We start from the raw sequence: 996,680 nt of genomic DNA on the forward strand, positions 1-996,680 counted from the left end.
TTCCCACTGTCTTCTTTCTGGATGCAGATGGCTCTCCCTATAACAAGTCTTGAAATTGCCCTGAATCACACCTGTAAAGGGCTGAAACTCTTTTTTTTTTTTTTTTTTTTTATTATTATTATATATATATATTTTATAATATTATCCCTTGTATTCATTTTTCCAAATTACCCCCCCTCCCTCTATTTCCTCCCCCCGACGACAGGCAATACCATACATTTTACATGTGTTACAATATAGTCTAGGTACAATACATGTGTGCGAATATCATTTTCTTGTTGCACAATAAACATTAGAATCCGAAGGTACATGCAACCTGGGCAGACAGATATTAGTGCTAACAATTTTCATTCCCCTCCCAGTGTTTCTTCTCTGGGTGCAGCTACCCCTGTCCATCATTGATCAACTGGAAGTGAGTTGGATCTTCTTTATGTTGAAGATTTCCACTTCCATCAGAATACATCCCCATACAGTATTGTTGTTGAAGTGTACAGTGATCTTCTGGTTCTGCTCATTTCACTCAGCATCAGTTGATTTAAGTCTCTCCAGGCCTCTCTATATTCCTCCTGCTGGTCATTTCTTACCGAGCAATAATATTCCATAACCTTCATATACCACAATTTACCCAACCATTCTCCAACTGATGGACATCCATTCATCTTCCAGTTTCTAGCCACGACAAAAAGAGCTGCCACAAACATTTTGGCACATATATGTCTCTTTCCGCTCTTTAGTATTTCTTTGGGATATAATCCCAGTAGTAGCGCTGCTGGGTCAAAGGGTATGCACAGTTTGATAACTTTTGGGGCATAGTTCCAAATTGCTCTCCAGAATGGCTGGATTCTTTCACAACTCCACCAGCAATGTATTAGTGTCCCAATTTCCCCACATCCCCTCCAACATTTGTCATTATTTGTTCCTGTCATCTTAGCCAATCTGACAGGTGTGTAGTGGTATCTCAGAGTGGTCTTAATTTGCATTTCTCTGATCAGTAGTGATTTGGAACACTCTTTCATGTGAGTGGATATAGTTTCAATTTCTTCCTCTGAGAATTGTCTGTTCATATCCTTTGACCATTTATCAATTGGAGAATGGTTCGGTTTCTTATAAATTAGGGTCAGTTCTCTATATATTTTGGAAATGAGACCTTTGTCAGAACCTTTGTTTTTAAAAATATTTTCCCAATTTGTTACTTCCCTTCTAATCTTGTTTGCATTAGTATTATTTGTACAGAAACTTTTTAGTTTGATGTAATCAAAATCTTCTATTTTGTGATCAATAATGATCTCTAGTTCTCCTCTGGTCATAAATTCCTTCCTCCTCCACAAGTCTGAGAGGTAGATTATCGTCTGTTCCTCTAATCTATTTATTATCTCCCTCTTTATGCCTAAATCATGGACCCATTTTGATCTTATCTTGGTATATGGTGTTAAGTGTGGATCCATATCTAATTTCTGCCATACTAATTTCCAGTTTTCCCAACAGTTTTTTCCGAATAATGAATTTTTATCCCTAATGTTGGAATCTTTGGGTTTGTCAAAGATTAGATTGCTATAGATGTACCCTTTTTTGTCCTTTGTATCTAATCTCTTCCACTGATCTACCGGTCTATTTCATAGCCAATACCAAATGGTTTTGGTGACTGCTGCTATATGATATAGCTTTAGATCAGGTACACTTAGACCACCTTCTTCTGAGTTTTTTTTCATTAGTTCCCTTGCAATTCTCGACCTTTTATTCTTCCATATGAATTTTGTTGTTATTTTTTCTAGGTCATTAAAATAGTTTCTTGGGAGTCTGATTGGTATAGCACTAAATAAATAGATTAGTTTGGGGAGTATTGTCATCTTTATTATATTCGCTCGGCCTATCCAAGAGCACTGAATGTCTTTCCAATTATTTAAATCTGATTTTATTTTTGTGGCAAGTGTTTTGTAATTTTTCTCATATAATTCCTGACTTTTCTTTGGTAGATGGATTCCCAAATATTTTATACTCTCAACATTTGTTTGGAATGGAATTTCTCTTTGTATCTCTTGCTGTTGCATTTTGTTAGTGATATATAAAAATGCCGAGGATTTATGTGGATTTATTTTGTATCCTGCCACTTTGCTGAAATTTTGAATTATTTCTAGTAGCTTTTTAGCAGAGTCTTTGGGGTTCTCTAAGTATACCATCATGTCATCTGCAAAAAGTGATAGTTTGATTTCCTCATTTCCTACTCTAATTCCTTGAATCTCTTTCTCGGCTCTTATTGCCGAGGCTAGCGTTTCTAGTACTATATTGAATAGTAATGGTGATAGTGGGCAACCTTGTTTCACTCCTGATCTTACTGGGAAAGGTTGCAGTTTATTTCTATTGCATATTATGCTTACTGACGGTCTTAAATATATACTCCTGATTATTCTAAGGAATAATCCATTTATTCCTATACTCTCAAGAGTTTTTAGTAGGAATGGATGTTGGATTTTGTCAAATGCTTTTTCTGCATCTATTGAGATGATCATATGGTTCTTATTAATTTGATTATTAATATGGTCAATTATATTAATAGTTTTCCTAATATTAAACCAGCCCTGCATTCCTGGAATAAATCCTACTTGATCATAGTGTATTATCTTGGAGATGATTTTCTGAAGTCTTTTTGCTAATATCTTATTTAAGATTTTAGCATCAATATTCATTAAGGAGATTGGTCTATAATTTTCTTTCTCAGTTTTCGATGTACCAGGTTTAGGTATCAGGACCATGTCTGTGTCATAAAAGGAGTTTGGTAGGACTCCTTCATCCCCTATTTTTTCAAATAATTTATATAACATTGGGGCTAATTGTTCTTTAAATGTTTGGTAGAATTCACATGTGAATCCATCTGGCCCTGGGGATTTTTTCCTGGGGAGTTGATTAATAGCTTGTTCTATTTCTTTTTCTGAAATGGGACTATTTAAGCAATTTATCTCCTCCTCTGTTAATCTAGGGAGCCTATATTTTTGGAGGAAGTCATCCATTTCACTTAAGTTATCAAATTTTTTGGCATAAAGTTGGGCAAAGTAACTCCTTATTATTTCTCTAATTTCCTCTTCATTGGTGGAAAGATCCCCCTTTTCATTTGTAAGACTATCAATTTGATTTTCCTCTTTCTTTTTTTTGATCAAATTTACCAAAGGTTTATCTATTTTATTGGCTTTTTCATAAAACCAACTCTTGGTTTTATTTATTAATTCAATAGTTTTTTTACTTTCAATTTTATTGATTTCTCCTTTTAATTTTTGTATTTCGAGTTTAATTTTTGGTTGGGGGTTTATAATTTGGTATTTTTCTAGCCTTTTAAGTTGTAAGCCCAATTCGTTAATCTTCTCTTTCTCAATTTTCTTCAAATAAGCCTCTAAAGATATAAAATTTCCCCTTATTACTGCTTTAGCTGCATCCCAAAGATTTTGATATGATGTCTCATCATTATCATTATCTTGGGTGAAATTGTTAATTGTTTCTATAATTTGCTCTTTCACCCAGTCATTCTTTAAGATGAGATTATTCAGTTCCCAATTACTTTTTGGTCTATTTACCCCTAACTTTTTACTGAATGTAGCTTTTATTGCATTGTGATCTGAGAAGAAGGCATTTATTATTTCTGCCTTCCTACATTTAATTTTGAGATCTTTATGTCCTAATATATGGTCAATTTTTGTATAGGATCCATGAACTGCTGAGAAGAAAGTATATTCCTTCCTACTGCCATTCAGTTTTCTCCAAAGGTCTATCATACCTAGTTTTTCTAATGTTCTATTTACTTTTTTAATTTCTTTCTTGTTTGTTTTGTGGTTTGATTTGTCTAAATCTGAGAGTGCAAGGTTGAGATCTCCCACTATTATAGTTTTACTGTCTATTTCTTCTTGCAGTTCTCTTAACTTTTCCTTTAGAAAGTTAGATGCTATACCACTTGGTGCATATATGTTTAGTATTGATATGGCTTCATTATTTATGCTACCTTTCAGCAGGATATAGTTTCCTTCCTTATCTTTTTTAACGAGATCTACTTCTGCTTTTGCTTGATCTGAGATAAGGATAGCTACCCCTGCTTTTTTGGCTTTACCTGAAGCATAATAGGCTCTGTTCCAACCTTTTACCTTTACTCTGTATGTATCTCCCTGCTTTAAGTGTGTTTCCTGTAGACAACATATTGTAGGGTTCTGCTTTTTGATCCAATCTGCTATCCGTCTCCGTTTGATGGGATCGTTCATCCCATTTACATTTACAGTTTAAATCACTAATTCTGTGTTTCCTGCCATCGTATTATCCCCAGATTATACTTTTTTCCCTTGACCCCCCTGATCCCCCTCCCCGATATTTAATTTACAGACCCCCCTTGTGACGCGCAACCCTCCCTCTTTTTTTTTTTTTTTTTTTTTTTTTTAGGATCCCTCCCCCCTCCCTCCAAGTCCCTTCACTTATTCTCCTTTTCCTTTCCCCTTTTCCTCTCCTCCCTTTTAATGAGGTGAGAGAAAATTCTCTGAAAAACAAATATGTTAATTATTTACTCTTTGAGCCTCTTCTGATGAGAGTAAGATTCACACAATGATTCTCCCCCTCACTAAGTTCCCTCAGATATGGTGTATTTTCTATGTCTCTTCCTGGGATGTAGTTTCCCTCTTTTTATCACTCCTTCCCCTTTTTCTGAACCGACCTCCTTCCCTTTACCACACCCCCCTTTTTTTCTTTTATATCAGTAAAATCAAATTATCCTTGAGTATTTTTTATATACCCACAACAGAGTTACAGTTCTCAAGGGTTCTGTGTACCTTTTTCTGTTTCTCTTCAGTCTTGTGGATGTAGATCAAATTTTTTGTTTAAGTCTGGTTTTTTTCTTAGAAACATATAGAATTCCTCTGTTTCATTGAATGACCATCTTCTTCCATGGAAAAAGATACTAAACTTAGCTGGGTAGTTCATTCTTGGTTGCAGTCCTTGATCTTTTGCCTTTCAGAATATCAGGTTCCAGGCCCTTCTATCTTTTAATGTGGAGGCAGCTAGATCTTGGGTGACCCTTATTGTGGCACCTTGGTATTTAAATTGTTTTTTTCTAGCTGCTTGCAGGATTTTCTCCTTTGTGTGGTAATTCTGCAGCTTAGCCACAATATTCCGTGGTGTTCTTTTTTTAGGGTCTATTTCAGAAGGAGTTCGATGAATTCTTTCCACATCTACTTTCCCTTCTGTTTCTATTATCTCTGGACAGTTCTCTTTGATAATTTCCTGTAAAATAGAATCTAGGCTCTTTTATTGGTCATAGTTTTCTGGAAGTCCAATAATCCACAGATTATCTCTCCTAGATCTATTTTCCAGGTCTATAGATTTTCCCAGTAAGTATTTGACGTTGTTCTCCAGCTTCTCATTTTTTTTTGTTTTGTTTGACTGATTCTTGGGTTCTCTGTGAATCATTCATTTCTATTTGTTCCATCCTGACTTTTAAGGAGTTATTTTCTTCTTTCACAGTTTTTAGTTCTTTTTGTAAATGCCCAATTTCGTTTTTAAATGAATTATTTTGCTCTATTGAGTTTTTTTCCATTTCCCTAATTTTTTTTTTGAGAATTATTTTCTTTTTCCAATTCAGAAATTCTATTTTCTTGAGACTTTTTTATCTTTTCCAATTCAGAAATCCTACTTTCCTGTGTTTTTTTAACCTTTTCTAATTCACTAATTTTGTTTCCCTGCATGTCCTGTGAATTCTTTATTTTTTCCAACTCCAATTTCAGGACGTTGTTATTCTCTATCATAACTTCCCTTTCTTTTCCCCATTTTTCTTCGATCTCCCTCAATTTTTTAAGAGCTTCTTCTAGGAGAGAGTTATGTGATGGGGGGCAGGAATCATTCCCCTTTAGGTTGTTGTCTGTTGATTCTCTGCTGTCAACTTCCTCGGGGTTGGATACCCGCTCTTTCTCTGTATAGAAGGAATCTATGGTTTTTCTAGCTTTTTTGCTCATACTTAAAAAAATCTTTTGGGGTCTGTCTCTGGGGTAGGAAATTATTTACTTCTTTACCAGCTTCCTCCCAGACCGGATGGATGCAGCGGCTCCTGAGCCTAGGCTAAGAGAGAGCTCTGGGAGAGAGTTCCCCACCCCCTCCCTGGAAGTGCCTCAGAGGTGATTAGCACTGCTGTGCTTCGAGGGCGTAGAATAGTGAAGACAGCACGAAGCCCAGCCTATGTGTCCGGGTGGGGAGTGGATGTCTGCAGCAGGTGACATGAGAAGCCCCTGCGCTCAAACTGGAAGTGTCTGCCAGAAACCGCGGTCCCTAGTTCAAAGGTTCCGCTTCTCTGGGACTTCCTGGAGCTGAGTTCCACTCCCTCCAGCTAAGCTAGGCAGTGTGTGTTGCCTTGGGCCGTATCCACCCACTTGTCAATCTCTTAACTATTCTCAGCTGGTAGCTGAGGCCACACCCCCTGGTGCCGAGTCTACTGAGTCACCCCCAGGGTCCGGGGAAAATCTAATCTGAGTTTTAAAATATTTTGGCTTTCTCTTCTGAACTGCTAAATAATTAGCAGAGAAGAGCTAACAGCCTGTGCCAGATTCCTTTACCTCAGTGGCTTCTCTGATCCCAGAGCCCTTCCCAGCGCAATGGGCGCAGTGTGCCCCTACCCCACCGTCTGTGCTGGTCTTTCTTATTCCTCCCCTGAGAACTGACCTTTCCTGTTGAAACTCCAGATTCTCTTCAGCTGGTAAGTCATGCTTCCAGTCCTTGTGGTATCTATCAGTCCTGAGCTAATTTTGAGACTTAATTTATCTAATTGGTTGTGAGGGAGTGAGGACGTTCACTGAGTCGTGTGTTTCTTCTCTGCCATCTTGGCTCCGCCCCGAGTGGAGGGCTGAAACTCTTAAAAGGTGTGCTTGAATCAGACAAGGGAGCAATTAAGGCTAATTACCTATTGGACAATAATTCTATTAGCATATATTTTTAAAAATGGCCCTTCTCAGTATTCTGTGTTGGCTTTATCCTTTGATGTATACAGATCATCCTAGGAGGGATTAAAGGATGGAGTGAGAGAGATGAGAGGACTTCAGTTGGCCACAGGACAGAAAGGAGAAGAGTGTGGAGATTCTGGACTCTAGATCCTTGGCAAAACTCCTGGCAGTTTTGTCTGTCTCCTTCACTCCTACCCCTAAAGACGAAGGACTTTTGCTTATCCTGACTCTGATTGACCCTGAGGCCTCCAGGGAGATAGCCCAGACTTCACACATATCATAGTTGAAAAGAGCCAGTGGATTAGAAATGATTATGTATAATCTTATTGTTGCTGTGTACAATATTATCTTGATTCTAATCATTACACTTAGCATCAGTTATGTAAGTCTCTCTAGAATTATCTGAAATCAAGAAGACTTTGTATTTATAGTAGATATTTATTATATTTCCTTTTGTGTATGATAACTCTTTGCACTTGTCATACCTTCCCTAATTATATTTAAACTTCTTGAGAAAAGGGACAAGTTATTACTTTGTCATTCTCAGAGCCTAGTCCAATCCAAAACATGTAAGCTGCTGAATATATTTATGTGTTGAAAAGCTCTACCTAATTAAGAGTAGAAACTGAGTCTGTGAAGCTACCTCATATAACGAAAATCATTGAGAGAAAAGAAAGAAAGAAAGGCCATTATCTATTGTTAGAACAATATAACTCATAACAATAGAAAATGATATTATTGAATCTTGGCCTAACAATAGACTGTCAAATTTTAAAAGATGAATATACGGAAATAAAATGAAATTATTTAAATGATTTGCTTGATGTAACAACCTTTATTTTTTAATTTAATTAATTTATTTAATTAATTACTTTTTACAAAAATTTTATGCATAGGTAATTTTTCAGCATTAACAATTACAAAACTTTTTGTTCCAACTTTTCCCCTCTTTCCTCCCACCCCTTCCCCCAGATAGCAGGTTGAATAACATATGTCAAATATGTTAAAGTATAAGGTAAATACAATATATGTATACATATCCAAACAGTTATTTTGCTGTACAAAAAAAAAAATCAGATCTTGAAACAGGGTACAATTAGCCTGTGAAAGGAAATCAAAAATGTAGGCAGACAAAAATAGAGGGATTGGGATTTCTATGTAGTGGTTCATAGTCATCTCCCAGAGTTCTTTTGCTAGGTGTTGCTTGTAATTGAACAAATGGAACTGATTTGGTTCATCTCATTGTTGAAGAGAGCCATGTCCACCAGAATTGATCATCATATAGTATTGTTATTGAAGTATATAATGACCTTCTGGTCCTGCTCATTTCACTCAGCATCAGTTCATGTAAGTCTCTCCTGGCCTTTCTGAAATCATCCTGTTGATCATTTCTTACAGAACAATAATATTCCATAATATTCATACACCATAATTTATTCAACCATTCTCCAATTGACTGGCATACACTCAGTTTCCAATTTCTGGCCAATACAAAGAAGGCTGCCACAAACATTCTTGCACATACAGGTCCCTTTCCCTTTTTAAAAATCTCTTTGGGATATAAGCACAGCAGTAATGCTACTGGATCAAAGGGTATGCACATTTTGATAACTCTTTGAGCATAGTTCCAAATCACTCTCCAGAATGTCTGTATGTATTCACAATTCCACCAACAATGTATCGGTGGCCCAATTTTCCCAAATCCCCTCCAACATTCACCATTATCTTTTTCTGTCATTCTAGCCAATCTGATAGGTATGTAGTGATATCTCAGAGTTGTCTTAATTTGCATTTCTCTGATTAATAATGACTTGGAGCATCTTTTCATATGGCTAGAAATAGTTTCATTTTTTTCACCTGAGAATTTTCTGTTCATATATTTTGACCATTTATTATTGGATTGATTTCTTATAAATTATAGTCAATTCTCTATATATTTTGGAAATTAGGTCTTTATCAGAACCTCTGACTATAAAAATGTTTTCCCAGTTTATTACTTCCCTTCTAATTTTGTCTGCATTAGTTTTGTTTGTACAAAAACTTTTCAATTTGATATAATCAAAATTTTCTATTTTATGATAAATAATGACCTCTACTTCTTCTTTGGTCATAAATTCTTTCCTTTTCCACAGGTGTGAGAGGTAAATTATCCTGTGCTCTTCTAATTTATTTATAATTTCATTCTTTATGTCTAGGTCATGAACTCACTTTTACCTGATCTTGGTGTATGGGGTTAAGTGTGGTTCAATGCCTAGTTTCTGCCATACTAATTTCCAATTTTCCCAGGAATTTTTGTCAAACAGTGAGTTCTTATCCCAAAAGCTGGGGTCTTTGGGTTTGTCAAACAATAGATTATTGAAGCTATTGGCTGTTTTTTTTCCTTTGAACCTAATCTATTTCACTGATCAACTAGTCTATTTCATAGCCAATACCAAATGGTTTTGGTAACCACTGCTTTATAATATAATTTCAGATCTGGTACAGCTAAGCCACCTTCATTTGATTTTTTTTCATTAATTCCCTTGAAATTCTTGACCTTTTGTTTTTCCATATGAACTTTGTTGTTATTTTTTCTAGGTCATTAAGAGGTTTTTGAGAGTCTGATTGGTATAGCGCTATATAAATAGATTAGTTTAGGTAGTATTGTAATCTTTATTATATTTGCTCTCCCAATCCAAGAGCATTTAATATTTTTTCTAATTGGTTAGATCTGACTTTATTTGTGTGGCAAGTGTTGTGCAGTTTTGTTCATATAGTTTCTGATTTTCCCTTGGCAGATAGATTCCTAAATATTTTACACTATCGGTGCTTACTTTAAATGGAATTTCTCTTTGTAGCTGTAACTGTTGGATTTTGTTAGTGATATATAAGAATATTGACAATTTATGTGGGTTTATTTTGTATCCTGCAACTTTGCTAAAGGTGTGGACTATTTCTCATAGCTTTTTAGTAGAATCACTGGGGTTCTCTAAGTATACCATCATATTATCAGCAAAGGGTGATAGTTTGGTTTCCCCATTACATATTCTAATTTCTTTAATTTCTTTCTCAACTCTTATTGCCAAAGCTAGCATTTCTAATACAATATTGAATAGTAATGGTGATAGTGGGCAACCTTATTTCACTCCTGATTTTATTGGGAATGGTTCCAGTTTATCCTCATTATATTTGATGATTACTAATGATTTTAAATAGATGCTACTGATTATTTTAAGGAAAAGTATTAGATTAGATTAAAGTCTAGCCAAGGTTTGGGTCATGGAATGTGCTGGGGTGGCCTGAACTGGAAAGGTGTGCTGAGTTCCCAACCTGATTCCACAGGTCTTTTCTGCTGACCTTTTAAGTTCTCTTCAGCTGTTAAATGTTTTCCTCTTTCTATGTGGGTATTCTGATGCTCTAAAATTTGTCTAGAGTCATGTTTTAAAGGAATCTGGAGTACTTTGGGGGAGAGGTGAGTTCCTACCTTTATTTTGACCTCTTGTCTCCTCCTCCCAGTGCAAATTATTTTATTTGATAAGGGGGAAAATATTTATTACCTTGGAGGGGAAAATGAGATGGTAGGGTATGGGCAATGGTTGAACCTTATTCTCATTGGTAGAATGCCTAAAGTTTGGTTAGACATTGAGATTGACTCTTTCAGTGTAAGTATCAAATTTTTTATCTCTATCACCTAGATGTTTTTTGAAGAGTTTAATTCTGTCTTCTTACATAACATACTGAATCCTTTGGGAAAGGCCTTAACAAATACCAAGCTAGATAATTATCAGATTCATAGCATTGTCTTAGTGTATAGTTTTACTCATATGCCCAAAATCTGGAAACTTATGCAAGTTTTTTTGTCAATGTCAAGGAACACAACAAGGGTATTAATCTTGATGAGGTGACCTACAGTATCGTTATCCAGACTACTATGTTGTCTAGATGAAAATATGAGAATGTACTGTACTTATAACTATTGCATGTCACTCATCTTTCTCTTCGAATTTAAACTGCTGATCAATTTATAAAAGTTATAATCAAATGCAATAGCACTATCTCCACAATAAGGTGCTGATCTTTACCACCTACTTAGAAAATCATCTTGATGCGTTTCATAAGGTTTATGCCAGTGAGAGAACAGTGACAAAAGATAACAAAATGGTTGGCAAATTCGAGCTCCCAGGAATTTCACTGGCCCCAGGAATATTTCTTGAATTGAAGCAATTGTTGACTTCGATGCAAATGTCAATCTCAAGGTATCTCCTGCACTTAAAAACAGAAGAAGAGAGAATGAGATCACCATCATCAATGACAAAGATCATCTGAGCAAAGAAGATATTGATTGTGTAATTCAAGAGGCTAAAATTTATGAAGCTAAAGATAAGAAGCAGAGATTAGATGTCTTCCAAGAATTCTCTTGAATCTTGATGTTTTCAACATCAAAACTACTGAAGAAAATGAGAAATTTCAAGGAAAAATTAGGGATGAAGACAAAAAGAAGATCCTTGACAAGTGAAATGAAATAATCAACTGATTAGATAAGCTTAGACTGTTGAAAAGAAAGATGTTCAGCATAAGCAGAAAGGATAGGAGAAAGTCTGCAACCTTTTCATTATTAAACTGTACTAGAGTGCAAGGACATGTTATGAAACATGTCTGGTGGATTCCCAATTAATGGGGAAACCCCATTCAAAAGTGGTTATTCCAGATTTTCCATTGAAAAAGTTGACTAAATACAATAGATAAAAAAAGCATTCCAAAAATCGAAGCAGTCAAATTTATAATCAAGGCAGTAGAATTTAAAAATAAAAATTTAAGCTACTGTGTAAATCAGGGCAATCTGAGTAATGTAATGTGCAAAAAGGGGAAAGTGAATAATATTGCACTTTGTCATTACTGTAAATAAGTAGAAATTTTGTCCTAGAAAATAAAATATATTTAAAATTGGCACTATAAAACAAAATCAGTTCACACAACTAAGCTTGAGTTCATGTCTTGACACCATTTATGCAACCCCCAACAAACAGTTAACCACTGTGAATAATAGCTAACTCATCTGTATAATGATTCTTATGCCATCTACTTTATACTTATTGAGAGAAAACCACTTGCTAAGCCTTAAAGTACAGGTTAAACGTAAGTTAGAAGAGCTATTTTCTAAGGACACCTTGTTTCTTTCCATTAATCTCCCACCTGTTCCATATTTCAGGAAATAGACCACTAAGTTTGGTGCTTAGGCCCCAAATTAGACTTTATTATTGGCTTGAATATAAAATAAGAGAGAATCTATTAATTATCACAGCTAGTTGAAGTCCTTTATAAAATATAAATATATAAGAACATATATATATGTATATATATATAGATATATACATATATCTGTATATATATAAATTAACTGATACAATCCACACTAACTTTCCCCCCCGCCCAATAAGGTCCTTTCTAACTCTACTTTTTTGAGGGGGAGTTATGATGCTTCTCCCACTACAAGTTAAAACTAGCAAGGAAAATTAAACTAAATATAAGCACATAAAGCACACACACACATATATGTGTGTGTGTGTGTGTGTGTGTGTGTGTGTGTGTGCATGCATATATATATATATATATATGTATATATATATATATATACATATATATATATATATACCTATTCAAAATTGTAGTAAAAGTATTTTTCTTTAGATTCAATGATAAAATGATCAAATGAATTTAAAATCACACAACAAAAAGTCCAATATTTCTTTCCTTAGGATGTAATAAAATATAATTTCCTAAACTGTGTAAAATTAATAACAAATAAATATCAGATTTTCTTTAGTAGCTATAAATGAGAGTAAATAAAATGCACATTATTTTCATATTATCTTCATTTAAAAAAACAAGATTCATTTTGGGGGAAAAAAAACATAATCAAGAACAAAGGTGATTTTTTTTTTAAGTTTTTGCCAGGACAGTTGATAAAATTAAAGCTCAATTCATTTATACATTAACTAGCTAGCAAATATTTTTTTTATTCTTCTCCTTTATTCTTCATATCCAATCTAAAATTCTGTTGATTCTACTTCTACAATACCTCTCCCGTGAACATTGCTGTCATATTTTGCCTGAATTACTTCAAAAGTCTTCCAGGTGATTTCCATGCCTCAAATCCCTTCTTTCTCCAATCTATTATCTAATCTCCCACCTCTCATCTTCAATTGAATTACAATGCAATCTGATTCAATGTCAAAATTAACTAACTAATATATAGGTCTAATAGTTTATCTTGTTTAAAAAATAGTCAATTTTTTAAATCATTCAAGAATAGCCTGAAATTTAAGATCATACATAATCATGCTCTAATATTTCATTCCAGCACCATTTCACATCATTCTTCTTTGTATACTCTATCTGGGTGGAATTACCAATTTAATTGTTCCTTGAACTCAAGATACCATCTCCTAACCTCTGTAAATTCATTAAAGCCATCTTCATTTTTTGTAATTAAAGCTTTTTATTTACAAAACATGCATGGTTAATTTTTAAACATTGAATCTTGCAAAGCTTTCTGTTCCAATTTTTTCCCTCCTTACACCCACCCATTACCCTAGATGACAGGTAGTCCAGTACATGTTAAATATGTTAAAATATATATTAAATACCTATATGTATATATTTTATACAGTTATCTTGCTGCAGAAGAAAAGTCAGATCTAGAAAGGAGACAAACATGAGAAGAAAAACAAACTGCAATCAAACATCAACAGAAAGCATGAAAATGCTATGTTATAGTCAATACTCAGTTCCCACAATCCCCATTTTGGGTGTAGAGGGTTTTATTCATTAAGAAATGACCAACAGGATGTAAATCTCTCTAGGCCTCTCTGAAATTCTCCTGTTGGTCATTTCTTAAAGAACAATAATATTCCATAACATTCATACACTATAATTTATTCAGCCATTCTACAATTCATGGGCATCCACTCAGTTTCCAATTTTTAGCCACTACAAAAAGGACTGCCACAAACATTTTGCACATGTGGGTCCCTTTCCCTCCTTTAAGATCTCTTTGGGACCCCAGCTTTTGGGATAAGAATTCACTATTTGAAAAAAAAACTGCTGGGAAAATTGGAAATTAGTATGGCAGAATCTAGGCATTGACCCATACAACACCATAGACCATGAGAAGGTCAAAATGGGTTCACAATTTAGGCATAAAGAATGAGATTATCAACAAATTAGAAGAAAATAGGGACATTTACCTTTCAAACTTGTGGAGGAGGAATGACCAAATAAGAACTAGAGATCATTATTGATCACAAAATAGAAAATTTTGATTATATCAAATTGAAAAGCTTTTGTACAAACCAAACTAATACAACAAGATTACAAGGGAAACAATAAACTGGGAAAACATTTTTACAGTCAAAAATTCTGATAAAGACTTCACTTCCAAAATATATAGAAAATTGACTCTAATTTATGAGAAATCAAGCCATTTTCCAATTGATAAATGGTCAAAGGATATGAACAGACATTTTTCAGATAAAGAAATTGAAACTATTTCTAGCCATATAAAAAGATGCTCCAAATCACTACTGATCAGAGAAATGCAAATTAAGACAAATCTGAGATACCACTACTCACCTCTCAGATTGGCTAGGATGACAGGAAAAGATAATGGTGAATGTTGGAGGGGATGTGGGAAACTGGGACACTGATACATTGCTGATGGAATTGTGAATACATCCAGCCACTCTGGAGAGTGATTTGGAAATATGCTCAAAAAGTTATCAAACTGTGTATACCTTTTGATCCAGCAGTGTTATTACTGAGCTTATATCCAAATGAGATCTTAAGGAATGGAAAGGGACTTGCATGTGCAAAAATCTTTGTGGAAGCCCTTTTTGTAGCGACTAGAAACTGGAAACTGAGTGGAGGACCATCAATTGGAGAATGGCTGAATAAATTGTGGTATATGAATATTATTGTTCTGTAAGAAATGACCAACAAGATGATTTCAGAAAGGCCTGGAGAGACTTACATGAACTGAGGCTGAATGAAAAGAGCAGGACCAGGAGATAATTATATATTTCAACCACAATACTATATGATGATCAATTCTGATGGACGTGGCTCTCTTCAACAATGGGATGAACCAAATCAGTTCTACTTGTTCTATAATGAATAAAACAAGCTACACCCAGCAAAAGAACTCTGGGAAATCAATGTGAACCATTACATAACATTTCTAATCTTTCTATTTTTGCCCACTTGCATTTTTTATTTCCTTTACAGGTTAATTATACATTATTTTAAAGTCCAATTCTTCTTGTGCAGCAAAATAACTATGAATATGTATACATAGATTGTATTTAACATATACTTCAACATATTTAACATGTATTGGTCTACCTGCCATCTTGGGGAGGGGGTAGGAGGAAGGAGGGGAAAAGTTGGAACAAATGGTGGCAATTGTTAGTGCTGAAAAATTACCCATGCATATATCTTGTAAATAAAAATTTAAAAAATTAATAAAATAAAATAAAAATTTTTTAAAATATCTATTTGGGATATAATCCCAGTAGAAACACTGCTAGATGAAAGGCTATGCACAATTTGATAACTTTTTGAGCATAGTTCCAAATTGCTCTCCAAAATAGTTCAATCCATTCACAATTCCACCAACAATGTATCAGTGTCCCAGTTTTCCCATATCCTCTCCAACATTCATCACTATCTTATTCTGTCATTTTAGTCACTTGGACAGATATGTATTCATCTTCTACATAGAATATTTTCCCTCCTTCTCTTGTTCCTTTTAACATTATCCTTTTTCTCCAATGTTATTCACTACTTGAAACTTTCCTTGAACTCTTCAATAAAAATATGGTTTCCCTTCTCAGATTTATTTAGAGAACTTTATGTGGATCTTTCTCTATTCATTCCCCACCTTGTCTTTTATTAAACTATGGTTATGCCATAATTTTCTGAATCCCTCACACCAGTAAAATTAAGAACAAAGATTGTATCAATTATAATTTTTGCCTCAATTTTAAAAGACCTTGTAAAAACTCTTCAGTATATTGAGGGGGGAGTAACTTTATAAAAGGAAATACATAGTATTCCTACTTGGAGGATACATATGGCTGAGTTGCAATTTGCTTCAATAGAGATAATATGCACACTGGTTCACAAATCACAGATTTGGCACATAATATTTATTGGATTTCTTGCAGCATTTCTAAATATTTTATGACATATTCATAATATGGAACTTCTTTATTGGCTTTAAGATAGGTATCACTAAAATTGGAGAGTTAATTATTGTGATAGGAAAAAAGACAACCAAAAGAACTATAGAGTTTTTTTGTTTTAATTTTAATGAACACTTCTGATGAATAATTATTTCTGAAGACTAAAAATGAAGTGGATGATTTCAGTGAGGATGAACCAGTAAAATGAAATTGACTATAATTTCTTCTTTTTCCCAGTCATGTTTAATGTAACATTTATCACTTGATGGGCACAAAATTATGTTTAACTTCTTTTGGGAAAAGAAATAAGCAACTCACACTTTCTCCTTCCTTACAATAATGGCATTCCTTTATGATTTTGCCATGGCTTGCAACAATTAGAAATATGTATTGTGCAATTAGTGGATATTATTTTTACATAAGATATTTAGATAAACATAGGCATAAAAGCACTAGCTCAAAATGAGCTTTGGGAGATGTCTGAGAAATGCTCATGAAATAAAAAGATGCATGATGAATGAAATGGGATTGCATCATGAAAGATGAACCCCTTCTTATTTTATGAAAGGGTATTATCAATAGATACTTAACAATTAGAGGCTAGTTTAAAGAAAGATAATTTGGTCTCTTTCACTGTATTCTTTATAGATTTTCAACTGAACTGATCTTATTTTACCTTTTTCTTTATATTTCAATCTGGGAATGAATTAACCAACTAAGAATGTAGCATCCTGAAATTTGGAAATGTTGGATATAGCTAAGGATAGCAGCACAATTTTTAAAACTCAAACTAGAAACTAAGTTTTCAACCCACTTCCTGAATCTTCTATTAAACCAGCTTATTTCTAATTTTATCCAACACTTTACAAATAGCATCCCTAACACAACACAAATTGTTTTTTCATCATAAACTCCTGAAAGGTACATCCTGAATCTGTGATCAGAGGATATGGCTTCATCTTTCATCTCTGTTTCTACATATTTGACTGTTAACTAAAATTTTACCTCTATAACTGTTTTCTCATCCAGAAAATGAGAGAATTGTACTTATCATACAGTAATTTTCCAAATGTGTCCAACTCTCCATGATCCCATTTTGATTTTTTTTTGGCAAAAGTACTGTAATATCTTGCCATTTTCTTTTCTAGCTCATTTTACAGATTCAAAACAAAACAAAACAAAACAAAACAAAAACAAAACAAAAAACAAAAAACAAAAACAAAAACAAAAACAAAAACAAAAACAAAACAAAACAAAAACAACAACAAAAAAAAAAACTTAACGCAGTTAAATAACTTGGCCAGGAATAAACAACTAAGTGTCTGAGACCATATTTGAAGCCAGAAAAAAAATGTGTCTTCATGCCTCCAGAGAAAGCACACTGTCCAATGAGCCACCTGAGTTTTCTCAATTCTCTCTTTCTTAAATCCAATTCAGTAGTCGTAAGCAAATAAATCACCATTGGCCTTCTTTGAAAACAAAGTATAAACAACAGCTCCCCTGAGAACTTCACTATGTGATCTATAAGGGCCTTTTAGCTCTAAATCATTCTTCTAGCTCTAAATCTTTGTTTCTACTTCCCTACTTTCCACTAAATCTTCCTAAATAAAAAAAAATTCTTCATGAATTGCAAATCTGAAAAAAAATTTTAATTTATTAATTTTATAATTATAATTTTTTGACAGTACATATCTATGAGTAATTTTTTTTACAACATTATCCCATTGTATTCACTTTCCCAAATTTTCTTCTCCCTGGCCCTACTTCCTCCCCTAGATGACAGGCAATCTTTTTGTATATGTCCAATTGAATTTTTAAATGAAATATTTTGCTCTGTGGAATTTTTTTCCATTTCACTATTTTTTTAGTGAGTTATTTTCTTTTTCCAATTAAGAAATCCTCCTTTCCTGTGATTTTTTAACCTTTTCTAATTCACAAATTGTGTTTCCCTGCACTTGCTGTGAATTCTTTATTTTTTTCCAATTCAAATTTCAGGACATTTTTACTCTCTAGCATAGCTTCTCTTTCCTTTCCCCATTTTTGTTCTAACTTTCTTAATTTTTTAATAGTCTCTTCTAGGAGAGAATTATGTGAAGGGGGGCAGGTATCATACCCCTTTAGGTTGTTATCTGGAGACTGTCTGCTGTTAGCCTCCTTGGGGTTGTATACCTATTCTTTCTCTGTATAGAAGGTATTAAATGTTCTCTTCAACTTCTTACTCATTGTTAAAACTCTGTGGAGTCTGCCCTTTGGGTAGGAAATTTATCAGCTTCCTCGCAGATAGGATCAAATGCAGCACTCTTGTAAATGGGCTAAAAAAGAGCTCTGGGAGAGAGTTCCCCTTCCCCCTGGAAATACCTCAGAGGTGGTTAGCACAGCTGTGCTGTGGGGAGTGTCCAGTGAGTAACCCCCACTGTGTGGCTTAGCGACTGCACTGAGGCTAGAGGCTGAACAGTGAAAGCATCACAACCCCAGGCCAAAGCCCCTCTGTGGGGCTGTGGATATGAGAAGCTGACGCTGGAAAATCCCCTGCTCTCAAACCAGGAGTCTCTCCCAGGGAAGCATAGTTGCTGCTGTGTGAGTTTCACTGCTGTGAGGAATTCTACTGCCTCAGGCTGAGCCCTGAGGATTGTAGGCTGCCCCAGTCTGTGTCCCTGGCTGTTCAGGTTCTTAAATGCCCCAAGGAAAAACCCCCAGATAGCAGAAGGCAGCTGCATAGCCGTGCAGAGATCAGTGTTAGGTCACTTCCAGTTTGAGGTAGTTATAGTTTCTGGCTTTTTTTGGTTTTGTTTTTTTATTTTATTTTTTTAAAAAGTGGCTTTGATTTCTCTTCTGATCTGCTGTTTTACAAGCAGAGTAGAGCTTTCAGCCTATGCCAGATTCCTCTATCTCAGTAGCTTCTCTGATCCCAGAGTTCTCCCCAGCCCATTTGGCACAATGTGCTAGCCCCTAATTCCACCCTGTCTGTGCTGGTCTTTTTTTCCTCCCCTTGGAACTGTCTTTCATAGTTGATCATCACATATTCTTGCTGTTATTGTAAACAATGTATTCTCAGTTCTGTTTCATTCACTCAGCATCAGTTCATGACCTTTCTAAATCAGCTTGTTCATTATTTTTCCTAGAACAATAATATTCCATTATTATCTTGTATCACAGCTTGCTATGCCATTTCCAATAGATGAGCAGTCACTCCTTTTCCAATTATTTGTTACCACAAAAAGAGCTGCTACAAACGTTTTTACACGTGAGTCCTTTTCCCTCTTTTTTTTATTTCTTTAGGACACAGACTCAGTAGTGGCACTGCTAGGTCCAACAGTATGCTCAGTCTGATAGTTTGGTTATAGTACCAGACCGATCTCTAAAATGTTTGGATCATTTCACAACTCCACCAACAATGCATTAGTGCCCCATTTCCCCACATTAAACTGAATATTTATTATTATTTTTTCTTGTCACCTTAACCAATCTGAAAGACATGAGGTGGCACCTAAGAGTTCTTTTAAATTGCATTTCTCTAATTAAAAGTGACATAGAGTATTCTTTCATATAACTATAAATGGCTTTAATTTCATAATCTGAAAAATGTCTGTTCATATCCTTTGACCATTTTATAAACTAGGGAATGATTTGTATTCTCATAAATTTGACACAATTCTTTATATGTTTTTGAAATGAGACCTTTATCAGAAATACTGGCTGTAAATATATTTTCCAAGTTTATATTTCCTTCCCTTTTTTATTTATTTTTTTAAACTTGTTTTTTTCCTGAGGCAACTGGGGTTAAATGACTTGCCCAAAGTCACAGCTAGGAAGTGTTTAGTGTTTCAGGCCAGATTTGAACTCAGGTTTTACTGACTTCAGGGCTGACACTCAATCCACTGCACCATTCTGTTGTCCCTATTCTTCCTTTTTAATTTTGTTTCTGTTGATTTTATTTGTGCAAAACTATTTTAATTTAGTGTAATAAAAGTTGTCTTATTTACCTATTATAATATTCTCTAGTTTTTCTCTGGCCATAAATTCCTTCCTTCTCAAAAGATCTGACCTTTTTTCTACTAAAGTGTTTTTGGTATCAGTCTTTATGCTCAATTTATGTGTCCATTGTGATCTTATTTTTGTATGGGGTGTAATATGTAATTCTATGTTGAGTCTCAGACATATTATTTTTCATTTTTTCCAACAACTTTTGTAAAATAGCAAGGTCTTATTCCAAAAATTAGCATTTGTGGATTTATAAAATATTATGTGGTTGTAGGCCTTGATTAATGTGCTGTGTGTACCTAATCTATTCCACTGATACAACACTCTATTTCTTATCCAGTAACAAATGGTTTTTATGCTGCTTTATAATGTAGTCTGATACTGCTAAAGTATTATCCTTTATATTTTTTTCATTAATTCACTTGATTTTCTTAACTTTTTATTGTTCCAGTTGAATTATTTTTTCTAATTCTATAAAATAATATTTTGGCAGTTTTATTGGTATGGCATTGAACAAGTGGAGCAATTTAGGCAGAATCTCGTTTTGATTACATTAGCTTGGCCCAGTCATGAACAATTGATAGTTTTCCAATTTTTTTTATATAATTTTATTTTTGTGGAAATTTGAAATTTTTCTGCAACTCCCATCCATTGTTTTTAATTCAGCCTCCTAAGATTAAGATATACAAATGAAATCCTCCTCCCACATGGCAGTATAGCTGTTTTTTGAAAACCAATATAATGTAGATCTTTGGAGAAAATTGAACAAAGACAGAAAGGAGTTTACCTTTTGTTCTAGGCAATTCATGGAACCTATACAAAAACTGACTGTGTATTAGGGCATAACATCGAATGCAGAAGAGAAGAAATAGTAAATGCATTTTTTCAGATTATGATATAATAAAAATCACATGCAATAAAAAACCAGGACAAAATAGAACAAAAATTAATTAGAAAATAAATCATCAAAATCTAAAAATGAATGGGTAAAACAACAAATCATAGACACAATAAATAACTTCATCTAAGAAAATGACAAAAATGAGACAACAAAAAATTTGTGGGATGCATCATGATCTGACAAAAATGCATTTACAATTTCTGTCTTTCTGCATTTGATTTTGAGGGTTTTGTGCCTTAACATATGGTCAATTTTTTAATAAGTTCCATGAAGCACTGAGAAAAAAGTAATTTTTTTTCTGACTCCATTCAATTTTCTACAAAGCTCTATCATACCTAACTTTTCTAACATTTTGTTTACCTCCTTAACTTCTTTCTTATTTATTTTGTGATTTGATTTATATATTTCTGAAAAAGCAAGGTTAAGATCTCCTACCAGTATAGTTTTGCTGTCTATTTCTTCTTACATCTCTCTTAACTTCTCCTCTAGGAATTTGGATGCTATATACTTGGTGCATATATGTTTAGTATTGATATTGTTTCATTATGGTACCCTTTAGCAAGATATAGTTTCCTCCCTTATATCTTTTAATTAATTCTATCTTTGCTTTTATATGATCTGAGATCAGAATGGCTAACCCTGTTTTTTTTTTTTTTTTTTTTTTTTTTGTTTTGTTTTGTTTTTGTTTGGTTGTTGTTGTTGTTGTTGTTGTTGTTGTTGTTTAACTTCAACTGAAAAAATAATAGATTCTGGTCCAGCCCTTTACATTCACTCTTTATTTTTCACTATGCTTTACATATGCTTTCAGTAAACACTATATTGTAGGATTCTGGCATTTAATCCAGTCTGCTATCGCTTTCATTTCTTAGGAGAGTTCATTCCATTCACATTCAGAGTCAAAAATAACTAATTCTATATTTCCTGCCATCTTATCTACCCTAAGTAATGCTTTTCTCTTTCCTTTTGCCCTTCCCACCTCCCCAGTGTTTTAGTTGATGACTACCTCCCTCAAACAGTCCTTCCCCTTAGGGTCCCCCTCTTTTTATATCTCCCCCCTAATACTTTTTCTTGTATTAGTCTTTCCCTTTCTTTTCCCCTCCCCCCCACTTCCCTGTCAGATGAGACAAATTTCTCTATGAAACCAAATATGTCTATATTGTCACTTAGAGCCAAATCTAAATAGAATAAGATTCACACAATGCTCACCCACCTCACTTATTTCACTTGATTATAATAGTTTTTTTTTTTGCTTCTTTGTGAGTTGCAATTTCCCTTATTTTACTTTCTTTTCCTCTTTTTTCCCTTTCCATCTCTAGTTTCTTTTTCATGTTATCATAATAAAATCAAATTATATGCACATTCTCTAAGTATACCCCAAACAGAAATATAGTTCTCACGAGTTCTTTCCTTTTTACATTTTCATGCTTTTATTGAGTTCTGTGTTTGGAGATCAAATTTTTAGTTAAGTTCTGCTCTTTTCATTTGAAATAAGTGAAATTCACCTATATCATTGAATATCCATCTTCTTCCCTGAAAGATAATGCTCATTTTAGCTGGATACCTTGTTCTTGGCTTTAATCCAAGTTTCTCTGCCTTTTGGAATATCTGATTCCAGGCCTTTGATCCTTTAAGGTGGAAGCTGCTACATCCTGGATTTCATAATTGTGGTTTCTCATTTTTAAATTGTTTCTTTCTGGCTGCTTGCAATATCTTTTCCTTGTTGAGATATTTCTGAAATTTAGTTACAATATTCCTTGGGGATTAATTTTTGGAGTCTCAGGAGGTTTTCAGTGAATTCTTTCAATGGCTATTTTACCTTCTGATTCTAAAATATCAGGGCAGTTTTCTTTTATGATTTCCTGTAAGATAATGTCTATCTTCTTTTTTTTTTTTTTTTTTTTCACCATGGGTTTCAGAAAGTCCAATAATACTTAGAATGTCTCTCCTAGATATATTTTCCAGGTCAGTTGTTTTTCATAGAAAATATTTCATATTTTCTTCCATTATTTCATTTTTTTGGTTTTTGTTTGAATTATTCTTGAAGCCATTCACTTCCATATGTTAAATTCTCATTTTTAGTGTATTATTTTCTCCAATTACTTTTTTAGCTGCTTTTGTAATTGGCCAATTGAATTTTTTTGTTCTTTGCATTCTTTTTCCATTTCACAACTTTTGTTTTTCAGTGAATTGATATCTTTTTCATATCTCTTTTGTAGGGCATTATATGTTTGTTTGTTTCTTTTCCCCAATCCTTCTTGCAATGATCTCATTACATTTCTTTTTAGATCCTTTATGCAATCTTCCAAGAAAGTTTTGTGAAATAGAGACAAGCTCCTGTCTCCCTTTGAGGCTTCATCTGGAGTTGCTTTGCTTTTAGGAACCTCAGGATTTGAGGTGTATTCTTCTCTCTCTCCATAAAGGGTGTCTATGGTGAGAATTCTTTTTGGTTTTCAATTCATTTTTTTAAGGGTTGAGGTTTGTTGAATGCAAAGGAGTGACAGCTGCTTTAATTTGCTCTGGGGCAATTCTGCTGATTTAATTCCAGTGCTGGATAATGGTGGCTAGATCCAGAGTTCTTTAGGGGCTCAGTGATTTAAAATTTGCTTTTTGTAGCAGATCTGCTAAACCACATGCTTGCAACCTGGGAAGAGTAGCCTAAAAGGTTCACAGAAGATTGCCTAGTGAATGGAAGCTGCAATGCTCTGGCTTCCCATCCCAGCTCCTTCTCCCAGTCTCCCTGTGCTTTGGTCTAGACTTGGATGACTGACACACTGACTATTTTAAACACACCTTTCTGATGTTCTTCCAAGGTATCTTCTTCAAGAAATTTGTAGTACTCCAAATATTTGTGAATTCTTTGACTCCAAAACCAATTTGGAAGCTTACTCTATTGTTGGTTTGAGAGAAGGTCAGAGAGGGTCACAGAAAGCCATGTCTCCTCTCTGACATCTTGGCCCCACTCTATCTATTTCCCCCTTTCTTATACCATTTCCTCTTCTATTACCCCCCCTTTTCCTTTTCTCTCTTTACCCATAACATATGACAAGTTTTTATGTTAAATTGAATATTTCTGATATTCTCTCTTTAAGCCAAATCCCCTGATATTAATGTTCACACAATGCTCATCTACATTCCTTTTTTCCTCCATTGTAATAGATCTTCTTTGCCTCTTATGTGATGTAATTTACCACACTTTACCTCTTTCCTCTTCTTCCAGTACAATTCCTTTTCCATCTGTAGTTCCTTTGTTATATGATCACAGTAAAGTCAAGTTATACCTATACCTTCAGTATACTTCTAATAAATATACAGATCTCAAGAATTAAACATGTCACCTTCCCATGTAGGGATTTAAAAAAATAACTTTCAAAAAATATAGTTTTTATACCCTTTTTACCTTTTTATGCTTCTTTTGAGTTTTGTATTTGAAGAACAAATTTTCTGTTCGGCTGTCATCTTTTTGTCAAGAATAATTTAAAATCCCCTATTTCATTGAATATCAATTTTCCCCTTAAATATAATGCTTAATTTTACTGAATACCTCATTTTTGTCTGCAATGCAAATGCATTTGCCCTCAGGAATATCTTATTCAAGGGCTTTTGATCCTTTCAATGAAAGTTGCTAGGTCCTTGGCAATCCTGATTGTGGCTCTTCAATATTTGAATTGCTTCTTTCTGGCTGCTTGCAATATTTTCTCCTTGATCTGATAATTCTCGACTTTTTTCACAATATTCTTTGGAGCATTCATTTTCATGTCTTTTTGATGAAGGGAACAATGAATTATTCCAATGGCTATTTTACCCTCTAGTTCATCAAGATAATCAAGATAACTTTCCTTGATGATTTCTTGAAATATGTAGTCTAAATTCTTTTTTTTTTTTCATCATGCTTTTCAGGAACTCTAATAATGCTTAGGATATCTTTCCTGGATCTATTTTCTAAGTCACTTATTTTTCTGATGATTAATTTTACACTTTCTTCTATTTTTTTTTTATTTTGGGGGTTTGTTTAATCAATTCTTGATGTATCATTGAGTCATTTTGCTTCCATTTCTTCAGTTTTGATATCTATTGAATTATTTTCTTCAGTTAGCTTTTTTATCCTTTTGAACTTTCAAATTGAACTTTTAAATAAGTAGTTTTGTTCATTGGATTTTTTTCCACTTCAAAATTTTTATTTTTCAAAGATTTGATTTTCTTTTACATGTTCCCAAAAATATTTTTTAACAAGTGGGTTTCTTTAGACAATTTCTATGTTTACTTTTCCAGAGTTTTCATTTCCTTTCCCCTTTTTTCTTCTAACTCTTTTAAGATCCTTTTTGAAATCTTGCAAGAGAGCATGTGAAATATAGACCAATTTACATCATTCTTTTGCTTCATCTAAAGAGGTTTTGCTTTTAAGTGTCCTCAGGCTTTGAGGTTTCTTCTTCTTTGTCTCCATAAAAGCTATCTATGGCCAGAACTTTTTTTTCCTTTATTTTTCAGTGTAGCCAAGTTCTGCTTGTTATGCTGGGGTTCAGGATTCACTATTTTTCTTCTGTAGTTATGTTGAAGCTCTCACAGATAGTCTGCTGATCCATTGATTTCTGAACTAGAACAGAGTAGCCAATGCTTCTGTAATGTGGCTAAGAACCTCCCATTAGATTCTTCTGGCACACAAAGGCCTCACTACCCTGGGCCTCGCTATGTAACACTTTTGCTGGCCTGGTCCCCCATCCCCCCATCTTATTGAGCCATACCTTTCCTGAAGTCATTCCAAAATACATTCTGCTAGAAATTTGTTACCTTCCAAATATTTGTAAGTTTTGTCACTGCAACACCACCCACAGCCTTGATCTGATGTTGATTGTGAGGAAAGCCAGAAAGAGCTTAGACAAAGACCTATCTAATCTTGGCCATCTTGGCTTTGGCCCTTTTGCTTCCTTTTATATACTTACTTCTTAAAACAGTGCTTGACACATAGAGTATACTTAATAAATGTTGATTAATTGTTATATTGGACAGCAAAAATGATGCAGCTTTGGAATAAGAGAGAAATGATTTCATCATTCCATTCTAAACAGTTGGTCAATATTCCTTCTCTGAGAAGACCCAAGTATATCCAGAGTAGAATATTTGAAAAGTCACTGGATTCATATTGAGTGTACCTTGATTTGAACCCTATTTTTTCAACTTAATGTACCTTAGAAAAATTCCCAATATTTTCTAGGATTCAATTCTCCCATATGTAAAATAAGAGATGCTCTAGAGTTCCTCCCAATATCCAACCCTCTTACCTTGTGTATTTTTTGTAAATATTTTGTGCTGAGTTCCTTTCTTTTCTTCACTTAATAGAGTTTTAGCATTTAAGCTAGGACCACTCATGTGGTTACTTAGTCAGGAAGAGATATATTACTTTAAATCAGAAACTTTCCAGCTGAGCAGTGATATAGCAATTGCCTTATTCTAACTTTGCATTCTGGTAATAGTAAGCTATTTGTTTATGTGTTCTGAACCTGTACCCCTATCTAGTACCACACATTTAATTTTGACCTAATTCCTGTGCTTGAAGAGTCTTAAATTTGTACCATGGGATTAATGGAAAGAAATACAAATTCTTAAGCCAAAGAAAATAAGATTCTGCTTTATACAAATAAATTAAAGAAAATGAATTGTTTGTTCCTCTTGACCTTTAGTAGACAATAGGGTTTAACCAATAGACAGTTTGGCCCCAAAAGACAAAAGAATTTGAATACAAATTTAGGCTCAATTTTATGAAATGCTTTAAAATAAATGAAGAAAATTAAATGTGAGAATGACATGCATATCTAAAAAAGGAATGATCACTCCCTTACTAGAGGAATTCATGCAGAATTTTCTTTTTCCCATATATTATGATGCAGATTTTTCTTTGAGACATGAGCTGGATTAAATAGTCACTAATAGTCCTTCCAACTCTGAAATTATATAATTGTATGGTTCTTTGTACATGCCTCAGTTCTATATATGCTCTAGAGTACTCTTGGACTAAAGACTTCTAGGGGGTAGTATTTCCAAGTCTCCAGATAGAAGACCAGAACTCAATCTGTCCAATTTTTTTTCTATTATTTATTTTGAACAGAATTTTCATGTGATAAAATTGGCATTTTTTTTCATATCAAATATGTATTTATTTATTTGTTTTTTTTAATTTTTATTTTATTTTATAATTGTAACATTTTTTGACAGTACATATGCATGGGTAATTTTTTACAACATTATCCCTTGCACTTACTTCTATTCAGATTTTTTCCCTTCCTCCCCCAACCCCCTGCCACAAATGGCAAGCAGTGTTATATATGTTAAATATATTACAGTATATTCTAGATACAATATATGTGTGTAGAACCGAATTTCTTGTTGCACAGGAAGAATTGGATTCAGAAGGTAAAAATAACAGTTTACACTCATTTTCCAGTGTTCCTTTTCTGGATGTAGCTGGTTCTGTGCATCATTAATCAATTGGAATTGGATTAGCTCTTCTCTATGTTGAAGAAATCCACTTCCATCAGCATACATCCTCGTACAGTATCATTGTTGAAGTGTATAATGATCTTCTGGTTCTGCTCGTTTCACTCAGCATCAGTTGATGTAAGTCTCTCCAAGCCTCTCTGTATTTCTCCTGTTGGTCATTTCTTATAGAACAATAATATTCCATAACATTCATATACCATAGTTTACCCAACCATTCTCCAATTGATGGACATCCATTCATCTTCCAGCTTCTAGCCACTATGAAAAGGGCTGCCACAAACATTTTGGCACATACAGGACCCTTTCCCTTCTCTAGTAGTTCCTTGGGGTATAAGCCCAGTAGTAGTATGGCTGGGTCAAAGGGTATGTACATTTTGATAACTTTTTGGGCATAATTCCAGATTGCTCTCCAGAATGGTTGGATTCTCTCACAACTCCACCAACAGTGCATCAGTGTCCCAGTTTTCCCACAGCCCCTCCAACATTCATCGTTATTTGTTCCTGTCATCTTAGCCAATCTGACAGGTGTGTAATGATACCTCAGAGTTGTCTTAATTTGCATTTCTCTGATCAATAGTGATTTGGAACACTCTTTCATATGAGTGGAAATAGTTTTAATTTCATCATCTGAAAATTGTCTGTTCATATCCTTTGACCATTTATCAATTGGAGAATGGCTGGATTTCTTATAAATTAAAGTCAATTCTCTGTATATTTTGGAGATGAGGCCTTTATCAGAACCTTTAACTGTAAAAATTTTTTCCCAATTTGTTACTTCCCTTCTAATCTTGTTTGCATTAGTTTTGTTTCTGCAGAAACTTTTTAATTTGATGTAATCAAAATGTTCTATTTTGTGATCAATAATGGTCTCTAGTTCTCCCTTGGACACAAACTCCTTCCTCCTCCACAAGTCTGAGAGGTAAACCATCCCATGTTCCTCCAATTGATTTATGATTTTGTTCTTTATGCCTAAATCTTGGACCCATTTTGATCTAATCTTAGTATGTGGTGTTAAATGTGGGTCCATGCCTAGTTTCTGCCATATTAATTTCCAGTTTTCCCAGCAGTTTTTGTCAAATAATGAATTCTTATCCCAAAATTTGGGATCTTTGGGTTTGTCAAAGATTAGATTGCTATTTTTATTCACTATCTTGTCCTGTGAACCTAACCTATGCCACTGATCAACTAGTCTATTTCTTAGCCAATACCAAATGGTTTTGGTGACTGTTGCTTTATAATATAGCTTTAAATCAGGTACACTTAGACCACCTTCCTCTGACTTTTTTTTTTCATTAGTTCCCTTGCAATTCTCGACCTTTTATTCTTCCATATGAATTTTGTTGTTATTTTTTCTAGGTCATTAAAATAGTTTCTTGGGAGTCTGATTGGTATAGCACAAAATAAATAGATTAGTTTGGGGAGAATTGTCATCTTTATTATATTCGCTCGGCCTATCCAAGAACATTGAATGTCTTTCCAATTATTTAAATCTGACTTTATTTTTGTGGCAAGTGTTTTGTAATTTTGCTCATATAATTCCTGACTCTCCTTTGGTAGATATATTCCCAAATATTTGATACTATCAACTGTTATTTTGAATGGAATTTCTCTTTGTATCTCTTGCTGTTGGATTGTGTTGGTAATGTATAAAAATCCTGAGGATTTATGTGGATTTATTTTGTATCCTGCGACTTTGCTAAAATTCTGAATTATTTCTAAAAGCTTTTTAGCAGAGTCTTTGGGGTTCTCTAAGTATACCATCATGTCATCTGCGAAAAGTGACAATTTGATTTCTTCATTTCCTACTCTAATTCCTTGGATCTCTTTCTCGGCTCTTATTGCCAATGCTAGAGTTTCTAGTACTATATTGAATAGTAATGGTGATAGTGGGCAACCTTGTTTCACTCCTGATCTTACAGGGAAAGGTTCTAGTTTATCACCATTACATATGATGTTTACTGAAGGTTTTAAATATATGCTCCTTATTATTTTAAGGAATAGTCCATTTATTCCTATACTCTCAAGCGTTTTTAGTAGGAATGGATGTTGGATTTTATCAAATGCCTTTTCTGCATCTATTGAGATGATCATATGGTTTTTATTAATTTGATTATTAATATGGTCAATTATACTAATAGTTTTCCTAATATTAAACCAGCCCTGCATTCCTGGTATAAATCCCACTTGGTCATAGTGTATTATCCTGGGGATGATTTTCTGAAGTCTATTTGCTAATATCTTATTTAAGATTTTAGCATCAATATTCATTAAGGAAATTGGTCTATAGTTTTCTTTCTCAGTTTTCGATCTATCTGGTTTAGGTATCAGTACCATGTCTGTGTCATAGAAGGAATTTGGTAGGACTCCTTCAATCCCTATTTTTTCATATAGTTTACATAGCATTGGAGTTAGTTGTTCTTTAAATGTTTGGTAGAATTCACCTGTAAATCCATCTGGTCCTGGGGACTTTTTCTTAGGAAGTTGGTTAATAGCTTGGTCTATTTCTTTTTCTGAGATGGGACTATTTAGACTACTTACTTCTTCCTCTGTTAATCTGGGCAAGCTATATTTTTGAAGGTATTCTTCCATTTCATTTAAGTTATCGAATTTATCGGCATAAAGTTGAGCAAAGTAGCTCCTAACTATTGTTCTAATTTCCTCTTCATTAGTGGTGAGTTCACCCTTTTCATTTTCAAGACTATCAATTTGCTTTTTCTCTTTCCTTTTTTTAATCAGGTTTACTAAGGGTTTGTCTATTTTGTTGGTTTTTTCATAAAACCAACTCTTAGTTTTATTAATTAATTCAATAGTTTTTTTACTTTCAATTTTATTAATCTCACCTTTTATTTTTTGAATTTCAAGTTTTGTGTTTGTCTGGGGGTTTTTAATTTGTTCCTTTTCTAGCAATTTTAGGTGTAAACCCAATTCTTCTTTCTCTATTTTATGCAGGTAGGCCTGTAGAGATATAAAACTTCCCCTAATTACTGCTTTGGCTGTATCCCACACATTTTGGTATGATGTCTCATTATTGTCATTTTCTTGGGTGAAGTTATTAATTATGTCTATGATTTGCTGTTTTACCCAATCATTCTTTAGTATAAGATTATTTAGTTTCCAATTATTTTTTGGTCTATTTTCCCCTGGCTTTTTATTAAATGTTATTTTGATTGCATTATGGTCTGAAAAGGATGCATTTACTATTTCTGCCTTACTGCATTTGATTTTGAGGTTTTTATGCCCTAGTATATGATCAATTTTTGTATAGGTTCCATGAACTGCTGAGAAGAAAGTATATTCCTTTCTGTCTCCATTTAGCTTTCGCCAAAGATGTATCTTATCAAACTTTTCTAGTATTCTATTTACCTCTTTGACTTCTTTCTTCTTTATTTTGTGGTTTGATTTATCTAATTCTGAGAATACAAGGTTAAGATTTCCCGCTATTATAGTTTTGCTCTCTATTTCCTCTTGCAGGTCTCTTAATTTCTCTTTTAAGAATTTAGATGCTGCACCACTTGGTGCATACATGTTTAATATTGATACTGCTTCACTATTGATGCTTCCCTTTAGCAGGATATAATGCCCTTCCTTATCTCTTTTAATTAGATCAATTTTTGTTTTTGCTTGATCTGAGATGAGGATGGCTACTCCTGCTTTTTTGGTTTTGCCTGAAGCATAATAGATTCTGCTCCACCCTTTTACTTTTAGTTTGAATGTCTCACCCTGTTTCAGGTGTGTTTCCTGTAAACAACATATAGTAGGATTCTGACTTTTAATCCAGTCTGCTAACTGCTTCCTCTTTATGAGGCAGTTTGCCTCATTAACATTTATGGTTAGAAGGACTAATTCTATATTGCTTGCCATCCTATTAACCCCTGCTTATGCTTTTCCCCTTTCCTTCCCTTTTACCCTCCTATCCAGTATTCAACTGGTAAACACCACTTGCTTTTCACAGCCCTCCCTTTTTAGGATCCCTCCCCCCCCTTAAAGATCCTCCCCTTATTTTACCCCTTTTCCTCGAAATTACTGTATTCCCTTCCCCTTAGCTTACTCCTTCCCTTTCACTTTTCAATGAAGTGGAAGAAGTTTCACCATAAATCGAATATGTCTATTGATACACACTATGTTCATCTCCCTCCTTTCTTTCACTCAGATATAATAGGTTACCTTTGCCTCTTCATGAGATGTAGTACCACCACTTTATAATTTTTTATGATATAATCTCCTTTCCACCTCTAGTTTCTAAGACAAATTGTACATATGTTCTTTACATATTTTTTTGACAGAAGTATAGTTCTCAAGATTTCTTTTTACCTTTTTTAGAAGTCTCTTGAGTTCTGTATTTGAAGATCAAACCTCTTATGTAGGTCTGGTTTTTTCATCAAAAATAGATGGAATTCATTTATTTCGTTAAATGTCCATCTTCTTCCCTGGAAAACGATGCTCATTCTTGCTGGGTAAGTTATTCTTGGCTGCATACCAAGTTCCTTAGCCTTTCGGAATATCATGTTCCAGGCCCTGCGTTCTTTTAATGTGGATGCTGCTAGATCCTGTGTTATCCTTATTGTGGATCCTCCATATCTGAATTGTTTTTTTCTAGCAGCTTCCAATATCTTTTCCTTTGTCTGATGGTTCTTGAACTTGGCCACTATATTTCTTGGCGTTTTGATTTTAGGGTCCCTTTCAGTAGGTGATCGATGAATTTTCTCAATGTCTATTTTACCCTCTGTTTCCAAAACGTCTGGGCAGTTCTCTTTGATAATTTCCTTGAAAATGGTGTCCAAGCTCTTTTTTTCCTCCCATTTTTCAGGGAGTCCCATTATTCTCAAATTGTCTCTCCTGGATCTGTTTTCCAGGTCTGTTGTCTTTCTGGTAAGGTACTTGACAGTCTTTTCAATTGTTTCATTTCTCTGGTTTTGCTTGACTCCCTCTTGGTTTCTCCTTGAGTCATTCATTTCTACTTGTTCCAGTCTAATTTTCAATGATGTATTTTCTTCACTCACTTTTTTTATATCTCTTTGTAATTGTCCAATTGAGTTTTTATCTTCTATGGAATTTTTTTCCATTTTATCCATTTTATTTTTTAGAGAGCTGATTTCTTTTTCTAGCTCTCTAATCCTGTTTTCCTTGGAGTTGTTTACCTTTTCCAGCTCACTAATCCTGTTTTCCTTGGAGTTGTTTACCTTTTCCAGCTCACTAATCTTGTTTCTCAATGATTTGATTTCTTTATCCATTTTGTCTTTGAATTCATGGGATGACTTCTCCAGGCTCTCTTGCCAAGCTTCCCTTTCCTTTTCCCATTTCTCTTCCAGCTCTCTTGTGAGAGCCTTTTTGATTTCCTCTATGAGGTTCTTTTGTATTGAGGAGCAGCTTATATCCCTCCCAGGGGATACACCTGGGGACATTCTGTTCCTAGTCTCCTCAGCATTTGAAGTCTGCTTCCTCTCCACACAGAAGCTGTCAATGGTTAGAACCCTTTTGAATTTTTTGTTCATTTTGTCAGAGTAGGAATCAAAGAAAACAAACTGACAAGAGAAACAATTGGTCTGTTTTGCGGGGGATAGGGCTGGATGTTATTAATGGGCTTCCTCTACAGACTGGGGGTAGGGCAGCAGAGAGCCACTAACAGAACAGCAATGACTGTACTGAGTCTGTGCTCTGAGACTCTGAGAACGCACCGAGTCAGTCCAGGTGGGGGTTGGGGGTGGCCGGGCTCTGAGAGATGCTGGCTTTCTTGGGTTTTAATCTTCACCTCCGGTGTTTACACCCTCTCCGCTGCTCCTGGCTTGCTGCCAAGACGGAGCATCCACACTGGGGCAAAAGCCCTTGCGCAGAAATGGCAGAGATCACACCCCTCCCCCTCCGGTCTGAGCTGTGTGAGCTGCCTGTCTTGCTCTGGCTGTCTGCCCTCAGTCTGTGCCCAGTCTGATTGACCCTCCCCCGAACAAACACAGACCTTTTCTGGCGACTTTCAAGGATGTCTTCTCTTGGTGATAATTTGTGGATTTCTTTCTGGGTCAAGCATTAAGTCAGAGGCTTGTCATGAAGTAAGTTCTGAGAGAAAACGAGGAGCTCAAGCAGCTGTCTGCCTCCACGCCGCCATCTTGGCCGGAAGTCTCCCCAAGAAACTATTTTAATGACCTAGAAAAAATAACAACAAAATTCATATGGAAGAATAAAAGGTCGAGAATTTCAAGGGAATTAATGAAAAAACAAAGTCACATGAAGGTGGTCTAGCTATACCTGATCTAAAACTATATGATAAAGCAGCAGTCACCAAAATCATTTGGTATTGGCTAAGAAATAGACCACTCAATCAGTGGAACAGTTTAGGTACACAGGACAAAATAGGGTACAACTATAGCAATCTAATGTTTGACAAACCCAAAGATACCAACATTTTTGATAAAAATTCATTATTTGAAAAAAAACTCTTGGGAAAACTGGAAATTAGTATGGCAGAAATTAGATATGGATCCACACTTAACACCATATACCAAGATAAGATCAAATTGGATCTATGATTTAGGCATAAAGAATGAGATCATAAATAGATTAGAAGAACAGAGGATAGTCTACCTCTCAGACCTGTGGAGGAGGAAGGAATTTATGACCAGAGGAGAACTAGAGATCATTATTGATCACAAAATAGAAGATTTTGATTACATCAAGCTAAAAATCTTCTTTACAAACAAAACTAATGCAAACAAGATTAGAAGGGAAGTAACAAATTGGGAAAATATTTTTATAGTTAAAGGTTCTGATAAAGGCTCCTTTCCAAAATCTATAGAGAACTGACCCTAATTTATAGGAAATCAAACCATTCTCCAATTGATGAATGGTCAAAGATATGAACAGACAATTTTTAGATGATGAAATTGAAACTATATCCACTCATATGAAAGAGTGTTCCAAATCACTACTGATCAGAGAAATGCAAATTAAGACAACTCTGAGATATTACCACACACCTGTCAGATTGGCTAAGATGACAGGAAAAAAATAATGATGAATGTTGGAGGGGATGTGGGAAAACTGGGACGCTAATGGTTGGTGGAGTTGTGAAAGAATCCAGCCATTCTGGAGAGCAATTTGGAAATATGCTCAAAAAGTTATCAAACTGTGCATACCTTTTGATCCAGCAGTGCTACTACTGGGTTTATATCCCAAAGAAATACTAAAGATAAGAAAGGGATCTGTATGTTCCAAAATGTTTGTGGCAGCTCTTTTTTTTGGTATCTAGAAACTGGAAAATGATGAATGGATGTCCATCAGTTGGAGAATGAATGCATATGAATGTTATGGAATATTATTGCTCTGTAAGAAATGACCAGCAGGACGAATACAGAGAGGTTTGGAGAGACTTATATGAACTGATGCTGAGTGAAGTGAGGAGAACTAGGAGATCATTATATACTTCAACAATGATACTGTATGAAGATTTATTCTGATGGAAATGGATGTCTTCATCATAAAGAAGATCCAACTCACTTCCAGTTGATCAATGATGGACAGAAACAGCTACACCCAGAGAAATAACACTGGGATTTGAATGTAAACTATTAGCACTACTCTCTTTCTACACAGGTTACTTATACCTTAGGAATCTAGTTCTCAATGTGCAAGAAGAAAAATTGGATTTACACACATATATTGTACCTACGTTATACTGTAACACATTTAATATGTATGGGATTGCCTGTTATCTAGGGAAGGGAGCAGAGGGAGGGAGGGGAAAATTTGGAAAAATGAATACAAGAAATAATATTATAAAAATTACTCATGCATACATATGTAATATCAAAAAATTTATAATTATAAAATTAATTTTAAAAAGAGTAAATTTAACATTTTCTTTCAGGAAAGATGTACATTCAACAAAACAAGTGAATTCCATTTATTTCTGATGAAAAGCCTAGAGCTGAATGAAAAATTTGACTTCCAAATATAAAACTCAAGAGAAGCATAAAAGATAATAAGAAAGTAACACTTGAGGACTATATCTCTATTATGGGTATATGTAGATAGTACATGTATGATTTGGTTTTACTGTCATAATATAAAAAAGAAACTAGAGGTAGAAAGGATATTGTAATGGAATAAGTTGAAAGTAGAGGTAAAATGAGGGAATTACATCTCTCAAAGAGGCAAAGAATTGTTATATAACAAATGACCAGCAGGATGATTTTAGAGAGACATGGAGAGACTTTCATGAATTGATGATAAGTGAAATTAACAGAATCAGGAGATCAATATACACAGCAACAGGATTATACAATAATCAATTTTGATGGATGTGGCTCTCTTCAACAATGATATGATTCAAACCAATTCCAATTGTTCAGTAATGAAGAGAGCCATCTACATCCAGAGAGAGGACTTTAGGAAAGGAATGTGGAACACAACATTTCATTCTCTCTCTCCTATAGTTTTCTTGCATTTTCTTTTTTTCTTCTTTTTTTTTCTTTCTTTCTTTCTTTCTTTCTTTCTTTCTTTCTTTCTTTCTTTCTTTCTTTCTTTCTTTCTTTTTTTACTAATTTGATTTTATTTTTCTTGTGCAGTGCTATAATTATATAAATATGAATATGTTGGATATAATGTCTATTTCTACCATTTTTATCATATATTGGATTACATGGCATCTAGGGGAAAGAGGGGAGAAGTGGGGGAAATTGAACACAATGGTTTGCAAGGGTTAATGTTGAAGAATTGTCCATGCATATGTTTTGAAAAATGAAAGGCTTTAATAAAAATAAATATATGAATGAATGAATAAATCAATAAACAAACAGTATTCAAAATCATTTAAAAAACAAAAAAGAAAGAAATATTTCTCTATTTAAAACTTTTTGAAATTCTCATTTTTCTTTAAGAAAGAATTTTTTTTCTTTTGGAAGTTGGCAGAGAAGCCACACAGGACACTCTAAGCTCTCTCGTACCCTCCCTACCAACTATTTAATTCAGCCTCAAAAATAGAGCTTGACTGGTAAAATCCATGAAGATTAGAAGTATAACAGCTTATCAGCCCAAGATAATCTGGAATTTCATCAGAAAAGGTCTGTCCTGAGAGGCAGGAAAAGGCTGGCACAGGCAATGATAGAACTAGGTTAACATATTGTGCAGATCTGAATGGGGAGGCCTCAAGGGTTAGAAAAGAAGAATCTGCCATAGACTGATTGCTGTACTCTGCTTGCAAAACAGAAGATCAGCAGAGAAACCAAAGCCACTTTAAAAAATGCCAGAATCTATAGTCTGCCTATACCTACCCAAAACTGGAAGTGACTCAACACAGATCACAGTACAGCTGTACAGCCCCTTTCTGCTATACAGGATTTTTCCTTGGGGCAGTTAAGAACCTGCAAGGCAGGAAGAAACAGCCTGGGAAAGCCTCTAATCTGCACAGTGAGGGGCTCGGCCTGAGGCATCAAAACTTTTACAGCAGCAACTGTGCTTCCAGGACAGAGACACTTCCAGTCTGTGCTCCGGGGCTATTTGCTGGTCAGCTGCTAATATCCACATTCCCATGGTGGGCTTTGGCCTGGGGTTGTGACACTTTCACTGTTCAGCCTCTAGCCTCAGGGCAGTTGCTAGGCCACACAGCCGGAGTTCTTCACTAGGGCACTTTCACAGCCCATGCTAATAAGCTCTGAATCACTTGGGAGGTGGTTGGAAACTCTCTCCCAGAGCACCCTTGTACCTTTGCAGCCTGTTCACAAAATAGCTGCTGCCCATATACCTATCCCTGTTCTGCAGAGTAAGCTGGTAACCTCCTTGCCCTGAAGTCAGACCTCAAAGGCTTAAAAAAATGAGTTAAGAGGGGTGGAGCCAAGATGGCGGAGAGGAAACACACGACTCAGTGAACGTCCTCACTCCCTCACAACCAATTAGATAAATTAAGTCTCAAAATTAGCTCAGGACTGATAGATACCACAAGGACTGGAAGCACGACTTACCAGCTGAAGAGAATCTGGAGTTTCAACAGGAAAGGTCAGTTCTCAGGGGAGGAATAAGAAAGACCAGCACAGACGGTGGGGTAGGGGCACACTGCGCCCATTGCGCTGGGAAGGGCTCTGGGATCAGAGAAGCCACTAAGGTAAAGGAATCTGGCACAGGCTGTTAGCTCTTCTCTACTAATTATTTAGCAGTTCAGAAGAGAAAGCTAAAATATTTTAAAACTCAGATTAGATTTTCCCCGGACCCTGGGGGTGACTCAGTAGACTCGGCACAAGGGGGTGTGGCCTCAGCTACCTCCTGAGAATAGTTAAGAGACTAACAAGTGGGTGGATACAGCCCAAGGCAACACACACTGCCTAGCTTAGCTGGAGGGAGTGGAACTCAGCTCCAGGAAGTCCCAGAGAAGCGGAACCTTTGAACTAGGGACCGCGGTTTCTGGCAGACACTTCCAGTTTGAGCGCAGGGGCTTCTTACGTCACCTGCTGCAGACACCCACTCCCCACCCGGACACATAGGCTGGGCTTCTTGCTGTCTTCACTATTCTACGGCCTTGAAGCACAGTAGTGCTAATCACCTCTGAGGCACTCCCAGGGAGAGGGTGGGGAAATCTCTCCCAGAGCTCTCTCTTAGCTCAGGCTCAGGAGCCGCTGCATCCATCCGGTCTGGGAGGAAGCTGGTAAAGAAGTAAATAATTTCCTACCCCAGAGACAGACCCCAAAAGATTTTTTTTAAGTATGAGCAAAAAAGCTAGAAAAACCATAGATTCCTTCTATACAGAGAAAGAGCGGGTGTCCAACCCCGAGGAAGTTGACAGCAGAGAATCAGATAACAACCTAAAGGGGAACGATTCCTGCCCCCCATCACATAACTCTCTCCTAGAAGAAGCTCTTAAGAAATTGAGGGAGATTGAAGAAAAATGGGGAAAAGAAAGGGAAGTTATGATAGAGAATAACAATGTCCTGAAATTGGAGTTGGAAAAAATAAAGAATTCACAGGAGATGCAGGGAAACAAAATTAGTGAATTAGAAAAGGTTAAAAAAACACAGGAAAGTGGGATTTCTGAATTGGAAAAGATAAAAAAGTCTCAAGAAAATAGAATTTCTGAATTGGAAAAAGAAAATAATTCTCAAAAAAAAAAAATTAGGGAAATGGAAAAAAACTCAATAGAGCAAAATAATTCATTTAAAAACGAAATTGGGCATTTACAAAAAGAACTAAAAACTGTGAAAGAAGAAAATAACTCCTTAAAAGTCAGGATGGAACAAATAGAAATGAATGATTCACAGAGAACCCAAGAATCAGTCAAACAAAACAAAAAAAATGAGAAGCTGGAGAACAACGTCAAATACTTACTGGGAAAATCTATAGACCTGGAAAATAGATCTAGGAGAGATAATCTGCGGATTATTGGACTTCCAGAAAACTATGACCAAAAAAAGAGCCTAGATTCTATTTTACAGGAAATTATCAAAGAGAACTGTCCAGAGATAATAGAAACAGAAGGGAAAGTAGATGTGGAAAGAATTCATCGAACTCCTTCTGAAATAGACCCTAAAAAAAGAACACCACGGAATATTGTGGCTAAGCTGCAGAATTACCACACAAAGGAGAAAATCCTGCAAGCAGCTAGAAAAAAAACAATTTAAATACCAAGGTCCCACAATAAGGGTCACCCAAGATCTGGCTGCCTCCACATTAAAAGATAGAAGGGCCTGGAACCTGATATTCCGAAAGGCAAAAGATCAAGGACTGCAACCAAGAATGAACTACCCAGCTAAGTTTAGCATCTTTTTCCATGGAAGAAGATGGTCATTCAATGAAACAGAGGAATTCTATATGTTTCTAAGAAAAAAACCAGACTTAAACAAAAAAAATGATCTACATCCACAAGACTGAAGAGAAACAGAAAAAGGTACACAGAACCCTTGAGAACTGTAACTTTGTTGTGGGTATATAAAAAATACTCAAGGATAATTTGATTTTACTGATATAAAAGAAAAAAAGGGGGGTGTGGTAAAGGGAAGGAGGTCGGTTCAGAAAAAGGGGAAGGAATGATAAAAAGAGGGAAACTACATCCCAGGAAGAGACATAGAAAATACACCATATCTGAGGGAACTTAGTGAGGGGGAGAATCATTGTGTGAATCTTACTCTCATCAGAAGAGGCTCAAAGAGTAAATAATTAACATATTTGTTTTTCAGAGAATTTTCTCTCACCTCATTAAAAGGGGGGAGAGGAAAAGGGGAAAGGAAAAGGAGAATAAGTGAAGGGACTTGGAGGGAGGGGGAAGGGATCCTAAAAAAAAAAAAAAAAAAAAAAAAGAGGGAGGGTTGCGCGTCACAAGGGGGGTCTGTAAATTAAATATCGGGGAGGGGGATCAGGGGGGTCAAGGGAAAAAAGTATAATCTGGGGATAATACGATGGCAGGAAATACAGAATTAGTAATTTTAACTGTAAATGTAAATGGGATGAACGATCCCATCAAACGGAGACGGATAGCAGATTGGATCAAAAAGCAGAACCCTACAATATGTTGTCTACAGGAAACACACTTAAAGCAGGGAGATACATACAGAGTAAAGGTAAAAGGTTGGAACAGAGCTTATTATGCTTCAGGTAAAGCCAAAAAAGCAGGGGTAGCTATCCTTATCTCAGATCAAGCAAAAGCAGAAGTAGATCTCATTAAAAAAGATAAGGAAGGAAACTATATCCTGCTGAAAGGTAGCATAAATAATGAAGCCATATCAATACTAAACATATATGCACCAAGTGGTATAGCATCTAACTTTCTAAAGGAAAAGTTAAGAGAACTGCAAGAAGAAATAGACAGTAAAACTATAATAGTGGGAGATCTCAACCTTGCACTCTCAGATTTAGACAAATCAAACCACAAAACAAACAAGAAAGAAATTAAAAAAGTAAATAGAACATTAGAAAAACTAGGTATGATAGACCTTTGGAGAAAACTGAATGGCAATAGGAAGGAATATACTTTCTTCTCAGCAGTTCATGGATCCTATACAAAAATTGACCATATATTAGGACATAAAGATCTCAAAATTAAATGTAGGAAGGCAGAAATAATAAATGCCTTCTTCTCAGATCACAATGCAATAAAAGCTACATTCAGTAAAAAGTTAGGGGTAAATAGACCAAAAAGTAATTGGAAACTGAATAATCTCATCTTAAAGAATGACTGGGTGAAAGAGCAAATTATAGAAACAATTAACAATTTCACCCAAGATAATGATAATGATGAGACATCATATCAAAATCTTTGGGATGCAGCTAAATCAGTAATAAGGGGAAATTTTATATCTTTAGAGGCTTATTTGAAGAAAATTGAGAAAGAGAAGATTAACGAATTGGGCTTACAACTTAAAAGGCTAGAAAAATACCAAATTATAAACCCCCAACCAAAAATTAAACTCGAAATACAAAAATTAAAAGGAGAAATCAATAAAATTGAAAGTAAAAAAACTATTGAATTAATAAATAAAACCAAGAGTTGGTTTTATGAAAAAGCCAATAAAATAGATAAACCCTTGGTAAATTTGATCAAAAAAAAGAAAGAGGAAAATCAAATTGATAGTCTTACAAATGAAAAGGGGGATCTTTCCACCAATGAAGAGGAAATTAGAGAAATAATAAGGAGTTACTTTGCCCAACTTTATGCCAATAAATTTGATAACTTAAGTGAAATGGATGACTTCCTCCAAAAATATAGGCTCCCTAGATTAACAGAGGAGGAGATAAATTGCTTAAATAGTCCCATTTCAGAAAAAGAAATAGAACAAGCTATTAATCAACTCCCCAGGAAAAAATCCCCAGGGCCAGATGGATTCACATGTGAATTCTACCAAACATTTAAAGAACAATTAGCCCCAATGTTATATAAATTATTTGAAAAAATAGGGGATGAAGGAGTCCTACCAAACTCCTTTTATGACACAGACATGGTACTGATACCTAAACCTGGTAGATCGAAAACTGAGAAAGAAAATTATAGACCAATCTCCTTAATGAATATTGATGCTAAAATCGTAAATAAGATATTAGCAAAAAGACTTCAGAAAATCATCTCCAAGATAATACACTATGATCAAGTAGGATTTATTCCAGGAATGCAGGGCTGGTTTAATATTAGGAAAACTATTAATATAATTGACCATATTAATAATCAAATTAATAAGAACCATATGATCATCTCAATAGATGCAGAAAAAGCATTTGACAAAATCCAACATCCATTCCTACTAAAAACTCTTGAGAGTATAGGAATAAATGGATTATTCCTTAGAATAATCAGGAGTATATATTTAAGACCGTCAGTAAGCATAATATGCAATAGAAATAAACTGCAACCTTTCCCAGTAAGATCAGGAGTGAAACAAGGTTGCCCACTATCACCATTACTATTCAATATAGTACTAGAAACGCTAGCCTCGGCAATAAGAGCCGAGAAAGAGATTCAAGGAATTAGAGTAGGAAATGAGGAAATCAAACTATCACTTTTTGCAGATGACATGATGGTATACTTAGAGAACCCCAAAGACTCTGCTAAAAAGCTACTAGAAATAATTCAAAATTTCAGCAAAGTGGCAGGATACAAAATAAATCCACATAAATCCTCAGCATTTTTATATATCACTAACAAAATGCAACAGCAAGAGATACAAAGAGAAATTCCATTCCAAACAAATGTTGAGAGTATAAAATATTTGGGAATCCATCTACCAAAGAAAAGTCAGGAACTATATGAGAAAAATTACAAAACACTTGCCACAAAAATAAAATCAGATTTAAATAATTGGAAAGACATTCAGTGCTCTTGGATAGGCCGAGCGAATATAATAAAGATGACAATACTCCCCAAACTAATCTATTTATTTAGTGCTATACCAATCAGACTCCCAAGAAACTATTTTAATGACCTAGAAAAAATAACAACAAAATTCATATGGAAGAATAAAAGGTCAAGAATTGCAAGGGAACTAATGAAAAAAAACTCAGAGGAAGGTGGTCTAAGTGTACCTGATCTAAAGCTATATTATATAGCAGCAGTCACCAAAACCATTTGGTATTGGCTACGAAATAGACCGGTAGATCAGTGGAACAGATTAGATACAAGGGACAAAAAAGGGTACATCTATAGCAATCTAATCTTTGACAAACCCAAAGATTCCAACATTAGGGACAAAAATTCATTATTCAGGAAAAACTGTTGGGAAAACTGGAAATTAGTATGGCAGAAATTAGATATGGATCCACACTTAACACCATATACCAAGATAAGATCAAAATGGGTCCATGATTTAGGCATAAAGAGGGAGATAATAAATAGATTAGAGGAACAGAGGATAATCTACCTCTCAGACTTGTGGAGGAGGAAGGAATTTATGACCAGAGGAGAACTAGAGATCATTATTGATCACAAAATAGAAGATTTTGATTACATCAAACTAAAAAGTTTCTGTACAAATAATACTAATGCAAACAAGATTAGAAGGGAAGTAACAAATTGGGAAAATATTTTTAAAAACAAAGGTTCTGACAAAGGTCTCATTTCCAAAATATATAGAGAACTGACCCTAATTTATAAAAAACCGAACCATTCTCCAATTGATAAATGGTCAAAGGATATGAACAGACAATTCTCAGAGGAAGAAATTGAAACTATATCCACTCACATGAAAGAGTGTTCCAAATCACTACTGATCAGAGAAATGCAAATTAAGACCACTCTGAGATACCACTACACACCTGTCAGATTGGCTAAGATGACAGGAACAAATAATGACAAATGTTGGAGGGGATGTGGGGAAACTGGGACACTAATACATTGCTGGTGGAGTTGTGAAAGAATCCAGCCATTCTGGAGAGCAATCTGGAATTATGCCCAAAAAGTTATCAAACTGTGCATACCCTTTGACCCAGCAGCGCTACTACTGGGATTATATCCCAAAGAAATACTAAAGAGCGGAAAGAGACATATATGTGCCAAAATGTTTGTGGCAGCTCTTTTTGTTGTAGCTAGAAACTGGAGGATGAATGGATGTCCATCAGTTGGAGAATGGTTGGGTAAATTGTGGTATATGAAGGTTATGGAATATTATTGCTCTGTAAGAAATGACCAGCAGGAGGAATATAGAGAGGCCTGGAGAGACTTAAATCAACTGATGCTGAGTGAAATGAGCAGAACCAGAAGATCACTGTACACTTCAACAACAATACTGTATGAGGATGTATTCTGATGGAAGTGGAAATCTTCAACATAAAGAAGATCCAACTCACTTCCAGTTGATCAATGATGGACAGAGGTAGCTGCACCCAGAGAAGAAACACTGGGAGGGGAATGAAAATTGTTAGCACTAATATCTGTCTGCCCAGGTTGCATGTACCTTCGGATTCTAATGTTTATTGTGCAACAAGAAAATGATATTCGCACACATGTATTCTACATAGACTATATTGTAACACATGTAAAATGTATGGGATTGCCTGTCGTCGGGGGGAGGGAATAGAGGGAGGGGGGGTAAATTGGAAAAATGAATACAAGGGATAATATTATAAAATATATATATATATATATATATATATATATATAAAATAAAAAAAAATGTTTAATTAAAAAAAAATGAGTTAAAAAAAACAGGAGAATGAATGATAGCTTCTATACAGAAAGAGAATAGGTTTACAGTCTCGAGGAGAAAAATAACAAACAGTCTCCAGATAATACACTGAATGGGAATGTTACCTGGCCCACACTACATAACTCTCTCCTAGAAGAGACTATTAAAAACATCAAAAGAGAGTTAGAAGAAAAATGGGGAAAGGAAATAGAAGCTATGCAAAAGAGTAACAACTTCCTGAAATGTGAATTGGAAAAGATAAAGAATTACCTGGAAGTGCAGGGAACTGGAAAAGGTTAAAAAATTCTGGAAAGTAGGATATGTGAATTGGAAAAAGAAAATAACTCATTAAAAAATTAGTGAAATGGAAAAAAAATTCCATATAGCAAAACAACTCATTTAAAACTCAGTTGGACATATACAAAAAGAAATTTAAAAAGCTAATGAAGAAAATAACTCATTAAAAACTGAATGATTTTTTCAGACACCAAGAATCAGTCATGCAAAACCAAAAAAATGAAAAACTGGAGAAAAACATCAAATATCTACTTGGAAAATCGATAGACCTGGAGAATAGATCTAGGAGAGATAATCTGAGGATTATTGGACTTCCCAAAAATTATGATAAAAAAAGAGCCTAGATTCTATTTTACAGGAAATCATCAAAGATAACTGCCCAGAGGTAATAGAACCAGAAGGTAAGAATTCATTAAACACCTTCTGAAAAAGAGCTTGAAAAAAACAAACAAGCAAAATAAACTCCAGGTAATATTGTGGCCAAACTTCAGAACTATCAGACTAAGGAAAAATTATTGCAAGCAGCCAGGAAAAAAACAATTCAAAAAACAACGTGCCACAATAAAGGTCACTCAAAATCTGGCTACCTCCATATTAAAGGATGGAAGGGCCTGGAATCTGATATTCCAAAAGGCAAAAGAACTGGGAATGCAAACAACAATAAACTACCCAGCTAAGCTGAGCATTTTCTTCAATGGAAAAAGATGGACATTTAATGAAACAGATGTATTCCATTTGTTTCTAAGGTAAACACCAGATTTAACCACATGTATAAGTTGATTTTACTGCTATAACATAAAAAAGGGAAGTAGAAATGAAAAGGGGATAGTATCAGAAAATGGGAAAAAGAGGAGATAAAAGAGCGAAACTACATCCCAGGAAGATACAAAGAAAAATTATCATACCTGAGGGAATTTAGAGAGGGGGAGGAACATTGTATGAATTGTATTCTCATCAGAATTGGCTCAAAGTGAAAATAATTGACATATTTATTTTACAGAGACTTTTCTCTCACCTCATTTAAAAGGGGGAGAGGAAAAGGGAAAAGGAAAAGAGTAATAAGGGAAGGTACAAGAAAGGGGAAGGGATTTAAAGGGAGTGAGGGATACTAAAAATAAAGGCTGCATGATGCAAGTGGGGTCCATAAGTTTAATACTGGGGAAGGGGTGCGGGGGGCACAAGGGGAAAAAAAAGCATAATCTGGAGATAATATGATGGCAGGAAATACAGAGTTAGTAATTTTAACTGTAAATGTAAATGGGATGAACTCTCCCATTAAGTGAAGTTGGATAGCAGACTGGATCAAAAGTCAGAACCTTACAACATGTTGTTTACAGGAAACACATTTAAAGCAGAGATATACATACAGAATAAAGGTAAAAGTTTGGAGCAGAATCTATTATCCTTCAGGTGAAGTCAAAAAAGTAGGAGTAGCAATCCTTATCTCACATCAAGCAAAAGCAAAAATTGATTTAATCAAAAGAGATAAGGAAGGAAAATATATCCTACTAAAGGGTAGAATAGACAATGAAGCATTATCAATACTAAACATATATTCACCAAGTTGTGTAGCATCTAACTTCCTAAAGGAGAAGTTAAGAGAGTTGCAAGAAGAAATAGACAGCACACTATAATAGTGGGAGATCTCAACCTTGCACTCTCAGAATTAGATAAATCAAACAACAAAACAAATAAGAAAGAAATTAAACAGATAAATAGAATATTCGAAAAATTAGGTATAACAGATCTTTGGATAAAACTGAATATTGACTATATATTAGGACATAAAGATCTCAAAATTAAATGCAGGAAGGCAGAAATAGTAAATGCTTTCTTTTCAGATCATGATGCAATAAAAAATACATTCAACAAAAAGTTAGGAGTACATAGACCAAAAAGTAATTGTAAACTAAATAATCTCATCTTAAAGAATGATTGGGTGAAATAGCAAATTATAGACATAATTAATAATTTCACTCAAGATAATGACAAGAATGAGACATCATACCAAAATTTGTGGGATACAGCAAAAACAGTAATAAGGGGAAATTTTATATCTTTAGAGGCTTCAGAGGCTTACATGCATAAAATAGTGAAAGAGAAGATAAATGAATAAGCCCAACAACTTAAAAAGCTAGACAAAGGCCAAATTAAAAACCCCCAATCAAATACTAAATTTGAAATTCTAAAATTAAAAAGAGAAATTAATAATATTGAAAGTAAAAAAAATATTGAACTAATCAATAAAACTAAGAGTTGGTTTTATGAAAAAATCAATAGGAGAGAGAAAAATCAAATTGTTAGTATTAAAAATGAAATGGAGGAACTTTCCACCAATGAAGAGGACATTAGAGAAATAATGAGTTACTTTGCCCAACTTTATGGCAATAAATTTGATAACCTAAGTGAAATGGATGGCTACCTCCAAATATATAGGCTTCTCTGATTAATAAAGTAAATTCCTTAAATAGTCCTATTTTAGAAAAAAGAAATAGAACAAACTATTAATCACCTCCTTAAGAATAAATCTCCAATGGCTTTACATGCGAATTTTACATTCAAAAAACAATTAGCCCCTATGCTATATAAACTATTTGAAAAAATAGAGAATGAACGAGTCCTCCCGAATTCCTTTTATGACACAGACATGATACTGATACCCAAACCATGTAGGCTGAAAATGGAGAAATAAAACTATAGACCAATCTCCCTGATGAATATTGATGCTAAAATCTTAAATAAGATATTAGTAAAAAGACTACAGAAAATCACCCCCAGGATAATACACCATGATCAAGTAGGATTTATACCAGGAATGAAGGGTTGGTTCAATATTAGGAAATTATACTGATAGTATAATTGGCCATATTAATAAACAAATTAGCAAAAAACATATGATCATTTCATTAGAAGCAGAAAAAGCATTTGATGAAATCGAACATCCATTCCTATTAAAAACACTTGAAAGTATAGGAATAAATGGACTTTTCCTTAAAATAATCAGTAGCATCTATTTAAAGCCATCAGTAAGCATCATATGTGATGGGGATAAATTGCAACCATTCCCAATAAGATCAGGAGTGAAACAACGTTGTTCACTATCACCATTATTATTCAATATTGTATTAGAAATTCTAGCTTTGGCAATGAGTTGAGAAAATATCAAAGTAATTAGAGTAGGTAATGAGACAACCAAATTATCACACTTTGCTGATGATATGATGGTATACTTAGAGAACCCCAAAGATTCTATTAAAAAAATATATTAGAAATAATTCACACCTTTAGCAAAGTTGTAGGATACAAAATGAACCCACATAAATTGTCAGTATTCTTATATATCACTTATAAAATCCAACAGTTAGAGTTACAAAGAAAAATTCCATTTAAAGTAACTACTGATAGTATAAAATATTTAAGAATCTATGTGTGAAGGGAAAATAAGAAACTTTATGAGCAAAACTACAAAACACTTTTCACACAAATTAAGTCTAATCTAATTAACTGGAAAAATATTAAATGCTCTTGGATAGGGTGAGCAAATATAATAAAGATGACAATATTACCTAAAATAATCTATTTATTTAGCCCTATAGCAATCAGACTCCCAAGAAACTATTTTAGTGACCTAGAAAAAATAACAACAAAGTTCATATGGAAAGACAAAAGGTCAAGAATTTCAAGGGAATTAATGAAAAAAAAAATCAAATTAAGGTGGTCTAGCTGTACCGGATATAAAATTATATTATAAAGCAGAAGTTACCAAAACCATTTGGTACTGGCTAAGAAATAGACTAGTTGATCCGTGGAATAGGTTAGCTTCAAAGGACAAAATAATCAATAACTTCAATAATCAGGTCTTTGGCAAACCCAAGGACCCCAGCTTTTGGGATATGAACTCAATGTTTGACAAAAATTTCTAGGCAAATTGTTAATTAATATAGCAGAAACTAGGCATTGACCCATACTTAACATCATACACCATCAGCAGGTCAAAATGGGTTCATGACCTAGGCATAAAGAATGAGATTATAAATGAATTAGAGGAACATAGGATAGCTTACCTCTCAAATCTGTGCAAGTGGAATTAATTTATGTCCAAAGAAGAACTAGAAATCATTACTGATCACAAAATAGAAACCTTTGATTATATCAAATTGAAAAGTTTTTGAACAACCAAAACTAATGCAGATAAAATTAGAAGGGAAACAATAAACTGGGAAAAGATTTGTACAGTCAAAGGTTCCGATAAAGGCCTCATTTCCAAAATATATAGAGAATTGACTCTAATTTATAAGAAATCAAACCATTCTCCAATTGATAAATGGTCAAAGGATATGAACAGACAATTCTTATATGAAGAAATTTAAACTATTTCTAGCTATATGAAAAGATGCTCCAAGTCATTATTAATCAGAGAAATGAAAATTAAGACAACTCTAAGATACCACTACACACGTGAATGATTGGCTAGAATGACAGGGAAAGGTAATGCACAATATTGGAAGGGATGTGGGAAAACAGGGACACTGATACATTGTTGGTGGAATTGTGAATACATCCAGCCATTCTGGAGAGCAATTTGAAACTATGCTCAAAAAGTTATCAAACTGCGCATACCCTTTGACCCAGCAGTATTACTACTGGGCTTATGTCCCAAAGAGATCTTAAAGAAGGGAAAGGGACATGTATGTGCAATAATGTTTGTGGCAGCCCTCTTTGTAGTGGCCAGAAACTGGAAACTAAGTGGATGCCCATCAATTGGAGAATGGCTGAAGAAATTATGGTATATAAATATTATGGAATATTATTGTTATGTAAAAAATGACCAACAGGATGGTTTCAGAAAGGCCTGGAGAGACATAAATGAACTGATGCTGAGTGAAATGAGCAGGACCTGAAGATCATTTTATACTTCAACAATAATATTATATGAAGATCAATTCTGATGGACGTGGCCATCTTCAACAATGAGATGAACCATATCAGTTCCAATAGAGCAGTAATGAACTAAACCAGCTACATCCAGAAAAAAAAAAGATGACTATGAGCCACTACATAGAATTCTCAATCCCTCTATTTTTGTTCACCTGCATTTTTTATTTCCTTCATAGATTAATTGTACACTATCTCAATTTTTTCGTACAGCAAAACAACTGTTTGGTCATGTATACATATATTGTACTTAATTTATACTTTAACCTATTTAACATGTATTGGTCAACCTGCCATCTGGGGGGGGGAGAGGAGGGGAAAATTGGAACAAAAGGTTTGGCAATTGTCAATTCTGTAAAATTACCCATGTATATATCTAGTAAATAAAAACTATAATTAATTTTTTTTAAAAAAAGACTTTTTTAAAAACTTTTTTCCTATGTACTTATTGTCTCTACAGTAAGTCTATACAGATCAATTTCACATACTAACTTTTTTATAACATAATAGTTTTGATTGTCTCTTAGTATTTTTATTGGAATTTCATTATGTGTAAAATGTATGTTGAATAACATATTTTCCCCAGTCATTCCACTTTTACTTGCATAACTCCATAGGCTTTTAAACATATTTCTTGTGAAGAATGAATGGCTGGGTTCTACTTTCTAATACATTTCATAACTACTTTATAAACTCATGCCATGCTCTTGTCTCCAGGAGCCAATTAAAAAAAAAAAAGAAAAAGATAAAGAAATTGCATTCAAAATCCTTTATAACCTAACCCCTTCTTACTTTTCCATTTTTCTTATTCTGTACTCCCTAATATGTCCAATTTATTCCAAATAAACTAGGCTATGTTTGTTCCATGCATAAGGTACCACAGCTTTCAGATCCTGGCATTTTCTTTGCCTGTCACCTATGCCTGAACCTATGCCCTTCTTCCATGTTGAATACTGACCCCAAGTGACTTCTTTTGAGACCCAACTAAAATGTCATCTACCACTTGAAGTTTTTGCAAACCTTCTTAATTTTAGTGTATTATTTTTTTTAATTATTTACCATATATGTGTGTATATGCATGTATATATGTATGTATGTGTTTAAATGTGTGTATGTATGCATGCATATGTATATATATTATATTTTATATTTCTTTGCATGTTGTCTCCCCCATTAGATTGTGAGTTCCTCATCAAATGCATTCGTGATTCAAACATAAAAAAGATGATATTATAAGCAAATTGAGAAAGGAAGGGATAGTTTACTTGTTACATCACTGGGGAAAGAGAAATTTATGACAGAGGCCAAGAATATAATGAAATGCAAAATTGATAATTTGGATTATATTACATTAAAAATGTTTTGCAGAAAAAAAAAACCCATACAGCCAAGATTAGAAGGCAAGCAGAAACTGAGGAAACATTTTTTACAGCCAGTTTTTGATAAAGATTTCATTTCTCCAACATATGGAGAAATGAGTCAAGTTTATAAGATACACCATAAGAATACAATAATGAATTACCTAATTCCTAAATGGTCAAATAATATGAGCAGACAATTTTCTGATGAATAAAGTAAAGCCATTTCTAGTCATATGAAAAATGTTTGAAATTATTATTTATTGAAAAATGCAAATTAAAACAACTTTGAGGTACCATCTTACTCCTACCAGATTTGCTGTGATGATAGGGGGGAAATGAAATATGTTGGAGAGGAAATGGAAATACTTTGACACTAATGTACTGTTTATGTACTTGTGCACTTATCCAAATATTTTGGAGAGAAATTTGGAATTATATACAAAGAGGAATCAACCTTTTGTACCCTTTCATCCAGCACTGCCACTAAAAGGTTTGTATCCCAAAGAGATTATAGAAAAAGGGAAAAAATCTACATATACAAAAATGTATGTGGCATCTCTTTTTTTGTGGTGACAAGGGATTAGAAATTGAGGGAATGCTTATTAAGAATGGCTGAAAAAATAGTGGTATATAAATATAATAAGATACTATTATTTTGTAAAAAATAATGAGCAGGCAGATTTCAGGAAAAAAAAAAAACAAACCTAGAGAGACTTAGGTGGACTGATGTTGTATGAGGTGAACAAAATCAAGAAAAAAAAAAAAACTTTTTGCACAGTAAAAACCATGTTGTAGTATGGTACTATGACAGACTTCACTCTATTCAGCAAAACAAGTGATCTGAGTGTTCCAATAGATTTCTGATGGAAAATGCCACCTATACCCAGAGAAAACTATGAAGACTGCAAACAGATCAAGCCATACTATTTTCTCTTTTTTGTTTTTTCTTTCTTGTGATTTTTCCCTTTTCTTTTTTTCATAACATGAATAATATGGAAATGTGTTTTAATTACTAATAACACAATAAAATATGAACATTTGATTTTGAAGTATTTAATTTCATATCAATTTCTCACTTATTCCTAGTGCTTGTTATATAGTGATATTCTGTACCTGTAGATATAACTATGTGTTTATCATCTGCTTCACTGAAAGTTCTCAAAAGGAAAAGATTGTTGTTTCTATATGTCTTTCTATTTCCAACACTTCTTACCATCCAATTCACAAAGTCAAGTACATAGTAATTATTTTAATAGAAGTATTTTTAAAAAGAAAAACAAATAAAATTTAGAATCTCTATTAAAATAAATGAGCATGCAGATTTCAGAAAACTTTTGAAAGTTTTCATGAACTGCTTCTGAGTGAAGTGAGCAGAACCAGTAGAACATCATACACAGTGAAAGCAATATTGATCAACTATGATAGACAGCCCTTTTTAGCAACAATGTGATTCACGAGATTTATGATAGATTTGTGATGAAAATTGCCATCCACATTCTTTCACAATACGATCTATATCATATTGTTTGTTGTCTTGAAAAGTGAGGGAAAGGGAAAATTTTGGAATTCAAAATCTTACTATAATAAAAGTTGAAAAATATCTTTACCTGTAATTAGAAAAAAAAACTAAAATATATTTAAGTAAATAAAAAGTGATTCTGAACTCTTCAAAGGAAGGGAATTTCCTTTTCCTCTTTTTTGTAACCCTTATACTTAGCACTCTTTTTGAAAGTACTTACTTAATGTTTATTTACTAATATATTAATCCTTGGACATTCCTCTCTAATTATTCAATGCCCTTGCAAGTTATGTTGATTCTCTCTTTTTAGCATATCTGGCATCCACATCCTTATCATTGCATTCATAGTAAATACACTTGTTCAGGTCTTTATCATCTCTTGGCTATGCTATTGCCAACAGCTTATTTATTGGCATCCTAAATTTCAGTTCACATCTCTTCTATTCATCATCTATACAATTGTTAATCTGTTACTTCTAACTACAGCTCAGACTCTCTTGCTTAAAAACTTTAATTAGTTTCACATTGACTGTAGGATATAATCTAAATTAAACTCTTGAACTTTATAAGAATTAATTGACAGTTCTTGTATTCTTACTCCAGAATACCGTTGCAAACTTTTATCACTTTCCCTTTCATGAACTTTATATTCTAGTCAACATAATTTATTTGCCATTGTCCAAATCTAATGTTCCATTTTTAACACTGTGCTTTGTCAGTCACAAGCAAGACTGACACTGTTGTGTATGACCCAACAATAACCATTTTATAATATTTTTCAGAACTGTGTTGAGCATTAAAAATTGTGCAGTCTTCCTTTAGTGTTTAGAAATAAAGAGAAGTAAAGTAAAGAGAGAAAAGAAGGAAGGAAGGAAGGAAGGAAGGAAGGAAGGAAGGAAGGAAGGAAGGAAGGAAGGAAGGAAGGAAGGAAGGAAGGAAGGAAGGAAGGAAGGAAGGAAGGAAGGAAGGAAGGAAGGAAGAAGGGAGGGAGGGAGGGAGGGAGGGAGAGAAGAGGCAAGGAATAAAAGATAGAGAAGGGAGAGAGATGGAAAAGGAAAGAAGGAGGGAGGGAAGAAATGTGAGGAGAGGATAAGGAAATAGAAAAAGAAATGAAAGAAAAGAGAAAAAAAGAGAAACAGAAAAAGACAGAGGAAGAAAAGAATGAAGGAAAGAAAGAATGAACTCCCAAAAAGAACAACAACAACAACAAAAAAAAAAAAAACAACAAGAAAGTAAACATCAAGAAGCCCTTTGTAACCCTAAACTCTGATAGGGGATAGGAATGTGAAAGAATATTGTATAGTGCTGGAAGGGAAGAAAGGCTACTGACTATTGTGAGCAAAACCATAAGAATGGGGTTCCTTTGCTGGTTGGAGTAAGTAGATTTTATCATATTCTAGTACCCTAAGAAATTATGATATCCACATATGTATCAAGTGAGACATCATCCAGAGGAAGAAAATATATGGACTATGATTGAGTTATTCCTGAAGATATCAAGAGAATTATTTTTCCATCTAAGGTTAGCATTAGAGATCCCAGTGTCTTTCCAGACATATATAACATATATTATTGAAACAATGAAGTAGTGTAGAGTGCTGGACTCTGAATCTAAACAAAGTGAGCTCAAATTTAGTCTCAGATAATTATTAAACATGTGACCTTGGACAAATAATATAACCTCTGTTAGCCTTAGTTTCCTCAAATGTAAAATTGAGATATCTCACATAGTGTTTTGATAGTCAAAAAATATTTGGACACAGATTAGCATAGTATCCAATATACAGTAGGTGCTATAAAAATGTCAGCTATATTTTTTATGATTCTCATTATTCTTTTGGACAGCCTAAGACTGTCTCCTAATGATTTGTTTAGAAACAAATTATATCAAGATAAATTACCCCCCCCAAAAAAAAAAATATATATATATAATAACCTTAAACTATGTCTGTGTTGTAAATAATTCAGCCTTATGATAGTCAACATTCCACTCAATGGGAAAACAATGATCAATTCACAATTAAAACAAATGTTTTAGAATAGGTTTATAAATGAGATGATCAAACAGGGTTATTGAGCATGACAAAGTGAAGGCTTAGAAGGACAGAAATGAAAAGTAAATTTAATAATGGAAAGGATCACAGAGGTCATTTAATCTAATCAGTACATGCTACATGTATCCTTATTTCTGCATCACCAAGAAGTTGTTATCTCACCGTTACTTGAAAGTCTTTAGCTAGGACAACTCACCATCTCCTGAGGCAATCCATTACAATTTTGACTGTTCTGATTGTTGGGCAATGCTTCTTAACCTTTTTTTAATCTACACTTTTTGGCCAAAATGATTGTTGCAATGTTTCTGCTAGAGCACCTAAAAAGACTATATGCTTCAGAAATAAAATAAAAATAAATCAATAGGGAAAAAATGGATTAAGCAAGCCTAATAAGAGATTTCTTGTGTATACTATAATGAAGTTTGTAGGGCACTTTACACATGTAATCTCATTTGATCTTCACAATAGGTGTAGTTTTATCCAAGAGTCTAGGAATGAAGTCAAAAAGCATTTATTAAGCATTTACAAAAATGTAAAGTTCCAACTTTGTGCTAAATAATAACAAAATAATTAACAGTGAAAAAGAATCTTTTCACTCAAATAATATATTCTAATAAGAGAAAATAACACATAAAAGGGAATTGAAGATGGTTTAGAGGCAGTGAGAACGAAAGCTTTAAACTTAGGGTCATGGTGCAGAAAGCTCTCTGGAAATGAGTCTGCAATGCAGCCTAGAGAGGCATGAACACACAGTTGGTGTGGACCTGCTCCTTAATTTGGAGGTTCCCAGCAGAATCTGCCAATATGAAAAATAAGCTTTAGGAACAGTGAATATTTCCATATATGTATGACAATTTATTTGCTCCTCAAAATAATCCCATTATTTAAGGGCTATTATTATTCCTACTTTACTGATGAAAAAACTGATGCTGTATTCAAATGTCTTGTTCAAGGTCATTGCTTAATAAATACTTGAGTTAGGATTTCAACTCAAGTATTTTTTATCTCAAGCCCTGTGTTCTATTTACTATTCTACCTAGGTGCCTTAGATTTAATATTCTGGAGATAGAAGAGAACTTCAAATTCCTATAGCTTTAATATTCCATTCTATAATTTACCTTTCTGGAAACTGAGGCCTAGAGAAATAAAGTAACTTGTCTATGATTATATAGTTATCTTAAGTCTCAGAAGCATGGTTTAGTAACAGGTGTTTTTGAATCCAAGCCCAGCATGTGATCCAAGGCACCATCTGGGTTTTCAGCACTGTGATTAGAACACAGTGACACTGTTGAAAATGTCACCAATGGCAAATGATGCTTCTCCTCCTCCTTGTTCTCCTCCTCCTCCTCCTCCCCCTCTTCATCCTCCTTCTTTATCTTGTTTCATTTCAAAGTCATTACAAATAAGGGAAATAAAAAAACAAAATAAAAATGTAATCTGAATCAGATTTCGTTTATTGAATCCCTGGGCAAGAATTTAGTGCTGAACATTTCAGAAATATAGTGTTTTCTCTTGGAATCCATTCTTTTCTCTAATGAACATTTACTGAAACTCCCTTGATATGGCATACAAAAGATTTTATTTTCATGCTGCATTTGGTTGGACTGAGTTACTGAACCAAAGAAGCCATGTAGGGTGAATTCAAATTTACATATGAGACAAATAAGCAGATATATACATCAAAACAAGGTATTTGTAATAAAATATCTACCCAAACTTATTGGAGAAACTGGTAGGGATGCCTTCTGCAAAACAAAAACTTTTCTTAATTTCTCAGTTTTAGATGGGACCCAATATTGTCTTCCCTTGGTCAGTTTCTGTGATATTTTCTGTCATTTTTTTTACCCTTTAATATACAAGCAATTTCTCTAAAGTTGTTTCATTTTTTCTAGGTGCTGTTTTGAAAATTCTGGTAGTTGCTGCCAAACAGAGAGTGAAGAAATCTCAGAGTCACTTTAAACTGCAAATGCTGTCTCTGTGATCAAGGACAAGAAACTTTAACCATTCTGGCCCTTTTCTCTCCTTTTCTATAAAGTAACAACTATATTTATATAAGCACATTAAGATTTATAGATTGTTCTGTGAATATTATCTTTTCCTCATAACAACCCTGGGAGCTACTAGCTCTTATTGTTATTCCCATTTTACAGATAAGGAAACTGAATCAGAGAGCAGTTAAGTGACTTTTTCAGTGTCACACAGAAAATGAGTACATGAGGCTAGGTTTAAACTCGGATATTTCTGATCCAGGGTAATATCCACTGTTGCACCTAGCTGGACTAAATCGTCTCACAAGTTTCATTCAGTTCCAGATGCCTTTCTGTTTCACTTTTTCTATCTACAAAATAGAGAAAAGCACACCATCTCATGGGGTCATTTTGAAACTCAAGTGAGGTGATGGAAAGCACTTTGCTTATATTAAGTAACTGTTATTTTTTAATAGTGTCATATTCTACACATGTATATGAATATACTTATGCATAACTGAGTCATGGAAAACATGTTTTCTCGATGTGTTCTAATTTAAAAGCATAAAGATAGGGTTATTCTTTATTTAATTATTTAATATAAATGAAGAAAAGTAATATATAAATAATGACAAATATAAATAATTTATAACAGTATAAATATGTCACTAATATTTAATGGTATAATTTCTGCTTGATACACTCTTATTCTCTTAAATTTAAATAAGTTTCAAAAAAACCAACCTCTTCTCAGAAGCCCTTCAAGGAATATATATATATATATATATATATATATATATATATATATATATATAAAACCAAAGTTTATTACAGTTGCTGGCACAGAGTAGGTGCTTAATAAGTAATTACTGTAGCTTATTATACAAAAGTCTTTTAAACAGATTCAACATTGCCTCTCTGGGAAGGAAAAAAAAAACTTAAATTATCTATTTATAATTTCAGAGAAAAATGCTTATGGTATCTTCTATGAACTTATCATTTGTTTTCTGAATATTCCTTTGAGGTTTTGTTTTCCAAAATAAATGATAAAGTGGAACAAAAATAATTCATGTTACAGTATAATACCATGGATACATAATCAGGGTAAAAATTATAAAGGTCTTTTTTTTTAATCAGCAGAGACTTTCACAGTTGATTTCTAACTAATCAAGTTCTGCTCCTGCTTGTTATTTGGCCTACATTTTTCTGCTCTATCCTCTCACTCTTAATTCTGTTTGCTCCACCCTCCTACTTGCTTGCTGACATGCTGCATTTACAATTGTACTTTGTGAAAGGAAGTGGGGAAAGGAAAAGCATAGCAGCAGCAGACTATGCCAGAACTGTTTGTCAATGCTGCTAACAAAGATTTGTGATAAGTTAATTTGAGTCAAATTAGCTCAAAAGTATTTTCCTAAATGCAGACAAATCCCCAACCAACTTGATTCCTAATTTACCCCAGATCATCCAAAAAATTAAAGCTCCTGAATTCCTATTGATGATTTTATTTTCAAACTGGTCCTAATATCTCTTTTGAGTTGTGAACCTAAGTCTAAAATTCCTGAATTAACACCTGGTGAAATCTTCAATGATAAATACAATCCACAGCCTTTTTTAAAGTTGCAATAGTATTTTATTTTTCCAATGACTTGTGAATATAGTTTTTAACATTCATTTTCTGTAAGATTTTGAGTTTCAGATTTTCTCTCTCCTTTCCTTTTTACCTTCCTACCCTGTACAGAGCACAACTCCATTGGGCTGGCCACATTGTTCAAATGCCAAATGTATACTCCCTAAAAATATATATTTTATGGGCACATTACATGGGGAAAAGACTCATAAGTTAGTCAGAAAAAAGTGATACAAGGACCTTCTGATGGTATCTCTTAAGAACTTTAGAATCATTTATATTACATGGGAGACACTGGACCATTTAGCACAGGTGTGCCCTCATCAGAGAAGGTACTGTGCTCTGTGAGCAAAGCAGAATTGAATAAGCCCAAAGGAAATACAAGATGTGAAAAATTAGAGAAGCTACTGCAATGTCTTTATAGTGTCTGATATATAGCAAAGTATTCTGAGCTTATTTTGTTAGATCAGTCATAGGAGCACACAGTGCTTATTTTGGTTCTTTCTGAGAACAAAGGACAACCAACCAAACTCCCCCCACTCAAAAAATAGCAAGTAATCAAATATGTCATACATGCACAATCATTTTAAACATGTTAGTCATGTTGTAAAAGAAAAATCAGAACAAAAGGGAAAACCAGAAGAAAACAAATCAATCCACATTCAATTTCCATGGCTACCTGTCTGTATGAAGATGGCATTTTCTATCCCAAATATGACAGACATCTTATGAAAAATGTGACCTGATCTTTGAGCTATTGAAGGGATTGTTCATTCTGTGCATGTTCTAATCATCTTGGGTCCCAGGGAGGATTCTCGGAAAATGGAAGAGTAGGTCAGAAACTTTTAATTTATACATGTATATTATGTGTTTACGGGTATACATGCCTGTGTATATATGGGCATATGTGCACATAAATGTATTTGTGCTCAACTATAGCCTGCCTAGAGGAGGTGGAAAGGAAGAAATGGAAAAAAAAAAGAATAGAGTAAAATGTCTTCAACAGAGAACAAAAGAAAATATAAAAGAAAGTAAAGATGGACATTTAGGAAAATAAGACTTCTATTATTATATATGATTTCTTGAAACAGAAATTTGATGTCACATATCTTGAATTCTCCATGATGATCTTCTGCATACATGATAAGTGTTTTATCTTTCTTTCTTTCTTTATTTTAATGAACATTGCTTAATGATTGATTATGTTTGGAGAAAAAAATCAGAACAAAAGGGAAAAAAAAACAAAAGAGGGAAAAAAAACCAAACAAACAGAAAAAGAAATGAACATAGCATGCTTTGATTTACATTCAATCTCACTAGTTCTTTTTCAGGATGCAGATATTAATTTATATCCCTAGTCTATTAGGATTGCTATGGATCCCTGAAACTCAGAGAAAAACCAATATTTTTATAGGTGACCATCTCATATTCTTGCTGTTATTGTTTACAACATATTTGTAGTTTTGCTTGGTTTACTCAGCATCAGTTTGTGTAAATCTTTACAAGACTTTCTAAAATCAGCTTGTTCATAATTTTTTTTTGCAGAACAATAATATTTCATTATCTTCATTACCAGAACATATTCAGCCATTCCCCAATTGATGGATATCTACTCATATTCCAATTCTTTGCTGCCACAAAAACAAAACAAAACAAAACAAAACAAGCTGTTATAAACATTTTTACACATGTGGGTACTTTCCCCTCCTTTATCATTTTCTTGGGATAAAGACCCAATAGTGGCACTGCTTTGTCAAAGGATATGCATACTTTTATAGCCTTTTAGGCATACTTCCAAATTGCTCTCCAGGATGCATGGATCATTTTACAACTCCACCAACAATGCATTAGTGTCACAGTTTTACCACATCCCCACCAAAAAGTATCATTACCTTTTTCTGTCATTTTAGCCAATCTGAAGATATGAGGTGGTATCTCAGAGTTGTTTTAAATTACATTTCTCTAATCAATACTGAGAGCGTTATGACTGTGGATGGCTTTAATTTCATTATCTGAAAATTGTCTTTCATATTCTTTGTCCATTTACTAATTGGGGAATGACTTGTATTTTAAAAAGTCTTTTAAAAGCCTTTCATTTTCAACACATATGCATAGATAGTTTTCAACATTCACCTCTGAAAAACCTTGTGTTCCAAAAATTTTTCTCCCTCACTTCCTTCCCTTCATCCCTTCCCTTAGATGGCAAGTAATCCAATATGTGTTAAACATGTGAAATTCCTTCCTCTCTCTCTCTCTCTCTCTCTCTCTCTCTCTCTCTCTCTCTCTCTCTCTCTCTCTTATATATATATATATATATATATATATATATATATATATATATATATATTCCCAATTATGATGCTACACAAGAAATACAAATCAAAATGGAAAAAAATGAGAAAGAAAAAACAATGCAAGCAAACTACAATGAAAAATGAAAATACTAAGCAAACTACAATGAAAAATGAAAATACTATATTGTGATCCACATTCAGTTCCCACTGTCCTCTCTCTGGGTTCAGATGGTCCTCTTCATCACAAGACCATTGGAATTGGTCTGAATTGTCTCATTGTTGAGAAGTGTCATATCCATCAGAATTGATAATCATATAAGCTTGCTTTTGCTGTATACAATATTCTCTTGATTCTACTCACTTCACTTAGCATCAGTTCATGTAAGTCTCTCCAGGTCGTTCTGAAATCATCCTGCTGGTCATTTCTTACAGAATCATAATATTCCATAACACATTGTTTTCTATCTTTCGTTTTATATTTATTCATTCTAATTTAATGTTGAGTAAAATATACCTCATATACATTTCCAAAACCTATCTGCATTGTGTCAAGATCATGTGACTAGAAGTCCTTTAAATTAAACAGTTCAAAAAAAAGTTGAAAGTAGCCAATGGGTAAATTTTCAGAAATCATTTTAATTGGGTAGGACAACAATCCTACATGCAACTAGACTATTGGTAGCTTGGTCAAGTAATAAAGAGAGGATGTTGAGGGATTAAAACTTATTGAATCTGATATCCAAGCAGAACATAACAAAGACTCAGAACTCCTAACCCAACAAAGCCCTTTTTTTTTTTTAAACTCCCAGGGTGAGTTTGACATTCCTCAATCAGCATTTATCAGTGCCACCTTGTGGTTATGATCAGAGATAAAAAGATTAAAAAAAATTTGAGCTGTCAACAGCAATCACAGTTCAAGATTCTTTCATGCTATTGGTTCTCTAGAAGAAGTGCTTTCATCTCCCATGTAATTCTTAAGAATCTCTCATTTGCTAATTCTTTGCTTGAACTTTTGGAATATATTTTTAAGTTTTTTGTACTTTCTTGCATATCCAAAGAACTCCCACTTGTTCTTTGTAAGGACTATTTACCTCTCATTGGTGAGCCCTCCAGACATCTTTATTGATTGCCTGGCTCCTTATCTACTCTGTGCTAAAGTAGCATTTAGGTAACTACCCACTTTCTTAATTGTAAAGTATCTGAACATGGATATGATGACTATGTCTAAACAATAGGGGATAGATATTTATATCCTGAAAATTTCTGCTTACATTCTCTTTTTTTTTTTTTTTTAATTTTTTGTTTTATTTTATAATTATAACATTTTTTGACAGTACATATGCATGGGTAATTTTTTACAACATTATCCCTTGCACTTACTTCTATTCAGATTTTTTCCCTTCCTCCCCCAACCCCCTCCCCCAGATGGCAAGCAGTCTTATATATGTTAAATATATTACAGTATAATTTAGATCCAATATATGTGTGTAGAATCGAACTTTTTGTTGCACAGGAAGAATTGGATTCAGAAGGTAAAAATAACAGTTTACATTCATTTCCCAGTGTTCCTTTTCTGGAAGTAGCTGGTTCTGTCCATCATTAATCAATTGGAATTGGATTAGCTCTTCTCTATGTTGAAGAAAACCACTTCCATCAGCATACATCCTCGTACAGTATCATTGTTGAAGTGTATAATGATCTTCTGGTTCTGCTTGTTTCACTCAGCATCAGTTGATGTAAGTCTCTCCAAGCCTCTCTGTATTTCTCCTGTTGGTCATTTCTTATAGAACAATAATATTCCATAACATTCATATACCATAGTTTACCCAACCATTCTCCAATTGATGGACATCCATTCATCTTCCAGCTTCTAGCCACTATGAAAAGGGCTGCCACAAACATTTTGGCACATACAGGACCCTTTCCCTTCTCTAGTAATTCCTTGGGGTATAAGCCCAGTAGTAGTATGTCTGGGTCAAAGGGTATGCACATTTTGATAACTTTTTGGGCATAATTCCAGATTGCTCTCCAGAATGGTTGGATTATTTCACAACTCCACCAACAATGCATCAGTGTCCCAGTTTTTCCACAGCCCCTCCAACATTCATCGTTATTTGTTCCTGTCATCTTAGCCAATCTGACAGGTGTGTAATGATACCTCAGAGTTGTCTTAATTTGCATTTCTCTGATCAATAGTGATTTGGAACACTCTTTCATATGAGTGGAAATAGTTTTAATTTCATCATCTGAAAATTGTCTGTTCATATCCTTTGACCATTTATCAATTGGAGAATGGCTGGATTTCTTATAAATTAAAGTCAATTCTCTGTATATTTTGGAGATGAGGCCTTTATCAGAACCTTTAACTGTAAAAATTTTTTCCCAATTTGTTACTTCCCTTCTAATCTTGTTTGCATTAGTTTTGTTTCTGCAGAAACTTTTTAATTTGATGTAATCAAAATGTTCTATTTTGTGATCAATAATGGTCTCTAGTTCTCCCTTGGACACAAACTCCTTCCTCCTCCACAAGTCTGAGAGGTAAACCATCCCACGTTCCTCCAATTTATTTATGATTTCGTTCTTTATGCCTAAATCTTGGACCCATTTTGATCTAATCTTAGTATGTGGTGTTAAATGTGGGTCCATGCCTAGTTTCTGCCATATTAATTTCCAGTTTTCCCAGCAGTTTTTGTCAAATAATGAATTCTTATCCCAAAATTTGGGATCTTTGGGTTTGTCAAAGATTAGATTGCTATTTTTATTCACTATCTTGTCCTGTGAACCTAACCTATGCCACTGATCAACTAGTCTATTTCTTAGCCAATACCAAATGGTTTTGGTGACTGTTGCTTTATAATATAGCTTTAAATCAGGTACACTTAGACCACCTTCCTCTGACTTTTTTTTCTTTAGTTCCCTTGCAATTCTCGACCTTTTATTCTTCCATATGAATTTTGTTGTTATTTTTTCTAGGTCATTAAAATAGTTTCTTGGGAGTCTGATTGGTATAGCACTAAATAAATAGATTAGTTTGGGGAGTATTGTCATCTTTATTATATTCGCTCGGCCTATCCAAGAACATTGAATGTCTTTCCAATTATTTAAATCTGACTTTATTTTTGTGGCAAGTGTTTTGTAATTTTGCTCATATAATTCCTGACTCTCCTTTGGTAGATATATTCCCAAATATTTGATACTATCAACTGTATTTTGAATGGAATTTCTCTTTGTATCTCTTGCTGTTGGATTGTGTTGGTAATGTATAAAAATGCTGAGGATTTATGTGGATTTATTTTGTATCCTGCGACTTTGCTAAAATTCTGAATTATTTCTAAAAGCTTTTTAGCAGAGTCTTTGGGGTTCTCTAAGTATACCATCATGTCATCTGCGAAAAGTGACAATTTGATTTCTTCATTTCCTACTCTAATTCCTTGGATCTCTTTCTCGGCTCTTATTGCCAAGGCTAGAGTTTCTAGTACTATATTGAATAGTAATGGTGATAGTGGGCAACCTTGTTTCACTCCTGATCTTACAGGGAAAGGTTCTAGTTTATCACCATTACATATGATGTTTACTGAAGGTTTTAAATATATGCTCCTTATTATTTTAAGGAATAGTCCATTTATTCCTATACTCTCAAGCGTTTTTAGTAGGAATGGATGTTGGATTTTATCAAATGCCTTTTCTGCATCTATTGAGATGATCATATGGTTCTTATTAATTTGATTATTAATATGGTCAATTATACTAATAGTTTTCCTAATATTAAACCAGCCCTGCATTCCTGGTATAAATCCCACTTGGTCATAGTGTATTATCCTGGGGATGATTTTCTGAAGTCTATTTGCTAATATCTTATTTAAGATTTTAGCATCAATATTCATTAAGGAAATTGGTCTATAGTTTTCTTTCTCAGTTTTCGATCTACCTGGTTTAGGTATCAGTACCATGTCTGTGTCATAGAAGGAATTTGGTAGGACTCCTTCAATCCCTATTTTTTCAAATAGTTTACATAGCATTGGAGTTAGTTGTTCTTTAAATGTTTGGTAGAATTCACCTGTAAATCCATCTGGTCCTGGGGACTTTTTCTTAGGAAGTTGGTTAATAGCTTGGTCTATTTCTTTTTCTGAGATGGGACTATTTAGACTACTTACTTCTTCCTCTGTTAATCTGGGCAAGCTATATTTTTGAAGGTATTCTTCCATTTCATTTAAGTTATCGAATTTATCGGCATAAAGTTGAGCAAAGTAGCTCCTAACTATTGTTCTAATTTCCTCTTCATTAGTTGTGAGTTCACCCTTTTCATTTTCAAGACTATCAAGTTGCTTTTTCTCTTTCCTTTTTTTAATCAGGTTTACTAAGGGTTTTTCTATTTTGTTGGTTTTTTCATAAAACCAACTCTTAGTTTTATTAATTAATTCAATAGTTTTTTTACTTTCAATTTTATTAATCTCACCTTTTATTTTTTGAATTTCAAGTTTTGTGTTTGTCTGGGGGTTTTTAATTTGTTCCTTTTCTAGCAATTTTAGTTGTAAACCCAATTCGTTGGCCCTCTCTTTCTCTATTTTATGCAAGTAGGCCTGTAGAGATATAAAACTTCCCCTAATTACTGCTTTGGCTGTATCCCACACATTTTGGTATGATGTCTCATTATTGTCATTTTCTTGGGTGAAGTTATTAATTATGTCTATGATTTGCTGTTTTACCCAATCATTCTTTAGTATAAGATTATTTAGTTTCCAATTATTTTTTGGTCTATTTTCCCCTGGCTTTTTATTAAATGTTATTTTGATTGCATTATGGTCTGAAAAGGATGCATTTACTATTTCTGCCTTACTGCATTTGATTTTGAGGTTTTTATGCCCTAGTATATGATCAATTTTTGTATAGGTTCCATGAACTGCTGAGAAGAAAGTATATTCCTTTCTGTCTCCATTTAGCTTTCGCCAAAGATCTATCATATCAAACTTTTCTAGTATTCTATTTACCTCTTTGACTTCTTTCTTATTTATTTTGTGGTTTGATTTATCTAATTCTGATAGTGCAAGGTTAAGATCTCCCGCTATTATAGTTTTGCTATCTATTTCCTCTTGCAGCTCTCTTAATTTCTCTTTTAAGAATTTAGGTGCTGCACCACTTGGTGCATACATGTTTAATATTGATGCTGCTTCACTATTGATGCTTCCCTTTAGCAGGATATAATGCCCTTCCTTATCTCTTTTAATTAGATCAATTTTTGTTTTTGCTTGATCTGAGATGAGGATGGCTACTCCTGCTTTTTTGGTTTTGCCTGAAGCATAATAGATTCTGCTCCACCCTTTTACTTTTAGTTTGAATGTCTCACCCTGTTTCAGGTGTGTTTCCTGTAAACAACATATAGTAGGATTCTGACTTTTAATCCAGTCTGCTAACTGCTTCCTCTTTATGAGGCAGTTTGCCTCATTAACATTTATGGTTAGAAGGACTAATTCTATATTGCTTGCCATCCTATTAACCCCTGCTTATGCTTTTCCCCTTTCCTTCCCTTTTACCCTCCTATCCAGTATTAAACTGGTAAACACCACTTGCTTTTCACAGCCCTCCCTTTTTAGGATCCCTCCCCCACCTTAAAGATCCTCCCCTTATTTTACCCCTTTTCCTCGAAATTACTGTATTCCCTTCCCCTTAGCTTACTCCTTCCCTTTCACTTTTCAATGAAGTCGAAGAAGTTTCACCATAAATCAAATATGTCTATTGATACACGCTATGTTCATCTCCCTCCTTTCTTTCTCTCAGATATAATAGGTTACCTTTGCCTCTTCATGTGATGTAGTACCACCACTTTATACTTTTTTATGATATAATCTCCTTTCCACCTCTAGTTTCTAAGACAAATTGTACATATGTTCTTTACATATTTTTTTGACAGAAGTATAGTTCTCAAGATTTCTTTTTACCTTTTTTAGAAGTCTCTTGAGTTCTGTATTTGAAGATCAAACCTTTTATGTAGGTCTGGTTTTTTCATCAAAAATAGATGGAATTCATTTATTTCGTTAAATGTCCATCTTCTTCCCTGGAAAACGATGCTCATTCTTGCTGGGTAAGTTATTCTTGGCTGCATACCAAGTTCCTTAGCCTGTCGGAATATCATGTTCCAGGCCCTGCGTTCTTTTAATGTGGACGCTGCTAGATCCTGTGTTATCCTTATTGTGGATCCTCCATATCTGAATTGTTTTTTTCTAGCAGCTTCCAATATCTTTTCCTTTGTCTGATGGTTCTTGAACTTGGCCACTATATTTCTTGGCGTTTTGATTTTAGGGTCCCTTTCAGTAGGTGATCGATGAATTTTCTCAATGTCTATTTTACCCTCTGTTTCCAAAACGTCTGGGCAGTTCTCTTTGATAATTTCCTCGAAAATGGTGTCCAAGCTCTTTTTTTCCTCCCATTTTTCAGGGAGTCCGATTATTCTCAAATTGTCTCTCCTGGACCTGTTTTCCAGGTCTGTTGTCTTTCTGGTAAGGTACTTGACAGTCTTTTCAATTGTTTCATTTCTCTGGTTTTGCTTGACTCCCTCTTGGTTTCTCCTTGAGTCATTCATTTCTACTTGTTCCAGTCTAATTTTCAATGATGTATTTTCTTCACTCACTTTTTTTATATCTCTTTGTAATTGTCCAATTGAGTTTTTATCTTCTATGGAATTTTTTTCCATTTTATCCATTTTATTTTTTAGAGAGCTGATTTCTTTTTCCAGCTCTCTAATCCTGTTTTCCTTGGAGTTGTTTACCTTTTCCAGCTCACTAATCTTTTTTCTCAATGATTTGATTTCTTTATCCATTCTGTCTTTGAATGCATGGGATGACTTCTCCAGGCTCTCTTGCCAAGCTTCCCTTTCCTTTTCCCATTTCTCTTCCAGCTCTCTTGTGAGAGCCTTTTTGATTTCCTCTATGAGGTTCTTTTGTATTGAGGAGCAGCTTATATCCCTCCCAGGGGATACATCTGGGGACATTCTGTTCCTAGTCTCCTCAGCATTTGAAGTCTGCTCCCTCTCCACACAGAAGCTGTCAATGGTTAGAGCCCTTTTGAATTTTTTGTTCATTTTTTCAGAGTAGGAATCAAAGAAAACAAACTGACAAGAGAAGCAATTGGTCTGCTTTGTGGGGGATGGGGCTGGATGGTATTAATGGGCTTTCTCTACAGACTGGGGGTAGGGCAGCAGAGAGCCACTAACAGAACAGCACTGACTGTACTGAGTCTGCGCTCTGAGGCTCTGAGAACGCACTGAGTCAGTCCAAGTGGGGGTTGGGGGTGGCCGGGCTCTGAGAGATGCTGGCTTTCTGGGGTTTTAATCTTCACCTCCAGTGTTTACACCCTCTCCACTGCTCCTGGCTTGCTGCCAAGACGGAGCATCCACACTGGGGCAAAAGCCCTTTCGCAGAAACGGCAGAGATCACACCTCTCCTCCTCAGGTCTGAGCTGTGTGAGCTGCCTGTCTTGCTCTGGCTGTCTGCCCTCAGTCTGCGCCCAGTCTGATTGACCCTCCCCCGAACAAACACAGACCTTTTCTGATGACTTTCAAGGATGTCTTCTCTTGGTGATAATTTGTGGATTTCTTTCTGGGTCAAGCATTAAGTCAGAGGCTTGTCATGAAGTAAGTTCTGAGAGCAAACGAGGAGCTCAAGCAGCTGTCTGCCTCCACGCCGCCATCTTCGCTTACATTCTCAAAAATTAGGATGGATATACCTTTCCCATTCAAGGAAAAAGAATTCCTCCTTCAAGGACTTATGTCAATATCTCTCTTTAGACTATTATCTTCACTTACTGTTGAAATTTCAATAGTTTCTTAATTGGATGACTTTTTTCTTTTATATTTTCTTGTCTATTTTCTTTCCTGTAGGGTCATGATCATTGCATGTTAGAATAGGCAAGAGTTAATCCTTTCATGGAGAATCAAAAGGATTTGAATCTGAACTATATTTGTATTTCAGTTTTGTAATTACAGAATATTAATAAGAATATTTAAATAATCAAATTCACATAATTATAATACATGTTTTGTCATTGAAGTATGTTTATTTTTTCCTTTAAAAAGTATATAGATAAACTCCATCAAAATATTATACTTTAATAAAAATCCGAGAAATCAATTTCAAGAAATCAATAATATGTCTATTTCCTTTCATAGCAATGTGTGTTTGAAACTCATTATTAGTATAGAAAAGATGACATGGAGAATTCAGCAATTACTGAAATGACTCAATTTGTTTGATACACTCAGGTAATTGAGCTTAAAGTCTCCTTAATTTAACATAATAAATGATTCATTTATAGAATCTCAGGTTTAAAATTGAAAGGGATATCAGAGGTCATCAAGACTAAATATTTTATTTTACAGAGGACAAAAGTGCATCCCAGAGGAATTAAGCAACCTGTCATCCATCCTTTTATAAACACTTTGTAGGAATTGGCACAATCCAAGGGTTAAAATGGATATCTACAAATATTAAAAAATATATAAAAATAAACTGTTTCATCTATATATTTTAATTGAAAAGAAATTGATATATTAAGAGAGGAGTTTGCCTTCAATTAGTGTTTGAGACAGACCAATGAGTGACATAGAAGAGAAAAGACAAATGCATAAAGAGACTGCAATCAGGAAGAATCATAATACACTTGGAGACAGAATGTATTCTGATACATGTACACAAGGTAATTTAAAGAATCAATAGAATACAATTCCACACACTAGACCACAAGAGGGAACATTCTGGAGATACTAGATTAAAAAAAAATCATGCTAACTTGAAGTAGAACACTGCATTTGAGATATATTTTTTTAAATGGAACAAATAAAAATAAAAGAAATAACAATGAAAGAAAATATGGTCTGGAACTCTGACTCTATCCTCCAATTACTGTGTGACCATAGAATATTTATTCTTTTTCCTTTAAAAAAAATCAAGGCACTGGAAAAGATAATCTCAAAAGCATCAAAGTCAAATAACATCAACGGTCAAATCTATGCTCTGAATATTTACTATCTGTGTGACTGTAGGCAAGTCTATTGACCTCTGTGGGCATCAATTTTCTCATTTGAAAGCTGAGGGGACTGGATGAGATGGACTCTAATATCCTATCCAACTCTAAATTCATGATCCTCCTAACCTTAATGTGAAAATCAAATGAGATAAAAGACAAACACTGCAAACCTTAAAGCAGCTTCCAAATGCAAGTTGCTAATCTTGTTCATCACTGTCCTCTATTAATAGAGAATGTCAACCACTGTCCTCTACTAATAGAGATATAAAAAGTTATCTATGGAGTTTAGTGGGAGCCTTATTGAAGTATCTAAATACTGTAATTCTGTTGCTGAGACTTTTGAAGAAAGACAATTGTGATCAAATAAGGTCATGTATATAAAATGCTTTTTGTGTATTATCAAACTTTGTAAATGTAAGCTATGATATGAAAAAATGTTTATTAGTTGACATTTAACATATAAAATAATCTTTCAAATGAATTTTAGGTAATGTTGTAAGGAAAAATTACAATCCATGACTCTTAGAAGGAAAATGTGTTTGATTAGGAAAGGGAGAGAGATTGTTAGCTTGTGACAGGAAATCAAAAATTCTACAGCTGCAGCATTAACTTTCTCCATTTTTTTCCTCAGCATAGCCTTTTCTTGACTTGTATTTTTTTCAGAAATTCTTCAAACAGTTTTGTATTAAGCAGTATTTTACATATAGATCTTTATAACTTAGTAATTAATTTACGTGAAAAACATTGTGAAAATTATTTGTACTTGATCCATGCTTACAAAAATCAATATGAATACACTTTCATTTATCCCTAACCGTAGCAGTATATATACTTTACAACATGCTGAGAAACTTCATTCTTATTATGAAGCCAATAATATCACATGATAAAGATGTTATACAATCTGGCAAAAGCTATTTCTGGCCAAAGTTACTACTTACAGAAACTATAGTGAATCCAATATGACTCATGGTACCATTTTAAGGACTTATGATCTGGGGCAAAAAAAAAAATCACTCATAAATAGGAATAATATATTTTATTACAGTGGAATGACATTCATCTTTGTAGATTTCAAAATTGAATGGTAAATTATTTCTTTTTTATTTTAATTTTAGTTTTATATGTTTTCTTTTTTGTTAAATCTTTTTATTTACAAAATATATGCATAGGTAATTTTTCAACGTTGACCCTTGCAAAGCCTTCTGCTTCATATTATCCCCTTTTTTCCCTCCATCCCCTCCCCTAGATTGCAGGTAGTACAATATATATTTAAATATGTTAAAATATATGCCAAATCCAATATATGTAAGCATATTTATACAGTTATCTTGCTGCACAAGAAAAATTGGATGAAGAAAGGGAAAAAATTGGGAAAGAAAGCAAAATGCAAACAAACAACAACAGAAAGAGTTTAAATGCTATGCTGTGTTCCACACTCAGCTCCCACAATGTTCTCTTTGGGTTCAGATGGCTCTTTTCATTACACAACAAGTGGAATTGGTTTGAATCATCTCATTTTTAAAGACAGCCATGTCCATCAGAATTGATCATCATATAATCTTGTAGTTACCAAGTATAATGATCTCCTGGTTCTAATCATTTCACTTAACAGCAGTTTATGTAGTCTCTCCAGGCCTCTCTGAAATCATCCTGCTGGTCATTTCTTACAGAACAAAATATTCCATAATATTCATATATCATAATTTATTCAGCTATTCTCCAATTGATGGACATCCACTCAGTTTCCAGTTTCTTGACATTACAAAGAGGACTACCACAAATATTTTTGCACATGTGGGTCTCTTTCCCCCCTTTAAGATCTCTTTAGCATATAAGCACAGTAAAAACAGTGCAGAATCTATGGGTATGCACAGTTTGATAAATTTTTGAACATAGTTCCAAATTGTTCTTCAAAAATGGTTGGATGCATTAATAGTTCCACTAACAATATATGTGTCCTAGTTTTCCCGCATCCTCTCCAATATTCATCATTATATTTTCCTGTCATCTTAACCAATCTGACAGGTGTGTACTCATATCTCAGAATTGTCTTAATTTGCATTTCTCTGATCAATAATGATTTGGAGCACCTTTTCATATGACTACAAATAGTTTCAATTTCTTCATCTGAAAGTTGTCTGCTCATATCCTCTGACCATTTATCAATTGGAGAATGGCTTGGCTTCTTATAAATTTGAGTCAATTCTCTATATATTTAAAAATTAGACCTTCAGCACTTTGAATGTAAAAAATGTTTTCCCAGTTTATTGCATCCCTTCTAATCTTCTGCATTAGTTTAGTTTATACAAAAACTTTTAACTTATAATCAATATTATATCTTTTGTGATTGATAATGATCTCTAGTTCTTCTTTGTTCACAAATTCTTTCTTCCTCCACAGTTCTGAGAGGTAAGCTATCCTAAGTTCTTCTAATTTGTTTATAATATTACTTTTTTGTCTAGATCATGAACACATTTTTTACCTTATCTTGGTACATGAGGTTAGATGTAGGTCAATGCCTAGTTTCTGCCATATTAGTTTCCAATTTTCTCAGAAGTTTTTTTTTTGTTTGTTTTTTTTTTGTTTTCTTGGGTTTTTTGTCAAATTTTCTTAAGCCCCAAAGCTGGGGTCTTTCAGATTTTCAAACACTAGAATGCTATAGTCATTGATTATTTTGTTTTGTGGACCTACCTATTCAACTGATCAGCTGCTCTATTTCTCAGCCAGCACCAAATGGTTTTATGACCACTGCTTTATTATATAGTTTTACATCTGGTACAGCTAGGCCAACTTCATTTGCAGTATTTTTCATTAATTCCTTTGAAATTCTTGATTTTTCGTTCTTTATAGGTCAGTAAAATAGTTTCTTGGGAATTTGATTGGTATAGAACTAAATAAGTAGATTAGTTTAGGTAATACTTGTCATCTTTATTATATTCACTTGGTTTATCTAAGAACACTTGATATTTTTTCAGTTGTTTAGTTCTGACTTTATTTGTGTGGAAAGTGTTTTGTAGATTTGCTCATATAATTCATGACTTACCCTTGGCAGATATATTCAGAAATATTTTATATACTTTTGACAGTTATTTTCAATGGAATTTCTCTTTGGATCTCTTGATGTTGTGTTTTGCTAATAATGTATAAAAATTCTAATGATTTATGTGGATTTTTTTGTATTCTGGAAAAAAGCTTGCTAAAGTTGTGGATTACTCCTAATAGGTTTTTAATAGATTCTCTAGGGTTCTTTAAGTATACCATCATATCATCTGCAGAGTGATAATTTGGCTTCCTCACTACCTGCTCTAATTCCTTTAATCTCTCTTTTTTATTTTTCTTATTGCCAAATATAGCAGTTCTAGTACCATATTGAACAGTAATGATGATAGTATGCAGCCTTATTTCACTCCTGATCTTATTGGGAATGGTTTCAGTTTATTCCAATTACATATGATACTTGCTGGTGGTTTTAAATACATGCTACTGACTATTTTAAGAAAAAGTCCACTTATTCTTATACTTTCTAGTGTTTTTATAGGAAAGGGTGTTTGATTTCATCAAATGCTTTTTTCTGCATCTATTGAGATAATCACGCTTTTTTGTTAAATTGGTTATTAATAAAGTAATTTATGCTAATAGTTTTCTTAATATTGAACCAGCCCTGAATTCCTGGTATAAATCCTATTTGGTCATGTTGTATTATCCTGGGGATGATTTCATGTAATCTCTGTGCTAATATTTTATTTAACATTTTTGCATTAATAATTACTAGGAAGATTGGTCTATTATTTTCTTTCTCTGTATTCATCCTATCTAGTGTAGGTGTCAGTACTATATCTGTGTCATAAAAGGAAGACTCCTTGTTTCCTTTTTTTTCAAATAGTTTATATAGTATTGGACTTAATTGATTAATAGCTTGTATTTTTTTCTTTTTATAAAATGGGACGATTTAAGTAATTTATTCCTCTTCTGTTAATTTGGGCAATCTAGATTTTTGTAGTTATTTCTCCATTTCACTTAGGTTATCAAATATATTGGCATAAAGTTGGGCTTTATGCTTCATTGGTGGAAAGTTCACCCTTTATATTTTTGAGACTAATAATTTGATTTAATTTTTTTTCTTTTTCCAATCAATTTAACTAAGAGTTTATCTATCTTATTGTTTTTTCATAAAACAAAGTTTTAGTTTTATTTATTGATTCAATACTTTTTTTTTACTTCCAATTTTATTTACCTCTCATTTTATTTTTAGAATTTCAATTTTGGTATTTTATTGATAGTTTTAATTTGTTCTTTGTCTAGCTTTTTTAGTTGCAAGTCCAATTCATTGATCTTCTCTTTCTCTAGTTTATGCAAGTAAGCATCTAGAGATATAAAATTTCACCTTATTACCACTTTTGACTGCATCCCACACATTTTGGTATATTGTCTCATTATTGGCATTTTCTTGTTTGAAATTTTTTATTGTGTCTATGATATACTGTTTCATCCATTCATTTTTAGGATGAGATTATTTAATTTCCAATTACTTTTTTGGTCTACTTATCCCTGGCCTTTTATTGAAAGTAATTTGTAATTTACTGTTAAAAGTAATATACTGTTTTTGCCTTTTTGCATTTGATTTTGAGGTCTTTTTGTCCTAATATATGGTCAATTTTTGTATAGGTTCCATGGACTACTGAGGAAAAGTGTACTCTTTTCTGTCTCCATTCAATTTTCTCCAAGGGTCTATCATACCTAACATTTCTAGTATTGTATCTATCTCTTTAACTGCTTTCTTATTTATTTTGTCGTTTAATTCATCTAGTTATGAGAGAGTGAGGTTGAGATCTCCCACTATTATAGTTTTGCTGTCTATTTCTTCTTGCAATTCTCCTTTAGGAATGTAGATGCTATACCAGTTGGTGCATATATGTTTATTATTGATATTGCTTCATTAGCTATGGTACCCTTTGGCAAGATATGTTTTCCTTCCTTATTTCTTTTCATCAGATCAATTTTTGATTTTGCTCTTGATTCTGCCTCCCTCTGAGCCCAATTGAAACAGACTTTTATCTTTGGAAATATCTTCTGCTGATAATTTCTTACATTCCCAATATTCATGGATTCTGCCATCAATATCCAATGAATTATTCATTAATTCAATACATTAAACCAATCAACCAAAGCAGCATGCAATAGATTTTTTTAAAAATGTTGATAATTATGTAACTTATTGTTGTTGCTATTTTTGGATGAGAGAAGTTCTGATCTGTCATATAAATGTGGCATCATGAATTTATTGCTACAAAAACAACCATCCCTTTGTGAAATTGTGAATTACTTTATCCATTATTGAATGTAATTTGGAACTATACTCAAAACATTAATAAACTATATGTTCCCTTTGACCCAACAATACCACTATTTGTTCTATTTATAAAACAGAGCAAAGAAAAGGAAAAGGAATCAATGTACCATTTATCACAGCTTCTTTCATAGAAATTATGCTGTACATATGTGATGTAATACTATTGTGTTCTAGTTAAGATGAAGGACATCATTTTAGAAAAACCTGGAAAGATTTGAATGAATTGATACCAAGTACAGTGAGCAGAACCAGAATAACCATTTATGTGATAGTGGCAATACATGGCAGATGAATTTGAAAGACTTAGGAGAGCTTAGCCAAGATAACTGAGGGCAAACCGAACGTTACCTCAGCTTTCTGTAACTTTTCTCAAAATCAATACTAGATCAAATTTCCGCATGAATTTTTGAGTGACAGAATCCACAAACATTCAGAGAGTAATAATTGTCTACATTAAGATATCTTGGAAGAACTTCAAGAAAGGTCTCCCTCATTTGGGCAGGGAGGAATGCAGCCAAATGCAGGCAAAGGAAAGTTCTGTGCAGGAATTTTAGAAGGAAGTAAGTCAAAATAAAGCACCATTGGCTTCTTTGTCCAGGTTCAGAAAGTCATTTAATCAGCAGACATGCTATGAGAGCTTCAACATAACTACTGAAGAATTGTGAGTCTCCTGACCCAAGTATAATAAGCAGGACTTGGACAGACCCACCCAGTGAGAATGCCTGATCCCAGCACAGTCAATTAGAGGCCCCTATAACCTTCAAAAGAAGCCTGAGGCAATCTCTCTTGTGCCATAAAAGCAGAACTCAAGTTTTCAAATTAAGCAAAAAGCAAAAAATATCTCTTACTACAGTAAGATACTAGGGATACAGGGAAGATCAGAACAAAAACCCATAAGAGGACAGCAAAAGCAAAACACCTTCAGACGAATCCTCGAGGGGAAATATGAACTAGGCTCTGCTCAAAAGACTCTCTTGGGAGAACTCAAAAAGGATCTTAAAATAAAGATAAAAGAAGCACAAAACTTGACCCCCCCAAAAAAAAAAAACTCCTTAAAAGAAAGAATGCAGAAACAAAGAATGCAGAAACTAAGCATTGACCCACACCTAACACAGTATACCAAGATAAGGTCAAAATAGGTTCATGATTTAGACATAAAGAGTGATATTATAAGAAAATTAGAAGAACAGAGTAGTTTGTCTCTCAGATCTGTGGAGGAGGAAGGAATTTGTGACCAAAGAAGAACCAGAAATCATTATTGATCACAAAATAGATAATTTTGATTAAGTTAAAATGTTTTTATACAAACAAAGGTAATACAGATAAGATTAGAAAGGAAGCAATAAGCTGGGAAAACATTTTACAGTGAAAAGTTTTGATAAAGGTCTCATTTTCAAAACATAGAGATTTGACTCAAATTTATAAGAATTCAAGCCATTCTCCAATTGATAAATGGTCAAAGGATATGAACAGACAATTCTCAGATGATGAAATTGAAACTATTTGTAGTCATATGGAAAGGTGTTCCAAGTGAATATTTATCAGAGAAATGCAAATTAAGACAACTCTAAGGTACCACTACACTCTGCTCAGATTGGCTAAGATGATAGGAAAAGATAATGACAAAAGTTGGAGAAGATGAGGGAAAACTAGGACACTGCTACATTGTTGATGGAATTGTGAATGGATCCAACTATTCTGGAGAGCAATTTGGAATTGTGTTCAAATATTATCAAACTGTGCATACCCTTTGATCCAGCAGTGTTACTAATGGGCTTATATCTAAAAGAGATCTTAAAGTAGGGAAAGGGACCCACCTGTGCAAAAATGTTTGTGGCAGCCCTTTTCGTAGTGGCTAGAAACTGGAAACTGAGTGGATACCCATCGGTTGCAGAATAGCTGAATAAGTTATGGTATATGAATGTTATGGAATAGTATTATTATGTAAGAAATAATCAGCAGTATAATTTTAGAGAGGACTGGAGAGACTTACATTAACTGATACTAAGGGAAATGACCAGAACCAGGAGATCATTATAAACAGCAACAACAAGACTAGATGATGTTCAATTCTGATGTTTGTGGCTCTCTTCAACAAGAGATGTTTCAAACCAATTCCAATTGTTCAGTGATGAAGAGAGCCATCTACACCCAGAGAAAGGATTGTGGAAACTGTGGATCATACCATATCATTTTGATTCTTTTTGTTGTTGTTATTGTTTATTTACTTTTTATTTTCTCTCATTTTTCCTTTTTAATTTGATTTTTCTTATGCAACAAGATAATTGTATAAATATGCATGGATATATTGGATTTATATTTCCTCATTTGTAAAACAAATATATTAGATTTATTATGTATTTTTACTATGTTTAAATATATTGGATTACTTTCCATCAAGGGAAGGTGATGGGGGGAAAAAAGGAAAAAAATGTTTTACAAGGAATAATATTGAAAAATTATCCATGCTTGTGGTCTGAAAATTAAAAAAAAGCTTTTATAAAAATATTAAAAATTAAAATAGAACTAATCCCAAAAAAGGAATAACAGAAATACTTAATTTGGTACAGAAATTTGAATCACCTATATAGGTAATTAGGAGGGGAAAGGGGAAAATAAATAGAAGGAAGCTAATAGTAAAGAAAAAGTAGAAATGAAAAGGAATAAGAAAAGGAATATTGATAAAAGGGAGTAAAAACAATAAATGGATGAGGACAGAAAGACTAAAAGGAGAGGGAAAACTAAAACCTTGGAAAAATAGTATGGTAGGAAATACAGTTAGTAATCTTGACTGTGGAATCAATTATCCCATAAAACAGAAGCAGACTGGATTAAATGTCAGAATTCTACAATATGTTGTTTACAAGAAATATATTTGAAGAAGATACAGATAGATAGATAAATAGATAGATAGATAGATTTAAGACTGGATCAGAATGTATTATGATTCAGTGGAAGAAAAAAAAACAAACAAACAAATAAATAACAACAACAACAACAACAGCAAATAACAGAAGTACCAGTCATGATCTCAGATCCAGAAGATCTAAAAATAATTCTAATTAAAAGAGGCAAGTAGGGAAACTACATCTTGTTAAAATATTCAATAGATAATGAAATCATATCAATACTAAACGTATATATACCAAGTAGTGTAACATTTTAATGTTTAGAGGAAAAGTCAAATGAGTTGCAAGAAGAAATAGACAGCAAAACTATACTAGTGAGTGATGGTAACTTCACTCTATCAGATTTATTTATCAGATAAATAGAGCCATAAAATAAACAAGAAAGAAGCTAAACAGGTGAAAATAATTTTAGGAAAATTATTTCTGATCAACCTTGGGAGAAAATTGAATGGGGAAGGAAAGGAATATTTTTTCAACAGCACATGACACATACACAAAAATTGGCCCTGTATTAGGGCATAAAAACCTTATAATCAAATGCAGAAAGACAAAAATAGTAAATGCATCCTTTTCAGATTGTGAAACAATAAAAATCCATATAATAAAGGGCAAATGGGAAAAAAGATAAAAATTTAATCGGAAACTATATAATCTAATTTTAAAGTATGAACGGGTGAAATCATACATCATGGAAACAATCAATAATAACTTCCACAATAATTACAATGAAGATACAAGATACCAAAACTTAAGGGATTCATTCAAAAAGTTCATAAAGGAAATTTAAATTTCTAGAATACAATATAAATAAAAGAAAGATAAATGAATTGAGCATGTAACTAAAAAAAAGTTAGGAAAAACTAATTAAAATCAGTATTTAAATACCAAATTAGAAATTCTGAAAATCAATGGAGAGTTTAATAAAACTGATACATAAAAAACTACTGAATCAAAAAAACAAACAAGATAAATAAATCTCTAGTTAATTTAATTTTAAAAGGAAAGAGTAACCAGTATCAAAAATGAAAAAGTCAATTTACCACCAAATGAAGTGAAAATTAAAACAATAATTAGGAGCTACTTTGCCCAATTGTATGAAAAAAATCTGATAAACTTAGTGAAATGTATGAATACATACATAGACAGATAGATAGATTGTCCTGATTAATAGAGGATGAAATAAGGTATTTAATTAAATAGTTTTATTTAAGAAAAAATAATTAAAGGATAATTCACATACTCCCTAACAAAAATTCTCCAATGCAGGATGGATTTACCAGTGATTTCTACAAAAGTATTTAAATAACAATTAGTTTTGAAACTATATAAATTATTTGGAGAAAAAGGAGAAGAATCTTACCAAATTCTTTTTTTCTTAAATATGGTGTTCAATCAAGAAGCACCTACTGAGCAAAACTAAGGAGACAAAAGATAAAGATATTCAATGAAATAGAAGACTTTCAAAAACTCTTGATGAAAGACCAGAGTTGAATAGAAAATTTAGCTTTCAAATATAAGACTGAAGAGAAGAATAAAAAGCAAAATAGGATGGAGAAATCATAGGGCACTCAATAAAGTTAAACTGTTTATATTTTTAAATAATAAAATGATACTTGTAACTCCTAAAGCCTTTCTCATTATTAGATCAGTGAGAAGTAATATACATAGGCAGTGGGTAAGGTGAGAGTAGAATATGATGGAATAATTATCTTACTGCCCTGCCTGATTTCACAAAGCCAGGAAATGTCTGAGGCTGGACTTTAGGCCATTTGGATTAGTCTTCTTGATCTTGGGCCCAAAATCTCTCCATTGAATCACCCAATTACTACCACACCATTCTTAGTGTTACAGAATAAACATTAAAGAAGATAATATAAAGAAATATGAGATTATTAAAGATAAGGCATTTTTAAGTAGAGAATATTAACAGGAAGATAACTAAGGACTTCTTATGGAAGTTGATGTCAAATTCTTTCTTGGAAAAAAAAAAAGGAAATTTTATTAACTGGAGGTGAGGAAGGAATTCATTTCACCTATGATACAACAAAGATACAGAGACAGAAGATAGAATGTTATGTGTGAAAAACAGAAATAGGGCCAAGATGGCAGAGAGGACACACACACACCTATTTAATCTCCATTTTTCCTCTCAGAATTGTGCTTGATTGGAAAAAAAAAAACCCACAAGTAATTACCAACACAAGACATCCTTGAAATTCACCAAAAAAGGACTGTTTTTGCTCTGGGGTGGGGATAACCAGATCAAGTGCAGGCTGAGGGCAGGCAGCTCACACTGTGCAGACCACAGGGGGGAGGGGTGGAATCTCTCCTGTTTCTGTGAAAAGACCTTTACCACAGGGTGGATATTTGGTACTGGATGCAAGCCAGGATCAACAGAGAAGCTGTAAACACAGGAGGTAAAGACTAAAACCCCAAAAAGCTAGCTTCTCTCAGGATCTGGCCACCCTCACCTGGAGTGACTCAGCATGTTCTTAGAGCTTCAGAGTCTCAGAGTACAGATGCAGCGCAGCCATTGCTGTCCTGTTAGTGCCCTCATGGCTGTCCCCCACAGTCTGTAGAGGAAGCCCTATAACACTATCCAGGCCCTCCCCTCTCCCTCCCCAAAAAAAGCAGACTGCATTTGTTTTCTTCTTTGATTTTTTTTTTACCCTTCTCTGACAAAATGAGCAAAAAATTAAAAAGGAATCTAAACATTGATAGCTTCTATATGGATTGAGGACAGACTTTAAAACCTGAGGAGACCCAAAACAGATGATCTCCAAAGGAATCCCCAAAGGGAGATATGATATGCTCCTCAATACACAAAACTCTCATAGAAGAAATCAAAAAGGCTCTCACAAGAGAGCTAGAAGAAAAATGGGAAAAGGAAAGGGAAGCTTGGCAAGAGAGTCTTGATAAGTCATCCCACTCATTTAAAGATAGAGTGGATATCAAATACTTCAAAAACAGTATTAGTGAGTTGGAAAAAGAAAATAGCTCTCTAAAAAATAAAATTGGCGAAATGGAAAAAAAAATTCCATAGAACAAACGAACTCACTTAAAATCTCAAATGGACAATTAGAAAAGTTTAATACTAGGAAGGGGAGTAAGGGGAAAGGAAAGGAGGAAAGCATAAGCAGGGCTTAACAAGATAGCAAGTAATACAGAATTAGTAATTTTAAACATAAATGTGAATGGGGTAAACTCCCCCATAAAGAGGAAGTAGTTAGCAGACTGGATTAAAAGCCAGAATCCTACTATATGTTTTTTCCAGGAAACACACCTGAAGCAGGATGATACATACAGAAAAAAGGTAAAAGGTGTGACTAGAATCTACTATGCTTCAGGTGAAGACAAAAAAGCAGGGGTAGCAATCCTTATCTCAGATCAAGCAAAAACAAAAAATTGATCTAATTAAAAGAGATAAGAAAGGGCAATATACCTTGCTAAATGTAGCATCAATAATGAAGCAATATCAATATTAAACATATATGCACTAACTAGTGCAGCATGTAAATTTTTAAAAGATAAATTAAAAGAGCTGCTAGAAGAATTCAGACAGCAAAACTGTAATACTGGAAGATCTCAACTTTGCACTCTCAGAATTAGATAAATCAAACCAAAAAATAAATAAGAAAAAAGTGAAAGAGGTAAATAGAATACTAGAAAACTTAGATATTATAGATCTTTGGAGAAAACTAAATGAATACAGAAATGAGTACACTTTATTCTCAGCAGTTCATGGAACCTATACAAAAACTGACCATATATTGGGACATGAAAACCTGAAATTCAAATGCAGTAAGACAGAAATAGTAAATGCATCATTTTCAGAGCATGATGCAATGAAAATTACATTCAATAAAAAGACAGGGGAAAACAGACCAAAAAATACTTGCAAACTAAATAATCGCATACTAAAGAATTATAGGGTGAAACAACAAATCATAGACATAATTAATAACTTCACCCATGAAAATGACAATAATGAGACATCATAGCAAAATATGTGGGATACAGCCAAAACAGTAATAAGGGGAAATTTTATATCTCTAGAGGCCTACTTGCATAAAATAGAGAAAGAGAAGGTTATATAAATAGAGAAAGAGAAAGTAAGTGAACTGGGTCTGCAAAGAAACATGCTAGAAAAGGAACAAATTAAAACCCCCCAGAAAAACACTAAACTTGAAATTCTAAAAAACAAAAGGAGAGGTAAATAGAATTGAAAGTAAAAAAATAATAATAATAATAAAATAAAATAAAACTATTGAAATAATTAATATAACTAAGAATTGGTTCTATGAAAAAAACCAACAAAATAGTAAACAGTAAATCTGAATTTAAAAAAAAGAAGGAAAAATGAAAATCAAATTGTTAGTCTTAAAAATGAATAGGGAGAACTTACCATTAATGAAGAGTGAATTAGAGCAATAATTAGTAGTTACTTTGCCCAACATTATGCCAATAAATTCACTAACTTAAATAAAATGGAAGAATATATTTAAAAATATAAGTTGCCCAGATTAACAGAGAAAGAAGTAAATTGGTTAAACAGTCCCATATTAGAAAAAGAAATAGAACAAGCTATTAACCAACCTCCTAAGAAATATCTCCAGGACTAGATGGATTTACATGTGAATTCTACCAAACTTTTAAAGAACTATTGACTCCAATGCTATATGCACTATTTGAAAAAATAGGGATTGAAGGAGTCCTACCAAATTCTTTTTATGACACAGACATGGTACTGACACCTAAACTAGTTAGATTGAAAACAGAGAAAAAAAATTATCTCCCTAATGACTATTGATGCTAAAATCTTAAATAAGATATTAGCAAAAAGGTTACAGAAAATCATCCCCAAGATAATTCACTATGACCAAGTAGGATTTATACCAGGAATGCAGGGGTGGTTCAATATTAGGAAAACTATTAGCGTAATTAACTATATCAATAGCTAAATTAACAAAAAACATATGATCATCTCAATAGATGCAGAAAAAGCATTTGAAAAAATTGAACATCCATTCCTATTAAAAACACTTGAGAATATAGGAATAAATTGATTATTCCTTAAAATAGTCAGGAGCATATATTTAAAACCATCAGTAAGCATCATATGTAATGGGAATAAACTGGAACTTTCCCCAGTAAGATTAGGAGTGAAACAAGGTTGCCCAGTATCACCATTACTATTCAATATTGTATTAGAACACTAGCCTCACAATAAGAGTGGAGAGGGAGATTAAACAAAGTAGACTAGGTAATGAGGAAACCAAAGTATTACTCTTTGCAGATGATATGATGGTATACTTAGAGAACCCCAGAGATTCTACTAAAAAGCCATTAGAAATAATTCAGAACTTTTTTTATTTTGTTTTTATTAATTTTTATAATCATAACATTTTTTGACAGTACATATGCATAGGTAATTTTTTTTTACAGCATTATCCCTTGTACTCCCTTCTGTTCTGAGTTTTTCCCCTCCTTCCCTTCACCACCTCCCCTAGATGGCAGGCATTCCCATACATATTGAATATCTTATAATATAACCTAGGTACAATACATATGTGCAGAACCGAATTTTGTTGTTGTTGTTGCAAAGGAAGGATTGTATTCACAAGGAAAAAATAAGCTGGGAAGTGAAACAAAACAAAACAAAACAAAACAAAACAAACAAACAAAAAAAAAAAACAAGCAAAAAAAAAAAAAAAAAAAAAAAAAAAAAAAAAAAAAAAAAAACAATGCTCACAGTTTACACACATTTCCCAGTGTTCTTTTTCTGAATGTAGCTGATTCTGTCCATCATTGATCAATTGGAATTGGATTACCTCTTCCCTATGTTGAAGATATCCACTTCCATCAGAATACATCCTCATATAGTATCATTGTTGAAGTCTATAATGATCCCCTAGTTCTGCTCATTTCACTCAGCATCAGTTAATGTAAGTCTCTCCAAGCCTCTCTGTATTCATCCTGTTGGTCATTTCTTACAGAACAATAATATTCCATAACATTCATATACTATAATTTACCTAACCATTCTCCAGTTGATGGACATCCATTCATCTTCCAGCTTCTAGCCACTATGAAAAGGGCTGCCACAAACATTTTGGCACATACAGGTCCCTTTCCCTTCTTTAGTATTTCCTTGGGATATAAGCCCACTAGTACCACTGCTGGGTCAAAGGGTATGGACATTTTGATAACTTTTTGGGCATAATTCCAGATTGCTCTCCAGAGTGATTGGATTCTTTCATGAATCCACCAAGGCATCAGTGTCCCAGTTTTGTCACAGCCCCTCCAACATTCATCGTTATTTGTTCCTTAGCCAATCTGACCGGTGTGTAATGATACCTCAGAGTTGTCTTAATTTGCATTTCTCTGATCAATAGTGATTTGGAACACTCTTTCATATGAGTGGAAATAGTTTCAATTTCATCATCTGAAATTGTCTATTCATACCCTTTGACCATTCATCAGTTGGAGAATGGCTTGATTTCTTATAAATTAAAGTCAATTTTCTGTATATTTTGGAAATGACGCCTTTGTCAGAACCTTTAACTATAAAAATGTTTTCCCAATTTGTTATTTCCCTTCTAATCTTATTTGCATTAGTTATGTTTGTGCAGAAACTTTTTAATTTGGTGTAATCAGAATTTTCTATTTTATGATCAATAATGGTCTCTAGTTCTCCTTTGGACACAAACTCCTTTCTCCTCCACAAGTCCGAGAGGTAAACCATCCCATGTTCCTCCAATTTACTTATGATTTTGTTCTTTATGCCTAAATCTTGAACCCATTTTGATTTTATCTTAGTATGTGGTGTTAAATGTGGGTCCATGCCTAGTTTCTGCCATACTAATTTCCAGTTTTCCCAGCAGTTTTTGTCAAATAATGAATTCTTATCTCAAAATTTGGCATCTTTCGGTTTGTCAAACACTAGAATGCTTTTTTAAATTCACTATCTTGCCCTGTGAACCTAACCTATGCCACTGATCAACTAGTCTATTGCTTAGCCACTACCAAATGATTTTGGTGACTGTTGCTTTATAATACAGTTTTAGTTCAGGTACAGCTAGACCACTTTCATTTATTTTTTTTTAAATTAATTCCCTTGAAATTCTCAACCCTTTGTTGTTCCATATGAATTCTGTTGTCATTTTTTCTAGGTTATTAAAATAGTTTCTTGGAAGTCTGATTGGTATAGCACTAAATAAATAGATTAGTTTAAGGAGTATTGTCATCTTAATTATATTTCGCTCGGCCTATTTATTTATTAATTCAATAGTTTTTTTACTTTCAATATTATTGATTTCTCCTTTTAATTTTTGTATTTCAAGTTTGATTTTTGGTTGGGGATTTTTAATTTGGTCTGAGCACTGAATGTCTTTTCGATTATTTAAATCTGACTTTATTTTTGTGGAAAGTGTTTTGCAATTTTCTCATATAATTCCTGACTCTCCTTTGGTAGATATATTCCCAAATATTTTATACTATCGACCATTATTTTGAATGGAATTTCTCTTTGTATCTCTTGCTGTTGGATTGTGTTGGTAATGTATAAAAATGCTGAGGATTTATGTGGATTCATTTTGTATCCTGCCACTTTGCTAAAATTCTGAATTATTTCTAATAGTTTTTAGCAGAGTCTTTGGGGTTCTCTAAGTATACCATCATGTCATCTGCAAAGAGTGATAGTTTGATTTCCTCATTTCCTACTCTAATTACTTGAATCTCTTTCTTGGCTCTTATTGCCGAGGCTAGCATTTCTAGTACTATATTGAATAGTAATGGTGATAGTGGGCAATCTTGTTTCACTCCTGATCTTACAGGGAAAGGTTGCAGTTTATAGCCATTACATATGATGTTTACTAACGGTTATAAATATATGTTACTGATTATTCTAAGGAATAGTCCATTGATTCCTAGACTCTCAAGCCTTTTTAGTAGGAATGGATGTTGGATTTTATCAAATGTTTTTCTGCATCTATTGAGATGATCATATGGTTTTTATTAATTTGATTATTAAGATGGTCAATTATACTTATAGTTTTCCTAATATTAAACCAGCCCTGCATTCCTGATATAAATCCTACTTGATGATGGTGTATTATCCTGGGGATGATTTTCTGGAGTCTTTTTGCTAATATCTTATTTAAGATTTTAGCATCAAGATTCATTTTTTTTTTGAAATCTTTTTTTTTTAATTTTTTTATTTTATATATATATATATATATATATATATATATATATATATATATTTTATAATATTATCCCTTGTATTCATTTTTCCAAATTACCACCCCTCCCTCTATTCCCTCCCCCCGATGACAGGCAATCCCATACATTTTACATGTGTTACAATATAGTCTAGGTACAATACATGTGTGTGAATATCATTTTCTTGTTACACAATAAACATTAGAATACGAAGGTACATGCAACCTGGGCAGACAGATATTAGTGCTAACAATTTACATTCACTTCCCAGTGTTTCTTCTCTGGGTGTAGCTACCTCTGTCCATCATTGATCAACTGGAAGTGAGTTGGATCTTCTTTATGTTGAAGATTTCCACTTCCATCAGAATACATCCTCATACAGTATTGTTGTTGAAGTGTACAGTGATCTTCTGGTTCTGCTCATTTCACTCAGCATCAGTTGATTTAAGTCTCTCCAGGCCTCTCTGTATTCCTCCTGCTGGTCATTTCTTACAGAGCAATAATATTCCATAACCTTCATATACCACAATTTACCCAACCATTCTCCAACTGATGGACATCCATTCATCTTCCAGTTTCTAGCCACGACAAAAAGAGCTGCCACAAACATTTTGGCACATATATGTCTCTTTCCGCTCTTTAGTATTTCTTTGGGATATAATCCCAGTAGTAGCGCTGCTGGGTCAAAGGGTATGCACAGTTTGATAACTTTTGGGGCATAATTCCAGATTGCTCTCCAGAATGGCTGGATTCTTTCACAACTCCACCAGCAATGTATTAGTGTCCCAATTTCCCCACATCCCCTCCAACATTTGTCATTATTTGTTCCTGTCATCTTAGCCAATATGACAGGTGTGTAGTGGTATCTCAGAGTGGTCTTAATTTGCATTTCTCTGATCAGTAGTGATTTGGAACACTCTTTCATGTGAGTGGATATAGTTTCAATTTCTTCCTCTGAGAATTGTCTGTTCATATCCTTTGACCATTTATCAATTGGAGAATGGTTTGGTTTCTTATAAATTATGGTCAGTTCTCTATATATTTTGGAAATGAGACCTTTGTCAGAACCTTTGTTTTTAAAAATATTTTCCCAATTTGTTACTTCCCTTCTAATCTTGTTTGCATTAGTATTATTTGTACAGAAACTTTTTAGTTTGATGTAATCAAAATCTTCTATTTTGTGATCAATAATGATCTCTAGTTCTCCTCTGGTCATAAATTCCTTCCTCCTCCACAAGTCTGAGAGGTAGATTATCCTCTGTTCCTCTAATCTATTTATTATCTCCCTCTTTATGCCTAAATCATGGATCCATTTTGATCTTATCTTGGTATATGGTGTTAAGTGTGGATCCATATCTAATTTCTGCCATACTAATTTCCAGTTTTCCCAACAGTTTTTTCCGAATAATGAATTTTTATCCCTAATGTTGGAATCTTTGGGTTTGTCAAAGATTAGATTGCTATAGATGTACCCTTTTTTGTCCTTTGTATCTAATCTGTTCCACTGATCTACCGGTCTATTTCTTAGCCAATACCAAATGGTTTTGGTGACTGCTGCTATATAATATAGCTTTAGATCAGGTACACTAGACCACCTTCCTCTGAGTTTTTTTTCATTAGTTCCCTTGCAATTCTCGACCTTTTATTCTTCCATATGAATTTTGTTGTTATTTTTTCTAGGTCAATGAAATAGTTTCTTGGGAGTCTGATTGGTATAGCACTAAATAAATACATTAGTTTGGGGAGTATTGTCATCTTTATTATATTCGCTCGGCCTATCCAAGAGCACTGAATGTCTTTCCAATTATTTAAATCTGACTTTATTTTTGTGGCAAGTGTTTTGTAATTTTTCTCATATAATTCCTGACTATTCTTTGGTAGATGGATTCCCAAATACTTTATACTGTCAACATTTGTTTGGAATGGAATTTCTCTTTGTATCTCTTGCTGTTGCATTTTGTTAGTGATATATAAAAATGCCGAGGATTTATGTGGATTTATTTTGTATCCTGCCACTTTGCTGAAATTTTGAATTATTTCTAGTAGCTTTTTAGCAGAGTCTTTGGGTTCTCTAAGTATACCATCATGTCATCTGCAAAAAGTGATAGTTTAATTTCCTCATTTCCTACTCTAATTCCTTGAATCTCTTTCTCGGCTCTTATTGCCGAGGCTAGCGTTTCTAGTACTATATTGAATAGTAATGGTGATAGTGGGCAACCTTGTTTCACTCCTGATCTTACTGGGAAAGGTTGCAATTTATTTCTATTGCATATTATGCTTACTGAAGGTCTTAAATATATGCTCCTGATTATTCTAAGGAATAGTCCATTTATTCCTATACTCTCAAGAGTTTTTAGTAGGAATGGATGTTGGATTTTGTCAAATGCTTTTTCTGCATCTATTGAGATGATCATATGGTTCTTATTAATTTGATTATTAATATGGTCAATTATATTAATAGTTTTCCTAATATTAAACCAGCCCTGCATTCCTGGAATAAATCCTACTTGATCATAGTGTATTATCTTGGAGATGATTTTCTGAAGTCTTTTTGCTAATATCTTATTTAAGATTTTAGCATCAATATTCATTAAGGAGATTGGTCTATAATTTTCTTTCTCAGTTTTCGATCTACCTGGTTTAGGTATCAGTACCATGTCTGTGTCATAAAAGGAGTTTGGTAGGACTCCTTCATCCCCTATTTTTTCAAATAATTTATATAACATTGGGGCTAATTGTTCTTTAAATGTTTGGTAGAATTCACATGTGAATCCATCTGGCCCTGGGGATTTTTTCCTGGGGAGTTGATTAATAGCTTGTTCTATTTCTTTTTCTGAAATGGGACTATTTAAGCAATTTATCTCCTCCTCTGTTAATCTAGGGAGCCTATATTTTTGGAGGAAGTCATCCATTTCACTTAAGTTATCAAATTTTTTGGCATAAAGTTGGGCAAAGTAACTCCTTATTATTTCTCTAATTTCCTCTTCATTGGTGGAAAGATCCCCCTTTTCATTTGTAAGACTATCAATTTGATTTTCCTCTTTCTTTTTTTTGATCAAATTTACCAAAGGTTTATCTATTTTATTGGCTTTTTCATAAAACCAACTCTTGGTTTTATTTATTAATTCAATAGTTTTATTACTTTCTATTTTATTGATTTCTCCTTTTAATTTTTGTATTTCAAGTTTAATTTTTGGTTGGGGGTTTATAATTTGGTCTTTTTCTAGCCTTTTAAGTTGTAAGCCCAATTCGTTAATCTTCTCTTTCTCAATTTTCTTCAAATAAGTCTCTAAAGATATGAAATTTCCCCTTATTACTGCTTTAGCTGCATCCCAAAGATTTTGATATGATGTCTCATCATTTTCATTATCTTGGGTGAAATTGTTAATTGTTTCTATAATTTGCTCTTTCACCCAGTCATTCTTTAAGATGAGATTATTCAGTTTCCAATTACTTTTTGGTCTATTTACCCCTAACTTTTTACTGAATGTAGCTTTTATTGCATTGTGATCTGAGAAGAAGGCATTTATTATTTCTGCCTTCCTACATTTAATTTTGAGATCTTTATGTCCTAATATATGGTCAATTTTTGTGTAGGATCCATGAACTGCTGAGAAGAAAGTATATTCCTTTCTATTGCCATTCAGTTTTCTCCAAAGGTCTATCATACCTAGTTTTTCTAATATTCTATTTACTTTTTTAACTTATTTCTTGTTTGTTTTGTCGTTTGATTTGTCTAAATCTGAGAGTGCAAGGTTGAGATCTCCCACTATTATAGTTTTACTGTCTATTTCTTCTTGCAGTTCTCTTAACTTTTCCTTTAGAAAGTTAGATGCTATACCACTTGGTGCATATATGTTTAGTATTGATATGGCTTCATTATTTATGCTACCTTTCAGCAGGATATAGTTTCCTTCCTTATCTTTTTTAACAAGATCTACTTCTGCTTTTGCTTGATCTGAGATAAGGATAGCTACCCCTGCTTTTTTGGCTTTACTTGAAGCATAATAGGCTCTGTTCCAACCTTTTACCTTTATTCTGTATGTATCTCCCTGCTTTAAGTGTGTTTCCTGTAGGCAACATATTGTAGGGTTCTGCTTTTTGATCCAATCTGCTATCCGTCTCCGTTTGATGGGATCGTTCATCCCATTTACATTTACAGTTAAAATTACTAATTCTGTATTTCCTGCCATCGTATTATCCCCAGATTATGCTTTTTTCCCTTGACCCCCCTGATCCCCCTCCCCGATATTTAATTTACAGACCCCGCTTGTGACGCGCAACCCTCCCTCTTTTTTTTTTTTAGGATCCCTCCCCCCTCCCTCCAAGTCCCTTCACTTATTCTCCTTTTCCTTTTCCCTTTTCCTCTCCCCCCTTTTAATGAGGTGAGAGAAAGTTCTCTGAAAAACAAATATGTTAATTATTTACTCTTTGAGCCTCTCCTGATGAGAGTAAGATTCACACAATGATTCTCCCCCTCACTAAGTTCCCTCAGATATGGTGTATTTTCTATGCCTCTTCCTGGGATGTAGTTTCCCTCTTTTTATCACTCCTTCCCCTTTTTCTGAACCGACCTCCTTCCCTTTACTACACCCCCCTTTTTTTTCTTTTATATCAGTAAAATCAAATTATCCTTGAGTATTTTTTATATACCCACAACAGAGTTACAGTTCTCAAGGGTTCTGTGTACCTTTTTCTGTTTCTCTTCAGTCTTGTGGATGTAGATCAAATTTTTTGTTTAAGTCTGGTTTTTTTCTTAGAAACATATAGAATTCCTCTGTTTCATTGAATGACCATCTTCTTCCATGGAAAAAGATGCTAAACTTAGCTGGGTAGTTCATTCTTGGTTGCAGTCCTTGATCTTTTGCCTTTCAGAATATCAGGTTCCAGGCCCTTCTATCTTTTAATGTGGAGGCAGCCAGAACTTGGTTGACCCTTATTGTGGCACCTTGGTATTTAAATTGTTTTTTTCTAGCTGCTTGCAGGATTTTCTCCTTTGTGTGGTAATTCTGCAGCTTAGCCACTATATTCCGTGGTGTTCTTCTTTTAGGGTCTATTTCAGAAGGAGTTCGATGAATTCTTTCCACATCTACTTTCCCTTCTGTTTCTATTATCTCTGGACAGTTCTCTTTGATAATTTCCTGTAAAATAGAATCTAGCCTCTTTTTTTGGTCATAGTTTTCTGGAAGTCCAATAATCCGCAGATTATCTCTCCTAGATCTATTTTCCAGGTCTATAGATTTTCCCAGTAAGTATTTGACGTTGTTCTCCAGCTTCTCATTTTTTTTGTTTTGTTTGACTGATTCTTGGGTTCTCTGTGAATCATTCATTTCTATTTGTTCCATCCTGACTTTTAAGGAGTTATTTTCTTCTTTCACAGTTTTTAGTTCTTTTTGTAAATGCCCAATTTCGTTTTTAAATGAATTATTTTGCTCTATTGAATTTTTTTCCATTTCCCTAATTTTTTTTTGAGAATTATTTTCTTTTTCCAATTCAGAAATTCTATTTTCTTGAGACTTTTTTATCTTTTCCAATTCAGAAATCCTACTTTCCTGTGTTTTTTTAACCTTTTTAATTCACTAATTTTGTTTCCCTGCATGTCCTGTGAATTCTTTATTTTTTCCAACTCCAATTTCAGGACGTTGTTATTCTCTATCATAGCTTCCCTTTCCTTTCCCCATTTTTCTTCGATCTCCCTCAATTTTTTAAGAATTTCTTCTAGGAGAGAGTTATGTGATGGGGGGCAGGAATCGTTCCCCTTTAGGTTGTTGTCTGTTGATTCTCTGCTGTCAACTTCCTCGGGGTTGGATACCCGCTCTTTCTCTGTATAGAAGGAATCTATGGTTTTTCTAGCTTTTTTGCTCATACTTAAAAAATCTTTTGGGGTCTGTCCCTGGGGTAGGAAATTATTTATTTACTTCTTTACCAGCTTCCTCCCAGACCGGATGGATGCAGCGGCTCCTGCGCCTGAGCTAAGATAGAGCTCTGGGAGAGAGTTCCCCACCCCCTCCCTGGAAGTGTCTCAGAGGTGATTAGCACTGCTGTGCTTGAGGGCATTGAATAGTAAAGACAGCACAAAGCCCAGCCTATGTGTCAGGGTGGGGAGTGGATGTCTGCAGCAGGTGACGTGAAAAGCCCCTGTCCTCAAACTGGAAGTGTCTGCCAGAAACTGCGGTCCCTACTTCAAAGGTTCCGCTTCTCTGGGACTTCCTGGAGCTGAGTTCCACTCCTTCCAACTAAGCTAGGCAGTGTGTGTTGCCTTGGGCCATATCCACCCACTTGTCAATCTCTTAACTATTCTCAGGTGGTAGCTGAGGCCACACCCCCTGGTACCTTTTTCTGTTTCTCTTCAGTCTTGTGGATGTAGATCAATTTTTTTGTTTAAGTCTGGTTTTTTTCTTAGAAACATAGGGAATTCCTCTATTTCATTAAATGCCCATCTTCTTCCATGGAAAAAACTGCTAAACTTAGCTGAGTAGTTTATTCTTGGTTGCAATCCTTGATCTTTTGCCTTTTAGAATATCAGGTTCCAAGCCCTTAGATCTTTTAATGTGGAGGCAGCCAGATCTTGAGTGACCCTTATTGTGGCCCCTTGATATTTGAATTGCTTTTTTCTAGCTGCTTGCAATATTTTTTCCTTTGTTTTGTAGTTCTGCAGCTTAGCCACAATATTCCATGGAGTTCTTTTTTTTTTTTAGGGTCTTTTTCAGTAGGTGTTCAATGAATTCTTTCCACGCCTATTTTCCCTTCTGTTTCTATTATCTCTGGACAATTCTCTTTGATGATTTCCTGTAATATAGAATCTAGGCTCTTTTTTTGTTCATAGTTTTCGGGAAGTCCAATGATCCTCAGATTGTCTCTCCTAGACCTATTTTTCAGGTCTATAGGTTTTCCCAGTAAGTATTTGACGTTATTCTCCAGCTTTTTTTTTTTTTTTGGTTTTGTTTTGTTTCACTGATTCTTGGGTTCTCAATGAATCATTCATTAATATTTGTTCCTTCCTATTTTTTAAGGAGTTATTTTATTCATTCACAGTTTTTAGTTCTTTTTGAATATGGCCAATTGAGTTTTTAAATGAATTATTTTGCTCTATTGAATTTTTTTCCATTTCCCTAATTTTTTTAGAGAATTATTTTCTTTTTCCAATTCAGAAATCCTATTTTCTTGAGACTTTTTTGTCTTTTCCAATTCAGAAATCCTACTTTCTTGAGAATTTTTTATCTTTTCCAATTCAGAAATCCTACTTTCCTATGATTTTTTAACCTTTTCTAATTCACAAATTTTGTTTCCCTGCGTTTCCTGTGAATTCTTTATTTTTTCCAACTCAAATTTCAGAATGCTGTTATTCTCTGTCATAGCTTCTCTTTCCTTTCCCTTTTTTTCTTTAACCTCTCTTAACCTTTTAATAGTCTCTTCTAGGAGAGAATTATGTGATGGGGTGCCTTTAGGCTGTTATCTGCTGACTCTCTGCTATTAACTTCCTCGGGGTTGGATACCCGCTCTTTCTCTGTATAGAAGGAATCAATATTTCTTTTTTGCCTTTTACTGATATTTAAAAAATCTTTTGGGGTCTGTCCTTGGGGTAAGAAATTATTTATTTATTTCTTTATCAGCTTCCTCCCAGACCAGAGGGATACAGAGGCTCCTGTGCCTGAGCTAAGAGATAGCTCTGGGAGAGAGTTCCCCTCCCCCTCCCTGGAAGTGCCTCAGAGGTGATTATTATGGCTTTGCTATGAGGGTTGCCCAGTGAAGGACCCCCACTTTGTGTCCTAGCGACTTCCCTGAGGTTTAAGACTGAACAGTAAAGGCGACACAAAGCCCAGCCTATATGTCCCGTGGGGCATGGGTGTCAGCAGCTGATGTGAAAACCCCCTGCACTCAAACTGGAAGTGTCTGCCCAGAAACTGTGGTCCCTATTTCAAAGGTTCAGCTTCTCTGGGACTTCCAAGGTTGAGTTCCACAGCCTCCAGCCAAGCCAGGCATTATGTGAATTAGATGTTGTCTTGGGCCGTATCTCTGCTTTTCAATCTCTTAACTACTCCCAGGTGAAGCCCAGGACAACCGAAGTCAGCCACACCCGCAGTGCCAAGATCTGTTATGTCACTTCCGTATTGGGATGGTTCTAGTATCTTGCTTTATATTTTACAGTGGCTTGATTTGTCTTCTGAACTGCTGTTTTATAAGCAGAGAAGAGCTATCAGCCTGTGCCAAATTCTTCTATCTCAGTGGCTTCTCTGATCCCAGAGCTCTCCCCAACGCAATCAGCACAGTGTACTAGCACCCAAATGTCTGTGCTGGCCTCTTTTTTTTTCCTCTCCTGGGAACCAACCTTTTCTGTTGAAACTCTGGATTCTCTTCAGTTGGTAAGTTGTGCTTCCAGTCCTTGTTGTTTCTATCAGTCCAGCATTATTTTTGAGGCTGATTTAACTAATTGGTAATGAAGGAAGAAGGGAGCTCACAAAATCACGTGTATCTTCTCCGCCATCTTGGCTCAGCCTCTATAGTCTATTTTTTAAGATGTTATTTTATTCAATATTTTTTGCTCTTCCTCTAACAAACGGTTGATTATTTTTTACATCATTTTCTTGCATCACTCTTATTTCTTTTCCCAATTTTTGCTATATTATTCTTACTTGATTTTTAAAAATTTTTCCATGGCATGAGGCGAGGCCAATTCATATTTTTCTTTGAGGCTTTTTGATGCAACAGTTTTGACTTTCCTGTCTTCTTAGTTTGTTTAGTTTGTGACTTTCCATGTCACCAGAGTAAAATTATAATTAGGAATTGTTTGTTCATTTTTGTAACCTCTTTCTTGACTTTTAACTCTGTGATAATGCTTGGTTTTACTTCTGGATTGAAGGAGGTGCTACCACTAGTTTAAGGAGTTTGTCCATCTTTTTATCAGAGATAATTCTGAGTACTTGCAAGTTTTCAGTTCTTCTAAGATATTATTATCTAAGTAAAGGTATGGCATTTGCTGTGGTCTGGGAAGAACCACAAGCACACATTTATTTTAATGATTTATTTAATATTTTGTGTTTCACCAGTTGAATGTAAAAACAATTTTTAGTGTTCATTTTTAAATTCAAATTCTCTGTCCCTCCTCATCCCTCTTCTTCATTAGGCAATAAATTTATATAGTTATTATACATATGTATTCATATAAAGTATATTTCCATATTAGTCTTAGAAAAGAAAACATAGACTAAAAAATGAACAAGAAAAATCAATGAAGTAAAGAGAAAGTAGGCTTTGATCTATCATCAGATAACAACTTCAAAACAGCTAAAACAGCTTGGTATTCCTTTCAAATATACAAGAAAAATATCTTGTAAATTTCCTTTATATTTATTTATTTACCTTCCATCCTGCCCTAGAAATGGATACCTCTAGACCTAAATAAGCATAAAGATATACAAATGTACATATATATGTACATACATACATGTATATGTAATATCCACAAATGTGTTTATATGTATATTTATTTATGTATGGTGTGTGTGGGTGTGGGTGTATGTATATATATATATATATATATATATATATATATATATATATATATATATATATATATATATATATATATGTATATATATATACATATATATATGCATATATGTGTGTGTGTATGTGTGTGAATTTGTTCATACATACTTCTATTTATAAATTTTTCTCTGGTTAAATATAGTGTCTTTCTTCATATGTCCTTTATAATTAACTTGTGCACTTAGAGTACTGAAAGTTTTTTCACTCAAAATTATTATATATATTATTATTATTATCATTATTATTATTATTATTATTATTTTACTGAGGAAATTAGGGTTAATTTCCTTGCCAAGAGTCACACAGCTAGGAAGTAAGTGTCTGAGGACAGATTTGAGCTCAGGTTCTCCTGACTTCAGGGCTGGTGCTGTATCCACTACACCATCTAACTGCCCCCAAAGTTATATTCAAAACAATATTGCTGAACTGTGCTTACTCTTTGACCCAGCAGTGTTTCTATTGGGCCTATATCCCAAAGATATCTTAAAGGAAGGAAAGGGATTCATATATTTAAAATTTTTTGTGGCAGTTCTTTTCATAGTGGCAAGAAACTGTAAACTGAGTGGATGCCCATCAGTTGGAGAAAAGCTATTGTTCTGTGAGTAACAATCAGCATGATGATTTCAGAGAGGCCTGGAAAGACTTAGGTGAATTGAGCAAAATCAAGAGATCATTGTACACAGCAACACTATATGACAATCAATTCTGATGAACGTGACTCTTTCTAACAATGAGATGATTCAGGCTAGTTCCAATGATATTATGATGAAGAGAGCCATGTACACCTAGAGAGAGAGGACTGTGGGAAATGAATGTGCACCAGGACATAACATTCTCACTCTTTTTTGTTGTTTGCTTGCATTTTGTTTTCTTAGTCATTTACTTTCCTTTTTGATTTGTTTTTTGTTGTACAGCAAGAGAATTATATAAATATGTTTAAACATATTGGATTTAACATATATTTTAACATATATAACGTATATTGGATTGCTTGATATCTTGGGGGGAAATAGGAGAAAACCTGAAACACAGGGCTATTCAAGGGTTAATGTTGAAAAATTATCCATGAAAATAAAAAGCTTAAAAAACAATATTGTTGTTACTCTATACAATATTTTCTTGGTTTTGTTTATTTCACTCTACATTATTTCATGCAAATCCATTCATGTTTTCTATGACCAAGATAATCATTTCTAACAGAGCAGTATGAAGTATGCCATCACAATCATATACCACAACTTGTTTATCCATTCCCAATTAATGAGCATCCCTGCTACCACAAAAAGAGCTACTCTAAACATTTTAAAACATAGAGGTTTTTTTCTATTTTTATGTAATCATCTTGGAAATAGACCTAATAGTGTATTGCTGGATCCAAGGATATAGGTAATTTAATAATTTCTTTGTCATGATTTCAGATTGCTCTCCAGAATTGTGGAATAACTTCACATTTCTACTGAATTAGTTCCCAATTTTTCTACAATCCCTTCCACATGTGTCATTTCCCCTTCAATCCTTTCAGGCAATATGGTAATTACAAAATTATAAATCAAGGGTTTTTTTTTAATTTGCATTTTCTAATCAATAATGATTTAGAGAATTTTATAGGAATACAAATTATTTTGATTTCTTAATTTCTGTGATTTCTTAAGTTTTACCTCTGTTTCCAGAACGGAAGTCGTCTAAAATTTCAGAAGGCATTTTCAGGAGTACTTTAAAGATCTGTAAGTTTTCAGTTCCTCCAAGATACTATGATCTAACAAGAAGGGTGTTTACTACTTACTACCTCCCAGGTACTAGATTCAGGTATAGGCAAAGCAACAAAATCCTGCCCCTTATGCAGAAAAGGAACCTTCTTTAGGCCAATTGTTTAATCTCTTTATCATCTATTGTCTGAGAAATCTCAAAGCAGCTACTTCAACACCTGCTTCAGTCTCTCCTTGGGCCTGCTCTTAGTTTGCTAGGGCCAGGTCTGCACTGGCACATTCTGCACTTCTGCACTACACTGCACTATACTCTAACAATAGTGTGACAGACATTTCCTACTGACCTAAGGTTTTTGTTGTTGTTGTTGTTGTTGTTGTTGTTGTTGTTGTTGTTTTTGGTTGGAAAATTGTTTCACGTCTATACTTTTCTGAATTCTGCCATCCCAGAATTCATTTTAGAGAATAATTTAAAGTTGTTTGGAAAAGTTTTGGTCAGAACTCAGAGGATTCCTTGTATTTTCTCAGCTATCTCCCATAACAACTCTCTTCCACACTGGAATTGTAACCAGAATCTCAGGTCCTCTTTAGTTACAAATTCTAATGAGGTACTGCTCCTCTTCCTCATGGACTGTGATCCAAATCCAACTATAGGCAATACAGGACAATGCAGACTCCAGTGCCAGCAAAAGACCCTATATGATCACTTTATGACTAGTTCTCTGATTACCTTATTATCTCTGGGCTGAGAAGTCTGAAAATTGCCTCTGTTGCTGCTGATTCAGTTGCCCTAAAGCCGACTGCTGGTTTGCTGAGGCAGTACCTATATTTGACTCTGCTTCTTTCTCACTTTGGTGAAATAGATTTTTTCTGCCAAACTTCTAAAAAGTTGCCTTAGACTAGAAAATGGTTTCAACCCTGTCTTTTTAAAGGTTCTGCTGCTCCACAGGCATTATGTAAAGTTGTTCAGAGCGATTCTTGAGAGATCAGATGAACTCCTGTCTTTATGCCATCATCTTGTCTCATGATTTTGATTTTTAAAATAAAAATAAAGGTTTCAAAGATTGAATAAGAAGGTTACCATCTTTCTGAGGAGATACTATTTGCATATATCAATCAACTAAGAAACCAAATAGTATGTAAGAAAATGGTAAGCTTTGTGTGATAGAAAGAGTGAATAATATGAATAGAAAATGGAAGAATACCAGTATTATAAAATGATATCTAAGATTCTGCAAATTAGATTACTTCTTCACTGCCAAATATGTATTCAAAATGTGTGTGTGTGCTTGTGTGAGGGCAGGAATCAAAAGAAAAATCTACTCATTTTCAAACATTTAGAAATTTTACAAGACAAGAATTTTTATTGAATTGTATTTGTTATCCAGATGGTTTGATATCTTAAAAACAAAGTCATAATTTTGATTTATCCAATATGATTAGGTATGTAATGCTGCCCTTTATTCTGAGTGAATGTATAACAAATAAGTAGTAGGCCTTTCATGATCTTATCATTAGTCATTGATATTTAGCTATGACATTGACACAATAGATTTCTTGCACTGATTTCAAGATGAAAGATTCATAGCATCACAGATTTAGGTCTAAAAGGTACCTTATAATCATCATGTCTATATTCCTTTGTTTTACAAGTGAAGAAATAGTATCCTAGAAATATTGAATGACTTAGTCAAAGATATAAAGATGAATGTTACTGTTCATTCCTATATAACTCTTCATAAATCCATATAGCATTTTCTTGTCAAATGTTTGGAATGTCTGGGTTCAGGTTTGAATTTAGGAAGGTTATTTTACTCACCCCAAGTGTAGTATAACATAAAATAAGTAGGTTAGGATTTAAATTAATTTTTCTAACTCCAAATCAAAGTTTACTGTACAACATTGCCTTTGATATTATGTTGAATGTACTTATCCATGAACCACTATAAAGTTGAATCAATTAGGTTTCTGGTAAGTCAAAAGAACAGAAATCAAACATGGGGGGAAATTGATTAAATATGGCATTGCCCATATGATTATTTGCTAAAACAAGAATCAGCCCAGTATTTCATAGGACAAAGAGAGCAGACTGGATTCAACATTGTTAAAAAAAAATCTTACATGACTATACATTCTAGGAAATCTATGGATAATAGAAAGATAAAGATGGGTATAGATAGGCTGTGACATATTATCAGAGATAAATTTCTTGAAAAAATGGTATAAATGACATCACTAATAATATTTACAACTGGAAAATATGTAGCTAGTTATAGATAAATAAGCATAATGAATTCTTTAGTGATGCACTTATATCCATGAACCAAAAGAAAACTTGTAGCACATGGTGGCTGATGTGTTGCAGAAAATTTATGCAATGACATGCCTTGAAAAATTGGTACCTGAGCTTCCAGCCAAGATGGTGGCATGGAGACAGACAGCTGCTTGAGCTTTGTGTTTTCTCTCAGGAGTTACTTCATGACAAGCCTCAGAGTTAATGCTTGATCAGAAAAGAAATCCACAAATAATTACCAACAGAAGACATCCTTGAAATTCCCCAGAGAATGTCTGTGTTTGTTCAGGGGAGGGTCAAATAGACTGGGCGCAGACTGAGGGCAGGCAGCAAGAGCAAGACAGGCAGCTCATACAGCTCAGACCAAAGGGGGGAGGGGTGTGATCTCTTCCATTTCTGTGCAAAAGACTTTTACCCCAGTGTGGATGTTCCATCTTGGAAGCAAGCCAGGAGCAGCAGAGAAGGTGTAATCAATGGAGGTGAAGAATAAAACCCCAGAAAGCTAGCGTCTCCTGGGACCCAGCTACCCCCACCCCCACCCGGAGTGACTCAGCACGTTATTAGAGACTCAGAGTGCAGAAGCAGCCACAGCTATTGCTGTCTTTTTTGTGCCTCGCTTCTGTCTCCCTCAGCCTATAGAGGAAGCTCCATAAACCATCCAGCCCAATCCCCCCCTCCCCCAAACAGACCAATTGTTTCTCTTGTCAATTTGTTTTCTTTGATTCCTGCTCTGATTAAATGAACAAAAAATTTAAAAGGGCTCTAACCATTGACAGCTTCTGTATGGAAAGAGAGCAGACCTCAAATCCTAAGGAAATTAAAAGCAGATTCTATCCAGAGGAATCCCCTAAGGGAGATATGAGCTACTACTCAATATAAAAGAATCTCATAGAGAAAATTGAAAAAGGCTCTCACAAGAGAGATAGAAGAAAACTGGGAAAAGAAAAGGGAAGCTTGGCAAGAGAGCCTGGAGAAGACATTCCATGCATTTAAAGACAGAGTGGATATAGAAAACAAATCATTGAGAAATGAAATCAGGGATTTAGAAAAGGTAAAAAACTTCAAGGAAACCAGGAGTAGTGAACAAGAAAAAGAAAACAGCTCTCTAAAAAATAAAATGGATGAAATGGAAAAAATTCCATAGAAGAAAAAAAATTCACTTAAAAAATCAATTGGACAATTACAAAAAGATATAAAAAAGTGAATGAAGAAAATACATCATTGAAAATTAGACTCGAACAAGTAGAAATGAATGACTTGAGGAGAAAGCAAGAAGTAGTCAAGCAAAACCAGAAAAATAAAACAATTGAAAAGAATGTCAAGTACCTTATTAGAAAGCCAACAGACCTGGAAAACAGATCCAGGAGAGACAATTTGAGAATAATTGGACTCCCTGAAAAATGTGAGGAAAAAAAAAAAAAAAGCCTGGACACTATTACCAAAGAGAACTGCCCAGAAGTTTTGGAAACAGAGGGTAAAATAGGCATTGAAAAAATGCATCGTTCACCTACTGAAAGGGACCCTAAAATCAAAATGCCAAGAAATATAGTGGCCAAGTTCAAGAACCATCAGACAAAGGAAAAATATTGGAAGCTGCTAGAAAAAAGCAATTCAGATATGGAGGAGCCACACTAAGGATAACCCAGGATCTAGCAGCGCTTACATTAAAAGAACAAAGGGCCTGGAGCATGATATTCCAAAAGGCTAAGGAACTTGGTATGCAGCCAAGAATAACTTACCCAGCAAGAATGAGCATCATTTTCCATGGAAGAAGATGGACATTTAACTAAATAAATGAATTCGATCTATTCTTGATGAAAAAACCAGACCTAAAACTATCACTCTTTGCAGATGACATGATGGTATACTTAGAGAACCCCAAAGACTCTGCTAAAAAGCTATTAGAAATCATTCAGAATTTTAGCAAAGTGGCAGGATACAAAATAAATCCACATAAATCCTCAGCATTTTTATATATCACCAACAAAATGCAACAGCAAGAGATACAAAGAGAAATTCCATTCCAAACAAATGTTGAGAGTATAAAGTATTTGGGAATCCATCTACCAAAGAATAGTCAGGAATTATATGAGAAAAATTACAAAACACTTGCCACAAAAATAAAGTCAGATTTAAATAATTGGAAAGACATTCAGTGCTCTTGGATAGGCCGAGCGAATATAATAAAGATGACAATACTCCCCAAACTAATCTATTTATTTAGTGCTATACCAATCAGACTCCCAAGAAACTATTTTAATGACCTAGAAAAAATAACAACAAAATTCATATGGAAGAATAAAAGGTTGAGAATTGCAAGGGAACTAATGAAAAAAAAAACTCAGAGGAAGGTGGTCTAAGTGTACCTGATCTAAAGCTATATTATATAGCAGCAGTCACCAAAACCATTTGGTACTGGCTAAGAAATAGAACGGTAGGTCAGTGGAACAGATTAGATACAAAGGAAAAAAAGGGTACATCTATAGCAATCTAATCTTTGACAAACCCAAAGATACCAACATTAGGGACAAAAATTCATTATTTGGAAAAAAAAACTGTTGGGAAAACTGGAAATTAGTATGGCAGAAATTAGATATGGACCCACACATAACACCATATACCAAGATAAGATCAAAATGGGTCCATGATTTAGGCATAAAGAATGAGATCATAAATAGATTAGAGAAACAGAAAATACTCTACCTCTCAGGCCTGTGGAGGAGGAAGGAATTTATGACCAGAGGAGAAATAGAGATCATTATTGATCACAAAATAGAAGATTTTGATTACATCAAACTAAAAAGTTTCTGTACAAACAATACTAATGCAAACAAGATTAGAAGGGAAGTAACAAATTGGGAAAATATTTTTAAAAGTAAAGGTTCTGACAAAGGTCTCATTTCCAAAATATATAGAGAACTGACCCTGATTTATAGGAAACCAAACCATTCTCCAATTGATAAATGGTCAAGGGATATGAACAGACAATTTTCAGATGATGAAATTGAAACTATTTCCACTCATATGAAAGACTGTTCCAAATCACTACTGATCAGAGAAATGCAAATTAAGACCACTCTGAGATACCACTACACACCTGTCAGATTGGCTAAGATGACAGGAACAAATAATGACAAATGTTGGAGGGGATGTGGGAAAACTGGGACACTGATACATTGTTGGTGGAGTTGTGAAAGAATCCAGCCATTCTGGAGAGCAATTTGGAACTATGCCCAAAAAGTTGTCAAACTGTGCATACCCTTTGACCCAGCAATCCTGTTATTGGGATTATATCCCAAGGAAATACTAAAGAGCAGAAAGGGACCTGTATGTGCCAAAATGTTTGTGGCAGCTCTTTTTGTTGTAGCTAGAAACTGGAAGTTGAATGGATGTCCATCAATTGGAGAATGGTTGGGTAAATTGTGGTATATGAAAGTTATGAAATATTATTGCTCTGTAAGAAATGACCAGCAGGAGGAATACAGAGAGGCTTGGAGAGACTTAAATCAACTGTTGCTGAGTGAAATGAGCAGAACCAGAAGATCACTATACACTTCAACAACAATACTGTATGAGGATGTATTCTGATGGAAGTGGAAATCTTCAACATAAAGAAGATCCAACTCACTTCCAGTTGATCAATGATGGACAGAAATAACTATACCCAGAGAAGGAACACTGGGAAGTGAATGTAAATTGTTAGCACTACTGTCTATCTACCCAGGTTACTTATACTTTCGGAAGCTAATAATTAATGTGCAACAAGAAAATGGTATTTATACACATATATTGTATCTAGGTTATATTGTAACACATGTAAAATGTATGGGACTACCTGCCATCGAGGGGAGGGAGTGGAGGGAGAGAGGGGATAATTTAGAAAAATGAATAAAAAAAAAACAGACCTATACAAAATGTTTGATCTTCAAATACAGAGCTCAAAAGATTTCTAAAAAGGTAAAAAGAAATCTTGAGAACTATATTTCTGCCATAAAGATATGTCAAGAACACATGTATAATTTGTCCTAAAAACTAGAGGTGGAAAGGAAATTATACCATAAAAAAGTGTAAAGTGGTGGTACTACATCTCATGAAGAGGCAAAGGTAACCTATTATATCTGAGAGAAAGAAAGGAGGGAGATGAACACAGTGTGTATCAATAGACCTATTCGATTTATGGTGAACCTTCTTCCACTTCATTGAAAAGTGAGAGGAAATGAGTAAACTAAGGGGAAGGAAATACAAATATTGTGAGAAAAAGGAGTAAAATAGGAAGAGGAACTTTAAGGTGAGGGAGGCATACTAAAAAAATGGGAGGGCTATGAAAAGCAAGTGGTGTTCACAAGTTTAATACTAGGTAGGGGGGTAAGAGGGAAGGAAAGTAGAAAAACATAAGCAGGGGTTAACAGTATGGCAAGAAATATGGAATTGGTCATTCTAACCATAAATATGAATGGGGTACACTCCCTCATAAAGAGGAAACAGTTAGCAGACTGGATTAAAAGTCAGAATCCTGCCATATGTTGTTTACAGGAAACACACCTGAAGCAGGGTGATACATTCAAACTAAATGTAAAAGGGTGGAGCAGAATCTACTATGCTTCAGGTGAAGCCAAAAAATCAGGGGTAGCCATCCTTATCTCAGATGAAGAAAAAACAAATTATCTAATTAAAAGAGATAAGGAAGGGCATTATATCCTGCTAAATGGTAGCATAGATAATGAAGCAGCATCAATATTAAACATATATGCACCAAGTGGTGCAGCATCTAAATTCTTAAAAGAGAAATTAAGAGAGCTGAAAAAAGAAATAGACAGCAAAACTATAATAGTGGGAGGTCTCAACCTTGCACTCTCAGAATTAGATAAATCAAACCACAAAATAAATAAGAAAGAAGTCAAAGAGGTGAATAGAATACTAGAAAATTTGATATGATAGATCTTTGGTGAAAGCTAAATGGAGACAAAGGAATATACTTTCTTCTCAGCAGTTCATGGAACTTATACAAAAACTGATCATACACTAGGACATAAAAAATTCAAAATCAAATGCAGTAAGGCAGAAATAGTAAATGCACCCTTTTCAGACCACAATGCAAGTAAAATTACATTTAATAAAAAGCCAGGGGGAAATACACCAAAAAATAATTAGAAACTAAATAATCTTATACTAAAGAATGATTGGGTAAAACAGCAAATCATAGACATAATTAATAACTTCACCCAAGAAAATGACAATAATGAGACATCATAGCAAAATGTGTGGGATACAGCCAAAGGGGAAGTTTTATATTTCTAGAGGCCTACTTGCATAAAATAGAGAAAGAGAAGGTCAACAAATTGGGCTTACAACTAAAATTGCTAGAAAAGGAACAAATTAAAACCCCCCAGACAAACACGAAACTTGACATTCTAAAAATAAAAGGTGAGATTAATAAAATTTAAAGTAAAAAAAAAAAAACAAAAAAAAAAACTATTGAATTAATTAATAAAACTAAGAGTTGGTTCTATCAAAAAACCAGCAAAATAGACAAACCTTAGTAAATCTGATTAAAAAAGGAAAGAGGAAAAGCAAATTGTTAGTCTTGAAAATGAAAAGAGAGAACTCACCACTAATGAAGAGGAAATTAGAACAATAGTTAGGAGCTACTTTTCGCAACTTTATTTCAATAAATTCAATAACTTAGAAGAAATGGAAGAATAACTTCAAAAATATAGCTTGCCCAGATTAACAGAGGAAGAAGTAAGTAGTCTAAATACTCCCATTACAGAAAAAGAAATAGAAGAAGCTATTAACCAACTCCCTGAGAAAAAAGCCCCAGGATCAGATGGATTTACATGTGAATTCTACCAAACATTTAAAGAACAATTAGCCCCAATGCTATATAAACTATTTGAAAAAATAGGGGATGAAGGAGTCCTACCAAACTCCTTTTATGACACAGACATGGTACTGATACCTAAACCAGGTAGATCGAAAACTGAGAAAGAAAACTATAGACCAATTTCCTTAATGAATATTGATGCTAAAATCTTAAATAAGATATTAGCAAATAGACTTCAGAAAATCATCCCCAGGATAATACACTATGATCAAGTAGGATTTATACCAGGAATGCAGGGCTGATTTAATATTAGGAAAACTATTAGTATAATTGACCATATTAATAATCAAATTAATAAAAACCATAGGATCATCTCAATAGATGCAGAAATAGCATTTGACAAAATCCAACATCCATTCCTACTAAAAACACTTGAGAGTATAGGAATCAATGGACTATTTCTTAGAATAATCAGGATCATATATTTATAACCGTCAGTAAGCATAATATGCAATAGAAATAAACTGCAACCTTTCCCAGTAAGATCAGGAGTGAAGCAAGGTTGCCCATTATCACCATTACTATTCAATATAGTACTAGAAATGCTAGCCTCGGCAATAAGAGCCAAGAAAGAGATTCAAGGAATTAGAGTAGGAAATGAGGAAATCAAACTATCATTCTTTGCAGATGACATGATGGTATACTTAGAGAACCCCAAAGACTCTGCTAAAAAGCTATTAGAAATCATTCAGAATTTTAGCAAAGTGGCAGGATACAAAATAAATCCACATAAATCCTCAGCATTTTTATATGTCACCAACAAAATGCAACAGCAAGAGATACAAAGAGAAATTCCATTCCAAACAAATGTTGAGAGTATAAAGTATTTGGGAATCCATCTACCAAAGAATAGTCAGGAATTATATGAGAAAAATTACAAAACACTTGCCACAAAAATAAAGTCAGATTTAAATAATTGGAAAGACATTCAGTGCTCTTGGATAGGCCGAGCGAATATAATAAAGATGACAATACTCCCCAAACTAATCTATTTATTTAGTGCTATACCAATCAGACTCCCAAGAAACTATTTCATTGACCTAGAAAAAATAACAACAAAATTCATATGGAAGAATAAAAGATCGAGAATTTCAAGGGAACTAATGAAAAAAAAGTCAGAGGAAGGTGGTCTAAGTGTACCTGATCTAAAGCTATATTATATAGCAACAGTCACCAAAACCATTTGGTATTGGCTAAGAAATAGATCAGTGGAACAGATTAGATACAAAGGACAAAAAAGGGTACATCTATAGCAATCTAATCTTTGACAAACCCAAAGATACCAACATTAGGGATAAAAACTCATTATTTGGAAAAAAAAAACTGTTGGGAAAACTGAAAATTAGTATGGCAAAAATTAGATATGGACCCACACTTAACACCATATACTAAGATAAGATCAAAATGGGTCCATGATTTAGGCATAAAGAATGAGATCATAAATAGATTAGAGAAACAGGAGGAGGAAGGAATTTATGACCAGAGGAGAACTAGAGATCATTATTGATCACAAAATAGAAGATTTTGATTACATCAAACTAAAAAGTTTCTGTACAAACAATACTAATGCAAACAAGATTAGAAGGGAAATAACAAATTAGGAAAATATTTTTAAAAGTAAAGGTTCTGACAAAGGTCTCATTTCCAAAATATATAGAGAACTGACTCTAATTTATAAGAAACCAAACCATTCTCCAATTGATAAATGGTCAAGGGATATGAACAGACAATTTTCAGATGATGAAATTGAAACTATATCCACTCATATGAAAGAGTGTTCCAAATCACTACTGATTAGAGAAATGCAAATTAAGACAACTCTGAGATACCACTATACACCTGTCAGATTGGCTAAGATGACAGGAACAAATAATGATGAATGTTGGAGGGGATGTGGGAAAACTGGGACACTGATACATTGTTGGTGGAGTTGTGAAAGAATCCAGCCATTCTGGAGAGCAATTTGAACTATGCCCCAAAAGTTATCAAACTGTGCATACCCTTTGACCCAGAATTGTTGCTATTGGGCTTATATCCCAAAGAAATAATAAAGACGGGAAAGGGACCTATATGTGCCAAAATGTTTGTGGTAGCTCTTTTTGTTGTAGCTAGAAACTGGAAGTTGAATGGATGTCCATCAATTGGAGAATGGTTGGGTAAATTATGGTATATGAAGGTTATGGAATATTATTGCTCTGTAAGAAATGACCAGCAGGAGGAATACAGAGAGGCTTGGAGAGACTTACATCAACTGATGCTGAGTGAAATGAATAGAACCAGAAGATGGCTGTACACTTCAATGGTGTATGAAGATATATTCTGATGGAAGTGGATATCTTCAACATAAAGAAGATCCAGTTCACTTCCAGTTGATCAATGATGGACAGAAATAACTACACCCAGAGAAGGAACACTGGGAAGTGAATGTAAATTGTTAGCACTACTGTCTATCTACCCAGGTTACTTATACCTTCGGAAGCTAATACTTAATGTGCAACAAGAAAATGGTATTTACACACATATATTGTATCTAGGTTATATTATAACACATGTAAAATGTATGGGATTGCCTGTCATCGGCGGGAGGGAGTGGAGGGAGGGGGAGATAATTTGGAAAAATAAATTCAAGGGATAATAATATAAAAAAAAATTACTCATGCATATATAGTGTGAAAAAAAAATTCTAAATTAAAAAAAAAAAAAGAAAAGATCCCCAGGACCAGATGGATTTACATGTGAATTCTACCAAACATTTAAAGAACAACTACCTCTAATGCTATATAAACTATTTGAAAAAATAGGGATTGAAGGAGTCCTACCAAATTCCTTTTATGACACAGACATGGTATTGATACCTAAACCAGGTAGATTGAAAACTGAGAAAGAAAACTATAGACCAATTCCCTTAATGAATATTTATGCTAAAATCTTAAATAAAATATTAACAAACAGACTACAGAAAATCATCCCCAAGATAATATACTATGGCCAAGTGGGATTTATACCAGGAATGCAGGGCTGATTCAATATTAGGGAAACTATTAGCATAATCAACTATATCAATAACCAAATTAACAAAAACCGTATGATCATCTCAATAGATGCAGAAAAAGCATTTGATAAAATCCAACATCCATTCCTACTAAAAACACTTGAGAATATAGGAAGAAATGGACTATTCCTTAAAATAATAAGGAGCATATATTTAATACTGTCAGTAAACATCATATAAAATGGTGATAAACTGGAACCTCTCCCTGTAAGATCAGGAGTGAAATAAGGTTTCCCATTATCGCCATGACTATTCAATATAGTACTAGAAACCATCTTTTTTTTTTTTTTTGTCTTTCTTTCCAGATTATTTTTAACTTCTGAATGCAATTCTTCCTTTGCAACAACAACAACAACAACAAAATTCGGTTCTGCACATATATATTGTACCTAGGATATACTATAAGATATTTAATATGTATGGAATGCCTGCCATCTAGGGGACGGGGGGGGGGGAGGGGAGCAGGGAAGGAGGGGAAAAATTTGAAACAAAAGGGAGTACAAGGGATAATGTTGTATAAAAAATTACCTATGAATATGTACTGTCAAAAAAATGTTACAATACTATACCAAATACAGAACTCAAGAGAAGCATAAAAAAGATTAAAAGGGAAGAAAAAATATTTTAAAGGTTTAAAAGTACAGTACAAAGGAAGATGATCTCCTTAACTCTTGAGAAGTATATCTTTGTTAAGGGTATACTTAGAAGGTGTAGGTATAAGTTGAATTTAATGTGATGATATTACAAGGAAATTGGGGTGGAAAATGATTTTACTGGAAGAAGAGGAAAAAGGAGATAAAATAGGATAAATTACATCAGGTTAAGAAGCAAAAAAAAAGTTATTACATATGAGGGACAGAAGGGGATGAGCATTGTGCGAACCTTAATCTCATTGGTTTTGGCTCAAAGAGAGAATATCAGACATATTTAGTTTGATAGAGAAACTTCTCTCACCCTGTGAGGAAGTAGGAAAGGAAAGGGAAAAGGAAATGGGGAGGCTAACAGAAGGGATAACAGAAGTAGAAGGGGAAATGTATAAGAAAGGAGGAGGGGTTGTAAACAGAAAACACTGATTGAAGGGAGGTGATGGTCAGAAGCAAAACACTGTTGATGAATTCTTTTAATTACTATTTTATTATCTGGTTCTAGCTGTCAGAGAATTTTTTCCTTCATAATTTCTTAAAAGATAATGCTGAGGCTACTTCTTTTGCTCATAACTGAAAGGTAATTTGACAATTTTTCAATTATGTGTTCTGAATCTATTTTCCAAGTCAGTCATATTTTTTCAATGTGATATTTCACTTTTCTTCTTTTTTCCATTCTTTTGATTGTTTTGCTGTCTCATACAGTTCTAAACTTCTACTTGCCCAATTCTAATGTTTTGAAGAATTATTTTTTTCTGTGAATTTTATACCCTTTTTTTTTCATTTGGCCAATTTTGTTTTGTAAGTTATTAATGTCTTCAGTATTTTTCTTCCTCATTTACAAAGATGTCTCTTTTATGATTTTCTTGCATTATTCTCATTTGTTTTCCTAATTTTGTCCAAATTCTTTAATTTGATTTTAAAAATCATTTTTGGAACTCTTTGAACACTTCCTTTTGAAAGCCTGCGACGAATTTGGACTCTTTTTTTTTGTATGCCTTTGTTTATAGCAGTTTTGACTTTGCTATGTTTCTAAATATCTGTGTGGAAAGTAATAAGTAGTTGTGTTCGTGTAGTTCCTGACTTTGCCTTAATCTTAGATTCCCAAATTTTTATAATATAAACAGTTATTTTAAATGGAATTTCTCTTTGTATCTCTTGCTGCTGGACTTTTTTCCATATATATATATATAATACTGATGATTTATGTTGATTGATTGTTTCTAATAGTTTTTAAGTTGATTCTCTAGGATTATCTAAGTATACAATCACATCATCTGCAAAGAGTGATAATTTGGTTTTCTCATTACCTACACTAATTCCTTTATTGTTTTTCTTCTCTTATCGTCAAAGTTAACATTTCTAATACAATGTTGAATAGTAATGTTGATAGTGGGTCACCTTGTTTCACCCCTCATCTTATTGGGAATAGTTTCAGTTTATTCCCATTATATATGATGCTTACTGATGGTTTTAAATAGATGCTACTGACTATTTTAAGGAAAAATCCATTTGTGGCTATATTTTCTTGTGTTTTTAGTAGGAATGGGAGTTGGATTTCAGCAAATGCTTTTTCTGCATTTATTGAGATAATCATATTTGTTGATTTGGTTATTGATATAGTAAATTATGCTAATAGTTTTTTTTTTTTTTTTTAATATTGAAGCAGCTCTGCATTCCTGGTAAAAAATCCTACTTGGTCATGATGTATTATCCTGGGGATGGTTTTCTGTAATCCCTTTGCTATATTTTATTTAATATTTTTGTATCAATATTCATTAAGAAGATTGGTTTATAGTTTTCTTTCTGTTTTTGTCCTACCTGGTTTAGGTATCAGTACCATGTGTGTATCATAAAGGTATTTTGTAGGAGTCCTTCATTCTTGTAACTTATATGGACTTTTTTTCATTCAGGCAGTTAGAAGTATATGTAGACAGATGACAATCTGTGAATTGAATATGAAGGGATGATTTCTTAAACAAAATAATTAATGGAATAGAGGAATGAACTGGGAGAAAGGGAATGGGAGAAATAGAATGGGGGAAAATATCTGACGTGAAAGAGGCAAGAAAAACCTATTATAGTGGAGAAGAAGCTGGAGTATATTTGAACTTTACTTTCATTGAAATTGACTTTAAAGAAGAAAAAACCATAAATACTCATTGAACTACAGAAATCTGTCTTGCCATATAGAAAAACAGGAGGAGAAGGGAGTAAAATAAAAGAAAAAAAAGGGAGAGGTGATAAATGATTTTGCAGTTAAGAAGAGGCAATAATTAGAAGCAAAAAAATTTTTAAGAAAGAGTAAGAGTGAAAATGGAATAAAGGGGGAAATAAGATGAAATGAAATAAAATTAGCAATAAAATTTTGAAACAATGTTTTCTGATAACAATCCTTATTTCTCAAATATGTAGATTAGTCAAAACTATACATATATGATATTACATATATATATATATATATATATATGTATGTATGTATGTATGTATGTATGTATTTAAGCATGAGGTATTCCCCAATTGATAAATGATCAAATGATATGAATAGTCAGATTTCAGATGAAGCAAAAGTCCTGCAGGAAAAAAGGCTCTAAATCATTATTGGTTGGAGAAATGCAAATTAAACATATTCTGGAGTATTACCTCACACCTAATAGATTGGCTCAGGTAAGGAAAATGATAAAGTTTGGAGGAAATCAATTCACAGTTGATGCAGTTATAAGCTGATATCTGCAATTATTTAAAATGAAATTTATTCTATCTCTTCTATCCAGCTTTTTTTGGTAATATATGGAAATGTTAATGACATTTTATATCCTGCAACTTTTTTAATGTAGTTAATTGTTTTGATTAGTTCTTAGATTTATTTTCTTAGCTTCTCTAAACATATCATATCATCTATATAAAGAGCAATAGTTTTGTTTCCTCATTGTTTATTCTTATTCTTTCATTTTCTCTTCATTGAAATAGCTATATTTCTTGTAAAAATATTGAATAATAATGGTCATAATGGGCATCTCGTTTCACCTCTGATGTTATTGGAACTTTCAGTTTATGTTCATTTCAGATAATGCCTGCCCTTGGTTCTATATTGATACTACTTTCAATTTAAAAAAAGCTCCAACTAACATGAGCTGAAGCTAAGTGAAATGAGCAGAACAAGATCATTATACAAGGCAACATCAATATTACACAACAATCAATTCTGATGAACATCACTCTCTTCAACAATAAGATAAATGATGTCAATTCCAAAGATATTGTGATGAAGAGAGCCATCTACACCCAGAAAGAGGATTGTGAGTATTGAATGTGGATCATAATATAACATTCTCATTCTTTTTGTTATTGTTTGCTTGCATTTTGTTTTCTTACTCATTTACTTTATTTTTTTTGATCTGATTTTTCTTGTGCAACAAGAGAATTGTATAAATATGTTTATACATATTGGATTTAACATATATTTTGACATGTTTAACATAAATTGGATTCTTTGCCATATAGAGGAGAGGGCGGGAGGAAAGAGGAAAAAACCTGAAATGCAAGGTTATGCAGGGGTTAATGTTGTCAAATTATCCATGCATATGTTTTGAAAATAAAAAGCTTTAAAAATTAAGAAAGAGAGAAATAAAGAGACAGCTGGCCTTGGGTTCATTCCTTTAAAAAAAAAAAAAAAGCTCCATTTAATATTTATAACAGTAATAGATGTAGTTTGTTAAAAAAAAAAAAAAAAAACTTTTTCTGCATTTATTGAAATGTTTATATCATTTTGTTGTTATTACTATTAACATTCTAATCATTTTAGGGGGTTCCCCCTTAATATTGAAATAGCCCTCTGTTCCTGGAATAAATCATACTCAATCATAGTATATGAGCTTTGTAATATAGTGTTATAGAATCCTTGTCAGTATTTTAATTTTTGTTTGAATATTCATTAAGTAAATTGGTCTGTAGTTTTCATTCTATCTTTTTGTGCCCACTGGTATAGACATCAATAATATATCTGTATCATGGAAAGAATTTGGTATGTCTCCTTCTTTACTTATTATTATTTGTAATATGAATTATTCCTTGGTAAGGGGATTGGGAGGCATAGTGGTGATACTTATGATGATGTACAAAACAGAAAACAAAGTTATAGTTATACCTTGTCAAATATATCATAAAAGAGATTTTTTTTAAGTTATGAATTGAACTGGATGACTGATAAAGTTTCTTTTAACTCTAAATTTCTAATATTCAGTAATCATTCATTTAAATGTACTCAAGAATTTTCACATTTTATTTGTCTTTCTCTGGAATCCTGTCAATGTCTTTCCTGTGTTGTGGCAACTAGAACTGAATGATAATAAAATATTACTCATATACAATGAAAATAAAATCTTTGAATATGTTCTTGAAAGTTGCAGATATATTTTCTTGAAGAAGAGATATATTTTTTATAAATAGGCTGGAAATGAATTAAGACTAATATTTGGAGCTTTGTGAAAATTCCAGTATCTAAGAGACCACCAAATCATTTGATCTTACTATTTTCTTTCCAAGGTTCCAAATGTTTTAAATAACCTTGAATGCAGTCTACTAAATAGTAGATAGGAAATATTCATTTTTAAAATTTGTTTAAATTACAAAACAGATGAATTTTTAAAATTATTTTTTGTTCTTGCTTTTCTTAATTCCATAATCATTGGCCTTTAAAAATGTATCAACAAAACATCAGAAACATAATGTATAACTAATTTTTCTGATGGGTGAGCTGGAATCTTTTGCTAAGATTTCATTATGCAAATTGGAACTGTGACAAAATTATGCAATACTCTTGAGTAGAAATGTTTGCAGTGAAAAATCACTTTCCCTCTGATTAAATTAATTAATGAATGTATGCTAATTTTACAGACTTACTAGAGTGTTTCTGTCTTGTACCAGAACCAAGAGGTACAAGCAAATTGATAAGCCTAGAAACATTCTTTTTGAAATATGATGTTTGTGGTGTTAACCTAACCGAGCATCTGCAGCTTAAGTAGTCAATAAGTTTTTAAAAGAGCAATGATTTTGTCAGTGTATTTGAAGTTTATTTCTTTTTCCTTGGGGGATAAGGTCCAGGAGTAACCTACATCTAATTAAATTTTAATTCAATGTGATAAGGAATTCTGCTCTGGCACTTACTATATTTGTAACTAAAACTATAATACTATAATTGGAACTAAAACTAATTTAATTAATTAAATAAATAAATGTAACTATAAATATATGCATATAATTAATATATATATATATATATGTATATATATATATATATATATATATATATATTGCTTTTACATATGCTTTACATATTAAATAATTTCCTTTTAAATAAAATAAAATTATATTCATATGGCATGGTTTTGAATTCCTTCACTATTTTTCTGCTGAATGAATTAAAATAAGTGCAAAAGTAGAATTCCTTACACATTGAATTAAATTTTAATTAGATTTATGTTGCTCCTGGACTTTATCCCCCAAGGAAAAAGAAATAAACTTCAAATACACTGAATACCTTGAAATAGGGACAAAAAAGAAAGGGAAAAGAAAGGAAAGAAAAAAGCAAAGAAAAGAAATAAAGGGAGGAGTTGAGAGAAGTGAAGAAAAGAAGACAGAAAGAGAAGAGAGAAAGTAAATGAATTGACAAATGGAGAACTGCAAAGAACAGACAACACTTTGGATTGAGGAGATGATCCAGAAATAAGAATCACAGGTGACTGGTATTTTAAGCCTAAAATTTTGGGTAATGATAGTATTAAAAGAAAAGATAAAAATGTTGAGGAAAGAGGGTATTCTTAGAAGATAGTGGACTGGTCAGAGACTGGTCTCTGAATTTCTCCCAGAAACAAAACAAAATTGTAGCTAAACATAGATACCACAAAACATAAAACTGAGAATAACTGGTTTGAAGATAAACACCTCACTAACTGTAGAAACAGACAGCAAGGAGCCCTGGGTCTACTGGTTTTCAGAAGTAGCCTCAACTAAAACCACAGGAACTTCTGTCTCCAAAAAATCATGGGGAGTGGGGAGTCTAAATCTCAGAAGACTGAGATAATTCTGCTGATAAGGAATGCTAGGCCCAATTGTGCTGATGGAAAGTGGCCCTACCCAAGAAGGAACCAGTATACCAGGTGAGTGCAGAAGTAGTGGTTAGGGAAGCTGATAGTTTCTGGCACCAACAGGAGGATGAGGTTCTTGGTTTGGGGTTCCATGCCAGAAGGGAGAAGAAAAGCCAGAGGCACCCTTTCCATTTCAAAACTAAAAGGAATTACATTAATAAATTCTCACTATCAAAAATGAGTAGACATAAGAGTAGACAGAACCAGTGAAACTTACTATTGGAATAGGGAAAATTGGATTTCATCTTCAGAGGATAGTAAAGTATAAAAAAGCCTCTTCTATCACAAAAAATTTAACATTAAATTGCTAACAGCCCCTGAAGAAGTTATGGAAGAACTCGAAAAAAGACTTTAAAAACCAAGTGAGAGAGATTGAGGAAAAACTTTAAAAAAAGAAAAACCAGTTGAGAACAACAAGAAGGATAGAGCAGTAGATATAGAGTACCAGCCTGGAGTTAGGAGGACTTCAGTTCAAATCCAACTTGAGACATTTGACAAGTCCTAGCTGTGTAACACTTTGCATGTCACTTAATATCAAACATCTTTAAAAATAACATAAATAAGAAAAGAAAAGAAAAAAACAAGCAGATTATGAAAAGAAAATCAACCAATTAGAAAAGGAGATCCAGAGTCTTAAAGCAGAAATAATTCTCTGAAATTATAATTGGGCAAAGGTAAATGAAACTATAAGAAACCAGGAGATAACAAAAGAATATAATGATGAAAAAATAAAAAGAATGTGAAATATATTATTAAAAAAACAACAGACCTGGAAAACAGGTCAAGAATATTTGAACTATCGAAAAGTAAGAATTAAAAAAATTAAATTGGGCACAATTATATAAGAAATATATATATATATATATTAGTTTCCTGAAATGATAGAATAAGAGAAGTAGAAAAAAAAAAAAACCCTCTGTCAATCACTACTTCAAAGAAATTCTACAAGGAAGCCACAAAGGAAAATCATTGCTAATTTCTAAACTCCCAGATCAAAGAGAAAATTTTACAAAAAACAAATCAAAAAATAATTCTAATATTCTGTAATTACAATAAGAATGTAACAGAATTTATCAGCAGTTACAATAAAAGACAACAGATCCTTGAATATTGTATTGACAATCAACAGAAATAGGCTGTGGTCAAAAAAAATGTTATATCCAGCTAAATTAAGCACTCTGCTGAATGAAAATAAATGGAAACACAATAAACTCTCAAATTTTCAGGATTTTGTCCTAAATCTTAACTCAATAGAAAATGTAACATATAACATAAAATATAACATTAAAGACTGATTTTAAAGAACTCAATAATGACAAACTGTTCAAGTTTTATAAGTGGAAATGTATATCCAATTTCTAAGATAAACTTTAGAAATTGGGTACTTGAAAAGACAAATCGAGGCAGAGCTGAATATGATCTGATTCTAAAAAGCAAAACTATAGGAAAAGGTAAAAATAGTGCTTATGTTATATGAATGAGATCCAGAGAAAGAATCAATAAAGAGGAATTAAAAAGGGAAGAAGGTTTGGTAGTTCTAAAAAACAGTTCACATTGGGAATTGGTAAAATAGGGAATATACATATATATATACTCATTTTACATATATGTATACATGTATGTATGTGTATATATGTATAAATAAAATGAAGGATAAACACCAAAATCAACAAAGAAAAAATGGGGAGGAAAAAGATAAATTTGGTATAGAAATATGTATAAATTTATAGTAGTGAAACTGTGTAGATAAACAGGAATAGAGAGGGAAAGAGGTGATAAAAAGATAAGAGATTGATACTTAGTTGGGGGAAAGTTAAATAATAGCATGGCAAGTTAAGTAGAAGAACTAAAGTAGAAAAGTGAGCAGGAATAGGAAATAAAAGACATACACAAGCACAACAATGATCATAAATATAATTTATTTTTTAAAAAAGTAGGGCTGGGCCAAGAGCCCTCCCCCCAACACATGGTATCCTTTCGGCCATGTAAGGGTTCCTGCCCACCCAGTGGCCACCTCTGGCCCTGGCGTCTTTCTAACTGAACTTTACTTCCAAATTCCTACAATAAACCTTTATCAATCTAGGTTTTTGGGCCTGTACATTCATTTACAGGGGACACTGGGCCTCATGGGATTATTTTACTATCTTTGCACTGACAAATGGGGTTCCCCCTTCCCTCTCCCTCATCATTTGGTAGCCTGTGCATGGGGACCCCGAAAATCGTTACCCCGAAAACTAACTTTAATCTTTTCAGGTCTCTCAGAACCAATCTTTGTCCTTAGCAGTTCAAGCATCTTCCAGGAAGAATACTTGTGTTCCTACCCTCGTCTCACTCTATCTCTAAAACATATTGCACCCAGGCCAGGTTTGGACTGAAAGCAAAAGTCTGTGGAGACTACTTGCTTTTCAGGCAAAAAAAAAAAAAAAAAAAAAAAAAAAAGTCCTCTTTTTGTCTTACTCCCTGTCTCTAAATGCTAATTCTAGAGCCAAAAGACCTTTTTTTTCCCAAGGCATTTCTAATCTCTTTATCTCCCCAGAAAAGCCTGCCCTCAGGCCAGGACTCTGAGACACCTGGGCCAGCAGTTTCCTTGATCTCTTCTGGGGGAGGAATCTGTGTTTGAGCCCCTCTCACACTCCACCATAGTGGTCAGGCTGTAGCCATGAGGAGATGGTCATTGGATTGGTTAAACTTGGAGATGTGTCTCTACCCAACTTTATGAACCTTCACCTTCGCTACCAGAGAAGCACTGGGTAAGATAACATCTCTCCCTTCCCCCATCCTCTCTCTTTTCCAACCTCTCCCATGTGGCTTGGAAACCTGCCATTTAAATGCTCCCATCTTGTCCCCTTCTTGGGGTACAGTGGGGAGATTTGGGGACTCTTCAAGATCTCTAGAAAAGTCTCACATTCACTTTTACTCTGAATGCCCCTCCCATATCTTTTACCTGGCTCTTAAAGGAGCCAAGGCTTCCAGCCCTCTCAGAGAACTAGCTTGTCCCATACATTTTAAAAGGGGACTCTGTTTCTTGATTTAGTCATCCTGCATTAGAACATGCTCTCTAGGCTGGATATAGGATTTTAAAATCGCCCATTTTTTTTTTTTCTAAGCCTCAGGGCATACTTACCTGCTCTGGGACAGAGAACTCCTGACTTTACTCTCTGTCCAGGAGAGCTCCTAGGGCACTCTCCTATTTTTCTCGATTGGCATTCTATGCCCCCTATGCCAACAATTAAAAGTTGCTCTTTCTAGTTATAGTCCCAGCCAGTCTAGAACTTCAGAAAGGAGGTCTTTGTAATTTTGGCTGGGGAACCAAATTCTGAATCCAGGCAAATTAATTGTTAAGAAAGTAAGAATAGTTTCTTTTACCTTTTTTCTCTCATCTCCTGACTGCAGGCAGGCAGATGTGAATTAAAAGAGAGATTGAAACTATTTAAAAAACACTCTTTAACTACTTTTAATTCAGTGCCTCTCTAGAATCTTTCTCTGTTCTGGTGTGTGACAGTTCTCTTTTACTGCCTCAGTTTCCTTAAACTGTCTCTTCCTTGCCTCAACTTCTGGCATTTCAGTCCAGGAAGCCCAGGGATATAGAATATGAATAGATTCTCCCTCAAGCTGCCTTTTCCAGAATGGCTAAATTAACACCTGAATTCTATGTAGAATTCCAATGTCTCTCTCTAATCTCCCAACCCCCAACTTTCTTTTCAGTAGTTGAATATCTCCAATTAGGGTCTGACTTTTCTAAATGCTCCAAACACCCCACACCCTACTCAATAAAGGATGGGTGGGGTAGGATCTTTTATCTTTGACTCACCCACTGCTCTGCTAGCACCTAAATGCTAGCTGCCTTCCCATCCCCCTGCCTCTTCTAACACAATAGGGAGGGACCATGGGATTTCTCCACACCCACCTTCTGCAGAGAAGATTTTGAGAGAGGCCCACTTTCAAATTAATTGATCTATTTTTTTTAAGACTGGTTAAAACTGGGGGATTCGCTAAAACTGATTATTGCTTTGTATGAAAGAAACTGTTTACCTATTGCTGTATAAAACTGACTATTGCTCTGTATGAGAAAAACTGTTTATTGTTGCATAAAATTGTTTCACTATTACTGTTTCAGGAAATTTACTAGTCTGTTATGCATGATCTAATAACTTCTGTAAACAGCTGGTCAGGAAATTGGGAGAAACTGATGTATTATTTCATTAAGTTCAGGATGAATTGGAAACTATTTTACTCTTTGCTTAAAATTTACTAGACTATGATTTGCTGGGTTATGTTTTAACTTTGAAATCCATTATTCGGTCTTTGAGATTATTCTTTAGAAACAACCAAAATCAGACACCTGTCCAAGGATTGGCAGCCTCTCTGATCTGTTTCTCTCCTCCTGTTTTCCCAGTTCCTTAATTATTATTTCAGCATTTTGATACTCTGATGGTTTAGGGTGGCCTGTCTTGGTCTAACTGCATAATTTGCTCCTGTTCTATCAAGAGAGGAAAGATGGAGCTACTCCAGGTCCCATTTTTCTTCTTGGGATGTTCTCTTAGGGCAGCAGGACTGCCTTGAGCACTGCTACACAGCAAAGGCTGAGTTAAATGCACAAATGACCACAGACCTAAAGACTGTCCATCTCTGGCTGCAATGCCCCCCAACTGCAGAGATTCGAACAGGGAGGTTTGTATGTCTCTCTGAATAAGGAGTGCTGTTCTATGTTAATAATTCTGGGTTATTGGGGAGAAACTGATCCTTGCTACAAGTCCTTGCATTTTCTAGTTTTAGTCTGGTTTATTATTGTCCTGACTCAGTTTCCCTAATTATCCTGACTCACTCCTGCCTCAGTTTCCCTGCCCCTTATTATCTCTTATCAAGATGCTGTCTCCACTGATTATTTCATCTCTCTAGAAACCTATTCCAATATTGCCCTTGCCTCTTTTTCAGTCTTCCTGATTTACTGTTCATGAGGTAACACAAACCCCCACATTCTATCAGCGAGGTGGGACAGCTCAATTTCCCGGGACTTGATTGACGCTGTCTGGAGCTCTATGTTAAAGCCAAGCATTGCTTATTGAGACATCATGGCACAGCTCTGGCGAACAAAAAACATTATCTCTCTCTCTCTTAGGGATGCCTAAAGGGAATGACATCTATAGAGTTGGGATCCGGTTACTGCCTCTCAATAAACTCCACTGAACAGGTTAACTAATCTATCTCCACCCACCTTAGCAGGGCTTCCACACCCAGCAAAGCTAGCCCCTTTGAAGCAAACAAGGTTGGGAAAGAGCAATAATCAAACTTAGCCTGGGTTTCAGTGAATGCCATCCATACTTTGGTAGGACTTATTTCTAAAACTGCTACCTTCTTGAATTCTCTTATGTGGAATTAGACATTCTATATATGTTTGTATTTGCATTGGGTATTTTAAAAGCAAACTGATTTGTATGAATAAAATTCACTTATGAAACAGCTACTTGGATATGAACCTATTGGGACAAATTCCTTACTGCTATCAATATAAGGTTATGATAAATATTTGTTTAAAATTTATGTTCTTGCATTTTTTTCTCATGTGACTGATTTTAAGATCAGAGCAATAGTCAATAGAAATGGTTCATGCAATTCAATTATGTCATACCTTGATGTTTCCAGCCTGATTATATGTAATCATTGTATCCTAAATGCTTGGGAAAAAAAGTATTTAGCCTGGTCATCTGTCTGCTACTGGACAACAAATAGATAGCTGTAAGACCAAACACTAATAGATAACACCTCTTGGTTTTCCTTTATCTTGTTAACCTGAGACTCTCAGTTCTCTTCTCAGGGCAACTCCTGCCTTCAGACACTCAGAAAGAAGCATAGGTGCTCTTTTAATACAAATCTCTTCTAGACTTAAGCCTTAGAAGACCCCAGTCTCTGCCCTGAATTCGAGCAGGAAGAACTGTCTTCTCACCACCACAGCAAACACCACAAAGGTTGACCTAGCTCCCTAGCGTCCTGCTCCCTGGTAAGAATTTGAGGTCTTGCTCTGTTTCCCTTTTATCTCAAGACAGCCCGAACACCTCAGGGGCCAGTAAGATGGGTAGGTTATGCTGATACTGTGCACCCTCTCTGATTCCTTTCACCCTCCACCATAAAGAGTGGGGAACTAGGAAGGAAAAGTTTCAGGATCTTTGCTTATTGAATAACCAACTCTCTTCAAGAAAAACAGCAGAGGACTTCTGGCCAAGATGGTGGCATGGAGGCAGACAGCTGCTTGACCTCCTCCTTTTCTCTAAGAACTTACTTCATGACAAGCCTCAGACTTAATGCTTGACCCAGAAAGAAATCGACAAATAATCACCAAGAGAAGACATCCTTGAAAGTCGACAGAAAAGGTCTGTGTTTGCTCGGGGGAGGGTCAATCAGACTGGGCACAGACTGAGGGCAGGCAAGCCAGAGTGAGACAGGCAGCTCACACAGCTCAGACCTGAAGGGGAGGGGTGCGATCTCTGCTGTTTCTGCAAAAGGGCTTTTGCCCCAGTGTGGATACTCCGCCTTGGCAGCAAGCTAGGATCAGTGAGAGGGTGTAAACACCGTAGGTGAAGATTAAAACCCCGGAAAGCTAGCTTCTCTCAGAACCCGGCCATCCCCAAACCCAACCTGGACTGACTCAGCACATTCTCAGAGCCTCAGAGAGCAGACTCAGTACAGTCATCACTGTTCTGTTAGTGGCTCTCTGCTGCCCTACCCCCAGTCTGTAGAGGAAGCCCATTAATACCATCCAGCCCCATCCCCCGCAAAACAGACCAATTGTTTCTCTTGTCAATTTGTTTTCTTCGATTCCTACTCTGACAAAATGAACAAAAAATTCAAAAGGGCTCTAACCATTGACAGCTTTTGTATGGAGAGAGAGCGGACTTCAAACACTGAGGAGACTAAAAACAGAGGAAAACATTCCCAGAGGAATCCCCTAAGGGGTATATGATCTGCTCCTCAATACAAAAGAATCTCATAGAGAAAATCAAAAAGGCTCTCACAAGAGAGCTGGAAGAGAAATGGGAAAAGGAAAGGGAAGCTTGGCAAGAGAGCATGGAGAAGTCATCCCATGCATTTAAAGACAGAGTGGATAAAGAAATCAAATCATTGAGAAACAAGATTAGTGAGCTGGAAAAGGTAAACAACTCCAAGGAAAATAGGATGAGTGAGCTGGAAAAAGAAAACAGCTCTCTAATAAATAAAATGGATAAAATGGAAAAAAAATTCCATAGAAGATAAAAACTCAATTGGACAATTACAAAGAGATATAAAAAAGTGAGTGAAGAAAATACATCATTGAAAATTAGACTCGAACAACTAAAAATGAATGACTCAAGGAGAAACCAAGAGGTAGTCAAGCAAAACCAGAGAAATGAAACAATTGAAAAGAATGTCAAGTACCTTATTAGAAAGACAACAGACCTGGAAAAAAGATCCAGGAGAGACAATTTGAGAATAATTGGACTCCCTGAAAAATGTGAGGAAAAAAAAAAGCCTGGGCACTATTTTCCAGGAAATTATCAAAGAGAACTGCCCAGACATTCTGGAAACAGAGGGTCAAATAGACATTGAAAAAATTCATCGATCACCTACTGAAAGGGACCCTAAAATCAAAATGCCAAGAAATAGAGTGGCCAAGTTCAAGAACCATCAGACAATTCAGATATGGAGGATCCACAATAAGGATAACCCAGGATCTAGCAGCATCCACATTAAAAGAACTCAGGGCCTGGAACATGATATTCCTAAAGGCTAAGGAACTTGGTATGCAGCCAAGAATAACTTACCCAGCAAGAATGAGCATCATTTTCCAGGGAAGAAGATGGACATTTAATGAAATAAATGAATTCCATCTATTTTTGATGAAAAAACCAGACCTACATAAAAGGTTTGATCTTCAAATACAGAACTCAAGAGATTTCTAAAAAGGTAAAAAGAAATCTTGACAACTATATTTCTGTCAAAAAAATATGTAAAGAACATATGTACAATTTGTCTCAGAAACTAGAGGTGGAAAGGAAATTATATCATAAAAAAGTGTAAAGTGGTGGTACTACATCTCATGAAGAGGCAAAGGTAACCTATTATATCTGAGAGAAAGAAAGGAGGGAGATGAACATAGTGTGTATCAATAGACATATTCGATTTATGGTGAAACTTCTTCCACTTCATTGAAAAGTGAAAGGGAAGGAGGAAGCTAAGGGGAAGGGAATACAGAAATTTCGAGGAAAAGGTATAAAATAAGGGGAGGGATCTTAAAAAGGGAGGGCTGTGAAAAGCAAGTGGTATTCACCAGTTTAATACTGGGTAGGGGGGTAAAAGGGAAGGAAAGGGGAAAAGCATAAGCAGGGGTTAATAGGATGGCAAGCAATATAGAATTAGTCCTCCTAACCATAAATGTGAATGGGGCAAACTGCCTCATAAAGAGGAAGCAGTTAGCAGACTGGATTAAAAGTCAGAATCCTACTATATGTTGTTTACAGGAAACACACCTGAAACAGGGTGAGACATTCAAACTAAAAGTAAAAGGGTGGAGCAGAATCTATTATGCTTCAGGCAAAACCAAAAAAGCAGGAGTAGCCATCCTGATCTCATATCAAGCAAAAACAAAAATTGATCTAATTAAAAGAGATAAGGAAGGGCATTGTATCCTGCTAAAGGGCAGCATCAATAATGAAGCAGTATCAATATTAAACATATATGCACCAAATGGTGCAGCATCTAAATTCTTAAAAGAGAAATTAAGAGAGCTGCAAGAGGAAATAGATAGCAAAAGTATAATAGCTGGAGATCTCAACCTTGCACTCTCAGAATTAGATAAATAAAACCATAAATTAAATAAGAAAGAAATCAAAGAGGTAAATAGAATATTAGAAAAGTTTGATATGATAGATCTTTGGCAAAAGCCAAGTGGAGACAGAAAGGAATATACTTTCTTCTCAGCAGTTCATGGAACCTATACAAAAATTGATCATATACTGGGGCATAAAAACCTCAAAATCAAATGCAGTAAGGCAGAAATAGTAAATGCATCCTTTTCAGATCACGATGCAATCAAAATTACATTTAATAAAAAGCCAGGGGAAAATAGACCAAAAAATAATTGGAAACTATATAATCTTATACTAAAGAATGATTGGGTAAAACAGCAAATCAGAGACATAATTAATAACTTCACCCAAGAAAATGACAATAATGAGACATCATACCAAAATGTGTGGGATACAGCCAAAGCAGTAATAAGGGGAAGTTTTATATCTCTACAGGCCTACTTGCATAAAATAGAAAAAGAGAGGGCCAATGAATTTGGCTTACAACTAAAATTGCTAGAAAAGGAACAAATTAAAAACCCCCAGACAAACACAAAACTTGAAATTCAAAAAATAAAAGGTGAGATTAATAAAATTGAAAGTTAAAAAAACTATTGAATTAATTAATAAAACTTAAGAGTTGGTTCTATCAAAAAACCAACAAAATAGACAAACCCTTAGTAAACCTGATTTAAAAAAGGAAAGAGAAAAAGCAAATTGTTAGTCTTGAAAATGAAAAGGGTGAACTCACGACAAATGAAGAGGAAATTAGAACAATAGTTAGGAGCTACTTTGCTCAACTTTATGTCGATAAATTCTATAACTTAAATTAAATGGAAGAATACCTTCAAAAATATAGCTTGCCCAGATTAACAGAGGAAGAAGTAAGTAGTCTAAATAGTCCCATCTCAGAAAAAGAAATAGACCAAGCTATTAACCAACTTCCTAAGAAAAAGTCCCCAGGACCAGAAGGATTTACAGATGAATTCTACCAAACATTTAAAGAACAACTAACTCCAATGCTATGTAAACTATTTGAAAAAATAGGGATTGAAGGAGTCCTACCAAATTCCTTCTATGACATAGACATGGTACTGATACCTAAACCAGGTAGATCGAAAACTGAGAAAGAAAACTATAGACCAATTTCCTTAGTGAATATTGATGCTAAAATCTTAAATAAGATATTAGAAAATAGACTTCAGAAAATCATCCCCAGGATAATACACTATGACCAAGTGGGATTTATACCAGGAATGCAGTGCTGATTCAATATTAGGGAAACTATTAGTATAATTGACCCTATTAATAATCAAATTAATAAAAACCATATGATCATCTCAATAGATGCAGAAAAAGCATTTGTTAAAATCCAACATTCATTCCTACTAAAAACGCTTGAGAGTATAGGAATAAATGGACTATTCCTTAGAATAATCAGGAGCATATATTTAAGACCATCAGTAAGCATAATATGCAATAGAAATAAACTGCAACCTTTCCCAGTAAGATCAGGAGTGAAACAAGGTTGCCCACTATCACCATCACTTTTCAATATAATACTAGAAACTCTAGCCTTGGCAATAAGAGCCGAGAAAGAGATTCAAGGAATTAGCGTAGGAAATGAAGAAATCAAATTATCACTTTTCGCAAATGACATGATGGTATACTTAGAGAACCCCAAAGACTCTGCTAAAAAGCTATTAGAAATCATTCAGAATTTTAGCAAAGTGGCAGGATACAAAATAAATCCACATAAATCCTTAGCATTTTTATATATCACCAACAAAATGCAACAGCAAGAGATACAAAGAGAAATTCCATTCAAACTAACGGTCGATAGTATAAAATATTTGGGAATATATCTACCAAAGGAGAGTCAGGAATTATATGAACAAAATTACAAAACACTTGCCACAAAAATAAAGTCAGATTTAAATAATTGGAAAGACATTCAGTGTTCTTGGATAGGCCGAGCGAATATAATAAAGATGACAATACTCCCCAAACTAATCTATTTATTTAGTGCTATACCAATCAGACTCCCAAGAAACTATTTTAATGACCTAGAAAAAATAACAACAGAATTCATGTGGAACAACAAATGGTCGAGAATTTCAAGGGAAGTAATGAAAACAAAATTAAGTGAAGGTGGTCTAGCTGTACCTGATCTAGAACTGTATTATAAAGCAACAGTCACCAAAACCATTTGGTATTGGCTAAGAAATAGACTAGTTGATCAGTGGAATAGGTTAGGTTCACAGGGCAAGATAGTGAATAAAAATAGCAATCTAGTGTTTGACAAACCCAAAGATACCAAATTTTGGGATAAGAATTCATTATTTGTCAAAAACTGCTGCGAAAACTAGAAATTAGTATGGCAGAAACTAGGCATGGACCCACATTTAACACCACATACTAAGATTAGATCAAAATGGGTCCAAGATTTAGGCATAAAGAATGAAATCATAAATAAATTGGAGGAACATGGGATGGTTTACCTCTCAGACTTGTGGAGGAGGAAGGAGTTTTTTTCCAAGGGAGAACTAGAGACCATTATTGATCACAAAATAGAAAATTCTGATTACATTAAATTAAAAAAGTTTCTGCACAAACAAAACTAATGCAAACAAGATTAGAAGGGAAGTAACCAATTGGGAAAACATTTTTACAGTTAAAGGTTCTGATAAAGGCCTCATGTCCAAAATATACAGAGAATTGACTTTAATTTATAAGAAATAAAGCCATTCTCTAATTGATAAATGGTCAAAGGATATGAATAGCCAGTTTTCAGATGATGAAATTAAAACTATTTCCACTCATATGAAAGAGTGTTCCAAATCACTATTGATCAGAGAAATGCAAATTAAGACAACTCTGAGGTGTCATTACACACCTGTCAGATTGGCTAAGATGACAGGAACAAATAAGGATGAATGTTGGAGGGGATGTGGGAAAACTGCAACACTGATGCATTGTTGGTGGAGTTGTGAAAGAATCCAACCATTCTGGAGAACAATCTGGAATTATGCCCAAAATTTATCAAACTGTGCATACCCTTTGACCCAGCCATACTACTACTGGGCTTATATCCCAAGGAAATACTAAAGAAGGGAAAGGGACCTGTATGTGCCAAAATGTTTTTGGCAGCCCTTTTCATAGTGGCTAGAAACTGGAAAATGAATGGATGTCCATCAATTGGAGAATGGTTGGGTAAATTATGGTATATGAATGTTATGGAATATTATTGTTATGTAAGAAATGACCAAGAGGAGAAATACAAAGAGGCTTAGAGAGACTTACATCAACTGATGCTAAGTGAAACGAGCAGAACCAGAAGATCATTATACCCTTCAACAATGATACTGTATGAGGATGTATTCTGATGGAAGTGGATATCTTCAACATAGAGAAGAGCTAATCCAATTCCAATTGATCAATGATGGACAGAATCAGCTACATCCAGAAAAGGAACACTGGGAAATGAGTGTAAACTGTTATTTTTACCTTCTGAAACCAATTCTTCCTGTGCAACAAGAAATTCGGTTCTACACACATATTGTATCTAGAATATATTGTAATATATTTAACATGTATAAGACTGCCTGCCATCTGGGGGAGGGGGTTGGGGGAGGAAGGGAAAAAATCTGAACAGAAGTAAGTGCAAGGGATAATGTTGTAAAAAATTACCCATGCATATGTACTGTCAAAAAAAAAGTTATAATTATAAAATAAAATTAAAATTAAATAAACAATTATATTAAAAAAAAAAGAAAGAAAAGAAAAACAGCACATTTTTTCCAACATTTCCAAGACCTTAAACTGCATTCTTATCTTGCAGCCCTGACAACTCTGGGATATACCCATCCCTAGACCCTGCCTTATGAAAGAGCAGTGGTTCATTAAATCTACTAGATGTCAAGGTCTCTTGCCTCCCCTGACTTCTGAGTACACACACTTTAATCCCAACCCCAGGAGAAATTAGCTTTCCTGGAAATTAAGGGTGAAAGAGTAGGCTACAAATAATCTTTTCTCTTAACATTTTCTCCTATTTCTCTTTGATAGTTAGATGGGCCGTTAGCTAAAGGCCCTATTCTACTGAATGTCATCATCTCAACCCTGGATGACATGCCACTTTTAATCTGTTCCCGAGATCTGTTTTCTCTAGGCTTCAAACTTTGGATTCTCAGATGGCCTTCAGCCTGAAGAACATTAACTGGGGACAACTGACCAGGACACCCCCTCAATGACCTGCTGCCATCCCCCATACCTTACGCCTCACCTCCTGCCATGAAACCCCAAATCTCTATGACCCTTGTCAGCTTGAGGCAGTTAAGAGGACATCGATGCCCCTTTTCCAACATGCATCTGGAGGTGATGGTTTGAGGGGGGAACAAGACGAGGGGACCCCACTACTCTGAAGATCTTTGGAGAAAATCTTCAACCTTGCTTTAAATGAAGGACATTGCCCCAATTTTTTTTTTCTTAAATGAATTTAAGTCTCAACTGTTTAAGGGGGGAAATGATGGGGGTTGAGGTCTCTTTAAGACTCCTTTTTGATTTCCTAACCTCCTTGGCTGAATATCTGGGCCCAGCTCCCACTGGATCTGAGCTGGCTTGGGTTTGCTCAGCCCCCCACAAACAGTTTCTTCCTTATCTGAAAAGCCTGCCAAGAACTTGGAACTGCCCACAATCTCCTTCTAGGTATAAAAGAGCCAAGCTGGAGCTCTCTCTTTGAAGGAGGCCTCTCCCCAACACATGGTATCCTTCCAGCCATGTAAGGGTTCCTGCATCTTTCTAACTAAACTTTACTTCCAAATTCCTACAAAAAACCTTTATTTATCAATCTAGGAAAAAAAAAAGTAGGGCTGGTAATCATTGACCTAAGACCAAGTCAAACTTAAAGGATAAATCAAGAAAAATATTAATATCTTTTTTATTAATTAATTAAAATAATTATTAATTAACAAAATAATATTGTTTTGTCATGTATATAATCTCTTCTATTATTACATATGTTTTTTGAAAATGGAAATTTACAGTTACATATTTTGAATCCTCCTGGATGATCTTATAGGCACATGAAAATATTTTGATTTTTCTTGTTGTTTTTTGTTTCCTATCCCTTTCTTTTTATATTTTCTTTTTTTAAAAATAATTTTGTATTTAGTTTTAGATAAGCATTTTTCAAAATAAAAAACAAAGTCAGGAGAAAAACAGGTTTATAGAGGAATAATATGAGTTTAGTTTGAAGAACATTGGACTTGAAATATCAGCAAGAAATCTAGGTAAGTTTGCCTACCAAATAGAAGAAAATGAAAGGGTGATAGGGCTAAATATTTAGGAGATATCTACTTGGAAAATAATGAGAAATGTCATAAAAATTCTTGAGATTGCCAAGAAAGTTAGGATAGATTGACTAGAGGTCTTAAGCAAAGAAATATTTTTTATATATCCACAGTTGGGAAGAAGAGGAAAATGTCAGGAATAAATATCCAAGGAAAAACAAGAGAGTAGAGTTTGCAGAGAGTAAAAGAAAAGAGGTTATCAAGAAGCAAGGTCTCTCATTTCTTTAAAAGCTAGTGATAATTTTAAAAAATCATCATAAAAGTTTAAAAAGGCTAAATAAAACAAATTGGATTTGGTGATTAATGTCCAAATAATTTTAATGCCTAAAATATTTTAAGTTTATTGATGAAAATTGGAACTGTTTTTTATAAGACAGAAAAATGAGTGTGTTGTGAAAAAACAGGCAAAATTAGAGAAAATTATCTGAATTGAACTGAAATGAACAGTTTAGATGTCTGCTTTAAGGGAGAAACAGAGACAGTTTTCCAACTCATCAATATTTGTCTTAATAATAAGCTCATAACTGAGCTTACTATTTTAGGAGTTTAGGACTCCCTAGTCCTAAATCTATGTATCTTAACATAGCCTAAGTGTGAATTAGCTGTCATAGCATACTTGACTCATATTGAGATTGAAATATACTAAAGTTCTCAGATATATTTATTTTCCAGATGAAAAACTGTACCACAATCATTTCTTCAAGAAATTTCAAGAGATGCTTCTCTTCTTTGCCAAGATATCCCTGTTTCTTCCAGTCTTATTGCAATGATCTCCCATTTTTCAAAACTTAAGTCATATGTAAAAATTAGCTTTTCTTATTACAAAATACTTTTTTGTACAGAACTATTTAATTAGATTGTTGTAAATTAGCAAAAGCAAATAATTCCATCATAACCAATAGTATTAAAGAATCATAGACTTAGAATACAACAGAGACAATATAATTTAGAGAATAAAGGTAAGGGTTTATAGTTCTATCAATTCATCTAATATAATCTCCACATTTTATAGATTAGAATTTGGAATGGGGATTTATCCAGAACATTCTGTCTTTAAATACAATACTTATTCCATTATAATCATGCTCATCCTCAAACAAGATATCTATGCTCAGTGTCCACAAATCTCCCTGTGAAAAATTAGTTCCTTTAACTATACGGGGTAGGAAGCTGCTCCAAGGATAAATACCTGAAAAGTTTGTCTTTGTAGTAAAAACTCTATGACAAGGTAATGGACAACCTATGGCTTTGGTTTTTCAGACAAGTCAGAGAATATTATTCCATTAGCAGTTCCTCATCTTCTTAAGATATTCTCCTCTATGGAACTCCTTCTTTGACCATTCTCATGGATCTCCTTCTTCATTACTCCTCCACTAAGACCACTACATTTTGGTACCTAAACATTGGGCCTTACAAACAGCAGCTCAACTGATGTGATCATTGACTTCAATGGAGAAATCCCCATGACCTGTAATGGGATAAAGAAATTCAAAGCAAAAGATATTTAATTAGTCTTCTTCCTCCTGTGGAGCCAAGACGGAGAAGACCGCACACATTTCTATCTGAATTTCTCTACAACCCTCACATTAATTATGAAATCCAGCTTCTGACTTAGCTCTAGACCACATTAACTCACAAATATTAAGACTGCAACAAATTATCAGCAGAAGATAATTTCAAATATTGCCAGAAAAGGTCTATTTCAATTGGAAATTGGAGGGAGGCAGCCAGCACAATAAGGTGAGTACAAACACCAGAAAAGATTTCTCAGAGTCCTAGGGTGGTGCAGACTCTGTGTGGCAGAGAATCTGGAGGGAGATAACAGACCAGAAATTGAAAAAGTCTATTTCAATTGGAAACATGAGGGAGACAGCCTAACACAAACAGCTGACCATAAATGCCAGTGCAGACAGCACAGAGTCTGGGGTGTTGCTGATTCCATGGGGTGGTGCAGACTCCACTGGGTGGTGCAGAGCCTCCTAGGCCATGCAGACTTCAAATGGCAGAGAACCTTCAGGAAGGAATCTATAGCAGTGTTGGCTACTCTGCCCTGGTTCCAAGCCAGTAGATGAGCAGAGAAGTTATAAAACATCCAACACAAACACAATGGATCAATAGTGAACAACAAAATGCCAGAATCTCATGGGATCTAGCCAGGCCCACCCAGCACCAGGAGTGAATCAGCATTGACCCAGCATAGCTATGGCTACTTGGAAAACCTCCTCCACCCTAAAATCAAACCTTAACTTGGAAAAAAAATGAGTAAAAATGTAGAGGACTCTGACAATAGACAGCTTTTATGACAAAAAAAGAACAAATCTTAAACTCTGAGGAGACTAAAGGCAGATTGTCTCCAGATGAAGCCCCAAAAGGCAATATAACCTGATCCCCATCACACATGGCTCCCCTAGAAGAAATTAAAAGGGAGCTTAAACAAGAGCTAGAAGAAAAATAGGAAAAAGAAATGAAAAATTTTCAAGAGTGTTTGGAAAAGGCAACACAGAAACTATCTGAAGAAAATTCAGTTTGAAATAGAGTTTGTGAAAGGGAAAAAGCATGCAAGTCATTAAAAGAGAGATTTGATAAAATGGAAAAAAGAAAGCAATTCCCAGAAAAACAGAATTTGGGAAACAAAAAAGAAAATAACTTCTTAAAAACATAATTTGTGAAATGGAAAAAAAATTCCAAATAACAAAATAACTCATTTAAAAATTCAATTGGACAAATAGAAAAAAGAAGTAATATAAAGTAAATGAAAAAAATAATTCACTAAAATTCAGAATTGAACAAAGGGAGATAAATGACTCAATGAGACAACAATAATCAGTCAAGCAAAACCAATTTTTTTAATGTAAAATACCTAATTGGGAAAACGACCAACTTGAAAACTAGATCTAGGAGAGACTGCCTGAAATACATGATGAAAAAAAGAGCCCAGACACTAATTTTCAGGAAATCATCAAAGATAACTGCCCAGATATTATAGAAACAGAAGGTAAGATGACTATTGAAAGTAGACCCCAAAATTAAAAAAAATATATTGGGGCTAAATTTGAGACCTATTGGACCAAGGGGAAAAAAAATTACAAGCAGCCAGAAAGAAACAATTCAAATACCAAGGAGCTACAATTAAGGATTATTCAGATCCTAGCAGCTTCCATTTCAAAGGATCAAAGGGCCTGGAATCTGATATTCCAAAAGGTAAAGGGACTTGGAATGCAGGCAAAAATAAATTAGCCACTAAACTGAGTATTTTTTTTTTCATCGAAGATGGACATTCAATAAAGCTGGTGAATTCCTTTTATTTTTGATGAAAAGACCAAAGCTAAACAAAAAATTTGATCTCCAAATATAGTACTCAAGGGAAATATAAAAAGGTAAAAAGTTAAAAAAAAAAACAAACTTAGTGAGAACTGTATTTCTGTTATGGGTATACATTGAGAGTACATGTATAATCTTATTTTACTGTTATAAAAAAGAAACTAGAGATGGAAAGGGGATTATAACAGATAAAAGGTGGAAAGTGGAGATAAAATGAGGGAAATTACATCTCAGGAAGAGAGAAAGAAAACATATTATAACTGAGGAAACAAAGGGAAGGTGGTGAATATTGCAGGAATCTTACTCTCATCAGATTTGGCCCAAAGAAAGAATATTAGATAGATCTGGTTTCACTGGGAAACATCTCTCATGTAACAGAAAAGTGGGAGGGGAAACAGGAAAAAAGAAAGAGTAGGCTAAATAGAAGGGGAAAGAGAAATAGTAGGAGAAAGATATAAGAATGAGGGAGGGTTTCTAAAGGGGGAAGAGTGCTTGAAACAAGTAGTGCTTATAAGTAAAATACTGGAGAGAAAGGAAAGGGGAAAGGAAAGAGAATAGTATAATTTGGGGTAAATAAGATGGCAGGAAATAGAGAATTAGTAGTTTTAATTATAAATGTGAATGGGGAGAACTCTCCCATAAAAGTATGCAGATAGCAGACTGCATTAAAAGCCAGAATCCTACAACATATTGTTTACAAGAAACACATTTAATGCAGAGTGATACATACAAAGTAAAGGTTAAAGGTTGGAGAAAAATCTATTATACTGTAAGTGAAGTTAAAAGAAAAAAAAAAAAAAGCAGGATGGGGTAGCCATCCTGATCTCAGATCAAGCAAAAGCAAAAATTGATCTAATTAAAAGAGATAAGGAAAGAAACTTTATCTTGCTAAAGGATACTATAGATAATGAAGCAATATCAATATTAAACATATATGCACCAAGTGGTGTAGCATCCAAATTCCTAAAGGAGAAATTAAGACAGTTGGAAGAAGAAATAGAAAGCAAAACTATAATAGTGGGAGATCTCAACCTTGCACTCTCAGAATTAGATAAATCAAACCACAAAATATTTTTTTAAATAAGTTAGAGAGGTAAATAGAATGCAAGATATTACCCTCTAATTTTCTCTCTATGCCTTTCACTTTTGGTAAGAATGAGATCCAAGTTGCCACTAGCAAACAAGTCTCCATTTTCTCTTATTGTTTTTCCTTAACAACTTCTTGTATTACCTTGCTCCTGATATTCTTTTTTAATTACTATTATTTAAAACTCAATGTGTTCTAAGATGCAAACAAGACAGGGGAATTTATGATACAAAGACTAGGTGATTCCTGAGGCTAACACCTGCTATTCACTAAGAAAATGACACTTCAATTGAAAGCTGTAATATCATATCTATTTTCAATCTGTCATGGTATAATTATTTTACATTTTTAATTCTATTATCCATTTTTCTTCTTTATTGTCCAGAGAAATAAGGAAACCTAGAGAAGAAAAATAACACTCAGTTTTATTGTTTTTCTTAAGATAAAAACAGATTAAAAATAAGGAAGAGTAGAAAGATTTTGGACTTTAAACCAAGAGACCTATATTAATGTACAAGCACTTCAACTCACTAGCTATATTAACAGTGAAAAGTCAGGTCTTCCCTCTGTGCCTCAATTTCCTCATGAGATAATTATTATGTGTATAAATCTTTCTCCATGGGATAAAAAAGATAAAAATGCAAAGTACTACATAAATGTGAAAAAATAAGATGATAAGGATGTTTAAAACTTAATCCAATAATAGTGGTGATTGCCCTTCATTCTTGGAGAGGATCAAAATGACATCACTGTGGCTGATCAGACCAATATAAGCTCAGAAGGCTCAGAAGATACAAATATCCCAGGTGAATATTTGGAGTAGAAATGTTTCTAAATTTATACAGCTTCTGTTTCTTTTGAGTTATGATAATTTAGCCCACAGACTTCTTTGATGTGAGCAGGCCAATCTGGATGGCCTTTTCTTAGTTTGTCATGTCACACAATCAATTCTAAGGATCTCCAGAAAAACCTTGAGGGTGTTCTTACATTTTTTTTTTTATCTCTACCTATAATGTCCTTCTGTTCAGGTTCCAAAATGCAGTGTTCATCCTAGCTCTCTGGAGGATCTTGGGACCAGCCTTGATCTTAGTGGAGGAGTGAAGTAGGCAGGAGAGCCACCAGGAGGATGGTCAAAGATGGAATGTCTCTATTTCCAGTCCTCTCAGCCCATAAATACCTCAGTACGATTACATCATTACAACACACTAAATATGTGTGAACCAGAGAACCATTACATCACCATACTACTAAATACTAAGTATATGTGAACAAGAGAACCACCATCTCATTAATCACTCTGAGTTAACACCTTGCTGTTAAGTATCTTTACTTCAAGTATACTTTCCCCAGAGTCCCCAATATCTGTGGTCCTCTACATCTACATGAGCATTGCCTTGTGTGAGTTCTATATAAAAATAGTAATTTATATAAACATAATTTTGACACTCAAACAAAGGAGGCAAGTCTATCACAGTTGCACTCTTTGCAGTATAGTTTGATGGCTTGAAAAAGGACTTTAATACCTGGTGATCTTCAGAATCTTCCTCTGATAATTCAAATGAAGCAATTTGACTTCCTGGCATGGGAGTGGTAGACTCTTAAGGTTTCATGGACATACAACAAGGAAATCAGGACAATAGCTCTGTAGACTTCCAGTTTGATAGGTTTGATACCTTTTCTTTCTCTCATTTTCCTTTGGAGATTCTCAAACACTGAGCAATGTGTACTCTAATCCCATAATCTACCTGTATGTCCCTGGAAAGTATACTGCCAAAATAAGTGAATTCATTCACATGTTTTGTCTAGACTAGCTCTCTGGAGGATCTTGGTACCAGCCCATTTCCTTGGTCTTAGATGGGACTCATGTGGATAGTCAAACATGGAGTCTATTTATCCCAAATTCTTTCAGCCTTATATATCCTAATATGCTCATATAACCAAAACAACACTGTGCATGCATTAACTACATACTGCTCATGCAGGACCACATACACAACTTACTACAGTATATACATGACTCTTTGCCACTTAGTTACACTCTGCTTCAACTACAATCCAGATTATCACCACCCCCTGACAGGCCAAGAGCCTCAGGGGGAGATGGGGTGCCCAACCAGACATTGTTAGCAGGTTCTCTCTGGGCTGAAGAGTCTTATATCTCACCAAGAGTTCCCCCACTGTCTGTGACCCCTTTCTTTTATTTTAATTAAGCAGGTATACATCAGTTGTTAAATCTATCAGCATGGGAGGAATCACACAAGCAAATAGTAACATATACAATATAAATAAATAAGATACTATAAAAAAACTTCCATGAGTCCCAGAAGGAAGGTGTAGAAAATAACTATCAATTCATAACCACACATACACCTCCTTCAGCAGCCAAAAGGCAGTCCAAAGTCAATCTATTGTCCATCACTTCATTTGTCAGGGAATCCAATGATTCCTGCAGGTTTTGAACTCCTGCAACAGACTCATTAACAATTATTTTTATGGTCAGTAATGTGCATGAATCAATTGCCATACACAAAGGGTTAACTGTGAGGCTCTTTCAGTGGTGAGCATAGTCAGAGATGGAACCATCAGATATTTCCTGGGTCTTCTCCTTCATTTCAAGGGATTTCTCTTTTTCTGTCTTTTTGATGGACAGGCAAATACATCTCATTGGCACCCATCTGATTCCTTCTTCATCTGTAGAGACAAAAGCAAACCCGCTCCCCTAAGCAGTTAACCTATCTAGTACCTTCCATTCACCATTTTCTGAGTCTCTCCATATCATCTGGTGATTATGTAAAGAAATTGGAGCTGTTTGCACTGGACATTGCTCTTACAATGGACTATGAAACCTGTCTCCTGGAACCAGTGCATCTCCATCAAAAATCAAAAAATTAATAGTATAAAGAGTTAATTTTAGAAGTTCTCTAGGGCTGAGGGCAGCTAGATGGCCCTTGAGCACTGGCCTTGAATTCAGGAGGACCCGAGTTCAAATCTGATCTCAGACACTTAACACTTCCTAGCCGTGTGACATGGACAAATCACTTAACCCCAGCTTTAGAAAAAAAAAAAAGTTCTTTAGGGTTACCTGTGGCTCCTACTTTTTTTTTTTTTTTTTTTTTTTTTTTTTTTTTTTTTTTTTTTTTTGAGGAGCATCTTTATATCTCTGTTCCTCCTCTTTATTATCTTTGAGGATTGAAGGACAAATCAGTGGTGTGTAAAATCTGATACTGTGCACAAAAGTGTACAAAATTGGAAGTATATGCAGGTCCATTATCTGTTTTTATTGTTTGTGGCACACCTATGATGTGTAAAGAATTCAGCAACCACTCAGTCTGTCTCTTTTGCTGCAGGTGCCACAATGGTAAATCCTGAAAAAGGTATCTACTACAACATGGATAAAAGACTGATGATTAAAAATTTATAATGGGACACTTCCATCTGCCAAATTTCATTGGGTCTTGAATCATGAGGGTTTTTCCCTCAAGGGAGTGTAGGAGCATGGAACTGAATGCAAGCTCTACATTCTTTTACTATGCTCCTAGCTTCCTCTTTTGTTATCCCAAACTGCATGATGTAAAACTCGCCCAGCCTGATGATATTTAGAATGAGATTCTTGGACTGCCTGAAGTAAAGTAGTATTAGCTAACATGGTGAGAAGGCAATCTGCCTTTGAGTTTCCATAAAAAAAAAAACAAAAACAAAACAAAACAAAACAAAACAAAAAAAAAAAAAAAAAAAAAAAAACAGGATCTGGAAGTCCTGCATGAGAGTTGACCTGGACATTTTCTCACTTGCTCCTGATATGTATTAGAGGCTACAAGTTTCATTTGGGCTGTGGCAATTCTTTGCACCATACCTGTTGAATAAACTAAATCAGATACTATATTTATATCTCCTGGATAATAAGTAAGAGCTAGCATAAACCCCTACAACTTATTCTACTGAATGGACTGAAAGGAATTTCTTCTTATTATTTTTTTAGCTAATTCAGGAGAATATATAGTACAAATGTTATGTTTTGAACACATCTGTAAAGATGATTGGTCCTTTAAGAGGCATCTTAGAAACTTTTTCTTCAAAAATCCATGGCCAATTATGTAATAGCTAGGTTCTCTTTAAGGAAGACCCATGTGTAAAATTTGGAGCTGTGGTCAATAAAATTTGCCACTCTGGGATGGTTGTACAACACAACATTAATTTGTGCATTGGCATTGAAGGTGTATATCTTGTCAGATCTTATCCTAGATAATTGTATTATTTGATTAATGACGTTTAAGAAGATTCTAGCCACAAGCACTGGGTAAGGAATAAGGCTTTTGTCTGGTTGCACTTGGAGGGTTACCCACTGGATCATACAGTCACTTTGATGAAGGACTGCTGTGGGTGCCTCTTTTGTAGCAAAAACTGATATTTCCAAGGGTTTTTGAGTGTCTCTTTCAACCACATTGGAAAAGACTAGTTTAATCTCTGTCAGAGCATCTTGGGCTTCTTTCTTAAGCTGAGTGGTGAGTCTAAAGCAGTGTCTCCTCTTAAAATGTCATACAAATATTGCAGTTGATAAGTAGTTAAGGCTAACACTGGATGCATCCATTGGATATCTCCTATCAATTTCTGAAAGTCATTTAAGGTTTTCAACTTCTCTGTTCTTTTTTTTATTTTATTTATTTTTTATTTTTTTTATTATATATATATATATTTTTGTAATATTATCCCTTGTATTCATTTTTCCAAATTACCCCCCCTCCCTCTATTCCCTCCCCCCGATGACAGGCAATCCCATACATTTTACATGTGTTACAATATAGTCTAGGTACAATACATGTGTGTGAATATCATTTTCTTGTTACACAATAAACATTAGAATCCGAAGGTACATGCAACCTGGGCAGACAGATATTAGTGCTAACAATTTACATTCACTTCCCAGTGTTTCTTCTCTGGGTGTAGCTACCTCTGTCCATCATTGATCAACTGGAAGTGAGTTGGATCTTCTTTATGTTGAAGATTTCCACTTCCATCAGAATACATCCTCATACAGTATTGTTGTTGAAGTGTACAGTGATCTTCTGGTTCTGCTCATTTCACTCAGCATCAGTTGATTTAAGTCTCTCCAGGCCTCTCTGTATTCCTCCTGCTGGTCATTTCTTACAGAGCAATAATATTCCATAACCTTCATATACCACAATTTACCCAACCATTCTCCAACTGATGGACATCCATTCATCTTCCAGTTTCTAGCTACAACAAAAAGAGCTACCACAAACATTTTGGCACATATATAACTCTTTCCGCTCTTTAGTATTTCTTTGGGATATAATCCCAGTAGTAGCGCTGCTGGGTCAAAGGGTATGCACAGTTTGATAACTTTTTGGGCATAATTCCAGATTGCTCTCCAGAATGGCTGGATTCTTTCGCAACTCCACCAGCAATGTATTAGTGTCCCAATTTCCCCACATCCCCTCCAACATTTATCATTATTTGTTCCTGTCATCTTAGCCAATCTGACAGGTGTGTAGTGGTATCTCAGAGTGGTCTTAATTTGCATTTCTCTGATCAGTAGTGATTTGGAACACTCTTTCATGTGAGTGGATATAGTTTCAATTTCTCCCTCTGAGAATTGTCTGTTCATATCCTTTGACCATTTATCAATTGGAGAATGGTTCGGTTTCTTATAAATTATGGTCAGTTCTCTATATATTTTGGAAATGAGACCTTTGTCAGAACCTTTGTTTTTAAAAATATTTTCCCAATTTGTTACTTCCCTTCTAATCTTGTTTGCATTAGTATTATTTGTACAGAAACTTTTTAGTTTGATGTAATCAAAATCTTCTATTTTGTGATCAATAATGATCTCTAGTTCTCCTCTGGTCATAAATTCCTTCCTCCTCCACAAGTCTGAGAGGTAGATTGTCCTCTGTTCCTCTAATCTATTTATTATCTCCCTCTTTATGCCTAAATCATGGATCCATTTTGATCTTATCTTGGTATATGGTGTTAAGTGTGGATCCATATCTAATTTCTGCCATACTAATTTCCAGTTTTCCCAACAGTTTTTTCCGAATAATGAATTTTTATCCCTAATGTTGGAATCTTTGGGTTTGTCAAAGATTAGATTGCTATAGATGTACCCTTTTTTGTCCTTTGTATCTAATCTGTTCCACTGATCTACCGGTCTATTTCTTAGCCAATACCAAATGGTTTTGGTGACTGCTGCTATATAGTATAGCTTTAGATCAGGTACACTTAGACCACCTTCCTCTGAGTTTTTTTTTCATTAGTTCCCTTGCAATTCTCGACCTTTTATTCTTCCATATGAATTTTGTTGTTATTTTTTCTAGGTCAATGAAATAGTTTCTTGGGAGTCTGATTGGTATAGCACTAAATAAATAGATTAGTTTGGGGAGTATTGTCATCTTTATTATATTCGCTCGGCCTATCCAAGAGCACTGAATGTCTTTCCAATTATTTAAATCTGATTTTATTTTTGTGGCAAGTGTTTTGTAATTTTTCTCATATAATTCCTGACTTTTCTTTGGTAGATGGATTCCCAAATATTTTATACTCTCAACATTTGTTTGGAATGGAATTTCTCTTTGTATCTCTTGCTGTTGCATTTTGTTAGTGATATATAAAAATGCCGAGGATTTATGTGGATTTATTTTGTATCCTGCCACTTTGCTGAAATTTTGAATTATTTCTAGTAGCTTTTTAGCAGAGTCTTTGGGGTTCTCTAAGTATACCATCATGTCATCTGCAAAAAGTGATAGTTTAATTTCCTCATTTCCTACTCTAATTCCTTGAATCTCTTTCTCGGCTCTTATTGCTGAGGCTAGCGTTTCTAGTACTATATTGAATAGTAATGGTGATAGTGGGCAAACTTGTTTCACTCCTGATCTTACTGGGAAAGGTTGCAGTTTATTTCTATTGCATATTATGCTTACTGAAGGTCTTAAATATATGCTCCTGATTATTCTAAGGAATAGTCCATTTATTCCTATACTCTCAAGAGTTTTTAGTAGGAATGGATGTTGGATTTTGTCAAATGCTTTTTCTGCATCTATTGAGATGATCATATGGTTCTTATTAATTTGATTATTAATATGGTCAATTATATTAATAGTTTTCCTAATATTAAACCAGCCCTGCATTCCTGGAATAAATCCTACTTGATCATAGTGTATTATCCTGGAGATGATTTTCTGAAGTCTTTTTGCTAATATCTTATTTAAGATTTTAGCATCAGTATTCATTAAGGAAATTGGTCTATAATTTTCTTTCTCAGTTTTCGCTCTACCTGGTTTAGGTATCAGTACCATGTCTGTGTCATAAAAGGAGTTTGGTAGGACTCCTTCATCCCCTATTTTTTCAAATAATTTATATAACATTGGGGCTAATTGTTCTTTAAATGTTTGGTAGAATTCACATGTGAATCCATCTGGCCCTGGGGATTTTTTCCTGGGGAGTTGATTAATAGCTTGTTCTATTTCTTTTTCTGAAATGGGACTATTTAAGCAATTTATCTCCTCCTCTGTTAATCTAGGGAGCCTATATTTTTGGAGGAAGTCATCCATTTCACTTAAGTTATCAAATTTATTGGCATAAAGTTGGGCAAAGTAACTCCTTATTGTTTCTCTAATTTCCTCTTCATTGGTGGAAAGATCCCCCTTTTCATTTGTAAGACTATCAATTTGATTTTCCTCTTTCTTTTTTTGATCAAATTTACCAAAGGTTTATCTATTTTATTGGCTTTTTCATAAAACCAACTCTTGGTTTTATTTATTAATTCAATAGTTTTTTTACTTTCAATTTTATTGATTTCTCCTTTTAATTTTTGTATTTCAAGTTTAATTTTTGGTTGGGGGTTTATAATTTGGTCTTTTTCTAGCCTTTTAAGTTGTAAGCCCAATTCGTTAATCTTCTCTTTCTCAGTTTTCTTCAAATAAGCCTCTAAAGATATAAAATTTCCCCTTATTACTGCTTTAGCTGCATCCCAAAGATTTTGATATGATGTCTCATCATTGTCATTATCTTGGGTGAAATTGTTAATTGTTTCTATAATTTGCTCTTTCACCCAGTCATTCTTTAAGATAAGATTATTCAGTTTCCAATTACTTTTTGGTCTATTTACCCCTAACTTTTTACTGAATGTAGCTTTTATTGCATTGTGATCTGAGAAGAAGGCATTTATTATTTCTGCCTTCCTACATTTAATTTTGAGATCTTTATGTCCTAATATATGGTCAATTTTTGTATAGGATCCATGAACTGCTGAGAAGAAAGTATATTCCTTTCTATTGCCATTCAGTTTTCTCCAAAGGTCTATCATACCTAGTTTTTCTAATATTCTATTTACTTTTTTAATTTTTTTCTTGTTTGTTTTGTGGTTTGATTTGTCTAAATCTGAGAGTGCAAGGTTGAGATCTCCCACTATTATAGTTTTACTGTCTATTTCTTCTTGCAGTTCTCTTAACTTTTCCTTTAGAAAGTTAGATGCTATACCACTTGGTGCATATATGTTTAGTATTGATATGGCTTCATTATTTATGCTACTTTTCAGCAGGATATAGTTTCCTTCCTTATCTTTTTTAACGAGATCTACTTCTGCTTTTGCTTGATCTGAGATAAGGATAGCTACCCCTGCTTTTTTGGCTTTACCTGAAGCATAATAGGCTCTGTTCCAACCTTTTACCTTTATTCTGTATGTATCTCCCTGCTTTAAGTGTGTTTCCTGTAGGCAACATATTGTAGGGTTCTGCTTTTTGATCCAATCTGCTATCCGTCTCCGTTTGATGGGATCGTTCATCCCATTTACATTTACAGTTAAAATTACTAATTCTGTATTTCCTGCCATCGTATTATCCCCAGATTATGCTTTTTTCCCTTGACCCCCCTGATCCCCCTCCCCGATATTTAATTTACAGACCCCCCTTGTGACGCGCAACCCTCCCTCTTTTTTTTTTTAGGATCCTTCCCCCCTCCCTCCAAGTCCCTTCACTTATTCTCCTTTTCCTTTTCCCTTTTCCTCTCCCCCCTTTTAATGAGGTGAGAGAGAATTCTCTGAAAAACAAATATGTTAATTATTTACTCTTTGAGCCTCTCCTGATGAGAGTAAGATTCACACAATGATTCTCCCCCTCACTAAGTTCCCTCAGATATGGTGTATTTTCTATGCCTCTTCCTGGGATGTAGTTTCCCTCTTTTTATCACTCCTTCCCCTTTTTCTGAACCGACCTCCTTCCCTTTACTACACCCCCCTTTTTTTCTTTTATATCAGTAAAATCAAATTATCCTTGAGTATTTTTTTATATACCCACAACAGAGTTACAGTTCTCAAGGGTTCTGTGTACCTTTTTCTGTTTCTCTTCAATCTTGTGGATGTAGATCAAATTTTTTGTTTAAGTCTGGTTTTTTTCTTAGAAACATATAGAATTCCTCTGTTTCATTGAATGACCATCTTCTTCCATGGAAAAAGATGCTAAACTTAGCTGGGTAGTTCATTCTTGGTTGCAGTCCTTGATCTTTTGCCTTTCAGAATATCAGGTTCCAGGCCCTTCTATCTTTTAATGTGGAGGCAGCCAGAACTTGGGTGACCCTTATTGTGGCACCTTGGTATTTAAATTGTTTTTTTCTAGCTGCTTGCAGGATTTTCTCCTTTGTGTGGTAATTCTGCAGCTTAGCCACTATCTTCCGTGGTGTTCTTCTTTTTGGGTCTATTTCAGAAGGAGTTCGATGAATTCTTTCCACATCTAGTTTCCCTTCTGTTTCTATTATCTCTGGACAGTTCTCCTTGATAATTTCCTGTAAAATAGAATCTAGGCTCTTTTTTTGGTCATAGTTTTCTGGAAGTCCAATAATCCGCAGATTATCTCTCCTAGATCTATTTTCCAGGTCTATAGATTTTCCCAGTAAGTATTTGACGTTGTTCTCCAGCTTCTCATTTTTTTTTGTTTTGTTTGACTGATTCTTGGGTTCTCTGTGAATCATTCATTTCTATTTGTTCCATCCTGACTTTTAAGGAGTTATTTTCTTCTTTCACAGTTTTTAGTTCTTTTTGTAAATGCCCAATTTCGTTTTTAAATGAATTATTTTGCTCTATTGAATTTTTTTCCATTTCCCTAATTTTTTTTTTTTGAGAATTATTTTCTTTTTCCAATTCAGAAATTCTATTTTCTTGAGACTTTTTTATCTTTTCCAATTCAGAAATCTACTTTCCTGTGTTTTTTTAACCTTTTCTAATTCATAAATTTTGATTCCCTGCATCTCCTGTGAATTCTTTATTTTTTCCAACTCCAGTTTCAGGACGTTGTTATTCTCTATCATAGCTTCCCTTTCCTTTCCCCATTTTTCTTCAATCTCCCTCAATTTTTTAAGAGCTTCTTCTAGGAGAGAGTTATGTGATGGGGGGCAGGAATCGTTCCCCTTTAGGTTGTTATCTGCTGACTCTCTGCTGTTAACTTCCTCGGGGTTGGATACCCGCTCTTTCTCTGTATAGAAGGAATCTATGGTTTTTCTAGCTTTTTTGCTCATACTTAAAAAATCTTTTGGGGTCTGTCCCTGGGGTAGGAAATTATTTATTTACTTCTTTACCAGCTTCCTCCCAGACCGGATGGATGCAGCGGCTCCTGCGCCTGAGCTAAGATAGAGCTCTGGGAGAGAGTTCCCCACCCCCTCCCTGGAAGTGTCTCAGAGGTGATTAGCACTGCTGTGCTTGAGGGCATTGAATAGTAAAGACAGCACAAAGCCCAGCCTATGTGTCCGGGTGGGGAGTGGATGTCTGCAGCAGGTGACGTGAAAAGCCCCTGTCCTCAAACTGGAAGTGTCTGCCAGAAACCGCGGTCCCTACTTCAAAGGTTCAGCTTCTCTGGGACTTCCTGGAGCTGAGTTCCACTCCCTCCAGCTAAACTAGGCAGTGTGTGTTGCCTTGGGCCGTATCCACCCACTTGTCAATCTCTTAACTATTCTCAGGTGGTAGCTGAGGCCACACCCCCTGGAGCCGAGTCTCTGCTGAGTCACCCCCAGGATCGAGGAAAATCTAATCTGAGTTTTAAAATATTTTGGCTTTCTCTTCTGAACTGCTAAATAATTAGCAGAGAAGAGCTAACAGCCTGTGCCAGATTCCTTTACCTCAGTGGCTTCTCTGATCCCAGAGCCCTTCCCAGCGCAATGGGCGCAGTGTGCCACTACCCCACCGTCTGTGCTGGTCTCTCTTATTCCTCCCCTGAGAACTGACCTTTCCTGTTGAAACTCCAGATTCTCTTCAGCTGGTAAGTAGTGCTTCCAGTCCTTATGGTATCTATCAGTCCTGAGCTAATTCTGAGACTTAATTTATCTAATTGGTTGTGAGGGAGTGAGGACGTTCACTGAGTCGTGTGTTTCTTCTCCGCCATCTTGGCTCCGCCCCCCCCAACTTCTCTGTTCTTAACAAAAGTGCTTTGAGTACCTTGGGATTTCTTTCATATCCTAAATATTGAAAAGGAGCATGTCTTTGATTTTTTTTTTTTCTGGGGCTATATACAATTGATAGCTCCTTAGTGTTTCTATGGTCTTCTTTAGACAGAGTTCAGCATACTCAGAAAGCCACAATAAGGTTTGCCCAGGTTCTAAATGTGTCTTTGTTACAGATTTTTAATCATTAGGGGATAAAATTTCATTCATTCATTTAAAAGCATCTTAACATAAAATGATGTAGACCCATAAAGAGTGCTAGCCTTTTTCAGATTTTTGATAATTTCCAGATTAAAAGTAGTATCTTCTCCTGACTTGACCTGAAGAGTCCAGGTCTTCAATCACAGGATATACTTCTCAAACTAGATGTATCCTGTCCTTCCTGCTTTGCTTTAATTAATGCCTCTTGTAATGGGGACATAGAAGATGGGCAAAACTGCTGCATGAGCAGTGCTGATGGTGTAGTGACCCTCCCACTCCTCCTTCTCCCTCCAGGAGAATTCTGAAATCCCATTTCGGCTGAAAAAAAGAAAGTGACTAGATTAGCCCTTACCAAATCTTCCCACTTGCCTATTTTTATACTTACTTTATTCATGGGGACTCCTCTGCTGAAATCGCTGATTACATCAATTGAGCTGCTGTGTACCTTACTTTCTAGGGCCCCACATTTAGGCACCAAATGTTGTGTCCAGACTAGTCTTTGGAAGATCTTGGTACCAGCCCAAGTCCTTAGTGTTAGAAGAGGAGTGATGAGGCAGGACTCACGTGGATGGTCAAACACAGAGTCCATTTATTCCAAATTCTCTCAGCCTAATATACCCTAATACCCTTATATAATCATAGCACACAGCACATGCAATAACTACATACTGTGCATACTGGACCATGTAAACAACTTGCTAATGTGTGTAAATATACTTTTCCCATTTAGTATCACTCTGCTTTAATTACAAGCTAGATTGTCATCACTCCCTGACTTCTTAGGAAGGCTGAGAACCCTTAGGGGAGATGGGGCCCTGAACCAGACTTTGTTGGCAGGTTCCCTCTGGGCTGAAGGGTCTTATACCTTGCCTAGAGCTCCCCCACTATCTGTGATCCTCTACACAGAGCATTCTAAATTTCTCCATTTCCTGCAATTGGAGACTGTAAGAATGTATGATGATCGGTTATGAAAGACTTGGGTCTTCTCATTGGTTCAGTGATCCAAAAGCAAACCAAATAGACTTTGGACAGAAAATGCCACTTGCATGCAGAAAAAGAACTATGGGTACTAAATGTAATCAACAAATCAATGTTCATTTCTTTTTTCTGTTTTTTTACTCTCCCATGTTTTTTCCCTTTTGCTTTGATTTTTATCTCTTAACAAGTTTCATAAAGCAATGTTATAAACTTATTAAAAGTTGAAATCAAAAAATAATTACATAATTATTACAAGTATAAGTATTGTAATTGTAATAATAACAAATGTCATTATTGTAATTACAATAATTACAAATAATTACATAAATTCATATTGAAACAACTCTCAAATGCCACCTCAAACCCATTACATTGAATGACAGAAAAAGAAAATGACAAATGCCAGAATGGATGTGGGAAATAGAGGTACACTTATGCATTGATGAGATAGCTAAGTATTGCAGTAAAGTAAAATGAAATTAAAATTATTAAAAATTAAATAATTATTTAAAAAATTCTTAAAATTAAATTAAATTTTAAATTTAAAAATTAATACATTTATTAAAATTTTAAAAGTAAAGCACTTTAATTTTTCAAGGATTGTGATATATGCATCATAATCAATTTCAAAATCTTCTAATGAATAATTTTCATATGAATCAAGATAAATTTTTCACTTATAACTAAGGTCATCGTGATTTGCCTGTAAATATATTCATTAGATCACACAAGTCATATAACTGTATTTTAGAATTGAAAGGATCCATAGAGTTTCAGATAACTCTTCATTTTGTAGATGAGAAACTGTTTGAAAAAAGGAAAAATACTGTCCATAAGATGACCAAACTAGTAGGAATTCAATATTAGAACTAAATAGCATATATTTTTTTTTATTTTAAAGATTATAACATTTCATACTTCTCCATTGATTGGAGATACCAATCAGATAAGTCACATGTTAAGTATAAAATTTTGTCAACCTGAAGAAAAGAGCCAAATAGATCTTTTAATAGTGAAATTTCCAGAAGTATCAGGATCTGAGGTTTGCAATAGAGTTCATAAATTTTAATATTTAATTTAATTTAATTTTCATCTAAATTCTCTCTCTCCCCTATCCACTAAGAAAACAAGAAATATAACACTCATTATAAATATAAATTTATGCAAAATAGATTTCCACATTAGTTATGTTCCAAAAAGTATATATGCATATATGTCCATCATTTTTCATTATGAGTTCTTTAAGGTATTGATATGCCTTCATGGTGTCTTCAGTGTCTTTCACAATTGATTATCTTATTTCTATTAAGCAAAATGTTATTCTGATTCTGCTTACTTCACTTTTAATAAATTCATATAAATCTTTTGTTTTTTTTATTTAAAATCATTCCTTCCAACATTTTTATGACACAACAATGTTTAATCACATTAATTTTCCATAAATGTTTTCAATAATTTCCCCATTTGATAGCCATCCTCTTAATTCCAATACTGTTAATTCTTGAATTCTTTTCATATGTGTTTACATATGTACCCCTTTCATTTCTCTTTGATTTCTTTGTAGAACAGACCTAGTAGCAGTATTACTTGGTCAAATGTGTATACACAGTTTGATAGTTCTTGGAAATAGTTCCAAACTTATTTCCAGAGAGTTTGGATTAATTTGCAGTTCTACCAATAATGCATTGTTGTTTTACAGTTGGGTCATATCTGATTCTTCAGGACCCCATTTGAACTTATCTTAGCAAAGATATTGAGTTGTTTGTCATTTCCATCTCCATTTCATTTTAGATGAAAAAATTAAGGTAAACACTCAGGATTTGCTCAGGATCACATATCTCATAAGTGTCTAAGTGCAGATTTAAATTCAAATCTTCCTAACTCCAGACCCAGTACTCTATCTACTACAATACTTAGCTACTTTGTAAATACATAAGTGTACCTCTATTTCCCACATCCATTCTCACATTTGTTATTTTCTTTTTCTGTCGGCCAATGTGATGAGTTTGAGGTGGCATTTCAGAGTTGTTTTAATATGAACTTATTTTATTATTAGTGATTTAAAGCATTTCCCATACCTTTTTGGTAGCCTTTAGGTCTTCCTTTGAAAAGTACCTTTTATCACCATTTGAATTTTAAACAGTTAGAAAATTGCTCTTATTCTTGTAAATTTGCCTTGGTTTCATACATGGGAGATAAGATATTTATCTGAGAAACTTGCCAAAACTTTCTCCCAAAATTCCCTGCACTTTTTCTAATTTTATTAGATTTGTTTGTGAAAAAAAATTTAATTATATGTAAACAATGCAGCCACTTTTACCCCCCTGAATCTCTCTTTCTCTTATTTAGTCATGAACTCTTTCCTTGTTCAAAGATCTCACAGAAAAAAATTTCCATGGTCCACTAATTTGCTTAATTTGGACATTCTTAATGTCCAAGCCATGTAACTATTTTGAGCTTATTTTGGCATGGGATCTGAGATGCTGGAGTTGCTCTCAGATTACATTTCATTTTTCCCAATTATTTTTATCAAATAATGAGAAATAATATAATTGCACATGTCTCATTAAAACAAGTGTGCTATCAAAAGCATAAACAAAATATTTCAAAACTGCATACTTGGAAACTTGGAAAACTTTAGAATTCATTATGTGTACTAACTTCTTGGAACAAAATCACATGAAAGATATATAATCAGTGAAAATCAAAGTTACAGATCTTAAGGGAGTTTAAAGTTTCTTAACTTTTAAAATCATTGTAACGGTGTATTTTTGCTTAGTTGCATTCTTTAGGTGACATTTATATTAAATGTGGAGTAACTGGCTCCACAGTGCCATCTGGCATTTGATGAGAAAACACACCTCCAACACCGGACGGTAAAGTGTCTGTTGGAAGAATCAGTTGTTAATGTTTATTCCACTACCCATGGATCAGCTAACACAAGCACCTAAAAAACTTGGGTTTGTCTTTGTGGGAGTCATTTTCTACTAAGAACATCCACCATGGACTTTCTATACCATTATGGGGCTGGAGTCTAGATACTCAATTATCACTGTGCAAATAGAAACATAGGCAAACAACAGTAAACTACAGAATCTGTATCATTGAATTGGAAGAGAAAAAAAAAATTACAGATACCTAATAAATGTTCTCCACAACCAACCCCCAAATGAAAACATCCTTAACTTCACAACTTCACTTTTTCTCTCCCCTCTGGATAGTCTAGAGAACTACACACACACACACACACACACACACACACACTCACTCACACACACACACAATTTGATATCTCACAAATAAACTGAGGAAAACATTTCAGTGCTTTGGCAGCAGTGAACCTCATCAAGAAGAGCTTCTAGTCATCCCTCTCCTACTAGAACATTTTAACATTCTATACCTATATCTCTACCTCAGTGTTCCAGAGAAAGCTTGAAGTTATTGCTTTGTTGAAGTATTTTGATTAGTTTTTTTTTTCTTTAAGAGTAAAATCATAAAAAACTCCATGAAGTACATAACACTTGACTATGAAAAATATAACATCCTAATAATATATATAAAGAAAAAATTGGGTGAAAAATGTCCAAGTTCCATGACATGAAATTAGACGAGCAGATGTACCTTAAGCAATCACTAAAATTAAATGAGCTGGATCCAGAAATAATGAGAAAGAAGAAAATGTGATATATTATATTTTGAAGATTTTATGGCACTTTCAATGACTTTAAACCATTCCTTGACATATAAAATAATCATTATTTAAATAGGACCATTATTTCTTTCTAAGTTTAATCAGTGTCTTTCTTTTAATATCATAATCATTTTCCTATATATCACTTCCACTGATAGAAACCTTTCCTGTAATAAACAATCAAGTAATAATTGACCACTTTTTTTGTCTCTATCCCCTCCTCTGTACAAAGCATAGCATAGTAGCATGGATGTCATTGTTTGCCCTTTAGAATAAATTAAGCACTGAATGTAATCTAAGTTTATCTTTAGTGTTTACTTTCATTTACATTGTTGGTATCATTAGTTATGCCCTTCTTCTTGTCCTACTTTTTTCATTCACACGTGCTTTTATGTTTCTTTCAATCACTATATTTATTTTAATGGTAAAATATCCCATTAAGTTCAAATGCCACAATTGCTCGGTAATTCTCATTTTTGTGAACCTTTATTATATCTTGATATATTTCCCGTAGCATAACAATTTAACACTGAATTTGTTGGTTTATGAAGATCCATTCTTTCTAGGAGATATCCTCAGGTTAAGTAACTAGATGTGAGATCACTAGGTCAAAAATTATGAAGAGTTGGATAATGCTTTTATAATAAAATCCCTCAAATTTTAATATCTCTTGGGCCAATTCACAGGTATTTCAGGACATTTATGAACATCTCTTCCTGAAAACTCTTGAAAATGATATGTTTTATCATCTTTGTCACTCTGCTGGGTGTAAGGTGAATTTCATAGTTGTTTCAGTTTTCATTTTACATATATTCATATATGTATATCGCACTTAAGTGTTTCTTTGAACAATTGCATGGCTTTCATTTGTATAAAATCTCATCAGTTTCATGAAATGAAAAATATACAACTTGTATTTTCTGTAGTCATACATCCTTTATTTCCTTTGAATTCTCCCTCAGCTATGTAGGAGACATATTTCATTAAAAATATAGTAACCTCAGTAGTGATTTTTTGTTTGATATTATACTTAATTCACAAATGCATTTGGAGTGTTTTTTGTATACTATATTAGATATGTGACTTAATTTATTTTTTGACATACTGCCTTCAGTATAAAAATTCTTTTGAATAGTGAGTGCTCTCCAGTGCTCAATTATCAATTTTATGCTGACTATTCTCAAACCTAGTTATCTGGTCCTGAACTCTTTTTTGACCTCTAAGCTTATATTTCCAACTGTCTATTATGCATCTCAAATCAGATATCCTGTGGTCTTCCTAAACTCCTTTACATCCAAAATTAAATGCATTGTCTCTCTCCCAAAATCTCCTTTCCAAATTTTGCTGTCATTGTTGAGGGCATTCCAATAACTCAGATTCACAACCTTTCATTCCCAACATTCAGTCTATGGTGAAGAACCTCCAACATTGATTTTTTTTTAATCTTGCATAGACCCCAAACTCCCTCCTGACTCTGTCACAACCCTGTCGCATCTCATCATCTCATATCTGAATTATATCAGTAGGATGCTAGTCGGTCTCCATATTATGAATCTCTATTCCAGCCCATCTTCATTCTACTCTCAAAGTTGTCTTCACAAAGCACCTATGATCTCCTATTTGATATATTTGAGTGGCTTACAATTGCCTCTGGGATCAAATAGAAAATATTCAGTTTGACATTTAAAGCTTTTCATAATCTGGTGGCCTACTACTTTTTCAAGTTTTCTTTTTTTTTTTTTTTAATTTGGAATATATTTTTCACAGTATATATGCATGAGTAATTTTTTTATAATATTATTCCTTGTATTCATTTTTCCAAATTATCCCCCCTCACTCCACTCCCTCCCCCTGATGACAGGCAATACCATACATTTTACATGTGTTACAGTAAAACCTAGATACAATATATGTGTGTAAATACAATTTTCTTGTTGCACATGAAGTATTATATTCCAAAGGTATAAGTAACCTGGGTAGATAGGCAGTAGTGCTAACAATTTACATTCACTTCCCAGTGTTCCTTCTCTGGGTGTAGTTATTTCTGTCCATCATTGATCAACTGGAAGTGAGTTGGATCTTCTTTATGTTGAAGATATCCACTTCCATCAGAATATATCATCATACACCATTGAAGTGTACAGCCATCTTCTGGTTCTATTCATTTCACTCAGCATCAGTTGATGTAAGTCTCTCCAAGCCTCTCTGTATTCCTCCTGCTGGTCATTTCTTACAGAGCAATAATATTCCATAACCTTCATATACCATAATTTACCCAACAATTCTCCAATTGATGGGCATCCATTCAACTTCCAGTTTCTAGCTACAACAAAAAGAGCTGCCACAAACATTTTGGCACATACAGGTCCCTTTCCCTTCTTTAGTATTTCTTTGGGATATAAGCCCAGTAGTAGTATGGCTGGGTCAAAGGGTATGCACAGTTTGATAACTTTTGGGGCATAGTTCCAAATTGCTCTCCAGAATGGCTGGATTCTTTCACAACTCCACCAACAATGTATCAGTATCCCAGTTTTCCCACGTCCCCTCCAACATTCATCATTATTTGTTCCTGTCATCTTAGCCAATCTGACAGGTGTATAGTGGTATCTCAGAGTTGTCTTAATTTGCATTTCTCTAATCAGTAGTGATTTGGAACACTCTTTCATATGAGTGGATATAGTTTCAATTTCATCATCTGAGAATTGTCTGTTCATATCCTTTGACCATTTATCAATTGGAGAATGGTTTGGTTTCTTATAAATTAGGGTCAGTTCTCTATATATTTTGGAAATGAGACCTTTATTGGAACCTTTAACTGTAAAAATATTTTCCCAATTTGTTACTTCCCTTCTAATCTTGTTTGCATTAGTATTGTTTCTACAGAAACTTTTCAGTTTGATGTAATCAAAATCTTCTATTTTGTGATCAATAATGATCTCTAGTTCTCCTCTGGTCATAAATTCCTTCCTCCTCCACAGGTCTGAGAGGTAGACTATTTTCTATTTGTCTAATCTATTTATGATCTCATTCTTTATGCCTAAATCATGGACCCATTTTCTTCTTATCTTGGTATATGGTGTTAAGTGTGGATCCATATCTAATTTCTACCATACTAATTTCCAGTTTTCCCAACAGTTTTTTCCAAATGATGAATTTTTATCCCTAATGTTGGTATCTTTGGCTTTGTCAAAGATTAGATTGCTATAGATGTACCCTTTTTTGTCCTTGTATCTAATCTGTTCCACTGATCTATGGGTCTATTTCTTAGCCAATACCAAATGGTTTTGGTGACTGCTGCTATATAATATAGCTTTAGATCAGGTACACTTAGACCACCTTCCTCTGACTTTTTTTTCATTAGTTTCCTTTCAATTCTCGACCTTTTATTCTTCCATATGAATTTTGTTGTTATTTTTTCTAGCTCATTAAAATAGTTTCTTGGGAGTCTGATGGGTATAGCACTAAATAAATAGATTAGTTTGGGGAGTATTGTCATCTTTATTATATTCGCTCGGCCTATCCAAGAGCACTGAATGTCTTTCCAATTATTTAAATCTGATTTTAATTTTGTGGCAAGTGTTTTGTAATTTTTCTCATATAATTCCTGACTATTCTTTAGTAGATGGATTCCAGAATATTTTTTACTTCAACATTTGTTTGGAATGGAATTTCTCTTTGTATCTCTTGCTGTTGCATTTTGATGGTGATATATAAAAATGCTGAGGATTTATGTGAATTTATTTTGTATCCTGCCACTTTGCTAAAATTCTGAATGATTTCTAAAAGCTTTTTAGCAGAGTCTTTGGGGTTCTCTAAGTATACCATCATGTCATCTGCAAAGAATGATAGTTTGATTTCCTCATTTCCTACTCTAATTCCTTGAATCATTTTCTCGGCTCTTATTGCCGAGGCTAGCATTTCTAGTACTATATTGAATAGTAATGGTGATAGTGTGCAAACTTGTTTCACTCCTGATCTTACTGGGAAAGGTTGCAGTTTATTTCTATTGCATATTATGCTTACTGATGGTTGTAAATATGTGCTCCAGATTATTCTAAGGAATAGTCCATTGATTCCTATACTCTCAAGCATTTTTAGTAGGAATGGATGTTGGATTTTGTCAAATGCTTTTTCTGCATCTATTGAGATGATCATATGATTTTTATTAATTTGATTATTAATATGGTCAATTATATTAATAGTTTTCCTAATATTAAACCAGCCCTGCATTCCTGGAATAAATCCTACTTGATCATAGTGTATTATCCTGGGGATGATTTTCTGAAGTCTTTTTGCTAATATCTTATTTAAGATTTTAGCATCAGTATTCATTAAGGAAATTGGTCTATAATTTTCTTTCTCAGTTTTCGCTCTACCTGGTTTAGGTATCAGTACCATGTCTGTGTCATAAAAGGAGTTTGGTAGGACTCCTTCATCCCCTATTTTTTCAAATAGTCTATATAGCATTGGGGCTAATTGTTCTTTAAATGTTTGGTAGAATTCACATGTGAATCCATCTGGTCCTGGGGATTTTTTCCTGGGCAGTTGATTAATAGCTTGTTCTATTTCTTTTTCTGAAATGGGACTATTTAAGCAATGTATCTCTTCCTCTGTTAATCTAGGAAGCCTATATTTTTGGAGGAAGTCATCCATTTCAAGTTATAAAATTTATTGGCATAAAGTTGCACAAAGTAACTCATTATTTCTCTAATTTCCTCTTCATTGGTGGAAAGATCCCCCTTTTAATTTGTAAGACTAACAATTTGATTTTACTCTTTCTTTTTTCTGATCAGATTTACCAAAGGTTTATCTATTTTATTAGCTTTTTCATAAAACCAACTCTTGGTTTTATTTACTAATTCAATAGTACTTTTTACTTTCAATATTATTGATTTCTCCTTTTAATTTTGTATTTCCAGTTTAAATTTTGGTTGGGGGTTTTTAATTTGGTCTTTTTCTAGCTTTTTAAGTTGCAGGCCCAATTCGTTAAACTTCTCTTTCCCTATTTTGTTCAAAAAAGCCTCTAAAGATTTAAAATTTCCCCTTATTACTGCTTTAGCTGTATCCCACATATTTTGGTATGATGTCTCATCGTTGTCATTATCTTGGGTGAAATTCCTAATTGTTTCTATAATTTGCTGTTTCACCCAGTCATTCTTTAAGATGAGACTATTCAGTTTCCAATTACTTTTTGGTCTATTTACCCTTAACTTCTTACTGAATGTAGCTTTTATTGCATTGTGATCTGAGAAGAAGGCATTTGTTATTTCTGCCTTCCTACATTTAATTTGAGATCTTTATGTCCTAATAGATGCTCAATTTTTGTATAGGATCCATGAACTGCTGAGAAGAAAGTATATTCTTTTCTATCGCAATGCAGTTTTCTCCAAAGGTCTATCATACCTAGTTTTTCTAATGTTCTATTTACTTTTTTAATTTCTTTCTTATTTGTTTTGTGGTTTGATTTGTCTAAATCTGAGAGTGCAAGGTTGAGATCTCCCACTATTATAGTTTTACTGTCTATTTCTTCTTGCAATTCTCTTAATTTTCCTTTAAAAAGTTAGATGCTATACCACTTGGTGAATATATGTTTAGTATTGATATGGCTTCATTATTTATGCTACCTTTTAGCAGAATATATCTCGTTTAACTAGATCAACTTCTGCTTTTGCTTGATCTGAGATAAGGATAGCTACCCCTGATTTTTTGGCTTTCCCTGAAGCATAATAGATTCTGCTGCAACCTTTTACCTTTACTCTATATGAATCTCCCTGCTTTAAGTGTGTTTCCTGTAAACAACATATTGTAGGGTTCTGATTTTTGATCCAGTCTGCTATCCGTCTCCGTTTGATGGGAGCATTCATCCCATTCACATTTACAGTTAAAAGGACTAATTCTGTATTTCCTGCCATCATATGAATCCCAGATTATGCTTTTTCCCTTGACCCCCCTTAATCCCTTCCCCAATATTTAATTTATAGACCCCACTTGTGATACCCAGCCCTCCCTTTTTTTTTTTTAGTATCCCTCCCCCATCCCTCCAAGTCCCTTCCCTTATTCTCCTTTTCCTTTTCCCTTTTCCTCTCCCCCCTTTTAATGAGGTGAGAGAGAATTCTCTGAAAAACAGATATGTCAATTATATACTCTTTGAGCCTCTTCTGATGAGAGTAAGATTCACACAATGTTTCTCCCCCTCTCTAAATTCTCTCAGTTATGGTGTATTTTCTATTCCTCTTCCTGGGATGTAGTTTCCCTCTTTGTATCACTCCCTCCCCTTTTTCTGATACTACCCCCTTCCCTTTACTACACCCCCCTTTTTTTCTTTTATGTCAATAAGATCAAATTATCCATGAGTACTTTCTATACACCCACAACAGAGATACAGTTCTCAAGGGTTCTGTGTACCTTTTTCTGTTTCTCTTCAGTCTTGTGGATGTAGATCAAATTTTTTGTTTAAGTCTGGTTTTTTTCTTAGAAACATAGGGAATTCCTCTATTTCATTGAATGCCCATCTTCTTCCATGGAAAAAGATGCTAAACTTAGCTGGGTAGTTTATTCTTGGTTGCACTCCTTGATGTTTTGCCTTTTGGAATATCAGGTTCCAGGCCCTTCTATCTTTTAATGTGGAGGCAGCCAGATCTTGTGTGACTCTTATTGTGGCACTTTGGTATTTAAATTGTTTTTTTCTAGCTGCTTGCAAGATTTTCTCCTTTGTGTGTTAGTTCTGTAGCTTAGCCACAATATTACGTGGTGCTCTTTTTTTAGGGTCTATTTCAGAAGGAGTTCGATGAATTCTTTCGACATCTACTTTCCCTTCTGTTTCTATTTTTTCTGGACAGTTATCTTTGATAATTTCCTATAAAATAGAATCTAGGCTCTTTTTTTGGTCATAGTTTTCAGGAAGTCCAATGATCTGCAGATTATCTCTCCTAGATCTATTTTCCAGGTCTATAGATTTTCCCAGTAAGTATTTGACGTTATTCTCCAGCTTTTCATTTTTTTTGTTTTGTTTGACTGATTCTTGGGTTCTCTGTGAATCATTCATTTCTATTTGTTCCATCCTGAATTTTAAGAAGTTATTTTCTTCATTCACAGTTTTTAGTTCTTTTTGTAAATGTCCAATTTCGTTTTTAAATGAATTATTTTGCTCTATTGAATTTTTTTCCATTTCCCTAATTTTTTTAGAGAATTATTTTCTTTTTCCAATTCACAAATCCTATTTTCTTGAGACTTTTTTGTCTTCTCCAATCCAGAAATCCTATTTTCCTGTGATTTTTTTAACCTTTTCTAATTCACAAATTTTGTTTCCCTGAATCTCCTGTGAATTCTTTATTTTTTCCAACTCCAATTTCATAGCTTCTCTTTCCTTTCCCCATTTTTCTTCAAACTCTCTTAATTTTTAATAGTCTCTCCTAGGAGAGAGTTATGTGATGGGGGCAGGTATCATTCACCTTTAGGCTGTTATCTGCTGACTCTCTGCTGTTAACTTCCTTGGTTTTTTTTTTTGTTTGTTTGTTTGTTTTTTTTTTTTGTTTTTTTTTTTTTGCTTTTTGCTCATACTTAAAAAACTTTTGGGGTCTGTCCCTGGGGTTTGGAAATTATTTATTTATTTCTTTACCAGTTTCCTCCCAGACCGGATGGATGCAGAGGCCCCTGCGCCTGAGCTAAGAGAGAGCTCTGGGAGAGAGTTCCCCACCCCCTCCCTGGAAGTGCCTCACATGTGATTAGCACTGCTGTGCTTTGAGGGCAGCACTATTTGTCCTAGCGGCTTCCCTGAAGTTTGAGATTGAACAGTAAAGGCGACTCAAAGCCCAGCCTATGCATCCCGGTGGGGCGTGGATGTCAGCAGTAGATGACTTGAAAAGCCCCTGCGCTCAAACTGGAAGTGTCTGCCCTGAAACAGCGATTCCTATTTCAAAGGTTCCGCTTCTCTGGGACTTCCTGGGGCTGAGTTCCACAGCCTCCAGCCAAGCAAGGCAGTGTGTGTTTCCTTATGACGTAACCGCCCACTTCTCAATCTCTTAACTACTCACAGGTGAAAGCTAGGACAGCTTAAGTCCGCCACACCCACAGTGCCAAGATCTACTGAGTCACTTTCAGATTGGGGTGGTTCTATTATCTGGTTTAAAAATTTTAAAGTGGCTTAATTTCTCTTCTGAACTGCTGTTTTATAAGCAGAGAAGAGCTAACAGCCTGTGCCAGATTCTTCTATCTCAGTGGCTTCTCTGATCCCAGAGCCCTCCCCAGCGTGATTGGCGCAGCGTGTCAGCACCCAGCCGTCTGTGCTGGCCTTTCTTCTTCTTCCCCTGGGGACTGACCTTTCCTGTTGAAACTCCAGATTCTCTCCAGCTAGTAAGTCGTGCTTCCAGTCCTTGTGGATTCTATCAGTCCAGCGCTATTTCTGAGGCTGATTTTATCTAGTTGGTAGTGAGGGAATAAAGGAGCTTAAAGAATCGCGTGTATCTTCTCCGCCATCTTGGCTCCGCCCCCCCCCCCTTTTCAAGTTTTCTAACACCTTATTTGTCTTCTGCTCACACTCTCCTTCCTACATTTCCAAGACACTGGACTCCTCACTGTTTCTCAAACAGGATACTCTGCCAATTGCAGCAAACTTTCCTTATTATCACTCCTACTTGGAATGCTCTCCTTTCTCAATTCTACCTTGTGTATTTGCTAGTTTCCTTCAAGTTTCAATTAAAACACTATCTACAGGAAGCTTTTTTTATTCATCTGATTCATCCTAATGTTTTCCTTTACTTCATCATTACCAATTTTAGATCTTTTTTTATTCTTCTTCTTCTTAAGACATTAAATGGGGCATGAGTTTTTATTTTGGCTTGATGTTAACAAAAACCTTAAACCAAAGCCAAGTAGGTTGAATCATCTACTAGTTGTCTACCTTCATGAATTTTTCCTCTTTGTATAGATTTATTAAATTTTTTTGACAAATTGGGGATTACTCCATTTCTGAATAAGCCTGAACTGCTTTCACCTCTGAATGATAGTTACCATTTTTACTCTTTCATCTACATACAAAACAGCACAGAACATGAATGCAGAATCACCCCTTAAAATTCTCAAATCCACTTAAAGCAATGGAATATTATTTTATATAATGATCTGCCTCTGGCCCTCACTTTTTTTCACTTATTTAGTTTCTTTTTTATTTATCACTTTATTTCATTTTTTTTTCTTACACACATAGGGATCCTTGCAACTTTTATTTTTAGTACTATGTGAATTAAATGGAAAATATATTTTTTGTCACTGTCATAAGTCTGTGCTTCAAATGACAGTCTAAAAATATGGAAGCATATTGTGCTGATTTATTTACTATTCATTTGCTTTCTATCAAATCTGTGCTAAGTATCACAGCACATAAAGTTTTCATTGATAGCTTGTGTTGTATTTTAAATTCTGTATTTCTTAAGAATGATTATCATTCTAAAGACACATGAAAGGTTTTACATCTTGAAAACACACTTCACAAATTCAGAGATAGTTAAACATGTATCGGGGTGGAGACGTCAAACATTTCAAACATCATGTAAACACATATTGAATCAAGAGCAGTTCCTCCAAAATGCAAAAGGATCTTCTCAAAAATGAAAAAAAAAAAACCACTGCAAAAACACGTTGAACAATTACTGAAGACAGTTAGTTTCTTCCTATAATATAAGCAAAATCCTTCAACATAACGTTGCAAGCAATTAAAAGCAATTTAGTATAGAAAAATAACATATTTTATTAACATAAGTAGAAGAAGGTGAAAGTCAAAAATAGGAGAAATAGGATGGAGTTTTCTAGGAGAATATTTGGAAGGCAAATAACATGATGTGTCTCTAAAAATAGAGAACAAAAGGGAGAGATTAAAATAAAGTATGTGAACAAACACTTTTCAATTGTCAAAAATGTCCTTTCCATTTCATATAGCAGAATAGAGGTACTTATAAAGTATAGTTACAGGTGTTTCTTATCCAAGGTCACAATATAAAGTTTAGCATGATAGATAAGACCATTTGCTTTACTTTGTTCTTGTATAGTTAGATAATCTGTATTGTGTAGTTTCATATGTAATTAAATAATATGGATTAAGCTCTTGTGAATTTAATACTGCCATGCATAAGTAATTTCAGTAAAAGGAAAACACTAAACATGTTCATGCAATATTATAAATGTTATTCCTTGTCAATAAATTTAATAATTTTATTTTGTCTTAGTTAATTTTCATTCTACTCTATATGTAAGAAGAATTGGCTATTTGTCACTTTCATGCCTTTATTTTTCTTTGACCTTCTATGCCAATAGGATAAATTGCTGATCAAGTTTAATCACTTGTCCATCTAGTTTAACCATTTAATCAAGTTCTTAATTTTATACTGAGCAGAAAAAAGTAGAAAAGCATTAGCTCTTTCAGGAAATCATAAAATTGAAAGAATGAAAGTGTAACTCCCTCATTCCAAAATTAGCCCATAGCAATTTAAAATTCTAAGCAAAGAAGTCTCGATCCTGATTTTTTTTTTTCCTCCATCCTGATTGCTCCTGTTTTGCTGGGATAGCTCAGTGCTCCTTGTATCTGGAAACCTAAAGTCTCCTAAAATGGGTCATACATACATTTATGTCTTGTAAATATTTGTATATTTTTACATATTCAGTTGTATTGCAATATAATGGGGCTTTATCATCTGGGATGATTTTAATTTTTTTTTTTAGAAATTTTTTTTCAAAAGTATATATGCATGAGTAATTTTTTATAATATTATCCCTTGTATTCATTTTTCCAAATTATCGCTCCCCTCCCTATACTCCCTCTCCCCGATGACAGGCAATCCCATACATTTTACATGTGTTACAATATAACCTAGATATAATATATGTGTGTAAATATCATTTTCTTGTTGCAAATTAAGTATTAGATTCCAAAGGTATAAGTAACCTGGGTAGATAGACAGTAGTGCTAACAATTTACATTCACTTCCCAGTGTTCCTTCTCTGGGTGTAGTTATTTCTGTCCATCATTGATCAACTGGAAGTGAGTTGGATCTTCTTTATGTTTAAGATATCCACTTCCATCATAATATATCATCATACACCATTGAAGTGTACAGCCATCTTCTGGTTCTATTCATTTCACTCAGCATCAGTTGATGTAAGTCTCTCCAAGCCTCTCTGTATTCCTCCTGCTGGTCATTTCTTACAGAACAATAATATTCCATAACCTTCATATACCATAATTTACCCAACCATTCTCCAATTGATGGGCATCCATTCAACTTCCAGTTTCTAGCTACAACAAAAAGAGCTGCCACAAACATTTTGGCACATACAGGTCCCTTTCCCTTCTTTAGTATTTCTTTGGGATATAAGCCCAGTAGTAGTATGGCTGGGTCAAAGGGTATGCACAGTTTGATAACTTTTGGGGCATAGTTCCAAATTTCTCTCCAGAATGGCTGAATTCTTTCACAAGTTGACCAACAATGTATCAGTATCCCAGTTTTCCCACATCCCCTCCAACATTCATCATTATTTGTTCCTGTCATCTTAGCCAATCTGACAGGTGTGTAGTGGTATCTCAGAGTTGTCTTAATTTGCATTTCTCTGATCAGTAGTGATTTGGAACACTCTTTCATATGAGTGGATATAGTTTCAATTTCATCATCTGAGAATTGTCTGTTCATATCCTTTGACCATTTATCAATTGGAGAATGGTTTGATTTCTTATAAATTAGAGTCAGTTCTCTAAATATTTTGGAAATGAGACCTTTATTGGAACCTTTAACTGTAAAAATATTTTCCCAATTTGTTACTTCCCTTCTAATCTTGTTTGCATTAGTATTGTTTCTACAGAAACTTTTCAGTTTGATGTAATCAAAATCTTCTGTTTTGTGATCAATAATGATCTCTAGTACTCCTCTGGTCATAAATTCCTTCCTCCTCCACAGGTCTGAGAGGTAGACTATTTTCTATTTGTCTAATCTATTTATGATCTCATTCTTTATGCCTAAATCATGGACCCATTTTCTTCTTATCTTGGTATATGGTGTTAAGTGTGGATCCATATCTAATTTCTACCATACTAATTTCCAGTTTTCCCAACAGTTTTTTCCAAATGATGAATTTTTATCCCTAATGTTGGTATCTTTGGCTTTGTCAAAGATTAGATTGCTATAGATGTACCCTTTTTTGTCCTTGTATCTAATCTGTTCCACTGATCTATGGGTCTATTTCTTAGCCAATACCAAATGGTTTTGGTGACTGCTGCTATATAATATAGCTTTAGATCAGGTACACTTAGACCACATTTCTCTGACTTTTTTTTTTCATTAGTTTCCTTTCAATTCTCGACTTTTATTCTTCCATATGAATTTTGTTGTTATTTTTTCTAGCTCATTAAAATAGTTTCTTGGGAGTCTGATGGGTATAGCACTAAATAAATAGATTAGTTTAGGGAGTATTGTCATATTTATTATATTCTCTAGGCCTATCCAAGAGCACTAACTGTCTCTTTCCAATTATTTAAATCTGATTTTAATTTTGTGGCAAGTGTTTTGTAATTTTCTCATATAATTCCTGACTATTCTTTGGTAGATGGATTCCCAAATACTTTATACTGTCAACATTTGTTTGGAATGGAATTTCTCTTTGTATCTCTTGCTGTTGCATTTTGTTGGTGATATATAAAAATGCTGAGGATTTATGTGGATTTATTTTGTATCCTGCCACTTTGCTAAAATTCTGAATGATTTCTAATAGCTTTTTAGCAGAGTCTTTGGGGTTCTCTAAGTATACCATCATGTCATCTGCAAAGAGTGATAGTTTGATTTCCTCATTTCCTACTCTAATTCCTTGAATCTCTTTCTCGGCTCTTATTGCCGAGGCTAGCGTTTCTAGTACTATATTGAATAGTAATGGTGATAGTGGGCAAACTTGTTTCATTCCTGATCTTACTGGGAAAGGTTTCAGTTTATTTTTATTGCATATTATGCTTACTGACGGTCTTAAATATATGCTCCTGATTATTCTGAGGAATAGTCCATTTATTCCTATACTCTCAAGAGTTTTTAGTAGGAATGGAAGTTGGATTTTGTCAAATGCTTTTTCTGCATCTATTGAGATGATCATATGGTTTTTATTAATGTGATTATTAATATGGTCAATTATATTAATAGTTTTCCTAATATTAAACCAGCCCTGCATTCCTGGAATAAATCCTACTTGATCATAGTACACTATCCTGGAGATGATTTTCTGAAGTCTTTTTGTTAATATCTTATTTAAGATTTTAGCATCAGTATTCATTAAGGAAATTGGTCTATAATTTTCTTTCTCAGTTTTCGCTCTACCTGGTTTAGGTATCAGTACCATGTCTGTGTCATAAAAGGAGTTTGGTAGGACTCCTTCATCCCCTATTTTTTCAAATAATTTATATAACATTGGGGCTAATTGTTCTTTATATGTTTGGTAGAATTCACATGTGAATCCATCTGGTACTGGGGATTTTTTCCTGGGCAGTTGATTAATAGCTTGTTCTATTTCTTTTTCTGAAATGGGACTATTTAAGCAATTTATTTCCTCCTCTGTTAATCTAGGTTGCCTATATTTTTGGAGGAAGTCATCCATTTAACTTAAGTTATCAAATTTATTGGCATAAAGTTAGGCAAAGTAACTCATTATTTCTCTAATTTCCTCTTCATTGTTGGAAAGATCCCCCTTTTCATTTGTAAGACTAACAATTTGATTTTCCTCTTTCTTTTTTCTGATCAGATTTACCAAGGCTTTATCTATTTTATTAGTTTTTTCATAGAACCTCTTGGTTTTATTTATTAATTCAATAGTTTTTTACTTTCAATATTATTGATTTCTCCTGTTAATTTTTGTATTTCCAGTTTAAATTTTGGTTGGGGTTTTTAATTTGGTCTTTTTCTAGCCTTTTAAGTTGCAAGCCCAATTCATTAAACTTCTCTTTCCCTATTTTGTTCAAAAAAGCCTCTAAAGATTTAAAATTTCCCCTTATTACTGCTTTAGCTGTATCCCACATATTTTGGTATGTTGTCTCATATCTTGGGTGAAATTCCTAATTGTTTCTATAATTTGCTGTTTCAACCAGTCATTCTTTAAGATGAGATTATTCAGTTTCCAATTCCTTTTTGGTCTATTTACCCTTAATTTCTTAGTGAATGTAGCTTTTGTTGCATTGTGATCTGAGAAGAAGACATTTATTATTTCTGCCTTCCTACATTTAATTTTGAGATCTTTATGTCCTAATAGATGCTCAATTTTTGTATAGGATCCATGAACTGCTGAGAAGAAAGTATATTCTTTTCTATCGCCATGCAGTTTTCTCCAAAGGTCTATCATACCTAGTTTTTCTAATGTTCTATTTACTTTTTTAATTTCTTTCTTATTTGTTTTGTGGTTTGATTTGTCTAAATCTGAGAGTGCAAGGTTGAGATCTCCCACTATTATAGTTTTACTGTCTATTTCTTCTTGCAACTCTGTTAACTTTTCCTTTAGAAAGTTAGATGCTAAACCACTTCGTGTATATATGTTTAGTATTGATATGGCTTCATTATTTATGCTACCTTTCAGCAGGATATTGTTTCCTTCCTTATCTCTTTTAACTAGATCAACTCCTGCTTTTGCTTGATCTGAGATAAGGATAGCTACCCCTGATTTTTTGGCTTTCCCTGAAGCATAATAGATTCTGCTGCAACCTTTTACCTTTACTCTATATGAATCTCCCTGCTTTAAGTGTGTTTCCTGTAAACAACATATTCTAGGGTTCTGATTTTTGATCCAGTCTGCTATCCGTTTCCGTTTGATGGGAGCATTCATCCCATTCACATTTACAGTTAAAATGACTAATTCCGTATTTCCTGCCATCATATGAATCCCAGATTATGCTTTTTCCCTTGACCCCCCTTAATCCCTTCCCCAATATTTAATTTATAGACCCCACTTGTGATACCCAGCCCTCCCTTTTTTTTTTTTAGTATCCCTCCCCCATCCCTCCAAGTCCCTGCCCTTATTCTCCTTTTCCTTTTCCCTTTTCCTCTCCCCCCTTTTAATGAGGTGAGAGAGAATTCTCTGAAAAACAGATATGTCAATTATATACTCTTTGAGCCTTTGAGTAAGATTCACACAATGTTTCTCCCCCTCTCTAAATTCTCTCAGTTATGGTGTATTTTCTATTCATCTTCCTGGGATGTAGTTTCCCTCTTTTTATCACTCCCTCCCCTTTTTCTGATACTACCCCCTTCCCTTTACTACACCCCCCTTTTTTTTCTTTTATGTCTATAAGATCAAATTATCCATGAGTACTTTCTATACACCCACAACAGAGATACAGTTCTCAAGGGTTCTGTGTACCTTTTTCTGTTTCTCTTCAGTCTTGTGGATGTAGATCAAATTTTTTGTTTAAGTCTGGTTTTTTTCTTAGAAACATAGGGAATTCCTCTATTTCATGAAATGCCCATCTTCTTCCATGGAAAAAGATGCTAAATTTAGCTGGGTAGTTTATTCTTGGTTGCAATCCTTGATATTTTGCCTTTTGGAATATCAGGTTCCAGGCCCTTCTTTCTTTTAATGTGGAGGCAGCCAGATCTTGTGTGACCCTTATTGTGGCTCCTTGGTATTTAAATTGTATTTTTCTAGCTGCTTGCAAGATTTTCTCCTTTGTGTGGTAATTCTGCAGCTTAGCCACAATATTACGTGGTGTTCTTTTTTTAGGGCCTATTTCTGAAGAAGTTGGATGAATTCTTTAGACATCTACTTTCCCTTCTGTTTGTATTATCTCTGGACAGTTCTCTTTGATAATGTCCTGTAAAATAGAATCTGAGCTCTTTTTTTGGTCATAGTTTTCGGGAATTCCAGTGATCCGCAGATTATCTCTCCTAGATCTATTTTCCAGGTCTATAGATTTTCCCAGTAAGTATTTGATATTATTCTCCAGCTTTTCATTTTTTTTTTTTTTTTTTTTTTTTTTGTTTTGTTTGACTGATTCTTGGGTTCTCAATGAATCATTCATTTCTATTTGTTCCATCCTGAATTTTAAGGAGTTATTTTCTTCATTCACAATTTTTTAGTTCTTTTTGTAAATGCCCAATTTCATTTTAAAATGAATTATTTTGCTCTATTCAATATTTTTCAATTTCCCTAATTTTTTTAGAGAATTATTTTCTTTTTCCAATTCAGAAATCCTATTTTCTTGAGACTTTTTTATCTTTTACAATTCAGAAATCCTACTTTCCTGTGATTTTTTTAACCTTTTCTAATTCACAAATTTTGTTTCCCTGCATCTCCTATGAATTCTTTATTTTTTCCAACTCCAATTTCAGAACGTTGTTATTCTCTATCATAGCTTCTGTTTCCTTTCCCCATTTTTCTTCAAACTCTCTTAATTTTTTAATAGTCTCTTCTAGGAGAGAGTTATGTGATGGGGGGCAGGAATCGTTCCCCTTTAGGCTGTTATCTGCTGATTCTCCGCTGTTAACTTCCTTGGAGTTGGATATCTGCTCTTTCTCTGTGTAGAATGAATCTATCATTTTTCTTTGCTTTTTACTCATATTTTAAAAATCTTTTGGGGTCTGTAACGTGCTCTCCTGGCAGTTACAATTACTAGTCTGTCCTAGACCCACCAGAGTACCTTTGACCACTGTCCTTTGCAGTGTGAGCTCTACCCGGCTCGCCTCCTCTGAGGCCTTCTAAGGTCTCTGGCCACAATCTCTTGAATCTATAGCTTAGTAACCGGTAGCGCACTCAAGAACAACCACGTGTAATCTTAAAAGCCTTTATTATACCTACTCACATAATGCCTTAACTGTTGCCCTGACTTGTTGGTTCCCTAGTGAACACCTGGTCAGAAGACCCATGTGTTCACTACCAAAACCCTTACCTCTTTCGGCTACCCATCTTGGCTTGGCCACCCAGGCTGGCGAGCCAGGGTGAACAGCAGGAGGTTAAAGAGGGCGGTTGCTGCCTGCAGTGGGCTTACATAGGGCCTGTGAGGTCACACACACAGCCAATCAGCGAAAGAGTCACCCATTACGAAACTATCTCAATATGGCCAGGATCCCGCCCAAGGGCAGTCCTAATACTTCTGGGCCTCAATCTCCCGATGCACTGTGTCCGCCCATTTAAAGGGCCCTTACAGGGGTCTGTCCCTGGGGTAGGAAATTATTTATTTATTTCCTTACCAGCTTCCTCCCAGACCAGATGGATGTAGCAGCTCCTTTGCTTGAGCTAAGAGAGAGCTCTGGGAGAGAGTTCCCCATCCCCTCCCTGGAAGTGCCTCAGAGGTGATTAGCACTGCAGTGCTTTGAGGGTGCTGTGTGTCCTAACAACTTTCCTGAGGTTTAACACTGAACAGTAGAGGCGACACAAAGCCCAGCCTATGCGTCCCGGTGGGGCGTGGATGTCAGCAGCAGATGACGTGAAAAGCCCCTGCTCTCACACTGGAAGTGTCTGTCCCTATTTCTAAGATTCTGCTTCTCTGGGACTTCCCGGGGCTGAGTTCCACAACCTGCAGCCAAGCAAGGCACTATGTGTTATCTTGGGCTGTGTCCACCCGCTTTTCAATTTCTTAACTACCCCCAGGTGAAAGCCTGGACAGCTTAAGTCGGCCACACCCACAGTGCCAAGATCTGCTGAGTCACTTTCAGATTGGGGTGGTTCTAGTATCTGGCTTTGTATTTTAAAGTGGCTTGATTTCTCTTCTTAACTTCTGTTTTATAGGCAGAGAAGAGCTAACAGCCTGTGACAGAATTCTTCTATCTCAGTGGCTTCTCTGATACCAGAGCCCTCCCCAGCGTGATCGGCGCAGTGTGCCAGCACCCAACCATCTATGCTGGCCTCATTTTTTTTTCCTCCCCTGGGTATTGACCTTTTCTATTGAAACTGCAGATTCTCTTCAGCTGGTAAGTCATGCTTCCAGTCCTTGTGATTTCTATCAGTCCAGCGCTATTTTTGAGGCTGATTTAACTAATTGGTAGTGAGGGAAGCAGGGAGCTCACAGGATCGCGTGTATCTTCTCCATCATCTTGGCCCCGCCCCCTTGATTTTAATTTTTAATCCCCGTTTTTCTTAATTCCTTTTCTTATTTTTTCTTAATTTTTTTTTACAAATAATTTTTGTAATTATTATTTTTTTTTTTTTTTACAAATCATCACATATGGAAATTTTGTCAAAGATAATTGAGTGAATTCTCTGAGAGAGATATCATTTATTAGTAGGGCAGGAAATCTGATAATAAAGGGATCAATGGTCCATGTCCACTTATGTTTTGACATAAGACACAGTGAGGACCAATATGGCCTTTGAAACCACATGTGTCTTCTCTGTAAATGACAAAATGAAATGCTTAAATGGTAGACAAATCAATTAAAAAGATATTTGAATTCTCATCTTCTCTTTATTACTTCATCATTGGAAATGGTAGAGCAGAATTATGTGACAGATGAAAGAATTAAGGGTAATGGCATTAGTCCATAACTGAGGAAAGTGGGCTGGTTTTCAGATGTGGTTGATTATGCCCCTCTAGGAATCTTTTTTTTTTTTTTTTTTTTTTTTTTTTTTGAGGCTGGGGTTAAGTGACTTGTTCAGGGTGACACAGCTAGGAAGTGTTAAGTGTCTGAGACCAGATTTGAACGCAGGTACTCCTGAATTCAAGGGTGGTGCTTTATCCACTGCGCCACCTAGCTCCCTCCCCCCAGGAATCTTATGCTTCTTGCCTTATGAAACCCCTCTGCATCTTTAGCAATCTTAAGTAGAAAAAACAAAAAGCAAAAATTATCTCAATAAGGTTACCCAGGATTCTGTTTGCTCCTAACTTTGATCAAGGGAAAGCAAGGAAAAGAGGCTTGTCTTTACTAGGGTTTAGCCTATCCTGGTAAAAGAACAGGTGACTTGTAGGCTGAAAATGACCACTTTACTGGATCATAACATTAAGAAACTTCTTGACTTTTGCAAATGGTGTATGACAAAAAGAGAGGGTGATTAATAATATAGCATAATATAAATTTCCTTCACCTTAAAAAGATTACAATCAAGCTTCTCCTTAGGTACTAAAGTAAAACAGAGTACTATAAGTCCTTCCAGTTGCCCAAAGGTTACTTTAAAATTTAGGAAATCATAATTCCCCATTTACTGAAGAAACATCCAAAATTCTGCCCCAAGTTGCTTTTCCTCTGACAAGTACAGAAATGAAAAAAAAAATTACCAAGACTGCAAACCAAGTATTTTGTATTACACCCAAATACCATTTTAATGGAAATCATGTGCCTCATTCTTTGTTAATGCCTATTCTCTGGATTTATTTTATTTTATTTATTTATTTTATTTTTTCTTGTATTTTTTTGCTGTATTATTTTTCTATTCTGTTGACAAAAAAGTGGATTTACCATTTTTGTTAATGTGATTGGTGATCACTCTAGTTTTTGTGAGATTAATCTATACTTTCATTTTACACAGAATCCATCTAGATCATAAGGAATATTTTAATTACCTTTTTAATGGTATTTAAATATCCTGTTGTTAAAACTTGAGATATTTTCCAATTCATACTATGAGAGCTCATTGAAGAAACTAGAGATTTCTAGATTAAAGATGAGCATCTTTAAGGACATTACATTTATCTTCAAATATCTGAAGGGCTATCAAAAGAAACATGATTTTTTATTCTCAGGTGAAACATTAAGAATCAAATCAATTCAATAAGTCATATCAAGGCAAGTCAATAAGCAATTATATGACAGGTACTCCAAAAAGTGCTAGGAATACAACTTTATATATAAAAAGATGGCCCCAAATTCAAAGAGCTTATGCAATAATGTGTGTGTGTGTGTGTGTGTGTGTGTGTGTGTGTGTGTGTGTGTGTAAAAACAACACATTTTTTAAGCTTTAAAGAAAAACACCCAAGGATGGATCCTCCTTCTAACCATAAAATTCTATATGAGTAATGCTCTGTTAAGATTTAAAAGAGTAGAGGAAGAAAAAAGTTATTACAAACGAATATGTATAATTATATTGAACAACAGTACTTCTAAAATTGATAAATATTTATAAAATATAAATAATTTTGATGGGAAGAATAAAAACTAGAGAATGTAAATAATAACTCAACAAGAATTGAGGAAGCAAAAGTACTCTAACACTACTATCACTACCACGATCCCCCCAGAAAGGAAAAAAATGGGTAAATATGGATTTGCAAATATAAAATAGAAATAACACAAACTGCATATACTGTTCACAAAGCAACATTTTTGCCTCTACTTTGTGTACATTGAATCTTTTGATTTTTCCCATATCATTGGTATAACTAGCATTTGACCAAAAACTTATATTTATATTTATATTTTATAATATAATATATTTTATATATATAATATATAAAATATATTTTATAATAATAATATTTTATAACATAATATATATTTATATTATATAAAATATATTTATATAATATTTTATAATATAATATATATTTATATTTTTTCTTTATATTGATCCTGTATATACCTTTCCATATTTGTTTCTACATACAATATAAACAGCTTATAAATAGAATTAGTTTCTTTTTTTTGGATTTGCAACCTGTACTTATACCAAAGAATCTTAGTACATAGCAAACACTTAGAAAATGCTTGTTGATTGATTGAATAAGAAGCCAAAAGACATCTTTGAATCTTTCTTAATTTTTCTAGGAAAATTTCTATAATTTCTCAATTAAAAAAGCCAGATTCAGTTTTAGATTCATTTTTTTACCATATGAAGAAAAATGAGGTTTTACTCCTCTTTTTTTCAAGTTTTAAAAATTAATGCTAAGTAAAGAAATTAATTCACTAAAAATTAGAACTGAACAAATGGAAGAAAAAGATAACTCAATAAGACTCAGTCAAAGAAAACCCCTCAAAAAAGATAAATTAGAAGGAAATGTAAAATACCTCAGTGGAAAAACAACTGATCTAGGAAACAGATGTAGGAGAAATATTCTAATGATTATTGGAATTTCTAAAAAACCTTGATTAAAAAATAGCCTAGACATTATCTTTCACAAAATCATTAAGGAAAACTATTCTGATGTCCTAGAATCAGAGAGTAAAATAGCCATTGAAAGAATAAACAGATCACCTCCTAAAGGAGACTCCCAAGTGAAAACTCCAAGGAATATCATATATATATTACAAAACTATTAAATAAAGTAAAATTTATTGCAAGAAGCTAGAAAGAAAAACAAATCAAATATCTACAAATGACGTCTTTGATTACACAGGATCTACTAGTTTCCACCTTAAAGACTGAAGGGCATGGAATCTGATATTCCAAAAGGCTAAGGAATTTGGATTGCATCCAAGAATCAACTGTTCAACTAAATTGAACATTATCTTTCAGGAAAGAAGATGAGTATTCATTATACAGTTTAATTTCATTTATTTCTTATGTAAAGACCAGAGTGGAGGAAAATAATTGATGTCCAAATACAGAACTGAAGAGAAACATTAAAAGATAAAAGAAAGAGCTCTTGAGAGCTATATTTCTGTTTTGGGTATAATATGAGAGTGCAAATATAATTTTATTTTATTATGATAAAAAAGAAAATTAGAGGTGGAAAGAGGTTTGTACTGGATAAAGAGTACAATGAGGGAATTTACATCTCAAGAAGAGGCAAAGAAGACTTATGATAATTGAGGGAAAGAAGGGAATGGGATGAACATTGTGTGAATCTCACTCTCAATAGATTTGCCTCAAAGAGAGATTATCAGACATATTTGGCTTCACACAGAAACTTGTCTCATCTATAGGGAAGTGAGAAAGGAAAGGAGAAAGGAAAGAGTGAGGCTAATAGAAGGGAAAACAGAAGTTGTTGGGGAAAGGTATAAGAAAGGGGGAAGGACTCTAAAAAGGGAAGACTGTTTGAAATAGAAGGTGGTGAAAAGCAACTGGGGAGGAGGGAAATGGGGAAAGAAAAGAAAAGTTTAACTTGGGGTAAATAAGAAAAAGGAAATACAGAATTAGTTATTTTAACTAATGGAATAAAACTATCTTTCCCATAAAACAGAAGCAGATAGCAGACTGGAATAAAAGCCAGAATCCTACAATATGTTTACAAGAAACATATTTAAATCAGAGTGATATATACAGAGTAAGGGTAAAATTTTGAAGAAGAATCTATTATGTTTTAGGTGAAGTTAAAAAAAAGGGGTAGTGATAATTATCTTAGATTAAACAAAAACAAAAATACATCGAATTAAAAGAGAGTAGAAAGGAAACTATATTTTGCTAAAGGGTGCCATAGATAATGATAACATCAATACTAAACATATATGCATCAAATGGTATAGCTTCCAGATTCCTAGAGGAGAGGAGACAAGAAGTTAAGATTGCTGCAAGAAAAAAAAAAGACAGAAAAACTATACTAGTGTGGGAATCTGAATCTTGCTCTCTCAGAATTAGATAAATCAAACCACAAAAATATAAGAAAGAAGGGAGTAAATAGAATTTTAGAAAAGTTAGGTATGATAAATCTTTGGAAAAAAGGGAATGGACAGAAAAAGGAGCATACTTTTTTTCTGGGCGATTCATGGATCCTAGACAAAAATGTATCATATATTAAAGCATAAAAACCTAAAAATCAAATGCAGAAAGGCAGAAATAGTAAATGTATTTTTTTCAGCTCATGATGCAATAAGAATCACATGTAATACATACTCAGGAAAAAATAGACCAAAAATAAATTAAATTAAATTAATTAAAGAAAATCACCTAAAATATTAGAAATAATTCACAATTTTATCAAAGTTACAGAATACTAAATAAATCCACAATGTCATCAGCATTTTTATGCATCACTAAAAAAAAATCCAACAGCAAGTGGTACAAAGAGACAGTACATTTAAAATAACTACTATAGATAATATAAAATATTTGGGAATTTAAAAATTCATTAACCCCAATATTATCCAAACCCTTAAGAAGGAATCCTACCAAATTCTTTTTGTGACACAAGCATGATGCTGATATGTAAAGCATGTAGGGTCAAAACAGAGAAAGAACATTTTCCTTAATGAATATTGATGCAAAAATCTTAAGTAAAATATTAGCAAATAGATTAAAATAAGTTTTACCAAGGATAATATACCATGACCAAATAGGATTTATACCAGGAATAGAGGGTTGGTTCAATATTAGGAAAACTATTAGTAAAATTGACTTTATTAATAACCAAACTAACAATAATTATATGGTTATCTCAATAGATGCAGAAAAAGTATTTCATAAAATCCAAAACCCATTCCTATTAAAATCACTAGAAAGTGTAAGAATAGATGTTTTCCTTAAAATAATCAATAACATCTATTAAAAATCATCAGAAAGCATCAGAAGTAATGAAGATAAACTAGAAACATTTTCAATAAGATTCAGGGTGAAACAAAGTTGCCCACTATCACCATTACCATTCAGTATTGTATTAGAAATGATGGCTTTGACATTAAGAGAAGAAAAAGAGATTAAAAGAATTAGACCAGTTAATGAGGAAACCAACATATCACTCTTTGCAGATGATATGATGGTATACTTAGAAAATTCTAGAAAACATATTAGAAACAATTCACAATTTTATCAAAGTTATAGAATACAAAATAAATCCACAATCATCAGCATTTTTATATCACTAATAAAATCCAACAGCAAGAGGTACAAAGAGACATTACATTTAAATTCTATAACATATATATATATATATACAGGGAAAACATTTTACAGTCAAAGGTTCTGATAAAGGCCAAAATATATAAAGAATTGACTCACATTTATTAAAAAATCAAGCACTTTTCCAATTGATAAATGGTCAAAGGATATGAACAGACTATTTGTGGATGAAGACGTTGGAACTATTTCTAGTCATATGAAAAGGTACTCCAAATCATATTAATCAGAGAAATGCAAATTAATACAATTCTGAGATAGGACAAAACAATTCTCATATTGGCTAAGATGATAGGAAAAGATAATGACGAACTTGGAGGGGATGTGGGAAAACTGGGACAGTTGATGGAATTGGTGGAATTGTGAATGCATCCAACCATTCTGGAGAGTCATTTGCAAGTATGCTCAAAAAGTTATCAAACTGTGCATACCTGTTGACCCAGCAGTGTTACTACTGGGATTATATCCCAAAGAGATCTTAAAGGAGGGAAAGGGAACCACATGTACAAAAATGTTTGTGGTAGCCCTCTTTGTAGTGGCTAGAAACTGGAAATTGAGTGGAAGCCCATCAATTGGAGAATGGCTGAATAAATTGTGGTATAGCTTTTATATATATTTCACATATATATATATATATATATATATATATATGTATATATATACATATATATGTATATATATATATACATATATATATGTATATATATATATGTATATAATGGAATATTATTGTTCTGTAAGAAATGATCAGCAGGATGATTTCAGAGAGGCCTGGAGAGCTTTACATAAACTAATGCTAAGTGAAATGAGCAGAATCAGGAGATCATTATATGCTTCAATAACAATAACATCTGCAGTTCAATTCTGATCGACGTGGCTCTCTTCAACAATGACATGATTCAAACCAGTTCCAACTGTTCAGTGATTTAGAGAATTAGCTATACCCAGAGAGAGAACTATGGGAAATGAGTGTGGACCACAATATAGCATTTCCATTCTTTCTATTATTGTTTTCTTGCATTTTTGTTTACCCTCTCAGGTTTTTTTTTTTTTTTTACTTTCTTTCTAGATCCAATTTTTCTTGTGCAGCAAGATAACTGTGTAATATGTAAACACATATTGTATTTAACATATACTTTAACATATTTAACATTTATTGAACTACCTCCCATTTAGGGAGGGATGGGAGGAAGGAGGAGAAAAGTTGGAACAGAAGGTTTTGTGAGAGTCAATGCTGAAAAATCACCCATGAAATATGTTTTGTAAATAAAAAGCTATATTAAAAAAAGAAATATGTATAGAGGAATTTCACATGTTTAACGCATATTGGATCACTTGCTGCCTGGGGGAAAGGGTGAGGGCAAGGGAAGGGGAAAACTTGAACACAGGGTATAGGTATAATGTCAAAAACAATCCATGTATATATTTTGAAATTTAAAAAAAGCTTTAATTAAAAATAAATAAATATAAGTTAAAATTATGTCTAATATAATTTTAAATATTAAAGTATTTCTGCTTTCACAGAAATAAAACCATGTTTTTGTTTTCACCAGAAACCAGAGCCTATAGTAGAGATAAGTCAAGATCAATGGGGAGCAAGCACAGCAGCCGATTTTCTTAATCCAGCCCACAGAAGGACTGACTTGTCAGCTGAGACATGAACTCATCTGTGAGTAAATCCTTAGGGAGAAAATGGTTATCTGTCCTTCAATGATACTTCATTATAAATTATACTTGATAAGACTTTGAAGGGAGAAGAAGTATCTCAGGGCCAGAACTAACAAAACATCCCTTGTCCTCTCATGTTGCATACATCTATGCATTACTATACTTGTGCTCTCAGTTTGAATCTCTTTATTCTCAAGGACCAAGTATGGACAGAAGAGAGAACTTACCTCCAGTTTAAATGAGATTTTTGTAGCATTTAGCTTTAGCAAATTCATTTTTTGTCAAAATTAATAAAGTACACTAATTAATTTGGGAGAATAAACTGTGTGTCAGCTTATAAGTAACAATCCACAAACTTCATGAGTGTTTCTGGCCTCCAATATCTAACTCTGGCCAAAGGAACCATTATCAACAAACATCTTAAACTGACAATATGGAATCTAATTCTAAATTCACTCATCTCAATATTTTTATTTATTTATCTAAGTTTGGGAAAAGACAAATAGAAGAGGTGGTTCCAAATCCAGGATCAGACTTACTTAATCAGGAAAAAGGCTTTTGTTGCCATCTGTTCATGTCAAGGCAGTGAGGATTGAGGAAAGAGTAAACTGCCCTTCTTCCAACCCTCCTAGAAATCCCTGAATTACATAATGGCACTAAAAAGTGCCTAGAAGAGAGAGAGGGAGAAAATTACTCCCTTTTAAAAGAAGTTCTCTAATTCATCTTCATAATGTTCTTAACTGTTGTTTCCAAAGGGTATTTCAATGCTAAATTCCTAGAAACAGTCAGAAAGTTCATTATCTCTAAAATATGTAAGTACAAAACAAGTACATGGAGTCAGAGAGAATCAGGAAGGAAGGGCAATTTATCCTATTCACCATTATTATACTTTTATTATATTTCCCACAGAATGTTAGATTATGTAAGTGAAACACTTTGTAGCAATAAAGCATTATATAAATGTTAGATATCATATGTGAAAAGTATTATATAAAGAATAACTTATAACCATCACTATTATCTAAAAATGGAATAGTCTAGCTTAAGCAGTTTCCTATGAGTGGGTATTTTCAGCAGAAGTAAGATGAGAACTTTTCTGTAATACTGGAAATAGAGCTCTTGAATCTGAAAAGGACTGAGTTTTTACAAAGTTTTAATATGCAAATACTGACAAATGACAAATATTCACTATGTATATCTCAATATATTTAACATTATAATTCTAAAATATCCACTGAGTCAGGAGCCAGGACAGATCTTGATATAGTGCTTCCACTCTAATAAGAATGTATTAATTCAATTCAATCAACATTTAGGAAGTACTTGTTAAATTCAAAGGCAATGTTCTTTACCTGTACAAATTACCAACCAAGTAAAAGCCTTATGATCTAAATTGTACAAAAGACATGATCAAGATACTAACTTGTTTTGCAATTTGTATATATACATATGTGTGCATGATATATTTGTGTATAATTATACATATATGTGTATATAATTATACACATGTGAGTGCAGATATGCATACACACATATATATCATATATATATATATATATATATATATACATATGTATGTATGTATGTATGTATGTATGTATTATATTCCACATGGAATTTTTCTTATTGGTATGGAATTTACTTGTTTCATACAATCCAACAAAAATCAGTTCTAGCATGAAAAGACACATTGATTGCCATCTACACAAATTATATTTTAGAAACTAAACCCACTTCTAGAGGGTGGTTGTTAAAAGCAAATAGTACATATTGATTTATTTATATTTATAACACTAAAGTAAACAGCTTAAAATTCCAGAGCACAGCTAGCATTTTCAAAGCATATTATCAAAACTTCTAGTCCCAAGATGATAGAGTAAGGAAGGAACCCTCTGAAAGTCACCCAAATTCCCCTCCAAACAACCAGCAAACCACTTCAGAAACTGATCTAGGTACAGAGAAGCAGTTTACCAGAACAGGACTGGTCTAACTTGCTGGTGAGGAAAGGGTGGAAGGTCTAATAGCAAAAGCAGCAGACAGCTAGGTTCACAGCAAGACACTTGCAGCAATGCTCCCAGTGAGCTACTCCACCAGCAAGATCCCATCCTCCTTCAAACCCACAGACCCAGCAGATAGCCCACAATATGTACAGCAGCCTAATGCAAGACCCCACTCCATTGAACCCATCCTTACTACAAGCCACCAGGAAAATTGACCCCATTCATGGCCAACAGTGAGACCCTCTGGGACTTAATTATAAAGAGAATCTGTTTCCATAGTAACCCAGAATCAGAGACCTACCTCTGGGGAAGAAAAACAACTCAGTTACTATAGCAACTCTGCAGCAAAATTCCACCTCTGGAACAGGCCAGCAGTTAAAATTCTCACCAGGGGAGGAAAACAGGGAAGTGCTACCAGTCAGGACAAGCCAAAATGTAACACAATGTACCTTAAAGAGAAGTTAAGCAGCCAAGTCCTGAAGTCTAGTAAAAACCAGCAGTAAGTCCCAGAGTCTCAGTGCAAAATACTTAGGACAGTGCAGGACCAGAGCCCATCTGTCACCAAGTTACCAAAATAGCAGGAAAGAAAATGTGCTAAAAATGAACTAAACTATAAAAAGTTACTTTGGTAATAGAGAAGATCAAAGCATAGAAGAAGACAATAGTGTCAGAATGGCTACATGGAAAGTCTAAAAGAAAAAATGTAATTTGGCATTAGGCTCAAAAGGAATTCTAGGAAAAGTTTTAAAAGGATTTTTAAAGCAAATTAGAAAAACAGACAACAACTTAACAAAAATATATTTGGTAAAATACAAAAAAAATCCACTGTACAAAACACCTGTTTAAAATATACAATTGTGTAAATGGTAAAGGAAGTAAAACAGCTAATCAAAGAAAATCATTCATTAAAAATTAAAATTGGAAAAGTGAAAGTGAATGACCCAAAGAGACATCAAGAATCAGTCAAGCTATTTTTAATGAAAAAATGGAGAGGTATAATATGCTTCATTGAATAAAACAAAAAGTTTTGAAAATAGATGCAGCAGAGATAATTGAAGAACTATTGGACTACCTAAAAGCCATATTTTTTTAAAAAGATGGACAACATCTATAGAGAAATCATCAAGGAAAACAGCCAGAGATTGTGTGTATAAATTGAATTTATAATGATGACATAAAAGAAGAAGAGGATTTTACTGGGAAAAAATGAAAAGGAAAGTAAAATGGAGTAAATTACATCACATGAAGAGGCACAAAACAGCCATTACAATAGAGGGAAAGCAGGTAGGAGATTGAGTATTATTTAAACTTTAATCTCATTGGATTTGGCTCAAAGATTTTATCTTATCTTATTTAGAAATAAAATGGGAAAATGGAAAAAAATGGAAGAGGGAATGCTGATAGAAGAAAGGGAAAAATAGGAGGGGAAAGGGCTAAGAAAACTGGAGTTGATATAAGAGGGCAGATTGAGGAATTATAAGGATCAGAAAAAAACATTTGTGAGAATGGAAAGAGAAAAATATAAATGGGGGTAAATAAGATGGAGGGAAATACAGAGTTGGTAATTATTACTATGAATGTGAATAGAATGGATCCTCCCATAAAATAGAAGTGAATGGGAGAGTAGACTAAAAGCCAGGCTCTTACAATATATTGTTTACAATAAACACATTTGAAGCAAAAAGATACAAATAGAATAAAGATAAAAGGCAAAAAAAGAATGTATTGTGCTTCAGCTGAAGTTTAAAAAGCAGAGGCAGGACTCCTGATCTCACAGAAAGGAAAAATGAAAATAGATATAATTAAAACAGATAAAGAAGGAAATTATATCATCTTAAAGGATATCATATTTAATGGAGTGTTATAATTAATAAATACATTTGCTTGAAGTGATATAGCATCTAAATTCTTAGACGAAAAGTTAAGTAAGTTATAGAAAGAAAAAAGATTGCAACACTATACTGATGGGGAATCTCGACCTCTTCCTCTAAGAATTAGACAAATCCAACCACAAAATAAATAAGAAAGAAATATAGAAGACAAGTAGAATATTAGAAAACTTAGTCATAATATACCTATGGAGAAACTTGGATAAGAATAGAAAGGAATATATATTTTTTTCACTGGCACATGGCACCAAAACACAAACTGAATATATATCAAGGCATAAAACCCCCACTATAAATTGTAGAAAGCATAAATCTTAAATGTATCTTTTTCAGATCATGATGCAATAAATATTGCATTATTACTATAGGACCATAGAGTCTAAAGAGTATAAAACTGTGCATATTGTTTGATTCAGAAATATCATTGTTAGATCTATATTCCAAAAACATCCAAAAAGAGGGAAAAGGACCTGTATATTTATACATACATGCATACATAAATTTGTATTTAGTACCTCTTTTTGTGGTGACTGAGAATTGGAAATCAAAGTGATATCCCTTCATTGGGGAGTGGCTAAGCAAGCTGAGGCATATTATTTTAGTGGAATATGATTGAGCTATAACAAATGTCAAGCAGTATCATTTCAGAAAAACTTATAATGATTTACATAATTTGATGTATAGTGAAGTGAACAGAAACAGGAGAAAGTTTTACACAGGAGCAGCAATTTGTTAAATGAAGAACTGTGATTGATTTAGGCATTCTCATCAATACAATGTTACAAAACAATCCCAAGGGACTAATTATGATCAAGCACACTATCTCCAGAGAAAGAAATAATGTTGATTGAATATAGACTAAAGCCTATTATTTTCTACTTTCTTTCCTTTTTTTCTTTCTTTTATTCTAGTTTTCTTGCACAAAATAGTTAAATGGAAATGTTTTACATCATTTAAAAAATCATATTAGTCATAATATAAGTGAAAAAAATATCTGGAATAAGGCTTATTATCAGGATTTTAGTAGATGACCATGCAGTAATGCTGTCTTTGATGGGTATGTTGCCCTAGATAATGTAACTTTTAGGTGTCCTGTAGCATTAACAAGGATCTGTGTGTTAAAGTTCCTTTTTATAAGTCTAAGATTACAGTAAATGAAAAGTTATATATTTATAATAGGGTGCATTATTCAAATTTAATTATGAAAAACAAGAGTTTTAGATGAGAGATACAAACATGTCTTCAAAGCAGAGTTGGCAATTAAATGTTTTCAGAAATAGCACTTACCAAATTTGGGAAAAAACTGACTTCTGTTAAAGTTCACTTACGGAGAATAGGTAGAATTGAATATTTTCCTTAGTTCTAGTTTGAGTTAGATCTAACTTTACCTTTAACATATTAAAATAGAAATTTTATTATCTGTTGTCATGTGACCATGAATTTGTCTGCTGCTTTGTAATTCAGTATGACAACAGTTTAAAAAAAGAAAGAATTAGTGATGTTCAGAAAAAATATTTTGTATATCTGAGCAAAGTACAATAAATTTTCTCATAAAACATGACAAAATATTTTTGTTTGTTTTGTTTTCTAAATATAACTTTGAATAGATTTTTTTATACCTTGACTCATTAAAAATTCTGAGGTTCAAGCAATATGTTCTTTCAGAACAGTGTTCTGTAAATAAGTCACTTTTAAAACTCAAACATTACTTTGCTTATTATGAAAATAATACATGAGAAAAGTAAAATCAAATCGTTTTAGTTCTTCTCCACATTGAACCAAATCATATTTTATACTTCTTTTTTTGGGAAGAGGTGGAAGGTGATACTCTTCCTTTTTCATGGAGAGTTCAATTTTCAATTCCATCAATAGTCTTAAGCCTTGCTATTAGACTAAGAAAGAAGAGGCTGAAGGAAGAAGGAAAGTTATATAACTATACAAGATAGACGAATAACTTTGTAATTCCAATGAAGAAAAAAATTCTGGCAGTATGGATAACTAACAGTGTCAGCAGCCAGCTGATATATAGTAAAGAGTATAGCTAACCTAAACTGCATCTAATCATGAGTTATTTAGAGATTTTAGGAATTTTGCTGTTTCCCTGACTCTTGCTAGTATCAAAACTGTTGAAATGATTTTCTTTCCACTTCCTTTCCCTTCCCTGAGTCATTGCCTCATTGTCACCTGTAGAACTGCCATAGCTTCCTGGAATTTTTTGTTCTCTAAATGCACTTAATTCTGTATTTTATCATAAGTTTTGTCTTTATATAAAAATAACTTTACATTCTAAGTGTTTAGTGTAAAGAAATAAAGAAAAATCACACAGTGGGGAATTTCCAATGAAAATTCATGAAATAGCCACAGACATAACTGGAAGTCTATGTAGAAGTCTCACCTAATGAAGTGAACAAAAACACAACGTTATACACAGTCACAGCAAGATTATGTGCTGATCAACTGTGATGGACTTTGTTCTCATCTATTTGGTAATAAAATATAATTCTGATAAACTTGTTATAAAAAATATCATCTGCATCCAGAGAGAAAACTGGAGACTGAATGTGGACAGAAGCATAGTATTTTCAGCTTTTTTATTTGTTTGTTTTTTCTTTCATATGTTTTTCTCCTTTGGGTTTCTTTCACACCATAGCAAATAAGGATATATGTTTAAAAGGATTGTGCATGTTTTACTTATATCAAGTGTTTGCTGTCTTGGGAATAGGGTAGATAATGGAATGAGGGAGAATTTTTTGGAATACAAAGTTATTCAAAATGAGTGCTGAAACTATGTTTACATGTATTTGGAAAAATAAAATACTATTGAGAGGGAAAAAGAGAAGTCTCAGTCTATGAGTCTCTCTTTCTCTGTTTCTGTCTCTTCCTCCTTTTATTCTATCAACAACCCCCTCTGCCTCCAAAAAAATTAAAAGAAAATTAAAAACTAGATTTATATTCAACAAAAAACTATCCTCTATTCTATACTATACACAATGAACACTTCATTAGATATTATAGGAGATAGAAAGCTTAAATGGGACACAACCCATACTTATACCATATAACTAACATTTTCCTAGAAGAAGTCATCAAAACACAAAACTAAAAATAGGCAAAAGTGAATGATTAAAATTATAGAAATATAAACAGAAAGTACTTTGTGAGATCTGAAGAGGAATATCCTCCTTCTCAAGAACAAAATCAATGAAAAAAATTTAGAAGATATGTCATTGAGGTGAGTTTTCAAAAGCTGGTTTAAAAATAAAAAGGTAGAAGTTTGAGCTTCTAGATGTGTAAGCACATTTTTGGTGACAACTGGAGTTTATTCTTCTCCTACTGTGAATGAGGATTTATGTACTTCTAGGTTTGAAGATTACTTGAGGCCAGGGGAGCTTAGCAGCAGTCTTCCATGGGTTCAAGAGGTTGTTTGTTTTGTTTTGTTTTTTCCCAGATAAACACCCACACAAATTTCCCATCATGCATTAGTTGTCCATATTTTGAAACTAAATATAATCATTTACAGTAGTCCCTATTGGTTTTCATCATTAGACTTAGTCCATTGCTCTAGCCTATAAAAATATTCTTAAATCCCTATTCAACATCTAGGATATGATTAGCTACCATTCACAGTTTTGTATCAAGTACATTGTATTAGCATAATGAATATATCTTTTTCTAAGTTACTGATGAAAATATTTAAACCAAGCCAAATATCCTTTGGACACTCCATTAAAGACTTCCTGCTTTATTTTGGTTATAATGTCTTAAGAAACAATATAATCAGGGCAGAGCCAAGATGGCAGAGAAGATACACACGATTTTGTGAGCTCCCTTCTTCCCTCAATACCAATTAGTTAAATCAGCCTCAAAAATAACGCTGGACTGATAGAAACCACAAGGAATGGAAGCACAACTTACCAGCTGAAGAGAATCTGGAGTTTCAACAGAAAAGGTCGGTTCCCAGGGGAGGAAAAAAAAAAAGGCCAGCACAGAGAGGGTTAGGTGCTAGCACACTGTGCCAATGGAGCTGGGGAGAACTCTGGGATCAGAGAAGCCACTGAGATAGAAGAATCTGGCACAGGCTGTTAGCTCTTCTCTGCTTATAAAACAGCAGTCCAGAAGAGAAATCAAGCCACTTTAAAATACAAAGCCAGATCCTAGAACTACCCCAATCCAGAAGTGACATAACAGATCTTGGCAAGGCTGTGCAGCCTCCATCTGCTGTCCGTGGCTTCACCTTGGGGTAGTTAAGAGCTTGAAAAGCGGGGACAGAGCCCAAGGCAACATATAATTCACATAGTGCCTGGTTTGGCTGGAGGCTGTGGAACTCAGCCACAGAAGTCCCAGAAAAATGAAAACTGTTTCCGGGCAGACACTTCCAGTTTGAGCGCAGGGTATTCTCACATCAGCTGCTGATATCCATGTCCCACGGGACGCATTGGCTGGGCTTTGTGATGCCTTTACTGTTCAGTCTTAAACCTCAGAGAAGTCTCTAGGACACACAGCAGGATCCTTCACTGGGCAAACCTCAGGGTACAGCCTCAGCCATACTAATCACCTCTGAGGCACTTCCAGGGAGGGGGAGGGGAACTCTCTCCCAGAGCTCTCTCTTAGCTCAGGCACAGGAGCCCCTACATCCATATGGTCTGGGAAGAAGCTGGTAAAGAAAGAAATAAATAATTTCTTACCCCAACAACTGACCCCAAAAGATTTTTTAACCATGACTAAAAAGCTAAAAAGAACCATTGATTCCTTCTACACAGAGAAAGAGTGGGTATCCAACCATGAGGAAGTTAATAGCAGAGAGTCAGCAGATAAAAGCCTAAATGGGAACGATACCTGCCCTCAATCACATAACTCTCTCCTAGAAGAGACTATTAAAAAGTTAAGAGAGTTTGAAGAAAAATGGGGAAAGGAAAGAGAAGCTATGATGAGGAATAACAACGTTCTGAAATCAGAGTTGGAAAAAATAAAGAATTCACAGGAGATTCAGGGAAACAAATTTGTGAATTAGAAAAGGTTAAAAAATCACAGGAAAGTAGGATTTCTGAATTGGAAAAGATAAAAAAGTCTCAAGAAAGTAGGATTTCTGAATTGGAAAAAGAAAATAATTCAAAAAAAAATTAGGGAAATTGAAAAATATTGAATAGAGCAAAATAATATACCCTTTGCATTAGTTTTGTTTATTATTTAAAAAAAAACAACAATATGGTTATCTCAATAGTTACAGAAGCATTTGATAAAATCTAACACCAATTCCTATTAAAAATACCAGAGAGTATAGGAATAAATTGACTTTTCCTTAAAAGGAAAAGTAGCAAGCATCTTATGTAATAAGTACAAACTAGAGTCATTCCCAATAAGATCAGGGATGAAATAAGGTTGCCCACTATCACCATTACTATTGAATATTAGAAATGCTAGCTTTGGCAATGAGAGGAGAAAAAAGCTTAAAGGAATTAGAGTAGGAAATGAGGAAATGATCACTCTTTGAAAATGATATGATGGTATACATAGAGAACCCTGATCAAGTAAAAAAAACTACTACAAACAATCCACAATTTTAGCAAAGTTACAGGATACAAAATAAATCCACATAAATCATCAACATATTTATACATTACCACAAAGTCCAGCAGCAAGAGATACAAAGAGAACATCCATTTAAAATAATTGTAATTAATATAATTAATATAATTAATATAACATATTTGTAAGAAAATAATATACCCTTTGACCCAGCATTGCTGTTATTGGGATTATATCCCAAAGAAATACTAAAGAGCGGAAAGGGACCTGTATGTGCCAAAATGTTTGTGGCAGCTCTTTTTGTTGTAGCTAGAAACTGGAAGTTGAATGGATGCCCATCAATTGGAGAATGGTTGGGTAAATTATGGTATATGAAGGTTATGGAATATTATTGCTCTGTAAGAAATGACCAGCAGGAGGAATACAGAGAGGCTTGGAGAGACTTACATCAACTGATGCTGAGTGAAATGAATAGAACCAGAAGATGGCTGTACACTTCAATGGTGTATGATGATATATTCTGATGGAAGTGGATATCTTAAACATAAAGAAGATCCAACTCACTTCCAGTTGATCAATGATGGACAGAAATAACTACACCCAGAGAAGGAACACTGGGAAGTGAATGTAAATTGTTAGCACTACTGCCTATCTACCCAGGTTACTTATACCTTTGGAATCTAATACGTAATGTGCAACAAGAAAATTGTATTTACACACATATATTGTATCTAGGTTATATTGTAACACATGTAAAATCTATGGGATTGCCTGTCATCAAGGGGAGGGAGTAGAGGGAGGGAGGGGATAATTTGGAAAAATGAATACAAGGGGTAGTGTTATAAAAAAATTACTCATGCATATATACTGTCAAAAATTATAAATAAAATTTAAAAAAAAAGAAACCATATAATCCTGTAGAAATAGTACCAAATTTAGATTCAAATAAACTGATTTTGCAGCCCATTTTTGCTATTTAATATCCATGTGACCTTGAAGAAATAAGTAACATTTCTAGACTTCCATATACTCAAAAATAAAAAGAATTGGAAAAAACTCTAAGTTTTTATTTTTAGCTCTATGATAGCAATAATCTTTAAGTTGACACTGGATTATTAATATAGAACTTTGGATTTTGCCATTCAAATAGAGACCATGACCTTAAAATGTTGAGTATGGTTTCACAAATAACTTATTGAAAGAGGTTTTCTTCTTCCAATTACATGGAAAATCATGTTTAAACACCTTGAAAAAAGTACATGTACCCCACAGAATCATTAAAAATAAATCCAGAATAATACTAAAAAAATATTTCATATTACAAGTTAAAAATCTTTTAGCATTTGTTATTGCTTAGCAGTGCCTACTCAAATTAGAAATTAGATGCTAGTTAGGCACCAAAGCAGAAATTATACTCTGAAATGTAGACATTAACAAAAATGGGACACCTCAAAGTGCTACTTTTATGACACTGCCCTGAACTTATGTGAAGGAAGCTTTCTTGATTAGAGGGTACAATGAGCACAATTTTCCAAATGGCTGAAATGTATTTTCCACATCAGCAGCCACTATTTTCCAAATGATTGGATGTGGAGTGAGAATTTACTCAGAGTGACAACACTGTTCTGACTTCTCCATAATAGCTGGATATCTTTACTAAAGATATGCATTTTGCGATGCCTTTTTTTCTGTGATTTGGGGCATTATTATTACATTTAGATATTGGTATAAGACAAAGGCAAGGCATTCCTTTTGACACTGAATTTTCCTTAGATGATTATTATAAATGCTAGAGTAATAGGAAATGTAAAGTGCTTCACATTTTGCAAAGATATAGATATGTATATCTATATCTATAGATGCATATTTGTATACATATATACATATATATGTGTTTACTGTATTGTCCCATTTAACCTTTATATTGTAAAATAGCTACTATTATTCACAATTTACCAGTTTTAGAAGTTAGAAAACTTGTCTAGGATCATGTACCTAGAAAATATCAAAAATAGATGCATAAGCCTCATTATTACATATAGTTTTTTCTAGACTACTTCACATTGATTTTTGTTATACCATGTGGAAGAAAGATTTTATAAGAGGCTAGAATGGAACATCAATTCAGGCTCATGTTATAATTTTTTTACCCTACTCTTAATCTGTCAGGTCAATACTTTAAAAAAATGCTTATGCTTTTTTTTATAGATCACTAAATATAATCTATTTGATGACAAGGTATGAAATATTAATAACCCTCGATTTCTTTGAAGTTCAAAAAATATATCTTTATTTCATTTTTCACAGTAATATATATATATATATGTATATATATATATATATATATATATGTATATATATATATATATATATAATCGATATTATTCATTTTAACTGTTCCCTTTCACAAAATTCGACCTTTAATAACAAAAAGTCTAATAATATTGCTCACAGTATCTGAAAATCTGGATTCAAGTTTGACACCATCTATGTGATACTCATTAAGTCAACTTTTCCATCCAAGATATTGATTCTCATTTCATATTTAGACTAACTCTGTGAAGAACATAAGATAATGCTTACTTTAGAGATAAGGTGAAGAAGCCTGAGAAAAGTTAAGTGATTTACATGTAGTAAAATAATCAGTAAGTTATTTAAGGAAATAATCATATTTGCATTATTTATTACACAGGGATATTTTTAAATATATTATGTATTTCAAAGTGATACATGACTGTGAAGTATTTCTGTTCCTGTTTTTATAAGAGACTAGTTCAAGCATTAGCATTTTCTCTTACCAGGATGTTTCTGAATTTTACAATTCAGCTGTTTTACTTATTGTACTAAACTTGAATCTCTTTTTATTCATCAGTTATCAGAATCTTTAATAATATCCTTTTTTTCAAGAATCAATCTTTAAATATCATACATATACAATAAAGATGCCAAATAAGCCAGCTTGGTATAGTTGATAAAAAGTTGGAATTGAAATAAGAAAGACCTAGAATTAAAATTAAAACTTTAACATTTATTAGCTTGGTTCCAGGGCAGAAAAGAGCGCTTGCCATTATTCACAGATCAGAGCACAGTTCAAGAGAGTAGTAAACACCTTTCCTTAGATCATACCACATTGGCATGAAAACCTCCAGGTTTATAGATATATCTTTGGAAGCAGAGTCAAGACAGCAGAGAGTAAACAAGTTTTTATCTGAACTCTTCCTGGCTTGTGTCAGATCAACACCAGATCAAGGCTCTGAATGGGTTTTGAAGTGATAGAAACCACAAATATATGTATCATAACAGATTTCTAGCAGAAGATATTTTAGAAGAACTTCAGGAAAGGTATGGCTCAATAAGACAGGGGTAGACTATGGAGTTAATGGTTTCCCAGCACAACACAGGGAGGCCCAGGATGGAGACTCTGCTCACCCAGGGGAATCTACTAGGAGGATTTTAGCCAAAATACACCAGCATTAGTTACTCTGTCCTGGGAAATTAACAGATCATCAGACTAGCTGTGAGACCTACAACACAACTACAGAAGTCAAATAATGAGCCCCCAAAGCTCAGCATAACAAGGGAGACTTAGCCATGCTCAAGAAGGAAGCTGGGAACACTGATCCCACGGCAGTATGAAACTGCTGTTCCTTGTAAAGGAAACTTGGGACAATCCTCTCTTTGTCCTAATAGGAGACTTCAACCTTTAAAAATGAGCAAAAAAGCAAAAGGAGCTTTGACCATACATAGCTATTATGGAGACAAGGCAGAGTCAAACCCTGAGACCTGAAGGCAAACCATCTCCATATGAAGTCTCAAAGGGTGATGTAGTTGGTTTCCAACCCAAAAGCTTCCCTTAGAAGAATTTTAAAAGGATATTAAAAGAGAGTTAGAAAAAAAATGGAGAAAGGAAATAAGAACTTTAGAAAACACACACAGAAATTATCTGAAGAAAGTTACTTCTTAAAAATAATTTTGCTTATATGGAAAGAGAAAACACCTACTTGAAAAAGAGAATTTGTGAAATAGAAACATATTCATTTTATTGTGCAATTGGTCAAATGCAAAATATATCTCTAAAAATAATTGCACAAACCCCTTGAGACTTGGGACAATGAATCTTCTACTCTGGAAGCAGATCTCTACTTTAACAAAAAGTTAAAAGTTCAGGAGTAGAGTGGGAAAATGAGCAAACAACAGAAAAAGTTCGGACCATAGAAAATATCTGTGCTGGCGAAGAAGATCAAAATACATAATCAGAAGAAAATAACAAAATCAAAACTCCTACAGCCAAATCCTTCAAGGAAAATGTTAATTTTTCATAGAGCACAGAAAGGCTAAAAAGAATTTTTAAAATAAAGTAAAAGTGGTAGAGAAAAAAAAATGATCCAGAGAAATAATTTGAAAATATCAAAATATCTGAAAGGAAGGAGCAAAAGAAAATAGTGTAAACATAATCATTCAAGAAAGTATTAAGAAAAACTGTTCTGATATTCTAGAAGCAGAAGGTAACAAAGAAACTTAAATAATTCAATGATCACCTCCTGAAAGAGATCCCAAACAGATCTCCCAGGAATATTGTTTTTATATTCCATATCTCACAAGTCAATGAGAAAATACTACAAGAATTGGGAAAGAAACAGTTTAAGTATGGTGGATCCATGTAGTAAAGATAAAACAAGATTTAGATGCTTCTACATTAACAGACTAGAGGGCTTGAAATATATTTCAGGGGCAAAGGAATTATAATTACAACCAAGAATTACCTACCCAGAAACTAAGTATAATCCTTCAGGGGCAAAATTCAATGAAATAAGGGATTTTCTAACACTTTTTATGAAAATTTCAGACCAGAGTTGAACAGAAAATTTGACTTTCAAATACAATACTCGAATCACTTTTTAAAAAGGGCAAATAGGAAAAAGAAATCACAAGAGACTTGATAAGTTTAAACTTTTTACATTCCTAAATGGAAAGATGATATTTGTAACTTATAATAATTTTCTCATTATTACACTTAGAAGTGATAGATAGATAGATAGACAGAGCCAGAAGATGTGGGAGTTGAATATGAAGCAAAGATATCTATTTTTAGCAATTCAAAAATAAGAGAGGAATGTAGCAGAAGGAAAAAAGGAAAGGGGACAGAGCCAAGATGGAGGAGAAGATACAGAAGAACTTCTAAGCTCCCTTTTACCCTCAATAGCAACTAGTAAACTCAGCCTCAAAAATAACGCAGGACTAATTAAAAACCACAAGGATTAGAAGCACAATTTACAAACCAAAGATAATCTGGAATTTCATCAGAAAAGGTCGGTCTGGAGGGGAGGAAAAAAAGACCAGCAGCAGACAGGGTTAGTCTAAAGGCTAGCACATTGTGCCAAATGAGGCAGGGAGGCCTCTGGGATTAGAAAAGCTACTGAGACAGAGAAATCTGTCATAGGCTGATAGCTTTACTCTGCTTGTAAAACAGCAGATAAGAAGAGAAATCAAAGCCACTTAAAAAAAAAAAAAAGCCAGAAGTGACCCAACACCGATCTTGGCATGGCTGTGCAGCCACGTACTGCAGTCCAGGGCTTTCCCTTGGGGCAGTTAAGAACCTGCACTGTGGGGGACACAGCCTGGGGCAGCCTCTAATCCACATAGTTCAGGGCTCAGCCTGAGGCAGTGGAACTTCCACAGCAGCAAAACTCCCTCAGCAGTGAAATTCCAGCAGCAGTGAAACTCCCACAGCAGCAACTGTGCTTCCCCGGCAGAGACTTCTGGTCTGTGTACCAAGGCTTCTTGCTGGTCAGCTGATAATATCCACAGCTCCAGGATGGCTTTGGCCTGGGATTGTGACGCTTTTACTGTTCAGCCTCTAGCCTCAGGGCAGTTGTTAGGCCACACAGCCGGGGTTCTTCACTGGCAACTCCCCACAAAGGTATCCATGCTAACCACCTCTGAGTTATTTCTGGGGGGGTGGGGAACTCTCTCCCAGTGATCCATCTTAGCCCATTCACAGGACTGCTGCAATCCATCCTATCCCTGTTCTGCAAGGAAGCTGGTAAATTTCCTACCCATAGGGCATACCCCACAGATTTTTAATAATGAGTAAGAAATTGAAGAGAATGATTGACACCTTCTATACAGAGAAAGAACGCATATCCAACCCTGAGGAAGCTAACAGCAGACAGTCTCCAGATAATACCCTGAATGGGAATGATGCCTGCCCCCCATCACATAACTCTCTCCTAGAAGAGACTATTAAAAAGTTGAGAGAGTTAGAAGAAAAATGGGGAAAGATAAAAGAAGCTATGTTAGAGAGTAACAATGTCCTGAAATTTGAATTGGAAAAGATAAAGAATTCACAAGAAGTGCAAGGAAACAAAATCTGTGAATTAGAAAAGGTTAAAAAAATCACAGGAAAGTAGGATTTCTGAATTGGAAAAAATAAAAAATTCCCAAGAAAGTAGGATTTGTGAATTGCAAAAAGAAAATAACTCACTAAAAAAAAAAAAAAAGTAAAATGGAAAAAAATTCCACAGAGCAAAATAATTCATTTAAAAACTCAATTGGACATGTACAAACAGAATTTAAAAATGTGAAGGAAGAAAATAATTAAAAATCAGAACTGAACAAATAGAAATGAAAGATTCATTGAGAAAACAAGAATAAGTCAAGCAAAATTTAAAAAAAAATGAAAAGCTGGAGAATAACGTATAATTTTTACTGCAAAAATTGACAGACCTGAAAAATAGATCTAGGAGAGATAACTTGAAGATCATTGGACTTCCCAAAAATTATGATGAAAAAAAGAGCCTAGATTGTATTTTACAGGAAATCATCAAAGAGAACTGTCCAGAGATAATAGAAACAGAAGGGAAAAAATACATTGAAAGAATTCATTGAACACCTTCTGAAAAAGACTCTAAAAAAAACCAAAAACAAACAAACATACAAACAAAAAAAAAAAAAAAAAAAAAAAAAACCTCATGGAACATTGTAGCCAATCTGGAGAAATACCAGACTAAGGAAAAAATATTGCAAGCAGCCAGGAAAAAACAATTCAAATATCAAAGTGCCACAATAAGGGTCACCCAAGATCTGGCTGTCTCCACATTAAAGGATCAAAGGGCCTGGAATCTGATATTCTTAAAGGCAAAAGAATTTGGAATGCAGCCAAGAATAAACTACCTAGCTAAGTTAAGCATTTTCATCCATGGAAGAAGATGGAAATTTAATGAAATAGAGGAATTCCATTTGTTTCTTAAAAAAAAAAAAAAAAAAAAAAAAACAGATTTAAAGAAAAAAAAAATTTGATCTCCAACCACAAGACTCAAGAGAAGCCGAAAAAGGTAAAAGGAACTCTTGAGAACTGTATCTCTGTTGTGGATATACAGAAAGTCGACATGGATAATTGGATTTTACTGATTTAACATAAAAAAGGAAAATAGTAAAGGGAAGGAGATAGTATCAGAAAAAGGGAAAGGAGAGATTAAAAAAAGGGAAACTACATCCTAGGAAGAGGCAAAGAAAATTTACCACATCTGAGGGAATTTAGAGAGGGGGAGGAACATTGTGTGAATCTTACTCTCATCAGAGTAGGCTCAAAGAGTAAAAAATTGACATATTTGTTTTTCAGAGAATTCTCTCTCATCTCATTAAAAGTGGGGAGAGGAAAAGGGAAAAGGAAAAGAGGAATAAGGGAAGGGTACAAGAAAGGGGAAGGGACTTAAAAGGAGGGGGGAGGGATACTAAAAAGGGAGGGCTACATGACACAAGTGGGTTCCATAAGGTTGATACAGGGGAAGGGGTTCAGGGGGGACAAGGGAAAAAAAGCATAATCAGAGGATAATATGATGGCAGGAAATACAGAATTAGTAATTTTAACTGTAAATGTGAATGAGATGAAATCTCCCATTAAGCGGAAGTAGATAGCAGACTGGATCAAAAGTCAGAATGCTACAATATGTTGTTTACAGGAAACAAACTTAAAGCTGGGTGATATATATGGAGTAAAATTAAAAGGCTGGAGCAGAATCTATTATGCTTCCGGTGAAGCCAAAAAAGCAGGGGTAGCCATCCTTATCTCAGATCAAGCAAAAGCAGAAATTGATCTAATTAAAAGAGATAAGGAAAGAAACTATATCCTGCTAAAAGGTAGTATAGACAATGAAGCCATATCAATACTAAACATATATGCACCAAGTGGTATAGCATCTAACTTCCTAAAAGAGAAGTTAATAGAGTTGCAAAAAGAAATAGACAGCAAAACTATAATAGTGGGAGATCTCAACCTTGCTCCCTCAGAATTAGATAAATCAAACTACAAAACAAATAAGAAAGAAATTAAAGAGGTAAATAGAACATTAGAAAAATTAGATATTATAGGTCTTTGGAGAAAACTGAATGGTGATAGAAAAAATTAAATGAATGTAGTCAAGCTGTGCCTGATCTAGAACTGTATTATAAAACAACAGTCACAAAAACCATTTGGTACTGGCTAAGAAATAGACTAGTTGATCAGTGGAATAGGTTAGGTTCACAGGGCAAGATAGTGAATAAAAGTAGCAATCCAATGTTTGACAAAACCAAAGATCCCAACTTCTGGGATAAGAATTCATTATTTGACAAAAACTTCTTGGAAAACTGGAAATTAGTATGGCAGAAACTAGTCATGGACCCACATTTAACACCACATACTAAGATAAGATCAAAATGGGTCCAAGATTTAGGCATAAAGAACGAAATCATAAATAAATTAGAGGAACATAGGATAGTTTACCTCTCAGACTTGTGGAGGAGGAAGGAATTTGTTTCCAAAGGAGAAGTAGAGACTATTATTGATCACAAAATAGAACATTTTGATTACACCAAATTAAAAAGTTTCTGCACAAACAAAACTAATGCAAACAAGATTAGAAAACATTTTTACAGTCAAAGGTTCTGATAAAGGCCTCATCTCCAAAATATACAGAGAATTGACTTTAATTTATAAGAAATCAAGCCATTCTCCAATTGATAAATGGTCAAAGGCTATGAACAGACAATTTTCAGATGATGAAATTAAAACTATTTCCACTCATATGAAAGAATGTTACAAATCACTATTGATCAGAGAAATTCAAATTAAGACAACTCTGAGGTATCATTACACAACTGTCAGATTGGCTAAGATGACAGGAACAAATAACGATGAATGTTGGAGGGGCTGTGGGAAAACTGGGCTACTGATGCATTGTTGGGGAATTGTGAAAGAATACAACCATTCTGGAGAGCAATCTGGAATTATGCCCAAAAAGTTATCAAAATGTGCGTACCCTTTGATCCAGCAGTGCTACTACTGGGCTTACATCCCAAGGAAATATTAAAGAAGGGAAAGGGACCTATATGTGCCAAAATGTTTGTGGCAGCCCTTTTTGTAGTGGCTAGGAACTGGAAAATGAAGGGATTTCCATCAATTGGAGAGTAGTTGGATAAATTATGGTATATGAATGTTATGGAATATTATTGTTCTGTAAGAAATGACCAACAAGATGAATACAGAGAGGTTTGGAAAGACTTACATCAACTGATGCCGAGTGAAATGAACAAAACTAGGATAACATTATATACTTCAACAATGATATTGTATGACGATGTATTCTGATGGAAGTGGATATCTTCCACGTAGAGAAGAGCTAATCCAATTCCAATTGATCAATGAAGGACAGAATCAGCTATACCCAGAAAAGGAACACTGGGAAATGAGTGTAAATTGTGAGCATTTTTGTTTGTTTGTTTTTCTTCCCAGATTATTTTTGCCTTCCAAATACAATTCTTCCTTTGCAACAACAACAAGAAAAAAAATTCGGTTCTGCACATGTATATTGTACCTAGTATATACTATAAGATATTTAATATGTATGGGAATGCCTGCCATCTAGGGGAGGGGTGGAGGGAAGGAGGGGGAAAATTCAGAACAGAAGGAAGTACAATGGATAATGTTGTAAAAAAAAAAATTACCTATGCATATGTACTGTCAAAAAAAAGTTATAATTATAAAACTTTTTAAAAGAGAGAAAAAAAGAGAAAAAAATAAAATATATGCAGAATTGACTCAAATTTATTTTTAATTTTAAAAAAATTTTCTATATTAACCCTTGCAAAGACTTGTGGTCCAATTTTCTCATTCTTCCCCCTTTCCCTCCCCCAGATGGCAAGTAGTCTAATATATGTTAAACATGGTTGAAATATGTAAGAGTCTAAAAGCCTCTAGGAGCAAGGAATGCAATTTAAGGCATATGGGAGTACCTGAGGGATGAGAGGTACTGAGGTGCAGGCGAGTTCTATGTGGAGGTGGGCATAGCTCCAAGAAGCCTTGTCTGACCCCAGGTATGAAGTCTCTCTCTCAAAGCCTAGCACGCTTCCTATTATCCTATTCCTGGTTCCTAGAGGATGTCGCCTTTCCCCAGAACCTTTGGAGAGTATAAATATGTGCTATTTAAGAATAAAGTTATCTTTCTCTTAACCCCTACCTCTTGGTGTTCTATCTCTGTGGGATCTGGGCTGGTGCCCAAAGACAGGTAAGTGTAGCCTAGCTGTGACAGGCAGTTAAGAGTAGCTCTAAGAAGAGCTACAAGGTTAGAGTAGCACTAAGGGACGTTACAGAAATATATGTTAAATACAATATATACATACATATTTATACAATTATCTTATTGCATGAGAAAAATAAAATCAAACCAGAAAAAAAAATGAGAAAAAATAAAATGCAAGAAAAACACATAAAAAGAGTGAAAATGCTATTTTGTGACCTACAATCGGTTCCTACAATCCTTTCTCTAGGTGTAGATGGCTATAATCATCACAAGACCATTGGAACTGGTCTGAATCATCTCATTGTTAAAGAGGGCCAGTCCCATCAGAATTGATCCTTGTATAATATTGCTGTTGCCATGTACAATGCCCTCCTGGTTCTGACCATTTCACTTAATATAAGTTCATGTAAAACTCTCTAGGCCTCTTTGAAATCATCCTGCTGATCATTTCTTACAGAACAATAATATTCCATAACATCCATATATCATAATTTATTAAGCCATGCTCCAATTGATGGGCATCCACTCAGTTTCCAGTTTCTAGTCACTACAAAAAGGGCTGCCACAAACTTTTTTTGCACATGTAGGTCCCTTTCCCTCCTTTAAAATCTCTTTGGGATATAAACCCAGTAGAAACACTGCTGGATCAAAAGTTATGCACAGTTTGATAATTCTTTGGATATAGGTCCAAATTGATCTCCAGAATGTTTGGATCCATTAAAAATTCCACCAACAATGTATCAGTGTCCCAGTTTTCCCTCATCCCCTCCAACATTTGTCATATCTTTTACTAACATCTTAGCCAATCTGAAAGGTGTATAGTGGTATCTCAGAATTGTCTTAATTTGAATTTCTCTTATCAATAATGATTTCAAGCACCTTTTCAAATGGCTAAAAATGTTTTCAATTTATTCACTTGAAAATTGTCTGTCCATGTCCTTTTACAATTTATCAATTGGAGAAGGTCTTGGATTTTACAAATTAGAGGCAATTCTCTTTATACTTTAGAAAGGAGGCCTTTCCTCATCTCCAAAATATACAGAGAATTGACTTTATAAGAAATCAAGCCATTCTCTAATTGATAAATGGTCAAAGGATATGAACAGACAATTTTCAGATTATGAAATTAAAACTATTTCCGCTCATATGAAAGAGTATTCCAAATCACTATTGATCAGAAAAATGCAAATTAAGACAACTCTGAGATATCATTACACACCTGTCAGATTGGCTAAGATGACAGGAACAAATAATGATGAATGTTGGAGGGGCTGTGGGAAAACTGGGACACTGATGCATTGTTGGTGGAGTTGTGAAAGAATCTAACCATTCTGGAGAGCAATCTGGAATTATGCCCCAAAAGCTATCAAAATGTGCATACCCTTTGACCCAGCCATACTACTACTGGGCTTATACCCCAAGGAACTACTAAAGAAGGGAAAGGGTCCTGTATGTGCCAAAATGTTTGTGGCAGTCCTTTTCATAGTGGCTAGAAACTGGAAGATGAATGGATGTCCATCAATTGGAGAATGGTTGGGTAAACTATGGTATATGAATGTTATGGAATATTATTGTTCTGTAAGAAATGACCAACAAGAGAAATACAGAGAGGCTTGGAGAGAGTTACATCAACTGATGCTGAGTGAAACGAGCAGAACCAGAAGATCATTATATACTTCAACAATGATACTGTATGAGGATGTATTCTGATGGAAGTGGATATCTTCAACATAGAGAAGAACTAATCCAATCCCAATTGATCAATGATGGACAGAATCAGCTACATCCAGAAAAGGAACACTGGGAAATTAGTGTAAACTGTTATTTTTACCTTCTGAATCCAATTCTTCCTGTGCAACAAGAAATTCAGTTCTACACACATATATTGTATCTAGAATATACTGTAATATATTTAACATGTATAAGACTGCCTGCCACCTGGGGGAGGGGGTTGGGGGAGGAAGGGAAAAAATCTGAATAGAAGTAACTGCAAGGTATAATGTTGTAAAAAATTACTCATGCATATATACTGTCAAAAAGTTATAATTATAAAATTAAATTAAAAAAAAAAGAAAGGAGGCCTTTATCAGAACCCTTGGATGTAAAGATGTTTTCCATCTATTGCTTACCTTCTAATTTTGTCTGTTCATTTTGATTGTAGAAACCCTTTTAAAATTTAATATAATGAAAACTATCTGTTTTGTGATCAATAATGATCTTCAATTCTTCTTTGGAATCAAATTTCTTCTTGCACAGGTCTGAGAGGTAAACTATCCTATGTTCTTTTAATTTGTTTATAATATCATTCTTTATGTCTAGATCATGAACCCATTTCAACTTTATCTTGGTATATGTTGTTAAGTATGGGTGAATCCTGTGTTTATGCCATACTAGGTTCCAATTTTCCTGGCAGTTTTTGTCAAATAGTGAATTCTTATTCCAAAAGGCAGAGTCTTTGAATTTGTCAAACATTAGATTACAATAGTCATTGATTATTTTGTCCTATGAACCTAGCCTATTCCACTGATCAGCTATTCTATTTCTTAGTTAGGACTAAGTGGTTTTGATGACTGATGCTTTATAATATAGTTTTAGATCTGGCAAAACTTGGCCACCTCATTTGTGTTTTTTTTTCATTAATTCCCTTGAAATCCTTGACATTTTGTTCTTTCAGATGAATTTTGTTATTATTTTTCCTAGGTCAGTAAAATGGTTTTGGGGGAGTTTTATTGATATAGCCCTAAATAAATAGATTAATTTGGGTAGTATTGTCATCTTTATTATATTTGCTCAACCTATCCAAGAGGACTTGATGTATTTCCAGTTATTTATATCTGTCTTTATTTGTGTGGAAACTGTCTAGATGTTTTGCTCATTTAGTTCCTGACTTTCCCTTGGCAGGTAGGTTGACAAACATGTTATATTAATTACAATTATTTTAAATGGATGTTCTCTTTGTATCTCTTGCTTCTGGACTTTGTGGTAATGTATAAAAATGTTGATGATTTATGTGGATTTATTTTGTATCCTGTAACTTTGCTAAAATTGTGGATTGTTTGTAGTAGTTTTTTTTACTTGATCAGGGTTCTCTATGTATACCATCATATCATTTTCAAAGAGTGATCATTTCCTCATTTCCTACTCTAATTCCTTTAAGCTTTTTTCTCCTCTCATTGCCAAAGCTAGCATTTCTAATATTCAATAGTAATGGTGATAGTGGGCAACCTTATTTCATCCCTGATCTTATTGGGAATGACTCTAGTTTGTACTTATTACATAAGATGCTTGCTACTTTTCCTTTTAAGGAAAAGTCAATTTATTCCTATACTCTCTGGTATTTTTAATAGGAATTGGTGTTAGATTTTATCAAATACTTCTGTAACTATTGAGATAACCATATTGTTGTTTTTTTTTTTTTAGTTTGGTTATTCATATAGTCAATTATGCTAATAATTTTCCTTATATTGAACCATTCCTGCATTTCTTATATATAGCCTATTTGTTCTTAGTGTATTATTCTAGGGATGGCTTTCTGTAATCTCTTTGATAATATGTTATTTAATATCTTTGCATCAATATACATTAGGAAAATTGGTCTATAATTTTCTTGATGTTTTCTTCTTACCTGGTTTAGATATCAGTATCATGTCTGTTTCCTAAAAGGAATTTGGTAGGAGTACTTCTTTCCCTATGTTTTCAAATACTTTGTATTGGATATAATTTTGAATGTTTAATATATATTGGATTGCTAGCCATCTGCAGAAGGGCATAGGGAGAAAGGAGAGAGAAAACTTGGGACATAGGATTTTGCAAGGGTGAATGCTGAAGACTATCTGTACATATGTTTTGCAAATAAAAAGCTCTTAAAAATCAGTGGGCCCTGAAAGCACATTTGCATTGTTGACAAACTTAGAAAATTCAGTGTCACTTTTAAGCCACAGTGAGGAATTAGAAAAGCACTTCACCTGAAGTAAGAAGACATCATTCCCATTAAATAAATGAATGTCTCTGAGGCATATTGATGCTATAATCCATTTAAGAATACAAACATTTCAGATAACAATTTTGCAAGGAATATCAGGCACCCCAATTCCTAACACCAATAGCCCTTATAATAGCATCTATAATAGTAGGATGGATTTTGGAAGCCAAGAAAAGAAACAAGCTTATTCATTAATTATTTTAAGTATTTTGTTTTCCAAACATATATAAAGACATTTTTCAACATTCATTTTTATAAGACTGTGTTCCAGATTTTTCTCTCTTTTTTCCTTTAGTTTCCCTCCTCCCCAAGACAGCAAACAACCTGATATAGGTTAAATGTGTGCAAGTATTATCAATGTTAAACAGACATCCACTAATTGGTATGGCATCCAAATTCTTACAGGAGAAGTAAAGTGAATTACAAGAAGAAATAGACAGCAACATTGTACTTGTGGAGCAATTCAACCGTACCCTCTCTGAACTAAATAAGCCCAATTAAAAACTAAACCAGGAAGTTAAGGAAATAGATGAAATATTAGAAAAGTTAGATGTGACAGACCTGTGGAGAGAACTGTACAGGAACAGAAAAGAATATACATTTTTTCTCAGCAACTCCCAGCATCTACATAAAAAGAAATCTCAAAATGTATCTTTCCAGATCACAGTGTAATAAAAATAATATTCAACAAAGTGCAGTGGAAAGATAATTAAAGTATATTTGGATACTATATAATCTAATCCTAAAGAACAAGTGGGTAAAAAATATATCATAGAAACAATCAAGAATTTCAATAAAGAAAATGATCTCAATGAGATAATATAACAAATTTCATGGGATGGAGCCAACGAAGTACTTTGGAAAATTTTATTTGTCTAAAGTCTACATCAAGAAAATAGAAAGATACATAAATTAGTCATGCAATGAGGGAAAAATAGAATAGGAATTTGAAAATATCAGTTAAGCACCAAATTGGAAATCTTGAATCAGAGATGAGATTAATAAGATTGAAAGGAAACAAACACATTTCAGCAAATAAATAAAAGTAAGAATTGGGTTTTATATAGAAACCAATAAGATAGATGACATTGGTTGATTTAATTTTTTTAAAAAATATATTAATATGTAGTGTTAAAAATGAAAAAAAATGTGAAATCAGCAATGAAGAAGAAATTAAAGCAATAATAAGGAAATATTTTTCCAATTATATGCCAATAAATCTGACAATTTTGGCAAAATCAAAGAATTTCTGAAATTGATAAATCAGGAAATAAAATACCTAAGTAATCCCATTTTATAAAAAGAAATTTAATGAACCATTAATAAACTTTTCATGGTCCAATTGGTTCACAAATGAATTTTATTAAATATTAAAAGAACAATCATAAACTATTTGGGAAAAAAATAGATGGACTCCTATCAGACTCCTTTTATGACACAAGTAGGTGCTGATAGTTAAACCAGGAAGAGCTAAAACAGAGAAAGAAAATCATACAGAGATTTCCCTAATGAATATAAATGGGAAAATGTTGAGCAAAATAATAGTAAGGCAATTACAGCAATATATAATAAGGATTACACCATGACCAGACAAAATTTATTCCTGGAATGAAAGGCTTGTTCAACAGTAGGAAAACTATCAGCATAATTGACCATATTAATAAAAAAACCAACAAAAATTATGTGATTATCTCCATAAATATTGAAAAAGTTTTCAAAAAATATACCTAGTACTTATCTAAAACTCTCAGAGAGCATTATACACAATGGGAATTAGCTAGAACCCTTCACAGTCAGATCATTGGTGAAGCCAAGATGTTCTTTATCATTACTATTATTCAATATTATATTAGAAATGTTAACTTTAGCAATAAAATAAGAAAAAGAAATAAAAAGAATAATCAGTGAGGAAACAAAACTATAATTACTTGCAATAATATAATGGCATACTTAGAGAACTATAGAGAATCAGTCAAAAATAATGAACAACTTCAGTAAAGTTGCAAGTTTCACATAAATCATCAGCATTTCTTTATATACCCAATAAAGCCCAAAGGCAAAAGATTAAAAGAGAAATATCATTTAAAATAATTGTAGTTTTGGTGTATATCTACCAAGACATATTTAGGAACTATATGAACAACATCACAAAACACTTTTCACACCAAAGAAGTCAGATCTAAACAACTGGAAAAATATCAATTGCTCATAATTTATATATTCACTGTAATACCAATCAAGCTGACAAAAATTGTTTGATTGAGCTAGAATTGTCATTTTGAGATTAATAACAAAATTAATCTAGAAAAAAAAGAGCAAGAATTGTTAGGATTCTTACAAGGTACTTATGCACTTAGTTTACACCTTTAAAGGAGTTCAAACCTTTAAAGGAGTTTAAACTTTAAAGGAATTCTCTCATTGGTCCTTTAAGGAGCTCCCACAAGCCCAGGGAGTATCCACAGGCCCATTCTCTGGGAGTTTATAAGGAGCCGGGATTCAGTGGGGAAAGTCAGCCTGGATTGGGTCAAGGAGAAGACTACCCAGGAGAATTTTAGGGAAGCTCAAGTAGATTCAGAGAGCCAGGATTTCAGTGGAGAGATTTGCAAGTCCAGGAAATTCATAAATCTAAAGGAAAAGCCAGCTCATGGACTTCTGGGAGATTCACAACTAGGACTGACTTCTGGGAAACCCACAATCCCACACTATTGGATTCATTCCCATGTCTACCTTCATGCTGGCTGTAGACACTCAGACAAGAGCTCATTGGGGAACCAAGGAGAGAGATAAGCCTCTACTAAAGTTAACTTGGCCACAGAAAAAAGATTCAGGATTTTGAAGGACACAACAGCATATCTAGACTTTAACTCCTGGCTGCATTTTGGGATTATTGAAACTAAGGTTGACTCCAGAAGCTCCCCAAGAAACCTGCCCCCAAGAGAATGATTATATTTTAGAGAAACAGAACATCACAAAGAATATCAAGGGAATTAATAAGAAGTAATACAAAGGAGAATGGCTAGCAGTATCAGATCTTACATTATATCACAAAGCAGGAAGCATTAAAATTATTATTGGCTAAGAAATAGAGTGGTGAAAGTCAATAGTCAATGACCATAGGACCTTAGCGTTTGATAAACCAAAGACCCCAACTTTTAGAATAATAACTCAACATTTGACAAAAACTGCTGGGAAAGTTGAAAAAAAATATACAAACTAAGTATAGACTAACATCTCACAATGTATCCCATGATAAAGTAAATGGGTGCATGATTTAGACAAAAAAAAATTAGAAGTGCAAGAAACATTGTATTTAAGATCTATGGGGAAGGCAAGAATTCATCACAAAATAAGAGGCTGGATGAAAAAAAAATACAAAATAGATGATTTTGATCATATTAAAATAATACAAACATTACAGACAGGGGTGATAATTTGTTGGAAAAAAGAGGATGAAATAGGAATTTTTGTGAAAGTAGAGAGGTTAAGCTGGGTAAGGGTACTGTCTCTTTATCTGAGACATTGATAAAGGAGAGAGTAACAAAAGATATCTGAGAGGATCTTTAATGACTTCAATGTTTTCCTATCATATGAAACAAGGTTCTCAGTTCTCTGATACAGTTATGGGGAAAGATGGAGAGGTGGATACTGAGTTCACAAGGAGTGATAATAGAATTACCTAGCAGTACTGAGGTTTATTTGAAGTTGTTCAAATATTCTAATGAAACCAATCAGAATACTTGATTTATCTTCTTCATCTTTGTTCAACAGTAAATATATAGGAATAAAGGCAGTGAATGTTGGGTGTGATACAAGACTTAGCAAGGAACAGCCATTACTTTGATACAGTAGTTTAAAAGAAGACAGTTTAGGAAATGGAGTAAATGCCCATCAGCTGGAGAATGGCTACATGAGCTATAGTATATGAAAGTAATAGAAATTATATCCTATAAGAAATGAAAAGCAAGCTGACCAGAAAATCCTGAAAAGACTTATGTGAACTGATGCTGAGTGAAATGAGTAGAACCAAGAAAACATTGTATATAGCAATAATGAGATTATGTGATAATCAGTTGTGATGGACTTGACTCTTTTCAACAATGAGTTGATTCAAGACAATTCTAGTACACTTGTGATAGAGAGAGCCAACTACATCGAAAGAGAGAACTATGGAGACTGAATGTAGATCAAAGCCTGGTATTTTCACTTTTTTGCTTGTTTGCTTGTTTTTTTCCTGTTTTTCTTTCATCTTTTGATTGATTTTTCTTGAATAGCATAATAAATATGAAAATATTTTAGAAGAATTACATTATTTATTCTATTTTGAATTGGTTTGTCTATCAGGGAGTTGGGGAAAGGGAGGGAGAAAAATTTGGAACACGAGGTTTTGCAAAGAGGAATGTTGAAAACTATCTTTGTGCAAATTTGAAAAAAAAAGCTATTAAAAATAACAAAAGTGTGTACACAGTATAGAGTTAAATTGATTCAAAGGATCTAAATGGAGAAAAGGAGAGCAGCTAATACTGTAGAGACAACTGAGAGATCAAGGGATGAGACTGATGATTGTGTGTTCACATTTATCCCCCACTAAAGATTTGAATTAGTACTTCAATGTGACTGGTCTTGGGAGCACAACAAAAACTCTAGAAAATCCAATCCAATTGAAAATTTTCAAATTATAGACCATATTATTACATAAAATTTTTCTTTGTGATGTTGTGATGTAAATCCATTTAATTAGTATTAGGGTTAATATATTCAGTATTGTCATACATTGACTGATAATAGCCATATATACATACATGTATATGCATATATTTTAACTGTCATTTAAACATGTATGAATGTCATTTTATAGATATGTACCAGACTACAAAAAGCACTTAGGAAGATGATATGATGATTGCTCACTTTTATGATGCAATTGATGGTGAGCACTTTCCTCTGACGATATTGTGACATAAGTAGTACAAGTATTAATATCCCTATTTTCCAGCTGAGAAAATTAATGAACAAAGAAATTAAATCACCGTATCAGCATATTACTGCTAATAATTAGGAAACCTAGAACACAAACCCAGCCTGTCTTCGAATTCCACTGTATCTTGTGCATACATCTCTGGTTAAGGAAGGAGATTAGATTTCAAATTCTGAGTAATTCAAATAGGTTATAGAGGTGATGCTTGTATAATTATACCAGACAGATTCTGAATCACTTGCCATCCTGACAATCAGAGATTATATGTATTCTACTTATCCTCTGAAGCTTCTTTTTTCCATTGTGTTCACAAGTTTCCATAGTAATAACCTTTATTCAAATGAAAAGGAATAGAAGCAAACCGTCATCCCTGTACCATAACAAAGGGTCAGAGAAGAAAATTAGTAAAGATGGGGACAACTAGGTTAAAACTACTGGCCTCCAAAAGTGTAAGAAAGTGGAACAAAGTAGTGGTAATCTACATGAAAAGATACTGAAAGAAAGATAAGAGAGCTTACCATAGGCACCCTTTCTTCATGAATCACTTGTACTTAGAGGGATCAAAAAGTCTGTCTGTAGAAGGTACTTTACAGGTAATCCAGTCTATCTCTTTCATTTTGCAAATAAAATTTTTGAAATCAAATGAGCAAGAGTGTAGCTAAGCAGCAGATCTAGGATCTTAATTTAGATGTTGCTGACTCCAAATTTAGTGAAGTTTCCATCATACCAAGTTTACATGGGATTAGGAAATTCTTGAGAAGACATGGAAATTGCTGGTATAAAATAGCATTATCTGTGTAAGCATTTGAAGTTTAAGTAATCAATAAAGTTTTAATAACAATAAGGGTTCTGGTCAGAATTGGCTGACTCCTGCCTTTGCCTATGCCTCATTTTTTTAGGAGGCCTTTCTAAGATTGCTTGTTTCTAACAAAAATCAACAGATTGCAATAGTGTAGGCTTTACATTATTAAATTTGGGAAAATAAGGTTTAGGAGAGGGAGCATATTTTAGCAAATTTGACAAATTTGTGGGCAATATAACATAAAAAGAAATTCAAGGTATAAAACTAACTGCTCAGTGAAAGATTTTCTTGTGTCTATTTGTATAAGCCAGTGGCTAATTTGTACTCCAGTTAAAGGCATTTTTACATTGAATTTTCACATTGTGCTTTGCTAAAGTGCATATTAAAAGAATCACTGTATTTAGAATGGGAAATGAATAGCACATAAAAACAAAATAGAACCTTTGAAACACTGAATATTGATAAAAGTAATATTAAAACACAAAATTCAAAATTAATACCATTGCATGGGATAAAAGCAGTGTAATGCAGGTCTGTTTTCAATCACTGCTTTTTTTTAAAAACTTAATCCCTGTGTGAACCTTACACAAGTAACTTAAGTTCTGTGAGTCTCACTTTCTTCTTCTGAAAAATGAAAGGATTAGGCTAGATAATCTTTTATTTCCTTTCTTGATCTAACTCTATGGTTCTATTTTATTCTATTCTCTTGTTGGGTTATATTGCTATAATATCAGAGAAGGAAAGGCAGAATAAGCTAGTAATAAAAAGTTGGTGTCAAAGTCAGGAAGATGTATATTTTTCTGATTACTGCTATTTGTGTGGCCCTTGGCAAATCATTTCAACTTTCAGTGCTCCTAGACAATACTCTAATACAAAGTGTTGCCTTGAAAATGCTGATCTGAACTGGTAGAGAAAGCTCCTCACTGAATTCTCCCTATAATTCCATTAAAATCAATAAATATTTATTTTATTTATACAATTTATTCATCAGCACCAAAGAAATAATATAATTTATTATAAAATTTCATAAAAAGGAGTATCCCTTAATTCAAGAAGAGTAATTTATAGAGTATATTTGAAAGGAGATGGATAAAAATTTCACATGAGATGAAGACATGGGGGAATTGAGATCTTCACTGATGGAAGGAGTTCCCATTTTGTTCAGATCATATTACCATTTAAGCATCAAGGAAAGTAAATGTTATGTTATGTTAACATTATGTTACATTATGCTATGCTATGCTATGCTATATTGCACTCTTTTATACCATATTATAATTGTTATTCATATTGACAAGGATATTATCAATGACATTAATAAGGAATATTTATAGAGTAAAAACAATATATAGCCAATCAACAAAATATTAATAAATTCTGTCACAACCTTTGTGATGCCTTTATAAATAGTTTTCAGAACCAAAAAATGATTCCTTTCTTTGTTGAACTCCAATAGCATTCTGTAACTTTCTTAATGCCCTTATTACCAAACCATGCTACCTGCATTTTGGCAAATCTCCTTCATTCCCTGAGAACACAGACTCTGTACCTAGGATTATAGACTCATAAAAGTGAGCTTTTGATGTATCTTGCTTAGAACCTCTTCTTGCCCACATCCAGATCAAGAATCAAATAAGATAATTTTAAAACACCTATAATGCCTGGCATATAATAAAGTGCTATAAAATGTTAGTTATAATAATAATAATAATAATAGCAAATGTTTATTAAAATTATTATTAGTATTATATGATCTTCCTTTTTCCAAGCTCTTCTTTATGTGTTGGCTTTCTTCTTAAAATTTAACTTCCTTGAAGAAAGGATTTATACCTCCAATGCCTGGAACAAAGTAAATGCATAATACGTGTTCTTTTATTCATATTTACCTATATTATGCACTACTTATCCTTCACTACTGATGCCTGGATTATTGAGGAAAGAGACCCTGTTGTATAGTAATTTTATCTCACCTAATCTTGGACATAATGGGAACTTCAATCAAATCAACAAGTATTTATTAAGACCTTATGTTCTATGAATTGTACAAAGTTTTAGAGACATAAAAAAGCAAACAACAACCTTTTTCTTAAGAAGTTAGAAATCCAATGAAGGAGAGAAAATGCAAACAACTACATGCAAATAAGATGTATATCGACTCAAATGGAGATAACTAATAGAATTAAGAAAGGAACGTAAAAACTTATTATAGAAAGGAGAATTTTAATTTGTTGAAAGAAGTTTGGGAATCCAAGAAGTAGGTTGAGAAAAAGAAAAAAAAATACAGGGATGGAAGAATACTAAGGAAAATAAATGGGGTCACAAAATAGCAACCTTTTACATTTACAGGATTTATCTTATTTTGAGAAAGATATACTTAGAAACTGTGAGTATTCTTTCATTTTAAGCCTTATAATGAAAAAAAGACAACTCTTGTTGGGGACAATATCAAGAATAGTCTTCTTCAGATCCTATGCATATCAATTCTGTTGCAGAATCATAGGATTTATCTCTGCCATTAGATGGCACTACTAGAAGGGAAGGAACTCTACTCTCCTGGAGGTAATGGTGCTCTTTAAAATAAGTGCTAGGAAATGACAAACTTTTTACAATTCATAAAGGGAAAACAAACTTCCAAATTCCCAATTCTGTTATGTGAACTGGTGTTGTGGATTAATGTGGTTTTACCCAATCAGCTCCCAATCACAATCTTACTATAATATCCAACTTCCTTCTTGAACTCGTTATTTTTCATTGACTTATAATGACTTGATTTGGATGTAATAGAAGTATTTCTACATAGAAATTAGAAAAAATAAATAGAGTAGACTATATTTTTATTCTCAAATATACTTAATTGAAGCTTATATAACTTTTGGGAATGCTACAGATTTCCAGATATTTGAGAAAGAATGAATATTTGAAGGTGACACCAAGATTTTGATCCTAGAAAACCGGGAGGATGATGATACCCCTAACAGTAATAAAAAAATTTAGAAGAGGGAAAGTTTTTCAGGGAGATCATGTTTGGATATGTTGAGTTTAAGATATCTACAACTATATGATTATGTATTGTGTGCTTAACTACTCTTATTTGTCATATTACTTTGTACATTGAACACATTGTAAGCTAAGATTACTATTAGCTGTATTAATGGAAGAGACTATGTTTTATATTAATTTTATCTCACCTAATCCGGGACATAAAAACTGGCTGTATTGACATGAATATTGTGAAATCAATTTTCACTAAGGATTTTTGATATCAGGAATGCATCTTGACACGAGAGTTATAGAAGAATAATGAATAACAAAGAGAATAATTTGTAAAGTTATAAATATTAATTTAATATTAATAGGAATAATGAAAATAGCTTAATATGGTATTACAACTATTATTACCTTATTTGATCTTCACAATAAACCTTAGACATAGTTATTATAATGATGATGATTTTACAAATGAGGAAACTAAGGTAAATTGAAATTAAGTAACTCTGCCCAAATGATAGAACTTGTCATTATATGAAGTTGAATTTGTTTCTTTCTGTTTCCAGGCATGATATGCTAACTACTGTGACACATAGTTGCAAAAAGAGCCTTTCTTGTAGTCTGAAGGTAACTTACATCAGAAGCTTATTCTAATATCCTGAAATGATTAAGAAAAAATACTTGGAAAATAATCTTTATTTCCCTTACTGAGGAAGAAAAGATGTTAAAATTGTAAACGCTCCTGAAAAGCAAAGGGCTCTTGGAGGATGTTACCGAGTACTAAGAGAAAACTGATAACTAAAGATACCAAACTAACTAGATACAGATAAAGCAAGGTGTTCACTTTGCCAAGCTATGTCCCTTTTTATAAGATCAATTACATCCAGGTGGCAATGAATTTACTGGATAACGACAGATATGAACATGATAGTTGGAGTAGGTGACTAAAGTATAAACTAGGGGAGGCTATTGAACAAGTTCAAGAGACCAATTTTTAGTTTCCTGTGTGATCAGATTTCAATCCAAAAACCTAGACATCATATCATTTTAATGTTTAAAATTTTAGAGGAACAATTTGGCATTACAGAGAATTCACAGCAAACCCATCATAAAATTCTTAACATTTTCTGGAAATTAGAAAAGGACCTCTATAAATGTGTGCAATTCTAGAAAGATTGCATCAGAAATTAGTAGCCAAAGAAGCAGTAAATTCAGTTTATATAAATAATATCTGATTGTTCCAAGTGAATATAAGTCTTAGAGAAGTATACAGAAACTACTACAAAAACATTTACATCTCCTTGAAATAGATGAATATATTTATTTGTTAATTTATTAAAGCAGGGTTTATTTTTGGTATAGCACTAAAGAAACCTTTCTCAAAGTAAGGTGTATTATTATTAAAATTAATAATTAAAGAAAATTGTAAATTTTAGTAAAAGATTAGTGAAAATACTTGTTGTCTATAGGATTTAAATATAAAATTGTCTGTTTAACTTTGAAAGTCCTTCATAATCTGGCCACTTCTTATCACTCCTGTTTTCTTACCTTTTATTCTTAAATAAGGATTCTATGATTGAGTAAATGTTATTGATTGATGTTATGATTTTTTTTATTCACTGTATGTTATCTCTTGACTTTGTTCATTTTCATTGGCTTTCCCTCATAAAAATAAAAAAATAAAATTTTAATTAAAAAGTTTTAAACTAATTTTTAAATCCTTTAAGAAAGCTCAAAAAAACAAACCCTCAGCTAAAACTCCCACCTTTTACAAGAAGCCTTTCCTAATCCTCCTAAATTCTAGTGTCTTCCACATGATCTTTCTTCTAAGCTATTTTTCTTTTTTTTTTTTTCATCAAAGCTTTTTATTTTTCAAAACATATGTATGGATAATTCTGCAACATTTGCCTTTCTACAACCTTGTATTCCAGTTTTCTCCTTTTTTCCCCCTTCTCCCACTCCTCTCCCCTAGATGGCAAGTAGTTCAATATATGTTAAATATGGTAGAAATATATGCTAAATTGAATATATGCACACATATTTATACAATTGTCTTGCTGTACAAGAAAAATCAAATAAAACCACAAAAGAAAATGATGAAGAAAATAATATTCAAGCAAACAACAAGAAAAGAGTAAGAATGCTATGTTGTTAACCACACTCAGTTCCCACAGTCCTCTCTCTGGGTGTAGATGGCTCTATCACAGGACCATTGGAATTGGTCTGAATAAACTTATTAGTGAAGAAAACCATGTCCATCAGAACTGACCATTGTGTATTATTGCTGTTGCCATGCACAGTCATATCCTGGCTCATATCATTTCACTTAGCATCAGTTCATGTCATTTCTAAAATCGTCCTACAGAACAATAATATTTCATAACATTCATGTACCATAACTTATTCCTTTATTCTCCAAATGATGGGCATCCACTCAGTTTCCAGTTTCTTGACACTATAAAAATGGCTGCCACAAACATTTTTGCACATGTATGTACCTTTCCCTACATTAAGATCTCTTTAAGATATATAAGTCCAGTAGAAACACTGCTGGATCAAAGGGTATGCACAATTTGGTTGCTCTTTGGGCATAGTTCCAAATTACTCTCTAGAATGACTGGATCTGTTCACAGTCCCACCAACAATGTATTAGTGTCCCCGTTTTCCCACATTCACTCCAACATTCAATATTATCTTTCCCTGTCTTCTTAGCTATTCTGAGATGTATGTAGTGGCATTTCATGGTTGTCTGAATTAGCATTTCACTGTTAGTAATGATTTGGAGTACCATTTCATATGACTAGAGATGATTTCAATTTCTTCATCTGAAAATTGTCTGTTCATATCCTTTGACTATCAATTGGAAAATGGCTTGAATTTTTATAAATTTGAGTCAATTCTCAATATATTTTAGAAATAAGGCACTTAAAAGAACCCTTGAATCTAAAATTGTTTTCTCAGTCTATTGCTTCCCTTCCAATCTTGTCTGCATTAGTTTAATTTGTACAAAAATATTTAACTTAATATAATTAAAATAATCTATTTTGTGATCAATACTTATCTTCAGTTGTTCTTTGGTCACAAATTTCTTCCTCTTCCACAAATCTGAGAGTAAACTAACCTATGTTCTTCTAATTTGTTTATGACATCATTATTTATGTCTAGATCATGAACCCATTTCGACTTTACCTTGGTATATGGTGTTAGGTGAGGGTCAATACTTAGTTTTTGTCATACTAATTTCCAATTTTCCCAGCAGTTTTTATCAAACAGTGAATTCTTATCCCAAAAGCTGGGGTCTTTGGGTTTGTCAAACACTAGATTGCTCTAGTAATTGACTATTTTGTTCTGTGAATCTAACCTATTCCACTAATCCACTAGTCTCTTAGCCAGTACCAAATGATTTTGATGACTACTGTTTTATAATAAAGTTTTAGATCTGTTACATCTAAGACACCTTTATTTGCATTTTTTATTAATTCCTTGGAAATTATTGACTTTTTGTTCTTCCAGATAGAATTTGTTATTCCTTTTTTTAGGTCAGTAAAATAGTTCCTTGTGAGTTTGATTGGTATAGCTCTAACTAAATAGATTAATTTAGACAGTATTTTCATTTTCATTATATTCACTGAACCTAACCAAGAGTACTTGATAATTTTCCAATTGTTTAGGCGTGACTTAATTTGTGTGAAAAGTGTTCTATTGTTGCATTCATAGTTTTTGACTTTCCGTTGGCAGATAGATTCCCAAATATTTTATATTATCAACAATTATTTTAAATGGAATTTCTCTTTGTATATCTTGCTGTTGGTCTTTGTTGGTGATGTATAAAAATGCTGATGATTTATGTGGATTTATTTTGTATCCTACAACTTTGCTAAAGTTGTGGGTTGTTTCTAATAGTTTTTTAATTAATTCCCCAAGGTTCTCTATATATAGCATCATATCTGCTAAGAATGATAATTTGTTTTCTTCATTATCTACTCCAATTCCTTTAATCTCTTTTTCTTCTCTTATTGCCAAAGGTAACATTTCTAATACAATGTTGAATAGTAATTGTGAATGTGAGCCATCTTGTTTCACCCCTGACCTTACTAGGAATGGCTCTACTTTGTCCAAATTATATATGATACTTGCTGATAGTTTTAAATAGATGCTACTTATCATTTTAAGGAAAAGTCCATTTATTCCTATACTCTCTAGTGTTTTTAATAGGAATGAGTGTTGGGATTTTTCAAATCATTTTTCTACATGTATTGTGATAATCATTTAATTTTTGTTAGTTTGGTTATTGATGTAGTTAATTATGCTAATAGTTTTATTAATATTGAACCTGCCCTACATTTCTGGTATAAATCCTCCTTGGTCATGGTGTATTATCCTGGGGATGATTTTGTATGATCTTTTTGCTAATATTTTATTTAAAATTTTTTGCATCAATATTCATTAGAGAAATTCATCTATAATTTTCTTTCTCTTTTTAGCCTAGCTGATTTACCTATCAGTGCCATGTCTGTATCATAAAAAGGAATTTGATAGGAGTCCTTCTTTCCCTACTTTTTCAAATAGTCTGTGTAAAATTGGATTTGGTAGAATTCACATGTAAATCTGTCTGGTCCTGGAGATTTTTTCTTAGGGAGTTGACCAACAGCTTGTTCTATTTATTTATTTTTTTTAAATGGGATTACTTAAGTCATTTATTTCCTCTTCTGTTAGTCTGGGCAATCTATATTTACAGAGGTATTCCTCTATTTCACTTAGATTATCAAATTTATTGACATAAAGTTGAGCAAAATAACTCCTAATTATTGTCCTAATTTTCTCTTCATTGATGCAAAGTTCTCCCTCTTCATTTTTGAGACTAACAATTTGATTTTCTTCTTTCCTTTTTCTAATCAAATTGATTAAAATGTATCTATTTTGTTGGTTTTTCATAAAATAAACTCTTAATTTTATCAATTCAATAGGTTTTTTATTTTCAATTTTATTATTCTTCACTTTTATTTTTTTTTAAATTTCAAGTTTGATATTTGATTCAGGGGTTTTGTTTTTCCCCCCTCCCCTAGCTTTTTTTAGTTGCAAGCCCAATTAATTGATCTTGTTTTTCTCTATATTATTCAAGTTGGTATCTAGAGATAAAATTTCCCCTAATAACAGCTTTGGCTGCATCCCCTAAATTTTAGTATCTTGTCTCATTATTGTCATTCTTTGGATGATTTGCTGTTTCACTCATTCATTCTTTAGGATTAGATTATTTAGTTTCCAATTCTTTTTTGGTCTATTTTTCCCTGGCCTTTTATTGAATGTAATTTTTTATTGCATCTTGATCTGAAAAAAATTGCATTTACTGTTTCTGCCTTTCTGCATTTAATTTGGAGGTCTTTATGTCCTACTATATTGTCATTTTTTTGTATAGGTTCCATAAACTACAGAGAAAAAGTGTACTCCTTTTTTTCTCCATTCAATTTTCTCCAACGAGCTATCATACCTACCCTTTTATTTCCCCTGATCCAACTGGGGTTAAGTGACTTACCTAAGGTCACACAGCTAGGAAGTATTAAGTGTCTGAGGCCTGGATTTGAACCATTGAGTGCCTGTCCTGAAGTCAGGAGGATCTGTGTTCAAATCCAGCTTCAGACAATACTTCCTGGCTGTGTGACCCCAGGCAAGTCACTTAACGCCAAATGCCTTAGTGTACCTAATTTTTCTAGTGTTTTATTTAAATCCTTAACTTATTTCTTATTTATTTTGTGGTTCACTTTATCTGATTCTGAACAGCTCTCTTAAGTTCTCTTTTAGGAATTTAGATGCTATACTACTTGGTGCATAAATAATTAGTATTGTTATTGCTTCATTATCTACGGTACTCTTTAGCAAGATATAGTTTTCTTCCTTATCTCTTTTAATTATATATATATATGTATATATATATTCATATTTATATATATATAGTTAATCATATATATATATGTATATATATATATATATATATACATATATATATATCTTTAGCTTAATCTGAGATCATGCTTTTTTTTTTACTTCATCTGAAGCAAAATAGATTTTGCTCTAGCCTTTTACTTTTACTCTGTATGTATCAGTCTGCTTTAAATATGTTTCTTGTAAGCAATATATTGTAGGGTTCTGGCTTTTAATCCAGTCTGCTTTCCACTTTTGTGTTTTGTGGATCAATTCACCCCATTCACATTCACAGTTAAAATGACTACTTCTGTAATTCCTGCCATCTTATTTACTCCAAATATGTTTTTCTCTCTCCTTTTTCTCTTTCCTTCCTACCCAGTATTTTGCTTCTGACCACCACTTGCCTCAAGTAACTGTTCCCCATTATAGCCCCTCCCACTTTCTTATATTTTCCCCCCACTATTTCTCTTTCCCTTTCTATAGCCTCCCCCTTTCATTTTCCTTTTCCCCTCCAACTTCCCTATAAGGTGAGAGAATTTTCTCTGTGAAACCAAATATGTCCAATTTTCTCTCTGAGCTAATTTTCCCTCAATTATAATAGCTTTTATTTTCCTCTTCATAAGACGTAATTTTCCTCATTTTATCTCCACTTTCCTATTTTTCCAGCACACTTTCCTTTCCATCGCTCATGTTTAATATTATAGCAGTACAATCAAATTATACATGCACTATGTATACCCATAACAGATAAAGTTCCTAAGAGTTCTTTTCGTTTTATCATTTTTATACTTTTGTTAAGTTTTACACACATACACACACATGTATATATATACATGTATGTGTGTATATATATATATACATATGTATGTGTATATATACATATATATGTATCTGTGTATGTTTTCCATTAAATTGTGAATTCTTTGAGAGCAAAACTTTATTTACTTCCCTTGTGTCTACAGAGCTTAGCCTAATGTATAGCACATAAGAGTTTGATTAATGCTTATTGCTTTGACATGAATAAAAATAAAGACATATTTTACCCCATCCAAATTCCCTGAAATCAGAGTATAGACTCCTTATGACTCTATTAGTTGCCAAGATACAAACTCTTATCTTGGAATGAGTGCTTAGAATACAAATATCCAAAACAATAAATATCACCTAAAATGTGTGGGAAACAAAAATTGAAGCAAAATATCACCTCTAGTTATTAAATTCTAAATTAAGGAGCTAGGATCTCCTAAAATATGAAATACTGATAATATCAGTAAGTAGGATAAAGGTCACATAATTTGTATGTAAGAATAACAATAGCAGATCCCAAACAAAAAAGTAAATCCAAATTTTGTTACAGCTTGAAAATGCATGTTTGGTATGTTCAAGATGGCAATTCAGATTTGGTTATGTTGAAATTGTCATCCACTTGCTCATGATTGCTGAAAGCAGAGCATCTAATTGGCTTAGTGGATAGAGATTGGTACTGGAGTCAGGAGGATAGGCAAACAATGACTGAATAAGAGGTAGAGAGCAGAGTGAGTATAAAATAGATACTTTTATTTGCATAAAATTTAAAAGTTTTGTGCAAATAAAATAAATGTACCAAAGAGCATAAGGATAGCAGAAAATTAAGGAAGAAAAAATACTTACAGTTAAGTAAGATTTCATATGTCAAATATATAAAGAATTTTGTCAAAACTATAAGTACATGAGTCATTCTCCAATTGATAAATGTTCAGTATAGGAATAGAAAGTTTTCTAATAAAAAAAATCCATTTATGCTCATATAAAACCCCCCTAAATAATTACTTATTTGAGAAATGCAAATTAAAACCACTTTAAGATATCATTTTATACCTCTCAAGTTGACTAAAATGATTGAGGGAGAAAGCATTTTATTTTTAATTTTTTTTTCTTGAAGGTTTTTATTTTCATTAGGGTGGAAGATCTATATTTTCTTTCATAACTGGACTTTTATGTAAATTTTTGCATAAATTCACATGTGTTTTTAATTGTATTTGGGAATAAGGGGAAAAACGTAGAACTCAAAAGTCTTAAAAACAAATGTAAAATAAAATTATCTTGAATGTAACTAAGGGAAGATAATTAATTGAAAATTTTAGAAAAGAACAACTTTGAGTGAATAAGAAATTTTGACAATTATAAATATCCAAATTAATCACAAGTGACATATGAAGGAAGACAGACAGTATCTGTATCCTGATAAATAAACTGATGAAGAGTAGTATATAGAGAATGATTTTATATATGCATACTTTTTTATGTTTAATTGTTACCATCTCAAAGATGGTAAAGGTTAGAAAAATAAATTTACATGATTATTTTAATATTAAAGAAGAGCAAATTGTATATAATAGATTTGTCATTTTATGCCCATATTTCTTATATATATTATGAAAATACTTATTTTATTACATAAATTAAATTATAATTATTTCATTAAAAGCTACTATGAAAATTTTAGCCTATTTCTTTGGGGTTTAATGCTATAGGAAATTATAAAACTATGAAGCCATATTTCATAAAAGTCTCAAAATTTTCCTCTTAAACAGTGACCAATTCATCTGGTAAGAGATTCAATTAAGTCCTTATATCAATTGTATCCATGAAGGCAATCTCTAATTCTCTAAACTGAAGAAATACAAATCTAGAATTTTCTTAAAGTTAGGTTCCAAATAGTCTTTTCAGAAAATGAATGAATGTGTTTATCAATAGAAGTGCAAAGAAATCCTGCACCATTAACTTAAAAGAATGACCACAACTCTTTAAAATGAATATTCTCTCCTGATGGGATCATGCTCTTCATTTACAGAATACTTTATGCCCCATTTCAGTTCTTTTCATTTTTCATTAAATGACGAAAAAGATCATGTTAAATTCTCAAGGGTATTAATAAGTAAAGAATTACTAAGGAAGGCAAAAATAGAAGATTGATTCAATGGAATGTTCATATTTTTTTTCTATTTACAGGGAATGAATCTATAGGCTCAGATGGCACAACCAAGATATAAACCATTGAATGAAAACTAGAAAACATATATAAAAGAAAATGGAGAAATTTGGAAATGACAATTGGTTGGTATTTTTTAATGGTCAAAATTAATATGCAAGATAGATAATACATTTTGATGTCTGTTCTTGAATTATAGAAATTGTGTTTTCCTTATATGTTACTCTGTTAAGACTAAATCTTGAATTTAATTTTCCATACTGGGCAGAGAAGAGGAGAAGTTTAAAATTCAATTAAGTGTAAGAGACAAATAGAAATAGAGTTCTGAGGAAGCATTAGGGAACTAAATGCATGTGTCATGATAAGATGAAAGTTAAGAAAGAAATCTCTATTACAAAGTATTTGATAACAATATCAACCGGTGTTTAGACTAGAAGGGAATTATTTAAAATAAAGAAGGTTTTATACTTGGTATTTTGTCAAAATTCATTTTCTAATCAATATCAACATTTTAATAGCATATACAACTGTAAAATTATGAAATAGTCTTTAATAAAAGTCTCAAAAGTGTTCCTCTGAGACAATGACCAATAAAATCCATTTTGCCTTATAGGAGACACAAATAAATTCCTCCTGCACACACTTATAGTGGAACCTTAGAAGAAGACTGAAAAGGCAATCTGATGTGATACTCCTTTCCTGCAAGAAGCATTTATTGTTAGTCATGTGCACTACACTGTGCTAAGATATGAAGATAAGACACAAAAGAAGAAACAATTCCTCTTCAAAAAAGGTTACAATTTCCTGGGGAGATAAAACATTTAAACACATAAGTGCATATATGAATATTTAGGAAGAACAAGATCACTATTAACTATGGGTATCATTAGTCTGAGAATTTGGAATCCCAATGAGAAAGAGCATATACAAGGAAGTTTTGTCGTGTTTTGTTTCTAGCAAATGCACTCTTTTCATGGGTATGGAACTTCTTATTCCCCAAGTAACAGCCTCATCCACTCTCAAGTATTTATTCAGAACAAGTGGCAATATAATATCTAGCAGAATGCCTTCTCTGTACATCACTGCCTTAATCTTCACATGTGAAAATACTATCCAACCTTTAATGTCCACTTAAATAACAGCTTCTTCATAAAACATTTTTTGAAACTTCTCCCCATTACAAAACATTATTACCTCTTTCTCTGATCGGTCATGGAACTTTTTTTTTGTTTGTATATGGTTATCACATTTTCTTTTGTAGTCCTTATAAATAAAGAGACTGATAGGTGTAGCTTTTCCCACTTTCTTAGACACTTCCCAGTCAACTAGCATCATTGCTCTCAGATATTTTCTACTCTGTTAAAACTATTTTCTTTAGCCCCTGAATGTTTATATTTTTTCTTAAAATAAAAGATTATTTTTTTACTTTGAATATACTAAATAGTATTGTTATACAGATATAGACTATGCAAGAAAATATCCAGAGTGCAGACTGCATACAATGAATAGGAGAAATTCAAGGACTTGGATACTATATAGAAAGGATGAGGGGCAATGTTGTTCATGCATCAGCCACATGACAATGGCAAAAAGGGCACTTCATTCATGAACTGAATATAACTGCAGTTTTAGAGTCTTGTCTGGCTCACAAATGGTCTCATTATTTTCCAGTCTATACACAGGACTTTCTCTACCATTCCTCAAAAATCTCTTTATTTTAGAAGCACATTGTAGACCTGAACACAGCTCTTATACCCATGTCCTCTTCATCTGGTTGGATGGCTCCTCCAAGAACATTCATTTCAGAAGAGCATCTAGGCTAGCCATATTGTATTCCTTTCCAGTCTGCACTCTGGATATTTTTTCTACCATGCCTCACTACCATACACCTCTTTTACACTTAACCCCCCTTTCAGTGTTCCTTTATATATTGTTTTTTTTTTCCAATTAGGATGTAAGCTTCATGAAGTCTCACCATCTTTGTTTCTGCTTCCATTAGTATGCTCAGAGCTCAGCACAATCCCATGCTCAGGTAGACACAATATGTTTGTTGATTTACTGTTAACTTACTTAAAATGTGATCTGGCTGCATAGAACTTTCTATCTATTTAAACATACCCGTTTGACGCACTGGGACTCGGTGAAGTTGTCCACTTTTCAACTCTCTTTTTGTATTATCAGTTCATATCTAACCAATATAACTGTCCTTTGTTGTGGTGGTTTCCACTCTAATAAAACATTTTTAAACATTTTTCTCAAGATAAAGAAAAGTTTACTTCTGTTAGATTTTGAATATTTGAAATAGTGTCGACTATACCGGTATGAATTGTGTAGAAGAGATGAGGACAAAAAGGAACCTGAGACTAATTACCTTAGAATTCACCATGAATCTACATTTTAAACTTCCTTTAAGTTGCATAAAGAGCAACTTCAAATAAGAAAGCATCTTGGGAGGAAATTAATGTTTGGACTTTTCTCTGCTTGGTTTTGTACACAACAACAACCTGGCATGGAGCTTTTAATTTTTTTTTCTTTTTGTTAGCTGTTTTGACCCACCAGCTATAGAAATTAGTAGTGATAAGGTTTTGAAAACCCAAATATGAGGATGAGATCAATTTAAACTGAGTTTTCAAAGACAAAGTAAAATCATTAAATTGTGTTGTAATTAAACAAATAAAAACTTAAGCCAAAACCATCAAGCTGCATTTTTTAGATAAATGAATAGCATGATGTTACTGAAACTCAGTGACAACCAGAAGGAAAATCCCAGCTGAAAATTATATTTTAATACCTGCCAAACATCAGCTGATATAAGGTATTAACTCTTTCTTTCTGAGCTTGAACAATAGCCTACATGAATACTTCCAAATAGGCTTCTTGAAAAAGTACTACACTGAGAGATAATTATGAGAAACTCAAGCACACACATACACAAACACATACACATATATACACACCCTCATCTTCAAAAGCCAGGGCGACAGAATTGTCCTTTCTTGCAACTGTAGACAAAATGTCCCCATGTATTCTAATTTAACCATTTAGGTGCCACAGTGCTTGGAATCAGAAAGACTCATTTTTATAAGTTTATATATGAACTTGGACACTTACCAACTGTGTGATCCTGGATAAACCTCCTAATCTTGTTTGCCTCAGTTCCTCATTTACAAAATGATTTTGCAAATGAAATAGCAAACTAATCCAATATCTTTACCCCCCAAAAAAATTCTCAAAATAAGGTCATAAAGAATCAGACACATATGAAACAACCAACAAATAAATATAAACTATTTGTCCTTGAGAAGAAAATTATATATTGATACTGCAGAAATTTTATGGCTTCAAAATCAACTTCAGGAAAATAAATGAGGTCTGAGGAAATAATCTCTTTATTAGCAATTTCTCATTGGTCATTTCCACATGAATGTAAAATAACTCACACAGAAGCAAAAATGAAAATTGGGATTGTAGAATCCACTGTTATCTCAGACACGGGATATCAGATGACCATCATATCTCAGTCATTCTGAAAGACATTTGAAGAAAACTTCTTAAAAGGTTTTTTTGTTTGTTTGTTTTTTGTTTTGTTTTTGTTTTTGTTTTTGTTTTTGTAGAATCTTAACTTGGAAGATTCAGTTCTTGGGATACACTGAAGTGAATGGGTCTGAATTTTTTTCTAATGTCAATAATAATAGTAGGTAGTGGTTTTAGAGTATGCAAAGAATTTTATAAATATTCATTTCTCCCAAAAAACAACTCACCTGTTCTTGTCTTCTTTTGCAGATGAGAAAACTGAGGCATACAGAATTCCATAGGTAATTATCTTCTCCTTTTCTTCTGTCTTCTTCTCTCTTCTGTCTTCCCTTTCCCTCCCCTCCCCTCTTCTTCCTTTCCCTTCACTACCGTCTCTATCCTTTTCCTGTTTTTCCCTTCCCTTCTTTCCCTTTCTTTCATTCACTTCATTTCCCTTCTTTCCTCTCTTCCATTCCTTACCCTTCCCTTCTCTTCCTTTCCTTTCCTTTCCTTCCTTTCTTCCTTTTTTTCATCCTTTCTTTCTCTTAATTTTTCTCTTATTTATTTTGTTCCTTTTTTCTTTCTTTTTCTTCTCTTTTGTTTCTTTTTCTTTTTTCTTGTTTCTTTCTTTTTCCTTTTTCCTTATATAGCTAGTTTCTTTAAACAAGCTTGAATTCAAAGCTTCCTAGCTCCAGATTTCTTTGCCAATGGAGAAAATGGGTCTGATTTGTCTTGACTATTATTTGTTAAGAGGATGTCAGTTCTAATCAGAAACCATTCTACTTTGCTTAAGATATCAACAGAATACTGCAAAAAAAATAAGTTGAGACTCAATATCTGCACACTTTGGAGCACCACTGGAGCTTGTATAGAGGCTGGCATATAGGAGAATAAAATTAATGAATGGTGACAGTCAATATCACTAAACATACAAACTCATTCATGAACAAAATATACCATGATATCTTAAATTTGGGGATTCCTTACTACTAAAAGAATGGAAGGACTGACTGAGGAAGAAGTCTAGTTAGAAGGAAGATGTATTCTGCCTGTGTAAATTGGATGTGGGAAATGCTCAGAGATAAAACTACAATATCTAACTTAACAACTTAACAAAATCAGTTGCTTTATTCAAACCGTCATATAGAGGTAGCACCCTACTCTATGTTTTTCCCAATCTAAGACTCTGCTCCTAGAATGTACTCCCTTAAGTATTAACTCCCTTATTAGATTATAAACTCCTAGAAGACAGAAACTTTCTTACTTTCATATTTGAATTCTGGTAATTGATAAATAGCAAGTAATTAATAATTTTATTGAATCATAATTAATTAAGCCAATACTATAATTATCATATGTAATAATAACTATATAGTCGTAGGGATAGTGTTCATAGAATAGAATAGCACTTGAAGGCACTTACATTTTTCCTCTTGTACTTATCAGCCATGTGACTCTGAGATAATCTCATAATTTGTCAGATAACTAACTCCCTAGTACTTATCTAATAAGCCTACAAAATACTTTTATAAAAGAGTATTCATATATTTCCAAAGTAGTCTTTCAGGTTTAATAATCTAGAATAATATTGTATGAGTCAAGTAGTTTCTATATAAATTGGTCATAATTTAGTCCTTTAAGAATGCACAGTTTTAGCAAGGTAAGTAGGACAACTATCTACTTTTCTTTCTTTCAAATAGACTTGAGATCACCTACCTCATGTGATGTGTAAATTATATGCATTATTATATTTTCATAGCATGTAAATTAATGTCAGTATTTTATATATAAGAAAAATAAGGCTAATTTCTGAAAAAATTCACATCAATATTTAGACTGCAAGGGACAAGTAAAAAATGGCACTGCCTTGGTTCTAAAGCAATACAGACTTCCTTTTTTTAATTCTTTTCAATCATTATCATGAAAATAGCATCTTCATCGAGAATTTCAAGGGAAGTAATGAAAAAAAAAATCAAATGAAGGTGGTCTAGCTGTACCTGATCTAGAACTATATTATAAAGCAGCAGTCACCAAAACCACTTGGTATTGGCTAAGAAATAGACTAGTTGATCAGTGGAATAGGTTATGTTCACAGGGCAAGATAGTGAATAAAAATAGCAATCTAGTGTTTGACAAACCCAAAGATCCCAACTTCTGGGATAAGAATTCATTATTTGACAAAAACTGCTGGGAAAATTGGAAATTAGTATGGCAGAAAATAGGCATGGACCCACATTTAACACCACATACTAAGATAAGATCAAAATGGGTCCAAGATTTAGGTATAAAGAACGAAATCATAAATAAATTAGAGGAATATAGGATAGTTTACCTCTCAGACTTGTGGAGGAGGAAGAAAATTGTGACCAAAGGAGAACTAGAGATCGTTATTGATCACAAAATAGAAATTTTTTTTTACATCAAATTAAAAAGCTTTTGCACAAACAAAACTAATGCAAACTAGATTAGAAGGGAAGTAACAAATTGGGAAAACATTTTTACAGTTAAAGATTCTGATAAAGGCCTCATCTCTAAAATATACAGAGAATTGACTTTAATTAATGAGAAATCAAGCCATTCTCCAATTGATAAATGGTCAAAGGATATGAACAGACAATTTTCAGATGATGAAATTGCAACTATTTCCACTCATATGAAAGAGTGTTCCAAATCACTATTGATCAGAGAAATGCAAATTAAGATAACTCTGAGATAGCACTACACACCGTCAGATTGGCTAAGATGACAGGAACAAATAATGAAGAATGTTGGAGGGGTCTGCACATATATATTGTACCTAGGATACACTATAAGATATTTAATATATATGGGAATGCCTGCCATCTAGGGGAGGGGGTGGAGGGAAGGGGGGGAAAATTCAGAACAGAAGGGAGTACAAGGGATAATGTTGTAAAAAAAAATTACCTATGCATATGTACTGTCAAAAAAAGTTATAACTATAAAATTAATAAAAAAGAAAAAAAAAGAAAATAGCATCTTCCATTTGTTGAGAATTTAAAGATTTTAAAGGATTTTATACAAAATATCTCATTGAATTCTCCTAAATCCCTTATAAACCATTATGAAAGGTACCAGGATGTTGTGAACAAAAAACTAGGCTCTGAACCAAGATGACCTAAGCTGAAGCCATACCTCTGATATACTAGCTAAATAAAAATAGAAAATTCATCTAACTTGCAAATAATATTACACAACTCTTTAAAATTATAATTTTCAAGGAATCTATAAAGTACGTTGGCGATGGGGAGTGTCCTCAGCCAGAAATGTATTACATCAATGAAATCACAGACCCAAACCCTGTCCTTTGCAGTCCTGATCGGTAAGCAAAATTATGCCCATTTATAACTAGAAAACCAAGGATAAAAAAGCCCGCCTATGATCATATACAACTAATAACTGTCCAAGACCAGATTTGAATATAAACATTCCTGATTCTAAATTCAGTGCTATGTTCATTGTGCCATGCTACCTATCCCTCTGGATCTATATTTAGTTAACAAAATTTAGTAATCATATTTAAATACTGAACTAGTCTAAAACATTACGATGAATATTAACAAGTAATGAATAATAATAAAGTAAATGAAATGTGAGAAAAATAAGAACATTCATTTTGTAGTGAAGTTAACAATTAGAGAAATTTTTGTTGAAAGATTATGCAAAAGATAAATCAAAGGTTTTCTTTATTATGAAGTATAATGATAAACTGCCATATATTCAAGAATCCTAAAATAGATGTTCTATTAGTTAACATGACCCAGTGCTCTTTTTTTTTCTTTTTTGTGATAAGAATTGAAAAATATCTCCATTAAGTAATCATTGCAACTTTGACAGGCATACTTTTATATAATTCACCCACATTATGAATTATTTATTTATTTATTTATTTCAGTGACATCAATAGCAATTCTAGTTTTTCTTGGGTATTGCATAGTAGAAAAGAAATCATATCCAAATCAGCTCAGTATTGTAGAAGTCTAACTGAATATATGAACACATTAATGAACATTTAAACAGTATAATACCTTCAACATTGTTAGTATATACCAATCAGTACAAACATTGAAGCTTCTGTGTCATACATACTTCTTAAACTCTTTTGACAGACTTCATTAGTCAGAATTACATCATGATGAATGTTTTATGATACCATAACATCAACACTGATCTTATAACTAGAAGTGCAGGGTTTGAGAACTACTCACCCTACTAATTGTGAAATCCTGAGCAAGTGACTTAAACTCCCAGAGTCCCAATATCCTCATGTCTGCAATAGACATAATAATAATTTCACTGCATAAATCTCTTTTAGAAAGCATAAAAAGAGGGAGAGCGCCAAGAATGACCATGTCTGTGCTGTAGAGAACTTCTTGCTGAGGGAACTATTACTACTAATGTAAGTTATCTCCTTTTCTTGCACTTATATTCTTAGAGAATTGACTAAAACAATGAGAAGCTTACTTATTTGTTTAGGGTCACTCTAGCCCATATCTTATGAAATCTACATAATTCTTTATGATTGAATCCTTTGTCCCTTGTTAAATGACTCTCTCCATCTACTTCCTGAATGCTTATTCATTCCTACTGAATGTAGTTGTAGAAAGTCACAGAGTTCTGATTGTTACATAACAAATTCATGTTATCTAATTTCAGCTGGGTCTTTAATGTAACATTGATTGTCAAATGCACACCTTGATTAATCAATCCATAAAATATGTGTTAAATCCCTACTGTGTATCAGACATTGGAAAAAGACATAAACACTGCAACAATTCTATTCATGAGGAGATTTTACACTAGTGAGAAAGACAAGAACTAGTAAGAGTACAAATAACATAAATAAAATATATACTAATTATAATGGGATAAAATATATGTAATATATTAAATATTATAAATATATGATATTACATTAATTAAAAACAATTATTTAAGTAGTTCTTACTATGTGTCATTTACTGTACAAAGCCTTTTTACAAATATACTTCATTGAGTCAGATAGGTTAAATCATTTCTCCAAGGTCATTTCTCCAAGGTCACACTAATAAATATCTGAAGCTGGATTTCAGTTTATGTCTGAACTCATAATTGAACACCAAATACATAATTTTGATTATATTAAGTTAAAAAGTTTTTGATACAAATAAAATTAATGCAGTCAAGATTAGAAGGGAAACAATAAATTGGGAAAACATTTTTACATTTAAACATTCTGATAAAAGGCTCATTTCTAAAAAAAAAAAAAAAAACAACAACACAGAATTGCTTCCAATTTTTAAGAATTCAAACTATTCTCCAATTGATGGTCAACAGATATGAACAGGCAATTTTCACAAAAAGAAATTGAAACCATTTCTTGTCATAGCAAAGTTGTTCTAAATCACTATTGATCAGAGAAATATAAATTAAGACAACTCTGAAATACCATCTTACACCTCTCAGATTGGCTAAATATACAGGAAAAGATAATGACAAATGTTGGAGGGGATGTGGAAAAACTGGGACACTAATACACTGGAATTGTGAACGAAGCCAGCCATTCTAAAGAATAATTTGAAACTACTCTCAAAAGATTATCAAACTATGTATATCCTTTGATCCAGCAATGTTTCTACTGACCTTATTTTCCAAAGAGATTTTAAAGGAGAGAAAGGGACCCACATGTACAAAAAATGTTTGTGGCAAGAAACTGGAAACTGAATGGATGCCCATCAGTTGGAGAATGGCTGAATAAGTTATGGTATATGAATGTTATGGAATATTATTGTTCTATAAGAAACTATCAGCAGGATGATTTTAGTGAACGAGTGAAGCAGGATATCATTGCACATGACAATGGCAAAATTGTTTGATAATCAATTCTGATGGATGTGGCTCTTCTCAACAATGAGATGATTCAAGCCAGTTCCAACAATCTTGTGATGTGCACCTGGAAAGAGGACTGTGAGAACTTATTGTGCATCACAACAAAGTATTTTCACGGCTTTTGTTGTTGTTTGCTTGAATTTTATTTTCTTTCTCATTTGGTTCCTTTTTGATCTGATTCTTCTTGTGCAGCAAAATAATTTTATAAATGCATATGCCTATTTTGGATTTACATATATTTTATCATATTTCACATATATTGGATTACTTGACATCTAGGAGAGGAGATAGGGGAAGGGAGTGAAACTGGAATACAATGTTTTGCAAAGGTTAATGGTGAAAAATTATCTTTGCATATGTTTTAAAAAGAAAAAGCTTCAAGGAGAAAAAAAAAGAATACCTTGGGGGAAAAGCTTTTTTTTTTTCTTTTTTTCCAATTGGTTTGCTTTCTTTTCATAATTTTCTCCATTTGTTTTCCTTTGTTTCTAATTTTTTCCTCATTTTCTAATATGTGAGCTGTTAAGTTTTCCCAAGATTACTTTTTGGGTTGTGACCATTTAATGTTACTTTTTGTGTAGGAATATTTTTTCTTAACCTCACCATCTTCCTCTGAATATGAACCCAGATCTTCTTTTATTAAAGTACCTATTAATAATCAAGTTCTTTTTTCTTTTGAGGGTCTGAACAAAGTCTCTAGCAATGTAAGTGAAGAGTATCACATATGAGAAATACTACAAATACTACAAATATAGACCAGACAAGATTTAGCAAATTATTGGATCATGGGATACTAAGAGCAAATGTTGAAGTACAATTGAAGGGCTAGGACAGCACACTGAAAAATATTCAAAGTAAATGAGTGTTATAGAAATAGTGATACAGAAAATTAGATTTAAAATAATCAGACTAGATAAACCAAGAAAAATTAATGTCATGCAAACTTCGAAAGGAGCATTGCCAAAGGCAGCAGATAGCCCCAGAAACATTATATCTGAGTGAATATCAACTTTCATATTTAAAATATAATTGCTTATTTTGAGTAGAGTGTTTATTGAGTACTGAGGTGAGAAATCAGATTACAAATGGTTGAGTGAGGAGGAAGGGAAAAACAGGAAACTTTTTCATAAGAGTTTGAAAATGGACTGAAAGAAACAGCATGTATCTCATTAACCACAGTTGTTTTGTTGAGCTTCAGTCTTGTTTCACCAAATGTGTACTAGACACAGCTAAGGACATTGATCAGGTTTCAACCCAGGCCTCCTAGACTTCAAGTCTTACATCAAGCTTTTGTGCCAGGTAATCTCTGGGAGGAAATGTTTTTTATACTTACAAAATGTTTATTCTCTACATAGTACAACTTTGTACTATTATCACAATTTTGCCAGTCTTGCTTGTTTATAAATCAGTACTCAGACAATAAGGGGCAATTAGAGGCAAGAACAGCTAAGCTGCAGAATACAGAAAGTGTCAGGCCTGAACCATTTTTATGAGTTCAAATCTGACTTTGGAAACTTCTTAGTTATGTGACCCTGGGAAAGCCTCTTAAACCTGTTTGTCATGTTTCCTTATATGTAAAATGAGCTGGAGAAAGAAAAGACAAACCACTGCAATATCTCTGCCAAAGAAAAAACTCAAATGAAACACAGGAACTGGACAAGACTGACTCAACAATAACCCCTACAATATTTACATACATCACAAAAACAATTATAAAAACCTAATTTCTGATATGAAAGACCTAGGAAAAGAAATTAAATTAAAAACAAACAAACAAACAAACAAAAAACAAATGAAATGAGAGCAGAACTCTCTTGGCATCATTATCATCTGATGGTTGGAAATGTTTTTATTGTTAAAATCTTAGGAAAATTTTTGTTTACATTTTTAAAATTATTCAGCTCATTGATATCAAACATCTTTCATTTAGGGTCGCCATAATTTAGCTACTTCCAAGAACTTAATAAAACATCTTAATTCAAGACCACTCTGAGATACCACTACACACCTGTCAGATTGGCTAAGATGACAGGAACAAATAATGATAAATGTTGGAGGGGATGTGGGGAAATTGGGACACTAATACATTGCTGGTGGAGTTGCGAAAGAATCCAGCCATTCTGGAGAGCAATCTGGAATTATGCCCCAAAAGTTATCAAACTGTGCATACCCTTTGACCCAGCGGCGCTACTACTGGGATTATATCCCAAAGAAATACTAAAGAGCGGAAAGAGACATATATGTGCCAAAATGTTTGTGGCAGCGCTTTTTGTTGTAGCTAGAAACTGGAAGATGAATGGATGTCCATCAGTTGGAGAATGGTTGGGTAAATTGTGGTATATGAAGATTATGGAATATTATTGCTCTGTAAGAAATGACCAGCAGGAGGAATACAGAGAGGCCTGGAGAGACTTAAATCAACTGATGCTGAGTGAAATGAGCAGAACCAGAAGATCACTGTACACTTCAACAACAATACTGTATGAGGATGTATTCTGATGGAAGTGGAAATCTTCAACATAAAGAAGATCCAACTCACTTCCAGTTGATCAATGATGGACAGAGGTAGCTACACCCAGAGAAGAAACACTGGGAAGTGAATGTAAATTGTTAGCACTAATATCTGTCTGCCCAGGTTGCATGTACCTTCGGAATCTAATGTTTATTGTGCAACAAGAAAATGATATTCACACACATGTATTGTACCTAGACTATATTGTAACACATGTAAAATGTATGGGATTGCCTATCGTCGGGGGGAGGGAATAGAGGGAGGGGGGGTAATTTGGAAAAATGAATACAAGGGATAATATTATAAATATATATATATAATAAAAAACATCTTAATTTATTTATTAATATTAATTTATTAATATTCCTCCATGTATAGATATAGATATATATGTATAGCTTTCTTTATTTATTGAGTAGTTTATTTGTTTATTCACAGTGATGAGAACAAATACATTTACACTTGGAAATCTCTTTTTACAAGTTTTCTCAGCCAAAGCTCACCAGGCAGCCTTCACTCTGTACAAAGTAACATCAATATTGTAAGATGATCACCTCTTAATGACTTAGCTACTCTCAAAATACAATGATCTAAGGTAACTGTGAAGAATTTATGATGAAAACAGCTATCCATTACCAGGGAAATAATTTATTATGTCTGAATACAGATTGAAGCATGCTTTTTAAAAAATTTTCTTTGTTGTCCTTGAAGTTTTTCTTTTCTTTTTCTTTGGGGGGAGGGAGTGTATTTCTTTCACAATAACTATTATGGAAATGTTTTCCATCATGACACAAATATAACCTATTTTGAATGCTTGATTTCAAAATAAGGGAAAAAGGAAGGGAAGAGAGGAGAGAATTGGGAATTCAAAATTTTTAAATATATGTTAAAGCTGTTCTTACATAGGAAATAAAAACATAGTAACTTTTTTTCAAAAGGAAACAAAAAAGAAGAAAACCAAATAATCAGTATCAAAATCAAAATTTACTAACAATGAAGAGGAAATTAAAGGAATAATTGGGAGATATTTTGCCCAATGGTATGCCAAAAATCTATCAATCTAAATGGATGAATACTTATGAAAATATTAGTTGCCCAGAGTTGTAGTAGAGGAAACAAAATATTTAAATAACTACTTTTTAAAGCTGAACTTCTGAAGGAAAAATCATTTTTTCAAGAATATTGTTTGTGGTGGCAAGGAATTGAAAATTTATGGAATGCCCAACAATTGGAGAATAGATGGACAAATGGGGGTATATCGATGTAATGGAAAGATTTACATGAAGTGATGCTGTGAGCAGAATCAGGAGAACATAGTACAAAGTAACCACCACATTATGGGATGATCAACTCTGACTGACTTAGTTCTTCTTTAATGAACAAAGGCAATTCCAAAAGACTCATGATGGGAAATGAAATATATATCCAGAGAAAGAATTACAGTGTCTGAATACAGATCAAAGCATACTGTTTTCATTTTTTTTCATGACTTTTCCCTTTCACTTTGTTTCTTTTTTCTCAGGAGTAATATGGAAATATATTTACATGATGGCACATGAATATTTCATTGTCATACCTTTTGTCATGTTTGCTTGTCATCTTTAGGGGCTGGAAGTGAGGGAAGGACAAAATATTTATAATTCAAAATTTTTAAAAAAATTAATCTTAAAATTATATTCATATGTAATTGGGAAAAATAAAACATTACTTTAAAAAGAATGAAAGGGAATTTATGAGATGGACCCAAAAGCCAGGAATCTATTTCAAGAATGTCATAGAGAGGTATGCTTCTAGAAGTTAGTCCATTAGAATGATAAGTAAAAATAAATTAACAAAAATAGAGAAAAATACATGCATCTGAATCCCACCTATGACATTTCTTAATTGTATAACCTTAGGAAGTTCTCTAAGTCTCAGTTACTTTATCACTGAACTGGAAATAATATTTGGAGTACTCAACTTCACTGGTTTTGTGGATATCGTTACGGATATCAAACTGTGTATTGTATATAGAATACTTTACAAACCTTTAAACACCATAAAATGCCAAACTTTAAGAAGCACACATTTTTTCCTTTATTATGTACTACACATTCCAACTCAATTGTTGAATATGATGATGCTCAAAAGGAAGGTTACAGCCCCATGACTCTCCCTTTCTTTTATGAATGTTTTTCCAAAACAACTCTTTTGAAAAGTATTATTGCCTTTCTTTCATGTATTCCGGGAATTCTAGAATTCTCTGCCTTCTCCCACTCTCAAATAGCTGCTTTGGGTAAATGTGTAATATACATACTGCTATAGTTGTAATGTAAGCTAGATATCTTTTACAATTCATATTTCTCCAGATACTTGTTCTTAACACTGAATGGAAGATAAGAAAGAGAAGGAGGAAGTGTTGTGTGTGTGCTTGTATTTGTGTGTGTATGTGAGAAAGAGAAAAACTGACAGAGAGAGTTATGATATTACCATCAGGAATTTTCCTTAATGTAGCTAGTTGTATTCCAGTGATCCATAAATCTATAATGCTTTCCATCCAACTAAACTTTTCTATTGGAATAACTTTCTCATTAGGCAAATAAAATGATAATTTAGATTTTAAGATGTGACTGTACATGTGGGACCAATGCCTGTGGCTCAGTATCTTTGGGTAAACAAAACTGAATCTAAATTCAAAACTTTTAGAGTTTTCAAATTATCATTTTATGGAGGAAAAATTTTACTTTTTTTTGTAAGCATCTTGGGTCATTTACTTACATTTGAAGTGAACATAAAATAAACTATGTCTTGCTGGCTCAATAAAAATAGTAAAAGACAAAATATCTCTGAATTGGATAGATCCACAGAGGCTATTTAGTCCAAAGTCTACCTGGCTGAGAGACCCCTCTTCAATATATTTGGCAAGTTACAATCCAGGATTTGATGAAATACAATTATTGAGAAGAAAGTCACTACCTCTAGAGGCAGCCAGTTCCAGTTTTGTATAGCTCTTAATTTCAGGAAGGGATTTTTGTTGTTGTTTTCTCTTTACATCAACTTGAAACCTACTCTGCAAATTACATCTCTTGCTGCCCACTGGGACTAAGCAAAGCAAATCTGATTTCTCTTTCCATTAAGAACTCTTGGAAAATTTGAAGACAATTATTATACTCCATCCTTAATTTTCTCTTTTGTAATGTAAAAACCCGTAACATCTTTAACCTATCATGCTATGTCATAATGCTAAGTCCCTTCATTATCCTAGTTATTTTCCTCTCAACATCCTCTAAATTTTAATTTTCCTGCTTAAAATCTACATTTCCATTCTAAATGTATCTCCCCAAACTGATCATAAGAATGCATTTGTGTTCTAAAGTATTAGGAAGAGTATAATCATATCATAATTCATGTTCTTCTGGAAACAGTGGATGTCCATCACTGAATGGGCAATAATGGGCTAAATAAGTTATGGTATATTAATGTAATTAAATAATATTATTGTTCTATAAGAAATGATTAGCAAGATTAATTCAGAAAGTCCTGAGGAGGCTTACATGAATTGATTCTAAGTGAAGTGAATGGAACCAAAAGAACAATATTCACAGTAATAACAAGATTATGTGATGATCAATAATAATGCACTTAGCTCTTTTCATCAATGAGGTGATTCAGGCCCATTCCAATAGACTTGCAATGGAGAGAGCTATCTGTACTCTGAGAGAGGACTGTGGGGACTAAATGTGAATCACAACATGATATTTTCACCTTTGTTGTTGTTTGCTTGCTTTTTTTCTTTCCCATTTCTTTCCTTTTTTGATCTACTTTTTCTTGTGCAGTATGACAAATATGGAAATATGTTTAGAAGAATTGCATATGTTTAACCTATATTGAATTTCTTGCTGTCTAAGAGAGTGGGGAGATGTGGAGGAGGGAGAAAAATTTGAAATACAAGATTTTGCAGGGGTGAATATTGAAAACCAATTTTATATGTATTTCAAAATAAATGAATAAATAGAATAAAAAAACTATTATATAAAAAACAATTTCCATGTTTTAAATACAATTTCTTTTCTAACATGGCCTAAAAATACATCAGATTTTTTGGCTGCTTTACTTTATTTCAAACTCTCATTTAACTTGTGGTTCTTTAATATCTCCAGATCTTTTTCAAAGAAGTGAATTTTTCCAATTCCATATAAAAATGTTTGAGGTAAAAAAGAAAGAGCATTTAGATTTTCTGTCAAAAGAACTGGTCTCAAATCTTGACTCTGACAATAACTTCCTGTGAGACTTTTGCACATCATTTAACTGCTTGTTCTCTGACTCATTTGTCAAATGAAGATATTGTAACAAATATTGGTTATTTCCATTTTTAAATCTGTTATTTTGTGTAATTTTGATTGTGCATTTTTGATGCTTATCATAATTAAATGTCATTGTATTATATTGCATACAATGTTCTTTGTGATTCAGAGATTTTAGTTATGTCCAAAGTTTGTGACTCCATTTGGGCAAGAACACTGAAATGATTTCCTTTTTACTTCTCACCTCATTTTACAGATGAGGAAATTGAGGCAAATGGGATTAAGTTACCAAGAATCACATAGTATCTGAGGCTAAATTTGAACTCAGGCTTTCCTGACTGCAGGTCTAATATTCAATTCACTGTGCTATGTAGCAACACAATATTCCTTTTTTGTTTTTGTTTGCCTTGTGATTACTTATTTTATATGTTATAAAATTTGAAATCATACTACAAACTCTTCTTGAAAATTCTCATTATGATTAATAATTTGTTTCTTTCCTTCTTTTCAGGGTGGTGGTGAATTTAACAATGTTAAAGATAGCTTTGCATGCATTTGCACTAACTATTCTTGGGTTTATTTTTTCATGTACAAATAGTAGGTTTAAAATTTCTCAAAGTTCATTTTCAACCTAAGATTTCTGTCTTCTAGCAGATATAAAACATAGCTCATGTTGTTTTTCAATTATGTCTGTCTTCCTGATCTCATTTGAGGTTTTCTTGGCAAAACCACTCAGTGGATTGCCATTTCCTTCTCCAGCTAATTTGCCAGATGAAGAAACTAAGGCAAATAAGGTTAAGTGACTTTTCATGGGTTACATAGCTAGAATGCATCAGAAGTCATACTTGAACTCAGAGAAATGAATTTTCTTGACTACAGGCTGAGCAAGTTTATCCACTGGACCTCCTAGTTGTCCCCTAAATAATTTGCAACTTAACTAACCAAGTGTGAATATTATAAGGTTTCTATTTTCAGGTGCACTAGCAAGTTTTATAAATAATCTTCAGTGGAAACCTTAAAACTTCAGGATAAAGAACCACAGGCAACACAAGTATGAGTGGACACACATAAACATCATTTACACTTTGTCCATTTTCAACTAGAATTTTGAGGCTCCTACAAAGTAATCCTTCTTAATTTTACATTTAAAAAAGTTTGCACCCATTCAATATGAGCTCCTTCTTTTCCATTCTCTTCATTTCATATACTTCATCCCTACCATCTCCTTTTTGCTGATGTTTCTGACAAAGAACCTACCTTTTTTTGATGTGATCTCATCCCCTTTAAACTTCTATAAGCAAGTTACATGCTCTATCATTGCAAATCCTTATTGAATCCTTAGCTTCTTCAAATTTATGGTTCTTTCCATATTGTCATTAAATATGCACAAATCTATCTCATACTTAAAATGCATACTCACATGTTCATGTGCACACATACACACACAGTCCTAATTTCTCTTCAAGTTACCACATATATTTCTCTTTCTATTTTGAGCCAAACTCCTGGCCAAAGCTCTATCTACTTGATGCATCATTTTCTCTCTCATCCATCTTTAATCTTTTGTAATATGTTTTCTGACCTCATCATGCAACTGAAATTGCTCTCCAAAATTATCAATGATCTTTAATTGCTGAATCTGATATCCTTTTTATCAGCTTTAATTTTCCTTGACCTATCTCCTGCAATTGATAATTTGACTCCTTTCATTCTGACAACTCTCTCTTCCTATAACAAACAGGATTAGACAAGATCAACCCATCACACACACACACACACATACACACACACACACACACACATATTTAAACAAGATGTTAACTCAGTGGAATTGAAAAGACAATGGTTAACTAGTTTAGCATGGTGATTAATTCTCTAGTTCAGTATGACTGAATTAATATTACAACAAATAATGGTTCCCTAGTGATAAAATGATTGGCTTATACTCAGTATGATGAATGAACTCCAGGACTCAGGGAGACTTCAAGACAGAGACCTTCATGGTGGTCCTCCTGTCTCCTCTACAGAAACCAAGACACATTGAGGAGGATCTCCAGAAAGCTAGCCCGGAGCCCAGGCAAGGAGACAAGACTGTGAAGGAGACAATAAAGGTTTTTGGACTTATCTCTGGCTATTCTTGTGGTGATTACTCTGCTGAAATGAAGGCTGGGCCCAAGACCTACAGAAAACCACCCCCACCCCCACCCAAAGTGACTCAGTGCATTCTCAGAGCCTCAGAGCGCAGATGCAGAGCAGCCATCGCTGTCCTGTTAGTGGCTCTCTGCTGCCCTACCCCCAGTTTGTAGAGGAAGCCCATTAACACCATCCAGCCCCATCCTCCCAAAAAACAGACCAATTATTTCTCTTGTCAATTTGTTTTCTTCAATACCCGCTCTGACAAAATGAACAAAAAATTCAAAATGGCTCTAACCATTGACAGCATCTGTATGGAGAGAGAGCAGACTTCAAATACTGAGGAGACTAAAAACAGACTGTCCCCAGAGGAATCCCCTAAGGGGGATATGAGCTGCTCCTCAAGACAAAAGAACCTCATAGAGGAAATCAAAAAGGCTCTCACAAGAGAGGTAGAAGAGAAATTGGAAAAGGAAAGGGAAGCTTGGAAAGAGAGCCTGGAGAAGTTATCCAGAGTGGATAAAGAGATCAAATCATTGAGAAATAAAATTAGTGAATTAGAAAAGGCAAACAACTCCAAGGAAAACAGGATTAGTGAATTGGAAAAGATAAACAACTCCAAGGAAAACAGGATTAATGAGCTGGATAAAGAAATCAGCTCTCTAAAAAATAAAATGGAAAAAAAATTCCATAGAAGAAAAAAAACTCACTTAAAAACACAATTGGACAATGAAAAAAAGATATTTTAAAAAGTGAGTGAAGACATGTAAAATGTATGGTATTGCCTGTCATCGGGGGGAGGGAATAGAGGGAGGGGGGGTAATTTGGAAAAATGAATACAAGGGATAATATTATAAAATATATATATATATATATATATATATATAATAAAAAAAATATTACATCATTATTATGAGGAAAAAAAAAAGTGAGTGAAGAAAATACATCACTGAAAATTAGACTCGAACAAGTACAAATGAATGACTCAAGGAGAAACCAAGAGGTAGTCAAGCAAAACCAGAGAAATGAAACAATTGAAAAGAATGTCAAGTACCTAATTAGAAAGACAACAGACCTGGAAAACAGATCCAGGAGAGACAATTTGAAAATAATTGGACTCCCTGAAAAATGTGAGGAAAAAAAAGAGCTTGGATAATATTTTTCGAGGAAATTATCAAAGAGAATTATCTAGATGTTTTGGAAACAGAGGGTAAAATAGACATTGAAAAAATTCATTGATCACCTATTGAAAGGGACCCTAAAATCAAAACACCAAGAAATATAGTGGCCAAGTTCAAGAACCATCAGACAAAGGAAAAAATATTGGAAGCTACTAGAAAAAATCAATTCAGATATGGAGGAGTCACAATAAGGATAACCCAGGATTTAGCAGCGTATACCTTAAAAGAACGAAGAGCCTGGAATATAATATTCCAAAAGGCTAAGGAATTTGGTATGCAGCCAAGAATAACTTACCCAGAAAGAATGAGCATAGTTTTCTAGGGAAGAAGATGGACATTTAACGAAATAAATGAATTCCATCTATTCTTGATGAAAAAACCAGACTTACATAAAATGTTTGATCTTCAAATACAGAACTTGAGAGATTTCTAAAAAGATAAAAAGGAATCTTGAGAACTATACTTCTGCCAAAAAAATATGTAAAGAACATATGTACAATTTGTCTTAGAAACTAGAGGTGGAAATGAAATTATACCATAAAAAAGTGTAAAGTGGTGGTAATAAATCTCATGAAGAGGCAAAAGTAACCTATTATATCTGAGAGAAAGAAAGGAGGGAGATGAACATAGTGTGTATCAATAGACATATTCGATTTATGGTGAAACTGCTTCCACTTTATTGAAAAGTGAAAGGGAAGGAGTAAGCTAAGGGAAAGGGAATACAGAAATTGTGAGGAAAAGGGGTAAAATAAGGGGAGGAACTTTAAGGTGGGGGAGGGATCCTAAAAAGGGAGGGCTGTGAAAAGTAAGTGATGTTCACAAGTTTAATACTGGGTAGGGGGGTAAGAGGGAAGGAAAGGGGTAAAGCATAAGCAGGGGTTAATAGGATGGTAAGCAATATTAATCATTCTAACCATAAATGTGAATGGAGCAAACTTTCTCATAAAGAGGAAGCAGTTAGCAGACTGGAATAAAAGTCAGAATCCTACTATATGTTGTTTACAGGAAACACACCTGAAGCAGAGTGATACATTCAAACTAAAAGTAAAAGGGTGGAGCAGAATCTACTCTGCTTCAGGTGAAGCCAAAAAAGCAGGGGTAGCCATCCTCATCTCAGATCAAGCAAAAATAAAAATTGATCTAATTAAAAGAGATAAGGAAAGTCATTATGTCCTGCTAAAGGGTAGCATCAATAATGATGCAGTATCAATATTAAACATATATGCACCAAGTGGTGCAGCATCTAAATTCTTAAAAGAGAAATTAAGAGAGCTGCAAGAAGAAATAGATAGCAAAGCTATAATAGTGGGAGATCTCAACCTTGCACTCTCAGAATTAGATAAATCAAACCACAAAATAAATAAGAAAGAAGTCAAAGAGGTAAATACAATACTAGAAAAGTTTGACATGATAGATCTTTGGTGAAAGCTAAATGGAGACAGAAAGGAGTATACTTTCTTCTCAGCAGTTCATGGAACTTATACAAAAATTGATGACATACTAGGGCATAAAAACCTCAAAATCAAATGCAGTAAGGCAGAAATAGTAAATGCATCCTTTTCAGACAACAATTCAATCAAAATTACATTTAATAATAAGCCAGGGGAAAATAGACCAAAAAATAATTGGAAACTAAATAATCTTATAACTAAAGAATGATTAGGTAAAACAGCAAATTATAGACATAATTAATAACTTCACCCAAGAAAATGACAATAATTAGACATCATACCAAAATGTGTGGGATACAGCCAAAGCAGTAATAAGGGGAAGTTTTATATCTCTACAGGCCTACTTACATAAAATAGAGAAAGAGAGGGCCAACAAATTGGGCTTACAACTAAAATTGCTAGAAAAGGAATAAATTAAAAACCCCCAGACAAACACAAAACTTGAAATTCAAAAAATAAAAAGTTAAAATTAATAAAATTGAAAGTAAAAAAACTATTGAATCAATTAATAAAACTAAGAGTTGGTTCTATGAAAAAACCAACAAAATAGACAAACCCTTAGTAAACTTGATTAAAAAAAGGAAAGAGAAAAAGCAAATTGTTAGTCTTGAAAATGAAAAGAGTGAACTCACCACTTATGAAGAGGAAATTAAAACAATAGTTAGGAGCTACTTTGCTCAACTTTATGCCGATAAATTTGATAACTTAAATGAAATGGAAGAATACCTTCAAAAATATAGCTTGCCAAGATTAACAGAGGAAGAAGTAAGGAGTCTAAATAGTCCCATCTCAGAAAAAGAAATAGAACAAGCTATTAACCAACTTCCTAAGAAAAATTCCCCAGGACCAGATGGATTTACATGTGAATTCTACCAAACATTTAAACAACAACTAACCCAATGCTATGTAAACTATTTGAAAAAATAGGGATTGAAGGAGTCCTACCAAATTCCTTTTATGACACAGACACGGTACTGATACCTAAACCAGGTAGATTGAAAACTGAGAAAGAAAACTATAGTCCAATTTCCTTAATGAATATTGATGCTAAAATCTTAAATAAGATATTAGCAAATAGACTTCAGAAAATGATCTCCAGAATAATACACTATGACCAAGTGGGATTTATACCAGGAATGCAGGGCTTGTTTAATATTAGGAAAACCATTAGTATAATTGACCATATTAATAAGCAAATTAATAAAAAACCATAGGATCATCTCAATAGATGCAGAAAAAGCATTTGATAAAATCCAACATCCATTCCTACTATAAATGCTTGAGAGTATAGGAATAAATGCACTATTCCTTACAATTATAACAAGCATATATTTAAAACCTTCAGTAAACATCATATGTAATGGCAATAAACTAGAACCTTTCCCTGTAAGATGAGGAGTGAAACAAGGTTGCCCACTATCACCATTACAATTCAATATAGTACTAGAAACGCTAGCCTCAGCAATAAGAATTGAGAAAGAGATTCAAGTAATTAGAGTAGGAAATGAGGAAATCAAACTATCACTCTTTGCAGATGACATGATGGTATACTTAGAGAACCCCAAAGACTCTGCTAAAAAGCTATTAGAAATAATTCATAATTTTAGCAAAGTTGCAGGATACAAAATAAATCCACATAAATCAAGCTATTCTCCAATTGATAAATGGTCAAAGAATATGAACAGACAATTTTCAGATGATGAATTTAAAACTATTTCCACTCATATGGAAAAGTGTTCCAAATCACTATTGATCAGAGAAATGCAAATTAAGACAACTCTGAGATATCATTACACACTTGTAAGATTGGCTAAGATGACAGTAACAAATAATGATGAATGTTGGAGGGGCTGTGGGAAAACTGGGACATTAATACATTGCTGGTGGAGTTGTGAAAGAACCCAACCATTCTGGAGAGCAATCTGGAATTATGTCCAAAAAGTTATCAAAATGTGCATACCCTTTGACCCAGCCATACTACTACTGGACTTATATCCCAAGGAAATACTAAACAAGGGAAAGGGACCAGCATGTGCCAGAATGTTTGTGGCAGCCCTTTTCATAGTGGCTAGAAGCTGGAAAATGAATGGATGTACATCAATTGGAGAATGTTGTGTAAATTATGGTATATGAATGTTATGGAATATTGTTGTTCTGTAAGAAATGACCAACAGGAGGAATACAGAGAGGCTTGGACAGACTTACATCAACTGATGCTGAGTGAAACGAGCAGAACTAGGGTATAATTATACACTTCAACAGTGATACTATATGAGGATATATTCTGATGGAAGTGGATATCTTCAACATAGAGAAGAGCTAATCCAATTCCAATTGATCAATGATGGACAGAATCAGCTACATCCAGAAAAGGAACACTGGGAAATGAGTGTAAACTGTGAGCATTGTTTTTGTTTGTTTGTTTGTTTTTGCTTTTGTTTTTGTTTTTGTTTTGTTTCTCTTCCCAGATTATTTTTACCTTGTGAATACAACCCTTACTTTGCAACAACAACAACAACAAAATTTGGTTCTGCACATATATATTGTACTTAAGATATACTATAAGATATTTAATATGTATGGGAATGCCCGCCATCCAGGGGAGGAGGTGGAAAGAAGGAGGGGGAAAAACTCAGAACAGAAGGGAGTACAAGGGATAATGTTGTAAAAAAAATTACCTATGCATATGTACTGCTAAAGAAAATGTTATAATTATAAAAATTAATTTAAAAAATGCTTAATAAAAAAAAAAAGAAAATCATCCCCAGGATAATACACTATGATCAAGTAGGATTTATACCAGGAACGCAGCACTAGTTTAATAATAGGAAAAATATTAATATAATTGACCATATTAATAATCAAATTAATAAAAACCAAATGATCATCTTAATAGATGCAGAAAAAGCATTGGATAAAATCCAACATCCATTCCTACTAAAAACACTTGAGAGTATAGGAATAAATGGACTATTCTTTAAAATAGTGAGGAACATATATTTAAGACCATCAGTAAGCATAATATGTAATGGAGATAAAATGGCACCTTTCCCAGTAAGATCAGGAGTGCAACAAGGTTGTCCACTATCACTTTTCAATAGTGTATTAGAAATGCTAGCCTCGGCAATAAGAGCCAAGAAAGAGATTAAAGGAATAAGAGTAGGAAATGAGGAAATCAAACTGTCACTCTTTGCAGATGGTATGATGGTATGCTTTGAGTACTCCAAAGATTCTAATAAAAAGTTATTAGAAATAATTCACAACTTTAGCAAAGTTGTTGGATAAAAAATAAATCCACATAAAACCTCAGCATTTTATATATCACCAACAAAATGCAACAGCAAGAGATACAAAGAGAAATTCCATTCCAAACAAATGTTGAGAGTATAAAGTATTTGGGAATCCATCTACCAAAGAATAGTCAGGAATTATATGAGCAAAATTACAAAACACTTGCCACAAAAATAAAGTCAGATTTAAATAATTGGAAAGACATTAAATGCTCTTGGATAGGCTGAGTGAATATAATAAAGATGACAATACTACCTAAACTGATCTATTTATTTTAGTGCTATACCAATCAGACTCCCAAGAAACTATTTTATTGACCTAGAAAAAATAACAAAATTCATATTGAAGAACAAAATGTCGAGAATTTCAAGGGATTTAAAGAAAAAAAAGTCAGATAAAGGTGGTCTAGCTGTACCTAATCTAAAGCTATGTTATATAGCAGCAGTCACCAAAATCATTTGGTATTGGCTAAGAAATAGACTAGTCGATCAGTGGAACAGATTAGGTACACAAGACAAAATAGGGTACAACTATAGCAATCTAGTGTTTGACAAACCCAAAGATGCCAACATTTGGGATAAGAACTTATTGTTTGAAAAAACTGTTGGGAAACCTGGAAATTAGTATGGCAGAAATTAGATATGGACCCATACTTAACAACATATACCAAGATAAGATCAAAATGGGTCCATGATTTAGGCATAAAGAATGAGATCATAAATAGATTAAAGGAACAGAGGATAGTTTACCTCTCAGACTTGTGGAGGAGGAAAGAATTTATGACCAAAGCAGAACTAGAGATCATTATTCATCACAAAATACAAGGTTTTGATTACATTACATTAAAAAAAAAAAACTTTTGTACAAACAAAACTAATGTAAACAAGATTAGAAAGAAGTAACAAATTGGGAAAATATTTTTACAGTTAAAGGTTCTGATAAAGGCCTCATTTCCAAAATATATAGAGAACTGAATCTAATTTATAAGAAATTAAACCATTCTTCAATTGATAAATGGTCAAATGATATGAACAGACAATTTTCAGAGGATGAAATTAAAACTATTTCCAATCATATGAAAGAGTGTTCCAAATCACTATTGATCAAAGAAATGCAAATTAAGACAACTCTGAGATACCACTACACACCTGTCAGATTGGTAAGATCACAGGAACTAAAAATGATGAATGTTGGAAGGGATGTGGGAAAACTGGGATACTGATGCATTGTTGGTGGAGTTGTGAAAAATCCAGCCATTCTGGAGAGCAATTTGGAACTATGACCAAAAAGCTATCAAAAATTTCCCCTCCCTCTCTCTACTCCCTCCCCTAGATGACAGGTAATCCCATACATATTAAATGTGTTACAGTATAATCTAGATATAATATACGTGTGTAAATCCAATTTTCTTGTTGCACAGTAAGAATTGGATTCTGAAGGTATAATTAACCTGGGTAGATAGATAGTAGTGCAAACAATTTACATTCAATTCCCAGTGTTCCTTTTCAGGGTATAGCTATTTCTGTCCATCACTGATCAACTGAAAGTGAATTTGATCTTAATTATGTTGAAGATATCCACTTCAATCAGAGTATATCTTCATACAGTATTGTTATTGAAGTGTATAGTAATCTCCTGGTTCTGCTCATTTCACTGAGCATCAGTTCATGTGAGTCTCTCCAACACTCTCTGTATTCATCCTGCTGGCCATTTCTTACAGAGCAATAATATTCCATAACATTCATATACTGTAATTTACCGAACTATTCTACAATTGATGGACATCCATTCATTTTCCAGTTTCTAGCCACTACAAAAAGAGCTACCACAAACATTTTGGCACATACAGATCTCTTTCCCATCTTTAGTATTTCGTTGGGATATAAGCCCCGTAGCAGCACTGCTGGATCAAAGTGACCACAGTTTGATAACCTTTTAGGCATAGTTCCAAATTGCTCTCCAGAATGGCTGGATTCTTTCACAACTCCACCTTTCCCAGTAAGATCAGGAGTGAAACAAGGTTGCCCACTATCACCATTACTATTCAATATAGTACTAGAAACGCTAGCCTCGGCAATAAGAGCCGAGAAAGAGATTCAAGGAATTAGAGTAGGAAATAAGGAAATTAAACTATCACTCTTTGCAGATGACATGATGGTATACTTAGAGAACCCCAAAAACTGTGCTAAAAAGCTATTAGAAATAATTCAAAATTTCAGCAAAGTGGCAGGATACAAAATAAATCCACATAAATCCTCAGCATTTTTATATATCACTAACAAAATGCAACAGCAAGAGATACAAAGAGAAATTCCATTCCAAACAAATGTTGACAGTATAAAGTATTTGGGAATCCATCTACCAAAGAAAAGTCAGGAATTATGTGAGAAAAATTACAAAACACTTGCCACAAAAATAAAGTTAGATTTAAATAATTGGAAAAACATTCAGTGCTCTTGGATAGGCCGAGCGAATATAATAAAGATGACAATACTCCCCAAACTTATCTATTTATTTAGTGCTATACCAATCAGACTCCCAAGAAACTATTTCAATGACCTAGAAAAAATAACAACAAAATTTATATGGAAGAATAAAAGGTCGAGAATTGCAAGGGAACTAATGAAAAAAAAAAAAAAAAACTCAGAGAAAGGTGGTCTAAGTGTACCTGATCTAAAGCTATATTATATAGCAGCAGTCACCAAAACCATTTGGTATTGGCTAAGAAATAGACCGGTAGATCAGTGGAACAGATTAGATACAAAGGACAAAAAAGGGTACATCTATAGCAATCTAATCTTTGACAAACCCAAAGATACCAACATTAGGGATAAAAATTCATTATTTGGAAAAAACTGTTGGGAAAACTGGAAATTAATATGGCAGAAATTAGATATGGATCCACTCTTAACACCATATATCAAGATAAGATCAAAATGGGTCCATGATTTAGGCATAAAGAGTGAGATAATAAATAGATTAGAGGAACAGAGGATAGTCTACCTCTCAGACTTGTGGAGGAGGAAGGAATTTATGACCAGAGGAGAACTAGAGATCATTATTGATCACAAAATAGAAGATTTGGATTACATCAAACTAAAAAGTTTCTGTACAAACAATACTAATGCAAACAAGATTAGAAGGGAAGTAACAAATTGGGAAAATATTTTAAAAGCAAAGGTTCTGACAAAGGTCTCATTTCCAAAATATATAGAGAACTGATCTAATTTATAAGAATTTAAACCTTTCTCCAATTGATAAATGGTAAAGGATATGAACAGACAATTCTCAGATGAAGAAATTGAAAGTATATCCACTCATATGAAAGAGTGTTCCAAATCACTACTGATCAGAGAAATGCAAATTAAGACAACTCTGAGATACCACTACACACCTGTCAGATTGACTAAGATGACAGGAACAAATAATGATGAATGTTGGAGGGGTTGTGGGAAAACTGGGACACTGATACATTGCTGGTGGAGTTGTGAAAGAATCCAGCCATTCTGGAGAGCAATTTGGAACTATGCCCAAAAAGTTATCAAACTGTGCATACCCTTTGACCCAGCAGTACTACTACTAGGCTTATAACCCAAAGAAATACTAAAGAGCGGAAAGAGACCTATATGTGCCAAAATGTTTGTGGCAGCTCTTTTTGTTGTAGCTAGAAACTGGAAGATGAATGGATGTCCATCAGTTGGAGAATAGTTGGGTAAATTATGGTATATGAAGGTTATGGAATATTATTGCTCTGTAAGAAATGACCAGCAGGAGGAATACAGAGAGGCTTGGAGAGACTTACATCAACTGATGCTGAGTGAAATGAGCAGAACCAGAAGATCACTGTACACTTCAACAACAATACTGTATGAGGATATATTCTGATGGAAGTGGAAATCTTCAACATAAAGAAGAGCCAACTCACTTTCAGTTGATCAATGATGGACAGAGGTAGCTACACCCAGAGAAGAAATACTGGGAAGTGAATGTAAATTGTTAGCACTAATGTCTGTATGCCCAGGTTACATGTACCTTCGGAATCTAATGCTTATTGTGCAACAAGAAAATGGTATTTACACACATGTATTGTATCTAGGTTATATTGTAACACATGTAAAATGTATGGGATTGAGTGTCATCGGGGGGAGGGAGTAGAGGGAGGGGGGGGATAATTTGGAAAAATGAATACAAGGGACAATATTATAAAAAATATATAATAAAAAAAAGAAATTTAGCTATAACATTCCTTGGAATTTTAATTTTGGGGTCACTTTCAGTAGGTATTTGATGAATTCTTTCAATTTTTACTTTCTGATTATCTAACATTCAGGAAGTTCTCTTTGATGACTTCCTGGAAAATAGTCATGCTTTCTAAAAGTCCAATAATCCTTACATTGTCTCACCTAGATTCATTTTCCAGGTTTTCCTAAGAAGGTAGTTTAATTTTTTTTTTTTTTTTTGGTTTTGCTTGATTGATTCTTGATGTCTCATTGAGTTATTTCCATTTTTTAAGTATTGATTTTTAGTGAATTTTTAAAATTTCCTGTTTTAATTTCTTTTTGAATTTGTCCAATTGAATTTGTAAATGAATTGTTTTGTTCTAAGGATTTTTTTTCTATTTCACAAATTCTGTTTTATAAGAAGTTATTTTCTGAGAGGCAGAGGCAAGATGGCAGAGAAAACACAAGAGTCATTCTAAACTTCTCTTCTACCCTCCCTAGTAATTAGCAAATTCAGCCTCAGAAATAGTGCTTGACTGGTAAAATCCACGAAAATAGGAGTAAAACATATTACCAGATGAAGATAATCTGGAAGATCACCAGAAAAGGTTTGTCCTGACCAGTGGGAGTAGGCTAGTGCAGGCAGGACAGTAGAATGCAGAGGCTAGCACACTGAGCAGATGGGGCAAGTCTCCACAGGAGGAGATTTGGCAGGGAGGACTTTACCACAACTTGGCTTCTCTGCTTTTGTTGCAAAGCAGTAGATCAGCAGAGAAGTTACACAAATGGCAAAGGTAGAGTGTACTCCAGGGAATTCCAGAATCTAACATGATATGGCTACACCCACCCAGAACTGGAAGTGACTCAGCATAGACCACAGTACAATTGTGTAGCCCCATTCTGCAGTGTGGGGATTTTGCCTGAGGCAGCTACAAATCTGCAGGGGAGGTGGTGAATGGTGAGGGAGGGAGCACTTCTGAAGCTCAACCATTCTTAGCAGCTCATTTGCAGGACAGCACTGTCCATATATCTATCCCTGCTCTGCAGAGGAATCTGGTAACCTCCTTGCCCTGAAGACAGACCCTAAAGGCTTTTTAAAAAATGAGTAAAAAGGAACTCTGGGAAATGAGTGTGAACCACTACATAGCTTTTCCAGTCCCTCTGCTTTTGTCTGCCTGCATTTGTCATTTCCTTCATGGAATTAATTGTACATGATTTCAAAGTCCGATTCTTCTTGTGCAGCAAAATAACTGTATAGACATGTATACATATATTGTATTTAACATACACTTTAACATATTTAATAAGCATTGGTCTATCTGCCATCTGGGGGAAGGGGTAAGGGGAAGGAGGGGAAACATTGGAACAAAAGGTTTTGCCATGTCAATGCTGAAAAATTCCAGTGATACCAGTCTCTTTGCTGTTCGTCAGGAACATCACTCCTATTTTTGTTGTCCATTTCCATTGACTATCTTCATATTCTTTAATGTTTTATCTTCTCATCTCAGCTTCCTCATTTCTCTAGCTTCCTTAAAGTCTCATATGTAGTCCTACCTTCTATAATATGTCCTTCATCTTTAGTAGGAATTTCTCTCTGATCCTACCCTGCCTGTATATATCTTGCTTGTAAAAATTATTTTCATGTTGTCTTCCAGGTGCTCCTTTTGGAAGATATAATAAGTTATCTTCAGTTTTTAAAACCTCAAATAGTTTGGCCTCAACATAACTCATCTGCCTTCCTCATTCTACAGTCTTATCAAATTTTATCTTCTCTTTGTTCTCAAAAAAAAAAATCATTCTATCTCTTCATCCTAATGCATTTGTATTTTTCATTCACTATTTTGGGAATGCATTTCCTTTTTAACTCATAGAATCTATCTTTGTGTTTCTTAAGCAATAATTTCTTCATTTCTACCTACCAATGCACCTTGTAATTAGTTTTATATATTTATGTTTATTCTCTTCACAATAATTCTAACTAAACTTAAATAACAATCCTTATTGTCTCTTTTATAGAAAAGGAAACTCTTTGTAAGTAGGAATTATTTCACTCATATCCTAGAACTTAGCACAATGTCTATTAGGAGCTTATTTGTTTAAATTGATAACATATGAAAAGGGAAGAATTGAGGACGCATTATAACTGGTTTCAATAGTCAGAAGATTACCTATATATCTATATCTATAGATATAATCTATATCTATATAGATATAGATAGATAGATATAGGTAGATAGATAGATAGATAGATAGATAGATAGATAGATAGATACCCATTCTCCTTGGCCAAAAAAGGCAGAACAGAGAGTATGATACCAAAGTTAGAGAAATAGTGTTTAGTTTATTATTATGAAACAATTTTTCTAGTGATTAGAAACTAGAAATCTCCAAAAACAGAAGCAACTCCCTCAGATGTTTATGAATTAACCCTTATTGGAATTGTTCATTAGAAGGCTAGATGACTACTTAATCTTTTGGGAATTATTGTTCAACTATAAGTTTACAAAATGATCTTAAAATAACAACTAGCATTTACATAATGTCTAGTATAGGCCAGACTATGTTAATCTTCATGTTAACCTAAGAAGAGAGTTACTATTATCCCCCTTTCATAGTAGAGAACTGAAGCAACCAGAAGTTAAGTACCTTGATCACACATCTAATTTCCCTAACTGGATTTGACCTCAGATTTTTTTTTATTAATTTCATAATTATAAATTTTTTTTTGACAGTACATGTGCATGGGTAATTTTTTACAACATTATCCCTTGCACTCACTTCTGTTCCGAATTCGACCTCAGATTTTTCTAATTCTTGCCTCAACAGTCTATTCACCATGCTACCCACCTAGCCACAAATCAGGTTCTATGATTTTGGAATTTTGTGAAATGAGAAAACAATGGGATTTTTGTTTGGAGGGAAAGGGTATAGAAAACTGTACAGGAAACTAATTTTTTTAAAAGTTCCTTGAAAAAATGTTGGCAATAATGTTTTCAAATGACAAAGTATGAAATTTCTTAAAACAGAAAATAATCTATACTTCACATGGGCCCATTATAGACATTCGGACTTGGAAGGAGAAATTCTGGAGATGCTTAGAACTCCTGAAACTGGAACTGAAAACAAAGAATTTAATGCATCCATTCCAGTAACTTCATTTTATAGATGGGGAAACAGTTACCTATGTTGTCATAATAGGTCATTAATTGATCTAATAGAATCATGTATTCCAGTAACGTCATTTTACAGATGAGGAAACAGTTACCCCGGTTGTCACAATAGATTATTAATTGATCTAGTAGAACCATAAAAAAGCTTGGGTTGGAAAGGTTATGATGATTTTAAAAATCACCTAATCTAACTTTCCCATTTTATAGGCAGGGCAATATAAGAGTAAAAGCGGAAAGGTAATATCAACTGTCATAATTTGGTAGGAGCTCAGTTCATGCAAGTTCAGTGCTTGAACCCTGGTCTCCAGATTCCTTATCTAGTGATTTCTTTACTATACACAGCATTTGAATACTGACTCCATTGTTAGTTATATAGAGTCCCTGAGCTAGATATAGATTATGGAATTTGCATCATAATATAGAGAATAAGCTGTGGGATTTGGCTTCAAGAGACCTAAGTATGAAACTTGACTTTGCTTTATGGTAGCTGAGAAACCCTGGGCTAATAATTTTACCTTTTTGGGTTTCCATTAGTTAAGGATCTTAGAGGAATTTAGTCAGCACCTTGTTTCCTGAATTTTGTACACTTCAGTACAAATAAGCCTATAGAGTTTTCAGTAGAGTTACTTACTACTTTGTTGAAACTCGAATATTTTTCCCCTATATCCCTTAATTGAATTCATTACAAATAAGCCTTTAATAGTGCTTTATTTTCTCCCCAGTGACTGATTTTTTTTCTTCTAATGGAAATACATCTGATTAATCCTGATATTGATGACCACTTTCTTCCTTTATCTTCTAATTTTCTCATTTTATGAAATGGAAATCAACTGGAATGATTATTGTGGGATCTAAGCATTAAACTACACATGTTTGGATCTTGGTCACAGGAAGGAACATGTCTTATTTTTAAAAACTGCTAGATATATGCTGGCTTTCAAGTGATCTTAGATTCATTTCATTTTCCACAGTCTTCAGAAAAGAGAAGGAAAATCTGTGTGTTGTGATGAAACCTTGTATAGGAAGAAGGGGAACACAAAAAGGGAGACCATTTTATGTTTGTCTTTATAGTAATAATAATAACCTAACCAGAGAGGTACTCGTCAATTTTTGGCTATTATTTTTGCTACTTTCTCAAATGAACTCCAACTTGCCCATATTTCATCTATTGCCAAACAAATTTTTTAGAAAGAAATGCAGGTTGCTGTAGGATGAGCAAGATGATTATGGAATAACAGGAAGCTAAGTTACCCTTGCAAATAAATGGGACAGGACAATACTCTTCAAGATTAATAAATCTGTCATGTGATGGAGGATTTAAGCTTGTTTTGTTGCTCCAAAAAACAGAATTAGAAGCATTGATGAAAACTACAGATTTTAGCTATTGTTTCCCTCAAGCTTCAGTAAAATTTTTAGTTTAATAGTGTGACTAAATGTTCAATGAAAATAGAAAGAGTACTAACTTACTCTTTCTCTCCTTCCTCCCTCCCTCCCTCCCTCCCTCCCTCCTTCCCTTCCTTCTTTCCTTCCTTCCTTCCTTCCTTCCTTCCTTCCTTCCTTCCTTCCTTCCTTCCTTCCTTCCTTCCTTCCTTCCTTCCTTCCTTCCTTCCTTCCTTCCTTCCTTCCTTCCTTCCTTCCTTCCTTCCTTCCTTCCTTCCTTCCTTCCTTCCTTCCTTCCTTCCTTCCTTCTTCTCTTTCGTTTTTTTTTTTTTTTTTGTTTGTTTGTTTGTTTACTTTTTGTTTGTTTGCTTTAAAGATGATGTGGTTTGGAGTTATTTGTTTTGCTACTTATTACTTGTGAGATGTGAAGAAACTGGGACCTCTCTCTGGTACTCAGTTTTTCCTTTGTAATACAAAAGTTGTTGATGGTCCTTTCCTGCTCCAAATCTTGTTATTCAAGGATTCTCTCCCAACTTTGCAATTCTATAAAAGATTTGTTTGAGGTGTTATCCATTAGGGACAAAAGATGCTCACTAAATGCTGTTTCTCTGAGACTTATTTATTTTTGTTAAATTATCAGATAAGTAAGAGTGAAAAGGCACCACCCAGCAAAATAGAGGGGTGGGAGAAACAAGCAAACAGAAAATTGGCCATTGCTGGCCTAGCAATGGAAAGAGGCAGAGGGCCAAGGCCAGCAGGTGCAAATTGTAGGGATTCCAGTGAATGGAATCTAGGGAGCACTCAGTACTTTGCAAGGGAGAAATGGAACTCCATTGATATACCACGAAGACAGAATTAGATAATTGTCCTAGGATGGAGGGAAAATGGTCATAAATCTTGACGTGGGCCAGATGCTGGAAAATGTTTTAGTGTGTCTTTATTATTTGAAAAGTAATTCAAGACTTGTGAAATATTCTCCAGGATGGAAGAAAAGAAGGATGGGGGAGGGGGGGAATACGTGTGTAAACGCCAGAAATGTACAGCTCTTCGTGCGAGATGGCTGTAAGAAACAACGGGGGTCTGAGTGGACGGAAAGGCTGAGTGGAAAGGAGAGAGCATTACACAGAGACAATTGAAGGAGGAAACAATTCACAGCTGCTCTCTCCTATTTTGTTAATCGCCTTTCCCCAAAGCGCTCAACCTGGTGAAAAGCCGTGTTCATTCCTTCCCCTCCTTGGCTCCGCACCCCTCCCTTTCTCGAGCTCCCTCGTGCAAGGAGCGTGTCGTGGCCCCTGCTCTTGAGCTGCTCTCATTGGGAGCACTGAGCTGAGCTCATGGCCTGGCCGGGATCTGCTGCCGCCACTGCCTCTGCCGCCACCGCCCGTCTCCAGCTGGTGTGAGCTTCAGACCAACAGCCTGACGGAATAACAAACCCGAAGCAGTGGCTGAGCCCGGAACCACGGACGCGGCGCAGGGGCTGAGCCCGCGGATGTTTCTGGTCCGCTTTGGGATTATTCAATGCCTGATAAAGGAGTGACAGAGCCAAATACCGCGCAGAGAGGATCTGAGCTGCATGGGAGGAAATGAGTGTGGCAGAGAAACAGCCACCCCCCGCACCGCGTGAGCGCCCGGTCACCCTCCTGGTACCCACTTGGGTAAGTACATCGCGCTCCCTCTATTGCGCCTCTCGGCAGCTGTTTTTGCGATCATCTAGCTGCATCTGTTCTCTTTCGCACCTCCTAGATAACTTTCCTGCCCAGGAGGAGGAGGAGCAGAGACTAGGGTGGGGGGTGGGGAAGAGACTTTGTTTTGGGGCCCCTTTGGGACGGGGCTCAAAAAAATTATTAGGAAAAGTCCTTTCTATCCAAGATGTGGGGGTGACTCACTCTTCTTTCCCTTTTCCTCCATCTCCCATATCTCTGACTTAGGAACTTCTTGGCTTTAACTCTTCTATTTATTTTGAAGAAGCATGAAGGGCTTAGCAGGACAGGGCAGTTACTTGAACTCGAGGTGAGCAAAATTCTTTCCCCTCCCCCCCCAGTAAGAGCATTTAAGGATTTATGTCCAACTCTTCTTTGGGCTTCTGTCCCAGATTGTAAGAGAGACATTTCTTTCACCTCCCCCAGAACGCCCTCTCCAATCTCTAGTTGTCAATCTTCTTATCTTGTCCCTTGTACATCTGTAGATTGTAGTAGCATAGGGGACCTTTGTTAACTTAGGTGAGTGGATGATCTGAGCTGACAGCTCCTCAGCTGTCAGCTGTTCTTCCGATGTTCATCCTTACCATCTTCTCCAGCGTCTATCTACCCTGCCCCCAGGCTACTCATTCAAATTTTTAGTGGTTTTAGATGGTGCACACTTGAAAAGTTTTTCTTATTTACCTAAAGAGTTGTCCTTCAAACTTAACTAGATGAAAAAAGAGACAGACAAAGAGAAAGAAAGAGACAGAGAAACTGGAGAGAAACACACAGAGAGACAGAGACAGACAGAGACAGAGACACTGAGAGAGACAAAGAGAAAAAGAAACAGAGAGTAGACAGAAAGAGAAACAGAGAGACACAGAGAGGGAAAGAAATAGCCCAGCAGGTTACAACTTTGCACAAGAAGCTTTCAGAAAAGGAGGCATGATTGTATTCACACAAGATGAAGTTACAGCAGTTCCCTGCCCACCCCCACCCCCTTCACCACTACTACCAATGACTAAAAACAGTGTAACCATGAATACCTTTTGCCAGCTTTCTCAGAATGCTGAATGATGTTCCAAAAGGCAATAGTCTTTGGAAAAAAAGTGACTGAATTGTCTTCTTTGTAATAATGCATCTATACTTTTATTGTACTTCGGTTCCTAAATAAAGATGGTAATTATAAAGGTACAAGAATCTTAGATGAAAGTTGTTCTGTGTTTAAATATTGTTAGTGGATCTTAAACTAAAGCTTCAGATGAGTTTATTAAAAATAACTTATTTTTAAATGGAAATACATAGCTATTTGTGAAATGAAGTATAACTGAAGCTTTGCTTGTGATAAAATAAATGTCAAAATATTAGGCTTCATAATTCTGATCTTCATAAAAGTATGCATGTTCTACCACCAAAAACTTTCTTTTGAATGATGGTTTAAATTTATAAATTATGCCCCCAATGGTTATGAATACTTTGTATATCTGTGGAAGCTTTTAAGTATTCTGTTCTGACTCAAATATTTTTCAAAATCATTAATATTAACATGGGTTTGAAATTATGAACAATATATCATGTTGACCCACAGTAACTTAGTTTATGAAAATTTTAATATAAAAGATAATTCTGCCATATTTATTCCAAATACTTTTTAGAATGTTAATGGCTTATCAATCTATTGATTGCCTTAAAGTATTGATTTTGGTGACAAATGCATAGTATTTAAATGCATATTTCTGAAATGGAAATTACTTAACACAACTAAATTAAAAGACACAAACATTTTTCATCGCATTTTGAAACCCTAATGTGTGAAATGATAAATGAATTATATGATAGGAAACTTTATATTAGTGTTGGAGTCTAAATATCAGGTTGATGACATACAGGAGATTGAAAATAAGAAGTCTAGCATTTAGTAAATTCATTTAAAATTCTGTGATCCCCAATATCATTCATATTAAACTCATTCAATATGATGCATTTTCGTTGTCCAATTATTTGCTATTTATATTTTCAACGATGATTCATAATATATCTCTTAATTTTTCACTGTAATGTTTGAATGTACTAATAATATCTGCAATATTCATCATTCCAAAAGTAATATAGCATAAGCCATACTGTGCTATGTAATTTTTCTTAGAATAGATGACCAAAAGATTAGCCAAAGGTTAATTAATATTGGAAAGAAATCAAATTTTAATATCAACAAGTGTATGGTTTTCTTAATGATTTGCAATAGTATTTAATGGTTTTAGTTAAGGAGAATATAAGTCTAATGAATTTTATAAGCACAAATGCATAAGTTAACACAAGTTGCAATTCTTATAGCCTACTATATTTATATAGGGTGAGATGTGTTCACAACTTCTGTAGGACTATGTGAATGTGACACATTTTATGAGGATGTCATAAGTGTTCAATAGTTGATTTTCTTTTTCCTTTGTTCTTTTTATAGCATTTGCACCTGATTTTTTTCCAATTTAAATGAGTCATAGCTCAAACTCCTGTTCTACTTTTATTCACATTACAAAATCCCATTGCAGTAAACCATTAGTACAGTGTACTGTGTGTTTTCTGCTATTGATCGGTATTTACAACAATCTTTCTGTTTTTAAATAACAATGCTACTTCAGTCTACCAAGCTTGAAGCATTAGATTGTGGGAGACAATAATGATGTTTCCTATGATGGGTTTGTAGATTGAAAGGTAGGGGGGAAATGCTAGGTCATTTGAAATGTACATTTTTCAATATAACCACTTAACCATATCTTTAAAGGTTGAGTTATTACATATAGTAAATTAAACACCTAATCTCCCAAAGAATCTTAATCATTCCTATCATGGGTTCATTATGTGTCTCAGCCTTGCTGACTCATCTTTCATTTCAACTGTGGAATTTCTGATGATGGCCATGACATCATAAATAAAACACAGCAAGTACACTTATTTTTAGAAAGGGTAAAATATTCTATTCTAACAGATGGGTGAAAACAGATCAATTGTGAAAATTTTTAGCAGGTCCTAGTGTAGAAACTTATATTTCATAGAAATTTTGTAGTGTTAACAAAAGAGATATATTTCAAATTAAAATCTATTGAAAATGTTCTATGAAAAAGTTTCAAAGTTTGTTTTACTCCAAGTTATCTTATAGAGCTATTGTCAACAAAGAGAAAAGTAGAAGATAATTCACTCTTTTTCTATATGAATATCAAAATCAATTAAATGAATATGCTCCCAAAACACAATTATCTCACAGATAATGTAAAGATAATTAGAACTGGGCTAATTCTAACCTAGGATCTCAGATACCCAAAGTCCTAAAAAAATCCTTATTATAATACACTCCTAATACTTGATCAACATTATATAAGTACTGGCTTCTTCAAAACTGTTCATTTCTCTTCTTTGATTCTGTATTTTCACAATTTTTCATAGGGGGTGTGTGTGTATGTGTGTTAGACTGACAGATATAAGAATTTCAAGGTTGTTTAAAACAAAATACATGCAAAAATTATGTTAAAATTCATAGTGGAAAGAACACTAAACACAATGTAGGAATACTTGGCCTTAGCTCATCTAGCCGTGTAACTTCAAGTAAGTCACCTACTTACTTTAGTTTATAATTTCCTATCTGTAAAAGATCCCTTTTTGTGCTATCATTCTATGAATCTATACTTTTCTATTGAACAGATGCATTTTTTTTCATTATTAATTCACCTGGATAATGCATTTTTGGACTATGTTAGGTGAACACTAGATGTCACTTTACCCCAGACCATCAACATTCTTAAATTTTCTAGTTATTAAGAATTTGAGGCCTCATTTACCCCACTATTCTTACTATACTGAATAAACCACTAAGCCATTACTACTGCAGTGTCTTCCTTAAAATGATTTGACAGACTCATGACAAGAGAATTGATTTTATGAATGTTCCAAGCAATGAAGACCCTTTCCCTTCTTTCTCTGATAACTGTTAACATGCACAGGATGCTGTTAGCCTTAGCTTCACTTGAAGATTTTCCTACATTATACTGATTATCAGTAGCACTGTCTTCAGATATTTCAGCTAAAATCACTTAGGAAGACAGTTTCTGATGTCTGAGGTGTTAGTGTTTTACATGTTACTTTATATTGTAGACAAGAAGAGTATCAGGGACAAATAAATGTATCTTTTTGATAATAATAAATGACTTTTAAAACTGGCTTTTCTAGAAGACACAGAACTAAGACTTTCATCATTAGTCTTCATTGTATTTGTTTTTTTCTCTGAGTCTTTTGCATCTGGAAATTGTCAAAATTTATTCTAGGACTCAAACTGCTACACAGTATCAGACCGACAATCCACCAATCACATGTTAAATATCTATCTGCTGAGTTTAGATAAACAGTTAAATTCAGTATAACCTGTTTTAGATGATAAATAAAAAAATATTCAGTGATGGTAGCATTAATAAAATAGAATAAAAAAGGCTAAAAACTACACTCACATTAATGTTGGATTAAATATTATTTGTAGAACCAGTCAAAATTATAGCAAGTCAGTATTGATTTTTATATTTTATTTTTAACATTGTCTTGTGATTGTCACACCTTTAAATAATTTGTGAAATATTAAAGGTTCAAGGTAACAATAATGATTAGCAAAAGCAGCTTCTTATCCAGTAGTTGGGAATTTAAGACTGAGGAAGTGATTATTTATTATGTCACTTCTGAATGGAAAGTATTTAGACATTATAGGTTTTAGAGCTGAATGATTCAGAGTGCCTCCCTAGAGTCTTTATTTTACAGGTAAGGGAGCTGAGCTCCAGATAGGAGAAAGGAATTTCTCAGGATCATATGAGTAGCAAGTGCTGAGCTAAGAATCAAGCTTAAGTCCCCTGATTTTAAATCAATCTATTTTCTAATAAACCCATTTATTTCTGGTATTGTAGTTTTGTAATTATCATCATAAAGTTTATTTGAATGATTAGATGATTTAATTTCTAAATAAGTAATGTTTCTGTTGTGCTTTGTAATATTTAAATGGTTTTTAGTGGTTTTTAAAATTTTTTATTGTTAGTGTATAAAATTGTGAAGGATTTTTTGTCGGTTTATGATATATTTTAGAGGCATTATGACCTAGTGATTAGTTTGCTGGACTTGGATTTAATAAGAGAGGCCAAATCCTGCCTCAGAGGCTTACTAATTTTGTGAGCTGGTTAAGTCACTTAACCACAAGGGCTTCTGGCAAATCTCCAAAAGATTGAAGAGCTATAAGATATTGTGTTCTGCCTTAATGTTGGCAGTTCCTAATATTATATAATCACAAATTCTTTGTATATTCACTTATGTGCTGTGTTGTAAATTTGCCAAACTCATATATTATCTCAATTGATCAAACGATTATTAAGTACCTTCTTGTTGGAATCCCTCTTGTGAGAATTGGGGATTTAAAAGCCAAAAAGGAAAAATAAAATCTTTATAATAGTTATCTATATGGTCTGTAAATATATCTCTGAATCTTTCCTGATGAAATCTCGACTCCATTGCACATAATCAGCTTTTAATGTAATGATTTATATTTAAGTTGCTTGTATTATAAATTACTGTTTTCTGTTGACAGTCTCTTCAAGCAGTTGACAGAAGTAGAATGCCAAGATGTTGACTTATATTCTGAATTTAGGGGAGATGAAGAAAACTGAATAGAGTTGGTATCGGATCCTGAAAAAATTCCAATGCTGTACCATTCTACTATAAAAGATTTATCTGAATAAATAGGTCCCTTTAAAATTATGAATATTCCCATTAGAGAATTAAAGGAGATGGTGACTTTTAGTTATTTATTCTTTAACGTGAATAATTTTCCAGACATTTTTAGTATTTAAAGAAAAGGAACATTAGATTCCATGTAGTTCAACTCCCATTTTATATATGAGGAAAAAGATGCCAAATAAGGAAGGAAAGATCATTGATTTTTGATTCAAAAGTACTGACTTTAAATTTTGACTGCCACTTGCCACTTGTTTGGTCTTACTTTTGACTTTCTTCATCTCAAAAATGGGCTGGGGGGGAGGGGAAGGGGTAAATCTGATAATGACCTCTAGTGCCTTCTCTAGCTCTAGAAACGAGATCTTTTTGAGATCTCATGAACAGCCTTTGGTCATAGAGTGAATTAATGAATAATCCAAAACTAGGAAAACCCAGTATCCAAGCTATCTGTTTATTACTCTTTCTACTACTATAGTAGGAATGTTGGGTCTTTCCAGAGACTTTGTTAATTTTAAAAAGCTTCTGGGGAATGTCCCATGTAGCTGTAATTTCTATTTGCCATTTTTCATCTTTTTATTTGCTAATATTGTTGATAATTGGTTTCTACTAATCCTGACTTTTCAGCATTAGAAAAGCACAGCAGAAATATGTGTAAATCACACAGCAAAATATGCTTACTGTAGCAAAGGTGCTCAAGTTTCAGGGGAATCCTCTCCAGCAGGACTTCTCAGAATCTTTCAACAACTTCTCAAGCTGCATCTATCTACACCTTTCTTTAAAGCCTTTTATAGAGGAAACTGGAGTCTCTGTTCTCTAAATCTCTTAATATTTAATGAGAAGAAATTGTAATTCCTTTTTAAGAAACCAATTATTAATGCTATCTATGTCAAGTTAATTCTACATGGATTTAAAAATCTTGCCCTATAAATATTTGTGGGTAAGAAATATACAGATCATAGCTCATAATATTAGTTCACATTTAGGTAACATTTTAAAATTTGCAGGTACTTTATATTTTCTTACAGTGACTCTATAAAATATCAATATACAGATATTTATCAAATGCCTACTTCATGCCAGATATTGTGCTAAAAGCTGAGATACAAAAGCAAAGAATAAGACAATTCTATTGGTAATAAAATTATTAGTATCCTCCTTTTATAGATAAGGGAAATGAAGCTCATAGTCATCAAGTGATTTCCTTCTGTCACACAGTTTATCTATGCAGCAGGTTGGATTTGAATCCAGGTTTTCTGGACTTCAGATATGGGTATCTAGTATATGCACTGGCCAAAATCATCTTTATGCCATAAATTATAATATAATATAGTGAACAATTACTGCTTATTCTCTTATCATATTAATTATCATAAAATGGCTTAAATGAAGTTATTTGCTACATATTTCAATATTTTATAGTGTCAATCATTCTGTACTTGGGATGAGAAAACTTGGCTATAAGACCAACTCCACTATTTACCAGTCTGTGACCCTGAGTAAGCCATTTAAATTTTTTGTGACTTTAATTTCCTTGTTGATTAGAAGAGGGATAATGCAATTTGTACAACTTATTTCACAGGGTTGCTATGAAAAAAGCACTTTCCAAATTCATAAATGTGATAAAAAATATTTCAGCATAATGGAAAAAGGTAGGAGAGTTGGATGATGTGAGTTCAAATCTTTACTTTTTTTTTTTTTTTTTTTTTTTTTTTACAACCTGGAAAACCTTGGACAGTACATTATCTCTAGCCCTCACTTTTCCACACAAGTTGTAAAGTATCAATTGATGAACTAAGTAGTCTCTAAGGTCCCTTAAGGCTCTAAATGTATGATTTTTTTTTGCTACAGCCTATGATTTGTTAGTATTTTTTAAACAATGCAAAAGCAAAGGCAATCTTCTTAAAAGTTGTTTTAATAATAACAATTCAATATCCTATATATAGAGATTCTTGTGTTAGAAGATGATGGAGATATGATTTCTTATATCCTGTGCTATCACATACGTACATACACATACATATGTGTGTATTTGTTGTTGTTCAGTGATTTTAGTTGTGTCTGACTTGTTATAATCTTATTTTAGGGTTTTCTTGATAAAGGTATTGGTATGTTATATCATTTCCTTCTCCAGCTCATTTTACAGATGAGAAGACTAAGACAAACAGTATTAATGGCTTGCCCAATGTCACAAAAGTAGTAGGTGGCTGACTCTAGATTTGAATTAGAGTCTTCCTGACTCCAGACAAGGTGCTGCATATATCACATATGTATCAACTATATGTGGCTATATATGTGTCTGTGTATGTGTGTATATGAGAGATATCTAATTTTATTTATATGTCTATGTCCATATGTATATAATTTCTCAACTCCTAATAGTGTTTTCCACATGGTAAAAGTCTGGTTTATTTGCTAAATATGAATTATAAGACACAGCCCTTACACACTTAAAACTAAAGGGCCAGTATGTAAAAACAGAATAGAAGACAAATATATAAATGTACACTAAAGTTGAAAACTCTATCAGACTTAAAGGTGAGGTCAGTAAAGTTTCTTTAAAAATATGACCTTTACTCGGGTCTGCCCTTTAAAAAAAACTGGTGAGAATTAAGGAATCATATGTGAAAAGAGGTGTTTCTATATCTCAGGAATACTATGAAAAGCTACAGACATGGGAAAGAATCTGGAAGAGCATAAGACAATTTAGCATTAAAAAGATCAAGGCTTTTTTTTTTAAGTTGAGGAGACAATAAAAAGAAGATAAAATGTTTGCAAAATGATTAATGGAAAAGGATGACAAAAATGGATCAGGAAATGGCTTCAGGTGTGAAGTTGTTTATTTAGCCTTAACAAGTAAGAGAAGATTTTCCCAATAAGGGGTATGTGTGTGTGTGTGTGTGTGTGTGTGTGTGTGTGTGTGTGAGAGAGAGAGAGAGAGAGAGAGAGAGAGAGAGAGAGAGAGAGAGAGAGAGAGAGAGAGAGAGAGAGAGAGAGAAAGTTAGAGGAAGGAAGAAAGGGAGGAGAGAAATATACATATATATATACATACATACATATATATGTACATATATATATATATATATATAATAGGTGATTCAAATGAAAAGTTTGAGGAAAATAAGGAAATGAGTTGAAAGACCTATTTTTAAAATGTTCTCAACATTCATATTAAATTAAGCTAAATTATTTGATTTAGTTGTGATGTTTGGGGAGGATTTGGATGCCTTGAAAAGGAACATAAAAATTTGAAACAGTCACTGTGAACCATAAGTTATTGAGAGAAGAGGAGGACTTTGAGTCATAATAAAGTGCTATCTGAGTTTATAATCAATCAGTTTATCAATAAATGTCACAATTCTAAATTCTTGAAATACAAAGACTAAGTCCCTCTCTTCAATGAGCTTATATTATTTTTAAATTTTAAAAGAATTATATTTTCCGATTACATGTAAAAACAACTTTTAACATACATTAATTTTTAAAAAGTGAGTTCCACATTCTCTTTCTCCCTCCCTCTCTTGTCCTCTCTCCCCAAGATTGTAAGTAATTTGATACATGTTATACGTGTGTAATCACACTAAATATATTTGCATATTAATCATACTGAGAAAGAAAACTTTGACCTCCAAAAAACCATCATGAGAAAAATAAAAAGTGAAAACTTATATACTTCAATCTGTATTAAGACTCTATCTATTTTTTTTCCTCTGGAGATGGATAACATTTTTCATCATGAGTCTTGGAATCTTCTTAGATCATTGTATTGCTGAATATTCATTCACAGTTGATCATCATACAATATTGCTATTACTGTGAATAATGTTCTACTGGTTCTGCTTACTTCACATTGTATCAGCTCATAAAAATATTCTGAACTTTTTTCTTAAAATTTCCCTGCTTATCATTTCTTCTAGTACAATAGTATTCCTTAATAATGATATATTATAATTTGTTCAGTCATTCCCCAAATGATGCTCTTCCTCTAAATTTCTTATTCTTTGCCATAACAAAAAGAGCAACTGTAAAGAGCTGTTTTTTCTTTTTCTTTGTTCTCTTTGAGATACAGACCTTGTAGTGGTATTACATTAAAAGATAAGCACAGTTTTATAGTCCTTTGGGCATATTTCCAAAATACCCTCCAGAAATAATGCATTAAGTCACAATTCCACGTAGTGTAATATCATCCCAATTTACCCAGATCCCCTCAAATACTTATCACTTTTCTTTTCTGTCATATTGATCAATCTAATAGGTATGAATAGTACCTCAGCATTGTTCTAATTAATTATGAATACACATAAAGATTTTTATATATGATCAGATTTAGCTTTAATTTCTTCATCTAAAGACTGCCTGTTCATATCATTTAGCCATTTATTAATTGACTTGTATTTCAAAAAATTGACTCATTTCTCAGTATATTTGAGAAATGAAGCATTTATGAGAGATACTTAGCAGGAAAGTTTTCCCCTGTAAGCTTTCTGCTTGTTTCCCCCTCTAATTTGGCTTGTATTGGTTTTGTTTGTGTAAAACCTTTTTAATTTAAATAATCAAACTTATTTTACATCTTGTAATGCTTTCTATTCCTTGTTTGGTCATAAATTCTTCTCTTCTTGGTAGATCTCACAGGTAAGTTAGGATTAATTTACATTTTAATGGAAAAATCACCTATACATATATGCCTGTATAATATGTGTATAAAATAGATTTTTTTTTTTTTACCATTGACACAGGAACAGAGAAGTCAGATGAAAAGGGTTTCATAGGGCTAAAGAGCTGTAATCTTGGAAGGCAATAAGAGAAGGAAAAGAGGGTAATAAAGCTTTCAAAATGGTTGCTTATGTGGTGATGCAGGTCTTGTGCTTATCAAAACAAGTCTGAAACTTTCTCAAGTTCTTTAACTGGCTGATTGTTTTAAGCTAGCTCTTAGAAATTGTTCTAAGAAAAACAAATTGCCCTCATCCAATCTCTAACTGAATGTTATAAGTGGTTATTTTTATCTTCATTGTCTCCTTCATACTAAAAATTGCCACGATGATTGATATGTATTTGTTTGCTGTTTTTTAAAATAAAATAATTTATTGTGAAACTTTAAACAGAGAAACTTTTCCACGTGTAAAAATGTAAACTTCATAAAATTTATTCCTTACACTACCTTTTTCATGTATAAAAATTCTCTTTCTATACAGTCACATGCAATTTATATATTATTCAACAGGTTTTACTGTCTTTACTTAAGATTAAGCCAAGGCAGCATTGTTTAGTGGTTAGAAAACTTTTGCTGGTAGCTGGCCTCTGAGCTGGAGAAAGTGTTGGTGCATATAAATGTGAAATCAGGAGGAAAAGATGTAGAGGAAAATGTATAGGGCACAGAGAGAGAAATATTTTTTATTAATTTTTATAATTATAACATTTTCTTTGACAGTACATATGCATAGGTAATTTTTTTTTTTACAATATTATCCCTTGTACTCCCTTCTGTTCTGAGTTTTTCCCCTCCTTCCCTCCACCCCCACCCTAGCTGGCAGGCATTCCCATACATATTAAATATCTTATAGTATATGCTTGGTACTATATATATATATATATATATATATATATATCTGCAGAACCGAATTTTGTTGTTGTTGTTGCAAAGGAAGGATTGTATTCCCAAGGTAAAAATAATCTGGGAAGAGAAACCAAACCAACCAAACAAACAAAAACAAAAAACAAACAAACAAACAAACAAACAAAAAAAAAAACAATGCTCACAGTTTACACTCATTTCCCAGTGATCCTTTTCTGGATGTAGCTGATTCTGTCCATCATTGATCAATTGGAATTGGATTAGCTCTTCTCTATGTTGAAGATATCCACTTCCATCAGAATACATCCTCATACAGTATCATTATTGAAGTGTATAATGATCCCCTAGTTCTGCTCATTTCACTCAGCATCAGTTGATGTAAGTCTCTCCAAGCCTCTCTGTATTCCTCCAGTTGGTCATTTCTTACAGAACAATAATATTCCATAACATTCATATACCATAATTTACCCAACCATTCTACAATTGATGGACATCCATTCATTTTCCAGTTTCTAGCCACAATGAAAAGGGTTGCCACAAAATTTTTGGCACATAGAGGTCCCTTTCCCTTCTTTAGTATTTCCTTGGGATATAAGTCCAGTAGTAGTATGGCTGGGTCAAAGGGTATGCACATTTTGATAACTTTTTGGGCATAATTCCAGATTGCTCTCCAGAATGGTTGGATTCTTTCACAACTCCACCAACAATGCATCTGTGTCCCAGTTTTCCTACAGCCCCTCCAACATTCATCATTATTTGTTCCTGTCATCTTAGCCAATCTGACAGGTGTATAATGATATCTCAGAGTTATCTTAATTTGCATTTAAGAGAGGGAAATATAAATTAGGTTTTGGATATACAGAATTTGAGATGCCACAGGAAATCAAAAGAGCGTTGCCTCTTTAGGAGGAAGTATCAAAGCTGAAGGGAAAGATTTGGAAATCATCTACCTAGGTAGGAGTTGGGCACATGTCTTTATCATTATTATTTTTCTCATTAGTTAAGAAGACATGGTTAGCTGGATGATTTCTAATGTTTCTTTTATCTTATACTGTTAAATTTTCCATATTTATATTTTCCCTAGTTATAATTCTAAATTGTAGTATGGAAAAGCAGCAAGGTATAATGGCTGGAAAGTTGCCCTCACAGTCAGACCCAGGTGCAAGGTACCACTATTATATATATTGTCTGTCAAAACGTGCAAGTCAGTACAATTTTGAGTACCTCTAAAAGATGTAAATTGTAGAACATTTTTGAGCTGTTTTAGTGGAAGGAATGCTTACTGGAATTTCACTATGATAAAATTACTTTTATAGACTAAAAACAAACAAAAAATTACAAGTATATTTTCCAGTTTGTCTTTTCTTGGAGGGGATTTGGTTGTGGGAGGGAAAAATAGTGCATTTCATTTTCATTAATTGTTACCATAACTCTATGGTTACTAGTTCTTTGTGGTTAATGATTATAAGCATGTGGTACAGTCAATGTTTCCACTTATATTCTATATAATGAGCACTTACTAAGTACCTACTATGTGCTCAACATTGTGTCAAAGCTATAAGGAATGTAAAAGGAAAACTGGATAATTTCACTTTATATGTTAATAGGGCTTTACAATTTGTTAAGTGCTTTCATAGCTATTACATTTGACCCCCACAATTGCTGTTTGTCAGTTAAGGAAGAAAGAGAGGAATCCTATTGCCACAGAAGAAAAAGTTCTGAATTTAAGCCTGATGACCTGAATTAAAATACGGTTTGTTTTTGTTTTTCAGTTGTTACCTTTAAGATTAATTTCACCTAACTTAATGTCAGTTTCCTCATCTACAGAGAAAGAACTAGATGGTCCCTAGTTCTCCTTCATTTCTAAATCTAAGATGCTATTGTATTAAACTCAATCTGCTTACATCAGTGACACCTCTGTTTTGTCAGAATTGTGAATACAATAAAAAATAAACTTGTACTGAGAGAAAAGAGAACATCATTGCAGGCACTTTTGGGAGATATGCACTATCTGATAGTGCAACATCAGATGCTAGATTTTTTTTGTTTTTTTTTATGAAATCCATGTGAAACATTTAGGTAAAACAGATGCAAATGCAAAATATTGTTAGGAACTTTGGTAGTTCTATCAAACCCAAATGCTGGTACCAAGAAATGTCACAAAAATAATTCCTAAATAGAGTTAGAGTTTCTGAAAAGAAAAAAAAACATATAACATTGTGACATGCAAATTAATATTTTAAACTAATCATTCAAGCAATAATCATTTATTAATAATGAGTCTCAGGTACTATATTAAAAAGAAACATAAATAAATAGTCCAGCCCTGATGTAGCTTAAATTCCATCAGAGAAACTTTTTAAAAATAGTTTGTAAATATAAACCAAATAACCTCTTTATAAAATTGCATCCAATTTATATTCTAAATTTGATAATCCTTGAGTTCTTACTACCCTTTCATCTTCAGAAAACATATTTTCTCCCCCTAATTATATAGTAAGTGAACTTTTTCTTTGGTGATATCTGGTTTTCTTTTCTTTTAAGCCTTCTCACTATTTCCTAACCCCTTGCCCCACCAGACCCTACAGGATTTAGCTTATTTCACTGATTGACTTTCAAGATGAAAAAATTTATAATCTTTCCAGGATGTAAGCTGATTGTGAGCTGAAGGCACCTTCCAGTGTGAATGGATATCCATTTTATGAGACCATTCTTGAAAACTTAACAGACTTTTAGATCCAAAAAGATACATTTCTAATGCTGAAATATTAAATCTTACAAGAAATTGATCTTTTTTTATTTGTTATTTAGATAGGCATTATTGAGGATGAAATAAACTTTTCTAGCACCCTTCACATCTTATACTTTAGGTACAATCTATTTGCAAGGCCAACTGATCTCCAAATGGAAATACTGCATTTTCCAAATACCATCCTAAAATGGAAGGGTTTATTATTGTTTTTATATATTATATTCTATCTTTGGTGGAAGTAGGAAGAGAGTCCTATTTTTGGTAAAAATGCAAGCATAAGAGACAATAGCATGACTTGAGTTTCTGAAAATCAGTTTTATATAATAAAACAGTACCAGATTTGAACTATTTATGTGACCATGAGAATTTGTAGTATTTAAATTTGGGAAGACCTTAAAGATCAACTGATCAAGTACCTCATTTTTCAGATAAGGAAACTGAAGATAAGAGAGGAGAAAGATCCTTTTTAGGTACAGCTAATGATGCAAAATCCAGTGCCATTTCTAATGTTATTGTGCTATATTGCATTTATTTCTTATTTTTACCCTCAGTTGCCACTTAGGGCCAACTAAATGGATTTCAGGCCTTGGGAACTTTAGGGATTTCAGAAATATAACTTATTGTCTTTCTTCATTTCTTGATTTTTATTCACTTCTATATTTGCCTTGCTTTTTTCCTACAAGATTTTAAAGCACTATGATTCCAGTTCAGTTTTTAGTACTTTCAAATGTTGGTATAAATAAATCTGAAATAAAGACTGTCTCAATATTGTATTGAATAAAACAAGGGGGACTTTTAAAAGAGCAAAATGAAAATTGTAAATAGAATTCATATTAAAAAAAAGTCAGACTAGTACATTGTGGGATGATACTGAAAAGATTTTTATTCTAAATATACTTCCTAAAAACCTTATGTTGTAATGACATACTGAATAATTATTTTGTTTCTTTCTATTTTTTTGAAAAAAGAAGCTAATTTCTTTAAAAATTCATACTTAGTTAAATGTATTATCTTCAAGTGCAAAATTGAACTGTTATTTCAGGTATGTGTCATGAAAGAGAGATTGCTAGACCTAGAATCAGTGGTCTCTTGGTCTGAGTAATGGCTTGAAAAACCACAACTATGAGTTGCATAAAGTCATATTTTTATTTTGACGCATCATTTTATTCCTTTAATAAGAAGATAGCAACTATCTCAACTATCTTGAGGGAACATATTATATTAAGTATAAGGACTCTCATTTACAAACTCTCATCTTCCTACTCTTCTTAAATCTTATTCCCCAAAACATATTCTTCAATCCAAGGACCTCTTTGCTGTTTCGTGAACACTATTTTTTATTTCTCTGATTTGACATTTTCTCTGATTGTCCCTTATAGATGGAAAATTCTCCCTCATCCATTCAAATTACCAGTTTTCCTGGGTTCCTTTATATCCCAACTAAAATCCCATTTTCTACAGGAAGCCTCCCAAATTTCTTTTAATTCCAATGTTTTCCATCTCTTTAGTATTTCCTGGTTATCTTGCATATAACTTGATATGTATAAGCATTTTACATATATGGATATTTATGTATACATAAACATACATATGCATATAAATATACAGAGATTTATATCTGTATTTGTATTAATATACACAAAGGTATATATTTCCATATGCATGCAAATATATATATGTGTATATATGTATATATATATATATATATGTATATGTGTGTATATATATATATATATATATATATATATATATATATATATATATATATATATATATATGTCAATGCTTTGTAACGTGCTCTCCTGGCAATTACAATTATTAGTCTGTCCTAGACCCAACAGAGTACCTTTGACCACTGTCCTTTGCAGTGTGAACTCTACCCAGCTCGCCTCCTGTGAGGCCTTCAAAGGTCTCTGGCCACAATCTCTTGAATCTATAGCTTAATAACCGGTAGCGCACTCAAGAACAGCCACGTGTAATCTTAAAAGCCTTTATTATATATACTCACATAATGCCCTGACTTAATGCTTCCTGAGTGAACACCTGGTCAGAAGACCCACGTGTTCACTATATGAAATTCAAATACAATTCCCTTCAAACACATCCTTTGACCGAAAGACTTGATTCTTATACTATCCAGGGATAAATTATTTACATTTCAATTTGTCTTGGAAATAAATGAACATTTTCTGCCTCAGTTAGAGTCATGGAAAATTGGGAGAAAAGAAAATGAGCCTGGATCCAGTTGAGTGTTACTTCCTAGTTTTGTTAAATTGGGGAAAAAGTTATATAAATGGCAAAGAGGGCATGAAGCATCTCCTTAAAAAGTGTAACATGGGTTAAAGAACAATGATTTGGATTCAAAATATCAGGTTTCCTAACCCTAATTCTGAAAAGTGAGAACTGTGGGGCTCTAGGCAAGTTGAGAAATGTGGGATCCTAGAGTAGTCACAAAATCTTATTTATCACTTTCTTCATCACTGAAATTGGGATGGTACTCATATTACTTATTTTATGGAGTTTTGTAAAAGAAATGCTCTGTAAAAATTAAAATGTTATATAAATAGGCATTATTGTAAGTAAGTGAAGGAAAGCAATAGAATTCTGCCAGTTTGGGTACTGCTTCCTACAACAGATCTTCAACTGTATAACTAAGTGGGTAAATCTGTATTTACTTGAGGAATATAGATATAAAGGGACTTGCTTAGCATCACAAATCTAGCAACTTTCGCAGGGAAGTTTTGACTTCAAACCCAGCATTCTATTCTGTAGACTTCATGGTTGTTCCTTCTCCTTTGTTCTTCTTTTCCTTTTTCATCAGTTATTGGATTTATAGAATCTAAAATTTCAGAATAAAATTTTCAACTTAGAAGTAATAGAATCCAAGTTTGTTATAATTAGTCTTCTATAGCTAGAATAAATTTAAGTACTGCTTGTAAAGGGGAACTCTGTCTGAAGAAATGCTTCATTCAACTTTTGAATAGTTCAAATAAATTGTTGGCTATTTTTCTGATTAAAGAAGATCTGTCTCTCAGTCACTTTTTCACATAATACAAATTCAACCTTATCTTGGTATAAGGTGTTAGATATGAGTCAATGCCTACTTTCTGTCATACTTTTTTTTTTCAGTTTTCCCAGCAATTTTTGTCAAATAGTGAGTTCTTATCTCAGAAGATGAGGTATTTGGGTTTATCAAACATGAGATTACTATAGTCATTATTTTGTCTTATAAATCTAACCTATTCTACTGATCAACTACTCTATTTCTTAACCAGTACCAAATGTTTTTATTGACTGCTGCTGTATAATATTATTTTATGTCTGTACATCTATACCATCTCCATTTACATTAGTTATTAATTTCCTTGAAATTCTTGACCTTTTACAACAACAGTCTTTTAAAAGGAACATATACGGCATATTCCTTAGAAGACTTCTTATCCCTTTGTTGAATATGTATCTATTTGTGCTATACATTACTTGATGTTTATATTCAATACATGATTAAAAAGAGCTATTTTGTAATATTATCTGTAAAATAATCTAAAGAGTTAGCACATTGAAGAAAGAGAATCTTTAAGCTTTCTCTTTGTTCTATCACATCAAATCTTTTTTTATTTTTTTTCCTAATCAACAAACTATAGTAACAGGAATGTATATTACCTGTATCTCTGAATGGTGTGGTTTGCTATAGTGAATCATTTCTAAAATAAAAACTATGATTTTTTTCATATCCATGTTCTTTAGTACCATTTTATTTCTATCTTTAGGTACTTAGGTAATAATAACAATTTAAATGTGGAAGTTCCATTGTCATTATGATAAGAATAGATCTTCAAAGAAATATTGATATGTCTCTTCTGTGATAGGTCTTATCTTTTTCCTTGTCTTCCAGCTAGATTCATCTGCAAAAGCTTTAGGATGATCAACCTGGCTTATCTTATTTTACTATGTGGTCTCTTCTTATTTCTTTTGATTGTTCTCTGAGATGATATTGTACATAATCTTATTATTATATATAGAAGGTTATTATTATAAATAATAGATAATAATTGTAAAAATAATTCTTAGATGAAAAGTACTACAAATATAGAAAATCGCTACAATCTAAAAAGCAACTGAGGAATAATAAGTAATTTATAAAAACTGACCTGACAATCCCAGAAGAGTTCTAATCACACATTGTTACCCATTTCAACTTAATTCTCCTATATTCATCTAGTTAGAAAATGGCTTATTCTTTTTTTAACCGTCCTTAATTTTGTCCTGAATGCTCAGGTACAAAGAACAGTAGGTCTTTTCAGTCAAAGTCAACAGAATGAAGGCTTCTTGTCATTCTTTATGTAGATCAGCAAGCATATTGATATAATTAGATTTACTTTTTTCCTAAAGAATAGAAACTTCATTTGTTGGATCCCATAAATTTGATATCATTTATAAAATACTACTCAAGCTTTGTGCTCACTAGAGAACTAATTATTTTTGTAACATTTCATACTTTTATGAAAAAAAAGATTAGTTATAAAAATTGAAGCCTGTATAATTTTCAAGTCAGTATTCAATTGGGAGAATATATTTCCTTTGTATATGTTGTTTGCTAGCATCACGAAAAACAATTTTTTTTCTGCAGATGAGATGACAGTTTTGGGTTACTAGGTAGGGAAGGTATACTAATTGTTTTGTATCTATGTTACTGTTTTCACATTTAAAACTATTAGTTTCATCTAATTTTTTCTCAATTACTCTTACTCTTTATTAAATGAATCCTAATAATGATAGAAATTACTCAAACTTCATTCCTCCTTGTCAATGAAGAAACTCAACTTTTATACAAAAAAAATCAAATTCTCTAAAACTAAAAGAATAATGATATTATTTTAAATTTTAATGATACACAGAATATTAATTATGTTATACTGAAAAGGGACATCCTTTATGCCAGTTCTCCTTAATCTTTTCTTAATGAAAAATTACTGTTGATTTTCTTGAAGTTTTATGTTTTGGCTGTAGAGGGACAGCATTTAAAATGCAAGTAACTTATCAAAGTTGATGGTAGGATGCCTGAGACGTGTGTATTTCTTCATGGTGTGTGTGTGTGTGTGTGTGCGTGTGTGTGTGTGTGTGTGTGTGTGTGTGTGTGTGAGAGAGAGAGAGAGAGAGAGAGAGAGAGAGAGAGAGAGAGAGAGAGAAAGAGAGAGAGACAGAGACAGAGACAGAGACAGAGACACAGAGACAGAGAGAGAGGGAGAGACAGAGACAGAGAGGAGAGAAAGGAGGGAAGTAAGGAGGGAGGGAAAGAGATTTGATAAGTTTTCATATGGGTAGATTCTCCATTCCATATTCTATTGTAGTGGGCATATACTTTATCCTAAACTGAGCATGGAGATAGAAACTATTATGAAAAGAAATTGATTTAGTCTTTTCTGTGGAATTACTTTTATTTCAAGAACATATATGGTTGATTATTTGGTATTGTTTCTCCTTTCAAAATTAATATTCGAGAGTTAGTAAGATACATGATGACTATTTTACACTGCTACTTTCTAGAAATAGGAAAATGCAAGTGTGGTAACTCTCCATTTTCTCTCTGTGACTCTGCTTGAAATTGATTCCATAGAACATCATGCCTCGTCCAGGATATGCTAATCATATGAAATCTAATAACTATGTTGATTAATTTAGATTTTGATAGTCATCTTTTCAGTTTCCTCTGTTTCCTCCCCCGTCTTATTGAAAGGTAGAGGTAGAGGTATCTGGAGGGTAGAGTACTAGATTCTTTTCTAGGACTTCCTTTTATGCATGGCTAGTATTTGAATTTTTCAGATAGATTTCTATTTTCTTTCAGTAATTCTGCTTAGTTTTGACTCCATGAAATATCATGCTCCCTTTTTAGGTACTCCTTGTTCTACCCTATCTTTACTACTTTTGAGCATGTGTATGTATGTGTGTGGGGGGGTCTTACTCTATTTCATTTTAACTTCTTCGAGGAGACAGTCTTTCTTTTTCTATTTGTATCCCCAGCACTTAAAGCAATACCTGGCACATGGCAGATAGTTAAATTTGTTGAACTGAATTGATACATTGCATAAAATGTTAGATTTTCTCCCCAATATTTTGGTTAGTTTGCAGAACTGTTTTACTATTTTTTAATTTCCTTATTGAATGGCTCAGTTGAAGACAAAAAAATAACAACAACAAAAAAACATTGCAAAATGTAGTTGACAAACACCATAAAGTTTTGGTTTTTGTGAGAGAGAGAGAGTGTGTGTGTGTGTGTGTGTGTGTGTGTGTGTGTGTGTGTGTATGTGTTGAAATACCCTCAGATATCATTGCCTTATAGTCAATGTAATGAGGCACTCTGGTTTTTCACTGTTATCAGGCTGGTTGAGTTCTTATATATAATCCCTTGTATAACACCAGTTTTTCAGACAAAAAGATCAAAACTTAAGTGAGAAAGAGACTTATTCAGGTTCATAATAATATTTGGTGGTAGGGCCAATATTTTAATCCAAATCTTCAAATTCCAAATTTAACATTTTCATTTATATTCCTCATAATTTTTGATGAGAAAAACTAGTTTATTCTTCTTCATTGTTTCTTATTTTTAAGTTACTATTTTGTCTTAAAAAGCAAATGCTCCTTTGCAATGGTGACTCATTATTTTATTTCCTTGGTATAAAAGCTTGTTGAAGTGCTTTTGAAAAGTCCAAATAAATTACAGCCATTGGTGCCCTTCTGCCCTCACCCATGTACTTATTCATCTGCTCAATGTATACTACAAATTTAATTAGGCATGATATGTTGAAATAAGTTCACCTTTACCTTTCTTCCTAGCTACCAAACAATACCCACCAAAGAAAGCTCATAACTGCTCAGTGGTACTAATCTTTATCATGAATTCATGTTTGGCCCCCTATTGAAGGGAACCTCAAATGACTTTAATTCCTGTGATCTCTTGAGGAATAGTTTTCATTGTACCTAAGTCCTATTGACAATTATATATGATGATATTAAGCAATTGTATACTACCAATTTTTCTAGCCCATTTTGTCAGTGGTTGGGGTATCCTTTGTTGGGTCTTTCAAAATTGTAAAGTGGCTAGAATCCTAGTAATTTAGTTAAATGCAATTTGTCTGTTAGGCATTCACCATTATGTGATCTAGTGCTTTTAACTTTGCTCCTTGAAAAGAAAATCTGGAAATAACCATTATTTTAATAGTTTTCCCAGTAAAAGTAAAAACAACAAAAAGGTTTAAACTCCCTATTTTATTTTAGCGCACTTTTTATTTTACCCTGTAATCTTTAAATATATTTGTGTACCCACTGACTATACTATTATATGGCACACAATAAAACAAGGAATCTCTTTAGTTTGTGGCCAAAAACTAAATAAAATTTCACTGAAGGCTAGATAGTTAGTCTTTATTAGTCACATATTTTAATTCTTTAAAATTTATGATTTCTTCTATTTTTGTAACACATTGTAGTAATGCAGACCCCAACCCTTTCATGTCTTAGAAGGTATTGCAGGAGTTAATTTAGAATTTTCTAAAATTATCAATTTGTGTCCAACTATTTGATGATTAATATGTTTGACTTTAACTATGTTGTTTCTTCAATCATGGATTGCATATATATTTGCAGAACTATACTGGAAACTTTTTTATTTGAGTTGAAATCACCAGAATTGTTGCATGACAGAAGGCACAATCAACCAATTACTTACTCAACTAGTTCATGGTTAAGTACTTAATACATTCTAAACTTTGGTCACATGAAGAAACAACAAAAATAGTTTCTTTCATCAAAGTGTTTATATTCTAAGCAGGGAAGAAGACATATACAAATCAGAACATACATGATAAAATAAACAATAGATGAAAAGTAGCCATAGAGGGAGGAATTGGTCCTAGAAACTGGAAGTATAGTGGTGAGGAAAGACTTCTTAGAAGAGATGACACTTGATTTAAGTCATTTTTCCCTCATTTCATAATATTTTATTTTTTTCCAATGATATGCAAGTATAGTTTTCAATATTTACTTTTATATGACTTTGATTAATTTTGCCCCCTCTCTTTCTCCCCATTTCCTCTCTATGATGGCAAGGAATCCCATTCAGATCCCATGTACAATGACTTTAATCTTAAAGGAAACCAAGAATTTTAAGAGCTGGCATTTGGAGAGAGAGTATTTCCTGTTTAAAGAACTGTCAATGCGAAGGAACAGAGATGAAAAGTCAATCAAAAAGAATGTTATATTCAACTTAGCTTGATCATAGAGGACACAGAGGGGAGTAAGTGAAAAAGAACTGAACATATGAGCAGGTAAGAAGAGGCTAGATTATGAAGAGCTTCAAACACAGCTAATACGGAAATTGGAAGTGTATGCAAGATTTGAAAGTGTTTCTATAGAAAGTAGAGAAAGAGAAAATAAATATTAATAAATTGAAAATTATATTTTTAAAAGTGTTAATGAGGATTGAAGGAATCTTTGGGAAAAGATGAAAGAGCATAAATTCAGTGGCACATGTGGAGTAGAAAAATATTCTCATAATTAGAAGTGGAAATAAAGTAAATTATAATGGGGGATAATGTCAAAGTCATTGGGATTAGGAGGGGAGAAGATGAAGTTATTATATAATGACATTTTTTTGGGGGGAGATTAAAGTATGAAATTAGTTCCTTTGTAGAACTTCAGTATAGGAATTGGAGAGTTATGAGAAGAAGAGGAAAAAAAAAGCAACTTTTGGAATGGCTGTTATTGTACATAGGATTGTGAATCATTAAGAGAGAAGTAACTTTGTCTTACTTTAGTGAGAGCTCAGTTGAAATTTACTAACATATGTTGCACTGAGCCAATAAATCAAGCTTATTTTCCTGTTCCTTAGTAACAATCAATTGGACTTTAGTTGCATGTTAAAATAAAATTTTAGTGTGTGTATATTGTGGCTCTTCTCCATTAGCAATCCTCAGTATACCAGGGTACCTTGTGGGGTTTTGGAAAATGTTTCTCTATTCCTATTGAGTCAAGCCTCCACTGGTTGTTAACTCATTGTAAAGGTCAGTTAGTAGGGCTTCAGTTCCATTTAATCACTTAATATTATTTTTTTTTAGATATAAAGGGATATTGACTATGAAGTTTTTGCAAGAACAGTCATACAAATATTTTCCTCAATACCTTGAAGGTATACTATCACCTACATAATCTTTAGAAGAGAAGGTTAGAATTCAGTTCAGTTTCTAGACAGTCTTAGTCTCACTAAGTTCATGTGGATACACATCATGAATAATTAATGGATTTTTCCTTTGGCCTGGGATGTTAAAACTCATTCGTGATGGTCACTGTTTTCTCCTAGAAACATAAATGCTGCACTGCCTCTGGAACCTAGACTGTGGAATGCCTGGATGCCAATCCCTTCTTGATTACTCCTTTATAATGTTCTATTTCCTTCTAGAATAGAAAAGAATAAATGAAAAAGCCAAGGAATAGAACCTTTTTCTCAGTGCCTTAAGGTTGCATAGAGTCTTATGATTCTAAGGACTTTCTTTTTATAAAATAGTATTTCAACAAATATCATGGTCAATGGACTCACTAGATGAAGTAAAGAGAGACAAAACAATAGGGCTGAAGCCAATTATTGCCTTCTCTTAAATGGCTCCATAGCTAAGTAAAGGCAGTTCTATTTATTATGTGATGTGTCAGATTGAACTAAATATAGAATGTTTGCACATTTTAAACAATTTCTCCTAGTTATTGCCATTAAAAATAACCAAGATTCTTTCAAAACCAACCTTCCTAGCATTATCTATATGAAGAAAGTTTACATTGGAAACAGGTTTATTGGGGTTTGCACATGTCCCCTGTTACTCAATCCCGTCTTCCAAAATCTAATTTATAGTTTAAAATAATCCAAAAATGTTACAAAATAGAAATATTTCACTTTGATCAACATTTCTTGGCCCTAGATGCAGGGCAAATAGATATATACTGTGGAACTGCTATTTATTTTAAATTCAGATAGAATAGAGGAAAAAAAAAACCCTTATTTTCTTCTTTTTAATAGATAAACAATATCTTTTAAAACTACAAATATTTAAGCCCAGAGTAATCACACCCAAGTGGGATAGATTGATCTCAATGATTTTCTCAATGGTTTCTTTTTCACAGAATCTTGGCAAAGAACAGACCATAAGTTCATCAACTACTGTTCAAATTTCATCTATGACATCTCCAATAGTTGTCATTTCATTTCTATTTTAGCACTGCTACTGACAGGGAAGTGACGAAAACTAATGCATTTTTAAGATAGCACTTAAAAGGTTTATAATTTCAGTTTCACCCAGTTAATCATTAAGAAAATTTTCTTTTTATTGAACTGAATTCAAGTTTCCTATACTTTTTCTCATTGGCCATTTATTCCTATTGGAGTAAGTCCAATCTCCATTCTATATAATAGTATTTCAAACACTTGAAAGGAAAAAAAAAAGTTTTCTTTTCTCTAGCCTGTACATATCTAGTCTTTTTAACTGTCTTATTAGCATAGTTTTACTTCCCATCACCATCCTGTCTGCTCTTATTTAGATGAGATATATACTTACCAATACTTCTTATCATGGTGATAACCACAACTAAAATCATTATGCCATGTATTCCCATATCAGCACAGAGTATAGTGGTATAATTATCCCTGTTGTTCTGGATATTATACTTATATTAATTTAATTTAAGATTACATTTCTTTACTAAAGTCCTTTTCTAATACCTCATAATGACATGGAAGTCATCCTGTATTTTGATGGTTGTGCCAGCAAGACAAACTCATGCATGCCCAAACAAGTTGTCAAATCTTTGAATGTATATTGGAAACTATCATATAAGTTAAGTTTGGAATAGGTCATTACTGCAAAACTGAACATATCTTTGCTGTTATTATTTTATTTTATGAGCTGGGGAGGGGGAGATAGGAGGGTAGTTTACAAACAAAAATAATAATAATAACACTTACCAATGAATGGAAGAAATAAAGATTGTGGTGATGGAGAGATACTATGGATAGAAATCAAATGGATAGATGAGAGAAAAATACTGCTTTAGTGGTAAAGTGAGAGGATGAACAAAGTATTAATTTAGGTACATTTTTAGTTTTAAATGCTGTTGGTGTCTCCAGGCAAAGATGATTAGTGGTTTATTGAATATATGCATTTCTTTGAAGGAACATATCTCTTCATTGATATGTGTAAGAAATTGTGTGGGACATTTCCAAATCTGATGTCATTTCTGAGGGTTCTAGATGAGGGGTTTTTGAATAGATTATATTGCTTAATTAACATATATGAATCTATATGTGTATGTATATGTATACATAAACATACACATGTACTAATGGCTTTTTCTGATGATAAAGGTAGCCCTCTGTTTAGTACTCAATAAAATTATACACACCTATACAACACAAATACATGTGCACACCCATATCCCCACTTTGATGCTGAATAAGAATTCCCTAGAATAAAAATTAAGAATTAAACATATACCTTTTTTTCTAAGTCATTTATAGCTCACATACTATGGGAGATCTTTCCTAATCTATTCTTCCTTCTATTCCTCATAATAATAAAGTTATTAAAACTTATTCTTCTTTGAAATCTTTTTTTGTTATTTTATTTTTCTTATTTGTGATTTTGTTATATCTATCTAATGAAATCAGGACAGTGTTAGGGTTTTATTTTCCTCTCCCTAATTATGCCAATCTGTCCTTATTCCTAGGCCTATCAGAGAAAATCTAGTAAATATAATATCATCAATCTTACCTCTATTTTGAGGTCTTCAGAATCCTCTGGCTACTATCTCATAGAAAGTAGTTGAACCATAACAGAGCACCCGAGAGATTAAATGAGCAGCAATCTTAAACTTTATTCCGTAAATCACATCTACCCTATGACCTCCTGCACATACCTTGGTGTAGATCTCCCAGTCCAGGCTCCAGGTGGTAGTAAGAAGGGAAAAGGGAAAGAGGGAAAGAGGAAAAAAGGGAAGGGTGCTCCTAGTCCCAAGCGTAAATAGAGTCAGTGAGGTCATAGACACAAGCCAATCAATGATGGATTCTACATTCTGAACTTGACCTAATCTTCAGAGCAAGATCTAGGTTCCTACCTTGGGTGGAGGTCCCACCCAGGAAGGAAGTCCCTAAGTACTCAACTCTTAAGCACATCCAGGGATTAAGACCATTGGTCTACTTCCATCTCAATTGCGCTTCCTGACCTTTCTTTGGACCCTTACAGGCCAGGAATGATTTTAGTTTTGCTTTTATCTCCCCAATTCCTAGTGCATAGTCTTGCAAGTCAAATCAACAAGTATTTATCATCAATCAGTCACTATATATCAAATACCAGCTACTGTGCTAAATGCAGAGGACACAAAAAAAGAATGAGTTTAAGTTTTTAATTATAGACTCTTAAATTTAAAAGAGAATTCAGAGGCAACCTATTCCTGAAAAATACTACACTGTACAATATACTTATAGTCTTTGCTTTGAAAACTTCTGATGATATATAATCTCCTATCTTTCAAGGAAGTTCATTCCATTTTTGATAGCTTTGATGGAGGTTTTTCCCCCTAATGTTAAGCCTAAATCAGTCTTGCTACAATATCACCTCAGAGGGAGATGGCACAGAAATCTGAAGTCAGCATATCCATTGTTCACTTAAAAAGCTCAATATTATTATAATCAAATTTGGTTTACTGAGCCTTATGTACTGTCAGAAAGTTGGCTTTAAGAGCATCATTAGAAGGCTCAATGTAGCTGATAAAAAGGTTGGAGCACTTTTTGGCTTCTTCAGAAGCTCATTTTTGTGTAGTGATGAAACCTATTTATTTTGGTAAAGTTTGACAACTATTGTAGTGGGTGCCAGTGAGTCAGATATTCTAAGGTTTTAACAAAATAAGGTAAAGGTACAATTTAGTGTTCAAGTTCCCATAAAATCAGGAATTATTGTAAGATTGTGAGGGATTCTGAATGTTTCCTGGCTAAGGGTTCCCTGGCATGCTCTGTGTCAGCAACATGAATAACAAGAATCCTTCCTTATTTATTCTTTTCACTATTTGTCTATGTGTATCACTTTTGTATATTTTAGGTTTGTTATATTGGAGCCTACAATGTACTTTCACATAAGTCCATTTCATGAGCTAATCTAGGTATCAGTACCTTAGGATGATGATCTTTTTGAGAAGGAAAGATAAATAACATTAGGCCACTCCTGGACCATAATTCATTAGCAAGTCGATTAGTTTTGTTACTCTGAAATTTAGTAAGCCCTGGATAATACACAATAACCATGATGAGAGTGGGAATGAAGAGGAAACAATTGGGTCAGTTTTGATGATTAATTCTGTAGAAACAGGCATGCTTGTTGAATTCAACTGAGTTGAATTGAATTGTTAATGAAATCATGGGATATTACTTTTATGAGAAAGGGACAAATGACCTTGTCGTAAAGCCAAGGTAAACTGAAGGACTTTTAAAATAACTTGTTCTGATGTTGGAGTCAGGAAACCCTATTAGCCTTTTTACCAACACAATTATCATTTGGATCCACTAATCTTTCTTGTTAATTAGGGCCATGATTATAACCCAAAAATATCAAGGAAAGCTGAAGTATATGCATTACATTCTGCTTTTTCTGTCAAAGTACTTTTCCACATCTGCATCATGACTGGAAAGTGTTTCTGATTTCTCAAAGGCAGTGTTAGCAAAGCATAAAATTTGGCAGGATCTACTAAGGAAGAAGGTCTTTGAATATAAGCCCAGGATAAACTATATGTAGGCCTAGTTAGGTTTGTAGAGGTTCACTACTAGACTGGCTAAAAGGGTGATGGATCTTTAGTCTACAACCATTCTCTAAGACTTTCTTTTAAGTCATAGAGGATTATGGTCTGCACTGGAGAGAGGAAACCTTCCATCAAATCTCAGCTCTTAAAAATACTTAAAGGTCTTGACTAAATTGAAAAGATTTCTATCAGAAACCAGTAGTTTAAAAACAAGAGTGCTTAAAGTTTTACCTCCTAAATATACTTATTTTAACAATTTAGAAACAGTCTTAAAAACATAAATGACTTGTCCAACATCACACATCTGATAAACAATAAAAGCCAACACGCAAGTTGTCTTACTTCCAGGCTAAAACCACCAGATTAATATTTCCACTTTAAATTGAAGTGGTAAAACTTCTACAAAAGTTTTCTTTATTTATCCACTGTTCTTTGTAAAAAAGTTAAATGTCTATACCCTGAAAAACTTCCCCAGAATCATTCAAATTCCTTTTATTTTTTGAATAGTTTTTTTTTGAGACCCTAAATGGTAAATCATAATTATTTTCCTAAAATTACTAATAAAATAGATGCTTTAACAAAAATCATTTTTCACAGGAACTTTTTAAGAATAAATGCTTTTCTAGGAGATAGCATACCAAAACTATGTGTGATGGAGGAAGGGGCAGAGAAAGATAAAGAAATGTAACCTTTTATAATATGGCATATGGACGTTAGAACAAAAATCAAAACATTTGTTTGTTTGTTTTTTCTTATCCAATGAAAGGAAATACCAACTTGTGACATTGGAACTGTGACTATATCTTGAATTGATGAGGCTACTGCTGCCACTTATCCAGTTTGTATTGAGTACGCCATAAATAGCTGGCTATAGATTGAAAAATGTGGGGGGAAGCAATTTAGAATGTACTTGAATTTCATTTGGATCTAGCATGTAGTAAGCAACTGTCTTTGTTATGATATGATTAAAGTGGGAACTATTAGGTGACAAATGGATTATGGCACAACTTTTAAGGCATACTGGTAGTAGGGGGCAACATCGTTTTAATAGAAAAGAGGCATCTAGATTTATTTTCAAAGCTAAGAAGATCGGGATTCAAGATATATCACTGATATTTAGGGAATTGGGGTGAAGATCTACCAGTAGATGAAAGCACTCTACAGTTCAGTATTTACTCACTACCATAGTTCACAATCCCCCACCAACATCTAAATTTTCAGTCAACTAGTAAGTTATTTTACTTCTCTGTGTGCAAGCAAACTGTATTAATTATGTCCATCAAGGCCAGGGAAAATACCAATATGCCTTGGTAGTAGAAATTTCTCACCAGGAGCTCCTTACCTCAATGAAATGGTACATCCTATTATTCTCTCTAAATTCTTAAAAACCTATATTAGAACAATAGAAATCCCATTAGCCAACAAATCAGACGAACTGGATGTAAATCCTGGTGCTGCTGCCTAGTCCCTTTGTAACATTGGGAAAGTCACTTATCCTCTTTGGAACTCAGTTTTTTTATATATGAAATGATTGATTTTGATCTAGGGATGATTACTAATGTTTCTTTTATCCCTCTATACTAAAAATGGACATGTCTATAAAAATGGACAATCATTCCAAAGTTTGTACATTTTTAACCTCCATGTAGTCTTGACACATGAACTACTCTTTGAATAGCAGGTCTTTAGTCTGTTAATATTAGAAGATTTTTTTTCTTCAGAATGGTGTTGTTGAAGCTGTCATTAGACTAAGAAGACTGTATGTACTGGATTGGATGCCTTGGGCAGAAGAAAGACAGATTTATGAATGCACTTGGTAATGCCAGTTGCTCAACAGTTATTATTTTCACAAATGTCAGCTATAGAGATTGAAACATTGTTAAAAATCTGTCAAAAATAAGGTGGTGCTTGGCAACTATGTGTGTATGTGTATTTTAGTAAATTCAGTTCCACTAAAGCACAATATGCATGGCTTTCAATCCCCATTTTAGAATAGGTCACAAAAGAAAACAGACAGTAGTTTAAATGTCTATGGATAAGATTATGCAGATAGAATTCAGGAAGAAGCCTTTCAATTTACTCAAGAGTTAAATGCAAAGTCATTCTGCTTTACTTCCATTTGGTACTAGTAGGTTTTGCTAAAGTTAAAGCTCTCTAGCAAAAAAAAGTTAGGAGGCCATATTATAATTCATTTCTACAAAATATCCCTAAATTTAATTGTATTCTCTAGGGTGACTTTGCGAAAAACGACATCTTAGAAGTTCATGCTCTTCCCATGACAAACTTCACCTGTTTTAAATGTCAAAATGTAATTTCTCTAACTGCCAACGTAGTAAATTTAGCATTGAATTTAAAAGCAGTATCTTACATCAAGGTCACACAATTTTTTTTTAACTTAGAATTTAGCCAAGGAATGTAAGGATTAATTTGATCAAATGGAATAACTTCTTATTCTTCCTGCAAAGAAGGCTTTCCAGTCTAATTCAGGAAGCATATATGAAGTCCCTCTTTCATAGAAAGAACTGTACTATGTACTGGAGATGACAGTAATCCCTGGCTTCAGAGGGTTTTCACTCTATTGGCTCTATAATATTGAACACCTTACAAATTGAAATAATATTGAATATATATGGATAATCTGGGTGTAGACCAAGCAATAAGTAGCAATTTTGCTGATGGAGGAAGCAGTACCTTGGGCAAATAGCCAAAAATATATATATTTCATTCGTTTGCAGGGAGAGAAATCACAGAAATTCCACTGGTCCTGGGCTACCTGGCCCAGGAATAAAGTTGTCTTCTTGTAAGTTACTAAATTAATTAATTGTTCTTGCAAAATATCTGCAAAGCTCTGTTACTTCTCTGCTAATAAAGAATATAAAATATTAGCGCCCCTTCCAAATTTTAGCACCCTCAAGCAAATTCAGATTGCTGTAATTGAAGCCCTGGGTGGGTGATTCATGATATGATCCAAATACCAGGGTGTTAGTCAACAAGGATAGTATCATATTTAGAAAAAGTTGGTGTTTTCTGATTCTACTATTTCAATACAAAATACAAAGCAAACTCTTAAAACCATTTGCTGGTAGTTTTGAAACATTATTCAGTAAAAAGGTGATCATTCAGAATCATAAAAAATGCTAAGACAAAGATGAGAACTTGTCTGACAAATCATCTTTTAAAAATGTATGAGTGTAAATTTAAAAATGCCTTGAAAGTTGTGGCATCATAACTGATTCACATATAGCTCCTACTCCAAGACTTACTGAGCAGAGGAAGTGACTCAGCTGCCATCTCTGAGAATGAGGATGTGGGCAAAGATAATTTAGCAAGGTTTGGGAGCCTTAACTTATCATCCTGCTTAGCAGTTTGTCTTCTCTGAATATGTGTCTAAATGCCAATGAGTTCCCCGTTTCTTAAAGTTTCTACTCTTGCCATTGCCAGATGATTGACCTGTATATACAAAGCTCTCTGCCAATTGAATGATTTTTCTTATTTCTGTAATGAAACTATATTTTATATTTAAAAAAAAAGGATGAAATCTGGCTTGTCATCTGTAGAATGAGCTTATGTTTTGTTCTAAAGTGTTGTTAAGTAAATTATAATTCTATTTTTGGAAGGCATGCTAAAGTTATTTGTATAAATATATTTGCTCCTCTACTAGATAATAAGCTCCTAAAGAACAGGAACTATGGTTTACTTATTTTTGCCTCCCAATTTCAGAACACACAGTAATACACATAGCAAGAGCAGAATAAATAATCAACAAACTTTCAGCTAGCCTCCCTTTTTATCAATAGCATATTTTCATAAGAAAAATGCAGAATTAAAATGCTTTTATTCATCCAGAGAGTACAGAATTTGAAATTCAACCATGTGCCATGCTATAATTATCAACAGGTTATTATAATAATGTAGCATATTATATTGTTCTTAAGATGATAAGAAAAAAACAAGAAATGAAAGCTTGTAAAATATAGCCACACATGAAATGATGTTAAGTGAAACTTTAATAAATTTATTGATCCTTTGTTTGAACTATTAAATTTAATATACACATAATTCAAATCAGATATAAGATTGTGAGACTGTCAATGGGTTTTCCAATCTTTACACTATAAACATTATAAATAGATTTTATTTTTTATTAGCTAAAATATATATTTACCTCTTATAGATAAACTTAAGAAAGGCACAAAAGTGGGTTAGGAGAATACAACAGGATGACTTGGTCACATGCTGTTATATTTGTTCTTTTTCAAATCAGTTACAAGCTGATAGTTAGAGGATCTAGAAAGTTAAACAAGCTACATACTTATAGTTCTTGTAGGGTTTCTTTGTCAAATACCCTGAAATGAGTTTTGCAGATACAATACCTCTGTAAGGAATAAAATGGTAGTTACAGAAATGTCTAACTCTAGATATTTGTCTAGGACAAGGAACTATTATTTAGTGCCTGACATAGGTGAATAAAAGAAATGACTTAATCTTCACTTGGTTATGTTTTTCTTGCTTTGATTAGCTTCCCTTAAAAGGTAAGTACACTGCACTACAGTAGGTGGGAGTTGAGATGTTTAAGTGAACCTGCAGAGAAGCATAGAAAAGCTGGTAGCCAGAGCCTGGTGACTACACATACCTAGCAGTGATATCCATTTACAATCAGCAGCAAAATATTTCTGAAAATATGAGCACAGTGAAAACAGAGAGAAACAATAGAAAACAGCAGGGAACAGAGATTATCTCATTTGAGGATATCACTGATCTTATTGCATCAGAGTTCTAACTTGCCTTGGCTATATTTATTCCTTTTGTAGATATGGTTTGAATATAGTTGTCACAAAATATCTACAAAAGATAGGCACAGTCATGCATGTTTTCTGTTTATATGTGTTTCCCAAGTATGTAAGTTCTATATATGGTCTCTTATCACACATATGTTCTACATGTGTGTCCTGGCTTTAAGTTCCTTGGTTGGTAGTGTCCTCTGAATATGTACCTTCCCCACCAAAGTAATGGGAACCTTGAGGGGACTACACCGCATGTATGCACATTGGAAATTCTTTTTCCCACTTTATTTGTTATGGTGTTTGATTAAATAGCTTTGTTTGAACTAATCTGTCCCCTGGCAAGCAGTAAAAATAAACACTTTGGTAGGGTCAATGAGCTATATATAGTATTGGGGGAATACTGATTGTCCCTTCTATTCCTTGTAGCTTTGTTGAGAATTCAGAAAACAATAGAAGCACCTCAGAAACTAGATGCATATTTGTGGAATAATGGAACAAGCTGATTGAGAAAGAAATCACAAAGAACCTAAGAAAACAGAATGGACAATATTTTTGGACTTTGCAACAAAGATAACTATGCAGTTTTTTGCAGGGGGAGTAATTTTATTTCTTTAATGAAGGATTGCATTAGGCTCACATTCTCTCTGTCTCTCTTTGTGTCTGTGTCTGTCTCTCTTTCCTTATACTCTTACAAATAAAATAAATAAACTTTGATTATTATTTTTTTACTCATATTCTATGTCTTTCTCCTTTACTAAGTTATACCCTCCTTGATGCTATGTCTTTTCTAAACTTTGAATCTCCTCCAGGATTTAGCATGGTGTTTTGCACACTGCAGGCACTTAATGAAAATTTGTTTTAATGACTCAGCCCCCAAGAATTTATGAAAGGACCCTGATAGACTAAATTCTATTTAAAATGTTATGGTTACAGATACAAAGCTGTGACTGTTTTTACCCTAAAGGAGAATATATTCTACTAGGTTGATACAGGATATTAACATAGTGTAAGATATAAAGCAGATAATATAGAATAATCATTTTGGCCTTTAATTGTTGTGACCCTGGATATCTTAGAATCAGCCAGAGTCGGGATAGGCAAAAGTTTTTATTCTTGTTCCTTTGGGGTCGCTCTCAGGGGATTAGATATAGAAATCTCCCCACCTCCTTCCTCTCTCTCTACTCCCAAAAGAATGAATCTCTTCCTCCTACTCCATCCACTGATCTCACTCCCCCTTCTTTGTCCACACCCACTGATGGAACTAGCACAGAATAGTTAAGTAGGGCCATCCTCCAAATGTGTTAATAGAGAATTGTCCAATTGGTAATTAGCCTCAAGTGCTAGATTACCTTGCATCTAGGTCAAGTGCATCCCCTCAGTTCTAGCCCTTTACACTTAATAGCTTGGAAAACTAGGAAAGGTCTTGAAAGAGATGTCATTTATTCTCAAAAGAAGGGAAGATTTCCAAGAAATAATTGAGAAGGGAGAGCATTGTAGGTTTAGAAGAAATGGTCTATTTAAATGGAAAATGGAACACCAGAGTAGAAACAGCATACATTGCATGGGAAGAAGGGCAGCAACATGTAATTAGCCTAAAATGTTTAGCAGGAGCTTGATTGTGAAGGGCCTTAGATACCTAAAGAATTAGTAACTTTAACCCAGTGAACAACTTCTCATGCTTCTTGATGAGAGGATTGACATGAGAGTTTTTGTACTTCATGTATATCAATTTGCCAGTTGTATAAAAGGACCAATTAGTTTGAACAGTGTGATGTCACAATAGGCCCTGGAGTCAAGCGGACTTTGTTTCAAATCCTGCTTCAGGCAGTAGTTATATGATCCTGGGCTACTCACCTCCCAAAAGAAAAAAAAAAAAAAAAAAAAGGGGGAGGGAGGAGGGAGGCTTAGTGTTGGAGTATGAATAAGGTAGCTATTGAAATAGGCTTTTGATGAGGGGCTGGAAATTTTTTGCTCTGGTGTCAGGTAAAAAAAGTGGAAAGGACAGCTGCTGAGGAGTTGGAATCAATGTCATTTAGCAAAGATTGGATGTAAGGGAGATGAGTGGGAATGAAATGTGGAAGATAATTCTTATTGTGAAGCTGGTTGACTGAATTCTTATTGTGAAGCTGGTTGACTGGAAGATTACTAGTGTTCTTGACAGAAATAGTGAAGTTACAAGATGAGTTAGTTTGGATTTGGGGAGGGAAGATCATAAGTTCTGCTTTATATCTATTCACTTTGAAATGTCTAAGAGGTTGAAGATATTTAGCTAGTAGGCAGATATGGAAGACAAGAGCACCAGAGAGGTAAAAGTTAAATATATAAATTTGGAAGACATTGACATAGAGATGAAAGTTGAATCTTGAGGAGTTTATATTTTTACTTAGAATGTAGAGAAATAAAATAGAGAGGGCTTGGGAGAGAAACCTAAAATGTCTAGGAAATGGGATAAGAATTAGAAATATGCAAAGGAGACTGAGAAGAATCAGTTTAACAGTTCTTATTGATTCTCTTTGCACAGTGTTTTTCATATAGAATCCCTTTTCTCCACTTACAAAGCTACTCTCCCAGTTTTTATTTCCATATCTCATCTGCATTATTGCAATTAACCTCCTAATTAGTGCCTCTGACTCATGTCTTTCCCTTCTTGATTCTCCACATAGCTGTTTTCCAAAAACACAGGTCTCACTAATGTCATTTACCTATCGAATACATTCAAGTAAATATTTATTATATCTAGGATCAAATATAAAGTCATCTTAAAAAAGAATTTAAAACTTTTAAAACTTACATTCTTTCTATCTTTCCAGTCTTTCACGATGTTTCAAATGTTCAAAAAAACATTGTTACATTATTTCTCTCAATGAATGCTACAGTTAACACATATTTGCCTAATTGCCCTTCCTCACACAGGACTGAATTTCTGTCATCTTTAGGTGTTTCAATGGCTTTCCCCCAAGTCTTTAATTACCTCTTTGCACACTTAACATTTTTAAAAATCCCTCATTTCCTCCTGTTTTCTAAAGGAAGTCTTACTTCCTCAGCATCTAGTACCTTCCCCTCCAACATTCTTATTCATCATTATATTGTCTATCTTTTGTACACCTCTTTTTATGCATCTTCTCTCCCTCATTAGAATATAAATTCTCATTGGACTGGTATTTTTTTTTTGCTCTTATAACTTAACAATATGTCTTCTACATTGTAAATGTTTAACAAATATTAGTTGCTGTATTGATAGTAGATATTTTTAAATTATACGAATAATGAACTTAGTACCCACACATGTAAAAGAATGTGGTCTTTTTTATTTTATTATGTCAAGTAAATGGAGACAAGGGATCAGCTATAAAAGGAGTAGATTGGATTTGCGTGATCTCTAAGACACCTTCTGATTCTCAATCCTGTGGTTCTAGTTTAGACAGCTTTTAAATAAATTGTCTGCACACACTTCTAGACATTCAGCCTGACAAAATTCACTGGCTTTTTTTTTTGGGGGGGGGGTAGATTAGATGTGTTTCCTTAAATTATTTTGTACTTAAAAGAAAAAAAAGTATATCAAAAATTTTATTTCTATGAAAATAATAGATCTATTTTGATACTATAAATTCTCTCAAGCACTTGTTAATACTGCCTCCACTCTGGACTTATTTTTTTTTTCCTAGCTTCCAAAGCTTATGCCTTTGAATGAAAACAAATCCTTTACCAGCCCAGAAATCTCAATTAAGAATCTCTTTCCATTAAAGTTAATTCTTAATTACAGACACCAGCCTAGTTAAACACTACAAAATAAAATAAATGTGTAGTAGACATAGTACACTCAAAATCTAATCTGGTAGCATCCTTTTGAAGAACAGATGAAGATGGCTAGTGTTAAATATCAAATAAGAGGTAGTATTTCCTAAAGCAAAATCTTAAGACATCTGATGTTGAATAATTCATAGAAAAATCCCCTGATTCCTAAAGACCAAAATAAAAGATATTGCCATAGGGAAATAAAGTTCTTTTAGAGTTACTGGAATTGTGCTAGACACACAGTAAACACTCAATAATAGTGTTTGTAATGTTCACCTTCTGGTCCCCTGCTCTCTTCAGAAAACTAAGATAAGTAAAGTGCTCATAGGTTTCAGTACATTAGCTCTCTTGGCTATAAGATGACTTCTGTTCATGTCAAGTTTTTCTTGTGATTTTTATGAAGCTTCAAATATAACTGAAGAATCCTTAGCACATACAACAATGTTGTATGGTAACTTTTTATGTTGATAGAAAATTATCAAAATCATTAATATGTATTATAATACACATTTTATATATATATATATATATATATATATATATACATATATACAGTACATATTTTTATAAAAATAAAATTATTTTATAAAAATTAAAAGGGAATTATTTCATGAGGGAATTAAATCAAAAACTATATATAAAGTGCTTAAGATAAGCAAACCATTGTGCCAAACCATAGGAAACAAAAGAACAAAACAAGTCCCTGCTCCATAACTCATAATCTAATGAAACAGAAAACATATAATAAATTATTTATTGATTGGTTAGCAACATATATTAGAATAGTCAATTGATCTTTAGGGTTTTAAAAATTATTATTATTTTTTTTAATTTTTATTGTTCTATAAGAAACAAGCAGCAGGATGCTTTCAGAGAGGCCAGGAGAGACTTACATGAAATGATGCTAAGTGAAGTGAGTAAAACCAGGAGATTCTTGTACAGAGTAACAGCAAGATTATATGATGATCAATTCAGATGGATGTGGCTCTTTTCAATAATGTGATGATTCAGGCTGGTTCCAATGGTTTTGTGATGAAGAGAGCTATCTGCATTCAAAGAAAGGACTGTGGGAACTAAATGTTTTTTTTTTTTTGTTTTTTACTTCCATTTTGTTTTCTTCCTCTATTTTTTTCCTTTTTGATCTGATTTTTCTTGGGCAGCATGATAATTGTGGAAATATTTATAGAAAAGTTGCATGTTTAACATATATTGGATTTATTTGCCATCTAGGCGAGTGGGTAGGAAGAAGGGAGAGGAGAAAAAAAAAAACATTTGGAACACAAGGTTACAAGGTTTTGCAGAGGCAAATGTTGAAAATTATCTATGCTTTGAAAACAAAAAAAGCTTTAATGAAAATAAATTTGTAAATTATCTATGCATATGTTTTAAAAATTAAAAGTTTTTTTTTTTTGTTTTGTTTTGTTTTCTGGGACAACTGGAGTTAAGAAATTTGCCCAGGGTCACACAGCTAAGAAGTTTTAAGTGTCTGAGGCCACATTTGAACTCAAGTTCTCCTGCCTTGAAGACTGGTGCTCTATACACTGTGTCACCTATCTACCCCAATTTAAAAGTTTTAATAAAAAAAAAAATTACCTTCATTCTTCATAGTTCTCTGTATGTGGATAGCATTTTCCATTCAAAGTTTATTGGAATCACTTTGGATAACTGAACTACTGAGAAGAACCAAGTCTATCACAATCATTGCACAATCTTGCTGTTACTGTATAGCATATTTTCCTGGTTCTGTTTGTTTAACTTAGCATCAGTTCATGTAAATCTCTCAAGATCTTTTCAAAATCAACCTGTTCATCATTTTTATAGGACAATAATATTCCATTGCTTTCATATACCATAACTTATTCAGTCATTCCTCAATTAATGGGCCTCTATATATTTTCAAAATCTTTGCCACCCAGCTAGGTGGTGCAGTGGATAGTGCACCAGCCCTCAAGGCAGGAAGATCTAAATTCAAATGTGACTTCAGATACTTAACACCTCCTAACTATGTGATTCAGGGCAAGTCACTTAATCCCAATTGCCCAGCAAAAAAGCAAAGGAAAAATTTTGCCACCACAAAAAAGCTGCTATAAATATTTTGCACATGTAGGTCCTAATTCCTCTTTTATGATCTTTGGGGTATAGACCTAGTAAAGGCACTGCTGGAATAAAATGTATATACAGTTTTATCAACTTTTGATCATAGTTCCAAATTGCTCTGTTGAGTGGTTAAATCATTTCACAAATTCAGCAGCAACACATTAGTGCCCCAACACTTATCCCCTCCAACAGTTATCATTATCTTTTCCTCTCTTTTTATTCTATCTGAGAGATATGAGGTGGTATCTTAGAGTTGTTTAATTTGCATGTTTCAAAACACTAGTGGTTTAGGGCATTCTTATATGGCTATAGTTGACCTTAATTTCTTCATCCAAAAGTTGTCTCTTCATATTCTTTGACCAATTTGTCAATTGGGGAATGATTTGTATTCTTATAAAATTGACTCAGTTCTGTATATGTTTTAGAAATGATCAATAAATAAAAACAAAAACAAAAACAAAGAGAAATGAGGTCTTTATCAGAAACACTGGCTATAAATGTTTTCCTCACCTTTCTGCTTCCCTTCTAATTTTGGCTGCATTGTCTTTATTTATGAAAACCCCTTTAAATTTAATGTAAATAATGTTCTCTAGTTCTTCTTTAGCCATAAATGTGTTCCCTTCTCCAAAGATCTTATAGGTAAAGTATCCCTTACTCTCCTAATTTGATTATAATATGTATAAATCATGTATCCATTTTGATCTTATTTTGGTATGGGGTATGAGATGTAGGTCTATGCCGAGTTTCTGACATATGATTATCCAGTTTTCCCAGAAAATTTTGTCAAATAGTGATTTCTTATCCCAGATGCTGGAGTTTGGGGGCTTATCCAACATAATATTATTCTAATCATTAATTATTGTGTCATGTGTATCTGACCACTGATCTACCATTCTATATCTCAGCCAGTTCCATTCAGTTTTGATGATAACTGCTTTATATTAGAGTTTTAGGTATGGTACTGCTAAACCACTATGCTTTGTATCTTTTTTCATTAATTCCCTTGATATGCTTGATCTTTTGTTCTTTCAAATGAATTTTATTATTTTTTTTCTATCTGTGTAAAATATTTTTGGCAATTTGATTGGAATGGAACTGAACAAATAGACCTATTTAGGTAGAATTGATATTTTCATAATATTAGCTCAGCTTACTTATGAACAATTGATATTTTTCTAATTATTTAGATCTGACTTTATTTGTATGAAAAGTATTTTGTAACTGTGTTCACATAGTTTCTGGGTTTATGGTTATGAATTTTAAAAACATATGGCAATGGAGTGCCAAGCCTGGGAAATCCTATTAATCTGAAAAGGTTTACAAAATGGACCACTGGGTAGATTTTATATATCATCCAATATATTTGGATGTCTCTAAGTTTGAATAGATATATTTCAAAGGATTAACCATCAGGTAATGATTTTTTAAGTCATACCTATTTAATTGTCAAGTCATAGAGAGATTACAATCAATTTTAGTGGAAGAATTACTCTCACAATTGAAATCATGGTTTCATGAAGTAGTGAAAAAATCTATTCATAATAGAATTAACACCAACTGGCAATGACATTTGTAAACATTATCTTATATATAGTAAATTTTTTTATTAAATGCAAATAAACTGATTATAATATAACCCATGGTCAACACTCTAGGTTTATGCAAATTTGATATAATCTTAGAGATAACAGCTAAATTACAACTCCCTGACTTATTTTATTGCCACTTAGATTTTCTTTTCAAAACCTGAGACTGTAGTTTGTGTGAGATTTCAGAAAACTGTGAAAGGTAAGAATGAATATTATTATCTTCTTCTATCTCTAAAGGAAGAGGAAAACCTTTATTTCACTGCCTGAATAATGTGAAGCAACCCAAAAGATCCATAGTAGGCCTTAAGAATCTTTGCAATTGCTTTCCTTTTCACTGAATTCCACTATTGCCACTATAATTCTATATAGACTTATTATATCATTACCCTTTGATTTGTATTCATCTTAGAAGGGAAACAGTTGCTAAAGAATCAATTTCATTGCATGCTGGTGAATCCCCTCTTCAGTAATGGAAATCACATGGCCTCCAGCCTCATAGTACACTATTTTTACTATGCTAAGGACTTAGATTTTAATATAACAAAAGAAACTTTATTTTGATTAAAAAGAGGGGAAAAACTCCTAATATCTAATGGCCCATTTTGTAGTTCTTTCCAAAAAAGCTTATCACAGAAATAGCAAAAGGCAAATATCTTTACTTTTCACCACTTTGGCTTATTTTCTTGCTGATTTACCACCTCAGGGGAGTGATATGGCACATGCATGATATTCTTCCCAAGAGGTAACATCTCTTTCTTGGTATAGAAGGCTGGATCCCTAACTCTCCAGGAATTCAAAATGTTGAGAAAATCAGGGATTTATTGACTAAGTGGCTTAGTGGCTACAGTTCTGGAAATAGTCAAGAAGACCTGAGTTCAAATCTGGCTTCAGTCACATATTAGTTATGAGACTCTGAAGAAGACCCCCAAACTCTGTTTACCTCAGTTTCCTCATCTATTACATGAGAATAGTAGTGGCACTTATCTACAGGATTGTTGTGAAAATCAAATGAGATAATATTTATAATTCATAGCACAGGACTTAGTACATGGTCAGGATTATATAAATGCTTATTTCTAACCCTTTCCTTTATTATCTCAGGGCATCATATTTTTGAGAAACATTACCACTACATTTTATTTTCATTAGAAGCTACAGGAAGTATAGGGGGAAGGCTGCCTCATGGTACTATATACTAAGAGCTTAGATTTCTCTCAGAAAGAAAGAAACTTGAGGTTGCTAGAGAGACAAATCCCTAGATCAGAACTGAATTATCAAAGTAACTCATAGTAATAGTGGGGGAACATAGCTAACATAGAAGAATGTAAATATGGCATGGTAGATAGTGTGCTGGGCCTGAAGTCAGAAAAATTCATCATCTTGAATTCAAATTCAACCTCAAACTCTTAGTAGCTATGGGACCCTGGGCAAGTCACTAACACTGTTTGTCTCAGTTTTTTTTTTTCATTTGCTAAATGAGCTAGAGAAGAAAATGGCAAACCACTCCAGTATCTTTGCTAAGAAAACCCCAGTTGGGGTCATGAAGAATCACACATGACTGAAATGATCGAACAATAACAAATGAAGTTTTTAGATTTTTTAAATTTTCTTGTTCTGGGAATCCTCAATCCAGAAACTCTTGACATTCCTCCAACTGGTTAGCAGAAATCCTGTGTACTTTGGAAGACTGAGTTTAAGAATTTTTCCCACTTACTTACATGACTCTTTTCCATGGATCCATATTTGGATCATCAATGTTACAAAATGCCATCCTTGCTTGGACCAGTAACACTTCTGTGATCATAAGGTTAAAAGATTCTCCCCAAGCACTACCTCTTAGATATTGTAAGTGATAAAGCTCAAAGAAGTAGATTAGTTCATGGCTAAAAGTAGAAATATTACTCCAAGACTCTCAATTCTTAATCCTTTGTTTTTTTCTCTATACTGTGATTATCTGTGTGCCATGAATCCAGCATCATCTACTGCTAAATTTGATAATTAGACATCTTTGGTTTGTCACTTTCCTTTTATTCAATTTTCCTGATCCCCTGCAGAGGTAAGACTAGCTATGTTTATATTAGAATTATTGCCACTGCTCTTCTCCACTTCCCTTTTGCTTGCTAACTGTAACAGAAAAGAACTCTTCTTTTTACAGATTCCTCTTATCGCCTCCAGTATAATTTTCATTCTTAAAGAGAGGAGGCCCAAGAATAGACAGAGGAAGATTAAATAGTAGTGGAGGGAGGAAATAATGGATCTCAGAAGCAAGAGTCATATTATCAAAAGAACTATCTAATTAAAACAAATTAAAGGGAAAGGATGTTGATTGTGATCAGTGTCTGTTAACTTGAAGTTAATATATTATTTCCCTTAGTTATTCATTTTTTAAAAAAAAGTATTTATAAAATTTTGACATTATATATGCATGAGTATTTTTATAACATTATCCCTTGTATTCATTTTTCCAAATTATCCCCTCCCTTACTCCACTCCCTCCCCTTGATGACAGGCAATCCCATATATTTTACATGTGTTACAATATAACCTAGATACAATATATGTTTGTAAATACCATTTTCTTGTTGCACATTAAGTATTAGATTCCAAAGGTATAAGTAACCTGGGTAGATAGACAATAGTGCTAACAATTTACATTCACTTCCCAGTGTTCCTTCTCTGGGTGTAGTTGTTTCTGTCCATCATTGATCAACTGGAAGTGAGTTGGATCTTCTTAAAGTTGAAGATATCCACTTCCATCAGAATACATCTTCATACAACATTGAAGTGTACAGCGAACTTCTGGTTCTATTTATTTCACTCAGCATCAGTTGATGTAAGTCTCTCCAAGCCTTTCTGTATTCCTCCTGCTGGTCATTTCTTACAGAGCAATAATATTCCATAACCTTCATATACCATAATTTACCCAACCATTCTCCAATTGATGGACATCAATTCATCTTCCAGTTTCTGGCCACTACAAAAAGAGCTACCAAAAACTTTTTGGCACATACCGGTCCCTTTCCCCTCCTCAGTATTTCTTTGGGATATAAGCCCAATAGCAGCAATTGTGGATCAAAGGGTATGCACAATTTGATAACTTTTTGGGCATAGTTCCAAATTGCTCTGCATAATGGCTGGATTCTTTCACAACTCCACCAACAATGTATCAGTGTCCCAGTTTTCCCACATCCCCTCCAACATTTATCATTATTTGTTCTTGTCATCTTAGCCAATCTGACAGGTGTGTAGTGGTATCTCAGAGTTGTCTTAATTTGCATTTCTCTGTTCAGTAGTGGTTTGGACCACTCTTTCATATGAGTGGAAATAGTTTCAATTTCATCATCTGAGAATTGTCTGTTCATATCCTTTGACCATTTATCAATTGGAGAACGGTTTGATTTCTTATAAATTAGTGTCAGTTCTCTATATATTTTGGAAATGAGACCTTGTCAGAACCTTTACTTTTAAAAATATTTTCCCAATTTGTTACTTCCCTTCTAATCTTGTTTGCATTAGTATTGTACAGAAATTTTTAGTTTGATGTAATCAAAAATCTTCTATTTTGTGATCAATAATGATCTCTAGTTCTCCTCTGGTCAAAAATTTCTTCCTCCTCCACAGGTCTGAGACGTAGACTATTCTCTGTTCCTCTAATCTATTTATGATCTCATTCTTTATGCCTAAATCATGGACCCATTTTGATCTTATCTTGGTATATGGTGTTAAGTGTGGATCCATATCTAATTTCTGCCATATTAATTTCCAGTTTTCCCAACAGTTTCTTCCGAATAATGAATTTTTGTCCCTAATGTTGATATCTTTGGGTTTGTCAAAGATTAGATTGCTATAGATGTACCCTTTTTTGTCCTTTGTATCTAATCTGTTCCATGGATCTACCAGTCTATTTCCCAGCCAATACCAAATGGTTTTGGTGACTGCTGCTATATAATATAGCTTTAGATCAGGTACACTTAGACCACCTTCCTCTGAGTTTTTTTTCATTAGTTCCCTTGCAATTCTCGACCTTTTATTCTTCCATATGAATTTTGTAGTTATTTTTTCTAGGTCATTAAAATAGTTTCTTGGGAGTCTGATTGGTATAGCACTAAATAAATAGATTAGTTTGGGGAGTATTGTCATCTTTATTATATTAGCTCGGCCTATCCAAGAGCACTGAATGTCTTTCCAATTATTTAAATCTGACTTTATTTTTGTGGCAAGTGTTTTGTAATTTTTCTCATATAATTCCTGACTATTCTTTGGTAGATGGATTCCCAAATACTTTATACTCTCAACATTTGTTTGAAATGGAATTTCTCTTTGTATTTTTGCTGTTGCATTTTGTTGGTGGCATATAAAAATGCTGAGGATTTATGTGGATTTATTTTGCATCCTGCAACTTTGCTAAAATTCTGAATTATTTCTCATAGCTTTTTAGCAGAGTCTTTGGGGTCATCTGCAAAGAGTGATAATTTGATTTCCTCATTTCCTACTCTAATTCCTTGAATCTCTTTCTCGGCTCTTATTGGCTAGCTTAGCGTTTCTAGTACTATATTGAATAGTAATGATAATAGTGGGTAACCTTGTTTCACTCCTGATCTTACTGGGAAAGGTTCCAGTTTATCTCCATTACATATTATGCTTACTGACGGTCCTAAATATATGCTCCTGATTATTCTAAGGAATAGTCCATTTATTCCTATACTCTCAAGCATTTTTAGTAGGAATGGATGTTTGATTTTATCAAATGCTTTTTCTGCATCTATTGAGATGATCATATGGTTTTTATTAATTTGATTATTAATATGGTCAATTATACTAATAGTTTTCCTAATATTAAACCAGCTCTGCATTCCTGGTATAAATCCTACTTGATCATAGTGTATTATCCTGGGGATGATTTTCTGAAGTCTTTTTGCTAATATCTTATTTAAGATTTTAGCATCAATATTCATTAAGGAAATTGGTCTATAATTTTCTTTCTCAGTTTTTGATCTACCTGGTTTGGGTATCAGTACCATGTCTGTGTCAGAAAAGGAGTTTGGGAGGACTCCTTCATCCCCTATTTTTTCAAATAGTTTATATAACATTGGGGCTAATTGTTCTTTAAATGTTTGGTAGAATTCACATGTAAATCCATCTGGTCCTGGGGATTTTTTCCTTGGGAGTTGGTTAATAGCTTGTTTTATTTCTTTTTCTGAAATAGGACTATTTAAGCAATTTATCTCCTCCTCTGTTAATCTAGGAAGCCTATATTTTTGGAGGAAGTCATCCATTTCACTTAAGTTATCAAATTTATTGGCATAAAGTTGGGCAAAGTAACTCATTATTTCTCTAATTTCCTCTTCATTAGTGGAAAGATCCCCGTTTCATTTGTAAGACTAACAATTTGATTTTCTTCTTTCCTTTTACTGATCAGATTTACCACAGGTTTATCTATTTTATTGGCTTTTTCATAAAACCAACTCTTGGTTTTATTTATTAATTCAAATTTTTTTTTACTTTCAATATTATTGATTTGTCCTTTTAATTTTTGTATTTCAAGTTTGATCTTTGGTTGGGGGTTTTTAATTTGGTCTTTTTCTAGCTTTTTAAGTTGCATGCCCAATTTGTTAATCTTCTCTTTCTCTATTTTGTTCAAATAAGTCTCTAAAGATATAAAATTTCCCCTTATTACTGCTTTAGCTGCATCCCACAGATTTTGGTATGATGTCTCATCATTGTCATTATCTTGGGTGAAATTACTAATTGTTTCTATAAGAAACAATTGCTGTTTTACCCAGTCATTCTTTAAGATGAGATTGTTCATTTTCCAATTACTTTTTGGTCTATGTACCCTAACTTCTTACTGAATGTAGCTTTTATTACATTGTGATCTGAGAAGAAGAAATTTATTATTTCTGCCTTCCTACATTTAATTTTGAGATCTTTCTGTCCTTATATATGGTCAATTTTTGTATAGGATCCATGAACTGCTGAGAAGAAAGTATATTCCTTTCTATCGCCATTCAATTTTCTCCAAAGGTCTATCATACCTAGTTTTTCTAATGTTCTATTTAATTTTTAAATTTCTTTCTTATTTGTTTTGTGGTTTGATTTGTCTAAATCTGAGAGTGCAAGTTTGTGATCTCCCACTATTATAGTTTTACTGTCTATTTCTTCTTGCAACTCTCTTAACTTTTCCTTAAGAAAGTTACGTACTATACCACTTGGTGCATATATGTTTAGTATTGATATGGCTTCATTGTTTATGCTACCTTTTAGCAGGATATAGTTTCCTTCTTTATCTCTTTTTATTAGATCAACTTCTGCTTTTGCTTGATCTGAGATAAGGATGGCTACCCCTGCATTTTTGGTTTTACCCGAAGCATAATAGGTTCTGCTCCAACCTTTTAACTTTACTCTGTCTATATCTCCCTGCTTTATGTTTGTTTCCTGTAAACAACATATTGTAGGGTTCTGAATTTTGATCCAGTCTGCTATCTGTCTCCATTTGATGGGAGAGTTCATCACATTCACATTTACCGTTAAAATTACTAATTCTGTATTTCCAGCCATCATATTATCCCCAGATTATGCTTTTTCCCTTGACCCCTTGAACCCCTTCCCTGATATTTAATTTATTGGCCCCACTTGTGATGCACAGCCCTCCCTATTTTAGTATTCCTCCCCCCTCCTTCCAAGTCCCTTCCCTTATTCCCCTTTTCCTTTTTATCTTTTCCTCTATGCCCTTTTAATGAGGTGAGAGAGAATTCTCTGAAAAACAAATATGTCAATTATTTACTCTTTGAGCCTCTTCTGATGAGAGTAAGATTCACACAATGTTTCTCCCCCTCTCTAAATTCCCTCAGATATGGTAAATTTTCTATGCCTCTTCCTGGGATGTAGTTTCCCTCTTTTTATCACTCCTTCCCCTTTTTCTGATACTATCCCCTTCCCTTTACTACTTCCCCCCTTTTTTTATATCAGTAAAATCAAATTATCCATGCGGACTTTCTATATACCCACAACAGAGACATAGTTCTCAAGGGTTCTTTGTACCGTTTTCTGTTTCTCTTCAGTCTTGTGGATGTAGATCACATTTTTTGTTTAAGTCTGGTTTTTTTCTTAGAAACTTAAGGAATTCCTCTATTTCATTGAATGACCATGGAAGAAGATGCTAAACTTAGCTGGGTAGTTTTTTCTTGGTTGCAATCCTTGATCTTTTGAATTTCAGAATATCAGGTTCCAGGCCCTTTGATCTTTTAATGTGGAGACAGCTAGATCTTGAGTGACCCTTATTGTGGTACCTTGGTACTGAAATTGTTTTTTTTCTAGCTGCTTGCAAGATTTTCTCCTTTATGTGCTAATTCTGCAGCTTAGCCACAATATTCTGTGGTGTTCTTTTTTTAGGGTCTTTTTAAGAAGGAGTTCAATGGTATTCTTTCAATGCCTATCTTGCCTTCTGTTTCTATTATCTCTGGACAGTTCTCTTCAATTATTTCCTGTAAAATAGAATCTATGCTCATTTTTTTGGTCATAGTTTTCGGGAAGTCCAGTTATCCTCAGATTATCTCTCCTAGATCTATTTTCCAGGTCTATAGATTTTCCCAGTAAGTATTTGACGTTATTCTCCAGCTTTTCATTTTTTTTTTGTTTTGTTGACTGATTCTTGGGTTCTCAATGAATCATTCATTTCTATTTGTTCGTCCTGATTTTTAATGAGTTATTTTCTTCATTCACATTTTTTAGTTCTTTTGGTATATGCCCAATTGAGTTTTTAAATGAATTATTTTGCTCTATTGAATTTTTTTCCATTTCCCTAATTTTTTTTAGAGAATTTTTTTTCCAATTCGGAAATCCTATTTTCTTGAGATTTTTTTGTCTTTTCCAATTCAGAAATCCTACTTTCCTGTGATTTTTTAAACCTTTTCTAATTTACAAATTGTGTTTCCCTGAATCTCCTGTGAATCCTTTTTTTTTTCAACTCAAATTTAAGAACGTTGTTATTCTCTATCATAGCTTCTCTTTCCTTTCCCCATTTTTCTTCAAACTCTCTTAACTTTTTAATAGTCTCTTCTAGGAGAGAGTTATGTGATGGGGGCAGGTATCATTCCCCTCTAGAGTGTTATCTGTTGACTCTCTGCTGTTAACTTCCTTAGGGTTGGATACCCACTCTTTCTCTGTGTAGAAGGAATCAATAGTTCTCTTCAGCTTTTTACTCATGGTTAAAAAAACTTTTGGGGTCTGCCCTTGGGGTAAGAAGTTTATTTATTTATTTCTTTACCAGCTTCCTCCCAGACTGGATGGATGCAGCGGCTCCTGCACCTTAGCTAAGAGAAAGCTCTAGGAGAGAGTTCCCCACCCCCTGCCTGGAAGTGCCTCAGAGGTGATTAGCACGCCTGTTCTTTGAGGGGCATTGTGTGTCCTAGCGACTTCCCTGAGGTTTAAGACTGAACAGTAAAGGTGACACAAAGCCCAGCCTATGTGTCCCGTGGGGCGTGGATATCAGCAGCTGATGTGAAAAGCCCCTGCACTCAAACTGGAAGTGTCTGCCCACAGTCCCTATTTCAAAGGTTCTGCTTCTCTGGGACTTCTGTTGCTGAGTTCCACAGCCTCCTGCCAAGCCAGGCACTGTGTGAATTAGATTTTGCCTTGGGCCGTGTCCCTGCTTTTCAAGCTCTTAACTACTGCCAGGTGAAGACCCAGGCAGCAGAAGCTGGGGCGCACTGCCCTGCTGAGATCTGTTGAGTCACTTCCAGATTGGGGTGGTTCTAGGATCTGGTTTTATATCTTAAAGTGGCTTGATTTCTCTTATGATCTGCTGTTTTATTAGCAGAGAAGAGCTAAGAGCCTGTGCCAGATTCTTCTATCTCAGTGGCTTCTCTAATCCCAGAGCTCTCCCCAGCCCAATCAGAGCATCGTGCTAGCACCTCACCCTGTCTATGCTGGCCTTTTTTTTTTCCTCCCCTGGGAACCGACCTTTTCTGTTGAAACTCCAGATTCTCTTCAGCTTGTAAGTCGTGCTTCCAGACTTTGTGGTTTCTATCAGTCCAGCGTTTTTTTTTTTTGAGGCTGATTTAACTAATTCATAATGAGGGAAGAAGGGAGCTCACAAAATCGCGTATATCTTCTCCACCATCTTGGCTCCGCACCTCCCTTAGTAATTCAAATGGAGGGGAGAGGGGCAGCTAGGTGGCATAGTGGATAGATAACTAGCCCTGAAGTCAGGAGTACCTGAGTTCAATTCTGGTCTTAGATACTTGACACTTCCTAGCGTTGTGACCCTGGGCAAGTCACTTAACCTCAAGTGCCTCAGCCAAAAAAATAAAAATAAAATAGAGGAGAGAGAAAGCATTGCATAAGGAGGCAGATGGCACAAATATATAATATTGGTAGCAAATTTCAACATAGGATCTTGGATCTAGAAATGGAAAAGACTTAAGAGGATATAAGGTTCAAATCAACTGTTTTATAGATGAGGAAATTAAGATCCAAAGAGATATAGTAGATTGAGTATGGTTTTCTGACAAGAAAAGGAACAGTCCTATAAAGGTCTGATTAGTCCTAATAACCAAGTCAATAGAGGCCAATATTAATTAGTTTCACAAAACATTATTTTTCTTGATTAAAAATGGAAAAATGAAGCTAACCAGTTTCTCAGTATTTATAACTAGTCAAAGACACTTAGAACTTCTTCAATAAAAACAAACAAACAAACAAACAAACAAACAAAAAACAACCTATCTTTTTTAAGGAAATGGAAGTCCTAGGAGATTTTGTTGTGGTAAATACAGATCTTTCTGACCCAATAATTTGAATTTTCTAGACACAACAGAAAATTATTAAAAACAATTCTTAATAAAGGGTTACATTTTTATTGATTTCCTCTTCAGTTTTTATTCATTTTCCCCAAAGTAACACCTCATTTTCTGAAAGTAAAAAATTGTAAAGATCAGGTTTTTTCAGGCAGCTAAAAATGTATAAAGCATTTTTATTCTCAGACATAGTCTTACTTCTGGAAAAAAAATATCCAAGGAAACAAATCTACTTTTGATAGAGTAATTGCCTCTCCATGGATTAATATATTCTGTTTCTTTCAGAGAAAATTGAGACTTTTGTACCTACTTTCATTAGACATCAAGACTATCTGATTTCTTTGCAGATTCAAAGTCTAGATAGGAAGTATTTCATGCTACAGTGCCTTTTGTAATTAAGTTTATTTCGCCTCTTCCAAAAGGCAAAAGTTTCTGTGCACTTCTTTTATATTAATTTGTTGTACTCAGCATTCCTGATTTTCACTCTGATAAAGTTTGTCATTTATGCTGAGATAATGCTAAACATACAGCTTGGCCATGCAGGAAGATATTTTCCATGGATATATTTCTCAGGAGTACAAAGTCACTAGTAACTATTTTTATTGTTATTCATTCATTTTTTTAAATTTATTTACAACTCTTCATGAACCTATTTAGGGTTTTCGTGGAAAAAACGTTGGAGTGGTTTGCTGTTTCTTTCTTTAGCACATTTTATAGATGAGAAAACTGAGGAAAATGGATGAAATAACTTAGCTGAGATCATAGAGTTGGTAAGTGTCTGAGGCCAGAGCTGAACTCAGGTAGATGAATATTCTTGACTCTAAACCTGGCACTCTATGCACCATCTCACTTAAGTGCAGAATTACATGGTATATAATTACAGTGTTCATGAGAAATGTTTATAGGCCTGTAACCAAGACCACATCATTACCAGTTCCAAGACAAGGGAGAAATCTGTGTCCAAATGACATACTTACCTAATTGAAAAGGAATATGTGTTTTTTATTGATGTTTGGTTAATGGATGGCTGATGATGTCAAGTAGAACAGTCTAGCTGGACTAGGTACTCTGAGAGGAGAAAGCAATAGGGGAAAAAGAATCATGGATATCTAGAATGACTTCCTCTGTTGAGTTCTGTACATCATAATTGTAAGAACATAGTCAGATCTGAAAGTAATTACAGAAGTCACATAGGCCAATCTTATTTTTTTTTATAGAGTAATAAACAATTTAGCCTATAATACATTTTCTGATACAAAAGTACTTCTTCCAGCCTTTGTAAGGATGTGTAACTAGTATGTTCAGAAATAATGTATTCAAAAGGTGTCTAATGTACAATTAAGTTAATACATTTGAAAAATATTCTAACTCCCTTTATTTCCCTTTGTATGAAACAATTCTATCCTTGTCATTAGAGACAAGTCCAATCTTTAATTATGGGGATGGCTAGAGTTATATTTCTGTTTTTCTAAGATCTCATATTAGATGAATTGTTCTATCCACATTAAGTTTTTTATCTATAAAATGGAGTCAAACTGAAAGATGCAGTTAAAAAAAGCAATAGAATAGTTGTCAGGGTACTTGAGTAACAATGTCACTTCTGCTACATTCTATTTATGTGACTTTAGACAAGCCCCTTTAGTTTCTAGGACTCCCTTTGTTACCTCATCTACAAAATGAGGAAATTGAACTAGAGCATTGTGTTTGACATAGCCCACTTTGGTAGTCTTGTGAAGTCTATGGACTTCTCAGAATATTACATAGAATTATAAAGAAAACCTATTATAGTGTCTTGCAGTTATCTTTTAAAAATCACATTGCACTGGAAAATAATATGGCAAAGATTCTGCATAGACCAACATCTTATACCCTATATCAATCTAATATTGAAATGGGTATGTGATTTACACATAAAGGGTAATACTATAAGCAAATTAGGAGAGCAAGGGGTAGTTTATCTGTCAGATCTTTACAGAAGGAAGGAATTTAGGGCCAAAGAAGATCTAGAGAACAGTATAAAATGCAAAATAGATGATTTTCTTTACATTAAATTAAAAAGAGTTTGCACAAACAAAACCAGTGCAGCCAGATTAGAAGAAAAGTAGAAAGTTGGGAAACAATTTTACATCCAGGGTTTCTGATAGAGACTTCATTTCTAAAATATGTCAAGAATTAAGTCAAATTTATAACAATCCAAGTCATTCCCCAATTGATAAATGATCAAATTATATGAACAATTTTCAGATGAAGATGTGAAAGACATTTCTAGTCACGTGAAAAAAATGCCCCAAATCATTATTGATGAGAGAAATACAAATTAAAACAACTCTGACTTCATACCTTTCAGACTGATTATGATGACAGGAAAAGGCAATGATAAATGTTGGAGGAGATATTGGAAACCTGAGGCACTAAAGCATTGTTGCTAGAGTGGTGAACTGATCCAACCATTCTGGAGAGCAATATAGTACTATACCCAAATGATTATATAACTGTGTAGACTCTTTGATCTAGCAGTGCCATTATTTGGTCTGTATCCCAAAGAAATCTTAAAAGAATGAGAAATGTACAAAAATGTACAAAAATTTTTGTAGTAGCACTTTTTTGGTGCCAAGGAATTGGGAATTGAGTGAATGTTCATCAATTGTAAAATGGTGGAAAAAAGTTATGGTAAGGGAAAATAACAGACTAGCATTCTATAAGAAATGATAGAGAAGATGATTTCAGAAAAACCTGGAAAAACATAAATAAACTGATGAGAAGTTGTAATGTTCTTTGGTTCTGTTTTCTTGGGGGTCTCTGAAGCAGCCTTCATTTTAGGTCAGGAATCACCACAAGAACAGTCAGGTGTTAAAGTCTAAATCCTTTAATGTCTCCTTCAAAGTCCTGTCTCCTTTCTTGAGGCTAGCAGTGATGTAACAAATAATATGAATCAATATGAGGAATTATACATGTCCATAAATCCTAGAAATAATCCAAAAGGAATCTATTATCCATTACTTCATGTGTGTAGGGAATCCAATGATTCCTGCAAGTTTTGAAGTCCTGCAATAGTTATCATGTATTAGAGAATCCAATGATTCCTGCAGATTTTGAAGTCCTGTATCAGTCTTATCATGTCTCAGAGAATTCAATGATTTCTGCTGGTTCTGAAGTTCTGCAACAGTCTTATCAACACTTTTTCATCTCAGTGAATCCAATGATTCCTGCTGGTTTTGAAGTTCTGTAACAATCTCATTATCATACATGCTCTTTCAGTGTCAGATGTTTTGCTCTTTCAGTGTCAGATGTTTCTTAGGTCTTCTTTGTTTTGAGCTTTTTCTCTTTTTCTGTCTCTTTCCAGGTGCTCATTGGCATCCATCTGATTCCTTCTCCATCTGTAGAAATATAAGCAAACCTTTTCTCCCAATTAATCTATCTAGTCCCTTCTATTTATCACTTTCTAGATTTCTCCACATCACCTGGCAATATTGGAGCTGCTTGCACTGGACACTGCCCTTCTATTGGGTTAAAAAGCCTATATTTTCCCCAATTGCAATCTCTTTCTCCTGCCTGATTGTTTTTTAGCTGATTGATCATGTAATCCCTTTCTGTCATCTGATGGCTTTTTGGCTGATTGATCATATCATAGTCCTGAACTTCTAAAGACTCTCTGAGTGTAACCTCAGCTGCATCATGCCCAACCTGTTTTTTTGTTTGAGGTTTTGGAGCTGGGCCTTGCCTCTCATTTCCCTGGGTCAATCTACATTCTGAGGCCCACTGGAAACCTTGGTTGCATTTTGGACATAGGATGTTGGGTCTTATTCTCTCACCCTGTCCTCTCACTCTATCTCTTTGCCTACATTGAGCTTTCAAATTCCTTATTTTTCCATACTGAAAGTATTGATGAGTTTCTCTGGAAGTCTCTTGCCAAGAGGGACCCTGTCTTCCCATATTCATTATAGTCTGGGTATAATAAGCATTTGTGCCCACTGTGGCACAGAGTATTATGATTTCCTCTAAAGGAGTATCTTTTTGTAGTCCCCATATAATTCTTCTACAAACTACATTAGCTTTTTCCTTAGCCAGTTGTCTTATTGTTATTGCTGTAACTGTATTTTTTCCAGTGGTTCTTTTGACAGCCATCTGCATATGTCTCACAAAATTAGCAAAGGGTTCATTGGGACCTTGCTCTATTTTTGTGAAGGGTTCCCCTCAATCTTTTCCTGAGAAAGAGCCCCATGATTTGATTGCAGCAGCAGCAATTTGCTCATATGCTGCTATGGAGTAATTAATCTGTGCTGAATTGTTTGCATACTGACCTTTACTTCAAAGGTGATTTGTATATTAGTCCAGTTTGCTTATTGCATTGTGTTTACATCCTGCTTAGGGAACTATTATTTGTTGTAAGATTAAATCAGTCATATTGAACTAGAGAACTATTAAGCACCATGCTAAACTAGATAACCTTTGTCTCGTCAATTCCACTTAGTACCTTGTAAGAATCCTTTGTTTCAAATTCATAGTTCTGGCCCATTACAAGAAATAAAGTGAGCAGAACTAGGAAAAGATTGTACACAGTATTGTTACACAGTAACAGTAAAGATTATATGATAATCAACTATGACAGACTTGTTTCTACTCAGAAATTCAGTAATCCAAAGCAATTCCAACAGCTTTTGGATGGAAAATGGCCATCCATATCCAGAGAGAAAACTATGGAGACGTAAAATGTATCAAAGCATACTATTTTCACCTTTTTAAACTTTTTTTTCCTTTCTTGTGGTTTTCCCCTTTCATTATTTCTCTCTCAGCATGACTCATGGAAATATATGAAAAATGAATATACATATATAACCTGAAATAGTAATTTTCTTTTAAAAAAATAAATAAATTAATGAAAAATAAAAAGTTCCCTACAGATGAGAAATCTCTGCACCAGAAGATTTTTGAGACTTCATCTAATCCTATTATTTCTATAATTCTGGTTTACTTTATCTGTCATTGTGATTGGGATTTGGCTTATAATAGAACTCTTATTGTGAATTGAATGTCACCACATCCCTCCCAGCTACTATGAAAAAAGGATTACAGACAATCTTGAGCTGGACAAATACTCTTGACTTAATATATTTCATGTTCACAGTGTTCTTTGCTCTCCTAAGACTTTTCATAAGAATTGTCTCATTTTCACCACAAATAACTTTAGGAGTAGCAGCATATACTATTCTAATTTGATTGTTGGGAAAATTACATTTTGACTCAAAATAATTCTCGTAAGGTCATATGGCATCTAAATCTCATGTTTCCTAGTCTAAAAAATAGATGCTTTCTAAAGAAAAGAAAAAAAAGTTCAACTGTGCTTTGAACTTTGCCCGTTTTTGGAAATTAAAATGGATCATTCTTAAGTACTATACATAGTATTTAAAGGGATCTAGAAAATCAGGAAAAGCCCAACAAAAACTGTCATTTATTTAATAGAACAGATACATCAAGTAATTATGAGGAAGTCTTAGAATCATTATCCTTTTATGGAATGAATATTAATTTTGGATTAGTGTGCTCACTGACCTTAAAAATTGTCCTAGTGTTCAAAAAAGGGAAGGAGGACTTTATTTCAAAGAAAAAGGGAAATCTTTTAATTTTTAAAATTAAAGTTCTGTATAAATTAAACATCATTATCAAATATATAAGAGCATTGGTCAATGTTTTTTACTGACCTTAGAAATAGAAACTTAGCAAATTTTGATCAGTAGCCAATCCTAAATGAAATTGTCCTCACTAGTATTTCCTTCACTATCCTTTCTAAATGTCTTCAGCCTCGAAGTTCATGCCAGCCACAAAATTCAGACATTATTTTATTTTCACTATATTCCCCTCTCTTTCTATTTGCACAGTTCCTTCAAGAACATCTGTTTAAAGGAAATTGTCTAAGGCAGCCATATCTAATTCTTTTCTAAGATATAAATCCAATATTCCCTGTACCCTTTTGCCTCCTTTTTAATTTCCTGGTGCATAGGATATAGAATTTAAATTTGAGTTTCTTAAAGGCAAAGAATGTCTTCTAGTTTTTGTTTTTGCTTGTATTTGTTTTTTAGAACTTAGCATATTGTCTGATACAAAGTACACACTTAAAAAATGTTTGCTGACAAATTGATTAGAGAGTGTGATGCATGTTATTCTTGATGAAGATTAATTTGGCAATTAGAATTGAGTAGAAGGAAAAGCCTCTTTCTTAGTCTAGATGAGATATAACAAGAGCCTGAGAAAGAGATTTGGAAAATCACTATATATGCTATTGTGAGCAAAAATTCCTTAGAAGAATAAGAGTAGCCCTCATGGTCAATAAAAAGGTGAGAAAACAGTATTGGGGTATATTTAACAAAAGGTATCTGTTCAAATCCAAGAAAGAAAACAGTTCAACATGGCAGTAATGCAAGTCTATGCTCCAAATACTGATGCCAAAAAGATCAAAGTTAATCAGTTTTATTAAGACTTATAACACACCTCAAGCACACACACACACACACACACACACACACACACACACACACACACCACACACACACACACACACACACACACAGATATCACATTCACCATGGGGAATTGAAATGCTAAAGTAAGAAATCAAAAATAATTGAAATAACAGGCAAATTTGTCCTGGAAGTACAAAATGAAATACAGCAGAGACCAATAGAATTTTTTTCAAAACAGCTCACAACTTTTAACACTCTTTATCAATAACCCACAAGGGGAATCTACATGGGGTCATAAGATGGTCAGTATATCAATCATCAGATTGATTATATACTTTGAAGCCAAACATGCAGAAACTCTACTTAGTAAGTTAAAACAAGATCTGGAGTTAACCATTATCATGAATTTGTTATTGCAAAATTCAGGCTTAAATTGAAGAAAGTAGGGAAAATCATTAGGTCATACAGGTATGGCCTAAATATTACTTTTGAATATGAAATAAAGAAGTTGAATAGATTCAAAGTATAAAGAATGCCTGAAGAACTAAACAAATATTTGCAATATTATACAGAACAGTCAAAAAAAATTCCAAAGAAAAAGAAGAGCAGCAAAGCAAAATGACTATCTGATTAGGCTTTACAAATACTTGTGGAAGAAAAAAAGTGAAAAATAAAAGAGAACAAGAAAGATATAGCCAACTGAATGTAGACTTGCAGAGGAGAACAGGAAAATACAATGCAAGGAAATAGAAAAAAACAGTATAATGAAAAATATGAAATCTCTTCAAGAAAATTAGAAATGTCAAAGGAATATTTCCTTCTAAAAATAGGTATATTAAAAGACAAAAATGATAGGGATTTCACAGAAATAGGAAATACTTAGAAGAGATGGGAAAATATACAAAATAATTATATAAGAAAGATTTTAATATAATCAATAACCAAAATGGTATGTGATGGGGGTTGAGGTCCCGTTAAGATTCCTTTCTGATTGCCCAACCCCCATGGCTGACCTTGATTCACAAATACTGGTCAAAAGCACCCTTTTGAATATCTGGGCCCAGCCCTCACCATCAGCTCAGCTTCCCCCAGCCCTCACCTGATCTGAGATAACTGAAAAGCATGCCAAGAACTTGGAACTGCCCACAATCTTTTGGCTATAAAAGGGCCAAACTGGAGCCCTCTCTTAGCAGGAGCCCTCCCCGCCAACACATGGTATCCTTCCAGCCATATAAGGGTTCCTGCCCGCCCAGGAACCACCTCTGACCCTGGTGTCTTTCTAACTGAGCTTTACTTCCAAATTTCTACAATAAACCTTTTATTTATCAATCTAGGTTTTCGAACCTGTAAATTCATTTACAGGGGACTCTCATCGCCACTAGATCTGATTTAACTTTGTATCCTTGTGCCGAATCCTAAGGGGTTTCAGGGGAGCTCCATGTGACTCCCTGTACCCCAATCCTGCCACTAGACCTCAATTAATCCTATTGAGGTATATATCTCATCATCAATTATTTATCTCAATTATTTGGTTCCCTGCTACCTCATCAGTATTAGTACCTCATCAGTACTAGTTCACAGCAGAAATCTTGAAGAATAAGTAAAATAGGCTTGAGGAAACATTACTCATAATAATGCCAATGGAGGTGATGTTATTCTACCTAAAATATTTAAAACTCTAAAAGATAACACTGTTAAAGGTCTCCATTCAATATGTCAGCAAATTTGGAAAACTCAACAGTGTGCACTATATTGGAAAAGATTGATTTACATCTAAGACTAAAAAGATCAATACCAAGAAATGTTCAAATTGGTAAACAGTTGCCCTCATTTCACATTCCAGCAAAGTTATGCTTGAGATTTTGGGAGCTATTTTCAACAATCAGGAGATTCAAAGCAATTCCAATAGACTTGTGATGGAAAGAGCCATCTGCATCCAGAGAAAGGACAATAGAAATTGAATCACGGAATAATATTTTCAGCTTTTTTGTTTGTTTTTTTTTTGTTTTCTTTTTTTTTTCTTTCTCATGTTTTTTCCTCCTTTGGTCTGATTTTTCTTTATCAGTATGATGCATGTAAAAATAGAATTGCACATATTTTAACAGATTACTTGATGTCAAGGGGAGGGAAGAGGGTAAAGAGGAAGAAAAATTTGGAACACAAAGTTTTACAATGGTGAATGTTGAAAACTATTTTTTCATATATTTGGAAAAATAAAATATTATTTTAAAAAAGATTTTGCAGACTAGGCTTTAGGAAGTGTTAAGTGTCTGAGACCAGATTTGAACTCGGGTCCTCCTAAATTCAGGGCTGGTGCTCTATCCACTGTACCACCTAGCTGCCCCTCAGAAAACTTGTTTTCAAAGAGACAGAGCAACTAATGGTTAAATTGGCAAAATTTTCAGAATTATGGAGAAAGCAAAGGAGTTCTAGAACACCTATTTATGTTTCATCAACTACACTAAAGCCTTTGACTGTGTGGATCACAACAAAATGTAGCAAATTCTCAAAAAGATAGGAGAATCAAATCATCTTAATTGTCTCCTAAGGAACCAAAGGCCAAGAAGCAACAGTTAAAACAAAACATGGAGTAAATGATTAGTTTAGATTGGGAAAGAGTACAAGGCTATATACTGTCACCATATTTAACTTACATACAGAGTACATCATAAAAAAATGCCAGGGTAAGTAAATGAAAAGTCAGAATTTAAGTCACTAGGAGAAATATCAACAATCTTAGATATGCAAACAATACCACTCTGATGGTAAAAAGTGAAGAGAAATTAAAAAGTCTCTTGATGGAATGAAAGAAGAGAGTGTAAAGGCTGACTTGAAGCTTAACATCCAAAAGACTATGGTGTTGGTAATTGGTTTCATCACTTCCTGACAGAGTAGGAAGAAATGGAAACAGTGTCAGATTTTATATTCTTGGGCTCAAAGATCATTATAAACAATTACTGCAATTATGAAATCAAAATACATTTGTTCCTTAGAAGGAAAAATATGGTAAATCTGGACAAGTATACTAAAAACTGGAGCTCTCACCTTTCCTACAAAGATCCATATAATCGAAGTTATGTTTATTTCCAGCAGCAATAAATGGCCTGAGTTTTGTACAATCAACACTTTCTAACTGTGATGTTGGAGGAGATTTTTAAAAGTACAGTGGACAGCAAAGAGATAAATCAATACTTAAGTGAATTAAAACTATACATTGGAAATATAAGTAGTTGAAGCTGAAGTTTAAATACTCTGGGCACATAATGAGAAAAGGCACTTAGAAAAGACTGATGTTTAGAAGATTGAGGGCAAAAGGAAAATGAGATGGCAAAGATGAGATTGACAGATAGTATCATGGAGACAACAGACATTTAGAAGATAGAAGGACCTAGTGTGCTATGATCCATTGGGTCAGGTCATACATGACTGAACAGCAAGAATAACAAACTAGCACCCATTTTAATCATTTCAAATACTTCTGCTTGAAACAAAAAAGTCTTCATCTCTCAAAATAACTTTCTATCTCTCTTAGGACAACTCTGACTTAATTTTACTCTATAATAAGAAAGATCCCATCATAATCTTTCCCTCCCAGTTTGATTTTTTTTAAGTAAGTAAAAAGGACCATTTTTGCTTCATTTCTTTCTTATCTAGCCTTACTCATTTAATGGGTAGTTGCCTCAGTCAATCTAAGATTGGTTAAAAACCTTAGAAAAAAAGGCCAAGGCCTTTCCTTACATCTGTCTCCCATCATTATGATGTATATCTGGCCATTGGACCTAAATGGCTCCATATAAGAAAATAAAACTGATGACTTTGTACAGTACTACCTCAGTTAACAGCCCTGATGTCATGGCCTTTTTGAGAATGAAAGATAAACAGTAACAACTCCATAATGACACACTGATGTTTCGTGTCTTCTAGTTTCAGTACAACTCGATTATAGACACAATGTTTTATGCTTCTATATCCCACATAACTTGCTAGGCCTGTTGTAGATAATCAATTAATAATTTGTGGTTGGTTTCATGGATGATTTTTTTTTTTGCTTCTACTTGGCTTTATTTCTTTTAAATCATATTGGTCATAAATAATTCATAGTTTAAATAGACATGATCAAGTTTCCTGATTGGTAATTGATCATTAGAGAAAATAAAGTTGCCATAAGATCCAGTTGATGAATAGCAATAGATAAATGAAGTTAAGTTGGCAGAGGAAACTCTAATGTCTAAGAACAGATTCTGAAAGTCGTGGGGGTATCTTAATGACCACAGAAGCATAAAGTACTTGGTCAGCATCAAAGTTCAAAGTAAAGTACTTGTAAATTAACCATTTCAAAGCCTTGAAATCCACTGAGATGGATTTTGCTTGGATTCTTCTTGAATTAGTCCCCAGATTGATTTCCCTAGTCCTGGTCCAGTGATTTTTAATCTAGGAATGCACAATAGTCCCAGAAAATAGCATCCTCATATAGTTTGCCATTTTTATTGTGCCTTTACCACTGATTTCACCCCCATTATCTTTATTCTTGTCTTCATTTTCATCACCTTCAGCAGCCTGAGATGCAGAGAGGAGTGTGAAAAACACAAAGGAGCCTCCCAGTTCTTCTATTTGGGCTTAAAGAGGAAACTCAGTGTATTCTTCATCATAATTCTTTTCATATGCACTGCTGTTGGTATCACTTCAAGATAATATGACCATATCTTGAGTATTGTTATGCCACAGTTTCCTTGAACTGTTCTACCTCAGTTTCCCTCCATTAGTTTCTCTGAATTATATCTCCATTGTCCTAACTGCTGGTATGTATGCAGCCCTTTTTCCTGTCTATTAGGGCTGCACTACCCCCTCTAAAAATTCCAAAATATAAGACAATCTTGTATACCTATTTGACATCTTTACTTCTGTTTATTTAGACATCCTGACTCTGGTTTCCTAGTAAGAATTTATAGTTTTCCCTACTATCCTGCTAGAACCAAATTATGGTCCTGAAACTTTCCATTCTTTGCTTCCTGCCTTTGTTTCTCTTCTTACTCTGAAAAGACCTCGGACTCTCACATTCACCACTGGATACTTTGCCATGAGACTCCTATCCAGTCAATCAATTAAGCTCTACAATAAATAAAATATTAAAACTCTCTAATCTCTACCTTGCTTCAGTTTCTCCTGCATTACAGTCTGAAGAAACTCTGGAAGTTCTGCTCTCTCTCTTCAGTTCTTTTTTCTCTTCTATTTCCAAAATGTGTTTACTTCTTTCTCCAGATTCACCAGGTGTTAGCTTCAACAAGGTTTTTACTTTTCAGATTGAGAAATGTAAGCAAAGCAAAGGCAACTTCCCTCCTCCCCCAAGAATGAACTTAGATGTCTTGCTAGGAAGTTTCTCAATCAGGGACACAGGTATCATGGGAATCTAGACTGCTAGTAGAGAATTCTGTCAGTGATGAAAATTAATGAAATCTTTCTAATTAAAACCAATCATGGAATGATAGTCAAAATTAGTGAAACATAGACTATATTCCAAACAAAATAAAGTTGTATTGCTATCACACTTCTTGAACTAAGTAATTAATGGTGTTTACAAAAAGAAAGCTGCCTGGTCATGATTTAATGAATAGATAACTCAGTTTTAATCAGCACCATTTATATAGAAACAATGAGTATGCTAAGTTCCTTTAAAATAGCTTGTTTCCTTGACTGGGCTAAAGATGCTCTATGTAATCTTATTTACATATCTTATTTTTGATTATTTTTTTCTTTATATGTTTGTAGACACTAAACCATCCCATCAACAACAGTACAATTAGTGAAATTCAAATTCATGAAATTTTAATTGGATTTTAATAAATGACAACCTAAATTTTATTTTTCCTATAGAGAAATTTGTTCTATAATGATGACCCCACCTAACTAGAATGTCTGTAGGGAAAAAAAAAAAAAGATGTCTTATGAGTTAAATTCTGTGATATAAGATCTAAGTAGTATAGTTTATTTACTTTATTCATAGAAGTGTTCCCAGTCCCTAACTCACTAGATATTCACATTTACTTTATATGGAATTTCAAAGGTGTGGAACATGTTCAAGAAAGACTAGAATCTCTGTTTCCAGGGCTTTCTGAGCCTGTTTCAGGATTGCTCACCCACCTTTGGTATCTGCCTTCATTCATCTTTCACTTGTGGTCCAAGAATCTGTAGCATGTAAAGTGGCCCACATCCCAGCCAAAAGTGTTTCAGTGGATGGACTAAACCATTTTGAGACTAACCAATAAATCTCAAATCTGATGATTATGGGGATGTCCACACCAAGGATGTGAAGACTTCCCCTTCAGAATTGGTGGATAAGAACAATTTGTTTCAGTGGCCTTGAGGCAGAGAGAGAGAGGGAGAGAGAGAGAGAGAGAGAGAGAGAGAGAGAGAGAGAGAGAGAGAGAGAGAGAGAGAGAAGTGACTACCTTATATTCAAGTCAAGATATCACCTCATGATGTCCTCTTCATAAATAAAGGGAAAAACAACACTGTAGAATTCAAACTACTTTGTTAATAGGGTTATATGATCATTGATTTAAAATGGAAGTCTTCCTAGAAGCTATTTAATTCAACTGCCTCATATAATAAATCAGGAACCTGAATCCCAATGACATTACATTATTTCTATGAGGTTTAGTAGGAAATAGTATTGGAAACCAGATGCTCTAAATACACATCCAATATACATCTATCCCAGATGCCTCTTCTTGTTTCTAATTCCACCACAAGTAAGAAGCAGCAGAGAGAAAATGAAGCAGACACACCAATCATAATTGAAAATTATAAATGACAGCTTAATGGTGAGGAAAGAGATTTAAAAACAAACAAATTATAAATATTGAGGAAAGAGTAGGATTAAATAGCATATAGGCAAAGTGCATCATACATATCCCATTAATGAAACTGTTTTATAGCACAGAACAGTAACTGGTATTCATAATATTGAACTTGAGCCATGAAAAAAAAAAGTTTCATTATGCATATTATCTTCTTTTAACAAGGTGAGAGAGGGTGATGCACATTAGAAAGATCTTTTTTTTTCTGGTTGGTAAGATTTTGATATAGAATGTGGTACTTCAAAGATACACTTTCAGCTATATCATAAAATCACTTATCTTGGTAATTTACTCTGTTACTATTCCAGATAGTTGGAAATTTGATTATGCAAGGTAATCTCATAATCACAGAAACTTGGAGTTGGAAGGAAGCTTTAAAATTACCTAATTCTATAAAATTTCTAATATAGGAAAGTTTCTATGTTTCAAATACATCTCTGAACATTAAAACTGGAAGGTAGTTATCCATCCACTTAACCAAATAAATTTAGTGAAAATGAATTTATTTTCTTTTTTCTGATTTAATTTATTTATTTAATATTTTCTCCTAGTTACATGCAATTTTTTTTTTTTACATTTGCTTTAATTTTTTTTTGAGTTCTGGATTCTCTCCCTTATTTCCACCCACAATTAAAAAACTACTTAGTGAAGTTATGCAAACCCTCAAGAAAAAAATAAGAGAGAGAAAAAGAGACAGGACAGAGAAAAAGAGAGCTGTATTCAAGCTCATTCAGCTACTTTTCTGGACATGAATAGGATTTTTCATCATAAATCCTTCGGAATAGTCTTAGATGATTGCAACTTCCCCCCCCCCAAGAAATGAACTTAGATGTCTTGCTAGGAAGTTTCTCAATCAGGTACACAGGTAACATGGGAATCTAGACTGCTAGTAGAGAATTCTGTCAGTGATGAAAATTGATGAAATCTTTCTAATTAAAACCAATCATGGAATGATAGTCAAAATTAGTGAATCATAGACTATATTCCAAACAAAATAAAGTTGTATTGCTATCACACTTCTTGAACAAAACTAATGCAAACAAGATTAGAATGGAAGTAACAAATTGGGAAAATAGTTTTACAGTTAAAAGTTCTGATAAAGGGGTCATTTCCAAAATATATAGAGAACTGACCCTAATTTATAAGAAATCAAACCATTCTCCAATTGATAAATGGTCAAAGGATATGAACAGTCAATTCTCAGATGATGAAATTGAAACTATATCCACTCATATGAAAGAGTGTTCCAAATCACTACTGATCAGAGAAATGCAAATTAAGACAACTCTGAGATACCACTACATACCTGTCAGATTGGCTAAGATGACAGGAACAAATAATGATGAATGTTGGTGGGAATGTGGGAAAACTGGGACACTGATGCATTGTTGGTGGAGTTGTGAATGAATCCAACCATTGTGGAGAGCAATGTGGAATTATGTCCCAAAAGTTATCAAACTGTGCACACCCTTTGATCTAGTAGTGCTACTACTGGGATTATATCCCAAGAAAATACTAAAGAAGGGAAAGGGACCTGTGTGTGCCAAAATATTTGTGGCATCCCTTTTTTAATGGCTAGAAACTAGAAAATGAATGGATTCCCATCAATTGGAGAATGGTTGGGTAAATTATGGTATATGAAGGTTATGGAATATTGTTATTCTGTAAGAAATGACCAACAGGAAGAATACAGAGAGACTTACATCGACTGACGCTGAGTGAAATGAGCAGAACCAGGAGATCTCCCCTTAAGCTAAACACCCTTCTGTATCCCACCTTATTCTGTCACCCTTTCCCTTGCTCTTTATCCCTTTTTCATTTATCTACACACCTTGCACCAGGACAAATCCTGAAAATCTGTCAGTTTGTTTAATATCCATTTTTAAAATTTTGTTTAATTTTACAGTTAGTTTTGCTGGATATATTTTTGGCCACAGGCCTTATTTTTTTGTTTTCAATATATATTATGTAATGTGCAGGCTAGCCTTCTGGAGAACTTCCAGACAGGCCGTGGTCTTAGCAGGATAGACACCACAAGGATAGTCAGGAACAGAGTCTAAAGTTTTTACTGTCTCTTTCACAGTCTGTTTCTTTCACAGTCTGCATCAGTCACATACTAACTCAGTGTTGATCTTAGTGGAGGAGTGCAGGAGTCAGGAGAGCCATCAGGATGATGGTCAAAGATGGCAAGTCTCATTTCCAGTCCTCTCAGCCCTTAAATACCTCAGTATGATTACATCATTATAGCACACTAAATATATGTGAACTAGAGGACCATTACATCACCATACTAAGTACTAAGTATATATGTAAACTAGAGAACCATCATCTCATCAATCCCATTGAAGATTGCACCTTGTTGTAAGTATCCTTGTTTCAAGGATACTTCTCCAAAGTTCCTGCCCTCTACAATATCATTTCAGGACTATGTCCTTTTATTGTGGCTGCTGACGAATCCTTTACAATTCTAATTGTCACTCCTGCATGTTTAAGTTTTTGGTTTTTTGTTTCTTAGAGAATTTTCTCCTTAGTTACAATATTCCTGCATGTTTTACATACAGAAACTCTTTGAGTTGGTGATCATTGGATACTTGCTATTTCTACTTTCCCCTGATGTTCAATCATTCCATAACAATTTTCTATTATTATTTCTTATATTATTGTGTCAAATTCTTTTTTTTCTTTTGCTCCCAGCTTTCAAATCATTCAGTTATTCTTATATTTTCTCTTCTTGATGTGTTCTCCAGATCTGTTATTTTTTCTTATGTTTTGCACTCTGTTTTATTTTATCATTCTTTATATTCTGTGTTTTATTCCTTAGTCTTTTATAGATTCCCTTGCTTCCCATTGATCAATTCTAATGTTCAAATACGTTTTTCTTCTTTAAGACTCTGAATCTCCTTTTTTTAGTTTATTGACTTTTTAAATAAATCTTCTTGATTTTCTTTGATAATTTTTGTTTGCTTTTGTTTTCATTTTTCCCCTCATTCTCTTTTATTTTATTTTTGAAGTCTTTTTTTGAGTTCTATAAATTCTTTATGGGCAGGTAGCCATTAAATGTTACTCTTAAGGTAGAAGAAGCTTTTTTACTTCACTGCCCTCTTCTGAAGATGAATCTCGATTTTCTCTATTCCTATAGTAAGTCTGGTTGGGCACTTTCTTCTTTGCCTGTTCATTTTCTTTTAGTGAGAATTATTATTAAGAACTAACAGCCAATTCTAGTCTTTAATTAATTATTTTCTTCCACATAGCTTTTTTTTTTTTTTTTTTTTTTTTTTTTTTGACCTCTTTTTGCATTTCACCAAATCTACTTTTTCAGGAGTTGTTTTCTTCAGGCAATTTTTGCTGTTTCTTTTTCAAGTTGTTGACTCTTTCTTTTCATAATTCTCATGCATAATTCTTATTTCTTTTTCCAATTTTTCTTCTACTTCTTTTACCTGATTATTAAGATCTTTCAAAATAATCTCTTGTACTTGTGACAATCATATTCCCCCTTGAGACTTCATTGCCATTGTTGTTCTCTTCTGAATTTGTACTCTGATATTCCTTGTCACTATAGTAGCTTTCTATGAAAAATGCTGCATCTTTTTCTTCTTTTTTTTTTTAATTGAGCTCTGCACCAAGAGCACAAGGTAGACTTGTCCAAATTTATTTTGCTATAGGAAAGGAGCTTTGTGGCTTTCCATGCTGGAGTTTGAATTGTTGTCAGTTTGCTCACTGTGCTGAGTTGGCCTAAGCTGTGTTACTGTGATGGAGTTCTGGGGCTCACAATTTTCCTTCTGTATCAGAGATTGAGCTCTCACAACTGGCATTGACTCAGAACTAAGGGACTAAGATTAGATTTCCCATGCAGTGCTTGTAGTAGGCCAAGATCCCCCTTTACCCAAATAATCATATCAATCCTTCTAAGTTAAAGCTGGAATATTGTTTAATTTTTTTTCTTTTTATGGTTCTATCACTGTACAATCGATTTAGAGGCTTGATTTAGCATTGTTTCCAAGGGAAACTGCAGAGAGCTCAGCCAATTTCCTTGCTTCTTTCCACCATCTTGGCTCTGTCTTACAAACACTTTAAAAATCCAACCTTGACAGCTGCCTTCTGTCTCTCTGTACTCTACTACTTCTTCCTAATAATAGCTTTGCCTCCTTTCTTGCATTAAAAGAATCACCTCTTTTTTTCTCTAGGTCCTCAAAGCTCAATATAGCACTTAAGTATTTTTAGAAAAACAAGGCCAGATATAACATGGAGGCTACTCTAATGTAGCTCTATTAAAAACAAACAAACAAACAAAAAATCCTACTTTTTTTTTCTCAAAGTAATATTTTTATTAAAAAAAATGTCTTCAGTTTACCTAAATATGCCAACAAATTGAGTATCTCTCAGTAGTTATTCAAGTTTTCTCTCCATGCATACATACACACATATATACATATATTGACAAATAATATATACACATATAGATGATACCCACATATACACGAATATACAAATATATGTGTATATTTCAATTAAATTTGTTTCCTTCTAAATCCTGTCCATTGTACTTTATTAAGTTTAAGAGACAGTCTTCTGAGGAGTTGGTCCACATAGGTTTTATCAGACTGCCAAAGAGATCCATTACACACAAAAAAGGATAAGAATCCCTTCATGTAGTCATTGATTATGATCTTTTTTTTTTCCAGTTCTTTTAGATTTACTAAAGGAAAGGTGGGTTACTTGGATCATTATGTCTTGGGAAGCACTCATAAAATAATGATTCTGAAGAAAGAATATATTTATTTCCAGAAGTTTAGTTTCTTTTCAACTAGGTTTATTTCCTTGGAAATAAAGTTGTGTACAATTATTTCTTGCCTGGTATGACATATTGTTTCCTTTCCGTTGCTTATCTCTAGATAATTGACTTTCAAGCTTGAACTCTCATTGTAAGAAAACTGTTCTTGTTACCATCCTCCTCTTCCCATAATCTTCATCTTTTTCTCATAGATCTTTCATTTTTCAACCAGAAACCCTCATATCTTCACAACTTTGCTTGCTGATTAATTCCCAAACAAATTAAATCTTTTAAAGTACCTTGTTTATATTCACAGCTATATGGACAGTTCATTTGTCATTGGTATTCTGGTTACATGAGTGTCCACTTAGCTCTGGAGTTACAAATCCTCTCTTAAATTCCACCTTTGATCTTGGTTACCTAGATATCTTTGGAAATCATTTAATCTCTTTATGATACTTTATTTTTGCATCTGTAAAATTATAGTGTTGGATTTGATAGCCTCTAAACTCCCTTTAAAAACTAAATTATGTCCCTGTGCAACAAAAGAACTGTTTGGTTCTGCACACATATATTGTATCTAGGATATACTATAGCATATTTAACATGTATAAGGCAGCTTGCCATCTAGGGGAGGGAATGGAGGGAGGGAAGGGAAAAGTCGGAACAGATGTGAGTTCAAGAGATAATGTTGTAAAAAAAATTACCTAGGCATATATTCTCTCAATAAAAAGTTATAATTAAAAAAAAAACAACAACAACTAAATTATGGTCCCATGATCCCTTCTACATCTTATCTTCTCCAGGCTAAATGCCTCCAGTTCATTCAATAGAAGTTTGAAATTATGTAGATACCCTAAATTTTGCAAATGTACATTATCTCCTATGATTTTCACAATCATTCTAGGAAGTAAGTATTATTATCTCCATTTTGTTTTTGAGAAATATGGACTTCTGAGACCCTAAATCTCCCAGTTTAAGTATCTGAAGGGAGATTTTAAGCTACACATTTTTCTTTTCCAGGCTACTTTTCAAAAAAAGTGTTACTGCTTTGGGAATTTGGAAGTCCCCTTAGTTGAAGTGTCATCTGAACTTTGAAGGATCAGAATGATTTTAACACATAAAGTCCATTGCAAACAAATATTTATTAAACATTTATTATGTATGTATTGTGCCAGGCATTGAAGATAAAAACCAAAAAATAAAAATATTTGTTATCAAAAAGGTGATATTTTTAAGAGTGAGATAACATATATGTATTTAAGTATGTACTGGATAAACTTACACAAAATAAGAAAGTTAGGAATGAAGAAAATTATGGCAATCAGGAAAGGTAAATGAATAATGAAAAACGAAATGGTAAATGAAATATATAAAGAACAAATAAATGAGTAAATGATTATAATCTACTTAGTGATAATGAGTATAAATAATAAAGTGAAATAGACTCTGAGAAAGTATATATAGGTAGGGAGGAAACATATATGTATGTCCAGAAATTGGAATTTTAATTCAGGGATTCATCTGGATTTTTAAGTCCTCTCTAGAAGTGTTAATCTGAATGCTTGCTGTGCAGATTGTTAGAAGCTCAGACTGAACATTATTTGTGAAGGAATAAATAAGCGGGATGTAAACTATGTTCTGGGATGGACCAGATTATAGTGGGGTAACATGAGTGCCTGCGTTCAGTCTTTTTAAAAAATATATTTAATTTATGGAATAAAACAAACATTTCCATTATAATTAAAAAGATTAATATACTGCAAATCTGTTATGCACAATTTGTTATTTCTTTAAAATATGCAAGAAAGTTATTATGTAATTTTTTTCTCTTCACCCTATAGAGATGATTACTATTAGACAGAAATAGACACACACAAACACACACACACACACACACACATACACACATAACTATTCTATATATACTTCTGTTTATCAGTTCTTTCTCTGGATGCAGATAATATATTTCTTCATATGTCCTTTATTTTTAATTTGTGCATTTTAATAGTCAAAATGAGTTATATTTAAGACAATATGTCTATTAATATATATACACTATTTTCTTGGTTCTGCTCACTTTGCTATTCACCATTTCATGTGGAGTTTTTTTATGCCTTTGTAAAATCATCAAGCTCATTTCTTATATTATAACAATATTCCATCACAATCATATATGTATGGCAATTTCCAGTTCTTTGCGACCACAAAAAAGTGCCATAAATCCCATTCACATTCAAAGTTATAGTTACTATTTGTGAATTTCCCTTCATCTTATTTTTACTATTTTCTTTCTCAGCTTCTCTTTTTATGTTATCCTTATTACTTTAGATTGTCCCCAATTCTCTAGAAGTTCCCCCACCCTCCAATCCTGATTTATACTACTCCAAAAATCCATCCCTTACACTGTCTCCCAGTTTTCTCATTTCTACATTTTCAGAAGACTTCTAAATACTTATATATACGCTTTGTTTTCTCTTCATTACATATGACAGCAAGGTTCCAACATTATCAGTTCTCCACTTCTAATTGTTTTTTCTGTATTAGTTCTTCCTTTCATGCCCTATTTTTAGAATTGCTCCCTTATATGTTTTCCTGCATAATTTTGTATTTTTTAGAATCACTCCATCATACCCAATTTAGCTCCAACCTTTCTTTCAAACTCCTAAAGTAACAAACAATGACAATTTTAAGAATACAAATAACATTTTTACATATATAATAAAGAGATTGACCATAATAGATGTCATATAATTAATCTTTAATGTTTACTTTATAATTTTAATGGATTTGAATTTTCCAATTGAATTTTCCAATGAGGTAAGTCTTTTTTTGCTACAAATTCCAGAGGCTTTCAGTTTATCAAACATCCTTTTTTATTTTGTTTTGTTTTGTTTTTAAATTTAAAATTATACTCAACTTTTCTGGGTAAGTTATTGTTTGGTGTGACACCAATTTCTTTTCTCTTTAAAATATAGTATCCTAAGAGCTGTGGCTTTTTAATGTAGAAGCTTCTTGTTATTGTGAAATTTTGGCTAATTCTCCAGTTTTTTTTTTCCCCTTCTTGCTTCTTTATTTTTCCCTGCTTCCTGAGAGTTTTGAAACTTGGGTAAGTTTTTCTCCTGGGATCTCCTTCAGGTTGTGAAGGGTAGTTTTTTTTTTTTTTTTTTTTTTTTTTTCTATTTGTTCTTGGCCCTCTTGTTCTAAAACTTCAGGATGATTTGCTTTAATAATTTTTTGTAACATTGTATCCATTTTTTTTAAACTCATAACTTTCAGGTAGACAGAAAATTCTGATTTTGTCTCTCCTCAATCTGTTCTCCTGATCACTTGTGTTAACACTTTCTTCTATTTTTTTCTAGATTGTTAATTAATGTTATTCATTTTCTCTTGTTCAATTCTCCTTTTAAGAAGTTCTTTTTTCTTAAGATTTTGTATTTCTAGAATAAAAGGAAACAGTAGAAATAGAAATATATATATATATACTGATCAGTATCCTACAAGGACAACCTATAGGAACATTATTAATAAATTTCTAAACCCCCAGATCAAAGAGAAAATTTTAGGAGCAACAAGAACACAACAAAAACAATTGAAATACTCCAGAGCCTCAATTAGAATGACACAAGAGCTATTGGTGGCTACAATAAAAACCCTCAGGTCTTGGAATACTGCATACAAGATAAAATATCAAGTTTTTAAAATATATATTTTGTTATTGCTAATGATTTATAGCAATATATCATATGATTACTAATAACATGGCATTTTTTTAGGAATATCAAGGGAAATTTTTTATTAAATATGGATTTTGATGCTTAATCATATTACATTTCTTTTTTTTCACAGTATATATGCATGAGTAATTTTTTTATATAATATTATCCTTGTATTCCTTTTTCCAAATTATCCCCCCCTCCCTCCATTCCCTCCCCCGATGACAGGCAATCCCATACATTTTATATGTGTTACAATAAAACCTAGATACAATATATGTGTGTAAATACCATTTTCTTGTTGCACATGGCATTCTTTTCTGACAGCAATTTATGTACCTTAAAATTTATTCATGGTGGAATTTTTTTGGATCTACATATTTATGCTATTTCCCTAAATCCAAAAGTCTTAGTGCATTTTTAGATCATTAAATCTTAAATGGCTATTTAGCTTTAATACAAAACAATTTAAACATAAATGTTTATGTATATTAGTAGGAAAATTAAATTAAAATGAATATAAATAATTCTACAAAATAATTTAAAAGCTATTTAAATTTAATGGCTTAAAATTACATAGCCTAAAATTTATATAGCTATTTAACTTTAATAACAATACCACATTAAGACTTTAAAACATCCTTTATATCTTAAATATAAGATCCTATCAACGATATTTAATAATAGACTTTTCTCTCAATACTACATTTTCTGCATTCTAGAAATTTTGTATTTCTTTCTGGCACTATTTTCATTGAATTATGCTCTGCAATGTATTTTATATTTTGCTTACATAACATTTTAAATTAATTAATCTATTCCCTTATGCATTTTTTTTGTAACTGCATAGTGATTATAAATAGTGATTCCTATTCAAGGCCATATGTTTCTCTACTCAATTCTACAAGTTTGTTCAACTTCATATTTTCCTTTTTGTTATCATTTGAATATGTTTATTTTATACTAAATAATAAAATAGTGTACAATTCTAGGGATAATCTGTTTTTTAACTAAAGTATGGCAATGATCTGTGGGAAAAGTTGTGATTTGTGACAAAAGACATAACTGCTCAACTGTCATAATTGCTCATTACCTTTCTGTAAAAGAATCTTTTGCTGTTTGATACAAATGATACCAATCTGCATTTAACGTATTCTGCTTGGCTCAAAATAATTAAAATGAAGATTAATGAGTATGACTTTAGAAGACAGAGACTTTAAAGCTCAAAACATAGAAAAACTTTCCCAAAATAAAAACTGTTCAAAAGAGCAGTTTCTTATATTAGAAGTTTCAAAAGGAAGGCTAGAGAACTACTAATTCATACTTTTGTATAAATAATTAACACTTAAATATGAGTTGCACCTGGTCTTTTGAGGTTTCCCCAGTTTTAAAGTTTGATTTCTTGATATATATCTCAGCCCTACATTGTAGTATCCCAAGCCATTCAATGCTCCCTGCATCACAAGATTCACAGTGTGAAATTTTATGATAAAAGTTCTTTTTAAAAAATAGTGAATCTGAAAGGCACAGCCAAGATGGTGCAGTAAAGGCAGAAACCTGCTCTACTTTTCTCTCAAGCCACTCCAAATTCCTTTAAATAATTAATTTAAATAAATTTTAGACTTTAAAACTCCCCAAAATATGGAATAGGATATTTTGCAGCCAAAGACAACATAGAAGATCAGCATAAAAGGTTTGTAGCACCAGAGTGAGACTCCAGCCTAGAACTCATGTAGGCCATGCCAGTTCAGTCCTAGACCCAGAACCAGACTCAGACCCAAATCAAGCCCTGGACCCAGCCCAAAATGTGAATCAGGGGAATAACTAGTGACACCTCAGAGACACCAAAGAGGATTTGGAAGGTTAGCAGAAAAGGTTTCTGGAACTAAGGTCAGAGCCTAGTATAAAATCCAAGCACAGCCCTAGCTCTATCCTTGTCTCAGCCCCAGCCTCTGCCTGGGTTTGGCTCCCTCAGCTCTAGCCCAAGCCTCAGTATCAAGAGCTGATCATCATATAATCTTGCTGTTACTGTGTGCAATTTTCTTTTGGTTCTATTTCGTAGATTAAGCATCAATTCATGTCAATCTTTCCAGGCTTTTTTGAAATCAAATTGCTCATCATTTATTTTCTTTTCCTTTTTTATTAAAGCTTTGTTATTTTCAAAATATATGTATACATAATTTTCAATATTCACTCTTGCAAAACCTTGTGTTTCAATTGTTTTTCTCCCTTTCTTCCCCTCCACCTCCTCCCCTAGATGTCAAGTAATCCAATGTATGTTAAATATGTGCAGTTCTTCTACACATATTTGCATAATTATCACACTGCACAAGAAAATTCAAGTCAAAAATGGAAAAAAATGAAAATGAAAACAAAGTGCAAGCAAACAACAAAAAGAATGAAAATACTATGTGGTAATCCAGATTCAGTGACCACAGTCCTCTTGCTGGGTGGAGACAGCTCTCTTCATCACAAGGCCATTGGAACTGGCCTGAATCATCTCATTGTTGAAAAAATCTATGTCCACAGCACTGATCATAGTATAATCTTGCTGTTACAATGTATAATCATCTCCTGGTTCTGCTCATTTCACTTAGCAACAGTTCATGTAAGTTTCTCCAGGCCTCTTTGAAATAATCCTGCTGATCATTTCAACAATAATATTCCATAACATTTAAATACCATAACCTATTCAGCCATTCTCCAATTGCTGGGTATCCACTCAGTTTCTAGTCTCTTGCCACTACAAAAAGGGATGCCACAAACATTTTTGCACAAGTCAATATCTTTCCCTTCTTTATGATATCTTTGAGATATGGGGGTCATAGGGAGCAGCTTGATGTTGAAATGCTTAAAACATTGGCCCTGAAATCAGGAGGACCTGAGTTCAGATTTGGCCTCAGGCTCTTAATATTTCCAAACTCTGTGACTCTGGGGAAGTAACACCCCAAATGCCTCAACAAAAATAAATGAATGATTGAATAAAATAAAATAAAGATACCACAGGCCCAATAGAGACACTTCTGGATCAAAGAATATGTACTGTTTGATAGTCCTTTGGATATAGTTCTAAATTTCTTTCGAGAATGGTTGAATCAGTTCACAAATCCATTTATGATGTATTAGTGTTCCAGTTTTCCCACATCCTGTTCAACATTTGTCATTAATTTTTCCTGTCATCTTAGCTAATTTGAAAGATTTGTAGTGGTACTTAAGAGTTGTCTTACTTTGCAATTCTCTAATCAATAGTGACTTAGACTCCTTTTCATATGACTAGAAATAGTTTCAGTTTCTTCATCTGAAAATTGTCTGTTCATATCCTTTGACCATTAATCAATTGAAGAATGGCTTGAAATCTTATAAATGAGTCAATTCTCTCTATATTTTTAAATGAGGCCTATATAAGAACCATTGAATGTAAAACAATTCCTCCAGTTTATTGCTTCCCTTTTAATCTTATCTGCATTGCTCTTGTTTGTACAAAAACTTGTTATAATGAAAATTATCCAATTTGCATTCCATAAGTTATTTCATTTCTTCTTTGTCCACAAATTAATTCCTTCTCCACAGATCTGCAAGGTAGATTATTTCATGTTATTCTTATTTGCTTATAATATTATTCTTTATGTCTAAATCATGAACCCATTTTGACTTTATCTTGGTATAGTGTCTTGGTCAATGCCTAGTTTTTGCCTCACTATTATCAAATTTTCCCAGCTGAGATCTTTGGATTTATCAAACACTAGATTACTGTAGTCATTGACTACTGTGTATTTTGAACCTTATCTATTCCACTGATTGACTACTCTATTTGTTAGCAAGTACCAAATAGTTTTGAGGACTGCTGCTTTATAATATACCTTTAGGTCTGGTGCTACTAGGCCACCTTAATTTGCATTTTTTGCATTAATTCCTTTGGAATTTTTGGCCTTTTGTTCTTCCAGATAAAATTTATTATTTTTTCTCAGTCTGTAAATAATTTCTTGGGAGTTTGATAGTTATGGCAATGAATAAATAGATTAATTTAGGTAGTATTACCATTTTTATTATATTAGATCACTGTACCTATAAGCACTTAATATTTTTCCAAATGATTAGATCTGACTTTACTTATGTGGAAAGTGTTTTATGATTATGTTCATATGGTTCCTAACTTTTCCATGGTGGGCAGACTCCCACTTATTTTGTATTATCTATAGTTATTTTAAATGGAATTTGTTTGTATTTCTTGCTTCTGGACTTTGCCGATAATACATAAAAATGATGATGATTTATATAGATTCATTTTATATCCTTCAACTTTGTTAAAATGAATTGCTTCTAGTAGTTTTTTAGTTGCTTCTCTAAGTATACCATCATATCATCTGCAAAGAGTGATAATTTGGTTTCCTCATTACCTTTTCTAATTTTTTAAATTTATTTTTCTTATTGTTTATTGCTCTTATTGCTAAAACTAAAATATCTAATTCAATATTAAAAAAATAATGGTGATAGAAGGTAACCTTTTTTCTCCCTGATCTTATTGGGAATGATTATAGTTTATCTCCATTATATATGATTCTTGCTTATGATTTTAAATAGGTGTTATTGACAATTTTAAGGAAAATTCAATCTATTCCTATACTGTAATGTTTTTAATAGGAATGGCTGATGAATTTTGTCATCTTTTCTGCATCTATTGAGATCATCATATGATTTTTGTTGGTTTAATTATTGATATGGTCAATTATGCTAATAGCTTTTCTAATACTGAACCAGGCCTACATTCCTAATATAAGTCCTACTTGATAATGGTGTCTTATTCTGAGGATAACTTGCTGTAATCGCTTTGATAATATAGTTTAAAGATGTTTGCATCAATATTCATTATGGAAATTGGTCTATAATTTTCTTTTGACCCTATCTAGTTTAGGTATCAGAACCATTTGTGCATCAAAGAAGGAATTTGGTAATACTCCTTCTTTCCTTATTTTTCCAAATAGTTTACATAGTATTGGAATTAATTATACTTTAAAAGTTTGGTAGAATTCACATATAAATCCAAATGGCCCTGGAGATTTTTTTCTTAGGGAGTTAATTGATAACTGGTTCCATTTATTTTTCTAAAATAGGATTGTGTAAGTAATTTATTTCATCTTCATTTAATCTGTACAATCTACATTTTTGTAAGTATTCCTTCATTTTACTTAGATTGTCCTATTTATTGACTTATACTTGGGCAAAATAACTCCTAATTATTGCTCTAATTTCCTCTTTATTTGTAGAAACTTACTTTTCATACAAACAATTTGATTTTCTTCTTTCCTTTTTCTAATCAAATTAACTAAAAATTCATCTATTTTGTCAGTGTCTCATAAAACCAATTCTTAACTTTGTTTACTAACTCAATAGTTTTCTTACTTTCAATTTTATTAATATCTTCTTTTATTTTTAGAATTTCAATTTGATATTTAATTGGAAGGTTTTAATTTGTTCTTTTCTAGCTTTTTTAGTTGTATACCCAACTCATTGATCTTATCTTTCCCCATTTTATTCAAATAAGCATCTAGTGATATCAAATTTCCCTAAGAATTACTTTGGCTGAATCCCATAAATTTTGGTATATCGTCTCATTATTTTTATTTCTCTTGGATGAAATTATCAATTGTGTCTATAATTTGTTGTTTCACCCACTCATTCTTTAGGGTTAGATTATTTAGTTTCCAAGTTATTTTTGGTCTATTTTCCCCTGGCCTTTTATTGCATGTAATTTATATTGCCATATTATCTGAAAAAATGCATTTAACTATTTTTTTCTTTTCTGCATTTTATTTTGAGGTTTTTATGATCTAAAACATGGCCAATTTTTGTGTAGGTTCCATGTGCCACCAAGAAAAATGTATATTCCTTCTATCTGTACTCATTTTTTTCCAAAAGTTTATCATACCTAAATTTAAAAAAAATTCTATTTATCTCCTTAACTTCTTCTTTATTTATGTTGTGGTTTGATTTACCTACTTCAGAGAGAGCAAGATTGAGATCCCTTATTAATATAGCTTTGCTGTCTAATTATTCTTGCAGCTCTCTTAACATTTCCTCTAGTAATTTGGATGTTACTACTTGGTACATATAAGTTTAGTATTGACATTACTTCATTATCTATAGTATCCTTTATCAAAATGTAGTTTCCTTCCTTATCTCTTTGATTATATCTATTTTTGTTTTCACTTGATTTGAGATCAAGATAACTACCCCTTTTTGTTTGTTTGTTTGTTTTAACTTCAGCTGAAGCATAATAGATTCTGCTCCAACCTTTTACCTTATTATGTATCACTCTAATTTAAATGTGTTTCTTGTAAGTTTCTGGCTTTTAATGCAGTTTGATATTCACTTCTGTTTTATGAGAGAATTCATCTTATTCAAATTCACCATTAAAATTGCTAACTCTGTATTTCCCACAATCGTATTTTTCCCTAGTTATACTTTTTTTCTCCTTTCTTTCCCCCTTTCCTTCCTCCCCAGTATTTTGATGTTTCATTGCATCATTCACTTCCATTTGTTCAACTCTAATTTTTAATGAATTATTTCTTCAGGTAGCTTTTTTATATCCTTTTGCATTTGGCCAATTGAATTTTTAAATGACTTGTTTTGCTCATTGGATTTTTTTTTTTCCATTTCACAAATTCTATTTTTCAACAAGTTTGTTTCTTTTTCAAATCTACTTTTTAAGGAGTTATATCCTTTTTCCCTTTTGTCAAATCTATTTAGTAAGAAGTTATATTATTTTTCCCTTTCACTAAATATATTTAAAGGAGTTTTCATCAGATAAAACCTGTGTGTTTTTTTCCCAGACTCTCTAGGAAAGCTCTCATTTCCTTTCTCCATTTTTCTTCTAATTCTCTTTTAATATCCCAATTTAATTCTTCCTAGAGAACCTTGTGAGATGAGGGCTAAATCATATCACCCTTTGGGGCTTCATCTGGAGAGAATTTGCCTTTAATGTCCTCAGAGTTTGAGGCCTGTTCTTCTCTGCCTCCATAAAAGCTGTCTATGGTCAGAGTTTCTCTTTGTTTTTTGTTCGTTTTTTAAAAGTTGATGTCAGCTCTTAGGGCAAAAGAGAGACTGTCCAAAGCTTCTTCTATAGGTGAATTAATTTAAGAAAAGGGGGCTTGGTAAATGTTAAAAACCTATAGAAATGTGATGTATCAATAAGATATTGTTGTTCATTACTAAGGTTATGAAATCATGGAATGTTAAATGTCCATGTAAAACAGGATCTCTTTCAAATTCCTCGTTTTACATAATATTTACATAAAATAAAACTGAATCCTAGAACATGGAAATGTTGATTGCCCAGTAGTGCTAAGTAATGCAGTCAGGATTTGAACTCAGGCTTCTGAAATTGTAATAGAGGATTTCTTAAACCAATTTATTCACATTTTCTCTTTTTTTATCCTTTCTAAAATCTCCTAATATTTTCCTTTGAAACTCATAAGTTTTTTTTATACTTCAATTTCTTTTATTCCTTCTTTGAAGTTTATATTTCTGTGACTCAGTATCTTTGAACCAGGACTTATTAACCTGTTTTGCCATGTATCTTTTTTATCTATCTGTTTCAAAGACTGCTGATCCTTTCTCAGGATAATGATTTTTAAAAAATCATATATTAAGGAAGTATTGAATGTTATTACATTATAGGGAAAATATACGAATTTTTACCCATCCAATTTCATTGCTGGAGGTCCATGAAATAATAAGTTAAGAACCTCTGTTTTATAGTTAGAAGAATATCAAGTGCTTATGGGTAGGCCAAGTTAATATAATAAAAAATGGCAATTCTATCTAAATTAATCGACTTATTCAATGTCATGCCACTTAAATTGCCAAAAAATTACAGAACTAGAAAAAAATAATAACAAAGTTCATTGTGAAGAATGAAAGGTCAAGAATTTAAATGGTATTAATGAAAAAAAAATGCAAAAGGAAGTGGCCTATCTATACCAGACCTAAAACTATATTTTAAAGTCACAGTTATCACAACCATTTGGTACTGGCTAAGAAATAAAATACTTCATCAGTGGAATAGGTTAGGTTTACAAAACACAATAGTCAGTGATTATAGTAATCTAGTGTTTAAGAATTTACTATATGACAAAATTGCTGGGAAAATTGGAAAATAGTATGGCAGAAACTAGGCATTGACCAACACCTAACACCCTATACCAAGATAAGATCAAAATAGGTTTATATTTTAGGACACAAAGAGTGATATTATGAGCAAATTAGAAGAATAAAGAATAGTCTACCTCTCAGATCTATGGAGAAGAAAGGAATTTATGGGGAAAAAAAAAAAAAAACTAGGATACATCACGAAATGCAAAATGGATAATTTTGATTACATTAAATTAAATAAGCTTTGTACAAATGAAACCAATACAGACAAGATTAGAAGAAAAACAGAAAACGGGGGGGGGGGGGAAATTACATCCAAGGTTTCTGATAAAGTCATATATATATATATATATATATATATATATATATATATATATATATATATATATATATATATATATATATACAGAGAGAGAGAGAGAGAGAGAGAGAGAGAGAGAGAGAGAGAGAGAGAGATTATATAGAAATTTGACTAAATTTTATAAGAATTCAAGCCATTCTCCAACTGATTAATGGTCAAATATGATATGAACAGACAATTTTTAGATGCAGAAATTGAAACCATTTCTAGTCATATGAAAAAAATGCTCTAAATCCTTATTGATCAAAGACATGCACATTAAGGCAACTTTGAGGTGCCAGTGCACACCTCTCAGATTGACTAAGATGATAGGAAAAGATGATAAATGTTTGAGGAAAAATGGGAAAACTGATACCCTAATATGTTAGGATTACTAGGTGAGAACTCAGGTTGTCTGGACAATTACAAGGTGAGAACTCAGGTTGACTTGATAAGAGGAGCAAGCTCATTGGTTGGAGTACTTCTTCCCAGAAGCCCTTGCATTATCCCAGGCCCATTCTTGGGGAGGATAAAAAGAGGACACCACTCCAGAGATAGGAGAGGACTCTGCACTACATCAGGCTTGACGGGGCTCTCTGCAGGAAGGGAAGTCACTTTTCTGGACAAGAGTTAACAGCAACTGCCTGGAGACAATGGTTCACTACAGGAAGAAGAATCTGTCCAAGAGATTTGAGTTGACACAGCAGATCTCTTCCCTGAGAGCGATCGACAGCATCTGGAGACAACAGCACGCTACACTAATACATCTTTGATGGACTCGGGAACTGATCCAACCATTCTGGAGAGCAATTTGGACCTATTCCCCAAAGTGCTATCAAATTGTTCATACCCTTTGCTCCAACAGGGTCCCTGCTGGGCCTGTATCCCAAAGAGATCTATATAAAGGGAAAAAGGACCTGCTTGTGCAAAAATGTTTATACCAGCCCTTTTTTTGTTAGGATTCTTACACAGTGCTAATAAGTCAGTTATCTAATTTAGTATTGTACTTAACAGTTCTCTAGTTCACTAATGTACTTAGTACTTGTTAGAGATCTACAAGATGCACACCTTTAAGAGAGCATATATAAGCTAGGAGCCTCGATGCACTTCAGGAGATTCACAAGCAAGAAAAGGCAATTGGGAAGAATGGAGAAAGACAGAGAAATGGTGGCAGGCTGTCCTATGGAGAACACTGAAACCAAGATCCAGAAGGCCTCCAGAAAAACTAGCTGAGCCCCAAGTGAAGGAAATAAGATTTTGAAGGACATAATAAAGGATTTGGACTTTAATTCCTGACTGCATTTGGGTTGATTATTACACTGAACTGAAAGGAAGACTACCTCCAGAAAGCCCCCCAAGAAATGTACTCCCAGAGAACATTATAATTTAGAGAAGAATATTACATTTTGGCACCCAATTTGGGACAGACATGATCCTGATCTAGTGGAAAAGTCTCCTTGACCCAGAAATTAGGGTGAGTACAATGAGGAAACTTTGTTAAGAGCTAAAGTAAAATTTCAGCTAAAATGGGACAGATGTTTAGAAAACAGCCTTCTTTTTCTCTTCAAGGAAAATGTGTCCAAAGTTTGGTCAGACTGATAAAAAATCAAGGTTTAATTATAACTTGGGAGCAGATCATTGATCTTTTTAAAAACTGTACAGTATACATCTTCTTGGTTCTCTAAAAAAAAAAAAAAAAAAAAAAGAATTGGATCCAAATGAGTAGAAATTAGTAGGAGAGCAACTATGTCAATTCTACAATGAAAATGGACCTGACTCAATTACCAAAGACACACTTAATACATATAATTTAATACAACTGGCTTTAAGAAATTATATAAGTGTTAGAATAAGGAAAAAGAAGAAACAGCAGGAGGGGGAGGTGCCAAATAAATTAGGTGAAAAGGATGAAGAATCAGATAAGAATGGAGGTAAGTACAATTTTGAGTGTGATACTTCATAACCAGAGAAATTAGGTCATTCCATGACCCCTGACCTACTTCCCTCAATTAACCCTTTATGGGTGGAAGAAGGGGGAGGGGGAGAGGCAGTACCACTTAGGACCTCCTATGAAGCAGCCTATGAGAAGATTACAAAAAGCACTGATTAAGGCAAAACAATGAAAAACAGGCTATATCTGATTTAAAAATAAATGCATACCCTGTGATTGAAGAGCTTAACTTTTCAGGTCAAAAAGAGAAGAAGATACACTCCTTTTAATTTGGAAAATATCAAGGATTTGAAAAAAGGTTGCACTCTTTATGGGGGTACATCATCTTATGTTAAGATGTTACTAGATAGTTTGGTTTATGAAATCCTAATCCCCAGTGATTGGAAATCCGTAGCAAGGACATGTTTAGAACCTGGACAAAATTTGTTCTGACTTTCAGAGTATCATGAATTATGTAGGATTCAAGCCCAATGCAATAGGCAAACAGGAGTTAATATACAAGTCATTTTTGACCAACTAACAGGTGAAGGTCAGTATGGAGAGAATTCAGAACAGATTAATTACCCCACAACAGCTTATGAACAGATTGCTACTGCTGCTATAAAAACTTGGGGTTCCCTCCCAGAGAAAAATAGAGGTAAAGCCTTCAAAAAATAGAGCAAGGTTTCAATGAACCCTTTGTGGATTTTGTGGGACATTTGCAAACAGCTGTCACAAGAACCATTGGAGAAAATGCAGCTACAAGAATTATGATAAGAAAACTGTCTAAGGAAAATGCCAATGAGGTTTGCAGAATAATTATATGGGCACTATACAAACATGTTCCTTTAGAGGAGATCATAAGACGCTGTGCCACAGTGGGGACAAATGCTTATTAAACCCAGACTATGATGAAAATGGGAAGACAAGGTCCCTCTTGGCAAGGGACTTTTAGAGAAACTCGTCAATGCTTTCAATGTGGAAAAGTTGGACATCTGAGAGCCCATTGTAGATATATAGATAGAGTGAGAGGACAAGGTGAGAGAATAAAACCCCAAACCCTATGTCCAAAATGCCACAAGGGCTTCCACTGGGCTTCAGAATGTAGATTGACTCAGGGAAATGAGAGTCAGAGCCCAGCTCCAAGATATCAGAAAAAAGACAGGTGGGACAGGATGGCAGCTGAGTTTATACCCAGAGAGCCTTTAGAAGTTCAGAACTCTGATGTGATCTCTCAGCCAAAAAGTAATCAGATAGCAGAAATGAATTACAATTGGGGAGAATACAGGCTTTTTAAACCAACAGGGCAGTGTCCAGTGCAAACAGCTCCAATGTAATTGCCAGATGATGAGAAGAGATTTAGAAAGTGGTAAATAGAAGGGACCAGATAGTTTAACTGCCTGGAAAAGAGGGTTTGCTTGTATTCCTAGAGATTGAGAAGGAAACAGAGGGGTGGCAATGAACACCTGAAGAGAGACAGAAAAGGAGAAAAACATCAAAACAAAGAAGAAGATCTAAGAAACATCTGACATTGAAAGATCATGGCTGATAATGAAATTGTTGCAAGACTTGAAAACCCCAGCAGGAATCATTGGATTCCCTAACACAAGATGAAACTATTGCAGGGATTCAAAGCTTGCTGAAATTATTGAATTCCTGGCAAGTGAACTAATGAACAGTAGATTCATTTTGGACTATTTTAGGACTTATGGACATGAATAATTACTCATGTTGATTCATGTTATTTGTTACAACACTACTAGGATGTGTAATGTTATTATGTGTTTGTGTAATTTATGTAATTATGTGTAATACCTCCCATATTGATGGATTTATGTATACCTATTTTAAGAGTGAGCCCCTTCAGAAACCTGCTAATTCCCATTTCCTTTGGTATTTTCATCTCCCTGAGATATCAGGGAAGGTGTGATCACCTCTTTTTTATGGTGTTTTCATTTCTTTTTTGAGCAGTCAGGGAAGGTGTGATCACCTTCTTTTTTTGGGGTTCTCACCTCTTTGAGAAGTCAGGGATGTCATGACCACTTTTGTTCTAAAATCAAAAAAAAGCAGAAGATGTTAGGATTCTTACAATGTGCTAAGTCTAATTTAGCATGGTACTTAACAATTCTGTAGTTCACTAATGTACTTAGTACTTATTAGAGTTCAACAAGATGCACACCTTTAAGAGAGCATATATAAGCTAGGAGCCTCTACCAGGATGCACTTCAAAAGATTCACAAGCCAGAGAAGGCAGTCAGGAAGAATGGAGAAAGACAGAGAAGTGGTGGCAGGCTGTCCTGTGTAGAATATTGAAACTAAGATCCAGAAGGCCTCCAGAAAAAACTAGCGGAGCCCCAAGTGAGGGAGATAAGATTTTGAAGGAGACAATAAAGGATTTGGACTTTTTGGTTATTACACTGACCTGAAAGAAAGACTACCTCTAAAAGCCCCCCAAGAAATGTGCTCCCAGAGAACATTATAATTTAGAGAAGAATATTACACTTTTTTAAGCATCAAAGAATTGGAAACAGAGTAGATATCCATCATTTGGTGAATGGCTGTATGTTATGGCATATGAATTTTTGCAATATTATTCTATGAGAAATGATCAAAAGGATGATTTCAGATAGGTCTGAAGAGACTAATATGAATCTATGCTAAGTGAAATGATCTAACCAGGAGAACATTGTACACAGCAACAAGATTGTGTGATGATCAGTTCTTATAGGAGAGGCTTTTTTCAACAGTGAGATGATTCAAGCCAATGTCAATAGACTTGTGATAAAGAGAACCATCTGCATCTAGAAAGAGAACTGTTGGAACTGAATGTGGATTATAACATTATTATGATTATCAGTTTTTTGTTGTTCTTTTGCTTTTTGTTTTCTTTCTCTTTTTGTTTTCTTTTTGATCCAATTTTTCTTGTGCAGCATGATAAATATAGAAATATGTATAGAAGAACTGTTTAACATATATTGCATTACATGCTGTCTAGGGGAGGGGTTGGGGGAAGAGGGGAGAAAAATTTGGAACAGAAGGTTTTGCAAGGATGAATGTAGAAAATTTCTTTGCATATATTTTGAAAATAAAAAGCTATTATTTAAAAAAGAACCCCTGTTTTAGATGAACATGAATATAAATGACAGCATTTTGATTCTCATCAATCAGGAAGATTAATTTAAATTATATGGAAAACTAACAATCAACTTACATATATACAAATGTACATATGTATGTATTGCTAGTAGGAATTAGTGGATTTGGATTAAAAGAACATGGATTTGAAAATTTTAAGGACTTTGATCAACTCAATTAATGTCACTGGTCTTCAGAGCCTTTACTGTTAAAATGAGAATATGATTAAATGTCCTCTATGATCTCTTTCAACTCTAAAATTATGTTCCATTAAGCTGACCTATCTCAGAAAAATGTATAAGAAAAAATTATTTCTTTAAAAGCAATGAAGGGAAGCTTGATTTTTCAAGTGAGATACATTGTATTTTACCACTGTGAATTTTTTAAGTCTACTTATAAAATACTTTATTGGAATCTTTGAATCATTAAAATACTATTTCAAATATTCAAAAAAATTCTGTGTTTAGAATATTTAAAAGTATGCAATTATGTTCCCATCAACCAACTTACAAATATTTTAGCCTCTACTATGTGTCTGAAGTGGTAGACTTTTTTTTTTTTCAATAAATGATGAAATCCTGCATTTTGTTTTAACTGAAAAGTTAGATTCACAAAAGACTGCTTTTGGAAATAAGAATCACAGGCAACCTTTTGTAATATGATCATATCATGTCACCAAGTTTTATGGATACATTCAAAATACTGGAAATTACTATGGCTTAATTATTTATAGTATTATACAAAAAAACTGTAGCTAAGCATTTATGAACATGCTTAGATAATAGCTAATGACAAAATTAATAATAAATGTTGACATTTCAAATAATTTTAATGAAAAGCATCCAATAGACTGAAGTAAATTTAACCTTTCTCATATTATTAGTGTTCTTTCCCCAAGGGAATTGCTGAACAATTTCTGTAGGTTATAAAAAAGAAACAACATGTTTTAAAATTCTTTTCCCTTAGAGTTACACTCACTGTCTGATATATATTGATTAAATGAAATAAAACTAATGTAAAAAGACAAACTTTTATTATGTTTTTTCCTGGGAAAAATGGCTTTGTGTATTTATGATATTCTTACATAACATCTCTAGTCAAACAATTCCCCTATATAAGTCTTTCTATAATATATAATTATGACATAGAAGTAATCATTGGTTCTTGAAGGTCCTGACAATGTAGGGAAAATTTAATCAATTGTAAATATTAAGAACCTGAGGCACAGAGATATCATTTGGATAGGAAATGGTGCATCCATCTCTCTGAGTGTACTGATTCTGGGTGATGGGGTATTTTTTTAAATAGCAAACTTTGAAGAGTAATATATGAAGGAATAGATGAACATTGCTCACAGAAACTTCACTAAAACTTTAAAAATGTATTTTATTGTGAGACTTATTTAGTGTTCTTCCTCAAGGAATTCCTAAACTGAATTAGACATGTGAATTCATACTGCACAAGGCTCTAACACCTAAAAGGGAAGTTTCAGTTTTTTCTTATTCACTGGATCATTACTCATGTCATAGAGTAATTCTAGAGAAATCTTCAAAAGAAAGTTTAAGCTTGATTCATGTCAAGGATCTTCTAAAAAGTGAATAACAAAATCTCTTTTAGAAAAGATATTGAATATCCACTACAAGTATCAGAAACATTATAGCTATATCTTTCCTCTATAATAGATAGATAGGACAATTAAGAAAGATTTCTTGTAGAAGAAATGAGTGTATATCTGGGAATGAAGGTGATAAGGAAGTTTATATTTTCTTGATTTTTTTTTTTATTTTCCAATTGCATGTAAAGATAGTTGTTTTTTTTTGTTTGTTTGTTTGTTTTTTGGTTTTGTTTTTTCCTCTTTCCTCCATTGCCTTTTCCTTCTCCAAAATAGCAAATAAGGTAATATGAGGGGTGGCTAGGTGGCGCAGTGGATAGAGCACCAGCCTTGAATTTAGGAGGACCTGAGTTCAAATGTGGCCTCAGACACTTAATACTTCCTAGTTGTGTGACCCTGGGCAAGTCACTTAGCCCTAGTCTCTAAATAAATTAAAAAAAAAAAAAAAAAGGTAATATAATCTTGCTGTTACTATGTACAATGTTCTCCTGGTTCTGATTGTTTCACTGAACTTCAGTTCATGTAAGTCTTTCCAGGTGTTTCTGAAGTCAGCCTACTCATCATTTCTTATAGAACAATAGTATTCCATTACTTTCATATACCCTAACTTATTAAGTCATTCCTTAATTGGTAGACATTCACTCAGTTCCTAATTCCTTGCCAATACAAAAAGAACTATACAAAAATTTTTGCACATGTGGATATTTTCCCCTCTTCTATGATCTCTTTGGGATACGTATCCAGTAGTAATGCTGCTGGATCAAAGAATATGCAGTTTTATAGCCCTTTGAGCATAGTTCCAAATTGCTGTTCCAAACGGTTGATTAGGTTACAACTCCTTCAATAAGTCATTAATGCCCCAGTTTTATCACATGCCCTTCAACATGTATTATTATCTTTTCCTGTTATTTTAGACTATTTAATAGGGATGAAGTGGTACATCAGGGTTGTTTTAATTTGCATTTTTATAATCAATAGTGACTTAGAGATTTATTCATCTGATTATATATGGCTTTAATTTCTTCATTTGAAAGTTGTCCATTCATATCCATTGATCATTTGTGAACTGGGGAATGAAATATTTCTATAAATTTGATTTAGTTCGTTTTAGAAATGAGGACTTTATCAGAAATGCTTACTATAAAATTGTTTCCCAGCTTTCTGCTTCCCTTCTAATAAAAAAAAAAGGCTGCATTGCTTTTGTTTGTGCAAAACTGTTTTAGTTTAATGTAATCAAAATTATCCATTTTGTATTTCATAATATTCTCTAGTTATTCTTTGGTCATAAATTCCTTCCTTCTCCAAAAATCTCCAAAAATATTCTACTCTCCTAATTTGCTTTAGTATCATCCTTCATATCTAAATCAAAATTAGATTACTATAGTCATTGACTTCTATTAATTGAGTACTTATTTTTAGACCTGATATACCACTATTTCTTAGCTAGTACCAAATGCTTTTAATGACTGCTACTTTTTGATATACTTTTAGGTCTGGTATGGCTAGGTCACCTTTCTTTGCATTTTTCCTCAATTTTCTTGATATTCTTGACCTTTTTTTTCTTCCTGGTGATTTTTTTTTATTTCTTCTAGCACATAAAATAAATTTTGGTAGTTTGATTACTATGGCACTAATAGGTTAATAATAATATGATACAAATAAGTTAATTTAGGGAGAATTGTCAGTTTTATTATGTGAGCTTGGCTTGGCCTACCTATAGAACCTACCTACTTGGGCCTTTACCCATTAAAAAACAATTTACATTTTTCTAGTTGTTAATTTTTATTAGACCTACACGTGCAAGACTCCGCAATCCGGTGAGTATGCCCTTAAAACTTGACCTTAAGCTTTAGGGAACTGGTATCAGGCACACTCTTAAAAGTAGTCCATGGCACCTTGTTTAACCACACCCCCAGGGATACAGCAGTGACTAACACTAAGCAATAAATGAAAGTTTGACTAAATTACAATAAAGTAAAAAAGATTGGTAAATCTCTTGCCAGCCACTGCGGTCGTACAATTAACCCAAATTAACAGAAGAACAGCGTAAAGTGTGTTTAAGCAAAATAACACCTCAATAAGGTTAAAAATCAACTGTGCTGTAATACACCCTAGTTGTAATTAAAATTCACAACTAATGTGACTCTACCCCCAGTTGAAGACACTAAAGCTAAGGTCCAAACTGGGATTACAGACCCCACTATGCTTAGCCATAAACCGAGATAATTAAACAACTTACTCGCCAGAAAACTACAAGCCACTGCTTAAAACTCAAAGGACTTGGTGGTGCCCTAGACCCTCTTAGAGGAGCCTGTTCTAAAATTGATAAACCCCAATACACCTCACCCCTTCTTGCTTGACAGTCTATATACCGCCATCGTCAGCTCACCCCAACAGGGTTCAAAAGTGAGCAAAATCACTAAACCATAAAAACGTTAGGTCAAGGTGTAGCATATGGAGGGGGAAGCAATGGGCTACATTTTCTACTCTAGAACCCAACAAATGTCTATTGAAATAAAGATATTAAGGAGGATTTAGCAGTAAATTAAGAACAGAGAGCTTAATTGAAATCGGCAATAGGGTGTGCACACACCACTGGTCACCCTACTCAACAAAGTAACTTATCCATACCTAATAAGAATACGTCAAAAAGAGGAGAAAAGTCATAACATGTTAAGTGTACTGGAAGGTGCACTTGGAATATCAAAATGTAGCTTAACTAAAGCATTTAGCCTATACCTAAAAGATTTCAGCTAACCCTGACCATTTTGAGCGAGACCTAGTCCTAAAATATAAACAACCAAACTATTTTACTTAATTTTCAAAACATTAATTAATTCTAGTATAGGCAATAGAACAGATACTTTATAGGCACGATAACGAGAGTACCATGAGGGAAATTTGAAAGATACTTAAAAAACCTGCAAGCAATAAAAAGCAAAAAAAAAAAAAAAAAAAAAAAAAAAAAAAAAAAAAGTTTGTATGGTTCCTGGGTTTATCCCAATTATTTTATATTGTCTACAGTTATTTTAAATGTTTAAATGTTTAAATGGAATTTCTCTTTCTCTCTTGCTGTTGGGTTTTATTGGTGATATATAGGAATGGCAATGCTCTATGTGGGTTTATTTTATATCCAATAACTTTGTTAAAGTTGTTAATTGTTTCAAGTGGGTTTTTAGTTGATTCTCTAGATATATCCAGTTTTATCTTAACTTTATTCTTTCTTCTAGGATTGTCTCACAAAAATCTTGCTCATTTATTTTCCTACCCAACAACTCTTGGCTCTGCAACTACTCAAGTAATTCTCATTAAAGTTCCTCTGCAAATCATTTAGGAAGGAGTAGAGCAATAAAAGCTATTATAAGATCTTAATATCAGTCCAGCAGTAAGAGTGCCCAGTATACCTGACAGATAATTTCTTATTCCTTTCCTTTTTAACAGATTCTGCCTGGAGCATTGAGAATCATGATATTGGATAGAACTATCGATTCTGGGGTCCCTAACATCTCTGTCTGGTTTCTCTTTCAACTTTAGTGGGCTAAATGAACTTTGATTTTATTGTTCTTAAAGTGTTAAACTCTGTTTGTTGAAATTTATTCTAGGTAAGAGCCATTTTTGTCCTCTGCTACATTTTTAAATTAAATGACCAGATTCACATACTGCTCCTTGTTGTGTCTCAAAAATGGGATCTCATTACTTGACTGTTTGGTTGTGATAGTTGTGGCTCATGAGAACAAATCCCACAAATTGAAATAGTTTTAGAAAAAAAATTATTAGGTAATTTTCTAGAAGAGAGTGAACTATCAAGGAATGTGGCTCCCTTTCCCCTTATTTCTAGAACTTTTATTTTATGTAGCATTTAAACAAAGGTTCCCAAACAGGAAACACACATGCAGAGTTGAAAAAATTTGCCCAGAGTGCAAGTTCACAGCATGGAAAATTGAGATGAATCAATAGATGAAAATAATCCATATAATTTAGATGGAGCCAGAATACAAAGGGAACCCAAAACAAAGGTTTAGGTGGAAACAACACAAGACTTTGGTTAGGGGCACCCAAAAAAGGCTGTTTGGCATTTATCTAGTATTTGAGTGAAGGTTTTAGATTCTGTCATTGTAATTATCTTTAATAGCCATCTCTGACATTCCTAGAGAGTTACTAAGGTCAGAACATCATTTTGGTCCACATTCTCTAGCACATAAAGCTGGATGTAAAGAGTTTAATATTTTGAAACATTATAGAAAATGATAAATAATAATCTACACAGTGACATCTTCTCTAGTTCTGGAGAGATTATGATCATTCTCTGTTGCTACACTTCCTGGCCAAGAACCGTATGAGATTGAGCTCAACATCTTTCAAAAAAATCCATCCTTTCAAAATCCATGTCTGACCTTACATTCCATTCCCATTCCCCCAATTAATATATTTTGGCTATATCTTTCTGTAACCCCTAACTGAAATATCTGACATTTTCAGTTTTTATATTATAGAAAAGTGCAGAACAAGGTAGAGGAACTGACTAGTGTTTCTTTGTATTTCCTTTTCTTTTTATTCATATAGTGTCATTTTCTATCATTCCTGAGGTTGTGTGAGAGAACTGGGTTTGACCTAAAATTTTTTAAAATGACAAAATAATAGCCACAATTGTATATATTTAAATCATGCTTGTAAAAGAATAGCCTTTTGTCAATAGCTCTAAATTTTGCTAAACTTGCAATTGTGATTAAAGAATCATCATCAGAAATATTTGAGCAATCAAGAAGAATGGAAAAGGTTCCAAAAAGCTGGAGAGCGGAAAGTGTTGGCATACTTTCAAAAATAGGGGAAGGTGGAATCTGAAAATTATAGCATGATAAACTTGATATCAATGATGTGCAAAATTTTAGAACATGTTATTAAATAGCATATAAGCACAAAAAGTAATAGCTATTATCAGAAATCAACACGAGCACTTACTTGGTTTCTTCTAGTTATTAAATTGGTAGATCAGGTGAATGCCACAAACAAATCTATTTTTGCTACAAGAACACTTGACAAAACTTCTGATGTCATTGAGAGCAAAATGGAATAATGTGTATTGATTGATCATATGTTAATAAGTTTTTTCATAGCTTATTGAACACTCCTACATCAAGATATATGAGCCTCCATCAAAATCCTATTATTGTACCTCATCTTGGAATCAAAGTAATAGGCCTCTGTCCTCTTTAGACCCCATCAAGAAAATTACTTATGTTATTAATAATGTAGAACCTGGTTATCCGAGGGAAGGAACTACTCTTAATTAATTTTGTAACTCTACTATTATCTTCAAAGGTACTTTCCAATATAAATTAATAATTTCTTGCAGGAATGGTCAAAGGTATAAACAAGCAAGTAAACAAGCAAGTAATAATAATAATACTCCTAATTTCATTTTATGGATCCAAGAACTCCTTCTAGACATTAAGATTATAATCCATCTAGGTCTGCTCATATCATGCAACTTTTATGCCTGTGCTCACCATATAAGATGTACATCGAATGTGCCAAAAGGCTTCTTAAGTTTATCACTGAATCATTAGAGTACCAGTGCAACTTAAAAAAAAAAATCTTAAATTAGTTATAAGTAATTAGTTGGGAGTGCTTTTGACAAATTTATTTAGATCTTTGTAAAAGTGATTAATGCTTATTAAAAAAGACATCTAGATGGTACAGTGGTTAGGATCTGTAATCAGAAAGACCAGAGTTTAAATCTGGTTTCAGATACTTACTACTAGTACTTGGGCAAGTGGCTTAACTTCTGTTTGTCACAATTGAATCATCTGTGAAACTGCAATAATAATAGAACCTATCATAAAAAAGATCCCATTATTCTTGTAGTTTGTTCATCACCAAAAATAAATAAATAAATAAATGATGGGTTTGATTTAGTAGAAAGAACAAAGCAAACTAGAAACTATTTTATAGCAATGTGTTTCCCTTCAAGATATTGAGACTGTACATGTGTGTATTATGTTATTGTTTCTTTTTGAGGCTGGGGTTAAGTGACTTGCCCAGGGTCACACAGCTAGGAAGTGTTAAGTGTCTGAGATCATATTTGAACTCGGGTCCTCCTGAATTCAAGGCTGGTGCTCTATCCACTGCACCACCTAGCTGCCCCCATGTGTGTATATGTTTGTAACTATGCATGTTTGTATGTATGTAGACATTCTAAGTACATACTTTATCACATAAAGCTGTATTTAAATAATTCAATATTTTTGAACAACATAACAAATGATAAATAATAATTTACATAGTCACACACATATATATGTATGTATGCATATATGTATATGTGTTTGTAAGTATGCATATAAGTGTTTATATATTTATGTATAGGAATATATATGTGGTACAGGTGTGTGTATTTATGTGTATGTGTTTGTACATAAATATATTCATGCTTAACTGTATCCTGCTTGGGGAAGATAGGAAAAAGATGAAAGAAAAAAAAATAAAGTAAAAATTGTGCAGCAAAGAATAAAAGAATAATCTACAAAGAGGCAAAGAATGGGCAGTCATGAATATAATGTTCTCTATCATTTTAGATGCTTTTTTGAAATGGCAATTTATTCTTACATATTTTGAATCCTCCCTGATGTTTTGCTGGCTACATGACAAGGTTTAGTTTAGTTTTTCCTTTTTCTATTTTTTTTTATTTTGTATTTAGTTTTAAATAAATAAATTTTAAAAAGATATTGAGATTGTAAGATGTAAAAATGGAAATAATGCTATTCAATGACCCCCTGACATAAACATCCAAAGACATGTAAAACAGGGGAAAGTATGATCAATAAAAGTATTCATCATTATGATGGAATAATTCCCAGATTAAAGTTAAAGTTAAAACATATTCCCAATAGATAGTGAATTGTTTGAGATTCTTCTGTATTCAGGTGACTTTCAATTGATTGAATCAAATTGTACTATATTACAGCACCTACTAGAAGGGATCTATACTTAAAGAAATTTGGTCAGGGTATTAACACAGGAAATATAAAATATCACCTGATATTTATATTGTCAATGAAATTTTGATAGAACTACATAATCTGTTTTGGGAAACATTGTGCTGTAATTTAGAAGCATATTAAGTCAAAAGAAACCTAGGTTCGAATTCAGGATGAAATTAAGCTTCAGTGTACAAACTTAAAATTTATAAATGTAAGTTCCATTTAAAGATAAGGTTTCATTTAAAGATAATGTTTAGTCCAATAGTCTACAATGTTACCTTACTGGATTTTGGATGTATGATTTTAGTTTGGTTTTTGTTTTGTAAATGAAATAAATGGGATCTATATAATTGTGCACCATAAAGTTATATTATGTTAAAGAACTTATTCTTTACTAAAGGATAAAATAGAGTATTGGAAAAATTTCAAAGAAAATATTACTCATTTGGAACAATATTTGCCAGCCAGGATTCAGGAAAATTTGTGCAACTGAGTAACAATGTAAGCAATGGAGTTTCTTGCGTCCCCAAGGCCACCTACCTCAATGAACTATATACTCTATGACCTGATACATTTAAGAGAGACCAACTACTCTTATACTGAGTTGCAGAATCAAACAATGGACATTATTTGAACCAAAGTTTCAGTAGCCTGAGCTGGAATTATCTTTATCACCATCAAGTTGGAAAAATGCAATTTTCTAACCAAACAATCTGTGACTGTTAACAGTTTTAAAAAGCAGAGACATTCTAGTAGTTCCGTAGTCCAAAGGGATTCAGCTCAGCAGTGGAAGATTTCAGTTTAGTACTTTAAAATTCTACTTTGAGTCAGTCCCTAGTGGGAAATGGTCCTGGGAAAAGGAAAGAGTTTCTTTCTCACTTTCTCTTTCCCCAGGGAATTTTTTTTTTTTTATCACTTTCTAAGTACATTGTGGATATATTTAAAGTTTGCAATCCTGAAAGACTGTTTTATAAATGGTTTTTGAAATAGAGAGACTTAAGTCATATTGTTTTAATTTTTGTTGTTTTTTTTTTAACTTCATGCATTTCTAATTACCTAGAATTATATTTTTCCACCTACCATACACTACTGATATTTACACATGTGTTCTTTACATTCTGAGTTGGTTCAATAAGAGAAAATAATAAAAAGATAATTAGGTATCTACAATGATATATATAACTACTGTCTATCCTTATCTGCCTTTGCCTATCCCTACCTTTCTCTCTCTCTGCCTCTCTTTTTCTGTCACAATAAGGGTGCAAGTTATTAAGAAGAGGTGAAAGTGATGTGGGTTGAGGTCCCTTTAAGATTCCTTTCTGATTCCCAACCCCTCCCCCCCCAGCACCTTTGATTCATAAATCCTGGTCAAAAGCACTCTTTTGAATTCCATTGAACTTGGGCTTTCTCAGCCCCCACTGGATCTGAACTAACTTGGTCTTTCCCCCACTATCTGCTCAAGTTTCCCCAAGACCCACAAACAGCTTCTTCCTTATCTAAAAACCCATTGAATTCTATTCAATGCTAACCCTGACTAAAACCAGCCAGGAGCCTGGGACTTGACCCACCTTCAAGAATATTAAAAGGGGAACCCTGGAGCCCACTCGTTGCAGGAGCCCATGGCATTCTTATGTCAGCCATGCCAAGGGTTTCTGTCCACCTGGCTTCCAGCTCTGTCCCTGGCGTCTTTCTACCTTTACCCTTACTTCCTAACCCCTACAATAAACCATTTTTTTTCCCATCAATCCAAATTTTTGGGCCTGTAAATTCCTTTACAGGGGACTCTGTGCCGTCACTAGACTTCATTTAACTATGTATCCTTGCACCGAACCAAAAGGGGTTACCCCTTACCTAAGTCTCATCAAAAGGAAAGGCAGCTCTAATATAATGTTGAACTCCATCTTTTTCATGTTATTTTATTTTGTGACAAAATATTTAAAGAGAACCAAAAATTACCAAAAATAACCATACTGTTTCACTAAATATCAGTAGATATCATTTTGCTTAGGAGATATTGAACACTGAGAGTAGCTAAATTAAAAATAAACATTCTTCTTTCAAAAGAAAAATAATAATCTGTTCAAATATAATTTTGATTAAGTCAAAGTGGGGAGCTTTTCTTTTTTTTATTTATTTAGAGCTTTTCTTTAAATTCAGATTTTAAAAGTTGAAATGATAGAGGACGCTTTAAATAATTTAGATTTGACTCCTTCAATTTACAGTAGATGACCCAATTTTGAACAAATGTCTGTTATTTCAAACATTGATTAACATTCTGTATTCAGAATTTTTCAATTGCTTAATTATTGGTTTTTTAATATGTTGTATAATGTTGTTAAATATTGCAATGAATATATTTTAGTATATTTTTATTTGATATTTTCAAATGAGATAAAACTTTAACTTGGCAGGTATGAAGTAATATTACAACCAACAATTTATGTTACATATTTTCAAGTAGTTTTGTCCTAAATGTTTCTTAAGTTTCTAAAGGCTTATGATAAAGGCTTCTTCACTGCTACATCTAGTGATGTGCTTAAGGCACTAATCTACATAAATTTATTTTAAAATATTTTGTCCATTATAAAATTACTTTGCTATAAATTTGATGACAACATTAAGTGATTCTTGATAATAATTAGATGGTTTAGGTAGTTTTCTAAAGAGTAATTATAGTGATCAGTGAAGGTCTTATCACCTTTAAGAATATCAGTTTCTTATTCCTGATCGGAAAGATTTTAAGTATATAAAATGAATTCTATATTTATTTAGATTTGAATGTGTTTTGTCAATAACTATGTTACCTTACTTCATCCACTGGGGCTTATTTTCATCTCCAGTAAACTGAAGGAATCAATTCTAACTTATTTAAAATGCCCTCTATCATTTCAATTTTTTTAATCTGAATTTTAAAAAAGCTCCCGACTTTGACTTAATTAAAATTATATTGGAACAGTTTTTTTTCTTTTTAAAGAATAATGTTTATTTTCCTGAGTAACTTACCTCGTTGTGTTCATTATCTCCTAAACAAATTTATGTCTATTAATATTTAGTGACAAAGTGTAATTATTTTTGGTGAATTTTGGTCCTATTTAAATGTTTTGTCACAAAATAGCATAACTTATGAAAAAGATGGAGTGGACATTGCATTACAGATGACTTTCCTTTCACCTCTTTTAAATAACTAGCACTTGAGACCGTCTATTATGAAAGAAAAAGAGAGGCAGAGAGAGAGAGAGAAAGAGAGGGACAGTCATAGACAGACAGAGACAGAGACACAGAGAGATAGAGACAAATACGTAGAAAGAAATTACTTCCCAGGCAAAGTGTGAAGTTTTTAATCTGCTTATACTGGTGAATTTAAATTAATTTTTGGCAAGTCATTTTTGCTCTCTTAGAAAAGGTACACTGTTTCAAATTTGACAGTGCAGTGTGATTGTATTTGTTTCGTAGGCATTCTGTATAATTCAATAACTAATTAATGCATCATGGTTAATGTCTCTCATAAACTCTAAAGACATTCCATAACTAAAAATAACACAGCATCCTTAAATAATCTTCATTTAACTGAGAAAAATTGTTATTTAGTTATAGTTTAATATCATTATGATTTTCTTGGTTATAAGAAATTTTCAATTATGTTATAATTGAATCAAATCAAATGAGTTGTTGAAAAGAATGAAAGAATGTCATATTTGTTGTCTCAGTTTGTTTACTTTGTCACAACCAGATTTTTATTTGATAAAGTCTAATAGAGATTTAGTCTTCATAATTCTAGCTCAGTAATCTCTCTGCTATGTCATGCTACTTTTTAAGATAATACAAAATAAATTTATTCATAGAGCAAGAACTCATGGTTTATTTTCTCTGGTTTTCATATTGAGCAGACTAAAGTATGTTGAATATTGTTACTATTATTATTTTACATTTCTCCCATGAGCAAAAATGTTTAATATAGTATTAAAAAGGAAAACCACACTCATAATAACAATTATATTCTAGCAAAACAAATACATAGTTTTACTATGTCAGTAGATGCAATCTTATAAATACACTCAGCCTCCATATACTCTCCATCAGGAGGCAGGTAATGTACTTCAGTAGTAGTCACAGAAAGTCATGGTGGGGTGTTGCATGTTACTTTACAATGTTGTGACTATCCTGGATGTCTTTACTATAGTCTACTTATTTTCATTAAAGTTTTCCAACTCTTGTGTAGTGCAATAATATTCCCCTATATGTTTATGTAATGATTTGTTGATGCTTTGCCAAGTCTTAGTCCCATCAATTTCTAATTTCTTGAGGGAGAAGCTGCTGATACTATTGTTCTATATATATTTTTAAATTTTTATTTGATCTCTTTTTAAGTATAGAGCTATTAGAAGTATCACTAGGTCAAAAGATTTGTCTGATTTAATGGATTTGTTTATAGTTTTAAATTTATTTTCAGAATGGACCAATTTCCAGCTACAACAATCATGCATCAGTGTGCTTTTAGTGAGCTCTTCCAGCAATCATTTTACTTTTTTCCTGTTCTTTGTTAAACTGATAGATGTGATTTTGAACCATTTTAATTTAAATTTCTCTAATTATTATTGATTCAGGGCATTTCTTGAAATGGTCACTGTTAATCTGTATTACTTCTTTTGAGAAGTGTTTGTTTATATTTTTGATTACCTTTCCAAGTTAACATTTTCCCTTTTAATTTTAAGTATATTCATTTTGTTTGTGCAAATTTTTTTTCAATTTTATTCAATCAGAATTGTCTATTTTATTTTTGACTTTCATCTTTATCATTTTGGGGATAATGAATGCTCTATTATACATAATTGTAAAAACTATTTTCCTCTTTGGACTTTTAATTTACTTATGTGACCTTTAAAATCAGATTAAATATAATTTCTATCACTATCCACTTACCTAGCTGTTTTGCTAATGAGTTTTGCCTTGTTAGTTTAGAAAATCTTTTGTTTTATCAAATCCTATGTTACCATATTCAACTGTTTCTATATTTGGTGTATCAAATAAGTTACAGGGATAAACTTTTCTATTTTTTAAACAATACCTAGTACTTTTCCCCCTCTTTTTTAATTGTATTTTTATTATTTTTATTAATTTTATAATTATAATTTTTGACAGTACATATGTATGTGTAATTTTTTTACAACATTATCCCTTGTATTCACTTTTCCAAAATATCCCCTCCCTCTTTCTACTCCCTTCCCTAGATAACAGGCAATCCCATATATAATAAATGTGTTATAGTATATCCTAGATACAATATATGTGTGTAAAATCAAATTTCTTGTTGCACAGTAAGAATTGGATTACAAAGGTATAAGTAACCTGGGTAGAAAGACAATAGTGCAAACATTTTACACTCCTTTCCCAGTGTTCCTTCTCTGGGTGTAGCTGTTTCTCTCCATCAATGATCAACTGGAACTGAATTGGATCTTCTTTATGTTGACAATATCCACTTCAATCTGAATATATCTTCATACAATATCGTTGTTGAAGTGTATAGTAATCTCCTGGTTCTGCTCATTTCACTCAGCATCAGATCATGTAAGTCTCTCCAAGCCTCTCTGTATTCATCCTGCTGGTCATTTCTTATACAGCAATAATATTCCATAACGTTCATATACCATAATTTACCCAACCATTCTCCAATTGATGGGCATCCATTCATTTTATAGTTTCTAGCCACTACAAAAAGAGCTGCCACAAACATTTTGGCACATACAGGTCCCTTTCTCTTCTTTAGTATTTCTTTGGGATATAAGCCCAGTGGTAGCACTGCTGGATCAAAGGACATGCACAATTTGATAACTTTTGGGATATAGATCCAAATTGCTCTCCAGAATGGCTGGATCCTTTCATAACTCCACCAACAATGCATCAGTGTCCCAGTTTTCCCACATCCCCGCCAACATTCATCATTATTTGGTCCTGTCATCTTAGCCAATGTGACAGGTGTGTAGTGGTATCTCAGAGTTGTCTCAATTTGCATTTCTCCGATCAGTAGTGATTTGGAACACTCTTTCATGTGAATGGATATAGTTTCAATTTCATCATCTGAAAATTGTCTGTTCGTATCCTGTGACCATTTATCAATTGGAGAATGGTTCTTATAAATTAGAGTCAGTTCTTGATGTATTTTGGAAATGAGACCTTTATCAGAACCTTTAACTGTAAAAGTATTTTCCCAATTTCGCCCTTCCCTTCTAAATTTGTTGGCATTAGTTTTGTTTGTACAAAAGCTTTTTAATTTGATGTAATCAAAATTTTCTATTTTGTGATCAATAATGATCTCTAGTTCTCCTTTGGTCATAAATCCCTTCCTCCTCCACAAGTCTGAGAGGTAGACCATCCTCTGTTCATCTAATCTATTTATGATCTCATTCTTTATGCCTAAATCATGGACCCATTTTGATCTTATCTTGGTATATGGTGTTAAGTGTGAGTCCATATCTAATTTCTGCCATACTAATTTCCAGTTTTCCCAACAGTTTTTGTCAAATAATGAATTCTTATCCCAAAAGTTAGGATCTTTGGGTTTCTCAAAAACTAGATGGCTATTTTTATTCACTATCTTGTCCTGTGAACCTAACCTATTCCATGATCAACTAAGAAATAGATTAGACAATACCAAATAGTTTTGGTGACTGCTGCTCTATAATATAGTTCTAGATCAAGTACATCTAGACCACCTTCATCTGCCTTTTTTTTTTTTTCATTAATTCCCTTGAAATTCTCTACCTTTTGTTCTTCTATATAAATTTTGTTTTTATTTTTTCTAGGTCATTAAAATAGTTTCTTGGGTGTCTGTTATAGCACTAAATAAGTAGAATAGTTTGGGAAGTATAGTCATCTTTGTTATATTTGCTTGGCCTATCTAAGAGCACTGAATGTTTTTCAAATTATTTAAATCTGACTTTATTTTTGTGGTAAGTGTTTTGTAATTTTGCTCATATAATTCCGGAATTTTCTTTGGTAGATGGATTCCCAAATATTTTATACTCTCAACATTTGTTTTGAATGGAATTTCTCTTTATATCTCTTGCTGTTGCATTTTGTTGGTGATGTATAAAAATGCTGAGGATTTATGTGGATTTATTTTGTATCCAACAACTTTTCTAAAGTTGTGAATTATTTCTAATAACTTTTTATTAGAATGTCTGGGGTTCTCTAAATATACCATCATATAATCTGCAAAGAGTGACAGTTGGATTTCCTCATTACCTACTCTTATTCTTTTAATCTCTTTCTTGACTCAAATTGTCTAGGCTAGCATTTCTAAACAATGTTGAATAGTAATGATGATAGTGGGCAACCTTGTTTCACTCCTGATCTTACTGGGAAAGGTTCCAGTTTATCTCTATTACATATTATGCTTATTGATGGTCTTAAATATATGCTCCTGATTATTCTAAGGAATAGTCCATTTATTCCTATACTCTCCAGAGTTTTTAGTAGGAATGGATGTTGGATTTTATCAAATGCTTTTTCTGCATCTATTCAGGTGATCATATAGTTTTTATTAATTTGATTATTAATATGGTCAATTATACTAATAGTTTTCATAATAGTAAACCAGCCCTGCATTCCTGGTATAAATCCTACTTGATCATAGTGTATTATCCTGGGATGATTTTCTGAAGTCTTTTTTGCTAATAATATCTTATTTAAGATTTTAGCATCAATATTCATTAAGGAGATGGGTCTGTAGTTTTCTTTCTCAGTTTTCAGTCTGCCTGGTTTAGGTATAAGTACCATGTCTGTGTCATAAAAGGAGTTTGGGAGGACTCCTTCATCCCCCTTTTTTTCAAATAGTTTATATAACATTGGGGTTAATTGTTCTTTAAATGTTTGGTAGAATTCACATGTGAATCCATCTGGTCCTGGGAATTTTTTCCTGGGGAATTGATTAATGGCTTGTTCTATTTCTTTTTCTGAAATGGGACTATTTAAGCAGTTTATCTCCTCCTCTGTTAATCTAGGAAGCCTATATTTTTGGAGGTAGTCATCCAGTTCACTTAAGTTATCAAATTTATTGGCATAAATTTGGGCAAAGTAATTCCTTATTATTGCTCCAATTTCCTCTTCTTTGGTGGAAAGATCCCCTTTTCATTTTTAAGAGTAACAATTTGATTTTCCTCTTTCCTTTTTCTGATCAGATTTACCAAAGTTTTAACTATTTTATTGGCTTTTTCATAAAGCCAAATTTTAGTTTTACTTATTAATTCAATAGTTTGTTTTTTTTTTTTTTTACTTTCAATATTATTGATTTCTCCTTTTAATTTTAGAATTTCAAGTTTAGTATTTGGTTGGGGGTTTTTAATTTGGTCTTTATCTAGTTTTTTGAGTTGCAGGCCCAATTCATTGATCTTTTCTTTCTCTATTTTATTCAAGTAAGCCTCTAAAAATATAAAATTTCCCCTTATCATTGCTTTAGCTGCATCCCACAAAACTTGGTATGATGCCTCATTGTTGTCATTATCTTGGGTGAAATTATTAATTGTTTCTGTAATTTTCTGTTTCACCCAGTCATTCTTTAAGATGAGATTATTTAGTTTCCAATTACTTTTTGGTCTATTTACCCCTTACTTCTTGTTGAATGTAATTTTTATTGCATTGTAATCTGAGAAGAAAGCAGTTACTATTTCTGCATTTCTGCATTTAATTTCAAGATCTTTATGTCCTAATTATATGGTCAATTTTTTGTATAGGTTCCATGAACTGCTGAGAGGAATGTATACTCCTTTCTATCACCATTCAGTTTTCTCCAAAGATATATCATACCTATTTTTTCTCCTGTTCTATTTACCTCCTTAATTTCTTTCTTATTTGTTTGGTGGTTTGATTTATCTAATTCAGAGAGTGCAAGGTTGAGATCTCCCATTATTATAGTTTTGCTGTCTATTTCTTCTTGTAACTCTCTTAACTTCTTTAGGAAGTTAGATGCTATACCACTTGGTGCATATATGTTTACTATTGATATTGCTTCATTGTCCATGCTACCATTTAGCAAAATATAATTTCCTTCCTCATCTCTTTTAATTAGATCAATTTCTGCTTTTGCTTGGTATGAGATAAGGATGAATCCCCCTGATTTTTTGACTTCACTTTAAGCATAATAGATTCTATTCCAGCCTTTTACCTTTACTCTGTATGTATCTCCCTGCTTTAAATGTGTTTCTGTAAACAACGTATTGTGGGTTCTGACTTTTGATCCATTCTGCTGTCTGTCTCCCCTTAATGGGAGACTTCATCCCATTCACATTTAAAGTTAAAATTGCTAATCCTGTATTTCCTGCCATCATATTATCCCCAGATTATGCTTTTTTCCCTTGCCCTGCCTCAACCCCTTTCCCACTTGCATCACACAGCCCTCCCTCTTTAATATCCCTCCCTCCTCCCTTTAAGTCCCTTTCCCTTTCTTATTCCCTTTCCTTATTACTCTTTTCCTTTTCCCTTTTACTCTACCCCCTTTTAATGAGGTGAGGGAGAATTCTCTGAAAAACAAATATGTCAATTATTTACTCTTTGAGCCTAGTCTGATGAGAGGAAGATTCATACACTGTTCCTCCCCCTCTCTAAATTCCCTCAGATGTAGTAAATTTTCTTTGCCTCTTCCTGGGATGTAGTTTCCCTCTTTTTATCTCTCCTTCCCCATTTTCTGATACTATCCCCTTTTCCTTACTCTACTTCCTTTTGTATGTTATATCAGTAAAATCAAATTATACATGTGGACTTTCAGTATATCCACAACAGAAATACAATTCTCAAGAGTTATTTTTACCTTTTTCTGTTTCTCTTGAGTCTTGTGGATGGAGATCAAATTTTTTGTTTAAGTCTGTTTTCTTTTTTTTTTTTTTCTTAGAAACAAATGGAATTCCTATGTTTCATTAAATGTCCATCTTCTTCCATGGAAGAAAATGCTAAACTTAACTGGGTAGTTAATTCTTGGTTCCATTCCAAGTTCTTTTGCCTTTCAGAATATCAGATTCCAGTCTCTTCCATCGTTTAATGTTGAGGCAGCCAGATCTTGAGTGACTCTTATTGTAGCCCCTTGATATTTGAATTGTTTTTTCCTTGCTCCTTGCAATATTTTTCCTTAGTTTTGTAGTTCTGCAGCTTAGCCACAATGCTCTGTGGAGTTTTTTGTTTGTTTGTTTGTTTGTTTGTTTTTAGGGTCTTTTTCAGAAGGTGTTAGATGCATTCTTTCAATGTCTATTTTCCTTTCTGTTTCCATTACCTCTAGGCAGTTTTATTTGATAATTTCCTGTAAAATAGTATCTAGGCTCTTTTTTTCATCATAATTTTTGGGAATTCCAATAATCTTCAGATTATCTATCCTAGATCTATTTTCCAGGTCTGTCGTTTTGGCAAGTAGATCTTTGACATTTTTCTCCAGATTTTCTTTTTCTTTTCTTTCTTTTTTTTTTTTTGTGTGTGTGTTTTGTTTTATTGATTCTTGTTGTCTCAATGAATCATTCATTTCTCTTTGTTCAGTCCTGATTTTTAATGAGTTATTTTCTTCATTCACATTTTTAGTTCTTTTTGTATATATCCAATTGAGTTTTTAAATGAATTATTTTGCTCTGTGATTTTTTTTTCTATTTCACTAATTTTTTGTTTTTGTTTTTAGTGAGTTATTTTCTTTTTCCAATTAACAAATTCTACTTTCTTGGGAATTTTTTATCTTTTCCAATTCAGAAATCCTACTTTCCTGTGATTTTTTAAACCTTTTTGAATTCACAAATTTTGTTTCCCTGCACTTCCTGTGAATTATTTATCTTTTCCAACTCAAATTTCAGGATGTTGTTACTCTCTGTCATAGCTTCTCTTTCCTTTCCCCATTTTTCTTCTAACTCTCTTAAATTTTTAATAGTCTCTTCTAGGAGAGAGTTATGTGATTGGGGGCAGGTATCATTTCCCTTTAGGGTATTATCTGGAGACTGTCTGCCTCCTTGGGGTTGGATACCGGTTCTTTCTCTGTATAGAACATGTCAGTTGTTCTCTTCAATTTCTTACTCATTATTAAAAATCTCTGGCATCTGCCCTTTGGGTAGGAAATTTACCAGCTTCCTTGTAGATAGGATGGAATGTAGCAGTCTTGTAAACGGGCTAAGAGAGAGCCCCGGGAAAGAGTTCCCCTCCCCCCCAAATGCCTCAGGGGTGGATAGCATGGCTGTGCTGGGGGGAGTGCCCAGTGAGGAACCCCCCTGCTGTGTGGCCTAATGACTGCCCTAGGCTTCAGGCTGAACAGTGAAAGTGTCACAACCCCCAGCCAAATCCCTCCCACCCCCCCCACCCCTGTGTGCCCATGGATATTAGCAGCTGACACGTGAAAAGCCCCTGTGCTCAAACCAGAAGTCTCTGTTGGGGAAGCACAGTAGCTGCTGCATGAGTTTTGCTGCTGTGGGAGTTTTGCTGCTGTGGGAGTTTCGCTGCTGGGGGACTTCCACTGCCTCAGGCTGAGACCTGCACCATGTGGATCAGAGGCTGCCCTGGGCTGTGTCCCCTGATTTTCAGCTTCTTAAATATCCCAAGGAAAAGCTTCAGACAGCAGAAGGCTGCTGCACAGCCATGCCGAGATCGGTCTTAAGTCACTTCTGGTTTGAGGTAGTTATAGGTTATAGGTTCTGGTGGTTTTTTTTTTTTTTTTTTTTTTTTTTTTTAAGTGGCTTTGATTTCTCTTCTGATCTGCTGTTTTACAAACAGAGTAGAGCTATCAGCCTATTCCATATTCCTCTATCTCAGTAGCTTCTCTGATGCCAGAGTTCTCCCCAGCCTGTTTGTCACAATGTGCTAGCCCTTAGTCCAACCCTGTCTGTGCTAGTCTTTGTTTCCTCCCCTCAGAGCCGACCTTTTCTGACAAAATTCCAGATTCTCTTCAGGTGGTAAATTATGCTTCTAATCCTTGTGGTTTTTTTCTGTCCACCATTATTTTTGAGGCTGATTTAACTAGTTAGTATTGAGGGTAAAAGGGAGCTTAGAAATTCATGTGTATCTTCTCTACCATTTTGGCTCTGCCCTTCCCTAATACTTTTTGATACTGCTTTGTAGTATGCTTTGAGATCTCTAGCGTTGGCCCACTTTTCTCCATTATTTTTCTTAAAGCACCTGTTCCTCCAGATAATTTATTTTGGTTTCCTGCTTTCCAAAACAGTTCTTTTGTAGTTTCATCAGTATTGCAATTAATAAGCAAAATAATCTTATTTTTATTATCTAACTACAGATAATTCACATTTCTCCATCTATGGAGCATCTTATAGTTCCTTCGAAAACAGTGTGTTGATATGTTTAGATAATTTGTCTATTGGGGACTGGCTCTTAGCTTAAATATGTTTATCAGTTCTCCATGTATTTTACATTCTATACTACTATGAACATATTTCATGCAACTTTTTTTCCCCCAATTTAGCACTGTTTATTGAAATTATTGCTGCAGACCAAGGGATCATTATATACTTCAACAACAATACTATATGAAGATCAATTCTGATGGACATGGCCATTTTCAACAATGAGATGAGCCAAATCAGTTCCAATAGTGCAGTAATTAATTGAACCAGCTACACCCAATGAAAGAACTCTGGGAGATTACTATGAACCACTACATAGAATTCCCAATTCCTCTATTTTTGTCTACTTGCATTTTTTATTTCCTTCACAAGCTAATTGTACACTATCTCAACATCCTATTCTTTTTGTACCAAAAAAAAACAAAAAAAAACTGTTCGGACATGTATACGTATCTTCTACTTAATTTATATTTTAACATGTTTAACATATATTGGTCAATCTGCCATGGTGGGGGGAGGGGGGAAAGGAGGGAAAAAAATGGAACAAAAGGTTTGGCAATTGTCAATGCTGTAAAATTACCCATGCATATATCTGGTAAATAAAAACTATAATTAAATTAAAAAAAATTATTGCTGCATTGATTTTGGTTGCAAAAAAAATTTTGAAGGAAATGTATTCAAAAATAATTCTCTCCTTTTAGAAAGGTTTGCTTCTATCCTTTGTTTAATAATTTCCCCAGTAATCCAGCAAGTGACTCCTTTTCAATATATTAGTTGCTTACTTTGTGTCAGATTTTATGCTAACTTCCTGAAGTTTTCACACATATCTTACCCATTTCTAATAGTTCTAAGACTGAGGCCCCATTGTTTGTGCTATGTCTATCTCTATTTTTTTTTTTACTTCCCCAATTCTATTTCTATACTTTTAGCTAAGCTTTTTGATTTGTTTGCTTATTTTTTCAGTTCTGCAGTGGAAGATTTCCCTACTGGTGTTTCTCATTGTATTCTAAATTCTTACTTAATCTGATGAGAATTTCAGGTTTCACACTGAGGAAAAAAATGTATTAGATATAGGTGATCTGCTTCTGTTCAGGCAGCTATACTGGAGAGAAATCTGATAATTTTTTTTTTTTTTTTTGTTATTGTTGTTGTTGTTGTTGCTGCTGCTTTCCTAAAAGTCAATTTATCTCCATGTTTACACCTTTCTTCATATTTATTACATTTATTCAAATATAAAAGAATTTATGAGTACCCTAATTTTTGAAAAATATTTATATGTTTTTCTGCAACTTAATAAAATAACTAACATTTATAATTTTTAAAGTTTTAAAGATCTTTTATATATGTTATTTTATATGATCTTCAGAGTAATCTTGTCAAGTAACCCTTTTATAAGTCAGTAAAATGAACAACAGAGAATTTAAGTGACCTGTCTAAAATCATACAGTTGGTTAAGACTGAGCATACTCAGGTCTTTCTGAGCTAAAGTTTAATCTCCCTCCACTTTGTCACTTATGGGTCTCAATTTTGTTAGTTGATACTTATCAAATTAGAATTTTACCATATCTTACATACTTCTTTAGCAATGATATTTCATTTTCAAACATGTCTATAGGCAAAACTTTTGACATAGTAGACTTTTATTGGATGTTTTCTAAAACCTTGATTTCCTTTTTCTGCTTCTTTTGCCTGAGGATTAATAAATTTTCTTTGAGATCCAAATTGTGCTTCAGTACACATCTGTGCTTTTAAATTTTTTTTTTGTTTGGAAAACATATTTATGTTGTTTCTTTTTATTGGAGAATCTATTATTTGCATTAACAATTTTTAATTTTAGATTATATTAATTGCATCTTTCTATTTCTTTTAAGTAAAAATTTGATTCCTTTGCTAACCTTTGTTTATATTAATTTTCTCCTAGTCCTCTCAAGTATATCTTCTCTAATCCCTTTCCTTCCTTATATTAATTTCCAAAAGTTTACTTAAACTAATTTTCTATATCAGGGGTACGGAAACTTTTCTTCCATGGGCCTTTTAGATATTTATAACATCATTCACAGGCAAAACTATTGAATTGTAGCACTTAAATAATACCTAACTCTCAGATCATTAGTGCTCAAGATTGCTTTACCAAATGATTACATTGTATTTACTCCTAGCCTTGCCTATATCACTATTGATATTCATTTCATTTCTACCATTCTATTTTCTGTTGGGGTTAAACGTATGCTTCAGCTAATTTCTTTTGGAATTTAGTCCACTTGTAATAGCATTATAATTACAGTAAAACGTTGCCTTTTGACCAGGAGAAAGAAAAAAAGAAAGAAAAAAAAATCTTAAGAACACTAGCTGTATCTCCATATAATCATTCATATTTGTTTATGTTATAATTGTTTGTGGAACTTTTTAATGGCTTGGATTATTTTTTCCACATCTTTCATTTCTGTTCCTTAAAGAATCTTAAGAATTCTAGTCTTCCATTTCTAGCCTTTATGTTACATAATCTTTTTCTATTTTTTCTCTGTATCTCAAAAATGGCAGGGACTTCCTGCTAGCCAGGGTCTATCCTTCATAGATTCATCAGTGAATAGGATTCCACATCTTTTCAATCTTTTTTTAGGGATACTTTCAATTTGTTATACATTTCTTTAGAGATACTTTATTTAGATGGTTCTCACTCAAAGGCATATTAATTTATGGAAGTGTGACATTGTCACTATACTTTGTAAATTAAAGAACCAGGACTTATTCCATGTTTTGTTATTGTTTGTTATTTGTCCCTCGTTCTTGAAGAGGATCTTGACATCAAGGAAATGATGCTAATGACTTGCAAGGTAATTGGATTTAACTGAAGGAAGGTAATGCAAGGTCACCTGCCTCACGTTCCCCTCCAGAGCCATCTGAGTCCAGTGGCCAGATATAGATCAAGATGACTGGAGATAATTCTGGATAAAATGAGAGATTGTCTTCTTAAACTAAGATCTTCAATAAGTGTCTGTTTGACTGAGGTCCCACCTATTAGATGATTTAGGCTACGTAGCAATGGAGGTAAAAAAAAAAAAATCTCCTTCACCTATTCCAAAAAATCCAAATAAATAAATACATGAATGAATCTGGGAAGGCAAGACTCGGGATTTCTGGCCAAAGCATAAATGACTGCTATTTACATTCAATCTGAGGCAATAAGAACCTAAATAGTGACCTTATGATGATGAGGTTTGGTTCAGGGCAGAAAGTTGTGGGAACTCTCTTCTGGTTGGCACAATTCCTTCATAAATGAATTTACGAATCTAAAAAGTTAAACAGGCAAAAGTTTATTGGCACTTGGAAGTCAGCTTATACAGGCTGATTTCCTTAGTGGCAAAATCCCAACAGAGAAGTAGAGGTAAGGTTTAGCAGAGAAATACTCAAGCAGAGAAATTTCCTAGTGGAGAAATCCCAACAGAGGGATTAAGATGGGTATAGTCCCATTAGGAAAATGTGTGAGAGAAACAAAGAGAAATTAATTGGAAAAGAGAATGTATTTTCAGCAGGCAGAGAGTCCCTTGCAGGCAGCTATACCAAGGGAGGTTCCTTGGCCTGGCATGATTCATGCTTTTAGGACTTCTGCAAGGAATTGAGCTGAAGGAAGCTTGTTATATGGGTAGCTCTTGGTGGGAACTGGGAGCAGTTTGAGTTGAAATCAGTATGGAGAATCTTCTAATTGAATAAGGGTATATGATACTCTCTGTGTACAGTGGAAGGAAAGGAGAGAAGGATTGAGAAAGAAAGGGAGGGAAGAAAAGAGGGAAGGAAAGGGGTAAGGGGGAAATGGGAGAAAAAGGGAAAGAAGAAGGGAGTGAGGGAGGAAAGGAGTAAAGGAACGAAGGAGTCAATGAGTCTTTTACCTGACCAATTCCAGTTTGTGGGACAGCTTTACTTATAGAGGTTGTTGTTTGTTCCTTCTTCTCAAAGAGGACCATTACATCAGGGATGTGATGCCATGACATTCAAGTGAATTGGATTTAAGTGAAAGAGAAATGTGTTAGGTCCCATGCTTCCAGAGCCATCTGGGTCCATGGAAATATATAGATCAAAATGACTAGAGATAACCCCTGAACGAAATAGAAGACCTTACTCTTTTTAAGCTAACTCTTTAATAAGTCTCAGTTTTATTAAAGCTGTACCCATTCAGTGATTAACGTTAGGTATGAGACATCTGTTTTAATTGTATTCTACATCAGGAACAATCTTTCCCATCTCATACTTCAACTCTGAAAACTGGCTGTACTTAGAAACATAATTCTGCTTCTGAGAATCATGACTATTGTTTAGAAAAGGGAAATTTCAAAGATCCTCATTTCCTTGTTCTACTTTATGTTAATACTTATTAAGATTATTTTGTCAACTATGATAAGACATGCTTCCTACTTCCCTAAAATATTCCTTTCATTTGTTTATTTACCCTACTCTAATATCCCATACTTTCCCCAGGCAGGTTCAGAGATTGTTTCTACCCTTCTAAACACACACACACACACACATACACACAGAGACCTAACTTTATTTTGTGGAATAAAAATTCAATTATTTCTCCTTTCTTACCCTTGATTATTTTAATTCCTTAGGATTTTAGCCTGTTTGGTCTTTTTGTCACTAGATGATACATTTTTATTGGATCTTTTATCTTAATCAACACAAACTAAAATATAAATAATAATATCCTTGTTTTGCCTTAGGTTAATTAGAGAACTTGTGAATTTTTAGTTATTTCTTATTACATGGTCTAATTAGTGTCTTCTTGGTAAATTCATATTCTTTTCATCAAAGGTTCTACTATACTTTATAGCATATACTATTCTAGAGTGTTGTCAGAATATAATTTTTTTCTGTTTTTTCTTTGGTTTCTAGAATACAACAAATTGAGTGGATTCAAATTAATGGCCTTTGATATTTACAAGTTTTTCTCTTGGATTTTGCCACATCTATTTTGAAGTTTAATCACGGCATTCCTTTATGATTGTTTGTTACTAATGAGCTGCTATTGCACTTAATAACTAATAATAAAAAAAACTTTTATGAAGAATTTTAAAGTTTGCAAAGTGCATTGAAAATATATTTTAATTTTATACTCACAAGAACCTTGAGAAGAACATATTATTTGATGAGAAAATTGAGGCAGAGAAATCTTGGATGATTTGCTTGTGGTTACATATCTAGAAAGTGTTTGAGGCTAGATTTGAATTTACACCTTCTTGAGTTATACCATTCCATCCATTACAATAACTAACAGCCTCTTGTTTTTCAGTTGCTTATTTATGTCTAACCCTTATCTACCCTATAAAAGGTATTCTTGACAAAGAAACTGGAATGGTTTGCCATTTCTTTCTCCAATAAATTAAGACTAAAGGAAGTTAAGTGATTCAGCCTGGGTTACAAAGGTAATAAATGTTGAGGCACAATTTGGACACAGAGCTTCCTGACTCCAGGCTGAGCCACTTAGCTGCCTGAATTCAACATGTCATCTCTTTTCTACTCTTATTTCCACTTTGTTTATTACTGTCAAGAATAACAATTCTCCCAGTGCTTCATGCTTCCAATTTATGATTTATCCTCATCTCTTCACTAATTCTCCCTTTATTCACCCTATTCCATATCCAAACATCCATATTGCTAAGATCTATTGATTTCGCCAGTTGATTTTACTAAAATCTTAAATATGATCCCTTCTCTCCTTTAAAATTACCAGCATTATCACCTCATGTATGGGATATTCCAATAGCCTTCTGGTGAATCTGCCTGCCTCAAGTTTCTTCCCCACTAAAAAGCCATGCTCCATTTAGCTAACAAATGATTTTTCTAAACTGTGGATCCAACCATAAACTCCAGTGGCTCCCCATCAGGTCCAGAATCAGGTACAAAATACACTTGGCAGGGGTTCTCAAACTATGGCCCACAGGCCAGATGCAGCCAGCTGAGGACATTTATGCTCCCCACCGGGTCATGGCAGATGGGCTGAGGGGTGGAGACAGAGTATGAGTTTTTGTTTTTACTACAGTCTGGCCCTCCAACAGGGAGGGACAGTGAAATAGCCCCCTATTTAGAAAGTTTGAGGACCACTGCTTTGTGGTATGCAAAGCCTTCATAACTTAGCCCCCTCCTATTTTTCCATTTTTCTTAACACCTTACTCCCTGCCATGTGCTCTTTCATTCAGTACCACTGACCTTCTTGGTACTCCACAAACAAGGTATTCATTCAATGTCTCATCTATAAGTATTTTTTCTGTATCTTATCTATTCCTAGAATGTACTACTTCCTCAATTCCACCTACTAGTTTCTCTGACTTCTTTTAAGTATCACCTAAAATCCTGTCTTTTATGGGAAGCCTTTCCCTACTCTTCTAAATTCTAGTTGTTCCCCCCTCCCTGCCCCCATTCATTGTTTCCTATTCATTTTGTAAAGAACTTGATTTGGATTTATTTATATGTCATCTCCCCCATTAAACTATGAGTTCTTTGAGTATAGCTAGTGTCTTTAGTCTGTTTTTATATCCCCAGTGCCTGGGCATTTAGAAAGTACTTTTTTTTTTTTTTTTTTTAATTTATTGATTAATTTTCAGCAGGCAGCACCCCTTACAACCTTTCCTCTAGTCTTTCTGGACTTATTAAACACATTTTGCTTCTTTCTAGTCTCATTTTTTTTTAAAGAAATGCATTTCTCACATAATTAGGAATTTGGAGAATTATTTTATTCTTTTTAATTTAAATATCTTTTAATTGGATTGGCAAGATACCTGGCAAATATATTACTTTTTACTATTTGTTTTTAAAACTTTAAGTTCCAGATCTCTTTCTTCCTCTATATCTTCCTCCATATTCTTACCACCTTCAAGAAGGGAATATGAAGTTATGCAAAACATTTTTATAAAATTGATGTTTTGAAAGAAAACATCCTTCCTCCCCCCCCCCCAAAAAAAAAAAACCTTCAAGAAAAATAAAGTTTAAAAAATACTATGCTTCAATCTGTATTCAGAAAAAAAAATCAGTTCTTTCTCTGGGTATGGATAGCATTTTCTATCATAAGTTCTTTAGAGTAGTTCTGGATCATTATATTACTGAGAATAGTAAAGTCTTTCACAGCTGATCTTCCTATAGTATTACTATTACTTTATACACAGTACATTTGCTTAAGTTTATGGAGGACTTTTCAGGTTTTTCTAAGAGCATTCTGCTCATCATTTCCCAGAGAACAAAAATATTCCATCATAATCACAATCTGGTCTCATTCTTAAAGAATGTTAGTAATTTGCAAAAATAATAAAAAAATAATCTTTTAATACTAAAGGCCCTACTCTATATAACAGTTGTTAATGAAGATGTCTATTAGATATCTATTAGATAGTCATAATGTCTACTCTTTATGAATGATTCTTAAAATTTTGTTTAAAAAAAGGGAATGTTGATTATTCTTTTGATCTGAATGATTCTTAAATCTTTGTTTAAAAAAGGGAATGTTGATCTTTTGAAATTCCTTGAAAAATTAATTATCTTAACCATATTGTGTCAGTTATATTTTGAAATATACCAATTGAAAACTTCAAGTGGACATATTTACAAGAACTTGAATAAATCAGAAAATCCTATAATTTATGGTTTTTCTTCATGATTGCAAGTTTCCTTGGTGATAAGCTTAAGTTTTTATAGATATTATCACTTTAAATGAAATTTTGGATAGATAATTGGGGTTAGCAATATTTAAATATTTAAAATGTTTCATTTCAAGAATACGATCTTCCATATTATTTTATAGTATCTGTCTAGTACTATAAATAAGGTGTAATAATTTAGGATAAAATATATTCTGAAAAGATTCCTTCTAAGTATTAATGTATCTTGCCTAGCTTAATTTTTAAATAATTATGATTAAGGAATTTAATGATAATTATCAGTCTTAGGAGGAAAATATTCCCATTTTTATAAATTAAATTTTAAATAAATATTCAAATTCTAAGTTATTTCTAAGATTTTTTTTCATTTTTATTTACACCTTTTAAATGTACATTACAGTCTTTTTTTTTACAGTTTTTTTTAACTTAATTTTTTATTATATATATATATTTTTATAATATTATCCCTTGTATTCATTTTTCCAAATTATCCCCCCCTCCCTCTATTCCCTCCCCCCGATGACAGGCAATCCCATACATTTTACATGTGTTACAATATAGTCTAGATACAATACATGTGTGTGAATATCATTTTCTTGCTGCACAATAAACATTAGATTCCGAAGGTACATGTAACCTGGGCAGACAGATATTAGTGCTAACAATTTACATTCACTTCCCAGTGTTTCTTCTCTGGGTGTAGCTACCTCTGTCCATCATTGATCAACTGGAAGTGAGTTGGTTTTTCTTTATGTTGAAGATTTCCACTTCCATCAGAATACATCCGCATACAGTATTGTTGTTGAAGTGAACAGTGATCTTCTGGTTCTGCTCATTTCACTCAGCATCAGTTGATTTAAGTCTCTCCAGGCCTCTCTGTATTCCTCCTGCTGGTCATTTCTTACAGAGCAATAATATTCCATAACCTTCATATACCACAATTTACCCAACCATTCTCCAACTGATGGACATCCATTCATCTTCCAGTTTCTAGCTACAACAAAAAGAGCTGCCACAAACATTTTGGCACATATATGTTTCTTTCTGCTCTTTAGTATTTCTTTGGGATATAATCCCAGTAGTAGCGCTGCTGGGTCAAAGGGTATGCACAGTTTGATAACTTTTTGGGCATAATTCCAGATTGCTCTCCAGAATGGCTGGATTCTTTCACAACTCCACCAACAATGTATTAGTGTCCCAGTTTCCCCACATCCCCTCCAACATTCATCATTATTTGTTCCTGTCATCTTAGCCAATCCGACAGGTGTGTAGTGGTATCTCAGAGTTGTCTTAATTTGCATTTCTCTGATCAGTAGTGATTTGGAACACTCTTTCGTGTGAGTGAATATAGTTTCAATTTCTTCATCTGAGAATTGTCTGTTCATATCCTTTGACCATTTATCAATTGGAGAATGGTTCGTTTTCTTATAAATTAGGGTCAGTTCTCTATATATTTTGGAAATGAGACCTTTGTCAGAACCTTTGTTTTTAAAAATATTTTCCCAATTTGTTACTTCCCTTCTAAGCTTGTTTGCATTAGTATTATTTGTACAGAAACTTTTAAGTTTGATGTAATCAAAATCTTCTATTTTGTGATCAATAATGATCTCTAGTTCTCCTCTAGTCATAAATTCCTTCCTCCTCCACAAGTCTGAGAGGTAGACTATCCTCTGTTCCTCTAATCTATTTATTATCTCCCTCTTTCTGCCTAAATCATGGACCCATTTTGATCTTATCTTGGTATATGGCGTTAAGTGTGGATCCATATCTAATTTCTGTCATACTAATTTCCAGTTTTCCCAAAAGTTTTTTCTGAATAATGAATTTTTATCCCTAATGTTGGTATCTTTGGGTTTGTCAAAGATTAGATTGCTATAGATGTACCCTTTTTTGTCCTTTGTATCTAATCTGTTCCACTGATCTATCGGTCTATTTCTTAGCCAATACCAAATGGTTTTGGTGACTGCTGCTATATAATATAGCTTTAGATCAGGTACACTTAGACCACCTTTCTCTGAGTTTTTTTTCATTAGTTCCCTTGCAATTCTCGACGTTTTATTCTTCCATATGAATTTTGTTGTTATTTTTTCTAGGTCATTGAAATAGTTTCTTGGGAGTCTGATTGGTATAGCACTAAATAAATAGATTAGTTTGGGGAGTATTGTCATCTTTATTATATTCGCTCGGCCTATCCAAGAGCACTGAATGTCTTTCCAATTATTTAAATCTGATTTTATTTTTGTGGCAAGTGTTTTGTAGTTTTTCTCATATAATTCCTGACTTTTCTTTGGTAGATGGATTCCCAAATACTTTATACTCTCAACATTTGTTTGGAATGGAATTTCTCTTTGTATCTTTTGCTGTTGCATTTTGTTAGTGATATATAAAAATGCTGAGGATTTATGTGGATTTATTTTGTATCCTGCCACTTTGCTGAAATTTTGAATTATTTCTAATAGCTTTTTAGCAGAGTCTTTGGGGTTCTCTAAGTATACCATCATGTCATCTGCAAAAAGTGATAGTTTAATTTCCTCATTTCCTACTCTAATTCCTTGAATCTCTTTCTCAGCTCTTATTGCCGAGGCTAGTGTTTCTAGTACTATATTGAATAGTAAAGGTGATAGTGGGCAACCTTGTTTCACTCCTGATCTTACTGGGAAAGGTTGCAGTTTATTTCTATTGCATATTATGCTTACTGAAGGTATTAAATATATGCTCCTGATTATTCTAAGGAATAGTCCATTTATTCCTATACTCTCCAGAGTTTTTAGTAGGAATGGATGTTGGATTTTGTCAAATGCTTTTTCTGCATCTATTGAGATGATCATATGGTTCTTATTAATTTGATTATTAATATGGTCAATTATATTAATAGTTTTCCTAATATTAAACCAGCCCTGCATTCCTGGAATAAATCCTACTTGATCATAGTGTATTATCCTGGAGATGATTTTCTGAAGTCTTTTGCTAATATCTTATTTAAGATTTTAGCATCAATATTCATTAAGGAGATTGGTCTATAATTTTCTTTCTCAGTTTTCGATCTACCTGGTTTAGGTATAAGTACCATGTCTGTGTCATAAAAGGAGTTTGGTAGGACTCCTTCATCCCCTATTTTTTCAAATAATTTATATAACATTGGGGCTAATTGTTCTTTAAATGTTTAGTAGAATTCACATGTGAATCCATCTGGCCCTGGGGATTTTTTCCTGGGGAGTTGATTAATAGCTTGTTCTATTTCTTTTTCTGAAATGGGACTATTTAAGCAATTTATCTCCTCCTCTGTTAATCTAGGGAGCCTATATTTTTGGAGGAAGTCATCCATTTCACTTAAGTTATCAAATTTATTGGCATAAAGTTGGGCAAAGTAACTCCTTATTATTTCTCTAATTTCCTCTTCATTGGTGGAAAGATCCCCCTTTTCATTTGTAAGACTATCAATTTGATTTTCCTCTTTCTTTTTTTTGATCAAATTTACCAAAGGTTTATCTATTTTATTGGCTTTTTCATAAAACCAACTCTTGGTTTTATTTATTAATTCAATAGTTTTTTTTTACTTTCAATATTATTGATTTCTCCTTTTAATTTTTGTATTTCAAGTTTAATTTTTGGTTGAGGGTTTATAATTTGGTCTTTTTCTAGCCTTTTAAGTTGTAAGCCCAATTCGTTAATCTTCTCTTTCTCTATTTTCTTCAAATAAGCCTCTAAAGATATAAAATTTCCCCTTCTTACTGCTTCAGCTGCATCCCAAAGATTTTGATATGATGTCTCATCATTGTCATTATCTTGGGTGAAATTGTTAATTGTTTCTATAATTTGCTCTTTCACCCAGTCATTCTTTAAGATGAGATTATTCAGTTTCCAATTAGTTTTTGGTCTATTTACCCCTAACTTTTTACTGAATGTAGCTTTTATTGCATTGTTATCTGAGAAGAAGGCATTTATTATTTCTGCCTTCCTACATTTAATTTTGAGATCTTTATGTCCTAATATATGGTCTATTTTTGTATAGGATCCATGAACTGCTGAGAAGAAAGTATATTCCTTTCTATTGCCATTCAGTTTTCTCCAAAGGTCTATCATACCTAGTTTTTCTAATGTTCTATTTACTTTTTTAATTTCTTTCTTGTTTGTTTTGTGGTTTGATTTGTCTAAATCTGAGAGTGCAAGGTTGAGATCTCCCACTATTATAGTTTTACTGTCTATTTCTTCTTGCAATTCTCTTAACTTTTCCTTTAGAAAGTTAGATGCGATGGTGTACTTAGAGAACCCCAAAGACTCTGCTAAAAAGCTATTAGAAATCATTCAAAATTTCAGCAAAGTGGCAGGATACAAAATAAATCCACATAAATCCTCGGCATTTTTATATATCACTAACAAAATGCAACAGCAAGAGATACAAAGAGAAATTCCATTCCAAACAAATGTTGAGAGTATAAAGTATTTGGGAATCCATCTACCAAAGAAAAGTCAGGAATTATATGAGAAAAATTACAAAACACTTGCCACAAAAATAAAATCAGATTTAAATAATTGGAAAGACATTCAGTGCTCTTGGATGGGCCGAGCGAATATAATAAAAATGACAATACTCCCCAAACTAATCTATTTATTTAGTGCTATACCAATCAGACTCCCAAGAAACTATTTCAATGACCTAGAAAAAATAACAACAAAATTCATATGGAAGAATAAAAGGTCGAGAATTGCAAGGGAACTAATGAAAAAAAAAAAAACTCAGAGAAAGGTGGTCTAAGTGTACCTGATCTAAAGCTATATTATATAGCAGCAGTCACCAAAACCATTTGGTATTGGCTAAGAAATAGACCGGTAGATCAGTGGAACAGATTAGATACAAAGGACAAAAAAGGGTACATCTATAGCAATCTAATCTTTGACAAACCCAAAGATACCAACATTAGGGATAATAAATTCATTATTTGGAAAAAAAGTTTCTGTACAAATAATACTAATGCAAACAAGCTTAGAAGGGAAGTAACAAATTGGGAAAATATTTTTAAAAAGAAAGGTTCTGACAGAGGTCTCATTTCCAAAATATATAGAGAACTGACCCTAATTTATAAGAAAACGAACCATTCTCCAGTTGATAAATTGTCAAAGGATATGAACAGACAATTCTCAGAGGAAGAAATGAACACATGAAAGAGTGTTCCAAATCACTACTGATCAGAGAAATGCAAATTAAGACAACTCTGAGATACCACTACACACCTGTCAGATTGGCTAAGATGACAGGAACAAATAATGATGAATGTTGGAGGGGATGTGGGGAAACTGGGACAGTAATACATTGCTGGTGGAGTTGCGAAAGAATCCAGCCATTCTGGAGAGCAATCTGGAATTATGCCCAAAAAGTTATCAAACTGTGCATACCCTTTGACCCAGCAGCGCTACTACTGGGCTTATATCCCAAAGAAATACTAAAGAGCAGAAAGAGACATATATGTGCCAAAATGTTTGTGGCAGCTCTTTTTGTAGTAGCTAGAAACTGGAAGATGAATGGATGTCCATCAGTTGGAGAATGGTTGGGTAAATTATGGTATATGAAGGTTATGGAATATTATTGCTCTGTAAGAAATGACCAGCAGGAGGAATACAGAGAGGCTTGGAGAGACTTAAATCAACTGATGCTGAGTGAAATGAGCAGAACCAGAAGATCACTGTACACTTCAACAACAATACTGTATGAGGATGTATTCTGATGGAAGTGGAAATCTTTAACATAAAGAAAAACCAACTCACTTCCAGTTGATCAATGATGGACAGAGGTAGCTACACCCAGAGAAGAAACACTGGGAAGTGAATGTAAATTGTTAGCACTAATGTCTGTATGCCCAGGTTACATGTACCTTCGGAATGTAATGTTTATTGTGCAACAAGAAAATGATATTCACACACATGTATTGTATCTAGACTATATTGTAACACATGTAAAATGTATGGGATTGCCTGTCATCGAGGGGAGGGAATAGAGGGAGGGGGGGATAATTTGGAAAAATGAATACAAGGGATAATATTATAAAAAATATATATAATAAAAAATTATTAAGTAAAAAAAAAAGAAAGTTAGATGCTCTACCGTTTGGTGCATATATGTTTAGTATTGATATGGCTTCATTATTTATGCTACCTTTCAGCAGGATATAGTTTCCTTCCTTATCTTTTTTAACTAGATCTACTTCTGCTTTTGCTTGATCTGAGATAAGGATAGCTACCCCTGCTTTTTTGGCTTTACCTGAAGCATAATAGGTTCTGTTCCAACCTTTTACCTTTACTCTGTATGTATCTCCCTGCTTTAAGTGTGTTTCCTGCAGACAACATATTGTAGGGTTCTGATTTTTGATCCAATCTGCTATCCATCTCCGTTTGATGGGATCGTTCATCCCATTCACATTTACAGTTAAAATTACTAATTCTGTATTTCCTGCCATCATATTATCTAAGAAATTTTATCATCATATTATCTAATTTTATCTAATTTTAATCTAATTTTATCTAATTTTATCATCATATTATCTAAGAAATTTTAATAATATATAATATTAAAATCTATAATTATTTCTGAAATTAATATAAGATTATGTTTTAAATTCTACTTAAAATCCTACTGTAGTATTTTTGTAACTGTAGAATTTATACCTCCATAGCATTGTATTTTAATGAAAATTCTTTAAATAGTCAAATAATATGAGCAGAAATTTTTCAGATGAATAAATTAAAGCCATTTCTAGTTATATGAAAAAGTGCTCTGGATCACTATTGATTAGAGAAATGCAAAGTAGGACAACTCTGAGGTATCTTTTCATACCTCTTAGATTGGCTAAGATGACAGGACAAGATGATAAATGTTGGAGATTTGAGAAAAATGGGACACTAATAGATTATTGGTGGAGTTGTGAACTCATCCAACCATTCTGGTGAGTAATGTGGAACTATGACAAAAGGGCTATGAAACTGTACATGCCCTTTGATCCATCAGATTCTCTATTGGTTCTATATTCCAAAGAATCCACAAGTGCAAAAATGTTGTAGCAGGCTTTTCTTGTAGTGGCAAGGACCTGGAAACTGAGTGGTTGCTCATGATTTGGAGAATTGCTGAACAAACTATGGTAACAATGTAATGGAATATTATTATTCTATAAGAAACAGTCAGCAGGCTGATTTCAGAAAGATCTGGAGAGATTTACATGAACTGATCTTAAGCAATATGATTAGAATCAATAGAACATTGTATAAAGTAACATCAAGGTTATGTGATGAAGAACTGTGATGGACTTAGCTCTTTTCAACAATGAGATGATTCAGGCCAAATCTAATAGACCTATAATGGAGAGCCATCTGCAAACAGAGAGAGGGCTATGGGAGTTGAATGTAGATCACAATATAGTATTTTCACCTTTGTTTTGTTGTTTGCTTGCTTGTTTTCTTTTTTCTCATTTTTGATTTGATTTTTCTTGTGCATCATGGTAAATGTTGAAATATGTTCATAAGAATTGCACATGCTTAACTTATTTTGGATTATTTACTGTCTACAGAAGGGGGAGAAAGGGAAGGAGGGAGAAAATTTTGGAACACAAAATTTTGCAAGGGTGAATGTTGAAAACTATCTTCTGTATTAGGAATACTAGGTGAGAACTCAGGTTGTCTGGACAGTGACAAGGTGAGAATTCAGGTTGTCTGGACAATTAAAAGGTAAGAACTCAGGTTGACTTGACAGTTCTTTGGCTCAGACCTTTGGTTTGGGCCTTTAAAGGGAGTTTACACCTTAGGAATTCTAAGAGGAGCAAGCTCATTTGTTAAAGTGGTTCTTCCCAGAAGCCTTTGCATTATCCCACGCCCATTCTCTGGGAGGATAAAAAGAGGCAACATTGAGCATGGAGAGCAGTCTGGACTGGGGAAGGACAAGAGCTGGAGGAGATTCAGAGCCAGGATTCAGGAAGAAGAAGAGGCTGGCTGGAGGCTCCAGAAGCCTCCCAAGAAACCTGTTCATAGAGGAAAAGATTATACAGAAAAGAAACCTCCTCCCAGAGAAGGATTACAACTGAGAGAGGATCAGAACATTACATCTTTGCATGTAGTTTGAAAAATAAATAGCTATTAGTATATAAAAAAAAGAAAATCCTTTACTGCAATATGTTTCATTGTCCCCTGAATATCTAAATTATCTTGTTATTTTTAGTTTGTGAGTTTATGTTTGTGTTTATTATGCAGTAATAAGTGAATCAGTATCTTATGGGTAGCAGAATGTCAGAATACTAATACTTGAAAAATATAATTTATAAAACATTAAATTCAGCTCAGAAGATAAGATGATATAGTGGTTAGAGAGCTGGTCTCTATGCCAGGAAAACTTGGGTTTAAGGCCTATTTTGTACACATGGTAACTGTGTGATCTGGGAAAATGCACACTACTCTCTAAGATTATAAACTGCAGAGAAAGTACCAACCTTCACTGATAGATTTTACCAAGTAATATTTTTTTACCAATAATTTTTCTACCAACAAAATTAGGTCCAGTCCCTATTTTTTATTCCCTAAACAGCTCATACTAGTGAAAAGACTGATGCCTTAGAGAGTATATATTTTGTCTTGTTAACCTTTAATTTTATGATCCTATCAAAATAGTAATATAACATTTTTAAATGGTTGTAACACAGATAGGCTAACTAGAAATTTCCATCCAAAAAGATTTATGAAATGCTAGAAAGTTAATAAAGTCTAAGTTAACAAACACAAATAATTTGATTTATTCTTATACACTGTGATGCTAAACTCAAATTGTTCATATCCAATTTTGAACAACGAATTGAAAATTTTAATGCTTGCCAGTCATTAGAGGAACAGTCCATTATGGAATGTTATATGTCATCTATAAATCCCATTTAATTTTAGAGCACACAACTTTATAACTTCTTATCAGTAAATTAAACTGATTTATAGAGAATCTAATGGTTTGTTCATTTGAACAAATAAAGATTTGGATCATTTGAGAGGTTAAATGGTGTGGTGAAAAGTACACTGAAATGGAAGTTGGGACACCAATTTAAGATATTTTAGAGGTCAACCAGCTGTGTGATGGTTTCTTAACTTAGTAGTGGTAAGTAGTAATATATTAAGGTTACTATACCCTTCCACTCTCAATATGCTGGTGCTCTCTCTCCAACAACCTATGTACCCCATACATTTATTTTTTGAGTAAACAAGCCATTAAGCTCTTTGTATCTAAAGGTCACTTCACATATATACATGTATATGTGTGTGTGTGTGTATAAATATATATATATATACATATATATACATATGTTGTATATATATGTATATATATATATTTATTTTCATATAGATGTATTTTTGCAATTTTAGTAGTAAAATTTAATTCCTTTTATTTTTATTACTTGACAGAAGAATAGAGTGGATCTCATTAGTGAAGCTTCATTTCATCAATACATCCCTCTTACTGCATCTTCACAATTAAACATTACATTTTGAGTGATCCTAACTAGATATATTAAAATACAAAATCCTTCAAACAATTTTGTTTACCGTTTTGCTTTAAAATATTTTTTCTTTCCAATTTAGCAGCCAATCTCTGTTTTTATAACAGACTGAAGAGCTTTGTTGCCCCTTTTTTGTGTATTCCGCTAATTGAAAGGAAAAAAATATATAAAGTGAGTACTGTACTTTTAGATTCTTTCATCAACATAACACCCACTTCTTAATTGGGAAATAATAAAATGTGCATAGAAATAGAACCATTTAAATTACCCTACTATAAGTAAGAGTTTTGTATTTATCAAAAAAAAAAAAAATGGATTTTCTTTTTATAAGGCCAAACAAGCTAATGAGGTTTGGCGCAGGATAGAGAATTGTGGGAAACCCTTTTGGTCAGTGCAGGTCCTTTGTAAAAAAAAAAAAAATTTACAAACTTGAAAAGCTAGACTGGCAAAAAGAAATTTATTGGTACTGAGAAGTCAACTTTTGCTAAGAGGCTGACTTCCAAGTGAAAGTCCTGACAGAGAAGTAAAGGTCTAGCAGAGAAATGCTGGCAGAGAGATAAAGAGGGGTTAATGCTGAGAAGAGAATGTCTTCTCAGCGGGCAGGTGTCCCTTGGCATGGGATGATTCCTGTTTTGGGACCTTTGCTAAGAAATGAGTTTAAAATTGCTGTTTTTTTAATAAGGAAATCTGAGGCATGAGTTTCAACTGAAGGAGATTCCCTCAATGCTGTCACTGCTCCCAGGCCTAAATGAGACCACTTATTTGAAGTGATCTTAAGCCAATTTTCAGCTCAATAGGTGTCTATAGAAATCTATATATCCAGCTAAATGAGACTTATGTAAGTTTGAGTTAAGTAGGGAGTGGTCCTGGACTCAACTAGTCCCAACAAGATAACTGAATGAAGCCACTTTATCTTGATCCCCTGGGGCAGGTTTCTCCCAGAGAAGAGTTTCAAGGAGAGTTTCTAAAGCATTCCCCTCAAAGTCAGCTTCAGGGGTTTCCCCCATCAAAGCCACAAGCCATCTAAATTTCATGGGGATAAATAAACCCCAAGTCAAATAAGCCATCAGAATTAGATTTTTGTTTCCTTAGAAAGCTTCTTAATTGATGATCCCCAACCATTGATTCTCATATCTTTTTGTTTAATATTTATTATATTTAGATAGAAAGAATTTGTAGATATACTTAATTATAATTTTTAGAAGAAGCAGTTATTTCTTATTCAGAGCAGGTCACTACCTCATCTTCAGAAATAACATAACATTTATTTTTTAGCTCCTTTTACCATTGTTTTTATTTTATTTTATTCTTGTCTTTCTTGTTCTTGTTCTCATGCTTGTTCTTTTTCTTCTTTTCTTCCTCTTCCTCTTTCTGCTTTAATTTCTAATTCCTCTTCCTCCTTCCTAGTGTTCAGTGAATTTGTCAAATAGCTTTCAAATGCCACTAAAATGGAATAGCATGTTCCCTTAGAAGGAACATTCGATTTGAAGTAAGAGGACTTGGTACTTAACTTCATATCTTATATGGACAAGTTAATCACTAACTCTTTATTTCCTTTTTCTCATCTAAAACCAGGGTGCATTGATTAAGTGTTCTATACTTTTCCTACCAGCTTTAAATCTGGGAGGCTTAATCTTTTTTTTTTTTTTTTTTTTTTTTTTTTTTCCTATTGTGAATCTTTTTGAGATTATGGTGAAATATTTTTATCCCCTCTCAGATGATTTTAAATGGAGAAAACAACTATTTAGGATTATAAAGGAAGCCAATTACATTGAAATACTTTAAATTTTTTTAAAGGTTCACTGGATTCATATGAAGAACTCCTGCCTAAAAAGAATATTTAAAAAGAAACAAGTCTTATATTTGCTTATACTGTTTGTCACAATTGACACAGAACTTTAGGCATAGCAAAACATTTATAAATATGTGTTGATTTAATGAACAAAAATTTGTAGAAAAATGAACATATTCCACTAGGTGCAAATTAAACAAATTTTTAAAAGACCTAAGTATCACAATAAATCCAGTAGTTGCTATGATGGTATGGCTGCATATATATTCATTGAAAGTCCTATGAATGAGATTTTCTTTTCAAGTCTTGGTATTCATTTGAAAGGAAATGCTTTTAAGTCTTTTCCATTTTTTTTTCCCAATAGTTGATTATTATGTTTTATCATGAACTAACACTATATTTACTGGCTCTATAAAAACAAAATTAAGCCATATTTTTACTTTAATCTGTTTTAGTAGATATGTTATGGTAAATGGGAAGGAATTGTGTGATTTACATAGTAAAGCTAGGAACTTTAAATCTCCTTTAGGAGTATTTGTATTATAAGTTCCTTTTTGAAGGTCTAGAAACTATACTGTTTAAACATTTTGACTCTGATTAGGTTGGTTAATGCTTATTCATCAATTCCTACCATGCTTTTAAAAACAAATTCTAATGTTTCTAAAAAATAGACTTTTTTTTTTTTTTTTATTTTAAGCTTTTCATTTTCAAAATATGCATAGATAGTTTTCAATGTTCACCCTTGCAAAACATTGTGGTTCAAATTTTTTTCTCCCTCAATTCCCCCTTCCCCCTCCCATAGATGGCAATACAATATATGTTAAATATGTGCAATTCTCCTAAACATATTTCTACAATTATGATGCTGCACTTGAAAAATCAGATCAAAAAGGAAAAAAAATGAAAAAGAAAAGAAAATGCAAGCAAGAAAAAATAAAAAAAATGAAAACATTATGTTGCGATCTACACTCAGCCCTCACAGTACTTTCTGTGGGTGGAGATGGCTTTCTTCTTCACAAGACCGTTGGAAATTGTATGATCAGTTTGCTGTTAAAAAGAACCACATCCATCAGAATTGATCATCATAAAACCTTCTTGTTATTGTGCATAATATTCTATTTGAATTCTACTCAATTCACTTAACATCAGTTCATGTAGTTTCTCCAGACCTTTCTGAAATCATGCTACTGATTGTTTCTTTTAGAACAATAAATTTAATTAACATAGTATAATGTATTCAAATACTACAACTTATTCAGCCATTCTCCAGTGAACATCCACTCAATACAAAAACAGCTGTTTCAAACATTTTTGTGGGAGGCAGAGCCAAGATGGTGGAGAAGATACATACGAATTTCTAAGTTCCCTTTTACCCTCAATACCAATTATCTAACTCAGCCTCAAAAATAATGCTGGACTGACAAAAACCACAAGGATTAAAAGCACAACTTACTAGACAAAGAGAATCTGGAATTTTGTCCAAAAAGGTTGGTCCAGAGGGGAGGAAAAAAAAAAGACCGGCAAAGATAGGGCTAGACAGCATATTGTGCCAAACTGGCTGGGAAGACTTCTGGGGTTAGAATAGATAATGAGACTGAGGTCTCTGGCCTAGGCTGATAGCTCTACTCTGCTTATAAAAGAGCAGATCTGAAGAGAAATCAAAGCCACTTAAAAAAAAAAAAAAAACCTCAGAACCCCAAATTGGAAGTGACCCAACACCGATCCTGGCAAGGCTGTGCAGACACCTGCTGCTGTTCAGGGCTTCTACTTGAGGCAGTTAAGAACCTGCACAAGGGGGGACACAGACTGGGGCAGCCTCTAATCTATATAGTGTGGGGCTCAGCCTGAGGCAGTGAAAAACCTGAAGCAGCGAAAGTCAGGCAGCACGGACTGTGCTTCTGGCTTTTTGATGGTCAGCTGCTAATATCCACAGTATCATAACTATATCCTGATAAAGGGTAGCATAGACAATGAAGCCATATCAATACTAAACATATATGCACCAAGTGGCATAGCATCTATCTTCCTAAAGGAGAAGTTAAGAGAGTTGCAAGAAGATATAGACAGCAAAACGATAATAGTGGGAGATCTCAACCTTGCACTCTCAGAATTAGATAAATCAAACCACCAAACAAATAAGAAAGAAATTAAGGAGGTGAATAGAACATTAGAAAAATTAGTATGATAGGTCTTTGGAGAAAATGGAATGGTGATAGAAAAGAGTATACTTTCTTCTCAGCAGTTCATGGAACCTATACAAAAACTGACCGTGTATTGGGACATAAAGATCACAAAATTAAATGCAGGAAGGCAGAAATAGTAAATGCTTGCTTCTCAGATCACAATACAATAAAAACTACATTCAACAAGAAGTTAGGGATAAATAGACCAAAAAGTACTTGGAAATTAAATAATCTCATCTTAAGAATGACTGGGTGAAACAGCAAATTATAGAAACAATTAATAATTTCACCCAAGATAATGACAACAATGAGACATCATACCAAAATCTGTGGGATGCAGCTAAAGCAGTAATAAGGGGAAATTGTATATCTTTAGAGGCTTACTTGAATACAATATTAAAAGAGAACATCAATGAATTGGGCCTGCAACTTAAAAAGCTAGAAAAAGACTAAATTAAAAATCCCCAACCAAATACTAAATTTGAAATTCTAAAATTGAAAGGAGAAATCAATAATATTGAAAGGAAAAAAAAAAACTATTGAATTAATAAATAAAACTAAGAGTTGGTTTTATGAAAAAGCCAATAAAATAGATAAGCCTTTGGTAAATCAGATCAGAAAAAAGAGAGAGGAAAATCAAATTCTTAGTCTTAAAAATGAATAGGGGGATCTTTCCACCAATGAAGAGTAAATTAGAACAATCATAAGGAGTTTCATTGCCCAACTTTATGCCAAAAATTTTGATAACTTAAGTGAAATGGATCACTACCTCCAAAAATATAGGCTTCCTAGATTAACAGAGGGGGAAGTACTCATATGAAAGAGTGTTCCAAATCACTACTGATCAGAGAAATGCAAATTAAGACAACTCTGAGATACCACTACACACCTGTCAAATTGGCTAACATGACAGGAACAAATAATGATGAATGTTGGAGGGGATGTGGGAAAACTGGGACACTAATACATTGCTGGTGGAGTTGTGAAAGAATCCAGCCATTCTGGAGAGCAATTTGGAACTATGCCCAAAAAGTTGTCAAACTGTGCATACCCTTTGACCCAGCATTGCTGTTATTGGGATTATATCCCAAAGAAATACTAAAGAGTGGAAAGGGATCTGTATGTGCCAAAATGTTTGTGGCAGCTCTTTTTGTTGTAGCTAGAAACTGGAAGTTGAATGGATGTCCATCAATTGGAGAATGGTTGGGTAAATTGTGGTATATGAAGGTTATGGAATATTATTGCTCTGTAAGAAATGACCAGCAGGAGGAATACAGAGAGGCTTGGAGAGACTTAAATCAACTGTTGCTGAGTGAAATGGGCAGAACCAGAAGATCACTATACACTTCAACAACAATACTATATGAGGATGTATTCTGATGGAAGTGGAAATCTTCAACATAAAGAAGATCCAACTCACTTCCAGTTGATCAATGATGGACAGAAATAACTATACCCAGAGAAGGAACACTGGGAAGCGAATGTAAATTGTTAGCACTACTGTCTATCTACCCAGGTTACTTATAACTTCGGAAGCTAATAATTAATGTGCAACAAGAAAATGGTATTTACACACACATATTGTATCTAGGTTATATTGTAACACATGTAAAATGTATGGGATTACCTGCCATCGGGGGGAGGGAGTGGAGGGAGGGAGAGGATAATTTGGAAAAATGAATAAAAAAAAAAAACAAAAAAAACAGAGGGGGAAGTAAATTGCTTAAATAGTCCCATTTCAGAACAAGCTATTAATCAACACCCCAAGAAAAAATCCCCAGGACCAGATGGATTTACATATGAATTCTAACAAATATTTAAAGAACAATTAGCTTCAATATTATATTAACTATTAGACAAAATAGGGGATGAAGAGCCCTACCAAACTCCTTTTATGACACAGAAATGGTACTGATACCTAAACCAGGTAGGGTTGAAAACTGAGAAAGAAAAGTATAGACCAATCTCCTTAAGGAATATTGATGCTAAAATCTTAAGATATTAGCAAAAAGACTTCAGAAAATCATCCCCAGGATAATACACTATGATCAAGTAGGATATATACCAGGAATGCAGGGCTGGTTTAATATTAGGAAAATTATTAGTATAATTGACCATATTAATAATCAAATTAATAAGAACCATATGATCATCTCAATAGATGCAGAAAAAGCATTTGATAAAGTACAACATCCATTCCTACTAAAAATGCTTGAGAGTATAGGAATAAATGGACTATTCCTTAAAATAATAATGAGCATATATTTAAGACTGTCAGTAAGCATAATATGTAATGGAACCTTTCCCTGTAAGATCAGGAGTGAAACAAGGTTGCCCACTATCACCATTACTATTCAATATTGTATTAGAAATGTTACCCTCAGCAATAAGAGTCAAGAAAGAGATTAAAGGAATAAGAGTAGGAAATGAGGAAATCCAACTATCACTCTTTGCAGATGATATCATGGTATACTAAGAGAACCCCAGAGGTTTTAATAAAAAGCTATTAGAAATAATCCACAACTTTAGCAAAGTTGCTGGATACAAAATAAATCCAAATAAATCCTCAGCATTTTTATACATCACCAACAAAATGCAACAGCAAGAGATACAAAAAGAAATTCCATTCAAAATAAATGTCGAGAATATAAAATATATAAAACACTTGACACAAAAATAAAGTCAGATTTAAATAATTGGAAAGACATTAAATGCTCTTGGATAAGCTGAGTGAATATAATAAGGATGACAATACTCCCTAAACTAATCTATTTATTTAGTGCTATGACAATCAGACTCCCAAGAAACTATTAGTGACCTAGAAAAAATAACAAAATTCATATGGAAGAATAAAAGGTCGAGAATTGCAAGGGAACTAATGAAAATAAACTCAGAGGAAGGTGGTCTAAGTGTACCTGATCTAAAGCTACATTATAAAGCAGCAGTCACCAAAACCATTTGGTATTGGCTAAGAAATAGACCAGTTGATCAGTGGAACGGATTAGGTACAAAGGACAAAAAAGGGTACATCTATAGCAATCTAATCTTTGACAAACCCAAAGATACCAACATTAGGGATAAAAATTCATTATTTGAAAACAACTGTTGGTGAAACTGGAAATTAGTATGGCAGAAATTAGATATGGATCCAAACTTAATACCATATACCAAGATAAGATCAAATGGGTCCATGATTTAGTCATAAACAATGAGATCATAAATAGATTAGAGGAAAATAGGATAGTTTACCTCTCAAACCTGGGGAGGAGGAAGGAATTTATGACCAGAGGAGAACTAGAGTTCATTATTGATCACAAAATAGAAGATTTTGATTACATCAAATTAAAAAGCTTTTGTACAAACAAAATTAAAGCAAACAAGATTAGAAGGGAAGTAACAAATTGGGAAAATATTTTTATAGTTAAAGGTTCTGATAAAGGTCTCATTTCCAAAATATATAGAGAATAGACCCTGATTTTATAAGAAATCAAATCATTTTCTAATTGCCAAATGATCAAAGGATATGAACAGACAATTCTCAGATGATGAAATTGAAACTATATCCACTCATATGAAATAGTGTTTCAAATCACTACTGATCAGAGAAATGTAAATTAAGACAACTCTGAGATACCACTACACACCTGTCAGATTGGCTAAGATGATAGGAATCTTGATGAATCTTGGAGGGGATGTGGGAAAACTGGGACACTAATATATTGTTGGTGGAGTTGTGATAGAATCCGGCCATTCTAGAGAGCAATTTGGAACTATGCCCAAAAATTTATCAAACTGTGCATACCCTTTTATCCATCAGTGCTACTATTGGGCTTATATCCCAAAGAAATACTAAAGAGTGGAAAGGGACCTGTATGTGCCAAAAGGCTTATGGCAGTTCTTTTCGTGGTGGCTAGAAACTGGAAAATGAATGGATGTCCATCAATTGGAGAATGGTTGGGTAAATTATGGTAAATGAAGGTTATGGAATATTATTGCTCTGTAAAAAATGACCAGCAGGATGAATTCAGAAGGGTTTGGAAAGACTTACATGAACTGATGTTGAGTGAAATGAGCAGACCCAGAAGATCACTATACACTTCAACAACAATACTGTATGAAGAAATATTCCGATGGAAGTGGATATCTTCTTTTTTTTTTTTTTTTCTTTGTTTAGCACAATTTCTTTTTTTTTTATTAATTTTTATAATTATAACATTTTCTTTGACAATACATATACGTAGATAATTTTTTTTTACAACATTATCCCTTGTACTCCCTTCTGTTCTGAGTTTTTCCCCTCCTTCCCTCCACCCACTCCCCTAGATAGCAGGCATTCCCATACATATTAAATATCTCATAGTATATCCTAGGTACAATATATATGTAAAGAACCGAATTTTTTGTTGTTGTTGTTGCAAAGGAAGAATTGTATTCGGAAGGCAAAAATAATCTGGGAAGAAAAACAAATAAACAAACAAAAAAATGCTCACAATTTACACTCATTTCCCAGTGTTCCTTTTCTAGGTATAGCTGATTCTGTCCTTCATTGATCAATTGGAATTGGATTAGCTCTTCTCTATGTTGAAGATATCCAATTCCATCAAAATACATCCTCATAAAGTATCATTGTTGAAGTGTATAATGATCCCCTAGTTCTGCTCATTTCACTCAGCATCAGTTGATGAAAGTCTCTCCAAACCTCTCTGTATTCCTCCTGCTGGTCATTTCTTACATAACAGTAATATTCCATAACATTCATATACCATAATTTACCCAGTCATTCTCCAATTGATGGACATCCATTCATTTTCCAGTTTCTAGCCACTACAAAAAGGCCTGCCACAATCATTTTGGCACTTACAGGTCCCTTTCCACTCTTTAGTATTTTCTTGGGATATAAGCCCAGTAGTAGTATGGCTGGTTCAAAGGGTATGGACATTTTGATAACTTTTTGGGCATAATTCCAGATTGCTCTCCAGAATGGTTGGAATCTTTCACAACTCCACCAATAATGCTTCAGTGTCCCAGTTTTCCCACAGCCCCTCCAACATCCATCGTTATTTGTTCCTGTCATCTTAGCCAATCTGACAGGTGTGTAATGATATCTCAGAGTTGTCTTAATTTGCATTTCTATGATCAATAGTGATTTGGAACACTTTTTCATATGAGTGGAAATAGTTTTAATTCATCATCTGAAAATAGTCTTTTGACATATTTGACCATTTATCAATTGGAGAATGGCTTGATTTCTTATAAATTAAAGTCAATTTTCTGTATATTTTAAAGCTGAGGCTTTCATCAGAACCTTTAATTGTAAAAATGTTTTCCCAATTTGTTACTTACCTTCTAATCTTGTTTGCATTAGTTTTGTTTGTGCAGAAATTTTTTAATTTGGCGTAATCAAAATTTTCTATTTTGTGATCAATAATGGTCTCTAGTTCTCCCTTAGACACAAACTCCTTCCTCCTCCACAAGTCTGAGAGGTAAACCATCCCATGTTCCTCCAATTTATTTATGATTTCGTTCTTTATGCCTAAATCTTGGACCCATTTTGATCTAATCTTAGTATGTGGTGTTAAATGTGGGTCCATGCCTAGTTTCTGCCATACTAATTTCCAGTTTTCCCAGCAGTTTTTGTCAAATAATGAATTCTTATCCCAGAAGTTGGGATCTTTGGGTTTTTAAAACACTAGACTGCCATTTTTATTCACTATCTTGCCCTGTGAACCTAACCTATGCCACTGATCAACTAGTCTATTCCTTAGCCAATACCAAATGATTTTGGTGACTGTTGCTTTATAATACAGTTCTAGATCAGGTACAGCTAGAGCAAATTCATTTATTTTTATTTTTTTTCATTACTTCCTTTGAAATTCTTGACCTTTTGTTGTTCCATAGGAATTCTGTTGTTATTTTTTCTAGGTCATTAAAATAGTTTCTTGGGAGTCTGATTGGTATAGCATTAAATAAATAGATTAGTTTAGGGAGTATTATCTATTTTGTTGTTTTTTTCATAGAACCAATTCTTAGTTTTATTAATCAATTCAATAGTTTTTTTTTTTTTTTTTTTTTTTTTTTTTTTTTTTTTTTAACTTTCAGTTTTATTAATCTCACCTTTTATTTTTTGAATTTCAAGTTTTGTGTTGGTCTGGGGGTTTTTAATTTGTTCCTTTTCTAGCAATTTTAGTTTTAAGCCCAATTCGTTGGCCCTCTCTTTCTCTATTTTATGCAAGTAGGCCTTATTAGTGCTTTGGCTGTATCCCATACATTTTGGTATGATGTCTCATTATTGTCATTTTCTTAGGTGAAGTTATTATTTATGTCTATGGTTTGCTGTTTTAACCAATCATTCTTTTGTATAAAGATTATTTAGTTTCCAATTATTTTTTGGTCTATTTTCCCCTGGCTTTTTATTAAATGTAATTTTGATTGCATTGTGTTCTGAAAAGGATGCATTTACTATTTCTGCCTTACTGCATTTGATTTTAAGATTTTTATGCCCTAGTATATGATCAAGTTTTGTATAGGTTCCATGAACTGCTGAGAAGAAAGTATACTCTTTTCTGTCTCCATTTAGCTTTCGCCAAAGATCTAGCATATCAAACTTTTCTAGTATTCTATTTACCTCTTTGACTTCTTTCTTATTTATTTTGTGGTTTGATTTATCTAATTCTGAGAGTACAAGGTTGAGATCTCCCATTATTATAGTTTTGCTGTCTATTTCTTCTTGCAGCTCTCTTAATTTCTCTTTTTAGAATTTAGATGCTGCACCACTTGGTGAATATATGCTTAATATTTATACTGCTTCATTATTGATGCTACCCTTTAGCAGAATACAAAGCCCTTCCTTATCTCTTTTAATTAGATCAATTTTTGTTTTTGCTTGATCTAAGATGAGGATGGCTTTTTTTGCTTTGCCTGAAGCATAGTAGATTCTGCTCCACCCTTTTACTTTTAATTTGAATGTCTCACCCTGTTTCAGGTGTGTTTCCTGTAAACAACATATAGTAGGATTCTGACTTTTAATCCAGTCTGCTAACTGCTTCCTCTTTATGAGGCAGTTTGCCCCATTCACATTTATGGTTAGAAAGACTAATTCTATATTGCTTGCCATCCTGTTAACCCCTGCTTATGCTTTTCTCCTTTCCTTCCCTCTTACCCCCCTACCCAGTATTAAACTTGTGAACACCACTTGCTTTTCACAGCCCCTTTTTAATATCTCTCCCCCACCTTAAAGTTCCTCCCCTTATTTTACCCCTTTTCCTCACAATTTCTGTATTCCCTTCCCCTTAACTTACTCCTTCCCTCTCACTTTTCAATGAAGTGGAAGAATTTTCACCATAAATTGACTATGTCTATTGATACACACTATGTTCATCTCCCTCCTTTCTTTCTCTCAGATATAATATGTTACCTTTGCCTCTTCATGAGATGTAGTACAACCACTTCATACTTTTTTATGATATAATTTCCTTTCCACCTCTAGTTTCTAGGACAAATTATACATATGTTCTTTACATATTTTTATGGCAGAAGTATAGTTCTCAAGATTTCTTTTTACCTTTTTAGAAATCTCTTGAGTTCTGTATTTGAAGAGCAAACATTTTATGTAGGTCTGCTTTTTTTCATCAAGAATAGATGGAATTCATTTATTTCGTTAAAAGTCCATTTTCTTCCCTGGAAACAATGTTCATTTTTGCTGGTAAGTTATTCTTGGCTGCATACCAAGTTCCTTAGCCTTTCGGAATATTATGTTCCAGGCCCTGCATTCTTTTAATGTGGACGCTGCTAGATCCTGGGTTATCCTTATTGTGGCTCCTCCCGAAGTGGATATTTTCAACATAAAGAAGATCCAACTCACTTCTAGTGGATCAATAATGAACAGAAACAATTACACCCAGAGAAGGAACACTGGGAATTTAATGTAAACTGTTAGCACTACTGTCTATCTACCCAGGTTACTTATACCTTCAGAATCCAATACTAAACTTGCAACAAGAAAATTGAATTTACACACACATATATTGTATGTAGGTTATAATATAAGATATGTAAAATGTATGGCATTGCCTGTCATCTAGGGGAGGGTGTAAAGGGAGGGAGGAGAAAATTTGGAAAAATTAATACAAGGGATAATGTTATAAAAATTACTCATGTATATATACTGTCAAAAATTTTATAATTATAAAATTAATAAAAAAAATAATTGGAAAGACATTAAGTGTTCTTGGATAGGCGAAGCGATTATAATAAAGATGACAATACTCCCTACTAATCGATTTATTTAGTACTATACCAATCAGACTCCCACGAAACTATTTTAATGACCTAGAAAAAATAACAAGAAAATTAATATGTAATTATTATGCCCCCTAAATTTAGACTTTCAATGGCAGAATTAGATTCAGGAAAAAAGAAAGAAATAAAATATATAAGTGGGAAAATAAGTAAGCTTTTAAATTTATATTTACAAAAAACTCATTTGTCTCTATGTATATGTATATAAGTATAGGTATATTTATATACATACACTTGACAATATAAAGTACTTTTACCCATTCAGTTTTTCTTTACATTTATCATTGAATTTTTACAAAATTATTCCTATTGCCATATATAAAGAGAGGAGATGAATTTTAATTTGTTTTCATTAATTTGTCAACTTCAGCACCAATTAAGGACATAAACCCTACATGGTTTGCCATCTAGGGTGATTCTTGTCCATTTAGTTTCTCTCTAGTTTTGTTTGTTTTTTGTTTGTTTGTTTGTTTTGTTTTGTTTTGTTTTTTTAACAGTTCTTGGATACCAGTCCATGCCTACCCCTTATCTATTATTCTTATCCTGGGTGACTGATGCTTCATTTTCTGATCAAACCTATTCTTCATAATGCCTCTTATTTCTTGTAAGTCATCATTGGTAATATGCTGCAATTCATTAAAATTCAGCCTGTGTGTCTTGTTTGCTCTTTGGGTTATATGCAATCACAAATTTTCTGAGATTGTGACTTAATAGACAGATTTTGAGCAATTTTTGGACTACTAGAAGCATAGAATTATTATTTAAAGGACTATGTAATTTCTCAATTTTGACTCAGACTGACCATTATTTGAATTCTATATGCAGGTTATTTTTTCATTTATAAGTACAGATATTATTTGAAGAAATTAAATAAATGTAAGTAAAGCAAGCAGTTGATATCATATTCGGTGAATATAAAACAGAGGTTGGATTAGAGGAAAATAGTGAAAAATATATGATAAATCAAAAGTCTTGAAGAAGGAATGATAGAGGCCAGTAACTTTTACTTACAAAAAAAGTTATGCTTTGGGCATAATGAATATGTTGTTCAAATAATAATTGGTAAGGCCTGGTCATGGCAAGACATAAATAATATCATTACTATCTAATCAATTATACTTTAAAAGGCAGAAAATGCTTATTATTGATAGGGAAGTCATAGATAGAGAGATGACTATATAAATACATAGATTATAGAAATAGACATAGTTTTATGTTGCTCTTAATGCAGAAAGTGAATCCTTAGATAGATCTTAGTTCCACTGGAGAATCATGTAAGATTTTAAAATTTCTTTGGGGAACATTTTGCTTAAAGATATCTTTTGGACCTGTATTTTATTAAATTTAATCAAATGATTTTTAAAAAATCAACAAATAGTATACACAATAAGATCTTCTATATAAATCTCAGTTATGTGCTAATTAAAGCAATGATAGATTGTACAAAGTATCTTAAGATCATAAATCTGGTGCTGAAAGAGAGCTGAATGGTCAACTAATTTTATTTGACTTATTTGACAGATATAGAAGTTGGGACTCAAAAACAGATTTGCTCAAAATTACATATGCAGTAGATGCCAGACGTAGGATATGTACTTACATCTTTTGTCACATTTCTCTGCTTAGCAATTAAATGAAGTGTTGCTACCTAGAGTAATTTTGGGGTTCCTTTAAAATACTTTATTTAAAGTTAAATACAAACTCAAAAAAATTGCCATGTGCACAGTAGAATATGAAAGGAATAAAAATACAAAGCATCGTTTCCATTTTAAGAAAGCTTATATTGTAAATGATACACTGTGTTCAGAGATGTCGATCTTTTTCTTTGCTTCCGTATAGGTTTTATTTTTTTCTCTACTGTATATTTTATATTTTATCCATTTTCTTCCCTATTCTCTCCCCCCTAAAAGACTGCAATTAAGCATGAATATATTTATATATACATATACATACATATATGTAAATACATGTACATATAGGTATCTATAATCATATACATAGATACATGCATATACATTTATACATCAGGGTTCTTAACTCTGTCATTGGGCTTCCTCTTTTTAATCAGATAAACTCTGAGTAATGTTAATAATCTGATCAAATTCCTTTACTTTTGACCACACTCCATTTTTAAAGGTTTAAAAATGTTTTAATAGGTCATTTTGGAACTCATTTAATTATATTATATGTCATGTATTATTTATATTTTTTCTTTATTCTCTTTAGTGTTTGTTTTGATCTTTGCCAGAGACAAATATAATACTTTTACTAAACTCCTATTATGAATTAGATACTCTGGATGCAAAGATACTTCTTATTCTCAGTTATCTTTCATTACATTGAGAAAGGTGAAATGAGTATGTATATATTTTGCAAACAAATAAATAAATATAAGGTAATTTTATTGAAATTTCCATTGGAAGTTAGGGATGACCAATAAAGGCTTCATATAGAAGTTAGTGCTTCAGATGAATTTTAAAGGAATTCAAGATTATTTCCCTAGATACACAGAAAGTAATGACTTTACTTACTCCCATATCATTAACCAGTTTGTCCTTCTCTGTTGAATGGCTCTATACTTGTTATTATTTTATTTTTTGAATGTTTTAGGTACTTTTTAAGGTACTTTTTACATATAGTAGTTCTATTTATGAAGAAAGTCTTTATGTATGCTGCTTCTTAGTCTGTAATCTTTTACTCTTTTTTCATTTCTTGATTCCAAGTTTTATTTTCCATCATTGCTTACCATCCCTCTCTCTGTCCATTTGTACACTAAAATAATGAAGTCATCATTAATAGCCTATATTGTCAAACATTTTCAAATTTTTAAGGGAATGTCAATATTTTTATGGTCTGCAACATATAGGTTATATAAACTTAATTGCTTTGCTTCCAGATACAGTCTTTCAGCAGAGTTATGAACTTGGAGAGAACTTTTATGTAGTTACCATTTTACAAGGGAGGAAATTTTACAAAGTGATTAAATGACTTTACAGCTACTCAAAAGGTAGAAAAGATGTGATTAGAAGCCATATCTTTTATCCTTAGATGTATTTTCCTTTTGCAAGTTTATCCTGCCTTTTAAAAAAAATTTTATAAACCATTAAAATATTATTGCATTTATTACATTTATTATTCATCATAAACATTATAATAATTTTGTCAGGTAATTTGATATTTTTCCTCCTTATTAATTCTCCATAGAACTGACATTTAGAAATATATTAGATTTCTCTGAATTTAAAATGGTGAAATAGTTAACATATTTCTGGAAGGAATCATAATTGCTTTAGAATGAATACGTAATATTAAAGCCAGTAATCACCTTCTTGATTATGAAATGTACCAAATATTTTATCAAATTGGATTACAAAATAAAATGCTTGTCATCATGAACTCTCAAAGCAATGATCTTTTTCGTATTTTATGTAAGTTATATGACACTAAATATTTATTTATCATAACAATATTAAAATATTTTGTTAAATCTCTCCTTACATATCTTGAAGTATTAAGAATTAATAAATTTCAGTATTAATTTATTTGACTTAAAAATACCTTTGAACTTTTGTTTATTTCTTCCTTTGGCCTAGATTGCTTATCTTGTTATTGAAATATCATTCTTCCTTCAAGGTCCAACTCAAATGTTCTCTTTTTTGTGAAGACTCATAGTTCACTACCCCATTTCTGCTCTGAACTATAGTATCATTGGTTGCCATTATTGATGTCTTCTGGTAAAGTTATTTGTATTCATACAACCTGTATTTTAATCTCTCATAAAAGATGTCTTAATTTTCTGGTCTATCAGCCCCACTTCAAAAGTTTGCATAAATCACTATCTGAGTCTTTTTTTTTTTTTTTTTTAAATTTTGCTTCTACTCCATTTTGTTTCAAGCAGATAGTTTATGAAATTAAGAAAAAAAAAAGTTGAGTTAAAACAATAAAGTAAATCCAAAGTCTTTTTAGAAAATAAATGGATATCTGTTTAATTATCCTCTATGAAGTATATTGTAGATCCCTGTTTTATTTTTTGTAATTCTAAATAAGCAACTTTGTGCTTCTCTCAGAAAATATCAAGTATGATGATTCTTATATTTATGATAACAAGCCAAATATAACTTCATAGTCAGTAATAAAGGAGGTAGAGGCTCTCTCTACCTTTTTTTCTCCCACTTTCACACTTTCTACCTATTAAAATCATTAACAATCTAATGACATGTCACTGCATGAGGACAGACAGAAGACAAGTAATCTGGCGGGGCATGATGGAACCAGCAGGAAGTTATGATGATTCCAGTGGACTCTCAGATTGCCTTCGTACTAAGTAACCTTACTTAGGTGATGGAGGGAATCCTCACCTTCCTTCCTACCAAGATACTATTGTAGGTGGCTGGTGTTTTGCAGTTATGAAAGGAATATGTATGCTGAAACTTAAGGACCCAAATTAGTGTGGCCTGGATGTCCACAATGCATCCTGGGCTCAATAAGATGTACTTGCTGGTCTAGGTGTTAGCCAAGGAGCTTGCAAAGTTTCAAGAGACATCACAAATTGTTCTGTACATTGCTAATTAGAGTACTTTCCTTGGAGAGGAAGATGGCCTTGGAAATCATGAAAAAGAAACTCTCAGGAAATTGCATATGCCATTATGAAATGATTCCCAAAGCTCTGCTAAGTCTTTGGAATTATAACCCTCAAAGTCATAGTAATATCAACGAGATCAGTGGCAGCCTACTTTAACTGCACCTATTTTCCAGACACTTCAATCATTACCTTATTTTTGCTCATTGAATACAAGTTAGAATGAAATATGTTGTGATAGTAGTTGAATAATTTCAAGTTGAAATTATTCAGCTTGAAGAAAAAATTTGCAAGACTAATCAATAGTATTACTTTATGTTTTAAAGCTATTACTTTATTTTTGTAAAAAAACAAAACAAAACAAAACAAAAACACCAAAAATCCTTAAATATTAATCTGGGAACTGATTTATCACAAAATCATCTTGCTTCTCTAAAAATAGATGACCTAAAACCCTTAGGCAATAGTGAATACTGGGGAAAAAACCATAATTGACAAGTGACAGAGATGGGACTTTATATGTATTTAAAACTGAGTTGGAAAGTATTTTTGGCACTATCCTCTTCAAGTTGATTTAATGCAGACTTTAAATCTTGCAGCATCCTTTATATCTAGCCTTCCTTAGATTTGGGTTGGCCTATTAAAAATATACTTCAGGGAATCTCATTGGGACACAAATTAAGTGTACATGATCTCTCTTTGCTTTCCTAGAGTGGATCCTGATTGACCACATTAGCACATTTTTAGAGAGCCAATCAATAGATACATCAAGTAATATAGTGAGGAGAATTAGTCAACTCTCATTTTTCTTTTTTAAAAATTCCTGAAACCCAGAGAACTATACTCTGCATTCTCATAAGGAGACATTTGTTTGTTTGTTTGTTTTTAAATAATAAAAATATATAATTTGAGAAAATTCTTTGAACTGCAATTCTTTGGGCCTCAATTTCCTCCTTTGTACAATGAAGACGTTTTGCCAAATAAATTGCTTAGAGACCTTCTACTCAATTAAATTTTATTAAAAGATGGCAGTTAGTTAGAATTTTTCAAGTCATAGCAAAAACAAAAACAAAACAAAACCAAGCCTTTTATTGGAAAATATCCCCAAAACCTGGTTAAATTCAAGCAAAAAGAAAGATACTCAGTTGATGAATTTATTGACAGAATTCCATCAATGTGTATGTTTGTAGACTTTGGAAATCTGTATTTTGGTTACAACCAAAATTGAATTGTCAATAGAGCACTAGGATTAATATAAAAATTTATTTTCCCCCCCTTAATAACAACTTTGCTTTTATCTTTGGGTAAGAGATATCCATTTCAGATGTAGTACTTTTAATATTTGAAAGAGATATGATAGAAACTACAATTATAAAAGAAACATGGAGAAAATTTCATCATAGAGAAAAGGACCTTACTGAAGGTAAAGATGGCTAGAGAAAACTTTGATATTAATATATGGGAAACCCCAATATTTAGAACTATTTTGTGAATATGAGACAAATGTCCTAGAAACCTCAGAAGAGCTAAGATTTGAATAGATATAATCTCAGGCTAAAACTCCTATCTGGTCTAAGGATAAACTTTAGAGCTTTAATTCCAATAGATGCTTGAAAGATCTAAATAGATTAGGCTTTCTTTTCTCTGCCTTGACACCCCTTACCCAATTGTGGAAATCCTTCAGAACCCAGACAAGCTAGCTACCATAGAAAAACTCTAAAGATGCTATATGTAGAGTTTCTTCTTTATCTGTATAAGCATACTTTGGTAATTGCAAAATGTTAATATAATCACACTGATTTTTCTATACTTGTCCTTACATTTAACAAGGAGGGATGGTACATATCAAGTAATTCTCCTTTCCCATTTTAGTCCATTTAGGATTCAGTAATGTCTCCTTATTAGAAAATTAAAAAAAAAAAAATCACATTGTAACTTCTCATCTGTAAGTTTAAATTATTATACTAAGTGTAATTGTAATTTAAATGTCATAAAATTCGCCAGAAAATCATACTGAGATAAATTATATACCTAGAATTGTAATTCTTTTTTTTTTTTTTTTTTTTTTCCTGAGGCAATTGGGATTAAGTGATTTTAAGTGATTTGCCCAGGGTCACAGAGCTAGGAAGTGTTCCATGTCTGAGGCTAGATTTCAACTCAGGTCCTCCTAACTTCAGGGCTGGTGCTCTATGCACTGTGCCACCTAGCTGCCCCAGAATTATAATTCTTTAAAATGTTGTCTGAGAAATAATTATAGTCAGATGCAAAATGTTTGAATTGCTGATTTTACAAGTTACTTTCCTTGCTTGTTTTTCTTCCATTTGAATTGCTAACAAACATGCCATGATAGATGTAGAAAATATGCTTTGAGAAAATTGCTATTATTTGCAATACTGGAAGACCAATTAATTTGGAGGATCTGATGAAGTGTCATTTCTACTTCTGAAGTTATTAATACACATTCAAGGTCATCTCAAAGTCAGTATGATCTCTGCATGCCACAAAATCATTACAGTTAGAGGAAAATGTCCTTGGTTTAAATCATTAACTAGACTTTTCAGTTATCATTATGTTCTTATTTTCTCTGGTCAGTTTGTTCATCTGTAAATGAAAGGGTTAGATGTTCCATTTGTGAATCAATAAAATAGCATTTATAAACTAATAATAATAACTCTTATTTACATAGGACTTTTAGGTTTGCAAAGTACTTTACAAATTCTATCACATTTGCCTTTTTGTACAGCAATCTTGGGTGGTATATAATGATACCTATTTTAGACTTGGGATAAAATATATATACATATATACACATGTATATAGGGGAAACTATGGAGCCTGAATGTGGATCAAAACATAGTATTTTCACCTTTTTTATTGCTCTTATTGTTAGTTCTTTGCTTGCTTTTTTTTCTTTCTCATTTTCCCCTTTTGGTCTATTTTTTCTTGTACAATGGGAAAATATGGAAATATTTGTATATGTGTAATCTATATTAAATTGCTTACTGTCTTGGGTGGGATAAAGTAAGAGAAGAAGGAAGGAATTATTTGGAACACACAATCTTACAAAATGTGTGTTTAAAACTATCTTTGCATGCACTTAAAAATAAAATAATATTGAAAAAATACCTATTTTACAAATGACAAAACTGAGGCAAACAGAGTTTGTAACTTAGAGTCATACAGCTAATAAGTATGAGGTACGATCTGAATTCAGATCTTCCTGACTCTAGTTCCTGGACTCATCAGCTTGGTTACCTTGCAATCTCATATTTTATGCCAGCTGTTTTCTAAGCAATGGAGATAAAAAGAGAAACCCAAATCACTTCATGCTCTCAGGAAGCTTACATTGTAATGAGAGGCAACATGTACATGAAAAACTAATATACCATATTTAAGATTCCTACCTTTTCTAAACATTAATAAACACTGAATCCCAGAATATTTCTTTTAAATTTGCAGTCTCTTACTATAGTTCTGAGGAAGACTCTCATCACAATGTAGCCAAAAGTCATGGCCTTCCCTCCACTCATAGCATATGCCATAAATCACAGCTGGCTGCCTTTATTACTTTCCCTGGCTAGTGATTCCTCAAGTGGAAATATTTCATGGTGTCTGGAAACAGAGGCATAGCTATTGCTCTAGTTCTATTCCATTCCCAACAAAGTTGGTTTTTAAGTCATTTGTCCATGCAAAATTGTTAAATAATACAGCTATACTGCCTTAATAAATATTTAATTCTAATTTTTATATTCACAAGCCTTAAATTTACAAAGTGCTTCAAAAATGTTTGTTGAAGTTAATATCTGCCTTCCTATTATAAGAACTAAGATTTATAGAATACTTTCTTTGAGTCAAGCATTGTGCTAAGTGCTTTATAATTATTCTCTCTTTTGATTTTCATAAAAAACACTGGGAGTGGGATGCTATTATGATACAGATTTTACAAATGAGGAAAGTGAGACAAATAGAGTTTAAATAACCCTTCTGGAATCACCAAGTTATTAAGTTGTTTGGGACTGAATTAGAACTCAGATCTTTAAGCCTAGTCCTCTTTCTATTGCACTAAGTAACTAGGTATGGATTATATTTTACCTTCTTCATGAAATAATGAATGGTTAATTTTTTAACATCTGTATTTAAAGTTTTCACTTCTAAATTCAATCCCTTTCTCCATCCCCACCCTTCTTCCTGAGATGGTAAACTGTAATGGGCCAGAATTCTGGAGAAGCATACTAGAAACAAGGTGTTAACTCAGAGTAATTGAAAAAGCAATGGTAATCTACTTTAGTATGGTGATTAATAATTCTATAGTTCAGTATGATTGATTTTATCTTGAAACAAGATGTTGATTCAGTAGAATTAATATAATGATACTTTAGTTTACATGTATTTGGTACTTAATATAGTTCTACAAGTTGACACCTATTCTATAAGATTGGCACCTACAGGACTTCCGGCCAAGATGGCGGCGTGGAGGCAGACAGCTGCTTGAGCTCCTTGTTTTCTCTCAGAACTTACTTCATGACAAGCCTCAGAGTTAATGCTTGACCCAGAAAGAAATCCACAAATAATCACCAAGAGAAGACATCCTTGAAAGTCGCCAGAAAAGGTCTGTGTTTGCTCTGGGGAGGTTCAATCAGACTGGGCACAGACTGAGAGCAGGCAAGCCAGAGGGAGACAGGCAGCTCACACAGCTCAGACCTGAGGGGGAGGAGTTCGATCTCTGCCATTTCTGCAAAAAGCCTTTTACCCCAGTGTGGATACTCCCTCTTGGCAGCAAGCTAGGATCAGTGGAGAGGGTGTAAACACCAGAAGTGAAGATTAAAACCCTAGAAAGCTAGCGTCTCTCAGAACCCGGCCACCCCCAACCCCCACCTGGACTGACTCAGCTTGTTCTCAGAGCCTCAGAGCACAGACTCAGTACAGTCATTGCTGTTCTGTTAGTGGCTCTCTGCTGTCCTACCCCCAGTCTGTAGAGGAAGCCCATTAATACCATCCAGCCCCATCCCCCGCAAAACAGACCAATTGTTTCTCTTGTCAATTTGTTTTCTTCGATTCCTACTCTGACAAAATGAACAAAAAATTCAAAAGGGTTCTAACCATTGACAGCTTCTGTATGGAGAGAGAGCACAAACACTGAGTAGACTAAAAACAGACTGTCCCCAGAGGAATCCCCTAAGGGGGATATGAGCTGCTCCTCAATACAAAAGAATCTCATAGAGGAAATCAAAAAGGCTCTCACAAGAGAGCTGGAAGAGAAATGGGAAAAGGAAAGGGAAGCTTGGCAAGAGAGTCTGGAGAAGTCATGACAAGCATTTAAAGACAGAGTGGATAAAGAAATCAAATCATTGAGAAACAAGATTAGTGAGCTGGAAAAGGTAACAACTCCAAGGAAAACAGGATTAGTGAGCTAGAAAAAGAAAACAGCTCTCTAAAAAATAAAATGGATAAAATGGGAAAAAATTCCATAGAAGATAAAAACTCAATTGGACAATACAAAGAGATATAAAAAAGTGAGTGAAGAAAATACATCATTGAAAATTAGACTTGAACAAGTAGAAATGAATTACTCAAGGAGAAACCAAGAGGGAGTCAAGCAAAACCAGAGAAATGAAACAATTGAAAAGAATGTCAAGTACCTTACTAAAAAGACAACAGACCTGGAAAACAGATCCAGGAGAGACAATTTGAGAATAATCAGACTCCCTGAAAAATGTGAGGAAAAAAAGAGCTTGGACACCATTTTCAAGGAAATTATTAAAGAGAACTGCCCAGACGTTCTGGAAACAGAGGGTAAAATAGACATTGAAAAAATTCATTGATCACTTACTGAAAGGGACCCTAAAATCAAAACGCCAAGAAATATAGTGGCCAAGTTCAAGAACCATCAAACAAAGGAAAAGATATTGGAAGCTGCTAGAAAAAAGCAATTCAGATATGGAGGATGCACAATAAGGATAACCCAGGATCTAGCAGCATCCACATTAAAAGAACGAAGGGCCTGGAACATGATATTCCAAAAGGCTAAGGAATTTGGTATGCAGCCAAGAATAACTTACCCAGCAAGAATGAGCATCATTTTCCAGGGAAGAAGATGGACATTTAATTAAATAAATGAATTCCATCTATTTTTGATGAAAAAACCAGACCTTCATAAAATGTTAGATTTTCAAATACAGAACTCAAGAGATTTCTAAAAAGGTAAAAAGAAATCTTGAGAACTATATTTCTGCCAAAAAAATTTATGTAAATAACTATGTACAATTTGTCTTAGAAAATAGAGGTGGAAAGGAAATTATATCATAAAAAAGTGTAAAGTGGTGGTACATGAAGAGGCAAAGGTAACCTATTATATCTGAGAGAAAGAAAGGAGGGAGATGAACATAGTGTGTATCAATAGACATATTCGATTTATGGTGAAACTTCTTCTACTTCATTGAAAAGTGAGAGGGAAGGAGTAAGCTAAGGGGAAGGGAATACAGAAATTGTGAGGAAAAGGGGTAAAATAAGGGGAGGAAATTTAAGGTGGGGGAGGGATCCTAAAAAGGGAGGGCTGTGAAAAGCAAGTGGTGTTCACCAGTTTAATACTGGGTAGGGGGGTAAGAGGGAAGGAAAGGGGAAAAGCATAAGCAGGAATTAACAGGATGGCAAGCAATATAGAATTAGTCCTTCTAACCATAAGTGTGAATGGGGCAAACTGCCTCATAAAGAGGAAGCAGTTAGCAGACTGGATTAAAAGTCAGAATCCTACTATATGTTGTTTACAGGAAACACACCTGAAACAGGGTGAAACATTCAAACTAAAAGTAAAAGTGTGGAGCAGAATCTACTATGCTTCAGGCAAAGCCAAAAAAACAGGGGTAGCCATACTCATCTCAGATCAAGCAAAAACAAAAATTGATCTAATTAAAAGAGATAAGGAAGGGCATTATATCCTGCTAAAGGTTATTAATGAAGCATTATCAATGTTAAACATATATGCACCAAGTGGTGCAGCATCTAAATTCTAAAAAGAGAAATTAAGAGAGCTGCAAGAGGAAACAGATAGCAAAACTATAATAGTGGGAGATCTCAACCTTGCACTCTCAGAATTATATAAATCAAACCACAAAATAAATAAGAAAGAAGTCAAAGAGGTAAATAGAATACTAGAAAAGTTTGATATGATAGATCTTTGGCGAAAGTTAAATGGAGACAGAAAGGAGTATACTTTTTTCTTAGCAGTTCATGGAATCTATACAAAAATTGATCCTATACTAGGGCATAAAAATCTCAAAATCAAATGCAGTAAGGCAGAAATAGTAAATGCATCCTTTTCAGACCACAATGCAATCAAAATTACATTTAATAAAAAGCCAGGGGAAAATAGACCAAAAAATAATTGGAATCTAAATAATCTTATACTAAAGAATGATTGGGTAAAATAGCAAACCATAGACATAATTAATAACTTCACCCAAGAAAATGACAATAATGAGACATCATACCAAAATGTGTGGGATACAGCCAAAGCAGTAATAAGGGGAAGTTTTATATCTCTACATGCCTACTTGCATAAAATAGAGAAAGAGAGGGCCAACGAATTGGGCTTAAAACTAAAATTGCTAGAAAAGGAACAAATTAAAAACCCCCAGACAAACACAAAACTTGAAATTCAAAAAATAAAAGGTGAGATTAATAAAATTGAAAGTAAAAAAACTATTGAATTAATTAATAAAACAAAGAGTTGGTTCTATGAAAAAAACAACAAAATAGACAAGTCCTTAGTAAACCTGATTAAAAAAAGGAAAGAGAAAAAGCAAATTGTTAGTCTTGAAAATGAAAAGGGTGAACTCACCACTAATGAAGAGGAAATTAGAACAATAGTTAGGAGCTACTTTGCTCAACTTTATGCCGATAAATTCGATAACTTAAATGAAATGGAAGAATACCTTCAACAATATAGCTTGCCCAGATTAACAGAGGAAGAAATAAGTAGTCTAAATAGTCCCATCTCAGAAAAAGAAATAGACCAAACTATTAACCAGCTTCCTAAGAAAAAGTCCCAGGACCAGATGGATTTACATGTGAATTCTACCAAACATTTAAAGAACAACTAACTCCAATGCTATGTAAACTATTTGAAAAAATAGGCATTGAAGGAGTCCTACCAAATTCCTTCTATGACACAGACATGGTACTGATACCTAAACCAGACAGATCGAAAACTGAGAAAGAAAACAATCAATTTCCTTAATGAATATTGATGCTAAATTCTTAAATAAGATATTAGCAAAGAGACTTCAGAAAATCATCCCCAGGATAATACACTATGACCAAGTGGGATTTATACCAGGAATGCAGGGCTGGTTTAATATTAGGAAAACTATTAATATAATTGACCATATTGACAATCAAATTAATAAAAATCATATGATCATCTCAATAGATGCAGAAAAAGCATTTGATAAAATCCAACATCCATTCCTTCTAAAAACGCTTGAGAGTATAGGAATAAATGGACTATTCCTTAAAATAATAAGGAGCATATATTTAAAACCTTCAGTAAGCATCATATGTAATGGCGATAAATTAGAACCTTTCTCTGTAAGATCAGGAGTTTGAAACAAGGTTGCCCACTATCACCATCACTTTTCAGTATAGTACTAGAAACTCTAGCCTCGGCAATAAGAGCCGAGAAAGAGATTCAAGGAATTAGAGTAGGAAATGAGGAAATCAAATTATCACTTTTCACAGATGAAATGATGGTATACTTAGAGAACCCCAAAGACTCTGCTAAAAAGCTATTAGAAATAATTCAGAATTTTAGCAAACTTGCAGGATACAAAATAAATCCACATAAATCCTCAGCATTTTTATACATTACTAACACAATCCAACAGCAAGAGATACAAAGAAAAATTCCATTCAAAATAACGGTCGATAATATAAAATATTTGGGAATATATCTACAAAAGGAAAGTCAGGAATTATATGAGCAAAATTACAAAACACTTGCCACAAAAATAAAGTCAGATTTAAATAATTCAAAAGACATTCAGTGCTCTTGGATAGGCCGAGAGAATATAATTAAGATGACAATACTCCCTAAACTAATCTATTTATTTAGTGCTATACCAATCAGACTTCCAAGAAACTATTTTAATAACCTAGAAAAAATAACAACAGAATTCATATGGAACAAGAAAAGGTCAAGAATTTCAAGGGAAGTAATGAAAAAAAAATTAAGTGAAGGTGGTCTAGCTGTACCTGATCTAGCACTGTATTATAAAGCAACAGTCACCAAAACCATTTGGTATTGGCTAAGAAATAGACTAGTTGATCAGTGGAATAGGTTAGGTTCACAGGGCAAGATAGTGAATAAAAATAGCAATCTAGTGTTTGACACACCTAAAGATCCCAAATTTTGGGATAAGAATTCATTATTTGACAAAAACTGCTGGGAAAACTGGAAATTAGTATGGCAGAAACTAGGCATGGACCCACATTTAACACCCCATACTAAGATTAGATCAAAATGGGTCCAAGATGTAGGCATAAAGAATGAAACCATAAATAAATTGGAGGAACAGGGGATGGTTTACCTCTCATACTTGTGGAGGAGGAAGGAGTTTGTGTCCAAGGGAGAACTAGAGACCATTATTGATCACAGAAGGGAAGTAACAAATTGGGAAAACATTTTTACAGTTAAAGGTTCTAATAAAGGTCTCATCTCCAAAATATACAGAGAATTGACTTTAATTCATAAGAAATCAATCCATTCTCCAATTGATAAATAGTCAAAGGATATGAACAGACAATTTTCAGATGATGTAATTAAAACTATTTCCACTCATATGAAAGAGTGTTCCAAATCACTATTGATCAGAGAAATGCAAATTAAGACAACTCTGATATATCATTACACACCTGTCAGATTGGCTAAGATGACAGGAACAAATAACGATGGATGTTGGAGGGGCTGTGGGAAAACTGGGACACTGATACATTGTTGGTGGAGTTGTAAAAGAATCCAACAATTCTAGAGAGCAATCTGGAATTATGCCCAAAAAGTTATCAAAATGTGCATACCCTTTTACCCAGCAGTACTACTACTGGGCTTATATCCCAAGGAAATACTAAAGAAGCAAAAGGGACCTGTATGTGCCAAAATGTTTGTGGCAGCCCTTTTCGTAGTGGCTAGAAGCTGGAAGATGCATGGATGTCCATCAATTGGAGAATGGTTGGGTAAATTATGGTATATGAATGTTATGGAATATTATTGTTCTGTAAGAAATGACCAACAGGAGAAATACAGAGAGGCTTGGAGAAACTTACATCAACTGATGCTAAGTGAAACGAGCAGAACCAGAAGATCATTATACACTTTAACAATGATACTGTATGAGGATGTATTCTGATGGAAGTGGATATCTTCAACATAAAGAAGAGCTAATCCAATTCCAATTGATCAATGATGGACAGAATCAGCTACATCCAGAAAAGGAACACTGGGAAATGAGTGTATACTGTCATTTTTACCTTCTGAATCCAATTCTTCCTGTGCAACAAGAAATTTGGTTCTACACACATATATTGTATCTAGAATATATTGTAATATATTTAACATGTATAAGACTGCCTCCCATCTGGGGGAGGGAGTTGGGGGAGGAAGGGAAAAAATCTGAACAGAAGTAAGTGCAAGGGATAATGTTGTAAAAAATTACCCATGCATATGTACTGTCAAAAAAAAGTTATAATTTTAAAATAAAATAAAAATTAAATTTAAAAAAATTGGCACCTACATGGATGTACTTATAATAGAGTATAAGAGCTAAGAGATCTGGGAGGGGAAATAGACTTCAAGATAGGGAACATCCTGGTGGCTGTCCTGCCTCCTGCACTTTGAGAAAGAAGACTTGAGCAGCTTCTGGTGGTTCTCCTGCATCCCTGCATTTCCTCCACTTAAACCAAGATCTTGGACATGGAATGTCTACTAATTGACTTTGTCCTTAGTTTATATTCTCTATTACAATTACATCATTACAGTATACTGAGTACAAACCAATCATTATATCACTAGGGAACCGTTATTTGTTGTAAGATTAAATCAGTCATACAGAACTAGAAAACTCACACCTACCCACTAAGCTAGATAATCATTGTCTTATCGATTCCATGGAGTTAACACCTTGTTGTAAGAATCCTTGTTTCAAGTAAATTTCTCCATAATTTTGCCCATTATGTGTCCTGCTTTCTTTTGTTTTAGAACACAGGTGGTTACACCCTCCCTAACTTCTCAGAGAGGTAAGAACACCAAAAAGGTGATCATGCCCTCCCTGACTTCTCAAAAAAGGGGGTGAAAATATCAAAAAAGGAGGTGATCACGCCCTCCCTGATCTCTCAGGAAGGGAGATGAAAACACCAAAAAGATATCGGGAGTCAAACCAGATTTTGTTAGTGGATTTCTGAAGTGTCTCACTTGAAACAGGTAAACATAAATCCATCAACATGCGAGATATTACACAAGCACATAGTAACATAACACAGACTAGTATTGATGTAACAAACATGAATCAACATAAGGAATTATACATGTCAATAAGGGCTAGAAATAGTCCAAGACCAATCTTTTGTCCACTATTTCATGCATCAGGGTATCCAATGATTTCTGATGGTTTTCAAGTCCTGCAACAATCTTATCATATCTCAGAGAATCCAATGATTCCTGCTGGTTTTGAAGTTCTGTAACAGTCCTATCAATAGGTTTTGATCTTCATAAGTCAATACACATTGGGTTGACAGTCATGCTTTTTCAGTGGCACATGTAACCAGAGATGAAATGACTCGATGCTTCTTGAGTTTTCTCCTTTGTTTTGAGGTTTTCCCCTTTTATTTCTGTCTCTCTCCAATGGATGAGGCGAATATGGCTTGTTGGCAGACATCTGATTCCTTCTCCATCTGTCCCTCTCCCCCAAGCAGTTAACCTGTTTGGTCCATTCCATTCACCACTTTCTGGATCTCCCGCATCACCTGGCTAATGGAGGATCTTACCTCCACATTGATGGCTCCTCACTAATCAAAATAGTGGCAAGTTGCTGAAGACTTGGTTGGCTGAGCTGTTTCTTAAAATAACACACAAATGAAATATATTGTTTCAAGTGACTTTTCATTTTCTCAAACACATTTAGACTACTGTAGGGTTTTTAATCGGCCTTATTTTAATATTGTTATGTCTCAGGAAAAAGGAGACTTTAGGAAGAAGGAGAATTGGGGAAATGATTGGTTAGTGGAACAATCAGAGCACATACATTATTTGTCAATTAAGTTTACCCTCTTATATGGGTATGGTTCATGGACCCAAAACAACTACAATAGAAGCATCAAAGGTCTCTGAAGATGACTCACCATAAAAGATGTAATAATAATGAAAACTCTGAAATATTATTTTACCATAATGAGACATAGAGACCTGATACTAGAACATACTATTGGGTAAAAAAAGACATTAATGGACTTGCTTGATACAGGGTTACCACAAATTTTAAATTTGGAAAAGGAACACAATATCTGAAGCACAATTAAGTAAAATGAAATACAATAGAATATATCTGTCTTTCTTAGAAGTCTATTATATCTAACTTTGCTAGGATTCTATTCATCTCCTAATTTTTTTCTTATTTGTTTTATGATTTATCTAGCTCTGAGAAGTGAAGATTGAGGTCCCTTATTATAATAGTCTTCCTACTTCATCCTGTAATTCATTTAACTTTTCCTTTAAAAAAATTTGGATGATATGCCATTTAGTGCATATATATTTAACACTGATATTATTTTATTGTCTGTTTAGCAAGATATAATTTCTTTACTTATCCCATTTTATTAGGTCCACTTTTGCTTTTGCTTTGTTGGAGATCATATTTGCTATGCCTGCTTTTTTTTCTTAAACCTCAGCTAAAATATAATAGTTTCTGCTCCATCCTTTATTTTAAATCTCTTTGTCTTCATATTTCTTGTAAAGAAGATATGGTTGATTTCTTGCTTCTTATCTTTTCTGCTATTCACCTCCATTTTATACTTTACTTCATCACATTTACATTCACAGTTCTGATTGCTAACTGTCTATTTAGTGCTTGCTCTCTCTCTCTCTCTCTCTCTCTCTCTCTCTCTCTCTCTCTCTATCTCTATCTCTTTCTTTCTGTCTCTTCTTTCTTTTTCCTTTTGGATAGGTCAACAATTCTTACACTTTCATCCTCAATCATTTTACAAGTCATTTTTTTCAATGAAATATTTAACATTACTCTTCTTTCTTAATTCCTTTAATTTTATTTTATTGCTTCTTATAGCTTTCAATTGCCCACGTCTAATTTTTAAGGTATTATTTTCTTCAATAAGCTTTTACACTTCTTTCCCCTTTGGTCAATTGTGCTTTTTAAAGAGTTATTTTATCAGCGAATTCCTGGACCTCTTTTACCATTTGACTTGTTCTGTTAGTTTTTAGTGTTTTTTTTTTCTCTGTGTTTTTTCTTTGCTGTTTTGTGGTTTTTTTCCCCCCAAACATGTTGTATTTTCATAATATTTTCCTTTATTCCTATTTCTTTATATATTTTTCCTTTACCACTTTTATTTTATTTTGAAAATCATTTTAGCTCTTCCAGGAATTCTTGTTGCAATTGTATTTTATTTGTCTTTTCTTTGCAGTTTTGCTTGTAACTGTTTTGACTTCATTAATAAGAACTTTTATGGTCTAATTCCTTTTTGGGGAGCTGCTCAACTTTTCACCCTATTTCATTATTTTAAATTTTATATTAAAATTGAGTTTTGTCCCCAGTTTTTGAAAGGTTTCACTTCTTTTAAAATGATGTACTATGGCAACGTCTTGCTCTCCTAGTCTGTGCTTTGTTATTACCCAAGAAGTGCTCCTCATCTCTTTGGATTGAAGTTTCTACTGTTTGTCAAGGCCCCTGTTCCTTTAGGACTGGAAATGATACTGTTCCTCAGAGTTCCTGAACCCTTGAGACTGGAAAGGATCTCTCTTCAGAAAGGATTCTACTCTTTGGAAATCCTTTTTCTTGCGACCAGAAATTATACTGTTCCTCAAGGTCCATGATGCTGTGAGACCAATAGTAATCCTGCTTTTACATGGCTCCCACACCCTGTTAATTGAAAGTGTTAGAGTGTTGCTTTTTGCCCCTGAACTAGTACCCAGAAATTATTAAAGGCAATGGATTTGTCAAAAAAGCATCTGCTTCTGTATCCTAAACTAGCACAGAAACACCTGTAATCTGTCTCACCAGTTACCAATTTCCAGTTTTCAGTTTCTCACCAGTTGCCCACATGGGCTCTAAGCAAACCCCATTTCTCAATCTTGTGTAATAGATTTCTTTTTCCAACCTTCTAAGCTGAAAGCATATATCCCTCTGACCTTTGGTTGACTTCACAACTCCAGAATTTAATTTGAGACATTATTTGTCCAATCATTTGAAAAAGAATGTTGGAAGAGCTCAGAAAAGTGCTTACTCTAATTTGCCACCTCAATTTCACTCTCATTTTCTTCAGGACTTAACTCAAGAAGCCTTTCCTGATCTCATAATGTAGTGCATTGATTTTCACTCCAAAGTTACTTCTAAAATCTGTTTTGTATTTTTTAAATAACCATATGTGCGCATGCTCTCTCTTCTATTTGAAGAGGACAATAAGTCCTTGAGGACAAGGACTGATTTATTTTATCTGTGTATCTCCAGTAAACACTGGATACTGGAGGTACCTGCCATATAATAATGACTTAATGTATGCTTCTTGATTTATTTTTGACTAAAATTATGTACATTTAAACAAATGCAAACCATTTAAGTTTCTAAGGGCTGTCTTCAGTTATAGTGTCTTAACTATAAAATCTAAAAGCTAGAGACCTTTTGACCTGATATAGTATCATTTTACAATGCAACTCAAAGATTGGACTAATAAACATTGTGTACTGGGTGTAGATTACTATGCTCATCACAGATAGAGATATGGTCCCACTTTTTTCCATTTTAATATTTAATTTTTTTTCCAAATACAATTTAAACATAAGCAATGTTCTGTTCTCTAAATTATAATCCTTCTCTTGGAGCAGGTTTCCTGGGGAGCTTATGGAGCCAGCCTTAGTTTCAGTTCAGTTCAATAATCCCAAAATGCAGCCAGGAGTTAAAGTCCTTTACTGTCTCTTTCCAATCTTATCTCCTTCACTTGGGACTTGGCTAGTTTTCTGGAGGACTTCTTCTCTCCTTGATTCCCCAAGAGCTCTTGTCCGAATGTCTCTGCATCCAAAGGTCTGTCGTTCACCAGCCTCTTGTCCTCCCAATGTCTCCAGCCAGCACAAAGGTAGACGTGGGAATGAATCTGACTCTGCCTCTAAGAATGTGGGATTGTTGGTTTCTGTTTTGTGAATCTCCCAGAAGTCAATCCTAGTTCTTAATCTTCTGGAAGTCCATGAGCAGTCTTTTACTTTAGACTTGTGAATCTCCTGGACTTGCAAATCTCCCCACTGAAAACCTGGCTCTCTGAATTTCCTCGAGCTTCCCTGAAGCTCTCCCCTTGACTCAATCCTGACTCTCTATATCCTTCCAGAGACTGGGCTTGTGGGTACTCCCTGGGCTTGTGGGAGCTCCTTAAAAGTACACTCTCTTAAAGGTGTGAATCTTATGGAATTCTAGTAAATACATTAATGAACTAGAGAATTGTTAAAGTACCATGCTAAATTAGATACTTATATCAATTCCAGTGACTTAGCATCTTGTAAGAATCCTAATAAACATGCATTTAAAAAAATAAATTCATATTTCTCAACTTCCTTCCATTTCCCTTGCAACACATTGAGAAAGCCAGAAATTTGATATAGATTATAAATATGCTAAGCATATTTTTTTTACTTTTCATATTAGCCATGTTGCAAAAAAAAGTGCAGACCAAAACAAACATATATACAAAAAAAAAAAAAGAAAAAAGAAAAGAAAAAGAAAAAGAAATTAAGTTTTTAAACTATGCTTTGATCTGCATTCATATTCCTTTCTTCTTTCTCTGGAGGTAGATAGATTATTTTTATCATAAAATCTTCCCAATTTTCTCAGATCATTATATTGTTTTTTTTCCAGGATAAATGAATTTAATTAGTCATTAATTAATAATTACAGCTTCAATGGTCTATTTTCTATGAAATGTGGCATCAGAATTTCACAGGGACTTTTGAGCTCATTTAACTATTACACCATAATTCTTTTTTTTTAATTTAATTTTTATTTTATTTTATAATTATAACTTTTTTTTGACAGTACATATGCATGGGTAATTTTTTACAACATTATCCCTTGCCCTTACTTCTGTTCAGATTTTTTCCCTTCCTCCCCCAACCCCCTCCCCCAGATGGCAGGCAGTCTTATACATGTTAAATATATTACAATATATTCTAGATACAATATATGTGTGTAGAACTGAATTTCTTGTTGCACAGGAAGAATTGGATTCAGAAGGTAAAAATAACAGTTTACACTCATTTCCCACATTGTATTGTTGAAAATGATTAGGTCATCATACAATATTGTTGTTATGATGTACAATGTTCTGTTGATTCTTCTCACTTCAAATTGTATCAGATCATATGATTTGTCCTAGAACTGTGACCAGGGACCCCCTACCTTGGAGCTCTAGTGTGCTAGTGCTTCTTTTTGTCATCAGACTGTGTCCTAAAATCAAAGATAGGTAACGCAACTGAATCCTGTACCAGGTATCAGAAAAAGCTCCTCTCTAATCTCCTTCTGACTAGTTGTCTCAACTTCTGTTTATAGTCTGAGAACTCTAGAAGCCACTGACACTCAGTTGTCCCTAAGGCCTACCTCTGGCTTGCTTAGGCATGGTCTGTGCTGCACTACACTTGACTCTCACTCCAGTGAGACAGACCTTTCTGGCTTCCCTTTTAAGTTGTTTTGGCTGGAACGAATATTTCATCCAATATTTTGTTGTTGTTGTCATGCTACTCCAGAATTCATGTTAGGTGTTATTTTAAAGTTGTTTGGAGGGGAACTTGGGAGAACTCAGTTGAGTCCCTGCCTTTAAGCAACCATATCCCTTCCAGATATGATAGAATTTTCTATAATAATAAGGGGGATAAGAAATACACATAAACATACTAACATATGTTACAGTTCTTCAATTATTTGTGATTTCTTTATTGTGGCCGAACATAAAAAGTTCTATGCTATTTGGAAGAAAGTCTTCAATATCAAATTATTTCCTTTATCTCCAACTTAGTATTCAGAATCCTTTCAGATTTAACCTAATCTTTAGGAGAAAGACACAGTCTAGCATCAGGAAAGTCCTTGAAGTCCCCCCCCCAACTTAGTGGAGCTTGGAAAAGGACTTATTGTAATATATAATCAGTGTATTAGAGAGTTTAAAAAGAAAATACTATGCTTGGTCTAATGGGGAAAGTAATTTACAGTGATATCAAAAAGTCTTTCTTGATCAGGATGCTCTTGAAATGAATTTTGTAGAATGAATAGGAATTCAATAGATAAAGTGAAGAAGAGAAGGAATGGATGTTAGGCATTGGCAAAAGACTGAGCAAAGTCACAATGGATTGCACATGTAGAGTATATTCAAATTTGGAAGCAAGGAGTAGCACATTTTGACTGATATGAAGTAGAATAATATTAGATTGGAAAGATCAAATTTCATTTTATATTAGAAAATCTTTAATGTTTTGAAGAATATTTTGAACTTTACTAAGCAAGCAATTATTAATCATTGAAGATTTTTACATGAAAACATCTATAGTGGCAAAAATAGAATAACTTCAGAGCACAGAGCGTAAATATCAGAATTCCTACTAGGAATCTATTGAAATATGAATAAATGAATAAAAGAAAACATTTTTAAGGTCATAATATTACAAGGCTCTGGACGAAGCAAGGCATGGAAAAGCTCTTGCTCTTAAGGATATACGATTCTATTAGGTCAAGAGTACACATAGAGGGGAATTTTAGCTATATATATAATTGCAAAGTCCAACAGTCCTTAGGATACAGAAAGAGCAGATCATAAGGTAGTATCTTTAGTGTCATATATATATATATATATATATATATATATATATATATATATATATATACACACACACACATACATATATATCTATATATACACACATACATATATATCTATATATACACACATACATATATATCTATATATACATATATGTAAAGAAAAAATTGTTTGCTAATCAATTGACAATATCAAGGATTTTGTAATGAAAAATATATTTCCTGCTTTTCAAGTAAAAGGTAGTAGATGTCTGCTTGGACTAAAGTTAGTGAAAAGCTAACCAGAATGATGAAGGATCATAAGACAAAAACAGATGAGAATCTATTGAAAGAAAATGAATGTTTAGTTTGAACAATCAAAGACTTAGGAAATAGGATTATTCTTCTAGTTCTCAAAAGTAAGAATTAATAGCAAAGGGCAAAAATAGAAAAGGAATCCCTGTGTAAAGAAATCTTTCTTGACAAAAGTATTCAAAAATACTATCTTGGGAAGTAGTTTCTTAAAACAAAGGTTTTGTTCTTAAATCAATTTTTTTTAGTAAAGAAATATTGCTTAGATATGGATCTTACTAGAAGGCCTACATTCATTCATGTATTTTTAACTTTGATTCCACATTTTTGAGATGAAATCAGTAGGAATTAGAGCTGATGAGGAAATCAGAAAAGAAATGGCTTGATATATTGCTTGTTAGTGGCAGAAACAGGACTAGAATGTATATTCCTAAACTCTAATTTTTTCACTAATCCTTGCTAATCTATACATTCTGTGTAAACTTTCCTCCCTCTTCCCTAGCTTTAGACTTTTCTTTTCATATTCTCAAATTCCTCTAATGTGTTTTTTTAACTTGTTTATAAGTCAAAGTGGTCATCACCATCCTTAGTCTTCCAAATAAATTGATTTGATTATTATATATAATTTACAAAAATTTGAGGAATAGATTTATCATGATCCAGTTGCATGACTATTATCCAGTTTCAACTGTTTTTAAAAATAACTATAAGCATTACAGAACTTGCCTGCCATCTCTTAGAATATAGGAAGAAAATATTCCAGTTTTCCTGTAATGATTTCCCTCCAGATTTATAAAGGAAATGTGGACTGCTTTGTGGCACATTAAAATTCATTGTATTTCAAAGCCTTTTTATGCCTTGGTATTTGAAGTAGGATTCATGGGTATTCCATGAATATCAAGTCAAATTTAACTCTCAGTATATTTAGGGACTCTGTAGTTCATCTCACCTTAGCATTAGTTCTCCAAAGCAGGTAACACTGATGTCAAAGTATATACTGCAGTAATTGACTATTTTGTGATTCCCAGTTAGAACATAAAGGGAAGATTGAGCTAAGTCAATTGTGGATTTGAATTTAAAGCTTTGTATTAGGAAAATGTGTTGAAGGTAAACTATAAATGAAATAAGCATCTTGAAATGTTGGAAGAAGTTATAAAAGCCAATAGAAATAATCAACATACAAGGGCACAAATGTACCTCATTAGAATGTTGCTCATTTACAGGATCAATGTTTTCCCCTAAAAACAAAGGTAACAAATTACCATAGTTCTTTAAAGATTCCAAATTTATTATTCTGTCAACACCCTTATGAAGTAGGCAGTGAAGGCTTATTTTTCTCTTTGCATGTAAGGAAATTGAGGCCTAAAATTCAATTTCAAAATGCTATGCCTTCCTCTAGACAATGCATGATTTTCTGTGAGAGAGATCCAGTGTCACTGAAAAGCCATAATCTTTGGGCTATTGTAATGGTGTTGAAGAAGTCTTTGTATTTTTTTCTTATTACTTATTTATTTTAATGGTATTTTATTTATCCAAACATGTGTAAATATAGTTTTCAACATTCACTTTTATGTGTCAGATCTCTCTCTCTCTCTCTCTCTCTCTCTCTCTCTCTCTCTCTCTCTCTCTCTCTCTCTCTCTCTCTCTCTCTCTCTTTCCCTTCAAGATAGCAAACAATTTATTACAGTTTAAATATGTATAATTCTTCAAAACATATTTCCATATTTGTCATGCTGCACAGGAAAAATCAGTCAAAAGGGAAACAAGAGAAAGAAGACAAACAAACAAACGACAGCAACAAAGGTGAAAATACTACATGCTTTGATCCACATTCAATCTCCATAGTTCTTTCTCTGGATGTGTATGCCACTTCTTATTGCAAGTCTATTGGAATTATCCTGAAATATCTCAGGCCATCACAATTGATCATCACATAATTTTGTTGTTACTGTGTACAATGTTTTCTTGGTTCGGCTCACTTTGTAAAGAAATCTTTTTTATAAGAATGAAATTTCCATCTCAAGAAGCTTAAATTCTACTAGAAATAAAAGGAACAACATGTAAATATGTTGTTTTTTGAGTAGGCAAACTGGAGATGCCAGAAAGTTTCACAATAAAGACGGTACCTAAGGAACCAAAGGATTCCAAGAGGTATAAATGAGGTTACTATATTCTAGGTATTGTTGAGTAGTGTAAAGGCATGGAGAAACCACCAAATAATGGGAATGAAAAAGGAGAAATATTAGAGATCAAGAGCAGGATCCAAATATTGCCTGGGATATTAGCAAGATGAACATTTCTCTTTCTGGGCAATAGTTTCCTACTGTATAAATTCAAGGATTTCTCTATCTTTTGAGGTAGCTACATAGCACAATAGATAAAGTATGGGCTTGGGTTTGGAGTCTAAAAGAACTGAACTCAAATTAAGCTTCATACACTTAATAGATCTTTGATTATAGGCAACTCAACTAAATCTTATATTGCCTCAGTTGCTTCAACTATAAAATAATAATAGTGATAACTCTTATTTCATAGTATTGTTGGAGGTGACAGGAACATTATAGGTGCTATGTAAATACTACTATTATTGTTGTGGTGGTTGAATCTTAGGATTTTATGAAATAAAGAATAATGTTGAAATCAAGAAAGAATTAAAATTATATTGGAGCTATCTAAAATATAATAAACATATGAACTGACACAAAAAGAAATAAATAGAGCTAAAAACATAATATGACTACAACAATGGAAATAGAAATGAATAACTACAATATAAACAAAAATCAATTTTACAAAAATACAAAAAATGTTATATAAGGGATACTCACCTCATTTCATTATGGACATTAGGGGATCCACGTGTTGCATGTAAATATTACATTAAAGTTAAATTAATTTTTCCAATGAATAAATTAATTTTATATTTTTTTCCTCTTTTAATGTAGGGGGAAAAAAAACACCCAAAAATTCTTTGTTCAAGTTATAACTACCAGGGATAGGAATGGGAAAGGAATAGAGCAGTAAATCTAGGGTGGTATACACACACACACACAAAATTTTAAATCTGCTTATTTAAAGTGCAGTGGGTTATTTGGGAAACTATTTGAGTTCTTCCTCACAGAAAATTTTCAGCAAAAGCTATATGAATCCTTGTATAAGATGAACTCATGAGTTAATTAATAAAGCAACAAATACAATGACTGAAACATTCCATGCACCTAAAAAGACTATGTACATATGGAAAGGAAAACACATACACCCATAAAATATATGTTACATATACATATGTGTAATATCAATCCATCAAAGGGCATGTTTTTGGCAGCTAGGTCCTTCACTAAATAGAATAGTGGGTTTCAATTCAGGATGATCCAAATCTGAACCCTTAATCATTTAGCCTGAATTCCCTAATCTATAAAATGAGAGCACTTGCCTATTATGATTGTTTTAAAGCTTCAATGAAATAACATTCCAGATTTATAAGCAACATGTCAGTTTACATTGCTACATATAAAGTGCTATATAAATTATACATATATATGTATATATATGTGTGTATATATATATATATATATATATATATATATACATATATGTATATATATATATATATGTGTGTGTGTGTATATATATATATCTCTCTCTATATATATATAGAGATATATATATATGTAAGTTTATTTTCTACTAAGTGCCAGGTACTATTCTAGATCATGGGAATACAATTTAATAGAACACATATACAGTACAATAAGTAAAACAATTGCTATTTGTAATATTCATTATAATAGAAGACATAGGTACATCTTAAAAAAGCATACCACTAATTAATATAAAGTTAGCAGTTATATGCATATGCCCACAATGTAAATAAAGAAACCGTACTAAGGTAGTGAAAAAAACACTGGCATTTGGAGAAATTGGGAATGACTTTTATGTTTGAGTTGCTTCTTAAACAAATATGACTTATTTTTGAGGTAGAGGTAATAAGGAGAACATTCTAGGCATGAAGAATTATAAGCATAATTATAAGCTTTATATTGTTAGATGCTAGTGTTGAAGTTTAAAATAATAGTTGTAAGGCTGTTGTGTACTTTCAGTAGTTACTATGACCCTTTAGGGATTTTCTTGACAAAGATACTGGAGGAATTTGACATTTCTGTTTCCAGCTCAGATTTAAAAAGAAGTTAAAAAAAGATGGAGTTTGGTAGGCTATATAGTCAATTAGGATTGATTTGAACTCATGAAATGAGTTTTCTTGATAACATACCCATTACTCTAGCTACTGTACCATCTTGTAGCTCAGTTATAATGATGAAATTCCAATGTGGAGTCAGTTAGGTTAAGTGGTCCTAATGTCTATAAAAATATATGGACAGACAATTTGTGTCAAGGAAATAAGATCCATACCATTTTTGATTGGATAACTCTTTTGACTGGGTGTAGGGCTTGCACCTTGTCCTCTCTTCTGCTACTACAAATGCTTATCGTTAGATCCATCCTTCCCTAGTTTGTGGTCTTGACAAAAATTAAAATTCCTCCCACCCAAGTTTCCTGCAAACTTCGTATTTTTACATGAGTCTTATTGAGTATCACATTTGTCACCTATCACCTGTTCTCAAACAAGCTCATTTCTCAGTGTATAAAATCATGCCAACTGAATCCCAACTTTGTATTTTCCCCCATTACACTAGATGAGTTTCTTGCATTTATGGCAAGATACCTCCATTTATATTGCCATACTGTGTATATGTGTTTTTTTATCTGCTTATTATGATGTATGATGATGAAGCTTATCATGTATCATTCCCAAAGTACTAGTTTTCTAGGAATTCCAACATTTTATTTTAACCTGAGCAGGTGAAACCAAATCTAGCAGATCTTTAGTATAAGGAAAATGGAAGTAAATCATGATTAAAGAGCAGAGAGAGAAAATTAATTTGATTATATAATTTAAACTGAATATATAAAAAGAGAAAACAAACAAATATTAAAGTAGGTAAATACTGGGAGGTAGGAGGGATTGTATTGATCACAAGATAAATAAAGGACCAAGACCAGAACGAATAAAGTCAGGCTGCAGATAGAAGGTAGTGCTTGAATGAAAAAAGGGATTCTATGAAGGAAACAAGGAGATTATTTTTATCTTCATGTATAGTTTGAATATATACAATTCTTTTCTTCCAATTCTTAAAATTTCTGTAATAGAAAAAAGTACATTCCAGATTGAAATAAAAATCAAGTTTTCAGTTTTGATCAATCAACATGTTCCCATGTGTGGGCAGGCTTTATGATGTAACAGAATCTTTGCTTTCAGAATGCAATTAAATAAAGCATCTGGTTCAGGCCAAGCTAAACCTGGAAACTTAATATATATACTTATAAACTACTAAGAAATGTTTCTTGGAATCATTGGAATTGATGAGAATCAGACAAGCCAAAATACATTTTCATATTTTCTTCCATTTCTTTTTGGAACTTCTTGGTAAATCCTACTTTGTTCTTGAAAAAAATTAAATTAGAGTACTTTAAAAGTTAATGCTTCAGGAACGTCTATAAATTTTATTTGCCTTAAAGAAATTAAGAAATAATTTGCCTCTCCAACCGGAAGGAATATTGATTTGTAATTTAACTTTTTTGTCCATTTATTATTTAAGCTTTTCAACAGTTTTTTCTTTGTTAATGTTCTTCCCTCCCTAATTTATCTTGTATTTGTACAATTATATGCATTGTATTTCCTCATGTAAAATGTAAATTCTCAGAAAGCATGAAGTTATTAGTTCTTTTAGTTCTTCACTGCTTTCACTGTGAAACAACTGACGAAGACTTAAAAATCTCAGAATTGTTAGGGATAGAAATTTCCTTAATGGTTAATCATCTCATGTAATCCCCTCATTTTTCATATAAGAAAACTGACATTATTGAAGTACCATTACTTGTCTAGGGCAACATAGCACATAAAGGATCTATATGAAAATGAAATCCATGTCTCCTGCCAGCAGTAGCAGTAGAAGATAACAATATCCCATGTAATCTTTTATATATTCTTTATGTGTATCCTTCTACCTATGCATACAATCAATGTAGATGAGTACATGATAGAAATGTCATAAAAGAGTCTTTATTACAGTCAATAACAGATAGAAGTGGATAGTAGAAGAGTCTTTATTATAGTCAATAGCAGGAAGTTATAATCATAAACCTAATTTGAGATGAATTTGTGATATAGCAAAAGTTGCACATTATTATGTTGTTCTTACATATGTTTTCATGGCATGATCTCCATGAATATTATTATAACTGAGGTCCCCAAACATTTTAGTTCATACCCAAGAGTAACTTGAATTCAGTTATTTCTATTTTTTTAATTACTATATCTTTTTCTTAGGCTTTGAGTGCTTTACTTTCATTTTCAAAAATTAAATTGATTTGAGATCTCACTCTTACCAAGCCATTAATAGATGCCTATTGTATGTGATACTTTGGGAAATATAGGCTCATTAAATTCAGATTTGGATTTCGTTCTAAATTTATTCTTCCCCAATGATCACCTGTCTTTTGATGGTTTGCCTTCTAAAAAGAGGTGCATCTGTGTTCAGAGATAAATACCTTCCCAATCTATAAGACTTACAATTCCATATAAGTTGCTTTGGGGGGGGGGGGATATAAAAGCTTTATCCATTTTGTAGTTTAGAAACAGATTTGAGCATTTATAATTAACTATACCATTTTATCTTTTTGGAATCAGTCAGAAATTTTTCATTTAGAAAATTTAAAGAGCTGTTTTGACAGATTCAAAATCAATGCCTGACTAACTGACATTAGAGTCTAAGTAGCACTGAGCAGTGACTCATTTCTGTTTTCATGCATGTGATGGCCTTTTAAACTTAAACTTGTGAGTGCAGCAATTTTTTTTCCAATCATTTCCTTACAATTGAATTTTTATTTTAAAGTATAATGTGAAAAGGCAGATAACTTTTACACAAAATGCTGAAATATCTTTACTGTCTAAAAATCCATATTATTTAAATGTGCTATATTTCAGATAAGTAGTTTGTGATCTCTGAAGTACACTATGTTTTCAGTTTTCTATTTTGCAGTAATGGAAAACATTCAATAATAGAAAAATCACAACTATTATATTTACTATTTTTCTTAAGTATATGGCTGATAAAGCATTGATGCCAACTCCTACTATGTAATTTTCTGTGTGTGTATGTGTGTGTGTTTGTGTGTGTGTATGTGTGTGTTTCCTATTTAATGGTTTCTGAGTCCCTTGAATAGGACAAACTGAAATGTTTCATGTCAGACACCTTTGTAGAAAAAATGTAATACATGCATATCTTGTAGGAAAAAGACTGAAAATTTTAAGCCTCAAAACAAAAAAGGAAGCTGATCCATAACACTTTTTTCCATATTTGAAGAAATGAATACCACACAATTATTGAAGCTTGTAAGTGACATGTTGTCATAGTCTTTAAATTAATCTTTTCTCATTTGCCATAAAAACATATTTATTTTGTTTATATGAAATAAAATTTACACAAGCTGTTCATAAGTCTAATTGGCCACTTTAAGATGTATAGACCTGAAATCCAAGTATATTTGGCCCTGCAGAAGCAAATTAACTCCTTTGCTGTATTAAACATATTGATCATTCAATCAATAGGCATTTATTAAGGTCTTTCTCTTTTCAAAGTGTTCTACTAGGCACTAGAGATTAAAAAAAAAAAAAGAAAGAAAGATAAAATAGAATAGTTCTTACCTCTCAAAGACCTTACATTTCAATGAAGGCAACAAACATACATATATGTATGTATCTATAGACAAATAGATAAATATACATCTAACTCATGTTTCTTCATAAATTTAAAAAAGTAAATCTTACTTCTATTGGAGTTTATGAGAATATGCCATGATAGATGCCTTTCCCTCTGTTTATCAAATTATTGATAGAGAAATGAATAGAAAAGATGGGATATGCCTCTTTCTCTCTCTCTGTCTTTCTAATATATATATATATATATATATATATATATATATATATATATATATATATATATATATATATATAATAGAGAGAGGCATATCCCATCTTTCCTATTCATTTCTCTAATATATATATATATATATATATATATTAGAGAGAGAGAGAGAGAGAGAGAGAGAGAAATTGGAAATGGGGAGAAGATATTAACAGCTAAGCAGATAAAGAAAAATCTGAAGTAGAAGAAAGTTTGAAATGAACTTTGAAGGAAAGTATTCTGAAGGCAGATTGGAAGTTTATTACAGTTAAGGAAAGAAGTGATTACAAAGTCATAGTGATAGGAAATATGGAATATCATGTGTAAGAAATATCAAAAGCTGGAATATTATTATACTATAAGAAATATTGAGCTTGATGATCTTAGAAAAACATGGATAAATTTGCACAAAATAATGTAGAGTTAAATGAGCAGAACCAAAAGAACATTGTATACAATAACAAATATTATTTTAAGAAAAATTTTAAGTTCAATAAGTCATTTTGAGTATTATATATAAATGCCCAAATTAACCACAAAGGACATGTGAAGAAAGATGCTATCTGCATTCAGAGAAATAACTTATAAATAGGATTATGTGTAGAATGATTTTACATATATGTTATATATACATAGATATTTATGTAGACATAAATGTTAAAAATTCACATGTATATTCATACATACATATTTGTGTCTAAGAGTAGACATCTCTAAAGAGAATGGGAGATAAGAAAAAAAGAAATGTACATGATAACTTTATTATATTTTAAAAAGACATGTAGACATAAAGGCAAATAGATTTGCAGTTTCATCTGAATTCATTTTTTATTATAGTATGTTATGAATAATATTGTTGTATTCAGTAATTCTAAACAATAGAGTATAAAATGGAATAACATTGTAAGGTTTGAAAAATATGATGCACTCAGGTTATGAAAAACTTTAAATGTCAATAGAAGAAATATTAGTTTATAAATGTAATAAAGAATCATTGGAGTTTGTTGAATTAAAAAGTGACATAGTCAAACTCATGCTTGAGAAAAATCACTTTGGTACCTGTGCATAGGATGATTTGAAATGGAGGAAGGGAAGCTTGAAGACCAATTATAAATATATCACAAAAGTCCAAGTGAGAAGTGATAAAAGCCTACAGTAGAGAGGTGACACTATGTAAATGACAAGAAAAAAATAGATGTGAGAAATGTTTGGGAGTAGAAAAATAATATTTGAAAGCTGATATGCTGTGCTTTAGTTAAGTATGAAAACAAGATTGCAAACCTGAGTGAATACGAGGATTATGGTATTCTAGAAAAACATAGAAAATTAGAAGGCACATTGGTTAAACATAATGAGTTCTATTTTGCATATTTTTGTTGATATAGGATGCTCTGTTTGAAATGTCAAATAGGCATTTGGTATGATAACTTTGGAGTTTAAAATAATGGCTAAGGCTATATGTGTACAGAGCCATGTTTATAGACAGATATTGAATAGATAGATAATAGATTGATCAGAGACTACAAGCCATAAAACTAACATTTGAATCTAATAGATATAATGATATCACCTATGGGAAATTGAAAGCCTGTAGGTATAAATGAAAAAAGTCCATTGAACATGACCATGGGATATACCCAGACATTAGAAATATACCATGCATTATGATTCAGCAAAGGAGACTAAGATGTAGCAGTTAGACAGCTGGGATGAAAACCAAGAGAGAAAAGGAATAAGAAAAAACACAAAGAAGATAGTATTCAAAAGAAGGTAGTTGACTATACCAAATGATGCTGAATGATCAAGAAATGTGAAAGTATAAAGCATATTGTATGCATCAATTTAAAGGTCATTGATAACTTTGAGAAGTTTCAGGAAAAAAAAAAAAAAGAAAGAAGTTGTGAGGTGGGGCCAAGATATCAGAGTGAAGCCAAGAAACTGCTTGAGCTCTCCAAATTTCCCTTGAAAACCACATGAAAAAAAACCTCTGAATAAAATGAAATTATTCTCCAGGTCAAGATAGATTGGGAAAACTTCAAGAAAGGTCGATTTCAATGTGTGAAAAGGGTGACTCTGGGAAAGCTGGTGACAGAATCTTAATCAAAGCAAATCAGTAACTGCAACCCTCAGTCATGACTCGGCAGAGTTGCAGATCAGTGGGGTAGCCTCCAATCCCAGCGAAGAAAGCAAACTCTGAAAAATCAGGCTGTTTCCTGGAAAAAGCAGGCAATGCTACCTCCCTGGAAGCACATGGGGGCCCTGTTCTCAAAGCTGCACAGGAAGCTTGGAAGAGTGCCCCTTTTATGCCAGGAGCAGAGCTCAACCATAAAAGTAAAAGAAAGAGTAAATATCAAAAGAAAAGAAGAAAAAAAAATGATAAAGAAACAGAAAAGAACCTTAACCATAGAAGGCTAATATGGTGACAGTGAAGACCAAAAAACCAACTAAGACAGAGACAAAATATCCACAGAGGAAATCTAAAAGGGTGATATGAATTAGACTCATGTCCAAAAAGGCTTATTGGAACTTCTCATAAAAGACTTTAAAATAAGAGAAGTAGAAAAAAATTAGAAAAGAAATGAGAGGTATGCAAGAGAGAATCAATAGCTTGGTAAAGGATGACAATTCTTTAAAAAATACAATTGGCCAAATGCAAAAAAAAAAAAAAAATTAATGAAGAAAATAATACTTCAAAAACAGAATTAACCAAATGGAAAAAGAGATACAAAAGCTAACTGAAGAAAATCATACATTAAAAACTAGGAAGGGACAAATGGAAGCTAATGACTCTGAGACAGAAATAACCTAACAGACTAAAAAGAATGAAAAAAGGAAGAAAATATAAAATACCTGATTAGAAAAACAGGCAACCTGAAAATAGATTAAAAAGAGACAATTAAAAAAAAAGAGTCTGCATAGCATTTTTCAAGAGATCATCAAGAAAAACCCCTTCTTCTAAAAATTTTCTAGAAACTGAGGGGCAAATACTAATTGAAAGAATTTATCGATCACTTTTGCAAAGAAATCCCACAAGGAAAACCCCAAAGACCATTGTAGCAAAACTTCAAAACTACAGTTTCAAGGAGAAAAACATTGCAGGTTTCCAGATGAAAAAAAAAATTCTAATATCAAAGAGCAATTGCTCAGGATCTGGCAGATTCTACCAAAAAAAAAAAAAAAAAAAAAAAAAAAAAGAATTGGAGGGCCTGGAAAATCATATTCCAGAAGGCAAAGGACCTGAAGTTACAACAAAGAATTAATTACCCAACAAGACTGAGCATCATCTTTTAGAGGAGGTGATGCATCTTCAATAAAAAAAAGAGACTTTCAACCATTTCTATTGAGAAAACCAGAACTAAACAAGAAGTTTTAACTACAAACACAGGACTCAAGAGATGCATAGAAAGATAAACAAGGGAAAACATTATTTAAAGATTAAACTATTTATATTCTTAGGTGACAGAGCAGGGCATTACATAGGGTGTGGTTGTGAATGGATTCTGATATGATGATATCAAAGAAAAAGATATTGAAGGGTAGAAAAAGCTCTATACTGAAAGAGGAAAGGGGAGGTATAATAGGATAAATTAGATGACATGAAAAGGCACAAAAGACTTATTTCAATCAAGGCAAAGAAGGGATGGGGGAATGAACATTGTCTGAAACTTGATCTCCTCAGTGTTGGCTGGAAGATAGAATAACTTAAATAATGTAATCATTCAGTTGGGTATAGAAATTTATCTAATCATAGAATGAAATACGAGGAGAAAGAAGAAAGAAAATGGAGGCATTGGATAGAAGAGAAGACAGAATAAAAAATTAAAAGGTGAACTTACTATCAATAAAAAAAGAAATTAAAGCAATAATTAGAAGCTATTTTATTCAATTATATGACAGAAAATATGATGAATGGAAATATAAATTGCTCAGATTAACAGAAGTGAAAATAAATTCCAATTTAGAAAAATAAATAAATTCATGAGAAAAAAATATCTCTTGAATCAGATGGATTCACAAGTGAATTCTACCAAACATTCAAAGAACAATTAATTACAATACTATGTAAAGAAATCCTGCCAAATTTCTTCTATGAAACAAATATGGTACTGATACCTAAACCAGGAAGAGCCAAAACAGAGTAAGAAAATTATAGACCAATCCCTCTAATGAATATTGATGCAAAAGCTTTAAATAAAATATCAAAGATATTATAGCATCATTATCAGCAAGATAACACTCTATCACCAAATGGGATTTATAACAGGAATGTATGGCTGGTTCAAAATCAGGAAACCTATTACCATAATCAACCATATCACTAAAAAGATGAAATTGAAGTCCAAATTAAAGAAGATTTAGAAGATAATTAAATGAGCCTAGAGAGGGTATAGGCCATAACTGAGGACAACATTTCAAAGTTATTTGGCTGAGAAATGAAGAGATATAGAACGAATTATTTCATAACACATGTGTGTGTTTTTACATATATATGTATCTATGTTTTTATACATACATATATATTACATGAACATAATTTGCTTTCTGTGTCTTTCATATATCTATCAAGAAGCAAGGAATCACAGTTGGTGATTATGCTGATAAAAGCTCCTAAGTCTTTCAATCTTGTTTATCTTTACAATATTGTTGCCATAATAAATTGTCCATCTGTTCTGTTCAGTTCACTCTTTTTTTTTTTCTGTTTTACAACCATCCCATTCACAATTTCTTATACCACTATAGTTTTCTATCAAAGTTATATTCTTAATTTTTTTCTCCAATAGATGGTTATCCCCTAAAATTCACATTCTTTCCATAAAAAGTCATAAATATTTTTGTATATTCTTTGAGTTTATTTTGCTTCAGACTGTTTTTTCATTGACTACCTTCTATTCATTGTCTTCTTTACCTCCTACTTTTCTGTTGCATGAAATGTTTGGGTTTTTTTCACTTATACTCAAACCTGTATTTATATACATCTCTATTTGTTTTTATAATCAGATCAAAAAAAAAAAAAGTTAGGGTTAAGTATCAGCCAGTTTCCCATCACTTTCTCCTTGTTTTTATAGATTTATGCTTGTGCTACTTGATTACATAAATAAAATTGTAAAGGGCTAGAACTGAGCAATGCACTTGGATGATGAAGCACGTGAGACTAATTGCCAATTGGACGGTTCCCTATTAACTTGTTTAAGGTTGACCCTCCCCAGCTGTTATGTGCTGACTTGATTGGTGAGACAAAGAGAGGGAAGTGACTTGTGTGGGAGGAGCAAGAGAAGCTTGGGTGGTGGAACTCACGCTCACTTGCACTCGTGACCTGGCGTTGGGGGCGACGGAAAAGATCTAGAATAAAGACGTTTAGTGATCCTGACTCCTGCTGATTTCTGGAAAGATAGAGTTCCAGCATAAAATGGTTCAATGTAATGTTACAAACTACTTGCTTTCTCAAGGAGAGGGAAGAGGAAAGGGATAGAAAGAGAATTTGGAAGTCTAATTTTTTTAAATGTAAAAAAATTGTTTTCACATGTAATTGAGATAATAAAATATAATACATTTGGGAAAACATTCTTGAAAAAATAAACAAGAATTATGTAGTAGTGGAATATGGTGTTCCAAGGTTATCCTCCTTGAAGTCTCTAAGTAGAGGTTGAATAAACACTTTGTTAAGCATATTATCATAAAGATTCTTAGGGATTAGACTAAAAGATTCTGAGTTTCCTTTTGGCTTTCAAATTCATGATTCTGTGACTAGATTATATATAAAACTCTCTGGGACTATATCCATAATACTAATGGTTCCTCAATAACCCTTTAATTTCAAAAGGCTTTCAGACACTTGTCATTAAGACAAGAGCAATCCATCTCTTCTACCTTATGATTTTCTATATTAGCCAAAGTTTTGCTTGGTTTAATGAACCTTGTGTTTACTAGAGGTCTCAACTATGTCCCCTTATAATTGCCTTTTGTGGTAATTTTTTTTTCTATCTTATCCTATTAAGTGAATTACTTATTCCAAGCAATTTACTTCTTGATATTAATGGCTTCTTTCCAAGGGCCTTTCTCATCTCTCCTCTCAACCTGACCTACCCTTGTGCTTATCTTAAATCATGAGGTCCTATAATCTTCATTATTTTGTCCCTTGTCCTATACCCAAGCCCTGTTTTCATGAAGCCCTCTCTTGTTTCTGGCACCAAATAAAAACTCTGAAATAAGATAACAGGTTTTAAACCTTATAATTAATATGAAAGATGACATTGAAGTACAAGAAAGGTTTAAAAAATGTGGGAAGAAAATACAGTAACTAAAAGGGCTAAAAGTATGAATGTCAGTTTAGGCAGCTGAATAATTTAACTATGCAGCTCTTCACTCTTCTTTCTGAATCTTCATGTTAATTTTTCTATAAAATGTAGCTCTGTGTCATAGCTTTGAGTAGAGTCAAATTGAATTGATTAATTTCTAAATTTTTCATCTTAGTTCTATGTACTTCAATTTTATTTGGTTTCTTAACTGAAAACTAAATGAAATTGGTAGATTTTCTATGAAACGTGTTATCAATTTCTAATTAGATAGGTTTATTGAAAAGAGAATCTTATATGACAATAATCTGTAGCATAAAAATTATGATAGAATTCATATTTAATCCTATACTTCACTCAGCATCCAGTGTAAACTACTTTTTGCCTTAAAAGATAACCATCTTCAAAATGTTCAGACTATTAACATCACATCCTAATATCCTGAGTACAATAGTATAGCAATAGAAAATCCCAAATGTTTTCTTTAATTTGTGGGTGATAGATCACAATAGGTGAACCAGACAACGGAACTTTATTCAACTACATCATTGAAGTTATCTGCAATGCTTCTCTTTATTGAATATCTTCTTGTACCCTGATTAAATAAATCTCATTTTGTTCTATGAGAACTATGAACTCTTTAAATATTAGTTTGAAGTCTCTTGCCTAGAAAAATGTGAATATCTTCCCTGTAATCTACTTAATGTGGCCTCAATTCTGTATTATCTTCTTGGAGAAAGCATTTATCTAAGCACAGAAGTTACTACTTTAATCACAGTACATTCTTCTCTCTTATGCTTTTTGGTTCTTCTGAGCCTTTAAAATTTCTTTAGCATTAAGTTGTATTTGTGTATTAAACTATACTGATTGGCCCTTTTCAGTTATTCTTATTAAGTTTTCTTTAACTAAAGGTATTTCAGCAATTTGATCTTCTACTGATGAAATAATTATCTTACTAGACTCATTCAAATCTTTGACATGCTGAATCTAATAACAGACACTAAAAATAGTGTTTACAGATTATCAAGAGATGACTTCATTGTTTTACATATAAAAAAAGTGAATTATCCAGAGTCGCATAGCTAGTAAGTGGCAGAACTGAATCTCAACCCTCTATTTCTTTGTTCCTTCCTAGAATATTTTTCATTATATAACATTTATTCTTCCAAAAGATTTTGAATAATAAGCTAAGGACTTATGACATTAGACAACAGAGAAGCAAAACTTTTTGAGTGAAAAAGAGAGAAAAGCCAAGTTAACTTGAACATAAGTGACCAAGTGTATAGTGGTCATGCTATTCACAGAAATAGAGAAGCCAAAAGAAGGGACTACTTTTGGACCAATTATGGTGAAAAAACATGATAGCTTCAATTTGGGAGAGTTGATTTTCAGTATAACTTATGGAGAAGATAGAAAATTACAAGTGGAAGCCATTTCTAGAATTGTAGATTTAGAGATCAATCCCCTTATTTTATAGATAAAGTAACTGAGTTACATAGAGATGATGGGATTTACCCAGGATTACACAGTAATTAGAGTAGAATTTGAACTGAAGTCTTCATGATTTCAAACCTATTATTCTATCCATTATAGTGTGTTTGAGGAGATGTAATGATGAGTTCAGTTTTGGATATACTGAAATTTGTCATTGTTTCATAAGTGGAATGGAATGGGAATTAGATTCAGTTTATTGGGTTTTCACATTAAGGAAACTGACTATGCAGTCACAGAATTAGTGGATAAGTAGGGAGTATAATTAACTATTATTAGAGTTTATTACATAAAATAGTGGTTGATCACAGAAAGATATTTTGTCTTTTATGATAGAAAATCATGTTACATACTGAAACTTAAAAGTGGTTTTGATGTTCACTGGTGAAGGAAGTGAAATTACAAATCCTTGAAAAATCTTATCTGAAATAAGTACATTTACTTTGTCTACTTGGTATAAAGTTCTGAGAGATTCAACTTGTCTATACCCTCTTCTGTTATCATACTCTTAGCCAATTATATGCTACATCATTGTATTTAGTTATTTAATAACTATAGGCTAACTTAATAATAGATAATTCAAAAGATATTTCCTCTAAAATTGTCGAAGTCACACAATATTATTCGTACTCTGAATGATTTCATTACTGTTAGTTCATTTTTTTGTATGCCATTTCTACAAGTCTGAATGATTTTTATCTTTCAGAAAATAGACATAAACTGAAGCATCCATCCATTTTAAAATCCCACATGAATATATTCTGGTTACTAAAGTATAAAACAGTATTAAGTGTAAAAAAATCTGCTGCTTTTAGACATTGGTTGTTTATGAAAATTGCATCATTCACCCTGATATGTAAGCTTTTCAACTGAGATCTCATGTTGCTCCTTTTTTTTGACCAATAGTATGATATAATACATGCAAAGACTATTGAAATTGGCCAGAGTTCAAATCTGACTCGACATTAACTAACTAGTTGTATGATGTTAGGAAAATTACTTAATCTTTATATGCCCCAATTTATAAAAATGGGAATAGCAATAAAGACAGTTACCAGGATAAAATAAGATAGCACATGTAAAAGCATGTTGCAAATACCAGATTAGTCAGATATTATCATAACTGTAAAATGAGCAGATAAATGAAAATGAACAATAAGTCTTCACCTAGCATCACCTGAGCAAAGTGGGAAAACTGAATTAATAAAGAGTAAAGGCTGCTAGTGATATAAACATTACTTTTCCTATTTGAACCATTTATGCCATTTAACAAAATCTAATTTAGTTTCATTGTTTTATTCTTAATATATAGATAGATAAGAATTGTTAGGAAATTAAAAGTTATAATTACATTTATTTTAGTGAAAAGTAAATGTTAGACTTTAACTGAAAAGAAATGTGTTCCTTGCCTATGTTGGTGTCATGGAGTGGGAGACAGCTGCCATGAGTCATGGTTTCTGCATAAGAACATAACTGTAGATGAATGATCTGTTTGTTCATCTTTGAATATTATCATGTCATCTATGGTGATTAAAAGTGCATATATAAGATTTCCCCCTGTAAATTATGAACTAGATATCATTATTAATCCACCTACAGCAAGTACACTGATGCATATTTTTATCAAAAAAAGTAGGTGGTAACATTATCACATATTGCATATTATGTGGGTAGATTGATAAATTTCATGAATTTTCACAGAAAGGACATTGTTAATGAGACAGTAACATTTGTTTTTTTGTTTTGTTTTGTTTTTGGTTCTTTGCTTTAGTATCCTCCTTTGAAGATGAATCCTGCTTTTGTGTTTTTTCATTGTAATATTCCATAGTTAGCTTCTTTCTCCTTTGCTGGCTTATTAAAAAAAAAATATATATATTATATATATATATATATAGTAACTTGTTACTATCATCCCTTATCAACAAAGAATTGACTACCAATGTGAAAATTATTGTGGGTAGAGTTGAGCCTACCTTCCAGTACAGCTAACTCAGCAGAGCTAGTCTGGAGTTATTTCCACTTCATGAGGCCAAATCTACATCTTGGTATCTTTCTTTGGATCTTCTCCAGTTCTCCCAAGAAACATTGTTCTGTCCCAGTTCTTATTTATTTTCCCTGTTTTTTTTGTCATCCTGAGGCTTTGTTTTGTCTTGTTTGTATAAGAAATCTGGATAGTTTAGGATTATTTTTTATCTACTCTACCATTTTCCTAGAATCTTTTCCACATATCTCTTTAAGGAAACCACACACACACACACACACACACACACACATACACACACACACACACACACACAACATTATTTGACTTTTGTCATTATAACTTCAATTATAAATTTTCCTATCCCTAGTGGGTTGACTTTCCCTATAGAATCTGAGTACCTGGAATTCTATCTAACTTTCAAATTAGTGATCAATTCCTTTTATCAGTTGAGGGTATGAGAGAGACTGTCCTGATAACTCCACTTCCTTTTCTTACTCACCCTTGTATTTTTATTTTTAACCCAGTTATTCAAATAAATTTTTTAAATTACCAAAGTTTACTTACTTGTCAAATCCAAAAATATTTTCTTTGTTCTCAAACTTTTTTTTGACTTTGTAGACTTGACTTTTTCTACTTTGTAGAATTGAACTCCATCAACCATTTTCTCTTTTAAGCTCTCTTCCCTAGGTTTATATTCCACTGTTTACTCTTGATTTTATTTTTGTTGGTCTTATCATAGACTCATAGAATTTAAATGTTGGAGGAGATTTCAGCAATCATGTAATATTACTGATAACTAAAATGAATGCCCATTTTAAGATACCTAAAAAATGACAGACCCCTCTTTGAAGATTTCCAAAGAAAGGGGCTTCTTATGGTCGCTCACTTTCAACAGTTCTAAATGTAAAGAAGTTTATCTTAACATCAAATCTGAATTTCTTTCTTCACAACATATCCAATCTTTGCTCCTGGTTCTGCCATCCACAGATGAACAATACAAGTCTAATACTGTTAGATTATTGGGTGCTAACTCAGGTTGTCTAAACAATTCTCTAGCTCAGAGTTAACACCTTTAGTTCAAATCTTTAAAAGGAGTTTACACCTTTAGACTTCTAAAAAGGAGCTTGCCCATTGGCCAGTAAGGAGGACCCACAAGCCCCTGGGAGCACCCACAAGTCCATTCTCTGGGAGGATATAAGGAGCCACCAAGGCTGCCTCCCGAGACATTGAGTTTTGGAAGGCAGTCTGAAAGGAAGAGAGTCTGGATTGGGGAAGGACAAGACTTCCCGAGAGAACTTCAGGGAAGCTCAAGGAGATTCAGAGCCAGGATTCAGGAAGAAGAGGACTCGAGATTCTACCTTCACTCTGGCTGGAGGCTCTAGAAGCCTCCCAAGAAATCTGCTCACAGAGGAAAAGATTTTACAGAAAAGAAACCTCCTCCCAGAGAAGGATTATAATTGAGAGATGACAGAACACTACAATTTGGCACCCAACATGGGGCAAGGGCTTATTCTGAGCCCTTCAGAGGAACTAACTAGCCCAGACCTGACATAATACCTCATGCAATTGAAAGTACTTCTAATAAAGTACTTCTAATGCCTAAACATGGCAATCATTTTCTCATATTTATCCTTGTTGTTTCCAAGTTTCTTCAATAATTCCTCATACGAAATGGATTTAAAATATCTCCCATTATTGTTTCTCAGCCTCTGACTATTATCCAGTTAATATATATACTTATTAAACTGTGAAACACAAAATTGAGTTTAGTATTATACATAAAGTCTAACAGGGCAGAGACGGGGGAAACTATGATTTTTATTCCTGAAGGAAATTCTTCTGAATAAAGCCCCAATTCATGATAGATAACTATATGTTTTTGACCTATTAAGCTTATAATCCACTAAAAAAATCCTCTATTTTTAAAAATTGTTATTCCTCACATTTTATGCTTGTGAAATTATTTTTCCCATTGAACTTCACCTTATTCAATGTTATTAGATCATCTATCTAACCAAGATATTTTTGGAACCTAGATGTCATCTTGTATGTTTGATATTCTTTTTTTTAGCTTAGTATTATCTATAACTTTACCATTGACAGTTTCATCCATATCTTTAATACAAATATTAAATAGCACTTGGCCAAAAAATATTTTTTTCATTTCCCCATCATTTTTTAAATTAATCTTATAATTATAACTTTTTTTTGACAGTACATATGCATAGGTAATTTTTTACAACATTATCCCTTGTACTCCCTTCTGTTCCGAATTTTTCCCCTCCTTCCCTCCAACTCTCTCGCCTAGATGGCAGGCATTCCCATATATATTAAATACTTTGTCGTATATCCTAGGTACAATATATATGTGCAGAACTGAATTTTGTTGTTGTTGTTGTTGTTGCAAAGAATTGGATTTGGGAAGGTAAAAATAATCTGGGGGAAAAAAACAAAAAATGCTAACAGTTTACACTCATTTCCCAGTGTTCCTTTTCTGGGTGTGGCTCATTCTGTCTATCACTGATCAATTGAAATTGGATTAGCTCTACTCTATTTTGAAGATATCCACTTCCATCAGAATACATCCTCATACAGTATCATTCTTGAAGTCTATAATGATCTTGTACTTCTGCTCATTTCACTCAGCATCAGTTGATGTAAGTCTCTCCAAGCCTCTCTGTATTCATCCTGTTGGTCATTCCTTACAGAACAATAATAGTCCATAACATTCATATACCATAATTTACCCAACCATTCTCCAATTGATGGGCATCCATTCATTTTCCAGTTTCTAGCCACTACAAAAAGGGCTGCCACAAATATTTTGGCACATACAGATCCCTTTCCCTTCTTTAGTATTTCCTTGGGATATAAGCCCAGTAGTAACACTGCTGGATAAAAGGGTATGCATAGTTTGATAACTTTTTGGGCATAATTCTACAGAATGGTTGGATTCTTTGAAACTCCACCAACAATGCATCAGTGTCCCAGTTTTCCCACATCCCCTACAACATTCATAATTATTTGATCCTGTCATTTTAGCCAATCTGACAGGTGTGTAGTGGTATCTCAGAGTTGTCTTAATTTGCATTTCTATGATCAATGGTGATTTGGAACACTCTTTCATATGAGTGGAAATAGTTTCAATTGCATTATCTGAAAATTGTCCTCATATCCTTTGACCATTTATCAATTGGAGAATGGCTTGATTTCTTATAAATTAGAGTCAGTTCTCTGTATATTTTGGAGATGAGGCCTTTATCAGAACCTTTAACTGCAAAAATGTTTTCCCAATTTGTTACTTTCCTTCTAATCTTGTTTGAATTAGTTTTGTTTGTACAAAAGCTTTTTAATTTGATGTAATCAAAATTTCCTTTTTTTGTGATCAATAATGATCTCTGGTTCTCCTTTGGTCACAAATTCCTTCCTCCTCCACAAGTCTGAGAGATAAACTATCCTATGTTCCTCTAATTTATTTATGATCTCGTTCTTTATGCCTAAATCATGGAACCATTTTGATCTTATCTTAGTATGTGGTGTTAAATGTGGTTCCATACCTAGTTTCTGAGATACTAATTTCCTGTTTTCCCAGCAGTTTTTGTCAAATAATGAATTCTTATCCCAGAAGTTGGGATCTTTGGGTTTGTCAAACACTAGATTGCTATTTTTATTCACTATCTTATCCTGTGAACCTAACCTATTCCACTGATCAACTAGTCTATTTCTTAGCCAATACCAAATGGTTTTGGTAACTGCTGCTTTATAATATAGTTGTAGATGAGGTACAGCTAGGCCACCGTCATTTGATTTTTTTTTATTCATTACTTCCCTTGAAATTCTCAATCATATGAATTTTGTTGTTATTTTTTCTAGGTCATTAAAATAGTTTCTTGGGAGTCTGATTGGTGTAGCATTAAATAAATAGATTAGTTTAGGGAGTATTGCAATCTTGATTACATTCGCTTGGCCTATCCAAGAGCACTTAATATCTTTCCAATTAATTAAATCTGACTTTATTTTTGTAGCAAGTGTTTTGTAATTTTGCTCATATAATTTCTGACTTTCCTATGGTAGATATATTCCCAAATATTTTATACCATCGACTATTATTTTGAATGGAATTTCTTTTTGTATCTCTTGCTGTTAAATTGTGTTGGTAATGTATAAAAATGCTGAGGATTTATGTGGATTTATTTTGTATCCTGCAACTTTGCTAAAGTTCTGAATTATTTCTAATAGCTTTTTAGCAGTCTTTGGGGTTTTCTAAGTATACCATCATGTCATCTGCAAAGAGTGATAGTTTGATTTCCTCATTTCCTACTCTAATTCCTTGAATCTCTTTCTTGGTTCCTATTGCCAAGGCTAGCGTTTCTAGTACAATATTGAATAGTAATGGTGATAGTGGGCAACCTTGTTTCACTCCTGATCTTACAGGGAAAGGTTCCAGTTTATTGCCATTACATATGATGTTTACTGAAGATTTTAAATATATGTTCCTTATTATTTTAAAGGATAGTCCATTTATTCCTATACTCTCAAGTGTTTTTAGTAGGAATGGATGTTGGATTTTATCAAATCCTTTTTCTTCATCTATTGAGAGGATCATATAGTTTTTGTTAATTTTGTTATTGATATAATTGATTATGCTAATAATTTTCCTAATATTGAACCAGCCCTGCATTCCTGGTATAAATCCCACTTGGTCATATTGTATTATCCTGGGGATGATTTTCTGTAGTCTTTTTGCTAATATTTTATTTAAGATTTTAACATCAATATTCATTAAGGAGATTGGTCTATAATTTTCTTTCTATCATATCAAACTTTTCTAGTATTCTATTTACCTTTTTGACTTCTTTCTTATTTATTTTGTGGTTTGATTTATCTAATTCTGAGAGTGCAAGGTTGAGATCTCCCACTATTATAGTTTTGCTGCCTATTTCTTCTTGCAGCTCTCTTAATTTCTCTTTTAAGAATTTAGATGCTGCACCACTTGGTGCATATATGTTTAATATTGATAATGCTTCATTAATACCCTTTAACAGGATATAATGCCCTTCCTTATCTCTTTTAATTAGATCAATTTTTGTTTTTGCTTGATCTGAGATGAGGATGGGTACTCCTGCTTTTTTGGCTTCACCTGAAGCATAGTAGATTCTGTTCCACCCTTTTACTTTTATTTTGAATGTTTCACCCTGTTTCAGGTGTGTTTCCTGTAAACAACATATAGTAGGATTCTGACTTTTAATCCAGTCTGCTAACTGCTTCCTCTTTATGAGGGAGTTTACCCCATTCACATTTATGGTTAGAATTACTAATTCTATATTGCTTGCCATCCTGTTAATTCCTGCTTATCCTTTTCTCCTTTCCTTCCCTTTTACCCCCCCCCCCCCACCCAGTATTAAACTTGTGAACACCACTTGCTTTTCACAACCCTCCATTTTTTAGTATCCCTCCCCCACCTTAAAGTTCCTCTTCCTATTTTACCCCTTTTCCTCACAATTTCTGTATTCCCTTCCCCTTACATTGCTCCTTCCCTTTCACTTTTCAATGAAGTGGAAGAAGTTTCACCATAAATCGAATATGTCTATTGATACACACTATGTTCATCCCCTTTCTTTCTTCTTTCTTTCCCTCAGATATAATAGTTTACCTTTGCCTCTTCTTGAGATGTAGTACCACCACTTTACCCTTTTTCATGGTATAATTTCCTTTCCACCTCTAGTTTCTAGGACAAATTATACATGTGTTCTTTACATATCTTTATGGCAGAAATATAATTCTCCAGATTTATTTTTACCTTTTTAGAAATCTCTTGAGTTCTGTATTTGAAGATCAAACATTGTTTTGCAGATCGGTTTTTCATCAAGAATAGATGGAATTCATTTATTTCATTAAATGTCTATCTTCTTCCCTGGAAAACAATGCTCATTCTTGCTGGGTAAGTTATTCTTGGCTTCATACCAAGTTCCTTAGCCTTTTGGAATATCATATTCCAGACCCTTCATTTCTTTAATATGGATGCTGCTAGATCCTGGGTTATCCTTATTGTGTCTCCTCCATATCTAAATTGCTTTTTTCTAGCAGCTTCCAATATTTTTTCCTTTGTCTGATAGTTCTTGAATTTGGCCACTATATTTCTTGGCGTTTTGATTTTAGGGTCCCTTTCAATAGGTGATTGATGAATTTTTTCAATGTCTACTTTATCCTCTGTTTCCAAAACGTCTGGGTAGTTCTCTTTGATAATTTCCTAGAAAATAGTGTCCAGACTCTTTTTTTCCTCACATTTTTCAGGGAGTCTGATTATTCTCAAATTGTCTCTCCTGGATCTGTTTTCCAGGTCTGTTGTCTTTCCAATAAGGTACTTTACATTTTTTCAATTGTTTCATTGTTCTGGTTTTGCTTGACTACTTCTTGGTTTCTCCTTGAGTTATTCATTTCTACTTGTTCCATTCTAATTTTCAATGATTTATTTTCTTCACTCATTTTTTTATATCTTTTTGTAATTGTCCAATTGTGTTTTTAAGTGAGTTTTTTTCTTCTATGGAATTTTTTTTACTTTTCATCCATTTTATTTTTTAGAGAGCTATTTTCTTTTTCCAGGTCAATAATTTTATTTCTCAATGATATGATCTTTTTTATCTACTCTGTCTCTAAATGTGTGGGATGACTTCTCCAGGCTCTTTTGCCAAGCTTCCCTCTCCTTTTTCCCATTTCTCTTCTAGCTCTCTTGTAAGAGCCTTTTTGATTTCCTCTATGAGTGTCTTATGTATTGAGGAGCAGATCATATCTACCTTAGGGAATTCCTCTGGAGACAATCTGCTTTTAGTCTCCTCATTGTTTGAAGTCTGCTCTCTCTCCATACAGAAACTGTCAATGGTTAGAGTTCTTTTAAATTTTTTGTTCATTTCGTCAGAGCAGGAATCAAAGAAAACAAATTGACAAGAGAAACTATTGGTCAGTTTTTTGGGGGAGATGGGGCTGGATGGTGTTACTGGGCTACCTCTACAGACTTCAGGAGACAGCAGCGAGGCACTAAGAGGAAATGATGGCTGTGCTGCTTCTGCATTCTGAGGCTCTAAGAACATGCTGTTTGGGGTTGGGGGTGGGCGTGGCTGGGTCCCGAGAGATGCTATATTTCTGATGTTTTATTCTTCACCTCCGGTTTTTACACCCTCTCCTCTGATCCTAGCTTACTGCCAAGAGGAAACATCCACACTGGGTAAACGTCTTTTTGCAGAAACAGAAGAGATCGCACCCCTCCCCCCTCAGGTCGGAGCTGTGTGAGCTGCCTGTCCTGTCTGTGCCCAGTCTGTTTTTCCCCTTCCCTGAGAAAACACAGACCTTCTCTGGCGAATTTCAAGGATGTCTTCTCTTTGCGATTATTTGTGGGTTTCTTTTCCGGTCAAGCATTAATTCTGAGGCTTGTCATGAAGTAAGTCCTGAGAGAAAATGCAGAGCTCAAGCAGCTGTATGCCTCCACACCACCATCTTGGCCAGAAGTCCCAAAACAAATTCTTGATGCTCTACACAAGAGCCCTTCCACCAAACTGAATTGAACCACTAATAAACTTCTTGCCTCTGGTAATCCAACCAGTTATGAATCCTTCTAACTAATATTTTCAGTCCTCATATCTACATACTGTGTGTAAGAATTCCATTAGATACTTTATGAAAGGTTTTGTTAAAAATCTAGGTAGGCAAATTATGTTTATCATATATGTTGTATCAATTTCAGTGACCCTGTCAAAAATGGAAATAAATTGGGTTTAGCATGACTTCTTCCTAATGCAGTTATGATATATCTTTTTAATTACTGCTTCCTTTTCTGGTTCTTTACCAGTGGTCTCCTCAATAATTTGTTCTATATATTTATTAGGAACTGAAGTTAAGTTCAGTGGCCTATAGTTTGCAAATTAAAATTTATTTCTCTGTAACAATCTCAGGAGTACCAGTACTTCAAATAATACTTGCAATCACATTTGCTAGTTCTTTCAGTTCCTCGGGATATAAAGATTTTAGATCAAGTGATTTGAATTCATGAGAGGCAAATAGGAGCTTTCATATTATGTCCATACTTTTTGCTGAATGGAGTTTTTATTGCATTGTGATCTGAAAAGAATGCATTTACTATTTCTGCCTTTCTGCACTCAATTTTGAGGTCTTTTTGTCCAAATATATGGTCAATTTTTGTCGACCATATAGGTTCCATGTACTGCTAAGAAGAGAGTGTGCTCCTTTTTGTATCAAGTTTTCTCCAAAGATCTATCATACCTAATTTTTCTAATATTCTATTTACCTCTAACTTCTTTCTTATTTGTTTTGTGGTTTGATTTATCCAATTCTGAGAGTGCAAAGTTGAGATCTCCCACAATTATAGCTTTGCTGTATATTTCTTCTTGCAGCTCTCAATTTCTCCTTTAGGAAATTAGATGCTATATCACTTGGTGCATATATGTTTAGTATTGATATTGCTTCAATGTCTATGCTACCCTTTAGCATAGTTTCCTTCCTTATCTCTTTTAATTAGATTGATTTTTGCTTTTGCTTGATCTGAGATAAGGATGGCTACCCCTGCTTTTTTTTTTTTTTTTTTTTTTTAATTCACCTGAAGCATTATAGGTTCTGCTCCAGCCTTTTACCTTTACTCTGTAAATATCACCCTGCTTTAAATGTGTTTCCTGTAAACAATATATTGTAGCATTCTGGCTTTTGATCCAGTTTGCTATCCACCTCTGCTTTATGGAAAAATTTATCCCATTCACATTTATGGTTATGTATGTCTTGCCATTTATTATCCCCAGTTTATGCTTTTATTTTTTTTCCCCCATGACCCCCTCCTCAATTTTAAACTTATGGGTACCACTTGCCTAATACAGCTCTTCCTCTTTAGAATCCCTCCCATCTCCTTTGAGTCACTTCCCCTTTCCCTTATTTTTTTCTGTATTCCCTTCTATTTAACGTATTCTTTTCCTTTTCAATTTTCCTCTCCCACTTTTCAATGAGGTGAGAGAAGTTTCTCTATAAACCAAATATGTCTAATATATTCTCTTTGAGCCAAATCTGATGAGAGTAAAATTCAGAATATTTTCCTTACCCTCCTTTAATTCCCTCAGATATGACATGTTTCTTTTAACTCTTCATGGGATGTAATTTTCCTCTTTTTATCTCCCTTTTTTTCCTTTTTCTGATGCAATCCCCTTTCCACTTCTAATTCCCTTTTTTATATTATAACTGTAAAATCAAATTATACACACACTTTTTATGTATGTCCATAATAGAAATAGTTTTCAAGAGTTCTTTTTATCTTTTAAGCTTCTCTTGAGTTCAATATTTGAAAGTCAATTTTTTTGTTTAGCTCTGTTTTTTTCTTTAGGAATAAATGGTATATGCCTGTTTCATTGAAAGTCCGTCTTTTTTTCCTAGAAGAAAGTGCTCACCTTAGCTGGGTACTTTATTCTTGTCTGTATTACAAGTTCCTTTGCCTTTAGAAGATCAGATTGCAGGTCCTTTGATACTTTAATGTGGATGCTGCTAGATCCTGAGTGATCCTTATTGAGGGTCCTTGGTATTGAAATTGTTTTTTTCTGGCTGCTTGTAATATTTTTTCCTTAGTCTGATAGTTCTGAAATTTAGCCACAATATGCCTTGAGTTTTTATTTAGGGGTCTCTTTCTGAAAGTGTTCGATAAATTCTTTCAATGCTTATTTTACCTTCTGTTCTATTACATCTGGTCAGTTCTCTTTGATAATTTCCTGTAAAATAGTGTCTAGCCTCTTTTTTTTTTTTCATCATAATTTTCAGGAAATCCAATAATTATCTCTCCTAGATCTATTTTCCAGGTCTGTTGTTTTTCCAAGTAGATAGTTAATATTTTTTCCTTATATTTTCTTTTTTTTTTTTTTTTTGTTTTGCTTGACTGATTCTTGATGTTTCAACAAATCATTCATTTCTATTTGTTCAATTCTGATTTTTAATGAGTTATTTTCTTCATTAACTTTTTTTACTTTTTGTATATGTCCAGTTGAGTTTTTTAATGAGTTGTTTTGATCTATGGATTTTTTTTTCCATTTCACTAATTTTTTTTTTTTTAATGAGTTATTTTCTTTTTCCAATTCACAAATCCCAATTTCCCAGGAGTTCTTTATCTTTTCCGATTCACATTTCTGGAAATTGTTTTCTTTTTCACATCTTTCTTTTAATGAGTTATATGCCTTTTCCATAGTCTCTTGCAGAGTTTTTCTTTCCTTTCCCCATTTTTCTTCTAGCTCTCTTTTATCTTTTATAATTTCTTCTAGTAGAGTGTTGTGTGGTGGGGATCAGGCTATATCCCCCTTTGGGGTTTCATCTGGAGACTGTCTGTTATTAATATCCTCAGGGTTGGAAATCTGCTCTCTTTCTGTATAGAAGCTATCTATATTTAGAATTTGCTTTCCTTTTTTACTCATTTTTTAAAAGCCCTTGGGCATCTTCCTTCAGGGCAAAGAGATTACCAGCTTCCTCTACAGAACATGGACAGATGGACAGTAGCTGTCCTGCTAATGGGCTTCAAAGAATGGCCAAGTTATGGAAGTGCAGCTGCCCTGGGAAGAGCCCCAGGCTATGAAATGTCACTGAGCTGTGGTCTGTGCTGAGTCACTTCTGGTGTTGGTTGGGTGTGGCCAGGTCTTGTTAAACTTTGGGGTTTGGGGGTACACTCTACCTTTGGTGTTTGTGTAACTTCTCTGATGATCTACTGCTTTGCAACCAAAGCAGAGCAGCCAATCTGTGGTTCCTCCCTGCAAATTCTCCATTGAGGAGGCCACACTCCACCGTTGGTCTGCTCAGCAAGCACTAGCCTGCATGTTCTTCCTCCCTGTCTGTGCTGGTCTCTTCCTACCCAATCAGGACAGACCTTTTCTAGCGATCTTCCAGATTATCATCTGCTGGTAATTTTTTGTACTTCCAATATTCATAGATTCTACCAGTCAAGCACTATTTCAGAGGCTGAATTTCATAATCAGTAAGTGAGGGTAGAGGGAGCTCAGAATGAAGAGTGTGTCCTCTCTGCTATCTTGGCTCCACTCTGCCCTGCCAAAATATATTTTTCCCCCAAAGGATAGTTTGGTCATCTTATACTCATCCTTTGGCTCCTCATTGCCTTCAAAATAAATAAATAAATAAACAAACAAACAAATAAACAAACAAACAAATAAATAAATAAATAAATAGATAGATAGATAGATACATACATACATACATAAATAAATGAATAAATGAATAAATAAATAAAAAAGTAGATAAATAAATAAATAAATAGATAGATACATAAATAAATAAATGAATGAATAAATGATAATAATAAAACATAATAATTTGTTTTATATTTTAAAATCTTCACAATCTGCCCCTTTAATTTTCCAAAGATCTTCTTGTGCTTTACTGCTATCCATTAACTCCATAAAATACCTACATGAATTATTTGGTATTTCTTGAACATGATATTTATATGATTTTGGCACATTACTTATTCTCCCTGATCTCCAATTGATTATTCCTTACTCACTTTTAAAATGAAGGGGTTGGATTCTGAGATTCCATCCTCTACAAAATCTGTGATCTTATGATTTTTTCTCCTTGACCTCAGTTTGCTTTTTTCCCCTTTTGAAGCCTCAATTCAGTTTCTTTTAAGAAATCATTATCCTTAACAACTTGGAAACTGGAGAGATGCTTAAATAACTTCACATTATTATCCATGAGGAGATTAGGTTTTACCTAACACATAGATAAATCATTGCTTTGACAGAAATCTGAATGAAAATTAAAGATTTAATTCAAATCTCTGTATACTTTCCTCTGGTCTGCATATTGATTGAACATTTGTTGGTACCCTTTATTAAAACTTTATTCAAATACAATTTTTGATATAAGTACACCTCAATTATGTGTCTTGGTCATTTTTTTTTTTATCAGTTACATGCCATTTTGGCAAGCTGTTTCACTTTTCATCAGATGAATTATTTTCTTTGTACACATCTCTTCCAGATTTTACCTAGCCCTAGATAGTCTCTTTAACTCTAGTTCTGCATCATGAAGTACCTGTTGGATATTTCCAAATGTATGTTTTATTGAAATCCCAAACTCAACATGTTTGAAAATGAAACTCATTATTTTTTTTTCTCTCAAGTTCACTCCTCACCCAAACTTCATAATTTTCCATGAATGATACTAGTTACTCACAATTTTAAACTGATCTTTAGCACCTCATTCTCATCCACCACACATATATAATTGGTTACCACCTTTTATAAATTATTTGAATAAAGTGGTTCCCAAACAGTGTGCCAGATTGTAAAGTTATGTGGTAAATTTTGGCTAGACACAGTGAGAATTGTATAAAGAGTATTGACATTTGAATTCATATATTTCTTGATTTTTCTATGCTATTACTAAAACTGTTAGAGAATTACTTCCCAACATTTTTTATGTGGCCTCACTGCTACTGTCACAAAACCATCTCTTGCCCAAGTTATTATAATATCCTTTAATTAAACTCCCTGATTCAGTTTCTTCTCTGTCTAACCCATTCTCTACATATAAACCAATATGTTGGTTATAAAGCACAGATATGCCCATGTCATTTCTCTGAATGAACAAACTCCAGTTTTTCCCAGATTGAAATTTAGTTTGTTCTTTTGGGCATTTATACCTCCTCATTGCAACTCCAACGCATTTTCCAACCTTTATTTCTAAAATGGTCTTCTTGCTTTCCTTACTGACACTAGCATTCCTATCTATGCCTCTAAATGAGAGGTTTCTTAGGCTTGTAATACACTCCCTCTTCATCTCTGCTTCTTAGAATCCCTAATTTCCTTCAGAATCTACATTCTACACAAGAAGTCTCCTGATTCCCAGGTGTTAATTCCTCGATTCTTGTTACCTTGAATTTATTGTGTGTGTGTGTGTGTGTGTGTGTGTGTGTGTGTGTGTGTGTGTGTGTGTGTAGCTTTGTATCTTCAGGGTTAGTCAAATGATGGACCCTTGGCATCTTCTCATTGTTTGGTCTGCAGCTAAAAAAGTTTAAGCAAAATAAATTAATTATTTTATTTGCTTATCTGTTAATTGTACAAAAGTAAAAATAAGTTCATTTTATTGATCTACAGTTGATTAAAGCATATTTAAATATCCAATATTTATTTTTAAATTAAATAATTTTGAAAACAACATTTGTGAAAAGACTATAGAAAATCTTAGAGCTTTATAAATCAGTTTAAGATTCTTTGGCTTATTTTCATAACTTAATAAATTCATTTTATTTTTATCCACTTCCCACATATGTATTTGTATTTGATTAACATATGTATAGGTAGTCAAGTTATCTGTTACTGACATACTCTGCTTTAATCCTCAATTTACCTAAAAGCTATTCATTTTGGTATAATTCAATATAAAAGCAACAGTAATAGCTAACATATATATATATATATATATTTGTGTGTGTGTGTGTGTGTGTGTATCACTTTCAGGTTTATAAAGCATTCCCCCCAAATTCTCTCATTTGATGTTTTTAGTTTCTCAATGATGCTGATGAGAAGTAACTTATTTTATAAACGAGGAAACTGAGCCTGAATATAGGTAAACTTGTGTATATTTACAATCATATAGTTATTGTGTCTAATATGAGACTTGAGGATATTCCTGCCTCAGAAATCTAACATTCTCTTCATGATATTTAAACAAATGTTAACTCAGTGGTAAAAATCAATCAATCAATCAATCTGATACTAGATTTACAAGATCACAGTTGAAAATAGCAGTTTTGTGCCTTGTTTCTTCAGGACAAGGTACTTCTCACTGGTATACAGATCGCTTATTAATAAAATAGAGATAATAAAAATTGCATTTCCTAGAACACTTCCAAAGTTTGTAAGTTTCATCTTTTATAAAACACACCCAACATCATAGTTTCTCCCCATTCTTAATGACAGCCATTTTCAAAGATAGCTGCCATTTTGTATTAGGGAAAGAAGCTAATGCAGACATAGTTTCCACTTCAGAGATTTTTTTTTGGCAGGAGGAGAAATTTTTAGAGTTGACCTTTTCCCATTCCATCTACAAAACAAATATAAGAGGGAAAATCCAGTCTCTTCACATTTTATCTCTATCAAATAAAAAAGAAAAAGATCCATTTTTTGCATCGAAGCCAATGTGATTGGATAGAAATCTTCTTTTTAATATTGTAAAATCTGTAGCCCATTACTCCATTTCAACCAAAGACTTTAGTCTCACACAGACCAAGTAGAATCCTAGCTGTCTAACTCAGGATTAGTTTTTCTCTTTGGCTCATTGTCTTTACTCTGGATTTTTATTACTGGGAAAGGCCCACAATAATATTTCATTAAAACACATATGTGTGTGTGGATAACAGAGCTTCAAATCCTGTAAGTCTCTCAATATGCAATATGAATATAGGGAATAATATTTTATTTCAACTCCACAGCATATTTGGCATAAAGCTCCAAAGATTTACAGAAGCCAATGAACAAATATAGAAACATAAAAGCCTGAAATAGTCAGTGAGACAATCTGGAACTCCCCTTAGTAAACAGGAACAATCTTTGTGGCTCCTAAGCAAGTGCTACATCATCTCAAACTTTTACTGTCCAAGAATTCATTGTATTTGATCTTTAAGTACTATATTTAATATTTTGTAGAATTTCTTATTCTTCCTCTAAGGAGTATATCACATCAGAAAAACTTTTTTTTTTAATAGAAAGAGTGCTGTCTAAATCTCAATGTTAGTAATTCTCAATTACTTAGGACTGCTAAAACTATTCATCATACATTTCTAATCCTTATATTCAATGGAATTATTTGTCTTTAAAGGGCTTTGTTTCAGCTTTTTTATGTTATGAAGCTTTGAAAAGATATACATAGGTAACTTTCTACATAACTTTATGTTATACTTAGCATATAGGTTATGAGAATCCTGGGGTATGTTTCAAAAATTCTGAATGCAGATTTTCTTTAAATTTCCTGATATGTTAATTTAATTTTTATTTAAGGGAACTTACTCTTTTTCAGATTTCATTCAAGAGAAATTAAAAGACACCTTTCCATCTATTTGTTGATTATTGATAGGTCAGTATTGGCCACTGTTACAAAGATGCTACCGCTTACCACAATACAGAAATTTCTGTCAGAAATAACAAGTTGTTTTGATTTGTTTTGTTTTTTGGTAGTTGGAGTTTGCATATTTTTATGATTTCAAAAATTGTTTGATTTATTGGATATTTTTAAAACTCAAAAAGCACAAAGACATCTAATAGCATAGCTAATTGATGGCAACAATTTATGTTTTACAAGTCTTTAAATTAACATCAGATTAACTGTGCTTTAAATTCCCTGGAACATGTTTCTAAGCCTATTATTAAATTATTGTGATTTCTTCTCAATGATGTGCAACTTCACAGATGCCTTTGGATATTTGTTTGTTTGTTTACCATTGGAGAGAATAATGGTAACAATCAAACATTTGCTACTTCTTTATTTAAAAGTTATTGTTGTCCTTTCCTCCTGGTAAGTTTTTCCCTCCCATAGGATTCATTTCCATTTTCTTATATTTCCTAATTCTCTTCATGTTTAAAAATAATAAAGCAACCAAATGTTTGGATTGCCTCTTAAAGTAATGTTTCTTCTGCTTGTCTTTGTGTAACATGCTAAACTGTGGTTAATATTATTGATTCATGTGCTATTCTTTTTTTATAAAATTAGGAAATATATAATTATAAAAACTAAAATTTTGGCTTTTATTTCATCCCAAAGAGCTAGAGATTTTCGAAGTAAAATTCCTTGCCTTCAGTAACACTGGAATTGAGTGACAAATCCATACAATTTAAATTTGAAAGAACTGACCTTAGAGACAATCTAGTTTAAATTCCTTACTTTATAGAGGAGGATACAGAGATTAGAGAGTGAAAATTACTTGCCAAGATCACAGATACAATAAATAACTGAAGTAGATTCAAACTCAAATATTACACCTCCAAAACTTAGTAGAAACTAAAGTTCTGTTTGTTTGAATTTTCTTTGTTTGAATTTGCTATGATGGATAGAATTATATTTCTCATTTTTAAAGGAGGAAACAAAAAAGTACAATGTAAAACATACTTTGTTATAGGACTATTATATTTCTTAAAATGCTCTTTATTTCAAATTTACCCTAAAGATACTTTTAAACAAAACTTATGTTTTGGATCATGAAAATTGAAAAAAAAATGAGTATCAGGGGCACAATACATGTAGCACATTACAATATTTGAAGGGAGAACTTAGTGTGTGAAAAAGGAGATATATATTTTATTGACTGACTGTCAATATCATGTGTAATGTAGAAAGAATTTGAAAATTCCTTTCTTTTATATAACAAGGACTAAATTTATTGATCTTTTTCACATTTGATTAAACAAATATTTAATATACAAGAAAGAGAAAAAACTTCATTATTGAAATATCTGATGGTAATTGAAACCTAAAGTACCTCCATTTTAAAAGGATAACTATGAAAGAAACAGAAAAACCTGAATTATTATTTTTATGTAATCCTCAATAAAAATGTGTGCATCTGATAACTACAAAACTGGGATAATTTCAAAGATTCAGTATTACAAAGGATCTCATAGATCATTAGCCTCTATTTATAGTATTTAGTGTTAGTAGAAATTATAGATTTTTTTTCCTTTCACCCATGTTAGAAATGAAGAAACTGAGAATCAGAGTGGTGATATAAGTAACCTGTTCTACTGTGATATCTATTTATCTACTTTTAATCTAGCTTCATAAATCTGTCCATTTATTTACATTTGCTCTTTACTTTATAGGTTTGTGTGTGTGTGTGTGTGTGTGTGTGTGTGTGTGTGTGTGTGTGTGTATCTTTTAAATCTCTTGATTCCCTACTTTTAATATTTTTTTCTTCAACATCTGAAATTCACTTCCTCCCTAATAGTTAAAATCTTTCAAGTCCCAAGTCATATGCTTTTTTATCCATGTACTTTTCTCTGTCTTCTCACTCAACCAAGAAAGAAGCCCTGCCACTGTTATTCAAATCCCACCCAGGTATCCTACTGATCTTGCTCTCCACTTTACATCTGTCTTGCTTGTTTCTATTTAGAATAGCTCCTTCATTCTTTCAGAAGGGGTGAAAAAACAAACAAACAAACAAAACCCTTTAGTTTCTTGGGCAATTAATGTACTTAGCACTGGAAGTTATCCTTTGGAACTAAAGCTGTTTCTTTTAGTGAGCAAATACATTCAAATTCAATTAGCCCACTATATTCACTAGTAATCAGACCAGAACATGCTTTACTCTCAATCCTAGTTTCTACCTTACTCATCTTGTCATTTGCCCTGCTGCTTCCAAGTAAATCTCCTCTTTCTATATTTTGCTTTGCATTTAATAATAAAAACAATAGTTTCATATTGTCTTTTTTTATGGAAAACGGGTCAGTTTATTGCCTTATAATTCAACATTTTGTATATATGTGCATATACATACACACATATTTTTTTTTATTTCTTTTTGTATCTCTGGGATTTGACACAGTAGGAAACCAAATTAGCACTCTTTGCAGATGATATTATGGTATACATAAAGAATCCCAGAGAATCAACCAAAAACTATTAGATATAATTCACATTAAACTTTAGCTAAGTTGCAGGATACAAAATAAACCTACATAAATCATCAGGATTCTTATACATTACTATCAAAGTTCAACAGCAAGAGACACAAAGAGAAATTCCATTTAAAATAAATGTCAATAGTATAAAACATTTGAGAATCTATCTGCCAAGGGAAAGTCAGGAACTATATGAGCAAAACTATAAAATACTTTCCACACAAATAAAGTCAGATCTAAACAACTTGAAAAAGATCAAGTGCTCTTGGATACGTCGAGCATATATAGTAAAGATGACAATACATAAACTAATCTGTTTTTTTTAAGTGCTATTCCAATCAAACTCTCAAGAAACTATTTTAGTGATCTAGAAAAAATAACAACAAAATTCATCTGGAAGAAAATAAAAAAGTTAAGAATTTCAAGGGAATTAATGAAAAAATGCAAAAGGTGCCCTAGCTGTACCAGATCTAAAACTATATTATAAAGCAAAGGTCATCAAAACCATTTGATACTGGCTAAGAAATAAATAGTCAATCAGTGGAATAAGTTAGGTTCACAGGACAAAATAGTCAATAATTATAGCAATCTAGTGTTTGACAAACCCAAAGACCCCAGCTTTTGGAATAATAATTCACTATTTGATAAAAACTGCCAGGTAAATTGTAAAACAGTATGTCAGAAACTAGGCATTGACCCACACCAAACACCATATACCAAGATAAGGTTGATATGAATTCATGATCTAGACCTAAAGAATGATAATATAAACAAATTAGAAGAATAGGGTAGTTTACCTCTCAGATCTGTGGAGGAGGAAGGAAATTTGTGACCAAAAAAGAACTGGAGATCGTTATTGATCACAAAACATATATTTTTGATTATATTAAGTGGAAATGATTTTGTACAAACAAGACTAATGCAGACAAGATTCAAAGGTTCTGATAAAGGCCTCATTTCTAAAATATAGAGAGAATTGACCCACACTTATAATAATTCAAGCATTCTCTAGTTGATAAATGGTCAAAGTATAGGAACAGATAGTTTTCAGATGAAGAAATTGAAACTATTTGTAGTCATATGAAAAGGTGCTCCATATCGCTATTGATCAGAGAAATGCAAATTAAGACAACTCTGAGGTACCACTACACACCTGTCAAATTAACTAAGATGACAGGAAACGATAATGACCAATGTTGGAGGGGATGTAGGAAAACTGGGACACTGATACATTGTTGGTGGAAATGTGAATGAATCCAACCATTCTGGAGAGCAATTTTAGAACTATGGTCACAAAGTTATCAAACTGTGCATATCCTTTGATCCAGCAGTGTTTCTAGTGGGATCCCAAAGAGATCTTAAAGGAGGGAAAAGGACCCACATGTGCAAAAATGCTTGTGACAGCCCTTTTAGTAGTGGGCAAGAAATTAGAAACTGAGTGGATGCCCATCAGTTGAAGAATACCTGAATAAATTATGGTTTATGAATATTATGGAATATTATTGTTCTGTAAGAAACAACCAGCAGGATGATTTCAGAGACGTCTGGGGAAACTTACATGAATTAATGCTAAGTGAAATGCTACGCATAATCAGAAAATCATTTTACACAGCAAGAACAGGACTATTCAACAATCAGTTCTGATGGACATGGCAGTCTTCAACAATGAGATGATTCAAACCAGTTCCCCTTATTCATTGATGAAGAAAGCCATCTACACTGAGAGAGAGAATCATGGGAACTGAGAGTGGACCACAGCATAGCATTCTCACTCTCTCTGTTGTTGTTTGCTTGCATTTTATTTTCTTTCAGTTTTTTTTTTCCTTCTTGATCTGATTTTTCTTGTGCAGCAAGATAATTTTATATATATATATATATGTATATATATATATATATATATATATATATATATATATATATATATATATATATATATATATATATATATATATATATATATACATATATATATATATATAAACATATATTGGATTTTTAACATATCTATTATGTATTGGCTAATTAGGGAAGGGGGTGGGGGGAAGTAGGGGATAATTTGGAACAGGTTTTGCAAGGGTCACTGATGAAAAATTACCCATGCATATGTTTTATAAATAAAGACCTTAATAAAAAAAAAAAAAAAAAAAAAAAAAGAAAGCCATCTACATCCAGAAAGAGGACTATGGGAACTGAGTGTGGTTCACAATATAGCATTTTTATTCTTTTTGTTGTTTGCTTGTATTTTATTTTGCTTCTCGTTTTTTTCTTCTGCAACATAATTATATAAATATGTATGTATATATTGGATTTAACATATACTTCTACCATGTTTAACATATATTGGACTACTTGCCATCTAAAGGAGGGCATGGGAAAGGGGGAAATATTGAAACACAGTGTTTTGCAAGGGCTAATGTTGAAGAATTGTCCATGCATATGTTTTGAAAAATAAAAAGCTTTAATAAAAAAGAAATATTTAACATAAGTAAATTAAAATGATGACATAGATAATATTAATTTGTGATTTTTCTAAGCCATACTTAAGTAGAATTTTGGGCCCCTTTTTTCTTATTAAATTTCATAACATGTATGGTATACTTAGAGAACCCCAAAGACTCTGCTAAAAAGCTACTAGAAATAATTCAAAATTTCAGCAAAGTGGCAGGATACAAAATAAATCCACATAAATCCTCAGCATTTTTATATATCACTAACAAAAATGCAACAGCAAGAGATACAAAGAGAAATTCCATTCCAAACAAATGTTGAGAGTATAAAGTATTTGGGAATACATCTACCAAAGAAAAGTCAGGAATTATATGAGAAAAATTACAAAACACTTGCCACAAAAATAAAGTCAGATTTAAATAATTGGAAAGACATTCAGTGCTCTTGGATAGGCCGAGCGAATATAATAAAGATGACAATACTCCCCAAACTTATCTATTTATTTAGTGCTATACCAATCAGACTCCCAAGAAACTATTTCAATGACCTAGAAAAAATAACAACAAAATTCATATGGAAGAATAAAAGGTCGAGAATTGCAAGGGATCTAATGAAAAAAAAACTCAGAGGAAGGTGGTCTAAGTGTACCTGATCTAAAGCTATATTATATAGCAGCAGTCACCAAAACCATTTGGTATTGGCTAAGAAATAGACCGGTAGATCAGTGGAACAGATTAGATACAAAGGACAAAAAAGGGTACATCTATAGCAATCTAATCTTTGACAAACCCAAAGATACCAACATTAAAGATAAAAATTCATTATTTGGAAAAAACTGTTGGGAAAACTGGAAATTAATATGGCAGAAATTAGATATGGATCCATACTTAACACCATATACCAAGATAAGATAAAAATGGGTCCATGATTTAGGCATAAAGAGGGAGATAATAAATAGATTAGAGGAACAGAGGATAGTCTACCTCTCAGACCTGTGGAGGAGGAAGGAATTTATGACCAGAGGAGAACTAGAGATCATTATTGATCACAAAATAGAAGATTTTGATTACATCAAACTAAAAAGTTTCTGTACAAATAATACTAATGCAAAGAAGATTAGAAGGGAAGTAACAAATTGGGAAAATATTTTTAAAAGCAAAGGTTCTGACAGAGGTCTCATTTCCAAAATATATAGAGAACTGACCCTGATTTATAAGAAACCGAACCATTCTCCAATTGATAAATGGTCAAAGGATATGAACAGACAATTCTCAGATGAAGAAATTGAAACTATATCCACTCACATGAAAGAGTGTTCCAAATCACTACTGATCAGAGAAATGCAAATTAAGACAACTCTGAGATACCACTACACACCTGTCAGATTGGCTAAGATGACAGGAACAAATAATGATGAATGTTGGAGAGGATGTGGGAAAACTGGGACACTAATACATTGCTGGTGGAGTTGTGAAAGAATCTAGCCATTCTGGAGAGCAATTTGGAACTATGCCCAAAAAGTTATCAAACTGTGCATACCCTTTGACCCAGCAGTGCTACTACTGGGCTTATATCCCAAAGAAATACTAAAGAGCGGAAAGGGACCTGTATGTGCCAAAATGTTTGTGGCAGCTCTTTTTGTTGTAGCTAGAAACTGGAAGATGAATGGATGTCCATCAGTTGGAGAATGGTTGGGTAAATTATGGTATATGAAGGTTATGGAATATTATTGCTCTGTAAGAAATGACCAGCAGGAGGAATACAGAGAGGCTTGGAGAGACTTACATCAACTGTTGCTGAGTGAAATGAGCAGAACCAGAAGATCACTGTACACTTCAACAACAATACTGTATGAGGATGTATTCTGATGGAAGTGGAAATCTTCAACATAAAGAAGAGCCAACTCACTTCCAGTTGATCAATGATGGACAGAGGTAGCTACACCCAGAGAAGAAACACTGGGAAATGAATGTAAATTGTTAGCACTAATATCTGTCTGCCCAGGTTACATGTACCTTCGGAATCTAATGCTTATTGTGCAACAAGAAAATGGTATTTACACACATGTATTGTATCTAGGTTATATTGTAACACAAGTAAAATGTATGGGATTGCCTGTCATCGGGGGGAGGGAGTAGAGGGAGGGGGGATAATTTGGAAAAATGAATACAAGGGATAATATTATAAAAATATATAATAAAAAATTATAAAAAAATTTCATAACATGTAGACATCAGTAAATATTTAAATATTTGGGTAATAAATTCTAGTAACAAATATACATATTTAGTTTACAATTCATTGTTGCATTATTTAAATGATTTTTCCTTCTAGAACAGCTTTCAAATGAGACAGAAAGCAGGATCATATTGTCTTTTAAGTTTCATATTGATGATGATAATGATGTTAACAAAGATAATACACATTTATGCTGTATGTGAATGTTTACAAAATATTTTTTCTCACAACTGTTTTATGAGAAGAGATAAGGCAAGGAGTGTAATCTCCAATTTAAAAATTATGAAACTGAAATTTAGAGAGGATATGTGAGTTAGTTGAGGATATATAGGAATTAATGTCAGAGATGTATAACACGTGATTCTCATAGAAACCTTGTGACTCAGGGAGAACTTACTAAATCCATTTTACAGATGAAAAGCCTGCGGCTTAAAGAAGCTAATTTTTTCATTAAAAGCTATGGAAATAACAGAACCAGATATAAACCAAGGATTTTCTAATTCCAATACCTACATTGTTTTTATCATAATGAATGTAGTCATATGTATACAAATGAAGCAATTTCATATATGCTTTTTGATAGTGATCTTAGAATTAGTGTACTATATTCAAGTCTTGATTCTGCCAATATAAAGATATTTGCCAGTCACTGAATTATGCTGGCTCTCAGAATCCCATATGTAACTGAGGGATTATAACTAGAAAAATTTTCTTCCTTTCTTCTTTCTTCTTTCCTTTCTCTCTCCATCCCTCCTTCTGTCCATTCATCTCTGTTTCCTTTTGTCCCTCTCTCTGTCTCATTCTCTCTGTCTTTGTGTCTCTCAATCTCTCTTTTTCTTTGTCTCTTCCTTTTTCTTTTTTTCCCTCGTTCTTTCTTAGCTTTCTTTCCCCTTTCTTCTCTGGATCTCTCTATCCCACCAAGGCTGAAAATGCAACCAGTATTCATTCTTTCCTAATGATGATCCATGGGAAAGTGTTAACTTTTTTTTTTTTTTTTTTTACATAGGGAGTTTCTTCTTCTTTGACAACCTTCTCTCAGAAGATTTCTATATTAGAGTTGAATTTATCATAAGTTTTAAATGACATTTTTTTCTTTGATGCTTTAATGTTAAGGAATAAATTGTACTTCAGTCATTTACTTCAAATCAGGACATACCCAATATCTTAAATATTTCTTTATTTAATAATCACCTGAATAATGATCAGGTAATAAAAAAGTGCTAAAAATGCATTTGGGAAGGACTCTTTTTTTTTTCTTATATCATTTTGGGCTTCTCCTTTTCTATTCTACATTTACATTTAAAACATATTTTGTTGTGACATATCCTTAAATGCATAGTCCTTTTTCAAAACATAAATGTACATTCTGAAAGTTTCCATGAAACACACAGCACAGAATGTAAATGCTTTTGCTTAATACTTTGAAAGACATATAGGGATGACAATAATCAATCATATGTAATTAGCTTAGTGACACAGTGTGCTTGGAGTAATTAACGAAGACATCACAGCTTACTTTCTAATGATTAAGAGCATGTAGATTAAGAACCAGCTGTTAATCATTTTTTTGCTGGAAGGCTAATGATATTAACAGAAAATGCCAACATTTTTACCTTAGGGTTTATTTTTAACAAAGCTATGAACTGAAAGTCTGATTTGAGAAATCAAAATTTACATTTTTAGAGGCTGCATTTGTAATAGCTTTCTAAAATACAGGTGCCTATTTAGCAGTGTCATTAAATAAACTGAATCATTAAGAAAGAAGAAGTTTGATAAAATAATGTAATAGGCCAGAATTTTGGAGAAATTCTTACAAGATAAATTCTTACAAATTATTAACTAAGTGTAAATGATAAGACAATGGTTATCTAAATTAGCATGGTGATTAATAGTTCTGTTGTTTAGTACATGTATTTAGTACTTAATATAGTTCTACAAGATTGACACCTATTCTACAACATTCATACATACCATGATGTAATTATAATAGAGTACATAAGCTGGGACAGTCTCAGCCTGAGACATTCATTCATCTCCCACCTTTGTGATGACTGGAGGCTGGAGCATAAGCTCCCAGACTCAGGGAGACTTCAAGACATAAACTGTCATAATGGTCCTCCTGCCTCTCCCAAAGAAACCAAGACACATTCTGGAGGACCTCCAGAAAGCTATCCCAGGCAAGGAGACAAGACTGTGAAGGAGACAAGAAAGATTTCTGGACTTTATCTCTGGCTATTTTTGTGGTGATTACTCTGGTGGTCCCAACTCCTCCAGAAAACTAACCAGAGCATTACAAAATATTATAAGGGTTAGTACATAGAATAGTACTGTATATCTTTATACCTATACCATATTTAGTTCAAGCTGGTTTGTTTTATTTTAAAATATTCTTTAAAATATTTAAATGAATCTTTATGCTTCCATGAAAGATATATATATTAGAACTTCATTAAGTGGGAAAATGCAAAAGATGATAAAAATGAAGAAAGATCTTGCAAAATTTTATGTTCTAGAAAATAGGAAAACATAGTCTGAAAATATTTTCTTCATGTAGAGCAACGTTTCTTCACCATGTCTCCCTAATCATATTTGTCTGATATTTTAAGTCACAATTCCATGATTTTCTTTTGTCTCTTAGGTATTCACTTAGTGAAATAGGTGGATGGTCACAGTATTTAATGAAATATAATTTAATGATAGATTTTCAGAGAAGATATAACCCATAGATACATGAGAACCTTTAAACCATAGCCATGTCAGAGAGAGAGGAAAATATAAACATGACAAAAACTCCTTTAGTCTCCTTTGTAACAAGTAAGTACATTAATAGATTATACTTAACACAGGAGAGAAAAAAGTTTCATTTCTTCCCGATCAATGTCATCATGTTTTTTTTTTTTTTTCCCAACCTGCTGATACTTTACAGCCTTTTCCAGAAATGTGTTAATACAAGATGCTTTCCTATAAAACGGTCAATGATGATGATAATGATGGTGATGGTGATGATGATAACTACAAGAAATGAAGCAGCAAATCATAAAGCTTAAACATTGAGAAGACTGGATTTGTACCAATACTCTATAGTTTATTTAATATCAAAAAACTATAACCACAATTTTCTTATTTATATTAATAATGTACAATGGAAATAATTGTGGAAAATAATATTATAAGAGAAATATAAAATACTCTTGACAAAATACAAAACTCATTGTTGTTTTGCTGTTATTCTGCTGTTTATCTTGATGAAACTTGCCTTTTTTAACTTGAATGTTTTATTATTTTTCAAAATAAAAATGGTTTTCAACATTCATTTTAATAAGATTTTGATTTTCATTTTTTTCTCCCTTCCTCTGTTATCTCCATTCTCCTTAAGATAGCAAGCAAAGTGATTTAGGTATCCATGTGCAATCAATTTTTAGCATTTCCATAGAGCCATGTTTGAAAACAAAAATCAGAATAAAGGGGGAAAACTACAAGAAAACAACAACCATGACAAAACAACAATAACAGTATGTTTTGATGCACATTCAGTATCCATAGTACTTTCTTTGGCTATAGATGGCATTTTCAATTCAAAGTCTGTTGGAATTTTCTTGGATCACTATATGGCTGAGAAAAGCTAAGTCTGTGATAGTGGATCATCACACAATTTGCATACACAGCTTAAAATGTTTTCCTTATTCAGCTTATTTTACTCAGCATCAGTTCATCTAAGGTTTTTCAGGCTTTTCTGAAATCATCCTGCTCCTCATTTCTTATCTGAAGAGTAATTTAGTACATTCATATACCACAACTTATTCAGTCATTTTCTAATTGATGGGCATCCATTCAGTTTCCAATTCCTTGTCATTACAAAAAGAGCTCCTAAAACTATTTTTACACTGCTTTCCCCTCTTTTATGATCTCTTTAGGATACAGACACAATAGTGGTGCTAATGGATCAAAGATGTAGCACAGTTTTATACTCCTTTGGGCATAGTTCCAGAAGGCTGAATCATTTTTTAGCCAATCTTATAGGTGTGAGATAGTACCTCACACTATCAGAGGTAGTGTGGTTTTAATTTGCATTTCTCTAATCAATAATTTAAAGCATTATTTTTTTTCGGAAGATTATAGATTGCTTTAATTTCTTCCTCCTAAAACTACTTGTTTGTGTCCTTTGACCATTTGTCAATTGGTCCTTATAATCCTTATAAATTTGACTCAGCTATTTAAATAATTTAAAAGAAATGATCTTTATCAGAAACACTAGCTGTAAAACTTGTTTCACATTTTCCTGCTCTCCTGCTAATCTTGATTGCATTGATTTTGTTTGTGCAAAAAAATGTTTAATTTATTGTAATTGAAATTATCCATTTAGCATCACACAATGTTCTGTCTTTCTTATTTGGTCATAAATTCCTCCCTTCTCCAAGGAACTGACAGATTAATTACACTTTGATCTCCTAATTTGCTTATGGTATCATCATGTATGTCTAACTCAGGAATGGATTGCAATTTTATCTCTATCAGTATAGAATGTAAGAGGTCTATGCTTAGTTTCAGGCATACTATTTTCCAGTTTTCTCAGTACTTTTTGTCATATAGCAAGTTCTTATTCCAGAAGCTAGAGGTTTTGAGTTTATCAAACACAAGAATACAATAATAATTTACTACTGCTATTTATGTATTTAACCTATTCCACTGATCCACACTTCATTTCTTAGCCAGTACCAAATAGTTTTGTTGACTACTGTTTTATAATATGGTTTTAGTACACTTAAGTCACTTTTGAAATTTTATTTTCATTAATTCCTTTGATATTCTTAATTTTTTCTTCCAGATGAATTTTGTCATTATTTTTTCTAGCTCTATAAATATTTTTAGTAGATAAACCTTTAGTTAATTTGATTAGAAAAAGGAAAGAAAAAAATCAAATGTCAGTCTCAAAAAATGAGACTTTTCAACAATGACAAGGAAATTAGAGCAATAATTAGGGGTTATTTCCCCAACTTTATGCCAATAATTTGATAACCTAAGTGAAATGGAGGAATACCTACAAAAATATATTGCCCAGATTAACAGAAAAGGAAAGAAATTGCTCAAATACTCCCATTTTAGAAAAAAAATAGCCAAGCTATTAATCAACTCCCTAAGAAAAAAAAAATCTCCAGAGCTATATGGATTTACAGTGAATCCTACCAAACATTTAAAGAACAATTAACTCCAATGCTTATAGAAACTACTGGACAAAATAGGGAAAGAAGGACTCCTACCAAACTCCTTTTATGACACAGACACGGTACTGATACATAAACCAGGTAGGATGAAAACAGAGAAAGAAAATTATAAACCAATTTTCCTTATGAATATTGATGCAAAAATCTTACATAAAATATTAGCAAAGAGATTACAGAAAGTCATCCCCAGGATAATACACCATGACCAGGTAGGATTTATCCCAGGAATGCCTAGCTCATTCAATATTAGGAAAATTACTAGCATAATTGACTGTATCAATAATTAAACTAATAAACAACATAGGATTATCTCAATAAATGCAGAAAAAGCATTTGATAAAATCCAATATACATTTCTATTAAAAACACTTGAAAGTATAGGAATAAATGGACTTTTCCTTCAAATAATCAGTAGCATCTATTTAAAACCATCAGTAAGCATCATATGTAATGGGGACAAACTACAACCATTCTCATTAAGACCAGGAGTGAAACAAGGTTGCCCACTATCACCATTACTATTCAATATTGTATTAGAAATGCTTGCTTTGACAATAAGATTTGAGAAATAGATTAAAGGAATTAGAGTAGGTATTGAGGAAACCAAATTATCACTCTTTGCTGATGATATGATAGTATACTTAAAGAACCCCAAAGATTCTACTACAAAGTTATTAGAAATAATCCACACCTTTAGCAAAGTTGCAGGATACAACATAAACCCACATAAATTATCAGCATTCTTATATGGCACTAACAAAACCCAACAGTTAGAGTTACAAAGAGAAATTTCATTTAAAGTAATTACCGATAGTATAAAGTATTTAGGAATCTATCTGCCAAGGGAAAATCAGAAACTATATGAGCAAAATTACAAAACACTTTCCACACAATTAAGTCTGATCTAACCAACTGGAAAAATATTAAATGCTCTTGGATAGGACAAACAAATATAATAAAGATGATAATACTACCTAAACTAATCTATTTATTTACCTCTATACCAATAAGACTCCCAAAAAACTATTTTAATGACCTAGAAAAAATAACAACAAAGTTCATATGGAAAAACAAAAGGTCAAGAATTTCAAGGGAATTAATGAAAAAAAAAAAGTCAAATGAAAATGGTCTAGCTGTAGCAGATCTAAAAGTATATTATAAAGCGGTGGTTTCCAAAAACTGGCTAAGAAATAGACTAGTTGATCAGTGGAATAGGTTAGGTCCAAAAGACAAAATAATAAATAACTTTAATAATCTAGTGTTCGACAAATCCCAGGACCCCAGCTTTTGGGATAAGAACTCAATGTTTGACAAAAATTGCTGGGAAAATTAGAAATTAATATGGCAGAAACTAGGCATTTACCCACACTTAACACTGTACACCAAGATCAAGTCAAAATGGGTTCATGACCTAGACATAAAGAATGAGATTATAAATAAATTAGATGAACATAGGATAGTTTACCTCTCAGACCTGTGGAGGAGGAAGGGATTTGTGACCAAAGAAGAACTAGAGATCATTATTGATCACAAAGTAGAAAACTTTGATTATATCAAATTGAAAAGTTTTTGTATAAACAAAACTAATGCAGATAATATTAGAAGGGAAACAATAAACTGGGAAAACATTTTTACAATCAAAGGTTCTGATAAAGGCCTCATTTCCAAACTATATAGAGAATTGACTCTAATTTATAAGAAATCACACCATTCTCCAATTGATAAGTGGTCATAGGACATGAACAGACAATTCTCAGATGAAGAAATTGAAACTATTTCTAGCCCTATGAAAAGATGCTCCAAGTCATTATTAATCAGAGAAATGCAAATTAAGATCACTCTGAGATACCACTACACACCTGTCACATTTGCTAGAATGACAGGGAAAGATAATGCAGAATGTTGGAGGGATGTGGGAAAACAGGGACACTGATACATTATTGGTGGCATTGTGAATCCATCTAGCCATTCTGGATAGCAATTTGGAACTAAGCTCAAAAAGTTGTCAAATTGTGCATACCCTTTGACCCAGCAGTGTTAGTACTGGGCTTATATCCTAAAGAGATCTTAAAGAAGGGAAAGGGACTTTATGTGCAAGAATGTTTGTGGCAGCCTTCTTTGTAGTGGCCAGAAACTGGAAACAATGTGGATGCCCATCAATTGGAGATTGGCTGAATAAATTGTGGTATATGAATGTTATGGAATATTATTGTTCTGTAAAAATGACCAACAGGATGATTTCAGAAAAGTCTGGAGAGACTTACATGAACTGATGCTGAGTGAAATGAGTAGGACCAGGAGATTGTTGTATACTTCAACAACAATATTATATGATGATCATTTCTGATGGATGTGACCATTTTCAACAATGAGATTAACCAAATCAGTTCCAATAGAGCGGTAATGAACTGAACTAGCTACATCCAGCAAAAGAACTCTGAAAGATGACTATGAACCACTACATAGAATTCCCATTCCCTCTATTTTTGTCCTGCATTTTTGATTTCCTTCACAGACTAATTGTACACTATTTCAAAATCTGATTCTTTTTGTACAGCAAAACAACTGTTTGGACATGTATACATATATTGTATTTAATTTACACTTTAACATATTTAACATGTATTGGTCAACCAGCCATCTTGGCGGGGGGGGGGGAGGGAGAAGGAAAGGAAAAATTAAAACAAAATATTTGGCAATTATCAATGTTATAAAATTACCCATGCATATATCTGGTAAATAAAAACTGTTATTATTAAAAAAAAAAAAAAAAAAGAAAGAAAGAAAAAAAGAAAACCTAGAAAGTAAAGTAATAAATGGACTTTTCCTTAAAATAGTCAGTAGGTGGAGGGGGAATTGGAATGCACGGTTTTGCAAAGGTTAATGTTGAAGAATTCTCCATGCATATATTTTGAAAAATAAAAATTTGATTAAAAAATAAATTAAAAAATAAAAAAAATTTCGGGCAATTTGATTGGTATGGCACCAAATAAATAGATTTAGTTAAATTGTGATTTTATTATATTAGCTCAGCCTATCCAAAAACAATTGATATTTTTCCAATTATTGAAATTTAACTTTATTTGTGTAAAATGTATTTTGTAATTATATTCACACAATTCCTGATTTTTTTGTGGCAGATGAATTCTCATATATCTTATATTGTCTACAATTATTTCAAATGGGATTTCTCTTTCTATAGCTTACTACTGATCTTTGATGATAACCTATAGAATTGCCAATTGTTGGTGAGCATTTACTTTTATTCTGAAACTGCTAAATTTGTTAATTGTTTCTAGAAGTTTTTAGTTGATTCTCTAGTATTCTCTAAAGATATCAACATATCATTTGCAAAGAGTGATAGTTTTGTTTCCTCATTGCCTAATATCATTCTTTCAATTCCTTTTTCTTCTGTTATTGCTAATGGCAACATTTCTAATATAATATTGAATAATAATGGTGATAATAGCCATTCTTGTTTTATCCCTGTTTTCACTGGGAAAGCTTCTAGTTTATCCCCATTACATTTAATGCTTACTGAATGTTTTCCAAAGCTGCAATTTTTTTTTTTTATTTTCAGGAAAATTATATTTATTCCCGGGCTCTGTAGTGTTTTTATTAAGAATGGATGCTATAGTTTGTCAATTTTTTTTTTTGCTTCTGTTGAGAAAATCATATGATTTTGACTAATTTCATCCATTTTATTATTTTCCTTTTTTATTTTCACAATTTTGTATTTGGTATTTAATTTTTAATTTGTACTCTTTCTAGCTTTTTTAGTTGCAGCCAAATTCATTGATCTCCATTTTTATTCATTATTATTTATTATTATTATTATTATTATTATTATTATTATTATTCATTTATTCATTTACAGATATAAAGATTCCCCTAAAAACTGCTTTGGCTGCATCCCATGCATTTTGACATGTTATCTCATTATTGGCATTTTCTTGGATGAAATTATTAAGTGTTTCTATGATTCTTTGTTTGATCCACCCATTCTTTAGTATCAAATTATTTCATTTTCAATAAGTTTTTAGTCAATCTTTCCATGGCCTTTAATTGCATGTAATTTTTCTTATATCTGCATGTGAAAGGATCACTTAATATTTGTGTTTTTTTGCATTTTAATATGAGGTTTTTACACCCTGGTATAGAGTCAGCTTTTGTATCTTTGCAATGTCACCACTGAGAAAAAAGGTGTTTTCCTTTTTATCTCCATTCAGTTTTCTCCAAAGATTTATCATATCTAAGTTTTCAATGATTATATTCATCTCCTTAACTTCTTTCTTGTTTATTTTGTGGTTAGATTTACGTAATATTGTGAGTGGGAGGTTGAGGTCTCCTAATAGTGTAGTTTTGCTGACTACTTCTTTCTGTAACTTGACTTAACTGCTCCATGAACTTGTATTTTGTAAAACGTGTTGCACAGATAAGTTTTAATATTACTTCCTTTTCTATGGTTCCTTTTAACAGGATATACTTTTCTTCTGTATATCTTTTAGTTAGATATATTTTTTGCATTTCCTTTGACTGAAATCAGGACTGCTACCCCCGCTGTTTTGCTCTCTGCTTCTATGTATCAGGGTCCATATAGACACATGATTTAGATTAAAAGATCACTTTATGGAAAATATACTTATCAAATGGAAAACATTAAATCTATAAATGATTTTTAAGTGACAAGGAAAAACTTACAGGAACTGAAACAGAGTTAATGAATAGAACCAGAATAGGTATGCACATTATTTTAATATTTTAGAAATGAACACTGTGGTTAACTTATAAACTTATGAAGAATGTGGTGAGCACAAAATGTCGTGCAAAAAACCAGTACTTTTAAAAACAAACATTGAAAATTATAATAACTATTTCAAATATTATTACTACTAAAATAAAATTATCATCAATAAAGATATTTTGGGACTTCCGGCCAAGATGGCGGCATGGAGGCAGACAGCTGCTTGAGCTCCTCGTTTTCTCTCAGAACTTACTTCATGACAAGCCTCAGACTTAATGCTTGACCCAGAAAAAAATCCACAAATAATCACCAAGAGAAAACATCCTTGAAAGTCGCCAGAAAAGGTCTGTGTTTGCTCGGGGGAGGGTCAATCAGACTGGGCACAGACTGAGGGCAGGCAAGCCAGAGCTAGACAGGCAGCTCACACAGCTCAGACCAGAGGGGGAGGGGTACGATCTCTGTCATTTCTGGGAAAAGACTTTTCCCCCAGTGTGGATACTCCATCTTGGCAGCAAGCCAGGAGCAGCAGAGAGGGTTTAAACACCGGAGGTGAAGATTAAAACCCCAGAAAGCCAGCATCTCTCAGAACCCAGCCACCCCCAACACTCACCTGGACTGACTCAGCTCGTTCTCAGAACCTCAGAGCACAGACTCAGTACAGTCATCGCTGTTCTGTTAGTGGCTCTCTGCTGCCCTACCCCCAGTCTGTAGAGGAAGCCCATTAATACCATCCAGCCCCATCCCCCGCAAAACAGACCAATTGTTTCTCTTGTCAAATTGTTTCTTCGATTCCTACTCTGACAAAATGAACAAAAAATTCAAAAAGGCTCTAACCATTGACAGCTTTGGTATGGTGAGAGAGCAGACTTCAAACACTGAGGAGACTAAAAACAGATTGTCCCCAGATGAATCCCCTAAGAGGAATATGAGCTGCTCCTCAATACAAAAGAATCTCATAGAGGAAATCAAAAAGGCTCTCACAAGAGAGCTGGAAGAGAAATGGGAAAAGGAAAGAGAAGCTTGGCAAGAGAGCCTGGAGAAGTCATCCCATGCACTCAAAGACAGAGTGGATAAAGAAATCAAATCATTGAGAAACAAGATTAGTGAGCTGGAAAAAGGTAAACAACTCCAAGGAAAACAGGATTAGTGAGCTGGAAAAAGAAAACAGCTCTCTAAGAAATAAAATGGATAAAGTGGAAAAAAATTCCATAGAAGATAAAAACTCAATTGGACAATTACAAAGAGATATAAAAAAAAGTGAGTGAAGAAAATACATCATTGAAAATTAGACTGGAACAAGTAGAAATGAATGACTCAAGGAGAAACCAAGAGGTAGTCAAGCAAAACCAGAGAAATGAAACAATTGAAAAGAATGTCAAGTACCTTATTAAAAAGACAACAGACCTGGAAAACAGATCCAGGAGAGACAACTTGAGAATAATTGGACTCCCTGAAAAATGTGAGGAAAAAAAGAGCTTGGACACCATTTTCGAGAAAATTATCAAAGAGAACTGCCCAGACGTTCTGGAAACAGAGGGTAAAATAGACATTGAAAAAATTCATTGATCACCTACTGAAAGGGACCCTAAAATCAAAATGCCAAGAAATATACTGGCCAAGTTCAAGAACCATCAGATAAAGGAAAAGATATTGGAAGCTGCTAAAAAAAAAGCAATTCAGATATGGAGGATCCACAATAAGGATAACCCAGGATCTAGCAGCATCCACATTAAAAGAATGAAGGGCCTGGAACATGATATTCCGACAGGCTAAGGAACTTGGTATGCAGCCAAGAATAACTTACCCAGCAAGAATGAGCATCGTTTTCCAGGGAAGAAGATGGACATTTAACGAAATAAATGAATTCCATCTATTTTTGATGAAAAAAACAGACCTACATAAAATGTTTGATCTTCAAATACAGAACTCAAGAGATTTGTAAAAAGGTAAAAAGAAATCTTGAGAACTATACTTAAGCCAAAAAATATATAAAGAACATATGTACAATTTGTCTTAGAAACTAGAGGTGGAAAGTAAATTATATCATAAAAAAGGGTAAAGTGGTGGTACTACATCTCATGAAGAGGCAAAGGTAACCTATTATATCTGAGAGAAAGGAAGGAGGGAGAGGAACATAGTGTGTATCAATAAACATATTCGATTTATGGTGAAACTTCTTCCACTTCATTGAAACGTGAAAGGGAAGGAGTAAGCCAAGGGGAAGGGAATACAGAAATTTTGAGGAAAAGGGATACAATAAGGGGAGGATCTTTAAGGTGGGGGAGGGATCCTAAAAAGGGAGGGCTGTGAAAAGCAAGTGGTGTTCACCAGTTTAATACTGGGTAGGGGGGTAAGAGGGAAGGAAAGGGGAAAAGCATAAGCAGGGGTTAATAGGATGGCAAGCAATATAGAATTAGTCCTTCTAACCATAAATGTGAATGGGGCAAACTGCCTCATAAAGAGGAAGCAGTTAGCAGACTGGATTAAAAGTCAGAATCCTACTATATGTTGTTTACATCAAATACACCTGAAACAGGGTGATACATTCAAACTAAAAGTAAAAGGGTGGAGCAGAATCTATTATGCTTCAGGCAAAACCAAAAAAACTGGAGTAGCCATCCTCATCTCAGATCAAGCAAAAACAAAAATTGATCTAATTAAAAGAGATAAGGAAGGGCATTATATTCTGCCAAAGGGCAGCATCAATAATGAAGCAGTATCAATATTAAACATATATGCACCAAGTGGTGCAGCATCTAAATTCTTAAAAGAGAAATTAAGAGAGCTTCAAGAGGAAATAAATAGCAAAACTATAATAGTGGGAGATCTCAACCTTACACTCTCAGAATTAGATAAATCAAACCACAAAATAAATAAGAAAGAAGTCAAAGAGGTAAATAGAATACTAGAAAAGTTTGATATGATAGATCTTTGGCAAAAGCTAAATGGAGACAGAAAGGAGTATACTTTCTTCTCAGCAGTTCATGGAACCTATACAAAAATTGATCATATACCAGGGCATAAAAACCTCAAAATCAAAAGCAGCAAGGCAGAAATAGTAAATGCATCCTTTTCAGACCACAATGCAATCAAAATTACATTTAATAAAAAGCCAGGGGAAAATAGACCAAAAAATAATTGGAAACTAAATAATCTTATGCTAAAGAATGATTGGGGAAAACAGCAAATCATAGACATAATAACTTCACCCAAGAAAATGACAATAATGAGACATCATACCAAAATGTGTGGGATATAGCCAAAGCAGTAATAAGGGGAAGTTTTATATCTCTACAGGCCTACTTGCATAAAATAGAGAAAGAGAGGGCCAACGAATTGGGCTTACAACTAAAATTGTTAGAAAAGGACCAAATTAAAAACCCCCAGACAAACACAAAACTTGAAATTCAAAAAATAAAAGGTGAGATTAATAAAATTGAAAGTAAAAAAACTATTGAATTAATTAATAAAACTAAGAGTTGGTTCTATGAAAAAACCAACAAAATAGACAAACCCTTAGTAAACCTGATTAAAAAAAGGAAAGAGAAAAAGCAAATTGTTAGTCTTGAAAATGAAAAGGGAGAACTCACCACTAATGAAGAGGAAATTAGAACAATAGTTAGGAGCTACTTTGCTCAACTTTATGCCGATAAATTCGATAACTTAAATGAAATGGAAGAATACCTTCAAAAATATAGCTTGCCCAGATTAACAGAGGAAGAAATAAGTAGTCTAAATAGTCCCATCTCAGAAAAAGAAATAGACCAAGCTATTAACCAACTTCAAAAGCAAAAATCCCCAGGACCAGATGGATTCACATGTGAATTCTACCAAACATTTAAAGAAAAACTAACTCCAATGCTTTGTAAACTATTTGAAAAAATAGGGATTGAAGGAGTCCTACCAAATTCCTTTTATGACACAGACATGGTACTGATACCTAAACCAGGTAGATCGAAAACTGAGCAAGAAAACTATCAATTTCCTTAATGAATATTGATGCTAAAATCTTAAATAAGATATTAGCAATTAGACTTCAGAAAATCATCCCCAGGATAATACACTATGACCAAGTGGGATTTATACCAGGAATGCAGGGCTGGTTTAATATTAGGAAAACTATTAGTATAATTGACCATATTAATAATCAAATTAATAAAAACCATATGATCATCTCAACAGATGCAGAAAAAGCATTTGATAAAATCCAACATCCATTCCTACTAAAAATGCTTGAGAGTATAGGAATAAATGGACTATTTCTTAAAATAATAAGGAGCATATATTTAAAACCTTCAGTAAACATCATATGTAATGGCGATAAACTACAACCTTTCCCTATAAGATCAGGAGTGAAACAAGGTTGCCGACTATCACCATCACTTTCCAATATAGTACTAGAAACTCTAGCCTTGGCAATAAGAGCCGAGAAAGAGATTCAAGGAATTAGAGTAGGAAATGAGGAAATCAAATTATCACTTTTCACAGATGACATGATGGTATACTTAGAGAACCCCCAAAGACTCTGCTAAAAACCTATTAGAAATAATTCAGAATTTTAGCAAAGTTGCAGGATACAAAATAAATCCACATAAATCCTCAGCATTTTTATACATTACCAACACAATCCAACAGCAAGAGATACAAAGAGAAATTCCATTCAAAATAACGGTCGATAGTATAAAATATTTGGGAATATATCTACCAAAGGAGAGTCAGGAATTATATGAGCAAAATTACAAAACAATTGCCACAAAAATAAAGTCAGATTTAAATAATTGGAAAGACATTCAGTGCTCTTGGATAGGCTGAGAGAATATAATTAAGATGACAATACTCCCTAAACTAATCTATTTATTTAGTGCTATACCAATCAGACTTCCAAGAAACTATTTTAATAACCTAGAAAAAATAACAACAGAATTCATATGGAACAACAAAAGATCAAGAATTTCAAGGGAAGTAATGAAAAAAAAAAAATAAGTGAAGGTGGTCTAGCTGTACCTGATCTAGAACTATATTATAAAGCAACAGTCACCAAAACCATTTGTTATTGGCTAAGAAATAGACTAGTTGATCAGTGGCATAGGTTAGGTTCACAGGGCAAGATAGTGAATAAAAATAGCAATCTAGTGTTTAACAAACCCAAAGATCCCAAATTTTGGGATAAGAATTCATTATTTGACAAAAACTGCTGGGAAAACTGGAAATTAGTATGACAGAAACTAGGCATGGACCCACATTTAACACCACATACTAAGATTAGATCAAAATGGGTCCAAGATTTAGGCATAAAGAATGAAATCATAAATAAATTGGAGGAACATGGGATGTTTTACCTCTCAGACTTGTGGAGGAGGAAGGAGTTTGTGTCCAAGGGAGAACTAGAGACCATTATTGATCACAAAATAGAAAATTCTGATTACACCAAATTAAAAAGTTTCTGTACAAACAAAACTAATGCAAACAAGGTTAGAAGGGAAGTAACAAATTGGGAAAACATTTTTACAGATAGAGTTTCTGATAAAGGCCTCAAATCCAAAATATACAGAGAATTGACTTTAATTTATAAGAAATCAAGCCATTCTTCAATTGATAAATGTTCAAAGGATATGAACAGACAATTTTCAGATGATGAAATTAAAACTATTTCCGCTCATATGAAAGGGTGTTCCAAATCACTATTGATCAGAGAAATGCAAATTAAGACAACTCTGAGATATCATTACACACCTGTCAGATTGGCTAAGATGACAGGAACAAATAATGCTGGAGGGGCTGTGGGAAAACTGGGACACTGATGCATTGTTGGTGGAGTTGTGAAAGAATCCAACCATTCTGGAGAGCAATCTGGAATTATGCCCAAAAAGTTATCAAAATGTACATAACCTTTGACCCAGCTGTACTACTACTGGGCTTATATCCCAAGGAAATACTAAAGAAAGGAAAGGGACCTGTATGTGCCAAAATATTTGTGGCAGCCGTTTTCATAGTGGCTAGAAGCTGGAAGATGCATGGATGTACATCAATTGGAGAATGGTTGGGTAAATTATGGTATATGAATGTTATGGAATATTATTGTTCTGTAAGAAATGACCAACAGGAGAAATACAGAGAGGCTTGGAGAGACTTACATCAACTGTTGCTAAGTGAAACGAGCAGAACCAGAAGATCATTATACACTTCAGCAATGATAGTGTATGAGGATGTATTCTGATGGAAGTGGACATCTTCAACATAGAGAAGAGCTAATCCAATTCCAATTGATTAATGATGGACAGAATCAGCTACATCCAGAAAAGGAACACTGGGAAATGAGTGTAAACTGTTATTTTTACCTTCTGAATCCTATTCTTCCTGTGCAACAAGAAATTCGGTTCTACACACATATATTGTATCTAGAATATATTGTAATATATTTAATATGTATAAGACTGCCTGCCATTTGGGGGATGGGGTTGGGGGAGGAAGGGAAAAAACCTGAACAGAAGTAAGTGCAAGGGATAATGTTGTAAAAAAAATTACCCATACATATGTTCTGTCAAAAAAAAAAAAAGTTATAATTATAAAATTAAATTAAAATTTTAAAAAAAAGTGCCCTGGGACAGAAGAAAGCCCAGAAAGAATAGGAAAGCAGGGTAAGTTTGAGAGGTGCTGCTTAAATGTTTCATACACTTAAAAAGAAAAGTAAGGTGCACATAAGAGAAATCTTTCATATATGACTTGCTTTTCAATTCTACTAGATATATGGGTAAGCCTATTTTGTTATTTTTTTGTTAAATTCATAAAAAAATTATTAAAATGTGCATCTATTCAAAAAAATAAAGATATTTTGGAGTTCTTGGATAAAGAAGGGGAATACTTGTGGATGATAATAAGATCAAGTATTTGACTTTCCCTGTGTGTAGGAGAGAGAAAATAGAGAAATATTATAATATGACAATTGAGTGAACTTCACTGATGTGGAAGTCCATTATTGGGAAATCCTCATCTTGTAAGATTTGATCAACCTATTCTACTTCATCACTCTCTGTCCATATGATTAGTGGAGCCATTAGCAAAATAAAATAAAGATAGAGATCAGCTTAATACATTGTATTTCTTATCTAACGGCACTTTAAAGATTTTCTGATGCTACCACCATGCTGTTATTCATTGAGAATGTCTTCATTTTGAGTATTGCCTTCTATTATTAAATTATAAATTTCTTTTAAAGCCAGGAATATCCTTCATTTCCTCTTTCTTTTTCCTTTCCCTTTCCCCTTTCCCCTTCCCCTTCCATTTCTTCTTCCCCTTTCCTTTCACTTTTCCCTTTTTCCTTTCTCTGCCCTTTTCCCTTTCCTCTTCCTTTTCCTCTTCCCCTTTCTTCTTGCTCTTCCCCTTCCTTCCCCCTTTCCCACTCTCCTTCTCCTTTCCTTTCCCCTTCCCTTTTCCCTTCTTCTTCCCCTTCCCCTTCATCTTCTCCGTCCCCTTCAATTCTCCCTGCCCCTTTCTCTTTTTTCTTCCCCTTTCCCCCCAAAGAGATTGGTTTGAGAGAAAGTTTGATTAGCACTGAAAAGTATTTTGAAGTATAGACGCTGTATGTCCTCAAAAGAGTCAAGTTTCAGTGAGCACCAGAAGATGCTTAGTATAGCGAAGAGTTCTAACATAAAAGTGTAAACTGAATGTCCACAAAGTCTTCTTATAAATTTAAGTTTTAATATTTTAAAGAGTCTTTTTTTATGCCCTCAACAGTTATTTTTATATTTTTTATATTTTCAGTGATATATTAGACAATTTCTTTTATTTTCAGTAACTGCACAATCTATTTTAAAATTGAGCACAATCTTATTGTTAACAAATTAATGGATTGTTGTTCAAGTATTAAGAATTTTAAAATAAATGAAGACTTTTAGTAACCTTTGCATATTAAGACTGTTGCCTTAATATGCCAGTGTGAATTCAAATCTGTTAACTCATAATTATCTATTTTTCATCAAGTTTCTTGAGTCTATTTAAATATTGTGCAAAATTTTGACATATTGATTTTATTTTGTGATAAAAGAAAGTAAGAATGATCTAATTTTTTAAATTAAAATTTAAACGTATTCTCATTTGTCTTGGTCTCTTTTCTCCCAAATAATATATTTTAAATCTATAAAAAGACCATATTTTTAATTGAATGACTTTTATAAAATTATATCTTGCACATTAAATGAAGTTTGACTTCCCTTCTATGATAGGTATTCAATTTTTCAGCTTCTTCCTATTTTTTCATTAAAAGACATTTATTGTGTTTGAAAAAAAATATTCTCTTCTTTCATCATGACATGTAAGAATATATTTTTTTCCCCAGATGATTGGGTTTTCTTCTTTTTTTAAAAAAATTATTATTTTTTATTATATATATATATATATATTTATATTTATAATATTATCCCTTGTATTCATTTTTCCAAATTATCCCCTCTTCCCTGTATTCCCTCCCCCCGATGACAGGCAATCCCATACATTTTACATGTGTTACTATATAACCTAGATACAATACATGTGTGTGAATACCATTTTCTTGTTGCACAATAAGCATTAGATTCCGAAGGTACATGCAACCTGGGCAGAGAGATATTAGTGCTAACAATTTACATTCACTTCCCAGTGTTTCTTCTCTGGGTGTAGCTACCTCTGTCCATCATTGATCAACTGGAAGTGAGTTGGCTTTTCTTTATGTTGAAGATTTCCACTTCCATCAGAATACATCCTCATACAGTATTGTTGTTGAAGTGTATAGTGATCTTTTGGTTCTGCTCATTGCACTCAGCATCAGTTGATGTAAGTCTCTCCAGGCCTCTCTGTATTCCTCCTGCTGATCATTTCTTACAGAGCAATAATATTCCATGACCTTCATATACCATAATTTACCCAACCATTCTCCAACTGATGGACATCCATTCATCTTCCAGTTTCTAGCTACAACAAAAAGAGCTGCCACAAACATTTTGGCACATATATGTCTCTTTCCGCTCTTTAGTATTTCTTTGGGATATAAGCCCAGTAGTAGCACTGCTGGGTCAAAGGGTATGCACAGATTGATAGCTTTTTGGGCATAGTTCCAAATTGCTCTCCAGAATGGCTGGATTCTTTCGCAACTCCACCAACAATGCATTAGTGTTCCAGTTTCCCCACATCCCCTCCAACATTCATCATTATTTGTTCCTGTCATCTTAGCCAATCTGACAGGTGTGTAGTGGTATCTCAGAGTTGTCTTAATTTGCATTTCTCTGATCAGTAGTGATTGGGAACACTCTTTCATGTGAGTGAATATAGTTTCAATTTCTTCCTCTGAGAATTGTCTGATCATATCCTTTGACCATTTATCAATTGGAGAATGGTTCGGTTTCTTATAAATCAGGGTCAGTTCTCTATATATTTTGGAAATGAGACCTCTGTCAGAACCTTTCTTTTTAAAAATATTTTCCCAATTTGTTACTTCCCTTCTAATCTTGTTTGCATTAGTATTATTGGTACAGAAACTTTTAAGTTTGATGTAATCAAAATCTTCTATTTTGTGATCAATAATGAACTCTAATTCTCCTCTAGTCATAAATTCTTTCCTCCTCCACAAGTCTGAGAGGTAGACTATCCTCTGTTCCTCTAATCTATTTATTATCTCCCTCTTTATGCCTAAATCATGGACCCATTTTGATCTTATCTTGGTATATGGTGTTAAGTGTGGATCCATATCTAATTTCTGCCATATTAATTTCCAGTTTTCCCAACAGTTTTTTTTCCAAATAATGAATTTTTATCCCTAATGTTGGTATCTTTGGGTTTGCCAAAGATTAGATTGCTATAGATGTACCCTTTCTTGTCCTTTGTATCTAATCTGTTCCACTGATTTACAGGTCTATTTCTTAGCCAATACCAAATGGTTTTGGTGACTGCTGCTATATAATATAGCTTTAGATCAGGTACACTTAGACCACCTTCCTCTGAGTTTTTTTTTCATTAGTTTCCTTGCAATTCTCGACCTATTATTCTTCCATATGAATTTTGTTGTTATTTTTTCTAGGTCATTGAAATAGTTTCTTGGGAGTCTGATTGGTATAGCACTAAATAAATAGATTAGTTTGGGGAGTATTGTCATCTTTATTATATTCACTCGGCCTATCCAAGAGCACTGAATGACTTTCCAATTATTTAAATCTGATTTTATTTTTGTGGCAAGTGTTTTGTAATTTTTCTCATATAATTCCTGACTTTTCTTTGGTAGATGGATTCCCAAATACTTTATACTCTCAACATTTGTTTGGAATGGAATTTCTCTTTGTATCTCTTGCTGTTGCATTTTGTTAGTGATATATAAAAATGCTGAGAATTTATGTGAATTTATTTTGTATCCTGCCACTTTGCTGAAATTTTGAATTATTCCTAGTAGCTTTTTAGCAGAGTCTTTGGGGTTCTCTAAGTATACCATCATGTCATCTGCAAAAAGTGATAGTTTGATTTCCTCATTTCCTACTCTAATTCCTTGAATCTCTTTCTCGGCTCTTATTGCCGAGGCTAGCGTTTCTAGTACTATATTGAATGGTAATGGTGATAGTGGGCAACCTTGTTTCACTCCTGATCTTACTGGGAAAGGTTGTAGTTTATTTCTATTGCATATTATGCTTACTGACGGTCTTAAATATATGCTCCTGATTATTCTAAGGAATAGTCCATTTATTCCTATACTCTCAAGAGTTTTTAGTAGGAATGGATGTTGGATTTTGTCAAATGCTTTTTCTGCATCTATTAAGATGATCATATGGTTCTTATTAATTTGATTATTAATATGATCAATTATATTAATAGTTTTCCTAATATTAAACCAGCCCTGCATTCCTGGAATAAATCCTACTTGATCATAGTGTATTATCCTGGAGATGATTTTCTGAAGTCTTTTTGCTAATATCTTATTTAAGATTTTAGCATCAATATTCATTAAGGAGATTGGTCTATAATTTTCTTTCTCTGTTTTCAATCTACCTGGTTTAGGTATCAGTACCATGTCTGTGTCATAAAAGGAGTTTGGTAGGACTCCTTCATCCCCTATTTTTCAAATAATTTATATAACATTGGGGCTAATTGTTCTTTAAATGTTTGGTAGAATTCACATGTAAATCTATCTGGCCCTGCGGATTTTTTCCTGGGGAGTTGATTAATAGCTTGTTCTATTTCTTTTTCTGAAATGGGGCTATTTAAGCAATTTATCTCCTCCTCTGTTAATCTAGGGAGCCTATATTTTTGGAGGAAGTCATCCATTTCACTTAAGTTATCAAATTTATTGGCATAAAGTTGGGCAAAGTAACTCCTTATTATTTCTCTAATTTCCTCTTCATTGGTGGAAAGATCCCCCTTTTCATTTGTAAGACTAACAATTTGATTTTCCTCTTTCTTTCTTCTGATCAGATTTACCAAAGGTTTATCTATTTTATTGGCTTTTTCATAAAACCAACTCTTGGTTTTATTTATTAATTCAATAGTTTTTTTACTTTCAATATTATTGATTTCTCCTTTTAATTTTTGTATTTCAAGTTTAATTTTTGTTTGGGGGTTTATAATTTGGTCTTTTTCTAGCCTTTTAAGTTGTAAGCCCTATTCGTTAATCTTCTCTTTCTCTATTTTCTTCAAATAAGCCTCTAAAGATATAAAATTTCCCCTTATTACTGCTTTAGCTGCATCCCAAAGATTTTGGCATGATGTCTCATCATTGTCATTATCTTGGGTGAAATTATTAATTGTTTCTATAATTTGCTCTTTCACCCAGTCATTCTTTAAGATGAGATTATTCAGTTTCCAATTACTTTTTGGTCTATTTACCCCTAACTTTTTACTGAATGTAGCTGTTATTGCATTGTGATCTGAGAAGAAGGCTTTTATTATTTCTGCCTTCCTACATTTAATTATGAGATCTTTATGTCCTAATATATGGTCAATTTTTGTATAGGATCCATGAACTGCTGAGAAGAAAGTATATTCCTTTCTATTGCCATTCAGTTTTCTCCAAAGGTCTATCATACCTAGTTTTTCTAATGTTCTATTTCCTTTTTTAATTTCTTTCTTGTTTGTTTTGTGGTTTGATTTGTCTAAATCTGAGATTGCATGGTTGAGATCTCCCACTATTATAGTTTTACTGTCTATTTCTTCTTGCAATTCTCTTAACTTTTCCTTTAGAAAGTTAGATGCTATATTGTTTGGTGCATATATGTTTAGTATTGATATAGCTTCATTATTTATGCTACCTTTCAGCAGGATATAGTTTCCTTCCTTATCTTTTTTAACGAGATCTACTTCTGCTTTTGCTTGATCTGAGATAAGGATAGCTACCCCTGCTTTTTTGGCTTTACCTGAAGCATAATAGGTTCTGTTCCAACCTTTTACCTTTACTCTGTATGTATCTCCCTGCTTTAAGTGTGTTTCCTGCAGACAACATATTGTAGGGTTCTGATTTTTGATCCAATCTGCTATCCGTCTCCGTTTGATGGGATCGTTCATCCCATTCACATTTACAGTTAAAATTACTAATTCTGTATTTCCTGCCATCATATTATCCCCAGATTATGCTTTTTCCCTTGACCCCCCTGATCTCCCTCCCCGATATTTAATTTACAGACCCCCCTTGTGACATGCAACCCTTTCCTTTTTTTTTTAGTATCCCTCCCCCCTCCCTCCAAGTCCCTTCACTTATTCTCCTTTTCCTTTTCCTTTTTCTTCTCCCCCCTTTTAATGAGGTGAGAGAAAATTCTCTGAAAAACAAATATGTTAATTATTTACTCTTTGAGCCTCTCCTGATGAGAGTAAGATTCACACAATGATTCTCCCCCTCACTAAATTCCCTCAGATAAGGTGTATTTTCTATGGCTCTTCCTGGGATGTAGTTTCCCTCTTTTTATCATTCCTTCTCCTTTTTCTGAAACGACCTCCTTCTCTTTACTACACCCCCCTTTTTTTCTTTTATATCAGTAAAATCAAATTATCCTTGAGTACTTTTTATATACCCACAACAGAGTTACAGTTCTCAAGGGTTCTGTGTACCTTTTTCTGTTTCTCTTCAGTCTTGTGGATGTAGATCAAATTTTTTGTTTAAGTCTGGTTTTTTTCTTAGAAACATATAGAATTCCTCTATTTCCTTGAATGACCATCTTCTTCCATGGAAAAAGATGCTAAACTTAGCTGGGTAGTTCATTCTTGGTTGCAGTCCTTGATCTTTTGCCTTACGGAATATCAGGTGCCAGGCCCTTCTATCTTTTAATGTGGAGGCAGCCAGATCTTGAGTGACCCTTATTGTGGCACCTTGGTATTTAAATTGTTTTTTTCTAGCTGCTTGCAGGATTTTCTCCTTTGTGTGGTAATTCTGCAGCTTAGCCACAATATTCCGTGGTGTTTTTTTTTAGGGTCTATTTCAGAAGGAGTTCGATGAATTCTTTCCACATCTACTTTCCCTTCTGTTTCTATTATCTCTGGACAGTTCTCTTTGATAATTTCCTGTAAAATAGAATCTAGGCTCTTTTTTTGGTCATAGTTTTCGGGAAGTCCAATGATCCGCAGATTATCTCTCCTAGATCTATTTTCCAGGTCTATAGATTTTCCCAGTAAGTATTTGACGTTGTTCTCCAGCTTCTCATTTTTTTTGTTTTGTTTGACTGATTCTTGGGTTCTCTGTGAATCATTCATTTCTATTTGTTCCATCCTGACTTTTAAGGAGTTATTTTCTTCTTTCACAGTTTTTAGTTCTTTTGTAAATGCCCAATTTCGTTTTTAAATGAATTATTTTGCTCTATTGAATTTTTTTCCATTTCCCTAATTTTTTTTGAGAATTATTTTCTTTTTCCAATTCAGAAATTCTATTTTCTTGAGACTTTTTTATCTTCTTCAATTCAGAAATCCTACTTTCCTGTGATTTTTTAACCTTTTCTAATTCATAAATTTTGTTTCCCTGCATCTCCTGTGAATTCTTTATTTTTTCCAACTCCAATTTCAGGACATTGTTATTCTCTATCATAGCTTCCCTTTCCTTTCCCCATTTTCCTTCAAGCTTTCTTAACTTTTTAATAGTCTCATCTAGGAGAGAGTTATGTGATGGGGGGCAGGAATCATTCCCCTTTAGGTTGTTATCTGCTGTCTCTCTGCTGTTAACTTCCTCGGGGTTGGTTACCCGCTCTTTCTCTGTGTAGAAGGAATCTATGGTTTTTCTGGCTTTTTTGTTCATATTTTAAAAATCTTTTGGGGTCTGTCCCTGGGGTAGGAAATTATTTATTTACTTCTTTACCAGCTTCCTCCCAGACCAGATGGATGCAGCGGCTCTTGTGCCTGAGCTAAGATAGAGGTCTGGGAGAGAGTTCCCCACCCCCTCCCTGGAAGTGCCTCAGAGGTGACTAGCACTGCTGTGCCCCGAGGGCGCTGTGTTTTAGTGGCTTCCCTGAGGTTGAGATTGAACAGTAAATACGGCACAAAGCCCAGCCTATGAGTCCCGGTGGGGCGTGGATGTCTGCAGCAGGTGACGTGAAAAGCCCCTGTCCTCAAACTGGAAGTGTCTGCCAGAAACCGTGGTCCCTAGTTCAAAGGTTCCGCTTCTCTGGTACTTCCAGATCTGAGTTCCACTCCCTCCAGCTAAGCTAGGCAAAGTGTGTTGCCTTGGGCCGTATCCACCCACTTGTCAATCTCTTAACTATTCTCAGGTGGTAGCTGAGGCCACACCCCCTAGTGCCGAGATCTGCTAAGTCACCCCCAGGGTCCTGGAAAATCTAATCTATCTGAGTTTTTTTTAAGTATTTTAGCTTTCTCTTCTGAACTGCTATATTATAAGCAGAGAAGAGCTAACAGCCTGTGCCAGATTCCTTTATCTCAGTGGCTTCTCTGATCCCAGAGCCCTTCCCAGCTCGATCGGCGCAGTATGCTATCACCCAGCCGTCTGTGCTGGCCTCTCTTCTTCCTCCCCTGGGAACTGACCTTTTCTGTTGAAACTCCAGATTCTCTTCAGCTGGTAAGTTGTGCTTCCAGTCCTTGTGGTATCTATCAGTCCAGGGCTATTTGTGAGGCTGATTTATCTAATTGGTTGTGAGGGAGTGAGGTCGTTCACAGAGTCGTGTGTTTCTTCTCTGCCATCTTGGCTCCCGGGTTTTCTTCTTAAGCTAATGTTAAATGTATCATCTGCAAAGGTAGTTCTTTGCTTTTTATTTTTTTTTTCCAGTGAGATAATGTGAACTTGTTATTCATTAAAAAGAAAATATGAAATTGGAGCAATTTTTTCACAAGGTTATCATTGACAATTGAAAAGGTAGTATTTTTTTTAAAGTATTTAAATCACATTTTTCTCTTGGTTTGTCTTATTATTATGAAGCATACCAATAAAGTAATATTTTTCTTAATTAATACTTTCCCATGGGCCTGCGAACATGGGTCAAGAATAGCTTTACCTTGGAAAATAGGAAAATAAAGAAAAAATGTATTTAATATTCAATATTTTGGCTATCTATGATCTATCAGAGAAGATAACTACAAACCTATTTGTGCCATGATTATGAATCATGAGACCCAAACATTAAATAAATCTGCCTTTTTCACACTGATTTGCTTTTATGTTCTTGGGGAAATTACTTCACTTATTGGGTATTCCAGTTTCTTAACTCATAAGATGAAGGAATTGGATATAAATAGCCTTTGAAAATAAAAGTCCAGATTTTCTTAACTAGAACCCTTCTTTTCAGTAGTTTAAACTTTTTACATATGTGGCTTTCTACATATGTGGATTGATTTACCTTAAAAAATGTTGTTTACCAAGAGGGGACCATTAGGAGAGAAACAAGGTTATTGAGTAAATTTAGAAAATAACAAAGTAAAGGATAACAAAGAAACCGATAGGATGTATACTGGCTAAGAATAAAGAAACAAAATAGATGAGAGAAGGTGCTAATTTAATTAAGTTTCAGGTAACTAAACTGAGGCTATCCATTGAACTATTTCCTTTTCCTACTTTTGTTGTTGTTGTTGTTGTTGTTTAGTCCTTTCAGTAGTGTCTGATTCTGTGACCCCATTTGGGGCTGTCTTGGTAAAAATACTGGAATGGTTTGCCATTTCATTCCCCATATCAATTTACAAATGAGGAACTGAGGAAAATGGGGTTAAGTGATGTGCCCAAGGTTACACAGTCTAAGGTCAGATTTAAACTCAGAAAGATGCGTCTTCCTGACTTCAGTCCTTGTACTCTATCCACTGTGCCATCTAGCTACCTGACTTCTCACTTTAACGCACCAATAGCTTCAATCCCATTTCCCCATCTCTCACCATCTTTTGTTTCTACTTTGCAGTAGTCTTAGAGAACTTAGGTAGTGGTATAGCTACTCTAAATATGACTTCCTAATTTCCTTTTTGTCTATCATAATTTTTGCTTCTGATATATACATTTCATTGCCAAAATTTAACTTCATTTCCATACCCTTAACTTCTTTCCAGAGAAGTTCTCTCTTCCTCTCACTTTTAACTTCTCAGCTCCTTTCTCCTCATTCATACAGCCATCATTCTAGTTCAAATCTATATTATTTTCACCTGAGGTGTTTCAGTATCTTCTTAATTAATGTCCTAACTGGAAGTCTCTCTCTCCCCTCTAAGCCATCCTCCACACAGTTACCAATATATATTTTTCCTAAAATGAAAATTTTCCCACATCATTGTTCCACATAGTAAAATCCACTGTCTTTCTATTACCTCTAGGAGTAAATAAAAATCCCTTTTCGATGCTTAAAACACTCAATAAATTGACCCCGTCATAACTTGTAATCTTACACCTTACTTCCTTCCAAAACCTCTCTGATCTAGTCATATTGATTATTTATTTTTTCTTACATATTGCATTGCATTACTTCTTTATATGCCTTTGTTTTAGTTTTCCTTCATATGTGTAGTACCTTCTCTTTTTACTTCCACCTCTTGAAAGCCACTATTTTCCTGTATTCAGTCCAGGCACCACGTTCTACATAAAATCTTTGCATAGCCACCAATATTCTGTCTTGGTTTGCATAAATACAAGGTTCAAATGTTACCTTTAGCACTTACTACCTGTGTGGTCATTAACATATTGTTAAATCTAACTGAATTTCAGTTTCTTCAGCCAACTTCAGTTAGATGAAGGTGTTGGGCTTGATAGTCTTAAAAGTATAAATCCATCTCAATGGCCCTATGAGCTATGTTCTGAGATTTGGGATCAATAATTGTTTGAGGGGATTTGCTACACAAAAAAAGAGAAGTAGCAATTTCCCTCCTCTAGGAGAGGAAAGTGGTAAAGGAAAACTTTATCTTTAATCCCTAGTGGTATGTGTTCTATGTAGTTATAATTGTGGAAACCTCTGTGCTGAGAAGCAATTAAAACTGCATAGATATGCATAATAATAAAGGACTTCATATTGTCCTGAATATTCCCATGGAGTTCTTTTCCTAAATAAGAAGATGAAGGCAAAGAAAATGGTCTTGGCTTATTATCTCAGGTGAGAGATCAAAGCCTTTTGGATATGTGTTGATAGGTTTTTCCATTAAATTTCAATGAATGAATGCCAACAGATTCTGGTGGAGAGAAAATAATTCTTAATACTCAAACATTTTAGTATGGGAAAAGAAGACCAATTATTACATTACATATAAATGTTCTTATATGTGTATACAGTGTTTATATATGTGTGTGTGTATATATATATATATATATACATATATATGTGAATATACATATATATGCATGTATGTGTGGGTTTGTATGTATATTTATAATATATATTATGCAGAGAAAGAAAAGAGAGACAAAGAGAGAAAGAGTTGGTCATTTATGTTGAATGATGTTAAAGTTAAAAAACAAATAAAACCTTTGAGCACATCAAAGGACAATAGCAATCACAAATCAAATGCTAAAGTGTATGTGAAGATTAAGTCACAGCTAATATAAATGTAGGTTGAACATGAACATAGATATTTTGATTCAAGGTCTATGCCTTTCAGCTATATCACATAACTTTATAAAGTAGAGCCTAAAATAATCACAGAAAAGTTAGCATGACAGTTTATAAATGCAGTCTTATTTTCCTTAAGTATATTTGTATACCTGTTGCTTTGTATACCTGTGGAAATGTACATAAGCTTCTGTTGTTTTTTTTTTCATATTTAAATGTTTCTCTTGCTTTCTGTTAACACAAGCTAAGGATTTTTGTTTATTTGTTTTTTTATTCCACCACTGCTCAGTATTTCAGGCTTGTCAGTATTTGTCTAATGAATAACTAATTCTCTATCTTTCTTTTTCTTTTCTTTTCTTTTTTTTTTTCCTGAGGCAAATGGGGCTAAGTGACTTCCCCAGGGTCACACATAGCTAGGAAATGTTAAGTGTCTGAGGTCAGATTTGAACTCAGGTCCTCCTAACCTCAGGGCTGGTGCTCTATCCATTGCACCATCTAGCTACCCCATGAATAGCTAATTCTCAATAGTTTCTTATACTCCTAACAGAGAAAATTAAGTTTTATTGGACATCATTCATTTTTTGTGGGTTCTGATGTTCTCAAATTTGTTTAGAGTCATTATTTAAAGTTGACTAGAGTGGTTTGTGGGAGAGCTCAGATGTGTCCCTATCTTTACTCTGCCATCTTGGCTCTGCCTAGAAACAGAGGTTATTAAAGCACTTTGCTATTTATGTGTCCTTAGGGACTTATTTTCTTTGGGCAATTAGGTAATTAAATATTTAAATAATGTCACTTGAATACTTAAGTAAAAAAGATTCTTAGGTACTTATACAATCAGTTAATTATGTTGTTTTTTGTCATTAGAACTCTTTCTGACCCCATTTGGGGTTTTCTTGATAAAAATAATAGAGTGGTTTGCAGTTTCCTACAAAGGTAGGAAAGTTTCTGTGTTACCTAGCAAGGGGAAGTAAACCCCCAGAACTTCAACGATGCCTCTATTGTCCATATCTATAAAGAAAAAAGAAATAGGTTATATTGTGATAGTTATGGGTGGCATTTCCTTACTCAGCAATGGAAATTTTTTTCCCCCACAATTCTCATTAATAGACTGCTCCTTCACCTGGAAGATGGTCGCCTACCTGAGAGCAACTTAATCCTGTCTTTCATGATGTTTTGTAGAAAATCTTGCCAAAATTTGGTTGTCCGGAGAAATTCATCAGTATTATATGTCAGTTTCATGATGGTATACTTATATGGGTTCTGAATAATGGCTGATGTTCTTATGTTTTCTAGTTATCAACAGAGCAAAGCAGTCTGTATGTATCCTTTTTCCCATGCTTTTTAGAATTATGTTTTCAGATATCTTCAACAAGTATGGAAATGGTCAAATCAGCCTCCATCCTAATGAAAAATTATTTAACTTGAAAAGGCCACAATCCAAAATAAAGTGGAGGAAGAGCTGTAACATATATGAATTGACTCTCTGTCTCTTGTGCTAACTTTGGCTTGATAATTAACATTAAGAAAACAGAAATTTTCCACTGGGCAAAAGTGTACCATCCATACATGGAACTGTTGACTATAGCAAATAGAGAAATGTTGACTTCTGTGGATAAGTTCATTTAATCTTGTCAGTATACTTCCTTGGGATGTACACATAGATGATGAGATTGATGTCCACAATTTCAAAGCCTCTGAAAGTATGAGAGATAAGTATGTGCTGCTTATAGAACTGAAAGTCTTCAGAGTCATTATGCTTACCTCATTATTATATGCCTGTGAAACATGAATAATATACTAATGACATGCCAGATTATCCTGAATCACTTCCATTTGAATTGGTTTAGGGAGATTCTGAAGATGAGCTGGCAAAATAAGGTATCAAACATCAAGGTCTTTTGTTGAATTGAACTACTGATTATTCAAACTCTACTACAGAGCATGCCAATATGATAGGTTGCTCGTGTTATTCAAATGCCAAATGTATGTTTGCCTCAAAGGCTATTTTAGAGAGAACTTACACAAGGCAAGTGCTTGCATGGGGCTCAGAATAAACGATGTAAGAAACAATGTCAGAAGAAACAAGGTCTCTCTACAGAACTCTGAAATCAGTTGTGTGATATAGGAGACAGTGGCACAGAACTACCCAAGGTGACGTTGTCTTCTATGAGCAAAACAGAACTGCACCAGAACAGTATCTAAAATGAAATGGTGAGATGTACAGATTTAGAAGTATTTCCATTCCAAATATTCATGCAGACTATCTGTGCCTGTCCGATTGTAGCCTTCTAAAAATACAGTGATCTGATCAGCCATAGTCTGACACACTTTACATTAACTCCAAAATAATCATTTCATTTTGGTGCTCGTAGAACATAAATCACAAAAACCAACCAATCAAAATAATATAGGTAATTAGAGACTTGGCTAATTATGCACATAGAAATTAGGTACTTAAAATTAAGTAATTAATATATAGATACTTCAGTAACTGTGTATCTATCTGTGGAATGTCTTGCACTGGTATGATACTGCTGAACCTGTTTCAACTGGATTGCCTTGGTTTAAAGTGGTCTAAATTCTTTCAAAGTAGTTTGAATTTTGTAGTTTAAGTTTGAACTTAATTGAATCTATCCCAAAAGGTATAAACCAGATTAAACCAATTTTAACTGGTTTAAATTCATTTGAGCTTTAATAAACCATATTGAATGAATTCAGTTTAAGCCTATTTGAACTGATTTGAACATAGATATTTAAGTATAGAAGTACTTAGATAGCCACATCCTTCAATATTAGACATTTGTTTAATTAGCACAAATGTAATTAGTTTTCTAAATGCTTTTAATTAAATAATTAAAAGCTCTTACATTTAGGCACTTAGGTGAATAAGCAATATTTTCTTTGGGTAGTTAATTGCAAAGGCATTTATGCTATTAGGTACTTTCACTTAGTTAATTCAATATTTACTAATTGCATCACCTTTCAGATGTCATCAGCATCTTGGAGAACAAAGGACAAATAGCTACTATGATCAGGAGCTGCTCCACTTAGGATCAGGCAACATAAATTTCTTTTTTTTTTTTTTTTTTCTTTCTTTTTGTTTTTCCTTTATTTTCTTTTTCCTTTATTACTTCTTTCTTTTCTTCTTTTCCTCCTTCCTTCCTTCCTTTCTCAATTCTTTCCTTCTTTCCCTTCCCATCCTGTGATGTTCTGCCCAAATAAATGTTAATTTTGATCACTGGAACTGTGCAAGATAACTTGAGGTTCACAGGTTAGATTTCCTTCCTTAAAATCATGCCATAAATCCAGATCAATCTGGCTCTTATTTTCAAAATAAATAAATAAGTAAAAAGGTCCATGTCAAGTCTCATTTGGGCCCTGATTGCCTCAGAAAGAGTATAAATAGCAATTGTATCTATTTCGGTCAGAAAATCTGAGTATGTTCCCCTCTCAGATTGATATTTTTTTTTTTATTAGGTTTAAAAAAAAAAGAGAGAGATCATTCTTTGCATCATTTCTTTCTCACTTACTATTAATCATTGAATGAGTGTTGCTTAAGTCAAACTGAGACATAGTAAGGATTTTAGCTTAAAAAGGCCAAGGTTTCCTACTGTCTCCAATGCTATCTTTAGTGATCATGAGCTGTATCTGGTCATTGAATCCAGATGACTCTGGAAGAGAAAATAAGGCTGATGACTTTGCACAGCCCACCCTCAATTTTATATCATTTTATTTATGACACCTTACTGATATTAAGGTTATCATGGAGACTGAAGGACAAGCAACAATAAGAGCAGTTAATTAGTAGCTACTTATTTAACTTTGCCCTGTCTTTAACCAGTTTGAACTAGTCTGAACTTCAACAACTTGTAAATCTTTTGAAACCAGTGTGAATTAGACCGAACCACTTTTAATCAGTCTAAACTGGTATACACTGGATAAACTGGTATATACTGAGTGAGCCCAGTTAAATCAGATTTAGCATACTTAATTTTTTTTGAATATAAATACTTAGGTATTTAGGTCCTTGAAAAATATCTTAAAATATAATTAGGAATTTATATGCTTAGCAATCAAGAAATCAACTAATTAGGTACTTGTGATCAGCTAATCAGATAATTTGGTTTTGAGTAATTATATAATATAACTATTTACTTAAGCATTTGAGTACCTAGGTACTTATATTAGTTACTTAAGTAATTAGGCAATAATATAGATATGCTACTGCTTAAGTAATCTTATCCTTTGACAATTACATGTTATGGTACATATTTAATTAAGTATTTATGTATTTAGATGATTAATTACTTTATCCCTTAGATATGTAGGAATTTATTTAATTACTTGCCCTGACAAACATGTACTTAGGTGCTTTTAATTGGCTATTTGGCTAATTTGGTTCTTGTGTTTTATAAAATTAAATCATTGTTATTATGAATTATTTATTAGGTTCTTAGATACTTAAGACAAAAGATATTTAGATGTTTAGTAACAGACATAGATATTGAGTCAAGTAGACTGTTAGCTACTTAAGCAATTAGTTACTTATTTAATGTGTTTTATTTATGGTGGATTAAAATAGCTGAACAAAAATGTTTTGTTCTTTTTTATTAATGTTACAATTTGTAGAGCATTATCTCTGTTTTGGTATTGCGAGGTTAATAAATGTAACCACTCTTTTCTTTTAAGTCATGAGTAAATGCAAAGTTATTATGTATTACATTTACTTATATATTCTTTGATACTGAAAAATATAAAACTCAAATCTGTGAATGAAAATAAAAGCTAATGTTTCTAAATTATTTCTTTTTTAAAAAATCATTTAGTGTTATCTTTCAACTTTGAAAAAATACATGAAGCAAATAAAGTACATTTGAAGTAAGATTGTGAAAAATATTTATTTGTTCTTTGTCCTTGATGCTAAAAAATGAGGAGAAAGGGATATGGATTCCCCCCCTCCCCATCCATAGTCATTACTTGAGTAACCAATGTTGTATGACTGAGTTGAGGTTTGTGTGTGTGACAGTGCTTTTGGTATTCTTTGTGGGTAAGATATGGCTTTCTGTTATGTTGTTATTCAGTTTTAAAGCATTTGTAGGTAAATAAATACCATGTTAGTCTTACCTCTAATTATGATTTGAATGATATGCTGGCTTAAATTTCATAACAAAACATCTCAATTGCAAAATTATATACACACACAAATGTGTGTCTCTCTGTGTGTATAAAAATATACACAAATACACACATATGGCATTTATTTAAAAAAAAATAAAATTCTATATATGTTGTTAACCAGTGGTATGAAAGTAAATTAATTCTGGTACTTTTTATCCTTTTCCCCAGAGCTGCCACTTTTTTTGGTAAAATAAAAATCTTACTCTTTAAAATTAAAATGCTCTGCATAAAAGCAGTTTCTTTTTTGCTTTGTGAACTATCTGAAGGATAGGGGCTATTTATTCTTCATTTATGCCTGGATTTTTAAAAACTTTCTAATTGTTATCTTTTCACTGAAAGAGGCAGACCACTGGATTTTATGTCAGAATCTTGAGTAGATTTTATTAATCTCCTCTTTTATTTTCAAAATGTCATGTTTGCTATTTAGTTGGGAGGTTTTAATTTGTTCTTTTTCTAGCTTTTTTAGTTGCATGCCCTGTTTATTGATCTTCTCTTTCTCTATTTTATGCACATAAGCATTTAGAGATCTATAATTAACCCTAAGAACTGCTTTGTCTGCTTCCCATAAATTTTGGTATGTTGTCTCATTATTATCATTCTCTTGGATGGAATTATTGAGTGTATCTATGATTTGTTTTTTCATCCACTCCTTCTTTAGGATTAGATTATTTAATTTTCAATTACTTTTTAGTTTATTTTTCATTGGTATTTTTTATTACATGTAATTTTTATTGCATTGCAATCTGAAAAAAGATACATTTACTATTTCTACCTTTCTGCATTTGATTTTGAGGTTTTCATGCCCTAATACATGGTCAATTTTTGTGTAGGTACTAGGTGCTGCCAAGAAAAAAAGTATATATATATATATATATATATATATATATATATATATATATATATATATATATATATTTTGTCTCTATTCAATTTTCTCCAAAGTTTCACCATACCTAACTTATCTAAAATTCTATTTACCTCCTTATCATCTTTCTTATTTATATTTTGGTTCAATTTATCTAGTTCTGATAGAACAAGGTTGAAATCCCCCACTAGTATAAATTTGCTGTCAAATTCCTCTTGCAGCTTTCTTAACATATCCTCTAGGAAGTTGGATGCATACCACTTGATACATACAAGTTTAGTATTGATATTACTTCATTATCTATGGTACCCTTTAGCAAGATGTAGTTTCCTTCCTTATCTTTTTTTAATTAAACCTTTTTTTTTAATTAGATCTTTGCTTTTGCTTGATCTGAGATCAGGATTGCTACCTTTGTTTTTAGTTTTTGTTTTTTGTTTTTACTTCAGCTGAAGCTTAATAGATTCTGCTCCAGCTGTTTATTTTTTCTCTGTACATATCACTCTGCTTTAAATGTGTTCCTTTTAAAGAAAATATCACAGGATTCTGGTTTTTAATCCAGTCTCTTATTTACTTTCTTTTATGGGAGAATTCATCCCATTCACATTCACAATTAAAATGACTAACTCTGTATTTCCTGCCATCTTGTTTTCCCCAACTTATACTTTTTGTCTTTCCTTTCTCCCTTTTCCTTTTCCCCAGTATTTTGCTTCTGACCACTATCTTCATGAAATAGTCCTCCCCTTTTTTAGTCCATCCCTCCTTTCTTATCCCTTTCCCTTTTTACTTCTGTTCTCCCTTCTATTAGCCTTCCCTCTTCCTTTCTCTTTTCTCTCTTACTTCGCTATAGACTGATCCAAGTTTCTTTAGAAAACTAAATATGCATGATATCCTCGCTTTTTGCCAAATTCAATGAGATTAAGATTCACACAATGTGCATCCTCATCACTTTTTTCCTTCAATTATAATATGTCTTTTTCCCTTCTTTATGAGATGTAATTTATCCCATTTTAGCTCCTCTTTCCTCTTTTCCAATGCAATTCATTTTCCACTTCTAATTTCTTTTTTATGCCATCACAATAATATTATATCAATTTATACCTTCACCCTCTAAGTATAGTTTTAGCAGAGATGTAGTTCTCAAGAGTTAAACATATCTTCCTATATAGGGATGTAAACTTTTTTAACTTATAAAAGAAATATAATTTTGTTTACCTTTCTTTTTTTACTTTTTTATACTTCTCTTCAGTTCTATATATAAAGATCAGATTTTCTGTTTATCTCTAGTATTTTCATCAGAAATAAATGAAATTCACCTCTTTCATTGAATGTTCATCTTTTCCCCTGAAAGACAAGGATTAATTTTGTTGGATAGTTGATTCTTGTCTGCAATCCTGCTGGGGCTTACTATAGTATAGTCCCTTCAATCCTTTAAAGTGGAAGCTGCTAGATCCTGGGTAATCCTGATTGTGATTCCTCAATATTTGAATTGTTTCTTTGTGGCTGCTTGCAATATTTTCTCTTTGAGCTAATAATTCTGAAATTTAGCTCTGATATTCCCTGCAGTTTTCATTTTGGGGTGATCAATTAATTCTATCAATGGCTCTTTTACCCTCTGGTCCTAGAACATCAGGGCAGTTTTTATTTATGACTTCCTGAAAGATGATGTGTAGGTTCCTTTTTTCATCATTGGTTTCATGTAGAATAATAATTTTTAGATTGTTTCTAAGTTGTATTCAAGTCAGTTGTATTTCAAATGAGGTAGATATTTTACATTTTCTTCTATTTTTTTTCTTTTTTTTGGGGGGGTTTGTTTGACTGATTATTGATGTCTCATGGAGTCATTAACTTCCATTTACACAGTTCTAATTTTAGGAGGCAAAAAAGGCTCCTCTCCAACATAACTAAGAAATCCTTCATCTTTTGCTCAGTGACCTATCCAAGGCAAACTATTTCACTTTTGTATAGAAATTAATGTTGAGAGTTTTCCTGATATCAAGATTAATTTTTTTCTTTGCAGTTATTATCATTAATCTTAATTATGTCCTGCTAGCACTGAATGGAATAACTCTACTCCTTCTTCATCATAACAGTGTTTTTAATAGTTTAAGATAGATATCAAATCAATTCTAAGTCTTCTTCCAGATAAATATTCATAGATTCTTCTTCCATCTGTCATTTGGCATGATCTGGACACCCTTTACTATCCTAATTGCTTCCTTTCAGACACTTTCTAGTTTATCACTATTCTTCCCAAAATACAAGCCTGAAAACAGAACACAATATTCCAAATCATAGTATCATAACCTCAGGGGCAGAAGAGATCTTACAGGATCATTACTCTGTGACATGACATTTCAGTTTTCTCATCTGTAAAATATGAGAACTGAGGAAAATGACCTCTAATTTTCTACTTCATTCTATCTTTTCTTTTTATTTTTTTGTTTTATTTATTTAATATTCCCCCCAAGTTATATTCAAAAAAAAATTTAAGTTTTAAGTTCTCTTCCTTATCCCTGCCCACAATTAATAAACCACTTGTAAAGTTATGTAAAATATTTTCGTAAAAGTCAAGTTGTGAAAACTGCATCTTCTACCCTAATGAAAATAAACACCAATAAGAAAAATTAAGTTTAAAAGAGAGAGGGAAATAGAGACAGAAAGAGAGATTGCTTCAGTCTGTATTCAGACACAATTAGTTTCTTCTCTAGGTATTGATAGGATTTTTCATTATAAATTCTTCAAAGTAGTTGTGGAGGATTGCACTACTGAAAATAGCAGTCTTTCCCACCTGGTCATCCCAGAAGATTGCTCTTATTTTGTATACAGTACTTTTCACTTTTCTTGAGTTCATGAAGCACTTTCCAGATTTGTTTTTTCTTCCTGAGAGCATTCTACTCATCATTTCCTATATAATAATAATATTCCATCATAAATACACATTACAGTATTGAACCCAACTATGGGCATTCCCTCAATTTCCAATTTTTTTTTTTTAAATCTTGAGAGCTGGTATGGATATTTTTTTTGTACATATAAATTCATTCTATAATTTTCTTGAAGTAATTTTCCATGAATTCTGTGATGTGTTAAAAAGAACTATAAGGAGATATCTGACATAGAGTAAAATATTTTCTGTTTCTTAGCAAATGAATCTCAGTCTTGAGATTATATTATTTTAGCCTTTTAGCTGTGGTCATAAAAAGTGATTAAGATCTTGTCAACTGAGTTCTACTTTACTGAAAATGTTAACTTTCCTATTTGAGGACATTATCAGAGTTGAATACAGAATTGATGGGATTAGCAAGCAAAAAAAAAAAAAAAAAGCAGTCAGAGACACTTAATATTTTCTTTGAAAGTAAGGATTTCAATTAATAACCAAATTTTGGATGGTGTTTTTAATGGAACCCTAGAAATTAAAGATACTTTATGGGTCCAAATAAGAGACTTAGATCCTCATTTTTTTTTTTTTTTTTTGAAAATTGGTTGAATACACAGCTTAGTCTATCTAAATTACTATCTAAATCTATCTGAATTACTTAGAACCATTGTGGCTTGTCAAGGGTCACATGGTCAATGTATATCAGAGGGCAGAATTTAAACTCAAGGTTCTTGACTCTGAGGCCAACTTTCCATACAGAAAAAAATAAGGGAGTAAGGAGAAAGCAAGGCTGAAGTTAAAACACACCGAAAAATATTGTTTGTGGTTTGAGTTATGTGATTAATTACATTAATTATAATACATTAGCAATATAGATAATTGTTTTCAAAGCTAATTAGTCAATTTTATTAGGAGCCCTAATTCTATTTAAGTCTTGTTGAAGACAAATTATTATTCTATTTTTTTTTATTTGTGTGTGTGTATAATTTAAAGCATCAAGAAGAGGATACTCATAAGTTTACAGCACATTTTTCAGTGAAATATATTTTTAAAAATAAATTTATTAATTGCAAATTATTTTATTTGCATTTTGCCTTTGTCTCTACAGACAAAAACAGGTATTGCACTGTTGTATGATGAAGGGTCAGAAAATGCTTTTGACATCCGATTGAAACTTACAAAAGAGATACTCACAATCCAAAAACAAGATGTCATCTGTGTTAGTGGAAGCAATCATAGTGCAAATGTAAGTGCTTCTCTCTTTCTTTGTGTTTAATGATATATTTAAATATGTGTGAATATTCCAAGAACATAGGATCATCCTCATATTGTTTAATTGAGGTATGCCAATGACTGTTGAAAAGAATGTAATTTTCATATATATATATACATATATATATATGAGACAGACAGACAGACAGACAGATGTTTTGGCAATATATTTCTTGTTACTTACAATATCCTAATTATTTGAGTTTTGCTTATCATTAAATAATAGTTTGCTATTACTTATGACAACAACTTTTTAAAAGTTTTGTATTTAAATGTATTGTTTTATGTACTCTCTAAATCTTTTCCTGTTTTTTTTAAATTTTCACTTTGAGATTTTATAGGTAAGATATTACTTCAAAATAGTAATAAATAGAAATTTAATATATTTGATTTTAAATTTATAGAAATGTATCAGTCAATAAATATTTTTAAAGCAACTATTATGTGCTGAACACTATGCTAAGCACTTTCAATACAAAAAAAGGGCAAAATATCTTTACTATAAAGGATATCTCAGTTGACTGAGGCTATCAAAAGGCAAACAAATGTATATGTAAAAAACAAACACTATATATTTAATAAGTAGGAAACAAGAGTTGTAAAGCACTAGAATCAGGAAAGTTTAAAAAAGGTATCCAGTAGAAGATGGCATATTCATTGGGACTTGAAGCCAAGGAAGACTGTAGGCAGAGAAAAGGAGGGAGGATTCTAGGAATGGAAAACTTCAGAGACATTGAGATCTTGTGCATAGAATAACAAGGAGGCCTGCATTACTGGATCAAATATTATCTGAAGAATGGAAAATTTAAGGAGAAAGATAAATTCTATTTTGAACATGTTTACTTTAAGATGGCTATTAGACATACAGTTTGAGATGTCTTCAAGGAATTTGAACATGTGAGATTAGAGATTAGCAGAAATATTTGGGTAGGATTAGTAGATTTCAGGATCATCAACATAGAGTTGTTAATTCAATCTATGAGAGGTGATATAATCATCAAGTTGTATAGAGGGAGAAGAGAAGATTACCTAGAACAGATGGATACCTATTACACTTAAGGGTATATTTTATATGAGAATCCAAGAAAGAAGACTGATGACTATTTAGATAATTTGAAAGGGCACCAGGAGAGAGTAATGTACAGAAAACCAAGGAAGAAGAGAATATCTAAGACAGTGTCCTAGATCCATATTGTCGAAGGCTACAGAGATAAAGAGAATAGTGATTGAGAAAAGACAATTTGATTTCACAACTAATACATCATTAGAAACTTTGGCAAGGATAATTTTAATGGAATATTAAGGATTTAAGCCAAATTGGAAGGACTTGAAAAGAGAAAATTAAGCATCCTATCATAAATAACCTTTTGGAAAGTATAGCTACAAAAATAGCAGGGATTGAAAGATAAAGTGGGGTGTTTTGAGAATGGCAAGGATATGAATATGTTTGTAGGAAACACAGAAGGAGCTCAGGGATAAGAGAGATTAAAAAGTAATAGTGTGAGGATGATAAGAAGATCACTTCATTGGTGGAAAGGGAAAGGAATGGAATCACTTGAATAGGGAAAGAAGCTAGTTTTGGTAGGGAATAAAACCACCTCATCATGTAACAGTTTTGAAGGAGGAAATAATGGCAGAAGGCATATAAGAGATAAATGAGGAAGGGAAGAGAAGAAAGAATTCATGGTGACTGGCCTCAATTTTTCCAATAAGAATGAGATAATGAATCACTTAGGAGAGCAAAGTAGGATTGTCTAGCATCAGTGAGGTTTTAATTAATGTTGTGCAACAAATCTATAGAGGAAACAGAACAACAGTTACATAATTTTCTCTACTTTTGTTCAGTAGCACATGTGTAAGAAGGCAATGACTGATACATTTCTATAAATTTAAAATCAAATGGAATGATCCAAAGCTGAATCTTAGCAGAGCCCAAGTGACAAAATGATAAAGGGGCTAGGGATTCAAGAGAAGAGGACAATATGAAGTTGAATTATTTTTATCAAAACAACTGGTAAAAGATGGCAAAAGAAAATCAAAAGACTAGTACTAGGGCCATAGTCTGGAGAGAAATGAGAGTCTGAGGGATTAAATGTCACAATACAGATGAAGAGTAGGGTTTAATAAGGAGAGGTGGAAAACTAACATGTTACAGATAAGAAGATTCCACAATTCTTGAACTTAAAAGTTGTATATTTGTGGATAATGGAAAGATCAAAGTATGACCAATTTTGTGTATGGTTGAGTTTCTGTGAAAAAGTCACTCATAAGAAATAAGTACTTGAAATACTGTGTGGTGAGGATGTTTAATGGTAAGTTAATATGTATCTTTAAGACTATTAGTATGAATGCAGGAGATGAGGAGAGGAACATTTTGAGATATGTACTGAACTCATTGAAGAAAGAAGGGGAATTACCTGGAGGTTTGTAGAACACAAGTATTGAGATTTTAATAAGGTGATAGATAGAAATGATTGCATGAACACCAAAGGAAACATTATTGAGTGACAAAGGTGAAATGACACTCTGAATATGGCAATTGGGAGCAAATATTATACCCCACACACACACTTTGACCAGATGAGAATCCAATTAATAAGTGGAGATGTGACAGTAAGAGAATGTTAATTAGTAAAGCTGTGTCATTATAGGGGAATGGCTTTAGTAAAAGCTAGTAGGTAAATGAGGTGGGAGAGGAAAAGGTTTAAGATTAAAATAAGTTTGTTACCTATAGAAGAGACATTCCATAGAGCACACTGGTAGGGGTGGATGGTATTTAATTGGAACCTTGGGGTGGAAGGAATTGAATGGGAAAGTATGGAGAATAAGGTTTGAATGTTAAGGGTTTCAGAATCACTGAGGTGTGTAGGATATGAGGGTTTAAGTGTTCATCAGTGAGTGAAAGGTACCACTCCTCTTCCCAAAAGATGACAGAGATTGATGTGGAAATGAGTTAACAAGTATTATGTGCTTTGTATTCTAAGTATAGATTTTAGAATTTTAAATTGGGTATAAGAAAAACAAAAGAAAATCAATGTCATATTCTAATCATATATCTTGTATAAACTTGATTTATTTTACTTAGATAGACTTCCTTTGTATTTTTGTTCCTTTTATTTATAATTACATATACTATATAATTATTTATAATTAAACTTTATAGACATATTGCCAATATTGCATATTGTTAATAATTCACTTATCTAGTGCTTTAAGGTTTAGGAGCCCTGTGTCATGAGGTAGTAGTATTATCTCTCTTTGGGGGAAATGAAGCACAGAGAAAAATACCCTGTATTTGCACAGTATCAGAAATGGAACTTGCACCAAAATATGCTCAACAACCAAGTCCAGCAAGCTTATCCCCTTCACCAGCATTTCTTAATTAAAATTAAAATAATTATTAGCTTACTTTTTTTTAGCAAATATTTCCAACCTTGGAGATTTTAAATAAATTTACATGTTGGGTCCCAATAAATGAGATTAATCCTGGCAGGTAGTCTTCATTATTCTAATTCACACTCCATACTTCCTTTGGGTTACAAACAATTACTAAAATTTAGATAATTTTAACTTCAAATAATGTGAGTTTTGCTGTATGTGACCCTGTATTGAATTCTTCCTTCAAGCTATTTGGATATTAAATCTGTTTTCTTTTTTTGTTGTCATTGTTATTTTATTTTAAATCAGGATTCTAAAACATGGAAAATAATTGTTTTTGATTGGCTAAAAAAAAACATAAAAAAGAATGTAAATGATGCATCAACCTTGTTAAGTAGTTTTTTTTTTTTTTTTTTGTTTTTTTTTCAGAAAGCTAATCTTTATTACTGGGTAGTTATAAGTTTTCTTATAAATAGATTAAGTATTCTTGGTTGTATTTGAAACTGACTTTTTTGTTTTTTTTGTTTTGTTTTGTTTTTCTTAATAGTCAATTCATGCCTAGTGGAGATGGTAGATTTTGTAATCATTTTATTTCAATTCAAATATCAGTTCTAGAACACACTTTTTTTTTTTTTTTTTTTTACTTTTTATTAAATCAGTGAGCTTCATTTTCATCATATGTAATCTTAAGGTTCTTGAACTATCTGCCTTTGTCTCTCTGTGTTTTGTTTTCTTAGAAAAAATGGAAAGAGAAAGAAAAAGAAGGGAAACAGACAAACTGATACAGAGAGAGGTAGAAAAAGATAGACAGGCAGGCAGAAAAAGAGACAGAGAGAAAGGAGAAAGAAACACAGAGACAGGTAGAAAGACAGAGAGATTGAGAAAGAGACAGAGAGACAAAAACAAAGGCAGAGAAAGGGATAGAGACAGAGAGACAGACTGAGAGAGAAACACAGAAACACACACACACACACACACACACAGAGAGAGAGAGAGAGAGAGAGAGAGAGAGAGAGAGAGAGAGAGAGAGAGAGAGAGAGAGAGAAGACATCCAAAGAGTGTAATGTATTTTCACAGTAGTAGAGAGTCCCTGGAACAGTAGTGACTAACAACCACACCAGCATCAGGTTTTAAAAACAAATTATGTTCACTGACAAAGACAATATTAGGAATTGTTATCTGGTGGAGCCATGAGAAATGTCAATACTGAAATCTAAAAAGATATTGATATTGGAATTCCAGCAGACAGCTGCATCATAATTCCTAGTAATGAGGAATATAAAGTATCCTTCTGACACATGTGATCTTCACAGATCCTTTCTACTTTAAGATTACAATCCAAAAGACACATAGATTACATGAGCAAGGAGAAAGCATTACCCCAGGTTTGTGGAAAGCAAAGTGTTTTGCTTTGTCTTTTTTACCCTAACAACTCTCCTTTCTGTACATGCTTGCTAAATAGTTTCTGTAAAAAGATAATTAAATCTGGCTAATTCTTATTAGGATTCTTTTTATGTTTTTTGGGGGACTTCCTACTCATCATTTCCCATAGAATAATAATATGCCATTATAAGCACATATCACAATTTATTCAACTGTTCCTCAATTAAAAGGCATCCCCTCAATTTCCAGACCTTTCTAAAATCAGCTCATTCATAATTTTTATAGAACAATAATATTTCAGTACCTTCATATGTGACAATTTATTCAGCTATTCCCCAGTTGATGGGCATCTACTCATTTTCCTATTCCTTCATACCACAGAAAGAGCTGCTACAAACATTTGTAGTGCTCTATTAATATAGTTTTGCTATCTGTTTTTTTTCTTTGATGAGCTTAATATATTTTCTAAGAATTTGGATGCTCTATCATTTGGTACATATACATTTAGTATCATTAATATTTCATTGTATATATAACATATATGACTATATATCAAGATATAATTTCTTCTTTACCTTTTTTAATTAGATAAATTTTAACTTTGCACTATCTGAGATAAGAATTGCTACTCCTGCTTTTTTTTGCTTCAGCTGAAGCATAATAAGGTCTGCCCCAGCTTTTTATTTTTTATTCTGTATGTGACTTTCTGCTTCAAATGTGTTTGTTATAAATACATATTGTAGGATTCTGTTTTTTAATCCACTCTGTTATTTACTTCTATTTTATGGGAGAGTTCATCCCATTCACATTCAAGTTCTGATTTTTAGCTCTGGGGCAGCTAAGTGGTGCAGTGGATAGGGTACCAGCTCTGAATTCAGGAGGATCTGAGTTCAAATTTGACTTCAGACACTTAACACTTCCTAGCTGTGTGATCCTGGGCAAGTCACTTAACCTCAATTGCATTAGAGGAAAAAAAAAAAAAAAAAAAAGATTATCAGCTCTGTATTTCTCTCCCACTTTTTCTCTCCTACTTTTGTTCTTTCTTTTCATCTACTTAGGAGTATTTTGTTTTGTTTTTTGACCTCCCGACAAACTGCCTTATCTTCTATCACCCCACTTGGCTTCTCTTATCTTTTTTTTCCAAGCATCTCTGCCCTTCCTTCTACCCAGCCCCTTCCTTTTCTTTTCTCTTTCTGTCCTTATTCTTTATTGGGTTAGATAAATTTCTATATCTAACTGAATTATTGTTATCTCCTCTTATGAGCAAAAAGTCCTTTTAACTGAACCAAAACCAATGAGTTGAAGCTTCAGACAATACTAATTCCCTTTTTCTTTCCCATGATTGTAATAGGTCTTTTATGCCTCTTCTCATGATGTAATTTGTCCCATTATTCCTCCATTTTCCTGTTCTCCGAGTACAGTAATTTTTTCATCTCTTAATGTATTTTTCTTGGGTATCATCATATCAAGGTCCATTCACAACCACATCCTGGGTTCATATGATGTACCCCTCTGCCTGTGCCAGTAACTTATCAGTAACTAATAAGTTCTCAAGAGTAACAGATATATTTTTCCTATCTAGGGATGTAAACAGTTTAATTTTTAAATAATATCTATTTCCCCCCTAATCTTTCTATTGAATCATGTTTGATGATTAAATTTTCTGTTTAATTTTGTTTTTTTTCAATTGAAATGATTGAAACTTTTTAACTTCATTAAAGATCCTTCACCTCTCCTAAAAGGTGATGCTCATTTTTGCTAATTAGTCAATTCTTGGTTGTGACCCCAGGTCCTTTGCTTTCTGGAATATGTTATTCTAGGCCCTCTGATCCTTTATTGTAGAAACTGCCAAGGGTCTTCTCCAAAGCCCCATCACCCTACTGACTAATCTTTTCTGTCACCCTTGCAAGTAGACTTTAATATCTCCAAGCTGAGAGGTCTAGAAACCTCTAGTGCTGTTGCTGATTCAGAAGTGCATATCCCAATTCCTATTTTGCTGGCTCATGACCAGGATTTGGGCTGGGGCTGTGCTAAGATTGCCTGCTCCAGGAAGCCACCAGTATTGTTGCTGAATCAGAGGTCCTTGGACCAATTCTTACTTTGCTGGTTCAGGGCCAGAGGTGGGGCTGGAACCAGGAATGGGAATGCTCTTGCATAGCCTACATTGTGCATTTTAGACTCCCCATCCTGTTGTCACAGAACTTTGTTGCTAACCTTCTAAGTTATCTTGGGATGAAAATATTCTACTCTATCTTTTTGGAAATTTGGAGCAATTTGAGGAAAAGGTTGGTGAGTTCCTATGTTTACTTTGCCATCTTGGCCCCATCCATCAGTTCTTTTTTCTATGTATGGATAGTACTTTTCCATCATAAGTTCTTCAGAGTTGTCTTGTATCATTTTATTTCTGAAAATAGTTAAGTCATTCAAAGCTGATCATCTTACAATATTGCTGTTAGTTTGTACATCGTACATTTTCTCTTTTGTACATGGAAGTCTTTCCAGATTTTTCTGAGGATCCTGCTCATCATTTCTTATAGCATAACAGTAATCATTCTCTTGGGATATAGACGTAATAGTGATATTACTAGATCAAAAGATATGCAATGTTTTAATGCCCTCTAGACTTAGTTCCAAATTGTTCTACAGAACTGTTGAATCAGTTCACAACTTCAGCAGCATTTTTGTCTCATTTTTCTCTACATCCCTTCCAACATTTATCATTTTCCTTTTCTGTCCTATTCTATTAGCTATTATAATAGGTATGAGGTAGTATCTCAGAATAGTACCTCAGAACTGTTCCAATTTGCATTTCTCTAATAGTAATATAAAGCTATAGATAGCTTTGATTACTTTGATTACTGAAAATTGTTCATGTCTTTTGATCATTTATCAATTGGGGAATGACTAATAAATTTGACAGTCTCTGTTTGAGAAATGAAGCTTACATCAGGGAAACTTGTTTCATTTTTTTCAGTTACTTTTGATAAATATATTTCCCTCTACCTTATTACTCTCCTGCTCCATTTACTCTATTCTCTACTTCCTTACACAGTACTTTATCAAAGTGTTTTGCTTCTGACTACTGTGTGCCTCAATTTATCCTCCCTTCTATCATTCCACTTCTCTTATCTTCTTTATCACCTAACTCCTTATATGATAAGATAGATTTCTATAACCAATTCAGTATGCATATTATTTCTACTTTGAGCCAGTTCTGATGAGAGTAAAGTTCAATCTCATTTCTCCTTATTTGTCCTCTCTTTCCCTCCACTGTAAATTTTTTTCTTGCCCCTTTTATGTGAAATAATTTACTTCATTCTTTCTGTCCTTATTTCTTTCTCATAATACATTCTTCTCCCTAACCCCTTTTTGGATATTAATCTCTTCATATTCAACTCATACCTGTTCACTCTGTAAATATATATATATATATACTCCTTTTAACTATTATAATAATGAGAAAGTTCTTATGAGTTATAAGTATCATTTTCTCATGTAGGAATGTGAACAGATTAAACTTATTAAATCTTTTATAAATTTCCTTTCCTGTTTATCTTTTTATGTTTCTATTGAGTGTTGTATTTGGAAGTCGAATTTTCTATTCAGCTATGGTCTTTTAATCAAGAATGCTTGAAAATACTATATTTCACTGAATATCCATTTTCCCTAAGAAGGATTATATTCCGTTTTGGGAGACAGGTGATTTTTTGTTGTAGTCTTAGGTCTTTTGCTCTCCAAAATATCATATTGCAGATTCTCTGATTTTTTAATGTAAAAGCTGCCAATTTTTATGTTATCCTGACTCTAACTTCATGATAATTGTTTCTTTCTGACTGCTTGTAATATTTTTCCCTTGGTTTGAAAGTTCTGTAATTTGATTATAATATTCCTGGAAGTTTTCATTTTGATATATCTTGCAAGAGGTGATTGGTGAATTCTCTCAATTTCTATTTTCCCCTGTTCTTCAAGACTATCAGGGTAGTTTTCTTTGACAGTTTCTTGAAAGATGATGTCCACCCTCTCTTTTTGATGACAACTTGCAGGTAGTTCAGTAATTTTTAAATTATCTTTTCTAGATCAATTTTCCAGGAGAGTTATTTTTCCAGTGTGATATTTCAAATTGTCCTCTTGTTCATAATATGGTTATGAAAATAAGTAGATCAGATATTAGGTAAGGGGAACAGAAGAAAATTCAAGATCATAGAAATTTAAATTAATTTAAGTTAAATTTTCATGTAGTCCAAATCTTTTGTTTCATATATATATATGAAATATATATATATATATGTATATTATATATATATATATTAGAAAATATTAGAAAATGTTGATCCAATATAGTAAGCTTATTCATGGTTATGGTGATATAATTAGTATGTTTTATAGCTGTTTTCCAATTACATGTTTAATTATGTTAATGTTTATGCTCCTTTTTAAAAAAATTTTAATAGTTTTTATTTACCAGATATATGGATGTTTAATTTAGAACATTGACAATTGACAAACCTTTTGTTCTAATTTTTCCCCTCTTTCCCCCCCCCCCAACAGATGGCAGGTTGACCAATACATTACTCTCCTTTTTTATTGTATTTTCATCTAACTAGTATTTGAGATCCACTATATGATGCATCCCATTATTAGGTTATTAGGATATGAGTTCCTTGGGGAACTGCTTTTCTTTCTTTCTTTTTTTTTTTTTTTTTTGTATCTGAAGCATTTATCACAATACTTTTACATAGAGACAGTACTTGATAAATGCTTTTTCATTCATTCGTGTGTGATGTTAACCTTCTATATATGTGTGTGTTTATATATATATATATATATATATATATATATATATATATATACACACACACAGACATATAATTAGTGACAGATATGTAACTTAAACAAAAAAACTTTTTATTGGCACAATGGTTCATATAGTCAGTAATTTGTAAATGCTTATTGATTGATTATTCAGAAGTCATTTGACTCTAACTCCAGAACTTGTTTTACTAAATCACAAACAATTCAAAAGGTGTTAATTGGTTAGCTAATTGAGGTTTGAGGAAATATGATTGACACAGATAAAATGATGACCATTATCCCTCATTAGTCTTTGGATAAGAACCCATCAAGAACCCCATTCAAAACTCCTATTAAGAAATAGACACTTCATGCTACTGGCTATAACTCTTGCCTTTTGACTCTCTATCATTAACCAAAGCAGCCAGTATAGACATGGCTACAGTAGAAATATCTTAGTTACAACTAACTCCACAAAACATTGTACCTAGGAGAAGTATTAAGATACCTTGAAGGACAGGGAAAAAAACACAACAACAACAACAACAACAACAACAAAAACCAGAATGAATGAGGCAGTTGGGACTACAACTGCTAACTTTGTCTCCCTTTTGGCCTCTGTTCAGATAGCTACTCAAATCCTAAAATCCTGAGAATAGCAGCACTTCTCCTAAGTAATCATTCTTAATGCTAGCCATGCTCTCTCCCCTGTCCTTCAGTGAAACAAGCTTAACAAATGCAAGCAATTATCTTTAAAATTATTGAAGTTCCTGCCTCTTCAGTAATCATAGTTTCTAAAACACTGAAAAGTCAAGTTCTTGCCATCAAAATAGTCAAACATTAGAAACAGATATGATTTTATAAATCATAACAACACTAAATAATATATATCTATATGTCAACCATTATCTCCCCTCTGTATTTTAACCAAAGTTAAATTTTATTCAGATCTCAGCCCCTGAACTCTACTATAGATACCATCTAGCCCATTAGAATAAGAGATTCTTGAGAGAAGGAGGTAGTCTGTCTAAATATTCATCTTTTTATTTATTTTGTATTCCTGGTGCTTTGCACTTGGCAATATTTTTTTTTTCATTCTTGAATTAACTTATCCATTTATTCATGAATCTCAGGCATCATTCCATATGTATTTCCATTAATAAGTTTCTTAGGGGTCAGAATTCATTCCAGCCATGTTGCTTCTTTAATCCCTGGTTAGTTTCCACCAATACTTACTTTGGGTTCAGTTTGCTGAGCACTTGTAGCATTGAGGTTAGTACATGTTCAGCTTAAAAGACAGTCAGTATACCTTCCTAAAAATGACCTAGCATTCAAGAGGTTCAGCTAAATCAATTCATCCTGTGATATATAGGAACTGAATTAACAATCTAACCCTCTAATTACCTCCATCTTCAAAACCATTAGATTTATAATTTAAGATGCCATTCCTAATGTCCTATTTTTCTTCTTCTCTCTCATATTTTAGAAGTTCTTATTGAGATTGGAAAAATAACTCATAGTGGTATGTAGCCCTTTCCTTAATGAAGGTGAGAAGGTTTATAAATAATTTTATGTTTGTTAACAGCCAGTACACAGGAAGATAACAAAAGGTAACTCAAGAAAAAGTTCAAATCCATTTCCATGTCTATGCTACATAGATACAGCATGATCATATCAAAAAGTAGTTTATTTTTAATACAGCACTGGCCCTGAAGTCAGGAGTAAATGAATTAAAATCTGACCCCAGTCACTTCATATTCCCTGTGGGACCCTGGGCAAAACACTTAACTCCAATTGCCACACACACACACACACACACACACACACACACACACACACACACATTTATTTTATGGCTCTCTTGTTATTCTTCTCATATTATATAATCAAACTTCATAATAACCTGTATAGATAGATAGCTAGATATACAGATAGATAGATAAGTAGATAAATGGAGCAATGGATTTGGTTTCCTCTGTGCATTTAAATCCTCTGTACATTAGCATTTCAGTCTTCTCAAAGAGCAGATATTCTTTATGTCACTTTTCAAGTAATATAAAGCAAAAAAGCTTTTCTTTTTTTCTTTAGTTTTTCTTAAATATTTCTTCTCTCCTCTATCTATTGTCCCCACTGAAAAATAAGAAATGATTTAATAAGGAAAACACAAACCTTAACACAAATATGCATTGTTAAATCAAATTCCTCACACACATGTATATATGTATTTGTGAGTTGTGAATAAGTTAACTGTATACATACACATGTTATATTTGCATATATGTATACCTACATTGTGCCTTGTATAAATGCATAAATATGCCTATTTATGTGTATATATCTGTATATATATATATATATATATATATATATATATATATATATATATATATATATATATATGTATATGTATACACATATACATAAGTATGCCCAATAATAAGAAATTCTTCCCTCTGGACTGAAAAGCAAAGTCCTTGACACTATCAATCCTTGTCCTCTCCCCATTCTTAAGGTTTCAACTGTGTTCACTGCTGTGAGGTTTGTTTCACTTTGGAATAGGGGATTTAGGCTTTCCAGTGTTTCTTTTTATCATCAATTTCTAGCCAAATTTCCTTTACATTTAATCTTTAATATTTTAAATTTAATTTTTAAATTTAATATTTAATTTAATTCCTCTTCAAACCGGGAAGTGAAGAAATTTCCTAGTACAAAAAAGAAATCAAACCTGGTTTGTGTATTCCTAAAGAAAAAGGAACATCAAGCAGTAAATGTTCACAGAATATTTAAAATCAAATTCACTAACTTCTCACCTGAAGTACAATTCAGAAACATCTTTGAGAAACAATTTCTTTGCAAGACTTCTAATTAGCCATTTTATACTTTATTTCTTTTAATTATGTTGAAATAAAATACCTAGTGGTATTTCTTTCCGATAGCCTTGCTTTCCCTTGGATGGTAAATCTATACTTCTAATCCATTCTCACTGCTGCAATGATGCTGTCTCCTAGATTTGTTTTTGTTGTTTTTGTTTTGCAAACACAAGCATTCCAAGACATTTTAATGTTTCCCACTTTCATGCAAAGAAAGGAAAACTCAAAAAGAAAAGTAAGGAATTTGAGAGCTTTTGGTACAGTCTGATTAATTTATGGATACTCAGTTTGAAGAAGCAGTTCCCAGAGAATCCTTACTCAACCATCACACCAAATTAGGATAGAACTCTCCCTTTCTTCACCTCTATGTAAAATAATATCTTATCTTATCTTAGAAACTGCACCTTTTCTTTCCCTAGTGTGTTACTCTGGATCATCAACTTTTTTGAGTCAGTAAAGAAATACAACCTAATCATGAATAAAATGTAACTGAAGTAAGCGGAATATATCACTTTATGTTCTTTTTAATTTAGTTTCTAGCAGTTTGACAGATAAGAGTTGTGTATATGTCAAAGATGGGAATTTTGACTGGAGCTTATATGGACTTGATTGGAATCACTCTCTGGATGTTATATACATCTATATATCAGAACTTTATGAATCTGTGGGAAATTTAGTTCTCATTTCATGAGTTTCTATGATAGTTAATTTTTTGGTGATGAGCTTTGAGTTACTTGTCTAGACTGATTTTCAGAGAATAATAATCAGAACCAGTTTTTAAGTCTTTCTAGATTGGTAGGAACTACCAGATTTTGTGTTTTATTATTATGGCTTTCAGCATCCTATAGCCATCACTACTCCATAATGGCTATATTATATTTTAATTAAAGAATCTGAACATATTATTTTTTGTGGAATGCTGAAGATTTATAATACCCCATTATTTAGTTAAAATCTTACAAAGCATTATGATACTTCATATGTATTCTTTTCCCAAGAAATGAATTAAATCCATCATTTAATCTTCTCTTCACACATTTAGCAATTTTGCAACTATAAATTGCTATATAATGTTAAAATTATTAGTTATCATTGTTATTTTTAACTAGGAATATATTTTTCTAAGAATTACTCATGGTTCAATGGATAAAGTGCTGGCCTTGCAGTCAGGGAAATCTGGGTTCAAATCCAGCCTGAGATACTTAACACTTATTAGCTGGGTTGACCCTCAATAAATCATTTAAGCTCAGTTGCCTTTCAAAAAAAACAAATAAACAACTACTCTGTAACCTTATTGGTGAAGAATGGCAAATTTGATTTTTATGGGACATTTTTGGTGATGTGGGAGAATAATCTAAATTAAATAAAGGTAGTTCTACTTTTCAAGATTAATGAAGTAGTTAGCTATGTATAGCCTTTATTTAAGCACTTATCATCTGTCAGACCCAGTGATGTGTTAGGGACAAAATATAAGTCAAACCCTGTCATTATGCACATGAGGAGATTAAATGACTACACAAAAATCACAGAGGTTGCCTAAACAGTACCAGAGTCATACCAGGATCATGGATTGTGCTAAGTCTTTTGGCTCTAACTCTGGTGTACTTTTTTTTTTTAATTATCTTTTTTCTATGTTTATATTGCCCAGATTTTCCTATAAAAACTCCAACACGCCATCCTTTTATAGAACTACCATTATCACAAATACTTTTTTAGAAAGAAAAAACGAGAAGAGAAAAAAAAATTGCAAAGTTGAATAATGCAAACAAAAAAACTGAAAATATAGGCATTGTTTTTACATGTTCAATCTCTTCAAAATAGTAGAAAGAATTTTCTTATTATACTTCTTTGGGACTAAACTTGTTCTTCCTAATTTTAACATTATTTTTTAAAATATTGATTGAGGCAAAGGGGAGTTTAATTTAATGAATTGAGGGGGGGAGAAGAAAACACAATAAGGGAAAATAAGAGAATGCTATAAAAAAGAAGAAACATGAGTTAATAAGTTAAAAAAACATCAAAAACTTGGAAGTAGGGTAGAAAAATTGTAAGGGAACATGGTTGAGATTGAGGGTAAAACTAAGCTTATGGAAAGATCCTATTAATATAGGTAAAGCAAAAATAATTATAGGAAGAAAATACTGTGTAGTAAGAGATCTCAAAAAATAAGCACCCTACTGTTCCTCTATTTTAAAAAGAATCTATTAAACATCTCATTAATACAAAGGTATATCGGTTAAGAAAATAAAACCTTCTATATGTTGCTTTCAAAAAAAAACATCTAAAATTTAAACACATATATAGACTAAAAATCAGAAATTTCAACATAATGTAGTATTCATCAGGTAACTACAAATCAGTAGTTTCGATCATGCTATCTTAAAGCAAAACAAAAATTCATAATATAGAGCTAAAAATGATAAACTATATTATGTTGAAAGGAAGAATAACCAACAAAGCAATTCCAGTATTCAACATATGTTTTTCATATACCATAGTATCTAAATTCATAAAGGAAAATTTTACTGTATTACAAAAATAACTGGATAATACCAAAATAAGAATGGAAAACCTGAAAATTTTAGTCCTCATTCTTTATATCTCACTTTTTCTTGGAACTCCTAATTGGATATTTTTGTTTTTAATATTTCAACATATTTGCACTTTCAAAACCCTTTGGGGGAGTGAATTCATAAAGTATCCATATTTTACATACTTTGCTTTTCTCTGTGTAAGATGACTTTGGTAAAAGTATATTTTTTCTTTCTTCATAATTATTCCAAGTTTTCTCATCATATAAAATTTAATAACATCCTACATTAAAAAGCAAAAGTTTGACTTTCAAAAAGAGGCAAGTTAAAAGACTGAAATTCTTAATATTTAATTTGCTTTAATTGTGCAAAAGTTCAAATTCAAAGTTGTTTTCAAGTCTTTCCTTTTGGGGAGGGAAACAATATAAAATGTTCAAAATATTTAATTGGCAAAAATGCCATAATTACTGTCATTTAGGTTTAAACATTAAAAAATCCTATTAGCGATGGTTTTTATAATTATGTAGTATGTGAAACATTTTCCACAAAATGAACAATATGTATTTCACAGCTTACCTATATGTGTTCTACAAATGTAAAGATATAATACATGCATTTTAAAAAATGAAAGAAAATGGAGAATATATTAGGGGTAGAAACCTTTGAGGAGTTGTGGTTTATTGTCATGTAGAAGTTAGAAAATAAATTGATTTGCCCATAGGCTACATTAATAGAAAACAGTAGCATCATATGAAATAAAATAATAGAATCAAGTTCCCTAATGAGCCATATAGTATAACTAATAAACTCTGAATAAACTCTGTAGTGTTCCAACCTCATCATTTCTGTGCACATGTTTTCTTTTGTTTTTTTTTTTTAAATGGATGCCAAATAAATATTACCAAGACAAATATTTTTCCATGTCATTCACCTGTTCAAGGAATTTCATTGAATATATGTTATTTAGGGAAATGTATATTATTCCATGATATATAAACTTTTTTGTTTGTGAAATTTAGAAGTTTGTTGTTGTTGTTGCTATGCTTTTACAATATCTCCATCTGTCTCTATCAAATACAAATTGTTATAATTGCTGTTTCCCATATACAGTGTTCATCTTATATGTCTATGCCATTGCAAAGGCTTTATCCATTTTTCAGGATAACAGTAGAGGAAAAAAAAACAGATTAATTAAAGATTTAATTAGATCATTGTATTTCAGAAAACATAAATATTAGAGTGGAACAGTTTATAGTTCAAGATCAAAAGTCTGACCATATCTCTGGTTAGCTTAGGTTTGCTTGAAGATATTCCTCTGGTTGTAGGTTTTGAGAGACTGTCAATATGTATGTTGAAATCAACTTGTTTGAGTGTAGATTATCAGAAAGAAAAAAACACTGAGCCAAACACTTTACTCATTAAAAGTGGAAAGGGTGTGGTAACTAGGTGGTGCAGTGGATAAGAGCACTGGCCCTGAAGTCAGGAGGATCTGAATTCAAATACAACTTCACATATTTCACAATTACAAGCTGACCCTAGACAAGTCACTGAACTCCAATTGCCTTATCAAAAATAAAAAAATAAAAAAATCAGAGAGCAGAAAACAAATGACCTATAGGTAATAGCCATCAGGAGAGTGATTAGCCTTGACAAGGAGAAAACCCATCTCTTTTTAAGATCTTAAAAAAATAAATAAATAAATAAAAATGAGGAGATATTGGGGACTAACACCAAGGGGCCCAGAAATGAGAAGAGATTATAGGTTCTAATCAAATAGCTTCACTTTTTTCAGTGAAGCCTGATGTATAATCCTGAACTAAGAAAGGAGGGGCTGCTGTTGAAAGATTTAAGAAGGAAGAAAATTCTTGCTGTGGTGAGTAAGGATAGAGAATCAATAAAGGGGGAATTAAAAAATAATAATAATAACCTTCCTCAGTGAGTAGTTTTCCCTACTAACTCAGTAAAGCTATTCCTTCTTTGAGATCTGATTATGTTAGAGAGAAAGCTTTAATTAGGTAATCAGATAGGAATATTCTTTCCCACTTTTATATGCAAATATAAGTTAGTCTTTAGCAGTCATTAAATGGGAGTGGGAAAGGACTCAGTGCTTTATCTGAAATCCATGAACAGTAGGGTTTCTTATACTTCAGATAATACTTTAAAATGATAGTCTGCCTAATAGCCCAAAATTAACCACTTTTATTTGTATACTTAAATTTTTTCAGCAATACATTCTGTCAGTAGTCAATTTGAAATAACATTGGTTTTTATTTTTCTTGTGTGAGAGATTTTGACTATATTGTTATGGCCAAGTTTTATATATATATATATATATATATATATATATATATATATGTGTGTGTGTGTGTGTGGATATATATATATATATATATATATATATATATGTGGATATATATATATGTGGATATAAGATATACAGAATAATATATGATAGGTAAGGAGTCAATTCAAAGATTGAGAACTAATATACTGAGTTGCAAAATAAGAAATCTCACAAGTGTACCAAAGACACTTTTTTGTCAGTTAAAAGATATTTTGAGGATAAGGATGTGATCAGCTATTTGAAAACCAGTTCCACTTCACAATATTTATAATCCACAGATAAAGGAATGATATGATATCTGTTTATAGTAATATAAGGTGGGCATATGGGTATATGTGCATAAAATGTAGATTTTGACTGAATGATAGCTAGCAAAAAAAACTGGATTCAGTTCCAGTGGAACTATTGGATAATTTGTATAGGATCCGGAGTTAATTCCCTAAAAACTCTTTTTCTCTGAATTTTATATTTTCAAATCTTAATTATATTCAGATTCCTTTAAGTTCAGATGAGGCCTGTGAATAAAGAGAAGAAAAAAATAACTAGTTTCAGTAATTGATGATATAATGCCAGAGAAATTGAGCGAGATAGAGATTAGAGAATATTCAATACATAATTTATTAAGTGGAGAGATTTATGGGGACCAGTGGATCTATGGTTGGTCCCAGGGCTGAAAGAGACTATCTTCTCAAAGAATTCAGCACTGAATACCAGATACAGCATTTTTTTATAGGGTAACAAGAACAATGACATAATGGGGGAGGTACCTGGACAGGGATGACCTAATGGGGGGAGGAACCCAGAATGAGGATGACATAATGGAGGCAGGCATACTGGAGGGAGGTACTGGAGAGGCTCCTGATATTCTAATGATGTCTAAAATGGATAAAGACCTTTATCCCATCAAACATTAGGAGGAAATAAGTATAACCTAAGGTCTGAGATATAAGACCTTTATCCTAACATTAAATGTGGATGGTTTTAACCTGAGGCAGAGTAACTGAATAGGACAATTAGGGAAACTGGGTCAGGACATTAAAAGAGAACTATGGCACAACAATAATAAAGCAAAACTAAAAACAACAAAGACCAATAAAGTGAACATGCTTTTCCTCTTCTTCCTAAAATTGTCTAGTTTATAGAGGAAGCCCTGCCTGAATCTTCTAAGGAGTTCTATTTTCATATTACTAATTTTAACAGCCAAGCATGTTTACCAGTATTTTGTATCTCATTCAATATTTCTTAGAGTATATTTAATATAGCATATTTATTGATTGAATTCACTTATAGAACACTTGGTGAATTAATAGTTTCCATCTTGGATTAAATTTCGAAAGTTGTTCAGTATTTTCAATAAGAGGTTTATACCCTACTGCCTACACAGACCATTGCTGTGATATTATTCAACTGTAAATCATAAAACACTATAATGTTCATAAAACCAAAATTTACAAAGAATAAATCAAAAGATGTATTATAAATATAAGTATACTCTTGCTTATTATCAATAATTCAAAGATTAGAATTTTTAAAAATCATCAAATAACTGTAGTGGGTTGCCCCTGCTATGAGAAAGAAGGATAACAAATGGATAAGCACAAAGGTTACACTTTTTCTAAAAAAATGTTGAAAGACCCAGAAAAAGGTCCATAGGACTTTGGGAAGATTCTTTGTGCTTAATAAATATTTCCTTGAATTGAAATGAACCAATTGTAAATTCTCAAAAATACAAATCACAGAGACTAAAAGTTGGAAGTTGCGAAACCCAACATAAGGAGTCCGGTGTCTAATTCTTTTAACAAATGGCCTTCTAAGGCTCTGCATAAAACTCCCTAGCTGGAGAAACACACTCCTGCAGAAAAAAACTTATGACATTCTAAATCCACACTTACTAGCTTGCAGAAGAACAGACTTAGAGAGAAACTTAGATGAAACATCATAGTTTTTGAAGGAATATAAGAATCAAAAAGGATTGTATTTCTTCCATTTGACCCCAAGTAGGAGAGACAAATACATGGGATGGAAATCCAAGAAAAGTAAATTTATTCCAATGTAAAGGGGAAAATTCAATGTAGGAGGAAAATTCATTCAGGTTCACTCCTTCACAGTCATGTCTTCCTCTGTCACTCTCCATTGCGTTATGTATCCAGTTAGTAGACAACACTTTTTAATTCTGCTTCCATATCTGTCATATCCATCTCAGTCTTTCTCCTTATATGATTCCTACTCAAGTTCAGGTCCATATCATCTCATACTTATACTATTGTAGAAGCCTCCTAGTTGATTTCACTACCTCAGATCTCCCTTCTCCAATCCAATCCAAAGAAATATTCCTAAATCACAATCTAACCACATTATTCTCTTAGTGAATTCCAGTTCCCCAGAACCTCTCTGCTTTACATCAGATCTACCTTTCTAGCTTTATACACTCCTCCCTTCACATACTCTTCAAATTAACCATACTGGCCTTCTTGGTTTATGATTAGACTCATCTCCTGTTTCTATACCTTTGCACATCCTGTTCCCTATGTGCTTCTTCCCTACCTCTGCCTCTGAGAATCCCTAGCTTTATTCAAAACTCAGCTCAACTAGGACCATTTATATGAGAACTTAGGTACTGTTCACCTCAACTGTGCCCCCCCCCAAAAAAATATTACCTTGTATTTATTTTGTATGTACTTGTATGTGTAGATGTCAACTCCCCTTTCTGAATGTTAGCTCTATGAGGGCAGGAACCATTGGCATTTTTGGCTTTGTAATTCCATCATCAAGCACAATTCCTTATAGACTCCTGGCATTGAAGAAATATTTTACACACACACACACACACACACACACACACACACACACACACACACACACACAGATATAGATGTATATAGATGTTCTAGAGATCACTAGGCCAAGAGAACAACTGATACACTTTTACACATACTGCCTATAAATTTAATTACTAGTAGGTAATCACAGATTGATGGCATGTTTTTGGTTTTTAGTTTTGTTTTACCTAAGACTATATAGCCACTTCCTCATATTATCTTTTGTAGAAAAATTTATTATTATGAAATTGATAACTATTGCTTTCTACAGTTCATAGTTTAAAATACAGCTTCATTGAGAGAATGCTATCAATAATTTTCAGATTTAGTTAAAATGTAGAATACTTCATCAACCCACAGCTTCCTTAATTAACAATCTCACCTGCCAAGAAGTAGGAAGTAAAAGAGTTGACTGAATAACTACATTCTGTAACAATAATTCCAAGAAATAAAATGCTTGAACTTATTTCATAGGAAAGCCTCATATCTTTATTCATATTTCATTTCTTCATATTTTGTAAACATTTTAATGACTTTATCTCTTTTATATGTTTTTTTTTTTTTTTTTTTTGATGAAGCAATTGGAGTTAAGTGAAATCAGATCCTCCTGAATTTAGGGTTGGTGCTCTATCCACTGCACCGCTTAGTTGCCCTTTATTTATCTCTTTTGAAGGCTGATAATAGAGCATTAAAAATTTATAAAGGAGTAAAGGTAAAAACATATTAGAAGCAGGAGTAAAATAGTGAGAAAGCATCATTACTGTGATCAGGATAGAAGAAAAAGTAAAACTATTAACACTAGGTACAAGAATTTTTTAAATTTAATTGTTAGTTTTTTTGTAGAGTAAACATTCTTAAAGTGGTATGAACTTATATTGTTAGGATTACAAGGTGATAACTCAGTTTGTCATGTGCTTTTTCAAAATATTTGATAAATAATTGATTTCCTTTGTAATCCTGTATATTGTCTTATAAATTTCAAAGGCAATAAAATTGTATTTATTTTATGTACTTAAAAATATTTTGAGAGTTTGAAACCATAAGCATCTCTTATGTTACAAAAGTGTGATGAATTCCTTATGTAGAGAGAGAAGAGAAAATGGCTAAGGACAGAATACTTATGTTATTGATTTTGCTTTGAAATAAGAATTCAACAAAGTGAACAGAGAAGGAAAAGCTAGAAACATCAGATTTCTAGGGGGGTTTATAGAATCTAAGATAACAGAGAGTATTCATTAGAATATGGGACCAGCAGTCTCCCAAGCTACATAGATCTAAAAAACACAAAGATGAAGACTACCAAAAAAAAAGTCTATTGCAGTTGGCAATTGAATCATCAGTGGCCTTATGGAGAACAGTTTACAACAGTTACAGTAAGTGCAATTGAATTGTAAAGTTTGGAGGAGTAAGTAGATGATTAGAAAGTAGATAATGATAACTATTTCAAGATGTTTGGCAATAGGGAAAAAAGAGATTCTGTGACAGGCTGAATGTTGCAGAAAGGTTAAAGAAAATTGTTTGAATTTTTTTTTCTAGGTGACACATTCCCATATAATTATATGCCACTATTTTGATTACCTTAAAAGTTTCTGTACATATATGGTCATTATAATCTTCACATACATTTTATTTATCCATCTTCTAATGTATTTTAAACTAAATTTATTTTTCTACAATTTTTTAAAGCACAGAACTGTTACACTTCGCAGACAACCTGTCGGGGGCTTGGGCCTAAGTATTAAGGTATATATGTATATTTTTCCATTTCCTATTACCTTCTTAAATTATGTGTATGAACAGCACACAATGTGAATTACTATTTCATTTTGATCAATGTGTTTTCCAGGGAGGTGCTGAACACAAGGTACCTGTCGTCATCTCAAAAATATTCAAAGATCAAGCAGGTAAAAGAATTCCTCCCTACCAAAAATTATATTATACACTGTTATAGTTTTTGAAAAATAATTACTAATTGGGTTCACTTGGGGAAGATTTTATATTCCCCCTAGCCTCCAGTTTCACTGTATGTATAAAAGAAGAAACTTGACTCTGACTCTGAACTCTAATGCCTTTCACTTCTCTTTTTAAACTTGTAATACTTTAAAATTTGAGAAATGTAGCATATGGCATTTAGTTGTTGTTTTTTTTTAATCTTGTGTTAAAATTTTATTATTTTGCCTTATATTTAAATTGATTCCAAAAACCTTAGATGATGCATAAAACACATGCTGGTTCAGTTCTCCTATTATGAATATTTTTTTAAAATTTCAGTGATTAAAAATTAGTAATGAATAAGTGACTAGCAGTCATCAAAATGTCAAAAGATAATTGTGAATAAAAAATAATAGACGTGATAAAATTTATTTAAGCCATCATATAAATTAATTTGCACAAAAAAATCTTGTAATAGAGCTATTTGTATTAAGCAAGACCCATCTATGGCAAGAGAAGTAAACACAGGGGAGTTTCAATGATACAATGCATCCTGACATGTTTTTGTTCATATTGGATATGTATATAGAAATTTTATTTGCATAAGTATAAGACATGGCAAGAAATAAAAAAAAAAGTGACTTTTGTTGGTCACAATTTTTGTCATTAAATTTTAAAAAGGAGTATCATTTCTTTGCCTTGGTCAGCCTTTTCAAAATTTTAGATGACTTCCCAACTTTTCTATCTCCTCTTTGAATATTTCTATTTCCTCATTCACTTGAGGAACAGGTCTCCTTTGTATATCTACTTTTATTTACTAGTCATATTGTTTAATACACCTAATCTCCTAAATGATGAGCACTATATACATATTTTTAAACTGAAAGAATATATACCAATACATTTTATTAACTGAAATTTCCAGGTGACACACTGAAAAACAATATGATAACATTAACAGAATTAAAAGAATATGTGAGAAAGCAGTAAGAATATAATAATGAAAGATCCTTCATAGATGCATTAGCTAATGTCAAAAGGACCAATAATTAATTTATTGTTCAGTTCTTCTGAGGACTCATCATTATATGGACAGTAAATCTCACCCCAATAGTCATTATCCCACTATATACATATCTTGCATATTATTTTGTTCCTAAAGGTTAGATTCTCATTTTCTGTTCCTGGCAGAATCCCCTAGGGAGCCAGACTGAATTTAATTTTCTTTTATATAGTTCCTTTTGATGACTCTTACTCAGATGCACCCTAAGCAACTGGTCCAATTTCTCCTACAAAGCTCCTTTTTTTTTCAAATAGCATTAAAGAAGCCCACCTTCCCTAAAGAATTAACCCATAAAATAATCTGAAGGAGAAACAGTAAATACAATCTGCTATGGATTTACTAAAGAAATAATTTAATTCCTACAACATTCAAGAATGAGGGAGGGAAGGAGAGGATTATTTTAGTAATAGTCATTTGTGATATTATGATTAGAGAGACATCAAAGGAAGCTGATAATAGAATTTAGATTATTTTTAGAATAATTGTATGTGTTTACTGGGAGAAAAGTGCAGTAATATATTTTTAGTTCAAATTATTTTCCATAAATCAGTATTTGAATTTTTTTCTTCATAATTTTTATACATTCATGAAGAAAAGCATTTAGATGTTTTCATACTTGTTTTATGATATTGTCCTGCCTCATTGTAACTAAATTAAGATGATATAATGAAAGAGTTTTGCAAAAAATTAAATGTCACATAATTAGTTGCTGCTATATAGATTATAATAATAATAAACTATTACCTTTATTACTGCTTCTAACCAAAGTTACATTTTTGGAACATTATTGTTGATAGCATTAAATAATATGCATTTCTCTTTCAGAAGGAGTTAAAAATAACTCAACCTGATTTACAACAGACAGGATAATATATATCAGGGATTTAGAACTAATGAAGATATAAACACAGTTATTTATATTCATGGGACAAGGTGATTCTCTTATAGTCTATGCCATTTCTGTTTTGTTTAGGAAGACTGAAATGAATTTGAGAATATAAAAAAATAATGACAATGAAATATTGTAGACATATGATAATTCAGTAATCATTAGTCAATTGTATCCTAAAAATTCAAGAAGCCAGCATGGACAGGAAAATATAGAACTGGATTCTGAGGATATAGGCATCAATGTCCAATGGAGAAGGATAGAAAGAAATGTAGAAGTGTTCAGATATTGTTCAAATCAGGCATAAAGAAATAATAAGAACAGACTTCAGACAAGAAACATATAAATAGTTTCTTAGAATGCAGTAAAAGGTTGGGCAATTCACTTTAGGGGAAAAAAAGAATATTCCTTATAATCAGGATTCTTGAAATTCATACATACTTAATGTGATTAAATTTGACCACAGGATTTTTATTGGCTATTTCAAGTGTTGATAAGTGTAAAACAATAGGTTGTTCTGAAAGGCAGCGCTGACTAAAGTTTTCCAGGTTAATAGAATTTAAATTCTACAGAAGAAAATTAATCAATAGAGTTAGTTATGTTTAATCATTTCACTGCTTTTGTGAGCTATTTGCCTGACTGATTAATAGTTGAAAATAGCATTTCAAAGATTATTGCCTTTCCTCAATTTTGTGAAACAAATATTTTTAGTTCCTCATTTATATAAGGTACTTAATTTCTGGATATAAATTGAGAAACATAATAAAAGGCTTGGAATAAAAAAAAGAAAAATGGAATGATATGAGAAACCATATGCTGAATTGGAATAGAAAAATATAGTTTCTCTTTAGCTAAGTAAGTGGGGTAGGGTAGCTCCAACCAACAGAGCTGCTTATATCAGAATAGCCATATTCTTTTATTCACAGTCTTATTATGCTGATGAAGCAAAGAAATACTGTCAATATAGTTGGCCCTGATTTTGGCATTTGAAAAACTCTCATTATCCGCATAAAAAAGATAGGGAAATATGTGCTAGACATTATTTAGGAAAATGCAAACTTAATTTCAACAAACATAAGAATGATAGCATTTTTTCAATGACTTGTACAGAAGTATCAGTCATAAATTCATACATTTATGATTGAAAAAGACATTAGAGGCAATGCACAGCCTTTTCATTTGAAACACATACCTTCAGATTTCTAAAGCTAAGAGGAACTCCTTCTCATTTTACAAATGAAAAAAGTGAGATTCAGGAAAATTAAATTGAATTATCTAAGCTCACAAAACTAGTAAGGATCAAATTACATGCTTATAAAATTTGTATATGACTCAAACTGAAAAAGAACAACAAATTCACTAAATAATATAAATATTACTTTATGGGAAAACATTTGTTCCAACTGAATAAGAGGCTATTAATTAGAGGAAAATATAAAGTCTTTCACTAAGATTCAAAAAGTTTATTTCCTAGCTACATACTAGAGATGAAAGCTTGACAAGATCTCATCTGGAAAATATCTTGGCATTTTGGTGCTTTGCAAGCTCAGTTTACTTTTCTGTGGATTATAAAATAGATTGACAATACATTGAAAGCAAATGTTGCAGTCTGAAATATTTAGCCTTGTCTATAATACAACTAACCTTGGCAGCTATCTAACCTTTTAGGGTTTTAGACTACTCTTCAAAACTCTTAAGTAGTAATACAGTTGCTGAACTGTATTGATAGATGTAGACCACTTAACAGGACCTCTTTCTACCTAGGCAGGGAATATTTTTAAATGATCAATCCATAAAGTAAGAAATTAGGATTAAGCTTTCAGAAATCCCTTCTAGACCTAGAAATATGCACTTAGGTGCTTTAGTTTTATTATCTATAAAATTAGAGAACTTCCTTAACTGGAATTCTTTAAGTGTTCTCTAGAGACCCTAATGGATATCTGAGATCCATTGAGGGGAACTGTAAAGTCAAAACTATTTTTGTAATATTGTCATTTTAATTTCTTTTTAAAATTTTAAATGCATTATTTAATTTAGCTAATGCATATATATACATATATAATGTATATAAGTATATATATATATACATATGTACACATATGTGCATATAACTACATATATATGTATATATATATATATATATAATTATGGACATATATACATATAAACACAGTCTACTGAGACCAGGAATATAATATCAATTCTACATGTGAAATCATGCAAAACATATGAGCCATTTCACAAAAAAAAGTAAGAATAATAAAGTGAGAAGACCATACTTTGATTTATTCTCAGAGGTAGATAGCATTTTTCATCATGAATCCATCAGAATTGTAGTGGATAATTGTAACAATTAGAATAGCTGAATCTTTCATAGTTGATTAACACTACAATATTGCTGTTACTATGTTACAGTGGTTTGGGTCAGCATATATACATATATATGTCATACATACATACATATTTCCTTTTACTTTTCTTTGATCTTTCTGAGCTATAGACAGTATATACTGGTACTACTGGGTGAAATAGTATGCACAGATTTATAACCCTTTAAGCATAGTCCAAATTTTTCTCCAGAAAAGTTAGACCAGTTCACAGCTTCACCAACAGTGCACTGGTACTTCAATTTTTAGACATCCCCTCCCTCATTTATTATTTTTATTCCCTTTCATATTAGCCAATCTGATAGTTGTGGTATCTGAGAATTGTTTCAACTTGCACTTCTTTAATCATTGAAGATTTAAAGCATTTTATTATATCACTATAGGTATTTTTGATTTCTTTTGATAACTGTCTCTTCAATTCTGTTGGACCATTTCTCAATTAATGAATAGCTTATTTTTATAAATTCCTACAAATTTGAAAAATGAAGCTTTTATCAGAGAAGCTACATAAAAAAGTTTTTTTTTTTTTTTTTATTTTTTTTTTTATTATATATATATTTTATAATATTATCCCTTGTATTCATTTTTCCAAATTGCCCCCCCTCCCTCTATTCCCTCCCCCCGACGACAGGCAATACCATACATTTTATATGTGTTACAATATAGTCTAAGTACAATACATGTGTGTGAATATCATTTTCTTGTTGCACAATAAACATTAGAATCCGAAGGTACATGCAACCTGGGCAGACATATATTAGTGCTAACAATTTACATTCGCTTCCCAGTGTTCCTTCTCTGGGTATAGTTATTTCTGTCCATCATTGATCAACTGGAAGTGAGTTGGATCTTCTTTATGTTGAAGATTTCCACTTCCATCAGAATACATCCTCATACAGTATTGTTGTTGAAGTATACAGTGATCTTCTGGTTCTGCTCGTTTCACTCAGCATCAGTTGACCTAAGTCTCTCCAGGCCTCTCTGTATTCCTCCTGCTGGTCATTTCTTACAGAGCAATAATATTCCATAACCTTCATATACCACAATTTACCCAACCATTCTCCAACTGATGGACATCCATTCATCTTCCAGTTTCTAGCTACAACAAAAAGAGCTGCCACAAACATTTTGGCACATATATGTCTCTTTCCGCTCTTTAGTATTTCTTTGGGATATAATCCCAGTAGTAGCGCTGCTGGGTCAAAGGGTATGCACAGTTTGATAACTTTTTGGGCATAATTCCAGATTGCTCTCCAGAATGGCTGGATTCTTTCACAACTCCACCAGCAATGTATCAGTGTCCCAATTTCCCCACATCCCCTCCAACATTTGTCATTATTTGTTCCTGTCATCTTAGCCAATCTGACAGGTGTGTAGTGGTATCTCAGAGTGGTCTTAATTTGCATTTCTCTGATCAGTAGTGATTTGGAACACTCTTTCATGTGAGTGGATATAGTTTCAATTTCTTCCTCTGAGAATTGTCTGTTCATATCCTTTGACCATTTATCAATTGGAGAATGGTTTGGTTTCTTATAAATTATGGTCAGTTCTCTATATATTTTGGAAATGAGACCTTTGTCAGAACCTTTCTTTTTAAAAATATTTTCCCAATTTGTTACTTCCCTTCTAATCTTGTTTGCATTAGTATTATTTGTACAGAAACTTTTTAGTTTGATGTAATCAAAATCTTCTATTTTGTGATCAATAATGATCTCTAGTTCTCCTCTGGTCATAAATTCCTTCCTCCTCCACAAGTCTGAGAGGTAGATTATCCTCTGTTCCTCTAATCTATTTATTATCTCCCTCTTTATGCCTAAATCATGGACCCATTTTGATCTTATCTTGGTATATGGTGTTAAGTGTGGATCCATATCTAATTTCTGCCATACTAATTTCCAGTTTTCCCAACAGTTTTTTCCGAATAATGAATTTTTATCCCTAATGTTGGAATCTTTGGGTTTGTCAAAGATTAGATTGCTATAGATGTACCCTTTTTTGTCCTTTGTATCTAATCTGTTCCACTGATCTACCGGTCTATTTCTTAGCCAATACCAAATGGTTTTGGTGACTGCTGCTATATAATATAGCTTTAGATCAGGTACACTTAGACCACCTTCCTCTGAGTTTTTTTTCATTAGTTCCCTTGCAATTCTTGACCTTTTATTCTTCCATATGAATTTTGTTGTTATTTTTTCTAGGTCATTAAAATAGTTTCTTGGGAGTCTGATTGGTATAGCACTAAATAAATAGATTAGTTTGGGGAGTATTGTCATCTTTATTATATTCGCTCGGCCTATCCAAGAGCACTGAATGTCTTTCCAATTATTTAAATCTGATTTTATTTTTGTGGCAAGTGTTTTGTAATTTTTCTCATATAATTCCTGACTTTTCTTTGGTAGATGGATTCCCAAATATTTTATACTATCAACATTTGTTTGGAATGGAATTTCTCTTTGTATCTCTTGCTGTTGCATTTTGTTAGTGATATATAAAAATGCCGAGGATTTATGTGGATTTATTTTGTATCCTGCCACTTTGCTGAAATTTTGAATTATTTCTAGTAGCTTTTTAGCAGAGTCTTTGGGGTTCTCTAAGTATACCATCATGTCATCTGCAAAAAGTGATAGTTTAATTTCCTCATTTCCTACTCTAATTCCTTGAATCTCTTTCTCGGCTCTTATTGCCGAGGCTAGCGTTTCTAGTACTATATTGAATAGTAATGGTGATAGTGGGCAACCTTGTTTCACTCCTGATCTTACTGGGAAAGGTTGCAGTTTATTTCTATTGCATATTATGCTTACTGACGGTCTTAAATATATACTCCTGATTATTCTAAGGAATAATCCATTTATTCCTATACTCTCAAGAGTTTTTAGTAGGAATGGATGTTGGATTTTGTCAAATGCTTTTTCTGCATCTATTGAGATGATCATATGGTTCTTATTAATTTGATTATTAATATGGTCAATTATATTAATAGTTTTCCTAATATTAAACCAGCCCTGCATTCCTGGAATAAATCCTACTTGATCATAGTGTATTATCTTGGAGATGATTTTCTGAAGTCTTTTTGCTAATATCTTATTTAAGATTTTAGCATCAATATTCATTAAGGAGATTGGTCTATAATTTTCTTTCTCAGTTTTCGATCTACCAGGTTTAGGTATCAGTACCATGTCTGTGTCATAAAAGGAATTTGGTAGGACTCCTTCATCCCCTATTTTTTCAAATAATTTATATAACATTGGGGCTAATTGTTCTTTAAATGTTTGGTAGAATTCACATGTGAATCCATCTGGCCCTGGGGATTTTTTCCTGGGGAGTTGATTAATAGCTTGTTCTATTTCTTTTTCTGAAATGGGACTATTTAAGCAATTTATCTCCTCCTCTGTTAATCTAGGGAGCCTATATTTTTGGAGGAAGTCATCCATTTCACTTAAGTTATCAAATTTATTGGCATAAAGTTGGGCAAAGTAACTCCTTATTATTTCTCTAATTTCCTCTTCATTGGTGGAAAGATCCCCCTTTTCATTTGTAAGACTATCAATTTGATTTTCCTCTTTCTTTTTTTTGATCAAATTTACCAAAGGTTTATCTATTTTATTGGCTTTTTCATAAAACCAACTCTTGGTTTTATTTATTAATTCAATAGTTTTTTTAATTTCAATTTTATTGATTTCTCCTTTTAATTTTTGTATTTCGAGTTTAATTTTTGGTTGGGGGTTTATAATTTGGTCTTTTTCTAGCCTTTTAAGTTGTAAGCCCAATTCGTTAATCTTCTCTTTCTCAATTTTCTTCAAATAAGCCTCTAAAGATATAAAATTTCCCCTTATTACCGCTTTAGCTGCATCCCAAAGATTTTGATATGATGTCTCATCATTATCATTATCTTGGGTGAAATTGTTAATTGTTTCTATAATTTGCTCTTTCACCCAGTCATTCTTTAAGATGAGATTATTCAGTTTCCAATTACTTTTTGGTCTATTTACCCCTAACTTTTTACTGAATGTAGCTTTTATTGCATTGTGATCTGAGAAGAAGGCATTTATTATTTCTGCCTTCCTACATTTAATTTTGAGATCTTTATGTCCTAGTATATGGTCAATTTTTGTATAGGATCCATGAACTGCTGAGAAGAAAGTATATTCCTTCCTATTGCCATTCAGTTTTCTCCAAAGGTCTATCATACCTAGTTTTTCTAATGTTCTATTTACTTTTTTAATTTCTTTCTTGTTTGTTTTGTGGTTTGATTTGTCTAAATCTGAGAGTGCAAGGTTGAGATCTCCCACTATTATAGTTTTACTGTCTATTTCTTCTTGCAGTTCTCTTAACTTTTCCTTTAGAAAGTTAGATGCTATACCACTTGGTGCATATATGTTTAGTATTGATATGGCTTCATTATTTATGCTACCTTTCAGCAGGATATAGTTTCCTTCCTTATCTTTTTTAACGAGATCTACTTCTGCTTTTGCTTGATCTGAGATAAGGATAGCTTCCCCTGCTTTTTTGGCTTTACCTGAAGCATAATAGGCTCTGTTCCAACCTTTTACCTTTACTCTGTATGTATCTCCCTGCTTTAAGTGTGTTTCCTGTAGGCAACATATTGTAGGGTTCTGCTTTTTGATCCAATCTACTATCCGTCTCCGTTTGATGGGATCGTTCATCCCATTTACATTTACAGTTAAAATTACTAATTCTGTATTTCCTGCCATCGTATTATCCCCAGATTATGCTTTTTTCCCTTGACCCCCCTGATCCCCCTCCCCGATATTTAATTTACAAACCCCCCTTGTGACGCGCAACCCTCCCTCTTTTTTTTTTTTTTTTTTTATTAGGATCCCTCCCCCCTCCCTCCAAGTCCCTTCACTTATTCCCCTTTTCCTTTTCCCTTTTCCTCTCCCCCCTTTTAATGAGGTGAGAGAAAATTCTCTGAAAAACAAATATGTTAATTATTTACTCTTTGAGCCTCTTCTGATGAGAGTAAGATTCACACAATGATTCTCCCCCTCACTAAGTTCCCTCAGATATGGTGTATTTTCTATGTCTCTTCCTGGGATGTAGTTTCCCTCTTTTTATCACTCCTTCCCCTTTTTCTGAACCGACCTCCTTCCCTTTACTACACCCCCCTTTTTTTCTTTTATATCAGTAAAATCAAATTATCCTTGAGTATTTTTTATATACCCACAACAGAGTTACAGTTCTCAAGGGTTCTGTGTACCTTTTTCTGTTTCTCTTCAGTCTTGTGGATGTAGATCAAATTTTTTGTTTAAGTCTGGTTTTTTTCTTAGAAACATATAGAATTCCTCTGTTTCATTGAATGACCATCTTCTTCCGTGGAAAAAGATGCTAAACTTAGCTGGGTAGTTCATTCTTGGTTGCAGTCCTTGATCTTTTGCCTTACGGAATATCAGGTTCCAGGCCCTTCTATCTTTTAATGTGGAGGCAGCCAGATCTTGGGTGACCCTTATTGTGGCACCTTGGTATTTAAATTGTTTTTTTCTAGCTGCTTGCAGGATTTTCTCCTTTGTGTGGTAATTCTGCAGCTTAGCCACAATATTCCGTGGTGTTCTTTTTTTAGGGTCTATTTCAGAAGGAGTTCGATGAATTCTTTCCACATCTACTTTCCCTTCTGTTTCTATTATCTCTGGACAGTTCTCTTTGATAATTTCCTGTAAAATAGAATCTAGGCTCTTTTTTTGGTCATAGTTTTCTGGAAGTCCAATAATCCGCAGATTATCTCTCCTAGATCTATTTTCCAGGTCTATAGATTTTCCCAGTAAGTATTTGACGTTGTTCTCCAGCTTCTCATTTTTTTTGTTTTGTTTGACTGATTCTTGGGTTCTCTGTGAATCATTCATTTCTATTTGTTCCATCCTGACTTTTAAGGAGTTATTTTCTTCTTTCACAGTTTTTAGTTCTTTTTGTAAATGCCCAATTTCGTTTTTAAATGAATTATTTTGCTCTATTGAATTTTTTTCCATTTCCCTAATTTTTTTTTTTTGAGAATTATTTTCTTTTTCCAATTCAGAAAATCTATTTTCTTGAGACTTTTTTATCTTTTCCAATTCAGAAATCCTACTTTCCTGTGTTTTTTTAACCTTTTCTAATTCACTAATTTTGTTTCCCTGCATCTCCTGTGAATTCTTTATTTTTTCCAACTCCAATTTCAGGACGTTGTTATTCTCTATCATAACTTCTCTTTCCTTGCCCCATTTTTCTTCGATCTCCCTCAATTTCTTAAGAGCTTCTTCTAGGAGAGAGTTATGTGATGGGGGGCAGGAATCGTTCCCCTTTAGGTTGTTATCTTCTGAATCTTTGCTGTTAACTTCCTCGGGGTTGGGTACCTGCTCTTTCTCTGTATAGAAGGAATCTATAGTTTTTCTAGCTTTTTTGCTCATACTTAAAAAATGTTTTGGGGTCTGTCCCTGGGGTAGGAAATTATTTACTTCTTTACCAGCTTCCTCCCAGACCGGATGGATGCAGCGGCCCCTGCGCCCGCGCTAAGAGAGAGCTCTGGGAGAGAGTTCCCCACCCCCTCCCTGGAAGTGCCTCAGAGGTGATTAGCACTACTGTGCTTCGAGGGCGTAGAATAGTGAAGACAGCAAGAAGCTCAGCCTATGTGTCCGGGTGGGGAGTGGATGTCTGCAGCAGGTGACGTCAGAAGCCCCTGCGCTCAAACTGGAAGTGTCTGCCAGAAACCGCGGTCCCTAGTTCAAAGGTTCCGCTTCTCTGGGACTTCCTGGAGCTGAGTTCCACTCCCTCCAGCTAAGCTAGGCCGTGTGTGTTGCCTTGGGCCGTATCCACCCACTTGTCAGTCTCTTAACTATTCTCAGGAGGTAGCTGAGGCCACACCCCCTGATGCGAGTCTGCTGAGTCACCCCCAGGGTGTGGGGGGGGGGAATCTAATCTGAGTTTTAAAATATTTTGGCTTTCTCTTCTGAACTGCTAAATAATTAGCAGAGAAGAGCTAACAGCCTGTGCCAGATTCCTTTACCTCAGTGGCTTCTCTGATCCCAGAGCCCCTCCCAGCGCAATGGGCGCAGCGTGCCCCTACCCCACCGTCTGTGCTGGTCTTTCTTATTCCTCCCCTGAGAACTGACCTTTCCTGTTGAAACTCCAGATTCTCTTCAGCTGGTAAGTCGTGCTTCCAGTCCTTGTGGTATCTATCAGTCCTGAGCTAATTTTGAGACTTAATTTATCTAATTGGTTGTGAGGGAGTGAGGACGTTCACTGAGTAGTGTGTTTCTTCTCCGCCATCTTGGCTCCGCCCCCCACATAAAAAAGTTTGATATTAATTTATGATTTATACTATCTTTTAGGAATGTGTAGCTTCTCTAATTATTTATTTTCATTAAATTTTGCCAATTTAACTTTTAGTTCCTCCGTCTCTTTGAAAACAAGTTTTCTGAGGGGCAGCTAGGTAGCACAGTGGATGGAGCACCAGCCCTGAATTCAGGAGAACCTGAGTTCAAATGTGGGCTCAGACACTTAACACTTCCAAGCTGTGCAACCCTGGGCAAGCCACTTAACCCCAACCATGGAAGCAAAAAAAAAAAAAAAAAAAAAAAAAAAAGTTCCTCTCTTCAAAGAACTTAAGAGAGCTAAAAGAAAAATGGGGAAAGGAAATAAGTGCTTTGGGAAAAGAAACACAGAAATTTTCTGAGGAAAACCATTCCTTAATAATAATTTTGGCAAAATAGAAAAAAGAAAATAACTCCTTGAAAAGCAGAAATTGTGAAATGTGAAGAAAACAACTCCCTAAAAATTCCACTGGTGAAATTGGAAAAAAAAAAAAAAATCTCCAATGAACAAAACAACTTATTTAAAACTTGAATTGGCCAAATGCAAAAGGACATAAAAAAGCTAAATTAAGAAAATAATTCACTAACAATTAGAATTGAGGGGCAGCTAGGTAGCACATTGGATAGAGCACCAGCCCTGAAGTCAGGAGGACATGAGTTCAAATCTGGTCTCAAACACATAACATTTTCTAGTTGTGTGATCCTGATGAATTACTTTATACCAATTGCCTCAGGGGAAAAATAGAATTGAACAAATGGGAATGAATGACTCAATGAAATATCAACAATCAGTCAAAGAAAACCAAAAAAATGAAAAAAAAATAAAATAAAAGAGAATGTAATTATTGGACTACCTAAAAATTATGATAGAAAAAGAACCTAGACAACATCTTTCAAGAAGTCATCAAGGAGAGTGAGATTCAAGCATTTCCCAAAAATCCCCTGACATTTCTTCTTCCATGTAAAAACTCTTCCTTGCCTGTCTTTTTTTATGTAAGATAATTATCTCCATTCTTCCATTCTCCCAATTTCCCCCAGTGCAACCCTTTTTCTCATTTTTAAAAATTTTTTTCTGAGATTCCCCCAACATAATTGATACACATCTATAATCTTTGTCTATATGGAGTCCTAATACTGATAAAATCTTTAGGAATTACATGTACCATTTTTAGAGAAATATAGAGTTTAACCTTATTGTGTTCCTTATAATTGCACATTTAACTTTTTAAGCTTCTTTTGATTTTTGTATTTGCATATCAAATTTTCTTTTTGGCTCTGTCGCCCGCCCCCCCAGGATGCCTGAAAATCCTTTATTTCATTAAGTGCTTTTTTTTTTTTTTTCCATTTAAAGGATTATATTCAATTTTGCTGGATATGTCATTCTTGTTTGTTTTCCTAGTTATTGTGCCTTTTACCATATCATATTCTAAACCCTCTGCTCCTTTTATATGAAATCTACTCGATGTTATGTTATCTTACTTGTGGCACAGTATTTGAATGGTTTCTTTCCGAATATTTACCATACTTCCTTCTTCATTTTTTTTAAATTATAACTTTTTTATTGACAAAACATATGCCTGAGTAATTTTTTACAACATTATCCCTTGCACTAACTTCTGTTCTGACTTTTCCCTTCCCTTCCTCCACCTCCTCCCCTAGATGGCAAGCAGTTTTATACATGTTAAATATGTTATAGTATATCCTAGATATATGTGTGCAGAACCGAACAGTTCTCTTGTTGCACAGGGAGAATTGGATTCAGAAGGTAAAAATAACCTGGGAAGAAAAAAATTCAAACAGATTACATTCATTTCCCAATGTTCCTTATTTGGGTGTAGCTGATTCTGTCCATCATTGATCAATTGGAACTGAATTAGATCTTCTCTTTGTCGAAGATATCCACTTCCATTAGAATACCTCCTCATACAGTATCTTTGTATAATTATCTCCTGGTTCTGCCCATTTCACTTAGCATCAGTTTATATAAGTCTGTCCAAGCCTCTCTGTATTCATCCTGCTGCTCATTTCTTACAGAACAATAATATTCCATAACATTCATATATTACAATTTACCCAACCATTCTCCAATTTATGGGCATCCATTCATTTTCAAGCTTCTAGGCACTAAAAAAGGGCTGCCACAAACATTTTGGTGCATACAGGTCCCTTTCCTTTCTTTAGTATTTCTTGGGGATATAAGCCCAGTAGTAGCACTGCTGGATCAAAGGGTATGCACAGTTTGATAACTTTTTGGGCATAATTCCAGATTGCTCTCCAGAATGGTTGGATTCGTTCACAACTCCACCAACAATGTCCCAGTTTTTCTGCATCCCCTCCAACATTCATGATTATTTTTTCTTGCCATCTTAGCCAATCTGACAGGTATGTAGTGGTGTCTCAGAGTTGTCTTAATTTGCATTTCTCTGATCAATAGTGATTTGAACACTCTTTCATATGGGTGGGAATAGTTTCAATTTCATCATCTGAAAATTGTCTCTTCATATCCTTTGACCATTTATCAATTGGAGAATGACTTGATTTCTTATAAATTAGAGTCAATTCTCTATATACTTTGGAAATGAGGCCTTTATCAGAACCTTTAACTGTAAAAATATTTTCCCAGTTTGTTGCTTCCCTAAATTTTAATTTTATTTGCATTAGTTTTGTTTGTACAAAAATTTGTAAATTTGATGTAATCAAAATTTTTTTATTTTGTGTTCAATAATGATCTCTAGTTCTTCTTTGGTAACAAATTTCTTCCTCCTCCACAAGTCTGAGAGGTAAACTATCCTATGTTCCTCTAATTTATTTATGATCTCGTACTTTATGCCTAAATAATGGACTCATTTTCCTTTTATCTTGGTATATGGTGGTAAGTATGGGTCCATGCCTAATTTCTGTCATACTAATTTCCAGTTTTCCCAGCATTTTTTTGTCAAATAATGAATTATTAGCCCCAAAGTTAGGATCTTTGGGTTTGTCAAACACTAGATTGCTATAGTTATTGACTATTATGTCTTGTGGTCCTAACCTATTCCATTGATCAACTAATCTATTTCTTAGCCAATACCAAATGGTTTTGGTGACTGGTGCTGTATAATATAGTTTTAGATCAGGCCTAGGCCACCTTCATTTGATTTTTTTTTTCATTAATTCCCTTGAAATTCTAAACCTTTTGTTCTTCCATATAATTTTTTTTTCTAGGTTCATACTTTCTTCTTGACAAGGAAGCTCTGGAATCTGGCTGTTACATTTTATTATGTTAATTTTCTTATTCCTAATTTTCATGCAAACTTACCCATTTCTTCCTCTATCTGTCTTCCCTATTTCTGTTAACTCTTACAGGATTTTTGTTAGACTTATGTCAAATCATTATTTTTCTTTGAGACTTTGGTCATTATTGATTGATGCAGCTGCTGATCCTGAGGCCAGCTCTCATTTTGGTGTTACACATTTTTCTTACTGAACTTTTAATGTTGTATTAGGGTGTACAAAGTTTTCATTCTGACCCTTTATTGGCTCTGCATCTCCAAAATTTGATTTGTGGCATTAAAGTTCTTTGAATAGAAGTGTTTAGGAGAGTTCAGCCAGATTGTTGCCTCTACTCTACTATTTTTTGTCATTTTTATTTCTATTATAGAAACATAGGAATATATGTATAATCCATATAACAAAGCTCTTTTGAGTCTTGATTTTTAGGGAAATGCTATCTTATTTTATGCATACAATGCATATAAATGGCATATAAAACATTATTTTTTTACAATACCGATTTCAAATTCCCTTTCCTTTCCCCTCTCCTTTCCCTCTTTCCTGAGATGGTAAGGGATTTGATATGTATTATACATGTGTATATTTGCAAAATATATTTTCATAACATCTATGGAAAATACAGAACACAAAACAGAAAAAAAAAGTTAAAAAAAATAAATGTTCTCCAGTCTGCATTCAGATTTCACAGGTTTTCTCTGGATGTGGATAGAATTTTTCATTGTGTCTTTTGGAATTGTCATGGTTCATTATATTATTGAAAATAACTAAGACATTAACAACTGATCATGATACAATATCGCTATTGCTGTGTACAATGATCCCCTTATTATATTCACTTCACTTTTCATCAGTTCATAAGTCTTTCAAGGATTTTTTTTTTTTTGCTGCTCAACATTTTTTACAACATAATAGTATTCTATTATAGTCATATCACAACTTTTTCTACCATTTCTCCAGTTGATGAACAATTCTATTTCTAATTCTTTGTAATCACAAAATTTGTTATCGCAAAAATGCTAAAATATTTTTGTAAAAATGTCCAACCCCCTTTTTGTTTTAATGTCTTTCGGATACAGACTTGGTAGTGTCTTTATTGGATCAAAGAATATATGCAGTTTTGTAGTCTTTTGGGAACAGTTCTAACTTGTTCTCCAAAACAATTTAATTCATTCACAACTTCAACAATAGTGCAGTAGTGCCTCACTTTTCCCACATCCCCTCCCACATTTATCATTTTTCTTCTCTGTCATATTAGCCAATCTTATAAATATGTATGTGAGTCTTCAGTTTAAAGAGTTTTTTGATACCTAAAACTTTGAGAACTGCTATCATATACTTACAAATTCATAGGTCCTGACTCTACTCCCCAAAGGAAAAAAAGCTCAAAATAGATAAACATTTTAAATGGAAGGAAATATATAATATTCTCTCTATATATGTATATTAATATATACCAATGTGTATATAAGTATATATGTGCATATGTATTTTTGTCTATATGAGATTGGGCCCATATTTACAAATATAAATTTCATGACTATTAAGAAAATCTTCCTTTTGTATTCTGTCCTTCTTATATTATGTCTGAAGAATTTTCATGTGCTGTCTCAGTGAGACATATGAAGAATATATTCATGAGTTAACTTTCCCTAAGGAGATCTAAAGGATAGTAAAGAGCCATGATTTCCTTTTGCATGATGATTATAAGGTACCTAAAGCTCATTAGATTTAAAAAAGAGAAAATTTGGAAAAGAAAAGGTAGATATATTCCTGTCATTCAAGGACTATATTACGAAAAAAATATATATCTATTTGGACCTATAGGACAAAAAATAATGAGTAGGATTGGGGGAGGGAATAGGTTTCATTTAAGAGGAAAAATCCTTTTAATATTTAAAACCACACAGTGAAATGAAGAGCTTCATAAGTCTTCAAAAAGAATCTACATTACCAGTTGTCAAGCATGTTATACAGATACTACTTGTTCAGTTATGTGGATTGAATTAAATGTGTCTTACAATCATTTCTATCCAAATTATTCTGAACTCTATCTATCTAGCTTTCTTCTTTGCTGAGCCATACTCAGGTCTGCATCTCTGACTTCTATTAGATATCTCCACATGGATGTCTCATACATATTTCAAAATATTCGCAACAGAACTCAATTCTTCCTCATCCCTATGCAATGAATGATTTTAATTTTTTTGTCAATTGAACCATGTGTTTTTTAGCTACCTAAGCCCACACACATAAGACTAATTTTCTGGGTTTTTTTTTCAGATAACTTTCTTTTTATTCAAGCTTTTTTTAAATTTTCATAACATATGCATAGATAAATTTCAATATTCACTCTTACAAAACCTTTTATTCCAAATTCTTTTTCCCTCTATTCTTCCCATTCCTTCCCCTACATGATAAGTAATCCAATATATATTTTTTTAGGTTCATTTTTTTTTCTTTTTTAAAATTTTCTTTTGTTTTTTATTAATTTTTATAATTATAGCATTTTCTTTCACAGTACATATGCATAGGTAAAAAGAATTTTTTTTTACAACATTATCCCTTGTACTCCCTTCTGTTCCGAGTTTTTCCCCTCCTTCCCTCCACCCCTACCCCTAGATGGTAGGCATTCCCATACATATTAAATATCTTATAGTATATCCTAGGTACAATATATATGTGCACAACCAGATTGTGTTGTTGTTGTTGTTGTTGCAAAGGAAGGATTGTATTTCTCTTCTGGGAAGAGAAACAAAACAAAACAAAACAAAACAAAACAAAACAAAACAAAAAACAATGCTCACAGTTTATACTCATTTCCCAGTGTTCCTTTTCTGGATGTAACTGATTCTGTCCATCATTGATCAATTGGAATTGGATTAGCTCTCCTCTATGTTGAAGATATCCACTTCCATCAGAATACAGCCTCATATAGTATCACTGTTGAAATGTGTAATGATCTCCTAGTACTGCTCATTTCACTCAGCATCAGTTGATGTAAGTCTCTCCAAGCCTCTCTGTATTCATCCTGCTGGTCATTTCTTACAGAATCATAATATTCCATAACATTCATATACCATAATTTACCCAACCATTCTCCAATTGACAGACATCCATTTATTTTCCAGTTTCTAGCCACTATGAAAAGGGCTGCCACAAACATTTTGGCACATACAGGTCCCTTTCCTTTCTTTAGTATTTCCTTGGGATATAAGCCCAGTAGTAGTACAGCTGGGTCAAAGGATATGCACATTTTGATAACTTTTTGGACATAATTCCAGATTGCTCTCCAGAATGGTTAGACTCTTTCACAATTCCACCAACAATTCATCAGTGTCCCAGTTTTCCCACAGCCCGTCCAATATTCATCATTATTTGTTCCTGTCATCTTAGCCAATCTGACAGGTGTATAATGATATCTCAGAGTTGTCTTAATGAATTCTTATCCCAAAATTTGGGATCTTTGGGTTTGTCAAACACTAGATTGTTATTTTTATTCACTATCTTGCCCTGTGAACCTAACCTATGCCACTGATCAACTAGCCTATTTATTAGCCAATACCAAATGGTTTTGGTGACTGTTGCTTTATTATATAGTTCTAGATCAGGTACAGCTAGACCACCTTCATTTGTTTTTTTTTTTTTTTTTCATTACTTCCCTTGCAATTCTAGACCTTTTGTTATTCCATATGAATTCTGTTGTTATTTTATCTAGGTCATTAAAATAGTTTCTTGGAAGTCTGATTGGTATAGCACTAAATAAATAGATTAGTTTAGGGAGTATTGTCATCTTAATTATATTCTCTCGGGCCTATCCAAGAGCACTGAATGTCTTTCCAATTATTTAAATCTGACTTTATTTTTATGGTAAGTGTTTTGTAATTTTGCTCATATAATTCCTGACTTTCCTTTGGTAGATATATTCCCAAATATTTTATACTATCGACCGTTATTTTGAATGGAATTTCTCTTTTCATCTCTTGCTGTTGGATTGTGTTGGTAATGTATAAAAATGCTGAGGATTTATGTGGATTTATTTTGTATCCTGCAACTTTGCTAAAATTCTGAATTATTTCTAATAGCTTTTTAGCAGAGTCTTTGGGGTTCTCAAAGTATACCATCATGTCATCTGTGAAAAGTGATAATTTGATTTCCTCATATCCTACTCTAATTCCTCGAATCTCTTTCTTGGCTCTTATTGCCGAGGCTAGAGTTTCTAGTACTATATTGAATAGTAGTGGTGATAGTGGGCAACCTTGTTTCACTCTTGATCTTACAGGGAAAGGTTCTAGTTTATCACCATTACATATGATGTTTACTGAAGGTTTTAAATATATGCTCCTTATTATTTTAAGGAATAGTCCATTTATTCCTATACTCTCAAACATTTTTAGTAGGAATGGATGTTGGATATTATCAAATGCTTTTTCTCCATCTATTGAGATGATCATATGTTTTTTATTAATTTGATGATTAATATGGTCAATTATACTAATAGTTTTCCTAATATTAAACCAGCCCTGCATTCCTGGTATAAATCCCATTTGGTTATACTGTATTATCCTGGGGATGATTATCTAAAGTCTTTTTGCTAATATCTTATTTAAAATTTTAGCGTCAATATTCATTAAGGAAATTGGTCTATAGTTTTCTTTCTCAGTTTTCGATCTACCTGGTTTAGGTATCAGTACCATGTCTGTGTCGTAAAAGGAATTTGGTAGGACTCCTTCAATCCCTATTTTTTCAAATAGTTTATATAGCATTGGAGTTAGTTGTTCTTTAAATGTTTGGTAGAATTCACATGTAAATCCATCTGTTCCTGGGGATTTTTGCTTTGGAAGTTGGTTAATAGCTTGTTCTATTTCTTTTTCTGAGATGGGACTATTAAGGTTACTTACGTCTTCCTCTGTTAATCTGGGCAAGCTATACTTTTGAAGGTATTCTTCCATTTCATTTAAGTTATCGAATTTATTGGCATAAAATTGAGCAAAGTAGCTCCTAACTATTGTTCTAATTTCCTCTTCATTAGTGGTGAGTTCACCCTTTTCATTTTCAAGACTAACAATTTGCTTTTTCTCTTTCCTCTTTTTAATCAGGTTTACTAAGGGTTTGTCTATTTTGTTGGTTTTTTCATAGAATCAACTCTTAGTTTTATTAATTCAATAGTTTTTTTTTTTACTTTCAATTTCATTAATCTCACTTTTTTTTTTTTTTTTTTTGAATTACAAGTTTTGTGTTTGTCTGGGGCTTTTTAATTTGTTCCTTTTCTAGCAATTTTAGTTGTAAGCCCAATTCGTTGGCCCTCTATTTCTCTATTTTATCCGAGTAGGCCTGTAGAGATATAAAACTTCCCCTTATTACTGCTTTGGCTGTATCCCATACATTTTGGTATGATGTCTCATTATTGTCATTTTCTTGGGTGAAGTTATTAATTATGTCTATGATTTGCTGTTTTACCCAATCATTCTTTATTATAAGATTATTTAGTTTCCAGTTATTTTTTGGTCTATTTTCCCCTGGCTTTTTATTAAATGTAATTTTGATTGCATCGTGATCTGAAAAGGATGCATTTACTATTTCTGCCTTACTGCATTTGATTTTAAGATTTTTATGCCCTAGTATATGATCAAGTTTTGTATAGGTTCCATCTACTGCTGAGAAGAAAGTATACTCCTTTCTGTCTCCATTTAGCTTTCGCCAAAGATCTATCATATCAAACTTTTCTAGTATTCTATTTACCTCTTTAACTTCTTTCTTATTTATTTTGTGGTTTGATTTATCTAATTCTGAGAGTGCAAGGTTGAGATCTCCCACTATTATAGTTTTGCTGTCTATTTCTTCTTGCAGCTCTCTTAATTTCTCTTTTAAGAATTTAGATGCTGCACCACTTGGTGCATATATGTTTAATATTGATACTGCTTCATTATCTATGCTACCCTTTAGCAGGATATAATGCCCTTCCTTATGTCTTTTAATTAGATCAATTTTTGTTTTTGCTTGATCTGAGATGAGGAATGCTACCCTTGTTTTTTTTTGGCTTTGCCTGAAGCATAGTAGATTCTGCTCCACCCTTTTACTTTTAGTTTGAATGTATCACCCTGTTTCAGGTGTGTTTCCTGTAAACAACATATAGTAAGATTCTGACTTATGATCCAATCTGCTAACTGCTTCCTCTTTATGAGGGAGTTTACCCCATTCACATTTATGGTTAGAATGACTAATTCTATATTGCTTGCCATCCTATTAACCCCTGCTTATGCTTTTCCCCTTTCCTTCCCTTTTACCCCCCTACCCAGTATTAAACTTGTGAACACCACTTGCTTTTCACAGCCCTCCCTTTTTAGTATCCCTTCCCCACCTTAAAGTTCCTCCCCTTATTTTACCCCTTTTTCTCACAATTTCTGTATTCCGTTCCCCTTAGCTTACTCCTTCCCTCTCACTTTTCAATGAAGTGGAAGAAGTTTCACCATAAATAGAATATGTCTATTGATACACACTATGTTCATCTCCCTCCTTTCTTTCTCTCAGATATAATAGGTTACCTTTGCCTCTTCATGAGATGTAGTACCACTACTTTACACTTTTTTATGATACAATTTCCTTTCCACCTCTAGTTTCTAAGACAAATTGTACATATGTTCTTTACATATTTTTACGGCAGAAATATAGTTCTCAAGATTTCTTTTTACCTTTTTAGAAATATCTTGAGTTCTGTATTTGAAGATCAAACATTTTATGTAGGTCTTGTTTTTTCATCAAGAATAGATGGAATTCATTTATTTCGTTAAATGTCCATCTTCTTCCCTGGAAAATGATGCTCATTTTTGTTGGGCAAGTTATCATGTTCCAGGCCCTTCATTCTTTCAATGTGGACGCTGCTAGATCCTGGGTTATCCTTATTGTGGATCCTCCAAATCTGAGTTGCTTTTTTTTAGCAGCTTCCAATATTTTTTCCTTTGTCTGATGGTTCTTGAACTTGGCCATTTTATTTCTTGGCAGTTTGATTTTAGGGTCCCTTTCAGTAGGTGATCAATGAATTTTTTCATTGTCTATTTTACCCTCTGTTTCCAAAACATCTGGGCAGTTCTCTTTGATAATTTCCTCAAAAATAGTGTCCAAGCTCTTTTTTTCCTTACATTTTTCAGGGAGTCCAATTATTCTCGAATTGTCTCTCCTGGATCTGTTTTCCAGGTCTGTTGTCTTTTTAATAAGGTACTTGACATTCTTTTCAATTGTTTCATTTCTCTGGTTTTGCTTGACTACCTCTTGGTTTCTCCTTGAGTTATTTATTTCTATTTGTTCGAGTCTAATTTTCAATGATGTATTTTCTTCACTCACTTTTTTATATCTTTTTGTAATTGTCCAATTGTGTTTTTAAGTGAGTTTTTTTCTTCTATGGGATTTTTTTTTCCATTTTATCCATTTTATTTTTTAGAGAACTGATTTCTTTATCCAGCTCACTAATCTTGTTTTCCTTGGACTTGTTTTTCTTTCCAATTCACTAATCCTGTTTTCCTTGGAGTTGTTTACCTTTTCCAGTTCACTAATTTTGTTTCTCAATGATTTGATCTCTTTATCCACTCTGGATGACTTCTCCAGGCTCTCTTTCCAAGCTTCCCTTTCCTTTTCCAATTTCTCTTCTACCTCTCTTGTGAAAGCCTTTTTGATTTCCTCTATGAGAGTCTCATGTATTGAGGAGCAGATCATATCCCCCTTAGGGGATTCCTCTTGGGACAGTCTGTTTTTAGTCTCCTCAGTATTTGAAGTCTGCTCTCTCTTCATACAGAAACTTTCAAAAGAGCCCTTTTGAATTTTTTGTTCATTTTGTCAAGAGTAGAATGGAAAAAAACAAATTGACAAGAGAAACAATTGGTCTGTTTTGGGGGGGATGGGGCTGGATGGTGTTAATGGGCTTCCTCTACAGACTGGGGGTAGGGCAGTAGCGAGCTACTAACAGGACAGCGATGGCTGCACTGAGTCTGCGCTCTGAGGCTCTGAGAACTGGGAATCACTCCCGGTGGGGGTTGGGGGTGGCTGGGTTCCTAGAGATGCTAGCTTTCTGGGGTTTTACTCTTCACCTCTGGTGTTTATACCCTCCCTGCTGCTCCTGGCTTGCTGCCAAGATGGAGTATCCACACTGGGGTAAAAGTCTTTTTGCAGAAACGGCAGAGATCATACCCCTCCCCCCTCAGGTCTGAACTGTGTGAGCTGTCTGTCTTGCTCTGGCTTGCCTGCCCTCAATCTGCGCCCAGTCTGTTTGACCTTCCCCCAAGCAAACACAGACCTTCTCTGGCGAATTTCAAGGATGTTGTCTGTTGGTCATTATTTGTGGGTTTCTTTTCTGGTCAAGCATTAGTTCTGAGGCTAGACATGAAGTAAGTCCTGAGAGAAAACAGAGAGCTCAAGCAGCTGTCTGCCTCCATGCCGCTATCTTGGCCAGAAGTCCCTCCAATATATGTTAAACATGTGCAATTCTTATATACACATTTCTACTGTAACATGCCCTCCTGGCAGTTGCAATTACTAGTCTGTCCTAAGCCCAACAGAGTACCTTTGATCACTGACCTTTACAGTGTCAACTCTACCTCCTCTGAGGCCTTCAAAGGTCTCTGGCCATGATCTCTTGAATCTATAGTTTAATAACCTGTAGCATGCTCAAGAACATCCACATGTAATCTTAAAAGCCTTTATTATACCTACTCACATAATGCCCTGACTTGTCAGCTTCCTTGTGAACACCTGGTCTGAAGATCCACATGTTCTTTACCAAACTCCTTACCTCTTGGCTATCCATCAGCTTGGCTTGGCTACCCCAGGATAGGGAGCCAGGTTAAAGAGCGCCAGGTTAAAGAGAGAGACTGCTTTGTGCAGTGAGCTTATAAAGGGCCTGTGAGGTCACACACATAGCCAACCAGCGAGAGAGTCGTCACCCATTACAAAGCTATCTCAATATGGCCAAGATCCCACCCACAGGGCAGTCCTATAACCACAGAGAATACTTCTGGGCCACTCAAAGAAAAAAATCAGATTAAAAAGGAGGGAAAAAAGAAAATAAGATGCAAGCAAACAACAAAAAAAGTGACAATATTATGTTGTGATCCACACTCAGTCTCCACAGTCCTCTCTCTGAGTCCAGATGCTTCTCTTCATCACAACACCATTGGAACTGCCCTGAATTACCTTGTTGTTGGAAAGAACCACATCTATCAAAATTGATCCTTGCTGTTGCCATGTACCATAATCTCCTGGCTTAACTCATTTCACTTAGCATCAGTTCATGTAAGTCTCTCCAGGCCTTTCTGAAATCATCCTGATGGTTGTTTCTTACATAATAATATTCTATAACATTCATATATCATAACTTATTCAGCCATTCTCCAATTGATGAGCATCCATTCAGTTTCCAGTTTCTTGCCACTACAAAAAGGGCTGCCACATTTTTGCACATGTGTTTTCTTTTTGCTTTTTTATGATCTCTTTGTGATACAGGCCCAGTACAGACATTTCTGGACACTTTGAGCATCGTCTTATGACTGATTTTCAATTATCCATTGTTAGTTCTATATCTCTTCAGTTTATATCATGTTTTTTGAGACTAATTTTAACAACATACCCCCAGTCTATTTTACAAATATAACTTTTTGCTATTATCATCCTTGCCCATCAATTGTGGGTCTCTCTGTTCTATGCCCTTTTCTCTCCGTATTCTTTTCATTGAAGACCTCATTTGTTTCCATAAGTTTTGTGTTCTATATGTAGATCACTCTTGGTTCTTGTATCACAATTGTCTATTGAACATTTCCAACATGATGTCTCATGTGTTTTTTTAGCTACCTAAGCCCACGTATATAAGACTAATTTTCTGGGTTTTTTTTTTTTTTTTTTTTTTTCAGATAACTTTCTTTTTATTAAAGTTTTTTTTTTTTTTTTTTTTTTTCCAGAAGATATGCGTAGGTAATTTTCAAATTCACTCTTACAAAACCTTTCATTCCAAATTATTTTTCTCTTCTTTCCTCCAAATCCCTCTCCTTGATGGGTCAACATATTCAAAACATTGTTTCTTTTCTTTTCTTTGAAACTCATCACTCTTCTGAACATTTTTTCATTTCATTAAAACTTACAACCATCCTTCCATTTATTTATATTTGAACCCACAGAGCTAATTGTTACTCCTTACTCACATATCTCTTCACATGTTTAATCATTTAATAATCTTGTCCATTATCCCTGGATGACATCTTGCTTATTTGTTTTGTTTTCACATGATTACCTAGGAAAAACTTTCATCATTTTTTTTGCTTGGATTGTTATAGTAAACTCCTTGTTAATCTCCTTGCCTGCAATTCCTTCTGCACACAACTGACAAATGGATGTTTCTAATGAACCATGTCATCAACCTTCTCAAGAAACCATAACAGCTCCTCTAGGATAAAAGATAAACTCCTCTGTTTGACATTTAAAGTCTTCACTATCTGTGTCCAGACTACATTTAAAGAAATATACTCTCTCAAACACACCATTTAATAAGTAAAACTGCAAAACATCAATATAAAAACAAAAGTATACTGGAAAAGATATAGTGGAAACCTATCAATACAATATAAATGTTATGTAATTTTGATCCTACGTAATCAAATTACTAAGATTATCTTTTTTATAACCAGATAAAGTAATTTAAAATACATTTAAAATTCACTATTAAAAGAGAAAGCTTACTTCCATAACAAATTATGTTATAAAGCTATATTTATAAAATATATTTGGTACTAATTAAACACCAGAACAACAAATCACCACAACATATTATGGTTGCAACAAACAAAAAAGAAAGTAGCAAAAAATTACTAAGAAATAGACTCTTTTTGAAAGGAACTTCTGGAAAAATTGGAATGTGGTTTTATAGAAATTAAGTTTAGGCTAAATTCATTTCCATGTAGTACAATAAAATTAAAATGCCATATCATCTGACTATAAAAGTTTGTGCCATGTAAAAAGAGAAAAGAACAAGATCAATCACTCTCATAGCAATAGTTGATGGGAAAATAAATTATGAGTACAAGAGATTAAAAATAATAAAATTAAAATATGGATTATGCAAAATAATTTAAAAGTTTTTATATAATACTAATCAATGTAGTTATAATTAGGAGAAAAATGATATGATATAAATTTTAAAAATCAAATATCACCAATAAAAATTGTATATCCAAAATATATAATCTACTGACAAGTCCATGGAACTAAGGGCTGTTCTTCAAAAGATTGGTCAAAAGATACAAATAACACTTTTTTAAAAATTGCAAGCTACAAATGGCATCTAGAAAGCATGTCAAATTGCTGCAAGAAATGAAAATGAAAAGATTTTTGCAGTTTCACATCATGTCATTTAAATTGGCAAAGATGAAAAAATAGGAGTTTTGAAGAAGTTGAGCCTCAGATCAGTCATTAAATTGTAGATGAGATCTAATCTCTACTGGCAAAGGGAGATCTCACAACAGAAATGTCCTCAATAACAAAATTTAAAATCCTATACATATTAATATAGTATTACTCTTCACTCAAATGAAAAATTAAATAGATGAATAACTAAATTGTATGTATTGAGAGTGCTACCATTATTATTTATGATAATATTTTTCTGCTCAAGTTTTTCTGTATTCAGAATGTTCCTAATTTTGTATGACACAATAATAAAGTTTTAATATGAGATAAATAAAATTCCTTTATGTCTGTATATAGATTTCAGAGGATCAATGAGCAAGATTATATATGGATATTCTTAAATATTCCCTAAATATAAAGAAAATGGAACTTTCCCTGTCCCTTTGACTGCCATGGAATTAGTAATGATATAAATGGTTCAAAGGGAATGTTTAATTCTAGTTGTTTTCCAAAATTGTTGAACCAAAATGGTTGAGCTAAGAGTACATTCACACTAGACTAATCTACCTAAAGCAAAGTCTAGATTGGGATCCTTTCCTCTTTTTAAATCTTCATTTTTTTTCCCTTATTTGTAACTACCAAAAATAATTCAAACTTTATAATCATGGGGAAAGTCAGATTTTTTCCATATTGTTTGCAACCTTAATAGTCAACCAAAGAAAATAATTAATTCAAAGTAAATACATATGTTTAAATGTATAAACAAAATCAAAAAGTAAAAAAAAAAAAAAAAAAAAAAAAAGAATTTTAAGGAGTGACTTAAACCTCTGATGTTACAGGAATGCTAATTTCTTATCTCTATTCCAAATGACCTTGACTTCAAGCTTCATCTAGCTGTTGTCCCCCTGGAAATTAACAGATGTTGTTTCTCTGGCTCCAGATGAATGTAAATTTAATGGCCTCTAACTTCTGATTTAATTTGCTGATTTTCAGCAAGAATTTCACTGAACTTTTTTAGGTTTAGGAAAGAACTTGGAGTTTTGGGTTTGAAGTCAGATACTGCAAAGGAATCTTATGACCTTTTTTTTTTTCTTCTCCAAAGGAAATGTTGTACCAGCAAGCCTCTCTCCAGAAGCTCTGGGGTCTAGAACTCTAGAACTCAGAAATTGTTGGAATTTCAATCTAGCCAGCTGTCAAATTTGTTTCTGATCCAGAAATTTTTTTTCTTAGGTTGAATGCCATTTGTTTTGAAAGAATTAATAATTCCCTCTCTTGTACAGAAGGTTAGAGTTCAGGAAGTAATGAATTTGAATCTGACTCAGGTTTATTAAAAAAAATAACTCCTATAGGACCACATGTGCAAAAAAATATTTGTAATAGACTTTTTTATAGTGGCAAGAAACTGGAAACTAAGTGGATGCCCACCATTTGGAAAGTTAAGGTGTATAAATGTTATGAATATTATTGTTCTATAAGAAACAGTCAGCAGGATTATGACAGAGTGGTCCAGAGAGACCTGGATGAAATGATGGTAAGTGAAGTGAGTAGAAGCAGGAGATCATTGTACATGTATAAGAGCAAAATTATACAATGATCAATTCTGATGGATGTGGCTCTTTTCAACGATGAGTTGATTCAGGCCAATTCCAATGTGATGAAGAGATCCACCTGCACCCAGAGAGAGGACTGTAGGTACTGAGTGTGGATCATAACATAGGATTTCCACTTTTTTGTTGTTGTTTTCTTTTTTTTTTATTATATATATATATATATATATGTATATATATATATATATTTTATAATATTATCCCTTGTATTCATTTTTCCAAATTACCCCCCCTCCCTCTATTCCCTCCCCCCGACGACAAGCAATACCATACATTTTACATGTGTTACAATATAGTCTAGGTACAATACATACCAAAATCTATAGGATGCAAATCAGTTCTTAGGGGATGTAGATGTCTCTCTCTTCATCACAAGATCATTGGTGCTGGCATCAATCATCTCATTGTTGGAAAGAGTCATATTCATCAGAGTTGATCATTATATAATGTAGATGTTGCCATATACAATAAATAATGGCCTGGTTCTGCTCATTTCATTTAGCATCAGTTTATGTAAGTCTTTCCAGGTCTCTCTAAAATCATCCTCCTGATCATTTCTTACAGAACAAAAATATTCCATAACATTCATATACCATAAATTGTTCAGCTATTTTCCAACTAATGGGTATCCACTCAGTTTTTACTTGCTTGTCACTTCAAAAAGGGCTGCCACAAACCTTTTTGCATATGTGAGTCCCTTTCCCTCCTTTAAGATCCCTTTGGGATATAAGCCCAGTAGAAACACTGCTGGATCAAAGGGTATGCACAGTTTGATAACTTTTTGAACATAGTTCCAAATCATTCTCCAGAATGGTTAGATCAGTGTACAATTCCACCAACAATGTATTAGTGTCCCAGTTTCTCCATATCCCCTCTGAAATTCATCATTATCTTTTCTTGTTTATGTAAAAATTTTAAACAAAATATAAGCAAAGAAATTGCAACAACTTATCAGCAAGATAATACATTATGAGCAAGTGGGATTTATACCAGGAATGCAGGGCTGCTTCAATACCAGGAAAATTATTGTCATAATTGACCATATCAACAACAACACTAACAGAAATCATATGGTATGATCAATGGATCCAGAAATTTTTTTTGATAAAATACAACACTCATTCCTCTTAAAACCTTAGGCAACAGAGGAAATAAATGAGCTTTCCTTAAAATGATAAGCAGCATTTATCTAAAACACCAGCAAGCATTATTTGTAATAGGAAGAAGCTAGAGATATTTCCAATGATATAAGGGTGAAACAAAGATGCGCACTATCACCACACTTATTCAGTATCATGCTAGAAATAGTGGCTTTAGAAAAACAACTTAAAAGGAATTAGAGTAGGCAATGAGGAGATAAAACTTTCAATCTTTGCAGATGATATGATGGCATACTTAGAGAGTCCTAGAGAATCATCCAAAAATCTACTTGAAACAATGAACTGCCTTAGCAAAGTTGCAGGATATAATTAGCCCACACAAATCACTAGCATTTCTATATGTTACTAATGAAGCCTAGCAGCAAGAGATAGAAAGAGAAATTCCATTAAAAATAACTCTAGACAAAATAAAATATGTGGATGTCTACCTGTAAAGACCAACCCAGGAATTGCATGAACACAACTATAAAACATTTTTCACACAAATAAAATCAGATCCAAACAACTGGAAAAGTATCAATTGCTCATGGGCAGGCTGAGCCAATATGATAAAAATGGACAGTTCTATCTAAAATAGTCTATTTGGTCAGTACAATATAAATCAAACTATCAAATTATTTTATAGAGTTAGAAAAAATAATTACAAAATCTATCAGAAAGAACAAAAAGTCAAGAATATCTAGGGATTTATTGAAATAAAATGCAAAGGATCATGGCTTAGCAATACTAGACCTCAAGCAATAGTCATGAAAACCATTTGATATTGGCTAAGAGACAACAGAGTGTCAGATCAGTGGAATAGGTTAGATACACATGACACAGTAATTAATGATTATAGTAATTCAGTATTTTAAAAAATTCCAAACCCCCATTTCTGGGATAATAACTTACTATTTCACAAAAATTTCTGGAAAAACTGGAAAATAATATTTGGGAATTTGGCATAGACCTGTCTCTTACACCCTATACAAAAATAAGATTAAAATGGGTACTTGATTTGTGCATAAAAGGTGATCCTATAAGTTAATTAAGAGAGCAAGGGAAAGCTTATCTATCAGATCTTTGGTGAAAGGAGGAATTTATGGCCAAAGAAGAACTAAAGAATATCATGAAATGCAAATTGGACAACTTTAATTACATTCAAGTTTTTTTTTTTAATTTTTCATTATATATATATATATATGTATATATATATATATTTTTTTTTTTTATAATATTATCCCTTGTATTCATTTTTCCAAATTACCCCCCCCCTCTATTCCCTCCCCCCAATGACAGGCAATCCCATACATTTTACATGTGTTACAATATAGTCTAGGTACAATACATGTGTGCGAATATCATTTTCTTGTTGCACAATAAACATTAGAATCCGAAGGTACATGCAACCTGAGCAGACAGATATTAGTGATAACAATTTACATTCACTTCCCAGTGTTTCTTCTCTGGGTGTAGCTACCTCTGTCCATCATTGATCAACTGGAAGTGAGTTGGATCTTTTTTATGTTGAAGATTTCCACTTCCATCAGAATACATCCTCATACAGTATTGTTGTTGAAGTGTACAGTGATCTTCTGGTTCTGCTCATTTCACTCAGCATCAGTTGGTTTAAGTCTCTCCAGGCCTCTCTGTATTCCTCCTGCTGGTCATTTCTTACAGAGCAATAATATTCCATAACCTTCATATACCACAATTTACCCAACCATTCTCCAACTGATGGACATCCATTCATCTTCCAGTTTCTAGCTACAACAAAAAGAGCTGCCACAAACATTTTGGCACATACAGGTCCCTTTCCGCTCTTTAGTATTTCTTTGGGATATAATCCCAGTAGTAGCGCTGCTGGGTCAAAGGGTATGCACAGTTTGATAACTTTTTGGGCATAATTCCAGATTGCTCTCCAGAATGGCTGGATTCTTTCACAACTCCACCAGCAATGTATTAGTGTCCCAATTTCCCCACATCCCCTCCAACATTTGTCATTATTTGTTCCTGTCATCTTAGCCAATCTGACAGGTGTGTAGTGGTATCTCAGAGTGGTCTTAATTTGCATTTCTCTGATCAGTAGTGATTTGGAACACTCTTTCATGTGAGTGGATATAGTTTCAATTTCTTCCTCTGAGAATTGTCTGTTCATATCCTTTGACCATTTATCAATTGGAGAATGGTTTGGTTTCTTATAAATTATGGTCAGTTCTCTATATATTTTGGAAATGAGACCTTTGTCAGAACCTTTGTTTTTAAAAATATTTTCCCAATTTGTTACTTCCCTTCTAATCTTGTTTGCATTAGTATTATTTGTACAGAAACTTTTTAGTTTGATGTAATCAAAATCTTCTATTTTGTGATCAATAATGATCTCTAGTTCTCCTCTGGTCATAAATTCCTTCCTCCTCCACAAGTCTGAGAGGTAGATTATCCTCTGTTCCTCTAATCTATTTATTATCTCCCTCTTTATGCCTAAATCATGGACCCATTTTGATCTTATCTTGGTATATGGTGTTAAGTGTGGATCCATATCTAATTTCTGCCATACTAATTTCCAGTTTTCCCAACAGTTTTTTCCGAATAATGAATTTTTATCCCTAATGTTGGAATCTTTGGGTTTGTCAAAGATTAGATTGCTATAGATGTACCCTTTTTTGTCCTTTGTATCTAATCTGTTCCACTGATCTACCGGTCTATTTCTTAGCCAATACCAAATGGTTTTGGTGACTGCTGCTATATAATATAGCTTTAGATCAGGTACACTTAGACCACCTTCCTCTGAGTTTTTTTTCATTAGTTCCCTTGCAATTCTTGACCTTTTATTCTTCCATATGAATTTTGTTGTTATTTTTTCTAGGTCATTAAAATAGTTTCTTGGGAGTCTGATTGGTATAGCACTAAATAAATAGATTAGTTTGGGGAGTATTGTCATCTTTATTATATTCGCTCGGCCTATCCAAGAGCACTGAATGTCTTTCCAATTATTTAAATCTGATTTTATTTTTGTGGCAAGTGTTTTGTAATTTTTCTCATATAATTCCTGACTTTTCTTTGGTAGATGGATTCCCAAATATTTTATACTATCAACATTTGTTTGGAATGGAATTTCTCTTTGTATCTCTTGCTGTTGCATTTTGTTAGTGATATATAAAAATGCCGAGGATTTATGTGGATTTATTTTGTATCCTGCCACTTTGCTGAAATTTTGAATTATTTCTAGTAGCTTTTTAGCAGAGTCTTTGGGGTTCTCTAAGTATACCATCATGTCATCTGCAAAAAGTGATAGTTTAATTTCCTCATTTCCTACTCTAATTCCTTGAATCTCTTTCTCGGCTCTTATTGCCGAGGCTAGCGTTTCTAGTACTATATTGAATAGTAATGGTGATAGTGGGCAACCTTGTTTCACTCCTGATCTTACTGGGAAAGGTTGCAGTTTATTTCTATTGCATATTATGCTTACTGACGGTCTTAAATATATACTCCTGATTATTCTAGGAATAATCCATTTATTCCTATACTCTCAAGAGTTTTTAGTAGGAATGGATGTTGGATTTTGTCAAATGCTTTTTCTGCATCTATTGAGATGATCATATGGTTCTTATTAATTTGATTATTAATATGGTCAATTATATTAATAGTTTTCCTAATATTAAACCAGCCCTGCATTCCTGGAATAAATCCTACTTGATCATAGTGTATTATCTTGGAGATGATTTTCTGAAGTCTTTTTGCTAATATCTTATTTAAGATTTTAGCATCAATATTCATTAAGGAGATTGGTCTATAATTTTCTTTCTCAGTTTTCGATCTACCAGGTTTAGGTATCAGTACCATGTCTGTGTCATAAACGGAGTTTGGTAGGACTCCTTCATCCCCTATTTTTTCAAATAATTTATATAACATTGGGGCTAATTGTTCTTTAAATGTTTGGTAGAATTCACATGTGAATCCATCTGGCCCTGGGGATTTTTTCCTGGGGAGTTGATTAATAGCTTGTTCTATTTCTTTTTCTGAAATGGGACTATTTAAGCAATTTATCTCCTCCTCTGTTAATCTAGGGAGCCTATATTTTTGGAGAAAGTCATCCATTTCACTTAAGTTATCAAATTTATTGGCATAAAGTTGGGCAAAGTAACTCCTTATTATTTCTCTAATTTCCTCTTCATTGGTGGAAAGATCCCCCTTTTCATTTGTAAGACTATCAATTTGATTTTCCTCTTTCTTTTTTTTGATCAAATTTACCAAAGGTTTATCTATTTTATTGGCTTTTTCATAAAACCAACTCTTGGTTTTATTTATTAATTCAATAGTTTTTTTACTTTCAATTTTATTGATTTCTCCTTTTAATTTTTGTATTTCGAGTTTAATTTTTGGTTGGGGGTTTATAATTTGGTCTTTTTCTAGCCTTTTAAGTTGTAAGCCCAATTCGTTAATCTTCTCTTTCTCAATTTTCTTCAAATAAGCCTCTAAAGATATAAAATTTCCCCTTATTACTGCTTTAGCTGCATCCGAAAGATTTTGATATGATGTCTCATCATTATCATTATCTTGGGTGTGTTGTTGTTTTCTTGTGTTTTGTTTTCTTTCTCCTTTTTGATCTGATTTTTTTCTTGTGTAGCATAACTGTGGAAATATGTATAGAAGAATTGCACATGTTTAACATATATTGGATTACTTTGCATCTAGGGGAAGGGGTAGAGGGAAGGGAGGGAAAAAGTTGGAACACAAGGTTTTGTAAAAGTGAATGTTGAAAATTATCTATGTATGTTTTGAAAAAAAACTTTAATAATTAAGAGAAAGGAAAAATGACTCCTATTGTCCCATACTTCTGCTAGAAGTCACTGTTATTGTTTCAGCACCCTCCACCTAATATTAATACTAGAACTATTATCTTTTATGATTTCTTTGGATGGAGTTAAGGCATGAGCTACAATTTAACATTTTCTCCTTGTTCATTATCACTGTTTTACATTTTTTGTTCTTATTCTTCTCTTTTCTTTCTTTACATACTATTTACAGATCAGGAACAGTCCCAGTAATACTTTTAGCATAAAAGAATGGGTGATTCCATTCATCTTCATATTTCCTTGAACTTTAGATATTTCATATCTTTGTCCCATTTGGTGTTACATTTTTCAACTCAATGGATTTTTTCCCTGCAACACAAATCATGTTCCTCTGTTATTGAACTTAATAGTTATGTCTATTATTTCACATTTTCTTTCTTTGCATAAAAAGGAAGAATATTTTGAATTTAGAATGAAATACAACTAACCAGGTCTATATGATAATTGATTATTGAAACTAAGAATGAAGATTAAATTAACCAGAATCATTCTCCCCTGGTGGTTTTAAAAGATGTGAAAGATCTCTATCTGCTTAGGTTGATTTAAGAGTACTCAAAGCAGAAGTTTTATAAAGATATAACTATTAATCGTTTCATGTACAGTTTGAGTATGAGAAGTGGGAGTATAGAATTTTGATTTGCAACTTAAACATCCCTTAACACACTTTCCATAACAAAGAAAAGTTATCATTCTGATACCTTGATGGAATTTGAAAATCAAAATAGAAAAACACTTTAAAACAGTCAAATGTCTTGCTCTTTAACAAGAGTGATGGATACTTTAACCCCTTAGAACAGGGAGATAAAGGAAAGCCAAAATGAAAGATCCACATTGCATAATAGAAATATGGAATTACAAACTAGGACTAAGAACAAGAAAAGGGCCAAAACTTATACTTTCATTTTACTGAATTACTAAATTGCAGTTGTTGCTTTTCAGGGTGCTGAAGATTATAGTTCTCTATTTCTAAGAATGGAGAAACCTGTAGTGCTCTGACAGGGAAAGCTTTCTGTATTGAAAACCTCCAAAATTCTAAATGGACTTGGGGCTGTGAACTAGCACTCTCTGAATAAAATACCCAAGGATCATGGTAGAGATGGAATAAGTACATAATTCTCTTACACTGGATAATTGATTTAGGAGTATGCCAGAGACCTGCCAACCTATTGAATTCAAGCACAGTTGAGGAGGTAGAAACCAGTAACAGGAGCCTAAAAACAGTGATAATCAAACAGGCTTGAGTAGGGATTAGAAATGGAACAAAGTGCAAAATCAGAAACTGAGGTTAGAGATATTAACTGACTGAAGAAGAGACTGACAATGCTGCTACAGTTGTAATCCAAGAAGAAGAAAATAACTCCACAATAAGCATAAGTAAAAAGAAATGGCAAAAAAAGTTTGACCATGAAGGCTGAGTGCTTGAACTAAATGAAAGTAGAGTTAGAAATATAATAAGAGCTATGAATAAAATAGTGAAAGTATATACTTAGGATTATAAGGTAGATATCCTTATTCATCTAGCAAAGACTGAAAATTAGAATGGAACAAACTCAGGAATCTAGGAAACAAAAAAAAATGTTAGAATAAAATAGCAATATTGGAGGCAATAAGCAAATTTAAGGCATCTGCTATATTAGAAGCAAACAACATGTCCAAGAGAGATTATTTATGGGTTATTTGATTGCCTGAGAACTTCAATAAAAATGTCATGCATATAGTATTTTAGGGAACCATATGAAAGTTGACCAGATCTATTATAAACAGAGAGTAAAGTTTAAAACATAATAGAAAGAATATACTAGTAATTATCTAAAAGAAACCTGATAATGAAAATTCTTAGAAATGCCATGGCCAAAATAAAGATCTTTGAGTCAAAGGGAAAAGAAATTGCAGTAAACAAAAAGGAAGACATAAAATATCAAGGGAATGTCAATCAAGATCCCACAAGACCATAACTAACCTACAGGAAAGAAACTCTAATAATTGCTACATTTTAAATGGCAAAAGATAAAGGATTGCAACCAATCATATGATGCCCTTCCATGCTCAAAGTAATTACACAGAGGGAAAAAAATTAATATGATAAAAAAAAACCTTCCAAATTTTCCTAAGGAAAGAGGCCTGCACTGAATAAAAATTTTGAAATGCAAACAAATAAAAAAAAATTCTAATAAGAGAAAGACAATGGAACAATTGGAAGGGGCAATATACTCTCCAAATTTTAGAGAGTATAAAGGTCCTTTTAGAATTAAAGTGTCTTCAAAGTTCATCGTATGTTTTAAATTAGAGAAACACTAGACCCTAAGATTACATTCTTTTGTTTCCATTGTCTTGAGAAAAGAACAAAAATAGAGGGATGATGGTATAATGAGCTAAAGAAGAAAGTAATAAGGATATGGAACTTAGTTTTTGGGTACACAAGAAAAAAATATAAGTTGTAGAAGATTTATGTAGAAATATATTAAACAGTGGAGAATAGACATAAACAAGGAGAGAAGACAGAGAATTTAAGAGAAATAGTAGCATGATGAAGAGAATCAACCCACTTAGATAAACAAAATTTTGATGCTGGGTTAGTGAAGAGAGATTAAAAGGGATGAAAGAAAACACAAGAAGAAATTATAGAGTTAGGTAAAATCAAAAGGAGGTGATGGTGAAGTAGAAAAAGATCAAATCATTTATATTTTACCATGGTTTACCACATATTCATTCTCTTTTGCAATTTTTTTTCTTTGTAAGGGGGTGTTAGATCAAAGAGAGAAAATATTATTAGGGGACCTTTAGAGGGAAATACACTATAAATAATCATAACTTTGAATGTGAGCAATTTTTACTTATCTTTCAAATTAAAGATGACACAATAGATTAGGTAACAGATTCCATTGGTAAATTGTTTACAAATAAAAAATATGATTCAAATTAAGATGATAGACAGTAGCATAATTTATTATATTTTAGTCAAACTCAAAAGAACAAATGATAAAATAATGATCTCAGATATGAAAACAATAAAAATATATTTGATTAAAGAGGATAAAAATGGGAACTCCATCAAGCTTTAAGTTACTAAAGATGATGGAATAATATCAAAACTAGTATGTACAGAATGACATAAAATCTAAATATGGAAAGTAATAAAAATCAACAAACTTACAATGAGAAAGAAGCAAAAGAATTATAATAGTTTGACACTAAGGGACAGCTAGGTGGTGCAATGGATAGGGCACCAGCCCTGAATTCAGGAAGACCTGAGTTCAAATCTGATCTCAGACACTTAACACTTCCTACCTGTGTGACCCTGGGCAAGTCACTTAACCCCAGCCTCAGGGGAAAAAAAAAAGAATTATAATAGTTTGACACTTGAATATGCATGTTTCAGACTGAGAAAAATTAAACAGATAAGCAAAAGTAATAAGAACCTGACTAGAATTTTAGAAAAGTTAGATATAATAGATAGTTGATAATTGCTGAATGGAAAATAGGATGACCATATTTCTAAGATGTTGCCTCTGAACTAGCACATCCTTTAATTATCATAACATAATAAAATTTGTAATCAATTTAGAACTTTTTTTTAAAAAGTAAAACAGCAACTAAATAACTTAATTCCAAATAATTGGTGAGTCAAAGAATAAATCATATAAAATAAATACTTTCACTAAAGGAAAGTGCAAGAATTAGAAAATAAATATGAGTTTGTTTACAAATAGCAAAAATATAATGATTCAAGTTAAGATGATGGATTAACAAAGGAGTCTATAAACCACAAAAAGGTTAAGAGCCTTTGATCTAAGACACTAAGTTACAGAGAAATTCTGGCTTGTATTTGTAGGAGGAGTTTCCTCATCTGAGAAATGAAATGACCAGCCTAGTGCCTATCCCTGATATGAATTATTGTCATTGCTGCTCATGAAACTCTGCTGGTATGTAGTGATCCCAGCTTTTTTTTTCTCCCAAATGCTCATAATCGCATCTCTACCAATTTTCTTTTCCTAGGAAGTAGTGTTAATTTCTCCTTTACTTTAAAAACTTCACCTCCCTCTTCTTTTATCAAATGGGACAACAATTATATATTCTGGTGGTATGTCTCTCTCTTCACCAAGATTTTCCAAATATCATTGTGATTATTGTATATTCATAATCTTTAAATTCTTTCAACATTCTTGGAATTACATTGATTAAACAAATTAAATGGTCTCCTTACTTAGGTTGTATATTTCTTGTTAAAAGTTTGTGATACATACTTCCAAATCTGAAAAAGTATTTTCCTAGATTATGGAAAAAAGGAATAATCCAATTTTTTGATATATTATTTAGCAGTATTATATTGTATAATTCACAAAACCTCTCCCAGACTTAAGTTTCTTCAACTCTAAAATGGGAGCAATAATAGCATCTATATCACAGAATTGGTGAAAGGTAAAATTCAAATAATATAATCTCTATCTACTCAATATTCTTCTTAAAATCTAGTGAACCGAATCAAAAAAATACTCCAAGTATGGTTTGAGGAGCACTCCTAAAGTTTTCTTATTCCTGGCCACTGTAAAACTGAGTTCAAATTCCATCTAACTCACAAATGTTAGGTAAGTTACTTGCTCCCCTTAACTTCAGCTTTCTCATCTATAAAATAAGAATAAAAATAGTATCTACTTCCCAGAGTTATTGTGAGTAACAGATAAATGTTGTTAAATGCTTTTAAAATCTTTAAGCATGAGACAGCTAGGTTTGACAGTGGATAGAGCACTAGACCTGGACTCAGGAAGACCTGAGTTCAAATTTGGCTTGAGCCACTTAATACTTATTAGCTATGTGACCCTGAGCAAGTCAGTTAATCTCAATTTCCTAAAAAAAAAAAAAAAGGCAATTCAAAAGAAATAAAATTTTAAAGCAGAATATATGCATTATAAATATACCATTTTGAATTGTTATCATCAGTGTCTAATATTGTGTCTGACTATAAGAAAGGTGCTTTAAAACATTTTCTTATTCATTTGTTATTCTCTATTTCATACCTACTTCTCTCTTTCATATCTGTTTTATTAATTCTGTTAGCAGATTTTTACTGTCCTTGTCCCTTTTCAACTTAAAATTTTGTAATGAAATAAAAAAAAAACTTTAGACAAATGTATTCTATGTATAGAATACCTTATTATCATAAGCTATATGCAAGAAAGGAAACTCATTATTCAACACCATATTTCTAGCCAGTCATTCACTTTTAGTGGATACAAGATTAATATACTCAGTACTATGTTAACGATATAAATATTTGTAGAATTTCTACTCTCACTTTACTTGGTCTCTAAAACAGAGACAAATTCATAATGTGGAGCCCACAAAGTGAAAATCTAAATTCATATTTATTTATATCTATATTTATACCCATATTTACATCATCTATATCTATGTTTCTATGTATATCATATATCTATATATCTGTCATGTCTGTCTCTTTATGTGGATAATTTTATTTAACAAAATGTATTTCCTTTGTAATCATCTCTTCTATTTTATGTCAAAACATTATATTGAAAGTGAGTCCATAAGCTTCACCAGATTGATAAAGATATTGGAGCGGTTTGTCATTTCTTTCTCCAGTTCATTTTATAGACAAGTAAACTGAGATAAGTAGGATTATGTGACTTGCCTGAGCTGTATAGCTATTGTTAAAGGCCAGATTTGAATTTAGGAGGAGTTTTCCTGACTCCAGGTCCAGCACTCTGTCCATTTTATCATCTTTTTACTTTCTGACCACCTTTTGGTTTCTGCCGTGTATTAGGAATACTAAATTAGAGAATGTGAGTAGTTTAATTTTCTTGCCTTAACCAAATTGTTATCCAATAGAGCCAGACCATTCATAACTTCACCAATAGGACTTGGTTTCCTGAAGTTCCTACAAAAATTGTGTTATAATTATTATTATTATTATTATTATGTTTTGTTCATATATGCCAACTTGCATGATGTGAGGTGAAACTTGAGTTAATTTTAATTTTAATTTATGGCAGTATAAATGATTTGGCACAAATTTTCACATTGTCATTGGTATGTGACAATACTTTGGCAAATTGTTTTTATACTATGATCATTTATCTAATGATAAAACATTTTTGGTTTTAAATATCTGTATTACTTCCTTGTTTACAGCTTGGATTTCAGATGTTTAGCCATGATATTTGGTATAATTTTTCCCCGTTTGACAATTTCCTATATTCTATCTGCATTGATTTTTTTTTCATATCACTTAAATTTCTAAACGTATACAACAAACTAACATGCAATTAAGAGAGATTTGGTATAAATGAAAGTGATCATGTACCAGTTAAAAAAAAAAAAAAAGACCTGCCAAAAATATCAGAATAATAGAAGAAATCCTGCTTAGAGGGGAAAGATTTAGTTTCCTAGAAAATTCCTCTCATCATATACAGATAATGAATAATGACTGAACTCAGAAATAAAGATAAAGCTGTCTTCCATTGTCCATATGGTAAATTTTGATTTTCAATCTATTAAGCTTAACTCTGTGAACTGGAAGAATTCATATAGCTCATACATATATTATATCAATTAGTGCAATAAAACTTAATATAGTATAGTATAAAATATTATAGAGTGTAGTATAGCATGATATAATATATTGAGGCATTAATGTAAGAGGATATAATATAATAAATAATAACAATAGCACACACCAGAATTGAACTGGACAGAAGAAATAAGATATAATACAAATAAGTATTTGTTTCATGTAACATCAATTTTGAATGTAGTTCTTGTTTTCCAATTAAATGAGTAGTTTAATCTCAGTGTTCCTTCCTATTTTACCTTTAATTTTAGGCATTTTAAACATGTTTAATCTTTTATTTAAGAGTATATTTATTATCTGTATTGTAAAGACATTTTTAAAATGACAGAATGATACCAAACTAAGCAGTGTGACAAACCAATGTTCATTTTAGTTTTTGAGAAAACTCAAACAATTAAAAATTGTTATAGCAATTTATCTAGGACTTATTTTATAAAGTGATTCTTTAAAATGAATTTTTAATTGTTTAGCCTCTAGGACCTTAGAGTCTACTTTACCAAAGTTATACCACATTAAAACTTTTATTAATATTAATAGTTTATATATGTGAACTGTTTTGTTTTAGTAATTCAGGACAGTTTAGGGTAGAGCAGAAAATAAGGTTATAGATGTGTCATATATGTCATTATTAAAAAGATTTGCTCTTCATTTTTCCTTAGATGGAGGAAGCTAAAGAGCCATGCAATGATTTCCATTAAGATAAGGATGTGAGCAGTATTTAGGTGCTCTGTCTACTCTGATAGCAATTTCAAGAAAAGTCTCAGGACTAATTTATGTCAGTTGATAGTACAGGTGACTTAGACTTGAAATTAGTATGGGGAACTGGGAATATGAAAGCAACATCAGATATTATGGTATGAGTGCTGTGCTTTATATTTACATGTTCTCATTGCACTAGAGGTGTGAATAAGAGAGGTATTCACAGTGAAAGTTGTTTTCCATTTGTATGGGCAAGAGTGAGAGATTCAGCATGTAGTAATATAACTGGGAAGCTTAGGGGCCATAGTAACATATTGGAGACTAGGAAAAAAATCAGTGTAGCTGCAGCATCATTGTGGGAGCAGGAACTCTTAGTGTGTGTGTGTGTGATATTGATAGACCCTTTTGCCAATCTGTTGACTCACTTTCAATATAATGTTTTGAAAAAAAATAAAAGATAACATTACAAAGGAAATACATTTTATTAAATAAAATTATACACATAAAGAGACAGACATGACAAATAGATTCTATAAATAGAAACATAGATATAGATGATATAAATGTGGGTATAAATATAGATATAAATAAATGTAAATTTAGATTTTCAATTTGTAGGCTCCACATTGTGAACCTGTCCCTGTTCTGGAGATCAAATAAAGCGAAAGTAGAGATTATACAAATTTTCTGATATTGCTACTAGTTCCTTATTTCATTCCCACTTTAGAGTTATTTGTGGCATAAAATAAGCTGAGGAATCCTAGTGAATCTAAATTACTTTAAATGAGGAGATAGTTATTCTTACTCCTTCATATAAATAGTTTCTAGGATAGAGACTAGGCTTCTTACTTCTTTTGTATTGTGATTACCCAGGTAAAGGTATTCCTCTTCCAAAGCAGGTCTGTACCTTCTCTATAACTTGCAGTTTTAAAGGGTTGCCTAGAACATTGCGAAATTCTGTAAATTGCCCAGCTCACACATTCATCCAGTATGGATCAGTGGTCAGACTTGTGTAAGGCAGTAAGGACAGCTTTCTATCCACTGCCATTATTCTTTTCTTGAATACATGGCACATATAGGGCCAAGATGGCAGAGAAAATCCAAGATGTCTGAATTCTCCCCAGTTTTCTTTGGAAACGATGCTTAATAAGCCTGAGAATGAATTCTGGGGCAAAGAAACTATAAAATGATGGAGTAAAACAATTTTCCAGCTTCAGATAACTTAGAAGGACTTCATGAAAAGTCTGTCTCTCTTAGATAAAAGGGGAGCAGAGCCCAGTGCAGCAGTGTCTGGGCAAACAGCAGGAGGCACAAATCAGCTATTGAGGCACCTCAGTCCTGACTTAACAGGCCAATGGTACAGCAGGTGAGCTGTGAGGTTTTTATCCCCAGCTCACAAGGCATATTGCCAGCCCGGAAATTAGGCAACAGCAGGCAAAACTACCCTAGCCCACACTAGCACAACGAGTAAGCCACCAGTACTGAGGCCTCAGCACGTAAAGCCTGTGGCTAGACTCCTGGCCTTCAGCACAAGAAACTTAGGGCAGTGTCCCCTATTCTCCAGAACAGAGTTGAACTTTAAAAGCCACAAAATAGACTAAAAATGAGTAAGAAACAGAAAAGTGCCTTGACCATAGAAAGCTACTATAGTAACAGAAAAGACCCAAACACAAACTCAAATGAGAGAACAAACTCAAAATCCTAACAACCCTTAAGGGAATATGAATTGATTTCAAGCCTTCTTGGAAGGCTTCTTGGAAGAACTCAAAAAGGATTTTTAATATTCATAAAGTTTATATAGGGGAAGAGGAATAAAATTTTACTACATAAAGACTCTAAACAAGAGATAAAGGATTTAATTATTAATATATGTGTATATGCCTATGGACATTTAGACATACACATACATATATATGGACTATTTAGATATGCATATATATATATATAGATGTATGTGTATATATACATATTACAATACTTTCAGTTATAAAATTTTAAGAATCAAACATATCCATATATCATAATAAAAGTACATGTATTATATACCAGATATTATGAAGTGAATCCAATAATCATACTTTAATGAGCACAATAGTATACTTCTAAGTAGTTTATAACCCTATGGTATAAAAGTTGTTCTGAAAGATTGAAATGCCCATTTTTTTTCTCCCAGAACAATAATTTAAATAGGAGACAGCTACATGGCACAATGGATAGAGTGCTGAGCTTGGGGACAGAAAGACTTATCTTCTTGAGTTCTGGTCTGGTCTCAGACACTTATTATGTGACTTGGATGAATCACTTATCCCTATTTGCCTCAATTTCCTCATGTGCAAAATGAAATGGAGAAGGAAATGGCACTCCAGTGTCTTTGCCAAGAGAACCCCAAATGGGTCATGAAGAGCCAAACAGAATTGAAAAAATTCAACAATAAAAGGTTAAATACAGGTTTCTGATCTCTTGGCTTCATCTTGAGGGTCATGGGATAGTCTATAGCACCAATCATCATGGCAGTTATAGCAGTACTACTATAAGGCAGTTATTTTTTTCCAAATGATGTTAGAATTCCCTAGAAGATGTATTAACTAGAATGTTGCAGAGCTTAGGACAATAACTTTCAGGATTTATAGTACCTATATCTAAATACTTGATGAAGTAAATAGATAAATTCAATGAATACTGACTTATCCTTCCATGCTGACTATTATGCAGAAACTAGTAATTATTTCTGGCAAAGATCAGCCTAAGTTAGATTGGTACTTTCCTAATAAAATAAGAAAATCATAGGTTGTTAAATGGTTAAAAGGATTTTAGGACAGATCTGCAAGGCAAAGAATAGTGACACATGTGATATTAGAAACTTTCCAAGTATGAAGGGCTTTAGATCTACATGGGTGAGCCACTGAAATTACCAAGAAATCCAATCAATGAGACCACCAGCTTCTAGGATGCTTCATTTAGGAAGATGGAGCTTACACACTGACCTCATTAAGTCCTGGAGATACTTTTGTCAATATTTAGAGAAAAAATAGCCTAACTCATGTTTCAGTGATATGGGGGAGAAGAGAACTATGATAAATAGTGGTTCTGTTATCATCTCTTTAGTGATTTTTAAGAAAAATAAAGGAGTCATTGGTGTATCTGACTGTTAAATTTTCAGAGCAAGCATTTACCTCAAAAATTGATAATTGCTACAAATCAGGACCTGCTTAACTTGCTTTATATTGATAGATAGAGGAGAAAGCTGTTATACAATGCAGATAGATATCCACCTATATGACACTTTTAATCTGTTTCTGTTTTACTTATAATGTATATGTAATATATTAATATATAATGTTTTATGTATATATACACATATATATGATTTTTTTCTGAAAATAAAAACTGGTTGTTAAGTATTTATCAGAATACCTTCTCTTTCTGGAAGGTCACTTGCTATAGCAAGTAGAATGAAGGATCTCAGTGAAGCAGCAATTTTAAAATGAGAAGATTCAGTTTCTCCTTCTCCTTGGGTAGTCTCCCTGATTGGAATTGGATCTGGGACTTTTTGATTTTGCTTGTTTAGAGAGCACTCTAATAAAGAAACTCCCTCTTCCTATTCAACTCAATAACTTCTCTGTAACTTTCAGTCTTAGAAAGCTGTGCACTCCAAGGATTAGCTCTGAAGTATAAATGACCTCATTTTCTTAACTAGGATATTAGTAATATCTATCCTTGACTTTGTAGTGGAGAAGGATAGTTTGTGACCAGAGGTTACAGTCTGAAATCAATGCATTCTTTGGTTTCCCTCATACAGAAATCAAATCCTATGCTGCAAATTCATCACTAAGCATCAGGCTAGGTGTGAGACTCTCGGATCAGTAAGAGAATTTCATCATTAAAGATTTATCTTGCTCAGAGAGGAGGCTTAAATATCTTAGTGGAGATTATTGTGGAGGGTTTGACTGAAGAGCAATAAAATCACTTGGCAGAGCACCTTGTTTCAAGCTGTATATAGATGATGTAATCATAGGACCCCAAGGAGATACGTGATTTAAAGAGATTTACATATATTACATATATTATCTTACTTGATCTGTGAGGAGTTATTTTATTTCCAAGTTGTAGAGGAGAAAACTGAGACTGAGAAAAGTTGCCTAATTTTACATGGCTAGATTGTGGCAGAGCTGGCATTCAGAAATGAGTCTCTGTTCAAATCAGTATGTTTTTAAAGATCAATCTTTATCGATTTTTAGTTTTATCATTATACTACAATATGCTTATAGATTTTTGCTACCCTTAGAGATCATTTCAATTTAAATTTATAATGCTTTCTTGTGGAAATTATAAATGCAAAATAGACATAGTTTCATGAAAAATGTAAAATGACAACAAAAATTGAAGCACAGCTTTTTAAAATTTGGCAGAAAAAAATAGTAAGTCAAAATGTATTTTCCAAATGGTATTTCTCTTTTTTAAAAGATGGTATTCAAATCTATTGATTAGAACATGGAAATTAGGCCATTTTTAGTTGTATTCATTTCTGAGGCATTTACATCTTAACAAATGCTTAGCATTTTAAAAAAGTTATAATTTAGATTCAAAATATTTTAAAGTGATTTTACTCTTAAGATACTATTTGAATATGAGTGAGAATTCTATAAAGAAGATAATTGAAATTATGGAGTAATTAAACATGTTTTTGTTGTAATGCATGTATAACCAAATATCTTGACAAAATAATTATAGACAAAAATGATTTTAACATCTTTATAATGTGATATATACAATAAAACTGATGAGAGTTAGGAAAGGGGGAACCCCTTTTGGTCGGCAAAAGGATAGCCTAGTGATGGCACAGAGTCCTTGTAAAGATTAAAAGGTAGGAAAACACAAGAGCGAGGGTGGCTCCAGTGGGCAGAAATCCTTGACATGACCAGTGTAAGGATGCCAGGTTTGGGACCTCTACAAAGAGTGGACTCCAATCTGGCTCTTTTTATAAGAGGGGGGCTTTGGACAATCCGAAGGGGCCCATGGGTGAAGTTCCAGGCTGGCCTCCAGCCTGAGCTTCAGTCAGGGTTAGATTTTGAATAGAATTCAATGGATCCTTAGATAAGGAAGAAGCTCTTTGTGGGGGTTGGGGAAACCTGAGTGGATAGTGGGGGATGGGAAAGCCAGGATATCATTGGAATTCAAAAAGGGTGCTTTTTTGTGAATCAAAAGATCCTAGCTTCTTCAACTATGGGGGGAGGGGTTGGAAATCAAAAAGGAATCTTAAAGGGACCTCAACCCCCATTAAAACTATCTTCTATTTTTTTTTTTTTTTAATTTTAATGAAAAGTGTTAGTCAAAAGCAATCAATGAAAAGGAAAAACAAAGGCCAGTTTCCCACTTGGTTATCAAAATATTAAAAACAAAACAAAACAAAACAAAAATGAATTTCAGGGTTAAGGACTTCTACCTTAATGTATGCAAAGATTTTCATCTGTAAGGAGGGAAAAGTTAAGTGGAAACAATGCAAACTAGAATAAATTCACATGTAATTAAAACAAAAACAAAAACAAAAACAAACAAACAAACAAACAAAAAAACATTCCAGGTATGGCCCTTTAATTAAAGCAATCTCTATGCATTTGTTCAGGGAAGAAAAGGAAAAAAAAAAAAAAGTTAATAGCTTCTACAATTTCTCTTTGTGACAGCTGAGTGAAAAATGTGAATCAGAATCTCCACATAATTGGATTAAATCCTTTATTAGTAAGAAGTGACATTTGCATTCTATATTAAATAAGTTGTCTGTGCCTGGAAAGTAATTTTTAATTTCCTTAAAATTGGTAGCAATCTATTTAGCTGTACTTATTAATTGTTATACTATTAGCAATTTTCATAGGAAAAGTCATTTTAATTGACTTATGTAAACAATATATTTTAAACAATTGCCTTAAGAAAATCTGTTGTTATTAAAAAAAAAAAAATTAACTCTCTTAACACTTGACACTTTTGTAACCCCACAGCTGACCAAACAGGAATGTTATTTATAGGAGATGCAGTAATACAGGTCAGTGTGTTTTGGATTCAGTCTTCAATGTTGTATCATGTATTTTTTATTTTAATTCATATGTATTCATTTTATACTTATGTGTTCTAATCTGTCATCCATCTAGGTTAATGGCATTAATGTGGACAATGCAACCCATGAAGAAGTGGTAAGTTACACATATTTCTTATTTTCTATCTTTAGCATGTTTTGTGCCATGACTTTATTTGGATTCTTTATTCATTCTAGAAATTTTCAATAATAATATCTAAAATACACATAGAATAAACAACTACAAAAACTAGTTGAGATAAAGAATTGTTACTGTTAATCTTATATTGTTAAATATCATTGACTGGCTGATGCAAAAATTTTATTTGAAATCTTTATCTTTCAAAGAATGGAAATTGGCCCATTTTATCATAATTTGTGGGATTAAGAGTAGTCATTTAGTTAAACTACATGATAAAAAGCATCCAGCTGCTTATCTCAAAATCTACTAGTCATTGATTGTGCTATTATCTCAATTTGAGCTTTAAGGAATGTAGTGTTTGTTCCATGGATAAACCATTAGATGTGGGAATGAATGGCTAACATGATGATTTTTTTAGATTGAAATCCTCTGATTAAACCTGAAATCAAAAATAAGGTATTCTAGATCAGAGATACTACCCTTTTGCTCTTAACTTGTCCATCCAAGTACTCCTCTGTGTGCCAAACATCTTTTTAAATATGGGAATTGCAAGAAAAAAATATTAATGTCACTGTCATAAAAGAACTTACATTCTATTAACAAACATTTATCAAGAAGCTTTTGTGCTCAAAGAATTTCTATGTATAACAATAGAACTCTCCAGGTCTCAATTCCCTGGTCTATAAAAGGAGTGGGTAAGCTATTTAGAAATAATAAATAGTGTTTGATAGGGAATAGAGCAATCATAGGGAAAAGTTACAAAGTAGTTGCCAAAATAGCCTTTGCTTGGGTTCATATTGCAAACTGCAGTGTTTTCATCCAGAGCAATAATGTTGTCACCAATGATGCTAAGGAAATGAGTTTCCCAATTTCTAGTTTTCTTCCATATGTCCCCTTTCTAAGGTTAGTGAATGCAGAGTACTTGGAAATTGCAAATGTTGCACAACTTAATAATTCATACATTAATCAGGCACCATGAAATTCATTCATCCAGAAAAAAAGAATTGCTTTTAGAAATGAGGAGTAATCCTTAACAATTGAACTGGCCCCATAGTAGAGACTTTAACCATTTGCCTGCACATGTTGTTTTCTTGAAAAAGAATGTAATTCTTATATATCTATACCATCAGAAATAAAGAGAAACTTAGCTTCTATACAACATGAATAGAAACTTGGTAATGTTGTAACAAATCTGTGTTCATAGGGTCAAAGGAATTTAGAACTGGAAATGATTTTTGAGAACCTCTAGTCCAATCTTACTTATTTTAAAGTTGAAGAAACTAATCTGAGTCAGTAAGTAATTTGGCTTAAGTTATACAGATACTAAGATCTGGAATTATTACCAGTATCATAGAACTTCAGAATTGAAAGAAGCTTCAGGGGAAATCTAGACCACTCTGAAATTATCAAGGATTCCCCTCTAAATCAGTACTCTCTGAATCACTTTCTTCTCATTTAAAATGAGGGTCTTTCAGCCATTCTGGAGAGTGATTCGGAACTATGCTCAAAAAGTTACCAAGCTGTGCATACCCTTTGATCCAGTAGTGTTACTACTGGTCTTATATCCCAAAGAGATTTTAAAGAAGGGAAAGGGACCTTATGTGCAAGAATGTTTGTGGCAGCCCTCTTTGTAGTGGCCAGCAACTGGAAACAGAGTGGATGTCCATCAATTGGAGAATGGCTGGATTCATTGTAGTATATGAATATTATGGAATATTATTGTTCTGTAAGAAATGACCAGCAGGATGATTTCAGAGAGGCCTAGAGAGACTTACATGAACTTATTGAGTGAAATGAGCAGGACCAGAAGATCATTATATACTACAACAACAATACTATATGATGATCAATTCTGATGGATATGGTCCTTTTCAACAATGAGATGAACCAAATCAGTTCCAATAGAGCAGTAATGAATTGAACCAACTACATCTAGAGAAGGAACTTTGGGAGATGACTATGAACCACTACATAGAATTCACAATCTCTCTATTTTTGTCCACCTGTATTTTCGATTTCCTTCACAGGTTAATTGTACACTATTTCAAAGTCCTATTCTTTTTGTATAGCAAAATAACTGTACGAATATGTTTATATATATACATAGTATTTAACTTATACTTTTAACATATTTATCATGTATTGGTCAACATGCCATCTGGGAGAGGCGGTAGGGGGAAGGAGGGGAAAAATTGGAATAAAAGGTTTTGCAATTGTCAAGCTGAAAAATTGCCCATAATATATCTTGTAAATAAAAAACTATATATAAAAAAAAAGAAATAGATCTCAAGACTAGCACAGAGGTATGAAATAATGACAATAGGGGCTCTAATTATTCAGATATCTGCTGAACTTTTTTTCTACCAAAATCAGAGAAGTGAAAAATATCTCAATTTGCATTAATATTTTTATTTCAAAAGATAGAAGATTCAGTTCTAATAGTGGAAATTTAGTTCCGAATATGATTTTCTTTTTTTTTTTTTTCCTGAGGCTGGGGTTAAGTGACTTGTCCAGGTCACACAGCTAGAAAGTGTTAAGTGTCTGAGATCAGATTTAAACTCGGGTTTTCCTGAATTCAAGGCTGGTGCTCTATCCACTGTGCCACCTAGCTGCCCCTCGAATATGATTTTCAAATAAGATGAAATAATTATTAGATTGTGAGCTCATTGAGGACAGATAATGTGTTTTGCCCCTTTTTTTTAATATATCTTCAGCACTTAGCATAGTGTCTATCATATAGTATATACTTAATAGATATTTATTGACTGAAAATAAAATAAAATTATGGGATTTGACTTGATGATCTCCAAGGTACCACAATGCTTATATCTATTTCTAAGTGTAGTAGTATGGACTTCAGTGAGAAGAACCTACTATCTCCTCATGAAATCTAATACATTTTTATTAGCCCAGATTGGTAGAATGTTTTTTCTTATGTGGAGCTTTAGATAATCCCCTTTGAAGCCATAGTTATTGCTCTCACTTCCCCACCCTTAGGCCTTAATAGTACATGTTTCAGCCTTCTTCCAACAGATACTTCAAATACACCCTCTTCTACCAGCTAACCATCTGTCTTCAGATTCTAATGTTTCTTTGGGTGTGAATTCTAGACCATTTACTACTGCAATTGACTTTTTATGTATTCTCTCCACTGAATAAATGTTCTTTAATGGAAGCATCTAGAACCAAATGTAATGATGCTGATTGTTAGGATTACTAGGTGAGAACTCAGGTTGTCTGGACAATTACAAGGTGAGAACTCAGGTTGACTTGACAGTTCTCTGGCTCAGACCAGTAAAGGGAGTTTACACCTTAGGAATCCTAGAAGGAGCAAGCTCATTGGTTGAAGTGGTTCTTCCCAGAAGCCCTTGCATTATCCCACGCCCATTCTCTGGGAGGATAAAAGAGGACACCACTACAGAGATGAGAGAAGTCTCTGCATTACATCAGGCTTGATGGGGCTCTCTGCAGGAAGGGAAGTCACTTCTCTGGACAAGAGTTAACGGCAACTGCCTGGAGACAACGGTTCCCTACAGGAAGAAGAATCTGTCTGAGAGATTTTAGTAGACACAGCAGATCTCTTCCCAGAGAGCGAACCGGCAGCTTCTGGAGACGACAGCTCCCTACAGCTGATGTGATCTGACCATGGCAAGAATACTGCCATAATTAAACTTCCTAAGCCCTAGACAACATACCTCTTCTAATGCAGGTTAAAGGGTATCTAGGTGAAGCAATAGGTAGAATGTCAGCCTTGTAGTCATGAAGGCTCATCTTCTTAAATTTAAATCTGAGCTTAAAATACAAGCTGTATGAATTTTGGTAAATCATTTAATCTTGTTTACCTCAATTTTCTCATCTTTAAAATTTTCTGGAGAAGGAAATGAAAAACCTCTATAATATCTTTGCCAAGAAAATTCCAAATAAGATGATAAAGAGTCAGATTTGAACAAAAATGAACAACAACAATGAAGACTAGGTGTATATTCTATGTCTGGCTGTCCATACAATAGTGTTGACTCACACTGAACATGCAATTCTTTGAAATCCTCAAATTTAAATGGAGATGATGATAACATTATTCTCCCAGGCATCTTCTTAAGATAAAATATGAATAATGTGCTTTGTAAACTTCAAGGACGATATAAATGCTAGCTAAGAGGAATCATTTTGTGGAAGGTTATACGGTTTTGTTTTGTTTTTTAATTTTTTTTAATTCTTTTTTCCAAATTATCCCCTCCCTCCCTCCACTCCCTCCCCCTGATGGCAGGTAATCCCATACATTTGCACATTAATTATTAGTTTCTGAAGGTATAAGTAACCTGGGTACATAGACGTAGTGCTAACAATTTACATTCGCTTCCCAGTGTTCTTTCTCTGGGTATAGTTATTTCTTTCCATCATTGATCAACTGGAAGTGAGTTGGATCTTCTTTATGTTGAAGATTTCCACTTCCATCAGAATACATCCTCATACAGTATTGTTGTTGAAGTGTATAGTGATCTTCTGGTTCTGCTCATTTCACTCAGCAACAGTTCATGTAAGTCTCTCCAAGCCTCTCTGTATTCCTCCTGGTGGTCATTTCCTACAGAGCAATAATATTCCCTAACCTTCATATACCATAATTTACCCAACCATTCTCCAATTGATGGACATCCATTCAACTTCCAGTTTCTAGCTACAACAAAAAGAGCTGCCACAAACATTTTGGCACATACAGGTCCCTTTCCGCTCTTTAGTATTTCTTTGGGATATAATCCCAATAACAGCAATGCTGGGTCAAAGGGTATGCACAGTTTGACAACTTTTTGGGCATAGTTCCAAATTGCTCTCCAGAATGGCTGGATTCTTTCACAACTCCACCAACAATGTATCAGTGTCCCAGTTTTCCCACATCCCCTCCAACATTCATCATTATTTGTTCCTGTCATCTTAGCCAATCTGACAAGTGTGTAGTGGTATCTCAGAGTTGTCTTAATTTGCATTTCTCTGATCAGTAGTGATTTGGAACACTCTTTCATATGAGTGGAAATAGTTTCAATTTCATCATCTGAGAATTTTCTGTTCATATCCCTTGACCATTTATCAATTGGAGAATGGTTTGGTTTCCTATAAATTAGGGTCATTTCTCTATATATTTTGGAAATGAGACCTTTGTCAGAACCTTTCCTTTTAAAAATATTTTCCCAATTTGTTACTTCCCTTCTAATCTTGTTTGCATTAGTATTGTTTGTACAGAAACTTTTTAGTTTGATGTAATCAAAATCTTCTATTTTGTGATCAATAATGATCTCTAATTCTCCTCTGGTCATAAATTCCTTCCTCCTCCACAGGTCTGAGAGGTAGACTATTCTCTATTCCTCTAATCTATTTATGATCTCATTCTTTATGCCTAAATCATGGACCCATTTTGATCTTATCTTGGCATATGGTGTTAAGTGTGGATCCATATCTAATTTCTGCCAAACTAATTTCCAGTTTTCCCAACAGTTTTTTCCGAATAATGAATTTTTGTCCCTAATGTTGGTATCTTGGGGTTTGTCAAAGATTAGATTGCTATAGATGTACCCTTTTTGTCCTTTGTATCTAATCTGTTCCACTGATCTACCGTTCTATTTCTTAGCCAATACCAAATGGTTTTGGTGACTGCTGCTATATAATATAGCTTTAGATCAGGTACACTTAGACCACCTTCCTCTGACTTTTTTTTTCATTAGTTCCATCTACCAAAAAATAGTCAGGAATTATATGAGAAAAATTACAAAACACTTGCCAAAAAAATAAAGTCAGATCTAAATAATTGGAAAGACATTCAGTGCTCTTGGATAGGCCGAGCGAATGTAATAAAGATGACAATACTCCCCAAACTAATCTATTTATTTAGTGCTATACCAATCAGACTCCCAAGAAACTATTTTAATGACCTAGAAAAAATAACAACAAAATTCAGATGGAAGAATAAAAGGTCGAGAATTGCAAGGGAACTAATGAAAAAAAAGTCAGAGGAAGGTGGTCTAAGTGTACCTGATCTAAAGCTATATTATATAGCAGCAGTCACAAAAACCATTTGGTACTGGCTAAGAAATAGACCGGTAGATCAGTGGAACAGATTAGATACAAAGGACAAAAAAGGGTACATCTATAGCAATCTAATCTTTGACAAACCCAAAGATACCAACATTAGGGACAAAAATTCATTATTCGGAAAAAACTGTTGGGAAAACTGGAAATTAGTATGGCAGAAATTAGATATGGATCCACACTTAACACCGTATACCAAGATAAGATCAAAATGGGTCCATGATTTAGGCATAAAGAATGAGATCATAAATAGATTAGAGGAACAGAGAATAGTCTACCTCTCAGACCTGTGGAGGAGGAAGGAATTTATGACCAGAGGAGAATTAGAGATCATTATTGATCACAAAATAGAAGATTTTGATTACATCAAACTAAAAAGTTTCTGTACAAACAATACTAATGCAAACAAGATTAGAAGGGAAGTAACAAATTGGGAAAATATTTTTAAAAGGAAAGGTTCTGACAAAGGTCTCATTTCCAAAATATATAGAGAAATGACCCTAATTTATAGGAAACCAAGCCATTCTCCAATTGATAAATGGTCAAGGGATATGAACAGAAAATTCTCAGATGATGAAATTGAAACTATTTCCACTCATATGAAAGAGTGTTCCAAATCACTACTGATCAGAGAAATGCAAATTAAGACAACTCTGAGATACCACTACACACTTGTCAGATTGGCTAAGATGACAGGAACAAATAATGATGAATGTTGGAGGGGATGTGGGAAAACTGGGACACTGATACATTGTTGGTGGAGTTGTGAAAGAATCCAGCCATTCTGGAGAGCAATTTGGAACTATGCCCAAAAAAGTTATCAAACGGTGCATACCCTTTGACCCAGCATTGCTGCTATTAGGATTATATCCCAAAGAAATACTAAAGAGTGGAAAGGGACCTGTATGTGCTAAAATGTTTGTGGCAGCTCTTTTTGTTGTAGCTAGAAACTGGAAGTTGAATGGATGTCCATCAATTGGAGAATGGTTGGGTAAATTATGGTATATGAAGGTTAGGGAATATTATTGCTCTGTAGGAAATGACCAGCAGGAGGAATACAGAGAGGCTTGGAGAGACTTACATGAACTGTTGCTGAGTGAAATGAGCAGAACCAGAAGATCTCTGTACACTTCAAGGTTGTATGAAGATGGAAGTGGATATCTTCAACATAAAGAAGATCCAACTCACTTCCAGTTGATCAATGATGGAAAGAAATAACTACACCCAGAGAAGGAACACTGGGAAGTGAATGTAAATTGTTAGCACTACTGTCTATGTACCCAGGTTACTTATACCTTCGGAAGCTAATAATTAATGTGCAACAAGAAAATGGTATTTACACACATATATTGTATCTAGCTTATATTGTAACACATGTAAAATGTATGGGATTACCTGTCATGGGGGGGAAGGAGTGGAGGGAGGGAGGGGATAATTTGGAAAAATGAATAAAAAAAAAAAAGAAATCTACAAAGTCTTGCCAAAAAAAAAAAAAAATCATAGACACAATTGATAATTTCATCTAAAAGAAGGACAATAATAAGACAACATACTAAAATTTATGGGATGCAGCCAAAGCAATTCTTAAGGGAGATTTTCAATCTCTATATGCTTACTTGAATAAAATAAAAAAAAAAAGATCAATGAATTAGTTATATAACTAAAAATCTAGAAAAAGAACAATTTTAAAACCTCCAATTGATTGAAAACTATTGAATTAATAAACAAAACTAAGAGTTAGTTTTTGGGGAAAAAATCCTTTTCACCAGTGAAGAGGGAATCACACCAATTAGGAGCTATTTTGCCCAGTTATATGCCAATAAATCTGAAAATCTAAGTGAAATGGATAAATACTTTCAAAAATATAGATTGCTCAGATTAACAGAAGAGGAAATAAATTACTTAAATAGTCCCATTTTAGAAAAATAAATTTAACAAGCTATTAATTAATTCCCTAAGAAAAATCTCCAGGGCCAGATGGATTTATAAGTGAATTCTACCAAATATTTAAAGAATAATTAATTACAATACAATGTAAACTATTTGGAAACAGAAAAAGAATTCCTATGGAATTTCTTTTATGACACAGATATGGAACTAATACCTAAACTAGGCAGAGTCAAAACAACAAAAAATATATAGAGAGACCAATTTCCCTAATGAATATTAATGCAAAAATTCTTAATTAAGTATTAGCAAAGAGATTACAGTAAATCATCATCAGGATAATGTACCATGATCAACTAAGATTTATACCAGGAATGGAAAGTTGGTTCAGTATTAGGAAAACTATTAGCACAATTGACTATATTAATAATTAAACTAACAAAATCATGTGATTATCTTGATAGATGCAGAAAAAGCATTTCACAAAATTCAACATGTATTACTAATAAAAAACACTACAAAGAATAGGAATAAATGCAGTTTTCCTTCAAAAGCTTAGTAGAATCTATTTAAAACCACCAGTACAGCATCATCCACTATCACCATTACTATTCAAAAAAAAGAGAAAAAAATAGTATGCTTTAATTTGCATGTAGATTCCACATTTCCTCCCCTGGATGTGGATTACATTTTTGGTCATGAGTTATTTGGAATTGTGTTAGATCCCTGCATTACTAAGAAGAACTAAATCACACATCACATAATTAATAATCACACAATGTTGTTGTTACTGTGTACAATATTCTCCCAGTTCTGCTCACTTTACTAAGCATCAGTTCATGTAAGTTTTTTTCAAGTTTTTCTGAAGTCTGCCTCTTCATCTTTTCTACCAACACAATACTATTCCATTACATTTAAATATTACAACTTGTTCAGCCAATTTGTAATTCTTTGGCATCACAGAAAAAGCAAATATAAATATTTTTGACACAAAAATCCTTTTCTCTTTTTTAATTATCTTTTTGGGAGACAGACTTAATTAATAGTAGCATTTCTTGATCAAAAAGATATGTGTGGTTTTATAGTACTTTAGACATCTTTCCAAATTGTTCTCCAAAATAATTGGATCATTTCACAAACTCCATCAATAATGCATTAGTGTCCCAGTTTTCACACTTCTCCAACTTGTATCTTTATCTTTTCTGTCATATTTGTCAATCTGATAGGTGTGGTGTGGTACATAAGAGTTGTTTTAATTTTCATTTTTCTAATCAATAGTAATTTGGAGCATTTTTAGATGACTACAGATAGCTGTAATTTCCTAATTTAAAAACTGCCTGTTCATATCCTTTGAACATTATTCATTGGAAAATGACTTATATTCTTATATGTTTGAAAAACAAAGCTTTAATCAGAGATACCTGCTGCAAAGATTGTTTCCATTCTTTCTCCTTTCCTTTTAGTTTGTGAAAAATCTTTTTAATTTAATCAAAATGATCAATTTTGCATTTCATACTGTATTCTATCTTTGTTTGGGCATAAATTCTCTCCTTCTCCATGAATATGATAGAGAAATGATTACATGCTTTCTTAATTTGTTTTTGATATCAGCCTTTCTGTCTAAATCATTTACCCAAGCTAATCTTTTTAAAAATAATTTATTAATTTTATAATTATAATTTTTGACAGTACATATGCATGGGTATTTTTTTAACAACATTATTCCTTGTATTCACTTTTCCAAATTTTCCCCTCTCTTCCTCTACTCCCTCCCCTAGATGACAGGCAATCCCATATATATTAAATATGTTACAGTATATCCTTGATACAATATATGTGTGTAAAACCAAATGTCTTGTTGCACAGTAGGAATTGGATTCCGAAGTTATGAGTAACCTGGGTAGAAAGACAATAGTGCAAACATTTTATATTCCTTTCCCAGTGTTCCTTCTCTGGGTGTAGCTGTTTCTGTCTATCATTGATCAACTAGAACTAAATTGGATCTTCTCTATGTTGATGATATCCACTTCAATTAGAACATATCTTCATACAATATTGTTGTTGAAGTGTATAGTGATCTCCTGGTTCTACTCTTTTCACTCAGCATCAGATCATGTAAGTCTCTCCAAGCCTCTCTGTATTCATCCTGCTGGTCATTTCTTACAGAGCAATAATATTCCCTAACATTCATATACCATAATTTACCCAACCATTCTCCAATTGATGGACATCAATTCATTTTCCAGTTTCTAGCCACTACAAAAAGAGTTGCCACAAGCATTTTGGCACATACAAGTCCTTTTCCCTTCTTTAGCATTTCCTTGGGATATAAGCCCCTTTGACTGCTGGGTCAAAGGGCATGAAAAATTTGATAACTTTTGGGGCATAGCTCCAAATTGCTCTCCAGAATAGTTGGATTCTTTCCCAACTCCACCAATAATGCATCAGTGTTCCAGTTTTCCCACATTCCCTCCAACATTCATCATTATCTTTTCCTGTCATCTTATCCAATTTGACAGGTGTGTAGTGGTATCTCAGAGTTGTCTTAATTTGCATTTCCTCTGATCAGTAGTGATTTGGAACACTCTTTCATATGAGTGGATATAGTTTGAATTTCATCATCTGAGAATTGTCTGTTCATATCCTTTGACCATTTATCAATTGGGGAATGGTTTGATTTCTTATAAATTAGAGTCAGTTCTCTATATATTTTGGAAATGAAGCCTTTATCTGAACCTTTAACTGTAAAAATATTTTCCCAATTTGTTACTTCCCTTTTAATCTTCTTTGCATTAGTTTTGTTTGTACAAAAGCTTTTTAATTTGATGTAATCAAAATCTTCTATTTTGTGATCAATAATGATCTCTAGTTCTCCTTTGGTCATAAATTCCTTCCTCCTTCCCAAGTCTGAGAGGTAGACTATCCTCTATTCCTCTAATCTATTTATGATCTCCTTCTTTATGCCAAAATCATGGACCTATTTTGATCTTATCTTGGTATATGGTGTTAAGTGTGTGTCCACATCTGATTTCTACCATACTAATTTCCAGTTTTCCCAACAGTTTTTTTCAAATAATGAATTCCTATCCCAAAAGTTGGTATCTTTGGGTTTGTCAAACACTAGATTGCTATAGTTGTACCCTATTTTGTCCTGTGTACCTAACCTGTTCTACTGATCAACTAATCTATTTCTTAGCCAATACAAAATGGTTTTGGTGACTGCTGCTTTATAATATAGCTTTAGATCAGGTACAGCTAGACCACCTTCATCTGACTTTTTTTTCATTAATTCCCTTGAAATTCTCAACCTTTTGTTCTTCCATATGAATTTTGTTGTTATTTTTTCTAGGTCATTAAAATAGTTTCTTGGGAATCTGATTGTTATAGCACTAAATAAATCGATTCCTTTGGGGAATGTTGTCATCTTTATTATATTTGCTTGGCATATCCAAGAGCACTTAATGTCTTTCCAATTATTTAAATCTGACTTTATTTTTGTGGCAAGTGTTGCATAATTTTGCTCATATAATTCCTGACTTTTCTTTATTAAATGGATTCCCAAGTATTTTATACTCTCAACAGTTGTTTTGAATGAAATTTCTCTTTGTATCTCTTGCTATTGCATTTTGTTGGTGATATATAAAAATGCTGAGGATTTATGTGGATTTATTTTGTATCCAGCAACTTTGCTAAAGTTGTGAATTATTTCTATCAACTTTTTATTAGAATCTCTGGGGTTCTCTAAGTATACCATTGTTAGGTTCTTACTAAGTGCTAATGAGATAATGAGATATTAGGTTCTTACTAAGTGCTAAGTCAGTACTTAACAATTCTCTAGTTCCGGCCTTTACTGGGAGTTTTACTTGTGAACTCCTGGGGAGGAGCTTGCATGCTTAGAAGGAACAAGTTCATTGGTTGAAGTAATTTTTCTCAGAAGCCCTTGCATTATCCCACGCCCATTCTCCTGAGGATAAAAGAGGGCGGCACTCAAGAGATGGAGAGTCTTTTCTGGACCAGACTTGAGGCAGGTCTCTGGAGGAAAGAAAAGTCTCTTGTCTGGGCCAGACTTGAGGCGGCTCTCTGGAGGAAGAAGTCTCTCCTCTAGACCAGAAAGCAATCAGCAGTCTCTGGAGACAACAGCACATTGCAAATTGGTGTCCACAACGTGGAGCAAGGACTTTTGCTTATCCTGACAAGGACTTATTCTGAGCCCTTCAGAGGAGCTAGACTGGACCATCACAATTTGGCGCCTGAACAGGAACAGACACAATCCTGATTCCAGTAGAAAAGCCTCCGATCCAGATCTCAGTCTTTCTGACCCAGAACCGTGAATAACAAGGAAACTTTGTTAAAGATTAAGTGAGAGTTCTAATAGATAAATAAGGAACTTAACTTGTTAAGGGCTAAACCAGCAATCTCTTATAGTGAAATGAGGCAAATGCCTTCTGTTCAAGGAAAATATTTAGAGGGCATCATCAAGGTTATGAAAAGCCAAGGACTGATTATAATTTTGTTTTTTGGTTTTTTTTGTTTTTTTATTTATAATTTTTTCACAGTATATATGCATGAGTAATTTTTTTTATAATATTATTCCTTGTATTCATTTTTCCAAATTATCCCCTCCCTCCTTCTACTCCCTCCCCCCCATGACAGGCAATCCCATACATTTTACATATGTTACAATATAACCTAGATACAATATACGTGTGTAAATACCATTTTCTTGTTGCACATTAAGTATTAGATTCCGAAGGTATAAGTAACCTGGGTAGAAAGGCAATAGTGCTAACAATTTACATTCACTTCCCAGTGTTCCTTCTCTGCGTGTAGTTCTTTCTGTCCATCATTGATCAACTGGAAGTGAGTTGGATCTTCTTTATGTTGAAGATATCCACTTCCAGACTGATCATAATTTTGGAGGAGATTACTGAACTTTTAAAAACTGTGAAGGCCATATGTCCTTGTTTTTCTCTGGAAGAAGAATTGGATCTAGATGAATGGGAATTAGTAGGAAAGCAATTAAGTGAACACTACAATTCCAGACCAAACTCAATTTCCAAAGATACACTTCATACCTACAATTTAATCCAAATGGCTTTAAAAATTGTTATTCTAAAGGAAGAGAAGAAGGAGCAAAATGGGGAAGTGTCAACTAAACTAGGTGAAAAGGATGAATCAGATAACAATGAAGTTAAGTACAATTCTGAGCAACAGCAACAGGAGCACCTCCCATCTCCTCCCTCAATTAGCCCTTCAGTGGTGGAGCAAGAAGGAGGAGGAGAAGAGGCAGAAACACAAACAGAATGGGCTGTGAAGCAGCCTAAACCTATGACAAGATTAGAAAAAGCATTGGTTAAAGCTAAGAGAGAAGGAAAGCATACAAGTGATTTTATACATGCATATCCTGTGATTGAAGATATTGACTCTGTAGGTCAAAAAAGGAGAATATATACAACTTTAGATTTGAATAAAATTAAAGATTTGAAAAAAGGTTGTACCTTTTATGGGGCTACATCTTATGAAGTCCTAACCCCAAATGATTGGAAATCCATAGCAAGGGCATGTCTAGAACCTGGACAAAATCTGTTGTGGCTTGTGGAGTTTCATGAATTATGTAAAATTGAAAGATGCAATTTGGAAATAGGAGTTAACACACAATTCACTTTTGAGCACTTAGCTGGTGAAGGTCGATATGGAGAGAATTCAGAACAGATTAATTATACCATGACAACATATGAGCAAATTGCTAAGGCTGCAATAAAAGCTTGGGGTGTCCTTCCTGAACAGAAAGATCGTGGAGAGGCTTTCACTAAAATAGAGCAAGGTCCCAATGAACCTTTTGCAGATTTTGTGGGATGTTTGCAAACTGCTGTCAAAAGAACTATTGGAGAAAATGCAGCTACAAAATAATGATCAGACATCTGGCTAAGGAAAATGCCAATAAGATTTGCAAAATAATTATATGGGGATTAGACAAAGATGCTCCTTTAGAGGAGATCATAAGACGCTGTGCTACAGTGGGAACAAATGCTTTTTATACCCGGACTATTATGAACATGGAAAGACAGGGTCCCTCCTGGCAAGGGACCTCTAGAGAAACTCGGTGATGTTTTCAATGTGGAAAAATTGGACATCTATGAGCTCAGTGTAGATATGGAGATACAGTGAGAAGACAGGGTGAGAGAAGACCTAAAACTCCATGTGCAAAATGTCACAAGGGTCTCCACTAGGCCTCCGAATGTAGATTGACCCAGGGAAATGAGAGGCGGGGACCAGCTTCAGTCCCCCAAGTGGGGCATGATGGCAGCTGAGGTTACATCCAGAGAATTTTAAGAAATGATCAATCAGCCAAAAGCCAATCAGATGGAAGAAAGGGATTGAAATTAGGAAAAATAGAGTTGTGTGCAGTAGAGACTACTGAGATACTCCCTAGAGAAGTAAAATCTGTTCCTGTTGAGCCAAAGATTAAGGCAGACACCTACATGTCTGGGATAGGAGGATCAATAGCAGTAGAAGTTAGTGCTAGGCCTCTGAAATGGATATTTGAAGGTGAAACAGGAGTTTTTACTACTTTTGTGGTTGAAAAAATCCCCATCAATCTGTGGGGAAGAGACATTTTACAGCAGATAGGATTATAAATAAGCACTTTGGCTTTTTAGTCAGGAATGCTGTTGAAGGCCTATCTGCACTTTCACCAGTTCCTATTCAGTGGAAGACTGATTCACCAGTGTGGGTAGAACAGTGGCCCTTAAGAAATGATAAAATTCAGGCCTTATTAGACATAGTGAACGAACAACTTGACTAAGGACACTTGCGGCCTTCTCTAAGTCCTTGGAATTCCCCAGTATTTGTGGTGAAAAAGAAATCTGGAAAATGGAGGATGTTAACTGATCTAAGAAGAGTAAATGAACAGATGGAAACTATGGGAACTCTTTAGCCTGGACTTCCATCTCCTACTCAGTTGCCAAGAGAATGTCCTCTATGGGTTATAGACATTAAGGATTGTTTCTATTCTATCCCTCTAGATAAGGAGGATATGAAAAGATTTGCTTTTTCAGTGCCTAGTGTTAATTCGGCTGAGCCTTATAAAAGATATGAATGGACAGTTTTGCCACAGGGAATGAAAAACAGACCTACTATGTGCCAAATGTATGTTGCTGCTACTCTTGCTCCAGTAAGAAAAGCATTTCCAAAAGTAATATTGTTACATTATATGGATGATATTTTGGGATATGCACCTGAGGAACAAATGTTAGAAGCATGACTACAAAAGACCATGGAAACACTAAAGTACTACAAACTGTATATAGCTACAGAAAAAATTCAAAGACATGCTCCTTTTCAATATTTAGAATATGAAGTATATCCTAAGACACTCACAGTACAAAAGCTTTCTTTAAGAACAGAGAAGTTGAACACCTTAAATGATTTCCAAAAATTAATAGGAGATATCCAATGGATGTGTCCAGTGTTAGGCTTAACTACCAATCAACTGCAACCTCTATATGACATTTTAAGGGGAGACAGTGCTTTAAATTCACCACACCAGCTTACAAAACAAGCACAAGAGGCTTTGAGAGAAGTTGAACTGGCTTTATCCAATGTGGTTGAAAGGGTCACTCAAAAACCCTTGGAAATATCAATTTTTGCTACAAAAGAAGCACCCACAGCAGTCCTTCATCAAGGAGACAGTGTGATTGAGTTGGTGAACCTCCCAGCACAACCAGAACAAAGTCTTATTCCTTGCCCAGTGCTTGTGGCTAGAATTTTATTAAATGCTATTAAGAGAGTAATACAATTATCTGGAATAAGTCCTGAAAAAATATACACATTCTATACTAACGCACAAATTAATGTATGCTGTGAGACCATCCCAGAATGGCAAATTTTATTAGCCACAGCTCCAAATTTTGCACATGGGTCTCCATTAAAGATAACCTGGCTACTACATAATTGACGATGGATTTTTGAAGAAAAGGTTTCTAAGGCTCCTTTTAAAGGACCAACAATCTTTACAGATGCCTCCAAAGAAAATATTTGTGCTGTATACTCTCATGATTTAACCATAAAAAGAGTAGTCAGGACTCCTTTTCAGTCCACTCAACAGAATGAATTATTTGCTATCATGCTAGCTCTTACTTATTACCCATGAGACATAAATATAATTACTGATTCAGCCTATTCAGTAGGTGTAGTACAAAGAATTGCCACAGCCCAAATAAAATTTGCAGCCTCTAATATTTATCAGCTCTTTAAGGAATTTCAAGAGCAAGTGAGAAAGCATCCAGGCAAGATTTATATCTTGCATGTCCACTTACATAGTGGACTTCCAGGTCCTATTTTTGATGGAAATTCAAAGGCAGATAGCCTTCTAACCATGTTATCCAGTACTCCTTTATTTCAGGAAGCACAAGAATCTCATTCTAAATATCATCAGACTGCTCGAGCTTTACATTTACAATTTGGAATAACAAGAGAGGAAGCTAGGAGCATAGTAAAAAGCTGTACAGCTTGTCTTCCTTTCCACGCTCCTACACTCCCTCTAGGGAAGAATCCTCATGGTTTGAGACCCAATAAAATCTGGCAAATGGATGTGACCCATTATAAATCTTTTGGTCATCTGTCTTTCACCCACGTGGTAGTAGATACCTTTTCAAGATTCACTTTTACAGTGCCAACAGCAAAAGAGACAGCCTGAGTGGTCACTGAATTCCTTATCCAAGCATTTGCAATTATGGCTATGCCACAAGAAATAAAAACAGATAATGGACCTGCATATAGTTCTAAACATTTTGCGCACTTCTGTGTGCAGTATAAGATTTTACACACTACTGGAATACCTTTTAATCCACAAGTTCAGGCAATAGTAGAGAGAAGAAACAGAGACATTAAGACACTCCTCCAAAAACAAAAGAAAGGGGGAGCCACAGGTAGCCCTAGGGAACTTCTAAATTTAGCTCTCTATACCATTAATTTTCTAATTTTTGACAAAGATGCACTGGCTCTGGCAGACAGGTTTTATAACCCACCAGAAGGGCAGTGTCCAGTGCGAGCAGCTCCACTGTCCTTAGATAATCGTCAGATGATGTGGAGAGACCCAGAAAGTGGTGAATGGAAGGGACCAGATAGGTTAACTAACTGGGGGAGAGGATTTGCTTGTATTTCTTCATATGGAAAAGGAATCAGATGGGTGCCAATGAGTCATATTTGCCTTGTCCATCGGAGAGAGACAGAAAAAAAGAAAGAACTCAAAACAAAGGAGAAAATCTAAGAAACATCTGACACTAAAAGAGGATGGCTATAAGAAGACTGTTAAAGAACTTTAAAACCAGCAGGAATCATTGGATTTCCTAACACAAGATGAGACTAATGGACAATGGACTTATGGATATTTATAAATTTTCAATTTATGATTATTTGATCATGTTATTTGTTACATACTTCTAGCATGTATTATGTTACTATATGTTTATGTAATCTATGTAATTATGTGTAATGCCTCCCATATTGATGGATATATGTTTCAAGGTCATGACCAACCTATGTTCTAAATCAAAAGAAAGAGAGAGATGTTAGGTTCTTACCAAGTGCTAATGAGATAATGAGATATTAGGTTCTTACTAAGTGCTAATTCGGTACTTAACAATTCTCTAGTTCTGGCCTTTACTGGGAGTTGTACTTGTGAACTCCTGGGGAGGAGCTTGCATACTTAGGAAGAGCAAGTTCATTGGTTGAAGTAATTTTTCCCAGAAGCCTTTGCATTATCCCATGCCCATTCTCGGGAGGATAAAAGAGGGCAGCACTCAAGAGATGGAGAGTCTTGTCTGGACCAGACTTGAGGCGACTCTCTGGAGGAAAGAAGAGTCCCTTGTCTGGGCCAGACTTGAGGCAGCTCTCTGGAGGAAGAAGTGTCTCCTCTAGACCAGAGAGCAATCTGCAGTCTCTGGAGACAACAGCACATTACATACCATCATATCATCTGCAAAGAGTGATAGTTTGATTTCCTCATTTCCTACTCTTATTCCTTTAATCTCTTTCTTGACTCTTATTGCCAAGGCTAGCATTTCTAATACAATATTGAATAGTAATGGTGATAGTGGGCAACCTTCTTTCACTCCTGATCGTACTGGGAAAGGTTCCAGTTTATCTGCATTACATATTATGCTTACTGACAGTCTTAAATATATGCTCCTGACTATTTTAAGGAATAATCCATATATTCCTGTACTCTCAAATGTTTTTAGTAGAAATGGATGTTGTATTTTATCAAATGCTTTTTCTGAATCTATTAATATGATAATTTTTTTGTTAATTTTATTATTAATATGGTCAATTATACTAATAGTTTTCCTAATATTAAACCAATCCTGCAATCCTGGTATAAATCCTACTTGATCATAGTGTATTATCCTGGGGATGATTTTCTGAAGTCTTTTTGCTAATATCTTATTTAAGATTTTAGCATCAATATTCATTAAGGAGATTGGTCTATAGTTTTCTTTCTCAGTTTTCAACCTACCTGGTTTAGGTATCAGTACCATGTCTGTGTCATAAAAGGAGTTTGGTAGGACTCTTCATCCTCTATTTTTTCAAATAGTTTAAATAACATTGGGGCTAATTGTTCTTTAAATGTTTGGTAGAATTCACATGTAAATCCATCTGGTCCTGGGGATTTTTTCTTGAGGAGTTCATTAATAGCTTGTTCTATTTCTTTTTTTTTTTTTTTTCTGAAATGGGATGATTTAAGCAATTTACTTCCCCTTCTGTTAATCTAGGAAGCCTATATTTTTGGAGGTAATCATCCATTTCACTTAAGTTATTAAATTTATTGGCATAAAGTTGGGCAAAGTAACTCCTTATTATTGCTCTAATTTCCTATTCATTGGTAGAAAGATCCCCGTTTTCATTTTTAAGACTAACAATTTGATTTTCTTCTTTCCTTTTTCTGATCAGATTTACCAAAGGTTTATCTATTTTATTGGCTTTTTCATAAAGCCAACTCTTAGTTTTGTTTATTAATTCAATAGTTTTTTTTTTTTTTTACTTTCAATGTTATTAATTTCTCCTTTTAATTTTAGAATTTCAAGTTTAGTTTTTGGTTGGGGTCTTTTTCTAGCATTTTGAGTTGCAGGCCCAATTCATTGATGCTCTCTTTCTCTATTTTATTCAAGTAAGCCTCTAAAGATATAAAGTTTCCCCTTATTACCACTTTAGCTGCATCCCACAAATTTTGGTATGATGTCTCATCATTGTCATTATCTTGGGTGAAATTATTGTTTCCATAATTTGCTGTTTCACCCAATCATTCTTTAAGATGAGATTATTTAGTTTCCAATTACTTTTTGCCCTATTTATCCCTAACTTCTTGTTGAATGTAGTTTTTATTGCATTGAGATCTGAGAAGAAAGCATTTACTCTTTCTGCCTTCCTGCATTTAATTTTGAGATCTTTATGTACCAATATATGGTCAATTTTTGTATAAGTTCCATGAACTGCTGAGAAGAAAGTATACTCCTTTCTATCACCATTCAGTTTTCTCCAAAGATCTATCATACCTAATTTTTCTAATGTTCTATTTACCTCTTTAATTTCTTTCTTATTGTTTTGTGATTTGATTTATCTAATTCTGAGAGTGCAAGTTTGAGATCTCCCACTATTACAGTTTTGCTGTCTCTTTCTTTTTGCAACTCTCTTAACTTCTCCTTTAGGAAGTTAGATGCACTTGGTGCATATATGTTTTGTATTGATATGGCTCCATTCTCTATGCTACCTTTTAGCAGGATATAGTTTCCTTCCTTATCTCTTTTAATTAGATCAATTTCTGCTTTTACTTGATCCGAGATAAGGATGGCTACCCCTGGTTTTTTGACTTCACTTGAAGCATAATAGATTCTGCTCCAGCCTTTTACCTTTACTCTGTATGTATCTCCCTGCTTTAAAGGTGTTTCCTCTAAACAACATATTGTAGGGTTCTGACTTTTGATCCAGTTTGCTATCCTCCTCCGCTTAATGGGAGAGTTCATCCCATTCACATTTACAGTTAAAATTACTAATTCTATATTTCCTGCCATCATATTATCCCCTGATTATGCTTTTTTCCCCTTGTCCCCCCTGAACTCCTTCCTTAGTATCAAATTTATGGACCCCACTTGTGTTTTGACATATGATGTGAGATGTTGATTTTTACCTAGTTTTTGCCATACTATATTCTAGTTTTCCCAACAGGTTTTTAGCAAATAGTAGGCTCTAATCTCAGAAGTTTGATTCTTTGGCTTTATCAAACAATAGATGACTATAGTTATTGACTATTATGCCTTTTGTAACTAATCCGCAACTAATTTTTTGTAACTAATTTATTGATCCACCATTCTGTTTTTTAGCCAATATCTAATAGTTTTGATGACTGTCACTTTATAATACAGTTTTACGTCTGATATGGTTATCCCAACTTTCTTTGCATTTTTAAAAAATTAATTCCATTTATATTCTTGATCTTTTTTTCCATATAAATTGTGTTGTCTTTTGTTATTTAGTTTTATAAATTTTTAACAGTTTGATTAGTATGGAACTGAATGAGTAGATTATATAAAAGTGTGAGTTTGTGTATATACACATATATATAAATGCTGATTATTTTGTGAGTTTATTTTATGTCTTGCAACTTCCCTAAAGTTATTAATTATTCAAGTAATTTTTAGTTGGTTATCTAGGATTCTCTATATATTTTATCATCAGCAAATGATAATTTTTATTTCCTCATTGCCTATTCTAATTCCTTCAATTTCTTTTCTTTTCTTATTATGAAAGCTAATATTTCTAGTATGATATTGAGTAATAATAATGGATGATACCGGATATCCTTGCTTCACCCATGTTGTTATAGGGAAGGCTTTTAGATTATTCCTATTACCAATAATGCTTATTGACAGTTTTAGATAGATACTGCTAATCATTTTAAGGAAAGACTCATTAATTCCTTGACTTTTTACTGCTAGTAAAAGAAATGGATGCAGTATTTTATCAAAAGTTTTTTTTCTGCATCTATTAACATAATCATATGATTTCTGTTAGTTTTGCTACTGATATGGTCAATTATGCTAAATAGTTTTCCTAATATTGAACCATCCCAGGTATAAATTTCACTTTCTCATAGTATATTAAACTTTTGATAAATTGCTGCAATCTATTTCTTAATATTTCATTTAAAACTTTTGCAACAATATTCATTAAAAAATTAGTTTGTAATTTTGTTTTGGCTCTTCTTGGTTTAAGTATCATCACTATATGGTGTCCTAAAAAGTATTTGGTAGGAATCCTTCTTCACCTATTTTCCCAAATAGTTTATAGAGTATTGGAATTCATTGTTTTTTAAATGTTTGGTGGAGTATGCTTGTAAATCTATCTGGTACAGAGAGTTCATTGGTCACTTGTTCAATTTTTGTTTTCGAACATGGAATTATTTAAGTATTTTATTTCATCTTCTGTTAAACTGGGCAATTTATATTTTTGCAACTATTCATCCATTTCACTCAAAATGTCCAGATCCATAATCATACTTATTCATTAGCATGTGAGCAAAATAGCTCCTAATTATTATTTTAATTTCCTCTTCATGAATGCTGAATTCACCTTTTAATTTTTGATCCTAGTAATTTGGTTTTCTTCTTTCTTTTTTTTAAAATCCAATTAATCAAAGGTTTATCTCTTTGATCATTTCTCCTCTACCCCCAAAAAAATAGCTTTTAATTTGCTTTATTAGTTCAATGTCCTCTTATTTTTAGTTTTATCAACCTCTACTTTGATTTTCAGAATTTTTAATCTGATGTTTAATTTGGGGGTTAATTTGTTCTTTTTTTAGCTTTTTTCAGTTGTGTGCCCAATTCACTGATCTATTCTTTCTCTATTTTATTCATATGCAAACATTTAGAGATCTAAAAGTTCCCTCAAGTACTGATTTGACTACATCCTATTAACTTTGTTGTATTACCTAATTGTTGACATTCTCCTTGATGAAATTTTAATTGTATTTATGATTTGTTGTTAGACTTACTCATGCTTTAGTTTCTAATTAATTATTGGTGTACCTTTCCATGGCCCTTTTAATAGACTTAATTTTTATTGTACCATGATTTAAAAGTGATGCTTAATATTTCCTCCTTTCTAAATTTTGTCATGAGATTTTATACCCTATATATGGTTATTTTCTGTATGGATGGGTGAGTGTCATGTGCCAGTGGGGGGGGAAATATATTTCTTTCTATCCCCATTCAATTTTCTCCAAAAAGCTAAAATTCTAGTCACTTCCTTAATGTATTTCTTGTTTATTTTTTTGGTTAGATTTATCTAGTTCTGAAAGAGGTAGATTTAGATTTCTCTATTCATATAATTTTATTATCTATTTCTTTCTGTAACTCTCTTAACATCTCCTTTAAGAATTTGGTGGCTATGCCATTTGGTACATATATATTTAGTGCTGATATTTCTTCTTAGCAAGATGTAGATTCCTTATTTTATTTATAGATTTGTTTTTGCTTTTATTTTGTCTGAGATAAGGATTACTTCCCCTCTCTTGTTTAGTTTGGTTTTGTTTGACTATCTTGTTTTATACTTCAAATGAAGCACAATAGATTCTACTCTGTTTCAGATGTGTTTCTCTCAAACAACATATTGTAGGATTCTGGTTTTAAACCATTCTGCTATCTACTTCTATTTTATAGGTGATTTTTGCCAATTTACAGTTATGATTATTGTGTTATTTGCCATAAGCCAATATTCCTTATAGTTTTCTCTTTCTCTTTTCACCCTATCCCAGACTAGTGTTTTGCCTTTGACCACTGACTACTTCAATCTGTCCTCCCTTCAATTACATTCCCCCCTTTGTTTTCCCCTTCCCCTCTTTATTCCTTATAAGGCACAATAGATTTCTTTATCTAACTGAATGTGTATGTTTTTCTCCCTTTGTGCCAAATCTAATGATAGTAAGTTTCATGCAATGCTCATCCCCTCCTTTCTTTTCTCTATTGTAATATATCTTTCATGCCTTTTCATATGATATAAAATCACCTTATTTTACCTTTCTGTTTCCTTTTCTCCCAATATAATTCTTTTCTAACCTCTTCATTAATTTTTCTTGTCATCACATCAAATTCCATTTATACCTACACCCACTAAGAGTTACAAATATCAGTTCCCCATCATTATATAAACAACTGAACCATATTGAATGACATGTTTTCCTGAATACTTTTTTGTGTTTCTCTTGAATCTTATATTTGAAGATCAAATTTTTTTCCTGAAAAAATATGGTCATATTTCTGGGTAGTTGATTATTTATTGTAATCTAAAACCTTTTGCCTTATAGAATTTCATATTCAAAGCCCTTCAATTTAATATTGTAACTGCAAAGTACTATTTAATCTTGTCTGCGATCCTTGATATTTTAATTGTTTCTGTCTCTTTGCAGTATTTTCTTTGTGACCTAATATTCTGAAATTTGACTACAATATGAAGTTTCTATTTTAAGATTTCTTTCAAGAAATTATTAGTGGATTCTTTCACTGACTAATCTACTATACTATCCCTCTGGTTTTAGATATCAGGACAGTTTTCCTTGATAATGTCTCAAAAGATCCTGTAGAGCCTTTTTCTAAATCTTGGCTTTCAGGAAATCCACTAATTATTAAATTATATCTTCTAGATCTATTTTCCAGATTACTTGTTTTTCCAATGAGGTATTGTACATTTTCTTCTATATGTTTTCATTCTTTTATTTTTGTTTAACTCATTTATGATGTCTCATAGAGTAATTGAATTTCACCTGTCTGATTCTAAATTCTTAAGGTGTTATTTCTTTCATTAGTTTTTTTGTAACATGTTTTTTTTTTTTTTTTTTTTTTCCAATTGGGTCAGTTCTACTTTTAAAGGAGTTGTTTTCTTCTGCCATTTTTTGTGCTTCCTTTCCAAGCTATTCACTTTTTTTTTTCAAAATTCTCTTCCATAGCTCATTTCTTTTCCCAGTTTTTCTTCTTTTTCTCTAACTTGATTTTCAAGTTTTTTTTTTTTTTTTTTTTTTTTTTTTTTAAATAAGATCTTCTAAGAGCACTTTTAGGGCTTGACCAATTCATATTACCTTTTAAGTTTTTTCATGTGGGTATTTTGACACCATTGTCGTTTTGAGTTTATGTTTTGATCTTCTCTGTCACCATAATAGTTTTCTGTGATCAGAGCCTTTTCTTTTCTTTTCTCTTTTTTTTTTTTTTTTTAAATTGATCTTTGCTTATGGAGAACAGGGGGAACTGTTTCAGATTTCTTGTGCTTGGGACCAAAGTCCTGATCACTGTCTTTTTGTGTTTGTGGCCTCAGGTGCTTTTGGCATACTCATATTTATAAAACACACATATGCCTCTTCTCTATTTATACCTCTCTCTCTCTCTCTCTCTCTCTCTCTCTCTCTCTCTCTCTCTCTCTCTCTCTCTCTCTTTCTCTCTCTCTCTCTCTGCTTGATTTTTCTCTGTTCTTTAAAAGATTTGACCTTTCATTTTTATATTATGTATTAAAGCTTATTATTATACAAGATGTAATATAATGTTCCAAATATAAATACTGCCTAGCATTTTCCAATTGTTCTTGTTGAATAGGGAACCCTTCCCACATTTATTTCTTTGTTAAAGTTTATCAGTGGAATTATGCTAAATTGTTTCTGTTCTTTATTTAATCTGTTTCATTGCTCTATTTTTCTGTACTTTATTTTATGCCAAAAAAGTCCTAATGAATGCAATTGATAGTTTGAAGTATAAAAAAATACTATTCTCTCTTCACACTTCCTTTTATTTTCCTGATTTCCCTTAAAAGGCATTTTGATACTTTATCTAGTTCTCTTAAGCAGAATTTCTTGAACTTTTTTCACTTATTTTTTTTTCTGAAAAAATTTTTTGTGATCTCAGCTATATAGGTATATAAGTTAAGTAGACAAATCAAGCACTTATTGATAATAAAACATAATTTCATGGCCACATTCAGTTATGTGAACCTATATTGGGTCACAAATCACAATTTAAGAAGCTTTGCTCTAAAGTAACTCAAATCTATTTTTAAAAACCCTTATTAAATAGGATTTATTTAAGTTCTGTTGTGTGCAAGGATAGAAAGCAAAGTGATCATTTGACATATAAAACAAAACAATGCTATCATTTCTTTTAAATGGTTTGCATCCTTTGGAGACAATATGTGCAGATATGCATAAATGCAAAATATTTACATTTCCTTGACAAGTTGAATTGGCATAAAACCACATCTGAAATTAAATTTATGCAGTATTATTATATTTAACATAATGCCAAACTCCAACTGTGAATTGTAAATATCTTCCCAATTAATTATGTATCCTTTTATTTATATAAATAGAACTTTGCACTTTTTTTTTGTTTTTTGTTTTTAATAAACATGTTGATGGCTCAGTGAATAGAAGGGTGCTTGCCATGGAGTTAGGATAACTTGAGTTCAAATCCAACCTTCCATACTTGATATACACTATTACCCTTCTTTTTGCCTTAATTCACTACAGAAGGCAATGTCAAAATACTTTATCAGTTTAATAATAACAAAACAAAGAAATTTTCTGGCAAATGATCTTTCAACCTCTGCTCAAAGATCTACTGTGTTGAGATTTGTTTAAATCAAAATTGTTATGAATGGTTATGCAGAAAAAAATGCACAACAAAATACAGACACTGTAGTAATAAATTCTACTCTTTGTTCTCTCAACTCTGTATCATAATATATGTTAATCAATAATAAACCTTACTTTGATTATTTTATTTTTTGCTCTCAGGCTTTTATTTATCATTTTATTTGTTTTCAGTTACTTGTAAAAACACATTTTAAACATTCATTTAAAAAACTTTGAGTTTCAGATTCTCTCTTTCTCCTCTCCCAGCCCCACCCCAACAAAAATACAAGCAATTTTGTATTGTTTATACATATGCAATCATGCAAAATATGTTCATTATATTGATGCTGTGAAAGAAAGCTTAGACCCCCCCTAAAAATCCTTAAGGAAAATAAAGAAAAAATTAGGTATACTTCAGTCTTTATTCAGATACAAGAAGTTCTCTTTTTCTAGGTATGGGTAGCATTTTTTAATCTCATGTCTTTCAGAATTGACTTAAATCATTGTATTGTTGAAAATAGCTAAATCATTCACAGCTAGTAAACTTAATTTTTTTAACTTTGTACATAGTACATTTCACTTTGTATCAGTTCATGCAAATCTTTCCAGATTTTTCTGAGAGTGAGCTGTTTTTTATTTCTTATAGTACAATAATATTTTAACCTTTCCTTTACTTCTGACACATACTTGTCACTGAATGACTCAGGCAATTCTTTCTGATTATATGAAACACACAAGTTGCCAATCTTCATACCTGAAGGAAGTTATTATTATAGAAGTTTCCCTTACTGATGAAATCACATTTCCTCCTTCAAAAAACAAAGAAAAGAAAATAAAGTATTTATAGAATTTTTTTCTCTCCTTGATGCCTTACCCAAAATTGCTACTCTTTTTCATTGAGTAAATAAGATTAAAATAAAATGTTTCTTGCATAATTCCATATTTTAGGAAACCAATGAACTCAAAATAATTTGATAATGTTCAATTTTTATTTTTATTACTCTTAAAATCTTCATGGCAAGTAGCTGAAGCTAAGTTCTCCAAAGCTCTTAAAACAAGTCCTAACCACATCACTGACTAATTAATTGTTTTCTGAGAGTGGGCCATCTGGAAGTAGGGAGTAGCTTATAACTAGAAGGAGATGAATTTCAATTTAAGTGAATCTGCCAGGTCATAGTTAGGTTGTTGCTTGTAACAAATGAGGAAAGAATCCATAATAATTAAACAAAATGTTGAAATAAATTTTAGAAAAGAGTGAGGCACAGAATAGTGTGAATTATAATTTAATGGAGATATTTCAAGGAAAAGCTTACAAAAAAGATATAGCTAAAGGTAAATGAGAGGATGTGGCCAGGACAGTGAAAGTAAATTAAATTAGTTGAAAAATAGAACTACAAATATTCCCTGTTCACTGTTTTTAATATCATAATGTAAAGTTGACTCTGGATTCTTAAAGAATATGGCACTGAAATATGTACTCCAATTATAGTGAAGGTTCAGAATCCATCCCATAGCATGCTGAGCCTGTTCCCCGGCCACTTCCAGGTGATTAACTCATCCCTGAAGGATTTAAGTACTTGGGGGTAAGAAGCAATCACTTTAGAGTCTATCAATTAGCTTGAATCTTAGAGATGATCTGGTCTCATTCCCTCAATTTGCAGATGAAGAAACTAACTTAGGCCTCGCAAGGTTAATAATTATCAGAAATTTATTCCCACAGACTCCATATTCATCATTCTTTTTATGGTACCATATCAAAAGTTTAATGTATTTGAAGAGCAGTGGAAGGCTATCACAGTTGGAAGACAAGTCAGAAATAATCTGTTCTAATTACTTAAAGCATGAGTTCTCTTTTCAACTTCACCATTTGGTAACTATCTAGCCTCTTCTTTTAGAAATCTTTATACAGAAAACAAAATGTGTTCTTTCACATATAAATAGATTTGTGTAGAAGTGTTAGAAGATAATAAAGATAAGTATGGAATCTGATTATGTGATGGCTTTAATGGTACATTAGGCAATCAAAAAGAGAGATAGAACTAGTATTATATACTTTTTATAAATTTGTATATTATTATACATATTGTTATTATTATACATTCTATGTTATACATATACATATATATATATATATATTATATTATATGTATTATAGTTTACATTGTAATTATTATACATATATATTATATATTAAAATCTTGGGAATTGATGTTATCTGATTGTTAGATTCATGCTTTTAACAGTTCTTTAGAAATATTGTTATCAGTGTGTCTTCCATCTTGCTAAAATTTCCATTTTATTGTGTATGTATTTATGCATTTGTCTTTGTATGGATCACTTATTTATTGACTTATTTAAGAATAAAAGCTATGGCATCATCCCAGTAGAATATAAGTTGGTTTATTTTTTTTATTTTTATTTTTATGTCAGGGAACACTGAACCTGGGTTCTCATCATACTTTGATCATTAAATTACTTTGTCTATTCAGAGAAGTCAATTTATCTCATTCTTAATTCATTTATCTGAAAAATGTCTTTAAGATCTTCTCCAGTGGCCAAACATTCTAAAATTAAATACCAACAGTTAAAAAAAAAGTTTTACTCCCTAACCATAAGACTTTATGAAGTTTGTAAAATTATAAAATATTACAATTTGGTAATAATAATAATTTATTTTTATGGAACTTTAAATTTTGTAAAGTCAGGGCAGCTAAATGGTATGGTGGATAGACCACTGGACCTGGAGTCAGGAAGACCTGAGTTCAAATCCAGCCTCAAACATTTAATACTTCTTAGATGGGTGATCCTAGACAAGCCACTTAATCCCACTTGCTGCACAAAAAGGAAAAAAAAGAGGTTTTAAAAAATGAGAAAAATTAGGTTCATATCTGAAACAGAAAACTTGTTCACTATCTTTAATATTACACAAGAAGTAAGTCTAGGAACTATGATTTTAACAATTACTTGTTCTCAAGCACTCTTAATGTACCAAGTAGACATAAGTTGTCACATATGTTCTCAACTATTTGGGTTATCAGAGAAAAAATCAACATATATGGATAACAAAGTTAAATGGATCAAATTTTAATTTCTTTGACAGGTTTTTATTTCCAGGACTTTCAAAATTACAATGAACTTTCCTTTCACTACAAAGTCTTCATTCTTCATTCTCCTAAATAAATCTCAAAAATAAATAAGTTAAATCTTTTGGGTGCATTTGTAAAAGCATTGAATCAGTGATATGAAAAAAATATGTAAATAATTTCCCCTCTTACTTATTCATCTTTATATTTTGTATACTTTTACATTTTACTTTAAACCCACATCAATCATAGTAGACAGCATAATATTCTGTTGCTAAAGAAATCAGGAATAGAAAATCCTTTTGGGTATGGAAGATGTAAAAAAGAATATCAGCATCCAGATATTTTAGAAAAGTAAACAGATTTGAGAAAATTTTCTATGCATCAGTATATCTATATATTGATCGTGTGTGTGTGGATATATATATATATATTTTTTTTTCAGAGTTTATCATTTCCTAAAAGGGAAGAATTCAGACTCTAGATTCAATAAAACATGTTTTCTTAACTCTTCAGTTTTTTTTAGGAAGAGGGGAATGAAAGTTTCTTGTAGTAATATTCATTTTTTTAAAATCACAAAATTAAAAACACAACAAACACCACCAATGAAATATTTGAATGTGCTTAGGACAATGTCTGGTATAGATCAAGTACTTAAGAATTTTTTTATTGGTTCACAAAATATGTGAACTACTATGGGTAGTTTTTACCCATAGCTTCAAACCTTTGTGGTTTTGGTCACATGTTTTTTTTAGCTTATATTTCTATGTCCCTAATATCTGTCCTTTGAAATTATACTTATCCATCAAGTTTCATATCTGGTTTCACTTATTTAAAATAGCTACTGAATTTTCCACCAAAATACATTTTACTTTCCTATAATCTCACAAAGCAGCTTGTCTCTAAATTTTTTATCAGTCAGTAAACATTTATTAAATGCTGACTGTGTGCCAGGAACTGTTTTAAGTGTTTGAAGATGCAAAAAAGTCAAAAGACTGTCTCTTACTTTGAAAACAATCAGAGGAAGACATCAAGAAGTAATAGATGGAATTTTTTGTTTAAGAACAGCAAGGAGGCTTTCTGATGGGGATTGAGTGTAAGATATGTGAAGAATGGAAAAACAGGAGAGGCCCAATGATGAAGGACTATGTTTATTAAGCAAAATAGTTTTAATTGATCCCAGAGATAATAGTAGGAAACCAGTCACAACAGTGTTTTAAGAAAATCATGGAGGATGGACTGGAGTGAGAAGAGACATGTTTGGTTATTTCAAAAACCCAGGTAATGGTTGATTAGGGCCTGCATCATCATGGTGATAGTATTAAGTGGAAAAAAGAGGATAGATATAATTGATATTCCTAAAGTGACTTGAAATACCTTAGTAACAGATGGGATATATCATGAGAGGGAAAGTGAGGATTTAAAGATGATACCTAAATTGTGAACCTGAGGGACTTTAAGATTATGATGCCCTTAAAAATAATAAGTTTGGAAGAGCAGAAAAAATTTGGGGAAAAGATGATGAATTCAATTTTGAACATATTGAAGATGTTTACAGAATATTCAGTTTAAGATCTCTAATTGGCAGTAGGACATATACCATTAATGGTCAACAGAAATGTTAGAGCTGAATAAAGCTATATTTGAGGATAATTAGCATAGATGAAATTTGAATCCATGGGAGTCGATGAGTTCTCCAAGTAAAACAATATAGAAGGAGAAGATAAAAAGATCCAGGACAGAGTCCTATGGATTACCCACAGTTTCCTTGTATAATTAGGTAATAGTTATGCTATTATAAATAGTATAATCAGATAGGAGAGCCAGAAGAGAGCAGTATCATAAAGATCAAAAGAGGAGGTAGTATCAAGGAGAAGAGGGTGATCAACAGTGGCACAGGCTACAGAGAGGTCAAGAAGGAAAAGTTTTAATAAAGAGGCTATTAGTTTTGGTAATTAGGTGATTTTTAGTAGAAAAAGAGAACAGTTTCATTGAATACTGTGGTCAAAAGACAGACTATAAAGAATTAAAAAGAGTGAAAATAGCAGAAATGGAAGTACCTATTATAGATGGTCCTTTTATTAGATTAGCCACAAAAAGCAAGAGATATATGCCATTATATCAGAAATGATGATCAAAGTGAAGTTTTTGTTTGTTTTAATTTTTAAACATCAGAAAGATATGGGCATAGTTTTAGTATTTTGTATTTTTTGTATTTAGTATTTTGTAATACTATTTTGTATTTTGTCTATTTACACATGGATTATCTCATACTAAATTGATGTATCCATTACTTTCTATAAAAAAAACTATAGATGTAGGCGTGAATACTTATTAAATTGAAATGAAATAAATTTATGTGTTTTTGAAATATGATAAAAAATTTCAGTTAATCTTAAGAAATATTAAGTAACTGGTATTTTGTTTGTTTACCAGGATAAAAGTTCTTTTTTTTTTTAATTTCATTTTTTGCCTTTCTGTAGCTTATAAGGAATAATAGTGAAGGGCTTGGAAGAGGGAATTTGACAGGAATTGAAAAATCTGAGTAGGTTGAATGGGAAATAATGCTCTCTTGCTTCAGGTCTCCTGGTAACTAAAATGAGGCCTAAAATGCTCTCTTCCAAATATATTGGATATATTATAGTTAATGTATAATAATTAAAATATGTTATAATTCCTTAAATGGATACAGAAAAAAATCTAAATAATTGTTGCTATCATTCTTTTTTTCAACTTTGGGATATATTCATCTCCAATTGCTGTTATGCATATTGAGGTATGGAAGTGGAAGCAACTATTCATAATTTTAGTATAGATTAAATAATATAGCTTCCCAAAAGCAAAACCATTTTTCCAATATTCTGCTCATGTTAAATAAAATAAGAAACAACAAAACCCAATTTGTGACTCATCTTTTATCCAAACTTCTTTTTAAACTTCCAACTGTGGTTCACCTTTTTTTCTGTGCCCCATGAGTAGTGTATCTGCTTAACCTACTTTAATCTCTCTCATTTTATAAATGGTAGACTGAAATAGTAAGTAGTTCCCTAACTAGAAGTAGAAATGATCCAGGACCATTTCTGACTTTTTTTTCCCATATAAGTGATAATTAGGGAAGTTTCAAAAGGTTCTAGAAAGGAAAAAATGGGGGCAATGGAGAAATAAAACTCCTAAATGTAGCCATTTTGAAACTGATGCTTATGTGCTTATTTCAGTTTAATAAGAGCAAAGAAATAGTGATCTCATATCCAACCCATCATAACTTTTAGACCTAGATAATCAGGTCCCCCTAATCTGTCCCCTTTTGGTGGGTGGTGGTATTCTAGAATTATATTTTCTGTATGTTAGTCCCATTAAACTTTTGCCCCAGTCCCCACCTAGATGGAAAACCTCACTCTCTTCCCTTCATATTTGAAGGGAAGTATAATCACAGTAATGTAGTGTTATCAAGGCTATTAAAAAAGTATGATTAACTACAACCTTTTATACGTTAAAATGTTTCCTTTCACAAAAGTGAAAGTTAAAAAGAAAATAATACAATGCTTGTTTTCAACCCTAGAAAGCCTTTCATTCATCTATAGGTGTAGCTGGTAGTTCTATGAGTCAAGATTGGATTCTTAAACTCAAAATCTCTTCATTGACTAACAGCCTCCATAAGCTAACAGTCCTTACTCCAAAATATCATTTTCCTATTCATAATGTCTTTGAACATCAATATTTAGCTGAGGAGATTCAGAATATGGGGACACTAATTCCTCTTTCAATGGCGTTTTCTCATTCCCTTTTCAGTCATTGATCTGAACTAAAGTTTCATTGTCTGCTTCCAGATATCAATTGCTTTTTTAGAGTGTTCAGTTCAGTGCTAGTGAAAGAATGGAGTAGTCCTAAAAGCAGTTCCAAATGTGTAGAATAATCTAAGCATCTACCACAAGCCAGATACAGTAGGCATCTGTCCATATAGTTGTTATTTAATAGTATTTTTAAAAATTTTCTTATTCACAGAGATTTGTGTAATGAAATCTTTGCAATTATTTAGTGGACTTTGATAGATTGCATCATAAATATTTTATGAATTTTGTAGTTATTTTGAATAGAATTTTCCTATATATTAACTGCTTCTTGATATTTGTTATTATATGGAAATCAAGTTATTATGTGTATCATGAGACTTTGTTGAAGACTCCATTAGCCTTTAATTTTTTTGATTACCTAGAATTTTCTATAAGATTCTGTCATGTCATCAGCAAATGCAGATGATTTTATTTCTGCCTTTTTTATTTTTACTCCTTTGATTTCATTTTTTCTTATTGCTATTGCTAGCATTTCTAGACATATATTAAATATTTTAATTCCTTTATTAATTAGGAAAGCTTATAGCTTATCTCTTGCATATAATGTTTACTTTTTGTTTTAGACATAGGCTTAGTAAAAATACATTTTTAAAATGTTCCTCTAAACTTATACTATTTTTCATACTCTTATACTAAGTGATTTTTTAAAAGCATAAATCAGTATTATACTTTGCCAATTGCTTTCTTTTTGTTTTCATCTAATGAGAAATTTCTGTAGTGTGGGAAGGATGTTTTCTTTTAAAATGAATATTTTGATTGCTTTCCTAAAGTTTTATTATAGTTTCATTCCTATTACAAAACCTAATGGAAGAATAATAAAATGAATATGAAATGCTGTAGTATGTTTGATAGGAGCATATTTTAAATTTTCAAATGAATATTCATTAGTTATATTGTTTTATATTTCTTCACATTTTAAATCTTTCCTTGCTATAGTTTTTGGAGTCATAATTATCTCATAAAAAGAAACTGATTTAAAAAAAAGTTTTTTCTTAAATTTTTGAGAATATTTTCAGTATTGATATTATTTGATTTTACAACTGTGTTTATTCTGTATCTCTAGCATGACTTGGAGTACTTTCATTTCTCTGGTAGTTCTTTACACATCACACAAACACCACACCAATGACATAAAACATATCAATGTCATGTAAATTACATTCCAATACCACACAAAGTATCATGCCAATCTGGCATAAACCTAATGATGTCATCATTCCAGTTACATGCTAATATTAACCATTATACTAATGTCACACAAACATCAAAAAATTTCATGTCAATGGCGCACAGTGTCATACTAATGGCATCAATATTATGTTGCTATTAATACACCATTACACTATCACAAAAAACATACCAATGTTATGCAAGGTTCATACAGGTTACACACCAGTATTAAATATCACACAAAAATCATGCCATAATTCAAACGTTCATATCAGTGTTTGCAAACAGCAAGCAATATCTCAGCAATTTTAAGTATCTTGTCAGTTCACACAAATTATGTCACTGTCACACCAATTACAAAAATATAATGATAGCCATAATTTCAACATTAATTCTTTTCAGTACTTTATTTTCCCTTTTGCTACACTCCATGTCATTCATATAGAGGAATATTATTCTTCTACTATTAGCTGTGCCTTCTTGCAATTCATTATTATTTCCATTATAAATTTAGATCCATTATAACATTTGGAACATATAAATTCAGTTACTGATTATGGTATGTTCTCTTTTTCATTTCAATAATCCCCTTTAACTCTGTTCATATTGTGAATTTTGTTTTTTGCTTTGTTTAATCCTTAATTCCCACTGTTTTCTTTATATTTACCTGATGTGTAATAAATTTTATTCCAGTCTCACATTTTTATTATAAGAATGTTTTCATATTGAGATTATTTTCAGATAGGCAGTTTTACAGTTTTGTTTTCTTAGTCAGTCTATCATGTTTTATACAGGTTTTTTTTTAAATAATATGAAATTGTTTGATTTACTCATATTTAAATAATAAAAGTTAACTTTGCAATTTTCTTCACTTCCACTTCAGGGCTTGTTTATTTTTTTTCTAAAATTAAGATTTGTTTTGTGTTGTGATCCTTTTTGAAAATAATTGTATTTTGTTTGTTTGTTTGTTTGTTTTGTAATCTACTTTAAGGCAGCCCTTTTCTCAAATCCATGTCCCTTATGAGTCAATACATTTTCTAAGATTTTTAAAATTTTATTTAACCTGTTGTTTCATTTAATTATATAATTATTTCATTCTATTATTTATTTCTCCCCTTACAGAAATGTTGCTATTTTCCCCCAGGAATTTCTTTTTCTTTCCTACAGTAGACCATATTCTATTTTTATGGATTGTTTCTCTACCTCCACACCTGCTTTTTTCTATATCTAAGAAACATTTTTACCTAATTCTTTTCATTAATCCTTTTTGCTATTATTGATTGATGAAGAAGAATTATGAATAGTAAGCCTGGAAAGATAGGCTGAAGCCAATTACTTTGTATTTGATCTTATAAACAAGATAAAGTAAGTGGAATTTCTTGAGCTGAAAAGTGATATAATCAGGTCTGTGCTTTAGAAACACTATTATAGCAACAATATGATAGATGAATTGGAAATAGGAAAGAAAGATTTGAGGTGGGGAGAAGAGTAGGATCATATATTTAGAACTGGAAGGGAACACAAAGTCTATTTAGTTCTTCCCTTTATTTTGTAATTGAGGAAACTTAACCAGGCAAAGTAAAGTGACTTACCCAAGGTTATAAATATAATAAATCATAATGTGAGATTTGAACCCAGGCCATCTTTTTTCCAAAGCCAATGCTCTTTCCATTGCTTACCATTATTTTCTTTTCTTTTTATTTTTATTTAAATAATAGCTTTTTCCCAAAAATACATGCAAAGATAGTTTTCAACATGTGTTTTGATAGTTTTCAAAATTTGTTTTATCCAGTAGCTATGCATTAGTATTCTAGTTTTCCCACATCTCCCCCAATATTTATCATTATCTTTTCCTGTCATTTTAGCCAATCTTAGAGGTATATAGTTAGTACTATTTTCTAAAGTGAAGACTACTGTAGTTGCCCACTGAAAAAGGAATGAGAGTATGAACTAGGATATAAGCCATATAAGTGAAAGGAAAGAAACAAAAGCTATTATGGAGTTGGAATTGACAAGACTTTGTAAATTATTCCCAAATTTCTTCCTCAGGTAGAAATATATTGGACTAGAAAAGGGAATGAACAATTATGGCTCCTATGTTAGAAACGGATTATAAATTTAATTCAGGGAATAGTAAGAGCACTTATCACTGCACTTGGTGAATCCAAATTCTCTGGCCCCACTGAGGCACATTCTCAAGGAGCTGAATAGACTTTTAGATGTGATTGTTGAGTTATTTCTATCAGCGTCTAAAACATCATGATGAATGGAAGGAGAAGAAGGCTACTGCTTTTTTTTTAAAGACAATGTAATTTGTGAACAATGATCCAAAGAGTTTGATTTTGTCTTAACAAAATTTTAAAACGTATGATTAGAGACAATTTGTAGGAATTTGTAAATGGAAATAATCCTTGTAAAGACCAAGTATGGCTTCAACCAAAGAAATCATGAAATTTATTTCCCTTTTGACAATGTTCCTAACTTGATAGATTAGGAAAATCCTACCCCTGTGTTATATATATTTAGTAAAACATTAAAGTATTTAATTCTTGTAAAAGAAATTCTTGTTAAATATATTCTTGTAAAAGAAAAAGATGAAGAGTTATGAACTTTGTGGTCATATAATTAGAATAATTCAGAGCTGGTTGAATAATTAAATTTAAAATATAGTTAATAATTGCTCGGTAACAATGCAGAATAACATTCCAAGTGGATCACATGGATCCATGCCAATTGCAATATATTACAAAGAATAGAATTGTGGACATGTGCACTTAGTACACCTAAGGATGTGCTAAAGTGATATAAATGTGATATGAATCTGATAAAAAACTGCTATCAGCAAATTTTAAAACCAGGTTAACAATAGTTAATAAAATATCTAACTTTTCTATTTATTTGGCACTTTAAAGTTTGAGTAATGCTTTATTTCCATTATCTTTTTGTGAAATGCTTTATATCTATCACTTATCTGACTTACAACAAGATTATGAAGTAAGTGCTGACTTTACTTTGATTTTATATATAAGGGGCTGTAGATGAGAGTGGTAAGTATCTGTCTTAGGGCAAATTTAAATTCAGATCTACAGTGTCCAGGAGGAGTTAAGAAGTTTTAGTTTGGCTCATCTGATAATATCTAGAGCTCTGTATTTAGTTAGCCATATTTTATAAAGGCATTGATAAGCTGGAGCATATTCAAAGGAGTGTAGTATAGAGGTCCACAAATCCAGCCTAAATGAAGATAAGTAGATATATTTGACTTGGAGAAGAGAAAGCTGAGGCAGTTAAAAACTAAAATTATATTCAAATATTTGAATTCCTATCATTTAGAAGAGGATTTTGATTTGCTCTTTAGCCCCAAAGGGTAAAGTAGTATTGATAGTAAGTTGTCACAAAGAAATTTAGGTTTGATAGCAGATGAAACATCCTGGCATTCAGAATTGTCTAAAAATAGACTATGCTACATAAGAAAATGCCAGTCTTCCTCAAGAAAGGCCTTCAGGAATAAAGTGAATGGCCATTCATTTAAAACGATTTTTGTAATATTCTTTTTTTTTTTCTGTTAGTTTCCTTCCAACTCCAACTCAAACTTTGCATATTTACTGATTATTTAATTAAGTAGTTTCACCGTCCTTACAGAAAAACTAAATCACTCCATTATTGTCAACCCCAGAATCCACATGGTTAGGGAGCTAAGATACTAACAAGATACCATGTCTGTGACTTCCTTCTTGCAGACTGTATCCTCCAATCCACAGTGGAGAGATACAATTTGTGAAGACTAAGAAACAACAGATGTTTCACAAGGAGGGAAAAATCAGTTATAATATTGTCACAGACAAAAAAACAGAACAATGTGTTAGAAGACAGAGAAATGCCAAGATCTTGAAAAATAGGTTGATAATGCAATTATGCAGAAAATGAAAGAAGAAAACACGGATTGAGCTTGTGAGTGATTCCGAGCAATTAGTGTCTCAAAAAGTTTGATCTTCTAAAAAGTTCAAATACAATGTAACAACACATTTTAGTGAACATGCAAATATATACCTGTTGTTGTTTGTCCTTCTTTCTCAGAGGACTGTTATGTTAGAGAGATGATGCTACATACAAGTGAGTGGAATTTAAGTGAGTCCTGGTACACTGCCATTCCTCTTGTTTAATTGAATGAGATTTAACAACTATAAACAGTTCCAGAAGTTCCTAGTGTTTCCAAGCTGTATCCATACTGTTATGGTCATTTCTTCTCTTTATAAAAGATATTGGTCATTCAAAATTCCATTTCTGAGTCAAAATTTAATAAAATAGAATTTAAAATATTATAGAAAACTTCTAAAAGAATGTTATACTTTTTATTTTCTCTGTGACTCCAATAATGGATTTTGAAGGCATTTTTTAATTTGTATCATGGAAAATATACATATATCCAGAGAAGAAATTCTTAGATCATCAGACATGAAGAGAAGAAAGCAACACAAAGAAAAAAATAGATGCAAAAATATGAATTTAAAAAAACACTGCACAGCACAGACATTACTATATTATTCATTCCCAAATGATAATTATCTTCAAAAAGATTTTTCTCAAAAATAGATCATTGTTAATATTTGTCCATTATGCTGTAAAGATATGAAATACCCAAAGGCAAATGGAGATAATAGAGTCCTGATTGTCATCTTGAAGGAAGAAGAAAAGTATACTTTAATCATCTGAAAGAAAAACTGGAACCTTATCAGTGACCTTATTCACAAAAGAGAAGGTAAAAATAAATAAGCTGGTTATAAAGTATTTTCTGGCCTTTCTTTCAAAGGTACTAAAATCAAATGAATGTTACTTCAAAGAAAAATGAGAAGCTAGAAGGAAAAGGGTTTCAATTTTGACCTTTATGACATTAATCAAATCAATGAGAGCCCAGAAAAATTATACAATAGTTAATGTGGGGCTTGATGTGTACTTTAAAAATTGTAAATTTTATCATCATATAGCTAGAAGTCATCTTAGAGAACACATTACTTGGCACCATAGCTATCCTATATAAAGTCCTCAAATAATTGTTGATAGCATCTAGTCTCAACCCCTTATTTTTTGAAGCAAAAAATAATCCTTCTGTTATACAAGAAAGTAGCTTCCATGTATGGAAATCATCTACATTTCCATATTTCAAAGAATCTCTCTAGGATGGATTGGAATGGGAAAGAGAACAAAGGCAGGGAAACCAATTAGAAGACTATTGTTGTACCACCAAAATACCCCAAAAGCTAAATTCAGCATGAAAATTGCATTGGATTATCTATAGCTTCCATTAACCTTTCTCTCTTTTTTCAACTTCACAATCATGAGTTACAAGCAGGGTGTGGTTAAAAAAAAGTCCCATATGGCAATAATTCAGTATAAACCCTTTTTCATCCACTAGAGGCAATACACAGTGTCTCTATATATCTTTCATAAAAGAAAGATATAATAATGGTTGCAGTGGAGTGGGGACATGGGGGGAGAACTGACAATAGGAGAAGCTAGGCAGGATGAAAATCTCCTAGAGAAGACAATATTTCAAGAGGAGACTGCTAAAATATAGCCAGGGAGAATCTGTAGGAATGCAGGTGGAAGGAGTAAAGAGAGAAACTAAAGATGGGAGCTAGGAAAACAAGTTAAATAAGCTAAAAGTTCATACATCCAAGAGGAGGTTTAAAAATAAACTGCTAGTGGCAGCTACATGGTGCGGTGTAAGTAGCACCAGCCCTGAAATCAGGATGACCTGAGTTCAAATCTGACCTCAGACACTTAACACTTCCTAGCTATGTGACACTGGGCAAGTCACTTAACCCCAATGACCTCAGCAAAAACAAAACAAAAAACAAACAAACAAACAAACAAATAACAAAAACAAAAACAAAAACAAAACACCAAGTTGCTAAGCTGATAAACTTTTTAAAAGTAGAATTAACCAAATAGAAAAGGAGATACAGAAGCTAATTGAAAAAAACACATATTAAAAACTAGAACAGAGAAATGGAAGCTAATGACTCTATAAGACAGCAAAAATCAGTCAAACAAACTAAAAAGAATGAAAAAAAATGGAAAAAAAAATGTGAAATATCTCATTGGAAACACAGCCAACCTGGAAAACAGATACAGAAGAAACAATTTTTAAAAATTTAGCCTACCTATAAAAAAAAAAAAACCTACCAATAAAATAAAAAAAGAGCTTAGATACCATTTTTCAAGAGATCATTAAGGAAAACTGTGCCAATATTCTAGAAACAGAGGGGGAAAGCTCACGGAAAGAATCTATCAAATCATCTTTGGAAAGAGATTCCATAAGGAAAACCATAAGGAACATTGTTGCAAGACTCAAAAACTATAATCTGAAGGAAAAAATTACTGCAAGCTGCCAGACCAAAACAATTCAAATATCAAGGAGCAATAGCCAGAGTTATGTAGGATATGGCAGCTTCTACAATAAAGAATCGGAGAACGAGGAATACTATATTCCAGAAGGCAAAGGACTTAGGGTTACAAACAAGAATTAACTACCCAGTGAGACTCAGCATTTGTCAGGGATGTGATCGATCTTAAATGAAGTGAGACTTTCAATCATTTCTATTGGGGGGAAAAAACAAAAAAACAAAAAACAAAACCAGAAATTTTAATCTACATACACAACATTCAAGAGAAGCATAGAAAGGTAAACTTAAAGGTTAAATTGTTTACACCTCTAGATGGTAAAATGATATCTGTAACTCTTGAGAATTGTATCTGTTATTGGAGCAGTTAGAGGCGGCATCACATTGACAGAGGGTATGGCTGTGCATATAATGATATCAAAGAAAAACATATTAAGGGATGGAAACAGGTCTGTACTGGAAAAAGAGGAAAAGAGAGGTATAACGGGCCAATTAGTTCACATGAAGAGGCACAAAAGGCCTATTACAATTCAGGGAAAGAAGTGTAATGAGCATTGTCGAACTATGATGAACTTAGAGCCATCAGTTTTGGCTCTAAGAGGGAATAACTTAATCATTAAGTTATAATATAGAAATTTATCTAACCTTATAAAGAATTAGGAGGAGAAAAAAAAAAGAAAGAAAAGGAAGGAGCAGGATAGAAGGGAGAGCAAAAACACTACGGGAAAAGAGAAGAGAAGAGGGGAAGGGGAGAAATAAGATAAGGCAATGAGTGGGGTGAGTAAAAAATCACTACTATGAGAAGGGGAAAGAGTGATAGAAGCTGATAAACTAACATATTCTCATAAAAACAATATACAACTTGCGTCAAAACTCAAAATTATGGCAAAATTCCATGAACTAGTAGTATGTTTTTTAAAAAATGAAGAAAAAAAGAAACTACACTTTCCAGATCAACAAGCAAGTTTATAGATTTCCCAGAGTTAAAACTCAAAAATTAGTAAAGACAAATATTGCTATTAAAAGAAGATTAAAAAGGAATGAAATATTGGAAATCAAAGAACTTAATGCAGAAAAAAGCAAAAAATAACAATATAGAACCTAGAAAAGACTGTGATACTCTCTATTAAAATATCTGGATTTGAAAGAGATAATAACATATTTAGAAAAAAAAATACTTCTTATTAGGATTTTTATTTGGACAAATAGGTCCATAATATTTAATTCAAGAGAAAATAAAGAAATCTTCAAATCAATATCAATACTGATTAGCACTTGAAAGATAATAAAATATAATCCCTGCAAAAAGAATATACAATATATTTACATAATATTCTAGCATTTTATATGTATCTACATATTTAAATGCAATGTCAGTGTTACAAAATTGAATATTTATCAGGAATGTATAAATTTTAAGAAACAATTAACATGATTAGTGATATTTAAATTATTATACACAAAAATATGTAACTATAATAATAGAAGCTGAAAAAGTATTTCACACAGCATTACAGTCACTTATGGTAAGAAAGTATTAAAAACATAGATATTAGATAGTTTTATACTTTTTAGCACATTAAATCATTATTAAATCTAAAATGCTAACATTATTTTTAGTGGGGAAATATTGAAAATATTCACGGGGAAATAAGAATATAGTAAGCATGATGTCCTGGTCCACAATCATTTGACATTTTAGCGGTGTTAGATATAGCAATAAAATAAGAGACCAAAGTAAACAGCATTTATGTTGTCAAAGAAGAGATAATATGTCTATTATCAGATGTTAGGCATAGAGAATGGAGATATAATTTTATTGGAAGTAGGAGCACCCAAATGAGGAAATTCTCTACACCAATGTTTGTTGATATGTTCTCTTCAATTTAAGTTATACAGATTTGCCTACACAACTCTATAGCTAAGTAACTCACACAGGTTCATACATCCTGTGTGTGTCAGTCAGTCACAATAATATGAACATTATTATGCAGCTTCAGCAAAAGATAGGACCAGAAAAATATTGTCTTCCCCTTCTAGCTTTGATAGTAATCAACTTTTCTATATGAGTTCTTTAAAATCCAGCAAGAAAAGGAATTTTAATTGATTGAAACTAACTACAAAATTCACAAAATATGTGTCAATCCGCTAAGACTAATACTCAAAATTTGTATAAACTTAATTACAAAATCAATTTTTTAAGCTGTAAAAGAGCTTAAATATAGTAAGATAAATTAATCCAATATACTAGACCAAAAGTGGAAAAATGTGTTTAGACAGTAGCATGTCTGAAAAAAAGATCTAAGAGTTGCAGTAGACTTTAGAATCATTGTCAGCAGTGGGACCTTAAACTGTTAGATATATGACTCCACTAAGAGAATCATAGTTTCTAAGGACAAAAAACTCAAACTTCTTTAACATCTTATCTGGAGTTTAATTCAGGACACTATAGTTTAAGAAATACATTGCTAAAAAAATAAGCTTAAAAATTTCTAAACCAAGATGGTAAAAGGCTTTTAATCCAGTTCAAATAAGTGAATGTCAGTTGAAAAGACTAGAGATATTTAGGCAAGAGAATAAAATGCTTGGTAAGTCCTGTTTGCCTCAGTTTCCTCATTAGTAAAATGATCTAGAGAAGGAAATTACAAATCCAAACCACTCTAGTGTCCTTGTCAAGAAAGTCCCAAATGGAGTCATAAAAAGGCATGTCTGAAGTGCCTAAACAACAAGAAAAATGCAATGGGCAATCTTGACAGGTGGAAGATTTTCCCTCTTTGAAAGTCTTCAATGAATTTGGATGAAAATATGTCATTGTTTTAGTGGGGATTTCTTTTGAGCGCAAGTTGGCAAGATGGCTCTTGAGACACCTTCCAACTCAAGATTTTATGATCCTGAAATTCTCCATAGTTATTTTTATATTTTTTATCTATTTTTATAACTTTAATTTGGAAAAAAAATATTTCTAAAGCATATATTTTAGGAACTATGGGTACTCCCTTTATAAATGACAATCATAACCTTTTTTTCATTATGATGGACAAACTTTATGAATTATGGTGGGCAAAAAGAAAAAAAATCCTTCTGGTAATCAATCTTACAGTAATAGACCTTTTCACACAAGTCAGGTTAGTCCTTGGACAACAGACTTTTGATTGTCACTGCCCTTGTACATTAAGTTCAATTAAGTTGTTAGAATATGCCAGAAATTGTTCAGAGCATTTAGGAATCCAGCCTTACCTTCCAGTCTTTGCACAATTTAAAAAAGGACTTCAGTGTGAGTACTAACACAATCCCTATCATATATCATGTTAAATAATAAATTATAAAATAAAATATGTAATAAATGTATAAGCTAAAATAGTTTCTCTTATACAATGTAAGATTATATTTTACCATTTTGATCTCACTTGATGCTAACTTACTGATGCAAAATACCTTAAAATAGAATAGAATGAGATTAATGTGTTCTTTTTCCATTTATCTGTTAAGAATCAAAAAAAAAAAAAAAAAGAGACTGTCTCTGCCTTTGTAAATGACTGTCACATTTTAAAAAAATAAACAAACACAGTCTGGTTCCATGATACCAAGGCAAAGTACACTGGACTGGTCAATTTGTATTATGTAGTACATATCACAGAAAATATTTCAGTCTTTCTTAAAAAGAATTTTTTAATTAAAAGTACTGTGAGTCTCCCAGTAAGAAAGATGTCCTTATTACTGGTATACTCCAGAGACAACCTAATGATTGAGTCTGTCATTAGGAGAATTGACTATAGGTGAAATAGTATTAAGATGATAATTGATGAAGAAATACATTTTTCTGGATGAAATTAATGTCCTGTTTATAGTTATTGATTGTTTTAATTAAAGAGAATGAGAGATTTGTGTAAGAATTTTTTTAAATAATAGCAACAAAAATTAATAAATAGTAAATAATTGAATTTAAGTGCTATTCTGTGTGACACTGATGCATTGTTGGTGGAGTTGTGAAAGAATCCAACCATTCTGGAGAGCAATCTGGAATTATGCCCAAAAAGTTATCAAAATGTGCATACCCTTTGACCCAGCCATACTACTACTGGGCTTATATCCCAAGGAAATACTAAAGAAGGGAGAGGGACCTGTATGTGCCAAAATGTTTGTGGCAGCCCTTTTCATAGTGTCTAGAAGCTGGAAGATGAATGGATGTCCATCAATTGGAGAATGGTTGGGTAAATTATGGTATATGAATGTTATGGAATATTATTCTTCTGTAAGAAATGACCAACAGGAGAAATACAGAGAGGCTTGGAGAGACTTACATCAACTAAGTGAAATGAGCAGAACCAGAAGATCATTATATACTTTAACAATGATACTGTACAAGGATGTATTCTAATGGAAGTGGATATCTTCAACATAGAGAAGAACTAATCAAATTCCAATTGATCAATGATGGACAGAATCAGCTACATCCAGAAGAGGAACACTGGGAAATGAGTGTAAACTGTTATTTTTACCTTCTGAATCCAATTCTTTCTGTGCAACAAGAAATTCGGTTCTACACACATATATTGTATCTAGAATATATTGTAATATATTTAACATGTATAAGACTGCCTGCCATCTGGGGGAGGGGTTGGGGGAAGAAGGGAAAAAATCTGAACAGAAGTAAGTGCAAGGGATAATGTTGTAAAAAATTACCCTGCATATGTACTGTCAAAAAAAAGTTATAATTATAAAATAAAATCAAAATCAAAAAAAAAATTATATCCAAAATGAATTGAATAGCATGATATTGTTTTTACAAGTATCTCTAGTTTTATCAAGGGAAAAGTAGAAAATATGATTCAGATGTTTCTATATTTAGATACATTCTCAATCAAATGTAGTTTTCCAATGTGCATTTAAAAAGTACACAATGGAGCCAAGATGGTGGAGATGACACACATTTCTCTCTGACCTTCTTTACAACCCTCACAATATTATGAAATCCAACCTCTGAATTATGTCTGGATAGGTAGAAGCCACAAATATTGGGAGTGCAACAAATTATCAGCAGAAAATAATTTCAAAGATTGCCAAAAAAGGTCTGTTTCAATTGGAAATGGGAGAGAGGGTGCCAGGGCAACCAGTACAAATGCAAGCACAGATAGCTCAGAGTACCAGGGCAGAGAATTTATGGGATGAAACAGACCAGAAACGATCTTTATCAATCAGAAACAGGAGAGAGTCAGTGAAGCACAATAAGCTGACCACAAATGACTGCACAGACAGAGCAGAGCCCCAGCGTAGAGTAGTCTCAGTGTGGTGGTGCGACTTCCACAGGGCAGAGAGTTTAAAAGAGGAAGCAACCTAGAAAAGGTCTTCAATCGGAAGCAGGAGGGCAACAGCAAGGCTAGGGCAAACATCAGCACAGACAGCTCAGAGTCCCAGAGCAGTGCAGTCTCAGGGTGGCTGAGCAGACTCTGAACACATATATCAGAGCCCCGGGCATTGTTGACAGCTCAATTGGGCAGAGCCAGCAAAAGGAGTGAATCAGCAAAGACTCAGCATAGCTGAGGTTGCTAACCTCTCCAGTTCTAAAGGCAGATGTTAATGTAACTTTTTAAAAATGAGTAAAAAAGTAAACAGGACTCTAACAATTGACAGCTTTTATTGCAAAAGAGAAAAACAAATTTCAAATCCTGAAGTAAAGACAGATTATCTCCAGATGAAGATCCAAAAGGTGAAATAACATGGTCCCCATCATACAAGGCTCTCCTAGAAGAACTTAAATAGGATCGTAAAAGAGAGCTAGAAGAAAAATGAGGAAAGGAAATGAAAGCCTTGCAAGATAATTTGGAAAAGGCAACACAAAAGACATAGTGAAATGGAAAAAAAAAAACATGTAACTCATTAAAAGATAGATTTGATAAACTGGAAAAAGAAAACAACTCCCAGAAAAAACAGAATTTGGGAAACAGAAAATGAAAATAACTGCTTAAAAATCTAAATTTGTGAAATAGAAAAAAAAAATTCAAAAATTCAACTGGACAAATACAAAAAGAAGTTAAAAAAGTAAATGAATAAAATAACACACTAAAATTCAGAAGTGAACAAGTAGAAATGAATGACTTAATAAGGCAACAAGAATCAGTCAAGCAAAACCAAAAAATGAAAAAAATAGAAAAAAAAGTAAAATACCTAATGAGGAAAACAACAAACCTGGAGAACAGATCAAGGAGAGACAATCTAAGGGTTATTGGTCTCCTTGAAATACATGATGAAAAAAAGAGCTTATACACTATTTTTTTTCAGGAAATCATCAAAGAGAACTGCCCAGATATCATAGAAACAGAAAATAAAATAGACATTGAAAGAATTCATTAATCACCTACAGAAAGAGATTCCAAACCTAAAACTCCAGGAAATATTGGGGCTAAATTCCAGAACTATCAGACCAAGAAAAAAAATCAACAAGCAGCCAGAAAAAAAGCAATTCAAATACCGAGGAGCCACAATAAAGATTACCCAGGATCTAGCAGCTTCCATATTAAAGGATCAAAGGGCCTGGAATCTGATATTCCAAAAGGCAAAGGAACTTAATATGCAGTCAAAAATAACTTATCCAGCCAAACTAAGCATTTTCTTCCAGGGAAGAAGATAGACATTCAATAAAATAGGTGAATTCCTGATGAAAAAATCCAGAGCTGAACAAAAAGTTTGTCCTCAAAATATAGTACTCAAGACAAGCATAGAAAGGTAAAAAGAACTCTTGAGAACTGTATTTCAGTTATGGGTATACATAAAGAGTACATGTATAATTTGGTTTACTGTTATAATACAAAAAAGGTTCTAGAGATAGAAAGCAAATTGTACCAGAAAAAGGAAAAACTGGAGGTAAAAAGAGGGAACTTACATCTCATGGAGAGGCAAAGGAAATCTATTATATGTGAGGGAAAGAAGAGAGGGGGATGATCATAGTGTGAATCTTACTTTCATCAGAATTGGTTCAAAAAGAAAATATTAAACATATTTGGCTTATACAAAAACTTCTCCCACCTCATTGAAAAGTGGGAGGGGAAAAGCAAAAAGGGAAGGGGTAGGATAAATAGAAGGGAATATAAAAATTGAAAGGAAAAGTTTAAGAAAAGGAGAGGGACTCTAAGGGGGATGGAGGAATCCCAAAGAATGAGAGCTTCATGAGGCAAGTGGTGCTCATAAATTTAATACTGGGGAGGGGGATAAGGGAAAACAAAAGAAAAAAGCATAATCCGGGGTTAACAAGATAGTAGGAAATACAAAATAAGTAATTGTAAAGGGCTAGAACTGAGCAATGCACTTGGATGATGAAGCACGTGAGACTAATTGTCAATTGGACGGTTCCTTATTAACTTGTTTAAGGTTGACCCTCCCCAGCTGTTCTGTGCTGACTTGATTGGTGAGACAAAGAGAGGGAAGTGACTTGTGTGGGAGGAGCAAGAGAAACTTGGGTGGTGGAACTCACGCTCACTTGCACTCGTGACCGGGCGTTGGAGGCGAAGGTAAAGATCTAGAATAAAGACGTTTAGTGATCCTGACTCTTGCTGATTTCTGGAAAGATAGAGTTCCAGCATTTGGCGCCCAACGTGGGGCGCCATTTGTAACGTGCTCTCCTGGCAGTTACAATTACTAGTCTGTCCTAGACCCACCAGAGTACCTTTGACCACTGTCCTTTGCAGTGTGAACTCTACCCGGCTCGCCTCCTCTGAGGCCTTCTAAGGTCTCTGGCCACAATCTCTTGAATCTATAGCTTAATAACCGGTAGCGCACTCAAGAACAACCACGTGTAATCTTAAAAGCCTTTATTATACCTACTCACATAATGCCCTAACTGATGCCCTGACTTGTTGGTTCCCGAGTGAACACCTGGTCAGAAGACCCATGTGTTCACTACCAAAACCCTTACCTCTTTTGGCTACCCATCTTGGCTTGGCCACCCAGGCTAGGGAGCCAGAGTGAAGAGCACCAGATTAAAGAGGGCGGTTGCTGCCTGCAGTGGGCTTACATAGGGCCTGTGAGGTCACACACACAGCCAATCAGCGAGAGAGTCACCCATTACAAAACTATCTCAATATGGCCAGGATCCCGCCCAAGGGCAGTCCTAATATCCACAGAAATTACTTCTGGGCCTCAATCTCCCGATGCACTGTGTCCGCCCATTTAAAGGGCCCTTACAATTCCCTTTCTCTTGTTTTGCGGGAACCGCACATCTCACCAAGCTAAACTTTTAGCACCAGCTATAGTTCACTTGATCCATGAGATGACAGTGTTATGCCCAAGGAGGTACAAAGCAGCAGATCAGTAAACAGAAGTATGACAATGAGAACCAGGCTTAACAGTGGCCCAAATGTTCAACCCATTCATCAAAGTCATACTCGAGATAATAGGCCAAAGAGGTTGGATGCCAATGAGGTAGGATGTCAACACTGAGGTGGGAAGTCAACAAGGTAAAACATCACAATTCTAGTTAACAAATATCAGTAGGTAGGTTGTCACAATTCTAGTTACATTTATCACAGTTCTAGACCAATTCTAGTTTCTTACAATTTTCTGTTGCACTTTTCACACTCCTAGAACAATTCTAGCTTATCACAATTCTCAAGTGCACTTTTCACAATTCTAGAACAATTCTAGCTTATCACAATTCTCTATTGCGGAAAGTCTCAGGAATCATTGGATTCTCTGAGACATCATAAGACTATTGTAGGACTTGAAAGTCTCAGGAATCATTGGATTCTCTGAGACATCATAAGACTATTGTAGGACTGAAAGTCCTCAGGAATCATTGGATTCTCTGAGGCATCATAAGACTGTTGTAGGACTGAAAGTCCTCAGGAATCATTGGATTCTCTGAGGCATCATAAGACTGTTGCTGGACTTCAAAATCTTGTGGGGATCATTGGATTCCCTAACATATAAAAAGACTGATGTGGGATTTCAAAAACTTGTGGGGATCATTGGATTCCCTAACAGTGAAGCAATGGACAATAGATTGGTTTTGGACTATTTCTTGGTTGCTGAAGAAGGGGTATGTGTGTCTGGTGTCTACATACCCTCCTTCTAGGACTTCTGGAAATCTCTTACAATACCATGTTGATTTATATTGTTTGTTATATCACTATTTGCATGTACAATTCCTGTTTGTTACACCACATCGAGTCTGCACTGATTGTGGGGAGAGTCACCACTAATAGCCTCTGCATTATTGCTATGTGCTTGTGTAATAACTCCCATGCTGATGGGTTTGTGCATACTTGTCTCTAATAAGGCCCTTCAATCCAGAAACCCGCTAGCAAATCCCCACTTCTCTTTGGTGCTTCTCATCTCCCTTCCTGAGATGTCAGGGAGGGCGTGATTATCTCCTTTTTAGTGCTTTCATCTCCCCTCCTGAGAAGTCAGGGGGGGCGTGATCACGTCCTTTTTGGGGTTCTCATCTCCCTGAAAGGTCAGGGATGGCGCGACCTCCTGTGGTCTAAAACAAAAGAAAGCGGGAGATGTAAAGGGCTAGAACTGAGCAATGCACTTGGATGATGAAGCACGTGAGACTAATTGCCAATTGGACGGTTCCTTATTAACTTGTTTAAGGTTGACCCTCCCCAGCTGTTCTGTGCTGATTTGATTGGTGAGACAAAGAGAGGGAAGTGACTTGTGTGGGAGGAGCAAGAGAAACTTGGGTGGTGGAACTCACGCTCACTTGCACTCGTGACCGGGCGTTGGAGGCGAAGGTAAAGATCTAGAATAAAGACGTTTAGTGATCCTGACTCTTGCTGATTTCTGGAAAGATAGAGTTCCAGCAAGTAATCTTGATAAATGTAATGTAATATAAATGGGGTAAACTCCACCATAAAGTGAAGATGGATAGCAGACTGGATTAAAAGTCAGAATCTTAGAATATGTTATTTACAGGAAACATACTTGAAGCAGGGCAGCCCATACAGAGTAAAGGTAAAAGGCTGGAGCAGAATCTACTATGCTTTGTGTAAGTCAAAACAAGCAGGAGTAGCCATCCTGATTTCAGATCAATCAAAAATAAAAAATTGATTTAATTAAAAGAGATAAGAAAGGGCACTATATCTTGCTAAAGGGCAGCATAGATAATGAAGCAATATAAATATATAAACATATATGCACCAAGTGGTATAGAATCTAAATTCCTAAAGAAGAAGTTATGGGAGCTGCAAGAAGAAATAGACAGCAAAACTAAAATAGTGGCATAGCTCAACTTTGCATTCTGAGAACTAGATAAATCAAACCACAAAATAAATGAGAAAGAAGTTAAAGAGGCAAATAGAACACTAGGAAAGTTAGGTATGATAGATCTTTGGAGAAAATTAATGGAGACAGAAAGGAGTACACTTTCTTCTCAGCAGTTCATTGAACCTATACAAAAATTGACCATATATTAGGACATAAAGACCTCAAATTCAAATGCAGAAAGGCAGAAATAATAAATGCATCTTTTTCAGATCACAAAGCAATAAAAATTATATTCAAAAAATAAAAAAGCCAAGGGAAATAGACCAAAACATAATTGGAAACAAAATAATCTCATCCTAAAAAACGAATGGGTGAAACAGCAAATCATAGCCACAATTAATTATTTCACCAAAAAGAATAACAATGATGAGATGACATACCAAAATGTATGGAATGCAGCAAAGCAGTAATAATGGAAAATTTTATATCTCTAGAGGCTTACTTGCATAAAATAGAGAAAGAGAAAATTAATGAATTAGGCTTGTAACTAAAAAACCTAGAAAAAAAGAAAATTAAAACCCCCCAATCAAACACTAAGTTTAAAATTCTAAAAAGAAAAGGAGATATTAATAAAATTGAAAATAAAACTATTGAATTAATAAATAAAAGTAAGTAAATAAATAAATGAAATAAATAATATTAAAAATAAAATAAAATAATATAAATAAATAAATAAAAAGTAAATAAAAATAAATAAAGAGTTTGTTGTATGAAAAAAAAAAAAAAAAGTAGATAAACCTTTGGTAACTTTGATTAGAAAAAGGAAAGAGGAAAATCAAATTGTTAGTCTTAAAAATTAGAGGCAGAACTTTCCATCAATGAAGAGGAAATTAGAGAAATAATTAGGAGTTACTTTGCCCAACTTTATGCCAATAAATTTTATAACTTAAATGAAATGGATGAATACCTTCAAAAACATAGGTTGCCCAGGTCAATAGAACAAGAAGTAAATTGGTTTAAAAGTCCCATTTTAGAAAAAGAAATAGAACAAGCTATTAATCAACTCTCTAAGAAAAAAAATCCCTAGGAGCAGATGGATTTACATGTGAGTTTTACCAATCATTTAAAGAACAATTAATTACAATGCTATATAAGTTATTTGAAAAATAGGGAATGAAGGAGTCTTACAAAATTCCTTTCATGACACAAACATGATACTGATACCTAAACTAGGTAGGACAAAAACAGAAAAATAAAATTATAGACCAATTTCCCTAATAAACATTGATGTAAAAATGTTAAATAAAATACTAGCAAAATTTTACAGAAAATCATACCCAGGATAATTGATCATGTCCAAATAGGATTTATACCAGGAATGCAGGGCTGGTTCAATATTAGGAAAAAAGTATTAGCATATTTGACCATATCAATAATCAAATTAAGAAAAAACATATGACCATCTCAATAAAGGCAGAAAAAGCATTTGATAAAATCCAACACCCATTCCTATTAAGAACACTAGAGAATACAGAAATAAGTGGACTTTTCCTTAAAATAATCAATAGAATTTATTTGAAAACTACCAGTAAGCATCATCTGTAATGGGGATAAACTGGAACCATTCCCAGTAAGATCAGGAATGAAACAAGGTTGTCTACTATAACCATTACTATCCAGTATTGTGTTAGAAATGGTAGCTTTGGCAGTAAAAGATGAAAAAAGACATTAAAGGAATTAGAGTAGGTAATGAGGAAATCAAATTATCACTCTTTGCAGATGATATGATGGTATACTTAGCGAATCCCAGAAACTCAAGTAAAAAGCTATTAGAAATATCCACAATTTTAGCAAAGTTGCAGTGTATAAAATAAATCCATATAAATCATCAGTATTTTATACATTACTAACCAAATCCAACAGCAAAAGATACAAAGAGAAATTCCATTTAAAATAACTGTTGATGATATAAAAAAATTGGGAATCTATCTGCCAAGGGAAAGTCAAGAATTATATGAGTAAAATGACAAAATACTTTCCACACAAATAAAGTCAGATCTAAACAATTTGAAAAATATTAAGTATACTTGGATAAGTTAAGTGAATATAATAAAGATGACAATATTCTCTAAACTAATCTATTTATTTAGTGCTATACCAATCAGACTCCCAAGAAACTATTTTAATTATCCAGAAAAAATAAACACAAAATCCATCTGGAAGAACAAAAGGTCAAGTATTTCAAGGGAAATAATGAAAAAATAAAATAAAATGAAGGTGGCCTAGTTGTACCTGATCTAAAACTAGATTATAAAGCAGTGGTCACCAAAACCATTTGGTATTGGCTAAGAAATAGACTAGTTGGTCAGTAGAATTAGGTTCACAAGACAAAATAGTCAATAACTGTAGTACTCTAGTGTTTCACAAACCCAAAGATCCCACCTTTTGGGATAAGAATGCACTATTTGACAAAAACTGCTGGGAAAATTAGAAATTAGTATGGCAGAAACTAGGCATTGACTCATATGTTATACTGTACACCAGGATATGCTCAAAATAGGTTAATGACCTAAGCATAAAGAATGAGATTATAAATAAATTAGAAGAAAATAGGATAGTTTACATTTCAAACCTGGGTAGGAGGAAGGAATTTGTGACCAAAGAAGAACTAGAGGTCATTATTGATTACAAAAGAGAAAATGTTGATTACATCAAGTTAAAAAGTTTTTGTACAAACAAAACTAATGGAGACAACATTAGAAGGGAAGTAATAAACTGGGAAAACATTTTTACAGTTACAAGTTCTGATAAAGGCCTCATTTCCAAAGTATATAGAGAATTGACTCTAATTTATAAGAAATTAAGCCATTCTCCAATTGATAAATTGTCAAAAGATATGAATAGACAATTTTCAGATGATAAAATTGAAACTACATCTACCCATATGAAAAGGTGTTCCAAATCATTATTGATCAGGGAAATGCAAATTAAGACAACTCTGAGTTACCATTACACACCTCTCAGATTGGCTAAGATGATAGGAAAAGATAATAACGAATGTTGGAGGGGATGTGGGAAAAGTGGGACAAGTGCTGGTGTGAATAGATACAAGTATTTGAGAGCAATTTGGAACTATACTCAAAAAGTTGTCAAACTGTGCATACCCTTTGATCCAGCAGTGTTACTACTGGATGTTATGGGCCAGAACTCTGAAACAAGGATTCTTACAAAGTGTTAAGTCAGTGGAATTGATAAAGATAATGGCTATCTAGTTTAGCATTTTGCTTAATAGTTCCCTAGTTCAGTACATGTACTTAGTTCCACAAGATTCATACCTATGATAATGGAGTATATAACAGGTAGCAAGGTCTGGATGAGAATCATTCCATCTTTGTTCAGGCTCTTGGTGGCTCTCCTGGGGGACCAAGAGGCTCAGAGAAAGAGGCCCAGAGAGGACTGCCAACTGGAGGCAGGAGCTCAAGCTCTTTGAGCCAAGTAGAGAGATATTCATTTCCATTTTCATCATCCTTGTGGTGGCTGGCCTGGCCTCTTGCATTTTCTCCACTGAAGCCAAGACAAAAAGCAATCAGAGGGGGAAAAGGGATTGCAATTAGGGAAAATAAAGTTGTATGCAGCAGGGACTATTGAAATATCCCCTGGAGAGGTGAATTCTGTTCCTGTCTGGCCTATGGATCCTTTGCCTCCAGGCACAGTAGGCTTGACCATTTTGCCTCCTGAGAGTGCTTACAAAACAGTGTTCATCCTTACACTGATGTGGGAAACTGGACAATGTGTAGCTAATATCCCAGTCACTAATACAGGTAGACAATGTGTGACCAGGAGAAGCAGTAATATCAGGTTTACTGATACACACTGCTATAGGCAATTTGGTGATATTTGCTCAGATTTTGAATCCCAAAAGCAGAATCCAGGCATATTCTGGACTACAGCTGTTACAGCTTACCATCCTATGCTCACTATCTATGTAAATGGCATACCATTGAAAGGGTTTGTAAACATGGATGCAGAATGTACAGTCATTAGCCAGTTGGCCCAGTCATTGGTCAAATATTAAGGCAGATACCTATATGTCTGGCATAGAAGGATCAGTAGCAGATCCCCTATGAGATGGAAATTTGAATGTGAAACAGGAGTTTTTACTCCTTTTTTAGTTGAAAAAATCCCCATGAATCTGTGGGGAAGAGACATTTTACAGCAGTTAGGATTACTACTGAATACTTTGGCTTTTTAGGCAAGGCTGCTGTTGAAGACCTGCCTGCATTCTCACCTATTCTATTCAATGGAAAACTAATACACCAGTGTGGGTAGAACAGTGGCCCTTAAAAGTGATAAAATCCAGGCCTTAGTAGATATAGTACAAGAGCAACTTGACCAAGGACACTTACAACCTTTTCTAAGTCCTTGGTATTCCCCTGTATTTGTTGAAAAAAGAAATCTGGAAAATGGAGGGTATTGACTGATTTAAGAAAAGCAAATGAACAGATGGAAACTATGGGAACTCTTCAGCTTGGACTTCCAACTCCTACTCAGTTACTTAGAGAATGGCCTCTTTGGGTTATAGACATTAAGGACTATTTTTATTCTATACCTCTAGATAAGGAGGATATGAAAATATTTTCCTTTTCAGTGCCCAGCATTAATTTAGCTGAGCCTTATAAGAGATATGAATGGACAGTTTTGCCACAGGACATGAAAAATAGTCCCACCAAAATGTAATGTTCTTGTTGGTTTTCTGGAGGTCTCTGATCAGCCTTCCTTTCAGCAGAGTAATCACCACAAGGATAGGCAGGCGTTAAAGTCCAAAACTCTTCATTGTCTTCTTCACCTGGTGCTCAGCTAGTTTTCTCTTAGCCTTCAGAGGGGACTTGGTTTCAGTGGAAAAAATGCAGGAGGACAGGCCAGCCACCACATGGTGTGAGATGGGATGAATGAATCTGTCTTTCAGTCCCCCAGGAGAGCCACCAGGAGCCTGAGTAAAGATGGAATGAATTTCATCTAGCTCTTGCTGGCTGTTATATACTCCATTATCATAGGTGTGAATCTTGTGGAATTGTATTAAGTACGAAGTACATGTACTGAACTAGAGAACTATTAAGCACCATGCTGTTAGGATTACTAGGTGAGAACTCAGGTTGTCTGGACAATTACAAGGTGAGACTTGACAGTTCTCTGGCTCAGACCTGTAAAGGGAGTTTACACCTTAGGAATCCTAGAAGGAGCAAGCTCATTGGTTGCAGTGGTTCTTCCCAGAAGCCCTTGCATTATCCCATGCCCATTCTCTGGGAGGATAAAAAGAGGCAACATTGAGCTTGGAAAGCAGTCTGGACTGGGGAAGGACAAGGGCTGGAGGACAGCACTCCAGGAAGAGGAGAAGTCTCTCTCTGCATTACATCAGGCCTGACGGGGCTCTCTACAGGAAGGGAAGTCACTTCTCTGGACAAGAGTTAATGGCAACTGCCTGGAGACAACGGTTCTCTACAGGAAGAAGAATCTGTCTGAGAGATTTGAGTAGACACAGCAGATTTCTTCCTAGAGAGCGATCTGGCAGCTTCTGGAGACGACAGCTCGCTACACCATGCTAAACTAGATAACCATTGTCTTTATCAATTCCACTGACTTAATGCCTTGTAAGAATCCTTGTTTCAAGTTGAGAGTTCTGGCCCATAACAACTGGGCTTATATCCCAAAGAGATATTAATGAAGGGAAAGAGACCTTTATGTGCAAAAATGTTTGTGGCAGCCCTTTTTTAGTGGCTAAAAACTGGAAATTGAATGGATGTACATTAATTGGAAAATGGCTGAGTAAATTGTGGTATATGAATATTATGGAATATTATTGTTCTGTAAGAAATGAATACAGAGAAGCTTGGAGAGACTTGCATGAACTGATGCTAAGTGAAATGAGCAGACCCAGGAGATCATTATACACTTCAACAACAATACTATATGAGGATCAATTCTGATGAAAATGGCTATCTTCAACAATGAGAAGATACAAATCAGTTCCAATTGATAAGTAATGAATAGAACCAGCTACACTTAGTGAAAGAACACTGGGAAATGAGTGTGGACTACAACATAGCATTTACTCTCTTTTTGTTATTGTTTACTTGCATTTTTGTTTTTCTTCCCAGGTTATTTTTACCTTCTTTCTAAATATGATTTTTCTTGTGTAGTAAGACAGCTGTATAAATATGTATACATAGATTGTATTTAACATAGACTTTAACATATTTAACATGTATGGGACTACCTGCCAACTAGGGAAGGGGGTGGAGGGAAGGAAGGGAAAAGTTGGAAGAGAAGTTTTTGTAAGGGTCAATGTTGAAAAATTACCCATGCATATATTTTGTCAATAAAAAAGCTATAATAAAAAAGTACACAGTGAATACAAGGATTGCCCGTAAAAGCTGGAAGAATAAAAGATATAATGACACTCTCTCTTGGGCTTAATCTGTTTAGTACTATTTTGTTTAATGGAGAAGGGAAGTTCTTTAGTTGACAACTTCATTCCAAAGCTGTTACAATAAGTCCTTTGATGTAAAAAAAAATAATGATAATGATGTATAATTGTAATGCAAATAACTTAAGGCCACAGAATGAAATCATCATAGCCTAATGTTCCACACATTTTTGAAGAATATGAAAGGTGTGTTACAGCATACATACTTCATGATTCATTTGATGTAAAAAAAAAATTTTTTTTTAAAAATACTTTCAGCCAAACTCCTAGAAGGGGCGCTTGGTTGCTTGGGAGCAATGGATTGAATGCTAGGACTGGAGTCAGAAGAATTTTCTTCCTGAGTTCAAATCTGGTATCAGACACATACCTCTATGACCCTAGGCAAGCCATTTACTTGTGTTTTCCTCAATTCTTCACCTATAAAATAAGCTGGAGAAAGAAATGGCAAACTTTTATACGTTTGTCAAGAAAACCCTAAATGTGGTAAGGAAGAGTTGGGCATGACTGAACCAAGTAAATAACAAATAGAAAATCTTTAAATTTTCTCATTCCATAAGAGGTAGTTGACAGGGAGGAATTCAAGTTTATTATCCAGGTAGTTTTGATACCTGATGAATTAAATAGATTCTCTCCAAACATAAATTCATGTAGAAACCAAGGTCTATTAACAAACCCAAATACTATCCATTCTTTTAGGATGTTTTGATGCTTACTTTGGCAACTGCAAAAAGCTTATTTGTATTGAAGGAAAATAGTTATTTTGTAGTTTATAATTTCTAAACTTTGGTAATGACATGCCATTGTACATAAGGAAGTAAGGAATGCAAAGATATTTTTTTTTTCTATTTTGAGCTTTCCTAAAAGATTAATATTTTAATTCTTCAAAGAATATTCAAATAAACTTGCTTTTAAGAAATGTTAAGTAAAAGTTATTTTCCTGTCTTATTAAACCCATGGAGACAATCTTAGTGTCTTCTTGAATTTAATTTTGAGATTATTTGCTACATTGACTCCCAAACACACACACACACACACACACAAACAGACACACACACACACACACACACACACACACACACACACACACACTATTCTTAAGTGATAAGTCATTTTATTAGCAAACAGCTACAAAGTTTTCTTCTCTTAACCTGTGAGAGACAGATGCACATTTAATTTCTTTTTATCTCATTACTACTGCTAACATTTTTCCAACTATCAATTAACTAGGAAAAAAGATAATCCTGTTTTTATTCTTATATTTATTGGGAAAGTTTCTTTTTCTCCCTATAAATTCTAGGTTTGCAATTTAGATAGAACTTAAAACAGAACTTAAAAACAAATTAATATTTATTAGTTACATGTGCAATTTAGATTCATAATGTTGAGCAGGCTTACTTTAATATATTTCTCCAAAAAACCCATTGCAAAAAAAACATAGCATGTGTTCATTTGCATTCAATCTCCATAGTGCTTTTTCTGGATGTAAATGGCATTTTGTATCCAAAGTCTATTGGAACTGCCTTGGATCATTAAGCACTGAGAAGAAATAAGTTTTTTTGTTGTTGTTGTTGATCATTATGCATTCTTGCTTTTACTGTATACAATGTATTCCTGGTTCTGCTGGTTTCATTCAGGATCAATTCATGTAAAGTTTTAAAGTATTTTAAAAATCAGCTTGTTCATCATTTTTCATACAACAATAATTTTCCATTATCTACATATACCATAGTTTATTCAGTCATTCCCCCATTGGTAGGCATCTATGAATTTTCTAATTCTTTGCTACCACAAAAAGGGTTACTACAAATATTTTTTTTCTAAATGTGGTACTTTTCCAACCCTTTATGATTTCTTTGGGATACAGACCAAGACATTGCTGGGTCAAAGAGTATGCACCTTTTTATAACCCTTTGGGAATAGTTCCAAATTGCTCTCCAGAATGGTTGGATCATTTCACAACTCCACCAGGAATGTATTAGTGTACCAGTTTTCCCAGAAATACTCCAACATTTGTTATTAGCTTTTTCTGTTGCCTTAGCCAATCTGAAAGGTACAAATTGATATCTCAGAGTTGTTTTAAGTTACATTTCCATACACTAAAAATAGTGACAGTGCATTTTTTATATGATGATAGATGGCTTCAGTTTTGTCATCTGAAAATTGTTCATATCCTCTGACCTTTTATCAATTATGGAATGATTTTTATTCTTATAAATTTGACAGAGTTCTTTATATATTTTAGAAATGAGACCTTTCTCAGAAACACTGGCTGTAAAGATTTTCCCCACAGTTTTGTATTTCTCTTTTAATCTTGTTTGTGTTGGTTTTGTTTGTGCTAAACTTTTTTGTATTTTATTTTATTGATTTATTTTTCTTTTGCTTGGAGTTAAATGACTTGCCCGAGGTCACACAGCTAGAAAGTGTTAAGTGTATGAACTTAAGATTTGAACTTAGGTCTTCTTGAGTTTAGGGCTGGTACTCTATCCACTGTACCACCTAGCTTCCCCAATGCTAAACTTTTTAATTTAATGTAGTCAAAGTTGTCCATTTTGCTTCTCATAATTTATCTTTGATTATAAATTCCTCCCATCTCCAAAGATCTGATATGTAAACTATCCCTCTGGATATGGTATGACCCTTTATGCTGAAGTCATATAGCCAATTTGACTTTTTTTGGTATGGGATATGAGATGTACGTCTATGCCTAATTTCTGACATTATTTTCCAATTTTTTTTCAATTTCCCAAATTTCCAGTATTTTTTTGTGAACTAGTGCATGCTTATTCCAAAAGCTAAAGTTTAATGGTTCATCAAATACTAGATTACTATAGCCATTGATTATTGTGTCATGTGAACCCAACCTATTCCATCCACTTTATTTCTTAAGGAGTACCAAATAGTTTTGATGATCACTGATTTATAATTTAGTTATAGGTCTGGTACTGCTAGGCCACCATCCTTTGTATTTTTATTTTCATTAATTCCCTTGATATTCTTGCTCTTTTGTTCTTTCAGATAAATTTTATCATTATTATATCTATCTCTATGAAATAATTATTTTTTTTGCAGTTTGATTGGTGTGACACTGAACAAATAAACCAATTTAAGTTGAATTGTCATTTTTATTATATTATTTATTTATCTTTATTATTATTATATTATGTATTATATATAATATGTATATTATATATATTATATTAATTATTTATTATATATCATATTATTATATTATTTATTTTTCAGTTGTTTAGATCTAACTTTATTTGTGTGACAAGTGTTTTGTAATTGTGTTAATGTATTTGCTGGGTTTGTCTTTGCAGATAGACATCCAAATATTTTATTTTGTCTACAATTTATTAAGTGGAATTTCACTTTCTGTCTCTTCCTGCTGGGCTTTTTCAGTAATATATAGAAATGCTGATGATTTATGTGAGTTTATTTTATATCCTACAAATTTGTGAAAGTTGTTAATTGTTTCAAGTAGGTTTTTGATGATTTTTTAGAATTCTCTGAATATATCATCATGTCATCTGCAAAGAGTGATAGTTTATTTCCTCATTACCTGTTCTAATTCCTTTAATTTCTATTTTTCCCTTATTGCTAAAGCCAGCATTTCTAGTACAATATTCAATAATAGTGTTTATAATGGGCATCCTTGTTTCATCCCTGATCTTATTGAGACTGTGTCTAACTTCTCTCCATTATAAATAATGCTTGCTGTTAGTTTTAGATAAATACTGCTTATTATTTTAAAGAAACCTCCTTTTATCTCTATGCTCTTTAGTGTTTTTAATAGGAATAAGTGCCTTATCCTGCATCTATTGAGATTATTATATAAATTCTGTTGATTTTGTTATTGATATGGTCAATTGTGACAATAGTTTTCCTAGTACTGAACCAGCCCTGGATTGCTGGAATAAATCCCATTTGATAACAGTGTACTAAGTTGTTGATAAGTTGTTTTCTCTTTACTAATATTTTATTTTAAAATTTTGAATCAGTATTCATTAGGGAGATTGGTCTGTAATTTTCTTTCTCTGTTTTGGCTCTTCCTGGTTTTATATTGCTGTTATAGAAAGAATTGGGCAGGAGTCCTTCTTTATCAAATGTTAAGTCCAAGCTAGCTCCCTGGAGGCCTCAGGATCAGCCAGAGTCAGGATAAGTAAAAGTCCTTGGTCTTTAAGGGGAGAAGTGAAAGAAGCAGGCAAACTGCCAGGAGTTTTGCCAAAGATCTCTTCTCGATTCTGGCGTCCATAATCTTCACCTTTTTCCTTCTAGTCCTGCTGCCAACCAAACAGTGAGAAGAGCCATTTATCTAAAACATATGCTAATAGAGTCAGTCTCACCTATTCCATGCTCTGTTGTTTGATTCAAGTATACCTTTTCATAGTTTCAGCCCTTTACAACCAAATAGTTTACATAGTATTAGAATTAATTATTCTTTTAATGTTTGGCAGAATTTACTTGTAAATCCATCTGGCCCTAAAGATTTTTCTTATGGAATAGCATTGATGCTTGTTCAAATTATTGTTCTAAAATGGAAATAGTTAAATAATTTTTTCCTTTCTGTTAATCTAGAAAATTAAAATTTTTATAAATATTTATTCCATTCTGTTTAGATTGTCAGACTTGCTGACAGATAGTTGGAATTCCTATCTCCTAATTATTGCTTTCATTTCTTTTCATTGGTGACAATTTCATCTTCTTCATTTTTGATGATGATAGTTGTTGTTTTTTTTTTCCCTTTTCCTAATCAAATTCACCAAAGATTTATCTACTTTGTTAATTTTTCTAAAATCAACTCTTAAGTTTATTAATTAATTCAATAGATTTCTTAGTTTAAATTTTATTAATCTCTCCTTTTTGTTTCAGAAGTTCAAATTTGTTATTGGGAGGGGTAATTTCTTATTTTTCTAGATTTTTTAGTACAGTGACCAATTCATTGACCTTCTCTTTCTCTATTTTACTCATGTAACCATTTAGAGATATAAAATTTCCCATAAAAACAGCTTTTGAAATATCCTGCAGGGTCTTAGTATGTTGTCTCATAATTGTCCTTCTCTTGAATTAAATTATGGATTGTTCCTATCATTTGTTGTTTGACCTACTCATTCTTTAGAATTAGATTATTTAATTTCCAATTGTGTTTTAGTCTATCTTTCCTGGCCCTTTATTGAAAATAATTTTTATTTCATCTTGGTCTTAAAAGGAAGCATTTACCATCTTTGCCTTTCTGCAAAGTTTTTGTGCCATAATAAATGGTCAGTTTTGGGGTAGGTACTATATACTGCCAAGAAAAATAGTGTATTCCTTTCTGTCCCTGTTCAGTTTTACCAAATATCTATAATATGTAGTTTTTTTCTAGAATTTCATTAACCTCCCTAGTTACTTTCTTGTTTACTTTGTAATTTGATTTTCTGATTCTGAAGAGAGAAGTTTGAGATCACCCACTAATATAGTTTTGCTGTCTATTTTTCCCTCTCACTGGCTTAATAACTTCTCTACGAATTTGCATGCTCTACTATTTGATGCATAGACATTTAGTATCGATACTACTTCATTATTTATGGTATCCTTTTACAAGATGTATTTTCCTTCCTTATCTCTTTTAATTAGGTCTATTTTTACTTTTGTTTTATCTGAGATCAGAATTGCTACCTCTGCTTTTTTGCCTCAGCTGATGCATAATAAATTCTGCTCCAGGCTTTTACCTTTACTCCAAATGTATCTCTCTGCTTCAAATGTGTTTCTTATTAACTACATATTGTAGGACTCCTTTTAATCCACTCTGCTATTTGCTTCCATTTTATGGGAGAGTTTCATCCCATTCACATTCACAATTATGATTAACAGCTCTGTATTTCTCTCAATTTTATTTTCTCCCATGTATATACTTTTGTTCTTTATGTTCACACTGTGCCTCCTCAGTTGTGGTTTGTTTTTAATCCACCTCCCTCTACCTGCTCAATCTTCTATCATCTCTCCTCTTTTCTTACCCCTTTCTCCTAGTGTTTCTACCCTCCCTTTTATTCAACCTTTCCCTTTTCTTTTTCTTTTCTCCTCCTACTTTTTTATAAGATAAGATAAATTCATATTTGCAACTGAATGATTAAGTTATTCTCTCTTTCAGCCAAAATTGATGAGATCAAGCTTCAAACAATGCTCATCCCTTTCCCCTTCTTTTCCTCTTTTGTCATAAGTCTTTTTTTCCTCTTCATATTATCCAATTTATCTCATAGGATCTCCTCTTTTGTCTTCTCCCAGTACAATAATTTTCCCATCCCTTACTGTCTTTTTCTTTGATATCATCACATTGGAATGCATGCAAACCAACCCTTTGAAAATGTGATATCTCCTCTAAATGCTCCAATAACAGCTATAGTTCTCAAGAGTTATAGGTATCATTTTTCTATCTAGGGATTTAAACAGTTTAACTATTCAGTAATATATATTTTCCCCTATTTACCTTTCTATATTTCTTTTCAGTCCTGTTTCTGAAGATCACATTTTCTGTGTAGTTGTTTTTTTTGTTTGTTTGTTTGTTTTTTGTTTTGTTTTGTTTTGTTGTTTGTTTGTGTTTTTCCCTTTAAGTGGGTAGTTAATTCTTGATTGTAACCCCAAGTTCCTTACCTTCCAGAAAATCGTATTGCAGGCCCTCTGATCCTTTATTGTAGATGCTGCTAGATCTTGAGAAAACCTGATGGTTGCTCCTTGATACTTGAATTGCTTTATTCTGGCATCTTCCTGTACTTTTTCCTTGAAATTATAGTTCTGTAGTTTTGTCTCAGTGTTCCATTGGCTTTCTCCATGTAGGTTCTCTTTCCAATGGTTATTTGATGGATTCTTTCAATGACTATTTCCCCCTCTGTATCAAGAACATCAGGGCAGTTTTCCTAGATTGTCTCTTGAAGAACGCTATCTAAACTCTTTTTTGGTCATGGCCTTGACTTAGACCAATATTTTTACATTGTTCCTTCTGTATTTTCCAGGTTGGCTATTTTTCCATTGAGGTATTTTACTTTTTCTTCCATTTTTTCATCTTTTTTTTTAAATTTGATTGATTCTTGATGACTCATAGAGTAATTAGTTTCCATTTGTCTGATTCTAGTTTTTAATGGGTGATTTTCTTCATTTAATTTTTGTCTCTCCTTTTCAATTTGATTAATTCTACTTTTAAGGTGTTTTCTTCAGTGGATTTTTTTTTTATTTGGCCAATTGTATATTTTTTAAAGGAATTGCCTTGTTTTTCAAAGCTGTTGACTCTCTCTTGAATACTTTTTCCATATTTTTTCTTCTGCCTCTCTTATTTGTCTTTTAAAGTCTTTTATGAACACTTCCAAGAAGGCTCTTTGAGCTTGTGGCCAATTCCTATCACTCTTTGAGATTTCCTCTGTGGATATTTTGTCTTCATTTGATTTGGTCTTTCTGATATTTACTATCACCATGGTAGTTTTCTATGGTCAAAATATTTGTATATTCCTTGCTTGCTTTCTTTCCTTTTCTTTTTATATTTGCTCTTTTTTTTTCTTTTATGGTAAGGGGTAAAGAGATACTGTCCCAAATTTTGTCTTCTGCTCTGAGCCTTGGCTTTGAGTACATGGATCCCTTGTATTTGGTATTTTGCTCACAGCTTTGCATGCTTTTTCCCCAGGAAACAGCCTGGTTTCCCAGAATTTGCCTTTTGAATTGGGATTAGGATTATCCCACTGGTCTGCTCCACTACTAAACCAGGACTGAGAGTCTTGGTGGCTGATCTGTTGTAATTAAGAGACTTTCACTTACTTTCTCAGATTCTGTTTGAGCTGGGATAAATACCTCTTTTACCCCAGTGAGACTGATCTTTCTTGAAGTCCTTCCAATCTATCTTGAGCTGGAGAGGAGTTTTATTCCATCAGACTCCGTACAGAGGTTTGGTTTCATATAATTTTCAAGGAAAGTGGGAGAGCTTGTAAAGGTTCCTGGCTTCACTCTACCATCTAGGTTCCATCCCCAGAGGTCCAATAAATTGTCTTTCAAAGAAAATTCATGATGGTACTTCTATCCTTTAATAAATTTAGTTAAACTAATGTTACTTTTTTTGAAATCTTAAATACTTTATGACTACAGTTTGTTTTTTAGTGATTTGTAAGGTTATTTTTGAAAAATACAAGCAATGAAATATGCCATATGTATTGCAATTTTTATGTAATCACATTTTGGTTTCAACTAATCTAACATTATCTATTTTGTGCCTTGGTGGTAGTATCAATCTCTGTTGATTGTTTACCTTTATCTATATGACTTCATGATTTGTATGTTACAAAAATTAATTTCCTAAACATAAATCTATCCAAATAAACTTGATATTATTTTAATGATACCATTCTAAGCTTCCCTTTTTCCATTTGTAAGAAAAATATTTTTGGTGATATACTTGGGAAAAAAAAAACAAAACTAGAACTAAAAGCTTAGTTAAAACAATAATTTTTGCAAAGTCGCAAGATACAAAATAATTCACATAAACCATCAGTATTTCTATATATTACCAAAAAGCCTCACAAGAGGAAATAGTAATAGATGCACCACTTAATAGCTATAGACAGCAAATATTTTCCACAAATAAAGTCCAATTTAAATAATTGGAGAAATACTAATTATTCATGAGTGGGTAAAGCAAATATAATAAAAATGGCTGTTCTACCTAAAGTCATTACTTATTTAATGACATTCTGATTAAATTAACAAATAAAAATTATTTTATTGAGCCAAAAATAATAACAAAATTCATCTGGAAGAACAAAATTTCAGGATAGCAAAGAAATTAATAGAAAAAAATTAAAGGAAGGTTTAGTAATGCCATTTCTTAAGCTATATCAAAAAGGAGTAACTATCAAAATTATCTAGCACTGAATGAGAAATAGGCAGATCAGTGGAATAGAGTAGACATACAATATACGTTATTAAATGATTATAATAAACTTTTATTTAACACATTTAAAGTCTTAAATTTTGGGGATAATAATTCACTGTTTGGTAAAAAAAAAAATGGAGAAAAGAGGAAAACAATCTGGCAGAAATTAAATTTACCAAGTTAAGGTCAAAATGGAAAAATGACTAAATATAAAATAAGATATCATAAGTAAATTACAAAAAATATAGAACTTATTGACTATCATATCTATGGATACAAAAATTTAACAATAAAAAGAGATAGGGTGTTGTGAAATATAACATAATTTTGATTACATTAAAATATAAATCTACAAATAAAATGAATGTAACCAAAATTAGAAGGAAAACAGAAAATTGAGGGGAAATTTATGAACAATTTATCAGATAAAGGTCTCATCTTAAATATATAGAGAACTTTGTAAATTTGTAAGAATAGAAATCATTTCTCAGCTGATAAATGATTAAAGGATATACGCAGGAAATTCTTTTTTTTCCCAATGAACTAGTCAAAAGTATATATAGCCATATGAAAAAAATTATCTAATACATTATTGATTAAAGAAATACAAATTCAAACAACTTTAAGATATTATCTCACACTTATCAGATTGACTAAAATATTAGAAAGAGGGAATGACAAATGTTGGGTGGAATGTGGAAAAATGAAAGACTAATACATTGTTAGTGAAACTGTAAAGTGATTCAACCATTCTGGAGACCAATCTTGAATTCTGTTCAGTTATTAAATTCTGTAGACTCTTTGATCTAGCAATAATACTGTTAGGTTTGTTTCCCAAGGTGATTGGGGGAAAAGGAAAATAATTTATGTGTTCTAAAAATAATTATGGCAGCTCTTTGTGGTAGTAAAGAACTAAAAATTAAAAGGATGCCCATCAATTGGGGGATGGCTTATGGTATAGGTTTTGATAAAATACTACTGTGGTGTAAGAAATGATGAGTAGGTTGGTTTTATTAAACATAGGAAGACTTGAATCAAATAATGAAGAGTGAAATAAAAAGAACCAAGAGGATATTGTATATAGTAACAGCAATATTTTTTAAAGAACAACTGTGAAATGACTAAGCTATTCAAAGTATTACAAACATATAAATCAGCTGAAAATGACCTCTGAAGGAAGATGTTATTCACCTTCTGAGAAAAAAACAAAAAACAAAAAACAACATGATAGATAAAATTATGCAGTGCAGGTGTGTGTGTGTGTGTGTGTGTGTGTGTGTGTGTGTGTGTGTGTGTGACATTGACCTTCTGTAGTGCAGAGTGGTAAAGGAAGACAGAATGAAATTGCAAATATAACAAAAATAAATTTGATTTAATATTTAATATGATGGCTTTGAAAGTGATATCTTAAAGAACCCCTTTGCACTGACATTCTGTATCTTCATATTAGAAATGCCCACTGAACTTGAAATATATTTGGAGCAATTTATTATTTTAAGGAAGGTAAAGAAACAGAAAGACAATATAAAAAAATTATCATGACAGGCTGATTCTTTGTAGAGGATAGCAAAATTGAAAGAATTAATTATGAAATTTGAAGAAAAGTAAAGTTTCAAGTTTTTTTTGAACTGACAGCATTATATCTTGAGTTTAGTTATATGATGAATACTAAAAATGTTAAACAATTTCACCATTTACATGTTTAAAGCACAGAAATATATGCTAAACAGTTTCAGTTTATGTACATAACTTTTAAAACCATAATTAAATTATTTGAGTATGAGTTGCCATTTTAAATTATTCATATCACAGATAATTTATCATAACTGGAGTGCTTATACTATATATAAATCAGCATTGAATTTTTTTTTCTTTACAGAATTAACAGATTTTCTTAGAAGATGAGGGTCCCATAGGAATTAGTCATTCTTCCATTGATAGAAATGTGAATTTGATTATATGTAGTGATTTTCATTTTTTATTCCAAATTTTGCATCATTTGATTATTACATATAGTACAGGATGAAAAATTATTTTAAGAAAGAAATTCTACTATGACTTAAGTCACATAAACATCAATAATAAGAAAACAAAGTGGCACAAGAAATTAATGTGAGAAAATTATACCTTTTTTAAACTTTATTATATGAAGTGAAAAAAGACGGCCGCAAAATACATTAAATTCACATTATCTTTCAGAATTTTCTAAAATAAAATATTATTCAGGATGAGAAATTCCAAAAACACTACAAAAATGTTGATTCATTGATCTATTGAGCATTTCATTTTCATAAAAAAATCTTAGTTTTATAATGTTACATATGGAAATACTCTTGTTTCTGAAATCAGAATTCTAGTTATATCCAAAAGTTTCATTAGCCCAAGAATTAGCATGCATACTACAAATTATGAGATAATATGATTGCCATATAAATTTAATCTCCACTCATTTTATTAGTGTTAACACAGTTCAGATTTACACATTTGTAATTTATTTACATCATTTGTTACATCATCCCTTACAAGGCAAATAAAATGTTAATTCACCTAAACTTTTTTTTTTCTAGTTCAGGGTAATTCAGCTAGATCTTTTTTTTTTCTTTTTTAAACTTGTATAAGATAACATTAAATAAAGACCATTAAATTTTTTTTGCAAAAATTTTAAATAAAGACAAAACACTGTATAGTCATATGAAAATTTGCTGTAAATAATTTTTAAGTAGAGAGAAAGTTAAAATAACTTTACCATTTTTCACTTATTAGATTGACAAAAATCCAAGGAGAAAGCAACAAATGCAGAACATATGGAAAAACTGGGCCACTAATTCATCACTGACATAATTGTGCACTAAACCCCCAATTTTGGAAAGTAATTTGGAATTATTTCCAAAGTATTATTAAACTGCCTATTTTCCCAACAATATCACAACTCAGTGTGTTTCCAAAGATGATTATGAGGAAAAAAAGAAAATTTCTAAAATTAAATTAAAATGTCTAAAATATTTGTAGCAGCTCTCTTTGTTGTACAAATAAGTGGAAATTGCAAAGATGTCCATCAATTGGGTAATGGCTGAACAACTTGTGGTATATGATTGTGATGGAAGACTACCATGCTATAAGAAAGGATGAGCTGGATGATTTTTAGGGGGAAAATGGATATATATGCATGAAATAATGAGAAACAAAATGAGCAGATCCAAGAGAATGTTGTATATAATATTGTTTTAAGAACAACTTTGAATGAATATGCCATTTTAACAATTATAAATATCCAAATTAGTTACAAAGGACATATGAAGGATCCAGAGAAAGAATAGATAAATAGAAGTATAAATAGAATGATTCTTCTTTTTTCTTCTTCTTTGTTCTTCTTCATTTTCTTCTATTTCTTTTCTCTTTCTATCTATAAAACACATAAATGTGATATAGATAATATATACATATTTGCATATTCGTTTCTAATGTTAGTCATTTCTAGGGGAGAGAGAAGAAAAAATTGCATGATAATTTAATTATATATGTTAAATTAATAACATCTCTTGTACATAATTGTAATTTCTTGGACAATCATCTTTTTATTATACTTTGTTATTAATTAAATAAATTAAATTTAAATAAGTTAAATTTTGGAAAAAAAGAAAAGCAAAAATTTTAGTTAGTCACAGTTAATTAGTGCAATATGCCCTATAACTATTTTTAGTAATTTAATGAGGGGAGAGCATACTAGAAAATATTAATTAGGACATATTTAGGATTTTGAGGTTATTAGCAAATATTTAATTTATAATCAAAAGAGTGTTCACTGGGAGATATGTATATTAGTTGTTATTTGAATAAACACATTAAATTGTGCCTGTTATTGCTATTGCCATGTTTCTTTATTAGATCTTAAAAGCATTCCTGGTTAGGGATGAGCTTAGAAGCTACTAAAATTGTAGAGATTTCATTCTTTTCTTTTTAATCACTTCAACATGAATTAAGAAAAATCTGTGGTTACTTTTGAACTATGTTCTTTCTTCATTATCAAATTCTGTACTTAGAGTTCTAGACTAAAATCATGGTAAGTGACTATTGTTCAATAGTAGCTTTACATAATAGAAAGGAAAGGTCAGTAAGAATTTAGAGAAACATGCATCTCTTTGTAGGCCTTGATGACTAAGAGGAATTTGCCTTTTCCATGATATTTTGGTATGTAAAGGAGAAAGGGGATTTACCCCAGGAAGAAATCTAGGGAAGAACAGGGGGATGAAGGAACAAAATTTTTTAAATTTCAGTGTCCATTGTAGCTACTAATTTCCAGTCAGGTCTCTATTCAAGTTGCCCTTTGCTAACCATCCATCTTAATATTTGCTTTGCCACAAGACCTCATCTCTATTTATTTTCCCTGCTTTTTGTCAAAGGAACAAGAGTCAACCCTTAAGTTCTCCGCAGGAGAAACAAGATGGATCAGTTTGAATCAGAGTCCTCCTTTTCTTTTATCTGAATGATTTGTCTGTTGAAGTATGTTTTTTTTTTTTCAAAGTCAAAAATGTACATACTTAGGGAATTCAGTAACACTCACCTTATTTGCATGCCAATGGTCCATAAAAACTCCATGGTGTGGGAGAAGGAAAATGAAAGGGTAACAATTTACTGATTTTTAAAAAAGATAAGTCTGGACGGGACTATTTTAGAAGTTCAAGTGTATGGTTTTTAGATAAAATATACAAAAGCCTCAAAGATTATAAGCTAGCATAAAAATTATGGCTAAAAATAGAAAAGTAACATTCAATTTAATATGTAAAAAATATGTAACGTCAATTTAATATGTAGAAAAATGTCTCAGAAATAAAGTTTCCTGATATCTAGAGTTTCTTTTTATAAAAAAAAATTAAATATTATAAGTAAATAGGTATTATTACAGATATTTACTTAAGATCTTGCAAGTGACAACGGGACTAAAATGTCTTCTGGTCCCATCTTCTTGTTTTCTAATTGAAGCCTGTGAGGCCTAAAGAAGTTAAGACACTTGCTTGAGGTAAAATATGTTGTCAACAGAGCAACTGAAATTAATCTCCTTTCTATATTGCACTTCATCACCTCTTTATCTAATTAAAAAGGAGGGAAAAATAATATTCCTACTCAAATTTTCTCATGAATTACATCTTTTTCATCATAATGCACTAATGGAAGGAACATAAGTTTTTTGAGATCAGTGACTTTATTTTCGTCTCAGTATCATATATATCGTTTATGTATAATAAAAGCTGAATTTCATTGAATTTATTTTTGGAGAGAAACATATTCTTTATGTCATTATTAATTCCTTCAGGGCTCTCTAAGATCTCAATACTCCAAAGGTAACTATCAACCCCAAATGACTGGGAGGAAGACTAGATATAATTTTATGTGATTGATCCTTTTGTAATGGTAAAGTAGCTTTTCTTTGTCACATTGACAGGTACATCTATTACGAAATGCTGGCGATGAAGTTACCATCACTGTTCAGTATTTCAGGGAAGCTCCATCATTTCTGAAGCTCCCATTAGGTAAGAAGAAAAGGGGGAAATCAAAGAATAAAGCTGGAATTCCCTTCCTGCTAAATTTATCCAAATGAAGTAGCACTGACAGGAATATAAATCTTTTTTGTAATCATACTTTGGAAAGAAAGGATTTGTTTTTAATACTTTAGCAATATAGTGTTTCTATATTCTTGAGATGGTCTGCATCCTAAATTATTCTATGACTGCTCTTTTAAATTAAACCAATAGCAAATGTGCCACTTTGTTTATTTTCTTTTCTTAGGCTTACCAGTCTTAGACTTACTGGTTGCATTCCTTTTTCATATTAGGAACACTAGATCAAAATGGTTGATGAAATGATTATTCTAAGGCTTTCTGATTTTTCCCTGAAACCTATATGAATATTTCCTCTGCTTCCACAGACTGAATTCTGACCATGCCTTAATAGATTATTTAATGAAAACTGTTAACAAAATCATCAATATATGTATATTAAGTCCCGTCTTTGTAAGCACTAGGGATATAGAGAAGAGACTCAAATCAAATTCAGTCCTCAAGGGACCCACAATCAAATAGGGAGGGCAAAAACATGTCAGTAATTATTCTGCTGTACATGTGACTTTTCTCTAGCCAAGTTTTATTCTCTGGACACCATGCTGCAATCATGACCATTTGGTCCTACAGTTTTGAGGGCAAACTCTGGCAATCCCTACAAAGCTGAAAGGACTGCTAAGTAATTCCTAAAAGCTTCCAACTAAGGGCTAGAGGTCTGACTCATCCTGAAAAGGTTGAAATTTATGATGTAAGCAATAAATTACTTATACCTTAGTTTTATAGATCAGAAAATGATTACTAGATTTGCTTTTCTCAGAAACATGACATTGATAAAATGTTTTTAAAATCAGGAAAATTCAACTAATTACATATTTTTCTAAAATGCATTACTTCTACCAAGGCAGAATAACAGAAGAAATTGATTGAGGAAATTAAGCAATATGTATATTTGCAAATAAAGTGAAAATAAAAGCTGATTCAAAATTTTAAGGTTTTTGAAATAAATGAAATTTCTTAGGATAGAAATCATCCTTAATTAATAAATAGATAAAGGTATATAGAAACACCTGGCTATTTCCTCTCTCTCAATTCAATAACAAATATATATTAAGCATCTGCTCTATGAAAAGCACTATGATAGGGACTGGGAATAACAATACAAGGAATAAAGCTAAAACAACTTATAATAGATCCATATATTTAGCTTTAATCTCTAATGAATCTGTAATAAAATATGTGGTAACTTGAAATGAAATGAAAAGAATTAGAATAAGGGAAATCTTGAGTTTCAATCCTGTATTATTAATACAAGCTATGTGATGATAAGTGAATTAACTCTTCTGAATCTCAGTTTCTTGTCATGTAAAAATGGAGCATTGAGATATGTAGGACATTGCAGGGTAGCTATGGGTATCAATAGATACAATGTATTTTAATTTTGTATACTTTGGAAAAAGGAACTATACAAATGGCAATAGTTTTTATTATTATTTTCCCAGTGAAGAGTTAAAATGAAAAGAGAAAATTAAAATTATTGATGCTTAAGTTGACAATTTTTGTAGTTTGAATGAAATGGAAGTTTCAGCCTAAAGGAAAATTTTAAAAAAACAAACAAAAATTAGAGTTTAATTAATTCTAGTTCCAACCTGTTACTAATTTCTTGCCCTCTAAGCCATTCAAATTGATCACAAATAGTTAAATTTTAATTATGTTTTAGGTGCTATGTTGACACTGGAGACATGTCAAATAAATAGTCCCTGATTACAATGAACTTGCATTTTACTGAGGGAAGATATTATGTGCACATAAATATATATACTATATACACATATTTATATAGATATAGCATAAGGTTGGCTGCTAGATGGACCAGTGAATAGCTCCAGTTATGGAATCAAGGAGACATGACTTTAAATCTGGGCTCCAATACAAATTGGGCTACAATTAGTATAATCCTGAGCAAATCTCTGAACACTGTTGGCCTCAGTTTCCTCATCTGTATATTGAGCTGTAATAGGAAATGGCCAATCAGTCCAGTATCTTTGCCCAAAAATACCTAAAAAACTAAATGTAGTTACAAATAGTCAGATGTGAGTGAAAAAAATGTACCAGAAAACAAGAAAAAGTTAAATGAAAACAGATGTAAAATAGTTAAATACAAAGTAGTTTTGAAAAGGAAGGTAGTAGCAGTACAGAGAATAAGATAATTGATTTCTCATGATTTTCATTTCTTTTAGGTTGATACTAAGGTCATATTTCCTTTATTTAACTTGTACCTATATTCTTATTTATATTTTCTGTCTCTCCCATTAGGGAAAAAAAAAAAGCTTCTTGAGGACAGGGACTATTTTGCTTTTTGTCTGTATTCTCAGAATTTAACAAATTTCCTGAAACATTTCAAGTACTAAACAAATGGTTGATTGAATGATAGGCATACTACTACTCATCAGTAGAACTGTGTTGAAAATCAAGAAATTCAATCCGAATATTAAAAGATAAAGACATTTAAAATGTCTGTGTTTTCTTAAATATAGCATTGAAGCAATCATTAGCCTTGTGAAACTTTCCTTAACTTAAAGAAAATTGAATACAAATTCATTGCTTTCTTTTGTCAAGTTTTACTGAAAGTCTTGAAAGACTGTGAACAAAAAAGACTTAGGGAGTTGAAATAATTGGGAAAACATTTTAAAGGCTTTGGTAACTATAAATATTAAGCTGTGTTTTTTAAGTTCATAAATATTTTAACCAGTAAATAAGATGTGTTATTATATTATCCAGAAACATTTTCTAGAATATTACCAGAAATACAAGTAATCTAGATCAAAAGTATAAATAAAGCTAATAAAAGGTTCTAGGATCATAGATTTAGAGCTAGAAGGGATCTCAGAAATCATATAATCCAATTCCCTCATTTTTCAGATAAGATAACTGAGTTCCAAGAAGTGTACATTTAGATTAATTAACAATCACTGTGCTCACAGTGACACAGATAGTGAGTCTCACAAGAAGGACTTAAATCTTTGACTTCTTATTCCAGTATTCTTTCCACTGTTATGTTTTCTTTCTAATATCAAATGTGTTTGTATATTCTGTTAAATTAGTCAATCAGCAAGCATTTACAATGTATCAAGATAAGTTGGGGAAAGAAGAGGGAAAGTCACTGGATCATTTTGTAGGGGGAAATGATATTCAAATGGGGTTTCTTAGGTTCCTTCTGAGAGGAAAATTGTGTTGTGAGAGTTTGGAGGAATAGGAGTGGGAAGGGAATTAGAATCTGTGGATGAGGCAGATTTGCTCTGATATCCCTCACTCCATGAAGTGGCATTGCATAAAGAAGTTTGCTCTTGGATCTGGATAGAATTGCATAACTTTTTAAACTACTTCCCCCTAATTTTGGTGATCAGGAAGTGGGCCAAGGCAAGCAATTATCATAATGAGGAGTGTTAGGAAGAAATAGCGACTTATTGTATCACTAGAATGAATGCCATTTCTAAAAGCATAATTAAAAGTTGAAATTTGAAAAACAATATTGAAAAGAGGGAATAGCTGAAGCTTGGATATTTAAATAACTATGACATCAATTAGAACCAATACAGTGTTTCTGTTCTGTTCTTATAATATAGTATCCTTTGAAGTTTAGTACAATCCTATATGTCCCATGATACTTTCTGGCACAATTTTTTTTTAATTTTTATGTTCTTAGAACTTCTTTAACATTCTTTGGAATAGTGGTTGTTGATAGCTGAGGACTCTTCTGTTTTTATTCTTGATGTGATCTGAAATTATTTTAGTGTTTCTACATTGCTAAAGTCTGTGATACAAGTGCATGAGAAAGTGAAAGAATGAACATGTATCATCTAAAGAACATATTTGTTCATTATCTGTCATCATTAATGAATGCATACAACCCATCCATGTAGTTAATTCAGAGTACTGTTTTTACTTGGACCTGAATTTTGCTGTACTTAATAATCTCATAATTGCCAACTTGTTATTTGGTTTTATCATCCATGGTTTAGAGGAAGCTGCTTCTGCTCCCAAGTCATCCATACCATCTTTGGAAAGGAAAGTGAAAATATTCTCAGGATAACTAGTTATCTATAAGTATCTACTCCTTAGTGTAAAAAAAAAAAAAAAAAAAAAGTAACTAAGCAACATAAATGACTGTTAGAGGGAGAGTTAAGATTAAAGGATTAAAAATGGAAAGGAATCTTAGAGAAGATTTAGTCCAGCCCCCACTACAAATGACAAAATAGGGGCCAAAAGGAGAAGTAATTTGTCTACCAACTACAAGTATAGCTTTAGCCATAAGGTAGATCAGTTCTAGTTTGTACACTTAAACAATAGAGTCAAGCCTACAGGGCCAGGATTAGTAATTCAGACAAATAAATATCTTCCAGTCAATTCAAAATATTTTTGTTTTTGCCTGAACAACTTAAAATAATTGTGTGTGTGTATGTGTGTGTGTGTAAATTGACTTAGAAATCTAGTTGTATGTAGAAATCTAGCCAGGTAAACAATTAAAATAGATTATTTGGGGAAAATTTAAGAAATTATAAAGATAAATATGCCTGACTGAAGAAAATAACCTAATTCATTGTTTTTAAATGTATGGCATTATAACAGAGTGAACAGCTAGGTGGCACAATGAATAGCAATAGGCCTAGAGTCAGGAAGATCTGAGTTCATATATAATCTCAGAAATTCACTAGTTGTATAACTACAATGTATTGGTAACTCAATCCTATTTGCCTCAGGTTCCTCATCTATAAAATGAGTCTAAGAAGGAAATTATATATTGAAGTAATATGTTTTATATTTTTCAGAACTTAATTCTGATGTTAATGAAACTAATCCATTCCATGTCATAAAAATAATTTGTTTTGTTTTGTTTTATAATTTTCTATTATAACAAAAAAAGTGCCTCAGGCACTTAAAATGTTTGATCTAAAAATATTCATAGGGTCATACATTGAAAGCTGTAGGGGAACTTAATAGTCATTTCAACAAATCCTCAGGTATTATAAAGGAGGAAACTGAAGGCAGGGAATATCTATATTATATCAGGGTTAGAATCTGTATACAAATGCTCTGACTTACAAAACCCAACAACCTCTGCTATTTTTTTGTAATGCAGTCTTTTCTGAATTATAAGCTCTACAACAAAGTTATCTTATACCAATTCAAACCTCCAAATCCATTTCTCTTTTGTGAAGTTTCTGAAAGAAGTGACCTTTACCCTTATCCAGCAGTTCAGAGAAAGATGAACTGAACATAAAAGCACACACATGACTGGCCAAAATTGACAATTATATGAATACTCACCAATTTATTTCTTTACTTAGCTGCTTTTCTGTGGACACACAATTGCACTTGACCTTGGATGTGCCTAGAGAAGGGAGAAAAGGAATATAAAAAGCCTAAAAGGCATAGTACTTAAGGTAGGGAAATAGACAAAATAAAATTGACTGTGGAGAAGAGTTAGTGGACAAGCAGCCTAGTACTTGAAGGACTCTTGTGGCTAATGTCCCAAAAGTATCATTAAGTTGGTCAAATAAGTTTTTTTAAGAAGAGATGAGTTTTAAAACATGTCTTTTGTGATTATAGAAAAGGGATACTGTTCTGGCTGGCTATTTTATCTTTTTTGTTGTTTGAGATATGAGTTGAATAGGAGAGGTCTGTCTTTTCAGGTACTCTCAATTTATAGTTTACTAATTATGTCCTAAAGCTAAGAATGGTCAATGACATTCTTCTCTACCTTACCAGTCTTCAGCATTTTATTCTTCCTTTCAGGTTCTCAAATTCTTCTTAGAAGCACTTTCTCTGGTAGTAAGTATACAGAGAATCATAGATTTTTTGTGTTAGAAAGGAACTTAAAACACATCTAGTCTCATCTCACTGCTGATTGAAAATCTGTTTTGCCACAACACCATTGAGCCTTTCTTTGTCTTATTGAAGCCCATTACTTTCCAAACACAACCCTAATACCCCAATGGAAACATTGCAGATCTTTAAATTCAAACCCTAAATAATCAGTACCCCCCTCCACAGACTTCTGACTGTCCTTTCAGACTTTTAGCTCTGCTTCTGGTTCAACCTCCACAATTATTAAAATGGAGAGCATTCTACAGAGAAAAAAAAACAGAAAAAAAAAACTGTCCAGTTCATTGCTTCTATGATACTATCTCACCTCTCTATTCTCTCCTTTTCCTTCTATCTTTTCCAGCATCAGAGTCCTTTCCAATGAACTATATCTTTTTATTATGTAACCAAAGTATTTAACTGTCAGCTTCAGTATTTGACCTTCCAGTGAATAGTATGAATTATTTTTAAGTATGTTGATTGATTTTATCTCCTTGATGTCCAAGAGACTCCCAAAAATCTTCTTCAGCACCACAATTCAAAAGCTTTGATTCCATGGCATTCAACTTGTCATTCAACTGTCACAGCCATACATTACTATAGGAAAAACTACAGCTTTGACTATATGAACCTTTGGCAGGATGAGGTCTTTGCTTTTTAGTATGTTGTCCTTAATTTTCCATCAACTTTCTTTCCAAAGAGCAATCATCTTTTAATTTCATAGCTGCTTCACTGTCTACAGTGATCTTTGAACCTAAGAATATATATAACATCTATTACTGCTTTCATTTCTTCTCCATTTTCTTTTTTTTTTTTTAATTTTCTTTTGGGGAAACAATTGGGGTTAAGTGACTTGCTCAGGGGCATACAACTAGGACATGTTAAGTGTCTGAGGCCACATTTGAACTCGGGTCCTCCTTACTTCAGAGCTGATACTTTATCCACTGTACCACCTATCTGCCCCTCTCCTATTTTCTAGGAAGTGATGGGACCAGTTCTTGAGATCTTAGTTTTTTTTTATTATTATTTGTTTGCTTTTTCTATATTAAGCTTCAAGTCACCTTTTATATTCTCCTCTTTCACCTTCATCATGTATTAGGCAAGTTAATTTTCTACTATTGATTCTTTCATGCTCTCCCAATAGACATTTATGGGATATCAAAGGCTAATATACAGCCACCCAGGATCCTAAGAGTTATTGTTAAACAATGATATTTAGATCATTCTTCTACAACAATGGCAGTCTCTCCTACTCCCTAGTTTTCTGATTTTATTCCTAGCCCAATTCCCAAAGCCATGGCAAGGGAATCAACCCTTGTAGAGATAAGATCTGGAAAGTACTAATGGAACTACCGCAATCTTTGACTCCTTAGTAATCATATCTACTAAAGACTCGCAATCTGTGGCACTGCCAAGTGGTTGCAATCAGAAACTGAATGAGAGTAGTCATTCCTATATGTTTGTCTGCTATACCATAAGGGCCAATGAGCCTTTCTTCTGGCTTGAAGTTTAAAACTTCTGTTGGGATATTAGGTCTTTGAGTGCAGGAACTGCATTACTGATAGAGAATACTTTATATTCATTCATCAATTTATTCATCCACCAACATCCCAGAGAGTGGTAGTTGTAGAGCCTAAATCCAGAAGGTATTAAATATACGTAATGGAGTGGTGGAATGAAAATTGGATTTGAAATCAGAAGACATGGGTTGAATCTCATCCCTTTTACTACCAATTATATGATCCTAATATATATATATATATATATTTAAGGCTAATGGACTGATTTAACAATAAATTCTTTTTTAGCTTTTAATTTTATGATTCATGATACCCAAATAATTCACAGAGGATAATTAATATAATAAAAAATTGACATCAATCTTCCTTTTGTTATGGAATAATATTTTTATTTGAAGAATAATACTATATTAATATTTGGCCATATTTTACTTTTTGTTTTCTCAAACTATAGTTAGCAATAATTTTCTCTCTGGTTTTCAGGGTCTCCAGGACCATCCAGTGATCATAGCAGTGGGGCTTCTTCACCTCTCTTTGATAGTGGTTTACATTTAAATGGAAACACCACCAACACAGTAAGCATGTTTATTGCTATGAGTTTTATTTTAACTAGTTCATTCAACAAAATGTTCATTGAATATCTGATGCGGTAGCATCAGAATACTATGCCTTCTTCTGGGGAGATACAAAGATGAAGGAGGTTGAAGAATACTGAGGGATATAGAACAGAGAGGCAAATAACAATAGTAAGAAAAATAGCATGTTAAAAGTATAACAGGAATACATCTGAGACTAGAAAGGAAAGTTCACTCCTAACTGAAAGGTAAGATTTCATGGACATCTCATCTGTAAAAAGAAAAAAATAGCTACATCAGAGGTATAAAATTCAAAAGAAAGGAAGATTACTTATCCATAGCTAAGAATTCCCACAGGCCACACATTGATAGTTTTAAAATGAGATATTTTTGTGTCTCTATTTTGCTAAATATTTCCCAATTTCATTTTAATCCAGTTCAAGGTGCACTTAGGAGTTTTGCAGCCTATGTATTTGATATCTTTGAACTAGATGGCCTTTAAGTTTGCTTGAAGTTCTATATCTATTATTCTTGAACTGAATATTTATGAATAAATAAAATTTCAATAGGTAGATTTTGCAGAAAAGGGATTCTGGTTTTAAAATGGCATTCTAGTTTTAGGGAAGAACTTGAACAAATACGTAGACAAGGCAATACATGAAAACTATTTTAACAGTAAAAGAATCAAGAGGTAGTGGATGAGAACACCTACATTTTTAATAGCAAAATTTCAACAATTAGTCCAGAGAATGGCAAACTACAGCCTCTGAGCAAAATCTCACCAGTGAATTGTTTTTGTACAGCTTACAAGTAAAAAAACAAGATGCAAGCAATATTTGGCCCACAGGCTGTAGTTTGCAGAGGACTGATCTAGTTTCCTGACCTGCATAATGTATTGGGCTAAACTAATCTCAACAGAGACAATTTGTTATAATATAGATTTAAGAAACAATCCTCTTGGTATATGGTTTCATCTTTATTAATATACCATACCACTGCATTTTGAAGCTTAGTTGATAAATCCATGATATTACCCTAAGCTCAACTAACTTATACCGAAGTAGGCATTCAAAATTCATCTGGAATGTGTTAAATGATCAAATCTGGTTCTAAGTTCAGTGAGGCTCACTGGTCAAAGGAATTTCAAGAGAATATTTAACAGATAGTTTAAAACACTTTTGCAACTATAAATGTGAAATAATTAATGTAATTTTCATTTCCCCCAAGATAGATAGAAGGATAAAGTTATGAAGTAGGCAAAATTTGTATTCTTATCCATCTGTGTTACTTTTCAAGGCTTCTCATCCTTTCTACTACCTAGCCTTGTCTCCTATGAGTTCTGTATCTCAAGAACAAGAGAAATGTTTTGAATTATATAGACACCATCTACATTTAAGACCTTAAAGAAAAGAATAATGTTTTACTATTGTTTTGCTAGAATATTGGAGGTTTCTTGAACATAGAAGCTTAAAATCCTACAGCTATGATAGACCTTACAAATGATTTAGTCCAACCCTCTTATTTTATAGAAGAAGCCCTAAGAGTGTAACTAGTCCAAAAATTAATTAATAATAGTAATAATAATAATAGACAATGAGTGTCATTAAATTATTTATTTTTGAATGCTGTTTTAGCACTTTTTAATGTTTTTGTGTCATATAAATATTAGCTAATATTATTAATAGTGGTAGTAATGGCTGTTGCTGCTCAGTTGGTTTTCAATTTTATCATAATCTCCTTAATCCCTCTTAGGATTTTCTAGCAAAGTGGTTTGCCATTCCTTTCTCCAGCTTATTTTACAGATGAGGAAACTGAGGCAAACAGAGTGAAATGATTTGTCCAGCATCACAAAGTTAGTCTAAGGTAAAATTTAAACTCAGCAAGATGACTCTTTGTAGCTATAATTATCCTTTGTGCAGCAGCAGCTGCGATAGCATTATTTTTAATAAGTTTTCATCTGATCAATAATAATATCATAAGCTTTAGTTTCTGAAGTGAAATTAATTTAACAATAGATTTACCCCATACATGAGAAAATTGAGTCGCAGAAAGGGTAAATAGCTTGACCATGATCACACTGAGGGGAAAAAAAAAAACAGCACTGAAATATGAATGTACATTTTTTGACATTTATGTCAAAGGCTCATTATTAGAGGAATATAAACTTTTAATTTTAACATCTATAACGTTATTTATTAACATCTATAAACATTTATCTACTAAGTGACCAAGCATCAATTAATATATTAAATTCAACAATCAGAGCCAGCCTTCAGACTTCAACTTGTCATCATATCTATCCCATGTAACCATTTTACCTTACTACTGTTATTTTAGAGGAGAAAGGTAAATAAAGGGGAAAATTCAGAAATATAACTACTGCTTTAAAATTTTGTTACCACTAGCAAAACAATGAGCTTCCATTAGGACTTTAAAATGAGACGGTTGAAGTAGTTAGTGCTAAAAATCCTTTTTACCTTCCCTAAGATGCTATGAAAAGTAATAAATAGGCAAACAGCTGCCTGGATATTTCTCCTCAGGTATCCTTCCAGAGATTCCTTCTACATTGCTAGTTCTATGATAAAAGAGACAACTAACCTAAATTCTAGCTGTTCACAAGCACACCTAGAACAGTATTCTGACAAAACTGACTAAGGCACTGATTGTTTGCTATCTCTAATGACTTTTTCAAGTGACAGCACTTAGGTAATATTAAGATTGTCACTAAATCTAGCTGTTTAATTCACCATGGAATGGGTATTCACCACATAAAATATGAATTTCAGAGAGAAAAGCAAGCTAAATATGCATACTAAAAAAATATAAAGCAAAGACTCATTACTCATCTTTTTTTTTCTCTTTTAAATATTTGCCTCCTTAATGTCCCCCCAAATACATGCCCCCACATATCTCTAATAGTAATCAAAATTATAAAACTTTGTTTGAGCTAAAGAGAGATTTATATTCCTGAACTACCTTTTTTTCTAAAGAAGGTTTAAAGTGTTGCAATTCACTCCTTTCTCCTATTTCCCCAAAATAATAGGACTTGATGAGTCATTGTCTTTAACCAAATGGATGAACTTATAGAATTAACCTGATTTCTGGATTAGAAAATGAGCCACATTCCTACTTTGCAGCTGCCTCCTCTTTGTTAAATTGTCCAGTCATAAACACACTCAAAACTGCCAAAAATGAAGCATCAATTTCAGTCTCATAGGATTTAATCCATGGTATGCTTGTATAGTTTTCATAGCTCCACAGAAATACAAATTTCAGTTTTCATGCATTTTGTGAATCAACTCCATTTAGAGTTTTTGCTGTCAAAAGACATTTTACCACAATGTGAAACTATAGACTGGCTTTTTAAAAGTAGAGTACATTAGGCCTCTTCACCTTGGTCATGTTTTAATAGGCCATACTTATATCTAAAATACTCAAGTAGGTAATAACAGCAGATTGTAAGAGCCATCAAGCTTCCATGGATGTATTGATAGTTAGATAGACAGACAGACAGACAGATAGATAGATAGATAGATAGATAGATAGATAGATAGATTAGATAGATAGATGTAATCCCAAGCCTTTAGAGATCTCAAGCCACTGCCTCATTGAGCAATGGTTTTTATGTTCAAGAGAGTGCCCAGACACAGCAGCTCCTGAGCACAAGTCTTTGTTCCACATAACTACATCTTGCACTACTCCTGCACTCTCTTGGACTCCTCTGTACTCTTACTGCAGTCCACCTACTTCCTGGTCCCCACTACTTACATTGGATCTATGAGATTACATGAACTGCCAATAAGAGGAGACATCTCCCCTTAATGATACGTTCTCAATGTGGCCCTTCCACTCACAAGGTGGTCCTTACTAGCTGCAGAGATCACATTCTAGGTGATTCAGGCATCAAAGCCACTTTACTTACTCATTATACTATGTGAGGTTCTTCTTCAGACCCTTGTAGATCGATAGATAATGTTTTCCCCAGTGATTGTGATTAAGGACTGAGCTCATATATTAGTAAGTTCAGAGTAGATGGAATAATAGTAATACATTTTATTTATTCATTCATTCATTTATGTATTTATTTTAATTACAGTAATATTTTATTTTTTTCAATAAAGATAAAGATAGTTTTCATCATTAAGTTTTTTAGGTTTGAGTTACAAAATTTTTCTCCCTCCTTTATTCTGCCCCTCCCCAAGACAGTAAGCAATTTGATGTAATTTATACATGTACACGTATTTTAAGCATATTTCCATATTAGGCATTTTGTGAAATAAAAATCAGAACAAAAGGGAAAAATTACAAGAAAAATCAAACCAAAAACAAAAGGTGAAAATAGTATGTTTCAATCCATATTCAGTCTCCATAGTTATCTATATCTATATCTATATCCATATCTCTGGATATCCTGATCTACTGGAATTGTCTTAGATCACTGTATTGCTGAGAAGAGCTAAGTCCATTATAGTGAATCATCATATAATCTTGCTATTAGTATATACAAAGTTCTCCTAGTTCTGCTTACTTTCACTCAGCCTCACTTCATGTAAGTCTTCCCATGTTTTTATGAAGTCAGCCTGTTCATTTTTTTATAGAACAATAATATTCTATTGCATCCATATACTGAAACTTATTCAGTCATTCCCTAATTGATGGGCATCCACTCAATTTTCAATTGCATTCCAACACAGAAAGAATGCTACAAACAGTTGTGCATGTACTTTGCCTCATATCTCTTTGGGATCTCTTTGGAATACAGACCCAGTAGTGATACTGCTAGATCAAAGGATATGCAGTGTTACTGATCCATAATGGCTGGATCAGTTCACAACTCCACAACAATCCTTTCAATTCTTCCCAATCCCCTCCAACATTTATTACAACCTTTTCCTATTATCTTTGCCAATCTTATAGTTGTGAAGTGCTACCTCAGCATTGTTTTAATTGGCATTTCTCTAATCAATAGTGATTTAGAGCATTTTTATATGATTGAAGATGATTTTAATTTCTTCATCTGAAAATTGTCTCATTCTATCTTATGGCTTGTATTATTATAAATTTGAAATTAAACCTTTATCAGAAATACTGGCTGTAAAAATTGTTTTTCAACTTTCTGCTTCCTTTCTAATCTTGGTGCATTGATTTGTTTGTACAAAAACTTTTTTTATTTTAATGCAACCAAATTTTTTGGAATCCATTTAAGTAGATGTGGCAGAGGGCTGCTAAAAATGTTTCTGCATTGGGTTTTTGTAAATTATGCTGAAATTTCTAGAAAAGTGTAACCTTAATTGATCTCTAAACTCCTGAACCACCAGGGATTTTAATAAAAGAGAATACAGATCAACCTTTCTGTATATACTTAACTTTATAATAATTACATCTTACAAATCACCATAATTTTAATAATTAGGAAGTAAAAAGCATTAGTAATAATTGTGTATTAGTCCTTTCTGAAATTGCTTGAATAGTCTATGTACCTTTCTACACAATGCTTATTTATCCTATTCCATTTAACTGAACTAAGATTTTTTTTTAGTTACCTATTACTTGCAAACCACCTGGCTTGGTTCTAAGAATACAAATACATACACACGTGTAACCTCTCACTCCAAGGCTACTGATTGCCAGGGCCATACATACCAATTTTCCCTGTATAGACATGGAGATGAGCCTAATATTAAAGTCCCAAACAGCCTTTCTTTATTGGTAATCTCAGCAGGGGATAGCAGAAAACAAGAGCAAGTGTCTCTCTATGTCTCTGCATCTCTCTGCTTCCCTGAATCTCTCTGCATCTCTACCTCTCTCTACTTCTCTCTGCATCCTTCTCTTTTCACCTATGGCAAAGCTGGCCATTTATATTTACTCTCTTCTGGGATTACCCTGGGCGTAGCCCACTCATCACTGTATACATAGATCCACGGAAGGGAGACACCTAGACTTACTGTTGCATCCTAAGAAAAGATCTAGCAAGAGGACACATCCCTCACCATCTCAAGGTAACACCTGTAAGATACAACTTCCTGCCTCAGAGGCCAAATCCTTTTTACCGCCTGGGTCCACATTACCAGCTGACATGGCAGTTCTCAGAAGGAAAGTCTCTAACACACCCACTTATCTATCTCAGGCTCTGCTCTCAAGGAGGTCACAGTATAATGCAGGGGAAGAGCAAGTACAAATATCACTATGTTATAAAGGAAACAATGAGATAAGTAGAAAGGAGAGGTAGAGGCAAAGTACTGCTAGAAAGTTAAGAGAAGGTAAGGGAGTCACTTTTACTTGGTAAATTCATGGCAACTGAATAAAAACTTGAAGGAAGAGCAGAATTAGAATAGTTGGCTATCTTAGTCCACAAGCATTTGAGTGCTTACTGTGTGCCAGATACTGTGCTAAGCTGATGAATTGGTAATGCAAATATTAATAAAACAGAAAAACCTTACCCTCAAACAGTGTTTATGCTAATAGAAAAAGACAATTATAATATTAATAATGATGATGATGATGATAAAATTGCTACTATATACACTATAATAACCTACTATATGCCAGGCACTATGGTAAGTGTCTTACCAGTATTATATCATTTGATCTTCACAAGCACTAAGGAAACTGAGGAAAATAGAGGTTAATTGCCTTGTTCAGGATCACTTAGCTAGTGTCTGATGCTGAATTTGAACTCACTCTTCTTGAATCCATGCTTAGTGGTACAGAGCTCTGTAGTCCAGTGGGGAAAGAGGATAAGTCTGGGTAACCTCCTTAAATAGAAGTTCCAGGAGGAAGCCTCTATCTTCCAGTCATAAAAAGATGTTGAAGACAGAAGATATTTCCAGCATATGAATTCTAGGACTCCAGGGCTGATATGATCTTCCAAGATAAAGAGATTTCTAAGGTTTAATGGAGTGGTCAAGAAGATTGAATCCTGGTGAGAAATAAAACTTTTGTGAAGTTCCACTCCAGTTGTAAAATGTGAGATGGACAGGTACAAATAACAGAAATAATGACACAAGAAAAGATGAACTATTTTTTGCTAGGATCTGGAGTATACAAAATATAATATATATGTAGGAAATAAAACTAGACAGGTAGGTTTGATTCAAATTATGAATAACATTGAATGCCAGAAAAACTTTAGTTAGTAGGCAGTACTGGACAAGTGAAGTTTTTGTGCAGAGAAGAACTATATAATTATATACTTTCTTGAAGAATGGTTAATACAGAAGTCACATTCTTGATAAGAAGACCAGTTAGAAGAACAGTCTCATAATCCAAGTACGACAACAAAGCAAGGGACTAATCTACCTATGTCTGCTATAGGAATAGGAAGATAATGCAAATTGTAGAAGAAATGGCAAAAGTAGACATTTTAAGATAGAAGAACATATTGATGGATAGGATAATGGAGAGGTCAGATTCAAAAAGATGATTCAAAACACAATATGAGGATGATTTTTCATCTTATCAACAGAAACCTTGTTGAATGGAAAGGATATTGGGCATATGGTCAGGAAATATCTAATAATCCTACTTCTGACTTTACTTGTTACCTATAGACACTACTTCAAAGGTTATAGAATCAAATTAGCTAATGTAGTATCCTATAAATGCCAGCAAACGAAAACAGAAAAAGGGAATTGGAAGGAAAAAAGAGATATGTTTAGTTTTGGACATGTGAATTTTTAAAACATGGACTATGTTAGATGAAGCATTTAAAAACACAAGTCTTAGAAATAAGAATGTGAAAATAAAAAAAGGAATGCTAATATAGTATCTTAGAGAACAGCTATCTTTAAGGAGTAAAAGAAGATGAGAAGCACTAAAGAAAAAGTAGTCTGAGAAATGAGGAAAACACTGATAGTGCAAAGCTATTGGCTGATAAATAGTAACAAGAATCTGAAATGAGTGATATAGATAGATGAAATAATTATAGGAGAAAGCAATTACTGTAAAAGTGGCAAAAGGAGGATCTGGAAATGGTAAATAAACAACTTTTAAAAATTCTGAGCTAAAATGATATTGTAGGGTATATTCTAAACTATGAATGGATATTGAATATAAAATTGAAAGGCAAAATGAAATTACAACTATTTGAAAGCAAGATGAAATATGCTTTAAGATAAAGCTTGAAACAATGAAGAATACATGAAATACATATCTGAAAACATAAATTAATGCCTAATTCCTCCCTAGTCAATCATTCCTATTATTGTCACAGTGATCCAGTTTCTTTTTTATAGCTTTTTATTTACAAGATATATGCATGGGTAATTTTTCAGCATTGACAGTTGCAAAACCTTTTGTTCCAATTTTCCCCCTTCTTCCCCTCACCCCCTCCTCCAGATGGCAGCTAGACTAATACATGTTAAATATGTTAAAGTATATGTTAAATACAATATATGTATAGATGTTCATACAGTTATTTTGCTGCACAAGAAGAACTGGACTTTGGAAGGGAGAAAGAAGGGAAAAATTTAGAACACAAAAGAAAGTTAAATTGATGTTAACTTTTTTTGTTTACATGTAATAGAGAAAAAATAAAAAATTCATGAAAAACTGCAATTTTGAGGGGGAAAAAGAAGATATTATTTATTACCTGAAATAATGAAATCAAAAGTGAAGAAAGAATATGTCCTAGGTATGTGGGACAAACAGTACAAAGGAAGAACAGTAAGGCCAAAGTGTAACTTTGTCTATAGTGTATAGGAGTTCAGTAGTGTCAGTGCTGCAGAGATATAAAGAAGGAATAATAATAATAAAGATTCTGTAGAGTAACATATCAACAAGTACCTACTCCCTAACCTCCTTTGCTCTATCTCCTTCTATAAATGACATTATGGATTTAACAGTGTAGACCTGAAAGATTAGATTATGTCAGCATAGTCATGGGCATTATTGTTTCTTCTTGGTTTCTGGTTCATAAAAAAAAGGACACATAATAGGGGAAAAAAACTAGCTTTGGAAACAATACATATGAGTTCTAATCCTAAAGTATCCACCTTTAGGCATGTAATCCAAACTCCCTTGTATCTCATCTAGAAAATGAGTAATTCTAAGGGCCCATTTGCTATTCTAAGCTTTGACAAGGAATAAGGTAAAAAGAGAACAAACAAGTAGGTTGTAAGATATGATATGGTGAGGGAGTTTTAAAAAGAATATTAACTGATACAAAGTGAAGTGAACAGAACTAGGAGATCACTGTACACAGTTACAGTGATACTGTACTAATGATCAACCATGAAAGATTTAATTATTCTGATCAATGCAATGGTTCAACATAGTTATGAAGGACTAATGATGAAAAAAATGTTATCCTACAGAGAGAACTGATGAACTGAGTATAAGTTGAAATATGTTTTTTGACTATTTTTTTATTTTTTGACATGACTGATATGAAAAATCTGTATGATTTCACATGAATTGATAACATATTCTTGTTTCTTCAATGAATCATCAGAGACTGGAAGAAAAAAACAAATTTTGAAACATAGAATGATAATAAATGATAAATTTTAAAATAAAAAAATTAAGGAAATACAAAATTTTGCTTGGAAGTTAGCAAATTTAAAGTTCTAAGTTCATAGATTCTTTGAAATCTCTTCATGTGTGTTTAAGGTAAAGCATAGACCCCAAGTTAAGAACCTCTGAATTAAATTAAGCCTTCTTGATGAGGCATCTGTGGCACAATAGATAAAATGCTGGGCCTAGAATCAGAAATACCTGAGTTCCAATTCAGCCTCAGACATTTAATAGTTGGGTAATCCTGAATAATGCATTTAACCTCTGTTTGACTCAGTTTCCTCAACTATAAAAGTAAAGATAATACTTTGGAAGGTGTTGTGAGAATTGAAAGAAATATTATTTGTAAAGATGTTTGCCATAGTTTGTAGAATATATGTGCTATATGGATGCTTATTCCTTTCCCTCTGACCTTTTCCTTCATCCAAGGACAAATTTAAGTAAATTAGCAGAGACTTATAAACAGGATTAACCTCTGAATAACAAACTTTTCACCACAGAAATTTTCAAAAAACATTTAATCAAAATATAAGAGCCCTTAACCTTATCACAACAATTATTAATATAAACCCCCCTCCTATGTCTCAGTTTGAGAACTGTGTTTCTGGACGAAGACTGATGAAACTTCTATTCCCTAAGGTATCACAGTGAATTATAGAATGAAAAGATAGCCAAGGAGGCCATGTGATCCAATCCTTACTTTTTGGTGACTGATTTTTCCAGAGGGTTACTCTATAACCCTACTGATGAATCTAGCTCACTAGTTTCTACCTTATCTATATACAATAAAGAAATTATTTCTTTTAAAAATAGAGATATGGATCACAGGTACTCAAATCATGGAATTTTGGAGCAGTATATCTTAGAGTCCATTCGGTCTGACTCATTCTTTAAATAATGAAATAAGACTTATAGAAGGAAAAAGTATTGTGGCCAAATAACTAACTGATGGTAGAATCATGTCTTAAATCTGTCTTCTAATGCTCAATGTCCTATTCTTTGTATCTTAAATACATTCAATAATCTTTGTGTATTAATTTTCTGTGTGTTTCTCTAAACATATTTTAATATAAGCTGAAGCCAGAGTTGAGTTAACAAGGAGGTAATGGGTTTCTGCACTGTGTCCTCGTTAAATCATACCTGATTATATGCTCAGCTCTGGGCAACACATTTAGAAAAGCACATCTATGATGGATATCCTCTGGTATATTTCTAATATTATTTCTCAAAAAGTAGTCTAAAAATTCTCAATAAGCAACTTGTATAAAGTATTTTTGTTCTTGTAATCATGTGTCTTATTCTCCTAGTTTAACTTTTGAACTGATTTGAAACACTCAGTGACTAAATTTTCAGTAGTTCAAGTATCTGTATTCTGACCAGTGTGGCTATTTCCTTTATTCATATTGCAACCAATCTATGCTTTCTTAACTTTGCTATTTTTGTCCTTATCTGAATAAATGACAAAGCTTTTATTAAGAGCTTATTATATGTCAATAATGTATCTTCTTAAAATATCCTATAGATCAGTGATCCTCAAACTTTAAATAGGGAGCCAATTCATTGTCCCTCAGACTGTTGGAGGGCCAGACTATAGTAAAAACAAAACCATACACTTGGTCTCCACCCCTCAGCCCATTTGCCATAACCCGGCAGCTGCATAAATGTCCTCAGCGGGCTGCATTTGGCCCACAGGCCATAGTTTGAGAACTCCTGCTATACATGATCACTAATTCTTCATCTCTTCCTGTTTTCCCCTCTTCCTATCACTGCCTCTCATTCTTCCTTCTCTCAATATCTCTGTCTCTATCTCTGTCTATATGTCTATCTGACTCTTTCTCCATCTCTTTGGTGAATCATAGTTATCAGTGTATTGTTACATATATTTCATATCTATTTTTCATTCTTCCTATATAAGCAGCCCATCTCACTTTTTGGTCATACAAATCTTCAACACATTATTTATGCCATTTTTCACACCAAAGAAATTGGTTAAAAAAGGAAGATCACAAATTGGACATTTTTCATCAAAAATCTCTAAAACATTTAAACTGAAATTATTGTTTAAATTTCCCTTATGAACATATCAAAACAGTTCTAAAAGGTACTAATAAAATAAAAATTAGTGACAATTTTTTTGGCTGTGAAAATATTCTTTAATTTGACCACAGCTATCATGAGATAGTAAGGAATAAACCTGTATAAATATCTACAAATGTGACACTTTTAGAGAACCAATAGGAATGGTATTTTTGCAAGCCTTAATCTACTTCTTATCTCCCTAAGGAGTACTCTTAGTTGGCTGCTGAATAACCTCAGTAGCTTTGTCTTATAGGTCATTCACAACTCTTTGAAATTCTGTATGTGTATTGTGTTTTAATATCACTGTTCATGATGATATTTTTGAAAGATTTGTGTGTAAACTTAGTTTGCCCATAAGTGAAAGTGAAAATAGTGATACCAGCTGATAGCATTAGTATTATAAGAGTATAATTTGTCATTCTGTGCTACATATTCAAATACAAATGTTCAAAATAGCATTCTTTCAACTTTGAGTTGTTATTTTAGAAGAAAACTATACCTATATGGAAGTATAAAGATGCTTTTAACATATATATTTATATTGGTTCATTTACAGCAAAAACATGGGAGAAAAGTGACTCAGAGATTCCCCACAGACTAAAGCAATTATTTGCAGCTACTTGGGAAAACTGTCTCTTTCTTGAAATGAACAGATGTGAGGCAAATACAGATATCTAACTTATAACATACAGAAAAAACATACATCATCTCTATTTCAGAGATCGTGCCCATTTTCAGACATCCAAAAGATGTATAAGGGCCTTAGGAGATAGTCAAGATGTATTAACTTTTATTGAAAATTTTCAGTAAAATCTCAATAAGATTTCCACATGCATCAAAAAATATGAATACAAAATGGTCTCCAATTAAAATTATTAATTTGATATTAAGAACACAAATAATTTTTACCATTAATATGCTTAAATTAAATGGTCCTCTTATTTGAGATTATCCATTTAATTGCTCCCATTATCACAGCACACACACAATACACACATAGACACACACATACACACACACACACACATGTGTACTTGCATGCATACAAAATCTCATCTGATCCTTGCTTTTCCATATAAGGTTCAACATTCAGTTCAGTGAAAAAAAAAAACTTGAATATGATATGATGGTTGACTTCTAATATTAAAAAGATTAATATGAATAGGATTATAATGCCCTGACTAGCTCTTTGGAGGACCTCAGGATCAGCCCAAGTTCTTGGTCTTAGTGGGACAGTGAAGGAGGCAGGTAAAAATGAAGTCTGGAATCTGGTATCTTCTCTTGTTTCTGTGGCTGAGAGAGAGTTCCCAATTGTCCTAGCCTTTAAATACTTCAGTATGATTACATCACAATACCATACTGAGCAAGCACCAGCTGTAGAATGTCATCATTACATCACATTAAGTATGCGCTTAGCTAGAGAATCATTATCTCATCAATCATACTGAGTCTTAAGTATACCTCTTCAGGCCCTCTACATCTTCCCCTTTCTTTTGTTTTAGAATACAAGTGAAATTTCTCAGGAAGGGAAGTGAAAACACACCAAAAAGAAGGTTATCACACTCTCAGTGACTAATCAGGAAGGGAGATGAAAACACCAAAGAAAAATGGATAGTCCAACCAGATATTGTTAGTGGGTTTCCTCTGGGCTCAAATTGAAACAGGTATACATAAATCCATCAGCATGGGAGATATTACACAAGCATATGAGTAATATAACTCAGGCTAGTAGTGATGAAACAAAAAACCATGAATCAAGATAGTGATATAACAAACAATATGAATATACATGTTCATAAGTCCTAGAAGGAGGGTATATAAATAACAATCACACATGCACCTCCTTCAGCAGCCAAGAGATAGTCCAAAACCAATCTATTGTCCATTACTTCATATGTCAAGGAATACCCCTGGATATCTTAGAATCAGCCAGAGTCAGGATAAGAAAAGTCCTTGGTCTTTATTTTTGGTCTTTGGGGTAGAAGTGAATTGGATGGACATAGGATCTGTTCTCCCTCTTCTCTCCTTCTCTACCACCAAAGGTAACTCTGTCTTATTTTACTACACCCCCTAATCCTTTCCACAATTCTCTATATACACCAAAAAACTGAACTGGCACAAAATAATGGGAAGGGCCATTTTCCAAGCATATGTTAATAGACTATTATCCAATTGGTAATTAGCCTTAAGTGCTCAGTTGTCTGACTTCAGTGCATCAACTCAGAATTTCAGTCCTTTACAGAAGTCCAGGTTGAAGAGTTCCTATAGTTTCCATCTGTTCATTTACCTTTCTTAAATCAGTGAACATTCCCCATTTCCAGATTTCTTTTTATACAACAAATGAAGAGGAATTCCAAGGACTTAGAGAAGGTTATAAGTGTCATTGGTCAAGTTGCTCTTGTACTATATGTAATAAGGCCTGAATTCTATCACTTACTTAGGATCACTACAGTATATCAGTTTTCCATTGAATGGGAACAGGTGAGAGTACAGGCAGGCTTTCAATAGCAGCCCTGCCTTAAAAGCCAAAATACTCAATTGTAATCCTAACTGTTGTAAGGTGTCTCTTTCCCATAGATTGATGGGGATTTTTTCTACTACAAAAGGAGCAAAGCCTCTTGTTTCACCTTCAAATATCCACCTCAAAGGGGCAGCACTAAATTTAGCCATTATTGATCCTCCTATGCCAGATATATAGGTGTCTGCCTTAATTTTTGGCCAATGACTGGGCCAACTGGCACCTCTAATGACTGTACATTCTGCATCCATGTCTACCAAACCTTTCAATGGTATGCCATTTACATAGATAGTGAGCATAGGATGTTCAGCTGTAACAGCTGCAGTCTAGAATATTCCTGGATTCTGTTGTTGTGAGTCAAAATCTGGGCAAATATCGCCAAATTGCCTATTAGCAGTGTGTATCAGTAAATATGATACTACTACTTCTCCTGGGTGGTAAGTTACACATTGTCTACCTGTATTAGTGATTGGGAATTAGCTACTCAATGTGGTGTAGTGATGTAATTGTACTGAAGTATTTAAGGTCTGGGACAACTGGGAACTCTCTCTCAGCCCCAGCTCTCTAAGTCATAGACACAAGAGAAGATGCCAGATTCCAGATTTCCATCTTTGACTAGTCATGTGGTAGCTCTCCTGCCTCCTTCACTCTCCCACTAAAACCAAGGACTTGAGCTGATCCCGGGGTCCTCCAGAGAGCTAGTCATGACACGATATTTTGGCAGCCAAAATGTGGGGCCCTAGAAATGCAGGACCTTGCAAAGCAGGTCACAAAGCAGTTTGACTGACACAATTGTAAGCTCAGTAGAGAAGTCCCCTGCAACCCAGAAATAGGGTGAGTACAAAATAGACAAGGTGAAATGGGGCAAATACTAAGAAAAGAGTCTCCTCCACCACACGGGAAATATGCAGAATGCATAGTTAGGTTAATAAAGAAGCAAAGTTTGTTGGTAACTCAGAGGCAGATCACTGGACTCTTAAATATATTAAAGTGCATGTCTCTTTGACTATCAAAGGAAGAAAAAATAGAGCCAAATATGTGGGAACTAATGGGAGAGCAACTAATTGAACATTATGAAGCTATGGGTCCAGATTCAATTCCTGAGGAAACATTCTATATGTACAATATAATACAATTGGGTTCAAAGAATCCCACAAGTTCTAAAAAAAAGGAAAAGTTTTAAGGAGAACAGCCAGACAAGGAAGCATGAGGAGAAAGAGGAGGGGAGGGGGATGGTACTGACAAAAGCTGAAAAGGCATGGAAAGTTGGATCTTAAGTTGACTGCAGAGTTATTAGTTTTCTTGACCATAGCAGTTCTCATAAAACTGAGTCTATGAAAAACTATGCATTGGTAGAGGAAATAACTCACTAACAAGCTTTCAAATCCTTTATGTATTTCTTTTGGCTATTAAAAAGAATAGCCTGCAAATAAAAAATTTCTAATGTGGTTCTTTCCATTGGATTATTCAATTTAATGGGAAATCTTGCCATTTGAAAACGGAACTATTGATTACACAAAGCCCTGATCACTTTAAAATTCTTTCAGAGTTGATTCTGTTTGTATATTTAAAATGTTGTTCCTGTTGATTTTTATTTCTTCTAGTTTTTCTAATTTCCTTTGCATCAGTATATACAATGTTGTCTCTCAAAACAGTGTAAGCTTCCTGGGGACAGGACTCTTTTTTTTTTTTTTTTTTTTATGTGTTTGTGTCTCTGCATATGTGTGCATCTGTCTATCTTTTTTTCATCCCCAGAATCTAACTCAGTGCCTGGCAAAAGCTAGTGCTTGATAAATGCTCTTTAAGAAATTATTGATGTAATTTGAAATAGTTCTAGAAACTGGAAACAGACAAGAAAAATAAATTAATTGCATCAAATACCCTCAAAAAAATCTTAGTCATTCTAATTTATAGGTGATTTATCCTTTCCTTGGCCCTATAGGATTAGCTAAAAAAAAATCAATTATCAATAATTTCAGTAAAGTAGTCATATGTAAACATTTTAAAAATTCATCAACATATATTTATATTACATAAATGTTGATTTTATAAATACTATACTTGTTAATATAGATATATGTTGTTGTTGTCTGTCCTTTGTTCTCATAGAGGACCATGACTTCAGGGAGGTGATGCCATGACATGTAACTGAGTTGGACTTAAGTGAGAGAAGGCTGTGCAAGGTCACCTGCCTCACTTTCCACTCCAGAGCCATCTGAGTCCAGTGGCAAGATATAGATCAGGACAGCTAGAGATGTTCCTGGATGAGATATAGATATGTAGTCATTGATCAACTAGCAAGAGATTCTAGGCCAAGCCCACTTGGTCTTTTTCCTGGCTTTGATTGCCTCAAACTGCATGCAAAGAGCAATTGTTGGTATTTTGGCCAGAAATCCTAAGGGTCATTTCCTCCCAAATTGATTTCCTTTTATTTTGTTTTATTTTATTTATTTGTTTCTTTGTTTATGAACAGTGGTCCTCAAATTTTTTAAATAGGGGGCCAGTTCACTGTCCCTCAAACTGTTGGAAGCCTCACACTCTGTCTCAGCCGCCTCAGCCCAATGCCGGAAGTGTGCATTGCTAAGGGGAATTTAGGTCAAACATCACTTCTGGTCTGATTTTGCCATAGGTGGGCTGCATAAACATCCTCAGCAGGCTGCATCTGGCCCATGGGCTGTAGTTTGAGGACCCCTGGTTTATGACTAGGTAAAAAAGGCTATTCGTTATCTCTTCTTTTGCTTACCTAGGCTTAATTACTAAATAATTGAGACCTATTAAACACCTTAACTTAGAAAGACCAATATCTCCCACCATATCTAGAGCCATCTTCAGCTGTCCTGATCTATATCTATGCACTAGACTCAAATGATTATGGAGAAGAAACTGAGATTGATGATCTTGTACAGAGCTTCACTCAAATCCAAATTATTTGCCTATCATAGTATCACTTCCCTAATATTATGATTATCATTGAGAACAAAGAAGAAATAAGATATATAGTAATATTCCTTCTATAGAAAATTACAAAAAAAAATTAAAAGTCATTCCAGGTAACTATAATATTCACAAGAGAAGATAACAGCATATCAACACATATTAAAGATTTAAATACAATTAAAAATCACTCTACATAAATAAAAGGAGATAGAGATTGGAGGCATATTTGTTTCTCATGGTTGGGTGATAGCAATATAGTAAAAAGGAAGGAGGCAAGGTCTATAATCTCAAGAGAAATAGTGAAAAGAAAGAATATTAAAAGTAACAAGGAAGAAAGTTGGTGGTCATAATTGATGAGATTCAGTGCAGGACAGGGAGTTGTGGGAACCCCCTTTTGGTCAGGTCCTTTGTAAATGAATTTACGAACCTGAAAAGTTAGACTGGCAAAAGAAGTTTTTTATTGGCACTGGGAAGTCAGCTTTTGCAGCTTTTCTTTAGTGGCAAAGTCCTGACAGAGAAGTAAAGGTCTAGCAGAGAATTCCTCTCTCTCTCAGAGAAAGAGAAAGTTTCTAACAGAGAAATCCTGCTAGAGAGGTAAAGAGGGGTAAGGTCCTGTTAGGGAAATATGTGAAAAAGACAAAGAGAGGTTAATGCTGAAAAGTGAATGTCTTTTCAGTGGGCAGAGAGTCCCTCGAAGGAAGCTATACCAAGAGAGGTCCCTTGGCCTACATGATTCCTGCTTTTGCCCTCTCTGCAAGGAATTGAGCTTGTTATACGGGTAGCTCTTGGTGGGGGCTGGGAGTAGTTTGATTTGAAATCAGAATAGAGAATTTTCTAATTGAATGAGTGTCTCTGGACTAATCTCCAACTCAATAGAGGTCAATAGAAATCTAATTCTCCAGCTTGGGCTAAGTAGGAGTGGTCCTGGACTCAGCTAGTCCCACCCAGATAACAGAATGAAACTACTTTAAGTTGATTCCCTGGGGCGGGTCTTTCAGGGTAGAGTTTCTCTAAAGGAGTTTCTCAAGTGTTACCCCTAAAGTGAGAGTTTCAGGGTTTCCCTCATCATGAGTTATTTTATATATCCAATTTTTTACTTATTCATAGCATAGTAAAGACTACTAATTTTGAAGAGGAAGTTGTTATCCCATGGCATTTCTGCTTGGCAGAGAACAAGTTGTTTTTTTTTCTAATGGCCTAATAATTCATGCAGTCTTTTGTCTAGCATGCTCCCCTAAATGCTCCATTTCTTTATGGTACATTATATCATTAACTATTCTTTTTTATTCTTGAATTCCTTTCATCTCTTCCAATGCATTACAATGAAGTAAATAAAATGTATGATGTCATAGAAACAGAAAAGTCCAAAAATAAAGAAATCTTAGCTATTTCTTTATAGCTATAGACAAGCCACTCAAATTCTATGAGAATAAATTTCCTTATCAATAAAATGGGCTTAAAAATATCAGTATGGTAACTTCATAGATTTCTTTAAAAATCAAAGAGTAAATTTTTAATACTTCAAAGTGCCATAATGAAACATATATAAAGTAACTGAATAATATAATATTCCAATTAATAATAGTAAATAAAATAGGAAATGTAATTTTGTGTAAAAAATCCTTCAAAAATTATAAATAATAAATAATAAATCTTTACTTACTATCAAATAGTTTTTAACTATCAAATTTTTTTTTAAAGTTTAGTATGAACACATTAAGTATTTGTATTAAAACTATTTCCCTTAAAATAATTTATGGTGTTTGAGATGTTGACTTCATTTTGGCTTTGTTTGAAACAGAGTTGGTAAATAGAATTTTCTCTGTTTTGGGGAAATGATGTGCTTCCCTTTCATCTATTGTTATTAATTATTACATATCTAATCTGAAATTTTTTTATTTAAATGTTTGTACTTAACAAACAAAGCATTGCAAATGCTATCAGGTCTATATAGTCAGAATTCTTGTACAACTAGGCAATTATTTCATTTGAGAGTTGTGCCACTTATAAAAATTATTTAATTAACTTTGTGTCACTGTGTGTATTTTTCTGTTCTTTTCTTAAGACAAAATTACACTTTTCTTACATAACTAATTTAGATGTAAATGTTATGTTATTTCCAGGGAGCAAAACAGGCCATTTATAAGTTTGCTAATTTTGATTCAGTAAAATCTTATGCCAAAGGCTTGCTAAAACAATTTCTCATTAAAATAATTATCATTCCTATATTTTATTTTAAATTGTTGTTTATTCAAGAATACTATGTATCATGGTGCAATTTCTGTGAATACATGAAAGTATGATTCTGCATTATGCTCTCAAGGCTCTCTTCTTCTTTGCCCACAGAAAAATTTCCTAATTTGTGAAACTAGTAAAACCAAGTAAGATCAATTACAGAGAAAGCAGAGATGCATTTAGTTAGGTTTTAGAAAGAAATGGTTATTTTTTTTCTTATTAGAGCTCTTCAGGGGAAAAAAAAAAGAGCATGTGCTCATTTATTAGCTATTTCACACAAGCATTCATGTTAAAGATAGGCTAAATGGCCTTATGGTGCCTTCTTATGATTTTGTTTAGGTGCTATCTCCTAATCGAAGTTTTTTTTTCCTAATATTCTTCCTCCTTTCCCCCCAATTATTAGTATTTTTCCTTATTCGTTGCTTTATTGTTGTTATTGTTCAGTCAGTTCAATCATGTCAATTATGTCTGATCTTTAGGGAATCACATTTGAGATTTTCTTGGCAAAGATACCAGAGTGATTTGCAGTTTCCTTCTCCAGATCATTTTAAAGATTAATGTAAAATGATTAAGGTTAAGTGACTTGCCTAGGTTCAGATAGCTAATAAATGTCTAAGTCCAGACCTGAAGTCAGAAAAATGAATCTTTCTGACTGCTGACTTTGCATTCTATCCACAGTGCCACTTAGCTGCCTATTTAATATATACTTTGGATTTCTTTGTGTTTGCGTTATATTTCCCCACCATTTACTTTATCTGTGACCTTGTACTAAAAACTAAAAGAAAATTACATATATTTTTAATAAAGAAAAAATTGGGCTAATGTAGGGAAAATATTTTTATTTTATTTGACACATTAAACAAATGGCATATATATTTAAACACACATAAATACAAATGTCTAAAGGTATGTAAAGGGATGCATTTAGATTTAAAAAATAAATTTCACGAGTATAAGATGAAAGAGATGTGCTTACACATCAGTGATTCTAAAAAAAAAAGTTTGGGAGAAGGGTTAGATGTCTTCCATTTGCCACTTGCATACATATTCATATGCAAAAAAATACATAAAATAAAAATAAAACAATCATCTATCTGATAGGGATCAGGAAAGACCTGTATTGTCTTGAATATAAAAGATTTGTATTGATAAAGTGTTCAAGTTTTATCCTGACCACTATCAAGAGGGACTTCTTTCCTTTAGGGCACCCAAAGGGCAATAGAGAGAGATATACATAGTGGGTTTGAACAGACTACAAAACATTTCCATTGAGTAATTATGAAGAATGAATGCTATAAATGATATATTCCAGAAAATTATTTATCAGGGGAAAAATTATTGATATAAATGAAAGGAAGAAAAGGTATTATGAAAAATAAGATTCTATTATTCCACTAAGATTGGGAACCAGTAAATTATACAATGTCAAAGTCAAAAGGGATCTCAGATAACATCTAATCCAACCCATTATTTTCATTCTCACATCTCTGCTCACTTTACAAAAGGGGAAAGGGGAGTTGATTCCAATTTTATTCATCCAATTTTTATCAATTTTATTTAACCCAATATCTTATGGTCCAGATTAGAGTCAGAGATGACTCTAAACTTTGTGTAAAGTTTTCTTTCTAAATATGTTTGAATTTGAAGTATATTATATTTTCTGAAGTATATATACATAAATATTTTTTTAAGGTTCTAATTTATTTTATTTTATAATTATAACATTTTTTTTGACAGTACATAGGCATGGGTAATTTTTTACAACATTATCCCTTGCACTTACTTCTATTCAGATTTTTCCCCTTCCTCCCCCAACCCCCTCCCCCAGATGGCAGGCAGTCTTATACATGTTAAATATATTACAGTATATTCTAGATACAATATATGTGTGTAGAACCGAATTTCTTGTTGCACAGGAAGAATTGGATTCAGAAGGTAAAAATAACAGTTTACACTCATTTCCCATTGTTCCTTTTCTGGATGTAGCTGATTCTGTCCATCATTGATCAATTGGAATTGGATTAGTTCTTCTCTATGTTGAAGATATCCACTTCCATCAGCATACATCCTCGTACAGTATCATTGTTGAAGTGTATAATGATCTTCTGGTTCTGCTCGTTTCACTCAGCATCAGTTGATGTAAGTCTCTCCAAGCCTCTCTGTATTTCTCCTGTTGGTCATTTCTTACAGAACAATAATATTCCATAACATTCATATACCATAATTTACCTAACCATTCCCAATTGATGGACATCCATTCATCTTCCAGCTTCTAGCCACTATGAAAAGGGCTGCCACAAACATTTTGGCACATACAGGTCCCTTTCCCTTCTTTAGTATTTCCTTGGGATATAAGCCCAGTAGTAGTATGGCTGGGTCAAAGGGTATGCACAGTTTGATAACTTTTTGGCATAATTCCAGATTGCTCTCCAGAATGGTTGGATTCTTTCACAACTCCACCAACAATGCATCAGTGTCCCAGTTTTCCCACAGCCCCTCCAACATTCATCGTTATTTGTTCCTGTCATTTTAGCCAATCTGACAGGTGTGTAATGATATCTCAGAGTTGTCTTAATTTGCATTTCTCTGATCAATTGTGATTTGGAACACTCTTTCATATGAGTGGAAATAGTTTTGATTTCATCATCTGAAAATTGTCTGTTCATATCCTTTGACCATTTATCAATTGGAGAATGGCTTGATTTCTTATAAATTAAAGTCAATTCTCTGTATATTTTGGACATGAGGCCTTTATCAGAACCTTTAACTGTAAAAATTTTTTCTCAATTTGTTTCTTCCCTTCTAATCTTGTTTGCATTAGTATTGTTTGTGCAGAAACTTTTTTAATTTGGTGTAATCAAAATGTTCTATTTTGTGATCAATAATGGTCTCTAGTTCTCCCTTGGACATAAACTACTTCATCCTCCACAAGTCTGAGAGGTAAACCATCCCATGTTCCTCCAATTTATTTATGATTTCATTCTTTATGCCTAAATCTTGGACCCATTTTGATCTAATCTTAGTATGTGGTGTTAAATGTGGGTCCATGCCTAGTTTCTGCCATACTAATTTCCAGTTTTCCCAGCAGTTTTTGTAAAATAATGAATTCTTATCCCAAAATTTGGGATCTTTGGGTTTGTCAAACACTAGATTGCTATTTTTATTCACTATCTTGCCCTGTGAACCTAACCTATGCCACTGATCAACTAGTCTATTTCTTAGCCAATACCAAATGGTTTTGGTGACTGTTGCTTTATAGTATAGTTCTAGATCAGGTACAGCTAGACCACCTTCACTTAATTTTTTTTTCATTACTTCCCTTGAAATTCTCGACCTTTTGTTGTTCCATATGAATTCTGTTGTTATTTTTTCTAGGTTATTCAAATAGTTTCTTGGAAGTCTGATTGGTATAGCATTAAATAAATAGATTAGTTTAGGGAGTATTGTCATCTTAATTATATTCTCTCGGCCTATCCAAGAGCACTGAATGTCCTTCCAATTATTTAAATCTGACTTTATTGTTGTGGCAAGTGTTTTGTAATTTTGCTCATATAATTCCTGACTCTCCTTTGATAGATATATTCCCAAATATTTTATACTATCAACCGTTATTTTGAATGGAATTTCTCTTTGTATCTCTTGCTGTTGGATTGTGTTGTTAATGTATAAAAATGCTGAGGATTTATGTGGATTTATTTTGTATCGTGCAACTTTGCTAAAATTCTGAATTATTTCTAATAGGTTTTTAGCAGAGTCTTTGGGGGTTCTCTAAGTATACCATCATGTCATCTGCAAAAAGTGATAATTTGATTTCCTCATTTCCTACTCTAATTCCTTGAATCTCTTTCTCAGCTCTTATTGCTGAGGCTACAGTTTCTAGTACTATATTGAATAGTAATGGTGATAGTGGGCAACCTTGTTTCACTCCTGATCTTATAGGGAAAGGTTCTAGTTTATCGCCATTACATATGATGTTTACTGAAGGTTTTAAATATATGCTCCTTATTATTTTAAGGAATAGTCCATTTATTCCCATACTCTCAAGTGTTTTTAGTAGGAATGGATGTTGGATTTTATCAAATGCTTTTTCTGCATCTATTGAGATGATCATATGTTTTTTTATTAATTTGATTATTAATATGGTCAATTATACTAATAGTTTTCCTAATATTAAACCAGCCCTGCATTCCTGGTATAAATCCCATTTGGTCATAGTGTATTATCCTGGGGATGATTTTCTGAAGTCTATTTGCTAATATCTTATTTAAGATTTTAGCATCAATATTCATTAAGGAAATTGGTCTATAGTTTTCTTTCTCAGTTTTCTATCTACCTGGTTTAGGTATCAGTACCATGTCTGTGTCCTAGAAGGAATTTGGTAGGACTCCTTCAATCCCTATTTTTTCAAATAGTTTACATAGCATTGGAGTTAGTTGTTCTTTAAATGTTTGGTAGAATTCACATGTAAATCCATCTGGTCCTGGGGAATTTTTCTTAGGAAGTTGGTTAATAGCTTGGTCTATTTCTTTTTCTGAGATGGGACTATTTAGACTACTTACTTCTTTCTCTGTTAATCTGGGCAAGCTATATTTTTGAAGGTATTCTTCCATTTCATTTAAGTTATCGAATTTATCGGCATAAAGTTGAGCAAAGTAGCTCCTAACTGTTGTTCTAATTTCCTCTTCATTAGTGGTGAGTTCACCTTTTCATTTTCAAGACTAACAATTTGCTTTTTCTCTTTCCTCTTTTTAATCATGTTTAGTAAGGGTTTGTCTATTTTGTTGTTTTTTTCATAGAACCAACTCTTTGTTTTATTAATTAATTCAATAGTTTTTTTACTTTCAATTTTATTAATCTCACCTTTTATTTTTTGAATTTCAAGTTTTGTGTTGTCTGGGGTTTTTTAATTTGTTCCTTTTCTAGCAATTTGAGTTGTAAGCCCAATTTGTTGGCCCTCTCTTTCTCTATTTTATGTAAGTAGGCCTGTAGAGATATAAAACTTCCCCTTATTACTGCTTTGGCTGTATCCCACACATTTTGGTATGATGTCTCATTATTGTCATTTTCTTGGGTGAAGTTATTAATTATGTCTATGATTTGCTGTTTTACCCAATCATTCTTTAGTATAAGATTATTTAGTTTCCAATTATTTTTTGGTCTATTTTCCCCTGGCTTTTTATTAAATGTAATTTTGATTGCATTGTGGTCTGAAAAGATTGCATTTACTATTTCTGCCTTACTGCCTTTGATTTTGAGGTTTTTATGCCCTAGTATATGATCAATTTTTGTATAGGTTCCATGAACTGCTGAGAAGAAAGTATATTCCTTTCTGTCTCCATTTAGCTTTCGCCAAAGATCTATCATATCAAACTTTTCTAGTATTCTATTTACCTCTTTGACTTCTTTCTTATTTATTTTGTGGTTTGATTTCTCTAATTCTGAGAGTGCAAGATTGAGATCTCCCACTATTATAGTTTTGCTATCCATTTCCTTTTGCAGCTCTCTGAATTTCTCTTTTAAGAATTTAGAAGCTGCACCACTTGGTGCATATATGTTTAATATTAATACTGTTTCATTATTGATGCTGCCCTTTAGCAGGATATAATGCCCTTCCTTATCTCTTTTAATTAGATCAATTTTTGTTTTTGCTTGATCTGAGATGAGGATGGCTACTCCTGCTTTTTTGGTTTTGCCTGAAGCATAATAGATTCTGCTCCACCCTTTTACTTTTAATTTGAATGTCTCACCCTGTTTCAGGTGTGTTTCCTGTAAACAAGATATAGTAGGATTCTGACTTTTAATCCAGTCTGCTAACTTCTTCCTCTTTATGAGGCAGTTTGCCCCATTCACATTTATGGTTAGAAGGACTAATTCTATATTGCTTGCCATCCTACTAATCCCTGCTTATGCTTTTCCCCTTTCCTTCCCTTTTACCCCCCTACCCAGTATTAAACTGGTGAACACCACTTGCTTTTCACAGCCCTCCCTTTTTAGAATCCCTCCCCCACCTTAAAGATCCTCCCCTTATTTTACCCCTTTTCCTCAAAATTTCTGTATTCCCTTTCCCTTAGCTTACTCCTTCCCTTTCACTTTTCAATGAAGTGGAAGAAGTTTCACCATAAATCGAATATGTCTATTGATACACACTATGTTCATCTCCCTCCTTTCTTTCTCTCAGATATAATAGGTTACTTTTGCCTCTTCATGAGATGTAGTACCACTACTTTACACTTTTTTATGATACAATTTCCTTTCCACCTCTAGTTTCTAAGACAAATTGTACATATGTTCTTTACATAATTTTTTTGGCAGAAGTATAGTTCTCAAGATTTCTTTTTACCTTTTTAGAAATCTCTTGAGTTCTGTATTTGAAGATCAAACCTTTTATATAGGTCTGGTTTTTTTCATCAAAAATAGATGGAATTCATTTATTTCGTTAAATGTCCATCTTCTTCCCTGGAAAATGATGCTCATTCTTGCTGGGTAAGTTATTCTTGGCTGCATACCAAGTTCCTTAGCCTTTTGGAATATTATGTTCCAGGCCCTTCGTTCTTTTAATGTGGATGCTGCTAGATCCTGGGTTATCCTTATTGTGGATCCTCCATATCTGAATTGCTTTTTTCTAGCAGCTTCCAATATCTTTTCCTTTGTCTGATGGTTCTTGAACTTGGCCACTATATTTCTTGGCGTTTTGATTTTAGGGTCCCTTTCAGTAGGTGATCAATGAATTTTTTCAATGTCTATTTTACCCTCTGTTTCCAGAACATGTGGGCAGTTCTCTTTGATAATTTCCTCAAAAATGGTGTCCAAACTCTTTTTTTCCTCCCATTTTTCAGGGAGTCTGATTATTCTCAAATTGTCTCTCCTGGATCTGTTTTCCAGGTCTGTTCTCTTTCTAGTAAGGTACTTGACATTCTTTTCAATTGTTTCATTTCTCTGGTTTTGCTTGACTACCTCTTGGTTTCTCCTTGAGTCATTCATTTCTACTTGTTCCAGTCTAATTTTCAATGATGTATTTTCTTCACTCACTTTTTTTATATCTCTTTGTAATTGTCCAATTGAGTTTTTATCTTCTATGGAATTTTTTTCCATTTTATCCATTTTATTTTTTAGAGAGCTGTTTTCTTTTTCCAGCTCACTAATCCTGATTTCCTTGGAGTTGTTTACCTTTTCCAGCTCACTAATCTTGTTTCTCAATGATTTGATTTCTTTATCCACTCTGTCTTTGAATGCATGGGATGACTTCTCCAGGCTCTCTTGCCAAGCTTCCCTTTCCTTTTCCCATTTCTCTTCCAGCTCTCTTGTGAGAGCCTTTTTGATTTCCTCTAGAAGATTCTTTTGTATTGAGGAGCAGCTCATATCCCTCTTAGGGGATTCATCTGGGGACAATCTGTTTTTAGTCTCCTCAGTGTTTGAAGTCTGCTCTCTCTCCATACAAAATCTGTCAATGGTTAGAACCTTTTTGAATTTTTTGTTCATTTTGTCAGAGTAGGAATTGAAGAAAACAAATTGACAAGAGAAACAATTGGTCTGTTTTGCGGGTGGTTTGGATGGTATTAATGGGCTTCCTCTACAGACTGGGGGTAGGGAAGCAGAGAGCCACTAACAGAACAGTGATGACTGTACTGAGTCTGCACTCTGAGGCTCCGAGAATGCACTGAGTCAGTCCAGGTGGGGGTTGGGGGTGGCTGGGTTCTGAGAGATGCTGGCTTTCTGGGGTTTTAATCTTCACCTCTGGTGTTTACACCCTCTCCTCTGCTCCTGGCTTGCTGCCAAGATGGAGTATCCACACTGGGGGAAAAGTCTTTTCCCAGAAATGACAGAGATCGTACTTCTCCCCCTCTGGTCTGAGTTGTGTTAGCTGCCTGTCTCACTCTGGCTTGCCTGCCCTCAGTCTGTGCCCAGTCTGATTGACCCTCCCCCGAGCAAACACAGACCTTTTCTGGCGACTTTCAAGGATGTCTTCTCTTGGTGATTATTTGTGGATTTCTTTCTGGGTCAAGCATTAAGTCTGAGGCTTGTCATGAAGTAAGTTCTGAGAGAAAACGAGGAGCTCAAGCAGCTGTCTGCCTCCACGCCGCCATCTTGGCCAGATTATATTTTTTCTTTAATTCAGATCAAAATTTAATCTATCAATGATGAACTATCCACTTGTTAAGCCCTTTCCTAATTCTCAATTAAATATAAATATTAGGGGGCAGCTAGGTGGCACAGTGGATAGAGCACCAGCCTTGAATTCAGGAGGAACAAGTTCAAATCTGTTCTCATTCACTTAACACTTCCTAGCTGTGTGACCCTGGACAAGTCACTTAACCCTAGACTCAATAAATAAATAAATAAATATTATCGATATTAAATTTCTTAAAATCTTGATGTGATTTTTGACAATTGATATAAATTATAAGGACCAAAATGGATCGTGTTCTCTCCTGTAATTTTCTCATGGATAGCATGTTTTGCACATCAGTTGTACTAAAGTCATGAAAATCTGACAGCCACAAGCCTATTGTGTTTTGGCTCAGCTGGTAGCCAAATGCTTCATTACTTCTGTAAGCTATTAAGTTGTTGTTAGTGGTATTTTTTGTTTTGTTTTGTTTTGTTTTGTTTTGTTTTGGCGGGGGGATAATTTCAAAGGAACAAAGTTTTACTTTATCATTTTTTCAGTGATCTCTTCATTCTCAAGAAAGTGGATTCTATAGAAACTCAGGTTTTAAGAAAAATTGATAGGCATTTTTCTGTGTAAAAAATGAAAACTCCCTTTCCTTTTTTTTGATTTTGTTTCTTTTATAAAATAAAGTGATTGGACTATAAGTTTATTCAAATTCTAAAGTTTTTGATGTCCTCTTTAAATACTATTATCAATAGAAAAAAATCAGCTCCCCAAAACATGTCATTATCACCTGACATTCTTTTAGAGAAAAAGCGATTTGGTATTGATTTTAATGGTGGCTGCTTTATTCTCTACTCATTTGTCCCTGATGGAATTTAACTGCTAAGTATCAATGACTTAATTGGGATCCTTTGGTGGTTTGGGAGGAACTCAGTAAGCTGATACAGGAAAAGATGAGACAAGCTGTCTTTGAATGATCTGTCTCTTGCTTCTTTTCTTTCCTCTATACTCCTATCCATAATATAAATTTACCTCTGCTCTAGAAAACTAGTTTTTTTTCACCATCATATTGAAAATACAAACTCTTTTCTTCATTCTTCCAAATACTTAGGATTTGCAGATAGTGTCATGGAAATTTTCTTTTTTTTAAAAAATTTCCTCTATAGTCTGTTGATTGAACTCATAAATGTAAGAAAATCCTACATATAAACTAATAAAAAGAAAAAAAAAGTAGAATATTGAGTGAATGAATGTTAGCCTTTATACTGCACTTACTTTGTAGTATTCTTTAAAGTTTGGATAAAATCTCACAAATCTCAGTGAATAACTTTTTAAAAGAAATTCAGGTTATGATTTCTAGTCCTATGAAACAATGCTCTAAAACATTATTGATTATAGAAATGCAAATTAATATAACTCTTAGGTATTACTGCATACCTCTCAGATTATTTAAGATGACAGGAAAGGATAATGATAAATGTTGGAGAGGATGAGGGAAAACTGAGACACTAATATATTATTGATGGAGTTGTGAATTGATGCAACCATTATGGAGAGCAATTTGGAACTATGCCCAAAGTGCTATTAAATTATGCATACCCTTTGATCCAGAAGTGTATCTACTGGGTCTGTATCTCAAATAGATCATAAAAAAGGGAAAAGGACTTACATGCAAAACCATTTGTGGTAGCCTTTTTTGTAGTGTCAAGGAACTGGAAACTGAGTGAATGCTCATCAGTTGGAGAATGGTTGAACAAGTTATGGTATTTGAATGTTATGGAATATTATTGTTCTATAAGAAATGATTAGCAGGATGATTTCAGAAAGGCTTGGAAAGATTTACATGAATTGATAATAAGTGAAGTGAGCAGAATCAGGAGAATATTGTACTCAGAAGCAAGATTTTATGATGATCAACTCTGATGAAATTGGTTTTGTTCAACAATGAGGTTATGGACAATTACTAATTTTGTTATTGCTTTTTTTCTCTGAGGCAATTGAGGTTAAATGACTTGCTCAGGGTCACACAGCTAGTATCTGAGGTTAGAGTTGAAGTCAGATCCTCCTGACTTCAGGGCTGGTGCACTATCCACTGTACCATTTAGCTACCTCTGTTTTTGCTTCTTATTTCTATTATCTTATCCTCATTTCTGGGAGATATAAAGATAAAATGTTTTAAAATGGTTTATCTTTACATTTCCCAGAAATGAGAATATGTCAAGGTTGTTAGAGGAGGTCTCCATTTCTAGGCAATGAATAATAAATTTTCAAGGTTAGGTTATTTTTCTCTCCCTTTGCCATGTCCTTCATTATTTGCTTCTTTTTTTCTCCCTTCCCCAATCACTTATAATGCTCTGAAATCCAAAAATGTAGAGATATAGAAACATCAAATAGCAGCTGGCATGCCCACCAATCATTGCTCTTGAATGTCTAAGAAGTCTGGAAAATGGCACAGTATCTCCAGTAGTCATCAGAGATAGAACACTTTCTCTACATGAAGAAAAAACTCAGAAGCTATCATATTAATTCCATCCTATAACAGAAACATATATACCAAGCATCATGGGAACTAGATGTTCTGAAGAGATAAAATGTGCGTTCTTATTTTATATAGGGAAAATCTGGCAGAACCAGAAGCCATGTTCTGAGTTTCATTGTTCATGGTATTTTGGTTACAAATTCTCAATAATCATTTACAAGATAGTTTTTATTTCTTTGGTGTGACCTTTGGCAGATTTAAGACACAGAATTATTTTGTGGCTAAGCAATATGGAAATTCTGATCATCTCTCCTATCTCTAAATATTCTTATAATCCCCCAAATTCAAATCCTTTCTCAACAGTTGTAACTGAGCAGAATCTTCTGTTTTATTTTCCTTTCTTCAAAATAGGTTTGAAGAATGCAGTTTTCTTACAGAAGTCACGTCACTATCTCTTGTGACAATTTCTAGAGATTTCATCCATAGCAAGAAGTGAGATGGAAAAATCCACCTCAACTAATCCTCTTAATAAGATATCAGTTATCATGACCTGAAAGCTTCTAATAACTAGGAAATCTTCTATAAGAAACTAGGAGAAAATATTTATCATCATTTTAATCTGAAAAATAAAAGCCAAAAAATGATGAAAATAATTTTTCCTAATTTCTAATAGATGTAGAATAGTCCTAATAGAATTTAACATTGATTTGAATTTTTGTTTCATGATTTACTGTGATAAATATCTTGATTGCTAATTGACTAAATTATTTGGTGATGAGACTTAAGTTAGTTAGCTAATCTAATCCAGAAACATCCAGTCTATCATCAGATCTGTATTCCAAAATTCTTCAAATTTGTTAGGACCTAACATAGTATACATTTTAATGACAATTTTCCATGAACCATGGTCACCTCAATACTATCAGAAGGTCAAATTTGTGGAATAAAACAGAAAGTGTTATGCTAAATTATAGTAAGGTTCTTTACTTCTCATATAATGCATAAGTAGATGTGGATACTAATTCGCAATCTAAAGATTATTAAAATGTTTTAAACTATTTTGTAAATTACTTTAATCAAAGATGAATTTTCTAACTTAAGATTCAATTAAAATAAACAATACTATTTAATTAGTTTATCATTGAAGTGATAATCCCCAAGTAATTTGTGACTGGAAAAAGAAAACAAAAACAAAAACAAACAAAACCTTGCCTCAATAGAAAGGGCCGTCTTCAATATCATTATACATTCTAACTCTTATTAAGTTTCTGTGATTTAATAAAGTAGATATTTTCATGAAAAATAGTTGTTTTAAGTAATTATAGTATTTTTATTAACCCAACAAATACAAACATACACATCTGTTTACACTAAGTTCTACTCTGTATAAGACTCAGTTATAGGTGCTGAGTTGACCAAAAAGATGAAACTGTAGTTCTTCAGTCTTGTTGGGGAAATAAAATAGTTTTCTTGTTCCATTTATACTCAAAAATCATACTACAGATAGTCACTATTGTCCTGGATCGTCATCAGAAGTATATGAAATTAGCCTTTTCAATGGTTAAAACATGGATGATGAATATGATCTTCATTTCATCAATGAAAAAGGCATCCCTTATTCTTTTTTCATAGACTACATATTGCTAGATGACCTTATTAAGAAATATATTTTGAAATGAGCAAAGGAGGAAACAATATGTTCAACTAACTTTATTGTTTAAATACTTTTGTTTTCAGATCCCATAATCCGTGTGAGAATGCCTTTTTTCCTTCCATAGTGAAATAGTTTTAACATCTAATTAGTGTCTGTTGTGATTATTTGAGGTGGTTCATCAGCTTGAAGGGTACAGTCTGTATTTATTAAAATTTCTCTTCATGTTTTCTGTAGTAGATGTCTATTGTACTATCATCTTTCCAACATATAAATTATTTTAGTGGAAAAAAAATAACTCCACAAAACACTAATTAACACATTATTTTTAGATCAAGTATTAAAGGCTTTCAATTATTTTTATCTTCTCTTTCTTACTTATCCCTATCCATCCTCTCCTCTGGATATTGTCTCTTATACCCATTCTCATCCCCTCATATTCCCATCATCAAATTCTTTCATCTGTATCTTTTTGTACTTCTGCCACCTTCTCTTTCTTTCTAATATCTATCTCATAGTTTACTTTAAAAAAATAATATAAGTAGTCATTGCAAATTCGAGACTAACTTGAATATTTAAAGATCTTTGAAGGAATAAATCATTTCCTGCTTTAGGATAACTAATGTGGTCTAATAAGCATCATTGTTGAGAATATTATTTTCAGATAATAGAGCCATTTTATATATGTGGCTCTTTCTGAACTGATAGACTGTGATTATTGATTTTCATTTATTCTGTACAGGCACCATCATCACCTTCCTCGCCCATAGCTAATGAACCAAAATATGAGAAGCGCTGGCTAGACACCTTATCAATTCCTCTCTCAATGGCTCGAATCTCAAGGTACAAAGCTGGAACAGATAAATTAAGGTGTGTAATTATCATTTCAAAATAGAAGAGTTAATGAGTTGCCTTCAATTTTTATGATAAATACATGTAAAATTTATTTGCATCTTATTTCATTTAGTTATACAAATTCATGCTTCTATTTTGGTATTGTTTACATATTCCAGAAAGACTCAGTAATCGTTTCCTTTATTTAGGAAAATCCCTAAAGGAAAAATGAAAACATAGTAAATAGAGGACCAAAATGTTAATGAGAAAATTTATTTATATCTTGTGGTTGCCTGGGTCATGTCATCTATACCTACTGGGAAAGAAAGTATAGTTTCTCAGTTTATCACATTGAGAGAAAGTTGGTTAAGAGTAAGTACATTTGCTTTCTATTATTAAAACTATGTGATAGAATTCCCTAAAACTAGGTTGGGGGAAAGGTAGTAGATTAGGGGGATGATTACTTTCTGCCATATGATCTGCACTTGATGATCTCTCAGGGATATTTTAGATTTAATAATTTACAGTTTGGCGGGATTGGTGGGAGAGAAGTTGAATTATTGGATTACTGTTATTATTCCTTTGGCTACTTGGGTGTTTTTTTTTTGTTTGTTTGTTTTTTTGTTTTTTTTGTTTTTAATGAACTGGTATGGCAAATGTACTAATGGTGAACATTAGATGGAAGACTGACAATATCTCATTGGGATTATATGTGAAGCCTTTAGAGACTATTAGAACTTGCTGGAGTTTATACTCTACTGACAGGCTTTGATTACCCAAGGTCAAATCCATGCCTGTAAGGAATCAAAAGAGGGCTTTAATAAAAGGATCTGGTTTTAGGTTTGATTTGATTGATTTGTTGGCTGATGGGTAAAATATGCTATCTCTTCCTGTGTATAATAGTAGAGATTTTCTTCTTGGCATAACTGAGAAAAATAATGTAAAGAAGATTTTCATAATTAGCTATTCTGACTATTGCCTACAATGGAATAATTTTCTCCTTCATGGATATAAGCTCAGCTTTGGGGATAATAATTTTGCAGAAAAAGAAAAAAATACATTTTTCCAGGGCCCAGGCTCTGTCATTGAGCAAAGATTCAATGTAATTATATCTTCCATTTCTGCTCATATTATTAGAATTGTAGTACATCTGATGCTTGAGATGAATTGGTAAGAAACAAATAGGTGGTACAATTGTTACAGTACTGAATTTGCAGTCAGGAAATCCAGAGTTTGAATCATGCTTCAGAAATTTGTTAGCTGAATAATCTTGGACAAGTCACCTAACTTCCTTCAGACTTGGTTTCCTCATCTCTAAAATGAGATTGATAATAGCACCTACTTCACAAAGTTGTTGTGATGATCAAATAAGCTAAATAAAGAACTCTTTCTAAATATTAAAAAACTGACAATTACTGTTGTTTTATTATTGTATTTTCAAGATATGCATAAAAGAAATTGAGGGGAAATATTTTTATTGGAGATTTTAAAATGTGAATATTTTTAGTCTTATGCATACATGAGCATTTTGTCTGTCTGTTGGTAAATACAATAATACATAATAAGATAATACGACAGTCTTTTGTAGCCACTAGAAAATAAACCTTGATTTCTAAAATTTTTAGTGAGACCTTAGAATCAAGACACCCAAGTTCAGACCTTACTTCTTTCCCTAAAGAGATATTGGCCTTGATAAAGCTGCTTGACTTCATCTCTTAAATTGGGGGTGGGAGGGAGCAAATAATATAATTATTTACTTAAAAGTCTTACAAGTATAATCTACCTGTTTATTTATATCAATTAGCAATCAATTAATAAGTAGGATTTTAAGTATCCTTTGTGCTGGTACTTAATGCCCTAAACATATACATATAAAAATGGATTTACTGCCCATATTAAGAGAAGAGGGAATAAATTACTTAAATAAAATACTTAAATTATTTTTTAGAAAAAGAAATTGAACAAGCTATTAGTCAACTCTTAAAGAAAAAATCCTCAGGGCCAGATGGATTTCTTTTTAAAGAACAATTAATTCCAACACTATGCAAACTATTTTGAAAAATAGGGAAAGAAAAAGTCCTACCAAATATCTTTTATGCCACAGATATGGTGCAGGTGCTTAAACCAGTTAGTATCAAAACAGAGAAAGAAAATTATAGACCAATTTCTCTAATAAATATTGATGCAATAATCTTATAAAATATTAGCAAAGAAATCATACCCTGGATAATACACCATGACTAAAAAGGATTTATACTAGGAAAGCAGGGCTGGTTCAATATTAGGAAAAATGTTAGCATAATTGACTTTATCAATAACTAAACTAACAAAAATCATATGATTTTTTGAATAGATGCAGAAAAACACTAGAGAGTATAGGAATAAATGGAGTTTTCCTTAAAATGATCAGTGACATCTATTTAAAAGCATCAGCAAGAATCATATGTAATTGGGACAAACTAAAACCATTCCTAGTAAGATCAGGGGCAAAACAAGGTTGCTCACTATCACCATTACTATTCACTATTGTATTAGAAATGTTAGTATTGGCAATAAGAGAAAAAAAAAGGTTAAGGGAATTAAAGGAGGTAATGAAGAAACCAAATTATCACTCTTTGCAGATATAATTGTATATTTAGAGAATCCTAGAGAATCAACTCAAAAACTACAAAAAACAATTCACAACTCTAGCAAAGTTGCAGGATATAAAATAAATCCACATAAATCATCACCATTTTTATATATTACCAACAAAATTCAGCAGCAAGTGATACAAAGAGAAATTCTATTTAAAATAACAGTAGATAATATAAAATATCTGGGACTCTACTTGCCAAGGCAAAGTCAGGAACTATATGAATACAATTACAAAACATTTTCCACACAAATAAAGTCAACTCTAATCAAGTGGAAAAATATCAAATACTCATGGGTTGAGTGAATTAATACAATAAAAATAATAATACTAACTAAATTAATCTACTTATTCAGTGTCATACCAATCAAACTCCCAAGAAATTATATTAGAGATTTAGAAAAACTAATAACAAAGTTCATCTGGAAGAACAAAAGGTCAAGAATTTCAAAGGAATTAATGAAAAAATGCAAATGAAGGTGGCCTACCTGTACCAGATGCAAAACTAGGTTATAAAGCAGCAGTCATCAAAACCATTTGGTACTGGCTTAGAAATAGAGTAGTCAATCAGTGGAACAGGTTAGGTTCACAGATCAAAATAGTCAATGACAAAAATTGATGAAAAAATTGGAAATTAGTATGGCAGAAACTACCCATTGTCCCATACTTAACATTTTATATCAAGATAAGCTTGAAATGCGTTCATGATCTAGACATAAACAATGACATTTTAAATTAGGAGAACATAGGATAATTTACCTCTCAGATCTATGGAGGAGGAAGGAATTTGTGACCAAAGAAGAACTCGTGATATTAGAAGCAAATTAGAAGAGCTTTACTACTCAGATCTGTGGAGAAGGAAGGAATTTATGGTCAAAGAAGAGTGGAGTACTTTATTGAATACAAAAATGGATAATTTTGATTATATTAAATTAAATAGTTTTTGTACAAACAAAACCAACACAAACAAGATTAGAAGGGAAGCAATAAACTGGAATTTTTTTTTTTTACATTAAAGGGTTCTAATAAACATCTCATTTCTAAAATATGAGAGAATTGAATTAAATTTATAAGAATTCAAACCATTCTTCTTCAGTTGGTAAATAGTCAAAGGATATGAACAGATAATTTTCAGATGAAGAAATTAAAACCATTTCTAATCATATGAAAATGTATTCTAAATCACTATTGATCAGAGAAATATAAGTTAAGACAACTCTAATGTACCACTACATACCTCTCAAATTGGCTAAGATGAAAGAAAAAGATAATGATGAATGTTGGAGGGGATGTAGGAAAACTGGAATATTGTTACATTGTTAGTGGAGTTGAAAACTGATTCAGCCATTCAGGAGAGCAATTTGGAATTATTTCCAAAAGACTATCAAAATGTGCATACCCTTTCATCCAGCAGTGTTTCTACGGAGCTTGTATCCTAAAGAGTATATCATAAAGGAGGGAAAGAGGCCCACATGTTCACAAATGTTTGTGGCAGCTCTTTTGTAGTAGCAAGAAACTGGAAACTGAGTGGATGCCTATCAGTTGAAGAATGGCTGAATAAGTTATAGTATATGAGTGTTATGGAATAATATTGTTCTATAAGAAATGATCAGCAGGATGATTTCAAAAAGACTTGGAGAGACTTAAATTAACTGATGCTGAGTGAAATGAGCAGAACCAGAAGATTATTGTACACAGCAACCATAAGATTATATGATAGTCAATTCTGATGGATGTGGCTCTTTTCAGTAATGGATGATTGAGGGTAGTTCCAAGGATCTTGCAATGAAGAGAGCCATCTACATCCAGAGAGAGGTCTGTGGGAACTAAGAGTGTATCACAATATAGTATTTTCACTCTTTTTGTTGTTGTTTGCTTGTATTTTGTTTTCTTTCTCATTTTTTTTTCCTTTTTGGTCTGAGTTTTCTTGTGCAGCATGATAATTTTGGAAATATGCATGGCAGAACTGAACATGTTTAACTTATGTTAGCTTACTTGCTATTAAAGGAGGGAGTGTTGGGAAGGGAGGGAAAAATTTTGGAATGTATTTAGGTAGTTATATACATATTATTTAAGGAAGGAGAAGGTACTAGAAGTTGGTACAATCAGGAGACTTGTCATGTAAAAGATGGTGCTTGAATAGCATCTAAAAGAAGAGAGATTTTTATTAAGGAGAAGGTCACAGGGAGTCTATTCAAGGCATGGGGAACAAGCAAAACAAAAGTGAAAATGAGAGGTAGAGATTCATTTCTGAGAAATAGCAAGAAAGCTAGTTTAACTGGATCATAGGATATGGGGAAGAATAATAAAATAATGAGGCTGGAAAAAATAGAGAGCAAAAGAGATAGAGGCACTATCTTAATTTCTTTACAAATATTGTCTCATTTGATCCTCACACTAACTCTGGGAGATAAGGCTATTATCATCCCCATTTTACAATTGAGGAAACTGAGATAAAGAATTTGTGATCTGCCTACTAAGTCATGTACCTACTAAGTAATTGAGATCAAATTTGAACTTGGGTCTTCTTGACTCCAAGCACAAAGCTCTATCTACTACACCACCTTATTGTCTAAACAGATTTTGACTAGGTCATGAAGGCCTTTAAAATCTAAACTGAGGAGCTAATGCTTTAATCTACATAAAAAAAGAAGCCACTAAATTTGATTGAGAAAATACACTTGCCTTTAAGAAAAATCACTCTAGAAGCTGTGGAAAGGATAGACAGAATGGAGCAGAGAAAAAATGAGTCAAGGAAGCCAATTTAAAAAGATGTTTTGACAATTTAATTGAGAAGTGATAAAGAATGGCTTAAACTAAGATGGTGGCTCAATAGACAAGAAGACACATTTAAATGTCTAAAATATTATGGTAATAGAACTGATAAGATTTAGGTGAAAGTGAAGAATCAGTCATTTACTGAGTGCCCACTGTGTGCCAGTAAGTTTGAAGGGAAGAAAGGGAGAAAAAAGAGAATAGGGGAGCATAGGAGAGAAGTAAAAGTTAATGCTAACTAAAGCAATGAGATTTGTATATTTTAAAAAGCCAAAATGATAGTGTAGTACATACAAATCTGAAGATAAAAAGAAAGGAAAAATTAAACAGTGCCATCTCTCAAGGAACTTACAATCTAATAGGAGAGACAGCATGCAAAAAAATGTTGAAGCTATGAAGCTGGAAAAAAATGATGAATTTTAGAAAATAGAAGGATTGGAATGGAGTTGGGGAGAAGGAGTTCTGTTCTGAAGCCATATTGACTTCAGGATGCATAAAGACATTCAGATGGAAATGCCCAATAGGCAATAGGTGATGTGGTCACTGAAGATAAGAGAAGAAATAGGGGCTGAGCACATAGATCTGTTATTCACATAGAGATGACAATTAAAACCAGTGTAGCTAATGAAATTACACACATAAAAGTGTAGAAAGGGTACAGGACAAAGCCTTAAAGAGCATGCACATTTAGAGAACATGATATGAATGATGAGCTAGCAAAATATCCTGAGACAGGTAAAAGTGGAATTTAGAAAAAGCAAAATCATAAGAACAAAGAGAGAAAAAATTATCTTGACAGAGAGTGATAAGCAATGTCAAATGCACCAGGGATGTCAAGATAAGATACAAACTTTTCAAAAGACTATAAAGTTTGTCAAGGCAGACATTATCTCTGAAGAGAAATTGGGAGGATACAAAAATTAGAAGATATCTGTAAAGTGCTTTGCAAACCTAAAAGAAGTATATACATGCTAATTATTTTATTTTTATTTTTGAAATTTAAAGTTAAATAGAGTATCAGGGTTTGTTGTTCTTGTTGTTGTTCTGAAAAAGGAAGGTAGAAGACACTTTGGGATAAGATAAGATATAGCTATATAGATATATAAAAGCTCAAAGAAAATTATAAGCTTTAGTATATTATCAAAAATAGTGGATGCTAGATGTTCCCATGATGAAAATAATAACCAGCAATTATATAGTACTTGAAAATTTGAAAAACTTTATATGGTATCTCTTCTCTTTACAACACCTTGCAAAGTAAGTGATATTATTATTATTCCCAGTTTTAAAATGATGGAATTAAGTCTAAAACTAGGTCATGTGACTTATCCAGGTTTAAACGTCTCAGAGGTATCTAAGGAAGCATTTGATTTTTTTGAGGTTGGTAAGGGACCCCAAAAGGTTGGGGTCATAGACAAGTTTTTTTTTCAAAACAATTTTCAGGCTTGAACTCATATCCAAGTCAAGGGGCAAAGTTTATTGTCATTGCAAAACCAATTGAAGTGGGCTAAATTCCAAAAGATTTTAGCAAAGAGCTAAGAGAGGCACTTTTATCCAATTCTTTATGTCACTGATATGCTAATATAGCCTAGAGATAGAACTGAAGAGTGGTCTTAGGAATTTGGTTATCACTGACCAACAGACAATAATGTATTTTAAGGCCAGAAGACTTTTAAATCATGGACAGAGAAATTATTAGAACAATAGCATATTATTAGAATAGAACAGCAAACAAACAGTAGAGCAACAAGTTAGAAGGCCTCAGGATCATTAATATATCTTCCCTAAAATCTAAGGGAAGAAATATTATTATATTCCTAGGCCAGAGGACTTTTACAACTATTGACAGACAGATTGCCAGAATAATAGCATTCCAAGGAAGGGGTTCCTTGGGATCAGGGATTCCAAAGCCAAAAGATTTTAAGATCACTAACAGATGGTTACAACACAAGCCCAAGGTCAGGGAGACTCCCTAGTGCTGTCTCCTCTTGAAGCTTTATTCCTTAAATTTCAGGTCTTTCTTTTTAAATCTCTGAACTAGAATAGCGTTTCAAAAATAAAGTTGAAAGATGATAGAACTTTTAGTCAAAGGAAGTCAAGTTAAAATCTAATTCTGCCACTAACTATCTGTGTGACATTAGTCTTTCTCTTGGGTTAAGTTTCTTTAGCAGTAAAATGAATTAGTTAGCTAGATGGTTTCTGAGACTTTTTTTTCCAACTCTAGTTCTAAGATGATTATTTCATTTACATATTGCAACAGGACATGTCTGTCAACTTGATAAAACTTTCTAGAACTTCTCTTCTGCTAGAATAACCACCAAGAAACAAGTATCACCCCCATAGACAAAAGAAGCTTTTATGGAGGATATTACTTTCAGTGATAATATATTAACATATTTAGTCCTAAAAGGATTCCAGGAAAGAATAATATTTTCACCATCATAACCTTGAGGAGAATAAAAGTCTGGATTTGTGGGAAACAAGGTAATAAGGCAAAATTTACATTAAAATGTCAGTCTTGCCAAAGGTATATCAATCCTTCTCTGAGTTACTTTTCTTATTTTATTCAAAGTGAATAAGTTATTGTGAAAAATAGAGTCCCTACCTCTATTGAGTTGATTTCTGTCTTTTGGTCAGCTAAAGTACAAAAGATGTGGGATCGCAGCCACATGAGTTTAAAGATTAATGCAATTCATTTGTCACCAATTGTGTCCTATCCTCCCACTGCCAAAATGCCTGCAGGACACAAGATGAAATGCCACCTTCACTAGCCTGGAAGTGATGGGATTCTCTGGTAATTATTAACTAAATGTAGATTTCACTTGCTATTTTGAGGTTCTGAAAATATCTCAAGACCCATTTTTATCCCTCAAGATTAAAGACTTTGACCTATTATGCCATCCATAAAGCATTCATTAAGATAAATGCAGTGTCTCTACAAAAAATTAAATAGAAAGCAAGCAGATAGTTTATTGTTCAGGCCATTTACCTCCCCTAGTCATTCTTATTGCATTAGAAAACCTAGTTGGCTGACTGACAATTTCCTGACTTTCCAAAGAGCAGAAATATTTTAAATTTCATGAATGTAAACATAGCTTAAAAGCTTTACTAAACTCTATTTCATAATTTCAGACGGGGTTTTAGCATTTGCAAATGTGAAAGTATGATGGAGAAATATAAAAGAAATAAAGAAACAAGCATATGACTTTAGATATGGCATTATTGTAAATCATTTATATAGTTTGCATATGCTAAAATAACAGTGTGCAAATTGCTGCTTAGAGTCTGAAACTATATATTGACTCTGATACCAAGGCCAACTTTTTCACTTGGATTTTATAATGTAGAGAAAAGCACAAATCATCCAGGACTAGATAGGTTAAACAGTGAAACTCTAGTTATTTATCTTTTGAAAGCAAGAAAAAAAAAGTGGGGTAGAGGGATAGAGAATCCTAAGAATATTGTATATATGAAATCTAGTCTCTGTCCAAATTTATTTTTAATTATAACTTCCTTTTATATTATCTATATTTCCTTGTGCAATTTTCAAATAAGAATTGAAAGGAAAAATTAATTTAATTTAAATATTATAGGAGTTTCAGATTGCAAAATGCCTTGCTTATCACCTGATTTGATCCTCCAAAGAAGGGAAAAAAAATCAGCAACATTAAAGCAAAAAAATGATAATGTTTAAAGATATGCACTATTTAAAATGAATGGAGCTTCACTTCTACAAAGAATAAAAATCCTTTCTTTTGGTCATACTTGGGCATTATAATTTCACAACATTCAATTATGAATGCTTTGTGGTTTGGGTTCTTTCTTTTAATGCTGCTGTAATAAGTTTGCATAATGCTTTCCTATTTATGTTTTACTTTTCATGACTTCATATTTTTCCATGTAAAAAAACATGTAATTTTTATAGCACATTAATTTTCCATTACATTCACACATGATAATTTACTGATTTCATAGTCAATGAACATCTATTCTGTTTTTAGTTCTCACTACCAAGAAAAAAAAAGCCAAAAAAAAAAGTTTCAATACTATATTGTTGCTGCGCATAGGCCCTGCTATAACCATTTTGGTGTTCATGAGAATATTTTTTTTTTTTTTGTGTGTGTGTGTGTGTGTGTGTGTGTATGTCATTGACTACTTTGTAAAGTCTGTGAGTCAAAGAATATAGATTTTTTTTTAATCATGCCACTTTGCTTTTTTAAATGATTCTAATAATCCAATGTATCAAAGATATATTATTAGGCCTTTTTCTTCAACCTATGTAAGCCAGACATTTTTGTCCTTTGCATATTTCAGAAATTTAAATAACTTAAAGTTATTTTTAAATTTCTTATTAATAGTAATTTGAAATAGTTTTTTTTGTCTTTTTTTTTTATGGGTGCAAAGGTTAGCAATCATTTATTTGAAAACTGTTTAAGACACAAATCCAAGATGGCATAGTAAAGACATGGACTGAGTTCTCCCCCCAAACTGTTACAAATTCTTTTATATAATAAATAAGTAAATTTTAGAGCCTTGGAAAATACAATATATATATATATATATATGGAGTGAAACAATTTTCCAGATGAAAACAACTTCTAGGGCAAAAGACGAGATTTCAGCATGCAACAAAATCAAAAGTATTACATCCAAAGCCTCAAGGAAAATAAGAATTAGTCCCATGCCATGGAAGTGCTCAAAAGGAATTTTGAAATTGAGGTAAGAAAGATAAAGGGAAAATAAGGAAGTGAATTAAGAATGGTCCAAAAGAAAATAAAAAATAGAAGAGAAGAATGCCCTCAAAAGCTAAAATGACCATATGGGAAAGTAGGTACAAAAGCTCAGTGAGGAAAATAATTCCTTGAAATTTAAAATTAAGCAAATAAAAGTTAATGACTTTATGAAAATTTAAGATACAATAAAGCAAAAACCAAAATTGGAAAAATAGGGGAAATGTGAATTATGGCATTGGAAAAACAACTGAGCAGGAAAATAGATCCAGAAGAGATAATTTCAAAATTATTGCCCACCTAAAAGTCATGATCAAAAAAGAGCCTGAACATTATCTTTCAAGAAATTATTAAGGAAAATTTCCCTGATATCCTAGAACCAGAGGGTAAGTTAGAAACTGAAAGAATCCATTAACCACCTCCTGAAATAAATGTAAAATGAAAACTCCCAGGAATATTATAGCCAAATTCTGGGACTCCTAAATCAAGTAGAAAATTTTGCAAGCATCCAGAGACAAGCAATTCAAATTTTGGGGAGCCAGAATCATTATAACATAATTAGCAGCTTCTACATTAAAGTACCAGGGAGCTTGTAATATGATATTCTGAAGAGTGAAAGGCAAGAGAGAAATTAAGTAATCAGAAGAAGTACAGTTGCAATAGTATTATAAAAATAATTTTGAAGCAAGTTTCTCTAATAAGACCTAATTTCTCAAACATAAAGGGAACTGAGCCAAACTTATGAAATAAATAAATAAATGAGAGCCATTCCCCAATGGATAAATTATCAAAAGATATGAACTATGCCCAAAGAGCTATAAAATCATGTGTACCCTTTGACTTAACAGTACCACTATTAGTCATGAATCCCAAAAGAGAATTTATTTTTAAAAGGAAAAGTTTGCTTTCCAGGGGAGAGTAATCAGGATATAGTATAAGGAAACTGCATGAGTTCTGCATTCAGAATTCTAGAGGCATGAAATAACTTGCCCAAAATAGCACAGCAAATTAATAGTAGAATTGAGATTAGAGTAAAGGCTATGCTCAAAGTTGTCATATTTTTTCCCACTTTTTGTAAACTTATAATTGTTTTTTCAGGCAGTTCACTTTGTTGAGTTTTTTTTTTCTTTATGCTTGAGAAACTATACATAATGTTCTACCTGATCTTATATCATATCTTGTCATGATCTTATATCTATATCATATATGATATATATGATAGTTAATATAAAGAGATGTGATAGATAAATATACTTTTATAAAAAAGATAATATATTAAAATTAGCATCTTAGAGTTTTCTTGAAAATGTTGTATTTTGAAGATTTATGGCAAATATATATAAATATATACATATATACATATATATGTGTGTGTGTATATATCTATATATATATGTATATATATATGTGTATATATATACTTACTCTCTTGAATTTAAGTTGTGAAATTGCAAATGTTCATTATAGTAACAACTATAAATTTTCCTAAAATCAGGTGAAATGCAATTTTTTGTTAAAGTAATAGGATCCAGGGGGGCAGAGCCAAGATGGCAGAGAAGCTAGACGGAACTTTCTAAGCTTTCTAATTCTAATTCTAATTCCCTTTCTACCAAGTATTTAATTCAGCCTCAAAAATAGCACTTGACTGGTAAAACACACGAAGATTGGAAATATGAAAACTTACCAGAAGCAGAGAATCAGAAAAAAATTGACCTGAGGTGGCAGGAGCAGACCAGAGCAGAGCAGGGAGAGAAACGGGAATGGGGCGGCATCTGCTCTTGGAAGGTTCACATAGAGCTCTCTGCTGTAGCCTGACTGCTTTGCTTTAGTGGCAGAGTAGGGGACCAGCAGAGAAGTTGGAGCCTGGGGTAGTGGGTATGCTGAGGGATGCCAAAGCCCGAGAGGCTCTGCCTGGGCCCACCCAGGACTGGAAGTGACCTAGTGCAGACCATAACACAGCTCTTTGCAGCATTCGGCAGTGAGGGGCTTGTGGGGGGGGGGGGGGGTGGCAGTCACACACAGCAGGGGCACAACCCAGGGCAGCCTTTCATCTGTATAGTGAGGGGCACGCTGGGGATAGTGGAATTTCCCCAGCCCAACTGAGCTCCCCCAGGCAGGGCTACTTCCTGTATGGTGAGGAACAGGAGGATCGCAACTACTCAAAGTGAGCATTTGGGGGGGCGGGGGCAGTGATAACTTTGCTCCTTAACCACTAGTCCCAAGGCAGTCACTAATCCTCACAGTGGGGCTCCTAGCAGGGCACTTACACAGCCCGGCCCATGATACCCAGGCCTAGTCACTTCCCTGTGGTGCTCTTCCCAGAGCCCTCCCTTAGCTCAGCCTTTCCTTGCAGCCCATTGAGAGGGCAAATACTGCCCATAAACCCATCCTCCTCTGCAGAGGAAGCTAGTAATCTCCTTTCCTGAAGGCTTTAAAAAAAAAAAAATGAGCAAAAAAATGAAGAAAACTACCGAAAGCTTCTATACAGAAAAAGAGCTGGTTTCCAAACCTAAGGAGGCTAATAGCAGACAGCCTCCAGACAATTCCCCAAATAGCGCTCTCCTAGAAGAAACTATTAAAAATCTGAAGAGAGAATTAGAAGAAAAATGGGGAAAGGAAAGAGAAGCTATGCTAGAGAATAACAATGTCCTGAAATGTGAATTAGAAAAGGTAAACAACTTCCTGAAATCTGAATTGAAAAGGTAAAGAATTCACAGGAAGTGCAAGAAACAGAATTAAGAAATAAGGAAAAGGTAAAGAAATCACAGGAAAGGATCTGTGAATTGGAAAAGATAAAGAATTCCCAAGAAAGTAGGATTTGTGAATTGGAAAAAGAAAATAACTCACTAAAAAACAAATTTAGTGAAATAGAAAAAAATTCCATGGAGCAAAATAACTCATTTAAAAACTCAATTGGACACATACAAAAAGAAGTTAAAAAAGCTAATGAAGAAAATTACTCATTAAAAATCAGAACTGAACAAATAGAACTGAATGATTCACTGAGACACCAAGAATCAGTCAAGCAAAAGCCAAAAATAGTGCAAATCTGCAGAAAAATGTCAGCTATCTACTTGCCAAAATGACAGACCTAGAAAATAGATCTAGGAGAGACAATCTGAGGATTATTGGACTTCCCGAAAATTATGATTGAAAAAAAGAGCCTAGATACTATTTTACAGGAAATCATCAAAGAGAATTGCCCAGAGGTAATAGAACCAGAAGGTAAAATAGACATTGAACAAATTCATCGAACACCTTCTATAAAAGACCCTTAAAATAAAACTCCCTGGAACACTGTGGCCAAATTTCAAAACTATGAGACTAAGGAAAAAATATTACAAGCAGCCAGGAAAATACAATTCAGATACCAAGGTGCCACAACAAAGGTCACTCAAGATCTGGCTGCCTCTACATTAAAGGATCCAAGGGTTGGGAATCTGATATTCCAAAAGGCAAAAGAACTTGGAAGGCAGCCAAGAATAAACTACCCAGCTAATTTGAGCATTTCCTTCCATGCAAGAAGATGGACATTTAATGAAACAGATGAATTCCATATATTTCTAAGTAAAAAACCAGATCTGAAGAAAAAATTTGATCTCCAATTGTAGGACTCAAGAGAAGCAGAAAAAGGTAAAAGGGACTCTTGAGAACTGTATTTCTGTTGTGGAAATGCATTAAGACTACATGTATAATTTGATTTTAAGGATATAACAAGAAAAAGGGAAGTAGAAATAGAAAGGGAATAGTGTAAGAAAAAGGGGAAAGGGGAGATAAAAAGAAGGAAACCACATCCCACAAAGAGGCAAAGAAAACCTATCATAGCTGAGGGAAATTAGAGAGGAAGAGAAACATTGTGTGAACCTTACTCCCATCAGAATTGGCTCAAAGAGAAAATAATTAACATATTAGTTTTACAGAAAATTCTTTCTCACTTCATTAAAAATATGGAAAGGAAAAGGGAAAAGGAAAAGAGCAATAAGGAAAGGGAATAAGAGGGAAAGGGATTTAAAGGGAGAAGGGAGGGATATTAAAGAGGGAGGGCTGAGTGACACAAGTGGGGATCATAAGTTTAATACTGGGGAAGGAGGTCAGTGGGGGTAAGGGAAAAAAGCATAATCAGGGAATATTATGATGGCAGGAAATACAGAATTAATCATTTTAACTGTAAATGTGAATGGGATGAACTCTCCCATTAAGCAGGGGCAAATAGCAGACTGGATCAAAAGTCAGAACCCAACAGTATGTTGTTCACAGGAAACACATTTAAAGCAGGGAGATATTTAGAGTAAAGGTAAAAGTATGGAGCAGAATCTATTATGCTTCAAGTAAAGTCAAAAAAGCAGGGGTAGCCATCCTTATCTCAGATCAAGCAAAAGCAAAAACTGATCTAATCAAAAGAGATAAGGAAGGAAATTATATCTTGCTAAAGGGTAGCATAGACAATGAAGCCATATCAATACTAAACATATATGCACCAAGTGGTATAGCATCTAACTTCCTAAAGGAGAACTTAAGAGAGTTGCAAGAGGAAATAAACAGCAAAACTATAATAGTGGGAAATTTCAACCTTACACTCTCAGAATTAGATAAATCAAACAACAAAACAAATAAGAAAGAAATTAAAGAGGTAAATCAAATATTAGGAAAATTAAGTATGATAGATCTTTGGAAAAAACTGAATGGTAACAGAAAGGAGTATACTTTTTTTCTCAGCAGTTCATGGAACCTATACAAAAATTGACCATATATTAGAACATAAAGATCTTAAAATTAAATTCAGGAAGGCAGAAATAGTAAAGGCTTTCTTTTCAGATGCAATAAAAACTACATTCACCAAAAAGTTAGGGGTAAATATATCAAAAAGTAATTGGAAACTAAATAATCTCATCTTAAAGAATGCTTGGGTGAAACAGCAAATTATAGACACAATACTTTCACTCAAGATAATGACAATGATGAGACATCATTCCAAAATTTGTGGGATGAAGCTAAAGCAGTAATAAGGGGAAATTTTATATCTTTGAAGGCTTACTTGAAGAAAATAGAGAAAGAGAAAATCAATGAATTGGGCTTGCAACTTAAAAAGCTAAAAAAAAGACCAAATTAAAAAGCCCCAATCAAATACTAAACTTGAAATGCTAAAATTCAAAGGAGAAATTAATAATATTGAAAGTAAAAATACTATTGAATTAATAAATAAAACTAAGAGTTGGTTTTTTGAAAAAAAAAACAATAAAATAGATAAACCTTTGGTAAATCTGATTAGAAAAAGGAGAGAAGAAAATCAAATTGTTAGTCTTAAAAATGAAAATGGAGAACTGTCCACCAAGGAGGAGGAAATTAGAGAAATAAGGAGTTACTTTGCCCAACTTTATGCCAATAAATTTGATAACTTAAGTGAAATGGAGGACTACCTCCAAAAGTATAGACTTTCCAGATTAACAGAGGAGGAAGTAAATTGCTTAAATAGTCCCATTTCAGAAAAAGAAATAGAGCAAGCTATTAATCAACTCCCTAAGAAAAAATCTCCAGGACCAGATGGATTCACAGGTGAATTCTACCAAACATTCAAAGAACAATTAGCTCCAATGTTATATAAACTATTTGAAAAAATAGGGAATGAAGGAGTCCTACCAAATTCCTTTTATGACACAGACATGGTACTGATACCTAAAACAGGTAGGGTTGAAAACTGAGAAAGAAAAAAACAATAGACCAATCTCCCTAATAAATAATGATGCTAAAATATTAAATAAGATATTAGCAAAAAGACTCCAGAAAATCATCCCCAGGATAATACATCATAATCAAGTAGGATTTATACCAGGAATGCAGGGCTGGTTCAATATTAGGAAAACTATCAGTGTAATTGGCCATATTAATAATCAAATTAACAAAAATCATATGATCATCTCAATAGATGCAGAAAAAGCATTTGATAAAATCCAATATCCATTCCTATTAAAAACACTTGAGAGTATAAAAATAAATGGACTTTTCCTTAAGATAATCAGTAGCATCTATTTAAAACCATCAATAAGCATCATATGTAATGGAGAAAGATTGCAATGATTCCCATTAAGATCAGAGATGAAACAAGGTTGTCCACTATCACCATTACTATTCAATATTGTATTAGAAACTCTAGCTTTGGCAATAAGATTGGAGAAAGAGATTAAAGGAATTAGAGTAGGTAATGAGAAAACCAAATTATCACTCTTTGCAGATGATATGATGGTATACATAGAGAACCTCAAAGATTCAACTAAAAAGCTATTAGAAATAACCACACCTTTAGCAAAGTTGCAGGATACAAAATAAATCCACATAAATCCTCAGCATTGTTATATGTCACTAACAAAGTCCAACAGTTAGAGTTACAGAGAGAAATTCCATTTAAAGGAACTACTGATAGTATAAAATATTTAAGAATCTATCTGCCAAGGGAAAATCAGAAACTATATGAGCAAAACTACAAAACACTTTCCACACAAATTAAGTCCGATCTAACCAATTGGAAAAATATTAAATTCTCTTGGATAAGGTGAGCAAATATAATAAAGATGACAATACTACCTAAACTAATCTATTTATTTAGGGCTATACCAATCAGACTCCCAAAAATCTATTTTAATGACCTAGAAAAAATAACAACAAAGTTCATATGGAAAAAGAAAAGGTCAAGAATTTCAAGGGAATTAATGAAAAAAAAAAAAAAATCAAATGAAGGTGGCCTAGCGGTACCAGATCTAAAATTATATTATAAATCACCGGTTTCCAAAACCATTTGGTATTGGCTAAGAAATAGACTAGTTGATCAGTGGAATAGGTTAGGTCCAAAGGACAAAATAATTAATAACTCTAACGACCTAGTGTTTCACAAACCCAAGGACCCCAGCCTTTGGGATAAGAACTCAATATTTGATAAAAATTGCTGGGAAAATTGGAAATTAATATGGCAGAAACTAGGTATTGATCCACACTTAATACCTTCACCAAGGTTAGGTCAAAATGGGTTCATGACCCAGGAATAAATAATGAGATTATAAATAAATTAGAAGAACATAGGATAGTTTACCTTTCAGACCTATAGAAGAGGAATGAAATTCATGACCAAAGAACTAGAGATCATTTTTGATCACAAAATAGACAGCTTTGATTATATCAAATTGAAAGGTTTTTGTACAAACAAAATCAATGCAGGTAAGATTAGAAGGGAAACAATAAACTGGGAAAACATTTTTACAGTCAAAGGTTCAGATAAAGACCTCATTTCCAAAATATATAGAGAATTAACTCTAATATATAAGAAATCAAGCCAATCACCAATTGATAAATGGTCAAAGGATATGAACAGACAATTCTTGGATAAAAACATTGAAACTATTTCTAGTCATATGAAAAGATGCTCCAAATCAATAATCAGAGAAATGCAAATTAAGACAACTGAGATACAACTATATACCTGTCAGATTGGCTAGAATGACAGGGAAAGGTAATGCAGAATGTTGGAGGGGATATGTGAAAACTGGGACACTGATACATTGTTGGTGGAACTGCGAATACATCCAGCCATTCTGGAGAGCAATTTGGAACTATGATCAAAAAGTTATCAAACTGTGCATACCCTTTGATCCAGCAGTATTGCTACTGGGTTTGTATCCCAAAGAGATCTGAAAGAAGGGAAAGGGACCTGTATGTGCAAGAATGTTTGTGGCAGCCCTCTTTGTGGTGGCCAGAAACTGGAAATTACATGGATGCCCATCAATTGGAGATTGGCTGAATAAATTGTGGTATATTAATATTATGGAATATTATTGTTCTGTAAGAAATGACCAACATAATGATTTCAGAAAGGCCTGATACTGAGTGAAATGAGCAGGACCAGGAGATCATTATATACTTTAACAACAATGCTATGTGATGATCAATTCTGATGGACATGACTCTCTCCAACAATGAGATGAACCAAATCAGTTCCAATAGAGCAGTAATGAACTGAACCAGTTACACTCAGCGAAAGAACTCTGGGAGATGACTGAACCACTACATAGAATTTCCAGTCCCTCTAATTTTGTCCGCCTGCATTTTGGATTTCCTTCACAGACTAAATGTACACTACTTCAAAGTCCGATTCTCTTTGTACAGCAAAACAACTGTTTGGTCATGTATACATATATTGTATTTAATTTATACTCTAACATATTTAACATGTATTGGTTGACCTGCCATCTGGGGGGTCGGGGAAGGAGGGGAAAATTTGGAACAAATGGTTTGGCAATTGTCAATGTTGTAAAATTACCCATGCAAATATTGGTAAATAAAAACTATTAAAAATAATAATAAAATAAAATAAAGTAATAGGATCTCCATGTTAGTGGGATGGTAATAAAGTTGGGTCTCTATATTTTTGTGAATAATGAATGAGAAATTTGTTTTGTTTTGTTTTGTTTTTAGAGTTAAAGGACATTATTCAAATATGGGCTTTACCTTCTATGTGACTTTGGTCAATTTTCTTAGTTCACATGTTATACAGAAAGAGACAGCAGGCTGAATTTTGTCAAGAAAACAAAGATATCTTGGTAGATAACCAAGAATCTATATTTCCTTTAAAATTGTGATTCTTATTCAAGTGTTTTCATAAATACTTCAGGAAAGATATAATTTTGTGGGGGGAGGGGGTTAAGGCTCTAATTTTGAAGACAGCATTATGTGTGGCATTATGAAGGGCTAATTATCATTCATTATTCTTATTAAATATGAATAGTCCCCTCCTCAATCATACATGCATGTTCACATTTGTATTTTTATGCTGTTTCTCATGCAAGTTTTCCATTTCAATTTGGATTAACAGATGTTTATTAAATATCCAATGTGTGCAAGTTCTTGACAGAATTTATGCCCATTTCTCCATTTGATCTTAGCAAGTTTGTTGCCTTTATCTTCCTAGTAAGTTTTTTTCTTAATATTCTTCATGATCATTGTAGGTTAAGATGACCAAATGTCTATGAAATTATGTACTTATTGCCCTTGGACACAATATAAAACCATTGCTTTAATTACTTCTTTAAGATAAACCCATTTCAGTTAAATGAAACTTCTAGTATATATATCCAGGGATTTAAATTACAGTGATTTTATCCCCTCTACTATGCAGATTTACACCTATCCTTATCCCCAAAATTATTATTTTACCTAGTGCTATTATGCATGTGATGAATATCATTTCTATGCTTTTCACATAAGTATAAAGTAGGATCCCCTTTCCTCTAACTCTGCAATTCACAAGAAGTTTCCTCTATGGGAATTATAAATATACATTCTTGAAATTTAAAGTGTAGGAATGAGGCATATATAGGTAAATATTTTCTTCAATATCTTATCTATGCCTAATAGCTATAGAAAAAATTTTACAGTTTCAAAAAAAATAAAATAAAATGTCATATCCCATAAATTAATTGTATTTTACCCTTCTCTTTATACTAAAAATTTAAAAACATGAACCCCTTCTCACTAAAAAAATAAATTCTTGGTTAATGTGAATCTATTTTTTTCCTTTTTTAAAAACTCAGAAATTTTCTTTGAGCATCATTTTCCATAAGCTATTTCCAATAGCAAGATTTTCTTTTGTATGGAACACACATTTCCTAAATAAGATTAAACTTTCTCTCAAGACTACTTTTTATCTCTAAAGTATTATTTCTGCAAAACACATGTTTAAATTTTTCATTTGATACATCAAATGGAAATTTTCAATGCAAAATCATTCATTTATATATGTATGGATTATTCATTTTGATTGTAAGAGATGAGTACTGTGTCTACTCATAGGAACTGCAAAGGCACAACTGTTAACTATAAAAATGATTCATTATGATCTAAGCATGATAGATTCATCACAACTCATCTTTTTAAAATGTTCAGTTGACTTTTCATTCCTTAGTATGTGGAGATTTAACATACTAACAAATTCTTGAAATGATAGCAAAATATGAGGAAAAAATATATTAAATTTTGACATTGTGCATTAGGAGAAACAAGCAGAACCAGGGGGAAAAAATGTACAATAGCAACAGCAAGATTATGCAATGACCAACCATAACAGACTTGGTTCTTCTCAGCACTTCAATGATCCAAGGCAATCTCAGTAAACTTTGGATGGAAAACACTATTCACTTCCAGAAAGAGTACTATGTAGACAATGTAAATCAACAGATGCTATGTTCATGTTTTTTTCTTTTTCTTCTATTTTTTTTCTCTTATGGTTATTCCATTTTGTTCATTTTTTTCTCTACCAACATGATTCATAAGGAAATATGTAAAATATAAATATACATGTATAAGTGAAAAAAGATGTTTTACATATACCTGGGGAAAAGGAAAAAATGATAAGCAGGATTCTCTAAGAAAAAAATTGGAAAGATTTAAAGGAACTGATGCAAAGTGAAATCATCAGAACTAGGAGAACATTGAACATAGTAACAGTTAACTATGAATGACTTGGCTAATCTCAGCAATGCAATGATGCAAGACAATTCTCAAGGACTTATGATGAAAAATACCATCCATATCCAGAGGAAGAACCAATGGTCCTTGAATGTAGATCTAAGCATATCTTTTATTTATTTTCTTTATATTTACTGTTTTTCATGTTTTCTTTCTTTTTAAATTATTTTATTTTTCCAAACTACATGAAAAGACAATTTAACATACATTTTTATTCTTTTTTTTTAATTATAGCTTTTTATTTACAAGACACATGTATGGGCAATCCCTCAGCATTGACAATTGCAAAACCCCTTGTTCCAACCTTTCCCCTCCTTCCCAACACCCTCTCCCCCAGATGGCCGGTTGACCAACACATAACTTTCATTTTTAAATAAAATTTTGAGTTGCAAATTTCCTTTCTCCCTCTTTTCCTCCCCCTCTTACTAAGACAACAAGCAATTGTGTGTATTTGCAATCATGTAAAACACTTCCACATTAGTTATATTTTAAAAGAAAAAAAGCTTGCAAACATTTACAGCTTGCAAAAGGAAGAAAATAGAAAAAATGCTTAATCTGCATTCAGACTCCATCCATTCTTTCTCTGGATGCAGATAGCATTTTTAAATTTTAGTCTTTTGGAATTGTCTTAGATCATAGTATTGCTGAAGAGAGCTAAGTCAATTATATAGTTGATCGTCACACAATGTTGTTATTACTATGTACAACGTTCTGGTTCTGCTCATTTTTTGCAGCATCAATTCATGTAAGTCTTTCAAGGTTTTTCTGAAATCTCCCTGCAAATCATTTCTTATATCACTATAATATCCCATTATATTCACATATATATATTCAGCCTTTCCCCAATTGATGACATCCCCTCAATTTTATATCTGAAAATCTATTTACCAGAAATAAATAGGTCTGTATGCCTGCACTAGAATGGCAAATATTTTGTGAGTTTTAAATAGCCAATAAATAATTTTTTAATCTTCATATTTTTTTGCTAAGACATTTGGGGTTAAATGTCTTGCCTGGGGTCACACAGCTAAGAATTGTTAAGTTTCTGAAGTCACATTTGAACTCAGGTCCTCCTGATTTCAGGGCTGGTACTCTATCCACTGCTCTACCTTGCTAACCCATTTTTAAAAAATTTTGAGTTTCAGATTGTCTATCTCCCTCCTACCCCCACTGAAAATGCAAGCAATAAGCTATACATAAGCAGCCATGAAAAATATATTTTCAAGTTTTTCATGTGGAAAAAAATGTTTATGATACTATTAGATACTATTTTTGTAACCAATATGGTTCTTAAGTTCGAATGGATACTTGTTGAATATATAAATAGAAATGTTCATTAACAATCCAAAAGTTTGGACAGATAGACTAAACCTTAAGGGATTTTGAATGGATTCATATGGATTCTTAATTAATAAGAGAAAATCTGAAGAATTAATTGCCTAAATATATTTGTCACAGAGAGGGATTGCTATTTGTAAATCAACAGTTTCAGATCAGCCTTGCAACTTTTTCCAAGGTAGATAAAAAGTACATTCAAGAGTCTCCTTTCTTATATCACTCCATATGTATTTCATATGCTAGGTCAGCAATTATTCATCTTGGTAGAAAATGTCAATAATGCTTTTAGGAAATTTAATAGTTTATATAATGGAAAGGGGGGGAAATCTATAAGTATATTTTAAACATAGAAGCACGTTGTAGATTGAACGTACCATGGAAAAGACTTGAAAGGTAAACATTTGAGAAGATAAATGTCCAAACACCCACCCAAACTTTGTGATATATGCAATGTTTTTGTTTCATTTTTTAATTTTATTTCTTTCTGCTCCAAAGTAGAATCTCTTATTTGAGATGGAATTATTAGTGCATATTATCTTAGAATTATCAAATATGATTCTAGTTAAATTAGATGATTCATGAATACTTTATTGGTGAATTTAATTGTTTACAATATGTGTGTGCATATGTGTGAGTTTGTATAGGTAAGAAGATTGTACCCCAATAATTATCACTAACAAGGTTTCCTAGCTTTTTTACCTTTATCAGGTGAAAATACTCTTTGATTAAGTTTTAGAATTAACCAAATGTGTAAACTCAAGGTGAATAATTTATCTCAATGAAATTAACCAATAAAATAAGATATAAATTAGATAAGAAGAGTGATGTATTTTGAACCATTGGTTGAATACAAATGATGGTGTGTTGGCATTGGTTGAAGGACTTAATCACACTTCTGGATCAAGCTGTATAGAAAAGGAAGTCAAAGAGAAAAGTAATTAATCTTTGGTTGTTCTTTGAGGAACCAGACCCTTGACCATATAACTACACAGGCATGGGTCAAAGGTAGAGGGAAAAAGAGGAACAAACTCAATGAGAGTAAACTACTACCTGTACTACTACTATTACTACTATTGCTTCTACTACTGCTACTGCTACCACTGCTACACACACACACACACACACACACACACCAGTAACCATATCACAAAAGACTGACTAAAATAGGATAACACTATACATCCAGCTAGAAGGTAAGAGAGGATAAACTAGACAGACTAAAGAAAATCAGGTTCAGAAAACAATCATTCTGATTGGAGAGAGGAAAACTAGTTGTGTGACCCTAGGCAAGTCACTTGAACCTTCCTGCCTCAGTTTCCCTATCTATAAAATGAGCTGGAGAAGGAAGTGACAAATCATTTTAGTATTTTTGCCAAAAACAAAGAAAAACAAATGGGATTACAAAGAGTTGGATATGGCTGAATAATAAATAGAATAGGAAATATACTGAGTGCTTAGAAAGGCAACAGTCCCTTCTCTGAAGGGATTCATATTCTAGTGGGGAAGATAATGTATGCAAATAAAAACATATAAAATAAATACAGAATAGAATGAGGGTAACCTTTAAAAGACATTAATTAGTTTCTGGGAAAGAAGGAGTAAGTTATAGAAGATCTGAGTTCAAATCCTTTTTAAGAAGATTACAAGCTTTGGGACCTTGGAAAAAGATTTTAACTTCTTTACTCCAACTTTCTAAAATGGAGAAGGAAAATTATACTGGTATCTTTTTTGTCATATATTCATCTTTGCACATGCCCTATCTCCCTAAGTAACATAAGTTCTTTGAAAGTAAGGATGATACTATTTTTCATTTGTATCTCTTCTACACATCGTAAAATATTTTGCACATGGTGAGTACTGAATAAATGTTTATGGAACTAAAATCTTTAAAATTGAATATGTGAATATATCTTGCCTTCAAATTCATGATTTTCTGATGAGAGTGATTTTGTGATGAGGACATATGCTAATTGATTCCTTGATCCAAGTCTAGCACTCTTTCCATCATATCATGTCTGTATATTTAGTTTCTGTGAGTCCCTGTTGCTGAACCGATAATGAGCCTCTCCATATTGAGGATGATCTCCACATGAAATGAAAAGAATTCATCACTGCATCCATACCTAAAGCCTTTTTTATAGTTATAATGTGCCTGAGCATGGATTAGTAAGGCATCAGAGGAGGACTTTAACACATTCAATCTTCACAACTACTCTATATAACAGCTGCTGTAAACATTTGACAGATGAAGACATATGTGCTTAGAGGTGAAATGATTTGCCAAGGTAACACAATCAATTAGTGATGAAAATGAGATTCAAATTCAGATGGCTGAATCCCTCCCAGCCATATTCTGTTGTACTCTGCTACAACAAGCTATTTTCTCATTAAAATAAATTTTGTCTCCTTCTGAATGAGGGAAAGATGAGTACACACAAAACAGAGCTCATTTCATTTATCTACATTGCTCTCTTGAAATTTACTCAAGTTCTTATGAAATGGTTCATTTGAATAGACATTTTCTAAATACTAAGTATAGGATATTATTTTTATACGAGGAAAGATGATAATTAAATATAGTCATGAAAATGGTTTGTTTCAGAGGATTTACCAAGTATAAGAAATAGTATATGGCATATGCACAATTACTATAATACATAATCGAATATAATTAGCACAACTGATCTATAAATTACCATGCAATATAATATAGTATAAGTAAGGAAGACAATTTCTGATTAGGAAATTAGGAAGTTTCATGAAGCAGGTGGCATTTGAGATGATGCTTGAAATATGCAACTGACTTCAATAAACAGTGTTTAAAGTAAATGGCATATTAAGTATAGAAAACCAAATGTAAAATTGCATGGAGTTTAGAAGATTAGGTTTTTGTACTACGAACAGAGAGGAGTTCAGTTTGGCCTGAGTTTACAAGGAATTGCTAAAAAGTAGAATGGGGTAATTAGATAGTGAAGAGGATAGAGACCAGACCTGGAGTCAGGAATACCTGAGCTCAAATATGACCTCAAACACTTACTAACTTTGTGATCCTGAGCAAACCACTTGACTCTGTTTGCTTCAGTTTCTTCATTTATAAAAAAAGAGCTGGAGAAGGAAATGACAAAGTGCTCCAATGTCTTTGCCAAGAAAAACTCAAATGGGGTCACAAAAAGCTAGACATGACTGAACAATAAGAAAAAGTTGTGTGGAGAATATCTGAGAAGATAATTAAGCATAATTTGTGAAAGGATTTGAAGGCTGCATTGGGGGATTTAGTTTTCATTTAGTAAATAATAGAAAAACAAAGTATGATAGAACCTTTGCCACTCATTAATTATATGATGAGAAGAACAGCACTTCTTTGGCTTTCAGTTCCTTCATCTATGAAGTGAAAAATAAAATAAATAACCTAGATGATGTCTAAGATCTCTCCCAGTTTTACATATATTACTCTAAGTTTATAAATGGAAGTTCTGTTATCTTTAGAAGTATATCCTTTAGAAGTATTTTAAGCAATAATCTTATCTTACAGTTTTTACTTGTAAAACATTATTATCTGGATTCTGTTGTTTAGTTCTAACACATCAAAATGTTCATATTTAAACATATACTTGAAACCATTTAAAATTTTATTATTATTTAATCTTTATTATCATTAAATTTTTTTGGCTTCCTGGAAATTAATCTGAATCCTGAATTTATCAGTCAGCAAGTATTTAACAGTATTTAGACAGTGTGCTGAGTATTCAAGTACAAGGAAGAAAATAATCCCTAATCACATGAAATCTATATTCTAGCAGTAAATATATACTTATATAATTGTATACAGAACAAAATATAAAAGGAAATAAACACAAAACCACAAAGTTGTTAAATATAATAAACTTTAAGAGAGAAGGTATTAGCAACCAGGGACAGATCAAGAAAAGCTCAATGTAGATGATTCTTAAACGGTTTCTTATAGGAAGAGAATAATTAGATTCTTTAAAATACAAAATAAAAAAAGATGTATTTTGGTCACAAACAACGGTCATTATGGATGAGGATATAAGAGATAGAGGTGTTTCTGAAGAACAGAAAGAAGACCAATTTGGCTAGACTGAAGAGTGTAGTAAGATAACTAATTAATATCTGTCCCCAAATTTGGAAAGATAGGTTTAGTCAGGATTGTAAAGGACATTGAAATCTGAAGAGAAGCATTTATATGCCATCCTAATAATGATAAATATCCACTGAAATATATGGAGTATGTATGGAATTATCATATGTGCTTTCAAGGAAAAAACACTTTGGGAACAGGCTATATGGAAAGAAACTTTACTCAAACCAATTAGGAGGTAGTTGCAATAACTTAAGTGAGTAATGATGACAATTTGTACTCAAGTAGTCACTAAGTAGGAAAAAAAGTTCAGATTTGAGAAATATTTTGAAGTTAAAATTACAATATTTGGCAGCTGACTAGACATGTGGTATAAAGGAAAATGAGGATTCAAGTATAATTCTAAAGTTACATATCTTGGGGACTAGAAAAGTGATAATGTCTTTGACAGAAATAGGAATAAGTGGCATTTTCAAGATGGGAGATGACAAGCCCATAAGAGTTATCTTAAGTCACCAAGAGAAATTTTGTGGCCTAAGATAAAGAAAGAGAAAAGTTCTGAGGGATAACTACAGTTCAAGGGCTTGGCGTGAATAGTGAATAAGCAAAAGTGTTTGAGAAGGAATAGTCAGACAAGTCAGAACAGAATCAAGAGATAGTATAGTGATAAAAGCTTAAATAAAAGAGAAAAGGTAATCCTATCAAATAAATCAGATAGGCTGAGGAAAATAGGGCATTTGGGGTTTTTGTAAGTGAAAAGAAATTGGATTTGGCAATAAAAGCATAGTAAATATATTGTGTACTGTATGAAACAAAAAGTACATGGAGATGTGTAATGTTCTTGGTGGTTTTCTGGAGGTCTTTGGATAGCCTTCTTTTCAGTTGAGTAAGAAGATTGACCCAGGGAAATGAGAGATGGGGCCCAGCTCCAAGACCTCAAGCAAAATATAGATGGGGCATGATGGCAGAGAGTCTTTAGAAGTTCAGGACTATGATATGATCAATCAGCCAAGAAGCTATCAGATGGAAGAAAGGGATTACAATTGGAGCAAATACAGGCTTTTTAACCCAATAAAAGGGCAGTGTCCAGTGCAAGCAGCTCCAATGTAATTTCCAGGTAATGAGGAGAGATCTAGAAAGTGGTGAATGGAAGGGACTAGATGATAGGTTAACTGCTTGGGAGAAAGGGTTTGCTCGTCTCTCTACAAATGCAGAAGGAATAATTGGGTGCCAATAAGCACCTTGAGAGAGACAGAAAAAGAGAAAAAACCTCAAAACAAAGGAGACCTAAGAAACATCTGACACTGAAAGAGCATAGCTGAAAATTAGACTGTTACAGAACTTCAAAACCTGCAAGAATCATTGGATTCCCTGGGATGTGATAAAACTGATACAGAACTTCAAAATTTGCAGGAATCATTAGATTCCCTAATGCAAGATGAGACTATTGCAGGACTTCAAAACTTGTAGGAATTATTGGATTCCCTGACACATGAAATAATGGACAGTAGATTGGTTTTGGACTATTTCTAGGACTTATGGACATGTGTACTTCCTCATGTTGATTCATATTGTTTGTTATGTAATTCCTCCTATGTCGATGGATTTATGTATGCCTGTTTCAAGTGAGAATTCAGAAACCCAGTAATCTGCTTTGAATCCCCATTTTCCTTTGGTTTTCATCTCCCTTCCTGATACTTCAGGGAGTGTGTGATCACCTCCTTCTTTGGGTGTTTTCTTGTCTATTTTTGTACTTACCCTAATTTCTGGGTCACAAATGTATGTTCTAAGTCCCACATTTGGACGCCAAAATGTAATTACTGCTTTGGTTTTCTGGAGGTCTTTGAGGTAGCCTTCTTTTCAGCAGATTAATCAACACAAAATAACCAGGTGTTAAAGTCCAAAATTCTTTATTGTCTCCTTCACCTGATGCTTAGCTAGTTCATGGCCTTCAGAGGGGACTTGGTTTTAGTGGAGAAAATGCAGAAGTACAGGGCAGCCACCACAAGGCTGAAGAATGTCTCTCTTCTTGGCTCTTAGAGCTTGAGCTTCTGCCTCCAATCCTCTGTCCTCTCTTCTCTCAATCTGCCTGAGGCTCCCAGTTTATATGTTCTACACTGAGTATAAACCAATCATTATATCACTAGGAAACCATTATTTGTTATAAGATTAAATCAATCATACTGAACTTAGAGAACTATTAAGCACCATGCTAAACTAGATAAGCATTGTCTCATCAATTCCACTGACTTAACTTCTTATAAGAATCCTTGTTTCAAGTTCTGGTCCATAACAGAGATGAGAAAAGAAGTATTCAAGGGTATGGCTATAGTTGAGCTGAAGTCTGTCAAATTTGGAGCCAAAACAAATGATTTTATATTTTTACTTTATTCTTATCAATTTTACCTTGATTGAATTGATATTCTTTAATTTTAAGAAGCAATCTAAAAAAGCAGATTTCATAGATGGCTCATGCAATCAATTCTCTCCTTTGATGATACTCCTATTTCACTATAGAGACATATAAAACTATAAAACTTTTTATAAACTTATAAAAATTAAATAGCATCAATCTCAGTTGTCTCACATATTAAATGAAGCTTTTGGACTCAATGACTAAGGTTGCTCCTGTGTCTAAGCCCTGTTATGTTTATCTGTGTACTTTGCATTCTTTTCTACATTCCTATTACAGATAGTTTATCATAAAGCAAAAATTGGTCTTTGCAAAAGATGACTTAATGCTTAGGAGTGAGCTACTTACACATAAATGCTTTCTTTGTTTTCTTCTTAATGAGATCAGTTCAGGCAACTCTGGTGTGTAGGAAATATTGTTTTACTTCCTGTGCCATGTGTGCTTTTAGCCCTCTAATTTGTGAGCTGGCTGGATTCTGATTAGCTTTATTTCAGTTGCTTAATTACTGGCAGAACAGGAGTTTGGCTTAATATGGTATGAAAATATGAAGTATTTCCTTTTTAGCTATAAACATAGTAAAGGGAAAAGAAAGGCATTGTATTGAGAGTCATAAGATCTGTGTTCATATTATTAATAATAGCAAATAATATTTACATGACTTTTTAATATTTTCAAAGTAGTTTACAAAATATATTGTATAACTTTATCCTCACAATTCTAGGAGATATTATTTTCATCTGTATGTCAAAACAGATAGAAATTAAGTAATTTCCCCAGAATCACACAACTAGTGAGTTCCTAAGGATGGAGTAGAAGTCACATTTTGGTGACATCAAGCCCAAAGTTCTACTTACTTCCAGAACCATTTTGAAAACAGAGACTAGCAACTTCTCAAGTGGAAAATGACTTTTTAGTTCTTCCTACCTCTATGTTTTAGAGTCTTAAAACTAAATTTTAGTCCCACTATTCACATTTATTCAATGTGGCTATTACTATTTTATTGGGCATAGACCCTGCTATAAGTATGGGTTCAGTACAAACATATTCACATCTGAAAGAGTTACCCTATGTTGTATAGTCATTGAAAACATAATAGGATATTTGAAAGGTGAGTCAATTTGAGAATCTAATTCAACAAATATCGATTAAGTGCCTACTCTGTTCAGCCAATAGATGGCTGGATTCAGAGAATAGACCATGGAAGAATGAATTGTAAATAAAAAGAGGAAGATTGAACATACCCTTCCTAAGAACGTGTGTTTAGTGGTAAGTTCTTAAACTCAGAAGACCTAAGTTGAGAGCCCAGCTCAGATACTTACTTATTTTTGCAATGTTGGGCAAGTGTCATAACTTATTTGACCATCAATTTCCTCATGTATAATAAGGCTTACCTTACAGAGTTGTTCTGAGGAAAATATTTCATTAACTTGTATTCTTGAATGTCTCCTTCCCACTCATCCCACACATCCAAATGGTGATCATATCTTATACTTTCTATCTGCACAACATCCCTTGAATATTTCTTTCCTGTTTATTTATATTTCCTCCATCATAGTACCAGCATCTATACCTCTCTCTCTGAACTGTTTCACTGATCTCATTTTTGTCTCCCTGTTTCAAGTCTTTCTCCCATCCAATGAATCTTCTCTTTGGCCACCAAACTTCAGGCTTTATTGAATGTCTCCCATTACCCCACCCCATTCAAAATTCCAGATCCTCCTTATTACTAACATATTTTTTTTTGTTTGATATTTATAGCCTTCATTCTTTCTCATGTGCTATGTGGCCTAGCACTATGAGCCTATTTTTCCTCAACAAATATTTATGTCTTTGACCTACCTGTACCCTCCATCTGAAATGTCTGTATTCCTGGTCTCTGCCTCTTGGAATTCTTTATTTTCCTATGGACTTCTCAGCTTCAAAGTGAAGCGTTTCAAAATATATCTGCCTTCCCAAACTACTTTGTAGTGTTTGATCCTCAGTCTAAAAAAAATGGCTTTTTCAAGAATGGCTGACAAAGGAACAAGTTTATAGTTCAATAACATTCTTTTTCTACAAACATATAAAATGCTATTAGGATAACAAAACATGTCACAAAATCTTACTTTTTATTAAAAAAAAAAGACAATGGCATAGTTGGTTGTTTTTGCTTTTGAATCATTTCAATCATGTCAGACTCTTCATGTCCATTGTTTTCTTGACAAAAATACTGAAGTATTTTGCTGTTTCTTTTTTACAGGTCATTGTACAAATGAGGAAACTGAGTTAAACAGAGAAAAATGACTTGCCCAGGGTCACACATTTAGTGGTTGATCACAGACTTGAACACAGCAAGATAAGTCTTCCTGACACCAGGCCCACAGATTTAGCTGCCTTCTGTTACAATTGGAACAAGAATTAAAAGAACTAAAATTCATAATTGAACTATAAATTCAAAAATATCATCAGTGGTACAATGGAAATAATATTTGATTCAATTGAAATAATAAAATTTCAGCTCTACTTCTTAATCTGTATCATTTTAGTTCACATCTCAGTTCCTTCATTGGAGAAGTTTTGATTAGTTCACTTTTGAGGAACTTTCCAAATGTAAATATTTGATCTTTTGACCTGCAATACCACTCCCAAGCCTTTCATCAAAATAACTTAGCTTGCTACTAAACTAAGAATACTGAAACCATCCAAAGAGAACTTTCTCATAGCATGATGAATTTAGTAAAGTCCTTCTTTCTGAGCCTTAGTTTCTTCCTCAACAATATAATAGAATTATTCTGAATGGTCTGTAAAGTTTTCTCTTCAGCCTGAAATAAAATCACATAATCTATGAATAAGATGTTTTAAGATCATCTAAAATATTATGTCTTTTCCTGATCAAAGAAAAGGCTTTTTAAGGACAACTATTTAAAATATATCTGTATAAGTATAAATATATCTGTGTGGTTTAGCTGTTACTGAAGGAAAACATGTCTGGTTCTATAACAAGGATTCCTTTGCAATCTGAAGAAGCTTATGCACCTCTTCTCAGGATGTTTGGAAAATATAGCACAAAATACATAAGATTACCAAGCAAAACAATTATGCTGAAATGTAGTTATTAAAACAATTATTTCTAAAAGTTCAGAGAACCTCGCCCTCCCCAGTGAAAAACCACCATTATTTTCAGAGTGTGAAAATACTGCTCAGAAAATTTCTGTTGAAACCAAATTCATTTTGATTTCTGTACTTTTTCCTGATCATTGTTCTGGTACTATGAGTTTTCCAGTTGTGGTGACTTATTCTTTGGTCAGTATATGTGGGGAACTGTGTCTGAATTTTAAGTAGACTTATTTCTTAATATTTAATACTTAATACTTAGAAATGTCACTGTGCAAATTAAGAATAATTAAGTACAAAATGTCCTATGTCTCAATACTAACAGTAACCCGAGTCATATGAAAGTGTTAGTTTTCATTATATAATTATTAAAGCTTAAATTTTTGTTATTTTGTATTAATGTTGTCATTTTCCGATGTCTAAGAAGTATACATGTGCATTCCCTTGATACTACACATTGCACTACTGTACTCTCAGCTGTGAATTTATATAAACACATTCCTCTCCTTTTTCTCACAGCGCATTTAGACTTGAAATTACAAAAACAAAGTAATAAACAAGATAAAGAAGCTCTTCAATAGAGAGCTAAATATTAATAAGAAATGAAACCTGGATTTTTATTATCCAAAATATTTGGGGGAAAGAATTTACAAAAGAAAGATCAGAGTAATTGAATTTTCTAGGTAGAATTGCTTAGTCTTTTTATATATCATAGTTCTTTCAGTGGCAGGAGATAATCATTTGGGATATAAATTATTATTTAGAAGTAACTAGGTAAGACAGTAGATAGAGGATTAGTTTTAGTCAGGAAAACCTAAGTTCAGATCCTTTGTCAGATGTTTACTAGCTGTGTAACTTTAGGCAAGTCCCTTACTCTCTGTTTGCTTCAGTTTTTTCAGCTAGAAAATGAGGACAATAATAGCATCAGCCTCCCAGGGTGATCATGAGAATCAAATGAAGTAATATTTATAAAGCACTTAGAACAGTGTCTGGCACGTAGATGATACTTCATAAATGTTTATTGTATTGGATTAGAAGTGCTAGTTGTTAATATTATCATCAATCATCGTCATCATTAATCCCAATTGCTTCCTCATGAGTCTGTCTGTGCAAGTCTCTCCTCACTCCAGTCCATCCTCCATTTAGTCAACAAAGTAATTTTCCTAAAGCACCTGTCCATTTATGGCAATACTTTATTCAATTAATTCCAAAGTTTTCCTATCACCCATCCTATGTTTGAAATTGAAAATCCATCATAACCTATTCATTCTGTTATTATTCCCCACCAATTACTCTTGGATCAATGAACAATAAACACTACCTATTCAATTCTTTGAATTCTTTTAAGTCTTGACTAAAATTCCATCTTCTACAGAAAATTTTCCCAGCCCCTTTTAATTCCAGTAGCTTTCCTTTATTAATTATTTGTATTTATTGTATGTGTTGTTTGGTTTGTATGTTTTTGCATGTTGTCTCCCCATTTAGATTATAAGTTTTTTAAGTGGAAGGGCTACATTTTTCCTTTTTTAAGTCCCGCAGGCTTAGCACACTGTCTGGCACATAGTGAGTGATTAAATAATGTTATTAATTGATTTGTAATTGTGGTATTAGTAGTAGTAGTAGGAGGAGGAGGAGGAGGAGGAGGAGGAGGAGGACGGGGAGGAGGAGGAGGAGGAGGAGGATGCACCAGATACAGAAAGTAGAAGACATTGAATTAAATCTTCATGGACACCTGGACAAAGTTTTGCCTATTTTGTTTTCAGTATATATCTGTAAAAAGCAACTCAAGTTTTAGTTTTGTCTTTTAAAATGAGATATATGCTAATTCAACCATTCTGAAGAGCAATTTGGAATTATGCCCAAAGGGCTTTCAAACTCTGCATACCCTTTGATCCTGCAGTTTCTCTACTGGGGCTGTATCCCAAAGAGATTATTGTAAATTCTAGGCTAGCTCCCTGGAGGCCTCAGGATCAGCCAGAGTCAGGGTAAGCAAAAGTCCTTGCTCTTTAAGGGAAGAAGTAAAGGAAATGGACAAAACTGCCATAAGATCTCCACCAACTTTCCTTCTCCTTGTCCTCCAGCAAAGTGAGTCTGGCTTGTCTCACTCCACTCTCTAATTCCTCCTCCTATGATTATCTGTATACACCAAAAGATTGAGCCAGCATGGAATAGGGAGAAGGGTCATTTTTTCAAACATATGCTAATAGAGATATTGTCCAATCAGTAATTAGCCTTAAGTGCTTGGTTGCCTGATTCCAGTGCACCTATTCAGAGTTTCAGCCCTTTACAGATTATACAAAAGGAAAAGGAACCTACATGTGCAAAAATCTTTGTAGCAGCCCTTTTCGTAGTGACAAGGAGCTGGAAACTGAGTGTTTGCTCATCAGCTGGGGAATGGCTGAATAAGTTATGGTATATGAATATTGTAGAAATTATTGTTCTATAAGAAATGATCAGCAGGATGATTCCAGAAAATCCTGGAGAGACTTATATGAACTAATGCTAAGTAAAATGAGTAGAACCAAGAGAACATGGTTCACAGCAACAAGATTATGTGATGATCAGTTTTAATGGAAATAGCTCTTTTTCAACAACGAGGTGATCCAAGGCATTTTCAATAAGCATGATGGAGAGAGAGTCGTCTGCATCTAGAAAGAGTTCTGTGGGGACTGAATATGGATGACAATATAGTTTTTAACCATTTTGTTTATTTTATTTATCAATATATATGTCAGCAAGGTTATGTTTAAAATTCTTCAAGCTAGGGATTTATTAAGCATTTAATATATGCTAGGCTCTATACAAAGCCAAAGCCAGAAATAGCCTCTTCCCATAAGAAACCCACATTCTAATGGGAGAAATAATGAGATTTTATATATATATATATATATATATATATATATATATATATATATATATATATATATATATATATATATATATATATATATATATATATATATATATATATATATATATATATATATATATATATATATATATATATATATAGTGTGTGTATATATGTATGTGTGTATATATGTATATATTGTGTATATGTATGTATGTATGTGTATATATATGTATATATTGTGTGTATATATGTATGTATATATATACTATGTATATTGTTTGTATGTATGTATGTATATGTGTGTATATATATATATATGTGTGTGTGTGTGTGTGTGTGTGTGTGTGTGTGTGTGTGTGTGTGTATGTATAGATACAGAGTAAATTAAAAACAAATATAAGAGGGGAAAGAAAGCATTAACAGCTGGAGGACCCAAAAAAACTTCTTGCAGAAGGCAAAAAGCTTGGGCTGAATATTGAAGGAAGATGAGGAGATTTAAGAGATACAGATGGGGACAGAGAACATTCCAGGTTTGGCAACAACTAATTCAAAGGCAAGGAGAGAGAAGGGAACATTTTTTGTTATTAAAAAAGAAGCAATTAGGTCCCTCCAGTTAGTTCATGGATAGGAGTTATATGTATAAGAAGAATCAAAAAAGCAGGAAAAATAACAGATTATAAAGAGTTTTGAATGCCAAAGATGTTTATATCTGATCCCAGAGGTAGCAAGAAATCTCTTAAGTTTTATGGGAATAGGGGTATGACAGGGACAGATCTGTACTTTAGGAAAATTAATTTGATTATAGTAGAGGACAAACTCATGTCAGAAAGACCATTTAAAATAATTGGAATACTCTAGGTGTGGGTTGATTAGAACTTGAATTAGGTTTCTGGATTTACAAATCAAGTCAACTAGCATTTATTAAGAATTTTCTATGTACCATAAATGCTGGGGATATAAATAAAACAAGAAAGAAATGAACAACAAAAAAGGCCCTATACTGAAGAAATTTATGAATATGGAAAATGTTGTGAAAGTGAAAATTACAATATTTGTCAACAGACAGAATATGTGGGGTGAGAATGGGAAATTAAGTGAGATATACAAATTAAGAGCCTGGATAATTGAGAAAGTGATATGTGATATTACTCTTGAAAATTATTTGGAAGATTATTAAGGAAGATAGTTTGGGTAGAAAAGGAATATTAATGGCTTCTGCTTTGACTATTTTGCATTAACATTCATATTTAATATTCAAGAAGTGCAAAATGTTAATGAGGACCTATAGCAGAAGAGAGATTATGTTATGGGCCAGAACTCTAAACTTGAAACAAGGATTCTTACCAGGTGCTAATTCAGTGGAATTGATGAGACAATGGTTATCTAGTTTAGCATGATGCTTAATAGTCCTCTAAATTCAGCATGATTGATTTAATCTTATAACAAATAATGGTTTCCTCGTGATATAATGATTGGTTTATACTCACTGTAGAACATATAAGCTGGGAACCTCAGCCAAACTGAAGGACAAGCTCTTGGACTCAGATTCATTCATACCATCTCATACCACCTTGGAGGCAAGCTCTCCTTATTTTTTTCACTGAAACCAAGACTCTGGAAGGCCTTTAAGAAAGCTAACCGGGCCCCAGGAAAGGAGACAAAGACTTTGAAAGAAATAATAAAGGATTTGGACTTTAACCCCTGGCTACTCTTCTGCTGATTACTGAATTGAAAGGAAGGCTGCCCACAGACCGCCAGAAACTGAACTAAGAACTAAAAACATTATAAGATTAGGCCATCTGAATGGGAGTGATCATATTGACATCATGGGAGCTAATGAGATCACTAACTAAGAAAATACAAAGGGAAAGAAGAGAGGACTCAGAATATAGATTTGAGGGATACTCATAGTTACTGGACATGACATGAAATAACCAGTAAAGGAGACTTTAAGGAGCCAATAAACAGGTGAAGAAACTATGAGAAGCAGTGTCATGAAAGGAGAATATGTTCAGGTGATCAGCACTGTTACTTTGCAGGGGTCAAGAATGAAGATAAAGAAAAGGATAATAGATTTGAGAGTTTAGAGATTTTTGTTAACTTTGGATCAATGGTGATCTCATCATATCCCATGGATTCAATTAACATTTTTGTAATGTACTAATAATTCTCAGATTGTCTTGTACTAACCTAACCTGTCTGCTGAACTTGAGTCTTACATCTCAAACTATCTTTGAAATATATAAAAAATGGATATTCTGAAGATATCTTATATTCAATATGTCTAAAACAGAACTAAATATTTTCCCAAACCATCTCCCTCTTCTTCTTAACCATCTTAATGCTGTTGAGGATACCATGATCCTCCTACGTTATCATCTTTAATACCTTTCTCTTTCTTGCACACACATTACTAAATCTATTGCAAAGTCCTTTGATTTTATCTTTATAACACATCTTATATAAGTCTCCCTTTTTCCTCTTATACTGCCAGCATCATGATACAGAACATCATTTTCTCATACCTGGATTATTTAAACAACTTCTTCTTTAGTCTTCTTGCCAAAAGTTTCTCTCTATTTCAGTTCATCCTCTAAATAATTGTCAAAGTGATTTTCCTCAAGGGCAAGTCTATGTTTCAAATTTTATACCACACAATGCAATAAATTTCACTGGCTCCCAATTACCTCCAGGATCAAATATAAATCCTTTATGGCATCCAAAAACTTTCATAAACAACTTTCATCCCCTGCCCCAAAACATTTCTGTCTTCCAACATCTTGCACCTCACTCACATATATTCTATGATCCAGTGACACTATTTTTTTCACTGTTGCAATAAATTTCTCAGTATTTGGAACTTAACTAGCTGTACCCCAAGAAAGGAAATTTCTTCCTCATCAATTTTGCCTCCTTACATTTCTGAACCTGCTTAAATCCCATTTTCTTTAGGAAACATCTCCTAATCCATCTTAATTCTAATGTTTTCTCTTTGTTATTCCCATATATCTTGTACATTACTTGTACATGACTGTTTGCATATTGTCTCCCACTTTAGACTATGAGTACTTTAAGAGCAGAGGCTATCTTTTCTTTACTCTGCATTTAGCATGATACCTGATACAAAGTAGATGTTCAATAAAATTTTTATTGACTGACGAATTTTGGAATGATGAGTGATAAAGTAAGAATTTGATTAGAAAGAGAATTTAGAGAAGTGGAGTGACCTAATATAGATAGCTTTCTCAAGGAGTTTACCCAGTGAGAGGAGGAAAACAAGGAATAATAGCTAATAATTAGCTAATAACAAATGAGGATGATCAGATTAATAAATTTTTTGTTTATTGTGTTTATATTTTATAAGAACTGGAGAGATTTGGGTATATTTTTAGGTAGCAGAAAGGATTTTATAGTTGCAAGTTATTAATAAGACCATATATAGTAATGTGGTGATAAATGTTTAGTAACTGAATCTCTCCCTAAAATGTGCTCAGGACATACTTTTAAACTTAATCTGCATTATTAATATTTTTCCATTACTTTATTAAGTCAAACCAATGAATAAATCTATTGCTGATTTGTATTGTTTGCCATTTTCCAAGGTGCAAATGGATGTACAAAAATTTGACATTTTTCTGTTGATCTAAGTTGGCTTCAACATATCCTTAGTATCTATTTTTTTTATTAATGATTTTTAAGGTTTTAATGTTGCCCTGGGTTTTGCTATCTGATTGCTGAGGAGATATTTACTAAGTAGGAAAGTTTCTGAATTTAACAACATTCTTGTTAAGGTAACTGTTTAGTATCAGTTTGAACACTGGTTTTTAAAAAATCTCACCCTTTTTTAAAGTTTTTTTTATTAATTTTATAATTATAACATTTTTTACAACATTGTTCTTGTACTTGTACTCCCTTCCGTTCCGAATTTTCACCTACTTCCCTCCACCCCCTCCCCTAGATGGCAGGCATTCTCAGACATATTAAATATGTTATAGTATATCCTAGGTACAATATATATGTGCAGAACTGAATTTTGTTGTTGTTGTTGTTGCAAAGGAAGAATTGGATTCGGAAGGTAAAAACTAACCTGGGGAGAAAAACAAAAAAATGCTAACAGTTTACACTCATTTCCCAGTGTTCCTTTTCTGGGTATAGCTAATTCTGTCCATCATTGATCAATTGGAATTGGATTAGCTTTTATCTATGTTGAAGATAATTCACTTCCATCAGAATACATCCTCATACAGTAGCATTGTTGAAGTGCATAATGATCCCCTAGTTCTGCTCGTTTCATTCAGCATCAGTTGATGTAAGTCTCTCCAAGCCTCTCTGGTCATTTCTTACAGAACAATAATATTGCATAACATTCATATACCATAATTTACCCAACCATTCTCCAATTGATGGGCATCTGTTCATTTTCCAGTTTCTAGTCACTACAAAAAGGGCTGCCACAAACATTTTGTCTCATACAGATCCCTTTCCCTTCTTTAGTATTTCCTTGGGATATAAGCCCAGTAGTAGCACTGTGAATCAAAGGTTAAGCACAATTTGATAACTAAAAAAATCTCACTCTTCAAAGATTAAAGTTTGTTCAAAGAAGCTATTGTGAACATTCTGTAATTTAAAATAGCAACTTCCTATTGTCTTTTTTCTCAGTTGATATTAATTTTAACTTTTCCTTCATCAGCCAATTAATGGGTAAATTGACTGTATTTCTATACATTATTCTGAAATGATTTCTAGTTAAGAGACCAGTTATTTTTATAAATAATTGTAATTTTTATAAACCTTTTCACAACAAAAATTGTTTATTGCCAGAGTATTGATTTATGTGTTCATGAAGGTCATAAGAAAAAGGGTAATGTAGATTTATAGAATTTGAAATCTAGAGAGAAACTGAAAATTCACCTGATCCAAACTTTTAATTTTTCAGATAAAGAAGCTAGAGTTCAGAGAAAAGGCATTCAACTAAGTTTGCAAAGTGAGCCAGACAAAGTCATAGAACCTCAAAATATAAGGTATATATCTTAAAGGAATTCTGAAATGATCTGAGTTCAAGGACTTTCATAATTCTGGTTGCTATCGAAAACCTAGAGAATCAATCAGTTACACAGATTATAATTTATCCATGCCAGCTCTCTGTTTTATTCAATTTATAACCTTTCAAAAGTTCATCAAAGAGTATTCACCAAAAATACTCGGGACCTTCCTATCTTTCTCCCAACATCCCGCAAGTATAGTTAGAGCAATATTTATCCACTTGTCCTCTCTTATCTTATTCTTGCCTAGATAACTTTTATAGCATATTCATACAAATTAATGTTGAAATCTTGGCAAGAGACATTTTTCATCCATTTGATGTTTTCTGTGTTAATGAAGAGATAAATTTACTTGAATTTTTATAAATTTCTTCTACAGTGTTCTGGGATTTGATACAATCAGCAAATCATCATTCCCAAATATCTAATTTAGGGCCCAAAAGAAATCTTGCCTTAACATGGAATTTATATAAGATCTCCTGTCTTTCAACAGGAAATATATTTGATAAGTATGTCTTTCTTTTATGCCTTACCTAATATTTATTCTTGTCATTTTACATGTTTATTTTTCCTCTTATATATTCCAAGAAATACTGTTGTAGATACATTGCTATAAAAAAGAATATAAATCTACACTTTGTTCTACCATTTTTCCCATAGTCAACAAGTGCAATGATGTCTTCTGTTATTGATTTTTTTCAAGTTAATGTGAATTGGTTAAATTTGATCCATTACTAAATATTAATTGTAAAAGCCTGCTTATTCCCTATACCCTCATCAAAGATATTTTTAAGTTATGTGTAGATGAAACTCATAAAAAATTTTGCATAGACAGTAAACATATAATAAATAGTGTTGGTGCTTCTAACTGCATCTTAACCAATCAAACAAACAACTTCAGAAATGAAACTAGAAGCCAAGTTTTCTAAATTCTCAGGCCAGCATTTTATTTTTTATTTTATTTAATGAAATTTGCTTCCAAAATGTGCTTAACTTTTTCTGATCCCTTTGCCCTGACTCCCTTATCAGGGCCTTCTGATTTTTTTTTTTCCTTTTAAAATGAAAGTGTATCTGATATAATTATTCATAATGTGTAAGGGAATTTCTAGTGTAAATCATAAAGTGGAAATGTTTCTTTTTTTGTTGTTAGAGGGAGGAGAGGGATGAAACAGCTATAGATGTGTGTTCTCATTTGTTCATTCATCTAAAGGAAAAGATACGGTAGTGAGCTGTGAACTATTCAAGTATAGAACAATATTTAGCCTTTAGTAAATGTTTGTTGATTGATTGATGGGTTGGGTAATACCAAAGAATCAAAAGTCATTACATATTACATTTATCTTTAGAATTATCTTATAATTAATCATTACACATCTTACAATTAATCAATACAATTAGCTTTTAAGCATCTAAGTAGAAACTATATTTTTATTTTAACTCTATTACAAAAGTACCACATTCCTCCTTAAAATAAACTGACTTTTTACCTTCTAGTAATTTGCAGATTTTGTTGTTATTTGTTTGTTTTTAAAAGTTAAGTTATTGAGATCATTGAGTTATTATATTTAATGTTTTTGGACAAAATCGAGTTTGGTTTATTTGATTTTATTATTGGGTTTTGTATTTAAACAAAAGATTATTTACTTTCTTAAGTGTAAGAGGGGACATATCAGAATTTTTTGAAGCCAAAAAATAGTCAATTTTAGTAATAAATTTGAATATTTTTGGTTGATTGTTGGAGCTATGTTTTTTCTTTTTTTAATGCTGTTGAAGCAGGTTAACTTACTTGTTTTTTCCTTAACAGTTTAGCATTTTCGCATTTGATAAATTATGGCATAATCCAGCTTTCAATTAGTTTATATTAATGTGTACTAATGGTTACTAATTCTAAAAATAAGATATTGACTAAAATCCTTCAATATTTATTAAACTCCTGGTATGTATACAATATTTTACTATATGCTAATAGGAAGCCTTGGTTCTTTTTGAAGAATCACTCAGGTTCTCCATTGAACTTTTGATAAACTCACAACAGCTATTCCTCATTTATTAGTATTGTATTTATAATCAAAAGTTACACAAATAAGATGGATTTGTTTACTATTATGTGTAGAAAGAGTATTCTTTCAAAGTCAAGCCAAAAGTTCTTTGGGGATCTCTTGGCCAATGAAAGAGGTATATTGATAACTTAGGAAGCATGACAAATTAACTTATGATCTTTTTCTTCTTCAGTGACTCTTCTATGACATTTCTTATTTTATTTCAAAGTTCCCCATAAGTACCCAGACTTTAGAAAATGTTCCATATTCCTGAATCGCCACTTCCTTCTTTCCTTTCTATACTTTACACATATATACACACATACATTTGTAAAAAATAATAATAATAATTTCACAGAAAAAAAAAAAAAACATTAGATAGAAAGGCGAACTTTTTCTCTGTTTTTTTTTTTTTTTTTTTTTTTTTTTTTTTTCATCTTTCACTTCCAGTTTGGTTTCTCCTGATCCAGGCTGTTTATGTTATGCTTTGTTAGCTCTTAGTTAATCTTTGCTGACTTTTATCTATTAAATTTAGGTGCTACCATTTCTTTTCCTATATCTGAATTTCTCTTTATCCTTTAAAGATCAATTCAAATGACATCATTTCCTGTAGCTCACCTTGATTTGCACAATTCAGTAATAAGAATGAGAGAGACAGACAGAGACAATGAGAGAGACAAAGACAGAGAGAGAGAGAGAGAGAGAGAGAGAGAGAGAGAGAGAGAGAGAGAGAGAGAGAGAGAGAGAGAGAGAGATTTAATGCTTTAAAACATGTAATGCTGTAGCAGCTAGATGGCATAGTAGATAGAGCACCAACTGTGGAATCAGGAGAACCTGAGCTCAAATTAAGCCTCAGACATTTAATACTTACTAACCAAATGACTCCTGGCCAAGCACTTAACCCAATTGCTTAAACAAAAAAAAAAAACAAAAAAAAAAAAAAAAAAACCAGGAAACAAACAAAATAAAGATTAAAACATTTGATGCCTCATAGCTATTCAGTGAGACAAATACTTTGAGTTGTTGCATCTCTCTTATAGATAAGAAAATAGAGGATTCCAGAGAATAATAAGCAATCAATCAATCTTAAGTGTCTACTATGTGCCAGGAAGCACTGTAAATGTAAAAGATAATCCCTGATCTCAAGGATCTCACAGTATTACGGGAAAGACAATATAGAAACCTATGAACAATTTAGATTTGATAGAGAGATAGATAGATAGAATAAATTAGAAATAATCAGCAGAGCAAAGGCATTATAATTAAGGGAAAACAGGAAAGGCTTCCAATAAAAGGTGAAAATTTAACTAGAACTTAGGGGGAACTAGGGAAACCAGGAGACAGAAATGAGGAGGGAAAACATTTAAGGAATGAGGGAATTGCAATGATATTGTCCAAAGTTAAGCTATGTAGAGTCTTGTTTGGAAAAGAGTCCAATATCATTTGATCACAAAGTATGAAAGAGAAGATGTGAGAAATCTGGAAAATTATGTAGAAAGAAGTTTATTAAGGATTTTAGATTTCAAACAGTGTTTTATATTTAATCCTGGAGAAGATAGGGAGGCAATAGAGTTTATTGAGTAGGAGAATAACATGGTCAGACCTGCACTTTTTTTTTCAATTAATAGTATTTTGCAAAATGTAGACAGTTTTCTACATTCAATTTTTATAAGATTTTGAGTTCCAGATTTTTCTCTCTCCCTGCCTTCCTTCTTTTTTTCCCAAGACAGCAAGCTATTTCATATAGGCTATACATGTCCAATCAAACATATTTCCATATTGGTCATGTTATGAAGGAAAAATCAGAAAAGGGAACAATTAAAAGAAAGAAAAAATGATCAAAAAAAGTGAAAATAGTACATTTTGATCAACCTTTATGTCTAAGCCATGAACTGATTTTGCTTTTATCTTGTTACTATATCATGTGAGATGTTGGTCTGTGCCTAGTTTCTGTTATATTATTCTCTAGTTTTCCTTGCAGTTTTTGTCAAATAATGATTTCTTATCCCAGAAGCTGCCCTTGAGTTTATCAAACTACTTATGTCTTATGTACCTAACCTGATCCACTAATCTACCACTCTATTTTTTAACCAATCCCAAATGATTTCTATTTTATAATACAGTTTTAGATCTAGTATGCATAAACCACTTTCCTTTGCACTTTTTTTCATTAATTCATTTAATATTTTTGAACATTTGTTCTTCTAGATGAATTTCTAGCTCTGATTGATAGATAGATAGATAGATAGATAGATAGATAGGCAATTTGGTTAGTATGGCAGTAAGTAAAATAATTAATATAGAATTGTGGTTTTTATTATATTAGTTTGGCCTACCCATGAGCAAATGATATTTTTAAAAATTGTTTATATCTGACTTTATTTGTGTGAGTGGTACTATGTAATTCTGTTTGCAAAATCCCTGCATTTGTCTTTGCAGGTAAACTCCCAAATATTTTATTTTGTCTATAGTTATTTTAAATGGGATTTCTCTTTCTCTCTCATACTGCTGAGTTTTATTGGTAACATATAGAAATGCCAGTGATTTATGGAAGTTTCTTTTATATCGTGCAACTTTGCTAAAGCTTTTTCATTGTTTTTTTTTTTTTAAGTTGGTTCTCTAGGGTTTTCTAAGTATACCATCATAGCATCATCTCCAAAGAGTGACAATTTTGTTTTCTAACTGCCTAGTCCAATTCTTTCAATTTATTTCTCCTTTTTTATTACTAAAGCTAACATTTCTAGCACAATATTGAATAATAATGGCAATAACAAATGCCCTTGTTTTATCCCTGATCTTAATGAGAATGCTTCTAGCTTTATCCCTATTACATATAATGATTGCTGATGGTTTTATGTAGATATTACTTATCATTTTAAGAAAAAATCCATTTATTCCTATAATTGTAGTTGTAATAGTTGTTGTTTTGATCGAAAGGGGTGATTTATTTTGTTGAAAGCTTTTTATTTTTCATCTTTTGAAATATTTATATTATTTCTGTTAGTATTGTTATTGGTGTGGTCAATTATGATGATAGTTCTTCTGAGTTTGAACTGCATTTCTGGTATGGATGGGTATGACCCACTTGGTCATACTTTATTATCTTAGTGATAAACTGTTATAATCTCTTTGCTAATATTTTATTTAAATATTTTTATCAATATTCATTAGGGAAATTGATCTATAATTTAATAAGTTTTTTTTTTTTTTCTTTCTGTTTTGACGTCTTGTTGAGAACAATGTTTGTGTCATAAAAGACGTTTGGCAGGACTTCTTCAATGTTTTTCTTTTTTTTTTTTTTTCAAATAGTTTTTTTAGTATTGGAATTAGTTGTTCCTTAAGTGGTTAGTAGAAATCATTTGTAAATCCATCTGGCCCTGATTTTTTTTTTCCTTAGGGAGTTCATTATTAGCTTGTTAAATTTCTTTTTTTTTTTTTTTTTTCTAAAAAGGGATTATTTGTGTATTTTATTTCCTTTTCTGTTATTCTGGACAATTTATATTTGTAAATATTCATGTTTCTTTAGATTGCCAAATTTTTTGGCATATAGTTGGACAAAATATCTCCTATTTTTTTTGCTTTAAATTCTACCTCATTGGTAACGAGTACACCTTTTTCATTTTGATGAAGATAATTTGCTTTCCCTCTTTCATTTTTTCTACTATTTTAAAATTTGGAATTTACCTACAAAACAGGAAAATAGAAAATAGAAAAAAAAAAAGAAATAGAAAAAGAAAAAGAAAAAAATTATCATAAGCATAGCAGAATATTTGAGAAAATTTAAAAATATGTAACAATAAATTTCCATTTCAAGAAAGCTTATATATAAAACACATTGTATTCAAAGCTGTCCATGTTTTCATGATGTCCCTGTAGATTTTCTTTTGTTGTGTGCTGTGCACTCTTTACTTAATTCTGTGCATATATATATATGCATTATCTCATTTACTATTCCTGCTAACTCTTCTACTTTATTTTTACCTGCTATTTTGTATTGCTATTACTTAACCTCCCCACAAAAGAATCCCTTTTATAACCTCTCATCCACCACCCTTTCCTGACCTTTGTATCCCTTTTCCATTAATCTATGTACCTTATCCCACTCCCATTAATCTAACATTAACCCTTCTATACCACACTTTGTCCTTTTCCCTCTCTCTTTTATTTTTTTTAATAGATTTTGAAGGGTTCTATAATCTTCTTAATATGTGTGGGTGTATATATATACATATGAAAATATATATACATATTTGTGTGTAAAAAATATATGTATATGTATTTATGTATGTATGTACTGTTTCCTCATTAACTTTCATAGGATCCCCACAGGAGGGGATCCTCCATTCAATTACTGAATTACTGTGTGCTGGTTCTTTCTCTCACACCTCATTTGTATAGCATAATTATTGTTTTTGCCTTTTCCTACATAATTTTGATTTCTATAATCACATCATTTTCATCTCTACTCTAGGTTTTCTTTTTGTAAAACAATTATTAATGATATTCTTAGAAATATGGTTTCATTACCTACCAATCATAAAATAAAGGGTGCTGGAACTCTATCTTCCCAGAAATCAGCTAGAGTCAGGATCACTAAACATCTTTATTCTTGATCTTTACCGTGCCCTCCAACGCCAGGTCACGAGTGTGAGAGAGCGTGAGTTCCATGACCCAAGTTTGTCGTCCTCCTCCTACTCCTCCCACACAAGTCACTTCCCCCTCTTTGTCCCAACAATCAAGTCAGCACAGAACAGCTGGGGAGGATCAACCTTCAAACAAGTTAATAGGGAACTGTCCAATTGGCAATTAATCTCATGTGCTTCATTATCCAAGTGCATTGCTCAGTTCTAGCCCTTTACATCTCCCGCTTTCTTTTGTTTTAGACCACAGATGGTTGGGCCATCCCTGACTTTTCAGGGAGGTGAGAACCCCAAAAAGGAGGTGATCACCCCTCCCTTTGACTTTATTGAGTCTCTTCTTTGCAAAACAATCCTGAAAATCTGACAGTTCAATGAATGTTCATTTTTTCATAAACATTATTCTTAATTATGTTGGATATAATATTTTCAGTCACAACTCTTATTTTGTGGGGGAGGGGTATTATTGATCAACAATATTCTAAGACCCGTTGGCATTTATTGTAGCCACTGATAGGTTTTCTGTGTCTCTAATTATAGCTTCAGCATATTTGAGTTGTTGGGGTTTACTTTTTGGTTACTTGTAAAATTTTCTCTTTGATCTGGATTTCAAAATTTCAAAATGATATTCCTATAGATTTTCCTTATAGGATTTCTTTCATATGATAATTGTTGGATTTTATCTATCTGTACTTTCCCCTCTTGTTCTATCATTTCAGGAAAATTTTCTTTGATTATTTCTCTTATTATTATAGCTTTCAGGCCCAATCATTCTTATGTTTTCTCTTCTTGATCTGCTCTTCAGATTTATTGGTTTTCTTTTCAGATATCTCATATTTTTCTGTTTTTTTTTTCATTCTTTCATTCATTTGTTATTTCTCGATCTCATCATTTCACCAGCTTCCACTCACCCAATTCTAATTTTCAGGGTCATTTTTTTTCTTTAAATCTCTGAAACTCCTTTTCTAGTTAGTTGACTTTCTTTTCACGATCTTTTTTTTTTTTTTTTCTTGGATTGTTCATACAAGTTTTTCAGTTTTTCCTCAATCTCCCTAATATGATTTTAAAGTCCTATTTTTCAGTCTTTTTATGACTTAATTTTAGTCAGGTAACCATTTAATGTTACTCTTTAGCATAGGAAAGACTTTTTTATTTCAATATTCTCATCTGAAGGTGAGTCCTGGTTTTCCCTATTCCCAAAGTAAATTTCTGTAGTTGGGTTCATCTTTGCCTAATAATTTTTTTAATAAGAGTTTGTTAATGCTATAACCTCTAATACTGGATTGGGAGAAGGGAAATGGGCCTCTACCTTCAGGTCTTCCTTCAAGTCACTTCTCTAGCGTGGAACGCAAAATCAAAAACTCCAACCTTTTGTAACTGCCCACAGGCAGCAGCTTCTCAGCTTTACTATTTTAGTACTGTTCAGTGCTGAGTCCTTCATCCTTAGAAGAGTCTCAAGAGCACAATTGGGCTAGGCATTCTTTAAATCTTCTTAGACTCAAACCTTCAACTCCCCACACTGTCACAGAGATAAATTCTTTTGGTTGGGATTAAGACTATCTCCAAAGCCATATAGCCCCAAGACTCCATGCTTGTTCTTTTAGTAGAGATAGTCTAGATGTTTTTACTCTTCACATTTGCCAAATGTTTATCCCAGGGTCTTTTTTTCAGGCTTTTCTCCAGTAGTCCCAGAAGAACCCCTGTTCTACTCCAAATTTTATTTGTTTTCCAAACCTCTATATTCTCTCTGAGGTAAAATTTTGTTTTATTTTTTGGGAAAATCTGAAGAGGTTGGAATTTTTGTACCTACTGCTCTATTTCCCCAGAATTCTCTCTTTCTTCCTTCTCTCTAATAAAATGAACCAAAGGATTATCTATTTCATTACTTTTTTTTTTTTTTTCATGAAAACCAAGTCTTAGTTTTCTTCATTAGTTCAATAGTTTTCTTCCTTTCAATTTTATGAATCTCCTCTTTGATATCCAGATTTCTAATTTGGTATTTGTTTTTTAATTTGTTCTTTTTTAAGTTTTTTACTTCAATGCCCAATTCATTCCCTTTATTTCATTCATGTAAGCATTTCAAAATATTTATTCTAAGAACTGTGTTGACTTCACTGCATAAGTATGTTGTATCATTATTGCCATTTTCTTGCATGAAATTATTGTGTCCATTTCATTTCCAATTAATTTTTGGTTTATTTTTTCATGGCCCTTTATTATACCTAATTTTAATTCCATCATGGTCTGAAAAGAATGCATTTAGGATTCCTGCTTTTCTGCACTTAATTGCAGTGTGTTTTGTATCCTAATATATAGTCATCTTTTTGTGTAGATGTCATATAGCTGTAAAAAAATATGGTATATTCCTTTCTATTCCCAATTCAGTTTTCTCCAAAGGTCTATATAGCTAACTTTTCTAAAATCTTTTCAATTCCTTAATTTCTTTCTTGTTTATCTTGTCAAATTTATCTAGTTCTGAGAGAGCAAGGTAGAGACCTTCTACTAGTATAGTTTTGTTGTCTGTCTCTTCTTGGAATTGACTTAATTTCACTAAGAATGTTTATATTCTTAAAATCTTATATTCTTAATGTTTATATATTAAACATATGTTTTAGTATTGATATTACTCCATTGTCTACCATACCATTTAGCAAGATACAATTTCCTACCTTTTAATTAGACTATTTTTGCTTTTGTTTCATCTGAGATCAGAATCACTTTTTTTTTTTAACTTCGGCTGAAGCAAAATATATTTTGCTGCAGCCTTTTACCTTTATGCTGTGTGTATCTCTCTGCTTTAATTGTGTTTCTGCAAACAACATTGTAAAATTCTGGGTTTTAATTCACTGTGCTATCTGCTTCTGTTTTTCAGAAGATATCCTATTTACATTCACAGTCCTAATTATTGTGTGGAGAATTCCCCACATCTTAGTTTTTTCCATTTATACTTTTCTCTCTCATTTTAATCTGTCCATTCTCCCCTTCTCATCAGTTTTACTTCTTATTCCCAACTACCCTCAATCTGCCCTTCCTTTTCCCATTCCCTCTTTAGTTTCCCTTTCCCCCTTCTCCTATATTCCCTTCTATCAATACTTTTATCCCTATTCTTTTCCCCTTCCTCTCCTACTTCTTTATATGGTAAAGCAATTTCTTTATCCAGCTAAATGTATATATTATTCCTTCTTTGAGCCAAGTCAGGTTCAAACAATCCTCCCTCCCTTATTCCCTATTTCCTTCTGCTGTAAAAAAATCTTTCTTAACTCTTTATGGAATAGGATTTACCCTGTTTTGTCTCTGCTTTCGCTTCTCCCAATAGTTCTTTTTTTTATCATCACATCAAATTCCACATATCATTTTCCCATGTAGAGATGTAAACAATTTAACCTTATTTAGTACCATGTTGTTGTTTTCTTTCTTATTTACCTATTGATGCTTCTCTTGAGTCTTATATTTAAAGACTGAATTTTCTCATCAGCTCTGGTCTTTTCATTAGTAAAGCTGGAAAGTTCTCTGTTCCACTGAATATCCATCTTTTCCTCTGAAATATTTTGCCCAATTTTGCTGAGTAGTTGATTCTTGATTATAATTCTTTGTCTCAGAGAATATCATATTCTAGACCCTCCAATCCTTTAATGTAGAAGCTGCTAAGTCATATGTAATCCTTACTGGAGTTCCTTGGTATTTAAATTGTTTCTTTCTGGTTACCTGCATATTTTCCCTTTTACCTGATAATTCACTGATTCAGTACAATATTCTTTAGAGTTTTCACTTTGTGATCTCTTTCAGGAAGTGATTATTTGGATTCTTTCCATTACTGTTTTGCCCTCTGGTTCTAGGATATCATGGCAGTTTTTCTTGACAAATTCTGGAAAGATGTTATTCAAAATCTTCTTTATTTTTTGTCATTTTTTCAGATAGTTCAGTAATTTTTAATTCTCTTTCCTAGATCTCTTTTTCTAGTCAGTTGTTTTTCCAATAAACTATATTACATTTTCTTTGCTTTTTTTCATTCTTTTAATTTTGTATGATTGATTCTTGATGTCTTATAGAGTCATTATGTCTAATTTTAATTTTTAGTGAATTATTTTCTTTGGTTATATTTTTAAACCTCCTTTTACCTTTACCCAATTCTGATTTTTAAATTGTTTTGTTTAAAATTGATTTTTTTCCCCATTTCACTAAATCTATTTTTGAGTTGTTTTCTTTGGAGCATTTCCCCTACCGCTTGGGCCTTGGCCCAATTCTAGTTTTAAGGAGTCTTTATATTTTTGCTTCCCAAGCTGCTGACTCTTTTTCATAATTGTTCTGCATAACTCTCATTTCTTTTCCCTATTTTTAATCTCTCTTACTTGATTTTAATTCCTTTTTTAGCTCTTCCAAGAAAAACTTTGGATCTTGAGATCAATTCACATTCTGTTTTGAGGCTTTACATGTAGACATTTTACCACTATTATCCTATTCTGAGTTTGTGTTCTGATCTTCCTTATCACTATGTAACTTTTTATGATCAGGACTCTTTTTTTGGTTTTTCACTCATTTTTAAATAGGTGAAATCTGCTTATATAGAAGAGTTGTAGAAGATTATACTTTTACATGGTTCTTTTTCAGGGGACAGAGCCCTTGTCACTGGCTTGAGTAAATCTGGAGGTGCTGGCAGCTTGCTTATTGTGCTAAATTGGCCCAGCCTAGTCATACTTGTTGTGCTGGGGACCCAGGGGTCATAATTTGCTTTCTGGGATGGACTGAAAGTCTCACAACTGGACAGCTGTGCCTTTGGTCTGCTGAGCCAGTACCACAGAGCCTCATCTGCTAACCTATGCCACGACTAAGAGCTTCCTGCTTGATTGCAGCACTGTGTTTGCACTGGACCATGCTGCCCTTTTACCCAAGTAAAGTAGACCTTTCTTGAAGTCCTCCTAACTCATCTTAAACTGGACAATTGTTTCACTATCTTTTTTGTGGGTTCTAATGCTTCAGAATCTGTTTCATGGCTTGATTTAGCATTGCTTCCAAGGGAAACTGGGGAGAGCTCAGGCAATTTCCTGCCTTCTCTTTACTTTCATGCCTCTGCCCAGACCTGCACTTTGGGAAGATCAGTTTGACAGCTGAGTGAAGGATGGACAGAAGTGAAGAAGAGACTTGTAGCAGAGAAAACAAAACTAACCTATCACAATAATCCAGGTATGCAGAAATGAGATGTGGCAGTGCCATTTTTGAAAAATATTTTGAGAGTAATATTGACAAGCCTTGGCAAACTGATTGGATATAAAAAATGAGAAAAAGTTAAAAGTAGAAAATTATATCTAACATATGAAGTTAATTGACTGAAAGAATGATGGTACACTTAACAGTAATTGGAAAAGTAGGAAGATAAAGGAAAAATAATGAGCACAGTTCTGGATATTTTGAGCGTAAGAAGCATTAGTATCAAATATTGTAATGTTCGGGCTAGCTTTCTGGAGGTCCTCCTGATGGGCCTTGGTCTCAGCAGGATAGTCACCATGAGGATAATCAGATATAGAATCTAAAATCTTTATTGTCTCCTTCACAGTCTGTCTTCTTCACAATCTGTTCACTCTGACTGACTGACTCTGTCCCCAGTTCTCTCAGTCCTTAATTACCTTATTATAATTACATCATCACTGCATACTAAATACAGTGTGAATCAGAGAACCATTACATCACCATATTAAGACTTAAGTACATGTAAACTAGAGAACCATTATATCATCAATTCCACTGAGTTAACACCTTGTTGTAAGTATCCTTATTTTAAATATAATTCTGCAGAGTTCTGCCTCTCTACAAAATATGAAGAGAAACATGGGTTTGGAAAATCACAAATCAACATTTTTTAATGTTGTATTAGATTTTTGTTTATTTTATTAAACATTTTCAATTACATCTTAATCTTATTTAGACTGTGCTCCATACTTTTGCAATCCCAAATTTGACATCTTTGATTAAGAAGAAATCCAATTTAAGATGTCTAAAAGGCAGTTTGAGATAAAAGACTAGAGATCAGGAAAGAACTTAGAGCTGTACAAATAGATCTTAGTCATGCATCAAGATAACATTTGGAATTGTGGGAACAAATAAGATTAACAAGTGAAATTGCATAGAGGGAGAAGAAAATATGACCCAGGGAAGAGCCCTATGTTATACCCACAGTTAACAGAATAGACTTAGATGAATATCCAGAAAAGGAGATTGAAAAGAAATGGTTATCTAAATCTGCCTCTCTAGATCTACAGACATACATAAATGTGTGTGTGTATATGTAAAAGATGTGGAGGATTCCAGTGTAGATATAATTCTCAAGTTCAGCCATAAAAAGGACAGATTTGGGATAATAGCTAGTTCACTGATTAATAAATTGAAAGTGTTTTAGGGGTAGGAGAAGACATAGGCATATCTGTAAACATTAAGGAAATAACCAGTAAACAGGAAGATATTGAAATGAGAGAATGGAAATAACAAAAGGTACAATCAACTAGATAAATACTAAGAGAATGCTTTACTTAAACCCAAACAAAGATCAGAAATTTTCAGAACTCAGAGCAGAGGAACATTAATCAGAATTTTCCTTGGATAAGACCACTTCAAGAGTATGGGAAGCTTTTGAGATCCTCAATCTATCTCCTAGATCTTGGAATGATACAATACCCAGTATTCCAAAAAAACAAACAAATATCAGCAGCAGAATTAGCCCACACAATCCCTCCAGAATCTAGCCATTTGAACATCAAGTTCAAATTTAGAAAATGGGCTAGAAGAATAGTACTTTATGTGGCCTCAGGGAATAGTTGGGTGTAGGAATTACAGAAAATTGGCAAGGGTCTGTTACTGTGTCTGTCAGAAGAAGAAGAATGGCTCAGAGATTGCTATAGTCAGCAAGGAGTTTTATCTGTTCAAAAGTTACTAGCAATAATTACTCAAAAAAAAGTTAACATAAGTGAGAAAAGTAAAAAAGTGCAACTCTATAGGTCTTTATCTATATGTTTTATGGGCAGCAGGAGTACTTAGCCTAACAGACTCCATATTAGAATCTTATAACTATAACATCAAACAATCTAAAGCATACAACTTTCACAAATAGAAAGGGGAAAAAAAGTCCACAATGATGAGCTATTATGGAGATAAGAGATGCCCAAAAGACATATAATTACAAAACATCTACAATCATATACTAAGAGAAAAACAGAGTTTGAGCTCAAACTCAGCTACAATTTCTGAAAGAAATGAAGCAAGAATATTTTAAAGAGATAAAAATATTTTTATGAATGGAATAAAACTTCTAAAGGAAAAAATGAACCATTAATGAATGCTAGAGAAAAAAAAAGAATTAAAAAGGAAAATCAAATTTTTCCCAAGCAAAACACTCTGAAAATTTTAATAGGTTAAGTAGAAATTAAAGACCAAACAAGGAATACTAAAAAGGAAGTAAATGAGCTGAAAAAAAAAAAAAAGAAAAAAGACAATTCTGGCAATTTGATCTAGGCAAAAAACAATCGAGGATCATTATACTACCTGAATGGTATGACTATAAAAATCCAATATCATATTTTAAGAAAACTTAAAAACTAAAATTGATTGAACGAGGCAGAGCTAAGATGATTAATATAGGAAACACTATAGCAGAACTTTCCCAACATTCCCCTCCAAACAACTTTAAAATAATATGTAGTATTCTTTAGCAATATAGCCAACAAAATGTCCAAGTGAGATATTTCCCCATCCCAGAACACTTTATAAGGTCAAAAGGAAAAAATATGTGGACTGGATTTCAGGAAAATGACTAAAAAAGCACGCCATTATAGTGACACAAACTGTGCATCATGGATATGTCAATGGCAATGAGAACAGCAGCAACAGCAGCTGGAGCTCTCAACATAAAGGCTGTAAAGTATTTGTATATTTGGTCTGAAGATTATAGGGCACCAATGTGCAAGTTCTAGGGACAGAATAGGATTTATTTTGACAACTCCGTTGCTTATTACCCAGTTACAGAAAGCAGAGAAATGCTTGTGATAATAAGGGAACAGTGGCCCTATCTGAGTAAGGACCAGAACACAGAGTTAAGGAATAACTAAAACTTTCTGGATTACAGGACCACTGCAAACTTACAGGTCTTCAAAAACTATATATACATATAAAATCTGAAGCTTAAGACAGTGACCCATTTTACTCTACATGGGAACAGAGAAAAAATATATGATAAAGTTCAAATTAAAGTCTGGATAAATGAGAAAATTAACAAAAATAACAACCATATAAAGTTACAAAAGTGAAAGAGAAGCTCAGTTCACAAAAGACAATGATGTGAAAACAAAAAAAGCCTAAAAAAAATGCAGAATGGATAGAAACTCACCAAGAATCTCTAGATGAGCTTTTAAAGAAAGGGATAGAGAAGAGAAAAAAAAAAAAAAAGAATGATAATGAATTAAGAACAATAAGAAAAAATTAGTAAAAGAAATGAGAACAATATAAAAAAAATTTTTTTTAATTAGCAGCTTGGTAAAAAGGCATATAAATTACTAAGGAAAATAACTTCTTTAAAAAAAAAAGCCAAAGGCAAAAGAATTCCAAAACCTCACTAAAGAAAAAAATTACTTAAAAATTTGAATTTGTTAAGTATAAGCTAATTATTCCATGAGACATCAAGAAACAATAAAATAAAGTCAAAATAATGAAGAAATAGAAGAGAATGTGATGTATACATCACTGCAAAAAAAAAAAAAAACTGCAAGGGAAAATAAATCAAGGACAAGTTAAGAATTATCAGACTACCTGAAAACTACTATCTAAAAGAGCTAAGACAACATAATTCAAAGAATTATAAAGGAAAAGTCCCCAGATACCTTACAACTAACAGGTTAAAATGAAAATTGAAAGAATCTACTGATTATCTCCAGAAAGCCATCTCAAAAAAGAAAACTTCCAAGCATATACTGATGAAGTAAAAAATATTGCAAATAGTGGCGGTGTGGGGTAAGGGAGAGAAATGAGTATGATGGAGCTTATACAACATTTAGCAGCTAATACCATAAATGAACTAATGTTTTGAAATACAATACCCCTGAAGGCAAAATTGCTAGGGTAATAGCAGAAAAAACTAATTTAATTTTCAAACACAGAACTAAAGAGAAGCATAAAGTGGTAAAAATTAACATCTTAAGGGACTTAATAACATTAAACATCTCTATATGGAAAAATGATATATGTAACTTAAAATCTTTGTCATTAGAGCAGTTAGAAGGTGTCATCATAGACAGAAAGCATGAGTGTGAGTTCCTTATGTTGTGATGATAAAAAATGGAAGGGTAAGAAATAAAGATGCAATGAGAGAAGGTGAAGGGAGAGGAAGAATGAGGGAAATTATTTTACATAAAAGAAGTAGATAAGAGAGAATTTTTCCAGTGGAAGATAAAATGGGAGGAAGCAAGAAACATTTAAACTCTCATCTGAACTTGTTCTAAGTGGGAAGAGTTATGTATAAAATTCATCTCTTTCAACAGGAAAAGAGGAGAAGAAGGGCTAAGATCTAAAGAGTGATGATAAGAAGGAAGACAAATTAAGAAAGGCAATGGAGAGAAGTAAGGACTTCTGAGGGAAGAGAGAGAGAGAAAGACAGAAACAGATACAGAGAGAAACATTATAAATAAGATGGAGGAAATACACAATTAGTAAAATTTGTGAATTTGATGAGTTGAACTCAATAATAAAATGGGAACAGATAGCAGAATGTATTATAAATAAGAATACAATAGCATGTTATTTACAAGAAACAGACTTGAACCAGAAAGACACACAGAGTAAAAAAGAGTGGGGATAAAAAAAAAAAAAAAAAGATGAGAGCAAAGTACATTATCCTTCTGCTGAAGTAAAAAAGTAAGTAGTGATTGTCATGATCATAGACAAATCAAAAAGCAAAAATAGATTTCATTAAAATAAGTAGGAAAACTACATTTTACTAAAGGATACTATAGACAATGAAATAATATTTTAAAATTACATATGTGTACCAAATTTCATAGCATTCAGATTCTTTCAAAAAATTTAAATAAGCTATAGGAAATGGACAATAAAATTATATTAGTAGGGAACCTTAAATTACTCTTCAAAGATAATATGGAAGTGAACAACAAAACTGAACTAGTAAAGAACCTTAGCTTACCATTCTAAGACCTATATAAATCAAACTATAAAATAAATAAGAATGAAATTAAAGAGATGAATAGAATTTTAGGGAAAAAAGATATAATAGATCCGTGGAGAAAAACTGAAAGGTAATAGAAATGATCATTTTTTTTTGTCAGCTATAATTAGAATTTTCAAAAATTATTTATGTATTAAAGTTTAAAAACTAACAAATTTTTAAAAAGCAGAAATATTAAATGCACCTTTTGTAGAACATACTACAATAAAAATAACATTCACTAAATGGTCTGGAACATTGATTTAACATTAACTAATAATAATACATTAAAAAATCTAATCCCAAATACTGAGTGGTCCAAAAAACATATTGTAGAAATGACCAATAATTTTATTAAAGATAAGGACAGGGCAGCGAGGTGGCACAGTGGATAGAACACCAGCCTTGAATTCAGGAGGACCAGAGTTCAAATTTGGTCTCAGACACTTAATACTTCCTAGCTGTGTGACCTTGGGCAAGTCACTTAACCCCAGCCTCAGGAAAAAAGGAAAAAAAAAAAAAAGATAAAGACAACAGTGAGACAATATGCCAAAATGTATGGTATGCACCCAAAATAGTACTCAGAAGATAATTTATATCCCTAAATGTTTTACCAAAAAAATACTAGGAAAAAAAAAAAAAACAATTCCCTAATTAAACACTGAAATAAAAATCTTGGAAATCAAAGAAGAGATTAACAAAATTGAATGTAAAAAAAGCCATTGAACTTATAAATGAAACTAAGAGGTGGTTTCACCAAAAAAGAAATATATAATTGAATAAAACAGATAAATTATTGTTTTGTTTTATTTTAAAATGAAAAAAAAAATTCAGCATCAAAAAATGAAAAGGGTGTAGGCAACACTATGAAATGGAATTTAAATTAGTTATTAAAACCTATTTTGCCAACTATATGCCAACAAAACAGGTAATACAAGTGAATTGAATAAATATTTATGGAAATATAAATTTCCTAGTTTATTAGAAATAAATAAACACTTACATAACCCTATCTTAAGAAAATAAATTGAACAACTTATATTCATAGGGTCTTAGGATCAGTTAAATTTACAAGCAAATTACACAAAACATTTTTTAAAAAATTAATTCCAATACTCTTTTAGCTATTTTAAAAAATAGTTAGGTTAAATATATACTACTAAATATCTTTTGTGATACAAATATGATTTTCATACCTAGGCATACCTAGGCCAGAATGAGCAAAAATGAAAAAAGAAAAAAAAAAAAAAACTTGACAAATACTAATGATATATATGAAAAAAAATTAATTAAATACCACAATATTTTACAAATATCATATTCTCTATCTTGGAGGGATTTATACCAAGGAATGCAGAACTGGTTCAATATTAAAGTGATTATATGCATAATTCATTATGTACTTAACATGAATAACACCTACTATATTATTATTTCAATAGACGAGGGATAAGTTTTTGATAAAATATAGTATTCCCATTCAAAGCATAGGAATAAATGCAGTTTTTTCTTTATGTAATAAGTAATAGTTGTCCAAAATTAAAAGTAAAGATCATATGTAATGATGATAAGCTATTTCTTCCCAATTAGATCAGAGGTAAAATAAGAATGTCACTAAAATTATTCGGTATTGTATTAGAAATAGTGGCTATAGCAATCAGAGTGGGGGAAAAAGAAATTGAAGGAATATCAATTAGGAACAAAGAAAGAAAACTTTCACTTTGTGCAAATAATATGCTAATATAATTAGAGAGTTCTAAGGAATCAACTAAAAACTAATTGAAACAATTAAAACTTTAGTGAAATTGAAAGATTATAAAATAAATCCACATAAACTATTAGCATTTTTGAGTGCTACCAACAAGTCCTAGGAAGAAGAAATAGAAACAGAAATTCCATTTAAAATGTTTGTAGACAATATAAAACACTTGGGAACCTACCTTTTAAAACATACACATGGGAGCTATATGAACACAATGACAAAACACTTTTCTCATTGATAAAGACACATATAAACAATTGGAGAAATATTTTAAAAGGTCAAACATATCAAGGGAATAATTTTTTTAAAAAGCAAAAGGAGGAGATCTAATAGTCTCAGATTTCAAACTATATTACAAAGTAGTAATTATCAAAACAATCTAGTACTGGATAAGAAATAGAGTGGTTTATCAGTGAAATATATTAGATACATAATAAATAAAAGTAAATGATCACTATAATTATTTGATAAACTCAAATATCTAACTTTTGTGGGTAACAATTCAACATTTGGCAATAATTTTAGAGAACAGTAGAAAGCAGTCTGACAGAAACTAGACATAGACCTTCATTTATACTATATACATATATATATATGCATATATATAATGTATACATATGTATATATATACATATATATAGCAAGATAAGATCAAAATAGGTATCAAGAGTGATATAAACAAATTCAAGAAACATGAAAAAATATATGTTCAATATATGGAAAAAAGATTTCATAACAAAACAAAAGACAAAATGGATGATATGATATAAAAATGAATGTTTGCTTCAAATTAAGAAAGTTTTGTACTAACAAAATCAGTACAATCAAAATTGGAAGGAAAGGAGGAAATAGGGTGGAGGGATTTATAACAAATTTCTCTAATAAAGGATTTCCTAAATAGTTAAAGAATTGATGCAAATTTGCAGGAAGGAAGGAAATATTAAGAGCTATTCCCCAACAGATAAATGGTCAAATGACAGAAAGTTTTCAAAATAAATCAAAGGCATCTATGGTAATATTTTTTTTAATGGTCTAAATCATGCTTGATAGAGAAATGTAGATTAAACAACTCTGATTCCTATCCCATACCCCTAATATTAGATAACATAACTAAAAAGGAAAATAACAAATACTAGAACAGATGAGGGAAAAAATGCATTGATGCACCATTGCTGGAATTGCAAATTATGCCAATCATTCTGAAGAACAACATGAAACTATGACCAAATTGCTATAAAACTGCCTACACATGGAGCCAGAAATATCATTATTACATCTTTATCTCAAAAAAAGCAAAGAAAAATAAAAGGACCTATATGTACAAAAATATTTATTAATACTCTTTTGTGGTGACAAAGAATTGGAAATTAAGGGAATGCCTTAATTTGAGGACTAATTGGACAAGTTGTGATTTATAATTGTGATGGAATACTATTGTGTTATAAGAAATAATGAGATGCATAATTTTAGAAAAAACCTGAGAAGACTAATATAATAAATTGATACAAAATGAAGTGAGTTGATCCAGGAAAACATTACTCAAAGCAATATTTTAATAATCAACTATGAGAAACTTAGCTACTCTGATCAGTACAATGATCCATGACAATTTCAAAGGACTTTTAATGAAAAATGCTATCCACCTCCAGACAGAGAACTGAACTTTTTTCCTGATTTTTTAATGTGGCTAATTACAAAATATGTTTTGTACATATATGTAATATGTTTGTCTTTTCAATGGATAAGGAAGGTCTGAAATTAGGGAGAGATTTTTGAATGTTTTAAAAAATGTTAAAAATAAATAAATGTTATCCCCCCAAAAAAAGAAAATTACAAATAAATATGAAAAATAACAAAAGGGAACAGAGATGTCAAATTTTAGCACTCCCCCAAATTAATACTGTTCTGAACTCTGTATTAGAAGTTGTGCTGTATTCTTTATATTGGATAGTTTTCCAAACAGGTAGATAATAATTCTAACAAAAGTAACTTTCATCTTAGAAGAAAAAAATTTGAAAGCCAATTTGACATATTTTTCAATTTCATGATTTTCATTTATCTTTGAAAAAAGCAAGCAAATCACCCTTATTTTCTCTTCCCTTCTAAATAAATAAATAAACATAACAAAGGAAAAACATATTTCCTAATCTCCTAGAACCAAAATGCAAAGTGGTAATAGAATTTAGCATTCACCTTCTGAAAGAACCCTTGGATGAAAGCTTCCAGAACCATTATAGCCAAAATCAAGTCCAAGTTACCAGAAAAAAAAAGAATCCAAGTACTCCAGAAACATAGTCAGAATCATGCATAATTTAGCAACCAAAACAACAAAAAAGCAGAGAATTTAATATTTGGTATTCTATATAGAAAAGAATATGATCTTAGAGCCAAAAGATCTCTTACCCAGCTAAAAAGAATATAATTTTCAGAGGGAAAAATGAATCTTTAATGAAATAGATGACTTCCACATATTCCTGATTTAAAAAAAAATAAAAAAACAAACAAACAAAAAAGAGAGTTTTAGAAAAACTTTGAAGTTCAAGCATAGGAGTGAAGAACTATATCAAATCATTGCTTTAAGAACTGAATATATATACATGATTTGTGATTCTAAACGGCTTAAGTGATATGTAGGAATGACTTTGATATATATCATAATCATGTTAACAGATTTAATGGTTATAATAAATGGATTTTGAATGAATTATTACTGGAAATATAATAAGGAGGCAATGTCAAAATTTTTACAAGAAGTTATTGACTTTGTGAGTTCCCTTTTAAGTTTTTATCATATAAGAAATAACTCTTGGTGGTGAGGGATTTGAAATTTTTTACTTAATTTCAACAAATATTTAACAAGATCACTTAAATATGTAAAGTCTATGAGTACATTCTCTCTATTATATGCATATAGTGAAGAATATTTTTTGAAAGGTTAAGTATAAACTGTAGGAAAAACTACTATATTTCAAAGGTCTTTTCCTTTTTAAAAAAAGATTATTTCAAAAGAATGGTGCAGAAGTCTATCAGATAGTATAGAAACAGAAACATAGCATTATATTCTTCCCTTTCCCTGCAGATCTAATGCCTTTGAAGTGCTAGCCCTGGATGGAGTCAGTACGGGCATCATTCAGTTTTATACAACCCAGGAGAGTGCTGACTGGCTAAGAGCAATATCAGCTAACATTGGTGATTTGACACTCCAAAATGTAGGTATATAAATTTTCCCAACCTTGATACTTTTGCATTGTTATATTCAATCATTCATAAGAATAATTCATCATTAATTAGTCTGTAATCAACTTGCTTTAAATAAGGGTTTAGAATCATATTTCAAAACCTTCCTCCTAAAATGCTCATAAAACTTATGAATGAAAAATAGTCATCCAGATTTTTTCAAGCATTTATCACTTTGCAGTTGCCTTAAATCTATTTACACTTTATACTTTCAAATCAGTTGCCTCATTTGATCCCTACAAAATGCTATGAAGTAGTAAATATAAGTATTATTATCCTCATTTCAAAAAACTGGACAAAGGTAAAGGATAGTAGTAACTTGGCATTAAATCTAGCTCTTCTGATTTCTCATTTAGTGTCTTTTAATGCAGTACTGAAGCTCATTTCCAAACATTCAGATGAAGGACATTTTTACCAACTATCCACCCAGATACTTTGTAATTTTGTAAATATTGAATATTAATTATGAGGCAAAATGATGCTATAATAAGAGGTTTTGATTTTTAATCAGGAAATCTAGGTTAGTTAGACTCTGACACTGACCACAGGAAATGCTTTCCAGGATACACATTGGAAGTTTCAACAAAACAACAAATATTAAAAACAAAACAAATAACTCAGCTTTATAGTTACAAATGCATGATTTGATTCTTGTGAATAATATTTTAATAAATTAACTCTTCTGACTCTGGAGATTTAAGGAAACTTGGTGTTTATAATACACATTTTTATACTATTTAAAAAGAAAAGCTATCAATCAACATTTACTAAGTATCTAGCATGCCAGTCACTATGTTGAGTGCTGAGGATACAAATTTAAAAAACAAGAAATGACTACTCTCAAGGAGTTACATTCTAACAACAGAGACAAGTGTATAAAAGTCTCATTCTAAATATGTGATAAATAGCTGCTTAGGATCATAGCTGTAGTCCTGAATAGGATATTAAAGTCCATCTTGTCCAATTTCCTCATTTTACAGAAGAAGAATGGGTACAAAGCAGTTTTTAGCAGAGTCAGGATTTGAATCCAGATCTTCTGTCTACAAATTTAGTATTCTTTATCATGTATACTCTTCATGATCCTGTTTTTAGATAACACCTTTGTCTTCCAAAAAAGAAATTCTGGAGAACTAAGGATTTAATACTCAGAGGGACAATGTTGGCAGGAATTAAAAATTATGGAAGTTTTATGGGAGGCCCATAGTTTGGGACAGATATATTTTATTTTCACACACACTAAATAATCAGTTCTGACTCAGGCTAAGGGTGACCTTGAGCAATTTCATACCCAACAAGAGACTGAGTTTTCCAAATATTATCAGCCTGACATATCCTCTTTTAGTTACTCTTGGCTGAATCCAAAGTTTAAAAAAAATATACTGACATAACCTTGGAAATTGGTGTGATATTCTGATCTGTAGATATGAAATTGGTCTTTCTCTCAACCAAATAGACCAGTACAATCTCCACAATAAGTTATTCATTCAAGAATATGATAGCTTTTGGACTCCAAAACCTTTTAGAGGAGATGAAGAAACAAAAACAGGTTATGACACCTGTATAACATTTACCAAAAACGCAATTACCACAGAGAGACCTTCAACTTCAATTGGTATTCAGCATATTGTTTTTACAAAGGTAGATTTTACAGTAGAATTTTTCCTCCCATTTTTCTTTAGAAATAAATCCCCTATCATCTTGGTTTTCTAAAAAAAAAAAATATATATATATATATATATACATATTTTTTAAATTTTTTATATATTTGTATATATTTATTTTTATATATTATATATATATATACATATTTTTCTCTGATATATACATATATATATATCAGAGAAAAATATGTAACTCAAATTCTTAAAAAAAAAAAGTGAATATTGAAAAAATTTTTAAGGTAATTAGAAAAATAAAGTACTAGTAAGTGGAAAAACTAATATTAATGATAACAGCAATAATAAACATATTTGTTCCCTTTTTGTTTACAAATCACTCCCTTTATAACATACATGAGACATAAATAAAACAATAATTATGAATCTTTTCTTAAGGCTCAAAAGAACAACCCTAAGATGATCTCAGAAAAATCAGGTTTCAAGTTAATCCTCTAATACATACTAACTGCATGATTTTGGGCAAGCCACTGATCTACTTACTACTTCAGACAACTTTGAGACATAATTTTCAGAGAAGGTGCCAATTTGCATTGGTAGTGCAAATTTCCTAATCTGGAGTTCACCAGTAATACCATAGGCCCAATACATATATCTTTAAAACTAATTTTTCAATAAATGTACGTTATGTAAATTAAATGTTAAGCATACATTTAATTTTTGTTTGTTTTTGCAGTTGTTTTGTTTTGTTCTAAAGTACATGTAGATGAATGGCTCTAATATAATCACCAACTGCATTTTATTTAATGTATTGCTTATTCTAGGATTCTTAAGTTGAAACTACTATACTTTAGATAAACACTTTACAACTTATCAGTAATAAGATAAAAAATTTTAATAGTTGAAATGGATAGCAGATATCATCATTTGTGTCCCACCCGTGCATTTTATAGAAGAGTAAATTTCTGGCAGATTAAAGAGGTGAAATTCATACAACTAGCAAAATAAATAAATCTGAACTCAAAACTTCTGAATCTAAATTCAGGTTCCCTAATGTATCCCTACAAATCTTATGTGCTGATAGGCCTTTATAATCTTTAAAGTATTTTCCCTTTCTTTAGATTATTTTAAAGAAGCATAGAATAACTAAAAGGGATTAAGAAGACTCTATAATCTCCTCTTGCAAATCTCTCATTTTACAAGTGATGAACCTAAAGAAACAAAATTATTTTTTCACAGTATTGACTACAATAATTCTGTAAGTCAGATGGTTCCAAAGTGATTATCCCTATTTGAGAATGGTATGAGGTGGCAGAGAAATCTGCTGGTATATACTCTCATTCAGATTGAACTTCTAGTTTCTTGAGTCTTTTAATTACATTTTTATGACTTATCATTATCAGAATTGATTGAATGAATTCATGACAAGTTGAACCATTCTATAGCTTAAAGAGAAATATACTAAGAAGAAAAGAAAAGAAAAAAAAATCATATTTTTTCAAGGGCATTTTGTGTTGCTAATTAATTTCGACTGCCAGACAGCTTGAAAAATTATAGCATTAATATTCTTGTTAAACTGACTCATCACTAACTTCTTTCTCCAGATGAAAATGGCAAATAAATGCTGTTCTCCTTGTGACCAGGTAGGACTTTTGTTTTTCATTTTAAGAGTTGCATAGATTTCCATGTGCTAAAGCTTTTCTAACTTTTAAAGATGTACTATGTATGTGAATTTGGAAGCAACTATAATGTAAAAGATTTTAGCCCAGTATTGAAGATTTCTTTTTAAACTTGATTTACTTTTTCATTTATAATACAAACAATTTCTTGGGAATCCTTTAAACTGTTTTTCTAGTTTGTTTGCAAAATACATTAAAACTTCATCCTGACATGGATCTTTCATTACTTGAAAGACTGCATTGAAACAAGATTTTCTTAGTGGCAAATACTACATATATTTAGAAAACAAAAATGTTTTTGTTCTAAGCTGTATGTGTCTGTTGTTTTTGTTGCTGTCGTTGTTTCTTTTCTTTTTTTTTTTTTTTTCTTCTGGGGAGAAAGTTAGGGACAGGACTGGAATTGTAATTTCGTTAGTGTAGTTAACATTTTTTTCTGTGAGGAACTCCCTCTATTTTTGCAGACCCCCAACTCATTTGAAATTATAATCGAATTGCCTAGATTATTGAGAGTTTTTTTGGTTTGATACACAGCTAGAATACATCAGAGGCAAGACAAAAATCCAGTTCCTTAATTCAACTATAGCAATGATCAGTCATGCAGGACTGCCTCATCCCTAATATCATTATCATCTGGTTAGATCAATTTAAATTGTTTTAAATCAAGACTATTGTGAAGTTTGCAATAAAGAGAAAAGAATTGGTTTGTGAGTTTATAAGTGCCTCCTTATGGTACAAATGGTGTTTCATCTTATGAAGCCTTAGATTGGTTTCTCTTTAAGAAAGTAAAGATGTTCCCAAGAATGTGATTAGTCAGAAGACAAGGTTTCTCTCTCACCAAAGACATAAAGAACCCAAACCATAGGGAATTGATTAGGTTAGGAAAGTTTCCATTATTACCTTGTGGGATATATTACTAACCCAGCTTTTTTGCCTGGCTAATGCAGAGACAGAAGGGACCAAATTTTTAAATTGAATTGTATAGTTTACAAGTGTTTTTCTATGTTCTGAGCCTAAAACTGAGCCCCTAGACTGGCCTGAGCTAAGCTTGCTGCAGAATATTCATATTTTTAAAAATTAATATTTGATATTTAAATGTTCAAGAATATTTTTCTCTAAAGTGATATATGTAAGAGAAATATAAAAGTTTCCTAATTCACATATCTGACATCACTCTTCTCTTCAGATACTTTAGTGTATTCCTAATAGATTTAAGATAACTTTTGTTTTTAAAGCTCTGAAGTCTGGTTCTAATGTATCTCTTCTCCCTTTCCATTGATATTTTTTTCTTCCTTACTTACTTTTTGTTTGAGAAAAAATATCCCCAAACTTTTCATTTGTGCAAGTCAGTTTGACAGTCAGTAGTCAACAAGCAATTATGATATACTGTATGCTAAATGTTAAGGATGCAAAAAAAAGACAAACATATTTTCCTTGCACTCAAAGAACTCACAATCTAGTGGGAGGTCATCTGTCGTGCTTGAATTGCATTAGCTCTTGGATTGGACAGCTGATTGGTCAAGAGGTATAAAAACATTAGGAGGGACTTTCCAGATTGTTGTCAACTCTGTCAAACTGAGGTTACTCATCATCACAAAGCAAATCAAAGATAGAGGGCTTTTACTTAACTTCAAATAGTTAAGCAAATGAATTTAGAATCTACAGTTTATAGCCATTTAGATATCATATAGTAATATAATAATGGTACATTACTATGTACCATTCAGGTACACTGGCTATGCTTTATATACAACTCTCCATTCCCCATCTCTGTGCCTGTGAATTGACTGTCCTCTCTGATCCCACCTTCATTCTTTAGGTTTCCTGTCTTCATCAAGTCTCATCTTTAATCCCACTTTCTATAGATCTTTCTCAATCCAAGAGCTACTAGTGCTCTCCCCTCTGAGACTACCTTCTAAGTATTATTTTTCTCTTTTTTGTTATTTCCATGTTATCTCCCTGATTAGAATGTGATCTCCTTAAGTACCTGGGCTTTCTCTGTATTTCCAGTGCTTAATTTGCCACAAAGTAGGTGTTAAATAAATAAATGCATATTCAATACAAGACTGCTGCCTGGCCCTCATCTCTTCATGTCATTCTTACTCAGTCTTATTTCTCAGCTTATCATCTATACCACATCACCACATCGATATTCTCCAAGATCATTTCCTATGTCTTTTTTTCTCTTCACTTGATAATTTTTCTTCTCATCAATCTCACATGCTGTTTCTCCCTGAGACTTCATATACTCAACATGCTCACAAATGAACTTATTATTTTCTTTTGGAAATCTTCCTTTCTTTCAAACTTCTCTTTTTGTTGTTGAAGATACATCAAATTTCCCAGGTTCATAATTTCATCATTATCCTGGATTTTTCACTAACCTTTATTCCACATAATTAGTCAATTGTCAAATATTTCTATTTTTACTTTCATATAGATATAACACATCCATGCCCTTAATTTTACTAAAAAAATTAATTTTAGTTTAGAACTTTGACAACTTTTGTCTAGATCAACAAGGACATTGTTTTGGTGACCTAGATAGGAGGATTTTCATCACAACATTGTAAGCATTGTATTTTATATATGCTGAAAGTGAGACTGAGAGAGTAGAATGCATGGAATAAATATTGTAGTCAGGCTAAGAATACAATCATATTCCATGCCTATTTCTCTTTGTATTATATCATATTACCTGTCAAAATTGTGAGAAAAATATCAAGCTACGTTGAAACAAGACATTTATTCTACATTGACAGGATATTGGTAATCGTTTGCTGCTTATTCACTAATGAGTGGCTGCTCACATTGATTTTTACTTGTAAATGCACCCATTTTTTCATACCTATAAGTCAATCTGCCTGATAGCAAATATTATTTTTGAAAAATGCCTAATTTCCTGGAAAATATCCAAACAAAGCTCTTTTGTTTTCAAATATGTTTCCCATATTTGATTTTTGAAAATACTAGCAAGTTAGTGATTGAGAAATAAATGTTGATATAACCCCAATTTTTATGCCACTATCCTGTAAAATAAGTAATACTTTAGTATGATTCAAAATAGAATCATCTGAAAGCTATTGCACAGTTTTAGGAATTTTTTAAACAATCATAATTCCAATTTATCCATAGATAATATTGACATTTCAGAATAGTCACTTCAAATAAAATTAATTGTCCCCATGTCAGGTAAATACTGAATTGTACTGTTTTTTTTTTAATTTTCATTTTGTTTTAAAATAAAAACCTCAACTAAAATTGTATAAATGTATAAAGCTTACAGTATAATTAATATATCTTTATTGTTCTTAATTTTGATATAGGGAAATCTTAGGTTTTTTAGTTTTTAAATGAACTAAAACAGAATTCTTCATATTTGCTTTAAATGGCCCAGAAAATTTGACTTTAAAATAAAAATCATTTAGGAGACTGAACTTTTTCAATCATATTATTTCTAAAGAATATGGAATTGTGATTGATAATCATGTTGAGCAATTTCTAAGTCTTTCAAAATCAATTGTTTTTACAGGATTATTTGTACTATAAAAAAGGTCTTCTCTCTTTTTTTTCCTAAACCATCATTTTGTTATTTCTTACAGCATAATTAGTATTCTATTACATTCATGTATCATAACTTGTTGAACCATTCTCCAGTTATTGAATAACTCCTCCTTAGTTTCCAATTCTTCTTAACCACCAACAGAGCTGATTTAAATATTATATATATGCATATATATAGATCCTTTTCCTATTTCACTTATCTCTTTGATTTTAGAGCCAATAGCAGTAATGCTGAGTCAAAGGATATGAACAATTTAATAGTTTTTGCCATATACTATCAAATGTTTTTAGAATGTCTACTAGCATAGTTCAGATTTGTTTCTAACATGAATTTATTTTAAAGATAATTATATTTCTTCCACATAAGATAGACATATTTTTGTGAGGAAAATATATCACTCTACCATTAATATTTATTTTTTTTAATTGTAAGGGATTTAAATTGGGAATTCATTTTGCTCAAAAACACATTTACTCAAAGATAAATACAATTATACTCTCTAGATTTTTTCATAATGTTTCTAAAATATAGACATAGAATGAAGCTAATACTTCAAGTAGCCAGAAAAGAACAATTCAGATATTGTCAGCAGAGGACAAGATGTAGTAGCTTCTATATTAAACAACCAGAGAATTTGGTATGAGATATTGCAGAAGGCAAAAGACCAACCATGAATCACCTATCCAGCAAAAGGGTATAATCTTTTTTTTTTTTTTTTTTTTTTTTTTTGGTGGGAGGGAGGCGGAGATAAATATAAAAATAAAGTAAACAGGAAAGAGAAACCATAAGGGATTGTAATAAAATTAAACTGTTTACATTCTGACTTGGGAAAATAATACTGCAACTCCAAAAAAACAAAAAACAAAACAAAACAAAACAAAACCCAAAACTTTATCTTATAAGGGAAGTTAGAAGGAGTAAACATAGGGGCAGCTAGATGGCTCAGTGAATAGAGCACCAGCCTTGGAGTCAGGAGTATCTGAGTTCAAACCTGGCCTTAGAATTTAACACTTCCTAGCTGTGTGACCCCTTACAAGTCTTTAAACGATTGCCTCAGCAAAAATAAACAAATAAGTGAAAATTTAAAAAAAAAAAAAAAAGAGTATACATAGATGGAAGACATGAAATGAATTGATTACAATGAGAAGAAAAAGGATGCCCTGGGAGAAGGAGGACAGGGGAGTAAGGTAAATTATTTCATATAAAATAGATATGAACAGCTTCTAAAATAGAAGGGGAAATGGGAGAGTGAGGAATAGCAGGATTTGATTCAAAGAAGGAATAACACATACAGTCAGTTAGCTACAGGGAAATATGAAAGGAAAGTGAAAATAAAAGAAGACAAATAGAAGGGAAGGTCAGATTGGGGAAGATGATGGTGGTCAGAAGTATTTTTAAGGAGGGATAAATTAAAGGAGAAAGAGAAGAAAAAATGAGAACATAAAATGGTGAGAAATAGAGATAAATCATAATTGTGAATGCAAATGGAATAATTTTCTTGTTGTTCAGTCATTTTTCAGCATGTGAAATTCTTTGTAATCTCATTTGGAGTTTTCTTAACAAAGATCCTGGAGCAGTTTGCCATTAACTGCTCTAGCTCATTTAACAAAAGAGGAAAGTGAGGCAAATAAGGTTAAATAACTCAGATATAATTAGTTACTATCTAAAGCCAGATTTTAACTCAGCAATATGAGTCTTCCTGATTCCATGCCATTTAATGTACTTAACCATCTAACTGTCCTTTGAATTGGATGTACTCACCCATAAAATGGAAGTAGATAGCAGAATAAATTAAAAATAACATGATACATTGTTTGTAAGATACATACTTGAAACAGAGAGACACACAGGGGGTAAAGATATGGGACTGAAGCAGAATCTGTTATGCTTCAACTAAAGTATAAGCAGCAGGGGTAAATATCAGGATTTCAGACAAAGCAAAAGAAAAAATAGATCTGATTAAAAAAGATTAATTAATAAGCAGAACAATGACATTTTGCTAACAGGCACCATAGATAATGATGTAATGAAGTAATATCAATACTAAACATATGCACTAAAAAATATAGCATCCAAATTCTTAAAGGAAAAGTTAAATAACTCACAAAATTAAGCCAATGATAAAAGTATACTAGTTGGGGACCTTAAATTCTCCTTTTTCAGGATTAGATAACTCTATCCCCAAGAAAAACATAAAACAAGAAAAAAGTTAAGGAGATGAATAGAATTTTAGAAACGTCTATATATCTAATCTACTTCTGAAGAAAACATAAATGGGGATAAAAACTGGTACATGGGGATCTTTGCAAAGAGAAAAATTAAAAAAAACAAAACAGAATTTAGCAGGTTAATAAAAAGGAAATTGCCATACTTAAAAATCAAAGATGTCCCTTATTTCTTACAGAATGAAAACCATATTTTCTATTTTCCCCCCAATGGATTTTTGTTTTATTCATTATTTTTTCTCTCCTTTTTTAAAATTAATTTATAATTATAATTTTTGACAGTATATATATATATATATATATATATGCATAATGTTTTAATAACATTATCCCTTGTATTCATTTTTCCAGATTTTCCCCTCCTTCTTTCTACTCCCTCCCCTAGATGACAGGCAATCTCATACATTTTACATGTGTTACAATATAACCTAGATATAATATATGTGTGTGTAAATCCAATTTTCTTGTTTCACGTTAAGTATTAGATTCCAAAGATATAAGTAACCTAGGTAGATAGACAGTAGTGCTAATATTTTACATTCAATTCCCAGTGTTCCTTCTCTGGGTGTAGTTATTTCTGTCCATCATTGATCAACTGGAAGTGAGTTGGATCTTCTTTATGTTGAAGATATCCACTTCCTTCAGAATACATTTTCATACAGTATTGTTGTTGAAGTGTATAGTGATCTTCTGGTTCTGCTCATTTCACTCAGCATCAATTCATGCAAGTCTCTCCAAGCCTTTCTGAATTCATCCTGCTGGTCATTTCTTACAGAGCAATAATATACCATAACCTTCATATACCATAATTTACCCAACCATTCTCCAATTGATGGGCATCCATTCATCTTCCAGTTTCTAGCCACTACGAAAAGAGCTGCTACAAACATTTTGGCACACACAGGTCCCTTTCCCCTCTTTAGTATTTCTTTGGGATATAAGCCCAGTAGTAGCACTGCTGAATCAAAGGGTATGCACAGTTTGATAACTTTTTGGGCATAGTTCCAGATTGCTCTCCAGAATGGCTAGATTCTTTCACAACTCCACCAACAATGTATTAGTGTCCCAGTTTTCCCACATCCCCTCCAACATTCATCATTATTTGTTTCTGTCATTTTAGCCAATCTGACAGGTGTGTAGTGGTATCTCAAAGTTGTCTTAATTTGCATTTTTCTGATCAGTAGTGATTTGGAACACTCTTTTATATGAGTGGATATAATTTCAATTTCATTATCTGAGAATTGTCTGTTCATATCCTTTGACCATTTATCAATTGGAGAATGGTTTGATTTCTTATAAATTAGGATCAATTCTCTATCTATTTTGGAAATGAGACCTTTATCAGAACCTTTAACTGTAAAAATATTTTCCCAATTTGTTACTTCCCTTCTAATCTTGTTTGCATTAGTACAGAAACTTTTTAGTTTGATGTAATCAAAATCTTCTATTTTGTGATCAATAATAATCTCTAGTTCTTCTCTAGTCATAAATTCCTTCCTTCTCCACAGGTCTGAGAGGTAGACTATCCTCTGTTCCTCTAATCTATTTATGATCTCATTCTTTATGCCTAAATCATGGACCTATTTTGATCTTATCTTGGTTTATGGTGTTAAGTGTGGATCCATATCTAATTTCTGGCATACTAATTTCCAGTTTTCCCAACAGTTTTTTTCAAATAATGAATTTTTATCCCTAATATTGGTATCTTTGGGTTTATCAAACACTAGATTGCTATAGTTGTACCCTTTTTGTCCTTTGTACCTAATCTGTTCCACTGATTGACCGGTCTATTTCTTAGCCAATACCAAATGAAAATAATATTTTCTAAAAAACTTCCTTTAAATAAAATTAAAATGAAAGTCCAAAATATAGATGTTTCTGCTTCCTTATGCTAAGCAATCATCTAACCATTGCTGTTGGCTCTAGTCTTCTTTAAGGAAAGTAAACCAGAAATAGCACAGTCAATTAATTTATAGCTATCTATAGTGGCGGCTTTGGGCCTACTGATATAATTTCTGTATAAATGACCTCAGGAAAGATAAATGAAAATCTACTTCTTTATTATCGTAGTAAATATCTTTTTAATTTAGTTATGAAGATACAATCAGATAAGTGTTCATAAAGCTATAATGAACACTTGCTAGAAACTTGTAATAAGCAATTACAAAAATCTATAAAGAAAGAGATGAAATTAGCATAATTTAATATTATTTATTAATTGGGTGCATAGGATAGAATTCCTAAAGCATCTAATGTCTTCAATAATAGTAAAGCTATTACTGAATCTTTACTAATTTTATTTAGGAAAATCAAATTATGTATAGAACAAAATTAAATGTACATCTGCCTAATAGAAAATTTAAATTATTAAATTCTGTAGTGTAGCAGAAAATAGCAGAGTTGCACAGGATGCCTAGATTATCTGTGTTCTGTCCTTTTGGAAAGAGTAACCATATTGATGAGAGATCCCAGATTCCATTGCAAAATGAAATATTGTCATTTCTGTGTTAAAACTATAGGTTATCTCCCCAAATAATTCTATACAATTTCTCAATAGCTGTGAAATGACAATATATACACTTTAAAATCTCAATTTAACTGCTTATGCCCTGACAGTAGAGTTATTCTAACTTCTCTGTTACTTCCCTTTTATAGATATTAATTTTATAAGCATACAATAAAGAAATGTTGCAATTAATATATTTGTAGGTCATAGATTTTTATTTTCAAGACTTTTCCCCTCTCAAACTCGTATACACTATGCTGAAATTTCGTTAGTTATAAGGGAAGTTCATACAAAGGACAGAAAGCCTCAAAGTACAGTCAGATGTGCATATAAGTAGTATTTAAGAGAAAAAAATTATATAGGTTTGTAAAATGAGATCTACTCATGTAGGGAAATAACAGATTAATGGGCAATTTAAGGGCTATACTAGTTTCCTGGAAATATTTAATATATAATAAAGAATGACTCAAGGATATTTGATGGATATATGTGGAAGATCTATAATAGCTAGCATTTTCAAGATGCTTTAAGATATTTTTGTAATATTTTACATGCATTAGCATTTGATCCTCCAAAACAGTCTTGTGAGATAGATGCCATTATTGTGCCTGTTTTGCAAATTAAAAAAAATGAAACAAGTAGACGTTAAATGGCCTTCCCAGACTGTACAACTGTAGTGTCTAAAGCAGGATTTATAAAAGTAATTTACAGAAGATTAGGATACATGGTTGTTACACTTTGCCATATGATTTCACTGACATATTGGTATGTACTTTCTACCTCAATCTAGAACCCCAAAGTATTATTGACTAATGTCAATATAGCCTGGAATTTCTGGAAGAGACACAAAGTCAAGAATTATTTGTTGACTCAAATTATTTTGAAGAGAATGGACTTTATTTTTTTATTATAACGTTTTATTTACAAGATATATACATGGGTAATTTTTCAGCATTGACAATTGCAAAACCTTTTGTTCCAATTTTTCCCCTTCTTCTTTCCACTCCCTCCCCCAGATGGCAAGGAGACTAATATATGTTAAATATGTCAAAATATATGTTCAATACAATATTTGTATACATATCCATACAATTATTTTGCTGCACAAGAAGAATCAGGTTTTTGAAATAATGTACAATTAACCTGTGAAAGAAATCAAAAATACAGGTAGACCAAAACAGAGGGATTGGAAATGCTATGTAGTGGCTCACATTCATTTCCCAGAGTTCTTTTGCTGGGTGTAGCTGGTTCTATTCATTATTGAAAAAAATGGAACTGATTTGGTTCATCTCATTGTTGAAGAGAGCCTCATCCATTAGAATTGATCATCATATAGTATTGTTGTTGAAGTATATAATGATCTACTGGTCCTGCTCATTTCACTAAGCATCAGTTCATGTAAGTCTCTCCAGCCCTTTTTGAAATCATCCTGCTGGTCTTTTCTTACAGAACAATAATATTCCATAACATTCATATACCACAATTTATTCAGCATCCACTCAGTTTCTAGTTTTTCTAGTTTCTAGCCACTACAAAGAGGGATGCCACAAACATTTTTGCACATATAGGTCCCTTTCCCTTCTTTAAGATCTCTTTGAGATATAAGCCCAGTAGTAACACTGCTGGATCAAAGAGTATGCGCAGTTTGATAACTTTTTGAGCATAGTTCCAAATCGCTCTCCAGAATGCCTAGATGTATTCACAATTTCACCAACAATGTGCCAGTGTCCCAGATTTCCTACAACTCCTCCAACATTCAGCATTATCTTTTCCTGTCATCCTAGCCAATCTGACAGGTATGTAGTGGTATCTCAGAGTTGTCTTAATTTGCATTTCTCTGATTAATAATGACTTGGAGCATCTTTTCATGTGGCTAGAAATAGCTTCAATTTCGTCATCTAAAAATTGTCTGTTCATAATATTTGACCATTTATCAACTGGAAAATGTCTTGATTTCTTATAAATTAGAATCAATTCTCTACATATTTTAAAAATGAGGCCTTTATCAGAACATTTCGTTGTAAAAATATTTTCCCAGTTTATTATTTCCCTTCTAATCTTGTCTGCATTAGTTTTGTTTGTACAAAAGCTTTTCAATTTGATCAAAATTTTCTATTTTGTGATCAATAATGATCTCTGGTTCTTCTTTGGTCACAAATTCCTTCCTCCTCCACAAGTATGAGAGGTAAACTAACCTATGTTTTTCTAATTTATTTATGATCTCATTCTTTATGCCTAGATCATGAAATTTTGACCTTATCTTGGTGTGCAGTGTTAAGTGTGGGTCAATGCCTAGTTTCTGCCATACCAATTTCCAATTTTCCCAGCAGTTTTGTCAAACAGTGAATTCTTATCCCCAAAGCTGGGGTCTTTGGGTTTCAAAAACACTAGATTATTAAAGTTATTGACTATTTTGTCCTTTTAATCTAACCTATTCCACTGATCAACTAGTCTATTTCTTAGCCAATACCAAATGGTTTTGGTAATCACTGCTTTATCATATAGTTTTAAATCTGGTACAGCTGGGCCACCTTCATCTGATTTTTTTTTTTCCATTAGTTCCCTTGAAGGTCTTGACCTTTTGTTCTTCCAGATGAATTTTGTTGTTATTTTTTCTAGCTCATTAAATAGTTTTTTGGGAGTCTGATTGGTACAGCACTAAATAAATAGATTAGTTTAGGTAGTATTGTCATCTTTATTATATTTGCTCAACCTATCCAAGAATACTTAATATTTTTTTCCAATTGGTTAGATCTGATTTTATTAGTGTGGAAAGTGTTTTGTAGTTTTGCTCATATAGTTCCTGATTTTCCCCTGGAAGATAGATTCCCAAATATTTTATACTATCAGCAGTTAATTTAAATGGAATTTCTCTTTGTAACTCTTAACTGTTGGATTTTGTTGCTGATATATAAGAATGTTTATGACTTAAGTGGGCTTATTTTGTATCCTGCAACTTTGCTAAAGGTATGGAGTATTTCTAATAGCTTTTTAATAGATTCTATGAGGTTCTCTAAGTATGCCATCATATCATCTGCAAAGAGTGATAATTTAGATTCCTCATTACTTACTCTAGTTGCTTTAATCTCTTTCTCAACTCTTATTGCTGAAGCTAGCATTTCTAATACAATATTGAATAGTAATGGTGATAGTGGGCAACCTTGTTCACCCCTGATCTTACTGGGAATTTTCCCAGTTTTTATCCATTACATATGATGCTTATTGGTGGTTTTAAATAGATGCTACTGATTATTTTAAGGAAAAGTCCATTTATTCCTATACTCTCAAGTGTTTTTAATAGTCAATTATGCTAATAGTTTTCCTAATATTGAACCAGCTTTTCATTCCTGGTATAAATCCTACTTGGTCATGGTGTATTATCCTGAGGATGATTTTCTGTAATCTTTTTGCTAATACTTTAAGATTTTAACATCAATATCCGTTAGGGAGATTGGTCTATAATTTTCTTTCTCTGTTTTCAACCTACCGGGTTTAGGTATCAGTACCATGTCTGTGTCATAAAAGGAATTTGGTAGGACTCTTTCATTCCCTATTTTTTCAAATAGTTTATATAACATTGGAGTTAATTGTTCTTTAAATGTTTGGTAGAATTCACATATAAATACATCTGGCCCTGGGGTTTTTTTCTTAGGGAGCTGATTAATAGCTTGTTCTATTTATTTTTCTAAAATGGGACTATTTAAGCAATTTACTTCCTCCTCTGTTAATCTGGGAAGCCTATATTTCTGAAGGTAGTTATCCATTTCACTTAGGTTATCAAATTTATTGGCAAAAAGTTGAGCAAAGTCCTATTTATTGCTCTAATTTCCTCTTCATTGGTGAAAAGTTCTCCCTTTTCATTTTTAAGACTAACAATTTGATTTTTCCTCTTTCTTTTTTTTGATCATATTTATCAAAGGTTTATCTATTTTATTGTTTTTTTTTTATAAAATCAACTGTTAGTTTTATTTATTAATACAATAGTTTTTTTTTTTTTTTTTACTTTCAATTTTATCAATTTCTCCTTCTAATTTTAGAATTTCAAGTTTAGTATTTTATTGGGGGGGGTTAATTTTCTCTTTTTATAGTTTTTTTTAAGTTGCAAGCCCAATTCATTGATCTTTTCTTTCTCTATTTTATTCAAGTAAGCCTCTAAAGATATAAAATTTCCTTGAACCTATTTCTAGTCATATTAAAGATGCTCCAAATCATTATAAATCAGAGAAATGAAAATTAAGACACCTCTGAGATATCACTACACACCTGTCAGAGTGGCTAGAATGAAAGGCAAAGGTGATGCAGAATGCTGGAGGAGATGTGGGAAAACTGGGACACTGATACATTGTTGGTGGAGTTGTGAATACATCCAGCCATTCTGGAGAGCAATTTGGAACTATGCCCAAAATGTTATCAAATTGTGCATAACCTTTGACTTAGCCGTGTTGCTACTACTGGGTTTGTTTCCCAAAGAGATCTTAAAGAAGGGAAAGGGACATAAATGTGCAAGAATGTTTGTGTCAGCCTACTTTGTGGTAGCCAGAAACTGGAAACTACATGGATGCCCATCAATTGGAGATTGGCTGAATAAATTGTGGTATATGAATATTATGGAATATTATTGTTCTGTAAGAAATGACCAACAGGATGATTTCAGAAAGGCCTGGAAACATTTACATGAACTGATGCTGAGTGAAATGAGCAGGACCAGGAAATCGTTGTATACTTCAACAACAATACCATATGATCATCAATTCTGATGGATGTGGCCATCTTCAACAATGAGATGAACCAAATCAGTTCCAATAGATCAGTAATGAACTGAACCAGCTACACCCGCAAAAGAACTCTAGAAAATGATTATGAACCACTACATGGAATTCCCAATCCCTCTAATTTTGTCCTCCTGCATTTTGGATTTCTTTCACAGGTTAATTGTATACTATTTCAAAGTCCGATTCTTTTTGTACATCAAAACAATTGTTTGGACATGTATACATATATAATATTTAATTTATACTCTAACATATTTAACATATATTGGTCAACCTGCCATCTGAGGGGGAGGGAAGGAGGGGAAAAATTAGAACAAAAGGTTTGTCAATTGTCAATGTAAAATTACCCATGCATATATCTGGTAAATAAAAACTATTAAAAATTTTTAAAAAAGATATAAAATTTCCCCTTACTACTGCTTTGGCTGCATCCCACAAATTTTGGTATGTTGTCTCATTGTTGTCATTCTCTTGGGTGAAATTATTAATTATAGCTATGATTTGCTGTTTTACCCAATCATTCTTTAGGATGAGATTATTTAGTTTCCAATTACTTTTTGGTCTATTTACCCCTAGCTTTTTGTTGATTGTAGTTTTTTATTGCATTGTAATCTGAAAAGAATGCATCTACTATTTCTGCCCTTCTGCATTTAATTTTGAGATCTTTATGTCCTAATATATGCTCAATTTTTGTATAGGTTCCATGAACTGCTGAGAAGAAAGTATACTTCTTTCCATCTCCATTCAGTTTTTTCCAAAGATCTAGCACATCTAACTTTTCTATTATTCTATTTATCTCTTTAACTTCTTTCTTATTTGTTTTGTGGTTTGATTTATCTAATTCTGAGAGTGCAAGGTTGAGATCTCCCACTATTATATTTTTTGCTATTTTTTCTTACAACTCTCTTAATTTCTCCTTTAGAAAGTTAGATGCTTTACCACTTGGTGCATATATGTTTAGTATTGATATTGCTTCATTGTCTATGCTTCCCTTTAGCAAGATATAATTTCCTTCCTTATCTCTTTTATTTAGATCAATTTTTGCTTTTGCTTTATCTGATATAAGGATGGCTACCTCTGATTTTTTTACTTCATCTGAAGCCTGCTCTGCCTTTTACCTCGACTCTGTATGTATCTCCCTGTTTTCAATGTGTTTCCTGTAAACAACATATTGTAGGATTCTGACTTTTGATCCAGTCTGCTGTCTCTGCTTTATGGGAGAATTCATTCCATAAACATTTACGATTAAAATTACTAATATTGTATTTCCTGCCATCTTATTATCTCCAAATTATGCTTTTCTTTTTCTTACACCCTTTAATCCTGTCTCCAGTATTAAACTTATGGGCACCACTTGCTTCATGCAGTGCTCCCTCTTTATAATCCCTGCCACCTCCTTTAATCTCTTCCCCTTTCTTATAGCTTTCCCTTACTCTTTTCCTTTTCCCTTTTCCTCTCCCACTTTTTAATGAGGGAGAGACATTTCCAAATATGAAGTTAAACCAAATATGTCAATTATTTTCTCTTTGAGCCAAACTGATGAGAGTAAGATTCGCACCCCCTCCCTAAATTCCCTCACATATGGTAGGTTTCCTTTGCCTCTTCATGGGATGTAGTTTCCCTCTTTTTATCTCCCCTTTTTCCTTTTTTCTGATACTATCCCCTTTCCATTTCTACTTCCTTTTTTTTATGTCAGTAAAATCAAATTATACGTGCACTCTTTTATATGTTCATAATAGAAATACAGTTCTCAAGAGTTCTTTTTACCTTTTTCTGCTTTTCTTGAGTCCTATAGTTGGAGGTCAAATTTTGTTTTTTGTTTAGTTCTGTTTTTTTCTTTAGAAACAAATGGAATTCACCTGTTTCATTAAATGTCCATCTTCTTCCCTGGAAGAAAATGCTCAGATTAGGTGGGTAATTTATTCTTACCTGCATTACAAATTCTTTTGCCTTTTAGAAGATCAGAGTGCAGGTCCTTTGATCCTTTAATGTGGATGCTGCTAGATCCTGAGTGATCCTTATTGTGGCTCCTCAATATTTGAATTTTTTTCTGCTGATTGTAATATTTTTTCCTTAGTCTGATAGTTCTGAAATTTAGCAACGATATTCCTTGGAGTTTTTATTTTAGGGTTTTTTTCACAAGGTGTTCGATGAATTCTTTCAATGCCTATTTTATCTTCTGATTCCATTACATCTGGGCAGTTCACTTTAATGATTTCTTGTAAAATAGTGTCTAGGCTCTTTTTTGCAGCATAATTTTCAAGAAGTCCAATAACCCTCAGATTATTTCTCCTATATCTATTTTCCAGGTCTGTTGTTTTTCCTTGTAGATATTTAACATTTTTTTCTATTTTTTTCATTTTTTTTGGTTTTGCTTGACTGATTTTTGATGTCTCAATGTATCATTCATTTCTATTTGTTCAGTTCTGATTTTTAATGAGTTATTTTCTTCATTAGCTTTTTTTAAACTTCTTTTTGTATATATCCAATTGAGTTTTCAAATGAGTTGTTTTGCTCTATGATATTTTTATCCATTTCACTAATGTTTTTTTTTACCGAGTTATTTTCTTTTCCAATTCAAAAATCCTGCTTTCCTAAGAGTTCTTTACCTTTTCCAATTCACATTTCAGGAAGTTGTTTTCTTTTTCCACTTTATCAAATGTTTTCTATAAGTAAGTTATGCCTTTTCTGTGTTCTCTTGCAGAGCTCCTCTTTCCTTTCCCCATTTATCTTCTTGATCTCTTTTAAGATCTTTTATAACTTCTTCTAGGAGAGCCTTGTGTGAGAGGGACCAGATTACATCTCTCTTTTGGGTTTTGTCTGGAGATTGTCTGCTATTAGTCTACTGGGGGTTGAAAACCTGCTTTCTTTCTGTATAGAAAGTATTAATGGTTAGCATAAGCTTGGCTTTTTTACTCATTTTTTTTAAAGCTCTTAGGGTCTGCCTTCAGGGTAAAGAGGTCACCAGCTTCCTCTGATAGATATATGGGATAGATATATGGACTGTAGCTGACCTGCAAATGCACTGCTAAAATGGCCAAGCTGCGGAAGTGCCCTGGGAAGAGCCTTGCACCAGAACTGTTCTGCCCGGGGAAGCACTGCTGAAGTTCTATTGCCCTGGGCAGAGCCCTCCTGCTGTGCAAATTTGTGGCTTCCCAGGGTAGAGGCCTCCCCCATCTTTCCCTCCCCCTGCAGATTTGTGACTATCCCGGGCAAAATTCCAGTTCTGCAGAAAGGGGCTGCATAGCTGTGCTGTGGTCTGTGCTGAGTCGCTTCAGGTGCTGGGTGACTGTAATCAGATCCTGTTAGATTCTGGTATTTTTTGGAATACACTCTAACTTTGGCCTTTTTGTAACTTCTATGCTGATCTACTTCTTTGCAACCAAAGCAGAGCAGCCAACTTGTGGTAGAGGCCTCCCTGCAAAATCTCCGCTCACAGAGACCACCCCTGTCCCCATTCACTCAGTAAGCTAGCCTCCTCATTCTACCTCCTGCCTGTACTGGCCTGCTCCCCCCATCAGGACAAACCTTTTCTGGTGATCTTTCAGATTATTTTCAGCTGGTAATTTGTCATACTCCCAATATTCATGGATTTTACCAGTTGAGCACTATTTCTGAGGCTGAATTTGGTAATTAATAGGGAGGGTAGAAGAAGAGCTTAGAATGACATGTGTTTCTTCTCCACCATCTTGGCGCTGCCTGAGAATGTACTTTAAATACTCTATTACAAAAATAAAATAATCTGCCTGTCTGATGATGTAATTTGGAAAATATGAAAGCCCTAGGGATTCTCCATTGTGTATACATAAGTCCACACTTATGAAAGCATACCAATAAAATCTAAGATTTCTAACTTTAAACTTATGAATCTTATGTTTGTGTCTCTATATAATAAAAGTTCCCCTTTTCTTAGTCTGTCCTTTGTAATTTCTGGGAATTTTTTAAAGAAATATCTCAATATAATGAAGACTTACCTTTCAATTACATTCAGCAAACATTTTTAAGTATCTAAAAAGCTGAAAAGAACTATATAGATAAATTTTATTTTTGTGTCTCTCTGTGTGTATCATCTGGCTCCAAAAGATTTATGATTTCATAGAGAGGGTAAGGCTTTTGCAAAAATGCTAAAAATTTAAAGTTTAAAATAATTAAACTCCTGATCATCTAGGATGCCCAGTGAATAGTATAGGAAGACTTGAATTCCACTCTTCTCTTATAAAATATGTGAGTCTAATTGGTTGGTTGGTTGTTGTCCTTCATTCCTGTTGCTGTTGTTGTTTATTGTTTGTCTTTCATTCTCAAAGAGGACCATGACATCAATGAGATGATACCATGACATATAAGTGAATTGGATTTGAGTAAGCAAGGGCTGTACAATGTCATCAGCCTCACTTTTCTCTGGAGCCATCTAGGTCTCATGGCAAGATATAGATCAAGAGCTTGAAAATGGCTCTGACAAGGATCAAAATGCCATCACTATGTTAGAATCAAGATATAGGGTGTCCAACTGTGGCTGATCAGACCAATGAAAGTTTATAATGCTCTACCCACAAGTCAAGCACAAATAATATATGTGAACATTTCAAATGGATTCTCTAATTTCTCACATCTTTTGAGCTAATTTAATTCTCCCTTGCTAATGGAGTGCAGGCCTTCTTTGAAAAGGGCACACCCTACTGGGAATGGAGAACCTCTGCCAGTGTCTCCCATGTCATAAATCAATTCTAAAGTTCTTAAGAAAGGTCTTGAGAATATCCTTGTATTGCTTTTCTTTGATCACCATGTGAGCTTACCCTTTGTGAATTCTTGATAAAATCATCTTTTTTGACAAGTATATGTTTGGCATTAACAGAGAGTTGTACTTTCTGCAGCAGAATTTGAATGCTTGGCAGTTTAGTTTGTGTGTCTGGTATCTTATCCTGCTAGGTGATCTTCAGTATCTTCCTAAGAAAATTCAAATGAAAGCAATACAGTTGCCTGCTATGGCACTGTTGTACTATCCAAGTTTAACAGGCATAAAACAATGAGATTAGCACATTTGATAGTTAGTCTAGTACCTCTTCTCTCCCACATTTTCTTTTGAAGCCTCCTAAACTGTGATCTAGCTCTGGAAATGAATGCTTTAGTCTCATTTTTAATGTGTCCCTGGAAAGTGTAATGCCATAAGTGAACTTATCCACAGTATTCATAACTTCTCCATTTGCTATAATTGATGATTTCATAGATGGATGATGTGGTGCTTTCTGAAGAAGTACTTATATTTTCTTGGTATTAGTTGTTAGGCCAATATATTAGGACAAATAGCAGAGAATCAATCCATACTGTATTGCATCTCAGCTTCAAATGCTGTATTGAGTGCAAAATCATCTGTGAACAAAAAGTCATGGACCAACATGCCCTCCACTTTAGTTTTGGCTTGTGGACTTTTCAAGCTGAAGAATGTATCATTAATGTAAATGACCTTGATGCTATGTTCAACTTATTGAAGGAGTTTGACAATATGGCTGAAAACATTATACTGAAAAGCATGGGAGCAAGCACATAGTCTTTTGTTTCACTCCATTAGTGACTGGAAATACAGGCAAGCATGCCATTGTGAAATTAATGTACAAAACTGATGAACATTCTGGGCAATCAAATTTTGACACAATTTTCCTTAAGCCCTCAAAAGCCTTGGTAAGATCTACAAACATTGTATACAGACCTCTGTTCTGCTTCTGGTATTTATCTTGGAGTTGTCAAGCAACAAACACCATATTGGCTGTTCTTCAATCCCTTCTGAAGCCTCACTAGTTCTCAGATAAATAATCTTCTTGCAGGTGAAGGAACACCCTATTAAGGATGACTCTGACAAGAATCTTGCCAGCAATGACTAAAAGAGATACCTCCTTGTGACTGTCACAGAACAATCTATTCCCTTTATCCTCATAAATATGGACAATGGAGGAATCCTTGAACTCCTAAGAGATAATCTCCAATTGCAATATAATCCAGAAAATATCAGTCAACTTTTGTATTAGCAATGGACTCTAACCCCCACCTTGTAAATTGCTGAAATAGAATTAGCACCAGGAGCTTTGCTCTATGAAAGGAGACTAATGGCATTCAAAACCTCTTCTTCAGTTGGAACTTCAGATAGAGAGGAATTGACTTGAATCTGAGTTTAATGGTCAATGGCTTCAAAATTAATTGATGACAGTCTGTTGAGAATACTATGGAAATGTCCATCCTATCTCTCTAGGATAATGTCCTTATCATTAATCAATGTGTGACTCTAAGCAAGAAATTTAATCTTCTTTGACTTCCATTTCTTCATGTGCAAAGAAGTTAATAAAAGCTATCTCACTGAATTGTGGTGAGGATCAAATGATATAATGTGTAATGTACCTTGCAAACCCTAAAGAGCTGTATAAATGTCCGATGCTACTGCTTCTATTATTATCATTGTTTTTGCTATTGTTGTTAGGCATGATCTTAGACTCAAATAAGGAAGAATCATGTGCAGCTGGAAGATCAGAGGAGGTAGCACCAGAGATGGCCTTGAAGGAAGAATTGAAATGTCAATTTGAAGAGGTAGGCCATGATGCAAGTCTATTCCAGGAATAGGGAACAAGGTGGAATCAAGGAAACAAAGTCATCTAATTTAGCTTATTCAGAAAGTAAGACCATAAAAGGATGTGCTGGAAGATAAGGTTAGAGAGGTAGGTGGAGCTGGATAAAGGAATCTTGAATGTCTAGAGGATTCCTATTTTGCCCAGTAAACATAAGTGATGCAATAAAACTTTATGAGGAAGGAGATTATGTGACAAGATTACTCTGCATCTGGTCTGAAATAGAAAAGCAAGGAAGCAGGTCCTTGAGAATATGGATATTATTAATGAAATAGGAAGGAAAGAGGAAGGAAATAAGCATTTGTATAGCTCCTACTGTGTCAGAAATTCTTATAAGCTTTTTTACACATATCATTTTATTTATCACAAGACTGGTATTATTTTATGATATTGAGAAAACTGAAGCAAACAGAGGTTAGATGACTTGCCCAGGGTTACATAGCTAGTAAGTGCCTGATGTCAGATTTAAATTCAGGTCTTTCTCCATAAACTGAACCACCTACAAGAGAACTTTAGGGGGCTCAGCTATGCCCCTATTTCACTTTAACATACAGGTTCTTCTGTGTTATTCTTCTCTTCAGAAAACCTTTGGTAGCTTCCACTTCCTTAGACTGATATTTTGTGTGTTCCACAATTTTTTCCTGACTTATTTTACATCTAGTCTCTTTCATACATTTTATGTCAACCAAAATTATCATGCAGTCTCCTACTGGCATGTTTTAGCATAAGTATGACTTTGATCTGGAATATACTCACTTTTTACTTATTCTTACCAGAGTACTCTCTATCTTAAAAGCTTAGCCTAGTTATTTTCTCCTTGAAGCTTTCCTTGATCACCATCAAATAAAAGTAGGTTCACCCTTCTCAAATATCCCTAGACTTACAGTGGAAACTTCTTTTCTTTGTCCTGCACTCATCACATTGTTTTGTAGTATATAAAACAGTCTTAAGTGACTCCCTTAACTTCTTGAATACATTTTCTCATATGTATTCATTTAAGCATTTAAAATTCTATTATTATTGGGTTTGGGGTTTGTAGTGAAGGTATAAATATCATTCATCAAAAAAAAAAAATTATTGCCTCACTATTGGCACTAATCAGTAAATAGCAGCACACTGCTAAAAGAAAAGCAGATCATATGAATCTATTAATTAGTAAATGAAAATCCCACCTGGTTTTTGCTTGTTACTAGAAGGATAACCTTAATTTATTATACCAGAGCTTAACCACTTCAGAAGTTAATGCTGTCATCATGGTCTTCTACCTTGGGCACTTTTTCTTTAATGTAATTTACTAGTAGATCAGATAACTTATTAACATCCATACATCCTTTTGAATACCCAAATACATTCCCTCTTTACAATATTTATGGACATAGAGTTCCTATTGCATCAGCAATCTCTATTCCCAGTAAAGGCCTTATCTCTCCATTCATCTTCTCAAGTAGGAGTTAATGGACTATTCTATTCATTTTTTAATATAGCATTTTTCTGCTACATGTATATACTGTACATTTCTATTCCCAACCATTTTAGATTGTAAACTCCATCAGAGTATAGAATTTACATTATATTCTATGAATTATATTATTTCTATATTTAAATTATGCAACATTATAATTATTATACAACTCTTTGAAACAAGGTTTCATAGTGAATAGGGTGCTGATCTTGTCCTCCTGGATATAAGTTTTCTATCCATCAAATACTTCATAGATATATGGCTGTGATCAAGTCACTAAAAAAATTTAGTCCTAAAGACTTAGGAAACTGTATAAGATTAAAAATTAAGTCCAAGATTTATCATTCAATTTCCTATGGTAAATCAAAAAGTAATTGCATGACAATATTGTAGAAATTTGATATATTTGAAAATAAGTATTCAGTGGAGACAAAGGGGGGAGAAAAGATTAAAAGATGAGGAGCTATATGGAAAATATGGAACCCACAATACTTTCCCCATCATATCACCTATAAAAATCTAAATATTTTAAATTTCCAAGAGGATGAGCTTTATTATTTTAATTGTACATAAACACACAAAAAAAATTAACCTCCTAGAATTTCTCGCCAATGGAAACTTTAATGTTGTGATTAGTGATAACATTGTCATATTAAACCTGTAAAGTTGGAGAAAAGGTGTCACCCCATCAATTACTGCTATAATTTGGTTCCCATCCCTTCCCTACCAATCTGAATAAAGACTTGATAGAATCTCAGTTAATAGAATATGGCAAATTTCTCAGGAGAAATAGTCACCTTATTTTGCCTGCTGGTGACTGTCAAATAAGTTGTGGCCAAAGTTTAAGACTTAATCAGCATCTAAATCTTACCCCTGCAAGGCTTGAAATCCTACAGGCATGGGGAAAAAAATATGATCAGTAAAAATAAAAACTTCCAAAAAACTTCCACAAAATATGAAATAGGACATGTTTATCTTTATTATAATTAGAAAAAATTACATTTGAATATTTTGTTGTACTTAAAAATTAGTTATATGACAAAATGACAATTTATTATTGTTCTACCTGCAGCATTAACACATCAACTCACAATAAAAATGCCATCCTGAAAGAGAAGAGAATAATAAAATGAATAGAAAAAGAAGCCAGTGAGTGTTCATAAATGCCTGGTTTTCCTATAACATAATTCATCTTGTTAAGTTTCACAACTTGGAATTACAAAATGAAATTACTTGCTATTAACTGTGCAGCCTTAGAATCTCCCATAGCCATGATTTAATTTGGAAAATCTCAACAAAATATTTTCGTATAATATAGAAACATATTTATATATGCATAGGTGTATGCATTTTATTTTATGATCATTTTAATATGATCATAGATTAGAAACAAATTTTCTCCTTTTTCATTAGTTTTTTTTACATCATCTATCTTCATGTAGTTGAGACATTTTTAAGGCAAAAAGTACTTTTTTAACTTAATTTTTTTTGTCGCATATGAAGTTCAGAATTCAACATAGTTTCAGTGATTCTGAGTTTAAAAGTAAGTTCTCCTTTAAATAATAAACTACATTGTCCATTATGGGGTAGATCGTGAATTCAGTATTTTCATGATTAAACAGCTGTTCATTTGAATCTCACTTCAAAGCATAAAATTATAATAGCATAATTTAAATTGCAATAGCAAAAATTAATGTGAAAACATATATACATATAAAATTATATTATTATATAAATATAAAATAAAATATATATTATATATATATATACATCACATGTACACAATTTAAATAATATAAATGTATTGTGATTTTTCTTGTAATTTGAGCTCAGTCCTTTTCTTAACCAGTTTAGAATGTAAGCTCTTTTATACCAAGTACAATCTTACTTGCTTCCATTTATATCTCTTATACTTAAATCCTAATAAATAAAACATAATAAATCTTTAATAAAGATACTTAACTATTCCTTCTTCCTTATAAGTACACCTTTCAATGCCTGTCAATTAGTTAATTCTCAAAGAAAACCATGAGATACCCCTTTCAATAACTGTCATAGATTAACTTTCCATATATAACCAGCCCATTCCATATCCTTTAGATAAAGTGTTTAATGCTGCTTTTAACTCTTGATTATAACACACTGAATAAAAAAATGCAGATTTTATTCTAGCAATTAATTATGCATATTTCAAGAATATATACTTTTTTATATCAATAGGGGAAAAATTTCCTAGAATCACAAACTTAGAACTTATAGGGAACTCAAAGATCATTTAGACCAAATATGCCTGTCTTGTCCCTCTCATCATTGTTTGTCTTTCAAATTTTTCCACTCTTCCTAATTTTGCAATTCTTATTCAATGTACCACTATCCTCTCAGTTGTCCTTACCTCTTTGTCTCCATTTCTAATATGTAATCAATTGTCAAATCTTCTTATTTTTACCTTCTAAATATCTCTATCTCTTTTTCTTATCTAAAATGACCATCTTGATGCTGGTCTTCATCATTCCATGCCCAGGTTGGTGTCCCTGCCTCAAATCTCTCCATAACAGTTCAAACTCCATTCAGTCAGTTAACATTTATGAGCTTAGAATTGTGCTGAGGACTAGGGATAGAAAGAAAGGCAAAAGAGAGTAGGGGTTTAAAATCTAATATTCAAACAAAATATATAAGGAAAGGAAATATATAAGGGAAAGAAAAAAGGTAAGACAGGAGAAGGGAAGAGAAGAGAAGAGAAGAGAAGAGAAGAGAAGAGAAGAGAAGAGAAGAGAAGAGAAGAGAAGAGAAGAGAAGAGAAGAAATTATGTACATTCCAGGGATAAAAGAAAGCCAATGAAAATGCCTAAGATTAGAAGATAGACTGTCTTGTTCAAGAAGCAGCAAGGAAGTCAATTTCACTGAATTACAAAATACATGAGAGAATATAAAGTCTAAAACATCTGGAAGGACCTGGAATACCAAAAAGAAGATTTTATATTTGCTACCATGGGTGATAGAGAAGAAATGTATTTTATTGAATAAAAGGATAACAGGGTCAGACCAATACTTTAAGGAGTTCACTTTGACAGCTGAGCAGAGGAAAGACTGAAATGGGGAGGAAAAAAAAAAAAAAACAACAACTTGTGGCAAAGGATAACAAGCAACAGGCTATTGCAATACTCCAGACTTCAAGTCTGGAGCAATATGAGTTTTGTAGTGGCAATGTCAGAGGAGAAAAGGCATCATGTAGAAGAGATATTAAAATGGTAACATTAAAAGGCATTGTCAAAAGATTTTATATAAAGAACGAGAGAAAGCAAGGAATCAAGAATGGCACTCAGAATGGATATCTGGGTGACTGGGAGTTTGAGGATACAATAATAGGGAAATTAGAAAGAGGAGAAGGTATTGAATGGAAAATAATTGAGTTCAGTTTACAACATGATGAATTTAAGTTGTTATTGGACATCTAGTTCTAGATTTCCAATATGCAACAGAAGATTGGAGACTAGAAGTCAACAAAGAGGTTAAGGCTACATAAGTAGATTTCAGAATCATCAGCATTAAAATGAAAAGTGAATTAATGGGACCTGATGAGATCAACAAAGGAATAGAATTTCAGTACAGAGCCCTGTGGGACCTTAATGAATATCCAAAAAGGAAAATGGGAAGGAGTGCCAGATAAATAGGAAAGGAAGCAGAAAAGAGTAATATCTTGAAAACATAGAGGTGAGGGAAAGTGTATCAAGGAGAAAAGAGTGATCAGTATTGCCAGTTCCTTTAGAGAGGTTAAAAAGGAAGATAATTGAGAAAAGACCATTAAATATAGCAACTAACTAATCATTGGAGTTGAAGAGTGAGGTGGTGTTTGGTTTGAGTTGAACAATAAAGTTGTAAGGGACTATCAAGAAATAAGAGAATGGGAAATAATGTAAGTAGAGGCATCAATTAGAAATTACTTTTTCATAACATTTAGCCACAAAAAACAGGAGAGATGTGACATGTTAGCATGAATACATGAATCAAACAAGTTGTTGCTTTTTTGGTTTTTTTCCACAGAATCAAGGAGACATGAATCTGTTTGCAGGCAATAGGGAAGAACAAACAAAAAGAAAATGAAGACAAGTGAGAAAATGGAGATAATAGTTGATGCAATCAATCTGATAGAGAATAGAAGATAGATTGGATATCTTGTGCATGTAAAAGTGTTTACTTTGACAAAAGGATTATCATATTACTTCATACAGGGTTGAAGAAAGAAATGGTTGCAGAAGGTATCTGAGTGATGTGAGAAGGAAAGAAGAGAAAAGGAAGCTCTTTGCAAATGGCCTCAATTTTTTCATTAAGATTGAGTGGAACACTTTTACTCTGTTGGTGAAACTGCAAATTGATCCAAACATTTTGAAGAACAATCTGGAATGATGCTGAGTTATAAAATTGTGTATGCCCTTTGACCCACCAATATCACTATTAGGTTTATTTCTAAAGTCAATCAAGGAAAAAGTTAAAAGAGCCTGTATGTTCTATATTTGTGGTTCCTTTTTTGTGGTAGCAGAGGGGATGACCAACAAACAAGGAATAGCTAAATAAGTTGTATATATAATTGTGTTGAAATGCTACTATGATAACAAATGATGAGCTGGTTGATTTTAGAAAAACATGGAAAGACTTGTGTGAAATAATGGAAGAATGAAATGAGCAGAATTGAGAAAATGCTGTATATAATAACAGCAATATTTTTTAAAAAACAATTTTCAGGGGCAGCTAGGTGGTGCAGTGGATAGAGCACCAGCCCTGAATTCAGGAGGACCTGAGTTCAAATCTGGTCTCAGACACTTAACACTTCCTAGCTGTGTAACCCTGAGCAAGTCACTTAACCCCAGCCTCAGGAAAAAAAAAAAAAATAATAATAATAATTTTCAATGACAGTGATGTTGAGTATTATACTCAAATCAACTACAAAGAAAAATGATATCTACCTCCAGTGAAAGAACTGATAAATAGAAGTATAATTGAAATATGCTTAGTATGGTTTTATGTCAAACACTCCAAGGTGGAAGGAGGGAAACGGGATGGAGGGGGGTAGTTCAGAACTTAAAATATAAAAAAAATAAATAAAATTTTTAAAATATATGATTAAGAGGAGAGAAAGCAATATTGGTTTAAAGAGGGATAAAAAAATTTGAAAGAGCTACTATGGTAGACAAGATATTAATTAATCCAAGACTGACATTTGGTAAAGCAAAATTAGCAATACAATAAGAGGACCAGAAAATTAAGAGGAGAAAAAAAGGTGAACTAGTTTGCAAAGGGGAATGGAGGAGAATATATATAGTATATGGGGAAATGACCTGGAAAAGAACTAAAGTAATGTGGGATTGAGGGCTACAGTGTTTTTGAAAAATGGAGTTTAGGTTTACAAGGCAGAGAGAGTGTTAGAATAATAATAGATTATGTTTGGGTATAAGGAAATTTCAGAATTCATGAATATGGAAATAATTTACCTATTGATAATGGCAAATTCAAGGATTTAAATATCTTTATATGTGGCTGAGGTGAGTGAGGTGAGGAGTAAGTCATGTGAAATGAGTAAATTGAGGAACTGGAAAGTTAGGGTATTTGAGAAAATATCAGTGAATCTATTGAAATTTCTTATATATGAAACTAAGGGCAAAAGTCAAAAAGCAGAAAAATGTGAGCCAGATACCAAACTCATTGAGAAAAGAAAATATTGGTCTAGGGTTCAATATAATAGCAATTAGAATTTTTATTAAGAAGCAGATTTGGATGCTTTCTTTATTTTCTACTTTCTTCCTTCCTACTTCCTTTCTCATTCACTCCTTCCTTTCTTTCTCCTTCCTGCTTTCTCTCCTTTATTTCTTCTTGATTCCTTTCTTCCTTCATGCTTCCTTCCTTCTTTCTTTCTTGCCCCCTTCCTTCCTTCCATTAGAGTATGACCACCTTGAAAACAGGGAATTCTGGGGAGAGGTTGTATTTTGTTTTACCTTTCTATGTATCCAGAGATCTTACTGGTACTACGTGGCATATAATAGGTGCTTTAGTTCCCAATAGCCTAATTACATTTTACAGAAGAAGAAATAGTCTTCAAGATGTGACATGCTTTGCTTTGTTCAAAGCTGATAGAGTGACAGAATCTAAGTAAAAATATAAAATCTTATTATAAATCCAAAACTCTCTTGCACCATGGTTTTTAAGCATCACATAAACAGTTTAATCAATCAGTTATGAATTTACATAGGATTATCAAATTAGATATATGCTTTCTTTGCTATATGGATGAAGGAACTCTCTACCATCACATATATCCATCTCTGCAAGTTACTGCAACGTGCTCTCCTGGCAGTTACAATTACTAGCTTAATAACCAGTAGCGCACTCAAGAACAGCCACATGTAATCTTAAAAGCCTTTATTATACCTACTCATATAATGCCCTGACTGATGCCCTGACTTGTTGGTTCCCGAGTGAACACCTGGTCAGAAGACCCACGTGTTCACTACCAAAACCCTTACCTCTTTTGGCTATCCATCTTGGCTTGGCCACCCAGGCTAGGGAGCCAGGGTGAAGAGCGCCAGATTAAAGAGAGCGATTGCTGCCTGCAGTGGGCTTACATAGGGCCTGTGAGGTCACACACACAGCCAATCAGCGAGAGAGTCACCCATTACGAAGCTATCTCAATATGGCCAGGATCCCGCCCAAGGGCAGTCCTAATATCTACAGAAATTACTTCCGGGCCTCAATCTCCTGATGCACTGTGTCCGCCCATTTAAAGGGCCCTTACAAGTTACAGTCTTCAGGAATTGTTTAGAATACCTAGAAGCCATATGGTCAATATGTGTCAGAGATGAGAACTGAGCTCAGGTCATCTTGGCTCTTAAGCCAGCTTTCTTTCATGAAATCTTATAGTTATAAGTCACCATAAGAGATTAACTTGTCTTGTCCTCTACTCAATGCATGAATATACTCTCTTACATGTTAATGATGTAGTTTTCTTTCCAGCAAAGAATTCACAGGATCTTGAATACTGACCTATGAGTTCTGTGGCATTTGAATCCCATTCAATAAAATTAAAATGGTATTCTAAATGGAGTTGTGAATTAGTACTAGCAATTCTATGTTCACAATAAGCATATGAAATTATCAAAATGACTGGACAAATTTAAAATGAAATTTTGAAAAATAGGCTAGAATTCCACAAGCATCTTGCAGTGTCATCAGTTTACAAGTCTGTTACTAGTTTGCCCATTTAGGCATACTTTATTTAAGATAATGCAGGTGACATAAAAAGATGATGGAGGAGAGACACTAAGAGGAACTATTTGTACTGTTATTGTACTTATCAGGAAAGGGGGATAATGAGAACAGAAATTCTATCTAAGTAATATGTGTATGACAATAAGGTTTTCATAGTGATTTACATATGTTGTCTCCTTTCATTCTCACAACACTGAGTAGTAGGTGCTACTTATATGCTAATTTCAGATATAAAGAATCTAAACTAAAGATAAGTTAGATAATTTGCTTAGCTAATAAATGGGCAAGGCATAATTTGAGCTATTTTTCATGACTCAGTCTAGCATTCTATGAATATACCACCTAGCTATCTGTTTTCCATATATTATTTCTGCCACTTTCAATCTATTTGAGTCAAGATTATGAATACTAATAATGTTGGAAAGTAGAAAAGTGAATAAAACTGTAAATGCAATTGCATTCTCTACATTTTAATTTTTACATCCAGTCTAATGGTTATCAAGTTAGCCAATTATTTTTAAGACATTGATTGATTTAGAATGGAATTGAAATCAATAATCATGTATTAAACATGGTTTATGTAAAGCACCATGCGGCATATATAAAAACAACTAAATATGTATAGAGATATAGACATCTCTACATGAAATGTTCTTTTAACATTTTTAGTTAATATATCTTTAATAAAATTATCTTCTAAATTTCTAAATGGTATGAAAGTGACCCCCTTTCTAAAGACTTTGCCAAGATATAAACTCTTAGAAATCCTACAAACCTGGAAAGATATGGCCTTAGCCATAAATGTAAATAGTTATCTTAGAAATGCTGAGAAAAAAATCTAAAGAGCAGAATCTTTTTTCAATATGTCTCCAGCTGGTGCTGATAGAATCTAACACAAAGTATGTTAACCTTTATATGGGAAAATCCAACATAATCAATAAGGGAAGTCTAGGCTTTTCAGCTATATCACATTTAGATATTGGTGAAAACATACATAGTTAAGCCAAACTAATCTTGAATTTGAGAAGTGTCCCTCAGGATTATATACCTTTATGAAGTATATGCAATTTTGACTGGAAAATTGGACTATTTTATTCAGTCTCTGAAATTAATCTATTTTTAAATGTGCAAATATTGTTTGGGGATAGTTGATAATTTTGCTATTTTTACTTCTTTAATGTGTGCTGATATTAAGGCTTGATTTTTAATTTTCAAAGGTTTTCTTCTGCAGGTTGTACATATGGGTTGGGTAAATGAAAGGCCCCAGGGAACTGATTCATCTCAACCCTACAAACACAAGTTCCTGGCCCTGAAAGGTTCATCCTTCTACATTTTCAGCACTCCACCGGTAAGAATATATTTGCATTCAGTAAGCAATAGATTGTTGATACAGTTGGTTATATTAGAAGCAATGATCAAATTGATTGAAGGGGAAGGTATGACTCCAGATAAATCAGCATTTGGCTTCTCTTTTAGAGGTCCCAAAATGAACTCATTATTTTTTAGCAGATTAACTTAAAAATACACTCCTCATTGATGAACATTTTTACTTCCTTATTTTGCCCAATGAAATTATATATGAATTATCTCTTTACTCTCACTAGAAATAATTAATAGAAAACCATTTTAAATGTAAAAATGTGGTAGTGGAATTTAAAAGAATATGGTAACTTAAGGGACTCGCTATATGGTAAAGACATACTTTGTGACTTAACCCATTCTTCTTGTGTCTGAAATTTCTTCTTACCAGGCATCTTTTTAAAATGTTTATGTCTCTAGATAATAAATCCATATTATTTAGTCCCCATAAGAGAGATTGACATTCTTACTTGGTGCATTTTAAACTATCCAAATACTTGTCAGGACTCCCATTTTTCAAAGAGCCTTGCAGTCTCAGCATGTTTAACAAGGCTATTCTATTTATTATAAAATAGGTAGCAGAGTCACAAAGAGGTAGAACAAGAATAGTCATAGCCTTCATAAGTCTGGATTACATATTCAAGGTCACCTTAAAGGGATTTTTTAATCATATCCCACCTCTTTCCTTAAGTTATTATTTGTAATGTTCTTCTCTAAAGATGTAATTTTCTCTGAGAGCAGGTTTCATGGGGGGCTTCTGGAGGCAGCCTTCCTTTCAGTTCAGACTAATAATCACGTCAAATGCAGCCAGGAATTAAAGTCCAGATCCTTTATTGTCTCCTTCAAAATAGCTTGGATAGCTTTCTTAAAGGCTTATCTCTCTTGGTTCTGAGAGCTCTTGCCGCTAGTCTTTATCTCTGCCAGCTTCTGCCTCTAGCTCCCTCTGAATCCAAAGCCTCCAGTCAGCACAAAGGTGGAATATGAAATGAATCTGACTCCACCTCCAAGAAAGTGGGCTTGTGAGCTTCTGTGGGCTTGTGGGAGCTCCTCCTTATATATGCTCTCTTAAAGGTGTGAACTCTAATAAGTACTAAGTACACAATCGTTGTCACTATCAATTCCAGTGACTTAGTACTTTGTTTCAAGTTCTGCCCATAATACCTCCCACTTTCTTTTGACTTAGAACATAAAGTGGTCATGACCTCCCTGACTTCTTAAGGAGATGAGAACCCCAAAAAAGAAAGTGATCATGCCTTCCCTGAATGCACAAAAAATGAGTGAAAAACCATAAAAAGAGATGATAACATCCTCCCTGACATCTCAGGAAGGGAAATTAAAACACCAAAGTAAATCAAATCAGATTAACGGGTTTCTGAGGGTTTCACTCTTAAAACAGGTATACATAAATCCATCAATATGGGAAGTATTACATATAATTACATAAATTACATAAGCACATAGTAACATAACACAGGCTAGTAGTGATGTAACAAATAACATAAATCAACATGAGGAATTATACATGTCCATAAGTCCTAGAAATAGTCCAAAAGGAATCAATTGTCCATTAGTTCTGCAAGTTTTGAAGTACTGCAATAGTCTCATCTTGTGTTAGGAAATCCAATGATTCCTGCTGGTTTTCAAGTCCTGCAATAGTCTTATCTTGTGTTAGGGAATCCAATGATTCCTGCAGATTTTGTTCTTAGGTCTTCTCCTTTGTTTCTAGATTTTTCTCTTTTTCTATCTCTCTCCAGGTGCTCATTGCCACCCATCTGTTTCCTTATCCATCTGTAGGAATACAAGCAGCCTTTTCTCCCAAGCAGTTAACCTATCTACTTCCCTTCTATTTACCACTTTCTAGATCTCTCCTCATCACCTGGCAATTGCATTGGAGCTGTTTGCACTGGACACTGCCCTGTTGGTTTAAAAAGCCTGTATTCTCCACAATTGTAATCCCTTTCTGCTATCTCATTTCTTTTTGGATGACTGATCATGTAATCCCTTTCTGCCATGTGATTGCTTTTTGGCTGATAGATCACATCAGAGTTCTGACCTTCTAAAGATTCTCTGGGTGTAAACTCATCTGCCATCATGCCCCACCTGTCTTTTCATTGAGGTCTTGGAGCTGGGCTCCACCTCTCATTTCTCTGGGTCAATCTACATTCTAAGGCACAGTGGAAACCTGTGTGGCATTTTGGACATGGGGTTTTAGGTCTTCTCTCAACCTGTCCTCTCACTCTATATCTACACTGAGCTCTAAGATGTACTATTTTTCCACATTTAAAACATCGACAATTTTCTCTAAAAGTCCTTTGCCAAGAGGGAACCTGTCTTCTTATGTTCATCATAGTCTGGGTATAATAAGCATTTGTGCCCACTGTGGCACAGCATCTTATAGTCTCCTCTAAAGGAGCATCTTTGTGTAGTCCCCATATAATTCTTTTGCAAATCTCATTAGCATTTTCCTTAGCCAGATATCTGGTCATTATTTCTGTAGCTGCACTTTCTCCAATGGTTCTTGTTATAGCTGTTTGCAAACATCCCACAAAATCTGCAAAGGGTTCATTGGGACCTTGCTCTATTTTTGTGAAGGCTTCTCCTCAATCTTTTTGTGAAAAGGTACCCAAGCTTGTATAGAAGCAGTTGCCATCTGTGCATAAGCTGTTGTGGGATAATTAATCTATTCTGAATTCTCTCCATACTGACCTTCACCCGCTAGTTGGTCAAAAGTGATTTGTACATTAACTCCTGCTTGCCTATTGCATCTGGCTTGAATCCTACATAATTTATGATACTCTGAAAGCCACAACAAGTTTTGTTCAAGTTCTAAATATGTCCTTGCTATGGATTTCCAATCACTCAAGGTTAAGATTTCATAAGCCAAATTATCTAGTAACATTTTAACATAAGATGATGCATCCCCATAAAGAGTGCAACCTTTTTTCAAATCCTTACTTTTTTCCAGATCAAAAGGAGTGTATTTTCTCCCTTTTTGACCTGAAAGATGAAGCTCTTCAGTCACAGGGTATGCATTTATTTTTAAATCAAATATATCCTATCCTTCATTTTTTGCCTTAATAAATGCCTTTTGTAATCTTGTCATAGGTTGCTTTATAAGATATCCTGAATGTGTTACTGCCTCTCCCCATCCTCCTTCTCCCTCCACCCATAAAGGATTAATTGAGGGAAGTAGGTCAGGGGATCAGAAATGTTCCTGTTTCAAAGTGCCACACTTAGAATTGTACTTCACTCCATTCTTATCTGATTCTTCATCCTTTTCACCTAGTTTAGGTTGGCACCTCCCCCTCCTGTTCTTTCTTCTTTTTCCTTATTCTATAACTTATATAATTTCCTAAAGCCAGTTGTATTACATTATATGTATTAAGTGTGTTTTTGGAAATTGAGTTTGGATTGGAATTGTAGTATTCACCTAGTTGCTCTCCTACTAATTTTCACTCCTCTAGAGACAATTCTTTTTCCATTGAGAACCAAGGAGATGTGTACTGTACAGTTTCTAAAAGTTCAGTGATTTGCTCCCAAATTATAACCAAACCTTGCCTTTTCATAACCCTGACAATGCTCTCTACACATTTTCCTTGAAGAGAAACAGAAGGCTGTTTTCTAAACATCTGTCCCATTTTAGCTGAAATACTATTTTAGCCCTTTAACAAAGTTTCCTTGTTGTACTCACCCTAATTTCTGGGTCGAGAAGACTTTTCCACTGAAATCAGGATCAGAGGCTTTTCCACTGAAATGAGAATCATGGCTATCCCATCTTTAGGCACCAAATTTTAATGTTCTTCTCTAAAGATGTAATTTTCTCTGAGAGCAGGTTTCATGGGGGGCTTCTGGAGGCAGCCTTCCTTTCAGTTCAGATTAATAATCACCTCAAATGCAGCCAGGAGTTAAAGTCCAGATCCTTTATTGTCTCCTTCAAAATAGTTTGGTTAGCTTTCTTAGAGGCCTATCTCTCTTCTTGGTTCTGAGAGCTCTTGCCGCTAGTCTTTATCTCCGCCAGCTTCTGCCTCTAGCTCCCTCTGAATCCAAAGCCTCCAGCCTGCACAAAGGTGGAATATGAAATGAATCTGATTCTGCCTCCAAGAAAGTGGGCTTGTGGGCTTCTGTGGGCTTGTGGGAGCTCCTCTTTATATATGCTCTCTTAAAGGTGTGGACTCTAATAAGTACATAATCATTGTTCTATCAGTTCCAGTGACTTAGCACCTTGTTTCAATTATTAAATAATAATTACCAAGTTAATGTGTTATAGTTGAGTAAATAAGATATTAAGAATAACAATTGCATAGAATTTGGGACAAAACCTGAAAATTTCACTGACCATCTAGTTTTCATCTGAACTAAAGGATTTGGTCATAATGCTATATACAACATTACATGGACTGTGCCTATATCTAAAAGTATAGATATTTTCATAGTAAGAACTTGGATATTTAGACAAGGAACTCAATAACATGATAATTTTTTATAAATTAAAGTTGTTTAAAATAAAGTTTTGTGTGCTCAGTAGATCAGGATAAATTAATTTCTTTAAAAAGAATCCCATCCAAGGACTACCATATAGCAACTATTTAAGATATGCTTCTCTATTAAAGCAATAGAAAAGAAGAAAAAGTTGATTTTTTTAAAAAAATCAAGTAACATTGATAGACTCAATTCAAGCCACCTGATGAAACAAAGGTATATATTAAATGTTATTTGTACAGTTGAGAAAGTATTTATCAATAACCAATACTTGTTAACTATTCCCAGATTAGAACATTTCATTTATTAACACTAGAGACTGAAAATATCCATGTTATTATTCAATTGAACCTGATTTTGTTAAAAAAAAAAAAAAAAAGAAAGAAAGAAAGAAAAGAAAAGAAAAGAAAAGAAGAAGAGAACATGTATCCATATGGAAATCTAGCTCAACACATTACAATTTAAAGGCTTCACTTACAAAATTTAGAAGTTTCCTTCTCTTTTCAAAGCTGTAGATAATGTAGCAAAAAGTAAATGCTATAGATAGCTAAATCAACAAATTAATATGCCTGAATCATAGTTGTTCCTTATTTTCTGAAAGTTGAAATGTGGTTCTTTATATAAGGGCTTCTCTCTATCTCTATAATATTATTTGGTGATAAATTATTTCAATTATTTTTCAAAATTCTATCCTAGTACAAGTAATTCCATATTTCTAGATGATGCAACTTCACTGAAAAAAAATATATAGGGTGTTTTCCACAATAACTTGACAAGACATATAATAAAATCTTTTTTTTTTTCTATATGAATGGCATGCCTTACTTGCTTATTTTAAAACAGTGACCAATTGTATTCAGCTACATAGTTAACACTCTGTCTTACAAATAGATTGACCTGCCAAAAGCATGCAGACTATGCAATTGCATTTTGTATTTTTCAGTAATATCCAGTTTAGGAAATTAATATCTTTGTAGCTCTCCATTAAAGAAAAATAAATAACTGAAGAACTGGAATCAATACAACAATCAGGTACATTGGAACCTTTATGTAGTAGCCATATGTATTCAAAGTAAATGATTTGCACATTTGAAAAAGTACTCCTCTCTTCTTTGCCTTTACAACATGAAATTTGCCATTTTGTTCATTTCTTTTTATGACTGTTAAGGTGTCTAAGTTACAGATAACTCAATAGTCTATGCAATCTTTTAATTAAATACATGGTAAAATATGTTCAATTAAAAGAACAAAAATCACAATTCATATTTCTAAGTTTCCTTGAAACCTGTGAGAGAAGTAATATATCTATATATAGATTGTGTGTGTGTTAAAGAATAAAGATTTTATGTGCATTTTTAAAATGTCAACCCAGAGTATAAGAAAAAGGCTGAAAGTTCTTAATATGAGATTTTCTGATCCTATTATCTTCTCCAATTGTAATCCCTTTCAGCTCTATTCTATTATGATCCTTCAAGTTCCCATTTGAATTTTTTTTTTCTTAATTCGCTGTGCATACCAGCAGCTTGAAAAATCAACACATCAATTCCCCAATTGATAAATGGGCCAACAAACCCTAGAACATGCAATTTTCAGATAAATGTATTAAAGTTCTCAATGGTCATATGAAAAAATGCTCTAAATCATTATTTATTCAAGAAATGCAAATAAAAACAACTCTGAAGTACTACCTCATATCAACAGAATGGCTAATTTGACAGAAAAGGGAAATGATAAATATTGGAGAGGATGCAGGTAAAGTGGAACACTGATTCAACCTTTGTGGAGAACAATTTGGAGCTAAATCCAAAGGGATATCAAACTGCATACCCTTTGATCTAGCAATACTGCTACTAAGTCTGCAGCCCAAAGAGATAATTTTAAAAGGGGGAAAGATTCACATGTATAAAATATATTTGAAGTTATTTTATGGTGGCAAAGAATTGCAAATTGAGGGAATGCTCATCAGCTGGGGAATGACTGAACAAATTGAATAAGTAGATAGGTTACAGAAAAAAATAAATAAATAACTGGAGAAACTTAAATGAACTGAAGCTGATTGAAGTGAACCAGAACAACATTGCATATAGTAACACCATTATTATACAATGATCATCTTTAATAAACTTAGCTCTTCTCAAAACAGTTCCAAAAAACTCACAATGGAAAATCCTATCCACATCCAGAGAAAGAAATTTTGAGTCTGAATGCAGATTGAAGCATATTATTTTCACTTTTTTTTTTTCTTTCTCATGTTTTTCCCCCTTTTGCTCTGATTCTTTTTTCCAGCAATTGGCGTCCACAACCTGATTTAGCCCTTAACAAGTTAAGTTCCTTATTTATCTATTAGCACGCTCACTTAATCTTTAACAAAGTTTCCTTGTTACTCAGGGTTCTGGGTCACAGAGACTGAGATCTGGATCGGAGGCTTTTCCACTGGAATCAGGATCGTGTCTGTCCCTGTTCCGGCGCCAAATTGCGATGGTCCAGTCTAGCTCCTCTGAAGGGCTCAGAATAAGTCCTTGTCAGGATAAGGAAAATTCCTTGCCCCACATTGTGGAAATAGGTTTAATATGATTGTATACATATAACATATCAGATTTCTTGCTCTCTTTGAGCTGAGGGAGAAGGGGAAGGAGAAAAAAAAAATGGAACTCAAAATCTTTCAAAATTGAATGCTGAAAATTTTTTTGCATGTAATTGGGAAAAAATAAAATACTATTAAATAGGGGGTGGGGAAGAGAAGTCAACACATCACAATATATCTTTTATTTTCTAGGTCTTCTTTCGATATTGAGAAAATAAGACCAGATAGCATGGGATGCTAGGTAGAGTACTGAACTTGGTGTCAAAAAGATCCAGGTACAAATCCCATCTTACCTGTGTAATCCTGTGCAATTCATCTAAACTCTGTTGTCTCCACTTCAAAATGAGGAAGAGGTTTGACTCAATTTCTTTCAAGGACCTTCATAGCTATAAATCTATGAAACTATGAATTTAACAAAGCAAAATTTTCCTAGAATTGTCCATTAAAATTCCATCTGAATTATTAATATTCATCAGGATCAGGATTCTGACAACTCTAGAAATTCCTTCTTCCAAATCATTTGAAATTAAGCAATACTTTGTGAGTGAGAGGGAGATGGGATATATTCATAACATGCCTGCAAAAGTCAAGGCATTTCTAGCAAATAATTTATCTGCAGATAAAATCAAACATTTAATTAACAAGTTACATACAAGATTTTAATACTCAGTAAAAATAAGATCTGCTAAATGGATTATTGTTTTCTGGTGTTTTTTATTTGTTTCTATCTTAAAATTTCTTGGAAGGAAAAGTAATTCTAAGACTCACAACTTGAATCCTTTTAACTCAAAATGTAATCCTGTGTCCACTCTCTAGATCTCATGATCTTAAAATGAAGACATAAAGTTATGATTAGGTCTGCACTTACTTGCTTTCAATACATCCATTTCTTTTTAGACCTTAACTCAACAATACATTTTCCACTGTTAATATAAGAAAAAAAAATTTAAATGTATTTTATACAGAATAATAAATTGAACTATTTTCAAAATTAACTGCTTTCTGATCGTTTAGGCTTTTGTAAATAGTGCCTACAATTGACTACATATCCCTTTGACATATAAATGAAACAAAGAATAAATCTGATTACTATTAATGTTATGCTACATTGGGCAACTTTATTTCTTAACTGTCTATAATTTATAATAATTATGATTAGTACTGAAACAATTTTAAAACCTAGTTGTATTCAAGGACTAAGGGGAAAGAATTCTTTTGTAAATAATTTTTCCACATAAATAAAACATCAGCTTTATTCCTTATCTCTTACCCCACAGGGCAATGAAAAGTCAAGGAGCAACACTATGGAAGAAATTAGAACACACATCAGACTTAAACATATGTTATGTCATTGACTTGGATATTCATTGAAATGATGCAGTTCACTATGCTATTTATCCTGTGGAAATATTAGGTGTGCCCTTTTATATGTTGACAAGGATCCATCTAGTATGTTGGTGCCTTCCTTCACTTCTTCCAAATCAAAGATAGCAGCAGATCCCATAGGTTACCAACTAGTCTTACTGCAGGAACAGCCTGTGTTCTTTTTTTTTTTTTTTAATTTTAAAAATTATATATTTCCTTGATGACATCTTATATTCAAGGATTTATATACATATGTATGTACACACACACACACACACACACACACATATGTATATATAAATACACATACACATATATATTCATGTCTATTAATTCTAATACTTTCTGAACTTTCATCATTTTAATTCTATGAAGACTAATTTTCTATGATTTATAATCATACCATATTACCTTTGGAGTAAAGGTGTTTTAAAAAGATGGGAATTTGCTTTTGGGAAAAGTTTGGAATAATAAGCAGATTTGCCAATTCCCAGAGGCAGAGGCCCATTTTTTTCCTGTTTGGTTCTGGACTTGATTCACTTTCAGTTTGAGCTTCCCTTCTAAATTATATACATTTATGTGAGTGCTATTCAATGACAATTGGAATGATTACTCAAACACTTGATTTTTCCCCATGTGCATGGTTCAACCAAAGTTCTAAGCAGTTCTAAATCTTGTCCAGGAGGCTCTGCAATAAACCAGAGCTTAGTGCATATAACACAATATAATTTATAAATGTGAGCACCTAGAAAATCTCATAATCTAATGGGAATTCTCCTTAAACTTGAAATCTGTGTTTGATAAAGGCATTTCTCATGACTTTGATATCTTTTATTTCAAATATTTTTTGATTCAATTATTCCTTAATGCACTTTAAGTCATGTAGCCTCCTGAATGTATATCATCTGTGTGTACTTAGGCTAATCCATCCTAGTTTCCCAACTTTAGATACAATTCTATCACCTTAATAAGTAAATCTGGGATTCTGATGTTAGAATGAAAGAGTTACATTTATATATGGTATAAAAGTTTACTACAAAAATATTTACAATGAAGTAAAAAGAATACTGGACTTAAAAGTCTGGGATCAGCTTTTAGCTCAATTTTTTTTTCCTTGCTAGGCAGCCATGGACAACTTACTTCTCTCTCTTCACCTTAGCTTTTTTTTTTTTTTTTTTTTTTATCTGTAATATGGAAATTATACCATTTACTTCAAAAGTTGTATAATAAATATTTTTAAATGGCTTAAAATTGTTATAAACTCAGATTATCTGCCTTTACCTAATCCAGACCAGCCTGTACCTGAATTATTACATCATTGCATGTTAGGATTACTAGGTGAGAACTCAGGTTGTCTGGACAATGACAAGGTGAGAATTCAGGTTGTCTGGACAATTACAAGGTGAGAACTCAGGTTGACTTGATAGTTCTCTGGCTCAGATTCTAAGATGAGCAAGCTCATTGGTTGGAGTACTTCTTCCCAGAAGCCCTTGCATTATCCCACGCTCATTCTCTGGGAGGATAAAAGAGGCAACATTGGGCCTGGACAAGCAGTCTGGACTGGGGAAGGACAAGAGCTGGAGGAGATTCAGAGCCAGGATTCAGGAAGAAGAAGAGGCTGGCTGAAGGCTCCAGAAGCCTCCCAAGAAACCTGTTCATAAAGGAAAAGATTATACAGAAAAGAAACCTCCTCCCAGAAAAGGATTACAACTGAGAGACGATCAGAACATTACAATTGGCGCCCAACCCCACGTGGGGCAAGGACTTTTGCTTATCCTGACAAGAGGAGCTACTAGACTGGACCTTCGCAATTTGGCACCGGAACAGGGACAGACACTATCTTGATTCCAGTGGAAAAGCCTCCCATCCAGATCTCAGTCTCTCTGACCCAGAACCGTGAGTAATGAGGAAACTTTGTTAAAGATTAAGTGAGCGTGCTAATAGATAAATAAGGAACTTAACTTGTTAAGGGCTAAACCAGCAATCTCTTATAGTGAAATGGGGCAAACACCTTCTGTTCAAGGAAAATGTTTAGAGAGCATCATCAAGGTTATGAAAAGCCAAGGCTTGATTATAATTTTGGAGGAGATTACTGAACTTTTAAAAACTGTGAAGGTCATATGTCCTTGTTTTTCTCTGGAAAGAGAATTGGATCCAGGTGAATGGGAATTAGTAGGAAAGCAATTAGGTGAACACTACAATTGCCTTTGTGACATTTTGCCCTTTGGTTCCAGACCAAACTCAGTTTCCAAAGATACAATTCATATCTACAATTTAATCCAAATGGCTTTAAAAAATGTTGTTCTAAAGGAAGAGATGAAGGAGCAAAATGGGGAAGTGTCAACTAAACGAGGTGAAAAGGATGAATCAGATAACAATGAAGTTAAGTACAATTCTGAGCAACAGGAGCACCTCCCATCTCCTCCCTCAATTAACCCTTCATTGATGGAGCAAGAAGGAGGAGGGGAAGAGGCAGAAACACAAACAGAATTGCCTGTGAAGCAGCCTAAGCCTATGACAAGATTAGAAAAAGCATTGGTTAAAACTAAATTTAGAAGTTCCCTAGGGCTACCTGTGGCAGATCTGGATGGGAGGCTTTTCCATTGGAATCAGGATCTTGTCTGTCCCTGTTCTGGTGCCAAATTGAAAGGTATTTACATATCATCTCTTCATATGATTGCAGAATCTAGAGCCTTAAAGGAACTTTCAACCATATAATCCAACCTTTCATTTAAAGAACTTATAAATCAAGACCTAAGAAGATAAATAATTTGCCTAAGGTCATACAGGTAGCAAATAACAAACCGGAATTTTAAACTAGATCCATTGACTTCAAATCAAATCCTCTTTCCATTATACCGTAGAACAACAATTTATCACATCTGATTATTAAATATTAAATAGTTATTAGAGTAAAAAAATCAGAACAAATTTTATGTAGTTATTGTAAGTTAAAGGTTTTGTCAATTTAATGTCTTGAATCACTGAAACTCAGAGATCGATTAACCATCTCCCAGAAATGTATGAAGTCACAAGAAGTGATCATATTTTAATATCTGGTAATATAAATCAATATACACAGGACTCTTAGGAGCCTGCTTTTCAGTCAAAATAAAAATATCATGATTCTTGGTATAGTAGGGTGATGTATTATTTATTATTGGTATAGAAATCTCTTAGAGTTATAAAATAAATGGAGGGAGGCAGGTGAAGCACCTTCTAACTTGATCCTGAAGCTTCAGAGTTCTATAGTTATAGGACCATAGTAATATAACCAAAATAGACCTCAGAGGATATACTCTTTTGCACTCTAATTTTACTGATGAATAAATTGAGGTCAAATGGTTTACCCAAAGGCACAAGTGGCCTACTTCTGTACTCTAAAAACCCATGGCCATGACCACCTTGCCAACTGAAGCTTTTAATCTGCCTGATTTTATTACTCTTTATGCAGCAAACAATTGCTTCCTTTTATTAGAATATGAGCTTTGTGACATCAGGGAATATCTCACTTCCCTGTGTGTAAGCCAAAAACTTACCAGAGTACTTTGTCTTTTGTTAAATGTTTAATAAATATTTTATCAGTAATTAATTTATCAATGATGCTCATACAGACTTACATCAACTGATGCTGAGTGAAATGAGCAGAACTAGGAAATCATTATACACTTCAACAACAATACTGTATGAGGATGTATTCTGATGGAAGTGGATATTTTCAACATAAAGAAAATCTAATCCAGTTCCAATTGATCAATGATGGATAGAATCAGCTACACCCAGAGAAGGAACACTGGGAAATGAGTGTAAACTGTTTGCATTTTTTGTTTTTCTTCCCAGGTTATTTTTACCATTCGAATCCAATTCTTCCTTTACAACAACATCAACAACAACAACAACAACAATACCAAAAAAAAAAAAAAATTCAGTTCTGCACACATATATTGTATCTAGGATATACTATAACATATTTAATATGTATGGGAATGCCTGCCATCTAGGGGAGGGGTGGAGGGAAGAAGGGGAAAATTCGGAACAGAAGGAATAATGTTGTAAAAAATTACCTATGCATATGTACTGTCAAAAAAAGTTATAATTATAAAATTAATAAAAAATCATGCTCAAATGGATTCATAAATTGCAAGTTAATAAAATTTATAACCAGTAGTCAACCTCTGCTGATATGTCTCTATATTTAGTAGTCTGCTTTCCCAAAAGAATATATAACAAGGCCTATGTTCAATTTCTCAACTTAATGAAAATTCCTTTCAGAGAGTATGCTTTCTGAGATAGCCATCAAGATTCAAAATCACCAGCAGACTAGTATATCTATTCTGAGTTGTCAGCCTTATCACAGGCTCTCAGATTTTTATTGGTTCTTAACACATGTCCACAAATGGATAATTTACTCTTTATAGTGTATGAGGACCAATAAGATCTGATGTTAGAAATCCATTCTCCCTGGAAGATTTCGAAGCCACTTGTTAAAGACCTTAATATTGGGTAAAACATACATAAACATAAGAAGAAAAAGTCACTCATAGATACAGAAATTATATCCTTTTCAGCTTTGTATACAACTACACTTCAAACCTTGTCCAGGTCAGTCCATAAAGTATTATACCAGAAAGGAAGAAAGTAAAGAAAATAAACTAAAGAAGGTAAGAAGGCCTGGAGAAAATAATCAACAATGAGCAGAACCCATTTGTAACAGAATAGTTATGAGACACTATATTGGAGGAGGGGGTAAGTGGTATAAAAAGAAGCTGCAAGATAAATAACATGAGAAGGATAAGAGAGAAGAGATATACTGTCAACTGCTACTTAAGTTGGTACTTAAGTTGAAAGTTTTTAAAATTTCATTCACTTAAATAAAATGTAACCTCTGCTTCTTTTTGTTGCTTGAAAAGGCATTTAGAGTCAAATATATTGTTAAGCATAAATCTCTCAAAGAAATCAGAAGAAAAAAGACTCAATGTAGGAAAAAAGCTAAAAGGAAGAAAAAGCTGGCTGACAGAAGCAAAATTTAATTTTTTTTGAAAAAATTAATGAAGAAGACAAATATTGCAAAAGTTTCCATCTTTCCTGTTCCTGCAACATATTAATGGCTATGTCTGGAGAGAACAGTATTTTTTGTCTCTGGTTGTATACTGATCTTCACTGAAGTGTAACCACAGTCATTTATGCAATGATTTTAATAAGTCACCATTCAAGAATATTTATAGATCACCATTTTAGACACTTCAATATCAGCATTTTAAACCCTTAAATATGGTCTAACCCAACTATTACTTCATCATTTTTTTGTTCAAAAAAAAACAAAAAAACAAAAACAAAAAAAAGTTTTCTATTGTTATTAAAATAAAATGCAAACTATTAAGCTTGATATTTCATGCTCTCCCAGTGGACTTCTACTTACCCATAAGGATTTACTTCCTATTACTCCTTTTCCCATTGTCCTATCATCCTAAATAGCCTGTTTTACATTCCCATTTCTTGTCTCCATGCTTTTGCCCAGACTATTTCCTTTCTAACACCTTTCTAACTTTTATCTCTTAGAACCCTCATCTTTTTTCATGATCATTTAATGTGCTATTTCCTGTGAAAAGTCTTTCCTCTTCCCCAAATAGCAATGAAATTTCTCCACCTGAAATGATATTTGATTTAATTATCTTTGGTAGATATCTTAAAATAAATAAATCCCTTACACTAAGATCTTTGAGGTCAAGAATTGTTTCATTTCTGTCTCTATATCTCCAGATCCTAGCATAATACCCTACTTATAGTAGATTTTTAAAAAATCATTTAATTCATCTGAATTAGCTACCAATCAAGAAAATCAAGAAAAATTGGCAGCTTGCTCAAAGTAGTTCACAAATTGCCAAAAATCCATTCTAGCTTTTATAATTATCAGATTTTAGTCAAGATTTTTAAAAGATCTGGAAGTCATACATCAACCATAACTTGAGAAAGTAACATTTTATTTCACTGGAAGATACTTTCCCACAAAATGTTTTTTGAAATGTTTAACTTCCCTCCCCAGGACAGAAATAGCTTGTTGTTGTTGTTATTGATTTATACTTTATAAGAGACAATCAGAAACAAAATCCTCCAGAAATTCAGTGTTTACAAACTTCATTAAAATGTGCTAAAATAACCATAAATTCAAATTTACAGCATATTAAAGAATTTTAAAAATATATAAATTATGCAACAGTTGTCAATGTATTCAGGAAAATGTGAGAAGCAATTTTTAACACCAATTAAGCAATCACAGCCTATCAGATTTTGTTGTTTACCCAGAAGAAAATAACTTAAATGCAAATTTGTTGATTAAAGCAATAACATTCTAAATCTAGTGTTAACATAGATAGAGCTTCTAATCTTTGTTGTGTGTCAAGAAATCCTTTGGGAATCCAGGAAAGCCTAGGGACCATTTCTTGAAATAATATTTTTTAATGTATAAAATAAATTCATTGGAATTGAATCATATTGAAAAATAACAATCAGAACATTTGTTTTTTAAAAAGTTCATGAAACTCCAGGTTAAGAACTGCTGGCACTGGAACAGCTAAGTGGCATAATTGATAGAACACCAGTCCTAAAATCAAGAAGACCTGAGTTCACATCTGGTCTCAGACACTTCAGCAAGTCACTTAATCCCAATTGCCTCAGCAAAAACAAAAATAAAAAACAAACTGCTGGCCCTGAGATTTTAGTTTGGTGTAAGTAATAATTGGAACAACAATATAAAAGGAGGTTTTGGTAAATTTTTTGATAATTTTAAACAGCCCTAGTTTTCATAGGTTATTGAAATGAATTAATTAGATATGAACAATATGTAAGTTATTCAAGAAAATACTAAAAAGAATGGGCTATTGAATATGTTATTTTCAATGGTTGTGTAACTAACTCATGCTACCTTTTTTCCCCCAACATATTTGGCCAAATGAAGATTTGAGCCATTAACATGTAGTTTTCCATTATATTACCCCCAGAATTACCATCAGTGAAGTGATTTTAAGAGGCATTGTCACATAGTTGATGTCATATATTTCAAATTATACAAAATGATAATTGAAAAAAATTCTAGGCTTTTGGAATAAGGACATAGATAAAGTTTAAGTTGTCTTCTCCCCCATTTCTTATTTGCCATTACAAATATACCCCATTTTCCAAAAGATGTTTTCCTTTAAAAAGCTGGCTGCACAATCCATTGTCTTCTAAGACCTGTGGCTAAGAGAGAAAATTCCAAGTGAAGAACCCCTCTATTATATGAATAAAGACCTAATTCATCTATTCTTTTACTTTTATCTCCTCATTTAATTTTTAAAACATTTTTACAGATACTGAATGACATACCTACACATTAGACCTTACATTCTTGCTCTGTAGTTAGATTGGAAACATTGTTCAGATTCATTCCATTGTGTTAGATTATTGTCTTTGCCAGCAAAAACAGATATAGCATCATATAACACCATCCGTTATTGCTTCCAGAATAAGCCATATAGCTAACCTAGAGGGAAGCACTTCCTACGAGAAGGAACCAGAATCCCCACAAGCTTTCAACTAATTGTCAATCACAAGGCATGTAAACCAACCTAGTTGAAGCACTAAGACGTCCCAAGAGAAAAATACAAAACAGCATGTGACAAGCAAATCAAATTGCCCTATAACCTTGACCATCAATTCCCTTTTCCTATTATAGGGACAGTTCAGGATCCTAAATCCAAGAGGCTTGAAAATAGCAATGCTTCCAGCATAGTACTCTCTGCCATCATACTGGGAAGAATCCCCTGTGGAGATTCAGAACCTGACTATTCCTACAAATATTACAGCCACAGCTACCAGGGATCCAGAAAAGGAATTTCTTTCAACAAAAGTATTTGGCGTTTTTAAATAAGTCAATATTAGAAATTAATATAATGTAATCAGTAAAAATGATATTAAAGACATTAAATAACAACTGTTTTTCACTCAAAGATCAATGGGACTTTTCTATCTGACTTGCAGTTGAAACCTAATATCTATTATCTCCTCTATTGGAATGTGAGATGCTAGAGAATAAGTATTACATAATATTTTTTTTCTGTTTGTACCCCAAGCACTTAGCATAGTGCTTTACAAATAACACTTAATAAATATTTATTTCATTCATTTGCCTTTGATTGGTCTTTGTATTCGTCATCATGTAAAATGATACAAACAATTTTCTTGGGATGGAATTTCCTTTCCAGAACACCTTTTATATATTTTTATTTTGATTACTAAATCATTAACCATAAAAAATTTGTTTGCTGACCAATTTTTTTTTTTTGCATTTTACTTATGTCTATTTGATTTTGGCTGGTTTTCTGGAAATCTAGTCTATTTTAATTTTTTTGTTGCTACTGACTATCTTTTTTATTATGAAAGCAAAGATTCTATCTTTTGAGTCAGATACCTAACAACAAAATCATTTAGTAAATATTACATCATCTTAAGTACAAATCCTCACTTAGAAAACAGATGGCTTATATTATCAGTTTTTCATAACTAGTTTTCACAGTTATAACTTCAAAAGGAAGGAACCCTAAATGACACATTAAATGTTTGTTGTGGTAAGATAGACAGTCTCAAGAATTATAATATATGCTTTTAGTTCCATTTTTGGCATTTTTAATTAATAAGGTAATCTTAGCTGCACATCCTCACAGATGAATATAAAAGTCATACTGATAGTGAATTTTAAAAGATTAGACTTATCAACACAGAAAATAATCCAGTTTTCTGACCACAGATATTCTGTCATATGTGTGTGTGTATATATATATGTATATATATATATATATATATATACACATCTAAAATATAAAATATATGAACATATAGACTATTCATCCATTTTGGTATAATTAATATTCTACCATTAATATATACCATATCTAATATTACACATTTATTCAAATCAATCAAGAATTTTTTGCACATCATTTCTTTTTTTTTTTTTTTTTTTTTTTCTGAGGCTGGGGTTAAGTGGTTTGTCCAGGGTCACACAGCTAGGAAGTGTTAAGTGTCTGAGACCAGATTTGAACTCCGGTCCTCCTGAATTCAAGGCTGGTGCTCTATCCACTGTGCCACCTAGCTGCCCCACATCATTTCTTTTTAAATATGTAATGTAAGGTGCCATGGAAAATGGAGAATGACATAAACCACTGTCTTTGACTTCAAGAATATTTTTATGGAGTTGAGGTATCATGAGAGGTACTTAAAAATAAAAATATGTGATTTGGGTCAACTTAGATAAATGTCAGATGAATGACAGTGGAGGGCTCTTGGCTTTAGGGAAAAGAAGATTCACTTATGGCTGAAATGATTAGAAGTAACTTTGTCTAGGAGTTGAATATTAAGCTTCCAAAAATGAATAAAATTACATTAATTGGAAGAAAAGGCAAAGAAAGATGAGTAATAAACTTTCTCACTGTCAAAAAGGAAAAAAGAAAAAAATATAATCTACCTACATTAAAAACAAACCAACTATCTGTGTGTTTGTGTATTATATGTATGTATATATATATATATGTGTGTGTGTGTATGTATATTTAAATACATATACCTATATATACATGTATATATGTACACATATGTGTGAGAGAGAAACAGAGACAGCTAGATGGCACAGTGAACAGAATGTCAGGCCTGACATGATTCACTTTTCAAAGTTTTAAACCGGCTTCAGGTGCTCACTCTGAGCAAGTCACTTAAACTTGCTTGCCTCAGTTTCCTTATCTGTAATAGGGACTGGAGGAGGAAATAACAAACCAATCCTGTTTCTTTGTCAAAAAAAAAAAACAAAAAAAAACGCAAATGGAGTCACTAAGAATCAGACACAATTGAAATGAATGAATGACAACAAATACACATACATATGTATTTATATGCATTTATTATTTGCCTTTATTATATGCATTCATTTTTCATTTTACAACTACAGGTGACCTACATTATCAGACCAAAAGGAAAAAGCACCTGTTTACATTATGTATTTATTTTATGCATTTATGTGCATACATAATATATAGGATAAATAGAAAATAAATAAAATAGAAGATAGAAAATTTCCTTTTCCCATCTGCAAACTGTCCCTGGCTTCCTCTGTGTTTGCAACTGTTCTTTGGAGAATCCATAAGCAGTAATTAATATCCCTATGGAAAGATCATGGTTTCCAAGTGCTTGAAGAGTTTGTGCATAGAAGAAGGATTAACTTTGTTTTGCATAGAGAGGAAAGAAATAAAATTAATGGGTAAAGATTGCTGAGATTGTGTTTACTTAACATAAAGAAAAATAATTAAAGATTTCCAAAAGTGTAATGGGATGCCTTAGGAAGTTGTAGGTTCCCCTTTATTGGAAATCTCCAAAGAAAAAGGAGATTCTTATTCCAGGAAGGGTAGTATTTGATGATCTCTGAAGTCCCTTCTAATTCTATGATTCCCTGAATCAAAGAGTATATATTAAAAGTATGTAGAGAGAAAAAGATCAAACACTGATCTGTTCAAGTATAGGAAGTGTTCTATATCTTGTCATACTAAAGATACAGAAAACAGCTGAAAATGTCAAATTAATAGGTCATTAATGTAATATAAATGACAATTTGTACTTTGTCTTTTAGTGGTCTTGTATATATTGAAGAGAGATTACTAAAAATGTAGGCCCTTCCCAGAATACATGATCTTTATAGTCAAATGATATGGAAATGGCAGTGCAGCAATAAAGAAGAGGCCATGAAAGAAGTTTATCTTATAGTTGAGGAAGTTGAAAAAGCAAAGGAAAAAAGACACAGAGAGAATAAATATCAAAACCATAATTTCTGAATTGAGTCCATTACATAACTGTGATCCAAAGACAGTTGCAGATACAGTATTAAACCATTGAATCCCCTCATATAGATTATTATTTACACCCTCCAAAAAAATTCAGTTCTAATTATATAAATATTTAAAGCACTCCACTATAATTATATAAGTAATCTTGTGAATGGATCAGCAGTAATAAAAATTCAAAGGGAAGGGGATATTTTTGGAATCCTAGGCAGAACAATAACTGGGTCAGTTTTCATGATTACAATGGAAATTATTTTAAGTGTAGAAAGGCAGGCTTATTAGAGATTGCATCTGTTACTAACCAAAAATCTTGGAAGACATAGTATTTCTTCCAAAATTTTTGTTATGAAGTTTCTTAAACTATTAATACTAATGTAAGATTTTAACTTCTGTGGCTTTAATTATATATGTATATATGTGTGTGTGTGTTTATGTATAGATAAATATATAGATATTTAAAATTAAATAACAATTACCTGTTCAATGAACTATTCTTTGCATCCCACTCATATAGATTGATTTAGTGTTTATTATTATTGTTATTTTTTTAATCAGGATGAGTTGACTGTGGAACCAATTAAATATTAACTAATAATATGCCAAGTGTAATTTTTATTCATATCATTAACTTATAGTTGGAAGAATATTTAGGAAAATCTAATGGCTTTGGAGTTTCAGATTTTGTATGTCTCTAGTATTTTATTTAATAAGACTTTTACTGCAAGATGAAGCAAATTGATTAAATTCCTTGCTCATGGTGATTTTGGTACTTGAACTTCTACTACTCAGGATAAAATGCAGTAAACTTTTTATTATCCTGAGTAGTAGAAGAGCAAAAGAAACATAGAAAATATAACAAAAACTACCTACAAGTTTAGTATATAATCCTTGGAGCCCCTTAGATCGATTCAACTCTCTTAATTGGCCAAATAAAAAATAACTAGTTAATTAATCAGTCAAATTTTCTGTGTTTAGTCAAAATAATTCTTAATGCAGGTAGACACAGAATTAAGAGTAGAAAGAGAGCTTAAAGATTATATCACTCTTATTATACAAACAGTGAAACTAAGGCTTGGAGATGTTATAAATTGCTCAATACCTGATAGATAAAAGAGCTAGAATTTGATTGGAGGAGCACATAGGATTTGAAATGATAAATCTAGAGGGAGTAAATCTAGAGCTTAAAAGTCATCTAGTCCAATCTCCTTATTATACAAATGAAGGAAACTGAGGCAGAGAGTGATTTAAGCAGATTCACAATGGTATCAGTTGGTACAACCAGGATTAGAACTCAGGTCCTTTGATTCCAAATCTAAGATTGTTTATACAACATCATACTTCTCCAAATACTAATACACTAATGCCTTTCTGTGATTGGTCTTAGTCCCTTTAATTTGAATTCTTTGCTAGTAACTTGAGGGAGGACATCCCAAGTCACAGTATTATTTCTCATAAAGCTATATATCAATATTTTCTTGGATCAAAGAGTTTTCTACTTTAGCATGTCTAATATATTGAATACATCTAGAAGATATTTTTTTTGCTTTTAAAATAAACAGCTATGATTAGCAATTGACATATACAGAATATATAGGTTGATATTACCAATAATTAGTGCTTGTTTCAGATTTCATTGACATAAATGCATATTAAGTTTCATTTTATATCTACAGGTGATCTACATTATCAGACTAATAGAGAAAAGCATATATTTACATGTGTATTTTATTTTTCTTATAGGTGAGTACATTAGACTGGGTTCGAGCTGAAAAAATCTATAACCTCTGTGAGGTACTATTCAAAGTTCACAAGGTAAGTATACTGTGGTAATGAGATATTTTCAAATAACCAAAAGTGTTTGGCATTTCAGATAATAAGAAAAGAAAACAAATGCCTCATCTTTCAGGTATACCCTTGAATTTAATAAAAAATTAAAAATATTCTAGATATCCACATAACGCCTATGGACTTATATCTCATCTAGTCAAGACTTATGTGTACTTACTGGTGGCTTTTATTATCAGAATACATCATTGGTAATATGTACAAATTTATCCATGGCATTTAAATTAAAGACATCTGATTTAGTGTGGATAATTTTAAACTAGTTAATCTTTTGCTGCACAAATCAAATTTTAACTGTTTCTAATAAAAGAACATTATTATGGCCTGTCTGCCATGTATTAACAAAGCTTGTCAATGTAAAAGTACATAATATCTTTGAAATACATGGAATTATTTGAGATTATTTATCTTTTTTTGGTAATGTTAAGCAGTGTAATATGGAAGTCAAGTTAGGTACATTGAATCAATTGAAGAAATAACTATTGTTTTGAGGAAAATTATTTTGTCAAGTCAGATTTCAATTTATACGAAAATGTCAAATCAAAACATAGAATTATATACAAGGGCATTTGAACAATGCATCTGAAATGAAAGAATATCAAAAGACATAAAAATTTTAAAAGCATAGTATCCAATTAAGAACATCTATAGTTCTTAATTGCAAACTAGCTAGATAACATTGAGCAAATCACTTTAACCTCTTCAGCTGTAAATGAAGTTAATTGCTTTAGTATATTTAAAATTTTAATTTCCATGATGATATAACACTGTGATCTAAATCTTTCAATCTATCATTTGAATCAGTGAATCACAAAGTATTTATTAAGGTAATCTTAATATACACTTAAGTATCACAGTCATTTCTCAGTGGATTGAGATAAGTGAGATAATTCCTGTCTACCCTCAAGGAGTTTATATTCAATTGACAGATTACAACAAAGCCATAGACAATTAAATGCAAGAAATAGACTGATAGACAATTTGTGCAACAAACAGACAGACAAAGACAGCAAATTCAAAGTAATAGGGGAGGAGTCACAACTGGGAAAAGCAGGAAGGTTTCTTGAAGGAAGTGATTTTCAACAGATCCTTGAAGACTACATAAAATAAGGCACAAAGGTGGGAGAAGGAATAGCATTTATGCAAGAATAAGAATAAGTATCTATATAGTGTCTACTGGGTACCAAGCATAGTGCTAAGCAATTTTAATATTTCATTTGATCCTCACAACAACTCTATGAAGTAAATGTTATTATTCCCATTTTACTGTTGAGGAAACTGAGTCAAACTGAGGTTTAAGTGACTTCCCCAGAATCACACAACTAGTAAGTTTGTTTATACTCAGTTCTTTCTAGGATCAGCTAGAGATGAATTAAGAGTGCATGAGAGGAGAAGTGTAATTATTCTGAAAAGAAAGAGTAGTGCCAGATTGTTAAAACACTTTAAGTGATTAAAAGAGAAATTCATCCCAGAGTATATAGGAAAGCCACTGAAGTTTCCTGAATAATGTGTTTTATGAATATCAGTTAGACAATTGTATTGATGATAGATTGAAGAAAGGAAAGGACAGATTCAAAGAAAAGGGTGTTAAAACAATCCAGGTCAGAAGTAATAAAGAATGGAACTAGTTATGAGCTTTCTTAATATTAGCACCTTGTCATCATTGATCATCTTTAATATATCCTATATAAATTGTGTTTGTGCACTATTGTTTGCATTTTGTCTTCTCCACTAGATTGTAAGATCCTTGCCTTTCTTTATATCACTGGTGTTTTAAGCAATACCTGACACATAGTTAGAGCTTAATAAATGCTGCTAACTGTCTGAGTGACTAGTAAAAGAGATGGAATTAGTAAGAAGAATCTCTTCTTCAGAGATTGGACCAAAGAGTAGGGAATGGGGATAATGTGTAAATTTTTATACAAATGATTTGTACATTTTTAGTTCAGTATATATGTATCTGTGCCCTCCATTGACCTGAATAATTGAGGGCTATAAATTTAGAATTAGATTATCACTTGGATTAGATCACAAATAAATTATAAATGTAAAATTGGAAGGGACCTGAGAGCCCATTCAGTCCAAGCTTCTTATTTTACAGATGAGGAAACTAAGTATAGAAAAATATTATGATTGATCAAGGTCACACTGATAATAATTTTCAGAGACGGGATTTGAACATAGATCTTCTGTCTTCAAATTCAATGTTCTCTTTGGACCATGTTACTACAGTTTCATGTATAAAAGAGTTTTTTAAGTTTTATAGCATAATTATAATTGTTACTTCTTGCTCAACAGTACTTGAATGTTGATGTATTCTACTAAATTTCTGGTTAATTTCTGGAACTTTCAGTTTATCTTGAGGCTACTTTTTTGTTGACAAAGAAATGAAAAACCCAACCTCAAAATTTAACTTTTGGAATTCAAGATATAAAAATAATTCCATTTATATTCTTGAGGAATGTAATAGATACTAGAAAGCAAAGACGTTAAATTATTTTCTTCCCTATTGATAATTATATAGCTTGGAGCATATGAAGGAAAAGTAGTCATTTAAGTTAATTAACATTCATTTCAAATTTTTAAAGGATACTTATACATGTTAGCACAATCATGAAATCAGGGCAATTAATTTACAAACTAGGGAAGAGACTGTTATTTGAAAGAATCATCTTTTCTGACAATGAATTTTCATATCAGCAAAGATAGCCCAAGTTTATGGACTGATTTTTGGTAAACCTACTAACATGGCACTATTTGCAGGCAGGAGAGCAGGAAAGGCAAGTGAGATCTTCTTATGGCAAAGCAGTGTAGTTCTATAGGAGATTGATCTCTTTTTCTATATGTTCTTGTACAGTGTATGTCCCTGGAATGACTTGTGCAGTTAATGCGGGCGTATCTCCCTTTAAAATTCCTTTTCTGATCTCCTTTGGGACTGATCTTTGATTTACAAGTTCTGGTCAAAACCACCCTTTTGTATTCCAAGGGGAGAGATCCTTACTGAGCTAATTTGGGCGGTACCCAGCCCCCATTCTAATGATCTGCTCAGATTTCCCAATCTCCATCTGGTGGGTTCTGGCCCTCGAGGAATGAACCTGGAACTCTACCCATAGGCCCCTTCAAGCAAATAAAAGAGCCAAGCTGAAATCATTTCTTGGCAGAGGGTTGAAACATGCAAGCACCATGCTTTGTATCACAGACTCTCTGTCTGCCACTTCTGGTGTATTTCCTCCTCCATCTAATACCTTACTTTAACCAGACATTAACCTTACTTCCAAACCCTACAATAAACCTTTTTTTATCAATCTAGGTTTTCGGGCCTGTAAATTCATTTACATGGGACTCTCGTATCCTTGCGCCGAATCCAAAGGAGTTGCAGGGAGCTCCATTTGACTCCCTGTACCCCAAAATGCCACTAGACCTCAATTAATCCTAATTTTATTTAGGTATCCCTTAGCTAGACCTCATCATTTGGTTATACCTCATCACAATGAATAATACAGAAACACAGAATCTTGGTGTTAAGAGAATTTCAAAACCATCTAGCTCAGCCAACCCACACCTGCACAAGAATCCCCTCAACTAATGGCCAACAAATGGTTATCCATTCTCTGAATGAAGACTTCTGCTAACATGGAACCTGCTATTCACCAAACCTGACCATTCCAATTTTTCATAAATCTAATTATAAAGAAAAGTTTTCTAATAAGCTTAAATCTTTCCAATTGAATTTGCATTCACTGTTTCTTGGTCTAAGGGGACAAACTAAAACAAGGCTAATTCCTTTTCTGAATAAGAAGCTTTCACCTAATTAGAAATAATTGACATAGTGCCCCTACATTTTCCCCTTCCCAGTTCCTTTAATAAATCTTCTTATGAAATAATCTTTTATACCAACACCATTCCAGTTCAATTAGACACTTTCTAATTTGTCTATGCTAAAATTTGACTCCCAGATTTTAATACATTACTTACAATGTGATCTAAAACAGAATATATTTATGCTATTAGGCAGATAGATAGATAAACAAATAGATAAAACATACAGAGAGAGAAAGAGAGAGAGCAATTACTAAGTCCATGTGGTATGCCACATAATATGCTAAGCATTACTCATACACATAAAAACAAGTGAGATGGGCCTTACCTTTCAGGAATATAGAATTTAAAGGTGAAAAACAATAAAGAGGAGTTGGAAATAGGGGAAGGATAAAGAGAAAAGAGATTTAAGAGAATATATCTCCAGTCATGAAAATGGCCACAGGGGGCAGAGCCTTCTGCTAGGCTGGGAAATAGTTTGTAAAAAGAAGTCCAAAAAGAAACTTGAGAGGTGAGTGAAATATTCCATTCCATCTATCATACTCTTAGTTTTTATATGAAGCCTTTCCCATCCCTTCTTAATTCTATTGCTTTCCCTCTGTTAATTTGCATTTCTTATTTATCATTTATTGTTTGCCTGGTATTTATTTGTTTTCTTATTGTCTTTCCCACTAGACTGTGAATTCCTTGAGGGCAGAGATTGTCTTTTGCCTCTTTTTGCATCTTCAGCATTTAGCATAATGCCAGACACATCCTAGACACTTAATAAATGCTTACTAAAAGAATGAATGTATCAGAATATGCCTTCCTTTTCTTTCCTCATCACAACTATGTTACTAAAAACTGCTCAAAGTCTCACAATAATTTATCAGTCATCAGTTAGGGAACAAAAGTTTGTATCTCTAACAATACCTTCTGAACCAATTCACTTTGCCTGTATCCAATGTTGTAGGATTTTCTAAAAAACTAAATCAACATGTAAAAATTCATTTTTGTTTAGTAAACTTGTAGAATTAATGTTGAATCTCTTCCATCTTAAATTTTTTCTCACATGAAGTTAATATTTCAGGAATTAGAGGAATTAGAGAAAATGTACGATTAGAAAACAGTCTTAAATTTCAGTTTTTCTTTCTGATCTGTGTTCATAATCCCTCTTCCAGAATTATATTTATCAGTGTTTAGGCTAGAAACATCTTTAAACATATTTAGAGAAATTTTGTTTTTTAGTGCTGTTCTTTTCTCCCTAGAGGTTATTTTTCTTTTACCTATTAAAATTATGTCTATACTAAATTTCTACATCAGCCATGAAATTGATGAGAAAATTGCATCAATCAGTGCCTTGATTGCAGTCGTGACTTAAATTATGAACATCATCTGAGTAATGTATCAGAGACATACCTTTTTAATGATAAAGTAGAATGTACTCCAAGTAACTTTAATGTCCCCTTCAAAAAGAAAAATAAATTTATGTTTAAGTTCTTTCAAGCAAAGTAAAACCATCTGCAATCTTTCCATATAATGTTTTCTATGAAAATTAATGAAAGAGAATCATTAATTGGCTAATAAATTTGCTTTATATATAATTAAATTCAACAACATCAACATATTTCCTATTGTGTGCAAGATAGTGTTTTTTTTATGTGCTAGGGATATAAAGGTAAAATTAATAGTTCTGCCTTTGAGGAGATTTAAGTGTGTGTGTGTGTGTGTGTGTGTGTGTGTGTGTGTGTGTGTGTTCACATACATATGCTTTCTTATTTTAAAATTGGCTTCATTTCACCATTATTTCACCAAAGGAATCTCTTTAGGGGTTGGGAAATAGAAGAAGAGGAAGAGTATTCATTTGCTGATGCAGGATATCCAAAACAGCACATACTCTGTAACTTATATTCTTAAAGTATTACCAGGGGATAATAAGGTCAAGTGATAACCCAGGGTCACATAGAAAGTAAGGAAGTTGGTCTGGCTGTCTATCTCTCTATCCCTTCTCATCCTCAAATACAATATATACTTATAGAGAGAAGGAACAAGTGAGAGGGTAAAGAAAAGAAAAACAACAAGAGTAAGGAGAAATTAAGAAGAGAGGAGAAAAGAAAAGAGAAAAGGAGAAGTGGGGAAATAAATCTACTCTATACACAAAGACGTGTGTGTGTGTGTGTGTGTGTGTGTGTGTGTGCATGTGTGTTTCTGATAGTGGAAAGAGGGTAAGACTTGGAATCAGAAGAAATCTGGAGTTGAATCTTATGCAATTCTTATGTTCTTCCTGAGCTTCAATTTCTTCATCTGAACAGTAAGAATAATAATGACTATATTACCTTCCTCACAGGTTTGTGTCCTCACACAAAAGAACAATTACTTATTTCGCTACAATGATCTGTATTTCCCACTGGTTCCATCAATATGTTTGACCTTTCTCCACTACTGTAGATAATAATACCTACTATTATGTTCTATTTAAGGATGTTATTCATAGATATTTGAGTATGAGATAGAATAAAATATTTCTACATAAATGTATTTTGTTATGTATATCTATATATACACAATTCATATTTATACATACATATACATTTATACATATATGCATAGTGTGGATGTGGGTGTATGCACACATATGTGTGTGGTTATATTTGTTTTTATGCATATAATAAAAAAAGATTGTACTAGAAGTCCTAATTCTACTCTTAAGTCTTATTCAATTTATGAACTTAAGCAACTGTCTTTAACTCTCTGCTTATTAATTTTTTTGTCTAAAATAAAGAAGTTAATTAAATGACAAGTAGATTCCTTTCCAACATTCTGTATTCTAATATATTATTTCCTAAAGTCCTCTCACACTCAATTATATTTGAGCTATGTTAAAGTCTCTTCTATCTCTGATATTGTGTATGCCTTCTGTATCTAACATGTCTTTCTATGTTGTTAGAACCTTTCTAGCAATTAAAATAAATACATTTTTATTCTATGTTTTTCAGCTCTGGCTTGCTGATGACTACTGGTTACAGGCAAACTTTTATCTAGGTCTTCACCAGGATTATGACCTGGAAGACCAACGGCCATATTGCTTCAGTGTCATGGTTGGACAGGGAAAAAGTCATTTTTTCAATGTAGAGCTAGGAAGTGAGCTAGCTGTGTGGGAAAAATCATTCCAAAGAGCCATTTTCATGGAAGTTCAAAGGACAGGGGTAAGTAATATGTATTCTTTATTAGTAATCTTTCATCCTTAATAGCCAATATGTAGGGAACGACTGAATCATATATGCTAGTTGTTAGAAAAATGTGTTTTCTAAGTTCTACCAAAGTTCAGTTTATTTTCTTTGCAAAAAAAATATCATTAACTATGTAAGCATTGATTAATCCATGGTAATCATGCTGAGCAACATATGTAATATCATGGATTATCAGAGAAGTAGAGTAAGGAAGAAATATCTAATTTTCATACTTTGAAAATGGCTATGTTCTTGCTTGTTTAATTGCTATGTTCTTGAACTGGTATCCAGTGACTATCTACTCTGAATACTCTCTTAAGAGATGAATTTATCTTGTAGACTGTATTTATAGAAAACCAAACAACTACATAAAATTAAAGGACTGAGCAAGATTTTCTAGAATATCATATTCCTTTTTGTCCTACATGTGATCTAATAAGACTTTTTTTTTAATTTCCATATTTGTTCAATGTGAATTTTCCCCTACTAATTACAGGAAATGTCACGTACAATTTCTAGTGGAAATCCATGAAATTGATAACAAAGAATTTATTAGACTATGTACTATCTAAAATAATAGAATTCCTTTCAAGGAGGATATGGATCACCAGAAATAAGAATTATAGAACATAAATGAAGCATATATCACAATGGAGTTTAGATTTTGCACAAACAAAAATGGAATCATTTTCCCCCTAATTTTGTATACTACATCATGGACATCATAAGCATGCTGTGAACCAAATATTAGTTGCATTTTTAAATGGTTTCTTTCAATTCTAATTTATGTTCCATATTTGATTTGCTACTCAGATGTGTTGATAGAGGTTTGAAGTATTTTTACATTAAAAGATGGAAGCACAGTGAAACCTATCTTTGTAATATAAAAGGCAACTTAGCCTAGTGCCTGGCACATAGTAAGTACTCAATGAATGTTTATTAACTGAAAGATGGGACTTTGTAGTCACAACAAAAAGATTCAGATCCCACCTATGACACGTTGAGTAATGATGGAAAATCACTCAACTTCTCTGACTCTCAGTTTCCTTATCCATAAAATTTGGATAATATACTTCCCTGACTGTGGGAGTCTCATGAATTTATCTACATAAAACACAATGCAAACCTTAAAGTTTTCTATACATTTTGACTGTGTTGATTTGTTAGCATAGTAAGATAAAAGAATACACATTCCTGTGAATGGTTAAAGTGAATAATAATTCCCGTCTCACAAGTTGTTATCCTCAAATGTGATGGTATATGTAAAGTGGTCATCAAACTTAAAACATTATAGAAATTCAATCCTTTATTACTATTAGCAAGTAATTTCCTACTCATTTTTTCATTTCATTTCAACACTTATCCAATTATCACTATACCAGTTTAGCCTAAACTTAGTTGAGTAGAATTATGATAATAGAAATTAAATTGACATAATTTTGTCTCAAAGAGCATCCAGTTCACTGAGTTATTTGGTGCGATAGTAATTGCGTCAATAACTTAATCTTTACATAGTGCTTATTGGTTACAAAGCATGAATGCACATGCACATGTATATATCTTCATAGTTATATTTATTAGGTATGCATGCATGTATGTATGTGTATAAAAATTGATTCTCATTTTTAGATACTGAATAAAAAGCTATTTATTAAATGTGTGTGATTTGCCTAGCACTCTGTTGAATTCTAGGGAGACAAATAGAAAATCAAGATTCTCTATGATTTAAAAAAAGTCGCATTACAGAAGATAACACATGTAGGAAATTTCATAAGGAAAGGCTCAGAGGTCATTAGAATTCAGTCACAAACTAGGTGAGAAGGCCTAGAAGTCCTTAGGAAACACCATCAGGTTAGATGTCAGTATACAGAGTTCCAGAAGTTATGGCAGAAGGGCAAAAGATAAGACAGTTATTTTTATCCCTATTTTACAATTAAAAAACTGAGATCCAAAGATGTTATGACTTGCACAATTATTAAAAGACAAAATAAGAACTGAAAACTAAATCTTCTGATTACAAGTCCTGCATTCATTCCTAACATTATATAAAAGAATAAGAAATACAAAACTAATGACCCCTGATCTCAATCACTTTATACCCTAATTTCAGAAACAAAATATAAGTTAAATTTACTCCAACAAATATTTGTCAAGTGCAAACTATGCATGAGACACAAGTATATGATTAGTGGGATACAAAGAATATACAAATCAGTTTAGACTTAGAACAACTTAAAAAACACTGTGTTAACAAATCTCCATATATATTCTACAGACTTAGTAGGGAATTGATAAAATGTGATATAAAGGAATAATTAAAATCAAACAGGCCTTCTTGGGGGAGGGGAGAAGTAAAATTTGAGTCACATTTGGAAGGTGATTTTTTTGAGTAAGGTATTGAATTCTGAGAGAGGTGATGGGAATTGGTAGAGCTGAAGAGAGAAGGCATTCCAAGCAGGAACTTCCAAGGACCATTTTTTTTTTTTTCAAAATGCCTGCTTACAGACAGATAACCTAAGCCTTCCAAGACAGACAAATTTTCACTCCTATCTTGAAGTTTTTTGGAGATAAAAACTGTACAGGCTCGCTTAAGAGTATGTTCTATCATGAAGACAATGGGTGTTGTGATTGTCTTTATTACTTTTTCATAACTTTTAGGCATTGTAATCAAGTAACTTAAAGATGTGAACCCATTTATTTATTACAATTTTTTTCTCTAGAATTAAGAGTCAGCTGCAATGTCATTTCCCCTAAAATATTTTCATGAAAACAATTACCAATGCTAGTTTAGGACTGGAGTCTTGATCTATATCGTGCCACTGGACCTTGATGGAGGGAGTTAGGCAGATGACTTTACAAAGCTTTCCTTCACTTAAATCCAATTCAGTTACTTGTCATGACATCACCTTCTGATGTCATAGTCCTCTTTGAGAACAAAGAATAGACAATAACCTTTATAGGTTAGGGAAACTATATTCCTTCCTTATGTTTTAAATGTCACAGGAGGAGCCACAATTTTATATCCAGGGAATATATTACAAAGCAAGGACTAAGAAGTCATAATAAGAGTGATCCAGAGAAATTGTCCAGATAAATTTAAGGATAAAGTGAACAGTCTAAACTATAAGAACTAGTTTAGAGTATATGGCTAGAAAATTGCTGGAGTATTCAAAGAAAGCTTCTGGAAAACAATGGTATTTGAAGTGGAACTTTTTGGCTGAGTAGTTTTTGGATAAGAAGAATAAAGGGAAGATGACCTTCTAAAGGAGAAATAATAAATGCAGAAGTGTGATGGGGGTAAAAGTACAGATTTAACACTTGAGTCATAAAAATCAGTAGGTTTTTTGAGCAAAAAAAAAAAAGTGAAATAAGATGGTGATAGCTAAAAGACTATGTCAATCTATAATCATTTGTTAAGCATTTACTATATAACAATGTAAATAAATGTAAATGTAAAGACTGAAAAACAAAAATTAAAAAATGCCCCAAACTGAATTCTATAGAATTATAATGATCAAGTTTGTCTTTTAAAAAAAGATGAGAAAATGTGTCTTTCTCCTCTACTTGTAGAGATAAGATGACTAGATTGCTGATAATATTAAATTTAATGGATTGTTTAGTTTTACTGAATTAATTTTATTGCCTTTTAAAGAATTTTGTGATTATCCAAAAAGATAACAGACCACATAGGGGAAAGGGAAGCATGTATTCAATTACTTAGGAGGCTGTCAGAACTGCTGGTCAGAAGTGACGGTTCTGAGGCTTAGCCAGATCCTCAATCACTGAATAATAAAAATAATGCTAACATCTATGTAGCACTTTAAAGTTTTTATTTTTAAATGCTTTTCTATATTGTCTAGCTTGATCATCACAACAACCCTGTTAAGTAGGTGCTATAATTATCCACATGCTATAGTTAAACAAATTGAGAGTAAAAAAGATTAGGTGACTTGTTCAGAATAACAAGTATCTAAGTGGATTGTGGGATGATTTTATGTATGTAAAATTTTAAGATGTTTTTCATGCGCGAACAATAAGCTTTTATAAGTATCTGCTATGTGCTATATATGGCATTGGACCTATAAGTGTAAAAAAAGGAAAACATCTCTCCTTGCAAATGATCCATCTTTTCCAACAGTTTGCCCTATCATTCCTATTCTCTATTTTATCTTCAATTTTTCTCTGTCAACTGATTCACTGTTTATAAATAAAATGCCTGTTAATCATTCACCCTCCAAATACTCTCACTTAATCCATCCATCCCTGATATCTAGCTATCATTCCATATATTTTCTTCCTTTTGTGGACAAACACCTTGAAAAGGTCCTACGATAGGTTACTTTATTTAATTTCATCTTACTCTTCCTACAGTCTTCCTTCTTACGTGATCATTTAATTAAAACTTACATCTCTAAATTTACTAAAATTCTTAGCCATCAACCTAATAGCATTTTCTCAATCAGCATCCTTCTTGACTTCTCAGCAGCCTTTTGCTCTAGGTTTTCATAGCATTGTTCTTTTCTATTTCTTTTATCTAAGTGACTGCTTCTTCTCAATTTCCTTTGTGGAATCTACATCCAAATCTGTTCTCTCTCTCTATTCTCCCTTAGTGATCTCATCAGCATCTTTGAATTCAATTATCATCTCTATACTGTAAAATCTCAAATGTATTTAATCAGATCTTATCTCCCTTCCAATTTAGTTTTACTTCTCCAACTGTATATTGCATACCTAAACCTAGATGTCTCATAGAAATCTTAAACTAAGAATTTTCAAAACTGAACTCATTATCTTTCCTCAAAAACCTTCCCTTCTTCCTCACTTCCCTATTGCTATTAAGGATGTTATGATCTTCACACTTGCACAGGCTAGCAATCTAGATTTCATCCGCCTTTTACTCTCTACCTCCCATATCCAAATCTATTAAAGACTTTTAAATTTTTACCTTCATAATATTATTGGTATAATAATGTGCTACCCCACTTCTCTTCCTTGATAGAGCTTTCATCTTGTAAGTGGTCTCATGTCTTGCCGTGTCTGGTTCTTTTTCATAAGCCAATTCCATTTCAGTCCATCTTCCACTCACAGAGTCATTTAGATGGTACAGAGAATGAAGTGATGCACCTAAAGTTTGGAAGTCTTGAGTTAAATGCCAGCCTCAAGTACTTAATAGTTGTGTGAATTTGGGAATTCACTAAATCTCTGTCTCAGTTTCCTTTTTGTAAAATGGGGATAATAATATGAAAAACTGCCATGAAGATCAAATTTGATATTGATTTTTTAATATTTATCATTATTATTTATTTTTATTTTATTTTAATTATTATTTTTATTGATTGATTGAATTATTATTATTAAAGTATATATTATAAAGTATTATAAAGAAATTAAAGTGCTATATAAATACTAGCATAATGCCTGGTGCATAGTAGGTATTTAATAAATGTTTACTTGCTAATTGACTAGCTGAAGGAACTTACTTGCTTTTCTTTTCTTTTCTTTTTTAATAATAATAGTTTTTATGTTCCAGATATTTACATGGGTGATTTTACAACGTCGACAATTGCCATAACTTTTTTTTTTCCAATTTTTCCCCTCCTTCTCCACCCCCCGCCAGATGGCAAGTCGACAAATACATGTTAATTATGTTAAGAGTATAAATTAAATACAATATATGTATACATGACTAAACAGTTGTTTTGCTGAACAAAAAGAATCAGACTTTGAAATAGTGTACAGTTAGCCTGTGAAGGAAATCCAAAATGCAGGCTGACAAAATTAGAGGGATTGGAAATTCTATGTAGTGGTTCATAGTTATCTCCCAGAGTTCTTTCGCTGGGTGCAGCTGGTTCAGTTCATCACTGCTCTATTGGAACTGATTTGGTTTATTTCATTGTTGGAGAGAGCCACGTCCATCAGAATTGATCATCATACAGTATTGTTGTTGAAGTATATAATGATCTCCTGGTCCTGCTCATTTCACTCAGTATCAGTTCATGTAAGTCTCTCCAGGCCTTTCTGAAATCATCCTGTTGGTCATTTTTTTACAGAACAATAATATTCATATACCACAATTTATCCAGCCATTCTCCAATTGATGGGCATCCACAGAGTTTCCAGTTTCTGGCCACCACAAAGAGGGCTGCCACAAACATTCTTGCACATACAGATCCCTTTCCCTTCTTTAAGATCTCTTTGGGATATAACCCCAGTAGCAACACTGTTGGGTCAAAGGGTTTGCACAGTTTGATAACTTTTTGAGCATAGGAACTTACTTTCTAATAAAGAAGACAATAAATACATATCTAAGCATATATATTATAATTATAAAAGGAATAAATACAGATGTATATAGAGTAAATAAATACAAATAGTTTAAGAAAGAGCATATTAGCAAATGGGAGAAACAAGAAAAATTTTATGCAGAAGATCGTGTTAGAATTACATCTGTAAGGTGTTTTCTCTGAGGTGAAGATAAACAATACATTTCAATTATAGAGTATAGTTAGTGCAGACAGAAAATGGAGTATTGTATGTGAAGAGCAGAAAGAAGATTAGTTTTATTGACTTGAGATGAGGTTGGGGTATAATGTTCAAATGAGGTTGAAAAGAGAGGTTGGGTCCGGTTGTGAAAGATATTAAAAAGCTTAACAAAAAAAAAATAATATTTTATCCTAGAAGCAATAAAACTTGAGTAGGTCACCTCATTAAATATATGGTTAAAGAAAATCATTCTGGCAGCATTGTGTAATAATGTTTGAGAAGACACTTGAAGCAGGGAGATCAATTATGAGACTTTTGATAATCTAGGGGAGGAGTAATAAGAGCCTAAAATAGAAGGGTCCCTTTTTGAATATAGAGAATGGATCAGTTAGAAATCCTAGAGATAACTATTGCACAATTGTCAAGTGATCAGATATCTAGGTGAGGGACAGTGAGAAACCAAGAATAATGCCAGTATTGAAAATTTGGGAGATTTGAAAGATGGTGAAATGGTGAAGTTTGAAAGAGTGTGAAGCCATTCAAAGTTCATAAAACCTTGGTAATTCCCATTTCTTTATACCCTTGGCCCACCTCTGAATTCTTAATTCCTTATTAATTAGTATATTCTTTGAAGTTGTTATAGTATAGTTTAAAAAACAAAAAACAAAAAAAACACTAGATTGAGAATCAGAAGACCAAAATTTTGGGAAAGCCAATGTTGAAGATTTCAAAGAAATTTTACATTAGATCATCTATTTTATCTATAACAGAGAGACCAGTAGGAAAGGAATGGAAGATACTTTATCAGATGTATTTAATTATATGTTAACATACGTTATTCAATTTAAAAATAAAAAAATGAATACAAAGGGAGACAATTATAAATAAGGAGGGGGAAATGAGATTTGTCTGAATACATGACATAATTTACTCATCAACTGAGATTCAAAATAAAAAACCATGTGCAGGTGATGGAAGCAAGACTAGGGAACAGAAAATGAATATAAAACAATAACATTGTCCTATAAAACTAGTATCAAAAATGATAAATATCAAAATTATTTGAGTTTAACTAGGTAAGCTACAGATAATCAAAAAATCTCTTGAGTTCTATTGATAGAAAAAGGATAAAAGAAGATATAGGATTTCTACTTGCAAGGCAAGGCCAAAGAGAAGGCAGAACTGATTGATTCTTTTTTTGCTTTTGTTTTCTCTTCAAAACACAATGAGAAAGAGAAAGACAGAGACAGACAGACAGACATAGACACAAACATGCAGAAACAGTTATGTGTACATACATATATTTTTGTGGAGCTTTAATGGGAAGAATCTGAAAAGGTCTCTTGAATGAGGTGGCATATGAGTTAAACCCTGATGCAAGTAAGACTTGGAGTTAGGAGATGGTGTTTTAGGCATAAGGAACAACATATAGGACCACTGTCCCCTAGATAGATAGATAGATAGATAGATAGATAGATAGATAGATAGATAGATAGATAGATAGATACACACACATATATATACACATATATATGTGTGTGTGTGTATATATATATATATACACATATATATACACACACACACACACACACACACACACATATTTATATACACATATATATGTCAATAAATGATTATGTCAAAAGAAAAAAAGTATAAGGAGACTAGAATTGAAGGAAAGGGCAAGGTAGCGATGATAGCCTCCAAACATGAGGTGAGGACAATCTAGTGTGTACAATGTTAAGTGTATAGAATAGTATTATATGAGAAGTGCTGTGAATATAAGTGTGGAGAATAGCCTCCAAACATGAGGTGAGGACAATCTAGTGGTACAATGTTAAGTGTATAGAATAGTATTATATGAGAAGTGCTGTGAATATAAGTGTGGAGAGGGGAAAATATTGGTTCAAATAACAAAATGCTTTATTTTTAATAAGAGAAGGAATATATATTCCTTTAAAAAATAAAAAGCATTTAAAGGCTAAAAACTAAAGAATGAAAATCAAATAGAATCAAGGAAATGAGATAATATTCAGTCAAGTCGGTGCAGATTCATCATATCATCATCATCATGTTTATTATTTTTGTAAATTATTTACATGTACCATCTTATACTCACAGAAACTCTTTTAGTTGGATGATCTATTTTAATCCCCATTTTACATATGAGAAAACTGAGATTGATAGTGTCAAAGGCAGCTTTTGAACCTCAGTCTTTTAAACCAGCATGTCCTCTATGGCATGCTATATAATATACTCTATCTTTCCATCATAAAAATCAGGCTTTTTAAAGCTTAACCAATCCAACTTTCTGTGTATATATACTTTCAGTTCAAATATTTGTTCAATGTTTACCAAAAGCACAGTATGATATAAGGTATTACAATTTTTTTTTTAATTATCCAAATCTCATCCTCAAGAATTGTGCATTTTACTTGGAAAAGCAAAACATGTACAGGTAAATACAGAATTATACAAGGTAGAATGATAAAGGCAAAGAAGACAATTTGAGCCAAAAGACAACATTTCCAACTGGAAACATCAAGCAAATGCCACCTCATGCAACTAGGTGGTGCAGTGGACAGAGCACTAACCCTGATGTCAGGATGACCTGACTTCAAATCTGGTTTCAGACACAAGTAACTTACCTCCAATTGCCTCAGAAAGAAAAAGAAAGAAAGAAAAGAAAGTGCCACCTGAGATAAACTTTGAAGTAAGAGAAAATTCTTATCACACAGTGGTGAGAATGCAGGCCATCCCTGACAGGAAGTTCTTTTGTGGATTGTTTGTGTTTTAAGCTACTAAATCTATTATATGTAAACCCAGGTTGGTTCCACAGAATAGATTCATAATCTTGTCTATTTGTGTTACTCATCACTCAGATAATAGAATACACATCTTAAATTTACTGTAATGCACTTACATTTATCTGATCAAGAATTAAAGCTCTTCTCCATTTTCTACATTATTCAACTATTTAGACTTCAGTTCAACTTCACAAGGTGTTATCTTCAAAATAGTAAAATAGGAAATAGCAAAATTATCCATTTAAGTGAAGGAAATATTTAGTGAAAACCCTACAAAAGAAGTTTTATTAAAAAAGATCAGAAAGAATGTTTATTACATTCTTTACTGTTTACTACATACAACTATGAAAAAAATTAACATTCATCCAGGACTGGTTATACCTTACTATGAAACCATGCAAAAATATGTTCCTAAACACTCAGGAGTTTCTTTGCTGTAAGATAATTCTTTTAAAAAGTGAGAATAATTAGGTAAAAGAAGGAAGAAATAGAGCTCAAAGTCTGGGATAAGGATGACTGATGATATATATTTATGGACCATCAGTGAAAATTTTCCCTGGAATTGAAAATCCATCTGGAAGGTTGGTGAAAAATAGGCTACCACTGTCTCATAAAGGTACATATTTTGTTTAAAACAAGATTTCAAAATAATTTGCTCTTCATAATCAACCAGAGGAGACTAATATTGTCCCTCAATGTTGATAAATGTAGTTTGGGCTCAGTTTTATTTACTAAATAATATAATGAGTTAAATATACTATTCTAATGACTCTCCTATTTTGGGCTAAGCCAATAAATAGCTCAGAGTTGCTCTATAGATTTGGCTGGTGAGGTCAAAAGAATAGGATGTATATATCCAGAAAGAAAGCTCATTTCTCTTGGATGATCCTGTAATATTCAAACTTTTCCTCTGTTACTCAAAGTTCTCTACTGTTTAGCCTTTCTTTTGTTACTCCTATTCTCATTCTATAAATTCCAATCAAAGTAGACTACTTGCTATTCAGATTTTTCTATTTTTCCCAAGATAACTCTTTTAACTCTTTTTTTTAATTCCTATGCATCCATTTCAAATATTCATTTAAAATCCAAAAACCCATTTCAAATATCATCTCCTCCATGAAATCTACCCTGCTATCCAAGCCAAAAAAAAAAAAAAAAAAAAAAAAGATCTCTTAGCCCTCTGATCTCTCATAGTATTTTTATAACATTAAACTTTCAGTCTCTATCTTGAATTGTTAATCAGTCCATCAGTGAAGCAGCACTTATCAAAGCTTACTGTGTAGTAGGTACTGTGTGATAAACATTAAGGTTGAGAATAAAGACAAAAACAAACAAAACATTCCTAACTTTTATGTTTTTGTTTTTATTTTAATTTACAGGAACCATTGATTTTATCACCCAGTAGCCAATATGCTGGCATTGTCTCTTCATACTTAAATGAATTGGGCAGGAGACAGTTTGTCACAAGATCATTGTCAAATTTTTTCCTCTAATGGTGCAGCATTTGAGGATCATCTCCATATAAATACAGCATCAGAGTAACATTTTGCTTATATATATGATCTTTCCTAAAAATCTATAGCCCCGTGTACATAAGGACACTGTTTTATCCTTCTTAGGCTTAAGAAAAGAAAAAAAAAAAAAAAAACAGAAAAGAAAGATACTATTTCACCAGAGCCATTAGTAGAGGATAAAATAAAGGTCTAGATAAAGAATTAAAATGCTTCTAAGTCATAAAGTAAAGATTTATCTTGGGTGTCCTGATCAAAGTTCTATGATTTTGCTGTTATTCCCTTACCCCATGTTCTCTGTATCTCCACATGTCATTATATATATATATATATATATATATATATATATATATATATATATATATATATATATATATGGATAGATGGATAGATTATCGGATAAATGAAATCTATAGATCAATTAAATGAAACATAGAAGTACATGTGAATGAATAGTTCTTTGATCTATAGATAATTCCAAAAAGGCACTTTATTCAATATGTTCCCCCCAAGGAAATCAGTCTCTTATTCTAGCTTAATGAGCCTCATTTACCCCATGTATACAGTAGTCTCAGATACTTACTGTTAAGCTTAACATTATTCAGGAACAATAATCATCACCTTCTGTACTACCTCATTTAGTGGGATTGTTGAAGAGTGAACTATTCCACATGATTGAATTCTTCTACTTAATGTAAGTCTTTAAATCTTAAAGCTTTAAAAAATTGAATGTGGGTGAAAATATTTTTTCAATTTTATCACATACTCCCTTGCCTTAATAATCAAAGAATACTGGAAAAACATGAACATATTCTTGACAACTCAGGATCATTATTGGAATTATACGACCTTTTCAGTGTCATCAAAGAGTGTTAATGCATATGAGCCTATTTGCCACCAAAATAAATAAAGAGTATAGCAATGTCTCTTCTCTGTAGCAATACCAGCCTTAAATGAGCCATAGAAATGGAAAGGGAGGAAGCAAAGCAGAAATGAGTGAAATCCCTGCTTCAGCCAAGAGGTGGTTCCCAAATCTCAAGATGCTCTAATTCTATTTCAGTTTCCTTCTTACACATATACATATAATGATGGCCTGAAACCTTGGCACAAGCTTCCTAATCACCAAATTTCCTTTTTTTAGTGAATATTTGTCAGAGTTTACCTTGCATTATTTAGGTTAGAATTAAACCAGTTTCCTGTCCATCTTTAATGAATCTTAGAATTTTAAAAGTTGAAAGGGACTTTAGTCCAAGCCATGCCTAAAATAGAAAAAAAATCATTACTATAAACTGCCTATTAAATTGGTATCCATTTTGTTTGATAAATGTGTGGCATTCAAAGCCCTTCAATACCTGCTCCCCTTTTCTGTTCAGTTTTTTTACACTTGAGTTTCCTTTATATAATCTGTAATTCATCTCACTAATATTCTTGTTCTTTGTATAAGATTTTTTGCTAACTCTTCTCTATTTCAGAAATTCTCCCCTTGTTCATATCTGCCTCCTGACTTCCCTCTTTCAACTGTCAGCTAAAAATCCAATCTTCCTATAAGAAGTCTTTCCTGATCCCCATCAATTGCTAATGTTTTCCTTCTGTGATTATTTCCAATTTTTCCATTATATATTTTGTTTATACATAGGGGTTTTTATGTTTTCTCCCCAATTAAACTGTGAGGTACTTAACAATAGACAGTGTCTTTTTTCTTTCTTTATATCCCCCATGCTTATTATAGTGCCTAGTACACAATAAGTGCTTAATAAATGTTTATTGACTGATGAGTCCAAGGAGAGGAACTTTTTATCTCCCAAAGCAGTCCTTTACATGTATGGATGGTTCTGATTTACATGATCACAGATTTAGATTCAGGTCTTTGAAAGACCTTAAGGTTCATCTTATCCAACTCCCTCATTTAATCTGTAAGGGAAATGTGATCCAGCAAATCTTAAGGTATTTAGCTAAGGTCATACAAATAGTAAGAGGTGAAGTTGTCTTTTCAATCCAGATTTTCTTATTGAGATATAGTGTTCTTCCTTTTAAAATGATGCCCCCATTCTTAGGTTCCAATCCTCTCCAGAGGTTCTCAACCAGGAGCCCTAGAATATATTTCAGGAGATCTATGAAATTATATGGGGAAAAGGGAAATTACATCTTCATTTCAATATTTGGGGTTTTTTTAATCCTATGATTTTTAATTGATTCATTTAAAATATTATTTGAGAAAAGATCTATATGTTTTGACTGCCAAAGAAGTTACTCACACATAAATACACATGATCACAACAATAAGAATCCTTACTTTAAACCTTTTTTTCATCAAATTTCTTTATATTTATTCCCTATAATTTTAAAAGTTACAGAAAATTCCCATACCTTTGGGATTCTCACAAGGGAATATAAAGAAAAACATAAATCCACCAGTGTTACATTATAGCCAAATAGCCCCAAACTACTCTACCCTTTCAGATTTTTATTTTCTTTATACCTTCAAAATTCAAGAACTTTTTTTTCTTTTTTTTCTTTTTTTTTAAATTTTATTTAGAATTTTTTTCCACAGTATATATGCATGAGTAATTTTTAAAATAATATTATTCCTTGTATTCATTTTTCCAAATTATCCCCCCCTCCCTCCACACCTTCCCACCGATGACAGGCAATCCCATACATTTTACATATGTTACAATATAACCCAGATACAATATATGTGTGTAAATACCATTTTCTTGTTGCACATAAAGTATTAGATTCTGAAGGTATAAGTAACCTGGGTAGATAAGACAGTAGTGCTAACAATTTACATTCACTTCCCAGTGTTCCTTCTCTGGGTGTAGTTAAAATTCAAGAACTTTTAAATCACCTGCTTCAAACTTCATCCACTCCTTCCTAACTCTGTAATTTGTTGTTTTAATCATGTTTTGAATGTGAAACTAAGTAGCAAACTTATTGGACAAGCTGTGTAATAAAACTGAATACTTGCCAAAATTTGGCAACCTAAAAAGATAAACTCTTGACAGTCATAAGCTATATGACCTCAGAGCCTATGAATCAGAGCTCTCTAAAAGCAGAATGGGATGCTTTGGAAGGTATGAGTCCCCCTCATTTGGAACTCATAATTGTAGTCATCTACATCCCAAATCTGCATTCTGAAGGACAATTTAGAAATATTGATAATAACAAAACTACTTAAATAATTCAAAGCAGTTGCAATTCAATTGGTGTCGGACTGTCTCTACTTATGCCAGTTGGAGTGCATCCACATCTTGGTAGAAAGCAATTGAGACTATTGCTATCCCCCCCCCCAAAAAAAAAAGACAGAAAGGAAGAAGTTCATTACCACTAGTGGCCAACCTTTGGATGATAAAATAAGCTTTCCTGAACTTCACTAAAATGTTTCTTACATTATAAGTCCTCATGAGAAAACTTTCTAGTTTGGAACGGCCCAGAGATTACATTTCACTAGCCTAACTTTCAGGACTCCAGGCTGACACCAAGGGAGGAAAACACATTTGAGAAGCCATAAATATTCAGGATTCTGGAAATTAAAAGAGAAAAAGAAAAAGAGGGAGAATGACCTTTTTACTAGAGAAAATACTCTGAACGATAAGTGCAACCAGTGAGTTAATAACGTGCTTCTCTGCTAGTTTGCAATGAACTGACATGATAACCTTGGATAAGTTATTTAATCTTTTTTGAATTATTAGTTTACATATAAAATATAGTTACCTTTTTCTGTCTTTGAGTGGTATTATCAAATTTAATGAATTGATGTTTAAAAAGCACTTTCAGATAAAAGGTGCAGAATATAATTACTTTGAATGCTTAAAACAATTTCCAGATAAATGCTTAAGGAAACTAGGCTAAGGTTATCCATAAAATCCCTGCTGATGTTAATGAGAGGTCTTATAACGTTTTGTATGGTACATTGAAAATATGCTCCATTGTTTCTCCTAAAGAAAAAAAAAAAAAGACAGAAAGCTCCTAATATAAATTCAGTAGGATATTAAATAGTACCTAGATTAGAATAGATTTATGGGATCATTAAAAGGTAATTACTGATTTGTTATCCAAAACACCAGTTTAATTACACAATTAAGTTTTAGATTGACTCCATTACATACAGGAAACTTATTGTAATTTTAATTTACCTAGTCATTTTGTTTTTTTGAGTGGTTGTTTTTGGATGTAGTTTTTGAGATAGGTTTATTTTGAAGTTAATACCATCAACATAATTGTGTGATTAGAGAGATAACATGGTAAGAATATTGGCTCTGGATTCAGAAGATTTATACTAAAACCTCACATTAAAACTTATTAGTTGTATGACTTTAGCCAAATCAAACCAATCCTGTAGGTCTCAATTTTATCATTTTTTTAAAGTGAAGGGAGGCAGTTAGGTGGCAAAGTGGATAGAGCTCAGGAGGACCTGAGTTCAAATGTGATCTCAGTGACACTTAAGACTTTTCCTATCTGTGTGACCTTGAGCAAGTCACTTAACCCCAATTGCCTCAGAAAAATAATAATAATAATAAATAAAATCAAAAATAAAGTGAAGAGATTTGATTAAATGACTTTTGAGGTCCCTTACTGCTCTACACATATGATCCTTTGTATATTTCACTTATATAGTTTATTGTTCAAAAATATAATAGTAATCAGTTGACTTTTTACAAATGGTAACTTTATTAAGTATGAGAATATAGGATTTTTAAATCTTTATACCATGTATGCTTTTTATGTCTTATATAAAATTTTTTGTATATATACTCCAAGGAATGTTAATATAACTTAGAATAGCTCCTTAATTATTATTAGAAGAATTTGTTCTTTTTCTTTTAAATCATTCATTTAACATGCTTTCAGTGTAATTCAATTCAACAAGCATCATTTTTGTTTATGCATTTTGCTAGATGCAAAGACTAAAAGAATGATAATCCTTCTCCTCAAGAACCAGGCATAGGGCAAGAAGTAATACAGTTTTTACATACATCAATAAACACAAGCTAATTTAAGGAGGGTAAGAGAACATTAAACTTAAAAGTATCTGGGAATAGTCTGTGTAGGAGGTGATGTGTGATTTGAGCTTTGAAAAAAGTTAAGGATTCAAAAAAATGGATCACATTTAAAAGTTTTTAAATTTATTTTATTTTTAATTTGTGGGAGAAAACAAGCATTTCCATAATATATTATAATAAAAAGATGATTGTACATGAAGTTGCAAATCTATTATTTACAACTTGCTATTCCTTTTAAATATATAATAAAATTATTATGTACATTTCTTTTTTTTTTTTTTTCTTTCTTCTCTCCTCATCCCACTCTGCCCTTAATATAGCTATATTAGAAGCAAGTATATGTGTGTTTGGGGGAGGGAAAGGAAATGTTTGTAAAAACATTCTATACATACTTCTATGGATATTTCAGACATGGGTGATACCTTTGCAAAATCATAGGGATATGAAATAAAATATTAAGTGTAGGATACATTATGACTGACTGAGAGATTATATGAAGGATACTACTATGAATCAAGTCTGAAAAGGTAAACTTATGTTAGATTGTGAAAGACTTTAAATGCCAAAGGAGTAATTTGTATTTTGACTCTCAAGTAACAGAAAGTCACTGGAGTTTCATGAGCAAAAATATTACATGGTTAAACCTGTGTTTTACTTTGACTTCTGTGTGGACAATGAATTGGAAAAGGGGAGGCTCAAAGTAGGAAGACCAATTCAGAGGTTAATAATCTAAGCAAAAAGTGATTGTGTCATGACTAGAGAGAAGGGGACAAATTTAAAAGATATTAAGAAGGGAGAACTGAAAAGAGTTGACCATTGATTTCAAGAGATTAAAGGAACAAAGAAATTTCAGGAAAAGAACTTGGGTGACTTGAAAGGATAATGCTATCTTCACCAGGAAGAGGGAAGTTTAGAGGGGAAAAGTTTGTCTTTTATTGTTGCTTAGTTATTTAGTTGTGCCCAACTCTTCATGACCCAATTTGGTAATTTTTTTTTTTTCAAAGATGCTAGAGTGGTTTGCTATTTCATTCCCTAACTCAGTTTACAGATAAGGAAACTAAAGTAAATAATGTTAAATGATTTGTTGATGGTCAAACAGCTAGTAAATGTCTGACACTTGATATGAGATCAGGTCCTCCTGACTCCAGGGGTGGAAGGAAGTCTAAAGTATCGAAACTTTATATTCACAAATGACTCTTCATACAACAAGAACATTTTTATAAATTCTTTTGTGCGTATGGAAAAAAAAATCAAGGAGAGTTTCTGTGCTTAGTATCTTTCCAATTCAAGCACTTGGGTTCAGTTCATATTAAATGGATTATTATATCAACTTTTACCAAAAAAATGTTATTACTTTGCATATTTATGTTTGCTGAGATACTGTGACTACCGATACTAATAATATTATGCTTTTCAGGGAGTTACATGCATTCATGTAGGGTATATATATATATATATTTATGCTTTATGTTTTGGGAAATTCTATACTAATTCTGAAAAAAATGACTATCATGGTGATGTTTATCATCATTATCACCATCATGTTGGGTCATATTGTTTCATTCTGTTAGAAGATTTTTAAGTTACCCTAGGCATCATAAGTCTAAAAAATGGAAGCAATCTTAAAGGTTTCTTACTCCCACCAATCAAATAGAAGCATTCTGTAAGTATCACTCCATTCTGTATCTGCTGATCATGTTAACTCAAGCCCTCACTGACACTGCCTCCCTTAGCTTCCTTTCCCCTCAGGTAGTGCTAGAGGGCTTCTTACTTTATTGAGGGTGGAGACTGGACTATCAGTTCTGCCTGTTTTCAATTTATATGAAATAAGATACATTCTGATCTTCTTTCTCCCCTCACCTTCCTGCCTTCTTTTCTATGTTTTCTCCCTCTTTTGATTGTACTCTTTATGAGGATAGGGACTGTCTTTTATTATTAATGTGTATACCTAGCACTTAGTTTAGCACCTGGCATGTAGTAGACATTTAAAAAAAAAAAGCATTTTGATCTTCACATCCCATAGAACTCTAATATTTCATTATAATCACATACCACAATTTATTCAACCATTCCCGAATTGTTGGATATCCCCTCAATTTCCAATTCTTTGCCCTGAGAAGAGAATTGCTATAAATATTTTTTACAGATGATCCTTTTTTTTTTTTTTCCTGAGGCAATTGGGGTTAAGTGACTTGCCCAGGGTCAGGGCTGGTATTTATCCACTGCACCACCAAGCTTCTCCAGATCCTTTTCCTTTAAAAAAAAAAAAAAATCGCTTTTGGGATTCATGCCTAATGATGGTATTGTTAGATCAAAGGATGATTTTATAGCTCTTTGGGTATAATTCATATCTTTTCATCATTTATCAATTGGGGAATGGCTCTTATTATTTTTTTCTATAAATTTGCCCCAGTTCCCTATACATTTGAGAAATAAAGCCTTCATCAGAGAAACTCACTTCAAAATGATTTTCTCCATTACCATTGCTAACTATATTTCTATTCTCTCTCTCCTTTTACCCCTATCCCTCCTCAAAAGTATATCTGCAAGGTATAGCTTTCTGTACCTATATTGAGTTGTATATGTTATTTCCTTTTTGAGCAATTCTGATGCGAGGACAGTTAACTTACTCCTCTCCCTTCCCCCTCTTTCTCTTCATTGTAAAAGCTTTTTCTTGCCTCTTTTATGGCAGATAATTTATGCCATTACACTCCTCCCTTTCCCTTTCTCCCAGTACATTCCTCTCTAAGCCCTTAATTTTATTTTTCAATATTATCTCTTCATATTCAATTCATACTTGTGCCTTCTGTCTATATATACTCCTTTAAATTGTCATAATAATGAGAAAGTTCTGAGTTACAAGTATCATTCTCTCAAGTAGGAATGTAAATAGATAAACCTTTATTAAATCCCTTATGATGTCCCTTTTCTGATTACCTCTTTATACTTTTCTTGAGTCTTATTTGATAATCAGATTTTCTATTCAACTCTGGTCTTTTCATGACAAATGCTTGAAAGTCCTTTATTTCAATTTCAACCTTTTCCCCTGAAGGATTATACTCTGTTTTGCTGAATAGGTGATTCTTGGTTGTAATCCTAGTTCCACTGCTGTCTGGAATATCATTTTCCAAACCCTTCAAACTCTTTAATCTTTTAATATAGAAGCTGCTAAAACATATGATATCCTGACTGTGGCTCCACTATCCTTTTTTTTTTTTTTTCTGGATGTTTGTAATATTTTCTCCTTAATGTAGGGATTCAGGAATTTAGCTGTAATATTCCTGGGAATTTTCATTTTAGGAATTCTTTCAGGAAGTAATTAGTAGATTCATTCAATTTCTATTTTGCCCTCTGATTCTACAAATCAGAACAATTGTCCTTGATATGTTCTTTAAAGATGACATCTAGGCTCTTTTTTTTAAATCATGTTTTTTTGTTTGTTTGTTTGTTTTTGCTGAGGCAGTTGGGGTTAAGTGACTTGCCCAGGGTCACACAGCTAGGAAGCTAGTTAATCATGTTTATAAGATAGACCAATAATTTTTAAATTATTTCTCCGGGATCTATTTTTTAGGTCAGTTGTTTTTGTTTTTCCATTGTGATATTTCACTTTTTTATTTATTTTTTCATTGTTTCTTGATTTCTCATAAAGTCATTATCTTTCATTCCTCAATTTTAATTTTCAAGGAATCATTTTTCTCAATGAGCTTTTGTAATTACTTTTTCATTTGGCCAATTTTGTTTTTTAAGGCATTCTTCTCATTAGCTTTTTTGCATTTCCTTTTGCATCTATCTCAATTCTCTTCCGATTTTTTCCTCTATCTCTTTTACTTCACTTTTGAAATCACTTGAGCTCTTCTATGGCCTGAGACTTTTTTTTTTTTTTTTTTTTTTTTGGTTCTGGATACAGGATCTTTGACTTTGTTATCTTCTTCTGAGTGTGTTTTGATCCTCCTTATCATAATAGTAACTATCTAAGGTCAGAATCTTTTTTTATTGTTTGTTCATTTTTCCCCAGCCTATTTCTTGGCTTTTAATTCTTTATAATATTAGGGCTCTGTTCCAGGCTTCACAAGTTTTGTGCAGCTACTTTCAGAAATCCTTCTAGAGACATGATTATAAGCCTTCTGTTTTATCCTGGAACTGTGAGGCATGTCCCCACTCCAACGTGGCTGTAAGCTCTAGTGTGCTAAAACAGTGGCTTTCCTGAGTGCAAATAAAGAGATTTCCTATGACTGAGGTCTCTGGAAGCTGCTGCCACTACTGCCAACCATGCCCATTCCAAGTTTGTTGATTTCCCAATCTCCTCTCACCCTACTGCCAACATTTCCTGCTGATTTTCCTAGTTGTCTTTGGTGTGTCTCAGCTGAGAGATATAAAAACTGAAAATTCAGAGGCCCCAAGGCCTTTTCTTGCTTTTCTGGAGCCCAGGCAAGAGCAGAAACCCAGACTGCACTGGACTAGCCTGTGTTGGGTCTGTATACTAGACTATCCCTCTGGTGCCACAGATCCTGCTGATTTTGTAGGTTGTCTTTAGGTGGAAAATTGTTCCACTCTGTCTTTTCCTGTATTCTGACACTCTAAAATTTGTTTAGAGTCAATATTTAAATTTGGAGGGGTTTGTGGGAGAGCTAGGACAGTCCCTGCCTTTATTCACTCATTTTGGCTCTGCTTCTCTAACAAGTTCTAATTACATGAAATTGACAGATTTTGAAATATAATAACCTTAGACCATTTTTAAAAATAATGTATATATGAATTAAAAAGTAATTATTCAGTAATTGTGCCAAGAACTCTAATAAGACCTGGGAATTCAAACAGAAGAAAAATAATTGAGGCATTCTCTATTCTCCCTATAGAGTTTATACTCTAATTGAGGGAGTCAGTACATATTAATTACAGAGTTCAGCAGCAAGCCAGGTAAAAGGATACTGAAATTCCAAAATATTCAATGTCAAAAAGTATGGAAAGACCCATGAGTGCTTAATATGCAAAAGCAGGTCAGGTGATACTAACTGGGGTTGGGAGACAAAAATATTAGGGCAGATGGTGAAGCCTAGAATACTTTAAGAAGCAGTGCCAAGGAAGATGGTAAGTCCTGATCATCCTGTACCACAATGCCTAGCACATAGTAGGCACTTAATAAAAGTTTAATAATTGATAGATGGACTGCTCGTATTAGAACATTAATTTTTAGTGACTCAATATGAACAGGTACGATCCTGTAGTGTTTAATCTTTCTGTGGGAAAGATGAAAGGAAGACAAAGGAGACTGCGGGTTTTCAGAATTATCTAGGGAAACTGAAAAGTGCCATGAATTTATGTCTGACTCATTATCTTGATAAAATCTCTCTCTTATCTTGCACTTGAGGAAGTATATGTATTTGTAAATAGACTTTGTATGGTGGTTTGGGAAAATAAGAATGATAATTTATTTAGCAAGAATAGACTAATTTCATTTACTTTTTTTTTTTTCTTCAGACGGATGCTAAACTGGTAAACAGGGATGCTAAACAGGAGAGTTTTAGATATGATTTATCAGGATTTTTAGCAGAGAATTCAACAAGGTCCCTTACACTAGTTTTAGAAACAAGATGAAGAGATATTGGTGTATTATAATGCCTTTGGGAGGATTTAGAAATAGTTGAATGACTAGACTGAAGGCAAAATGATTGATGTCAGCCTGAAGGGAATTCTAGTGGATTACCTCAGGAATCTTTCTTTAGCTATGCAATATATTTATCAGTGATTTAAATGTGACTATGCCAGTTTATTATAGCTGATACCTACAGCCTTCCACAAATGAGGCACACTGGTCAATGGTGCTAAAATCAAGAAGCTTTGTTGCAGTGTGCTTTTAAGTTTCTAGCTTCTTTTATCTTTCTCCTTTTTTTTCTTGAAAAAGAAATCTGAAAAATGTGGGGATAAGGAAATAGGGCAAAAAAAAAGGGGGGCAAGGAGATAGGCAGATCACAATCTCATGGGAGAGACAAAAATATAAACAAATTTCTGGAATAGCACAATAAATGTATAACTTGATCAGAAAAAGAGAATCTGGCCCTCGGTGAGATGATTTTTAGGCTGGCATAAGGAAAAGGGGAGGAGGAAACCTATGATCTATTTAGAGGCAACCCCTTGACCTAGTTTGTGAGTTGTACCAGGTTATCATTATATATGTCTTCTATTCCACAAATATCTCATATATGCAGTCATTTGCCAAATGTTAGTGTTTTTACCTCAACAACATCTTTCTCATTTTTTGCTGTTCCCTCTACTCACATAGCCATCAGTCTAGTTTAGGACTTCTATCCCTCCACCCTAGAATGTTACAATAGCATCATAATTGGTCTTTTTGCCTCAGATCTCTCCCCTCTTCAATCCATCTCTTCAAAATTGCCAAAGTGATTTTTTTTTTTTTAAGTTCAGATTTGACCTCTTCACTCTGCTACACAATAAATTATATTAGCTTCCTATCACTTCTGGGATCTATCAGTCAAGAAAAAAACTCACAACTGGAAAAAAAAATGTAGAAAGAAACCTAATAAGTCATCTGGAAGGAGAGAGCCAAAATTGTAAACTTAACATTATATAAAATTCAAGCAAAGACATATAATGGCCAGCACAAAGGCAGTTTCCAAATCAGACACAAAGGTTGTTTGAGGTGTATAATGGAGAAAAAAAATAAAATAAAAAGTGCATCAGAGAATAAAAGAAAACCAACAAAGAAGCAAAAAAAAAAAAAAAAAAAAAAAAGCTGGGTGGTTTTAAAAATAATGGATTAGATTTTCTTGAAATGGAAATGTATTGTTTTATATTGAATCCTCTCTTATGGTCTGCTGTCATGTTTTTTGTTTTTTTTTTCTTTTCAAAAATTTTTGTATTTAAGTTTGAAATAAAAATTGAAAAAGAGATTGAAAAGCAGAGAAAGAAAAGGAGAGAGATGTAAAATGGAAAGAAACTTCTGACATTCTCTGCATCAATAGTCAGCTCTCTGGAAAGCTTTTTGAAGGTCATCATGACCTGGGAATAAGCATTAAACACATCTGGTCTCAATAGGTTCAAATAACAATAATGTTTTCCCAGAGATCAAATTATAACCTCTTCTGTTTGGCATTTAAAACTCTTAATAAACCACAACTTAACTTTCCCAATCAGTGGATATCTACTTTGTTTTTAATTCTCTGCTGCTATAAAATAAGTGTCACTATAAATACTTTGATATATATGGAGACTTTCCTTCAATCTTTGACTTTACTGGGATATATGCCAAATAGTGGGATCTCTTCAACAAAAGGTATGTATACTTTAGTCATTGTCTTAGTATAATTACAAATTGCTTTCCAAAATGTTTAGATGAATTCACAGTTTCATGAACAGTGTTTTAATATGCCTACCTTTCCACATTTCCTCCAAACAATGAATATCTCCATTATGTCATCTTTGTCAATTTGCAGCATATGCCATTAGACCTCAGTTATTTTTATTTGCTTTTCTCTATTGTTGAGCAGAAATAATGTTTAATATGGTTGAATTCTTCTTTTGAAAAGTTTGTTTTTATTTTTTAACCACTTGTTCATGGGGGGATTTTGGTGTTATATATTTGTGTCCTTTATTTTTCTGGAAAGAAATTCATACTATTTAGGAAGTATTTGAAAACAGATATTTGGAATGATTTCTATCCTTGTGTTGCCCAAAAATAATTTATGGAACCTATAAACAATGTCATATGTGCATACTTTAAAAACCTTGAAAACAAAATTCTATAACTTATTTTTAAATCTTTTGCATTAAAGTTTTGAGGGCTTGGAATTCATTTGCTCTTATTTTAATTCAACAATTTTAGATTCAAAAGAATAACTAATTGTTATTGGAGAAGATAGCAAATTAGTAGCCAAATTTCAATTTCAACAAAATAATGCGTAGCTGCAATTAAACTTATGCATCATGATTTAGCAAATATAGCCAGTATTACTCTTCTTTCACTTAAGCTGCATGTATGTTTATGATATAGATATATATATATACATATATATATACATAATTATATGTGTGTATGTATGTATATGCATATTTATGAAATATCTCTACCAAGACAGAAATTAAACTGAATATCAAAATTAATTTAATTCTGAATTGCATATATGTGTACAAATAAGGAAGGACTCTTTTTTTGTCTTCTTTGGGACCTCAGTGCTTAAGACAATGTCTGAAGTTGCTGTTGTTCATTCATTTCAGTCATGTCTGACTCTTTGGGAACCCCATTTAGGATTCTCTTGGCAAAGATACTAGAATGGTATGCCATTTCTTTCACTTACTCATTTTACATATAAGAAAATTAAACCAAACAGGATTAAGTGCTTGCCCAAAGTCACACAACTATTAAGTGTCTGAGGTAGTCTCATGGTAATGAATTCAGGTAGTCTCCATGAATCAGGCCCAATACTCTATCCACTGTGCCACCTAATTAATAAATGCTACATAACAGCTCATTGATATAGAAAATGCTCAAGTGAAGAAATTCTCTAATAATGCTAGTTAATATGTTTCTGTCAATTTAAAGCACCAAGAGAATGACTTTTCCAGAGTCACACAGCAGCTACAGGTCAGAGGCAGAACTGAAACCCAAGCATTTTTATCATCAAGGCTGGCTCTCTATACATTGTATAAAGCTATCTTTTATACATGTGTATAATTATGCATTTGAAGAATGTTCAAGGAACTTTAACTTAGAAGGTGCACAGTCAAACAAGTTTGGTGACCATTGCTCTAGATGATCTGGCTTTAGCTATTATACTGTAACACAAACATTTTAGAATGAATTTTCAAAAGCAAGGACAGTGTGATTATTATTCTCTCTAAACCTAATATTATCTTTGGCTACAACTATAGAAGCATTTGTCCATAAAGAGAATGATACATTTGGGATATTGTATATAGTATTTTGATTTTTTTTCTTTATATTTCCTTTGTACTCTTTATAATGTGATATGTAATTTGACCATATCTATTCCACCCTGCATTTGTGAATGTGATAGTTTGAGCACTTCAGTTGATCCACAAACATTTATTAAGCATCTAGTTTGTGTCAGGCACTAATTGATGGATATACAAAGAAAGACAAAAACTGTCCCTGTCTAATAGAGAAGCCAACAAGTTAACACTATGTGATGTGTGTGTGTGTGTGTGTGTGTGTGTGTGTGTGTGTGTGTGTGTGTCTAAGATAATCACAATGGGAAGGTACTAAAAATAGTGAATCAAAAAAATTACTTCTTGGAAAAGGGAGTATTTTAAATGAGATTTGAAGGAAGCCAGCAATCTAACTGGAGGAGGAGCTTTCCAAGAATTGAGAATCGCCAGTGAAAAGGCCAGGGTCAGTACATTGTTAGGGGAAGAGCAAGAGCAACTTGCAATATTTAGCTTTTAAATTATTGGTTGAATCCAAAGTTTTCTGTTAACTCTATATGAAAGACATAGCAATCAATTATCCCTTTCAGAACACACTTGAGGAAAATAAATTTAAAAAAAAAATAGAGGAAAAAGCAAGATTCCAAGAACCTTTTAAGAAGGTAGAAAAAGTTTTTTTTTCGTTTGACTGAATGGAAAAAGAAAACTGCTTTTCTATTGGTCATTGACATATGTAGAAACTGGGGAAAAAAGCCCAGGGCTAAACAACATATTCTTTCTATAGACATGGTCGCTATACTATATATTCTAATCTTTTTGCCAACTGCTCCCACTGGAATCATTGTATTTGGATTCAAAGAATTCTATATGGAGATTTGGAATACATTCTGAACATATGTATAGGTTACTCTAGTATACTTAATCGGAAGCTACAGATAGATTCCTTAATGAGATTTATCTTTACAATTCTGTTAGCAAGAGTAATCATTCATTAGCTTAAGTAAGATTCTTTCCTTTGTCAGCCATTTAAAAACTTGACTGAACGGGAAAACTATTTAGAAATTCAAGAGCTGTGCAGGTGACAGATTCTTGGAAGTCTAGGCATTATCTCTTATGGCACTCAATAAAGAATGATAAACCAAGTTTATCAGTTTAAGCACACAAATGATTAAACTTCACAACAGAAGTGGAAATGTGACCTTTAAGTAATGAAGTTGCTAAAGGTTTTTAATACTGTTTCTAAACATTAGACCAAGTTCAGTCTTTCCTCATTTTTGCATATTTTCTTCAGTACTTCAAAAGCTACTTAACTAAACTGCTGCTCAGACAATCTTTCCTAAGGTAATTAAAATCTCTCTTGTTTAATAGATTCTGCCAACATAAGAGACCTATTGATCTAGCCTTTGAGAATTCAGGGTCACCTTTACAAGAAGCAAAGATTTGTAACTAAATTAACCAGGCTGCTCTTTCCTCACGTCAACTCTTAAACTCATTTCCTCAATTTCCCCTATGTCTGCAGCCCTTTTTTTCTCTTTGACTAGAGAGGTAGAAGGATAGACATCAGAGAACTCCTCCCAGATTCTTCTTTTAAAGAGGGTGTCCAAGAGCAACCATGTCATCCTTTCCCTCCAAGCTAGACTCATTTGTATTAGAATGTGGTGGTGCAGAGGACCAAAATGACTTCACTGTGTTAGAGGAGAGTTACAGTGTGTCCCACTGTGCTGATCAAACCAGAACAAGTGCTGAATGCTCTGCCACATATTGGATACAAAGAGTCCCTATGAACAGAATGGACTCTCTAACTTTGTGGATTTAGAGTTTTTTTCTGAGCTATTCAATTCTGTTTTGCTCATAAAGCACAGCGCCATCTCTGATGAGGACATGCCATGCTAGGCAGTTCTGTGTCAATGTCTCCTGTATCCTACAATTAATTCTAATGTTTTTAAGAAAGAGCTTGTCCTTGTTCTGTTTTTTCTGACCACCTTGTGAGCATTTGCCTTGTGTGAGTTCTCCACAAAAGTTTTTTTTTTTTTGTTTGTTTGTTTGGTTTTTTTTTGGCAAGTGCACATTTGGCATTCAAAGTGACTAGCCTGGAGGCAGCTAGGTGGTGCAGTGGATAGAGCACCAGCCTTGAATTCAGGAGGACCAGAGTTCAAATCTGGTCTCAGACACTTAACACTTCCTAGCTGTGTGACCCTGGGCAAGTCACTTAACCCCAGCCTCAGGAAAAAAAAAAAAAAAAAGACAAAGTGACCAGCCTAATGGAATTGTGCTCTCTGCAGTAGAGTTGGAATGCAATTCAGTTTCTTGGCATGGTGCTAGTATACTATCCAGATTTCATAAAATACAATAATGAGGTCAGCACAACTGTTCTGTAGACCTTCAGTTTTTGGCCTAACAATTAAGACCAAAAAACACAAGTATTCCATCAGCCAGCACCATGCCATCCATATGTGGAACCATTGGTTACAGTAAATGGCAAAATTTTGTGGTTAAATTCGCTTACCTTGGCAGTATATATTCCAAGGATGTCCACATTGGTAATGCCCACACAAACACACACACACACACACACACACACACACACACACACACACACACACACACACTGCCAGAAGGAACTTAGCGTTTGAGAAGTGTAGAAGGAAAGTGTAGGAGAGAAATATTAGACTGACTCTTTAGAGGTACCTTACAACTAAGCATTCTCTTCCCCTCCTACTTTTCAGCTTAAGTATGTCTTATCTTTCCCCTTTAGATTATAAACTCTCTAGGAGGCTGGGACTAACTTTTTCCTTTATATTTCTAGAATTTAATAATCTCTTATTGTTAAACATTCTGGCCTTTTTTGCTGGAGGGAATGAGTTAGTCTTTCATTGAAGTCCCTTAAGGTAGTGTCTCTGTTTTTATTTATATTTGTTTCCCCAGAACTTGCACAATTGCCTGGCACATAGGAAGCACTTAATAAATATAAAGTTTAAGTGATTTGTCTAAGGCCACATAACTATTAACCATCAAAAGAAGACTGAGGTTTGAGACTCAAACTCAATTCTCCTGACTACAAAGGCAAAGCTTTTTTGTTAGAGTCTGGTACCTCTCTACATAATAAATTAAATATTATCCTAAGAAAGTCATTTTCATTGGGAGTCCAGGATACTGTCTGAAAAGTCACCTTTCAGGTCCTAGACCCCCTTTCCCAAATTAATCAGAAACATCTGCAGGTACAAAGATAAAGCATTTATTCAGTCCCTGCAGGGAGAGGCCCAGCACACCTGGGAGGCATTTCAGCTTCCAACATGTGCTCCTTGACCTGACAAACCCGAAGCAGAACAACCTGTTAAATAGCAAAAGACCCAAGCCTTTTCATTGGATAAACTAAAAGGAAATAACCATCATTGACCAATGAGACCAATGTTGTCTGCTTCCTGTGGGTCATGTCACTTCCTATCACTTTCTGTTACTTCTTGTCACTGACCTAGGATCATGGCCTTTTGACCTCTAGGCCTAAGATCATGTGCAACCTTGGTTCAAGATCTGATCTTCTAGCTTTGCAGATCTCTAGGAATAGGGATCCCATGTCTTAGGCCTAGTCTCATTGACTTCTTGAGAAAGCTTCACCAGTCTATTTCATTCATAAGAAAAGGTTGTAATTGACAATTGCTAAAGACAAAAGAGTGATTGTTGTTTCCCAAAAAAGTGCTAGTGAAGTGTAATGCCAGAGAAAATGAGGCAAGATAGAGATTGGAGCGTTTTTAATATTTTATTTGAAAGGGAGAGATTTACTGGGACCAAATGGATCCATGCTTTGGTCCCAGAGTTGAAAGAAATTATCAGCAAGGAATGTCGAATACAAAGATTCTTTTATAGGGTAACAAGAACAATGGCATAATAAGGGGAGACACCTGGGATGGGGATGACATAATGGGGGGAGGCATTGGAGAGGGAGAGGCACCTGATATTCTAATGATGTCTAAGATATAAGATCTTTATTCTATCAACCATTCTGATGATTAAGAGTGTTGCAGGATTGAGCATTACCAGTAGGAACTGAGGCAGAACAATTTAGGGAAACTGAGTCAGGACAATTAGGGAAACTGAATCAGGACAATAAAAGGAAACTGGCACAACAGAAGAAGTATACAAAACCAAGCATTTCAGACATTAAAGTCATAACTTTGCCTGACTTTTCAAAGGCAATCCTCTTCCTCTCCTTCCTCTTATTCCCTCCACAAAAAAAAAAAATAAATAAATAAATAGATAAATTAACAACAACAACAAACAAACAAACAAAAACACAGTAATAAAGCAAGTTGAGGACATTACAGAACACATATAATGTGCTGAATCATAAAATATTTTCATCAGATCATAATAGTTCCTATCTTTCAAAATCAAATGAAATAATATTAGCAAAGTGCTTTCCACAGTGCCAGGTACATAATAGACACAATAAATATTTGTTTCCCTTTCCTTTCTCTCCATTAATAAAGTAAACACCTTCAGGATTTCATCATCTCTAGATTCTTAAATTTGAGTCCTAATTGCAGGACTCAAAATCTTCCCACTTCTGTCCATCTCTAAATCTTCCAAAGAGATTTTCATTAAGGGCGAGTCTAAGGTCTAATTGTATAGTTCTCTTACTGGATTATTTGGCTTATTTTGTACTTGTATTCCTCCTTCACCCTCACGTAAACAATAAACAAAGAAACAACTTGAAGGTACAGATTTTTTCATTCTAAATAGTTATATCCTCAGCCTATAGCACTGTACTTGGCACTTAGAAAATGCCAAATATTGATTTATTGATTAATCATAATCAACTTAAGAGTATAATGGAAATCAGATGAGAGGAGGAGGTCCATCAGAGAAAGCAAATTCACCTAGGTAATGGAAAGTTGATGGCAAATCACTGCCTTTTCCAATTCCAGAAAAAGGCAGATAAAATATTTAGGTTAGAATGTTGAGACTACCATTTGAATAGAAATGCACACAAGGAACCTGAAGGGTTTTAGTGACAAGATAAAATACTTCTTTGTAGAGGGTACTCCTTGTAATTTGTCATTTTGGCCCATGGCAAATTATATTTCTTTTTCATTCTAATGGCTTGACTGGTAAAGCTCATAACTTATCAAACAAGCAACTTCCTGCAGTGTGCTATTTAAGTCAGATTGCTATTGTCCTAAAGGTAATGGGTCTTCCAGAGTCTGTTCTCAGTCAATAAGTATTATTGAATACCTATTTGTCTTCCTTCCCCTTCTCTCCTCCCTCCTCCTTCTCTCTGCCCCTCCTGTTCAATACTGAGGTAGTCATCATGAGAGTACAAGAATAGTATACAATATTTTCTCTTTCACCATATATATAACTGGGAGGACTTGTGGTTTCATTAATAAACAATTAGAGGACAATGCAAAAGCATTGTGACTTATCCAGAGACAAAGCACATAAAATACCTGAGCCTGAATCTGCATTCACGTCTTTTCTAACGCCAGGCCTAGCACTCTTTCCACTGTGCCACCTAATTGTTTACTCCTAGGAACCTAATAAGAAGTCAATATAAAATACCACCACCCTTCAAAAAAAAAGTGTACCACACTTTCCCAATAACATATTTATGGAGTCCAATTTTCCCAACAAAATGATGTGTCTGGACTTTAGCACCACATGATAAGATTGATGTTCAGGCACCAAATGTTGGAGTTCAGTCATGTGAAGAATTCATAATGGCCATTCTCTTTAGCAAAAGGTAGGTTTATTTAGAAGAGAGATAAAATAGACACCAGGAATGATAAATATGAAATAGAGTTGGGAGAGCATATAATAATTAACAATGGAAAAGACAAATTCCCTAGTGCATCTCACAATAAACCAAGAGAAAGGGGACACCCTATGAGGTTGTAATTTGTAACTGACAGGATTCACCTAAAGGGATTTATTATCTTAAAAAAGTAGTTAGCTATAAGAAGAGAGGAAAGACACTATGAGGCATTGTGAGATGATGAAAGTAAAGATACTTCTTGGCATGGGGAGGGGAACAGTAAAGACACCATGAGTCAGAAAGCTGTGGAGAGCTATAACCCCAAAGAGATTCAGCAAAGATGGCATGGGCCATAAACAGACTTATAGGGAAAATTTAACCTTAGTGGTTTAACAAAACTTGGATTTCTGACTGAACATAGCAAGGTGGGACTCAACCTACACAGAAGGTGGGATTGAACTATCAGTGCCCTTCCCAGTTTACTCAGTGAGTAATTTCATCCGTACTTCCTCTGTCAACCCCACCTGAGGTCCCACTCAGGACCTCATCATATTTCAGTGGAAGTATTATATAGCTACGAGTTATAATCCGATTAAATCAGACATTTAATAAATATTTCTTTGAAGTAAATGCAATTTATTCATATGTTGGAGAAAATTCCTACCAGCTTTTTTTTTTTTGTTTTTTTTAGTTTGTTTTTTTTTTGGGGGGGAGGGCACAAGATGAGTGATATCATTAATATGGGCAACTCCCATTGGGGAAATTCCCTCTTATCAATTCAAACTGATATCTGTTCAGCAATTTATTAGTTTAGTGCCTGAGGACACCAAAACGTTAAACGAATTGATTGTTCAGTGTTAGGTTCTTACTAAGTGCTAACAAACTGAAAGAGATAGGACTTAATCCCATGTCATTCAGACTCTGAGGATGCTTCTCACTGTACAACTCTAGTTTTGTAAAGAGTGTAAAAGTAATCATACACCAAGTGAGAACTATGTGCCCTTCTCTACAATACAAAGGCAAAAATGAAGTAATCCTTGCCCTCAAGGAGCATAGAATCTGATAATAGAGGCAATATTTACATAAATATTATATGTAATTTTTTTACAAATGTTGAACTTTTTAACTGCTCATGTTTCCAAATCCCAGAAATGTCTTTCCCATCATTTTCTATCTAATTTTGATCCACAAATCATAAAATTTAGGTGGACCTCAAGAAGTCATCTAGTTCAATTCTGTATTCAAATCAAATTCTATTTAAAATATCTCCTCAAAGTGGCCTTGCAGTTTCTACTTGAACAGTTCCAATGATAATGGATTTCTTCCAATGGCTAGCCATTTTGGTTTTTTGGGTTTTTTTTTTTTAATTACTTTGATAATTAGGAAGTTGTGTTTGTTTTTCTTCTATGTGTAATACTAAAATTTGTCTCTTTATCACTTTTCCTCTTTGGTAAAAGTTTTTCCACCTGGGGCCAAACAAAACAAGCCCATGTAATTTACCAAGATGGATTTAGACCTGCCAAATATTAAAGCTTGCACGCTTTTAAAAAGGCTTTTGTTATTTGTTTTTAGCACAACTATATGTGTGTGTGTATCTATCTCTATCTCTATCTATCTCTATCTCTACATCTATCTATCTATCTATCTATCTATCTATCTATCTATCTATTTCTATATATATATATATATATATATATATATATATATATATATATATATAATTATTACTGCCTTTTTAGCCTTTCTTGAGAGTTAGTATTTTTCCCTTGGGAATTTATTTTTATTCACTGTTTATAAAATTAGTTATACTTTTTCTTTTATAACCATTCTTCCTGAGGAAAGTGCTACACTACTCTTTTGAAGTCAAAAATGTATATAGTATATTTAGGATGCCATATTCTTGTACTGTCAGATGTCAAGCTGAGCTCAATGGCATTTGTGTTGAAGGTTTTTAATTATCATCCACCACTCTCCCCCCCCCCCCGAAAAATGTTTCAAAACTGATGCAGAGTCTGTCTCAAGATCTTGTCAAGCATAACTCATTAGAATTCTTCTGCCTTCCCAACAGTACATAAAACTCATTGGAATATTTCTCCATTCTCTATATCAGATAAAAACTGTTCGCTTCAATGTCACTTTCTATTCTTCATCTCAAACACAGTTTTTCACTATTGAATACATTTGACAAAATCTAAATGGAATGTTTGTGTTTCCTTGTGATACCAATATTTGTATTTATTAAAGTAAAAATAAGCTTTACCTTCTACTCTTCATAGAAATGTATTTTACTGCCAAGACTTCCCTATATCTTTTCTCATTTATCTTTATAAATGGAGTTGGACAATGTAGATACTAAGTGACAGAAAAGATCACATAGCACATTAGTAACAGAACAAAAACAAGAAGTTACATTTTCCTAGTCACCTGGCTCAAATATCAGATGTTTTTTTTCTTCCCTTTCCAAAACCATCCACATTCAATCCCTTGTTGAGCTCCCTTAATTTTATTTCCAGAACTTCCTTTCTGAGCTATCCATTTCTCTCTATCTAACTGATCTCCCTGACTCTACTCTCTCAACCTCCTTTTCAAAGATGCCAAAATAATCTTCCTCAGGCACAGCTCTGACAGTGCCACATCTATAATCTACAATCTCATATTTTCATTGGTTCCCTTATTATTATAACACAAATTATAAATGAGTTTATCCTGGCATTCAGGAACCTTTGTAATCTGGCTCCAACCTATCTTTCAAGTCTTATTTTACAATACTCCTCTTCATGCAGACTTCACTCCATCTATATTGGAACACATTGTCACTTTCCTCAGTAAACTGGCATAAACTTTTACTCAAACCTAGAAGTCTTCTCCTTTCCATTTTTACCTCTTAAAATCTTTCTCTCCCTTTAAAATTCAGCTCAAGTGCCACCTTTTTTTAGAAAATGTCCTTTCATTTCCCTACCTTCCTCCCCCTCCATCCTCAAATTTTTCTCTTCCCAATTACATCTCACCTACAGTTCAGGTAAGCATTGTCTATGTCCATTTCCCTCCAGTAAAAATGGCAATTATTTTTCCTCTTTGTATCTCTAGTGTTTACCAAAATTAGAAGCCATTAAACCTCCTCCATTATTTTTGTAAAGATTTCCTATACACTGTATGTAATAGGTGCATAATAAATGAATTTTGCATTGAAAATTGAATTATCTTGGTCTTTTTTTTTTCCTTTTTATTTGCTTCCAAGTGACTGTTAGCTACTCAAAGTCTTGGCTGATATTGTAGTAACAGGTCTATTTATCCCTGAGTAACAAATTCTCATCTACTTTTAATTTTAGAGAAATGTTCCTAAATCTTTTTCATTTTATGTAAACTTCTTCCTTAATCCAAGGGTTCATGTTGCAAAATGCCTACAGGAAATCTCACACTAGAAGTACTAATAACATTTTAAATTCACCGTGTATAAGACAAAAATTATTTTTTTTAACACTCAAACCCAACCCCTCCTAAATTTCCTATCTGTTAGAGGCACCACTCAGCTGTCCATGGGAAAATCCTATATATTGGTAGGATTGATGAGGTCTAGATAAGGGGTATCTAAATGAAATTAGGTTTAACTGAAGTCTAGTGGCAGATTCGGAGCACAGGGAGTCAAACAGAGCTCTCCTGCAACCTCTTTGGATTCGGCGCAAGAATACAGAGTTAAATGAGGTCTACTGGAGGCGCAGAGTTCCCTGTAAAGGAATTTACAGACCCAAAAACTTAGATTGATAAAGGAGATTTATTATGGTGCTTGGAAGTAAAGTTAAAGTCTAGTTAATAAAAGGTGAAGGTAGAGATAAAAGGGCACCAGAAATAGGATTCCAGTGGACAGAGATCTTTGGCATGCCAGGTGTAAGGCTGCCATGTTAGGAACCTCTGCAAAGAGAGAGCTCCAGTTTGGCTCTTTTATAGCTAAAGGGGCTCGTGGGTAGTGTCCCAAGTTGGCTCAGATCTGGTGGGGGCCCAAACAGGCCCAGATCTCCTATTGGAATTCAAAAGGGTGCTTTTGACAGGATTTGTGAATCAAAGGTCCTAGCTTCTTGAATTGATAATGCATCAGCTAGGAGGGACTGGGAGTCAGAAAGGAATAAATCAATCAGAAAGGATTAGTTTCCCAAAGGGAGCACAACCCACATCAGGATATAGAAGAAAGAGAATAGAATCAAAGAATCTAAATTCAAATCTTGCCCCTGATACTTACTTAGAAGAGCTCTAAAATATAGTTTGATCATTAAAACATTGTCCTTTCACGATCTCAAAGGTTGTAAATCTTAAATGTTGTGCTCCAGACCTTCAATATATAACTCTTTTCTTTCTCTTTTAATGTTTCACTAATGAGTTTGTTTTTTGTCCTATAAAAATTTAATTTTGATTAATATTATTTTCTTCTTTGCAAAATAAACAATTTAAAAACAAAAACTACTTGAGCATAATATAAAGAGGATATCTTGAAAGCATTATTCTTTGTATCAATTCCTTCTTTTTAACTTTTGGTATAGTCAGAATTTAAAGCTATTACATCTAGTTAGAAATTCATTTAAGTTTTTTTAGGGGGCAATTGTGAATTTTTTGAATGAAGTTTAGTCTATCATCTTGTCCCTTTTAAAGGATCATGACAATTTAAAAAAGGAAATGACACTGAAGATTGTGGCAATTGACTTTAATTGATGACTACCCAATTCTTATTTTCCTCATGCATACAATGATGGCCACTGTGATCCTTTCTAGTTCTAGATCTATAATCCATGCATGATCTTTGCTCTCCCTCACTTCCCACATTCAATCAGCTGCCAAAATTATTTTTCTGTAATTTCAGTACCTTTCTTTCTAGTTCCAGTGCCAGGATCCTAGATAGCTGAATAACAACCTTTTCAATCTTCCATATTTACCTTAAATATGTACAAATCTAATTGTCATTTCACTGTTAAAAGTCTTCTGTTGACTCCTCATGGCTTATTGAATATAGTTCAGACTTTAATAATCTGGCATTAAAACCCCCACTCACATGCTATCTCCACCCTTCTAATCTTTCCAATCTTATTTCCCATCACTCCTCCTCAAATGTGTCCCAGCCAAATTTGATTATCATCTGTTCTATATTTCTAATGCCTTCTAGCAACTGTGTCTTTCTTCAGAATGTATCTTTATGGAATCCTTTCTCTTTCCCCATCTCTGCAGTCAGGAGACAGTGCAGAGTGCAGTTAGATCTTTTGCATCCAAATCCAGCCTTAGGCACTTATGTTTTGTGATCCTGGGCAAATCACTTAAAGGCTCTGTGCTTCACTTTCCTCATATGTAAAATAGGAATAATAATAGCATTAAATCTTAGGGTTGTTCTGAAGATTAAAAAGATATATATTTATATAGCATTTGAAATCCTTTAAGTGCTATATAAATATTAGCTGTAGAGAGTAAAAGGAAGGAAGGAAGGAAGGAAGGAAGGAAGGAAGGAAGGAAGGAAGGAAGGAAGGAAGGAAGGAAGGAGAGAGGAGTAGAGGGAAGAGAAAAGAAGAGGGGGAAAAAAGAGTTAGGGAAGTAAAAAAAAAAAGTTTTAAGTGCCTAGAGTGCTCCAGGTACTGTGTTAAGCTCTTCATCAATAGTCCTTCATTTGAGCCTCACAACACTATGAGATGGCACTATAATTAGTCCCATTTTATAGCTGAGATAACTAAAACAGAAAAAATTTAAGTGACTTTCTCAGATCCACTTAATTAGTGTCTGAGGTTCAAATCCGAGGTGGATTTGAACTCTAATCCAATGCTATAACCACTGTGCCACTTAGATGTTGAAAATAATGATGATGATAAAGATTTTTTTTTTTTTACTTTTAGTATTTTGTTTTCCCCCACTAACATGTAAAAACAAACTTCTTGTTGTTGTTGTTGTTGTTGTTGTTGTTGTTGCAAAGGAAGGATTCGAAAGGTAAAAATAATCTGGGAAGAGAAACAAAACAAAACAAAACAAAACAAAAAAACAATGCTCACAGTTTACACTCATTTCCCAGTGTTCCTTTTCTGGATGTAGCTGATTCTGTCCATCATTGATCAATTGGAATTGGATTAGCTCTTCTCTATGTTGAAGATATCCACTTCCATCAGAATACATCCTCATACAGTATCATTGTTGAAGTGTATAATGATCTCCTAGTTCTGCTCGTTTCACTCAGCATCAGTTGATGTCAGTCTCTCCAAGACTCTCTGTATTCCTCCTTTTGGTCATTTCTTACAGAACAATAATATTCCATGACATTCATATACCATAATTTATCCAACCATTCTCCAATTGATGTACATCCATTCATTAAAAACAATCTTTAAGATTCATTTTTTAAAATTTTAAATTTTCAGATTCTTTCTTTTCCTCTATCCTAAACCCATGCTAGCAGTTCAATATAGAATATACATTTGTGGTCAAGGAAAACATTTCCATCACTCATGTTGGGAAAGAAAATATAACCCCTCCCCCCAAAACAAAGAAAAGTCCTTAAGAAAAATAAATAATTTTTTAAAAATGAATATTTCATTCTCCAGTCAGATACCATCTTTTCTTTCTCTAGATACAGATAGCATTTTTCATCATATGTCCCTCATAATTGTCTTGTATCATTGTATTATTGAAAATAGTTAAATCAAGCACAGGTGATCATCTTACAATATTGCTGTTACTTTGTGCACAATCCATTTGCATGAACTCATGGAAGTCTTTCCAAGTTTTTTTCTGAGAGCATCCTGCTCATCATTCCTTTCTTTGTCTCTCTTTATTTGTTTATTTAATTCACATTTCCTTATGAATCATGTTGGAAGAGAAAAATCAGAACACAAAGGAAAAACCATAAGGGAAAAAAAAAACAGAAAAAATAATTGATCATAACATGTCTTGACTTACATTCAATCTCCATAGTTATTTTTCTGGATGCAGATGACTATTTCTATCCAAAGTTTATTGGGATTGTCTTGTATCACTGAGCCACTGAGAAGACCCAAGTCTTCAAAGTTGATCATTGAACATTCCTATTGTTAATATGTACAATGTATTCCTGGTTCTGCTGGTTTTGCTAAACATCAATTCATGTAAACCTTTCCAGAACTTTCTAAAATCAACTTTTTCATAATTTTCTATAGAACAATAATATTCCATTATCATTATAAACCATAAATTATTCAGCCATTCTCCAATTGGGGAACATCTATTTATTTTCTAATTCTTTGCTATTACAAAAAGAGTTTCTACAAACATTTTTTTATATGTGGGTCCTTTTCCTTTCTTAATGATTTCCTTGGGATACAGACCTTGTATTAACACTGCTGGGTCAAAGGTGTGCACAAAGGACTTCCAGGGATGGACCCAAGGTATTGGAGTGAAGCCAGGTAGTTTCTAAAGTTCTCCTAGTTTTTTTTTTTTTTTTAAATACATGAAATCAAACCTTTGAACAGAGTCTGACAGAATGAAACCACTCTCCAGTTCAAGACAAAATGAAAAACTTCAAGAAAGGTCAGTCTTACTGCAATGTAAGGGATATTTAGCCCAGCTCAGACAGAGTCTGGGAAAGCCAGTGAGACATCTTAATCACAACAGATTAGCAACTGAGATCCTTGGTCTTGGCTCAGTAGTAGAGCAAGCCAGTAGGGCTATCCTCAATCTCAGTTCAGAAGGTAAATTCTGAGAAACTATGTTGTTTCCTGGAAAGAGCAGAGATAGTTACCCTCTGTAAATACAAGGACTCTTGTTGCAAAGACAAAACTCAAGGCTCAGAGTTGTACAGGAGGCTTGTGACAATGCCTTCTTTATCTCCGGAGCAGAACTCAATCTTAGAAGTTAAAAAAAAAAAAAAGAAAAAAAAAAAGAAAAGAAAAGAAGAGAGAAAATACCAAAAGAAAAGGAAAGAAAATGAGCAAGAAGCAGAACTTTGACAATAGAAAGATATTATGGAGACAGGGAAGACCAAAACACCAATTCAGAGAAGGACAAAATGTCCATAGAGAAAATCTCAAAAAGTGATATGAATTGGACTTAAGCCCAAAGGGGCTTCTTGGAAGCGATAATAAAGATTTTAAAAGGTAAATAAGAGAGATAGAAAAAATGAGAAAAGAAATAAAAGATATGCATGAGATAGTAAACATCTTGGAAAAGGAAAGCAATTCCTTAAAAAATACAATTGGCCAAAAACAAAACAAAACAAAACAAAACAAAACAAACAAAAAAAAATTCACTGAAGAAAACAACACCTTCACAAATAAAATTAACCAAATGGAAAAAGAGATATAAAAATTAACTGAAGAAAATCATATATTTAGAACAGGGCAAATGGAAACTAATTATGAGACATTAAGAAACAGTCATATAAACTAAAAAGAATGAAATAAATTGAAGAAAATTTAAAATACCTCATTGAAAATGGAAAATAGATCCCAAAAAAATTGTCTTGATATATGAGAATCAGAGGGAAAAATAGCCATTGAAAGAATCCATTGATCACTTCCAGAAAAAAGATCTCACAAGGAAAATCCCAAGGAACATTGTTGTAAAACTCCAGAACCACAATATCATGGGAAAAGTACTGCAAGCTACCAGACAAAAACACTTCAGATATCAAAGAGCAATAGGCAGGATTACCCAGGATCTGGCAGCTCTTACAATAAAGGATCAGAGGGCCTGGAATACCATATTCCAAAAGACAAAAGACCTAGGGTTACAACCAAGAATTAGCTACGCAGCAAGACTGAGCATCATTTTTCAGAGGAAGCAATGGATTTTCAATGAAATAAGAGACTTTCAATCATTTCTATTGAAAAAAAAAAAAAGAATCAAAAGGAAAATTTAATCTTCAAACAGAGGACTCAAGAGAAACATAGAAAGATAAATAGGGGGAAATATATATATATATATATATATATATATATATACACACACATATATATTTACAGGTTAAAGAAGTAGGAAGAGAAAAAGGTAAGAAATGGGAGGGGAGGGGTCAGATAGAAAGGAGAGCAGAAACACTAGGAAAAAAGATAAGAGAGGGCAGAGAAGTAATAGAAGATAAGGTAGTGTGTGGGGTAGTTTTAAAAAAAAAAAAGTACCAAAGACTGAGTAGAAAGAGAAAATGAGAAATTATAGAAAGTAGAAAATAAGATAGAAAGAAATGCAGAGCTGGTAATTATAAGTATGAATGTAAAAGGAATGAACTCTCCAATAAAATGGAAGCAAGTAGCAGAGAGGATTAAAAAACAGAATCCTCTAATATGTAGTTTACAAGGCAAAAGTAAAAATAGATCTCATTAAAAGAGATAAGAAAGGAAGGTACTTCTGGATAAGGGGTACCATAAATAATGAAGTAGTAACAATACAAAATTATAAACCAAGTGGTAGAGCATACAAATTCCTAGAAAAGATATTGAGCCTGTTATGGTAAGAAATAGACAGCAAAACTATTATAGTGGGGGACCTCAACTTTCCCCTCTCAGAATCAGAAAAAAATCTAACAAAAAATAGACAAAAAAGAAACTAGGGAGGTTAATTTAATCCTAGAAAACCTAGATATGGTAGACCACTGGAGAATATTGAATAGAGACAGAAAGGAATATACCTTTTTCTCCACAGCACATGACACCTATACAAATTAGAGAAAAAAACCTAACACAATTAAATGCATAAAGGCAGACATAGTAAATGATTCTTTTTTAAACCACAATGCAATAAAAATTATATTCAATAAATGACCAGGAAAACATAGACTAAAAAATATTTTGAAATTAAATAATCTAATTCTAAAGAATGAGTGGGTCAAACAACAAATCACAGAAACAATCTATAATTTCATCCAAAAGAATGACAATAATAAGACAACATAACAAAATCTATTGGATGTAACTAAAGCAGTTCTTAGAGAAAATTGTATAACTCTAAATAGCTACATGAATAAAATAGAGAAAGAGGAAATCAATGAATTGGCATGCAACTAAAAAAGCTAGAAAAATAATAAATTAAAAACTCCAAATTATATACCAAATTAGAAATTCTGAAACTCAAAGAAGAGATTAATAAAATTGAAATTAGGAAAACTTTTGAAATAATTAATAAAACTATGAGTTGGTTTTATGGGAAAAAAAAACAAAAAACAAAACCCAGAATAGATAAACCTTTGGTTAATTTTATTAAACAAAGGAAAGAAAAAAAAAACAAAAACAAATCACTAGCATCAAAAATGAAATGGGTGAACTTACCACCAATGAAAACAAAATTAAAGCAATAATTAGGAGCTACTTTGTCCAGTTGTGTGACATCAAATCTTACAATCTAACCAAAATGGATGAATATTAGCAAAAATACAAATTTCCCAGATTAACAGAAGAGGAAATAAGTTACTTAACTAGTCCCATGTTAGAAAAAAAAAAAATTGAACAAACCATCAATGAACTTCCTAAAGTAAATCTCCAGGGCCAAATAGATTTGCGGGTGAATTCTATCAAACATTTAAAGACCATTTAATTCCAATATTATATAAACTATTTGCAAAAAAAAAAGGTAAAGAAATCTTGCCAAATTCCTTCTATCACACAGATATGGAATGATAACATAAATAAGGAAAAGTCAAAGCAGAGAAAGAAAATTACAGACCAATGCCTTTAGAGACATAGAGAGATTATGAATATTAATGCAAATTTTAAATGAAATATTAGCAAAGAGATTACAGCAATTTATTAGCATGATAATAGACTATAACCAAGTGTTATTTATGCCAGGAATGCAGGACTGGTTCAATATCAGGAAAACTGTTACCATAATCAACATCATCAATAACAAAACCAACAGAAATTATATAATAATCTCAATAGATGCAGAAAAAGCTTTTGACAAAAAATAGCACCATTTCTATTAAAAATACTAGAGAATATAGGGATAAAAAATTTTATGTTTTTATTTATTTATTTGTTTATTTTAATATTATATTATTTATTTATTTACCTATTTTATCTTTAAAATAATAAGCATTATCTATCTAAAACAAATAACAAACATTATTTGTAATGGAAAGGAGCTGGGCATATTTCCAATAAGAGCAGGATTGAACAAAGATGCCCATTGTCATCACGATTATTCAGCATTGTAATAGAAATTTTGGCTTTAGGATAAGACAATAAAAAGAAATTAAAGGAATTAGAGAAGCCAATTAGGAATTAAAGCTATCATTCTTCGTAGGTGACATAATTAGAGAATTCTAGAAATTCATATGAAGCTGGGAAAATATTTTACAACCAGTGTTTCTGATAACAATCTTGTTTCCAAAATAAAGAACTGTGTCTGATGTATAAGAATACAAGTCATTCCCCAACTGATAAGTGGTCAAGGAATAGGAACAATTTTCATATGATGAAATTAAAGCCATTAAAAAAAATGCTCCAAATCACTATTGATTAAAGAAATGCAAATTGAAACAACTCTAAGGCACCATCTCACAACTCTCAGATTGGCTAAAATGGCAGAAAAAGATAATGATAAATTATGAAGGTGATGTGGGAAAACTGAAACATGAATGCATTATTTGTAGAGTTGTGAAGTGATCCAACCATTCTGAACAACAATTTATGCCCATCCTTTGTACATATCCTTTGACCCAGCAGTGCCACTACTGGGTCTGTATTCCAAAGAAACCATAAAGGAGGGAAAAGGATCCAGCAAGAATATGTGATGATCAACTCTGAAAGAGTTGGTTCTTCTCAGAGTTTCAGTGATCCAACACAATTCCAATAGATTTTGGATAGAAAATGCAATCTGCATCCAGATAAAGAACTATGGAGATTGAACGTAAATCAACATATGGTATGTTCACTTTTTTTTTTTCCTCTCCCATGGTTTTTCCCTTTTATTCTGATTTTTCTCCCTCAACATGATCCATAAAGCAATGTTTATTAAAAATAAATAAATTTAAAACAAACAAACAAACAAAAAAGCATATGCACAGTTTGATAGTTCTTTTGGGAATAGTTCCAAATTGCTTCACAATTCTACCAACAGTGCATTAGTGTCCCAATTTTCCCACATCCCTGTTAGGATTGTTACAAGGTGCTAAGTCACTGCAATAGATAGAGACAATAATTATCTAATTTAGCATGGTTGATCTGATCCTACAAGGAGATGTTATGGGCCAGAATTTGAAACAACGTACTGAGTGGAATTGAGGAGACAATGGCTAAATCTAATAGCTAATTTTTGTCAAATATTGAGTTTTTATCCCAGAAGCTGAAATTTGGAGGTTTATCAAATACTAGGTTTGATTATTGTGTAATGTGTAATTAACTTTTTTCACTGATCTACCATTCTATACCTTAGCCAGTACCAAATGATTTTGATGACTGCTGCTTTATAATATAGTTTTAGAGCTGTAGTGCTAGCTACCATACTTTATTTTTTTCATTAATTCCCTTGATATTTTTGACCTTTTGTTTCGCTATACTTCAACTGAACCTTATTCTTTGTATTGAAATGATGTGATGTGAAATGATGTATTGAAATGAAGTGATGGTAATGATGATGATGATGATGATGATGATGATGATGATGATGATGATGATGAACTTACACTGCCTTCAAGATTCAAAATAAATCAATAAAGCCAGTTCAACCTATTTCAACCTTCTCCAATTCCTTTAGTTAATAATTGGCTTTCCAAGAACCAGTCTACCTTTAGAAGAGAGTAGCTCCTTATCACTGTGTTGCTCACTTTATGATGAATTCTCTGGCCATGGCAACAAAAATGGCACTTGGTCCTTTGTGGACTTTTTCCATTTTCATAGTGATAGTGGTAGAATGGCAGTAAAGGCAGAAGAGATTTTAAAAAATACTAAGAGTTACAAAATTTAGAGATAGTCTGTAAACTTTAACTTGGCCTTTGGTGCTCAAAGCATGAGAGTATTGTTCACTTGCCAGGGAGAGAATATTTTACTGGTAAAACTGAATTTTTGAACTTTCAAATACTAATCATTATCAAAACCCAAAAGTTAAAAAGAAACCATATAGGCAAATGAAAGATGACTTGTAGATTTTTCTTTTTTTTTTTTTTTATTCATTTTTCCAAATTATCCCTCCCTCCCTCCACTCCCTCCCCCCGATGACAGGCAATTCCATACATTTTACTTGTGTTACAATATAACCTAGATACAATACATGTGTGTAAATACCATTTTCTTGTTGCACAATAAGCATTAGATTCTGAAGGTACATGTAACCTGGGCAGACAGATATTAGTGCTAACAATTTATATTCATTTCCCAGTGTTTCTTCTCTGGGTGTAGCTACCTCTGTCCATCATTGATCAACTGGAAGTGAGTTGGATCTTCTTTATGTTGAAGATTTCCACTTCCATCAGAATACATCCTCATATACAGTATTGTTGTTGAAGTGTATAGTGATCTTCTGGTTCTGCTCATTTCACTCAGCAACAGTTGATTTAAGTCTCTCCAAAACTCTCTGTATTCCTCCTGCTGGTCATTTCTTACAGAGCAATAATATTCCATAACCTTCATATACCACAATTTACCCAACCATTCTCCAATTGATGGACATCCATTCAACTTCCAGTTTCTAGCTACAACAAAAAGAGCTGCCACAAACATTTTGGCACATACAGGTCCCTTTCCACTCTTTAGTATTTCTTTGGGATATAATCCCAATAACAGCAATGCTGGGTCAAAGGGTATGCACAGTTTAACAACTTTTTGGGCATAGTTCCAAATTGCTCTCCAGAATGGCTGGATTCTTTCACAACTCCACCAACAATGTATCAGTGTCCCAGTTTTCCCACATCCCCTCCAACATTCATCATTATTTGTTCCTGTCATCTTAGCCAATCTGAGAGGTGTATAGTGGTATCTCAGAGTTGTCTTAATTTGCATTTCTCTGATCAGGAGTGATTTGGAACACTCTTTCATATGAGTGGAAATAGTTTCAATTTCATCATCTGAGAATTGTCTGTTCATATCCCTTGACCATTTATCAATTGGAGAATGGTTTGGTTTCCTATACATCAGGGTCAGTTCTCTATATATTTTGGAAATGAGACCTTTGTCAGAACCTAGATTTTTCTTAGAGGGACAAAGTAATCAATGGTATTGGTTTTTCTTTTATGCCAAAAGAGACATCAATTTCATGGGATACTGACAACATATTATTGTGCCAATCTGAATAAATACTTGCTTTAAAAAAGTCCATTGTAATTTATAAAAAAAATCATTTGCAGAGAATAGAAAAGTTGCAAAATTACATAGAACTCAATAAGACACTCAAAATTAAATAGACATATTTAATGTCTGTTTTGATACTTGTAGCCTCTAATGTAAATGTGGGAATATGTGAGGATGAGCAGAAAACATGGTTCAGGAAAAAGTAATGAGATACCAAAGACTATAAAGAAACTTTATGGCAATATATCTTCTGAATATTTCCAAGAAAGACATTAGAATATATCAAGGCTATTCATTTCTGTGAAACCATTATAATTTAATTTAATTAGATTGTGATGTTAAAAGCATTAGTTGTGATGTTTTTATTTCTAATGTACCTTAATTTATTTCATGGCTTAAGCCAGTCCTTCAATTAACATTCTCATCATAGGAAGAAAATGGCCAAATGAGATTCTTATTAATTGCGCATGGTTTTGAAGTTCCTTCTTTTTAAGCTACTGAATTTGACTAATGATGACTAAGAAAAAAAATGTACCTTATATAATTTGAAAAGCATGAGTCCCAAGATTTTTTCTAATCATCTATTAAGTATTGTGTTTGATATTTCTCATCTGGATTTTTCCTAAGTATTATTTGCTAAATTAAGTTATGATTTCAAGTTTGGCATTTTCCTTTAAAGCACCTAAGTAGAATTCATGGTTCCAGCGGAAATAATGTATTTGGTTCAGCCAGGAACAAAAATATCCTAAAATTTGCTTCTAATACTAGACTATCATGCCAGACTACTAATGTCAGCCTTAGTTCCAGCATGCCAGTTAATTTAATTACATTATAATAAACTATAGGTGGAGCACTCTAATTCCCATGTCAACAACCTTTACTCATACTCTCTCACTTGTAATACCCTCTTTCCTACTAAATGTCCTTCAAATTTTTAGCCATCCTTCAAAGCCTACATCTTTTTCCTGGTTTCCCTAATAATAATTCTAAATCATTTCAATAGTTTATGTCTATGCCACATATTTTAATACATATAAATTGTAGCATGCATAGCAGTCACCCCCTGGTAAAATCTTACCAGCAGATGGGCTAAACCAGGTTTAGAACAATGAATAGATCTCAGACCAGTTAGTGAGTTAGGAGGATGTCTACTCCAAGTATTGAAGTCTTCTCCCCATGTAGAATGGGCAGATGAGAACAATTTATTCCCATGGCCACAAAAGTGGCTGAAGCAGGCACTGTGCAATGCTTAGAAGCTGGTGAGGCATTGAAGATTCCAAGGCTGTCTACTGCTTCCCACACCATTATCAGTTATTTGTCACTGGACTTAGATGACTCAGGAAGAGAGAATATGGTTGATAATTCTGTGCAATACTGCTTAACTTAAATCCAATTCATATAAAAATCAAAATATCATCCTGTGATGGCACACATTGATCAGCTTTGAAAATGAATTAAAAACAAAATCTAGAACTGCAAGATATCATTATGACCATTAATTTAAAAAATAAATTAATAAATAAATACTGCTGCAGAAAAATTCAAGAAACAAGCAACCACAGTCAGAATCATCCAGCACTTGGCAACCCTTCTGCTGCTACCTCTAAAGCACTAGGCTTAGCCATCTACCTCTCTACTAAAATTTCCATGACACTAGATTTTAACATTTTCTTTAATGCATCTTAAGAATCACTGAGTTTTTCTATTCTTCAACTGAACTTTATTCTTTGTATTGAAATGAACTTGAGATCAGGGTCTGTCATTTTTATTTGTATGATCTTCATTTAGCAGCAGGCTGTGATATCTACCAAGTACCTAATTAATACTTTCTTCATTCATTCACTCATGAGATAATATTCTTCTCAAACTACTAGCCCAATAGCCCATTCAGGTCCTTTTTGACTGATGACAAGTACAGCCTCCAGTGAAGCCAGCCTGGCCATGAGTGAGAATTTAGTAGATAAATCACTAAACTGTTCCTCTTCCCAAATCCCAAGAAATGAGCTACATGGTTTTTATTGTACTAGATGCTTTCCAAATTTCAACCAGGATGAAGATTCAAGGTGAGATTAGTAGTATTTTAAAAATCTTTCTCAAAAACTCCCTACCCTCAATTGGAATCATCTATCTCTGAATGATATGCTCCTCCCCCAAAATCAAACCAAACAAATAAAAACAAAACCTAACATATTCTACAAGGCAGTTTATTGAACATTGCAAAAATTAAAAGAAGAATGTGATGCATTTTGTATCTACCTCTTGTCCCCAAGACCCTCATAGGATCTTCCTGATAGTCATAGGGAATGTTTTCTGGGTCTCAGTTGTTATAAAGTGAAATCAAGGGGAGAATGGTACAAATGTGCTTTAATTACACAAGTTAGTGGGATTTCATTAGCTAAAGCCACGGCTGTTCTGAATTGAATTCTACTTTACTTATTTCTGCCACCTGAATTTGCAGGTCCTATGCATTTAGGGAGCTTTGGTTGTGCTGTCTCTGTTGTGTTGAAAAGCAGCAATCATTCCATGGATCATCCATTTCTAGCACCAAAGTTAACCATCATTTACCCCAATTCTTTCCTTGACAAGCAAATGTCCCATATCTCAGTATTTCAGACCAATAATACTAGCTAAATACTTTACAATTAGTAAGACTTTCTCAAGAATAGTGGAGCAATAAAAATGGATCTGGATACCTACATGCAGCTCTCCCTGAGAGCTAGTTTTATGTCCTCCAATGTGGATCTGGGTTCCCTTAGCTTCTTACAGAGTTAAGAAGGCACTAAAGAAATATTGGCTATATATGTTTTGACATCCTTAAAGAAACAGATCAATGGAATATTTTCTTCTCCATATCACAAAATCAAAATACCAGAAATTGAGTTGGATTTTAATGGTAATCTAGGTCAGTCAGAAATAAAATCTCCACTACAAAATATACTACAAGTCCTCATCTAGACTCTTTCATAAGGCCTCCAATGAAGGGAAACCCATTATTATCTCCTGAAAAAGGCTACCCCACTTTAGGGCATTCTATTATTAATATTTTATCCCCCTAATGTCAGACCTAAAGCATCTCTGCAACTTCCTTTTTTTTTTTTTTTTTTTTTTTTTTTTTTTTTTTTTTTTGCTGCTGCTGAGGCAGTTGGGGTTAAGTGACTTCCCTAGGGTCACACAGCCAGGAAGTGCTAAGTGTCTGAGACCAGATTTGAACTCAGGTCCTCCTGATTTCAGGGATAGTGCTCTATCCACTGCACCACCTAACTGTCCCCAACTTCAATTCCTTATTCCTACTTTGTCCTTCAGGACAAACTTCTTCTACCTATAGATGTTTAACATCCTTGAAAACATTTATCTGATCTCCTTTCCCCAGAGTCTTCTTTTCTCCAGGTTAAACATTCCTAGCTATTTTAATCAAAATTTCTATGCCATGAACTCAAGGTCAGTCCACTTTGTTTGTCCTCATCTAGACTTTTTCCATTTATTAGTATCCTAATTAAAATATGTTAGAATTATTTAATATTCTATATGTGTTTACCAAGTCATAATACTCTAAAATTATAAAGCCCCAGGAGGAGAATCCAACTATGATAATGATGATATTAATCATCATCATCATAATAAATATTTCTATAGAAATTATCATGTGCTAGGAAGCATTAAAGCCTTTTAAATTAGTATCTGATCCTCACAATAGCCATAAAAAGTTGTTACTATTATTGCTCCAATTTACAGTTGGCAAAACTTAGGAGAATAGAGATTAAGTGACTTAACCAGGGACATACAGTTAGCAAGTATTTTAGGATGAATTTGAATTTGGGTCATTCTGAGTCTTGTCTTAGCACTCTATCCATTGTGCAACTATTGCAACAGTATATTTAACCCAATGTTCAACAGACTACAGTTGCTATTAGTTTGAATATTCCATTAGATTGTAAACTTCTTGAAATCACAAACTATCTTTTGCCTCCTTTTGTCTCTAGCATTTAGGACAGTGTTTGATACATAATAAGCACTTAATATTAATTGCCTGATTTCTTTGTGATCACATAGAAATTGTTCTGTTGAAATATAAAGCCCTAGGGGCAGCTAGATGGCACAGTGGATAGAGCACCAGACCTGAAATCAGGAAGACCTGAGTTCAAATCCAGCTTTAGACACTTAATACTTCCTAGCTAGTCATCGAGTCATCCTGGACAAATCACTTAACTCCCAATTGCCTCAGGAAAAAAAAAATTAAATGTAAAACTCTTCATAACATGGTCCCAACCAAGCTTTCCAGGCTTATTACACCTTTGTTGTTTTTATGCAATTTGGTCCAGTGGCTATGAGGAAGGTGGTCAAAGCAAGCATTGTAGAATCCTTAGAGCTTGGTCAGACACTGAAGATACCAATGTCATCATCTAAATCATCTTTATTTTTGTCCTGCCATTGGACTTCGAATTCTCTAAAAGGAATAATGAAGCTGATGAGAATTCAATTTTGCTTTTCTTGAATCCAATTCACACACAAGTTAAAACATCACCCCACAATGTCATTAACTTTCTATGAGGAAAAAAAAAGGATAAATAAAGAGAATAATATAATTTCAGTAATTTTCAATAGTATACAGAGATCCTGAGACCAAGAAGTTTGAAAATTGCTGTTCTAAATATTACCAATTTTGATGACCCTTTGTCAATGCAAAGTCAGTATGTTTAAAATTAGCTGGAAGAGGTACAGAAGTACCAGTAGCTTTGCCAAGAAAACTTCAAATAGAATCACAGAGAGTCAGACATGACTAAAATGACTTAATAACAAAATTCTTATTATAAAGCTCATCATGGGTTCTAAAAAATCTCTTCTTTAAGCATTTCTTAACAACTTTTTTTTTAATTTTTTATTTTATTTTATAATTATAACATTTTTTGACAGTACATATGCATGGGTAATTTTTTACAACATTATCCCTTGCACTTACTTCTATTCAGATTTTTTCCCTTCCTCCCCCAACCCCCTCCCCCAGATGGCAAACAGTCTTATATATGTTAAATATATTACAGTATAATTTAGATACAATATATGTGTGTAGAACCGAATTTTTTGTTGCACAGGAAGAATTGGATTCAGAAGGTAAAAATAACAGCTTACATTCATTTCCCATTGTCCCTTTTCTGGATGTAGCTGGTTCTGTCCATCATTAATCAATTGGAATTGGATTAGCTCTTCTCTATGTTGAAGAAATCCACTTCCATCAGCATACATCCTCGTACAGTATCATTGTTGAAGTGTATAATGATCTTCTGGTTCTGCTCGTTTCACTCAGCATCAGTTGATGTAAGTCTCTCCAAGCCTCTCTGTATTTCTCCTGTTGGTCATTTCTTATAGAACAATAATATTCCATAACATTCATATACCATAGTTTACCCAACCATTCTCCAATTGATGGACATCCATTCATCTTCCAGCTTCTAGCCACTATGAAAAGGGCTGCCACAAACATTTTGGCACATACAGGACCCTTTCCCTTTTCTAGTAGTTCCTTGGGGTATAAGCCCAGTAGTAGTATGGCTGGGTCAAAGGGTATGCACAATTTGATAACTTTTTGGGCATAATTCCAGATTGCTCTCCAGAATGGTTGGATTCTTTCACAACTCCACCAACAATGCATCAGTGTCCCAGTTTTCCCACAGCCCCTCCAACATTCATCGTTATTTGTTCCTGTCATCTTAGCCAATCTGACAGGTGTGTAATGATACCTCAGAGTTGTCTTAATTTGCATTTCTCTGATCAATAGTGATTTGGAACACTCTTTCATATGAGTGGAAATAGTTTTAATTTCATCATCTGAAAATTGTCTGTTCATATCCTTTGACCATTTATCAATTGGAGAATGGCTTGATTTCTTATAAATTAAAGTCAATTCTCTGTATATTTTGGAGATGAGGCCTTTATCAGAACCTTTAACTGTAAAAATTTTTTCCCAATTTGTTACTTCCCTTCTAATCTTGTTTGCATTAGTTTTGTTTGTGCAGAAACTTTTTAATTTGGTGTAAACAAAATGTTCTATTTTGTGATCAATAATGGTCTCTAGTTCTCCCTTGGACACAAACTCCTTCCTCCTCCACAAGTCTGAGAGGTAAACCATCCCATGTTCCTCCAATTTATTTATGATTTCGTTCTTTATGCCTAAATCTTGGACCCATTTTGATCTAATCTTAGTATGTGGTGTTAAATGTGGGTCCATGCCTAGTTTCTGCCATACTAATTTCCAGTTTTCCCAGCAGTTTTTGTCAAATAATGAATTCTTATCCCAAAATTTGGGATCTTTGGGTTTGTCAAAGATTAGATTGCTATTTTTATTCACTATCTTGCCCTGTGAACCTAACCTATGCCACTGATCAACTAGTCTATTTCTTAGCCAATACCAAATGGTTTTGGTGACTGTTGCTTTATAATATAGCTTTAAATCAGGTACACTTAGACCACCTTCCTCTGACTTTTTTTTCATTAGTTCCCTTGCAATTCTTGACCTTTTATTCTTCCATATGAATTTTGTTGTTATTTTTTCTAGGTCATTAAAATAGTTTCTTGGGAGTCTGATTGGTATAGCACTAAATAAATAGATTAGTTTGGGGAGTATTGTCATCTTTATTATATTCGCTCGGCCTATCCAAGAACATTGAATGTCTTTCCAATTATTTAAATCTGACTTTATTTTTGTGGCAAGTGTTTTGTAATTTTGCTCATATAATTCCTGACTCTCCTTTGGTAGATATATTCCCAAATATTTGATACTATCGACTGTTATTTTGAATGGAATTTCTCTTTGTATCTCTTGCTGTTGGATTGTGTTGGTAATGTATAAAAATCCTGAGGATTTATGTGGATTTATTTTGTATCACGCGACTTTGCTAAAATTCTGAATTATTTCTAATAGCTTTTTAGCAGAGTCTTTGGGGTTCTCTAAGTATACCATCATGTCATCTGCGAAAAGTGACAATTTGATTTCTTCATTTCCTACTCTAATTCCTTGGATCTCTTTCTCGGCTCTTATTGCCAAGGCTAGAGTTTCTAGTACTATATTGAATAGTAATGGTGATAGTGGGCAACCTTGTTTCACTCCTGATCTTACAGGGAAAGGTTCTAGTTTATCACCATTACATATGATGTTTACTGAAGGTTTTAAATATATGCTCCTTATTATTTTAAGGAATAGTCCATTTATTCCTATACTCTCAAGCGTTTTTAGTAGGAATGGATGTTGGATTTTATCAAATGCCTTTTCTGCATCTATTGAGATGATCATATGGTTTTTATTAATTTGATTATTAATATGGTCAATTATACTAATAGTTTTCCTAATATTAAACCAGCCCTGCATTCCTGGTATAAATCCCACTTGGTCATAGTGTATTATCCTGGGGATGATTTTCTGAAGTCTATTTGCTAATATCTTATTTAAGATTTTAGCATCAATATTCATTAAGGAAATTGGTCTATAGTTTTCTTTCTCAGTTTTCGATCTACCTGGTTTAGGTATCAGTACCATGTCTGTGTCATAGAAGGAATTTGGTAGGACTCCTTTAATCCCTATTTTTTCAAATAGTTTACATAGCATTGGAGTTAGTTGTTCTTTAAATGTTTGGTAGAATTCACCTGTAAATCCATCTGGTCCTGGGGACTTTTTCTTAGGAAGTTGGTTAATAGCTTGGTCTATTTCTTTTTCTGAGATGGGACTATTTAGACTACTTACTTCTTCCTCTGTTAATCTGGGCAAGCTATATTTTTGAAGGTATTCTTCCATTTCATTTAAGTTATCGAATTTGTCGGCATAAAGTTGAGCAAAGTAGCTCCTAACTATTGTTCTAATTTCCTCTTCATTAGTGGTGAGTTCACCCTTTTCATTTTCAAGACTAACAATTTGCTTTTTCTCTTTCCTTTTTTTAATCAGGTTTACTAAGGACTTGTCTATTTTGTTGGTTTTTTCATAAAACAAACTCTTAGTTTTATTAATTAATTCAATAGTTTTTTTACTTTCAATTTTATTAATCTCACCTTTTATTTTTTGAATTTCAAGTTTTGTGTTTGTCTGGGGGTTTTTAATTTGTTCCTTTTCTAGCAACTTGAGTTGTAAGCCCAATTTGTTGGCCCTCTCTATCTCTATTTTATGCAAGTAGGCCTGTAGAGATATAAAACTTCCCCTAATTACTGCTTTGGCTGTATCCCACACATTTTGGTATGATGTCTCATTATTGTCATTTTCTTGGGTGAAGTTATTAATTATGTCTATGATTTGCTGTTTTACCCAATCATTCTTTAGTATAAGATTATTTAGTTTCCAATTATTTTTTGGTCTATTTTCCCCTGGCTTTTTATTAAATGTTATTTTGATTGCATTATGGTCTGAAAAGGATGCATTTACTATTTCTGCCTTACTGCCTTTGATTTTGAGGTTTTTATGCCCTAGTATATGATCAATTTTTGTATAGGTTCCATGAACTGCTGAGAAGAAAGTATATTCCTTTCTGTCTCCAATTAGCTTTCGCCAAAGATCTATCATATCAAACTTTTCTAGTATTCTATTTACCTCTTTGACTTCTTTCTTATTTATTTTGTGGTTTGATTTATCTAATTCTGATAGTGCAAGGTTGAGATCTCCCGCTATTATAGTTTTGCTATCTATTTCCTCTTGCAGCTCTCTTAATTTCTCTTTTAAGAATTTAGATGCTGCACCACTTGGTGCATACATGTTTAATATTGATACTGCTTCACTATTGATGCTTCCCTTTAGCAGAATATAATGCCCTTCCTTATCTCTTTTAATTAGATGAATTTTTGTTTTTGCTTGATCTGAGATGAGGATGGCTACTCCTGCTTTTTTGGTTTTGCCTGAAGCATAATAGATTCTGTTCCACCCTTTTACTTTTAGTTTGAATGTCTCATCCTGTTTCAGGTGTGTTTCCTGTAAACAACATATAGTAGGATTCTGACTTTTAATCCAGTCTGCTAACTGCTTCCTCTTTATGAGGCAGTTTGCCCCATTCACATTTATGGTTAGAAGGACTAATTCTATATTGCTTGCCATCCTATTAACCCCTGCTTATGCTTTTCCCCTTTCCTTCCCTTTTACCCTCCTATCCAGTATTAAACTGGTAAACACCACTTGCTTTTCACAGCCCTCCCTTTTTAGGATCCCTCCCCCACCTTAAAGATCCTCCCCTTATTTTACCCCTTTTCCTCGAAATTACTGTATTCCTTTCCCCTTAGCTTACTCCTTCCCTTTCACTTTTCAATGAAGTGGAAAAAGTTTCACCATAAATCGAATATGTCTATTGATACACGCTATGTTCATCTCCCTCCTTTCTTTCTCTCAGATATAATAGGTTACCTTTGCCTCTTCATGAGATGTAGTACCACCACTTTATACTTTTTTATGATATAATCTCCTTTCCACCTCTAGTTTCTAAGACAAATTGTACATATGTTCTTTACATATTTTTTTGACAGAAGTATAGTTCTCAAGATTTCTTTTTACCTTTTTTAGAAGTCTCTTGAGTTCTGTATTTGAAGATCAAACCTTATATGTAGGTCTGTTTTTTTCATCAAAAATAGATGGAATTCATTTATTTCGTTAAATGTCCATCTTCTTCCCTGGAAAACGATGCTCATTCTTGCTGGGTAAGTTATTCTTGGCTGCATACCAAGTTCCTTAGCCTTTCGGAATATCATGTTCCAGGCCCTACGTTCTTTTAATGTGGACGCTGCTAGATCCTGTGTTATCCTTATTGTGGATCTTCTATATCTGAATTGTTTTTTTCTAGCAGCTTCCAATATCTTTTCCTTTGTCTGATGGTTCTTGAACTTGGCCACTATATTTCTTGGCGTTTTGATTTTAGGGTCCCTTTCAGTAGGTGATCGATGAATTTTTTCAATGTCTATTTTACCCTCTGTTTCCAAAACGTCTGGGCAGTTCTCTTTGATAATTTCCTCGAAAATGGTGTCCAAGCTCTTTTTTTCCTCCCATTTTTCAGGGAGTCCGATTATTCTCAAATTGTCTTTTCTGGATCTGTTTTCCAGGTCTTTTGTCTTTCTGGTAAGGTACTTGACAGTCTTTTCAATTGTTTCATTTCTCTGGTTTTGCTTGACTCCCTCTTGGTTTCTCCTTGAGTCATTCATTTCTACTTGTTCCAGTCTAATTTTCAATGATGTATTTTCTTCACTCACTTTTTTTATATCTCTTTGTAATTGTCCAATTGAGTTTTTATCTTCTATGGAATTTTTTTCCATTTTATCCATTTTATTTTTTAGAGAGCTGATTTCTTTTTCCAGCTCTCTAATCCTGTTTTCCTTGGAGTTGTTTACCTTTTCCAGCTCACTAATCCTGTTTTCCTTGGAGTTGTTTACCTTTTCCAGCTCACTAATCTTGTTTCTCAATGATTTGATTTCTTTATCCATTCTGTCTTTGAATGCATGGGATGACTTCTCCAGGCTCTCTTGCCAAGCTTCCCTTTCCTTTTCCCATTTCTCTTCCAGCTCTCTTGTGAGAGCCTTTTTGATTTCCTCTATGAGGTTCTTTTGTATTGAGGAGCAGCTTATATCCCTCCCAGGGGATACATCTGGGGACAGTCTGTTCCTAGTCTCCTCAGCATTTGAAGTCTGCTCCCTCTCCACACAGAAACTGTCAATGGTTAGAGCCCTTTTGAATTTTTTGTTCATTTTGTCAGAGTAGGAATCAAAGAAAACAAACTGACAAGAGAAACAATTGGTCTGTTTTGCGGGGGATAGGGCTGGATGGTATTAATGGGCTTCCTCTACAGACTGGGGGTAGGGCAGCAGAGAGGCACTAACAGAACAGCAATGACTGTACTGAGTCTGCGCTCTGAGGCTCTGAGAACGCACCGAGTCAGTCCAGGTGGGGGTTGGGGGTGGCCGGGCTCTGAGAGACGTTGGCTTTCTGGGGTTTTAATCTTCACCTCTGGTGTTTACACCCTCTCCACCGCTCCTGGCTTGCTGCCAAGACGGAGCATCCACACTGGGGCAAAAGCCCTTTCACAGAAACGGCAGAGATCACACCCCTCCCCCTCTGGTCTGAGTTGTGTGAGCTGCCTGTCTTGCTCTGGCTGTCTGCCCTCAGTCTGCGCCCAGTCTGATTGACCCTCCCCCGAACAAACACAGACCTTTTCTGGCGACTTTCAAGGATGTCTTCTCTTGGTGATAATTTGTGGATTTCTTTCTGGGTCAAGCATTAAGTCAGAGGCTTGTCATGAAGTAAGTTCTGAGAGAAAATGAGGAGCTCAAGCAGCTGTCTGCCTCCACGCCGCCATCTTGGCCAGAAGTCCCCTCTTAACAACTTTTTTTTTTCAAACACTATTATTCCCTTTGTTTAAGATTATGGTTAATTAGAAACTTTGAAATAGTTTTATTAGGCAAGTTACTATACCATTCTAATCTACAATTTCATAGAATGAAAAATAGGTATAATACCTAAACTGTCTCCTTCAAAAAATATCTACAAAATTCAAAAGAAATAATTTATGTTGCATGAAATTGCTATGTGAACCCCAAAGAAATGAGCAAAGATAAGTGTTCAAAGGGTTGCCTCTGAGTTTTTCTAGCTATCTCTTGTTCGCAATTTTTCATCTAGAAGATAAGGAATATGATGCTTATGCTATTTGTCTGACAGGATAGGAAGAAAACAATTTTGTCCTTCAAGACCTAGCAAGTTTCAGATAATATGCTTCATTTTAATTAATTAGTTTAATAAACACATTTAAAAAAATGAATGACCTCAGATAATGATGGCTCAGTAGCATGGTATATAGATTACTAGATATAGTCAGGAAAACTTGATTTAGACTTTTGCCAGTTGTGTGGCACTGGCAAGTCATTTAATTTGTCTCCCTCAGTTTCCTTATCTATAAAATGGCAATCTCCAATGCTCTTTTCTAAAGGTAAAAGTACATAAAGCATTTTGCAAATTTTGAATCATAATATAATTGCTAGATATCATCTTCATCATTATCATCATGAACTTTTTCTCCTCTAAATTTTTGTAGCATTTATTATCTGCACCATTCATTTAGAAATTAGCCTCTGTCACTTTGCATTATATTAGTTTTTGACATGTATGTTAGAATGCTATGCTTCCTCACTTGAATTTGAGCAATTTTATATGTGCCTTGTGTCATCAATAGATTCAAATTACCAGGATATGAGGAATGCTTTCTTGTATTATTACTACTTAATACCATTCCTTTTCACACAGTAGAATTTAATAAATATTCTCTAAAGCAATTCCATCTATAGTTACTGATTTAATTTATAAACAAAATAGGAATGTTTATTATTTATTACTAATTATTAAAAGAGATTAGAAATCATGAAAATTTTAAGAAAAGGACACATATTACTTAATAATCTTATTTCCCAAATGTCTGTTCTTCACAACGTATGCTCCCAAGTTGTTGTAAGTGCTTTTTGATTGATCTTTAGTGTTTTTGTTGTTGTTGTTAACCTTAAGAATTGGCAGATGGTAAAGTGGGTTTTTAATCTTTTCAAGTTTTTCCTTAAGTTTTAAATATGTTCATTTTCTTAGATATAAAGGTGGAGGTCTATATTTTTTCATCATAGAGCTTAATCTAAATCAATCATGTTCTTTGCATAAAATAATATTAGACTGAGGGAATTTAGCCCTTAATTTCATGTTCCTTTGCTAATATCATGAATTATTATTTGATTGGGGGTATATTTTGTTTTGTTTTGAAATTAACATTCATTACCAGTTATATCCCCAGGTTTGGCTAGTAGTATCTCAAAAATAATATTGTCTAAGGTTTTGAACAACATAGTTGATTCTTAGAGCACTATTATTTTCAGACTTATAACTCTGATCTAATTTATGACCTGTTACAAATTATAATACATGACCTTATTTTGTATTCTCCCACAGTAAAATGATTGTGAAATATAATTAAGGGAGTTAATCCATGACAGTGACCACTATTCACTTAACTTTTTTACTAAAAATTTATTATTTTTTTATGATCAAATATTTATCTAAGAACATGAATGATGTTACCGGAGATTATTCATCTGTCAATATAATTAAGCATATATTTTAAAATTCACATTCCTATAACACTTAAAAAAACTTATAAAATTTTCTTCCTTCCCCCAAAACAGACATATATGTATTTTTGCTTATAATACACCTTTACTTTTAATCTGCGTTATTCACATTTTTCATCATTTTCTTAATTTTAGATAATCAGAAAAGCAATAAAGAAAGATCTTATTTATAGAATTTGGCAGTTTCTAAAGGGTAAAAATTTAATGGTTACCTTAGCTAGTTCTAGTATTGTACTACTTAAGAACATAGGATATAACTTTAAAGTAGGAAGAGATCTCCTAGATCTTTGCCCAGAATCATACAAATAACAAGTTATCAGAATAAAGATTTGAACTTAAGTTATACCTAACTTCAAGCCTGATAGAATCTTACTACTGTAGCTTTTCATTCATTCATTCTATGTAGTATACCATAAACAGGAATCAGGAGAACTGAATTCTAGTTTACCATTTTGCTACTAACTAGGCTATATGACCTTTGATAATTGGAATGGTGAGACAGCTAGGTTTTCACTATTGCCAATCATCTTAATTAGAGTATCAGGTCATGTGACTTTAATTACACTGATGATGATAATAATTAATTGCTGCCCAATTTCTTATAGGGGTATTTATTATCATTTATATATCTACTTGTATTTCTATGGAATAATATTTATCAGAGGAGTACACAGTTCAGGAAATACAAAGAATAATCACAATATAAAATACTTTTCTCAGTTCTGTGTCACTCTAAGTTCTCTGTTTATTCTCAGCTGTTTAAGGGTATTCACTTCAATTTCATTCATTAGCAAATTGCATTTTGTTTTGCTTTATATTTACTCTTTACTTTTCCTAATTGTGTAAATGTTTTTTTTTTTCCTCTTGAACAGTTTGCCATTTGTTGGTGACTCCATTAGCATCAAGCAATATATATCATAATGCACAATTTGTGCTTTCCTAGCAAATTATCTAGAAATAAATCATCACACTTTGAGAAAAGCCTTTAGCTCTACTGTGGAATTTCATTTTTAGGAAAGAGCCTCATTTACCAAAAAGACTGTAGCATATATTCATCCTTAAAGGGTCTTGTAGTAATTAAAGTCAGATGAACATTGGGTGTTTCTTATACTTAAAATCAAACACCATACACAATACCCTAACATTGGCCTAAACAATGTCTAATGGAGCTCTTCACTTTCAGAAGTCTTCTAGGGTGAGTATTTTCATAATGTATCATGTCAACTCAGACATCCCTAGGGGATGGTTTAAACTACAGTGGTCATGATTTTCTTGATATTAAAGGTATTTCCTATTTCTATTTTCCCTCTGAGCACAAATGGCATAATAAGTACTGATTTATGCTGCTTTTCTTAGTACACTAAAAATTAGATTCCTACTTGCACATTCCAAATATCCAAGTGAATTTAATGCTTTAATCTCTCTTAAAGCTTGGAGGTGGGAGATAGAAAACAAAAAGTTTTAACTGTGTAGATCCTGAAACAAAACCTAAATGATACAGGATTCAAAATTGTGTATATTCATATTGTATACCAAGTCTCAAAACAAACATTTAATTAGATGTCACATGGCAAGAGGATATTTGGTATTTGGGGTATTTCTGTTACAAGATGTGGATTCCCTGCCACTTTGAAAGGCGGTTATCATGAAAGAGTACCACATCTTAGAGTTAGAAGACTGGCATTTGAATGCCAGATCTAAATGTTTTCACTTGTAAAATAAAGAATTTGGATGAAATGTTCTCTATGTTACTTTTTAGCTTAATATTATATGATTCTGTGATTCTTCTTCAATATTTAAAAGGTCCTGTCATTCTGCCTAGTGACATAGCTAATAGTTTTTTGGTACCATAGTCTATAGTCTTGATGACTTATGGCCAATTTTTTTTCAATCTCTGTTTGAGATTGAATCTGTCTGAACTTAGCTAGGCTAGTTTTCAGATGATAGACATATAGTTTATCTTTAGACCAGCCCTTAAAGGCTCCACTGGAGCTTATGTCCCAATGTTAGAGTCTTTGAGAACCATCACCTCCATATCATAATGAGGCATTTCTAATCACTGGTCTACATTTAATTGGATGAGTATAAAATAGATCAAAATTTAAAATTAAATCTTAAACATTTCATCTAGTATATCTCCAATATGACTATCTTTTAAGGACCATGCCTAGGTGAAGAGGCAGGTCAATTCTTCCAGAGCCTCCAAAGCTGTGAATCATAGCATTTGAAGGAGTTGCAAAGCAGCCTTTACTGACACAGGTGTTGCTTATAGACTGGGAATAAAATAAATTAGAGGCAGAGGGAAGAGGAGAGAGGTCAGAAACACAACTGCCTCTCAGTGTCCTTGTATCATCATCATCCTCTCACATAAAGAGATCCATTCTATAGGTCTGAGTTAGACCTCTAGGAGCCACTGGCAGGTGGCTCCAATATCACAACAACTATCAACAATATTTCTCTCTCTTCAACAATCCCAGCACAAGATTGTCTAGAAATCCTAGCATGGAGAAAAGCATATGTTCTTTGCTAAAGGACTTGTCTCAATATGTGTAATACAAAAATGTGGTTTGAAATTAATTTGAAGAAAATTCTGAAGTTACTAGGAAATAGGTACTAACACAGCAATACAAAACAACCCAAATGATCATAGGCTACTTTGAGAGAAGAGGTGGGTCAAGAAAAAGGAGAATAGATCATCTGTCCAAACTCTTTCCCCTGCATCAATCCATGTTTGCTTGGAGTCCAGTGGCCAATTCTGGACAGTAAGCTTTCAGAAGAGGATCACCATACTCAAGGGAGTTAGAAATAATTCCTAGTAGGTTCAGTTGAAAGAACTGGGAATGTTTAATCATAAATATAAAAACATATTGGGAATGAGCTATATTCAAAGTTAAATTTGAAAGAGAGATTAGATTTGCCTAATTTGGTCCAAGATCACAGAGCTAAAAATAATGGCTGGAATTTAAAGGAAGGTAAATTTAGTTTTGATGAAAGAGAAATGCCATAAAATTTTTGTTGTTCATTTCTTTTGTGTCCTACTCTTTGTGACCCCATTTGGGTTTTCTTGGCAAAGATACTGGAATGGTTTGCCATTTCCTTCTCCAGCTCATTTAACATAATAGCTCTAATAATGAGAGCTATCCAAAAATGGAATATGCTGCTTTAAACAATAGGAGGTTTCCCTTCATCAGAAATCTTCAAAGTGAAGGCTGGATGGTAACTTTCACATAGCACTTCTTAGTCTGAATTCTACATCAAGGGACAGAGTCTCTATGAAGTTGTTTGCATTCGTCTTTATCATAGAATATCAGCTTGAATGTAACTTAGAGAAAATCAGTCCTACCTTTTTATTTTTAGATGAGGAAACTGAAGTCCAAAGATGGGAAGAAACTTTTTCAAGGTTACACAACTAGTAGAAAGCAGAGAATGGGTGATAATCTCCTAAATCCTGGACCAGTGTGCTATCATCATACTAATGTAGAGAGTTAAAACCACCAAAGTAAATACTTTAGAAAACTACCAACATAAAGTGTTCAAAAATATTTCTTGAATAAATTAATTTTCCTTTTTTTCCTTCTCATTGTCTCTCCTGTCTCTGTCTCTGTCTCTTCTCTTTTTCTCTCTTCTTCCCTCCCTCCTTCCTTTGCTCTTCTACCTCTCTGTCTCTGTTTCTCTGTCTCTGTCTCTTTGTCTTTTTCTGTTTCTCTCTTGCTGCCTCTGTCTTCCTCTTCCTCTGCCTCTCTGTGTCTCTTTCTCTGTCTGTATCCTCTCCATTTCTCTCCTTTCCTTCCCTCCTTTCGTCTCTCCCATACCTTGCTCTCTGTCTTTCTCTCTTTATCTCTTTGTATCTCTGTCTCTGTCTCCGTGTTTCTGTCTCTTCTGTCTCTATCCCTGTCCCTTTCTCTCTGTGTCTTTCTGTTTCTGTTTCTATCTCCATCTGTCTGTCATTCTTTGTCTCTTTCTCTCTGTCTGTCTCTCTCTCTATTTGTTTCTGTCTCTGTCTTTCTCTGTGTGTCTGTCTGTTTCTTTCTCTCTCTTTCCTTCTCCTCTCATCTCTTCTCCTTTTATTCATAGCAAATGTGGTGTCTAACACTGCTGTCTTCCTAGATTACTCAAATATTTTCCCCAAATTCTCCATTTCCCATCTTAGGAGACCAAAGATAATAACCAAAGAAATCAAAGAAAAGTAGTTTACTTGACAGCCTGCTAGATTTGAAGTTAGGAAATCTGAATTTGAGTCTTGGCTTAGTTATTTTATTCCTTCTGGGAATCAAATTTCCTCAGCTATTTAATGGAAATTATATTTGAAGTATCTACTTTGCAAAGTTACTGAGGAGAAAGTTTTTTGTAGATCTTGAAGTGTGTATAGAAATGGGACCATTTGCCATTAGTAAATGATTTTGAACATTGACATTGAAGGTCCTATGTTGTTATGAATCATCCTATTTATTTGGGCTAGCCATTTAGGAAATTTTTTAAAGGTCTATAGTATTTTTTTGGTCACTCATTTTTTTTGTGACTAATTTCCAGGATGAGTCTTCCTGATAGCTAGCGTGGTCCCAAGTACTTTATAAAAGTTATATCATTTGATTCTTACAATAACTCTGCAAGGTAGGTGTTATTATTATCTTCACTTTGCAGATGAGAAAACTGAGGCAGGTAAAATTATTCATAGCTAAGTTATGTCTGATACCAGATGTGAACTCCCTAATTCTCAACACAATACTTTTTTTATTATTATTATAGTTTTTTATTTACAAAATATATGCATAGGAAATTTTTCAGCAATGACAATTGCAAAACCTTTTATTCCAACATTTCCCCTCTTCCCAACCCCTTCCCCCAGATGGCAGGTTGATAAATACATGTTAAATATGTTAAAGTATAAGTTATTTTTCAGCACAATACTTTATCCCCTGTGCCACCTAGCTGCCTTAATTCCCAGTCTAGTATTTTATCTGATATTATACCATATTTCCTCTTCAATAAACATATTCAATTCAACAAACATATATTAAGCACCAGCCCATATAATGCACAGTGGGAATTCTATAAGGGAAAGCCCTTACCATTAAAGAGCTGACATGTTAGAAGGGTCTACAACATAGTCACAGGCAAGTATATACAAAATGATTTGAGGAGAGATTATGTACTAACTGGGAAAATTAAAGAAGGTGTCATAGAACTTGTAGAAATATATCTGACTTTTCAAGAAAGATAACATTTCTGGGAAGCAAAAGTTAGAAAGTAATAGATTTCAGTCAAGGAGCTAAATAACCTGTGCAAGGCAAAGAGAAGGAAGGTTAAGTGTCATATGTAACGAAGAGCTAACAAGCCAGGTTGGATGTTAGATAATATCTATGAAGAGGAAGAATGTGAATGAATATAGACAATTTCCATCCTTCAAACACATTGATAAATGTTTTATGATATTTAAAAAAAATAATAATACTTTTTAGATTCTTTATAAAAGTATTCTAAAAGATAAAGATTAATAAATTTGTGATTGAGTGCTCTTTAATCTTATAATTTCCATTTTACTTTAATACATATCACTGCCAAGTACCCTGTGGGCAGCCATTTTCATTTCTGTTTATCCTGATATTCTTGCCTCTCCTCATTTCTTATTTTCAATTTAGCAACCTTAAATAAATTCTTGAGATATTTAAAGAAATTTTGATTGGAATGGAATTAAGCCCCCAGGAAACTTTGATTAGTGATTAAATGGACTCTAAACAGTAGGAAGCTAACAAGTAGAGCTGTGTGATACTTTATCTATAAAACACTTCATACCTATATTAAGAAATTTTGAGAGAGAAAGAGAGAGACAGAGACAAAGACAGAGAGAGAGAGTTCTTTATCTTTCCATTTTTCCCCAATGGGGAAATAGAATCATTCTATTTAGAGCTAAAAAGTGCCTCAGAATTAATCTCAGCCAATTCCATCATTTCACAGAGGAGGCAACTGAGATGCAACTGAGGTTCAAGAAAGTACAGTGACTTACCTAAGATCACACAGTAGTAATAATAGCATAAATGCCCAGAGTAATTTCAGGTTTACAAAGAACTTCTCTCCCAGGAACCCAGTGACAGAAATAAACTGCAGACAGGACAATCCTGACTTCTTTGACACTAAAGAGCATGTAGTGCTCTTTTAATAGTATCATATAGCCCAAATTGAGTTAAGATCTTATGAAAATTAATATTTCTGTGTAAGAATCTTAGAGTGCTTTTCCACATCAATGTAGGCACATGCTATATCATGGTGAAGATGCTTTGTGATCCAAATTCCTATCTTCACACAATCTCAACACAGTTAGTATAGCACAAAATACCCCTTCTGTAGTGAGGTACCATGGATTATAAGCTAGTCACTGAATGGAGATTTTCCTCAGTCAAACTGAAGCCTCTTAAAGACCATAGTTTAAAAAGACCAAGTTCTCTGATTGCATCCAGGGCCATCTCTAGTTTTTTCTGATCTATTTTTGGTCACTAGACCCATATATTGCTGGAGAAGAAAGTGAGGCAGGTGACCTTGCACAGCATCCCTCACTTAAATCCAATTCATTTGTATATCATGATATCAGCTCCCAAATATCATAGCCCTCTTCAAAAACAAAGGGCAAATAGCAACATTAGCAGCAATAAATACTGAGAACACCCAACACATATTAACAGTGCAATCCTAGTCAAAGCAAGTAATTTCTCAATGCATTGAGCAATTTTCCATGACAGTAATTTATAAATTTTTTGGACTCAGTACCCCTTTACACTTTGAAAAATTATTGAGGACCTGAAGAATGTTTGTTTATATATTTTATATTTATCTATACATATTAAATTAGTAATTAAAATAAATTTTAAATGTTAACTCATTTAAAATAATAGTAGTAAACTCATTGCATGTTAAATTGAGATTTTTATGAAAAACCCCATTTTCCAAAAGAAAAATGTAGTAAGGAGTGGCTTTGCTTTATAATTTTTGCATATTTCTTTAATGTGTTATTTGAGACAGCTGTATTTTAATATCGCCCTTATTTACTTTTATCTTTTGCAAAATATTTTAGTTGAAGTAAATGAAGAAATTTTACCCCAAACTAATGTTTGAACTTGAAAAAGGTTGGGATTTAAATACATAAACAGTGTCTTAGTACTATTTTGAAAATAGTTTTGGCATTATATATCATCTAAAAGCATCTCAGGGACCACTCCCCAAGTAATCCCAGGTCACTCTTTTGAGAATCCCTGATCAAAGATTATAAATTGCAAAGAATGAGCTGACATGCATTGGAAAAGCAAATTTCTTTACCTGGGAATACCTTATGTCAGAGAAATCCCACCTACATCCTCTATGTTATACTGTAGATGAGGAAACTCAAGTTCAGAAAAATTGAGGAAGTTGTATAATACCATTTAACTTATTAAATATCAGAGCCGGGATTTTAAATCAAATCTATTCTCCTACCACTCTGCCAAAGTCAATATTCTATTTGCTATGAGATGTCTGAAAATGACTGTATGTAAATTGACTAATGATCCTTGCTTAAGCAAAGGAAAAAAAAAATTCTTCAGAGTTTAGGAAGCTTTGAAGGTAATTAAATAAATTATCATCCCTTTTAAAATTTAATTGTTTTTAGAGACATCTTTAATCTTAGGCCTACTGTTATTAAACTCAGATGTATTTTTTCTTTGTATCTAATATACTTTATTCTAAATTTCCTGTTGCTTACTCAATAAAAATAACATTGTTGTTATACAGTGAAAGAATTGCTCTAAATAACTTCTTATCAGAGAAATCCTAATTAAACAACTTTGATAGCTTTGATTTCTTCACCTGAAAACAGCCTGTTTGGATCTTTTGACCACTTATCAATTGGCTTAGTTGTTCCCTTTATATTTGAGAAATAAGACTTTATCAGAGATTGGTTCCCAGTTTTCTGTTTTCCTTCTAATCTTGTGCAAATGTTATGTTTGTGCAAAAGCTATTTAATTTAAAATCATAAAAGTTGTCTATTTTACATTTCATAATGCTTTCTATCTCTTGTTAAGTCACGAGCTTGTAATTCACTTAACTTCTTGAAGAATTTGGATGCAATGTTATTTGATGCATATATATTTAGTATTGATATTACTTCCTTGTCTGTTGTATCATTTAGCAAGATGCAGTTTCCTACCTTATTCTTTTTAATTAATTCTGTTTTTGTTTTGTCTGAGATCAGGATTGCTACCCTTGCTTTTTTTTTTTTTTTAATAGATTCTAGTCTAACTCCTTATCTTTACTCCCTGTATGCTTGTTTTCAAGTGTATGTCTTATGAACATCATATTGTAGAATTCTGTTTTTGTTTTTTATCTGCTCTACTATCCATTACTTTTTTATGGGAGAGTTCATCCCATTTATATTCACAGTGATGAGTGTATATTTCCCTCATCCTATTTTTCTTCCTGTTTTTTCCCCTCTCTTCTTTCAAGTTTTCTCTTCTCAACAGTGTTTTCCTAACTGTCTACCATCTCTCCTGTCAACATTCTCTTCTGTCACTCCCCTTCCTTTTTACTTATTCTCCTCTCATTCCATTTTCCAGTTAGGTAAGATAGATTTCTATATTCTACCTAATATGTATATTATTCCTTCTTTGAGCCAATACTGATGAGAATAAGGTTCAAGTGATATTCCTTGAGATTGTATCTTTTGTTAGTTTACTCCACTCTACCTCTTTCTTCTTTCTGTGCCAAGTATATTCTGCTTTCTTATCTCTTGATTATTTTTATTTCATTCCTTCAAATTCACCATTTACCTCATCTTCTGTCTATGTATTCTCCTAATTATACCAGAAATGACACACGTTTTAAAAATTATAAGTTTATATTTTCCCATGTAGGGATGTAAATAGTTCAGTTCTGTTGAATCATTTGTATTACTTTTTTCCCTTTTTATCTTTTTTAGACTTCTCTTGGGTCTTTGTATTGGAGATCGAATTTTTTGTTCATTTCTGGTCTTCCCCTTATGAAAGGCTGAAATCCTTCTATTTTGTTGAATGACGTTTTTTCCCTTTGAAGTATTACACTTAATTTCACTAGGTAGAAGATACTTATGGTCCTAGCCTTTGCCCTCAAGAATATCATGTTCTATGACCTCTGATTCTTAGCTGTTACATCTGCTAAGTCCTATGTAATCCTGATTGTGGCTTCCCAATATTTGAGTTGTTTCTTTCTGGACACTTGGAGCTTTTTTTCTTGAACCTGATAGTTCTGTAATTTGGAGTTTCCAATTTCCTTGGAGTTTTTATCTTAGGCTCTTTTTCTTAAAGTGATTGATGGATTATTTCAATGTCTATTTAGCATTCTGATTCCACAATATTAGGGCGATTTTCCTTGATAATTTCTTGAAAGATGCTGTCCAGGTCTTCATTTTGATTCTGGCTTTTAGATAGTTCAATGATTTTTAACATTTTCTCTTCTGAATCAGTTTTTCATTGTTTTTCCAATGAGGAATTTTATATTTTCTTTTTTTGAATTTGCTAGATTCTTGATGATTCAGAGTCAGTAGCTTCCCACTTTTAACACTTAAGAAGCTTTTTTTTAGTCTACCTCTCATATTATTTTAAGCTCCCTTTTGAACTATTCTATAATTCTTTTGGGGTTTAAGACAACTTTATTTTTTTAAAAAGTTGGAATTTTGCCCATAGGTGTTTCAACATTTTTTGGTCCTCTTCTGAGTTTGTGTCATTGTCTTCCCTGTCACCATAATAATTTTCTGTGGTCAGTTTTTTGTTGTTTTTTGATTATACTTTTTGGCTTTTTCCTTTCTTTTAAATTTGAGCTCTGTTCCAGGGATAAAAGGGGGTACTTTCTCAGGTTTCTTTTTCTAAAGGTTGCAGGCCATGGATGTTTACCTGTGCTGGACTGATATTGCCTTGAGGTGGACTATCACATCTAATCCTATGCTAATGGGTGGAGTTGGAAGTGGCTGGCACTGCTAGAGATAATAGGAGTCTGGCAGCTTACCTGTTATTGAACCAGGTTCCTACTGTTGATGTCTGATGTTTGCTATGGCTTGCTGGGTCCTGTGGCGTGTTTCTGCATTTCTCTGGCATTATAGTTGTTCTTGTAGTTGGAATCTGTTTATTCCCCTGGCTATCCCAAGGCACATGGGGGCAGGGTAGAGGTCTTGTTGTCTTTTGCCTACCCCATCACACTGAAGCTTAGGATCTCCTGCTGGTTTATTGAGGTGATATCTGCTACTGGCTTGTTTTTATGCTTGTGATCTCTTTTTATCAATCTTACAAGTTTCTTGGACTAAAAGATTGTTTCATCCATCTTTTTTTCTGGTTTTTCTGTTCCAGGATTTGTTTTGGTGAACTATTGTGGTAGCTTGCGAGATGAATAGGGGAAAGTTACAGCAATTTGCTGCTTACTCTGTTGTTTTTGTCTCCCGGAACAGTGTCAAACTATTCTTTTGATCTTCTTTATTATCAAAGTAACTTTCTAAGCTCAGAATCTTTTTCTATTATTTGCTCATTTTCCTATTATTTGCCTTTTAATTCTTTTTTAAAGTAGGGCTTTGCTTCTAGGAAGGAGGGCACATTGTCCCAAGTTTTAGAGGTTTTATGCAGTTATTTTGAGAGATACTTCTAGGGACCTGTAAGTTTTCAGTTCTTTCAAGTTGATATGATTGAAGTGTTTACTATTTTTCTGACCTGTGCTTTGACCTGTGAGCAACCACAAGCACTTTTTTCTTCCTTGGAACTATGAGGATGATCTTGATCCACTATGGCTTTAAGTTCTGGTATGCTAGTGCTTCTCCTCACCCTAGTACTGCAATCTAGGATTGCATCCTGAATCTGAATATGGGCAAAGCAACAGAGTCCTGCCTCAGTGCTGACAAAGAGACCCCTGTAATATCTTCCTTACAAATTGTTTAATCCCTAATCATCGATAGGCTGAGAGCTCCAGAAGCCACCACTGCTGTTTCTGATTCAGTGTTTCCCAAGACTTGTTCTTGTTTTGATAGGACCAGTATTGTGCTCCACTCTCATCCAGGAACAACAAAGTTTTTTTGCAAACTTCAAGTTGTCCTGAGCTGGAAAATTGCTTCAATCTGTGTTTTTGTGGATTCTAATACTCTAAAATGTGTTTAAATTCATTATTTAAAAGTATTTTGAGGGGTTTAGGAGAGAGCAAGGGTCAATCCCTGCCTTTACTCTGCCATATTGGTGCCACTTCCATGCTGATCATTCTCAAAATTTCATTTTCTGCCCAATCTGCCTGCTGATTTCCAGTCTTTTATCCTCTGCTTCCTTTCATTCATCTCAAATTGAATGTTCAGTAAACACCTTAAACTATGTCAAAAGCAGAATTCATTCTCTTTCTCCTCAAATTGTCCCTCTACCTCACTTTCCTTATTTTTGTATAAGGTAGCATCATTTTCTCAGTGCCTCGGGCTTACAACCTCGGAGTGGTCTTCATTTCCTCATAATGTTTCAATTGCACTATCTTGCCACAGTTCCCTTTTATTAGGAAACTGACCCAGTTTCCCTAATTGTCCTTCTCAATTACTCTGCTTCAGGTTATAACCATTCCCTCTTAATGTTTGATAGGATAAAGGTCTTATATCTTAGACATCATTAGAATATCAGGAGCCTCTCCAGTACCTCTCTACATTATGTCATCCTCATTCTAGTGTCTCCCCCATTATGTTATCCTTCTTGTTACCCTATAAAAAAATCTTGTATCTGACATTTACTGATGGATTCTTGGAGACAATAGTCTCATTCAGCCCTGGGACCAAACCATGGATCCATTTGGTCCCAGTAAATCTCTCCCTTTCAAATAAAATATTAAATTGTTCTTTAATCTCTAACCTGCCTCAGTTTCTCTGGCATTACGGCACCACTACCACCCCTCCAGTATACAAGCTATTATTGAGACCTGTCAATTTCACCTTTGTAATCTTTCTCCAGCACATCCCTTTCTCTTCTCAAAAATTTCCACCACTCTAATAGAGGCCTTTGATTATTGTAATAATTTGCTCATGGCTCTGCCAGCCTCAAATCTCTTTCCATCCCAATCTACCCTCCAGTTAGCAACTAAAGTGAGTTTTCTAAGGCACAAGACCAATCATGTCATCCTATCCTCCTCAATAAGCTTCAATGGCTTTCCATTGCCTCCAGAAGCAATTATAAAATGTTCTGTTTGCATTGTAAAGGCCTTCATAATAGCACCTTCCTACTGTGACAGTCTTGTCTTTATTCCCTGACATGAACTCATCAATCCAGTGACTGAGCATTCTTGCCAATTCCACAAACAATACATTCAGTCTCTTGGTTCAGGTTCTCTGGCTGTCCTCCAAGTCTGCAAATTTCTCCCTCCTCTGCCCAGACTAGTGACCTCACTGGCTTTCTTTAAGTCCCAAGTAAAATGTACCTTCTACAGAAGCCTTCCTCAACCTTTATTAATTCTAGTGCCTCTCCACTAATAATTTTTAAAAATGTTTCTTCTATGTATAGTCTGCTGTGTGTGTGTGTGTGTGTGTGTGTGTGTGTGTTTTCATGTTGTCTCCTCTTTTAAATTGAGTATAGGGACTGCCTTTTGCCTCTTTCTCTATAACAAAGCTTAGCACATTGCCCAACACATAGTCAGTACTTTATAAATATTTATTAATTCATTGAGTGACTGATATTTTACCTCAATTGGTGATTTAAGCAGGACAGAAAGAATGCCTTCATTTATTTGAGAGAGTGTTACATAAAAAATGAATACACTTCTACATTCCTACTTGGCCACAGAAGTTAGAACTCTAAGTAATAGTTTGTCAGCACAAATGTCCTAATAATGAGAACTAACTATCTAAAAGTAGAATGTACTATATCAGGCTGTAGTATATTCTCTCACAGAGGAATTTTCCCAAGGAAAAGTTAAACGATTATATGTAATAGATAGTGTAGAGTGAGTTTTTATGTATTTATCTGACCTTCTTTGCAATTTTTTTGTTTAGTAAATCTACATGTTGAGAGCAATCTAAATGACAACTTTTTGTTGCTTATCATATCTAATGAAGTATGAAAGCCCATGACAATAACCTGAAGTAAAGATATATCAACAGATGGTCTGGCAGTTATCAAGTTTGGAATAGCAACAGCAACAACAATAACACATAACATATTTAAGGTTTGCACTTTGAAAAGTGTTATATCTTTGCTTGAGTCACATCTTTTGATAAAACAGATTCTCCCATCTCACAGAATTATCATCTTATCATTCCTCCCTTCCTCAGTCAAAAATAAAAAAGTCATCTATACTAGTTGTCTCTAACCCAATTGAAACTATTTCCTCCAAAGTTATCAGTGACCTTAATTGCTATATCTCATTAGCTGTAGACAGTTGTCTTCCTCCTTCTGGGCATCAATAACTTTTGACACTGGGAGTCATCTCCAGTCATCATGATCTATCTTGCTAATAGACTCAGATGGCTCCAAAGAAGAGTCTCAGGCCTATTACTTTGCATAACCCTCTCTCACTTAAATCCAATTCCCTTGAAAGTCATGGAATCACCTTCCTAATGTTATGATCCTCTGAGAAAAAAGGGCAAAGAACAACAATTTGACACTGTTTATATTTTCTCCTTCTGAACACTCTCTTCTAAGGAATTTCTTGACATTGCCTTCTTCTCATTCTTCTCCTGCATATCAGACTGATTCTTCTCAATTTTTTTTATTTTAGTCTTATTAGCCACATCACACTCAATTGCTATATTTACTACCACCTTACTACCACTTTTCTTTCCCAGAGCTTTTTTCTTTCTATTTTCTTGGTGACTTCATCATCTCCTATTGGTTTAAGTATCATGTCAATGAAGATAAATCTAATCCCAGTCTTTTTCCCTCAGCCTTGGTTCTGTATCACCAAATTCTCGTACATTTCAATCTGATTGTCCCAGAGACATTTCAAATGCAACATGTCCAAAATAGATTTTTTTAAATGTTTCATTCTAAATCTATTCTTCTAAATTTCCTTATGTTTTAAAAGGTATCACCATTGTTCTATTATTTAGCATTCTTAGACTTGTAATTCTGGCATTATCTTCAACTCTTCTCTCTTCCTTTTCCTACATTTTTAATCAATTATCAATTCCTGTGGGTCTACTTTTATCCCTTCTTTAAAAATCTGACCATTTCTTTCTATTTAAATAACTAAGGTTTCAGTTCATGCCCTTTTCACACACTTCTCACCTAAATTACCATAGCAGTTTCCTACTTTGTTTCCCTACCTCAAATCTCTCACCATACAAGTCTGTCTTCCACAAAACTGCCAAAATGATTTCCCTTAGTCAGACATCTATGTCATGCTAATGATTCCCTACTATTACTAGAATAATATGTAACTGTCTCACTTTGACATTAAAGTCCTTTATGATCTGATCAAAATTATGTTTCTAAGCCTCAAAGACAATTCTTACTTTCTTACACTCTTTGATCTAGCCCAGTTCTTCTCATTTCCCCATACATGACACTGAAACTTTCCTAGCTGTGCCTGTTAATTAATTCTTCCCCTATACCTAACATTCATTCTTTCCACACCCCTCAGAAGGGTTCTCTTCATTCAAAACACAGTTCAAACATGAACTCTTACATAAAATCTTTTCCACTCTAATGTTCTACTTGGAGTTCTTTAAATACTTTAGCTTTAAAATGCCATCTTTTACTGCCTTCAGAATCATTATTAGTTCTCTTGACCAGTGTCTTGTCAGTACACTCCAATGACTCTAGAGGAAAGAATTAGGCTGATTAGACTTTGCACAGCTCTGCTCACTTAAATTCAATTCAATTGCAAATCATGAGAACCTGATGTTACTAGTTCTCTTCAAGACAGAAGGATGAACAGCAGCAACAACATATAACATGTACTTATTTCCCATTTAAACTTAAGTTCCTTATGAGAAGGAATCATTCAATTTTTTTTTCATCTAGATTCCTTAGCACTGTGACTGACATATGGAAGATGCCTTATACAATTGATTGCTGTTTGGATTATTTATTAATTGATTGGAAATTTATAAAACAATGCAATGACAAAGAAATTAGAAGTTCATTCCAGCTCATACACTCTGTTGCTTGAGGACAATCCTAGAAATACTGGACAAAGCTTATCATGAAATTGGTGACTGGGACTTGAAATTTCAGCCATGACAAAAAAAGAATTAACTAAAGTATGAAAGGTTCATGATTTTCTTTTTTCTTTTTAAATTAATTTCTTTGTTTATTATTATTACAGCTTTTTATTTACAAGATATATGCATGGGTAATTTTTCAGCATTAACAATTGCTAAACCTTTTGTTCCAACTTTTCCCCTCCTTCCCCCCACCCCTTCCCCCAGATGGCAGGTTGACCAATACATGTTAAATATGTTAAAGTATAAGTTAAATACAATATATGGATACATGTCCAAATAGTTATTTTGCTGTACAAAAAGAATTGGTCTTTGAAATAGTGTACAATTAGCCTGTGAAGGAAATAAAAAATGCAGGCAGAGAAAAATATAGGGATTGGGAATTCCATGTAGTGGTTCATAGTCATCTCCCAGAGTTCTTTTGCTGGGTGCAGCTGGTTCTGTTCATTACTGCTCTGTTGGAACTGATTTGGTTCATCTCATTGTTGAAGAGGGCCATGTCTATCAGAATTGATCATCATATAGTATTGTTGTTGAAGTATATAATGATCTTCTGGTTTTCCTCATTTCACTCAGCATCAGTTCATAAGTCTCTCCAGGCCTTTCTAAAATCATCCTGCTGGTAATATCTGACAGAACAGTAATATTCTATAATATTCATATACCACAATTTATTCATCCATTCTTCAATTGATGGGCATCCACTCAGTTTCTAGTTTCTGGCCACCACAAAGAGGGCTGCCACAAACATTCTTGCACATACAGGTCCCTTTCCCTTCTTTAAGATCTCTTTGGAATACAAACCCAGCAGCAACACTGCTGGATCAAAGGGTATGCACAGTTTGATAACTTTTTGAGCATAGTTCCAAATTGCTCTCCAGAATGGCTGGATATATTCACAATTCCACCAATAATGTATCAGTGTCCCAGTTTTCCCACATCCCCTCCAACATTCCACATTATCTTTCCCTGTCATTCTAACTAATCTGACAGGTGTGTAGTGGTATCTCAGAATTGTCTTAATTTGCATTTCTCTGATTAATAAGGACTTGGAGCATCTTTTTATAGAAACTAGAAATAGTTTCAATTTCTTCATCTGAGAATTGTCTGTTCATATCCTTTGACCATTTATCAATTGGAGAATGGCTTGATTTCTTATAAATTAGAGTCAATTCTCTATATATTTTGGAAATGAGGCCTTTATCAGAATCTTTGACTGTAAAAATGTTTTCCCAGTTTATTGCTTCCCTTCTAATCTTGTCTGCATTAGTTTTGTTTGTACAAAAACTTTTCAATTTGATATAATAAAAGCTTTCTATTTTGTGATCAATGATATCTAGTTCTTCTTTGGTCACAGATTCCTTCCTCTTCCACAGGTCTGAAAGGTAAACTATCCTAGGTTCTTCTAATTTATTTATAATCTCATTCTTTATGCCTAGATCATGAATCCATTTTGACCTTATCTTGGTGTTCAGTGTTAAGTGTGGGTCAATGCCTACTTTATGCTATACTAATTTCCAATTTTCCCAGAAATTTTTGTCAAACAGTGAGTTTTTATCCCAAAAGCTGGGGTCTTTGGGTTTATTATTAAATTTATTGGCTGTTTTGTCCTTTGACCCTAACCTATTCCACTGATCAACTAGTCTATTTCTTAGCCAATACCAAATGGTTTTGATAACTGCTGCTTTATAATATAATTTTAGATCTGGTACAGCTAGGCCACCTTCATTTGATTTTTTTTTTTCTTTAATTCCCTTGAAATTCTTGAAGGTCCATACCTAGATGTGGAAATTACAAATCCTTGGGGAATGTGCGATGAGCAAAATGTAGGAAGACATTGCATTAATAGATGTGAAATAAAAAAAATCAATAAGGGGTCATTAAAAACAGACTTCTTTGCTTCATATTTTTGTCTGGAATTGGTACTGATTAGTGAGTCAATTCCAGTTCATCATGTCCCTTAAGATACTTTAAGATACCCTAAGCCTTCACCTCACAGATCAGGAAAATTACTTAATTATGAATTGCTTGAAAATTTTAAACTGTTTTGAATTTTTTTTAAAACTCAGGAATAATATATGTATTTAAACTTAAAACCACATTAAAAATTTTCACATTTTCTATCTGTATAAAGATTAATGTATGTGAGAGAGAAATATATAACATACATTTATGTGCCTAGTATTTCCCAATTCACCTAGAATATGTTGGGTTTGTTAAAAAAAAAAAAAAAAAAAAAAAAAAAAGTGTGTAATCATTCAATATTTGTTTTTGCAAATAATCTTTATTCAGTAATTTTTACATATTTAACAACCAATTAAAATCTCTTCAAATTGATTACTAGTCTAAAAGAATGATCTTGAGTTCTTGACAAATGAGTTAATATTCAAATAATTATTTGTAATGTTCTCATTGGTTTTCTGGAGATCTTTGGAGCAGCCTTCCTTTCAATAGATTAAAATTCCCACGAGAATAGACAAGTGTTAAAGTCCAAAAATCTTTATTATCTCCTTTGCCTGGTGCTCCTTTGTGGCCTTCAGATGGAACTTGGTTTCAGTGAGAAAACGCTGGAGAATAGACCTCCATGGTGGTATAAGATGAAGTGAGTTTGAGTCCAAAGGTTTGTGCTTCAGCCTCCAGCCACCACAACGGTAGACGATGGAAATGAATCTCTCTCTACTTGGCTCTGAAAACTTGAGCTCCTATCTCCAGTCTGCTTATCCTACCTGGCTCTGAACCCCACTTGGCTTAGATGTGCTCTACAATGAGTATAAACCAATCATTATATCACTAGGAAATCATTATTTGTTGTAAGATTAAATCAGTCATACTGAATTTAGGCAACTCTTAATCACCATGCTAAATTACATAGCCATTATCTCATCAGTTCTACTGACAACACCTTGTAAGAATCCTTGTTTCAGAGTTCTGGCCCATAACAATTATTAGAAACTTTTACTTTATATATTTAATTGAGTTCACAAAAAAAAAGTTCTAAAAGTTTTTCTTCTTATATTTCAACAAAATATGTTCAAAAATCAACAAAAAAATCACAGGTGTAAGAGGGAAATAAAAAATGATCAGAAAATCCAATCTTTTTTGCAGAGTTTAGGAGCTATCTGCAAATCTATGGTTCTTAAAGAATGGGGAAGGAAAGAAAGCTTATCCTCCTTAATAGGAGGACAGAAATGATTCCATTACTCCAGGTATTTATTGTAGAAACTCTGACCTAAGAAGAAAGTATATTTTAATAAATATCAACATTTATAGTATCACTATTTAGTAACTATAACTGTAACAGCACCATAAGACAAATATTGAGAAGAAATTCTAAAAATGCAAATAATGCAGCATTATCTGTTCCAGAGAATATATTTATTGAGTCATGGCAGAAAATGGGATTTTGTGTACGACAGAAATACATAAACTAAAGCCTATTCTTTTCTTCTCTATCTAAACTCCTATAGATATTATGCAAATGTGACTATGTGTACTATGCAACCTTTCACCATAAGTTTTCTCTTATTCCTCTCTATATAAGAGCAAGAAAAGCTAATATTATTCAATAACAATAATTATAATTTACTATCAGCCCACATCACTTGAAAAATTTAATTGACCCAGACTTTAATGGGTGTTGAATACTAGTTGCTAAATCAGTATAAAAGACTATAGTTTATGGTTGATATTCTGGTTATTTAGTGTTTCTAGATCTTATAATGTAAGAATTTCAATCCTCATGCCTTTTTTTTTGAAGTTTTTAAAAAATAAATCTGTTGATTTTTTTTTTTTACAGTATCATAGTTTTCCTCAGTATGCCTTTTCCTTCCCTCTTGCAAAGAGTGAATCCATGTAATAAATAGTTCCTTTTTTAAAGAAAAACAAAGGAAAATGAAGAAGACTATTATCAAGCAAAGTCTGAAAATATACAAGGTGAAATACATATGGTATTCTTACCTCCACAAAGGGATGGTTGGGGAGTGTCCTCTCCTAGCTCTTTTTTTTAGTCAAGCCTAATCTTTCTAATTTTGCACTCTATCAACTTTCAGAAAGTATTGGAAATCCATTTATGAACTGTGGATTCTTTTCACAACTTTGTTCGCTTCTCGTATCTTGGCTCACATCCATAAAAGAAAAAAAAAAAAAAAAAAAAAAAAAAAAGAATAACAAGGAGAACTCTACCTGGAAGTATTTTTCAAAATTCTTTTTGGTAGAGTCTTTTGGGTCAGGCATATGAGATAAGAGAATTTTGAAGATTAGAATCTTAGAGGACAAAAGAAAGTAGCAGGGAACTGAATTTTACATAAATGAATCTCTTTTCCTGATTTCACTCCTAGTATAACACTCAGGGAGATTAGTGATAGGATTCTGGACAACTTTGTGCTGATGGTACACTTACCAAAATTATAGGATTTTTTTTTCTCTTTTGTAAGCAATTGCAGCAATAAAATTAAAAACAAGATGTTTAGGATAAGAACAGGAAGTGGATTAAATGATTTTAAAAGTTGAGAATATTTTATTTCTCATATTATATACTGGTTAGATGATAATCCTAGGTTTTTGGCTCTTTCTATCATGCTAGAAAGGTTCTAAATTCAGACTGTGAAATGGGCTATTGTCTAAGCAGTGTGCAACTTCTAAACACCAAAAATTATTTCTTCTGGGAATTTTGAAACAATAAATTCATGAAAAAAAAATCTGTCAGTAGATAAATCAATATGAATTCATTATTTGTTCACATGTACAAAAACAAAAGTGAAACTGTTCCTGCCCTCAAGGTACTTACATTCTAATGAAGTGGATAACCTGAAAACATAAGTATAAACAGAATTAGTACCAGATGGTTTTCAAAGAGAGGGCCCTAGCAACTGAAGAGAGCAAAAAATTCATTAATTTTAAAATTTAAAGTCATTAAAAATTGATTGTAAAAGTAAACCAAGGATTTCAGAGATGGAATTGAGGAAGAAGTACATTTTAAGAATTAGGTTAAGACATTTTTTCTACAAATGCTATATTTTTTTATCTTATTTCTATTATTATTTTTATCACCTTTTTTTATATGACTGTTTCCTCTCCTACAAAGCTATTCCTTGTTGAAAGAGAAAAAAAAAGAAAAGAAAAGAAGGAAGAAAGGAAGAGTAAGAGGAAACAAGAGAAGGGAAAGTAGAAGGGAGGGAGGGAAGGAGAGGAAGAAGTGGGGAGAAGCAGCTCAGGAAAACCAATCACCATATAAATTATATGACAATATATGCAATATTTCATCCCCATAATATGTCACCTCTACAAAAAGAGAAGGGAGCTGCATTGTCTCAATTCTTCTCTAAGTATAAACTTGTAATATACAATGTTCAATTATTGTTGTTTTTGTTTTTGCTATTGTTGTTCTTTCCATTTTGTCATTGTGTATATTATTTTCCTGGATGGAAAACACTTCTAATGGTATTCTTTTTATAGTATTTCTATATTTCTATATATATTGTATATATTTGGTAAGCTGAGCATCACTAAGGTATAAGATTTGTATGTTGTATGAATAATTCTGCAAATCTCTGTGGTAAATGATTTCTCCTTGAAAACTTCTACAATGACTGGGGGCAAATTTAGCAGGGACTTCATTTTTATTTTATTATGTGGCAGTCAGGCTATCCCTGAGGTACAGGGAGAACTAGTGAGTAAAGAGGCAACTGAGGGAGTCTCCTTTTTGAAACCAATTATCACTATCTCACCCAGCATGCATCCTAAGAAAAGAAGAAATAAAGTTCCCTAGGGCATTCTCACTTCAAGTTCCCTGCCCTCAAAGCTTTCTCTGGCATTCTATACCAAATTTAATTTATATAGATACTACAGTGCACATAAAAATTGAATTGTAGTTGGTAGCAAGTTATTTGTAATACTCGGAAAGATTCAATGGCAGTCATGTGGAAAAGAAAGCCAGTTTTCACATATTTACATCGTAAACAAATAACACTAAGTAATCTAGGTTGTGTGGAGGGCTGTCTCAATATGATGGCATTGCTTCTTCTCTGGAGCTGTCATAAAGGACAACTGGTACTGTAGAGTCCTTTTCTGAGATGTACATCTACCTGGAAGACTGTGGGACTTTTCTTTTTATCTGTAATTATCCTTCAGGGATTTTTAGGTTAGTTCACAGGCCAGTGGGCAGTCCAGTAGAGGTCTCTACTCTCCCAGAAACCCAAAAGACAGATAGACAGATATAATGTCTCCTTCCCTCTCCTTCTACCCCTCTCCCTCCCCCTTTTTTTCCTCCCTCTCCCTCTCTCTCTCTCTCTCTCTCTCTCTCTCTCTCTCTCTCTCTCTCTCTCTCTCTCTCTCTCTCTCTCTCTCTCTTTCGTATGTGTGTGTGTGTGTGTGTGTGTGTGTGTCTCTTTCTCTCCCTCTTCCTATTACTCCCTTCCTAGTGCCTAAGGTTCTAACTCAGAGGAAAATACAAGACCTAGATTAAGATAAACATGAATATGGTAAAGATAGAATTCCTTAGCCTACCTGACATTCTCTGAATTTCCTTATTCTATAACCAAAAAGTTATTTTTCTATAATTTACCCATCTTCTAGGGTTGGGAAGGGAATGATGAGAATTACTCAGCTTTGGAAAAACCCTGACATAAATTTATATACATCATTAGTCTGAATGTTTTCAGGCAGGACCTGTGGAAAGTAGCTTACAACATGCCTTTTCTGTGTAGATGATTCTTGGGGGTACTTGTGATGCAAGTTTGCAAATATCTCTTTAGCTACAAACCCTCAAGCCACTCATTGACATCTCTGTTGAAAGATTGGGTTTGGTCAGACTATTTTGTGGTGTGTCTAAATCACAATAAGCCTCATCAAAACTTGTATAAATTTCATATACTAAGGATTATTATTTTTTTAATTTTTTATTAAAGCTTTTTATTTACAAAACATATGCATGGGTAATTTTTCAACAATGACCCTTGCAAAACTTTCTATTCCAAATTCTTCCCTCCTCCCCCCCCCCATCTCCTCCCCTAGATGGCAGGTAGTCCAATACATGTTAAATATGTTAAAATATATGTTAAATCCAATATATGCATATACTAGTAGTTATTTTGCCTAGAGTCAAAAGAAAGAAAGGGGGAAAAAACATATGTCAACCAAATGGACTCCCGGTATTTCTTTCTGCCTTTATGTATAACCTGGGTTTTCCTTTTATCTCACCCCCGTCTGTTAGTTTGTATGTCATTGTTTTTCCTGGTATTTACTTCTAAAATTAAAGTTTAAAATTGTTATTTGGTTAGATCTAAAAATTATTTTTAAATCATATCTTCTCAAAATTAATACTTTTTTTTTCCTAGTCCAAAACATATATGTGCAGCTGGCAAGGAGAAGCACTGTGCTTCACAGTGGATTTTGCCTTGGGATTTACCTGTTTTGACAGTAAAACAAAGGTAAGATGTTAAGGAGTTCGATATTTTACCCATAAATATTTCTAATTTTTAATAATCAGTTTTTGAATTGAAACATTCATTTAAATAATAGTTTAAGTTCCTTTATCAAACTAATGTATATTGATTTGGGATTGGGGGAATCAAGGAAAAAAACATTTAAAATATTAGTCATTATAGTTTAATATATGCACCAAGCTTGATAATATAGAGTTTAGTTCTTTCTGATAAGCTAAATATGAAGGGCATTTTTCAAGGTCTAAACCAGTAATCAAACTCAAAAGGATATGGGTCCACAAATCCATACATAATGATCTCTGGTGGCTACATATTGACTGAATTTAGTTTTAAAATGTAATATTATCTGTTTTATTTTATTTTCCTTTATTTTTTAAACATTTTCCAACTATATATATTTTTCCTTTTCTTAATTAATTTTATAACTTTTTTTTTTGACAGTACATATGCATGGGAAATTTTTTACATTATCCCCTGCACTCCCTTCTGTTCTGAATTTTCCCCTCCTTCCCTCTACCCCCTCCCCTAGATGGCAGGGATTCCCATTCATGTTAAATATGTTATAGTTTATCTTAGATACATTATATGTGTGTAGAACCAAATTTTTTGGTTGCACAGGAAGAATTGGATTCAAAAGGTAAAAATAACCTGGGAAGAAAAACAGAAATGCAAACAGCTTACATTAATTTCCCAGTGTTCCTTCTCTGGGTATAGCTGATTCTGCCCATCATTAATCAATTGGATCTGAATTAGATCTCTTTGTTGAAGATTTCCACTTCCATCAGAATACATCCTCATACAGTATTGTTGTTGAAGTGTATAATGATCTCCTGGTTCTGCTCATTTCACTCAGCATCAATTCATGTAAGTCTCTCCAAGCCTCTCTGTATTCATCCTGCTAGTCATTTCTTACAGAACAATAACATTCCATAACATTCATATACCACAATTTACCCAACCATTCTCCAATTGATGGACATCCATTCATTTTCCAGTTTCTAGCCAGTACAAAAAGGGCCGCCACAAACATTTTGGCACATACAGGTCCCTTTCCCTTCTTTAGTATTTCTTTGGGATATAATCCCAGTAGTAGCACTGCTGGATCAAAGGGTATGCACAGTTTGATAACTTTCTGGGCATAATTCCAGATTGCTCTCCAGAATGGTTGGATTCTTTTACAACTCCACCAACAATGCATCAATGTCCCAGTTTTCCCACATCCCCTCCAACATTCATAATTATTTTTTCCTGTCATCTTAGCCAATCTGATAAGTGTGTCAACTCTCAGAGTTGTCTTAATTTGCATTTCTCTGATCAATAGTGATTTTCCAACTATATGTTAATATGATTCAGCCTAACTAGGAAGTATTTGGGGGTGTATGTGGCCATGTTTGACACTTTTACTTTTGGTCTTCAACTTAGCTGAGGAAAGTCATAGAAGAATTGAGGAAACAAAACTTAGCTACCCATGGAAACTATAGGTATAGATATATTTCTACCTATTCCTGCTTACATTAGTATTCAAGAAATGATTATTTATATTCATTTTTAAAACTCACTGCCTAAGAATCCTAAGTATTAGCAAAGAAAGATAAAATTTCCTGATGAATATGGTTGAGGTAAGGAAAAGAATCAGTATCTTGTGGACATTCTAGACCTAATTGATCTTTGGGACCTGTATCTACATCCCTTTAAAATTAGAGTTTGTTTAACAACACATAGAGTGTAATTTTCTGCATTAAATTGTAAGCCTCTTGATTGTTTTTGACCCTTTTTATATTCCTAACATAGCACAGTGCCTAGACACAATAGTTGCTTAATAAAGGTATATTGGTTGGTTAGACAAAATAATGAACAGATTTCCTCTTATCTATCAACTTATCTATTTATGAATCCCTATTTTGACATGTGTATGGAAAACTTCATTTAATAGATGTCCTCCTGACTCCAAGGCCAATGCTCTGTTCTCTGTGTCATCTAGCTATCCCACTTAATATGTTAGTAGTATTCTGTGGTAGATGAAATATTGCACATGAAATCAGAGGACCTAGGTTCAAATCTTAGCTCTGCTATTTACTATCTATCTGTATCACCTCAGACAATTTACTCTGCCTGAGCCTCGGTTTCCTCATCAATAAAACAAGAAAGTTGAACTAAAGTTGAGGTACCCCTCCAAAAGAACTTGACCTTTGTTAGTATGCTGCTATTACATACCATAATTATATTTATTGAAATGTGAAATATCACCTGATATGATCTCATTGACTTATTGCTCTATTTTGTATTTTTGCAGTATTTTAGCACAAGGTAAATGGATTAGCAAATCTGGAGTTAGGAAACTGTCAATCAGTTTAGTTTTTGTAGGCACTTTTTCAAATTCAATTTTTAAAAAAAATTCTCATCTGAATATTAAGTATCCTATGCAATCAGTTTTTAAACATTTATAACAAAGTCCCTTTTCTTACTCCTCTTGAGACTCCTGTATAAAGAACAAATCATCTACTTACATTGCATTAGCCATTGGGTTACACAGAGTTCCATTTTCCCATGCATATTACTAGGATATTATCTCAAATAAGAATATCTTTGTTAATAAATAATAAACATCTAAGAAGTCCTAAACATTTCAGAACAATTTCTACTCTGGACTATTAATATTCTAGATATTCTTTATACAATAGATCAAGTTCTGATAATCCCTGGTTATCTTACTCATAAATATTAGACTCAAGTTGATCCCAACTTGGATAAATATAATCTTGGAACTAATGGATAAATATAATCTTGGAAGATAAAGAGCATCATGGTAATAGCAAATGGTAATAGCACTGAATTTTGGAGTCAAAGATATATATGCATATGCATATATATATGTGTGTGTATGTATTTATGCATTTCAGCCTTTAAGGTTTATTTGTTTACTTTTTGTTTGTTTGTATGTTTTTGCTTTTTTTTGTGTAATCACAGGATAGTTATTTTGCCTCCCTGAGTCTCAGTTTCCCCATCTATAAAAAAAGTGAGAGAGTAAAGTTAAATATTCTGTAATTTCCCCTCCAGCTCTACTGTCTTCTTTACATTGTTGGAATTTTGTAATAAAACAGGAAAAATGTTGACTTTGAATGTGAAGGACTTGAAAAATCTAGGATCTTCAAGAATCCATACTTGTTATGTTAAAACATTTTTTTGGACATTCTTAAATTCACATGACCTTCTGAGAATATCCTTAAGAGTAAAATCCCATAATAACCTAATTGTCTGTAGACCAATAATATAATGTTTCCTTTCATAATCTGATCCTTCTATTTGCATTAATTGCAGGCACTTTCCAACCCCTAATTCTCTGATTATCATCAAACATGGTATTTATGTGGCCATTTCCTATTTTCTATCTCAAGAATTTCACCTCTGGAAAACTAAATTGGCATTTATTAAGCTTCAATATAAAATCAGTTCAATAGAATATACCTAACATCCACTTGACATATTCAAGATCATCCTCTACAACGTGGCCAGAGAGAAATATATTTGGTGTGTTATAGTTCAGTCATTTCAGCTGTGTCCAACTCTTCATAATCCCACAATGGGGTATTCTTAGCAAAGATACTAAAGTGGCTTGCCATTTCCTTATCTAGCTTATTTTACAAATGGGAACTGAAGCATAGTTACATTTACTATACTGCTTAACATTCTATATACCAATCTTTTGAACAAAGTATAGCAATCATTACATATGCTAGACAAATTATGTATCTAGGACATTCTATTTTGATCATTTTATCCAAGATGCTTTTCATGAACATGATCAAGAAGAGCAAGAGGCACTAGAGATATTTTGAATCCTGGTTGTTACTTCTACTAGAACATAGCATATGTACATGTGTGTATGTGTATTTTTTAAACTTTGTCATTCTCTATTATTTGAGAAGTCCATCCTCAAACCTGTACAGATTCTCTAACTCTTCAGTTTTTTCTGTCTGTTGTGCCTATCTTCAAGTTGATGTGGTCTCCTTATCTCTTTTAGCTTGAATTCTCAGTCCCTGTCTCTCTAGTTCTCTAATTACCTTCTAAAGTTTCTCAAGGGTTCTGATACAATTTTACATTGTCCTTCTGGACATCTTATGCTGATTCAGCATTGCCTACAACACACAAAAAAAAGTGATTTAGGACTAACTGTATGTATTTCCCAACAATCAAGGCTATTCAAGAAAATAATACACAAGCAGCTCTTGTAGTTGTAAAGAATTGGGACATAAGTGAATGCCCATCAACTGGGGAATGGCTGCATAAGTTATGGGAAATGGAAAGTAATGGGATATTATTGTTCCATAAAAAATGATGAACAGTCTGATTTCAGAAAAGCTTGGAGGGACTTACATGAATTGATGCTTAGTGAAGCAAGCAGAACCAAGAAAATACTGTACATAGCAAGATCAAGATTGTGTGACAATCAACTATGCTAAACTTAGCTCTTCTCAGCAATTCAATGATCCACAGCAATTCCAATAAACTTTGGATGGAAAATGCCATCTGCATCCAAAGAGAGAGCTATGGAGACTAAATATGAATTGAATCATATTATTTTCACTTTTTTTTTCTTTCTTGTGTTTTTTTCCTTTTGTTCTACTTTTTCTCTCTCAATATGACTCATATGGAAATATGTTAAAAATTAGATGTACATATATAATCTAGTTTTTTTTTAAATAAAGCTAACACAGATGCATTTAGAAAAGAACAGAATATACAGTCTTTGAAGGATGTTTTCCCTTTGTTAAAAGTATCAAAATAGAAGCAAGCTAACTATTTGGAAGACATGATGAAATATCAAAATTATATTTCCTGATATATAGAAAGAAAAGAACATAATTCCTGGCCATGTAATTTAATCCACACAGGGTATTATTAATGAAGATTATCCCTAAAAAATTAGAAGAATTTGTTCTCTTTGGAACAGTTTTAAAGGAATTCACAATCATTAATAGCACTCCCTATCATAAATTACTCCTTCAACTTAGTTAAATGAACTTGAGCTGGTCATGAATATGACACATATTTCTAGTTTCTAAGAGTAACCCTGTGAATCTTCATTAGAAATATGATAGATAGCTCATGAGCTGCACCCAGACCCCTTATAGGGCTCATGAAGAAAGTGCTATCCATATTCTAGATAAAGAACTGATAGATTTCTCAATGCAAATCAATGCATGTTTTTTTTTCATTTTATTCTTTCTCATGTTTTTTTTTTCTTTTGATCTGATTCTTTCAGAATTGTGACTAATATGGAAATGTTTTACATAATAGTACATGTATAAACTATAACAAATTGCCTACCATATTTGGAAGATGAGAGGAAGAGAAAAGAGAAAAGTGAAAAAATTTTGAAACTCAAAATCTTGCCAAAATGAATGTAAAAAAAATTTTTTGACATGTAACTAGAGATAAATATTTTAAAAAATAAGAAAAGAAAGAAATATGCCAGTTACTATACTACTGAATGCTTAAAAAAATACAATCTCACCTAATCCTTAAATAGTCCTGCAAGTTATGTGTCTATAATCCTCATTTTACAAATGAGGAAACTGAATCAAACAAAGCTTAAATGATTTATCCAGGGTCACTCAAGTAGTTAACATGTGAAGCCACATTTGAATTCAGGTCTTTCTGGTGTCACCTAGCTGCCCCAAATTATGTTAAATATGATTTAAAAAGTATGTTTTTTCTGTGATATTCTGAATTTATGGCTATTATAATTAATTAATTGTTTCTGCCTAGGAAATAGCAGAGCCAAAATGTGAAGTCAGCTCTTTTGGTTTCAAGTCTAAATCAAAATTCAATTGTATTTTTATGATCTCGAGTAACATTCATAATTTGAAATTTAACTTATTTAGTGTTTCTATAGAACTGAAAGAGGGTCTCTTTATTCAACATCCATGCTTAGCAAAGAATAATTCAAGGGTAAGAATTTTTAGAGAGAATATATTTCTTTTCATTTGCTTACCAGTGAGTCAATTGTCAGCATGTCCTACCTGGACATAAATTTCCATGAAGCTAATAAAGTCACCTCTCATTACCCAACTCATGAATTAATGAATATAATAATTGTACAATTAGAATCTGGGCAGCCAGTGTGTACAAGTGTGTTTAAGTAGAGTCATATTTTATTGTCTTCTCTAATCATATAATGTACTCATTGCTTGACCTGAAAATTACTAGTCATTATTCTTAATGACTATTCTTCAATTCTTCATTTTTTAGAACTATAACATTGCATATAGCATTATTTAAACAAGCAGGCTTTCCCACTTTGTGTTGTCTGGCAGTAGTATGATTATATTTGTATTAAAATGATATAATGGCTCCAAAGACGTCAGTATTGGATCATAGTCTCTATTACAATATGTAAGCATAGGTATTTCTTTACAATTATTGACAATTCTTTATATTATTTTTGCTATTTGACATCTAGGCACACCCCCCCCACTCCCATGTTCTCAACATTTTAAAAGGTATCTTTAAAGGGGGTGCTATCTTTGAGCTCCTCTAAGCCTACCCCCTTGTCATAATCAAACTTAAACCAACACTCACTGAAGTTCAAAGAACTGTGGATTGCATTAATAGTGTAATATTGATTTAGTGAGCCAATTGGAAAAAGTTGTTATTCATCCTATATCACCAGACTTCTTTTGATCTTATGATATATGGCTTCAGAGATATGCAAAAAAGGGAACTTATTAGATATCTATAGCTAATCATATTACAAATCAGAGGAAAGCAAGCTTAATAGCTCATGCTCAAACTTTATATTCAGTTTTAAGTCTTCAAAGAGTATGTTTAGCTTCACCCTGAGACTAAAGTTATTATGCTTTGGTAAGCAAATAAGATATTGTCAAGAGAGTAGATTAATGCTTTCTAAAATTGAGAGCACAGTTCTGTGAGAAAGTATCTCTAATGGGGTTGTGCCTAAAAGCTGAGCTCATTTGCATACATTTTAATAGATCCCTAAAGTAGTTTGTATCACCTTGGCCAAGTCATCTGTGAAATAGGGATAAACATGCTTTGGATAACAAACTCAAAAGTATATTGTGATAAAAAAATGTGTACACCTTAAAGAACTATATAATGTGAATTTATTATTATTATTAAATCATAGACATTTAGAGATAGAAAGAAGTCATTCTTCCAATATTCTGGGATTTATTGGGGGTTTTTGAGCTTTTTTCCTTTTTTTCTACATACAGATAGAGATTTTAAATTATTTAAGTGGAACCTATACACTTTAATTATAAAGAGTATATTATATTTTTATAAAGCACAGCCTTTACAAACTTCCCAATATGTTTTAGAATGCTACAACACCTTAGTTTAATGGAGATTTATAAAGAAATAGGCCAAAAGGTGGCAAGAAATTAAAATGCCCAATCCACTACCTACATTGCATTCCCATGCCTCCAAAACATTGACACTAAGGAAAAATTGTGAAAGTTATCTACAATAAAATCTTTTAATAAAAAAGGATCACAGCTTGCTATAAAAAATGCATTTATTTTGTCATAGACTTTACAGCAGTGGGAGGCATTTATTATAATTTTTTAAAACCTGTAATTAAGGCTATCTTTTATCAAATATATAGACATTAAGGTTTTATTTTCTATGTCTTTTTAAAAAATTAAAGGAGTAAAATTTTATAACATGTGTTTTCACATTTAAATACTTTAGTAAATTTTCAGTTATTTTCACAACATTGCAAAGAAGCAATATTATCAATATTTTTCAACTTGGTCCAGGGGAAACTAAGGTTAAATGATTTGCCCAAGGCCACTGATGGAGTTGCTGTCAGTCAGGATTAAAATTTTTCATTCTATTTGCCCTCCACTAGACCATGTCTTCTATACTGGAGCAATAACAGGGTATTATGTGCCAAAAGTTTTCCAGGCAATGAAATGACATTTTCCTTAAGTTTTCAGTATAAAAACAGGAACCTATGAGAGACACACACAGCAAAGAAATGAAAAAGAGAAGGAAGAGGGAGAGACACGCAGAGGCATGGGAAGAGAAAGAGAGAGTGGGGGAAGGAGGGAGAAACAGATAATCAGAGAGAGACAAACAGAGACAAACAGATAGAGAAAAGGAGATGAATGGAGGATGAAGAGGGGAAAAGGAGGAGGAAAAAGAGGAAGAGAGAGTGTGAGAGAGGGAGACAGAGACAGAGAGAGGAAGGGAGGGAGGAAGAGAAAAAGAGAGGGAAAGAGAAAGAAGGAAATTGAAGAGGAAGAGGGAAAAAAGGAGGAGGAATAGGGAGGGAAGGAGGGAGGAAGAAAGAGACAGACACAGCGAGATAGAGAGGGTTAAGGGGAAGAGGAGAATAGAAAAGTTATAATCAGATGAAAGAAAACCTGTAGATTCAAACCTATAATGAACTAAACAGATAATGATGTAATAAAATTGATAATATTTATAAAATGCTTAGCACAATGGTTGACACATAGACATTGAATAAATGCTGATAGCTTCCTTCTTTCTTTTCTTCTTTCCTTCCTTTTTTTATTCCTTCTTTCCTTTCATCCTTCCTAACATAGCACTAACTGTGAGAGAAACTATTGGATCTATGAAGAGATGTTTGATTGATAAAAGGAGAAGAAAAAAACATAGCATATACTCCTCATAGAACAGGAAGGTGGGGGTTATGGAAAGTGCTCTGAACTGCTAGTCAGATAAAGTTAGGTTCAAGTTTCTGCTCTGATGCTTATTAGTTGCAGAGGTTTGAGTAAGCAAGTCTGTCTCAGTCTAATCACCTGAGAGAAGATAAAACTATTTACTTTTTTTTTTTACTTTATGGGTGTGTGGTGGGAAAGAAATGAAGTCTTTAGAAATATGCTATATATGAAGTATTTTGTAAAGATAAAATGTTATGCCCCTGTTATAGCAGCAATAGGATAAATCTCTGTGAAAACCTGAATTTCCTTAAATAGCATGTTCAACTTATTTACATTTTTAAAAACAACAGTAAATTTCAATAATTTCAATGACAAATTACTAATTAATGTCTTTTTTTTTAACAGAATGTTCTCTGGAGGTTTAAATTCTCTCAGCTTAAAGGGTCTTCAGATGATGGGAAAACTCGAGTAAAGCTGCTATTTCAGAATCTAGACACCAAACAAATTGAAATGAAGGTAGGGAATGTAGTCTATCTTTTGCAACAAATACCACAAAGATGTCAAATTTCACTGGCATAGGGATCAAAATGTTCTTCATATGTTATAAAATAAATTCTTGCACCAAGACTTTTAGGGAAAGTTCTGGCCAATCAATGAGAATCAGATTGATTTTGGTTTAAGGCATCATCTGTAAGAAATCTAGCCAGCAAGCTCTAAGATATCATCTTGGGAGGGAGTCAGAAGTGCAAAATAAAAGAAAAAAATGCTTTTAAGAGCATCTAGCTAAAGCTACGATACCCTAGGAGGTCAGAGGAAGGAAAGGGAAAAAGAGAAGAAGGAAAGGAAGGAAGGAAAGAGGGAAGGAAGGAAAATAGAGTTGCCAAATACAGATATCATGAATACCAGATGATCAGCAATGACCAACAGCATTCTGGACGAGTCCTATTCTCCCAAACTATAGAAGCAACTAGTATGTTCCCTGTTTGCTTAATAGGTCCAATTCTCCAAAAATAAATTGTGATATATGAGAGCTTATTAAACTGTTGAAAGTTGAAATTGCTATTTCAAAACCTCAATATTGCTATTTATTTTTGATGTCTTTGATAAGATACTCTAGTACACTAATGTAATATGTGCTCTTACTAGCAACATCCATTGTTCTAGAGAGTTATCCTCTATATCAGAAATATCTGACCTATGGGAATATGCTTTAATAGAGTTTTATGTCTTTGAAAATATCAGGAGATTCTATTTTTTTAATATGCAATCTATTCTCAGTTACCTGGAATAATAGAAGTTATGATGACATCAACAATTTTTATAAATCCAAAATTTATGCATTCGGTTTAAAAACATCAACCTTTTAAAAAATCATTAGACTTTCCTTTTAAGTTGCTTTTCCCTTAAATTAGCATTCTTTTTCCACCTCTCAGACCTGTGGAGGAGGAAGGAATTTATGACCAGAGGAGAACTAGAGATCATTATTGATCACAAAATAGAAGATTTTAATTACATCAAACTAAAAAGTTTCTGTACAAACAATACTAATGCAAACAAGATTAGAAGGGAAGTAACAAATTGGGAAAATATTTTTACAGTTAAAGGTTCTATAAAGGTCTCATTTCCCTAATTTATAAGAAATCAAACCATTCTCCAATTGATAAATGGTCAAAGGATATAAATAGACAATTCTCAGATGATGAAATTGAAACTATATCCACTCATATGAAAGAGTGTTCCAAATCACTACTGATCAGAGAAATGCAAATTAAGACAACTCTGAGATACCACTACACACCTGTCAAATTGGCTAAGATGACAGGAACAAATAATGATGAATGTTGGAGGGGATGTGGGAAAACTGGGACACTAATATATTGTTAGTGGAGTTGTAAAAGAATCCAACCATTCTGGAGAGCAATTTGGAATTATGCCCAAAAAGTTATCAAACTGTGCATACCCTTTGACCCAGCATTGCTGCTATTGGGCTTATATCTCAAAGAAATACTGAGGAGGGGAAGGGGACCTGTATGTGCCAAAATGTTTGTGGCTGCTCTTTTCGTAGTGGCTAGAAACTAGAAGATGAATGGATGCCCATCAATTGGAGAATGGTTGGGTAAATTATGGTATATGAAGGTTATGGAATATTATTGCTCTGTAAGAAATGACCAGCAGGAGGAATACAGGAGAGACTTACATCAACTGATTCTGAGTGAAATTAATAGAACCAAAAGATCGCTGTACACTTCAATGTTGTATGAAGATGTATTCTGATGGAAGTGGATATCTTCAACATAAAGAAGATCCAACTCACTTCCAGTTGATCAATGATGGACATAAACAACTACACCCAGAGAACGAACACTGGGAAATGAATGTAAATTGTTAGCACTACTGTCTATCTACCCAGGTTACTTACACCTTCGGAATCTAATACTTAATGTGCAACAAGAAAATGGGATTTGCACACATATATTGTATCTAGGTTATATTGTAACACATGTAAAATGTATGGGATTGCCTGTCATCTAGGGGAGGGAGTTGAGGGAGGGAGGGGATAATTTGGAAAAATGAATACAAGGGATAATGTTATAAAAAAAAATTAGCATTCTTTTAATTCCTAACTGAGGGTATTTTGTGAGGGTAGAGCAGAAGGGTGACCTAAATAGCTTAGTGGTAAAAAGGTGACAACCTAAAAAATTTCTCACAAATTAAATTACAAAGACATTGATAACCAAAAGTTGGTTTACCTGAATATTATTTTTAAACATTATCTATTTCAGGAGGCACCTTTACAAACTCGAGTTTTACATTCCATAATTTTTCAATGTTAAAAAAAGTTAATTAATAAGTGAAATCAACAGAATGCTTTTCATGATAATTTCTAGAAAGTAAGTATAATAGGTATTAGAAGAGAGAAAAATGGAACTGAATTATTTAATAATTTCTTATTTATATTATATCTCTTATAAGAGAATTTGGCATGTCGTATGGAAAATATTGGTTTTTTTAGTAGTCAGAAGGTAAAATTATTTTCTTTAAACCTCAATTAACTAGATTTTTTTGTTGTTGTTCTTATTGAGAAAGACCCTGCAATTCCTTTTTATTTTAATCTAAAAAAAAAGAAAGTTCTAAAGTCTATTTTGTCCAATATAATAGTGAAAACCTAGTGAAGAAAATCTAATCTTGGATGTTAGAGGACATTGAATCTCAGAATCTATATTTTAATCATTAATGCTAATTTGAAGTTCTGTCAATTTAGTTGTTTGTAATGACCTCAGAATATATATCATAGGATCTTTTTAAAATAAATGAATATTTAATAAAAACTAGAGGAAAGTATTCAGCAAGTATAGAAATTGAGGTTATCTTGAGTTAATTTAGCTCCATGAAACTCTCTTGCCTGAATTACCTAATATAATCCAGAGAATCTGTTAGAATTCATTCTTGCTGCTTTGTATTTAAGAATTGAGAAAATAACATAAAAACGTTTAGTCCCTTGAATCAACCAAGTCTTAAGTATGTCTCCACATCTTTTTTTAAGTAAAAACTAACAATTTTAATTGGGATAAAGATCCAGATGTTATTTATATCACCCTTAGTATCAGGAGACACCTGAGTTTGACCCTTGTCTCTTATACTTTACCAGTGAGATGATTTGGTTGAATCTTCTTTGTCTTTTCAGGGCCTTAGTTTCTTCATTCATAAAATGGAAATAATATGACTTGTAATGCACTTTTGTGAGGAAGAACTGAGATAATGTTTAACAAATTTAAAGTTCTTTTTAAAGTCAAGTTTGGATTAGCAGGGTTCAACTTCTTAAAGTACAGTTATGTGGTATAGTATATATAATGTCAGACCTAGAGTCAGGAAGACCTGAATTCAAGACTCTTAATAGTTGCATGACTGGTTAAATTACTTTTCTGTTTGTCTTAGTTTCCTCATCTGTAAAGTGAACTAGAGAAGGAAATGCCAAACCATTCCAGTATTTTTGCCAAGAAAACTCCAAAAAGGGGATAAGAATGTGTTGAACATTACTGAAACAACATAAAAACAATAACAAAGCAAACTTTTTAGAAAAAAGAAACTTTGTATCAGAATATTGCTAATAACAATATCAAATACCTCCCCTAAAAATAGTTCAACATTTTGAAAGGAATAATGGACCCTCTAAATTAACTGAAAGATAACTAGCCTCACTTTTGTAATTGGTTCAAATGCACAAATATCTGATGCTTTTTTATTTACATATAACCATAAAAGATAAATTAGCCTGCAAAAGCAAAGACCAGTTCAATGGAAAACAATTAATGTAATTAAATGGAAAAAAAACATATGAATTTTTTACATGTTCAAGGTCTGTGATGATAAATTCTTTGGAATTTTATTTGCCATGGAAGAAAAAAGATCAGTATGAGACTTAGAATGTAGGGAGTTGAGAATTGAACTTGGTTTCAAGAGTAGATTAAAAACTGATTGAGGACTTGAATGAGTAGAAGTAATTTGGCATGTTTCTGAAGCTGAAGCTGAATCCTCTTCACTAAACTTCATCAGCAAAGAGCCCTGGGATCCACAGCATTTATTATTGATAGAAGTGAAGCTGTTATGCTGCAATGAAGATTGTCAAGTAGCCAGATGGTGCAGAGAGGGTGGGACAATCAAGACAAAATGTCATCAAACAGAAAATTTCAGATCCCTTGTGTACATGACTGAAGGAACACAGAATGTTCATTAAAGCTAATAGTACAGACTAAGAAGTCAAGGGGCAAAGAATTAAAAAAAATTATGAAATGAGGCTTCTTATCCTTGTTATACTCCTTTCTCTCAAAAAAAATCTATTTCTACAATAATTTGGGCTTTGGCCTATACCTGAGAATGTTGAAAATAAAACACAGCTTATTTGAACCTTCAAAATGGCTTATCAAATGGAAATTCTCAACAGTGCAAGAAGGTAGGCCTCCATTATAAAAAGTGGACATGATAGATACCTTTCGTTTTCTGTTGCAGCTTTATGTTCTGTTTGCAGAACCAGAACACTGAATCATTTGAGACCTTTCCATGGAATTAGATTCTTTAGTCAATGGCAGTCAACCCAATTGAGTAACATTTTTAGCTCCTTAGGAGACCAAGGACTGCCACACGAGATGTCTCATGACTTTCTTTAATGACAAATATTTTTAAAATGTTTGAAGGATGCAAAGGCCTTAAAGCTTTTTTGAACTGTTTCAAAGAGGAAAAAATTCAGACAACTTGCTAATTGCTTTTCCTTTTTTAATCAGACCTGTGATTTCATCAATATAAGGAGCACCTGGTTAGCAATTTTCCTCATCAAAGCAAATAATCAAATGCCATATATATATCTTGAATGAATGAATACTGCTAAAATCCCTCCATTATAGCATAACCATCCTCATTGCATTGTGTTAAAAAATGCACTCCACAAATCTAATTTCAAATCCTACCCCTGCTTCCTATTATTTTTGTGACCTAAGAAAAATCGTTTGATCTTGCTGAGCCTCAGTTTTCTCCTTTGGAAAATGAAAGATTTCTACTTTATTATCTCTAAGGCTCTGTATGAGACATATCTAAGGCCCTGATTTTATGAATCTAATATATAATGTGTATATTGAGCAAAAGATATAGGACTTCCTATGAATTTGGACAAACCACCAAAACCTGAACCATCTCTAGATTCTCTGTATACAAGAATTAGCTTTAAAGAATTGAAATATAGTAAAATGATCTAGTCTAGACTATATAGGAATGAGTATCAGATTTTCATGACTTATAAACAAGGCTCACCCAAGAAGCCAAGCAGAGGGCTCAAAGATGATTTTGTGATATATCTGTGACTAACAAATGTAGCATTGTTGTCAATCTCAAAGACTTCTGGCAGCACAGCAGATACTGACACTCTGCCCAACCCTAGGCAAACATACAGTATAGAAGAAGCCACCCAGGAGCATCAGACTACTTCAACCGTAATGTTCTTCCATGAGGAAATCTCTCCTGACTCACTTTTCTTCAAAGATAACATGCTTTACTGGATGATAAAAAGAACCAATTTATACCAACATTAGCTTTAGATTCCAATGTCTTTTTTGTTTCTTCCTTTCTCTCTCTATCTCTGTCTCTGTCTCTCTGTTTCTGTCTCTGTCTCTGTCTCTCTGTCTCTGTCTCTGTCTCTCTGTTTCTGTCTCTGTCTCTGTCTCTGTCTATCTCTCTATCTCTGTTTCTGTTGTCTCTCTTTTTCTCTCTCTCTCTCTTTCTGTTTCTTTCTTTCTGAGGCCTCTGTGTGTCTCTGCCTTTGTCTCCTTCCCTCCCCCCTCTCTCTTTCTGTCTCTTTCTCTTTATGTCTTTCTCTCTACTTCTGTTTCTCTCTGTGTACCTCTCTGTGTCTCTGTTTCTGTCTTTCTATCTCTCTCTCTGCCTCTCTATGCCTTACTGTCTCTCTCTCTCTGTCTCTGTGTCTCTCTGTGTCTCTCTGTGTCTTTCTCTCTCTCTGTCTCTCTCTGTCTCTCTCTCTCTCTCTTTCTTTCTCTGTCTCTCTGTCTTTCTGTCTCTCTCTGTCTCTCTCTCTCTCTCTCTCTCTCTCTCTCTCTCTCTCTCTCTCTCTCTCTCTCTCTCTTGCTTATTCACTTTCTGTTTCTCTCTTTCTTGTTCGATCCCACATATAAATAGGTTTAACAGGACTATTAGGCTTTTATTATTATGATAACAGAAAAATAATCATTTCTGCTTTGATTCTATTCCTTCATTTAATGAAAACTTTCTTTTTCACAACTTACTAAATATTTATTAGTGACTGCTATGAATAAAGTCTTAGATGTTTGATTCTGAGTTAGTTAAGAAGAAGCATTAGTTTTTTTTTTTGTTTTGTTTTGTTTTTTTGTTTTTTTTTTTTTTAAGGAGCAGATATTTGGTAATCTAGAGAAGTGCATCAGGTGGGAAAATTAATTTTTTTCCCAGAGATGCTATACTTGGATGTTTTAAACAACTTAATTTATAGAATTTGGCTAGACTCATTATATGTCTTCTGTTTCGCTAAATGGAAGTCCATAATTCCACATGAGATATAGCTATCCAGGATGAATAAAACCAAGTACATTTCAAGAGGCATGTTTAGTCACTTTTCTGAGGCCTTATTGAGCCTTCCATCTGTGTTCTCAGCTTTCTCACTTTTATAGCCAATTGGTAGTAAGATAGCACATTCCTTCTGGGAAAAGCAACTACATATTCTCATGTGAGCCTACATTAATCACCTCCTACTTGGCCTTTCATTTCTCTTATTTCTCCTGCAGATGTCTATCACCTTTCTCATGTTTCACCACTCTGATAAGTTTATTCCTATAAAATAAAACCTTCATTGGCTCCCTACTTCCTCCCAAATAGAATATAAAACCGTAACTTTGGAATTGGCGTGCCCATAATCCAGCTCCCATCTAGATGAGCTGTGTATTATTACCCATTTTATATTCCAGTCAAACTAGAATATTCAGAATATATTAGTTACTTTGTACTTCTATGCCTAGTTCATTTTAACCCTTCTCTGTACCTTGTATGGTCTCACATGCCTGAGTACATTATATTTAGCATTGAAAACCAAACCTAATTCATGTACCTTTTCCTCCATGAAGCCATCTCTCTCTTTTAATGTACAGATAAAAGTGATCTTTCTTTCTTTTAATTTTTCATAGCATTTTTCACTTACTTTGTTCTCATTTCATTTACTTTTGTACACGTCTTCTTCCCATTAATTTGTAAACTTCTTGAAGTCAAATTCATATCTATCCTTGCAGCTCCAATACTTAGCAAAGAACATTGAATATAATAAAGGCTTAATCAATATTTTTAATGTATAGGACAGTGATGATTCTAAATTATAAAGTGACCTTTGAGATTATAAAGTTTAAGTGAGAAGTGGCATAAAAGACAATGGGGATGACAGCTATGTCATTGAGCCAGTTATATAATAAAATAAAAGAAAACAGATGGACAGTGATTATACAGTGGAACATTGGAAATTAGAGGTATGAGGGTTTGAGGAAAGGCATCAGCAAATAGGAGATCCATAGACAAGGGAATTCTCAAGATTAAAAAAAAAGAAAGAAAGAAAGAAAGAAACAATTATGGAGGAATTTCATTCTGTATCATGGATGGAAGTGCCCATACTGTGAAGTCACAAATCTGCCAAATTTCATAAGCAGACAAAGAAAATCAAGTATTCCACACAAAAAAAGAATTTTTGAAAAACAAAAACTTTGATGCATCAAAGCTTTTTTATATAATTCTTGAAGAAACTATTCCTAATATATATAATCCATGCTTTCTGTTCTCTATAAATAGTCTATTAAAAACAGTTTAACCACTCAAGGTCAACATCCTACATGCAGTTCTATATTTGCCTTCACTTGGCTATATTTAATAACTGTTGAAGAATTTAAGAATGTTTCCCCCTACTTTAAAGTATCGCAGAATATTTTGTGCTTTTAAAGATATTTAATTGGCTATTTAAAATGCATGTTTTTTCCTTGATTGTCAGTTATCTTTTCTCACTGATTTTTCATTGGTTTTTATCCTTATTTCACCTATGATTTGGTGAGAAACTGAGAACGCCTTCAGCTTTTCCTTTTGGACAAATTATATAAGCTTTATGACAGATTACTTCATCATTACACAGATTTTTTTTAAAATTAAAATTATTTTTTCTGTACTTGAGACTTAGTATAGTCTAGTATAGTATAGTATAGACTATACTAAGTATCTGAGATTGAAAAAAAATTTATCATTAAGTAAATGAAACATTACCCTAGGAAACAAAATGTGAGCAAAGTGGTTTTTCTTTTCTACTTTTTTCCAGATATATCATGTTTCAGAACCACCAATGGTACCATGTAGACAAAGCCAGATGTACAGATATTCCAGGAAGATGATTGGTTATGTTGAGCCTTATATGTTTTCTCCCTAAATTTTTAGTTTCGATGAACATCCACTATTTTCAATAAAGCTAAATGAGTGGCTCATAATGAATGGAGATATTAAGAGATGGAGAGAAAATTAAGGTATAAATGGGTAGTATTTATACTATATGTATATACTACATAAACTGTAATGAAGTTTACTGAAAGATAGTAAACTGAAAAGCTACATGACTAAAAAACATAATATAACAAGATAAGGAAGAGGTAGACTTTTGTCAACTGTAGAAAGCTTGAAGATGTTTCAATGATGAAGATTTTCTGAAACTAGAGTAAACACAAGAAAAAACCTTCAAGTTTTAATGTAATTGTTTAAGGAGTTAATGTAATGGTATAACAGATATAGAATTAGACCTGAAATCAGGAAGATCTCAGTTTAAATCCCATCTCTATCCTTTATTAGTTCTATGACCTTAGGAAAGTCAAGCTTGGCTTTTGATCTTTAAAATAAGAACAATATTGAATATCTTTCTCCTAGGCTTGTCATGAGAATGAAATGAAATTATGAATAAAAAGAATTGTATGTATTTCAGCTAATAGTAGTGGTGGTGGAAGTGCTGGTGGTTGAGGAAGAGAAGGAAGAAAAAAAGGAATAGGAGGAAGAGAAAAATGAGGAGGAGGAGGAGGAGAATGAGGAGAAAATTAACAAGAAGAAAAAAGGAGAAAGAAGAAGAAAGAACAAGGAGGAAAAGAAGAAAGTAGTAGTAGTATTAGTAGTAGTAGTAGTAGTAGTAGTAGTAGTAGTAGTAGTAGTAGTAGTACTAGTAGTAGTAGTAGTAGTTGTACTGGGATGATGGTAGTGATAATTATAGTAATCATAGTACTAGTACTATATAGAATAGAATGGGATATTATATGGGGAGTTGAAGAAGGACTAGGACTACCACATCTGGTGTGAGAGCTTTCCAGGACCTTTTCAGGGATTCTTATCCACCTGACATTTAACTTTCATTTATGGCTCCAAGAAGCTATAAGATACCCTTTGGACCTTCATTAAACTTTTTCAACAGATGAAATGAACATGATTAAAAGTAGCCAATAGACTTGTCAATGAATTAAGTGGATGTTTACCCAAAGCATGGAAAGATGAGAACAGTTTTTTCCAGTAGCCATGAAGGCAGCTGAAGCAGCTACTATGGAACACAAAGTTTGGCCAGACGTTGCACCATCACCAATTGTTTTGACTTTTTTTCTTGCTATTGGATTTTGATGAATCTGAAAATGAGAGTCAGGTTGATGCAACTTTGTGCAATTCTGCCTCACTTAAATGCAATTCTCACAAGTCAAGATATCACCCTGTGATATCACTGGTCCTCTTTGAAAATGAAAGACAAAAATAACAGTATAGAGAATATACGATTTGGAGTCAGGAACCTGGCTTTGAATCCAAATTCTGTTTGAGTGTGTGTGTGTGTGTTTGTGTGTGTGTGTGTGTGTGTGTTTTAATGAGCTATGTAAGTTTAAGAAATTTACTTCCCTGCTCTAATTCTTAGATCCCTCATTTATTATTAGTAGATTGAACTCTGTAACCTCTACAATCCCTTTCAATTCTGAAACATATGAGAATATAATTTTATAATGCTTATTAAAGAAGAAAAGTGACCCACAAATGTATATGATTATGTTCTGATGCAATTCAAAAATAATGCTAGTATATAAAAACAGAAAATTGATGTGAATTTCAGATGAATAATCAAGTTAATAAGGAATCTGATTATGAAATACTGCTATCAAACTGTCATGACATGAAGCAGTCAAATAATAGCACCTTTTCAATATTAACTAAAGGGCAAGAGTTCCTGTGTTTTGTAGTTAATTATATTGTTAGGTTTTGATAATATTAAATAACAATGTATTGTCATCCATAGGAAGTTTTCAAAGATGTATAATTATCTCTGCCAAATTTTAGTCCGTATAGTCAAAGCAGAAAAGTCTCTAAAAATATTCATAGAAATAATTGATCTGATATCAAAAAGCAAGTATATATTTAATACAGGAAAACATTCTTTCATATACAATTTAGTGTGATGAAATATTGTTTTGGTTATAATAAGATTGTTTTTAAAAATACTATGATTTTTCATAGATATAGACATAGTATTTTCTAATTTAATTCAACTATTCATTAAATACCTACTATGTTCACAACACTATACTAGGTATTAGTAATACAAGGAACCTAACAAAAAATAATTTCCTCTAATGTTCTAAGACAAAAGTGTCCGACATAACATGAACTACAGGATGTGACCCACAGTACTTCTAGTGTAATTAAACTAGGTTGAAATTTAATTGGGAAATGTTTAATAAAATAAAATATAAAATACAGCAAATCATAGAGAGCTTTATGTTTTAAATAATAAATAAATATAAAAATAAGTGATTTTAAGATTAAGTCAATAGGCAGCCAGAAGGGATCCTTATATGTGGATTATTGCCCCCCCTTTTCTAGTTTCTTTCCTTCAACATTTGACCCAATTTAACTACCCTCTTCTCCTAGATACTATTTCTTTTCTGGTTTGTCAGGATACATCTCTCTGAATTCATCACCTTCCTATTTCAACTATTTCATTTATTCTAAATGTCTTTTCCTGGATTTTCACCCATGTATCAGCCTTTAAGAGGGAGGAAGAGAGGCATATCCCCATGTATGTCCTGGAGTTTCTAGTTGGCTCTCTCAATATTAAGTCAAAGTTCTCAGAGAAAATATCAACATCCCATTAAATTCAAACTCTGTCAGCGTCTTAAAGGATAACCCTGTTAAGACAAAATATTATCACCTTCCTTCCTTACACTTCCTGTGTTTCAGTTTGATCATCTGTAAAATGGAAATAATATTAGCACAGTACTATTATGAGAATCAACTAAGTTAATATATAAAAGTTAATATCTAAAAATATATAATATATAAAAGATATATAGAAGATATAAAAGATTTATATAAAATATATAAAAAATTAATAAATTTCAAAATGCTATATAAAGAAGAATTGTTATTATTTTTATTACCATAACTCTTTTAGTCTTTAGTTCTCACTAATGCCTTTCCCATTCACATAGCCAACCTCTTACCATGTAACCCTTTTAATTCTCAAAAGTTACTATACATTTAATAGTAAGACAAAGGGACTAATAATGTCAAGGGACTCATATAATAAAATATATCATAATCTACCCCAAAATGGGAATACTCTCCCATCAATGTGCTCAGCATATATGAACAAGAGTGAGTACAGACAGTAACTTGGCAGAGAAGTATGTTAATAAAGTAAGAAAAGTAAGGAAAGAAAACAAATGTTCCTGAGGCAAAAAAAAAAAAAAAAAAAAAGTGGAGTGCTGCAGTTTTTATGTCATTGGTCATTGGTCCATTCACTGCTCTTCAGTTGGGCAGATCCTTTTCTCTTCTATACTGGAATGTCTTTCAATTTATAATCATCTTAAAAGTGTATTTAAAAAATGTTACTTCAATTTGATCCAGAGAACCAGTTCCCAAGATTCCTGTCTTTGAAAGAAGCCCAGCCAGATATTATATTGTCCAATCAAAACAGAGTTCACAGCAACATAGCACAGATGGATTTATTAAGCAAGGAAAAAAAATCTTGTCAGCTTACCAGGATACTAAGTCGCTGCAAAGCCTGGATTCAGTTCTGCTTCTTCATTTCAAATCAGAAGTGGGATAAGATGACAATAGACATGTGAGAAATTTCACCATTGTTCAGCTGTAGGTGACCCTGAAGAACAATACTTGTGAATGAATCTCTTTCATAATTAAATTTTTTCCTCTCCAATCAATCAAGCATAACAGCTGAAACTTTCTGTCAGCTGTCTGATTCTAGATTTTTTAGTGGTTCTCTTTATTTCTTTTACACGTCTTTCTATAGCATTTCTTGGGCTATATTTTTCATTCCACTTCCCTTCCCTTGAATGGGTTTAAATGAGAATCTCCTGATTTCTCAGTCTCACCTTTCAACCCTCACTATGGAACTGAAAAGGTTTTTAGCCTTAGGTTCTAAATGTTTATATGATTTCTGGTTTTGAAGTTTCTTCCTCTTTAATCAACTAGCTATATGCAAATGAGATAAAGTGGCATAATTACTTGCAGCTGTAAATCCTCAACATGGTCCAGTATGTCATTTTGTGTTATTGAAGCTGTGTTTCTTCATACTTGTATTTTTATATTTTAAAATAAATATAAGTACTTTCTCTGCTTCTAAAGACATCAAGTTGTTCTCTCACAAGTGAGGCATTATTCAACTTCATTCAAAAGGTGATTTGAGCAATTACATTTATGCTACCATTCATTTTCAGTCTAAAAAAAATGCCTGAAAGAGCATTTGAAAACCCTTCTTTTAAAAAAAATTGAAACAAAATTGTTTTTCTACTCCTTTAAGGCATTAAAATGCTTATCCCAAACACTAGCAATACCTTACATCATTTAGCAATTAATATAGATCCTTTACGTCATGTCAAAATATTTTTTCTGTTCCTTTTTTCCCTAAACTGTTCCATATAAAGAGAGCAGTATCTTAAAAGGAGAATAAAGCAATCTACTTATACATGTGAGGGTTATCACCTACATTGAAATATAAGCTTCTTGAGGGCAGGGACTTTTGTGTCTTTGTATTATTTATTTCAGAATTCCTGCTAGTGAGAGAAAAAATGTTAAAAAGATTTTTCTTTCTTTACCTTCCATGAACAAAGCTCTACCCCTAATCATTAAAAATTCTGCTATTCTTAAATAATAAGAAGAACAAGAAGTAGAAAAGAATGGCTAGGCATAGGACACACACACACACACACACACACACACACACACACACATACACACACACATATACCTCTGCAGGGCTTCAGAATGGTGATTTTAACAAATCTCTAAGGCACACTTATGCCCATTTTTCTACCTCTTTATCCTCTTGCTTTTATTTCTACCTTCTTGTAACTCCAACTACTCCCTCTTCCTAATTCAGTCTTTTTGACATTTTCTTCCTCCTCTCCTCCTTGAATGCTATTGTTCTATACTTTGTATTCATTTATTTATAATGCTATTCTATACTATACTGTACTATGTATACTATACTATACCATACTGTACTATACTATACTTATATTCCAAGACCACTTTCTTAGCAAACTTCCAAAAGCAAACCAATATACACTTTACTTTCTCAGAGTTCTAAGAATAATCATAACCAAAGGATAAATCCAAGATCTCTGTTGCTTTCTTGAGTCAATCATCAATATTCTTCCATGGTGAAAGAAAAAAAAAAGTAACATTTGAAGCTATTTCTTCCCCTTAGTAGTTACTCTACTATTTCTTTTTCCATTTCTTCTTGTCTGTAAATTTTTAAATTTTAAATTTTGCAGCATAGTTTCTTCTTTTATCACGTGAGCAGCTGTATGTTTTTAGTATGTGCTTTAAATTTGTTTAGTGCTTTAGTATTGTGCTTTAAATTGAATACTTGTCTTGTACTAGTTCTTTCTGTCCAATTTTATAACCAGCAATAAATGGAGGAGTGACATATTTCCTTTAAGCTTGCCTCCTCCTCCTCCTTAACTCAAGTATAGATTACAAGAGTCTGTGTCCTCAAGAGCTCTAGAGCTTATTATACTCTACTATTGAACTAAGTTCACTCCTAGACTATATTCCTTTTATATGTAACCCAAATATGTGACTAGAATTTTTCACTCAATAATAAATTATTTCCTTTGTGGCATAATCTGCCATTCATCTACTGACAAAAAGTCCTTTGATATTTTCAGAATGATTGTCCATATAAAGTTATAGGATACTTGCTTAATAATTTTTATTAATGGAATCCACTCATATAGCCAATCAATCAACACTTATTAAGTGCCTGCTATGTGCCAGTCATTGTGCTAAGCACCCAAAATACAAAAAGATGCAAAAAACAGTCCTTACTCTCAAAGAGTTTACAAATGAATAGGGAGGTAGGTTACAAATAAATAACTTAGAAACAAACATATAGCTTTTACAAACAAACAAAACAAGACAGCTATATAAAAGAAGAATTGAAAATAATTAAAAGAGGGAAAACATTATAATTAAGAGACATTAGGAAAGATTTCCTGTAGAAAGTGAACTTTTATTTGGAACTTAGAAGGAAGTGAGTGAAGTCAGTAATTATAGCAGAGAAGGGAGAGAATTCTGGGCATGAGGGACAACTAGAAAAAAGACAAGAAATAAAGTTTGTGTGGAACAGGCAGGAAGTCAGTATAACTTAACAGAAGAGTAGGTACTGGAAAGTAAGGTATAAGAGAACTAGGAAAGTATAAGGGAGTTAGATTATGAAAGCAGGAAAAAAAAAACACTGGGAAGAAGTAAGAAGAGTCAGGTAAGACATGATTGAACCTGTGTTTGGGGAAAACCATTTAAACAGTTGAGTGGAGAATGCTTTGGATTGGGGGAAGATGAGGCAGGCAGACCACAGCAAACTATTGCAGTAATCAAGGCATGAATGAGGTAATGAAAACCTGTACTAGAATGATGACAGTGTTAGGGGAGAGAAGGAAGCATATTTAAAAGATGTTGAAAAAGTGAAATTGATAGGCCTTGACAATAGCTTACATGTGAGGATGGGAGGAGGAAGAGGCAAAAGGTACTGAAGAATTCAGGATAACTCCAAGATTCTCAAGCTGAGGAACTACAATAATATTAAAAAGAAAAGAAGGGAAAAGTTTAGGTGGAAAGATAATGAGGTCTTTGGGGATATTTTGAGTTTAAAATTTCTCCTAGTTCTCCACTTCAAAATGTCTGAAAGGCAAGTGGATATGTGAGATTAGAGATCAACAGAGAAATTGGGGCAGAAAAAAACCTAGATTGGAAATCATAAGCATTGAGATAGTAATTGAATCCATGAGAGCTTATGAGATCATAAGTAAAGTAGAAAAAAGGAAAAAGAAAAGGGACCAGGTCAGAATGATGAGGTTTAGATTTAGGGAACCAAAATTAAATTAGGACTTCTAGTGGTCAGGGAGTTAAATGATAAGGTCTAGTAGCAGGTTCAGGGGTTCAGGGATCCAAATGGAGAGGTTTGGCTCCCCTGCAACCCCTTGGGATTCAGCTCAAGGGTAGGGAGTTTTGGGACTCCCTTCTGGCATCATAGAGGTTCTATGTAAAAGAATTTACAGATCTGAAAACCTAGATTGATAAAAGGGTTTATTATGGGGATTGGAAGTAAGGTTAGAAATCCTGACAGAGACATAAAGTCTGGTTAGGGAAATAGGTGATGATAAAGAAAGGGCAGCACTGGAAAGACTATTCCAGTGGACAGAGGCCCTTAGCATGCCAAGCATTGAGCTTGTCATGTTTGGAACCTCTGCAAAGAGAGGATTTTAGTTTGGCTCTTTTTATAATGAGAGATTTAGCTAAAGGGGGCCTGTGGCTGGAGTCCCAAGTTGGCTCCTTGCTGGGTTTCAGCTTGAGCTAGAATTTGAATTGAATTCAATGAGTTTCAGGACTGAGCCCATCCAGCCCAGGTATAACAAAGATGAAACTGTTTGTCCCTCGGGGCAGGGTCCCTCACTGAGGCAGAGATTTCCTCCTTTAAATTTTTCAGAGTTTTGGGGTCCCCTCTTCAAGAATATTCAGAATATAAGGTCAGAAGTCATGTTCTGGAGGAGAAACTATCAAAGGAGACAGGGGAGTGATCATATAGGTAACAGGAAAGTCAGGAGAGAACACTATTCCAAAATCTAGAGAGAAGAGAACACAAGAGAGTGATCAACAAGCTAAAGACAGATCAAGAAGAATGCAGATTGAGAAAAGACCATTGGATTTGACACCTAATAATCATTAGTAATTTTAGAGTAGTTTCAGTGAAATGATAAACTGAGAAGCCAGATTGTAAAATGTTAAGATGTTTTTTCCAGTTTGATTGAGAAAAGAAGTGAGTTGATAAGGCAGTAATTAATAGGATTTTCAAGCAACAGTGAAGGTCCAGGTGAGTTAATGTAACATAAATTTATAGTGGACTAGTCAGAAAAGTAGTTTGATTTTCTCTAATTTTGTTCAGCAGCACATATGTAAACATAAAAACAATGGATGATAGTAGGCATGGTTGAAGGATGAAGCTTGGGCATCATCAGCAACATGATAAGGAAGTTATAGATTCAAGGAAGAATGACAGTACAGAGATCAATTTGTTCACCAAGAATTTGAGATGAGAAATAATTCCATTGGATTTAGAAAAGGTGAAGTTAAAAGTCTTTAATTATACGACTGTAGGAGTGCGTATCCTACAGAACTGGAACATTTAGAATCAATATGTCTTTTTTATACCAAAAGCACAAGTCCCTCCCCGGATTCTCCATTAATTCAGTATCACAAAGACCACAACCTATTTGAAGTGCCTAATCCCCCATATGAGTGTGAATCTCCACCCTTGTTTACATCTTTACATATTTTCTTGAGATTCATCTTGTTTGGATGTAGTTCAGTCTTTCCCCTGATTCTCTATTGACTTAGTACCACAAAAGTTTCAGCCTATCTGGAGAGTCTAATTCCCCCATGTGAGCCTCCATCCCTAATTATATATGCCCCACCACATGAGTATAAGTCCCTAATTACATCTTCCCTTTCACTTGCTTTCCCTACCTCTAATTATGTTTTATAACAGTGTTTCTAATTTTAAGTCCTCACCCCTGATCACATTTTCTCCTAGTTATTAGTTTTTTTTTTTCCCTTGTTCTGCAATTAGCCTCCATTTCTTAGGTTTTACTTTAATTTTTTTTTAGTTTCATAACTGTGGAAACTAAACTCTTATCCAATTCTCCTAAAAAGATTGGAGGTCACAGAGCAAATGAAGAATAAGCTTATGTAAGGAAAGACTGAGGAAGAGGGTTTATAAAAAGCTTAAACATTTTCATGTCTATTGTAATTTAAAAATCTTCCTTCCTTCCTTCTTTATATCTAACTATACAAGTACAATATACCTGAACAATCATTTTCTCTCTCTCTGTCTCTCTGTTTCTGTCTCTCTTTGTCTCTGTGTCTTGGTCTCTCTCTCTCTTTCTCTGTCTCCTTTTCCCTCTCTATGGAGTATTTCCATATTTAGATACATAATTCTAGTTTTTGTGTTGTTTTTTTTTTCCCCCTAAGCTCCAGTTGCATATTTCTAATTACCTTTAACTTATTTTAAACCAAATGTCTCATTGGTATCACAAACTCAGCATGTTCAAAACAGAAATAAATATCTTTCCTCCCAAGTGCATCTCTCTTTTGAACTTGCCTAATGTGGTTGAAGATATATCATTCTTCCAATCACTTTGCTTCACAAATTATTTGTTGTCTTCAATTCAATTCTTACTAACTACATACATGGGCACAAGATCTTTTCTATTTCCTACACACCACCTTCTACCTACTCACTTAGCCTAGTTAAAGTCCTATTAACTTCTAATATGGATTGTTGCAATAGTTTCTGTCAACAGACTTCTCCCCATCTCAAACCATCCTCCAAAGTGTTGCAAAAGTGATTTTCCCAAACCACTCCTCTTATCACCCTAAAATGCAAATAAGTGAAATCCAGTATCTTCCTTATTAATCAAATACAGACTCCTGTTTAGAATTTTAAGTTTTTCAAAACCTAGTCTCTTTCTATTTTTTTAGTCTTCTTAGATATTACTCCCTTTTACACCCTTCAGTTTTACTGGATTACTTGCTATTCTTCTTACTTAAGACATCTTCCAGGTCCATGTCTTTGTATTAGCTGCCTCTAGGCATGAAATGTTCTTCTTTCAATTCCTGATTTTTAAAAATATTTAGCTCAAATACCAACTTCTGGAGGCCTTTGCCAGTCCTTATTCTTGCTTGTGTTTTTCCCTTCAATTTGACCTTTGAGTACATGTTGCATCCACCATGAAAATATAAGATCCTTGAATACAAGATATATATATATATATTTGGCTTTTACTATGTACCTCTAGCATTTAGCTTAGTTTTAGCATATAGTTGGTGTTTAATAGATTCCTGTTTGATTGAAAAAAAAATTTTTTCCCTCCTGAGGCTGGGGTTAAGTGACTTGCCCAGGGTCACACAGCTAGGAAGTGTTAAATGTCTGTTACCAGATTTGAACTTGGGTCCTCCTGAATTCAAGGCTTGGGCTCTATCCACTGTGCCACCTAGCTGCCCCGATTGAAAAATTCTTGTTTCAGTATGGCAGACTATGAGTTATATCTTTAATCTTCATCTTATATTCTGTCATATTATTATATTGATAACAAATTAATCCAAATAAAAGGCCTTTCAATTTTCTACCTGCATAGAAGTATTTGCTACTTAAAGCCTCTTAACACAAAAACTCTACATGCAGTTCAGATTCTTTGCACAAGTCATTTTAAAAATTTATTTTTAATACACATTGCTTTATGAATCATGTTGAGAGAGAAAATCAGAGCAAATGGAAAAAAAATGGGAAAGATAAAAAAAAAGTGAACATAGCATGTGTTGATTTATATTGTGTCCTTAGTGCTTTTTCTGTATACAGGTAGCATTTTTTATCCAAAATTGGGAATGCCTTGGATCACTGAACCACTGAGAAGAACCAAGTCTCTCATAGTTGATCATCACACATTATTGATATTATTATGTACAATGTATTTGTAGTTCTGCTTGTTTCACTCAGCATCAGTTCCTGTAAATCTTTCCAAGTCTTTCTAAAATGAACTTAGTTGTCATTTTCTGTAAAACAATAATATTCCATTACCTTCATATAGCACAACTTGTTCAGCCATTTCCCAATTGATGAGCATCCATTCATTTTCCAATTCTTTGCTGCCACAAAAAGAGCTGCTACAAACATTTTTGCACATGAGGATCCTTTTCCCTACTTTATGATTAAATTATAGACCCAGTAGTGGCAATGTTGGGTGAAAGGATATGCACAAAGGATGGGCATAGTTCCAAATTGTTCTTCAGAATAGTTGAATCATTTCACAACTCCACCAACAATGCATTAGTGTCCCAGTTTCTCACATCCCCTTCAACATTTATCATTATCTTTTCCTGTTATCTTAGCTAACCTGAGAGGTGTGAGGTGGTTATTTTAATTTGTATTTTTCTAATCAATATTGATTTAGAACATTTTTCTTATGACTATATATAGTTTTAATTTCATTATCTGAAAATTGTTCATATTCTTTGACCATGACTTGTATTCTTATAAATTTGACACAGTTCTTTATGTATTTTAGAAATGAGATCTTTATCAGAAACACTGTTTGTAAAATGTTTTCCCAACTTTGCACTTCTCTTCTAATCTTGTTTCTTTTGGTTTTTGCACAAGTCTTAAAGCAGAGAAAGTAACAAAGGTCTTTCTCAAAGACCTATGGACTACTCTATGCTGTATATACTTTAAAAGCTCAGAATAAATGGAGCAAGAGTGCCTCTCCCCTCTTATACTCCTGCCAGAAAATACTATTTTTCCTGACAGCATGGCAATTGTCTGGCATAATGATATAGAAATAGTATAGTATAGTAGAAACAGATTTGAATCTATATCCAAATAACTTGTTTGAATTGTAACTCTATTATTTTACTACCTCCATAACTTCAGTCATACCTTGTGCAGCCTTATTTTCCTTCTCTATAAAGTGAAGGAATGAGCCACTCTAGACAGCAATTTGAAACTATATCCAAATAGCTCTAAAATCTGCATACCTTTTGATCCAGCAGTGTCTCTACTGGATCTTTATCTCAAAGAGATCATAAAAAATAAAAAAGCACCCGCATGTGCAAAAATGTTTGTAGCAACTCTTTTTGTAGTGACAAAGAACTGGAGGTTAAGTGGATGACCCTAAGTTGGGAAATGGCTGAAAAAGTTATGGTATGTGAATGTAATGGAATATTATTGTTCTATAAGAAATGACAAGCAGGCTGACTTTAGAAAAAGCCTGGAAAATTATATATATATATATATATATATATATATATATATATATATATATATATATATATATATATATATATATATATATATATATATATATATATATATATACACTGATACTGAGTGAAGTAAGCAGAACCATTTGAACATTATACCTGTAAAAAAAAGAATATGTGATGATCAACTGTGATAGACTTGACTCTTTTCAACATTAAGTTGATTCAAGGCAATTACAATAGTTAAGATGGAAAATGACATCTACATTCAGAGAGAAAACTATAAAGACTCAATGTAGATCAAAGCAAAGTAGCTTTACCTTTTTGTTAGTGGTTGCTTGCTTGTATTTTTTTCTTTCTCATATTTTTCCCCCTTGTAATCTGATTTTCTTGCACATATGACTTATATGGAAATATGTTTAGAAGAATTGCATGTGTTTAACCTATTAGATTGCTTGCTGTCTTGAGAAGGGGGTAGGAGGGGGTGGGAGGGAACAACATTTGGAACACAAGGCTTTGCAAAAGTTAATTTGAAAACTCTCTTTACATGTATTTGGAAAAATAAAATGCTACTGAAAAAAATAAAGGGATGGGAGGTTTATCTTTCCTCCTCTCAACCCTAAACCCTATGATACCTAGTCCAATCCTAACTAGATGGATACTGTAATCAGGAATTTATTACTTGTTTATTTGTTAACTCATTTAGTAGACAGTTAGACCCTTATCCAAGACCTTCACTAGGATATCAAGTCATTGCAACATAGCTAACTATGATTGTCTTCACACTAATATATCTCAATGATCCACTGGGCTTTCACTATCTCATTTTTAATCACAATATTTTACTTTTTTTTTTTTTGCTTTTCTCATTGTTATACAAAAGTCATGAGCAGCATCACTTCTTTCTGAATCAAATTGAGGATAAGAGTTGTATTTGTAAAAGCATGAATCACCTGTTAGGAATGAATTGAGATGAGTGTTAAAAGTGGTTTTCATTAGTGAATATAAAAGAATGTAAAATATTGGATTTTAATGATGTTAGTAAAGTAAGAATTAGTAAGAATTACTAGTACCTCAAAGTTAGTCTATGCTTCATCATAGAGATAACTCTTTAAGTTCTCAAAATTTATTCCTGAACACAAACCATAACTTGAATGTCCTAGAAAACTAGAAAGTTTTAGAATATAAACCAGTGAAGAAGTGTATATCTATTCTCTCAAAGACCAATCTCCCTCATTTTTAAAGGTATTCACTAGACTGTCCAAGGAGTAATGAATTTTACAACCTCAATACCTCTCAGAGGCCATCTATGAAGTCACATAAACTGTGTAGTTCAGAAAAGTACTTAAAATTACAAAAGCATGGGTCCCTCAAGATCAAAGGGTATTCTCAATATCATATTCTCACTGGGCTACTCCTCAAACTTTCTCTTCAGCTCATCAAGTTAAGAACCTATGAAGGTGGATACCCTTTGGCTCTAAAGTACATCTTGTGAGGTACTATTCTTACCACTATTGATTATGACCCTCTAGCAGTGTTTTTTTTTTTTTTTCATTAACAATCTAACATTATACTTAATTCACTTTTAACAAAGGTACTTACAAATGAGATATAGTAAAAAGAATTGATACAAAACCATTTTCTTCAATGGCCTGAGGCAATCAGCCCAACATGTACATATCATATCCATAATATGAGTGGGCTCAAACTTAGAATATAATAGAAATGAGATATATGACAAATGAGTAACACAACTTCTGATGATAGAAATCCTTTTCTTTTCATGGAATCTTTATCCATTACTCCTGGTTATAACTCTATTCACAGCTGGTCGCTCGACTAAAGTCCTAAGATCTGCTTCTTTATTGAGTCTGTAGATGATATTGCTACAAGAAATCATAAATTCTGAAGCTGCTTCATTCATCCTTTGACTTAGTCCCTACATCTGACTCTGCTCTGTGTGTGTCTCTGCTCTTTCCCATGCTCTGTAATCTACTGTTCTTGTAGTTCCCATGAATTTTTCAGTGAGGAATGGAATGAAGCAGAAAGATCAGAAAATCCCATCTGTCTGACTCCCTTCCCCAAGATCAATTACCTCTCAGGGACTTGATTTCTGACTCCATCTATGGAAAATAGCCAACTTTATGAACTGACTAACTGTTGTTTTTTTTTTTTTTTTTTTTTTTTTTTGTACATTTGAAAAAGGGACATGACTGGGTTCTTCCTCCAATCACAAAACATTTCTGATATGCCACCATTTGCTTTTATCTTGTAGGAGGGGAAAGAAAAGACAATTTATAATCCTTTCTAATTGATTAATGCTGATTCATATATTATAGTAGGATAGTAGAAAAATTCCTTGATATCAAATTTATACTCTGTGGTTAGATTCTAAATCACTTGATTGATTCTCTATTTCAGTTGTGGGGAAATCAGAGTGGGTAGGGTAAGGGAAAGACTACCTGCAATTGAGTGATACTCACTCTTGTTATTCATTCCCTTTGCCTAGATCTCTCTTTCATTCTCTACTCTACCTCTTATTTTCCCTGGCTAGTCTCACACACCTATAAGAAGCATTTCCCAATCCTCTTTAATTTTCATCCATTCACTTAGAAATTATCTGCAATCTTCTAGGTATTTTCTTTGTAAATAATTGTGCACAAATTGCCCATCCAATTTCCAATTATACTATGAGTTCCCTCTTTGGTTGTGTGTGTTTTTTTTTTTTTTTTTTTGAAGGGGGGAATGTTTTTGTCTTTGTTTCTATTTTTGATTTGTTTGCCTAGATACATACATGCATGCATGCATGCATACGCACATACATACATACATATAAATAAACCTAGATATATCTCAAGCATTTAACAGAGTCTCTGTCATATATAAGATGCTTAATAGATATTAGTCCAGCTGACAAACCACTTCCTCATTTACACTTAATACCTTGTGATTCCATTATAGATTTTCTCTAATTATATTGCGACAAGGGTGAAGCCCCTTCCCTTAAAATATAAAAAGTAGAAAAATAAAACTACTAAAGTACAAAAAGAATATTAACAGATAAAGATAAGAGTATGAAAAATGATCATATGATAATTGCCGGTTGTACCACCATGAACAAGTAAATTAACTTCTCTGAACCTCACTTTCTATAAAATAAGATTTATAATAGCACATGCCCCACAGGGTTGTTATTGTAAAACCAGAGAAACTGAGGCAAGATAGATACTAGAGAGTTTTTAACATTTTATTTGATAGGGAGAGATTTATTGGGACCAAAGGGCTGAATGAGACTATTGTCTCCAAGAATCCAGCAATGAATGTGAGACTCCAAGGTTTTTTTTTTTTTTTTTTTTTTTTTTTTTTTTTTTTTTTTTTTAATAGGATTCTAGTAAGAAGTGAATCAAAGGCAGGAAGTAAAGAGTGGGAATTTTCAGAGACTATAAATTTGGTTCTGACAGGATGGGGGTGAAAACTCTAAATTCTTACTAACTGGGAGGTAAGAAAGTGTCTGGCTGGAGACAGGATGTCTGAAAAAAAACAGAAGTAAAGATGTCAATGAAGTACATAAGATAGTCTTATCTTTTGGAATGTTTAGAGTGGGTAGTACAACCCTAATGGACAGAGAAAGGGGGGGCACATACTAACTTAGGGAAATGGAGATATAATTTAGGGAAACTAATGCCAGGAAACTGAGGTAGAACAGTTTAAGGAGACTGTGGCATAACAGTTATGAGGATCAAACAAAAAAATCTTCTTTATATAAAGTACTTTGCCAGTTTTGAAGCACCATATCAATTGAATGGTTTTGGGTTATTATATAACCCAATGCTTTGGGTTTTGTTTTGTTGTTGTTGTTGTATGTTTTGTAGAAATGTTTTGCAAAAATCCATGGATATCTTCTCTAATTGTATTTTTGGTAGTTAAATATTAGCCCTAGAAAACCCTGATTTTCTTTAACAATCTACTAGTTTAGAATTTATCTAAAATTGTTTAGAACCTATTCACACATTTAATATAATTCACTCTAGACTTTAGAATAAATTGGAAGAAATTTGGAGCAGACAATAATGATAACTGGCCATTATAAAGTAGATTGCTGTGCAAAGATTTTTTAAACATTATTTCATTTGAGATCACATAAATTAATGAGGATCCTTTGAGTTCTAAATATATGCTACTATAATCTCGTGGGTGATAATGGTGGGGAGACAAATGGATTAATGGTTAATTGTATCATTGTGTAAAGAAACACTTCCTTCTTTATCCCAAATTGCTACTCCTTATATCTCACATTCAGTTTTAGTGAGCAATGCCTTTATTACTCTGTTTATACTGTTTATAGTTTTATTGATTTAGATCATATCCTTTCTCACAATTTATCCTCATGGAAGAGTGCTAATATGGATACTTATTTTCCTCTGTTTGATTGTTCAAAAAAGAATGCAATCTGTCTTTAAAGGAGGAGGAACAGGGACAGGGAGAAGGAAAGAGAAAGAGAAAAAGACACAGAGAGCAACAGAGACACACATGCATGCGCACACACACACTCTCACACACACAGAAAGACAGAGAGACACAGACACAGATACAGAGAGAAAGAGACAGATAGACTGATTCAGAGGCAGAGAGAAAGAAACAGACAGAGACTAAGAGAGAAAGGGTGGGGGAAGAGAGCGAGAGGAGAGAGAGATATTTAGTAGGATTGGGTACTTGTATAAATAATTAAGATTTACTTTTTAATATATATAAAGTTATTTTCTTAGCTTCTGGCCTCTAAAGTAAAGAATTAAAAAGATTATGATATGATTTTATCCAGAGCCAGAGATGTAAGAGATGTAAGAATCACACACACACACACACACACACACACACACACACACACACACACACACAGAGTTTAAACATGTCATTTCCTATCCTAACTCTAATGAAAGTCTGGGGGAGGGGGGTGGAACATTAAGCTGCTATCATGATTTTGTTAATCTGCTATTATGATTTTAGGTGAAGCTCCAAGAGTCACAGGGCCAACCAGGACTAAACAAGCTGACCTAGCAAGCTGCTGAACTGGGCTGGCTGGGTAATAGATGAGGGAATAGATCAGAAGTAGGAATATCAATTATCTATAACCAGAAGCTCTTGAGGGAACTCAATTGAAGAGAACAAGGGTAGAAGTTGGTATTAAAAGAACAGGTTGTAGTATAGCCAGGACATAGGCCATGGATTGTAGAATTTGGATAGACAGGCCAAAGCACAGCCAAGTGGGACCAAGCAGAAACACAAATTTAAAAAGCAAGTCAGGGTTGCACTGGGCAAAATTGGTATATACACAGATGCTTGCCAAACATTCATCACAAAGGTGAATTTGTTCATTTAATTTTATTTACTTAGAAAGTATAAATTAAGTACTTATGTGTATCAAGCTATGCTGGTCATGAGGAAACAAAGATTAAAACTAGTATATCCTCAACCTCAAAGAACTTACATTCTATTGAGCGAATAACCATGGAAAAATAAATATAACTGAAATATGTGGTAAAGAGGCCAGAGAGGGAAAAAAAGTACTCCAAGAAAATTTGATGAAAGAGAATTCATTGTCTGGTAATCAGAGACCCTGTAGTCACAGAAGAATTGGCAATTAAGCTAACCCATGAAGGAAGAGAGAGAACAATTCACAAAAGCAAAGATGTGGCAAAAGTGGGTTCCCGATCTAAAAGATGACTTCTGTAAATACATGGAGAAGAGAAATGGAATTCTGAATTTGAGGAACAATAATAGTTTAGTTTAGAGAGAATATTGTGTATGTTATTACTCAGCCAAAAAATATTGATTAAGTGCCTTCTATATGCCAAGCACTGAGTTTACTACTGGAGATAAAAATACAAATAAAAACAAAGAAAGGCACTACTTTCAAGGAGCTTCCAGTTTAGTAGGAATCTACTATGTAAAGGCAAATAATATGAAATAAGACTGGAAAGTCATCCTGGTGCTAGACTTAGTTAAAACTTCTATGTGGCTCAGTATATAGAGCACCAGGCTTGGAGTCAGGAAGACTCATCTTCCTGAATTCAAATTTTGTCTCAAACACTCACTAGCTATGTGACCCAGAGATTGAAAAGATACTGAAGAGATATAATTAAAATATTTCTCAGATGACTAAATTTTGGAAGTGGAATGGCATATCCACCAGGAAATTAGAAATAGAGGAATAAATTAGGACTGAAAAGAAAGATTTGGAAGTCATCTGTTTATTGAAAATTAACAAATAGAAATGTTTGTTGCCAAACTTAGCCCCATGTTTCAAATTAGACCATTAGTATGTTAGGGAACTTCTAATTTTCCTGTATTCCATATAAGTGATTATTATATCCATATGGGAGATATCCATTATCTCTGATGATAATGATATTTAAAAGGATTCTATGATAAGGAGCAGAGGAATACCTAGCAGTTTTGGTTTTTTTCAGCTTCTCTATCCAAACAAGCATCTTCATTTAACTGGAAATATAGTTCTTTGGAACATCTTAGCAACTGGGTGTATTTTCCTTACAACATATATCTTCTGTTAAATAAATTTTATCAAAATATTTTGGTTTTATATTACTCCTCCCTCATTGAATCCCTACTATGTCCCAGAGAGCCATTTCATATAATCAAGAATTCTATAAAAATGAAAAAAAAAAGTAAAACCAGTCAATATATTAAATAAGTTTCTAGCATTATATGCAGTGTTCTATACATATTGCCCTGCCTTTGCAAAAAGGAAAAGAAAAGCCAAAGGAAAAATTTCCTTTTATTTTTTCTTTGAGGTACAAGCTTTATCTTGATAATTTCACTATATTCCATTTAAATTGTTTTGTTAATGATGTTCTTATAGTAATTGTGGCTGTCCTGTTTATGCTTACTTCTCTTCCAGTTTGTATAAAATTTCCCATGCCTTTCTGTTTTCATATTATTCATCATTTCAAATAGCAAAGTAATATCCTAATACATTCATGTACTTGTTTAGTCATTCTTCAGTTAATGGAGTCTACTTTTCAGTTCTTAGTCACTAAAAAGGTACTACTTTGCATTTTTAAAAATGTATTTAGGACATTTAAAAAAATTCTTTGAACTCCTTGTAATATATGCCTGATAATGTGATCTCTGGGTCAAAGGATATATTTGTTTTAGTCATTTTAGTCACATAATTTCAATCTGTTTAGATTCTTAAATGACTGGAAATGAAGTTCTTTAATGATAGAAAAAGAAAGGAGAGAGAGAAAGGGAAAGAAATCAATTTCTTAAAATAAGGATCTGTGGCACTAAAAGAGAAGAGTAATGTGAATAGACCTTATTCAGCCAATGGATAGTTTAAGTTAAAAAATTAATAGCATCAAGTGATGTCTGGTTTTCATTTTCTGTGATTATGCATGAGTTGGAATTATCTCTTTCCTTTTCTCATGTAAACATATTCTTTCTCATTTCTATTTTTCAACCTTCATTTCATAATAAGTAGAATTCTATATCACCCTTCTAAAATTTATTGTTATTTAGACAAATATAGGTATTATTTATTTCTGTTCAGAACGTGGCAGTTTCTAAATAAAATATTTACACAAGGGGAAAAGAAACATAAGTTTACTTCACCCCCTAGCTGTCATTTTCCTGGTATATGTCTAGGCAACTCTGGACTATCATAAGTTGCAAGGACTATGTATTGTGCAAACAACTTTGCAAGGAGTGATCATTCATCTTTAAAATATATGTCTCCAGAGACAAGTAAAGCAGGTGAAAGTGATAGATGTAGAGCTATTTGGAAAAGTCAAATTTTTAAGCATCCTGGCAAAGTAATAATGCTGAGCTTTAGTATAAATAAAATTTATGAAGTTATAATTCCATTATTTGCTGAAGGGGAAAAGGTGGTTTTAAAATGTGAGCCAAAGAAACAACTGAGTAGATTTTATGGCAGAAAGCAGACAGTATCACAAGTGGTAAATTATAGAATGTAACCTTTAAAGGTTACAAAGAAGCACTTTCTTTCAGAAAGTTTATCCTCCTGGGTCTAGCTGAATGAATCTAGGCCACAGAGAAGAAAGAGTAATAGTTGACCCAAGTAAATTCCAAATAAGATTGGGAAAGGAGAATTTATATCACAAATAGATGTATTTTGTTCACATAGCTTGGATATGGGCTTGTGTAACTTTAACAGTTGACCGATATGCTATCTCACTCTTAACTAATCTGCCCACCTACCCTCCCCAGTCCTTCCCCAATGAAAGCATACATAAAACCACAAACAGCTGGCTAATGGTGGAAAGAACCTCAAGACCATCTTGTTCAATCCCCACATTTCACTATTGAGAAATTTGAGATCCAAACGTGTAATGGCACATCCAGCAACAGAAGCAAGATCTTGTGATTTCTTGTTACTTTCTTTTTCCTTTATACCAAAAGTAGTATGTAGTATTAAGAGAGAGAAAAAATGAAGAAATGGAATAAACACTGCAACTCCTAAAAGGCATGGGCTATTAGAATACTAAAAACACCAAACATCTGTGGGGCTACTGCTTAACCTCTTTCTCATTCCAAAATCTTGAAAAATGGAAGTTTTATCAAGTTTAGTGAATGTGAACCAGGAATGATATAGCACCACATTTGAAGTTTCCTTTTGAAATGGTTTCATAAACACATAGTTAGAGGGAAAAAACATCTGGAATGAAAATGAAAAGGATCCTAACTGCCCAAGGATAGTACTAGTAGCAGCAGCAGCAGTAGCAGTCGTGGTAGTAGTAGTGGTGCTAGTATCAGTAGTGATATTAGTTGTGTTGGTGGAGTAGCAGTATGCTTTAGAGTTAACCAAGCATTCCCACCTTTGTTATCACATTTGATCTTCATAATCTCTCCATGAGATAAATAAGACATGTGTTTTCATCATTTTAATGATGAGAAAGCTGAGACTCAGAAAAGTTAAATAACTTACCCAAGGCCTTAAAACTAGTTTTTTTTTTTTTTTTTTTTTTTCAATTTAACCTCCAATTTTATAGCTGAGAAAACTGAGGTGCAGAGATCCAGGAAAGTAAAGTAACTCAGTGAAGTTCACAAGAGACAGTAAATGGCAAGGATTGAAATTGAATCCAAAATTCTTGATAGCTAGCCTAATGCTTTTTTTTTTTAAGATTATAACAATAAGAATAGCTAACACGTACATAATATTATGTGCCAGACTGTATGCTAAGTGCTTGACAAATATATTATTTGCTCTTTACCACAACACTGGGGGTAGATGCTATTATCATCTTTATTTTACATCTGAGAAAACTGAGGCAGTAAGAGATTAAGTGTTTTGTTCAGGGTCATATGGATAATAAATATCTGAGGTCAAATTTGAACCCAGGTCTTTCTAACTTCAGGCCCAGAGCTGTCTACTACACCTCTGTACAACATCCTTTAACCCCTCAACACTGTGTATAGAGAGAACTCATCTAGATCTTCAATCAATAGAAACTCCTTAGTATATGTACATGTCATTCCACCTCAGTCATCATAATTGGCATTTCTATTTGCAATTTTCCAAAGCAAATTTCATATAATATCCATCCATTCCATTTGTTCAATAAATATCCTCCAGAGAAAGAATATGCATCACTACTCTTCTGTCTTCCCTGCTTTGAGGGTTTGCACAGAAAACCTGATGTATGAGTAATGATTTGTGCCCCCTGCCTTAAAACTGAACATGTATTTGAACTATTATGGCTGAGGGCAGCAATTTTCTCTATTTGTATTTCTTTTCTAGTTTTTTTTTTTCTCTTTTGCCTTACAAAGGGTCATTAGATGTCAATTAGGGAAAATCCAAAATCTTCTGATCGCTGTAATTCATCAGAAGTGCCAATCGCCTTCACAGACCTTTTTTTTTTTCATTTTGATGACGAATATATAGTAATTTGTGCACTGAGATGGAAATATAGATAGTGCAATAAAGAAATGTGATTTCAACTGGAGAAGATTTATTGAGGACATGTGTGTAATATTAACATTGATGTGTTGATTGAAAGTGTCATTCTAATGATAGATAGAGACTACTTAAAGCTAAAGAGTGTGAAAGGAGAAATGTTTTCACAACTTATGATTGACCTTCTAATTCATATTTTGTAAGAGCAGATAGGAGCTTACTTAAACCTTTCTTTAATTAGGGAAAAGTTCTATAGCTTAAAAAGGGGTAAATAATGCCAAGTTATATATCATGTTTAAAATGAATATCTTGGCCCATGTTTGCTAGGAACAGATTTGTTAGGAAATCAGATTGCAAATACAAATATTGTGGGGGGAAACAACCTGACTAATACAGCTCTGTGAGGTATAATGGAAAAAAGTACTGAACTTGGGAACTCAGAAGAGGAGAGATAGCATTGGCAAATGTGAGTGGGGCCAATGCAAATTCTGATTGCCTCTGGAAATAGAATTTTTCCAGTCTAATAACTTTAGAATACTATTTTCAAGACTATGTACAGATGGTGATAACTAGGTCCAATCCATTCCCTAAGGCATGAAGAATTAAAATACAGTTACAAATGAGGGAAGCTATTGACCTTCTACAGGAAGATTTTTAATTGTTTAGACTATAAGAGAACAAATTCCATTGCTTTCAATGTCAGCATTTGAGGAAATGGCCATTTGAAATTGATTCTCTATATAGTTGAATTTAAACACGTATTTTCTTTACTTTTATTGTTCAGAATTTTTTTCCCATATTCTACACACACATACACACACACACACACACACACACACACACACACACACACAGAGCCATGTGACCCTGTTCAAGTCACTTAATTCTATTTGCCTTAGTTTCCACATCTATAAAATGCACTGGAGAAGAAAATAGCAAACCACTTCAGTATCTTTGTGAAGAAAACCTCCAAATTGAAGTTGGACATGATTGAAATGACTATACAACAATATATAGATTTGTTGTGACTGCATTAGTACCCTGGATATCTTAGAATCAGTCAGAGTCAGGATAAGCAAAAGTCTTTATTCTTGGTCTTTTGGAGTCACAGTCAGAGGATTAGATATAGGAATGTACACACCTCCTTCCTCTCTCTCCACCATCAAAGAATGATCCTGCTTGTCCTACTCCACCCTCTGATCTCTCTTCCCCTTCTTTGTCCACACCCACAGAGTAGGGTCATCCTTCAAGCATATGTTAATAGAGAATTGTCCAATTGGTAATTAGCCTTAAATGCTAGGTTAATCTTAACATTAAGTGCATCTGCTCAGTTCTAGCCCTTTGCATAGATTGATATATAGATCTACATATTTATACACACATATATAATCTTTTTAAAAATTTAACTGAATCTATGAAGGAGAATTAAAGAATTTCAATTAGGAAGGAATCAAAGAGATCATTTAAGCCAACCCACTAATTTTATATGTGGAAAAACTGAGACTCAAAGACAGTAAGTTCCCTTGTTATCACATGTTGTGCCCTATTCCTCCTTTAAATAGCTCAGGATATATCTTGGTTTTAAGACAATATAAGCAAACTGCTGCCTCACATATAATCTAACATGACTCTAAGATCTTTTTTTTAAGACATATGTAGTCACATAATAGTCAATAAACCTTTATTGAATATCTACAATATGCCAGATTTATGGAATTTAAGGAGAACTAATGCTTCTGATGTGAGCTTGCTGAATCTTTTTCCAGACTGCTCATCCACCTTAGATGTCTACTTGACACTCAGCTCTCACCTGTGGCTCTAAGAAATTGCAGTATGAGCATAAGCCAAGCACAAGTAAGCTGTGTCAACCTGTGAGCTATACTAGGTTAAAAATAACCAATATACCATAAATCTTCAGTGAGTTAGAAGGAGTCTAACTCAAGCAAATGAAGACTTTCCCTGGTGGGATGTGAAGATGAGAAAAAATTGCTCCAATATCATGAAGGTAATTGCAACAAGTACTGTGGAGTGCTTAGAGCTTGGTCAGACACTGAAGATGGCAAGTCATCCGCTGCTTCCCAGACCATCATCAATCATCTCAACTTTTTTCTTGCCATTGAACTTCAATGACTCTAGAAGAGAGAGTAACGCTGATAATCTAATGTATAATCACGTCAAAATATTACCCTGTGTTGTCATTTGTCCTCTTTGAAAAGTAAAGGCAAAGAACAAAAATGTGCAAAACTCTGTGCTAAGCACTAGGGATACAGATATGAAAAAGACAGTCCCTGCTCTCATGGAGTTAAAATCTAATAGAAAACAAAACAGAAAAGAAAGCTGAAGAGGAATAGAATGGTGGGAATAGATGGAAAGTGCCTGCCTATGGGAGTGTGGTGGAGAAATCAAAGAAATCCAAAAGGAGTACTGATTGGTAGAAAATAAAAAGATTTTTGAGGATAAAAACATAGTCCTTGACAACTTTCATCAGTGTAATCTATTTTCTCTTCCCTAAGTGTAATATTTCTTCTGTTACTAAATAGTTTAATTTATTTTATTTTAAGGTCCTATTTTAACTCAACAAGACTTTGACTTCTAACTCTATTACTTAAGTATAAATCAGTACTCTCAATTTTTTGACATCTGTGAATTTTTTTTTTAATTTTTAAAGTTTGAAACCATGACATCATTGGTGTGGTAAATTCATTGAATGGGGACTCCTTTCAGTGATATATTTGGGAAGGTTGATACATGGAGATGTTTGTACTAGTGTGGGGACACTGCAAGTTTAAGTGTCAGAGATACCTGATACAGGTCATTATATCAGAAGTTGGTGTTGCTGCTGCCAAGATCTATCTTCTTTTTTCCTCTATTTCTTCTACCTTCAACAACCTTTAAATTAGTAAGAATCCTAATTTGTCTGCATAACATTGATGTTCCAAGAAACTTGTCAAATCAAGAAGCTTTGGTTTCCCAGAGCTATTTAATTCAGGCCTACGTTCAGAATTTATAAAGCTTTAATGAGGCTATACACTAGGTGTAACACATTGTCCTAGAATTAAAAGAAGTTTCTCTTTGGTGTCATTTGTTTAAACTAGATAGTCTCACCTTTTGTTTTGAAGCCATAGTCATCACAGTGAAATAGGAAAGAAGGGAGGGAAGCATGCAGAGTTGCAAATGAAGGTGAAGGTGAGGGTACTGGGAAACATATGCTAATCAGACCATGATCACAACTGCCATCTGCCTTTTCTTCTAAATAGGGTTTTTGAGTTTTCATGACTCAATCAGTGTTGAAAGATCAAAAACCTCTAGTGCTGTAAGATGGCAAAAATTATGAATATGCCAAAAGACAGTTTTGATTTCCTTATTATCAGAATAATGGAGAATGTATATATCTAAAAATGCCCATAAAACATTTTAAGTAGCTTGCATGCAACATGTGGGCATATAGTGTAGACATATAGGTATGTGAGAAATATTTACCAAAAAAAATACAAAATGATTATTTTAGGGAGGCCGGTAGTAGCTGGGATAAATTGAAAAAGTCTTTATGTAAAAGATGGTGGGGCAGCTAGGTGGTGCAATGGATAGAGCACTAATGCTGGAGTCAGAAGGACCTAAATTCAAATCCTGTCTCAGACACTTAACACTTACTAGTGTGACCTTCAGGAGGTCACTTACTGCAATTACCTCAGAAAACAAGTAAGTTTTCACTTTAAAGTAAGTTTTTTTGGAAACTTTTGGAAACTACGAGGCAGAGGAAAAGAAGATATGCCATTCATGAGAGACAACCAGCATGAATTCATAGAGATGAATGAGATACATAGACTATAGATAGAGATAGATAAATAATGTTGACATATTAAAATATATTTATATTTACATATACACACATATATATATAGATATGTATGTGTGTTTATATGAATGATATGTATATGTGTGTACATGTGTATGTATATGGAAATTGAAATCTAATTTGGCAAGCATATTAATTGCCTCAAGGTAAATAATATGTAAGAAACATGGAAAGTAGGCTAGAATAAGACTGTGGAGGCTTTTAAGGCCAAGCAGAAGAATTTATATTTGAGCTTAAAGGGAAAAAGGAATCATTGGAGTATGTTGAGCAAGAGAGTGATGTGTCAAATCTGTGTCTTAGAAAAATCAATTTGGCAACTATGTAAAGGACAGGTTCAGTTGAGGTTAGAATTAAGTCAAGGAAACCAGTTAAAGGTTCGTTCTTCAATGGTCCAAACAAGAAATGATCACTATGTGAGGTAAAAAAGGGATGGATGCAAAGGCTACTGAGTTAGTAATGACAAGACTTGGCAGCTGAGTAGTATCACTAAAATGATCATATCATGCAATTAACTTTGCTAAGAGGAACTATCCCTTCTTCTGAATTATACCATCATCTAATGTGGTGTCCCCTATGGGACGGCAGCAGGAACCAGGCTGATTTGCATTCTCCCCAAAATGATTTCCCCTTGCATGTAAGACTTCTAGCTCTCATTGTGCCTATCTGATCTCCAGCCCCAAGTCAGAAGAGGAGTGTGACCTTTCTCTTATTGCTCCTGCCTTCTATCTCCCAATGCTTATGTATTATGAGAGAATTCTGCTAGGGAACAACATAAGGCAACTTCTGACTTTTATTGCCAACTTGATTTCCGCCAACTCCACCTGTATAAACAGGAACAAACCTTCCTAAGGCTTTCCATGTCCTGCTGTTCTTGTCTTTTAGGGTAGAGGAAGAAGAAGAGGAAAGTTGTTGAGAAACATGACTTCCATCTCCTGCCGTGAATGTTTGGTTTTCCTCTGTTTTTGTGCCATCTCCTACCTATTCCCCAGGCTTCAAAAGGAAGAGGAATAGCAAAATGGCATCTTCCATTTCATCATCTATTTACATATCTTTCATTCTGTCTTGCCTTTGTCTCCTGCTTGATTGATACTTTTCTGGGAAGATAAGTGGCACCTTCCTTTCAAAAATGTTTATTCTTTCACCTGGTCATTCCCTAAATATTCTGGTAATTCTAAACTCCTGTAGGTCAATATCCAAACTGCATCCTTTTATTCTCCACTCTCTAATTCTTTATCCCCATACTTCTCAATCCTATATTTACAAGCTACTGTGCCTTTAGAATGCCTTTTCTGTAGACAACAGACTTCCTTTTAATCTGAATTACTTCTCTTCCCATTTCTTTCATCTTCTAAAAATTAGCAAAACCTTGTTCCCTTATGATGACACAGACTCATTGGCTATATTTTCTAGGGCTGGTTTTATCTTCATTTTCTTCAACTCACTGGTTCAGGTGAGGGAGATGAAAAATTTCTTGCTCCACACTAACTGTTCTAGGTTCTCACTTTACCTCCATCAATCAGTAATTTCTTTGCCTTTGAAGACCATGTTATATCTACCTTTCATTAAAAAATTCAGGCCACTATTGTCTACAGATCTCCAAGTGAAATCTCTACTTCCTCAACCAGTCTGATACCTGGCTGACAATTTGTCTTTCCTCCCCAACTCCTGCCCTTATACTAGAAGAATTCAACATACATTTTGAATCTCATTATGATGCTCTATTCACTCAATTTGTCAACCTACTCAATTCCCACGACCATCACCACATCCTTGAACCTCCCATGGTCAATAGTTCTCTTGTCTGCCCATAATTTATTTAATTTCCACCTCTTCTTCTGCTTTACTTTATTAAATCCTACTCATCAGTTATATCTAGACCTCCAATCCATCAACCATATCAAATCATCATCCCATTTTCCTTCTACCATACTTCAGACAAATGGTTATCCAGTCTTTTCATGAAGACCTCTTAAATAAGCCCATTCCACATTTGAAAACCATGGGAAGATGTATATTAGGGTGAATGTGAAGGCTTATATGCTGGACTTTAAAACCGGTCTTCTATTTAGGGTTAGTGACAACTAAGTGGTATGACAAGTACAGCGTTGAACTTTAAGTCAAGAAGACCTGAGTCAAATCTTGCCTCTGATAATTATTAGTTGTATGTATCTTAATCTCTCAGACTCAATTTTTTCTTCTATAAAATGGATGTGATAATATTAACTTCATTACAATGTTTTTGTGAGGATTGTAAAGTATTTTGCAAACTTTAAAACACCTTATAAATGTTAGTTATTACTATGAAGCAGCTCTGTGGCACAATGGATAGAGCACTGACCATGAAATTAGAAAGGTTTAAGATCCTACTCTGAATAATTAGTAGCTATGTGACAAGTAGTTTAACCTTTCTCAACCTCAGAGTTTCATCAATGAAAAGGTTGAACCTGATGACTAACAGATTCTAGAACTATGATCCTATGACCACTCAAGAATATCAGCTTGAGGAAACACTAATGAAAGAGCCCAATGGAAAAAGAGAGAATGAGATTCTCTATTTGAATGACAAAACTCCTAGTCCCCTATGTGCTTGAGTAGGAAAAGAGAGAATGCTAGCTTGATTGCACAGAAAATATATTTAAAACCATTTGCCTTTTTAAAGAATTCTTGGCTCATGTCATCTCTCAATAGTTTCTCAATCATATAGCTGTAAACCTAATTGTAGTCATAAAATCACTTGTAAAAGTCCTATTTGGATTTTCGATGCATACACAATACATTTCTCTTTTTGGATAAATGGCATACAATAGACATTGAAATATTGAATCATACCATGCCAATGCAAATTTCCAGGTTATATTGTGTTTTCAGTCACCTCCTTATTTTTGTGGATTTAGATAAGACATGGTCCTTGCCTTCAGAGAGATCAAAATCTGATAAAACACTTGAGCTATTTTTTTCCATATGGAATACTGCTCAGCCAGATCTCTATCATCTTGTGATTTTCTATGTCATTTTTTTCCATTTAATAGATGTGGAAACTGTGATCACAGAGTAAGTTTGTGGTAGAGCCGAGAGTAGGACCCATATAATGCAGGATGCTGAGCTAAAGGCCTTTAATATTCATGCCCAAAGATTTATTCAGTATTAAAAATAGACCATTTAGTCTACAAGCCCAAATACACTTTTACTTGAGGAACTCTGGGGCTCAACAGTAATAATCATTTACAGCTTTGTTCAATCAAAATTCTAATTCAAAGTCAAAAATACACCTTTGGTCTTTACTTAGCCTTAAAATTATAACACAAAGCATCATTACTAACAACATGTGTTCAAAAAATAATGAACCTGAAACAACAGGACTTTGAAATTCATGAGGATTCCAATTGTTTTGTGCAACAGTTTCCAATGTTTTTGAACAATCTTTGTCTTGATCCAGGGAACTTAGGAAACTTTTCTTCCTCTCTTTTTTTCACCCTTGATTGCAGAGTCTGCACTTGGAAATCTTTTGTTTATTTTCTATAATCCAAGAGACATCTATGTACTATTGTTGTCATTTTAACACTACTAAAGAAGCACTGATATAATAAAGTAAATATTTCTGCAGAAAATGAAAGACACAAAAGTTTAACTAAGTAATGCATGTGCTTAAGAAATTATTGAAAACAGCCATCCGTGTTAGAATGGATGGATTGTTAATAGTTGGAGTTGGGAAGACCTCAGTTTCAATCCTATCTCAGTTAACTTCCAGCAAATTACTTAATTTTCCTGAGACTCAATTTCCTTATTTCTCAAATGGGATAATAATAGAACCTCCCTCACAGAGTTGAGGTAAAAATCAAATAAGATGACATAAATAAACTGTTTTTCAAATATTAAAAATGCTTTAGAAATTCAAGTTATTGTGATTATTGAATTTACAAAAATATTTAGAGCTAAAGAAGCATTAAAGCCTATTGAGTAAAACTTTCTTATGGTATAACTAAGGAAACTGAGGCACAAAATGGTGAAATGAGATATTACAGATATTGTTTTTATTATAGATACTATGATTAGATATCTTGTTTTCATTTGTTCTAATTTCAATTGTGTCACTCTTATGATCTGTAGAAAAAGACAATTTCCATTAGAAAGATGATAAACTCATGATCCTATAGTTTAAAGGGTATTAAAGATATTCTTTGCCAGAGTACAATTATATTGTTCACTTGAATATCAACTAGATATTTTGAATGAACATTCCAGTTCCAGATTACTTTGGAGATGAATGCCAGGAGCTAATTTTTTCTTTGTGTCTGTACCCATACTTCTTCTTCCTTAGACTAATTACAAGTTGTTATAATTCTTTGATTTGCATACAGTGTTCCCCTGTGAGGACAGATAAAGGATCCAATTGGGAGAGTCCTTTAGCACAGATTAAATCAAATCTCTCTGATTAGAAATGGCTAGTGTAATTAGCCATAATCTTTAAGATCAATTAATCACTAAACATTTATGGGTCTGGCACTGAGCTAAGAAATGGAGATATGAAAAGAGGCAAAAGATAGTCCTTGCCAACAAAAAGTTTGCAATCTAATAGGAGAGGCAACATGAAAACAAATCTATACAAAGCAAACTATATACAGGAGTATTAGGAAGTAATCAACAGGGAGAAGGCATTACTATTAAGAAGGCTTGAGGAAAGCTTCAAGTAAAAGAAAGGTTTTAGTTAAGTAAAAGAAACCAGAAAGATAAGTAGGGAGAGAAGAGGTGAGAGATCATTCTAGGCATGAGGAATAGCCAGATAGAATTCACAGAAGCCAGAGGTGGAGTATCTTGTTTGTAGGAACCTCCAGGAGGTTAATATCATTGAATCAGATTACCTGGTGAAAGTAAGATTTAAGAAGACTGGAAACTGAATATTTTTGTATTTGATCCTAGAGACAAAATAGGGAACCCCTGGAATTTATTGAGTAGTATAGTGACATAGGCAGACCTCCACTTTATGAAAATCACTTTAATGTGAGGAACACTGACCCACAAGTCTACTACAATAGTCCAGGTATTATTAGGTAATGAGGGTCTGCATTAAAGTGGTGGCAGTGCCGGAGGAGTGAAAAGGAATATTTGAGAGAATTGGCAAATATGAAAACTACAAACCTTAGCAAAAGATTGGATATGGGGGATGGCAAATAATGAGGAGTCCAGATGACTCCTAGGTTGTAAGCTGGAGACCACTGGGACATTAGTATTGTCCTTTATAGTAATATGGATGGGAGGAGAGGAGGGTTTAAAGAAGGGTTTGTGTTCCACTGTGGATCTGAATCGAAGATGTCTACTACACATACAACACTACCTTTATGAAAGATTCGGAGCTTTCATAAAGATCTGAAGATGAAAGAGGCCAACTAATTCAACATCCTCATCATTTTGTAGATGAGAAAATTAAGTTTCAGGGAGTTTAGTTGACTTTTCCAAGGTTTTATGTGTATGTGTATGTGTATGTGTGTGTGTGTGTTTGTGTAGTATGTATGTATACAAAATAAGTCTCAGAAGTGAGACTTGAATATAGATACCTATGAAGAAAGTGTCATTGTTTCATTTCCCACTTTGCAATGCATGTCATAAACTTAATGCTTATTGAAATAAAAGGAGGGAGGCCAACTTCTTATCATATCACCATTATAAAAATTATTTTCCATGGAAGTGACTATTTTAATGACATTTTCACTATAATAAGATTTTTTTTATTGTTATTGTAGCTTTTTATTGACATAACATATGTATGGGTAATTTTTCAATATTGACTCTTGCAATCACTTCTATTCCAACTTTTCCCTTCCTTCCCTTCACCCCCTCCCCTAGATGGCAGGCAGTCTTATACATGTTAAACATGTTAAAATATGTCTTAAATACAATATATGTGTACATATTTACAGTTCTCTTGTTGAACAAGAAAAATTGGATTTAGAAAGGTAAAAATAACGTAGGAAGAAAAACAAAAATGAAAGCAGTGCACACTCATTTCTCAGTGTAGCCAATTCTGTTCATCACTAATCAATTAGAACTGAATTGGATCCTCTCATTGCCAAAAATAGCCACTTCCATTAGAATTGATCCTCATATAGTAACTACAATAAGATTTAAGGAGCATGGTAACTTGAGGGATACAGGAACTAAAGATATGTAGAACATAAGTTGCCAAAGGATAGGAATTGATTCCATTTTTGTCTTTATACACTTAGCATGTAGCACAGTACCAGAGCCCTCCTATTGCTTTATGAATATTTACAGTTGCTACATAGAATTGCTCCATATTAAAATCTAGCATTTATCAAATTACAAAGCAAAACATCAACTTTTGGCAGCAAGATGACAACAGTGGATGGGAAGGGCAAAATTGGAGTCAAAAAGACTCCTCTTCAAATTTCTGCCTCAAACACCTACTGAACCTGGGTAAGATATTCAACTTTGAAATTCACAAGCTCCATATGAGGATCCAATGAAATCATATATACAAAATGATTTTCAAATCTTCAAGTTCTACCTAAATGTTTGTTAGGTTGGTATAAACTCTATTTCTCTGGCACCTAAGTGCCAGCATCAGAGTTCTGCTTAGAAAACATATTGCTAAAACATAGATTCCAAGAAATGATAGTTATTTTCATGGTTTCCATTTTTCAGAGTTTTCTACTTCCTATCAGTAAAGCTACTTCTCTCCCCCAGGAACATGGACATAACTTTTAAGGACACCTAAAGTTTTACAATGGATTCTTGGTTTGTTGTTGTTGTTGTTGTTGTTGTTGTTGTTGTTGTTGTTTTTCCCTTGTATTCTAATAATGAGTATATTTATTCTTTTTCTTATAGGAACTTGAATTCCAAGACCTGACAGCTATTTTACATTGCATACACTCCTTTATTGCTGCAAAAGTGGCATCGATAGATCCCATGTTTATAGACAGCCAGAGTGTTGCAAGAAGATACATGTATAGCAACTGAAAATTGTTCCTGTCAAGTGATCACTGGAAATTAAATTATTTTCTTAAGACATTAATTCTTTCCTGAACAATATTGCAACTTTGTGTGATTTTATAATGAGCCTATAGTTGTGATACCAATAAAATATGTAACTAGTTTCCAAATTTGGGTCATACTTGTTAAACTTGACAATTTAGAACATATTTGTTCAGGGCAATCAGCTTGTTGTATGTAACATAAATCAGAATTCCCAACTGAAGTGATCCATAACATTTCTACTATCATTTTTACAAGAAATATGGAACACTAAGGACTTGACTGCCCCTGTTAGGAAGATTCATTAATAATATTAATGGAGAGACTGGGGTTCCACTGTTTTGTTTTCTCTTAAAAGGGGAGAGGCTGGCTTGGTCTGCTGGTCTTGCTTTTATGAGAGATGATGTGAGGGAGATGAGACATTGAAGTATAATTCCTACCATGTAGGTTCTTCACAATATCTTTTTCAAACATTTTTCTTCTCAAAAGAAAAAAAAAAATCTTTCCCATGTTTTTGGTTGTTTTGCTTAGTTATTTTTGGTTGATTTGGTTTGTTTTGTTTTTTAATTAAAAAGCACTTTAATGGAGTCAGTTGTATTTTACTTGCAGGAAAACACAATGACATTTCTAAATGCACCATGCACATATTGCAAAATTGAACATGTATTGCAAGAAAAACAGAAATAAAAAATAAAACATAGGCAGTGCAAGAGCTCTCAGCTATCAAATCTCAGGCTTTTGTCATCAAGATGTAGATGAGTAATAGCAGGAAGAAAAAAAAAACAAAAACAGTAGGCCAAGGTAAATCATGTTTGCAACAATCCAGTAGATTCATGAGTTTCTTTCCTATATATCTGATACTGAGGAAAGAAGAGAAATGTTTTTAGTGGAGCAAGAATATTTCTAATTAATATATTATTTTAATAGTACTTTCATTTTTAAAAGTCCCAAAACATATTCATGATTTCAAATATTCTTACTGAAATATTATATTTTATATGGCTAACTTCTTAAAATAAGATATAGTAGAGGAAATGATGCTGATATAGTCCCAGGGAAGTTTTAACTACATGGCTATTTTTTTTAACCCAAATTTTCCATTACTATTAACCTTGAAAGAAACTAGAACAGTTATAAAATATTCACAGGCCTAGAACACTGAAAGCAGAATATTATTTTCCCATAATTTTTTTCAAATTTCTAATTTTTCTCCCAAAACAAAAATTATATTTTGATTTTTTTTGAAAAACAAATTTTAAACAAATTTTAGAAAATATGATGTAGGTTTTTCAACGCTCAAGAAGTCATTATTTGGTTAGTTCAAAATAAGACCATAACATCTCTAATTTGTCCTTTGAATAACACAGTGGCCAAAAAATTAAAAATTAAAATGTTTTCTTGTGGCAGTCCTAGTAATGAGCCTCTCCAAATTTAAGCAGGTAGCCTAGGCTTTGTCATTAGTCTTTTATTCAACCTGAGTTCAAATCCAGCCTGAGATACTCATAAGGTATAGGATCCTGGACAAGTCAACATCTATTTATTTTAGTTTTCTCAACTGTAAAATGGAGATAATAACAGCATTAATCTTAAAAGATTATTAAAAGATAATATAACAATATGATGAATACACAGGTCATCCTCACTAGCATTCTATCCACTGTGCCATCTCATTGTGTCACAGAGGAAATAAAACATATACCCAGAAAAATCTGAAGCAAATCATTAGAATATGATCTCCTTATAGTAGAAATGCAAGTCACTCCTAGAGTAGAGGAAAAAAAGATTCTTTCTATTTGGAAGGGTCAGGAAAGGCTTTATGGAGAGAAGTTTTTTATATCTATATGTTTATATGTATCTACACATCTATATCAAGATAAAGAGATAGATAGATAAATGAATAGATAGCCTGATCTCTAAAAAGAGGGGTGAACAGGAACAGATAGATAAATAGAAAGATATAAATGATAGATTCAGAAAGGAAAGCTCTGGAATGCTCTAGATACTATAATTTATATGATCAATAGGCAAACATTTTATTGACATTTCTGAGAATTTCAACTGGGGTATGTATAGGAAATTAAAGGTCTATTTTTGAGTTGGATAAGAAAATTCCTGTCTAATTTTTCCCACATTAAGAAGATTCCCATCTACATTTTTCCCTCATTCTAGTAGTAGCAGTGATGATGAAGTTTTGCTAAGAAAAAAATAAAAAAGAATTTAAAAAATAAAAAAAAAGAAAGCTCAGGTTAGACATCATCATATTTCATGAAGAATGTCTGATGCCAAGGAATAGAATTTAGTTTAAGTAAGAAAACTTCTAAAAAGAAGGGGAATGCAGGCAGTAGGCTGAGATGTCAGATATTCCAAGGCCAAGCTAGGCACAATGCTAATGAGGATAATGTCTGCAGTCAGAAGTTAAAAGCATTAAGAGTCATTTTAAGTGATCCCACTGCATTTCTTACTCTGAAAGCTCGGTTGAGGCATCCACCTTTTAAATGCCCATTATTTTAATAACTTTGAAGTATATTTCACTGTTATAGCACAATACTACTGAGCCAGTCCATTCCCTCCCTTCATAGTCTCTGCTCTGGCCTCAGGAGGATACTAATAAAAACAGAGAATTGGCCTTTCTAAATATTTCTCTCAACTCTGGATGCATATGTGTGAATTATACTCAGTCCTGGGGTAACCTGATCCCTAAAAAGAGGGGTGAATAGGATCATGCTGGTCAGTGTTTTAACAACCAGCTCTCACAAAACTAGATGGTCGTATTATCCACTTTCTTAAATCTAGACAATCAACAAAACAAGAAACTGTGCCCTGTTTTATACCCTGACTTCAGTAGTATAAATGTTTACATTAAAATGTTAATAATTATCTCCTCAAAGAGAATATGAACTGGCTCCACATCCCTAAAATATCGTCTCTTTTTCCCCCTAAAACTGTTGGATTCTTTCTTGCTCTCAGGGAAAATCACTTAAAGTTATAATTGACTCATGTCAAGGATCTCTTCAAAAGAGAATAAAAAGGTATTCAATATGCAATGAAGATCAGGAATAGGACAGTTATTCTTTGCACACATACATACACACACAAATGTTAAAAAACACAAAAAGATTCACAAATATTGACAAAGACTTAATATGAAACAATGACATAATTATTAGTGTACATTCTTAAGAAATTGGTATTTCAAACATACAAATATGAAATATTTTGTGGCTACTAAATCTATATTTCACCTTCACTTCAACTCTGTACCTTTTAATCATATGTCCAATGTAGTCCCAGGCATATGTCTTCAGGCCATTTCATGGTAAGAGACTGGATTTAACCTCTCACTGTCTGTCTTCCTCAAGTAGTACTTCAGTGGCTGTTGGGAGCAGCTCTCAAAGTATAAATAAAATGAAATAAATAACTCAGAAACTCTCAGACTCTCAAAATCTCCTCCTAAAAACATCTCTGTAGATCATTTTTCAGACACCTATACTCAGTGATAGCAGAAGCAGCAGCCCTTGACTCAGACTTACTTAATTTTCACTCAAGTTTAAATCAATGATAATACCTGGTGAAGAGGAGGAAATTCCACCCATCATGGGAAATCTCAGAGAAAGAGACATATATTAGTTGTTACAAATAATCAAAGAAGAAAGAATGCTAAAGAGTGGAATGACTCCTTTTTTAGATTTATGCCTCTTCTTTCTGCTACTATTGTGGGGACCAAGGTATTGCTGTGTTATTCTAAAGTGCCAACTCTCTCAGTGCTGAGTACACATTTTCCTGGAAGTGACTGGAGCACAGACTAAGCATTGTTCGGGAAGTAGCCCAACCAGAAGACCTATCATCACTCATCAGAGCCCAGGACTCTCCATACATTTTCTATGGAACAAATTTTGTTGTATCAATTTCTCAAGAAGTTTGCATTGTATAAAATACTAATAATACAAAACATGGAGTATTCTAAAAAGGCAAAAATTTTTCTTGTGGTTAGCTTTCCTTTTTACTCAATGATAAATACAACAAAGATAAGTAAACAACTCACATTTTATATCACTTTTTAAATCTTCAAACTTCTTCCTTCTCCACAAATGAGATTTGTAGTAACTATTGTTATCCTAATTTTATGTATAAAGTTTCAGGGGTCAGAGGAATGAAAGAGAAAAGTGCTCATGGCTATACAATTAGTAGGTATCAGAGTTCTGGACATGTGCATGTACACATGAAAAATATTCAGCAACTGTTCTTCAACAATTACCAAGATTTCTCCTATCCTTGATGCCTCTTTTATTATCCTAGCTGCTGGACTCAGTTGGGAAACTAATAGATGTATAATAAATGCTTGTTAATCAATTGATCTAAATCAGGCTTTTTTTACCACCTTTTTTTTTTTTAAAATATGAATTCCATTGGCAACTTGCTAAAATCAATGGCCTCATCAGAATATCATTTTCTTAAGATTCACTTTTGAAGGAAATGCTAAATTTCCATTAAAATTTAGCAAAAATAAAACTATTTTTCCCACCCAATTTCATGGACACCCTTAAATAGTTTTCCTTGATACCACATTAAGAATATCTAACGTAAAAGATGTTTATCATATTTCATAGAGTAAAGAATTCAACTTGAGCCTAATCTTTGGAACTCCATCAGTAATTTAAAGAGTTTTTTTTTTTTTAATCTGCATCTTATGCTAAAGGATTTAAGCAAGACATTAAATAAACTATTAAATAAGTTTTTTTTAAAAATCAGCATAGGGATATCCTAGCTAACTATGGGCATTTGTTCTTTTCTGTTTAACAGAAGAATGGATATGAGATCAGCTTTTAAAGTTTCCTTATTAGTTAATCTCTAAAATGGGCTATAGGAGTTATAATTAAAAACTCAGTATATTAAAGATAGTCAATGCTTTTTAATGATACAGACAGCAGGTTTGGAGCCAGAATAATTGTATTTTTATTCTTATTCTTCCACTAATTCTGAGTATAGGTACAACACAATTACTTATCTAGTTCCTCCTGACAATATCTGATGTAAGTATCCTCATAGGGGCAATGAAAGAATCAAGTAAGTCCATGATAATACCTGGTGAAGAGGAGGAAATTCCACCCATCATGGGAAATCTCAGAGAAAGAGCCATATATTAGTTGTTACAAATAATCTCAAGAAGCTACACTATGTTGTTATGGGAGCTACCTGCTAGTGGTGGCTGAGATCTAATTCTGACCACCAGAATAGATCCTTTCATGTAAGAGGATGATAACAATACAAGGAGGCTAAGAGGCAGTTGCATTCTCTGACCTCTCTTCTCTTCCCTCTTGCCTCAGATTTATTTCCCAATTCACAAGAAACATCTGCATAAGTAAAAGCTGAATTGCAATTCCTTCAAGTGTGTTATGATTCATAGCTGTGGGACTTTGGGAGAACCAACCCACCCCTTGATGGTACAGTCCCCTTAAACTCTTTACAGGCTTTCTAGCTTTCACTGTTAGGTGGTTCTTAACACTGTGTCTCACCGAATTTTTCAGTCATATCAGAAATTTTTGCAATAATACAATCTCAGTCTAGCATACCAAAAAACCTGGAGGATCTATCATTATCACTGTGATGGTGATCCTCTCACCAATGTATATCACAATCTGTTTATGTGTTAGAAAAGGTTTCATGAATCTGTAGCACTTTAAAAATCAGCAGCAGTTGGTAGACAATTAGATGGATCTTTAAATGATAGACATATAATTGATCAAGTCTTTCCAGCATTGTAGAATCTATCAATGCTTGTTAACTGCTGGCTTACTGTTTGAAAACCTAGGATCACTTTTACACCATAAATGAAATCATCACTCTTCCACTTTAAGAAAGGGATAAACTGGACAGAGTCCACAGTGGAGAAAATAAAATAATAGAGAATGTCAAGATGAGGAACATTTATAGTAAATGGAGATGATTACTCTTGAAAAAAAGAGTTGGGAGCTATTTTCAAGTACTTAAAGAATTGTTTCAAGAATGAAATAACACTTGTTCTGTTTCACCCTGGAGGACCAGACAAGGAACAATTGTTGGAAGTTGTAGAGGCAAATTTGGATTTAAAGAAAGGAAAAACTACTTGACTAATTAGAGGTATACAAAAAATGGAATTAGTTGTATCTAAAGATTGTGTTTCTGTTTATGAGAGATTTGCAAGCAAAATATCCTTATTTTTCAAATACATTGAATGATTCTGTTAGATATAAGGGTTTATCTCAAAAGTCCCTTCCAACTCTACAGTTTCTGAGTCCCAAACTAAGATTTTGTGTAAGGAAGTAGAAGCTGGAGGGGTGAGGAATATATTGTTAGCAAAGTTGTATGTTGATCTGAATGGGACCATAGAAAATTGACATACAATAAAGGGATAAAGATATAATTGACTTAATCACCATATACTTAGCAGCAGCAATAGCATCAAGACCTGAATGCAAATACTGTTTCAGGCACATGTAACAGTATGATCCTGGGCAAGTTACTTAACCTCTATCGGACTTAGCTTCTTCAGCTATAAAATGGGGGTTATAATATTAGTTTTCTCTCAGGATTGTTGTGAAGATTGATTGAGAAAATATTGTAAAACACTCAGCGCAGTGCCTGACACACAAATGCTATATAAATATTTGTTGCCTTTTCCTTATCCTTTATCTCCCGTTATACCATTGACCCCCATTATTTAGACACTGGATATATTATTAATGTGAATAACCCAGGCAGAAGCATTATTTAGAAGGTAGTGATGTTTGCAACAGCACATAGATAGACTAGATCAAGGGGAAATCAGTCAATCAACTAGCATTTATGGAGCACCCACTATATGCTAAGGAAAAGACTGAGAAAGTGATAGAATGAGTCCACACCAATTTATGGAAAGTGTTAGCTTTAAAGGAGTCAGGAAATAGAGACTAGAATATGAACCATTTGTGAAACTCAAATTGTTTCACTTGGAGAAAAGACTTGAGGAATTAGGAAGGGGAATGAGTGATGATAGTTTTCTTCAAATCTTTTGGAAATAATATCATCAAGAAAAAGAACTAAAAGTATTCCATTTGGCTCCATAGGATAGTACAAGTAAAAAAAAAAAAAAAAAAAAAGAATTTAGCATTAATATATAAAAAATCATTTTAGCAGGTAGAGTGATCCAAATGTGAATGAGGCTGCTTCAGGATATGGTGGGTTTTCCCTCACTGGAGATCTACAAGCAAGCAGAATCTAGAGGATTCCATGTTAGAAATACTGCCGAAAGGATTCATGGTTAGGTATAAGCTGGATAAGAAAGTCTTTGGAATTTCTGCTTTTGCATGATAAACTTGAAATAAAACTTGGATATGATTAATATGAAAGACATGTTAATAATGATTTCAACTATATGATATCATAGTCATGTCACAGAAGAGGAAACTGAAACTCAGAAAAACTCAAGTGACTGGCCCACAATCATGCAACTTGTAAGTTCCAGAGTGGAAATCTGAATCCATAGTTCCTAAATCAAGTATCCTTTCTATGATGCTGGACTATTTTAGGCTCAAAGATTGGAAGTTTCAATGAAGAAAAATATAAAAATACATAGTTAATACATGGATTTAAAATATAAAAAATTAACCTAGAAAGGAATATAAAAATGTATTCTTCAATTTATAGTTCAGCTACATACTATGCAAATGAAATCTACCAGGACCTACTCTAATTGTAGAGTTAAGAACTTGAGACCTTGAGATAGGCCCAGGCCCAGGGACTTCTTAAATTGCCATATCCAAAAGCCAGCCAAATGATATGCCAGAAATATTCATTACATCTATCCCTATAAATTCTCCATTTCATGTTCTGAAACCCTGCTTTGCAAATGTACAAACTCTTTTACTCATCCCCAAAAGCCTGGCTCATCTCCATCTCAACCTGACCATCATCCTCAGTGTCATACTTTAAGTCATTGTACCCATTCCTACTATAACTTCTATAACATTGGCTCCAAAATGAACAAACTTATTTACATCTTAAAATTATTCTTCTCTTACTCTCTCTATTTTATGGCAGTTACTAATATTTGAATCCCTTCAGATGATACTACTTCCCTTGCTAATCTTTCTATCATTGACCACACTTTCACTCAACCTAATTTGGGACTTGGAATTTTCTTTGTTCTCTATTGCCAAATCTAAGCTAAGCTCTTCCATCATTACTCAGAACTTCTCCTTTAAATTTCAAATTATTTGTATTTTTTATCCAATCAGGTCCTTAATGACCTTTATCTATAAATTTCTATAATTTTCTTCTTTACTCAAATAAATCAGTGACTATTTCACAATATTTCTCTTTATCTCATGAAGTCCTTATACTAGGGAATTATATATATATAAAGAGTGTATATATATCTAGTAATCCTAACATGTGTGTATATATGCATGTATGTATATAAATGTACATATATATATACATAAGTCTGTGTGTATATATACATATATGTGTGATCTCTCATTCTAACTTTCAAGTCATTGTTCATGATTTTTCCTTCACTTTACCTCAGCTACATAAAATATAATTATACTCTTGATAAATCACCTAAAATTGTTCCATTTCCATGTTCATGAGTTCAAAAATTCCTTCAATAAATTATAATCTTTCACAAACAATATTTATTTAGACTTTAGGATCCCTTCCCTTTTCTTTATCTTCATCATGATCTGGGTTACTTGCACCTCCTAGTTCTTCCTGAGGCCTTCACCTTTTCATGTTCTATGTTTTCCTCTTTCCTATTTCAATCCTAAGGTGAACAAGTCAACTCAACACTATATTCTTCTCTCTTTAACTTTTCCACTCCCTGGATCAAAAAATCTCTTTTTTGACAAACCCTAACATTGGATTATTTTTACAGTTTACTCCATTTGTTCCTATTCATATTACTAATGGAACTGGATGAAATCAAAACATACAGATTACATCCACTCATTGATGTGATATAATTTCACCTGAGCCCTCATTATAAGGCAATTGTACTTCTCCCCAGTTGATCCACTATCCTATTTTCCATGTAGAAACTGTTCCAAACTTTCTCCTTTTTCTCAAGCAATTCATCCATAGCTTTCCTTCCTCCCAAACTCTCTGCTGAGTTTTTTCTTATATGAAAAAGTTGAAGCTATTTGCTAAATTTCACCCCCCTCTTTTGCTCTCTCCTTTTTTCTCTCCTTTTCTTCACCTCCCCTCACCACTTCATTTCCCATAACTCAAACAATTCACCTCACTATCTGTTTCTCACTACAGTTTTAGAGGAGAGGTGGTTCTTCTTCCCAGCATACCTCTACCAACAGTCTTGATATTGTTTTTGCTCATCTTTCTAGCAGACTGACCTCACTATCATTCCCATTGGGTTTAATTTCTATTGTTTTTTTTTTTTTCTGCTACTTACAGATATAACCATGTCCTGACTTGATTTATTGCATATACTATGCTCTACTTCTCAACTAAACATGAGAAAGTCACATGTACTAGATATCTCTAGTTATTCTTTTCTTACTTTCTTTTAAACCTTTAGTCAGGCTTCCAGTCTCATTATTCAGGTGAGACTGCTCTCTCTGAAGTGACTAATTATTTCTTAGTTTTCAAATCTAATATCTTTTTCTTGATCTCTATCCTTGTTTATTCCTCTGTAGCATTTGACACTGTTCATCATCTTCCCTATGTTTCCATGACAGTATTCTCTCATTTCTCTTTATTCTTTTTAATTTTGTGTGTGTGTGTGTGTGGCTAAAAACAGAACTCTATACTATCTCATTTAGTGATCTCATCAGTTCCTATGAAACTGTCATCTCTTATTTGATGTTTCCCAGATCTAAGTATTCAGCTTTAACCTCTCTCCTGAACACCTTAGAGACTTAGATTAACAACTGTTTTTTGAACATCTCAATGGCCTACAGACATTTCAAAATCTACACTTCCAAATAGATTTCATTCTCTTGTTGTTTATGTTTGTTTTGGTTTGTTTGTATTTTTCTTTGTATTCCCAAGGCTTAGTGCTAGCACACAGTAAATGCTAAGCAAATGCTTTCTAATTAGTTTTTTGATTGATTTTTTTTAAATGAGGAAATAAAAATATCTGGTATCTTTTTCTACATGGGACAAATTTGTAAAAAAAAAAAAATCTCTTTTAGCTTTCCATGGTCCTTTGGGTATGTCTGACAAAACAAACATTTGGGGACCATTTTAAACACCATTGATTAAGCAAACTTTAAAAGATATGATTTTCCTTTTAATTTTCCCTCGACAAATTTTACTTTTTAGTAATATTAGAACAACTTCTACCTACTCAAACAACAACAAAAAAAATAAAGCAAAGTCATTTTTCCTAGTGGCAATTTTTTTACAGTAATGTCTATGACTCATTCAAAATCAAAATCTCACAGGACCCTTGAAAGATGTTCTGCTCAATTCTGATCAGACTTTTAAAACTGATTTTTAAAACTTTTATTTAAGTTAAATTGAGCATATAACTCCATCTAGAAGGATAAAGTAACAAAACTTTATCCCTTGGTTTCAGTGGATAAGGGTATCAAGGAGGTGGAAGACTGAGCTTTCCTTTGTACTAATCCATTTAAGATACCACAAAGTGACCCAGAAGTGTAGATTACAGTTGAATTCAAATGAGTTAACTCAGGCATGAATTTCTCTAGTTGAATAAGTCTGTAATGCTGAACATCTGCCCAGTTCATTCAAAAATCCATTCTTTCATCTTAATGCTTTGTCCACATGATACCGTTCAATTGCCTCTTCATATTTTTTTTTTTTTTTTATTTGAACTGGATGAATTCTTAAGCAACTGATTTCCTGGTGCTATGCACATATAGCCAATGGTTTTCAAATTGGGTTGCAATCTCCATCAATAATAATTTATTACTCAGCTCTTTGTCAGAATAAAGCAGGAAATATGCTCAGTTTAAATTTTTGTATCTATTAGAAGGATTTTTTTTAAAGTCCATGACTTCATCAGTTGAATAAAATGAATGAAAGTATGAATAACAAAGGATCATGCAAAATAATCAACAACAACAACAACAACAACAACAACAAAAATCCTTTGAAAAATCTTTCATGATTCAGTAAGGCAGTTCTTTTATAGTTAAAAACAATTTTTAAAGGAATTTTAAAAGACTACAAAAGAAAAAAAAAAGCTTTATGGATAATAATATTTTAAACTCTGTTAATGCTTCTTCTGTGACTTTGAATTACTCCTTAAATAATTTGTCTAGTTTTTATATATAAACATATGTAAGGTCCTGAAAGATACATTATCCGATTAACAATGTATGTTCCATGTGTGCATTATAGCTGATGAATCCTCTAACATTAAAAGAAGAAATGAAAGCTGTACTTCAAATCTATACTAGAAAATTAAATTGGAATAGAAAATATTATTCAGAAAGTATTATTCTAGGGGGGAAGACAGTTTTGTTGTTGTTGTTTTTTTAAACATCTCAATATTTGGATGGAGGAACTTCATTCAGATATTCAAATGTTTAAAAGAAAATTGTGTTTTACCTCTAGAATTATATATGTGTGTGTGTGTGTGTGTGTGTGTGTGTGTGATACATATATACATAAGTATTATATATGATTAGTGTGTATATATTATAAGCATTATGTTAAGCTTTTTACGAATATTTTCTTATTTGATCCTCATAACACTGCTTAGAGGTAGGTACTATTTATCTTCATTTTGTAGTTGAGGAAACTGAAGCAGAGGTTAAGTGACTTGCCCAGGATAACATATGACATAACAAAGACCATATTTGATTCCAGATTTAGTAATCTAACCATTGCTTCAGGAGTGATTAGTTGGGAAATACCAAATTGTGTCTTCAAGATTTTAGAAGAAAAAAGAAGAAAATGCATGTACAAAGCTCTTTAAGTTTTAAACTGTTAATTTTTCACTATACTCCTATATTGTTGGTAGCACAAATTTATTGACTCTATTTTAAAGATGAGGAAACTGAGGTTCTGAGGAATTAAGATTGATTTTTCTGAAGTCATACAAATAGCAAATGTCAGGGCTTGAGTTCAGATTCATGTTTTCTAACTTTTAGTCCCACAATCTTGCCACTCTAACAGTCAATTCACAAACCACTTTGTTATTTCTTAAATAACTCTGGGTAACTGATATATAGAAGTTATCTCTGAGGTGATAGTTTTATGGAAGAGCAACAACATTCCAGCTTCATTTAATGTCCTATTTGTAATAGAACCATTGAGTAGTTCCAGTGATTTCTATTTCTCCTATTGAAAAAAGGGAGATTTTTTTTTTTTTTTATGAAACCACCTTACAAAATTAAAATGAATATGAAGAATGAGCATTAACCTGAAAATTCTTTGTGAATTATAGATGTTATCTAAATATCTAATATGTGAGCCTCTTTCAGGAGAAGGAAGCTGTAATGTTGGAGAAACTGAGGCAAGATAGAGATTAGAGAGTTTTTAATATTTTATTTGAGAGGGAGAGATTGTCTGGGGCCAAAACAGTATCTGTGTTTCCCCTAGGGATGCATTGGATTTGGATTCTTGTCTCAAAGCATTCAGCAAGAGTGAAGAATTCCAGGGATTCTTGATAGGGCTCCAGCAATCAGGAGAGACAAAAGCAGAGGGGCAGGCAAGGTGGATCACTGGTGAGGTAATTTTCAGGAATGGACCATAAATTTGGTTCTGACAGGTTGGGGGCAAGGACCATAAATTCTATTAAATTGTGAGTAAAGAAAGTAGTTAATCTAGAGACTGGAAGTCTGGAACAAGAGAGATATAAGGTGCCAGCTACATATCTGAGATGAGCATTGGCTCTTATGGAATGCTAATGGTCAGGGATCACAGCCCTAATTTATATCAGTCCTAACAGTCTGTTTCATTCCTGACTCTCCAGTCTCTAGCCAGCTCTATTCAGCAACATCTTCCCACAATTTAGAGATCAGGTATAACTAGTTGACATGTCCAAACTACATATTTTTTTCCTTTGATGTTTTGTAAATGTTTTTGAGTCACTGATGATACTGAGAGGTTTAAATGAGCTAACTAACACTGGGTCAGTGTGTGTCAGAAATAAGACTTGAGCCCAGCTTTTCTAGATCTCACAGGAAGCCATTAATTGTTTTGCTTTTTAAAGGCCAAAACTGGCCAGCAATTATTCAACAAATATTAATTATGAATATACTATGTAAAAAAACACTATTTTACCAACTGGCTTTGTTCTATTTAGAATTACATTATACTAAAAGACATTTTAGAAAAAGAATAGGATAAAATATACCAATGCTATGTGTGGATTGCACAAACAATTGAAAGCTCCTATTTCTCACTTGTTTGATGACCAATACAGAAAAGAAAGCTCTCTGGCCTCATTTTCACACTGGTAGCTAATGTTAGGCACCCTGTAATGGAGATTTTTTTTTTTTTTAATGAAAGTTAGAGAACAAATCAATGCTACTTGATCAGTCATCCAAGGGAAGTTTTAAGCTATGCCTTAGGGAGATTCTTACTTCACTTGCATTAAACACATATGCTATAAAGAGATATTTCACTTTATCCCTACAATGCCAATTAATACTTACAAATGAATCTAAATTCTAAATCTTTGGCAAGTCTAAAAATTTTATTCTATCTATAAATAGAAACAGTTTTTTTTTAATGCTTTCTATAGCTGTTTGCTTCATTTCTATAAAAGACTAAGAGCCCGATTAACACAGTCCTTGTTCTGTCTCCATCTCTGTCTCTCCCTATCTCTTATTAATTTCTCTGTCTGTCTTTATTTTTGTCTCTCACTCTTTCTCCTCCATGAAAATAAAGAAGAAATGTTAGGAAACAATGTTTAAGGTTTCCAACAGCTATTCAGTGGTATTCTCCAAAGTCCTTGACACTGTTACTCAGCACAGTGCCTGTTACATAGCAGATAGATGTTTACTAAATGTTTATTGACTGACTTGAAAGAAACTCATATCCATCTTTCTAGACAGATTCATCCCATGTTCATCCATTAATAATAAGAGCTGACAATTGCATTGAGGGTAAGATGTATTATCTCATTCAGTCTTTATCAAATCCCATTTTACTTATGGGCCCAAGATTACAATCATTGTACCTAGGACTAGAAGGGACTTTCATTTTACAAATAAAGAAACTGATGCCAGGGGAAAATAAATCACTTATCCAATGTCAAACTAGTTGTGGGTAGCAGAACCAAGATTGGAATCCAGGTCCTCATCTTTCAAATTGAATATTCTTTCTACTTTACCACAGTTATTATTTTACAGACAAGTAATCTTGAAGTTCAAGGTGTATATCATGATGTCTCACTTAGATTTTTTTTTTTTTTAAATGATGGGCTTGTTTAAACATGCTTATCCCTACAGATGACCTCCTGGTGGTAATTATTTTTTAGACATAAACATTCAGAATTGTCTACTGATGTTGTGTCTCAGTTTCCTTAAATTGTCTTGCCTCAGTTTCCCTAAATTGTTCTGCCTCAGTTTTCCTAAGTGTCCTGCCTCAGTTTCCCTGAATTATTCTGCCTCAGTACCCCTTTGCTTACAATTAGGACTGAGATAATTAGGTCTGTGGAGATCTGGCCATTCTGACATTCCAAAAGATAAAACTCCAGATGTCCTATCTCAATTTGACTACCTCCTTAACTCCCAATTTTTAAGAATTTATGGTCCTCATCTCCTACTCTGTCAGAACCAGATTGATGGTTTATCCTTGGAAATTCTTGCTCTCAGTATTCTGATTCCACCCCGCCTTTGTCTACCCTGATCAAGTAGAGCCACATGTATAAAAACCATTGGAATCTCACATTCCATGCTGCTGCTGCTGCTGCTGAATACTTTGAGACATCAGCCCTGGGACCAACATGGATCCTTTGGTCTCAGAAAATCTCTCCCTCTCAAAAATCCAAATAAATTATTGAAAACTCTCTAATCTCTATCTTGCCTCAGTTTCTCTGATATTACACTAAGATCTGGTGGGATTCTTTCTTCTACCATGACAAAACCACTGAAAAACTGTTGAACATTTTAAGTACAACTTTTAGTGACCAGTATTCTAATAGTCATATATTATAGTCTGCCAGTCAAGAGATGGAGCACAGAAGCCTCTAAAAAGAAAGAAGAAAGAAAGAAAGAAAGAAAGAAAGAAAGAAAGAAAGAAAGAAAGAAAGAAAGAAAGAAAGAAAGAAAGAAAGAAAAGAAAGAAAGAAAGAAAGAAAGAAAGAAAGAAAGAAAGAAAGAAAGAAAGAAAGAAAGAAAGAAAGAAAGAAAGAAAGAAAGAAAGAAAGAAAGAAAGAAAGAAAGAAAGAAAGAAAGAAAGAAAGAAAGAAAGAAAGAAAGAAAGAAAATGTGTGTGTGTCTTTGTTTTCATGTTATAATTCAGTTCCTATCTGAAAGTATGATCAACTAGGTGGTACAGTAGATTAAAAGTGCTTGACCTAGAATCAAGAAGACTCCTCTTCCTGAAGTTAAATCTGATCTCATATACTTACTAATCTGTGTGATTCTGGGCAAGACACTTAACCTTGCTAGCCTCAGTTTCCTCATCTTTAAAATAAATAGGAAAAGGAAATGATAAATCACTTTGATATCTTTGCCAAAAAAAGTCAATTGGGGCCCCAAAAATTTGGACATGACTGAACAATACATCTGAAAGCAGTTCCAATAAATGCCGGTCTTATATGATTATAGAAATAACAACTTTAAATGAAATTTCATTACCATTTGTACATACACTGAACTTTAAAAGAATTTTCTTGTTTTAAAAAATTTGAAACTTTAATTTTAAACAAACTTGTAAAATATTTTCTTGGTTTATCAAATGCATGAATTTTCAAGTAGATAACTGCCATAGATAATTTACTATGTAAAATGTCAAAAAAAGACAAGTATGGTTCTATTGAAATAAATTCTTTTTCTATAGATTTTTTTCTGATATTGTATGAACCTAAACAGAAAAATATGCAGGAATCACAGCTCTCTTTCTGATAACCTGTCATAGTTTTATGAAAAACATTTTCTATAAGTCAGCAAAAAGGCAGATTCAAGGTGATTGAAGGTATTGCTAGACTTTTAAGCAAAATCCTTCTTTTACTGAGGCTCAGCAGCAGAAAAGAGATTTTACCTGGTAGCATTAGAAAAATGGCATCTGACCCCCTTGTTCTATGAATAGGGATTTTCTAGGGCTTCACAACAGCTCAAAATGAACCCAGAAAGATTTGGAAGGAGAACAGGTTCAGTCAAAACAAATCAGGTCATTGCTACTTATTCTCAATTTTGGATCTGTGTCCAAAGGAATTGATGTAAGCTGGGTTGCCAAAGACATTCTTTGCTTTAAGCTGACTGATAGCTATTCACAACTTTGACAGCTAATGTACTCTCCAAAGATTCAGACCAAGTTTCAGGAAAAAGAATTTTACTCAAAGCATCAGGGAAAGGGGCTCTTTCAGCTTAATTTGGTATTAAGCAAGTATTTTAGTCTTCTTTGAAGACAAATTTAGAACATATAATTATAATCCTTTTTTAAAGTGAAAAATGCTTCCAATTACTACTAATTTATGTTTGTCATAAAGATCAAGATTGTTATCATATGTGTTCTTTTAAATACATTTATTCACATTCTTATTTGTGATGCATTATTTTTGATCGTTGAGACCATGGGTAGATGCATTTGCTATAACCTAAGAATTATAGCTTTACTCAAATAATTAAAAAATTCTACAATGCCTTTAACTCACAGAAATCAAAACATCTCATAATGTCAGTTATCAATAGCTAGTTTTTACAAAGGCTTTACAAATACTTTCCAATTTGCTCTTCACAACAACCTTTTGAGGTAAGTGCTATTATTATCACCACTTTGGAAATGAGGAAACTGAGACAGAAGTTAAGTGACTTGACAAAAGTTATACAGCTAGTAATGGAGACAAAATTTCAACTCAGTTTTCTTGACTCCAAGAGTAGCACTCTCCCTAGTGCCTCACCTTGGGAAACAATATGAACAATTCTCAATTCTAGAACACTTTAATCTTTATTGACAGCTAAGTAGAATAACCTAAAGAGGAAGCTAGATGGGATGAAAGATAAGGTGAAAGTCCTATAGTCATAAAGATTGTGGATTGTGAGTTCCTTGTGGACAGTGGCTGTCTTTTGCCTCTTTTTGTATACCTTTTTTTGGTTGTTCAGTCATGTCTGACTCTTTGTGATCCTATATAGAGTTTTCCTTGGTAACGTTATGGGAGTGGTTTTCCATTTCCTTTTCCAGCAAATTGAGGCAGTCAGAAATTAAGTGACTTGGCCAGATTCACTTAGCTAAACAGTGTCTGAGTTCAGATTGAAATTGAAATTCAGATTTGAAATCTGACTCCAGACCTAGTGTTCTATCCATATCTAGTTGCTTGCCTGACACTTAGCACTTGACACATAATAGATGCTTAATAAATGGTTAGTGATTATGACTGACTGACCTGAGTTCAAATCATGTAATTGTTGTACCTTCTTAGGTTATTAACCTATTTTCTTATCTGGGAAACAGAGAAAACAATAGCATTTACTTCACAAAACAAGACCAAATGATGATTATACTTGTATGTGAGAGATATTTTACATATATACATATATTTGACACATGTATATATCTATATACATATATATATATATACATATATAACTAGGATATACACACATACATACATATATAAGTCTATAAAACTTTTCAAACATCAAAATACTAGGTAAATGCTAGCTATTATTATTACTAAGTGCTTTCCTCATAGAAATATTGTGAATTAGGTAGTATATATATATTATTATCCTCAGTATTCAAGTTGCAGAAAAAAACTTCAGAAAGGTTCCATGAATTTTCCAGGTCACACAAACAACATGGGGATTGAGATTTGACCTTCAGTACTCTGAGTGATTCTAGTTTTCTTCCCATTATATCATGCTGTGGCTGACTCACCTTGGCAACATAAATTTAAGGAACTAGAAGATAAAAGTTAAATTTTAAGCATGCAGGAAACTCTCCACAAATATGAACTTGTTGACTAATTACGGAGCAAGAATATGGTGCAAAGTCTCATAATTCCTGAGTAAGAAGTCCCTATACCATAAAAAAGAGAAAAAGTTTAAAAAAAAAAAAAAAGGAAAGAAAAGAAAAGAGAAAGTGGTGCTGAATGTCATATTGACTCATATCAAACAGTAGTAGTAGGGAAGAGAGGAGAAGGAAAAAAAATCTCTGCAGTTTTTCTATTGATGTATATGGAGTGCAAAAGCACTGAACCCCCCAAAAATATTGGGGTTTCAGGACTTTACTTATATGATCCACCAAACATTAGGGAGAAATGATTGTACCCCAAAAGTATATTGCAATTTTAGGTCAATGTCATGAGATATCTTAAAAGAATTTGTAGGCTTTACCTCTTAATTTGTGTCTGAAATAAAATAATATTTTATTACTATGCCATTGATTGGGATGCTAAGTTCCAAAAGAGAATTTTAACTATTAACAAGGGGAAAGACTCAGGCCCAGAGTTTCTTAGGGAACTCAAAATTAACTGAGGAAGAAGATACTATTAAGAGGGAAGATACTATAAGGCATAACAAGTCCCTAAAGATTTGCTGCTCTAAGGCCTATGCTTCCTAAAAAACACACAAAAAATGGGGGGGGGGGAGTTACACTAACTCTAAAAGGAACTAATGTCTTAAAAGGAATTGGGGGGGGGAGAGTTGGGGGTTCTAGTAGGTTCTTTAAAGGAGAGAAATAACCTCAAGTTTATATCATAATTTGTCCTGATTAGAAGAAGTAACTCTGTGTGTGTGTGTGTGTGTGTGTGTGTGTGTGTGTGTGTGTGTGTGTGTGGTCAACTAACAACTACTGTAATAAAGGCTTAATTAAGATTACAAAAGGTCCACTTAAACAGGAGATCCTATAGCTGTGGGAATTCAACTAAGTAAAGCCCACTTAAATTCAATTAAAGCCTTTGCAGGTCAACTTGGTCCCTCCTTATGACCCACCTAAACACTAAATTGCTAGCAGGGACATGGACTTTTGCTGTAGTCTTATTCTCTCTCAGTATCACTTAGCTCTTCTTCACTTAACTATCCTTGCAAATTTGGTCATACTCTTTCTACCTCCTTTCTACCTTGATTCAAGGGCTGAGTCCTTTTGCTAAAGTGAACCTATTTGGAATATATAAGTTATTCTTCTTGAAACCCTTGCTGATTTCCAATGATCAACCCATCTATGTGTTGCTATCCTGACATACTTAAAATAAAATCCTCTTAATTGTTTTTGTCCTAAGTTTTGCATCATTAATCACATTGACATCCCAAATGAAGAATTTTCCTTTCAGCAGGGGCATGGAGAATTTTGCTGGTGAATATTAAACAACTGGTTCCCCAGAAAAACATGTGTACTTATACATTTTAATCTCCATCACTTTCAAAAGTCTAGGCAATCAACAAGAAGAATGAAGACCTAATTTGTAGCCTTTGGCTATTTTTTGTGTTATAAATGCTCATTCTTCAGGGTTTAACAATGGTTCTAAGGGACAGATCCCAACACCCTCCTGGTTACAGAAATTTTCAAAGGCTCAACTAATCTTGAATCTTGCTTAACCATTTGGTGTATTCTGTAACTAAGGCTTTAGGAAATTCAACACTTTCTCCGGTAATGCATACAAGGAGGAGGAGCACAAAGAAAGTCACCCAGGAACTAAAGCTGAATTACTCTGCCATAAAGAACAATCACCTGTTTCTTTCATTTTCTTTCCTTTCAGGAAAGTTTAATTCCCATGCTAAAATAGGCAAGTTCTCTCCCTCCCTCCCTCCCTCCCTCCCTCCCTCCCTCCCTCCCTCCCTCCCTCTCTCCCCCTCTCTCTCTCTCTCTCTCTCTCTCTCTCTCTCTCTCTCTCTCTCTCTCTCTCTCTCTCTCTCTCTCTCTCTCTGTCTTTTTTAACCAGCATTCTTTGAGTGAAAAAAGGCCAGCACTTTTTTAGGGCAATTACGAACATCTAATTGACTTCTAGCTCTCATAGGTCAACTACTCTACTTCCCTGATTATGATTACATTATTCCAAATTAGATACATCTAGAAGGTTCCAAGAGCCACAAAGATCCCCTTGAAAAGACTCTTTCAAGTCCTCTTGATCACAAGTCAAATAATATCATCTCACAGAGAGGCAAAGGTCATATACTCATCTTCAAAATTCTTTGCCACGTTAGGCTGTATGGTCCTTTCCCTGAGATCTGATATGGTGCTCTGGTTAAACCAAATTCAATTTGATCCTTTGCTAACCCTGACTTCTCCAGTTTTTATATACACTTGGAAATGTGTTTAGGTCTTATTTTAACTCTAAACAAATGGTTAGTGAAAGTTTCCCAAATGACCTCACCAATGACTACCTAAAGCACAATTCTACTTAGAATAGATACAAGTTTATTATCCATTTGTTCATTGAGAGCAGTCAATTAATAGAAGTTCTGAGAATGTCCAAAGATATTTGGCATGTAGAGACTGATTAATTTCTGCTTTTAATTACTTAAGGTAATAATAATAATAGCGATAATGACAATGACAATTGTGATCAAAAAGAATTGAAAGAGACCTTCTAGGGGATTTTTGTGGTTCTTGAAATCCTCTAGATAGATCCAACTTGGCATAATGTAATCATACTTTAAGTTTTATAGAGTGCTTTCATCATAACAATCCTATGGAAAAAATAATACAAATAATATTACCTCCATTTACATAATGAGAAACCAAAGCACACTCAGATTTCCTGATTCCAAGTCCACTGTTCTTTCAAGTCTACCCCATTATTACCAGATGGCTTAGAATATCACCCTAAGATACAAAAGGATGATTATCAGTAGGACTTCATTGAACTATTTTTAAAATCTTGAACTTCTTGGAAAAACAAAACAAATTCAGGTTTATTGCATTGGAATCAAAATTCACAAATGAGATTAAACACAATTGGATGAAAGTTTGTTGAAGGTATGGGTGTCTTCCTTACAGCAGCTGTAGAATTATACCAAGCTCTTACCCAACATTATTCACATCTGATCTTGTAACAAATATCAGTCAAGGAACAGATGTCTGTGAACCAGAAGAGATGAGAGGAAAAACTGAGAGGCATAGGATATGTATCATCTAAGCCAGAAATACTCAACAGACACCTTATGTGCTTGCTGCTTGCTGCTACTGTTAAATACTAATGCTAATGCACTATATCTCCCCTAAGGAAAGTCCCCTGAGAGTAGCTCTCTCCAGGCTCCATACAACATGGTACACTCTTCCTGCCTCCACTCCAACTGTCCCCATATTTTTTTTTTTTTTTAATCAAAGGAAGGGTTTTCACACAGTAAAAATTCTGGATCCTTGGAATACTGAATATTATTTCTTACAGATAAAATATTTCCATTTCATATTATATAATCCCCCCCCTAAAGAAATACTTTCAATAGTGGGAGTTTAGTCATCATGGAAGACTTATAGGAAAGATATTCAGGGGAAAGTGGGCATTTCAATGGCCCTTAAATCAAAGCTATTTCATTTTACTCAGTTCTAATCAAACTATTGTTTATAATAACAATTACCTAGAATTATTTCACTTAAATGTTTACAAATCACTTACTCCACTCCATGTACCTTGTAAGCTACATAATAAAAGCATTATTTCCTCTGTGGAAGGTACAGAAAAGTGCCTGGATACAGGATAGGAACAGATGTCAAAGTATCTGAGGAAGCTAGGACTTGAAATTATGTGTGACTTCAAAATGAATGTTATCCCCATAAGAATATAGTAACTTGTAAGTCAAGAACAAAGACCCTAAAAGTGAAAGTAGAACAAAAAGAAAAATTTTTGAATTTTTTTGATAGAGTCATCATAAAATGTCACAGTGTTTCATTAAAATGGGCTTTACAAAAGGTTAAACAGAAGAATTTTTGTTTAATAATCTATTTGAGAAGATGCAAAAGCTAATTTTGTCAGTGAAAGTTTAATTTATTCTAAAATGCCATTAAAGTAGCTGAAAGAGAGCATGTTGATAAATATGGCCACAATTTATAAGAATAAATTGTGGTCATTATAGGGAAATGAATTTGACTTTAGTTTCTGGCAAAGCTCTGAGGTGCATTGTTAAAATTGTGTTTTGGCCATTTTAATTATTTCTTTATTATTTTATTTTATTTATTATTTATTTTATTTATTTATTTATTTTATTTATTTGTCCATTTAAAGGAAAGAGGTGAGCAATGGGAACTATCATGGTTTCATTAAGAATAAATCATATGAAATTATTTTCATTTTCTATTTTCACTAACTTTATTAGATTGTTAGATTAGGAGAATGTCATAAATAGCATATTTGAATTTTAACAAAATATTTTGTTGGTTTTTTTATTAGAATAACTTTTTTTTCTAATTACATGAAAAGATAAATTTTAATATTCATTTTTTCCTTCCTTCATGTAAACTATGGTAATAAAGGACCAAAGAATCACATAAGTTTTGCAACTATTGACTCCAAATATACCAAAGAACTCACATGGGCTAAAAGCAAAAATAAAATTCTTTATTCCTTTAGAGAAAGAAAAAATAGACACATATCAAGACCTCCTTTAGTAGGAGATCTAAAGCAATGTGGAAAACCTTGATATATACTCATACATACATACATACATGCATACAAAAAGATAAATAGATGAGAGAGAGACAGAGACAGAGAGAGACAGAGAGAGAGATTTGTGACTAGATAAAGAATCAAACAGTGTAATATAGTAACAGTAGTGAGACAAAACAGCAATAGTAAACCAAGGCTGTCCAATGACAAAATGTCCATTCATTGCAGAGCTTCATTTCTTGGACTATTGCTGCTTTCCTGAGCTCAGGAACCATCAGTTCTCTGAGTTAGTTACAGCAAAATTCATCCAAAAGGTGAGCAAAAAGGATAGTTGCTATGTCAAGCTCAGGGCACAGCTTGCTGACTAGGCCTTAGCTCTTGAAAAGTGTGTCTCCTAGTAATAAAAAGAGAAGAATGGTTTTGGATCCTGACACTCACCTACCCCCTCCCAAAGATGGTAAGTGACTTAGGGTCACACAGGTAGTAAGTATATGAGGTTAAATTTATAGTATGATCTTCCAGATTCAAGATACAGTGCTATATCCACCGCATTATTAGTGCAGAAAAGAGAGGACTTAAGAGAAACATAATTACTTTTTTCAAGTATTTGAAAGGAAAATTAAAATTAGATCTATTCTTTTTGGTCCAAATGGACAAAACTAGGTAGTAAAGTAATAAGTTTGGACGTCATAAAATGAAGAATTCCCTAGCTTTCTAAATATGGACTGGTCTATTTTTGCAATAATTAAATTCCTTTTAACGGGAAATCTTCAGAGGCTTCATACCCAATAGACAGGGATGTTGTAGATGAAAGTCCTATTAAAGTAATAGTAGATATAGTGATCTCTATGATTTCTTACAGTCCTTTGACTCCATGCTTTAATCATAGTGTTTGATATTTGTAATAGCCTGAGATAGACATTAATAATAATAATTTTTATTATGATAAATAGCAATTACTATGTTTTAGTAACTATACTAAGTGCTTTACAAATATTTTATTTGATCCTCGCAACAACTCTGGGAAATAGATACTATTATTATCCCCATTTTACAGTTGAATTAAGGCAGAAAGAGATTAGATGATTTACCTAATGTCTCATAGATAGTAAATATTGAGGCAGGTTAAGAACTTAAGTTTTCTTGACTCCAGGCCCAATGCAGTATCCACAGTATAACCTAGCTACATTCATTTCATTTTGTCTTGATTGTCCTGCAAATTCAGCTCTTGACTGGATTTTCTACCTTGGAAGGTTCTCTCACCCTGTAGCCTTTTCAACCTCTATCTCTCTGCTCCTATGGTTTCTTTCTCCTATTAATCCTGTGGGATTCTTCCCATAACCTCTAATTTAAAGAAAGTGCCCAAGTCAATTATGTCTTTATTCCTGTTCATCTTCCTCTCCTGAGTCTCCAAATGAGCTTTGACATGTACCTTTTGTACCCCTCTCCCTTTTTTAGCTCTCTTTTATGCATTGCTTCCCTCCCATTGGAATGTAAGGTCTTTGAAGGCAGGTGTTTTGTTGTTTTTTTTCCCCCGTTTTGCTTGTATTATTATTCTCAGTACATAGCAGAGTACACAGCATATGGTAAACACATAATAAATGGTTATTGATTTAATGACTCAACAATTTCTAGTTGAGTTGGTAAGCCTAAAGAACTTTTAAAGTTAATTTAAGTTAATTAAGGTAATTTTGGTCTGATACCACAAATGAATTTGGAGTTCATATCCTCAGAAGCACAGCTATGATTGACCCAATTTTATTCTATCTCATTCATTAGAGATGATGACTCAAAAAATAACTATATTCTCCTCCCCAAAGGATATTAAATATTTCTACTTTTTCATTAAAGATGTTTTACATTTTATTTCTAGATAACAGATAGTGATCATTGTGAGAAGTCTCTGAGACAGTCAATTCAAAGATATTTGTCTACTAATAAATGTAAGTTGAGAGTACAAATAAACTCTAAGGAAATGAAATCTTTGCAAACCTATGCCTTGTTCTGACTGTCATAGTAAAGCTCCTCCCTCTACCTGTATCTTTGTATGAATTTAAGTTGATTTTTAATGGTAGTGTTCTTATGCCACCTCATTTTCCTCTATCAAGTTGAATTTTTGAGCACTTCTGAAGTTGACTCATGACTAAGTTCTAATATTTTCACCGTACTAATAGATATGGAAGGAAATGGCCTTGAAAGAGTAAACAGTTGAGCTAGAAATGAATATTGAAATAACAAAAATAGCATCAGCCATATTCTCAAAGGAATACAAGTTTTTTCAAAGTTTCTTTACAGCTCCCAGTGCCAATAATGTTGTACTCAAGATGTTCAAAACTATGATTCCAATAGCCTTATTTTACTCTCTTTAGTCCAATGTATTAAATATAAAGGGCAGAGTCTGGGGTTAAGATCATCTGCTTTCCCTGCTTATTTCTTTATACCTGATCTGTATCTTGCTCCTTTCCCTGTAATTCTCTATCTTACCAAGGCTGTACCTTTTCAATATCATGCCTATTATTCCTGTGTCAGGGGGAAACAAAATAAATGAAACCAATAAAAATGACCTTGCTGCATGGTCATTTTACATGGGCAAAGGAGAAAGCAAATTTTCCCAGTTGCTACCTGGGAAAAGAAATTATCTTTTCTCCTTTCTTTCCAACTCAGCCTTCTTTTCTCTCTGAGAAAGTCTGGAAGGACAGCGGGGGAAGAATTTTCACAGCTTTTCTTTATAGAAAACTGGAATCTATTTTGAAAGTAACTTTCTTCTTTTCATCTTCAGTTGTCTAGGTTTGAACTCTGGTCCTCCTCCCTCCCCCTCACTTTTGTATCTTCCCTCATTAGATTATAAACTCTTTGAGGGCAAGCATTGTGTCTTTCTTTTTCCAAACCCAGTACCTAAAATAGTGCTTGTAACATAATAGATGCCCAATAAATATTTATTTAATTAAATTTAATCCTTGGAAGGGGAAATTTAATGACTATATAATACCTCTATCCATACCTTTGGGTTATTGGGAAGATATCCCAGATTTGTAGGCATTGCTAAGGTGCTAACAATTCAGTATCATTATAATATCTCGATTGTCAGGTAGAAATCCTAAAAGAGAAAGCTGCCATGTTCTACTATCCACTTGTTAGCCTAATAAACAATCAGGTCACTTACATATAACCCTATAACTACTAACTCATAAAACCTTAATGGCTCCATTCCATGATCAAATATAAAATCATCTACTTTGCTTTTAAGCATCCCTTTACAATTTAGTCCCTTTTTACCCTTTAATTCCTTGCTTCCTTCCTCATACTCTGTGATTCAGGAACACCAACCTTCCTATTCCTCCCACAGAACACTCAGTCTCTGTACTTTATATCTTTTTAATGGCTGTCACCTATTTCTGGAATGATATCTCACTTCATCTCTGCCTTTTGGATGCTTCAGCTTCCTTCAGGACTCAGCTGATACCCTGCAAGATATTTGCAAGAGGCTTTTCCCAATTCCTCTACTGCTCAGTGACTTCCCTCTGAGATTACCTCTCATTTCAACTATCTTTATTTTATAAAGCTTTATACATAAGCCTTTATTTATTTATTTTTGTTTTATGTTTTCTTCTCTATTGGAATAAGTGTCTCAATGTCCAGTTTCTATGTTTATAATTCCAGCATTCTGTACAGTGTTGGTTCATGATATGTACTCAATAAATTCTTGTTGACTGACTGATTTAAATCTTGTTGAAAAGTATTTCAACTACCCAGAACATATGATTGTCCACTTCTAGATCAAGGTGGATAATGATGTAGGGATAATTTCCAACATTTTAAACAGCCCAATATATGTTCATAAACCATTGAGAAATTCTACCAGTATCATATCATGATTAACATCAGTTGAAAAATGTATCCTCAACAAGGATATTTTTATATCTATCATTTGTTGCTTAAAAAGTATTAGTAGGTAATAGATGATTCTATATATCTCCAAAGAAGGTCTTTAAATAATATAGTACATATATTGCCACTGGAGAAATTAGAAGTCTGGTTTAACAGCAATTTGAATAATGTATAGGATAATATATAGTCATATATGGCTACAGAACTGTAGGGACAAAATTATTGATGAGTATCATAAAAAAGGAGAGATAACTGAATTTGAACATAAGAACTTGGCTTTGACATTAATTACCTATGCAACCTTGAAAAATTACTGGGTTTCTTTCTGCTTCTGTTTCCTTATCTATAAAATAAGGGAATTGGATTCTACAATGTCCAAAGTCCCTTCCAGCTTCAAGTTTATGACCTTATAGAGTAATACAATACATGCTGAATGACTTTTTGTCAAAATTTAACAAATGTTTATTAAGTTATAACAAAGGGCACTGTTTCAGGCACTGAGAGAATATTAAAAGGAATACTCTCTGGCCTCAAGGAGCTTTCCACCTGGAAGTTTTCACATTTTGACACAATTGGAAGCAACAATGTTAAAGGGGCCACAGAAAGCATATTCTGGGAAATGAGGCATGTGTTATCTACTATAAAATCAAAAAAGTGTTCCCTAGGTTATTTTCAGCTCTGCCCTACAATGAGAATCTTACCATTCCAATATTAGCAATTCTTGGCTGTCGGTGTCAACAGAAGGTTGAAGATGACAAAGTTGAGTATGTGGTTAACAGCCAGAGAAATATACCTTGAACCCCAAACCTTATATAGAGTTGCACATATGGCCCTATTTTACTTGAATAAAGACCATATGTTTGATCTCTATCTCCTACTGCTCAATCTCAGAGTTAGCATTATGTGCCATATGGAGAAGAGTGAGGCTGCCTATCTATGAAGTGCAGTGATCCACAGACAGTCACGTAATATCAACTTCATTTAGATTTATCAACTTTAGGAAATGAGTCCTCACCCAAATTAGACTTGGATCAACTTTTCTGAAAACTGAATACCTCAGCATATTCTCTTTGATATGGCTAGATTTATAAATAACAATCAAAGAACTTTGCACTTCTCTGACAGGCTATTTTCTTAATAATATAATTACAGTTACTGCAGAAGTGAAGAATAAAATCTCAAATAATAATAGTGAGAATGTGTAGAGTGCTCTCACCAACACTTTGAATTACTTCAAAGATATTGGCAAATGAATAGTGGTCAGGCAGGGAAAAGACTCGCTTTTATGATGAACGGAAAGAGGAGATGAGTGATTTTCCCCCAGAAGTAGGTCATTCTGACAGAAACAGCACTTTAGTTTTTCATGCTGTAGGCATTCTGTTCTTAGTAAAGTGAAGGCCATAAAGACAAACTGTGAAACTGCAACTCATGAGTTGTAGTTCCTCATGGTTTTTGTGTTTGTTTTTATGCAAATATTCACCATATAAAATGAGCACAAACACATTCTTTAAAACACAGAGAAAATATATGGGCTATATTTTAACATTCCCACTTTGTAAACTGTAGACTTGTCTGATTTCAATTCCCACTTTGTAAACTATAGGCTTGTCTGATTTCAATTCATGCCAAAATTCTAGAACACTTTATTAAAAGGGTAGTTTGTTAATCTCTAGAAAAGAAAGAAGCACAAAGGGAATTAAGAACTATGTTAACAAGATAAGAAGAAATGTAAATATCTAGGAAACCATTTTTACAGCTAGTATTTATGATAAATGCCTTATTTCTCAAATATATAGAGAATTGAGTCAAATTTATAAAAATAGAAATTATTCCCCAATTGTAAATGGTCAAAGGATATGAACAGACAGTTTTTAGATAAAGAAATTAAAGCTGGGGCAGCTAGGTGGCGCAGTGTATATAGAGCACCAGCCCTGAATTTAGGAGGACCCAAGTTCAAATCTGGTCTCAAACACTTAACACTTCCTAGCTGTGTGACCCTGGGTGACACAACCCCAGCCTAAAAAAAAATTAAAGCTATCTATAATCATATGAAAAAATGTTATAAATCACTATTTATTAAAGAAAAACAAATTAAAACAAATCTTAGAAACCACCTCACACTTATTATTAGATAGGCTAATATGACAGAAAAGGAAAATGATCATTGCTGAAGATGTGGGAAAATTGGAATGCTATTGTATTGCTGGTGAAATTATGAACTGATGCAATCATTCTAGAAAATTTGGAACTACAACTAAAGGCCTATAAAATTGTGTATACCCTTGGATCCAATAATACCAGTACTAGGTCAATATCCCAAAGAAATCATATAAAAAGGAAAAGGATCACATGGAAAAAAATATATTTAAAAATATTTAAACTATTACTTTTTGTGGTGGCAAAGAATTGGAAATTGAGGAAATACTCATCAATTAGGGAACAGTTGAACAAGTTGTGGTATATAAATATAATGGAATACTATTACAAGAAATGATGAAAAAGCAGATTTCAGAAAAATCCTGGAAAGATTTAACACAAACTGATGTTGAGTGAGGTGAACAGAACAACAAAAACACCCTACACAGTAACAGCAACATTGTGTGATGATCAATTAGCTCTTCTCTGTAATACAATAATCTAGGACAATTCCAAAAGACTCATGGTGGAAAATATTATCCACATCAAGGAAAAAAGAACTATTAAGTCTGAATGCAGTTAGAAGCATGTTATTTGCTCTCATTATTTTTCTCATGGGTTATTCTTATTGTTCTGATTCTTCTTTTGCAACATGACAAATATGGAAATATGATTAATATGATTGTATGTGTATAACCTCTATCAGATTGCTTGATATCTTGAGAAGAGGAAAGAGAAGGGAGTGAAGAAAAAAATTTGATACTCGAAATCTTATAAAAGTCAATGTTGGAAACTATATTTATGTGTAATTGGAAAAAACAAAACTATTAAAAAAGAACAAGTTAGGACAAATTTATTTTCCATTCTTTCATGACAAGGTTAGTGGATCAGAGAGATGCTGCAGATATATTTTATCTGTATAATTTGAAATTCAACCCCATTCACTTAAGCCTCTATGTATTGCTGGAGAATGGTTACTTCATGCTCTGTGTGAGGTACAATATTTGTGAGAGCTTAGGAGAGGAGAGATTCTAGCTGTCTGGAATCTAGTTTCAAGAGAAAACATATAGCTCCAGGTTCTCTTTAAGGAAGAGACCATTGAGGGAGAGAAAGACTTCATGAAAAAAAAATGGCATATACATATGCATATTATATAATATATATATTTAGACCCTTGAATCCTTATTCCAAGCTTACTACACAAAGATTCAAAAGAATTTGTCCTTCAGTGAGATCAAGGAAGAGTTGTATTAGTAACTGGTTGTTAGAGAATACTGGTTGTTAGATTTTCAGTATGAGCATTTACATCTCAGAAAGCAGCAAATGTTATAAATCATGGCTTGATTTATTGCTTTGTTAAATATCCAGACTTAAGAATGTGATAAAGAAAATATTTTAATATGTTGTTATTATCCAGTCATTTTTTAATTGTGTGATTCTTTATGACTCCACTTAGAATTTTCTTGAAAAGATACTATAATGGCTAGCTTTATTTTTTTTTTCTCCAGCTCATTTTATAGATGAGGAAACTGAAATAAACAGGATTAAGTGACTTGCCCAGGGTCACACAGATATTAAATATCCAAGACCATATTTGAACTGAGATTTTCCTGACTCTAGGAAGATCTATTTGATGCACTCTAGCTCTATTTACTCTACTACCTAACTGCCTCAATTTTTATGTAGATTCAACTTATATTCCTTGGGGGAGGGGCAGGAAGTGGGAGGAGAACAAGGAAATGGATGTAGATTATTTTTGGATGGGGGTTAATCTCTTTTTTTCAATAGTATCTTATTTTTCCAAAAACATACAAAGATAGTTTTCAATATTCACTTTTGCAAAAGCCTGTGCTACAAATTTTTATCCCTCTCTCCTTCCTCCCCAAAACAGCAAATGGATGTAGATTATTAAAAGTGTGTTTTATATACATTCCCCCAGCATAGAGTTAGTTATTAATTCTTTGCCAGTATACTCCTGAATCAGAAACTCTCTCTCTCTCTCTCTCTCTCTCTCTCTCTCTCTCTCTCTCTCTCTCTCTCTCTCTCTCTCTCTCTCTCCCCCCTGTGTGTCTGTCTGTTTCTCTCCTTGTGTGTATGTATCACATTAAAATATGATGCTCCTAATAGGAGATTTTATATACTCTGTGTACTATCTGATATATTCTAATTGGTATAATTTCTCTTTCTGTTTGCTCTTGCCTTGGATAAATTAGATTGTTTGCTATTTATTTTCTGTAATGGTCTTTGTGTAACTGGCATTTGTCAAGAAAGGAATCAAGTCTTTGGATATAGGTCACAGTCTTTAAAGAGATAGAGCTTTTCTAGGGGAAAAGATTAAAAAGTGTGTACAAGGAAAACAATGCAATTAAGAAGATCTGAAATTCATCAAGATCCTTTGAAAATTATAATGTGCAGAAGTTGATTTACTATTTCAACTAACATACAATCTCCGTGATGTGGCTATTTCATCTAATGATGATAGACTGATGAACTATTTATTAACAATAAAAGGATCAAAATTTAAGAATCACTCTAAGGACCAAGCTGCATCAAATGACAATGCACTATTTTATGCATAAGGTAAAAAAAATAGAAATAGTAAGTTGTATTTTTTTATTACAAAGTATTATAATATCTGCCTGTATTTTTAAAGCTTTGAGAAATTTCAGTAAAATGTGGTAATTTTGTTTTTAATTGCATCATTTGAGGCTCTTATTTCTTCTTTTGTTTAAGTACTTCCTATGTGCCAAATATTAAGTACTGAGGACATAAATACAAGAAAAAGACAGTCGGGGGGGCGGAGCCAAGATGGCAGAGAAGAAACACACGACTCAGTGAACGTCCTCACTCCCTCACAACCAATTAGATAAATTAAGTCTCAGAATTAGCTCAGGACGGATAGATACCACAAGGACTGGAAGCACGACTTACCAGCTGAAGAGAATCTGGAGTTTCAACAGGAAAGGTCAGTTCTCAGGGGAGGAATAAGAAAGACCAGCACAGACGGTGGGGTAGGGGCACACTGCGCCCATTGCGCTGGGAGGGGCTCTGGGATCAGAGAAGCCACTGAGGTAAAGGAATCTGGCACAGGCTGTTAGCTCTTCTCTGCTAATTATTTAGCAGTTCAGAAGAGAAAGCCAAAATATTTTAAAACTCAGATTAGATTTCCCCCCCCCCCACCCTGGGGGTGACTCAGCAGAACTCTTGGCACCAGGGGGTGTGGCCTCAGCTACCACCTGAGAATAGCTCTCATAGGTCAACTACTCTACTTCCCTGAATATGATTACATTATTCCAAATTAGATACATCTAGAAGGTTCCAAGAGCCACAAAGATCCCCTTGAAAGGACTCTTTCAAGTCCTCTTGATCACAAGTCAAATAATATCATCTCACAGAGAGGCAAAGGTCATATACTCATCTTCAAAATTCTTTGCCACGTTAGGCTGTATGGTCCTTTCCCTGAGATCTGATATGGTGCTCTGGTTAAACCAAATTCAATTTGATCCTTTGCTAACCCTGACTTCTCCAGTTTTTATATACACTTGGAAATGTGTTTAGGTCTTATTTTAACTCTAAACAAATGGTTAGTGAAAGTTTCCCAAATGACCTCACCAATGACTACCTAAAGCACAATTCTACTTAGAATAGATACAAGTTTATTATCCATTTGTTCATTGAGAGCAGTCAATTAATAGAAGTTCTGAGAATGTCCAAAGATATTTGGCATGTAGAGACTGATTAATTTCTGCTTTTAATTACTTAAGGTAATAATAATAATAGCGATAATGACAATGACAATTGTGATCAAAAAGAATTGAAAGAGACCTTCCTAGGGGATTTTTGTGGTTCTTGAAATCCTCTAGATAGATCCAACTTGGCATGATGTAATCATACTTTAAGTTTTATAGAGTGCTTTCATCATAACAATCCTATGGAAAAAATAATACAAATAATATTACCTCCATTTACATAATGAGAAACCAAAGCACACTCAGATTTCCTGATTCCAAGTCCACTGTTCTTTCAAGTCTACCCCATTATTACCAGATGGCTTAGAATATCACCCTAAGATACAAAAGGATGATTATCAGTAGGACTTTATTGAACTATTTTTAAAATCTTGAACTTCTTGGAAAAACAAAACAAATTCAGGTTTATTGCATTGGAATCAAAATTCACAAATGAGATTAAACACAATTGGATGAAAGTTTGTTGAAGGTATGGGTGTCTTCCTTACAGCAGCTGTAGAATTATACCAAGCTCTTACCCAACATTATTCACATCTGATCTTGTAACAAATATCAGTCAAGGAACAGATGTCTGTGAACCAGAAGAGATGAGAGGAAAAACTGAGAGGCATAGGATATGTATCATCTAAGCCAGAAATACTCAACAGACACCTTATGTGCTTGCTGCTTGCTGCTACTGTTAAATACTAATGCTAATGCACTATATCTCCCCTAAGGAAAGTCCCCTGAGAGTAGCTCTCTCCAGGCTCCATACAACATGGTACACTCTTCCTGCCTCCACTCCAACTGTCCCCATATTTTTTTTTTTTTTTTTTTTTTTTTTTTTTTAATCAAAGGAAGGGTTTTCACACAGTAAAAATTCTGGATCCTTGGAATACTGAATATTATTTCTTACAGATAAAATATTTCCATTTCATATTATATAATCCCCCTCCTAAAGAAATACTTTCAATAGTGGGAGTTCAGTCATCATGGAAGACTTATAGGAAAGATATTCAGGGGAAAGTGGGCATTTCAATGGCCCTTAAATCAAAGCTAATTCATTTTACTCAGTTCTAATCAAACTATTGTTTATAATAACAATTACCTAGAATCATTTCACTTAAATGTTTACAAATCACTTACTCCACTCCATGTACCTTGTAAGCTACATAATAAAAGCATTATTTCCTCTGTGGAAGGTACAGAAAAGTGCCTGGATACAGGATAAGGACAGATGTCAAAGTATCTGAGGAAGCTAGGACTTGAAATTATGTGTGACTTCAAAATGAATGTTATCCCCATAAGAATATAGTAACTTGTAAGTCAAGAACAAAGACCCTAAAAGTGAAAGTAGAACAAAAAGAAAAATTTTTGAATTTTTTTGATAGAGTCATCATAAAATGTCACAGTGTTTCATTAAAATGGGCTTTACAAAAGGTTAAACAGAAGAATTTTTGTTTAATAATCTATTTGAGAAGATGCAAAAGCTAATTTTGTCAGTGAAAGTTTAATTTATTCTAAAATGCCATTAAAGTAGCTGAAAGAGAGCATGTTGATAAATATGGCCACAATTTATAAGAATAAATTGTGGTCATTATAGGGAAATGAATTTGACTTTAGTTTCTGGCAAAGCTCTGAGGTGCATTGTTAAAATTGTGTTTTGGCCATTTTAATTATTTCTTTATTATTTTATTTTATTTATTATTTATTTGTCCATTTAAAGGAAAGAGGTGAGCAATGGGAACTATCATGGTTTCATTAAGAATAAATCATATGAAATTATTTTCATTTTCTATTTTCACTAACTTTATTAGATTGTTAGATTAGGAGAATGTCATAAATAGCATATTTGAATTTTAACAAAATATTTTGTTGGTTTTTTTATTAGAATAACTTTTTTTCTAATTACATGAAAAGATAAATTTTAATATTCATTTTTTCCTTCCTTCATGTAAACTATGGTAATAAAGGACCAAAGAATCACATAAGTTTTGCAACTATTGACTCCAAATATACCAAAGAACTCACATGGGCTAAAAGCAAAAATAAAATTCTTTATTCCTTTAGAGAAAGAAAAAATAGACACATATCAAGACCTCCTTTAGTAGGAGATCTAAAGCAATGTGGAAAACCTTGATATATACTCATACATACATACATACATGCATACAAAAAGATAAATAGATAAGAGAGAGACAGAGACAGAGAGAGACAGAGAGAGAGATTTGTGACTAGATAAAGAATCAAACAGTGTAATATAGTAACAGTAGTGAGACAAAACAGCAATAGTAAACCAAGGCTGTCCAATGACAAAATGTCCATTCATTGCAGAGCTTCATTTCTTGGACTATTGCTGCTTTCCTGAGCTCAGGAACCATCAGTTCTCTGAGTTAGTTACAGCAAAATTCATCCAAAAGGTGAGCAAAAAGGATAGTTGCTATGTCAAGCTCAGGGCACAGCTTGCTGACTAGGCCTTAGCTCTTGAAAAGTGTGTCTCCTAGTAATAAAAAGAGAAGAATGGTTTTGGATCCTGACACTCACCTACCCCCTCCCAAAGATGGTAAGTGACTTAGGGTCACACAGGTAGTAAGTATATGAGGTTAAATTTATAGTATGATCTTCCAGATTCAAGATACAGTGCTATATCCACCGCATTATTAGTGCAGAAAAGAGAGGACTTAAGAGAAACATAATTACTTTTTTCAAGTATTTGAAAGGAAAATTAAAATTAGATCTATTCTTTTTGGTCCAAATGGACAAAACTAGGTAGTAAAGTAATAAGTTTGGACGTCATAAAATGAAGAATTCCCTAGCTTTCTAAATATGGACTGGTCTATTTTTGCAAGAATTAAATTCCTTTTAACGGGAAATCTTCAGAGGCTTCATACCCAATAGACAGGGATGTTGTAGATGAAAGTCCTATTAAAGTAATAGTAGATATAGTGATCTCTATGGTTTCTTACAGTCCTTTGACTCCATGCTTTAATCATAGTGTTTGATATTTGTAATAGCCTGAGATAGACATTAATAATAATAATTTTTATTATGATAAATAGCAATTACTATGTTTTAGTAACTATACTAAGTGCTTTACAAATATTTTATTTGATCCTCGCAACAACTCTGGGAAATAGATACTATTATTATCCCCATTTTACAGTTGAATTAAGGCAGAAAGAGATTAGATGATTTACCTAATGTCTCATAGATAGTAAATATTGAGGCAGGTTAAGAACTTAAGTTTTCTTGACTCCAGGCCCAATGCAGTATCCACAGTATAACCTAGCTACATTCATTTCATTTTGTCTTGATTGTCCTGCAAATTCAGCTCTTGACTGGATTTTCTACCTTGGAAGGTTCTCTCACCCTGTAGCCTTTTCAACCTCTATCTCTCTGCTCCTATGGTTTCTTTCTCCTATTAATCCTGTGGGATTCTTCCCATAACCTCTAATTTAAAGAAAGTGCCCAAGTCAATTATGTCTTTATTCCTGTTCATCTTCCTCTCCTGAGTCTCCAAATGAGCTTTGACATGTACCTTTTGTACCCCTCTCCCTTTTTTAGCTCTCTTTTATGCATTGCTTCCCTCCCATTGGAATGTAAGGTCTTTGAAGGCAGGTGTTTTGTTGTTTTTTTTCCCCCGTTTTGCTTGTATTATTATTCTCAGTACATAGCAGAGTACACAGCATATGGTAAACACATAATAAATGGTTATTGATTTAATGACTCAACAATTTCTAGTTGAGTTGGTAAGCCTAAAGAACTTTTGAAGTTAATTTAAGTTAATTAAGGTAATTTTGGTCTGATATCACAAATGAATTTGGAGTTCATATCCTCAGAAGCACAGCTATGATTGACCCAATTTTATTCTATCTCATTCATTAGAGATGATGACTCAAAAAATAACTATATTCTCCTCCCCAAAGGATATTAAATATTTCTACTTTTTCATTAAAGATGTTTTACATTTTATTTCTAGATAACAGATAGTGATCATTGTGAGAAGTCTCTGAGACAGTCAATTCAAAGATATTTGTCTACTAATAAATGTAAGTTGAGAGTACAAATAAACTCTAAGGAAATGAAATCTTTGCAAACCTATGCCTTGTTCTGACTGTCATAGTAAAGCTCCTCCCTCTACCTGTATCTTTGTATGAATTTAAGTTGATTTTTAATGGTAGTGTTCTTATGCCACCTCATTTTCCTCTATCAAGTTGAATTTTTGAGCACTTCTGAAGTTGACTCATGACTAAGTTCTAATATTTTCACCGTACTAATAGATATGGAAGGAAATGGCCTTGAAAGAGTAAACAGTTGAGCTAGAAATGAATATTGAAATAACAAAAATAGCATCAGCCATATTCTCAAAGGAATACAAGTTTTTTCAAAGTTTCTTTACAGCTCCCAGTGCCAATAATGTTGTACTCAAGATGTTCAAAACTATGATTCCAATAGCCTTATTTTACTCTCTTTAGTCCAATGTATTAAATATAAAGGGCAGAGTCTGGGGTTAAGATCATCTGCTTTCCCTGCTTATTTCTTTATACCTGATCTGTATCTTGCTCCTTTCCCTGTAATTCTCTATCTTACCAAGGCTGTACCTTTTCAATATCATGCCTATTATTCCTGTGTCAGGGGGAAACAAAATAAATGAAACCAATAAAAATGACCTTGCTGCATGGTCATTTTACATGGGCAAAGGAGAAAGCAAATTTTCCCAGTTGCTACCTGGGAAAAGAAATTATCTTTTCTCCTTTCTTTCCAACTCAGCCTTCTTTTCTCTCTGAGAAAGTCTGGAAGGACAGCGGGGGAAGAATTTTCACAGCTTTTCTTTATAGAAAACTGGAATCTATTTTGAAAGTAACTTTCTTCTTTTCATCTTCAGTTGTCTAGGTTTGAACTCTGGTCCTCCTCCCTCCCCCTCACTTTTGTATCTTCCCTCATTAGATTATAAACTCTTTGAGGGCAAGCATTGTGTCTTTCTTTTTCCAAACCCAGTACCTAAAATAGTGCTTGTAACATAATAGATGCCCAATAAATATTTATTTAATTAAATTTAATCCTTGGAAGGGGAAATTTAATGACTATATAATACCTCTATCCATACCTTTGGGTTATTGGGAAGATATCCCAGATTTGTAGGCATTGCTAAGGTGCTAACAATTCAGTATCATTATAATATCTCGATTGTCAGGTAGAAATCCTAAAAGAGAAAGCTGCCATGTTCTACTATCCACTTGTTAGCCTAATAAACAATCAGGTCACTTACATATAACCCTATAACTACTAACTCATAAAACCTTAATGGCTCCATTCCATGATCAAATATAAAATCATCTACTTTGCTTTTAAGCATCCCTTTACAATTTAGTCCCTTTTTACCCTTTAATTCCTTGCTTCCTTCCTCATACTCTGTGATTCAGGAACACCAACCTTCCTATTCCTCCCACAGAACACTCAGTCTCTGTACTTTATATCTTTTTAATGGCTGTCACCTATTTCTGGAATGATATCTCACTTCATCTCTGCCTTTTGGATGCTTCAGCTTCCTTCAGGACTCAGCTGATACCCTGCAAGATATTTGCAAGAGGCTTTTCCCAATTCCTCTACTGCTCAGTGACTTCCCTCTGAGATTACCTCTCATTTCAACTATCTTTATTTTATAAAGCTTTATACATAAGCCTTTATTTATTTATTTTTGTTTTATGTTTTCTTCTCTATTGGAATAAGTGTCTCAATGTCCAGTTTCTATGTTTATAATTCCAGCATTCTGTACAGTGTTGGTTCATGATATGTACTCAATAAATTCTTGTTGACTGATTGATTTAAATCTTGTTGAAAAGTATTTCAACTACCCAGAACATATGATTGTCCACTTCTAGATCAAGGTGGATAATGATGTAGGGATAATTTCCAACATTTTAAACAGCCCAATATATGTTCATAAACCATTGAGAAATTCTACCAGTATCATATCATGATTAACATCAGTTGAAAAATGTATCCTCAACAAGGATATTTTTATATCTATCATTTGTTGCTTAAAAAGTATTAGTAGGTAATAGATGATTCTATATATCTCCAAAGAAGGTCTTTAAATAATATAGTACATATATTGCCACTGGAGAAATTAGAAGTCTGGTTTAACAGCAATTTGAATAATGTATAGGATAATATAGAGTCATATATGGCTACAGAACTGTGGGGACAAAATTATTGATGAGTATCATAAAAAAGGAGAGATAACTGAATTTGAACATAAGAACTTGGCTTTGACATTAATTACCTATGCAACCTTGAAAAATTACTGGGTTTCTTTGTGCTTCTGTTTCCTTATCTATAAAATAAGGGAATTGGATTCTACAATGTCCAAAGTCCCTTCCAGCTTCAAGTTTATGACCTTATAGAGTAATACAATACATGCTGAATGACTTTTTGTCAAAATTTAACAAATGTTTATTAAGTTATAACAAAGGGCACTGTTTCAGGCACTGAGAGAATATTAAAAGGAATACTCTCTGGCCTCAAGGAGCTTTCCACCTGGAAGTTTTCACATTTTGACACAATTGGAAGCAACAATGTTAAAGGGGCCACAGAAAGCATATTCTGGGAAATGAGGCATGTGTTATCTATTATAAAATCAAAAAAGTGTTCCCTAGGTTATTTTCAGCTCTGCCCTACAATGAGAATCTTACCATTCCAATATTAGCAATTCTTGGCTGTCGGTGTCAACAGAAGGTTGAAGATGACAAAGTTGAGTATGTGGTTAACAGCCAGAGAAATATACCTTGAACCCCAAACCTTATATAGAGTTGCACATATGGCCCTACTTTACTTGAATAAAGACCATATGTTTGATCTCTATCTCCTACTGCTCAATCTCAGAGTTAGCATTATGTGCCATATGGAGAAGAGTGAGGCTGCCTATCTATGAAGTGCAGTGATCCACAGACAGTCACGTAATATCAACTTCATTTAGATTTATCAACTTGAGGAAATGAGTCCTCACCCAAATTAGACTTGGATCAACTTTTCTGAAAACTGAATACCTCAGCATATTCTCTTTGATATGGCTAGATTTATAAATAACAATCAAAGAACTTTGTACTTCTCTGACAGGCTATTTTCTTAATAATATAATTACAGTTACTGCAGAAGTGAAGAATAAAATCTCAAATAATAATAGTGAGAATGTGTAGAGTGCTCTCACCAACACTTTGAATTACTTCAAAGATATTGGCAAATGAATAGTGGTCAGGCAGGGAAAAGACTCGCTTTTATGATGAACGGAAAGAGGAGATGAGTGATTTTCCCCCAGAAGTAGGTCATTCTGACAGAAACAGCACTTTAGTTTTTCATGCTGTAGGCATTCTGTTCTTAGTAAAGTGAAGGCCATAAAGACAAACTGTGAAACTGCAACTCATGAGTTGTAGTTCCTCATGGTTTTTGTGTTTGTTTTTATGCAAATATTCACCATATAAAATGAGCACAAACACATTCTTTAAAACACAGAGAAAATATATGGGCTATATTTTAACATTCCCACTTTGTAAACTGTAGGCTTGTCTGATTTCAATTCCCACTTTGTAAACTATAGGCTTGTCTGATTTCAATTCATGCCAAAATTCTAGAACACTTTATTAAAAGGGTAGTTTGTTAATCTCTAGAAAAGAAAGAAGCACAAAGGGAATTAAGAACTATGTTAACAAGATAAGAAGAAATGTAAATATCTAGGAAACCATTTTTACAGCTAGTATTTATGATAAATGCCTTATTTCTCAAATATATAGAGAACTGAGTCAAATTTATAAAAATAGAAATTATTCCCCAATTGTAAATGGTCAAAGGATATGAACAGACAGTTTTTAGATAAAGAAATTAAAGCTGGGGCAGCTAGGTGGCGCAGTGTATAGAGCACCAGCCCTGAATTTAGGAGGACCCAAGTTCAAATCTGGTCTCAAACACTTAACACTTCCTAGCTGTGTGACCCTGGGTGACACAACCCCAGCCTAAAAAAAAATTAAAGCTATCTATAATCATATGAAAAAATGTTCTAAATCACTATTTATTAAAGAAAAACAAATTAAAACAAATCTTAGAAACCACCTCACACTTATTATTAGATAGGCTAATATGACAGAAAAGGAAAATGATCATTGCTGAAGATGTGGGAAAATTGGAATGCTATTGTATTGCTGGTGAAATTATGAACTGATGCAATCATTCTAGAAAATTTGGAACTACAACTAAAGGCCTATAAAATTGTGTATACCCTTGGATCCAATAATACCAGTACTAGGTCAATATCCCAAAGAAATCATATAAAAAGGAAAAGGATCACATGGAAAAAAAATATATTTAAAAATATTTAAACTATTACTTTTTGTGGTGGCAAAGAATTGGAAATTGAGGAAATACTCATCAATTAGGGAACAGTTGAACAAGTTGTGGTATATAAATATAATGGAATACTATTGTTCTACAAGAAATGATGAAAAAGCAGATTTCAGAAAAATCCTGGAAAGATTTAACACAAACTGATGTTGAGTGAGGTGAACAGAACAACAAAAACACCCTACACAGTAACAGCAACATTGTGTGATGATCAATTAGCTCTTCTCTGTAATACAATAATCTAGGACAATTCCAAAAGACTCATGGTGGAAAATATTATCCACATCAAGGAAAAAAGAACTATTAAGTCTGAATGCAGTTAGAAGATGTTATTTGCTCTCATTATTTTTCTCATGGGTTATTCTTATTTTTCTGATTCTTCTTTTGCAACATGACAAATATGGAAATATGATTAATATGATTGTATGTGTATAACCTCTATCAGATTGCTTGATATCTTGAGAAGAGGAAAGAGAAGGGAGTGAAGAAAAAAATTTGATACTCGAAATCTTATAAAAGTCAATGTTGGAAACTATATTTATGTGTAATTGGAAAAAACAAAAACTATTAAAAAAGAACAAGTTAGGACAAATTTACTTTCCATTCTTTCATGACAAGGTTAGTAGATCAGAGAGATGCTGCAGATATATTTTATCTGTATAATTTGAAATTCAACCCCATTCACTTAAGCCTCTATGTATTGCTGGAGAATGGTTACTTTATGCTCTGTGTGAGGTACAACATTTGTGAGAGCTTAGGAGAGGAGAGATTCTAGCTGTCTGGAATCTAGTTTCAAGAGAAAACATATAGCTCCAGGTGCTCTTTAAGGAAGAGACCATTGAGGGAGAGAAAGACTTCATGAAAAAAAAATGGCATATACATATGCATATTATATAATATACATATTTAGACCCTTGAATCCTTATTCCAAGCTTACTACACAAAGATTCAAAAGAATTTGTCCTTCAGTGAGATCAAGGAAGACTTGTATTAGTAACGGGTTTTTAGAGAATACTGGTTGTTAGATTTTCAGTATGAGCATTTACATCTCAGAAAGCAGCAAATGTTATAAATCATGGCTTGATTTATTGCTTTGTTAAATATCCAGACTTAAGAATATGATGAAGAAAATATTTTAATATGTTGTTATTATCCAGTCATTTTTTAATTGTGTGATTCTTTATGACTCCACTTAGAATTTTCTTGAAAAGATACTATAATGGCTAGCTTTTTTTTTTTTCCTCCAGCTCATTTTATAGATGAGGAAACTGAAATAAACAGGATTAAGTGACTTGCCCAGGGTCACACAGATATTAAATATCCAAGACCATATTTGAACTGAGATTTTCCTGACTCTAGGAAGATCTATTTACTGCACTCTAGCTCTATTTACTCTACTACCTAACTGCCTCAATTTTTATGTAGATTCAACTTTAAAAAACATCGTATATTCCTTGGGGGGGGCAGGAAGTGGGAGGAGAACAAGGAAATAGATGTAGATTATTTTTGGATGGGGGTTAATCTCTTTTTTTCAATAGTATCTTATTTTTCCAAAAACATACAAAGATAGTTTTCAATATTCACTTTTGCAAAAGCCTGTGCTACAAATTTTTATCCCTCTCTCCTTCCTCCCCAAAACAGCAAATGGATGTAGATTATTAAAAGTGTGTTTTATATACATTCCCCCAGCATAGAGTTAGTTATTAATTCTTTGCCAGTATACTCCTGAATCAGAAACTCTCTCTCTCTCTCTCTCTCTCTCTCTCTCTCTCTCTCTCTCTCTCTCTCTCTCTCTCTCTCTCTCTCTCTCTCTCTCCCCTGTGTGTCTGTCTGTTTCTTTCCTTGTGTGTATGTATCACATTAAAATATGATGCTCCTAATAGGAGATTTTATATACTCTGTGTACTATCTGATATATTCTAATTGGTATAATTTCTCTTTCTGTTTGCTCTTGCCTTGGATAAATTAGATTGTTTGCTATTTATTTTCTGTAATGGTCTTTGTGTAACTGGCATTTGTCAAGAAAGGAATCAAGTCTTTGGATATAGGTCACAGTCTTTAAAGAGATAGAGCTTTTCTAGGGGAAAAGATTAAAAAGTGTGTACAAGGAAAACAGTGCAATTAAGAAGATCTGAAATTCATCAAGATCCTTTGAAAATTATAATGTGCAGAAGTTGATTTACTATTTCAACTAACATACAATCTCCGTGAGGTGGCTATTTCATCTAATGATGATAGACTGATGAACTATTTATTAACAATAAAAGGATCAAAATTTAAGAATCACTCTAAGGACCAAGCTGCATCAAATGACAATGCACTATTTTATGCATAAGGTAAAAAAATAGAAATAGTAAGTTGTATTTTTTTTATTACAAAGTATTATAATATCTGCCTGTATTTTTAAAGCTTTGAGAAATTTCAGTAAAATGTGGTAATTTTGTTTTTAATTGCATCATTTGAGGCTCTTATTTCTTCTTTTGTTTAAGTACTTCCTATGTGCCAAATATTAAGTACCGAGGACATAAATACAAGAAAAAGACAGTCTCTACATTCAAGAAGCTTATATTCTGAATATGTCTAATGTGAATACACAAATAGCAGTTCAGGGGAAAAACTGACCAATTAGAGAAGGAGGCCATAGTATAAAAGGTCTTTCTAGTAAAGAAGACACTGGGGTGGGGGACAGGTGGACTCAGAAGTCAGAGCTCAAATTATGTTTTCTTCAAAATCTTTTATTCCTAACTTCCTTACTTACTCTTGAGGACACCTCTATCACAAGCACTCAAGCTTGCATCCTTGACTCTTCTCTCTCTTTCACATCTCTCCCATACACATTTTTTTTTGGCCAAGATATTGATTTTACATTCATTATGATCTCACATATACACTTCTCTCCTCAGACACAATCAGAATTCTGATGAAGACCATTGTCAAATTACTCCAGAACTTTTGATTTGTCTGACACAAGTTTCTCTCCATTCTAGTCTATTCTCCACTAGCTATCAAAATTTTCTCTTTTTATTCAAAGATCTGAGTATAATATACATTTCTCTATCACAAATTCAATAAACTCCATTGGTTCCTTGGCACTTAAAGAATCAAATATAAAATTCTCTGGCATTTAAAAATTTTCATATCATTAATAACCTTTGTGCAGCTCTCCTTCCATCTTTTGCCCCATCACATACTTTTGCAGAATAATCATACTGACTTCTGTGCTATTTCTCAAACAAGATATTCCATCACCTGACTCCAGGTATTTACACTAGCTGTTTCCTGTGCCTGGAATAGTCTTCCTTTTCATCTCCACCTTATGGTTTTCCTCCAAAGCAGGCTAAAATCCAAGTTTCTATATGCAGCCTTTTGCAATCAGTCTTAATTTTAGTGTCTCCCTTCTGTTGACTAATTCCAATTTATCTTGCATACAATTTATTTGTACATAGTTGTTTGTATGTGGTCTCCTCCACTTAATTGTGAACTCCTTGAGAACAGAGACTGGCCTTTGCCTTTTTTTTTTTTTTTTTTTTTTTGGTATCCTCAGCAGTGATGAACATGTCTTTTAATCCTATGGGATTCCCATTTATATCTTTTTATCATCTCTACATAGAGTATATATCCAATGCATAAGAGGATTTGTCTTGTTTGCTTTTGATGAGTTTTTTGCTTTTCATTTTTAAATGTATGTTTATGAAGTAGCAACAATCTCATAGAAATTGCATGGAGTATGTGTGTACATATATCTATATGTATATATATATATATATACATATATATATATATATATATGAATATGTATGTATAAAACAAATCCTATTTTCTGTAATAAGCTACCCCAGCTCCCAGTAACTAGAGTCTTCTCATCTGAGCTTACTTTCTTTCTAGTCTATATATATATCTTGGACACTACTTAGTTTTTAACATACTATCTCCTATTAGATTGACAGTTTCTTGAAGATAAATGGTTTGTTTGTTTAATTTTCTTTCTTTGAATTCCTGGTGCTTTGCACTTTTGTTCACACATAGTAATTTTTTTTATTTTTTTATTTTTATTATATATATTTTTTATAATATTATCCCTTGTATTAATTTCTCCAAATTATCCCCCCCTCCCTCCACTCCCTCCCCCCGATGACAGGCAATCCCATACATTTTACATGTGTTACAATATAACCTAGATACATGTGTGCAAATACCATTTTCTTATTGCACAATAAGCATTAGATTCCGAAGGTACATGTAACCTGGGCAGACAGATATTAGTGCTAACAATTTACATCCACCTCCCAGTGTTCCTCCTCTGGGTGTAGCTACCTCTGTCCATCATTGATCAACTGGAAGTGAGTTGGCTCTTCTCTATGTTGAAGATCTCCACTTCCATCAGAATATATCCTCATACAATATTGTTGTTGAAGTGTACAGCGATCTTCTGGTTCTGCTCATTTCACTCAGCATCAGTTGATGTAAGTCTCTCCAAGCCTCTCTGTATTCCTCCTGCTGGTCATTTCTTACAGAGCAATAATATTCCATAACCTTCATATACCATAATTTACCCAACCATTCTCCAACTGATGGACATCCATTCATCTTCCAGTTTCTAGCTACAACAAAAAGAGCTGCCACAAACATTTTGGCACATGCAGGTCTCTTTCTGCTCTTTAGTATTTCTTTGGGATATAAGCCCAGTAGTAGTACTGCTGGGTCAAAGGGTATGCACAGTTTGATAACTTTTGGGGCATAGTTCCAAGTTGCTCTCCAGAATGGCTAGATTCTTTCACAACTCCACCAGCAATGTATTAGTGTCCCAGTTTTCCCACATCCCCTCCAACATTCATCATTATTTGTTCCTGTCATCTTAGCCAATCTCACAGGTGTGTAGTGGTATCTCAGAGTTGTCTTAATTTGCATTTCTCTGATCAGTAGTGATTTGGAACACTCTTTCATGTGAGTGGATATAGTTTCAATTTCTTCCTCTGAGAATTGTCTGTTCATATCCTTTGACCATTTATCAATTGGAGAATGGTTCTGTTTCTTATAAATTAGGGTCAGATCTCTATATATTTTGGAAATGAGACCTTTGTCAGAACCTTTGCTTTTAAAAATATTTTCCCAATTTGTTACTTCCCTTCTAATCTTGTTTGCATTAATATTGTTTGTGCAGAAACTTTTTAGTTTGATGTAATCAAAATCTTCTATTTTGTGATCAATAATGATCTCTAGTTCTCCTCTGGTCATAAATTCCTTCCTCCTCCACAGGTCTGAGAGGTAGACTATCCTCTGTTCCTCTAATCTATTTATTATCTCATTCTTTATGCATAAATCATGGACCCATTTTGATCTTATCTTGGTATATGGTGTTAAGTGTGGATCCATATCTAATTTCTGCCATATTAATTTCCAGTTTTCCCAACAGTTTTTTCCAAATAATGAATTTTTATCCCTAATGTTGGTATCTTTGGGTTTGTCAAAGATTAGATTGTTATAGATGTACCCTTTTTTGTCCTTTGTATCTAATCTGTTCCACTGATCTACCGGTTTATTTCTTAGCCAATACCAAATGGTTTTGGTGACTGCTGCTATATAATATAGCTTTAGATCAGGTACACTTAGACCACCTACCTGAGTTTTTTTTTTCATTAGTTCCCTTGCAATTCTCGACCTTTTATTCTTCCATATGAATTTTGTTGTTATTTTTTCTAGGTCATTGAAATAGTTTCTTGGGAGTTTGATTGGTATAGCACTAAATAAATAGATAAGTTTGGGGAGTATTGTCATCTTCATTATATTCGCTCGGCCTATCCAAGAGCACTGAATGTTTTTCCAATTATTTAAATCTGACTTTATTTTTGTGGCAAGTGTTTTGTAATTTTTCTCACATAATTACTGACTTTTCTTTGGTAGATGGATTCCCAAATATTTTATACTCTCAACATTTGTTTGGAATGGAATTTCTCTTTGTATCTCTTGCTGTTGCATTTTGTTAGTGATATATAAAAATGCTGAGGATTTATGTGGATTTATTTTGTATCCTGCCACTTTGCTGAAATTTTGAATTATTTCTAATAGCTTTTTAGCAGAGTCTTTGGGGTTCTCTATACCATCATGTCATCTGCAAAGAGTGATAGTTTGATTTCCTCATTTCCTACTCTAATTCCTTGAATCTCTTTCTCGGCTCTTATTGCCGAGGCTAGCGTTTCTAGTACTATATTGAATAGTAATGGTCAAAGTGGGCAACCTTGTTTCACTCCTGATCTTACTGGGAAAGGTTGCAGTTTATTTCTATTGCATATTATGCTTACTGACGGTCTTAAATATATGCTCCTGATTATTCTAAGGAATAGTCCATTTATTCCTATATTCTCAAGAGTTTTTAGTAGGAATGGATGTTGGATTTTGTCAAATGCTTTTTCTGCATCTATTGAGATGATCATATGGTTCTTATTAATTTGATTATTAATATGGTCAATTATATTAATAGTTTTCCGAATATTAAACCAGCCCTGCATTCTGGAATAAATCCTACTTGATCATAGTGTATTATCCTGGAGATGATTTTCTGAAGTCTTTTTGCTAATATCTTATTTAAGATTTTAGCATCAATATTCATTAAGGAAATTGGTCTATAATTTTCTTTCTCAGTTTTCGATTGACCTGGTTTAGGTATCAATACCATGTCTATGTCATAAAAGGAGTTTGGTAGGATTCCTTCATCCCCTATTTTTTCAAATAATTTATATAACATTGGGACTAATTGTTCTTTAAATGTTTGGTAGAATTCACATGTGAATCCATCTGGTCCTGGGGATTTTTTCCTGGGGAGTTGATTAATAGCTTGTTCTATTTCTTTTTCTGAAATGGGACTATTTAAGCAATTTATCTCCTCCTCTGTTAATCTAGGGAGCCTATATTTTTGGAGGAAGTCATCCATTTCACTTAAGTTATCAAATTTATTGGCATAAAGTTGGGCAAAGTAACTCCTTATTATTTCTCTAATTTCCTCTTCATTGGTGGAAAGATCCCCCTTTTCATTTGTAAGACTAACAATTTGATTTTCCTCTTTCTTTTTTCTGATCAAATTTACCAAAGGTTTATCTATTTTATTGGCTTTTTCATAAAACCACCTCTTGGTTTTATTTATTAATTCAATAGTTTTTTTTACTTTTTACTTTTTTACTTTTTTACTTTTTTACTTTTTACTGAATGTAGCTTTTATTGCATTGTGATCTGAGAAGAAGGCATTTATTATTTCTGCCTTCCTACATTTAATTTTGAGATCTTTATGTCCTAATATATGGTCTATTTTTGTATAGGATCCATGAACTGCTGAGAAGAAAGTATATTCCTTTCTATTGCCATTCAGTTTTCTCCAAAGGTCTATCATACCTAGTTTTTCTAATGTTCTATTTACTTTTTTAATTTCTTTCTTATTTGTTTTGTGGTTTGATTTGTCTAAATCTGAGAGTGCAAGGTTGAGATCTCCCACTATTATAGTTTTACTGTCTATTTCTTCTTGCAATTCTCTTAACTTTTCCTTTAGAAAGTTAGATGCTATACCACTTGGTGCATATATGTTTAGTATTGATATGGCTTCATTATTTATGCTACCTTTCAGCAGGATATAGTTTCCTTCCTTATCTTTTTTAACTAGATCTACTTCTGCTTTTGCTTGATCTGAGATAAGGATAGCTACCCCTGCTTTTTTGGCTTTACCTGAAGCATAATAGTCTCTGTTCCAACCTTTTACCTTTACTCTGTATGTATCTCCCTGCTTTAAGTGTGTTTCCTGCAGACAACATATTGTAGGGTTCTGATTTTTGATCCAATCTGCTATCCGTCTCCATTTGATGGGAGCATTCATCCCATTCACATTTACAGTTAAAATGACTAATTCTGTATTTCCTGCCATCATATTATCCCCAGATTATGCTTTTTCCCTTGACCCCCCTGATCCCCCTCCCCGATATTTAATTTACAGACCCCCCCTTGTGACATGCAGCCCTCCCATTTTTTAGTATCCCTCCCCCCTCCCTCCAAGTCCCTTCACTTATTCTCCTTTTCCTTTTCCCTTTTCCTCTCCCCCCTTTTAATGAGGCAAGAGAAAATTCTCTGAAAAACAAATATGTCAATTATTTACTCTTTGAGCCTCTTCTGATGAGAGTAAGATTCACACAATGATTCTCCTCCTCACTAAATTCCCTCAGATATGGTGTATTTTCTATGCCTTTTCCTGGAATGTAGTTTCCCTCTTTTTATCACTCCTTCCCCTTTTTCTGAAACGACCTCCTTCCCTTTAGTACACCCCCCTTTTTTTTCTTTTATATCAGTAAAATTAAATTATCCATGAGTACTTTTTATATACCCACAACAGAGTTACAGTTCTCAAGGGTTCTGTGTACCTTTTTCTGTTTCTCTTCAGTCTTGTGGATGTAGATCATATTTTTTGTTTAAGTCTGGTTTTCTTCTTAGAAACATATAGAATTCCTCTATTTCATTGAATGACCATCTTCTTCCATGGAAAAAGATGCTAAACTTAGCTGTGTAGTTCATTCTTGGTTGCAGTCCTTGATCTTTTGCCTTTCGGAATATCAGTTTCCAGGCCCTTCTATCTTTTAATGTGGAGGCAGCCAGATCTTGAGTGACTCTTATTGTGGCACCTTGGTATTTAAATTGTTTTTTTCTAGCTGCTTGAAGGATTTTCTCCTTTTGTGTGGTAATTCTGCAGCTTAGCCACAATATTCCATAGTGTTCTTTTTTTAGGGTCTATTTCAGAAGGAGTTCGATGAATTCTTTCGACATCTACTTTCCCTTCTGTTTCTATTATCTCTGGACAGTTCTCTTTGATAATTTCCTGTAAAATAGAATCTAGGCTCTTTTTTTGGTCATAGTTTTCTGGAAGTCCAATGATCCGCAGATTATCTCTCCTAGATCTATTTTCCAGGTCTATAGATTTTCCCAGTAAGTATTTGACGTTATTCTCCAGCTTCTCATTTTTTTTGTTTTGTTTGACTGATTCTTGGGTTCTCTGTGAATCATTCATTTCTATTTGTTCCATCCTGAATTTTAAGGAGTTATTTTCTTCTTTCACAGTTTTTAGTTCTTTTTGTAAATGCCCAATTTCATTTTTAAATGAATTATTTTGCTCTATTGAATTTTTTTCCATTTCCCTAATTTTTTTTTGAGAATTATTTTCTTTTTCCAATTCAGAAATTCTATTTTCTTGAGACTTTTTTATCTTTTCCAATTCAGAAATCCTACTTTCCTGTGATTTTTTAACCTTTTCTAATTCACAAATTTTGTTTCCCTGCATGTTCTGTGAATTCTTTATTTTTTCCAACTCAAATTTCAGGACGTTGTTATTCTCTATCATAGCTTCCCTTTCCTTTCCCCATTTTTCTTCAAACTCTCTTAGCTTTTTAATAGTCTCTTCGAGGAGAGAGTTATGTGATGGGGGACAGGTATTGTTCCCCTTTAGGTTGTTTTCTGCTGACTCTCTGCTGTTAACTTCCTCGGGGTTGGATACCCGCTCTTTCTCTGTGTAAAAGGAATCTATAGTGTTTCTTGGCTTTTTGCTCATACTTAAAAAAATCTTTTGGGGTCTGTCCCTGGGGTAGGAAATTATTTATTTATTTCTTTACCAGCTTCCTCCCAGACCAGATGGATGCAGCGGCTCCTGCACCTGAGCTAAGAGAGAGCTCTGGGAGAGAGTTCCCCACCCCCTCCCTGGGAGTGCCTCAGAGGTGACTAGCACTGCTGTGCTTTGAGGGCGCTGTGTTCTAGTGGCTTCCCTGAGGTTTGAGACTGAACAGTAAAGGCGACACAAAGCCCAGCCTATGCGTCCCGGTGGGGCGTGGATGTCAGCAGCAGGTGACGTGAAAAGCCCCTGCGCTCAAACTGAAAGTGTCTGCCAGAAACCGCGGTCCCTAGTTCAAAGGTTCTGCTTCTCTGGGACTTCCGGGGCTGAGTTCCACAGCCTCCAGCTGAGCCAGGCACTATGTGTTACCTTGGGCTGTATCCACCCACTTTTCAATCTCTTAACTAGTCACAGGTGAAAGCTAGGGGCCACACCCACAGTGCCGAGATCTGCTGAGTCACCCCCAGGATCTGGGAAGATGTAATCTATCTTTGAATTTTTAAAGTGGCTTAGATTTCTCTTCTGAACTGCTGTATTATAAGCAGAGAAGAGCTAACAGCCTGTGCCAGATTCCTCTATCTCAGTGGCTTCTCTGATCCCAGAGCCCTTCCCAGTGAGATCAGCGCAGTATGCTAGCACCCAGCCGTCTGTGCTGGCCTCTCTTCTTCCTCCCCTGGGAACTGACCTTTTCTGTTGAACCTCCAGATTCTCTTCAGCTGGTAAGCCGTGCTTCCAGTCCTTGTGGTATCTATCAGTCCAGCACTATTTTTGAGGCTGATTTATCTAATTGGTTGTGAGGGAGTAAGGACGTTCACAGAGTCGTGTGTATCTTCTCTGCCATCTTGGCTCCCCCTATCCACACATCGTAATTTTTAAGAAATGTTTGTTGACAAATAGACTTGACTCTATTTTGTTCAAAATAGCCAGTGTAGCAAATTCAAGGACCTCCTAAAACTTTTTAATTTGAGCATTTGGAAAACAAAACTAAAATCTGGTCCTTTTCATCTTTTTTTTTTTCCTTTTTTTAATTTCTGTTTTCTTTATACCTTGTTCAGCTTCCTCTCCTTTTTTTCTCCTTATCTTAAAAAGCTACAAAAGCAAAGCTGACCAAGACATATGAAAGAAAATCCCAAAGAGCAATCTTTAGGACTAGAGTAGAAATACTTCTTAGGGGTTAACAACTTTTCCCAAAAATTCAAACTGCCAGCTTCCCACCTCCATGGACACTTAATCCCTCCTATAAAAGTTGTACAACTGCCAAACCCTTTCTTTCAGAACCCAGGAAATCATAGAATCAGGGATTTAAATCCAGAAAATATTTTAGAGGTCACTACGTTGAAGTCCTACATTTTATAGAAGAGGAAACTGAAGCCAAAAAACTTAAATTACTTGTCCAAGATCTCACATTCTAATTCCACGATTCTGACCCTTTTACTATATTAGCCATACTGTCTCACGTTAGAGGGAGGTATCTATTTAATCTTCACTTTGGCCTACTCAGCTCCAACATCCTGGGTATCTCCCATCTTCAGAAAGAGATTGGAGATAAGAACCCTGGGTAGCCCTAAATCTTTTTCCTTTATATAGAAGAAGAGCTGGGGATAAGGTATGTGTGGGAGATGGAAAAGAGGAAAGAGAAAATACCACTTCATCTTCCTCACTCTGGGCTCTCAGTGAGCCTAGGCCTTTAGTCACCTGTCTGAATCTGGCCAGTACTGGGATGGTCCTTCTACTTTGGTATTATGGAAGTCTAGAACTCTTGGTTTCTTAGGACCTGAAGTCCCTGGGAATAATGGAACTCCTACCAGTCATTGAAGGACAGAGACAGAAGGGGTCGTCTATTTGGCACTGGAAGTAACTGTCATAAACTTACATTGATAATGGCCTCCCCAACCAAAGAGAGGAAAAAATAATTATCCATAAAGATTCCAGAGGGGGAGGCACAAGGTCTCAAGTAATCTAGGAGCAAAGCTTTCCCTTCTTAGAGTCTTATGTCCTCCTAAGGTGAATCTTCAAGTGCTGTGAACGCTTATTCCCACTCCTTTCTTATCTTAGAGAAATCTGGCTGGAAATGACCGAATAAATTAATCAAAAGAACATATCAATATATTAACTTTGAGGAATGTCTAGAAGTGTATATGTGATAAACTATCTTCTGGAAAGTAACAATTTTAACCAATAACTTACATGGGAAGGATAGATCATATGTTTATCTCTCAAACATGTTTATTACAAAAATAGGAGGACCAATTAACATATTCAGTGATAGTTAATACATTATTACAAGTTAAAACCTTGGGATGAATCAAATAAAGATGAAATTTAAAACAGAGAGGGTACAATTTTTCACTTAAGTTTAAAAAAAATCAATGTTGCTAGCACAAGATAGGAACAGTGTATCTTAAAGCTTTCAGAAATTTTACTTGACTTGATTAATTCAAACTAATTCAACTGTGTAATATGGTAGCTAAAATAGAGAATGCAACCCTTTGATCTAGCAGTGTCTCCATTGGGTTTGTATCCCAAAGAGATCATAAAAAGGAGAAAAGGATCCACATGTACAAAAATGTTTGTAGCAGCCTTTTTGTAGTGGCAAGGACTGGAAATTGATGGATGCCCATCAGTTGTGGAATGATTGAATAAATTAGGATATATGAATATAATGGAATATAATTGTTTTATAAGAAATGACCAGCAAGATGAACACAAAGAGACTTGGAGAGACTTACATGAACTGATGCTAAGTGAAGTGAGTAGAATCCAGAGAACATTATACACAGCAACAATAAGATTATGAGATATTCATCTGTCATGGACTTGATTCTTTTCAACAATGAGGTGATTCAGACCAATTCCAATAGACTTGTGATGGATAGAGAACCATCTGTATCCAAAGAAAGGATTATGGGGAGTATTTCAACTTTTTTATTGTTGTTTGTTTGTTTTTTTCTTTCATCTTTTGATCTTATTAGGATTACAAGGTGAGAACTCAGGTTGTCTGGGCAATTCTCTAGCTCAGAATTCACACCTTTAGTTCCTGCCTTTTGGGGGGGGGGAGATTTTACACCTTTGAACTTCTGAAAAGGAGTTTACACAACCTTTAAAAGGAGCATTGGTTGAAGTAATTTTTCTCACAAGCCCCCATTGAGTTCTTACTACAATCTCTGCTAGGATAAAAGAGGAGGGCAGGAGGGCAAGGAGTTAGTCGAGTCTGGGACAGAGTTGGGACAGCTGGAAGGAGATAGTCTGGCTGGGAGATTGAGTTGAGATGGCAATAACTTAGAGACGACCAGACCTTTACAATTCCGGACCTTTATAGATCTGACTTTTCTTGTGTGATATAAGGAACATGGAAATATGTCTAATTGACATATTTGACATAAGAATTGCATATGTTTAATCTACATTAAATTGCTTGCTGTCTATGGGTGAGAGTGGGGAGGAGGAAGAAAAATTTGGAACACAAGGTTTTGGAAGGTGAATGTTGAAAACTGTCTTTGCATGTATTTTGAAAATAAAAAGCTATAACTTTTAAAATTTTAAAATAAAATAGAGAATGCAATTTTAGCTTGAATTAAGAAAGGTATGATATCCAGGACAAGGGAGGTGATTCCTGTATGCTATCCAAGTTGTATCATAGCTGAAAAGTTTTGTTCAGACATCAGTTATATTTTAAGAAGGACATTAATAAGTTGAGATTATTTACAGGAAGATGAATAAGATGAGAAATAGCTTCAAGGATATGTTTTAAAAGGATTGGTTGAAGGACTTATGATTTTATCCTGGAAGATGAAGTGTATGTTTAAAGAATGAGGCATGGTACCTCTTTTCATGGAGTAACCAATTAAGATTTTTGAATAAAAGAATAACATGGCTAGAGCAGAGAATTAGGAAATTAATTTTCGACAGATGTGCTAAATATGAATTGGAGAACAGAGGGTACATCTACAAAAAGTCATTACTGATTTGATTGATTTTATCACTTAGTTTTAGCATCATATAACCCAGATTATGAATTATTTTATTATCCCAAGATACAAGGAACTAATAAGTTCAATGATGCCATGAAGCATAGGAATCACAGTATGTTAGAGTGGGGATGGATCTTGAGATCATTCGGTTCTAACATTCTAAATTTCACAGAGGAAGAAACTGAGGATTAGAGAGGTCAAATGACTTACCATTAATTATCTTGGGCAATAAATTTTTTTAAATGTTTTTAGTTCTTCAGTGTCAAAAAAGAAAGAATTTTTTTTTCTCTGACACTGTCCTCAAAACATCCTGAGTTGCCCAGAGACCTAAATTTAGGACAGTGATTAGTTATATTTGTATAGAAATCATTCTTTTTTTGTTTAAAATTATTTTAGTAGAATGGAATGGATGTATATTTTCCTAGAGAATAGTTCAAAGAAGAGGGACATGCATTCTATTTTAAATATGACCCTTAAAATGGGCTTATTCTAAAACCCATGTGTGTGTCAGAATAAACAAATAAAGAAATATGAATTATAGGATGAGTATGACAGTTCCTTAGGCTACCAGCACTAAATTAAATGAATGTATTTGTTTTTTGTTCTTGTTTGTTTGTTTACAACATGATTGCAATTATGATTATACATGAAACCAGGAAGCTGCAGCTTAATAAAAGAATGACTCACCATATTTTCTTGGTGAAATAAACAGAGATCTGGCAGAGTTAGTCTCTGCATTTGCTGAAAAGCACCTTTATTAAGAGGCTTAATATATTCTATCTGATAAGGAAATAGCAGTTGAATCAGACCAAGTAAATGACAAATAAACCCATGTAGAAACAATTTGATTTTGTACACATGAAAGTATTGATTTTTAAGAGGTCTAAAGGAGGAAAAAAAATACAATTGATAAAATAACAGTATTATTATTACCCCAAAAATTCAATCAACAGGACACTATTAATGACTTTAGATAAAATAATAGCATAATTCATGTGGAGGTCTAGAATTTCAAGGCAAATAATTTTTAAAAAGAGGATTGAAATGAAATAAAAAAAAGTAAACTAGAGGGACAGACCAAATAAGCAATATTCAAAAGTAATCAAACACAAAATGGCTTAGCATTTAATATGCCAAAGAACACAAACCACTATGGAAAGTATTTCTTATTCAATAAGAAAGTCTGGGAATACTGGAAAGCAATTCGGCAGAAATTAGATTTAGACTAGACTCTTGACATCACAGACTAAAATAAGCCTCAAATGGATAACCATACTTAATGTTAATGTTAATGTTAATGTTAAAGTTCATATCATTAAAAACTAAAACTAAGCAAAAACCTACAAAATTAAATGATTCAGTTTTCAGATGTATACTTTTAGGAAAAATTCAAAAATATAAAAAAATGAATATGAGATCAGGGAAAACAAAAATAATTGTTTTTTTTTAATTTTTAAAAATCTGTATAATCAGTGGGAATAAAATAAGGAAAAAAGCTGTCATTTGGGGAAAAATAATTTATATCAGCAGCATCATGCTATCTATCATGTATCATGAAGTATCATGTTATCTATTTAATATACATCTAATAATATTTTTTCTTTCCCTTGACATTATTTCCATTGTATGAATTGTATTTTGAGGAGATTGCTTGAATTATTTTATATTTTTAATGTTAATAATAACCTTCTCCAATGCTGCTTATGCTGTTATTAATTTTTAGTGTTCACAATGAAGTGAGTTAGACCAATTACAATAGATTTATGATGAAGAGAGCCATCTGGATTCGGAGATAGTGCTATAAATACTGAATATAAATCACAACATAATATTTTCACCTTTTGTTGTTGTTTACTTACTCTTTTAAAAATCATTTTCCCCATTTTGATCTGATTTTTCTTGTGTAGAATGATAAAAGTGGACATATGTTTAGAAGAATTGCACATATTTAACCTATATTGGATTACTTGCTGTTTAGGAGAGGGAGGAAAGAGAAAGGGAGGGAGAAAAAAATTTGTAATATGATCTTTTGCAAGAGGGAATGTTGAAAACTATGCTTGCATATATTTTGAACAATAAAAAGCTATTAATATAAAAATGTTTTTAGTTTTCAGTATTCAAAGATATCCTAGAAAATTTCTGGGATCTCACCACCTAGAGTTGTAACTTAGTGAAAGAATGATTCCCCCATATTTTCTTGGTGAAACAAATAGGGATCTGGCAGAGTTAGCCTCTGCATTTATTGAAAAGCACCACTGTTAAAGTCTTAATATATTAACCTCTCTATATAGAGTCATTTATTGGAGCTCTTTTCCTCACCTACCATAACATGATTTGCCAATTATGGCAAAGGGGAAGGACCCTGGAATTGAATAGTTTTTATTTAACTATAGAAAGCATATTCTTTCAAACTTAGAGTAGTTTTTCAGATAAATTGTTATCATGATCCATAAGTGACTCATTACTTTTTAATTCCCAAGTCTGAATTGATAGACTGATCTAAATTGGATTTGGTCAAGAATAGTTTTTGGTTTAGTATTCTCCTACCTTGCATCAATCATTATGGATTTTAAAGTTGGAAAGAATATAAAGAAATCATTTGATCTTGACTTCTGTCTTCAGTAAAGTAAGAACTATTATTCCCATTTATAGAATGCCTAGAAAGCATAATTAGTTCATCCAAGGTCACCCAGTCAGCAGTGGAGGAAAAATTAAATCTAGAGATTAATAATTTTAGTAAAGAATCACATTCTCTGCAACACATTGATGGAGCAACTCTAGGCAAATCACTTAATATGTTAGCATCCTTAAATAAAATTCTAATAAGGATTTGTAATGTAAAAAGCCATTTTGATTGTATAAGGAATTTCCAAACTCATAGTTCCCTACACCAATGAAATCACAGGCCAGGGCAAAAATATACAAATAAATGTAAAGTAACATAATAATAATATAAAAATATAGATATATTTTACAAATAAAGTTTTATTTAGCTGTAAATTAACAATTGTTGAAAATATGCTTGTAAACCTATAAATGCTTAAGGGAAAATAGGTATCTGGTCAGGTCCTAAGAACAGATTTATCAGAGATCAGGAAAAGTTTTGATACTATTGCAATTCCTTGCTGGAAAACAAGTCTTGATGTTTTTCAATCAAAGGTTAGAATAAATGAAATGAACACAATATTCTAATTTTATCATCACTATTTTCTGTATCTTTTTTTACTATGTTATCTACTAAAGCAAGAACATAAGAAAATTGTCTTAAAATATTGTATCTTAGTATGAAATGACAATGGATGGACAATAGAGATTATAAGAGGTCAAAGAATGAGATCTGAAGACAGGAGAAAATGCATCAAAGGTATTTTAGAAAATTCTGAGTCTCAATTTTGTTTAACTACTTCATTTATAAAATTCAATTTTTAGAGAAAAAGAAGTAGGTTGAATAGGTGAACTGACCTCATATTCTGAAGATATGTACCCAATCTAGTTTTCTGGATAAAATGAAAACTATTAATCAATAGTTTCCAAAATTCACATAAACTGTGATTAACTCTGATTAATTTCATGGGCAAAAAATGTCCTATAAAATCAACATTCACACTGTTAAATTTAATAAGAATATAGTGGGCATACGTTGATAAGGACATCACTGTCAATTATTTCTCCTTAACCATCCTATAGTAATTTAAAGACTATATTTTTGGCTGGTAGTTGCTAATCTATAAAATTAGGAAATCCTCCTTGCAAAGCTGTTATGACATTACATATTTATACAATTAGTAAGCAGAATATCAAGTATTTCCATATCATCTTAAGGTTTGCAAAGTGTTTTTTAAAATATCTCATTTGAGTTCCATAACAACCCTGGGAGAGAGATAGTGTAGATATTATTACCCCTGTTTTACAGAGAAGGTAACTGAGGCACAGAAATATTAAGTAGTGTGCCTCTAGACATGTAGCTAGAGTCAGAGATGGAATTTGAACATAAACCTCCCTGGGACTCCAAAACTGGAACATTATGCTATGCCCACTTGAGAGTACTAAATAATTGCCAGCTAGAAGGCTTGAACATAATCCAAGACTAGCATTTCAAAGTCATATATTTCCTGTCTGCATCTAGTTAGAGCTGAAAAGAATGCTATTTTCAGAGTAATGACTATGTGATCTATGTTCTCTAATAAAGTACAGCCTCTTATACTAGCTTCTTTTTCTTCTTTGAGCTTAGTTTATTCCACTGAAACTGCAAACCATGGCAGGCAAAGCTCAGCAAGAATGGCTCATCAAGTAATGAATGCTATTCTTAAGAAACAAATTAACTTTCCTAGTTTCTGACCACTCAGCTCATCTATGTAAGACATTACCTTGAGGGTCTCCTCTATTCCAAGCAATTTTTAGTGTCCATCTTGATCTGTATATATTGTCTCCAGAGTGTTGCTAATGCCTCAGGAAAATGACACCATTTTATTAAAGGAAAGTATAATCTCATTGAATGCTGAGTGCACTGAGGCAGGTCATTGGAATCCATTATTTATAACATGTTTTGAAAATGCAATATCCATAGTGATTTTTTATCCAAAGAAATGCTCTTTCCCAGTCAGGGGAATTGAAAGAAGGCTTTATGATAGCAAACTAGACTGCAAACCATGAAGTAGTTTGAGTAGAAAATCATTCATTCACACTTTCATAATTGTGGATGTTTGCAGATAGTCCCATAGATATTATATGCTTCTCAAAGCAATCATATCATAGTTTAAAATAATAGGGATCCCTCTGCTAAATTTGAAGATTCCAAATGTGGATGAAGAACTAAGACTAAATTAATAAAAGATAATACTTAGGAAAATGGAAAGAATATTATTCTTGAAACTGAGTCTTTAATTTGAGTTCTAGTCTCAGCATTTACCATTCATGGTGCTCTAGGATAGTCATAACCCTTCCCTGAGCATCGGTTTCATCATATATTAATTGGAGATAATAATACATCTTTCTCACAAAATTGTTGTAACTAGAATTATTAATAATTTTGTGAGCTTTTTTAGTATTTTCAACTCAGGGTAATCACACTTTTAGTTCTCTTGTTTTTTTTAAAAGGTTTCTGTTCTCAGTAAATGAGTTACTATTCATTTATTAAACACCTGTTATGTTCCAAGCATTGGTCTAAGTGCTAGATAATAAGCAATGTCAAAAAAAATTACATGCCTTCTAGGTACTCATAATCTAATGGGGGAGACAACATTCATACATTCATACAGCATTTGTCCAAATAAGCTACATATGGGATAAACAGTACAAATCAGGTGAAACCTTTCAGAATGGGCATATTTCATTCTGTCTCTTTTCTTTCCCATTCTCACAAAACCTAAAGTAGTGGCCAAGAAAGAAGAAAAGGACAGGATTTATAGCAGGAATATGGTCTATGGGGGGAGACCAAGAAAGAAAAGGAAATTTTCAATTGTTTCTACTTCCCAAGTTCAAGTTCTGTTCAGCTTTAATTTTCAATCAATTAATTAAATAAATAAATAAGAATTATTGTCACTATCATTATTATAGCTGTTGTTGCTGCTTTATCAAAAGGGATTCAAATTTGATTTAGAAGTATTGAGTTTAGATGATTTCAAGTCATTTGCTTCTTGACCATAGGATTTATGGAAAGTTTGCAGTTTTGTAGTATTATTCAGATATCTACTTCCTATTGCATACATGTAAGTAGATGCACAATAATTTTTCTTTGTATATCACAAGTATACTATAGACCATCCAAAAATGTTCGTTTTGACTAGATATGCCACTCCCCATCTCTCTGTCTTATCCTAACCCAATTAATCCAAAACACTAGACCTTGCTTCACTTGCCAGTCAAGGTTCTTGCTATGCAGTTATCCTCTGAATTAATCTGGCCACTCACTTTCTTTGGGGGCCTATATTTGCTCCCTCCTCACCAAAATATACACATAGATGCAAAAGAAAGATGGATATGTTACTCAGACATTTTCAGTCATGGCCAACTCTTTGTGACACTATTTAGGGATTTCTTGGCAAAGATACTGGAGAAGTTTGTCATTTCCTTCTCCAGCTTATTTTATAGATGAAGAACTAAGGCAAATAGAGTTAAGTGACTTATCTAGAGTCACACAGATAGCAAATGTTTGAAGTAGCATTTGATCTTAGGAAGAAGAGTTTTTTTAACTCCAGATCTGGCATTCTATTTACTATGGCCTTGAAAAGTAAAGATGATTACGGCATATAAGAGATCTTAGAATGTGACTGCTGGCTGAACAGAGGAAATGCATTTTTAGGCAATCAATATTGTAGAAAGGATCCAGAGATCTCTATTTTGAATTATTCATATTCATAGGCTCCTTTTATTTCCATAAATAATTAAGATTTGATTTTTGTTTTTTAAATGTCCATGTTCAGGCAACTTTTTTTTTTCCCTTAGAAGTTAATAAAGTTTTTGCTTATTGTTGACATGGTTTCAGGACTCCTTTCTTTCCAAGATGACAGAAGTAAGGAGAAGCTAAAGAACAAAAGGAACATGAGTAAACACTAAATTCTCCCCTGTCCTTGTCTGTCTGACTTGATCTCCATCTCTTTCTGTTTATTTCCCTCTCCAACTTAAATACCTATGTGTGCACAAACTTTAACAAATGTGTAGAATTACTATATTAGACCATGAATTTTTCATAAATATGTTAAAATTCACTTATAAATATGAAATCTCATTACTTTTAAGTTATGCCTTGAGCTTACATATATATATACTTTACTTAATTATAAGTCAATACCCAGGCTACTTCCTGTACTACAAATTCTATGCATCTTGTGTCTGCACATATGTGTATTTGCATACAACAGGATTTTAAGGCCTAGAGTGTTAACAATATGACACTTTCAAAATGACAAAATTCAATATTCAGCTCAGTCATCATTAGAAAAAAATAACACCTGATAATTAGTAGTATACAATAGTGTAACAAGTTGGTTTTAGACTTACTGGGTTTTCTTGGTGTAGAAATAATTATAATGGTACTGGTCAGACTGAGGTTGCTAGATGATCCAGTGGATAGCATACTGGAACTGGAAAAAGAAAGACCTGGGTTCAAATAAGGCCTTACATATTTACTAGCTGTGTGGTCTTGAGCAAGTCACTTAACTTTTATTTGCCTTAATTTACTAGAGAAGGAAATAGCAAACCAATATTCATCAGGTCAAGAAGAATCAGATATGATTGAACAAGTTAGACTGTATAGATATTTTCTGATTTTGTTTTTAATTGAGATTATGGCTCCTTTATTGGTCAGATGAATATGACTATCTCATTAGCTTACCATTTTGCATTTGAAAAATATTCGTACTTATTTTTATAAGTTAGACTATGTTAGGAGGGGGGAGCAGTAAAGAGAGAGAAGATGAGAAGAAATAAACCTGCAATAAAATTAAAATAGTGTTCTAACTAGCTTCTACTGAATAATTTAATTCTATTTGTGATTTCCTTTCAAATGTGCCTTTGGCAAAGGACACCTCCCCCTTCATGTTCTCTAAAGTATATAAGTGAGAATGTGATTCCCTTCATCTTTTAGTAAAGCTGATGCATGGTAACACTGTAGGTGTGAATTTATTCAGAATTTGCATCATTAGGAAATATCCATACCTTACTTAGATGGAGTGTGATTGCTTCAAGTCTTGACAAGTCAAGTATTGATAGCAGGATATGAATGAGGTCTCTTTTAAATGTTTATTTTGCCTTGAGCCACATTTGAAGCTATACCTATTTATTTTCTCCCCAGCCTAGGGCAGGGTTGACGCCTCAGGCATGTTTATACTTTTTATACCTCTCTTTATGCCTTGAGAGGGATATGCTGAAGCTGGAGTTAGGAAGATCTGGGTCAAATTTAGTCTCTGACACATACTAGCCGTGTGACTCTAGAGATGTCATTTGACTTCCAAGTACTTCCAGACAATTCCTAGAACTTGCCCTCTAACTCATGGGTGGATTGCCATCCATTTTAGTACAGGAAATTGCTTATGCTGGAGAAATTACAAATCCTGCATTTATTCAAATGTGTCAGGCTAGGGATGAAGAGCACTTACTTCTACCACAAAACATTTGAGGGTGTATTGAAGCCCAACATAATAACTTGTGCACAAAACCTTATTAATTCCTAGGGGTTTAGAAGTGGGAGTGAGAGTATCAATACTTAGATGTAAGAAGTAGTGAGCAGTGATTTGGAGTCAGATGATCTCAGCTTAAGTTCTGGCTCTTTCACGCATTACTTGTGTGACAAACTCTCCAAATGTCAGATTCCTCATGTATTAAAGGAGGAAATGGAACTATATGACATCTAAAGTCAGCTTTCTACCTTTTATGAGGCAGAATTGTATCTCCTCAGTATCTCAAGAGGATCATAGATAAATCATTCTTTAAGGTAGATCTATGTCATTACCTTCCCAGGATACTTTCTGATACCTGACTCTCCCACACGTTCTTCTCTGCAGTACAAAATAGTCCTATGATCTGTAAAGTGGAGATTTTTTTTCCCTTTTGGCCAAGTCACAATGTCATAGGGACTCTTGAGTGGGTTTAGAGTTATCTTCTATAAGCTAAGTCTTTTCAGACTTTGTGAGATGTGCTTCTTTTAGGATACATGTTGAAAAAAGAGAGAGAAAAACAAGAGCAGCGGAGGAATAAGCAAGAGCAGGGGACAGATGTATCCTGAGTGCAGAATGACAGAAGACGGACATAGGGAATACACTCAGGGCTGACTCAAGGGCAGGTGGGATGAGCAGGACAAAGGTCTCCTCTATCTTTGCCAAAGGTCTCAAGCTGAGTTCAAATCAACTCAGGAAGCTTCCCTGGTGGTCCCTCTCCTAGCATCAGTTCTACTTTCACTTGTAGGATTTTGCTCTTGTTGCTTATGTATATATATATATTTATATATATATATATATATATATATATTTATTTATTTATTTGTTTATTTGTTTGTTTGTTTGTTTATTTATTTATTTATTTATTTATTTATTTATTTATTTATTTATTTATTTATTTATGTCAATAAAACCTAAAGGGCAAGAGCAGGGAAAGAGAGAACTGTACTGTACAGTAAAGATGGGTGTTTTTTGGAAACGTTTTCTTTAAGTAAAATCAAATTTGCATAATGTGAATTTGTAGAAAACAACTGTCTGTATAGTGTTTACAATGTACCAGGTTCTGTGTGCTAAGTATTTTAAATTATTATATCATTTCATCTTCATGATAAGCCTAGGAGATAGGTATTATTCTTTTTTCCCATTTTATAAATCAGGCAAACAGAAATTTAGTGAGTTCTACACTTACTAGGTTATATTTGAGTCTTCCTGACTCCAGAATCAGTATTCTATCCAATATACTATCTATCTATATATATTATGTGCCTAGCTTGATTGTGAAAAGAGGCAGAAAATACATTTTCTACCTAAAAAACTTAAAATCAAATATAAAGAAAAAAAAAACTTTTAAAATGTGAGCTACAGACAGATAGGAGAAAGCAATTGAGAGGATATGTGTGAGGACAGAGAAATGATTGAGACTGCAGGACACTGGTTCCTGAGTTCACTTTTTGTAACTGTTTTTAGAGCTAAAGGAGCTAAAACTCACACTGTGACAAATCAAATAACTGTGGGAGACTATAGGATAATTAAAGACTGTAGGTTCCATAATTAACAGAAAGGTGGGTTCTGAATTTTATCTAAAAAGAGAAAGATGCGTCACTGAGCACCAGGAGACCCTGATTTGAACCATGCTTGAGGACTCTAAAGAACTCAGCATGAGTGGGAGTTTTAAAGACTGCAGGAGGAGCAGAATGAAAAGGAATCATTAACTCATAGGAAAACTTTATTGAAGTCCAGAGTTACTGATTGGCTGAAGTTCATTGGAAAATAGTTGAATTCTGACAATTGCCCTTTAGCTCCATCTAGAGTTTGAGAGATATGAAACTTCTCCTGGTTGCTCTTGGTTACCCTTACTCTGTTTTAAGAGGGAAAAGAAGAAAATTAGGTTTTCCATGACTTCAAATATCAACAGGAATTTATATTTGATCCTAGAAACAAGAAAGAGTCGTTGGATTTGATTAAGTAGGGGGATGCCATAATCCGAACTCTGCATAAGAAAATTCCCTATTACTTAGACATCTATGTGGAAAATTGATTAGAGTGGGGGAAGACTTGAGACAGGCCAATTAAAAGCTCACTGAACTAGTCTAGGTGAGACCTAATTTAGGAGATGAACTAGGGTAACATTTGTGTAAGGAATCTGTGACTTTTTATCTAATTTGAAAACAAAATATATTAATAAAACATTTAAAGTTCAGAAAACCTGGTTGAAACTTACCTTTTTAGCTACTTCCCACTTCTTTTTCCTTTCAATATAAAATAGAGTGGCATAAAAAAGCAATTAAATATTTCTTAGAAATTTTATATCTTTCAAACAGTAGATTTCACTAAAGAGCAATAGTAAATCATCTAATTTCAATGACAACAGCTTTTTATCAGTCAAATCAAAGGTTTCAAAAAACTAAAAACTCAGAGGAAAGGATGAATCATTTGTTATATATTACTGTAATGAAATATTATTATGTTCTAAGAAATAAGGAAATAGAGATTCCAAAAGACCTGAAAACACGGATGTATTTATAGAGAGGGAAGTAAGCAGAACCAGAACAAAAATTTAGATTACAACAATCAATCTTATAAAAGAGAACAATGCTGAGGATGTTTATAACTGCTGAAGAATGAAAAGGAGAGAAGCAATGAATGGAAGAGATATTGTGGAAACAGAAACATAAAGCCTTGGCAACTTGCTTGGATATATTAGTTGAGGAAAAATGAAAAGCTGAACATGCTATCAGTCACAAACCTCAGATGATAGAAGAATGGTGGTATTTCCAAAGAAATAGGCAAATTCTAAAGAAGAGTGACTTTGGAAAGAAAATATGATGAAATAAGTTTTGGATATGCTGAGTTTGTGATGTTTCTGGGATACCTAGATTAAAATGTTCTATAGCTAGATGGTGATATACATCTGGAGAGAGACAGAGAAACAGACAGAGTCAGAGTCAGAGACAGAGACAGAAAGTCAGAGAAAGAGGGAGAGAGAGAGAGAGGCAGAAACAGAATCACAGAAAGATGCCTGGAAAATTGCTGATTCACTTATAGATGATTACTAACTATCTATTAAGTAATCACTATGTTCTAGATGCTGTGCTAAATGTGGAGGACAAAAATATAAAAGTGAAATAGTCCTGCTCTCAAAGACCTTACATCCCATTGTGGAATAGCAATGTATATTCACATAAATATATCCAAAATATATTTTTGAGTAGACTAATGATTTCACTGGTATATTCACCCTATGAGAGACACTCCTTCGTCTGTAACTTAAAATCTTACAAAATTTATTGGGATCACAGAGAAGTTAAGTGACAATCAGGTCAATAGGATTTGTACCCAAGTTTTTCTTATCCAAAGCTAAATCTTTATCTACAATAATGTTATCCTTATATACAAAATGTGTGTAGAGTAAATACAAAATGACTTTGGCATGTGGAGAAAAGTGGGAAGATCTAGAAAGTCCTCTTAAAAGAAATTACAACTGAGCTTTAACTTTAATGGAAAGAGAAATTCTAAAAGGCAGAGATAAAGAAGGAGTACATCCCAGACATGGATAAACTCTTAAGGCAAAGTAGGAGATTGAATATTTCTGAGACACTGAGAGTAGGCCAGTTTGACTGAAATAAAGAGTATGGGAAGGGAATCAATGTGAACTCACTTTGAAAAGAAAGGTTGGAGTCAGAGTATGAAGCTATGTGGTGTTGGAATTTCCATTTTATAAGGCAGTCATGGAAAAAGTTTCTATAAGGGAAGAGAATTCCACATTAGCAGCTTTCCATGTGAGTGAAATCACAGAATTGTACCAATATGAAACTTTTAAATTAAAACCTTCTGACCTCAGGGTCTTGTGCTATTGCTTGTTCAAAGAATGTTCAAATGTTCAAAGAACAATTTAGTGATATTATCACATTGTTTTATAGAATTGTTTTCAAAGCTCCATTGATAGTGTACTAGTGTGCCAGTCTCCCTCATAATCCCTCCAACTTTCTTTTTTTAGCTTTCCCAGTTTGATAGCCATGAAGTAATATCTCAAGTTTGTCATTTTTTAAATTTTTATTTGCATTTCTCTTATTATTGACTAAACATTGTTTCTTTTGTATCTTGATCCTTTGCAATCCCTTTGAAAAATGCTATCACTAAAATCTTTTAGTCAACATTTCTAAAGTAAATGCATATTAGCCAAGATAGTGTGCTAGACAGGAAAGAGAACAGAAAGGAGAATAGAACCTGATCCTATAAAATTTATGATTGAGGGAATAGCAGCATAAATCTAGACATTTTTTATTATAACAGTTTTTTCTTAAAACATGAAATTGAATTTATTCCAAATGGTTTGACTTTTGCCTCCTCCCCTGTTCACTGATTTAGGAGTAGAAGGGCTTGTTCCTATAGGTGGTTGTTTTTAGATTTGATGCTTTTAATCACAACTTAATTTAACAATAAGCTTTCTTTTAGCAACAACAATAACATTTTCCCATCCTCCATTATTCTTAATTGAACTATATGTCTGCAAATTAAAAGATGTTTCATTGAATTATCTGTGGCCCTTGAAAAACTCCTCTATGAATTATTTGTGTATTTAAATGACATAATTTAAATCCCTCTTTTTGTAGAAGACACCAAGGAACAGAGAGATTGAGGGAGTTACTCAAGATCATAAAAACTACATTTCAGATGAAAATTATTTGATTCAAAATTCAGTGTTCTTTCAGTTATGCCATTTTTACTATCATGATTGTACATACATGTATAAGTATGAATAACATATAGGTTTTCCTTTTTTTAAAAATATGAATATACATTGTTAATGTATAGTATGAATTGCTAAATGAAATTCTGTAGCAATAGAAAATCTCCAAAAGGTCTTTTTGGAGTTTTTTTTTTAAAGTTCAAAAACTTTGCTTCTGTATAGTAGACAACTAGGTGATGTAGTAGATAAAGCATTGAACCCACAGTGAAGAAGACTGAGTTCAAATTCTACTTCAGACATATATTAACTATGGCAAGTCATAACTTTTCTTAGCCTCATGAATGAGTTCCCTCATTCATAAAATGGGGGCAATAACAGAACTTGTTTCACAAAGATCAAAATGAATTAACACATGTAAAATACTTTGCAAACCTTATAGCATTGTATAAATGCTATCATTAATATTTTTATAATAACTACTTTTATTTTCCTTTTTATTTTTCCTTGTGTCTTTTTATTACCTGATTTCAGATTTGTACATATATGTATAAATATACACATGTAAACATATAGACACATATGTCTTTGCCTATGTAGCTAGATATTCATGTGTGTATGTAGTATATACATAGTTTACACAAGTATAATTGTAGTTTTAAGTCATTAAAGTTAGGTAATAAAAGCAGGTCAGCTTGTTGTCATAATGGATAGAGTGCCAGGCCTGGGGTGGGGAAGACACATCTTCCTGACTTCAAATGTTGCCTCAGAAAGTTACTAGCTATTTGACTCTAAGCAAATCACTTTACCCTGTTTGCCTTAGTTTTTCATCTGTAAAATGAGCTGGAGAAGGAAATGGCAAACCATTCTAGTACCTTTACCAAGAAAACCCCAAATTGGATCACAGAGTAAGACATGTAATCACAGAATTAATAACAGTTTAGTCAAAAGCATTGAATTTGAAGAGAAAGGTCTTAGGTTTGAATCCCAGTACTGTTATTTACTGTGAGCAAAATTTACTATTAATAATCTCTTAGAATCTCAATTCCCTAAATGTAAAATGAGGTATAAATGATTTTTAAACTACTTTGTAGCTTTAAACAATATGGCAATAATATCTCACCATCTGCTTCCTTGTAACAACACTGTGAGATAGGAAATGCAATTACTATTATACCCATTTTACATATAAGGACACTGAGACTCAGGTAAAATAGCATTTCCAAAGTTATATAGTTAGCAGCAATGGGGGAGGGAGAAGAATAACATCCTTTTCTTTTCTTTCCCACGAAATCATTTATCTCTTGAAGTTCAAAAACTTATGGTAAGGTCTGGGGTAATTTTGTTCACAGTCTAGTCAAAGTCATGTTATATCCCATTCCTTCCCAGGCTAAGAGAGGTGAGGGTTTAAATAATTGCCTCTCCTGACTTCATCACATGGGGAAATTCTTCTGAACCAAAGATCCCTTACCTGTATAAGTAGCAAAGCCAGAACTAAAATTCACATATTCTGATGCCAAATCCAATCCTCTTTAATATACTCAATTTCCTCATATAAGAGAAGAGAAACCTCTAAAATAGAGGTTTCCAGACTGCCTTGGCTGCTTTTGTATGTGTGTCAGAGCTATTCTTATGAAATGGGTCACTAACATTCTCATTATTCAGCACTCCAAATTGCGAGGCTCCCAGCTGAGTATTACCATTCCAATAGTTCTGTCAAGGTTCTATTGTTACATACATGTCAAGGATCTAAAAATTCCCCTAATGTGAGCCATGATTATGTAAACTGGGCATATTCTGCTTTGTTTTGTCTTGCTTTGGCTCATTGGTCCTTGTAACATTTGCTTTCATTATTTGACCCGAAATGAAATAAAAGGTTATATACTGACCTAAGGAACAGTTTTAAGATCATTAGAACATAGGATTGGAAGGAACCTCAGAAGCTATATAGTCTGATCTCTTCACTTTACATATAAGTAAGGAGTTTAAATAACTTGTAGAAAGCCACACAGGAAAATAGCACAAGAGATAGGATCTGGCTGCATGCTACTTGCCTGCTGATAATTCCTACACTGGGAGGGAGGTTAATCAAAATTACTTCTAAGGCTTTATCTGTCACTAAATTGAATAATGAATTGATTAATGAAGAACTACTGTTGCTAGCAGTGTGGGAAAAGAAAGAATGGTTCCATTGGGGAAAAAATGACTAGTTTATTTCCTCATAGAGAAATGCCATAGAATCATAGGTTTTAAAGCTAAAATGAATCTCCAATAATATGTATAACCATTCATGTTAAAGATAAGGAAACTGAGACTCTGATAACTTAAGTGACTCATCCTAACTTATTCACAATTCCTGACTAGATCTGATTCAGAACAATCTCCTTGTAATTTAGCTCTGATATTGGAACAAAATAAAACACTCATAGGTCTTTCAACAGTTACCAAAAGAAGATTTACTTAACCATAGAAACAGAACACTCAAAAAGGCTAGACATTGAAAACATTGTGAATTGATTCAGCTAAATGAAGCTCTCTTACCTGAGTTACTCATTGTGATCTATCAGAAAAGCATCAGAGAGAAGACCTGGGATTCTTAGTGTCTATTTTATACTCAGGGAACTGGGAAGAAATGTCCACAATCATAACCTTTAATTACCTGGACCAACTAAATATTAAGGATGGTCTCAATCTTTATTAAGGGATGAAAAAAAAAAACTAGCTAGCACTGGGGCAGAAGTTAAGATATTATTTTCCCTATATACCTTCTATAAGTTCAAACCCAGCTACTCTGATGCTAATATTCTTTCCTCCATTCTGCCTCTCTTCACATCAATTTTTTTTTCTATATCTTCCCTCCTTTTCACCTCCAGGTAGAAGGAAGCTGGGAATTATGAATGTTCTAGGTATTTATATTTTAAATTTTGGGATACCATCACTACAAGACTAATAGTAAAGCCATTGTATAAAACTGAGTGTTTCTATTTTAATACATTTGCAGATGTAAAATATTTTGCTTTATAGAGTACTTTAGTTTCCAAGCAGCCAGAACAAAAATATTACTTAGAGGGGAAATATATATATATATTTAATAGGCTACTTATAAGTCTATTTTCTATTTTACATTAGCACATGAACAATATTTAATCCATTCCTTCATTAAAGAATTAGAAAAAAGAATGACCTTTTGGAGAAATCTTTGTTATATTAAGTATCTGAAGATAATATCTTTGTCTTTACTCAGTTCCTTATGTTCAATATGTTACTTTAAGTAGCATCGGATATAATTGTTTTTTTCAGAATAGAATCTGAATAATGGAGCTATTAGAGCTGGAAGAGACCACAGAGATCATCAAAACCAACCGTCTGTTGTTACAGATGTGAGAACTATAGAAAAGGCAGAATTGCTGCCAACGTATGGTGCTTTTGATTTTTTTGGCCCATTTTAACATCATCATCAATGTAATTTCACTGATGCTAAATCTACAATATTGCTCATATTAGTATACTTCTCTCAATTTGCACCACATTTTCCTTAGTTCAGGTTTAGTGACCTCTCACTAGGACTCTTTATAATCACCTTCTAATTAATCAATGAACAAGCACTTTTTAAGTATCTATTATGTGACAGACAGTGTACTATATACTAAGGATACAAAAAGGAAAAATGAAATAATTTCTGGTCCCAAGAAAGTTATATCCTATTATGAAAAACAATATGTATTTAAGCACATGCAATCTATATGTATATGTATGTATACATATATGCATGTGTGTGTATCTACACATATACACATATATTTATCCAAATAAATACAAGGTCATTAAAAGGCAGTGGAGAGACAGGATATTAGGACAAGTGCCAACTTCTCTATGCCTCTCTAATTGTTCTTTTACACAACTGTCAAATTGATATTCTCACAAAGGGAGGTCTAATCATGTCACTCTTCTATTCAAGAGACTTCTTTGACTCCTGATTATCTTTTAGATAAAATGCAAAGTTTTCTGTTTAGCATTTAAAGCCTTTTTATATCTGGTTCTAGTCAACCAAACTGAAGACATGTTGCTCCTTTTTGTGAAATCTATGTTCTAAACTGGTTTACCTGCTATTTTGAATGTACATTTCATCTCCTGTCTAAATGCACATTCTCATGCCTAAACTACTCTTCCTATTCACTTTTACATCTTAGAACTCTTGATTCTATTCAATTCAAAGACCACCTCCTGGAAGGATCCTTTACTAAGGTCCTCCAGGCATAGTTTAACCTAAAAATCATCTTGTAATTATCTATGTATCTTTCATTTAGTTATTTATCGAATATATTGAATATGTTTTGTTCTTGATTATTCCTAATCTTATTATTTTCTGTATTTTTTTATTATTAATATTATCATTTCCTTGTCTGAAAAGACATGATTTCTCATGTACTGGTGTTTTCATTTTCTACTATAAGTGGGAATAGGCAGTCACTAAGGCCCACCCTCTTAAATGTATAGAAACTAATAATCAACAAAATACTGGTTTTATTTTAATTATAAGTAAAACACATAATTTCATCTGATTTATGAGAAAAAATCTACTACTTTGGGGTTGTCAAAGTATTCCTAGTTCAGCAACAGCATTCTCTTTTATGATATAATTCCAGTACGAATGGAACTGATAGGCTGTGCAGTTTATGTTTCTTTGTGAATGATGAAATAGAAAATATTCAGTAATATTTATAAAACTGGGCATATTTTCTAAACACCTCCTCCCAAAAAACTATTTGAGAATTTTCTCTTTTCAAATTACCTTTAAGCCTGTACTGATAGCAAAAGATAAAGCGATTTTAACCCAAGTTATTGTACTTCTTTGTTCAGTTTCTGAATATATGAACATTGTAAAGTATGAAATATATATATATATATATGTAAATTTATAGAAATAATTTATTATCCTTATTTTTAAAAGATAACTAAAAAGTTTCTTAGTGTTTTTTTTAAAGTAGCACTAGATTAGTACAAAGATTAAATATAAGATTAAATTCACCAAAAGAATTATGAGAATATGTGAAATCCAAATATTTCACATTCCAAATTCCTTCTTCAAACAAGATTGGAAGAGCTAATTAAACTAAATCTTAAAAGATTTCCAAGGTGAAAATGAGAGACATGTTATTATTTCTACTTTGTGAAAATAGAATTTATGTTGTAAGAGAATTTAGATATCAATGATGTAGACCTGGAAAAGAATGTAAAGACTATCTATCGCAACCCTTTCATTTTATATTCGCAAAAGCAAGCCCAAAAGAGGCAAATGATAGGCAAGAACTGGCAGATCCAGGATTCCAACTTAGGTCCTCAAATATCAAATCAAGTACATTTTTCATGGTACAAAAATCATCCACCTCAATGCCCACATTTTACAACAAGATGCAATGCTTTTCCTCATGTCATGTGTTTTAAGTAGTGGTGATTTTCAAATCTAGGCCTAAAGAATTAAAACACATATTCTTGCCATCACACAGTGACTTAAGGCTTTTGTTTTTGATTTTTCTTCAAGAGTGACTTAATGGCATTGCTTGCTTAACTATCCATTTTCTAATCCAAGGTAAACAGAACTAGCTAAAACTTGACTAACAGAATCATGTTTTGGAACATTTTAGTATGATCAAGTAATTCTTCAGACTCGACTGAGCATGCCAAGTAGGTACCCTGCTTGAGCAATTTGACGTCAAAAGTTAAAAGTTGATTTTGTAGTGCTATTTTAAGTACTTCTTGACCACAGGAATCTAATATGCAAGAAGTTACTGCATGTAACTTTTGGAACCCATGAAACAATGAAAAATGTCCTACTACCTTGTGTTAGCACCTCTGGATTTAGTCTGAAAGTGGACTCTTATTGACTGTTTGCCTTCTAAATGTAAAATACTTGTCCAATGACTAATAAGTAATCAAATTATTAGAAGACCTGAATCAGACCAAATCCTGATGTAAATAAATGTGACAAGAACAAAACTTGAAAGGTCCTTAGTTGAAGTGCTCAGTTAATGTTTTCAATGAGAAGTAAAATTGAGGAAGTCTACCAGTTTGTTAGGGAGTTCCCTGCAGTGATATATTGGAACAAGGTGGATAAAAGTCACATAGTTTGGGGACCATTTTGTTAAAAATTAGCTTATTATTTTAGCCAATCACTTAAGAATTTCAGAGGAGAAATTTTCTATACTGACCTATTATTTTATTAAATGAATGATCAATTTGTCTATTGTGCGAATGTATTTTAGTAATGTATTAACTTCCTTCAGTTTTATTTTTTTTTCCTTTAACTTTAATAATAATATTTTCCAAGTACAATTGATTTCTCTCTGAACACATCTTCCAGGTATCTTATTGCTCTGTTAAGGTCACATTTTCACTATTTCTAAAAGAAATAGAAATACATCTGAACAGATGTTCAAAGAAGTCTATCTACCCTGGTTAACCCTCCTTTTTTTCAGTACCCTTGAGTCTCAGCAGATAGAATTTAGACTAAGTGGAACACACACACACATACAAACACACACACACACACACACACACACACACACACACACAACTGGGTCTCAGCATATAGAGCTTAGACTTAGTGGAAATGCCCTCAACCTTTTACTTAACTAATGAGTTAATGAGTAGCACTTCTGAACAAAGTACTAAATGTGTTCAGAAGGGCTAAATAACTTTAAGGCAAAACCTGAAATTTAATTGTCAAAGAATTAGTTTGAACCATACATTGATTCTTAATGTCACTGTAACG

At 33.1% G+C, this 996,680-nt stretch overlaps 1 protein-coding gene across 2 annotated transcripts; it reads left to right on the forward strand.

Moving 5' to 3' along the window:
* Positions 1–250,765: 250,765 nt before the first annotated feature.
* SNTG2 (syntrophin gamma 2) lies at positions 250,766–922,696 on the forward strand. 2 transcript variants are annotated; one of them, XM_074288004.1, is made up of 17 exons: positions 250,766–251,506; positions 488,209–488,346; positions 510,175–510,231; positions 510,335–510,392; positions 557,599–557,642; positions 557,749–557,790; positions 628,967–629,054; positions 636,947–637,038; positions 669,303–669,430; positions 730,598–730,727; positions 733,976–734,014; positions 763,677–763,793; positions 784,835–784,906; positions 791,734–791,943; positions 872,242–872,334; positions 881,406–881,516; positions 922,514–922,696. In XM_074288004.1, exons 1-17 carry the CDS (start codon positions 251,435–251,437, stop codon positions 922,643–922,645), a joined length of 1,623 nt encoding a protein of 540 aa, XP_074144105.1. In that variant the 5' UTR covers positions 250,766–251,434; the 3' UTR covers positions 922,646–922,696. The 2 variants fall into 2 exon arrangements, with proteins under 2 accessions (XP_074144105.1, XP_074144106.1); XM_074288005.1 differs by lacking the exon at positions 250,766–251,506 and having other exon boundaries at positions 488,212–488,346; positions 510,180–510,231.
* The last annotated feature ends 73,984 nt before the right edge of the window (positions 922,697–996,680 follow it).

The sequence above is a fragment of the Sminthopsis crassicaudata genome, chromosome 2, assembly GCF_048593235.1.
Source record: "Sminthopsis crassicaudata isolate SCR6 chromosome 2, ASM4859323v1, whole genome shotgun sequence".
Lineage (NCBI taxonomy): Eukaryota > Metazoa > Chordata > Mammalia > Dasyuromorphia > Dasyuridae > Sminthopsis > Sminthopsis crassicaudata.

Coding starts and splice junctions, on each gene's coding strand:
- SNTG2 (XM_074288004.1), top strand. CDS start 251,435: ATGAGTGTGGCAGAGAAACAGCCACCCCCCGCACCGCGTGAGCGCCCG. Junction 730,728..733,975: donor GTGATTTGACACTCCAAAAT/GTAGGTATATAA, acceptor TTCTTTCTCCAG/ATGAAAATGGCAAATAAATG. Junction 881,517..922,513: donor CCAAACAAATTGAAATGAAG/GTAGGGAATGTA, acceptor TTTTTCTTATAG/GAACTTGAATTCCAAGACCT.